General features: G+C 46.2%; 2 protein-coding genes and 1 pseudogene across 6 annotated transcripts in view; 2 read left to right on the forward strand and 1 right to left on the reverse strand.

The window, feature by feature from the left end:
- WNT5B (Wnt family member 5B) overlaps positions 1-83,874 on the forward strand; it is a 494,935-nt gene extending 411,061 nt beyond the window's left edge. For both annotated transcript variants that reach the window (XM_086952866.1, XM_086952867.1), the window contains exons 2-5: positions 15,151-15,281; positions 21,301-21,548; positions 25,967-26,259; positions 81,905-83,874. In XM_086952866.1, the coding sequence (XP_086808992.1) occupies positions 15,151-15,281; positions 21,301-21,548; positions 25,967-26,259; positions 81,905-82,363 (1,131 nt within the window). In that variant the 3' untranslated portion in view covers positions 82,364-83,874. The remainder of the gene's footprint in view (positions 1-15,150; positions 15,282-21,300; positions 21,549-25,966; positions 26,260-81,904) is intronic.
- Positions 83,875-338,850: 254,976 nt separating this feature from the next.
- Positions 338,851-341,473, reverse strand: LOC147733965 (uncharacterized; annotated as a pseudogene).
- Positions 341,474-478,487: 137,014 nt separating this feature from the next.
- LOC147733966 (adiponectin receptor protein 2-like) lies at positions 478,488-967,677 on the forward strand. Of its 4 annotated transcripts, none has more exons than XM_086952872.1 (8): positions 478,488-478,620; positions 722,336-722,575; positions 838,339-838,458; positions 877,267-877,438; positions 902,437-902,623; positions 910,013-910,200; positions 928,053-928,246; positions 963,734-967,677. In XM_086952872.1, exons 2-8 carry the CDS (start codon positions 722,408-722,410, stop codon positions 963,860-963,862), a joined length of 1,158 nt encoding a protein of 385 aa, XP_086808998.1. In that variant the 5' UTR covers positions 478,488-478,620; positions 722,336-722,407; the 3' UTR covers positions 963,863-967,677. The 4 variants fall into 4 exon arrangements, with proteins under 4 accessions (XP_086808998.1, XP_086808995.1, XP_086808997.1 ...); XM_086952869.1 differs by lacking the exon at positions 478,488-478,620 and adding an exon at positions 580,693-580,818; XM_086952871.1 differs by lacking the exon at positions 478,488-478,620 and adding an exon at positions 638,320-638,621.
- The last annotated feature ends 185,756 nt before the right edge of the window (positions 967,678-1,153,433 follow it).

Raw genomic sequence — 1,153,433 nt, forward strand, 5'->3', positions numbered from 1 at the left:
TGGTTTTTTGGATTAGGCTTGCACTTTTAAGGAAACCATGCCATGCATGTACTCCAGTTTGTATATGGTAGCTTAAATTATTAGGAGTTAGGTGTGATCTATAGTGGATGAGGGTGATATGTGAATTCATGTATGGGTTGGCAGTATTAATAGAGAAGCTACAACAGATTAGGTATTGTTAGGTTGCAGGAGAATTAAAGCAAACATGCATGTGACTTGCAGTAGGCTGTGTTCGGAGAGGAGAGGCATGCAGAAGATGGAAAGGAAGGACGTAGTCCCACCGAAAGACAAAGGAGAATCGACAATCGGAAGTTTTATGGGAAAGTCAGTTTCCATGCACGTAGCTGCACCGCTAGGCAATCTGTTGAGCTGGCACCAGTGGGAAGAATAGCGAGTCTGCGCTGGTGAGCAGTGTGAGGACCTGGTACCGGTCGATGGCACGAGTAGTGTGAAGAGCCTGCATTGCTGCAGGCGTGATGAGCACGCATTGGCTTGCGGCACGAGGAGACAACATTGGCTGGCTGTGCAAGGAGTAAGTAGACTGTGGTTGGCAGTGGGAGAAGCTGGCATTGATGGCCAATGCAGGAGTGGACACTGGTGGGAAGTGAAAGGACTGGCACTGGTGTATGGTGTGAGTAGCATGAATGAGTGGGCAGAGTAAAGAACAGGAGGGCAGAGTACGGGTCTTGGTGGGTAGTGTCAAGCGCTTGCACCGCTGCACAGTGTGAAGTGCTGCAGCAGTGAACAGTGGAAGGGGTGGGACTGGTAGGCATTTTCTTCACTGGTGGATGCTTTCATAAGTTGGCACTGGTAAGCGGTGCGTCCGGCTTGCAAAGGTAGCCAGTGTAGGTGGTTCTTGGAAATGTAAGAAGCTGGCACCGGTGGGAGGATGTGTGCGGGTGGGCTGTGGCAGGATATGGAATTAGAGGAAAAATAGGAGCTACCAAGGGTCTGCAGTGTATGGAGTTAACCCTGGCGTGGAAGCCTCAAGGCTCTGCCTTCTGAATCAACCACTTTTTACAGGCAACAAATTCACTCCTAATTTTCAAGAGACTTATTTGTTATTCAAGACAGAAAGTCCAGGGGAGACTGGTGACAACAGACCAACACACTCGAAGAAAGCTACAGAAAGAGAAGCCAGGTCTCGCCTTTGGCATTACTTTAATATGTACTTTACGTTTCTTGTTTTGTTATTTTTGAATAACATGCAATTTGCTTGTATTGTTATGTATCTTTGGTGAGAAAAATAAACATATGCACCCAGTATTTCTCTAAAGGATCACTTATTCTGTGAAAAGCCCGAGCACCAATCTTTGTTGTTGTTAAGCATCGAGTTGCATAGAACAGGATGGGCACAATCACATCCTTTACGGACTTCAGAAAGTGAAACAATTTCCCTACCCAGGCCCTACTGTTCTTGTATTATCAACATTGTCCACTTAGTGGCACTAAAGAGTCACTTCCCCAAACTACAAACGAAGTAATTCCTTTGATAATACAAGTTGTTCCTGAGCACATAACTAACCATTGGTGACTATTGAGGAAAAACATAAGGAGGACTCGGGAGCAGAAATCTCGAGGGAGTATGGATGGCGTGTGGTCTACAATTGGTAGGTCGTCCGTGTGCTCACAGTCCAGGGGGAATTCTTAGTCGGTATTGGGGAGCTGGTAGGTGCATCCTTGGGCGTCTTAGAACAATGTCAGTCGACATATTTTTTGGCTACCCGTCGAGCTGTAGCCGAACTATGGATGATCCCAGACCCCCAGCGGTGAGATTGTGGTGGATAAAAGATGCGGCCGCGGTGCACCATGGACAGGCTGGCATCCATCGCGCATGATAAAACAAGTGGTCGTGAACGGATACGGATACGGATTCGATGTCTCGATTGTGCGAGTGACCCGGTACATGGACAAGTAACCAGAACGTACATGGACAATGTGCTCAACACACCTAGGTGGTGTGCCTCGTGCCCTGGCATAACTCAATATGGGCAGTTGAGTTCATTACATCATGACCCTCATAAGCGACAGGGGAACACCCCCTTGTGAACATAAGGGGGAGGAGTGGGGGGGCTTTGGAGATGATGGTTGGAACTCTATCCTGTTTCGTTCCCTTGTTCAATAGCTCCGATGAATGCCATTGAAAATGCATGCAATAGATGGTTGTGTAATATGTCCTACCCATGAAATAAATATATATACGTATATACGTGTCGTTTCAAACTTGGTTAATCAATAAATAATAAATAAAGCTGTTAAACTGTGTAAAGCTAAAGGTTTAAAAAAGTAATTGAGGAACAGGCACCCTCGCTGCTCTCGTGATTCACAGCAACCCATTGATGAAAAAATTGACGTGCACCCTCTCTTAGAAATCAATAGAGAACTACTGATCATTTGGAAAACAAGTAACCCATACCAGGGCTCGAGTCGGGGTACCACGCGGGTGGACGGCGTCCCCCCACTTATTTTACCAGGAGCGCCATAACTGGAGCAAATGGAGCTACACATTCACTCTTTGGCCTCTCTGGGGCGACATTGTAGCTCATTCAGAACGTTGCTCACGCACTGGCTTCTCTGATGCAATCGCATCTAAGGGGTGAGCGAGGGGAGGCAATGATTCTTATGGTGCAAGCCACCTTTCGTGATGTCACTTCCTGTCGTGAAGTCAACGTCCCCCCACTTCTTTTTTTAGGACTTGTGCCCTGCCCATACCCAGGTCTTGAAAGTGTTCAAAAGCCAATATAACACGTATTAGCTACTTCCTTCACCATTTGGAAAGTGCTTCAGCCCTCATAAGGAGTATAGAAAGTGCCTTTTGAATACCAACCCCATATACTACAAACCTATTGGAAAGGATGACCCCTGTTGTCCACTGGAAAAACGAGTGTCCAATAGACGCCAAATGGAAAAAGAGACCATGGGGCAGATTTTCAAAGAAGTCTCGCAACGCAGCGCTGCAGCCAGAAATGCTGCACTGCGTTGCCTGACAGGTAGGGAGCAGGAGAGAGCCATATCTACAGAGATATGGCTCTCTCCCTAGGCTGGCGCTGATTTCACTGCCATGCGTCATGGCGCTGTGGTGCGAGCCACAGTCTAGCATAGATTTTTTTACAGAAAGGGTACAAAACCTGAACAAGGTATATACCTAGACAAGTTCAAACACTTTTTTCCACTTTGTGTGCTGGACAGTGCAGCATGCATGCAAAGTGGGAGAAGAAAGGAGAAATGAAAGCATTTCTCCTCTTAAGGCCTCCTTTCAGATGGCGTTAAGTTTTGGCACTAAGCCCTGTATACAATTGGGGGGAAATATGGTTTTGAGTCAAAAGCTGTGGGTTATTGCATGGGAACACCCACGTACCACCCATGTATGCCGCCTTGGTGCTAAGTAACGCAAAGCAGTGCTTCGTGCTGTTTTGCGTTACTTGTTTGGTACTTTCCAACTCAAAACAAGTTTTGCACTGGAAAGTAAATTGGTAAAAAAACATTTTGTGCTGGTAAGCATCACTTTAGTGACGCTAACCCAGCGCAAAATGTTTGAAAATCTACCCCTTAGTATTCCTCAGTTGGTAATTACATGCTCCTTCCTTGGAATAAAAGTGACCATGGCCTGTCCATTACGAATAAATTACCCAAATGGTTCCTGTTATTCAAGTGCCTTCTACCCGTCCATTAGAAATCAACTGCCGGACATCAGGTGACCTGTACTCTTCTATTGGAAAGCAAGTGTCCTACACCCATCCATCAGGAATTAGAACTGTGAAATGCTAATCCACTGAGTTATACTCATGCATTTGGAAGCAGATGACCTCGTTGGCATCTCGTTTTTGAGGCTGACGGCGGGCGAAGCAATACGGCGGTCTATTGGAGGCTGACACGCAGTAACGTGACATGCAGTAACGCCTGTGGAGCACGCTTTTCTGATAGTCACCTATCATAGTGACCAGAAGAAACTTTGGAATGTACTTTACATATTGAACCATTTGCGACATGTTCTAAGAGACAGTGAATTTTCTTGCAAAAGTGGGAGACCATCTATAAATGTTTCCTTGTGGATATCCATACTAAATGGATTGATGCCTTACAGACTTTTAAAGTGTTGAGATATTATTATTCTGGGACTGCAGTGATCGGTATAAAGATTTGTGCGTTGTGAAATTTGCCCTGAGGAAGCCCCATTAGGGGCGAAACGTGTTGGTTGTATTATTCCATCACTTAACGCTACCAGTGGCCCAAGAAGCTATTAAAGGATCATCTTGTAAAATCACTGAAGAGTCCGGATTGATTGATGTTTTGTGCATTTATGCTTTGAAATATCCATGTTGCCTCTCTGTGCATTTTGTACTGTTTTATAATTGTTGGGTCCTCCGGCAGTGGAGTGAGGAGGTGGGCAACGTAATTCTTGAGTAAATTTATGATCTGTGTATAGTGAGGTGGTGCGGCACTTAAGTATTCCTTACTGCCATTTTCATCTTCTTTATCTGTATAGTTGGCAGAATGGCTCAGTGAGTTGGACACTCTCTTCTGAAACATATGGTAAACTGCAGGCCACAGGTTCAATACCTTGTTTATTGGTGTGCACATCTGCCATAGCAGAGAAAGGAATGTAGAATAGGAAATAATAAAACCAGCTGAGTGCTGAGCCTGTCAGCCCTGCTACGCATTCATGCTTACATGGTTGACTACGTCAAAAGGATCAGAGAGGCCTAGCATCTGGAGGCTACATCTTGACCTGCAACCCGGAGTATAACTGCTCCTTCAGGGCTGTACCTTGAGCAGAAGCCTGTCTGAAGCGAATCGAGATCCCTTGAACCTCAGGGTGGTTATCCAAATCTTACCATCTCTTTCATGGTAGCCGTCAGAAGAGTGATGTGGCCATGGTTCTTAATGATAGCTTAGTCGAGGCTAGGTTGCTTAGTCAAGGGATCAACACCCCTTAGTCCCACTGTGTTAGATACCAGGAAGTGTTTATAAGGTTACAAATATGCTACCTGATGGCTGGGTTATGGCTTGAAAGATGGACGCCAGGCAAGGACCATCTGCGTAGATCACCTCTAGCACCCTTAGTGCACCACACACCCCATCAGCAGAGTGATTGAGTAACTGCCTCCGGGCCACTGGGCAAGGATGTTGAAAACCTGGCTATAGTGAGGCAGTCTTCTGGATGTCCATGTAAGACTGCCCAATTTGTCAAGTGAAACCTGTTAAGGGTTGACGCTGGTGACATAGCCTGGAAGAGACAGGAAAGATCCTGTGATGGAAAATATCTATCTTGGGATACCGACGTCTCCAGCAATCTGGACAGTGATAAAAGGGCCTTTGATCTATAGCGTAGCCCTGTACTGTTCATGAGACAATTTATAGGGCTTGTGTTAGTACTCACTGCGCCCCTCCTGCCTGACCCCAATCTCAGTTTATTTGTCTTATCTCATGTAGAAACCATTTGTTAAGGTTTTCACCATCTGAATAGGTAGTTGGGTGCCTGCCTAGATGGAGATTCTAGTGCCAGTAGATTGTACAATGACGTCAGCTGCTCCAGTACATCCCAATCCCCTCTGGACCCACTGCTCTCTCTGTAAAGAGGAGTACCCTCAGATTTTCAGAAGTGTAGAGTGGTTGGGGCCCTTCTGGCGTCCGGGGATGTTGCTGCAGATCTGTAGCATGTAGAGGGAGAAGATATGGCTTCTCGTCTACTCCTTCTCACACTTGTCTCCAACAAAAGTCGATGAGTGGAATGCTTGCAAACGTCTGCTCCACTAGCAATTGCTGGGCCTTATTCCACTCCATCTTTGTTTGTCCACTGCAGTTCCAGGCATGGAGCCACCATATGGAGATCAGGCTTGATCATGCTCCAGTAGAAGTCCAACCCACCTCCTCTCTGAACACAAACACAAGTAAACCCCAACCTGCCTGAGCGTAGTTGAGCCTCCTCAGCAAGGTGCAGCTTGGATTGCTTGCTGATGGTACGATGAGGCGGGGTATGCCCAGGTGGATTGTATAATGCTTTGCCGAATGGTGCAAAAGAGTATTCAGGGAGGGAGGCGAGTAAACTTGCAATAAATGTGTCTGCTGAGTACTAGTCAGTTAATGGGTGCGTAAACTGGATGAGAGTGTGGATATACTGTATGTATAATAATTGGTATTGTTCTGTGGTTGCTGTGTTCATGTGGGATTCCATTTTCAATGATGAGTTCAAAAGAACCCTGAGGTTTCTAGTGGAGTTTGCAAATTTCAGTGTCAGGTCAGCGGAGTTTTGCTGAGGCAGGAAAATACCAGACCTCACTTCTAGAGGGCTTTTACAAAAGTGACCTTGGAAACATCTAGTGCAAAATGGCGGTGAAACAGTCGAAAACGTGACTGGAGGGGAGATGTAACCTAGAAAAATATGTGGGTGTTTTTGGCATCAATTTGATATGGGAACCCAACAGATGAGATGATATTCCCAAGGGAGGGGAGGTAGAGTGAGAAATTGAGCGCACCTTGGATATGCCTTGTGCTACGTCCCTGGAAGTAAAGCGTGGTCGGTGTTGATGGCCTGGAGTCTCACCAAGTGACTGGGAACATCCTGAAACAAGTGGGTGCAGCAATTTGTGATCTAGGCTTGTGAGGTCCTTGATTCTCAGTTGTGGATTGTAGAATGTTGTTACTATGGGCCGTGAACTAATTGTCTAGGTGCATTAAAGATGGTTGTGACCCATGTCAACAGTACTCATTTCCTCAAACCCAAAATAATTGAAGTATGTTCTCAATCTACCTTGATTTGTACTTATTCTTCTTTTCTGTTTGGCTTCTATACTTCTCTTTAAGCTCTTGTGATTTCATACGCGCATCCATATGTGCCTAAACTCTTTTTTGTGCTTATCTTACCTTGATTTGTGCATAACCCCCTTTATTGAGCTATTAGCCACTCAGTGGTATGTCTGCTTAATCCAACTAACCCCTGTCTATTCCTTCACCCATCCTTTTGTTTCACCCCCTGAATTGTGCTTTACACCTCCCTGCAATGTGTGGTTTACCCCCTGAGTTGAGTTCTACTGCCCTGAGTTGAGTTGGGCTTACCCCCCTCCGTGTTTTTCGGCTCCGTTGTGTGTGCTGTTCCTCAGATTTCTGCTTCATCCCTCTGGTTTCTTCGTTGCCCTGTATTTTGGTTTTACCCCCTTATTTCGTTCCTTTTTCCCTAGTTTGAACTTTAATGTTTGGTTTGTAGTTTAGTAAATACATTTGGGTTTACTCTTCTGGCTGGTGTTTTACCGTCCCCACGTGTACTTTACCCTCGTTTAGTAATGATTTGTGCTTTATTACTCCGATTTGTGCTGGATCCTGTCTCTGACTTGTGCTGTAACCCTCGGCGTGTGCCCTAACATCCTGATTTTTGCTTTGCTCCTCTGGATGGAGCTATCCCTTCCCTATCCCCTATCCAGCTTCTGTGCTCTGTGATTTGTCTCTTGCTTGCTTTACCCGTCTGACTTGTGTTTTATTATTCTAATTTCTCCTTCACTCTTTAATTTCTGCTTTGCCCCTGTTTGCCCTTTACCTCCACGGTTTCTTCTTGACCTCTCTACTGCTTTAACATTCTGTTCGAGGCATATGGGCTGCAGATGGTACATTATGAATAGATCGCCATCTGGTGTTGGGCTCGGATGATTGCACTTTGTTTTTCTCTTGGAGAGTCTTTTGTATGTTGGTGACTCCTCCCTTAGTTGGTAGTGCGCATGGGCATCGGCTCCATCCTTAGATTGTTTTTTTCCGCCATCGGGTTCGGATGAAGATCGAGACGCTCCAGATCAACTTCAGAAGAAAGTGATTTTTCGGCGCGTATTCCCTTTCCAATTCGACGGTATTGTTAGCGAACGCGTTCTTTTCCATTCCGACGCGTTACAAATTCAAAATAGAAGAGAAAAACTTGGATCTACGTCGAAGAACAGGAGACCTTTCTCGACGCAGTCAAGCCCGGAGTCCATGGAAAGGACTCCATTCAAGAAATGTCCATCGTGTGGTGCTAAGTTCCCACACAAGGACCTACACGAGGTGTGCAACCTCTGTCTATCGCCTGAACACGAATCCAGGGACTGCGAAGCCTGCGCAGCATTCTCCTCCAAGCTAACGATTAGAAATCGTCGAGCTCGAAGACACGAGGCTTCCAGAATGCAGGCGGAGGCAATCCCGGAGCTGTTCGGAGACGAACAAATCGAGGAAGAAGAGGACCAGTCGGGGTCGGAAGGGGACCAGTCGGAGGTTGAAGAACTCTTCGAGCAACAAACCGTGAGTGACGACGTCCCCTTACCGAAAAACCGACCCCGTGCGGTAACGACCCCGCCCTCGGGCCCGGTCAAACCGCTGAAAAAAGTTTCCGACGCCCCGCCTTCGGGCCCGGCAACGAAACCGAAACTGAAACCGAAACACTCGGAATCCCACCACGTCGGATCCGAGAAAAGGGCGTCATCGACTTCGACACCGAGGCTGCATACAAAGGAGAGCTCGGTATCGAAACACTCCATGTCGAAAAAGAAATATGATGTATCGCCCAAAAGACACTCGATACCCAAAAAGTCGGAATCGAGCAGACATTCGGTGTCGAAAGAAGATAGAAAACAAAAACAGCTCTCGGAACCAGGACCCTCGGTACCGATTCAAGAGCAACAAACAGATCCCAAACAAAAGATCTTGTTTATTGACCCACAGACTGGGAAAGTGGTCACGAAGAAGAGAAAGAGTGAACAGTCAGAAGATAAACCTCTTCCTTCAAAAAAGAGAACAATGGGGACGAACATAACTCCTCCTGCTTCTCCTCGTCCTAGAGACACACCCTCTTCTCCTATTCCTCACAATAGGCCACATATTCCTACACCCTCCACACCAAGACCATCTACACCTCAGTCAGATGTAGACAGTGACATAGGGGAGGGAGAACCTCAAGGGGATGACGAATCTATCCAAGAGGAGGAAGATCCATGGGAAAATTACGATGTAGGGTCAGATGAGGACAACGACCCAGAGCTATACCCCTCAAAGCCTTCACCACCTGATGATAACACAGGTTTTGTGCAGCTCATTACTAGGGCAGCAAAATATCACAAACTAGATATGCACACAGAACCTCAGATAGAGGATTTCTTGTTAGAGACTCTACCTAGTGCACAGAGAACATCAGGTACTCTTCCTATGCTAAAGGGTCTTCTCACTCATACAGAAGAGATATTCGAAAACCCAGTGAGAGCCAGGGTGTTAAACCCAAGAATCGATAAGAAATACAAAGCGGCTCCAAAGGACCCAATATTTATTAGAGGGCATGTACCTCTAGACTCGCTGGTGGTCTCAAACGCTCGTAAAAGAGCAAATTCATTATCTACAGGAGAGGCTCCTCCACCAGATAAAGAGTCAAAGTTAATAGATGCATCAGGCAAAAGAGTAGCATCACAGGCAGCGAATAGCTGGCGTATAGCTAATACACAAGCACTACTCGCACGTTACGACAGGGCACATTATGATGAGTTAGAAAAACTTCTCACACATCTTCCAAAAGAACATCAGAAGAAGGCAGACCAATTAATACAGGAAGGGAAAATAATAACAAATACTTCCATTAAGTGTGCATTAGACGCAGCAGACACTGCAGCAAGGTCTATTAACACTAGTGTCATGCTAAGAAGGCACGCGTGGCTTAGAATCTCAGGATTCAAACAAGAAGTTCAAACAGCCCTACTGAACAGACCATTTGATCAGAAGACATTGTTTGGTTCAAGTACAGACGAGACATTAGAAAAGATGAAGAAAGATACAGAAACGGCTAAGTCAATGGGAGCATTGCAACAGCCAACGCACAGAGGTTCCTTTCGTAGATCCACCTATAGAGGGGGCTCAAAAAACACAGGAACAAATCAGCAATCCACATCTTTCACACCAACATCACCCAGAGGTAATTCAAGAGGTAATTACAGAGGTAACAACAATAAGGGTAGAGGCCGCGGAAATAATAACAACCGCAACGCCTCAACACCAAAACAGTGACTTCATAGATCTCCCCCCAGACCACATAACACCGGTCGGGGGACGTCTATCACAGTTCCTACCTGTCTGGGAAAACATCACTTCAGACAAGTGGGTGAGACAAATTATCCAACATGGTTATTGCCTAGAACTCACAGCTACCCCACCAAACATCCCCCCCAAACAGCGTCCAATGAGTCAAGATCATCTGACATTGTTAAGAGAAGAAGTGCTAGCACTTCTACAAAAGCATGCAATAGAGAAGGTCCCAAAGGATCAACAAGGAACAGGAGTATACTCTCTATACTTCCTGATCCCCAAAAAGGACGGGTCCCTACGACCAATATTAGACCTCAGACCTCTCAATGCTTACATAAATTCGGAACATTTCCACATGGTCACGCTCCAACAAGTACTCCCTTTACTGAAGAAAGGGGACTTTCTTTCTACACTGGATCTAAAAGACGCTTACTTTCATATCCCAATTCACAAAGCCCACAGAAAATACCTAAGGTTTGTGTTAGAAGGACAACACTACCAGTTCAAGGTCCTTCCGTTCGGTGTCACAACAGCACCGAGAGTTTTCACAAAATGCCTAGCTGTGGTGGCAGCACACCTAAGAAGACAACAAATACATGTCTTCCCATACTTGGACGATTGGCTAATAAAGGCCAAATCAAAGGAGGAATGTCTTCACAACACACAGAAGACAATTCAACTGCTGCACCACTTAGGGTTTACGGTGAACTACAAAAAATCACACCTGCAACCAAACCAGATCCAGCAATACCTGGGGGCTACAGTAGACACAGAAAAGGCAATAGCATACCCCAACCCAATCAGAGTACAGACAATGGTCGGGTTAATACAAAGATTTCAACCACAACACTCACTACCAGCACGAGTGTTTATGCAACTATTAGGCATGATGTCCTCTTGCATACTGCTAATACCACATGCCAGACTACAAATGCGCCCACTACAAGAGTGTCTAGCGACACAGTGGAATCAGGCTCAAGGTCAGATTACAGATCTGGTGTTGGTAAACGACCGGACGTATCGCTCTCTGAAGTGGTGGAACACAGAAAACATTTCCAAGGGACGGTCGTTCCTAGAGCCAATTCCACAAGTAATAATAACAGCGGACGCATCGCTCTCCGGATGGGGAGCGCATATGGACAAATACACAGTACAGGGGAAGTGGAGTGCGCAGCAAAAGAAACTGCACATCAACTACCTGGAACTATTGGCAATATTTCTAGCACTAAAAGCTTTCCAAATGCAAATAACAAACAAGGCAGTCCTGATCAGAACAGACAACATGACTGCAATGTATTATATTCAAAAACAGGGGGGGACACACTCTCTCCAACTGTCCAAACTAGCACAGGACATATGGAGATGGGCCATTCCTCAAAAAATCTACCTGTTAGCGGAGCACCTACCAGGAATTCAAAATCAAATAGCAGACATCCTAAGCAGACAGTCAGAACAAGTTCACGAATGGGAACTGCACGACCAAATACTACAGCCATTCTTCCAAAAATGGGGGCAACCAGAGATAGATCTGTTTGCAAATCATCAGAACGCAAAATGCAAACAATTCGCATCCAGGTACCCACACCAAAGGTCCCAGGGCAATGCACTGTGGATAAATTGGTCCAACAAATTTGCTTACGCGTTCCCTCCTCTACCACTAATTCCATTACTGGTGAGGAAACTGCAGCAACACTCAATGACAATGATACTAGTGGCACCCACGTGGGCAAGACAGCCGTGGTTCACCACGCTGCTACAACTCTCACAAGTACCACATCAAAAGCTAAGGTTATTACCCATGCATCTTACACAGAACCATGGAGAAATAATGCACCCAGATCCCAAACAACTGAACCTAGCGATCTGGCTCCTGAGGTCATAGAGTTTGGGTATTTAGATTTACCACCAGAATGCATGGAAATCATTAAACAGGCAAGACGTCCTACCACGAGAGCATGCTATGCAGCAAAATGGAAGAGGTTTGCTATACACTGTAACAGTAAGCACATCAACCCTCTGGACGCATCCACTAAACAAATCATTTGCTATTTATTACACTTACAGCAATGTAATCTAGCATATACCTCTATTAGGGTTCATCTAGCAGCCATAGCGGCATACCTACAAAACAGGCAACACCTGTCAATGTTTAAAGTACCAGCAATTAAAGCTTTCATGGAAGGACTCAAAAGAGTCATTCCACCAAGAAGACCACCTTCCCCAGTCTGGAATCTCAACATAGTGCTTACCAGACTAATGGGGCCACCCTTTGAACCTATGCATAGGTGTGAAATACAATTCCTCACATGGAAGGTGGCCTTCCTCATAGCTATCACGTCACTTAGAAGAGTAAGTGAACTGCAGGCTTTTACGATTCAAGAACCATTTATGCAGCTACACCAAAATAAAGTGGTTCTTAGAACAAACCCAAAATTCTTACCAAAGGTTATCTCAGCATTCCACATCAATCAGTCAGTGGAATTACCGGTTTTCTTTCCAAAACCACAAACAGTAGCGGAAAGAGCCCTACATACACTGGATGTTAGGAGGGCCATATTGTACTATATAGAGAGAACACAAACTTTCAGAAAGACAAAACAGCTATTTGTTGCGTTTTCTCCCACACATAAAGGCAATCCCATCTCCAAAGCGGGCATTGCCAGATGGATTGTAAAATGCATTCAAATATGCTACTCAAAGGCAAAGAGAACATTAACTGTTCCTCCTAGAGCTCACTCTACACGTAAACTAGGAGCATCTATGGCATTTCTGGGAAACATTCCACTAGATGACATATGCAAAGCGGCTACCTGGGTTACACCGCACACTTTCACAAAACACTATTGTGTTGATGTGCATGCAACACAACAAGCTAGAGTGGGACAAGCAGTATTAAAAACATTGTTTCAGACAGTTGCAACAGACACGGGCGACCACCGCTAGGGAGAGAACTGCTGTATAGTCTATTCATAATGTACCATCTGCAGCCCATATGCCTCGAACGGAATATGCTACTTACCAGTATGCATCTGTTCTTGGCATAGAGGGCTGCAGAGTGGTACATGCCCTCCCAGCCTCCCCGGAAACCTGTGTCTGTTCCAACATTATCTTATTTAGATACACTTACATGGGCACTCTTATCTGTATTCTACTATACTACTCCATCTAACCCTACTATGGCAAAACAATCTAAGGATGGAGCCGATGCCCATGCGCACTACCAACTAAGGGAGGAGTCACCAACATACAAAAGACTCTCCAAGAGAAAAACAAAGTGCAATCATCCGAGCCCAACACCAGATGGCGATCTATTCATAATGTACCACTCTGCAGCCCTCTATGCCAAGAACAGATGCATACTGGTAAGTAGCATATTCCTTACTGTGCTTTAACCTCGGAATGTGTTGTATGTCAGCTCAACATCCTGTGATTCACGGCAAATCACGTAATCTCCTCGCGCCGCAAAAAATGAATGTGACTTTATGTAATGTAACTGCCGCTACATAAAACTGCAAAAGAAGTGCTTTGCTCCCTTTTATCTGTACTTAACCCCTTTGATTCCCTCCCACCTCCCCCTCCCGGGGGTGCACCATCTTCGGGATGTGTACCTGATCCTACTTGGGTGTGTACTCCAGGCACCATTTCCCCAGTTTGCTAAACTGCGTGTGCTATTTAGGAGTATAGCGCCTCTTGCACCTTCCTTGGCGCTGTGATAATCTCACCTTGGTTGGCCCGCTCAGTCTAGTGAATGAGGGTGCGCTCCCCCTTTTCCGGGCTTCAAGTCAATTCTGAAGGCAGTGACATTCTTCCCTGGGGAGGGCAGTCACACTGGGCAACTTTCTTCCAGTGCCCCTCACCTGGCGAGGCCCCCCACTTCTGCCTTCAGTACCCAGTCCAGGACGCCCTGTCCGCCCCATGATTTGTGGGGGCCCCTCTCCCCCCACTGCAGCCTGTTTTCTCAGACGTCCTCCCATTTGGCGTGCTTGTTTTCCCAGGCCGCCCCCCTGGTGGTCCCTGCTCTGGGGGGTGGAGGCGGGTCAGCCCCGGTGCATGTTGTATATGTGTGTGTTTCCGCGGGCGGGGCGGGTGGGCAGCGTGATCTCTGCGCAGATAGGGGGGCGGGCGCCTGTGCTCTGGGGGCACTGCTCTCACTTTGGCCTTTCCTCCCCCCGCCCCCTCCGCCGGCCGCGCTCTCCCTCCCCAGTGTCACTTGTGTTTGTGAAAGGCCCCCAAGTGCGCGTCCATTCACACCCCCCACCCCGGCCCTCGGTGTCTGGGACAGAGCCCTGGGCAGAGGAAGAATGGACCTCACTGGGCTGTGGAGAGAGCACCGCCGCTGAGCTGCAGGTCCGGGCACCCGGGGGCAGCCGAGGGGCAGGGAGAAGCAGGACACGAGGAGCGAGGGCAGGAACAGGAGGAGCGAGGGCAGGGCAAGGGGAGCGAGGGCAGAAACAGGACAGGAGGAGCGAGGGCAGAAACAGGACAGGAGGAGCGGGGGCAGAAACAGGGCAGGACAGGAGGAGCGGGGACAGAAACAGGGCAGGACAGGAGGAGCGGGGACAGAAACAGGACAGGAGGAGCGGGGGCAGAAACAGGGCAGAGGTAAAGAGTAGGCTGCGAGTGCAGAGGGGCAGAAACGGGTTGGAAAGTGGGTAAAGGTAGCGGACAGGCAGAGGTGCAGGACAGGTAGTGAGCAGGAGGGGCGACAGGAGCAGGGTGGGAGACTTATAAAGTAGGGTCGATGTCTTGTTCGCAGAGTTGAGAGGTAGACCTACAGGGCTGGGGTAGAGGCTGACGGGACCGCGGAGGGTGCCTCCTGGGTGCCGTGGGCAGTGTTGCAGCGCCTGGAGGGCAGCGAGAGAGAAGGGGGGAGGCGGAGAGAAGCGAGAGGGTCAGAGCAGCAGGCAGGTGGCCCTTGGGGGAGGCAGGGGCACTGCCTCCACTTTGTTCTTCTCTTCCAAAGCGCCTTGAGACCTTGTGGTGAAAAGTCTGCGCTCTACTAAAACCTTTGACGTGACTTGTGTGGCGGCAGTGCTGTGCCATGGGCGGGTCGTGTCTGTGACCGGGGCAGTCTGCGAGGAGCCCAGGCACCAGTAGTGACCCTCCGCTGCCTTCCTTCCTCCGCAGGGAGCCGTGCCGTGGGGGCCGCTGGCGCAGGGACTCCACCGAGGGCTGCGGGACACTATGCCCGGGATCCGCCTGCTGTTGGCCGCCGCCCTGCTCTGCTGCCCGCCCCCGGTGGGGGGCGCCTCCTGGTGGTGAGTACCGCTCCACATCTTTCTTTTTATCAAGTTACTGTGCTGTGAATATAACATGTCGCTCTGAAGCCGTGGTCGGTGTGGCGCTGCGAGAAGATCCCAGCTCCACGGCGAGCTCGGTGGCTACTCTGGGTCAAGTCCGCAGGGGCATAGGCACAGACACGCTTCTAGGTATGTGCGAGCTTTGCAGGGTGCTTTGATCCTACCACCCTGTCTGGCCTCTTGACGCTGGTCAGCCTGTCCTCGGTGCCCTTTACACACCCACACACACTGTGCTTTCCTTGCACTGCCCCACTTTATCCTCTATCCTCCGCACAACCGCACTGACTGCCCCACACTTCATGCTGGTCACTATTCCATACCATACATACCCTGTCTCTACAAACTACCCCGGATAAAGAGATGTACTACTGTTCGCATACCTATCACTGCCCCTACACACGACCACAGTCCCTACACTCTGTTACTGTCCCTAAACTCGACCACTGCCCGCGCACGTTACCCCTGTTCTCTCCCTCCAGTTTCCTCTACGCAGCCCCTTGTTCTGCCGGAGCGCTTCATGCCAGGGCACATCTCCGGGTCCGCTGCCTCACCCCCGCCCCCCACATGTGTATCTGCCCGACCAGAGTGAAAGGTACATCTGCCTGCCTGCCTGTATAAAACGTGTCCATATGACGCCTGCTTGAAATGTGACTGCGGTGCATGTGTAACACGGGCTCCTGCCCCGCTTGGGTCGAGTCTGTGCATTTCTGACCCGCACTCGTGAATTATACACCTGTTATGCTTGTTTGGCACGCACATAAAATGTGCCTTTGCTCTGCCTCCGTAATGTGCACCTTTGGCCTGTCTGTGTGACGTGTACCTCATCCCTGCATGTGTGAAATGTACCTCTGCCTTATTAAATGTACCTATGTGAAGTGCACCTCTGACCTGCCTGTGTGAAGTGCACCTCTACCGTCTGTGAAGTGCACCTGACCTCTGCCCTGTCTGTGAAGTGCACTTCTACCGTCTGTGAAGTGCTCATCTGCCCTGTGTGAAGTGTACCTCTGCCCTGTCTGTGTGAAGTGCACCTCTGCGCTGTCTTTGAAGTGCACCTGACCTCTGCCCTGTCTGCGTGAAGTGCACCTCTGCACTGCCTCTGAAAAAGTGCACCTCTGCCCTGTCTGTGAAGTGTACCTCTGCCCTGTCTTTGAAGTGCACCTGACCTCTGCCCTGTCTGTCTGAAGTTCACCTCTGCCCTGCCTCTGTAAAATGCACCTCTGCCCTGTCTGTGTGTAGTGCACCTCTACCCTGTCTGTGAAGTGCACCTCATCCCTGCATGTGTGAAGTGTACCTCTGCCCTGTCTTTGAAGTGCACCTGACCTCTGCCCTGTCTGTCTGAAGTTCACCTCTGCCCTGCCTCTGTAAAATGCACCTCTGCCCTGTCTGTGTGTAGTGCACCTCTACCCTGCCTGTGAAGTGCACCTCATCCCTGCATGTGTGGAGTGTCCCTCTGCCCTGTCTATATGAAATGTATCTGTGTGAAGTGCACCTCATCCCTGCATGTGTAAAGTGTCCCTCTGCCCTATCTATATGAAATGTATCTGTGTGAAGTGCACCTCTGCCCTGCCTGTGAAGTGCACCTCATCCCTGCATGTGTGGAGTGTCCCTCTGCCCTGTCTATATGAAATGTATCTGTGTGAAGTGCACCTCTACCCTGTCTGTGAAGTGCACCTCATCCCTGCATGTGTGAAGTGTACCTCTGCCCTGTCTTTGAAGTGCACCTAACCTCTGCCCTGTCTGTCTGAAGTTCACCTCTGCCCTGCCTCTGTAAAATGCACCTCTGCCCTGTCTGTGTGTAGTGCACCTCTACCCTGTCTGTGAAGTGCACCTCATCCCTGCATGTGTGGAGTGTCCCTCTGCCCTGTCTATATGAAATGTATCTGTGTGAAGTGCACCTCATCCCTGCATGTGTAAAGTGTCCCTCTGCCCTATCTATATGAAATGTATCTGTGTGAAGTGCACCTCTGCCCTGTCTGTGAATTGCACCTCATCCCTGCATGTGTGGAGTGTCCCTCTGCCCTGTCTATATGAAACGTATCTGTGTGAAGTGCACCTCTACCCTGTCTGTGAAGTGCACCTCATCCCTGCATGTGTGAAGTGTACCTCTGCCCTGTCTTTGAAGTGCACCTGACCTCTGCCCTGTCTGTCTGAAGTTCACCTCTGCCCTGCCTCTGTAAAATGCACCTCTGCCCTGTCTGTGTGTAGTGCACCTCTACCCTGTCTGTGAAGTGCACCTCATCCCTGCATGTGTGGAGTGTCCCTCTGCCCTGTCTATATGAAATGTATCTGTGTGAAGTGCACCTCATCCCTGCATGTGTAAAGTGTCCCTCTGCCCTATCTATATGAAATGTATCTGTGTGAAGTGCACCTCTACCCTGTCTGTGAAGTGCACTCCTACCCTGCCTCCCTTTCAGTGTTAAGTGCAACCCTGCCCTGTCTCCCTTTCTGTGTTAAGTACATCTCTGCCCTGCCTGTGTGAAGTGCAGCTATGTCCTGTCTGTTAAATGTACATCAGCCCTGCCTGTGTGAAATGCTTCTTCAATATTTGTCCGTGTAATGTACCCCTGCCTTGCCTGTCTGAAGTGCACTTCTGCCCTCTCTGTGTGAAGTGTGCCGCAGCCTTGTTCCTGTGAAGTGCATCTAAATTCTATATGTATGAAGTGCACTTCTGCCCTGTCTCTTAGACGCACCTACGGCTTGTCTGTGTGAAGTGCACCTCTGCCCTGTCTGTGTGAAGTGCAATTCTGCCCTGTCTCTTAGACGCACCTCTGGCTTGTCTGTGTGAAGTGCACCTCTGCCCTGTCTGTGAAGTGCACTTCTGCTCTGTCTGTGTGAAATGTTTCTTAAACATTTGTCTGTGAAATGTACCCCTGCTTTGCATGTCTGAAGTGCACCTCTGCCCTGTCTGTATGAAATGTGCCTCAGCCCTGCCTGTGCTTAGTGTCTCTATATACCCTGTCTGTTAAATGCGCCTCTGGCGTGTCTGTGTGAAATGCACCTCAGCCCTGTCTGTTAAATGTCCCTTAGCCCCGCCTGTGAAAATGCACCATGTCCCATGTGAAGTGTACCTCAGCCCTGCCTGTGTGAAGTGAACCGCTGCCCTCTTCGTGTGAAGTGAACCTCTGCCCTGTCGGTGTTAAGTGTACGCCAGCCCTGCCTCTGAAGTGAATCACTGCGCTGTCTGTAAAGTGCACCTTTGCCCTGGCTGTGTGACGTTTACATCATCCCTGCATGTGTGAAGTGTCCCTCTGCCCTATTAAATGTACCTGTGTGAAGTGTACCTCAGCCCTGTCTGTGTGAAATCTATCTTAATCATTTTTGTGTGCAATGTACCTCTGCCCCACCCCATTCCTGTGTGACGTGCACCTCTGTCTGTGTGAAATGCACCTCCGCCCTGTCTGTGTGAAATGCACCTCTGCCCTGCCTGTGTGAAGTGCACCCCATCCCTGTGTGAAGTGCACCTCTTCCCTGCCTGTGTGAAGTGTACCTCCGCCCTGTCTGTGTGAAATGCACCTCTGCCCTGACTGTTGAAGGTCCCTTTCCTAGCTGGTGAACATGCACCATTCCTCATGTGAATTGTACCTCAGCCCTGCATATGTGTAATCCACGTGTTGTGACTGTGCGATCTGTTGCCCTTCCCTGCCCCCATGTAATGTCATTCCACTCTGCCCGTGTGCACAGCGTGTCCTTCTGTATAGTTCTGCCCTGTCTTTTGTTGCTACCCTGCCTGCCTTGTCAGAGGCAACGAATCTGCCATGAGTACATGAAAAGCGCTTCTGCGCTGCCACATGCCCCAGCCTCGGTTGTGCTTCGGTTCACTTGTGGTGAAGTGCCTAGTGTCCCACGCATGAGGTTCACTATTGTAGCGCTTTACACTGGTGAACCCACAGCAGGTGGCACATAGGGCACCACTACAACCTAGCCCAGGCTGGCCTGCCTGTCAGTCACCAATGGAGAGAAGCCCCCTCCCCATCACTCTGCTGTGCCCTCTGTAGGAGCTTCCCCTCAGGGTGTGGGGAGGGGGGGCGGTTCCACGCGAGTGGGCAGTCCATCGTGGAGATGAAGACACGCCCACCCTGGCTGACCACAGCAATTAAGAAACCGACTGTTGAAGGAGCATTTTTCTGCATTAAATAACACCCATTTCCCCTGATAGGTGCGCGTTTTAATAGGGAAAACGCTCACCTAAATCACAACAGCTGCTGTGTTACACATGCAACATGGGCGTCCTCGCAATACCCGTTAATAATGCTTTTCTTTTGGTCTCCTTAGAGACAGTTTTTATTATCCTATTCCCAGCTCCCCGCTTTGGTGTTGTGTGTGACTCAAGTGTGGTGGAAACGAGCCATGAGCAGTACAGGTCACGTTTCTATCGCGTCATACCACGCTCTGTGTGTGCTCTGTGCTGTGTACCTTCACCCTACCTTGGTTGTGACCGCCCCAGGCTGTGGAGTGTAAACCCCACAGTGTGTCTGTTTTGCACACGGGTGGCTGCCCTTCTGTTGGGCGGGTCTCTAGGTGCTGGCGCTAGCCCTCGGCTAGAGAACCTTTCATTTGGTGCATTGTGGTATTTCTAGACCAGATGCTAAGCTGATCACTGTTTACTTTGGCATCAGTTATGTATGAGGTTCAGAGTGGCAGCTCAGGGCTTAAGGTATTGTTATTTTTTCTTCTTCTGTCGAGCATCTGTTTATGTGATCGTGGCAGTCGCTGGAGGTGTTTCACAGCGTTATAGTTCATCTTTTTGTATGTGACTGTGGCGTGACTTGGCTGCGCCTCAACTGACGGTTGGTTGCTCTTTGCTTGGCATTTGTTGTTCGTGTCACAGTGCAAGAAACTAGCGCCGTTTCCCAGTTGCTCTATTTCGTGCTTTGTGTTTGCTGGAAGGGTCATGGTGCACTCAACCACTGCTCACCAGCCTGGCTTGTGTGATGTAGTGATTGTGGGACGGGTGGCATTGGGCCTCCGCTGTTGTGGTGTCCGTTATCCTTGTTTGTTTCCCTTTCTTCCATCGGGCCGTGCTGTCATTTTGGTTCCTGTTTTGTGTCTCGCTCATGATTGGTTCGTTTCATTTTTGTATTTTCCTTTTTTTGTACTCTTATGTTTGGTGTTTGGTGTATGGTGTGGATGATAGCGAATGTTGGCAGTGGGCCTCGGCTGATGGTGGTGCCTCTGTTGGTTTGTGCATGGGTAACACAGCAAACGCTGTCCTTTGGTCGCAATGGATAGCTTCTTCTCTTTAGTATGTTTGTGTTTCGTAGTAAAAGAACTTGTTTCATTTCTACTGTCCTTTTTGTACCAGTTAGTCAGACCATGAATTGGCACGCCCTGGGCCTCAGCTAAGGACTGCTCTTCTGTTCGTGTGTAGTTCGTTGCATAGTTTGACACACACTGGGCCTCAGGTGATGATTGTTACGCGTTTTTTTTGTGTGTTTTTCTCGTGTGATTGTGGCAGACGTTTCCCTGGAGCCTTCCCCGTTTCGTGTTTATATGCCCTGCGATGACAGACATTGACACAGGACCTCAGTTGGTTGCCGTTCTTATGTGTATTTATTTAGATTATGTAAGATGTCACGCCTGGGCATCAGTTGATGGTTGCTCTCATGTTGGCTGTGCATGTTTTGTAGGGCTTGCCAAGAACGGGTAATAAGACTGTTGAGCTGCCTGTTCTTGTGGGTGTCTTGCTGAGATCGTGGTGGACGGTGGTACATGGCCTCGGGTGATGGTGGGTCTCCTGGTAAACGTGTTTTTTGTGATTTCCTACCGAACAGCCCACTCCAATCGGCAAGGAACAACTTCGTAGAACTGTCTCACTTTATCAATTTCTATTTTTTTTAACCTGTAAATATTGTTGTTAATGTTTAATGAATTATGTAAAACACTCTGCCCTGGCACGCGCCATCCAGGCGCTTTAATAAACGATGCAATAATGAAAGAAGGGTTTTGGTGCCAGCTGAAGGACGCTCTTGTGTTTCAGGTCGCTGGCTCTGAACCCCGTGCAGAGGCCGGAGATGTACATCATCGGAGCCCAGCCGCTCTGCAGCCAGCTCACCGGCCTGTCGCCCGGCCAGAAGAAGCTGTGCCAGCTGTACCAGGACCACATGATGTACATCGGGGAGGGGGCCAAGACGGGCATCAAGGAGTGCCAGTACCAGTTCAAGCAGCGGCGCTGGAACTGCAGCACGGTGGACAACACCTCGGTCTTCGGCCGCGTCATGCAGATAGGTGAGGGGGCACTGCTGGAGCGGGGAGGGGGGATGTCACGCTGCCAACTCATGCAGATAGGTGAGGGGGCACTGCTGGAGCTGGGAGGGGGGATGCCACGCTGCCAGCTCATGCAGATAGGTGAGGGGCAGTGCTGGAGCTTTGAGGGGGGATGCCACGCTGCCAACTCATGCAGATGGGCGAGGGGCACTGCTGGAGCTGGGAGGGGGGGATGCCACGCTGCCAACTCTTGCAGATAGGTGAGGGGGCGCTGCTGGAGCTGGGAGGGGGGATGCCACGCTGCCAACTCTTGCAGATAGGTGAGGGGGCACTGCTGGAGCTGGGAGGGGGGGGGATGCCACGCTGCCAACTCATGCAGATAGGTGAGGGGCAGTGCTGGAGCTTTGAGGGGGGATGGCACGCTGCCAACTCATGCAGATAGGTGAGGAGCACTGCTGGAGCTGGGAGGGGGGGATGCCACGCTGCCAACTCATGCAGATAGGTGAGGGGGCACTGCTGGAGCTGGGAGGGGGGGATGCCACGCTGCCAACTCATGCAGATAGGTGAGGGGGCACTGCTGGAGCTGGGAGGGGGGATGCCACGCTGCCAACTCTTGCAGATAGGTGAGGGGCACTGCTGGAGCTGGGAGGGGGGGATGCCACGCTGCCAACTCTTGCAGATAGGTGAGGGGGCACTGCTGGAGCTGGGAGGGGGGATGCAACGCTGCCAACTCATGCAGATAGGTGAGGGGGCACTGCTGGAGCTGGGAGGGAGGGATGCCACGCTGCCAACTCATGCAGATAGGTGAGGGGGCACTGCTGGAGCTGGGAGGGGGGGGTGCCACGCTGCCAACTCTTGCAGATAGGTGAGGGGCACTGCTGGAGCTGGGAGGGGGGGATGCCACGCTGCCAACTCTTGCAGATAGGTGAGGGGGCACTGCTGGAGCTGGGAGGGGGGATGCAACGCTGCCAACTCATGCAGATAGGTGAGGGGGCACTGCTGGAGCTGGGAGGGGGGGATGCCACGCTGCCAACTCTTGCAGATAGGTGAGGGGCACTGCTGGAGCTGGGAGGGGGGGATGCCACGCTGCCAACTCTTGCAGATAGGTGAGGGGGCACTGCTGGAGCTGGGAGGTGGGGGATGCCACGCTGCCAACTCATGCAGATAGGTGAGGGGCACTGCTGGAGCTGGGAGGGGGGGATGCCACGCTGCCAACTCTTGCAGATAGGCGAGGGGGCACTGCTGGAGCTGGGAGGGGGGATGCCACGCTGCCAACTCATGCAGATAGGTGAGGGGGCACTGCTGGAGCTGGGAGGGGGGATGCCACGCTGCCAACTCTTGCAGATAGGTGAGGGGGCACTGCTGGAGCTGGGAGGGGGGGGATGCCACGCTGCCAACTCTTGCAGATAGATGAGGGGGCACTGCTGGAGCTGGGAGGGGGGATGCCACGCTGCCAACTCATGCAGATAGGTGAGGGGGCACTGCTGGAGCTGGGAGGGGGATGCCACGCTGCCAACCTAGAAAACACAATTGAAGCCTCCGAAATATAGTGTCGAACCAAACATGCCCTGTTCTAACTCGAGAGAGGTCAGGCTGGGTTCTTGGCTGAATCTCTGGCGGGCACTTTTTCTGCCACCTTTGCTCCTGGCACCTCCAGGCAGAGGCTGTAGGCAGCACCACCCTTCCTGGGCCTTACAAAGGAACGGTCTTGCACAGCCAACATTAGAGCCTTTTTCACAGACACTTTGCAGCCCATTGTTTGAGAGGTGCCAGGATTCCGAATTAAAATTTCAGAACAGGCTGGTGTGAAATCCGTTTTGTATGCAAAGGTGAGGGGAGCTGCCTGCTTTCTGCCGCTCAGATCCCAGCCCTTCCAGCAGCGAGTTCACAGGCCATCGCGGCCTTTGTTACGGAGGTGTGAGGCGGCCACATTGTTCCCACGGCCTTTTGAAATGCAGTCCTCTGCCTGCAGAGACGTCTCCTGGGCCAGGGGGACAATAAAGGGAAGGTGTGAAAGCCGTGGGAGGGGGCCCTGTCCTGCTGCTCCCACCTCCACCGGGGATGAATGCGGAGCGGCCATCCAGGCAGGCGTGGCCTCGGATGGCTGAACGTGCACTGCTTTGAAGCAGAGCCCCGACCAGACTCCCAGGGTGCACCGCGACATATTCTGTGGTGCTCAAATCCACATCTCTTGTGGCCATTCTCATGCAGACCGCAGAGCCCCCGAGGTGAGCGAGGCCTTGACAATGATGGTATGAATGCACACTAGAGCCAGCGAAAAGGAAAAATCAGTCCTGCTGTGGTACTGAGAATGACCCCCCCCCCACCTTGGAGATCATGCAATGGTGTTTAAGGAGAGCAAAGTGCTGGCAAAAGTCAAGTATTCTATATTTTGTTTCCATTATGCAGAAATATTAGCGGTGTGCCGTGCAGTGGGTTACATTTTTTTCTCATTTGAGCTCAACAGAAATTCATTTTAAAGGCCTTTGCAGCAACGCAGTCAGTGTTGCCCTTTTTTTTTTTTATAATTTAGGTGTGAGTTCGACACCTGTTCTGATACCATTTACTTGATTTCAGAGATCAAGTCAAATGGGGCGTCCTCTCCCTAGTAACTGCACATGCCAATTCAGCATGGCGTGTCTGAGTGAGCCCGCCTTTTAGTGTAGTAACTTTTCCTAACGAGGGAATATGGGCCTTATGTACGCGCGCACTACGGCCCCTCGCGGCGGGATGCCTGGCTTTCACCTAGTGGATACCCGGCCGGGATATCTCACAGGGGAATACCAGGACGGATTCCCTAAGCAAGCGCCTTGGGACCCCTGGGTTAAAGTGCGCTATATAAATCGAAACACATTTACATTTACATTTCCCATAGGCACATAATTGATAAAACCCTTTTATGCATATGTCCCTTTGTCTCTAACTCTCTCCCCCTCCACCTAGTTCCGCAGTTCAGAATGCAGAGCCTGCTCCACGCTTGGGACACTGGCCGTGTTTAATCGGGCTGCCCTTGGCATTGGAGCACTGGGCATCTTGCCTCCTACTTGTAAAGGGTCTAAAGCAGAGGCGTTTCAGGCTGGGCACAGTGGGCTTTCAGGCCACACTGCTCTCCAGAGAGTTTTGCCCTGATGACCATTATTAATTATTGAATAGATTGTTTTAAATACCTTTTTCCTTTCATTTATTTTTAATGAGGGTGATGTGTGAGAATCTATTACAGACATTTGCAGATAAAGTGTGCTTATGTTTTATGCAACATCCATTAAAACAGTTTCTTTTAGATCAAAACAGGTATTGACATACCAGAAATGGGAGGGTGGCACAGAGATTATTTGCAATAATATTAGTGAGCTGCTAGTGTATTACAATCAGAAAACACACATCAGTATTCCTGAATATTAAATGTAAACACCTAGAATTTGTACCATTGTGTCTGCACTGTCAGTGACCCTGCCAGAGAGGGCATGAAAGTGCTGAAATTGGGTCATAAATTCAAAGCTGCCCCTCCCCCCTCCCGAAATAGGTTTGACCCAGGGCCACCAGATGTCCCAGTTTCCAAGCTACAGGAAGTGAACGCTCGGCGCCATGTTCACATTCTCTTCCTTGGAAATGCAGCACTATATTCTAAGGTTTACGGTCTCTCCATGCTTGCAATGGCCAGGCTAGAGGGAGGTAGCAGGCAAATCCGCCCCGTCCTTTCGATAGCCTTTAATAATACGCACGCACGGAGTAGTATAACTTAGACATACTTTCTCAGCCCACTTACTGTCCAGAGCCTTTTGTACAGCCTTCTGCAGATTACTCCTTTCTGTGTTTATTTTACACTCTTTGGTTTACCATGCAGCGACCACTGGAGGGCAGCAGAGCGACGCGCTGACTTCGAGCTGCCAGTCCTCCAATGAGACACGGGCTCCTGAAAGTTCCCCCATCCCATTTCTGATAAAGGATCACACTGCAGATACTTTCACACTTTAGCGACCAGGCTGCCTGTAGCATTGTGGCAACCATGTATTTGATTGCAATTTTCATATAGTTGATTGAGCCTAACTGCACTGCTTGATTTGTTAAATAGGTTTACAGCTGCAAGTTTTATAGAAAATTCAAAAAAAATATGTCAATTTAAGAGCATGGAGGAAAGTTTTTTTTTTTTTGTAAGGGCCAATACAAAGCTTGAAGACCATTGATCTAGCAAAAAAAGGAATTAAGACCTACTTTTTTGATGGCACACTTATTATTTCAGGTGAAACCGGTAGTGGTGGACTTCTGAAGATTGGGTCCCAGGGCACATGCAAGGGAGTGCAATAAATGACATACCAGCAATTGAGATCTCCCAGTTTTTGATGCTGCATATAAAATAATCAGGGATGCTGGGATTGGAAATCTTGATGCAGTTTGCTTTCTTACAAATATATATTCCCTTTCTGTTTCCCCAATGGCAGGCAGTCGAGAGACGGCATTCACCTATGCGATCAGTGCGGCGGGGGTCGTGAATGCCATCAGTCGTGCCTGTCGCGAGGGTGAACTCTCCACCTGTGGCTGCAGCCGGACGACGCGGCCTAAGGACCTGCCACGGGACTGGCTCTGGGGAGGCTGTGGGGACAATGTGGACTATGGCTACCGCTTCGCCAAGGAGTTTGTGGATGCCCGGGAGCGAGAGAAGAACTACCCCAAAGGCTCGGAGGAGCAGGCACGGACGCTGATGAACCTGCAGAACAACGAGGCTGGACGCAGGGTAAGAGGCTCATGTTTGATGATCAATCCTGGGCCCTGGCGCATGTTCATCATTGCAAGTAAAACCAGTGCTTAATTTGTAAAACAGTAAGTGCCAGGGCTATCATCAGGACGCCACTGCAGCTTGCACCACACATTGCTCCTGCCATGCTGCCAATGATACTTCCTACATGACTTCTAACCATCACACTCCTACAAGTGGGACAATTCTGACTATTTCAGACCCCAAAGCCACAAGACTGGCTTGGGCGGAAAGTGATAATTATTTTAATTATATATTTAATTATTAATGAACTTTTTTGGGGCAATCTTTTAATTAGCCAGATTGTCGCAAGTGCGGTTTTGACACTTAATTCCCGAGCACCAGAAACCACCAGATCAAATTAAGCGCTGAGTAAAACCCTTCGTGTAGGTGTTGTTGTGCCACATTATGCACTTCCTTCTGAGAGTAGGTTCAGTCCAAGTGAACATAACAGTGTAATGCTGATACGTTTGAGTGTGTGACTATGACCCGGGGCTCCCAGATCGTGGGTTCATATTAATTATAGTATGCAATAATTAGTGGGTGCACAGTTTGTACCCAGTTCTGAGTTTGATATATTGGAACAAGAAGATATCTGCAAAAAGTTCAATGGTGTGCACCAAGAAAATCAAATGTAGGATACAGATGTCACAGAATATCAAGGACGAAATATCTAATCCTAAATATCAACAGGTAAGTGTAAATTTTCTGTACCGAACTCCGCATATATGTACCTGTGTGATAAGTTTATCCTCAAGGTACGTAGATGTGCAGTCAGGAACAGTAAATCTATACTTGCGTATGTGCACATACCTTGGGATATTTTGGCCCTTGATATTCGGTCCTCGATATTCTTGTACCAGGATGTTCGGGGGGTGATGTGTGACTATGTAGGAGTGCAATTTTGATGAATTCACCTATTTAGGGGTTTTCATACCAGAAGTGCATCCAATTTGCACTCACAGATTGTGTCAGGTTGTACCTGACATAAATCATGGCTATTGACTCCTGCTGCAGGCACAATTTCTGTTTGCTTCTAAAACGAGATTACCTCTCAAAGTTGTGAGTGGGGCATTTTAAGTATTATAATTCTTGTCAGAGGTCCTACTATCTATTCAAATGTATAGTGTTATGAAAAGGGCCAGTACTGTCCCATTGAAGTGTTTTTTTTGTGTCCTTTTGAGAAGTTTTGCCGCTTATAAACTGGGACATTGCTACTGACATCATTTGTTGATTGTTCCTTTGCCTTTGATCCTGTTGAGCTCTTTGCTGCATTTCCACTAGGTTTGTGCCATACAAATACCACATATATGTACAAGTAAATGCTAGTGTTTTTAGGTTGAGCCTAGGCAGCGCATGCACTACATTGCGAGGCATGCTGTATTCAGTATATGGGCTATCTGGGACTGTGGACACACCCATCGCTTTTGGTTGACTGGTTGGGCTGCTTTTCAAAATTCCTTTGCTATTGTTGGTTAATATGGTGCATCTGTTCCTCTTTTCAGTGCTTGGTTCCCTCCCAGCGGACATCCCCAATTGATTATTTTGGTTGGCCAGCTCATGTCATCTCTTTACTACTGTTCACACTCCCTCCCCCTCCGGTTACAAACAAATGCAACGTCCACCCATGTCGTTATCTGGAGGGGGAACACTTGGGCCATTTTCTACAGGTCACTAGCCTGCTGAAGAACTCATGGGGTCCTGGAGCTAACATCAACATTAAGCAAACATTTGCAATGCAATAGGTCTCACATTACTGAAAGTTTGACCTTTTGGTGTTGCAAATAATAATGCAGTGTCACTAGCGCAAACTTTCAGTAATGTGAGACCTATTGCATTGCAAATGCTTGTTTAGGTTGATCCTACTTTACAGCGAAGACTTATTATCAGCTTCCCAAGACTTTGTAGCGGGCTTAAAGCCTAAATCTTGCTTCCCATTGGTTGGCTTTTTTGTCACTCTTCTTTGCTTGCTTCTTGTTCAATGGCTTGCCTTGTCTATCTTTGGTTGACCCTCCCTGGAGTATAACGCCTTTACTTGTGTCCTTCCCCTGCTCACATTTAGTGAGCCACTTTTTTCCCTTTTTTCTCAAGCACTCTATGAGAGTGCATGTGTTTTCCAGCTGTCTTCCTTGTGTTCTTCAATTAATTAATTAATTAATTGTTCAGAGGGCCAGGCAGCACATTATGACTGCCTTTCAGCTATAGAAATAGAAGTGCTTTCCATGCTTCTTGAGTTTTATGTGTGAGATGTATTTACCAATACATTTCCTACACCTCAGGCCCTGTTTCTGAAGATTGATACCTGCAGCACAGTGCCTGGATATCCACTGGGGTGATAAGCCGTGCTATACAAGTACTAGATTGATTGAAGTCCAACATTCATGAGTAATTTCTCAATATTCTTCGGGTCCAGGGGTGCCCTTGCTTCCATACGATGGGGTTCTCCTAGATCCAATAATGGTTGCATGAAAGAAACACTTTTTGGGTCCAACAGACAATAGGCAGATGGTCAAATACCAAAGGTGACCTGCATTTTTGTCCTCCCACGTGTCTCCAGAGAGTTTGGTTATTCAGATGTTATCTTCTAAGCAGAACCCAAATACCTTTCTTGTGGCTCCCCCAGATAGGAAATCCGAAAAGCTTGTTTCATTGTTGCAAGATTTGTGTCTGCTGTAGCTTGACTCACCACAGGCTAAAGCCATTTCCCCTTTGGGACGATAAATTCTTGCCTAGTGGTATCTGGTGAAACTTTCAGTTGCCAGATCATATGAAGAAGCCATTCTCTGACCTGGTGAGTGATTACCAAAATGTATCAAAGCAGATCTTAAAGCCTGGCCTTGCCTCGGGGGACACAATTGCCCGGTCTATGGGTACATGTGGATGTACGTCGTTACAACGCATGCTTTTACAACGCATGCCTTTACGACGCAACTTTTACAACGCAAGTCGTTACAACGACTTGCGTTGTGGGCGCTGGATAGTGAATAGTTTAATTTACTATTCCAACTCCAGTCCCTGTGGATAGTAAATTAAAACTATTCCCTATCCTAGAGCGCCCCCCAGCGCAAGTCGTTGTAATGACTTGCGTTGTAATGGTTGCGACGTAAAGGTACTTTGTTGTAAAAGTTGCGTTGTAAACGCTGTTCCCCGGTACATGTGTCACGCTGCATCCACATGCTTTGATGTATCACACAGATTTTCAGGAGCTGACCAGGCTACATACACAGACTTGCCCTTTGACGGAGAGCAGCATTTTGCGAGAGAAGGGTGACTCCACCGTGGAACATTTTAAGAACAACAGAGTTGTGGTTAGCTTCCTAGACCTGACCGTCCCACATGGAAATTCTTCAGCATCGGAAGTTCTGTGGTTATCTTAGGCTGAGAAGCCCTGACAATAGTAACCATCTCAGCACGTTCAAACGCCATGGACTGCCTAACATGTATTTACAAATGCGCTAGCAGCCATGCTTCTTTACTTCAGAGGCCAGATGTCAATGTATTTGCATACTGAGAAAACTAGCTAGCAAAGGCCTAGTCCCCAATGCAGATCTAGGAAAATCTCCAGTGGGCAATGACTCTTCTCCATTACCTGAGCGGTACCACAAATGTCCAAAAGTCACACCTTACTTCCACACATAAGATGGTTTTCACTGGGGCAGTCCTCAAAACAACCCTCATGGGTCCACCTGCCCATCCTTTTAGCCTAATGTCATCTCTGAATGCTGTATGGCCAAGTCTACTACACTTATATCTTTCTTCTCTCCTTGACATCTGACTGGGAGGGGCTATATAGCATAGACCCCAGATGTGCGGTATCCTACTACATCAAATACACTCTTGAGCAAAGCGTGGATGATAGCTCTTTGTAGGCTTCCCGGAACCAGATCGGGTAAGGCACAAAGGACAAAGCACACCATTTCATGTTGCATTATCCTCTGTTTAAAGATCTCCTACACTTTGGCCAAGAAAGACCCTCCAGAGTACCTTTAGGTCCATTCCACTAGGTCATGGGTATTCACAAACATTAGTCCAGGGGCCACAAAGTACAGTCTATGGTGTGACAGAGGGCCACACTAATGCCAGCAGGGTGGCGGTAGGGGGTATGGGTGGGTCAGGAGTTGAATAAGGAGGTCTAAAAAATGTTTAATTAAAAGGGCAAGCATTTATTTGCAGGTTAACAAATGCTTGCCCGTTTATTTTTATTTTTTTTCTGAATAATAGTGCTCATCAACTATCAGCAGCTCGTGCTGCTGTTCACCAGGGGGGCCACGTGCAAGTGGTCAGGAGGCCCGCAAGTGCCCCCCGGACCGCTTGCTGCAGGCCCTTTCCACAGGCGGTCCACTTGCCAACATCTGCCGGGCAGCTGCTTGTTGACCTTTGCACAAATTTGCCAAACACTACTGCCTCACGTGTCAGGCTCACAGTGATGACCTAAAGATTCTTTTAGGTGCCAGCATCACCAGCTATTTTAAAGGTCCTAGTGATATTTCAACCCTGTCTATGTTTACAGCCTTTTGGTCATTTGCACTGCTACGCTACTGCTCGTATTGCATAGATTTGAATCAGTAGCTTTTAGTTTGGCACTTCACTACAATTTTTAACTCTCCTACCTTCACTGCATTTTTGCTGCTCTCTGGTCCACCGTGGTGCATTGTTGCCGTTTGTGTGGAGAGAGTCGGGCGGGAAGAGGGTGTCAGCAATATCAACGGCCGCCATTTTGGGCTGTTGGCGGTCTAGCTGCTCACGCTGCTCACACTCACACTGTCAGAGCCTGCCTCACTAATTAATCGGCCCTGACGCAGACGTGCAGTGGGCACTCGGTGCCAGCCACACTGCTGGATTTGTTAAAGACTCTCCCAGTAAGTATGTACATGTACTCTAGGGACAGGCTGTTGGCTCTTTCCACCACCATATTGCGCTGCTCTAGTCCAGTCCTTAAATGTGTAAAAAAATTCAGATCCTCTGAATTGTCACATGTAATTTACAGCTTTTGAATATGAAAACTGCACATACTAGTATTCCCCATAACGCCCAGTCAAGGCTTCAGTGTGCTCTTATTAACGTATGCTCGCTTGTCAAACATAAATTTGATTTTGCGGACTTTGTTGAAGAACAGAAGCTAGACATTGTGTTCGTTGTAGAAACTTGGACAGATGAGACTTCAGGGCCCGACACAGTGGTAGCTATTCCGCCAGGTTTCTCCATCATCATGAAAAATCGTAAAGGCAAAAAAGGAGGCGGGCTAGCTTTTTCTATAGGAACCACATGAAAGCCGCCTTCAACGAGATTGCCCCCAGAGCCAGTTGCAAAGTGCTTTCCTTTCAATTTGGTATTAATCATACATATTCCTTTAACGGAATGTTGACTTGTGGAGAAGTGTGGCTCAATGCTTAGAGCGGCAGACCTTGATGCAGAACGCTGGCCAGGGACCAGGGTTCGATTCCCGCCTTGGTGGGTTTCGGGCTTAAATTCCTCTGACCGGATATTCTCGCCTCAGTGCCGATTCTAAGCATGGGTCCCACGCTGCAACTCTGGGCAATAGCTAGCTTAGTCTCCACAAAGGCCCCCTGATACACAAGGGATGCCTGGTTTCACCATGGGATGCCCAGGAGTGGACACCCCACAAGGAATAGCCAGGAGGGGTTCCCTTGTGGTAGGAGTACAAGCGCCGGGATGCCTCCGGGTCACTGTTCGCGCTATACAAATACGCCACATTTACATTTACATTTACTTGACAACCCCTATACCCGCTAGCAAAGGTGGTAAAATCCTTTGTTCTGGAAGTGTTATCATATGCGGATGACACGCAGATCATGGTGTCCATCACTCATAACATCAGTGATGCTGCCTACAATTTTAAAAACTGTATGCAGGCAGTATCATCATGGATGGTCAAAAACTATCTTAAAATGAATGGCAAGAAGATGGAGGTTCTTATTTTTGGGGACAAGGCAAACATCTGGTCTGGGGAGTGGTGGCCCGAATCTTTGCGTACTTGCCCCGGCCCTGTTCCTCATGGTAAGAACCTGGGAGTCCTGTTGGACAATTCATTGTCCCTCAATCTACAGATCAGTAGGACGGTGGCTACTTGTTTCGGGCTTATAAGGATCATAAATTAGGTCGCACCGTGTCTTTCACTCGCTGCCCGCAAACAATTTGTTGTTGCTCTAATACTCTCCAGACTAGATTATTGCAATGCCCTTTATTTCTGTATTAATAAGGGACAGCTGGGGCATCTGCAGTTGGTGCAAAACGCTGTGGTTAGGCTGGTGACTGATGTTCCTAAACATCATTCGGTCTCATCCTCCCTTTGGTCTCTGCATTGGCTCCCAATTGACCGTAGGGTCACGTTTAAAACTCTTTGCCTTACTCATAATGCCTACTATGGCCGGGGCCCAGACGGTATTAAAGCATTATTTCATCATTACGTCCCTACTAGGAACCTCAGGTCGGCCAGTAAGCATCTTCTTACGGTGCCTAGATTCAAGCGGCTGAGATGGGGCAGGAGATCCTTCTCAGCGACTGCTGCTAAGTTGTGGAAATCTATTCCCGATGAAATTACTGGACAATGTTTATACACTCTTTTTCGTAAAATGTCAAAAACCTGGCTGTATCCTCAGATGTTGGTTTAGGGGTGCCTCGGCTGTCTGCATTTATCTTCCACTGTTAGCGCCTTGACACCCTTGGGCAAAGTTAGCGATTTACAAGTTTTATATTCATTCATTCATACCCCGGGTTAACTTTCTACAAAACCTGGGTCAGTTACTTGAACACAAAACCTGTTTCCAGGACTATCCCATTCTCAGGGACCTACATTTTCACTTAGATAAACTACATGATAAGGATTCGACTGCCCTTATGGGCCTTCTGACCGGTGTAGGCTTGGAACAACTGATTGAAGGTCCTACTCACAGAGCTGGACACCTGCTTGACGCTGTTTTCTCAGATTGTCCGCTTCTGAAATTTAAAGGTACCCTGCAACTACTGTGGTCAGACCTTGCAGCAATTATGCTTACTCTCACACTGCCCTCCACTGTTGATAATAGGCCGTCATTGATTAAACGCCACAGGCTTTTCCAGTGGCACCGCCTGGACAAAAATGAGTTTAATTCTCAACTTAGCCTGAGCAGACCTCACCTATCTCTAGACCCAAAAAGAGCAGCTCTAGAATACCATGATTGGTTTGGGTTGGCAGTTCCGGATACAGTTCCTCAACAAACTGGGAAAATTACCAGGATGCACCCACCGAACCCTGGTTCTCAGACGAGCTAAGACTACTTAAAAGTAATTGCCACAGGCAAGAAAGGCGCTGGAGACTTAATTATGATCCAAAGGAAAAAGCGTGCTGTAGGCAAAAAATAACCCAGTACAAAGGAACGATCCACAACGCAGAAATTAAATACTTCTCAGTGCAAGTCCACAAAGATAATACACCGGATCAAGCCTTCTGTGATACCCTGGCTTCCACCTTTTGCAGTAAGGTTCGCTGCATCTATGATAAATTTACGCTGGTTCTAACTTATGACTTAGGAAGTCTGGATTTCTATCTTTCTAAGACCTCAATCAGCCCTGACTCTGCGTATCTCTCAAGAGTTTTCACCTATAACGCACGAGCAGGTCACTGAACTTCTTTCTGTCGCCAAATCTGGCTCACCGTTGGACCCTTGGCCCCCTAAGATTATTCTCTCTGCAAATGAGCCAATACCCGGCCATCTCACAGAGGTATTCAGCCTAATTCTTAAAACTGGCATTTTCCTTAAAAAATTGAAAAATACCTCAATTCTTCTACCATTAAAAAAAACCAATTTGGATAAAGCAGACCCAGGCACCTACCTGCATAAATTCTTGAAAAATAAGTTCCTTTTATCCCTAACAATGACCTCCTGGATCCATCTCAATACGGTTTCCGAAGTGGAAATAGCACCGAGCTCGTACTGATCACGGCGTCTGAAGAAATCAGGCGATCTGTAGATAAGGGAGGCATGGCGGCACTGATCCTGCTGGATCTTTTGGCAGAGTTCGATACAGTGGACCATGGACTCCTACTACATTGCCTTCCAGAAATAGGCATTGCTGGTGCAGCCGTATCATTGTTTAATTCTTTCCCCTCGGACCGGGAACAATTTGTGGAGATGGACGGTCTCAGCTCTTAGAGCTTCAATCTTCCATGTGGGGTTCCACAGGGGTCATCTTTAAGCCCGAATCTTTTTAATCTTTACATAGTCCCCCTGGTCAGGTTTATTAAATCCTACGGATTTGCTATGGTGTCATACGCTGAAGACACCCAGATTATAGTATCCATCTCAGATGACTCTCGAGACACAGTCCATAACTTTCACGCCTGTATGGGACATTTGGATAGATGGATGTCAGAGAACTGTCTTAAGTTGAACTCAAATAAGACAGAGGTTCTCCTTTTAGGCAGAGACGTCTCTCTCTGGTCTTCCGACTGGTGGCCTACGGAACTAGGCCATCTCCCCTCACCAGTCGCCAAGGCAAAAAATCTGGGTGTCATCTTTGACACCACCAAAAGCGCCGGGATACTCCGTGGAGTGGCCGTGCGCTATAGAAGTATAAAAATAACATAACATAACATAACACCCTGTCCTTCTCCCACCATGTGAATGCAATCACTTCAGCTGCCTGCTATTCTCTGAAGATCCTGAGAAAAATCTTCCCTTTCATACCACTGGACGTGCAGAAAACAGTGATTTCTGCCCTAGTCCTATCAAGGCTGGACTATTGCAATAGCCTTCTGATTGGAATTAACAAAGCCCTCCTGGTTAAACTGCAGGTTATAGAGAACTCGGCCGCCCATCTGCTTTTTAGATTGCCAAAATACTCTTCTGCAAAGGCGGCCCTTAATACCTTACACTGGCTCCCAATGGAAAAAGTGATCAACTTTAAGGCGCTTTGCATTGCATTTAGGTCATTGCACAACCAGAGCCCTGCACATCTGATTGACCACGTTCGCTGGTGTACACCAACCAGAATGCTGCAGTCCTCCTCACTTACGTTGGTGGAGGTTCCCAAAGCAAGACTGTCTAACTGGGGTGGTAAAAGCTTTTTAAATATCACTACCAGATTGTGGAATCAGTTGCCACCCACACTTAAAAACTCCCCATACCTGCTCTCTTTTAGGAAGGGTCTGAAGACCTGGTTCATTAAGGCATAACCTTAGTACATTTCTAATTTCACTTTAATTATTCAGCACACTTCACCTCATGGCTGCAGGATGTTGGCCGTCAAGCTTCTAGACGCCTTCGGGTATTAGTTCTGCTATATAAATATATAACTAAATGGGTAATTTACCCAAGCTGTGGTGCATGATGTCCTTAGTTATTCAGCATTATTAACAGGCATAGCTCCAGTGGGGGTGGCGGGGTAATGGGTCTTAGCAATTCCTTTCAATCTTGTAAAAGTTTGACAAATAGCTCCGTTAAACATCATGGCCACCCATCAAACTTTTACAAAGTTTTATTTTTTTTAAAACAAACTCCCATAGCTAGAGTTGCTTTTGGAAAAAGTAAATCTAATGACCCCACACAATGAGAGCTGTCTCCCATGGTGTGGGGATCATTATTTTCTTTGACCTTCCCTCACTGCTAGGGTTTACCTTGTGGTGATGAACAACAAAAAATGCATAACACCTTCCATTCTAGGGTGGATGATATTTTGTGTAAATCTCAAATGGCGTATACTCCGTTGGGCGGTTGGAGGAGTATGTCAGCGACGGAGCCAAAGTAGGCTCCGTCATTAACATACTTAATTAAAGTCTGCTCGCCTCTGTATCAGGCGAGCAGACTGACGGTTTGATGGACAGGTTAATCCCTTACTAAGTACCATCCCGCCAAACTCTAAATCAGACCCATAGTACCCGTTTAGCAAAAAAGTATTACATCTGCACCCTTAGAAGTATTCCTTGAATGGGTACAACCTTGCTACTTTTTGAAATCAACAAACATTGACAGTAGTATGTTTGAAAAGCTGTGCCCGTCTAAGGTTTCCAGGCATAACTACTGGCAATCAAACACCCAAAAGATGCTTACAAATAGTCAAAATGGGGACATTTGGATTATTTTTGGCCACCTACATCTGTTACAATGGCCTGGACACTGGCGTTATTATTTTATTATGTTTTTCGAATTGTTAGTTTGCTTATGTTCTGAAGTAGATAAAAAGCGCCACCATGTGGTATGTTAAGAAATAAGTGGTGGTACCAAGAACTGAAAACCGGCAGCACAAATTAAGCATGGGTCTCTAAAACAAATCAGCATTGACCCTGTTACTCATGAGAACAGTTTATCCTGAAAACATCCTTGTGGGAGACCGAGATATTGAGGGGCCTGCGGAGGGCCATTGGAAGTGGTATCTCCAAGTTGGGGGAATATGGACTGGTGCTGGGATGAAACCCTTTCCTGAGCTGCAGTAACTACAAACTCACAGGGTGTCAATATTTGTGATACTTTCAAACTCAACACATCTTGCATGGTTATAAAGATATGTTCTAAGATTTGGCAGAAGACACCCCCTACACGGACTATAAAGTTCTGGGGTCCCCTTTGATGAAACATGCCATTTGTCAGATTTATAACACCTTGCTCGTTCACAGTCTCCCTCCAATTACAAGTTTGAGGACAAATGGGAATGGGATTTAGAGCTCCTGGAGAATGATGCTTGTGACGAAGTGTGTAGGTATTCCAGCGAGGTGGCTATTTCGAATGGGCAGGATTTGACATTGACATCTGTCTTTAGGGTTGTGCAAATAGGGACTCTGCTGCACACTATTTGGAACTTAACCGGGGGGGGGGGGGGTATTATGCAGAAGTTACAGTTATCAGAGAAGACTTGGTGGTCATCCCTCAATTGGTGCCTCAGCGTATACTGTGAGAACAAACCCTAAATAAATCTATACTCCTTTTATGCAAGGTGGCATGGCATGACATTTTAGGCATTGCGCAAGTGCATCTGCAACTTCTCTGGAACAATAGGAATCCAAAATAGATTGGTGCATGACAGCCGAGGATGGTGGCTCCTGCCGGCCCAAGGAAGTTTGCTAAAATGTGGGATCTCCGGCAAAGTTTAGAGGAAAGATCGCCCTGAAGGCTGTACTAGGGCCTGAAGTGACAGCCCATTGACAGATGTCGTGGGGTCGACTCTCACTGGCGCTTCGCTGGGGCACTTAGCGGGTGAGCCTGGCTGCAGGGAGGTCTTTAGAATTTGGAAAGATTCCTCTTCTTTGCATGTTTATTGCCGCAATACTGAGATTGTAACCTTGGGAGGTGTCATGTTCTGTAAGGCTTTTGGTTATCTGTATCTTTTTTGTTGTGTTGTTTTCCATGAATGCAAAAAACATATGAATTAAAAAAACAGTGTCCATCTGAACCTGGGCCATCTCCTACCCTTCACCTTGAAGCCCACCACTTGTTTTAGTTAGGACATTTGAGATTAACCCCTGAATTTTACTGGCTAAGCTACGCCCATTAGTAAAGTCCAACCTCCCCGAGAGGTATTGCTCAAAGACTAATAATAGTCATAAGGCTATGTCTACAGCGCATGGTTGCGCCTAACGGTGCGTGAAAGCGCTGAGAGAGAGTGACCAGAGAAAGAGATATAAAACCATATGTCTAGCTACTTGCCAGATCTGAGATTCATGAATACGCTGGCATCTAGGGGAAATAGCCATATTTTTAGCCTCCTTCAGAACAGTAGCTTGGATGGTTCCATCCTCAGTTGGAGGGGTAGTGAATTCCATGCCTGAGCTGCTAGAAATACAAAGGAGCGGCCGCCTCATCTAGCTTTCCTTACACGCCGAATAACCGCCTGGTTTGTTCCAGAGGATCTGATATTACTGCTTGGTTTGTGCCATTTCACCAAAAAAGGTGAGGTACCGTGGACCTTTATCGTTAAAGATTCTGTGACTAAATCCTAGGGCTTAAAATAAGATTATCTCTTTAAGTGGCAGCCAGTGTAGGCTAGCCAGAACAGGCCTGGCAGCAGCAGCACATCTTGGCAGATTTAGTACAAGGTGGGCCAATGCATTTTGCACTTGCTGTAGTTTAGTAGTTTCCAGGTAGAGTACATTGCAATAGTCCAACTGGGAGGCGACTGATGCCTGTAGGATGATTTTCCTTGCCAAGAGCGGAAGGACATAGAAAATCTTTTTCAACATTTTCATGGTGTTGATGCACTTTCTCGCCACAGCAGCTATCTGGTGTTTTAATGATAATGCTGGGTCTAGCCACACGCTCAGATGTTTTTATTTTTCCTTGCGGACAGGGGTGGGACCCATTACATCAAGCCACCAAGCTGATGAACAAATAGAAGGGCTTTTTCCAACGATGACACCCTCAGTTTTGTTGCCATATTTGAGGCAGCTATTAGTCATCCATTTATTCGCTTCTATCTGGCATCTCTCAAATTGCACAGCCCCCCATCCGTCTCCTGAGATAGAGAACTATCAGTTGAGTGTCATCCGCATAGGATACAGTTGTCACATTACGACAGTCAACGATTTTAACCAGGGGACACATATAGATATTAAATAACATAGCGATCAGGATAGAGCCCTGTGGCTCCCCCTAGGTCAGTGAGATCGGATCTGAGAAGTAGGGGCGTTTCACTACTTAGAAGGAGCGGTCCTGTAAAAATGATGCCAGCCATTGCCAGGCAAAGTCCCTCACACCGCAAGCACCTAGCTGGCCATGTGACGCAGTGTCAAAGGCAGTGCTCAGATCTAACATAATCAGTGCTGCTGACTGCCCCCCACCAGCATAGGTTCTGCAGAGATTCAGTGGCCAATAGTAGGACTGATTCCAAGGAGTGGTGCGCCCAGAAACTCATTTATAAGGCAAAAAATCTGCAGGAAGATGTGCCCATTAGAAGAAAAAGCTACTTATCCCCCCTTAAACGTTTCCCATTTTGTCTTCTCCACACTTCCTCTGTTACTCCCCCTATTTCTTCTCTTGTTCTTTATTACCTATCTTCAGACTGTCTCTATTTTCCATAGGTTTCCAGTCGGTTTCTTCAAGTTCAAGTTCAGAAATTTGTATAGCGCACTACTCACCCAGAGGGTCTCAAGGCGCTTGAGGGAGAGGGGTGCTTTACTGATCGAAAATCCAAGTTTTTAGTTGCTTTCTGAAGGAGAGGTGGTTCTGTGTAAGGCGGAGGTGGGTGGGGATAGAGTTCCAGGTTTTAGCCGCTAAGTAGGAGAAGGATCTTCCCCCCATGGTGGATCTATGGATGCGCGGAATTGCGGCGAGGGCTTGATTGGATGATCGTAGTTGGCGGGAGGGGGTGTGGAAGGACAATCGCGTGTTGAGGCATTCGGGTCCTAGGTTGTAGAGGGCTTTGTGTGCGTGGGTGAGGAGACGGAACGTTATTCTCTTGTTGACGGGGAGCCAATGGAGGTCTTTCAGGTGGCCGGAAATGTGAGCTTGCCGAGGGATGTCCAATATGAGTCTGGCTGAGGCGTTTTGGATGCGTTGGAGTTTTTTCTGTAGTTTGGCTGTGGTTCCGGCGTAGAGGGTGTTTCCATAATCCAGTCGGCTGGTGACCAGTGCGTGAGTGACCGTCTTTCTTGTTTCGGTGGGGACCCAACGAAAGATTTTTTTGAGCATGCGTAGGATGTTGAAGCTTCTCTTCCTTTTTAGGTCTCGCCTAGGCAGCCCAGCGCTTGAGCTGTCTCTTTCAAGACATGCTTTATCTATGATGTGGGCTTCAAACACCTCCCATCTTATCCATTCGTTCTTGTTACTGCCCAGCCTAAATGCCTGCTTTTGTTAGGTGAATATGCTTAATTAGTCCCTACTTTTGTTTTTTTGGACCCTCCCAGGAGACTGCCCCTGTTACATGGGGTTTTACTCCTTTTTTTGTTTGTGCCTTCGGGCACACTATATTTTTTTGGTTTGCCTCAGCTCATGTATCAGCATGGCGCCTGCTTTACGGAAGCCGCACTTCATGTTTAGGATGGTGTTTGCATTTTCCAACCAGATCAGTAGCATGTGTTTGTGTACTTTGCATTTGTTCATTCAGACAGAGCTCTCACTGTGATTCCAGGTGGCAACTTAATTCTTCTAAAAGTAGCACACTGGTTCATGATAGTCGGATCGGGCAGTCCCAAAGATTCTTGCCTGCACTCTTCGCAGCTGAGAACTACTGCAATCTATTTTCATAGCGAATTGTGCCTACTTTTTTAACTCTAACCGCTAGGAACAACCCGAACCCGGGTGGTCCTCACATCAGTTTACATTAGTTTACTGTGCTCCTTGATGGGTCTGAACTCCCTGAATCCGCTTTTCTTGTGGTTGATTGCTACGGTCTCAGGCATCACAATCCACAACTCACTGAAACTACAGCTAGGTGTCTAATGGGCATGCATTGCATCCACAGTCATTGTTTTCCCTGTAAAGTTGCAAACACAATATCTCATCTAATAGAAGCGCACCAGCTTCTTAGGCAAAGGCGTGCATGCTTGAAAGGGAAACATTGTGTTCGAGGCATGTGGGCTGCTGAATTCATATCTGTGCATAGATCGCCACCTAGTGTTGGGTCCGGATGATTGCACATTGTTGTCCTGGAAGAGTCTTCGAAGTATCACGAGATAGGTGGCTCCTCCTTCGGACTACAGTGCGCATGGGCATCCTCTCCATCCCCATATTGTTTTTTTCCGCCATTGGGTTCGGATGCATTTTCCTGTACTCCAAGTTCGGAATTGAAATAAACTTCTCTAATAGGCTAAAACGCCTTCGGATTTGTCTGTATTGTTTTCGATCGGTACCGAAAAGCGTTCTTAACAATTTACGTGCACTCTGGTCGGCGAATCTGGCTTTGGACCTTCTCGACGCCACGTGGACCGACGGTCGATGGAACGAAGTCCATTCAAATATTGCCAGCAGTGCAACTCAAAGTTCCCGCATACAGATAAGCATCCTGTATGCAACAAATGCTTATCACCAGATCATAATGAAGACGATTGCCTAGCTTGTGCCCAGTTCCGGTCCAAAAAGACGATCCGGAATCGACGGGTGGCAAGGCAAGAGATGCAGAGGTAGGCACCGGAGCCCGAGAATATCTTCGACGACGAGGAAGAACTAGTAGACGTCGAAGAATTGGATCAAGAAGAGGATCAAGACTCCGAGCACGACTCTGAATATTATATCGACGAGGAAGAACACATCGTCGAGGTCGATGAATACGACCAAGACATCGTAGCTGTCGAGGATGACTCCGATGACAACGAGGGGCGAACCGTGAGTACAACGCCCCACACAGACACTACACCTATATCAGAGACTCAGGTCGAGGCATCGCCAACAGGCCTTAGCCAAGATCTAAACACTGATTCTATAGCCCCGCAATTCAGCCCGGCTAAGAATATACAAAAAGAACCTTCTGAAACACGTAATCCAAGACCGGTTCACTCGAAACCGAAAGTCATCGTCACGACAGTCTTCGGACCGAACGTCGTCGAACCGTAGGGGATAAACACAAAGGGCGCCAATCCGAAGGCCAGCGTTCCAGATAAACCTTCGAAACCAAGGGCCATCGACTCGAACAAATCGATGTTAGACAGCCGAAAAAGGGAAAAAGTTGGTCTATGAAAGCAAAGAGGCTACGCCTAAGCCGGTCGTCGACCCAAAAACGAAACCGAAAGTAGACCAACCAAGAACGGTCGAGCCGAAGCACATCGATCCGAAGAAGGGCGCCGAGCCGAAGCCCATCGATCCAAAGAAGGGCATCGAGCCGAAGCCACAGGCTCCAAGAACACCTGTACAGCCGAACAAGCCAGGACTCCCGATAAAGGTTGTCGAGCTAATAAAACCAATCGGTCCAAAAAAGGTGGTTTAAACGGTAAAAGACGTTGTACCGACAAAACCTGTCGGACAGACACTGCCCATAGAACCACAGAAGCAGATCACAGCACCGAAAAGGGTCGAACCGAAACAAAGCTTCCAACCGAAGGTCAAACCAAAAACATTGGCACCTAGGCAAAAGACTGTGGAAGAGGAGATCATCCATCCAGACCCCTCTACAGAAGATCAGTCTAAACTATATATTGACCCAAATACTGGGAAAGTGACTGTTTACAAGAGGAAGAAAAGACCAGTGCCTGCTGAAGACTTTTCTACTATTCCACTCAAAAAGAAAAGAGACTGTGCAACCTCTCCTATTCTTTTCGAGCCTATCTCTCCAGCTATGTCTACTACTCCATATGCATCATACTCACCTACATGCTCTGACTACAACCCAGATGTAGATCATGACACAGATGTTGGTTTTGGTTATCCACAAAACCCAAATGTAGACCCCAATTCACAACCATGGGGGGGTGACCCAGACCCTGATGAGGCTCAACCCATTATAGACGCACCTGCATACCCAGCTAAGCCATCGCCTACAGAAGACAGTGGCATTCAACTCATTAATAGATAGAGCAGCGCTCTACCATAATGTAGAAATGCATGCAGATCCTATAGAGGAAGATTTTCTGTTTGATACTCTTGCAACATCAGAAAAGACTGTCCCATGTTAAAAGGGGTCCTAAAGCACGCAAATGACATATTCAAAGACACTGCTAGGGCACGTGTCGTCAACCTTAGAATTGAAAAAAAGTATAGGGCTGCACCATTAGACCCTACTTACATTAGGGGACAACTGCCTCTGGACTCACTGGTGGTCTCCAACGCACAAAAGCGTGCAAATTCTCAAACTACTGGAGAGGCTCCTCCTCCTGACAAGGAGTCAAAGGTTTTAGAGGCATCAGGCAAGAGAGTAGCTGCTCAAGCAGCAAACTCATGGAGAATTGCCAATACTCAAGCCTTGTTGGCTAGATATGATAGTGCGCACCATGACAGTTTAGAACCACTTCTCCAACACTTACCTGAGCCTTTTAAAGAGCAGGCCAATTAACTTGTACAGGAGGGAAAGTTCATTACCAATGCCTCTATTAAGGGTGCTCTAGACGCGGCAGACACAGCTGCCAGATCTATCAACACAAGCGTACTGCTTAGGAGACACGCATGGCTTCGCATATCTGGATTTAAGACTGAGGTCCAGAACACAATTCTTAACCAGCCAATCAATCCAGATTTTTTGTTTGGTCCAGCAGTTGACTCAATTCTGGACAAAATGAAAAAGGACACAGAGACCGCAAAGTCAATGGGGGCTCTTCAGTCCCAACAACACAGAGGCTCCTTTCGTCGCTCCAACTACAGAGGAGGAGCGCGAGGTAACACATCGCAGCAATCCTTCACATACAAAAGTAATACGCAAACCACATACAATAAAAACACAAATCGTGGTGGATACCGAGGAAATAATAACAAAGGCAGAGGTCGTGGAGGCAATGCCAATAGATCCTCCACTAATACCAAACAGTGACTTCCTGGCACTACCCCCAGACCATATAACACCGGTCGGGGGAAGGCTACAACAGTTCCTACCAGTCTGGCTAAACATCACTACAGACAAGTGGGTCAGGCAAATTATCCAACATGGCTATTGCCTAGAACTCACGTCCACACCATCCAACATACCACCCGTACACCGTCCAATGTCAAAGGAACATAAAGCATTATTGCAGCAAGAGGTCATCAATATGCTGCAAAAGGGGGCCATAGAACCAGTCCCATTAGAACCATGGTCTCCAACCGGTCGATCGCGAGCTACCAGTAGCTCGTCGGCCCTCTGGAAGTAGCTCGCGCTGTTGTTTACTTATTGAGACGTGATTTAAGCTTTTCATTTTGTATCCCTTCATTCTCTGACTGCTATCAGCCCTTGCCTGCCCTCAAACGAACCAGCTGTTCTGATTTGCTGAAGGGAGTTTAGCTGGGGCAGGGCGGGCTGGGGAACGTGACGTTTTTCCTGTTAGTCAGACGCCACCTGTCTTTTCCAGGCTTTGCCCGCACTTCACATTTCTTTTCAATTTGGGACTCCCGGAGCAGCTGCTTCTGTGAGGTAAGTGGCCCCCTGACCGAGCAGCAGCAGAGTCGGTAAAATGGACTCGCTGCATGCAATGCCCTTTCATTTTAACATTGGCTGCCACTGCGCTTTAGCTCTTCCCTCGGTAATAAAGCGCAGTGGCAGCAGGCAACGTTAAAATGAGAAGTCCTTTCAGGCACTGGGCCGGTACCGCGATGGCAGCCTATGTTACAATTCAAGGTTCTTGCCTGCACTAATCCACTCCCACTGACTTTACCACGCTTTAATTTGCCTCTGCGTAGTAGTCAATGAAAGCGGCTCAGTACATGCAAGTATCTTTGATTTTAACAAAGGCTGCCACCGTGCTTTACATCTGCATTAAGCAGGAATAAAGCGCGGTTAACACACTGCCAGTCAGTGTTAAATTCAAAGTGCTTGCCTGCACTGAACTGCTTTCACAGTCATGCAAAGGCAAATATATAGCACGGTGTAGTAATCAGTGAAAGCCTTTCACTGATTACTACACCACGCTGTATATTTGCTTTTGCATGACTGTCAAAGCTGTTCAGAGCATGCAAGGACCTTTGGTTTTAACATCGGCTGCCACCGTGCTTTACATCTGCCTAACAGTCATATAGCAAAGTGACCTCCGACGTTCAAATGAAAAGTACTTGCATGGGGTTTGTGCAGGTGGAGATTAAGGAGTCTACTATCTTTGCAGGTGTGTTGGCCTTTCTATTATGTTCTGCTCAAACAAGACTTCAGGCAAGATGGTTGTCCAGTGCAGGCTGGATCCAGCAATAGAGTTGAGCCAGTATTTGTTTGCATTGAGTCTGATTCTCGTCTTTGCAGACAAAACAAACGTATGTTTCCTAGAAATCACTCTTGGAATAACCAGCTCTTAACCATTCTTCTGATTTCTAGATGAGTCTGAATGGCTCGTACCTTTGCCTGTAATGCATTTCCTAATTTTAAGGCCTGTATTGAGAAAGTATTGACACCACATTTTATTGTATGCTGGAATTAATATACCCTGTGCTAGCCCACAACATACATTTCTAGGTTGGAAGTATTTGATCAGTTTTGTCTGCAGTGATATTTTAGGACTTTTACTACTTTATCTTATCACTACGTCGGTGATGCATAATAGCTTGGATGAAAACTTCTTGTGACTGGTAACCAGTGAGGAGCTTTCAGCAGAGGAGTGTTGTGGGTTTGTATCTTTGTATTGTGCTGCTAACGCCAGGGCCGGCTTTGGGGCAGCGCCATCGGTGCCACTGTGTGCTTTGTGTGGGGGCGCCAATATTATGGAAAAGCACTTTCTGCTGCATTCTTGGCCTCCAGCAAATTTCAGACAACAATAAAAGTTTCAAATTAACTTGGTGGTGAATGTACTTCCTGGAAAGAGAGTGAGATCGGAGGTTTGTGTAATAATCTGCAAGGAAAGCTTTTACTCATCATAAGGTAGCACAGAGGGCTAATTTGTCTGCTGTAAAGAACTTGCAGATCACAAATTGCATATATAACGTACTGTAAACAGGTCAGTGGGTTACTACTTTTGTCAGAGAGAACATATTGTTGCTTGCTCTTTATAAGTTAAAATCCTAATGTTTAGCAGTGAGCAAGTAACTTATCAAAGAGCTGCATGAAAACCGCAAAGTATTGGCTGGCTGGACCGTTTTGATTTCCCCCAGTTTTTCATTACCCTAATATTGCAAAAATAGGTCAATTTGGGTAGAAATCAATTCTTATTATTAAAGAGAATCCCCCAACCATGGTGTTAGGTTTTAAATTCTATGTTTTACCCTCTCCTGACCAAGCACTTTTAAACTATCCTGCCTACCAGTATGGATGACCTGTGATTCTTATACCTTCTTGTTGTTTGTCTTATGTAACATTTGATTGATTGTCTCTGTGTAATCTGTGTGATGTAAAGTGTTCCGAAACCTTATGGGAGTGGCGCTATAAAACTAATTAAATGCATCAGCGAGAGAGTGGTTATTAATTATTTTGTTCAAACCACAGTACGGGCTCTGAAGAATTTAGGCTTACAGTTAATGAAACAGGGTGTGGGGGGGTCTCTTGGAAAAATGTGTGAGTTGCTAGGGGTTTTGTAGCTCGCGATGATTTTCACTGACCAGAAGTAGCTCTCACTACACAAAAGGTTGGAGACCCCTGCATTAGAACATCAAGGAACAGGAGTATACTCACTCACTATACTTCCTCATTCCCAAAAAGGACGGGTCTCTCAGACCAATATTGGACCTCAGGCCCCTCAACCAGTACATTTTATCAGAACATTTTCACATGCTCACTCTGCAACAAGTCTTACCACTGCTGCGGCAGGGAGACTTCCTAGCAACTCTAGACCTCAAAGACTCATACTTTCATATACCAATACACCCTGCTCACAAAAAGTATCTCAGGTTTACAATTCAAGGACAACACTACCAGTTCAAAGTCCTGCCATTCGGTGTAACAACAGCTCCACGGGTGTTCACAAAATGCCTAGCAACAGTGGCTGCGCATCTCAGGAGACAACACATTCACGTGTACCCATGCCTGGACGATTGGCTAATACAAGCGCCATCGGCCCAGCAATGTGCCAACCACATGTCAAACACGATTCATCTCTTGCACAGTCTGGGTTTCTCGCTGAACTACCCAAAATCACACCTACAACCCTCCAACGTACAACAGTACCTGGGAGCTACAATAGATACACTAGCAGCAAAGGCATATCCAAACATAGCACGGATCAACGGAATGCAAACGTTAATACAAAGGTTTAAACCACAACACTCATTGCCAGCTCGAGTGTTTATGCAGCTACCAGGCATGATGGCCTCGTGCATATTCATAGTCCCTCATGCCAGACTACACATGCGTCCGCTACAGGAGTGTCTAGCACAACAGTGGAACCAGGCTCAGGGGCAATTAGACCTAGCGTTGGTGACCAGTCGGGCATACAACTCTCTGCATTGGAGGAATCCACAAAACCTTTGCAAAGGACGACTGTTCCAGGAGCCTGTCCCACAAATAGTGATAACAGCGGACCCATCCCTGCTAGGCTGGGGAGCCCATGTCCTGCACTACACAGTCCAGGGTCTATGGACTGTACAACAGAAAAAGATGCACATCAACCTACTAGAGTTGACGGCGGTCTTTCTAGCACTAAAAGCGTTCAAAAAACACTTATGCAACAAGACTGTGTTGATCCGGACGGACAACATGACAGCTATGTATTTTATTCAAAAACAGGGAGGAGCACATTCCCCACAACTATCGCATCTAGCTCAGAGTGTGTGGAAATGGGCCATTCAAAGGAACATGTTTCTCATGGCAGAACACCTCCCAGACAAGGACAATCAAATAGCCGACCTGCTCAGCAGGCACAGTCAACAGATGCACGAATGGGAGGTTCACCCCAATGTGCTCCCACCATTCTTCCGGCAGTGGGGACAACCGGAGATAGGTCTGTTCGCCACAAGCGAAAACGCAAAATGCCAGTACTTTGCCGCCAGGTTCCCACATCCGCAGTCGCAGGGCAATGCGATATGGATGAACTGGTCAGGCAAATTTGCGTACGCTTTTCCCCCAGCTCCATTAATACCGCTAGTGGCATGCAAAATGCGGCAGCATTCACTGCCGCTAATCCTAGTTGCGCCCACATGGGCAAGGCAACCATGGTACACAACATTCCTAGAACTGTCAGTGGTGCCTCATCAAAGACTGAGACTCACTCCCACTCTTCTAACTCAGAGCCATGGAGAGATCCAACAACCAGATCCACAACACCTTAACCTGGCGATCTGGCTCCTGAAATCCTAGAATTTGGATACCTCAACTTGTCTCCAGACTGTATGAATATTATCAAAGAGGCAAGAAAAGCCACTACTAGGGCATGTTATGCAGCAAAGTGGAAACGTTTCGTCATTTACTGCAGTAACAACAATATAAACCCATTAGATGCTTCTACACAAAACATCATTTGCTATCTCTTGCACCTACAACGTTGCAATTTAGCCTACTCATCCATCAGGATACATTTAGCTGTGTTAGCAGCATATCTCTAAAACAGGCAACACCTTTCACTATTTAGAGTGCCATCAATTAGAGCATTTATGGAGGGACTTAAACGAGTAATTCCCCCAAGGCACCCACCTTCACCAGTCTGGAATCTAAACATCGTTTCAACCAGACTTATGGGACCACCTTTTGAACCACTAAACTCATGCGAACTACAATTTCTTACTTGGACAATGGCTTTCCTTATTGCCATTACTTCACTTAGAAGAGTTAGTGATCTGCAAGCCCTAACTATTCAAGAGCCATTCATTCAAATACATGCAAATAGAGTAGTTCTCAGAACAAACCCTAAATTCATGCCAAAAGTGGTATCCCATTTTCATATAAATCAAACAACAGACCTGCCAGTGTTCTTTCAAAATCCACAAACAGTTGCTGAAAGGGCCTTGCATACTCTAGATGTCAAAAGAGCTCTGCTATACTATATAGATAGAACCAAGGCATTTCGAAAGACAAAACAGTTGTTTGTTGCTTTCTCACCACAACACAAAGGCAACCCTATTTCTAAATCAGGTATAGCCAGATGGATCGTTAAGTGTATTCAGATATGTTACTTAAAGGCAAAACGCACCTTAACAGTTCCCCCTAGGGCGCATTCTATACGCAAACTAGGGGCATCCATGGCTTTCCTAGGAAATATTCCTTTACACGAAATTTGTAGAGCAGCCACATGGTCAACCAAACATACATTTACCAAACACTATTGTGTAGATGTATATTCCTAACAGCAAGCTGCTGTAGGACAGGCTGTTCTCAAAACTCTTTTTCAGACTGCTGCAGCTGGCACGGGCAACCACCGCTAAGGGAGATACTGCTATACATTCTATGCACAGATATGAATTCAGCAGCCCACATGCCTCGAACGGAATATGCTACTTACCAGTATGCATCTGTTCTTGGCATGTAGGGCTGCTGACATTCATATCGCCCACCCAGCTCCCCGGTGCCTGTCGCAGCTGTAGCATTCACTCTTTGCATGGCCATCTCTTACTATACTATACTCCATCTCTGCCACAATGGCGAAAAACAATCTGGGGATGGAGAGGATGCCCATGCGCACTGTCCGAGGGAGGAGCCACCTATCTCGTGATACTTCGAAGACTCTTCCAGGACAACAATGTGCAATCATCCGGACCTAACACTAGGCGGCGATCTATGCACAGATATGAATGTCAGCAGCCCTACATGCCAAGAACAGATGCATACTGGTAAGTAGCATATTCCTTACAACGCGGGGATTACATTGCATTTTTACAACGCAAGTCATTACAACGACTTGCGTTGGATGGCGCTCTAGGATAAGGAATAGTATAATTTACTATCCAACACCTTCCCTACTGTATGTAGCCTGGAGTTGAATAGTAAATTATACTACTCCTAAGTCCAGCTCCTCCAACGCAAGTCGTTGTAATGACTTGCGTTGTAAAAACCGCAATGTAATGTACCACGATATGTAAATGTATGCGTCATACATCCGCTTGAAATGCTCAAATAACCATTTGCCTAAGACTGTGAGCAACATTGCCTCTATATTGCATCCTTTTCGAAACGGGCTTTCGAAACGGGCTTTACAGATCCATCTGATTTACTACTGCTTTGACCTAAGTTCGTTATAAAATAGCACAAGGATGATCTAATTATTGGATTTTTATCGTTTTGGTCTTACCCTTCTCCTTACATACAAATTGACTATTTTCTTACCCTATGTGGAGTCTCTTTGTGGTGTTTCACTTAGTAGCTGTGAGTGTGTTGCACAAATACTTTCAACGTTGTCTCTGACGATAAGCCTGCCTGCTCTGCGCCAAGCTACCAGAGGGTGAACACCGGTTATCTTTGGAGTGTAACTTAGTTGCCCTGACTAGTGGTGAGTTCTGCCTGGCTTAGATGCATACCCTAGCCAACCAGAAGCCCCATTTCTAAAATTACATAAACACCAGTTACATTACACTGGGTCACATTAATTTTCTTGTGTTTAACTGGTGGCACAGCACCCAGGATATTGTGCTGCATGGCTAAACACTTATTGGCTATGCCAATGCTTGTTACTCTTTGCACTCCTGTCTCCTTTCTTTCCCTGCCTTCCTGTTTTCTTCTCATAACCACCAATACTCATTTCATGTCTTTCTGCAGCTTTCTCTCTCTCGTGCTTTCCTCTTTTGTTCAGATTCTCTCCCCCGTTTTGACTCTGCCTCTTTTCACCCTTTCTTACATTTTCTCTTCTTCATATCCCTTATCGCCTCTGTAAATTTCCTTCCCTCTCTTTCTTTCACTTCGGGTATAACGAGTTATATTTTGCAAACATTACTAAATTCATAGCACTGCCAAATGCCCGTATTTACATTCACCACAGAGTAGTTGCAGGTCGGTTCTATTTGATTTATTTTCAGTATTTTTAAAGGCTACATTCTGAGACACACGGTGCTCTGAGTTCAACATCCTTCTTGTTATGTTTCATACAGGTACCCCGATATAGGCTCAGGTAGTAACCAAACCTTTTACCTATATTTCCCCTGCTATCACACTACCTAACCGTTCTTGGTACTGACCTTTTACCTAGTTAGGGTACTGCTTAAATGACGTGGGGTTTTCGCCGAAAACTAGCCTCCTTCATTATGATGAGGATTCTTGGAATCTCCGCAGGACTACCATCTCCTGCATACTAACTATGTATAAGGATCGTTCTGTCGTCCTAGTCCGACATAAAACAGCAAGGTAGACCCCCTGAGGGTACCATTTTGGTATATAAACGCCATATCTTTGCCAGGGCAGGCGGAGGATAAAGACTTCCATGCTGACACACTGTCTCGAGATACTGAGGAAACACAAGGAGATGATGGACGTTGCGCTGAAACTTTTCAGACACTCACCCCTAGTCACAGATCTTGGTTAAATCCATCATTGTTCTTTAGCTCACTTTGCCACCCCAGTTTAGACACAGCTATATGCAAATCAGTCTTGACCCTGTGCCTCATGGGAACAGTCCAGCCCGAACTGCCAAGCCAGGTCTTCTCTGGACAGGAAACAAGCATCCTGGGACCAGTTTCTGGCTAAAATGCAGAAACAAATTGGCAAGCAAATCTACCATGTTGAGGGTTCATGTCTCTATCAGAGGACTAAAAAAAATTACATTAGTGATTCTTAGCGCGTTGTAAACCACTGCAAGGTTGCCGGCCTACTCTGTCTGTCAGTCTATGTGGATAGAACTGGAACTGCAGATTATCTTTTTAGGTCAAGCCTGGGCAGGTAGGGACTTGAATCTCCGCCCACTCTCCGCCCATGTTTTTCATTGGGTTGTGTCATTGTCCACTGTAAACTGTGGCTGTTCATTGGTCAATAGACTTAGTAGTCCCTCCGCAGTACTGCCTTGTCTCTTTTTGTAACCTTCCATGGCGACACCCCCTGTTAAAAGTGTTGTTACTCAGTAGGCTTTAATCACAGCCTCGGAGCACTGTTTTCTCAAATAGCTTTGTCCTGCCTGCTGTAGGACACGCTCGCTGCTAACTCTTTTTTTTTATATATATAGCATGGGCGCTGGCATTTTCAATGTAATATGTCTTGCATTTGCAATAGTTTAAGCTATTGGCATTGTAAATGACTATGCCTTTTATTTATCTGTTTTAAAAACAACAAATAGGTAAGAGGTTTTGTCATTTAAAATGCGAATAGCTCAAACTCCTGTAAATGCACGACCTATTGCATTGCAAATGCTTGTTTTTTAAAAGGCCCGGGTTTACCGTATTCTCTTTTTGGACGTCTTCCTTCCATCACTGGTCCCTCCCTAAGAATGCCACCTGGGCCCACTGGTGGGTTCCCATTATGACCATCTATGCTCATTACCAGATCGGTTCTGGTGCCTGGTCACTTCTTACCTTCCTGGGTAGCCATCTGCATAGAGATGAACCTGTCTTGCTTGGAATGCACTGTTATCCCGCTCAGCCAATCAGACTCGGAGTCTGCTGAGACTCCAAAGCACCGCCCTGTTTTGGGATGGGTGGGGGCTACGACCTCCAGGGCGTGCTCCAGGGGCACAGTGTAGGGATGTGCAGGGCAGTCTGGGAGCTGTGACACAGGTTTGAGATGGGTGGGGAGATGGGCTTCTCTTTGATGTGTTGCATCCCAGCTCGAGATAGCTGCGTGGTTGATGGGGAGGAGATTGGTGGTGCCAGCAGTGTTGACGGGTATAATAGCGCAGCCGACGCAGCACTGGGAGATGCAAGTTTTTATTTATTCATGTTATTTACCTTAGATTATAGTAGAAGTTTTAACGGCTTTGCAGAATTTAAAACTTAAGCGAAAACGTAAAGAAATTCACAATTTAGGCTTGATTCGAAAAGGTTGCGTTGGTTGGTTTCCAGGTCACTCTTGCGTGCTTTTTAGTCGCTGACTTTCCTTCCTTTACTTTAATTGTGTTTGTTTCTCCTCTGGGGCATACCCTAGCATCCTTTTGACTGCTCACATTCAGGGAACTTTTTTCTTCTTTTTCGTCTTTTTCTTTAATCTCTCAATAAAAGTACATCTGTTTTCTTGCTCTCTCCCTCGTGTGCTGCTCTTCCCCTTCTCAAATAACCACCACCGGGCCTCCTCCTTCCTTCCCCCCTTGTTAGGTGTTTCTCCCACCCAATTTTTATTTTCTCTTCTATCCAGACACAATATTACTAATTATTTTTTCACATTTTTCGGTAGCTCAGCAGGTGGCATTTGCAGCTTGGCCACTCTGGTTTCAGTAAAAGCACTTGTGCATATGTCATAATATGCCCATGCATATAGAATGAAGCGACTGCGCGCAAGCTTTTATTTTTGGTTCGATGCTGTGCAGCGTTTCCAATAGCACCATCATCAAAAAGCATTGGCAAAGTCAATAGGTCAAAAATGCGAGATCAATTGGTTTTGCCCATGCTTTTCTAATACAATTAATGGCCTTTAGGACTAAGAATGCAGAAGTTGCTGATTTGAAATCTAGGAGTGGATAAGTGTGCTGATGAAATGGAGCCGGTTAGCACCACATCTATATTTTTTTGGACGAGGAAGGTAGGAAGCTCTCTGCTCCTGCTTCTCCAATCACACACTGGTTGCTGGAGGTGACTCTGATTTCCATATCTCAGTCTCATTCTTTTTTTTCGTTTTCATATGTTATATGTCTTTTTTTATTCAGAATTCCATTTGACATGCTCCATTTTTCTCAGGCCCCGTGGTCTTTTCTATTGGGATTGCTCAGGCCCCACTCTCTTTCGTCTGATTTTCCTTATCTCACCCCTTTGCCATACGTAAGTGCCCTCTTTTTTCAGATATCCATACTCCATGCTCCTTTCAGATTTCAATCTCCCATGCCTTTTTCTTTTCAGATTTCCATGCTCTTTTCTTTTCAGATTTCGATATGTTATGTTCTTTTCTTTTCAGATTTCACTATCCCATGCCCTTGTCTTTTCAGATTTCCATATGCTATGCGCTTTTTTTCTCCAGATTTCGATATCCCATGTCCTTGTCTTTTCAGATTTCCATATTCTGTGCTCTTTTCTTGTAGGATTCCCATACCTGTGCTCATACCGTTCACAGTTCCATACCCCATGCAGGCTCTTTTATGATCAGCCTCCAGTGCCTCTGCTCTTCTCCTTTCAGACTCCCACACCCTGTTTGCTTTTCAGTTCAGATTTCCCTGTCTCACACATATTTAGTCTGATTTTCACCTTTTCGTGATTCAGATTTAGATATTCTCTGACTCCTGCTCTTTTCTTGCCACACCTCTCTGGTATTTTCAGTTCAGACTTCATGACCCCGTGTTCTTTGCTTTCTTATTTATCTTGTATTCAGATTGCGATCTCCCCCTGCTCTTTTCTGTTTGGGTGGACCTCCGTGTGCCTGTGATGTCTCCTGCTCGGAGTTCCTTGGTGTTTAGATTCCCTTGCTCTGTGTTTTTTATTCTGTTTCATGCAGTACCCCAGAGTCGCTGTACTATCTGCTGGCATCTTTAGTTGCCGGCCTGATGGCACCCAGCCTGGTGCTTGTGCTTTTACTGCGCGAACCTCTTTTCTGTGCCCAGGGCTCTCACGGCTGTAGAGATTGGAACAGATACTGGTCTTTGTTCTTGGTGATTTTCATCTCCTGTTCGTGAGGCTTCAGAAAGAACTTTTCATAGCTTTCTATTCCTTCCCCCCTCTTTATTTTCCTGGTTTTCTTTCCGTTCTCTCTTCGTATCCCCCCTCACCCCCTCCTCTCTCTCTCTCTCGCTCTTTCTCCCTCAATTTCTCTCCCGACTCTATGTTCTCTGCCCTTTTCTACCACTCGACCTTCCTTTCTCTAATTTTCTCCTCTCTCTCTTTTCTCCTTCGTTTTTTCTGTTTTCTTTCTTTCTCTGTCTCTTTCCTCTCTCTCCCGGCCTTCTCATTCTCTATTCTTTATCTCTGTGCCTGTCTGTCTTTTCCCTACCTCTGTCTCCTGCATTTCTCATTCTCTGGTTTACTCAATCTGAGCGTACCTTGATATTGAAGACTTGCAGTTTTGTATTTTCCATTACCTAGTAGTCAGACATACATAAGGGTGCTTGTTTAGGGGAGGCCATTTATCCTCTCTGCTTCTTGTCTTTTGTGACTGGTGAGGGCATTTGGCCACTCTGCGTCTTGTCCTTTGTGACTGATGAGGCCATTTGTCCACTTTGCTTCTTGTCTTTTGTGACTGGCGAGGCCATTTCTCACTCTGCTTCTTGTCTTCTGTGACTGGTGAGCCATTTGGCCACCCTGCGTCTTGTCTTTTGAGACCGAACTTGCCATTTCTCCACTCTGCTTCTTGTCTTTTGTGACTGGTGTCTTCCACTCTGCTTCTTATCATATGTGACGGGGGAGGCAGGCCTGCTTCTGGTTCCCAAGCACACATTGGCTGCTGGGCCTCACAGCCTCGTTTTGCCTCTCACCCAAAGTCTGTGTATTAGCTCTAAGACTGGTGCAGGGCACAAGTAAGGGGTACACGCAGGTACACGGTGCCCACCACTATTTTCTTATGGTGGACGCCGTCCCCCCTGCCAAGAAGTTGGGCCCACAGAAATATGCCGAACTTGTCCCGGTGTAAGACACCGAGACACGTCCAGCAGTGCCTGTACATTGCTTTCAATTCCCAGCAGCAATGTACAGGCAGCAAGGGAGCTTTTTTCTCACCTCCAGCTGGGCCCAAAGTAGAGGGGCCATCAGGCCTCCTTTTGTTTGAATATCCTAACTGGAGGCGGCCTGGAACCTCACACTTTAATGTAAATGCCAGGAGGGGAAACAAAGGCAAACAGCTTGGTAACGCTTCACAGGTACGTAGAAGAGGCATGCTTTTGCCTTTGTTCAGTCCCTGTATATAAGAGATGCATTCACTGTAAGAATGTCAGATGGGTTAGTCTGTCTCAATATTTACACAAATAACAATTTCAGTAGGACTATTTTATTTATTTTATAGCGCTACGTAACCCAACGCAGGTTGTCAGAGCTAAGTAACATACACATTATACATTGACAATAAATCATGTACATGTGTAAATCAATGTAGAAAGATGAGTTACATGAGACAGGGTTACAAGGTGTAGGAGTCACGTATTTCATAGCTCGCTGTGCTATATTACAAGGATTACAATTTATGAACTGCAGGAAACAAAAGGATCTCTGTGTTAAAATCAGTAACCCACTTTACTATCTACATAAAATAAAAATCTGTCATCTGCATGTTATATAATGTGCTTTGCAGAAGACACTTCCTTATACTACTTTGATTCAAATCTGGGACTTCACAAAACACAGATCTCTCCAACAAATGCGGCTTCAGAGTTATCTCACCGGTATTGTATGGCACCCCTTGCCAAAGCACTCCCTCTCTCCTTTTTGGGGAAGGATCCAGTAAGTAGGCCATGGAGTCTGAGACCCCTCTGAGAGAGTCCACTGCGCTTAGGGAGCCTCTTGCAACTTAGATGGGGAACTGATACCACTCCCCCTGGGTTCACAGCTTACTGGACTTTGGGCGCAGCTTTGACTCGTCTACCGGTTTGTGCCCCTGTCACCCCCCTCCTCTTGCCTTGCCGTGTCTCTAATCCTCCCCTCCTCTTTCCCTCCTCCACTCTCTGTCTACTTCCCCAGCTCCTACCTCCCCCCCCCATTCCCTGGAATATCTCCCCTTGCCTGCTTTCACCACATAGCCCCCTGTCCTTTTGTGCCCTTTGACTAAGCACTCCTTCTCCCCTTTTTGGGGAAAGATCCAAGTTATATACGCTGGAGTCTCAGAATTCCCGCTGAGAGAGTCACCTGCGCCAAGGGAGACACTCACAGATGAGGTATGGTATGGCACCCCTTGCCAAAGCACTCCCTCTCCCCTTTTTGGGGAAGGATCCAGTAAAGTAGGCCTTGGAGTTTCAGAGACCTCTCTGAGAGAGTCCACTGCGCTCAGGGAGCCTCTCGCAACAGAGATGGGGAAATAATACCACTCTCCCTGGGATCACAGCTTCTGGACTTTGGGCGCAGCTTTGACTCGCCTCCCAGTTTGTGTCCCTGTCACCCCCCCTCCTCTTGCCATGCTGTGTCTCCAAACCCTCCACTCCTCTTTCCCTCCTCCACTCTCTGTCTTATTTCCCCTGCTCTAAATAAATAAATAAATTATTACTGTTCCCTGATATTTACTGGGCACCTGTACAGCAGATGCCTTAACCCAATAAAATATTTTAAAATGTAGACTTTGCAACCAATTCAGAATAACAGATCTACTGCCATGCTTCTCCTTGTTGCCAATTTCTTTGTGGCAGGGCTTGAAAAACATAAATGTATTAGTTGTGGCCCATATTTTGCGTCAGGATTGCCCCACTTTTTTGCCACAACCCGACGACAAATCTCATTTGTTAAATCTCACAATGCGCTTAAATGTACTCATTATATACATCATAATCATATGTGTTAGGTCTTAATTTGTGATGTCACTTCCTGTGATGTCACATGCAATGTCACATGTCGTGACATAATTCGCAGTGATGGCACGCGTCATGATTTCACTTGCATACTGCCTATCCTGATTAGTCCCTACTTCTGTTTTTAGGGCTTGTTCCCTGGAGTGGTTAGCTGGTTGCTGTGGTGGGACAGAGAGCACTCTTGCTGCACCCTGCCTGTGCACTGTCCTTGTAGGTCCTACTTTGCACTGAGCTCCACCCCAGGCTCTGAACAGTTGTTATCCCCTGGAAGTCCTGTGTTCTGGCCGTGCTGATTATTCCGTTCACTTTTACCCATGTTTTTTTAGCTATTTTTGGTGACTGGTGATCTTGTTACAAAAGCTTCCCTCCAGTGCTTAACTTGTAAAATAATGTGTGCCGGTGCCAGGGACGGCTGGTGACATTTGAAAGTGGTGGGGCGTAAATACTGCACTGTGGCAAGCGCGCGCAGCGAGCGAGGCCCAACCACCTATGGGGTATTCGGGGTTTCTCCCACGAGAACATTTTGAAAAAAGAGTGGGCAAATGGTGCATTCTTAAGCACCCTGGACTCACACAGGCACACTGCTCACCATGCGCTTACACAGACATCACCAACCCTGCACTGTCACAGACATCACTCACCCTGGACTCACAAAGGCACACTGCTCACCCTGCACTCACACAGACATCACCGACCCTGCACTGTCACAGACATCACTCACCCTGGACTCACACAGGCACACTGCTCACCCTGCGCTCACACAGACATCACCGACCCTACACTGTCACAGACATCACTCACACAGGCACACTGCTGACCCTGCGCTCACACAGACATCACTCACCCAGGACTCACACAGGCACACTGCTCACCCTATACTCACATAGACATCACTCACCCAGGACTCACACAGGCACACTGCTCACCCTATACTCACACAGACATCGCTCACCCAGGACTCAATTTGGTTCACTCTCCCTTGCTCTTTAAAATGGTGGTGCCTGTGCATACATTAGTGCAGACGCAGTGTGTCAAGTTTGGCCACACTAACTACGCAGCCTCCTTTCAGCTGCTTGGCGAGCTTGGGAGCGGCCTGACGCAACAGAAGGCCTGTTTACGCCAGCCACCACTGGCGAGTCAGACTATGATATCACCAAATCCATACAATGCTCGTCCTTTAGAGATGCCACAGTCTGCTCAACATCTCGGCATTTTGCTCAAGTTGCCACTCCACACTGTTTGTGAGGCCTGTCTGCATGAAACGCTGGAGCCAGTAGGTTTCCATATTGAAAACATAATGCAATGCCCCATAGAAGCGACAGTAGCACAACTCCACTAAAGCACTGCCGCATGACAAAATGAATAATGCACACATTCTGAACTGAGCCCATCAATATACATACAACTGTGATGAGCAAAAAACACGGAGCATGTATATGTTTCTCTTTTTAACAATCATTGTTGCTTAGATTTAGGTGACCGTTTTGACCAATAATTGGTAATTGTCTGTCCACGGTTACACAACGTTGTGTTTCATCTATCACTTAAAGAGAATAATATTCATAATGTGTATAGAACCGTTCACAAAGAGATTCGTCAAATGGATGGTGATGTTTACGTCAGAGTGGATGACATAGGACTGCTAGGGTTCGAACCTGGGATTGCTGCAGCAAAGGCTTAACCCATGGAACTATCCTACCAGTTGGAAGTAATCTAGAATAGACACTCTCGCTCTGTTCTGCTACTGATGACAATTGTTTGACATGCATCTACTTCAAGGTCGGAAACAGAGCAATGATGTTATAGCGCTATACATTATCTATGTGAAGAGGTCAAGAGATGAACGCATGAACACTTTAACAAACTGACAAATCAATGCAGTACTCGCGAGGGGGAGTGGCGGAGGGATTGCGGGGGGAGGGGGTCGCGGTGGGGGTGCGCCAAGGGAGATAACATTAAGAAAACGTACCTGACCGCCTCTGCTCCTGGTCCTCGTTGGCGCCTCATCTCCAAACAGGAACCGGAACAGGAACAGCAGCACCGAGTGGCCACCCCTAAACCAATCTGCAGCGCCAGGGCACAGTTAATCCTCGCCCGCAGCACGCCAATTAGGAGACCTAATGGGCATGCACTAACAAGTTAAAACACAAGTGCGCATGCGTGGGCACGGTGCGAAAATTCGCCCTCCGTCCCCACTCATGCGCACTTGTGTTGTGCTGCTGCCCCCAATGCATGTCAGTCAACATGACGCGTGGTCTGACGTCATGCTGGTTGACATGCATTGTCAATTCTCCCTCGGCGTCGGTCTTTGAACTTAAGTAAACTATTCAGTTTACTTAAGTTCAGAAACGTCGGAGCTGCGGGCGGCTGTGGGCGGGGGGGCTACGCCCCCACGCCCTAATGGGCGCACCGCGCCTGGCCGGTGCCCAGCCCACGGCCGGTGCAAAGGAATATCAGTGCGCTGAATAGCAAGGCTGCGTAGTCCTAAATCCATCTCATGCGTCTTTAATCCGCTCTGTCACTCATTGTCCATTTTTGTCACTCTTCCAGGTTCCTTCTTTCTTCCTTTGTGGCAGCTTTTCCATCTTTACCTTTTAGTGTTTTTCCCTTTGTTCTTCTCCTAAAAGTCTGAAGCAGAAAATAAGCGCTAGTGCTCAAAACTGAGAACCGGTGGACCCCACCTGCAACCGCCGGCTCACATAAGCACTGCTTCCCTCCATCCCTGTGGCAAACTGCAGTTAACCAGTTACATATGGATACTTGGAAGTCAGATTACATGTGTTCAACTGAATAACAAGGGGAATTCAATTCATTAAATAAAATGTCAAATTAACAATCAGCTGTCACAGCCAGTTCCAGGGTGCATCCAGAACCAGCTAGAATTTTCACCATCACATTAAACCAGATGCCCAGAGCACATACTACAGCAGCTTCATCAGGCCGGGGCTGGTGGCTTAGTGAAGTAATGCATCCACTATAGGAGCCTAAGGTTTGAACTCATGGTCACATGTTCGAATCCTGGCAGGCCCACTCAGCCTTTCATCCTTCTGAGTTCGATAAAATTACTACCATTGAGTTGGGTAACAATAAACATATGTTACTCTGCGTCAAGATACCCTTTGGTGAACGTGCACTTTTTTTTCAAATGCACATTATGATATCAAGCAGAAACCCTCTGACGTTTACCAACTCCTTCATCTTGGAAGAGGCCTAGGACAGTTACCTGTCCACCAGTTCATGTGCCTATCTTGCTCTGTCTTTCCATCTTGTTCTTCTCCCATAAAGATGGCAGTCTTCTTTCTTATTATCTGGCATCCACTTTCTTTCACACTTTCTTCCTTTCATTTATTTTTTCCTCTTTGTCATATCACGTCTTGTCACACCACATCAGGTCATGTCACATCATATTATGTCATGTAAGTCACGTCAGATTATGTCATGTTATCTCACGTCATATTATGTTGATTTGTAGAGCGCACATCACCCCTTATTATTGCTGCTCGCTATTCCTCTCTTTTTTGTTAAACTCAGTTTTCCTCACCCCTTTGCTTTTCTCTCTTTTTCCTCCCCCTGTTTCTTTCTCTGTCTTTACTAACTGTTCCGTACTTTTTTTCTGCTCTGTGAAAACTCTGCATCTATATCCCCCATAGGTAGGCCCTCCTCATAATTGAGCATTTAATGCCATTTTCAGCAGGGACATGGTTTGCCACTGAATGCCACGCGAGTTTTTGGGGACAAATTCTCAAAATCAACCTTTGGGGAAAAGGGTCCAGAATGACGAGTGTGCATGCAGCCATCGGTGTTGTGCCTTGATTTCTGCATATTATGATCCATTCCATATAGGTCTATATGGGATCCATATATAATTCTGTGGTAACATCACAGTCTGGTGTTTTGATAAACTTAGTATTGGTAGTACTGAGTGCGGTATTTAGGAACATCCTAATACCGCCCATTGAATAGCATCGGTGAGGCATACTGTCAGGAATTACCGCCAGTCTGGTCAACAGCTGAAAAAACTCCTTATAATAAAGTAATGTCCTGTCTCAAAAGTCCTGTCTCCACTACCACACCCATCACACATTACCTTTCCCTCTACATCGGACAAAGATCCATCATCCACCCCCCCTAATAGGCACGTGTATGGTGCCCAATGTCTCTGTTGGGGACTTGTGCACCTGGAGGCCTGGGTCCTATCCAGACACTGAGCCTTCACCCGGAAGTCATGTGTTTCTGTCTATATTATGAGCAGGGCCACTAGAATTATGAGATTGTGCGGCAGCTGCATTTTTTTGCACAATAAAAAAGTTGCCGTATGTGTCCCTTAATCAACCATCTGCTGCATAATCTGCAGATTTTATCCCCCCCAAAAATTGTTTCTGGCTCAAAAACTTCAAAAGTTACTAAAAACGCAGTGAGATGGACTGGTCTCTTTTCTGTGATTCATTGCTATATTTAGGGGTTAAACTGGTACTGAAGAGGTGCAACTAATGCCCAGACAGTGTGATTGACAGGTTTAAAATGAAGTGATACTATCTCAAAATGTGTGGCATGATGCTGCATAATTTGCCTTTTCTTGCCGCATAATTTACTAAGCCCTGCCGCATAATTTGCCCCCCACTGCTGCATAACTCCAGTGGACCTGGTTATGAGCGTGGGGAGACTGTTCCAATATCACATCTGAAGTGTGCAGTCTAGTGCTATTTAGTGTTCATGTCCCCACCCACCTGTGCCATTACTACCTGGTACCTGCACCTGATCTTGATCCCACACACTACATTACACTGTGTACTGAATCCTAAACCCGGGGCGCAATTGTATGTTTTCTCCAGGCCATGATCATCAGTTCCTGGCAATACAAGCACCTGCCATGCCCAACTCCTGCCTCCAAGTATGCCATGTGTGTCCATCAGGTGAAATTGTTTTCTGTTTCCCTTTCGTTATGCATTTATTGGTGAAACGTTTGGTGCAAAAGCCATGACTTGGTTTTTGGATTTTGCACTATATATAGTAGGTAATTAAACGTATATTTGTTTGTTTCACCACGCGTTTGAGTTTTTTTTGGGTTGATTAGCAGGCTTCATATTTAGTGGCGCAGCAGGCTCGGCTCGGGGTCTGTGGTTCGTCTCCTGTTATAGGCCTTGCTCTGCTAGGTACAGGGGACCCGCCATTTGCATAGAATAGGCAACCAAGTCTTGTTGATTCTTCCGGGTTGACTGCCAGGTTCGTCTGTGTATGTTAAGTAAAGTTTGTCTGCGGCAGCATCCCTTCACGCTTCATTACGTCGGGGTTAAGAGAGTCTTTCTTGGTGTTGTTTTGCTCTTTTTCTTTCTGTCTTCCTCCAGATTTCTGTTCTGCATGTGCTCTCTCTTTTGCACCAGTTTCTCTCCGTCACTGTCCCTCTGTCTCTCCGCATTTCTCCTCTTCCCTCCTCTCCCCGTCAGCCCTGTTTCTTGTAGCCCCCTTGTTTGCCTGGCTCGTCCAATCCTTCTCGGTATGCCTGATACCCACTCTGCATTTCTGTCCACGTCGCCCCACTTCTGACGCTGCCCTGGGGCCCGGTCCTGCAGTCTGACGCTGCCCTGGGGCCCGGTCCTGCAGTTCTGGCCTTATCTCCCAGTCCGTCCCCCCACCCCCCGGCAGATTCCTGCCTTGCCCCCGCTCCCTGTCGTAAATGTCCCATGCACGCCAGAGAGGGACCCGGCCATGTACCTGGGGCGGTGCCGCGGGGCAGAGGGCCCCTCCCGGCCCATTCCGCAGCCACCTGCAATAAAAGGTCCCCGTTTATCACACCTAGATGGCGCTGGGTGGGGGAGGGCGCGCAGATGTTATGGTTCCCAGGACCGGTTTGATCGGGATGCGGTGGGAAGGGGCCTGCCTCGGGCATTCCTCCCCTCTCCCTCCGCCGGGGCGCGGGGCCCTGCTGCTTTTATGGCCCGGCTTTATTTGTTTGTGCTCAGCCCAGATCGCAACACTTCCTCTCTCCCTCTCTTTCCATATGTCCCCCCTCCCCCTCCCAAGTGGCCCACCTTATCTCCCCCAGCTCTTCTTGCTCTGCGGTCGGTGTTGTTTACCCAGGCGGCTGTAACAGGCCCCGGCCATCAATCAGTGCGGCCTGGCCTGGCCTGGCCGGGGGAGCTAGCGCAGGGCACCCGAGAGAGCCCTCCAGGAAGGCGCCCGAGCCTGGCAGGACAGTGAGAGCCCGGCCCGGGCTCACCGGAAGGGGCCACGAGAGGTCAGGTGAGCTTAGCACGAGGCTAGGAGAGACCCCCAAGAATGCCATGAACGGGACCAGGCGCCGGGGACGCGGGCCAGGAAGGCCGAATGCGATTGGCTAGATGGAGCATTTCCATAGCAACGTAAAGAACTGCGTGTTCCTGGTCTGGGAATCGACCTCACTTTAGGCGGGCCACCAGTAGGAGCCCCCCTAGGGTGGTCTGCGTGTTTCACCTGAGTGGTCCATAAGGGTCACCTGGGCCTGGCCGTGTACCAGGAGGTCAGTCCGCTCATGGCATCGGGGGCTACCCGCCGGGAAGGCCGCCTAACCCTGACTTCTTGCAGGGAGCCTAGCCTGCCCATGCAGCAGAGAGCCCGCCATGACAGACTGCCTCAGCCGTATCATGCAGAAGGTTAGTGCCTGGGCTTGGTCTAGCGTCAGACCTGAAGCTTCAGGGCGCGTAATCAGCGCATGGCACAGATGGCAGCTCTCCAGAAACGCCACTTGTATCAGGTGATTTTGTTGGCTTGTCATCAGTTTACACTAACCTGATGAAAACCCGAATCATAAGAAATTCGCATGACAAATTAACAATTTGTAAGCTACTTTCTATAGTGGGTGGCTTCTTTTTGGACGCTACTGGGCTGTATATCGCATTTATGTTAAACCTTAACTCAGTAATTAAGTGCACGCCTAGCAAGCCCCCGAGGAGAGCTGCGTGTTGTACATGCACTGATAAGAGCTGCATGTCTCAGAGGAGAGCTGAGTGTTGTACATGCACCGATGGGAACTGCATGTTGTACATGCACCGATGAGAGCTGCATGTTGTACATGCACTGATAAGAGCTGCAAGGCCTCCTTGATGAGAGCTGCATGTTGTACATGCACCGATGAGAGCTGCATGTTGTACATGCACTGATAAGAGCTGCATAGCCTCCCTGATGAGAGCTGCATGTTGTACATGCACTGATGAGAGCTGCATGTTGTACATGCACTGATGAGAGCTGCATGTCTCTGAGGAGAGCTGCATGTTGTACTTGCACCAGTGAGAGCTACATGGCCTTGAGGAGAGCTGCATGGCCTCCCTGATGAGAGCTGCATGTTGTACATGCACCGATGAGAGCTGCATGTTGTACATGCACCAATGAGAGCTGCATGGCCTCCCTGATGAGAGCTGCATGTTGTACATGCACTGATGAGAGCTGCATGTTGTACATGCACCGATGAGAGCTGCATGTTGTACATGCACCAATGAGAGCTGCATGGCCTCCCTGATGAGAGCTGCATGTTGTACATGCACTGTTGAGAGCTGCATGTTGTACATGCACTGATGAGAGCTGCATGTTGTACATGCACTGATGAGAGCTGCATGTCTCTGAGGAGAGCTGCATGTTGTACTTGTACCAGTGAGAGCTACATGGCCTTGAGGAGAGCTGCATGGCCTCCCTGATGAGAGCTGTATGTTGTACATGCACCGATGAGAGCTGCATGTCTCTGAGGAGAGCTGCATGTTGTACTTGCACCAGTGAGAGCTACATGTCCCTGAGGAGAGCTGTGTGTTGTACATGTCCAGTGAGGAGTGCATGTCCCATATTGTACAAGCACCGATGAGAGCTGCATGGCCTCCCTGATGAGAGCTGCATGTTGTACATGCACTGAGGAGAGCTGCATGTTGTACATGCACCGATGAGAGCTGCATGGCCTCCCTGATGAGAGCTGCATGTTGTACATGCACCGATGAGAGCTGCATGTTGTACATGCACCGATTGAGAGCTGCCTGGCCTCCCTGATGAGAGCTGCATGTTGTACATGCACCGATTGAGAGCTGCATGGCCTCCCTGATCAGAGCTGCATGTTCTACATGCACTGTTGAGAGCTGCATGTCTCTGAGGAGAGCTGTATGTTGTACATGCACTGATGAGAGCTGCATGTCTCTAAGGAGAGCTGCATGTTGTACATGCACCAATAAGAGCTGCATGTCTCAGAGGAGAGCTGCGTGTTGTACATGCACCGATGGAAGCTGCTTGGCCTCCCCTATGAGAGCTGCATGGCCTTTAGGAGAACTGCACATTGTACATGCACCAATGAGAGCTACATGTCCCTGAGGAGAGCTTTGTGTTGTACATGTCCAGTGAGGAGTGCATGTCCCATATTGTACAAGCACCGATAAGAGCTGCATGTTGTACATGCACCGATGAGAGCTGCATGTTGTACATGCACTGATAAGAGCTGCATGTTGTACATGCACCGATGAGAGCTGCATGTTGTACATGCACTGATGAGAGCTGCATGACCTCCCTGATGAGAGCTGCATGTTGTACATGCACCGATGAGAGCTGCATGGCCTCCCTGATGAGAGCTGCAGGCCCCTAAGTTCAAGTTCAAGTTCAGGGATATATATAGCGCACTACTCACCCAGAGGGTCTCAAGGCGCTTGGGGAGGGGGGGTTCATTTTTTGTCGAATAGCCAAGTTTTAAGTTCTTTTCTGAAGGAGATGTGGTTCTGTGTAAGGCGGAGGTGAGTGGGGAGTGAGTTCCAGGTCTTGGCCGCCAGAAAGGAGAAGGATCTACCACCCATGGTGGATTTTCGGATACGCGGGACTGCGGCGAGGGCTTGATTAGAGGATCTTAGTTGGCGGGTGGGTGTGTAGAAGGACAGTCGAGTGTTGAGGCATTCGGGTCCTAGTTTGTAGAGGGCCTTGTGTGCGTGGGTGAGGAGACGGAACGTAATTCTCTTGTTGACGGGAAGCCAGTGGAGGTCTTTTAGGTGTCTGGTAATGTGATCTTGGCGAGGGATGTCCAAAATGAGTCTCGCTGATACGTTTTGGATGTGTTGGAGTTTTTTCTGTAATTTGGCTGTGATTCCGGCGTATAGTGTGTTTCCATAGTCCAGTCGACTCGTGACCAGTGCGTGGGTGACAGTCTTTCTTGTCTCGGAGGGGATCCAGCGGAAGATTTTTTTGAGAATACGAAGTACGTTGAAGCAGGAGGATGAGACTGCGTTGACTTGTCTGGACATCGAGAGTGAGGAGTCTAGGATGAAGCCACGGTTACGTGTGTGATCTGTGGGTATGGGTGCTGTGCCCAGAGCCGAAGGCCACCAAGAGTCGTCCCAGGCGGAGGGGGAAGATCCTAGGATGAGTAGAGCTGCATGTTGTACATGCACTGATGAGAGCTGCAGGTCCCTAAGTGAGCTGCATGTTGTACTTGCACCAGTGAGAGCTACATGGCCTTGAGGAGAGCAGCACACTGTACATGTACCGATGAGAGCTGCATGGCCTTGAGGAGAGCAGCATTTTGTACATGCACTGACGAGGGCTCTGTGTCACTGAGGAGAGCTGCCTGTGCCAGAAGAGAGCTGCAAGTTGTGAGGCATCACATATGGATGCAGGATACTGTCAGGATGTTCCGGCTAAATTTCAGATCTTGTGAAGAGTCAGACAGGGATGTGAGGAGTTTCAAACCTTCGGCTGCCCCCATAGAATTTCGTATATCAGGTGCCTGTGAATTGTCCATATATCCGGGCATGGACTTTCATTAAAAAGTGTTGAGTTGAAGATACTAAAATCTATTTTTTCGAGAGCCAAGCTGCAGATAATGTGACTTCATCATGGTGTGATAAATATACACCACAAATCGGATGTAGAGAAGCAGTGCTTAGCTTAGTGGCAGTGCTGCTGATGGCTGATGTGACATCACTGAAGTCTTGAGGGTCGTGACAATTCCAAGTATTACACAAAGAACAAGTGTGGCAAATGTATTCATTGGGATCAGTGGCTGGTCAGGCTTTTTGGAGATCATTATGGCACATATATTATTAACATGAACAAAAAAGGAACCCAATAGGATGAAAGGCTAGAGATATAAAAGCCCTCCATAATAAGCGAAAAACACAGTTTTTCTAAAAAATCCCTCACCCACCAAGGTTTCCCCTTGGTGGCATGCCACATCATTGGGGTTCTTCCCGGTCCGATGTGGATGGAGGCATTCTGCGACCTGACGAAATACGCTGGAGCACTTTTTTGGGTACTGGCTATGATAAAGACGGTTGTGTGGGAGGGGAGTGGAGTGAAGGTGCTGTACAAGTTTATAAAAACCTAAAAAGTAGGTCGCCGTGCTTTATTCCTGCCTCTAGTCGGTGTGATTACAAACAAAGGGGGAAAAAAGGAAAGTAATAGGTGTCAATGAGTCTATTCCTTTCTGGTCAACATGTTTCAAGCCTTGCCCCTAATGGCTCTTCTTCAGGACCAAGGAACATTGGGCCATATGTATCAAAGGGTTTTACCCATTCTGTGTCTATGGGAAAATGTGTTCATACATATGGCCCATAGTTCCTATTGGTACCAATCCTCAAAGTCCCTCTTAGAAAAACATTATCTTGTATGCCATGCAGAATCACACAACATACATAAGAAATTAATCTCAGGTTTAACGTCACTGCGTATATTGTAGACACCATCCTAGTGTGTCATGATCACGCCGGGGAGCAGGGGGCCTGTAGTCACACCTTCGTCAAGGCCACCTTCGGCCACTCCACCTAAATCCACTCACCCGGGGACTTTGAGGAGTGGTACCAATAGTATTTCTCTCTCATTGTGAGAGTAGCCTTTCATCCTACTGGGTTCCTTTTTTTTGTTCATGTTGTATTATTGAGAAGGGTAAATCCAGTTATTCCTCTTCAACCCTCCCTTTTTGAAAACATATATTATTAATGTATGCTAGCGCATTATCATTCACGGACAGCACATTTTCCATTGAAATGGTCACTAAGTTTGCTCAGACAGTTTTCCCATGATGAAAAGCGCACAAGCGAAAATTTGTGGAACTCAGGTTTAAGGAAATAAGTGTGTCTTAATTTATTTTGTTCCTATTAAAATTTCTGTTTCTATTGCACTTCAAAACACACAAATGAAGCACATTTGTGTAATTCATAAGTGCTGATACAGACTGAAACATCTGTCCAGTTCATTTATGGTATTTAAATTGTATTGTGTGAGAAAAATTGGCATTTATGGTACCCCTGCAAGACTGCCACATAATTCACTTTACAAAATCATCTGGTATTGCAGTTAGAGGAAGTAAACACAAATCTCCATGTACCCCAGCAAGACAGCTACATATTTCTCTTTACAAATCATCTGGATTTGCAGTTAATAGGAGGTAAACACAAATCTCCATGTTAAAAGAATAAACAGCCATTTTCCACAAGTTATTGCCTGACATTTGACCTCTCTCTAAATAAAACACAGGAAAAGTTTAAACAAAAAGTAAAGTCACCTTTATTGCTCAATCACCTTCTGAACTCCAGCATGGTTATTTTGAGGGTGAGGCAGCACCCCAAGCACTTCTACTTCCAGCACCTATGAGCAGTGTAGAAATTGTTCAAATTTCCTCTGTCAGAACTCGAAGATGATCATGGTTTCTCAGGAGCAGAGATTCTGCCTCTCTCCCTGAGATTTTGCACCTTCAGTGTGACGAGTAAGGGTCCTGCTTGTAATGTGGTTCAGCACATCTCGGCAATTACAAGCACTCGCTAGACCTCCAGATTTCTATATAGAAAGCATACAACCAATGCTTTATTAGAGCAGGTGGTTTCCGGTGCTCAGCACCAGCACTTAACTGTGCATACCGGCGCTTGTGACAGTCTGCCACAAGGTGGTGCTATCTGGTAAATTTAAAGATCACCAGAACAACAGTTAATTATTCATTAAATATACATTACAAATTACTATTGCCTGCCACCCAAGCTATTCTCATAGCTTTTGGGGCCTGAAACAGTCCCAATTGTCACACTTGTAGGAGTGTGATAGTTAGTAGTTGTATTGTTACTATTATTTTCAGCATGGCAGGGGAATGGTCATCAGGTGGCAGTGGACACCTGATGAGAGCCCTGGCACTTTTTTTTTTTTTTTTTTACAAATTAAGCACTGCACACAACTCTTATGAAACAGATCTACAGTAAGCATGACTTACTTCAAGGTGCAAACTAAATATGATGCTTATTGAAGTTGGAACTGTAACGAGCACCCCTAACTCCAAGGATACAGCCAGAGAACCAAAAGGATAGGGAACATTGGTCAAGCATGACTTTGGCTCATTAACCAAGGACTCCAAGACCCAAAGCAATGGAGGAATGGGGAGTAGTTCAGGACTGTTGGGAAACAAAATAAAGAAGGGAAAACGTGTTGAGCCATTTCTTAGGGGAAACTATCTACTGAGGGAACAGAGGAAAGGAAAAACATAAACAATATGTGAGAGCGCCAAATGGGTGTGAACTGAGTTGGAACCTGAGAAAACTCAACAACCGCTGTTTGAGAAGCACATTTTTCCTTGACTGGTGTCCTTTTTTTTTTTTGCAGAGTTTTATATAGCGCGAACTAGACTCGAATCGAATCGGGTATCAGAGCGCTTTACATAGCACCAGTTACGTTACATGAGGACACACATTCATTTTAGGCACGGAGACATTAAGTGATTCGCCCAGAATCACAGGCGGTTTTGGCATCGTTACCAAGGGGCCACCCAAGTTTCAACCTTCCAGAGCTTCCAGGCCTCTATGTTTGTGCCCCTGCTGTAACTTGCTGGGACCCTGGAAAAATGAAGTCTTAATTGTCAGTGCATGTCTTTCTGTAGACCTGACCCTTGGAGATTCCAGAGAATGATTCCTGATAGTGCCCGTTTCCAAAGGCGTCCCCCAATATTGGATGTGGGCCGGGTTTCCACTGACAGGTTTTATGAAACACTTTGTGATTAGCTTAAGAGCTCTTACAAATATAGCAATCTTGCAGGATTGTTCAGAAGCGTCAAGCCCAGCCTCTAAATATTGCGACTGGTCCCAAACTCATCAGAAATCCAGCACCTCCTTAAGTACGTATTCAGGGGACCCACCCATCATGAGAGAAGGTGGTAATGTATTGGCTGGTGCATGAGGTTTGTGTATTCGAGAGGCATGCATCACAGAGGGAGTGAAGTGCTATTTTGATGGCTCTGGAACCAAATAACCTTGTATAGCGCAAACTAGACCCGAGACATCGGGTATCAGAGCGCTTTACATGAGCACTAGTTTCGTTACAGATGGACACATTCATTTTTGTTAGGCCCTGGAAGATTCAGTGATTTGCCCGGAATCACAGGATGTTGAGCGCCGTTGCCGAGACTCGAACCCAGTTCCCCCGCTTTAAGGTCGACAGCTCTAACAGCAACGTTACATCCTCTCCCCTATACCTTGAGGTGACCAACAAAACTAGGACTAAACTCAAGATGGAGCCTTGTGATGGTCCTATTTCTAGAGGCCAGCCAAGCTAGGTCCCCTACAGTACACTTGAGAGTGACGTTATCGGTGGCGATCTGTAGTTTTGTCTAGGCAACCTTTCCTTTCCAAAGCTGGGGTAGCGCTGTCTTCTGGGTTGTGTGAAGGTTGTGCAACAGGGACTGTACTGCTGGATTTTTGGAGAGGTCAACACCCTCAGATGAAATGTGAGGATGGAAATCATAAGAACAATAAAATAAGGCGTACCCTACTGCGAAGTGCAAGGAGTTATTATGCACAAACTCAGCTCATGGCAACTAATGCGTCCACTCTGTTTGATGTTGCATGAGATAACATCCTAAATATTGTTCCAAACTTTAATTCAGTCCCTTGTCTGACTGTCTGCATGGTAACTAGTTGAGGTAAATGAACAAATCCCCAACCTCATTATTAATTCCTTTCAAAAATAACTGGGACCCTCCGTATATCTGTGTTTTTACCACATATATTTGTAATTGCATTTATATATTTAATTTTATTTAAGAAGTTTTCTATAGCGCTGGCCTGACCCTAGGGTATCGGAGCGCTTTACAGAGGATACTCGCAGATAATCACCATATACATAGATACTCACAGGTAGTCACCATATATACACAAAAAGAGGGAAACATGTTACGAAGAGTGCACAAAAGAAGAGAAACACACTGTAGTGCAGGACAGATTTGACTTCAAGGTTATTCAGAGTTATTGGGCTTGGACAGAGCTAGATGTCTGCTAGCTGTCTCGAGTTATCCCTTCCCTAGGGAGCGGTTGAGGAATAGGGTTTTGAGTTGTCTTTTGAATTCAACAAAGGAGGAAATGGTCCTGATGTGAGGGGGAATGAAGTTCCAGATTTTTGGGGCGTTTCCGGTGAATGATTAATCCGCGGTCTTTTAACTTCTAGTTTTTGGAGAGATGAGTAGGAGAGAGTTTGAACTTCTCAGGCACCTAGACTGGCCGCCTTTTTAGAGTTTTTTTCTCCAAGTATTCAGGTTTGCTGGTGTGAAGTGCGTGACAAGGCGGCAAATTGCTTTTTGGTGAGTAGCATGCTACTCCGGAACCCAAAAAGGGTTAGTGGTGAATAAGTATAGGGAAATGTGAAATTAATTTGAGTGGTGGACATGTAAACAAAAGATCTTGCTTATGAAGTTGTCACCCGCAATCAGAAGGACTGCTCTTCCCTCTGAGTCTGAGATTTCCACAATGACGTTAATGGTAATTATGTCCAGGGCTGTTGTGAGCTGGGTAATGTCTATATCTGCTGTTTTTCTGTGCAGACTCTTGGCCTGAACAAGGGTTCTACAAAGTCTTACACAGATCTTAATGTGTTGATTCCCATTGGACCACCAAAACTGTTAGTGGCAAGTCCTTCAATCTTATGAAATTCGAGGTGGAGACATAAGATTGCTGTGGCCCCATCCTAAAATGTTTTGTGGGGAACAACATCAGGAACAAAAAGTCAATTGTCCTGGATTAAATATCCCTGGTGATATTTCTCTTCTGGTTTTCCTCAAATCCATTCTTCCTTGTGGACAGATACCTGTTAATTTTGAACTTCTGATAGCAAAGCATCAACTTGTCCTTGTCCAAGAAGAATTGTAGAAGGTTTGGTTACAAGAAGGGTCTCTGCCGATGTTCTGGAGAGTGGATCTGCTTTTCATGGCAATTCAAGCTTTGAAATTAATTTTTTTAAAGAAGAGATACAAAGAAAGAATATGTTTTTTTAAGTCTGTATAAAATGTGCATTCGTTGTAGCGAGACGTTTGCCAAATTTCATATTTTTGCAGTGATTTTGACATGATTGTGCCGTGGAGATTCCAGCAAGGCTTAGTGGGTGGCAACAACATCAATTTAGTGAAAGCTTCTGTTTTAGAGCAGTCCCATGGTTTTCTACCTAAACCCCATTTATGTGCCAGGTCTGGTGGCTTAGTGTACTAATGCATCCTGTGTAGGGGCCTGTGTTTGACCTCATGGTCACAGGTTCAAATGCCGGCTGGTCGACTCAGCCTTTCATTCTTCCGAGGTCGATAAAATAAGTATCATTTAGTTGGGTAACAATAAACATCTGCAAGCGTGTTACAAATACACTTTATGTTATTTAGCTCTTGAACTCTGTGCATCATGACTTCCAAACTGAACTTCCATCTCGCTGGGTTTCCACAGCTCACTTGCTGTTGCCTTTTTTACCCCCCAGATTTTTCCGAGATGCTCTCCATGGCTCAAGGTGCTAAGCTATGAAGATACTATGCCCAAGCAATCCGGCTCAATAAACCTTTATGGTGCAGCATTCCAAGTTAACTAACCTTTACCAGAATGTTTGATTATTTGTCTGTAACTAATTCATCTTCAGTGTAGAGCAGACATTTACTGTACAAATCTGCAACAAAACATAACAGCCCTGTGCTGAGAGTGGAGCACTGTACCATGGGTTAACTATTACCCATAACTGAACATTTTGAGATGTGAACTCTGCACACTGTTTTTTTTTTTACTTCGTGCAGGTGGACGTACATGTATATACTGCACTATTTACGTCTTTTGGCTTGTACTACCAGACTTGCAAGCTATAAACACTGCACTAGTTTTACCATGTGCCTAGTGTAGGCCGATACACCAACAGAATCCTCTGTACTGTTTATATGTTGTCGTAAGTGCAGCCAAACTCGAACAGTAAACAGTGTACTATGGGCCATATTTACCAATTTTTCGCGCAGTGCAGCTGCTGCGCTGTGTTGCGTGAGGAGAGAGCAGGAGAATGCCAAAGTTACTGAAATATGGCACTCTCCTCCCCTCTTCCTAGCTCTGAAATTTAGCTGCTATGCTCCACTGAGACTCCTTTGCGCTTTAACGCAGAGGTGTCTCCCTGAGTTTTGTACTAGAAGGATACACTCATTTTAAAAATGTTCCCACTTTGTATGTGTGCTATACTGTGCCGCACACATGCGAAAATAAATCAGAAAATAAAGTAGAACAAAAGCATTTCTCCATCTTAGCGCCTGGTTGAAGGGTGCGCTATTTTCTGACGCTAAACCCTTTTCTACTTTATTTAGTAAATTCGGTTTAGCGTCGGAAACCCTTGGTGGTTGTATGGGAACGCCCATGCCCACCCATGGAATGCCCCCTCGGGGCTAAGTAATGCAAAACAGCTCTATGCGCTGCTTCACATTACTTTCACATTTTTCCCGCGCTACAAAGTTTAGCGTTGGAAAGAAAATCAGATAAAAAGATTTTGCGCATATTTGCGTCACTTTTGTGACGCAAACACAGCGTAAAATCCTAGTAAATCTGTCCCCAAGTGTGTCAACACACGTACACATACACTGTACTGTTTCTCGTTACCGCACAGCACATACATTGTGCTCGCTTATGCCCACCATTAGTCTGCTTACCAAGTGCTGTCTGAGTCAGGTTGCTTTTTTAGGGTTCTCATATTTTCAGTAGCCACAGTCAGTGATCCGTTCGGCTTGCGTTTGCTTGTGTTTTGTACTGTTTTGGCGGGGGTATATTGCTTATTGACAGGCATGTTTTCTTGTTCAGTGATGGAGATGGTTAGTGTGATTGGGTCTCTTTGGACTGTTTTGTGAGCGGATGCCTTGAAGACATTCCTGTTTGTGTCTTTGCATCTACCTGCCGTTTTCCACACAGCCCTTGTTTTGAACATGATACACTGCAGTTAGATATACGCAAAAGTCTGAACCACCGCATACATTGGCAGACAAGAGACATAGAATTATGAGTTTATGACACATCTGAGAACTTCCTATGATGTAAACTTGTTTTACATTATTATCAATGAGCCTGAAAGAGCAGCTTCTCATTTCAGTTAGTAACTACACTGCTGGCATTCATAGCGAATGACAGTTTGTTTCTTATACTGCCACACCGCTTTAACGAGATACCATTTTAATGCACCAAAGGTCAACATAGAATTGGCTGAGCAATCCGCCTTGCTGCAGCTGGTCACTGTCAGCGCCTCCAGCTGTTGTGCTGTATTTTCCACTTCAAAGCTCTGCTGTGAAACTCCTAGCTGACCCTGCTCGGCTGTTTTCTGTCGTGCGTTTGTTTGTTCTCAAAGTAGACTGCCCTGGGCTATGCCGCAGCCTGCCGCACGATGGCAGCAGTGCGTCACTGTCTAGCAGACAAGTCACCCAGCGCGCGGCCTATCAAGATGATAAAACATTCGGAATTTCAGGACGAAAACATACATTGTCTTCTTTGTGAATAATCCGTGCGTCCCTCGCGAGGTATTACCTCCACCACGTAGTTGAGAGACAACCTGTGTGGGAAGTTGTCTTGAATGCTTCCTGTGTTAATCGTCTTTAATTTAAGCGAGTAATAATTCAGTTTTCAGCGCGGTCACGCACGCTTTATCAGGCTCCGCGCGGAGACAGTGTTCTGATCACGTTCTTTGCTTTGGGCACCCACGCAACACATTCTACTGCTCGCCCCCAGGTACTGTGCAGAAACGAATGCACAGCCCGAGCCCTGGCAAGCAGTCATATCCGCCGCAGTGACCATGTGGCGGAATTAGATCTAATAAAATATTGCGATAAATCGCTGAGCATTTGTCTCCTCAGTTTGGGGAAATAACTACTTTACAGCGCAAATCTAATATAGATTCACATGCTGTGCGTATTTTCGCCATTTAGGTTTGTTTCTCGGAGGGCGTCGTCCGGGAGACCGAGTGGAGAAGGTTACTATAGTTACTTATGTTACTATATAGTTACTTATGTTACTATAACTGGTGAATTTCAGTGTTTTTTTTAGTTTAAGTTTATTCTGACATTTTCAGGTCCATATAAATTGACTTTAACCTCTTTTTTTCAGTGACTATACGTTTAAAAAAAAAATGTAACATAAGATATTACCATATAACTATAGCGTCACTATAACCTTTGTTTTTCTCAGTGGCTTTATATATATATATATTTGTATATATCAGTTTTGCCTTAGTCAGTAAGTTTATAACCTGAGTTCAGACTCAAAGGCACAGCAGCTTCAGTGCTGAGCGTTGCAAGCCCAGCCCTGCCAAGTATCACGCACCAGGAGTGACACTAACGCATTTCAGTGTGGTGATCCGCATCACCGCACTGAAATGCAAAGTCATGCATTTGTAGCGCTTCCTTGGCTGTGAAGCAACAGAACGCTGGCTGCTAACCCACCAATTTTTTATGTGAAAGTGCAGAGCGGAAGCGCTCGCTGTATGCTGTTCTGCAGGCTTGGGGTCTGCCTGAGGCCAAGGGAAGCTGCTACTATTACAATGTAACAGACATCAGGATTGGGTTCAACACGCGGCCGCGGCATTACCATTTAACGGATCAGGTGGGAGGAGTCGGCGAGTGCCCAGTGTGATACAGGCAGTGGGTCCTACTGCATTTACCCGCCTGCCCGCCGCAGTAAAAGTTAATTAGAAGTTTGCACCCTTCCTCAGCTGGCGGCAAATATATAGGCTGCTGATATGAACTACGAACTGATGGCCAGAGTGGTTTGTGGCTGCCCAGAAAACCTTCCTGACTGTGCAGCTATGTAGCTGAGCAGCCACGACTCTCCTCAAGCATGCACGGCGGCCGGCGTTGCTCAATACTGCGGGCAGGGTCGGAGTGAGTTGGGTTGCCGGAGGCTGGCCTGGCCAGCACTGCCTCTCGCCGACCCTCGATGCAGGAAGTGCCCAGCGTAGCCCAGGTATCATGATTTTTGAGTTTTGGTGTCTAATGCGCTAGCACGCAGAGCCCGTGTGGCGCAATACATTCCTCTTTAATTATGGGCCTGTTTCACAGCTGATCATTATAGGCACACCACGCACCTCCACCTGCTTGCTTGCAGAGAATTCAGTTAATTATAGGTGAAGATTGCAGTTTCTGTTGTGGCCATGCTGCACTGCCTGTGTTTTGCTGGTGTTTTTAAAACATTTTTTAAACGTGATGATTTGGAGCCGACTGTCGGGAAAAGGCAGCCGGCGCTGCCATCACCCTCAGAGCTGAGGGACACATGACCAGCTGCCCAGAAGAATCATGAATGGCCAGGCATTTCCATTCATGCCACCCTGACAGGCTGGTGGTTCTAGTCTGAGCTGTAACTTTAGGAAAATTCGCGCTGGCCTCACCAAATTGCTCCGCTCGTCTCGCCTCGCTGACAAGAGGTAAGTACCTCGCGAGTGTCGAGGACTTTTAGTATCAGTTTGTTAATTAATGCATTAATTTGCGCCCGTCACTAAAGTTTAGCAGAGGTGAGCAAGTGGCTGCTGGTGGCACTGTGCCTACAGCTTGTGTGATCTGGTGCAGTTACGGGCGGGCCTCTGTGTCTGGCTGACTAACTGAGCCGTGCAGCCGTGAGCCTGTAAAACAGGAAACAACTTCGGAGTTTTTGAAATACAGCCAGCCTGAGGTCGCCTGACTGTGACCTATAATGTAACTTTGTGATTGTGTGGATCAGTCTGTCTTAACCTCGTAAACACTGACTCTCTGATGCTTAATGTCCGGTGCCTTATGCAGCGCTGAGTGGCTCGAGTAAGTCTGCTGACTTAGTCTGACTCTAATTATACAGCAGCTGATGATGAGATCAGACCGGGTTCATAGCTACCAAGGTTTCAGATTGCTGTGGGACATTTTCTTAATTTCAGTGTAATTGGGCCCTTTAACATCGTCTTGGAGTGGAGACCCGATTGTCAGAGAGCGGCCTCGAGTTCAAAGTGCTGTAATGCATTATCATGCCATTATTATTGATTGCCAAGGTAGGAGCCAGAGGACCCAGTTGGCGCAGGCTGGCAGCAGGAAGGATTGTCTGATGCTCCGTTATGAATGATCAGATTAATTAGATCATATTCAGACCAGCTGCAGTGCCAGCCTGCCCTCTTTAACTTATAACAGCAGTCTGCCTCAGGCAGTGCCCTTCCATTTCTGGTGCTTTTCAGCGGTTTTAAGTTCTTCTTAGAGTTTCTTGTTGCTCAAATGGATGCAATTTCTGCTATTTATAGGTTACCCATGTCTGCACTGCTTGATTTTGTTTGCGAGAAAATGTCACTCATAGTTGTTGAAATGTCACTCATAATTACACTGAAATTACGAAAATGTCACTCACAGCAATCTGACACCTTGGCAGCTATGCAAGCCATTGTCCTGGTACTGAGAGCTGCTGAAAGCTGCCAGTTCACTGACCACCTTAACCCCCGTACCTGTCTCTCACACTTCTTCATCCATCACTCTGCAAAGGGCTGCATCTCATAACACCTCCACCGTCCTCACACATAACGTGGAAACCCTTCCCACAGAGGATCGAAACAAAGATATCACACTTCCAGCCAAACACCCTGCACGGTGTAGCGTGCTACCCACGTAGGCAAGCGCTTCTGCGTCTCACACAGGGGTAGCAAGCGCTATATAAATGTTGCATACAACACAACACATGACTATGCTTGTTCTTTTGTTGGTTGTGGATTTACCAAGCCTGAAGGGTTGGTGTGCCATTAAAAAGACGCTGTTCAAGTATTCTACTTTTAACTGATGTTCCCTTTGGGAGACAAATGCGAAGTTTTAAATCGCTGTGTATTTAGGGATCCTTACTGCACACGCACAAGGGTGCTAGAAAGCTGTGTTCCCCCAACACCTTGAACCCTGAGGTGGAAGTGTTGACCTGGTAGGCCGGGGAGAGAATGGGTTTAGCTGGTGCAGATGCTGCAGAGAAACATGGTTTCTGACACGGAGGTCCAGAGGTCTGATCAGGATAGCCCACCGAATCCTAAAACAGGGTGGGCTGCTTATAATTGGATAGTAACAAAGAGAAGTTAAATTAGTACTCCAGCGGAAGGTTAACGCAAGACTCCCCACCTGTATAATCTACTCGAAAATCATATATAATCTTCAGTGTGGGCTGGCCACTCGTCCACTGAGAAAACCTTTACCTGCTCGCCTGCAGAACAACTCTTAGGAGTAAAAGTCCTGGGATATCCTCTCATGGAATAACCTTTGGATTGAAAGGCCTACATTTTAAAGTGACAAAATTGCCCCAGAATCTTATTTCAAAAGCAAATCTGGATAGATGTATCCAAACCCTGGGCATGTTGATATGATGGTGATTTTTCATCTGAATACCTATGCAAACAATATAGTTGCTCACTCATGGCATTGAACAAATCATGTTTATTCCAAGTGTTGTTTATCGGACAGTTACTTCAAGGCTGGTTTGAAAACACATTTCACTTCATTTGGTCTTCAAGAATTCTCACTATGGATATCTTTTGTATTCATTGGGTCATTGAGATCCAGAAGGGATTGAAACTCATTACCTAATCGGCCAATTTTGCCACGGGCGTAACAAAACTAGAGGGGCCCCCCTGCAAGGCACTTGGAGGGGCCCCTCAAGCCTCAATTAGGAGCTGTCCGGCTGTGCTGAGGGGGCTCCCTGGAGCTTGGGGCCCCCGCACTGTGGGGGACTGTGTTACGTTCCTGATTTTAGCCCTGGAGCCCGACGTAGCGGACTCTACCAGCCATAAAAGGTCCCCTCTAGCATTAACAAGGGAGTGGGACTTTAATGGCCTGCAGAACCCGCTACGTTGGGATCTAAGGCAATTAGAACATTCCGTGCCAATAGGGCAGACTGTTCGAATTTGTAAAACAAAGACCTCACGGAGCCCATGGGGTTTGAAATCCCCTTGGGCTCAGTGATGCCTTTATTCACAGCAGCAGTTACAATCAAACATTTTTCAAACATTTCTCCAAACCTCCCGCATTATCTAGCTCGATCCCCCCCAGCCAAGCTCGATGTGATGGTCTGTCTGACTTCTTTCATGATAAAATTCTAGGCATAAATACGATCTCTCTATATATATTGCTTGAAAGACTGTACAGACTTGGGATTCAGAGCACCCCTCTGTCCTGGATTGGATCCTTTTTAAGTGACCGCACCAAACAGGTCTCCCTTCAGCTTATTATCTCGGAGAAGAAACCTCTCATCTGTGGAGTCCCTCAAGGCTCCGCCCTGAGCCCACTTTTTAAAAAAATGTTTATCTGTCTCCGTTGGCCACTGTGGCAGAATCCTGTGGGGTCAGAGTGATCTCCTATGCGACGACACACAACTGGTGTTTTCGTTTAGTGATCACTCTGATGCTGCCTTCTCTAATTTCAGACGTTGCCTGTGTAACATCACCACTTGGATGTCACTCAACACTCTTAGGCTCAACTCGGATAAAACTGAGGTGCTGTTCTTTAATCAAAAAAATCCCCCTCTTCCCCTACTTTGGTGGCCACCTGAGCTGAACCCCCCTCCAGTCCCGGTGGAATCAGCCAGGAATCTTGGTGTCCGATTCAACAATCAATTGTCCTGCAAGTCTCAAATCAACATGGTCTCCTCTGCGTGTTTTGGTAAATTACACATGATCCGCCAAATTTTCCCTTTTCTCCCCCTGGAATCTCGCTGGACCATTATTCATGCACTGATTTCTTCACATTTAGATTAGGCCAATAGTCTGTACGATGGGGCACCAGCCTACTTGATTAAACACCTACAGATTGTGCAGAATGCAGCGGCAAGAATGATCTACAACATCCCTCTTCGTCACTCAATCTCACCACAGTTAAAGAAGTTACACTGGCTCCCTGTGACGAAACACATTCAGTTTAAATCACTGGTCTTGGCGTTTAGAGCCTTGCAAGGATGCATGCTCAGTCCAACCGATCACTCAGATCCAATCACCTTCGCCTCTTGAGGACTCCCTGGTTTTGTCGCTTCAGAATGGGAGGCAGAGCTTTTGCAGTAATTACTGCTCAAACTTGGAACAGCTTACCGCTATCCCTACGTATGTCAGAATCTGAATGTATATTTTTTGACGTAACTTGAAGACTTGGCTGTTTACCAACTTTTAGCCTCTTAGTGAGACCTACAACTGCCAACCCTCCAAGCGGCAGGACACCCCCGTTGGGGGTAGCTGCGCGCTATATAAGCTTAAAAATAAATACATAAATAAACATTGGAAGGTTGATGCTCCAGGCTTCCCTCAGCCATTAGAAACCCAGAGTAGTCCATTTTCTTCAATGGAGCGCTAAACATTCTAGTGTTCTAATATTGCTTCAAGCACTACCTTCCAGTACATGAACTAAAGTCTTTATTTTTCAGCTCAAACTTGCAAATAGTGAACTTACTTCCTCTCTGTGTACATTGTCCCTGGTAAAGGATTTCTACACGGCTGGTTTGAGTCTTTACCTCCCTGAGTGGTACTCATCCATCATTTTCCCCTGTCATACCTGCACTACCTGCTGTCGTTCTTCAGTCATCAAAATGGTTGTCATTCTTCTAGGGCTACTGATATGGATCCTGATGGCTTTCTATGTTTTAATAATCAGGGTTTGCAGCAGGAATCGTTCTGTAGTTACATGGTGTGCATTATTCTGCCATTTAGTGATTGGGTCCAAAATCACCTTCACTTCACTTCCCGTCCCTCCTTCTTTTTTTTGTTTTTTGAGTGGTTGTCGCCGACCATTTGGTGTTATATCCCTCCTCAATGACGTCACACATATGGCCAGGAAGCTCCACTGCCTGATGAATGTCTCTCTCAGGCCATGAGTCCAGGGGTCCAGCCTAAGAATTAGAAAAGCTCTTTGTAGCACTTTAAACACTAGCTACCCAGGGATGTATGGGTGAAGACACCTTCTTCAGAACCTAACACGACCTCCACCCTGAGCACACCTGTACTTCTTCTTGACTACACTCACACTCACTCACACTCATTCAAAGCCAGTCACAGCCTGCCTCAGCCTTCCTTAGAGACATCACAGACTTTGTCCTGCTCGGTTGAGGTCTCCTGATGAGTGCAGCTACAGTGCTACTACTGACGCATTCACTCACACTTCCAAGATAAAGAGCTCCTAATAAAATCATTGGCAAAAGCAAAAAAATGCAAATGAACCAAAGGCTCAATCCAGCCGACACATATGGGAAAGAGTCGACATCTATCACACTCACACTCCCCATTGGGCTGCTTCTATACAGAGGATTGTATGAACATATTCATAGGTTTGCACTCATTCCGGGGCGCTCAAGAGTTGTCTTTTAATGGAATGTTTTTTTTATTTTCTTTTTATACTGAATTCTGATACAAAGTTTTGTAACTGAGAATAATATTGAACACTATTCACGCCTTTGTGTTTCCAATACTTCTGAAACACTAATTTCCCCTTCTGCTTTTGTTCTTTCTTCCCAGGCGGTTTACAAGCTGGCGGACGTGGCCTGCAAATGTCACGGAGTGTCGGGATCCTGCAGCCTGAAGACCTGTTGGCTGCAGCTGGCGGACTTCCGGAAGGTGGGAGATCACTTAAAGGAGAAGTACGACAGTGCAGCCGCCATGCGCATCAACCGGAAGGGGAAGTTGGAGCTGATGAACAGTCGTTTCAACACGCCCACCGTGGAGGACCTGGTCTACATCGACCAGAGCCCCGACTACTGTCTGCGCAACGAGTCCACCGGCTCCATGGGCACTCTGGGCCGGCTCTGCAACAAGACCTCCGAGGGCATGGATGGCTGCGAGCTCATGTGCTGCGGCCGGGGCTATGACCAGTTCAAGACAGTCCAGGTGGAACGCTGTCACTGCAAGTTCCACTGGTGCTGCTTTGTCAAGTGCAAAAAATGTACCGAGATTGTCGATCAGTTTGTGTGTAAATGAAAGAACCAGCAGGGCAGAGAAAACGAAAACAGCCAAAATATATATTATATAAATATATAAATATATATTTTATATTTGTATAAATAAATAGATAGATAATAATTAAAAGCTTATTTAAGAGACCTTTTTCATAACGAAACCAATGGAATGGATGTTTCATTTGAGGCTGTGAAGGAGGTAGGATGTGGCTCCGGCTGTTGGTGCCAGACCATGTGACCAATACGACAGATAGGTGCCCAGATCGAGTACCCACAATGGAATCATGTTAGAGTGAAAAATCTCTGTCAGGCCTTTCTGTTTTCCTCAAACAACGTGCCAGAAGGACAACTTATGTATATCCAAGCTGATTTTCCTCCTCACCATCTCCATCTAACTTTTTGAAGGCGTTGAGCTCCATGCTGTGGGCAGTAGGTTGACACAAGTGCACAGTATTGAATGATCATATACAGTAAAGGCTATAAATACATCAAAGGTGACTCCACATCCTGGTTCCCGGGGTTCAGCGGTGTGCTATATTCTTTTACATGTAGTTTTTGGAAAAGTACATTTTTGAATTTCAAGACCACCCTTGTCAACGCTGATGCTGCTCAGTGATCGAATTCCCAAATGAAGTTGGTTGTTCTTTATTAAAATGTATCATAGCGGAATAATTCTTACTTCCTTTCAAATGATTGATCAACATGCCAGTGGCTGCTTGTAATTTTTCGACTAATCCTGCATTCCACTTTTTTCCAAAGGTGGAAAAAGCACTTCAGTGGAACATTCCTGTCGACAACTTAACTCCAGATTTGTGTACAGTGGTACAAACTCATTCATTTACAAATATGTCTCCTACTGTGAAGTACCCAGCGCTCTTAGTATTGTGCCTTCCTTACATCTTCCACTGAAGAGTCGAATCAGGGCTTGGGCATCTTCAGAGTAGTGTGAGGACTCTTCTGAGTGTATCTGCAGGGACTATGGCTATTGTAAGCAGGTGTACAAATCAGAAGAAAAGTCAAGCAAGTAATATCAGTCGAAAAATCTTGATGACAAAGCTAATTCCATTGTCTGCTCACCACTTCCCTCCGTCGATCATGTTGGTATCCCTGTTATGCCACGGAGCAACAATTGTGTTTCTTGTCGACCTATAGTGTGGATTGCCATGGACTGGGCGTTACTGCGTAACAATATTAATGTCCATTCTTTCTCCTCTTTCTGTGGATGTACAGTATAAAAGGACTCTCACTGTTAGGCTATTTTTTTAAAATGCTATTTTTTTTTTACTTTGGATTTGCAGACTATTTATTTGAGACTCGTTAACACACCCATGGTGCAACGTTGCTAGGTACATGCTGTGTTTTCCTGAGTACTTTCTCCTATAACTATCACCCCACTGAAGTAAAGACTGCCAACAATGTGTTTGGGTGAGGGGAAATAAGGGAAGTTTACCTAGCGAAAGCATTATGAGCAAGTTTGTAAATATGTATTATCTTTGTAATGGAACTTGTCAAGTAAAACACATTGAAAACTTTGATATAGTGTGAGTCCTACTGTAAAATGATGATGGGGGTTAAGGTACGGGAGCCATCTGTATGATTTATATGTATACACATGAACAAACAGTCATCATTATGCTTTTGAACAAGTAAGTCAAATTCATTGTTAATGCTACTGCAATAATATATAAAGTGATTATAAACAAATTTATTCCTAAGAAAAAACTGTACATCAGTGGTTCAATAATCACCCTACCAGAGCCAAGTGTATATCATGGCGAATGGTAGGTCCGAATGTGATCTTCTTTCCCAGCTTTGTGTGGGAGAAAGCCTCACCTCACCCGGCAACCGCTCGGTGAATGAGGCCCCGCTCTGTCCGTCGGTACCTCCGAAGGCTGTTTCTCCCGGAGGTACCGACGGACATAGCGGGGCCTCATTCACCGAGCTCCTGGACTCCTCCCTCACGATGACCAAACAAGTCAACACCGTCTCGTCCTCTTGCTTCAACACCCTGCGAATGCTTCAAAAGATCTTCCGATGGGTCCCCACAGAAACCAGAAGAACAGTCACCCAGGCCCTGGACACCAGCCGACTGGACTAAGGGAACGCCCTATACGCAGGAACCACCGCCAAACTGAAGACTCGGCTCCAATGCATACAAAACGCCTCCACACGACTCATCCTCGACATCCCTCGCCACAGCCACATATCCATCCTCCTGAGAAACCTCCACTGGCTCCCCGTCAACAAAAGGATCACGTTCAGCCTGCTCACCCACACACACAAAGCGCTCCACAACATGGGCCCGACTACCTCAACAGCCGACTCTCCTTCTACACCCCCGCCCGCCAGCTTCGTTCCACCATCCTCGCCCTCGCCATCGTCCCACGTATTCGCAGAACCACCTCCGGTGGAAGATCTTTCTCCTACTTGGCTGCGAAAACCTGGAACTCCCTCCCCATCCACCTACGACTGACCCAAGACCATCCCAGCTTCAGGAAGCATCTCAAGACCTGGCTCTTCGAGCAGTATCAGCGCCCCGCCTAGCGCCTTGAGACCCTCACGGGTGAGTAGCGCGCTCAATAAATGTTATTGATTGATTGAAAGTCTAGTATTACATAGCCGTTTCAATCTTGGCCTGGGTACACAGACTTTTTTCCACTTTTTCCCAGATGATGATGCTCCGCCAAAGTGGTGGGCTGATGGGATTTATCTGAGCCCGGTGCTACTCTTATAATCCGTGTCTGATGCTCCCATCCTCTTGAACTCACCTAATAGATTTGGCAAACTGACCTATAAACTCCTTTTTCTGTATTCTATCTATGCAGACTCACCAGATGAAGGAGTGGAGTCTTATCCATGTATGATGAATAAGGTGTCCATAAAATAGCTTGGTTTATAATAAGCCTGAGTGTGATTTTAGAATTGATTTTGCATGTTTCTTCTTAGGGGAATTTTCATCCAAGAAAACTATCACCACTAGACATCATCACTGCATAAAAACGCAGCAGCAAAGAGGGCTGCAAGCACCTACAGAGTGCAACTGGTGAAAGAAGCATGTTTCTTTCTGGAGACACTGCTACCAGAACAAAAGAGAAACCAGTTTCTCCCAATGCTACAAAGCATGCTAGACCAAGGCAGAGAGGCATTTAAAGAACCAGCTACGGCTAAGTCAATAACCAAGGGTATAGAAGAAGTACCCCTTCTCATTAAGAAACCCACCAAACATCAGGGGAAATTGGCTAGCAGACTCCCTCATCATGGCAACTGCACAGAAAAGAGCCAATACACCCTCCCATCTCCCGACAGAAGATAGTAGACATGGTAGGGAGGTAAACTGAAACATTTGCCTCAACATTGTGGGAGATAGCCAACTCAAAATGCCTTGCTGAATTGGTATGCTCACCAACAGTGGGACGAGATGGAATGGCTAATGGAACATCTTCCAAAGGAATTCAAGAAGAGAGCAAGCACATTGTTAACACCGTTCACCGACGAACTCAAGAGCTCCAAGAAGAACTGCCGAGCCCTCGAGAAAGTCTGGAAAAGGGATCCGACACCGGACAACAGGACCTCCTACAAACTTGCCACCCGGAAACACCACCAGCTGATCCGCGCCGCCAAGAGAACAGCATTCAAGGACCGGTTGGACAACAACGCACACAACAGCAAGGAACTCTTCAACATCGTGAAAGAGCTTTCCAACCCCAACGCAGGAAACAACGACATCACCCCATCGCAAGACCTCTGCAACTCCCTCGCCTCATACTTCCACAACAAGATCGCAGACATACACAGCAGTTTCAACAACCAACCAACGCACACCACGACAGACCAGCCACCCCCCCCCACCACCACCCTCCACGCCTGGACCCCGATCAGCACAGAAGACACCATCCGCACGATGAACTCCATCCACTCCGGATCACCAACCGACCCCTGCCCTCACCACATCTTCAACAAGGCCGACGCTGTCATCGCACCCCACCTGCGAGACATCATCAACACATCCTTCGACACCGCCATCTTCCCCGAGAGCTGGAAACACGCCGAACTCAGCGCTCTACTCAAGAAACCAACAGCGGACCCCACCGACCTCAAGAATTACCGCCCCATCTCGCTTCTCCCGTTTCCAGCCAAAGTCATCGAGAAGACCGTCAACAAGCAGATGGCCGCCTTCCTCGAGACGAACGGATCCCTCGACCCCTCACAGTCCGGCTTCCGAGCCAAACACAGCACCGAGACCGCCCTCATCGCCGCCACCGATGACATCCGAGCCCTGATGGACAATGGAGAAACAGCGGCCCTCATCCTCCTAGACCTCTCCGCGGCATTCGACACGGTCTGCCACCGCACCCTAATACGGCGCCTCAGCAACATCGGAATCCAGGACAAGGCGCTGGAATGGATCATCTCCTTCCTCGACGGAAGAACACAGCGAGTCCGCCTACCACCGTACAAGTCAGAGGCCTCCGAAGTCATCTGCGGCGTCCCCCAAGGATCATCCCTGAGCCCCACCCTCTTCAACGTCTACATGAGCCCCCTCGCGGCCATCGTACGCAAACACCACCTCAGCATCATCTCCTACGCCGACGACACCCAGCTGATCCTCTCCCTGACCAACAACCCCGCCGCCGCCAGAGCCAACCTACACGAAGGGATGAAAGAGGTAGCCGAGTGGATGACGACCAGCCGCCTGAAACTGAACTCGGACAAGACGGAGGTCCTCATCCTGGGCTCCTCTCCCTCCGCCTGGGACGACTCCTGGTGGCCTCCCGCCCTGGGCACCGCACCCAAACCGACTGACCATGCACGAAACCTGGGCTTCATCCTGGACTCCTCCCTCTCCATGACCAGGCAAGTCAGCAGCGTCTCCTCGGCGTGCTTCAACATCCTACGCATGCTACGGAAGATCTTCTGGTGGATCCCCACAGAGACCAGGAAGACCGTCACCCAGGCCCTCGTCACAAGCCGACTGGACTACGGCAACGCCCTCTACGCCGGGACCACCGCCAAGCTCCAGAAGAGACTCCAGCGGATCCAAAACGCCTCAGCCAGACTCATCCTCGACATCCCACGATCCAGCCACATCTCCGGACATCTCAGAGACCTTCACTGGCTCCCCATCAACAAGAGAATCACCTTCCGCCTCCTCACCCACGCACACAAAGCCCTACACGACCAAGGCCCGAGCTACCTCAACAGCCGAGTCAACTTCTACGCTCCCAAACGCCACCTCCGATCAGCCAACCACGCCCTCGCCGCCGTCCCCCGCATCCGAAGAGCGACTACAGGAGGAAGGTCCTTCTCCTACCTGGCCGCCAAGACCTGGAACTCCCTCCCGTCCGACCTGCGCCTGACCCAAGACCACCTCTCCTTCAGGAAGAAGCTGAAGACCTGGCTGTTCGAGCAGTAGCAGCACCCCCCCCCCCCAGCGCCTTGAGACCCTACGGGTATGTAGCGCGCTTTATAAGTGTCACTGATTGATTGATTGATGCCTAAAATCCATGCTGGATGCAGCAGACACAGCCAGTAGATAGCCCTGCATGTCACCGACCTTGTACAGACTCGCTTGGCTCTCAGATTTCAAACAAGAGGTCTGAGACTTTGATGGGGAGAGTATCCGGGATTGCCTTGGGGCTGTTTTTAAATGGTTCCAGCTGAACAGCCTCAAGTGCAATTCAGATAAGTCTGAGGTACTCTTCTTCGGGTGTGCCGCGGAGCCAGACTGGCAAGCTTGGTGGCCCGTTAACATGTTTCCTCCGTCCTGTTCATCCCAAGTAGCTAAGAACCTAGGGGTTAAGATGGACAAGGGTCTGACTTTGAGATCCCAGATCCTAGGTGTGACGGGTACATGTTTCGGCCTCCTCAAGATGCTGCGGAGGTTTCTGCCTCTCCTGTCTGAGGAACACAGGAAGCTGACTGTGCAGGCTCTGATAGGCTCTAGATTGGACTACTCCAACGTCCTCTATCTGGGCCTGCCAGAGTACCTGCTGCAGCGGCTCCAAGTTGTGCAGAATGCGGCCGCGAGGGCCATTTATGGCCTAAACAGGCGAGCCAGTGCTGCTAGTCTTTTGCAGACCTTACATTGTCTGCCTATCCGTAAGCGGATTGCTTTCAAGGCATTAACTTTGGCCTACAAAGCTCTTCATGCTGTGGGAGCTTAGTATCTCCAAAGGAGACTCGCCTTTTACCAACCGGCCCGCTCTCTCAGATCAGAATCTCTGTTTCTGGCGGCTGTGCCACGCGTAAAGAGAGCTCGCACTGGAGGCCGCTCCTTTGGACTGCTGGCGCCACAGCTGTGGAACACCTTGCCGCTGACACTCCGTGGAGCTACTAGTTTACTTGCATTCAGGAAAGGCCTTAAAACCTGGCTGTTTGCCCTCTAGGTAGTTTTCTGTCTTTTTCTGTTTCTGCTTTCCACTTTGTTTTTATTACTGTGTTGTGTTATTCTGCTGTAGGTCTCATTATTAAAAGCGCCTGGACACTCTTTTTGAGTAGCCTTGCGCTATATAAAAATAAATATAACATAACATAACATCAACCATCATAAACATGCCTTTCACAGAAGACCGCCTATTTGGAGAGACGGTGGACGAAGTGCTCCAGTGCATGAAAAAGGACAACAAGACCACCAAGGCAATTAGGGCCCTACAGTACAAGGGAACCTTTTGGGGAGGCTTGGCTCAGAAAAAGAGCGCGACCTCTGCAAAGGAGCCATGCAATTATACATTTCCCACACAGGCTTCAGCAGCCAGCAAAGTTAACCCACCCACCGGCACAGAAGGGCCGTACTGCTCGAGCTCTAAGTAGTCCTTTTGCGGAAGAGGCGGAACTCTACAAAGTGACTGCCCACAAGGAACCCTCCTACACAAATCACCAGTAAGATGAAGAATCTGAGGATTCGTGCAAGTTTGGGAAAGTATTACCTCCAACAAATGGATACTAAATATTATAAAATACAGCTATTGCTTAGAGTTAACAAAGTCCTCTCCAGCTCACCACCGAGGTCAAAGAAGATAAAAATAGTTGAACAACAGCTACTAACAGGAAGTGGAAGAGTTGATAAGCAAATAAGCCATAGAATGAGTCCCCCAGGAACAAAGACTCAAAGGGTTTTACTCAAACTACTTCCTGGTGCCGAAACCAGAAAAACATGGAGACCAATACTGGACATGAGGTCACTAAACAAGTTCATAAAAACGCAAAATTCAAGATGAAAGTGCTATGGGGGGTCATTTAGCTGATAGAGAAAGGAGACTACATGGCAACCACAGACCTCAGGGATGCCTACCTGCACATACCAGTAAGCAAACGCCACAGGCAATTTCTCAGACTTGTAGTGTACAAGACGCACTACCTATTCAAGGTTTTACCATTCAGAAAAAAATCAGCACTATCAGTGGTCACAAAATGCTTAGCTGCAGTAGAACCACATCTCTGGTGTCACGAAAAATGCATTTACCCATACTTAAACGACTGGCTGGTAAAGGAAAAGACAGTCAATCTAAGCAGTACATCAACAAGTTGATACTGACATTACACACAATGGGATTCTTAATCAACTACGAGAAGTCATCACAGAACCTAGGCAAGAAAAAATCATTCCTGGGGAAATCTTGGATTCCAAGACAGAAAAAGCATTACCAGTGGACAAGAGAGTCAAAGCAATTGCAGAGCAGAGTCACAGTTACCAGAAGGGGGCAACACCTGATGATGAAAGCATTGGAGAAAATGATGGGCATGGTGGCTTCCTGAATTTCCCTTGTGCCACATGCAAGGGTACACATGAGACAAATGCATTAGTGGGTTCAAGAGCAATGGTCCTACTCAGCCAGGAGTTGAAATGATCTAGAGGTAGTTGTAAAGTTCAGAGAGATGCAATGGTGGAACCTCAAAATACGAAAAGTGGGGAAACCATTTTAACAACCAACTCCTCTGAAACCATCACAACGGATGGATCCCATAGGGGATGGGGAGCTCACATGGGCAAGCTGAACGTCAGTGTTATCTGGAACCCCAAGAAAGCACTGCAACACATAAATGTGTTGGAGCTGAAGATGTTTTTTCTGGCACTAACGATGTTCCAGAAACATGTGACAGGGAGCGTGGTCTTAATTCAAATGGACAGCACAACAACAATGTACTACTTGAACAAACAAAAAAGGCCAAGATCCTCCTCGCTATCATCTTTGGCTCAGGAGCTATAGAGATGGGTGATAGTGAAGAAGATATCAGTAGTAGCAATAAACCTACCAGGAAAAGAGAAAAAAAAACAGACACACTAAGCAGGTGAGCAGACACCAAACATGAGTGGGAACTAAAAATAAGAAGTCCCAAAACAGATCTTCCAGATCTGAGGGACTCAAAAAGAATGCAAAATGCCAAAGCTTTGAATTCAAATTCTTCCACCTAGAGTCACTGATGACTCTAGGTAAAACTAGTCAGGGAGATTTGCTTACGGCTTTCCAACTATTCCCCTGATACTGAAGGTGATCCAAAAGTGCAGACAGGAACAAGTCAACCTGATCCTGATAGCCTCCCAATGGGCTCGAAATGACATGATTCTCAGATGTTATGGTAATATCCTAAGTGCAGTACATCATACTACCAGCACACTGAGACCTGTTAATGATACAAGAGGGATAAGTGTGGTACCTGGAACCAAACACCCTCAGCCTGGCAGCATGACCCTTGAAGACTTAGAGTTCGGGCACCTTAAGTTGCCAAGGAGGGTGATGGAGATTTAAATCAAGCAAACATTACCGCAATAAATGGAAGAGATTCCAGGTATGGTGCAACAGATCCGGAATAAAAAGAGACTGGACACATGTGGCCCCAGTCATTAGTTTTGCAGCGTGAATCTTTATGGATTCACTATGCTGTGCATTATTCCGCCATCTAGTGGTTGGGTCCGGAATTGTAGTCTTTTTTACTCTTTTTTTTTTTTCGTGGCCCGGGTGGGCGTCAACATACCACCATTTAGTGTCCTTCATGGCGTTGACGCGCTTTCTCCTAAAGCTCCCACCTTTGGTCGCCATCTTCAGATTCTTTTTTCCGCCGTTGGGTCTGACTCATCACCAAAGAGTTCCAGAGATTTGGAGAGAGAATCGACAAAAATAGCAGAAAATCGAAGAAAATAACACGCTACAGGTCAGGTGATCGGGACGACGAAAAAGAAGGTTTTCAACTGAGATCTCAACGTTCAGCGGAAAATGCGCACACAGGGGGGATCCCTGAGCGCGGGGATGGACAAAACACCTTTCAAGTTTTGCACTAATTGTCACCACAAGTACGGTCTATAATATGATCATTAAAAAGGCTGCAGAGACAGATGGAATGAAATTGGAGGAGGAGAAGCCCAAGGCATGTTTTCACCTGGAAACTGTTACCTCAACAACCAAGGAGTCCGCTCCTGCCCATGCTCCCTAGTGTGCTGAACCAGGGTAGGGAGGCTTTCATGGAGCCAGCTGTATGTAAATCAGTGACCCCAATGACAGAAAAGAAGTACACGCACTCCTCAAAGGACCCTACATACATTCAGGGATCAGTGCCAGCTGATTCAATAATGGCTAGCAACAGCTAGGAAAAGGGCCAATGTACCCACAAATGCCAGACCACCTCCAGACAAGGAGAGTAGAAGGATGGACCTCATGGGGAGGAAAGTAGAACAGAATGCAGCGATTCAATGGCACATTGCTAACTCAAACGCCCTAATCAACACGCACGCATACCAGCACTGGGAAGAAGTAGGGCAAATCCTGAAACATCTACAAGAACAGTATCAGCAAAGGGTTAGTCCACCTGGCAGAGGAAGGGAAAAACATGGCTAACACATGTTTAAATTCAGCCTTGGATGCTGCGGAGACGTCCAGCAGGCAAATGATGATTGGGGGCAACGGAGAGAAGACACGCATGGCTTAGGATTTCAGGCTTCTAGCCAAAGGTACAGAACAACATCCTGAACACACCCTTTAACGGAGAGCAACTGTTTGGAACACCAGTTGATGACAAGTTAATTCAGCTCAAAAAGGACGAGACAGCAAGGTCCATGAGAGCACTGCAGTTCAGAGGGATGAGAAGGGGTACACCCTGAAGAAGGCCAAATGGTAGGGGAGGCAAACTGCCTAGTACATCGCACCAAACCTTCCAACAAGGTTATCAAGGAAACGTTCAGAGCCAGCAGCTGCAGGGACAGCAGCAGCAGAACTGGCAGTACCAGCCTCGAGGAAAGTCCTTTCATCAAGACATAAAGAAAAACTAAAATCTGATTTTACACAACCAACAGTTCCTCAAACACATAACACCAGTAGGCGGCAGAATAAGGGACTTCCTCCAAGAGTATAAGAAGGTCACAACGGACAAATGGATACCAAACATCATACAATACGGCTACTTTATAGAGCTAGAAAAACAACCTCCTAACAAGAGACCAAAGAACAAGGTGCATTCAGCGAAGGAACTTTCACACGTGCTACAAGAAGTGCCGAAACGCTAAGATCTCTTCTAGATCTAAGGTTCGTAAACGAGTTCAAAAGGACACAAAGATTCAAAATGACATCTCTTCAAGATGTAATACCACAAATACAAGAAGGGGATTACATGGCAACTAAAGACTTAAAGGACTCGTACTTACACATCCCCATCAACAAAAAACACAAATGCCTACTAAGGTTTGGGATCAACCAAACCCACTACCAGTTCACAGTACTGGCATTCGGACTCAACTCTGCACCAAGGGTGTTTACAAAATGCCTAGCAGCGGTAGCAGTGCACCTAAGAAGGCAAGGGATACACGTATACCCCTACCTCGACGACTGGCTTGTAAAGGCAAGCTCTTACAGCCAATGCACACAACACATCCAGCACATTGTACAAACACTAATCCAACTAGGTTTCTCAATCCATTAGGGAAAGTCGGCAATAGAGCTGGAACTGGTGAAGATATTCTTAGGGACAGAGATCGACACCATACAAGGCAAGGTGTTCCCCAGCACAAAGAGAACTTTGGCAATAATGAAGGAAACACGTCTTTACTGCAAGGGGCAAGTTCTGACAGTGAGGATGGTGAGCAAGCTAATGGGTATGATGGTGTCATGCATTCACCTGGTCCCAAATATTCAACTCCACAAGAGACCATTCCAGGAATGGATACAGCAGCAATGGTCACAGGCAACAGGGAGTTGGGAAGATCTAGTGGTTGTCCCACATGCAGTGCATCAGGAAATAGCGTGGTGGAGCAAGGAAAACATATCACAAGGGAAACCATTCACTCAGCCAACTCCTACAGTTACCATCACAACAGATGCCTCCCAGCTGGGGTGGGGCACACACATGAACAAACTCAAGGTGAGGGGGTTATGGTCGCAGCAAGATGCGGTCAAACACATCAACTACCTAGAACTAAAAACTGTGTTCCTAGCCTTAAAAGCCTTTCAGAAGGAGCTGTACGTTATATAAAAATCCGACGATAAGACTCAGGATAATGGGAGAACAGAGTGGGACCATAAGGACGAGGAACTAGGCAAGGGTGCCCCTGCTCCCCACTGCTCTTCGCCTTTTATATAGATGCCTTTATTAGAAAGATAGAGCTAAACGAGAACATTATACCAATCGTGCTGAATGGATTTGAAACTAAAATCTTAGGCTATGCCGACGATCTAGCTGTAACATCTGCCGATCCGGCTACGGCGCTATTGGAAATAGAAAGAGAAGCAAACCTATATGGGGCGCTGTCGGGCTATAAATTAAACCAAAGTAAAACTCAAATTGTAATTAATAAAAAGATAACCATGGCAGATCAAAGAATAACGGATTCTGCAGTTTATCTAGGCATAACGATAACCTCAGATCTCTCTAAGGTAGTCGAAATGAACCTGGGACCGTTAATTAAAAAGGCCAAAAAGGATCTAGACAGATTAAACAATTTGCACTTAACAATAATTGGCCGTTGCAACTTAATAAAAATGACATTTCTGCCTAAGATACTATATCTGTTTCGAACCATCCCGCTGAAATTTAATAATAATTGGTTTGGTGAAATAGAGGGAGTTACAAATCGCTTTATTTGGGCCAAGGGCAGAACACGGCGAGCATTAAAATTCCTGTCACTACGAAGGGAACGAGGAGGCCTTGCGGTTGCTGACTTCAAGGCTTATTACTGGTCGACTGTCCTGCAGTGTATCAGAGGGTTAGTGGGCGGGAGTATGGAGGACCAGTGGAGAGGGGGGGGAAGTGTCCCTGACACATATGAGTTATTAATCAAGGGCTCTAACAAGTGGCTCCTTACATTTAATGAAGCCAGTTATTATAAAAAAGTCAAGTTCAAGACCCTCGGGCCAGCAATATCAATTTGGTCCGCCCTTAGGAAGAAAATAAAAATGGGGAGAATGAATTATTATACGCCTTTATTCAAGAATCAACTCCTACCGGCGATATTTCACGACCAAGTAATGAAGAGATGGGACACATTGGGAGTAAAAATCATTGGGGACCTCACAGATACGACAGGCCGTATGACATTTGAGCATCTACAGCGGTTACATAACTTAGATCGTAGAGACTTTTTCAAGTATCTACAAATTAGAACAGTATTGACAAAAAAACAGGGAGGGGATATCAATTACAAGAGAGAGGAAATTATGGAATTTCTAAGAGATAAGAAGGGCTGTTCGATATCCCAGATCTACGGGGAATTGAGTCAGTTTAAGGCGGATGACTGTGGAAGGGCCGTACTAAAATGGAATACTAAGTTAAATTTATCTGGTAATGAGGTCGAAAAATCACTTCATCTATTAAATTCAGTCTTAAGAGTAACCAATCTACAAGCTCAGCAATACAAGACCCTGTTTGAGCTCTATTATACACCACACAGAATCGCTCAATGGGGCGGAACAACGGGGGTTGTCTGCCCTAGATGCCAAGCAACGCAGGCAGACACTATACATATGTTTGCGGCATGTCCAGCCCTGGACTTATTTAAAAACTCAATAGAGAAATTTCTTGATAGAGAATTAGGGATTAAAATCAGTATAACAAATTAAGTTATGGTTCTAGGGGTTACCAGGGACGACGTAGAAATACCTCAATATGAATTTGTATACTTAGCAATGACTCTAAGCCGGTCGCAACAATGTGGAAAGATCGAAATCCGCCAACATTCCAACAATGGCTATCACGGTTGTTAGCGATATATGTATTAGAAAAAGCGATGTATGATAAAAAGGGTCGGAAGACAAAGCAACTGGGGAAAAGGATATGGGCACCTATAACTGATTGGAAACAAAGGCTAGAAAATGATTAGAAGACTATAATTCTCCCTCGCTCTTCCTTTTTTTTTTTTTTACCTCCCTCTCTTCTCTCTCTCTTCTTTTCTAAAGCCTAATAGCAAATGGATCATTTGCCTAGTATGTTGTTTTATTATGTAGAGATATATCGCATGTATTCTTTTTTCTACTTATACAAGATTGTGATCTATAAATTGGCGAAAACAATTTGAATAATGAAATGTCTTATGTTTGATGATGATGAATAAAAACAAATTAACAACACAACCACCATGTTCTACATCAACAAGCAAAGAGGAACAAAATCAGTAGCACTATCAGGGCTAGCACAGGAAATATGGACATGGGCCATTCCACTAAGAATAGACCTACTAGCAATACATCTCCCAGGGAAGGACAATGTGGAAGCAGACAGACTCAGCAGGCAGAAGTCAGCATCCCACGAATGGGAGATCAACCGACAGGAAATAGAAAAACTATTCTGAAAGTGGGGTACACCGCAACTAGACCTATGTACAACACACCAAAATGCCAACACTTCGCATCCAGACAACCAGATCATCGCTCCCAAGGGAATGCGCTATGGACATTTGAATACGCTTTTCCCCTGACCCCACTGATACACAGGGTACTCAACAAATGCAGGATCAGCAACATGTTGCTAATACTAATAGCACCACAGTGGGCCAGACAGTCCTGGTCTCACAAATAGTGGAAATGGCGCAAGCACCAGCTCACAGATTCCAAAGAAAAAGGGACCTGTTAACAATGCAGAACGGAAGGGTGCTACACTCAAAGCCAGAGAGCCTCAGCCTAGCAGCATCGCTCATGTAGACCTAGAATTTGCACACCTCAAACTAACAGCAAAAGCCCAATGGCAGTACTCAGGGAGGTAAGTAGACCTACCACAAGAAAGTGCTACATAGCAAAGTGGAAAAGATTCTCCGAATGGTGTATTTGGGAGAAACTGCAAAGAAAAATCACAAAGGAATCAACAGTACTAAAATACTCAACGCACCTATTACAAAGTAAACTAAGCTACACCTCCCTAAGAATGCACTTAGTTCCGATAGTGGCTTACACAAGAGGAGCAACAGGGAAAAATTTCTTCACCTCCCAAGTAGTAAAAAGATTTCTAGAAGGAGCAAAGAGAATCGCACCTTCAAACAGAATGCCAGCACCAACATGGAACGTCAATGAAGTGCTAACTCAATTGAATGCACCATTTGAGCCTATTCACAAGGCTACACCTTAGATGCCTTCTACACAGCCTTCTTGGCAGCTATCACATCGCCACGAAGCGTAAATGAATTACAAGCGTTAACACTTCAAGAGCCCTACCTGCCAATACACAATGATAGGATTGTAACGAGAACAGACCCACACCTCATGCCAAAGGTGGTGTCACCGTTCCACATCAATCAACCAATTCAAATACCTAGTTTTTTCCAAAAACCAGCCACAAGCACAGAAAGGGCGCTACACACACTGGACGCCAGGAGGGCTGTAATGCACTATATAGAAAGGATAAATGAGTGCAGCAAGACAAAGTAGTTCTTTGTTTCCTGTGCCAGCAGTTTTTTGGGATGACCAGTTACCAAAAATACAATTGCACGGTGGATTGCACAAACCATACAACTCTGCAACAAACAGGCAGGATAACTGTTACACGGAGCAGCTCATGCTCACTCAACAAGGAAGAAAGGAGCAACAGTTGTGTTTCTAGCGAACACACCTATTCAAGACATTTGCCAAGCTGCAACATGGTCTTCAGTGCATAAGTTACCTAAACACTACTGCGTAGATACTCAAATGAGCAAGGAAGCGCAAGTGGGACAGAAGGTCTTACAACACATATTTAGTAAGCAGAGCTCATCTTCTACCCAGCCACCACAATAAGGACAAACCGCTACAAAGTGTATGCACAGCATAGTGAATCAGAAAGATTCACTCTGCAAAACATATAGTTTCTTACCTGTCGGTGTAGTTTTGCAGCTTGAAGACTTTCTGGATTCACTAGCGATCCCACCCTTCTCCGCCAGACATATGAGACAGGAGGAAAGGGATTAAACTGGAGAAATACCTTAAAAGATAAAAGGAAGAAAAATAACATAAGACAAGAAAAAAAGAATCCGAAGATGGCGACCAAAGGTGGGAGCTTCCGGAGGAAGCGTATCGACGTCGCGAAGGACACCAAATGGTGGTATATCGACGCCCACCTGGGCCACGATTTTTTTAAAAGAGGACTACAATTCCGGACTTAACTACTAGATGGCGGAATAATGCACAGCATAGTGAATCCAGAAAGTCTTTTAAGCTGCAAAACTACACCGACAGGTAAGAAACTACAATACCTGACACATCTAGTAGACAAACAGCTCTCGTATGCCTCTAGCAAAGTCAACTTAGTCAAAGTAGTATACACAAGAGGCATACTGGGGAGAAGGTTGTTCACCACACCGGCAGCAATGCGCTTCCTAGAAGGAGTAAAGAAAGTAGCAATCCCAAGAAGCCTGCTAATGCCTACATGCAACTTGAATGTGGTGCTCACCCAGCTGATGATGTCATCCTTTGAACTAATGAGGAATTCACAACTTAGGTTTCTAACCCTCAAGATGACTTCTCATCGGTAACACCTTTCTATGAAGGGTAAGTGATATGCAAGTGCTCACCACCCAAGAGCCATACCTACGGATGCACAGATACAAGGTGGTTATAACAAACCCAAGATTTGTGCCAAAGGTGGTCTAAAAATTTCATGTTAACCAAGCAGTCCACCTGCCAGCCTTTTATCCACAACCTAAAACGCAAGCAGATAGAGTAGAGGAACAGGAAATAGAAATGGAGGCACATCCGACGGCTGCAGATGAGGGTACTTTTTCTCGAGAACAAAGCTCCAGCTCTGAGGTAGAAATCCTTACACCTGGGCAACAAACCTTGAGTAAACTGCCACAAAAATTAACATCCATGGCTGACACCGAACAACTGATAATGGAAAGTCTGACCTTGGCTCAGCTCCGAAAAGACAGTCCAAAGCAGCACACCTCAGAATCTAAAAAATCTTTAGAGCGAAAACATCCAAAGCAGACTCGTCTACATCTTCGGTACCGAAACCTTTGAATCCTAAAAAACGCTCAGACTCTTAGCTCTAAATCTAAAGCCTCGGATCACAAACACTCGTCACCGAAGCATACAGGAGACAAATTAGAGTCTAAAAGCATACAGTTGAGCATTCTTCAGAGGAGGTTGAACCAGTATTTGAAAAAGTGCAACAGCAATTGGACAATAAACAAAAACATCTAGTAGATTATCCAGATATAGGAAGAATACTTACTAGACCTTCTCAAGAACATGTAATTCCTGCAAAGAGAGGAAATCAGGAGGATAAAGCCACCAGTCCACTTAGGATTACACCATATACACCTTCACCTCAACATTGTTAAGACCACGAGGACATACATTCAGAGGGGTCAGTACGCTCTCTTACAGGGGATGGGTTTAATGATGGTCAACAAACACTACCTCCACAAGATGGCTGGGATACATTTACACATATTCTCCTGATGATACGGATCCAGACCTTCATCCCTCTAAACCCTGCCCAACAGATGATATCACCAACTATGACCTTATTAATAGGGCAGTAAACTTTCATGATGTGCCTTTACATACTGGGGAAGTAGAGGATTACTTTTTATTTGAAACTCTTTTCTCCACACAAACTTCAACCCAATATTTACAAATGATTAAAGATATCCTAGACATACTACTAACTTTATTAAATACCCTTTAAAATCTAGAATTATTACTCCCAAGCGTGGACAAAAAATATAAACCTTCTCCACCAGACCCTACTTACATTAGGACTCAGCTTACCCCAGATTTCTTAGTAATTGCAACAGCACATAAACGAGTAAACTCTCAAGCAACTGGTGATGCTCTACTACCAGACAAAGAGAGTAAACTTATAGATGCAGTGGGAAAAAGGGTTGCAGCACAATCCTTTAATCACTGGAGTATTGCTAACTCAGCACAATCCTCTAATCACTGGAGTATTCCTAACTCTATAGGTCTGTTCTCGAAGTTACAGGTCCCACTGTGAAGAAATAGTAGACATTTAACAACATCTACAATAACAGTACACAAAAAGGGCATACCAAATTACACCAGGGGCAAACATACATCAAAGGTGCGCCCTTGATGTCGCTGATAGAGCAGCTAGGGTAATAAATACCAGCTTTATGCTTAGAAGACTTGCATGGCTAAGAGTATTTGGTTTTAAACCAGAAGTGCATCAAAGTATTATAGGTCTTCCTTTCAATGGTAAACACCTTTTTGGTCCACAAGTCGACATTTTACTATGGATAACCAAGAAAGCAAAATGGATGGGGGCATTACAAACTTAGTCTCAACTGGGAACTTTTCGTCACTACAATATCGTGAAGGATCTCGAACAACTTCTACAGACACATTCACCCCTTTTAAAAAACTTTAACTTAGGCAAGTTCCCCAAGAGAATATTATAGAGGGTCCTAAAGGGAAAATAATAACAGGGGTGGTAGTAGTAGAGGTTTTAAAAAGAACAATACCTCTCCTACAACCAAACAGTGACTCAACTACCATTCCCCCGATCACTTCAAGGGGGAAGACTACAGCAATGTTTTCCACAATGGGTAAACATCACATCAGATCAATGGGTGTAGGATGTTATTCAACATGGTTATTGTCTGGAGCTCATCTCAGCTCCTCCAAACATGCCATCTTGCTTTTACAGAAGGTCTACACAACATCAAAACCTGTTAAAAGAAGAGATTCAAGCTCTGTCGATAAAAGGAGCAATAGAATCAGTGCCAATACAACAACAGGAAAAGAGGGGTTCCCACCTTTACTTTCTAATTCTCCCAAAAGACGGAATTCCTAGACCCATATTAGATCTCAGACTTCTAAACAAGTATATCCTATCGGAACATTTTCATATGATCACTCTTCAAGATATAATTCTACTTCTCAAAAAAGCAGATTCCATGACAGCATTAGATCAAAAGGATGCATGTTTCCACATCCCAATTAATCCAGCACACAGGCAATATCTCTGGTTGGCCTTCAACGGACAGCACTTTCATTTCAAAGTGCTACTGTTCGGGGTCACCAGGGCCCCAAGAGTATTTACCAAATATCTGCCTTTAAGGAGACAAAATATACATGTATTTCCATATCTAGACGATTGGCCTTAATTGTCAAACAGGAGTAGCTTACCCAAATGCACCAAAATTCAAACTTTCAAAAATCTGGTACCACAATCTCAGCCTCAGATGCAAATATCTGTGAGGAAATTTATGCATCTCTTAGAAACAATAGCTTAATGTATAGCCATGGTACCTCATACCAAACTAAATATGCGCCCATTACAACAATGCTTAGTGCAACAATGATCTGAAGCGGAGAGTAATTTGGACGATCTAGTGTTGAAAAGCTGTCACGTTTCCCAATCTCTTCAATGGGGAAACTCCAACAAACTAGTAGAGGGACAGGCTTTTATATAGCCAATTCCACAAACAACCAAAACAACTTACACATCAATGATAGGTTGGGGAGCACACATACAGGAAATAACGGTACAAGGGCATTGGACACACAATAAATCCCTTCTACACATCTATCACCTAAAATTCTTAGCAGTTCATCTAGTAATAAAAGCATTCCTTCCTCATATAAAAGGTAAGGTAGTTTTAATCAATACAGACAAAATGATTGCCAAGTATTATCTGTAAAAGCAGGGATGGAGGGGTTGACTCTCCTCAATTGTTTCTCCTAGCATAAAAGATCTGGAAGTTTGCTATACAGCACAACATTCATTTGCTTGCAGAATGCATACCAGGAGTAGACAATCATCTGGCAGATCTTCTCAGCAGAACACGTCAATAGGTCCATGAGTGGGAAATCATATCAATGTGCAAGTCCTACGCCCATTCTTCCAACAATGGGGACAAACGGACATATATCTATTTGCAGCACCACCAAATACCAAAACCTCCACTCCAGGTTCCAACACCCACAATCCAAGGGCAAAGCAGTATGGATCAATTGGTCAAGGATATTTGCTTACACTTTTCCACCTCTCCCACTGCTTTCATTTGTCATTTGCAAATGAAAGCAGGTATCTCTCACACTAATACTAATTGCTCCAACTTGGGCCAGACAACCACAGTACACAACATTGCTGGAGATATTGGTAGTACCCATCAAATGTTACCCAACAGACAAGACCATACGCAGAACAAAGGAGCAATTCTGCACTGAAATCCTAAATCTCTCAATCTTGAAATTCGGCTTTTGAGGTCTTAGAATTTGAATATATAAACTTACCAAAAATATCTAAACTTACCATAAGAATGTATCGGTATTCTAAAAGAGGCAAGAAGACCCACAACAAGAGCATGCCATGCAGCAAAGTGGAAACACTTTGTTCATTTCTGCCATTCAAAGGACATTAATCCCATACAAGCATCACCTCAAAACATTGTATGTTACAAAATGCAGGTTTGGCTTTTACTTCCATTAAAATACACCATGCAGCACTAGCCTCATATCTTCAAAATAGAGAACAAACGTCAATATTTAAAATTCCTGTAAGTAAAGCTTTTCTACAAAGAATTGAAGAGTTATTCCACCTAGAACGCCACTTATACCAATGTGGAATGTAAATATTGTGTTAACATGGGTCCACCATTTGAACCATTGCGTACATGCCAATTGCATATTGAAAAGAAAAAACATTAACCATGTTATTATATTTACACTAATGTCACAGCTAAAACTAATTATTAAACCATGAAAATTTACAAAGACATAATTAAACCTGGAGCTAAAAAACTAAATTTACACATTATACACAATCTAACTATATTATGTAAGATCCCATTAAATTCTGTAAAGTGAGTTCCTTCTGGCCCTTATTGCCCATGCCCAGCCTAAAAATTTGGCCAAGCATATCACAAAAATTTCCGAGGTATTAGTTTTTAACACCCAAATCGCCTCAGAGGACCTTTTACAAGAGAGGCGCTTGAACAGGGGTTTTAACCATGTGGTACGGGGTTCTGAGTACTGCGGGCAGACAAACAATAGATGACCCTCTGTTTCCTTTTGACCTGTGCACCAACAACAAGAACTTATGGATGCTTTGCTCCAAGATGAGGTGAATGAATTCAACGGTAGGGCACCCACTCGAAACTGGTGATAGAGTTTCTTGTCCAGTGGTCTGGTAATGATGTCCCAGTAAGTCTCACGAGAAGAGTCCAGCTTGAAGCTTAAGAATCTTCCCGTGAGGCTGCCAGAACTGGAAGCGATTACCAAGGAGTGGCGAGTTGAGGCCCAAAATAGTTCTTTGTATTCTTTTTTGGATGGAAAAGTTTTGGTGCCTGGAGAATCCCACAGATGTTTTAAACCCATATCATGCAAACTCTTTTTCACCGAACGAAGCCAGGGGATTCTTTCCGAGCCCCCCATCGACCTCACTTCCGCTAACTCCTTAGCGAAGAGTGTCAGATCCGGGGAAGTCCACAAACGCCTCCAGAGAGCCACTACTCTGAATCTTGCCATGTCATTAATTGGTGGGCAGCCCATATCATGGCAAAGGGGTATCGATGGGGAGGATTGAGGTAACCCTACCAAGTTCCGAAGGAATTTGCACTGGGTTCTATAGAGACTAGAGAGGTCCATGAATCCTCATAGGTCAGCCCCGTAGGGTATGGCAGCATTTATTTTAGTATCATAAATTTTCATGGCAGGGATAACCCGTTTGGTAATTGATCTCTTCTGCTCGCGCAAAAGGCAGCCGGTTAGTTGAGCAAATTTCAGCTGTTGGGCCGCGATTTGCTCTTTCCATGACAAACGGCGGTCCAAGGTGACCCCCAGATAAGTCATGGTTTCAACTTGTTCCAAGTTGACCCCACTCAATTGTACGTTACTACGTATGATGTTATTCCTGGTCAAAACCATAAACTTGGTTTTACCCACATTTACCTGGAGATCATTTTCCACACAAAACTCCTCAAAACGGTTCAAGGCCCGCTGTAGGCCTATCCGTGTCTTGGATAGGAGTAGGGTGTCGTCAGCGAAGATAAGCATGGGAAATTTAGACCCTGCTAGTGATGGGGCATCAGTATGGGTGGCCGTGAAGAATTTTACTACTTGGTCTATGAAGAGCAGGAAGAGAGTGGGCGCAAGGACACACCCCTGGCGAACTCCACGGGTAACTGGGAAAGAGTCTGTGTATTGTCCTTGTCCTCCCCACCTTACCCTTGCGTAGTTCTCTTCATGCATTCTAATGATCAACTCTAGTAATTCTCCAGGTAAACCCAGGTCCCTCAATACCTGCCACAATTTACCCCTAGGTACTAAATCGAAGGCTGACTTCAGGTCTATAAATGCGGCGAAAATGGTACCACCGCCTAGCGTAACCACCTTCCAGAAAATCATACAAAATCAGAACACCTGATCGATAGTGCTCGTCCCGGATCTGAAGCCTGCCTGCAGGGGAGACAGTATATTTTCTGAGTCCATCCACCCTTGCACTCTTGCCAAGATCATTCGGGCAATAACCTTTTGGAGGCAGTCAATTAAACTAATCGGGCGATAATTGCCCAGATTAGACCTGTCTCCTTTTTTGTATATAGGAAGGATCTCAGCCCCCTTCCATGTTTTAGGGATGCATGCACCATTTGCTATAGCATTAGCTATTTTGGTTATGTATGGCACCCAGAGATCTGTATTTGTTTTAAACAAATCCGCTGGTATTTGGTCCAACCCCGGAGCTTTCCCCCGCTGAGTCAAACCAAGGGCCAACTCAGCCTCAATATTAGTAAAGGTCAGAGTTTCTCCACAGGTGGGCGTTACATACAGCTTGTCCAGCATGGGAGGGGGGACAATGCCAGCCGAACTAAATTGGGATGAATAGTGGGTTATCCAGGCTTCTGGGGACACATGGTTGGTTGGAGTTCGGGAATCACCATCCTTCCCCCATTTTACTATGTCCCAAAATTTGGTCTGGTTGTTTGTCTTGGTGGCATCTAGGAGATCGGCCCAATAACCATCCTCCCACGCTCTTTTAGCTTCCCACTGTACTCTTTTGTACAGTTTCCTGGCCTCCTTTACAGCACACATATTCCTAGATTTAACTTTTTCAACTAGATTACTGTGGGCCTCCCTGCAATCTATGTTGTACCACTTTGCCCTGATAGCATGCGGTCGCCCAACACCCTTCTGACAAGGTTTAGTAAGGAGTAACTTGAGCTCGGCAAAACACTGTTCATGTAGGTCCATGATTTTGTTGGAGTTCGGGAATCACCATCCTTCCCCCATTTTACTATGTCCCAAAATTTGGTCTGGTTGTTTGTCTTGGTGGCATCTAGGAGATCGGCCCAATAACCATCCTCCCACGCTCTTTTAGCTTCCCACTGTACTCTTTTGTACCGTTTCCTGGCCTCCTTTACAGCACACATATTCCTAGATTTAACTTTTTCAACTAGATTACTGTGGGCCTCCCTGCAATCTATGTTGTACCACTTTGCCCTGATAGCATGCGGTCGCCCAACACCCTTCTGACAAGGTTTAGTAAGGAGTAACTTGAGCTCGGCAAAACACTGTTCATGTAGGTCCATGATTTTGTTTGATTCTATGGTACCTCTCTGTGATGGGACCACGGCGCCTTCAGCGCTGATGCCACGTCGCCCATCCCGATCACAACAACAGTTCCCTGTTACCCGGACAACCATCACAACCGGGACTCCACCCCTTTCTCTTTTCCTACAGGAGCCAGCCCCGACGCAGAACACACAGGAAGTGCATCCCCGCGACCCCGGAAGTTCCTCCCCCTATCCGGAGGCGGACCCAAGAAAAGCAGGAAGAGCCACAACACCGCGTTCAAGCAGGAAGACTCGTGGCAGGAGACGGCGTGCGAAGAACCCCCGGAGAAGAGAGACGAACCCGAACCAGGAGACGAGGTCTGGACAGAGGACTGGTGGAGTCCATAGGAGGACGCTGGAGAGCGGCCGCAACTCAAGGACGGAGTTGCGGCAGGCCAAGTGAGTACCAGTTCCGTGTGTGTGTAAATAGTAGGCTGTAAATATGACCCTTGTAAAGTAGCGTCTCCCCCTCACGTTTCACCGCGCACTGTGAGTAGAGTGTATAGTTGTGTGAGAGTGGCACGATCACGAGTGTGAATAAACCCTCCCCCACATCCTGGCACAGAATCATCCTCCGCCTTGTCCGTGCTGTCTCTTCCCCTCTCTTACCTACCCCTCCCTCTCCTCACGTTCGCTCTAGCCCCAACACACCCGGTGAAGGAAACAGTCTCATCCCCTGGGCCTGACCGACAGAACTAACGGCCACTATTCTCTCTCTCCTTTCCCCACCTCCGAGGATCCACCGTCCGGGAGCTGAACCGACTGCTGCCTCACCGGACCAGTCACGACTCCAGTCAAGACCAACATCCGTCCCTGGAATTTCTCCACAGGAAGACTCACCACCTCGGAGCCGGAACCCGCGATCCTCTAGAACTCTCTTCTCCCTTGTACCCTACCCTTGGGACACTGTACTTTAATAAACACCGGCTACGAGATAGCCCACTACATACGGCCTCCGCGCTTGTTATTCCGGTCCGCTCCCACCCCACGCTTACAGGTGGTGTCAGAAGTGGGATCATCCGGAAGCATGGAGGCCGCGGTGAAGAAGTTAGCAGACTCCCAGGAACAGCTTGGAAAAATGATGGAGCAATTCTTGAAAACGGCAGAAGAAGACAGAGGGCAGTTGCATGATGTCCTGAAGGGACAGGGCACCGCCCAGGACCAGGCTTTGGGGAAACACACCGATGTCCTAGGCCAACAACGACTCACCACCTCACTTCCTTCGGTGGTTCTCCAAAAGTATGTCCCGGGAGAGGACCCGGATTTCTTTTTTACTAATTTTGAACGGCTGGCCCAAGCCGCTGCCTGGCCTCCCGACCGGTGGGGTCATTATCTTGGTCCTGTACTAACTGGCGAATTACAGTGGAGTTCTGGACTTTTTGGTTCCGTCCAGAGGTGTCAGGGAACAACACCCAAAGACCCCGGAGTTCCACCTGCCTTGGTGCACAAATGAACAGAAACACGGGCTTCTCGATGGTGGCGTCAAAGACCAAAGGTTTATTACTGCAGGGACACAGAAGTCACAGATACTACACACGGGCAGAATCTAGGAGCCTGTTCAAATTGTACAAAGCGGGTTGCTCCTTATATACTAGTTTTTGGCCTTCAGGCGAATTCTTCACATGTTGGTACATTCCCAAAACCTTTGTGTCATAAACAATAAATATTTGGCGTGCATAGGAACCGTTGATAAAATCTGATACGAAACATCTACGAAGAGGGGTTCCCACTAGTTCATCACAATTCCCTGTCAATATTGCATTCAGGACCCGGACCGCCTCATCGTAAAGTTCGTTACCTCCCCCTAATAAAGTTTCAGAAAGAAAGGAACGGAGCCAGGTGTGGAAGATAGGAAAGCGGGATAAGAGATGCTTGTGGGTTGTAAATGGGCAAGGCTACCGGCTTCGGCCGCCTAATCATGATCAGGACAATGGACACGAAGACCAGTTTGGCAGGGCTGGCCTCGGGCAGAGGAGGCAGTCTTTGTCGAGTCATGCAGCTACAGCGTGATCTGGTTTAAGGTGCACGTATCATGAAAGAGGTGAATCTCCGGCTAAGGCTACGTGTCCTTAATCGAAATGAAGTGATCAGAGGTTATTGCGTATGTGAGGGCAAGAAACACAAAATGGCTGCCATGATCTAAGATGGATGCCGTGGGTAGATCAGAAATATGTTAATAAAAGGAGTGCTCTTGCTTGTAGCGTAGCGAAAACACCAGGGTATGCTAAATGGATCATTTGCGGTTCACTGATACCAATATTATGTATTTCTGACAAACTTGAAAACACGGGTTCAAATCGTCACGGAACCGTCACGGAACCTCAACAGGCAGCATACCAACAGGCTAATCTGCAGGGACTGACCCCCTATGCAGACATCAAAACCTGTATCCTTGAGACACTCGGCATCGATGACGAAACCTATCGGGTACGGCTACGACAAGACAAAGAGGGGCCACAGGAGACACCCCGAGCCCTCTCCTTTAGGATTAAAGACCTGGCTTATCGTTGGCTGAAGTCCTCTACCGCCACTCAGGAAGAAATCCTCTCCAAGATATATCTGGAACAGTTCCTGGCTTCTGTTGGATCTTTCGCCGACTCAACCCACAACCACGGAAGCGAGGATGGCCCCTCACTTCTGCCCCCTCCCGGATCGCCACACGCAATTTTGCACAGCGTGACCGCGAACCGGAAAAAGGGAGAAGGTAGGAAAATGTAAAACAAAGAAAAAGTAAAGCAAATGCTCTCTCTTTGTTACAGCACAGCAGACCCTCTTCTGTTGCATGGGAAAGGGGATCCTAACCTGCAGTCACAAGAGAAAAGAAACACAGAAAAGAAAGAGTTTGTTAACAAATAGCCCAGTGCTCCTTCCTTTGTTTCCCTATTCCCACACAATAAACACATCCAACACACCCCAGTCCCCTCCTTACTTGTGTAACAATCAGGAGTTATCCGAGAAGAGCAAACAATCCATTAGCAGTTCCAGGACCTGCTTAGTAGAATATTCTTATAAGTGAGGGGGAAAAAAGTCATACGTCTGACATAAAAAACCCCAGGAAGAAAAACGTAAAGTGCTCACTAGGCACTAAATCAACCCAACAAAAATCCCGCAGTCTGTGGCCACAGACTGAACACGCCACCAATGGTAACGCTAGAAAATCACACGAAACCTCGGGCAACCAGAACCCGGCAAAGCTTCAGAGGTTCCCCCAGCGAGGAAAACCCTTTAGCACAGTCCCGATATAGCACAACAACAGCAGCTGAAAGTTCACGCGCCTTCCAACGCGGACGCTTCTTTACATTACCGCTGATTCTCACTCGCTCTGGGAGACGACCGGAGCGGCACCCATCCGGGCAGCTGACACGAAGCCTCGTGCAGCAGAACGCCTCCGCTTGAAGAGAAGCGATCAGAACAATTAAAGTCTCACAGGTTCCCACGATGAATCCAGGAATACACGAATCCCGACTCTCGAAAAACGCCAACAAGGTCAGAAACCAAGCACAGAGCCCTAGTGCTGGCGACCTAAATCCACGGAGGGAAGGGGTGCGGGGTTACCGAAAACAAGGAAACAGAGGAAGGACACCATAGGAAAATCGAAAGAAGGAAAAAGACTAGACCAGGGAGCTAAATCCTCACTAATTCCTAACAGTACCTCCCCTCAAAGGCCTCCCCACCGGGCGAGGTTTAGTCGGGTGACGAAGATGGAATAGCCTAACCAGTCTGGGAGCATGCACTCCAGTAGCAGGTTCCCAGGAACGGTCTTCTGGTGGATACCCTTTCCAATCAATCAAGTACATCAGCCTCCCTCGTCTCCTCCGGGCATCTAGAATGGCATTAACCTCGAACTCTACCTCTCCTTCAACCATCACAGGAGGGGGAGGGGGCAAGGTTTGATCAGTATCTGCATATGGCTTCAACAGTGAGGTGTGAAACACCGGATGGATGCGATATTCATCCGGTAACTCCAGCCTCATTGCAACCGGATTGATCACCTGAGATATGGGGAAAGGACCCACAAACCTAGGCTGCAGTTTCCTAGGGCCATCCAGGTGCAGATTCCTAGTAGACAACCACACCCGATCCCCAACGGCATAGGACGGAGCAGGAATCCTATGTCTATCTGCCTGTCGCTTCATATCATCTTTGGCCTTTACCAGATGTTCCCGTGCCAAATCCCATATCCGGCTCAGGGCTATCCCTAAGGCATCAACAGCAGGCACATGACCAGTGGGTTGAATGGGGATGGCCCTGGGATGAAACCCCATAGAACAGTAAAAGGGAGACATTCCCAACGCGGAATGAAAGCTGTTGTTGTACGCGAATTCCGCAAGAGGGAGGGCCACCACCCAATCACAAGTTAAGGAAGTCAACAAACATCTCAAGTACTGTTCCATGGTTTGGTTAACCCTCTCTGTCTGACCATCGGACTGGGGATGATAGGCTGAAGAAAGGCAGAGTTTCATATGAAGGGCCTCACCTAACTCAGTCCAGAACCGGGACACAAACTGGGAACCCCTATCTGACACAACGGAGGAGGGTAACCCATGCAGCCGCACAATGGATGACACAAATATCAAGGCCATTTCCTTGGCAGTGGGTAGTTTAGGCAAGGGGATGAAATGGCCCATCTTTGTAAAGGAATCAACCACCACAAGAATCACCGTGCAACCTGATTTCAAAGGTAGGTCGGTAACAAAGTCCATACTAATCGTATGCCATGGTGCAGGAGGTACAGGTAACGGCCTCAACAGGCCAGATGGGCTGGAATGAGATGGTTTACTCACAGCACACACCGGACACGATGCTACATACTGCTGCACATCCTGGGTCAAGGACTCCCACCAAAACCAACGTAAACAGAATTCCCTGGTTTTATGAATTCCGGGATGTCCAACCAAAGCAGATGAATGACACCATTCTACCACAGAGTCACGTAGAGAGGGAGGTATGAACAATTGCGAGCCGTGGTACAGCAACCCATCTCTCTGAGCAAAGGAAGGCAGAGATGACCAAGGAGTTAAATCCAGACCCCTCAACTTATCTTTCACCGAGGCCACAAAATCATCCAGTGTAATACTCCCCACTATTTTCTCAGATGGAATAAAACACCCTGAGTCCTTGTCGGTCCCCCACTCATTCGGTTTCACATGGATGCGGGATAGAGCATCCGACTTCAATTGCTGAGCGGCAGGCCGGTAGGTAATAATAAAATCGTACTCATTGAAGAATGAGACCCACCTCATCTGTCTGGGGGTAAGAGCCCGAGCAGATCGAAAGAACTCAAGATTCTTATGATCTGTGAAGATGGTAATGGAATGACGGGCCCCCCACAAATGACGTCTCCACTCTTCAAAGGACAACTTAATGGCCAGCAATTCCCGCTCAGCAACCGTGTAGTTTCTTTCGGCTGGTAACAGAGTTTTTGAAAAGAAAGCTATGGGGTGCATAAATCCGGTCTCTGCATCCCTCTGCGACAAAACCCCCCCCACAGCGCCCAAGGAAGCATCGGCTTCAACAAAAAAGGGCAAAGCCGGGTCAGGATGGACCAGAACGGGGGCGGAAGTGAACCTTTCTATCAGCTGATCCAGAGCCATCTGAGCCACATAAGACCAAACAAAAGGAACTCCCTTCCGCAACAAAACCGTCATAGGGGCCACTATCTCAGAGAAATGGGAGATAAACCTTCTATAGAAGTTAGCGAATCCTAACAACACCTGGACGTCTTTCACATTCTTTGGCGCTGGCCACGAGGTAATTGCCTCGATCTTCCGAGGATCCATCCTAATGCCCTCCACCGAAACAACAAAGCCAAGAAACTCAACCCTGTCGGTATGAAAAGTACATTTCTCAGGTCTGACAAACAACTGATGATCTCTCAGGGTCTGCAAAACTTGTCGAACATGTTTGACATGTTCCGCATCCGTGTTTGAGAAGATCAGTATGTCATCTATGTAGACTATCACGCTCACATCCAGAAACTCCCTCAATATCTCATTGATAAAAAACTGAAATGCAGCAGGGGCATTACACAACCCGAAGGGCATAACACAGTACTCATACAGACCGAACTTAGTCCGGAAGGCAGTCTTCCACTCGTCGCCTTCACGGACTCGTATGAGATGATATGCCCCTCGGAGGTCTAATTTGGTAAACACTGTCGCGTGCCTCAGCTGATCGAGCAATACCGGGATCAAGGGGAGAGGGTACTTGTTCTTAATAGTCCCTTTATTGAGCGCCCTATAATCCACACAGGCGCGTAAACCACCTTCCCGTTTGGGAATAAAAAAGATAGCCGAAGAGGCAGGAGAAGAGGAAGGTCGAATAAACCCCTTGGCCAACATCTCGTCTAAGTACTCCTTTAAATGGTGTTCCTCCGGCCCAGATAAGGCGTAGATACGACAACAAGGTAAAGTCGCCCCAGGTATCAAGTCTATGCGGCAATCAAAAGAACGATGGGGAGGCAAGTCCCTCGCTCGCCCTTTGTCAAACACCTCCGCAAACTCCACATAAGCTTCAGGGATTGTCTGCACGTCACACCGCAATCCATCTCCAACCGCACAGGATAGAGGAGTAACCCAATCAGTAGCAACTTTATAACAACTTTGCAAACAAAAAACAGAATCAAGAGTCACAGTCCTCCTAAACCAATCGATGCGGGGATTGTGGGATTGCAACCAAGGAACCCCCAACACAACACCAAACGAAGGGGCATCGATCAAATCAAACCCAAGATATTCTGAATGGCCGTTATCACATATCATGCATAAGGGTTCGGTCTGTCTAGTGATAGTACCTGAGGACAACTCTGTTCCATCTATGGCCCTCACAGGTTCGGGTTGCTCCTTTAGAATCCAGGGCACTTTCAATTGTTCCGCTAACTTGATATCCATAAAATTGCCAGTGGCCCCTGAATCCAATAAGGCAGACACCGGAGTCCTGTGGCTGTTGGAAATCACTAAGCAGACAGTGATCATGAAATGTTTGGGGACTCGTTTGACTATACCAGATATCTGGTAGGAAGGATTAAGCCGATCTCTCATTTCCAATTCTGCAGAAGGTTGCACACAAGCCACCACCTTCCTGGAGGACAAGGAAGAAGGTTTAACTGTGCAATCCCTGGCATAGTGCCCTCCTTGCCCACAATACAAACACAAATTCTGAGTTTGTCTTCTGCTTTTCTCCTCGGCTGTTAAGGGGCCCCGCACACCTCCTATCTCCATAGGTTCAGGGATGGTTCTACTCTCCCCGGGACTCTTTACCTCTACCTTTGATGGAACCACACGAGAGACCTGAAAGCGGTTTTTCTCACCTCTCCGTTCAGTTAGCCTATGGTTCAACTTCACCACAAGATCTATGAATTCCACACAGTCTTCAGGTGGATTCACCACCTGTGAGACGATGTCTTTTAGGTCCTCAGACAAACCTTGATAAAATAATGAAGTCGTTTTATCGGCAGGCCAATGGGTTTCGGAAACCAACCGATTAAAGGTGGACACATAAGTCATTAGGTCTTGTTTTCCCTGTCTCAATTTCAATAATTCTGCGTCGCTCGCTTGCATAAACGCATGCTTGGCAAAGAGACAACGCATCTGTTCCTTGAAGGCCACATAATTATACAGAACAGGGTCATCACTCTCCACCAGGGGCACGGCCCAAGACGCCGCAGTGCCAGCTAAATAGGATATCACGAAGGCCACCTTGGTAGAGTCATTAGGGAACGACGCAGGTCGACACATGAAATGCAAATGGCACTGGTTCATGAAAATGCTATATTTACTGGAGTCTCCAGTAAATCTTTCAGGGACTGCCAATGGTACAGGGGAAGGTGTAGTCACGTTAACAGTTAAAGGGGGATTACTAGTACTCGCGCCCCTATCAAATTGAAAAGTAGCAGGTTGTACTATAGAAGATTTACCCATTCCCCAAACCGGAGCCTTCGCTTTCCCTGCACTCATTTCCTGACGTAACCCTTGGTTCTCCTGCTGTAATTCTTGCACCTTAAGCTGAAGTGCATTAACAGCCCCCATCAGTTCCTGCACTGTAGGGGCCCTTTCTTCCAACTCATTCCCATCCTCATCCATACTCGCTCGGGTGGTTGTAAATTCGTGGGCTTGGTTTTCTGTTGGATCTTTCGCCGACTCAACCCACAACCACGGAAGCGAGGGGGCCCCTCACTTCTGCCCCCTCCCGGATCGCCACACGCAATTTTGCACAGCGTGACCGCGAACCGGAAAAAGGGAGAAGGTAGGAAAATGTAAAACAAAGAAAAAGTAAAGCAAATGCTCTCTCTTTGTTACAGCACAGCAGACCCTCTTCTGTTGCATGGGAAAGGGGATCCTAACCTGCAGTCACAAGAGAAAAGAAACACAGAAAAGAAAGAGTTTGTTAACAAATAGCCCAGTGCTCCTTCCTTTGTTTCCCTATTCCCACACAATAAACACATCCAACACACCCCAGTCCCCTCCTTACTTGTGTAACAATCAGGAGTTATCCGAGAAGAGCAAACAATCCATTAGCAGTTCCAGGACCTGCTTAGTAGAATATTCTTATAAGTGAGGGGGAAAAAAGTCATACGTCTGACATAAAAAACCCCAGGAAGAAAAACGTAAAGTGCTCACTAGGCACTAAATCAACCCAACAAAAATCCCGCAGTCTGTGGCCACAGACTGAACACGCCACCAATGGTAACGCTAGAAAATCACACGAAACCTCGGGCAACCAGAACCCGGCAAAGCTTCAGAGGTTCCCCCAGCGAGGAAAACCCTTTAGCACAGTCCCGATATAGCACAACAACAGCAGCTGAAAGTTCACGCGCCTTCCAACGCGGACGCTTCTTTACATTACCGCTGATTCTCACTCGCTCTGGGAGACGACCGGAGCGGCACCCATCCGGGCAGCTGACACGAAGCCTCGTGCAGCAGAACGCCTCCGCTTGAAGAGAAGCGATCAGAACAATTAAAGTCTCACAGGTTCCCACGATGAATCCAGGAATACACGAATCCCGACTCTCGAAAAACGCCAACAAGGTCAGAAACCAAGCACAGAGCCCTAGTGCTGGCGACCTAAATCCACGGAGGGAAGGGGGGCGGGGTTACCGAAAACAAGGAAACAGAGGAAGGACACCATAGGAAAATCGAAAGAAGGAAAAAGACTAGACCAGGGAGCTAAATCCTCACTAATTCCTAACAGCTTCGCTCCATCCTGCCACTCAAAAGTGGGTTCGTCAGCATGCGCGTCTGACACTGGAAAACGCAATAGAAATCGCCAGCGCGTATAGTCGCGCCCAGGATTTTCAGAAACCCAAAGAAGAGCATAGCCACCGACCGCAAGCACATGGACACACCCGAGGCCCAAGACCTTTCCTAGCCAGGAAGCCCGATCCTCCCCCTCTGTTCCCTTACCCGGTGATGTCCAGACAACCACCTCCTGGTCCTCAGTGCTACAATTGTGGGGGTTACGGGCACATCGCCCGGGTATGTCCCCAAAAAGAAGAGCCAATGGAGGTGGGAATAGCCCGAAACTATGTATGTCTCTCCTCGGGGACCACCCCTCCTGCTTTTCGTCGCCCAGTGCGTATAGATGGACACCCGGTGTTGGCCCTTGCAGACACAGGATGCAGACAGAGCGTCCTCAGACCCCAAGAGCTACCACACCCGGTGGGACCGAGGACCGGAACGGTGGCCATCCAGTGTGTGCATGGAGACACAAAGGTTTACCCAACGGCCAACATTCAGGTGCAACACCCCCTGGATCCTGGAAGCACCCTAACTGTGGGGCTCGTTCCTTCCCTACCCGAGCAGGTTATATTGGGCAGTGATTATCCTGGGCTTCCTCGCCTTCTCCAGGACACCACAGCCAGCTTAGAAAAATGGTGGTCTGAAGCCCCTTTTTCCGGCAGTCCTCCACCAGTTGGACCATCACCCATCCGGGTGCACAAAACCAAAACACAAAAGAAAAAGGAGAAAAGGAACTTTTCTACAGCCTTGCCGGTGAGGGTAGAGGAACATCCCTGGGAAATCGACCGAGAATTTCGCGCTGCCCAACAGGAAGACCCCGTCTTGCAGGAAGCCTGGGGAAGGGCCCTGGACCACGAAGATCCGTTGCATGTAGGTCCTCACTTTTATAAAAAGAACGGTCTATTGTATAGAAAAGGGGGACCCCAACAACCACCCCAGTTGATAATCCCAGGACCCTTCAGCGAAAAGGTATTGTTTCTCGCTCACAGCCATCTTCTTGGGGGCCACTTCAGTGATGAGAAGACAGGTCAGGCAATCCTGGAAAAGTTCTATTGGCCAGGCATCCACCAGCAAGTAAAACAGTACTGTCGGGCCTGCCCCATTTGCCAGAAGAACAGCCGGTATCGACCCCCTAGAGTCCCTCTTCAGCCCCTACCTCTGATAGACGTTCCCTTCAGCAGAGTAGGGATGGATATCATAGGTCCCATGCTCCCATCCCGAAGCGGCTGTCGGTACGCGTTGGTTCTAGTGGACTACGCAACCCGCTTCCCGGAAGCCATACCGCTCCGCCAGCCCACCAGCCAGAATATAGCTAAAGCTTTAATATCCATCTTTTCCCGGGTGGGCTTCCCTAAGGAGATACTTACTGACCAGGGAACCCCCTTTGTATCGGCCCTCATGAAGCAGGTATGCTCCCAATTGGGCGTGAAACAAATAAGAACATCCGCCTACCACCCCCAAACTGACGGCCTGGTGGAGCGTTATAACGCCACTCTGAAAACCACCCTTAAAAAGCTCCTAGCTTTGGAGAGCAAGAGATGGGAGGAAATGCTGCCCCTAGCCCTCTATGCCATCCGCTGCAAGGTCCAGAGTAGCACCGGCTTTTCACCCTATGAGCTTCTGTATGGCAGACCCCCTCGGACCCTGCTCGATATGGCCAAGGAGGCCTGGGAAGCAGAACCCGACCATACTAGACCCCTGCCTGAGTACGTGCAGAACCTTAGAACCCATCTAGGTCAAATAAGAGACATTGTGCGACAGAATCTGATAACAGCCCAAGCCAAACAAAAACAGCAATATGACAAAGGCACAAAACCTCGTTCCTTTCTTCCTGGTCACCTGGTACTCCTCCTAATGCCCTCCTCAGACCACAAATTGCTGGGACAGTGGCAAGGCCCCTTTCCTGTCCTGAGACAGGTCACGCCAGTGACCTATGAAATAGAACTCGACCCTGTCCGACAAGTCACCCAGATATTCCATGTGAATCTACTGAAGGAATGGGTGGGACCTCGTCCTGTCCTCATGAACAGCCATCCAGAACAGGAACTCCCCTATGAGGTCTGTATGGACTCGGAGCTAAGGGACGGGCAGAAACAGGAACTTCGGTCCGCCCTTCAGCCCTTGCAGCAGGTATTCTCCTCCTCTCCTGGCCTCACGTCAGTCATCGAGCATGCCATTCTAACAGAATCAGGGAAAACGGTACGTCAGCGACCTTATCGACTCCCTGAGGCTCAAAGACCCGTTATTAGGGAAGAGGTAGCCCAGATGCTCCACATGGGGATCATCGAACCCTCCAGCAGCGATTGGAACTCACCGATTGTGTTAGTGCCAAAGCCTGACGGATCGGTCCGTTTTTGCATCGATTTTAGAGAGGTTAATAAAATATCCTCCTTTGATACATACCCTTTACCGCGCGTGGATGAAATGATTGAGCGCATAGGTAGGGCCAAGTATATCAGCATGCTCGACCTTTGTAAAGGCTATTGGCAGATCCCCCTAAGACCTGAAGACAAAAAGAAGACGGCTTCTCCACCCCCGAAGGTCTGTATCAATTCACGGTGATGCCCTTCGGGCTTCACGGGGCCCCTGCCACATTTCAGCGGGCTATGAACTTGGTGTTACGACCTCATGTTCTGTATGCCGGGGCTTATCTGGATGACATAATCATCTATAGTGATGATTGGGACCAACATTTATGTCACCTGAAAAGCGTAGTACACTCCCTGGGGTCCTATGGGTTCACGATCAACCCCTCGAAAACCACCTTGGCCGCTCAGACAGTGAAGTACTTGGGATATCTGTTGGGGGAAGGGCTGATCCGCCCTCAAAACAACAAAATCACCGCTATCCACTCCATTCCTTTTCCCCAAACACAAAAAGAACTACGAGCCTTCTTGGGTCTTTTAGGGTACTATAGACGATTTATCCCCAGGTTTTCGCAGATCGCAGCCCCCCTAACAGACCTGTTAAAGAAGTCCATAAAAACCGAAGAGGCCCTACAACAACCACATCCCTCCTTGCTTGATGCCTTCCACCACTTGAAAAACATCTTACTGTCTCGTCCCGTACTCATCAGCCCAGACTATTCACAGCCCTTTATCCTCCAGACTGATGCCTCAGAACAGGGTATAGGGGCTGTCCTGTCACAGAAGGACCCCAACGGAGACGAGCGGCCCATCCTTTTTTTAAGCCGAAAACTATTTCCCCGGGAGAGAAACTACGCCGTAGTTGAAAAGGAGGCCCTACCCATCAAATGGGCGGTGGAAAGCCTCCGCTACTACCTCGAAGGCCGAGAATTCATACTGTACACCGACCATGCCCCGCTGGAATGGATGGCCCGTAACAAGGGACACAACGAAAGAGTTCTTCGTTGGTTCCTTTCCCTGCAGCCCTTCAGGTTCAGGACTCTCCACAGGAAAGGCGCTGATCAAGCAAACACCGACTATCTTTCTCGATACCCTTGCCAACTTACCCGATCAAGAAGGACAGCTAGGGGAAGGGGATGTGATGGGACCACGGCGCCTTCAGCGCTGATGCCACGTCGCCCATCCCGATCACAACAACAGTTCCCTGTTACCCAGACAACCATCACAACCGGGACTCCACCCCTTTCTCTTTTCCTACAGGAGCCAGTCCCGACGCAGAACACACAGGAAGTGCATCCCCGCGACCCTGGAAGTTCCTCCCCCTATCCGGAGGCGGACCCAAGAAAAGCAGGAAGAGCCGACAACACCGCGTTCAAGCAGGAAGACTCGTGGCAGGAGACGGCGTGCGAAGAACCCCCGGAGAAGAGAGACGAACCCGAACCAGGAGACGAGGTCTGGACAGAGGACTGGTGGAGTCCAGAGGAGGACGCTGGAGAGCGGCCGCAACTCAAGGACGGAGTTGCGGCCGGCCAAGTGAGTACCAGTTCCGTGTGTGTGTAAATAGTAGGCTGTAAATACGACCCTTGTAAAGTAGCGTCTCCCCCTCACGTTTCACCGCGCACTGTGAATAGAGTGTATAGTTGTGTGAGAGTGGCACGATCACGAGTGTATATAAACCCTCCCCCACATCCTGGCACAGAATCACCCTCCGCCTTGTCCGTGCTGTCTCTTCCCCTCTCTTACCTACCCCTCCCTCTCCTCACGTTCGCTCTAGCCCCAACACACCCGGTGAAGGAAACAGTCTCATCCCCTGGGCCTGACCGACAGAACTAACGGCCACTATTCTCTCTCTCCTTTCCCCACCTCCGAGGATCCACCGTCCGGGAGCTGAACCGACTGCTGCCTCACCGGACCAGTCACGACTCCAGTCAAGACCAACATCCGTCCCTGGAATTTCACCACAGGAAGACTCACCACCTCGGAGCCGGAACCCGCGATCCTCTAGAACTCTCTTCTCCCTTGTACCCTACCCTTGGGACACTGTACTTTAATAAACACCGGCTACGAGATAGACCACTACATACGGCCTCCGCGCTTGTTATTCTGGTCCGCTCCCACCCCACGCTTACACTCTCCCAATGTCCTCTGGCCGCATTTTGTTTGATGCAAGCATGACCACTTTCTCTATATTAGTCTGTAAGGATTCATCTCCTGAAATATTGGACCATTTCAACCTCCTACGATCATTGGAAAGCATTACAACCCCTTGCCCCGTGGGAACTGGATCTTCCAGTCTTACCAAGCCGTGCATCCTTAGTTTCAGTGACAGAGGGTTGTGATCACTTTCTGGGCGAGGGACGGCTTCCATATCAACCATTAGTGCCCAGAATTCCATTTTTAAAAGGATATAGTCTATGCAGCTTTTTCTCAATCCATTATCAAAAGTAAAGTTGGCACCGAGATCGGAAGGAGTGCGTCCATTTGCTGCCCTTAACCCCCAGGTAAGACAAAGTGCAGTCCAGTTCATGGCAGCCTCAGTAGATTTAACAGGTTTGCTGGACAATAGGTCCGGTATATTCCATGTTGCATCCTCTGCAGACCCCCAGCTGTCCCCTGCAACGTAGAGCGGCTCAATAGTACAGTTTAAATCGCCAACTAAAAGGATCAGGGTTTCTTTGTTCCACCCGCTAAAAGGCTATCCAGGGCATCCACCATCGGGGGACATCGTCCACCAGGGAGGCCACGAGAGTAGATGTTAATGATGAGCATGTCCTGACCGCCTTCCTTGCTCAACTTAATAGCCAATAGGTCGGGGATGTCCTCATAAAGTTCTGTGATTTTGTATCCCCATACCTGTTTGACCCACGTTGTCAATCCCCCTGATGCTCGCCCTTTATTACTCTTGAGTGCAGGTTCGGAAAAATTTAAAAAGCCAACTTTATGTATAGGTTCAGTTGCCCAGGTCTCTTGTAATAGCACGACGTCATATTTGTCGATAAACTCCAACCAATCCTCAGAGTCCATACGAGCCTTCACTCCCGCAACATTCCAGGACACAATATTAAATGTTGCTATTGTGGGTGCTGCAGTGTTATTACCTAGGTTGGGGGGGGGGGGGAGAATTTATTGGGGTGGTGCAAGTGGACAAATTTCTAACCACTGTTGCTTCTAAGTTACTTTTTTGCAGACTTTTCCCATTAACCGTGGCCACTATTCCCTCCTTTATGTCTGGTATAAACTGATTGCCTGATGCATGTGTTATTGGGATTTGGTGTAGGATTTGAGCTTCTTCCCCGCTAACATCAGTGGGATTATTCATCAAACTGGGTGAACACAGTCAATCTACCGGCTCCAGGTCGGACAAGGGTCCAAAGTGATTGAAGAGTAGGGGGTACTGTGGTAAATGGGGTGTTCTTGGCCCTTTATACCTCCCATCTCTCATTCTCCACTGACTTGGGCCCATGGGAAGGTTGCTGTGTGTATGAGGGTAGAAGTAAGCAAGATCTAAAGATTGGACATCGCCCTGGCGAGCAAATCTAGCTTTTCGTCGTATAAGGTCTACCACCCAAGGGTCTTTAAATGAAATCAGAATACAGTCCCCTTCCAGATCTTTGGTGCCATTACCCACCCAGTCTACTCTCCTTGCATAAAGAATTTCTGTTCGGGATGATGGTGGTAGGGGGCGATTTTTGTTTAGCCAGTAAATTGCTTTATTGCGCAATTCCCCTTGTGTCTCCTTGATACCATCTCTTAGGGGAGCAACACCAGTTAAGACTATAGTATATTAGGTCGCTTCTGGGGGTAGGTTAACTCGGGGTGAGGGGCGCATCTTTTGTTTACCCACAAACGGCGACCTGGAGGAATGGGGATTGATTTTCCCCCTACTGGATGTTTGGGCTGGTGCACTATTATATTGTTTTGTCATGCCTTTTGACATAGATGGGTTTGCCTTATCTAAATTAGGTTTAGGTGGGTATTTTTTTCCTGGTGCGTTGGTTGGGGAACCTCCACTAGTGGTGGAAGGTGTATCAACGGACCTCGCCCCTGCTAACAATTTGTTAATGGCTACCCCTGATGAGACGGGCTTGGTTACCTGGGTCACTGTGGGATTACTAACTATTTGTGTTTTGCCCAGTGTCGGATTACGAGTCCCCACCATAGAACTGGGCGTAGATAGTTTTTGCAGTATGCCCAAGTTAGTGTTTACTACGGTTTCCAGTACATCAATTTTGGCGGTCATCAGCCTTGTTCTCTCCAAAACCGGAAGCAAAATGGTTTTTAGCATGGCCTCTATTTTGACCAACAGAATGTCGTCACTGTTGAGGCATGTTGGGCAAGGATTGGATGACCCCAAGGGGGCGAATGATGGGCAATACACATTTGGGAAACCAAGGGGTGGTTGTGAAGCTGGTAGATTCGCATTACGAATACCATTCAATTTGGGCTGTTTTTGGTCTTTCTCCCCATGTGGGCTCGAGACATGTTTTCTCTTACGGGATGTCGGTTTCGGGGTCGTTTGAGTCAGCTCAATCAAATTAAGTGGTGTGGAATCAGTAGATTGAGGTGAATTAACCAGGTTGTGTTCATCTTCCCCTATTGTCTGACCTTCGTCCCCATCCCTTGACTGGTAAACATTAAGTTTCTGGGCCCTGGTGTCTGGGGATGGGGGTAGAATCACCCCCTCTCCATCCACATGGACTATTGCCTCTGTCTCGAGTGAATAAATGCAGTTGGATGCTGCATGGGGGGCAGGGCTTTTGGCTAATGCTAATCCACCCATTGAGGAGCGCTTTTCAGTGACTAGGTCTAGGGACAGCCTTTTTTCTACCATTTCTATTTCTTTTTCCAGAATCCCAGTGGCTCTGGTGATGAAGGCATCCAGGGGGCCAGAGACTACACCCTTAGAAGTTTGTAGCTGAACTAGACGTTCTTTCCCTGATCTCAATGTCATGGTGGATTTTAGTTTATTTGATTATATTATTCCTTAGTGCTTTTAATACTATATGTCACCTTCCCTTGCAATAACAAACAGTGGTGATGTACCTTTAGGTCCCGCACAGGTAGTGTGAAGTTATGTCTGGTGGCAATTTTGACAAGGGTCCGGGCCGAACCCAACCTCGTTCGGCCACGGACGGCCACAGACGGTCCCGCCCTTGTCCCGGGCTTCTCCCGGCGTGCTCCCGGGGTCTCGTCTACCTTCAAATAACGATAGTTGTGATTGGCGGGTGGGCGGGGCCGGCAGGGAAAGCAGCCCAGCTGGTCTCAATAGGGCGCGCAGGGACTCCTGGTCCTTGGAGTCCCTGCTGGTGCTCGCAGCCCTGCCGGTCAGAGGAAGACTGCCCCCTTGTGGATAGTGCTCCCGCGGTATTTACCGCGCTGCGGGACCCGCGAAGCGGGTCCGGCGAGGCTTTGCTGTGGAAAGATGCAGGCTCCAAGAGAAAATGCTGGGCTGTGTCGGCGTCCAGCGACCAGGTAAAGATCCCACTCGCTTGCTGGTAGGGCCGCCTTTTGACACTGTGGGCGGGTGGGCGGGGCCGGCAGGGAGAACAGCCCAGCTGGTCTCAATAGGGCGCGCAGGGACTCCTGGTCCTTGGAGTCCCTGCTGGTGCTCGCAGCCCTGCCGGTCAGAGGAAGACTGCCCCCTTGTGGATAGTGCTCCCGCTGTATTTACCGCGCTGCGGGACCCGCGAAGCGGGTCCGGCGAGGCGTTGCTGTGGAAAGATGCAGTCTCCAAGAGAAAATGCTGGGCTGTGTCGGCGTCCAGCGACCAGGTAAAGATCCCACTCGCTTGCTGGTAGGGCCGCCTTTTGACACTGTGGGCGGGTGGGCGGGGCCGGCAGGGAGAACAGCCCAGCTGGTCTCAATAGGGCGCGCAGGGACTCCTGGTCCTTGGAGTCCCTGCTGGTGCTCGCAGCCCTGCCGGTCAGAGGAAGACTGCCCCCTTGTGGATAGTGCTCCCGCTGTATTTACCGCGCTGCGGGACCCGCGAAGCGGGTCCGGCGAGGCGTTGCTGTGGAAAGATGCAGTCTCCAAGAGAAAATGCTGGGCTGTGTCGGCGTCCAGCGACCAGGTAAAGATCCCACTCGCTTGCTGGTAGGGCCGCCTTTTGACACTGTGGGCGGGTGGGCGGGGCCGGCAGGGAGAGCACCCCAGCTGGTCTCAATAGGGCGCGCAGGGACTCCTGGTCCTTGGAGTCCCTGCTGGTGCTCGCAGCCCTGCCGGTCAGAGGAAGACTGCCCCCTTGTGGATAGTGCTCCCGCGGTATTTACCGCGCTGCGGGACACGCGAAGCGGGTCCGGCGAGGCGTTGCTGTGGAAAGATGCAGGCTCCAAGAGAAAATGCTGGGCTGTGTCGGCGTCCAGCGACCAGGTAAAGATCCCACTCGCTTGCTGGTAGGGCCGCCTTTTGACACTGTGGGCAGGCGGGCGGGGCCGGCAGGGAGAGCAGCCCAGCTGGTCTCAATAGGGCGCGCAGGGACTCCTGGTCCTTGGAGTCCCTGCTGGTGCTCGCAGCCCTGCCGGTCAGAGGAAGACTGCCCCCTTGTGGATAGTGCTCCCGCGGTATTTACCGCGAAGCGGGTCCGGCGAGGCGTTGCTGTGGAAAGATGCAGGCTCCAAGAGAAAATGCTGGGCTGTGTCGGCGTCCAGCGACCAGGTAAAGATCCCACTCGCTTGCTGGTAGGGCCGCCTTTTGACACTGTGGGCGGGCGGGCGGGGCCAGCAGGGAGAGCAGCCCAGCTGGTCTCAATAGGGCGCGCAGGGACTCCTGGTCCTTGGAGTCCCTGCTGGTGCTCGCAGCCCTGCCGGTCAGAGGAAGACTGCCCCCTTGTGGATAGTGCTCCCGCGGTATTTACTGCGCTGCGGGACCCGCTTCGCGGGTCCGGCGAGGCATTGCTGTGGAAAGATGCAGGCTGCAAGAGAAAATGCTGGGCTGTGTCGGCGTCCAGCGACCAGGTAAAGATCATACTCACTTGAGGGTGTAGTTGGCATACCTCTATGGGTATCCTTTTCTTGGAAAATAATGGAAGGGTTAGTGGTTAATGCCCCCTGGGAGCTAGAACCATACCACAGCTTCGCAATTAAATATGCTGTGAGAGGCCGATTTGCTGTCACGAGCCCCAGCGACGCCTGAACGGAGTGGCGGGGATCGCCGAACGCCAGATCCTCGAAGACCGGGACTTGTGGGTGCTTGGTGAGGTAACTGGCTACTGAGACCACTGATGGTGAGGCTGCGCTGCTGATCTGGGCTTGCCGGGCGCCCGCTTGAGTGCCTACTGGGGGCTGGGTGTGGCTCTTGTGTGGCGCTGCCGGCTCCCCCTCTCTGTGGTCTGATTCCACACTCAGGGGATGAACACATACCTGCCTGCAACAACTGACAAAAACAGTGAACGCCAGCACCTTGTCGGTGAGTAGCACTAGACCCTTTAGGCCCCATCTAACACAACGCGACTTATAGCTGCGTACCACCTAACTAAGCAGTCAAATCCCTGGGGGCTATTTAGCTGGACATCACCTGGCCGATAAAACTAAATACATCTGCAGTGCAGCGCTCCTGTGGTTGGACCACCGTCGCTAGGGTTGGGTATTTGCATGCCCTCACCGATCAGATCTAGGGGGTGACACCCTACCTGGGAGCAGCCAGCCACATCGGTGTGCAGATACAAACACAGCTGCAAACGTGCACACTCACTTGCGTAGGCAGAAACTGCCAGGTCTTCTCCAGGTGGCGTTGAGACTGCAGTGCCTCCACCTAATGGCACTGGCTCGGGAAGCCAGCGCCAGATACTGAAGCTGGACTGGCTGTTCTGCCGCAGAGAAGAGCAAATAAGGCGCAAAAGTAGCACATACCTGCAACTCTAGAGGTCACTGAACGGGACTTGCTCGGCCCCACCATGGGGAAAGCTGACTGGCAGCAGTAGCGCCTCACCTTCGAGTCAAAAAAAGGGCCCAAACCGACACAGCATGCCCATTCAGATTCAGAACAAGACCCACCATCGCAACTGAGCGTCTCCTTGGAAGCCACTGTACAAGCCATGCAACACAGCCTCCTGTCTATTGATGGGAAAATAGATGGGCTGAACGCTTACATGGGCAAAATGGCCTCAAAGCTGGAGAAACAGGATGGTAGGCTCACCGAGGCGGAGCAGCAAATCTCAACCATGGAAGACGACGTACAGTCATTGAGCAACTAACAACTAAATATAGATAAAGTACTTGCCATCATCCAAGCAAAAAATGAAGACTTGGGGGCATGCCGTAATAATTTACGCATCCTAGGAGTCCCGGAATCCAACAATACCGACCGAATAGAACACTATGTAGAAGAAATGATAAGGAAAGTTTTCGGCAGCGAGGATCTACCAGCAGTATTTGTAGTGGGACGAGCACAAAGGACCCTGCAGGCACAACTCCCCCTCCCTTCTCCCCCCCGGAACTCCGCTGCGCCCAATAATTGCGAATCTTTTAAATTACAGGGACAAAGACACTATACTACCTCTATCGCGAGAGAAAGGAGCCATTCAATTTGAGGGAAATAACGTTTCCTTTTATCCAGACTTTACATTGTCAGTACAATTGGCACAACATGAGTTTGGGCCTGCAAAAAAGAAACTCCAGTCGCTGGGCCTAAAATATGCCATGTTGTATCCGGCGCACTTGAGGGTGGAACAAGAGGGTCGCCCCCTAATTTTTAACAACCCCAAAGCAGTCATGGACTATATAAAAAAGCAAAGAAGCCGAGACCACCCTTCATGAAAGAAGATGCAAACACGGACGACCCCCAGTCCTAGGGCGAACAAATTACTTTACCGATCTGAATAAAAAGCTAAGTGACAAAAACAGAAAAGACATGTTTAACTTTTGTAATGATGTAGTATAAGCTATTCCTAATGGCACATATGTAATATGGGGTGGACGCAGGTCACAATGGTGCACAAGACACTTCTAGCTACAAGTTGGTCCGGCTGTCTTGGGAGCTATATGTTTAATCCCAGCCCCCTTCGGTACAAGGAAGGGTGAAAGCTTTCCAACGCCCCCAAACAGGGTAGACCCCAACTTTAATTGCATGTCTTGGTAACACTGTGCTCCTCTGCGAGTGCGTGGAAGTTTATAGTTAAAAGGGAAATGTTTTCTTCATGAAGGGTATGGCTTTGGCATGGTTACTTAGCCAGAGTGGGAGGGGTTTCATGTTCTATGATTTCCAATTTTCAGTTACCGAATGCTCACACACATTTACTTCGCCACTCACATTAAATTGTAAGGCTTAAAATCCCTTTACTGACTTGCCCCGAAACGGCATCTAGGCCTTCTCGACACATAATAAAGTACACTCACTTAAAATAATTACATGGAATGTACGGGGGCTGAACAACTCTAAAAAGTAAGGCAGGTCTTTGCCTACCTCGATAGGTACCAGATAGATAACACACTCATCCAAGAGACGCACCTCACATCACAAGTGGCAGCAAGCATTGGTTCACGCTGGGCACATGACAAAAAAGCATCTTCATACTCTTCTTATTCCAGAGGTGTGCTTACACTGATTCAAAGAGGTGTCCCCTTTGCCTCTACTTATACAGAATCTGACGATCAGGGAAGGTTTGTCATATGGCAAACATTTATTAGTATTACATTTGTACCTCTGCATGTTTACTGGCCTAATGTAGATGACCCTGAGCTCTATACCAACATTTTTACTAAACTCTACTAACTACAACCGTCCACAATTATATGGGGAGGAGATTTTAATTTTTCGCTTGACTCAAGCAGGGACAGGTCTGGCTCCCAAGGTTCCCTAATCAAATAAGCTTGCCAAACTCTCAAAGAGGTAATTTCAGAATGGGATCTCACCGATATCTGGCGACTAAGTCACCTCAGGACAAAGGAGGGTACATTTATATCTACTGTGCATAACATGTGGTCTAGGCTTGATTATTGGCTAGTGAATCAAGCAATGAGTAACTGGATAGGCGTAGTGGCACACATGCCCAAAACGCTTTCCGACCATTCACCCGTTTTTAATGTCACTAACACTACCTACTGATGTTCTGCGCCCATTCCATTGGAGAATGCAGGCCTCTGCCCTTATGGATTCGGTCTTTAGGGATGGCGTAAGAACAGGAATCATACAGTACTTTAACGAAAACACAGGGTCTGTCGACTCTGCCTTCAAGGCCACTATTAGAGGCACCTGTATTGGACACAGTGCCGGTGTGCTAAAGTCATTACGCACTCGCATGGCCCAACTAGAACAAAAGCTCCGGGAGCTCGAGCCCTCGTATGAAAATGACCCCAAACCACTAAAACTAGCAGACATCAAAACACACCTTCAAGAATACATAGAAACGGCAGAGATCAGATATCTACCTAAATGATGGGTAGCAAGAGCATTTGGGGAAGAAGGGTGGCTGGGCCGCAGTCTAGCCGCTAAAATCAGGGGTATGAGAGACATCCCATACATTCAAACCCTTAACATGCAAATAGATACATGGGTGCAGGCTTATCAAGACATATTGCAAGCCTTTGTGGATTATTTTGAAGAGTTGTATGGGGCTAGAGGGTCAGCTGAAACAAATGAAACACACTCTCACCTCAATAGCATGGCTATCACCCGGCCAAAGGCAGTTTTTCGTCCAGGAAGAAGTGAGAGATGCAATGCGAACATTGCCCAATGGCAATTCACCGGGTGTGATGGGATCCAAGGCGAGTTCTATAAAGCCTTCTCTGATCTACTGATACCTCGCTTACTGGCAATGTATCAAGAAGAATATGACAAAAAATGCCTGCCCTCCTCTCTACGAGACCCAGGTCTAACCCTATTAAAACCGGACAAAGAACCCGAACAGGTGGACTCTTACCGCCCACTAACTAATCAATACAGATGTTTAGATTTTGGCAAAAGTCATTCCTTCCCGGCTGAGGGAACTGCCAGATCAAGCAGGCTTTATTCCCTCATGATCTACCACGCACAATCTGCATACACTATTTGCAGTCCTAAATCGGATAGACCCATCACTGCCTGCCGCTGCAGTGTTTTTAGACGCCCCTAAGGCGTTTGACAGCATCCAGTGGCCATATATGTTCATGGTGCTGGCTGGAATAGGAATGCCACAAGCTTTCTTAAACTGGATCCAATTGTTATTTACAAAACCCACAGCACGAGTCCGTATCAATGGTCTCACATCTGAGCCAATAAATATACACAGAGGGACACACCAGGGCTGCCCTCTATCCCCAATCCTATTCGCCATAGCTCCAGAGCCCCTAGCTTGCATCATACAGCAAAAACACTCAGCGGCCGCGCTAGGATCTCCGGCCCCTAGCGATTTCACTCTATGCCGATGATATGGTTATGTACATTAGAGACCCAAGCACACATTTGGAGCCTACACTAAGGGAATATGTTAGGTTTGGTTGGTATTCAGACTTAATGATAAACTGGAACAAATCAGTGGTATTTCCTCTGAACCCAGCAGCCACACCACACGAAACAGAATTTCCTCTGGTATGGTGCACCTCGTCTATTGGCGAGCTAGCCACGCCTGGAGATGGCCGCGATGTAAGCGAGCTCCTCCGGCTATATCCAAATCCTGAAAATATCCTGGTCGCCTGACTCGCAAACTGCCCAACTTTGAAAGAAAACTGCATCGGAAGACGGCGACGTCCCTGAGGCTTGCTCCCTGTCGTCTGCGCCCACGCTGTGTAGAGGAAAGCCACGGCGCTTCATGAGCCGAGGTGCGGCCTGCATTACAGGGGTGAGCGAGCCGGCTAAGCGAGTACCGTGAGCGGGGCTATGCATGCTGTGAGGGCCTGATCGCACTGCTCTGTGGCTGGCGCTGATCGAGACTGCCGCCTCAGACACTGGCCTGACTTATTGTCCACTAACAGCTGCCTGCAAGCTAAGAACCTGCTGGGAAGTCCCTGGAGAGCTGTGACGCCGCTGCACAGGTGAGAGAGGACCGGGCCTGACGGTGAGGCCTACACTGCTGGGCCTCTTGTCGAGGTGGTGGTGGGGCCGCTGTTGTGGCTGCTGCATTGAACTGCTGAGGAAGGCGAAGACGGCTGTGGCGCCCTACCAACGTCTCTACTGACCCTGCCATGTGCCTGCCGAGACCAAAGTGCTTCGCTCGGTGGAGAAGCATGGAGGGCGGCTTCTGATCATTTACCCAGTCCTTGTGCAGTGCGGTTGCTGGGGACAAGGTAGCTATAGCGCTTCAACGCTTATACCCTATTGGCTCTGCTGCCTACTGCTGTGGCAATACTACCCCCGATGCGGATGTGGACAGAAGGGAACAGAGAACCCTGCATTTTGATTTACTATTGCTGGTCACCACACCAAAGACGGTAGCTGTTACTGTTGTAACCTGGGACTGTGCACAGATGCTACTGCGGGGGCCACACGTCCCATAGATAATGAGACAGGTTGCGCACAGTGGCTGGAGCGGGAGAGAGGCCCCCTTTATGAAGATCCTTAGACACGGACACCCTATGCCGCCCCAGTTGAGGCTATTGCGAGGAAGCGCCTTGGTGTGGACCGGCTGAACAATCCTGTGACAGTGCAGCCTGGCTTGGAGTTTCTCTGCGTCCCTAGCTGTGGACTCTGGGCTACTACCTGGCCACACCCGCTGGTCCCTGATGTTTAGGGAGACAGCACTCTCTCTGGCTGAGAAGACTATCAGCATACACCATATAGGGGCATGAAGATTCCCAGAACCAAAGCAGAGCAGAACACATAGGCTTTGGCTGTATCTTCCTCATGCTGGGTGCCTGAGGGGTAGGCCATCAGACCTGGAGAGGGGGTTATTGGGCGACACTTTCCAGCTCGACTTGCAGCTCCGAATATGCGGAAGTCGGACAGAAACCAACCCAAACTGCATTTTGAACAGTCGAAAAAGGCACCGGAGCACACCCCAGATGACCCACCTAGCAGCTAGGTGAATACGTCAGTGACGAGCACCGACACCCCTGTGGACTTTCATACTATGCTTGCAACGATTCAATTGACACTATCCAATATTGATGGGAAAATTGACTACCTAACCTACCGGGTTGACCGCATGCCTGAACGTATCGATAGACACACGGAGAGAATCGACATGGTGAAGTGACTTATATCCAACTCTGAAGATGCGCAGCGCCAAATAGAGACGAAAGAAGCAAAAATTGATAAGGCCATGACGGCAATAATGGCAAGGGCGGAGGATCTGGAAGCACGGTCACGCCCTAATAATCTGCGCTTTATGGGTGTGTCAGAATCAACAAATACAGGCAGCATGGATCACTACATTGAGACTCTACTGATTGCACTCCTTGGCAGAGACACCTTCTCGGAAGTGTTCATAGTGTAAAAAGCACACAGATCTCTAGCGCCACCTCCTCCACCAGGGGCGAGGCTGCGCCCTATAATTCCGAAGCTCTTCAATGATAGAGACCGTGATGCAGCACTCCGTAAGGCCCGAGAGGTGGGCCGACTCAATCACGACGGGATGGACATTTCCATTTATCCAGATTTCACCCCGCAAATTCAGGAGGCATGGAAGAAATTCTTGGAAGTGAAAAAGTCGCTATGTGAGAACAACATCCCTACACGATGCTCTACCCGGCTAGGCTGCGGGTGTCGGATGGAGGTAAGAGTAAGATCTTCAATGATCCAAAGGCAGTGAATAAATACCTCCAATTAAAGAACACACAACCTCCGCATCGGAAATCTCCCAGAGGCGCACAAGAAGAAGAAGGCTGCACCTCTGATGTTGAATGAAGTGGGGCCTTCTCTGCGCTGTGTGTTGTATGTGGGGCAGAGTTATGAGGAGCCCCAGAGTGACACTATATATGGACTCAGAAAAGTATTGTACTTGGTTGACTGAGGGATTTAAAACTGCTATGCAAAAAAAGGATGATGGTGCACGCTCATGGTGCACAGGGCCATGTTTCATAGTTGGGTCCTATATCCTACCACTGGGGTTGATTACCCCTTACTGCCTTATCAGGTTATGTTAGATGCTTTAATCTTTCTTTCGTAAACTGGTTAGGATTGGACGGACGACCACCTGTGTGAATAGGTCACAGGGAAGACCGGCTGGCAGCTTCCGCCACCTTGTTTGTACCTCAGTTTATTGTTCCCAGTATGGGATTGTGTAAGGGAGGGGGACATTGTAATCAGTTTCTTGGATCTGTCTTCGCTATGATTGAGATGCCGAAGTGGGTGGGGGGAGGTAAGGGGGGAAAGTTTAGAAAAATGGTCAATTCAGAGAAGCCACATACACTGCGATACACACATGCACACTACGCTGCCCTGTAAATGCTGCCACACTCACTGGGAATGGCTAATGGTGCTCGAGACATGAGGAAATTGGCGCTCATGACTTGGAACATACGAGGGATGAAGAATCCACAGAAGATTAGGAAAGTCTTTGCGTATTTGGACCATCATAATGTAGATGTGGCCTGTCTTCAGGAGACTCACCTCACTAACGACACAGAGTGCAGAATTGGAGCTAGATAGACTAGCATCTTTCTACTCTACTTATGTCACGGGGGTAATGCTTCCAATCAAACGTGGTATACCGTTCACGCTGCTCCACTCGCTCAAAGACGATCAGCGGAGGTATGTTATTGTACAGGGAGATTTTGGAGGCACAATCATCACTATAGTTGCAGCTTATGGACCAAACATTGATGATCCCTCCTTCTTTGCAAATATATGGAACAAGTTGCGAACACTCCTACCATCTGCAACAATATGGGGAGGAGGTTTTAATACGTGCCTGGATCCACTGAGGGATAGGTCCACAGGAAATTATAGATATGGGAGAAACTCTGCAAAGTCACTTAGGTAAGGGATGGAGGACTATGATATGCTAGATATATGGAGATTACGGCACCCACACCGCAGGGAGGGCAATGGCATATCTACCATTCACAACACGTGGTCCAGGATTGATTTCTGGATAGCCACTGCAGATGTAGGTGCCTGGACCACTGGTATAACACACATGCCCAAAACCCTCTCTGTTCATGCGCCTGTCCGACTGGAACTTGCCATCCCCTCACACTCGCTGCAACAGTACACCTGGGGCCTACAGCCAAGAGCATTACAGGACCAAGTGTTTAACTCCGACCTAAGACAAGCTATCACTGAATACTTTGAGCATAATGTGGGCTCAGTGGACAGTGCCAAGGTGTTATGGTAAGCTTTCAAGGTAGCAATTCGTGGATTCTGTATTGGCAAGCATGCGGCTATACTAAGATATCCGAAGACAGTTATCCATAGTTGAAGCAGATATTACACGACTAGAGACCGCATACACTAACACACTTGACCCCAAGCTTCTGGCTGAAATTAGAGTGAAGATAGACACTTACCACAAATTCGCGGAAATTGAACTTAAATATATCTCAAGGAAATACACGGCCTGGACGAATGCTTTCCAGTAAGATACGTCCCACGCACACAACGTCATATATAACCCAGATTGTGGACACACAGGCCATACCCCGATACAATACCCCCTCTATTTCGCGGTGTTTCTCGGACTACTACGCCCGTCTATATACGGCAGGGGCTACACCCGATCCCACCGAGCTAAGTCAGTATTTTGATGATATAGCCCTGGCGTGGTTGTCTGATGCACATTGTGAATACTTTAGCCCCCATATAACCGAAGATGAGCTGCAAGAAGCCATCAACTCCCTTCCAGGTAATAAAACACCAGGCATAGATTGACTGCCCGGTGAGTTTTACAAGGAATACAAAGACCTATTGATACCACATTTGGCGGCCATGTTTAAGGAGGCATCCGAAGATGGCATGTTGCCCCCATCAGTACACGAAGCATTATTAATCACTCTCCTTAAACCTGATAAGGACCCGGTTCAATGTGAGTCATATCGCCCATTATCTCTAATCACCATGGACGCCAATATTTTTGCAAAAGTCATCGCCCTTAGATTAAAGCCACTAATGCAGAAGTTGGTCCTGCGGACCAGGCGGGATTTATCCTGTTATGTTCCACGTCTCAAAATTTGCGGACCATATTCGCCATGTTCCACCACATAAACCCAGAACTTACGGCTGCTGCGGCTTTGTTGGACGCATCAAAGGTGTTCGATTCTGTGGAATGGCCTTATATGTTCTATGTCCTACGACGAATGGGATTACCAGAACCGTTTTTGAGATGGATAACATTATTATACACAGCACCGTGTGCATGGCTCAGAATCAATGAGGCGTTACAAAAAGGGGATGATGGACGGAGCGTTTGTGCAAATCAAACACTTACCCTCAGTCAACTTATCTTGGTTTAATCCATCACCATTCTTTAGCTCACTCAGCCACCCCAGTTCAGACATGGCCATATGCAAATCAGTCTGACCCTGTGCCTCATGGGAACAGTCCAGCCCGAACTGCCAAGCCATGACTTCCCTCGACCGGAAACAAGCATCCTGGGACCGGTTTCGGATTCCTAATCCTCATCAGCCAGCCTATCTTGAATCCAGTGGTCAAGTGAGCAAGGGACTCACGTCTGAGCATACCCTGCCAACTTAGGGCGAACAAAGCGATACAAAAGGGGATGATGGACGGAGCGTTTGTGCAAATCAAACACTCACCCCCAGTCAACTGATCTGGGTTTAATCCATCACCATTCTTTAGCTCACTCAGCCACCCCAGTTCAGACATGGTCGTATGCAAATCAGTCTGACCCTGTGCCTCATGGGAACAGTCCAGCCCGAACTGCCAAGCCATGTCTTCCCTGGACCGGAAACAAGCATCCTGGGACCAGTTTCAGATTCATAATCCTCAAAAATATCCTAGTTTGCAAAGGTTTTCTATATAATTATGACTCTGCCATATTTGCCATTTGGAAAAAAGCAAACACCCATAGGGAATGCAAGATTAAGTAAAGAATGTAAAATGTAAGCAGGAACAACATGGATAACCTAAAGCATTTACACTCACTATTCAGAAATCAGTGTGTGCTTGTGTCTGAAAAGTTAAGGACATGTCTACAGGGCCCGGAAGGGACCTGCTTCAATGTCCATTGCTAATAGCCATACAAAACGCAAGCAGTATGGTTTAAAAAGACCACATCCATGACCACCAAGCCGCGGTATGCATTTTGTTTTCCAATCCACCCATCAATCTTGCATTGCAGTATCTCCAGGAGTCTTGCAATTCCTTATTTAAGGAAAACAATGCTGTTCAAAGAAAAGATAAAACAAAAGTAGCACTTCACTAGTAAACTCTGTATAGTGGTGCTAATGTGTTTAGGTGTGAATAAAATCAATCTGGCCGCTTTGTGAATACTGTCTTGCTTTATTTAGTTATTTATTTATTTTTCATAGTTGAACCTTTTATTTCTCTCACTCCTGAGGCTGTAGTTTGGAATAGAATAATGTCAGAAAAAGACATTTGCAGCAAAAGTATTTTTCTTTTTTGGATCCATTTCACAGTGAAACAAATAAACGAAAGGAGGGTGAGAAGTAGGCCAGCCCAGCCAGCACACCTCGCTCCCTGCTGCAAGTGACACACAACAAACAAAAGTCACTGCTCTGCGGAACCGGGCCAGGGCCTAGGCCAGTGGTTCCCAAACTTTTTTGACCCGTGGCTCCCTTGACCTAATTGGCAGTTGGCTGTGGCTCCCCACCATTTTTTTACCCGCGCGCCGGGGTGACGCGGCGCACCCTTTGGGAACCACTGGTCTACATGAAGAATCACATCTAGACGTGATGAAGGACTCAGAGAGTAGCCATCACTGTCATAAAACTTTATTTGCAATCACAAAGATCTTATAAAGTACATCTCAATGCATAAAGCACTCCCACTAAAAGTAACCAGGCTAGAGAAAGGCTCAAGGAGCTCTGTGGCGTTACAAGAAGTTTACATGAGGAAGTTTACGTGAGGTGGGCTCTGATCATGGGCATCCGCAGAAATGTTTTCGGGGGGGGGCACATTTTTAACTTCATCACCATCCCCCTTGCAACCTTACCCCCCCTGCCTTACACCCTTCTCCCCCTCCACCTTGCACCCTTCTCCCCCTCCCCCTTGTACCCTACTTCACCTCCGCCTTGCACCCTTTTCTACCTTGCACCATTCTCCCATCTGCCTTACACCCTTCTCCCCTCTGCCTTGCACCCTTCTCCCCTTTGCCTTGCACCCTTCTCCCCTCTGCCTTGCACCATTCTCCCCACTGCCTTGCCCCCCTTCTTTTCTCTGCCTTGCACCCTTCTCCTCTCTGCCTTGCACCCTTCTCACCTCTGCCTTGCACCCTTCTCCCCTCTGCCTTGCACCCTTCTCCCCTCTGCCTTGCACCCTTCTCCCCTCTGCCTTGCACCCTTCTCCCCTCTGCCTTGCACCCTTCTCCTCTCTGCCTTGCACCCTTCTCCCCTCTGCCTTGCACCCTTCTCCCCTCTGCCTTGCACCCTTCTCCTCTCTACCATGCACCTTCTCCTCTCTACTATGCACCCTTCTCTACCTTGCACCCTTCTCCCCTCTTCCTTGCACTCTTCTCCTCTCTACCATGCACCCTTCTCCTCTCTACCATGCACCCTTCTCCTCTCTGCCTTGCACCCTTTTCCCCTCTCCCTTGCACCCTTCTCCTCTCTGCCTTGCACCCTTCTCTACCTTGCACCCTTCTCCCCTCTGCCTTGCACCCTTCTCCTCTTTACCTTGCACCCTTCTCTACCTTGCACCCTTCTCCCCTCTGTCTTGCACCCTTCTCCCCCTCCCCGTTGCACCCATCTCCCCTCTGCTGTGCACCCTTCTCCCCTCCTCCATGCACCCTTCTCTACCTTGCACCCTTCTCCCCTCTGCCTTGCACCCTTCTCCTCTCTGCCTTGCACCCTTCTCCTCTCTACCATGCACCCTTCTCCTCTCTACCATGCACCCTTCTCCTCTCTGCCGTGCACCCTTCTCCCCTCCTCCTTGCACCCTTCTCTACCTTGCACCCTTCTCCCCTCTGCCTTGCCCCCTTCTCCTCTCTGCCTTGCACCCTTCTCCTCTCTACCATGCACCCTTCTCCTCTCTACCATGCACCCTTCTCCTCTCTGCCTTGCACCCTTTTCCCCTCTCTGCCTTGCACCCTTTTCCCCTCTGCCTTGCACCCTTCTCGGCCCCCCCCTTGCACCCTTCCCACCCAATGGAGGGGGCTGCCACCGGGAACAATGGCACCATTTCAAAAGCATGATGGTCTCCCCATGCCTAAAAATGAATGTGTCCGTCTGCAACGCGACTGGTGCTAATGTTAAGCGCTCTGATGCCTTCGGTGGAGTTTGCGCCATATAAAACTGCAAAAAAATACTTGGTAGGGGGCCTTGTGCTGCTTTTGGGGAGCATTGAATCAGATGACGTAGTAAACGCCCGTAACCCTGCCCCCACCCACCCAACGCTCTCCACCATTACCCTGACCCTGCACCCACCCACCCAAAGCTCCCCACCAGGCCTCTCACCCTGCACCCACCCACCCAACGCTCTCCACCAGGCCCCTGACCCTGCACCCACCCACCCAATGCTCTCCACCAGGACCTGACCCTGCACCCACCCACTCAACGCTCTCCACCAGGCCCCTGACCATGCACCCACCCAACGCTCTCGACCAGGCCCCTCACCCTGCACCCACCCACCCAATGCTCTCCACCAGGACCTGACCCTGCACCCACCCACCTAACGCTCTCCACCAGGCCCCTGACCCTGCACCCACCCACCCAAAGCTCTCCACCAGGACCTGACCCTGCACCCATCCACTCAACGCTCTCCACCAGGCCCCTGACCATGCACCCACCCAGCGCTCTCCACCAGGCCCCTCACCCTGCACCCACAGTACCAAAAGCTACTAAGTAACCATAGTGCACCGACTCTGTCAGACTCTATTGGGTATAATATGACTTTGTGGGGTCCTCCCCAGAGTGATGCAAATAAGCAACATAACATTATAGGACAGCCTAAATCAACAAAGAAAAAACAGAAAGTCCGGTTCCACTTAGATTCTAAGTTATTTTCTAAAGGCATATGTTTCTCTTACTTGGCATCTATCTAGGTTTTGGTTTTTTAAAGAACCTACGATTCTCTCTCCAACCCCTAGGTCGCTCTCACTCTTTCTCTGTCACTCTGTTACTCTCACTCCCATCTACTCATATGGTGGCCTTTGCACAGAAGCCGGATGGAAAACAATGTCCTGCCATCTACATAGCACTTAACCCTAATATCCATCTACCCTGCACTGCACCTTTCAGGTCTTTCACCTTTCCTTATTCATTTATGTCAAACTTTTTTCTCTCTCCCCTTGTGCCCTACTTTTCCCTCATCAATCTTTCCTTTTCACTCTAGTCGGGAGAGGCGATCGACGCAATAATAAAGAAGAGCAGAGGTGCGGTGCAGTACAACAGAGAACCACACCTTTGCTAACAAGCAAGAGTAGGGCAGGGAGGGACAGAGACGGCATGTGGTGGAGAGGGGGGAGGACGGTGTGTGATGGAGAGGGACAGAGACGGCGTGTGGTGGAGAGGGACAGAGACGGCAGGTCTCCCCAAGGTAATGCAATCCTGCCGTGTGCGCGCTAGGCTTCTGTAACTGCAGTATGGCCCATTGTCATTCTGTGTGAGAGAATCGCCACAGACAGAATGACAATGGGGCTAATTGACAGACTGCAGGTCTGGGAGGAGCTGTTGAAGCCTCTTCAGCATTTCAAAGAAATGTGAGATGGCCTCCAACAGCGAGTGCTGCTGACGGCATTTCTCCCCAGTATGTAGCGCTGCCCTACACTTTCCCACATCGTGCCGCGGCGCCCCTGGCTCCTCATAACGGCGCACCAGGGCGCCGCGGCGCACAGTTTGGGAATCACTGGCCTAGGCCCTCCTTGCCCCTTCCTTAGGACCCGGCCCTTTTGCTTTTGAATCTGGCTCGGCCCAGTTGCGAGTTGCGACGCCCCCCCGGCCCCGGATAGAGCCACTGCCACCAGTCACCCATAAATCAGATCGGGCCACAGCCAGTAACAAATAGCACTCACCTGAAGACAGGGGGAATTAAATCACGGGGTGCCGTTCTCTTTCCCTGTTCCTGACTGTCTCCTCTGGCCTCTGAAGGCCTGCCTCAACCTCGCCTCAGAGTCACGTCATGTCACCCGACCATGAAGATGTTGTAGACGTGCTCAGCGTGACAGGCCATGTGGTGTAGGGGGGTTTAATAAATTATAATGAGTAGGGCGGCGGGCGGCAGCTGATCATAATAGCCTAGTAGCCTGCCTGTACACGCGTTGGAGCACCGCAGCTGAGAATCCTTGTCCTGCTCAAACCAGGCCTCAGTCAGACAGGCTGTTCTGTTGTTGGGGCCGATATAGACCGACCGTGACTCACGGAGTCACGGTCGGTCCAAATCGGCCCCAACAACAGAACCGCCCCCGTCCCTAAACTGGCCCCCCACCCGATTCAGGCTACCCGGGGATTGCCCAGTGCCCGGAATGACCAGTCCAGGCCTGAATATGCTTATCTGAGAATATATTAGGTTTGCATATTTCTTGGGCCTTAGTATTAACTGGGACAAATCGGTTGTCTTCCCGCTCACTCCAGTGATGACTAAACCATCCATTGATTACCCATTGCAGTGGACGACTTAACCAGTTAAATACTTGGGTGTCTGGTTACACTGTGATTCAGAATTAGTGGTACGCAAAAACTATGGCAAAGCAATAGCTAAGCTGAAGATCAAGTGAGTAGATGGATCACTGCTCCGCCTGACGTGGGCGGGGAAACACGCAAGGGTTGGATGAAAGGAACTGTCAAGACCCTACATTCAAGGCGGTTTTAGTGACCCTGACCTCCAACTATACTATTACTGCGCGCAGGCGCAACACGCTCACTATTGGCTACAGCCACATGGACATGTACCGCATATACCTGTAGAAAACGAAGGTTTGCACCCCACTCCGCTACTCTCACGCATATCATCACCCAGACAGTATGCTCCAAATTTTTTAGATACACCCAGCGGTATGCACCTCGAGAGCCTGGCACACACTAGTGAATTGGGCACACAAACTCCCAACGTATACGCCGGAACTACCTCTATGACATCACCCACAACTCACGGTGACGCAAGAACACAAAATGGTACAGGTGTTACATGTGATGGGGATGGGACTCAGAACTATGGAGGATGTCTTTCCGAATAAGAAGTGTATATCACAGGATGACGCCGCCTTAAGCACACATCGCACTCCCTTAAATGTCTTTGCATACCTGCAACTGTGAATGGCGGTCAAAGCTCTGTATCCATCCCTCCCGAATGAGCCACTGACACATAATGCACTGCAGACCTTCCTGACATCCCCACGCGGTAAAGCCTACTTACTAAACTGTATACTATGGCACAAAGATAACAGTTCAGCGCACTGGATAGACCCCTAGCCAGATGGGAAGCAACACTGGGCACAACCATTCCCAAAGATAACTGGGACAATGGATGTATGGAATTACAGCTGCTTACGTCTAACTGCAACCTGAAAATCATACATTTTAAGTTTATACACCAGGTATATTACACAACCATGCAGCTGCACAAATATGGATTTAGGGCTGATGACCGGTGCCACAGATGCAATGCCCGTAATGCAGATTTTCTACACATGGCCTGGACGTGCGCAAAGCTCCAACTTTACTGGTTGGATGTAACTAACATTCTCACGCATATGCTAGGGGAGCAGTTTCCTAATGCTCCCCTGATGTGCCTTTTGGGTATTTATTAGATCAAACTGGCACGTAGACGTAAGTTCTTGACAGTGGCTATGCTGTTGGCCAAGAGAAGAATAGCAATGAAATGGGGCATTAAACAAGTTACGAAATACACAGATTGAATCAGTGACATGACATATTGTAAAACACAATTGGAAACATATGCAGAGGACATACCTCAGGCCTCTCGTCCACAAGATTTCTGGGACCCACTGGTGCAATATCTCCTTTCCACGCAAGCAGAAAATTGATTATGTACATTAGTAAGTGCATATTCATAGTACGGTGCGGGAGGTTACACCTCATTAAGTCCTATTGGTTGGAGATGGTGTGGATTACATGAACAGAATGCCAGATCTGTTCTATCCCTTTATTTGTTTCATGATGTAATGTGGCTCATTGTTTTTCACTGTGTAAGTTTTAGATCTGTAAATTTATGGACACCAAAGGGGGCGACGTGTAAATGTGTAAATGTAAATGTGCTGGACTTGTAAAGCGCACAGCTGCCCGTAAGCGTCCCGGCGCTTGCTTAGGGAACCCGTCCTGGTATTCCCCTGTGAGAAACCATGGCAGGGTGTCCACAAGGTGAAAGCCAGGCATCCCGCCGCGAGGGGCCGTAGTGGAGATTAAGCAAACTATTGCCCAGAGTCGCAGAGTGTGACCCCGTGAGTTGAGTAGGCACCAGAGCGAGAATTGTCAAGTCCGTGGAATTTTGAGCCCGAGACCCGCCGAGGCGGGGAATCGAACCCTGGTCCACGGTCGATCTCAGCTTCTGGGTCTGCCGCCTCTAACCACTGAGCCACGCTTCTCCACTCCACTCACGTGGTGCATGTTAGTGTAATGACCCTATTGTATACAGCGACTCTGCAATTATGTGTATCTATATTGTGAACATTGTACGCTATTTGACTGACCGAGAAAAAAAAAGAATGGGCACGTCGTCTCTTTTATTTATATTTGGGAGTCTGGGTGGATAGAGACCTGGAAGTAGTCATCCGGTTGAATTACGGCACAGCCGTTACAAAACTGAGACACCAGCTGGCGCGATGGATAAGGCTTCCCCTATCACTGGCTAACAGACTCGCACTAATGAAAATGGTTGTTCTCCCTAAATTTTTATATTTCTTTGTTAACATCCCCATTCCCCTCACACTAAAATCTTTAAAAAACAACCCAGAGTCAGCTGACAAACTCTTACTAGCTCATATACACAAGGGGGATTTAATGCCCCAGATCTGTACTTATACTACTTATGTGCTCATGCTCACTTCGCTCATTACTGGTATCAACCCCACAATTTCATTGTGCACATAGCTATCGAAGCAGCTGATGCATACTATGAGCGCAAACTAACAAACCGTAAAACTGCTAGCACACTAGAGAGTACAATTAGAGGTTGTAATACACTCGCATCGCATCCAGACAAATACACAATATATGTAGATAAGTTGCCATTGCTTCACTACCCCTCAATGGCGCACTGGCCATATTACAGGAAGTAGGTTTCCGCCCTCTGGGCGATGGTTCCCCATCTGTGGAGTTAATCTTGTTTTTGTAATTTATTGTTGTTAATGTGGATCCCTCATATCGCTCCATCCACAGCACTGCCTACCAAGGAACATGCGTGTGGAAGCCCACCATTTGACCTAGCATAAGGGGATAGCTGTTAGTTTCTGTCTAGGGTATGCTAGTTAGCCGAAGTGTCTTAGGGGGGGTCTGCCCTGACTGCCATTGATCTCCCCCTTACCCCACGGGCCATTGATTCTCCCCGTCTCCATCACGAACCGCAGCCATTGGATTTCTTTCCCATAGGTTACAGGCCTGGTTGAAGGGAGCTTTGTCCAGTTTCATGGGATGCGTGTGGGCTGTCTCCAATGCTACCCCCTGCGTGGGAGATGTGCGGGTTTGTCGCATTTTTTATCTGTGTTTAAAAAATTTCAATAAACATACCTTTGGGAAAAAAAACATCCTATGTAAGGGTGGGCCCAAAGGCCCACTATTCTAGGAACGAGGGAGCAACCCTAGAGTTCTAGGCAAACGTACCTCTTGCTGACATCTGCATGGCTGCAACCTGAGCATCCCCACACCCTTCACGAAACACTACTGTACGAACATCCATTTGAACAAATAATCACTGGTGGAACAAAAAGTACTACAACACCCATTTGCACATTCACCTTTACCCACATTGCAACCCATGCTTCCTAGAGAACCAAACACTGCTCCGTAATGGGATGTAGAGCATGTGAATCCAAAAAAGGATTCATGCTGCAAAAAGAAATAGGAAAATACACAAGATGATGGACAAAATGTTGCACAATGGCAAATCATTCACCCCCAGTCACATACCTGGGTTTAATCCATCGTTATTTTGCTCACCAAGCCACCCCAGTTCAGACATGGCCATATGCAAATCAGTCTTGACCCTGTGCCTCATGGGAACAGTCCAGACCGAACTGCCAAGCCATGTCTTTCCTGGACCGGAATCAAGCATCCTAGGACCGGTTTCTGGCTATCAGCCATCTTCAGCCGGCTTGCTTGAGTCCAGTGGCTTAGTGAGCAAGGGACCCACGTCTGGGCATACCCTTCCCACCTAGGGTGAACAACAAAATACACAAGATGATGAACGGAATGTTGCACAATGGCAAAACATTCACCCCCAGTTACAGACCTGGGTTTAATCCATCATTATTTTGCTCACCAAGCCACCCCAGTTCAGACATGGCCATATGCAAATCAGTCTTGACCCTGTGCCTCATGGGAACAGTCCAGACTGAACTGCCAAGCCATGTCTTTCCTGGACAGGAATCAAGCATCCTAGGACCGGTTTCTGGCTATCACCCATCTTCAGCCAGGATAGCTTGACTCCAGTGGCTTAGAGAGCAAGGGACCCACGTCTGGACATACCCTTCCCACATAGGGTGAACAGCAAAATACACAAGATGATGGACGGAATGTTGCACAATGGCGAAACTTTCACCCCCAGTCAAACCGGTCCTTGGATGCTTGATTCCGGTCTAGGAAAGACATGGCTTGGTAGTTCAGGCTGGACTGTTCCCATGAGGCACAGGGTCAAGGCTGATTTGCATATAACCATTGTCTGACCTAGGGTGGTGTGGAGTGCAAAAAAACGATGGATTTAGGCCCAGATCTTTGTACTGGGGTGAATGTAAGACATTGTTCTGCATTCTGTCCATCAACTGTGTTTTTTGCAATTTTCCCCGCGAGTGGGCTGGGTATGCTCAGACGTGCGTCCCAGGCTCTCCACATCACTGGAGTCAATCTATCTAGGCTGAAGAAGGCTGATAGCCAGAAACCGGTCCTTGGATGCTTGATTCCGGTCTAGGACAGACATGGCTTGGTAGTTCGGGCTGGACTGTTCCCATGAGGCACAGGGTCAAGGCTGATTTGCATATAGCCATTGTCCGACCTAGGGTGGTGTGGAGTGCAAAAAAACGATGGATTTAGGCCCAGATCTTTGTACTGGGGTGAATGTAAGACATTGTTCTACATTCTGTCCATCAACTGTGTTTTTTGCAATTTTCACCCCGAGTGGGCTGGGTATGCTTAGACTTGAGTCCCAGGCTCTCCACATCACTGGAGTCAAGCTATCCAGGCTGAAGAAGGCTGATAGCCTGAAACCGGTCCTTGGATGCTTGATTCCGGTCTAGGAAAGACATTGCTTGGTAGATCGGGCTGGACTGGTCCCATGAGGCACAGGGTCAAGGCTGATTTGCATATAGCCATTGTCTGACCTAGGGTGGTGTGGAGTACAAAAAAACGATGGATTTAGGCCCAGATCATTGTACTGGGTGAATGTAAGACATTGTTCTGCATTCTGTCCATCAACTGTGTTTTTTGCAATTTGCACCCCGAGTGGGCTGGGTATGCTCAGACGTGAGTCCCAGGCTCTCCCATCACTGGAGTCAAGCTATCCAGGCTGAAGAAACCGGTCCTTGGATGCTTGATTCCGGTCTAGGAAAGACATGGCTTGGTAGTTCGGGCTAGACTGTTCCCATGAGGCACAGGGTCAAGGCTGATTTGCATATAGCCATTGTCTGACTTAGGGTGGTGTGGAGTGCAAAAAAACGATGGGTTTAGGCCCAGATCTTTGTACTGGGGTGAATGTAAGACATTGTTCTGCATTCTGTCCATCAACTGTGTTTTTTGCAATTTTCCCCCCGAGTGGGCTGGGTATGCTCAGACGTGAGTCCCAGGCTCTCCACATCACTGGAGTCAAGCTATCTAGGCTGAAGAAGGCTGATAGCCAGAAACCGGTCCTTGGATGCTTGATTCCGGTCTAGGAAAGACATGGCTTGGTAGTTCGGGCTGGACTGTTCCCATGAGGCACAGGGTCAAGGCTGATTTGCATATAGCCATTGTCTGACCTAGGGTGGTGTGGAGTGCAAAAAAACGATGGATTTAGGCCCAGATCTTTGTACTGGGGTAAGACATTGTTCTGCATTCTGTCCATCAACTGTGTTTTTTGCAATTTTCCCCCTGAGTGGGGTGGGTATGCTTAGACGTGAGTCCCAGGCTCTCCACATCACTGGAGTCAAGCTATCTAGGCTGAAGAAGGCTGATAGCCAGAAACCGGTCCTTGGATGCTTGATTCCGGTCTAGGAAAGACATGGCTTGGTAGTTTGGGCTGGACTGTTCCCATGAGGCACAGGGTCAAGGCTGATTTGCATATAGCCATTGTCCGACCTAGGGTGGTGTGGAGTGCAAAAAAAGATGGATTTAGGCCCAGATCTTTGTACTGGGGTGAATGTAAGACATTGTTCTGCATTCTGTCCATCAACTGTGTTTTTTGCAATTTTCACCCTGAGTGGGCTGGGTATGCTCAGACGTGAGTCCCAGGCTCTCCACATCACTGGAGTCAAGCTATCCAGGCTGAAGAAGGCTGATAGCCAGAAACCGGTCCTTGGATGCTTGATTCCGGTCTAGGAAAGACCTGGCTTGGTAGTTCGGGCTGGACTGTTCCCATGAGGCACAGGGTTAAGGCTGATTTGCATATAGCCATTGTCTGACCGAGGGTGGTGTGGAGTGCAAAAAAACGATGGGTGTAGGCCCAGATCTTTGTACTGGGGTGAATGTAAGACATTGTTCTTCATTCTGTCCATCAACTGTGTTTTTAGCAATTTTCACCCCGAGTGGGCTGGGTATGCTCAGATGTGAGTCCCAGGCTCTCCACATCACTGGAGTCAAGCTATCCAGGCTGAAGAAGGCTGATAGCCAGAAACCGTTCTTGGATGCTTGATTTCGGTCTAGGAAAGACATGGCTTGGTAGTTCGGGCTGGACTGTTCCCATGAGGCGCAGGGTCAAGGCTGGTTTGCATATAGCCATTGTCTGACCTAGGGTGGTGTGGAGCGCAAAAAAACGATGGATTTAGGCTCAGATCTTTGTACTGGGGTGAATGTAAGACATTGTTCTGCATTCTGTCCATCAACTGTGTTTTTTGCAAAAAGAAAAAGGGGCAGGTGTACGACCGTTTTTTGTGGTCGCAAACAGGGTCACAGCTCAAGATATCTTCTGGATACATACATTCTGTTGACAGTCTCTGTTTGATTGATTTTCAGTCTGCTCACTATTTTATTTGTTGTATATGTTGTGAAGCGCTCTGATACCCCTTAGTCTAGCTAGCGCTATACAAAACTACTAAAAGAATTTTTTTTTAAATGAAAGAAAATAAAAATAAGATTTGGCCCGTTTGCGATCGCAAAGTTGGTCTGCCCCATGCACAAACCATATTTTGCCAGTCGCTAACCTATTAGGGTTTTGCAAAATATGGTTTGAAACTCGGTATTAGGAAGGGGCATGCCAAGGGCGTACCTTCCTAATAGCGATAAATGGTAAGGAATCAGCACCCATCCAAGAAGTGTTTTCTTTGTAGTTTCAAATGTCCACAGTACATATAAAAGTGGGTACACAGTCAGAATATCGAGTTTTAAATTTCGACCTACCAAAATATCGTGTTTGAATTTTGAAGGTGCAGAATATCGATGTCAAGAATATCTTTGGACAGAATATCGACCCTAAGGTAAGTAATATCGAAATTCTTTATATCGATGTAAGTAATATCGAAGTTAGTAATATCGATAGCATATATATCGATGTAACTAATTTCGATGACACTAATATCGATATTTGTATTATTTTTTTGGTTTTTATTAGTTATGTGTTATATGTTTTAGTTAAGTATTTAAAATAAATTATATTATATGTGTATTAATTTTATATATTAATAAATTTATTTATAAGTAAATTATATGTTTTAGTACGGGAGCGGATTGTGGGTTTATAGGGGAATAGGGTGGGAAGTAATTTAATTGTAATTAATAAAATATTTATTTATGTATAATTAAATTAGTAATTAATTATTATTTGGCAATTGATTATTTTAATTGATAAATTAATTATATAATTGGTAATTAATGTTAATTTTAATTAAATGTTATGTTTTAGTACCGGAGCGGGTTGTGGGTTTATAGGGGATTAGGGTGGGAAGTAATATAATTGTAATCAATAAAATATTTATTTATGTATAATTAATTTTGTAATTAATTAATAATTGGCAATTAATTATTTTAATTGATAAATTAATTATGTAATTGGTAATTAATGTTAATTTTAATTAAATGTTATGTTTTAGTATCGGAACGGTTTGTGGGTTAATAGGGGATTAGGGTGGGAAGTAATATAATTGTAATTAATAAAATATTTATTTATGTATAATTTATTTTGTAATTAATTATTAATTGGCAATTAATTATTTTATTTGATAAATTAAATATTTAATTGGTAATTATTGTTAATTTTAATTAAATGTTATGTTTTAGTACCTGAGCGTGTTGTGGGTTTATAGAGGTATTGGGTGGAAAGTCATTTTTTTGTAAATATTTAATTATTTATAAATTTTTAGTTATGGATATTTAATGTATGAAATAATTATTAATTGGTAAATAATTATTGTAATAGATAATTATTTTTTAAATTGTCAATTAATATTTGTAATTTGTAAATATTTTTTAATAATGAGAAAAATTATTTGTTACAAATTTTATTTTAAAAATATTAATTTGTATAATGTATTTAGATTTTTAATATTGATTTACATTTAAATAATATTTTATTGTTATGATAAATGATTTTTATGTAATATTTATTATTTGGTGAGTAATATTTAATAATTATTATTTATTGGTGTTTGTTGTTAATTTATTGTCAATTAATTGTTCACATGTGATTGGTTTTATTATTTATTAATTGTTTTTTATTGATGTTGATTTATTTGAAAAATTAATTATACATTATTTAAAATATAAACATTATTTAGAAGTATGTTAAAATAAAAATCTATGTTATTATACGCTTTCCCTACTGTTGCACCCTTTGGAGTTGGAATAGTAATTTTTCCCCCTACGCTATCCAAAGCTTTTCCTACTGTTGCACTCTCTGGAGTGGGAATAGTAATTTTACCCCCTACACCATCCAACGCATTCCCTACTGTTGCACTCATTGGAGTGGGAATAGTCATTTTTATATACCTGCTATCCAACGCTTTCCCTACTGTTGCACCCACTGGAGTGGGAATAGTAATTTTAACCCGTACGCTATCCAACGCTTTCCCTACTGTTGCACTCACTGGAGTGGGAATAGTAATTTTTACCCACCCGCTTCTCCAACGCTTTCCCTACTGTTGCACTGTCTGGAGTGGGAATAGTAATTTTAACCCCTACACTATCCAACACTTTTCCTATTGTTGCACCCACTGGAGTGGGAATAGTAATTTTTACCCGTACGCTATCCAACGCTTTCCCTACTGTTGCACTCACTGGAGTGGGAATAGTAATTTTTACCCACCCGCTATCCAACGCTTTCCCTACTGTTGCACTCTCTGGAGTGGGAATAGTAATTTTACTCCCTACACTATCCAACGCTTTCCCTACTGTTGCACCCACTGGAGTGGGAATAGTAATTTTTACCCGTACGCTATCCAACGCTTTCCCTACTGTTGCACTCACTGGAGTGGGAATAGTAATTTTTACCCACTCGCTATCCGACGCTTTCCCTACTGTTGCACCCTTTGGAGTTGGAATAGTAATTTTTACCCTTACGCTATCCAACGTTTTCCCTACTGTTGCACTCACTGGAGTTGGAATAGTAATTTATACTCTTACGCTATCCAACGCTTTCCCTAATGTTGCAATCTTTGGAATGGGAATAGTCATTTTTACCTACCCGCTATCCAACACTTTCCCTACTGTTGCACCCACTGGAGTGGGAATAGTAATTTTTACCCGTATGCTATCCAACGCTTTCCCTACTGTTGCACTCACTGGAGTGGGAATAGTAATTTTTACCCACCCGCTATCCAACGCTTTCCCTACTGTTGCACTCTCTGGAGTGGGAATAGTAATTTTACCCCCTACACTATCCAACGCTTTCCCTACTGTTGCACCCTTTGGAGTTGGAATAGTAATTTTTACCCTTACGCTATCCAACGCTTTCCCTAATGTTGCACTCATTGGAGTGGAAATAGTCATTTTTACCTATCCGCTATCCAACACTTTCCCTACTGTTGCAACCTATGGAGTTTGAATAGTAATTTTTAGCCTTATGCTATCCAATATAATTTATATTTATTTATGTATTTTATAATATTTTTATTATGTTACATAATGTTGTGTTTAATTAATTTTTTTAAATATTGAACGTATATTTCATTGTTTTTATGTATTAAATATAAATATTTATTATTATTTATGTTATTATTTTCTGAGTGTTGATGTATTTGTAATTTATAGTATCTGTTAATATTTTTACATTAATTAAAAAAATAATAAATGTTATAATTAATTAAATATATATTACATATTGTATGTTTAATTTTAATTAAATGTTTAACATTAAATATGTATTATTTATTCATTTTAAACATTCTAAAATATTTTTATATAAGTTTAAATTATATAAAAGTGTAATTTACTTTATATGTCTTTTTTTTAATAACAAAAAAAACCGATATATTTAATTACGATATTTTTAACATCAATATTTTAGTTTCGATATTTTTGTGCTTACCATGTTGTAGATAGGGTGTTGATATACTTGCCTTCGATATTCCAGCGTCGATATTTTGTCTGTCGATATCCTGTCTCTCGATATTCTGTCAGAGATTCATAAAAGTGCACGGTCTTGTAATAAATAAGTCCGGATTTTTGCAAGATTTTATTTTTCAGGTTCTTTATTGTGGTAATTCAACACAAGAAAAAATCCAAGAACACATATGGATTTCCTTCTTAGCCAACGCGTTTCGTCTCAGACATTGAGACTTCTTCAGGGCTTCAACATTAAGTGATAATCAAAAATCAGTACATCTCGGTAGAGTTTCTCGAAAACAGCATATTATGGTAATTTCTCTTTATCCTGACGAAATGTGCTCAAAGAGATAAAGCTCGTGCAGATTCCGGAATCCCTGTCTATAGGATGCTTGTATTTATAATGCTGTTCTTGTCGTACTTAGTCTTGATAAGCAGAGAAAGGCATGGTAACCAGCACAAGTTCCACATCACAGGTAAGACAGCAAATTCCTAATAGCGGTAAACCACTCGCAAACAGGAAGGGGTTCCAAGAGGCCCCCTTCCCCTTTGTGAATGGGTGCGAAAATATTTTTTAAGAGCAGGCAGTGGTCCCAGGGACCACTGCCTGCTAGAAAACACTAGAAAACACCCTTAAACTTTCCAGAGACAAATCACAACTAAACCAAATGACTAAACTAAAATCTGAATTTAAGAAAATCCTAAGTAAGAAAGCCCACCTTTTAATTCAAAGGAACAAATGCATCAAAGTCTGCGGCTAAAACAAAGCGAGTAGAAAATTAGCTTCCCATTAAAAACAAAACTACCTTAAACCTAGGATAATCTCTATAACAAATGAACATGGCATACCTTCCAACAAAGAGAAAGACATTCTAACCAGTTTTGAGGACTTCTATCGCAAACTCCATACAAAAAGTAATGATTCTTCATACGAGTTCTTCTTAGACTACCTTGAAAGGTATTAACATCAAAAAGGTAGATGAGGACATCAAACTTTCCATCGAAACCCCTATTTCCTGAAACGAAACTTTACACGCAATCAAAAAACTCAAACCTAGGAAAGCCCCAGGCTCAGACAGCTTCCCAGCCTCCTTTTATCAAACGTGGACATCCTCTTAAATCGCCCCTCTAGAAGGCATGTACACATACTTCTCCTCCTCTGGCATCATTAAAGGGACTTTAAGTCATTTCCAAAGAAGGGAAAGATACCTCCAACCTTCAAAACTATCAGCCTATATCTCTAATAAACTCTGACTGCAAAATATACACAAAAATCCGTGCGCTAAGATTAGCACCCATACTTAAAATTATTCATCCCTACCAAACCAGCTTCATCAAAGGCAGATTTTGCGCGGACATCATCAGAATATTCAGCCCACGACCTTGACCAACTTGCTTTTGCAATAGCTTTGGACACAGCAAAGGCTTTCAACAAGGTCTCTTGGCCTTTCCTACATGCCACTCTCACTGCCTTTAATTTAGGTCCTTCTTTTATCAAATTGAAAACTAAAGCCAGAATAAACATCAATCCTGGCCTATCCAATGCATCCAACCTTCTACAAGGTACTAGACAAGGCAGCCCTCTCTCCCCACTTGTATTCCTTCTAACACTGGAACCCCTTTAGACTCAAATTAGAGAGGATTCTTCCGTTCCAGGCCTCTCCTTCAAAGCAGGAACTCAGAAAGTGTCTACTTATGCCTACGATTCAGAAAAGGGGGTGGTGATGAACAGAGTGTCTGAATTAAGCAGACCACTCTTACCCAGTCCAAAGATCAGGGCTTGATCCATCACCGTTCTTTATCTCACTGCCCCATCCCAGCTCAGAACCTGGCTATATGCAAATCAGTCTGTCCCTGGCCCAGTGCATCATGGGAACAGGGCAGACTAAACTACCAAGCCAATTCTTCACCAGAAAGGAGACAAGCTACCGGGGACCGGTTTCTGGCATTTCAGCCGTCTTCGGCCCAGCTTGCTTGAATCCTGATGGAGCAGTGAGAAAGGGACTCATGTCTGAGTATACCCTGCCACACCTATAGAGGCTAAAAACGATTCAGAAAAGGGGGTGGTGATGAACAGAGTGTCTGAATTAAGCAGACCACTCTTACCCAGTCCAAAGATCAGGGCTTGATCCATCACCGTTATTTATCTCACTGCCCCATCCCAGCTCAGAACCTGGCTATATGCAAATCAGTCTGTCCCTGGCCCAGTGCATCATGGGAACAGGGCAGACTAAACTACCAAGCCAATTCTTCACCAGAAAGGAGACAAGCTACCAGGGACCGGTTTCTGGCATTTCAGCTGTCTTCGGCCCAGCTTGCTTGAATCCTGATGGAGCAGTGAGAAAGGGACTCATGTCTGAGTATACCCTGCCACACCTATAGTGGCTAAAAACGATTCAGAAAAGGGGGTGGTGATGAACAGAGTGTCTGAATTAAGCAGACCACTCTTACCCAGTCCAAAGATCAGGGCTTGATCCATCACCGTTATTTATCTCACTGCCCCATCCCAGCTCAGAACCTGGCTATATGCAAATCAGTCTGTCCCTGGCCCAGTGCATCATGGGAACAGGGCAGACTAAACTACCAAGCCAATTCTTCACCAGAAAGGAGACAAGCTACCGGGGACCCCCTTTTCTGAATCAATTACTTATGCCTACGACATTCTCCTCCTCACCTCCCAAGTGGAAGTAAAGAAGACCGCCTTCTTTGGGATATTCTGGTATCAAACTCCTTGAACGCATTTCAACAACTAGCTATAGGGAAAAAATCTGGTCCAAGTTAGACACATTTATTAAAAATACACACCCGTAAGTCATGTCAATCCCCTCCCCCCAACACCTTCCATCCCCTGTCTCCCCACCCACTCCATACCCACTTACCCCGCTTCCCCCATTCCTCAATATCACCCCACCACCCCTAAAATTCCTCCCCATACCCCTCATTCCTACTCTCTCCCTGCTCGGCCTACCCTTTCTATCCTTCCATATTTCACTTCCTCTCTCTGCTATCACAAACCAATATGATCAGCAGTTGTAACCTCTTCGTATAGACACTTCATTAAAAACCCACATCTCCACGCTATACTGAATACAACTATACACACCATCTACAGTATACTATGGGGAAACATCCTTTACAACGCAACTTTTACCACGCAGTGCCTTTACGACATAACTATTACAACGCATGTCATTACAACGCATTGCGCTGGGGGGCGCTATAGGATAGGGAATAGATTTAATTTACTATCCAACACCTTCCCTGTTATCCACGGGGACTGGAGATGGAATAGTAAATTAAACTATTCACTATCCAGCACCCCTAAGCGCTATGCGTTGTAACAGCATGCGTTGTAAACACTGCGTCGTAACAGCATGCGTGGTAAAAGCATGCGTTGTAATGTCATACATCCTATACTATGGTATTGACCTGCATTACCCTATATGTTACCCCCACGGGAACTGTTTTTTCAATCCTCTGTATATCTTTTTCTGTATCTGTACTTTAGTCATATAAAACCCCAATAAAATCTATCTTAAAATAAAAGAAGAAAAATCAACTGCATTTTAGAAGTGCGTCATCCATAATTGGCTCCACTTTTGCATCATGTTTATTGTAAACATTACTCTCTGCTGTTATGGATTAAACACCATTCATATTCTGCCTGGCATACAAGGGGGGATTTAATGAATACTCACCCTGAGTTTGCAAACATTTCTCAGAGCTGTTATCTGCCGATCTGTGCCGGCGCCTCTGCCCACCCCAACCTCGTTGCCTTAGGTTTCGATTTTGCTGCCATCTTGTTGTTGTTGTGCCGTCCCAGCCTGCAGCTCCACCCCGCTCCCGCCTCCCAGCTGACCCTCCCTCCCTCGACCGAGTATAGGATCGCTTCTCCCAAATAAGCGCTGTGACCGTCCTGCCTCCATCTGCAGCGGTCGCTCCCCCACGCTCCATCGCTCCATCGCTTTTCAAAAGGCTCCCTGCTGGTATCGTTGCTTGTGCATGCGCTCGAACTGTAAAATCGTTTCACTTGTGATCTTTATTTAGCAGCCAAACCTTAGCGTTACGATATTTAATTGTGCATGCGCTTGAATTGTATAATCGTCCACTTGTAATTTTAATTTAGCCTAACCTCAGCGTTACGCTATCTGCATAACTTGCTGGTCGTTTTAATTCATCAGCTATTATCTGCCGATCTGTGCCGGCGCCTCTGCCCACCTCAACCTCGTTGCCTTAGGTTTCGATTTTGCTGCCATCTTGTTGTTGTTATGCCGTCCCAGCCTGCAGCTCCACCCCGCTCCCGCCTCCCAGCTGACCCTCCCTCACCCCGCCCCCCCCAATATCTACATATGGCAGAACAATTGACGCGCAGCGTCCACGCGCAGCAGATGCGTGCCGAAGGTGCGCCAAAGGTAAGCCCGTCTACGCCCGTCCGCGCCTGTACCGCGCCCAGCGCCAGACCCTCTGGTCCCCGCATCACCCACTCCTCCCGCATTTCATACGACGCCTCTACCCTCTTAGCACTTAACCCCGGCCGACCCCCCAACTGCTTCCAAGCCGCACCAGGACACACCCATGGACCCTTCACATGCCACTCCTGCAATTTCGACTGCATCAAGACCCACAACAAATCCACAAACACCAAACAGAGATCCGACACTAACCACCTTAAATGCATCCTTCTTAACACCCGCTCGGTTCACAAACACGCCATCGACCTTTGGAATCTACTCAACACCATTTCTCCGGACATCGCCTTCCTAACAGAAACCTGGATGAATGCCTCATCAGCTCCAGACATCGCCATAGCCATCCCGGAAGGCTACAAGATCATCCGAAAGGACCGCACCAACCAAACAGGAGGAGGCATCGCCATCGTCCATAAGAACTCCATCCGCGTCTCAACCAGCTCAGATGACAACCTCGCTATCGCCGAACACCTTCACTTCCAGATCCACACCGACCCCAAGACCACACTCAGAGGCACCCTTATCTACAGACCACCAGGACCCCGCACACAATTCAGCAAAGACATTGCTGATTTTATCAGCCCACACGCCCTCCCCTCCGAGGAATACATTCTACTGGGAGACCTCAATTTCCACCTGGAAAAGAGCAATGACAGTAACACCACCACCCTTCTGGACAATCGCGCCAATCTCGGACTCAAACAACTTGTAAACACCCCCACCCACTACGCAGGACACACACTCAACCCTATCTTCACCTCCAGCAAGCATATCTCCTTCAATCACACCACAGCTCTCCATTGGTCGGACCACAGTTGCATCTACTTCAAATACAATAAGACCACGATCCACAATCACACTCAACCAACCCTGCGAAGAAACTGGAACAAAATCACCATCGACCAGATCTCCACATCGCTGCTTCAAAACCCTCCTACCTATTCGTCGAACCCTAACCAAGCCGCCATCAACCTCACACAATGGTTAACTCACAGCGCCGACAAACTAGCACCCTTGAAAAAACATCAAATCAAGCAAGGCAGCAAGAACGCCTCCTGGTTCAACGATGACCTCAAGAAATCCAAGAAGCTCTGTCGTTCCCTTGAGAAAACCTGGAAAAAAGACCCAAACACTTCCACCCATGCCGCCTTCAAAAATGCCACCCGCAAACACCACCAACTTATCCGGACAGCCAAGAAATCAGCACTCAAAGACCGACTAGACAACAACGCCCACAACAGCAAAGAACTATTCAACATCGTCAAAGAATTCACCAACCCCGCCGCCAGCTCCAACGACATCACCCCCTCTCAAGTCCTCTGCGACTCCCTCGCATCATTCTTCCATGACAAAATCGCTGACATTCATAACAGCTTTGACAACCAACCCGTAGACCAGTCCACCCCACTCACCTCCGAACCTATACCCCCTCTGAATAACCTTCACGACTGGGACCCAATCACTACTGATGACACCATTCGCCTGATGAACTCCATCCACTCAGGATCCCCAACAGACCCATGCCCCCACCACATCTTCAACAAAGCAAACTCCATTATCGCACCCCATCTTCGAGACGTCATCAACTGCTCTCTCAACTCCGCCACATTCCCAGAAAGCTGGAAACACGTCGAACTCAGCGCCCTTCTGAAGAAACCCACAGCAGACCCCACCGAACTCAAAAACTACCACCCCATCTCGCTCCTCCCATTCCCTGCCAAAGTCATTGAAAAAGCCATCAACAATCAGCTCGCCGCCTTCTTCGAAACCAACAAATCCCTCGACTCCTCACAATCTGGCTTCCGAGCCAAACACAGCACTGAGACCGCACTCATCGCAGCAACAGACGACATTAGAACACTTCTGGACAACGGAGACACAGTCGCCCTCATCCTCCTTGACCTCTCTGCAGCCTTCGACACAGTCTGTCATAGCACCCTTATACAACGCCTCAACAACATCGGAATTCAAGGAAAAGCATTGGACTGGATCATCTCGTTCCTCGCTGGAAGAACTCAGAGAGTCCGCTTCCCCCCTTTTAAGTCAGAGGCCACCGAAGTCATCTGCGGCGTCCCACAAGGATCTTCTCTCAGCCCTACCCTCTTCAACGTATACATAAGCCCCTCGCTACCATCGCACGTCAACACAACCTCAACATCAAATCCTACGCTGATGACACTCAACTGATCCTCTCACTCACCAAAGACCCAATCACCGCCAAAACCAATCTACACGAAGGGATGAAAGAAGTAGCCGAGTGGATGAAACAAAGCCGTCTTAAACTGAACTCGGACAAAACGGAAGTCCTCATCTTAGGTACATCCCCCTCCGCCTGGGACGACTCTCTACGGCCCTAGGAAAAGCACCCATACCGATGGACCACGCACGGAACCTGGGTATCATCCTGGACTCCTCTCTCTCGATGACCAGACAAGTCAACGCCGTCTCATCATCATGCTTCAACATTCTACGTATGCTCAAAAAAAACATTTCACTGGATCCCCACCGAAACAAGAAAAACTGTCACCCACGCACTGGTCACAAGCCGACTGGACTACGGACACACCCTGTACGCCGGTACTACCGCAAAACTTCAGAAAAAACTCCAATGCATCCAAAACGCTTCAGCCAGACTCATACTAGACATCCCCCGCACAGACCACATTTCCGGTCACCTAAAAGACCTTCACTGGCTCCCCATCAACAAGAGGATAACGTTCCGTCTCCTCATCCACGCACACAAAGCCCTCTCTGAACTTGGACCCGATTGCCTCAACACGAGCCTTTCCTTCTACACCCCCAACCGCCAGCTACGCTCGTCCAACCAAGCCCTCGCCGCTGTTCCGCGCATCCACAAAGCCACCATGGGAGGAAGATCCTTCTCCTACTTAGCGGCCAAAACATGGAACTCCCTCCCCATACACCTACGCCTTACTCAAAACCACCGAGCCTTCAGAAAACAGCTTAAAACCTGGATATTCGATAAGTAAACCTCCCCCCCCCTTCCTCAAGCGCCTTGAGACCCTATGGGTATGTAGTGCGCTATATAAGTTTTTGACTTGACTTGACTTGACTTATAGCGCAACACAGTCCCCCCTAAGGGTTACTGGGCTCTGTGGATGCGACATCTCCACAGAGGACCCAGGTCAGAAACTTGCAAAACGAGGTAAATTAAAGGTCAGAAACGAGCAGAAAGAGGAAAAATGAAGGTCAGTAAAAAGAAAAAATAAAGGTCAGAAACTAGCAGAAAGAGGCAAAATAAAGGTCACAAACCAGCAGAAAGAGGAAAAATTACGGGCAGAAAGAGGAATAATAAAGGTCAGAAATTAGAAGAAAGAGGCAAACTAATGGCCAGAAACTAGAATAGGCAAAATAAAGGTTAAAAAAACGAGCAGAAAGACCTACTCTGCTGGCTCACCTTCTCTGATCCTCTGATTCAGTCCTTGGGCGCTGGAAGCTTGGAGCAGTTGAATTCTCCTCACCAATTCGGACGCTGCTCTCATGCTGCTGATAATGTTCAGCAGCATGAGAGCAGCACCAGGGATTGGCTGGAACGGGCTGCCTCGACGCTCCTACAGGCACTGTGTGCCTGTGTATGCCCTGGGCCCAGCCGTCAGAGGTTTACCCTGCGCATGTCAATCTGGCCGTCACAAGACAGCCGGCCAAAGTGACATGCCCAGTGTAAACTGTTTAATTGAGCACGACTCCCCTGCCGCCATTCAGCAGCGGTGGCCCTGCCCCCAAACACAGTCTCAGGCTGGGGAGACAGAAAAACAAAATGGCTATAAATTCAATCTACCACCACTTTATTTTTTACATTTGCTGCGCTGGCATCAGGGGGACGACGCTCCTCTGCCTTTAAGGAGGGTCCACTTCTTCTGCTGCACTGTCGTGGGGCTCCCAACCAGACATGACATCACCAGAACCACATAAACACCACCTCAATGCCCTAACATCAGTTCCTCTTTTTTCCCCGTGCCTTAGGCAGCAGCTTCAGACCTGCATCAGAAAAGCACTTTTCCAACAAAATTGAAATTTCAGGGCTAGGCAGGATGTCACCACTTGTTGTTCCTGCAATGGCCCAATGTCCATTTTGGACCCTGACAGGGTCGCTTTGTGGTGGTTCATGCCTAAGCATGATTCTAGGTAGTGCGAGCTATGTATCCACATGCATTCCAAAGCCATAATGGAGTTGGAGGCCAAGCTGTCCTTGTGCGAGTGTGGCCAGCACCAGGCTTGTCGTCATTCACACATCAGGTTTAGGTGAAAGTCCTGATTGTCTCCTCTCTCCAAGTCCTGGACGGAGAAGAAGAGGAAGCATAAGAAGTGGTGCAGGCAAGACACAGATCCCGCTCGAGTGACTTGAAATTTCCTCCAAGCTGAAGTTCATCAAGGTCACCCAGGCTGCAGAGCTCTGGCTCTGATACCTGCCTCTAAACCAGCGCTGATGCTCCCTTCAGTATATATGGAGCTTCCAGCACCAATCTGGTACTGGCCATGGCATTTACACAGTCCGTGCTGGCACACTTCCATGGGGCATTGGTTCTCTCTGGTGCACCTTCAGGCTTGTGGAACCTGCAGGGTTCTTCCCTCAACATCAGTCAACTCCAGTCATCCTTCTTAGGACACTCCTTCAGTACCCAAAGTTATATCAGTAGCACCCTTTACTGATGCTGACATCGACCAGTGCTAAAGACTCGGGTAACTTTGTTACATTCAATGAGGCAGGCTTAGAGCTTGATGGAGGATGTCCATTGCAGGGAATAGTCCCAGTCAAGGCCAATGCCCAATGATGAATACTGGCAACACATGGAAATGTTTGCAGCATGTACTCGAACAATGGGGCTGATTATGATGGCATTGAACCCGCCACCGGCAGGCTGCCGGTGGCGGGTTCTCCGCCATGGTAAGGCCAAATACCGCCCACCGGATTAGGATGGCGTGCGGTATGCCTTGCAGGTGGAAAGCCCGTCCGCCACTGATCTGACAGAGGCAATCGTCGGACGCGCCGCATCCACAGAATGGTGGCGGTGCCTAGCAAGCACTGTACGCCTTATTAGGATTCCGGATCCCCGCAAGCCTTTCCATGGCAGTTCAACCGCCATGAAAAGGCTGGCAGGGATGTACTGAGGGGCAGTTGGTGTGTACACTAGGTGCCCCCCTACATTTCCCTGCACCATGTGGCAGGCACCACATGGTGCCTGTCACGTAGTGCAGGGAAATGTAAACAGTGCTTTTTAGGTTTCGCCTGGCCGTAGCACTGCGCAGCAGTGCTCGCGCAGGCGAAATCTTTTGATCCTACAGTATGGGGCTTTGTCCTGCCTCTCTCTTCCATTGGCTAGCTCCATAAATGGAGGCTAGCCATTGGAAGAGATTGGTTGTCAATCACTCTTTCCCGTCACAACGCGATTCGGGGGCGTTTCCGTGTCTTTTTTATAGTCCCGCCCCTTTTTCGTCATGCCGCATGTTCCCGCCCCCCCTCCCGCTGTCCGTGTCTCCGTAGATGTTTTATGTTTGAGCAGCTCTTGTTCTTGTTGTAGAACTGAGATCAAAAGTGAAAAAAATCCAAGAAACAGTGTCGGAGCCGGACTGTCTATTACTTTACTTTCATGGTCAGAAAGCAGTAAATAATGAAGCCACAGGCCTTAGTGTGTACACTGCACAGTTATTACGCAAACGTGGCAGCCATTTTAAAATCTTATTCTATTCTGTTCAGATTGGGTAGGGACATCTGTAATAAAACCTGTGTAGATCTGAAGTACTACAAAATGTCATTTTCTTGTACAAACTGTCGCTTACATTTATTGGTGAGGTAATTTGATCATAAATAGTGAAATTGCACACATAAAGTACAGTAAAATAAGAAGAGAAAATAATGTTTAAGTATGCTCCTAGACTATGCTCTTATGTTGCCAATTATGTAGATCTACGTTATTGCCGAGTGAAGAAGGGACAATTTGATAATACGATGAAATATATGCTCTTTAAGATGGCCACGTCTTTTCCTATTTCATCCGCAGCTTCTCATTCGGATCCTCCTATCAGGACTTTCCTCACAGTGACGCGACGCTCCGGAAGCGCTCTCTCCCCAGTAGGCTGTTCTTCCCCACGTGTGGCGGGGCAGTTCAGCTCGCTGCTGTGTTGTGCTGTGTGTGCGCCGAGGGAGGTGCACAGAGGCACCCGGTCTGGAGTGGCCTTTTTGGTGGGACCATGGAAAACTTGCAGTTCAGCTTGGACTCTCTCCAGCTGATAGCGGCCAGGAACAAGAAGAGCAGCACCGAGCTCTGGGACTTTCTGTCCAAGCAGGTCAGTGTCACTCTACCCTCTCGCCCACTTAGATAGACCTGCTACGTGCGATTACCAAGGATGGCGGGCTCCAGTATCTGGTCCCCTGAGCTATTTTTATTAGCTGTATGCTGAAACTCTTAAAATATTTCTTGCACATCTGCTACAATATTTGCAGTAGGCATTGACCCGCAGTGAGCGGGCAGCACACCTGCCGGAGCACAGCAAAGAGCAGCAGAAGCAGGACCCCAGATATGCACAAAAAACGTGTTTGCAAGGACCGGGTACGCCCCTCCGTGATGTCAAGGGTGTCCCCATGATGATATCACGAAAGGGGCGGGCCCGGACCCTGCAAACACTGAGAGGAAGCTCACTGCGGCCATGACGCTGCCATCAAGCACACGTGGGGCACAAGGAAGAACCGCCAAGATCACCAACCCACAGAGCATCGCAACCAGTAAGCGACCTCTGTGTGGCTTCTATCTTTAAAAACGGGCCCTCGCGCCCCACACTGTCCCCAAGCCCGCAGGAGCCCCTAGAGTCCTGCACTTGGGAAACGGGATCTGGGAGCCTTTTATTTATTGCAACAGGGGCTTCGCGCCCCATGCCTCAACTCGGGCCGATCCCGCACCTCAGCCCCTGACAATCCCCAGAGCCCCGTCATGGTCAGGAGGGCTCTGGGGTGACAACCACATGTTTGGGCTGTAGACCCCCACCGCCACACTGAGCGACGCAGTCTTTTTTAAAATAAAAACAGAGGCCGCAGCCCCCATCTCACCACTGCCGTACGAGCCCCCAGAGTCCTTCATTTGGGGCCGCGGACTCTGGGGGCCTAATTTATTTCATCAGAGGCCTCAGCCCCAGTGCCGCCCCTATGCCCGAGCACCTCACATAGCACCAAATCCTGTATGGATCTCAGAGGGCTCTGGTGCCGCCCCCAGCATGTTTGCGACCACACCAGGACCGCCAACACTCAATCAACAGCACCCCAGAGCAACGCATGGCTGAGCGTACTCTGGGGGTGGAATAGTCCTCCCGTCCAGATGGTGCCCCTTGTTTTATTTTCACAGGCGCGGCTGTCAATAAGTGGCGCTGCCTTCTCGAAGGGCTGACGGTCGGAATCAGTGTTTGATGTGTGCACCGGCGCTCATTTTTTGGGGCTTCCTTATCAGACTTTGACAAAAGCAGGAGAAAGGCAGAAAAGGGAGAAAGGAGGAGGAGAAAATATGGAAAAAGTGACAATAGGGAAGGCATAGATAAAAAGAAACTTCAACAACAGTGAGATAAAAAGAAAGAGGCGAGTGGCAGCAAGGCTAGGCAGGCTTGGCGGTCGCCAACCCCAAGCATCAGTAGCGCGAGTGGGGGCTCCTATGAAAAGCTCGTCGCACTGGTCTCCGGTATTTTAGGTGCCGCTGTGCATGGCTGCGCCCCGCTTTTTATTTTAACATAAAAGAGTGCGGTGTGCCCCTTTTGATTCCCCACATGGAGTGTGTTCGCTTCAGAATATGTTTGGATCAATGCTAGGATGATCGCAGGCTTTTAAAACCATCAAGATTTCTCAGTAACTCAAGCATCCACTGCAGACTTCTACCTGTGCTTAACCTGCAAAGCATAAGCTGGAGTCTCGTTGGGGCCATTTTAGCTGTCCATCCTTCTCAGGTTGATAACATTACCTTGAAATTGAATATTAGTAACACCGGTTTACAGACATTAGCTACAAAACTGCTGTAGCAAGTAGCTTCAAAAGTATTGTTTTATACTGTGTCACAATCTAGGTCGGGTGTTTTTTTGGTGAGGGGGGGCTCGTAAGAAGGGATATATATTTTTTTTTAGAACCAATATTGCCAAAAACGGGTCTTTTCAAGTATTATAGCACAATAAGTTTCACAGAAACTTGGTAGAATTGTGTTATATCTTGTTCAATCAAGTTTAACATATTTCTTTCCATTGTATTTAGGTTTCCTAGCTTGATCACGTTGGGTTTCCTAGAAATTGTATGTCACTCCCCTTAATAAAACTGAAGATAGATTTACAGAGAGGTTAGGGGCCCTGTCCAAAACGATCTGATAATAGGGAAATTCGTGGCAAACTGCATTGTTATGCATATTAGGCTAAGAAACGTTTCAGGATTTACAGCATACTTTATAAGGGGCTTACGGATAACACTCCTAGGATACTGGGAAACCCTAAAGTAAAATTTTAAGTACCTTACGCAAGGAAGGTTTTAAGACCAATTTACACGGGTTACAGATGGGCTACACCTTACATTAAAACTAAAGAGTTGTTGATCAATCAAGCAGATAATTGCCACCACAAAACTCTAAACTGACCCTCATTCTTCTGGCCAGAAATTGCCCGCGTTCCCTTTGGAATTTGTTGTAGGCACTCAACCAACCAAGCTATCTTTACTGGGGTTGAAACCTGGCACCTGGATAACACCGACACACCTCTGGGGCAGATAACCAAACTTTTTGTTCAGTACAGTGCACTTTGACAAAAAAGTTCAAGTTGGAAGTAGCCTTTTAAGGCTTCATGAGCCTGCCAGTTCAGTGCCATGCACGCCTTCTAGATTCATGCCATGCTTCGGTTCCATTTTATTTTTACCTACTGAGTACCAGCATCTTTGTGACACCTTCAGTCATCAGTGCTCGTGTTTTAGCCAACAACACTTTTGTGTGCTAGGGTGTGTAGCTTTAATTTTAACGTACATTTATGGCTGTGAACATCGCAGCATGCATAATGCTGCTGGGTAAAACGTCAGGACATGTGTATAAATATATCAAATAGACATGACAAAAGTAAACAAGCCACAAGCAAACCAAAGGCAGTGCATGTTAAATCATCAAATATTGAAAAATAGTAAACACTCAAATATCGTAGGCAATCAAATTTGTTTGCCAAGCTAAATGGGTAATCGGAGCAGCTTTCAGCTGCAAGTGGGAACTGTGTATTAATTAGATGTGACAAAGTAAAGATTTACTGCACACTTCGGACTGGAAGAAAGTTGTAGCATGAGTCACTGAGGCCACCGCAGACAAGACGTGGGGGTCAGATTCACCTACCTCCATGTGCCATAGGTGGTGGCCTATGCTTTGTATACCAAGAGTCTGCCCTTTTGATGGTGCAGAATCAGCAATGGGCAAAATTACAGCGTAGGACAGTAAACAGAGCTGGGACTGGCGCAGCAACAAGGTGGGAGATAGCCACACCTGCCTTAGGGCAAAGCAAACTGACAGGTGTGCAAATTGACGTACCGCCCCCGCCCCCCACACACGCTCCTTTACAACCACTCATCGGGCTACTCTACTCCATGCTCCAGATTCCTGCTGCCTTCCTTGCAGTTATCCCCAATGCATGGATTACTTGGCATTGCCACAGCGACTTACCCTTCAAATACAACCTTCAGCCTTTCTGCAAACAATGTTAAGAGCAGGCAGCCATGTCTTGAACGGTTCTGTAAGTTTTTACGTTTTCGTCTGAAAACTTTAGGTAGTAGTTTGACGACCAGAGCTGCCACCTCATCGCCGTCACAACCTCGTCAGGGGTAGTATGCCCTATGGAATGCAATTTAACTGCAATCGATGCACGCCTAATTGCATGAAGATGGAAATGCTTCAGTAATAGCCAACACCACTTAGTTTAAGGAGACTGAGCTTATTTTTCATCATATGTTAACCTACAACGTGAGAGTGTCAGAAAAAGGAAAAAAGAAAGCTGTAAAAATAGTGACAAACTGCGAAGCAAGGATGAAAGCGGACCAACCAGGGCGACATAAGGTGGACTCAAGACCAAGCAGCCTTGGCATTCAGCAATCCTGGTATTCAGCAGTAGCTGCAGCCGACTTCTAAGAAAAACTTTGAACCCATGCACTTATTTTGGCTTTGATTTTTTTTTATGCAGTGATGTTGGTGGACTTAACACCCCTGCTAAAAGTGATAACAAATAAAAAAAGAAAATGTAATATAATAAAATAAAAATGTCATTTACAATGCCAAAAGCTCTAACTTTTGCAAAGGCGAGACCGTTACATTGTAAATGCTTGTTTAACATTGCGGCGGATGCTGCAGCCAGTAGCACCCGCCACAATGTTAAACATGCGGTTTGCGGCCGCCGTGGTGGCAGTCGCATCCTAATTTCATTTGCGGGACCGCCGCCTTATAAGCGGGAGGTTCCCATCCTCGGGATGATGGCAGACTGACTGAAATCCATCCCCCATCGTAATGACCCCCAATGTACAGATGCCATACATTTTAGACAACTCAATTATGATAGCAGTGAGGCAGCTAACTTGTTGCCTCCCCCAACACAGACGTAGCTTCTTGCATAAGGCATAGATACCTAACCTGAGGTGAAATTCAAGTGCCCTTTGGAGACTCTATCTGCAGAAGTGGCATATTTTATTGTAGTGCTGAAAATAGATGAAGACAATGGAACTACCTCATCGCAATGGAGAACAATGAAGCCAACTTCCTGACAGAGACACTTTAACAAGGTACCACTGCTTCAGAGCAAGGTTCTCATTTAAAAAAGGTCTGCCGGCACCTATTAAGAATTGTGGTGGCTAGGCAAATTGCCCACTTATATTGGCTGGCCCCAGGGGATCTAGCCTCCCTATCAGCCTGCCAATCACTGGAAAACTTGGTGGTGCAGACATCTTCCTGAATAAAGCAGAACCCAGGTTCCGTCCCGATTACACCTCTCCCTCTCGACCATGAGTTGGAAAACATAGAGGCTATGGTGAAGATAATTTTCTCTTCAGGGATTCTGGCCCTCAGATCCACAAAAGCCAATTGGCTGTCGGGTGGTTACACCCACACACTGTGGGGGATGGCACAAATGGTAGTACCCAACCTCCAGTTTCATCTGAGGGACAATTTTACAGTAGCGGGATGAAATAGCCAGGGTACTGTTAAACAGATTCCAAGGATGGACCTTGATACAGTGGGCCTCATTTATGAGGTTTTGGCGTAGGACAGTGCCGCAAGGAATCTTGCTGCACTGCCCTACGTCAAAACAAAAGGGCTGGAATGTGCCCTATTTAAAAGATACAGCGCATTCCTGTCCTTTCCCCCTGCGCCGGCGCACAATGGTGCAAGGGTGCCTACATTGCGGGATGATTGATTTTGTGCAGGAGGGGATACCTTCCTGCACAAAATCAATCACAAGATGCGATTTCCTCTTTCTATGTGTTCTGCAGAATGCAGCACACATAGAAAAAGGAAAACCGAGGAGAAATGAAAACATTTCTCCACGTGGCACCTCCCGAACACCACCCCTGGTATGGCATAAGTGTTAAATTCAATAAAATAAAGATGATGGGTCCTTGTTGTAATGTTCATGTAGTATATTTATTCTTGGAATTAGATAGTCAGTTACAGCATTCAGGTAAGAATGTAATATGGTAAGAAACCCCACCGGGAGCAGATAACTTCCTGCTCAGTCTCCAGGTAACTGATGAATCCCTTGAACAGCAACAGGTAGAATCCTGGATGACATCACAGAGACATGACATAGACAAGCAGACACTAACACTAAGGAGGGACAAAGAGAGAGGAAGAGCAGGATATAACACACCTCCCTCCTTTAATTGAAAAAATGAATAAGATGAAACAGATGGCAGAAGCAGAAAGGCAGAAGACAGAACATATATACACCAGAAATAAACACCCTTTTCAACAAGATGGAAAGAAGAGGTAATATCAAAGGGGCGCGGGCACAGAGGTTGTACAAGCACCGTAAGCTAACAAAAGAATGTAAGCTTAAATGAAATGAAAACTGAACATCTCAATACAAATGAGCAAAGGTACAGTATGGCTCAGTACCGTAGATAGAAAATGAAATATCAACTCCTCAAATTCGAATATTTTCGATTCCTCTAAAATAAAGCACAATACAAATGAGCCCAACTCCTCAAAGTAAACACATGAACTCCTCTAAACATAGAGCACAGTAAAAGTGGTTCATGACAAAACGGCTCTTCACGGAAAATGCGCAACTTCTCTATCAATAGAATAAAACTGAGCCCATGCAGCTCCTCACAGTAAGTAACAGAAAATCAGCAATAAAACTGAGCCCTGCGGCTCCTGACAGTAAATAGATGAACTCCTCTAACCATAGAGCACTATAAGTGGTTCATCTGAAATGACAATAAAATTGAGCCCCTATGGCTTCTAATAGCAAGCACATGAACACCTCTAACAATAGAGCACTATAAGTGGTTCATAACAGAAATAAACATCAACATTGAGCATCACTCTAGCTCATCATCACTAAGAATGAAAACAAACTGGAGCACCTCAACATAGTTGAGCACATAAATGACCCCAATAAGCATAACACCTACAAATCATCACCAAATTGAAAGCAAATGAGCACCTCAACAAAGGTTGAGCACAAACGTGGCTCCAGTAAAGTAGGCAATAATAGAATAAATTATTTCAAAATGCATAACTTGAAAATTCACACAGAAAAGAACATGTAACAGCATACATACATAACCTAGAAACAGAATCTAAGCATTGAGCATATAAATCGATATTTAGCACACCACAGTACTTAGAAGAAATGCACCCAAGGGTAAATTACAGCGCAAAGTACACATTTCATAAATTAGGAAAAATGCAAAATTGTACACAACATCTTAAACATAACAAATCAAAATTATAAAAGTAGTCACCGTTGTCATTTGAATGAAGGGAGACACAAACAGCTCTGTAGAAATCTCCATGGGAAAATGCAAAGAAAATCAAACAGTACCTTGTTGGAGAACACCCTTTTGTTTAAGGAAAATAAATAAATTAATTAATTAATAATTAATGAAACAGCAAACACCGGTGAGCGATATCTCACCCGGGTTGCAGATCCAAACGTAGTGAAATGGTGTGCAAATCAAGTTCTCGAAGTCAGGAATGTAGACAGACTCCCTAATGGTGTAAAGCCAAGCGCTGGCATGTGAATTCCAGACGACAGAGCACAAATATCGAAGATTGGAAGTTAAAGAAGTAACGCCGTAGTGCTGCATGACAGAGAAATTGGCAAAAGTACAGACCAGAAGTACACGCAGTACTGCTGCAGAGTATGCGCAGGACGTGGTTGGCAAGAAGGCAAACTGCAATGACGGTACCAACCACAACATGGCGGTACGTTTCTTGACGCCAAGCTGGGTGGCTCAAGGCACGCAGAAACATGCATGCGTCGATAGGCAGCTGAACAGGCGTCATGGAGGAACGAGGAGAGAAAGACATAACAGAAGCACTCTGCCTCCATGCGACGCTAGAAGTAAGGTGAGTGTGCCCTGGAGCTCGAGCTACATCTTTATTTTAAAATTTTGAAAAAGACAGTTGTCAAGAAATAGGCATCAGGTCTCAGCGTAGGCCACAAGGCAAGCCAAATAACAAAGTAGAATAGCCGTCTCTTCACTCAAACTGCCATTGCACAACCTCCAAGGTACCGAAACACGGAGTTCACACAGATTGATGCAGGCAGACTTTAATTTTAAGTGCAGGTTGTAACGGTCCCAGTAAGTAGCACTTTTGTAAACAGGAGACCTTTAAACAGCAGGTTGGCACAAGTTGCGCAGGCAATAAACTGAAGTCACAAAGCGAGCTGACAATCTTTTAAACAGCAGATTCCAGAAATAGCACAGGCACACTTTCATTTAAACAGGAGGTTGCAGGAGTAGCACAGGCACACCTAGGACAGACAGCAGCAGTAACGTTACTCACGTAAAACGCTGACTCACTAAATGAAAACAGGGAGTCCTTTAAGTTTGCTCTAGTGCCAGATGATTTAGTAGTAGTATTACTTCAGCAAAGGTTATTCCAATGCTCTGGGTTGAGGCTGTTGGTTGGATTCAGACACCGGTGGGGTACCCAGAAGCAGGAAAGTAACTTTAAACGTTTCTCTTCTTGTCTTTGGTTGCAATGATGTCCTTTTTAAATTCAATGAAGTCCTTTTCCTTTTAAATGGATCCTTTTTTACCTCGTCGCCAGTGTTAAATTCAATAAAATAAAGATGATGGGTCCTTGTTGTAATGTTCATGTAGTATATTTATTCTTGGAATTAGATAGTCAGTTACAGCATTCAGGTAAGAATGTAATATGGTAAGAAACCCCACCGGGAGCAGATAACTTCCTGCTCAGTCTCCAGGTAACTGATAAATCCCTTGAACAGCAACAGGTAGAATCCTGGATGACATCACAGAGACATGACATAGACAAGCAGACACTAACACTAAGGAGGGACAAAGAGAGAGGAAGAGCAGGATATAACAATAAGGTTCTGACGCATTCCCAGGTTTATGATGCCTCGTAAATCTGGGAATGCTTCAGGTTCCTTGGGTGTTGCTAGGGACACCCGCAGCAACACCCATGGAACGCCCCTTTCACGCAGTTTTCTGCGTGAAAGGGGCACATATTTATAAGGCCATGAAAAGCCACGTAAAGTGGCTTTACGTGGCCTTATAAATATGCCATGGCACATTGTGCCACCAGAACGTAAAAAAAGTGACGTTGCAGCAGTGCAAAAGTGCTGGTAGGGCCTCATATATGAGGCCCATTGTCTTTTGTTAGGTTCATGGGGTCGTCAGTGGCCATCAGATGCTTTGCCTGTGTCCGTTCCACTGACTTTTCAGGGGACTTGCAGGAGAATTTAACAGACATACCCCTTGATGTGTCTTGCCTCTTTGGCCAAAAAGCAAACTCTGCCCTAGATGATGATGAGCTGGATTTGTAGAGGACACAGATGCTCCTAGAGGGATGAATGGTTCACACATGGTGGAGCTACGGCTCTATCCCTAGGGTTGGTGTCCCATGCAAGTTTCACACTGCTCAAGGGGTATGTTTGTTGTCACCTGAACCCTCCCAGACAGTCCAACGGCAAACAGTTCCTCTGGCAGTGCAGGTACCAAGGTGAAATCAAGGGCAGACAGACCTTTCTGCCACTGTGCTTAAATGGTTTGCTTCCTTGTTATTGTTATTGTTGTTGATGTTTTGTAAAGCGCATGAATCACCCAGGGGCATCTCCGCGCTACCTAGTCTGAATCACCGAGAACGGTGCAGAAATCCCCGATCAGTATAGGAAGGCTTTAAGATGTTTCCTGAAGATCAGATTGGAAGGGGACTTTCGCAGCCTTTCCGGGAGGGAATTCCAGTATTTAGGACCCACATACTGAATTGAATGTTTTTAACCCACATGACTTTATCAAATTGTAATGAATTTTATCAAATTGTAATCAATTTTTTTTAATATATGTTGTTTGTTGCTTTTATGATTTTAAATGTAATCGAATAAAGCTTGTTTTGACTTTGACCCACATAGGAGAAGGCTTTTCCTCCCAGACGATTTCGATAAATATGTGGAATCGCTAGGAGAGCTTTACCATTAGATCTGAGATTGCATGCTGATGTCAATTTGCATATTTTGGTTTGTAGATATTTTGGGCCTGTTTCCCTCATAGCTTTGAAGACTAGACAGCATGTCTTAAAAAAGCTCTCTTTTTGACTGGCAGCCAGTGCAGTTCCTTCAGTAATGGGAGTGATGGAGTGCCCGGAGGGCGATTTAGGACCATCCGGGCTGCCATGTTTTGAATAACTTGGAGCTTTGCTAGCTGCGTAGTTCCTACTTCAGCCAACAGAGCATTCCCATAGTCCATTCGACTGACTACTAAGGCTTGGACTACCGTCCTGCGATGGCTCAGGAGGAGATAAGAAATGATTTTCCGCAGCAGCCGTAGGCTATAGTAGCACAAGCTCATAATGTTACTGTCATTGTTTTTCATAAAATGGTTTTCATCCAGCTGGATACCCAGACTTTTCACTGAGACTGAGGGGTCTGGGGCGGTGCCCAGTTCTACGGGCCACCAGTCGTCCAGCACGAGTTCCTGTCTTTTACCCAGAAACATCAACTCTGTTTTTCCCGGGTTTAGTTGGAGGCAGGACTCTGCCATCCAGCTTGCAACGGCCAGCATTCCTTGTGTGAAACGTACTCTTTCCTCTGCCAGGGAAAATCAGTTGAGTGTCGTCTGCATAAGAGACGACCTCAAACCCATGCTGCCGTACTATTCTGGCTAGTGGAGCCATATAAATATTGAAGATGGTCGGGCTTAAGCACGAGCCCTGTGGGACCCCTCTCTCCAATAAATACTTTGATGATCTAAATGGACCCATCATCCTTCTTCTCTGATAGATCCCAAATGATCAAAATAGTGGAGAGTCTTTCACCTACTTCGGCGGTGGGTCAAGGTGTTCCTCAAGGCTCTATACTTGCACCCACATTGTTGAATCTCTATTTGGAACCACTGGGAAATCTCCTAAGTAAATCCCGGGTCCACTATCATCTCTACGCAGACGACACTCAAATCTACCTCAAGGTTGCCTCCACTCACGATCTCTCCGTCCTAAGCTCTACTCTGGACTTCATTCAAAACTGGATGTCAACACATCAACTGATTCTGAATCCCTCCAAAACTGAATTCCTCCTCCACTCCTCCTCACTTTCTCCTACCCCGGTTCAATCATGGATGGACCAGATGAATCTACTGAACAATAAACCCATCATTGTCGACAGCGCAAAATCCCTTGGTATCATACTTGACACAAAACTCAATCTACTCTCCCACATTAATTGACTTGCAAAGTCTGCTCGATACCAACTGCGCCTTCTTTGGGGGATTCGTCGCTTTTTCCCGGAGCATGACCTTAAAACCCTGGTCCAATCGCTGGTTCTCTCCAGACTGGACTACTGCAATTCTCTTCTTACTGGCCTCCCTAAATCCCAACTGTCCCCCCTTAAGTCTGTTCTCCATTCAGCAGCTCGTTTCATTTATGGGGCCAAAAGAAGCGACCACATCACACCCATGTTATCCACCCTCCGCTGGCTTCCCATCGAGGCAAGATCTATCTACAAGACTGCCTGCATCACCCACAAAGTCTTGCAATCCTCCTCTCCTCGCTACCTGGCGAATAAACTGAAACTCTCTGGAGGCTCTAGACCATCAAGAAATGCGGACAATCTACTGCTTGAACCTCCCACTTTCAAGCAGGAAAGATCGATGTCCCAATCCTTTTCAGGCAACGCAGTGAGAATCTGGAACACACTTCCGCCTCAGCTCCGGACCACCTTTTCCTCCCAGGCCTTCAAAACTGACCTCAAAGTTCTCCTCCTTCAAAGACACTTCCAAATTTAGTTCATGCCCTCTCTATTATCTGAAGGAAGACCTTTTATTATAGAAAATTTCTATTCTCCATGACTATGGAAGTGCCTTCCCAGTGTGTTCTTGTGGTTTGAGAGTCTGCCATTTATTGCAGTATTACCCTTTTACCTGTGTTTGGTACTCTTTTGTAACATGCACACGTCACTTTTCTCTTGTAACACACTGTTTGCTACCTCTTACATTTTGTTTGCTTTCGATTCTTGCACAAGTGCCACCATTGCCTACGTAACGTTTGTTCTTGTGTTTGAGTGTCTGCCATGTATTGCAGTATTTTACCTCTACTTGTACTTTGTACGCTTTTGTAACCTGCACATATGTCACTTTTTCCTCCTGTTATGCACCGTTTGCTACCTCTTGTATTTGTTTGCTCACGATTGTCGCTTTTGCCTCATGTAACTTTGCGTTTGCTTTTGTAATTTGTTCACTTGTAATGTTTTCATGTATCAGTTCTGTTCCTATTGTGAAGCGCTCTGACACCTTCGGGTAAAGTCCGCGCTATATAAAAACGCATAAATAAATAAATCCTGCTGCTCCTCCACTTCCTTCAGTTTTTCCTCAGGAGATGACACGCAGCCTGTGTGTGACAGGGTGTCACACTATTTAAAGTTGTGGCTGGCCACCACAACTGACCAGGGGGTCACACAGATTATAGAAATGAGTTTCCTCTCTCCATTCCCCTTTCCTCTCCTCCGTTCTTTTGAGGTTGATCCTGGAACAGATATTTGTTGTGGTCAAAATGATCTAAGTCGAAAAGGAAACATAATTGTTATTGTTATTGTTAATCCATACTAATATAATAAAGAGAGAGCCCAAACCTTTGAGGCGGGTAATCTCATGAACCACAGCACCAATCACAACACCCAATACAGCGTTGGAAAGGGCTGTTGCAGCAGAAGGACATAGGCTATGCAGACCCCCACCATTTGCACTTAAAAGGTAAAAGAACCGTGCCAGCAAAGTAGTCCCTTGTGGGTGTGTCTGCGGTGTGCTGGGGGCGTGTGCTGGGGGCGTGACAAACGCTGGGGGCGTGTGGTATGTTCCGCCCTTCATGCCATGTCTCATATCGTGTGCTAATCCCACCCTGCTCTCTTTAAATACCCCTGCACTCCATAATCATAACTCACCCTTACTCCTTAAAATAGCCCAACACCCTTAAACACTAACCCATCTTAACCCTATAAATATACCCTGTACCCCAAAACCCAAACCTAGCCCTGAACCCTTAAAACACCCCTGTACCCCAAAACCCAAACCTACCCCTGAACCCTAAAAATACCCCTGTACCCCAAAACCCAAACCTAGCCCTGAATCCTAAAAATAACCCTGTACCCCAAAACCCAAACCTAACCCTGAACCCTAAAATACCCCTGTACCCCAAAACCCAAACCTAGCCCTGAACCCTAAAAATACCCCTGTTTCCCAAAACCCAAACCTAGCCCTGAACCCTTAAAATACATGTGTACCCCAAAACCCAAACCTACCCCTGAACCCTAAAAGTACCCCTGAACCCCAAAACCCAAACCTACCCCTGAACCCTAAAAGTACCCCTGTACCCCATGAGGAACCGCAGCCTTAAGGCCCGGCGGCGCAGAATACGCCTAAAATCCCCGGGATTCACCTGCCTTGTCAAACCAGAGACACAGACACTTCGTCTGGCGTAGAGGATGGTATTTATTAGCTGCAGCCAGTACAGTGGTCTTAGAAGTCGTCAGTACAACGATGTTCAAAAGAGACTGCCACTTGACTCCGTGGCGCACAGGTTTATATATGATACAATACAATACAGAAATGCAATCACACAAGAGCATAAGCTATAGGGAAACGTTATAAACAATGTTTTAAGACTAAAGCAACTCAAATTCCCAGTTCCGTTTGTTACTCGACCCCTTAAGTAATTTACAAATGAATCCACACAATTCGATTTACAAGTAGAGAAAACACAGTTGTGTGTCGTAGAAGGACAGTCATGAAACAGGAGAATGCATGAGACATATAGCGAAGGACAGCAGATAAGATAACTTAAAGGAAACAATGGTGTGAACCAACATGTAGTCCGGACGGGGATTAATCAGCTCAGACAGAAATTAGTGTACTCGGCCAGACCCTGACACTCGTTCGTAAACATAAGCAAGAAGCCACCTGATACGCAAAGGCAGAAACGACAAAAACATCGCGTTCGCCGAGCTGCCTGAGTGAGAGCAACATAAAATGGCGGCAATCACAAAATGGAGGCTGAGTACGAACGAATTTGTAATTTACAGAACCTCACCCAAAACCCGTACCTATCCCTAAACCCAAAAACTACCCCTGTACCCCATAACCCAAAACATCTGAACCCTTAAAATACCCAAACACCCCAAAACATATACCTCAGTACCCTAAAACATATACCCCTATACCCATACTTACCTTATCCAAACATTAGAAAACATGTAATTTACAGAACCTCAGACCCTCCTTTTGCCATTACTCAGGCAAGAAACAAACCAACTCATGCTAATCTGAGTCGGAATCAACACTGATGTTCATAAAATCCTCAAGCTGTTGCTGCACCATCATTCTAATATTCTCTGTCTTCTGAGTAGCAGGTTGTGGAACACATAAAGTAGCCAGCAGGCCACAAACTGCAGGACCACATTGAACGCATAGACAACAGGAGAATATGATGGCCAAAATTGCTCCAAGGAACGTTAAGATCTTCCACCCCCAAGCTGACAATATTCCCCAAAACCATCCCATAAAAGACCAATCTCCTTCGTCTTGATGAATCGACTCGGAGATCGTGTGCAATTTGGAAATGGCTTGGTAAACTGCCGGGGCATCATCTGGAATATAAATGCAGCAACTAGATCCAATCAATCTACAGACACCTCCTCGGTCTGCTAAGATCACATCTAACGCAATTCGATTTTGCAACGTCATAAGACGGTCAGCCTGAAGCTCTGCTGTAATGTTGCCTATTGCACCTGCAGTAACATTAATAGTGGTCTCAACCACTCAAACCAGTTGCCTGATGTGTCTGCTGTTGATCATCGGGCCCCAAAAGGGAAGGAATCCTTTAAGGAAATCTCCTCCCTCCTGTTCTGCCGTGTCTTTGGCATCTAATACACCTCTGCTATGTCTAACTCTGTGATGGTCTGACGAAGCCGTATATGTAGAGGGAGGAGGAAAGCTATGTAACAAGTTCCAGAAAAGTTGGAAGGGAGCCAAGTATAAGCTCGGTCATTACAGACAAAATATGTTCCTTGAGACGGGACCAACAGAGGGAAATCAGGCAACGAAAAATTGTACGTGTATAAGCATTTCTGCTTCCTGTCAGCTTTCTTGCTATTGACTTGGAGACAAAAATTACCTTGATGGGGTACAGTCCATACTGGAGAAGACTCACCCTTCTTAGTTTTGTCACTGAGAATAGAGACATAGTGGGTAACATTCCATCCGTCATAAGCTCTCTTCTCATCTAATGGAATCTTAATTTTCTCTACAATCTTAGCCATTACCACTATACCTTTAATCATGGAGCTGTCACGCCCATTCCCAGACGTTCTTACAGGACTTCTAAATCTGTTGTGGTATGCAGCTGAAAACATTGTCAGATAAGCCCAAGCTGAACCTTCATATGAGAAGGGAAGAACCAAATATGGCATTCCCTTTCGCGTATTGTGCGGCATAAGTCCGCACACCCAACAGTCAGTCATATTAATAGCCAACTGATGTTGGTGCAACAACTGAATAAACATATTATTCATATATTCGGCTCTCCTTATCTGTTCATTAAGGGGTAGAGTATGCATTTTATGTGAAAAGACAGAAAGACGAGAAGGCAAAGAAGTTGTAGAATTAACAACATTTCTTGATTGCAATACATGTACGTTCCAACCTGTTCAGGCTAATAGAATACACGAAAACATAAGAACACACAAAGTTACACCAAATCGACTGCGCAATAATTTACAATACTTTAATCTCCTTTCTTGCTTTCTATTTTCTCTACCTACGATTGTTGTACCATCCAACTTTATCTTAAAAAAATGTCGCTCATGGCAATCTTCCTTAATCACTCAGCTACTCACTTCTGTATATCCTGAGGCACTAGCCACTTACTAAAAGAACAAAAATCAGGCTACAGCCTGAGTCTCCTACTGTGACCCTGCGACGGAGACAGATGGCACATCTAATACTAATATCACACAAAAACAAGGGGGCAAAAAGACCCAAAAAGAATGTCTTTAAATAAAGAAAAAAAGTGTTCAAAGTGTTCAGTTCCCTTGGTTAGCTCTCGGTCTCAAGTCGTAGCGTGTTTTGCTCGGCACGGTCTGGTCCTTGAACAGAGTTTCTGGATTAGTAGTGTCTAATCGAAGATGCGCAGGCACAGCAGCTTGAAGAATGTTGTCATCTGCTTTCTCAGACTGAGTTCCATAAATTTGGGCATCACTGAATGGCACAAAACAAGGGATCGCTGCAGGTTACAGATTCTCTTACACCACTGCGGATCCAATGGTTGAAGGGTAATGGCAGTGGCACCTTTTTACAGTGCACGCCATGCACCCAGTTACGCTTGCCGACCACTTTCACGGCTGTGCGGGTAACGAGCAAAACTTGCGTATCAACGGGGTTCTAGATTCTTAGTCCGTTGAAAATTCTTCACACAGACCCAGTCACCGGGCAGGATGGTGTGACCAGGATCTGTGGAGGCCTCCGGCAAAACACTTTGTACCTGTTGGCGAATAACACTTAATTTAGTAGTCAAATCATGTACATAGTCAATTAACAAAGGATATGGGATGTCTGAATATCTTTTGGGGCGGGGAACGCCCCAAACATTAGCTGGGCGTCCAAATACCACTTCATATGGGCTAAGTCCCATACGAGAGTGCACAGTAGTTCTGGTTGACAAAAGAGCTAGGGGCAAAGAATCAGGCCAAGCAAGACCCGTACTGGCTTGAATCTTGGCCAACTTAAGTTTGAGTGTACCATTGTAACACTCAACCAAACCCGCTGACTGTGGATGGGTTGCCGCATGGAATTTCTGTCTGATACCAAGACCAGAACATACTTTCTGCATAATCTGGCCCACAAATTCACTTCCATTGTCACTCCAGACAATGCGCGGTAAACCGAATCTGGGGAAGAACTCCTTAATCAATACCTTAGCAGTTGACAGAGCGGTGTTATCTTTCAAGGGGTAGGCCTCTATCCAGCAGGAAAAGGCACATACCACCACCAGAACATAATTGAGGTTGTTGCAGCGATCCATATGAATGTAATCAATCTGCAACACTTCAAAAGGGTATGACAGGGGAGCAAAATGACCTGCCGGAGTTGGGGTACCCTTTCCTGGGTTATGCATTAGACAAACGATACAATGCTTGACCACATTTTCTGCACATTTCGGAATTCCTTCATTCTGCCATACCGGGGCCAAGAGCTTACATATGCCTTTTGCACTAATGTGAGCTGGACCATGAGCCATAGTCACGACCGGTAACACATAAGCTTCCGGTAACAACCATCTCTGATGATCCGACAACTCTGTCCAACAACCCGTCGAATCTAAGATTACCGTACTTTCTTTCCACATACTCAATTCCTTCTCAGTAGCCTCTCCCTGAATCGTTTTCACACTCTCAACCGTATTTTCACACATTCCAATTTCCCTAACCCAATTTGCAGGACCTGTCACATACATTCGGCTAGTGGTGTTTCTAGCTGTAGTTTTTGCTACCTCGTCTGCGAACGCATTTCCACGACCCACATAATCTGTAACTTTCTTATGTGCGCTGCACTTTATGATCGCTATTTGTGTAGGTAAGGTAAGTGACTCAAGAAGATCAGTCACTAACTGACCATGCTGAATCCTTGTCCCGTGGGGGGTAAAGAATCCTCTGTCCTTCCACAACTTACCAAAACTATGTGCAACACCAAAAGCGTACTGACTATCTGTGTACACATTCACTCTCTTTCCCTTCGATAACACACACTCTCTAGTCAAGGCTATCAATTCAGCTGCTTGGGCTGAATTATGTCCAATGCGTGCCGTCTCAACAATTGTGCATAGGGTGGTGACAGCATAGGCAGAAGTGGTTTCCCCATTTGGAAGCTTAAAACAAGAACCGTCCACCCAAAGGATCCCGTCCAGGTCCTTGAGCAGAGTGTCCTTTAGATCAATCCTACCCTTCGTTTCTTCTTCTGTTCGAAGGAAACAATCATGTTTTTCCTGATCGTCTTTCTCATCTGGGAGCGGCAACAGTGTAGCTGGATTTAACGTTTTACATCTCTTGATATGTACATGGCTCGCTAGAAGTGTCAGCTCGCAACCAAACGGGCACTCGTGAGATGCTGCGTCTTGGTTCTATTCAGCAAGGTATCCACTACATGTGGAACCATAACAATAAGTGTGTTATCCAATACTAATCCAGCAGACTGTCTAATAGAAATCGCGGCAGCTGCCGTAGCTCTGCGACAACTGGGCAAAGCTTTAGCTACTGGGTCTAATGTAGCGGAGAAATAGGCACATGGCCTTTGCTTATCTCCGAATTGCTGTGTCAAAACTGACAACGCGCAACCTTCTCTTTCATGAACGTACAATGTAAAGGACTTACTATAATCTGGGGTGCCCAACACAGGAGCAGAACACAGGGCAGTACGTAAGTCAACAAAACTTTTCTGACATTCATCCGTCCAAGGGAGCGGATGGGGCGTATCTTTCAACGTTAGTGCCACCAATGGTTTCGCTAAAAGTGAAAAATTGGGAATCCATTGTCTACAGTAGGAAGTGATACCCAAAAAGGCACGCACTTCTCTCTGTGTCGTAGGCACAGACATCTGTGAAATAGCATGAATACGTTCTGGAGTCAATCGCCTTCCCTCAAGAGATGACCTAAATAGGTCACTTCTTGGCGGGCGTATTGCAGCTTAGAGGGTGACCCCTTATGATTCAAAGCAGACAAATGATGCAACAACGCAACAGTCACATTCTTGCACACTTCTTCTGTATCAGCAGCCACCAGTAAATCATCCACATACTGAATAAGCGTAGCACCTGAAGGCAAAGAAAAAGCATTGAGTTGAGACTTAAGAGCTTTACTATAAATAGAGGGACTCTCACAATAGCCTTGAGGAGTTCTTTTAAATCGGAAACTTCAGCCACCCAAAGAAAAACCAAAGATGTCCCTGCTTTCTTTGGCAATAGGAATACTAAAGAAAGCGTTCTTGAGGTCTATCACTGAAAACCAAGTCGCCGAAGCAGGGATCATCGTCAATAAGGCTGTAATGTCTGGAACAACAGGGAACTGTGGCACCACTATTTTATTGACTTCTCTCAGGTCTATAACAAATCTATAGACAGGAGGCTGCGAAGGATCCGTTCTCTTAAGGATCGGAAGAACAGGACTGTTACAAACATTGCCTCTCGTTTCTTCAACCACAACTTTCTGAATAAAATCGTCAACAATATCCAATAGTGCTCTCTCTCCATCACTAGAAATGCGATATTGAGGAATGCGTGGCATTCTAACATTATCTTTAACTGTGACAACGTACGGTGGGATCGCAAGACAACCAACGTCATTTGGGCCCGTGGCCCAAAGACTTTCTGGGAGAGAAAGCAACTCGGGTGGAAACTGGTCTCGGGACAAATACATGGAAGACCTCAATTTATTTCCCAACGTAAGATGCACACCAGAAGGGGAACAATACAATGTTGCATGTAGTCTTTTCAACAAATCCAGACCTAGCAAATTCTCACCACAACCAGTTGTCAGGATAAGTGAAGCTTCCAAATCATAAGGACCAATCGAGACAGGCAAGGGGCAAGAAACTGGATTACGGACTGGGGCGCCAGAAAATCCCACAGAGGTATTCATTAAGCCAGACAAAGGTGCCCCAGGGAGTTTAAAATGAATGATAGAACTTCTCATCGCACCAGTATCCAAAAGAAACTGTTCTGAAACACCCATAGTATTGACAGTGACATACGGCCCATTTTGATCTACTGGAATCGACACAACTCCTTACTTTGTCCATGGCTGTCCTATTCGATCTGAAAATCATCAGCCCTATCTTCAACATGATAATCATCATTGTAATATTGTGTGGACGGAACTGTCTGTTGGTCAAAGTAATTCGAGGTAGATGGAGGAAAAGAACGCTGCTCCTGAGTGGACGCACCTCGTCCTCTACCTCTAGATCCTGTCTGAAAAATACCACGACCTCGGGGAGCGAACATCCCATTATTGCGTTGTAATAAAACCGGGCAACTATTCTTGAAATGTCCTTCTTCCCTGCAATATGCACATTGATTAGGACCTAACGAAGGTCGCGGCGTATAATACTCGGGCTTCTGCAACAATCTATACTGTACTGTGCAGTGGCCAATATTTTAGCAGGGGAGGGGCAGCCCATGCACTTTCAGAACTCTTTAATTTATTCGATAACTCAGGAAGCAAATTATATACAAACTTGTCCACAAACAATCGCTGACCACCCTCTACACTCAAATCCTGGCCACTGTGGTCAATAAACGTCTCTTCAAAACGAGTGAAGAAATGCAAGACGCTTTCATCTTTCTTTTGCTTGCTTATCCCAATTTACTCGCACTGCAGGCATCATTGTCTTCATCAATTCAATTATTCTACCTGGAAGGGCCGTAATCAAATCCTTGGGTTTGGAGCCACCCACCTGATTCGCATCCGCAGCTCTGATGGCAGCCCAATCACCACCTAATTCAGCCACATGATTTTCCTTACGAATCCGTGTCCATATGCCTTGCGGAACAACATTTCCAAATAGCATATCAATGTCAGCCAAATTCATAATACAAGCGTCAACTGTTTGGGACAATTCTTTATAATATCCAGCAGGATTTTTACGGGGGTCTGGAAGAGTGTGCTTAAGCGCCAATACTTCAGACCTTTTCCAGGGTTCTTGGACCCATATGCACTGGAAATGAGCAGGGACAGGAGGTGGACCATTCACCACTTCTCTCCATACGGGAAGAACTTCACGCATCGGATAATTCTTACTACCTTGTTTATTGGTGGGATTAGTCTCGGAAAAGGACAGGGACAAAAACATTGTTCGAAACGCAATGAGTCTGTAGTGTAGTTCCTATTTTCCCAATAGGCCCTGCGCATTGGAATAACATAAACAGTAGTATCGACGTAGAAGTGCGGATCTTCCTGGCCTCCACTGAATATGCTAAACTTAATTGGGTTTGTTACCAGCTAGCTCAGGGGTCACTGGAAACTTTCCTCTCTGAATAGGAAGTGATCAGCTTCCTTGGTACAGACAAGAAGGGATTCAGTTTTCCAACAACCGTGCAACATGACAACTTTGCTCCTCAGATAAGAGTCAATCTCTAGGGTCGTGTGAAACAATAGACAGTTATTTTACTCAGTCAGTGGTTGTGCAGTTTACTTTCACAATATGTAGAGAATAGAGAGACGGGCGTTTTCAATAAAGGGTAACATTTATTGAACAGTCTTTCTTCTCGTACAAGAGAAATGAATTGCCACAATTGCAAGACTTGTTATTATAAAAAGTATGTACAGTAAGATGAGTATTGCGAAATAATACTGTAAAAGCATTGATATGGTTTCTTAGCCATACAATGGTTTAAAATGAATAAAACATATATACATTCATATATACATTAGGCTAAAATACTCAACTGGTGCTTCTAACTACGCCTACCCCAGTGTACCTGACCGAAGCCTAATACTTGGGAGGGGAGTAAGTAAGTAGCTTTAAGTTAAGTTGGTTTTGCCAAGGTTTGCTTCAAGAATTCTCTCTAAGGGTTTAGTCAACACCATACCTCTGGAATAGAATGATGGAGGTCTGGTATCTCCTTCAGGGGGTCGATATCCCAGTCACTCGCAAGAGTGGCTTGGAAACGCCGGAGCTGGATTTCTCTGCAGGAGAAAAGACAGCGTCTCTCTCAGCGCGTCGAGGAAGAGGAGGAGGGGCAGTGTCCGCGGGCAGCTTGCATCTGCTGGGCTCTTTCAGGGGACGGCTGTTCAGCTCCTTAGTTCACCACACCATCGTTCGCTAGTTAGCAGCGATAGCAGTAGCGATAGCAGCTATGGCATCATCAGCATAACAGCAACTTCACCAGCAGCGAGACAGCGTTTGCTTAAGGCAACGTTGGTGATATTTATACCTGAAAGGTGCCTTGTTTGACGTAAGTTTTTGGACATAAGACGTCAATAAAGATGTCACTAGGAAGTGATCGTCTATCAGTGCTCATTAGAGTTCTATTACTAATCAAAACATAGCAAGCGGGGATTTCCCAGGGTGCTGAGTTTTTATCTTGTTGAAGAACTCGGAGTGTTAATCTAGGAATCTTAGATAGTAACTTCTGCTATGTCATTGCACTAATTGGTTGCAAAGGAAGTGGCAGTGGAAGCGATTCTGAAATGTTGCTCTGTTCGTGTGAGGCCAGAGACGAGTTTCTGAATATTGCACTTGAACGGTTATGCCAATATAGGGAATAAATGGATTTATAGCCGAATAGGGGCATAAGGTCACAGTATCGATCAGGGTCCTAGATTAGAACGCTACACCCACTCCACGAATTCATGTCCATCAAATTACTAAAACTAGAGCAATAAGATGCATGTGTAACATTGCCCACCCCAAAATACATATATGCATTTGAAATAGGCGTATTTGTAATACGTGAAAATTTAGGTACTGTACGTTTTTGAAGCATAGAAATCATTCAAAAATTATAGCATAAGAAATCAATGAACGATTATGCAAAAAGAATTACACATGAAATATCTCTGAATACAGAAGAAGGGCGAGATAATTTCATCACATATAAATGCATTGTAGTAAAATGTGCTAGAGGCTGGTGTAAAGTTATTATGTCTCTAGATGTATAAAGAAATAGAAGTAGAAGCTTCTGTTCTCTATGAATAGTTTTACTTTAAGCAAAGAGTTTTTCGTGCCAAAAAAGGTGAATATTAAAAAGTGTTCAATTCAAAAGAATTCTTGCTGAACGGGGAAATAGAGTTCCAACGCTTTTAGCAGTTTTTGTTGTTCAAAACTGAAGGCCGAATTCAGAGTTCATGGGAACGCTGTGTGTCGGAATGCTTCTCTAAAGTTATTGTTTCTGTTCGGGTGAGAACATCATATCAGACAGGCTCTCAAAGAATTGGTCTACAAAATCAGGTGACAGTTCGACCAAATTCGATAGTGCTGTAACTTGGCAGGTGTGAGAATGATTGCTGTCATCAAAGGCTGGATCAGCAATGCTCACAGAAGGTCGTACCTGGGTGATGTTGCTTTTGTCACTCGCTCCACTGTTACCACCTAGTCGTAGCACAGGAGTCTCAACGAATGCCGTCATCAGGATTGGTAGCCGCTGGGGACAACACAATGCGTGAGCCGTTATCGGACTTAGCAAAGTATCGATATCCATTGGTACTGCTGATGGAAGTGAAAGACAGGTGTCCAACACGCACTCATCTCCGCATAGCATACATCGTAGTACAGGTAAGATGCAATTTTGCCATATCGGTCTGAATGAAAGGAACCAGGTCATGTTTAGATCTCTCAGCCTGGCCAATCCAAGGACTCTAGTTATTCTGTCCCGGTAGCGCATTGCTAGGATTGTTTCTTCCATTCCCATAGGAGTCATGTCTGAGCTGTGGCTTGCCAAAACGAAGCAGGAGGGTCAAAAATAAAATCCCTGCTACAAGTCCCAAAAATAGGGGTATGCCGCCAAAAACAGAGTGGACAAAATTTGGAACGATTCCCAGAATTGCTTGAAACGGTGTAAGCAGTCCCGTAAAAATCGTCTTAAATATGCCTGGGATGCCTGTGGCACTAGACATGTTAAGGAGTTGGCTAAGCATTTCTATGAAATGCACGGGGCAATTTGTTGATAAAAGGTCATGAACCTCCGTAGCTGTCCTTGCAACTAGGAGATCATACGTCTCTTTTGATGACGTGATGGGCACTGTTGTCTGCAAAAGCACAGACTTCATTTTGCTTAAAGTATCAATTTGTATAGAAGAGAAATGCAGACGAGGCCAGATGGGAGTCTCTATGTCTCCAGGCCCGATCGGGAACAATGCTTGCATACAGCATTTGACCATGAAAGTTACGCTTACGAGATAACTTTTTCCTGGCAAAAGGCCACAACATCTGTGATCCGTTCTTAGAATGTAACTCCCATTTGCGAGTTGCATAAAGAAAGGCTCTATCTGCGTTGCAGGTGTGACAAGCTGGTGGCATGAAAGGTTGTTAGAATTACCTTCACAGGCTCCATGTAAATAAATACCCTGGCACAAAAGTATACCGCTTAGTGAACGTTTACAGTTTTCACCACTAAGAAATAAATGTTTGTCGCTGTCACTGTAGCATGAATGTGTGTATGGTAATTTCCATGCTAACTTAACATATCCTTTACCCAATCGTTCATACTGGCCAGTAGGTATGTATTCAAGGCACATTTTAAATCGGAAAGTTGTTATCGGAATTGTGACAATTCCGTGTATTATCCATTCAATGACAGGACTCTCTGACATTGTCAATGGTAATTTCTCAAGTTTTTCGATTCTCAGGATTGTATAGTCTGCTCCTTTCTGTGCCAAGCTGACTTGTTTATCAGTAAGGTTAAAAATGGAAAACAATGACGTTGTGTTGATTAAACGCCAAGGCACATAGCCTGAATGAAGATTTTGCAGCGTCCAGCCTAATTGTACAATAGAACGTAATTGTGACCGGCCATGCTGTAACATAATTTTTTTTTTTTTTGTGGAAAATAGGGGCCCCTGCCTTAAAGGATAAACCCTAGCAAGGTATAGTATTTTTTTGTAAAGAATGGACTGTACACACCGGGTTACGTGCACTTGTACTTTTTGAGTAAACTCGACGTTTGTGTTTAGATAAATCACTTTCCACCAAATGGCTTCTGATAAGCGTTTTTATTTTTATTTCTTATATCTGTTATTTTTTCTTAACTCTTATTTCATTTCGGTTTTTTATAAACACATTTTTGTTGTTTTTTTTGTACAAAGATTTTTTACATATAATACATGACAGTAATTTCACAATAAATAGTCCTTAAAATATCTGCACAGTTTATAACTTAGTTCCTTCAACACAGAATATATACGGCCGAAACGCGTTGAATCACTCCTTTAAGAAATACCGCGTATCCTTAATCTGGGCACCAACGTCCTATAAGAAAAGCCACTGTTGATGTAAAAAAAGAACAATGCAGAATCCTGAGGAAGGCGAACGGCCAAAACGCGTTGAAGGGAATATATTCTGTGTTGAAGGAACTAAGTTATAAACTGTGCAGATATTTTAAGGACTATTTAATGTGAAATTACTGTCATGTATTATATGTAAACAATCTTTGTACAAAAAAAACAACAAAAATGTGTTTATAAAAAACAGAAATTAAATAAGAGTTAAGAAAAAATAACAGATATAAGAAATAAAAATAAAAACGCTTATCAGAAGCCATTTGGTGGAAAGTGATTTATCTAAACACAAACGTCTAGTTTACTCAAAAAGTACAAGTGCACGTAACCCGGTGTGTACAGTCCATTCTTTACAAAAAAACATGCTGTAACATTAGCAAGTCTCTGTCTATTATATCAAAGGCAGAGGATACAATATTGTCCAACGAATATATTCTGGAGGACAGAGTCATTAACCCATTGTCCACTACAGAAAGTGATTTTTCCAAATTAATACGATCAATTTCTCATATTTTTTCTGCTGTTTCAATTTGTGTGACTTTCCATGCCTCGTTGTATGCAGCATGGATACTGGTCGCTATGAAACGCTTTTGACGCTGTTTGCGTGGTCCCATAATAAAATCGCGCAAATCAGCACCATCTTTAAGTAAAGATAAGTGTTGCTTAATTTCAGCCAGTGTGGATGATCCTAGCCATTCGAGGCAGAGTTTCCCTACACTGTATGTTGTTACTATCCCTGGATGTTGTCTCTGGGAGTATCTAGGGTCTTGTCTGGTCATTTTTAACCCCTGTGTTTTATTCAGGAATCTATCTTGACAGTTGTTTGTGTCAATAGGCCAGATTAACCACTTTTTCCAATCAGGATGTGTACTGTTTAAATGTAAAATTTTAGTTACGTCTATCTCAATATCTGTCGTTACATTTTCAGGTATTGGTTTTGGAATAGACGGTTTGTTTAGGTCTTTGATCTTAGCTAGGCCAAGACAGGATGTTTGGTGAATTGTGTCATTTAAAAACATCATTTGTTCTGGTATAATGCAGGTTCTGAATAGTGCTTCTAGGCCTTGTACCTGCCAATCTTTCGTACCCCAAATGGTTTTTGTTTCAATGTTATTTTTCCAATAATCAAAACCAAATGTCATCATTTTTTCATAAAATGCTTCTGAATATATTAATTTAGTGTTTGTCAGCATTGTTTTCATTCCTGTTTTATCTAACAGTTTGTAATAAAATGTTTCTGCATCACTGGTGTTAAACCCTGAGAAGTACTTGAATTTCTCAAAGAATGTTTTAGAACTGCTTTTAGGTGGTGTAGCTCAATGTTCCCATTGATTATACTTAAAAACATTTCTAGGCTGTGCAGATTTATGGAAATAATGATCGCCATAATGTGTAAAACAGAACATTTGTTCATAACTAGACGAACCTTGTAAATAATCATGTTCTGTGAATCTAGCTGACATTACTAAATCAGACATCATGTCATTAATACTGTTAAAGTCCCAATCATCAGAGAATGTACTAGGTTTTACAAAGTCACTTAAGGAAACCTTCATTTGATGAGGATACTTCAGGATCTCGACCGGACCATAGATCTCATAGTCAGTTTTCTCCCATACTACCCCACCGGGTATTGGAATGGCTGTGACATTTACTGTTGACAGTTCTCTTTTCTTCACGTGGGATGATCTGTGTGGTTTGAGGACTAAGTTGATGTTCTGACTTGCTGTGTCCATTGTACTATATTTTCCCTCAATGAATTTTCCCAAACAAAGTACCATGATGAGCCAAAGCAGGAGGAAAAATACACTTAGACCGAACCAGAACTCTAACCAAGGGGAAATAAGGTAGATTTCCTTCAGTTGATGAAAGAGTTCCGTTGCTTTTTCTTTAAAAGTCATTTTTGTTTCTGGCATCACTTCGGGGTTACTTTGATCCTCGGAAAAGTTGTCGAAGTCGATGAAATAACCAGAGACAGTTCTGTCAATTGTTGGGATTGTTCTTTCAATTTGTCTTTCGGTTGCACTTTCTGATGCCATATTATTGTAGACTGGTGTTTCTTGACGAACTATTTCAATCTGTGTCTCAAGAGGCACAAGTTCCATGGCATTATTGCATAGTCCTTCTCTGTGCACTGCAGGCTGATCGAATGTGATTAGTCTTTCACTTTGAACCTCTTGGATTGTTGCAAGTTTGGGTATTCTGTTGTTTCTTGGGAGTCCACTGGGCCTACTGTTGATTATAGGCCACATGCTTGTGGTTTTACCAGGTCGATTGATACAACTCTGTTCTCCTTTTTACCAGCAAGGGGCGGTAGTACAACTGATCTTGTTCCGGTGACTGCCAAGACAGGTACTGCTTTTCTGTAAGAAGGCCCAAATTCCTTCTTCACCGCTATTTTTTCTCTGACTAGATCCCCAATCTTTGGAATCCAGACAGGCCTTGCTGGGGCTGTTGCTTGTGGTGCCTCGTCAGTGGCATCTGGCTGTTGCTTTAACTTTATGTTGCTTAAGGATTTTCTTGTTTCATTCAAGTCCTGTAAAACAGCCAAACGATCTTTTATATCAAAGTCTGTTGTTTTTTCTTGTACCACTGATATCTGACTATCGAGGTCCTGAACTCTCATTCTAATTCCGAACAATAGTTCGTATGGGCTGAAACCTTTTAGAGAATTTCTTGGCAAATTATTAAGACTCGTTTGTACACTTATTAAATGTTTGACCCACCCAGCGCCTTAACCTAATACCTTCGCTGTTATAGATCGCTTTATGTCCCGGTTTTTTCTTTCTACCACACTATTCCCTTCGGGGTGTGACGGACAAGAATACCGCAACCCAATTCCCATGCTGGCCATGGCCTCCCTATAAGCTCGAGAGCTAAAAGCAGGACCCTGGTCAGAATGGAACATGGCAATTGCGTATGTGCCGATAAAGACTCGCAGATCTTTTATAACCGTTCTGGCGTCAGCCGAGCGCTGGAGGACACATTTTTTAAGTGTATTTAGCCTTAATGATTAATAGGATGCAGGATGGGATGTAGGCAGCGTTACGCTGTTTCTAATTGATAGCCGGTAGCATTGTTCACTACTGCGATCCCTGTTACAGTTTTCACAGTTGTTTGCATATATTTGGTATTGTACACTCATTCCCGGCCACCAGTATACCGATTGTAGTTCAGTCAGGGATTCCTTGATCGTTCTGTGTCTAGGACCCAAACCCATGAGTGCGTCTGCTATTAAAAATATTCTCCTGTTCATGTTTGGAATTACCCTATCCCCCACTCCAGGGATTCGAGCAAAAGGAACGGAGTTTGCATCGATTACGTATGCATAATTGAGTGGATAGTTCACGGGTAGTGCTGCACACTCGCCTTTTACGGTCGTTTTTACTGCCAGCATGGTTTCCCCGTCTATGTATTTTTCTGCACGCTTTTTTGTGGCTACGGAAGTCGGTTTAGTTGCTTCCGCTGTGGCTGTATTAGCCAATGAATTCCCTGCAACGTGAACGCCATCACGTTGAAGACTCTGTGCGTGTATCACGTGAGTCTTTTGTAGTTCTTTCTGTAGAAGAGCTACCTGTTTCCAGAGCATTTTATGCTTTATTGTGGCACCTGTGTCATCTTTGTAATCGTTTTCAATCCAGTTCTGCAACTTATTATTGTAAGAGTTGATGCATAAATGAGAATCGCACACGATTAGTGTCGGGAATTCACATTCTGCATTTTCGAGCGCCATCTTTAAACATCTGATTTCAGCTCTCTGAGCCGAACAGTTTCTTACTGATTCAGTTTTTGTTACTTTCGGTCTGAATTTACCGCACAGCCAGCGACCTTTAATAATCGCACAGGCTGCATCGTAGGATTTGCTCTCTACGTTAAAATGCTGTACAAATATATCTGTATAGATTATACAGGCGTACTGTGGGAGAGGCAGAGGTTCGATTGGCAGAGGATATTCTTCTTCATATTCTAAATCATTCAGTTCTTCGAATTGCGGGGCGAAATAGTATTTCACATCTTCCGCTCCAAGAGAATCTATACACTGTATCCATTTCGGATCCAATGACACTGTAGGCAGGTTTACTGGGCTGAATAGCGCCTCGAAGGCGGATTCCGCTGTGAGGATATTAATCCTTTTACCATGTGCTAATTCTCGTTCAATTGCTAATGCAATTTGCACTGCTTTCACGGTTCTTTCTGTGTGACTGAATGTTTTTTCTGCTTGTGTGTACAAGTGAGATTTAATTGAAATTGGTACCTTTTCTCCCTCATTAGAGGTTAGGTACGTGAATCCGCATCCTCCTGGGATGACTCGGATTACAAGATCGCGTGTGTTGTCACGTGTGTCTAATTTTGTTTTTGATAACATGTCTGTTTGCAGTGATCTCAAAATCTCTGTGTGTTTTTGAGTCCAGGTGATTTGTTTAATATCAGGTTTAATTAGTTCGTAGAGAGGTTTAACCCTCTCTGCATAATTTAGAATGTATGTTCTTCCGAAATTCAGAAAACCTAGTATGGATTGTAAATTCTTCAGCGTTTTTGGAGCTTGGAGTACAGCGCACTTCTCTAAGAAGTTGTCCGCTAGGCTTTTTCCTTCACTTGATAATTCGTATCCTAAAAATAATACTGTCAGATGGGCAATTCAAGACTTTTTAAAGTTGAATTTATAACCCTCTGCTGCGAACCCAAGTATAATGGTGTTCACTCTTTTCAAGTGAGTATCCAAGTCGTCGTCTGTGAGATAGATATCATCTACGTAAGATAATGCCTCATCATCATATATTTGTAGTAACTCTGTTACCCTAGCTGAGAATAGTCCTGGGCTGTGTTTGAACCCCTGTGGGAGCCTACAGAAATTTTTCTGAGACCCCATTACGGAGAAAGCGGTCAAATACCTGCTTTCTGGTGCAATGTTTTGACAAAAGAAACCATTAGATATGTCTAATGTTGTTTTATATTTTTTCCTAACTATGTTGTTCATTAGTGCAGCACTATGCGAGTTCTGTACTGCAAATGTTTTGCAACATGCATTAAGGTGTCTGTAGTCCAAAACTAGACGATATGAATTGTCTGGCTTGGAGACAGGAAACAAAGGATTGTTCATTTGAGAGGTGCATGTTTCAATCACCCCCTGATATTCAAGTTGATCTAAGATCTCCCTGACTTGTTTTTATTTTTAGCTTCTTGCTTAATGGGATACTGCCGTTGGGCAGTTGGTTCACTTTTTAACTGGATTTTGTGAGGAGGTGAGTCCTCATCCCATCCTACATGATTTTTATATAATGCCGGTGCCTGGGCTACTGCCCATTTCCTTGCATAAGTATATTTTTTGTGAATCGGAATGTGATTCGAGAAGGCAGGCATAATCATTTCTTCGCCACGAGGGCACTCCCTGACAAACTCTGGGGGCCAATCTTTTTCAGCTAACAGAATATCATAGCCTTTTGAGAGTTTATCCCAAAATAGACCCTTTATTTTCCTAGTCTTATCACCCTCTATACGCAATGTTATTTCGTATATTTTATGGGGCTCGCTAAGTCTGGTGTCGGCAGTTTCAACCTGAATGTATTCATTCGTGTCCACTGTCTCCAGATGACTCATCAAGATCTTGCGGGCTATACTGATTTCTGCTGCACTGCCTAACATTGTCTGTGCCCACTCCCCGTTTTTCAACTGTGTCCTCAGTATTCTCGGCATGTTCGATTACTCTAATACTGGCTACCTTCTTTTTTGGAAATTGAGATTTTTTACTCTGAGCAGGTTCCTTGTCTTTGGACTTGGTGTGCTCTCCTGGGTCTGACCGTCCTCTTCTTTCCGATTTCTGCGAAAAAGATCGAGAGGGACGTGTATCAATACTTTGATATCTATCAGGTTTTTCCAAATTATCCCTATTTCTAAGGTTATATCTTTTCTCAGAGGGCTCCCTCTGGGGAGACTGGTGTTCTCGAGTCGGAGTTCTTTCCCTCCGTCGAGGAGACCTTCCTCTGGACTGGAAACCTTTTTCCTTGGGAGTGGATTGTTTATTTCCATCCCAGCTCTTTTTAGGAGTGTTTGAATTATTTTTAATAAATAATTTTCCAGGATTTTCGAGCAGTTGGGGCTTAACTGGTTTTCCACCCAAGCTGCCTCTACCTAATTCTTCATAGCATTTCTCTATGATTCTGGCAAGCTCAATTGGCTGATCTGTTATATCTGTTTTCTTCAACTTCTGGCGGATCGCCACAGATGCTGCTTCTCCCTTTATATTGGCTAATAATATAGCCGAGACCTGCTTGAAGTCTTTCGGTAATTTCATACCAAGACTTAAAGCAGGTTCAGGACCGTATTCATTTTGAATCTGTCGTAGTACATCTGGTATTACCGTCATAGACGGAACACCATGTAATTTTGTGTAAATGGAAGCAAAGACTGTACCCCAAGTGTCACAGTCCTCCACGTGTGGTGCGATTCCCATAGGAAGGCAGATGGTCAAGATTCTGTGTTTCTCGATAGGGGTAGTATCCGGAAATACTGCCTCTATTTGAGTGATTTTTTGTGCTAACCAGAAAGGAATTTGTTCCCGTTTTACGGGTGTTTTACCAAGACATGACTGTATGTTCTGTGGTGTAATTTTATTAGTGTTCCCCTGATGAGGGGTCAGCTGTGGTACATTAACAGCTGGTTGGACTGTTGCAGTCCGCATTACATATTGGACTAATTGCCTATGTATTTTTCATAAGTGTTTTTAGCTGTACTAACAGCTCTTCTCTAGACATTTTTGCAATGTCCGGATGTGGTGTGTAGCTGGCTAGAACCAGCCACGTTGCTCCTGGTCTACCTAGTGGACCGAGCCGGTTAATATGATCATTATGTTTTAGGGCGCCATTAAACCAGAGCAGGTGCTCTTGGAATTTTAGTGGGATTTCAGTCTCCTCGAAAGGAGCGTACTCTTCCGGTGGAACTCCTACTACATAGTAGTGGAACTCGTGTGTTGCGGCGTTTGCCGCTGGAAATTTTATCCATGAATAGAATACCTCTGTCTGCCGATATTTGTGTGCCTCTATGATGAAGACGACTGTGCCACCTTGTGTGGTCAGTCCATTTTCTATAAGTTTTAACGTTATAGATTTTCTTATATGTGCCGGGATGATTATTGCACCCGGTACCGTATCGTCGGGACCCTGCTGAGTCGCATCTGCTGCGGCCCCAGTGGTTCCGTTGTTTTCTACTGACATTTTATAAATGCAGGTTTTGCAGAGTAGGTCTCCAAGGAGACAAAGATTAGGTGCACAATATTTTGGAACACTGTATCCTTCAACGTTGAATAAACCAGAGCTTTACATAGGAATCTCTTCCTACTGAGTTCGGGTGGATTTTAACCTTTCACCCACTCCAGACGTCTATTGGAGTATTTACGGGAGAAAGGGGTCTGTGTGAAAAATGCACGACTGAGTTACTCTAACGTCTTGCGTTAGTTTATCGCCTTACCAAACGTTTGGGCGCCATGTAGTGTAGTTCCTATTTTCCCAATAGTCCCTGCGCATTGGAATAACATAAACAGTAGTATCGACGTAGAAGTGCGGATCTTCCAGGCCTCCACTGACTATGCTAAACTTAATTGGGTTTGTACCAACTAGCTCAGAGGTCACTGGAAACTTTCTTCTCTGAATAGGAAGTGATCAGCTTCCTTGGTACAGACAAGAAGGGATTCAGTTTTCCAACAACCGTGCAACATGACAACTTTGCTCCTCAGATAAGAGTCAATCTCTAGGGTCGTGTGAAACAATAGACAGTTATTTTACTCAGTCAGTGGTTGTGCAGTTTACTTTCACAATATGTAGAGAATAGAGAGACTGGCGTTTTCAATAAAGGGTAACATTTATTGAACAGTCTTTCTTCTCGTACAAGAGAAATGAATTGCCACAATTGCAAGACTTGTTATTATAAAAAGTACGTACAGTAAGATGAGTATTGCGAAATAATACTGTAAAAGCATTGATATGGTTTCTTAGCCATACAATGGTTTAAAATGAATAAAACATATATACATTAATATATACATTAGGCTAAAATACTCAACTGGTACTTCTAACTACGCCTACCCCAGTGTACCTGACCTAAGCCTAATACTTGGGAGGGGAGTAAGTAGCTTTAAGTTAAGTTGGTTTTGCCAAGGTTTGCTTCAAGAATTCTCTCTAAGGGTTTAGTCAACACCATACCTCTGGAATAGAATGATGGAGGTCTGGTATCTCCTTCAGGGGGTCGATATCCCAGTCACTCACAAGAGTGGCTTGGAAACGCCGGAGCTGGATTTCTCTGCAGGAGAAAAGACAGCGTCTCTCTCAGCGCGTCGAGGAAGAGGAGGAGGGGCAGCATCCGCGGGCAGCTTGCATCTGCTGGGCTCTTGCAGGGGAAGGCTGTTCAGCTCCTTAGTTCACCACACCATCGTTCGCTAGTTAGCAGCGATAGCAGCTATGGTATCATCAGCAAAACAGCAACTTCAGCAGCAGCGAGACAGCGTTTGCTTAAGGCAACGTTGGTAATATTTATACCTGAAAGGTGCCTTGTTTGACGTAAGTTTTTGGACATAAGACGTCAATAAAGATGTCACTAGGAAGTGATCGTCTATCAGTGCTCATTAGAGTTCTATTACTAATCAAAACATAGCAAGCGGGGATTTCCCAGGGTGCTGAGTTTTTATCTTGTTGAAGAACTCGGAGTGTTAATCTATGAATCTTAGATAGTAACTTCTGCTATGTCATTGCACTAATTGGTTGCAAAGGAAGTGGCAGAGGAAGCGATTCTGAAATGTGGCTCTGTTCGTGTGAGGCCAGAGACGAGTTTCTGAATATTGCACTTGAACGGTTATGCCAATATAGAGAATAAATGGATTGATAGCCGAATAGGGGCATAAGGTCACAGTATCGATCAGGGTCCTAGATTAGAACGCTACAAGTCTATTCACTGCCTTTTCAACTCGATGTCCTACAACAAAACCTTTATCAAAATCAGCTTGTAATTTCAGTAGCTCCGAAGGAATTGTATCTGTCTCCATGTCTTCCCAACCTTCAATAAGAGTTTGACACATAACGTTGAAAACATATCTCTGTGTGGGCTCTGGCCATTGATAGAAGCAACTCATAATATCTTCGGTACTATATTCTAGTCCATGCTCAATCCATTTACGAGCGAGAGAACCCAAAACTACTTTCTCGTCCGTAAGAGGAAGTTGCCAACGAGATTGTCTTTTAGAGAAAGCTGGAGACAAGTTAAAAGACCCAAGAAGAGGAGAAAAGAAACTTGAAACAGCGTCTGCTATCCTCCTCTGTGAAGTTGGAGAATCCCTCAAGAGGATAGGAGGCATTACAGATGTAGAAGGCAACAGAGACTGAAATGTAGCAGACTGAAGAGTAAGAGCGGGAGAAGGTGGGGGCTGAATTACAGACTGCGAGGATAGAGCAGAAGCAGGCAAAAAAACATTAATAGGCTGAGCCGGTTGCTGGACAATCGGCAACTGAGCAACCACTTGTTGAGCAACGGGAGGGGGTAACAGAGCCGCATTAGCATGTTGGACATAAGGCGGAGGGGAATTCAATAAACAAGACATTAAGGCATCTTCTTCTAATTCCTTATTTTTATCTGAAGAGGAAGTAGGCAGCATCGGATAGCATCTATCTATCGCCATACGATGTTGTCTCTCTAGTACCTCCTTCGCACCATGTACTTCGTTATCCTTAAACTGCTGGGCAGCCTGTAAAATCGACATGTCTTGTGCTTTCTTATCCTTTTTTGCTTGTTTGATTTCTTTCTGTTTGGCTTCTTTACGCCAAAGGCGAAAGGAGTCAAACATGGCCGGCCGGGCTTTTCTTCTAAATAAAATAGTTTCCAAATTATCTAGTATAGCGGGGTCAAAGCTACCATGCTGGGGCCATCTCAAAACTCCACTATTTTTCATATATCGGACCCATGTCTCGTTAAAGGTGATGGGACCAATACCGTGTTTCGAATAGAGCTCATAAGTGGGAGATCCAACTGGAGGGATCCGTCATGATTCCTCCAACTGGGAATCCCTCATACAACTGAAACAACAAAATCTCTTAAACTTACTCAGCCCAGGCATCGTCACTTCTCTAGACTGCTCACAAACAACAAGGGGTATAGATCAGTGCAACAGTACAATCGTACTTACCCCTTGGCTTCAGTTATTGCAATACCTGAAAAAACCCCAAAACAAAACAAAACAAAGGTCGGTGGGAGCGACCCACCAAATACTTAACTAAGAATCGCTCTAGACCAGCGAAGGTCCGTCTATCGTCTCTCTTTACCAAACATCATCAAAGGGCCAAGGCAGGGCGACAGTCAGGGCAGCAGTCGTCAGTAGCCGTCAGAAAGGAGTCGTCGCGCTGAAAAAACCTCTGGTCCACTTTCAACATACAGGGGTCGATCTTGTGGTGCGTTTCCTTCAGTATTTTCCTGCGTGGCTCCTCACGATCCTTGGGCTCAACTGCTACTGTTGAAGTCGCCCCACGTTGGGCGCCAATTTGAGGAACCGCGGCCTTAAGGCCCGGCGGCGCAGGGTACGCCTAAAATCCCCAGGATTCACCTGCCTTGTCAAAACAGAGACACGGACACTTCGTCTGGCGTAGAGGATGGTATTTATTAGCTGCAGCTAGTACAGTGGTCTTAGAAGTCGTCAGTATAACGATGTTCAAGAGAGACTGCCACTTGACTCCGTGGCGCATAGGTTTATATATGATACAATACAATACAGAAATGCAATCACACAAGAGCATAAGCTATAGGCAAACGTTATAAACAATGTTTTAAGACTAAAGCAACTCAAGTTCCCAGTTCCGTTTGTTATTCGACCCCTTAAGTAATTTGCAAATGAATCCACACAATTCGATTTACAAGTAGAGAAAACACAGTTGTGTGTCGTAGAAGGACAGTCATGAAACAGGAGAATGCATGAGACATATAGCGAAGGACAGCAGATAAGATAACTTAAAGGAAACAATGGTGTGAACCAACATGTAGTCCGGACGGGGATTAATCGGCTCAGACAGAAATTAGTGTACTCGGCCAGACCCTGACACTCGTTCGTAAACATAAGCAGGAAAGCCACCTGATACGCAAAGGCAGAAACGACAAAAACATTGCATTCGCCGAGCTGCCTGAGTGAGGGCAACATAAAAGGGCGGCGATCACAAAATGGAGGCTGAGTACGAATGAATTTGTAATTTACAGAACCTCACCCAAAACCCATACCTATCCCTAAACCCTAAAACTACCCCTGTACCCCATAACCCAAAACATCTGAACCCTTAAAATACCCAAACACCCCAAAACATATACCTCAGTACCCTAAAACATATACCCCTATACCCATACTTACCTTATCCAAACATTAAAAAAAAACATGCTTTTACCATTCATGCATTTACAACGGAATTTCGTTGTAAATGTATGCGTGGTCAAAGCATATAAAATATAATGCCATGCTTAATAATGGCATTGCGGAGTCATGGTACTTTCGTAATGAAAGTATGTGGAGTGATGGTATGCGGAAAGAAAGTTGCGGAATAATGGGTGTTTACCCTCCCCCGGTAAGTACATTGGTGGCACGGCGGCCCACATCTCCAGCAACATACTCATATTTTTTCACCACCCATTTGAAAAATGCACAGGTCTCTCTCATTGATGGCCAGCACCGACATACACTTTTAGACACACCTCCCGCCACAAGTTCTAGAATTGCGAACTTTAGAGCTGGGGAGCTACGTTCGAATCTCGGCATCAGCTCAACATCCTGTGATTCCAGGCAAATCGCTTTGTCTCCCCGTGCCTACCACAAATGAATGTGTTCTTCTGTAATGTAAATTGTGCTCATGCCATATTGTCGAGTTCACGCTATATAATATTGCAAGGAAAAATAAAGTAGGGAAACTAGAGTTCACACACTACTGAACGAGCACTCTTAAGTGCATCAGTAGTGCACTGAGAATCGGAGCGTTTCACAGGCCTGTCACAGATAAGAAATGCTATCAAAACGAAATACTACAAAACAATATACTACTGGCCGGCAGCAATTCATACCCTGACAACGTTGGGACGGGCTGCTAGTTGATATTTATATAGCGCTAAATTACCGACAGGTCTCTTAGCATTCGGGAGGGGGGTGTGGCGTGACTGCATAGACGGTAATTGTGCCAGATATGAGAGAGGGTTAAGCTGTGCTTAGTGCTTCCCTAAACAGGATAGTTTTGAGTAATTTCCGAAAGTGGAGCAGGTTAGGATCTTTACGGAGATGGTCAGGTAACTTGTTCCAGAGCTGGGGGACAAGTACTGAGAAAGCTCTTCCCCCTTTTGAGGAGAGTTTGTACCGAGGACAAGACAAGAGGTGTGCCTCGGAGGAATGCAATGAGCGTCCCGGGGTGTAAAGCGCAAGGCGTTCTTTTATGTAGGTAGGAGCTAGGCCATATATAGCTTTGTGGGCGATGCAGAGGCTCTTGAATTTCACTTTGTTTTATAGAGAGCCAGTACAATTTGAGTAGAAGTGGGGTGGCATGGGATCTTCTAGGAAGTCTAAAGATCAATCTGGCTGCATCATTTAGAACCACATGTAATCACATGTAATCTGTTTGCCAGTATCTGGGGAAGACCAAGGTATAGGGCGTTGCCGTAATCTAACCTCGAGATAATGGTAGCTGAAACGATCGTGTGAAGTGTGGAGGTAGAGAGAAGGGGGACCAGTTTGCGGAGTTGCATAATTAGGCCTGTGCAGGTAAAAACCACAGAGGAGATTTGGTTGACCATTGAAAGTTCGACACCAATTTTTATGCCATGGCTCTTTACAGCTGGCCTAGGTCTAGGGGTGGGACCTAGTTCTTGGGGCCAGAAATGGTCAGTTCAGGGGGATTCCTTTGTAGGGATGACCAGGATCTCTGTTTTGTCAGGATTGATTTTCAGTGAGTTGGCTGTCATCCAACTCACTGTGAATCTGAGGATATTTTGTGCCTGCATCTGGGCAGATGCGGTATTATTGATGCTGAGAAGCAGCTGGGTATCATCCGCATAATTAAAAATGTTGCAGCCCATGTTGGCTAAGGCTGTTACCAGTGGTTGCAAGTAAACATTAAAGAGGAGTGGGAATAGGGCTGAGCCCTGGGGAACTCCACAGTTAAGCGAGCCTATATCAGATACTGCATCTCCCAGTTGGATCCTTTGGGACCTACCAGATAGGAAGGATTCAAGCCATCGATGGGCCTGATCCTGTATACCTAGGGTGGTAAGTCTGTCGAATAGTAGAGCATGTCTGACGGTCTTTTATTGTCAGCCATAGCTCTAAGCTAATAAGAAGGTGAAGCAGTACTCAACCCCATCCCACTCATCCCTATCAAAAGAGATGACGCAAAATGTCTTGGCGGCAGTCGGTCTCGCTCACAATCACCTCTTGAGGTGTTAATTCCACAATTTATCCCATGCTCCCGGGCCCGTTGCCGACTTTGCAGCAAGTCACAACTTTTAACCCCTTCGCTGCGGCGGCAATTCCGCTGCAGCGCTAGGGGGGGGAAGGCCGAGCGGCGCTCGCATGCTCGTGACGGAGCCGCTCCGTCACGAGCCGCGGTTGCGCTGTGCTCATGACGGAGTGGTTCCGTCATGGCCCCACCTGCTTAATAGAACGCGCCGCGCAGGCGAGAAATCAGCGCCGAGCAGGCGCGGCGTCAGGTCCATGACGGAACCGCTCCATCATGAGCACAGTGCAACCGCGGCTCATGACGGAGCGGCTCCGTCATGAGCATACAAGGGTTAAAGAGGCCATGGGCCTTATTTTTTGCATTTTTTCGGGTCCCGGCTGGCTCGAGAATGATTTTCGTTCTGAAGAGTGGAGCTTGGTTCAAAAAAGTTTGGGAACCACTGCCATAGAGTTCACTGTAGTGCAGGCAGTGAACTCTAAATTTGGTAGGTCGAGTAAAGGTAGGGTGGCTGAGGTAAAGTTCTCTGCCACCCTGACTGCAACTACATCCTCCAAATGCTAAATCGAACCAAATCTCAATTTCTCTGTGGCAGTGCTTCCCAAACTTTTTAAAACCATGACCCAGTTTTTAGACTGGCAAACCTTTGCGACCCACATAGCTTTAATGGACATGAGATGGGGAGAGTTTTTAATGTAACTAAAGCATCATGAGGTAATGCACTGTCATTTACAACCAGCACATTTTCCATTGTAATGGCCACTAAATTTGCACAGACATACACTCCTGAAGCATCCACCTTCTTCCGGTGCCTTCTGCTTCCGCTCTTGCCACTTGCTGGAACTGCTGTCACCCGAAAATTAGTTTAAAACATTTTTGGGGGTGTATGAGTGCATGTATAAATGTTATGTGTGTGATGTGAAGGATTATGTGGGTGGGTGTGTGTATGCGCTTGTGAATGATGGGTGTATGTGCGTTCTTTTGAATGGATGGTGTGAGTGAATGTGCATGTGTATGAGTATATGTGTGCGTGTGTCCACCTCACCACTACCTCACATTACAGGCCGCCACTGGTAATCCTATGTCATATTGTAAAGCCAATCAGAACTCTTATGCTGCCTTCCTTTCTGCAACGCTCTAAAAAATGTAGGAATGAATGAAAAGTCACTTGTAAAACACAACAGCATCTTCCAAAAAAGAGCCCTGGGCTGAGCTAACCAGACAGCTGACATGGCATAAATAATTCTCTCTTAAAATAAATGATTTCAAATTGGCCTGAAACACCCCTTCTTCATATTTACATAAATGTTGTAAAAAGAGGTTTTTGCCATTTATCTGAATTCTTTATATGGTAGGGATGTTAACTGCAGCTGCTGTTTACAAGTGGCTGGTCTGGCCATTGGAGCAGACTCCGAAGCCACTAACACGTCTTCCAGCTTTCTATTTGTAATTTGAAGGTCAAAGGAGAATGAATCACTTGTGTCAGTGAACCTGAGTCTCACCTAGATTGTATTGTAGGCCCTTTCTACTTTTGCCAGGTTAGTGTGTTTGGACACTGTGTGTGGATGGAGTGTGTTCCCAAGGGGGGTGCGGTATTATGTGGAGGCTGCAGCCTTCCATTGAACTGACATTGTCACCTGGCCGTGTTTTTACTGTTGTGACTAGTGTTTTAATCTCCCTAACAAAAATGAATGTGTCCATCTGTAACAAAACTGGTGCTCATGTAAAGCGCTATGATACCCGATGTCTCGGGTCTAGTTCGCGCTATATAAAACTAAAAAAAACTACAAAAGTTCCATTCAAGTATTATGCTCGGACCTTTGCAGAATCTTAAAACTAATGTATGGCATTTTCCCCTGGGATAGATGGAAAGCCTTGGGAGTGGCTTATGGTGTGGCATCCAGTCTTCTACCCGTAAATGTGTGAGCAGGTCAAACTAGGGTTCACTGGAGGGCAGGGGCATAGCTACCTTGAGTGCATGCCACAGGTGTGGTGGCACCCGGGGCCCTGAGGCACGAGGGACCCCTTCAGCTCTGATTATTGCTGTATTCTACTATCCCAGCAGTAGTCAAAAGGGCCATTTTCCTTGCTTGCATCAGGACCCTTGAAATCCTTGCTCATCCAACTGCTGGAGGAAAGATTGACTTGTAACATTCCTGCAAACCCAAGTGCGTGGCATGAGTTCTGTGATTGTGCAGTGCTCGACTGGTGTTTAATGCGTGAGTTGGGGTGTGCTTGTGCTCATGCGCATCTATCAAACGCACTAGGAGAACCCAGACGGATCTTCCGAGTCTTACGAAACACTATCTGTGTGAGGACCATGGGGTACCCGTGCTGGTGGTGCTTGGAGTGTGTTTAGGCATTTTAGAGCAAGTGTTTTTATATTTTCCAAGCAAGGGTTTTACAATTTTTAGAGCAAGTGTTTTTAAATCTGCTAGCGCAGAAAAATTATTTTTGTGTCTTCTGAACACCATATGCCAGTAACCAAGTGAAAGTACAATTAAAATAGTAAATACACGCTGGTTTGACGTCAACGGCCGGTCTCCGTCAATACGCACGCAGAATGTCGTGTGTGCACGCGCACGTGGTGGCTGTGAAGGTGATCTGTCATCAGGTCGTTTAAATTGTGAAATATAAGGCCTGCAGTTTATTTCAAAGGTGCACTGTACTCCAGAGAGAGCAGGTGTGTATACACGCCTTCTTTATGCTTCAGGTGTCTGAGGATGATGGAGAAAACATTGACTTGTAAAATGAAGAGGGCCTGCTGTGTGAGAACTGTCATGGACGGAAAATGCTTCATTTCGCCCCACACCAGGAATCCTGGAAGACGTTAGGTGCGAACGACTTTGGCTTACGCAACCCAAGGAGTGGGCTGCTGAGAAACATGACGTGTCTCCCACTGCTGATTTAACAGACCCGTATAACAGGCCCCTCCCTCCCTGCAGGGTCCGCGCATCCTGCCAGCAATAACCCAGACGCCGTTCCCAGAAGCCGAGTGCACTCTGGAAGGCGTCACAGCAGACAGAGCGTGACATCAGACTACTTGGTGTAAACAATGAGCTGTCCCAGTGCAACCCTACACTTCACGCTAGTGCATGCCACGTTCCAACCCACAAACAAAATAATACTTTAATAGTACTTTTAGGTACTGGAGCAGGGCTGTATCTCTGCCCCATACGATTAAATACGCATGTAAATATACTCACACAAATATTATAAATTAAAACTGTAATGCATGCGTGTATGTACACACACGCGCGCACACATATACATGCTCCTAAAAACTACAAGTAATGGACAGTTATGGTTATGAATTAAACTGATAAAGCACCCACCATCCTTTACTTTTACAACAGCCATGCAAACCATAACTTGCACTCATGACCTCAACCTTGATGTGACATACGCTATCGAAAGCGTATATATGCAATATTGCAGGTTAGATTAGTTATCACATTATCATTAGCACTACTAATGATACAACAATGAATTCAGTGTTATTTATTTTTTGAGTATGTGTTGTCATGTATTGATGTGCTTTTATGTGTTGTTACTTATTGTTTAGTTGATTTCCATTTGTGGTGCAAGATATGGTTTGCATAACTATTGTATGAGTTATGGATTGCGGTCCTTACCATAACTTGCCAGTTTCATTGTTTTTTTGGTTCTAATTTGTAGCCATAACTGCACTTTAACTTTAGTTTTGTCAGTGCTTTTGTAAGTAGATTGTTAGGTTACTTTACATTTTTTCAGCAAATTTTCGTTTTGCACATGCCATATGCAGTAGTCCTCTGCCCGACCAGGACCGGCTGCTTCTGCAATTCATGGCCTTCGACTGTGCACACTTGGGTTATCAACAGGGACAGCCCTGTGTGGCCTTCTGCCCTCTGTGGATGATCAACCACTGCATGCACATGGCCTTTGGATGTGCATAGCGAGGGTGGCACTCAACACTTCTCCTTTGGACAGAGAAGTACACAACTTATATTTTCTTCAGATAGCTATAATTGTTCAATTTGTATGGTTTTATGTGTGTAAAATCTGAACTTAACTATAGCGTCCCTGTAACACCAAGCACCTGATTTAGATCTTGGGAGACGAGTCACGCCGTCACAGCGGTGACGGATATCCCATCAGCTGAAATGTAAATTTCCTTAAATCCTTTGGGATTTATATTTCGGTGAATGAGATATCCGTCACCTTTGTGACAGACTAACCCACCGCCTAGAAGCAAATCAGCTTAGCTGTACACCGTTGATCGCCAGCAGCCTAAAGCCACAGGTTACTCAGCAACCTGGTCCCCATTTTTCCTTTCCAAGTACCTCGATCATCGTTAAGAAGACTGAGAGCCTACGAGCCCAGACTTTCCCAAAATACAGCCCGAAGCAATAGAGCTGTTTCTACTGGTGCCACCCGCCACCCTCACTTTTGTCTTGATGAAGACCCCGCCCACAATGCATGAAATTGACTGTTCCACTTAGGGGTCGAAACGTCAACACTTCTGTATTTTTGTCAAGCACATACAACAGAGAAGGTTTATCTGTAACTGTGTTATGACTTTACATTCAATGATTGGACAATAATTTTGTCAGGATAGTTTGCAATTATCGTATTGATGCATATATGTATGCACTGCTGTACTTTTCCACATTCCTTCCTTTACACCCATCACCTCGCTCCTCTGTGCACCTGTTCCCTAAAGAATATATCAATTTATGATTTGTTTTGTATTTAATTAATGGATTCAGACATTATGATGCAATTAAAGCATATCCATTGTGTGGAAAGAATATATGGTGGTGTCTGACTCTGAGTGGATACTATTGACTAATACGTTCTACTGATTTATCTGTTTTATTTGATCTCCACTGGGACATAATCTTATTGTACCATTATCTACCAAGGCCCAGTGGCTTTTTGGGTCGCCCCATTGTTATAACTCTAGATCTAAATCAGGGCCCATGGTCTTTATTGAATTTCCAAGGATTTTTAACTTCTATTTCCTAATTATAACATCCCTGTAACCTTTGTTGTTTTCAGTGAATTTCTACGTTTTTGTAATGCTATTCCCTAACTATAATGTCCCTGTAACCTTTATTTTATCCAGCGAATAAATCTATCTATCTATCTATCTATCTATCTATCTATCTATCTATCTATCTATCTATCTATCTATCTATCTATCTATCTATCTATCTATCTATATATATATATATATATCGCATACGAGTTGTCCTGTCGCAGCGGGAGGCAGATACAACCTCAGAGCCCGCACGAACAAGAGGAAGTAGGACCACAATCAAACAATACCCCCAACTTAGTAATAAATCTTTCGAAATACAATCTAACAGTAACAGAAACCAAATTACTTAATAAGGGGCTTTCCTTTTGTCCTGAGACTCATCACGACCCAACGGAAACAAAAATAGACCTGTACAAATACACAAGAAAGCTGAAATTGAAAAAATTCTTCGCTAAACGAACAGACAACAAAAACAATGTGCCGCAAAACAACATTCTGAGTGAGACAAATGCTGAATATCGAACTTCGGAAGTTCCACAACTAAGAGTGGCCTATGAATTGGCTAATGAAATAGAACAAACAGAAATTACAGACACCCAAGTACTAGAAGAAATGAACATCCAATCCAATAAAAGACAACCAACGGATTTCAAACCCAAATCCAAATTTTGCCCGATCCTATATCCCGGCAATAAAATCGACACCTTCCACGAACTTGTGACAAATGAGATTGAAGAAATGCCCAAAAACTTCAACAAAAAAAGAAAAGAGAACCTAACCATCGGAGAACGTCAAGCAATCTCAAGCCTCAAAAACAATGTCCAAATAGAAATAAAACCTGCGGACAAAGGCGGGAATATAGTGATAATGGATAAAGAACACTATGTAGAGGAAGCAATGCGACAGTTGAACAACATCAAAAACTATACAGTACTTAAGAAAAACCCAACTGAAGATATGAAACATGAACTACAACTGAAGTTGAATGGCTGGTCTTCAAGTGGTCTCATTACAGACACAGAAAGGAAATATCTAATGGTCGAGAATCCAATCCTCCCAACCATCTACTTTTTGCCAAAAGTACACAAGACTCTTAATAAGCCCCCTGGGAGGCCCATAATATCCAGTTGCGGAGGTCTGTATGAGAACGTATCCAGCTATGTAGATTATTTCATAGCCCCATTGGTACCAACTCTCAGTTCCTACATAAAAGATACGGGCGATTTTCTTCGCATACTAATGGAAACGGAATGGCAACCAGACTATCAACTAGTGACGATCAACGTGGTGTCACTGTACACGTCAATAGACCATGACACGGTTTAACAGCAATAAAATACTTCCTGGACCAACAACCTATAACCCGAAGAGAACACTCAAAGATGATCATGGAAATGATAGCGCTGTGCCTACACAACAATATCTTTTTATTCAACAAAACCATCTACAAACAATGCTGTGGAACAGCTATGGGAGTTTCTTTCTCTCCAAGCTACGCGAATCTCACCATGGGATGGTGGGAGAAGAGCGTGGCTTGGGGAGAGGAAAATGATCATCACATGGCCAAAGTAGCCCTTTGGCTACGATTTATAGACGATTTGTTCCTCCTGTGGAAAGGCACTGAAAATGAATTTCCTGTATTCTTTAACATCCTCAATCAGAATTCAGTGGGACTGAAGTTCACATACACCATCAACCCTAAAGAAATCGTATTTCTAGATACCAAAGTGTATATAGCAGATGGCAAAATTCAAACAACTGTCCATAGAAAATAAACAGCGACAAACAGCATTCTGCACGGACTGAGCTTCCACCCACAGAAATTGGTAAAAAGTATTCCGTATGGAGAGCTCCTACGGATGAAAAGAAATTGTTCCGAAGAAAAAGAGATGGAACTGAAGTTTAAAGAAACAAAAGAACGTTTTAAACAGAGAGGATACAAACAAGCTGACCTGCTCATCTGCGAAACAAGGGCAAGACGCAAAACAAGAGCAGAGACCCTGATCAGTAAGAAAAATCCCATTTCCACGCAAGAAGTTGAAGACAAAACATCCAACCAACCCACGATGATAATGACTTTCAGTAAGGAAAGCCATAAAATTCAAAAAGCAATGAAGAAGTACTGGCATGTACTACGCAAAGACCCAGACATCGGAACAACGATAGGAGACTATCCTCTTGTCTCCTACAGAAGGGCACGCAACCTAGCGGACGAACTAACTCAAAGTCATTTTGAATATAAGAAAACAGCATCCTGGCTGGACATTAGAAAACTAGGATTTAACAAATGCGCCATCTGCAAAGCGTGCAAAATAGGACGCAATATGAAAAGTCTAAAAGATGCAGCCGGAAAAAACTTCATAATCAACAGCAATATCAACTGCGACTCGTCCTTTGTAGTGTACATGATTCAATGTTACTGTGGAAAATCCTATATCGGCAGTACCACATGTTCCTTAAAAACACGGATTCTCCAACACATTCGAGCCATGCAGAATCATGACAACTCGTATGCCATTGCGAAACATCTTGCCAACCAGGAAAACAAAACGTGGCAGGACGTGAGATACTTTGGACTTGCTATGATCTCACAACATGAAAGAGGTGGCAACCGAATTCAAAGACTAAGAAGGCTTGAATCTAAATTAATCATGAGGTTTAAGACCAAACAACCCGCTGGCCTCAATGGCGATGAGGAACTTTATGTACACTTATGAGGGAAACTGCTTGAACTGAACTGATACCCAGCATAATACTGGCATCTTAGAATCCTCCTTTGACTAAGAAAAACCTTTATGTATCACTCCTACGATGCACATAATGAGAACTTTATTGCTCATCGCTGTCACTTCAATTGAGTTGTATTATGTTATAATTTGTTACCAACCTTTTTGACAAGTTAATGGTGCCATTAATTGATAAGCCAATACTCAAATGTCATGGATGGCTGCAAGCATTGGGGACGTAGGGCACTCAGCCCTTTATTGACAAATGGAGTGTCTCCATATTAGTTACGCATTAAAAATCAACTCTCAGGTAAAAAGAGGGTTGACTTAACACGCGCGTGTGTTCACGTGCGTTAAAAAGCGACATTGCCCTAGTTAACTGAGGGCCCGCTTTTAGATGCAGTAACGCTAAACTGTGCCCCAATGCAGCAAAAACCCATGACATGCACCTAAAAGTGATGGTCAAAAAACTGTGATAACTACATGTCCCAGCATGCCTCATAAACAGGGGCGTGCTTAACAGGCCTAATTGTATTGAAATAATGAAGGGACTATGCACTCTAGCTACCGTGAACACGAACTACGGTTCGAAACGCGTAGGTGTTTTGTCACGTTTTGAAAAATAAAGAAACTGCAACATAACCAAGGCGAGTGCGGCGAGTTTTTGGTATCTTATATATATATATATATATATATATATATATATATATATATATATATATATATATATATATATATATATATGCACCAAACAATTTCCACCACTTCCGGCGTGCGGCGAGGAAGGAACACAAACCACCACAGCGAGTCAGGCAAGATGCAGATTTTATTTGCGTTTCTTTTCCAGCCTGCAACGACGCGTTTCGGGCTTCAAGAGCCCTTGATCACATTCAGCAATTATCGCGACCGTTTAAAGTTTTATACGTTTTTTAACACCAAATGTACACACCCCCCTGCACTGCATGGTCAGTAGGTCACATGATTACTAAACATGATAAAAAGACTATCACATGGATCTACGTCTTTCCCAGGTTAATTTACAAAAATATATATTTTTGATTAAAAGTAATGTTTTACTAACTGCTTAAATGCGAGTTTGAGCAATTATTGTGGCATAGTGGTTTTGTAATGTGCAATTGTGAGGACCACTGATATATGTCATCAGGCTTTAAATAACAGGTTAAATCCATTTATAAAGTTTTTACCCACTATGGGTCATTTACACAGTCTCCTAAAAGATTTCTTTCTATATATTTGCTTAAACCACTAGTATATGCCATATGTACATTACAGCCTGTGATCATGTGTTCAGAGTCAAAAAAATGCGACTAAAAAAAAATGCGACTATTATTAAACCATGTATATATATATATATATATATATATATATACATACATCGTCATGTGATCAAGGGCCGTTGAGGCTCGAAACGCGTCATGGCGGAGGTGCGGGGTCTTGCACAATAAATATTTAGCACTTCTGAGTTTGGGTCTGCTGTCGTCTTTCTGCAAGTCGGATGTGTGACGATGTTCTACTGTATATATATATATATATATATATATATATATATATATATCAGCAACGAGAGGTCAGTTCCGAATCACCAATGTTTTAGCGACCACACACAGAAAGACCAACAAATCCCAAAATGCTGGCAAAAGGTAATTTATTCCGATAAGGTTACAGCAGCGTGGCAGACGACGCGTTTCGGGCGGTTGCCCTTGTTCACATCAGAAATATTTCCCATAATGCCCTCCTTTTAACTAAGTTTGTGTGCACCATGTGACAAAAATAAAAACAAACAAAATACTTGTAGGTTAAAGTCACATCCAATTCGGCCTGGGATTTCGTTTGCCATTTCTTTCTCAGTAGTAGATACATTGCTCACATTTAATGATTGACAACAATTGTTTGATACCTGCATAAATGCATGTTCATATATATTGTTCTAAACTGGCATCTATAAAGTGCGTTATGCTTGTGCAATTGCGCATGTGCAAACTGCAAATAAATACATTGCAATCCAAAAATACTCCATATTAAATATATACATAGATAAAAAAATTCAATAAATATGTATATAAAAAATCTCTCTTTACACAATAATTCATGGTTAAAAAGTAATAATATACATACTTAAAAACCTTCGATTTCATCATTGTGACTATATCATTATTAAAGTGCAAAGCATTGATAATGTAAACTTAACACTCAAATGTGCAATATGGCGCAAAATATTAAAGTGCTGTTTAGAATCCAATTTATCTATATAGTTTCAATCATATGTGTTTTCTGTTTTATGCCAACTACCCAAGCAATGGGGACATCTATTTTGGATGGCAACCCCTACTTTAATGACCATGTTAGCCTACATATAGTGTATATTGAAAATGTGACTAGAGATCCGCAGGAGGATCATCGATCCATCACTGCTTCCCATAATTGAAAAAAAGAGAACGAAAAAAGATATATTCTGGGTGTCGGACTGAGACTGATAGTAATTCTGACAAATAAATGGAAGGTTATAGTTGAAGCATTCAACCACAACTGCCTGATGTAAGGAAGGTGCTAGCAAATTCACTAACTACGGAGCCTGTATAGATAAACAAGTGACGGTTTTACAGAAAATAATACAGGTCTTCCGTAGTGTTAAGCCCATTAGGTACCTTAGAATCCAATTCTAATATCATTTTGGATTCTAATTGCCGCAGCATCCTATCCCGGTCTCCTCCTCTTCTGGGTTTAGGCACTGATGTGAGGACATAATAGCTTAGACACTGGAGATTGTTGCCATGTACACTTTTAAAGTGTCTAGCCACCGGGTAGGAGCTGTCATTGTTGACGATTGCCCGAATATGCTGCAATATCCTGGCATGTACCGAAAGCCTGGTGCTTCCTACGTATCTTAGGCCGCAGGTACATGCCAGGACGTAAACAGCATACTCTGTCTTGCAACTGTAGTTTCCTTTAATTGCCAATGTTACTGGGCTGAATGGAGTATTATAGTGTTGAGTGTTAACTCCAAATTTGCAAGCCCTGCAACTGCTGCACTTATAGAACCCCAGCCGGGGTGGAAACCAATTTTTCTTTTTAGATAGTTCAGGGCAAGGATTAGAGATATGTGTACGTAACGAGGGTCCCCTGCGAAACGTAATATCTGGTCGAGCAGGTAAATATTGAGATAGCACCGCATCGGTTTTGAGTATAGGCCAACTCTTACATGAAATGGACCGCTTTTTTCTGTCCTGGCCACTATATGCAGTGATAAATCTAATAGTAGATTCAGCCGAATCCACTTTGGCGACCACATTTGATGCCACTGGTTTAAATAGAGTTTCTCTAGATCTTGTTTTCATTTTATTTACCGCTCTTTTAAGTATGTTTTCTCTATATCCTCGCTCCCTGAATCTGTCTAGTGCTTCAGCTGTGCACACTTTGAGCTCTTCCTTATTGCTACAGATTCTTTTCAATCGGAGGAGCTTGCCATAGGGAATGTTGTCTATGACATGGCGGGGATGGGCACTTGTGGCATGTAGGGTTGTGTTTCCTGACGTGTCCTTTCTGTGGAGGGTGGTGACTAATTGCCCTGATTTATGAAAGATTCTGACATCTAGAAAGTCCACAGATGTCTTACTGATGTTGTATGTGAATCTGAGATTGTCCTCATTATTATTTAATGTCTTAATGTATTCTTTCACACCCTCTTCATTTCCTCTCCAAATTAAAAACACATCGTCAATAAAACGAACCCACATCACCACATTAGCTGTAAACATTGCATGATTTGTCCCCATGAGGACCCGCTTCTCCCACCAGCCAACGTGAAGACACGCGTAGCTAGGTGAGAAGCAGGCCCCCATGGCCACACCCCTTTTCTGCACGTAGATATCATTGCAAAACAAGAAGTAGTTATGGTATAAACACCAGCTCACAAATTTACTAAGCATCTTGTTGTGGTTGTAGCAGTGCACTGGTCTTGTACTCAAAAAATGTTCCAGTGCCTCCAGCCCTTTGTGACGATCAATGCTGGTATAAAGGGCTTCGATATCTAACGTGACCAATATACAATCCTCTGTCCATGCAATGTTTTTTAGTTTTTGTAAGAAGTGGCCCTTGTCCCTTATATATGTTGGTAGATTGGTAACAAGAGACTGTAGAAAATAGTCAGTGTATTGTGCTAGGTGTTCCGTCACACTGTCTATGGCCGAAATGATCGGTCTTCCCGGAACTGGAGACCTGCACTTGTGTATTTTGGGAATCAAATAAAATCTGGGCAAAACTGGTTGTTCCACATGAAGAAATTTGAACTCTTCGCTAGAGATTAGTCCTTCCCTCTTATATCTGAAAAGGAGTTTCTTTAATTGTTTGTTCTCTAGCCAAGTCATATTGTTTTATACTCGTTTTAGCATACCAGACAGTGTCAGAAAGTTGTCTGTTAGCTTCTTCAATGTACTGTGCTTGGGGCCAGATGACTATGTTGCCTCCCTTGTCTGAACTGCACACAATATTTTGATGATCATTTTTCAGTTTGTTAACCAGAGCCCAGTATTCTAGTTCATTTGAAGTTTTGATTCTCTTTCGATGTTTGACTTGATGATACAGTCTCTTGAGGTCTGCCGTAACCACCTCGTGAAAAGCATTGATAGCATCTTATATATAAACATATATAGATAGATAGATAGATAGATAGATAGATAGATAGATAGATAGATAGATATGATAGATATATCCCAGTCATCACTGGATAGTTATAGTTAGGACTACGCTTCATAGGACATTTTTTTTGGGTTTCTTATAACTTTAGCACTGTTTGATGAATCATCATGAAACATTCCCCAAAAATATTTACCGCCCGCTCCTTCCTGGAAAGTTTAGCGGTGATCTGTCAAGCCACTGTAGGGAAAAAGGGGGGATCCTAAAACACATTTCCCCATTAATTTTTCGTAGTTGTTTCTAAAATTAGACACAAATACATCCACAGTGGCTAAACTTAATTATCCGCTTAACCGCAGCGGAAATTCCTCCGAGGTGCGGCAGTTTGGCGCTGTGGTCAGGCTGCGTGGGCCAACGGACGTGCGCAGCACTACGAAGGTAGTGCTCCCGACGGCCATTGGCCGACAAACGCAGCGAAGGGATTACACCAAGTTTGGCAGAAAGCTGAATCCATAAACCTTGCATTTTGTGATTTGGTGCAAAACTGTTCAGTAGTTTTGGATAAATTAAGGGTAAAAAATATTTATATATATCAGGCCATGAAGGATCTATGAATCCAACAGGTCAAAAGATTTAATCTGATAAGCTGCCACTATATAAAAAAAGATGCTGTGACAGCCATTTTAGGACTCGGGGACCCAGTCCCATGTTTTGATAAAAAGGCAAAAAATATATTGGGGGCATGGTCGGAATACCCTACCCCTTTAGGCCTGTTGGGAGCAGCAACATTTATGTAATAGGGAAGGACTGCATGGATTCTTCCTCCCTAAACCACTTCAGGCTTCAGTGACCCCATCCCCTGGAGCCAAATCATTTAATGAGGGGAGGACTCCCCACCTCGTTGAGCCCACAGGGACCCCATGCTCTGGGAATGAATGTGTATTAATTGGGAGGGGCATGTGGCCCCCATGAGCCACTGAAGGGGCCCTTGGACCCAATCCCCCAGGGCCACATGTGTAATAAAGGTGAGGGAGCACATAGCCCCCGTCACCAAACCACTCTAGGACCCTGGGAACCCAATTACAGGGGGCTGAATGTGAACTTAAGGCCAGGGGCTTGCAGTCTCCTCACCCCAAGCCACTGTTGGGCCATGGGTACCACATCCATTGTGGTTGTTTGACTAATGGGCATAGGGCATTGGGTCCTCCTCACCGTGCCACAGACTGGCCTCAGGGACCCCATCCCCCATGGCTCGATGTTAGTAGTGTTCCAGAGAACACATCCTCTGGGACACTTTTGTTTTCTGCCCAGGAGAGTACAGGCATACGCTGTCCGCATTCTTCGGGTTAGAAAACACATCTTTGCTCCCGCTCAGGTGGGAGCAATAGAAACAGCCGCTCCGGCCAGGCGGGAGAAAAGGAGATAGGTGCTGGCTAGGGCTGTGGGAGGCTTAGAGCTCCCCCTGCTGCTCCCAACAGGGTGGTGATGTGGGTGTCCCGGGTGGGTACCTAGACATCCATGTAAATAAGGGGCAGGGCCTGCCGCCCCCTCCTTAAGCCATTCTAGGGTTTCAAGGACCTCATCCCCTGTGGGTTGTATCTAAAATCAAGGGGAGTGGGGCATGCACCCCAGCCTCCCTGTGCCTCAGAGAGTCCCCAGGGACCTCATTCCCCGGGACTGAATGTGAAATAAAGGTGAGGTTGGTATGTGGTCCCCCTCCCGAGCCACTGTTGTGCCCCAGGGACACCATCCCCCAGGGCCAATTGATTGTTGGGAAGGGGGGCACTGGGCCTCCTCCCAGTGCCACAGATTGACCCTGGGGACCCCATCCTCCAGGGTCTGACATAAGCAGTGTCCCAGGAACCCCATGCCAAAGGACACTGCTGTTTTCTGCATAATAGAGTGTGGGCATATGTTGCCCACACTCTCCTTGTCAGAAAACACATTTTTGCTTCCCTCTTGGAGGCAGCAGTGAAAACAGCTGCTCTGGCCGGGCGGGAGCAAAGGAGAATGGTTCCAGCTCCCACCAACACCATAATGTGTGCAGGCTGGAAAGCCATCAGGGGCCATGGAGGGCTTAAATCTCCCACGCTGCCCCCAACAGGGCAGTGATGTAGGAGCCCCAGGTGGACATCGAGTCACCCGCGTAAAATGTTTTTTTTAAAAAAGGCCAGTTCCTACCACAGAGGTGGCTGTGGAGCTGTCATGGGCCACAGGGGATCTGGGGCTCCTCCTGTGCCTGCCAACTAATACTGATGGGCACGGGACACCCACTTGAAGAAACACAAACTCCATAAAAAAATACTGGTATGGGTGATGGCTTGGAGCTGGCAGGGGTCGTGAGGGCCTTGCCCCCTCCCCCAACCCACCCCCTTGTGGCTTCCCACATTAGAAACATTTGTGGATGCCCCAAGTGGGTATTGGTGCCCCCAAATAAAGAAACCTAAAAAAAAGAAGTAATAATAAATGAGCATCAGGAGTCGCCCATTGATTCTTTGCTACCTCAGATACGGAATGCTCTATAATGCCCAGTGAGAACAGAGGCACCACCAAGCATGTTCAAAGTTGTGGGGGGCTGGGGGGAATGCAGCAGCCTCCCTGCAGCATTAAAAAACAGTATATCCAAGACCCCAAGGAGAGTTTACTATATGTTTTTTAAAGCACTCCAAGCTGGAACTCTATGCTCTTCAGATGGAGTGCTGGGCACTCTTGTGGTTCTTTTTATGGTTGTATTTTGAAACCTGAAAGATATTAAAATAAAGACTCAAAGACATGTTGATTTTTTAAAGTAGTTTTTTTACTAAGGCAATAGGTTTGCTTTATATATGTAGATATGCTGACCCCTTGATAAAGCCAATAGTCCCACTATTTAGATCTCGCCTACGCAGCGCGCAAGCGCTGATTTGGGGTGACCTTTTGGAATCACTCCGTACTTTCTTGGAAACTCGTGCATGTACTGCACTGTTTCCAATGAGTACTCTTGTATGTAGAGCGTTAATCTTGCGGGAGCGATCAGCGGCGGCCATCTGTTTGCAATTATCGTGCTCACGCTTTCGAAACAGATGCCGCCACTGCTCGCTCCTGCAAGGTAAATGCTGTGCGAGTCTCCTCCCAATCTGAAACCTTGTTTTACTCTAGTTCTTAGTACGCTTCAGCTCTCATTGTCCTTGAGGGCACCTCCGAGCCGAAGATACCTCATCCGCGCTCATATTCTGGATTGATGGGTTGCTGCCTCAGCTGCATTGATGCGTGTTCATCCTACAGAGTCAGAGGTCGAATCCTTCAGAAAAGGTAAAAATTCCGTCAAATGGATGGGAATAAGGGCTGTTACTTACAGCGTTAAAACAGCCTTAGACATCCGGTGCACGCTCTACAAAATCTAACCTCTCTACTCCCTCTGTATTCTGTTGATTGCAGTATCCTTCTTCTGCGAACCCATCTTTCACGTTGACTGTTGTGTCTCTGGTCAACGACACACTCTTCTTTCTGCCTGTCTGACCTCAAGTGCACCAACTTTTTCATATCTATGTCTCTATGCCTTCTATTTTTCCCACCTACCAATGTCTATAGGTCGTGTGCCCTGCCTTCCCGCCATTCAACCTACCGATGTCTAGGGGTCGTATGCCCTGCCTTCCCTCCTTTCAACCTACCGATGTCTTGGTGTCGTATGCCCTGCCTTCTCTCCTTTCAACGTACCGATGTCTTGGGGTCGTGCCCGTTCACATCCGTGCTGGCTATTGTTCCTTTCTCCGCTCTTTCCGACTCGGAACTCTCTCTGAACTCAGCACATTTTTGCCCATTGCGATGTCGGCACCTCTCCTCCCTTTCCATGAATCTTACCACAGAAGGGCCTACACAATATGGTGTTCCCACGGGGCGTTCCTAAGGTGTTTTTTGTTTTTTCCGTGACGTTTGTGGGTAACCTGTGGGGCCGCGTGGCTCAAAGTACAGCAAAGAATAGAAAGCAGTTCCATGGAGGGACCGAGCCATTCTTTTGTCTCGTGGCAGTGTATTGCTGATGTGTTGCCTAACCTATTTATCTAATATGGCACAGAACAACTCGTCGGACAACCGCAGCCGATTGCACAGTACATTAAACAAAATAAACCACATAAAGAGCAGCTCCGCCGTTACGGAGGCTACTAGGAATGAGGACACTGGAACCTAATTAAATGATCGATCATCACAGCTGCGAGCCCTCTTTTACAAGCCCCACTGGAAGGGGGAAAGTTAGTTCACTGTGTGATAAGACGGCTACTCCATGTGCCTGAATCCGCCCGAGCTCTGCTTTGGTGGTCAGAGCGGAAAGCAGTATTCTGGTTACTAGTGGCTGTGACTTTAGAATTTGCATTATAATTATACTAATATCCCGGCACTCAATAGTGACATCACCTATTCATAGTCAGTCATAACATGCTACACTGTTCATACTTAAAATATCACTGGCAACAAACAGATTTGAGTTAAAAAAAACAGTGATGGGGAGGAGCTACGCTAGCAACCAAGATGGCCGCTTAAACTCCCGGCTCCGCGGACCTCCGTCTTCAGCCAGATGATCCTGTCATATATCCTGATCATACACCCGACCTCCTTGTAGATGAACCGTTGCTGTGTCGGATGGTGTAATCCCGAGAATTTTATCACCCTGATTGACGGAGTTGTGTCGTGTTTTGGATTTCGGCCTAACACAGCCTGTGAGCCGGGGCCTTGAGTACTGGCCCAGCCGGGTAACAGTTGAACAACATCGGCCGTGGGACTCAGACAGGGTCCGGTCTCTTGCAGTGGAGATTATCCTGGCCGATTCTGATGGCGGTCTTTCTGTCCTATTGCTACTGAAGGAGTGGTGCGAAGATTCATCTGTGGGGGGGGAGTCCCCGTCCTGGTGACCCGGTTTGTCCTCCCCCGGGGTCAGCTGGGTTGGGACCCTCGTGGCAGCGAGATACAGACCGGAGCCGTTTGACCGATAATGCACCCTCAGTTGCCGTCCACCCCGCTCTTGCCTATTTCCCCGGAGAGACCCGGCTTCCCGGGGAACACACCTGTGTTTGACATCGAATGAGCGGAGATGGTTCGGACGAATTGTGAGCCTTCATTGAGGACCGTATTGGCCGCCATCGGAGCTCTTCATTTACATCTGGACGCCATTTTCCACAAAATGATCGCTGGTAACATCAAAACTGGGCGTCCGAGTCCGGGCTCTGTTTCATCGCAAGATTTACAGTGTATTGAGTTCCCCACGATGCACATTGTTACGGAAGATGAGGGCCTTGTGCAGGAAGAAGTATTGATGCCCTTGGTTAGTGTGCAAAGGAGTAATGGCAGACTTGGTTCTTCTACAGGATCGCTGCAACCACCATCGCTACAGACTGAGGTAGATTTGTTTGGTATTTCACTCCTGGGGACTTCCATTAATGCCTATTGGAAGGCATCAGCGTCCTTTCCCTCCCTGGTGGTTTTATTACATCTATGGCGGAAACAACAACTGGACCTAATGTCAGTGAGGAAGATCCTTTGTGTGACGGAAGTTTGCAAAGACTCCATGTTTTTGACTTGTCCCGGACTGTGTTTTCTTGAACTACCTTCAAACTTTGTGTCTCCTGGGACTGCGATGGTGTTACCAGATAGAGTTCGCGTGAAAGATCGGAAGGGTCAAGGAAGAGATTATCTGCCTGGGTCTGATTCCGGGGCTTTAGAGGACACGGGATTTGCTACCATAATGCTTGCGGGAGGTTGGGCGGTGTTTTAACGTCTCCCCTGTACTGTTCCATCGATAACTTTGAATTGCTTCTTGGTTACTATAGGGGTTGTTCGTTTCTGGCGGGGGGAAGGGAGACCGGGAGCCTGTATGCAACTCTCCTCCTCAATGTTTACTAAAATTAGTATTTAGTTAGTTGGGGCGACAGGCATACTGCTAGTTGGGGTTAGGCGATAGCCATATCCAGGGGTGCAGGGTGGGGGGATGGGTTTATTATTTTCTTTCTGTTGTTTTCGTATGGTTTTCTTTTTTTTTTCATTCTCTTTAAGTCTTCCTTATCAGCAATATTGACGAATTATCCTGATTTTGTTTTACTTTTCAGTGTCTGGTTGCCATGCTTCGCCTACTATTCTGATTTCATGGGTGGGCGGGTTCTGTGGGCCTGCGCTTAAATTGTTTGTTGATTGTAAGACTGCTAATCCTGCTTCGTATTCATTAGCGCGGGCGTCTCGGCGATTCTCTGTTACTTTAAATCTATCCTGTCTTTGTACCTGTCAGCCCTATTATTATGTTGCAATGTATGCTACCGGATATGTCTATTTTGTTTTTCTTGATTTAAAATAATAAAAAGATAAAAAACAAAAACAAAACAGTGATTATTTAATTCAAACAATCATGTAGGACATCAAAATTTACAAAAAGGGATCAAATAAGGACAAATTCTTTTCAAAATTGTATGACATTCAAAAGAGTCTGATTGATGGGTATGTCCTCATTATCTTGATCCGAATACACGACAGCCGACACGGGTTTCGTCACACCAAGTGACTTCCTCAAGGCTTTTTCCCAAATAAAAGGGCGCGAGAAGCTACACAATAATTTGATTCCCGATGTCTTCCACTGTGGACGGTATCGACCAGGGAATTTGCTGATCAGAGTAAAAGTCCATCTATTTCTTGCTGTAATGTTACAAAAGGTGTGTCTCATACGAAATCAATATCTAGTCCAAAGTGTCCTCGTCGATACCATACTACTGATGGTTTTCTATAGCTTCAAGATAATTATCCTGCTATTTGTTTGTAAGTCAGGTTGGCTGTGATAGACCCCGAAAGTATCTCTGTCTATGAGCCGACAACTCGAACTCGGCTCTGCACGTCCTTTGTGGGATTCCTGTAGTGAATCCCACAATTTGCCGGGATATTAGTATAATTATATTGTCTATCACGGTGAATGCTTTGCAGGACCTGTGTATCTCAGCATCCAGGTATTAGGGTGCATTATAGCCTTAGTGGCACCACATTAAATTTGTTGCTTGTGATCTGCTAACCAGTTCTTAAGTTAATGTCATTTGATGACCCGATCTGACAGTGGACCTATTTGAGGTGCGCTCCTATTTACATTACTACCATAGAATTGTTGTTTAGAATTTTCATATTTGGGCGCTTGCTCACGTCAAATTTTGAGTAACTTGCTCCCAACTTAGAATCCTGCTTCCATGGCGCCTCTTCAGTTTCTCACTCATCTTTCATTCTGAACCTACAAGTCTCAGGTTGCTTAGACCTATTGGCTTTTAACCCAGGATAATGTGCTGCATGACTAAACACTTAGAAAGCCAAAAGGCGAGACCTATTGGCTATGCCAATGATTGTTATATTTTGGTGTTCTGACCCTTTGACAGTGTCAGTAGGTCTTTCTTACTTAAAATGACACCCATCATTTTTGACATACCATTTTAAGCCATGTGCACCCGCGGAGGTTTGGCACACTGCCAGAGGCTGTGCACAGCAATCAACATCTTACTTTGAGCAGAAAAATGGACATTCACTGATAAAAACAAAAATTAAAGTGACTTTAGAGTTAGGAATTGTGATAATGTTTTACTTTATATTTAAAGAAGCTTAGAAATTCACAGCAAAAAACAAAGGTTAAAGGGGTATTATAATTAGGTGAAAATGTCAGTTAAAAATACTATTTTAAACTAACAAAACCACAGAAGCTCACCAGTTATAGTTATCACAAGTAACTATAACTTGTGCCCTAAAGAAACTTGCTTCCTCGCCATGCACTGCTAATTACTTCCAGTAATACATCACTCATTACATGATATATGACACCATTGACAACTTCACTGCAGCATCTGAAATTACACTATTGATGATCACACTGTGCTTGTTTCACATAACCAGAATGTATCTTTAACCTTTGTTGTTTTCAGCGAAAATATATATATTTTTTGTGTGTGTATGCAGAGAGTATGAGAGAAAGACAGAGATTGTAATTATGCAGATGTACAGAGTGTAATCTGCTATTTATTACCATTGTTGAGTGTGGGGATTAGCCATGACTCACACACAACAAAGCTTTGAGAGAGCCATGAGGCCCCTCCCATCCCCCAACAATGATAATAATAGTATATTATACTGTGCACATCAGCATATATGGTTTATGCCTTAACATTTTCCATTTGTACTTGTTATAGCAAAAGGTAATTAACAAAACCAGGATGCAAGCGGTTAAGTTTAGGCAGCAAGGTAAAACCACATTAAAGACCCCTCCTAACAATTAGGAGACTTATTTCACTATGTTAAGAAATTGTTGCATGCAATCAGTGAAGCATTAAACAGTGTTTTCCCGTGTCCGTTTTCCAGTATTGCAGCAATAAACTCAAATTTGACTTTTGCACCTTAGTAATTAACGTGTGACTCTGCGCCTACTGTAATAAAAACTGCACTTTATTTGTTTTTTCAATGAATTTCAGAGGTTTTGTAAACCCAGGTTATGGTATTAAAAACAAACCTAATGATAACTTCACTTTAACCTTAGATTGTTCATTGAATGAAAAAATAATGTTTAATCATATTCTATATGGATTTGTTATTTTGTACTTCAACCTCTTTTTACAACTAATTGTACTCCAGGACTTGGCTGTGCTTAGTAGGGAATGGCTTCGGCCTCTGTACACAACCTGTAATGGTCAGCTTACCCCATATGCTCATGGCCTTTAGCCATGACAAGCAGGCGTTGGCTGCAGGGCATGATCTACGGCAAAATGATTTCCATATACATCTTGTGCTATGGCATGAGATCAATCTGCAACAATAACATCCGTTTTGACGTACCTAAAATTTTCCAAAGAAAAAGGGAAGGCGTTATTAGGATTTTCCTTAGCAACCTCAATGAACATATTCTATCTATCTATTAGTCTGCAAAAACACATCATGTACACAACGCCTCTTTTCAGAGCCACTTTTACTTTACAAGTGCCTTTTTTTTTAAATATAAAAACATATTTTTGCAATTTAAAGCATCCTTCCCTGTTTCAAGACAAAACAACATTTTACTGCATAATTTCCTGGTTGCTCCCTTCGAGTATTGCGTGGGGATCTGTGGATCCCAAAAATGGAACAAAATGTAGTGTGTCATTAATCTCCTAAGCAGCATGAGCCAAGCACCGGGCCAGTTCTCCGCACAGCCCTTATGCTCCAACATCTACTGGTGTCTGACCCCTCCTCCCCATGTGTGCCATTTAGTTGTGTGCAACAGGAATCGGCCCCAGGGCTTGGCAGACAGTAAGACTCTGCACCCAGCCCTCTGTTACTATCCCTTTGCTGTGCCCACCCTTCTGCCATGCACAATAGCAGTGGGCCGCAGGAGGTTAGGCACTGTGCCCCCCAGGGGGTCCTGCATGCACTGCGCTCCTCCTTTGGCTGTGTGCAGTGGGGATTAGCACTGGGATGCTTAGAGGATCTGCAATTCCATTAAAAAACATTTTTTTTTACAACTGAACTATAAGGAGGATCCAACATGAGCCTGGGGATCAGGGTGTGCCGATTCAGCTTTTGATCCATTGTACTAAAATGGTTGCCAGGAGGAAACGCTCCCAAAGCAATTATGTCTGAGTATTATTTTAATTTACTAGCCAGGGAAGTCCTCGGTGCCACAGATCTTCCTCAGATTATTGCTTCAGGCATCTCTGAAATGTAAAGTCATCATTCCCAACTCAAACTCCTTTATAAATGCTAATTCCTCAAAAACTACTGAACGGATTTACACAAAGAAAAGCACAGTCCTTTAGTGAAGTACTACCTGTATGCACCAGTTTTGGTGTACTCCCATTTTATCTGTTTTTCAGGTTTCGTAGAGCAAAGAATCCCTCAGGAGGGAGCACCCTCTGATCCCTAGTCACTCTGCCTCTCCCCCGCCGCCGCTGTCTTGCTCCTTGTGACTGCAGCCTAGCCCAAAGCACAGAGCCCACCCGTTCAGTCCCCCGGACCGCACTGGTAAATCGCTGTCACACCTGGTTGATATCTGGTGCACTCTGTAGTTTGTTATTGTTCTTATTGCTTTATTTTTGCAGTTTATTTCATATTATTGTATCAGTGTATCTGTATTTGTTTTGTGTCTCCTGCTTGCCTACTTGTACCTGTACATCCCGATTTACATGCCCCTGCCAGTTCCAGCTCTTTTTTGACTCCCGGTTGCCACCCTCCCGGACTCTCCCACCTAATAGGACTACTTATGTAGGCCACTGCGCAGTCTCAAGTGAGTAGCATTGGACTCCTGGTCACTGCGCTTCTTCCCCGACTACTTATGGAAGTGCAGCTGTACAGCCTAGCAACTGGTGTGCCAGAGGCCAGCCCGTCTGCACCTGGACTGCTCCCAGTGTCAAAAACCCTGTCCTTCCGCACTCCCACAGATACACCACCACAGAACTCCATGCCCTGGACCTCACACGCAACAACAACTGCATCACCTATCTCCACAGTTGGACCTTTCACCTGCATCCACCTCAGCACCAACCACCACTGCAGCAACCAGCGCCACACCAGCCCTGTCGGCCGAGACCCCCCAAAACAACTCAGCTGCCTCCTGATTAATGCCATATCGCTATACAAATACCCACCAAAGTCTGGGACATCATCTCCTCCCTTGCCCCCAATGTGACCTTCATTACAGAGACATATCTCACCCCCGTATCGGCCCTTGATATCACCCCTGCAACACCCATTGCCTACAAGATGAAACACTGCAACCGCACCAACAGACACAGAGGTGGCATTGCCATCGTACAAAAGGAATCGATCACTTGCACCACCACCGATGACGAAACCACGCCGATCATGGTACACATGAACTTCCAGCTCAGTAACGATGACAAATCCACCAACAAAAGTACCCTCACTTACAGAACCGCAGAAGCATGAACTGGCCTCAGCGACGCCATCGCCAAATTCATCACCCCTCTCATCACTGAATGCAAACGTTACTTCTTCTGGGAGACCTCAACTTCCACCTGGATGACCACACTGACACCAACTCCACTGACCCACTGGAAAGATTGAACAACATCAGGGTCAAGCAGCTGGTCACAGACCCCACACAAAAGTAGGACACACGTTGGACCCCATCTTCACATCCAGCAACAGAATCAGATACAATCACACCCCGGAACTCACCTGGAACTCACCTGGTCGGACCACTCCATCATACACTTCCCCACACCACACCCAACCGCCACAGTGCCCCCTTTGCAGCTGGACCAAGGTCAGTTAACATCAACGGATTGATGCCCTTACCATCACACAGTCCAGCGTCACCACCAACGTGAACCAAGAAGTAGAGAACCTCAATGCCTGGATCACCAGAGCCGCCGACCAAGTTGCCCCCACCAGAACAGCCAAAATGCACAGATCCACCAAGCGACCCAGCTGGTACACCCCGGAACTCAGCATGTAGAAGAGCAGATGCAAACAACTGGAAAAGAAGATGACACATCAGCAGGAACCACACTGACTGAGCCACCTTCAAGTGGGCCCTCAACAACTACCACCTTCAGCTCAAAGCCACGAGAAAAGAGGCCCTGACACACCGGATAGAGACCAGCGCCAACCAAATGTAGGAACTCTTCATCATTGTTAGAGAGTTCACCTGCCCGTCTGCCACCAAAAATTCAATTTCCTCCTGACAGGAAATTTGCCACACCCTCGACGACCACTTCCACAAAAAATAGCAACCATCTACACAAACTTCGACCCCCAACCTACCTACCTACTCAGCACACCAATGACATCTGCTGACCTCCCGCTCACTGCATCGGAACAACTCAGCACACCGAACACATCTACCCTAATGAACTTCACCGACCTTTAAACCTCGAAAGACACAAGATCAGCCACCAGCTCACCACCAACCTCAATGCCTCCATCACCACAGTCACCTTTCCCAAAACCTGGAAACCTGAATACTGCAGACCCCAGCGAGCGCCAGAACTACTGTGCCATCTCATTGCTCCCATTTCCCGCAAAAGTCCTGGAAAAGGCCATCAACCTCTTACTCACTGATCCTGGGGACCCTGCTGGACCCTTCTCAATTAGGTTTCACAACCAATCAGAGCACTGAGACAGCCCTGGTGGCCTAACCAGATGGCATCCGCATCCTACTTAACAGATCCTACTTAAACTCCCTGCAGCCATCAACACAGTCTCCCACTCCACACTCACTGATCAACTGTGCTAAATCGGAATCACAGAAAATAGGCTCTTATGGATGACATCCTAGCATCAGATGGATGACAGGCGCCCTGATCCTGCTCGATTTTTCCGCAGCCCGCGACACCATCTCCAACCCCAAATTCATTGATTAACTGCACCAAATAGGAATCCCAGACAACAGGCTCAGATAGATGGCATCCTTTCTCACAGGACGTACCCAGAGAACCTGTCTCCCTCCCTTCACCTCACAACCCAAGTACACCATCAGTGGCGTCTCACATTCACAGTCCAACCCTCCTTAAATATCAACATGACACTACTCGCAGGCATTGTCAGATCCCACAACATCAGCATCATCTCCTTCACCAACGATAAGCAGCTCGTCCTCTTGCTCTCAGCGGACCCCACCTCGACAAAGACCAACTCCCACAACTGTATGAAGCACAACAAAGCTTGGATGAAAAATAACTGCATAAAGCTCAACACAGACAAAATCAAAGATATGATCTTTGGCAACCACACTGCTCTCTGAAATGATTCCTGGTAGCCACTGGAACTCGGACCGACCCCAGCTCCGAAAGACCAACCCCGCAACCTCTGCATCATCCTGGACAGTGAACTCAACATGAAACGTCAGGTCAACACTGTCTCCTCAGCCTGCTTCCACACTTTCCACATGCTCCGCAAAGCCTTCAAGTGGCTCCCTACCAGCATCAGGAAAACAGTGACGCAGGCCCTCATCACAAGCCGGCTGGATTATGGCAACACTGAACTTTTGGAAAGACTCCTGAAGATCCAGAACGCAGCAGCCAGACTGATCCTCAATCTACCTAAGAGGACCCATACCACCCAGCACCTGAAGGACCTACACTGCCTCCCTATCCACAATTCAAGGGTCTGACTCACGCCTACAATGCCCCCCTCAACCAAGGACCCGCTTATATGAACCACCACCTGAATTTCTACCATCCTCCAAGGAATCTCCATTCAGCTCACCTTGCCCTCGGATAGATACCACGCTTCTGCCACTGTAGCTCTGGAGAACGATTCTTCTTCCACCTCGCCAAGTCCTGGAAAGCTCTCCCCCTCCCCCTCTACCTCTACCTCGACACTTCACCCTCGCAAGATCAAATTCAGGAAGGGACTCAAGACCTGGCTTTTAGACCATTACCCACAGCACAGCACCTGGATAAGCCACACTATATAAATACCACTTGAATGATTGATTTAAAATGTGAAAGGGTGTTTTTGGCACCCACCTTTTTCTTGGACCCCACTTAACAGATCTGCACAAAACTTGCCCTGAAAGTGAATGCACTTTTTTAGAACGCTTCAAGGAACATTTCATGCAAATCAGTCTAACAGCACCAACGGTATTAAGAAAACAGCAGATGCCTCCCCTATGGAAACTCTGACCTAACCATAACGACGCAGTTGCTATTGTTGCCAGTGTGGTCTATCTATCTAAATATATCCCACTTGTGGCGATATACATATATATGTATATGGTCCTAAGAAAAACAGATTTCATAGGGATTACAGAGGTTCTACAAATTTTGGAACAGATTTCATAGACAAGACATCATCCCTGTGAAACATAGGTTTTGAACTCTCTAGATTTTGTGCGATAAAAACCAGCCAACCATGTGATATTTAAGAGTGTGTCTGCATGTTCGAATAATTCTGTTTTAATAAAAAGCATAACTTACCAATATAAATTATTGGCAACTCTGTAAAACTTGCATGCACATAGGGATGGCCCTATAAGGGTGCTCATAGGCTTGCATGGAACTGTCTTGCCTTCATCTAATTAATTTATCCTGTCTCATGCTTTGATATTCCGTGTGCTCCAGCATCATGGGATCCTGGACATCACTATGGGCCAAAGGACACAGCCATTTTGTTGTCGTAAAGCCTCTGAGTTTGCAAAGTACTGGGTTTGCGACTGCAAAACGGCTTTGTGTAACTGGCTCCTGGTCCTTGATTACCTCTCTACTTTACGATACTGCACACCGAGTCAACACAACGAGATCTGAGGCCAAGGTAAAACTGAATCAATCACACTCTGGTGCCTCAGAGAGCCTACAGGGCTTCTTACTCCGAGACCCAATTTACCCAGGGTTCACCCAAGTGGTAGTATGTGTGGAAAATAGACTTTTTATCTCGACACTCGCTCAGCCATTTTGTACTCTGTATAAAAGTATATCTGCTATCTTGCCATTCACTCCACCAATTTGTGCTACACACTTCATGACTGACCTTCTCTGTATCACAAAACACTCTGGAGCTCCACTTTTGACCTGCCACATTCCTGCACGGACACTCACACCCTGTTCGTGCTTTGGCCTGCCACAAAGTGACCAGCCCATGCTCAACCAGTCGGACAGGGAGTTTACCAGACATTTATCGTCCTCTCCCTGCACACTACGCCCTGCAGGGGTCCAAACAAACTACCATTTGGAGAGTTATTTGTATAAACATGCTTTTCACCTACACCCTGCAGGGGCCTCCCCGCTACCCTCTGTGCTTATCATATTAACTTTTGTTTGACATATAATCAGGCCTTTTTCACCTATGCCCTGCAGGGGCCAAACAGCCATCACATGCTTATTGTATCAGAACTGATCATTATTTGTATGTAAATTATTGGTGTTTGTTACTGTTCACCTGGCACGCACAGGGTTGGGATGAAGGGTATATAAGGTGCAGAACCAAAGCACTGATCAGACTGCCTCCTCAGACAGCTATGGGTGTCTGTTGTTAATGTTTTCTCTCTCATGAGATAGTAATAAATATCCTTTCTCTCTGGCTCCAGCGTTGGTCTCAGTTTGTGTCCCGGACCCGTGGACTATACACCGTGGTCTGCCAAAAGACCCCCAAATCCACAATTGACGCCCAAACGTGGGGCCAATCAGAGACGTGGTTGCCCGGTAGTGGGGTCCCGACGAGCGAGTTGAACGGACGGTGGTGAGGCATGCCTACGTGAAAAAGACCCTCGTCCTTGTAGCCACCACCAGACCTTCACTACATCCGAAAAGACCCCCTCAAGTGGCTCCGGTCCTGACTCGGGCTCCCGATAGACTTGGACGATCTTTGCAGTAAAGAGACCACCTGGAGAACGAGACAAAGGATTCTGGTAGGGTCGCTGATTTGCGACACCTTTTTGTTTGTACTTGGTTTTGGTTGTCTGGTTTGTTTGATTTCACTCTTTGCAAAGATTGAAGATAAACGGGTAGTGTGGACTTTTTGTCCGACTTTTGACATTTTTAGAGATATTATTTAAGATAGCATAGAAAAGCATGCCCGTACTTGGTAAATACGCTTGATAAGGTTGTTGATGACACCTTTTTTTTGGTATTTTAGTTATCCAGACTTGGTACTTCGATATTTGCACATAACGAAAGTCAAGTGGGTAAGGTGGACTATTTGTCCAGTTTTCTGAAATTTATAGAGACGTTTTTTAAGAAACTAGAAAAACATGCCCGCATTTAGTAAAGTTTGCACGAATGGTGTTGTTGTCACACCTCTTGATCACCGATATTGGAAGAAAGTCAGCCGGCTCCCCCGGAGAGTACCCTGAGTAGAGAAATATACATAAAGTACAGTATTTCTCCTATAAATGTACAGCACATTATGGGACAAATACATGTCAAAGGATAGGGATAATACCTGGCCGAAATATGGCTTGTTTGACCCTCAGAAAATAGAGACAGTAGAAGCTCAATCACATGGGCGCAGATCTAGACAATCCATGTTTGATTCCTGGGAGTTATGGAAGAAGGAAATTATAAAAAGAGAGAGTAGAGCTTAGGCCCGACTCCAGAAGACAGTATGGCGGAATCACAACAAGAGAAGGTGGCTTCAAATATTGCCTCTCTAGATAAAGAACATTGACTAAAATGCCTCTGGCCAATATCCTATGTGATATACCCCCTTAGTACGATCAGACCCCAAGGAGGACAAATTAGTCCTACACCCCCCCCACCTTCATTTGGTGAGGTTGCTCCAAAATCAGGGTCTCCAACCTCTTCTGTAATGAGAGCTATTTACGTTCAATAAAAAACGACCTGACCTACTCATATTATGAAAATTGAAATAGTGACCACTTCAGCCAGGATTACATTAATGACCACCATATGCAAGATTACCAACAGGGTTCATATTATTACATCAGGCGGGGTTGCCCCAAGTTCGTAAGAGTAATATTAGGTTTGCTCAACGGCAGATGATTTTTTATTTACTTTCATGACGTTTAAATAATGTCAACCATTTTTCTCCAAACATCAGCTTATGAGTTCTGAAAATATGCAAAATTTTCCCTAATAAACCCTTTTTCAGTTTTGGAATACCTATATTAATTCAACCGAGCAAAAGCTTCTAATTTAGTGTGCTGGACTGCACAAAAGAGAGCTACTTACAGGCAACTGGTGAGCTACTCGTCAGCGAGCCCTGCTCTAAATGCATGCTTGTGCAATTAATTGAATTAGAGACTGGGGTTATTAGTTTTCTCATTTATTGAAGGTCACTGATTTTAGGGGACAATGAGTAAACTAAGGAAATGCATTTCTTATCACTATGTTGTTTTGAAAACCCACATTTGAGCAGATCGCTCAGCTTCCTACCTCTAAATTGGAGGATGTAGGTGAAATTTGAGGTGAATCTTTGGAATAGAGTTTTTTATATTTATGAAATATACAAAGGCCACTGAAGATTTGAGTGGCTGCTGGACGGCCCCTTAGATTTTAAAACAAAAATACAGTATTTACGTTTTTTTAAGAGAAAAAGAAGGTAGATGAATATGAAAGCTTTCGAAAATGGGAAAAACATGCACCACATTAGCAGGGTTTGCACAGTGTTGAACAAGATTTAATCTAAACAAGCTATTTTGAAGGATTACCATGGCAAATTGACAACTGGTGTCCTGCTTACTCAGCAAACTGAATAAGAAATAACAATGCTTTTAAATATCGTTATCTTGCAACATTTTCTCAGCTTTCAGAAACAGAGGTCAAAAAGTCAGTTTGTTTTCTGTGACTGAAATTAAAGGATTTTGTAGGGTAAACTGTGTAACAAATGCATTGTGAAAAACATGTGAAATGGATTGCTGTAGGAAGCCAGGGTTCTTTTCCTTTTTTTCTCCAAAACTGCACTGAAATAGCTAATACGTGAACAGTTCAAACATTTCAAATATGCTTTGCCAATTATGAAGACAATCTCTTGTAAATTTGGGTTGAGAGGTAAAAAAAATATTTTTTATAGGATCAGAACAAATTAGAATTATTTGCTTGATGATGTGCAAATTTGAGGTATTCTTGCCGAATACCAACCTCCAAACTTGGGGGCCTATTAGGATGGCGGACGGACCTGCGTCCATCTGACACCCCCGAGGTGGAGGGACCGTCCGCAGGCACAGTGGCGGTCCCTCCGGTGCAATTAGGATGTGACCGCCACCCTGGCGGTCACATCCTGTATCTTTAACCTTGCGGCGGGTGCTGCTTGAAGCAGCACCCGCGGCAAGGTTAAAAACGCATGTTTTACATTTACATGAACAAAGCGGCAGGCTTTGTGCATGTAAATGCTGGGGGGTACCATAGGTACCCCCAAGTGCACCCCCCACCCCCGACACCCTGGGGCCCCGCAACGGGCCCCCTAACACCAAAGACCACATGCTTTTCCACGGCGGAAAAGCCGCAGTGGAAAAGCATGTTTAAATGCCCATACTAATTTGGCTGATGGTGTCTTGCAGACACCGCCACCAAATAGCCCTCCACACCCCGCGGATCAATGGCGGACGGACCTGCCGTCCGCCGCTGGTCCCACCGCAATCCCACCGCCATCCTAATCTGGCAGTGGGTGTTTACTGTGGCCGCAGCGGTGAATCCGCATCCTCCAGGCCGGCGGTGGCTTCCGCTGGCCCGGAGGATGCGGATTCACTGCCATCCTAATTGGCCCCATTGTTTGTACACTATGTACCTTTGTCAGTAACACTACACGTTAGTGGGAAAGCTTTAGTGGCCATCTCAATGAAAGAAAAAAAAGAAAAAATTATGCTATCTGTAATGACAGTGCCCTCCTACTGTATGCTTTGTTTTACTAATGTATTTATGATAAAAGAGTTCTAAATTATTATGCTTCCTGCCCAGGTGACAATGTCATTACCAAGTCAACCACCACATGGTCCAGCTAGTCAAACAGCCTGATAGCACCCCTTGCCTAGGATGCGCAAAACATGGTGCTCTAACAGGGATTTGTGCAAATGCTAGCCCATTCAATTGTGCCCTTTTGTTTCTTTGTAGGTGCATCCTGCCCCAGGTTCACAGCCTCTTCGAACAAGCTCTCTGGGGACAAGGGCACCCAGGGGTCACTATACTCCAATTGCATCAACTAGAGTGTTCCCTACTCGTTTTTGGCTCTGAAGCTAGCAAGACAGGGTAGTCCAAGGCTTACTCAAAGAGGTGAGATGCAGTTAAACATTCAGAATACAGCACCCCCTGTACTGCCAGATGACGGACTAAATGGCCGGTCAGTGCTTTACTTTTTATAAAAAGAAAAGCATTTTATTACACCAGGAGAATTAGATTACACAAAAAATTAGGACAAACAGTGAAAACCAGATGTCTCTACAACCCTCTGGACCAAAGTTCTGACCCCAGATAGTATTAGAGTGTCTAGATGCTAAACGCTATAAAAACACAGTTAACGTGAATAAGTACAATTACCAATGCCTTTTTACAGACCATGTTGCACAGGGTTGTTCTCGTCAGAGATATTGTTATTATGAAGGCTATTTAAAATTGAACAAAGAAAGTCTTGTTAGAATGTTATTAAGACAGTTTCTTTTGCAGGGGAGACAGAAATGAATGGGAAATATGCAGAAGAGGAGGAGGAAAATGGAAAAGGGGCTGGTCAACCATCACTGGATCTGGGGCAGCAACGTGGTGGAGAATTAGGCCAAAATAGGTGTACCTACGATTTACAGGAAGGGTCATTGAAAGAACGAATGCCCTAACTTACAGGGCCAAACAACGATGGCAAAAGGAAGGTGTAATTTATTCACAAGGAATACCAGCAGAATTGGTGCAATCACACTTCTCAGACTAAGAATTCAATGTAGAAATGAAGGATGCAGAGTAGAGAACAGATGCAGAAGAGGGAAAGGCAGATTTTGATGAAAGAGCAGAACAGATTGGGATGAAACTGAATATAGGGAAGGGGGGGGGTAGATTTCGCCAGGACAAGGGCAGATTAGATGAAGCCTATGCGTTACATTTTGACCTTTTTATTGAAAAACACCAGACTCCATGTATTGACAAACAGCCTTTGCCAAGGTGTATTTGCTTGGCCGTGGATTCTGCGAGAGGATCTAAGAATCAAAATATGGTGTCAAAGATTTCCGCAATATAAGCATACAAACAGGCAGAAGATTTTACAATGATGACTATTGACATTTGATTATAATACCATTGAATACAATCCACAGGGCGATCTAGGAAGGGCAGAAGAAGATTCATGATACCAGTTAATACAGCTGGCCCCTATATTACTGTACCATTGGGGGGATGGGAGAGCATGAGTTCCTGGTGTATACTGGTGCTACTTGCACCCCTCTTGTTCATAATCCCTTTTTCCCAGGTCTCCTCTCTCAGGTTAATTTCATCCATCTGTGGGATTTTTCTGGCATCTCTGTTCAAAGTACTATTTTATATATATCTACCTGAAAGAAATAATATGTAGGCATATCAATGTTTTTATTTCCAGATTCTTCAGAGTTAAAGAAAATATTGTTGTAACAAAATTACTTTGTAAGGTGGAATGTGCTAAAATGCATTCTAACTGCAGTGCAGTTGCAAGGGACCACCGAGGATGGATAATATATATAGTAGGAATACATTTATGTATTGAGGTTTAGTAATGAGAATGAGTATATGTAAATACAGAGGGACAGTGTGCATCGAATAACTGTGCTCCATATTATACTGTTTTGGGATACCGTTGGTATAGATCTAATATATCTTTCAGTACAAGTGCAGTCTTTAAAGGTGTTTGCAATTGGATTACAAGGTAAAGGATTGACACAGTTTGACAACTACAAGAAATTTAATTTTCAGAGGTGTCACTATGACAGAGATTTTCAACTGTATTTTCGGACAAGCTGTAGTACAATGTTTTAATCCTTTTTGCTTTTGAAGATAATGGATTTCTTTTTAAGCCAACAGATACAGCATGCACCATTAATAGCACAACTATTGCAGGCCTGTTGCTGCCAAAGTTTCAATTATAGAGTGTGCTGCACCCACCTTTTTCGAGGACTATGTATCATGGTTGTGAATATACAATGGTTCAAATTGCGTCTGCTACCTACGATATCATGGTATAAAGATAAAGGATAATGATATGTACTATGACCCTAAGTATATCATTGAAGGGGCTGGGTGGAGGAAAAGGAAGAAGGGAACAGGGGAGGATGTATGCGAACAGAAAAGGAATATGGGTAGGTACAAATGGAAAGATATGTTTAACATTGATAATGCTTGCCCCCTGTACCCTACGTTTTAATGGCTCATCACTTGTAGGACATAAAGGAATGATCAGACTGTTTTCCTAAATGTTGGTACAAAGTTTGAATTGAGAAAATGTACTTCCGCTACCCCAGGCCACTTCTCTTCCCCACATTAAATGGACTTCCTCAGCTTGCCCCCCCACTCAAACTACAAGTATGTGTTGGTTATTGTGTGCATGTTCAGCAGACGGACTGAGGCATACCGATATAAGAACTGCAATGTACCAACAATTGCCAAATGCATCCTGAAAGAATTCATACTGCACTTTAAAGTACCTTCGCCTTTTTTCGGTTCTGACAATGAACTGGCATTCATCCCACATGCGATTGAGGGGTTGCTTAAGGGGATAGGAGCTACACAGAAACTAGATGCGTTCCACCGAAACCACCAAGTAAAAATGGCATCTCAAGCTCGTCCTGAAGGGCTGCACATGCTCCACACAGCTGAGAAAAGAAGAGTGTGTGTGTGAGCAGGCCCTAAGTTTACATCAACTAAGAACGTCCGGAGAAACCAACGCCCAATCCCTCAGTCTGCAAGATGTGGCAATGAAACATCTTTACCTTCTTCACCATTTTGTTTTCTTCATATTGGGAGTGCCTAAGTAATAAGAAGTGCTAGTAACCTCTCAAATTACTTGAAGACAGGCACCAATGTTTGCTTTTTCTGCTTACAAGTATGACCACTGAGGCTCTGTATTACTCCTTGGGAAAGTTTTGAAAAGAGTAAAAGTGCAACAGGAAATAAGACAGTGTTCCAACTAGTCACACTAGCCACACGTACCAACGATTGGGACAATACCTCTTGACTCTCTGCTTCGCTCCTGTCAACAGGAAGGACTGTGGAAAATAGACTTTTTATCTTGACACTCGCTCAACCATTTTGTGCTCTGTATAAAAGTATATCTGTTATCTTGCCATTCACTCCGCCATTTTGTGCTATACCCTTCATGACTGACCTCTCTGTATCACAAAACACTTTGGAGCTCCACTTTTGACCTGCCACGGACACTCACACCCTGTTTGTGCTTGGGCCTGCCGCAAACTGACCAGCCCATGCTCAACCAGGCCGACAGGGAGTTTCCCAGATGTTTATCGTCCTCACCCTGCACACTACGCCCTGCAGGAGTCCAAACAAACTACCATTTGCAGACTTATTTGTATAAACATGCTTTTTGCCTACACCCTGCAGGGGTCTCCCCGCTACCCTCTGCTCTTATCAGATTATCCTTTGTTTGACATATAATCATGCCTTTTTCACCTATGCTCTGCAGGGGCCAAACAGCCAATACATGCTGATTGTATCAGAACTGATCATTATTTGTCTGTAAATTATTGGTGTTTGTTACTGTTCACCTGGCACACACAGGGTGGGGATGATGGGTATATAAGGTGCAGAACCAAAGCACTGATCAGACTGCCTCCTCAGACAGCTATGGGTGTCTGTTGTTGATGCTTTCTCTCTCATGAGATAGTAATAAATATCCTTTCTCTCTGGCTCCAGCGTTGGTCTCAGTTTGTATCCTGGACCCGTGGATTATAGAGTTACCCTGCACCTTTGGTGGTCTGCCAAAAGACCCCCAAATCCACATATGAACTTAGAATCTATTATTCTGTATATTCTGTTGTTCTATTCTAAGATGACCAGGGCACAAGTCCTAAAACAAGCATTTGCAATGCAATAGGGCTCGCATTTGTGAGAGATTGAGCTATTGGTGTTGTAAATGACAATGTCTTTTACCCGTGTGGAGTGGAGTGGATGTATTTTATATTCTTCTATAGCGCAAGAATAGACCCCCGAAGGGGTATCTCCGCGCTTTGCCAGTAAGTGAATCCTCAGATGTTAAGTGAGGAGGAGAATGGAGCATTTGGAGAGAGAGATTATTTCAGTTAATGGGAAATAGATGTGTTTTCAAGACCTTGCGGAAGGTCAGATGATTGGTCAGTGTCCTTATCTCAAAAGGCAGAGAGTTCCAGAGCTTTGGTCCAAGGTGGGCTAGGGCTCGCCCTCCTTGTCTGGCCTTCTTAATTCTGGGCACCTGCAAAAGTTGTTGGTTCACAGAGCGCAGGATTCGCCCAGGGGCATAAGGCTGGAAGATGTTGGCCAGATATTTAGGGCCTTTACCTATCACACTTTTGTGAATTGTGCATAGGGTCTTAAATTGCACTCGTTTCCTCACTGGTAGCCAATGAAGTTTGGTCAACAGGGGAAGGGAGGGAGTCCTAGGGGGGGCATTGAGGACTATCCTAGCTGCCGTATTTTGGATTACTTGCAGCTTTTTGATCTGCCCTTCATTTGCTCCCAGAAGAAGGCCGTTGCAGTAATCCACTCTGCTGATGATTAATGCCTGCACTAGTGTTTTTCTATGGCAGTCTGGCAGGTAAGGAAACACTCTCCTTAGCATACCGATGGCTCGGAAACAGGTGCTTGCCACCTGGTTTACGTGGTCCTTGTAGGTAAGTGTTTGATCTATTAACACTCCTAGATTTCTCACTGTGTTTTTAGGGCTAGGGACGGGGCCTAATTCCAGGGGCCACCAGTCCGGTGTCCAGTGTGTTGTTGCTTGCCCAAACAACATGACCTCCGTTTTTCCTATATTGCATTGGAGGCAATTTGCTGACATCCAAGCAGATATTGCTCTCATTCCCTCTGCGAAAGATTTTTTTATCGCAGGTGTCAGATCTTTAAAGGGAAAGAGGAGTTGGGTGTCGTCAGCGTACGACACTGGTGTAAACCCAAATGATCTTGCTAGGTTGGCTAGGGGAGCCACATACACATTGAAAAGTGTAGGGCTTAAGCAGGAGCCCTGTGGCACTCCCTTATTGAGCTCCCTATGGATGGATTTGTGGGAGCCCAGCCTAACCTCTTGAGAGCGTCCTGACAGAAAGCTTTCCATCCATGCCAATGCCGTGCCCTCCAAACCTACGTCTTTTAGTCGCTCAAGAAGCACTTTGTGAGACACCGTATCGAAAGCGGCGGAGAGATCCAACAGCACCAGAATCATGGAATTGCCCCCATCCAGTGCCATTCTGATGTCATTGGTCACTGTTTGGAGGGCAGATTCGGTGCTGTGGTTTGGCCTGAACCCAGATTGGGAATAGTCCAGGCCCTCCGTCGCTTCAAGATGTTGTGACAGATAGGTGTTCACATGCTTCTCAGCTATCTTACTGATGTATGGTAAGAGTGAAATAGGACGCAGGTTAGAAAGGTCGGTCCATGGGGAAGCAGCTTTCTTGCGTATTGGGTTTACTACCGCCCTCTTCCAGTCTGCTGGGACTTGTCCTTTCGTAAGAGATGTATTGATGACATTCTGTATGAAGGGGCCCAGGAGAGGGAGCAGAGGAGGAACCATCTTAGCAGGAAGAAGGTCGTTTGGAGACCCTGATTTAATGTGGGTAATGAGGTGATGTGATGTGCAGTGGAATTATGTGGGCTGGATTGGTATTGTTGTTAAGGAATTGTGTGGTGTGGAATGGAATTATGTAGTGGAATTATGTGGCAGGGTGTGCAGGGGAAAAATGTGGATAGTAATTATTTAGTATTGAGTGTAACGGAATTATGTGCAGTGGGACTGTGCTTCAGGGAGTGTAATTATGTGGTATGATAGTTTATGGGGTGGTATGAAGTAGAGTTTAATTATGTGGTGTGCTGTTGAAGTTTGTGGTATGATGTGGAATTCTGAGGTATGGATTGGATGTATGTAGTGTGTTGTGTAATTGTGCTGTTGAGTTGAATGACGTGGTTTGGTGTTGAATTATGTGGTGTGGAATGGAAATGTGTGGAGTTGAATTGTGTGGCTTGAAACTGAGTGGCAGGTGGAATTATCCTAATTAGAAATATATGGCATACTCTGGAGTATGTATGTGGATTGTTGCTATGTGACAGTGATTTTATGTGTGGAGTATTTATTTTGTATCGAATAGAGTATAAGTATGTGGAGTTGAATCATGTTGCGTGTAGTGGTATGGTGTTGTGTTATTTTATTTCTTGCTATAGCCTCACATTAGGTTAGGTGATGTCACGCTATCTAAGCAATTTTGTTTTCTGGGTCATAAAAATGAAATCATTGTATTTACCTCTGCTTGAAACACCAATACAATGCAGTGTTTTAAGTGCATCTGTTGAATGAATATTGTACAGACATTCGCCTTAACCTTGTAGTTTTATATGAAGCCAGGCGTTCCTTATCTCAGCAATTACTATTGTCTACCAACCTGGAAAGCAATGGGTCAAAAAGAAACATGAATGCCCCTTTTCTCAACCAACCTTAATTACCAAGACCTTCCAAAGTACTACAGGCTCAGGTCCATAAACCCAGGTACGATGCATCTCAGATAACATGCGTATTCAAATGTTAAGGAGGCACAATCATTAACAAAATTACGCAAGGTTTCAACAGAAGCAAACAACCTTTGTTTTAGGGTGAATTCTACTTCTGCAACCTCAATTGCTAAGAATACTACATAAGAAATGCATAATCAAGGTAGAAGAAATGGGATTCTTTGGTACCTGTTATCGTGGCTTACATTCTTAGCGGCAGATTAACAAGCCCCTTGCGCCACTTATGCGTCACTTTTCCCATGTTAAAAGTGACACAAAAGTGGTGCAAGGGCCTTGTAAATCTGCCCCGGAGTCTTTCCGCACAGGCCACAATACAGCTGTTGGTCTCAAAGCATTTTGTTACAATCTGTGAAGTATAAACATTGTTAATAAACCCTACCCCTCCCCGAAATTGCATACATTCTTCCAAGAATAAGCTACGATAAAAACTTTATGGAAGAATCCAAGCCAGCTGCTTATTAAATAATCCAATGAAAAAATGCGAATTTCTTTCAGGGCACACAACGCTAGATTAAGTACTTGGAAATTGCACAAATTGCATTCTTTTCCAAAACGGACAGAAAGAACCGTGGTCAATTCGACCCGAGTAAGTGGGGAAGAGGGCCACGGGGCTGGAAATATAATAGATCAACGCTCCATCTTCCCTTTCCCACTTTGACTTAATATGCCTATTAAGCAAACGAGAGCTGCTTCGTGGAGTAAAAAGAAAAAGTATTATCATAAACTCTATCAAAATCCAAACGGAGTTCTTGATCGGATGAGACTTGACAAGTTGCAGAGCGAGCCCCGGAGAACGCAGCAAAGAGTTTCAGAGCTTTTATGTCCAAGAAAGTAAACGCTCGCCCAGAACTGCTTTCCATTCAGCGGTCACTTTTCCGTCAATACCAGTCAAACGTTATGTAATCACTAAGGCACATGGAAACTTAATGTGACGCAGCGATTTGTTTATATATTTGGCTACGCTGATGTAATGTTTTCATTCTGCGAGAAATTGCATTGAGCGATCTTGTATGTATATAGCAGCATTTGCAAAGGAGAGTGTCAATATATGCCGTCTGGCAAAATTAACGATTATTTGCATTTGACTGAAATTCTGGAAGGGTGCTGGTCGGCGTGGTATTTCCTTCCTCCCGATGGAGCGCGATGGTGCTCTGAAATTGTAGGGGTGCATCATAATCATGAAAAGTCTGCATCCACATGTATTCTTCTGTTAAATTAACTTTGATTAGTAGAAATGTGTTGTAATAATAAGGTGAAGTGAAGGGGTAGAAATGTGTGTTGTGCCATGTAATAGAAATAATGTGGCATTCATGTTTACATGTGTCTCTTTCTGATGTCTATTGCAATTGCTTAACGAAATAGCCAAGTGTAATGAAATGCATTCAATTTCAACGTGCACCATGATGAAGATTGCATGAAGAATAATGAGTTGTGCTTAATATGTAATGAAATGTAGTTGCTTGCAGATGCAGCATTATTAACATGTGTGATTAACTTGATGTTAAAGGCCTAAATGAAATGTCCCCTTTGTGAAGGAGACAGGATGAGTTAGGAGAAAGGGGTCAAAAGATCGATTTGGAAGAAGCATCTTAGAACGGGGGATCCGGAAAGAGACACGGAGGCCCTGCAGCGATGGCTGACTGAGAGGTTAGATGATCTTGCCCCTAGGGCAACCCCCCGGTCCACGGCGAAACGGCAATCTGCGCCATGGTTTACAGAGGCGCTACGCATGGCTCGCAGCCAATGTAAGGTCGCTGAGCGGGCCTGGCGCCATCAATACGATGGGGAGGCCAAACTCGTCTATAGGTCGGCGGTGAAGGCCTATCACCGTGATATTCTTGGTGCCAAGCGGGAATACCTTGCCAGGAGGATTGAGGCGTCGGCGAACTCCTGTAAGGAGATCTTCACGATTGTGAAGGAGTTCACGTCTCCCACTTCTTATTCACCTCCGCCTGTATCACCTGATGCGTGGGCGCGTGATCTTGCCACCTTTTTCACCGACAAGATTAAGGCCATTCAGGCCTCCTTCTCGGAGAGCACGATGGAGAGTTGCTGTGATCTCGGGGCAGGACTTGGAACATCGGCCATGCCTATGGCTATCCTGGAGGACTTTCCACCTGTCTCCAGTGACATGTCCCGGACTCTGTTAGCCAGTCTTAAATCTGGCTCCCCACTTGACCCCTGCCCCGCCAAATTTTTGGCTGGGATGGCGGCAGTGGTGAATCCCCTGGTCAACCCGATCCTCAATGCCTCCTTGAGGGAGGGGAGTGTCCCACGCACCTGGAAAAGGGCGATGGTGATCCCCCTCCTGAAAAAGCCTGGTCTTGATGCCGAGGTCTTGGCCAATTATAGGCCAATTTCACTTCTCCCGGCTCTGGCCAAGATCACTGAGAAACATGTTCATGGCGTCTTGTCGAACTTCCTAGAGTCCAACAATCTGCTCCATCCATCCCAATCCGGTTTCCGTCCGAATTTTAGTACGGAAACGGCGTTGGTGGAGGTCTCTGAGATCATCAGGGAGACCTTGGATGGGGGTGGCAAGGCCATGCTAGTCATGTTGGACCTGTCGGCGGCTTTCGACACCGTCCCCCATGAGGCGCTTCTCGCCAGGCTCTACGACATCGGCCTAAGGGGGACGGTGCTCAGATGGTTTACATCTTTTCTGGAGGGCCGCCGCCAGACGGTCTGGGTTTCCCAGAGCTCCGCCGAGATGCCGCCGTTGGGAGTTGGGGTTCCACAGGGTTCTGTGTTGAGCCCGACATTATTCAACATCTTTATGTCCCCCCTGGCGGCTGCGGTTGAGGCTTACGGAGCCCAGATCGTGTCCTACGCCGATGACACGCAACTCCTCTTCACATGTGAAAAAGATCAGACATTTGATGGGGAGAGAATTCGGGACTGCCTGGACAGGGTCTTCAGCTGGTTCCAGCGGAATAGTCTGAAGGCCAACTCCAGCAAGTCGGAGGTTCTATTCTTCGGCTGTGCCTTCGATCCCGAGTGGCGGCAGTGGTGGCCGGCCGCCATGTGTCCTCCGGCACAATCCTCCTTGGTTGCCAAGAACCTGGGTGTTAAGCTCGATAACAAACTCTCTCTGAGAGCGCACGTCCTTGGCCTGTCCGGCACCTGTTTCGGCATCCTCAGAATGCTCCGCAAGTTCCTTCCTTTATTGTCTGCGGAGCACAGACGGATTACGGTGCAGGCGCTTATCGGATCTAGGCTAGACTATGCCAATGCCCTTTTCTTAGGCCTTCCGGATTACTTGGTTCAGCGTCTGCAGGTGGCACAGAACTCTGCAGCCCGGGCAATCTTTGGTCTGCATAGACGAGCACGGGCTTCTGGGTTGCTGCAGACGCTCCATTGGCTGCCGATCCAGAAGCGGATTGTTTTCAAATCCCTGACGCTGGTGCACAAGGCTTTGTTTGGCTCAGGCGCAGGATATCTGAAGAAAAGATTAGCTTTCTATCGCCCTGCTCGCTCACTGCGTTCGGAATCCCTTTTCACTGCTGTGGTTCCACGCGTGAGGAAGGCCCGCATTGGGGGGCGCTCTTTCAGCCTCAAGGCCTCCCAGCTGTGGAACTCGCTTCCACTGGTATTCCGTAGCACTCCCAACTTGCTTCAATTCAGGAAGAATTTGAAGACTTGGCTTTTTAATCATTCTGTTAAGGTGGGCTTTTTTTTCCTTCTCTTTTGGGTTCTGTTTTACTTGTTATGTTGATTATACACTGTAGCTGCCTGTGGAAAGCGCCGGGACACTCTTTTAGAGTAGCCGAGCGCTATAAAAATGCACTTTAACATAACATAACATAACATAACATAACGAGCTCTGTAGCTTTGGCTACTGATTTACTCTGTGAATGTACTTCGTAGGAAGTCTTCACAATCTGATACCTTTAACTAATTTTGCCTGGGAATGCTAAGTAGGGATGTCACCTCAGAGAGAGAGAGTAGGGAAAGTTTAATGCTTTTTACTTCCTAGCCACAGATGAAGTCTGACTTAAATGTTGGAGCAGTCCTTGCTTATGTTCTATTTCTAGAGTTGTTTATTCTTTTTATGATGCACCGGAGCAGACTAATTCGTAGGTTTGGTTTTGTATTGGTTCCAATGTATTTTTACAACCTCGTCTTGAGGTGCTTGTATATTCAGTTGTTTTTGGCTTTGTAATAAATCACCTAAACTGAATCTGGAGTCTGTGCTCTTTCCGAGTTGCAGTTATTGGGTTTGCTAGATTGATGCCGCCATGTCTGATACTCCTCTTTACACTTCTCAGAGGGTAATAAAAGATCTGTTGACCCAGGGTTCCTTGTAAGTTTTGTTGGTGGAACTTGACTTAATCACTCCTAACTTCCCGACACGGCTGTACGGTAGCCTAGCGATATGTCAGTGTCACGCCTGCCAGTTCTCCGGCCAGATTGCGCTGTCTGTCAAAGATGGCCGCCCAGAAACGCTCATGCGCGAGAGGGATGGGCAAGAGCATAAAGCATGACTTTCCCGTAACTCGGGGCTTCGCGTTCTAGTGTATTCGTGTTCCCGTTGTAGCACGTCACTTCCTTTGAGCCGTTTTTCATTTCCTAGCCGTTCGTGAGACTGTATCTTCTGCTCTAAGCTCACGTTTTTGATCCTGTTACGGATTCTTCGTATTTTGAGTAGTTCCTGACTACATTATGGATACACTTCTTGTGCATCCTTATCGCCTCCGTCCTCCAGTGCTTCCAGACGGACCTTCGTCTTTTGCCATATTGGACGACCCGATTCCTTGTATCCAGCTGACTGGTCTGCATCAGCCTGCCATACTCAGACATAGTTCTGTCCCCCAGGGTGGGAGCCCTTCTGCTCTTGTGGGTCTGGAACAAAGCCGGACTGGGGTGGAGTTGCTTCTTACATACCCCGAAGCAGGAACAGTATTCAGGATGGTGAGCCTCAAAGACTTCCTGCCCTTTGTTATGCTAGCTAGGGGAGATGAACGCCACCTTGACCAAGCCCCACTTTTGGCGGCAAGGTCGGCAGGAAAATTAGTAGTCAGGAGAGGTGTGTCCCCTCTCAGCCAGGACCACCCTTAAGGTATCTGAGCTGAAGTAACCCCCGCCTTAGAAAATCCTCCAATACGATTAGGGAATGCCCCCTCAGTAAAGGCAGGGGACATACGAAGGGTGTAGTCACCATAAAGTTATGTAGCCCATTGGTTACTACCTGCAAGTACCTGTAACACCCCTAAATTCAGTATTTAAGCGCATTCCTGAACCTTGATCCTCAGATTCCTGCAAACTATGAAGAAGAAGCTGTGCAGCAAAGCCTGAAGACGACGACTTACCCCTTAGCCCTACAGGCCTGTATCCAGCTTTAAAGACCTTGTAAAGAAGACAACGCCTGTCCTGTGGCCAGAAAATTCCAGAAATCTGAGGAAGACTGCCTACCCTTCAACAAAGACCAGATCTCTCGAGGAAAGCGTCTCTGCCCAACTACAAGGACTCTAGATCCAGCTGGATGTGCGATCCCTGCCCACGCTGCACCAGATGCCCACGGCCCAAGTCAGAGTGGCTCACCTGTCCGAAGAAGACTTCCCAGTGCTCCTGACTTCGACACAATCGGTGGCTGACCTCTCCTGGACTCCACGAAGATGCCTGCAGCCTCATCACGAAGGGTCCCCATGATGTTGACCGACTCTGGTAAAAGAAATCCAACACCTAAAGGCACCCCTGCATCCTCAACCCCCTGACATTGGGGTGCCCAGCCACGGGGCCCAAGCATCCAACAACACATCTACTTACCTTCCCAGCTGTTGGTCACCTTCATCCAGCCTTCTGGTCATAGCCACCAGCCTCTTTGTGTGATGAGGTTCCCATTTATTTGCATTGGGCGCATTGCATTTCTTAAACATTGCATTGAGTGTCTATTTTGTACATTGCCAATCACTGCTACTGTTGATTGACATCACAAAATATTTTCAGGATCACTGTAAAATATTTTCCTGCCTTTGCAAGCACCTTTCCACTGTACCTGAAAAGTATTGCTATTTTAAAACTGATACTTACCTGCTACTGAGTTTCTCTTGGTTCTAGAAATAAAAAGAACAAGGTAATATTTTTATACAAAACAATTGGGGCCAGATGTAGGTAGGCATTTACCGGTCGGTAACGGCCGAATTCGGCCGTTACCGACCGGTAAATGCAATTTGAGATGTAGGGCCCTGTATTTTACAGAATCGGTAAATTTACCGATCGGTAAATTTACCGATTCTGTAAAATACCGAATCGGTATTTTTTCGGATTCGGTAAAATTGATATGTAGGTGGGACTCTTCTGAGTCCCACAAGCATTACAGAATCGGTATTTTACCATCAAATACTATTTGATGGTAAAATACCGATTCTGGTGTGCATGCTCATGTGTGCATGCACACCTGTGCCATATGACTGGCAGACCTGCCCTTAGGGCAGGTATGCCTGCCACATGGCCCCCAAACCTTTTTTGGGGGTGCTAGAGGGTGTCAAAGTGACACCCCCTGCACCCTTGTCAGAATCGGTATTTACCGATTCGGTAAATACCGACCGGTAATGCCCCATTCATTCCTATGGGCTTCAAAGCCCATAGGAATGAATGGGGCATTACCGGTCGGTATTTACCGAATCGGTAAATACAGATATTTACCGATTCGGTAAAAGGAACATCTGGATGTTCCTACATATCCACCCCTCAGATTTACCGATTTTTAATTACCGAATCGGTAAAATTCGGTAATTAAAAATCGGTAAATCTCATTTACCTACATCTGGCCCTTGGTCTTTAATTCAGTTTTTGAGTGTGTGTAATAATTTCTTGCCAGAGTGTGTACAACAAATGCTTAACCCCTTCCATGCGCCCGTCGGCCAACGGCCGTCGCAAGCACTAGCCCCGTAGGGCGGTGCACATCTGTTGGCCGGCGCGGACCCGCCGACCTAATCAAACCGCCGCACCGCGGTGGAATTGCTGCCGCGGTTAAGCAGTTAACACAGCCTCTTGATAAGCCTAACTGCTAAACCACACTGCAACAAAAGAGAGTAAGGTATTCTGCAGCACACATGGAAAGAGGAAAAAGCCTCTTGTGATTGTTCTTGTGTGTTTTTGTGCAGGAAGGGCAGTGCAGCAGGCATACGGCAAAAAAACACCATAAATTAGTCCCTAGGTATTTTAAGTCAACTCCTTGAGGAGAGGGATCGGTGCAGTGCTGAGGCCACATGGTTTCACCTCTGCATGGCTGCACTGTTTGTATATACACAATCACGATTTCTTCTCTTTACAGAAGTACTGAATTCTGTTTTATGTACTGTGTTTGTTCTGAGGACGTGCTATGGTGCAGGTTGTTGCATCATCACAGGGTCACCTATCTCCACGTCCCACAAATCGAATACCAGATTCGGTACCTGCACAAGAATAGAAGTCAGCTGCATTTAGACTTTTTTCAGCGGTCCAAAACATCAGTGCATAGTAGAAGCAAGGAAGCAGCTGAGAGAGGGGAGGAGAGAAGAGTTTGGAAGGGTGATCTGGAGTACACAAGTGACATGAGGGGTTTCCTCCTTCTGAAGAGTGTGCAATTAAATTAGAAAAAAAGAGCAAAACGGTAGAAAAGAAATTATGTCATATTAGTTAAGAATGCACGAATTTAGGTGAATAACTTTAGGCATAACATGTTTAAATAAAAAAATATCAGTGAAATGCTTTGGATCTGATATATATTATATGTGTATATGCACGACAGACGCATGTAGAATTCCATAAAAGCCACTAGGTGGCGATATTGCACTATTCCAGACATCCTCGTCACACATTCCCAACCATCTCGTAAAACGCTTGTTAGTCTGGCTGTTGCACAATTGCTTGGGCTCTTAATAATCGGTTATGATATATATTCTTCTGCAACCATCGCGCATGAATTTTATTACAACCCTCTATCGCGGAGACTCTACCTTTTTATGGCTACAAAAAGTATGCGTAATGAACAACTCAGAGTCGTCAAGCAGTAGAATGCTAGTTAAGTGGTAGTTAATGCCCCAAATGATTTTTATGTTCCAGGATTCACGAGTCTTGCAGTTGGAGGGGGCGGGGGATCAAGAAAGGCGGTGAATGGAAGGGAGTGTCTGATTACTTACCATCAATGCCTCCCAATTAGTAATCTTCACTACGCATACACGAAGGGCCTCATTTACAAGGCCATAGCGGCACTTTTTTGACACTCTGGTGGCGCAATGAGCTGTAGCATATTTACAAGGCCACGCAAAGCCACTTTACGTGGCTTTTCATGGCCTTGTAAATATGTGCTCCTTTAATGCAGAACACTGCATGAAAGAGGCGTTTCATGGGTGTTGCTGTGGGAGTTCCTACGCAGCACCCATGGATTTTGAAATATTCTCATATTTACGAGGAATCGTAAATCTGGGAATGCATCAGATTCCTACGCCTCACAGGGGAGGCGTTGGAGTGGCGCAACGAGGAGAAATACTTTTATTTTTCCTTGTTCATTTCCTCTTTCGAAGCGTGCTATGCAACCAATGGTTGTTTTTTGTTGTTGCAGGAAGGTGTTTCTTCCTGCACAAAAACAATAATCCCCGCAACGCAGGCACGCTTACAACATGACGCAAGGGTGCCTGTGCTCGTGCACAGCTGCTGTTTGTGCCCCGGCGCAAGGGAGAAGGACAGGAATGCACCGTATCTTGTAGATACCTCACATTCCTGCCCTTTTCTTTTGACACACAGCATTGCAGCAGGAAGGCCTGCGGTGTTGCCGTGTGTCAAAAGTTTGCAAAAGGAGGCCCAAAGTGCTCTAAAAGAAGTAGGCGCCGTACCCCATACCAGAGTACCTGCTTGCTTCTGAGAAATGCCTGTACTCTCAAATTAAAAGTATCGCACCTCTGCTGAGGAGGGCAGGTACTCAGTACATGAGAGTAGCTGCCATTTAAAGCACTGCATGCAGTTAAGGAAAGGACATGTGATCATATCATGATAACTTCCAATTGACCCCAAAACATGTGTGGCACCTTCAATCAGTCTAAGCATTTTGAGAACAGCCCTTGACTTCATTGGGCTTATAGTTTAATTTTCCCATTATAAGTTTGGGTAATAGTGTCAAAGTGTTCAAGTTTGTTTGGCTTGCAAGAAAGGACTAGCTGAAGGGTCACACACAACGGAGTAGCCAGAAAATGAAAATACGCCCCACTTTGAATCAAAGCTTTTATGGCACCAAGCAAGCAAAGCAAGTCAGAGCAACTCTCCCCTTGAAGTGCATCTATCCATTCACCTTTTTATCCTTCCATTCATCCACAGATATCCACCACTTCCCCTTTACATTCTGTCACCCATTCAGTCTTTCATCCATCATTCAGTCTGTCACCATTCCATCCATCTGTCTGCCCAACCCTATCCGTCTATCTTCAAACCTATCCATAAAACATATTCATCCTTTCACTCAATCATCCATTCTTTGATTTATCCATCCATCCATCCATCCATCCTTTCGCTCATCCATCCACCTTTTCACTCATCCATCCATCCTTTCACTCCAGCCAACCATCCATTCATACTTCCATCCATCCTCCCTTTTACTCATTCATCCATCAACCCTCTAACTCAGCCATCCATCCTTTCAATCATACATCCACCCTTTGACCCATCCATCCACCCTTTCACTCATCCATCCACCCTTTCACTCATCCGTCCATCTTTCACCCTTTCACTCATCCACCTGTCCACCCTTTCATCAAGCCATCCTTTCTCCCTTTTACTTATCCATTCTAACATCCATCCTTTCACTTATCCAGCCACCATTTCACTCAGTCCAACGATGCATCCATACTTCCACTCATTGATCCATCCATTTACCCTGTAATTCATCAGCCCATCCTTTCACTCATGATTCAGAAAAGGGGGTGGTGATGAACAGAGTGTCTGAATTAAGCAGACCACTCCTACCCAGTCCAAAGATCAGGGCTTGATCCATCACCGTTTTTCAGCTCACTGCACCATCCCAGCTCAGAACTTGGCTATATGCAAATTAGTCTGACCCTGGCCCAGTGCATCATGGGAACAGGGCAGACCAAACTACCAAGCCAATTCTTATGCTGGGAAGGAAACAAGCTACCGGGGACCGGTTTCTAGTATTTCAGCCGTCTTCGGCCCGGCTTGCTTGAATCCTGATGGTGCAATGAGCTAGGGACTCACATCTGAGTATACCCTTCCACGCTTATGGTGGACAAAAATGATTCAGAAAAGGGGGTGGTGATGAACAGAGTGTCTGAATTAAGCAGACCACTCCTACCCAGTCCAAAGATCAGGGCTTGATCCATCACCGTTTTTCAGCTCACTGCACCATCCCAGCTCAGAACTTGGCTATATGCAAATTAGTCTGACCCAGGCCCAGTGCATCATGGGAACAGGGCAGACCAAACTACCAAGCCAATTCTTATGCTGGGAAGGAAACAAGCTACCGGGGACCGGTTTCTGGCATTTCAGCCGTCTTCGGCCCGGCTTGCTTGAATCCTGATGGTGCAATGAGCTAGGGACTCACATCTGAGTATACCCTTCCACGCTTATGGTGGACAAAAATGATTCAGAAAAGGGGGTGGTAATGAACAGAGTGTCTGAATTAAGCAGACCACTCCTACCCAGTCCAAAGATCAGGGCTTGATCCATCACCGTTTTTCAGCTCACTGCACCATCCCAGCTCAGAACTTGGCTATATGCAAATTAGTCTGACCCTGGCCCAGTGCATCATGGGAACAGGGCAGACCAAACTACCATCCTTTCACTCACTCATCCATCCATCCTTTCATCCTTTCTCTCATCATCTATCCACCCATCCATCTACTCTTTCATTTATCCATCCACTCATCCATCCTTCCTCTGTTTCATTCATCCATCCTTTTACTCATTCACCCATGCTTCTATCACCCATCTTTTCACTCATCCATCTACCCATCCAAACAACCTTTCACACATTAATTAATCTTTTAATTCAATCATCCATCCATTCACCCTTTCATCCAGCCATCCATCTACCTTCACTTTCCCTCATTCATTCATTATTTCACTCATCCGTCCTTACATCCATCCTTTCACTTTACCATCCATCCATCTTTTCACTCATCCATCCATCCTTTCAACCCATCCATCCATTCAGCCTTCCAATCCATCCACTATTGCACTATTCCAGACATCCCCGTTACACATTCCCAACCATCTCGTTAAACGCTTGTTAGTCTGGCTGTTGCACAATTGCTTGGTCTCGTAATAATCGGTTATGATGTCATATATTCTTCTGCAACCGTCGCGCATGACTTTTATTACAACCCTCTATCGCTGACGTGGAGACTCAACCTTTTTATGGCTACTAAAAGTATGTGTAATGAACAACTCAGAGTCGTAAAGCAGTAGAATGCTAGTTAAGTGGTAGTTAATGCCCCAAATGCATTTTATGTTCCAGTCCATCACAAGTCTTGCAGTTGGATGGGGCGGGGGATCAAGAAAGGCGGTGAATGGAAGGGAGTGCCTGATTACTCACCACCAATGCCTCCCTATTCTTTCACTCAATCACTCACTCACTCATCCATCCATCCTTTCTCTTATCATCCATCCATCCACCCTTTCAAACATCTTTCCATTCACCCCTCCATTCAGCCATCCTTCATCCCTTTCACTTATCTATCCTTACATCCATACTTTCACTCATTCATCCATGCATCTATCTATCCACCCCTTCACTCCCCCACCCATCCTTCCTTCCTTCCTTCCTTCCTTCCTTCCTTCCTTCCTTCCTTCCTTCCTTCCTTCCTTCCTTCCTTCCTTCCTTCCTTCCTTCCTTCCTTCCTTCCTTCCTTCCTTCCTTCCTTCCTTCCTTCCTTCCTTCCTTCCTTCCTTCCTTCCTTCCTTCCTTCCTTCCTTCCTTCCTTCCTTCCTTCCTTCCTTCCTTCCTTCCTTCCTTCCTTCCTTCCTTCCTTCCTTCCTTCCTTCCTTCCTTCCTTCCTTCCTTCCCTCCCTCCCTCCCTCCCTCCATCCCTCCCTTTCTCCCTCCCTCTGATAGGTGGTAGGGCTGAACCGACTGAGGCAAGAACCTGTTCAATAACCTGATTGATGTGTCCATGGAAATAGTGAAGCATTTGCTATATAAAATAGGGAACACACTGAGACCAGTACCTGCCCTATAGCCTATTTACCAGGTCCAATATTGACTAATCTGTTGGCTGTGGAGCTCTCCATGGCTTTTCCAACTCAAACAGCATCAATATGCTTACCATAGCTCTCAACATAATTGCTTCACCCTGCTACTAGACATTAAAAAACAGACAACGGAGCAAGTGATCAGCATAGTCTATGCTATGCCTAGAGAGCTAATAAATGGCTGTTAATAATGCCCATAGACATAGTATAACCAAACTATTTTGGCAAGCCACTGCTTCATAGCCTTGTTACTATGTCAAAGACGCAGCTTCATCACCTAGTTACTATGTCCAGAGATATAGTCGAGTCATTAGCAGACAAGTCACTTAGCACTATCTCTATACATGCTAGGTGGTAGGAGCACTTGCTTGTAAATATAAAACAAGCACAGGCAAAGCCAATAAGTCTCGTCTTTGGGACCTACTGGCTTAGCCAGCGCCTTTTGGCAATGCTGAAGAACATTGGTAAAAGCACAATGCTTTCTGTGATGTGCATTTAGGATATCCACCAATTCGGTGTGGTTACTTTTTGCCTTTTGCTGGACTCTATTTAATTGCTAGTTTGTAGACTCTGCACACCTGGGCACTGAATCTGAAATATTAGTACATCTCCCCTATGTAAGCCATAGTGCTACAAGGCAGGATGCGTGGTATTTAAAAGTGCGACATGAAGAAAATTAGTGTTACCATGTCCCTACAGCAACAAGACCCAAAAAAACTATTTTCAATGTGGCAGACCTAGTTGTCTAATGAAGAAAACTAGGGGACAGATTAAAATAATATTACTGTATCTTGGGAATGGGACTAGCTAGAAACATAACCAATATTTCAATAGGTATTAAACATCCAATTCAATAGTTGTCAGATTTTTTATAACTATCACAGAAAAGTAGCTTTTAGAATGTTACCCTTTACCTCTTGCAACTGTCAGCAGGTTAATTAGAATATGCCTCAGCCAGCTCTTTTCCTGTGCTCAGCCTTTCATAAGTGCGAAAGTAGTGTAAAATGCCTCCAAGAAGCAAACAATAGGCTGACCTGAATGTATGACGTTACAACGCATACATTTACAATGCATGCCTTTACAATGCAGTTTTTACTTCGAAACATCCTTCCCAACGCATTCGTTTACATAGCATGCCATTACATCACATTTTCGGAAACTACCTTTACAATGTATTCCATTACATCGCATTATACCTTTACAACGCATATCCTTACAATGCATACCATTACATTGCATTTAAGGTAAGTGTTGGATAGTGTAGGGGTAATAATTACTATTCTGACTCCAGTGAGTACAACAGTAGAGTAAGTGTTGGATAGTGTAGGGGTAAGAATTACTATTCTAACTCCAGTGAGTGCAACAGTAGGGTAAGTGTCGGATAGTATAAGGGTACTATGCGTTGTAATGGTATTCGTTGTAATGACTTGAGATGTAATGCCTACGTTGTAGTGACATTCATTGTAATGACATGCGTTGTAGGGGCAGGCAATGTAATGGCTGAGTTGTAATGGCATGCGATGTAAAGGATGTTGTGATGTAATGACTGTTATGTAAAGGTAGTGCTATGTAATGACTGCGTTGTAAAGGTTGCTTCTCTGCTGACCTGAATGGACAGAGATGATGCCACCAAACTCCACAGAATATGCAGGGTGGGGACTGTGGGCCTCTTTTTGACAGCACAGGGTGATTCCTGCTTGACAGTTCTCTTGAGCCACAAGTAACAATTGGGGCCATTTCAAAGGGAGAGAACAGGATACCAAGTCAGTTCCTGTGGATCGCCAGTTTGGTTGCTGAAGGGCCCTGCTTTGTCCTACCAGACATTTGTCTATGGGTTTGTTGTTGGTACAATACCTGCTTCTAACTGGTATTTAGCGTTTGATGTGGAAGGATTTGGGGATTACCATAATACACTCCGCACACACCCTCAGCCCCAATGTTTAGTGTGGCTGAAGACTTTCACCTTCTTGAAAATGCCTTCACACATGTCATTTTGATCCTGTTTGCAGTAAGGCAAAAAAGAAGTACTAAAAAAGTGGGTAGCGCTGACCCCAGGAACCTTTTCTCCATTGATTAGTGAGTGCTCAGTGAGCTACCCCACCCTCTAGCTGGTTCCAGGCATAAGTGAGGCACCTACTTCAGAACGCATGGACCTTTGGAAGATCAGCAGAGCCTGTCCTGCTATCTGTGACCTAAGAGGAGCACTGAATGACTGGATCTGCTCTCTCCTGCACACAGGATTAAGTGAACCCCATGGGTCATAACGCTGACCTCTTGTGTGGCTACAGGGATATAACCAGCTTCAAGAGACCCTTTCCAGGAAGAACCCAGTCGACCAGTGGCAACTAGACCTCAACTGAACCCTGTTGTATGTTGGCTTTTGCCTGATGCCATGTGAGCCTCAGTCTAAGTGCCTCCCCTGAAGTCTTCGAGAGCTTCAGAAGTGTAGTCCTGTGGTTGATTTTACCCTAAAAGACATATGGCCTGATTTGAAGTCCTCGAAAGAAATGTTCCTCTAGGATTCATTCAAATATTGATCAAACATGTTGCTATGATACAATTGGCGAAAACAGAACATGTCTTCCTTTATTATAGATCATGTCTATTCGACATGCTGGGAGTAAGTATGCAGGCCTAGATTTTTTTAAATCTTAAAAGTGAACAAATTCAAAGTTGCTACAAGGTCAAATCTGATGAAAACCTGTAAGATTGCCTGTAAGAGGTCGAAACATTGACACTTTTAGGCCTCACCTTCATGATTCATGGACGCACTGTCTAAATCTGAATACTAAGTGTCAGATTTTGATAATGATTTATTGTATTTAGGTGTAAACTATTTTGTACATACTGTAAATATTGTCTACACTTAAATGTGTTTTATGTTTTTGTTCACTTTTTTTGCACTTGCATTGCACCATCACTAGGATCACCTGTGTCATTAAATTATTCTTGTGTATTTTTAGTTATGTTTAATACACAATAACATTTAAATCACAGATAAATCTAGGTTGACCTGATCTATTATAAAGGAATTTGTTTTTTCACCAACTGCATCATTGCAACATGTTTGATTTATATTTGAAGGAATCCTAGGGGATAATTTATTTTGATGACTATATTGCCCATGGTCCTTGGAATATTGGGTGCCTGAGCTTTAGATGACTGCTTTAGAGTTCAGCAGACCAGTTAGTCCTTCACAAATGTGACAGATAGCCCATCAACCTAATCACAAGTGCATTTTATCCAATGGCACTTGTAATAAGGCGGACAGGATATGCATCACATCTGTGATGGAATAACAGGTCCGCCGAACTCTAAATCAGGCCTTAAGTTAGAAGGTAAAATCTTTGACAGGGCCAAACCTGGCTGGTGAGTCCGAACTACGGTCCATCGCAGTCAGCCTGAAATGGCACCTATGTCCTGGCCTACTAGGACCATAGACTATAATTGGTGCCTAGCACATTTTGGCTCTTGTCCCACTTAAAACTTGAAAATCGCATACCCGATTCCCTTTATTGGATTTTTGTCATTTTGGTGTAATTTCTGTTCATTACATTGTACTAAATTTTACTAACTTATGGGCCTATTAGGATGGCGGACGGACCTGCGTCCGTCCGCCACCCTAGAGGAGGAGGGACCGTCCGCAGGGGCAGCGGCGGTCCCTCCGTGCTAATTAGGATGTGACCGCCACCCTGGCGGTCACATCCTGTATTTTTAACATTGCGGCGGTTGCTGCTTGAAGCAGCACACGCCGCAATGTTAAAAAAATGCATGTTTACCTTTACATGCACGAAGCTGCAGGCACCGCGTGGTGCCTGCCACTTCGTGCACGCAAAGGCAGGGGAGTACCAAAGGTACCCCCCATGTGCACCCCCCACCCCACCTTCACCCCTGGGGGCCCGCAACGGGCCCCCGAAGACAACACCGTATGCCTTTCCACGGCGGAAATGTCACAGTGGAAAGGCATAGTACCGCAGCTATCCTAATATGGCTGGCGGTGTCTGATAGACACCGCCAGCCATGTTAGACCTTTTCCGCCGCGGTCGGAAGGCGACCGTGGCGGAAAAGCGGCGGACGGAAAATAGATCCATCAGCCATCCTAATCTGGCGGGGGGGTCTTATTCCAGTCTGCAGCGGATAATCCGCATCCTCCGGGCCGGCGGTGGCTTTCGCCGGCCCGAAGGATGCGGATTATCCGCAATCATAATCGGCCCCTAGGTTTTTTTTTTTATTGCTTTCACTTTTGACGTTGTTACTGTTGGGATACTGCATAAATACTTAACACTTTGCCCTAGGTTAAGCCTGCAAGCTATGTGTAATAGTTAGGAAGGGGTTGAGCTCAGGTTAATTTAGTGACTTTAAGGGTTAACCCTGACAAGAGTTGGGATTATTAATTACTCCTTGAGGTGGGCAGTCACCCACTCCATACAGTAATCCAGTGTCCTACAGTGAAAAATCTGAACATGCCACTGACTGGTTGATAGGCCGAATACAAACATCAGGCCTCAAAAAATTGACTTTTCTATACAGCTGATATGCTGAACTCACATATTTGCAGGTGCTCTCATATGTGATAATGAAGGAAAAGGAAGCTTGTTGAAATAAAATACTTGCCCAGGATCAGATCATGTGAGACAAGTTTACAGGTCAGATCACTAGACCTGCAGGTCTGGTAACATTTTTATGATTTTTCGAGGCATTAACATTCACTAAAGAGTACAAAGTAATGGGGCAAATGTAGGCATGCAGCCAGGGTTAATGAGTGATAGTGCAAATCTGAAAATGCACTAGGGATTACTGAGTGATGGGTAAACTATGAACGCGCATAATGGTGATAATTCTACGGCGGGCTTCTTGGAATGATGGTGTCTACTCTACATAATCCCTGCACTGGCATAAAGATGGCGATTATTATTATATTGTAGGCACGCCTGGCATCTACACCTGGTGTAATTCTTGCATTAATATAATGCCGGCATCTCTATATAGTTTGCTGGCATTCTTGCTATTGTGGTGCATAGCCCTGGTGTAATGCTTTCACTGGCTTAATATTGATTATATGATTATAATTTACATTTTTATAACATTATCACCACTGGTTTAAAGGAGTCTGTAATGTTGGGATTTCTTTGTCAAGAGGATTGATGAATGCAAAGAGTCCATAGATTCAAGCTGTTTTCTAATGGAAGGTGTTATTTTTCTCATTGAGGAAATCATCAAATTCTTAGTATCAATCTTTAAATATTGTCTGTTGGATTATCTCAGTACATGATTCATTTGGCAATGTAAAGAGAGTTTTTTCAGATGTTTTTTGCAATGTTGATCTGAGATCTAAAGAAACCAGCAGGAGGATGTTTTTCTTGTATGTAAATGTCTGTACTTTTCGGAGATGTCTGTGATTTGGTGAAGGGAAATTCTTTAGTCTTTTCTCAATTGCACATAGAACTTTCCTTATGCTAGTTAAAGTTGCAGAGTCCTGTGCTATTGATTTCTTGGTTTTATTTCATCTTTTGAGGATCTGATATTGTCTAAAGAATCAGTATGTCATTGCACTATCAAAGTGTCATCTTGAGTGATACCTTTCGAAGAAGTACATGTCTTTGTGTGGTTCTTCGGGCGTTTTTTGATTTCTGATCAGGTTCTTTGCCGACTACAAATCAATGCTCTGAATGTCCCTAACCCAGGTGATATCTTTAGGCTGAGCGTACCAAACAACGCAAACTATTTGGTTGCAAAAGTACTATTGTGGGCTTACCAAGAACTTAATCTGGCGCACATTCCACCCATTACTTATGATTGGTTGGGTTTATTATCTCATTTGTTTCCTTTTTATTTGATGGCTTTCCTTATCCATCTTGTGTGTGTGCTTCTGCTAGAGCATACCCTCTTTACCATCCTCCTGACTGGATGACTTGTGTCCTTCCACTGCTCCCATTTAGGGAACAACTTTTTTATTTTTATTTAAGCACTCATTGAAAGTACACATATTTTCTGTCTATCTCCCCATCTCCCCTGTGTGCTGCTTTCCCCTTTAGAACAACCCTGCCTCCATGGAACTCCAGTTACAACCCTTTTAATAGAAAACACTGAGTGAAAATCGAGGTGTCAGCCCAAGTTGATCATACATCATTTCACAAATTGACAAATCAAAATATAAAAGGTAATATACCATCATCTAGCATCATTCTCTAAATGAGTATTAGAAAAACTCCTTTTGATCTAATGTCATCAGATGTATCACTACAAATCTAGTTACAGTCAAACAATGACAGTCTAATTATAGATAAGACTAAAGTAACACTGGAAGGAGTGCCCTTGAAAGGAGCAAAAGGCTTCCTTCGGGGTCACGTCAACAAAGAGCATTACAACAGTGTACCTTTTGAAATATTTGATGAGAGGAGAAATGAAAATACATCATGGTTGCGTAAGAATTCAAGATGGAGTTTAGGCATAGTTTAGGCAAGCACAGGAAATACGGTTTTACAAGGTGCAACCTTTTTATTTTATTCATGACACTTGTCAAAAATTTTTAAAAAACAATTAGAATCTTCTTTACCATTCTCCTCTCTGATTGCTTTTAATCAATCACCACAATCCTACTAATCTCATTTATAATACAGGTTCTTTAATATTCAGCTTCTTGCATTTCGATTCTTCCTTCATCTCATCATTAACATAAACCTTCATGTTCTTCATCTCTAACACGACATCTCACCTTTTCCTTTTCTTTGTATATGGTGGTACCACTTTCATACACTCACATTCTAAACCCCTTTTAAAGCAAGATAAAAAAAATGTGCAAATGAATGAGACCAATTATACAAATAAAAATAATAATTATTGGGGTGAACATATTCATGAGAAATCCCCCACCAATACTTTCAAACCATTCACCAACCTTTCGAACCCCTTTCCAATCTTATTGAACCATGCACCAACCGATCCCCACAACCCATGCTCTTCGGGACCCTTTCCCTCATGTGAAATGTTAGTAATGTTATTAATGGTACTATTAATAAAGCTTACTAATAACCAGGTATAATGGTACAACACTGCTGGACCCTCAAAAATCCACAGACGCTGCCCTCTTTCCCAAAAGAATATCTTGGGAAAGGCGGTTCAGGATTATCATTGTACATTTAGCCTTAAGTTATACATTAATATTAATGAAAGCACCAGAAGTATTAGTATCTGAACCAAAGTAGATGTTTTCTTTATTTTCACATCATTCAATGCAACAGTAAGAACAGGAATCAAAGCTCCAAATACACCCGTCAACAGTTGTACAAACCCGTACTTTGATCTTGTAAGACCCATATTACTTTTTTCACTCATCTCATTCACATGATACACATCTGAAAAGACCAAGCGCCTGATTTAGATCTTGGCGGGCATATTACTCTATCCCATCCACCAAGAATCTAAATCCCATAGGATATAATGGGATTAATATTTGGGCGGACGGGATATCTGTCACTGATGTGACTGAGTAACCCGTCCGCTAAGATCTAAATCAAGCCCTGAGACAAAATAGCTGCTACCCACCCAATTGTGTGGTAGATTAAAATAAGCAATCTTATCACAGACACCATAAGTTGCTCTCAGAATTCGTTCTTCATCAGAAATGTATCCCCTACCACATAACTTAGATTGTACTCACTTTTACCAATAACTTCAACAGACTCTGAGACTTTTCATGCACCATATACACTACTCCTTTCTTTTGTTGTTCCACCCGCAGTGTTGAATGCAATTTTGAAAATCTGAATTTCCCAGTTTCTACTAATTCTCATTGTATTCTTTTACACATTTCTTCTCCACATTATTCAACACACACATAAACTCATTTTTAATCTTGCTTCCAACTAGTTCATGTAATGGTTCTCAGATGATTATAAATAGATTTCAAACCCCCAGCATCAGGAAGAGATTCCAAAGAGATGTTGTAATCCATAAGGTACGAAGCGAAAAAATATTGATCCCGGAAAACATTTTAACAAAAACATTACAAGACACAGAGTATTACAGGGGAAGTTGCATATAGGTTACAACCTTTGACATAGATTTTGGATGAAAAATACAAAAAATCAATCTTGACACTCATATCTGCATATTCCAACAATAGATTTGAATACATATTCTGCTTAAAGTTCCCTCGAAATCTATCACTATGTGGTGACTTTCAGTCTACTGTATCACTGTATGTAGTGCTTGACTCTTTACTAAGATTTGTGGGACAATCAGATGCAACTGGTGAAACTAAACACACCAGTAAGCCACCTGGAAATGTTATTATCAAGATCAATGAAAGTATACGACATTTTGAGCAGGATATTTGCTTGCTTGTTCCTATAGTTTTAAAAGAACTAACAAAAGCCTAAAAAAGTGAAAAATATCTATTCACTTATTTTAAAGGTACAAATTCAAAACTTCAGGGTTTTTAGAAATTCAGTTCAGTTCCATAGGCTCAGTCAATTTGATGCAAGGTCATGAAAAAAAACATGTTTGTCGTAATTGCACGGAGCCGGCACTTAGTCACCTCCATGCCCTTCTTGCAAAGGAAATTATTGCACAACCAACTCAGGCACTCTCTCCCACATGCTTTCACTTCTTTTTCAAACGAACAGAATGCCAGTGCTGCACAATTATTTCTTAAATTCGACAAGACAATGAATAAAACATTTGCCCTTCAGAACCCACTATTTCAGTTCCGAATAAATCTTCAAAAAATATTTCTTTTCTTTCATAAACTTCAGCAGAACCAAAGAATGTCAGCTACCTTTTACTCACCCAAATGCATACTAGAAATACTAGACCCAATCCACCGCAAAGTAACACACAGCAGAGCGGTATGTAAAAAACCAAAAACTATTTATACGATCTATAACACTTTTCGGTGTCCGTTAAAGGTACCTTGCAGGCGTGCGCCCGCTAATAAGTAGAAGAAACAACAAGGGTTTGGCTAAAGCGCAGCAAGGCTACGCCACTATAGTAATCAACAGAACAGAATGCCAGTGCTGCACAATTTTTTCTTAAATTCGACAAGACAATGAATAAAACATTTGTCCGTCAGAAACCACTATTTCGGTTCCGAATAAATCTTCAAGAAATATTTCTTTTATTTCATAAACTTCAGCAGTTTTTTACATACAGCTCTGCTGTGTGTTACTTTGTGGTGGATTGGGTCTAGTATTTCTAGTATGCATTTGGGTGAGTAAAAGGTAGAAAATTCTTTGGTTCTGCTGCTGAAGTTTATGAAATGTACAAGAATTAATTTCCCACAGATTAATTTAGCTTTCATTTATTTTTTATTTAAGCTGTGCCTTATATTGTATACAGTTAGCTAAATGTGAAATTCTGAAGAAATTACAGGAAATTTAGGGGCATATTATCAAGGGGGTTTATCTCCGCTTTTTTGGCTTTAAAAGCCAAGAAAGCGGAGATAAAATTATCTCCCTATTACCAAGCTGTCGCTAACACCAGTTAGCGACAGCTAGTAGGAGATAGCGACCATCTTGGGCCCCACTTTGCATGTCAGTGATATTTATCACTAATGAGATGCAAAGTGGGCGTGCCAAGATGTTAGAGACTGAAAACAGTCGCTAACATCGCTATCTCCTATTACCAACTTTTGGAGATATTCGCGCTAAGCGGGAATATCTCCAAAAGCTAACACCTGCCCTGAGCAGTTCTTAGCCATGTTATCCAATGGGAGGTGGATAACATGGCTAAGAGCATTTGCTCGATAATGCATGAATATCGCTGACTATTCAGCGATATTCATGCATTTCGGCCGTTTTTTATCGCATTTGCGATAAACCTTGTTAATAGCAAGGTTTATCTGCGATAAAAATCGCCGATGTGCGGCGATAATTTTTGTCTCTAAACAAGTTAGAGACAAAAATTATCGCTAGTTGTTGGTAATATGCCCCTTAGTTTTTTAGATATACCTTTGACCCCACCCCTATGCCCGTTCACTCTCCTGCACCCCCTTCATGTACTTCGACCACTGCTAAGCGCTAGGGATGGGTTTACAGGTTACATATGTTGCTTCAACAAGTGCCTTAATTGGAGCCTTATCTGAGAACAACAGTTTTTATTAGAGATATGTCAGGATAATCCAAGGGTACTCATAGTACAGCCCGCACTGTCACCTGAAGGCAGCGATAGAATGTTGATGTTGTGAGAGACAAAATCCGATAAGCTGGGAGCACTTGTGTTTACTATATCTTAATAAACGTTCTTGAACCCATCTACGTGGATACCTTCTTTACTACATGTTTGGCGACGTTGGAAACGGAGCTGAGCCAGGGTCAGCGAGGTGTTTCCCCCCTGGAGCAGTTTGGAGCTTGGTCGGAAAAGTGAACTTGATTTGGTGACTTACCCTTCCTGGGTGCTTCTCCTCTGCAGTTCGAGAAGGGAGCAGTACAGGGAGAGCAGGGAAATTCGGTGAAGAACGCAGAAGTTCATTGATGCTATCTCCCTCTCGAAGAAGGGCTGGTCACAGCAAGCTGAGGTGCGAGGTGCCCCCGCGTTTCGGGAACAAAGAAGAGGGAAGGTGTGCCCTGCGAACGTGGTGAGAGAGAGCAGCAGGATTTCAGGCCGTCCATCGGGGAGTTCAAGAGGCAGGTCAAATGACGAGGGGGAGCGGAGGAGCGTTCTTGAAGTTTGCCTGGTGAAAGCGGTTCAGCGATCGTTTTCGTGAGGTATTGCTTCGCTCCTGTCAACGAGCGTGTACTCTGGTGAGGTAACTGCTTCGCTCCTGCCATCGAGCGTGTGGAGTGGTGTGTACGGCGCTTGAAGCTACAGACTCGTGTGAGGAAGTAAACGAAGGCGGTCTGCATGCCTGACAGACTGTTTCTGGCGAGGCGACGACGCTCCTCACAGGAAGTTCCCGCCCTGGACATTATTCATTGCTTGCAATTGGTTCGGTGAGGGAAGTCCAGTGAGGAAGAAAGAGGACTAATGTAGTCTCACCAGCAAGTGGTTTAACGATTACACTTTACTGCAAGAAAGTTGTTTAAAGGAAAGTAAATTTCACCTCTCTGGGTGTGGAATATAGGTACATCGAATTTACCCTGCACAAAAAGGAAAATAAAATAAAGGGAATTTTAAATAGAGCTGGCAAATTAGCCCTGCTATTGGGGAAGCTTTTAGAGATAGTTACTAGTGTTATCTGGAGGGAATCCTGTTTTATGGCCATGGCAGGGGCAGGAATGAGCCAGCCTCCACCTTTCTAAAATGATCTGGGTGAGCCTGACATCCCATGGAAAAGATGGGAAGGTATTTTCAAGTCATACCTCATAGCCATTGGGGGAGGTAATTACAACAATTTGAGAAAGCAACATACATTACTGCATAATTTGGGAATTCATGGTAGGAAAGTGTTTGAGGACATAACTGGCAGGCAGGTAGATGATGAACAAGAAGAGGTAGAAGGGACCAATGTGTACGAATGTACGTTAATGAAATTGGAGGAACATTTTAAAATTAAACTGAATGTGGTACTGGAGAGCACAAATTTTACAAAAGGGCGCAAAAGAAAGATGAAAAGGCCAATAAGTATGTTGCGGTCCTGAGGGGCATATCTGCCACATGTGAATTTGGGGCATTAACGGACTCTATGATAAGAGACCAGATTGCTAGATGCACTAATGACCCTAGGATCCAGGAGGAACTCCTTACAAGGAACCCTGACCTAGAGGAAGCTCTGAGTATTGCAAAAGGTTTAGAGCACACTGCGTTGTGCATGAAGGAGATGAAAATACATGATGGGGCCACAAGAGAGAAAAATGAGAGCAAAGGGGTACAAGAGGGGTGAGACAGTTGGTAAAGTGGGGGAAAAGGCAAGGAGTAATCAACGCAGCAAAATACAAGGGTTACTATGCTACAAATGTGGTAGTCCTAATCACCTGGCAAACAACTGGAAGTGTCCTGCCAGGGATGTGTTATGTAGGAAATGCAACAGGAGAGGGCGTTTTTTAAAAGTGTGTAAGAATATCAATCCAAAAGTACACATGGTGGAAAATGTAGAAATTGGTGAAGGGGGAGGGAAAACCTTCATATTTCAGGTGGGGGATGGAGAAGAAAATGAATGTAATGAATATCCTAAATGTGAAATTACCCTTGATGGAGAGAGAGTTGAAGTTTTTGCTGATTCGTGCTCCCCTTATACGTTGATAGACAAAAGTGTGTTTGAAGAAAAGTTTGCTAAGTATGGTGTGGTACTAGAGAAAGCTGACATTTGTCCAGTAGGTTACTACAAGGAACGTATACCATTAGAGGGAATGGCGAAAATGAGGATAACATTTAAGGATAGGCACACGGTGGGGAAAGCGTATGTCACCACTAGGGGTTCTAGCCTCCTTGGGTGGAAGCACCAGAAGGAATTAGGGATTAAGCTAGATCCCAACAACAGAGAGCAAGTGCTTTTAATGGAACCTCCCAGTATAGCTGAAAACCTGACCATGGAATTTAAGGAGGTGTTTAATGAAAATCTGGGTGTGTTAAAGAACTATATGCACAGAATTACGCTCAAGGAAGGAGCTGTACCTGTGGTACATAAAACAGGATCCATTCCCCTGCAAATGAAGGAGCCATTGAAAAATGAGTTGGACAAACTGGTCAGCCAAGGGGTGATCAAGGAGATAGAAAGTTCAGCATGGTTGGCTCCGATCGTTATCACGACCAAGGATGGAGGAAAGAACATTAGGCTGTGTGTAGACCTGAGAGATCTGAATGCAAACATTCAAGTAGACCGATAACCCCTCCCGAGAATTGGAGAGATGTTGAGCACCATTCAAGGGGCAAAATTCTTTAGTGTATTGGACCTGTCCTCGGCCTATTATCAGATAGAGCTACATCCGGAGACACAGTCTCTGACAGCATTCACAACTCCTTTTGGAAATTTTAAATTCCTACGGCTGCCATTTGGTTTGGCGTCTGCGGCTGCAGCCTTCCAACGGGTGATGCAGCACATTCTAAAAGACTGCGAAAAAACAATGTGCTTTCAGGATGACATCCTGATATATGGATCAAATGAAAAGGAACACAGTGAGAACATCAAAGGAGTGTTAAGGAGATTGAAGGATGTAGGGTTCACTACCAGAGTGAGCAAGTGCAAGTTGGGGGTGAGCTCGGTGGACTACTTGGGCCACACTATTTCGGAACAAGGCATCAAACCAAAATGTGATCTGGTCAACGCAGTTAGAGATGCTCCAATGCCAAGAAACAGAGAGGAGGTGGTGTCATTTCTGGGACTGGCAGAATACATGGCGAAATTCATCAAAGATTTTGCCACCAGATCTTATTCTTTGAGAAAGTTGGTAAAGAAAGACAGCATCTTCAACTGGGGAGAAAACCAAGAGACGGCGTTCAGAGATATAAACAATGCAATCATACAGGCACCCTTTATAGGAAAATTGGATCCTGAAAGAGACATAATAATTTCTACAGAAGGTAAAGAAGTATATTGTGTCAGGATGGCCCCAGAGGTGCAAGGAACTGGATACCGAAATTCAACCGTACTGGAATGTCAGAGAAGACCTTTCTGTAGAGGCGAACTTCATCTTGAAGTCTGGAAAACTAGTTCCTCCCGAGGGGATGAGGAATCAAGTGATCGCCTTGGCCCATGAAGGTCATTTGGGCAGAAGTCTATATAAGTCAAGGTTAAGAGCAGACTACTGGTTCCCAGAAATGGATCGAGAGATGGAGGAAAAGGTACGAGAATGTTATGCGTGTAGCTTAAGCGACAAATCTAAAGTATCTAAACATTCTCCCTTGATTCCGGTGGAAGTACCTATGGCACTCTGGCAAAAAATGGGCTTCGACATTACGGGACCCATTCATGGAAGTGGCTCACAAGACTGGTACCTGTTGGTAATGATTGACTATTACTCAAACTGGATAACTCACAAGGTGGTAGTTAATATCAATACTAAGTCATTGATACGATTCCTAAAAGAGGTGTTTACAAAAGAGGGTATTCCCTCAACGTTGATAACAGACAACGGAGTGCAACTGATCTCGGAGGAAATGATAGAGTTTCTAAGAGACTGCTCGATAACCCATATCTGTACTCCGTTGTATTGTCCTAAGGGGAACGGCAAAGTGGAAAGGGCGAACCGCTTGTTGAAGGAATGTATCAATCTGGCCAGCAAGTCGGGGAAAAATGTGGAGGACGCCATCATGGAAACTCTGTGGGCCTATCATACCACCCCCAACTCCATTTCAGGACACTCACCGTTTGAGCTGTTGAGAAGAAGAAAAGCTGGATCAAAGCTGTCCCCGAATTGGATGGGGTAAAATGGTCGTGTGGAAGTCGATCAGGAGGAAATGAGAAGGAAAATTGAAGACAAGCAAAGCAAATACAAAGATTGGTACGACAGGAAGTGGGGTGTAAAGGAGAAGAACCTCAAAGAAGGACAGATGGTGTATATCAGAGAGCCGGACAGGTTTGGGGAAAAAAGAGGACAGATTCTACGCCCCAGGGAAAATAAAGGAAGTTAAGAGCAATGTGGTGGTCATGGAGGACGGGAAAATGTGGAGTCAAGACCAGGTAGTCCCCGTTACCATTAGAGGAAACCAGATAGGTGAGGGGGTTTCAGAGTCAGGTGACAGAAGGCAGGAAATGGGGCAGAGAAGAGAAAGTCACAGGAAAAGAACCACCCCGTCCTGTCACAGACAGTATAACATGAGGTAAAGGGTAGTTCTGCCATCTATGTAAGGGGCTCATGGTATGTCCTGTCTGCACAAGACTCAATGTTCTGGTGTTGTTGTACATTACGAATTTGTTGTTCTCACCCACACCTGCTCTCACCCGCTCTTCCCTGATCCTCATTCTCTCTCTCTCACTCCCTCTCTCTCTCTCTCCCTCTCCTGCTCGCTCTTACTCTCCCTCTGGTTCCTGGCTCCGCTCCCACTACCCTCTGTGGTCTCCCTAGGGAGGATGATGTGTTGTAACTTCTCTCATGGTTTAACCCACTTCTTTCTGTACCCCCCTACGCTACCTCCCCACTTGGTACAGCCCGCGCTGTCACCTGAAGGCAGCCATAGAATGTTGATGTTGTGAGAGACAAAATCCGACAAGCTGGGAGCACTTGTGTTTACTATATCTTAATAAATGTTCTTGAACCCATCTACGTGGATACCTTCTTTACTACAGTCTGCAAACACCGCCAGTTGCTGCTCTATGGAGACCGAGAGATTCCAGGGATAGTCAAGAGTGGAGATGCAGGGGCGCTAAGAAGAGGTCAAATACAGAAAAGCCTCATTAACAAGGAAATGGTCTTTTAAAGACCTGTGAAGTATTCGGGTGACTGGCGCCAAAGTGGGGGCTTTGATCTGACAAGTCGGGGTGAGAGTCTGAATTAAAGCCAGCGATAGATATGACCCCAGGCCCAGTGGTGGGACAGAAACCCTGTGCTTTTACATTACACAGGGAGAGGGAGGAGTGGGGGCTGTCTCTGGGCTGGTGACGGGGACGTGTAGACACAGTAGGTGTGCACTGCTTGAGGCACAGAGACAGATGGAGCTCTCAACATTCCAATGTTCTAATTAACTGTAAGAGCTGTAAGAACGACACTGTGTTGTTTGCTTGTATAGACTATGGTTTTTCGCAGGACCTATTCATTTGGCTGATGGGGGGCCCCATTGGGTTTAGAGGACAAGCTGACTGCAGGGAGTGGTGCCCTGTGAGTTTGGGACATGGTGCAGCCAAGGCTGCATCAGACTTCCTTTGAGCTCCGTTTGAGCTGGGCTGTGCTGGGCTTTATTGCTCAGTATAAAATGCCCATTGTATATTCCCTGTCACTATTTTGTAGTGACACTGTGGCCATCATTAGCAAAATACAAGGTGGTACCGGGTGTAAAAAAGGTTAGGGCATACATGCCCTATGAGGTAAACTGAGAAAACAAAGGTATGCTGTTCCTATGGAGGGGGGGAGATAAGAATAGAAGTACAGTCCTTACCAGGTAGACACAAGAGGGGAGTGTTCTTAGTCGGAGCAAGAGCCTCACACACCCCAAGAGATTCTCATGCTTCATCATCGGGCAAATCATCGCTGGGCCGGCACTGCAATTCCCAAAATGCCGCACCAGGGGTATTTTTGGCGGAGTTCTTTTACATGTTACCTTAACCGATGATGAAGGGTGGGTGTGTGTGGTGTGGTGTATATAAAGGGTGAGTAGAGTGCAGGGAAAGTGTGAACTAAAAATAACTATGAGAACCCGCTGAACCAACTTTAATTACCGGGTTCTATGTAATGATTAAAATAACCATCATTGTTGCAAAAAAAGGATATAATGATCCTATCAACCATGTGTTGTGTAAGGATGTGGGTCTACATGTTTCATGCCTACTATTGTCTGTTAGATCGTGGCATTTCTTCAGGACCGTAAACCCTTTATCTACTTGCTGAAGGACGGTTAATGCACATGCAAAAATGTGGAACCATACCGTCACTGAATTACACCAACCCTAACGGTGTCCCTTCAGGGTTAGAACCCAAGCAGGCTGGGAGGCAGGAGCCAATCGCTCCGGTGAGAATGGACGCTCAATGGTGTCGCGATTGACTTAAAGTCGGTGAGTATGATTAGTGGCCAACCCACCCTCCGATCATTCCAGAATGGTCTCCGGCAAGGGGCCCCCTTGCAGGATCTGTTAGGCATAGCAGCACCGGTTCAACAAGGATCTACCTGATGATAAAGCATGACACCTCTTAGGGTGTGTGAGGGCTCTTGCTCTTACTAGAAGCACTCCCCTCTTGTGTTTTTTTTTGTTTTGGAGTTTTTCCCTTTGGTGGTTGGCATGACATTGTAGGGGCTGGAACTGGTACACAAAAAGCTACTATTCAGAGTGGATAACATGTCCTTCATACACATAGTGTATGAAGGACATGTTACGGACAAGCAGGTACATAAGCTGCTGCGTGTTTTTGTGATGTGTGTTTGATGCATGATGTTGCTTTTAGAGTGAAGCATGTGCCAGGGGTGATTAATGAGTTTGCGGATGCTTTGTCTCGTTCACAGTGGGAGAGATTCCATGGGCTGGCAACAGAGGCAGGCAAAGACAAGATGATGATACCGGACAACATAGGCGAGAGAGGATGCTGCAGTTTCTGGTAGGGTATTTTGGCTGTATTAATCAGGAAGGCTTATGCTCTGGCCTGGCAGGTGTTTCGAGCAGGGGGGAGCTGAATGGAGGTCAGACCAGTGGGACAAGGAGGAAGAAGTGGTACAGTACATACTCACATTGATCAAGAGAGGCCTTTTAAGAGTCACAATACTGGGGAAACTGGCAGGCATCGCATTCATAGGCGAACTGTTATGAGGATATATGCCTGTGGCAGGGGAACTGGGAAAGAGAATGTTAGAAGGGTGGTCTAGGAAAAGGGGCTGGCGGCCTCGCACACGGAGGCTGTTATCTAGGCGATAGCTCGGACTACTTTCCGCAATGCTTCCGCAAATATGCAAAGAACAGGGTGAATGAGTCCTTTTCTCAACCCTCATTTCATGGATGTTTTTCGGGGATTTTAGGGTTTCAGATCTCCTGGGTAGGAAATGTATTCCAGGGTTGAAGTGGGGCGATGTCGAGCGACAGGAGGACAGCCTGGAATTATGCATTTACCAATCTAAGACTGATCCGAGGGCAGTTGGAAAGAGAGTGAGACTGTCTGGGAAGTGTGTTTAGTACAAAGGGGGGCAAAGTGGTGGGAGGTTAGTGTGGCACCAAAAGCGAAGGTTTTTTGTCACAGGGATGGGTCTTGGGTGACTGCGCTTCAGCTTTTATGGGTCATGCATTGTGCCTTGACAAACATAGGAAGACACCCAAAGGAATTCGGGACACACTCATTTAGGATTTGAGCGGCCATTGAAGTGGCTTAACGAAGATGGGGCAGGGAAAGGATTATAGCATTGGGGCGATGGTCATCAAGCTGCTTCTGCCAATATGTGAGAGGGGAACAGGAGGAGGGATTTGTGATGCCGACTTTTCCATATCTTATATTTGTGTTCTATTCAGGTGCTATAGCTGGGCCGGATGCAGGTGATTTGTCCATATGGATTTTGGGACATTCCTTTATTAAATGTGGTGAGCGACATGAACGGCAAAAAGGCAGAGGCTGTAACCTTGGGTTGGGCGAACAGCTTTTTACTGTGCAATGGCATGGAAAATGTAGTATGCCTTGGCATGAATTGATGCCTTGTTTGAATCTGTTATTTTGGAGACACAGATGTCGTGGCATTTCGGTTTTGCATTTGGGGCAAATTATTTGTGGTACATAAAGGCCTTTCATTGTTGAAGGAGATGAAAAAGGATATATTGGAAATTAGGAGGCAGTGGTCAGGGGCATATGTTATATGGACAGAACTTGTTCCAAGGCAGCATTGGAGAGGGGCGACCAGACCAGTCGCCACTGACAAGGCCAAGCGTAAGATTAACATGGATATGAGTTTTTTTTGCAGAGAACAGAGGTCTGGAAGGGCAGAACATCCGGAGTTGAAATTTGTGGCACCATATTTTTTTAGAGGTGAATCAGTAAGTGTACGGGTTACAGTTGTATTTGATTCAGATCAGAAAGGCTTTGGATAATGTACTGTCAGGGAGCGGGGATAGAAGTTCTGGGGGGAGGGGGTTTCCGAAAAGGAGAAGGGGATAGGCCTTTTCTGAGTGGAGGTAGCCAATGCAGGTGACCTAGTTATACCTTAAGATGATGGTTGTGAACATAGGGGAAACAGGACAATGGGGGGAGAGTGGGGGTTTGGTAATAAAGTTAAGTCTGGAGGAAGGAAAAGTTAAGAGTTAGGATACTTAGCTAGTTAGATTATAGGTCAAAGTGTTTACTGTTGTAAAGGTTGAAAGTTCAATGCTGGGGTAGGAGTTGCAGTTGCAAGATAAGGATGTTAAAGGAGGGTGGTACATTTAGGGGTGGGGCTAGGGGAAATTAGGTAAAGTAATGTATAGTGAGGTCTAGTTTTGTGAGGCAATGGCCTAGGCTAAAATGTATGTGGTGTGCAACTGTCTTCAATAAAGCAGCCTTTTTCACACTAGAAGTGAGTATGTGGTCTGTGCTGCTACGTATAGGCCAATGGGCTTTGGGGGGGCAGCTGACCACTGGGAGGTGTGCCTTCCCCCGGGGAGTTTGGGAAATGGTGCAGCCCAGGATGCATTGGGCTTTCTTTAGGCTCTATTTGGGCTGGGCTATGTTGGGCTTTATCGCCCAGTATAAAAAGTGCAATTTTATATTCCCAATTAAAATTTTGTGATGGCACATTTATTAGCTGCCAGGATAATTTTATCCCACCCACCTTTCCCTAGAAATAGTAGTTTTCGGGTTAGGGTTATTTTTAAAATACTGCGCCTTTATAGGTTTTAAAGAACCTATTGGTTGTTGTGGTGGAGTTCAGATGCACAATATTTTTGTATTTTTGTATTTGTTGTCGCTTGAGGCAGGTGCAAGCGGTAGGCATTGAAGTTGAGAAGGTAATACCCTAAGATGATGGTTGTGAACATAGGGGAAGCAGGACAATGGTTGTCATAAAGTTAAACCTGGAGGAAGGAAAAGTTAAGAGTTAGGGTACTTTGGTAGTGAGATGATAACAAATGTAGGTCAAAGTGTCCACCATTGTAAAGGTTAAAAGTTCAATGCCGGGATAGGAGATACAGTTGGAAGTTAAGGATGTTAAAGGGGGGTGGTAAATTTAGATTGGTGGGTAGGAGGAATTAGGTGAAGTAATGTATAGTGAGGTCTTATTTTGTGAGACAAAGGCCTTGAGTAAAATGCATGTGATGTGCACCTGTCTTCAATAAAGTGGCCCTATTCACACTAGAAGTGAGTATGTGGTCTCTGCTTTTCCTTATGGCTCAAGAAAGCCTTTTAAGGAATATCTAAACTGCGTTGCAAACGTGTAGTACTAACCTTTGGAGCCTCGCGAGAACAGATAACCGATATCCTTAACAAAGGTAAAGAAAGTAAATTGCTGCCTTTCTTTACCACATTTAGTGACAGAAAAGGCTAGGAAGCCCAATTTGTGGGAATACATCAGCTTCTGCTAGTACCCCCTCTCTCCTGGTGGAGGAACACTAAGCCCTAGCTATGTTGCCCTATTTGAGATCCCCCACATATCAGCCCCTCCCCCCCCCCCCTCTCCCCCACCATGGCAAACAATGGTACGATCCACTAAGGAGAGCAATTCCCCAGGATGTAAGCATAGCATGCAATCAGTAGAAACAAGCACACCACACGTCTCTGATGACCCCTCACCCTCATGCTATTCCAGATTAGCCCATTGACTTGGAAACTGACGCCATCCGGTTGCCCAACTAGGAGCCACTCTTTATGCCACTCCAACCAAACAGCTTTCAACTGCAGCCAGGTGTCAAACAAGCGAACAACTGCACGTCCTCCCTCCATCTCCTGCCCGCCCAGAGTTCATATTTCCAAAAAATAAAAGAGTAAAAGAAAGTCCGGGTAGATCAAGTTATCACTGAGTTACCAGCAATGTAATAAACAAGCTCACATCGAAGGCAAGTGTTGCACATCAACATGGGTCATTTTTCTTCCCAGAACGTTATGCAGACACGAATACAATCTGACAGGTATTATACAATGCTGATGTCACTTTATCACTTGATGAGCTGTTTTTTTCAAATAACTGCCCGAGATTTTTGGAGTCCCAGAGCAAAAATTCATATAACAAGTCATAACTAGATAAGACTTGTAAAAAATTGATTTCTTTGAAACAAGTCAATACAGGTGCCTAAAAGCATTCGTGAGTACAGCACAGAAAGCAGAGAAAACCACAGACAGCGCCTTTAATCACACATAGGAGAGGAAGCTTTGACTTACAAAATTTTAGGTACAAGCCACTAAAAGTTTATTTACGGCCAATGGAGTAGAAGCACACTGCAAACAGGTGGACGCCGCTTCTCCCATGGCATTGTGGTAAATGCAGTTCATAGTGCATTGCTCACAAATGGCAACGTGTGTGCCACTAGTGTAGGCACCGCTAGTGCTTGCAATCCTGAATGCATGCTTCTAGGCTCTTGCCCATCTGCAGCAGAAGGTAGCACGTAGGTTTGGGGGTGCTAGAAAAGCCGTTTGTAGTATCCCAGGTGATTGACTCCCTTTACGGTTTACTTGAAATTTTTAGCCGCAGCATATTTCAAATCTTAATTAAACATTGTTTGCAAATTATCAAAATAAAATTAGAATTTTGCAGTATTGATGATTATGTAACATAGTTAATCGATTTTGTGGTAGGCGTGTTGTAGGTGCCAGTCTTGACATGCAGGATGATCTCTGGTCTACCATCCTATGCAGCGACCAACCCATCAGAAGGTGATTTTATTTCATCTTCATCTCCAACCCCATCCTGGTCACATGCTGGCCAGGGTACCACCCTGGTGATGGTGGATACCGCCTCCAGCACTGTATCTGTCTGGGAAGCAACCAATCTAGCATTTTGAATTGAAAGATGGCCATCAATGCTCACTCCCAGGGATATGTCAACTTAACACCAGACTGGCCGTCACAGTGGGGCCGGAACTAGGGGTGCGGGAGGTGCTTCAGCACCCATACACAATGTAGAACATGAATAATAAAGGGGCCCTTCAAATGATTTTCTTCTGGCAACATTTGTTGTGTTTTCGAAGACAGTCATGTATTCCCTATTCCTTTAGTGAGGTGATGTGATTGGCCAACACCCTTGCTCTGAAAATGGTTTTAGCACTGCTGTTGGCTGTCCCACGAAGAAAGCTCTTAGCGTGGTCCCTCTCCCTCCCCCAGTCCGAATCGGCACAAGTACATCATGGTATCCCACAAGAGTGCGGCTCTCAGGCGTACCCCAACGCGCAATTCCAACATAAGGCACAGTGCATCCCAGTTTTCTACCCCAAGTTTATTCACGGTTTAAACACAAGGCAGAAATTTGGACTCCCCTAGGAGCTCACGTGCAGGGAGATAAGGCACCTCACATCCCAAGCGGGACCTGGCGAGTAACATCTGCATAGTTTACTTGTATATGGACGCAGACCCGTGAGGATACTTGCCAATTATTGGACTGAGTGACAGGGCATAATAGCCTTCAACCCATATGTTGGTGTGTCGTAATAATCAGTTCCCCTGCGGGATCAAATGAATGCCAAAGTCATCGGCAATGAAAGATGTGATGTATGTAATAATGAAAAATGCCAATAAAAATGTTTTATAAAAAAAAACATTGCTTTGGATGCTTGCTTTATATCACCTTCAAAAGGCCTTCTGAATCAAGAAATGGATAGATATCAATCTAGTCAAGGTGAGTGGTTTCAAAACAGAAGACACATTCCACTCACTCATACCCCACGCACTCACCCTAATCCTTGTTCCTTGTTTGTTCACCCAGTGGCATTCACCTATACTCTAGGTATTTGTGTGTGCTGCGAGTTAACTATGCACACCCGGACAAGAACCCCAAGAAGAGGCTGTGTAGATCTGCAGAATCCTACCAGTGTCTTCCAAAGTCCAGGTCCCAGAAGTCTGCAATATTATTAACCCCTTGCATGCTGGTAACGGCTCCCGTCCGGCATGGCACACAGTGCTCGTGTGCTGATGATGGCCGGGAGCCGTCACGACCACGCCCGCGATCGGAATGTGCCGCACAGGAGCAGAATTCCGGCCGCGGGCAAGGGGTTAAGCCCTCATGTAGTTATGCAAACTCCCTCTATACGGATATTTTTTTGAACGGGCTCCAGTCTCTGAAAGCCAGGTGCACAATGGCTATGGGATCAAAAGGCCCGCCTTCCCAAGGCGTGGGTTTTAGTGTGAGCTGCTGCATCTTCTAGGATACACACAGGGACAATGACAGCCTCTTACTAAGGTTTCCACATGTCATCCAGAGACAGAAGTGCATAAAAGGTATTGAAACTGTGATCCTGAGTGCAATGGTGACTGAACCAAAGGCGTGGCTAAAAGAGAACAAAATATTCTACATCTATTTTGTGGGCTTTGCCCCTTCAGGTAAATACATATAGTACGTAACACACAGACCTTAAATGAAGCATAAATACAAGGTAAAGTGATTGGTGGCAAATGCATTTTTTTATGTTATGAAAGCACAATACATGAAAGCGGTCAGTGCAAATGTCTGTGTGTGTAACGGGAGAGTCACAGCACAGAATCCTGGTTGGTGCACTGGAGAATAGTCAATTGTCTTTAGAATCAAACATTTTATTAAGCGGCAAAGCATCACAGTACACAGCCCGGCTGCCTACATCAACTCGCTGGCAGGGCGTACTCCCACAAGAATCGAACACAGCGTCTTTACAGTGTAATGAGTATCCAGTCTGTGATTAAAAGCACTGAAATATGCAAGCCATTATTTTAAAATGGTATTTCATAAAGTGTAAAATAGGCTACCACAAAATGTGCAAAGAAAACAGCCCATGATTACAAGCAAAAAAATATAACAATGCCTTGGGATAGATAAGTGTGCTGAACAGTGAGACGAAGATAAATCAAATGTAACTCTTCCTATAGATATGAATCTTCTCAATAACTACCATACTTTCCCAATATCCATAGTCAATGAACAAACAATATACTTACAACCATTCATGATTCAAGTTTCTTTGTGCTGTATTTAATTCTATACGTTCTATGCAGAAAGTCATCTTTTTTATATTTTCAGAAAAATATACACAAATACATTAGCACAACATATATATATATATATATATATATATATATATATATATATATATATATATATATATATATATATGTTTACATTTATACATACAACAGAAAAACAAGTGTAATTGTAGTTTCTCGCTCTCTTGGCCTTTATTGTCAATAGAGATGCACCTCACAGGTTTGAAACATTATGCATTCCTTTCCTTGTTAGATCACCATTTTTAGAGTCACCTAAAGGTTTTGTTAATTCAAACCTCTTTAGTTTAGGTACTCCCTACTTATTCTGTTTTATATTTTGATTTTATATGGTGTCTCAAACTGTCTGTCGAAGCGTTTCAGCCACTCTACTTGTTGGCCTCATCAGGACTAGGGCAGTCGAGTGCATCATTTTCAATTCCACCTATGGAATCAAAAAATACCTTATTTAACTCTATGTTTCGAGGGAAACTTTTTTGTACACATATATACATGAACTCCGTGATATTGACAATCAATCGGGAGGCCTACTTCTGCTTTAAATGAAAGCTCAAGAAGCACTCACTTCATTTGTGCGTAAATCTGAGAATAAAGCGTAAATCTAAACCTTTATCTACACAAACATTCAGACGTTCTCCCACAGAGTTCATGAACTAGTCAATTTGATTGAACCACGCGCAGACTGTGCAAGAGTTACCGATTGACTTAAAATATAACCACGCTGCCTTTGTAATATCACCATTTCGACCATGGAAAAACGAGCTGCTGATCGTTTGCAGGAAGCTGAAAACATGTTTACTAAACAAAAGACTATTTCTAATGGCACAAATAAAACAACCACGGGCAAAGCCAAAGATGCCATGATAAAACAATTATTTCAGCAATTGGAAAAACTACTACGAAAAGAAATCTCACGTGGGTGGGAAATAATCACGTTGGAAAAGTACTCTGAACTAGGACTAGTGCCAAGAGGTTTGAGAATTTTCACCCTATCCAACCATCCGGATACGAGCCCAGAAATGCTCGAGGAATGGGGACAAAACAATATGGAATGCTCAAGAAGGATGATTCACATCATAACTAAATATGCTAAAAAAATGTGGATGAACTATTGATCAAAATAAATGATTTGGAACAACAAATACAAACTTCTGGTGAATATGACGACACAATCAAAAACCTGAGAACAACAATGGACAAAAACCTTGACAAGCACGATACCGAAATACAAGAGAGAAAGCAACGTAAATTTAGGGGTGACGAAGCTGATTTTGAAAATGGGACCATTTTCACATTCGCTAAAAGATTTGAGGTTGAAAAAAACAGAAACTAACTGTACCTCAAAGTTCAGATAGCACAACTTCACTAAGTGAGCCTGAATCGGAAGTGAGTGATGGTGAGCAAATGGCAGCAGGTTTCAGGAAGTTTTCTTTTTTAGAGGAGATGGAGATCCTCTACAAGGACCAACAAACACCAAAAACAGCAGGAAGAGGCAGAGGAAATCAACCGACACGAGGAGGGGGAAGAGGACAAATGACGAGCACAAACCAAGGAGGAAAACCAGGAGAAGCAGGAAATCGAAGATATCCGCTGCGCAACAGGAGTGCTTCCAAGAAATATTGAAAACAACAAGTAAAGTTGCAAAAATGGTTCCCAAAGTAATTGTCAATCTATCGGATCATAAGTTGACTCAATTTGAAACAGCAGTCCTGAGTAAAGGATTATCTTTTTGTCCTGATAAACATCACGACGAAGTAGAAACTAGAATTGATGTATATAAATATATACGTAAACTCAAGTTAAAAAAATTCTTCTTCAAGAAAAATAAAGAGGCAATTGAACCAAGCACATCACAGCCTGAAACATTCACGGCGGCTGATGCCACAAGCTTGGAGACAGCATACCAGCTAATACATCAAATCGATGGTACAGATATGAGCAACACCCAAATGATAACTGACATGGGAATCCAAATAGCATCACGTTCATAAACCAACTTTAAAAGAAAATCAAAATTCTGCCCCATAATACATCCTGGAAATCGTATTGATGTATACCATGATTTGGTGATTGCAGAATTAGAAACAATGACGAATGTGAAAAATAAGAAAGAAAATGTAAGCAAACAAGAACGAATAGCCCTGAAGGCGCTGCAACTAAACCCCCTTATTGAAATCAAATCAGCGGACAAGGGGGGAAACATAGTAATTCAGAACAAAGCAGACTATGTAAAAGAAGCTGATCGACAACTAAGTGACCGAACCAACTACAAATTACTGCTGACTAATCCTCAATCTGATGCAAACATTGCACAAGAAAATCAATGAATGGCATGATAAGGGCTTACTAAGCAAGGAAGAAAAAGACTTCCTGACAGTACTACACCCTACGACACCGACAATGTGTTTCTTACCAAAGATCCATAAGACACTGCACAATCCGCCGGCTAGACCGATAATTTCAAGCTGTGGATCTTTATCTGAAAACGTAGCATCAGGGGGGCGTGGCTAGCAGCCGAGCATGGCGGCAGCCTAAAAGAGGAGCTCCGTAGACGGACGGCCTCTCCTAATATCCGACCACTTATCCGCGCAGATAAGAAGCTCTAACGGAGGGTTCCGAAGCCTAGGACCGGGCGGGACCCAGGGCAGCAACTTAGGAGCCTGTCCGACATTGGAGACGGAACTTACGTCGAGACAACCCTGAGGCCTGGTCGGCCGGGACGTGTCCTAAATTATCGGCCGAAGAGACACGAGGGAGGCTCGGTTCATCCACACCGGAAACGCACGACCGCACTTCGGAGAATGGCTCATGAGCTCGGAAGCAGCAAGACTTGTTCAAACTGTCTTCATTAGCCTCGACTACACTTAAGGAACCAAACTTCAAGCGATCAGAAGAGAGTTCCTCTGGATGGCAGACAGGCGAAACCGAAACTTAAGGAGAACAAAGGGCTGGTCCGCCATCTTTGCGCATAGTACTCAACGCGTTGGCCGCCTTGAACACCGTCGCCTCACCATCGAGATCGACTTTAGAGAGTGGGACCTCTGACCTGATGCCACCGGCACCCGACCCGCTGGAAGATTCGCAGAATCACAAACTAAGGCCTGTGCGTGTGGGGAGGAGGTGGCCCACTATCCACGTGAAGATACAGGTGTCGCCCAGTTACATGCCGGACCCCACGACACCCCGAACGATTGGGCAGTATACCCTGTGAGGCTTCTAGGGTACGAAGGGGTAAGAATGGCTGGAAAGAACGCGAGACGGGGCGCCACGCAGACCCGAATTGATCGATTTGCCAGTGGTGGGGCATCGTCCTCCCCGTCAGCTCCAGCCGGCAAGATGGCGGAAGGGGCGAACACGCAGAAAACGACACTGGACGATGTCATGAGGACACTGACTCAAGTGCATCTTGGCTCGCCTTTTCAACTTGCGGGACAGAGACGCCATTTTACAGGCGGCTAGGGTGTCCCCTCCGGTGAAGATCCTCAACTCCACTCCGGCCTTTTTCCCAGAATATACGTCGGAAGTTGCGCGCCGTAGAAGGACATTTCTGGAGGTCAAGAAGGAACTGAGGGCGAGAGAAATCCCCTACTCCATGCTTTTTCCGGCACGGCTGAGGGTGGTATCGGACAATAAAACTTGGTTCTTTGACACTCCTGAATTTGCGAGAGACTGGCTCGATGGGTGGAGACGGCGACACAGCCTCGTAGATCCAACAGATCAAAAAAGGACAAAAACATGGGGCTCCCGGAGGGCTCGCAAAAACGTCTCACAGGACGGAGGAAGAAATCTCACAAGACGGAGATGCGGTGGAGGAAGGCGCCAGCAAGGGACACTAATTTTCATAAAGGACACTCAGAATCTTGTTTCTATATTTTGCATTCTGCCTGGGGGCCGGCTACAGGACACTGGGCTGAGGGCTTCCAAGGAGTGTATGAGGGGCCGCCGGCTCCGGAGACTCTTCACCCCCGCGAGCAAGTATTTGGTGTGGGGAATGGGACAGGCACTCTGCTAAGTTGGGGGGGCGGGCGGTTCTGAATCCGTATAGCAGGGGGGCAGGGTGGGGGGTTGTTCAGGGTATGGGGGGGTTCTTGGTTTTTTGTTTTGTTTGACTCAGGGAAACAATATGCAACACGGCGAACTGAAAGCTTACAGGGGTATATACCGAGTACTATGGCAAGCAGATGTTGAAATGTACAAACTAAACTTGATAGGTGTGCATGGCACGCGACTCACAATCAACTCCTCTAAATGAGAACATAAGCACGGGTCCGATACCTCCATTACAAGTGATGTCCTGGAATGTGAGAGGTCTTGGGGACAAGATAAAGAGGGGGCTGGTCCTGCAGGGTATTAAGAGACTGAATCCAGATCTAATCCTTCTTCAGGAGACACACCTAGTGGGGAAGGCGAGCAAAGCACTGGACAGACGGGGATATAGTATGGTGGTGCATTCGGACTTTACCTCCGGGTCTCGTGAAACGGGTATTCTAATGAAAAAGGCGTCTCGCTTCATACTGCATTCCACGAGAGCCGATGAGTATGGCCGTTTTGCTGTGGCGATTGGGCAGTGGGAGGGCAAGCCACTCAACGTGGTCTCGGTATACATTCCACCGGCGCTGCACGCGACCGCTCTGCCCGAGTTAGGGAAATTACTGTTGGATCTTCCGGAAGGTGACCTAGTGGTGGGAGGAGACTTCAACGCAGTGGCACACAACACGCAGGATAGGTACCCGACCAGAACACATGCGTCTGGTCCGTCCCGCTTTCAAGAATTTATCGAGGCACAAGGGCTGATGGACGTTTGGCGGCACCTCAACCCTGAGGGCCAGCAATACACTTATTACTCTTCAACTAATAATAGTTTGTCCCGCATAGACTACTTTCTCACACTGGGGGACGGTCATCTTACAATCAGTGATGTGCAGATTAGGCCCAGGGGTATCTCAGATCACTCCCCCCTAACACTGAACATCTCATGCTCGGGGAGGGTGCGCAGAAGGTTGTATCCAATTTATCCGGGGTATATCAAGGTACCACATGTACGGAAGGAATTAAAAAAGGCGACCCGGCACTACTTTGCGGAGAATACTGGTTCGGTGTCCTCTCCCACTACTCTATGGGAAGCATACAAAACAGTTTTGAGAGGTCATGCCATTACAACAATAACAGGGCATAAGCACACGCAGCAGTGGGAGTTGAGGGACCTAGAATTGGCCCTGGAGGCAGCAAACACGGCCCACATGGAACACCCGACAGAGGAAACACTACACACACTTACACTACGCCAACAAACCCACACTGATCATATCCGCCTACAAACGATGGAGAATATAACAGCAACGGCGAATAGAATATATGATATAGGTGACAAGGCCAGTAAACTCCTGGCCTGGTTAGATAAGAGAAAAGAAGGTAGCAGGACCATACTGCAATTGGCAGACCAAAATGGGACACTACACTCGCACCCTTCAGAAATAATTGATCTCCTCGCTGATCATTTTCAGGAGGTGTATACTCCTGAAAAGGAAGTCACGGCTGCTGCTGCGACGCTGGCCCTCCAACCGGTTCGCACCCCAACCTTACCCCAAGGCTCGGTGGATGAACTGGAGGCAGACCTGACAGTACAAGAGTGGAAGGTGCACACAATTAAAGTCAAAAAAGGCAGTAAAGTATTGAATATCTTCTTCTTTATTTAGTGGTATTCATTGGACATAGGCACAGCCAACGCGTTTCGTTCCATTTGCCTTAAGGAACTTCGTCAGGGCAAAAAAAGTATAGTTCAGTGCTGTCAACAAGGTTAAACAAAGATGTGAGGATCAAAGGATTGGTTACCAATAGTGGGTCAAAGTAGTATGATCTGTAGAGACGGTGTCCTCACTGAGTGAGATAGGTCCAGTTGGAATCCTAAGGTAGACTCCCAAGTTCGCCAAAGCTGACCGGTATTGAGTGTAGGATCAGATGATGAGTACAGTTGAATTATAATTCGACGGGAGGTCTATTGGTTCCCGTGGGGAATATTAATATATTCCTCTTGACTCTGTATCCCGGGAAAGGCCGAATATAAAGGCGATACCAGGTGACACCGGGACACCACGAGAAAGCGGATTGCGGAAGACAAGCACCCTAATACAGGTGCTCGGTGGTTAATGCCACGAACACCGCACTGCTGTTCAGATTGGCTGCGGTATCGCCTTTATATTCGGCCTTTCCCGGGATACAGAGTCAAGAGGAATATATTAATATTCCCCACGGGAACCAATAGACCTCCCGTCGAATTATAATTCAACTGTACTCATCATCTGATCCTACACTCAATACCGGTCAGCTTTGGCGAACTTGGGAGTCTACCTTAGGATTCCAACTGGACCTATCTCACTCAGTGAGGACACCGTCTCTACAGATCATACTACTTTGACCCACTATTGGTAACCAATCCTTTGATCCTCACATCTTTGTTTAACCTTGTTGACAGCACTGAACTATACTTTTTTTGCCCTGACGAAGTTCCTTAAGGCAAATGGAACGAAACGCGTTGGCTGTGCCTATGTCCAATGAATACCACTAAATAAAGAAGAAGATATTCAATACTTTACTGCCTTTTTTGACTTTAATTGTGTGCACCTTCCATTTTATGTTTTCATCTCTGATTCATACACCTATTGGTAGCAGGTGTAGGAAGTAGTTTGCACCACCCTAAATTCAGAACTATAGGATCTGGAGTGCTTGACCTGGTCGGCTGCCTTGGTCTTTTTGAATTCTGACAGTACAAGAGGTTCAGGCAGCAATGAACACACTTCACACGGGAAAAGCAGTGGGCCCCAACGGGATCCCGATTGAATGGTATCAAACGATGTCAGACACACTAAGTGAGCCACTGTTGGCGATGTTCAAGGATAGCTTGGAGCGGGGGGTACTGCCCTTGGATCAACGGATGGCCACTATTGTTGCTATCCCGAAACCGGGTAAGCCTCCAGCAGACTGTACTTCATACCGACCAATCTCGCTACTCAATGCGGAAGCCAAGATACTGGCAAAGATATTGGCTACCAGATTGATGCCCCACCTTTCCCTCTTGATCCATCCAGACCAATCCGGTTTTATGCCACATAGGAGCACGGCACTTAACCTCCGAAGAGTACATGGCGCACTGGCGCGGGCCCCCTTATTGACAGGACCAGCGGTCATTCTCTCGTTAGACGCCAAGATGGCGTTCGATTTAGTGGAGTGGCCATACCTTTTCGCAGTTCTGGCACACATGGGCTTCGGCCCGAAATGTATTGCCTGGATAAAGCTCTTATATACGGAACCTGTCGCACATGTGACGGCCAATGGCCACGTTTCACGTGACATGCCATTGGCTAGAGGAACGAGGCAGGGCTGTCCGCTCTCCCCTCTGCTGTTTGCGTTAGTTCTGGAGCCACTAGCGACTATCATTAGAGACACTCCTTTACTAAAGGGGGTGAGTTGGGGGGAACACTGGGAGGACAGAGTCTCCCTTTATTCTGATGATATGTTGATATACTTGTCTGATCCGGCCGCTGGTATCCCTATATTACTTGACCTGTGTAATGCGCATGGTGTTTACTCCGGCTACACCATAAATTGGTCAAAATCGATTATTTACGAACTGAGGGGTCCTCTGCCGCATATACCCAGCGAATGCCAGTTGACCATTGCAAACCCCTCGTTTAAATATTTAGGCATTTATGTCATCCAAGACGCCTCGCACTACTTTACGCAGAATCTGTTACCTCCACTCACTCGTTTAAAGGCGGATGCAAGATACTGGACGAATTTACCATTGACGCTTTTGAGTAGAGCGGCTTTATTCAAAATGAAGGCACTTCCGCGTTTTTTATATATATTAGAGAATACGCCGTCCCTTGTCGCACCCTTGTATTTTAGGAAGGCAGTCCTTTCAGGCTTGTTATGGGGAGAGCGCCCGGCTCGAGTGGCACATATAAAACTTAACCGTGGATGGTACGACGGTGGGATAGCACTGCCAAATTTACAGTTATACTACTGGGCGTCCCAACTCAAGGTGATAAACCAGTGGATCCACGCACCACAAGAAGACCCAGCATATATGGCTGACAGAACTCAATTAGGAACACACAGCCTATTGGCACCACTATATAACAAACGTCTATTGACAAAACTGGTAGGCCCGACAAAGCACACGGTAATACTATGGCATAAGGCGCAGGCTAGATTAAAATGGGGGTACGTAATAACCAAACTTACACCCCTGTGGGATACTAAAGCATTGGGGTGTCTGAGACACAGTAAAGGATTCACCCAATGGGACAATATAGGAATTTCCACAGTAGGAGACCTATGGACGAGTATTGGGGTGATCCCATTCTCACTCCTGAAGCAACAATATGACCTAGGACCCACTGAGACATATAGATACATACAGATCAGACATGCATTGATGACGACCATAGGGCCAAGGACCAAAGTCCCTGAATCATCACCGTTAGAAGACCGCCTGCTCACTGATTATATGCAAACAGGAGCTACATCACTCACTTATCAAAAACTGTTAAATAATCTACCGGACCCACTAATTAAATTACGGGATAAATGGGAGACGGAGTTGGGAGAAATGGATGAAACGGACTGGAATGCCGCACTGGCATCCCCGAGAGAGGCAGGAGTATCGGCCCGCTTCTGTCTAGTACAATTCAAAATACTACACAGGGTCTACTACACTAGAACTACCTTGTATAGAATACACAGGGCGGAGCATCCAAATTGTCTGAGAGGCTCTGGAGAGGAAGGAACACTCCTACACACACTTTGGGGATGTCCGATCATTAGCGAATACTGGAGGCGAATTATGAGAACCGTTTCACAAACACTGGAAGTATCACTCACACCAGACCCGAGGGTTTGCTTATTGAATATGTGGGGGAGGACGGATCTAACTAGACAGGGGCAACAGTGGGTAGTGATAGGAGCGATGGTGGCCAAGCGCGACATAGCGCAAAAATGGGGGGGGGCAGACGCACCGACATTGGCACAGTGGTGCAAACACATGGACAGATTGATGATTATTGAGCGAGCGGTCTATAAGACGAGAGACAACCCTCGCAAATGGAACAGGGTCTGGCTACCTTGGAACAAGTATAGAGGTGACCTGTGTGAACCTTTGCCGGAAGAAGGAGTGGATAGCTCTGATGAGGTGGATGAGCTTGAACACTAACACATACGGGAGGGATACGGGTGTGATGGTAAGAGACCATGGGGAACTCATGGGTAAGAATACAGCATAGTACATCAGTAAGGCCCCACCGATATAGACGATTGACCGTGTATTGAAGTCCTACTAAATTGTTTACTGTTCCTAATGAGTCTATAGTTCTGTTCCAAACCAAAAGAAAAAAAAATTTAAAAGTAAGACTATTAATTCTGTACGTACTGATGGAATGTTTGACGCACCATGTTCTTAAATGCTGCCGGACCGGAAGGTTGTCGGCTGAATAGCTATGTCAAGTCAAGTCAAGTCAGAGAATTTATATAGCGCACTACATACCCAGAGGGTCTCAAGGCGCTAAGGGAGGGGAGGAGGATTACTTGTCAAATATCCACGTTTTAAGTTGCTTTCTGAATGCTAGGTGGTTCTGGGTAAGGCGAAGGTAAGTGGGGAGTGAGTTCCATGTTTTAGCAGCCAGGTATGAGAAGGATCTGCCTCCCATGGTGGTCTTGTTGATGCGAGGTACAGTGGCGAGGGCTTGGCTGGAAGAACGTAGTTGGCGGGAGGGGGTGTAGAAGGACAGTCGTGAGTTGAGGCATTCTGGTCCGATGTCGTAGAGTGATTTGTGTGCGTGGGTTAGCAGTCGGAAAGTGATTCTCTTGTTGACGGGTAGCCAGTGGAGGTCTTTCAGGTGACCAGAGATGTGTTCGTTGCGTGGGATGTCTAATATGATTCTGGCTGAGGCGTTTTGGATTCGTTGGAGTTTCTTCTGGAGTTTAGCGGTAGTACCTGCGTAGAGGGTGTTTCCGTAGTCCAGTCAGCTCGTGACCAGAGCGTGGGTGACTGTTTTCCTGGTTTCGGTGGGGATCCAGCGAACTGTTTTTTTGAGCATGCGAAGAATGTTGAAGCAGGATGAGGATACGGCGCTGACTTGTCTGTTCATTGAAAGTGAAGAATCCAGGATAACGCCTAGGTTCCGTGTGTGGTCTGTCGGGATGGGTGCTTTTCCAAGGGCTTCCGGCCACCAGGAGTCGTCCCATGCAGAGGGGGATGTACCTAGGATGAGGACTTCTGTTTTATCTGAGTTCAGTTTCAGACGGCTGTGTTTCATCCATTCAGCAACTTCTTTCATTCCTTCGTGTAGGTTAGTTTTGGCGGTGCTGGGGTCCTTGGTGAGAGAGAGGATCAGTTGAGTGTCATCCGCGTAGGAGATGATGTTGAGGTTGTGTTGGCGGGCGATGGCCGCGAGGGGGCTCATGTATACGTTGAAGAGGGTGGGGCTGAGTGAGGATCCTTGTGGTACGCCACAGATGACTTCGGTGGCCTCGGACTTGAATGGTGGAAGGCGGACTCTCTGGGTTCTTCCGGTGAGGAACGAGGTGATCCATTCAAGTGCTTTTCCTTGTATTCCGATGTTGCTGAGGCGTTGTATAAGGGTGCTGTGGCAGACTGTGTCGAAAGCTGCAGAGAGGTCGAGGAGGATGAGGGCGACTGTGTCTCCATTGTCTAGTAGAGTTCGAATGTCGTCTGTTGCTGCGATGAGGGCGGTCTCAGTGCTGTGTTTTGCTTGGAAGCCAGATTGTGAGGAGTCGAGGGATTTGTTGGCTTCGAGGAAAGCGGCGAGCTGGTTGTTGACAGCTTTCTCGATTACTTTGGCCGGGAATGGAAGGAGCGAAATGGGACGGTAATTTTTGAGTTCGGTGGGGTCCGCTGTGGGTTTTTTCAGAAGGGCGGTGAGTTCAGCGTGTTTCCAGCTTTCCGGGAAGGTGGCGGAGTTGAAGGAGCAGTTGATGACGTCTCGGAGGTGCGGTGCTATGACGGAGTCTGCTTTGTTGAAGATGTGGTGAGGGCATGGGTCTGTGGGGGATCCTGAGTGGATGGAGTTCATCAGGCGGATGGTGTCCTCAGTGGAGATTGGGTTCCAGTCGTTAAGGGTGTTCAAGGGGGGAGAGTGTTCAGCATGTGGTTGGGTGGGTTGGACTCCGGGTTGGTTGTCGAAGCTGTTGTGGATGTCTGCAATCTTGTTGTGGAAGAATGAGGCTAGGGAGTCGCAGAGGGCTTGAGAGGGGGTGATGTCGTTGGAGTTGGCCGAGGGATTGGAAAACTCCTTGACGATGTTGAAAAGCATCGGAATGACTAAGGCGTGAAAATGTCATTTATACACGCAAATGATGCAAAGTGTATTTGTCAACTGCAAATAAAGTCTTACAACCAAAAAAAAAAAAAACGTAGCATCATATGTTGATTATTTCTTGGCACCTATTGTCCCCTCCTTAAGTTCATTCATTAAAGACACTGGGGATTTCCTCCGAAACTTCATGAACACCCATTAGCATAAGGAGTATTGGCTGGCAACTATAGATGTTGTATCTTTGTATACGTCGATCCAACATGATATTGGACTACAAGCGATAAAATACTTTTTACAGCAGCATACAATCTCAGAAATAAGACACACAAATATGTTAATAGAAATGATAACCTTTTGCCTCACCAACAACATCTTCCTTTTCAACAAAAATCTCTACACCCAAGTGTGTGGATGTGCAATGGGCGTGTCATTTTCCCCAAGCTATGCCAATCTCACCATGGGATGGTGGGAGAAAAACATAGCTTGGGGAGAAAAACATGAACAATACACCACGGACGTGGTATTATGGCTGAGATTCATCGACGATCTCTTCGTCCTTTTGAAAGGTCCTAAGCAAAAACTGGTCGAATACATTGATGCTCTAAACCAGAATGAAGTAGGTTTGAAATCTACTTACAACATTCAAAAACAAGAAATTGACTTCTTAGACACCAAGGTCTACATAAAAAACAACAAACTGGAAACAACAGTCTTTAGAAAAAAGACCTCCACCAACAGTGTCCTTTTTGGTTCAAGCTTCCACCCCATGTCATTAAAACGAAGTATCCAGTACGGAGAGTTTCTCCGAATGAGACGCAATTGTTCTGAACAGCTCGAAATGGAGACAAAATTCGCAGAAACTAAAGATCGGTTCACTGCTCGTGTATACAAATATTCAGACATCATACAAGGGGAACAAAGAGCGAGAAACAAAACTAGAACAGAGACCTTGATATCGAAACCCAGAGAAAGCCCAATGAGTGACGAAAAACTACGAATGATTCTAACGTATTCAAAAGAAAGCTTCAAGATAAGACAAATCCTGACTAAATATTGGAGTGGGCTTAAAAAAGATACTGAAATTGGAACATTAATAGGAGAAAGACCCCTAATCACTTCCAGAAAAGCACCTTCTATACAAGACACAGTGGTCAACAGCCACTTTCGGATAATCAAACCCTTGACGTGGTTAGAAAGAAGACAGTCGGGTTTTTCAAAATGTCCAACATGCAAAGCATGTAAGATTGGTAAAAATCTCAAAAGCTTGATAGATCCAAAGGGTTGAAAATTTGAAATCAAGGACAAAATTACGTGCAAATCCCAATTCGTTGTATACTTGTTTTCGTTGTATAGTTGTCAACTACAGTGCTTCTGTGGGAAAAAAATTATCGGATCGACAACATGTGCTCTAAAAAAGCGAATATTGGAGCACATTCGCTCAATAACAAATGATGACTACAGCTATGTAACAGCAAAGCACCTGAAAACACACCCTGGAAAGACTTGGAAGGATGTAACATACTCAGGCATAGCTGTGATTAATGAAAATGAGAGAGGTGGAGATCGAATTACAAAGCTACGTCGCCTTGAATCGAAACTGATAATAAGATTTAAAACTAAGACCCCGATGGGATTGAATGGGGACGATGAGATGTATGTGCACCTGTAAAAAAGCATCATAAGAGACTAAAAAGTGACTAGATCTATTGGTGTAAATACAGAAATAAGTATAAAATCATGGACAAGACCTAAATTTCAATGTAAAATTCAATGTATTCTCAATGCGCAGTATGAATTAATGTGGTAGATAAGCAGAATCGTGAGAAACTTTATTTATCAAAATGCCAAGGGTCTGTGAGTTATATTTGCTTATAGGGTCAGGTTATAATCAGGCACTCAGCCAATAACTTAACTAATGGACAACTTGTAACTAACTGTTTACTCTCCGTCATCTAGTCTATTCCCTACATATTATATGAGGTAATAGATCAGTATTGGTATAAATGTTACCATTATTTACCCTAATTAAATTGCATAGACTAACTTTGCTAACTCAAAGCATATTGATAATTGTTGAAAATCAACAGGAATACTGCAATTGCCTACAACACCCACAATGCATCGTAACTGGCCATGTGGGTGTTTTTGTATAAATTTGCAAAACAAACAAGGGACTACTGTTTGTATACCGTGAGCAGGGACTGGTAAAGTCCGAAACGCGTAGGTGGGAGAAACCTACAGAAAATAAAGCACTTAAACCAACTTGAAGTGGTGCGCGGCGTCTTCTTTGATGAGGATCTTGATTCGAAAAGTATAGCGAGGCTGTCCCACTCCTCGCCGCCAGCGCCAGCTAGAGAACGCTCCCCCCGCTTGGGACATTTGCTCGTGTATAAACAAATATACATATATACATCGGAACAGGCACATTCAATATAGATATATATTATATATCATACGTCACTAGATTCCTGGAGTGACGGGAGAAATAAAATCAAAATACTCTCAACCCAAAGTGTGGGTGCAACCTTATATCCAGTGATGTGATATATCTAAACACTCTTGGAATAGAACCAATATCACAAACAACCTTATATCCCTATCATTAGGCTTTCCTGTTTTCAGTTTCTATTTTTGGTAAATTCTGGTGGTGTTTTTTCAGTGTTTTCCAGTGAATTCCATACCTTAAAAAAACAGTGCTTTTCAGTGGTAACTCATTTTCGCACCATAAAAAACAACTGAAACAGTGTTTTACCGGTGTTTATGGAACGCTTCGCTTTAAATATTGCTTTTTCCATTTTCTTAGGAAATTGTATTCTGCTCTACATTTCAGAAGTTAATACATTCATGAAATACTCTCCATTGTCCTTTGATTCTGCAGCTCAGATTTAACAAGCATTTGCAATGCAATAGGTCTCGCATTTATGCGAGTTTAAGCTATTGGCATTGTAAATGACAAATCCTTTCATTTATGTTTTGAAAACAAAAATAAAAGGCATTGTTATTTGCAATGTCAACAGCTCAAACTTGCGTAAATGCGAGACCTATTGCATTGCAAATGCTGGTTTTAAATGAAAGCGTGAATTGGTCACTCAGCGTTTGTCAATAAATATACGTAGATAATTTTTTTAAATGCTATGATAAAATTGCAGTGTGGCCGAAGGGGCATGCATATGCAAGTCAAAAAAATGGGGTTAAGAAAAAGACTTCCTCTAGCAAAAAAAGAATAATAAGTATTTGGGTCTTTGTTCTTGCACTTGATTTTTTTTCTCCGACAGTGATGGTACATTTTTGCTCTTTTGACTGCTCTCCAACAGGATTGTGTAGCAAGTGTTGTAATGCAATAAAGTGCTGTTAGGTGCACCATGCCAATAGGTCTCACCTTTGGGACCTTATTAGTATTTAGTTATGCAGCACAATATCCTTGGTGCAATAACATTTACTGTTGCATGGCTAAACACTTATAAGGTCCCAAAGGCTAGACCTATTGGCTATGCCAATGCTGATTTTTAAACCCATGTTCTTGTTGCTTGCCCAGTCATTTTCTGGCTACCGATATACACTGAGTGTTATACATGGAGATGTTACTTTTGAGCCAAAGTCAAATGTGAGATAACACAACATACGTATAAAATCCCACTGCCTACCTCATTTGCTCCCGACACTAATCTATTAATAACACATTAATTTGTGATTCCCAGAAAGAAAAATGAAAATAATTTATAACTGTGGACAAATAAAACTTGCAATTTACGTGGTGCTTGTTTGTGTAATTAGCCATTTGACCTCATCCCAGGCCAAAGATTATGGCTCAAGCTCTCACTGTTAGACCTTTCTCCAGACCTTGCTCCGACCTACTAAGATTTGAAGCTGCTAACTGCACACAGAAGGCTGCATGCAGAAACTAAATGAACTGAGTTTGTATTAAACACTAGGCAGGGCACAGGAATACAGAGCAGACAAGGCAGGCAATGTACAGGACTACAGGAGGCAGGGGGGCACAGAAAGAGGGGGCAGGCAAAGCACAGAAAGAGGGGGCAAGCATGGAACAGAAAGAGGGGGCAGGCATGGAACAGAAACAGAAGGCAGGCAATATACAGGACTGACACACCAGAGGTGTAGCAAATGGGGAAGGGAGGGTACAGATACACCTGGCAAACAGTGCACAGCACTAGCACCAACCAGGAAAAAGACACACTTGGCAGCCAGGGCACAGGACCAAAGGGAAGACTGGCTGTTGCGCAGTGGTTGAATAGGTTACCAGATGAAGCCATCTCATCAGTCCACGTAATCAGTAGTCCTGCGACTTATCATAACAAATCATAGTTTTGTGCATGTCAACCTCTGCACATCAATTAAACGGAAGCAGCATTACAATTTATGGAATACACAGATTTGTTTAAGAAAGCCTGGGGTCTGAAAAGGGTGCTCTGATGTCATGGGGTCATCAAGTGACCCTAACAAGACATGGGCAAAGCTAACAGGGCAGGTTGCGCACATGCACCAAGGAATCCAGGGCACAGAGCAGAGGCGCAACTAGAGCCACATTTAGGGGGAGTGAAGAAAAGAATTCGAGTGGGGGGGGGGGGCTGAATCTTTAAGCAATAGTCAGAGTGGAGCTGCAGGGGCTCTTAGAAGGGGTGAAACAACAGCGTCTCATTAATATGCAAATGGTCTAAAGACCTGTGAAATGCTCGGGTGCAGCAGCTGTGTGTATGCCTGGGGCTGTCTCATCCTGGGCTGCCACACACGAGGGGGAGGGGAGGGTATGCTCCTTGCATGGCAGAAACAGATCCACATCAACCTCGCTCTACAATTCTGCGAGCAGGAACTCTGTGGCATTTCATTTTCAAGTAGCCGGGATAATGCACCCGGCTGATTGAAAATGAAAGTGGGCATGGTGCGCTTAACGAAAGCAAAGCATGTTGTCATGCTTGGGTAGGAAAAACTCAATAAAGGATTTTAGAGCTGAAGAGAAACGGAAAGAAAAAGAATTGTGCAAAAGCGGAAAGAGTAAAATGTGTTTAGAGAGTTGACAAGAAAAAAGAAACCGAAAAGTTAGAAAAACGGAGGAAATAGGGAAATGCAAACATCCGGCTAAAAGAAAACTAAAGCGAGTACAAAAGAATACAGGGAAGGCAAGAGTAATTGAAGGAGTGTATAGAATACATCTAAGTGTAATTGTGTGTCCACGCTTTGTGTCAAACTCACACAGATTTGGCGGCGGGGTTATTTACAGCGGCTCTGTTTAAACTTTACTTGCCAGTTAATTAACTCATTGTGTGCCTTGGACAGATTATCGATTTGAAGTGAGGCCTCGAGTCTCGACCCCTGTAATCCCCCACCATGGACTTTGTCTTACCTGCGTGGGTAGTGGACACCAGCCACGTCATATAGGGTCCTCGAGTAGATCCCTGACGAGCTGTAGAGGAGCCTCCTGTGCCACCCTAACCATGTGGAAGCCCTCGCTGCCCCACCTGTACCTCTTCCTGGGCCTGTTCCATGTCTGTGGGACATCTCCACCACAGCTGTAAGTGTGCCCTCCTTCCACCATAACAGGACGCTCCTGTGCCTCTCCTGTCCTAAGCCCATCCCTCCGCACTGTTCAGATCAGGCCCCTTCCACACTCATCACTCGCCTCCCTTCTACTGTTTATGGTTCAGCCCAAGCCGAAGCCGCTCCTTGACCCCGCTCCTTGACCCGTTCCATCTCCGTGACAAGTCCCCCAGGGGGCCATTAACACCACGGCTCCCCATGTGTCAGAACCCAGAAACACTGTTTTCCCCTGACACCTCCGCGCCACAGTTTATAATGGTTTGGCTCCATCAAGTGGTCAAGTGCTGCAACAATGAAGAAAATCAGTGACACTCGGTTTAAATCGGGTCAGCTAATTTTCTTCCGGTAGATTACTATCGTTTAGAGTCGGTTTTAACCGAATCCCGGACAGCCTACCTATCATATATGTGATGTCCAAGTCCAAAATCTGGTCCACCTATTCAAGTAATATAAATCCAAGAAGGTGTAACGCTAAATGGCTCACCTGTTTTGCAAATTTCAACTGAAAACCCGGGAGGCTAAAAACAGATAAAACTATCATAAATCTCCATCAAATAAGTATGGCTGCATGACTCACAACCAATTTAAAGCCTGGTGTATATATATATATATATATATATATATATATATATATATATATATATATATATATATATATTTATATATATATTCACTGAAAAAACCATTGGTTATAGACCATATATAGTTAGGGATTAGCATTTACAAAACCTTAATTTACTCGCACAAAACCATAGAAATTCGCATATATAGTTAGTTGCAATAACTATATATCGCAATCCCGCAATCCACTGCTGATGATGTCACATATTACATCATTCATGACATGGTCAGTGACATCACTGATGACATCACTGATGACATCTCAAATAGAATAGAATAGAATGTTGACAGACACCGGAGAGCCAATCAGCTTGCAAAGCTCCGTTACGCGAAAAGTACGCGAACTGGTACGCTATCCGGTACGCTGTCACAGATATATCTGTTTTTTTAAACGTTAATTTCTCAAAATCCACTGGAGCACATATATTGAGACCCAGCAAAGGCACATCGGGCTAACAGTCCCTACAATTTTGCCAAGTTTCGAGCAAATCCATTCAGCCGTTCGAGCTAAAAGTGAGGCCAAACGCCCTATGGAAAAATGAATGGGAAAAACACGTTTTGGGACCCCCCTTTTTTCTCGCCCCCCCTTTATGGAACCCCCCCAAATTTTCAGGGGCTGATCAGAAACAAAATGTGCCATGTTCCTGAAAATTTCAGCCGATTCCGTCCACAAACGCCAAAGTTATTAGACATAGAATTTTCAAAAGTTCCATAGAGAAAAAATCCTAACTATATATACCTACTGGCTACCGCCAGTAGGTAATATATATATTGCAAATGATTGTTTTAACAAATGTGTTGAATATTTTCACTAATTAAGTTGCAACCAATCAGTGTTACCGTTGTTACTGCACTAGCACTTTAAATACACGCAACTCTTTCAGTGCGTCATGTGACCAAGGCCTCTGTGCAGGCCGAAACGTTATCCTGGCGTGGTGTACTGGAAAATAAAAACTCACCTGCACTCTGGGTCTTCCGTGTTCTTACTCGTTTGATGGCTGAGGATTGATAGCCTGTTGTGGTAGCAGGAACACAAGTGCGGAAACATTTCGAGCCGGTTGAGTGTTTCTCCGGTGTTTGGAAGATCCCTCCTTCGCAAGTGGCCGAGTAGCAGGAAACCGTGACCTCCGGTAAACCGGAAGTCTTTATTTTCTCCCGTTGGGGAGTTACTGCTCTGGCCCCTGGACGTCTGGGACAATTGTTTGCTGTTGTTTTTCCGTCGGATGCCTTTTGGGACGGCCGTCTCAACCTGCGGCATCCGCATTCCAGCAGCGAGCCTCAAAGAACTGTTCCGGTGGAGGAGTTGTGCGCAGTCGGAGGACGAGCAGCGATTACAGCAGCAGCCCCGTACTGAGTGAGTACGACAACAGTTGTAAATTGAGTATACACCATGGCGGCTGGCGCACGCAAAGGGAGAGAGGTTGCCGCTCTTGAAGCCTTTGATGATTCCCCGGCTGGGGGGTCCACAGTTACCACCACTGAGGATTTGGGCGCCACCGGCGGAGTTAATCTCTGTGACAAATTTAAAGCTTTGGAGAAATTGTTAAAACGGGAGCAGTCTAAATGGTGGGAGCATCGCTCCCTCAGCCGATATCTAGAAGTTAATCGGATACCGCGTGGACTAAGGGTTATGCTAGCTCCGAGTTACGAGTATATGGACCCAGCATTGCTTAAAGATTGGGCCGAATGGAGCTTAGATTCATCTCGCCGACTGGTTACAATGTTGGTGCGTTACGCAGAAAGCGATAGGTCAAAAATACAAACTGAGATTGACATACTAGAGGCAGAAATAGCGAGTATGTGTGAGGATGATGCAAATATCACGCTGGAATGTAAGAAATACAGGGAAACAATGGAACAACGAGTGCAGAAAGAAGAGGACGTTATCAGGAAACGTAAAGCATTCAAGTTTCAGCGTGACAAAACTGATTACAATGAAGGCAGAATCTTCACGTTTGCCCGCAAGTATGATGCAATCAAAGCATCTAAGTTAAAGAGCTCACGGGCAGGCATCAGCATAACTCACGGAGCAGCTCAGGCACGATCCAATTCACCTGAAGGCTCAAGTCTCACGGACCTCAGTTCCAATATAGATAGCGGGTCTGAAGCAGAAGCCGGTAGACTTACAGAGCAATTGGGGTTTACACGGCTAACCATGGAGCAGGAACTGGAATGTGTCCGGCAGGACAGGCGCGAAACACTGCGCCCAAGATTTCCAGCACCCACAAAACCCCAAACGCAAAGCGGCGGGAGCGGAGAAAAAGCCACGCCAAACGAAAAACCGAAGAAAAGAAATTACAGGCGGTGGAATGCCAACAAGAAGCAGTAACTAGCATGACTCAAGTAAACATTTTGGCGCAAACACAGGACAATGGTTTATCTGTTATTAACCTGACTGATACAAATTTCACTGATTTGGAAATCAGCATCTTGTCTAAAGGACTGTCGTACAGCCCCCCCAGCAGTTTCAATTACGTGGACACCAGAATAGACCTTTTTAAATGCACACGGAAACTGAAGCTCAAAAAGCATTTTGCCAATAATAAATCTCGCAATGCTGGTAAAAAAGCGGGGGCTGAAGATACTACCTTGGGATTGGTGGTGAATGATGTCCCTTTAATGCAGGATCTGGCAGCTCTGCGAGCAGAAGCTCCAAACTCTCAGAATACTCAAGGGCAGGTTAACATTCATACTGGTGGCCTAAGCAATCTTAAGCCCCGTTCCACGTTCACCCCTGTCACCCCTCACGACAACATAGACATATTTCAGGATGCTGTTGTGAAACAGGTGAAGGCATTACACGTGAAAACTCTGAAATCTAACTATGGCAAATATCATGGCAGCAATGAATATCAAAAATTGGTCAAAAAAATAAAAGCGGATGGAAATATGATAGTCAGGCAATCTGACAAGGGGGCCACATCGTGCTTTGTCCCAGAGCACTATATCTTGAAGAAGCCTACCTCCAGCTAAATGATCCGTAATGCTACAGACACTGTGATATAAATGCCCTCAGGAAAGCGCAAACAGATTTTCATTCTCTCCTGATGGGATGGCGTTCCAGTGGACTCATTAGTATGGATGAGCTAAAATGCCTTAAAAATGATCATCCCATCACCCCCGTGCTATACCTGATCCCAAAGGTACATAAAAATGCGATCAAGCCGCCAGGTAGACCCATCATATCGGCGTGCGGGGGTTTGCTGGAGAAAGCCACTACCTACATTGACTTGTTCCTCCAAGAGCATGTGTTGGCGTTGCCATCATATATTCAGGACTCTAGTGATCTGATGAGGAAATTGAATGATTTAAGGTGGTGTAATGATTACTGGCTAATTACCCTTGACGTGTCATCACTATACACAAGCATAGTACATGCAGATGGGTTAAGGGCTATAGAGTTCTTTCTGGGCAAGCGACCAATAGAACTATTTGAACATAATAAGATGCTGCTTGCCATGATCAGTTTCTGTTTGCATCACAATTACTTCATGTTTCTGAACCGCTATTACCAACAAGTCAGAGGGGTTGCCATGGGGGCCTGTTTCTCTCCTAGTTATGCCTGTCTGCATATGGGGTACTGGGAGAGACAGGTCCTCAATGGTATTCACTTAGACATTTGTACCCGCCATATCATTCGATGGTATAGATACATCGATGATATTTTAATGATATGGCGAGGAACCTATGAGGAAGCTGCCAGTTTCACTGATGTTTTGAATATTAATTCATTCATTCAATCTGTCCTTCCCATCCCATATCAGTCAGGAAGTAGCACATTTCCTTGATGTTACTCTGGAGGTCAGTCAGGGCAAGCTAGAAACTAAGCTTTATAGGAAGCCTACTGCGGGCAATACTATATTGCATGCTGAAAGCCACCACCCCCCGCATCTGATTCGAAGCATTCCCTACGGGGAGATGCTTAGAATTCGGCGGGTTTGCAGTACAGAATCTCATTGCACAGTGGCACAAGCAGCTAGCAAACAAAGGTTTCTTGCTAGGGGCTATGGAGAAAATCTGATTGATACAGCTATCAGGAAAGCCAATGCCCTATCTCGTACTGAGGCACTGACCCACAAGAAATCCCAGAGAACTACTGCAGCCAGCAGTGAACAACCAGTCAGACTTATTTGGACCTATAACAGTCAACACGGGGCACTGAGAAAAATCATTAACCAACACTGGAATCTGATTAAATTGGATCCAGTTATAGGAGAACACATGCCCAATAGACCCGCGATCACCTTCAGGAAGGCGTTTTCGTTGCAAGATGCTCTGGTTAAATCAAGCCCGGAGGTGATCCCACCCAAAAACTGGCTAGCCGCCAGCCGCGGGTTCAGGAAGTGTTCTAGTTGTAAGGCATGCTCCCAAGGGCTCAACAAGACCGAGTTCTTGACAGCATTCTCTACAGTGCCCCGCAAAATCACCAAGCAGCTAACCTGCAAGTCGGAGTATGTGGTCTATGTGCTGGAGTGCCCTTGTGGCCTGCAATATATTGGTAGTACCAAATTGCAGGTCCACAAAAGGGTGCTCCAGCACATCCGAGCAATCAACACAAATGATGCCACATACCCTGTAGCCAGGCATTTCAAGGAGTTCCACAACAATAATAGTGGGCTCCTTAGATATTATGCTATTGATGCTATAGGTCCGCTCAGGAGGGGAGGTAACCGAGAAGGGATCTTAAGGGCTCTTGAGAACAGATACATCTTGGAGATGGACAGCAAAAGCCCTAATGGTCTGAATTCCACGGAGGACTTTTATACATGTCTATAGTTTTGTCCATCTCCTCAGCCTCTATTAATACCCCCCATCCCTGTGCTCTATGCTGCTGGCTGTGCGTCTACATTTTCTGCCATCTTTTGAATCTTATAGGTGTTACTATATGAAATATAACTAGCCAAGAGAATAAAGTTTAACATATATTTGATCAGCCATCCTATAAGTTATTGCGATAGATCCTCATTAGGTGTGTTTAGCTGTACCTTAAAATTTCAACTTCAGTAAGAACTGTTTTTTAACTTTCACTTGTTTATTAGGGTGTTTGTAACAACGGCATTTGTTCATGTGGTAACAGCAACCCTAGTTGGGCATCAGAAAATGTTGTTAGGCATGTACTATATTGGGCCCTTTTGTTATCCGTTCATCTACTACCGGTCAATAGAACAAATTGATTATGGGTAATAGTACACAAGATGTTAACTGTATATAGTTGTATATATATGAAATATTTGTATATATTTTATAAGGAAGTTTGAGGACTTTCAGTTTGTACATTAGGGGCTATTGCATTTAAGCAGTGATTACTAAATAGCCACATCATACACAGTATTGCGGCTGCAACATTGCACAAATTGTAAATATATGAAATCTTATAATTTTATGGAATTTTATAAGTTTATGATGTACTTTAGGAATACCTAGAATGTCCTCTATATAAAACTTTGTATGAATTACCGGATAATCTTACTGTATTTAAACAAGTATCATTAAGACGTGGCCCAGTATTTGCCTTTCTTGCCTGCGTTGCACTTGCAAATGATTGTTTTAACAAATGTGTTGAATATTTTCACTAATTAAGTTGCAACCAATCAGTGTTACCGTTGTTACTGCACTAGAACTTTAAATACACGCAACTCTTTCAGTGCGTCATGTGACCAAGGCCTCTGTGCAGGCCGAAACGTTATCCTGGCGTGGTGTACTGGAAAATAAAAACTCACCTGCACTCTGGGTCTTCCGTGTTCTTACTCGTTTGATGGCTGAGGATTGATAGCCTGTCGTGGTAGCAGGAACACAAGTGCGGAAATATATATATATATATATATATATATATATATATATATATATATATATATATATATATATACATATAGTCGCTGGAATCACTTACGTGGTTCTTACGCGGAAGTTCTCCACCCAGTTCACTATGCATATGATAATTTTACACGTAACTATTCCCAAACAGGTCGTCCCCTTTGCGTGATAGGCTACCACAAAAAGTGCAAAGCCCATGATTACAAGTGTGGCGGCAATGTATTGTGAGCCATGCTGCCTGGCGCTCGCCTGTTTCCTCCTGTGTTTATGAATAAAACCTTTAATCTCCACTGCATCCTTCCATCATTACAGAGCCATCTGTGAAACGTTGACAACATTGTCAGGAACCACTGTGCCAATGGCTCCTGTCAATTTAAGAGCCAGCAGACATCTCTGAATTTAGAGTGTGGCTAAAAAGATTGAGAATTTCGTTCCCAAAGATCCTGCTCTCTTCCACCACTAAGGTCATTCAAAAGACATTTACAGGAATAGGCTGTTTCGTTTTTGTTGCTTCTCGTACCATATGATTTTGCACTTTCTCTGCCTATTCAGCCCTCTGGCAAGGGCTCTACTTGGGAACTGCGAGGAGCAGAATTCCAGTGTGGCATGCCATTCAGCGAATTTATAAAAAGTCCTGTATAGCTGGGTGCAGGAACATAGAACCTGATTTTACCTCCTGGAAAATCCAGCAGGTAGAATCACTGTTGGGAAAAGTCTACATTGTAACGTGGACTCCTTCCATGACCCCTACTCAAACCTCTGAAAAGGCATGTAGGGAGCATTACATGCCCCCATGCTGTTGGACAGCTTTATACCTTCACTGTAAAAGCTGCATTTGTTTGGACAACATAAACATTGGGATGCTGCAAGTCTGATTCCCTGCACCTCCTCATGAGATATTGGCCTATAGCCTGCTAGCTCACAGTGCACCATTCACACCCATAACCTTCTATGGTAGAAAAAGTGTGTGCAACCTCAGAACATGACAACTCTAACTCCCCAAGGAATCCTGGTAACAGATCTAGAACCTTTTCATTCAGACTCTCATGCATACCCAAAGGAAATACGCAAGAAATACACAACATGCAATCTCAGTATTTATTGAAGTAGTGAAATTCTTGAGTAAAATACATGCGCTGCAATTATGAAACTATCACCATGATTAGCAATACAAGAACAGTGGGGAGAATGAATAATTCCACCGTTGTGCTAAAGCAATGATTATATGCTGCCATATATGTATTGTCATATACTATAATGGATTGTGCTCCTACCTAATGCTCCCTAACCTAGATTGGTCTAGGGTGGGTTATCTGCTAAGTATCCCAGCTGGGTGATCTAACTCCCCATTTGTCGCGGGCAAGTGACCTTAGGCTTTCCGTCTTGGTGTAGAGCAGGATATCCCTCGTGGAGACGACAGGAATCAGCTGAGCTGGAATTCTGAAGTACCAGGACCTCGAAGTGTCAACAGACCGCTCTTCTGATTTAAACAAGGAAATTCATTTGTATATATAATAAACAGTGGCCATGTTGAGGTCTTTGTCAGGCAGCAATTTTTTATGGTAGCTAGATAGCGTAGTTGCCTACTGGGCAACAAAAAGCCATGACATTTGTGCAGTGAACTCTATACATCATACTGAATGTTCAAGCTGTCATGATAGTGTGCCTACAAAGTTTAAATGTAAGCAATTTTTTTTTCGGGAAATCCTATCTTGCACTAACACGTACACAAATGTATGTCAACAGTTACCATGTTGCAAAAAGAAGGCAACTTTAGAAATGTGAGTTTAAACATGGCGTTGTTACTAGTCGTACTGAATGTTCAAGCTGTCATGATAGTGTGCCTACAAAGTTGAAATGTAAGCAATTTTTTTTTTCGGGGAATCCTATCTTGCACTAACACGTACACAAATGTTTGTCAACAGTTACCATGTTGCAAAAAGGCGGCAACTTTAGAAATGTGAGTATAAGCATGGCGTTGTTACTAGTCGTGCCACGTGACACCCATTCCTTGCAATGAAGGTGACAAAAGATCACTATGGAACACAAATAATGTTAAAACATATGGGCTGTAAAATATAAAAACCCCTAAAACTAAAACGATTACTGCTTCTTTAACATAGTAAACATAATCAAAACCTAGTTAAAAATTTAAGAGCAACTCAATAAAAGCATAGAAAAGCAATCTTTTTTTAAAGACAATTTTAATATAAAATAATAATGTACTTTTATTGTGTATATGTACTCTTTTATGGTGAACAATTTTTACTGAATAAAGATATTCAAACATATAAAATAAAGCCAAATTAATACATTTTCCCATGACTTGAAGCGAGCACATTATTTAAATGTTCTGAGAAGTAGAGGAAACATTGCTGTTCCCAGCTAACGCAGACGATGTTCCCACAGGCATCCATTGAATCAGATACATTGAGTATATATGACTCATCCAGCCCCCTCAGCAGCCGTTGAAGGAGGAGTAGCCAATGCCAAATCTTCAGAAGTCAAGCCAAGATCCAGTCCACCAGAAGCAGAAGCATCCCAGGAGGGATCGTAGAATGCATTTAGGTAAGCGCCATGGACAACAATACAGGTAGGGCGTTAACGTACGGGTCAGTAGGGCAGTGTCCAGTGATTGAACCGTTCACGTCCCCAAGCATATATCCAAAGCACACTCAAAACCGCATTGAAGACAGTGGAATACGGGCTGCACACAGTGTAGCCACACAGGCCTGAAGGCATGAGTGTTCATTTAGTTCCTGAAGCAAGGGTACGCCAAAACACTGTATCATGCTTTTACAACACAGGAGAACACGTGGAAGTGCCAGTTCCCTTTGGCCTTGTGATAGAACATCAATTGAGGAACAGAACAAATAACAACACAGTCTCGACAATCAGGAGCAAGACCAGCAGAAGACCTCCAAAAATGCTTCCAAGCATGGACTGTATGAATGATGGAATAACTCTGAAGACTGTCTGGAAAGTACTAACCAAATTAGAGCCATAGTTCTTAAAAAAGTGTGCTACTCCGGCTGTAGTAGACATATTAAAAATGTGATGCACCAGCACTGCATTTTTAACATGTCTATTACAGACATGTAGTAGACATGTGGTGTGGGAAGTTAGTGCAAAGTAGCAACTGTATCTCAGAAGATGACCTTGCAACTTGAAGATCAAACGTCTCCTGTGCAGATGTTAAAGTCACATCTTTCTTTTGAAACAAAGTGGCTTTCAGTCTGCTTAAAGCATCAAAGCCCACATTCGAAAGCATAATCGAAGGCCACTGTGTTGCCTCCCTAACTGTACGGGCAAGCAGAAACAATACTTGCGTACAAAAAGTCCCAACCACAGGAACCGTCACCAGATAGGTAATTACTGGTTTCATGCAGCAGCAACTCTGACCGTTCAACATCAAATAACTCCTATTAGAGAGCAACCTTAAGGTCAGCTGGATCACAGAAGCTGGAGAGCCCTTCAGATAGTTGGACAATTTAGCTACGGACATGTTACATGCACCTCACAGTATCACTTCCATACACACTAAGGAATGTCTTAAAGTACTCTCGTAGTCTGTGCTACTAAGAAAAACTTTGGCCTCCCCATTCCGACAGTGATATCTAAAAGGTAAAACTCATGACTCATATATACCCTTCTGCTAGCGCTTTATATTTGCCTACTTAATGGTGTTGTAAATAGTATTGAAAATAGAATGTTGATATTGGCAGAAAAATAAAGCTGTGGATTATCCAATCTGCAAAATGTGTTTCAGCAACAGTGAATGGTAATTTCTCTAACTTTTGATGTGTTGATAGTTGATAGGCTCCTGAGTCGGAAGTCGGGGAGTAGATCTGTTCTTTTCTATTTTGCGACGCATGTTTCTTTTTTAAATTGCACTTTGTATTTTTAAATCTTTAAACTGAATGACAAGTCTACTCCTTACTCACCTCACTTCTCAGCCGATTAGGAGCTGGAAGGATAACACGCACGCACTCTGGTCTACCGCAGGAGCGGGCAGACATATTGGGCAGGCATCGCAGGTAGCGCAAGTGTTTGGCTTCTCAGGGATTGCAAAAGAGGATGCCAACGCGTGCGCACTGCACTAGTTGATAGGCTCCTGAGGCTGAAGCCGGGAGTAGATCTGTTCTTTTCTATTTTGCGCCGCATGTTTCTTTTTTAAATTGCACTTTGTATTTTCAAATCTTTAGACTAAATGACAAGTCTAGTCCTTGCTCACCTCACTTCTCAGCCGATTAGGCGCTGGGCTCTGGAGGGATAACACGCACGCACTCTGGTCTACCGCAGGAGCGGGCAGACATATTGGGAAGGCATTGCAGGTAGCGCGCTAGTGTTTGGCTCCTCGGGGATTACAAAAGAGGATGCCAACACGTGCGCGCAGCGTACACGCGCAGCTGGCGTGCCGGCGGCGCGCCAATGGCAAGCCTGTCTGCGCCAGTCCATGCCCAGCCGAGCCCAGAGGCCAGAGATGCTGCCCCTACCCAGGTAAATAACAGTCATCATACCCCTATATGTTACTCAGCTGAATCCCTGCTGGCTATCAGAGCACTTGAATTTACAGAGAACAAAAGCCACATTCATTGTATTCAGAAGTTTCCCTTTACGCTAGAAGGGCCGGTAACCTGTAATCATTGTCAATTTCACACTGAACTACTAGTAGAGGATCTTTCACTTGTTAGGAAGGCCCCAGATCCTGCTACTATGAGATTAAAAAAAACATATTGTGCAATGTAAGGTCACTTGCAAAACACCCTTTTGAAATTTGGGACATGATTGTCTCTCACTCCCCTGCACTATGTTTTTTTACGGATACATGGCTGAATCCCTCAAATCACCCCATGATAAACTTGGCGATCCCTGAAAATGATAAATTCATTCATCTGGACAGGGAGGTAAAAACAGGAGGAGGCATAGCCATTGCCTTCCAGAGTCACCTTACCGTGAATTGGGTTTTTTTCTGTAAGAAACGATTGTCTGGAATTAGGAATATTTAAGGTCTCCGTATCCCCTACGGACAGCTGGCGTGGTGCCTTAATTTATCAGCCCCCAAGATCCAGAGCCAATTTTACAGATCTTTTGGTAGAACACATAGCTCTACATGTGCTTGCGGCAAATAAGTTACTTTTGCTAGGAGACTTTAATTTTCACTGGGAAAATTCCACCAACCCTGAGGTTAATAAACTTTTTTCCACTTTAATTAATGGGACTCACACCAAGAGTGGAAGGCCCGACACATTGAGCTGGTCACCTGTTAGATCTAGTGTTTACCAACTATGACCAGCTGAGGTGTGGCCTCCCTGATCCGCTTACATGGACTGATCATTCTATGATCACTTTTTTTATCCATCAGACCAGTCAAAGGAATGTGGAACCATACATCAGGAAAAATACAGAACAGCGTAGCCTATGGCGCAATCACTCCTTAGAAGCCTTCAACGAGGTTTACTCTTTGGAATCAGTAAATAGCATTTTGGAGGTATCCAAAAAGCTGGAGGCTTTTAATGCCGCCTTAGAATTTGCTTTTGATGAGACTATACCTAAAAAATATGGCACAGCTCAACGGCGGATCTTGACTCCCTGGTATACAGAGGAGCTAAAGATGGAAAAATCTAAATGCAGGCGACTGGAAAAAATCTGGCAGGCTAGCAAGGTCCATCAAAATAGATTACTGTATAGTCTCTGGCCAGATACCATCTGAACCTAAAAGTAGCAAGACATACTTTTATTATTAATCAGATAGAACAAGCCAGTAACTCTTCGAAAACTCTGTTAAGTATAGTCAGAGATTTTATATCCCTTAAAGTGTGCAGGCAGTCGCCAACGGAGTCTCAGGTTTTATGTAACTCCCTGGCGACATATTTTGAGGATAAGATATCCAAAATCTATGATAACTTTCCTTTGATAGCTCCCTCAGTCTCCAAAACCCTGACCAAACTGAAGGATATTTACAACAAGGGGTGGTGAGGGACAGAGTCTCTGAATTAAACAGAATACTCTCACCCAGTCAAGAGATCAGGGCTAGATCCAACACCGTTTTTTAGCTCACTGCACCATCCCAGTTTCAGAACCTGGCTGTATGCAAATTAGTCTGTTCCTGTCCCAGTGCATGATGGGAACAGGGCAAACCAAACTACAAAAGCCAATTCTTACACTGGGAAGGAAACAAGCTACCGGGGACCGGTTTCTGGCATTTCAGCCTCTTCGGCCCGGCTTGCTTGAATCCTGATGGTGCAATGAGCAAGGGACTCACATCTGAGTATACCCTTCCACGCTTAGGGTGGACAAAAATATTTACAACAAGGGGTGGTGAGGGACAGAGTCTCTGAATTAAACAGAATACTCTCACCCAGTCAAGAGATCAGGGCTAGATCCAACACCGTTTTTTAGCTCACTGCACCATCCCAGTTTCAGAACCTGGCTGTATGCAAATTAGTCTGTTCCTGTCCCAGTGCATGATGGGAACAGGGCAAACCAAACTACAAAAGCCAATTCTTACACTGGGAAGGAAACAAGCTACCGGGGACGGGTTTCTGGCATTTCAGCCTCTTCGGCCCGGCTTGCTTGAATCCTGATGGTGCAATGAGCAAGGGACTCACATCTGAGTATACCCTTCCACGCTTAGGGTGGACAAAAATATTTACAACAAGGGGTGGTGAGGGACAGAGTCTCTGAATTAAACAGAATACTCTCACCCAGTCAAGAGATCAGGGCTAGATCCAACACCGTTTTTTAGCTCACTGCACCATCCCAGTTTCAGAACCTGGCTGTATGCAAATTAGTCTGTTCCTGTCCCAGTGCATGATGGGAACAAGGCAAACCAAACTACAAAAGCCAATTCTTACACTGGGAAGGAAACAAGCTACCGGGGACCGGTTTCTGGCATTTCAGCCTCTTCGGCCCGGCTTGCTTGAATCCTGAAGGATAGGCGTTAGGTTACTAACAGTTCTTTGGAGATCTTTGAACTGACCACTATTGAGGAGGTCTCAAAAGGCCTTTCTACTGTAAAATCTGGGTCACCGACAGATCTTTGTCCTTCAAAAACCATGGCATTTTTAGCCATGAGCTGTGCTCCTGCAATTTGTGATATCTTTAATTGCTCCATATTAACTGGTACCTTCCCCCTCACATGGAAAGAGGCGTTTGTTCGCCCAATATTAAAGAAATCCACTGTAGACCTGTCAGGTCTACCCGAATTCCGACCAGAAGAAAACACTCTGTATGTGCATTTGGAACTGTGAGCTCACCTTGGAACCGCCGCTGGAGTTCTCTGACTCGCGAGCGGAATTCCAAGATGGCCGCCAACTCGGAAGACGAGTCAGCGATCTAGTTGTTGTCTGCTGGCAAATCCTGACAGCTGGTGAAGCGCGAACGCTAACGAAAGTGCGCACTTCACCAGAGCTTCTGAGGAGACAGTAGTGTTTTGGTCCCGCTCCATTCCCTTGTCCACAGCGTCGCCTTGTTCCCCTTTTTGGGTCCATATTTTTCTAGACCCTTTCTTGCCCCTTATTTTCCTTCCCTAATTTCCTCAATTCTTGTATCCCCAATCAAACCAGAGACTCAGTGAAGAGAATTACCGGAGCCTCGCATTCAAGCCTTCGGTACTATTCGGATTTCGTGGAGCATCTTGCCAGCTGGAGTCTGCACATCTCAGTTTCCTGAAGAAAAGATAGGAAGAGATACAGATAAGTGACAAGAGGATTAGTAATTGAACTTGTACAGTAATAGGAGTTAATAGTGAATTACTTATAGTACAGTTGGGTGAAACAATTAAAATAAGGAACAGTAGGATCACTGAAATAATATCGAGGGACAAAATATCGACTTGCAAAAATATCGTGGACAAAATATCGACAGTCAAAATATCGAGTTTGTATCTACAAACAGGTAAGTACAAAAATATCGAGTACAAAATATCGTTTACAATAATATAGATGTAAAAAATATCGACTTTATTAAAAACAGTGTTAAATTAAATTATTATTAAAATTTAATTATTAAAATATACTTAAAAATACTTACATTAACTTATAATAATTAAATAATAAATGAAAATAATAAAAAAACATTTTTACAATCTTATTTGTTAAAACATATATATATAGCAACATACTATAATTAAATAATATACTATTATATTACCGTACGATACCAGAAGTTTAAAAAATACTATTCCCACTCCAAAGAGTGCAAGCGTAGGGAAAGCGTTGGATAGCGTAGGGGTTAAAATTACTATTCCCACTCCAGTGGGTGCAACAGTAGGGAAAACTGAACCCTAAAAATACCCCTTTACCCAAAAACCCAAAACTGACCCTGAACCCTAAAAATACCCCTTTACCCAAAAACCCAAAACTGACCCTGAACCCTAAAAATACCCCTTTACCCAAAAACTGAAAACTGACCCTGAACCCTTAAAATACCCCTTTACCCAAAAACTGAAAACTGACCCTGAACCCTAAAAATACCCCTTTACCCAAAAACTGAAAACTGACCCTGAACCCTAAAAATACCCCTTTACCCAAAAACTGAAAACTGACCCTGAACCCTAAAAATACCCCTTTACCCAAAAACTGAAAACTGACCCTGAACCCTAAAAATACACCTTTACCCAAAATTAATTAATATTATTTAATTACCAATTAATTATTAATTAACAATAACAATAAAGTAAATATATTAGCACATTAGCTGTAATTAATTTAATTTAATAATTAATATTATTTGTGACCAATTAATTAATTAACAATAACTAAAAATTATATATATAAATAAATTACTCCAATTAATGTAATTAACTAATTAATATTATTTAAGTACCAATTAATTACTAATTAAAAATATGTACAACATTATATTAATTAATTAACTAATTAATATTAATTAATTACCAATTAATTAATAAATAAAAATATTTACAAACATATATTAATTAATTAATTAATTATTATTAAATTACTCCCCACCCTTATCCCCTATTAACCCAACATCCCGCTCCTAAACATTAACTACAATTTAGATTACTATTAATAAAAAAAAATTATTTTTTTAACCTTTTTTCTACATATTATTGAAATTTTTTACTTTGACTATTTATATATATTTTGTCGATATTTTGTACTCGATATGTTTTTTAACATTATTTTAATCGATATTTTGACCAACGATATTTTTGTTCTCGATATTTTATTATTATCGATATTTAGGCTGTCCGGGATTCGGTTAAAACCGACTCTAAACGATAGTAATCTACCGGAAGAAAATTAGCTGACCCGATTTAAACCGAGTGTCACTGATTTTCTTCATTGTTGCAGCACTTGACCACTTGATGGAGCCAAACCATTATAAACTGTGGCGCGGAGGTGTCAGGGGAAAACAGTGTTTCTGGGTTCTGACACATGGGGAGCCGTGGTGTTAATGGCCCCCTGGGGGACTTGTCACGGAGATGGAACGGGTCAAGGAGCGGGGTCAAGGAGCGGCTTCGGCTTGGGCTGAACCATAAACAGTAGAAGGGAGGCGAGTGATTAGTGTGGAAGGGGCCTGATCTGAACAGTGCGGAGGGATGGGCTTAGGACAGGAGAGGCACAGGAGCGTCCTGTTATGGTGGAAGGAGGGCACACTTACAGCTGTGGTGGAGATGTCCCACAGACATGGAACAGGCCCAGGAAGAGGTACAGGTGGGGCAGCGAGGGCTTCCACATGGTTAGGGTGGCACAGGAGGCTCCTCTACAGCTCGTCAGGGATCTACTCGAGGACCCTATATGACGTGGCTGGTGTCCACTACCCACGCAGGTAAGACAAAGTCCATGGTGGGGGATTACAGGGGTCGAGACTCGAGGCCTCACTTCAAATCGATAATCTGTCCAAGGCACACAATGAGTTAATTAACTGGCAAGTAAAGTTTAAACAGAGCCGCTGTAAATAACCCCGCCGCCAAATCTGTGTGAGTTTGACACAAAGCGTGGACACACAATTACACTTAGATGTATTCTATACACTCCTTCAATTACTCTTGCCTTCCCTGTATTCTTTTGTACTCACTTTAGTTTTCTTTTAGCCGGATGTTTGCATTTCCCTATTTCCTCCGTTTTTCTAACTTTTCGGTTTCTTTTTTCTTGTCAACTCTCTAAACACATTTTACTCTTTCCGCTTTTGCACAATTCTTTTTCTTTCCGTTTCTCTTCAGCTCTAAAATCCTTTATTGAGTTTTTCCTACCCAAGCATGACAACATGCTTTGCTTTCGTTAAGCGCACCATGCCCACTTTCATTTTCAATCAGCCGGGTGCATTATCCCGGCTACTTGAAAATGAAATGCCACAGAGTTCCTGCTCGCAGAATTGTAGAGCGAGGTTGATGTGGATCTGTTTCTGCCATGCAAGGAGCATACCCTCCCCTCCCCCTCGTGTGTGGCAGCCCAGGATGAGACAGCCCCAGGCATACACACAGCTGCTGCACCCGAGCATTTCACAGGTCTTTAGACCATTTGCATATTAATGAGACGCTGTTGTTTCACCCCTTCTAAGAGCCCCTGCAGCTCCACTCTGACTATTGCTTAAAGATTCAGCCCCCCCCCCCACTCGAATTCTTTTCTTCACTCCCCCTAAATGTGGCTCTAGTTGCGCCTCTGCTCTGTGCCCTGGATTCCTTGGTGCATGTGCGCAACCTGCCCTGTTAGCTTTGCCCATGTCTTGTTAGGGTCACTTGATGACCCCATGACATCAGAGCACCCTTTTCAGACCCCAGGCTTTCTTAAACAAATCTGTGTATTCCATAAATTGTAATGCTGCTTCCGTTTAATTGATGTGCAGAGGTTGACATGCACAAAACTATGATTTGTTATGATAAGTCGCAGGACTACTGATTACGTGGACTGATGAGATGGCTTCATCTGGTAACCTATTCAACCACTGCGCAACAGCCAGTCTTCCCTTTGGTCCTGTGCCCTGGCTGCCAAGTGTGTCTTTTTCCTGGTTGGTGCTAGTGCTGTGCACTGTTTGCCAGGTGTATCTGTACCCTCCCTTCCCCATTTGCTACACCTCTGGTGTGTCAGTCCTGTATATTGCCTGCCTTCTGTTTCTGTTCCATGCCTGCCCCCTCTTTCTGTTCCATGCTTGCCCCCTCTTTCTGTGCTTTGCCTGCCCCCTCTTTCTGTGCCCCCCTGCCTCCTGTAGTCCTGTACATTGCCTGCCTTGTCTGCTCTGTATTCCTGTGCCCTGCCTAGTGTTTAATACAAACTCAGTTCATTTAGTTTCTGCATGCAGCCTTCTGTGTGCAGTTAGCAGCTTCAAATCTTAGTAGGTCGGAGCAAGGTCTGGAGAAAGGTCTAACAGTGAGAGCTTGAGCCATAATCTTTGGCCTGGGATGAGGTCAAATGGCTAATTACACAAACAAGCACCACGTAAATTGAAAGTTTTATTTGTCCACAGTTATAAATTATTTTCATTTTTCTTTCTGGGAATCACAAATTAATGTGTTATTAATAGATTAGTGTCGGGAGCAAATGAGGTAGGCAGTGGGATTTTATACGTATGTTGTGTTATCTCACATTTGACTTTGGCTCAAAAGTAACATCTCCATGTATAACACTCAGTGTATATCGGTAGCCAGAAAATGACTGGGCAAGCAACAAGAACATGGGTTTAAAAATCAGCATTGGCATAGCCAATAGGTCTAGCCTTTGGGACCTTATAAGTGTTTAGCCATGCAACAGTAAATGTTATTGCACCAAGGATATTGTGCTGCATAACTAAATACTAATAAGGTCCCAAAGGTGAGACCTATTGGCATGGTGCACCTAACAGCACTTTATTGCATTACAACACTTGCTACACAATCCTGTTGGAGAGCAGTCAAAAGAGCAAAAATGTACCATCACTGTCGGAGAAAAAAAATCAAGTGCAAGAACAAAGACCCAAATACTTATTATTATTTTTTTGCTAGAGGAAGTCTTTTTCTTAACCCCATTTTTTTGACTTGCATATGCATGCCCCTTCGGCCACACTGCAATTTTATCATAGCATTTAAAAAAATTATCTACGTATATTTATTGACAAACGCTGAGTGACCAATTCACGCTTTCATTTAAAACCAGCATTTGCAATGCAATAGGTCTCGCATTTACGCAAGTTTGAGCTGTTGACATTGCAAATAACAATGCCTTTTATTTTTGTTTTCAAAACATAAATGAAAGGATTTGTCATTTACAATGCCAATAGCTTAAACTCGCATAAATGCGAGACCTATTGCATTGCAAATGCTTGTTAAATCTGAGCTGCAGAATCAAAGGACAATGGAGAGTATTTCATGAATGTATTAACTTCTGAAATGTAGAGCAGAATACAATTTCCTAAGAAAATGGAAAAAGCAATATTTAAAGCGAAGCGTTCCATAAACACCGGTAAAACACTGTTTCAGTTGTTTTTTATGGTGCGAAAATGAGTTACCACTGAAAAGCACTGTTTTTTTAAGGTATGGAATTCACTGGAAAACACTGAAAAAACACCACCAGAATTTACCAAAAATAGAAACTGAAAACAGGAAAGCCTATCGATATTTTAAACTCAATATTTTGTTCATTCGATATTTTTGAGTCGATATTTTGTCTGTGCACCGGAACAGTACTCACCTAGTAGAAAGGTTTCCCTTCATCAAATCTGCAAGAGAAAGAAGGAGTATTAGGAAAACTATAAATAAGAAGATGTCTATGAATATAAATAGAACAAGCTTCAGTTCTCTATAGAAGGTAAGAGGAGGAAAAGTAATAAAATATAGATAGATATATCAAGAAGAGAAAATAAAAGTTGACATATATATAAACTATTTTGCAAATAAAGTTCTTAGAGACAAGTTAAGAGGAAAAGACAGAAGAGTAGCACTAGTTCTGGAATGTTGTATAAGATCTAGAAAGAAATCATTTATAGATAAGGTAGCAAGGAAAGAAAAAGTGTTGATGTCTTTTCTCTTAATGTATTATGATTCCATGAGATTCGTCAGACAATAGATGAGACCTAGGAAGCCAAGCAAGAACATTCTGGAGCAGTCTCTTCTTTGTTTGTTATTTTCTCCATTCCCCCTTCCCCTTTGAGGTCCTCATGAGTCAAGTTTTATATAACGGATGTTAGACCTGGCACCTTGGCGTGAGTCTCCCTTCGACTTTTTGCAGATGTGCCTCAGATGTTTTGCTGGTGTTTGCTGCTCAGGGCACTGCGCCATGGCCAATCTGTGCGGCAGTGCAAGTGCTCCCAATGTAAAGTGTACCTGTAATTGATTTCCATGTTTGGCTCATTTGTCTTACTATTAGTCCCCAGTAAAGTGCACCAGGAGTGCCAGGGCTTGTAAGTAAAAATACTGCTAGTGGGCCTGCAGCGCTGGTTGAACCACCCACATAAGCAGCCTTTTAAAATGTGTCTAAGGTTTGCCATTAGAGAACCTGCGTGTAGTCTGGTACTGTCATGCTGGCTGGGCAAGTGCACACACTTGCCAGTCTCTAAACCTTCCCTTAACTTCATGTGAGTCACCCCTATGGTAGGCCCTAGGGCAGGGTGCATTGTAAGCATAAGGTAGGACAACCCCAGATGTGTGTGGCATGTCCTAATAGTGAATTACAGCCATTTTCGTTTTTCACTATTGTAAGGCTACCTACTCTCCATAGGCCAGAATGGGCTGCTGGAACTATTACACTATATAATCCCAACAGACTCAGGGAGCATGGTAGAAAGTCAAGTTTAGTATGCCTGAATAATAAAATACTTCTTTTAGTAAAGTTTATTTTAATATCCTGTGTTTGCAAATGCTACATTTAGAAAGTTAGCCTTTGCTTGCCTAACCATTTCAGCCCGCCTCTGCAAGGATGTATATCTGCTGTCTGGGTTGTGTGAGTGACAGGGCTAGGGATGACAGGTGGTGAATGGAGGGATTACACCAGGGGTGGGGGGAGTGCCCCTTGACGCTGAATAGGGCTGTGCTCTGCCATCACAATGCTGGATCCACCTCCTGGGGAGCGACTAATGACTCTGCCCGACACCTGGCCCAGGAAGAGGGAGGACTGTCAACAGAGTGCTCCTGACTGTACTTGTCATCTCAATGCTGGCTACATCTCCTGCGGAGCGTCTGCTGTCCCTGCCCCTCACAATGAAAGAAGAAGCCAGGAACAGCAAATCAAAGTGCTCAGGGAATGAAATGGACTATGCAAAGGCCCCCCTGGCCTGAAAGAACAAAAGAAACTGACTATAAATGTAGGAGCCCAGCTCCTACCAAATCAGATCCTGTTTTCCCACAACGAACCTCTGCCCAACTAGAAGGACCAAGAAGAAGCTGAAGGACTGGCCTGCAGTTTGCCTTGCTGAGGAAGGAGAGGAGAAGACCTAAGAGGACTTTGCTTTATTGTGCTGAGAACCATCTCCAATGGCTTGACTGAACTTGCCCCCTGAACGGAATCCCAGGACCAGTGGGTTCCTTGTGTCTTCACTCGTCTGTTGAATCGAGCCGTGTGTCCCTCCCACCGGAGCTGAGACTGTGCCTCCTCGCCCCCTCCTAGGGCCGTGGCACTCGGGAGCTTGCCTGCCTTTCTACCCGTTGAGAGCCCCGCTCGTGTAGAGCTGCTCTCTGCCCCTTGGGTCAGGCCTCCTGCTCCTCTGCTACCCAGCCCGCTATTGGAGAGCGCCGAAGTGCTCTCTCGCCCCTCCCGCCGGAATTCCCTTCGGACAGCGATCTACGCCCGGACAGCCGCCCGTACGTCTGAACGTACCCGGCCACCCCGCTTTGCCTCCTAAGTCACGATACAGGCCGCACCGCCCTCCTGAGGTGACCCCCAGTACCGTCCGTACTGGAGGTCGAGGGCCGCGCCTGCCTGTGAGAACACACCCGCTGATTAAAAGAGACCCAGAGATACGCTGGTGCCACGAAGCGCACTCACAGCGTACGACTCGTCCCCTACAAGAAGGACGACTAAAGACTGTACGTCGCGCACTTCCAGGTACCATACTTCACCTACTTGCTGCAACGGGCTCGGGCCCCGCAACGTTCTTATTTCCCCGTAGGCCCTGTGCGCTTTAAAATTGTTCCCGTACGCTCCTGCCTGCCAGTCTTGTACGTTGCAGGCGTGAGGTGCGAACTTGGCCGTAGAAGCCTTCCGTTCGTCTTGGAGTACGAGTCGCACAAGACTGGTACGACTCGTAGCCAGCAGTAGAATCGACCGAGCCGTACACGGTGCACCGCGAGACATGTGAGAATCGGCAGGGCCTGTTCTCCATGCCCGAATGAGGCGGACAGAAACGTTGCAAAGCCCATAGACCTAACGGACCTTGCCCCAGAACCCTGACATCGTGCCCTGAGTGTGGTGGAACTGTTTCTAAAGTAATGAGAACCAGATGGAAGCAACCTAAGCATTTCTAGGAACTTTAACGAAACACTTGCCATTTTGAAATCTTGTGGCCCCAATTTTAAAACGTTATAGAAGGTCTTGTGATAATTTTATCTGCCTGCATATATTTTTACATAAAGAATACGTATTTTTATAGAATTACCACCTGGTGTCTATTTGTGGGGGAATCAGTGTACTTGCTGTGTATGATTACAAATGCTTAACTTCATCCGTGCGGTGCAGATTTACCGCCGGTGCTGGGCCCTAATGAAAACGGGCGTGGTCATGATGGAACGGTTCCGTCATGAGCACAGCTCGACCGATGCTCATGACGGAACCGGTCCGTCATGAGCATCGAAGGGGTTAACTGACACATCGCCCTGAAGTTTAGCCTTGACTGCTCGCGCCACATAACCTAAAGGGTGAGCAGGGGTTATTCTAAAGGGATAGTTCCCTTGCCCTGATTAGAGGAGAGGGTCCCTGCTTGTCACAAGTACCTACATGTGCCAACCAGAGACCCCCAATTCTAACATTGGTGGCAGCGGTGGAATTTAGAATTTGCATTTGTAATTTATGTACAGTAAATTATTGATCACCACATAGTGAGAGCAGACCTATAACGCAGCCACAGATTTCTGTTTTTTAAAAATTTTGTTGAGAGATCTCCCATTATTGAAGCCATGCCTGGCTCACTCCCTGCTGGAAGAGTACCCTCCATAATCTCTGGAATAGATGAAGTAGATTGGGAACACCGGGGAATGGAGGGCTAGACAGTAAAGCAATTGAGAGGCTACTGTCAGAAGTTCAGAGTTGCCCACACAGGATGCAAAAAGAAAGGCCACTACATCAAGGCACTGAGAGCCTGGAAGGAGTCAAGGGAACCACAGAATGCGGTGGCAATGGAGCCACCAGAAGGCATTGTGGAGTCCTGTCGCCAGAGGAGCTGGCAGACAGGGCAGCAAACAGGGCACATGAAGTGGAGATGGCAAAATTAAATGGACAAATGGAAATGGAGAAACAAAGATTGGCAATGGAGGAGAAAAAGCTCCAAATGGATCATGACATGAGAGTAAAGGAGTTGGAGCTGAAAGCGAAAAGTTTAGAAACATCTCCTCCTGGTGGCAGAACAACGCCGGTGCAGATAGAGTCAAGGGTGTACATGCCTAAAGATGTAGTAAAGGAGTACTTCAAGGGGGATGACATAGGACAGTGGTTCCGGGCATACGAGGTAGCCATGTCCTCCCACCGGGTCCCTGAGAGAGATTGGGGAGCGGGGTTGTGGGGGAAGTTCCTTAGCGAGGGACGGGACACACTGCTAGACCTACCCTGTGAAGTTTACAACTCTTATTCCCACATGAAAAATGACTTAATAACCAGGTTTGGGTTAACTCCTGAAATGAATAGACAGAGGTTCAGAGGGTGTACTAAGATTCCTGGGGTACCTATGTGAAGTATGTGACCTTTTTCTGCAGAGCACTGGATGGTTAGGTAAAGGGTAGAAAAGTAAATGATTTTCAAGGGCCTCTTGATTTAATGGCATGGGAGCACTTGTCCAATAATTGTTTTCCTGAGCTACGCCAGCACCTAATTGATAGCAAGCTGTCCAACCCGAGGAAGCTTGCTGAGGAGGCGGACCGCTGGCTCAGCACCAGCGTCCACAAGGGTCCAGTGGGAGAATCAGCCAAAGGTGGGCAGGGTCCCCAGCAGAAGAGTGGGGGGACAGGGGTAAACAGAAAGGGTTCCAAAAAGGCCCCCAAAGTAATCCCCAAGGGAACCAGCAGAAAGTTTCTCAGCCTCCCCCATCCCAAAGACCGACCGGGGCCCTGACAGTTAAACCTGTTCAGAGAGGGCCCATCACCAGTTTCAGGTGTGGTGACCAGGGTCACATTGCCGCTGATCCTAAGTGTCGCCTATTTGGAAAACCCTCACCCACTGGTGCTCCACCCCGGCAAATAGCAAGTGTTAATTTTGGGGAGGAAGTAGCAGTCCAAGGGGGTGGGGGTCCTGTTCAGATGACCCTAGTCTCTTTAGGAGACAGTGAGATGGTCCCTGAACACTGCTTCCCCTCTAACACTAAGAAATATGGGCAAGTAGTGACTGTCAATGGGAAGAAAGAAGAAGCTCCTAGAGATACAGGAGCCAGTGTGACTGCAGTGTGGCAGCACCTGGTGTCTCAAGAGCAGGTTGTACCCCATGCCTACTGTAGGGTTGTCAATGATGATAACTCAGAGAGTCGTTGTCCAATGGCTCAGGTTCCCTTTGAGTGGGGGGGGTCTCTGGTACTCTGCAGGTTGCTGTGAGAACTGCCATGCCTGTAGACTGTTTGCTAGGGAATGACCTGGAGAGCTCCCCTTGGGAAAAGGTGGAGAAGACGGCTCACCTGCGGATGGTGGGTCTACCCGACTGGGCATGTGTGACCACCCGGTCAATGGCAGCCAGTAGGGGTGTTGAAGAGGTCCTGGAGCCTGAAGGACAGGCCCAGGAACCGGCCTTAGAGGGAGGGCACAGGGGGCACGGGAAACCGGCCCCTGAAGTTCCCACGGCCCAGGAGGAAGCAGACCTTGAGGGGGATGCCCTGGTGCCTGCCGGGGAACAGATAGCCAAACTGGGGGACCTGCCTGAGCTGACCCATTGGCAGCAAGAAGGAGGCCCCTCCAAGGAGGAATTCTGCAGGGAGCAGAGAGAATGCCCCTCTCTCATAGGTGTGCGGCAGGAGGCTGCAGACCAGGCCAATGGTAGTCAGTCCAATACTCACTTCATTTACTGGGAGAATGACCTCCTGTATTCCGAGCCTAAGGTTGCTGAACCTGGGTCAGCCCGCGCGCTGGTGGTACCCCAGACGTTTAGAGCCTTCCTACTGGGGCTGGCTCACGACGTTCCATTAGCAGGACATTTGGGGCAGGACAAGACCTTTGAAAGGCTTGTCAGCCACTTTTATTGGCCCCAAATGTGCAAGAGCTCAGATGTGCATTGCATGACCTGTCAGACTTTCCAGGCAAGTGGGAAGAGTGGGAGGACGCAGAAGGCTCCTCTCCAGCCCTTCCCGGTTGTCAGTACACCATTCCAGCAAGTGGGAATTGACATAGTTGGGCCTCTGGACCCCAGGACAGCCATGGGCAACACGTTCATCCTGGTCCTGGTGGATCGTGCCACCCGGTACCCTGAAGCCATCCCTCTGAGGACAGTGACGGCCCCCGTGGTGGGACGGGCACTGATGGGAATTTTCTCCTGAGTGAGATTCCCTCTAGAAGTGGTGTCTGACAAGGGCACCAATTTCATATCCAAGTATATGAAATCCCTTTGGCAAGATTGTGGTGTAACCTACAAATTCACCACACCTTACCACCCCCAAGGAAATGGGTTGGTTGAGAGATTCAACCGAACTCTAATGGGCATGATTATGGGTCTGGAAGAACCCATAAGGCGTAAGTGGGACGTCCTCTTGCCATGCCTTCACTTTGCATACCGTGAGGTGCCACAGAAGTCTCTAGGATTCAGCCCCTTTGAGCTTCTCTATGGTCACCCAGTGAGAGGACCTCTGAGTTTGGTAAAGGAAGGCTGGGAGCAATCTCCGAGGAAACCTCCCCAGAATGTATACAGTTACATGCTGGCCTTCAGAAACCAAACCAGGTGATTCAGGCAACTTGCTGAGGCAAATCTGGAAGCCAGCCAGGAAGAGATGAAGCGGTGGTACGACCAGAATGCCACTCTGGTAGAGCTTCAACCTGGACAAAAGGTGTGGGTCTTGCCCCAGTGGAGCCTTGTGCACTTCAGGATAAGTGGGCAGGTCCATTTGAGGTTGTGGAGCGCAAGAGTCCTGTCACCTACTTGGTGGACTTGCAGTCTCCCAGGAACCTTTTGAGGGTCCTACATGTTAACCGCCTTAAGCCCCACTTGGAGAGGTCCGAAGTGAGCATGCTCTTGGCAACTGATGATGGGATGGAGGAGGAGACTGAACCTCTTCCTGACCTCTTGGTAGCCTCAGAGCGAGATGGGTCAGGGGATGGAGTTAACCTCTCACCCACCCTGATGCCAGAACAACAGGATGGCTGCCGCCAATTGCTGGGGCAGTTTCCAGATCTGTTCTCCCTGGTTCCTGGTATCACAGATTGGTGTGTCCATGATGTGGATACAGGAGACAGCTTGCCTGTAAAGCACAAGGCTTACAGAGTAACTGACAGGGTCAGAGCCTGCATCAAGGAGGAGGTCTCCAAATCCTTGCTCTAGGGGTGGTTGAATCCTCCAGCAGTCCTTGGGCCAGCCCAGTGGTCTTGGTCCCAAAGGCTGCAGGGCCGGGAGCCACACCTGAACTCCGGTTCTGTGTGGACTACTGAGGACTAAATTCAGTAACCAAGACCGACGCGCACCCCATCCCCAGAGCTGATGAGCTCATCGATCGGTTAGGGGCTGCTCAGTTCCTCAGCACGTTTGATTTAACGTCTGGGTACTGGCAGATCGCCTTGACTGATGGGGCCAAAGAGAGGTCAGCATTCTCCACACCAGATGGGCATTTCCAGTTCCAGGTTATGCCATTTGGGACGAAGAATGCCTCAGCCACCTTCCAGAGATTGGTCAACCAGGTGTTGGCTGGACTGGCTGAGTTCAGCGCCGCCTAACTGGATGACATTGCAGTGTTCAGCAGCACATGGGAAGAACACTTGCAACACCTCTGGGAAGTGTTGATGGCAACTGCGCAAGGCAGGCATCACGATCAAGGCAAGCAAGTGTCAGATCGGGCAGGGTTCAGTGGTGTACTTGGGACACCAAGTGGGGAGCAGCAAGGTGGCACCCCTACAACCCAAGATTGAAACCATCCTGGCTTGGGGGCCCCAAAACCCAAACTGCAGTGAGAGACTTCCTGGGTCTCACAGGGTACTGCAGGAGGTTTATCATGGGATATGGCGCCATTGTTGCACCCTTGACAGAGCTGACTTCGAAGAAGCAGCCCAAGAAAGTGATCTGGACTGACACCTGTCAGAAAGCTTTTGACACCCTGAAGACTGCCATGTGCACGGCGCCCGTGCTCCTGGCTCCTGACTTCTCCAAGGAATTCCTAGTGCAGACAGACGCTTCAGAGCATGGTGTAGGGGCTGTTCTCTCACAGATGACTGATGAGGGCTGGGACCAACCTGTAGCCTTCATCAGTAGGTTACTTCCCCGGGAACAAAAAGGTGTAGTGCAATTGAATGAGAAACATTTGCTGTGGTCTGGGCATTGAAGAAGCTAAGACCCTACTTGTTTGGGTCTCACTTCCGGGTTCAGACAGACCACAGGCCCCTCAGATGGTTGATGCAAATGAGGGGTGAGAACCCTTACTGTTGAGGTGGTCCATTTCCCCACAGGGTATGGACTTCACGGTGGAACATCGCCCTTGCACAGATCACGCCAATGCTGACCAGTGTCTGTCCAGGTTTTTCCGCCTTAGTGATGCGGAACTCACTGAGGTAGGGTAGTTCTCCCCACATTTCAGCTGGAGGGGACACATGTTATACCTGGCACCTTGGCGTGAGTCTCCCTTCCACTTTTAGCTGATGTGCCTCAGATGTTTTGCTGGTGTTAGCTGCTCAGGGCACTGCGCCATGGCCAATCCGTGCCGCAGTGCAAGTTCTCCCAATGTGAAGTGTACCTGTAATTGATTTCCATTATTGGCCCATTTGTCTTACTATTAGTTCCCAGTAAAGTGCACCAGGAGTGCCAGGGCTTGTAAGTACAAATACTGCTAGTGGGCCTGCAGCGCTGGTTGCTCCACCCACATAAGCAGCCTTTTAAAATGTGTCTAAGGTTTGCCATTGCAAAACCTGCGTGCAGTCTGGTACTGTCATGCTGGCTGGGCAAGTGCACACACTTGCCAGCCTCTAAACCTCCCCTTTACTTCATGTGAGTCACCCCTATGGTAGGCCCTAGGGCAGGGTGCATTGTAAGCATAAGGTAGGACAAGCCCTGATGTGTGTGGCATGTCCTAATAGTGAATTACAGCCATTTTCGTTTTTCACTATTGTAAGGCTACCTACTCTCCATAGGCCGAATGGGCTGCTGGAATTATTACACTATACAATCCCAACAGACTCAGGGAGCATGGTAGAAAGTCAGGTTTAGTATGCCTGAACTCAGAATAATAAAATACTTCTTTTAGTAAAGTTTATTTTAATATCCTGTGTTTGCAAATGCTACATTTAGAAAGTTAGCCTTTGCTTGCCTAACCATTTCAGCCCGCCTCTGCAAGGATGTATATCTGCTGCAGAGTGGGCTAAAGAATGGTGATGGATTAAACCCAGATCATCAGACTGGGTGTGAGTGTTTGATTGATTCAGATGCTCCGTCCATCACCACCCCCTTTTGTACCGCTTTTGGCCGCCATAAGTGTGGCAGGGTATGCTCAGACGCGAGTCCCTTGCTCACTTTGCCACTGGATTCAAGCAAGCCGGGCTGAGGACGGCTGGAATGGCAGAAACCGGTCCTCGGAAGCTTGTTTCCGGTCCAGTGAGACATGGCTTGGCAGTTCGGGCTGGACTGTTCCCATGAGGCACAGGGTCAGACTGATTTGCATATAGCCGTGTCTCAACTGGGGTGGCAGAGTGGGCTAAAGAACAGTGATGGATTAAACCCAGATCTTCTGACTGGGTGTGAGTGTTTGATTGATTCAGATGCTCCGTCCATCACCACCCCCTTTTGTACTGCTTTTGGCCGCCATAAGTGTGGCAGGGTACACAGACGTGAGTCCCTTGCTCACTTTGCCACTGGATTCAAGCAAGTCGGGCTGAAGACGGCTGGAATGCCAGAAACCGGTCCTCTGAAGCTTGTTTCCGGTCCAGTGAGACATGGCTTGGCAGTTCGGGCTGGACTGTTCCCATGAGGCACAGGGTCAGACTGATTTGCATATAGCCATGTCTGAACTGGGGTGGCAGAGTGGGCTAAAGAACGGTGATGGATTAAACCCAGATCTTCTGACTGGGTGTGAGTGTTTGATTGATTCAGATGCTCCGTCCATCACCACCCTCTTTTGTACCGCTTTTGGCCGCCATAAGTGTGCAGGGTATGCTCAGACGTGAGTCCCTTGCTCACTTTGCCACTGGATTCAAGCAAGCCGGGCTGAAGACGGCTGGAATGCCAGAAACCGGTCCTCGGAAGCTTGTTTCCGGTCCAGGGAAGACATGGCTTGGCAGTTCGGGCTGGACTGTTCCCATGAGGCACAGGGTCAGACTGATTTGCATATAGCCATGTCTGGAATGGGGTGGCAGAGTAGGCTAAAGAACGGTGATGGATTAAACCCAGATCTTTTGACTGGGTGTGAGTGTTTGATTGATTCAGATATTCCGTCCATCACCACCCCCTTTTGTACCGCTTTTGGCCACCATAAGTGTGGCAGGGTATGCTCAGATGTGAGTCCCTTGCTCACTATGCCACTGGATTCAAGCAAGCCAGGCTGAAGACGGCTGGAATGCCAGAAACCGGTCCTCGGAAGCTTGTTTCCGGTCCAGGGAAGACATGGCTTGGCAGTTCGGGCTGGACTGTTCCCATGAGGCACAGGGTCAGACTGATTTGCATATAGCCATATCTGAACTGGGGTGGCAGAGTGGGCTAACGAACGGTGATGGATTAAACCCAGATCTTTTGACTGGGTGTGAGTGTTTGATGGTTTCAGATGCTTCGTCCATCACCACCCCCTTTTGTACTGGTTGTTATTATAACATATACTTTTAAGAGGCGTTTTTTTATGTTTTCATTAGAGCGACATCTTTGTAGGACATTGTTGATTGGCCACAAGCTATATATACTCTACAGCTAGAAGGAATACCTCTAGACTTTGTTTGCAAGAAGACCATTCCTTGGAAAGTTAGCTCTAGGCAACTACTTTTTTGCCTGTTCTTTAGGTCTGGTGGCTTCCTGCATGGATATTGCTCAGTCAACCTACATGAGAGATGCTAAGTGTGGGGTGCTACAAACAAATATTTTACTTTGATTTTCTGAATATTAATGGCAAAAAATTAACCGGTGGTAATATTGCCAACTGATTGCCACTCACTTTTTCAATTTCTGGTGGAATGGAAGATGCTTTAGGAATCAAACCCGAGATTTGCCAATCACACTCTCTCAAAATCAGGTGCAGTAATCCAGTAGGTTCTGATGCAGGTAAAAGCACCAAAGAAGCAGATGTTGCAAAATACTGATGAACAGACTGAAAACGTACCTTTGGTCAACAGTCAGGCAGTAGTGTCTCTCTGAAGATGGAAATAAAACTATTTAGTTAGATCATTGTCATTTGAGCAAAGGAATTTTCAGACAGTTATCAAAAAAGGGTCATCATGTTGAACTACCTTTGCGCAAAATGTTTCTAATGTGCTTTGTACTGAAATCTGTAGCTGTTGCTTTTAAAGATCTCTGTCAGTACTGTATGAATACTGTTGAATCCACTGAAACATATTTGTTGTAATCGTATCAGTTTTGAGCAGTATGTTTAAAATGCACAATTTATCACTCTGCTTTTTTCTGTTGGCTTTAAGGATAGCTAAAATCCTTTGTTTGAATAGTTGGCTCCTCCTCCTTTGGTTTCGTCCCCTGCCCCCTTAGAGCCCCAGCTTAAAGTTCTGGTTTAGTTGCGCCTCTTCTGAAAATACCATGGGGAGCGTGTCAAGCTACCTCGAGCATTGCACAGGCTTTTCCCAGACCCACGCAGCCCTGTCAAGTACCACACATCAGGGGTTAGACTAACACATTTCAGTGCTGGTGTTTGCATCACCACACTAAAATGCATTGGTCTTGCATTATAGCTCTTGGACCCCAGAGTGCGAGGTACCAATGAGGCTGCTTTGCAAAGGCAGCCAGAGCCCTTTAAATTGGCTGCGCTGACAATGCGTGCTCACGTTCACAAAGCGGAGCTGTGAAGGGTCGTGAGTGCATCGCATTTGTTTTATTTTTTTACAGGAAGATGCTAGGGTGACCAACTGTGCATAAATTTCAAGGGCCGTCTGTCATTTTGGTGTGATGTCCGTTGTCCATAATCATTCCTTTTACGGGCGCCTTTTGTCCGTAATTTTAGACATTTATTACAGCGTTCCCTGCGAGAAGCCCCAAGAGATTAAAAGTTCTCAGGGGCCAGCTCACACTTCTCTGTTGAACTCCAGAGGCTGCAGCAGCCCCTCCCTGAGCTCTCACAGACTGTCGGCAGGACCATTGTCATTCCGACTGAGGCTGATTATCCCCTTTCGAATGACAATGTGCCCGCCCAATGCCTTCAGCATATAATATGCCAGTGAGATCGTAGTTAGTGATTACATAGGAGTTTATCCCAGAGTACTGTGGGGAACTTGCCCCCTTGTGTAATTTGTCAATGTTGTACACAGAGTGAACAGGGCAGGAGTAGTGACCGGACAGAAGAGGCAACAGGAAAGGAGAGGTTATGCGGCAGGAGAGGTGACGGGGCAGGAGAAGTGACGGGGCAGGAGAAGTGACAGGGCAGGAGCAGTGACGGGACAGGAGAGGCGACAGGAAAGGAGAGGTGATGGTTCAGGAGCAGTGACGGGACAGGAGAGGCGACAGGAAAGGAGAGGTGACAGGGCAGGAGAAGTGATGGGATAGGAGCAGTGATTAGGGATGAGCAGGAGCGGTAACCAAGCAGGAGCAGTGAACGGATAGCAGCAGTGAACGGATAGGAGCAGTGAACGGGGCAGGAGAAGTGATGGGACAGGAGAAGTCAGGTCCGGACTGGCCGTAGCGGGCACCGGGCAATCCCCCGGTGGGCCGCACAGGTTTGGCCGGTTTTGGGCCCCTGGGGGCCGTTTTTGTACAAGGGCCGATTCCTGCAAAATCGGCCCTGTAGCAAAATCGGCCGAAAACCTGCCCTGGCAAAGAGCTCGGCGGCACCCCCAAGCCCCTTTGGAGGGGGGGAGGGGAGGCAGCTGAGCACTTTGCTGACCACCGAAGACACAGCCCGCACGATGAACACCATCCACTCCTGATCTCCGACTGACCCCTGCCCCCACCACATCTTCAACAAGGCCAACTCCACCATCGCACCCCAACTCAGAGACATCATCAATACCTCCTTCGACACGCAACCTTCCCGGAGAGCTGGAAGCATGCCGAGCTCAGCGCCCTACTGAAGAAACCAACAGCAGACCCCACCGACCTCAAAAACTTCCGCCCCATCTCGCTCCTTCCTTTTCCTGCCAAAGTCATCGAGAAGATCGTCAACAAACAGCTTGCCTCCTTCCTCGAGACGAACGGATCCCTCGACCCCTCGCAGTCCGGCTTCAGAGCCAACCACAGCACCGAGACCGCCCTCATCGCAGCAACCGATGACATCCGAGCCCTGCTCGACAACGGGGAAACAGCGGCACTCATCCTCCTGGACCTCTCTGCAGCGGTCGATACTGTCTGCCACCGCACCCTAATACAGCGCCTCAGCAACATCGGCATCCAAGAGAAGGCACAGGAGTGGATCGTCTCGTTCCTCGCTGGAAGAACACAGAGAGTCTGCCTCCCCCCATTTTGATCAGAGGCCACCGAAGTCATCTGCGGCGTTCCGCAAGGATCATCACTCAGCCCCACCCTCTTCAACGTCTACATGAGACCTCTTGCCGCCATCGCACACCAACACAACCTCAACATCATCTCCTACGCCGACGACACCCAGCTGATCCTCTCCCTCACCAAAGACCCAGACACAGCCAGAACCAGCCTACACGAAGGGATGAAAGACGTCGCCGAGTGGATGAAGAACAGCCGCCTGAAACTGAACTCAGACAAGACGGAAGTCCTCATCCTGGGACCAGCGCCCTCCGCCTGGGACGACTCCTGGTGGCCCCCAGCCCTGGGCACCGCTCCCGAGCTAACAGACTACGCACGCAACTTGGGCTTCATACTGTACTCCTCCCTCTCGATGACCAGACAAGTCAACGCCGTCTCCTCTTCATGCTTTCACACCCTACGCATGCTTCGCAAGATCTTCCGATAGATCCCAACCGAAACCAGGAAGACGGTCACCCAGGCCCTCGTCACCAGCCGATTGGACTACGGAAACACCCTCTACGCCGGAACCACAGCCAAGCTGCAGAAAAGACTCCAACGCATCCAGAACTCCTCCGCCCGACTCATCCTGAACATCCCCTGACGCAGCCACATCTCCGGCCACCTGAGGGACCTGCACTGGCTCCCCGTCAACAAGAGGATCACGTTCAGGCTCCTCACCCACGCACACAAGTCTCTCCACGACCTGGGCCCCAAGTACCTCAACGACCGCCTGACCTTCTACACGCCCACCCGCCAGCTACGGTCTACTAGCCTCGCCCTCGCCGCCGTACCACGCATCCGAAGAGCAACCGCCGGAGGCAGATCCTTCTCCTACCTGGCGGCCAAGACATGGAACTCCCTCCCCATCCACCTTCGGCTGACATAGGACCACCTCGCCTTCAGGAGACAACTCAAGACCTGGCTGTTCGAGTAGTAGCGTACCCCCTCCCCCAAGCGCCTTGAGACCCTTCCGGGTGAGTAGCACGCTATACAAATGCTATGATTGATTGATTGATTGATTGATTGATTGATTGATTGCCAGGGCCAGTTTTGGTTCTCAGTCCGGCCCTGGGAGAAGTGATGGGGCAGGAGCGGTGATTGGGCATGAGCAGGAGTGCTGACCGGACAGGAGCAGTGAACAGGCAGGAGCAGTGAACGGGCAGGAGCGGTGACGGGGCAGGAGCAGTGAAGGGGCAGGACCGGCAACAGGAAAGAAGAGGTGACAGGGCATGAGAAGTGATGAGCAGGAGAAGTGATGGGGCAGGAGAAGTGATGGGGCAGGAGAAGTGATGGGGCAAGAGAAGTGACTGGGCAGGAGAAGTGATGGGGCAGGAGAGGTGACGGGGCAGGAGAAGTGATGAAGCAGGAGAAATGACCAGGCAGGAGCGGTGATTAGGCATGAGCAGGAGCGGTAACCGGGTGGGAGCGGTGATAGGACAGGAGCGGTGAATGGGGTAGGAGCAGTGAATGGGGCAGGAGCAGTGAACGGGGCAGGAGCAGTGAACGGGGCAGGAGAAGTGACGGGACAGGAGAAGTGACGGGACAGGAGAAGTGACAGGACAGGAGAAGTGACGGGACAGGGGGAGTGACGGGACAGCAGAAGGGACAGGGCAGGAGAAGGGACAGGGCAGGAGAGGTGACAGGGCAGGAGAGGCAACAGGGCAGGAGACGTGATAGGCAGGAGTGGTGATGGGGTGGGAGTGGTGATGGGGCGGGAGCAGTGATAGGACAGGAGAGGTGAATGGGGTAGGAGCAGTGAATGGGGTAGGACCAGTGAACGGGGCAGGAGCAGTGAACGGGGCAGGAGCAGTGAACGGGGCAGGAGAAGTGATGGGCAGGAGAAGTGACTGGATAGGCAGAGTGACGGGACAGCAGAAGGGACAAGGCAGGAGAAGGGACAGGGCAGGAGAGGCGACGGGGCAGGAGAGGGGACAGGGCAGGAGAGGCGACCGGGCAGGAGAAGTGATGGGCAGGAGTGGTGATGGGGCAGACCAGCCACGAGAAGTGATGGGCAGGAGAGGTGAGGGTGCAGAAGCAGTGATTAGGCATGATCAGGAGCAGTGACCCGGCAGGAGCGGTGAACGGACAGGAGTGGTGAACAGACAGGAGCAGTTAACGGACAGGAGCAGTGAACAGGGCAAGAGAAGTGACAGGGCAGGAGAAGTGACAGGGCAGGAGAAGTAATGGGGCAGGAAAAGTGAGGGGGCAGGAGAAGTGAGGGGGCAGGGTAAGTGAGGAGGCAGGTTTTGGTGATCGAGCATGAGCAGGAGCAGTAACCGGGCAGGAGCGGTGACAGGGCAGGAAAAGTGATGGGGCAGGAGCAGTGATGGGGCAGAAGAGGCTACAGGAAAGGAGAGGTGACGGGGCAGGAGAGGTGACGGGGCAGGAGTGGTGACCAGGCAGGAGAAGTGATGGGCAGGAGTGTGTCCGGGCAGGAGAAGTGAAGGGCAGGAGTGGTGACCGGGCAGGAGAAGTGACGGGCTCGGAGAAGTAACTGGGCAGGAGAAGTGATGGGGCACGAGAGGTGACAGGGCAGGAAAGTTGACGGGGCAGGAGAAGAGACGAAGCAAGGGAAGTGATGGGGCAGGAGAAGTGACGGGCAGGAGCTGTGATTAGGCATGAGCAGGAGCAGTAACCGGGCGGGAGTGGTGAAAGGACAGGAGTGGTGAATGGGGTAGGAGCAGTGAATGGGGCAGGAGCAGTACACGGGGCATAAGCAGTGAATGGGGCAGAAGTGATAGGGCAGGAGAAGTGACGGGGAAGGAGAAGTGATGGGGCAGGAGAAGTGACGGGACAGGAGAAGTGACTGGACAGGAGAAAATATGTGACAGGAGAAGTGAAGGGACAGCAGAAGGGACAGGGCAGGAAAGGCGACAGGGCAGGAGAGGTGATCGGGCAGGAGAAGTGATGGGCAGGAGTGGTGATGGGGCAGACCGGGCAGGAGAAGTGATGGGCAGGAGAGGTGACGGGCAGGAGTGGTGATGGGGCAGGAGAGGTGACGGGGCAGAAGCAGTGATTAGGCATGAGCAGAAGCAGTGACCGGGCAGGAGCGGTGAACGGACAGGAGCGGTGAACGGACAGGAGCAGTGAACGGACTCGAGCAGTGAACAGGGCAGGAGAAGGGACGGGCAGGAGTAGTGAGGGGGCAGGAGAAGTGAGGTGGCAGGGTAAGTGACGAGTCAGGTTTTGCTGATCGAGCAGGAGCGGTAACTGGACAGGAGCAGTGAACGGGCAGGAGCAGTGAACGGGCAGGAGCGGTGAACGGGCAGGAAAAGTGACGGGACAGGAGCAGTGACGGGCAGGTGAGGCAACAGGAAAGGAGAGGTGACGTGGCAGGAGAGGTGACCGGGCAGGAGTGGTGATGGGGCAGGAGAAGTGACGTGCAGGAGTGGTGACCCGGCAGAAGAGGTGAAGGGCAGGAGTGGTGACCGGGTAGGAGAAGTGACGGGGCAGGAGAAGTGACGGGGCAGGAGAAGTGACAGGGCAGGAGAAGTGATGGGGCATGAGAGGTGACAGGACAGGAGTGTTGACCGAGCAGGAGAAGTGAAGGGCAGGAGTGGTGACCGGGCAGGAGAAGTGACGGACATGAGAAGTGACAGGGCAGGAGAAGTGACGGGGCAGGAGAAGTGACGGAGCAGGAAAAAGTGACGGGGCAGGAGAAGTGATGGGGCAGGAAAAGTGACGGCACAGGAGAAATGACGGGACAGGAGAAAATGACGGGACAGGAGAAGTGATGGGACAGCAGAAGGGACAGGGCAAGAGAGGCGACAGGGCAGGAGAGGTGACCAAGCAGAAGAAGTGATGGGCAGGAGTAGTAATGGGGCAGATCGGGCAGGAGAAGTGATGGGCAGGAGAGGTGACGGGCAGGAGTGGTAATGGGGCAGGAAAGGTGACGGGGCAGAAGCAGTGATTAGAGATGAGCAGGAGCAGTGACCGGGCAGGAGCAGTGACCGGGCAGGAGCGGTGAGCGGACAGGAGCAGTGAATGGGGTAGGAGCAGTGAATGGGTCAGGAGCAGTGAATGGAGCAGGAGCAGTTACTGGGGCAGGAGAAGTGACGGTGCAGGAGAGACGACAGGGCAGGAGAGGCGTCGGGGCAGGAGAGGCAACAGGGCAGGAGAGGTGACCGGGCAGGAGAAGTGATGGGCAGGAGAAGTGATGGAGCAGAGTGACGGGGCAGGGGAAGTGACAGGACAGGAGAAATGACAGGACAGGAGAAGGGAGAAGTGACGGGACAGGAGAAGTGAGGGGGCAGGAGAAGTGACGAGACAGGTTTCGGTTGTCGAGCATGAGCAGGAGTACTGACTGTACAGGAGCAGTGAAAGGGCAGGAGCGATGAAGGGGCAGGAGAAGTGAAGGGACAGGAGAAGTGACAGGAGAGCAGCAGTGATTAGGTATGAGCAGGAGCGGTGAACGGGTAGGAGCAGTGAACAGGCAGGAGCAGATAACGGGCAGGAACAGATAACGGGCAGGAGCAGTGAAATGGCAGGAGCAGTGACGGGGCAGGAGCAGTGAACGGGCAGGAGCAGTGACGGGGCAGGAGCAGTGAACGGGCAGGAGCAGTGACGGGACAGGAGGAATTACTGGGAAGGAGCGGTGATGGGGTAGGAGAAGTGTCCAGGCAGGAGAAAGTGACAGGGCAGAAGAAGTGACTTGTACTTATGTCCCTTGCCTGTTCATTTATCTATTATTGCATGACATCCATTGATGTGTCTGCTAAGCATACCTGTTGCCCCAAATTTTTGTCCTTAATTTTGACCTCCTGTCCTGAATTTTTACACTCACCATCCTGAATTTGCGCCCATGCCAGATGGCCACCCTAGAAGATGATCGACTTCCAATCATCAATGTTTAGCCTCTGTCTCTCAGGGCGGGCCAGGTGGTCCGCGAATGTGGTGAGCAGAGGGGGCCAATCATTATCTGGATGGTCTGAAGGCAGTGGGAATTTCTCACAGAGCCTGACAGTGAGTTATAATAACAATGTTCAGGCTACACGCTCATCCAATCATTGGCCTCTCTGCAGAGTGATGGATTGGGTTGTCACACGTGCTAATTGCAATTCATATTTTACTATTAGAGAGCGTGAAGGGCAGATGCACAGCTGTTGAAATACTGACAGCTCCATAGGAAAACAAAATGTTGTGGCTAGAGATAAGGAGAGTGGGAGGGTGTGTGAGTGAGATGATGGTTAGGAGGCTACACAAGAAAGTAGATACTGAAAAACAGAGGGAAAAAACAGAGGAAAAGGAAGAATGAGACATGTGAAATATGCAGATAGAGAATTTCAGAAAGATGTGGCGAGAAAAACAATGTAAGCCCCTCTCAGAATCACTGCCTGCAGAGGAAAGTGGTGGGAAGAAAAGAATGTGTTTTATCGAGACATTCTGAAGACAGCTACCCCGGCCACAGAACTCAATTATGCTTCTAGTAAATACTAATGTTTTCAGTAATTAAACATTTTCAGCTCGGATTATTCACTATCAGTATTACTCAGCTGATGTTGTTGATAAACATCGGCAACGCCAATAGGTCTGGATCGTCTTAGGGATATGTTTCTTGTTTGTGAAGTTCGTCTAGATACAATAACAGAGAAGTAACAAAGAGGCATCCAAATGCTGGCCATTGCTTTGACTTATTCACAAAAAAAGTGTCACTGGGAGTGGCACACATTTGGCATTAGACTGTCACTCACGAGCACACTGAAACCATAGAAATGTCACACAAAGGCATTTTGAAACTTGTCGACTATTCACACAAGCAGGCACGCGCCAGAAAACATCTCAGAATGGAGTTATTACAGTAAGCAACCTCGAACAAGATGTCTTTTTTTATCACGAAAAGCTTCCTGAAGAGTCGAAACAAAGGCGCGCCGGTTCTCCACGTACAAGGTTTACATTGCACACGCGGCTCGAGGCGAGACACGGGAGGTAATCTGAAGTCTGTTTACAGTACAGGCGTGCAGCGAGCGCCGCTAAAACCGTGCGTACAGGACCCTTTCCGCCTCGGGAGGCATGTACTGGCAGCACGCAGCGAAATACTATAGGGCTCCATGGAGCAGAGAGGAGAGTGTGACGCGAGGCCGAGCCCGGTACCGGCACCGCGAGCAGAAAACAAGAGCGCGCGCCGAGGGAGGGTCGCGTTCCATCGCCTGACAATGGCAGCAGAGAGGCGCGCGCCAGCGAGTGCCCGGATCATGAGTCAGGAAAACCCGGGCAGAGCACTGGGTCCTGGTGACACAGGCCTCTTTTGTAACCAACCCCCAACATTAAACACCGCCATCATAGAACCAGGCGGCCGGCTGACCCAGCCGGCCGGCTGACCCAGCCAGCCTTTGAGTCGCCTCAGAAATAGTGTGACCCCTATCTACATACATGCTAAAATTTCAGCTTAGGAAATAGGAAAGTGGTAGGTAGATATAAAACAAGCATTTACAATGCAATGGTCTCGGCAATATTATAGGTAGAGCTATTGGTATTGCTCATTATTTTTTTTATCTTTTTTGTATCCCTAAATAAATGGCATTGTCATTTCTATCGGCATTAGCTTTTTTTGCATATGTGATACCTATTGCATTAGCAGAGAGAGAGTGAGGTAGTGAGAGAGAGAGAGTGAGGTATTGAAATAGAGAGAGAGTGAGGTAGTGAGAGAGAGTGAGGTAGATAGAGAGTGAGGGAGTGAAAGAGTGAGGGAGGGAGAGGGATGTTGTGAGGTAGTGATATAAGCATAGAGTGATGTAGTGAGAGAGAGAGAGGTAGTGAAAGAGAGTGAAAGTGAGTTATGTTATTCTAAACTTTTTAAGCGCACAGACACCCAGGGGTTTCATGGCGAGTTAGTGAGATAGAAAGAGTGAGGTAGTGAGATAGAGAGTGATTGAGGTAGTGAGTTAGAGAGAGAGAGTGAAGTTGTGAGCTAGAGGGTGAGGTAGTAAGAGAGTGAGGTAGTAAGAGAGTGAGGTAGTGATGTTTTGAGAGAGAGAAGTTGTGAGATAGTGAGGTAGTGAGATAGAGTGGTGTAGTGAGGTAGAGAGAGTTATGTAATGAGAGAGAGGTAGATAGAGTGAGGTAGTGAGAGACAGAGACTGAGGTAGTGAAAGAGTGAGGTAGAGGGATGTTCTGAGGTAGTGAGATAGAAACGGAGTGAGTTTGTGAGGTAGTGAGATAGAGAGAGAGTGAGGTAGTGAAAGAGAGTGAGTGACTTAGTGAGATTGAAAGAGAGAGTGAGGTAGTGAGATAGAGAGAGAGTGAAGTTGTGAGGTAGTGAGATAGAGTGAGTTAGTGAGGGAGTGATGTAGTGAATTTTTGAGGGAGTGAGTCGTGATATACTGAGGTAGTGAGAGTGAGATTGAGATAGAAATAGAGTGAGCTAGTGAGATAGAGAGAGAGTGAGATAGAGAGTAAAGTTGTGAGGTAGTTGTGAGCCAAAAAGAGGGAGGGATAAAGCAGCCCTGGTTGTAATGCAGTGGTTGTAATGCATTCCTATATGAGCCACAGTATTGCCGCCTGATTGTCTGACTTTATATAAACTCTGCAGAAATAATCTGAAAACAAAGGGGAACTTATAGTAACGCATTCGTGGCTCAGTTTGTTCGTCACCAACAGACTGCTTTGTAGATAGATGACAGGGTTAAGGGACCTGTTGCACAGATCTAGTCTAGCTGCAGTAAGCTTCCGGGCACTGTACTGGGGAGGTATGTCCAGCGTTAATGGACTTGCTCTGGTACCACGTTTGAAACAACGTGAAGCAGCTCCGAGTGTTGATGTGCCTGTTGCGGGGGTCGTCTTGTGACCTGCAGGTGACACGTGCCAGGTGTGGTGAAGAAGCTCAGCATGTACACTAACAATATAGTCTGGAGCACCAGCCAGTTAGGTTAGTAATCCCAGGATAAACGTAGACTCAGTTTATTTTGCCTACAGGTAAACAATGCAACAAAGAATGCAGCCTTCCATCTACACTGCATCCTCTTCCCCCTGCTGATAGAGCACCACACAGAAATGCTTAGACTAGAACGCTAAGTGGAATTTTGGACATGTTTTGAACATCTAGCTCACATTTTCTCAGCATGTATTCCAAACACAATGGAGTGGGAGGCGATCTCTGAGTTCAAGGATACTACGATCAATGAATTACCAATCTTTTGGAATCAGAACAGTAATCAATGGGATATTCTCGGGGTCAGTTGACCCAACATCTAGCTAACAGTTAATCTCATCCAAAAAGTTTAGACACGAACCTCAGAATTCCATTTGATAGCTTCCTCGCATGTACCTTAACTTCATTTTATCTAAGTACCATGAACATCAGTTAGGCACCATCATCTGAGTGCTGCTTTTTGGGAAACAACCAATATCATAGTTGGTACCATTTTTCGTACATTAAACTGCAGCTTTGACTAGGTCTTTGTCCTGGAATCTGATTTTCATAAGGGGTTAATTCTCTTAGAGTCATGATATGCCTCAACACACTGCTCTGAACATATGCAGATTTATAAAATATTGCGAAAATAGATTTGATTTCTCAATCATTTGTGAACCTTGCCAGTCTGGTGCCTGTCCAGCTATGCCATTTGATTCCTGGACTTGCTTGGATATTCATATGTTTCAGGGGAATTGTTCCTATAATCTTCATTCCAGTGAGAATTCCCTCTAGTGATATATAGATCCCCCAAATCATTAGACTTTCATCCAGGTCTCTGGTGGTCAATACAAGAAGGGTGCTCCTAATTATAAGAAATGCTTCAGTTTCTACCCTCTTGGTCATTACCACTTTCCATACTCTGTCTACTCTACACCATAGGAGGTGAAATCGTCTCTTGCCACAAGACCTAGAAGTTTTCATACATGTGGATCGATTAAGTCGTAGGCATTACAAGTACTATATGATCCAAGACTTTTTCCCTTAAGTAATAAGCCTTACCAACTAGCATGCATTTTCCCTGCAGAAATGCATACCGACTAGCCCGTGTTTTGTTTCTGGTAGAAATAACGGGTCAAGCCTTGGAAACACAGAGTGTATGTCTGGACAAAAGCAAAACAGGATTTCGTTAGTTGTGATCATTTCACACATTCTTTAAGTCGACTGGCTCAGAGAAAGGTACTATCTCTGTGGGGTTCCCAAGTACCAGTCACATTTCCTCTAGTCTTCCAAGGATTAGACTTGTGAAAACTTATTATTGAAGTCTCCTACAACGGTTAGCATACTCCGAGTATTTGAGAGCAGGATCTGTATGGAAGAGAGCTGGAATGTCAATCTTAGGATCTAATCAAGAAATTCTGGTGACAATGGGAGGTATACATGTTTGGAAGCGTAAAGGGCAGATCCTACCATGAGCTTGTCACCTATTGACCCGCTTGATCTTGTGACGCCTAATCAATTGGCAAGAGAAGTGATTTTGTAAAAAAACGTAGCCACGCCCCTTAATCCACTTACGACCCGTGTGTGTTTCTAGAAAGTCACAAATACCTAAGAGATAGTGCTATGAGGTATGGTTTAGGTCGTCAAAGATAGTGAAAATTCCTCCTCTTAGTGTTGTCTCCTGGTTATTTACATTTCAGGTAGGGGCATTAGATCTGGGCACCCTCCCCTGTTCCAGCAGTAACTACCTAGCACTCCAGCGAACCCATCAACCAAGAGTGTGAGGTTTGTCATTTTGAGCTTGAAGCTTAGTAAACCTTGCGTGGATGGAAAATTTACCACCGGCCCTGTACTCACCTGGTTTTGACAATATTTTTGCAACCAAATGAAACAAAATTGATATTTTGGCCTCACTTCGGAACACTTTTGTAGGTTCCACTGCCCTATCTTGCAAGATCTCCTTACTTTTATGTAATGCGCTAGTTCAGTTTTGAGTCATTTTCAAGAGCTGTAAATGACACGTCTTACTATTGCCGCAAGTATTTAAAGCATTTAATTTATGTGCCTTGGAAGGATGAAAGGCCGAGTTGATTATGCCATCTGCAAATCCCAACAACTGTCAATAGCAAGTGCTTAATTTGTGTAATCACTTCTCAGTGTTGGCAACTACTTTCTTGAACGTGTTTAGTTGTGAGCAGCTAGCATGACATTACTCCAAGGGGGGGGCAGAGCAGGACGACGGAGCTGCGGGCGGAGGGAAGGGGGGGCAGAGCAGGACGACGGAGCTGCGGGGGGAGGGAAGGGGGGCAGAGCAGGACGACGGAGCTGCGGGCGGAGGGAAGGGGGGGCAGAGCAGGACGACGGAGCTGCGGGCGGAGGGAAGGGGGGGGCAGAGCAGGACGACGGAGCTGCGGGCGGAGGGAAGGGGGGGGCAGAGCAGGACGACGAAGCTGCGGGCGGAGGGAAGGGGGGCAGAGCAGGACGACGGAGCTGCGGGGGGAGGGAAGGGGGGGCAGAGCAGGACGACGGAGCTGCGGGCGGAGGGAAGGGGGGGCAGAGCAGGACGACGGGGCTGCGGGCAGAGTGAGGGGGGGGGGCAGAGCAGGACGAAGGAGCTGCGGGCGGAGGGAGGGGGGAGCGGGACCGGGGCGAAGAAGGGCTGCGGGCGGAGTGATGGGGGAGGGGGAGGGGGGCAGAGCTGGACGGAGCTGCGTGCGGAGGGAAGGACAGAGCTGGACTGTGAAAACTTATTATTGAAGTCTCCTACAACGGTTAGCATACTCCGAGTATTTGAGAGCAGGATCTGTATGGAAGAGAGCTGGAATGTCAATCTTAGGATCTAATCAAGAAATTCTGGTGACAATGGGAGGTATACATGTTTGGAAGCGTAAAGGGCAGATCCTACCATGAGCTTGTCACCTATTGACCCGCTTGATCTTGTGACGCCTAATCAATTGGCAAGAGAAGTGATTTTGTAAAAAAACGTAGCCACGCCCCTTAATCCACTTACGACCCGTGTGTGTTTCTAGAAAGTCACAAATACCTAAGAGATAGTGCTATGAGGTATGGTTTAGGTCGTCAAAGATAGTGAAAATTCCTCCTCTTAGTGTTGTCTCCTGGTTATTTACATTTCAGGTAGGGGCATTAGATCTGGGCACCCTCCCCTGTTCCAGCAGTAACTACCTAGCACTCCAGCGAACCCATCAACCAAGAGTGTGAGGTTTGTCATTTTGAGCTTGAAGCTTAGTAAACCTTGCGTGGATGGAAAATTTACCACCGGCCCTGTACTCACCTGGTTTTGACAATATTTTTGCAACCAAATGAAACAAAATTGATATTTTGACCTCACTTCGGAACACTTTTGTAGGTTCCACTGCCCTATCTTGCAAGATCTCCTTACTTTTATGTAATGGGCTAGTTCAGTTTTGAGTCATTTTCAAGAGCTGTAAATGACACGTCTTACTATTGCCGCAAGTATTTAAAGCATTTAATTTATGTGCCTTGGAAGGATGAAAGGCCGAGTTGATTATGCCATCTGCAAATCCCAACAACTGTCAATAGCAAGTGCTTAATTTGTGTAATCACTTCTCAGTGTTGGCAACTACTTTCTTGAACGTGTTTAGTTGAGAGCAGCTAGCATGACATTACTCCAAGGGGGGGGCAGAGCAGGACGACGGAGCTGCGGGCGGAGGGAAGGGGGGGCAGAGCAGGACGACGGAGCTGCGGGGGGAGGGAAGGGGGGCAGAGCAGGACGACGGAGCTGCGGGCGGAGGGAAGGGGGGGCAGAGCAGGACGACGGAGCTGCGGGCGGAGGGAAGGGGGGGGCAGAGCAGGACGACGGAGCTGCGGGCGGAGGGAAGGGGGGGGCAGAGCAGGACGACGAAGCTGCGGGCGGAGGGAAGGGGGGCAGAGCAGGACGACGGAGCTGCGGGGGGAGGGAAGGGGGGGGCAGAGCAGGACGACGGAGCTGCGGGCGGAGGGAAGGGGGGGCAGAGCAGGACGACGGGGCTGCGGGCAGAGTGAGGGGGGGGGCAGAGCAGGACGAAGGAGCTGCGGGCGGAGGGAGGGGGGGAGCGGGACCGGGGCGAAGAAGGGCTGCGGGCGGAGTGATGGGGGAGGGGGAGGGGGGCAGAGCTGGACGGAGCTGCGTGCGGAGGGAAGGACAGAGCTGGACTGTGAAAACTTATTATTGAAGTCTCCTACAACGGTTAGCATACTCCGAGTATTTGAGAGCAGGATCTGTATGGAAGAGAGCTGGAATGTCAATCTTAGGATCTAATCAAGAAATTATGGTGACAATGGGAGGTATACATGTTTGGAAGCGTAAAGGGCAGATCCTACCATGAGCTTGTCACCTATTGACCCGCTTGATCTTGTGACGCCTAATCAATTGGCAAGAGAAGTGATTTTGTAAAAAAACGTAGCCACGCCCCTTAATCCACTTACGACCCGTGTGTGTTTCTAGAAAGTCACAAATACCTAAGAGATAGTGCTATGAGGTATGGTTTAGGTCGTCAAAGATAGTGAAAATTCCTCCTCTTAGTGTTGTCTCCTGGTTATTTACATTTCAGGTAGGGGCATTAGATCTGGGCACCCTCCCCTGTTCCAGCAGTAACTACCTAGCACTCCAGCGAACCCATCAACCAAGAGTGTGAGGTTTGTCATTTTGAGCTTGAAGCTTAGTAAACCTTGCGTGGATGGAAAATTTACCACCGGCCCTGTACTCACCTGGTTTTGACAATATTTTTGCAACCAAATGAAACAAAATTGATATTTTGACCTCACTTCGGAACACTTTTGTAGGTTCCACTGCCCTATCTTGCAAGATCTCCTTACTTTTATGTAATGCGCTAGTTCACAGTTTTGAGTCATTTTCAAGAGCTGTAAATGACACATCTTACTATTGCCGCAAGTATTTAAAGCATTTAATTTATGTGCCTTGGAAGGATGAAAGGCCGAGTTGATTATGCCATCTGCAAATCCCAACAACTGTCAATAGCAAGTGCTTAATTTGTGTAATCACTTCTCAGTGTTGGCAACTACTTTCTTGAACGTGTTTAGTTGAGAGCAGCTAGCATGACATTACTCCAAGGGGGGGGCAGAGCAGGACGACGGAGCTGCGGGCGGAGGGAAGGGGGGGCAGAGCAGGACGACGGAGCTGCGGGGGGAGGGAAGGGGGGGCAGAGCAGGACGACGGAGCTGCGGGCGGAGGGAAGGGGGGGGGGCAGAGCAGGACGACGGAGCTGCGGGCGGAGGGAAGGGGGGGGCAGAGCAGGACGACGGAGCTGCGGGCAGAGGGAAGGGGGGGGGCAGAGCAGGACGACGAGCTGCGGGCGGAGGGAAGGGGGGGGGCAGAGCAGGACGACGAAGCTGCGGGCGGAGGGAAGGGGGGCAGAGCAGGACGACGGAGCTGCGGGGGGAGGGAAGGGGGGGGGGCAGAGCAGGACGACGGAGCTGCGGGCGGAGGGAAGGGGGGGGCAGAGCAGGACGACGGAGCTGCGGGCAGAGTGAGGGGGGGGGCAGAGCAGGACGAAGGAGCTGCGGGCGGAGGGAGGGGGGGAGCGGGACCGGGGCGAAGAAGGGCTGCGGGCGGAGTGATGGGGGAGGGGGAGGGGGGCAGAGCTGGACGGAGCTGCGTGCGGAGGGAAGGACAGAGCTGGACTGTGAAAACTTATTATTGAAGTCTCCTACAACGGTTAGCATACTCCGAGTATTTGAGAGCAGGATCTGTATGGAAGAGAGCTGGAATGTCAATCTTAGGATCTAATCAAGAAATTCTGGTGACAATGGGAGGTATACATGTTTGGAAGCGTAAAGGGCAGATCCTACCATGAGCTTGTCACCTATTGACCCGCTTGATCTTGTGACGCCTAATCAATTGGCAAGAGAAGTGATTTTGTAAAAAAACGTAGCCACGCCCCTTAATCCACTTACGACCCGTGTGTGTTTCTAGAAAGTCACAAATACCTAAGAGATAGTGCTATGAGGTATGGTTTAGGTCGTCAAAGATAGTGAAAATTCCTCCTCTTAGTGTTGTCTCCTGGTTATTTACATTTCAGGTAGGGGCATTAGATCTGGGCACCCTCCCCTGTTCCAGCAGTAACTACCTAGCACTCCAGCGAACCCATCAACCAAGAGTGTGAGGTTTGTCATTTTGAGCTTGAAGCTTAGTAAACCTTGCGTGGATGGAAAATTTACCACCGGCCCTGTACTCACCTGGTTTTGACAATATTTTTGCAACCAAATGAAACAAAATTGATATTTTGACCTCACTTCGGAACACTTTTGTAGGTTCCACTGCCCTATCTTGCAAGATCTCCTTACTTTTATGTAATGCGCTAGTTCACAGTTTTGAGTCATTTTCAAGAGCTGTAAATGACACGTCTTACTATTGCCGCAAGTATTTAAAGCATTTAATTTATGTGCCTTGGAAGGATGAAAGGCCGAGTTGATTATGCCATCTGCAAATCCCAACAACTGTCAATAGCAAGTGCTTAATTTGTGTAATCACTTCTCAGTGTTGGCAACTACTTTCTTGAACGTGTTTAGTTGAGAGCAGCTAGCATGACATTACTCCAAGGGGGGGGCAGAGCAGGACGACGGAGCTGCAGGCGGAGGGAAGGGGGGGCAGAGCAGGACGACGGAGCTGCGGGCGGAGGGAAGGGGGGCAGAGCAGGACGACGGAGCTGCTGGGGGAGGGGAGGGGGGGCAGAGCAGGACGACGGAGCTGCGGGCGGAGGGAAGGGGGGGGGGGCAGAGCAGGACGACGGAGCTGCGGGCAGAGGGAAGGGGGGGCAGAGCAGGACGACGGAGCTGCGGGCGGAGGGAAGGGGGGCAGAGCAGGACGACGGAGCTGCGGGGGGAGGGAGGGGGGGAGCGGGACCGGGGCGAAGAAGGGCTGCGGGCGGAGGGATGGGGGAGGGGGAGGGGGGTAGAGCTGGACGGAGCTGCGTGCGGAGGGAAGGACAGAGCTGGACGAAGGAAAGCTGAGGGAAGGGGGGACGAGCAGAGCAGCTCAGAGCAGCTCTGGAAACCACCACCGTCTTTCTCCGAGGCAAAGCAGAAATGCCTCGGAGAAAGCATGGTCATTTTCGCATTTGGGGGCGTGTGTTTTGCTGTTCTGAGTGACGGACAACGTCACTGTCTAAAGAACGCAAAAAATCACGCCCCCAAATCCGAAAAGGACGGGGCTACATTGGAGTGACTGATCTCTCCTCCAATGGCTGGCCTCCTTTTAGGAAGCCAGCCAATGAGGAGAGACAGTGCAGGGAGGCGGGTTCTGAAGCCCCACTAGAGGACATTAATTCTCTGACCGGAAGCTGCTTCGCAGCTTCGTCCCTCGACCTAAAAATATGGGGAATATATTTCTTCCGATTGACTTTTACTGAAGCAGAGTCAATTTCAGGCAGGAGAGAGCTAAAGTAAAGCCTTTGTCTTTTTTTTTCTTAAAAAATCGGGAGTCCCCCTGCCTGAATCGGGTCTATTGGCATGGCACCAAACGTCCTGGCCCCCCAACCTTTGAGGTGCATTATACAACGTGACTCTTGCCAAACAGCAGGCGTCCAATACCCCCAACCTTTAAGCCGCCTCAGAAACACGTGCATTATACACTGTGACCCCATCGGAGACCAGACAGCTAGTGCCCCCAACCTTTGAGTCGCCTGGCTCAGACCAATACATTATGCACTTTGCCCACCATTATAGTCCAGTGGCCAGTGCTACCTGCTTCTGAGTCTCCCAAAAACGAGGAACATTATTCACTCCCCCAGCCTTCACTACCTATTTAAAACCGGATGCTGTGTCCGCGCATAGGTTGGTCTACTGCTGTGTGCGGAGGGGGGGGGGGGGCTTTTGGGACGCTTATTTTTAAAAAATGGAGTGTTTTACTGAATTTGCATTACTGCTTTTAATTTTGTCACGCTAGCTGCTGCTACCTGTGTTTAGGTCTCGCACCTTTTCTATTTCGCAGAAATAGAAACCAGGGGTGAGTCCTTATGTCGCTGATCCAGTTCTTTCCCCAAAGGCTCTCTTCAGGCAGCTGATTGGCTCTCAAGGAGGATTTCCAACAGTTCATGTGCAGTCCAATCATGTGACCTGCTCTCATGCACGAGCCCCGTGACTTTAAAGGGTTCCCCTGCCCCGCCCCCTGCTTCACGGCCATCTGTTCCCCAGCACCTCCCCTCTCTCTCCCACAGCTTTCGTTTTCCGCTTGATTGGTTGCTTTGCTAATGCTTGTTTTCTTTGCTGCTTGCATTTCCACATCTGGCAGCTTCCTTAACTTACCCGACCCCGTTTATTTATTTACGTTTAATTTATTAATAATTAAATCACGCTTAAATGATGCAGCCCACGCCAAGGTTCGAACCCTGTTTTCCTACTCCAAAGTCAACAGCGTAATTTGTTGAGCCACCTCCTCGCACAGTTTGTTGTAGTTGGTTTCAGATGTTACATTTGTTCATCTCAGCCATGTTTTTTTTTTTATTGTTCTTCTCAGCCGTGTTTTTTTTTTTATTGTATCTGTCTCCCCCTCAGTGTGTATTATTTTTTTTGTTTCTCCCCACCCCCACTCCGAGATTGCCGTTTACTTGTTATCTCCATGCATTCTTTCCAGAGCTTTGTGTGAAACTAGTGACGTCTGAATATGATTTGGGTGCGTGCATCACGTTGGTTCGCTTTAACGAAATAGACTCTGTGCCATTGTTAACGTCTTGTGTGTTGTCCTCGTTTGTCGAGGGCTGGGCTGAGCCCTTCTGATACCCCTGGCTGAAGGCGGGCTCCCATATGTGCTGATCGCTTAGCCTGTGACTGGTCTTTTCCCAGCGCGGTGGCCATTTCATATCCAGAGTGTGAAACTCTGGTGGTGCCTTTGAGCGTATACCTGGGCACGTGCTTGACGGCCCTGGCTGTGTTTATTCTCCTCCCTGACACACAGCGCCATCTATCGAGCTAGTCCATCTGTAAACAATGTTTTGGGTCAGCTCTCTGCTGCTAATGTAGATTTTCCTAGTATTTATGACGGAAAGTCTTAATTTTATTAAAGACACGGAGGCGAGTATTATGCCTTCTTTTCTTGCTTTATTTTGAATAGCAGCAAGATAAGCAACAAACTACAGATACGCAGAAGGCACAGCAGGAAACTACTGGCCAATGGGGTTAGAGTAAACAAACAAATGACCAATCACAATCAGGATAGTATAAATGGCCAGCTCTGACCACACAATGTCCTCTTTTCTTGTGCGAGAAGTCAAACAGAATCCATAAACAAAGGAAAAATAGACAATAAAATGCAAAAAGTCATAATCCAAGCCAGAAGATCCTGTAGGAAACCCAGGACTGCAGGATAACACTGGAGGACACTCCTATTGAAACGAAGTGAAGAACCAGATGAAGGAAGTCCATCCACGGGAACAGGTGCAGAATTAGTTGGAGGCTGGTGGTAAAGCCGGAGTTCCTAAGGGTGGGGAAAACAGAGAAAATTAGAAGAGTAGGGGTGGGATAATACTCGCCTCCGTGTCTTTAATAAAATTAAGACTTTCCGTCATAAATACTAGGAAAATCTACATTTTATGTCAGAACGGAGGCTCCTATTAAGCTTGTTCAAAGCATATCAACAACTACAGAAGAAGCAGTAACAACAGGTTTGCAATAAAACGTTTTGAAAATAGCATCATTAGAGCAATCTGCTGATTTCAGGATATCCTCCAAACGAGAGCCTGCCCAAAAGGCTTTAGAGGCCATAGCACCCCTGGCGGAGTGCGCACCAAAAGCAGAAATATCAGTGCCCGCAAGGGACATGATCCACCTCACCCAACAGGCTAAAGTGGCAGAGGACACAGGATGATGGGGTTTGCGAAAATAAATGAGCGATTGCGAATGAGAGGAAGACCTGAGATCAGCAGTTTTTTGTTTGTAACTCTTTAAACATTGTCCAACACAAAGTTGAGGTTGCGAAGGAAAATAAGGATAAAACACAGATTGTAGATTCGTTTTGGTACGCCTGTGAACCTGAAACAAAACACCAGAAGGTGAAAACTGTCTGTGAGACAAATCCAAAGCTTTGACATCAGAAACACGTTTGATTGAAATTAAACATAAAAACATGGTGAGTTTGGCTGAAAGCATTTTTAGAGAAAGAACATCATTGTCAGGCCATGAAATAAACAATTTGAACACCAAATTAACATCCCACAAAAAGGAATACTTAGCCAACGGAGGTTTTAAGAATCGAACTCCACGAAGCAGTCGACACACCAAAGGGTGGGAACCAACAGGTTTATTGTCAATAGGACAATGATTCACGGAGATAGCAGATCTGTACAGATTAAAAGTGTGATAGGATTTACCCGCACTGGCTTCGGAGGCCAAGAAATTAACCACAAGGCTTAAAGGAGCTGAAAAGGGATCGACAGACCGTTCCATACACCAGCTAGCCCATAAAGACCAAGCAGACTTGTAGGCTCTGGAGGTGCCAGGGGCCCAAGCTCTGCTGATAAAGATTGAAGCCTCCTGTGAAATAATGACGTCAGACGGGGAAGTCCGGAAATCTTCCAAGCTGACAGAACCAGAGATCTGTCCAGAACCATGGCGTAAGGAAGACCCTGCGGGTCCAGCAGGAGATCCTCGCTGAAGGGAAGAAGGACCGGAAAGTCCACTGCCATTTCCAAGAGAGAGAGGAACCAGATTTGAGCCTGCCAGAAAGGAGCCAGGAGAACCAAGGATGTCGACTGACGACGAACCTGGGCCAAAACCCTGTTGATCATCAGGAACAGAGGAAACGCATAGTTGAGATGCAGGGACCAGTCCTGTAGAAAGGCATCTGTTGCGAGAGCAAGCGGGTCCGGTCTCCAGCTGAAGAAAACGGGAAGTTGGGAATTGAGCCGGGAAGCAAAAAGGTCGATAGAAAAGGGACCCCATTTCTGGGAGAGAGAAAGAAAGACGGAGGGAAGCAGCTTCCAATCGCTTGAATCTCGAAGGTATCGAGAGTGCCAATCTGCTATGGCATTGAGACTGCCTGGAAGATATTCCGCTCAGAGAGAAAGTTTGTGTTGAAGACAGAATTCCCAAAGACTCTTTGCTAGTTCCGCTAGTGGTTTTGACTTTGTGCCACCTAGATGGTTTATGTAGCGTACCGCAGAAACATTGTCCATACGAAGGAGAATGGAACAACTTGTCTTGTTCTTTGCCAGACTGCGGATTGCAAAGGAGCCTGCCAGCATCTCTAAACAGTTTATGTGCAATGATGACTCCTCTGGAGACCATGTACCTCCAGTCGAGATTGAACCACATCGGGCGCCCCAACCCGACAGGCTGGCATCTGATTCTAATACAAGATCTGGTGCCGTTGCAAAGATCGTCCTCCTGTTCCACGCATCTAAATGGTCTATCCACCATTGTAGCTCGAGACGGGATTCTAGGTCTAACTGGATAAGATCTGAATACGCCAAGCCTTGGCGAAGACGACGAATCTTTAAGCGCTGCAGGGCTCGATAGTGTAGAGGCCCGGGAAAAATCGCTTGGATGGAGGCTGACAAAAGACCTACGACTCTTGCAAGGGAACGTAGAGACACCTCGGAAAGGCGAAGAATTTGACATAACTCTGACCGAATGGCCGAAATCTTGGATTTTGGAAGGTAAAGAGATGCGGTGGAAGAGTCCACGCGGAAACCTAGAAATTCTACGCTCTAGGAAGGCACTAACATGGATTTCTCGAAATTGATGAGGAACCCCAGATCCAGGAGGAGAGACTGAGCGACATTGAGATGGGAAAGAAGAGTTTGCTTGTCCGAGTGCATGATCAAGATATCGTCCAGATAAATGATGAGATGAATACCTAGAGAGCGCAGATAGGATACCACAGGCTTCATCACCTTGGTGAAGCACCAAGGAGTGGAAGAAAGACTGAAAGGAAGCGAACAAAACCGGTAAGTGACACCGAAAGACTGAAATTGAAGATATTTCGTGTGGGACTCGTGTATAGGAATTGAAAGATATGCATCTTGAAGATCGAGTCTGACCATCCAATCGGATTGGCGCAAGGTATTCCTTAGATGGAGAATGGTCTCCATCTTGAAGTGGCGATAAACCACAAACTGGTTGAACCACTTGAGATTGATGACTGGACGAACTTTTTTGTTCTTTTTGCGAACCAAAAAGAGTGAGCTTACAAAGCCTGAGGGATCGAAGGGAGCGGCAAGAATGGCTCGTTTTTGGAGAAGATTTTGAACCTCTTGAGAGACGAGCAGAGCTACGTCTGCGGAAAAAACCAACGGAGGAGGAAAAATAGACTGGAAAGGCTGAGCGTAAAACTCTATGAGATAGCCTTGAACGGAATTGAGGACCCAAGGGTCTGCAGTGAGCGCGCGCCACCTGTGAAGAAATAGAGCAAGACGACCTCCGATAGGAGGGGGAGGGCCCACCTTGGTTGTTGACGCTGTTGTTGTTGGCACGGAAACCTTTCTGTCCTCGGCCCCGGAAGCCACGTCCTCTTTGGGGATAAAACTGAGGCTTGAACTATTGATAGCCGGAGTTGGCTGCTCCTCTGGAACCTTGGTTCGGATAACCGTGGCCGGAAGAGCGGTTCCTGCCTCTGCCGGCCCTGCCAAAAACCAGAGGGGCAAACACTTTTTTGATGGAAAATTGGGCCTTGTCCAAGGAAGCAAAAGTGGACACGTAACGGCTGAGATCCTTGACGAGGGAATCTCCAAACAACAGACCATCGGCCTTGACACCCGGATCCTAGGTAGCCAAGTTGGCCAGCTTCGGGTCCAATTTGATCAATAGGCCCTTTCGGCGCTCAGGGATAATTGCCGCATTGGCGTTAACTAACAGACAAAAGGATCTCTGGAGCCATAAAGAAATTTCTTCTGGATTAAGGTCCGAACCGTCCAAGCGGGCTGTCTCCGCCATGTCCAAAACCCGGGGCAAAGGACCCACGACATCCAAAAGCTTGTCCTGGCAAGTGGACCAGGCCTTATCCACACTCCTGCGAGGATCTTTGCCAAACTTCGAGAAGAAGGTAGGAAGCGGCTGATCTATAGAAGGAGTAATAGTAACATGACAGGGAAGGGAAGGTTTGGGACACTCAGACTTGAGTTTAGCACGAACAGACTTGTCCAAAGGCAGGCGGAGCTTGGAGGATATGTACTCCCCCACATGTGGAGTGGGGAACCACTCTGTAGAGTTAGGATGTCTGATAGAAGCGGGGTCAAACATAGGATTGCCCTCCGAATCTAACACAGGCTGAGATGCAAAAGCATCCAATCTCGCTTTCTTGGGGGAAGGAGGATCAACCAACTGAAAGAAGTCTGCCAAATCATCAGTGTCACCTAAATCATCGTCATCATCTGTGTCAGGAATAGTATTAATGACCAGCTTCTTAGGAACCTCCACATTTTTTGTCTTAGTTTTACTTTTAGACATAGAAATCTTTATCCCCTTCTTGGTGGGAGGCCTGGGAGGAACCACGTCCTCAGTCAAATGCGAGGAGGACTCGCGACCCAAAAGTGACACATTTTTGGCACGAGAAGTGGAAGGAACCAGTTTGCCTTTTCTGCTATCCCCGCAGAATGGGCCAAAGCTTTGGTCATGAGGCTTAAAAGAGAATTCTCCATGTGGTTAGAAACACGAGTCATGGAAGCCTCGACAGCAGTCTCCACAGAATTATTAATAAAATGACTGAGGTCAGACTTGAAAGCCTCGCTTTCCTCAGTGTCCAATTCGGGAGAACTTGGAATCTCCATTACCAGAAAAACAGTAAACAAAGGGTTAATGGGACCAGGAAAGGCAAAGGGGCGTGAACGGGCCGGAATGGCAGGGAGACACTCCCCTGGGGGTGGGCACCGTATGAAGAAACAGCGAGAGGCAGTCGAGCAGCAGGAAAGGCACAGAGCACAGACGAACTGCCGGTGAAGAGCAGAGAACGGGAGCGGGAAGCGCGTGCAGCGGTAAGAACCACACGCTGCAGCGCACGAGGGGGGGCCGAACCTGCGGGACCGGAGAAAGCCCGGGAAAGCGAGCGCGAACGCGCTCAAAACAAAATACAAGTGCGTTACGAGTCAAGCAATAAAACGGCCATAACCATGCAATAATCAAGAAATAAACACAGCAAAACAGTTAATTCAGTAGAGTAAATAGAATATGCGACTTATCTGACTGCGTAGCAGCAAAAAAAGAGGACTTCGTATGGTCAGAGCTGGCCATTTATACTATCCTGATTGTGATTGGTCATTTGTTTGTTTACTCTAACCCCATTGGCCAGTAGTTTCCTGCTGTGCCTTCTGGGTATCTGTAGTTTGTTGCTTATCTTGCTGCTATTCAAAATAAAGCAAGAAAAGAAGGCATAATAGGAGCCTCCATTCTTGACATAAAATGAGGGTAGCCTGCGGAGTCTGCCGATAATGACCTGTAGTCTTTCAGGTAGTGCGAACTCGAGCCTAAGGTATTGGAACGCTTTACAAAAGCATCCGTTGCATTACAGACATATTTTAGGCACGGAGAGATTAAGTGATGTGTCCAGAATCACAGGAGCTTGAGCCTCCTGCCATATTCGAACCTGGTTCCCCAGATTTGGAGTCTGCCGTTCTAGCCGTTAAGCCACATGATGGCCCCATTAAGCTGTTTGGCACTGAACATGCAAACGGAGCGCAGCTTTTTGGTGATGCTTTCTGAGGATAAAGAGCCTCACTGTACCATTCATCACTCGCTTAGACTTTGTTGCTCATATTTAGGTTGTGTTCGTGCTGGTGGCAGTGATTAAAAATCGAGCGAAGTTAGTTTCATGCTCATCGGTCTACTGTATTAATTGAACAACTGGAGATGTTTTTAGGTCTAGGTCTAGGGTTTAGATTTAGCACTAAAAATGTCCCGCTCTTATAATTGCACTACACTCTGAGCTTGGAAGGGTTCTATTGATGTCATTTTTTCAATACTCTCATGCGCTTCCTAGGCACAGGCATTGTTTCTAAAGTGACTATATTTAGGGTAGTTTTCTTATATAACCATAATTTCTCGTGTAAAAAGTCTTCCTTTCAATTGGCTAGTATGTCTTTCAATCCCTCCCTTTTCTTATTTCTTACCGCCCACAGAGCAGCGCCTAACTTCTGTTAACTTTCGCCCAGTGCGTTGAAGTGTTTGGTCTTGGAACCATAAGAATGTGCTGTGTAGGGGTGTGCGTGCGTGATTGAATTCAATATTCTGAATAAAGCAAGTTGGGGTTCGTCACTTTTAGTGCAACAACATAACGCCAGAGTTTCCATCGACGAGACACCGATTTGCAAAGAAAACATTAACATCTGCGTTTGAGAGGAAAAAGTTTCGCCTTTTTTGTGATTATTTTCGATATCTGCTGGGCACTGCGGGAAAAACTTATTTATGCAACATGACTGTATTCGGGCGGAGGTATTGTGGCTGCCTCCCAAAACGCCTCCAGGGTCCGACCAGGCACGATGAAAGTGGCAGGTCGAATGCAATGTTTGGTAGGTGGAGTTAAACAGGACTTAACAAAAGTCGACATAAATATTTAACAGACACGCAGTTTTGGAAATCAAAACTACTGCCACACAAGACACTTTCGTCATGCACTGTCAGCTAAAATCAGGCTGTTAATAAAGGTGGCGTCTGGCCCATATGAAGGGCACTTCAGCTTTGAAAAACAGGCGAAAAGTGGATAATGTGTAGTGAAACTCCAGTTCAATTCCGCGCTGTCAGCTGGAGAAGCACGCACCCACGAGGTCATGAAGCGGCTGTGGTGTTTGTTGTGTTCCTGGCAAGCCTCAGGAATGTCTGGAAACCCCCATTGCTGCGCACCTGAGCTGCCACTTCGAGTGATTATTTTTGTTGTTGATGTATTATTTATTAATATCCCCTTATGTAGTTTAATTTTTCCATATCAACCTTTTTTTATCTGCATTTAGTCGTTGAATTGTTTTCTATGCCCAAATCGTCAATCACAGAGTTTGATTTTTTGTTTTTCCCTGATCATTGCAATATGGGAGGTGTGGCTCACTGGTTAGAGGCGGCAGACCTGTAAGCAGAGAACGGCCCGGGACCAGGGGCCCAAGACCAGGGTTCAATTTCCGTCGCGGCAATGCAAAAGTTATAACTATTGGCATTGTAAATTAAAAAAAGCCATTAGTTTCGCTATTTTCAAAACCAACACATAAATAACAAATGTGTCATTTACAATACCAATAGCTCAAACTTTCCTAATGCGAGACCTATTGCATTGCAAATGCTTGTTTTTAATTTTTCCTTCGCAGTGTTCTTCTGTCAGAGCAGGCCCGCGGGCAGGTCAGCGCTCTAGCTGTTGCTCCACCCCAGCCTTCACTTCCTATTTAAAACCAGATGCTGTGTCCGCGCAGCGGGCGCTGATGTGTGCCAAAGGCAAGCCCGCCCGTCTGTGCCTGTCTGCGTCCTGAAGGTGACCAGCGCCAGCCATTCTGCTGGTTTATGGTCAGTAGAGATAGGAGTTAGGAGGTCTTTCAGTAGAAGGGAACTGTTGGCTTTGGATAAGGCAAGGTGCGGTGGTGGGGAGACATGGGGAGTCCTCCAATGCCTACACCGGATCTGTCCCATATGTCAGTTCCGCTTTCATACCAGGGTACCTGCTACCGCCCTATGCAGAGAGAAGGAGAATAGAGTTAGGACAGCCCTTATTAACGCTTGCTCCATGGTCAAACATGTTTCAAATATATGTGAAATCATGTCAGACGATCACTTAGATCTATTATTTATTACTGAAACCTGGTTTTAGGAATCCTGTGCCCCGGTGGTTGAGCTTCCAATTCCTGTGGGATTTAAAATTGCAAGACTAGATCGTATGTCGGGGAGAGGAGGGGGGATTCCTGTGGTGTAGAGGGAGTCGAGGACCTTCTCGTGTGAGACCACTGCGGGCTAAGTGGAGGGGGAGGCTCTGGCTTTCTCCATAGTCATTTCGTTCCATTTTACACTGGGCGGAACACTGCTCTACTGGCCCCCGGCCCGCCAGGAGCTTTTCTTAGGGCTTTGGACGATGTCATCATTCCTCGTACCCTTTGCTTTTCAAAATTCCTCTTTTTGGGTGACTTCAATATCCATTCAGACTGCCCTGAGTCTGTGGGCGCTAGGGAGCTAATGGATTTGTTTGATTTGGCCCACCCTACTCAGTGGGTAAAGTTACCTTCCCATCAAGGGGGACATATAATTGACCTGGTGTGTTCTAACTTTGCTTTGTCAGTAGACGACCCCCTTCAGGTGACTTGGTCAGATCACCATTTGGTACAGTTTTCCTGGCCAATTGGAAAGCAGCCTTTCTCTATAATTCCGTCTCATAACAATCCAGGTCGTAAGATTGACATTCCAGCTCTCTCTAGGGTCCTTGCGGAGACCTTTCCGGCGCATACCTCTGATCTTGAGGAAGCGGTGGATAGCTTTTCCTCTTGGATCAGTCAAGGAGTCGGTAAGGTGTTAAAACCCCCTTCCACTAGGCGACCGAGACCAACGCCTTCCAAACCATGGTATTCAGGCACCCTTAGAGACCTTAAATTGGGTGGCAAAGCCTTGGAACGCTGCTGGCGGCAGCATTATTGCCCATTGGCAAAAAATGCTCTCCGCTCAGCGCAGAGAGAATACTATGCAGCTATTAGGGAGGCAAAAAGGGGCTTTCATGCTGAATGGATAGCAAAAGCCAATAATAATAGCAAGAAGATTTTTGCTATTGTGAGAAGCTTTTTGGCACCAGCTGCACAACAAACGAACCTTCTTGTCTCCGCTCAATGGTGTGAGGAGTTGTCTACTTTTTTTGTTGAGAAGGTACACTCTTCTAAACAGTCTGGGGCCAGGGGATGCAGCATCAAGGGTTTATCTACCTCCTTCCCTCCCTGCACCCTTGCCACTGGCTCCTCTGCTTAGGAACTTTGAGCCTATAGCTGGACCTGATATTCTAGCCATCCTTAAATCCCTCAAATCAGGGTCTCCGACTGACCCATGCCCTGCCAGAGTGTTGGCTGGGGTCGCAGAAGTGGTATATCCAGAGGTCAATAAGATTATTAATCAATCTATACAGACTGCTGTGGTTCCTGGGAGCTGGAAGCAGGTTAAGCTTCTCCCTCTTCTGAAGAAACCTTCTCTCGACCCATCCAAACTTGACAGTTATCGCCCCATATCTCTTTTACCGGCTCTGGCAAAGGTTTGTGAGAAGGTGATCTTTCTATAACTAGATATTTGATATTTTGATATTTGTGGGGTATTTCTAGAGCGCGACGTTCGCTCCGGAGGGAGCATCTTGGCGCTGAGGATCCTGAATGAACCAGTCCATGAGGATTATATGGAAGCTTTGGAGTAATCGTCCGGGAGATTAAAGATCCATGTCTTTAGAAGCTTTCTAAAGGGTTTTTCCTGGGTTTGTTGTCTGAGGGTTTTGGGCAGTTTGTTCCAAGCTTTAGATGCCTATGTGGAGCCTTCTGGCCTTCTCCATCAGGCGCAGTCTGCTTTTCTGGCAACATATAGTACTGAGGCTGCGCTAGTGGAGGTGGCTGAAGCTATCAGGGAGTTCCAGGATGCAGGCGGCAGAGCGGCCTTGATTTTACTTGACCTCTCTGCCGCCTTCGATACTGTGCAGCACCAACTACTCCTTGCTCGCCTTTCTAACATAGGCATTGTTGGCGCCGCCTAGGACTGGGTTAAATCTTTTCTGGAAGATCGTTCCCAACAGGTATGGATGCACAGTGGTCCCTCAGTGCTCTACTTTGAGTCCTTTGCTCTTCAATATCTACCTGACCCCTTTGATTGCTTTGGCAGAGGAATTGGGTGCAAAAATAATTGCATTCGCAGACGATACCCAACTTCTATTTATGTGGGAGGACTCTGACCTGTCTACTGATCTCGCTTGAATTGTCTCTTGTTGTAAATAGGTGAAGATAGATGACAGGATACTTCTAGTTGATTACATGTAGATTTATTGTAGGACACAGCTGAGTACACAAACCTCGCCAGCTGACCTTTGTCTTAGTCCTTTCTTTGTGTTTTCTTGTTCTCTGTCTACCACAATGCCTATGTATGTTCTGACTTCTACCTGGAGAATTCCACTAGTGTCAGTTGGTGGTCTGGTCAGCTGGCGAGGTTTGTGTACTCAGCTGTGTCCTACAATAAATCTACATGTAATCAACTAGAAGTATCCTGTCATCTATCTTCACCTATTTACAACATCTCTCTGCTGTATTCAGATGGTTGGCGCAGGCCCAACTTAAATGCAATGAGGACAAGTCCGAGATCCTTCTATTTGGCCAGTTCCTGCCTACTTCAGGGAGTCTTTATGGCTCCCTGATTATCCCCGCCCTAACTCTGTGGGCGCCCCAGCAAAAAATCTTGGGGTCTGGTTTGAGCAGGATCTGCGGTTTGGGGTGCAAATCAATAAACTCACTCAAGTTTGTTTTAGCACCCTCAAAGCACTGAGAAGGTTCTTTCCAGTGCTTCAAAGGTCGGCCAAGCAGATGGTCCTGCAGGCTCTTATTCTCTCCCTCATCGACTACACCAATGCTCTGTATGTGGGTATCCCTGGGTACCTCCTAAATAAGCTTCTGATCATACAGAATGCCGCGGCTAGACTCCTGTTCAACATCTCTGGAAGGTCTAGCATAAAACAGCAACTACGTAAGCTGCATTGACTGCCTGTGGCCCAGAGAGTGCAATTTAAGGCTCTCACTCTGGCTCATAGAGCTTTGCACTATCTTGGACAATTGTACATTAGGAAGCGTTTCTCCTTCTATATTCCTAACAGACGGCTGCGCTCTGCCTCCCTGAGACTGATGGCGATCCCATGTTTCCACAGAATGCGGTTGGGGGGCCAGTCTTTGTCTGTTAACCTCTTAAGTGCTGCGTCGGGGCGTTGGCCGATGGCAGCACTACCTCTCCAGTGCTGCGCACGTCCATTGGACGTCCATTCAGCACTAGTTCCAATGGACAGCGCAGCACTGGGGAGGGATATTTGCGCCGCATCTAAGGTGTTAAAGCAGCTACCTTCTGGAATTCTTTGCCTTTGTCATTGCGGCATATCCAAAGCCTCATACTTTAAAAAGCAACTAAAAACCTTCCTCTTCAAGCAGTTATGTTAACCGGCTTCATTCCATCAGGTCATTGTTATATTTCGTGCCAGGACACTCTGGAGTATTAGTGCGCGCTATAAATCTATTATAACATAACATTATAACATAACTGTGACCGGCAGATCATAGACAAGACGACCAGTGGCCTCAAAACCAATCGCAGTGCAACATCTTCAGGGCTAGAGGCCCATGCGCTAAAACACCAACTTTGGGTCTATAGTAGTAATTCGGTGGTGGCACTCGTCTGCCTCACCACAGGTCATGGGCACGCTAGCCCTGCTCAAGGGGTCCACGAAAAGTGGGTAACGTTTTAGACCATTGTTTGCTATTTGCTTCTCTCCCACGTTTCCTTTAACAGAAGGGGCTTCCATTGCTTAAAATGGTCAATTTTCTGTAAAAAATGAACTATTTGTCAAAAAATCTTCTTAAATTCCTCCTGTACTGTCAGTAAAGCTGCCCGGAATGACGGGGGGATTCCTAGCCCCCAAGTGGCATAATGTTCCTCATTTTATATAAACAAGGCTCCTCTGAGTGAGCACATCACATGATGCAGCCTTTCAATGGAATCATGAGGGGTTAGCTGCGCAAGAAAGGTTTTATAACAGAAGATCAAAAAGTGCATTTGACAGCGCATTTTCCTAAAGATATTGTCTGTCAAGCCCAAGGCGTAGAAAGAAGTCTGAAGAAAAAAGTATAAAATAATCCAATACTTTAGATGCTGCCATAGTCCCAGTAAGCATTGTTCCTCTAGAGCTGCAAACACAGTTATGTGCTCAACTGAAGATTTCAGCCTGGTAGAACAAAGGGGAGCCCAACACAGACATAGCAGCAGCTGTCTGATACATTGTGCTCTGCAGGGAAGAAAAAAAACATCAGATCCTTTCACAAAGAGAATAGCATCAGTTATAAACACAGCCACCAGAATGAGGCAGCAATGGGGGACACATTCAGGCAACAAGGTTAACTGGCAAAAGAAAGCTAAATTATGTGGCTTAGAAAGCCACATTATGTGTAGGAAACTGTAGAGTTGCAGATGTGGTAAAGAAACCAGAAAGGCTGTGGTGTATGATGAGCTCAGAAAGCAATAGATTATAAATATTCAAATACTTTCAATGGGGCGCTTTGTTAGCATTGTGGGTCTCTTTGTTTCATCCCACAGAATGTCTTGTCTGTAAATGATTGTGATAGCTAGTTTACCATTTGTTCCACACACGACTAAAAACAAAATCACAAGTGCATTTCTACATATGGGCTTAGAACTGGCTAAAAGAGATATAACCATTCACTGGAAAGCAAAGACAAGGCCCAAATATAACCAGATGGAAGAAAGAACTCATCAAGTGGGCAGAATGTGAGGGAATAATTAGGATGCAAATAGCAAAGCGAACTGGAAACGAAAAGGCACTGGAAGCAGCGAGAGCATGGGAAACCTTGGTAGTGCTGCTCCAGACTCCAGACGATGATGAGGATGAGTCGGTAAGAGAACCCCTGGTGGGGGTAGACAAGGCCCTTCATACCCATGTCCAACTTATAGACACAGGGAGTCCGACAGCAACCCTATGTAAATGTAAATTGATACTTGTATAGCGCACTACTCACCCACAAGGGTCTCAAGGAGCTTGTACAAATACCGCTTTGGAACCCATCCTGGCTTTTCCCTGTGAGGCATCCACTCCTGGGCACCCCCAAGGTGGAGGCCAGGCATCCTTAGCGTTGTGGGGGCCATTGTGCAGATTAAGCAAGCTATTGCCCAGAGTTGCAGTGGGACTCCATGATTGGAATAGGCACCGAGGCGAGAATGATCAGGTCCGTGGAATTTTGAGCCCAAGACCCGCCGAGGCGGGGAATTGAACCCTGGTCCCAGGCTAGACCTCTGCATCAGGGTCTGCCGCTCTAATCATTGAGCCACACTTCTCCACAGTACATCGCCTCCCTCATTGACAAAGGGTTCCTAAAGTGATACCTCAGATAATCATGAAACAAAGCTTGATGCAGGAGCTTTTCACAAACGTGTAATTTGTATATAAGTGACACGCCTGGGGGGAGGGAAGAGAGGGGGGTTAGTTGAGGGGAGGGAGTTTGACTTAGAGATTGAAGATATTTGTAGCAGTCCAAGAAACAAACGCAAATGACTCCTTTTCATTGGTTTGCTAGGGGGGCAGGAAGGACTTCTGACTGTAGCAAGGACCTGTGTTCCTTTTGCTTTGTTTTTCTACTGAGATGTATGTATCATAGTCCAGCTAATGATAAATATGATGCATTGTTGGTTTCTGGAACCTCACTGAAGTCCGCGCCTATTCCCAAATATCTGGCTATAAACTTAACAACGATAAATGTGAGATCCTCCCCTTAACCAAATTTACATTTAAACCTGATTTTGCCGCTTCTAACTTTAAATGGAAGCCCTCTAATATTAAATACCTTGGGCTGCACATCACCCCCACCATTCCAGACACTATTTCCCTTTGTATGTCCAAATGCATCAAAAAATTAGCGGATCTCACATCCAAATGGCACCCTCTTTATTTATCCTGGTGGGGTCGCCTTGACACCATTAAAATGATGCTGTCTCCCATTGTCCTATATACTCTCTCTAACATTCCAGTCCCCATCCCTTCTAAATTTTTCAAAAAGATCAATTCTACTCTAACGTCCTTTCTTTGGAATAAAAAGAAACCTCGAATGTCTCTAATCCGTCTGATCCGTCCTAAACCAGAAGGTGGGGTTAACTTTCCCGACTTTCCTGCTTACCATAAAGCATTCCAACTGCGACAAGCCTCTTTTTGGTTACAGGACCCTAGCGCCCCCTGTCCTCTATGGACTAAATTTGAACGTCTTCTTCTTTCTCCCTTTTCCTTTGCCGAATATCTTTCCTTCTCTCGCAAACCCGTTTCTATCTCTACTCCTATTCATAAATTTACTGCTAAATTGCTCCTATCTTCTTCTCATTCTCCTCCCACAACCATTGCTGACTTTCTTTCCTCCCCCATTTGGCATAACACTTCCTTACTCAATCGCAACAGACCCTTCTTTTGGGAAACATGGCATAGCAGAGGTTTGCGGTGGATTTCCCAACTCTTTTCTCACTCCTCTTTCTTACCTTTCGATACTCTTCGCTCCCTTTATAACTTACCTACCTCCTTTGCTCGCAACTATCAAGTGCGCAAGGATACAGTCCTAACAAACTACAATTGCCTCTCTCAGCTCTGCCCTCCCCCTGCTTCATCCACTCTCCCTTCCTCACTTCACTCCTTTTTACGCACTACACCAAAAGCTGCTGCTATCTACAAGTACCTCCACACCGGCGAGTCTCCCAGACCTAAATCCAAAGTGGAGGAATGCTGGGAGCATGACTTGTCTGTATCCTGGTCAGTTTCCTTTTGGGACAAAATTTGGACCAAGATTCGTAAATCCTCGAGAGCAGTAACCCTCACACAGACTTTGTTTTTTATTTACAATAGACTTCTCTTCACACCCTATGATCTCCACAAACGCTTTCCTAACACTCCCCACACATGCTAGTCCTGTTCATCGCCACAAGCTACTTTATTTCACATGTTATTTTTGTGCACTCCTGTCCGTAGTTTTTGGTTACAGGTTTGGGCTCAAATTAATTTGATTTTCCACACTTGTATCCCTTTTTCTCACACACACGTTTTCATGGGCAGCCTTTCCCCTTGCTGGGGTAACATGGATCTAAAGCCTCAGATTGTCGACTTACTACTGGCCGCCGCCTTCCAACAAATAACGGTCAATTGGAAAGATTTCTCCAATATTTCCTTCAAGGCGTGGTGGTTTAATGTCTGCCATAATCATAGACTTGACACTGCTTATGTTTTTCCGGCATGTATGGCTACAAAACGCATGGACTTATGGATACCTGTCACGCTTTATTTGGACTCATGTACTAAACGCTCGTTTCACCTACCACCTTCTCAACAGGAAGTCCTCAAACCTCCTTAATTGCTCGATGCATTCCACTTTTTCTCCATTGTATCACTTTCTTATTCCTTTCGACTGTTTTTATGCTTCTCATGTTTACTGCTTAACATACTTTCCCTTTCCCTTTTCCTTTTTTTTTATCTAGTACCCAGATTTACCCTCTCATAATATCTGCATATGTATGATTGTTTTATTCTGCTCATAGTCTTTAAGTTAATATTCCAATGTATTTTGTTTTGACACCTGGTTTTTCTCTTGTCATTATCAAATAAAAATTTTCTTGAACTTAAAAAAAAGAAAGTTTCCAATAGACTCTGGAAAACGACCTAAGTAATTCATTCTTTTTTGGTTATTTAAGTAGATTCCATTATATACTCATTTTAAAAAATAGACAAATATATAGAAAACAGTTTTTAATTAGGCTCGTCGTTAACATTTCAAACTAATATCCACGACGACTGACTTTGAAAAGAGTAAAACAAATTACACATGCCCACTATTGCCTGCTACTGGAGACAGTCCACTTCTCCCTTCTAAGCAGGAAGCATTTTCCGTTTTTTTGGAGTTTTTAAATGAAGGTTGAAGCAAAATATTAATGAAATATAAATGAAACAAAAATACATGCTCTTTAGAGTTGTTTTTGCTTGTGATCCTACCAGGTACAGGCTGAAGTAACAGTTTGTGCAAAAATAATTTAAACTAATTTTTAATCCAAAAAGTAGGATCTCTGGAGCGCTATATTTTGGGAGGGTAAGGTGGGGGTAGGGCCTTTGTTTGACAGCGTTACTAATCCAGTAGCTTTCAGGTGAGCACCAATATTTGCAGTGCAAAAATACACTCATGTTGTACCACTAGAGAAGTTCAATGAAATACAAAATAGTTATAAGAAATGCAATGCGGTGTTGCATAACCCCTTATCATAATCCAAAACCCTGCAAGCGTTTGAGCAGAAGTGTACATATTTCACATGTATAAATGCTGATAAATATTGAACAAAAATACATTTGTGTAAAATTAGAAAAGAATAAATATGGATGGAGACATTCAGAAATATAAAAATAAGTCCATAAAACTGGGAACCTTATACAGTATCTGGTCTCCAACTAAAACCAAACAGATACCATGAATCACGGCTTAAATCTTCGACCACAGTACACCATAGATTCAAGGGCGATTTAGAGGCTAAGCACGACATCTCAAAACAAGTACCAGTATCCTGGTCAGTAAGGTTCACTTCTCGTCTCATGTTTGATACAGTAAGGCCATTACTACAACTTCTTGGATCTGAGAACAGCCAGAAATGCATACAAGTCGGAGCTGGAACTGTCCCAGCGCTCTTTTTGAAGCAGTACCGCCTGTAATTTAAGTTTCAGGCTTGTGCTGTAATTTAGGGACCCTAGCAAGACAATACCAAAATATATTTTAAGCAATGCATTATGCAGACTGCACATCCAGTCCCTCTCACTATTTATGCATGCTGTTAGTACTCTTGTTCTTGTTATGTGCATTACAGGCTCCTCTCCCTTGTCACTGAATTTAAAAAACGGAGTATTTGGGTATATTGGCAGAGCCCCATAACTTATGAGCTGTCAATGCCAATATTGATGTTCCAGGAGAATCTGCTCTCTTGAGATCACCATTTGATCAGATGCATTTCCACAGCCAAGAAGCAAGTCTTTTGCCAATAGGAGAGCTTCACAGATCCCTTGTGTGTCCCTGCGCCACATAGGCTGGAATGTTTCTCAGGGTTGGGGCCTTAGCGGTTGGGTTCTCAATAGTTGGGTTTAGCATCAGTATTTCTGTGCCTTGTCAATATAGAGGAATAGTCAGCAGGAATGATATTGACATGGGTGTTATACATGCTTGTCGAAGGTGAGTTAAATTATTAAATCAAGGCTGCCAGGGAGAGATGAATTGGGTGTTGGAAAAGGGTAGAGAGATTGATAGTCCTGAAATGTAGAAGCAGTAGACAGGTGTGGTGGGGTATGGAAGGAGGTTGTGAGTATTATTTGTGCTCTATCAGTGGAGAGGAGGTGTTTCTGTGGAGGTTGAAGTCCTGCCCACCTAGTAGACAGAGCCAATCTATCAGGGTGCCATGTTTGACATTGTTAGTGGCCAAAGAGTAGTCCGGGAAGATAATGACTCCTGCTCCTCCTTTGTCAGTCCCCATGTTAAGGTCATTGTCAGGATGGTCAGAAGTTGCCCTATGCATGCACCAGAGCTTAGCTGGATTACAAGAAGATAGTTCATAGAGTCCAATTTTAAGTAGGTGGGATATGGGTGTAGCCGTAATGCTTCTACATTTCTGGACTATCTCTCCCCCTACCCGTTTCCAATGCCCAATTCATCTCTCCATAGCAACATTGATTTTTGTTGTTGTACACTCTCCAGAATGATAATTTGTGTACCTCGCAAGATAAGGCCTTCCTTTGTTACAGAAAGTTAATCGCTAACATTTCTGAATTTTAAGTACTCACTGTCGCTGGTGAGCGGTGGAAAGTGCTGGTTCTAAGATTGGTGATATTGATATTGATATTGAGATGTATTTATAAAGCGCTCGTTCGCCCGGGGGCTTCATGGCGCTATAGACAGGGACACAACGCATCAGTCACAGGAAGCAAAGAGGAACTCATCAAAACGCTTGAGAAAAGAGCCATGTTTTGAGGGAGTGTCTGAAACTAAGGATGTTTTCGCACATTTTAAGGTAAAGAGGAAGGGAGTTCCAGAAGGCAGCTGCAAGGTGGTCAAAGCAGCTGCCTCCAAGACGCTTCCTTTTATAAGTAGGGACAGTCAGAAGATGTTTATGCATGGAGCGAAGATTCCTAGGGGGGTCATATTTTTTAAACAGATCTCTGATGAATAGGGGGCCTGATTGTTGTAAGGACTTAAATAAAATACAACCAGTCTTAAAAGCCACCCGTTGCTCAACAGGCAGCCAATGTAGTTGTTTTAAGCCCAGTCTGACAGACTGCCTCTTAGGTAGATTCAGAATGAGTCTAGCTGCCTGATTCTGAATCAGCTGGAGGCGCTTTAACTCGCCGACCGGGAGGCCAAGATAGAGACTGTTGGAGAAATCCAATCTAGACAGAACCAGGGAGATAACAATCTGTGTGAGCGCCTCCAAAGAGAAGAAACGAGCAATAATGTCTTTCAATTTTAGCATGTCACTATCTTGACTCATGGTTGTGACAATTTGTTCTAATGACATGCCAGCTGGTGTGCTCGATTTTACAATGAAATTTATGTAGGCTTCAGCTGTCTTAGATGTGGTACCAAGGCATTGTAATGGCAATCTCGTAAAAATAATCAGCAGAAGTTTGATCCTTCCCTGGATGGTGAACAATTGTGTAGTTGTTTTCTTGTAATCTCAAACCCCAACGTTCAATACGAGGAGGCATCTTTGCTTTTGGGTTGCCAAATATTGTCAATAGCGATTGATGAGCAGTCACTACTGTGGAAGGCTTTCCGTATAAAAACACATGTAAATAATCACAAGTCCACACCACTGCCAAGATTTCTTGCTCAGTTTGTGAATAAGCACGTTCAGTATGTGACAAGCTTTTACTAGCATAAACCACGATATGCCTGTGGCCATTTGGCTGTCCAATGTGCTCAGCACGGATTGGCCTAACCCAACAGGGTTGGGATCAAAGTAAGACATTTCAGTGGCATTCTCAATGCCTAACTTGATTCTCTTGAAACTTTCACTGGGCTCACGTGACCACTGAAGCACAAAATATTTTTCTATTGTTTCTCATAACAGCTCACTGACCATTGCACAGTCCTGTATATATCTCAAACAGTAACTGGCCATTCCAATTGAATAGTTAGCAGTAGATAGCGCTTATACTTTAGCTGGATCAGGTGTCATACCTCCATCATAAAATATATGACCAAATAATTACAATTTTGTCTTATGGACTTTACATTTGTCAGCTTTCAAAGTCTAACCAGCATCATTTAGCAAATAACATACTTGCATGAGAGCTTTGTCACGATCTTTCTGAGTAGCTCAGAAGACTGATATGTCATCACTGTATTTGAAAGCATTTACAACAGGCTGTATGATACGTCAAATGATGTCTTGGAAATGTTCTGTAGCAGAGGATAAAACAAAACTCAGAGCCTGATTTAGATTTGGCAGAGGGGTTACTCCGTCACAACGGTGACAGATATCCCGTCCACCGAAATATAGATCCCATGGGATGTAATGGGATTGATATTTCAGTAGACTGGATATCCGTCACCGTTGTGACAGAGTTACCTGTCGCCAAGATCTAAATCATGCCCTCTGTCACTTACAGCAAAATAGACCAATGTGTGTAGAGAAGGTTGCAATGTACCTGTGATTCTATTCATATTACAACTGGTGATAGCCTTTATTAAAGTCAAGAGAAAAACTTTGTCCCATTCAATTGAGTTATCATATCAGCAATATGCAGACCTGGATGTTGTTCTCTCTCGATTGTCTTGTTGGCCTGACACATGTCAACACAAATGTGTACAGCTACTTCACTGTCTCTTTTAGGCACTGCTACTATGAGAGAAACCCATGGTGCTGAACCATGGTGCATTCAATGATATTGTGTCTGAGCAACTAGTTAAATTCTCTTTCAACAGCTTTTTGCAAGTGAAATGCAATGTGTCTGTGTCTTTCTGGCAACAGGACAAGCATCCTCATTTATACATAATTGTACTTTCATAGTCTTGAGCATCCCTAACCCATGAAATAATTAAGAAAATTAACTTACTATTTCATGATGAGCGTTCATATTGTAGTTATCAGTCCCATATCAGCAGCGGTGTTAAAACTGCGCAGACAGGCCCTTGAAGCCATACCCTGAAGTACATATATAGGCACTTGTACCACTGTTTATTTGAGTTTCATTGTAGCTACAAATGAACCTTGACTTTTTCAAGGTGTTGATGCAGCCCATGTATAAACTTTAATTTTCAAATGCGTAAGTTGTGGTAAGGAAGACAATTCACAATATTTCTCGTCTGGCATGATGTTTATGGACGTACCATTTCAATAATGAAAGATATCGAACACCCATTTATCTTCAGGGAGATGTATGATGGAACCCTGCATTCATTTCCCATGCATGCCTGTACTTTGCAGTCACAACCCCGACTGTGACATTACCACGCGTTCCTTTACCACGCAAGTCGTTACAATGTCTTGCTTGGGGGTGGTTCTGGACTTTGGAATAGTATAAATTACTATTCCAACTTTAGTCAGTGTATCAGTAGGGAAGGAGCTGGACTTCAAATCCAACACCAGTCCAATAACGCGTTCCCTAAAGCAAGTCGTTGTAACGACTTGCGTGGTAAAGGAATGCATGGTAACGTCACAGTCGGATTAGTCATGTCATGGTTCTGCCTGCAGGGTAAAGTATGTTTCTCTCTTAACCCCTTCCATGCTCATGACGAACCCCAGCCGTCATGCACTACGGTGCTCGTGTGCTGATGACGGCTGGGGTTCGTCACGGCCCTCCCCTGTTCGTGCTGTTTACAGCACACCAGGGGAATCGCGGCCGCATCGAAGGGGTTAAGGGTAATCTTTGGACAATGTTTGTATGTCTTTGGTGCTTTTTTATAAAACTTTATAAATAAATAAAATAAATAAATGCCTTTCTTTTGTCAGTGCTTTTTTTCTCACATTCGACTAGTCTCACATGGGAATGCCTCTCTGAAGAAAACATCAACATTGCACAATTACCATCGCCATTTTCATTTGAAAATGACACTGAGGAACTCTTTGACGATGATTTTGATAACTATAAACTTCGTTTGGTGTCGATTTGCCTTGCGACCAATTGGCCTTGCGGGAGCACGTTGAGCGCCGTTGATGCAGTGCTCGGTTGTCTTCACATTGTTAATATGGATATCCATTTGTTTATTGATAAAAATTAACTATCGCCCTTATTAATGGAATCACCCATGCCGAACTCCACATCTACCTCGACATGCAAGTATGTAGTCAAGCAGGCCCTGCGACCTAGGCCCTGGATAACTAATTGATGGGTCGCAGTTGGGAGGGTGCATAGCTGGCAGGCAAACATGCAGGAAGGTAACTCTTTATCAGTCTCACAGATAGGAGCAGCTGCATTACAATGGTCAGGAGAAATTGCCCCAATTAAGCACATGTGGCCAGAGGGGGTACGCGCACTTCTGAAAACACCATAAAGTCAGGTGCCACATGAGTAAGGATCCCATAGCTATTTAGGACCTAGCACACTCTGGGCCCGATTCACAGAACTAACTTAAGACAAAATCCTAAACTTACTACCATTTTGGTATTCACAGAAATCACGTACTCATTTTGGTATTCACAGAAGGCACTTAATCATTTTGGTATTCACAGAAGGCACTTACTCATTAATGAGTAACTCATTTTGGTATTCACAGAAGTCACTTATTCATCAATGAGTAAGTGCCTTCTGTGAATACCAAAATGTGTAAGTGCCTTCTGTGAATACCAAAATGGTAGTAAGTTTAGGATTTTGTCTTAAATTAGTTCTGTAAATCAGGCCCATAGTGATCACAGGCTCCCCAAGCTAGACAGCTGCACACATTCACCACTGGGCACACTGTGTACACGTAAGGTCGAAACTCAACTGTCGTAACCATTTGTCTGTTAATTTATGATTCTAAGGCAGCAACCAACATTCCTCACCATATATGATGTGCAGGAAAATTGTATTACTTGTTGAAACATTGTATATAAGATGCATGCAACCCCGATGTAAATTGAGACAGTCTCAGACCTCATGCCTATAACTGTTCTCCGGCTGAATTGTTTAATTAAACAAACTGTTCCTGTTTTGCCAAACGCCTCTTGTCTTCTGTTTTTACTTAGGAATTCGAAACAGAACAACACTGGCGCACCAGCCAGTAGGTATTGGGACCACGTACCCGACTGAAGCTGAAGGAAAGTGACCCCGCCCGGACGGATTCACGTTGTGCAAAGACAAAGGTGGGCAGACACCTCAAGTGATTGGAAGTTCTGCTCAATCTGTGGGCAGAGGTCTGTCCTGAAGCAGCTGTCAAAGAGAGTAAGAGATTACAACCAAACCTGAAACAGTGTCCTTTAAAGCATTTGGCATGTGGCAAACTAGGGAGCCAAGAGGGGCCCGTGATCCCCAAGTTACTACTCTTTGGTGTCCGTTACTACCACCTTTTTCTAGGAGCGGATAGGGGCAGACTATCTAGTTCAGTTAGGAACGGGTTCCACAATAGTCTTCTCTTGCTAGAAGATAAATTGCAATTAACAACAAAAATAATTTTTTGACACCCCTGCAGCCCAGTGGAGGTCTCGTCCTAGGCGATGCAGAGCTTCCCCAGCTGAGATTTCTTTTGGCACAGCCAGACAGTGGTGAAACACGCTCCAGCTGTCAGCAAAAGGAAGTGCATTTCGGCACACACTAGTCCAGGCGTGCATCTCGCTCAAGGGTTACATGCTCCACATGCACCTCCCAAAAAGATGCTCTTAAATACAATGGCATCAAATGCAGGACAGCCTCCACAGGAAAATGCGGTTACTCAATTCACAGTGCACTGAACCTAGCCAATGGGTGAGCACCGCCGACTTACGTTAGAACACCAAACTCTTGGTCCTTGCTGAGGGGGCACAGCAGAAAGCACACAGCACATGCCTTGCATGCAAATTCCCCTGAGAGGTGAAAGTGCTCGGCGTGCACCGGCCCTATTGAATCCTTAAAGGTCCCAAGAAGATCAAAGAGAGGGTAAGCTGCCCATTCCCTGGAGAAAACTGGGATCGCAATGGTAGGGAAACAGGCCACAGGTCGGCACTTAAGGCAGTGCAAAGTGGTAGTCCCTCCTGCAGCCGAGAAAACAGCAGACAGCAGGCCAACCCAGCAAAGCAAGTAGACCAAATGCCGTTCCTTACTGGCAGCATAACAGCTCCTTGTGGTTAATAGAGCCAGCCTTGTCTGTAGAGCCAGCAGTGTCTGGTTACAAGTCCATGCAGTGTCTAAAATCATAGGGTTAGAGCCCCTGTACATATATTCAAAATGTCTTTGATGTGGAGGTAACATCAAAATAAATCTTAGAAGGGCACAACACCCCCATTCAGTCCAAGCATTGATATGTGCTGGACTACATAGCTCTCTCTTACATAACGCTTGATACCAACACATGACCTCAGTCGGGTCCCAAGCATCAGCCAGGTCATACTATGTCTGTTTGCTGATCATACATGTGGAAGGCGCAGATAGGCTTTAACTGTCACAAGAGGTAGCCCCCGAAAAAGCAAATTGCCTTTTTCTTCTTTACTTAAGTAGGATAAGGGCCTAGATTCAGACCAACAAGATAGAACCTCACAGGGTGGTTGTAAACCTGTATTTCACAAACAAAGAGAACCAGAGGAATTTTAAAGACCAACAGGGGCCGAATCCCCACTATATAATTCAATAACACAATAGAAGGCCACTGGGTCTAGTACAAAAATAAAGTGTGGGGGTATCCCTTTCCCTAGGACGGTTCCCCTCACCCACCCAAAGGTGGCATGCTTCATCATAGGGTATTTCCTCGCACTATGAACCTAGTCGTATTGCAGGTAATAACTCCCTCGCTGAGAGGGAGAAGCTCAGGGATGTGTTAATGGAGATAGTGAGGTAGACTAAACCTCTTGATGTGCGGGGTCTGGGGAGGGGATAGGTGAGCAAGTGAAGTGTAGTTAAAACTAGCACAATACTAAAAATGAAACAGCAAGACCATACATAAACACCTCCCCCTGAAGGAAGAAACATAAGTTCCCCACAAAGGTACCAGACGAAGAGTCCAGATACTTGGAGTATCATACTCTTCCACGCGCCTGGCTTTAGAGTAGTCGCCCGAGCAAGCCCCGATCTGACCCGCGTGGCTGAACAAACTTTTCCTGTGGAAATAAAGGTCCGACATTTTGCATTGTTTCTCAGCACAGGAGCCAATTACTATTGAACTACCCTGGATATGGGAGGGTATAGTTTGAATACGGAGAAACATACTGAATATCACAGCGTGTTTGCAATTATTTACAGAGTTAGGAATTCAATATCTAAAAATGAGCCCTGATGAAGTCCACTGAAGCTGGATGAAACGGGTTGGCTACTTGGCTGTTTTTTATCACAAAACAAGAACAAAGAAGTGTAACATTACCAATATTGGATGAACCCAATCATTTGTGAAACCTGAGTTTGGTGGTGCAATCCAGAGTTGTGATTAATGTACTTAAAACTGGCTCCACGTTATGCTGGAAACTTTTAATAGTGCATACATAGGCTAGGATTAATAGGAAAAAACCTAAGACAGAGGAGAATTGAATCTGTCAAAGATGATGGAGAGGTCGACATGTTTCAGCCTGGTGCTCCCCAGAGGGATGCAGTGGCTTTCTTCAGGACCACAAGAAAAGTGCAAAAAAGAAAAGTACTTTGGAACAGTGGTAAAATCTAAAATCTAGATACAAAACCAGTAGATGGAGTGAATCATCACTCAGATGTAGAATATATTTTGAATATACTGGTCTGCAAACTCATTAAAAAAGAAACAAAAAAATAAGTGCATTTAAACAATAGTTCAACACACAGCCCTCAACATGCTTGATTATAGTTACAGTGCACATGGTAGTCTAATTTACTATAAACGTAATGGAAGGCACCTACCATAATTGTCGGGTGAGTGCATCAATACCTGTAACCTTGGTAACACAGACTCAAGGTGGCAATCAATCCCTAGGCAAGCATAAAGGTTGTGACATGAATTGACTATAAGATATAGTCCAGAGAAACCACACAGCGTATACAGTAGACTGCGCATGTGTCAAACATATACAAAAGATAAATAAATAAATTCCTGCTATCGTTTTAAAGTCAGGACCCACAAATAATAAAACGAATAAAGTGTGTCTCGTAATTCAGCAACCAAACACCCAAAAACGGGAAATCCGAAGGATGGCCATATTGAATTGTAATGGCTCGAGCTGCATGTACCGAAGTCACTGAAACTATAAAAGGCACCATCCTGTCTTCGGCAGAAGCGGTCGCTCCCCCCTGGCCCCTGGCATCTCCTGGTATCGTAGCGCTGCTCTCGCCGCTGCTGCCATAACGATCCTGTGCCTGTGCCTCCTGGTATCGTAGCGCTGCTCTCCCCGCTGCTGCCTTAATGATTCTATGCCTGTGCCTTTAATCTGTACCTGAATTTAATCTGTGCTTACCTGCGCCTCGCATTGCTGTAATTATTGTCTGTGCCTGTGTGTATTCCTGGCGCTCCACCGCTCGCATTACCTGCATTGCTCCCTGAGGCTGCCTGACTGTGCCCACGGCAGTATTTGCCATTATTCACCCCCAATATCGTCGTGTTTGCATTGTTTGTGTTGCTGCCATTTTGTTGTGCCTCCAGCCCGTCCCTCCCCCCACGCTACCGCCTCCCTTCTGCTCCTCCCACCCACTGGCTATCAGGAACGTCCCGTCCTGCGCATCACTGTGACCAGCCTGTCTTCGGCAGAAGCGGTCGCTCCCCCCTGGCCCCTGGCATCTCCTGGTATCGTAGCGCTGCTCTCGCCGCTGCTGCCATAACGATCCTGTGCCTGTGCCTCCTGGTATCGAAGCGCTGCTCTCCCCGCTGCTGCCTTAACCATTCTATGCCTGTGCCTTTAATCTGTGCCTGAATTTATTCTGTGCTTACCTGCGCCTCGCATTGCTGTAATTATTGTCTGTGCCTGTGTGTATTCCTGGCGCTCCACCGCTCGCATTGCCTGCATTGCTCCCTGAGGCTGCCTGACTGTGCCCACGGCAGTATTTGCCATTATTCACCCCCAATATCGTCGTGTTTGCATTGTTTGTGTTGCTGCCATTTTGTTGTGCCTCCAGCCCGTCCCTCCCCCCACGCTACCGCCTCCCTGCTGCCCCTCCCACCCACTGGCTATCAGGAACGTCCCGTCCTGCGCATCACTGTGACCAGCCTGTCTTCGGCAGAAGCGGTCGCTCCCCCATGGCCCCTGGCATCTCCTGGTATCGTAGCGCTGCTCTCGCCGCTGCTGCCATAACGATCCTGTGCCTGTGCCTCCTGGTATCATAGCGCTGCTCTCCCCGCTGCTGCCTTAACGATTCTATGCCTGTGCCTTTAATCTGTACCTGAATTTAATCTGTGCTTACCTGCGCCTTGCATTGCTGTAATTATTGTCTGTGCCTGTGTGTATTCCTGGCGCTCCACCGCTTGCATTGCCTGCATTGCTCCCTGAGGCTGCCTGACTGTGCCCACGGCAGTATTTGCTATTATTCACCCCCAATATCGTTGTGTTTGCATTGTTTGTGTTGCTGCCATTTTGTTGTGCCTCCAGCCCGTCCCTCCCCCCACGCTACCGCCTCCCTGCTGCCCCTCCCATGCTCCGCCCACCTCCTCTCTCCATCCTCCCACGCTCCACCCACCTCCTCTCTCCATTTATGACAGATGCACCTACGCGCAGCGTCCACACGCAGCGGACGCGCCCCATGCGCGCCGAAGGCGCGCCAAAGGTAAGCCCCTCTATGCCCGTCCGCGCCTGGCCCGCGCCCAGCACCAGACCCCCTGGCCCCCGCAAACCGCACTTCCCCCGCATAACGTATGCCGTCTCCACCCTCCTAGCCCTCAACCCTGGACGCACCCCACAGTGTTGCGTAGCTGCCCCAAGACACACCCACGGACCCTTCGCCTGCCACTCCTGCAAGTTCGTCTGCATCAGGTCCCTCACCAAACCCTCTAACCCCAAACACAGCTCCGACTCTAACCACCTGAAGTCTATCTTGCTGAACACCCGCTCGGTCCACAGACACGCCACTGAACTCTGGGACCTACTCGACACTGCTTCACCGGACATCGCCTTCCTCACAGAAACCTGGATGAACGCATCATCAGCACCCGACATCGCCATAGCCATCCCGGACGCTTACAAGATCATCCGAAAAGACCGCACCAACCAAACAGGATGAGGCATCGCCATCGTCCATAAGAACACCATCAGAATCACGACCAGCTCCAATGATAACCTTGCAACCGTGGAACACCTCCACTTCCAGATCCACACCGACCCCAGGACCACACTTAGAGGCACCCTCATCTACAGGCCACCAGGAACACGTAATCAATTCAGCGAAGACATCACTGACTTCATCAGCCCACATGCCCTCGCCTCCGAGAACTACATTCTACTGGAAGACCTCAACTTCCACCTGGAAAAGAAAAACGAAAGCAACACCACCACCCTTCTGGACAACCTGGCCAATCTCGGACTCAAACAACTTGTTGACACCCCCACCCACCTTGCCGGACACACGCTCGACCCTATCTTCACCTCCAGCAAACACATCTCCTTCGATCACACCACAACTCTCCATTGGACAGACCACAGCTGCGTTCACTTCAGCTACAAAACTACCACGATCCACAACCCCCCACAACCTATTCCTTGTAGAAACTGGAACAAAATCACCACCGACCAACTCCTCACTTCGCTCAACCAAAATCCTCCCGCCCTCTCATCGGACCCAAACGAGACTGCCACCAAACTCAAACAATGGTTCACTCACATCATTGACGAATTAGCACCCTTGAAAAACAACCAGATCAAACAAGGTAACAAAAAAGCCCCCTGGTTTAACGATGACCTTAAAAAATCCAAGAAACTATGCCGTACTCTCGAAAAAACATGGAGAAAAAACCCAACCACTGACAACCTGACCACCTTCAAGGCAGCCACCCGCAAACACCACCAACTGATCCGAACCACCAAGAAATCAGCATTCAAGGATCGACTCGACAACAACGCCCATAACAGCAAGGAACTATTCAACATCGTCAAAGAATTTACCAACCCCACTGCAGCCTCAAACGACATCACTCCCTCCCAAGACCTCTGCGATTCGTTATCCTCCTTCTTCTACAACAAAATAGCCGACATACATAACAGCTTTGAAAACACTTCCAAAGAACAGTCCACTCCACCCACCTCCGAACCTAAACCGCCCTTTAACAACCTTAGCGCCTGGAACCCAATCTCCACTGAAGACACCATCCGCCTAATGAACTCCATCCATTCTGGTTCACCAACCGACCCCTGTCCCCACCACATCTTCAACAAAGCAGACTCCATCATCGCACCCTATCTCCGTGACATCATCAACTGCTCCTTCAACTCCGCTACCTTCCCAGAAAGCTGATAACACGCCGAACTCAGCGCCCTCCTGAAGAAACCTACAGCAGACCCCTCTGAACTTAAGAACTACCGCCCCATCTCCCTCTTCCCATTCCCTGCCAAAGTCATCGAGAAAGCCGTCAATAACCAGCTTACCGCCTTCCTTGAATCCAACAATTCCCTCGACTCCTCTCAATCTGGCTTTCGAGCCAAACACAGCACCGAAACCGCCCTCATTGCAGCGACAGACGACATCCGAACACTACTGGACAACGGAGAAACTGTTGCCCTCATCCTACTAGACCTCTCCGCCGCCTTCGACACAGTCTGTCATAGCACCCTCATACAATGCCTCAGTAACTCCGGCATACAAGGAAAAGCCTTGGACTGGATCATCTCGTTCCTCGCCGGGAGAACCCAGAGAGTCCGGCTTCCCCCATTCAAATCAGAGGCCACCAAAGTCATCTGCGGAGTACCACAAGGTTCATCTCTCAGTCCCACCCTCTTCAACGTCTACATGAGTCCCCTCGCATCTATCGCACGACAACACAACCTTAACATCGTCTCTTACGCTGACGACACCCAGCTGATCCTTTCCCTCACCAAAGACCCTAACACCGCCAAAACCAACCTTCACGAAGGCATGAAAGAAGTAGCCGAATGGATGAAAAACAGCCGACTAAAACTTAACTCAGACAAAACGGAAGTACTCATCCTAGGATCATCTCCCTCCGCCTGGCCATCGGCCCTGGGCACAGCACCTATATCCACAGACCACGCACGTAACCTTGGCTTCATCCTAGACTCCTCACTCTCGATGACCAGACAAGTCAACGCAGTCTCATCCTCTTGCTTCAAAGTACTTCGCATGCTCAAAAAAATCTTCCGTTGGATCCCCTCCGAGACTAGAAAGACTGTCACCCACGCACTGGTCACCAGCCGACTGGACTATGGAAACACCCTCTACGCCGGAATCACAGCCAAATTACAGAAAAAACTCCAACGCATCCAAAACGCATCAGCCAGACTCATCTTGGACATCCCTCGCCAAGATCACATTACCGGCCACCTGAGAGACCTCCACTGGCTCCCCGTCATCAAGAGAATAACGTTCCGTCTCCTCACCCACGCACACAAGGCCCTCTACAAACTAGGACCCGAATGCCTCAACACACGACTGTCCTTCTACATACCCAACCGCCAACTAAGATCCTCCAACCAAGCCCTCGCCGCAGTTCCACGCATCTATAGATCCACCATGGGAGGAAGATCTTTCTCCTACCTGGCGGCCAAGACCTGGAATTCTCTCCCTACCCACCTCCGCCTTACACAGAACCACATCTCCTTCAGAAAGGAACTTAAAACATGGGTATTCGATAAATAATGCACCCCCTCCCACAAGCGCCTTGAGACCCTCTGGGTGAGTAGTGCGCTATACAAATTCCTAAACTTGAACTTGAACTTGGTGTGTGTTTCGCCAACTGTGCTTAGTCATTAGGCATAGCCTGTACGTGTCCCCTTACAAACAAAAAGACATTTTAATGTAAGTGTGTACAATTTAAACAGGTTGACCGGTGGCCATCACATTAAAATCAGAAAGCCAAATCTGTCATTACAGCAATAGCACACAACTTAATCAGAGTAACATCTACGGGACAGAACAGAGTATTGGAAGAAAAAGTGTACTCGTACCTTGTTTCAGGATAGACGCGGTCCTTACGTGGGCTTGTCGATAATCCCTAAGCAACTTGAGGCAGCCACAATTAAACTTCTTTATGTGTGTGAAGATCGCTCACACATTAGTGGCATAGAACGTGCCATGTCTGGGAGGGCAGGGCAACATTGTGCAATGTGTCATCATTGCGCGATTGAAAAGAAGAGATAGGAGATGTAGTCTTGACTAGCAGGTGCCAAGAAACAACATACTCGAGATGTGTATTCGCTGTACAATGTCATGGCTACAGAAACGATTGTATATGTAGTCTAACTTGTGAATGTAGGAAACCGGCACAGTCGTCTCATGCATTCACTGCATAATATAATGACTGTAACAATACAAATACCAAGATTTGTTATTATTAGGAACTGGGGAAAGGGAGGTCAGAAGGCCACAAAGGCCATTTCTGATTAATAAAAGATCCAAAAGCAGCACAAAAAATAAACAAAAATAAGGTAGACTGTGAGACAACAATATCTTGTAATCACAGATTATAAACATCTGTTGTCCAGTGTTCTTACCCCGACTAACCATCATAAATGTTCAATAAAACATAATCTCTCATCAGAAAGATGGGTAGATGACTTACTATGACTATAACAAAAGTCCAATGGGCGACAATGCCCTTGTGACTATAGTTGATAGTCCTATGGGCAAGACAGAGAGAACCAAGGAATCTCATCGTTGAGACCTTGACTGTCACTTTTGAGTCTAAAAACCCAGCATTGTTCCTTTCTAAACAAGAATTGTGTCATGTTGGCAATTGGCTGGGTTGTCCAACACTGTCCATGAGACTTCATTTGGTCCATGTCCCATGTTGTGAAAATGTGTGGTCAGTTTACTAATGATTTTTTCGCATCGAAGTGTGCTTATGTATTCTGAAATACGGATCTTGATCTTCCTAGTAGTCACTCCCACGTATTTCAGGCCACAGGGGCAGGTAATGAGATAAATCAAGTTTTCAGTGTTACAATGTGTGTGATGTTGTAGTAGCCACAGCCGGTCTGTGCCTATATCAATAGATGTTGTGTGTTTTGTTTGTGAGCACACTACATGACCCACATGGGAAATGGCCTCCCACAGGCTGTGAGTCTCAGAGAGTATTCTGATGTGGGGTCAACTTGATAAGTGGTCTCGTATGCACCTATTTATCTTTCAGATTCATGCTGCGTTTAACGCAAACATTGGTCTAGAAGCGAACGCGCCCCTCTACTTAAGATTTTCCAGTTTTTATTAATGGATTTCTGTATAAGACTTGATCTGTTGCTAAATGTGCTTACACATATCAAGCGATCGATCGATTCATTTTGGGGACCTACTTCCAGAATATTGGTTATTATTTCTAACTCATTTGGCTGATTTCTTCATCAGCGTGCGTGGATACTGATGCTCCAAAAGTTGGCACACCAAATCCTGTGCATGGTTTTAAACTTCACTATTTCTGTACAATTACGTCTAAGAGGTAAAAACTGACCATACGGTAAGTTATTTCTCAGCACTTTGGGATGAAAACTCGTATATGCCAAGAGCGAATTTTTGACATTGGTTTTTTGTAAAGTTCAGTTTGTAGACCACTAGGTGTAGTGTAAATTAATGTCAAGAAAGGTATTTTCTCTCAACTAAATTCACAAGTGAATTTCAAGTAGTCATTACAATTATTAAGCCACTGATGGAAGTTGGATAATTCTTCCGCTGAACTCCTCCAGATGACAATTATATTGTCTACATAACTCCTCCAAAGGCGAATGTTAGATGGAAAAGGGTTCAGTAGTGTCAAAATCAGTTCAGTCTCAATGGAATGGACATACAGATTCGCTAGACTGGGAGCAAATGTGCTGCCCATTGAAGTTCTGGAGATCTGAAGAAATAGGTAATTTTCAAATTGAAAGAAATTTTCATTCATAGCCAATGATGCGCAATATTATGGCACGGGTGGAATAGAGTCTGAGCCCTGTGATCTTAAAAGGGATTCTATTGTAGTGAGAGTTTGATCTTGAGGAATGCAAGTGTATAAAGATTCAACGTTAAAGGATACAAGAAAGTCTGTGTCACAGTCAAATTCAACATCCTGAAGCATGTTGAGGATAGCTTTGGTGTCTTGTAGGAAAGTTGGCATAGCCTGGACAAGTGGACATAGGAAAAAATCAACAAACTGGGAAAGGCTTTTTTTCATGAGACGTTTAGTAGGGTCTGCCTTGAGATGGCGATAGACATTGCTCATGGAAAGCTGTCTTTGGCATTCATCTCTATAGGAAGAGGTGTCCAATATGACTATGGCACTGCCTGTATCAGCTATCTTGATTGTGATAGATGTATCAGTGCTGAGATTAAGGAGTGTCATATGTTGCTTTTTGGATAAGTTCCGAAATGGAAATTGTCTCATAATAAGGCCTTGGTTAACATCATGCATAACAGCCTTCTCAAAGGTAACAACCTCAGGAGGTATGGCATGTGAAGGCAAGGCGGAATGAATGTCAATTTCTTGCACAGAGTAGTATTGATTAATTGGTCAATTGACATGGATACGACACCAACCCAAGTTCATTATACATCTTCACTGAACCCAATGATATCCAAACTGAGCTGGACAAGGTGCCTAAAAAGGGCACCTCAAGAGAAGATAGTGTTTGGCCCGAGACTTTCCAGAGAAGAGATTCCTGGAGGTAGCAAACCCCCAACCCAGTGCACAAACACATCCACTCCTTTATCCATCTGTGGACCATGGGTGACCCTTAGGATATTTGGGGTGGTCTTATTTAACAACTAGTAGTCTCCAGACATGGAGTTCCTGTGTAGGGCCGTCCAGCTCAGGGATGAAAAGGGGAATAAGGCATATTTGGGAGGGTTCAATGAAAGTATGGCTATTCAATGTCAGGAAATCTGGGGCCCGAGGTAGGTGGGTACCCTTGGCTAGAAGGGAAAGGTCAACCCCTGATCATACAGAAACTTATACTAAATTACTTATGTTTCAGAGGAAAATAACTGCTTCCAATGGGCAGGAATGCCAACTCTGGAGTGATATTGCACATTCCGGATATGCAATGGGGCAACCCCACGCAAACAGATTTCTACTGGCAGTGCAGCAAACACGCCTACACCCAACTGGTTCATTATTGGAGGGGATTGTGCTTCCTGGTGACAGTGCACACCAGACCCTGGTCATTCCCAGAGAAGAACGAACAGAGTTTTTTTATTTATTTGGAGTTTTATATAGCGCTTGCAAGACCCGGGGGTAACAGAGCGTTTTAACAGCAAACATAAAAGTGAAAACAAAAGCAATAAAGTACAGTGAAAATCACGAGGATATTGGGTACCAAGAGTAACAAAGTCATTTTCCGGAAGCATAGAGGTGGCGGTTGAGGAGAAATTATTTTAGTTGTCTCTTGAAGATCGTGAAAGAGGGATTCGACCTGATGTGAGTAGGGAGAGAGTTCCAGATTTTTGGGGCATTCCCAGAGAAAGAGCAGGAGAGGGCTTTTTGTTTATGTCTTTTTGGGGGGATAAAGAGTAGTGAGTTGGAGCTTCTTAGGTTTCTTGTTTGACCAGCTTTTGTGAGTTTGGCAGTGAGGTACTCCGGTTTGCCTGTGTGCAAGGCTTTATGTGTGAGGCAGGCCGTTATGTAGGCGCAGCGTGCTTCGACGGGTAGCCATTTTAGGCCCTGTAGAGTAGGGGTGATGTGGTCAAATTTCCTGGTCCCTGAGACCATTTTTACTGCAGTGTTTAGGGTGGCTCTCAAGGGGCTGTGTGTGTTCTTGCTGTCCCGGTTAGAGTGGCATTACCATAGTCAAGTCTGGAAAGAACTAGAGGTTAGGTTGTTGCAGTTTTTAGGTCATTGGGGGGCATGAAGGGTTTGATTTTGTTGAGGAGTTTTAGGTTGTAGAGGGCGCCTTTTGCAGTGGGTTTGATGTGGGAACTCATGTTGAGGCTTGGGTCCAGAGAGATCCCTAGTGATTTGACTGAGTTTGCTGGAGTGAGTTTGCAGTTTAGAGTGGTAAGGTGGTTTAGCCATTCTTGGATCTGAGCGGGTTGCTTGTGATTTAAGAAGACAAGGATTCCGTTTCTTTCTTGGTTGAGTTTGAGGTGGTTGAGAGTTAGCCAATGTTCTACTTTTGAGAGAGTGGAGTTTAGGCGGAGGATGTCATTGATGGAAGAGACTTCGAGGTACAGCTGGGTGTCGTCCGCATAGATATGGTAGTCGATGCTTGCTTGTTTTAGAATGGCAGTGAGTGGTTCCATGTAAATGTCGAAGAGTGTGGGGGAGGTGTCCCTCAAGTCTCATTTTTAAAGGCCGTCTAAGAGTAGGTTGTGATCAACCGTGTCAAAAGCAGCTGATAGGTCGAGGAGGACAAGTAGGCAGCATTTGTTGGAGTCAAGGAAGTTGTGAATGTTGTCTGTAATGCTCAGTATAGCGGTTTCTGTGCTGCATCCTTTTCTGAACCCAGATTGGTTTGAGTCGAGTAGGTTATTAGATTCCAGGTATTGGTTCAGTTGGGAGAGAGCACATTTCTCCAGGATTTTGGCTAGGAAAGGGAGGTTTGTGATGGGTCTAAAATTTTTGAGGTCATTTGGGTCGGCCTCGGGTTTTTTTAGTTGGGGGGTGACTTGGCCAAGTTTGAGGCAGTCGGACATCAGTCCGTTGTTTTGAAAGCTGTTGATAATCTTTGTCCACAGTGGGGTTAGGGTGAGGTTGAGGTTCTTGGCTAGGGAGGCGGGTAGAGGGTCTGAGAAATGGTTGGAGGGTTTGGAGTTAGCAATCACAATAGAAATGTCCTCTTCGGAGAGAGGGTTGAAGTCTTTCCACTGCTTGAGAGGGGATGGGGGTAAGGGTGAGGGGTGAGTTTGGGGGTCGAAGGAGGAGTGGTCTCCACTTCCATGACCGTGTTGTGGGTTGGTGATGGGAGAGGTTTCATAAGGGGTGTGGATTTACTGTGTTGGGATTGAGGGTGGTGGTCTAGGGAGAGCTCAATATTGGAGATTTGTCAGCGAAGAATGTAGACAGGTTGTTACACTGCAGCTTGGATTCAGAGGGGTTAGCTTTGGTGGGCTTGGAGGTTTGACTCTGGATAATGTTGAAAAATTCTTTGTGGCGGTTTTTGGCTTTGTCTAGTGCGTTCCGGAAGAAGGAGGCTTTCTCCTTGATTATGTGTTTTTTGTAGTTGTTGCGTTCTTTCCTGAGTTGGGAGAGGTTGAAGATGGATGGGTTCCCTCTCCAGAGTCTCTCAGCGGCTTTCACTTTCCTTCATTCGGAGTTAAGGTCGTTATTGCACCAGGCTCGGGAGGGAATGTCTCTAACTCTTTTGAGTTTTAGGGGGGCTAGTTGGTCAAGGGCAGTTGTCATTGTTTTGTTGTACATTGTGGTGAGCTCAACCGTGCTGAGGTTGTCTGAACAGGTTGGGAGGGATGTATGATGGTACAACGCGTACCGTTACAACGCGTACCTTTACGACGCAGGTTTAACAACGCAAGTCGTTACAACGACTTGCGTTGGGGGGCGCTGGATAGTGAATAGTTTAATTTACTATTCCAACTCCAGTCCCCATGGATAGTAGGGAAGGTGTTGGATAGTAAATTAAACTATCCCCTATCCTAGAGCGCCCTCCAGCGAAAGTCGTTGTAACGACTTTCGTTGTAAATCATACGTTGTAACGGTACCGCGTTGTAACGATTCCGTTGTAAAGGATGTTTCCCGTTGGGAGCAGTGATGTTATGGTTTTTTGAAGGTCAGGGAGGGGGATGTCTTTAACATTTCTGGACCATTGGTGGGTGGTTTGAGACTTGATTGGAGGAGCTACTGTTTGGTTGATACTGAAAAGGATGATGTGGTGATCTTACCAGTCGACTGGGAGAATGTTGTGTATGGTTATAGTTTTGCTTCTGGCTATTATAGCATCTAGGGTAGAGCCCTTGTTGTGGGTTTGACCCTTGCAGTGTTGGGTGAGCTCGTTTGTAAGAAGGAGTTCATTTAGGAACTGTATAACAGTGTCATTATCATTGTTCCAAGAGAGGTTAAAGTCACCTAGGAAGATGTTGTCAGAGTTTGCTAGGGAGCACTGAGTTAGTAGGTCCGAGATTTGGTCACTGAACACCGGAGAGTTTCCTGGGGGGTGGTAGATAAGATGGCATTTTGTTGTTTTGTTGTTTGGGCGTGTTATGATGGTGTTAAGGTATTCGAAGGTTGAGAAGGTGTGAGTTTTGGGTTCAGTTATGTTGATGTTGTTCTTGTGGATAATGGCAATGCCGCCGCCACATTGGTCAATTCTGTCTTTTTTAATGATGGAGAAGCTAGGGGGGACTAGGAGGTCAAGGAGCAGGTAAGATGTTTCTTTCAGCCAGGTTTCGGTGAGGAATGCAATGTCAGTGTTGTTACACAGTATGGCATCAGCCAGCTCTATAGCGTGTGTGGCTGCGGATCTGCAGTTTATAAGCATGCAGTTTACCATGTCGCTGTCGGAGTGGGTTTGAGAGGGGGGGAGCTTGGGGGATGGTTGTGCGTTGGGAGGGACGTTTTGTGGGCCTAGGTTGGGAGTTGTCTCTACCTATACTATACCGGTGATTACTTGGATGTGAGAATGGGGGGGCGTTAGAGGTTTTCTGTGGTCATAGGTTTTAGCGAGTGACAAAGCCTCACTCGGAGACATATCAGGGGTCGTTCTTTTTGGTCTGGTTGATTGGGAGATGCGAGGGGAGGAGCGCCAGCTGGGCGTCATGAGATTAGGCTGTTGAGATGGCTCACTGGTGTTTGAGAGGGAGGGGAGTGTTGGATGTTTGGAGGGGGAGGAGAGCGCAGTGGTGTTGAGAAGGATTTTGTTGATGGCATGGGTGATAGTGTTGCATTGGATGTGAAGTAGGGACAGGTACAGTTGATTCTGCGGGAGAACTACAGTAGGGTTATTGACAAACTTGAAGATGAAGTTGAGATGTGGTGCAAGCTTCCACTGTCCCTGATGGGGAGGATATCAATAATGAAAATGGTAGTATTACTGCGGATGTTGTTTCTCTTCATCAACATACCAATAGTCCTCTCCAGATCCTTTTTTCCAGAGACTTACGCAGTTGATGCTCAAGCTGGCTTGGGCAGGCAAACAGGCCAGGCTCAAATGGCGGATACTGACACTACCATGCAATATGGGTGGCCTAGGAGCACCAGATTTTGAATTGTACTACAGGGTGGCACAGTGCCCCCACCTACATGCTTGGATACATGGCGAGAAGGATATACCTTACCTGTGCATGGAGAGGCTGTTTGCTGCCCCGCACTCGCCCCCGGCGTCCATATTTGAGAACCCGGACCGTAGAACAGGCTATTTAGACTCGTTCAATGCTACTAGGCACGCCTGGCACTACCTGCTCCAACAGCAGGCGGGAGTGTTATGTTACACCCCAGCGATGCCCATAGAATGGGTCCGTTGGCTTGCACCGTGCAGGGACATAGCAGTGGTTAGAGCCTTGCAAACGTTACAATTGAAGGCTGCTGCGATCTTTTTCAAGAAGGAACAGCCAAAACATGGAACAGGTGCAGGAAGGGGCGCATGCCCCAACGCAACTTCAAAAATACCAATTTTATAGGGTGCGCCAAGCTATGATTGAGCAATTTGGTGAGGATATGCAGGAACCCCGGAGATCCCTGAACTACGGTATGTTGTAAAAACTAGCTCCCCTCGCAAGCTGATCACCAATATTTATAGGCTGGCAATGTCCCATAGGGTGCATGACGGCCTGGCAGCTAGACTAGCTTGGCAGAGGGATCTACAAACGATAATCGATGACAGTATGTGGCAGTACTGTTGCTCGAACACCAGGTGCATATCACTGCATGGTTAATTCATTTCAAGTTTCTCAACAGAGTATACTACACTCCAGAACGGTTATTTAGATATGCCCTCAGAGACGGGGCGGCCTGTGATAGGTGCGGTGCACAGACAGCTGATTTCATACATATAGCATGGCTATGCCCCGGAATCCAGAAATATTGGGGAGACATATTCGGGGAGCTGGGGAGGATGGTCGAAATGGAGCTAGCCCCGGACCCGGCATTAGTGCTGCTGGGACTCTCCAGAGATATTACAAAAGCTGTATGCAAGCTCATAGACATGGGACTCTTAATAGCAAAAAAGGTGGTGGCGCTGTGCTGGATGAATGGTCGGTTGCCCACGGTACAAAGGTGCTCCCCCCGCGTAGCCGGCCCAAACATTTCTGGGGATTATACAAGACACACAAAGATGGGGTTACTAGGACAGGAATTGAGGTGGGAAGGGACGAAAGTGGAGTGTCAGCACTGAATAAGGACGTTGAGACGGAGAGTATAAGTGAAGAGAGTAGTGATGGCGCTGCCTGCCCCTTGGGGGTTGTTGGCTAAACAGCTGTGTAACCTACTTGCTGCCTGAAAAGCGATGTGAACGAAGTTCCACTCGAAAATGTCGACTATGTGGGTATGTTAAAGTCTGCAATATGGATAAACTTGATGGTAAATTGTTATTTTATGTACTGTACCAGAATGATAACTTCATAAATAAATTAATTTAAAAAAAAATAGTAGGGACAGGTGTTCAGTTATGGTTGAGAGGTGAGTCGGGGACAGAGGTAAGAGGGACTTGAGTTGTTTTTCTATGCGTGTGAGGCGCTCGTTTATTACTTTCAATGTCTCTGGGGATTAGGGAGGAGTGGGTTTGGGAGGCGTAACTGACTTGGGCTGCTGGTTGCGACAGAGGGTTTGAGTGTTGTTGCGGTGAGGGTGAGGGGAGGGGTTAGGTGGCGGGTTAGGTTTGGGGTGTGGGTTGGGGTGGGGGTGTGGGATGAGGCAGGGGGTCTGGGGTTGGGGGGGGTTAGGTGAAGTGGAGAGGCGTGTGTCTTCCGATAGGGTGTGGTGGGGGGGATTGAGTAGGGTATTTCTCGAGAGAGCAGGACTGATTTTGTCCGATGGTCGGGGATAGGTTGGGCGGGTGCTCGAGTTTGTGTGAGGAGGGTGGTTGGGGAGGATGTTTTGGGGGGCTTGGTAAGTGGGGTAGGTTTTTGGGGTGGGAGGTGTGGTTGGGGGGGTGGGAGTGGGGGATAGAGGGCAATCTTGCCTGTGAGGGGGTGAGTCTACAGATTTAGGTAGGTCGGTCTTTCTGGGGACAGGATGGAGTTTCGCAGCTTGGGAAAGGTGAGTTCGAATTGGTGTAGCTTGAAGTTGTTGGCTTGGACCATGATTTTGCCATTTCTGTATAGGGTATGGTGGCGTCAATTGGGAGTGGGGGAGACTTGGAGTGGGGGAGCACCTGGTAAAGAAAAAGACCACCTTACTGCACTAAGCTCACGAGAAGAGAGTGGCAGACTATTTGGGCTGGGCTCAGTTCAAGGACATCCCATAAAAGTTTAGAATGTTCACAGAGGCACAGCTGGGGGCAGGGGGTTTGATACCCTTCTTCACCCTACAGACAAAAGCTAATGCCCTCTGGCTTCAAATAACCAGGTTTGAAATGCTCCCGATGATGAACAACACTGAGCTTGGCCTCAATTTGTTCAAGGAAGAAAGGCGAGCCATCCGCCTCATGGTAATGCAGCATTGATATGTGCTAGACTTAATGAGCGCAATGGAGGGAGTAGTCCGCACCAAGATAGGGGCAGCCTGCTGCACTTCCATCCCAGGGAATGAGATGAACAATGGAACTTTGACACTTTCCATCCAAGCACATCATAATCTATTGAGAAGCATGTGTGAACTAGGAGGTGCCCCCGAGCAGGAGTACGGCGGGTGCTGCTTTAAGCAGCACCCGCCGCAAAGTTAAATATGCATGCTTTGCTTTTGCATGCACAAAGCGGCAGGCACTGCGCGGTGCCTGCCCCATTGTGCATGCAAAAGCAGGGGGGTACCATAGGTTCCCCCCATGTGCACCCCTCACACCCCCTTCACCCTGGGGGTCCGCAACAGGCCCCCAAAGAAAAGTCTGTATGCCTTTCCTAAGGCATGTCCTAAAGCTCATCCTAATATGGCTGGCGGTGTCTGATAGACACCGCCACCATATTAGAGCTTTTCCGCCACGGTCGGAAACGCAACCGTGGCGGGAAAGCAGCAGACGGTCTTCCCGTCCGCCGATGCCCCCCAGTGATCCTAATGTGGGGGGGTCTTTTCATGTACCGCAGCGGTGAATCCGCATCCTCAGGGCCGGCGGTGGCTTCCGCCGGCCCGGAGGATGCGGATTCACCACAATCCTAATCAACCCCTAAGTTGGCAGGGTATTCCCAGATGTGGGTCCCTTGCTCCATTTGCCACTGGATTGAAGCTAACCTGGCTGATGAGGGGTGTTACCCTGAAACCAGTCCCAGAATGTTTGTTTCCGGTCCAGGAAAGACCTGGCTTGGCAGTTTGGACTGGACTGTTCCCGTGAGGCACAGAGACAAGACTGATTTGCATATAGCTGGGTCTGACCTGGGGTGGCGAAGTGAGCTGAATAATGATGATGGATTCAACCCAGATCTGTGACTGAGGGTGAGTGTCTGAAAAGTTTCAGTGCTCCGTCCATCATCTCTTTGTGTTTGCTAAGCTGCTTTTGTAGCTCACACCTTGCAAGTGTTCATGGTCGAACAGGTGAACAGTTGGCTCCTTCCATATCAAGTAGGAATGTTCCTGAACCAAAAAACGCTTCATTGGTCTTACCACCCAAGGTCATAAATGTATAGGTCTGGAATAAAAGTGTGCCTTTTTCATTATATGGGGGCTTAGTAATACCCCAGCTAACCCCAGGTTAGTCTGTGTGTTAAAAAGTCTAGTGTATGGTAAAAGTCTCCATACAATGGAAGTGGGAGTGTCTGGAAGATGTAAAGCACTTTAGAGAGGACATCTATTATTCTGCCCAAGACACTATAAACTATCTGAGTCCCGCAGCACATGCTAACCAGCCGGTGCTCTATCACCTTCTGAAAATGAAAACGGTGGTATTACAATAATAATGTGGTTATGGGAATACCTTCTGACTTATTTCTATTCTGCGTCTGCACCTAAAACAGCTGTTTCGGCAAATATGGGGGATTAGGTTGGCATCCATTAAATTTTGGGGGGTTAGGTTGGTACTCATCGAATTATGGGGGGGTTAGGTTAGTATCCATCTATCTAACACATGGCAATATGCTAATGGTGTATTTTTGAGAGTCTAGGACGGAGGTGCACAGGAGTCTGCATTGAAAATGTTGGGGTTTTAGGAAGAAGGCGAAGAAAGGTCAGTTGTGAAAAAAGTGGAGCTAATGGCCAATCCAACCTTCTACTACTATCAAGGGTGAAGGTAAAGTGTCCATGTTTGATGGGTACTCATTTGCCTTTGAGGTGGAGGGGATTTTATCATTTTGATCAATTCATCACCCCTACCAAGTTGTCTCAGCATTAATATGAAATAGTCCCATTCTGCTCAATTTAATAATTTCTCAGTATCAAGATACTGACCTCAAGACACTAAGGCCCCCATTAGGATGGTGGGCGGACTTTGCCCGCCCGCCATCCTTGCGAAAAACGGGACCGCCCGCGAGCTGAGCGGCGGTCCCGCCTTGCATATTATGATGCGCCGGTCACAGTGGCGGGCGCATCATGCATTTATAACATTGGGGCGGGCGGTGTTTTCACCTGCACCCGCCGCAATGCTATAAATGCATGGCATTGCCTGATGCATTTTGTATGCAAATGCGGGGGGGTACCACAGGTACCCCCCATGTGCACCTCCCACCTCGCCTTCACCATGGGGGCCCACTGGGGCCCCCAAAGTGAAGACCGCCTGCCTTTCCATGGTGGCAAAGGCATCTCACAAATCCCATGCTAATATGGTTGGCAGTGTCTGATAGACACCGCCACCATATACACCCTTTTCCGCCTCGGCCGCAAGGCGACCGGGGCGGAAAAGCGGCAGATGGTGTTTCCGTCCGCCGCGGTCCCCCCGCCATAGTAATATGGTGGGGGGGAAACGGGTGGCGGGCGGACAAGGATGTCGGGCGGATCACCACCTCCCGCATGGCGGTGGCGATCCAGCAAGAGGGCAGGAATGTTCTTCCTGCTGACCTTTTCCGTAATATGGCCAGTTGTTTAGGTTTTAATGCCCGCCTTTTCTTGGTAAAGCCAATTTGATTAGAGCATGAAAGCTGCGAAGCAGGTAGTTAGGATATATCTTTTCATCTGTGTTCAATAGTGCTATTAGCCTTTAGGAGGTGCATTTGTCCGGGGTCCCCCCCACCCCTGGTTTCTGTATTAACCTGTTATCTGCATCTCAAATGGGACGGGGAGGGAAAGCTTCAGGTTCAACAGAAAATGTTGAACTGGGCTACCAGGATACCGGAAAGATCCAGGCCCCAGGGTCTTGCCACACAGCATGGTTTGCGGATCTCAGAGATATGTATAAGTCCTTTGAGAGAGTGCCTCCTCACCTCTGCCACGAGTGACATCCATTCACATGACCCCGATAATCCTGTATGTCCACCCTAAATTCCTCCCCCTTTATGAAGAGAGTTTGAAAGACGTTTCTTGTTTGTCTCGTACCCTAGTTACCCAGCTTCCTGACCAGTATTGTCCCTTTAAGTCCCCCCTTATAATAATAAGATGGACCTATTTTCAGCAATTATCTGCTTCACTGAGCCTATGGACTCTCAGCTGGCCTAGGATCATTTATTGCTGATGTTGTGTGTTTTAGTCAGTTTCTAGTTAACTAGCTTTTTTAGGATCCAAAGCTTCTCATGAGATTGTTTTCAATACCAGGCTCTTCTCCCAGTCTCTCCCAGTTTGGTGTTTCAGTGCCATGCAAAGTTGCTTTAAAGGCACCCCAGAATGTACTATGGGACGTATCCGGGGGTGTTAGTGTCAAAGGACTCATTTGATGCCATTGCCATTGTTGTCCAAAATACAGGGTCCAAATGAGCATGAACGAAGAAGGGGATATAAGACATGACCAGAGCTGTGAGAGAGCACATCAGAGAGTGACTCAGAGAATGCAAAATCAGCAGGAAATCTATAAATGAGTATGTGGCCTGTGAATTAGAATGGGGAAATTATTTTCTCCAGGATGGAGGTACCCCCAAGCGCCTCCCAGGCTTCTGTTTGTTAGTTCTTTCTTAAGTGTCCCTGATATTGTCCCTGTGTCTGTCAATTCCTCACCAGATTGGGGTGTCAGATTATGTTAAAGATACTCCAGCTATCAGGTCTCCTTCTGTGTCCCCAGTTGGCGTTTTATATATGGCTTGTCTAGGGCCAAGTTGTGCCTGGTCTTCAGATATGTTGTCCACCACTCACTCCAAATCATTTACTCTCCTCCCTAGTGCCATAACTTTGCTTTGCCGTCTATAGATGTATGCATGGTTTGTCTCTTGGTCATTGCTTTTTCTCCATGAGGCACAAAGCTACATATATTACCTACTGGCGATAGCCAGTAGGTAGTTATAGTTAGGACCAACTTCTCCCATAAATAAACCGTTTTTTTGTTTTGCTAATAACTTTGGCGCCGTTTGATGAATTTTCACGAAATGTTACCCAAAAAGTGGCCTACTTTGCCTAGTTGAGTAGAGAAGCATTCCTACTTTGCCTAGTTTTGCATGGAAAGTTTCAGGGGGCCGGGGTTTCCCAAAATGATTTTTCCCGAATGCAATAGCTATGGGATTTTGCAATTTTTAGACATAGACCTAAAGCACCTCCTTCACCTCACAGAACCTTCTTTTTCGAATCTCAGGTTCTCACAGAATGCGACCCTCATTCCCTCCACGAAGCCCCTCCTTCGCCCTCTGCCCCTATCCCTGAGAAACTTGCACCCACGTAAACAACCTTGCCACCTCTCGGAGAAGGAAATCCTTGCTCTACTCCACTCCTACAAACCCACCCCTGGCACGTTCAATCCCTCTGAACTCACGGAGGAAGAAGTGATTGACCTCCTCAATAGTTTACGACTCTGCTTGACAACCCCACGCCCCCTACACCCGAGAGAAGAATTCCCTATCTGCACGGTTGCAACCAACCCTAACAGATCTGCTACCATCCGCATCAGAGGGGTGGTCAACAGCAACCTAGCTTAAGTTCCCATCGCCGCTGCTACCCTTGACAATCACTCCTACCCCTCCCTTGCCGCCCTCCTAATAAACTGCCGGTCAGCTGTAAAGCATGCATCCGATGTAGCCGACCTCATCCTGAGCCATAAATCAGACCTATCGATCTTGACTGAATCCTGGCTCAAGGAATCCTCATCGCCCTTCCTAGACCTCTTAGTCCCGCCCAACTATAACATTGTGAGGATGGATAGGCACCCGACGAAAAAAGGGGTGGCATTGCCTGTATCCACCGCTCCAACCTCCTTGTTACGGAACTGCCAGTGGACCCTACAGACTCCTGCGAATACCTGCTGCTCTCCATCTCCAGCAACACATCTCAGCTGTGCAAACTCCACATCTTCTACCACCCCCCAGACAAGAACGACTCCTTTACGGACCTCCTTATAAAAATCATCACAGGGAAGGTTTCTCCAAACTTTAATTACATTTTTCTTGGCGACTTTAACCTGCATTGGAACGATCCTAAGGACCCTTAGGTCAATGCCATCAGAGACTTCTTGGCCGATCAAGCTCTTATCTAAGCCTGCTCCCTCACTACTCATTCGAAAGGCGCCACTCTAGACTGGATCATTGCTAAGGAGTCAGCGGTTAAGCTTCTCTCAATTGACCCCTGAGATTGGTCTGACCACCACGCCATCACCTTCCTACTGCCCAGCACCCACAAAACATGGGCACCTCAACCTGTGATTCCTAAACGATGGGTTAGAGACACTAAGAGCCTTGATCACGAGAGACTGGCAGCGAGTTGTGTGACCGACTATCCCCCGCCCCCTCTATGCACCTCGGTTGACAACCTAGTGACTCATTACTCCTCAACCATATCCGACATCCTGGATGACCTGGCACCACTAAAATTAAAAAGAACCCAGGTCAAAGACAGAACTCCCTAGTTCAGCGGATCCCTTAATGAGGAGAGGATATCCCTTAGACAGACTGAAAGAAACTGGAAACAACACTCCTCAGCAGCACATCTAAAACTTTTCCACCAGGCCAGAAACGCCTACAATAAGAAAATCCTCAACACTAAAAAATAATTTTTCAGATCTGAACTACAGAATACCAAAAATCGACCTCGCAAGCTGTTCGACTTGGTCAAACACCAATCCAACTAACTTGCGAAAACCACCAAAGTAACTCCTAATATCAAGTGAGGAATTCTCTTCCTTCTTCTGCGACAAATTCTCTACCCTTGGAAATTAACTTAAATCCGTTGCTCACAACCAAAATCAAAATCTGCCTGCTCCCTTTTCTCTCTCCGTGCTGTCCTCCCAAACCTCACCCAAAAACCTAGCGCACTGGTCCAAGTTTAAAACCTATGACGAACATTCTGTCTCGAGAATTATTGCCTCCTTAAAACCGAACAATCACTTTAATGATCTTCTCCCCTCTAACTGCCTAGAAGCCACCTCTTAGGCTATCATCCCTTCCTGGACCTCAATAATTAACATCTCTCTCCTACAGGGCTCAATTGCTGACTCCCTCAAGGCTGGCCAAGTTATCTCCATCCTAAAAAAACAACTCTGGACCCTGCTTTCACCGAGAACTATAGACCCATATCCAACATCCCTCTCCTTGCCAAAGTTCTGGAAAAATGTGTGCAACAGCAGCTAAGCCTACACATCAACAACTTTCACCTGCTAGATGACTTCCAACCAGGGCTCAGACCTGGTCACAGCACAGAAACTACCCTCCTCCACATAGCAGATGATGCCCTCCAAGCCCTCGACCAAGGCAAAACATGTCTCCTAATCCTCTTAGACCTGTCCTCTGCCTTTGATACGGTTAACCACAAAATTCTCCTAGAACGCCTCAAACTTAGGATGGGGATGGATGGCATGGTCCTTGAATGGTTTAGATCCTTCCTTCAGAACCGCTCACAGAGAGTCCTCATCAACGGTAATCTATTTGCCCCCTCCCTGGTTACGGTTGGAGTCCCCCAAGGATCAACCCTCCCCCTACTCTCTTCAACCTTTACCTTGAGCCTCTTACCGAGGTGCTACGTGCTGCCAACATCTCCTACCTTATGTACGCCGACGATACTCAGATCTACATAAAAATATCTTCCCCTGAGGACATTCTCATCCCTGAACGAGGCTTTTCAAGCTGACAATCCACTGGCTCACCGCCAACCAGTTAAAACTCAACGCAAATAAAACGGAATTTCTCCTGATCTCCCCACCCAAACCCAATCCAGACATCCAGGAATGGATCAAGACATCACAGCACTAAACTGCCCTCCTACCATTGTTGAATCAGCAAAATCTCTTGGAATAACCCTTGACAGCAGCCTGAACATGCGCAGCCATATAAACTCGATGGCCAAAACGGCCATCAGAGTTACCTAAGAAACTTAAAATCCTTCCTCGATGTGGCCGACTTAAAAACGGCAACCCAGGCACTAGTCATTTCCAGACTTGAATATGGATGCTCTACTCTCTCAGGGCTACCCAAGAACTCTCTGGCCCCTTTGAAGGCCTGCCTCAACACTGCTGCCAGACTCCTAACCGGCTCAAGGAAATTCAACCACATCACCCCCCACCTCTAATCTCTGCACTGGCTTCCCCTAGATGCCAGACTCCAATTTAAACTGGCCTGCATTACTCACAAAGCCCTTTTCTCCAATTCCCCTTCATTTCTATCACAAAAACACGTGGTATCCGGAGGAGCCAGAAACTCTTGATCTGCCAAAGACCTGCTGCTGCAACCTGCACGCTTCCGGAAGAACAAAACCTACAATCGGGCCTTTTCTGTGGCCGCTCCAAGATTTTGGAACTCTCTCCCACCTGCCATTAGAAGACTTCCGTCCTTGGCACAGTTTAAGCAGGAAACCAAAACCTTCTTAATGGGAAAATACCTCGCCTAAGAAATACTTTACAGTCACCGCATTGTCTTGACTTGCCCCACTCTCCACCTCGGCAATATCCAGGGCCTCCAGGGATGATACATATTCTGCACTCCTGGGCTACCCCTCAAGTGCTGAGGCTGCGTGCATTCTTGTATAATGTATCTACCTGTTTTAATTTTTATATCACATGTAGCCGGTCTTTAAACATGCAGTGTGCTTTTCCTGTATAATGTATCCCCTACTTTCCCTAATTTGATCCTTCCCGTCCCTACGCTTGTATACCTCCCCTTAATCATGTAAAGCGCACTGATTCCCTCACAAGTCTGGTTCGCGCTCTATAAAACTATAAAATAAAATTATAAAAAATAAAATAGCTACAGGCTGAACGACTGAATGGATTTGCACCAGATTTGTCAGAAAGGCAGCTCTTTGTCCAGAAAGAGTCCTTTTTGTAATTTGGTGTAAATATATTCAGCAGTTTTGGAGTAATTACAGAAATAAAACTTTGTATAGCTAGGGACACCGTATCTCAATGGATCCGATAAATCCATATATATATTACTTTATGTCAAAAAACCTTTCAAATTCACTAAAAAAACAAAGGTTACAGGGACGTTATAGTTAGGTTACAATTTCACCCACACAAACCATAGAAATTCAGCAGTTATTTTATATTTTTTGAAGAAACTGTAACTCAAACCGCTAAGTAACTTTAGTACATATATATATTTATACATATATAAAGTTTTTAAATGATTCCTCCAAAATTAAATGACTCCACGGCACTCCGGTGCAAATAATAGGTGTTTATTCTGCTCTCTTCGGCAGAAGCATAAGCGCCAGCAAGTTTTGGTGCTCTTACGCACCTTGGTCATGATGCTGACCATGCATCATTCCGTAACTTTTACCTAAATCGTCTTTTCACAGTGACCTTGAGTACATATTAAAACAAATTTCATAAACCAATTTCCGTCATTGTATAATAGTTTTCACACTCTTAATAATAGGTTGCTAATGTATTGGCCCCAGTAATTATTTGTTATTCTGCATGGATACAAACTATATCGTTCCACTCAAGTGAGCAAATAGTACATAAACTCAAGGTCACCGTGAAAAGACGATTGATGTGGCCTGGAGCAGTCTTCTCATTTTCATGGTTAAGTAAGCCCACTGGTATGGAACAATGAAATGTATTCAAATAAGGCCCAAATTTGAATTTGTGTAGTATAAAAAAAGAATATTGTGAATTTCAATAATGAAACGCAATTTGTTACGTGCACACTTTTGAACGATTGCCAAAAAGCCATAGAAATCCATGCACTTAAGGCCACTCCAAAATGGCGACTTATTTGCAGTATTGAACTATGCAAAACTTTATTTTATCCTTCAACTATGTTTACTTATGTTTAGTAAAAAGTTATAGAATGATGCATTGTCTTCGTCATGACTAATGTGTGTAAGAGCACCAAAACGCGTTGGCGCCTATGCCGAAGAGAGAGGAATAAACACCTTTTATTTGCACTGGAGTGCCATGGAGTCATTTTATTTAGTAGGAATTGTTTAAAATTTGTATAATACACAGCGCGCAGTGAAGATCTGTAAACGTGCACCACCGGCGATTAGGTTGCTTGAGATAAACTCTTCGAACACAGAGGAGTATATATATAGTCATTTGGAGTCCTGGACATATTAACTGTGCCTCAATGTGTAGTTTCATATAATTTCCCATAAAGGTGATGAGTTCTACTGGCAATATTGGACTTTTTGATATTTATCCTTGAGAAAGAGTGCCTTTATTTTTTTAATCTGGTATTCCTCACACATGACAATTTCGGATGTTACGCTGTGAACAGCTATGAACTTGCTCCATCTTTTTTAAATGGGACTTCTTTCTCTGAATGCTGTTCTATGCTCAACACTTGTGTACTGTATGAAGCTAGTCCGCATATTTTGATGTCTTGGGACAATCGTTGTTCTGTTTAACTTTTAACCAAAAGTTACTTCTCCCTTTGTGGCATCATCCAATTCTTTTTCAAACAACTTAACGTTATATGTCAACGTTGCTTATGAGGTGTTAATATTCTTGGAGTACGATTTTTATGGCGAAGGCACAAGTCACCCGTGGTGCGTCCTCTTCCCTCGATCCTGCTACTTTGGTGCCTACAATCCTTTCAATACTTTACAGGACAACATGGAAGAGTCTGATTCCACCTCAGTTTCCTCAGCCATAAATGGAACTACTCCTGTTACTACGGGAGTTGTGCCTAAACCATTCTCTAAGTTACCATCTGCCTCATCATAAGCAACAGGGAATCGGGTTAAGAAAGATCCCCCTTCTCCTTCCAGCTCTCCAACATCTATATCCATGGAACTCTTTTTGGATGAAATTCGTGCTCTCAATCCCTATAAGACAGAAACAAATGCTCGTCTCCAAAGTATCGAAGATAATTGGTCCCAAACCAATGAAAAAGTTATTCATTGAGAAAATAGAGTTGATTCTGGTCAAGTGATTGTCAACCAAGTACCTTCCATGCATCAGGAAATCTCACCTCTAAAACAACAAGTGGAAAACTTGAAAAATACAAAACAGGCGTAATAAGTTACCTATTTATGGCCCTGTGGAAAGTATTGAAAACTATGATCCTATTGTTTTCTTTCAGTCTTTTCTCCCAAAACTTCAAAATATTTCAGATGCTCCAACTTTGAATATCCAAAGACCACACCGTCTGGGTCGTGTCCCGCAAAATTCTTCCTCATTATCTAGACCAAGAGGCGTTATTTTGTACCTTTTGTAATATACTGATTTACTTAAAGGAAACATTTCTTGGCAAGGGTCTAACCTGTTTTTTGCTCAGGATTATGCAAAAGCGACAGCAGATTGTCGGAAGCCGTTTTTGGACGTGAGGCCTGCACTTCAAAATTTGAATGCCAGATATGGTTATTTCATCCTTTCCTCTTTAATGAGACTGATAAAAACAATACCACTAACTATGAAGATCCTGCTCTACTACAATGCTTTTTGGATACCTGCAGGGAAGAAGATATGGACATTCCTCGCTCTTCATTGCCTTGAATGTTGTTGCGTTGATTTAGTTGTTTTTATGTCTCTCCCCTACTTTCAAAATCTTTCGAGTCTACTTGTTTGTAGATGATGTGATTAAGTTGTTTGACTAGTTCTTTTTCCTATTGTCATTCGTTTCCTTCTAGTTGTTATATGATTCGGATTATATGGTTATTATAATATACTCTTTTTCTTTTTTATCACCAGGTATGATCCCAATGGTCCCCTGATTTTGTGACCGTTCTTCAGTCTAGTTGGCCACCTCCTTTCCCCGTCCTCGTCCTGGAGTTTTTCGAGTGGCTGTGCTTTCTTCCTTATGTGGCTCCACCCCCCCCATTTCTCATTGTATGTTTGTGGTATGTCTTTTTTTTTATTTTTCCTTCTTCCTATCCTCTCTTGTTTTTGCTTTTTGACTATATATTTATCTCCTGGATCTTTTTCCTACTATCATGTTCTTCCTTTCTCCTTACTTTTCTATCTTTTGTATTCATCTTTTTTCTCACAGTTTCTACACTCTCCCTCTCATCCATTTCTCTCTCGCCATTTTATTTGCTGGTCTTCTCCTTCTCTTCTCATCAGTACTCATTTCTTGTTTCACTATGATATTGTTTCCTACTTTGTGTCTCTCCTCTGCATAATACTTTTCTTCTTGAATTCTTTTTATGGGACATGAATTTATGATGTGCTATGTTATTTTACTAATTGCACTTCATATGAAGTTTTATTTAAAGTTTTTGCTGTTATAAATGTCATTAAAAGTTATATCCTGGAATGTTACAGTTTTGGGGTCCCCCATCAAGCGTCAGCAGGTTTTATCACATATTGCTGGTCTAAAAGGTGATATAGTTTCACTACAAGAAATTGTTGTAACAAGTAAGGAAATTTCCAAGCTTCAACGTCAATGGGTGGGTCACGTTTATGCATCACCGGGTTCAGGTAAACGGAATGGTGTAGCTATTCCTTGTCATAATTGTTTAGATATTCAACTTTTGCATCAAGAGGCTGTCTCTGAAGGTAGATGGGTTACAGTTGCGTTACTTGTTAATAAAATCTTTCTAACTATTTTTAATGTATATGCACCCGCCACCCCAGACAAACTCTTCTGGCCTCAGATTATATCTAAATTGATGTTATTTCCTGATGATTACTTAGTATTGGGTGGAGAATGTAATATGGTTGTGGACCCCTTTCTAGATAGACACCCCAAATCTAAATTTATACCCGCTTCCATGCATACTCAATTTACGTCTACTATATCTCAAAGATCCCTAGTTAATTCTTGGAGGTTATGTCACCCTACTTTCCAAGAATACTCTTTTGTTTTCCTGTTCAGTCCTCGCAATCTCGTATAGACTATCTATTTATCTCAAAAGCTCTTACTCAACATATTTCCAACTCTAACATAGGATCTATATTAATTTCAGATCATGCTCCTATAAACTTAGATTTAGATTTACAGCCTGATTCATCAAGCTGATTTGCGCTTGCAAAAGGCCAGATTCTGAGAATCTGGCCCTTTGCGAGTGCGATTTTTGCATTTGGGATTCATCATCCCAAATGCAAAAATCGCTATTACCGAAATAGCATATTTGCGAAGAATTGGATTTAAGGAATCTCTAATAGAGATTCCTTAAATCCAATTCATCAACCAATTAGAAAATGCGAAATCGCAATATTTGGTCGCAATTTACCACCAAGTCTGACTTGGTGGTAAATTGCGAAAAAAGAGTAAAAAGCACTTTAGTGCATTTTTTTTTTTTGCATGTTACACACACACATGTCTTTTGGACATGTGTGTGCGCAACACCTGTTCAAATGCGCATTTGAGGGGTGCTACAGGGTGTCCTTTGGACACCCCTGGCACCCTTCAAATCGCTATCTTATTTGCGATTAGCAAATTGCTAATCGCAAATAAGGAATACTCCCCATTCATTCCTATGGGCCTTTTGGCCCATAGGAATGAATGGGGAGTTTTTCCGTATTTGCAATTAGCAATTTGCTAATCGCAAATAAGGAATTTGTAGGAATCGCATTTTATTTTGCGATTCCTACATGAATACCGTTTTGCGAGTCTCTAATAGGGATTCCTTATGATTCTCTATTAGAGACTCGCAAAACGGTACCTTGATGAATCAGGCTGATACTCCATTCCACTGCAGGTACTAGGAGAAGGAGATTTAATAATACCCTTCTTTTAGATCCTAAATTCACTTCTGCTTTCCAGAACTTCGCAGACACTTTCCTCTTAGAAAATGAATCTCCTCTTGTAGAAGTCGTCTTTCTTATGTGATACCAAATGCAGTAAGCTTCTAGGCCATGTTAAGTTGACATGAGAATCAAGGCACGAGATGCTTGTACTTTTCCAAACCCTGAGAGACACAGCTTTAGTAACGCAAGGCTTGCTCAAAACACAGATACATGGCAAAAGAAGATCCTCGCTTCCACAATTAATGATCTAGCATATCACATTTCGCAATATTACAGGGCACTGTTATTATGTGGCAACAATTATCTGGAAAGGAACATAATAGATATCTTACAGTAGAGTGGAAAGTCCCAAAAGCTGCCCTCATGGGACACGTGTTCAGTAACAGTAGAGTTAGGACCTTAAATGGTAAAATCACACTGTAGGCCCATAAGTTTTGGACAAATGAATTATGCTTTAGTTGTGCTACGTATGATATGATGCTGCATCCTTTGTGGTTTGGGCCTCTATAAACCTTCACAAACGTCATATAATTGGACATTCAGTATCTATGCTGTCTGTCTCCGTGCCGCACACATTCTGAATTGTTTGTTAGTGTCAAATAAATTCTGCTATCTTCTTTGCTGACAGAGAACTTTATTTGTGGTATTATTTCTTATTTCTATTTTTGCAACCACACTTTTATTATTAATACATTTATAAAGCGCCTGGTTACACTAACTAGTGTGTCCCCGCGCTATGACTAACCCCTATTGACGTGTTCCGCCAAGATCTTTAACGGCATATCAGATGTCCTTTGGGAACAGAAAGGTTTTTAACTCTTTGCGGAAGGCCTGCTCTAATGTTTCCAGGCGTAGTTTCTGTGGTAGTTGATTCCATTGCTGGGCAGCCAGAACTCTGAAGGAGTGTCCATCCATTCTCACTCTGCTAAACTTGGGAACAGCTACTCGCCCAGTCCAGCACGATCTTAACTGACGATGATAGGGGCTTAACAGATTACGGAGATAGGTGGGTCCTTCCCCCTGTAGGATGCGATGTCCTACACAGAGGGCTTTGAATTTCACTCTTTCCCTAATAGGTAACCAGTGCAGGGATTGGCGTGCTCTCTAAGAAGAGGCCCTGCTGGGCAGCAGGAGAACCAGCCGTGCCGCCGCATTCTGTACCCGCTGCAGTCTATGAATGCATTTTGCACTGGCCCCTAAATACAAGACGTTTCCATAGTCCAATCTGGATGAAATAAGGGCGTGCACCATGGTTTTTCTGGCAGGAAGGGGGAGTATATCCAGCATCTTCCTCAAAACTCTCAGGATGCCAAAGCAAGTCCCTGCTAATTGTTTCGTCTGTTGCTCGAAAGATATTTTATTGTCGAGCCAAACCCCGAGATTTCTCACTGGGTTGCTGGGGACGGTAGGGGACCCAGCTCAGAGGGCCACCATGCCGCCATGTGGCCACTATGTGGCCACCTTGCCACTCTTACTTCTCCCCCTCTCATCTGGAACACCTTCAAAGCTGCTTCTAGAGATTTCATTATTTCATTTGTAGCTCAAAAGAGGAAAGCTTCTCCCAAGCCATGAATTCGTTTACTTCACGTATTAAACAACTAGAGCACTCTTATTATGCCACAAAACCCCTTATGACTTGACTGAACTTTTCAAAGCCAAGTTAAGCTTTAACAAACTCTCTACTGAATCAGCCAATCCATATTTACTTAAATCTAGTGCTAAATATTATAGCGCACGGGGCGTGGCTTATTCAGCCAAGATGGTGGACGCATCTTAAGGGTGCTCCGGGACCCCTCCGCCATCCGCCCGAAATCCTTACCTGATTTGAGCAATCCATTGGTCCACTTTGCTCTGTGTACGACGGATCACCTCCGGCTGCGCTTCTGGGACTCCCGGACCTCCGCTGAGCCGTCCTGCTGCTGAGAACCGGAGCATCGCGCCCTGCCTGCAGGATGGTGGGCCCTCTCTGATGACTGCTGCACAGGCTGCCCCTGATATGCCCTTCTGGGTCTGAACGTGCTGCCATGAATGAGTGGTGCCCCTTGGACGCATGCCCGGGAGAGGAACAGCTCTCGGCCTGACGGACCCCTCCCCTCGCAGCCTGGCCGGTGCTGGCGGGGGCGGGCCCGTGTGTGGGGTGCCTCGGCGGCCTGGATGAGTCTTGCGGCCAGAGGCCTTGCTGGCGGCGCTGCGGGGGCCTCGGCTTCCGCACCAGGCAGCGCCTGTGGGGAGTGACGGCTGCGCTTCCATCGCGATCAGGACAACGGCAAGGGACTCAGAGGCCACTGCTCCTGCAGCTGCGGATCGGGTGAGTCCGAGTGGCAGCAGGGGTCCAGGAAGTTCCTGTACCCCCCCTTTGTGAAACCTCTCCTGGCCTCCTGAGTTCATCCCCCGTGCCGGCACGGGTGTTGGTGTGTCGAGTGTGTGGCAGCCGAGCCTGGTACTGCCCCCCCCAGCAATCCTTCTCAGGGGCATCTGCGACGTCGGCTGCCGCATCAGGCAGCGGAGGAGGTGTAGTGGGCAAGGAGGCAGCTGTAGTTCCAAAGGCTTTACTAATAATAAGCCAAACGTAGAATGCCTCGACCTAGAAACTTCAAGACAGTCTAACAGGTTCTATATTTCGCACAGTCACGAGAAATTAAAGGGACAGCCATAAAAGCAATAGTACATAACTAGAAAGAGCTACACAACAGGAGGCTGCGGCTGTGGCGTTGGCTGCCCCACTGGGTTGCAGGGCCGCACCCACTGTGGTGCCGAAGGAGCTTAGGATTGTCAACGTGTGCAAGTCCCGGTTTTTAACGGCGATGCCCCCCCCCCCCACCAGCATCAATATCTAACCCGTTGTGAGCCACCAGCGGTCGTCTCAGGCACCCGGTGGGCAGCGGAGGGAGCAGGAGCAACAGAAGGAACATTTTGAGTGTCACTAAGGAAACCCATACACGCACATCCTTTCATCAGTGGAGACGCGGCTGGCCTTGCACGACTGGATGTGGAGCTTGAGACCCTGCCGGACCGGAGGTGGCCTGGGCCGGCCGGGCCCCCGTTGCCAGTGGTGGAGAGAGGTGCTGGGGCGACGGGGCCTCCCTGGACCGGGGTGCCCTGGTTGTAACTTCGGCCGTATCTGTCGGGCGGCGGAGGGAGGTCTTGTGTGGGCCCCTTGTCCTGGTTGGCCTTGGTCTCTCCCTCTTGTGGACTGTGTGGTGGCTGGGGCAGCTGGGGTCCCTCCTGGGTCCGGACCTCGACCAGGGTTTCCCCCCCCACACGGCCGTGCCATCATCTGGCGATTCACCGCCCGGGGCTGTCGGCCGCACACATTGAGCGGCGCCTGGTGGTGCCTGAGGACCTCTAGTGGGGGCCCTTGTCCGTCCTGATGGATGGGGTGTGGGATGGCCTCCCGCTGTGGTCGGTGTCCTGGCCTGTTGCATTGTTGGCCAGGAGGGAGCAAGACCTCCTGCTAAATCATCACGATCTGGTCCAGCTGGGGCACCGTGGTCTTCGTGAATCAGGTGTTAGGATCGGCTCTCTCTTCCCTCCTGCCCCCCACTGCTTGCTCTTGTGAGACCATCGCGTCTGGAGCTGGGGCCCGGCCACACACACCGGGCGGTGGCGTGTTGGACTGCGCCTCGACCGAGCACTGGTAGCTCTGCCTCCCTGAATCCGGCCTACCCGGCCGCCTCTGCCGGTCCCCTGCGGTTGGACTCCCCTCCAGCTCCCGGGTTCCACCATGGGCAGGACGGACAGATCGGCAAAGTCTCCTGCCACCCAGATGAAAATGGACCGCTTCACCACCTCAGAGGGTGGGGCAACTGGGGTGCCGCAGAGCATGAGTCCCCCCATCCACAAATCTGTCCACTATTTTACAGGCTATCCACACCTCATAAACCTCGGTCGAAGGCAAGATAGCGGAGGTACGTATGGACATGACCCTCATCCAGCAAGACCTTCGGAACGCCACGGCTTGGATTAAAGAAACTGAGAGCTGGATCTCCATCATAGAAGACGATGTCCAGCAACTCAAGGGGCAAGTGGCCAGTCTTAAGTCGCGTATTCAAGAACTGCACCGCTGGCCAGAGGACGCGGAAAACAGGTCCCGGTGCAACAACCTCCACCTGGTGGGCTTCCCTGAGAGGACGGAGCGGGGTCGCGCTGCGGAATTCCTGGAGATGTAGTTAAGATCATGGGTCCCCGAGGGCTCTCTTTCCCCCATGGTTCATAATTGAGCGGGCCGACCAGTCTCTCGCTCCCACCAGGCACGGCTCCCCGACCGGTTATAATGAGGGTCCTTAACTTTAGAGACCGTGATGTTATCCTGTCTGAAGCTCATAAACAGCAGCGGCTCCACCACGATAACCATGCTATCATGATCTATCCGAATTACACCCACGAGGTCCAGGGTCAACGCCGTTCCTTCGGCGAAGTTAAACAAAAGCTGAGGGCCCTTAATATCCAGTACAGGCTCCATTTCCCAACACGCTTGCGTGTGGTGTTCACCAACAAGATCATGTTCTTCGACAACCTCACGTTGGCCTGGGCCTGGGCGACGGAGGAGCGCCCTGTGCGCATTGCTGACCAACCATCCCTAGCAGGGGAGGGTGGACGGGGAGCCCGCTCATCCCACGGACTTCACTCCCCAGCCTCAGCGTCACCGTTCGCGCAGACGTCCTGGTCCAAGACAGGCCAGGTCGGACTTACCGCCGGGCCAATCCTCACGACAGCCCACGCAGCCCCCCGACGGATCCCTGGCGATGAGGCGCTCTGGTTCCTCCGGACGTCTGGACTGTGGTACTGCCTCGCCGCGGCCTTTCCTGATCGACCTCCTGGACACAGATCTCTCCCGCAGCCCGATGCTCCTGAAGGAACCTGCCTGAGGGGGGTCTCTGCCTGCCAGGCCTGGCTCCGCGGCGGGAGACTATACTCACAGCTCAATGGATACTCTATTTTTCCCAATGGACTAGTTCAAGCATATCCTGATAAGAGGAGGGGTCCTCTACGCTTTCCCTAGTCCAAGCGGTGTAGTTTGGGAGTTCTCTCACTAGTTTATTGTTGGGGCGACAGATGCTTCTGTTCTTGAAGTGTAGGGTGGGGGGTTAGGGGGGAACAGGAGTGGTGGGTCCGTTGCCCTGAATCTTCATTATTATGTTGTTGTTTTTAGTTCTTTTTCTTGGTTTTGTCACACCAGCACCCACACAGCACTCTGTTCAGCACCTAATGGGACAAGCAGTACCCCCCTGACACCTTCTTCAGTCGGGGATGCCTGTCCTGACCGCCACATCCCCTCTTGGGGACTTACCACCATACAATTATAGCTGCCATGCCTGACTCGCCATAGTTAAACACCTGTGCATTATGTCTTGGAACGTCAAGGGTCTTTTGGATCATTTCAAACGTACAGCGGTTTTAAGATATGCGCAGAGTTTGGGGGTGGACATTTTGTTGCTACAAGAAACACATCTGCTGGGGAACCATTGCCCCTTTTTGGCGTGATATGGTATGATAGAGCTTGGCATTAGGTGTTTACTCGTGGCTCCCGCGGGCTGGCGATTCTGGTGAGGCGTTCACTCCCCTTGGTGGCTGCCTGGAAGACCCTCGACGCCCAGGGCACTTTAGTGGCTCTCAGCGGCCCACTGCATGGTCAGCCCCTCAACCTCGTATCACTCTATTCTCCCCCTCAATGCTGACGGCGACCCTAGCCAGATCGGCCGACCTCATGGCATCCTTGCCGCTGGGTCCCACCTTCCTTGGGGGTGACTTCAACGCGGTCTCCACACCCGATCTTGACATAACCGGCCCTCCTTCCTCTAGTAGAGTTGCACAAGCAAAACAGCTGACGGCTTGGGCCAAATCCTTGGGTTTGTGTGATGCTTGGTGCATTTGGCACACACACTCTAAACAATTCACTCATACCTCAGAGGTGCATCACACTCAGGCGCATATTGATGCCATCTTTGTTCCGTCGACGGACTGCCTCCAGATTCAGGATGTCTCACTCCTTCCAAGAGGCATCTCCAATCACTCTCCAGTGTTGCTCTGCACGGGTCCCCCCCGCTTTCGCACGACAGACATGGAGGCTAAACACCTGGTTTCACCTTTCGGAAGGTGGTGGGGCGGGAACTCAAGCAATACTTCCTCTCTAACGACAAGTCTTTTTCCTCTCCGGGCATCCTGAGGGAGGCGGGCAATGCCACAATTAGAGTGGTCGCTAAGGGTCGGCTCAAGATCCAACGGCAGGCCCAGCTGGAGCAAATAACCACGCGGGAGGCGCAAGCCTTACGCCTGGAGCGAACCCCGGCGCGAATGCTTGACATTTCCGACACAAGACTGTTGGCCCGGCTTCGCTCGGAGATCAGGCTGTTGTCGCTGGACACGGCCAAGCTCCTCTGGCGCTCATCCGTGGCCAGGGTATACGATTGGGGAGACGTATCCTAGGGCAAACCGCATAATTCCACAGATTGCGGCGCAGGACGGTTCGCCATGCCGCTCCCCCATGGACATGGCCCATGCCTTTGCCATCTATTATCGGCTGCTCTACGAGGCCAGACACCCCACCCTCTCTTTCTCTGATTTGCTGGTGGACGGTAGTGGCAGCCTCCCGTGCATAGATCCCATCACTCAAGCTGACCTTTATCGCCCCATTACCCACGAGGAGATTGGGGAAGTGATTGGCCTTCTTTCTTCCAGCAAGACACCGGGTCCGGACGATCTCCCCCAGGAATACTATGCTCACTATCGGTAGACGCTCGTGCCTCACGACTGTATCGGGAGGCGGTGGAGAAGCGCTCCTTCCCTCATGAGACGGACATGGCCACCATTGTGGTTCTCCTGAAATCCCATCCGCCCTCGTCCTGCTGTGCCGACTACCGCCCAATCGCACTTATTAACACTGAGATCAAGGTGTATGCCGCAGTACTCTCCCAGCGGCTTAAAACCCACCTGTCCACGCTGGTTCACCCCGACCAGTGTGGGTTCATGCCTTCACGCGGAACCCAGCATTGTCTTCGTAGACTGCAATCTGCCCTGGCCCACCGTCACCTCCTAACCCCATACCTGGCGATTCATTCCTTTGAACAGGCTTCTGGCCTCTGGTTGAACCCTAACAAATCGGTTCTGGTCCCCCTCCATTTGTCAAGAGACTGCTTTGACTGGCAGTCAGACATATCCCTGTGCTGTCAATCCTTTAAATATTTGGGGATTTCGATGACCCTGCTCCCCGAGCTGAGCTGGGCCCTCAACGTCACTCCTCTGGTGAAACCTGCCATGGCAGACCTCCAGAAGTGGCAGTCGTTGCCCCTAAATCCTATGGGAAGGGTGGCCCTCTTCAAAATGATGGTCCTCCCCTGCTTCCTCTATGTTCTTCAGAACACTCCCTCGTGCTTTCCTAAATCTTGGTTTCGCAAATTAGACTGCATAGCCACCAAGTTCCTGTGGGGGAAGGGTAGATCCCGACTAGCGTTGGATACTTGTAGGGTCACCTCGTTCGACGGGGGCCTGGGAATGACCCATCTCTATTTATATTATCTTGCAATACAACTCCTCTCCATACATGACTGGTTCAATGGGGATGGTCGGACCCAACCTATAGGCTTGAGTTGGGAGAACTAGGCCTCAATAAGATTCTATCCATACTGTACGGGCTCCTATTCCCATTCGCCTTCCCGAGGTGACGCGCACTGTGTTGCTGGCCTAGCGGCACTGCAGCACACCAAATGGACACATAGGCTGACTCAGTGCACTTCGTTGTGGAATTGGACCTGGCTCAAGGAAGTGAACGAACTGCAGAGCTTCAGGGCTTGGGACCTTATAGGCATTTCGCATCTGGGAGACGTATGGGTGGGGATCATATGCGTTCCTTCGGAGATCTCCAGAAGAGATTCTAACTGCACCACTCACAATTCTACAGGTATATTCAACTGCGTCACGCCCTCGGCTCCCACCTTACAACGGGTACACGGCTCCCAGACCACAGTCCTTCCGAAGCTCAAATAATGTTTGGAGACCTGGGGAGAGGCGGCATTTCACGTATTTATCGCACACTGATTAACAATACTCCCACCTCCTTAGATCAACTGCGGGCTCAGTGGGAGGATTGGGTCGGCCCCCTAGAGGAAGAGGACTGGCGCGATGCCCTTATAGCTCCTAGAACTTTCACCGCATCTGCAAGGCTGCGGCTGGTCCAGCTATTCTACTAACACGCAGCCTATCTCACCCCGGCGCGCCTACATCAGGCTGGGTTCAGTCCGCCCCCGGCCTGTACTAGGTGTCGGCCACGAGCCGGCCGACTCCCTTCACATGGTGTGGGCCTGTCCGGATCTCGTGCGCTTCTGGAGGGAAATAGAGGTAGAGCTTACCGAAGCACACACTCCTGTGCATCACCGATGGGTTAGACAGGTCCAGGAATGAGAAGGTATTCCTGACTACAGCGTTGGCGGTCGCTAAGAGGGACATCGCAGCCTTGTGGAAACGCACCAAGCCCCCAAGTGTTGGACGGTGGCGGGTTGGGGTGGACTGGTGCGCCACGCAGGAGAAAGTTATGTACGAGGCTCGTGGGTGCCCTAAGAAATACCGTAGAGTATGGCGGAAATGGTTGGGGGAGGTGGGGTGATACCCATGGGGTTCGTTCATTTGTTGTACACTCATGAAAAACTCAAAAAAGCCGGTCAGGCCAGGTACCTCAGAAGCTCAAACTCCCTCCTTCTCATCTCGCTAAAAACTCGAAAACTAAAAACTGCAGCTCGATCCTTCTCTGGAAGTGCACCCACAATCTGGAACTCCATTCCCCCTCACATCAGAATCATTCTCTCTTTTGTAAAATTCAAAAGTCAACTCAAAATCCTGTTCCTCAATCGTGCCCTAGGGAGTCGATAGGAGCACTCGGAATGGGGTAACTGACACCCGGCACTGCTCCAACATCATGTCCGCGAGACTACGAAACAGATGTTCCCTTGACTACAAAGCAGACCGCTCAATAACGCCTTGCGTTAAATATTGTGTCGTTCTCTTGTCTCGTTTGCAATGTATCCTCTGTAAAGCGCTCCGATTCCCTCGGGTCAGGCCAGCGCTATTGTTGAGGGGGAAGGAAAGCCCTCTGGGGTGTGGTCACGAGTCACAACCTACGAACAACCCTGCTGTGGTCATGAGCCGTGGTCACAGGTCACCGACGCACACTTCACTGAGGAACAAGGAGCAATGATATGAGATGACAAAGATCACATGTAAAGTGGCATTTTATTTGTTAAGTCTTAAGTACATCAGAAAATGCATTTATTAATTGATCAGCCTGAGCAATGAAATGTTTGAAAGTCTGACTTTAATCTGTCAGGGTTAAAACAAAACGCAAGTTCACATTCAGAATACATTCAAAGAAACCATAGCGCCTACAAAGGTGCTTTTCTGAAGAGAATTACCCAAGCAAGTTTAACATTCTAAAGAGATCCAAGGTGCAAAAAGGACTGGGATCTTTTTAAAGGCACAATAGAAATTAGTTAGGGAAAGCAGAACACTCTATAAAGTCTAGTGCCTTGAAGCACCTTAACTATGAAGACTATTCCAGCAGGGCCTAGTAGTTTAAGGGAACCTAAAAATGCAAGGAATTGGGTGTGAATGGAAAATACAGAGCAAGGACAGAGATTTAAAAAGACAAAAGTATTATCTGGCTTAGGAAGTCTACCACCTGAGAGAGAGGATTTGAAGTCCCAAGTCAGACAATCGGCTAGCCGGAGAGCTTGCATGCAAAGGTCGCATCAGCAGAGCTCTGGCTTCAGATTTGACGTTTGGGCCTGATATACCCAAAATTGAGGAACTCGGGTTCTATGATGACGCTGACCTACGCCTTATTCTGTGCAGGCGGTTTGACCACAAGTGTTCCAGGACACCGGAAGGACACCTGTACTGAACATTTTGCTTTGGACACTTCTGAACAGTGAACATCTTGTTTTTTCTAGAAGGGACAGGTTGTCACGTACATTTCTAAACAGAGACAGTTGGTCACGTACATTTCTTCATATCTGCACGTGCTAAACCTAATGATAGGAGCAGAGTATCGCCAGAGGTTGCTGTTTGAACTTGAGCAAGCTATGTTTCAAAAAAATAATACTTTTAGCAATGTTTTCAGGAAGCTATACCACGTGTACCAGTGTGAGTGTGTGTGTGGGTGTGGGTGTTGGTCTGGGAGCTGACAGTGAAGCTAGCTACTCTTTTGAAGGCCTAATTTCACCTTATTTATTTTGGTGAACAAAAACGTGTGCTTATAAGCCTGTATGCATAGTGGGCCCTGGGGCCTTTATTTACTAATGAGGAAAGCTAGTTATTTTAGCATGTTTTCAGATTTCTTATCACGCAGGGCCATGTAGGGCCTTCAGGCTACCAGGGTCGATAAAAAGGCCCCTCTATCATCTCCCTGCTCTTGTTCATTCTATGAACACTCTTTTAACTGAGTATCTCTGTGACCCTTCAGCCAGTGGCGGTATTCAGGGCATGTCATTAACATAACACTTAAAGCTACCTTGTTGTTGATCTATTTCATTGGCTTTGTCTTCATTTGGCCTAATGAGTATTTTCGCATACTCTGCAACTTGCTCATTAAGCAGGCGTTCATATTGGGCTGCTGTTGGGCTCTTACTCAGACAGTCTCTACCTGGGAGAAGTGGAGGAGCTATTTGTATTCCATCGTGGGTGCTAGGTGCTGCTAACTCGCTCATCTCCATTCGTATTCCAGTCCCATCCCAATGAAAACGATCTTTGTCCTCATACTCAGCTATCTGTAAATCCCTATGCTAGTGTAGTTTGTCCCTACTATCTTGGTGCTAACTTTCTTTTCCTACAATGGCACTCATCTGCGGGATGCAACACAAAAAGAAACAGCAAAAAAATAAAAACTTTTTAGAACTGCCACAAAGGTATCCAGTCAAAGTTCAAGAAATCTGTGGCTCTCTACTATGGCATCTCCTCCAGCAATCCATTTCTTTTCTATCTTCAAGTTGTTGATGGCATTGGTCAGTTGAGCCATGTTCTTCGTTGTTAGTAATGTACAGCTCACTCCTTATCCAAAGGCATACTCTCCTCTTGGTATTTCGAAGCCAGAGTCCTTCAGCCTTAGTCTGGAGCCTCACAATGATGCTGTAGGACAAAGAGCTCGTCTCTGTTCAACCGGCAAACTCCTTTGGTGGGTCTTTGAACACTGTCCACCCTTAGAACTGAGCACACTGCTCTTGTCCGTGGAGCCAGATAACAGAGCCAGAGATGGGCATCGATGTGGGAGATATTTGCTGGTGGAACCATCATGGAGACTTGGTGCAATGTTCTCTTGAGCTCAGGCTGCTTCTTCGTTAGGGCTGTTGGAGATAGAGCCATTCTCTGCAGGCCCAGAAAAAGTCAATTCGGTCAGAGATGCCATATTTATTGTCTGAAAAAACTGCTGTTTTCAATTTGAGTGTCGCCCCACAGGTAACATGCCATTCTAGAAAAGAGAGAAGAGGTGTCTTTTAGTTTGAAATCAGTTCATGCTTTTGGACATTTTTATTTTATACACCTCAAGTGGACAACCTGTCTATCTTATTTTATAATCCTAGTCTATCCTATGCTGCCCTAAGAGCGCTTCTTTATACCTTAACTGACCTCGGGCACTGAATTTTGCCATGGGCGTAACTTTTTTCGAATATCAACAGCGCCGTTCTAATCTGTCATGGGCAATGTAGGGTGTGGCGGATGGAGCAATGATAGTCTAACAGATGCCCTGCTATCATAAACCTATTGATGCTGCAAAAAAACTACACTATGGGCCATACCATGAACAGTCATCTGAAATAGCCTTGTTGTCTTCACTTCCATTCTGCATGTGTCAGTGATGACCTCATGCATCAGTGAGGTGGAGGGATGGTCCCTTCCTGTTCTATGTATAAGCACTTTAGAGACAGTGGCCTCAATAATCTGACATTAGTTTGTGTATCCTGCAGGAGGTGTTCTATAGTCTGTGGTCGTATCTTCCTAGGTGAGAAAATCTATCTGTTCTCCCTGCATGGGGAGTGTATGAGTCATGTAACAGTGCCTTAGTCTTCTGTCTACCTATTGTTGTCATCTAACTGTATCTCATACTCTGCAGAGAATCGTGAGCAGGATGCTGTCTAGCTGCTTGGGCACTATTTCTTATTATTGCATTATTACTTCCATCAGGGGAGGTCGATGAGGACACATGTTGCAAATACAATTATTCTGGGGTGCTAACTGTGCTGGTAGAGGGGGTGTTGCACCTTTCTGCATGCTTGCAAGGGCTATTTACTCCATGTGCTAACAGATATATTGGAAGTGACTTTGTTGCTATTGGCAACTTCAAAGATATGAGCAATACAAGTCTTCCTATTAACACAATTTAAACAAAACCAATTCAATCTATCTAATTCCACTTCTGCCAGTACTGCAAAATATTATAATACAAAATACATAACTTTAGATAAGACACTTCTGTGCGGCAGGTGTTGTGGTTACGTCTGAATCCATAAACGACCAAGCTGTCACCGCCTTCTTCCTCTTGGACAGTCAAATGGAAACAAGTTAGTCTTCTCTGATTTGCAGAGTTGACCTTGAAGTCTGTTCTGTTATTTCTTTCCTCTTGGCAATGGGGACAGCTGCTGGTTAGTAGTCTATTATTTCCAAAAGTCTTTGGGCCAAGATCTGTGTTCCATTATTCATATGTCGAAGCCCAGAACTGATGTGGCCCCACTTCCTGGAAACCTGACTTTGAAAGAAACTTCGCAGTGCATGTTAGTGTATACAAACTTTTGTTATTTTTAATATTTTTCATTATTTCAGAAGATTTTTCACTTGTGTTGATGCATAAATAATAATTTTGTGAAACCTTGGAACATTCATTACTTAAAAAAAGAAAATACACTAAACACCTAAAACATGATACTGTCATAATTCCAGGGTATTTAAACTTTTAAAGCAGGTAAAAAATATGTACAACCATCTGAAGTCCGCAACTGTACTTCAACCGGCCTGGCAATAGTAGTGCTATTCACTGCTGTATGTTGTGTGTTGGCTAGCTGGGGTATGGAGGGAACTCCAAATGAAGGAAAGAATCTGATACTTTAAAGAAAAATCCATTATCTAAAAAAAGGAACTTTAAAAAATGTTGGGCTATAGCTTGTCTCAACGTCAAACATGTTTGAAAATCTCTGTCACAGTGACCCCTGTTCATAATCTGCCCCAGGCTCATAAACCGAAATGCTAAAACATTTCACTAAACTACCTGAATCAGGAACGTACCATTTCTTTGCAACATAAAAATAAACAAGCCTTGCCAAATCCAGTAGGCCTCAAATATTTTGTTAGCCTTTTGTCTTTCTCAATGCACATCAGTATTTTAGTCCCTGGCTCATGTACTGCTTAAAAGCATTTTAGCACAGTCGCCGTACAGTATCTCCTGCAATTTTGAAGAACCTAGAAAAAAATTATTAATATACCTACATATTACTTCTGTTATGCACATATATATATATTTGTATATATACATATGTATATGTTTCTCATTTTGTGTGATCCTGCGATCATCGACGTTCCAACTGCCTCGTTACAGACCACAGGAAATGTATTTCCTGCCTGGCTCAATGCCCAGAATCTTGTGGCTGGTTACTTCCAACGGCAGAGAGAGCCTGTTAACTCTTTTGTCACCTTGTAACATCTAAAAACATGTGCTTTTTTAATTTGTAGGCTATGCTGACCAGAATATTTAACATCACATTAAACACAGGCTCATGTTCTCTGTATGTCGCGCATGCTGAGTAAACGCCGTATATTCCATTCCATAATTTTATCCCCCTATTCTCTCAGTATTTCTGTGCATAAGAAATTGTGGGAGATTCTTTTATTTTATTATTATCTGCTCCGACATCTACGTTGCTCTAAGGCCAGTGGCATCATTCAACTTGAACGCAAGCCAAAATTTCAAAAACCCTATTTTGTAATGGCGAACATCAACTGTCAGTGCCCTGTTGTAACACCCTCCCCGATCTGTTCCTGAATTCAGAACATTGCTTGCCTACTTAAACTGGGACTGAATTCGGATACTGGTACGAATAAATTATTTTGTATTTAGTACCTGGGTGCTGCAGCATTTTTTCCTTTTTGGGGCATCATTTTGTGTATAGGTGTCTATTGTTGCTGTTGCATGGGAACGTGCATTCACAGGAACTATTGTTGGACTTGGGCCACATTCATAGGGGCCATAGGGGCTTAGTCCTTGTTGGGCTGGACTCATAAGTTGCTGGCCTTGGTCTCGAAGCCTAGTGCGGCACTGTCTTTGCATGTGACCTATTTTGTGGCAATAATAACAAGTGCGCTGTGTTGGCTGTGATTGGAGCCTCAGTTGTACCATTCCATTTACTCTTCCCTGTATACCTGATTTTCTGGTGGCATTCTTTCTGTTATTTATATAATAATTTTGTTGGTCATTTCTGTAGGCATGCTGTGCTGCTATGTATGGTACTGGGGGCTGTGGCTGTATGTACTGATCAGCTGGCTGTCGTTGGGCCTGAACGTATTGTGCATATTGTTGTGGCTGGGTCTCTAAGTATAATGTGGCAGGCTGTAATGGGGCCTGGATGTATTGCATGGTGAGCTGTTGTAGCAGCGCAGGCGGTATGTTGACTGCTGTCATTTGATTGACAGGTGCAGCTATCATGACAACTTATCAGTTTAGAATGACTATTTAAAAGTTCAAAAGCAATCAGTCAGAAATCCCTAAATGCAGAATTTTTAACCGTGCACGAATTTACAACTTTAAAGCACATACAAATGCAATGAAAGGGTGAACTGTCATGTTCCTGTGGCACTAAACCAAGGCTGCTTTTATTTGAGGGGGTGCTTTGCAAATTTATGACATAAATAGATGTGCACGTTATAGAGAAAAGACCTCATTTATATGGTAGAAGAACTGTTTTCAACATTACACTGGGCATCTGGCAAAGTCTTGGCATTTACATGCACATTTCTAGAGTGCAAATCAGACTCATTCAAAATGCAAAGAATAATATCTTAAATCAATGGAACTACTTAAAAATATAACCTACAATGAAAAACACACTACATGCTCATGTCAACCACCACTGCTTTGTGATTGCAACAAGCTTCTCCAACCAGTAGCTCTTGAGCTACTGGTAGCTCTCCAGTATGCAGTTCAATTTACGAAATTAAAACCTATTTAGTGCTTTGTTGAATTAATGTATGTATATCAAAATTGAAACGCATATATTTGATATAAAAGATTGGTATATTCCAAACGCGTAATGTTTTGAATTTGCCAATATTTTTGAAGCTTATTTTAGAGTAATAAATCATGCAGCATTGGGAGCCTTATTCCTCATACTATTTCCTTGGTGCTAGGGTCATTGAAGCATTAGCTGCTATTTATTGCCCACCTCGAAGCATTCCATGTTAACCCCCCCCCGTTAAATGTATAAATGCAGGATAATCTTTTAATGGGGGTCTATGGTGTGACACTCTCTGCCTATACTCTTCCTTCTTAGTTGCTGTAATTGAGATCTTGTATAGGTCCCTCTTCTATACCCTTAATGACACAGAGGTATATACTGTCTTATAATTCTTGATTCTGTGCAGCAGCGCAACCAGGGTAGTGGAGCTGGCTGCTACAACTCGCATAGGCAATCTTAGACTGACATGGGTATTTTGTTCAAAAGCTTGATAGAACTAGCAGTCTTTCCCAATTTTCAATTTTAAGATAAAATATATGTCAAAGTCAGTAGGTATTCTTATATTTAGTAGAACTCAGTATCTTATTCATAGGGACACTAGTATCTATGTTGTTCACTGTGAGCCTGTGAGGAGAAATGTTATTTGCTTGCTTGGGTGTGCCCTGCTTGTATCTTTATCCTAGATGTTGGGAAAGTTGGGGAATCGATCTAGTGTTCCTATCTCAAACACTGCCTGAAGCGTCCGCATGGGGCTATTTGTCTTGGTGGTGACGAATGGGTGGACTTACAACAGACTGCGTAGAATCTGATGAATCTGAGTCTTCCCCATCAGTGATGACAATGGAGTTTGAGCCGTCTGAGAGACAGGAATGGATCGATTGAGCGGAATGAGACGTGGATAGGGCGTCAGAGCTAGACGAGTTGCAGAATAATGCATGTGTGCTGGCAAATACGTCAGTCATGGAAATGGTAGAGATGTTAACCTGGGTGTCGGGAGTGAAGATGAACCCCAGAAGGTCCCAAGCGATAGCTAGTCTCTCTCGGCTCTTGTTATCAAGGTATGTTATTGTGTTAAAAGTGGTGTTATGGACTGAGGTAGGGACGTCATGCACCAGATGGATAGAGCAATTTATAGTACGTGGGGTGGTGTTGGACATCACGGATATAGAGGATGTGATGAGGACGTCAAGGGGCTAGGAGGAATACTTGGATACACGTCCCCCCTTTTTGGCTATCAGTCGCTATAGCTAATGATAGACAAGAACCCTCGTTATTCCAGAGGAAAGGAGAAGCAACGTCAGTGCGTATCTTTAGACTGCTAGCCACCTACCTAGCAGGGCTGCGATAAGGAAAGGGAGATACAACTCAGACAGCAATGGGAAAGGGAAGGCCGGGTAGGGCACCTGGCGGCTGTGGGAGATGGTGCAACTAGGACTGAGATGCTATGTCACTGGACGCACAGAGAAGCACCATCAAAGCACAACTACTACACAGAGCAAAGCAATGGACAGTTTACATGGAACAAAAACAAATATCCACCATGACAATACTTTCAAAGACAAATCAAACAGCAAGGCAAAAAACAAATATCAACCATGACAACATATTCAAAGACAAATCAAAAAGATATAAAAAGATGCGTCATAAAAACTGAAAGTACAGTACAAAGGACCTAGATATTAAATCTCACTAAACACGGTGGAGCACCATGGTGCGCAAGAATGGGCGAGGAAGGAGGGGGGAATCTGAAATTACCACAAGTGACTTCCTCTTTCTGTACCTTCGTGGAACGAGAGAACAAGGCAGCAACTGACAAAGCCAGTCAGTAAAGCAGACTAAAAGTGGAACTGAACAAAAGATATGGACACCCAAACCTTGCTAAAATAGATCGTAAGGAGAAGAAAGTAAACAATGGAAGGGCGTGAAGGCAGCACTCATGGATGAGAACGTAGGGGCACAAGTGGCAGAGGAAGGGCGCAGGAGAGAAGAATGGGCAACAAGGAAGTGCGAAGATGAGAACTGAACAGACCAGAACAGAGGAAGAGCACAAAATGCTATGTAAATAGGCAATAAACAATTTTGAGAGAAAAAAATAATAAAAAAGAAAATACTATATGCAAAGTAGTAATGTGTTATCAACCTAGAACATGGCAAAGAACAAAATGCAATTGCACGTCAAACCAAAATGCAACAATGGAGAACTAGGGGAGCCTTCAACTCCGACCCCGGACACAGAGGCTCCGGGGGACACCCTGCACACAGACTTGAACTGGAGAGGGATCATAAACCTGCCCACAGATTTGAACTGTAGAAGGGGAGACTCTACCTCCGACCCCGGACACAGAGGCTCCGGGGGACACCCTGCGCACAGACCTTAACTGTCGAGGGATCAAAAACCTAGAACCATTGATGCTATAATCATTCCCTCCGGACCGGAACCGGCAGGGCAAACAAGGGTGCAAAACAGGAAAACCACCAACCTTGAAGGCACAACAGTTATGAACCAATATGCAGCAGAAAAGCCTATACTGGCCTCTGACAAGAAAGTGACAAATCGTGACCTCACAAAGACAGAAAGAGAGAGGGTTCAAATCGTGACTAGAGATAGTGCTGCAGGGGACAGGTGTCAGCCAGAGACAGTCCAAAAAGAGTCAGTCACACCCTCAGGCAGCAGAAACCCAGGAGAATCAAGGGAAAAAAAAACCTTGTCTTACCCGTGGTCTCTGCCGCAAAGGAGCAGAGCCCGGACCCCTCAGGGACCTGTCGTGGATGTGCACCGGATCCGCCGCAAACAGTACGTAGTACGATTTTACGTTGGGCGCCAGCTGTTGAGGGGGAAGGAAAGCCCTCTGGGGTGTGGTCACGAGTCACAACCTACGAACAACCCTGCTGTGGTCATGAGCCGTGGTCACAGGTCACCGACGCACACTTCACTGAGGAACAAGGAGCAATGATATGAGATGACAAAGATCACATGTAAAGTGGCATTTTATTTGTTAAGTCTTAAGTACATCAGAAAATGCATTTATTAATTGATCAGCCTGAGCAATGAAATGTTTGAAAGTCTGACTTTAATCTGTCAGGGTTAAAACAAAACGCAAGTTCACATTCAGAATACATTCAAAGAAACCATAGCGCCTACAAAGGTGCTTTTCTGAAGAGAATTACCCAAGCAAGTTTAACATTCTAAAGAGATCCAAGGTGCAAAAAGGACTGGGATCTTTTTAAAGGCACAATAGAAATTAGTTAGGGAAAGCAGAACACTCTATAAAGTCTAGTGCCTTGAAGCACCTTAACTATGAAGACTATTCCAGCAGGGCCTAGTAGTTTAAGGGAACCTAAAAATGCAAGGAATTGGGTGTGAATGGAAAATACAGAGCAAGGACAGAGATTTAAAAAGACAAACGTATTATCTGGCTTAGGAAGTCTACCACCTGAGAGAGAGGATTTGAAGTCCCAAGTCAGACAATCGGCTAGCCGGAGAGCTTGCATGCAAAGGTCGCATCAGCAGAGCTCTGGCTTCAGATTTGACGTTTGGGCCTGATATACCCAAAATTGAGGAACTCGGGTTCTATGATGACGCTGACCTACGCCTTATTCTGTGCAGGCGGTTTGACCACAAGTGTTCCAGGACACCGGAAGGACACCTGTACTGAACATTTTGCTTTGGACACTTCTGAACAGTGAACATCTTGTTTTTTCTAGAAGGGACAGGTTGTCACGTACATTTCTAAACAGAGACAGTTGGTCACGTACATTTCTTCATATCTGCACGTGCTAAACCTAATGATAGGAGCAGAGTATCGCCAGAGGTTGCTGTTTGAACTTGAGCAAGCTATGTTTCAAAAAAATAATACTTTTAGCAATGTTTTCAGGAAGCTATACCACGTGTACCAGTGTGAGTGTGTGTGTGGGTGTGGGTGTTGGTCTGGGAGCTGACAGTGAAGCTAGCTACTCTTTTGAAGGCCTAATTTCACCTTATTTATTTTGGTGAACAAAAACGTGTGCTTATAAGCCTGTATGCATAGTGGGCCCTGGGGCCTTTATTTACTAATGAGGAAAGCTAGTTATTTTAGCATGTTTTCAGATTTCTTATCACGCAGGGCCATGTAGGGCCTTCAGGCTACCAGGGTCGATAAAAAGGCCCCTCTATCACTATATAAAACTTCTACAATAAATAAATAAAAAATAAATGTTTCCAGAGTACAGGCCCAATGGGCTGCATAGAGTCCTTATGTAATTCAAGAATCTTACAGGTTTATTATGCAACGCTGGTGTACTTTCTCTGTAAAATCAATAAAAATGTGTTTATCAAAAAATATTATAGCGCACAAAATAAAGCTGGAAATCTTCTTGCCAATTATCTTAAAATCAAAAAAGAGCGCAATAAGATTGAATCTATTTTAACTTCAACCAACACTACAGTCCACAAAAATTAAGTTATTCTTTTTAAACATATTTATACCCCTGAATCTCCTTCTCAGCAGGCTGATATTTCTGTTATCTATCCTCTGTTCCTTCACCTTAATACCTCAAAGTAGATGCTTCCTCTTTGGATGAAAATATTCAAGCTACTGACATTCTTTTTAAACCGTTTTTATTGGCATTTTTCTCCAAACTGAACATTGCAGTCATCTCTACAATAAAGTGCATTATGCATTTCCCCCCTGCTCCCGCCGCCCCCCCATTCATTACCCATAGTGAGGCATACAGTTCACATACAAAGGTGATCACAAGGTGGGTTCTTCATAGTACCATCAGCATTTCAATTATCATAAAGTCTCTTTGTCCTCCAATATGCACCTCTCGTAATGAACCATTATAGTCCAGCATCCAGTCCGTGATAGCTTCGCCATTTCCCCCACACTTTTCGGAACTTCCTAGGACACCCCCTTGCCTTGTATGTAACTCTCTCTGCCGCCATATACACATCTAGGCCTCCCCTCCATTCTTCCAGACGTGGTATCTCCGGTGCCCCCCAATGTTTCGCAATGTCCCTCTTAGCCACTACTAAGGCCAGTACCAGAAAGGTCAGCAGAGGGCGTGGAAGGTCCACATCGATTGTCATGCCCAATAGAGCCAGCTTGGGGTCGACCTGTAATTGACTCTCCAGTACTGCTGACAGTTCCGTGAAAACATCCAACCAGTACCCCTGTATTTTAGGGCACGACCACAGGACATGGAAGAAATCCCCCCTGGGGTCCTGGCATCGCAGGCATTTAGCATCATCTGTCTTTCCCATCCTCTGGAGCCTCACTCTATCAAAGTAGGTTCTATGTAATACGTTAAATTGGATAAGGCGGAGTCGAGATTTAACTGCCACCTCCCTGGGATGTGTTAAGACCAGTTCCCAGTCAATGTCCTCCATGCCTCCCACATCCGCCTCCCATTGTTGTCGAAGCTTGGCCAAGTCCCCCAGCATGCTGTTCGTGAGGGTTTTATAGGTTAGAGATTCCGCCTTCTGCTGGATGCGTTCCTGTAGGAGCCTGCCTTCAAGTGGGGCGAATTCTGCCAGATCTACGGTGTCAATATTCTGGGCTCCCCATGCATGTTTTAATCTAGTATATTTGTACCTCTGTGTGGAGTGTAGGCCGAATTCCGTGGTCAGAGCCGCAAATGTTTTCAATTGCCCTTTGGCAATGACATCTCCCAACGTGGAGATCCCTATGTCGTCCCACCTACTGTAACCCGTTAATTTGTGGAGCTCCGTCAGCCACGTGCAGTGCCAAATTGGTGTTTGTTTCGTTGGCTTCCTGTCCCACCCCATGCGTTTCGTGGATGCCCTCCAGGCAAGAAGGGTAATTTCGGTGGCCGGTAGAAGACGTTTCTGGCCATGCTCCCCATACAGATAGGAAAGGATGTGTCTTGGTGCTAATTTGTGGCGCTCTAGTGCATAAGAGGGGTGGTCTGCCTGTGCGTGTATCCATTCGTTGATCGGGGCCAGATGTTCCGCCCAGTAATATGCTTCCAGATTCGGGAGCGAAATCCCCCCACTATATTGGTGCCTCTGTAGGGTGGTCAGGGCCACCCTAGGTTGTTTACCCAGCCATATAAAGGCACGTAGGTCCGCGTGTATCTTGGGGAGGGTTTTTGGGGGGAGGGGCTAGTACTCATTTTGAAGGGCGTACAAGTATTTGGGGAGAATAATCATCTTGTACATAGCCGCTCGGCCTAGGAGTGGGAGTAGTCTCCAGCGGTCCATATCTGCAATGGAGTTTACCATGCTACGCTCAATGTTACGGGTGTATGAAATATGTCTATCCAGGGTGAGGTAGACCCCTAGATACTGAAAGCCCTCCGCTGTAGTGAGCAGCCTTCCTGGAAGGTCCGACCACGCATCTCTCCCTGCTGGGTCGTATAAGACCGACTTATGCCAATTTATTCTGTATCCGGCATGGTCACCGTACAGTTCCAGTTCGTGAAATAGCTGCGGGATCGACGCCTCCGGTGAGGTTACATATAGAAGGACGTCATCCGCATATAGCGAGATCTTTTCCTCGTTCACCTCTCCTTCGGTCCGCTGAAATCCCCTGATGTTCGGGTTCTGTCGAATTCTAGCCGCCATGACCTCTATCGTTAGAGCGAATAAGAGTGGGGAGAGGGGGCACCCCTGTCTGGTCCCTCGTCGTATTTGGAATTCCCGCGAGAGGACTCCGTTTACTCTCACCCTGGCCCTCGGTTCAGTGTACAGTAGTTGCACCCATTTCTGGAATTTCGGTCCGAAGCCGAATTTCTGTAGGGCGCCCTCTAGAAATGGCCAGTGCACCTCATCAAAGGCTTTTTCCGCATCTAGGGACAGGAACCAGTGCGGGTCCTCCCTGTCCCGGACCTCCTGCAGCCAATGGTGAGTGCGCCTAAGATTCAGTCTGGTGGCCCTGTCTGGTATAAATCCAGTCTGATCAAGGTGGATCAGCTGCGATATCACCCGTCTCAATCTCATCGCCAGGATAGTGGCCAGTGGCTTCGTTTCCGAGTTTTACAATGAAATTGGATGATAGGACTCGTAAAGCTCTTTTGGTTTGCCGTCCTTGTGGATAGGGACAATAGTAGCCATGGTCAGGTCAGGAGGGAGCCTTCCGTCCTGGAGGGCATCCTCATATAGGCCCTTCAGATGTTTCACTATGAGGTCAGCCGTTCGTTTAAAGAATTCGGCTGGGAAGCCATTGGGGCCTGGTGTTTTCCCCCGGTCTCAGTTTGGCCAGTGCCTCAGATATGTCATCGAGAGTAATATCGGAGTCTATCACTTTTGCGTCCTCAACGGACAGAGTCGGGAGGTCAGTTTGGTCCATATATTGTAGCGCCTCTTCAAGTGTCCCTAGATCTCTAGACTCATAGAAGTGTTCATAGTGGTCTGCGAATGCCTCAGCTATATGTACGTCTGATCGGAGTGTCGTTCCCTGAGGGTCTTTAATCTGCTCCACCCATCTCTCCGCCCGTTCTTTTTTGCTGAGCCTCGCCAGGAGCTTAGCAGACTTGTCTCCTACATCGTATAGGCGATGCAAGGTAGCTAGTGCCTGCGTCTTCGCCACTCCTGTCACCAGCTCTCTATATTGTGATTGTCTATCTGTGAGTCTCCTGATTGCGACTGGGTCTCTCGAGTTCTGGCATTCCCTTTCCAGATCTAATATGTCCCACTCGATGATTTCGGCCTCAGAGTGGAGCTTTCTTCGTTCCTCTGCCAACCTATTCTTCGCCCTATCCCTCATAACTGTCTTGAAAGCCTCCCAGAAAACCACTTTCGAGGTCACCGAGCCCTCGTTTTCGACAATATAGACTTTGATGTCCGCTCTGAGTCCCCGTATGACATTTGGGCTTTGCAGATCCCATGCCGTCAAGTGCAATTGCCGCCCATCTCCCTGGCGTTTCGCCCCCTGTCTGATTAGCAGCGGTGAGTGATCTGATACTCCTCTAGCTTTATATTCTGCTACATCTTGTATTGTCAAGTGTTGGCGGGCCATAAAGACGTAGTTCAGTCTCGAGAAGGCCTGGTGGGCGCCCGAGAAGAACGAGTAAACCCGCGCCTCAGGGTGTAGCCACCTCCATGTGTCCGCGAGACCTAGGTTGGTCGCCCATTGTGACAAAGGGGTCTGTGTCCCCTTCCTCTGTGTCGTGCTTGATCTATCCTTAGAGACATCCAATACGTCGTTAAAGTCTCCCCCTACAATCTGTATGGTGTCGGCTGTTTCCAGCAGTATGTCCGCTACTTTCTTAAGTGTGGGAGCCTGGAGTTTCAGTGGTGCATAGACTGAAACTATAGTGTAGGCGCATCTGTTCCATATCCCCTTGATAGCCACGTACGTTCCCTGGGGGTCTGTCCATGTTTGTGTTATGAGAAACGGAGTGGTCTTTTTCAGAATAATGGCGACACCTCTAGAGTCTGACGTGTATCCTGCGTGTGCTAGCTTAAAACGACCTCTGGCTAGGAAGCCGCACTTAGTACCTTTGAGATGTGTTTCTTGTAGGAGCGTGATGTCCGGGGCTACACGTTTCAGATACGAGTTAACCAGGCCCCTCTTAATCTTACTGCCCAAGCCATTCACATTCCAGGACAAGATGCTAATACCTCCCCGGCTTTCCCGGTGTGTGTCGTGGTCAGCTAACATGGTTTGGGCTTGAAGTGGGCAGGCGGGCAACCCCCGTATAGTAAGCAGCCCGGACATTCGTGTGGTATGTCGTGGCATACCCAAGGGCATCTCTAAGCATGTGGGAATAACTTTCAGTGCGGAGGCGCGGCATAGGGCACCAGTAAATTTGACTGCAGTTAACCAACTTTCCCCCCCTCCCAACAAAGATCCCCCCAACAGAACTGTTTCAACTGTTCCCCCCCGTCTTCCCCCCTCCCTACCTTTCCCCCCCGTCCAGCCCATTCGTGGTAACCCGTGACCAATTGGACTTTCAGGCGGCGAAGGTCTGTCGCCCACCCACAGGATCCCAAATCAAACTATATTCAGGATTCAAACCAGGGGTATAGTCTTTGCAGGCGCCCTGTGGAGCGTGTCCCGCCTCTCCGGAGATAAGCAAGACCACAGGGGCACCAGCATTACCCCGTGTACAGTGTTCTAAGTCAATTGAAAAGATAAGGAAATATAAAAGGGGGTTATAAATTGCGCGGCACCAGCAGCAGCGCGCTGCTGCTATGGATGTAAGGTCCAAGCTTCCTCACGATTGCGAGTCCTGCGTTTCAATGTCCTGTTCATCTGTTCCGCCAGTTGCACCCAGCTCCATCTCGCGGATTACCTCGACCAGCGGGTGTGTAGAACGGTCGGTTGAGTCCTCCGCCTCCGACAAGAGTTCGTTGTCGAGGCCTTCGGTGTCTGCCTCCTGTGGATGAGCTAGGCCTCCAAATCTAGACCTCTGATCCCTGGGGTCGGCGGGGAGCGCGTTGCGGCTCCCTCTCCCTCGTCCTGCTGCATGCGGGTCCGGATAAGGCGACGGGTGTGAGCCCCGCTGCATTCTCGGAATTTGGGATCTTTGCGCCCTATGCGAGTTCCTCCGAAAGTTCGCAGCTGCTAGTTCTGTTCGAATTCTGCGGCCCTCCTCCTCGGCTTCTCGAAGCAAAGGTCTCTCCTCCAGCCAGTGCCAGGCTTCCTCCGGGCGGTTAAAGAAGTGTGACTTTCCTTTGAACATTACTTTCAGTTTCGCCGGGAAGAGCAGCATATACGAGATATGGAGTTCTCGAAGTTTCGCCTTGACAGAGTCATATGATCGTCTCTGTTTTTGGACATCCTGACTGTAATCAGGGAAAATCATGATGTTCGCGTTCTCAATCTTGAGTTCTCCTTTATTCTAGCTTCTCGGAGGATAAGGTCTCTATCGGCATAGTTCAAAAAGCGCGCAATTATCGGCCGCGGCCTTGCTCCCTCGGGCGGTTTCGCTAGTAGTGCCCTATGTGCCCTTTCAATGATAAAGCAGTTAGAGAACTGGGCCTGTGGGAAGGTGGAACGTAGCCAGTCCTGTAGGAAGGCCGCAACATCTGTCTTCTCAATGCCTTCCCTAAATCCTACGAATCGAAGGTTGTTTCGTCTTGCCCTGTTTTCGGCGTCGTCCACCCTCCATAGCAGTTGCCTGTGTGACGCCTGCAGCTCCGCCATTTCTTTACGGAGGGTTGTGATAGAGTCTTCCGTTTTGCTGATTCTGGATTCCGCCGTCGTCACCCTTTCGGTTAGATTTCGGAAGTCCTGGCGTAGCAACAGAACCTCGGAGCCCACCTCGCCTATTTTGGTCTCAAGTGCTGCTCTAGAGTCCTTGATATCAGTCCTGGAGGCCTGAATCGCCTCCAAAAGCATGGCCGTGTCCGTGAGTGTTTCAGGGAGGCTCTGGGGCATCTCCTTTTGTGCCCTCGCCGTGGCGTAGGTTTCGATGGTTTCCTGCCTGGCCGACCTTGCAGGTGGGTCTCTCTTCCCCATGTTGCTCCTCTTGGGTGGCGAGGTGGTCCCGGGGATACGTAGGGCACCCGGTTCGTGTCGGGCCGTGCGTCCCCCGCGGGGTATGTCGTGTTCCCACCAGGGAATAGCGACGGAGTGTCTCCGGAGGATTCAGTAGGGTGGGTCCAGGGACCCGGTACTGTGTAACCGAAGTGGATCCCCCGAGGGCGGTCACACTCTCAGGTCGTGTGTCGGTTCCCGGAGGCAGAGGTCGGCCATGTGGTCGGGCCGGTCTCCCAACTCTGCGGTGGAAATTCCCCAGGAACCTCTCAGGCCAGGTCACAGTTTTTCGTCTCCGGGGACGGGGAGTGTCTCGCCTTTCTTCTCTGCTGCGCCGCCCGCCAGTCTCACTCAATTAGCTCGGGCTCCTCTCCCGGGGCGAGGGCCCTCGGGGGTCTCCCCAGGCCGACCGCGCCGCCGGCCCCACCCAGGCTCCAGATGAGCACTCGCGGGATGTAGCGGTGCGGTGTGGGCACCCGCGACCCCCTCTGTCGGTTTCGTGTCCTCCCTGGCTCCGATGTCTGGGGAGGCCCTCAGCAAGAGTCTCCGGTGCTCGGGCGGAGTCAGAGCCAGGCCGCCAGGTTTCGCCCGGTCGCCATCTTGCTGCGGCCGCACCGCTTTGGATTTCTCTTCTCCCCCGGCCGATTGCTGGTCGTATTCCGCCAAATTACTCGGTTTTTCTGTGGCAGAAGTATCAGGGCCAGCCTAGGGCACAGATTTGGGCTGTTTTAGGAAGCTTTGGAGAGAAATAATCGTCGGATCAACGCAGCACGCCGGGAGCCGAGGCACGTCTTACTCCTCCATGCTGCTAGCCACGCCCCAAGCTACTGACATTCTTAATGCTATTCAAGCTATTAAGATAGGCAAAACTCATGGCCCGGATAGGTTTACCATTGAATTTTATTCGCATTTCTCCCCCTTTCTGCTTCCCAAAAGACATCAGTTATTCACATATTTTGTTTCCATTCAAAAATCGGAAGGATCTTTTCAAGAAGCGCTGATTTGCCTACTTACAAAAGAAAACAAGGATCACACACTCTGTAAGAATTACAGGCCCATTTCTTTAATTAATTTAGACTACAAAATCTTTTCAAAAATCCTTGCCCTTCGTTGAGATTCTTTTTTGCCTCAGTTGATTGGAAAGGAACAATGTGGTTTCATTAAAGGACGTCATTTATCAGATAATACTAGATTGTTTTATAATGTTCTAAGCAAATCTAAATCATATAATTTATCCTTAGCAGCAATCTCATTAGATGCTGAAAAATGCTTTGATAGGGTCAGTTGGTCCTTTATCTTTTCTACCCTTGCTTGGTTCGGTTTCGGACAAACATTTATTAATTATGTCTCTTTGTTTTATTCCTCTCCCAGGTCCTTTATATTAGCTAATGAACTTGTATCCCCTTCCATCCCCTTTCTTCGAGAAGTTCGGCAAGGTTGTCCTTTATCTCCCCTTTTATGTATCCTTTCCCTAGAGCCTTTTTTAATAAAAATAGGTTGAACACAATCATTACTGGTTTCTCTTACGGAATTAATCAGTTAAAACTTTCAGCATACGCAGATGACATTTTATTATTCATTTCAAATCTGAAATCCTCTTTACCAGCCTTCTTATCAGAGGTAACTGACTTTGCCCTTGTTTCAGGTTATAACCTCAATGATGATAAGTGTGAGATCCTCCCTTTGAACATGCTTTGTTTTCATGCTGACTTCTTATCTTCTTCTTTTCATTAGAACCTAGTTAAAATTAAATATCTTGGACTTTGGTTTACTTCCTCTATTAAAGATACTGTTGCTTTAAACTTAAAAGAATTAGAAACGACTTTACGCTCTTCTACTTCTCGCTGGCATCCTTTATTTTTATCCTGGTGGGGTAGATTAGATTCTATAAAAATTATGCTGGTTCCAGTGATACTGTTTTGCCTATCAAATATACCCATTAATATTCCTAAGTCTTTTTACAAAACTATATATACTATTCTTTCTAAATTTTTGTGGCGTAATAAACCCCCTAGGATATCTTTTAGTAAGCTTACAAAACCTAAGCACATAGGTGGGGTTCATTTTCCAGATTTCTACTCATATAATTCCTCATTTTTTCTTAGAAATTCCTCTTTCTTATTGTCTGCGAACGAGACTGACTCTCACCTTTCCCCATTGTGGATTGACATGGAGAGAGCCATTTTTCATCCTTTCTCCTTTGAAGAATTTGTTTCTCTTTCTCATGTACCTTCATCTTTTTCACTTCCTATTCTTAAAAATGCTCGGAAACAGTTCCAACCACTTTTTTCATCTGTTTTAGATGAACAGGCACAATTTATGAACTCATCAATCTGGTACAATAAACACATTAAAATTAACAATAAATATATTTTTGCGAAAGACTGGTTATCCTATGGTCTCAAATGGACGTACCAACTTTTTCAAGATGACACTTGTATGCCACTTTTGGTATTGCAATCTCTCTTTTCTCTTCCTTCTTCCTTTCACTCTAAATATATATCTTTAGCGGCGGTTGCTCAGGCCTCTTACAATTCTTTCTCCTCTTCTCCTCCTCCTATTCCTTCAACTCCTATTACCACATAATTTTTAAGTAACTCTCCTTCGGCATCCCTAATACACAAAAAAAGTATGGATATTCCGGGTTCTCATAATAAATCTGACGTTGAATGTAGTTGGGAATCTGATTTGTGTGCATCTTTTGCTATTCCTTTGTGGAATAAAATCTGGCCTAAAAGAAGGAGATCTTCTGGAGCAGCTGATACTATTCAAACGTTATTCTTTATTTACAACAGACTCCTCTTCACTCCAGCTAAACTACATAAGATTGACCCTAACATTTCCTCTTCCTGTTGGTCATGTAAATCCCCGTCTGCAGATCTCAAACATATGCTTTTTGAATGTCCAACAATCCATGCATTTTGGACCCAGGTCTGGCGGCAGATTAATATAATTTGTCATTCCCACATTCCTTTTTCTTTTTCACATATTTTCCTAGGTGGTGTCTCTGAAGTTTGGTTCCCCCCCTTTTCAGATTGTTGACTTACTCATAGCTGTTGCATTTCAAAAGATCACTAAATCATGGAAAGATGCCTCTGCAGTATCTTTTCAAGCATGGTGGTATGGCGTTTGTTACAATCATAGGTTAGACAGAGTTACGTACACCCAAACTAGCTTGCTATTAAAAGAGAGGCTCTTTGGATGCCCTTTACTGAATTCTTAAATACTTCCTCTAAATAATTACCACTGCATAACCCCTGCAATGAAGAAGTACCCAAACCCTGATTGAATTTACTCTTATTGTTGTTTTAATTAAATGTTTTATCTTATAGTCATAAGAATATTTCGCTGTTTGTATGAATATTGATTAATAATCTTGTTTTTTTGATATATCAAGCATAAAATTGATGTTTCTCCCCCTTTTCTCTTATTTTCTACCTTTCTTTCCCTCTGTTGTTTCTTTCTTTACCTCTTTCTTTTTCTCCTTTCTGTTTTTACAATGATGTTCTATGCACAAATGTAATTTTTGTTTATTGCGGTATACTTTATGTTTATATCAAATAACCTTCCTTTAAACTAAAAATAGTGTCTTTGGTTGAACATATCTTTCTGGTCAGCAGTGGCCGAGGAGTGTCCAATGCTGTCCACAAGTGCAAGATTCAGGTTAGATTTTCAGAACGTCCCCCAAAAATGTATTTACACAAATTTACATAAAGTAAACTGAAAAACTGTAATGTCTGTTGCCTTCATTGCCGAAATGCATACTGAGAGAGACTGGAAATGCTGATGACAGTTGGGTTTCACACCATTTTTTGAATAACAGCATGAATTATGAATTGGGAGCCGCATGAGAAATTGGTAATGCTCTCACAATAAACAATTAGGCAAGCAGAATGGGATATGCAGCGCGCCAACATGTTAGATCAGGTACAAAACTGTTCTCTTAAAGGATGTGCAGAAAAGCAATTTTAGCTTCTGTCTTTGCAATTTACAGACAAGTGATGCCTGTTCTATGTTGTGTTTTTTAAATTACCCTTCAGCGTCTACCTTTGTCTACCCACAGCATTCCTAATTTGTGCACTCTATGCACACTGATGAAATTTTAAATGTGACATCAGAATGATTAATGCAAAAACAACAGTTGATGGACAGAATGCAGAACAATGTCATACATTCACCCCATTACAGAGATCTGGGCCTAAATCCATCATTTTTTTTGCTCACCGCACCAACCCAGTTCAGACATGGCCATATGCAAATCACCCTTGACCCTGTGCCTCATGGGAACAGTCCAGCCCGAACTGCCAAGCCATGTCTTCTCTGGACCGGAATCAAGCATCCTAGGACCGGTTTCTCGCTATCAGCCGTCTTCAGCCAGGATAGCCTGGCCCGCGGATCCAGTTCGGAGCTCGCGGGCCAGGGACCTGCCAGTGCCGGAGAGGGGCCCAGGAGCTCCGGGGTCTCCCCACACCGCAGGGGCTGCGGGGGCTTTTGTTCCCCCACTGGAAAGAGACTCACACAACTATGCAGTAAAAAGCAATCCGCCCCCCCCCCGAATACTGATTTATATTTCAGAAGGTTTAAATTATGAATCTGATCGTGGCTTTCATCGCCCATGTTCGATTTAGTGTGGACAGCTTGCTTGAATCCTGATGGTGCAATGAGCAAGGCACTCACGTCTGAGTATACCCTCCCACACTTAGTTTCAGTAGCCCATGTTTTCATAACTTTTCATGTGTGCAAACAGCTATTTTCAGCCAATGCCAACCAAACCGGTAGCTTTGACAAGAAGTGATAAGGATGCGGAAAAAAAGAAAAGGCCAACCGAGATAGTTTGACATGTGACCTCTTTGACATTGCGTGTGCCCGCATTTCACCCACCCAGCCCCAGTTTTGCTTATTGTGACCCAAAATATATTTATTTTTTATTTATTTATGCGATTTTCTATAGCGCGAACTTTACCCGAAGGTGTCAGAGCGCTTTACATAAGCACCAGTTGAAAAACATAAGGACTTAGGATTACATGCGTTACAAAGAGGATACACACGGAAAAAATTGCAAATGTACAAGATGTAAAGTCACACAAGGAGGAGATACAAGTGGATATACTCTAAGAGTCACATATGAATGGTAGATAGTATAAAGGTCTACTGCATATACTAGTGATTAGAGTTATCTCTATATACATAGGGAAAGGATACGGGTGGATATACTCTAAGAGTCACATAGAAATGGAAGAGAGCACAACGGTCTACTGCATATACTAGTGATTAGAGTTATCTCTGTATACATAGGGAGGGGATACGAATGGATATACTCTAAGGGCCCGATTCACAGAACTAACTTAAGACAAAATCCTAAACTTACTACCATTTTCGTATTCACAGAAGGCACTTACTCATTTTGCTATTCACAGAAGACACTTACACATTTCGGTATTCACAGAAGTTAGGAGTCCTAACTTTAGGACTCCTAAATGCCTTCTGTGAATACCGAAAGTATTAAAATTAGGATTTTTCTCAATTTAGTAGTAGTAAAGTTACGACTCCTAACTTTAGGACTCCTAAATGCCTTCTGTGAATACTGAAAGTCCTAAAGTTTGGATTTTTCTCAGTTTAGGAGTAGTAAAGTTAGGACTCCTAACTTTAGGACTCCTAAATGCCTTCAGTGAATACCGAAAGTCTTAAAATTATGACCGATGCGTCATATAGGAGTGCCCCTGACCAAAATGAAGGTGCCCTGTCCGGCCTGATGCCTGCTTGTAGATGTACACTCTGGTGTTACATGGAGTCGAGCTCACCATGTGTGGTCTCGACCATTTTGGAATCAGGCAGACCTCGTGTCATCTGCCTTTGAGCCTCTGGTGTCCCCCCTTGTAGTGCTTTGTCAATCCTCAGGGTGACCACCGGCGCTGATTTCTTGCTGTGCGTGACCTCCGCTTCAATCTGTCAGTATTCAGCCCAGTATCCAGCCCAATGGTGCCTTTGTTACCCGCTGGATGCTGTGCTGTTCCAGATGTCACTGAGAAAGCCTCTGCTTTTTACCCACAACTTGAGTGGATCAGTAAATAGGAAGGGCAAGAAGGATGTGGCGCAACAGTCAGCACAGCAGACTACGGAATGACGAACAAATGGTTCGATTATCGGCTTTGCCTCAACATCCTTTGAGTCTGAGCAAATCACATAAGGGCATATTAGCAAGAACCTCGTTAAAATTATCGCTGTTTTAGCGGCAGGAAACTGCTGCTAAAATGGCGATAATGGGCTTGCTAATATGCGTCATAGAATTCCAATAGAAGCCCAGGTTAGATGTGCAGGACATCTAACCTGGGCTTCTATTGGAATTCTATAACGCATATTATCAAGGTTCTTACTAATATGCCCCTTAATCTCTCTGGTGCACCCCAATGCTTTTGCGCTATTTAAAAATGGCAAAATAGGAATAAAAGGTACCTCAATCACAGCAGATGAACACCAATTAAGTTAAATAAATCTGTCCTTGGCTGATGCTCCACACAAAGGCCAGGAGTTGATAGGATGGCAGTGCTCTAGAATTTGAAATCAGCAAAGAAGAATGATAATTATGCAGATGAACAGTAAGTAATGGGGCTAAAATACAGTTTTTAGAGGTTTTTTTATACAAAAGGTCATCAGCATAGCGACAGCGTATGCACTGTCTGCAGGCTCAACCTAAAAACCACAGAAATTCAGCAGTTATAGTTAGCGGATCACTGACAAAATATCGAAGGTAAAAAAATCGACCTACAAAAATATCGAAGCAAAAATATCGACATCAAGAATATCGACATCATATCTACAACATGGTAATTACAAAAATATATAGAAAAAAATATCGATGTCAAAAATATCGTTATTGAAAATATCGTTTTTTTGTTAAAAAAATAAGTAAAATAAACAAAATAATGCTTATAAATAAAAGAAACATTTAAAAATATTTCATCATGTTTAAAATTAATAAGTAATGTATAACATTTAATGAAACATGAATTAAACATATACATATGATAAATATTATATAAACGTACTTAATAATCAGTTTAAAAATTATTTTAATAACTTATAAATTATTAAAAATATTATAAATTACAAATACATTTAATGAAACATGAATTAAACATATACATACAATAAATATTATATAAACTTACTTAATAATCAGTTTAATGATTATTTTAATAACTTATAAATTATTAAAAATATTATACATTACAAATACATCTATACACATAAAAAATAACACAAAAATAATTATGTATAACAAATTTAAAAAAAGTAATTTACTTTTCAAAATGTTAAAATTAATTATATACTACATTAACTAAAATAATACAAAAAATATTAAATAACAGAGGTAATAAAACTAATATTCCAACTCCAAAACAAACAACACTGAAGATAATGTTGGATAGCGTAGAGCTTAAAATTACTATTCCCACTCCAGGGAGTGCAACAGTAGGGAAAGTGTTGGATAGCGTAAAAGTTAAAATTACTATTCCCCCTCCAGAGAGTGCAAAAGTAGGGAAAGTGTTGGATAGCGTAGGGGTATAATTTACTATTCCCACTCCAGGGAGTGCAACAGTAGGGAAAGTGTTGGATAGTGTAGAGGTTAAAATTACTATTCCCACTCCAGTGAGTGCAACAGTAGGGAAAGTGTTGGATAGTGTAGAGGTTAGAAATACTATTCCCACTCCAGAGAGTGCAACAGTAGGGAAAGTGTTGGATAGAGTAGAGGTTAAAATTACTATTCCCACTCCAGAGAATGCAACAGTAGGGAAAGCGTTGGATAGCGGCTGGGTAAAAATTACTATTCCCACTCCAGGGAGTGCAACAGTAGCGAAAGCGTTGGATAGTGTAGGGGTATAAATTACTATTCCCACTCCAGAGAGTGCAACAGTAGGGAAAATGTTGCTTAGTGTAGGGGTTAAAATTACTATTCCCACTTCAGAGAGTGCATCAGTAGGGAAAGTGTTGGATAGCGCAGGTAAAAATTACTATTCCCACTCCAGAGAGTGCAACAGTAGGGAAAGTGTTGGATAGCATAGGGTTATAAATAACTATTCCCACTCTAGAGAGTGCAACAGTAGGGAAAGCGTTGGATAGCGGGAGGGTAAAAATTACTATTCCCACTCCAGTGAGTGCAACAGTAGAGAAAGCGTTGGATAGCGTAAGGGTAAAAATTACTATTCCCACTCCAGAGAGTGCAACAGTAGGGAAAGTGTTTTTTTGCGTAGGGGTAAAAATTACTATTCCAACTCCAGAGAGTCCAACAGTAGGGAAAGTGTTGGATAGCTTAGAAGTAAAAAATACCATACTTATAAAAAAAATGCCTTTTTAAATTAATTAATTATTTATTGAATAACTCTAAACTATTTACAAATAGCAATAAATAATTAATAAAAACAATATTACCAATGAATAATTAACAATAAAATAATAAATACCAATAAATAATAATAAATAAATATTAATTACCAAATAATAAATATTGATAAATAAAATATTTGTAATGACAAAAAATAATTATTATTAAACATTAACCACCAACTAATAATTATTTATTAATATATTAAATGTATCAATAAATAACCAATTAATGATTAAACAAAAATAAATTAATTTCCATATTTCCAATTATAAATTAGAATAATTACCAATTAATATTTAATGTTCAATAAATGAATTAGCAATACCCAAAAATGTTTTAATAATTATTCAATTACATTTCAATTACTTTAAAAACTATTCCCTATAGACACATAACACACTCCAATAATAAAATAATACACATAACATAATTATCAATTAATCAATTAATAAAAATTAATTACCAATTAATAACAAGTAATTCCCAATTATTAATTAATTACCAATTATATAATTATCAATACAATAAATTATTACTTAATTACAATTAAATTACTTCACACCCTATTCCCCTATAATCCCACAACCTGCTACAGAACTTAAACGCAAAATGTATTAAAATTAATTTATTATTCCTAAAAATTAATAATTAATTTAGTATAATTAAATTACTTCCCACCCTATTTCCCTATAAACCCACAACCCGCTACAGTACTAAACAACAAAAATAACTTATAAAAACATTAATAACATATAAAAAATGTATACATATATTTTAAAACAAGTAGAAAACTTAACAAAACACATATAACGCATACATATTAAATACATAATAAAATGCATAACAATAATATAAATATCGATATTAGTAACATCGATATTAGTAACATTGCTATATTTGATATCGAAATTACTAACTTCGATATTACTTACATTGATATTAAAAAAACGATATTACTTACCTTAGGGTCGATATTGCACCCCAGTCATGCACTGCTTATGGCCTCACACATTACATCACCCATTCCATTTTCAATGACATCACTGATGACATCTCAAATTACAACATTAATGACATCACTGATTACATCATCTAAGCTTCGTTTCTGCACATATTGCTCTATAAATTAGAATGACATTAGAGTTCTAAAAATAAGCACAAAATAGCTCAGAAGAATAGAAAGTATCATTAATGCAATCAAACCCTGGGGTGTAGAAAGAATGTGTTACATGCAACATTGACCCTATACCTTACAGTTCACGGGTAGCCTAGTTCACATTAAAAATCAACCACAGATATATGGGAAATCCTCATTGCACATGGTGTTCAATATGTATACAAATGCTCATAGAAAGCCATATTCCTAAAAATACTCAACATCTGTTCCAAATTCATTCACTACTATGGACAGCTTTTATCTGTATCAAATCCCTGACCGTCACCAAACCTACATTGAGAAATGAAGTTGATAAGTGGAGAAGTGTGGCTCAGGGGTTAGAGGCGGCAGACTCGGAAGCTGAGATCGGCCCTGGACCAGGGTTCAATTCCCTGCCTCGGCAGGTCTTGGGCTCAAAAAATTCCATGGACTCGATAATTCTCGCTCCGGTGCCTTCTCAACTCATGGGTTCACACTCTGCGACTCTGGGCAATAGCTTGCTTAATCTCCACAACGGCCCCTCGTGGTGGGATGCCTGGCTTTCACCTTGTGGATACCCTGCCGGGGTTATCTCACAGGGGAATACCAGGACGGGTTCCCTAAGCAAGCGCCGGGAAACCCTTTGTGGGTAGCTGTGCGCTATATACGCTCAAACACATTTACATATGAGTAGAAAAGTGGGTACAGTGTTCACTATACGGAGAGAGTTTATTCTGTACCACACAATTTGCAGACAGTGCAACTCTCAGGAGAAACTCACAACAGTGTATTAAAAGATATCTACTAAGAACAGGGGCTAACATGCAAAAACATTTAACAGGAGGAATTTCGTGGGATTGTGACAAACCACAAAAAAATGGTGGCTGCCATTTTTTATATATATATATATATGGCGGGGGTTAAGTAGGGCCCCCTCTCCGAGCCCATTTTGGGCCCAGGGATCACATCCCCTGGGCAAGGTATATTATTTATGAGGGGGGGCACGTAGCCACCAAGCCTTTTTAAGGCCCGGAAGCCCAGCCCGAAGCCCAATGTATTTATTAGGGGAAGGGGGGAGCGTCTTTCATCTCTGAGCCTAAGGTGGCCCCAGGGATCCCATCGCCCTGGGCAGAATTGAAACTGAAAGGTGGTGGGAGATGAGCCGCAAGCCAAGCCCTGCAGCCAAACCCTGTGGGGTTTGTTGCCTTTGGGAATTTTGCTGTAGGACCTGGGCACAGGCCAGGTCTTGTGACCAACTCTCCGCCATGCATGGTCAAAGGTGGGGATTAGGCTTTATGTATGGTAATAAAATATTACTCTATGTTTTAAAAAAATCCTAGAAATTCACTGAAAAAAACAATGGTTAAAGTAACATTATCGATATGTGTGATAAAAAGGTCTGTTTTTTTAAAACTTAGATATTCCTAAAAAACAAAAAGGTTAAAGTGATGTTGTAGTTAGGTGAATATCTCAATGACAACATTAACGTTTCGAACTAAAGAAAAACACATAAATGCACCAGTTATAATTAGCAGAGCTTACTATAACTTGTGACCCCGCCATGCACTGCTTATGACTTCATATATTACATCACTCATGGCATTCTATGACATCATTCAGGACATCACTGATGACATCTCAAAAGACATATTTGATGACAGCACTGATGACATTATCCAATGAGTGTGCTAGTTTATTTTATAGTTTACATAGTGGCGGGTAACTACTATATTACTTTCCTACCTAATTTTGTACAGCTCGTGTCCTGCTAATGGACTAAAGTGTTTACAAAACGCAAGTCAATCAGTCAATCAATCAGGATTTGTAAAGCACAGCTGCTTCACCCATAAGGGTCTTGAGGTGCTGTGGGGGTCATCCTGCTGGATCATGCTGCCTGTGCCTACTGGTTGAACATCCAGGGCTTGAGGTCCTTCCTGAACTGCTGGAGCGATGGTGAGGCTCTGAGGTGCAGGGGGAGGGTGTTTCAGTTCTTTGCCGCCAGGTGGGAGAAGGAGCGGCATCTGCTGTTTGATCGGCAAATGCGTTGGGTGGCTGCTAGGGAGAGGCATCCAGAATGGAGTTTCCTGGTAGGTTGGTGGAAATTCACTTGTTTATTGAGGTACGCCAGTCCTTCATTGTGTACTACCTTGTAGGCGTGGGTGAGCAGCTTGAATTGGCATCTCTTTGCGACTGTTAGCCAATGGAGGTTCCTGAGGTAAGGGGTGATGTGTGTCTGTCTGGAGAGGTCAAGGATGAGTATGGCTGCTGTGTTCTGAATGGTTTGGAGTTTCCTCATGAGTTGGGCAGTGTGTCTTATGTAGAGGAAGTTTCCATAGTCAAGTCTGCTGGTGATGAGAGCTGGTGTGACAGTTCTCCTGGTGTTGGGTGAGAGCCATCTGAAGACTTTCCTGAACATTCGGAGGGTGAGTAAGCAAGCGGAGGAAACAACACTGACCTGCTTCTTCGTAGATAGCTGGCTGTCAAGGATGATGCTGAGGTTGCAGCAGTGTTCGGGAGGTTTAGGGGTAGGGTCCAGCTCAGGTGGCCACAATTTGTTGTTCCATAGGGTGTCCTTGCCTTTCCCAAAGATGAAAAACATTTCTGTCTTATCTGTGTTGAGTTTGAGACAGTTGTTGCTCATCCAGATGGCCACGTCCTTCATGCATCTTAGAAAATTGTCTCTTATGGCTGTTGAGTCATTTGTCAGGGAGAGGATGAATTGGGTGAAGCCAGCATTGGAGATGATGTTGAGTCCGTAGGTCCTGATGATGTTGGCCAGGGGTGTCAGGTATACATTGAATAGGGTTGGGCTAAGGTATGAGCCTTTCAGTACACTGCAAGTGATGTTCTTAGGGACAGAGGAATAGGGAGGGAGGATAATCTTCTGCATTCTTCCTGTGAGGTAGGATGCGATCCACTTGAGGCCTGCTTCTTGGAATCCGATCTAGTGGAGACTGTTGATCCGTGTGTGGTGGGATACGGTTTTGCAGGCTGCTGAGAGGTCAAGGAGGATGAGGGATGGTGTTTCTCCATGGTGGAGCAGCGTTCTGATGTTTTCCATGGCTGCAAATAGAGCTGTCTTGGTGATGTGTTTTGCTCTGAAGCCAGATTTGGAGGGGTCCAGAAGGTTGTAATTCTCCCGATGTCTGGTTAGCTGGATGTTGATAGCTTTTACGATTACCTTGGTTGCGTAAGGGGAGCAAGGAGATGGGTTGGTAGTTCTTGGGATCTCCAGGGTCGGCAAATGGTTTCTTCAGCAGCGGCTTCACGTCGGCATGTTTCCATTTCATACGGGAAGTGGGCCGTGGTGACCGAGGAGTTGAGAACCAAGGTGAGTTCTTTGCTGATGGGTTGATTGCTGAGGTTGTATATGTGGTGGGGCAGGGTTCAGCTGGGGTTCCGGAGTGGATGGATCGCATGATGGATGACGTTTCTTTCTCTGTGAGGGTGTTCTGTGAGAGGATCAGGTGTGGGTGGGCGTCGGTTGGGATGAGGAGGTTGATGTTGTCCTCTGTGGGAGTTGGGGTGTGAAGTCTTGGCAGATGGGCTGATTTTGTTGTAAAAGAATCCCAAGAGGGTGTCGCACAGAGCCTGCATGGGTGTGACAGTTTTTCCGGTTGCTGAGGGGTTGGTGTACTCCATTGCAATGTTGAACAGTTCCTTGCGGTTGTTAAGTATGGGTGAAATTTGCGAATTTGCGATCCACGAAAGTGAACTCGCAATTCACAAAATTCGCGAATTCATGCAAATTTGCGAATTTGCTGTTTTTGCCAATTCGTGAGGGTTTTGTACAAGTTCGGGAACGTGAGCGTACTTGTGTGGTCGCAACGGTCACGACCATGTTGTTTCTACATGTCCAGCCTGTTTGCGACCCTGTGGTTCATCATGGCCACCCTCCGGTTCATCACTGCCACCCTCTGGTTCACCAATGCCACCCTCTGGATCATCACTGTCCCCCTCTGGTTTATCACAGCACCCTCTGGTTCATCACTGCCACCCTCTGGTTGATCACTGCCATCCTCTGGTTCATCCCTGCCACCCTCTGGTATATCACTGCCACCCTCTGGTTTGCCACTGCCACCCTCTGGTTCATTACTGCCACCCTCTGGTTCACCACTGCCACCCTCTGGATCATCACTGCCACCCTCTAGTTGATCACTGCCACCCTCTAGTTGATCACTGCCATCCTCTGGTTCATCCCTGCCACCCTCTGGTTCATCACTGCCACCCTCTGGTTTGCCACTGCCACCCTCTGGATCATCACTGTCCCCCTCTGGTTTATCACAGCAACCTCTGGTTCATCACTGACACTCTCTGGTTGATCACTGCCATCCTCTGGTTCATCCCTGCCACCCTCTGGTTCATCACTGCCACCCTCTGGTTTGCCACTGCCACCCTCTGGATCATCACTGCCCCCCTCTGCTTCACCAGTGCCACCCTCTGGTACATCACTGCCACCCTCTGGTTCAAGGCTGTGGATTGGGGCAGGGAGGGCTGAATGAAACTAGACACTGCCTGGGGCACACAAGGTGTCCCATGCAAAGTCCAGTTCAAACCGGTGCTGGGGCTCTCCAGCCCCAGATCTGGCGCGAAACTGGACAAAGGGAAAGGGGTGTAACCACCCCCGTCCTGGGTCCCACCCATAGGAGGGACCTAGCAGGAGATCCAGCCCCTAGATTTGGAATAAAGGGAGGAGCTGTGCCAATGCAAACCAGATCATCCTGACTGAAACTTTGAAATGAGACTCTGGACCCTTCGACATCCCACTCGACGTGGAAGACTGAAGAATCTCCTTTGTGGTCAAGGAGTGGCCACCCTGTGCGCGAGGCACCATCAGAGCATCAAGACTTTCTTTGCCGTTGCTCCCGCCGGAGCTCGAACAACAGAGATCAACAAGACGCAGACTCCCAGACATCCAACAGCCCGATCCACAGTCCTGGCAAAGCTGAGACCCGTGGAGGCGACGAAAGACGTGGGACCAGCCATCTTGAAGAGTCGACAAAGTGCTTCCTGTGCAGCTCCCGAGGCACCCTCGACGCTGTGCTTTGGGGTTTGAGAAGCCCCATCCCCGAGCAGCTTGTGCTTCAAATATCACCCCTCCACACTCACCGAGTGCTGCGTGGGGCCCTTTTGCACTTTTCCTGCTTGCCGCGTTGTCCGGTCGCTTGCCCGTTGGCTAGGAGCCTCTGTGACAATGATCCTTCAAAACTACACTGCTTGTCTGGTTGCTCCAGACTGGCCCTAGCTCTCCTGAAAAGGAGCCACCGATCTGACCTTCCCGGTCCAATCCAGAAGACATCTTGGAGTCCTGCTTGGGTTGCATTTGCCAAGGTTTGGTGACTCCAATTGGAGAACCGACACCGCCGACAGCAAGAGCCTTTATGGGACACCTCGTGTCCACCAGCTGGTCATCTTCGATCCTTCCTGGTCCACGTGGCAGCGGAGACAAACTACTCAACAGCACCTGATCGCAACCCGACACTGCCTGGTTGGTTCCGTCCTGGTTCCATCCTGGTCACTGGCTAGTGACCAAGACTCTGTCCCCTCTGCTTTCAGGTACTCTACATCTTCGATCCACCCTTGGATCCAACCGGACTCTTCTCTCCTGGCCGCCTGGACCATCTTTACCTCCAGGCTACATAGAACTCCACGAAGAAACCCGACGCACTTTGGCACCTATGCACCCGCTTCCTGTGGGTGAGGTAACGAGATAACACTGGTGCTCCTATAGTGGTTTACACCTCTAGTGTCCTACTTTTTAGTGGCTAAGTTCTAGTCCAGTCGGAAGACTCCTAAACCTATAACTTTCTGATTTTTACACACCATTGACTTGTATGGTAAACGCAGTTGCCTATAGACACTGCACCCGCATCCTGTGGGCCTCCTATGTCCTAACCTTCGTTAGTCCAGTGTAGGCCCAGCGATTCCCTAGGCCCTAGGCCTGTTCATTGTTCGTGACGTGGTACTTATACCACTTTCTTAATATATGGTTTGAGTGGCCACCCGGCCTATCCATAATTGTGCATCTTATTGTATGTTATACTGTGTTCTTTGTTTAACGCTTGTGCTCCTGTGCTCATAAAGAGTCAAGGGGATTATTCTAGAAATAAATACATATATTTTATAATATATAATTTGTGTGGTGTCCTTTCATTTGGTATTTAAAGGATTGCATATGGTAAAACAGCTGACTTCACATGCCCTCTTGAGTTTAGCCTAAGACTGCTTTTGTCCATGCTACCACTAGGATAGCTGGTCTATAAGGTTGACTTACAACCAATCACCATAAGGGTCGTTTGGACTGGTGCAAGGTGCTCACTAGAATAGTGATCATCATTTACCAGGCCAACTTCTCACACACAGCACCCTCTGGTTCGCCACTGCCACCCTCTGGATCATCACTGCTACCCTCTGTTTCATCACTGCCACCCTCTGGTTTGCCACTGCCACCCTCTCGTTCATCACTGTCACCCTCTGGTTTGCCACTGCCACCCTCTGGATCATCACTGTCCCCCTCTGGTTCATCCCTGCCACCCTCTGTTTCACTTCTGCCACCCTCTGGATCATCACTGTGCCCCTCTGGTTTATCACAGCACCCTCTGGTTCATCACTGACACCCTCTGGTTGATCACTGCCCTCCTCTGGTTCATCCCTGCCACCCTCTGGTTCATCACTGCCACCCTCTGGTTTGCCACTGAAACCCTCTGGTTCATTACTGCCACCCTCTGGTTCGCCACTGCCACCCTCTGGAACATCACTGCCACCCTCTGATTGATCACTGCCATCTTCTGGTTCATCCCTGCCACCCTCTGGTTCATCACTGCCACCCTCTGGTTCATTACTGCCACCCTCTGGTTCGCCACTGCCACCCTCTGGATCATCACTGCCACCCTCTGATTGATCACTGCCATCTTCTGGTTCATCCCTGCCACCCTCTGGTTCATCACTGCCACCCTCTGGTTTGCCACTGCCACCCTCTGGTTCATTACTGTCACCCTCTGGTTCGCCACTGCCACCCTCTGGATCATCACTGCCACCCTCTGGTTGATCACTGCCATCCTCTGGTTCATCCCTGCCACCCTCTGGTTCATCACTGCCACCGCAGAGGTCTTCAAACTTTTGTAGGTTGAGCCCCCCCAGCTGATTTTTTTTAGATGTTGGGCCCCCCTACCACTTCACAAATTTCTGGAATCGACCGCCACGCGCACATTCCGGGCATATCCAGCAAATGTTCAATACAATAAGAGTGTTTAGTAAGCTGCAGGTTTGTGAGTGTGTGGTGAAATGACAGAGGCTTATTACACAGCTCAAAACACCACTTTCCAAGATAAAATATTCACAAATTGTTTTTACTAAGATTCTATGTTTTACACTAGACATGGATTGATAATAACACCACCAACATAAATGTGACAGGTGTGCTTTTCAGAGACGGTCAATCTGTGGATTTTTAGTTTCCGCTCTACATTTAAAGAGCAGACATTCCAACCCTCCCGATTCAGGCGTGAGACTACCGATTTCAAGGCTAGTCTCCCGCCTCCGGTTTCCTGCAAGCAAAAACCCGATTCCTGTGGGTTTCGGCTGACAGTGCTTGGTATTTATTGTGTAACGTGTTAATTCTTCCAGCAACAATCGCGATGCAGGGGCTCTAGAACGGGTGAAAAACCAACACAACAAAGCGTCATTAACAAGGGAATGGTCTTTTAAACACCTGTGAAGTTCGGGGAAGGGGGGGGGGGGGTATGTGTGTGCCCAGGAAGCTGTTTCAGCCAGGGCTGCCACACAGGGTGGTGGGGGGGTGCATGCACTGCCAGCAACCTGCCAGGCCAGTGCACAACACTTGCATCACCCTCTCTCTGCCTGCCATTGCGCTCCGTGCTTCTGAAAGGTAAGAAAAAAAATGCATTTGCATTTCAAATGTCCGATCCTGCAGCAGCACACTTCCAAAGCCCATACATGCCAGTAACCGAATTCAAGGACACATTCTCCCGATTTTTTTTTTAAGTCTCCCACTTTGCTATTCTGAAATGTTGGCATGTATGAAAGAGACAGTGGGCAGTCGGAGTTTCACACTCTTCTCCTTTGAGCCGGAGGAAATTGTCCTCACACTGAGCTCTTTCCCAGCTTCTGATAGACAAATCCAAGTATACCAGACCACAGAATGCCAATTCTTTAGAAAAGTATGCTGCATGCATTAAAATAATTACAAAAAAACGTTCATAGCCCTGTGGGGGTTGTAGAAGGCAGTAGCACTGCAGGATGGCAGGTGAGCATCGTGCAGGTATCAGTTGGCACGCCTCGGTAGACACACACCCTCAGACTCTACCCCGAGTCTCTGCTTCTCCGGTTATATTTTTCAGCAGAAGGCAAACAGCCTTGAGGATTCCAGATCAGCTGCTGGCAATTCTAGGCCTGTGGCAACCCAGGGACCTGAGTGCAGCCTGATCGGCTCTGTGCCTGCGAGATAGGAGAGCTCGGGGACAGGTCGGAAGGTACAGAGAGGTCTTCCCACTGAGCTCCCCCCGTGTGAGCAGGCGACCAACGCCCCCCCCCCCCTGTGTGTCAGCCCGGGCTGATACAGCTTCCTGGGCAGACACAAGCCGCACCCAAGCACTTCACAGGTCTTTAAAAGACCATTTGTTAATGAGGCCTCGTTGTTTGTCAGCCCTTCTTGGAGCCCTTGCATCTCGACTCTGCCTCTTTCTGGAAGAATCACCCCCCACCCTCCACCCTCACTGCAATTTGGATCTAGTTGCACCTCTGGGTGTGAACAGTCGTGAAGGTTATTTACACAGTGAAGGGTTTCAACATCTTTGCCATAACATCAGCCCATTACATTTTTCACTCCTACGTTTGTAATCGAAAGAGGCCCACTTCACCTTTCATCCCAATTAGGCAGACAAGAATAGTTTCAAACAGTGTAAATACATGCTAAATAAATTAGCAATAGTGCAACATGCAGCCATGCTAGGACACTACAAAACTTCTGTGAGAGTTGCAGTGAGTTATGTACACGACAGGCACCCACTGTGGCAGCTACCGATGATCCCATGCTCTCTGAAGGAATAATTTAATAATCACACGCACATAGTCCGGTGGCTGCATTGCAGCTGTGCTCTCTCACTTACTTCTCTAAGTAGCAGGAGCTCGAGCCACCACAGCATTTACCGTTTGCCGCGTCACGTGCCTCCTCAGAGACAGTCTTCTGGGTCTTATTAACCCCCTCCTGAGAGAGTTATCAAAACAAAAGAACAGGTCGCGACGGACGAAACAAAGATAAGATTGGTGTGGGCTGCGCGCCCCCCCTGGGATGGTGTCAAGCCCCCCCAGGGGGGCACGCCCCACAGATTGAAGAACTCTGCTCTAGTTTGACACTGCCACCCTCTGGATCATCACTGCCCCCCTCTGGTTCATCACTGCCACCCTCTGTTTCACCACTGCCACCCTCTGGTTCATCACTGCCACACTCTGGTTCATCACAGCACCCTCTGGTTCACCAGTGCCACCCTCTGGATCATCACTGTCCCCCTCAGGTTCATCACTGCCACCCTCTGGTTCACCACTGCCACCCTCTGGTTCATCACAGCACCCTCTGGTTCACCAGTGCCACTCTCTGGATCTTTACTGTCCCCCTCTGATTCACCACTGTCACCCTCTGGTTCACCACTGCCACCCTCTGGTTCACCACTGCCACCCTCTGGTTCACCACTGTCACCCTCTGGTTCACCACTACCACCCTCTTGTTCACCACTGTAGATTATGGGGGGAAAGCACACCTGCCCAGCCTCAACTGAGATGAATTAATTTGGGGCTGGTTAATGTGTCACTGAATTTGTGCTTCAAGTCTGGCACCTGCTTCCTTAGCTGTAAGAGCTTCCTGTTGCAGTTATTTTTTTTACAGGAGCATTGTGCCATACTTGTAACTATTCTCTGACCCTGCTTTGAGGGTCAGAGCAGGGTCAGAGAATAGTTGCAAGTAGGCAACTGAACTCTGGAGGGGGCCCTCAGGAAGCACTACAGGGAATGGTTACAAATTAGCTTGAACTTTTGCACCTGCTAAGTGCTTTCAGTTATCCAAAATTCGTTTTTCTGCCATTTCGCGAGGTTCGCGTGGCACGAATTTGCTGATTTCTTTTTTTTACTTGTTTGCGCGTTTTTTTGCTTATTCGCGGACCGCTTGCAGCGCACCGACCCCGAGGTTGCCCATGCGGTCGTGTATGGGCGCGGCCATCTTGTTTGCGTGACGTGTTTCCGTTTCCGGGCGCTAGTTGTATGCTCGCGTCGTATGCGGCGCGCGATTACGTGTTTGTGGGCGTGTTTGCGTGCTCGCGGGGGAAATATCGCGCAAACTTACCCACGCGGTCCTCTATGGGCGGGCCCATCTTGTTTTTCATTCACTGCTATGGTTTTGGGCATGCTACCTTTCTATCCATCTTACATCTTTGTAATCCTATGTTTTTCTGAACTTTTTTTGTTTTTTTTTGCTTATTATCTCTCTCTTCAATTTCCTACATCTACATTTTGTGTTTTTAAAACGTTTTATTACTTTATTACCTACTTTATTTCTTTCGCTCTCTCTCATATTTTTTTTCACACCTATTATTCTTTCCTTCTTCTTGTGCCCAGGACCATGGCTAAGGGAGGCGGCAAGGGGAAGGGGAAGGGCCCAGCTCCCCGTACCCGGCTCCCTTGCGGGCGTTTGAGAGGGGAGGAAGTCCAGGCCAGGGAGATCTTCTCTGCGGTGGAGGTGGCCGCCTTGATGGTTTTTGTACAAGTCCACCTCCCTAAGACCGTGGCAGCAGGTGGGCGGATTGCTTCCGGTTACGGCCTCCGGGAGCGTCGCCAGCTGTGGGAGAAGGTGTGCCGGAGCATGTATAAGGAGTCTGGGGTCCGGCGCACCTACCAGCAAGCGACGCACTGGTGGAGTGACATCTTGGACCGGGAGCATGACATGCTCGACCTGCTCGGTGTGGAGATCCCTGGCCTTGGTAAGTAGCTTTTTAATAACTACTTTTTTTCCTTCTGCTCTGTTATATTGCTAATCTATTTTTTTACCTGAAGAGTACGAATGCTGCTGATTCGATTACATTGCAGGTAAATTAATGTTTAAATAGCTTCTGCCATTGCAGGTGCTCGCCTAGTTATTGGCATTGCTACTATGCTTACTTGTTTGCAACTTTTTAGTCATTTGAGAGCATTACTGCGTAATGCTAGAGACAGTACACTCAAGTCTAGTCCTTCTTTGTACTCCTGCTGCTGCCACTTTGAAGAGATAGTGGTGGATTGATACGTTGAGTCTATTATTTATTACTTGTTATAGGACATTTATTAGTGGTCGGCAATCATGATGACGGACTGTGTCTGTCACGCGATGTCTCGTGGTGCTGAGTGATGGCAGTCGTAGTAGAACCTTTTTGTTGTTGATGTAGTTAGTGAATTACATAACTTTCCTATTAGACGGTCTGCGAATCCTGCAATACTGTACTACTATCCTCCTAGTGACCGGATCAGATGCAATTGATGTTAATTTGTTTCCCCGACATAATTTTAGATTGAGTACAAAGAAAACAAATATTTCCAAAAAAACAATCATCCATGTTGTGTTTCTTTATTTCATGATCACCAGGAGGACCTCCCAGGGGCAAGGCGCCGGCGGCGACAGAGACTCCAGTGGCAGAAGGTGGACAGGAGCAGGCCCTTGCAGGCTTTTCTGCTGGCCCCAGTAAGTTGTTCTATTGTTATATTAATACTTATACTTCCCTTTACTTTTACAGCTCCTATTCATTACAAACTGGTTCCTAATAATTCTATGTTTTACAAAATAGTCTTTGATCTTCTTCTAATGTAGACTACTTTCTACATTCTTATCCTGCCTCTACCATCACTCTCTGTGCTACTACTATTTACAATTATGAGTCGGTCTGTGTAGGTAGCTAAGCTTGCCCAGTCGGCAAACGGTGTGAAACAAAACTCTGATCCAGCAATAGCTCTAGGCACTGAGTGCAATCCTCTGGGTTGCCCTTGCTGTCTATTCCAGTCTTCTTAATGTAAGTGCTTTGACAATTTCCAACAACAAAATGTCATTGTTTACACCAAGTAAAAGGTAGCAGTTGCCTTTTTGATTTGAGAGGAGCACATCCCATACCGCTAGTGTTTCAGGGACTATTCTGCACACAAAGAAGTATGGACAAGATGATAGGTGCAGTTCGACTTTTGACATACCTCAGTCCGACCAGAAGTTGAACCCCCAATCCCCTGACCGACTATCTAGAATGTCTGACCAATGATTTTACGACCCAGACGAACAGAAGAAGACTACCTCCAAGTCCCGGCCTATCTGAGTCACTGAAACATGACTGCCAAGTGCAGTAGTTCAAACCTTTCCGCTCACTCACTCGTAAACAAAAAACACACAGTGCTTGTTAGTTTTAAAGTTTTATTTTCATTTAAGAAATGAAAACATTATTTCTTTATTATTAATAGCGTAGTATTCTGATGGATGAAGATGACGTTAAAATGTAAACAACATTCCCATGAATGAAATTAGTATGACTCAAACTTAATAATAGTTAACAGACACATGAAATTATTAGAATAACTGTGCGGGAGCCCCCACCTTCTTTAAAGTACTTAAAGTACTGCTGGTGATGACTTAGTAGTAGTTGGTGAATCGTCTGGCAAAAGGGCAATGGAATCTTCTTTCTGTCATGAGAAAATTGGTGCACGTTAAGCAAGCATTCATCAGTTGTCATAAGAAGAAGTGTAGCATTTAATGGAATAAGCATATAAAAGGTTAACACCCTCCCCAAAACCGTTACTTTTTTTCAATCCCAGTAATAAAAAAATGTGTTATGTAACATTTTCTTCCATTAGGAGACAAAATAGGGGGTTGTGTATGGCATCTGAAAATATGACATGTTTTTCCTAGACGTCACAACATCTGATGCGGCACAGATGACCACCAGTGCCGGGGCCAGCAGTGCGGAGGGGTCCACTCTGGATGCGGCGGTACCAACAGGAGGAGCTGGGGGGGGAAGACTCAGCGGCGGCAGACGGTGGTAAGTTATTATACTCCTTACTTATTGAATTTTTTTTGAGTAGGCTCGCAAAGGAGTGTATGATGTACTGTACAGTAGTACACAGTACACTAGTATAAGTACACTGTACTGTCAAGAACATTTACTAATTTAAAACTACTTTTTGGGCTATCACGGAGAAGACAGTCAACCTTGACTTTTAATAGCATTAGCGGCGGTACTTCTCTGGTAACCAATGGCCCCCTCTATTTCAGTTCAACTCAGCTGGCAAATTTTTATTGTGAAGCCAAGTCATATCAGATGTAGTTTAGGGATGTGAAGAATGAAAAGTTAAAGAAGGGTGAAACGAAGGACGAGTGAGTCTTAATATTTATGACTGTAAAGAATGGTTTTGTTGAATGCAATTCAACATAAGAAGACGGCGGTTTCCAAAATATAATGAAAAGGGTGTTAGTTGGTTTTTGACAAAAAGAAATGTTGGTACATTTGAGACATTAAGAAGAATCATAGACGTACTTTGGAAGCCTGAATGTTATCTTCTTTATCCTCCTCGTCGATAGCAGAGGTGTATGATGTAGTAGAGCAGACGCTGAGTGGATGTGCCACCCCTATAGAAAAGTAAGACATTCAGATCCCCACTTGCATGTACTACTTAAAGTACTGTGAGTCTGCATCATCATGGCCTGTGTCTGTATTTCTTGGGTGAAAGCTGAGTGAGCTGCCATTATGGCGGCTACAACAAGTTCACGTACCAGTAATTTCTTTTGCAACACAAGAGAAAAAAAGTAAAAAAGGCCTTTTTTTAGTACTCTCTGACTATGTATGTAGTAGTGAGTCCACCCATAGTGCTGCGAGTGGAATTCCTGAAACTCCCAGTAATGTCACAGGCTTACAAAGACGGCGGAAAGATACATACCAAAATGTTATACTGCTACAACAGGTATCTGTGCACACGTCGCCTTTTACAGAGTAAATGCTGTAGATAATCAAACAACACAACCAATAGACAAACAATGTGGAAGTAGTCTTGATAGAAGTTTTTCTTCAATTCAGATTTTATCCACCACGCCCAGCCAACACGTGTTTCGTCAGGGCTAGTAGCCCACGACTTCATCAGGGCTCCCGCGGGCAGCGGTTCCAAAGCTATTGCCACAATGGCTATATGCTCTCAGACACTTCTAATTCCGACCCGGCTACCGGGTACTGTGGAGGTTCTTGCTGATTCGTCTCAGCCGTCCGTGTGATGGTTAATACCAAAGATGCGACACACCATAGGAGTATCCGTGTGAGCGGCAGGTTAAGCCGTACTGCTTTCCAGCATCTCCGCGCTTAAATGCGGAAGTCATTTACACGCGGAGACGCTGGAAAGCTGTGACGGCTGAGACGAATCAGCGAGAACCTCCACAGTACCCGGTAGCCGGGTCGGAATTAGAAGCGGCAGAGAGCACCTACCCATTGTGGCAATAGCTTTGGAACCGCTGCCTGCGGGAGCCCTGATGAAGTCGTGGGCTACTAGCCCTGACGAAACACGTGTTGGCTGGGTGTGGTGAATAAAATCTGAATTGAAGAAAAACTTCCATCAAGACTACTTCGACATTGTTTGTCTATTGGTTGTATTGTTTGATTACCTACAGCATTTACTCTGTAAAAGGCGACGTGTGCACAGATACCTGTTGTATCAATTATGTTTGGATCTTGGTCCTAATTGGAGGTTTAGGTTCTTCCTCCTATCGGGGGCACCCTCGAAATAGTGGTTAGAAATTATAAATAACGTCACACACGGGAGGCGCCAGTTGTGGATCGACAATCAAAAAAAACCTGGTCCGTTATCTTCAAAATGTTATACTGTGTTTGCTACTTGCTGGTGTTACTGATGCTGGTGTTACCGAGTGTCAACTTTCTGTTGAATTATTTTGACTTTAACATAGACTATTGGCTACAGTATTTTTCTTTCTTTCTTTATAGATGCTACTCCAAAAAAGCTCACCCGTAAGGAGACGGCTGTCCGGGCCAGGGCCCGTAAGCTGGAGGCTATTTGTGTAGAGTATCGCCGGTTGTGGGCTCGGGAGCATGAGGACACTACAACAACCACCAGTACATCCTCCTCCATTGCCCCCGGTTCCAATAGCCACAAGCCTCCAGCCAAACGGAGCCGTTGCCCGACAGCTTCCCGCCGCCGCCGCATAGCAGCAAAAGCAACAGCTGCCCCCCCCCAGATCCTGGATGGCTCCGAAAGCGAGTGGACTACCAGGAGCGGTTGTGCGAAAAACACCAGCACCACCTCCGGGACCGCCGCAAAGAGCAGCGGGACATGCAGCAACAGCTTGCCAAACTACGCCACCGGAGGAAGTGACTGTCCCCTGCCCCTTTTTTAAAGACTGTTGGGGGGGTGGGAATTGGGTTTGTGGGAAAGGGGACTTTTTGATTTTTGGACTTTGGTTTGGTTAGGGAGGGGGGGTGAGTTGGGGTAATTTGTTTTATTTTTGTGCCAACAACATCCATAATTTATATTTCTTAATAATTATATTTTTCATTCCAAAACACAGTATACGCGCTCATATTATTTTGTGTGGGGGTTGGCGGTGGTTACTGGACATTTGGTTTTTCAAACTTACCAGCATGAATGAAACATCTTGTCCTGAAATGTACCAAAATGCAAGTAACCGAGTTAGTCAATTCAGTAGCCCTACTACTGTACTTTACTACTATTACTGTCAGTCTCTGCTCTCCTCCCAACTTAGTCGTAGCCCATTATTCTACTACCTCTCCAATATGCTTATCTTACCTGTGATTTGCGAGTCACGAATAAGGTTGGTTGTTGACTTGAATCCTCGACGGATGCAATATCATTGTTGTGCTGGTAGCATTAGTGGTTCACACTGGCAGTATCACCATACAAAAAAAGAGGAAATTAAACATTGAGTGGCCTGAGCGTAGCATTAGAAACAGTACAATAGATAGTACAGTACAGAACAGTTCCCTAAATTGTAGCCTAAGCAGTGCCAACGTAAGGTAAGCATTAAGCATTTGATTGTTCAGGTCGTGTAGGAGGAGGATGTTCTTATCAATCCACGATGGCGCACATGAACTTCTGGTTGCTTTGACCTTATCCTCCCCAGCAAGTGTGTGGAATTTATTCTTGTTGTCAGTCACACCTCAATGAAATACCACACAGCCAGGGGGAAGAGGGTTAGGGTTTGAAAATTGGATGGGAATGGGGTTTTTTGGGAAAGTTTGGTAGAGAGGAAAAAAACACAGCATGGACAGTCTAACAACAAATGAAGAGAAACAAATCTTTGGATTAGAAGATATTGATAAATCATTAAAGGGACATAAAGGAAGTGCACTACTGCATGCCAGAAGTAGTAAATGGATGGTTAGGTTACTGAAAAGTAATACTACTACTTACTGCAACTTACTAGTAACTACGAAGAAACAAGTTGACAGTACAGGGCTGCAGTCATTACGCAATTTCACTTGCCTCTCTGCCCTCAGAGAGAATAAACACTTAAAACATTAAATTAGTGTTAAACAGAGCAAAGACGTATCAAACAGCTGGAGGGATGAATTTGAAGCAGAGATCACACAAACGCACAGAGTCACACTAGTAGAAGTAAGTTCAAGTACTCAAGAATATTATTTAAAAGATAAGGAGAATTTTGGATACTGTTACTGTTTTTTGTAGTTGTCCCGTTGAATTTGTGAAGTTGATGCATTCAGCCATTCCTCTTATTCGCGGTACTCCTTCATTCCATCGGATGCTCCGTCGTTCAATCTTGGTGACCAGACACACTTTCCACTGCCTGCCTGCTGCGGATTTGAGGTTCGCTAATTGTAAGCCTGAGTAGTACATCGATGGCACAGGGTAAAAGCCTGCCTGTAATTGACACAACAGTAAGTGTTAAAGACACCTCGGAGAAAAAAATATGTAAGGCACGCTGTATAGTGCAAAAATTATACTGTCACTTTTAGAGATGACAATCCCCAAAATCTAGAACACCCCACATTACCCTCCCATAAACGTGCAGAATACTGCTGCTACTTCGCAGAGGCCTAATTTCAAATCGTGTCAAAACGCACTCAGAAAGTATGCCCAAAACCCCCCTTTCCCGCCCTGGATTATCTTCAAACCACTTGCAATCAAAATTAGACATTCCAACAAGTTTTCCAAGACCCCACCCAGTCGTAAAAATCTAGAACCCCGCCCAAACACATGCAATACAATCCTGCTAACCCTAATGAGCCCTAAGTTAAGAATAGTGGCAAACGCTTTCTTTAACTAGGCCAAATCCCCCCTTTCCCACCCTGGATTTTCTTCAAACCACTTCAACCAAAATTACACATTCCCACGAGTGCTCTAAGACCCCAGAACCCAGTTGCAAAAATCTAGTACACCCCCAAACACATGCAGTACTGCTGCTAACCCTAACAAGCCCTAACGTACAAAAAGTGCCAAAACGCTTTTCAGCATGGATTTTCTCCAAACCACTTTTATCCGGTATTCGACGTTCCCAGCAATGCCCCAGGACCCGCCAACCCACCTGCAAAAAAAGCAGAACAACCCCAAACAGGCAAAAAGCAAAAATGGAAAATCTCATACTTAGAATGTTTTCGTCCTTCTTTCAATTCTGTCCAAACGCGCTGTGCAGCTAGGTCATAACACCACTTTTCCACCATGGATTTCCTGAAAAACAAATGCAATCAACATTAGACTGTACCAGCAGTGCTCCCAGACCCCAAAACCCACCCATAAACACCAGGAACCCCCCCAAACAGCACCCCAAAGACAAGCAAGTGAGCAAAAACGCAAAAACTTTTTCACCTCCGATTTTCTCCAAACCACTTTTATCCGGTATTAGACCTTCCCAGCAATGCCCCCAGACCCGTCAACCCAGGCGAAAACAAGTAGAAGACCCCCAAACAGCCAAAAAGCAAAACTACAAAAATGGAGACTTAGAAATTGTCAGGCAAATTTCCAAAATCACTCCACGCGCGCTCTGCAGCTAGGCCCTAACTCCCCTTTGCCACCATGGATTTTCTTCAAACCACTTGCAATCAAAACTACCCATACCCAGCGTTGCTTCAAGATGCCAAAACCCACCCACAAACACCAGGAAGCCCCCCAAACAGGCCCCCGAAAACACTAAAGTGAGTGAAATGCCTGAAAATTGAAAAACTTTTTCACCTCCGATTTGGTCCTAAACACTTGATTCCGATATTAGACCTTCCGAGCTATGCCCCCAGACCCCTGCAGCCACCCGCCCAGAAGCAGAACACCCCCAAACAGGCAAAAAGCAAAAATGGGCCTACCTTCAATTCAGTCCAAAAACGCTCTGCAGCTAGGCCCTAACTCTCCTTTTCCACCATGGATTTCCTGAAAAACAAATGCAATCAACATTAGACTGTGCCAGCAGTGCTCCCAGACCCCAAAATCCACCCACAGAAACCTAGAAGCCCCCCAAACAGCCCCCCAAAAACATGCAATACTGGTATATTCAAAACATGGCAAATTGCGCTGTTCACAATACATTGCTGTTTTCAGCACTTCCACTGCTTTGATCCTCTTGAAACTCACCTGGACAGTCACTTGTTACAGCGATTCACAAGAATCTCAGCAAGGCAGAACAAAATTGAACCACTGCGCTCTTTGAAGAAGAAGAAGAAGGAAGGTCTAACACTAGTTTTCACTTAGTTTTCACCCAAACACACGTGCCTGCAAAACACCCAAAAAGGCCAAAATTCTGCCAATTCTGGACCAAAGAACACCAAACCCCCCTAAAACATTGCCAACATCATTATGAACGAGCCAATGTTAGAAATGGGATCCCTGGCCGGCCAGGGCTTGCGCCAAAGTCAGTCAGAGACCACCACTTCCACGTCAGGACAAGGGAGTTACGCGCCAAGATAACCCCTGCTCACCCCCTTGGTAACATAGCACGAGCAGTAAGGCTAAACTCGGAGGCAATGTGAGTTAAGTGTTTGCGCATGCACCCCCAGCAACAACACCCAAAGCCCACCACAAAGGAAACTCCACACAAGGTTACGTATAAAAAAAAATAGCCTTTATATTACACCAAAACACATTAGATAAAAACACACACTTCACAATGTGCCAACAGGCACGGGCAGAATTTACAGGGGATATGTACAAGACAGGGCCACCTGTACCACTGTCATGAATCAGCACTTTTATAACTAGAAATACTGTTAGAATTAGCACTTAGAACATAGAGTATAAATCACTTTAGCACACAACCAGTAACTACTGGTAACCGGTAAGTACCACCTACGCAACCCTAACCATCCTTAGGAGAATATTAGGCAGGGAACCAGGACCTCACAGGGAACACCTGTAGTAGGAGAAAACAACCAACTAAATATGACCGTACATTTTGGGGTATAGGCCTGGGAACGAAAACACATGATGCATAAACATATATTAAGCTGTGTAAGAACAAGGCACATGATGCATAAAACACATTCAGAGGTGCAGCACAGGAGAACACATGATGCATAAACAACACATTCAGAGGTGTAAGAACAAGACACATGTTGTATCAACACATTCAGAGGTGCAGCACAGGAGAATTCGCAGAAATTACCTTAGCACAGAACTTACATCAAAGTCCAGGTTGCACCACTGCACCAAAACCTAAACGTAGCAGCTGGCCACTACTTGCTGGGCAGCTGAGGACAGGGACAGAACAAGGCCTAAACGCTGAGGGAAATGGATAGGGGGAGTCTGGAGGAGGAGTATAAGGGAGCATGATTGAGTTGTGAACTTGTGAACCTCAGGAATGCAGACTGAGGCACCTTCAAATCAATAAGGAATATAAGATGAAGACAGTGCTGCTGATGGACTTGTTGTGATTAGGTGATTATAGTTTGTTGTGGTAAAAGTTGCAAAACAAAGAAAGACACACAGGAATAAAAGTGAATAAGGACGAAATAAAGGAAGTCATTTTCAGGGCTCGGTGTCAGGGAAGTAGAGCTCGTCCTCCAACTCCATGATTTGAGACAGGAGTAGGTCAGGTAACAGAGAAGAACTTCCGTCACCTAAGTCGGTGTCGTCTTCTTCCTGCTTGCATTCACATACTTTGTAATCTGGTGGTATCAAGTGCTGATTCAGCTTGATCAGTGTGAACCTCTCCACATTTTTGGCTGAGAGCCGGGACCTTTTTGAAGTTACAATGGCACCAGCAGCACTGAAAACACGTTCAGAATACACGCTTGCGAGTGGGCAAGACAAATAATTTAGAGCCAGGTTGGCGATCAGGGGCCATAGAGCCATTTTCCTGTACCAATACAGCAATGGGTTCTTATGAACAAAGACCTGTGTTGGCTCATCCAGATAGGCCTGCACCATCAACTCAAGGTTCTCCATGGTTGCTCCACTTTACGTACCATCTGTGGCCTTCTCAGCAATGGAACGAACAAACCCTTGATGAGTTAGCCAATCCGCTTCCGACAATATTATGGCTCGGCCTGGTGCAGGTGAGGATGATGATAGGGTTGTAGGGTTGCTGCTGGTGTCGTTAACGCTGTGAGGAAAGTGACTCCCTTCAGCCACAGATTCAGAAGTGAAACTTGATGCTGGATCGCCTGCTGATTCAGTTGGACTTCTGACGGCTCCTTAAATTCTCTGCCGATCTTTTTCGAACCGTCTGGCTGACACAGCTATCCAATGTTTGTACTTTCAAACATCTGCCTCATCAAAAGGAATGAATGCTTTGCTGGCCACTGCCTTTTTGTACTGTGGATCCAGAATAGTGGCACAAATGTAATGTTGTTCTGTATGTATCTTTTGAAGCCTTTCATTGGCAACTAGGCGGCTTATTAAGTTCTCCGCCAACAGATATGCAGCTTGCTTTCCACCATCATCTCTCAACGTTGAAGACACCGCCTTCAGTTGGTGCTCTAGCATGCGCCCCAATGGGATAGCTTTGCTCAAACAACAGTCCTCCCTGCTGACTTCACGCGTGAAGACCTCAATAGGACAAAGCATGTCTGTCAGGCTTTTAACTAGCTGCCATTCCTCCAACTCTAGCCTCAGGTCAATAGAACCTACTGTAAAGATATAGTCATTGATTACCATGCACTGCTCATGCAGACACTCAACCATGTAAAAGGTTGAGTTCCAACGTGTTGCCACCTCCTGGATGAGTCCTTTGACTGGCACTTTACGTGCATGTTGAAAGGTCCTCAGCTGCTTCCGGGCCTTAAAAGAATGGCTGAAATGTGGGGAGACGCCTACGCCTACCAGTTTGGAGGAGGGAGAGCCTTTTTGTTCCGCTTTGCTCTTGACTGCTTGCTTTGCTTTGCTGCTGAACCTCGCGGTACCCGCTGCGCGGGTCCCGCATCGCCCGTCTGCCTGGGCGCTTGACTCTGCTGTTGGGGCCAGTAACTTTGGACCAGTGGGACGTGCAGGGCTGCGAGCGCCAGGTGAGAGACAGGGACTCCATTTCCCAGGAGTCCCTGCGTTGTCATCACCTGCACCTGGACGCTCTCCCTGCTTGACCCTCCCCCCGAACACCAAGTGAAAGGTGCCTGCTCGCTGCTGCCTTGTTGGGAGACGCCTACGCCTACCAGTTTGGAGGAGGGAGAGCCTTTTTGTTCCGCTTTGCTCCTGACTGCTTGCTTTGCTTTGCTGCTGAACCTCGCCGTACCCGCTGCGCGGGTCCGGCATCGCCCGTCTGCCTGGGCGCTTGACTCTGCTGCTGGGGCCAGTAACTTTGGACCAGTGACCAGTGGGACGTGCAGGGCTGCGAGCGCCAGGTGAGAGACAGGGACTCCATTTCCCAAGAGTCCCTGCGTTGTCATCACCTGCATCTGGACGCTCTCCCTGCTTGACCCGCCCCCCGAGCACCGAGTGAAAGGTGCCTGCTCGCTGCTGCCTTGTTGGGAGACGCCTACGCCTACCAGTTTGGAGGAGGGAGAGCCTTTTTGTTCAGCTTTGCTCCTGACTGCTTGCTTTGCTTTGCTGCTGAACCTCGCCGTACCCGCTGCGCGGGTCCCGCATCGCCCGTTTGCCTGGGCGCTTGACTCTGCTGTTGGGGCCAGTAACTTTGGACCAGTGACCAGTGGGACGTGCAGGGCTGCGAGCGCCAGGTGAGAGACAGGGACTCCATTTCCCAGGAGTCCCTGCGTTGTCATCACCTGCACCTGGACGCTCTCCCTGCTTGACCCGCCCCCCGAGCACCAAGTGAAAGGTGCCTGCTCGCTGCTGACTTGTTGGGAGACGCCTACGCCTACCAGTTTGGAGGAAGGAGAGCCTTTTTGTTCCGCTTTGCTCCTGACTGCTTGCTTTGCTTTGCTGCTGAACCTCGCCGTACCCGCTGCGCGGGTCCCGCATCACCCGTCTGCCTGGGCGCTTGACTCTGCTGTTGGGGCCAGTAACTTTGGACCAGTGATCAGTGGGACGTGCAGGGCTGCGAGCGCCAGGTGAGAGACAGGGACTCCATTTCCCAGGAGTCCCTGGGTTGTCATCACCTGCACCTGGACGCTCTCCCTGCTTGACCCGCCCCCCCGAGCACCGAGTGAAAGGTGCCTGCTCGCTGCTGCCTTGTTGGGAGATGCCTACGCCTACCAGTTTGGAGGAGGGAGAGCCTTTTTGTTCCGCTTTGCTCCTGACTGCTTGCTTTGCTTTGCTGCTGAACCTCGCCGTACCCGCTGCGCGGGTCCCGCATCGCCCGTTTGCCTGGGCGCTTGACTATGCTGTTGGGGCCAGTAACTTTGGACCAGTGACCAGTGGGACGTGCAGGGCTGCGAGCGCCAGGTGAGAGACAGGGACTCCATTTCCCAGGAGTCCCTGTGTTGTCATCACCTGCACCTGGACGCTCTCCCTGCTTGACTCGCCCCCCGAGCACCGAGTGAAAGGTGCCTGCTCGCTGCTGGCTTGTTGGGAGACGCCTACGCCTACCAGTTTGGAGGAGGGAGAGCCTTTTTGTTCCGCTTTGCTCCTGACTGCTTGCTTTGCTTTGTTGCTGAACCTCGCGGTACCCGCTGCGCGGGTCCCGCATCGCCCGTCTGCCTGGGCGCTTGACTCTGCTGTTGGGGCCAGTAACTTTGGACCAGTGACCAGTGGGACTTGCAGGGCTGTGAGCGCCAGGTTTCAGTTTTTAATCTTTATTTCGTTGACTTGCAACATAAAAGATACAGTAAAATATGAAAAACATAATAAAATTCATCACATATGAAGTGTACAATTCATTATGGCTGAGCACCCAATTATAGCAGCAACATTTAGTTATATTAGGACACATGAGTTTACAATTGAATATTTGGCGCAGAAATGAATAAATATGTTAAAATGTTTAAAAATCACTTTAAAAAGACATTAAATTGATTATAACGACCGGGAATTTGAGAGACACAAATAGCTAGGCATAATTCGTGATTTACAAAATATCAGGATGGCAGTTTCCTTTGTTTAAAATGGAAGGTTTAGTTTCCTTCTAGTATAGTAAACGGACAGTAAAAATCTACTGATTCCGAACACAAGTACTTGGCTGGTGTCCGTGGTTAGGATCCTACCAGCTTCCCTATGTGAAGTGGAACCAATGTTGCGGCACAAAGGGACTATCCATCTTTTCCTTGCCTTAACTTAGCTAGGGCAGAAAAATAATATATGATAGATATCCTCCCTTTGGTTGTTGGTACATAAACTGCAACAGTCATTGTCTATCTTCCCCCAACTTTTCTCTGTTACTTTGGATCTCAATGTTCCATATCTAAATTTTAAATACAGAGATTTGGCCAAGGGTGGCTCGATTTCATCTAAAAATTGTTCAAAAGATGCCTCATTTTTTACCATAAGGAATTTTTCTGTCAGAGGACCATGTGTTCTTGTATACACAGAATCATTACTCACATATGACCAAAAAGACAGTTTGACTATTTTCTTAGAAACTGAGTTTAGAGATCCTGGCTCGTTCCAGAAGTGCATTAATCCGAGCTTAGCTAGCCAGGTTTTTACATGTTTAAACCAAAAGATTTTCCTGTCACTATCAAGTTCAAGGACCTCTTTCAAGCCATTTTTGTAATCTGATAGTTCAATAGTTGTCCATAACCTGACCCACAACAATACTGGTCTTAATATTGCGTGATGGTCTGTATGTTTGAGATTTAAGTCAAGAAATAAGGGGATCAGTGGGGTATTAGTAGAAACTTTTAAAAGACCCCTAATAAACTTATTTTCGAGTGCTTCAAAAGTTTTCTTACATACTGGCCCCCAAATTTCCGCCCCATACAGTGAGGCTGATTGAACCTTGTATCTAAAAAGCTCTACTGCTGGGGTGACCGCCTTATTGACACTTTTATTGTGTCTCTGCAATATAGGAACACAGTTTTGTTTAAACACCAGTTTTGATTTCTCTAGTTGTGGGCCCCATCCCATTGGAGAATCTATCAGGACTCCCAGATATGTAAAACTGTTTTCATAGTCTAATTTTTGTCCGTTTAACATTAGATTCCTTTTAAAAGTTTTGTGCGGGTTTAGCGCCATGTATTTTGTTTTTTTTATATTGATTTCTAGTCCTTTCGTGATACAATACTGTTGGAACCTGTCCAGGAGGGTCTGGAGGCCGCGTGGCGTTTGAGAAATTAGAATTGTATCATCCGCGAAAAGGAGGGACGCAACACGTTCCCCTCCTAATCGGGGCGAATCATTCTCACAATTTTCCATGTAGGCTGCGATGTCATTTACATATAGGGAGAAAAGGGTGGGAGCCAGTACGCATCCCTGGCGTACTCCCCGTTTTATGGGGATTGGGTTTGTAAGTTCCCCATTTGGGCCCCACCTTACTTTGGCATAATTCTCCTGGTGCAAGCCCATAACGAGTTTTAACAATTCGCCTGGCAGCCCTTGCCTATTCAGAGTTTCCCAGAGTAGATCATGGGGAATTAGGTCAAATGCTGCTCGCAGGTCTACAAAGGTCACATACAAGTGACCCTTGCGAATGATGACATATTTCCAATACAAGCAGCATAGCCTAAATACCTGGTCTATGGTACTTGTTTTATTCCTAAATCCCGCCTGATATTTGGATAAGACTGACTCATCCTCCAGCCATGAATGTATTCGGTTTAAAATATGTCTAGCATAGATCTTCTGCGTTATGTCTAAAAGACTAATGGGGCGATAATTGGCTGGGTCGCCACGATCCCCTTTTTTAAAAATGGTAATAATTTCTGCGCCGTTCCATGTGTCCGGAATATGGTCACTAGCTGCAACTATGTTAAATAGATGGTTCAGATAGGGTGCCCAAACCTCGACATTGCACAGATAGAGATCTCCCAGAATTTTGTCTAGTCCAGGCGCCTTCCCTTTCTTTACCATGGCAATTGCTATCTCTGTTTCATGTATATTAAACACTACCGGAGGGGTATTAGCTGGTATAGCGACAGTGGGTGCATTTGCTGTGACCACATCAGTTGAAGTTTTAGCTTCATATAGTGATGTGAAGTGTTTGACCCAGGTGTCCTCATCCAAGTATACCTCCCTGGAGCCTTTCTCACGATTGTTTCCCTTATCTGCTATTTCCCAAAATTGTCTCTGGTCCTTGTTTTTAGCGGCTATTAGCATGCTGAGCCATATTTCCTCATCCCAAGAGGATTTAGCTCTTGCTATGATTTTGTTATAGGCCTTCCTTTTATCTCTAATTTCTAATGGACCATCCCTTTTAACAGCATTAATCAGTGCAGTTTTAGCAAGACGGCATTCCCTGTTATACCAAGGTTTACCCTTGACTTTTGCATTGGTCGAGCCTGCACCTTTTTAGGGATTTTTGTGAGAAGTACTAATAGTTTGCTGAAAAGGGATTTATGCAATTCTATGAAATCTATGGGATCACAGCTATACGGACAGTATGCGCTTAAGGTGTCTGCAAAGGTACTGTATATATTAGCCAGTAAATCCTCTTTTTCCAATACATAGGCCCATTTAACCGCCTTGCGATTATTACTAAGGACAATATTGTCTATACTAGGTGAGTATGCTAGGCTGTTGCTGCCTCCGTGGCTCCCGACCCCTTTAGCATCCTTCGTTGGAAGCTTGTTTCCAAAGGGAAGTGGTCACTTTCATACCTCTTTTTAACTTTTAGATCTTCTGTGAAAGGCCACAGGTCGAGAGAGACTATGACATAATCTAATTTGCTCTCATACTCATGTCTCTTAAAAGTAGGGGCTTTCGGGCTGTCGGATGGCATACGCCCATTACACGCTCTCAGGCCATGGGAAATCAACAATCTTGTGATCTGCAAAGCCAATGCAGTGCCAGCTACCATTCTGTTTTCATTCAGGACTGGTATTCCATTGGCAGTGTCCTCATCTTCGAACAATTGTGCTATATCTGTAATTGGTTCGAAGTTGCAGTTCAGATCACCGCATAAAATGACACTTGCACCTATTCTTAATGTATCCATAAGTGAGTCTAGCTTCCCTATACACAATGATTCCTTATGGGAAGATTGAGGGCTGTTGTATACATTAAAGAGGTGAATCACCCTATTATCTGCTGTAGTTACTTCCAGACCAAGAATGTCTGGGGAATCAGTTTTGAGCATTTTTATGCCTATTTTAATAGATACACTGATCCATATTAGTAGACCTCCAGATGCACGACCTCTTGTAGATGGCACAGCCTCCATTTGGTAAGTTTTATAGCTAACCCTGTGCATCTGTGCTGTAGCCCAGGTCTCCTGTAACACACAGATATCAAAAGTATTCATATATTCATTCCAGTCGGGATCGCATAGTTTCGCACGCACCCCAGCTATATTCCATGAAACAAGTGTAAGCAGGGGGGATCCCTCGTTTGAGATATAAGGCGCTACAGGTAAGACAGCAGACAAACTGTTAATATCTTCATCCTTGCTTAAACCATCCGCACCCAGGCCCACCATAGGACCACTAGTCACCTTTTCTTCATTATGTGTTAATATACATGGGACATTTTCGTTTCCTCTTACGGCATTTCTACTTTCTAACCTTATAGCAGGTATAAGCAATGGAGATCCCTCTTTTCTACCATGAGTCACTATGGGTGGAATAACAGGCAAACTACTATTGGCATCATCATCAGTTGCAACAATACATAGCCCTGTCTTTAAACAACTAATACCCTTTTCTTTATCCAACCTCATAGTGCATGATACATTTTCAATCCTCCCAACATCCTCTGTGCTCTTTAAGCATCAATCACATTCCTCCATACCACTGAATGCCTCAAACCTGTTTGTTAGCTCTAAAGGAGTAAATGGCATCAAATGGGTCATGTTACCATTTTGTCATATATTGGGGCCTGTCGGTATAGTGTTCCACCCATGGAGTTGGAACTGACGCATGTATGTGGGATTCCTGGCAGTCTCCGTGTTGAAAAAGTGGTTGGTAAGATGGGTGTTGTTACTGAAATGTTGGGGGGGAAATACTGTGGATCTTGGATAGAAATACGTCAAGGGACGCGGTACTATACAGTTATTTTCGTTACCAAAAGGCCAATTCAAAATATACTGGACTGCTTTTCTGTCCCTGAAGTTTATAACAACAATGACACCCCCTATGTCCTTTGTTCTCCCTCCCAGCCAAGACAAGCGACGAACATGGACTATTTCACCATTTACATGGTTGGCTTTGGGTCTATACAAAGATAGCCAATGCATTATCTTATTTTTTAGCTGGAAATAGCCTTCCCGTTTGCCACTTGACAGCTCAGGGACCCCAGTAAGTACAACTACGTACGGCAAGGCTTCTGGCGGGAGTTCCATGGGTGGTCTCCTAGCCTGTCCCCCTCTTACAAAGTTGGTCTCATTCTCTTCTGATCTTGGGAGCCTATTTGGGGGGATACTTAGTTCCCTTGCCTGGGTATTGGCTGAAGTGTCAGTATTACTGGTTGATGTTGCGTTTGGTTTACCCATAGATGTTGTTGGCTGTTTTGGCTTAGGTTTACTAGAAAGTTTGCTAACAGATGATGGCACACCTGCAAGCAAATGGTTAGAAGCAGCTGGAATAACTGCTGTCTGGTTATTGCCAATAATAGAAGATGTTACAGCTGCCACATCTTTTGGGAGGGTGAGCAGTGGCGTGGTAGTTTTTTGAGGGTGTGACACTTTCATGGACCCTAGTGATCTGACAGAGTTCCCAAGTGTTGTCAGATCCCCCTCTATTTTTCCCAACCTTAGTTCCATTCCCTTGAGTCTATCTGATAAGGCAAGCATGTAGCTTCGCACAATCAGTTCTATATTGTCCAAAAGAGTCTTGGGGGAGGCTGATTGCAAACCTTCTTCCATTGGAGTATATGTGATATCTGGCTCTATAACGATTTGGGGAGATGGTATCGCGGGTGTTGGGATCGTTGAACCAGATGCTATTGGTTGCCTACTAGCAAGTTCTCCCGTAGTCGTAGTAGTAACAGGGTTCACTTTCTTCCCAAAATCAGTGTGGCTTAATTTGGGCTTATTTGTATTAGTTGTTTTTCGTCTCCTTTTGGGAGGTGGGGGTCCATGTATTTTTTGTGGCGGTGGCCTCAAGTTTTTACCTCTTACTACCTTGCCTGGTCTAATTGTAGGCGAAATCATAGTATTGGGAATTTTAGATGTACTAGGGGGATCATTAGTCATGTTTAATGGTTCTGATTGGGTTTGCGTAGGTGACACGGCAGGAGCTAGACATTCTTTAAGTAGTAGGGGCACACTAGCAGTTGGTGATATGTTGTCTATCAATGTAGTGCTCCGATCGTCTTCCAAGGTGACAGACATTATAGGTTCAGACAAGGTCCTATTTTTAATGCGTTCAATTGAACGACGACGATCTGCCCGCCTCTCTGCTAGCAACAGTTCCTTATTGCCCTCAGGAGCAGCTTTAAGAAAATAGCCGTCCAAGGTCCGACTTGGCGTGAATCAGTTTTTTTCCAGTCCAGCATTAGCAGGGCTAATAGCAGCTGTAGCCATGGTACAATAGTATAAATGGCGGAATATGGTAGAGAATAAATCACTACTTACTCCGCAGAAGAACCAGGACCTCGGGCCCAGCCCAGCCTCTTCTGGCCGATGAGGGCCATAGAGGGCCCGCCCTTTGCCCGGGCTTCACCCCGGGCGCTCCCGCGTGCGACTCGCGGGGCGAGAGGCGCTCTTCCCTCTTAAGGGGCGCTCCGATGATCTCACGTTGGTCGCGCCACACCCGCCGGGGCAGCTGGGAAGTGTAGTCCCTGCGGCGGTGGTGGCTTGCTGCGACTTCGGTGGCCGTTCCCCTCACGGCGGCGTTCACACTGCTGCGGCGGCACTCCCAGGAAGGATTAAAGAGCCGTTCCCGTCACGGCAGCGATTCTGGCCAAGGCAAGTATTTTCCAAGCGTTCTCGGCGCACGCTCGGCGCTCCTCCCTCTTAAGGGGCGCTCCGATGATCTCACGTTGGTCGCGCCACACCCGCCGGGGCAGCTGGGAAGTGTAGTCCCTGCGGCGGTGGTGGCTTGCTGCGACTTCGGTGGCCGTTCCCCTCACGGCGGCATTCACACTGCTGCGGCGGCACTCCCAGGAAGGATTAAAGAGCCGTTCCCCTCACAGCAGCGATTCTGGCCAAGGCAAGTACTTTCCAAGCGTTCTCGGCGCTCGCTCGGCGCTCCTCCCTCTTAAGGGGCGCTCCGATGATCTCACGTTGGTCGTGCCACACCCGCCGGGGCAGCTGGGAAGTGTAGTCCCTGCGGCGGTGGTGGCTTGCTGCGACTTCAGTGGCCGTTCCCCTCACGGCGGCATTCACACTGCTGCGGCGGCACTCCCAGGAAGGATTAAAGAGCCGTTCCCCTCACGGCAGCGATTCTGGCCAAGGCAAGTATTTTCCAAGCGTTCTCGGCGCTCGCTCGGCGCTCCTCCCTCTTAAGGGGCGCTCCGATGATCTCACGTTGGTCGGGCCACAGCCGCCGGGGCAGCTGGGAAGTGTAGTCCCTGCGGCGGTGGTGGCTTGCTGCGACTTCGGTGGCCGTTCCCCTCACGGCGGCGTTCACACTTCTGCGGCGGCACTCCCAGGAAGGATTAAAGAGCCGTTCCCCTCACGGCAGCGATTCTGGCCAAGGCAAGTATTTTCCAAGCGTTCTCGGCGCTCGCTCGGCGCTCCTCCCTCTTAAGGGGCGCTCCGATGATCTCACGTTGGTCGCGCCACACCCGCCGGGGCAGCTGGGAAGTGTAGTCCCTGCGGCGGTGGTGGCTTGCTGCGACTTCGGTGGCCGTTCCCCTCACGGCGGCGTTCACACTGCTGCGGCGGCACTCCCAGGAAGGATTAAAGAGCCGTTCCCCTCACGGCAGCGATTCTGGCCAAGGCAAGTATTTTCCAAGCGCCAGGTGAGAGACAGGGACTCCATTTCCCAGGAGTCCCTGTGTTGTCATCACCTGCACCTGGACGCTCTCCCTGCTTGACCCGCCCCCCGAACACCTCTCTCCTATAATAGGAGTTGATATCTCCGCTGCGCGGGAGCGTCCCGGGAGAAGCCCGGGACAAGGGCGGGACCGTCTGTGGCCGTCAGGGGCCGAAGGAGGCTGGGCTGGGCCCCCCCTCTGTTATTTTGTATTTGTGACATTTGGGTTACTGTGTTGTGAGCTTGTGTGTTCAACGATTTCTGGTATTGTCTTTTATATATCTTAGTCCTTCCATTGAATACGTAGATTATTAACAATGACATCTCCTACAATCCCTACCACTAGTATTCCTTCCTTGGTTGAGGTGGGGCCAGCAATCTCGGGTCCCCTGGATAAATACTTCTGTAGGGTAGTCAACGACATCGACAAAGAGATTGCATTGGCGGAGAGATGTGCTGAGCGTAGGTTGTCAATCGAACTCCTTAAAATACCCTTGGAAAAAAGACAACCGCAGGTTTTCCCGGCACTGATTCCCCCCCGGCCATCCCTAATCCTGCCAGTGGTAGTTGAAACTCCGTACGCTTTCCCCCCTACGAATGAGTTGTCATCTGATTTAGAAGTGGTTACTGATATTCGCTCTTCCCCTGTAAGTACACGTCCCTTACCCATTGTTTCGTCAATAGGGCAGCCGAATTCGCCTAAAGGGAGTGTGTTAAATCTAGTGGTGGGAGCTAAGCCATGCTCCAAAAGGAAGAGGTGTCCTGTCCCAAAGAAGTCCTACCTGTCTAAACCCCCAAAAAAACTAAGGAAAGTAGTAGTATGTTCCCGCTCCTCTCAGGAATCTATAGAGGCTGGTCCCAATGGGGAAAAGACATGTGAGGAGGGGGCAGCTGCTGAGGTGGTTGGTTCTGGCTCAAATAACATCGATTTACCAGCTATGGGGTTGCCAGAGCTTCCATCTACAGTCCCCCCCCCTGTCTCTTGAGGGTGGCAATGTGCCAGTTAGTTCCAGTTCCAAGACCAACGATCTCCCAGAAATGGGAGTAGTTGAGTCCCTACACGTCACCCCCACTCTGTTACTTGAGATGCAGAAGTTAATGAGGTCTCTCTTGACTCCGCTCGAGGAACAAGTTAAAAAACTAGCGGATAGGTTAGACCACTTTGAGCAGACGACCCTGGACAATTTCTTCACTACGAAATCATTGATTAAGTCTTATACAAAAACAGGGGAGTGCAGCAATCCTCACCAACCTAGTGGGCAGGGAAAAGGTGTGACGACTGTTCTATCCCTCCCACTTGTGGATAGTACTCCAAGTAGGCTCCAGGGTAAAGGAAAAACGAAAAAGACCAATTTGGAGACAAAAAATAACCCAAGCAGTAAGACCACCAAAGTAGCTAAGCTCCCTGTCACAGTTGTTACGGGTACAAAAGATTGTTCTAGCAGTGTTGGCCATCCATATATTGCCCCCAAGCCCCATTGAACAACCTAATTTCCTGTAATGGTACTGCAGCCAGCAGTAGTAGAAATACCTCTGGGAACAAAAACACCCTATCAAATAGCTCCCAACCACCACATGACATCTCTTCTTCCGGATCTGTTGTTCCTCCCAATAGCATGCCCCAACCACCTCCATTTAAGGCGCCGCGCAGGATACCTCACATGCATCTCACCCCAGATTCTCTTCCCTACGTGGCTGTCCTTATAAATGTACCATCGCTATTGGCCGGGCAAAAGGAATCCTTCCAAATGCTAAAAAACAAGGTAATGCATTGGTTAAGGGTAAATAGACCACTACCCGGGGAAGTTGATGGCTTGATCATTGGAGTAAGAAGAACGGAGTGGATAGGTCGCACATTTAAGAAATTGGGGGGTGATTGTATAGTTGTCAACATTCAAGATCCTAGGGTGGCAAGTTTGATAACGAAACATGATGGGGGTATAACTTGTGGGGGAATTGGCATTGTAGATCTCACTTTTTTTTATCCGAGACTAGCGGGTGTGGATTCTCTTATGACAAACCACCCAAGATCTCAAACCAATGTCCAGTTTCTAGGGCCTGCCCCCTCCATTGTACCACCTCAACAGAATAGTTACTATGGTGGCACTAATACCAATCGCTTTGGAGTACCGAGGGAGTCGGGGTGGGGGTATTGACAAACGATTGATAATTGTACGAATAAAGGAGAGTATATTACTAGTCGGAACTCAAGTGAGAATTTTGTTAAATTTGTCATGGACCAAAATGAGAATCTAAATGGATTGAATACTGGCCTGGGGTCTGTGACTCTGGAGTCACCAAGTGGGGAATGTAACCAAACATTTGGGGGTGAGGATTCTACCACGTTAAGCACCTCAAGTAACCAGGGGGTAGAGCATAACAATGTTGATGTATTAAGACGTAGGGTGGGAACAGATGTAACATTGAAAAATCTGCCAACAAGGTCTCCTGTAGGACTAGTGCAGAGGGACAGTATATGTATGGGGAAGTTTCTCTCGTGGAACATTGCCGGGCTGGTTGGCAAGCTGATGTCCCAGGATTGGATAGATTTTGTTAATGGCTTTGAAGTCTGTCTATTCCAGGAGACATGGGCATGCGACCCCATCTTTCTCCTTGGCTACTTAAATTTCTCAATCCCTGCAAGTAAAGGTGCTAGGGGACGACCAATGGGTGGCCTCACAATTTGGGTGAAACAAAGTTCACAAATTGATGTAAAAGTGGTTGATCTGGGCTGTAGGGACATCCAAATGTTAAGATTGGCTTCAAAAAAGGAGGGAGCAATAGACGTTTATAACATCTATGCTAGGGGCACCAACTTAGGAAGTTCCCCCACTCTAGAAGCCCTGTCCACTTCCCTAGAATTACAGTCACTGGGGAATAAAATTATAGTATCTGGTGATCTGAACAGGACTTTCGAGCCACTAGATGGTATGGATGACCCCCTGGGGCAGGATGAGGACACACACTGGGGTGTCCCTATCCTATCCTTGGCTCCTGTTAAACGGTGGACTAAAGACATCTTGTTAATGAATGCTATTTGCCTGGAATACGGGCTAAGAGCTCTCAATGGGAGAACGAAAGGTGACAGGGAAGGAGCTTGTACTTTTGACAATGGTCTTAACCATAGTAGGATAGACTATGTCATTTGCAGCCTTAGTCTATGGCAGTGGGTATGGGACATGAAAGTCGAGGGTAGATTGGAAAGTGATCACAATCCCCTCTGCGTGACTCACAATTGGTGGTCAACTACGCCTGTCAGCCAGCAATTGAATGATGATCTAATGCCCATAATGACTAATAATATGCGTAGACTTAATTGGCCAAGTGTTTTGGAGAATGCGGATTCAATGGACTTTATAAGTCCGAGTTGGATGCTGCAATCGCTGCAATGGAATTTGAAAACTCCATTAACCCAGGGTCTAGGGAAATAACGGATATACACAATAAGCTCTTTACCCTGATAAGACCACACTTTACGAGAGCACGTAAGACAACCAGGAAACAACCACCTAAGCCAGCTAGGTGGTTTAACCACCAGTGTAGGGAGGGAAGCTAGGTTAGCTTTAGGTAGCGCTATTAGGAAGAGGGACAGGGAAGCTATTAGCAAGGCCAGGAAGCATTATAAGGCTAGTTTATTGCTGGCAAAAAAACATGGGATGAAGAGTACTGGGCAGAGTTGAAGGAAGCGTCAGGGGTTAAGGACTCCAGGTTATTTTGGAAATTATTAAAGTGGGGTAGAGGTGGTACTCCGAATAAACCTGATAACAATGTTGCCGAGGGTGCATGGGTAGAATATTTTAAACCCCAATATGCAGAATCCAAGGAGGTTGGGTTTGTGGAAACGATTCTAGTGGCATTTGCTTCTGGGAATATGTTCTCTCTTAAAGAATCAGAAGCTGCAATATGTGCTGCCCAAGGGGGAAGGGCTCCTGGTCTTGACGGGATTCCCTCTGACGTTTTTAAAAGTGACATGGGTCGGTGGGTTAGGTATGTTTCCCTCCTGGGAAATGCCATCGCCAAAGGAGCTGAAGTCCCAGAAGTATGGATGGGGGCGATTATCATACCCATCTATAAAAAGTGGGATAGATCCCTCCCGGCTAATTATAGGCCGATAAGCTTGATTGCCACCATTCAAAAAGTAGTGGGGAGAATGGTGGTAAACAAGCTAATGGATTGGGTCGAAGAGAACAGCGCATTGTCCCCTTACCAGGCTGGTTTTAGGTGGGCCACAAGTACGGTCGACCAGGTGTTTCGGTTTGCCCTACTCCAATGGGGAACTGTGGTGTTTGGCGGGGGCAGCCTGTATGTCGCTTTTGTCGACTTGCGGGCTGCCTTCGACCTAGTCCCCAGGAGAAAGCTTTGGGCAGTCCTGAGTGAAATTGGCCTCCCAGCCGAGTTACTTACCCTAATTATGAGGCTGCACGAGGCTAATTTTGCTAGAGTTCAATGGGGTATGAACGGTGAGTCCTCTGCCGATTTCCCCGTTGAACGTGGTGTTCACTAAGGATGCGCAATGGCACCCTTGCTCTTTTCATTATTTATTAATGGAATTGTGGCTCGGATGTTGGATGCCTGTGTCGATGCACCTTCGTTGACGGGCCTCAGGGTCCCGATCCTGATGTTCGCCGACGATACATTAATTCTGTCCAATACACCGGGTGGCCTGCAGCGCGCCCTACATATTTTTGACCACTTTTGCGGGGAACACGGCTTGGAAGTAAACGTGGGCAAGACCAAGTTGATGACTTTCTCGCCTAAGCATAAAGCCTGCCCAAAAATATTTCTGAATAATTGTGAGCTAGAGGTGGTTAGTGTATTTACTTATCTCGGGGTCCAGATCACCAATAATCTAAAGTGGTCCTATCATATAGAAAAGGCGGTCCTAAAACATCAACAGATAGCGGGAGCATTAAGGGTTGAACACAAAAAATCAAAAACAAAACCTATCAAAGCTGTCCTGGCAGTTTATGACGCAAAGGCCATTGGGTCTGACCTTTACGGGGCGGAATTATGGGGCTTTGACAAGGTTTCTCCCCTGCAGATGTCAGAGAATAGGTTTTTTAGGGGTATAACAGGACTTCCACAGAGTACCCCATTAATCCCGCTTGGTCTTGATCTTGGGAGAAGATCAGTTAGTGACCGAGTAAGATTGCGCCCAATTCTTTATTGGCGACGTCTTTGGACCACCCCAGAGATACGGCATTATGCCGCTGGATTCCTTGCAATAATTAAAGCAGATGTTTTCCATAAAATAACATGGCTTAAACACCTTAGGGCTGCTCTAGGTGAACTTGGCCTCCCCAATATATGGAACAATCCCTCTGGGGAAGTTTTTCCTAGTAAAATTACCATCAAAAGTTTATACTGGGATAGGATTGATGCCAGACTCTGGAGTAGAACGATGGGGGGGACGCTTCTTGGAAATCAAACAGAGTCCACTCCTAGAACTATACTGGGACAGCATTACCGTCCCAGGAGACAGGAAGTTACTGTTCCAGTTGAGATCTGGCTCTCTCCCCCTGAGATCTTTGAAGGGCAGGTGGAGGAGCACGGCCAACTCGTGCTGCCCGGTGTGTGGTGTAGCCAAGGAAAGTATAGGCCACTTTTTATTTCTTTGTAAGGCATACGCAACCCCTCGAAGAGTATGGTTAATTCCCGTTTGCAGGAACCTAGGGACAGCCAGTGGTGTTGAGGCGTTAAGAATTATTTGTACCTCCACTGATTTGCCAATTGTTGTGAGAACAGCAAAATACCTGTGGTGGGCATGGTCCATCAGACGGAGGGCTATTTCTTTTAATGTACACTGATCTCTGAGCAAATGTATATCAAATTGTTTTATCTTTTTCCTGTTAAAATTTGCACAACGGTTTTCATTATCAAATGTATAAAAGGGTTAATTTTTTGTTGTACTTTTTAAAATGTATGTTGTGCTTTTATGATCACTACACTTGTGGTACTTGCCTAGTGTGCAAACTAACTACTGCCACCAAGACGCTACAACTTACTGACACTCTCACATGGACCCAGAAATACCACACAAATTGCAATTCCACCCATGCAATATACATGATCTGGTGCCCATGTGCTAAGCGATACATAGGAATGACATGTCGGAAGGTAAAACGCGAATTGGGGAACACAAAAGCAACATCAGACTAAAGAAAAACACCACCAAATTGTGTTCCCACTTCATAGAAGCAAACCATGACTGTGAAGAACTTCGTTGGACAATCCTAGAGGTTCTACTAGACAAAACAAACAATGCAGAGAAAAGACTGTTCGAAAAAGAACAGAGATGGGTGAACCGTCTTAACACACATGTAACGGGCTTGAATGATAATATTCCGTGGCACCAATTCACTTAGAAACTTGCCATTTTTTAAAATGAATAGTGCTTTATTATGTAGCAGCATTGAGTTCAAAAAAATTTAAGTGAGCCGGTTTTTTAATTGAGTTCAACAACTTAGATCTACTAAAGAACTTAATCTATGCCTAACTTTGTAATTAAATACCTAGTCTAACACATAGAACTTACACCAACTTAGCCTCTATACACGGTTACATACTAAACATAATGAATGTGTCTGTGTTTTCTCACAAGCCAATAAAGCTTAGTGACGAGGAAAAACATCTCCGTCCTAGTCCTATCTCTACCGCCGTCACAGCGAGAGATATAAACGAATAGGAACACGCCTCCGTGTATCCGGGGGCAGAGTCAGCACTAGCAGTGTCATACCGACACACGCGGGTAAGTTTGGCGTCCTCTCTGCATTACCGGTCACGCTTTTTAGCACAAAACCATTACGGGGGATTTAAACTTCAAAAGCTGCCTTTTCCTTCCAGCTCTATTCTAAAGAGAGAATACTTATCCCCGCTGAAGAATCACGTACCCCCCTCTAAGGTATGAAGTGCAACATGGCGTTATACTGTCTTTTACCTCCGCGCCTAAGTGTGGTTTGTTCTATAGAATTGTCAGCTTGATACCAATGAGCCCAAAAATACCACACTTTTGAACGCTATTTTTAAAACTAGAACCCAGTTCTCTCTCCATCTGAATGAGCCCAATAATACCACATTTTTGAACGCTAATTTTTAAAACTAGAACCCAGTTCTCGCTCCATATTAATGAGTTTATTGCTACCATAACGCATCCAAATTCCAACCTCTGATTACTTTGGTGTGTAATTGACCATCTGTATACTTACCTGATTACATACAATAATTTTTTGCTGACTCTTATGTTTAAAGCACAGCAGTAGACACAGGCCGTGCCATACATCTCCTCCATATGAACCTTCTCTCTGAATTATTAGCTATAATGCATATAGAAGAATTTCTTCTTATCTTAGAAAATTGTGCTGTTATACATATGTACAAGCTTTCATGAAAATACTTGCTTGTCCTTTCATTTTTTTCTTTCTCCCTACAGACTTGAGGGAATTATTCCAGTGTTTGCACTATAACACTGTCCATTACTACACAAGTAGTGTAAGTAATTTATGTTTGTTTGTCCTGACGAAAGCTCCACAGACCCGGCTGGGCGCTAGGGAGCTGAAACATGTCGACGCTATTTACTAAGTAGTATAGTGAGATCCAATAACTTGTTCTCAATCCTATACCCACCTTTTTTAAGGACATTCTTAACCTTCTTCATTAAAGTTTTCCTCAGGTTAAGTTTTTTTTTTTTAAAAGAACACATTTTTTATCTCTGGACACTGCTGCCAGAATCTAAGGTTGCCTCTGGATGAGGCAGGCATACAGCACGTCATTTGGACATCCGATGATAAATGCCATAACGCTAATGTGGGGCGGAGTACAGAAATATACCGCATTCGAAACAACATTGCGTTTTTGAGGATGTTCAAAGCTAACCTAGGGGTCTAGCAGTAACAAGTGTCCATTCCACCTTCTTGATTACCTAAATGTTGTAAATGGGGAAATGAATGGACAACAATCAATTCCTCCTCCCCACCATTTGATAACCTAGTAACCTAGTGCTTTTATGAGTACATTGCTCGAAATAAGCTTTGAAACCGGTAACCGGCAATTAAACACTTTGGAGGTGTGCAGATTCTTCGGCAAATAGACAGTAACTTCTTGACTTGGGGTTCAGTTTTCAAGAAATCTTGAACAACCAGGTTTATATAGTGCGCCAAACACGGCACTCTGAAATAGTCACCGTCCTGCATGGCCCTAACTATATTACTGCCATTATCCGTGGAAACATAACCAACTATGCGATTTCTTGCTTCCAGCCATTCAGAGACCTTACTTTTAAACTCATCCAAAATGTTTTTTGCAGTATGACTTTTCGCCATGGCAAACATGGCTAATGTTGCATGTTTCCGAGAAGCTTGAAAAACTGTGTCCAGGTCAGCATCAACTGTACTTGACTTTTATCTAACCCCTGCAAAAGACCCTGCAAAAGAGACCCAGTGTGCAGTGATGCACATGTAATCAAGGGCTTGGCAACTGATCCACATGTCTGTTGTCAAGTGGATAGTGTGAACAGCACTCTGATGTAGTGCTGGAACCGCAACTCTGGCAAAATAGGACCGGCTAGGAACCTTCCATTTAGGGCAGACTGTTGCCACAAATTCTAGAAACCCCATCCCTTCCACAAAAGAAAAAGGGAGAAGGTCCAGCGCTAGCATTTTAGCCAGCTTCGCGTTATACAGACGTACCGTTGGGTGGTTGCGTTCAAATGGCGCCTCCGACCAAAGCATGCTTCTAATGGTGGGCTGGATCATTTTACGTGATGATGATGATGATGACCTCTTCAAACCAGTTAGGCCCATTGATGTAGTTTTTAGCATTGGTGTCTCTCCAGAACTCTTAGTGTGCTTCATAGATGTTGCAGGGGTAGAGGGTGTGGGTGATACCACTGCAGTGCTGCTGCCAGGGGTACTGGGTGTACCAGAAAAAATGTCTGTTGCTTCTTCACTTCCCTCATGCACAATCAGATTCTCGTCATCATCAGATTCAGTATCAATGGATACATTTGGATTTGTTTTTCTTTAGCCTTCCTCGATCTTCCTCATGTGTGTTTCCCAAATGACAGTGTGGTGTTTCTTGAGATGACCTCTCTGGCCTCCGGTACCATAGTTGGTACCAAGCTTACCCCGACTAACTGATGCTTTACAAATCGAACAAATGACCACGTTTTCCACCTTTGCGCTAACAGTAAAGAAGTCCCAAACTGCGGACTGGTGATGTCTGCTGGTGGTGGAGGTGCTACTTTGACTTTCAATGCCAGATGAAGTGGAGGATGGGCGTGGCTGAATTTGTTTCTGTTGTTCACTTACAGCACCACTACTTGAGGTCGAGCTGGATGGAGGTCCATGCCGGCCCTTCTGACTAAAAAAGATGGAAGCTGTAGGTCGTGTTGGTGTTGTAGTTAACGCTGGTAGTACCAGTGCCACACCGCCCATATCCCGCTCAGCAGCCATCCGGGCTATGGTTAAAATGTCTGTCTGCTGCATGCCTGCTGGGGCTGGAGTGACGACTGTGATGACTGGGTCATCGTCAGCCTGTTCATCAGCAGCAGAAGATACCACTTCTTGTTCGTCATCATCACCCATAAGTGGAAGCTTTGCGGGAGCCTTCCTTTTAGGCTTAGCTACCTTTGTCGGCTCATCATGGGGTGACTCACTCTCAGACCGCACTGGTGGGTTCCAATCAACATCAGCATCATCAGAAGGAAGGAGGCTTGAAGAAGAACTTCTAGTATCCCTCCTTGACCTTTTTCTTGCTGGGCATCTGGAAGACAATGGATAATCATCATCAGGAGGAGTAGCTTCGTCGGATACCTCCTCTTGAATAGCAATTTCCTGATGTGCCCCTACTTCTGGAGGAACAAGCGTTGTAGGCAGTTGTGCCGCTCCAAGAACCTCTAGTCGCACCTCTCCATGCACCTGTCCATGCGCCTCTCCTTGCGGCTCTCCTTGCTGCTGTACTTGCGCCTCTCCTTGCCCATGTACTTGCGCTTGTACTACTTGCACCTGTGTTTGTGTCTGTGGTTGTTGAACACTCGTCAACTGAGTTACACCCGGCGTTGGTTGGATGGTACTTTCTTGGGATGAGCCAAGATCACTGGTCGATGGTGATTCAACAACCAAAGTGGCTGCCGCATCAGCACTCATGGTGGTCTTAGACCTAACTTGGCGTAGTGGCACTCAGCCCAATGAAGCGGAGGTGCTGCTTCCAGCTTGGTCCCCGGCGGACACCGCTGCTGCTGCTGCAGGCGTAGTTTTTTTTCCCAAAAAAGGTGTCGGTGGGCACACCAGTCTCCTTGGTAGGTGGTGCCACTTGCTTCTTCTGCTCCTTCTTACTGGCAGTGGCACTGGCGACTTTTTTCGCTGAGGCACTACGGCCAACTTTCTTTGGGGCCATCTTCTTGAGATGTCAGAACAGCAGGCCGCAGTTGCACGAGTTGCAGAGTTGTCTTGTCTGTGGCCACATGTGACGTTGTGCTGCACACACCGCTGCAGGACTTCCTCCTCGTACTGGTGGTTCTCTTGTGTACCTAAAAGCAATGGAAGCCAGAGGAACATCAGTTATACACCCCAAAAAGTCGAAAAACACTAAAAAATCACCACAATCCCATGCCATCCATGCCCTCAATGATGTTTAAATTCAAGACACCCCAGAGAAAGACTAGGCCATTGCACCACTGAGTAGCCCTTGGGCATAATGGTTGAAAGCAAGGCAAAGTGGGTGCAGGCCTGAGCACACTGCCTGCCTTCAAAATGCCCCCTTGACCCCCACCACATGGCCAGACCCTGCCTGTACCAGGCCTCAAGATGGCACCCACCCCATGGCCAGGCCCCAACAACACCCCCAAAAATCGAAAAACACTCTAAAATCACCACAATCCCATGCCATCCATGCCCTCAATGATGTTTAAATTCAAGACACCCCAGAGAAAGACTAGGCCCATGCACCACTGAGTACCCCTGGGCCTACTGGCTATTGAGGCTTTACAGGCACCCCAAAATTAAAACAAAAAACAACATATAACAGTAAGCTAAAATTCCATGACATAAATAAGAATTAAGTTTAAAAAGAATCACAGAAACAGTTGTATCAGGCACCCATGACTAACCCTGGGCCTACTGGATACTGTGGCTAGCTACCCACCACAATATATATTTTCTTATAGTTGTGAAAAAAGTTTTAGAACTGGAGTTGCCTCAACTGCAATGCCCCAAACAAACAACAGCAACTTACTTGTAAAATCTCAAGTCCAAAAGTGATCCAAACTCCAAAGTCCAAAAAGTCCTCAAATACAAATATCCAGCAGCAGCCACAAAGAGTAATCCTTCCAGCACAAGATCCAAATGAAAAGTGACCAGGACATGGACAAAGCACTGGGAGGAGCCTGCTGGACAGGAACAGGAAGTTGGAGACTCTGGGGCCCTTCCTTCCTCCCACCCCCCCCCCAAAAAAAATGTGACTCCTGCACCAAAATGTGCAGACAAATGTCAATCTCAGGAGTTATTCTGATCAAATTCATCACTTTCACAAGGTTTATGCTTCCTGCGGTGGATTTCTTGTGCAGAATTGCAATTTTTGCAATTTTGGGAACGCGATCTGTTTAAACCTCCTGCAGGAAGTCAGCTGCGCGCCGTTGCGGGTGTTTATGACGTACTCGCGTTGTCAAACTCTCGCCGTGCAAGATGTCAAGCCACGATGACGTAATTGCGTTCGAAAAACTCTCGCGCGATCACGCAGCAACATCGAAAATGGCGCAGCACACGCAAAACCGGGAGAAAAACAACATGGCAGGCTCAGAGTCAATGCCGCGCGCGCGATATTGTATTTTTCAAGCGCGACCAAGCAAAATAATTTGCAGCTTGCGAATTTATTGGGTAAATTTCGGTGATTCGCGAATCGTGAAATCATCAAAAATCCGCAAATTCGCCCCTGAAACGGATTTTACGCCCACGCTTAGCGGTTGTTGGAGCTATTGTTTATGCGGGCGGCTGGGGTGGTCTTCTTGGTGCTCTTCAGGAGGTGGCAGTATCAGTTGAGGGCATCTTGGAATAGTTTTCGGTCCTCAAGGGTCTTACTGGCACGCCATCTTCTTTCCTTCTATCTTCAGGGACATTTCTGGGTTTTCAGTTCTGCAGTAAACCAGTTGGGGTGTTGTGTTTACTGGGGGTGGTGGGTTCCTTTGGTACAACTTCATCACTGCTTGCTGTAATCCAGTTCACAAGGTTTTCCACCACTGGTTCTGTGTCTTCAGTGGTGGTGGGTAGACGGGTGTTGGTTCATTGTTTCTCTGATAAGTGCTCCTAATACAGCATAGACGTGTAGCGGTATTGAACACATTATAAATATTTGCTTTGAAGAGTAACCTTGTGTGCTGGTGACAGTTGACGACTTGTGTTCAGTATGTTCCACAAGGTTTTTTGGCTCTGCCGAAAATGTTTTCAACGTGGCAAAGATTCCACGTACTATATACTAAGTATTGTAAGCAGCCTTGCATTATTAGACAGAATCGTCTCAGCATGACAATTTCTACATAACATAGAAGTGTGTGTGCACCATGTATTAACCTAAGTACACGTGCTACTTTGACTTTAAAAGATGGGCTATCTGTAAAGTTTTCACCACAGTATGAACCAAGGTCGGAAGGTGTTGAAGTTCATATTACATTCAGCCCTCATACTGTGGTTAAAGCTTTACAGATAACCCATCTTCTGAAGCAAATCTAGCACATCTACATAGGCTAGTACCTGGTGCATACGGTATTCTATGTTATGTAGAAATTGTAATGCTTAAATGATTATGTCTCATAATGCAAGGCTGCTTACAATACTTAGTATATAGTAAGTAGAATCTTTGCCCTTTTGGAAACTTTTCCGGCAGACCCAAAAAACATGTGTGAAACACACTAGACAAAAGTTGCTAACTGTCTCCTGGTCACAGAACTACTCTTCAATACAGAGATTTATATTGTCCTCAATTTCTCAACACTTAAATGATGCATTAGTAGCACATGTGTTTTGTAAGCTAATTGTACGCATTAGCTGGACACAGGCTGTACTAAATTAGGTAGAGAAGTAATATTGTAGTTACCCGCAACTATGTAGACTATAAAACAAACTAACAGACCCATTGGATGATGTCATGTGTAAAGTCATTTGAGATGTCATAAATGATGTCATAGAACACGTCATGAGGGATGTGATATGTGAGGTCATAAGCACAGTGCGTGTGGGGTTGCAAAATATAGTTAGCTCTGCTAACTCTAACTGGTGAATTTCTGTGTTGTTTTTTTAGTTTAGAACATTAATGTCGTCACTGAGATATTCACCTAACTGTAAAGTAACTTTAACCTAAATAAAACCAGATAATATTATTACACCTAACTATAATGTTACAATGTTACTTTAACCTTTGTTTTTTCTGAGAAAATATATATTTATATATGCATATATACATACATACATGAGATAAAATACATTTAAAATATATAGTTTTTATTAAAACATATACATTAAACATACCACTTTTCAATAAACGTAATGTGTAACCTTTGCAAATCTATTGCACAGAATAAAAGTGATGTGTCAAGAAAAGACGGAATGGAGATGCAGCAGAATAAATCAGATAAATAATGTGAGGCATGTGTTGTGTTCTGTAAATGTGAGTAGTTGTGAAACAGCAACTCTCACTATTGTTCTTTGAAGGCAATATGGGCCCTTCTTGAAATAAATACTAAGCAGATAAACAGTAGGGCAATTGGAAAATGTGTAGCTCTGATAGATTTCTGAAGAAAGTTATTATTTTTATAATTTCTTTTTATTGCATAAAACTCATGCTTAGTGTACGGGAAATGCAGTGGTTGAAATAAGTGTACTTCATTCATACGACAGAGAGCAGACGTGAACTTAGACATAGAAAAGCACTGACAGAGCAGGGACAAAATATAAAAATATTGTTTGATGATAACTGGATTTTTGGGATGTTACACAACTTTCACTCAATTCCATTCCCTCCCCCACCCCATTTCCCCCCCCTTCCAACCATTCGCCTTGGAAGGTGGACCAGTTGCCCCACACTTTGTCCCATTTCTTTGGGAAGCCCCTACTCAGATAGATCATTTGTTGTACCCTCTGACACCAATCCATGTCGGATTTCCGGTCCTCAATTGGGGAGGGGCTCCTGCACCCCAAGCTCGTGATATATTACGTTTGGCCACTATTACTGCCACTGCCAGCAAGATCCTTTGATACTTGCCCCAGGTCTCTTCTCCCATAACATTTAAAAGGAGCAGGTTAGTATTCAGGAGAACCGTCAGCTTGAGGACTCTGGTCATGAACTGCAGAACTCTGGTCCAGTAGAGCTGTATCAACTGGCACATCCATAATATAGGAAAGAATCTACCTTCTTGTCCACAACTCCTTAGGCAAAGCGTTGAGTCCCCCTACCAATCTTGTGTAGAAGTACCATGCAATAGTGTGCTCTGTGCACTATCTGTGGTTGAATCAGCCTAAAGCAGGCCCATATTGCCACCTCTCTCGGGCTCTGAATAGCTTCCGTCCAGTCATCGTCCTCTAGTGTCCCCGAGTCCCTCTCCCAGGCTTCTGTGAGTGGGTCTGGTTTGTTGTTCATTATTTCCCTGTAGGTCATGGAGACAGCCTTGTCTCCCAACGGACCCAGAAGGAAGCGGTCCTCCAGCTGCACCACCTCTGGTTGCTTTTCCCCCTCCAGAATATGGCACCGGAGAGTATGCCCCAGTAACAGGTATCTATAGCGCTCGGTCTCTGCCATCTTGTAAACTTGGACCAGGACTTCAAAAGTCACCATCGCCTGCCCCCTCCATACATCGACTAGACGTTCTATACCAATCAGCGCCCATTTCGAGAAACCGCTAAGAGCCCCAATTTCCCCCAAGAGGTTACTGTTCCATAGTGGGGTCTGATCTGTCAGTCCAACCCCTCCCCCCACCGCCAGCCCAGATATTTTCTCACCACACTCGTACCACTGCCTGGGTGTGGGTCTTCAGGGTGCACTTGCACGATTGTCTGTATAGAACTACCTCTTAACCTCTGCTCCCCATAGCCTCGCTGTCAGCTCGATGTTGGCTCTGTTTGGTCCGTGAACTCCCAGTCATTGACATTCACTAATTGTGCAGCCCCATAGTATTTAAGAATATTAGGGACGGCCAGCCCCGTCGTGGAGTCAATAGTACTTAAGAATGTCAGGAACGGCCTGCCCCCTGTGGTAGACTAGACACTTCTTTGTAGTTTACGGAGTGTGATGAGGGAGCCACTTCCGTCCCTTAGTAACATTCTAATCTCATGGTTGACCCTTCTAAAAATGTACAGGGGAACCCTATCAGTAGTATTTTGGAGAATGTATAGCATGTGTGATAGTGTCATCACTTTGAAGAGGGTGGCCCTGCCCATTAGTGATACTGGGAGGGTCTGCCACTGCTCCACATCTCTATGGAGCCTGTCTAGCTGTGAGAGTAGGTACTCATGTAGAAGTATTGTGGGTCTCGAGTAAGTATGGGCGCAAAATCCGTTTTGCTCGCGGATTTTGCGGATTTTCGGCAAATTCGCGATTCGCGAATTCCCGCGAATTTGCCAAAAATCCGAGAATCCGCGAGCGGAACGGATCCGGGGGGCAAAAGTTCAAGCTTCAAGTTTGTAACTATTTTAGAACGGCGCCGGCAAGCTGCCAGCACCTTTCTAAAATAGTTACTAAGTTAGCTTCAACAGGAAGCACTAATAGATAAAATGCAGGTGCTCGGGCACCTGCTTTATTTTATCTATTAGTGCTTCCTGATGAAGCTTACTTAGTAACTATTTTAGAATGGCGCTGGCAGCTTGCTGGCGCCATTATAAAATAAAACAGGAGTGGGGCAGAGGGCAGAAGGTCACAGAGTGGTTCAGAGGGCAGAAGGGCACAGCAACGAGTGGGGCAGAGGGCAGAAGGACACAACAACGAGTGGGGCAGAGGGCAGAAGGGCACAACCACGAGTGGGGCAGGGGGCAGAATGGCACAAAAATGAGTGGGGCAGAGGGCAGAAGGGCACAAAAAACGAGAGGGTGGCAGTGATGAACCAGTGGGCGCATCGCGGTCTCGCACAAAAAAAAACCCCACGAACATGCAAAGCGCCCCGCGAACACGCCAAGCGCCCCGAGCACACACAATATTAAAAAAATCTTCAAATTCGCACAAATTCGCAAATTTGCGGATCGCGAATTCGCAAACCCGCAAATTCGCGGATCGCAAATTCGGCCATGCTTAGTCTTGAGTGACATAGATGCCTAGTTATTTCGAGCCATCTTGCACTACGGCATGGCACAACTCGAGGGACGTCTCGGGTCCCTCCCACCAGCGGGAATATCAGGGAAATGTCCCAGTCAATTCGGTATCCAGAATGGTCCCCAAAGATTTGAAAGACCTAAAGACAGAGTTTTCTGTCTATGGACAGAAGTAAGAAAGCTATTTTGGGCCCTTGGGAGGAGTGCTTTGTTTCATCCATCACAGAGTTCATGTCCCAGAGACCCTGAAAAGCGGTCCTACAAAGCAAAATGGCCATCAGAACCACAATACAGGAAAATATTACAGGCAGATATAATGAATCATAGGATCAAGAGGATCTTGGATCTCCTAGGATCATGGGATCAAGTGTATGTGCTTTGGGATCTTAAGGGCAATAAGTCAGGTTCTGTTGCTGATGGAGGATAGATGCTAAGATTTGCTCAATCAAGCCTCACCAAATGTTACATCAGCAAACAGACTAGGTGCAAAATCAGCAAGCAACTGAGGGAGTGGATTTAGCATGATATTCAACTGACTATATAATTCTTTGATTTATTTATATCCTTTCTATTTTACAGCATGACAGTTTCTGTCATTCTCCAAGAACATCCGACCTAGCAGGCCTCAGAAAATTCTATCAAGCTTGCAAAATGTATAGATTTCTTTAAATGTTGTTATATTGTGCTTTAAACTGTCTTATAATTTGTTAGATTGTTAGATTGCTTTAGATGTTGTTTGGTCTTTGGTTTTGTATTCCAAAATACAGAGAATGGGCTTTGCTTCAGCCCCTTGCCCATGACTGGATGCCTTTGTTGCCTAATTCAGTTCTCTCCCGCGTTCCTCCCTATTAAAGAGCTTGTTCCACTTAGGAGGATTTCAGTCTCGGTGTTATGATTGATTGACTTGTATCATTCTACTGCTGATGATATTTGAATGCAGAGAGATGGTTTCCCCTTGACTTTTCCCTCACAACCTTCGCTCTCCGTGTTACTTCCTCTCCTGTCCTCCAGCTCATCGGTTGCTTCCCCATCCTGTCCCAGTTGTTGCTCCATACTTCAACCCCTCCCACTTCTTATTTTCTCTTTAACCCATTTCAAGATGGCCTCCTATTAGTGCCCAGGTGCATGCATATGCAGCAGCAACTAAGAAATAGGGTTGTATTATTAGAAGTGATGGGGATGCGAGCAGATCCACCTTAGCCGTCTTTGAATGTGTTTGTTTACATATGACATTTGCATTTAAAGTTGGCTGCCATGGATGCAAATGCATCAACAGCGGCTATCTTACAAAACAAAGAATTGGCAAAGTCAATAGCTTTCACTTCTGAGACCTATGAGCTTTGCCAAACGTTATCGTAAGCTGTTGTGCTCTGAATTTACATGACCTCTTGGCAGTGATTAATGTTTTGCCAAATGTTTGCTGATTGTGGGCTTCTCCTGTTAGCTGGTGCTCTGTAGGGATTGTCTGGTCTTACTGTCCTCGCACGCTTCCAACAAACCCATGCCAATGTAGTCAGTGGTTCTTAAATGTATGTGACATTGTGTGTGTCACTACTTTTCTGGCCCCATGTGTGAATCAAATATTTTCACTCACTTGCTGTTAGTGTCATACCGTGGCCCCCCATCCTCATTACACTAACTCTTAGGCCCTCATTATGAGTTACACGCAGTGGAATTACCTCATGGAGTTCTGCTCATCCTGTCACTTTTTTCACACCTGTTTTTTATGGGTGGGGTAAAACCATATGTGATTTCACAGCGTGGTAATTCTTCACAGTGTACTCTCATGAGGCTTTGGCTGCACTTGCATTCAAGCTTTGATCTCCAATTTGTTTATGATGGGGGGCGGGGGTCATAAAATGCTCTCCCTGCCAGAGAACACCTTTCCATTCCCTCTCCTACTCCCTCAACTCACCCGCCTTCACTCCCACCCCACCCAGATGTTCCGGCATATATTGACCACCTGCTTGAAGCAGGTGGTCAAAATATGTGTAAAGATCACAACCATCGTTTATTGATTTTGGGAATAAGCACTGCCAGGAAGCCTCTTCTATTATGGACTTCAGAGCTCTGTCTATTAGGCTTGTTCCATTCTAGCTGACATATTGGATAGGGATTAGGTGCAGCTTTGTTTATAGGCTGATACTATTCCAGCCTCTGGTTGAAACGCATTTTTGTTTGGGCTGTTTTTTGATTGGACTTTGACAAGGATTTAAAAGCTTTTTAGGGATCCAGCAATACTTTGTTTCCTGAGTATCTGTTATTTCTCTTGTATTCATGGAGCAAAACACAGGAGGGATTCTCCCAGCCCTCTCCCGTGCTCTCTATCTACCTTGTCCAGGAAAGACATGAAGTCTCTCATGAAATAAACCCTTGCTGATCTACTTGCTGAAATGATCTGTAATTGTTTTTAAAAATCAGACACCATTCTATCTAGATGTGCCCTCTTTTCTTGGATCTCCTGTTACAATGTCTTCGGATTCTTCTTCTTTACCATCTCTTTAATACAACTCAGCATCACATGAGGGTGATCGACTTCAGGGTGACTATATCAAACATAAGGGTCAACCACCCCCCTTCTGATACTTAAGGGAACATTTGGGCCTACCATGTGTAGACTCCCAACCCAGTTTTGATGGCCTTTCCAGAACTTTGATAAAAACCCCAACAGTGAAACATACTATACATACATCTGTTAAAAGTCTGATGTTACATAAATGGCATGGCTTGGATCGTGTAGTCATTCCTAAATTCAAGTATCAACTTTACCCATTGGCGAGTGCTAAGTCCGAATTTTCTCAGGTTATAAAAAATGATCCTATGCTGGACAAGTTGATAGCTAAAACATCCTTTACCATTTCTATCTAAAGATATACTGCCATATTTAGTAAACCACCCTTCTTCCAAGATCTTCTTTTTTTTTTTGGAAAACCTTTATTACAAGAAAAGCAGTACAGTTACAGACCTACAACCACAGGGGCCCACCGTTAGCAATAAATACCAAAGTTGCAATGTTACACAGCTCATCAGCCGACAACCCGTGGGCCCGGCAGCGATATCACACAACATTATAGAGATCCTGGGGTGATAGGAAGGATAAATGAAAGGTTTCACATTTTACATTTTATAAAACCAACACACAGACAAAAATTTTGAGGCATTAAACTATACAGTAAGTGGCTGTCTCAGGCAGGAGGGCCAAGATCTTCTTTTGATTCCTTTTATAAGAAATAGTCCAACGCGCCTCCTGACCTCAGGATCTTATTTGTCAGTCTGCTCTACAAGACATCAATACAAGCTCGTTTTCAAGAAGGCCTTCATCAGTCCCATGCCTCCTCTGAAACAGGGCCAGGGCTTATACTCATGTCTGCTGGTGGATAGGAAGATGGGAGGTTTCGGAATGAATATCAACCTACAGACAGTCAATCTATATGTGGCCACAATACATTTGTGTATATACAATCTATATTTGTCCATAAACCATTTCCCATTGAACTCTTGCAGTGCATCACTGTCCTGGTACTCCTTGGAAAATTCATGAGTTCACATGTACCTGGAGGTCTGTGCAATAACTGACTCCTTAGGTCTGCTGTCGGAAACCTACATTTCCATATCCGCTTTCTGCCCTTTGGGCTCAAGTTGGCACCCTGTGTACTTACCAAAATGCTAGCCCCACTGTTGCGACTTTTCCCATGTTGAGAGAATTTCAGTTCCCATGTCGAGACAGATCCCCTTGGGGATGATTCGTGTGCGATATAAATGACCTAAAATAAATAAAATCTGTACTCCGATTTCTGGTTGATTCATGCGGGGTCTACCTCTCTAGGTCAGGAGGCCACCAGTAGGGGGTGAAAGATGCTCCGGCCTATGGATTTCACATCAACCTGTACAAGTACAAGCCTACTCCAACACAGGATTTGCAGTTCTTCAGAGCTCACTTTCGGGCAGATCAGGGTGCATTATTCCTCCTATAGGGAGGATTGCCATTCTCCAGTCTCATATGCAGTCAGTGAAGAAAAACATTACGGCCCATGGTTGAGATTGACTACGACTCCAGAGCAAGAGGGCAAGCCTTAGTCCTTATTCTGTCCTGCCTCTGTCCTTTCGTGTCCTGAGCTTTATTGTTCTTCTTCCGTCCAAGGGCAAGACTGCATCTGGGAATGGTCTCTTGTCCTATTCTTCTGCCTCCGAACCCTGCAGACGATCCTCTGAACCCTTTTTCTCTAGAAATAAACTCCAAATACCTATGGTGAATCAAGGAGGATCATCTGGCCAAAGGGGCGCTTTTTCGCTTCCTTATCCCCTCCCACTGGCTACAGATACTTCCAGTCTGGAATGGAGAGCAACCTTGTGGTACCTCACAATGGAGGATCATAGCTTAGACTAAGATGTAAGCATGTTCTCAAACAGGACAGAATTTCTCTGCAATTCTCCACACAGTCTCCAGTTCTCTGCTGGATCTTTCTGTACTAGTAACCACAGACAACATACTTTGCAAAGCTTACGTGAATCAACAGGAAGGGACCAAGTCCAGAGTGCTAACATAAATAGCAATCCAGATTTACTCCTGGGCAGAGAACAGTCTTTTTTCTCTAACGGCTGTCCATTTCAGTGGTGTAGGCAACAGATTAGCACCTTCTCTCAGGGAAGTATTCCCTGCATCTCAGGTTTTCTGTCCCTCCCATGGGATTTGAAGTATCTTGTTTGTGTTTCTATGCCACAAGAGTCAAATGCCTTTGTGCCTAGATTCTTAGGTTTCCACCCAGTACTTGGGGCATGAGGTGTGGGGGCTCTTCTATGTCTTTAGCCATCAACTCTCAACTTGCCTTTTCCCCATTTCATCTCATTCTTCCGACTTAAGGCTCAGATTCCAATAGGTTCCATTTTGGAGAGGAATTAGTTGAAGTCATTTTTTTTGTGCCAAATGTCTATTGCCAACTAATGGATTTTTTCCCCTGTTTCCTTGTCCCCTAAGGTCTGTGGTTCTCATCCCAGAGTCTCCCCGATGGCGTTAACTCTTGGCTTGGAAATTTGAGAGACTGAGGCCCGAAGGTGAGGGTTGTCCTGAAGGACTGCTCTAGCTTTCCAAGCCTCTAAGCATTCTGATACCTCAGGACTTATGATCATTACTGGTCTTCCTTCTGTTCTTGGTATTCCAACAAGAGAGATTGTAGGCCTGGGACTGGGATCCTGAAGGGATTCTGGAATTCCTCCACGAGGATGTTTATTTCGGTCTTGCTACTTCCATTGTCAATGTGTACTGAGCTACCCGTTGGGCTTTTCACAAATTCTGGCTCAGTCTATAGGCCATAGATCGCGTGGCTCTCAGATTACTGAAGGGGTTCTACCAGATTCAACCTTGACTTAAATTCTCGATATGGGATTTAAACATTGTTTGCCAGCCTCCACGATTCTCCTTTTGAACCTTTTTGGAGTCTCTTTCTTTTTGAATACTATCTTTCAAAGTCCATTTCGTATTAACCATTACTTGGCTCAAAGATGGGGGAGAGCTCGATCATCATACTCGTTATCTTTGGGTCTTTCATCGGATTGTTTCATGCCCAGGTGCAGTCTGGGATTTGTTTCTCAAGTTTTTTCAGATTTTCATTTTCACAAGACATTATCGTGCTTGCCTTGTTCAAGATCCTTCCTTTCTCGAGAAAATCACCTTCATACCCTTGATATCAATGAAACAGAATCAATCCACCTATATTGCACAGATGATTTCAATTGACAACAAGAGTCAAACTGCCTTTTAGCAGCAAATTCAGGTCCAGGCATGACAGTGACTCCCTTTAGGTGCCTGAGAGCGACCCTCAACAAGATAAAAAACACATACAATTCAAAAATATTATGGACGTTACCAGAAGGAAGATTTCTCACGCTCTGGATGTTGGCGACCATCTTCACAATTGTCAAATTATCTTAGTGAGGAGCATGTGGAACTGCCAGTGTCCAAGTGGAGAATCTGGAGGTGTTCTATAGTGCCAGGGTGGGAAAAAGAACAACACAGGAACCACATCACATATTTGCATCCGGTGTGCAATGCTGAGATTGGATCAGTCAAGCAGGACGCTTATATGGATGACTTGTACTATAGTTTGCATACATTCGCGGTTCAGAGGTGATGGGCATGTTTCTGTGCTTATGTTGGGTAATAATAGTAGGACACGTGTAATAGCCTTGTTACCCACCATTCCCTGCTTGTTCGTGCCCAGAACTCGAAGGAGGGTGCAGAGACTGTTAACCCCTGTTAATGCCCTAGGCAGAGAGCAATTTATCTCTAACCTAGACAGAGGGCAGTATATCTATGTAATCTTCTGCTGGAGCCAAAAATACAATATGTTGGAAAACATTACAGAATGGGGCGGAGTGATGGTGGGGAAGAGCAGACCTTAAAACTGGCAGATTTGCATTTTTTTTCCAGAATGTGAGTACTCTTGAACATGCGTTTTCTACAGGAGGGGAGTGGTCCACAAGGGAGTCCAAGTCCACATCAGTTTTCACCGAATTTTGGAAGTGATAACACACTCAAGAAAACTCTGGACCTATTGAGTTTTCCGGGCAATAAAATGTTTGAAAAGGATGATGAGTGTGTTAGGCATTACATCGTAGTGTCCTTAGGTTCAATCCTGTGTTGTTTGAATGCAATAAAAGGAGTCCTTGTTTTATAGAAACGTTGCTTTATTAGTGTGGATAAAAGCGTGAACAGCCGACACGTGTTTCGCCCCTGTGGCGAATTGCGCCAGGGCTTTTTCAAGGCTATTTACAAAAATATCTTTTCTGTCAAATTCTTCATTTTGTACATATTATGTTTCAACATTTTAGTCCGGTTGATAAGTTTTGAGGGGTTAAATCCCTGGTGTGTTCAGGCGGGTCTCCCGGTTCTCCTACCGCGTTCACGGTCGTGAACGCGGTAGGAGAACCGGGAGACCAGCCTGAACACACCAGGGATTTAACCCCTCAAAACTTATCAACCGGACTAAAATGTTGAAACATAATATGTACAAAATGAAGAATTTGACAGAAAAGATATTTTTGTAAATAGCCTTGAAAAAACCCTGGCGCAATTCGCCACAGGGGCGAAACACGTATCGGCTGTTCACGCTTTTATCCACACTAATAAAGCAACGTTTCTATAAAACAAGGACTCCTTTTATTGCATTCAAACAACACAGGATTGAACCTAAGGACACTACGATGTAATGCCTAACACACTCATCATCCTTTTCAAACACTCTTGAACATGCACCCGAATTGGGGTTGTGACAGGTCCTTGTCTAGAGTGCAGCGGAGTGGTAATTTTTATTTTCTCCCCACAGAATTTTACCTGGAACAATTTAAGTTACACCGGACCTGGTATTACCAGCCTTTGCCATGAGAGCCTGTGTCCTTATCCCAGGCAGCGCCTATACATCTCTCTACGCCCCAACATGACTGCATAAAAACATATTACGTCACGTGCATGGAGGAATCTAAAGGTAAATTCACACATCCCACTACAGCCAAGAGCAGACATATCTTCCCTGCCCAATGGAGACCAGTGCTGTTGCCACCCTCGTGCCTGCGTGCGCAGCATGTCTCCCTGAGTGTCTGCGCCGGGAGGCCACAGGAGCTTGTTTTCCAAGGCGTCGCCTGGACGTGTTACATTAGCACACCCTTTTATTCGCGGCATGGGAGGGGTGGGGTGGGGTGGGCGCCACTCAAACAAATCCCTAGTGACGGCCTACGCGTCCGAGGTGTGCTAGGACAACAGGCCTGCCTGCTGCAACGCTGCACTGCCCACGCACACCTGCGCCCAAACGCGCAGCAACAGCCGACACGCCTGGCTGCACCGAGCTGACGTAATGTGACGGGCGAGCGAGCGCAGGGGACAAACATTAAAAGTCACCGCTGTGCACGGAAAGCTTGCCTCATCTGACCCCCAAGGACTTTTTTCCCGCCACCTGTCTAGGATTCAAGGTGAAGGAAAAGTTATCATTAACGCGGTCCCGTGTTCGTACTTTGGTGAGTAACCTAAAACTTATAGGTTCGAATTGTTCAGGGGTCGAAGGGCATTAAAAAAGTATGGGAACTTTGATCCTGAGAGTATTGGGGGCGAAGTGAGTGAGCGTAGGTAGGGAGGTGTGAACGGCGTGCCTAAAAATAACAAAATATTCTGGAACCATGTTGTTGGTCTTTTACCCTCACATAACTGCATATAAAATAACACAAATCTTAAATAAAAAAAAATACAGGTTAAGTTAAACTAATCAGTGAGAAATGTACTATTTTATGTTATAAAACCTTGGGTGGGTAATGTGATCATGTATTTTTAGTGCTATTAGGTCTTAGCTTACGACAGAAAGCACTGTGAATATGCTATTCGTTTTGGTAAAATTACATTACACAAAGTAAAAGGCTGGCACAAAATGCGCCAAAAGATATAGGCAGCGCTTAATTTGTAAATGAATTAAGTGCCGGGGCCCTAGTCAGGAGGACTCTGCAAGTTGCAGCACTGCCCCTGGCAGTGACCATACCAGGACAACTAATAACTGTCACACTCCTACAAGTGTGACAATTCATATTATTTCAGACCCCCAAAGCTAACAGAAGGGCTTGTGTGGCAGGTATTTGTCATTGTTAATGCATATTGAGTTTACAAACAGTGGTTTTTGTGCTCATACCTAAATTACGCAAACAGCGGCACCACATGGCAGACTGTCATAAGCGCCGGTGCTGACAATGAAGTGCTGGTGCAGAGCATCAGAAACCACATGCTCAAATTAAGCCCTGGATATGGGGTTAAGACTAAAAAAATTGCTTCCAAAATACATATTTTACTTAAACTGTACCTAGTGCAAACATGTTTATAAGTGTTCATTAAAACCAGGCACTCCACACACAGCTCAGAAGGTAACACCCTTACATTACCTCTCAAAAGAATACATCTTTGCCATCATGAAGCTTCATGTAGCCTTTACATCTCCTGATTAATGAATTGCGCACATTTACATTTCTTTCAGACAGCAGGCCCTCGGCAAAGAAGGCTTGTTTTTCTTGTTTAGTGCTCTGCCCCGCCCTCGGCTTCCCAACACAGGAGACTACCTCCCTTCCTTTTCAGCTGAGGCATCTCAACTGTTGTAATTAATCATCCTGGGATAACTGTCTCTTAACAAAAAGTAAGGTAGCTCGTTTGGTAAAATTAAAAAAGTGTGGGCACTCCATGCCTACAGAACCTGCCTACATTAACCTTTGGAGTCGTTTCAAGAAGGAAGAACTGTCAGAAACAAGGAATTATACGGATAGCCATAAATTAGCCATGACACGATGGCACCAAAGATGCAATGCCACTGTTCCAAGTTTTCACTGAAAAACTTTGCATTCTGGGGGCTGTAGTCTCGGTTCCCATTGGTTGACCCAAGTGAAATAGCAAACCTGAAAATAATGATAAATACACACATTGATTTAATGGACTGGAAAAATGTGGGTTTGGTGACATGGAGTGATTCTGGGAATCCTAGGCAGGGAGCTCAGCAAGAATCTCCTAACGCAGGAGTCCTAAACATTTTTATTGATGTGACTCCCCTTTTCTTTTTGTACGTTTTAGTCAATAGTTTTGTTATACTGCTGCCCCCTTTTCAACATTATAGATTTGTCCATGTCCAGGGCAACTCGAGTATGTAATTTTGGGTCCATGCTGTTTTCACATAACTGCTTACCACATAATATACCACCTGCTGTACATTTTTCAGATTTCATCAAAAGTTATTACAAATATTGCCCATTTGATGGTCAACCCAGCTTAATATGCTATGCAAAGGTTAACTGTTCACATATGTTAAAAATAGTATCACTCATTAGTACTACAGAAAGTATCCTAATTTAACATATGAAGTAGGTTAGTATATATCTTGAAATTGAACAAACTTTTATGAAACACATTTCTGGATGATGTCATCGGTGATGACACTGACTATGTCATGAGTGATGTAAGATGTGAAGTAATAAGCAGTGCATTGTGGAGCATAAGTTATAGTTAGCTAAGCTAACTATAACTACTGAATTTCAATGGTTTTGTGTGTGTAAAATATGAGCTTAACTATAACGTCCCTTTAACCTTCGTTTTTTTTAGTTAATTTTAAAGTTTTTTTTATATTCTATTTACTAACTACAACGTCCCTGGAAACTTAGTTTTTCGCAGTGGATGTCTGTGTTTTTTTAACATTTTATTTCCTAACTATAATGTGCCTATAAACGTTGCTTTTTTGTGTGAATGTCTACAATTTTACCTACAAGTTTAATTTAGTAATAATGATTGTTTTATAACTATACTATTAATTTTATTCCTAAAATTATTGATATTATACATTTTAAACGTAAAACATCACAATTCATGGGGATGTAATTTATGGATCTGCGGACCTACCTCAATTCCGGAAAAATGGCTTCACTGCGGGTACTGTTTGGTTTCATATTCCTCCGACATTTTTGGAACTGGTCAGTGAATTCGAATTTGTGAATCCACTAAAAACAGTAGCTATACAAATAGATATATAGGTGCTTCAGACTGTAATAATGATATCACAGAAAACATATTTACATGTAGATATGTGGGAGCGTATTTGTGTTTTTAAACACAGTTATTAATTTCATGAGTTTGGTGGCTCTGCAAAGCTATCTAGTGCATCTGCAAATCCGCTCGATAACTTTGACTCATCCAAACCAGAACTTCTGATTGGCTACACGAGGACCCCCACCCATCTACATGGTAAACCACATCCTAAATCTCTAATTTGCATCTTACCTCTGCAGAGGTAGTATTGAGAGCAGTGCTGCTGTCTGTTTTCTTTATATCTCAGCACAATTATGTCAGTTTCTGCAGCTATGTGTGAAGAAGAGCCAGTGCAGGCTGAAGCTATTTCACCAAACACAACAAGATGATGGACGGAGTGCTGAAACTTTTCAACAACTCACCCCCAATCAAGAAATCTGGGTTTAATCCACCGTTTGTTTGCTCACTATGCCACCCCAGTTTGGACCCATCCATAGCTAATCAATCTTGACCCTGCTCCTCGTAGGAACAGTCCAGCCCAAACTGCCAGGCCAGGTCCTCCCTGGACCAGAAACAAGCCTCCTGAGATGGGTTTCGGGCTATCACGCTTCATCAGCCAGGCTAGCTTGAATCCAGCGAGACAGCGAGCAAGGGACCCGTGTCTGGGCATTTCAGACCTGGACATAAGAAGGAGAGTGCTGTATGGAAGTTTTCATCATTTCATTCAGTGTAAAGAATATGTTGGCAAAATTAGTGCAATGCAACATCTGCACAAAACCCTATCAAGAGGTACTGTGAAGAAGTATTCCCATAGGACAAGTTCAATGTGGAACCATTTGAAAAACATATACGAAAAATCATATAATCACTAGATGCGACAGAAGGCAGTGGAGGACAACAATCGCCATCTGCTGGAGCCTTGATGGAAAACCTTAAAGTTTTGAAGAAATAAGAGTACCAGCTCACTGCGAAAAGTCATCAAGCATGGTAACACACTGTGCAAATTGCCAGATGCACGTCGCTTTGAATATACCATCTGTGTCAATATACCTAGATGCAGTGAGAAATCATAATTCTTAGTAATTTTTTTGCTCCCTGTTTCACTGTTATGTTTTTGAGAGACTGAGGCCAGTTGCTTCTTCCCAGTTGCCTTCCTTAATTTCTTTTACAGCCCTGCTTTTTTACCCTAAAAACAAATACCCCCTCAAATATAAAATCAATAAAAAAACTGAAAAAACAGTTCTTTTCAGAACCACTCCATATGTTCAAAGAACTAACTATGTGTTTTATTTTTTAGTGCAATTGTGTGTTTGTTTGTTAGTTTTTCTATGTGTATATGTTACACGCCCCATATAAGTGAAATTTAAATTGTACATGTGACTAGTTTAACATCTAGGGGAATAATCCTATAAAATATTAAAGAAGACAGCACGTTTTGCCATGTCATCTAGAGTATTAAAATGGAATTGAGTGTACGGGTGTGTAAGTGAATATGTCAGTGGCTGTATCAATGTGTGAGTGGGTATGTCAGAAGTTGTATCAGCGTGTGAGTAGGGGTGTGAGTGCCTGCTCTGGTGTATGGCTAGGTATGTGAGTGGCTGTATCAGTATGTGAGTGGTTGTGCAACTGGCTGTATCAGTGTGCGACTAGCCCTATCAGTGTGCAGCTAGGTGTGGCAGTGGAAGTATGACTGACTGTATCAGTGTATGGCTCAGCGTGTGAGTGGCTTTATCAGTGTGTGTGTGGGGTTGTATGAGTATATTAGTCAATGTAAGTAGGTGTTTACAAGCGTAAATGGGTGCATGAGTAACTATATGGAATTTTAAGTGGGTGTATGAGTGGCTGTGTAGGTGTGTCAGTAGCTGTGTGAGTGTCTCTATGAGTATGTGAGTTCATGCCTGTAAGGGTGTGCTTGTAACCCATACGTTCAATTCAGAAAATAAACATTTTTATAACTTCACAAATACATTTTATTAACACATTTCAATACAATTTAAACCAATCAATTAACAAATAAACATAAATAACCTATTTCACTATTTACACCGATCAGAGGGTATACATGCCACCTGCCAAGAAGGAGTGTGACATATGGAAGTTTTTCACCATTCCATCAGGTGAAAAGAAAGTGTTGGTAAAATGTGTGCAATGTAACATCTGCACAAATACCTTTTCAAAAGGGTCTGGGACAAGTTCCATGTAGAAACATATACATACCATTCATGAAAGGACATGCAATTGCTTGATGCATACCATCATCTCATGCAGGAGAAGGAAAGTGTAGTAAGAGCCCACTCATCATCAGCAGAAGCCTTGGGAGAAGCATCAAAACTGCAACAAATTAGCGCACCAGCTTTCTGCAACAAATTAAACGACATGGTAATACACAGTGCAAAATGCCAGATGCCTGTGTTTATAACCCATGAGCTCAAATGAGAAATCTTTTTTTAACTTTGCAAATATATTTTATTAATGCATTACAATACAATGTAAACCAAACAATTAACAAATAAACATAACAAACTTATTTAGCTGTTTACAAATAGAATAAAACACCCAAATGTTAACTTCTCACTGGCTACACTTACACCCCAGTGATAGATGTTATTGCATGCCAATGTGGCATAAGTAAGTATTTATATCATTCTCATGGTGAGCTTAACTGTATCTTGAGAAATTTAGGAGCCCCAAATTGTTTTTATAGCTCAGTTCAGCAGAGTGTCCATGTGATGACTTACATGAGTTTGTAAGAAAAGCAAATTCTAACATTAGTATGATCAAATTGAAGAAATGGGGAGAAACAGACGCCACCCAGAAAAAAGTAAAGAAATGTTTGGAAATGTTTCTATGTTCTTTTGGGCGACAAAAAATTAGTGCCAAGTTTGTCTGGTACAATATCTGTGGCAAGCAATTATCAAGAGAGTGCTAAGAAGTATTTCCATGGGACGAATTTCATTTGGAAGCATCTTAAAACCATCCATAAAAACACATTCAACTGTTTGATGCAGGACAAGGCAATTTGAGTAGGGGCATAATCATCATATGCAGGAGCCTTGGGGAATCATTGGCATTAGCTGTTATAACTGTTCCAGCTGTCTGCAAGAAATTATCTAAGATTGTCACTCACTGTGGCAAATGCCAGATGCCTGCTGCTCTAAAGATGTTGTCTGAGACTGCATACCTAGATACAATGAAGAATGACAGTTGAATTTTTTTTCTTTTTACTCCCCATTCAACCTTCATGTTTTTGACAGACCGAAGCGAGTTCCATCTTCCCAGTTGCCTTGCATTCCCTCTTTTAATACCTTGTTTATTTTGTTCCTACAAAAAAATAGAAAAAAAAAATACAAATAAAACTGTTAGTGCTGCAGGCCCTTGGTCAGCGTTTGCCAGCATCACTTTCTCTTCTTGTGTTTCACCCTACTCTGGTACGTTGCCTGAGTATTCGTGTACTTCCACTGCTTTCACTTTTGGAGCTACTTTTTTAGGTCACGCCTAGACAGCGCAGGCACGGCCTCTTCGAGACACGTTATTTACACTCTGTGGGCTTACAGTACGCCCACATCTTTTTTCCTTAAGTGTCCCTCTTTTTGTGTGTTGTTCCCTGCTACAGAGCTAGGCCTAATTACTTGTAGCTTTGCACTTTTTTCTTGAAGGTTTGTTTTTGGGTACTATTTTTTTCCTTGCTTTCTCCAAATGTTTCTGGAAGCTAGCCTTTGTTAGTGTGTCATCGGTAAAGCTTTAAAAGTTCTTGTTTATTTGCTTTCGGTCTGCAACTGCAAGGCTTGTTTGTGTGTCACTGGCAAAGCTTTAAAACCTCTTGTTAATTTATTTGCTTTGAAAGTGTGCCATTGGTAACGTTTTAAACCCTCAGACATGTGTTGCCTTTTTTATTATTTATTTGCTTTTTTGTGTAAGGCTGCATGTGTCTCCTTTATCAAGCGATTTCTACTAGGCTACATGTGTCGTCTTTTAAAATCTTCATAACATCTCACATTATCATTGAGTTATTTATTGGATTTTCGTTTGTAGAGGCAGTGTGTGTCAGCTTTTTAAAGCGGTTTAAATGCTTTCTGTGTGGAATGCCGCATGTGTCACCATTTTATTTAATTTTTATAACATCTTGCATTTTAATTGCTTCATTGTATTTTGTTTATAGAGGTGGCGTGTGTAGCATTTTGTAATCTCTGAAACAACATACATTGTTGTTACTTTTAATTTCTTAGCTTTCTGACAGTAAGGCAGTGTGTGTTATTATAATGCAACCAACTTGCATTATAATAAAGTTATTTTAGTATTTTCGTTTATACTGCAGTGTGTATTGACTATTTAAGTTTGAAAAGTTCATAATTTATTTTCATATCTGTTTGCTTTATGTCTGCAGTGCAGCAGGGGCGGCTCTAGGCTCATGGCGGCCCTGGGCAGGGAGCGTAGGTAGGGGGCCCCGGAAGAGGGGTCCGGGCGGGGCGGATCGCGGAGGCCAGAGAAGAGGGGATGGTCAGGGTGTTTGGAAGTGGAACAGAGGCAGAGGCTGCAAAATCCCTGCCAGGGGCCGCCACGCAAATATGTATACATCCTCAGAGGATTATTATATTAAGGATATATATTGGCATGGTGGCCCCTGGGGTTTGGTGGCCCTGTGCTGGTGCACAGCTTGCACATGCCTAAGGCCGCCCCTGAGTGCAGCGCGTGTTTGCTTTTTGAAACATTAAAATATCTTGCTGACCCAACGTGAACTTTTTAGAACGGTTTCCTTTTACTGTGGTAGAGTCCCCTTTTACCCTCTCCCATTCACTCTCCACTTCTCCCTACTGTACCTTTCCACCCCCTTTGTGCCTTCATGCTGAAGCACCACAATCTAAAACATGGACAGTTTTAGCAAACAAGCCTTGCCTCTTGGCCTTAGAACAGGGCCTCACAGCAAGGCTCGGATTACTGAAAAAGAATGCACAGGTTTATTGTGCTTGTTATTTTTCTTCCATGTTGTTGTTGTTGCTGAAACTCATGCTATTTGTAGCTGTTTTACTGTTCCACACAATCTTCAAACGTGCCATTTTCTACTTTGAAATGGATGTGCATTATGACAACAGATGTTATCTGCTTTTATTGTGAAGATGTCTTCTGCTCTAAGTTTATTTTCTCTAAGACATGGCACAGTTGCTTGCTGTATGTGATAGGATTTTTAGCAAAATGTAATTTTTTTCCTTTTCATGCATAGGGACAGTAACCAGTTTCCCCAGAATCAGGGGTCTTGTTTTATGTTTAAATCTGTTTTATTGTTGTTGCAAAATGAAAGCAAAAGGTAAATATGCATTTTGAGAGAACATCTCTCTTGAATGGCACATAACAATGCAACTTTTGGTTTTAGAAAATGTTCCCCACCAAACACAAGCAATATGTGAACAAACTCCCTCCCACCCTCATTTAGATATATGGCGGCCAAGCTATGGAATTCCTTGCCGGCTCATATCCGGGGAATGTAGGATGTGTTAGTCTTTAGGAAAGCAATTAAAACCCACCTCTTCCCTTCAGCATAGCCTTGGATGTTGTGTGGTAAGTCCTCTGGGGATTTTTGTTCCAGTTAGATCTGTCAGCGCCGGGACGTCTCTTTGCTGGGGCAGCTGTGCGCTTAAAAAAAACATATAACATAACATAACATATAACACCCAAGTACCTTAGGCATATAGACCATCATGACTGGGAATTCAGTTGTGTTGTGTGTGATTAAGCAGTAGCCTGTGTACTGCCGGGTTAGACCAAGCGAAGGAGCCGGAGACAGCGGGGCATGTTAGTTCCCTGAATTCTTTAGTCAGCTGCTCAATGAGGGGCTGCCATATTGTTCTAAAGGTATCGTCCCTGGATGTTAGAGAAAGGTTTAGTTCTTCCATCCCAGAGACGTTTGAGCCACATGTCATGAGTTGGGATAACAGCAGAACCCCATAGTGCCAAGATAGTCTGGTGAGCTGCCCCCACTGCAATGCTGATCTGACGACCACTGAGGGAGGCCAGCGGAAATGTCAGAGGATTTGGTAGCCCTAATAGAATGTATAAAGGGAATCTAGGCAATTGCGTGGAGAAGTGGGCAACAATGTCATCCACAACTGAGGCCCAGAATGTAGTAAGTTTTGGACAGTCCCAAAGGATATGACACAGTGTACTCCTGGCCCCACACCGCCCCCAGCATTCATCGCTATGGGACTGTTTCCCTATATGTAGGCGCACGGGAGTTAGGTACCTGTAGGAAATTATTTTGACTGCGGTTTCGGTGTTCGCCATATTGTATGTGGTGTGCCTAGCTCAGCCAAAAATATCGAGCCATTCCTTCTCTGTAAGCGAGAGGCTTATCTCAGACTCCCTTTTGTGAGGGCGATTTTTCTTTCGCTGAGGAGGTTGGAGGAGAATGTAGAGCTCTGAAATGAGGCGTCTATCCATCTCTTTACCTAACAACCACCTCTCGTAGGAGGTCAGTGGTCTCTCTACCCATGGTCTAACCACCTGTCAGCCTCAGGGATGGATTAATCCCTCTTAAGGTCTTCAAAGGGAACAAGTCCCTCCACATCGACGAGATGGCCAATTGCCTTGCAGGGTGATTCCTGCCAAATCTAGAAGGGTGTCCCCAACCCCAGAGTAAAATCTGGTTTAGGGGCGAAGGTAGGGGAGTGAGTCTGCCTTTACGGAGATTTTCATCCTAGACTTTTAAGAGTGAGCTAGTAACGGTGGAGATGGAAAGGCTAGGAGCCCTGTACGTTCGGGCAGAAATGGAAACTTCGCCAATGAAGTGCCTGCCAGTGCTCTATCCATGAATAACCACCTCTTTTCGGATTGGGGTCTGGACCACTCCACAAAATACCTAAGCTAGGCGGCCTGATAATACCTAAGAAGACAGGGGATCCCTAATCCCCCCTCCGCCTGTGGTAGCCAACTCCATTCCCTACTTATTCTGGGCCGTTTACCAGCCCATACAAAGTGACTCAGCGCTGCCCGGAGTGCTGTGATTGTGCTTGCTGGGGATGAAAGCAGTAGTGTTTGAAACAAAAAGAGTATTCTGGGCAAAGTAGTCATTTTTATGGCTGTGAAACGGCCCAGGAAAGAAAGCGGATAATGTCGCCAGTTGTCTAGTTCAGTTCGTATTCAGGACACTAGGGACCCGTAGTTTAGGGTGTTCGTTTTGTCTACTGTGCTGCACAGCTGTACGCCCAGATATGAAATGGAGCTGGTAGCCCAGCTGAAGGGATGCACTATCTTCAAGGTTTCTATTTTTTCGGGGAGGGATAGTGAGTTTGAGCGCCTGAGACTTGTGGAGGTTCATGCGAAACCCAGACACCCACCCAAACTTCTTTATCTCAGCCAGGAATGGAGGGAGGCTCACCGCGGGGTTGTCTAGCATAAATATAACATCATCCGCATACAAACTAATGCGATGCTCCTCCCCCCAAGGGGATCCGCCTAATGTGTCAGTGATCTCGGAAAACGTTCCCCAAAACCAAAATGTTGCATTGTGGCGCTGAGAAAGGGCCTTCTTGGCGTCCACCGAAAGCAACATGCTGGGTCTTTTGGTGTTGTCCGCGCAGTCTTTGTGGCACAACCCCTGCCAGGTCGGGTGCATGAGGCTCTGCATAAGAGGATTAAGGCGAGTTGCTTATATCCCCGTGAAGAGTTTAGAATGTGTATTGAGAGGTGATATTGGGCGATGACTTGTGCATAGTTTGGGGTCTTTTCCAGCTTTCCGGAGGACAGTTATGGTAGCATCCAGCCTGGATGCTGGAAGGGAGCCTGAATTGGCTATGGAGTTAAAAAGTCTGGTCAAGATTGGGGCGAGCTCAGGACCAAAGGTCTTGTAGATCCCGCCGGGAAACCCATCTGGGCGAGGGGATTTTAAGAGTTTCTGCCTTGAGATGACTGAAATGAATTACTCCACTCGAATAGGAGAGTCGAGAGAGGACTCCAGGTCAACAGTTAGCTTGGTAACAGGAGAACTAAGCAAGTAATCTTTAATGTCTTCAGGAGAGGTGGATTGTGCTGTGTATAAGGATGAATAGAAATGTCTAAATTGTTCACCGATGGAAGTGTCTTCTGTAAGGTCTATGCCATTCTCTGCCCGAAGTGTTCGTGCAATATTGGCTAATTGTTGGGGATTCAGTTTAGTGGCCAAAAGCCTACCACTTTTGTTACCATTAAGGTAGTACAAATGCTTAAGATGAAGCAGACTGAATTCTGCCCTGTCTATATCTAGCCCAGCTAATTGTTTTCTGGTTGATTCCAACTGGCACCATAACCTAGGGCCCCTGTACGGTGATGAATTCCCTCTAACTCTTTAACTTTAGCCTGAAGTTTAGCCCTTTTGAGATTTCTTTCTTTGTTTTCGGCAGCTGATAAGGAGATGAGTTCTCCCTTGACCACTTCTTTTTTTTAGAGCATTCCAGACAGCGGCCAGAGGAACTTCCGAGTTGTTGTTGATCTCTAGATATTCAGTAATAACTTTCTTAATTTTCCCCTGCGTCTCTGATTTAGGTAGGAAAGTCTCCTTTAATCGCCACTGTCTCTGGGTCTGTTGTTGTAGGGGGACCTACTTTCTAAAACAACCGCAGAATGGTCGGAGAGGGAGCGTGGCCCAATCTCTACGGAATTGGATTACTAAGATAAGTCCTGGGAGCCCATGAAGTAATCTATTCTTGCATAGGTCTTGTGTGCATGAGAAAAGAATGTAAAATCCCTAGTGTTTGGGTGATGGGCCTTCCCTAAATCTAAAAGACCTGCTGTTTTTAACCAAGAAATGTCCTCGCTCGAAAAGGACCCTGACACTCCTTCCCTGTGAGCTGAACGGTCCATGAGTTTGTCCTTGACTAAATTGAAATTGCCCCCTATTAGTATTATGAGGTCATACGAGATAAGTGAATCTGCCAGGGCCTCCCGAATGAAACATTCCTGCACCCGTTTGGTGCGTATATGGTGCTAGTCAAATTTTGCGAGCCTAGCTGAATCTGATAAATCAAAAGGCGGCCCCTCAGCTCCGCCAATTTGGGCCCAATGGAACCCCTGAATGTGTGTGAGAATAGGATAGCCACTCCTCCCGTCTTGCAATCCGATGAGGAGAATAGTTGTTGCGGATTTTTTTTAGATTGAAGTAGTTGGGTGTCCCTGACAGGAGATGAGTCTCCTCCAGAAGACAAATGTCCGCCCCTGAATTTTCCAAATAGCAGAGGATAGCTTTTCGCTTGACCGGGTTGTTTAGACTCTTTACGTTAAGAGATAGAACCTTCAGTGAGCCATTTTACGTCATATGAAATAAATAAGAATTGGCTGTGCTGAGGGGCTTGACCATCAAACCACCCTCCCAGTAGAGTTTCCATATAGGTGTCAGGAGACATGGAAAGCGTGATCTGATACTCCTGTAAGTATGTCAAGCATAGACACTTTGTGTGTAGGTACTTAGGGTGTGAAAAAACAAAGTAAAGAAAACACCCACAAACATAAGTAAACAGTGTGAAGAATAAAGTCGCTGGGGGAGCTTATGAAGGGATCCCCCGACCACCAGGAAAGGTCATGATGGGGTTTATTGTGGCCAAAGTCTGTCTAAGGGCCGCTCCGCCCACAGACTGCGACAGGAAATCATAGGTCCTCCAAGGCCAGGAGATGCGCCATGTGAAATCATTCAGTCTCTCCCGCCGAAGCTGCCCCGGTAATGCCCTCCTGTACTGCCTTTCTTTCTTGTACCATGTTCTCTGGGCTCAGCTTTGATAGTTTCTTGCCCCTCTGTCTAATCCACTATTTCTCCCATTGACTCCCTCCTGCCCCAGCCTCATCCGTGCTCCCGGCTTGGGACTCCAGCTGTTCAATCTTGAGTATATCACATGCTGCACTGAGAGATCAGATCTGATGAGTCTTCCCCTCCCATTCGAAGATTAAGCGAAATTGGTGACCCCACACATAGGAAATGTCATGGTTCCGGAGATATGATGTCACAGGGCGGAACTCTTGCTGCTTCTGCAGGGTGATAGCAGAGATTTCGTGGAACAGTTGTATTGAATGGCCTCTAAAGATGGTAGAATCTGACCCCGCACAGTTCTTAGGATCTTAGGTTGGGAAAGCTGTGGACACAGGCTAATATGTCTGGTGATGGCCTGTTGAAGGTTCAAGGGGGACCAACTTGGTGCCCTTGGTTGATGCGGATCTCTGACATTAGTACGCCCCCCAAGATTTGAGCAAAGAGAGCCTGGATAAACTCCTCCATATATCCTGTCTCTGCCGTTGTTGGCACACTCCGTATTCTGATATTATTACGTCTGGACTTATTCTCTAGATCTTCCGCATGAGCTTGGAGGTCAATTTGCTTTTCAGAGAGACAGATTATTTCTTGACGTAGTAGCTCTATCTCCTCACCTTGCGCCGTTTCATTTGACTCCAGTGAATCCACGCTGTCCCTGATTTCTGATACTTCTCGTCTGACTCCCTGCAAGTCCTCAGCCAGGCCACCTCTGATCTGGAGGTCCTCCTTTAACGCCCAGAATAACGACTCCATGTGGGAGCGTATGATAGGGCGTCACCATCTAATCCTTCCTCAGGGGGTGATGAGTCTGCTAAAGTGTTGGAGAGATCCTGGGGTGGAAGTTTAACAAGCATGTCTTTCGATGCTCGATATTTTTTAGACCTGGCTGTTGCCATCTTGTGAAAGTCTGAGGCGAGCCTCAAGGAGTGCAAGCACACCGAGGAGGCAGCCAATTCAGGGGAGAGAGCCGCGTCCTGTTCAGTGAGGTGCTGTGCGGTTTCCTCGGTGCGTGTCCCTCAAGTTGCCTACTAGTAGCGGCCGTCAAGTGTGTTAGCCCCCGGGGAGGAGTCACAGATGGAGTATCTCCTGTAGTACTGCGAGTGAGGGATAAGCGTTATGGCATGGGCCTCTTAGGAAGAGCTGCCTACCTGTGGGTGATTGCAAGTATTTGCGGTGCTAGCTAGGTGGAGATAAGAACCCCCGGTCCAAGCAATGCACAAAACCTCCAGCCGTGCTGAGCCCCGAGGTGCGTTGAGAGATAAGGGCTCTGCCTTCTATGTATGCTCCCCCCAATCAGGAGCCAGTCTTGGCGATTATATTCATGCTGCATCCGTAGGTGAATAAGGCCCCATGTGCTCCATTTCCTTACAGTTACCTGGTTAACCCACTGCTACCAACCTTCCTTACTGAGTGGCCGGTGCAGTGTCACTTTAGTGCGCTAGCTCCCTCCAATAGCCAGTCTCTCCACTGGAACCCGTGTGATGTTGCACATGTGATAAAGGCCCTGTGTCCAGCTGCCGCTTGTTGCTGCTGAATGCTTTCTGGTCAACATTCTCCCCCGGCCCTCTCTAAAGTAAAGCAGCCTGCTCTTTTCTGCGTCATGGGCCTGGGTGAGGGGAAGAGTGATATGGTCGCGATCTTGCTGCTGCCCCCGGGCCCCCCAGGAGCAGCTGGTGCGTCAATGCGAGTTTATACCTCCCCGAAGGTGGGGGCCAGTCCCGGGGCTGAGTTCTGCCTTTCTGCAGTTGAGTGTGAATAGTGTCTTCGGAGGGGTGGGCCAAGGGAGAGGTATAACACTGGCTCCCACTGGAGCCAAAGAATCACACTGTAGGTCTGTGCAGTGGTAGAGGGGGGTCAGAGGAGCTCTTGCAGCTGTATCTGCGATGTCCGGCGATGTCGGGCCAGGCGCCGTAGGCCTCTCTTCTTTATCTAGGCCCCTGAGGGAGAAGGCCAGATCTGACTCTGCGACAGTCCTCCGCTCCACAGAGGATGCCGCTCCAACAGGCAGGCTTGGATTACTCTACACGGGCCTGCAGGCAGTTTCCGTTCATACAGGAGCCACACTCACTGCAGACCGGGCCTCTCCTTTTCTCATGCCCCGCCAGTCGCGGCCCACCGGGCCTCAATTTAGGGCATGCCCAGCCCTGCGCTTGCAGGCCCAGGCTTGCCTACCCTCCAATGCCAGCACTTTGCTTGAGCCCTCACAACAGGCTTAAGGAGCATCCGTCGCGCCTTTCGGCTCGGGGGAGGTGTCTAGTGCCTCAATTGCAGCCTGAGGCCCCTCCAGGACTCCGGGGCGCTGCAAAAGAGATGCAAATATTCAAGCCCGGAGCGGACCGGCTGTGAGACACGTCCGCTCACTCCGCCATCTTGGCCACTCCCCCAGGAGTCTTGTTTTAGTAAATTTTCATTTGCAGTAGTTTATGTGTTTCACGAATGACTGCGAGGGGACCTTATCCGTGAGTGTTTCTTTATTGAGCACACATTATCACATTCATCGGTCTTAATCCATTTCCTTTGAGATAAGAAAATGTGCTTCCAATACTCTCTTCACTTGCAATGTTATGGGGGAAATTTCATTCATCTTCTTTACCGACTTTTATGGGTTCTCCAGCTCAAAGGCCACTGATCTGCTAATAAGGAGACCCATGTGGCTATGTGTTTTGTTATGTGCAGCGCTGTGGCCATTTAAGCTGGAGATCCCCATTCAAGTCCCAGCAGCGCCACAACAGCTTGTGATTGTGGTGCAAATTAGTGAGGACATGTAAACAAACAGAATAATCCACCCCTCCCTTTGATGTAAGTTACTTAGAGGTACCCTCACTCTGGAAACTACTGGTTCCAGGGATACCATATTCCAGGCACAAAGGTTAATACGCTATTGGGATCAGGAAGGTCCTGAGGAATGCCTGTGTGACCCTACACTGTGGGCACTTGCAATACAGCAGAAACATGTTGACGCTTTGGCAGTAAGGAGGGGTGAAATAACTCATAATCCTTTCCTATCACCACCATCATTCACGTTTTTAGATCTAGCCGGTGGGTCCTGGAATAAATTGTTGAGCAGAGACACCACCGAACTAGTTTTAACCTTCACTTCACTTTTCTTTTGGTGATCCCAAATATATCTGTACATTATTTGTGTTTTTTTATTGTCTCTCCCTCCCTTTTGCACCACCCCAGGTGATGGTCTATTAAAGCAAGCACGGGTGTATTAAAGCAAGCCAAATGATGAAGCATGCCACAATTTTGTGAGTGAGGGCAGTATTTTCATACTGAGCACGTGCCACCCTAATAATACCACTCACTACTCCTCCGCTTCTGTTATAAAAGATGCCTCAAAGTGGCTGCCCAAGGTTTCAAGTCACCATGTCTTGCAGCATTATGCTGAAACTGTTTAAATCTGCACACCGCAGGAGCAAGCTTGATCTAGGCGAAGCAGCATTTTGACAGCCTCTTCCTTGGCAAGTTGGAAACATTTGCTCTTTGTCAGGCCATGAGTGGAGCGATTGAGCTGGGAGGGCAAAGGCCCTCGCACAGTTTGTCACATATATGACACGCTGACATGCTGAAGTTTTTTCTGCAGGCCCCCCTCTGTTATGATGTTTGTGTCCAGGCAGGGAATCATAAATAACCTATTAAGAAACTGACCTGTCAACATCAAGCAGTGAAAAGAGGTCTACGGAAGGACAGTGAGAACTCTGACACCTTGCGAGACTGAGAGATAACAGAAAGAACAAGTAGAAAAAGAAGGATATGAATTGCAAGCCTTGGCAAAGCCAATAGGCCTCGCTTATGCAAGAGCTATTGGCTTAAACTAAGTATTTTAGCCATGTTGTACAATAGCGTGGCTGCTGTTCAGCATTGCTAAAAATGTGTGACATAGAGGAGAGTGGCGTGGAGTAGCATAGAGTCACATAAGATGGTATAGAGTGTCGTAGAGTAGAATGTCGTAAAGTGAAGGGATGCAGTGTCATAGGATGCAGTGGTGTAGATTAGAGTGGCGCAGAATAGACTAGAGTGGCTTAGAGTGCAGTAGCATAGAGTGCAATGGCGAGGAATATTTTTTGTACATTAAATGGTTACTAAGATTGTGTGCCGCATATGTATTTTATTCAATAAATGTTGCAAGGCCCGCACGAGTAAATCCCAAAACATTAGGTAGGAATTATTTGCAAAGAAGTATTAACTGACATGGGATCTATCCAACCCCCCTTTTTTTGCGTATTTTGCATTTTCAATTGCGTGTTTTGCACTTGCAGCGGCGTTATTTGCACATTGAAAATTGTATTTAAACGGTCAGTTGAATGACGCATGTTTGCACATAAAAAGGATTTTTTCTTTTTTTTTTTAAATCGCAATTGTATTGAAACAGATAGTAATATAATGGCACTTATGCTGTTAAAATATCATGTACGAAATTGTATGCGCATGGTTAACAACATGGGAAAGTAATAGTTGAAACGTAGAGAAAAAAAGTTCAACAATGCTGTGAGGAAAACAGACGGATAGTCTGTTTTCAGTTATGTTTGCACTTGTCACTTTAAATTGTTGGGGAAACACCAGTACGTCATGTGATCAAGGCCTCTAGGGGCTGAAACGCGTAATGGCGGAATAGCATGAATAAAAATCACCAGCACGAAGAAAATTGGTGTCCGTTCCTTTTCTAATTCCGGGAGCGTGAGTGCAAGCTGGTTCGCTGCTGCCGGAGGTTGTGTGTAGTAACCTCTCCTCGTGTGACCTTTCCTTTGGGCAACCTTTGTTTTTCAATAGTTAGCGGCTAGTCCGGCCGCGGAAAAGTCCCGCCGCTGGACAGGCGGATCCCGGGTGCTTGCTACAACCTGCACCATTTGGAGTGGAGGGGGCCGGACCTCCGGGGAATATTGGCGAGTGGAGCATTTTTGCCTCGACACTTCCACCCACAAGGGTTTACATTTTGTTGGCATATTTCCACTGTGGAGTAATTGAACTGAGAAAGCGGGACCCACTGGGGTTTTTTAATGGAACTACAAGTCTGGGCATAATATTTGGACTATGGAGACCATAATGCTTTGAGTGACACGCCCACTGGGGCGGAACTTGTCAATTTCAAATAAAATGGAGTTTCAAATGCAACACCGCTGCTTCTTCGTTCTGTGAGTAGCCAGTGATCAAGAGCGTGATACGCTCGAAACGCGTTTGGCAGTTGGATAATGGGAGCGTGAGTGCAAGCTGGTTCGCTGCTGCCGGAGGTTGTGTGCAGTAACCTCTCCTCGTGTGACCTTTCCTTTGGGCAACCTTTGTTTATATATTGCAGCTCCTCCAAACACTGAGGGTCTCGGCTGTCTTCAGACTTTCTCAAAGGGTACAAGCCTCATCACCTTGCGAAACACAAGCATTCTTCATAAATGTAGAAGACATACTTCAATCCATCCTCATTTCTAGACAAATTTTAAAAAACAGATCCTTTCCGACCACCTTATGTGTTAACAACTTCTAATACAACATCCAAATATTTCTCTTTGTTTCTTTTATTCTATTTTTCACTATTTATTATGTTAAAACTGAATATTCATTTAAGTTTTGCGCGAATGGAGTGTTGTCAACTTATACAGGGCCAGTGCCCTCTTCACAAACTCATCTTTTCTCCTCTTAAATCCATTTACATTCCTGGTTTCCTATAGGGTTCTTCTCATGAAAGATCTTATATTTCTGTTAAGTTTCCTTCGTTTCCTCTTAGACCATACTCTCAATCTCAATTTCACTCTCTCCACCCCACCCTCCAGTCTTTTGAATCACAACTTGTTCATCAACATTATGTGGATAATTATAGCAGGCATAAATCGGCAACAAATATCCAAATATTTAAACTAATTTAGCAGCATACCTCCATAAAGTGCCTTGATCACAATTTCCAATACAATACAACCAGTATTCCAATTCATGTAAAAATGTCACTCGAGAATGTGCAAAATAGCAAAAAATATAAACAGTTACCTATTAATTACATGATATTACTCCATAAAAGTTTAAATAACTTCACAGTATAGCACTATAACAAAAGTTAACTCCAAAATTTCCATAGTAGCATGACCATTGTGAAAATTCTGCTGAAAAAGATCTGGTGGGAGGTGGTGTGTGCTATAAGACTGAAAATATCATGACCCATAAAAAACCTCATTCTCACAGTAAGAAAATCTAAGAGCCAGACAGTGTAAGGTTTTTTTAAATTTAATTTTCCCCTGTCATCATCTATCGACTCCCTCCCCCCCACCCCACAGCTCTTTTTAACTGCACAGGCCGCTCCTGCATTTAACTTGAGTCTAAGGACGCGTTTATTCCATGTAGTTTACTTGATTTTCTTTTGGGGTTTGCCTCTTTTCAGACTAAATAATATTAACCTTTAACTATATATCGAATACAGTGTAAGATTGATTTAACCTGGAATGGTATATTTTGCAAAAACATCTTGATTTGGCTTCTGAAATAAAAATAAACACAAAGCGTTGTTCTTTGGTGTTAAAATGGAGGGAAAAGGAGATATTATTCAGAGGCTAAATTGAAAACTGTTAGGCTTTGAAAACCTGAGATAAGATCCTGGTTTCACCACTTTACCAAGCTGTGTGCGCCTAGGAAAATCACTTTACATTATACCCTCATCATTAGTCCTTTCCCTCCTTCCTTACTTCTGAGGTGTAGCCCCACCTCCTGACGCAGGACAAGAACAGGAACGCTGTGTAATTTGCCCTGCCATCTTTGCTGGGCACCTTATAGACTGTCTTACCCATCATTGCTCCTGCTTACTTCCTGTCTTTTGTGGTAAATAAATATTTACCGTCGGAATTTCTATGCAGTAAAGTTCAATAAAATAACTCAATCGGAAATAAGAGGCAGAATCCGTGATATCTGAGTTTATAAGGGTTTTATTCCATAAAATGGAATGGTTCGAACCAGGGTATCATGTTCCTTTCACCATTAAGGATCAGGAAGGGATAGACAATACTTTATTAACAGAATACAATATATATAGTAAATGCATATAATGGTGATGGATACAGAAGGCGTAACAGCTGAGAGAAACGAGATAAGAACACATGTGCGTAACAGAAAGGCGTGCACGAGGGCGTACACAGAGGTGTGTGCTAGAAACGTCACATGAAAGTGTCATGAAAGTGTCACAAGTGGGTGGATACATAGTGGAATCCTGCAGTGTCAGCAGAAATCTGTAGCAGGGATGCGCGCGCAGCAGCATGACGTGTGACTGACGTGAGGCTGGAGGGTGCAGGGGATTTGACATTTAGCACTAGAAGAAAGAGACAGAAGTCTGGCATGTCAGATCAACTCGTTCCTAAATCATATCTGATATCTTGTGTTTGGGGAACTATATTATCTAGAAGGAAAGGTGTCTTGGGCAGAGGCTACTCTATACCGACTATTAATGCGTGGATATGTGACTACGTGTCTGCATGTAATGCGAGGGGCCATGGGCCTACCATGGTAACGGGAGCAATGAATTACTTGCATGGAGACAAAGAGGCCGGGCCCTTTGCTCTGCAGCCGGGGAAATGTTTATCTATTCTGCTAGACTGGAATGTGTTTTCGAGGAGCTGAACTCGGCTATACTGATAACTTGAAGGCAAAATACTGTCTTTGGCAGGCAAGCAGGCCGAGCCGGGCACCGCTCGCCATGCAGGGAGTAGGACAGAGGTCAGGGATGTATCCCACGTTGCAGCTTTCAGGAGGCAGAGAGCAGAAAAGGCTCGATGGCAGAAATCAGGGCCTAGCTCTGCAGGGCTAGGAAAACGTGGAAGTACACCATGAAAAGACGTTGGCAAGGCATACTTAGGAACTGAATTATCGATCCATTCATGGTGGATCTGAAAGAGGACATGTTAAAGTTGGACGCAAATGTATTTGCGTCTTCATAGCAGGTCGAGGAGGGAAGTTACATGCACTTTAAGCTCGTACATGGAGACGGTGGGGTTCACGTTAAGGGACACAATTGACCATAAAAATTCATATTACCTCATTCCCTCCTTGTCCCCTACGGACCCTTCATGATATATCAATCTTCATTAGTCCATCTATTTGTTCATATAACATCATTTGCTCTTCCTTTTTCAGGCGGGATTTAGAACGTGGACTTGGATGAGGAAAACATGATGTGGCGCACAAGCCGCAAATCGCTGGCCCACACTGTATACATAAGCAACAACTGAATACTATGAGAAGGGCTATTCCGAGGAAGGATAGGACTTTCCAACCCCAGGCTGATAACACGCTCCAGAACCAACCGGACCAAGTCCAGGTGCCTGGATTCTGGTGTATCTGACTTGCAATCTTATGGAGACGCGTTATGGCTTTATATACTGACGGTGCGTTTTCTGGAATGAAAATACAGCAACTCGATCCGATGACTCTACAGGCTCCGCCCCTATCGGCCAGGATGACGTCAAGAACAAGACGATTTTGAAGGACAACAAGTTTCATAGCAGACTGTTCCTCTGTTAAGTTGCCTAGGGCGGAAGTAGTTTCATTTACCACTGCTTCAAGGGTTCTGGTCAAGTGACGTATTGATTTGCTATTGAAGATAGCTCCCAAATAGGGAAAGAAACCTTTATTGAAATCTGTATATTGTTCCCATGCCGTTTCAGTATAGTCGACAATCGGGAGTTCTCTTTTGGGTCTATTAGGTATTAGACGGGAGTTCTTATGATAATCAGGTGGAGCTAGAAAAACAGGTGGCAGAAGGAATGCAATGTAACATGTCCCATCCCAATCAAGTGGCAAACGTATATAGGCTGTATGACCACAAATGAAATAGGAATGGCGGGTAGCTTTGAATGTAGACTTGCCTTTATCACTGAATTCGATCACAGTAGTACATTTACTATGACTTAGGGGTACCGAACCATTCTTTTTGACACATAATTCGCCTTTGACTGGTAACACTGACATAGAGGGTAAGTCTGGTCCTGTATCAGACTGGACATTCAGAATCATGAGGTTAAGTGTATAATTACCTAATCCATACACTTCATTTTCTAGATCAGTCCCTGTCCTTTGTGGAAGACCCTCCTTGTTAGGATAACATGCTTTATGCAGAACTGTGTTCAGATTTCCCCATACCCAACTGCCTTGGTAGACTATGGAATCAGAGTCTAAAGAATTTATTAAACTAAACCAGGCACCACAGGAACCATTATGTGTGAACGGATACGGGAAGAGGGGCAGGACTCCCTTGTATTTCTGATAGGGAGGAAGTCGGCCACATATCCAACAATTGGTAGCATTGCTGGACTGATGGGAATGATGTAACATACTGATAAAAGTAGTGTTGCGCAGCGCAAGTCGGTAAGATAACTCATGCGGGGGCAATTCGCTGAAAGTATGCTCGACAGTGCTATTTGGAAAGAAATGTGCATGTATGGAAATAGGAAAATATATGTGTAACAATAAACTTGCAGCAATAATCGTAAGACTCAGAAAAAACATAATCAATAATGTCACGATGCAGTGACTACGAAGAGATTTACAATATTCTCGTTTCTTGAGCTGTTTCTGTCTATCTCTCTCTCTATTAGGGTCTAACTTGTACATGTCAGGAACCTGTCTAACCGCTTCACCTAGGGGAGGACTTAAACAATTAAACTGTCTGACTTGCTAGACCTCAACTTCATGCGATACTCCTGCTGAGGAGTTTTCTCTACCAGTGGGAGTTTAGTATCAGTCTCTGGAATGGGGCCGGGCTGGGAGTCTGACTCTGGCGGCAGTCCATGATATTTTTTTATATGACTTGAGTGGAGCCAGCCCTTGCGGCCCTCCACCTTCACTGCTGTCCTTGTAGTTAATAAAACAAGCTTCGGCTCCTGCCAGCGGGGCTCCAGCGGACTCCTCCTGTCGAAATTCCGAACAAAGACATGGTCCCCCGGAACAATCTCGTGTGGCTTCACCTCGGTGTGGTCGGGAAAAGCTGCAGCCACCTGTGAACGACAAGATTGTAGTGCAGACATCAAGGAGGCAAGGTAATCTGTCAGCATATTACAGTCAACATCTGTGATCTTACGAGGCAGAGGCGTCCCCCACATATTCGGTGGCCTACCAAAGACCACCTCGTACGAGGATAGCCCTGTTCTAGAGTGTGCAACCATTCTCATGTAAAACAATGCAACTGGCAAGGCCACTATCCAGTCTACCCCTTTCTCGGCACAAATCTTAGCAAGACGTGTTTTCAGTGTCTGATTGTGGCGTTCCACGAGGCCTGCTGCCTCGGGATGTCGGACGCAGTGGAATTTCCACTGATATCCTAGCAGGAGTGATACCTGCTTCATTAGCTCGGACGAGAATGGCTGGCCATTATCTGAATACACGACACGAGGCAAACCGTACCGTGGGAAGAATTCACGAACCAACTGTTTGGCAGTGGTCGGAGCAGTGTAATCTGGGACTGGATATGCTTCTGTCCAACGGGAAAGTGCACATACAACTACGAGGACATATTTGAATCCTCGACATCGTTCCATCTGGATATAATCCATCTGGAGGACTTCAAAAGGGTGATCGGGAGGATTGAATCCACCTTGCTCTACGGGAATGCTTTTACCTGGGTTGAACTGACAACAGATCATGCAAGTACGCACTTTCTGTTTTGCTGCTGCTCGTAAATGTTTATTGTACCAGAGATTCTGCAAACTGTCTAACATGGCCTTTTCTCCTAAGTGTGCTGGACTGTGTGCGGTGTTAATCATAACTTGAACCATAGAGTCGGGGAGAAACCATGTGGCTTTTCCCTTCGTCATCCATCCCTGATCTGTCTGGATCCCTCCTAGTTCAGTCCATTTCTTTATTTCGTCTGAAGTAGCATGTGTCTGTATGTCAATTACATCTAGTGCGGGATCCTTAACTGTCATGCAATGTGTCGGTGTCGGAACTATTGTCTTAGTCATATCAGCTGCATGTGTATGAGTCAGAGCTGTGTGTTTCGCGGTTCGATCGGCCAGGTCGTTACCCTGGGAAATAGTATCTGTAACTTTAGTATGTGCCTTGCACTTCATGATAGCTATGACTGATGGCAAATGTATTGCTTCCAATAATTCTTGAATGAGGGGACCATGTTAGATCTTGGCTCCGTGAGAGGTCAAGAAACCTCTTTCCTGCCAGAGTACACCGAAGTCGTGTACAACTCCAAATGCATAACGTGAATCTGTGTATATGTTAACATTCCTGTTCTTAGCTACTATACAGGCTCGAGTCAGAGCAATGAGCTCTGCAGCTTGAGCAGACAGTGTATCAATACGTTGTGTTTCTTTGACTTCAGTTTCAGTGGTCACTGCATATGCGGCCACTAATTCTCCTGTGCTTGTTCTCATACATGAACCATCCACGTAAAGTGTCAGGTCTGGGTTAGTCAGTGCAACATCTGTCAAGTCTCGTCGGGGTTTTGTTACTGCATTAATGATCTCTATACAGTCATGTGGAGCTGGATCTGTTATGTTCGAGGGTAACAATGTGGCAGGATTGAGTATATTACAGCGTCTGATTTCTATGTGTGGCTGGAACAATGTCAATTCATAACCTGTCAGTCGTGCTATAGTCAAGTGTTGAGTCTGTGTTCTGTTTAAGAGAACTTTCACAGAGTGTGGAACTTGTACTGTCAGGGGATGTCCTAACACTATGGAATCACTTTGTCGGATTGCTAAGGCTGTCGCTGCAACTGATTTTAAGCACGCAGGCAGGGCCTGGGCTACTGGGTCTAATGTACTCGAAAAATAAGCACAAGGCTTATGGGAACCTGCTTGGTCTTGTGTGAGGACAGATAATGCCGTGCCATCACGTTCTGTAACGAAAAGTGTAAAAGGTTTGTTGTAACATGGTGTGCTAAAACTGGTGCTTGACATAATGCTTTCTTTAATTCATAAAAAGCCTGTGTGTGTTCCTGAGTCCAAGGGAGGACAGTCGAAGTCGCTGCCTCCTGTGTTGTCAACTGTATAAGTGGCTTGGCTAGAAATGCGTACTGGGGAATCCATTGCCTGCAGTAAGAGGTGAGGCCAATGAAGGCCCGCACTTCCTTTTGTGTCTTGGGTTCCGGTAGGTGTGCAATTAACTCAATGCGGTCAGGTGTTAGCTGTCTCCCCCTCTTGGACAGCAAGTGCCCAAGGTACACCACTTGCTGAACACAGAATTGTAACTTTGAAGGGGACACCTTGTGTCCCTTGTCAGCCAAGAAATGCAAAACCGTCAGTGATGCATATTCACATTCAGGTTCGCTACGGGCGGTGATCAACAGATCATCGACGTACTGGAGTAGGGCAGTGTTAACTGGCATGTGAATACTGTCAAGTTGTCTTTTTAATGCTTGGCTGTAGATGCTGGAGCTTTCTGTGAATCCTTGAGGTGCGCGTGCAAATTTGAAGCTACGGCCATTTAAACAGAATCCGAAAAGGTATTGGCTCTCCGGATCAATGGGGACACTGAAGAAGGCGTTCTTGAGGTCAATTACAGTAAAGAACGTCGCCTCTGAATCAATAGCAGTCAATAATGATGAGATGTCGGGGACCACAGGGTACTGTGGTACAATGCATTTATTTAATTCTCGTAAATCAATCACCAACCGATAAACTGGAGGTGCATTCGGGTCAGTACGTTTAAGAATCGGAATGATAGGGGAATTACATAGATTGGAGTCGGTTTCTACAACCACTCCCTGTGCAATGAGCTCTTCAATGATTTCCAGTAAAGCCACTACAGCATCGGGTGGTAACTTGAATTGTCGGATTCGGGGCAGTACAACTCCTGGCTTGAGTGTAACTCGGTATGGTGTAATGTGCATACAACCTACATCAGTTGGGCCTTGCGCCCACAAATGTTCTGGTACATTTTTCAATCTGACATCAAAATCTCGTAATACATAGTGACCCTTAAAGTCACGCAAAAACAGTCTCACTCCTTCCGGAGAACAACATATTACAGCTCCTAGAGCTTTCAGTGTCTTGATACCTAACAAGTTTTCTGGACATGACTTCGTGAGCAATAAGTCTGTAGTACGTGATAATGGACCAACTGCTAGGGGAACAGGTTTCGATACTTCATTAACAATGGGCTGTCCTGAAAATCCAAGAGAAACATTCTGTGAGCCTGAGAGGGGTGCCCCTGGAACCTCGTCGTGACTTATTGTTGTTCGACTTGCCCCTGTGTCAATCAAAAACTTTCTATCTTTTTCTAATACTTGACTATGTACATAAGGACCCTCTTGATCTACAGGAACTTCAATGAGAGGCAAGCCAACCTCCCTCTCTAGGCTGTTTCATGAGTATCGCTGATAATCGGGGTAATCAGATTGTGCATACTGGTACATCTGCTGTGAAACTTGCTGTGTCGCGGCAATGGGCTGTGCATGTAGTACCGCTACTGTCTGTCCTGTCTGTTGTGGAGCAGGCATTGGCTGTACGTTCTGTGGAATATGTTGCTGAACCTGGTGTTGGACCTGGTCCTGTCTAGGCTGACGTGGTCTCTCTTTAGTTTTTCCTGTTGCTATATTGTATTTCAGAACCGTACATTCATTCACATAGTGACCTGGCTGTTTACAATAGTTGCATGTCCCTTTAACGGGAGCCGCCGTATTATTTGACTGTGTCATACCCTTTTTCTGACCGTCAGCTGGAACTGACTGAGCAACTAACATTTTCATTTTCGTATCTTTCATACGTCTCTGTTCGTGATCTTGTTCTTCCCTAATTCTATTCTGGTGGTACTGTAACATTTGTAACATTTGGGACGGCGTATTTGCTTGCCATGTACTTTCTACTTTCAAAACACGGTTCTTAACTTGAGGCAGGGAATTCTCGACTAATTTTGATACAAAGAGGTGTGGGTAGGACTCGCTACTTGTTTTCAGGCCACTGTTAATAATAAAACATTTCTCGAATCTAGAATAAAAATCACTAGTGTCTTCATCGTGTTTCTGTTTACAGGCTGAGATTGCGTCCCAGTCTTCCTTTTTAGTTGTTAACAGTCTAGGCAAAACCTGTACTAATAAACCTGGTAATGCTTTAGCTTTATCCCCAAGGCCTAAACCTGCGGTACGACCATTTTCTTCAACTTCTAATGCAGCCCAATCAATCTTTGTGTCTCCCACCTCCCATTCTTTCTCCTTTAGTTTCTCGTAAATTCCAGCAGGCAACAGTACTTTTAACATTTTCATAATATCTGTATACGTGTAATCGCCCATGAGTAACATATCTTTAATCTCTCGGTGAAAACCTGCAGGGTCTTTATCATGACTGGGCACTATTTTCTTCATTTCCAATAATTCCATTTTAGTGATGGGTGTATATACAAATACACGTTCTAGTGTGTTATCGTCCTTTCTGACCGGATGTACTTCCCGTAAGGGATTCTGTCTGTCAAAGTAAAACATTTTTCTTTCTGAGGGTGGTGGAGCTGACATAAACTGAGGTTTCAGAAAAGCGCTATATTTGTGTCTATGTTCTAGAATTTCTTTAATTAAATCAGTACCTAGGCCTCTCCATCTATTCAAGAGCAGTTCTACTAATATATCTGGTAAGGGACCTGGATCAGAATGTTGGCTTTTAAACAACGTAATGAGATGTTGAATCATGTATATACCAGCTAATTTTTGTTCATCAGGGGAAAGGTTCAAAAACGTCTGTGCTACTGTATCATCATTATATGTACTGGAATTGTTAGCCCATTGTACTGCGGACCGAGCTAGTTCTTGTTCATCCATGGAATTGAGTACATGGTACCCCATTCGATCTTGAAGTATTTTATCGGTAGCCTGAAACATATGTTCAGGAGAACTCGGATTTGATATAGCAGAAAGAAAAAGTCTTTTGCTTTCTGGACGTATTGTTTTCTTAAGGTATTTTCCCTTACCTACATATGCTATTATCTCTTTGTCTGACTGTTGCGAGGTTTCTGCTAGATCCTCTATATCATCCTCCTCTTGCGAGGAAGTTGGATCGTCTAATTCAAGTTCTTCTTCAGGTGCTCGCTGGGCATGTATATCTATAATTTCTTTACGGATCTTTCTAACCATATGATGTACACTGTTCTCCTTATCATGTTTACCCTCCGACATATTCTGGCTCCATCTAATCAGTCTATTCATCTCACTTTGCGGAAAACCTGCCTGATCTTGTTCTCTTATTAAACAATTAACCAAAAATCGCATTATTAAACCTTTAGTCTCAACTTTCTGACGTGACATGGCTTCAGCAACAGACTCCGGTCCTTCTCCTGTTCTAATAAAATAATACAATTTGTCTAGGTGTTCTGGCATTTCTGGTAGTAGCATCAAATAATCTGTAACGCGTCTCAAACGTATGGACGCTAACAACATGGGTCCTGACGTACCAGGCACTGAGTCATATCTGCAGTCTGTAAGTTCTCTTCTAAGTAGTTCGGCCGGAACGCCTTTCGGTGTCCGAGCCTTTGCTAAATCTCTCATTGTAACTCGGTGTAACTGTGGGGGTGTTTGATAACCTCCTGTAGCACCCCCTGAAGCGGAGGCTTGAGTATAATCTGGTTGTAGGGTCGGAACCTGCTGTAGCTGGGTTGGGTCCTGGACCACGCCAGTCCCAAAAGGATTTAATGGATGCAGTTGTTGGATACCGGGGGGAACAACGGGAACAGGTGCGGGTAGCGGAACTGGAGGGATCTGCTGTTGCGGACCTGGGGGAGGATGATCATGGGGTAGGAGGCCGTCAACGGGTACAGGTGGTGCGGGTACATGGGCAGGTGCCATAGTATATGTAGGAGCTACATCGTCTAAATAGGAAGAAATAAAAATGTCTGCTGCAGTCTTGTGACGTACTTTAGTCGGAACCAATGGAGGAGGCAGATCTTTTGGTATTTCCGGAGTGGCCTTAGGTAAACCCTCGGCCAAAAGGGGATACATACCATTCACAAGGGTGTTTCGTTGTCGGTCTACTTGTTCTGCTTTAACTCGTATTCCTTCTTCAACTAGTACGTTTTCTCGGGCTTTATCTGAATCTTCTCTATGTTTTTCTGCTTTTCTGTATTCTTTCTCTGTAAGTCTATGCGATTCTTTACGCCACAATTCTATGGCGTCTTTCTGAGATTGTCTGGCCTTCTTTTTCCATAGCGCTTCTTCTACTCTCATGATGCAATCTGCATCCCATGTCCCTGTAACGGGCCATCTATATTTCTCGTCTAGGTTCTTAGTATAATCGACCCATAAATCTAGATATAATATGGCATCTAAGCCGTGCTTATGGTACATAAAATTTCCGGGAGTGTCCCTAGGTGGGACAGGAATCGCTTCCTCTAGTATCCCTTTCCTAGTTCCTAACTGTCTTAATTTGGAAAACAATGGCATCTTGATATTTGGTACTTGACACTTACTTGAACCTGAACACACTTTTGACACAGAAACACGGTAATGTATATCAAACAGTCACTCACACCACGACATTAATCACATAGAAACATTCTGAACACATATTAACTATGCTTGAATTCTAAAACGAAAACAAAAATCGAACCGTTGAAGACACGAATTACTTGATATACTGCTAAACAGTACAGATACACTGCTAAAACAGTGCAGACCGGGTCTGTGTACCCAAACCCGTCTTGACCGGATACATAGTAATGCACCCGTCTAGATGCGTCCCCAGCAACGGTACTCACCGGGAAGCACGGAACGGAAGGCCTCGGAAAACTCGTCTGGACTGGACCGGACTGGACTCGTCTCGACTCGTGACGTCACAGGCACGTCGGAACTGGTGGGCCTCTAGACACCTCGGATCCTGCTCTCTCGGCTGGGCTCTGGTCGGGATCCTCCGCACTCCTCACCGCCTCGTCTGGGTGTCGATCGCAGTCTCAGTCACCTCCGTTGGCCTGAGGGAGATACAGGAAATCCTGCGGGTACGCGTAATTGTCCATCACGGCTGTGGCAGGGGGCTAGGCCTGCAACGCACCGCCGGCGTGTAAGGTGGGGGAGGGGTCCCTATTCGGGCGCCAAATTAATGTGGTAAATAAATATTTACCGTCGGAATTTCTATGCAGTAAAGTTCAATAAAATAACTCAATCGGAAATAAGAGGCAGAATCCGTGATATTTGAGTTTATAAGGGTTTTATTCCATAAAATGGAATGGTTCGAACCAGGGTATCATGTTCCTTTCACCATTAAGGATCAGGAAGGGATAGACAATACTTTATTAACAGAATACAATATATATAGTAAATGCATATAATGGTGATGGATACAGAAGGCGTAACAGCTGAGAGAAACGAGATAAGAACACATGTGCGTAACAGAAAGGCGTGCACGAGGGCGTACACAGAGGTGTGTGCTAGAAACGTCACATGAAAGTGTCATGAAAGTGTCACAAGTGGGTGGATACATAGTGGAATCTTGCAGTGTCAGCAAAAATCTGTAGCAGGGATGCGCGCAGCATGACGTGTGACTGACGTGAGGCTGGAGGGTGCAGGGGATTTGACATTTAGCACTTGAAGAAAGAGACAGAAGTCTGGCATGTCAGATCGACTCGTTCCTAAATCATATCTGATATCTTGTGTTTGGGGAACTATATTATCTAGAAGGAAAGGTCTCTTGGGCAGAGGCTACTCTATACCGACTATTAATGCGTGGATATGTGACTACGTGTCTGCATGTAATGCGAGGGGCCATGGGCCTACCATGGTAACGGGAGCAATGAATTACTTGCATGGAGACAGAGAGGCCGGGCCCTTTGCTCTGCAGCCGGGGAAATGTTTATCTATTCTGCTAGACTGGAATGTGTTTTCGAGGAGCTGAACTCGGCTATACTGATAACTTGAAGGCAAAATACCGTCTTTGGCAGGCAAGCAGGCCGAGCCGGGCACCGCTCGCCACGCAGGGAGTAGGACAGAGGTCAGGGATGTATCCCACGTTGCAGCTTTCAGGAGGCAGAGAGCAGAAAAGGCTCGATGGCAGAAATCAGGGCCTAGCTCTGCAGGGCTAGGAAAACGTGGAAGTACACCATGAAAAGACGTTGGCAAGGCATACTTAGGAACTGAATTATCGATCCATTCATGGTGGATCTGAAAGAGGACATGTTAAAGTTGGACGCAAATGTATTTGCGTCTTCATAGCAGGTCGAGGAGGGAAGTTACATGCACTTTAAGCTCGTACATGGAGACGGTGGGGTTCACGTTAGGGCACACAATTGATCATAAAAATTCATATTACCTCACTTTCCTAAGACAAGTAGGAAATTGCTGGGAGAAAATGAACTTAGTCTCCTGCTGGTCTGGAGTTTACAAAGAAACTCTCTGTATGCTCCTCTCATGCTAGGCCTGAGAAGATTGGGCGATGCCCATCTAATAAGAGGAAGGTCGAAATGATACCCATACAGTTTGTGGAACCTCCTGATCTTTCCGGGACTTCCTGAAGTGCTCAGAGAAGGTAATGCTCACGAGTACCAAGACTTCCTTATTGGCCAGGCGTTCAAGGTTGGAGGAGATATTGGTGCATGCGCTTAGAGTTAAAAGGGACTCAGAAACAAGCAGGTAAGTCTGTGTGGTGAGACGGATATTGTGTTTGAGCATTGTTTTCTGGAGCATATTGGGAAATTTTGGGTGTTTCTTACGCAAGTGCTCAGTGATCGGTAGGTGCAATCACTATTGGCCTTTGGGTTTGGAGTTGACTATTGGGCTTTAGAGCAAGTGGCGACTCCTCCGATAAGGCGGTGGAGCGCCAACCACTGCTTTTTTTGCAGTGAAACAAAGGGAAAATCAAATGATCACAACTCACGTTATTATCATTTTATTTTCTCCTACTTCCGCAGCTTTGCGTGTGGAGGCGGGGGTAGGTAACGAGTGGTCGCACCCTCCTAAGTGTGCAATGACAGCTTGGCAGGCCCCATCGGGCCGCCCTAAACAGTCTTGCGCGCTTAGCATGGTCTCCGTGCTGGCTGTAGTACAGCCTGCACAGAGAACATGTCCAGGCTTCCAGTCAACGCCTGAGCACCGAAACATGGCGCTCAGACCAATCAAAACACTGCTAAGGCAGCGAGGGAGGACTACAGAGGAGAGACACAGCGAAGAAGCTGCGAGAAGGTAAGTTTTTATCTTTCATTTTATTTTTGTATACCCGCTTTCCCCCTTGTACTCCCCTCCTCCCGCCCTCCTCTACCCCCAATCCATGCCGGCCACTGGTGTTTAGAAATACACTGGATTTCCTTCAAAGTCAAAATATGAACCAAATGCTTCTTAAGATATTTGAAATTGTTGTTTGGTATTAGGCAATGGTCAAGCATTTTAAGAAGTGGAAGTATGTAGAGTCCTCTTCATCCTGAGACTTACTCCCCTATTAAAAGAACACAGAAAGGATGTTGTAGTTGAAAGACTAAAACGACTAATAATGGATTTTTTAAAAAAAGACAAGAATCAGGGTTCGTTGGATATAGATACATCTAACCTCTCTGAAATTTCTTTTGGTTCTGCGGAGGAAGGTGGGTCTGTACCAGAAGAACAAAAAGGTAAATATATAAGTAGGGACATTTTTACGGTCATCTTGCTCATATACAGGCTAGAATGGGTTTTCAAGAGGTGCCAGAATCTTCCTCAGTTTCCCTCTTAAGAGAGTTTCAGCACTCCTATCAGCTAGATTTACCTGTTCATCTTCATATAATAAATGTAGTGAAAAGAGAATGGAAGCACTCTGACAAAGTTATCCTTCTAAGATTAATGGCAGAGCTCTACCCGTTAACAGAAATGGACATGAATATACCTGATTTTATTCCTATAGTGTCGCCGACAGTGAGGGTGGAGGGAAGAACATCTTTAACAGCGGAATCAATGAGAATTGATGAAGTTTTGAAAAAACACATTCCTCTTTGAAAAAGGTGTATTCTATTGCATACACAGCCCTCAAAGCAGGGCTATATGCGGCATATGTTTCTCAGTGTCTTATTTCTGATTTTAAATAACTATTTAAATCCATAGAGGATTGTACTCTATGTTCAACGTTGCTTGAAAATATGGAATGGCAAACTGAATATATATGTTCGACATTTCTTTTGATGTTGTAAAGGCTTCTGCATTATGAGGTTGGGAATTCATTGTAGTAATGCGTATTGTAGTGTTGAAAGATTGATGCACAAATTCAACTCAAAAGGCAACAGCTCTGAAATAAAGAGCTCAAGAATAAGCTTCACAAACTATTCACCGAGAGGAAGCATTCATCTTCTTTGGAAAAAACCTCTATTCACTCAACATAACATCAAAAAGGTCTTTAGTGCTACAGCTCTCAAGAAAGCAACATTCTCAGCAGCAGCTCAGCAAATTCAAATTTGGGGAGAGGATGTGGTCTAACGCTTAGGGCAGTCGACCTCGAAGTGGGGTAACCGGGTTCGAGTCTCGGAAGAGACGCTCAACATTCTGTGATTTTGGGAAAATCACTTAATCTCTCTGTGCTTAACAAAAAAACATGAACATGTCCGTCTGTAACGCAACTGGTGCTCATGTAAAGCACTCTGATACCTTTGGGTCTAGTTTGCACTATATAAAACTAATATATATATATATATATATATATATATATATATATATATATATATATATATATATATATATATATATATATATATACAGAAAACAGCAATAATCTCCAAATAAACAAAGATCCTGACTTTGCCTTCGTTGGCTAGAGGGAGAATTCTTCAATTTCTGAAAGCATGGATGGTGGCTACTTCATTTGTAGGGGTACTCCAGAGCCAAATAAAAATCTTAAGCCTTCCCCCGGAGTCAGAGATAAGACCAACAGCATGCCACACAAAAGTGAGAAGAGTATAGTATTATTCCAAGCAGTGCAATCATTAGTTTCATAGAATGCAGTCTTGTTAGTGCCTAAGGAGGAAGAAGGGAAGTACCTCTACTCAACTGTATTTCTACTACCAAAGGTCCGAAGAGCTTTCAGGGTGGCCCTAGATCAGAAATGCCTGAACTAATGGTTTAACATAATTATATTCCAGATGAAGACACTGCAGAGAGTAACTCCCCTCATTCTAAAGGGATATTACATTGTGACTCTGTGTTGAAAGATGCTTACTTCCATGTGGCAATAATTTCCAATTACTCGAAGTATCAGCGGTTCTCTATCAAGAAGTGGGATTTCCAGTTTCTAGTGTTACTATTTGAACTGAACCAAATGCTCCTATTATCAGTTTCATTGTTATGTTGATTTGTATAGCGCACTAATAACCAGGGAGGGTATCCACGTGCTTTGGCAAGTGTGTAGGTGTGAGGTCCCAAAGGTGCTTATATGAAGAGCCGGGTCTTCAGCTTCTTACGGAACTTAGTAAATGAGGAGGAGGCTCTGATGTAGTGAGGGAAGTTGTTCCATGTCTTGGGTGCGATGTAGGAGAACGAGCTACCTACAGTTTTGCATTTGGGGATGCGAGTCATGTATGCGAGTGAGAGTGAGGCAGAGCGTAGGTGTCTGGTGGGTTGGTTAACGTTTATGTGGCTGTTCAGGAATTCTTGTGTTGTGTATGGCTTTGTTTGTGTGCATGAGAAGTTTGAATTGGCTGGACTTGTGAATGGGGAGCCAATGAAGCTTCCTGAGATGCAGTGCGATGGGGGGTGTGGCATGGGAGGTTGAGTATGAGTCTTGTGGCTGCGTCGTGGATGGTCTGGATTCTATGTAGGAGTTGTTTGGATATTCCGGCATAGAGAGTGTTGCCGTACTCCAGCCTGCTGGCGATGAGGGCTTGTGAGAAGGTCCATCTGATATTCGTAGGCAACAATTTAAAGATCTTTTGTAGCAAGCGAGGATGTGGAAGCAGGAGGTGCACACTGCATGACTTGAGCCATCATGTTGAGCTTGTCATCTAGGATGATCCTGAGATTTATTGCACGGTCTGTGGATATTGGTCCTAGCTCCGATGGCCACCAGGTGGATAACCATGGGGTTGTCTTGTCGCCGAAGACCAATACTTCCATCTTGTCAGAGTTGAGCTTCAGGCAGTTGGTTCGCATCCAGTCTGCTACCATCGTCATGCAGTTGGTGAAATCGGTTCTGATGGTGTTTGTCTTGTCGGTCAGGGAGAGGATGAGTTGACTGTCATTGGCGTAGGAGATGACGTTGATGTCTTGTGATTAGATGATGCTGGCGAGGGGTGTAATGCATATGCTGCAAAGAGTGGACTTTAGGCACGATCCCTGTGCAACACCGCCTATCAATTTCTTGGTCTCTGGTGTGAAGGGTGGCAGCCAGACCCTCTGGTTTCTTCCCGGGAGGAAGGAACAGATCCATTTTAAAGAAGATTCTTGTATGCCAATTTTGTGGAGTCTTTGGGTGAGGGTGTTGTGGAAGACAGTGTTGAAGGCCGTGGAGAGGTTGAGCAGGATGAGGACTGCTGGTTCTTTTGGTCCAGGATGTTTCAAATGTCGTTGGTGGCCGTGATGACTGCTGTTCCAGTGCTGTGGTTCTTTCTGAATCTTGATTGTGTGTTGCCTAGAAGATGGTGACATTCGAGTTGGGTTGTGAGTTGCTTGTTAATGGCCTTCTCAATCACCTCGGCTGGAAAGGGGAGCAGGGAGATGGGCCAGAAGTTACGCAGTTGATTTGAGTCGGCTGTGGGCTTCTCGAAGAGGGCATTGATTTCTGCAATTTTGCATTCATTTGGGAAAGTGGCGGACATGATGAAGGTGTTGATGATATCGCCCAGGGTGTTGCTGACTTGTGAGGTTCCCAGGTTGTAGATGTGGCGCGTTAATGGGTCTGTTGGAGCCCGGGAGTGGATAGTTTGCATGACTGCTACTGTATGGTTTCTGGTTTTAAGGCTTCCTGCATAACTGTGATATTTTAAATGATACTCAATGGCTCAATTGTGTGGCTTTAGCATCTCTCTTATTAGTTACCATTCCTTAAAGGCTAGAAGTTTGACGTGAACAACACCCACGCCCTGTGGTTGATTTCCTTAGCTTATAAAGGTAGTTCTCACATCCTCAGAGAAAAGGAAAACAGCTAGGTATTTCCCACCCCTTCCTCTGTCTTATGCATGGAGGTGTCATGGAAGTGATCCCCATCCCGAATCCAAAAAATGAGTACACACACAAATATTTATATTTGATAAAAATTAGTCATTCCCATAACAAGACAGTATGCAGCAAAACACCTTGAGTACAAGACTTTTACATTTGTTGCAATTAAAAAGACCTTATGACGAGCTGAGCAAGTGACAAAATGCTGATCCTAAGTAAAAGAGATATAAATAATACGATTATGGGACTCAACCAAGATCTGGATTCGCATGCATATTTACTACAACTCCAAACCTCAGCACTTGTATTCCTTTTTAGGTTTTGCCTCGCGAAAAAGATGCGCTCTGCGCATCTTTTTTGCGCAGGCAAAAACCTAATGAGTACTGTGTGTGGGTTTGGGTCGGCCCTCGTCATTCATTGGCTGGCTCCATAAATGGAGCCTAGCCATTGGATGAGGGGCCTGTCCGTCAATGCCGGACCAGACACGGGGGCGTTCCCGAGATTCTTTGGCTTTTGCCGACGTCACGCGACGTCAGCCGAAAGCCGGGAACGCCCCCGATTCTGGTCCGGCATTGCCGGCACCCGCCTTCCTGCTCCGGCCGTCTTCTGCGTCTCTCCACCCCCTTTCCCGCCCTCTCCCGCCCTCCCGCTCATTAATACCTGCTGCAGTTCAAGAATGCTTCCGAACCTGGAGGCCACATTAATGACAGGCCATTCTACGAGAATCCTATCAATGGAGTGCTTAACTTTCTGTAGATTTAACATCTGAAAGCATTTGATCATATCACTGGGCAGTGGAGACAACGGGGTCTGGTTTGCAGAATACACCATTTAAATCAGAATTTCGCCTTTGACAATAAATTATGACGTAATGCAGCTAACACAAATGTAACGTGTGAAACTGCAGACTGTTATGTTCAGCCAGGATTTTAGGACTGTTACTCTGCACTGTGAAATACTTTTTTTTCGCATCAGAGTGGAGCTTCAGAGTGCAGAGTGGAGCTTCAGAGTGCAGATTCAGAGTGCAGAGTGGAGCTTCAGAGTGGAGCTTCAGAGTGCAGAGTGGAGCTTCAGAGTGCAGAGTGGAGCTTCAGAGTGCAGAGTGGAGCTTCAGAGTGGAGCTTCAAAGTGCAGAGTGGAGCTTCAGAGTGGAGAGTGGAGCTTCAGAGTGCAGATTCAGAGTGGAGCTTCAGAGTGGAGCTTCAGAGTGCAGAGTGGAGCTTCAGAGTGGAGCTTCAGAGTGCAGAGTGGAGCTTCAGAGTGGAGCTTCAGAGTGGAGCTTCAGAGTGGAGCTTCAGAGTGGAGCTTCATAGTGCAGAGTGGAGCTTCAGAGTGGAGCTTCAGAGTGGAGCTTCAGAGTGGAGCTTCAGAGTGGAGCTTCAGAGTGGAGCTTCAAGTTGGAGCTTCAGAGTGCAGAGTGGAGCTTCAGAGTGGAGCTTCAGAGTGGAGCTTCAGAGTGGAGCTTCAGAGTGCAGCTTCAGAGTGCAGCTTCAGAGTGGAGCTTCAGAGTGGAGCTTCAGAGTGCAGCTTCAGAGTGCAGCTTCAGAGTGGAGCTTCAGAGTGGAGCTTCAGAGTGGAGCTTCAGAGTGCAGAGTGGAGCTTCAGAGTGGAGCTTCAGAGTGGAGCTTCAGAGTGGAGCTTCAGAGTGGAGCTTCAGAGTGCAGATTCAGAGTGGAGCTTCAGAGTGGAGCTTCAGAGTGGAGCTTCAGAGTGCAGAGTGGAGCTTCAGAGTGCAGCTTCAGAGTGCAGCTTCAGAGTGCAGCTTCAGAGTGCAGCTTCAGAGTGGAGCTTCAGAGTGGAGCTTCAGAGTGCAGAGTGGAGCTTCAGAGTGGAGCTTCAGAGTGGAGCTGCAGAGTGGAGCTGCAGAGTGGAGCTGCAGAGTGGAGCTGCAGAGTGGAGCTTCAGAGTGGAGCTTCAGAGTGCAGATTCAGAGTGGAGCTTCAGAGTGCAGAGTGGAGCTTCAGAGTGCAGATTCAGAGTGGAGCTTCAGAGTGCAGAGTGGAGCTGCAGATTCAGAGTGGAGCTTCAGAGTGCAGATTCAGAGTGCAGAGTGCAGAGTGCAGATTCAGAGTGCAGAGTGCAGAGTGCAGCTTCAGAGTGCAGATTCAGAGTGGATTTTCAGAGTGCAGAGTGGAGCTTCAGAGTGCAGATTCAGAGTGGAGAGTGGAGCTTCAGAGTGGAGCTTCAGAGTGGAGCTTCAGAGTGGAGCTTCAGAGTGGAGATTCAGAGTGGAGAGTGGAGCTTCAGAGTGGAGATTCAGAGTGGAGAGTGGAGCTTCAGAGTGGAGCTTCAGAGTGGAGATTCAGAGTGGAGCTTCAGAGTGGAGCTTCAGAGTGGAGCTTCAGAGTGGAGCTTCAGAGTGGAGCTTCAGAGTGCAGATTCAGAGTGGAGCTTCAGAGTGGAGCTTCAGAGTGGAGCTTCAGAGTGCAGAGTGGAGCTTCAGAGTGCAGAGTGGAGCTTCAGAGTGCAGAGTGGAGCTTCAGAGTGGAGCTTCAGAGTGGAGCTTCAGAGTGGAGCTTCAGAGTGGAGCTTCAGAGTGCAGATTCAGAGTGGAGCTTCAGAGTGCAGAGTGGAGCTTCAGAGTGGAGCTTCAGAGTGGAGCCTCAGAGTGGAGCTTCAGAGTGGAGCTTCAGAGTGGAGCTTCAGAGTGGAGCTTCAGAGTGCAGAGTGGAGCTTCAGAGTGCAGAGTGGAGCTTCAGAGTGCAGCTTCAGAGTGGAGCTTCAGAGTGCAGCTTCAGAGTGCAGCTTCAGAGTGGAGCTTCAGAGTGGAGCTTCAGAGTGCAGAGTGGAGCTTCAGAGTGCAGAGTGGAGCTTCAGAGTGGAGCTTCAGAGTGGAGCTTCAGAGTGGAGCTTCAGAGTGGAGCTGCAGAGTGGAGCTGCAGAGTGGAGCTGCAGAGTGGAGCTGCAGAGTGGAGCTGCAGAGTGGAGCTGCAGAGTGGAGCTTCAGAGTGCAGATTCAGAGTGGAGCTTCAGAGTGCAGAGTGGAGCTTCAGAGTGCAGATTCAGAGTGGAGCTTCAGAGTGCAGAGTGGAGCTGCAGATTCAGAGTGGAGCTTCAGAGTGCAGATTCAGAGTGCAGAGTGCAGAGTGCAGATTCAGAGTGCAGAGTGCAGCTTCAGAGTGCAGATTCAGAGTGGATTTTCAGAGTGCAGAGTGGAGCTTCAGAGTGCAGATTCAGAGTGGAGAGTGGAGCTTCAGAGTGGAGCTTCAGAGTGGAGCTTCAGAGTGGAGATTCAGAGTGGAGATTCAGAGTGGAGAGTGGAGCTTCAGAGTGGAGCTTCAGAGTGGAGAGTGGAGCTTCAGAGTGGAGATTCAGAGTGGAGCTTCAGAGTGGAGCTTCAGAGTGGAGAGTGGAGCTTCAGAGTGGAGCTTCAGAGTGGAGCTTCAGAGTGGAGCTTCAGAGTGGAGAGTGGAGCTTCAGAGTGGAGATTCAGAGTGGAGAGTGGAGCTTCAGAGTGGAGCTTCAGAGTGGAGCTTCAGAGTGGAGATTCAGAGTGGAGAGTGGAGCTTCAGAGTGGAGCTTCAGAGTGGAGCTTCAGAGTGGAGAGTGGAGCTTCAGAGTGGAGCTTCAGAGTGGAGCTTCAGAGTGCAGAGTGGAGCTTCAGAGTGCAGATTCAGAGTGGAGCTTCAGAGTGCAGAGTGGAGCTTCAGAGTGCAGATTCAGAGTGGAGATTCAGAGTGGAGCTTCAGAGTGCAGAGTGGAGCTTCAGAGTGGAGATTCAGAGTGGAGAGTGGAGCTTCAGAGTGGAGATTCAGAGTGGAGAGTGGAGCTTCAGATTGGAGCTTCAGAGTGGAGCTTCAGAGTGCAGAGTGGAGCTTCAGAGTGCAGATTCAGAGTGGAGATTCAGAGTGGAGCTTCAGAGTGCAGAGTGGAGCTTCAGAGTGCAGAGTGGAGCTTCAGAGTGCAGAGTGGAGCTTCAGAGTGCAGAGTGGAGCTTCAGAGTGCAGAGTGGAGCTTCAGAGTGGAGCTTCAGAGTGCAGAGTGGAGCTTCAGAGTGGAGCTTCAGAGTGGAGCTTCAGAGTGCAGCTTCAGAGTGCAGCTTCAGAGTGCAGCTTCAGAGTGCAGAGTGGAGCTTCAGAGTGCAGAGTGGAGCTGCAGATTCAGAGTGGAGCTTCAGAGTGCAGATTCAGAGTGCAGAGTGCAGAGTGGAGCTTCGGAGTGCAGAGTGGAGCTTCAGAGTGGAGCTTCAGAGTGGAGCTTCAGAGTGCAGCTTCAGAGTGCAGCTTCAGAGTGCAGCTTCAGAGTGCAGAGTGGAGCTTCAGAGTGCAGAGTGGAGCTTCAGAGTGCAGAGTGGAGCTGCAGATTCAGAGTGGAGCTTCAGAGTGCAGATTCAGAGTGGAGCTTCAGAGTGCAGAGTGCAGAGTGGAGCTTCAGAGTGCAGAGTGGAGCTTCAGAGTGCAGAGTGGAGCTTCAGAGTGCAGAGTGGATCTTCAGAGTGCAGATTCAGAGTGGAGAGTGGAGCTTCAGAGTGCCGATTCAGAGTGGAGAGTGGAGCTTCAGAGTGCAGATTCAGAGTGCAGAGTGGAGCTTCAGAGTGGAGCTTCAGAGTGGAGCTTCAGAGTGGAGAGTGGAGAGTGGAGATTCAGAGTGGAGCTTCAGAGTGTCAAGAGCAATGCCAATAGCTCTAACTTTAACAAAGGCAAAACCATTGCATTGTAAATGCTTGTTATCATTTTTACCTTGAGATCTTTGAGCGCTCGGTTACGTTGCAATTTTACAGTACCTGCATCTCTACATTTCATCGCAGTGAGATCCTTCTGCATGTGTTTCCGGTTCTTTATTTTAACAGGAGTTTATACCATTACTTCACCTTCTGTTTTGGTCTGGCCTTTGAGACAGCTTTAACTGTCTTACCAGCGGGCCATATCCAATGGTCTGTTCAATTGTCATTCAAATGTTGCTTCTGCTCATTGCAAAATACACCACAGGGCAAGCCCATTTTCCAACTTGCTCCCTTCAAATTGAACTACTGCACAAAGCCCTAAAAATAGTTAATTTCTATTCAGTAACAAAGGTGGTTCAAAGCGTACTTTTTATTCAATTTTTATATTGACTTTAAATAGCAACTATTTATTTTGCTTGCACACCAGTGCCCTATTGGATGGCAATTTATTTTCAGTGTCTTTTTTAAAGATGTGCTATAAAGTCTTTATCTAATATTGTAATATTTTAGGTAGTTGTGAATGGAATGGTGTATTGGGAAGTTATTTAGTCTTGGCTCATTCTCACATAATAAAATACATAGCAGAACTGATTGCTATTACAAATCAAATAGTAAAACAGCTATATCAGTGATTTAAAAAAAAAGTGCATGTGTGGCATCCACACTTAGGTAGTGAGCTGTTTTTTTCTTTTTGTTGCACATAATTGTAATACAAAATAAAAAATAACCATTGCATCAGCTTCCAAGCCTAGACCACTGGCTTTGCCAGAGCTCGCTTTATTGTTGGGCGTAGTGATAGGTTTCGGAGCCCCTTTTGCTTTTTTTCATGAGGGGTGCCCCTCAAACCATTGCATGCCTGTTCTTGCTTTGTTCTGCACGTTTTAAGTCGTGAAGGGCAGGGCGGTACCAGTGTTGCAATGTAACATGATGGCAAAGTATCCACATATAACCTGATGAATGTCATGTCCTCCAGCAGTCCAAAATACATGTCTAATTTACAATCCCTTAAGAATATGTAAGGTTGGCTGCCCAGTTTCCTCAGACAAGTGACCTGATACTATAATCCCAGTTTGAAATTCCAAACCCTTCCATAGAACATATCTCAATCACTAGAATGTCTTCAAACATACAAAATGTGTAAATCAGATTACCCCACACCCTCAAACACCTAACACGGCACTAGAGTCATAGCACCCAACTTCTGCCCAACATTACAACATACATTCACATTGATGCCCACAATGACAACAGATCACATCAGACAGCGCCTCTGTCTTTCATGAGCACAACAATGCGCGCAAGCCACTTACCTGACAAAATGTTTGTGTGTCAGCAGTCAGCATACTTCACACGGATTATGATTACATGCGTCTCAGTTTGTTCCTGCTCGGTTGGCATGTATATTGATGGAGGTGACTATAATACGAGGATTGTGGGAAAGATGGGCCTTGGTTTCTTTTACTACTACACATATCCAGGTTCTTCCCAATCATCCACGTAACCTACCAGTTTTCTCCCACAAATGGAATAACAACAAATATTATGGCTCTTCCGCTAAGGGGGAAAAAATAGGGTTAAACCATGGTTTTTCGCAAAATTAAGCACCACACATGCCCTCAGTAAAACCTTAACAACCATAAATGTACATGAATATCCTCTTAGTAGCTCCCTTCAAGTCTGACCCCTCCTCGTCAGGAGTTAACACAATCTTTAAATGGGACATGAATGCTAGAATTTGCCCAATGGCACCTGTCAGCCCTGCACAGGGGATAACTCTTTTACTCACACATAACAACTCTTGCCAGACCCCTCAAACCATTTCCAGACTAAACACATTTCTATTTTGTTTCAGCATTTGCAAATGAAGGGTCTGAGGTTGAAGGTTTTAGTTTCTTCTGCATGGAACTGTAACTCCCTCCCGCTGCACATTCGACCCCTCACTGAATTGAACACTTTCAGGATTGCTTTAAACCCCTGCCTCTTTAAGAAAGCATTTGAGCGGCGCCCTTCAGACTAGCCTAACGCTCCAGTGTTCCATCTCCCTCAGGCATTGCGAGCGCCATGATGCTCTGGGGTGAACGAGCGTTCTATAAATACTGGATAGCAACATAACATTTGGCACCCCCCTTCACTACTTGTGCTGTACAAACACAAGCAATGTACCAGAGCCATGCACGCGTGTGTCCTGCAGTAACCTGGTAAAGCATCAGTTGTGCCACCCTTACACTCAGAAGCGTGAAGAAAGCTGATGCCGGGTTTCTAACAGTTCAAGACCTCTTCGTCTTCTCCTCCTGGGAATAGTTGTATTTCTATGACTTCCCGAAATCAGAGGCGAGGCATAGAAATACAGTCGAATATTCGAGGAGTGAACGCATTTCTTCTATTCTAACTCCAGTCCTCGAATATTTGGTGAAAGTGCAGTTTCAAGTGCCTTGCAGTAGTTATAAAGTCCACTTGTTTTTGCCTAAAAGTCGTGTGGTTCTCCATTATTGCAGAATTGGAATGACTGTGAAGGAAATAATCTCTCAAATAGAAAATTCAGTGTGAACACTTAAATGGTTTGTTGTCACTGTTCTGACAAAAAAAACTTCAGACGTGGCTACAAGTTCACCTTTGATCCCCGGCCAAGAAGGGACCTCTGCTCAGGCGAGTGCTCCCCAGTAGATGCTCGGGCTAGCGTGTAAACAACACTAAAGCCATCACACTGTTCTACACGGCCAAACCAGTTCTTACTAAGGCACTGTAAGACAAGACTTTTTTTTAAAAATGTTCTTTATTTTACAACCGTCAGCATGGTACATTTGTTTCAATCAACAGGTACAGTAAAGTACATCAATATCAGAAGCATACAGAGCAAGTGAGGAATCTCGTCATACATCAGGCAGAGACATCAAAAAGCAACATGGTACATCATAGGCGTTCGGTAACAACAGAAGAGGTGGTGGCGTAACGCACCGTATACATTGGCACATGTAGCAAGACAAAGCTGGGATTCTCACCATAGGCAGTGCAGGAGCAGAGAAATAGAGGCGAGAGAGGGGGTGTCTTTGGACCATGCACCAAGCGTGGGGGCTCAGGAGTCAGCATCGATTGGATGTTCTAGCAAATATGTCTGCAGCGGGCCCCAAATGTCACGGGCCGTGAGGAGCGGGGGAGCAAGTCAGCATATGTACAAATTTGGTCTTGCCAAAGAATCATATCGCCTAACCACTTCTTAAATTTAGGTGCACGGCCGCGGCCCCACTTGCAGGCCACACGGCGCCTCGCCAGGACCAAATTGAATGACACAAATTTTCTGTGTATGACAGGGATATCTGCAGTATAGCCAATGAGCGCAGTAAGTGGAGATCTGGGAATGGATGTGGCGGCCATTGAGTCAAGGGTCCCAAAAACCTGCTGCCAGTATTCATACACCCCAGGGCACGCCCAGGCAAGGTGAAGGAAGTCTGCCTGTCTCTCCTGGCACCTAGGGCAACTGTCAGATTCGCGTAGACCATACTTGTGTAGCCGCACTGGAGTGTGGTAATAGCGTTGGAGATGCCTAAAGTGAATAATACGCAGTCTGCTATTTGAAGAGACCCCTTCAGTTTGCTTACAACAATATGTCCATTGTTCATCAGTTAACTCCAGATCCAATCCCCATTTGGCCGAGAGAAGTACAAGGCGAGTATTCGTGATCAACATACAGTAAATGGTAAAGTGTAGACACTAAGTGACCAGCGGTATCTGCCTGGAGCACAAGATGTAGAGGCAGCAGAGTGGGCGGCTCTGAGGGGAACGTGGGATGGCACGCTCGCACCCCATGTCGCAGGTGAGTATATAGAAATGTGTCCATGTTGGAAGGTGGGAGTCGTGACATACGTGTTGGAGGTTACGAAATTTACCTCTAACAAAGAGGTCTCCCCATGTATGAATGTTTTGTGGGCGCGCCATGTTTCTAAAAATACCTTCTTGCAATAGTGCCATATTAGGGTGGTAGGTTAATGGGAGAAGAGGAGAATAGACACTGGATGCTGCCAAGAATAGACACTGGATGCTGGATGTATATCAAGATGCGGGCCCAGGCTATATTCGTGCAGTCCACGGAGGTAGGTTCTTTTGCATGAGGTGCAACTCTGGAAAGGAGTACACCATCCAATGGGAGTGGGTCTGATAGCCAATGTTCAATGGCTATGTGGGGGGTGTAGCAATCAAGAATGGGGAGAAGGAAAATTAGTGATCCCACCAAGTTCCTTGGCTTTAAATACTGCTAATCAAAAGAGGGGGGAGGGGGGATCACTTGTCCTGTGTAACCTGGGTACAGTTCTTACTAGAAGGACCCTTGGTAAAAGACCCTCATACACGTGTAATCATGATGGTATGGGCGGTATATCTTGATTCTCCGCCTTCGTTTACACGTCTGTGCAGAATCACGGGGTCAGTTGGTATGCACCCTCCACCTGGAGGAGAACACCCTAGGTTAAAACAGTAGTGATCAGTGATTTTTGGTGAAGTGTGAGTGAATTTCTTTAAAACAATCCAATCATGCCGGAAAGGAAATAATTTTATTGACCGGGATTGAATTGGTGGTAGAGGATATAGCAGAATACGTTGGGGAAATTGTTAGGTTTCATATATATTCAATCCTCCAGTGTTCAAACAATGGTCGACATGTTTCAGCCTTGTTGCCCAAGGGGTCGGTGCGGCTTTCTTCAGGACCAGGTGAGTTCTGTGTAGAGAGTGACTAAGGTCTACTCTTTTTTTGAAGGTCAAAATTGGACCTTTCTTTTGTTAATTTTTAACTTTTCAAACAGGTACCCAGAGGCTTGAAGGAGGGGCTCCTCGTTGCTCCGCTCGCGTACTTGCAGCTTGTGCTGTCTCTGCCTCTCGCGGTCCCGGAACCGCGAGAGGCAGAGACAGCAGCAGCCAGAGCGCTGCTGCTCAAACATGTTGGACATTGGTTTCTAGTGCTTATGTTGGTGCTTGGCGAGGGGTGAAACACTAAAAACACAATGTTTTAACCCAGAGGAGGTAAGTTATGAGGCCTGAGTTTAGCCAGCATAGAAAGGCGCCTAGGCAACAGTAACAAAGGCACTGGCAAACCCAATAGGTCTAGCCTTAATGTACTTACGCACGGAAACACCATTTATGCCTGCCTCCATTTGCATGTGTTAGCTCTCTAAAGAAAACATCTTTTAGCTTCAGTCAAGCATTTTTTACAGGAAAACAAACAAGGATAAGAGACGGATGAAGAACGTAATGGGAAAAGTCAAACAGGAGAAAAGAGCATCATTAAAAGTCAACAGGAAAGACACAGAGGTAAGACAGGAAAAAAACACATACAGGAAACCTGATTAAAAGTAAGATGCAATGAAAAAGCAAACATGGAATGCTTTCTTGTATACAAGGTATGTGTTGGACAGACCTCGTGGAAGGCCCGCTCCTTCCCCGCATGATAAGGCCCGGACACCGGCTCTCCCTGTATCCCCAGAAAGAACCATCCCGGCAACCCACCGAGGCAACCCGCAACCCGTCCCCAACGGGACTCCAGCTCCCGAACACCCCAGTATCGGCTGGCCCGGGCCCCCGTCAGCACCATTGCCCCGGCCCAGCCGCCATCTTTGGACACTGCATCACGAGGCCGCGTGGTTTCGGCTCAATCTTAACCCTGGGCCTGGCCAGGCCCCGACATCGAGGCACCACCATCCACCCAGGAGGTGAAGAGACCACTTGGCAGGTCAATGGGAGAAGGAGTGTCAATGGCTCTCCCCTGCCAGGTGTCGATCGCCCCCGGCCTCCCCGGGCGCTGGCTCCACCCCCCTGCTGGACTCCCTCATCCCAGACCTCCCGACCTCCAAGCACGAGGGTCCGGACATCAAAGGAGACCAGACCTATAACTCGGGCAGCTACAGGGCAGGAAGGCAGTTGTATCCTGGAGTCGAGAGACACCGAGAAGAACTCATCCTTGACAGACTGCTGGCGCTGCTGCAGCCCTGCCTTGTGAATCCATCTCTGAAGCCTGCTGGCGCTGCCGCGGCCCTCTGCAACGTGCACCTTCGTCTTGGCCTGCTGGCGCTGCCGCGGCCCCTCCTTGTGAACTATCGCCTTGGCCTGCTGGCGCTGCCGCGGCCCATCCTTGTGAACCATCGCCTTGGCCTGCTGGCGCTGCCGCGGCCCCTCTGCAACGTGAACCATCGTCTTGGCCTGCTGGCGCTGCCGCGGCCCTCCTTGCTGTGAACTATCATCCTAGCCTGCTGGCGCTGCCGCGGCCCGACCTTGCAGACACCTAAGCTCGAGGATTGTGAGCTCCTTCTTGCCGCCCCTGTACCAGACCGGTACCAAGACTGTCCCGCTACCCCTTTCCCTACCGAGACTAGAATTGGGACGATCCTCGTGTCCTGACCCCACTGTATCGTTGATAACCTTGCCTCAAGAACCTTATATAAAGAGTGTTGATCTCATCCTTGTGTGGTGTCCATCTGTGGGGGGGAAGTTACTCGTCTGTACGATCGCTGGAGACGGCCCTCACCGGAGGCCTCTCCCCCTGTACTCGGCCGACCCTCCGGGTCCCCGTCTAACATTGATGGCCAGCGGCGCGATCCGAACCAACGCGTTATCGTACAGAGTGTAACTCACTTCACGACACAACCACAATGTCAACAAAAGAGAGCGGAACCACGGAAAAAGTCCAGATGGAAAAACTAGAAGAATACAACCACAGAGAGCTAAAACAATTCTGCATAGAACTAGGCATTGCTACCACAGGACTGAGCACGAAAGAGGACTTCAAAAACGCCCTGGAATCTTGGGCGGAGACGGGTACGGCCGTACCCCAAAACCAAAGCCTTGAGGCACCCGAAACAAGCACCACACCGACGGAAGAAAGGAGATCGGGTCTCTCTCCAGAGGAGGTCCGAGAACGGGAAAAAAGCAGGCTCCATGAATTGGAACTGGCTCGACTTCGTTTAGATGGAGAACTCAAATTGGCGGAACAAAAAATAACGTTGGAACACTTGCGGCTCCGAGAGGAGCGAGAAGAGAAACAAAGACAGAGAGAGTTAGAAGAGAAAAAGCTAGCCTACGAACATGAGCGCTACCTAAAAGAATTAGAGATTCGGAAACAGAACAAAGATCTCGGGATCCCCGAGCGCCCGAACACTCCGGCCACTACAGACCCCAAGGTCCACATCCCCAAGGATGTCGTCAGAGAGTATTACCGGAACGATGAATCCAGCAATGTGAGGTAATATAAATTTTTATAGTCAATTGTGTCCCCTAACGTGAACCCCACCGTCTCCATGTACGAGCTTAAAGTGCATGTAACTTCCCTCCTCGACCTGCTATGAAGACGCAAATACATTTGCGTCCAACGTTAACATGTCCTCTTTCATATCCACCATGAATGGATCGATAATTCGGTTCCTAAGTATGCCTTGCCAATGTCTTTTCATGGTGCACTTTCACGTTTTCCTAGCCCTGCAGAGCTGGGCCCTGATTTCTGCCATCAAGCCCTTTCTGTTCTCTGCCTCCTGAAAGCTGCAACGTGGGATGCCTCCCTGACCTCTGTCCTACTCCCTGCGCGGCGAGCGGTGCCCGGCTCGGCCTGCTTGCCTGCCAAAGACAGTATTTTGCCTTTCAGTTATCAGTATAGCCGAGTTCAGCTCCTCGAAAACACATTCCAGTCTAGCAGAATAGATAAACATTTCCCCGGCTGCAGAGCAAAGGGCCCGGCCTCTCTGTCTCCATGCAAGTAATTCATTGCTCCTGTTACCATGGTAGGCCCATGGCCCCTCGCATTACACGCAGACACGTAGTCACATATGCACGCATTAATAGTCAGTATAGAGTAGCCTCTGCCCGAGAGACCTTTTCCTTCTAGATAATATAGTTCCCCAAACACAAGATATCAGATATGATTTAGGAACGAGTTGATCTGACATGCCAGACTTCTGTCTCTTTCTTCTAGAGCTAAATGTCAAGTTCCCTGCACCCTCCAGCCTCACGTCAGTCACACGTCATGCTGCTGCGCGCGCATCCTTGCTACAGATTTCTGCTGACACTGCAAGATTCCACTATGTATCCACCCACTTGTGACACTTTCATGTGACGTTTCTAGCACACACCTCTGTGTACGCCCTAGTGCACGCCTTCTGATTACGTATTGCTACGCACATGTGTTCTTATCTCGTTTCTCTCAGCTGTTACGCCTTCTGTATTCATCACCATTCTATGCATTAACTATAAAAGTTGTACTCTGTCAATAAAGTATGCTCTATCCCTTCCTGATCCTTTATGGTGAAAGGAACATGATACCCTGGTTCGAACCATTCCATTTTATGGAATAAAACCCCTTATAACTCAGATGCCACGGACTTTGACTCTTATTTTCGATTGAGTTATTTTATTGATCCTTACTGCATAGAAATTCAGACGGTAAATATTTATTTACCACATTAATTTGGCGCCCGAACAGGGACCCCTCCCCCACCCCACGCGCCGGTAGGTGCGTTGCAGGCTTTGCCCCCTGCCCCAGCCAAGACGGACAATTACGCGTACCCGCAGGATTTCCTGTATCTCCCTCAGGCCTACGGAGGTGACGGAGACTGCGATCAGCACCCAGACGAGGCGGTGAGGAGTGCGGAGGATCCCGTCCAGAGCCCAGCCAAAGAGAACAAGGTCCGAGGTATCTAGAGGCCCACCAGTTCCGAAGTATCTGCGTCACGAGTCGAGTCGAGTCGAGTCCAGTCCGGTCCAGTCCAGTCGAGTTTCCGAGGCCTTCCGTTCCGTGCTTCCCGGTGAGTACCGTTGCTGGGGATGCATCTAGACGGGTGCATTACTATGTATCCGGTATAGACGGGTTTGGGTACACAGACCCGGTCTGCACTGTTTTAGCAGTGTATCTGTACTGTTTAGCAGTATATCAAGACATTCAAGGGTTCGATTTTGTTCTCGTTTTAGAGTTCAAGGGTAGTCAATATGTGTTCAAAATGTTTTTATGTGATTAATGTCGTGGTATGAGTGACTGTTTGATATACATTACTGTGTTTCTGTGTCAAAAGTGTGTTCAGGTTCAAGTAAGTATCAAGTACCGAATATCAAGATGCCACTGTTCAGCAAATTAAGACAGATAGGAACTAGGAAAGGGATACTAGAGGAAGCAATTCCTGTCCCACCCAGGGACACTCCCGGAAATTTTATGTACCATAAGCATGGCTTCGAGGCCATACTGTACCTAGATTTATGGGCCGATTATACTAAGAACCTAGAAGAGAAATATAGATGGCCCGTTACAGGGACATGGGATGCAGATTGCATCATGAGAGTAGAAGAAGCACTATGGAAAAAGAAAGCCAGACAATCTCAGAAAGATGCCATAGAATTGTGGCGTAAAGAATCGCATAAAAGAACAGAAAAAGAATTCAGAAAAGCAGAAAAACATAGGGAAGATTCAGAAAAAGCCAGAGAAAATGAATTAGTTGAGGAAGGTATACGAGTCAAAGCAGAACAAGTAGACCGACAGCGAAATACTCTTGCGAATGGTATGTATCCTCTTTTGGCCGAGGGTTTACCTAAGGCCACCCCGGAAGTACCAAAAGATCTGCCCCCTCCATTAGTTCCGACTAAATTACGCCACAAGACCGCAAAGGACATATTCCTTTCTTCCTATTTAGACGACGTAGCTCCCGCATATACAAATGCACGTGTCCATGCACCACCTGCTGACCGCAACCCACCCCAAGATAACCTACCACTTCCGCAACAACAAACTCCACCTTCTCCCGCTCCTGCGCCTGTTCCCCCAGCACTTCCCGCACCTATTATCACTTCCCCTCTCGTTATTCCTGGCATTCATCCACTAAATCCTTTTGGACCTGGCACCTCAGGAGGTGCGACAGGAGGTTTTCGAACACCGCCACCAACACATCGACTGACTTATAGGGATTTAGCAAAGCAACGTACACCTCAAACAGCGAGTTACGATATACTTAAAGAGCCTCTCACAGACTGTAGATATGATCCAGTACCCGGTAAAGACGACAGAATGATGCTAGCATCAGTACGTCTACGACGAGTTGCAAACTATTTAATGTTACTACCAGGAATGATTGATCATCTAGACAGAATATATCATTTTGTCCAAACGGGGGAAGGTCCTGAAAGTATTGGCGAGGCCATGGCATACCAGAAAGTTGACACTCAAGGTATGATATTACGCTTCTTCATAAACTGCTTGATAAGAGATCAAGATAGGCCTGGTGTAGACAAGGAAGAGATGAACGCACTTAACAAATGGGGTCAGAATATAGCAGACGGAAAGCATGATAAACAGAGTTGTATAGACAACATGTACAGAAGGATCCGAAAAGCAGTAGTACAAATACATGAAAGAAGAAAGCCTGAAAGAGAAATAGATACAGACAAAAATGAATCCTCGGAGGAGGACGAACAACCAGAAACCACGGCAGAAACATTGCAATTACCAGCTAGAGAAATGATAGCGTATGTAGGTAAGGGAAGACCCTTTAATAATACAATGCGTCCGATACGTCCAGAAAGTAAGAGACTTTTTCACGCTGCCATGTCAAATCCAAGGACTCCTGAACATTTGTTTCAGGCTACCGATAAAATACTTCAAGAACGAATGGGGTACCATGTATTCGATTCCATGGATGAACAAGAACTAGCCCGGTCCGCCGTACAATGGGCTTACAATTCTAGTACGTATAATGATGATGCAGTAGCTCAGACGTTTTTGAACCTTTCCCCTGATGAACAAAAATTAGCTAGTGTATACATGATTCAGCATCTCATTACGTTGTTTAAAAGCCAACATTCTGATCCAGGTCCCTTACCGGATATATTAATAGAACTGCTCTCTAATAGATGGAGAGGCCTAGGTACTGACTTAATTAAAGAAATTCTAGAACATAGACACAAGTATAGTACTTTTCTGAAACCACAGTTAATGTCAGCTCCACCACCCTCAGAAAGAAAAATGTTTTACTTTGATAGACAGAATCCCTTACGAGAAGTACATCCAGTAAGAAAAGACGATGACACATTAGAACATGTATTTGTATATACACCCCTAACTAAAATAGAATTGCTAGAAATGAAGAAACTAGTACCCTGTCACGATAAAGACCCTGCAGGTTTTCACCGAGAAATTAAAGATATGCTACTCATGGGTGACTACACGTACTCAGATATTATGAAAATGTTAAAAGTACTGTTGCCTGCTGGCATTTACGAGAAACTCAAAGAGAAAGAATGGGAGGTGGGAGATAAAAAGATTAATTGGACCGAAATAGAAGACGAGGAAAATGGTCGTACTCCAGGGTTAGGCCTTGGGGGGAAAAAGCTAAAGCATTACCAGGATTAATTGTACAGGTTTTGCCAAGATTATTGACAACGAAAAAGGAAGACTGGGACGCAATCTCAGCCTGTAAACAGAAACACGATGAAGACACTAGTGATTTTTATTCTAGATTCGAGAAATGTTTTATTATTAATAGTGGCTTGAAACCAAGTAGCGAGTCATACCCGCACCTTTTTGTAACCAAATTAGTCGAGAATTCCCTGCCCCAGGTTAAGAACTGTGTATATAAAGTCGAAAGTACATGGCAAGCAAATACGCCATCCCAAATGTTACAAATGTTACAGTACCACCAGAATAGAATTAGAGAAGAACAAGATCATGAACAAAGACGTATGAAAGATACGAAAATGAAAATGCTAGTCGCTCAGTCAGTCCCAGCTGACGGTCAGAAAAGGGGTATGACACAGTCTAATAATTCGGCGGCTCCTGTTAAAGGGACATGCAACTACTGTAAACAGCCAGGTCACTATGTAAATGAATGTACAGTCCTGAAACACAACATAGCCACAGGTAAAACTAAAGAGAGACCCCGTCAGCCTAGACAGGACCAGATCCAACATCAGGTCCAGCAACATGTGCCACAGAACACCCAGCCAATGCATGCTCCACAACAGACAGTACAGACAGTAGCGGTACCACAACCACAGCCTATTGCCGCGACACAGCAAGTATCACAACAGATGTACCAGTATGCACAATCTGATTACCCCGATTATCAGCGATACACATGAAACAGCCTAGAGAGGGAGGTTGGCTTGCCTCTTATTGAAATCCCTGTAGATCAAGAGGGTCCTTATGTACATAGTCAAGTGTTAGGAAAGGATAGAAAGTTTCTGATTGACACAGGGGCAAGTCGAACAACAATAAGTCACGATGAGGTTCCAGGGGCACCCCTCTCAGGCTCACAGAATGTTTCCCTTGGTTTTTCAGGACAGCCTATTGTTAATGAAGTATCGAAACCTGTTCCCCTAGCAGTTGGTCCATTGTCACGCACTACAGACTTACTACTCACGAAGTCATGTCCAGAAAACTTGTTAGGTATCAAGACACTGAAGGCTCTAGGAGCTGTAATATGTTGTTCTCCGGAAGGAGTTAGACTGTTTTTACGTGACTTCAAGGGTCACTATGTGTTACGAGATTTTGATGACAGATTGAAAAATGTACCAGACCATTTGTGGGCAAAAGGCCCAACTGATGTAGGTTGTATGCACATTACACCATACCGAGTGACACTCAAGCCAGGATTTGTACTGCCCCGAATCCGACAATACAAGTTACCACCCGATGCTGTAGTGGCTTTACTGGAAATCATTGAAGAGCTCATTGCACAGGGAGTGGTTGTAGAAACCGACTCCAATCTATGTAACTCCCCTATCATTCCGATTCTTAAACGTACTGACCCGAATGCACCACCAGTTTATCGGTTGGTGATTGATCTGAGAGAATTAAATAAATGCATTGTGCCACAGTATCCTGTGGTCCCTGACATCTCATCCTTATTGACTGCTATTGATTCAGAGGCGACGTTCTTTACTGTAATTGACCTCAAGAACGCCTTCTTCAGTGTCCCCATTGATCCGGAGAGCCAATATCTTTTCGGATTCTGTTTAAATGGCCGAAGCTTCAAATTTGCACGCGCACCTCAAGGATTCACAGAAAGCCCCAGCATCTACAGCCAAGCATTGAAAAGACAACTTGACAGTATTCAAATGCCAGTTAACACTGCCCTGCTACAGTACGTCGATGATCTGCTGATCACCGCTCGTAGCGAACCTGAATGTGAACATGCATCACTGACGGTTTTGCATTTCTTAGCTGACAAAGGACACAAGGTGTCCCCTTCAAAGTTACAATTCTGTGTTCAGCAAGTGGTGTACCTTGGGCACTTGCTGTCCAAGAGGGGGAGACAGCTAACACCTGACCGCATCGAGTTAATTGCACACTTACCGCAACCCACGACACAAAAGGAAGTGCGGGCCTTCATTGGCCTCACCTCTTACTGCAGGCAATGGATTCCCCAGTACGCATTTCTAGCCAAGCCACTTATACAGTTGACAACACAGGAGGCAGCGACTTCGACTGTCCTCCCTTGGACTCAGGAACACACACAGGCTTTTGATGAATTAAAGAAAGCATTATGTCAAGCACCAGTTTTAGCAACACCATGTTACAGCAAACCTTTTACACTCTTTGTTACAGAACGTGATGGCACAGCTCTATCTGTCCTCACACAAGACCAAGCAGGTTCACATAAGCCGTGTGCTTATTTTTCGAGTACATTAGACCCAGTAGCCCAGGCTCTGCCTGCGTGCTTAAAATCAGTTGCAGCAACAGCCTTAGCAATCCGACAAAGTGATTCTATAGTGTTAGGACATCCTCTGACAGTACAAGTTCCACACTCTGTGGAAGTTCTTTTAAATAGAACACAGACTCAACACTTGACTATAGCACGACTGACAGGTTATGAATTGACATTATTCCAACCACACATAGAAATGAGACTCTGTAACATACTCAATCCTGCCACATTGTTACCTTCGAACATTACAGATCCAGCTCCACATGACTGTATAGAGATCATTAATGCAGTAACAAAGCCCCGACGAGACTTAACAGATGTTGCACTGACTAACCCAGACCTGACACTTTACGTGGATGGTTCATGTATGAGAACAAGCACAGGCGAATTAGTGGCCGCATATGTAGTGACCACTGAAACTGAAGTCAAAGAAACACACCGTATTGATACATTGTCAGCTCAAGCTGCAGAGCTTATTGCTCTGACCCGAGCCTGTATAATAGCCAAAAACAGGAATGTTAACATATACACAGATTCACGTTATGCATTTGGAGTCGTACACGACTTCGGTGTACTCTGGCAGGAAAGAGGTTTCTTAACCTCTCACGGAGCCAAAATCCATCATGGTCCCCTCATTCAAGAATTATTGGAAGCAATACATTTGCCATCAGCTATAGCTATCATGAAGTGCAAGGCACATACTAATGTTACTGATACCATTTCCCAGGGTAACGACCTGGCAGATCAAACCGCGAAACACACAGCTCTGACTCATACACATGCAGCTGATATGACAAAGACAATAGTTCCGACACCGACACATTGCATGACAGTTAAGGATCCCGCTCTAGATGTAATTGACATACAGACACATGCTACTCCAGACGAAATAAAGAAATGGACTGAACTAGGAGGGATCCAGACAGATCAGGGATGGATGACGAAGGGAAAAGCCACATGGTTTCTCCCCGACTCTATGGTTCAAGTTATGATCAACACTGCACACAGTCCAGCACACCTGGGAGAAAAAGCCATGTTAGACAGTTTACAGAATCTCTGGTACAATAAACATTTACGAGCAGCAGCAAAACAGAAAGTGCGTACTTGCATGATCTGTTGTCAGTTCAATCCAGGTAAAAGCATTCCCGTAGAGCAAGGTGGATTCAATCCTCCCGATTACCCTTTTGAAGTCCTCCAGATGGATTATATCCAGATGGAACGATGTCGAGGATTCAAATATGTCCTCGTAGTTGTATGCACACTTTCCCGTTGGACAGAAGCATATCCAGTCCCAGATTACACTGCTCCGACCACTGCCAAACAGTTGGTTCGTGAATTCTTCCCACGGTACGGCTTGCCTCGTGTCGTGTATTCAGATAACGGCCAACCATTCTCGTCCGAATTAATGAAGCAGGTTTCACTCCTACTAGGATATCAGTGGAAGTTCCACTGCGTCCGACATCCCGAGGCAGCAGGTCTCGTGGAACGCCACAATCAGACACTGAAAACACGTCTTGCTAAGATCTGTGCCGAGAAAGGGGTAGACTGGATAGTCGCCTTGCCAGTTGCATTGTTTTACATGAGAATGGTTGCACACTCTAGAACAGGGCTATCCCCGTATGAGGTGGTCTTTGGTAGGCCACCGAATATGTGGGAGACGCCTCTGCCTCGACAGATTACCTTGCCTCCTTGATGTCTGCACTACAATCTTGTCGTTCACAGGTAGCTGCAGCCTTTCCCGACAACACCGAGGTGAAGCCGCACGAGATTACACCGGGGGACCTCGTTTTTGTACGTAATTTCGACAGGAGAAGTCCGCTGGAGCCCCGCTGGCAGGAGCCGAAGCTCGTCTTATTGACCACGAGGACGGCAGTGAAGTTGGAGGGCCGCAAGGGATGGGTCCACATGAGTCATGTTAAAAAACTTTACGGATCGCCGCCAGAGACTGACTCTTCCCCCCCCTCTAAGGACTGCCCAGATTCCAGTGACTCTAAACTTCCCCTGGTAGAGAAAACTCCTCAACAGGAATATCGTTTAAAGCTGAGGTCTAGCAAGTCAGACAGTTTAATTGTTTAAGTCCTCCCCTAGGTGAATCGGTTAGACAGTTTCTGACATGTACCCGTTAGACCCCAATAGAGAGAGAGATAGACAGAAACAGCTCAAGAAACGAGAATATTGTAAATCTCTTCGCAGTCACTGTATTGTGACATTATTGATTATGTTTTTTCTGAGTCTTACGATTATTGCTGCAAGTTTTCTGCTACACATGTATTTCCCTATTTCCATACATGCACATTTCTTTTCAAACAGCACTATCGAGCATACCTTCAGCGAATTACCCCCGCATGAGTTGTCTTACCGACTTGCGCTGCGCAACAATACTTTTATCAGTATGTTACATCATTCTCATCAGACCAGCAATGCTACCAATTGTTGGATATGTGGCCGACTTCCTCCCTATCAGAAATACAAGGGAGTCTTGCCCCTCTTCCCGTATCCGTTCACACATAATGGTTCCTGTGGTGCCTGGTTTAGTTTAATAAATTCTTTAGACTCTGCGTCCATAGTCTACAAAGGCAGTTGGATATGGGGAAATCTGAACACAGTTCTGCATAAAGCATGTTACCCTAACAAGGAGGGCCTCCCACAAAGGACAGGGACCGATCTAGAAAATGAAGTATATGGATTAGGTAATTATACACTCAACCTCATGATTCTGAATGTCCAGTCTGATACAGGACCAGACTTACCCTCTATGTCAGTATTACCCGTCAAAGGCGAATTATATGTCAGAAAGAATGGTCAGAAAGAATGGTTCAGTACCTCTAGGTCATAGTAAATGTACTACTGTGATCGAATTTAGTGATAAAGGCAAGTCTACATTCAAAGCTACCCGCCATTCCTATTTCATTTGTGGTCATACAGCCTATATACGTTTGCCACTAGATTGGGATGGGACATGTTACATTGCATTCCTTCTGCCACCTGTTTTTCTAGCTCCACCTGATTATCATAGAAACTCCCATCTAGTTCATAGACCCAAAAGAGATCTCCCGCTTGTCGACTATACTGAAACGGCATGGGAACGATACACAGATTTCAATAAAGGTTTCTTTCCCTATTTAGGTGCTGTTTTTAATAGTAAATCTATACGCCACTTAACCAGAACCCTCGAAGCAGTAGTGAATGAAACTACTTCCGCTCTAGGTAACTTGACCGAGGAACAGTCTGCTATGAGACTTGTCGTTCTTCAAAATCGTCTCGTCCTTGACGTCATCCTGGCCGATAGGGGCGGGGCCTGTAAAGTCCTCGGATCGAGCTGCTGTGTTTTCATTCCAAATAATGCACCGTCAGTATATAAAGCCATAACACGTCTCCATAAGATTGCAAGTCAGATACATCAGAATCCAGGTACCTGGACTTGGTCCGGTTGGTTCTGGAGCGTGTTGTCAGCCTGGGGTTGGAAAGTCCTATCCTTCCTCGGAATAGCCCTTCTCATAGTATTCAGTTGTTGCCTATGTATACAATGTGGGCCGGCGATTTGCGGCTTGTGCGCCACATCCTGTTTTCCTCATCCAAGTCCACGTTCTAAATCCCGCCTGAAAAAGGAAGAGCAAATGATGTTATATGAACAAATAGATGGACTAATGAGGATTGATATATCATGAAGGGTCCGTAGGGGACAAGGAGGGAATGAGGTAATATAAATTTTTATAGTCAATTGTGTCCCCTAACGTGAACCCCACCGTCTCCATGTACGAGCTTAAAGTGCATGTAACTTCCCTCCTCGACCTGCTATGAAGACGCAAATACATTTGCGTCCAACGTTAACATGTCCTCTTTCAGATCCACCATGAATGGATCGATAATTCGGTTCCTAAGTATGCCTTGCCAACGTCTTTTCATGGTGCACTTTCACGTTTTCCTAGCCCTGCAGAGCTAGGCCCTGATTTCTGCCATCGAGCCCTTTCTGTTCTCTGCCTCCTGAAAGCTGCAACGTGGGATGCCTCCCTGACCTCTGTCCTACTCCCTGCGCGGCGAGCGGTGCCCGGCTCGGCCTGCTTGCCTGCCAAAGACAGTATTTTGCCTTTCAGTTATCAGTATAGCCGAGTTCAGCTCCTCGAAAACACATTCCAGTCTAGCAGAATAGATAAACATTTCCCCGGCTGCAGAGCAAAGGGCCCGGCCTCTCTGTCTCCATGCAAGTAATTCATTGCTCCTGTTACCATGGTAGGCCCATGGCCCCTCGCATTACACGCAGGCACGTAGTCACATATGCACGCATTAATAGTCAGTATAGAGTAGCCTCTGCCCGAGAGACCTTTTCCTTCTAGATAATATAGTTCCCCAAACACAAGATATCAGATATGATTTAGGAACGAGTTGATCTGACATGCCAGACTTCTGTCTCTTTCCTCTAGTGCTAAATGTCAAGTTCCCTGCACCCTCCAGCCTCACGTCAGTCACACGTCATGCTGCTGCGCGCGCATCCTTGCTACAGATTTCTGCTGACACTGCAAGATTCCACTATGTATCCACCCACTTGTGACACTTTCATGTGACGTTTCTAGCACACACCTCTGTGTACGCCCTAGTGCACGCCTTCTGATTACGTATTGCTACGCACATGTGTTCTTATCTCGTTTCTCTCAGCTGTTACGCCTTCTGTATTCATCACCATTCTATGCATTAACTATAAAAGTTGTACTCTGTCAATAAAGTATGCTCTATCCCTTCCTGATCCTTTATGGTGAAAGGAACATGATACCCTGGTTCGAACCATTCCATTTTATGGAATAAAACCCCTTATAACTCAGAGGCCACGGACTTTGACTCTTATTTTCGATTGAGTTATTTTATTGATCCTTACTGCATAGAAATTCAGACGGTAAATATTTATTTACCACAAATGGTTCAAGGCCTACGAGGTAGCCATGACCTCCCACCGGATTCCCCGAAGCGACTGGGGAGCCGGGTTATGGGGGAGGTTTGTCAACGAAGGGCGAGACGCCCTGCTGCAACTCCCGGACCATCAGATGACATCCTACGACCACATGAAAGCCGCCCTCCTCACTCGATACGGACTCACGCCCGAGATGTACCGCCAGCGGTTCCGCGACTGCAAGCGGATCCCGGGTACAACCTGGGTGGAGTACGTGAACTTCTTTAGCCGAGCCTTCGAGGGGTGGATCAAGGGCAGCAAAGTGACCACTTACGAGCAACTCTTCGACCTTATTGTGTGGGAGCACCTTTCTAACAACTGCTTCGTCGAGCTCAGGCAGCACCTCCTCGACAGTAAACTGACTGAACCTCGGCAACTCGCCGCCGAAGCTGACCGATGGGAAAGCACCCGAGTTGCTCGAACCGGGCCCAGCGAACAGAACAGAGCCGCCCAAGGACCCCATCGCCCCCGAGGGGGAGGAGGAGGCCAGGGTCGGGGCAGAGACGCCGTCCCGGTGACTCCCGCCAGCAGGAAGAGAGCACCTGGGGATGTTGGGCCTCCCTGAATGGGCCTGCGTGACGACCCGGTCCATGGCCGCCCGCGCCATCCCCAGCCCGGAAGAACCCGAATGGCCAGAGCCTCCTCCCCCGATCGTCCCAGAGGGAGCCACCCTAGAAGCCAGTCCTCCAGAACAAAGCGAAGAAGGACTCGATCGGCTCCGGGACCTTCCCGAACTGGCCCAGTGGCGTCAAGAAGGTTGCCCCACCCAGGAACAATTCCGACAAGAGCAGAGGACATGTCCCTCCCTCGAGGGACTCGGGCAGCAAGCCCTCGCCCAGAGCGCAGGAGACACCTCGGGGGCCCACTGGATTTATTGGGACAATGACCTGCTCTACAGTGAGCAAAGGATTGCTGAGCTGAGGGCCAGTCGGGTGCTGGTGGTACCCCTCCGCTTCAGAGACTTCCTCTTGAACTTGGCACACGATGTGCCTCTCGCCGGACACCTGGGGCAAGACAAAACGTACAGCCGCCTGGTGACCCACTTCTACTGGCCCAAAATGCGAAATGATGTCTCCAACCACTGCCGGACCTGCCCCACCTGCCAGGCCAGCGGGAAGAGCGGCCGAAAGACCAAAGCACCCTTGCAACCCTTTCCCGTCGTCACCACCCCGTTCGAACGGGTGGGAATAGACATTGTGGGGCCCCTGGACCCCCGAACGGCACAAGGGCACCGGTTCATCCTGGTCCTGGTGGACCACGCCACCCGCTATCCCGAGGCCATTCCTCTTCGGACCGTGACAGCGCCCGTGGTAGGCCGAGCCCTGATGGGGATCTTCTCTTGGGTGGGCTTCCCCCGGGAAGTCATCAGCGACAGGGGCACGAACTTTATCTCGAAGTACATGAGGTCTCTCTGGCAACAGTGCGGGGTCACCTACAAATTCACGACCCCCTATCACCCGCAAGGAAATGGACTGGTCGAGCGGTTTAACCGCACTCTCAAGGGAATGATCATGGGCCTAGAAGAACCCCTACGTCGCCAATGGGACGTGCTGCTCCCGTGCCTCCTGTTCGCCTACCGAGAAGTCCCCCAGAAATCCCTAGGCTTCAGCCCATTTGAGCTCCTGTACGGACACCCTGTCTGGGGTCCCCTCAGCCTGGTCAAGGAAGGATGGGAGATGGCCCCCCAGAAGACTCCTCCAGATATATATAAGTATCTCCTGACCCTCCGCAACCAGACCCGACGATTCAGGGAGCTCGCCAAAGCCAACCTTGAAGCCAGCCAGGAGGACATGAAGAAATGGTATGATCAGCATGCCTCCTCCCTCGAATTCGAGCCGGGACAACAAGTCTGGGTGATGTCCCCGGTCGAACCCTGTGCCATACAGGACAAATGGAGAGGACCCTTCAAGGTGATAGAGCGCAAGGGTCCCGTCACCTACCTAATCGACATGGAGTCCTCCCGGAACCCCCTCCGGGTCCTCCACGCCAACAGACTCAAACCCCACTTCGTACGCTCAGAACTCAGCCTCCTGATGGCTACCGATAGTGGGACGGAGGAAGACTCCGAGCCCCTCCAATACCTACTGAGGACCCGTGAACAGGATGGCACCGTGGAAGGGGTCAGACTCTCCGATGCTTTGTACCCAGAGCAACGCCAAGACTGTCGAGCTCTCCTGTTACAATTCGCAAACCTGTTCTCCCTCACCCCCCGGGGTCACCCCCTGGTGCCTTCACGACGTGGACACCGGGGATAGTCCACCTATTCGACACAGGGCGTACCGGGTGCCAGATCGGGTGCGCGCCTGCATCCAGAACGAAGTCACCAAAATGCTGGCTCTGGGAGTGATCGAGCCATCTGACAGCCCCTGGGCCAGCCCCGTCGTACTGGTCCCCAAGGCTGCCGCCCCGGGCGTTGCCCCCGAGCTCCGGTTCTGTGTGGACTATCGGGGCCTGAACGCCGTTACCAGAACAGACGCTCACCCTATCCCCCGGGCGGATGAGCTAGTGGACCGCATGGGGGCCGCCCGCTACCTGAGCATCTTCGATCTAACAGCGGGCTACTGGCAAATCGGCCTCACCCCCGGGGCCCAAGAACGATCCGCCTTCTCTACCCCAGATGGCCACTACCACTTCAAGGTGATGCCATTCGGCGTTAAAAACGCTCCAGCTACCTTCCAACGACTCGTGAACCAGGTACTGGCGGGCCTCGAAGAATTCAGCGCCGCCTACCTGGACGATATTGCTGTGTACAGTCGCCACTGGGCAGACCACTTCCACCACCTCCGAGAAGTCCTGCACGCCCTCCGGCAGGCCGGCCTCACCATCAAAGCCAGCAAATGCCAGATTGGCCAGGGGTCCGTGACCTACCTCGGACACCAAGTGGGGAGCGGTCTGGTGGCCCCCCTTCAGCTCAAGATCGCTGCCATTCAGGCCTGGCAACCCCCTACTACCCAAACCGAAGTCCGGGCCTTCCTGGGGCTCACTGGGTACTACCGGCGGTTTGTGAAGGACTATGGCAGCATTGTGGGGCCCCTCACAGAACTCACATCCAAGAAAAACCCCAAAACAATCCACTGGACTCCAGACTGTCAAGCGGCCTTCGAGAAGTTGAAGACCGCCATGTGCACCGCCCCCGTGCTCCAGGCCCCCGAATACAGCCGGGAGTTCATAGTGCAGATAGACGCCTCAGATCATGGCGTCGGAGCAGTCCTCTCTCAACTCAACACCGAGGGAGTCGATCAGCCAGTGGCCTTCATCAGCCGACGCCTGCTGGCCCGAGAACAGCGCTGGAGCACCATCGAGCGGGAGGCATTCGCCGTGGTATGGGCCCTCAAGAAACTCCGGCCCTACCTCTTCGGTACCCATTTCCGGGTACAAACAGACCACCGACCCCTGCAATGGCTGATGCAAATGCGGGGGGAGAACCCAAAACTGTTGCGATGGTCCATCTCCTTGCAGGGGATGGACTTCACTGTGGAGCATCGTCCTGGCCAGGACCACGCCAACGCGGACGGCCTGTCACGCTTTTTCCGCCTCGGCGAGGAGAGTACCCAAGAGGATGGGTGACTCTCCCTTCCTTCAGCTGGGGGGGACGCATGTTGGACAGGCCTCGTGGAAGGCCCGCTCCCTCCCCGCATGATAAGGCCCGGACACCGGCTCTCCCTGTATCCCCAGAAAGAACCATCCCGGCAACCCACCGAGGCAACCCGCAACCCGTCCCCAACGGGACTCCAGCTCCCGAACACCCCAGTATCGGCTGGCCCGGGCCCCCGTCAGCACCAGCCACCATCTTTGGACACTGCATCACGAGGCCGCGTGGCCTCGGCTCGACCCCAACCCTGGGCCTGGCCAGGCCCCGACATCGAGGCACCACCATCCACCCAGGAGGTGAAGAGACCACTTGGCAGGTCAATGGGAGAAGGAGTGTCAATGGCTCTCCCCCGCCAGGTGTCGATCGCCCCCGGCCTCCCCGGGCGCTGGCTCCACCCCCCTGCTGGGTGTCTGGACTCCCTCATCCCAGACCTCCCGACCTCCAAGCGCGAGGGTCCGGACATCAAAGGAGACGAGACCTATAACTGGGGCAGCTACAGGGCAGGAAGGCAGTTGTATCCTGGAGTCGAGAGACACCGAGAAGAACTCATTCTTGACAGACTGCTGGTGCTGCCGCAGCCCTGCCTTGTGAATCCATCTCTGAAGCCTGCTGGCGCTGCCGCGGCCCTCTGCAACGTGCACCTTCGTCTTGGCCTGCTGGCGCTGCCGCGGCCCCTCCTTGTGAACCATTGCCTTGGCCTGCTGGCGCTGCCGCGGCCCATCCTTGTGAACCATCGCCTTGGCCTGCTGGCGCTGCCGCGGCCCCTCTGCAACATGAACCATCGTCTTGGCCTGCTGGCGCTGCCGCGGCCCTCCTTGCTGTGAACTATCATCCTAGCCTGCTGGCGCTGCCGCGGCCCGACCTTGCAGACACCTAAGCTCGAGGATTGTGAGCTCCTTCTTGCCGCCCCTGTACCAGACCGGTACCAAGACTGTCCCGCTACCCCTTTCCCTACCGAGACTAGAATTGGGAGGATCCTCGTGTCCTGACCCCACTGTATCGTTGATAACCTTGCCTCAAGAACCTTATATAAAGAGTGTTGATCTCATCCTTGTGTGGTGTCCATCTGTGGGGGGGAAGTTACTCGTCTGTACGATCGCCGGAGACGGCCCTCACCGGAGGCCTCTCCCCCTGTACTCGGCCGACCCTCCGGGTCCCCGTCTAACAGTATGCATGAAAAAGAATTTAATGTGTGATAATTCAGTCAACTAATGAGTTGTAAAACAGTCCCTCATGCTTTTCAGTGCAAGCACTCCACAAGAGGCAGAACGGTACATGAAACATCCAACAGTGAGAAATATACTGGGTGAAGCCAAAGCCTACCCTATTTATTTTAGCTCTTGCCTACAAACCGCTTTAGTACATTACATGATAGTTTTGCAACAATTAAATGATGCAGAAAGAAATTTCTAACTGACTTGCAGATTATGAGCTGGCCCTGCCTGTTTCCGGTGGTAGAACACAGCGGGCAATAGCACGGCTGAATCCCCTGTTAGAAGAGCTACGTCTTTTTCTGAACATCATTGAGACACACATTACATACTTCTGGAAGCACGTAAGAATATGAATCATTTGAAGAAAAAAACACATTTATTGTCCAAAGCAGCCATGAAAGATGTGTCCATTGCCAAGTCTAGCAAATTGCCATGTTGGAACATTTTACAAATGAGCCAGTTTGGAGTACAAATCACCCAATATGGTAGTCAACATCTGGTGCACTGCCTCCAGGGCGCCATGAGGAAAACAGTCAGCAGTAAGCCTATTATAGGAAGGAGAGCTGGCAAGTGGATTAAACAGGAGTGTTGAGTGCTTGCCGAGAAGACCAGAGCAACAGTATCTATTAAATGGTCTCTGAAGAAACATAAATAAACATCGAATACGTCTGCAAATGTAAATAGTCATTGATTCAACCGATTCTACACCACACCATAAGCTCGAACTTGAAAGTTGTTGGTGTGCGTTGTAAAACTGTGTAGCAAAGCGGCTAAATAAAAAGTTGCCTTTGAGCAAAGGACAGGAGTGGTGTACAACAGAACCACCTAGATGAGCGGGAGATAAAGACTCCCTCTATTCTGTCCCAATTTGAGTTTCAGCTGTCTTATCGCCACTCCTGGCTATAATGATGTGACCCTCCCCGGACACGCTGCAACATTCATGTCTAGTGACAGGTACACAACCTGGCAGTTCAGCAGAGTACCCAGGTGAGTCTAGTTTGGCATGACTTGAATGGATCCCTTGATGTTTTCTTCTTACCTAGAATCCTGCAAACCTCAAACTTTGGCTAAAATGTTGCATTATCCTCACATTTCTGTGTGTGGACGTTTCGGAATGGTGGGGAAGGTGGGCACAAAAGTCCTACCACCCAGTGTTCCCACACTTCTCTTGATAAAAAATAGTACCCTACTGTTGTATCTGGGCCCATTTGTTGTGACAGGAATGGATAAAACTATGATAATATAAAGTCAACGTCGTTTTCGGAAGGTCCCTGGTTTGGTCCATTATTTTTTAAGGTAATTGACCACATAATTCCTACCATCCAGTGTCCTAACACTTCGCCTGATAAAAATAGTACCCCTCATCCTGACTGCTGGGCAAACTATTGGGGTGGTTGCTTGAGGCTTGGGTGGGACAACACACCCCTGTCTTTGCACTATTTTTTCCTGGTGTCTAGTGAGCTACTGTCCCCACCAGGAGACAATTGAGGTAACCCTCTCCAATGTGCCCCCTATCTGGCAGATTGTGGTGACATTATGGGTTGGGTAACCCACCACCTTTTTAAAAAACTATTTACCTGGTGTCTAGTGGGCTCTATACCCCCATGTTTGGCAGATTGGGGGGCATTCTGTTGAGGTGGGCAAGCCAAAATTTAACAGGGAGAGTCGAGACACAGGTCTGCTTTGGCTTTCAGAGCCCGTATACGAGCAGAGCCACAACAATATGTGGATGTAAATCATACCACAAACATCATGTAAGATTATGCTAAAGTATCTTCTACATTTTAAAATATGTTATTTTGTTAACGCACAGAAGTGTTTCACCTTTATACGTCTGATAATAACTCTGCATTTAGAAGTATTTATTAAAAGTAATAGTTTTTAAACATGAAAAACATTCCTGCCCATGCCCTGAAAACAATGCTCTGAGTGAAATACGAGGAAAATCAGTTGTCTTGTGCCCTATATATGTGGCCTATATTCTTACTACAGGTTGAGCAATATTATAGACTACTAAATGAAAAACAAGAGAGGTTTTTGTGCAGGGTACATCCTGGCGTATTTGAAGGAGCTCTCAAAAGTGATAATAATATACAAAAAGAGGGTTAATTAAATAAAGTATTTGCCTAGAATCATACAAGGAAAGCAGGATTGATCACAGATTTTCAGTTTTTACACTGCAATTCTACCACTAGACAGGTATGTCTTTCTAACGTCAAAGGTCGATACTTTGTTTTTATTTATTGGAGGATGAAATTTGAGTGCAGGTGACTGCCAGAATTCACATTTAATTTTTGGCAGTTTTACAAAGCATGAACTTTTCGATTACATACCGGAAAGGAGAATCCCTTTTGTACTCTGCTTCAGGGCGTATAATGGTGCTGAACTGATGATTCAATCTGCTTTGGGCACCTTTATTTGAGAGTGACCCGACAGTTTACTGACTCTTGATGCACCGCACATTACCGGCATCTGATATTAAGATATAGCTGCTAATAATTGTTTTATATTATATACAGAGTAATCCATCTGTCCTGTTTCCAGTCACATGACAACACGCTGACTACGTACATTTGCCACAGATATAATGGCTCCATATGTATGATGACTTAATATATGCCCTGAAGAAGTCCATTGTATTGGACGAAACGCATTGGCTGGCCGACTCTACATGTTGCATGTTATGTTCAAATCAAATTGTGATTAAATAAAAAAGAGGACTTGAAGAATACAATTCTGGACACAGGCTTTGTAATTTGTTTTACTGTTCATGTGGTGGTGCACCGATTGCTCTTTCATGTTCAACAAAACATGAACTGTACTCAAGGACATGACATAGCCCTCACAAGAGACACAGACTACACTATGCCTTTTTTTGGCATACGACGATTTACTAGGATTTTAACCCGATTCCCCGTATTGCAGCCATAGCCACTAGGCCACGTTACCTGGCATATTAGATTCCAAGAGGACCTCCACCTGAGACAGAGCATGGATTCTGGTTCCATATTTCAGTGGCTTACCCACCTCCAGTAACTCCAAAGACTGTTCAGCCAGTTTGAGGTGGGGCCATGGCCCGCTGCTTGGGCCCCCCCCCCCCCCCCCCCCCCCAATACCACTCCCTCTCCTTTTTTTCATCATTTGCCTGGTCCCTAGTGTCTTTTTTGCTCCCTGGGTGTGGGGAAGAAAGACTATATGGGCCTTTTGGCATTTGGGGGTGGGTCCGTGGCACGATGCAGGAAGGACCATTTCCACCCCTTTATTTGTATTCCTTGTTGTCTGGTGCCTTTCAGCTGCCGGGGGCGACTAGGGGTAGAATGACTTTTCCATTTTTATTTGGGAGTGCACTTGCTCATGCCTGTGGGGATGGCCCGTGTCTAACAGGTGGATGCTTACTTGGGGAATGCAGTCCTGTGGCAATCCACATGTAAGGATTCACTAGGGGGTGGTGCTGGAAAGGGGACATATTCTCCTTTCCAGTTGTACCTTTTCTGATAGGATCGGTGACCAGGAGGCTGAGAAATGCTCCTGTTAGATTTTGGTCTCTAGTTGGTAGAGGTAGGTACCTTTGACAAATAGGGACCCTTGCGTCTAGTCAAGCTAAGGGGGTACACTCCTAAAATAACCCATGCTCACCCCCTTGGTAGCTTGGCATGAGCAGACAGGCTAATCTCAGAGGCAGTGTGTAAAGCATTTGTGAACACATACAGTAACCCAGTGACAACACTACAACACTACAGATGGACACCACTCAAGTTGTAGTATAAAATAAGTTTTTTTATATAGACTTATCACAAGACCATAAATGATCCACAATACTGTTATCAAAAATAGAGGTCTTCTTAGGAATACTTGAATCAAAGATCTTTAAGAGTCAGTAGCCTCCTCCGGCTATGGCGATGTTATCACAACAGAGTCTCACACAATTCCAGCTGACCGCGTCAATACGGGTCAGCCCAGCGTGACAGACTCGGTCACAGTACCTTTACTCGTTGCAGCAAGCACGGGTGTGCGAGCCGGATGTGGCAACCGCTGCGGTTGCGTTGCAAGAATAAAGCGGTGCAGGGCACCGTGTCCTCTCAATGTGGTGCAGGCAGTGGCTCGGTGATATCATACATCGTTGAGACCAAGGCCATGCGTTGCAGTTTGAGATGTTGCTCGATGGGGTGCTGGCAGGTAGCGATGCAGCAGTGGTGCCGGTTGGCGGGAGTTGACGTCTGTTAGACCAGTTTGGTTTCAGTGAAGCGAGGCGGTGCGAAGTGCAGTGCCTACAGGTCACGGTGCAAGCAGCGGTTTGTTGGCAGCGGCGTTGAACGTCGCGGTCGGTGAGACCAGGGTTGCGTTGCATGATGTGGGCGGTGCTTTTGGCGCTGCTGTCGGGACACAGAGCCGGTAGTCGGGCCGGTCACAGCTCCCTTTTCTTTGTAGCAACTGAAACAGCCTTTCCAGAAACGGTGCACAGAGGTTGGTGAAGTCTACTGGTCCTGAGACTTCGGTCAGGTGGCAAGCTCTCTCTCAAGCCCTTGGCGATCCGTCACAAATTGATGAAAGTACACACAAAGTTCCTCTCTCCTCTCTTTGGCAGCAAGGCAACCACTGCAGGCCAATCCCTCAAGCTTAGGGATAGTCTCTCCTCAGTCTCTCTGGTTCCTCTACTCAGCAGAGGTTTCTTCTTATTTCTCATCTGATCTAAAGTTCTGTGATCTGGGTCCCCCTTTTTAGGTCGAGTTATTTATAACTTGGAACCTATTACTACCGAACAAAAATCTCTGAAACCAGCCAGATTTCGTACAATGCATGTTGTGCACTCAACCATGAAGCTTCCCCAGGCGCGCGCTTGGCCTCGCACACCAGCATTTGTCTTCAAAGGCTTGAACGCTTGAAGGCAATCTGCTTCCCCTGGTGTTTATGGCTTTTCTCGCTCGCTAATGCGTTTTTCCCCTCCCACCCTTCCTTTGATGTCCGGCGCGCGTGGCCTCTGCTTGTCACCTCTCCATCCTTCACAGCCCCTCTCTGTCGTGGAATCTCAAATTTGGGGACTACATCTTCAAAACAAGCCTGTTCATGTTGACACTTGCAATTAGAATCCTTTCTTTTTTTCCTTTCATCCTTTCTTTCCTTCTTTTCTTTCCTTCCTTCCTTTCCATCCTTTCTTGCCTTCCTTTTCTTTCTTCCATTCTTTCCTTCCTTCCTTTCCTCCCTCCCTTTCATTCCTTTCTTTCTTTCCTTCCTCCCTTCTTCCTTCTTTCTTTCTTTCGTTCTTTCTTTCTTTCTTCCCTTCCCTTCCACATTATCACTCAGCACCACCACAGCATCACTCAGCAGCACCACAGCACCACCACAGCATCACTCAGCGCCACCCCAGCATCACTCAGCACCACCCCAGCATCACTCAGCACCACCTCAGCACCACTCAGCACCACCACAGCATCACTCAGTGCCACCCCAGCATCACTCAGCGCAACTCCAGCATCACTCAGCACCACCACATCATCACTCAGCGCTACCACAGCATCACTCAGCACCACCACAGCACCACTCAGCACCACCACAGCATCACTCAGCTCCACTCCAGCATCACTCAGCACCACCACAGCACCACTCAGCACCACCACAGCATCACTCAGTGCCACCCCAGCATCACTCAGCGCCACCCCAGCATCACTCAGCACCACCACAGCACCACTCAGCACCACCACAGCATCACTCAGCACTACCACAGCATCACTCAGCACCACCACATCATCACTCAGTGCTACCCCAGCATCACTCAGCACCACCACATTATCACTCAGCACCGCCACATTATCACTCAGCACCACCACAACACCACTCAGCAACACCACAACACCACTCAGCAACACCACAGCATCACTCAGCACCACCACAGCACCACTCAGCATCAACAGAGCACCACCACATTATCACTCAGCACCACCACAGCACCAATCCGCACCACCACAGCATCACTCAGCACCACCACAGCACCACTCAGCACCACCATCACTCAGCATCACCACAGCACCACTCAGCACCAGCACAGCACCACTCAGCACCACAACACCACTCAGCACCACCACAGCATCACTCAGCACCACCACAGCATCACTCAGCACCACCACAGCACCACTCAGCACCACGACGGCACCAATCAGCACCACCACAGCACCACTCAGCACCACCACAGCATCACTCAGCGCCACCCCAGCATCACTCAGCGCCACCCCAGCATCACTCAGCACCACCACAGCACCACTCAGGACCACCACAGCACCACTCAGCACCACCACAGCATCACTCAGCGCCACCCCAGCATCACTCAGCACCACTCAGCATCACCACATCATCACTCGGCGCTACCCCAGCATCACTCAGCACCACCACATTATCACTCAGCACCACCACATTATCACTCAGCACCACAACACCACTCAGCACCACCACAGCATCACTCAGCGCCACCACAGCATCACTCAGCACCACCACAGCATCACTCAGCACCACCACATTATCACTCAGCACCACCACAGCACCACTCAGCACCATCACAGCACCACTCAGCACTACCACAGCACCACTCAGCACCACCATAGCATCACTCAGCGCCACCCCAGCATCACTCAGCCCCACCCCAGCATCACTCAGCACCACCACAGCACCACTCAGCACCACCACAGCATCACTCAGCACCACCACAGCATCACTCAGCACCACCAGATTATCACTCAGCACCACCACAGCACCACTCAGCACCACCACAGCATCACTCAGCGCCACCCCAGCATCACTCAGCACCACCATAGCACCACTCAGCACGACTCAGCACCCCCACAGCATCACTAAGCGCCACCCAAGCATCACTCAGCACCACCACAGCACCACTCATCATCACCACATCATCACTCAGCACTACCCCAGCATCAGTCAGCACCACCACATTATCACTCAGCACCACTCAGCACCACCACAGCACCACTCAGCACCACTCAGCACCAACACAGCACCACTCAGCACTACCACAGCACCACTACATTCACTCAGCACCACCACATTATCACTCAGCATCACCACAGCACCACTCAGCAACACCACAGCATCACTCAGCACCACTCAGCGCCACTCCAGCATCACTCAGCGCCACCACAGCATCACTCAGCGCCACCACAGCATCACTCAGCACCACAGCACCACTCAGCACCACCACAGCACCACTCAGCACCACCACAGCATCACTCAGCGCCACCCTAGCATCACTCAGCACCACCACAACATCACACTGCACCACCACAGCATCACTCAGTGCCACCACAGCATCACTCAGCGCCACCACAGCATCACTCAGCACCACAGCACCACCACAGCACCACTCAGCACCACCACAGCATCACTCAGCGCCACCCTAGCATCACTCAGCACCACCACAACATCACACTGCACCACCTCAGCACCACTCAGCACCAACACAGCACCACTCAGCACCACCACATTATCACTCAGCACCACCACATTATCACTCAGCACCACCACAGCACCAATCCGCACCACCACAGCATCACTCAGCACCACTCAGCACCACCACAGCATCACTCAGCATCACCACAGCACCACTCAGCACCACCATAGCACCACTCAGCACCACAACACCTCTCAGCACCACCACAGCATCACTCAGTACCACCACAGCATCACTCAGCACCACCACAGCACCACTCAGCACCACCACAGCACCAATCAGCACCACCACAGCACCACTCAGCACCACCACAGCATCACTCAGCGCCACCCCAGCATCACTCAGCGCCACCCCAGCACACTCAGCACCACCACAGCACCACTCAGGACCACCACAGCACCACTCAGCACTACTACAGCATCACTCAGCGCCACCCCAGCATCACTCAGCACCACTCAGCATCACCACATCATCACTCGGCGCTACCCCAGCATCACTCAGCACCACCACATTATCACTCAGCACCACCACATTATCACTCAGCACCACAACACCACTCAGCACCACCACAGCATCACTCAGCGCCACCACAGCATCACTCAGCACCACCACATCATCACTCAGCACCACCACATTATCACTCAGCACCACCACAGCACCACTCAGCACCATCACAGCACCACTCAGCACCACCACAGCACCACTCAGCACCACCACAGCACCACTCAGCGCCACCCCAGCATCACTCAGCGCCACCCCAGCATCACTCAGCACCACCACAGCACCACTCAGCACCACCACAGCATCACTCAGCACCACCACAGCATCACTCAGCACCACCACATTATCACTCAGCACCACCACAGCACCACTCAGCGCCACCCCAGCATCACTCAGCACCACCACAGCACCACTCAGCATCACCACATCATCACTCAGCACTACCCCAGCATCAGTCAGCACCACCACATTATCACTCAGCACCACTCAGCACCACCACAGCACCACTCAGCACCACCACAGCACCACTACATTCACTCAGCACCACCACATTATCACTCAGCATCACCACAGCACCACTCAGCACCACCACAGCATCACTCAGCACCACCACAGCATCACTCAGCACCACTCAGCGCCACCCCAGCATCACTCAGCGCCACCCCAGCATCACTCAGTACCACCACAGCACCACTCAGCACCACCACAGCACCACTCAGCACCACCACAGCACCACTCAGCACCACCACAGCATCACTCAGCGCCACCCTAGCATCACTCAGCACCACCACAACATCACACTGCACCACCCCAGCATCACTCAGTGCCACCACAGCATCACTCAGCACCACCACAGCACCACTCAGCACCACAACAGCACTACTCAGCTTCACCACAGCACTACTCAGCACCACCACAGCATCACTCAGCGCCACCCCAGCATCACTCAGCACCACCCCAGCACCACTCAGCACCACCACAGCACCACTCAGCACCACCACAGCACCACTCAGCACCTCAACAGCATCACTCAGCGCCACCCCAGCATCACTCAGCACCACCACAGCACCACTCAGCATCACCACATCGTCACTCAGCGCTACCCCAGCATCACTCAGCACCACCACATTATCACTCAGCACCACCACATTATCACTCAGCACCACTCAGCACCACCACAGCACCACTCATCACCACTCAGCACCAACACAGCACCACCACAGCACCACTCAGCACCACCACATTATCACTCAGCACCACCACATTATCACTAAGCACCACCACAGCACCACTCAGCACCACCACAGCACCACTCAGCACCACCACAGCACCTCTCAGCACCACCACAGCATCACTCAGCACCACCACAGCACCACTCAGCACCAACCACCACAGTACCACTCAGCACCACCACAGCATCACTCAGCACCACCACGGCATCACTCAGCACCACCACAGCATCACTCAGCGCAACCCCAGGTTATAGGTGTCACATTTGCGAAAGTTATGACTATTGGCATTGTAAATGACAAAGCTATTAATTTAGCTATTTTCAAAACCAACACATAAATAAAAAAGTTGTCATTTACAAGACCAATAGCTCAAACTTTCCTAATGCGAGACCTATTGCATTGCAAATGCTTGTTATACACAGTTTTTGTTTGTTCTCTGAAGGCAGATAGGCCTTTGCCCAGTCCAAACCAGTTCTGGTCAGTCCTGGAGCACTTTGTTGACAGGACTCCTTCTTTCTTTTCACAGTGGAGGCCAGGGTCATCAGACGCACCACAGGAGGTAAAGCCAGCATTGTGGAGGGAGGCACACCCCTATTCAGGTCCCAGGTGCAACTCCTCCCACCCATCTTCATGCAGATCTCTATATTCAGCCCTGGGGTGACTCACGCTGTCTCCTGGAATCCCTCATCCCCTGTCACTCAAACTCCAGACAAGGAATACACAACTTAGCAGAGGTAGGCTTGGATGGTTAGACAAGAAAATGTAGACTTTCTAAAAGTGGTATTTTCAAACACAGAATGTTAAAACCAACTTCACTAAAAGATGTATTTTATCATTCTGAGTTCAGGCACACGTGACAAAATGAATTATTGAGTTGTGGTGCAGTTGTGGTACTGCAAGGTTTTCATCGATGTCATGCGGACTAATGAAAGCACCTGGACCCCAGCAAACATTTGGGCACCCTTAATATTCTGAACCCTGACAGTAGGATGGACTGCAAAACAAAGTCAGCCCTGGCAAAAATGTTTCCACCAGTTCCACACTGCAGGAGGCTGCTACTAAAATTGTGTTATGTTGGGGTCATAGCAGCCCTTCCAGCTCTAAAAAAAGCTCCATAGGCCGAAGCCCACTTCCATAACAGAAAGCCAATCAGTGCATAAAGCCACACCAAGATGCAATTGCTCAACTCCTGGGTCAACAAGGTCCACAGCAGAAAGCACAGGGAAACTAAACCTTCCAAAAACTACTTGTAAAAATTAGTTTGGCTAACACACACATACTAGGATTTGTAATTTGTTTTATTGGAACTGCCAATTAAAATGAATGTTTTGGACCAATCATCACGTGAAACTTATTTTTTACTCGGAAAATATGACTGAGGAGGAGTTTGAGGTTGCCTTGGTTGTGATGTGGTGCATTTTTAAAGAACGTGTTTCAGTTTGTTTTTTAATCTCCTCGTTATAATGCCTGGCGTCTATCAATATAGAGACGATACTGCAGATAAGGTATCTGTTTCACTAGGACTGAACCCGTCATCTACAGGTTTCACAGCAACACGTGCAGTGGGTGCATTCACCCACTCCCTACTTCAATTAGAACTTGTTATCACCAGCTTACACTCAGGTCTCATTTGGTGGCATTTAGGAATTCATCTACCAGCCAGATACTCAGCAGAATATACTCCAATCAGACGTGACCCGGACAATTACTCCATGAGGCCCTCATTATTTTTAGTAAGGGCTATGCCTTTAAAAAAAATATTTTAATGAACATTTTGCCACAAGAGGTAGCCATGCTTTGGAACAAGGACGTAATAAATCATAGAGCATGCAGAAGGTGTAGGATTGTAAAAGAAGAGAAGTGCATCAACAGTCATTACACATTGTATTCATAAATTTCTTTATTAATTTTACTCGTGACATACATCGTTCACAGTAAGATATGGACGTACAATTGTGCAGTTTAATCTGATCCCGATGTTCTGTGCGCTATTGTATCCATATAGTACTGAAAGTATAAACATCATCCCATGTTAACACTAGCATCAGAATGATGCATCTAAATTAGGAAGAAACAATGATCAACGATACAATCACCTCCGCTCGTCTCCCCATCTTACCCCCCACCCACCCTAATTCCCAGGAAAAGAAAAGCAATATCACTCTAGTGGCATACAACAACACTGTAGGAGAGTAGAATCTGCTTACTATGGTTACCCCCACTTTTTGCTGAAGTTTCACTGTTTATCGACTTTAGTCTGGCTGGGGCCCTGCTAACCAGAACCCCAGCCTAGCTGCTTCCTCTCTAAATTGATTGCATGTACATTAGGTACACTCCAGATTGGTTCCGGGGTTACCCTTGTGAGGCCCTAGTATATGGTACCTTAGGTACTAAGGGCATAGGTACCCCAGAGGCCTACCAGGGGCTGAAACATGTATTATGCCACCACTGGGAAGCCTTCCTAAATGGCACCACAGGTCTGCTACTGCAACCTGGGTAAGGTGGTGCATGCACCCCTTACTATGATACAGGCTGCCTAGATCCACCTTCAATCACTGACACTTGTAAACCTTTAAGTCACTCCTATGGCAGGCCTTATCCATCCTGAAGGCAGAGTGCTTGGTCTTGTATGAGAGGGTGCCCATGATTGAGAGGGACCCCTCTGCAGCTTTCGTAATCTGTTCTCTGTAGCTGTTCTGTGATGCAGCCAGACCATATACTCTTAAGTGCATTATAACCTCGCGGTAAGGGTACCTTTGGAATGGCTGCATGGAAACATGTTGTGTTTGGTGTCAAGCACTTTGGAATCCTAACCCCCGCAAGTCCTGGTGGTTGGGGTAGAATTCCACCTTTCTAGAGGGAGAAGACATTTACCTAACCGGTAATAGTTTAAAAGAGCCCAAGCATCACAAAATGGATGCTGCAGCCACAGACACGAGTCTGACCTCCTGCTGCTGGACTAAACTCCAGCAGTGGAGGCCTGGGCAATAGGTTTCCTGTCACAGGGAGGTGTAACCACCTTCCATACAGGCTTTAGTGTATTGGGGGTGAGTGGGTGCATTCAGTGAATGCTTTTCAGACAGTGCAGGGGGCACACTTGGTGTCCCTGTGCATACCCTAGTTCAAACCGGTTTCAGGGGCACTCAACCACTGCTCTGGCGCGAAACTGGAAAAAGGGAAAGGGGTGTAACCACCCCCTCCCTGGGTCCTCCCATAGGTGGGACCCTAGAGTAAGTCCAACCCTTAAGCTTAGTATAAGTGTAGGAACCCAGTCTTTAGGACTTAAGATTACCCTGGACGAAACTCTGCAACATATATCCTGGAACCTTGACATTCTATTTTGACTAGAAGATGGAAGAATCTCCCATGGGGTTAAGGAGTGACTCCCCTGTTCAAACAGGCACCAAAGAAGCAACTTGCTGGTCTGCATTTCCAAGGCTCCTGCCGGTTTCCAGCGGATTTGCGACTCAGAACACGGAGTTCCAGACTTCTCCGAGGCCGACACGAGATCCCAGCAAATCTGAGACCCGCAGACATCACGAGAGACGTGGGACCGGAACTCCTGGACACCGTGCACATTTGCAAGTACATCGACTTCCCGAACTTTCCCGAGGTTGTGCTTTGGGCGACTTGTAGTCCAAGCCCCGAGCACCATTTGCACCGAAGATTGTGGCCCTACACTCCACATGTGTTCCGTGGGCCTGCTTCTAGCATTTCCACTCGAGGCTCCTTCGCGATCCCTGGGTCGTCGACTGGTGGGTCCCCAAGAAGGTTACTCTTCTGTTTCTTGGGCTTTTCTGGTTTCTCCAGACAAGCCCTGACTCCCCTCCAAAGGGTGAGTCCCTAAGACCTTGCAGGTCTGCACGGAAGCCAATCTTTGCTTTCTGCGTGGGTTGCTGTTGCCAAGGCTTGTTGGGTCCCTTCCGGAATCCGACACCGCAGCACTCGACATCCTTCGTGGGACAGCTCGAATCCAGCTCCTGGTCATCATCGACGCCTCCTCGTCCTCATGGCAGAAGAGTCAAGCTTCACCTTCTTCACCTGAAATCACTCGACATTGGTTGGCATCTTCTCATCGCCTTTCTGGTCACTGGCCAGTAACCCAGACTCTGTCCCCTCTGCTTTCAGGTTCTTCAGATCTTCGATCTATCCTTGGATCCACCCGGCCACTTTCGACTTGGTCGCCAGTAGCACTTTGCAGCAGATCGCCACTGAAAACTACAACAAATCCAGACACCAAAAGACACTTATGCACCCAGCTTACCTGGGTGAGGTAACTCGAGTACTCCGGTGCTCCCATGGGTATTGACTCTAGAACTGCCTAGTTCTGAAGGGGTTTGCTCCAAGTCCTCTTCTAAGTGTCCTTCCTGTGTAATTTTCCAACCGCGACTTACCCCATAGAAGTTAATGGTGATTTGCGGCTGTGTTTAGACACTGCAGGCGTCCCCCGTGTCTTTTGGACTGGTGCAAGGTGCTCACTAGAATAGTGGACAGCATATGTCAGGCCAACTTCTCACATCGGTGTGCAGGGTGTGGTATTCCAGCTTGCCATTGTTTTACCAGATAATCTCAAGTGATTGATCATTTGAAAACCACTAAAGGTACATATAATACAAGCTTAAAAACAGTAGGTTCTACTGAACTTAGAGTTGTGTGTCAAGGGCTTAAGTACACCCTTTCTACAACTCAAGAGAGTCCAGTAGATATCCAACTAGAGTAGGTAGTGCATACACCTTACCTCACTAGTTATGTCTTCAAGGCCAGGAATCAGTGGATCCCTGCCAGATGTCAGTAGCTTACAGACATCCAAGTATAACACATTCCCTTTTCCAGAGTTAAGGGCTCTGTGTACTATGGGGAAATTGAAGACACCCAAAAATATAACCACCCAACATCTCAGAGAGGTGTTAATGTTTGATGACCAGATAAATGCTATAGAGCCTGAAAGCGTAGGCAGTGGGGTGAGAGCAGCAGAAGGGGGAGAAGCCAGTGGATCCACTCCACAGGCCTCAGACTTTGATGCTGACCAGACAGGTGACAATGACCAGGACCTGGGAGAACCAGCTCCAATTGGAGATGAAGAAGCCCAGCAGGGCCCTCTCTTTGTCCCCCCAGGAAGAGTTCAAGGTGTGCCTAGAAGGCCAAGATCTCCTTCATTGGAGTCTAACCATTCTGGGACATCAGTAAGGTCTAATTTCTCTTTTCATAGATTTGATTTGATTTGATTTGTAGTTTTATAAAGCGCGCATATGCCCGTGGGCGTCTTAGCGCTAATCAGAGAACATGTGAGCAGTGCTGAAGAAGCAGGAATTATTAAAGGTTAAAAAGCCAGGTTTTTGTCAGTTTTCTGAAGGACAGCAAGGAGGTACAACCTTTAATGATCTGGGGGAGTTGATTCCAATTCTTAGCAGCATGCAGTAAGAAGCTTCTGCCACCCCATCTCACTTGTTTGAAGCGGGGGACCTGAATTAGTTTGGCTTGGGATGAACGCAATTCTCTTATTGGAATATACGGTTTCAGGTGTGTTCTGAGAAAGAGAGATCCAGAGCCTTGTAGCGCCTTATATGTTAGGCACAATGATTTAAATTTGACCCTTTTCGCTATGGGAAGCCAATGTAAAGATTTCAGATGATGGGATATGCGTTCAGATCTGGGGATGTTTAATAGCAGCCTAGCTGCTGAGTTTTGCAAGCGTAGTTTTGCTAAATGCTGGGTCTGCATACCGGCAAACAATGTATTCCCATAATCAAGTCTCGATAAGGCTAATGTGGTGACCACTGTTTTCCTGGAATCCAATGGGATGTAGGGTATTAGTTTCCTAATCATTTTCAGTGTATACCACATCGTTGCCGACAATTTGTTGACTTGGGCTTCGAAAGTCAGTTTATTGTCTATCAACATCCCCAGATTTTTAACTTTCTTGACTTGAGAGGGGCAGGTACTAAGGTTGGAGGGCCACCAATTCGGAGACCAAATTTCAGTGTTACTGCCTAGTAGCATAACTTCATTTTTGTCTCCATTAAGTTTTAGACAGTTTCTTTCCATCCAGAGGCTAACCTGCTTCATACAGTTTCTGAACCTATCAGCCGTGCTTAAAGTGTCTTTAGAAATCGTGACCACGATTTGCGTGTCATCAGCGTATGATATTGGAAAGAAACCGCATTCCCTAATCACTTCAGCTAATGGTGAGACATATAGGTTAAATAATGTCGGGCTTAGTGAGGACCCCTGCGGTACCCCACACGGGGAGTTGAAAGATTTAGATTTAGCATTCCCCATCTCCACCGTGAAGGACCGGTCTCTAAGAAATGACACCAACAAAGTTCTTGCCTCTTTATGGACCCCCACTGCTGTCAGCCGGTCTAGGAGTGTGTCATGGTTTACCGTGTCGAAGGCCGCCCAAAGATCCAACAGGATCAAGGCGGCCTTCCCTCCGGCATCCAGCACACTCCTAAGTTCTTCCACCGCCGTCAGCAGTGCGGTCTCGGTACCATGTCCCTCTCGGAACCCGTACTGAGATGGGTCCAGGATGTCTGCCTCCTTAACAAACTGCGTCAGTTGTTTGTTCAGCAGTTTTTCAAGAACCTTTGCTCCAAAGGGGATCCTGGCTATAGGTCTATAGCTTCCTGGATCTAGTGGATCTAAATTAGGTTTTTTTAATAATGGAAGAACCGAAGTAGATTTCCATGGGGTTGGGTAGACTCCAGAGGTAATTATATGCTCTGTGAGTTTAGTCAACTGATCGCTGAGCAGCTCAGGAAAAAGATGTAGAATGTTTGGTGGACAGGGATCCCCGAGGGCCCCAGATTTTGTAGACCGAACTGCCTGAAAGACCTGTTCTAGTCCTGGGGGGTGGAACTTAAACCCTGATTTTGGTGATTCATCAGCAGGACATGTATTCCTAGGAGAAATATTCTCTGAGGTCACAAATTGGGAAGTGTTTGACGTGAATGATTCATATACAGATGTCACTTTGTCGGTAAAGAATTGACCAAGGGAATTACAGAAATCCGTACTACTGGGTATATTATTGTTTGTAGTTATCTTGGATAATTTTTTTACTACATAGGAGGGACAACTCCCAAGAAAAGAGAGAGAACCAGTTGAGGTTTGAAGAAGCACAACTGGAGATAAGGAAACAAAGAGTAGCCTTAGAAAGGGAGTCCCTAGAGCTCGAGAGAGCACGAAAAAAGATGGGACTAGAGTCCCATGGTTACAGCAATGTCCCTAGAGGTAGGGATAGGGCTTATGACCATGAAAATTTAAGCAAGATAGTCCCTCCCTACAAAAGTTGGGATGACATCCATAAATGGATAACTGCACTGGAGAGGGCCTGCAAAGTACAGAAGGTACCCCAGGAGCAGTGGGCAGCAATCTTGTGCCTAACCTTTGCAGATAAAGGTAGAGATAAGCTCCTCACTGTCAGACAAGAGGATGCTGATAATTACAAAGTCCTGAAGAGTGCACTTATAGATGGGGTTGGCCTAACCACTGAGCAGTATATGATACAGTTCAGAGATACCCAAAAGGCACAGACACAGGACTGGGTTGACTTTGTAGATTGTGCCACTAAGGCTCTGGGGGGCTGGTTACTGGGCAGTAAAGTGCTTGATTATACAGGATTGTATACCTTGATCATGAGGGAGCAGATCCTTAATAATTGTCAAAATCAGCTGTTGCATCAGCACCTGGTAGTCTCTGATCTGACCTCAACCAAAGAATTTGGAAAGAAGGCAGACAAATGGGTCAGAACCAGGGTGAAGCAAAAAGTAGAGAACCAAGGTGGTGACCAGAAGAAGCAAGATCCTAATATTTATTTATTTATTTATGTATTCAATTTATAAAGCGCACTGTCACCTTGCAGGCATCCTGGCGCTAAAGTAGCTCAAGGGAGGAGTGAGTCAGGGGCAGGGTCCGGCAACTAGGTCTTGGGGAACAGCCAGGTTTTTCCCTTAATAAGGGTGGGGTAAAGGGTAAAGACTAGAAGTCTTCACAAGGCCCCCAAAAATCTTCTACTGGTGGGAATTTCCAATCTTCTAAGAAAGAAAAAAAGGCCAAAAGAAACCATGGTGTAAAATCTGTAAACAGAATAGCCATTGGACTAGTGACTGTAGCAAGTGAAAAGAAACAACTCCAGCTACCATTGCCTCCAAGGCAACTGTTCCCCCTAGTTCAGCTCCAAGTGGTGGTACTCAGCAGAAGGGTGCAGTAGGGTTAACCCTGGGTACTGAGATGGGCTCTGGCGTAGTCAGAGGGCCAACTCAGGCTGTCTTGGTCTGTGATGGAGGCATGGATATGTCCTCCTCTGTGGATCCAAGTAACTTGCGCAAGTACAGACAACAGCCTTTGATAAATGGAAAAGAGGCTTTGTCCTACAGGGACACAGGGGCAAGTGCCACTATGGTGACACAAGACTTTGTGGACCCTGGACAGATCATACTTGGTGAACTTTACCAAGTGACCAATGCTAGCAATGTCAGGACCAACCATGCCCTGGCAGTTGTTAATTTCTCCTGGGGAGGAGTAACTGGCCTTAGGAAAGTTGTGATACGTGCAGACCTCCCTGTAGGATGATTGCTTGGAAATGATTTAGAGACTTCAGCTTGGTCTGAAGTGGAGTTGAGGACCCATGCTGAAATGTTAGGAATCCCTGCACATGTGTTTGCTGTTACTAGGTGTTGGACTTGGCCTTTTTCCCCCAAAATTTTTCGCTTTTGACCCCCTTATCTGGATTGTCTCCCCCATGGGATTAAACCTGTATAGGCCATGAGTGGTGTGAGACCCCTTTTGAAAAATGTAATTACCTGACATAATGTGAGCACTTGTAAAAACCCCCATTTTAAAACTGCACCTGACTGAAATATATTGCTTTTAAAATGGATGCCATGGCCATGGGTTTTGCCACTGGACTGACATAGGTCAGCGGTCTAGATAATAATACCCAGCAACCCCTAGCTTTTGGAGGGAAAGCCTGGCACCCAGGGTGCTCACCCCCTCCCCTAGAACCAGTTTAGGCTAGATGTGCCAACATTCTAGAAGGTCCTGGCACTGCCTGGGAGGAGGGTATAAATAGGGGGAAGTGTCACCAGAGGTTCAGTCAGCGCAGGGACAAAGAAGAGAGGGGACCTGCTGTGAGGTGCTACCGCCACATGGGCCTGTGAGCTGGGCCCTGCACCCCTATAAACCCCCCCGCTGCTGTCCCCATGGGCCCCTGACAAGGGAGGGCCCCTACCCAGGTCCCTGACACTGTGGGAACCGAGAGTTACTCCAGCGCTGAGGGAAGGAGGTGCCCACATGAGGAGGAATGCTGTGGGCTTGAACCCCCCAGGAGGTGAGGAGTGTGCCCCTGGGGCTGGCTGTGGAACTGTTTACCCCCCTCCGTGAGGTGTGCCTGTCAGACGCTGTTTGGGGAGGTTGGTGCCCCCAGGAAGCTGTGGCCCCCTTTGGAAGTGCTGCTGCTGCATTGCCTTAAGCGTTGGACTGGGAGGAGCTGCGTGTCCTTAGAAGCCCTGGACTGCCTACCCAGCGCTGTGGGAAGAAAAACGCGTTGTTCTGAGGGCCTGCTGTGTCCCCCTAGGAAGCGCTATAATCTGGAAGCGCTAATCTGCCCCAGAACTGCCGTGTGGGCGCAAGGAGCAGTGCGCTGTGAATAGCGCTGTGGTTTGAGTAGTGGTGCGCGGTGGAAAACGCTGTTTCCTGAGGAGACTGTGGCAAGGAGCAGTGTGCTGTGAATAGCGCTGTTTGAGGAGGCGCGCTTCTGTCGCTATATAAATAATTAATTAGAAGGGAGCCTACCCCTTATTGATGCCACGGTCACCGCCGCAGCCCGGCGCCGCCAAAGAGACCCCCGCCGTGTTCGGCGTCGTTGCGGCGGCCCCCGGTACCAGGAGAGGGCCGCCGAAGTAAGGAAGGGGCCGCGCTAGGCCCTGAGGCCGCGTCACTCACGTCATGTGACGGGGGCGCCCGGCCGCGTCATTGGCCCGCCCCCGCCAACGCCGCGAAGGGATTGGTTGCCGGCCCGGGCGGCCGGAAAGGCAGGAAGAGGTCGAGTCGGAGCCCCGGGTCCCCGTGAGGTAGGAGGGGGACCCGGGTGAAGCTTTGTTGCGGGGCCCCCGTGCCAAAGTGGGAGCCCCGAGAGAAGCACCCGGAGCGGGAGGCCACCCCGCCGGTCTGTGCCCCCACGCGAGGGGCCGGTGAGGTAGGCGGGGCCGGGGCACACTGTCGGTGCCAGCCCCGCCTCCTGATCTGAGGCTCCCGTGAGGAAGGAGGGAGCCCCGTCTGGGCCTAGCACCACGCGGAGGCTGCATGTGAGTCCCGGGCCCCCTGTGAGGAAGGAGGGGCCCGGTTGTTGTGAGAGAGGAGGGGGCAGAAAGGCACTCTATCGATGCCTGTCCCTCCACAGAAGAGAGCCCCTAGCACCGTGCCGGTCTGAGGAGACCGAAGGGGAGAAGGACAGTAGCCACGAGGGAGCCCTGTGGGGGTCAGCAAAGCCCGGGCCTCGAGGCACATTGTCGGTGCCTGCCCTACCGCGAAGGAGGCCCTGGACAGCCCGGTGAGTGTGGGCAACTGTATACGGTGTGGGGGGTAGAGAGGGCAACGGGACACAGGGTCGGTGCCCGCCTTCTACCCTGCCTCTATTGACTAAGTGGGGCCCAAGTGCCTAGAAACCAAATAAAGGCTGTTGGTGACTGCTGCCTCAGAGCCCCAGGATACCAGGGAGGCATACTGAACTGCTTATAGAAGCCCCTGCTCATCCTAAGGATCACAGGAGGGAGGTAGAAGGTTGTAGTGGTCCCCAGGGAAAGGGTTGTCATGCACAGCCAAGTGAGAGGCCCATTGGAATGCATCTTCTTGCTTGTTGCCTAATTTTCCCTGAAGTCTTTTAGATCTGACCTCCCACTTCTATAAGTATGCCCCGAGGAGGGTTGCCCTAGGTTGATGGTAGAGGGAGCCTACCCGTTTCTGTACAGGTGTTCCTTATCTATGAGGAGGGCCCCTACCTGATGTTAATGCTAGGCGAGGTATGTTCTGCCTGATGTTTGATACACCTAGCCAGGTGACCTGCCTAATGGAATGCCATTGTTACCTGTTGCCAGATGGTCCCTGAGGTTAGGCCTGGCTCTTAGGTTACTGTTTATACGTTTGTGGTGAGGCCACTTTCCTACCTAATGGTTAATTGCATGCTTTTGTGCCACCGTGCAGGTGATTGTGCCTTTTATTACAGGTGCTCCTATTTATGAGGTACTATGATGCCCTGATGTTTTCTTTTACAGGGGTTGGGTTGGCGTGATTGTGCATGATATATATATCTATGCTAATGTGGTATTTTGCAATTACAGCCTTCCCTGTAGGATGAGAGTCTGAGTTGGCCCCGCCAGATTGGGCTCCAGATCTAATGACAATTTTAACCCATCCTTTTTCCCTTACAGCATGGACTTTGGACTACTTCCTATGTAAATAATCCCCCCTTTATTCACTTGGCTCTGGCGCCAATTGGCGTCATGTTGTGACACTACTGTTTTGCATTCTTTTGCCTTGCAGGTTGGAAACACTACTAAACTACATATCTTTTTCCAACTCAAACTGGTGTCCTGCCTCTTTTGTGGTGTGCCTGGTGTGTTGACTGAGGGTACTGCGTGAATGCTTCACATGTCCTCGAAGTTTGGCCTGCCCGCTTGATGCCATGCTACCCCCTTTGAGACTTGGGCAACCCCCATTTCCAACATTTGGTGGCAGAGCGGTGGGATAGGACTTGTGTTTGCGCAGTACCACAGCGGCCACGGGTTACACTGCAAATAGAGCTTTGGATGTAATCCGAGCCTTGTTGTGGGGATTATTGTGTTTTTTATTGCTTCCTCCTGAAGAGTGTTCTGAATTGTCCCCTTGTTCCACTGGGAGGGTGTGTCCCGGGTGTACCTCGCCACGATGGGGTTGGTCTACCAGGAAGTGGACCTGATGGAGTACACCGAACAGGAGGTGATAGACTTCCTCCTGGAGAGAGGGATACCCCCAGTAGGGAACATTAGGAGGAACCTGTTTCTCTATGAGGCCCTCAAGAGGGGAGAGCCCTTAGAGATTGATGGGGACTTGTCTGACTACCCCCCCCGAGGTTTTAAAGGGTCAGTGGGTTAGAGACCAGAGAGAGGGCTCCCCATCCAGAACCCTGGGAGGTAGTTATTCCGATGAGGAGGAAGAGTTTGAGAGGGCGGAGACGCCAGTAGCTGTGGAGGACACCGAAGATAGGGAGTCTCGCACTGGGTCCAGTCCCGGGGGCACTGCCCCATCCCTTTCCCTGTCCCCAGAAGAGTGGGTAGATAGGAGAGAAGAGAGGGAGTATCAGCTGGCGCTGGCAAAGCTCAGGCATGCCGAGGGCTTAGCGCAGCTGAGGGTAGAAGAGCAGCGACTAGAGACTGAAAAAGTCCTAGCGCTGGAGAGGATGGCAGAGGCGGAGAGGGCCTTTGCAAGAGAGAGATCAGCTCAGGTGGGTAGGTTGTCCCCTGAGAGTGGTTTTAGGAGTCTGGATTCACCGAGGTGGGTGGGATCCAGTGGTGGCAGCGAGTGTAGGTCCAGTGCAAGGAGTCCCACTCCCGAAGCCCAGGAGACCGTGCCTGATTCCCCGGAGGAGGAGGACGGGTTAGTGTTCAGGGGTAAGGTAAAGCTGTCCCATCAGTCCTGGGGAGAGTTTGAGGAGGAGTGTTGGACTGTACTGGAGGATTGGGTGGTGAGGAGAGCAGTGGAGGATTGGGAAGGGCTGTGCCATGCCGTTATCCGGGAGCACATGCTGAGGAGTTGTTTCCCAAGACTGCGTCACCATCTGTTGCAGTGCGGGTTCTCAGACCCCAGGGAACTTGCACGGGAGGCAGACCTCTGGGTAAGTGCCAGAGCGTCTGGGAAGGCTGAGGGGAGTGATCCTGAAGGGAGTGAGGCGGGGAGGTGTCCCAAGGTGCCCCAGCTGCGGCCACCAGGCCTGGAGTGTTCTTTAAGAGAACCCCAGCTTGGGAGGCTAGGCTGCCCCGATGTGTCATCCGGAAGGAGGGATCCCCTTATGTCAGGAGAACCCGGAGCATCATTAATCAGAGCTTCAGGGGTTAAGGGGTCTGACCAGTCACAGGGTCTAGATCCTGGACTGGGGTTCCAGGTTCAGGGGTTGCCTGACCTGGAGGGTGGGGTTCCTGTAAGGCAGGTCCCTACCAAATTGACTCCCAGGGGTACCACTTCCAGTGGGAGGGTGCGGAACTCTGGGAGGGGGTGCAGAGGGAGGAAGGTCTCTTCTCTGTCACCAGCTCAGCCACAGGGCGCAGATCCCGGGTTGGGTGGCCAGGGACAGGAGTTGCCTGCCCTGGTGGGAGGGACATCTGTAACCAGAGTCCCCCCAGAAGTGACTCCCAGGGGTACTTCTCCGGGTAGGAGGGTGCAGAATTCTGGGAGGGGGTGCAGGGAGAGGGAGGACTCGCCCCTGTCACCGGTTCAGCCTGTGAGTTTCGACTCCAGGTTGGGGAGAGAGTTGTGTGAGGGTGTCCCCAGGCTTGGAGATGGAGGAACCCTAGGAGGAGAAGTAGGGGGAGGGGAGCCTCGCCCCTAAGGGCTAGTCATTCTGAGGGTGTAGACCCCAGGTGGGTGGACCAGTGGAAATTTGGAGAGAGGAGAGTGGTTCAAGAGAATTCCAAGCCTGAGGCTAGAGCCTCCCACTCTAGGAAGGAGAAACATCCCACTAGGGAACACCAGTGGGGTGGTTCTGTTGGTGAAGGGAGGGTTGCGAAGGAGAACCATTGGGTTCCAGAGTGGAGGAGAGACTGCAGGTGCTCCTGTAGTTGCAGGCCTGCGTCCACCTTTTTCCGCCCCAAGCAGGGAAGCCCATCAAGGCATTGATCGGTCTACCCTGGCTTTTGGCTGGGGGGGAGTCGTGTTGGACTTGGCCTTTTTCCCCCAAAATTTTTCGCTTTTGACCCCCTTATCTGGATTGTCTCCCCCATGGGATTAAACCTGTATAGGCCATGAGTGGTGTGAGACCCCTTTTGAAAAATGTAATTACCTGACATAATGTGAGCACTTGTAAAAACCCCCATTTTAAAACTGCACCTGACTGAAATGTATTGCTTTTAAAATGGATGCCATGGCCATGGGTTTTGCCACTGGACTGACATAGGTCAGCGGTCTAGATAATAATAACCAGCAACCCCTAGCTTTTGGAGGGAAAGCCTGGCACCCAGGGTGCTCACCCCCTCCCCTAGAACCAGTTTAGGCTAGATGTGCCAACATTCTAGAAGGTCCTGGCACTGCCTGGGAGGAGGGTATAAATAGGGGGAAGTGTCACCAGAGGTTCAGTCAGCGCAGGGACAAAGAAGAGAGGGGACCTGCTGTGAGGTGCTACCGCCACATGGGCCTGTGAGCTGGGCCCTGCACCCCTATAAACCCCCTCGCTGCTGTCCCCATGGGCCCCTGACAAGGGAGGGCCCCTACCCAGGTCCCTGACACTGTGGGAACCGGGAGTTACTCCAGCGCTGAGGGAAGGAGGTGCCCACATGAGGAGGAATGCTGTGGGCTTGAACCCCCCAGGAGGTGAGGAGTGTGCTCCTGGGGCTGGCTGTGGAACTGTTCACCCCCCTCCGTGAGGTGTGCCTGTCAGACGCTGTTTGGGGAGGTTGGCGCCCCCAGGAAGCTGTGGCCCCCTTTGGAAGTGCTGCTGCTGCATTGCCTTAAGCGTTGGACTGGGAGGAGCTGCGTGTCCTTAGAAGCCCTGGACTGCCTACCCAGCGCTGTGGGAAGAAAAACGCGTTGTTCTGAGGGCCTGCTGTGTCCCCCTAGGAAGCGCTATAATCTGGAAGCGCTAATCTGCCCCAGAACTGCCGTGTGGGCGCAAGGAGCAGTGCGCTGTGAATAGCGCTGTGGTTTGAGTAGTGGTGCGCGGTGGAAAACGCTGTTTCCTGAGGAGACTGTGGCAACGAGCAGTGTGCTGTGAATAGCGCTGTTTGAGGAGGCGCGCTTCTGTCGCTATATAAATAATTAATTAGAAGGGAGCCTACCCCTTATTGATGCCACCGTCACCGCCGCAGCCCGGCGCCGCCAAAGAGACCCCCGCCGTGTTCGGCGTCGTTGCGGCGGCCCCCGGTACCAGGAGAGGGCCGCCGAAGTAAGGAAGGGGCCGCGCTAGGCCCTGAGGCTGCGGCACTCACGTCATGTGACGGGGGCGCCCGGCCGCGTCATTGGCCCGCCCCCGCCAACGCCGCGAAGGGATAGGTTTCCGGCCCGGGCGGCCGGAAAGGCAGGAAGAGGTCGAGTCGGAGCCCCGGGTCCCCGTGAGGTAGGAGGGGGACCCGGGTGAAGCTTTGTTGCGGGGCCCCCGTGCCAAAGTGGGAGCCCCGAGAGAAGCACCCGGAGCGGGAGGCCACCCCGCCGGTCTGTGCCCCCACGCGAGGGGCCGGTGAGGTAGGCGGGGCCGGGGCACACTGTCGGTGCCAGCCCCGCCTCCTGATCTGAGGCTCCCGTGAGGAAGGAGGGAGCCCCGTCTGGGCCTAGCACCACGCGGAGGCTGCATGTGAGTCCCGGGCCCCCTGTGAGGAAGGAGGGGCCCGGTTGTTGTGAGAGAGGAGGGGGCAGAAAGGCACTCTATCGATGCCTGTCCCTCCACAGAAGAGAGCCCCTAGCACCGTGCCGGTCTGAGGAGACCGAAGGGGAGAAGGACAGTAGCCACGAGGGAGCCCTGTGGGGGTCAGCAAAGCCCGGGCCTCGAGGCACATTGTCGGTGCCTGCCCTACCGCGAAGGAGGCCCTGGACAGCCCGGTGAGTGTGGGCAACTGTATACGGTGTGGGGGGTAGAGAGGGCAACGGGACACAGGGTCGGTGCCCGCCTTCTACCCTGCCTCTATTGACTAAGTGGGGCCCAAGTGCCTAGAAACCAAATAAAGGCTGTTGGTGACTGCTGCCTCAGAGCCCCAGGATACCAGGGAGGCGTACTGAACTGCTTATAGAAGCCCCTGCTCATCCTAAGGATCACAGGAGGGAGGTAGAAGGTTGTAGTGGTCCCCAGGGAAAGGGTTGTCATGCACAGCCAAGTGAGAGGCCCATTGGAATGCATCTTCTTGCTTGTTGCCTAATTTTCCCTGAAGTGTTTTAGACCTGACCTCCCACTTCTATAAGTATGCCCTGAGGAGGGTTGCCCTAGGTTGATGGTAGAGGGAGCCTACCCGTTTCTGTACAGGTGTTCCTTATCTATGAGGAGGGCCCCTACCTGATGTTAATGCTAGGCGAGGTATGTTCTGCCTGATGTTTGATACACCTAGCCAGGTGACCTGCCTAATGGAATGCCATTGTTACCTGTTGCCAGATGGTCCCTGAGGTTAGGCCTGGCTCTTAGGTTACTGTTTATACGTTTGTGGTGAGGCCACTTTCCTACCTAATGGTTAATTGCATGCTTTTGTGCCACCGTGCAGGTGATTGTGCCTTTTATTACAGGTGCTCCTATTTATGAGGTACTATGATGCCCTGATGTTTTCTTTTACAGGGGTTGGGTTGGCGTGATTGTGCATGATATATATATCTATGCTAATGTGGTATTTTGCAATTACAGCCTTCCCTGTAGGATGAGAGTCTGAGTTGGCCCCGCCAGATTGGGCTCCAGATCTAATGACAATTTTAACCCATCCTTTTTCCCTTACAGCATGGACTTTGGACTACTTCCTATGTAAATAATCCCCTCTTTATTCACTTGGCTCTGGCGCCAATTGGCGTCATGTTGTGACACTACTGTTTTGCATTCTTTTGCCTTGCAGGTTGGAAACACTACTAAACTACATATCTTTTTCCAACTCAAACTGGTGTCCTGCCTCTTTTGTGGTGTGCCTGGTGTGTTGACTGAGGGTACTGCGTGAATGCTTCACATGTCCTCGAAGTTTGGCCTGCCCGCTTGATGCCATGCTACCCCCTTTGAGACTTGGGCAACCCCCATTTCCAACACTAGGCCACAGGTCAGAAAGTCTAACACTGAACAGGCCCTGGATTCTGGAATAAATGACCAGGTCCCTTCTAAGAAAAGGAGCAGTAGGGTTAAGGCAGTGCCTTCCCCCCTGACCCAGAGTGATGATCAGTCTCTTGAGGGAGATGATTGTGCTCCTGAAGAAGGAACTGTCCCAGAGGAGCTTGAGCCTGATCAGGTTGAGTTCTTGGGGACAGGGGACCCTTCCAGGGCAGATCTGAGTCAGGAGCAGCTGAGCTGCCCTTCTCTTGAACCCCTCAGACAACAAGCTGCTGCTGAGGCTGCTGGGAATGCTAGTGGCACCCATAAGATATATTGGGATGATGGACTCCTGTATTCAGATAGTAGAGACCCCAGGCCTGGTACAGCCAGGAGGTTGGTTACACCTCTGAAGTTCAGGGGCTTTCTGTTGACACTAGCCCATGATATTCCTTTAGCAGGACACCTGGGCCAAAATAGGACTTGGGACAGAATTGTCCCTCACTTTCATTGGACTCATATGTCTGAAGACATAAAGGAGTTTTGTCGCTCCTATGTAACCTGTCAAGCAGTGGTAAGGCAAGTGGCACCACAAAGGCCCCCCTGATACCACTACCTGTGGAGGGGGTTCCCTTTGAGAGAGTGAGGATTGACATTGTTGGACCAATGAATCCTCCGACTGCATCTGGGCACAGGGTTATCCTAGTGGTGGTAGACCATGCCACTAGGTACCCAGAGGCAATTCCCCTTAGGACCACCACAGCACCTGTTATGGCAAGAGCCCTCTTGGGAGTGTTCTCAAGAGTGGGTTTCCCTAAGGAGGTAGTATCTGACAAAGAAGCACACTTTATGTCCAGCTACTTGACTGCAATGTGGAAGGATTGTGGAGTGAATTACAAATTCACCACACCCCATCACCCACAATGCAAAGGTTTAGTTGAAAGATTCCAAAAAACCTTAAAGGGTAAGATCAAGGGTCTCCCAGAAAAGCTTAGGCGGAGATGGGACATCCTGCTACCCTGACTTTTATTTGCATACAGGAAGGTTCCTCAGAAGGGGGTTGGCTACAGCCCTTTTGAACTTCTATTTGGGCATCCTGTAAGAGGCCCCTTGTGTCTGGTGAAGGAGGGATGGGTGTTACCTCTTAAACCCCCTAAACAGGACATAGTGGACTATGTACTTGGTCTCCGCTCCCGGATGGCTGAGTATATGAAGAAGGCAACTCAAAACCTTGAGGCTAGCCAGGAATTACAGAAAGCCTGGCATGACCAAAGGGCTGTACTGACTGTTTACCAGCCAGGAGAGAAAGTGTGGGTGTTGGAGCCTGTGGCCCCAGCAGCTCTCCAAGACAAGTGGAGTGGACCCCAACTATATTGTTGAACAGGAGAGAGAGTTACCTATTTGGTAGACCTAGGAACTCCCAGGAACCCCCATAGGGTGCTTCATGTCAACAGACTGAAACCATATGTTGGCAGGGCAGACATGGGCTTGCTCATGGCTACTGATGAGGGACAGGAGGAGTAGAGTGACCCTCTCCCTGACCTGCTCTCACAGAACCCTGATGAAGGGTCAGTGGACGGTGTAGCCTTGGCAGGCACCTACACTGCTCAGCAGCAAACTGATTGCAGACAAGTACTCAGTGAGTTTAGACATATGTTCTTTCTGACTCCAAGACAGACCACCTGGTGCACTCTTGAAGTGGATACTGGGTACAGTCTGCCTGTTAAAAATAAGATTTACAGGCAACCTGATCATGTCAGGGACTGTATCAGGACAGAGGTCCAAAAATGTTGGATTTGGGAGTTATTGAACCCTCAGATAGCCCTTGGGCTAGTCCAGTGGTCTTTATACCAAAACCTCACACCCAGGGTGGTAGGAGAGAGGTGAGGTTTTGTGTTGACTGCAGAGGTCTCAGTGCAGTTACTAGGGCTGATGCCCACTCCATTCCAAGAGCAGATGAGCTCATAGATACTTTAGCCTCAGCCAAGTTTCTGAGCACCTTTGATCTTACAGCTGGCTACTGGCAGATCAGATTAGCTGATGATGCAAAGCCAAAGACAGCATTTTCAACCCCTAGTGGGCACTATCAATTTATGGTATTACCCTTTGGTCTGAAGAATGCACCTGCCATTTTTCAAAGGTTGGTGAACAAAGCCCTAACATGCCTGGAAGACTACTGTGCTGCATATCTTGATGATATTGCTGTCTTTAGCTCCACCTGGGAGGATCACCTGGTCCACCTGAGAAATGTTTTGGAGGCCCTTCAAAAAGCAGGCCTAACTATCAAGGTTACTAAATGCCAGATAGGGCAGTCAGGTTGTGTACTTGGGCTACCTTGTGGGTGGAGGCCAGGTTCAACCATTGCAGAGCAAAATCCAGACCATCATGGACTGGGTTGCTCCAACTACCCAGACTCAGGTCAGAGCTTTCTTGGGCCTGACTGGGTACTAAAGAAGATTTGTCAAGGGGAATGGTTCCATTGTGACACTCCTGGGTGACTTAACTTCTAAAAGGATGCCTAAGAAAGTTCAGTGGACAGTAAGCTGTCAAAAGGCATTTGATGACCTGAAGCAGGCCATGTGCACTGCACCAATTCTGCAAAGTCCTAACTACTCCGGAGAATTCATTGTCCAAACAGATGCATCTGAGTTGGGGTAGGGATGTGCTATCACAATTGAATGATGAAGGTCAGGACCAGTCAGTAGCTTTTATTAGCAGAGAGCAGACCCCTGGAGAGAAAAGTTGGTCAGCTATTGAGAGGAAGGCCGTTGCTGTGGTTTGGACTCTGAAGAAGCTAAGGCCATACTTGTTTGGCACTCACTTCACTGTTCAGACTGACAATAAGCCCCTCTTATGGCTAAAACAGAGGAAGGGTGAAAACTCCAAACTTTTAAGGTGGTTCATTTCCCTACAGGGGATGAACTATACAGTGGGAACACAGACCTGGGAGTAACCATGCCAATGCAGATGGACTCTCCAGGTATTCCCACTTAGAACATAAAGACTAAACTGGTCAAGGTTAGTTTAATGTCCCTGCATTTTGGGGGTGGGGGTTGTATAGGAGACTAGGATCTGCTTACTGCGGTTACCCCCACTTTTTGTTATTGTTTCACTGTTTTTCGACTTTACTCTAGCTGGGGCCCTGCTAACCAGGGCCCCAGCCTAGGTGCTTCCTCTCTAAATTGAATGCATGTACATTAGGTACACACCAGATTGGTTACTGGGTTACCCTTGTGAGTCCCCAGTATATGGTTCCTTAGGTACTAAGGGTATAGGTACTCCAGAGGCCTACCAGGGGCTGAAGCATGTATTATGCCACCCCTGGGAAGCCTTCCAAAATGGTACCACAGGTCTGCTACTGCAACCTGGGTAAGGTGGTGCATGCACCCCTTACTAAGATATAGGCTACCTATATCTACCTTTAATCACTGTCACATGTAAACCTATTAGTCACTCCTATGGCAGGCCTTACCAATCCTAAAGGTAGAGTGCTTGGTTTTGTGTGAGAGGGTGCCCATGCATGAGCAGGACCCTTCTGCAGCTTTCGGAATCTATTCTCTGTAGCTGTTCTGTGATGCAGCCAGACCATATACTCTTAAGTGCATTAGAACCTTGTGGTTAATGCCACCCCCTTTTGTACCAACTTTGGAATGGCTGCATGGAAACTAAACATGTTGTGTTTGGTGTCAAACACTTTGGAATCCTACCCCCCTGCGTGCTAGTCCTGGCGGTGGGGGGTAGAATTCCACCCTTCTAGAGGGAGAAGAAATGTACACACTTACCTAAACGGTAATAGTTTAAAAGAGCCCCATCATCACAAAATGGATGCTGCAGCCACAGACACGAGTCTGACCTCCTGCTGCTGGACGAAACTCCGGCAGTAGAGGCCTGGACAATAGGTTTCCTGTCACAGGAACCACCTCCCAGACAGGCTTTAGTGTATTGGGGCAGGGTGGGTGCATTCAGTGAATGTTTTTTAGACAGTGCTGGGGGCACACTTGGTGTTCCTGTGCATACCCCAGTTCAAACCGGTTGCAGGGGCACTCAACCCATGCTATGCAGCGAAACTGGACAAAGAGAAAGGGGTGTAACCACCCCCTCCCTGGGTCCTCCTGTAGGTTGGATTGTAGAGTAAGTCCAACCCCTAAACTTAGTATAAGTATAGGAACCCAGTCCTTAGGACTTTAGATTACCCTGGACGAACCTTTGCAACATATATCCTGGAACTTTGACATTCTATTTCGACGAGAAGATGGAAGAATCTCCCTTGGGTTCAAGAAGTGACTCCCCTGTTCAAACAGGCACCAAAGAAGCATCTTGCCGGTCTGCATTTCCAAGGCTCCTGCCGGAACCCGACAGATTTGCAACTCAGGACATGGACTTCCAGACTTCTCCGAGGCCGACACGAGATCACAGCAAAGCTGAGACCCGCAGCCATCACGAGAGACGTGGGACCGGAACTCCTGGACACCGTGCACGTTTGCAAGTGCATACATTTCCCGAGCTTTCCTGAAGTTGTGCATTGTGCTACTTGTAGTCCAAGCCCCGAGCACCATTTGCACCGAAGATTGTGGGCCTACACTCCACAAGTGTTCCGTGGTACCTGCCTCTAGCATTTCCGCTCGAGGCTCCTTCGCGATCCCTCGTCCGTCAACTGGTGGGTCCCCACAAAGGTAACTCTTCTGTTTCTTGGGCTTTCCTGATTGCTCCAGACATGCCCTGACTCCCCTCCAAAGGGTGAGTCCCTCAAAACTTGCTGGTCTGCACCGAAGCCAATCTTTGCCTTCTGCATGGGTTGCTGTTGACAAGGCTTGTTGGTTTCCATCCGGAATCCGACACCGCAGCACTCGACATCCTTCGTGGGACAGCTCGAATCCAGCTCCTGGTCATTGTCAACGCCTTCTGGTCCTCCTGGCTGGAGTCAAGCTTCACCTGACATCACCCGACATTGGTTGGCATCTTCTCATCGCCTTCCTAGTCACTGGCTAGTGACCCAGACTCTGTCCCCTCTGCTTTCAGGTTCTTCAGATCTTCGATATATCCTTGGATCCACCTGGACACTTTCGATTTGGTCGCCAGCAGCAATTTGCAGCAGATCGCCAGTGAAAACGACGACGAAACCCGACACCAAAAGACACCTATGCACCCGGCTTCCCTTGGTGAGGTAATTCGAGTACTCCGGTGTTCGCTTGGGTATTGACTCTAGAACTGCCTAGTTCTAAAGGGGTTTGCTCGAAGTCCTCTTCTAAGTGTCCTTCCTTTGTAATTTTCCAACCGCGACTTTCCCCATAGAAGTTAATGGTGATTTGCGGCTGTGTTTAGACACTGCACGCGTCCCCCGCGAGTCCCCTGTGTCACTACCTTGGGTGGTTCCTGGTGGCCCCAGCAGTTCTACAGGCTTGAGGCCTTGTATCTATGTCAGTCATGGTCCTTTTACCACTTTCTTAGTATATGGTTTGTGAAGCCCCTAGGGCTAATCGTATACTGTGCTAATTTACTGTGTGCTAAATAAGTTTACTTGATGTACTTTTGCCTCTAGCCTCATAAAGAGACTAGAGGGATGTGTTTAGAATAAATACATATATTTTATATATATATACCTGGTGCGATTCATTAATGAGATTATAGACTGGTAAAACAAGCTGCTTTACATTTCTTCAAGACTTAGCCTGAAGGCTGCTCTCCACAGCTACCACTAGGATAGCTTTCTATATAGGTTGTCTTTAAACCTACCATCAATAAGGGTCGTTTGGACTGGTGCAAGGTGCCCACTAGAATAGTGGACAGCATATGCCATGCCAACTTCTCACAAACACCTCAAGGACATCAGCGTTGGAGATCCTGGCCTGGCCTCTGCAGACTGTTTGGCAGGGCTTCAGTAAATCTACATTGCATTGTTTCCCACTGCTGCATTTGTTGGTGTTAATTGTGCGACAAAAAGTAATGAAACAAGAAAAGAAAAATAATCTTCAATCTAGCCGGAAGTGTTTGTCGTACCAAAACATTCTCTTTACATAATCTCTGTATGGACACATAACTAACATGTTTGTGGTGGGGAGGGGCCACCTGTATTTCTTGAGTGTATTCACCTGTGCAACAAGAACAAGTCAACCAGGCCAAACCTAAACAAGGCAGCGTGACGAGTTGCCATGACAATGGAAAGCACGTGTTTGGACAAAAAAGTATGCATGCGTGTGCACAGCCCTACTGCAATGAAAGTAAACAAAGATGGCGTTGGCCGGTCCACATGCGCGTGCATTTTTTTGTCTTTACGCGTGCATGTTTAGCGTGGTGGATGGCGAGAGCAGCCATCTTTGTCCATCTGGACGTGTGTGCATGCATTCAGCTTTGGCTGAATCGATTCCAAAAGGTCCTCTCCATGGCGAATGCAGCGTTTGAGCTGCTTTCGCAAGGCGAGACCTAAAAAAGACATTGAGATGGATCACTAATGGGCCCCATATTGATCCCCTTAACTTTACTGGTAGACGCTAGTGATTTCTGAACAATTTATGTACCAAAAAGTCACCATGTCAGTGACTATTTTGTTGTTTATATTTCACATGATTTACTTAATATTAAACTCCATATGAATATTAGACATTTCCAGGATGTTGTGTTTTTTGTATTTTTTTCATATAGCATAGTATTTTTGTATATTGTGTACGTTAAACCGAGCCACCTCTTGGTATTTGTAGCAGCCTTTGATCGGGAACTCTGGAGTTGAGGTTGAAGGCACTATGAATTTCTCACAGTGCTTGTCAGTGGGTAAAAAAGATGTTCAGGATACATGGTCATCCAATCCTTGGCTTCTTTGCAGAGCACACAGCGACAACCATTGACAAAGACAATAGTACTGACTGATTTCAGATGTACTTCAGGTGTTGGATTATGTATCTGGATGCAATTCCACAAAGCTCAGAGGAATACCAGTAAGGGTGGCATACAATGGGAGTCACAGAAATGTAGTTTAAGTCACGTCTATAATTAAATAGGCTTCGCCTCCCACGCACGCACTCTTTTTTCATTCTACTGAAAGCCCTGCCAAAGGGCCAGGGCAGACAACTTTGGAGCTGGGGAACGAGATTCGAGCCTCGGCTCAACATCGTGTGATTCTGGGCAAATCACTTAATCTCCCCCTGCCTACCAAAAATGAATGTGTCCTTGTGTAATGTAACTGGTGCTCATGTAAAACGCTCCAATATCTCGGGTCGAGTTCATGCTATAACTGCAATTCAAAAAAAATATATATATATATATATATATAGCTGCAAGTGCAGCTGGGGTTTTAGGGCCCTTACAAACCCCAGGTAAACTGGAGTCTTGGAATGCCTTGTTTCATGTGAGGATATGGTGTAAAGGTCAGAGCTGCTGACTTTAGAACTGGGGAACTCAGCGTTGTCTCAACATGCATTGATTCTGCGCACATAAATCTCCCTGTGCCTACGAAAAAAATAATGCATCCTCTATTTTTTTGCAGTTTTGTATAGCACAAACTCGACCCAAAGGTATTGTAGCACTTTACATAAGCATCAGTTACTTTACACATTCATTTTTTAGGTCTCGCGACCTGCGTTGCACTGCGCAGCAGTGCTGGCGCAGGCGAGAGTCCTTTTGTCCGGGTTCAGAGATGGACCCTGGAGTCACACACGCTCATGCGTGTGTTTTCTGTTTTGGGGTCTGTGCATGTTTACTTTCAACAGAGCACGCAATAGGCTAACGGCGGGCGCATTGCTCCGCCCACGGCCTATTGGTGTCTGTTACTCGCACCAAAGCCCATATGTTCACAATTATCGTGCCCAGACATGGGTGCGATAATTGAAAACATATGCCTCGCTGTAGCGCATACGCACAACTCGCGGGCATATTTTTTTTTTCTTCAGTGACGCTTGTATTTTTTTTTAGGAAAGACCCTGCCCCCTCAGTCACTCACCCTGCCCCCATTATGCGCAGAATCACAGTTCCCATACTTTTAACGCACTTTCCACCGATGACTGACTCATGTAGGACACCAATTTTAAGAACTCTCATCTATTGCCGGTTTCCTTCAAACAAAACATGCAATAAAGCTGAAGTGTGTAGAGAAGAAATGTAAGTATCTCTGTGGGCCCATGTTTCGACACTCCATGGGATGGAGTGTCAATTTTGGGAGTTCCCATCAAATGCATCCATCATTACCTCAAGCTGCAGGGGAAATATACGATTTTATCAATTGTCTCAGTCTTCCGGATCTAAAACACAAAGGGGTGGGTGAGATTTAAGATGGAACACACTTAAGGGGGGAACGGGGGCGCAGTGTGCGAGAACTGTCATCTCGCATCTTACTGCCAAGCCCCCTTGCTCCCCCTGCGGCTAAACCCCTATTGAGTCCGAGGATGTTGTTTTTTGGTGAAAGCGCAGTGCCCCTTTCAGACACTGATCTCAGTTCCTCCCAGTGACAAAGGCGGCACTGTCTGCGGGCGGCTCATGTGCACTCCTTGCTAGTCACTGGTCTTTTTATTGACCTGGGCCTCGGGTTGTTCGGTTTCCTTGAAGCTGCAGGGGTTGGAGGGAAGGGGGACCTCTTCGGTGAGCAAGACCTCACTGCTGTCAGAGATGTGACTTCAGTGCAGACAGCAACAGAGCGCTAAATGTTCCTGTTGGCAGTCTGAATCGCCCAAACCGGCAGGTTTGTTCTTCTTTGCATTCTGGTACTTGGAATCCTGTTTGTTTATGCCATTTTCTGTGCCAATTCAAGTGTGTTGTTGGGAGAGACCACATGAGGGTATTGGCCATTGTAGGCCAAAGGGAAATATGTGAGGGCAAATGGATTCTCTTAGGTTGTACGATTCTCTCTAACGGTTGGTATATATTTGGGCCTGAGATGAATGAGGCTGTTTTCCAATAAGCATAATGTGTTGAGAAACAGAATCATGCTGAAAATCCCTGCTTTTCACAGCCCTACATCGCTCTCAGGGCTGCAAATGGTTGGTTATTCTCGAAAGCAGGCCTGCACCTGTAAAACGGATGAAACCTGCATGTAGAGATGGACATGCTTCCTAGTGGCAGCCTGTGCAGGCTAAAGGATTTGTATTCCAAGGCCACAGGGCTGCAGTCAGAGGCCTCATCCTCACCTGTAGTATCTATGTATCCTGAGTTGTAATCCTGCTACAGAATCCTTTGCTTGATGCCTGTTTTCCGAGGGCAAAAAGAGATCTGTTGTTTGAGGCCTGAACTTGCAAGAGCTGTATAGCGTGAAGGGTTTTTTGAAGCTTGAGGCTGAAGGCTTGCCTTGCTGTCAAATGGACTGATTCTATGTGAACTATACAATTAATATATCTGAGACAAGAGCATGTAAAGGCACAGCTAACTGTTCTGTGCTTTTCTTGTTTTAAGCCTGTAAAATCTCTGTAACCTGAGAGGTAGTTCTGCTCACACACCTCTCCCGCTCGGCTGTTTCCAGGTTCAAGTGCGAATGATTATAGCGAACAGAAGGGCTTGCTCCTTTAACCGCAATGAATGACTGTATCGAATGAATGGTGGTGTATTATCCTGAGTTAGGGGCTACATTTGTGTTGACAAGCACACCTGTTGCAGGGAAGAAAGTCTTACTCTGGAAGTGTGCCTTTAGTTCTTGCTCCGCGCATGCCCCGTACCCCGCGCGCTCTGCAGAAGGCGCCTGGACAGGGGCCTAGAAGGAATTCAGAGCACCTGGAATCTGGTCTCTCTCGCGGTGCAGATGAAGAGATCCGACTGCTGCAGAGAGCTCTGAGGCCAGCAACGGCTGTCACTTCCTGCCCCCAATAAAGATATACTTGGGGAAAGCCAATAAACCCTTGTAGCTTGGGCAAGGTAAGTGATTGAAGTAGAGGGTGTCTACAAGGGATTTTGTTTTTTTAGAAAACTCAGTATATGTGGTTCAGAAGAATTACTTACAGGATTCGTGAGTCAATTGAACCTGGCTGTATACCTAGGATAACCAATATATTTCAATGTTATTCAAAGTCATACATTCAATGAGGTAGTGAAGGAGGAGAATGTGAATTTAAAAAGCTCACAACAAATTAATTATATTCCAAAAAACTTGTATTTTGAACAAATCATGGAAATAAATAGAAATTAATCAAAATATAAAAGTCATGAAAAGGCTGTACGTATGAATTCACAGATCAGTTCATAACAAAACATCAACTCCGTAAATAAATCAGGAAAAAACAGTTCATAAATGCAAAAAAGGTTTCTTCCAATACACAAGGGCTGTGGAGATGATGTTAGTGGTCGACGTTTCGGTCTTCCTTGTCATCTATGAGACCATCATCAGGACTATTGTTTTTCAAAATAAGAAGAAAGCCCCTTGGGATAACTGAGTACAAGTTGCCACTGGTCTCCAAACGGAACGGAAAGTTATTTTCTCTTGAATCTGGGAGATCTGCAACGGTAATACTGATCACTTAGTAGAAATGTGAACTCCAAAGGTAGCCGAAATTGAACCAGCTAACACATTGGTATGAGTCTCACGATCAGCAGTCAGGACCTTCGCAGCGGCGATTAGACCTCTAATGACCGTCTAATCGCCACTGCGAAGGTCCTGACTGCTGATCGTGAGACTCATACCACGGTGTTAGCTGGTTCAATTGCGGCTACCTTTGGAGTTCACATTTCTGTAATACTAAGTGATCAGTATTACTGTTGCAGATCTCCCAGATTCAATAGAAAATAAGCGTTCCGTTCGTTTGGAGACCAGTGGCAACTTGTACTCAGTTATCCCAAGGGGCTTTCTTCTTATTTTGATAAACATTAGTCCTGATGATGGTCTCATAGATGACAACAAGGAAGTCCGAAACGTCGACCACTAACATCATCTCCACAGCCCTTGTGCATTGGAAGAAACCTTTTTTGCATTTATGAACTGTTTTTTCCTGATTTATTTACGGAGTTGATGTTTTGTTATGAACTGATCTGTGAATTCATATGTACAGCCTTTTCATGACTTTTATATTTTGATTAATTTCTATTTATCCCCATGATTTGTTCAAAATACAAGTTTTTGGAATATAATTAATTTGTTGTGTGCTTTTTAAATTCACATTCTCCTCCTTCACTACCTCATTGAATGTATGACTTTGAATAACATTGACATATATTGGTTATCCTAGGGATACAGACAGATTCAATTGACTCACGAATCCTGTAAGTAATTCTTCTGAACCACATATACTGAGTTTTCTAAATAAACAAAATCCCTTGTAGACACCCTCTACTTCAATCACTTCCTGCCCCCGGCAGTTGTTCCTCCTGCTGCCGTTTGGCATGGAGGTGGGGGAGGGGAGCACATATGAACTGTTTGCGTGAACTGCACCCTCAGTGTTTGGGGTTCCTGTTGTGTGCGAAAAATACAAGATTCTAACACAAACGAAGTACCAACAGCGAACTGCAGTGAGCGTGAATGCCTAAGCTTAGTGTGGGACTGGGATCGAGATTTGGGGGTCATTTGGTGCATTATAAAGGCTTCTTATGCCCCTACATAGGCTAACACGCCTATGTAGACTAGAAATCCTTAAGCTCTGCGGTCCGCTTATGAAATGTGGCAGTCTTTTCATGATGCACTAAGCGAGTATAATTTTCTTACCGGGATGTCTGCAGTTTGCCCTCCACAAGATCAGTTTGAATCAGGGGTCTCCAACCTTCTCTGTTATGAGAGCTACTTATGATAATAAAAATCGGCCTCAGCTACTAAGCAAATTTGTGGTGTAATAGTGATTACATCAAAAAAACGTTGTTAGTGGCCATACTATGTAAAATTAACTGCAGTGGTAACCTCTGCATCAGGCAGGGTAGCCAGCAGGAATTTAGGTCTCGCAGTTACGCGAGTTTATGTTATTAGCATTTTAATGACAATGCCTTTTATTTATGTTTTTAAAACAAAAACACAAATAAAAGGCATCGTTATTTGTAATGTTAATAGCTCAAACTCGCGACCCATTGTTTTGCAAATGCGTGTTTTGTTAGGTACGGAGAGAGTACGCGATTTGCCCAGAATCACAGGATGTTGTGCCCACGCCGAGACTCGAACCTGGTTCCCCAGCTCCTGAGTCGGCAGCTCTGGCTGTTAACTGGCGGTCGTGTAAAGCGCTCCGAATACCTTCCGGGGCGAGTTCCCACTATATAAAACTACAACAACAAAAAAATCATAAACTTTGCCTTTCCATAAAATGTAGTTATACAGCACAAAAAAACGTTGTTAGTGGCCACACTATGTAAAATTAACTGCAGTGATCACCTCTGCATCAGGCAGGGTAGCCAGCAGAAATATAGGTCTCGCAGACTCCTTGGGTGTTTCGCACGCTGAGGGGCAGCCAACCCTCACCCCCTGGGAAGGAGGGGGCTCGCCCCCGCGGAGAAGCGGGGGCTGCACCGTCCTGTCACTGTACGCGCGCGGTGCTAAAGAGGCTGCACGTCACACTGCCTTACATCATGATGTCAGCATAACATATACAAGACGACAGTGCAACATAATGCGAGGCGGCTGTTGACCAGAGCACATGTTGACACACCGTACAGTCCGGGTGCCTCTCGTCATCGGCAAGCTCCTCACGCGAGCAGCCGTCTACAGGAAACGACGCGCTGGTGACGCATGTACAGGCCGGGTGGCTCTCGTTGGCGACGCAGCGATAGCGGTCTCCCAGGTGCCTGTGCCGCGGATGCCGCTCACCGAAAGGAGGGACAGGTAAGAGTTGGGAGTCCGTCCCAGAAGGGAGGCAGCGGGTGCCAGCGTCACCGTTGTCTGGAGGGAGGTTCCTAGCCGTCTCGGCGGGCCCCACCACCGGCTGACAGGCAACATGAGTCCGCGGTACCGTTCTTTCTCCCACCCATCCTACAGCAGGCCCCGTCGGACAGCGGCTGAGGGGTTTGCCCAAGTGCTCGCACCTGCTGTACTAATAGGGGCAGTTACCTGCTCGGGGCTGCGCAGGTGTGAGACTGCCGCCGGCATTCCTGCTGCCTGCGCCTGCCCCATAACCCCCACGCTGCCAGTGACACGTCAGTATGTGTGTTGTGTTCTTTACCAGTGTATACACGCGTCACTATTCTGAGCACGCTACATCCACAACCCTCCTCGTTATCAGCAATCTACTCTGTGATGGGCAGTGTTTCAGTCCGCAAGATTAAAGCGACAGTTCCATTGAAAAGTGCGTGAGAATAGTCAGGCGCCCTGTGATGGATATTTGTGTTAGTCTCACGCTGGATGCGTGACCTAGAGGTTACTGGGTTCGATCACGACCTGCCTCGCGTGACTATCCCAGTGTCCGAGAAGGGCATGCTTGTTTAAGTGGACCATGTAGCGAGCAGCTGTACTCTCATTGATGGGGGTGTGAGGATTGTATGTGGGAGGGATGGAGCAATGACTACCTAACAGAGGTGTACTTGGCTGTGGCGGATAACTACCGTGTGTCTGCTCTGCTGATGTTTTTTATTTATGGTATAGTGCTGTTCACTTAAGCTCATCACCTTGCATTAACTTGAATATTTGGTCAGCATGGCATGCATTGTTATATTGGTACTTGTCGGTAGTGCTTGTTATGCGTACGCTCATTGGTCTGTGAAGTACCTGTCTTCTGGGCTCTATCATTCCATGGCCTTTGAGATTCCAAATGTCATTTGCTGGCAGTTGGAGACTGAATGGCGTGGAAGTGGCTGCTGCTGGGAGCGCTGTTTGGTTGGTATGGGGCAATCGCCTTCTCTTGTGCAATCAAATACCAGGCAACGAAGTTGAGCAACCTGTTTTTTAAGTTCAGAAAAGTAAGCTGAAAAACGAGTTTTAGCCTGTACGAGGGGCAGCCTTTACTGTCATCTCGGGAAGACACAGTGATGCTGTGGTAAAGCAGAGGCAGTCTAGAATTGCAAAACCAGTGTGCATGCGATTTTTGCTGTTGCTCAAAGCAAACGAAACATTCTGCAAGGTTGAAGAATACAGGATGGCTTTTAAACATACTCTTAGGTTCTTATTTTATGAGATGGATAGCATAAAAAAAAAGCATAACAATTACTATTCAGGCTCCATGCACCTACAACCAAAACAACAATACTTGATTTCTTTCATGACAAAAGTATGAGAAAAGATTGAATGGGAAACACAGAGGTAGCAGTAGACTGGCTTGGGGCAAAAGTGCAGGACATGCGATAACAAATTATTAGATTGGCCCGAGAAGTCTTGATCTACTGCAAAACCTTGTATATTTCAGCATATTCCGCCGAGTGACCTGCAGTGGTGTCAGAAATGTGCACCTAGCCCTTTTTTTGCTGAACATGGTAGTCGCTTGAATGGTAAAAACAGCCCAGGGATAACTGAGTCTTCGTGTCTGTACGCCCCAGTTGAGAGGACAACTGAACATGCACTAAACACCTCTGAACATTAAAGAATATTACAAAGGTGGAATCAAGCAGCCAATATGTCAAAAGGAGGAGGTTAGTCAAATCATAGGATGGTATATGGTGTGGGGTGCGAACCATGGTTCGGGGCAGTTGTAAGTTTATTGTACCGGACACTGACTAATAAGTAAAGTTGTGATCATTGATGTGCTAATTTAATGTGTCTAATGTTCTATGTAAAATCAAAAGAAAAAAAACATGGGGGTCGCATGACTCTAACAGTAGGTGAGAAGGATGGTTGATTGGTAGATTGTCTCCTTGAACTGGCTTTCCACTATCCATACTCATTACGGTCATCAGCACCCTTTCCTTATGAGGACACTTAGTTTAGAATGCAAAGAGTTTAGACTTCTTTCTTTAGGAGTACACATAATATGCTTTAAGTGGAGCTGGGTGTCATCTGTAATTCACGCACACTTTGCTCTAATGAAACAGTACATTTTTAAATTCCACGAGAAGAGAGGAAGGGATTAACAGGCAAGTGGAAAGAGATGAAAATGCAAGTGAAAATATGACGTGCATAATGAATAACCCAATAATTCAAGGCAGCGCCAAGGACATCAGTAGGTCTTGGAAGGTTCCCAAAACAAACCCTGGAGTTTAACTAAAATATCAAGGGATAATGCAATAGTTGCAAAAACAACAAATCAGGTCTAAATTGTCTAAACTTAAACACCTTAAAAAGGGGCACTATAAGATATCTTTCGAGGACAGCATAAAAAGGGCAAAATAACACAATGTGTGCACTGTTCTGAGTTGAAACACCATCACAAGGACAGGGACCCAAGTCTGTTAAGGAATGACAATTAGCTGAGTAACCCACCATGAGGGGTAAATAATTAAAACGAAGACTGGTTAGGAAAAAAGCTATGTGGACAAATCTGAATCGTGGATAAGTAGGATTCCTTCTTGAGTGTTGTAAACCAGATTATATTTAATCACTGATGCTTTATGTTTATGTGCTGCCATTCTTTTCGCCACAGCGTTATCCAGAATTTTTTTAATTTTGCTTACCATTATTGATGCTTAAATATGAGTCGGGTGAAATAAATTATTCTAAGAGACCAATCTCCTCACAGGTTGACTTTTCATACGCAAAGCTCATACGTTATATGCAGAGCTGCATGCATTTAAAAAAAATCTTTACCACAAGTTTGTTCAATAGCACACCCTCCCAGGTCCAACTAGAATGCCAGAGTAAAAGTAGTTCTAGTTTTATTCTGTCTGTAATCTAAAGGGCTTCCAATTCATTATGACAAATGGCATTAGAGCAGCTTCGGTAGACTGCTAATAAGCTTTTCAGAAAAGCATTTTCAACTTGTTGAAACCTTGCGCATCAACTATGCCCCTTATTCCAGCCCCATAACTTTCACTGTCTTTTAGTTGTGGTTAACTTGCCATTTGAAAGGCTGGTTGTAAAAGACTGGTAGTAATTTGAGTTTTCGTTTTGCCTCGGGTCTCCCAGGCTTTTCTCACATAAGCAGCTATCAGGGCAAGCTGCGTTTCAGAAGATTAAAGTCACTTTATTTACAACCTTTTGCACTACGAATAAGCATGTTCCAATTTCATGTTACAGTGGATTAAAGAAGTATATTTAACATCTTCATGTTTGCACCAATGCATATGCATAGATGATCTGACTAGCAAACTTCTTAATATTATCTTTCAGATTATTTGCTCTGTAGCTGTCCAACACTCCTTCAAATTGCACGTTTCAGACAATTGAAGTAACCTCTTTCACAATACCTCTCAAAGTAACGCATGGGTACATTTGTGCTAAGGTTCCTCTTACCGCAGTGTTGCTGTTCTGTTTAAATTATTTTAGTCTACCAATCAAAACACACTTAGGGAAGCAAAGGCTTGTTGGACCGTACCCATTTCCATCCTCTCCAACCCTTTCCTGAACGTTTGACCCAGTCAGCTTCCAGACTTGTATGACATTGTGATGCACTCACTCCGGTACATTTTACACACTTTCAGGTAGCAGAGCATCAGTTTAATACTCGTTTGCAGCGACAGCTGATCTGCGCAGCTTCTTCCTTTTGCTATACTCTCATCCTGTCTGGTGATAGTCCAGATTATAAATTACAGTCCGCTCCTTTCTAGCCATTGAACACCAATAAGTTCAGGTTGACTCTTCCAACCTCCTCATTAAGTATGGTGTTCTTTAAGAATCTGTGCTTGTAGCAATGATATTTGATCTCTAAATGTAGCGTAAAGGAGTAGAAAGGTCTGAACAGCATGTCACCCTCCACAATTTAGCTAATGCCTCAAGTGTACCTGGTTCTCATTGGAAACAGACAACTGCACCAGTGACACTGGACGTCACTCAAAGAGAGATTACATAGACTATCTTAAATTAAATTCTACCAAGACTGAGAATGTCATTTCAGTGGGGTAAGCCTTAAAACCAGATAAAAAATGGCTGGATCCCATGCAAGGTTTTTCACATTTTTAGGTCGAGCCTGGCGTAAGCAGTGCGACGCACTGCTGTCGCCAGCAAGCTCTATTGTTAGGGAGTTGTCTCGGAAGTGGGACAGGAGATGGGCACGCACAGGGCAATTGGAGCAGGTGCACACGCACGTACAGCCACGCGCTGTGCACATCTACTGTCCCCCTTCAGTCTAGGCAAGGCAGCTGCATGCGGCAAGAAACGCACACATACACCAGCCGCCCCAAGCCAGTACACCCGTACTTATCTCACTCAACAACAGAGACACACAAACAACAGACGCCCCCTGCCGCTTTCCCTCCCTCCGGCGTTTCAGGCCACACTCTCACCTAAGTGCCCTTCTGATGCACGGACCCTTAGCCCACGCTCTCCGACTCGGCCTGCTCTTTTTTTGCTTTAGGCGCTTTGGCGGCCCCCCTCCCAACGACCGCCGCACAAGCCACGCAGCACTTAGTCAGGTGCTACTACGGTCACGAGCTCCATGTCAAGCCGATGTGCAAGCTCACGCTGTGCCTAAAACGCGCAGGTACACTTTCACTTTCCCTTGTTTTTTTTTGTCTTGTACTGAAGTCCATACTTGATTTTTATGGTCAGAAGTCGCTCACAAAGTGTATGTTTATGTTTGTTTATGTTTTGTATGTACCAGTAGTTGCTGGCCAGCGTTCATCCAGAAATTGAGTATGTTGAGGATGGGCGGGGAAAAACAGTGCATACCTGTATTTTCATTGCCATGAAGTTTCACATTCAGAATTTTACAATAACCTTTGATGACAAACTGCCCTCAATTATACAGTGATTTTGATACATGTGTAACTTCAACTGAGGTCACTGGAGTACACTGCTGGTGTCACTTAGAGATTGGAGAAATGCACACCGTATTTGTTTTCTTTGTCCGAATTAAACATTATTTAAACATTTCTGAATGAGGGTAAATATGGAATTCTTCATTCTACAGTTAGACATGGCGTTTCTGCACTGTGCAGAAGAATATGTTTGTGCTTAAACTTGGGTACATCTCAGTACAATACTCCTTCCCTGTTTCTTAGAAAGTACAACCTTACGAATGCTCTTTGAGATATGCTGCTATGATCACTCATTACTACATTTCACTTCGTGTACAGATTACCATAAATATCAAAATTAGAAAGGCTGAGCCCCTCGGTCTGGTGGGATTACGACCCCTGAATTACTCAACTGTCAAAATGTGAGCAAATTCAAGTGATGGTTTATTTTGTATCACGTGGTGCTGAATTTGCACACACACTTTTTATCACGTCTTGCCAATGTGCGAAATAAAAGAGGCAAAACATATTTAACATGGTACGCTACTGTTATTAGTAGCTGTATTTGATCTAGAAAGAAAAACACACTGAGTACTTCGATTTAAATAAAAGGTATTGGTTTTCTATGCTAATGATACTAATGTTTCTTTTAAAAGCACCAGGGCTAGTATTATGGTTTTTTAACTTGAAAAACCAGTAGAAAAGCAACAAACCCCTTAGACTGAAAAATCACATGAAACTGAGGGAGAAAATTATAGCAATAGCTGCAACAAAAAAAAAAAAAACAATTGAGGCGCCAAACTGGGGCGTGAAGACGTGCTCAATCAGCCATAACGGTTTCACATGAATTGGTTCTGTCATATTTACTTACAATGTATGAAAAAGAACATATTTCAGAAACACACAGGAGTAAAAGGTCATAGATGACAATTTATGAAACATTGCACCAATAAAGTTAACAATGATTTCTGCTGAGGTGCTCCATGATGCGTTTAAAAGTGCTTTTGCAGTGCAAAAATTGGTGTATAAAACATTCGCAATCATTCTATATGAAAGCCTGGTCAAAGCACATAGGTCACAGGGCCACTGCAACTAGGACATGTGTGTTGGAGTTCCAAGGACTTTGTTAGCCCAGCTTATTCCTTTTGATACAGGCAGGAATTATAGATTCACGGATGTTTCAACCTGCTGGGGAATCGATTCAGTTGTGGAACAAGGGAGAAGGGGGATCTTCTTCAGGACAATTGAAAGAAACACCTGCATATTAAATAAACCATGATCAGTCTTGTGTTTCCTCTAAATACATGATGTTATACGAATCTAGGGTTGGGGAAACTCCATGTGAAGGAGCTGCCATGAGATAAGCAGGGCTAATGCCTCTAAACTATTCTAAACAAAGGTCTGTAATATGATTCCCCTCTGTACTTTTGATCCACGCAAAAAGAAAAACTGACTTAGTTGGACACACTTTAAACACATGCCCTGACACGATCACCTAATTCAAACAGTTGGATACCAGCTGACTCTATGCTACCTGGACTGCCCTTGGGGTTTCCATAAGCAAATAATTGTAACGTGGAACTTCGGTGCAGTTTTATTAATTGAGGTGGATCAGGACTACAGCCCCCAAACGGCTCTTGGTTGTTCATACAAGGTTTGCTATTTGGTGTCTCAGTGAGCTGGATGGAGCAATTTGTAAATCTAGAATACCATAGAAATAGTAAAAATTCGTTATTCATGCTTTTGTCCTTCGGGGAAATCTCACAATATTACTGAATTATCTAACACTCAGTGGTGCCAAATTCAATCTGATAAAGTAATACCTCATCTGGTAAATACCGCACACACTGTGCCAACATTTACCATCTGTAATAATACCGAGTACGAAATGAGTGCATATAATTGTGTTCATTTTAAAATCAGAATTTAAAAATTGTGTTAAAACTCAGCACAGTTGACATTGTTCCACTAAGCTGTACCTCCTGGTTTAAAAGTAAATGATAAGAGACATAAAGTTGTCTCCGATTTCCATTTTTAAACTGTTAACTTTAGGAGTGAACCCTCGGGGACAAAAAGCAAGTAAGGGAACCACTGTTCATGTGCATGACCAGCGATTGTGGCCCAGTGACGCTACTTCTAGCAGCAAGCCACATGTGTGGTGATGGGTCTGCTTTCTCTTCACAGCAGCAATGTGGCATGAAGGCCAGAGCTGCCGATTTTGGAGCTGGGGTAACAGGTTGGCTCAACATCCTGTGATATGGACAAATCATGTAATCTCTCAGGGCCTACCAAAATGAATGTGTCCTTGCGTAACGTAAATCGTGCTTATGTAAATTGCTCCAATAACTTTGGGTCGAGTTCGCGCTTTGTAAAACTGCAGAAAAAGGGTGAATGATGGGTGCTGAAGATTGGGCTAGTTGGGGGCATGATTGTTGTTTTCCACAAAGGGTAGTTCTACTACGCAGTAAGAAAACGAGCATTTGCAATGTAAATGTAAATGTATTTGAGCTTATATAGCGCACAGCTACCTGCAGTGGGTTTCCCGGCGCTTGCTTAGGGAACCCGTCCTGGTATTCCCCTGTGAGATAACCCCGGCAGGGTATCCACAAGGTGAAAGCCAGGCATCCCGCCGCGAGGGGCCGTTGTGGAGATTAAGCAAGCTATTGCCCAGAGTCGCAGAGTGTGAACCCGTGAGTCGAGAAGGCACCGGAGCGAGAATTATCGAGTCCGTGGAGTTTTTAGCCCAAGACCCGCCGAGGCGGGGAATTGAACCCTGGTCCAGGGCCGATCTCAGCTTCCGGGTCTGCCGCCTCTAACCCCTGAGCCACACTTCTCCACAATGTCTCGCATTTGTGAGATTATGAGCTATTGACATTGTAAATACTAATACCTTTTATTTGTGACGTTTAAAAAACCTGTAAGAGGGGCGTAAACATGCACTTTGTATTCGCAGTCATCGCTTGCGAGAAGCAACTCTGGCAGTAACTAGTCCTCTTTTACTGCCCGCCTTCCTTTTCGTAAGCAAGGACTATAAGTACAAAGAGCGTGTTAATGCACCACATGCAGCTTTTCCAAACACATAAATAAAAGGCATTGTCATTTACAATGGCAATAACTCCCAACTCTCACAAATGCAAGACCTATTGCATAGCAAATGCTTGTTATTGTTGCTCTTGAAGAAATGCAGATTAAACAAATGAAAGAAACAAGAAAATAAAAAAACGTTCAAACTGAGACCTTGCATTTCGGCAACATTACCATAATAAATCCTTATTGGATTCCTTGCAGTTCAACTACATTGCTGCACACTCTTGCCAGAGTTACTAAGTCCCTGAGCTGTACAAGAGTACATACTTCTTAAAGGCGTACATACAAGAGAAAAAAATCGAGACTGATTGACACTAAATCATTTTCCTATGCAGGGTCGGACCTTTTTTCCTAGTCCACACATCGTGTTCCAAGGTACAGACTTTATTCTTATCACACATTAACAGAGAAAATAGTGATCACTAGCCGTCAGGACTCGAGCCTCACCACTCCAAAAGCCATTTTCTCTGAAGCTACTTGCCTGATCAATAGCTATGGCTCATTTGACCACCTCACCCCCACATTTGAGAAGCTGCAGTGGCTTCCTATTCTTGCGTGAATTGAATTTGAGTCACTTCGCAACATTAATAATACTATTAACACAAATAAAAACCTGACAACTTGTCATACAGTTAGCCATCCCAAACTATATTCTCACCGCCAGGAGCACACTGCAAATTGTTATGGTGATCCCCTGATGCTTCAAAGAGGAAGACAAAGGAGGCATGCCTTCTTTACCATTCTGTGCTCCCACCGTTATATTCTGCTGTTATTGGTGTTCCCTTCCCCGATCAATCAACCTCAGCTGTAATGTCATTGAATGTTGGCATGTCGCCATCTGGCTGGGTCGGTAGAGAGGGGAATTAAATTGAACAGAATAGATGCTGCTCCTAGTGGGACAGTATACTAAACAAATTGTAACCAGACTACTTCAAAAATGTTACTGAGCTTTATCTTTCTGATCTGAGGTGGACTCCTGCTTGGCACAAAATTACTTACGGTTTCAAGGTCCATCTCATGGAATGGTCTACTCTCCCATATACTTTTGTCCTTCAGGAAAGAACCATAGACCTTCCTTTTCTCCGTTGACCTCCTCTCCTTCTGACCCTCCACCTTCTGCCTGTTCACATCTGTGAAATGAAAATAGAAGTGCTTCTCTTATTTATTATGTAAATATTGTCTTATACTTTGAATGCAAGATATACCAATTGTTGTTGTCTGTAGACTCGTTCAGTGCTGTGTTGTGCAAATGGCTATAAAATAAAGTAACACAGAGAAAAGTGAAATTACTGCATGAAAACCAGGGCCACTGATATTACATGGCAGGCTTGACTAAATTATGCTGCAAGAAAAGTCTCATTATGGGGCATCATCTCTGTCAATATTATTGTTTTTTAAAAATCATTTTAATGCACACTAATCCTCTGTGGGCAAAATTCACTCACCACGAGTACAGTTAAATACCAAATTACATTAATTGGCAATTGAAATATGACTGGTTAAAGTTAGTAATGGTGATCTGCTAATGTGCTCTACCACAAATGTATGGCACTTTTTGATAACGTTTGATCCATTTGAGCTAGAATCATTTTTGTTGTTGAAATCAGAAGTCTTTATGCTCCAAATCAATATTTGTGCGAAAAACACTGCAGCCACAGAATCGCATAAGTCTGGTAGCTCTGATTACGTCAAGTTCTCCTTTGACCCTGCCATAAAATTGTTAGGCTATTTGACCTGACATTGTTTCTCCTTCCACACGTTTGTGAGACTTGTACTGTAAATTATGCTTTACTGTCTGCCAAGAAGCATGACCATGTGATGTCTTTTGAAACTTTTAGATCTGTTGCATTATTCTGTCTGCCTTTTGACTTGTGGTTCATGGGCCGTGTTGCTAACTGTGTCTAACCGTTACTACTCCTTACAGACATTGAAATGCTGAGCATATTCTGGCGGTAGTGGGTAATATATTGCATATTTCTAACCAGGGTGTAGGTCAGTTGTCGTTGAGGGACAAGTCTCCTTTAGCATTTCATGTTGCTGGATCCGCGCATGGGATTGTGACGTACCCGTACTCTGAGACCTCTTGGGATGACAGGCTCCAGCATTGAGGTGTACTGCTATGACGTAGCCATAAGCCTACGGTTTGAAGAGTGCTAGGTGTATTTGAGTCTTTGTAGGGCAAGGCAGATACTTTTAAGGATAACAAAAGTTTAAAAAGCATAATCGTTCTAGCGACAGTCCTGCGCAACACCCTGTCTTAGTGTGAAAAAACCCCTCAACAAATTGTCGTTGGTGTGACTGCCCCCATGTCATGCTATGAGTTGCTCTTGTTAATATGTGAAAGCATTTCGGGACAAACATAGACTATAAAATGTAAATTTGATAAGCGTATTAACAGTTAACAGAGCCATAAAAACTGGTTGCTTTGTCGATTCAGTACACTCATGTGTAAATGGGATTGCGTGTTAGTTGAACAATAAACGTGCATGGCTTATGAAGAAGAATGCATAACGAATATTTAGAATTAATTTGTACATTGATAGTATATAATTTATTCTTTTAAAATACAGTACTTTAGATATTGTTTTTAAATACCATCAGTGAAAATCCTCTGCATCTATAGCAATACAATAAAAAATACTGATTGTTTAGTTGGACAATACGCAAGCCTATGCTAATGGTTTTGCATTGAAGGGAGGTATATTATTTTGCTCAAAGATATGCATTTTCTGTAAATAAGTAGATCCCACTCATTTAATTGGTTGTAGCTAATTAGTCTGGGCATGAGTAAGACCACGCGAAAAGGGCGCAACGGGGGTGCTAGTGGTAGGGACCTTCGATGCCTTCCTTAGTCGGGCGGAATCCGTGTTAATACACTGAAAGGAGGCTGTCACTGGACCCCTTATGTTTACCTACAGGACAAACTACCTCACAAGATCTAATTGTCGGTCCAACTTTATGTCCTCAACTGTTGTTAATGACAACAGGTAGCCCCCAGTTAGGCTCCTCAAATTTTGGTACTGGGTACAGCATATCTTCCTCCCCCACAGTCACTCCCACTAATGTCCTCACCAGGCTGCAAAAGCTAGCAGCTGCCCCCCGAAGTAATGCCCAAACTAAGAAAAGGAAAGCTCGTAGTGCTCCTAAAACCAGCCTACAGGTTTAAAAGCAGGCCAAGAACAAGAGCGCGGCACCAGGGAGGGGAGGGATCTTAGTCCCACCCTTTGAGCATGAACGCATTGGGGTGGGCGTAGCAAGTTCAGATCCTACTCTACTGGGGTCACACTACTCAGATCCTATAGACGCTCAAGATGTTTTCTTAAAACGGGTGGAAGCCAAAATCTTAGCTCTAATTGATCCTCTTATGCTTAGATTTGTTGCAAGAGATTAGCTAAAATAGAGGACCATATAACTAAAGTTCCATCTATCCAACTATGGAGTAGCCACTTAGAGGCTATGGGGCCCAGTCAGGTGGGAAATATCTCTGGGCCACAACGACAAGCAGCGGCTCGCCCACACCCTCCTACTCCCCCCTCAGTGTGCCCTTCTAATCTTCCTGTCCCACCTACATCAGTACCTAATGGCCCACATATACGCAAGGAAGGGCCAACTGTCTCTGTGGGGGGATCACAGGGTGAGGGAGGGGATAACATGATGAATGTCTTCCTTGATCTTCCGCCCGAGGCTACCCCCCATACCATAGTGTTGGCCAATGTCCTGAGATTGAAATCATGTGAGGAGGAACATTGGTCATCACTAAAGAACAAGGCCCTTCATTTTCTGAATTTAAAAACTGGGTTTGGAAGTCATTTGTTTGCTGAATTTATGATGGTTAGAAGGGTTGCCTGGGTAGGCAAAACCGAAAAAGGTTTGGCTCGGGTCAGTTCTAAGTTTTTGGTCACCGAATATGGTTCGGTGTATCCTGGAACGGACAGCTTCTTTTGCAATACGCAAAGACGCTATCAACGTCCTTCCACTGGGGTATTTTTCTCAATCAAGTATAAACTTTAGAGGGGCTATTTACAGGACATGAGCATACTCGCTAGGCCCCTCTAATCGCGTAGTCCCGACCTACAACAGATACGAGGCACTGAGCTCACTGGAGGAAAATGACTGACTGGGTCCTACATCGAAATACCTCGCCTCTGCACATCCAGTCATAAGAGACAAGGGGGGAGCCTGGTCGAAATCAAAGCTGCAAGAATGTAGGCGGTTCCCCTTTTGCGACAAATATTCCATCGGAAGGACTTAATATTAGAATAAATACTTTTGAGCTAGGTGAAAGCACTATAAGCTACACCATGAAGAAACGAGCCCATTGACTGATGAAACTGATACATGTACAGCAAGTGGGGATAATTCAGTTGGCATCTGTAACGACCGGATTCTTCTGACAGGCAGCTCACCAACCGTGGCTAACCCAGTCGTCACGTAACGACACTCTTCTCAGGCCACTATTTACAAAATAACTAGAATACTCACCTGAGAAAGTGAAAAGAAGCTATTTACGAGCCTGTATAATCAAAGATATCACTAGCGCCTAATGGATTCCATATCTTATCCTATAATTACCTCCTCTTATATTCTTTAACGTCTCCCGAAGATATCTTTAACGCTATGTTTATAGTCCCGTAAGACTCTTATCTTTAACGTCACCCGAGGATGTCTTTAACGTCACCCGAGGATATCTTTAACGTCACCCGACGATATACACTAATGGGGATACTAATGGGGATTCATCTTTAAGAGTTATTTCCTAAATGAAGTTCACACTCTCCCCTCGTCACCAGTTACCTTTGCAGAAGGGCATATCCCATCCTTCTGTATGTCAGCACCTGGTTAAAAGGAAAGGTTAATCTCATTCATAAAAACAATATTCAAAGATATTTATTATTAAATCTTTATTTTACAATCAAGCATGACCGAATGAGCAAAAGACACATGAATTAAGTTAGTCGCTACCTATAACCTAAAAGGGGATAAAAATGAATAGTTAGATGTATTCTGCACTAAGCTCAGAACGCCTCACCGTAGACGTGTGTCTTTCCATTACAGCAGCGGAGCTGATCCCTCTCTCTCTCTGTCTTCAATGTGCTCGGGACTCTGTTCTCCCTCTATGGCTCACGAATACACGTCTGCACCGCTACGCCTCATCAACGCTGCCATGGTTCCAGGATACTCAAACTCTCTTCTGGACTTAGTCTCTGCCACTCCTGTATGGTGTCACTATAGGATTCTCAATTACTCTCTCTCTTCGTTTCAGGATTTCGATTAGCTGATGGTATCAATCTTTATGCACCAGCGTTTGGACCAACTTCTGTCTACTCCACACGCTGCTCTCTCTCTCCTCTCTACTTGCTCCTTGATAATATAGAGCTTACTTTCTCTATGGAAAATTCCGGTATTAGGCCGACTCCCACCGAATTCTTGTACCAGTCCCCGGCTCCCTTCGTCTTCCACAGTGGCCACCTGCGTATTGCGCCTAGAGCCGGGGAGACAAACACATTCCTTCGATAAGGGCCAGTCTCAACCGGTTCCTCTCTAGCGAACAGGATGAATTCTAAACACTACCTTTACCCTGCAAGCGCCTCGGACAGTCTAGGCAGAAATACAAAATGGCTTCTCTCTAGCTTTCGGGCCTGTAGGCCCAAGAAAACGGAAAAAGGCAATAAACCCTGTCAAAGCGCATAGTTAAGCCCTACAAATGAACGTAAATGCACCTAGGACTAAAATGGTAGTGGATTATAGTCACCACCAGTCTGAAAATAGACTAAAATTACCCTGTCTCTACAGCATCACCACTCACTCATTACCAGAGAGTATTTCTCCGCCAACGGATGTCATGATGCAGGGTGCCCTGGAACCAGTCATGGCATCCACTGATATTGTGTCCTTGGACAGCCATGCCTCATTTCTGTCACCCACACCGGAGGGGATCACTGGTCATAAGAATATGATCGCCTATGGCAGTTTATTTTGGAATATTGCAGGTCTGTCGCGTAAACTGGAAACTAGCGAGTGGGCTGATTTTGTTAGAAACTATAGTATAATATGTTTACAGGAAACATGGATGCAAGATATTGTACGTAAAAACGTTTTTTTCTCAATCAACACACTAGCAAACGCTTCCTTAGGTGGCCACGCCAAGGGAGGATTACTGACCTTGGTTTCTACAACATTGAACGGTAGGCTAGGAAAGATCAGGACTCGCTGCATTTCCAAATTTTTAATATTTCTCTCAGAAAAAACTTTACATTGGTTGTTGTAAATTTCTATCACAACAACTTTAATGGGACAAATGGAAGCATCACCCTGTCCTGTCAAGCCATATTGAAGATCTGAGAACAGATTTTGCAGTCCTTTTGAGAGGCGACTTTGACTGTAAACTTTGCCCTTTGTCTAAACAGGCCGCATGTCACTTGGTGGATGAGGCGACTGATGGCAGTTGCCATTTTAATCATAATCCCTGTGGGAATATTTTTAACTCACTTTTGTCTAAATTTTCCTTATTCCTTACTGTGGATCTCATAATCACTGCTAGTACGGATCTTGTTACATATATAGGGCGAGGACAAGGCACCCTAATTGATTTTATTGCTTTCTCAGGGTATTATAAACCTCATTCCCTGACTTTTAAAATTCATAACATTTGTTACAGTGATCATTACTCTGTCGTTACCACTGACTACACAATCCTACGAACAAATTGATATTGTCAGATCGGGTCCATTATCCAATGTTAAAATAAGGGGCTGCTTCGGAAGTGGTATACTATAAATCCCGATTTGGTTCTATCCAAAATTATAACTACCAATTTGACCCAACTTTTAGTCTGCCTAGAAGACACCATAAACTCTCCAGTTATGGCGACATCATTTGACTCAATAAAAGAGACAATAAATGTTATACTGACTAAAAAAATAAAGTCAAGTACTCATAGTAATAAGAGGTGGTTTGACAGTGATTGCAATTTTTTCACAACAAATTAATTAAGGCATTGAAATCAGCACCTCGAAATATACTTGATGTGAAGCAGTCACACAACGAATATAAGCAGGCGATAGAAGGGATCAGACATGAGGCTTGGGAGCAACTCCACGTAGCCTGCCAAAGCAGGGATTCCAAACTGTTCTAGCAAACTGTCAACCAGGACTATTTCAATGGGAATAGCAATAGAAAGATTGACATGACAATTATGCCTGAGACATGGGTCAACCACTTTTCAAATTTTTATAAAACTGGTAGTGTACTAGATCTTTTTAGCAATTTTAACTATTTGGCCTCAACTTTGGCATTTCCAACATTAGATAAAGTGAACTCTGCCTTAAGAAAGACCGTGAGGAATAAGGCCTCAGGCCCTGACGGTGTCCCCGCTGATTTGTTTTTAGCCCTGTGGCTCCCATTATTACAAACATATTAAGCTGCTACACGGTGCTAAGTCCCCCTGACTCCTGGAGAACTGTGATAATAATCCCCATCTTTAAAAAGGGTGATAGTGCGAATCCCAAATGTTTTCGCCCAATATCCCTAATTGACTGTACCTGTAAAATCATTGGTAGAGTCATTCTAGAAAGGCTGGAGGACTGGGTATTGGAAACTGGAAAATCTTCTGACATCCAATATGGTTTCAGGAGAGGCTTGGGCACCGTCTAACAGTCCTCAACCTGCACCTAGTCATAGGTAAATACACCATAGCCAAGCCTGGATCCTTTTATCTAGGGTTCATGGACCTGACGTCCGCCTTTGATTGGGTGCAGAGAGGGGGGCTCTGCGAGAAGATGTTGCAAATTGTCATTGAACCGCCCATTGTACAATTGCTAGCAGCAATGCATCGGGATGTCACAGGGAGGGTACGTTATGGAGCAGACAGGGAACTTTCAGACCAAATTTAGATGAACCGCGGGTTACACCAGGGTTGCGTGCTCGCTCCTTTTTTTATTCTGTCTGTATATAAACGACCTAGAGAGCCATATTAAAACGCCCCCTGGTTCAACAATGATCTTAAGAAATTCAAGAAACTCTGTCGCTCCCTTGAGAAGACCTGGAAAAAAGACCCAAACACCAACACTAGGGACGCCTTCAAAAACGCCTCCCGCATACACCACCAATTGATCCGGACTGCCAAGAAAACCGCATTCAAAGACCGACTAGACAAAAACGCCCACAACAGCAAGGAACTATTCAACATCGTCAAAGAGTTTACCAACCCCATTGCCAACTCCAACGACATCATCCCCTCTCAAACCCTTTGCGACTAACTAGCTTCGTTCTTCCACGACAAAATCGCAGACATCCACAACAGCTTCAACAACCAACCCACCAAACCCTCTGCCGTACCTTCACCCCCCTTGAACATCCTTAATGACTGGAACCTAATCTCCACTGAGGACACCATTCGCCTGATAAACTCCATCCATTCAGGATCCCCCTCAGACCCTTGCCCTCACCACATCTTCAACAAAGCAGACTCCATCATAGCACCACACCTCCGAGACGTCATCAACTGCTCCCTCAAATCCGGCACCTTCCCAGAAAGCTGGAAACACGCCGAACTCGGCGCCCTTCTGAAAAAACCCACAGCTGACCCCACCGAACTCAAAAACTACCGCCCCATCTCGCTCCTCCCATTCCCGGCCAAAGTCATCGAGAAAGCTGTCAACAACCAGCTCGCCGCCTTCCTCGAAGCCAACAAATCCCTTGACTCCTCACAGTCCGGCTTCCGAGCCAAACACAGTACTGAGACCGCACTCATCGCAGCAACAGACGACATCCGAACTCTACTGGACAATGGAGACACAGTCGCCCTCATCCTCCTCGACCTCTCCGCAGCCTTCGACACAGTCTGTCATAACACCCTGTTACAACGACTTAGAAACATCGGAATCCAAGGAAAAGCACTGGAATGGATCACTTCTTTCCTTGCCGGAAGAACTCAGAGAGTACGCCTCCCACCATTCAAGTCAGAGGCCACTGAAGTCATCTGCGGCGTGCCACAAGGATCTTCACTCAGCCCCACCCTCTTCAACGTATACATGAGCCCCCTCGCGACCATCGCACGCCAACACAACCTCAACATCATCTCCTACTCTGATGACACTCAACTGATCCTCTCACTCACCAAAGACCCAAACATCGCCAAAACCAACCTACATGAAGGAATGAAAGAGGTAGCCGAATGGATGAAGCATAGCCGTCTGAAACTGAATTCAGACAAAACAGAAGTCCTTATCTTAGGTACCTCCCCCTCCGCCTGGGACGACTCCAGACAAGTCAACGCCGTCTCCTCATCTTGCTTCAACATTCTTCGCATGCTCAAAAAAACATTTCGCTGGATCCCCACCGAAACTAGGAAAACGGTCACCCACGCACTGGTTACAAGCCGCCTTGACTACGGAAACACCCTTTACGTCGGTACCACCGCAAAACTTCAGAAAAAACTCCAACGCATCCAGAACGCATCAGCCAGACTCATATTAGACATCCCGCGTAAAGAACACATTTCTGGTCACCTGAAAAACCTCCACTGGCTCCGCGTCGATAAGAGAATAACTTTCCGCCTCCTCACCCACGCACACAAAGCTCTCTACGAACTTGGACCCGAATGCCTCAATTCACGTCTTTCCTTCTACACACCCTCCCGCCAGCTGCGCTCTTCCAACCAAGCCCTCGCTACTGTTCCCCGCGTCAACAAAACCACCATGGGAGGAAGATCATTCTCCTACCTAGCGGCCAAAACCTGGAACTCACTTCCCATGCACCTTCGCCTCACTCAAAACCACCTAGCATTCAGAAAGCAGCTTAAAACCTGGATATTCGAGAAGTAATTCCCCACCCCTCCTCAAGCGCCTTGAGACCCTCTGGGTATGTAGCGCGCTATATAAATTTATTGACTTGACTTGACTTGATGTCCCCCAAAAAGGTGGCAGGTTGTTACCAGCGCTACTATATGCAGATGACTGTGTCTTAATGTCTAGAACGGGAGTGGGGTTGCAGAGGCCTTTAACTAGTTTTAACAATTTCATGGATGACCTTGACATGAAGACAAACGTAGCTAAATCTAATATCTTGGTGGTGGGTAAATCCCCTGCAATGTTAAAGACATGTTTTATAAATAATGAGAAACTGCGTTATGTGTCCACTTTTTCCTACCTGGGAATTCTTTTTTAATCAAATAACACCTGGTCCCACCTAATAGAGGCTAGGATTAGGGTTTTTAATCAAAGCTTGGAGCCTATTTTCAGGTTTACAAAAAAACGAGGCTCTCGACCTATTAAGGTAATGACTGAAATGTATAAAGTATGTACGTGTGCTGGAGTTTGGGGCTCTTGTAAAGTTGAACGCCTGCAGGGAGCCGAGAATAGGTTTATGAAACTATTACTGAACGTCCCTAAATCCACTGCTGCTACCATTTGTCATAGCGAGCTCGGGGTGATTCCTCTGTCCTTTTGTATACATTTGGCTCCTCTGTTGTTGTGGCATAACATTTGGGCAAAGGAAGCGGCAGTCCTAAATCGCGCCATCATCACAGACTGCTTAAAATTGGATTGGGTGAGTAAAATCCCATGGTTCTCTTTTATATTGGGGCGCAACTGGAGACTCTGGGATTGTTGGATTGTTTTGAGAATCCCAGGAACATTGCCAAAATATCAAGGGCAAAGTTGAAAAGGGATTTTTTAACTCCGTCATATTCTTTGAGAGACAGACCGGAAACAGCGAAGAAAAGGGTTGTAGACCATTCACTTCTAGTCTGCTCTCCAGGTATGGAGTTTTATTTATCCCTTCTCCTTAGTCACGCCAAATTGTATTATCTTATCATGTTCAGGTTTGGAATCTTGGTAAACAATATGGAGAGAAAGGGTATTAGCCAGTGAAGGCAGGGTTGAGACTCCCCTGAATGTATAGTTAAACAACAATAAGGGAGTTGAACCGTATGGGTAAGTCCCAGCCTCAGTAGAGGGAGGGAAAACAAATGTGTTACACACAAACCAAAAAGAGGACGTCCTTTGTCCTTAATAAGACCCCCTCACTCACCAACCTAGTTGGTGACATGCTTCATCATCGGGGTCCCACCTGGATAGCCGAGTGCCATCCAGGTGTGCTGCCATACCTGATTACAGTGGAGCTGGTTTTCTTTTTATATGTGCAAAGAAGATAATCGTGTGTTTAAAAAGTATCCGATACTACCCACTCTGAGTTTATTCAGGAGTGTTTCGGGTACTATTAAAATGTGGGACACCTGTTGCCCTGTTAGGTGGGCTGTCGGTGTAAAAACTAGAGTATTGTGAATTAAAACGAGGTCTACATGTTTCAACCTATGTGTCAATTAACAGGTTTTCGTCACGACCAATGAAGTACCAGCAGGACGCTATACGCACGCTAAGGCGCACTCTACCCACGTAGGTAATGGAAGTGGAGTCTCAAAATCAGTCTCACAAATAAAAAAGTTGTTTTCTTCCTGTGTTCCCTGCAAAAAAACCTGTGGAAGGAAAATAAGGGAAGAGGGTTGTGGGTAACAAACATACACGTATACCAGACATACACGTGGAACACACAACAGTAACTAGTCACTCCGTGATAAGTGCACCTCGTGTTATCAGGTTCTGACCCAGTGAAAGTATTTTAGGGCCGCACTCATGTGGTGGTGACCCAAGGGTATTGGGCCGCATGATTGTGTGGATCCACCCACTGTATCAATGATACCGTAACCGTCTCCGCCCAGTGGTAAGTTAATCTCGTGAGAGGGGCCTTGCCACGCGGTAGTGGGTACTGTGGGTGTCGTGCCTCAAGATCGAGGCTAAAGCATGGTCGCCGTGATCGTGATGGCGATCCATGCGTGATCATAAGTACATGTGGCACTTTCTCTGAACGTGTCACACCATCCAGTGAGAGCTATAGAGCGCTGCTATCAGGTGTAATGGGCATGCAAGATAAGCGTCAAAGAATGAGACCCATCTTACTAGGAGCGCTAATAATTACGGCTCCATGAGCACCCCCGGACTGGCAGTTCCTCATTGCGATCTATAGGGAGGAAAAACAAGATGTGAGTCGATTCGTAACGAATCGCGGGTCGGGGGGCGTAAGGAGCCCCAAAGCAACAGTCTTACTTGTGGAAGAAGAGACGGGCGCCTTATGTTTTCGATATCTTTATTCTAAAAAGAAAAAAATATACTTAAAGAAAATAAAATAATATATATTTTGAATATGCTCTTTTGAGTCCTTTTGGTTTGACCTTGTGTGTGGTGTGCGCAGTGTCAACTCCCAGGCTAATCACCCCTTTTGATATCAAATCGGGACCCTCTAGCTAGGGCCCTTATACCCTTAGGCAGGGTGCATTCTCTTGTTCTATTTACAGTTGTTTCCCCCCCCCTTTTGGCCTGCCTATATCAGTAAGTAACCCACGGGGAACCCCCTTCTTTTGTACAAATGGTTTTGTATTGCGAGGGGGGTACACCACAGAGATAATTTGCTGTGATTAGCAGTTTGGAGTTCTAGGTGCTGCTAGGCATAGTTTTAATGTAATGGTCCATGGGTGTTGTGCATTGACTGCCAGTCACTGGGATGTAGTGGTATGAAGGACCCCTTATGGGTAATGTAGTATTCCAGACTCTCAGGGGGCATCATGGTTTGACTGGCATCCTCTGAAGTGGTTGGGTATGATGGACAATAAAACGAGGTTTTGTGATGTGACAAACAACATTGATGCTTGGTCTTGCCTTTGGTTCCAGCGGTAGTGGTATGTCACTGCCTTCCTATTGTAGTGTACCTAGCTTCAACATAATTTTGTTCTGCCATAGTCCTTCAAAGGGGCAGGGTCGCCGGACAGGCTTTTCTGTAGTTCTCTGGTATGGCAGGTCTCCACACCTTAATGATAGCATTGTGGTGTGGGCTAGGCTGAAAAGAGGTTGATGATAGAAGTCTGGAGCACACAGGTTTGCTGTTTGAATTGCCTCCTTAGGCATGTTGTTTTCAGACCTGTCTTTACAGCACAGCAGTGACCCTTAATGGTGAGTTAGTAGTATGACAGATCTTCACTAGTTTTTGTGGCGTGGCAGGTGTTTAGCGGTTATGTTACTGATTTTGAGGACCTTTTATATTCACACATTCTCATGGGCACATCAAGAAATCAAGATACTTCATGAATTTCCATATTAGTGCAGGTCATTGTAATGCTACTGTGGTATGACTGGCTCTTGTGTTGATATGTTGTGATGGGCTTCTGCACAAGTAACCGGTCAGGATAGGTCTTTGTGGGAGCACAATGGTAGGGTCTACCTTTGCACAGATGCCAAAGTGCATCATGTAACTTGGATATAAAAGTTGCATTGCTGGCGTTTTTTTGTAAGTGCAACAGTAATTTTATTTGAAGGTTTTCACCCATACTAGGAGTTTGCTGTTTGCTCAGTTATTGACTGGTTGGCTCTTTGGTTCCACAGAGCATGTTTATTTCCGGCATGCCTGACTATGAGCAGAGTGCCCGCTGTGTGCCCCATCAGCTGTGGTGGTTGACACAATTTATCGTGCTGTTTGCCTTCTGAAACAAAAGCTACTCTCTATCGCTGTGGTTTGAACAGTCTCGAGAATATAGATGGGCGAACCACTGAAAGCTCGAACCAGGTTCAAGTGTGGTCCTGGGCTCTAGCTCAGCTCAGTTTTCTTGGACTCTTGAGCTCGAAGCGGGCCAAGCTTTCATGTGGCTTCTGTCTTACCCCTGTACTCTACCCTCATGCTCCAAGAATTATGTGGGGGAAAGAGTAACCTTTAATGTAAATCAGACAAGAGAAAGAAAGACTCATTTGGTGGCTGAAGTGTACAGCGTGGAACTAGGAAGTATGGGATCAATTTGGCTTCTTTGCTTCGTAAAATTGTGTCACGCTTAACAAATTTTTTTTCTTTACTGAGCCTCCTTTTTTAAATTATCACAAATGAACATTCCTTTGTATATGGCAGTTTAGAATATGAGGTGTACTTAATCTTCTTGCACGTAATTTAATAAATTATAATATTTCTAGGTCACATATTCTAGTGTACACTTGACAAATGACATGCCTCTTAGCTCACCAATGGCAATGTTGTTGGGTTGAGGGAGGTGGGCAAGAATATTTAAAAACTGTCACTTTAAATAAATGCCCCTCAAAGCAGTGATCTAATCAGATGTGCTCAGGTGAAGCGCTTCCGCATCTTAAAGAAATGCACTTCTGGAATATTAAAGAAGCTTTTATCGTATTTTTGCATGATGCTTGTATGTTTTACATGCCAAATATTTTCAGTGCTTTGCTCGTAGAGAAGCTCATAGAGCCCATCTATACCCTTGGCTCGGCTCTTGTTAAATTGTTGGCTCGCCCACCTCTACTCGGTAGGAGGAGCTACGGTTTCTGTGAAATAGAGCACCCCTCTTTGCTGTCCTTTCTGAAAGTTATTCAGAAGCCTGTTGCAGCTTTGATTTTTTTTCCATGTGTTGTGTGCAGATGTGTTTCACAGTAGATGCTGTCTTTGTACGTGTGTTGGGTGGCCGTGATAGTTCAGTTTTCTGGCAGGCTTGCATGCTTGCTATACTCGCTATACTTGTTACCGACTTAAGGCAGAAGCTGGCTCCCTTGATCCACCCTGAAGGCTCTGTTCCTCATGTAGGTCTCAGGCGCAGCCTGTTTGCTTGGCTGATGCAACCACCTCTTCGTATGCTGAACATTATGTTCGGAAATCCACTGCCGCTTTTGACAGAGCTGTTCTATTACTTGGATCCTTTCTTGCACTGCTTGCCAGAGCGAGCTTTGTCTTTTCTCGGTGGTAAGCCCCTGCACATGGCTCAATGCATTAATCCCATGGAACCTGAAAGGGACATTCGAAGGTGGCAAGGGATAAAGTATTTGTTGCTGTACAGAAAGACTCATTTCGGAAACAATGAAACCCTGTAAACCGAATTATTCACTCACCCCTTGTGCAGGGTCGTGTCCGAAGCACACAGACAGCCCAGACTCACTGACCTTGCTGGACCGCAGTTAAATCCACGTGTGCTTTGGAATAGGTCGCTTAGATCATCGACTTGACACATACCCCACAAGTCTGGAAGCTGGGCTAGAAATTGCATTCTGTTGTGTTGTGCAAGAAGTATTGCCAGCCATTTCCTTCCAGTGCTGCTGCTAAACCCAAAGAACCATTGAACTGTCATACGAAATGCCGGATGCGGCTTGTCTTCAGGGAACGCTGACAGTAAACATCTTTCGTTCCAGATAATGTTTCAAGGACTGTACAGCGTGCTGAGCCAGCTGGGCCTGCATCTGCTTTTATTCGGCGGTCAAGTGTGAAACCCAATGACTTTATTTTGGGGGGGAAAGTCCTTGATTGTGAGGAACAAACCTGTCATTATTGCTGGGTTTCCAAGAGCCGGGCTAGTTTCTTTTATTAGTTAATCTCGCTTTAGTGATGGGGCTCTTCGTCTTTGTTGTGTTCAAACTTTGTTCCCCTGGGGAGGGAAATTGCAGTTTTTACTCCCTCGCACTCCCCTGCTGTTGCTATAATGAGCAGAGAATATCCATCTCCGCATCCCAGATGGTTCGCGGTAATAGCTTTAATAATAATCATTTTATGGCTGTATGGTTGCTCTCATAACTGAGCTGTCATGGATCTCATATTGTGAGAAGAACTGACAGCGATAAGAAATGAATGATACAATAGGGGTGTAGGCCACGCTCTAATAACCACATGCTATTGAATTACTTAGATTCAAGGAGGAAGTGTTTCTCTGCTCCTATTTTGGGTTCGCTTTGACCTTCATAAACGGTGTGCTGGATTGCATCGCTCGAATATGTAACAAGCATTTACAATGCAATGGTTTCGCCTTTGGAAAAGTTAGAGCTATTGGCATTGTAAATGACAACATTTGTATTTATGTGTTGGTTTTGAAAACAGATAAATAAATGGCATTGTCATTTACATTGCCATTAGCTTAATCTCTGCAGTCACTCTGCACTCACTCTGCACTCCCTAGCATTCTGCAGTCACTCTGCACTCCCTAGCAGTCACTCTGCAGTCCCTAGCACTCTGCAGTCACTCTGCACTCTCTAGCACTTCCTAGCACTCCCTAGTCACTCTGCACTCCCTAGTCACTCTGCACTCCCTAGTCACTCTGCACTCCCTAGTCACTCTGCACTCCCTAGTCACTCTGCACTCCCTAGTCACTCTGCACTCCCTAGTCACTCTGCACTCCCTAGTCACTCTGCACTCCCTAGTCACTCTGCACTCCCTAGCACTCTGCACTCCCTAGTCACTCTGCACTCCCTAGTCACTCTGCACTCCCTAGCACTCCCTAGTCACTCTGCACTCCCTAGTCACTCTGCACTCCCTAGTCACTCTGCACTCCCTAGTCACTCTGCACTCCCTAGTCACTCTGCACTCCCTAGTCACTCTGCACTCCCTAGTCACTCTGCACTCCCTAGTCACTCTGCACTCCCTAGTCACTCTGCACTCCCTAGTCACTCTGGACTCCCTAGTCACTTTGGACTCCCTAGTCACTTTGGACTCCCTAGTCACTCTGGACTCCCTAGTCACTCTGCTAGTCACTCTGGACTCCCTAGTCACTCTGGACTCCCTAGTCACTCTGGACTCCCTAGTCACTCTCTACTCTGCACTCACCACTCTCTACTCTGCACTCACCACTCTCTACTCTGCACACTCACTCTGCACACTCACTCTGCACACTCACTCTGCACTCTGCACTCACACTCTGCACTCACTACTCTGCGCACTCACTACTCTGCACACTCACTACTCTGCACACTCACTACTCTGCACTCACTACTCTGCACTCACTACTCTGCACTCACTACTCTGCACTCTACACACTCACTCTGCACTCTGCACAAAGATCCGTTACAATTAAAATAAAACGATGTGTAAAACATTATATGAAGTAATCTTCCTCGAGTTTTTCTAGCACCCGATTCTCTCCCTTCCTTCCTCCTTCTAGCTCCCCACCTCACCTTCTGCCCACACTTTTTCAGATTATGCTGTGAATGGGTGCAAGTATTAATTTTATTAATGCAGTTTTATATAGCGTAAACTTTTCTAGCACCCGATTCTCTCCCTTCCTTCCCCCTTCTAGCTCCCCACCTCACGCCCACACTTTTTCAGATTATGCTGTGAATGGGGGATGGCGGGCAAAAAGAGATGGGGTGAAGGAGGGACGAGGGGGTCGTAGGGAGTGGGGTGGGGCGCCAAGGACGGATGGTGGAAGTGGTATACAAGGACGAGGGAGGGAGGGATAGAGTTATTGGGTGTAGGGATAGGGAGGGTCGTAGGAAGTGGGTCCGAAGGGAAGGGGCCGGAATGGAAGGGGGGAGACGAGGGAGGAGATGAAGAGAAGAAACGTCAGGAGAGCTGAAGGAAGGGGGCCAGACAAGCTGGCTGCAGAGGGAAGAATGGCTGAGTGAAACCGGGTAGTGGAGATAAGGAGGGACGAAGTGAAGGAGATGTGAGAAGGATAGGATGAGAGGGTTGGAAGGGAGCCTGGCTGAGGCTCGGCAGGGGCTGGAGCTGAATAACAGACGGGATGCAGCGGGGGTCTGTGTGGAGTGATGGAGGGATAGGTGAGGCGAAGGGTCGTGAACTGATGGTGGGAAGAAGGGGCACCGGAGGAGAAGACGGACTCAGGAGAGACAGGCAGGGAGGAGGAAATGAAGGGGAGGTGGACTGGGAGATTGGGGTAACTGGAAGGCGTCTTGGAATGAAGGTTTGGCCAGTATAGAGCCGAGACAAGAGTGAAGGGTTGTGTGAAAGGGGCTTAGGGGATCGTGGTAGATGACACTCGGGAGGGGTGGTGTTCGAGGTGGTGTAGAAATGACCACACATCATTGATAGGCTGGTGCAGACGAAAGAGGCATATCTATGTGTGAGCAAAATGCAGACATAGAAAACCTGCCGGACGTGTCCTCATGGACATCCACAAAAGCGATGAGCAGGGTTGTACTATGCACACGAGTAAACATTGTGATTATTTTGCCGTTTTATATAGCGCAAACTCGACCTAAAAGTATCAGTGCGCTGTACGCGAGCACCACTTGCATTACGGACGGACACATTCATTTTTAGGCAGGGGTAAACAAAGTGATTTGTCCAGAAACACAGGATGTCGAGGCTGCCAAGACTCGAACGCGGATCCTCCGATTCAGAGTCGGCCTTTCCAGCCCTTAAGTCACGAGAATGGCTGCACTGCGTCACATGTATCAAAGCCCCTACTTTCCCGGAGTTCCCAGTCAACCCGGTGGATTCACAGCTCCCCAGCTCCCCACTTCCATGCGTGAGTACGTCATCCATTCCACAGTCTTGCTTCTGCAATCTGGGATTTGAAGGTTTTTTTTCTTCCGTGGTAAAACGAGGACTACAAATCCAACAATACAAAGACCTAACAAGGGGCTGGAGACAAAGCGGGGGAGGGGGGGAATGGACAGCGGGAGGGGGGGCAGGAAGGCAAGAAAATTAAACAAGCCGTAGACGAGCCAAAGCCCCAAGCCGTAGACAACCCAAAGAAAATCGGAAATAAAAAAAAACATCAGTTACAAGCATCCCGTGCAAAGTGAAACATTCACAACACGGGGCAGCAACTGGACAAACAAAGTTGAGAAACAAACAGTTAAAAATATAAACAAAATGCATCTTACCTGAACGCAAATAAAAATAACCCCAATCCGACAGGCGAAACCTAAAAAAGTTAAACAACGATGACTTTGCATGCTTTGCCAAACACCATTTTCATTCTAACCCACATATGGTTTTATATGCTTTTGAGCCTTATGTAATGAAAAGAAAAATGTGTGTGTGTGTGTGTGTGTGTATATGTGTGTGTGTGTGTGTGTGTATATATATATATATATATATATATATATATATATATCTCTCTCTCCAAGCAACTCCTCCCACCTGTGAAGAAGCAGAGGCCACAGCGGGGAAACCGGAGGAAACACTTTAATGAAGCTGAATTAGGGCATAATGCATTTCGGCCTGACATAGACCTTCCTCAGATGCCATCAGAAATGTTCTGGCAACTTTGCTGCTCGTGTAAATAGTCCCTGCCACTGTCCCATTCGTTGTTGGGCGCCACACCCTCCGGTGGAGTATGTTCGTCGGAACTGCAGGCCCCAGAATGCATCAGCCAGGTAAGTGCTGCTAACGGTGTCTCCAAATGGAAATGCGTTATGTGGCAGAGTGTTATGCATAGCAAGCAGTCAATATCCAGTGAATAGGTGTTCAGAGTGCTCCCTCCGGCCCCCAGACGTGCGTGTGTGTGTGTGTATATATGTGGATATATATATATATATATATATATACATATATATATATATATATATATTGATTACCAATCCAAAACCTTCGGATGAAAGGAAGGCACTGACACCGTGATTTAAACTCAAGGAAAGATTTAATCCGACATGCTGCACAGACGCGTTTCGGCGGAAGCCTCCGCCTTGCTCACTTAACTCTGTTGCAATGGGCATACGTTTTTATAATGCATTACATGCTGACACATCACGAGCAGAGTCATACAACATGATAGGCTGTTAGTCGTTATGACAACGAGTGAGTCATGGCTACACACACTAATTACATAGACACAGAAGAGTCTGTAGTTTTACGCGCAGAACCTGCATGGTAACACGTTATTTCTACTACTGACATTTACTGCTGGAAATGCACGTAAAATTATATACCCATTGTATAAATACATGATATATGTAAATTCAATTCTAAATAAAACATGCGTGCATGCCAAAGTTTACATGATTAGACGCTGAGTTATGAGCATTTAAATAGCTTGTTGCAATATTATAGCCAGTCATGTTGCTTCACTTTGGTGCATAGGTAAATTAATTTAAACAATACCGATTCCTAGGTAATGCTACCTGTGACATTATCTCCAAGTGGACATACCAAAGTTTACATGACTAGACGCTGGGTTATAACAATTAAGTATCATTGTGTCTTGTTGCAATATTCTAGCCAGTCATATTGCTACACTTTGGTGCCTAGGTAAAATAATTTAAATAATAATACCGATTCCTAGGTAATGCTACCTGTAACATTATCTCCAAGTGGACATGATTACTGCTGTGCAGATATATAACAAAGGTTATAGTCGTGTCTGTGCCTGACATTCAATTGTATGTGCTAGCGTTACATTATCATATAGTTGTATTTGTGACAGTAACGTGTAAACAAAATAATAAACCAAATAATCGCTCACATTGTGTCCCAGTTTGCAAAGTAAATGTATGTTACAAGTGTACAGAGTTAAAACTGGAATGAGAATATTTTTACGGGTGGGTCTCTACTTTGGATTCATAGGTGGACAGTCATAGCTTCGTCTGAGTTTAATCCATTCGGGATTTTAGAATTTAACAGGATTATGTATCTTGACTCAAGACGTCGCAAGGCTAGTCTGCGATTCCCTCCCCTAGGGTTCTTTGGGACACTGTCTATCACATAGTAGGAAATATGTCTGATATTCCCGTCATGTATAGTATTTATGTGTCTGGCCACAGGGTACGTTTGGTCGTTGTTAGTGATGGCACGCAAATGTTGCAATATTCTCACATGTGCTTGGTGAATAGTACTCCCAACATAGCGTTTGCCACAGCTGCAGACCAGAACATATACGGCATACTCCGTTTTACACGAGTAGCCGCCCCTGATGGTATAGGGTTTGTTCCTGAATGGTACCTGTACCTCCTTCATATTAAGCCCTTGTCTGCAGGCTTTGCACTTCGTGCACTTTTTGAAGCCTTTCCGAGGTGGGGGCCACGTGACTGGTTTTTTTAGTGTAGGGGAGTTACACACTAGTTGATCACGCATGGATTTGGCCTTCCTAAATGTTATATTAGGTCTATTTCCACTCAGGTGTCCTATTATAGGATCATTTTTGATCAGGGGCCAATGTTTCTGCAGGATTTTTCTGACCTGATTGTGGTACATATTGTAGCCAGTTATCATTCTTGGGGGGTTACCAGTCACATTAGTGGGCGTAGTTTTTATCTCCAAATCTTTGGTAAATAGTAAATCCTTTCTGTTTTTGGTTTTACACTTGCTCTCAGCTTTTTTGAGGGTATGTGGTCTATAACCTCGCTTACTTAATCTTTCAAATAGATCTTTTTTGGCCTTGGTGACTCCTTCCTCTGTACTGCAATTGCGTGTCATACGCAAGCATTCTGCATAAGGAATGGATTCTTTTAGTTTAGTGGGGTGGAAACTTTGTGCATGAAGCACTGCATTACCCGCTGTTGGTTTCCTGTAAGTTCTGGTCTGGATTTTGTCATTTTGCACATACACTTCTATGTCCAAGAATTGGAGCATTTCTTTGCTAGTTGTGCTGGTAAATTTTAAGTTTAGGCTGTTTTCATTCAGGTCTTTGGCGAATGTCTCCGCACTCTCAATGGTGCCCCTCCACAGGACAAAAATATCATCAATATAGCGCTTATAAAGCACCACATTATGTGACATTTCTATATCATGTTTGACGGCTAAAACCTGCTCCTCCCACCAGCCCATATGCAAATTCGCATAGCTGGGGGAGAAGCAAGTGCCCATTGCCGAACCTTGCAGTTGTTTGTAGTGCAATTTATCAAATAAAAAGGTGTTATTATTAAGGCACCACTCTACCATCTGTAGTAACATCAACGAGTGTTGGTACAATGCTATTGGGCGTTTATTCAGATAGTATTCCAAAGCCCGCAGCCCATCTGTGTGTCTGATACTTGTGTATAAAGCTTGTACATCCAACGACATAAACACAAAATCCTGCTCCCACTGTAAATCATATATATGCCTTAAAAAGTCACCACTGTCCTGTATATAAGCCGGAAGGTCTTTGACAAAAGGTTGGAGAAAATAATCCACAAATGTGCTGGTATTTTCAAACAGGCTGCCGATGGCAGAAATGATCGGTCTTCCGGGTGGCTCTTTTGGGTCTTTATGAACTTTTGGTATGAGATATAGCTGGGGAATTGTTGGATAGTCATTTTTTAGAAAAGCTAATTCTGCTTTGCTTATTAAACCCAGATTTCTCCATTTATATAAGTCACAGTGGTATCTCTCCTGTATACCCACTATGATGTTGGGGCTCACTCTGCAGTAACATTCTTGATCAAGCAATTGCTTCATTGCTTCTTCATTGTACATTTTTAGTGGCCACAGCACCACATTGCCACCCTTATCAGACCACCGCACGACAATATCAGATCTCTTTTGTATTTTGGCCATTAGTGCACTGTACTCCATTCTCTTGTTGTGCTCTTTCGTGCAAAATTGTTGTGTGCTCAGTATTGATAGTTCTTTCAACTCTCTGATGACATTCTCAGAAAAAAGGTCTAGTCCATCCTTCAGCAGTACAGGCATAAATATAGATTTCGGTTTAAACTTGGTTTGTACCGTTTGAAATGTGCTTAGGTCTGCTGCGTTGGCTATTTCTCCTGGAGTCATTTGGCTAATGGATTCTTCATATTCAAGGGTAATCATGTCTCCTAGTACCGCCATGTCTGCAATACTCAGGGTCTCAGCGATTCCTTGGCCTGTGTTCTCTGGGCCCATCTGTTTGCTAGTGCTGTTTATAAAATGTTTTTGCAGTTTAAATTTCCTTACAAATTGGAACAGGTCTATCCTGGTTTGGGTGTAATCAAAGTTAGTTGAGGTGCAAAATGTTAATCCCAGTGATAGAATTTCCGTTTCCCTAGTTGTAAGTTCGTTTTGTTTGTTTCGTTGTTCCGCCCGCCCCAGCGCCTGTCTTTTCTTCTTCGGCTTTTTGTTTTGTATTTTGTTTGGACTTCCCTTTTGTCCATTGTGTTTGTGACTGTTTCCGAGGCCTTAGTGATTTGAGGCGCTGTAAACGAAAATAAGACCATTCCTGGGCCGGGTTTGGTACTTCTCCTGTGAGGACTAAGGAACTTACACTTTCTGGATCTGACTCCAACGAGGCACTTAGGTCTGTTCCACTTGATGCGGGCGTCATTTGTGATCCGCTTGACGTTGCCGATAACTGTTGTCTTTTAATATTGTCAAATTTTCTGGCAAATGTGTAGATTCGGCCGTTCACATAGTCATTTCGGTCTCTTTGAAACTTGATCGCTTTTCTTTCCTTTCTTTCCTCTTCCAATTTAGAAAGCCTGTTAATTATTTCTTTCAATGCCACAGTTATTTCATCTTGACTTTCCCTTGATTCCAAATCCTTCATTATCTCTTCTATCCTGGTTATTATTTTGTCACGGTCACTTGCTGCATATTTCACGAGTATTTTCAGCATATTTTGGGATGCTAGGGCATTGTTGTCTGCCCAGTCTTGTAGCATGGCCGGATCAGGATTTTCATAGGTGGGGGATATATATATATATATATATATATATATATATATATATATATATATCAACAATCGTTCAATCAGTCTCCACAAGAACGACGTCCAGGCCAACAGCTCTGTTCAAAACATATTGTGTTTATTCACAACGCACTCGACTCGTTTCGGGAACTTGTTGTGTGTGTGTGTATATATATATATATATTTTACATTTTTTATACTCACTCAAAGAAAAAGCCTATTTGTCTGAAATGATTTAGGAAGATAACAGATTTTCGAATGTGAGACGTTTAGTACATCACTATACTCCAATTTCCGTCCATTGACAATGGCATGCTCTAATTCTGATACTGTTAACAAGGAAAATACCAAGATTTTGATCTTCTCTAAGACGCCATTTAATTTTGCAATTTCTAGAGCAGTTCAGGGTCTAAATGCTTAGGATTTTTTTAAAGCAACTTCAAATGGGACAATCATATAGCTACATTAGGTACTTCTGTGCTCTCTACTATTAATGCTCCTGAAATGTTTGCCACCTGTTTTGGGGGGTAGTCGGTTCAGCCTTTAAAGAAGGTAATTCAAGGTAAATTAATACCTCAAGCCTTTTATGGGGCCTAACTGCCTTCTTTGGCCCAACAAGTCAATTGGGAGCATTACGAGAGTTTGTGTTTAAAAAATTGTGTGTTCCCATAAATTCTGTAATTCAGGTCCTGTTAGAGTTGTGCATGTATTCTTGGGTGCTGTTAGCGCAATCCTACGCATTAAAGTTTATTTTTTTCTGAAGACACAGTAAGCTTGCTGACATTTCTGTAAGAACGATTAGGGGCATGGTGTATCGGCTAGATTCATTTTGACACCTTTTCTCAAATTTTTTCCCAACTCTGAATTCGGAGTTAAATCACTACCCTTGTCCAAATTGAAAAACCTTCTACATGACCGGGCGAGGGATAGTTCTCAAAACGGAAATAGACTCTATCTTATGACAAAGAAGTCTGTTGGTTCCTTATCTGTCTCAGTGACCTGGTAACGAATTTGAAATGTGATTTTCGAGTTTCGTATTGGGATCGATCTACTGTGGAGAATTTCTGGTCTTAGAGGTAGAATCTTCAACAATAACGGCTGCTGCATTTGTTACCTTAAAGTGAAATATTTTCTTTTGTTGAGTTCTGAATGGGAGGAGAATAATTATCCTTCTGTTGTTTTAAGAAATATAGTGTAGGGATTAGAAGTGACAAAATGTAGCGGGAGATACCCTTTTACTTGGAAAAGGAATGGGTGACAAGCATTCAAAACAACAAATTCCCTTTTCCAAACTTTTTAGGCCGGAATCATTAGAAGTCACTATATAATGTAGGGACAGGTGGACTAGTGTGTAATGAGTATTTGCGCAGGTTACCAAATTTACAAAACTACTTGAATGAATTCTTATATACAAAGGTTAAGTTACACACAACCCAATGTCAAAATTCAAAATATATTATTTATTATTCACTGTTAATTGCTGATACATTTCTAGAGTCAATTAACATGGTAAAAAACACATGGTCACATTATTTATAAACATTTTTTCTAAAAATTCAAGAATCACAAAACTTATGTGCACAAATTATTACACTTAAAACACAAAATTTATTAATGAACAAATTGTCGACGCAGCATTTCGGTGATCTACAATATCTGCACCTTCTTCAGGACATTGATGTTCAATTTAAAAACACATCTAAACAGAAAGGTGTATAATAACAATCAGTTAGACAAGGTACTAGTTTGTTTTTTTCCACAATTTTATCTAATATCACTTTTCTTTAAGTATTTATCATGAACATCCTTTTTATTCATTTCATACATTAACCATTGTTAAATGCTTAAATGTATCCTTATTAATCCCCTATTATTTGGTAACCCGTCAAACCTTTGCTCATATCCCTGCATATGCTAAGACAATTTAGCTTTTGAAACTGTAATAAGAAAATGTCTCATACCTATTGGGTTTGAAAAGACCTCCAATAGTCTGTGTGGATAAAAATCTTAGAGGCTTGCTGGTAAGTCAAGCCCTGCTAGAGGGAAAAGAAAAATCAATAACTCTGCCATTTACATTGTGGTTGTTAATGTTATAACCTGTTCTTAGGTTTCTCTTACCTAGGGAGCATTTACTTCCACATGGAGTTATAATGTTCTTGTGGCATATTGTTATCTTTTCTTTTGTTCTATTGCTAGAGAGAAACAAATTGCCATTAGGAATTGCTTTACCCTTCAAGTGCCTCTTTCTTACATATATAACATAGGGTAAGGAAGATACCTTTCATTCAACTCTTTATGTATTTTCTTGGTCCTTTTGCCCAAAAAAGCTGTATTTTTCTGTTTAAAAAAGACATTATTTCATTATTCTTTTTTCCCATTCTTGCTATTTCGTGCATAAGTATTTTTGTTTGTTGCAAGTTGCACACTACCCTGAAACCCATAAAGGATTAATGCTGTGAATTAGCATAGTTAAATAATAAAGTTATTTGAGTGGTGGATATGTTGGTTATTTGGATTGAGAAGGAGAGCAGAGGGATGGAAGAAGGAAAAAGGTTTGCATTTATATAGCGCTTGTTACCCCTGATTGGTTGTTGAAGCGTTTTTTTTCCGGCGACTAACACACTACTCCGGAACACAAAGGATTAATGGTGAATTCGTATTGTGAAATAGGAAATTAATGAGAGGGGGACATGTTAGTCTGTTATTTGGATTGAAAAGGATAGTGGAGGGATGGAAGAGGGAAGGATTTAGACATTTTTTGGGGTTTTTTTTGGAGGTCATAGCAGTAGGAGGAGGCTTTGGATGAGTAAAAGTGACGTGGAGAGGAAGAGTCGGAGGGAAGGGTTTAGAAAGGCTTGTTTTGGGAGATCAGAATAGAAAAAGAGGTATGAGGTGGTGCAATGAGGGGTAGACTAGGGAAGAGTCTAGAAAGGATTATTTTGGGGGTCATAGTAGTGGTATGGGGTTTGGGATGAATGAGAGTGGAGGTAGAGGATATATTGATAGAGGCATAGGGTGAGAAATACGGTAGTGCTTTGGATATGCTGAATTAGTAGAAAAGTATTAAATATATTGATCTATAAGTACATGGAAGGCATATAGATGCATGAAGTAAGTATATGTAGATTAAAGATGCATTAATAAACTCTGACTTTCAAGTGTTGTACTTAAAATGTATTTTATTTGTGTGTATATATAAATATTTTTTTTGTAATTCAATAGTGAAGCAATTGTAGATAGTTATAATAGAAGATATACTTATTTATGCAGTCAAGTCTATACATGTTAAAACATAGAATAATGTGAGTATCAGTAATATGTATATTTATTTTGCAGAACTAATGAATATCTATTTTTGTAAACCATTATTCTACACGTTTATACAAAGCAATACACATATAGGTGTATATCTATAGTAAAAATTAATAAATATATACAGATGGATATGCTGTTTGTGTATGGTGCTTATGTGGGGAAGAGCCAGTTCTTGAGTAGTTTTCTGAAGATAAGGTGGTTATCTGTGTAACTTATGTTGGGGGGTAAAGAGTTCAATAGTTTGCCTGCTTGAGCAGAGAAGGATATGCCACCCATGGTTTCTTTCTTGTATCTTGGGTTTTAGAGGCGAGGTGCCACTCTAAAGCGGAGGTTTCTTTGCTGAATGTGTTTGGTAATTTTATTCCTGATGAAGAGTGGTCCCGTTCCATGTATGACTTCGTGGGTGATACAAAGCAGCTTGAACCTGGATCTTCTGGCACCCGGTAACCAATGCAGGAGTTTTAAGGCAGGGGAGATGTGGTCTTGCAGTTTTATATGCAAGAGTAGTCTGGCAGCTGAGTTTTGAATCAGTTGTAGTGATCCTTGGTAGAGTGTATTGGCGTAAACAAGTTTAGACAGAACCAGTAATAAAGCTTGATCTTGCTAGTTTGTCCACTTGGGCATTCATCAATAGCTTGGAGTCCATGGTCATTCCGAGGTTTCTTGCTTGCTTCAATACTTAAGGCTGTGTTCCGAGTTAATCAGGCCAGACGGCCAGCTGGTCATAATGTTTCCAATCGCCACACGTCAGTATTTCTGTTTTAGAAGCATTCAATTTGAGATGTCTCCATGTCATCTATTGATCCAAGGCTCTGAGACAACTGAAAATTTGTTAGTTTCCATTGTCTTTGGGATATTCCAGTTAAAGGAGTATTTGCGTATCATCTGCATAGTTATAGCATGTGAGGTGAAATTGATTGATCAGTGCAGGTAATGACTTCATGTAGTTGCTGAAAAGCATGGGCAAGATGATAGAGCCTTGAGGGACCTCTGCTTTTGTGTAGTACAGTTTGGACGAGAAAGGTGAGGTATGGATGACATTAGTTCTGTAGTGAAGGTAGGATGTGATCTACTCTAGAGCAGTCCCCTCTATGCAGGTTTCGTAAAGTCTGTGTATCAGAGTGTCAATGTCCACCTTGTCAGAGGCAGCCAAGAGGTCCAAGAGAAGTAGCGCAGCAACTCCGTTGCGGTGACCGGTGTTGTTCAGGTTATCCCAGATAGCAAGAAGGGCAGATTCTGTGCCTCTTCCTGGGCGGAATCCCATTTGGAAGTCTGAAAGTATGGCATTCTCTTCAATGAATTGTGAAATCGGAGCAAATGCTGCTCTTTCTATCAGTTTGCCCAGGAAAGGTCCATTTGTAATTGGTCTGTAGTTGTCAGGGTTCAGCGGGTCTAAGTTTGTTTTCTTCAGTAATGGGCGTATGTATGACTTTTTGAGTTCTTCTGGTAGTATCACGATAGTTTAAAGAAATATATATCTTTATTGTTCAGCATGCAAGCAGTAAAAACCACAAGGCACCTCAACAGGAGGTGTATTATTCTAGCAACCATTGGTCCATCAAAAGGTATCTATACAAGCTGTTTTTCTATTGTAGAACTCAGCCCAACGTGGACAACCCCACTAACTGCCACCCCCGACCCCTGGCACTTGAAATAGTATTGTAATAAATCCTGACCCATCCAGGGTAACATGCATCAGAATGTCCAACAGTCCCTTTCTCCTTCCATGTATAGTCCAGCACTGCATAGGAGATATTAACATAGTTCTGGCTTGCCCCATAGATACCCTGTGAGGGGAGCCCAGAAATCATTGGGGCGAGATGCCTCCGGTAGTTCCTCCGCATAAGTGGCCAGCTGGGCCCTACAATACAACAAATCACGTATCCACTGTTTCACTATTCGAACATCTTTAGACCCCCACCTCTGTGCGACCGCTAGCTTCGCAAACAACATGGCGATGACAACCAATCTCCTGTTACATGGTTTAAGCTTGCAGACCCATCCCAACAGACACACAGCAGGCAAACACGCTACAGGTTCCTTGACAACCTCCGCAAGCACTTGTGTAACCTGTACCCAAAACTCAGCAATACCTGCACAGTGCCAGGCCACGTGTAGGAAATCGGTGTCCTCCTGTCCACAACGGACACGGCGCGCACTCTCTCTTAGCCCAAAACGTTGTAACTGAAGTGGGGTATAATAGAGTTGATGTAGATATTTGAAATGTATTATTCGGAGATTAAAATTTGCCGTCAGCTAACCTGTCAGTTCACAACAAAACTCATTCATCCAAGGTCAGAGAGGTACCCACTGCTGTCACCCAACGGATATATGAGCAGGACTCCGCTAGTTCAGTCTCCCGAAGAGAGGCATTATATAATTTTATGATTAAGCCCCTCCGCTCCTCCCCCGCAAGCACCGCCTGCAGTGCACGCAGAGTACGTGGTTCCGCAGGGAAATCTGGGTAAATATCACGGATGGCTTGTCGTACTCGCATAAATGTAATTCCCAGCATCAGTCCTGCTCCATGACAACTCTGCAGATCCAAAAGCGCCCGAAACTGACCCTGAGGGTACAGATCTCCTCGGCGAGTAATCCCTACCGTGCTCAGTACTCGCAGAGCAGTTGGGTCCCGTGCAGCTGATATGTCTGGATGCGCCACAGTCGGCAGCTTGGGGGCATATAGGTAATCCAGCCCAACCCTCTTGGCGAGCCCACTCCATGCCCAGGCTGTACAATGAACCGGGCTGGTTTCGCTTCGCTGACCTCCCCCCTCCACCCATCAAGGCAGCTGCAATCAGAGGAACCGGAAGAATCGAGTACGCCTCAATTGCCGTATGTGGTTGGAAACATTGTGGAAAATACCAGAAATGTGCTTATTGCCCCTGAGCACGTAAATAGTATAGATGGAAATCTGGGCCTCAAAACCAACATGCTCAAACGGCAGTGTCAAAACCTTCCAACTGCACTGGGGATTTCCATCCCCCCAAACAAATGCGAGCAGGACAGACTGCAAAGTATAAAAAAAGAAACATTCAATTGGATAGGGATATTTATAAACGGGTATATCAGTTTGGACAGAAATTTTATTTTTATTATCGCAATGCGATCCGCAAGAGAAAGAGGTAGCTTAGCCCAATGCACCGCTTGGTCAGTAATCTTATCAACAGTACGACCATAATTAGCAGAGATGACCACTGCAGGGCCTCTATGCAGCCCTATGCCCAAATACTTCACCGGGTCAGTTGACCATTGCAAGGGGAAGGCCATCTCAATCTCCTGAGTACCGGCCATCAGAGGGAACACTGTGGATTTTGCCCAGTTAATGCCTAACCCAGAAATGCCCTCAAACTGAGCATATTCTCTCAGTAGCTCCGGCAAATATGTGGCGGGTTCGCGCACATATAGCATCATATTGTCAGCATATAATGACACCATTAAGGGCCGCTGATGGAACTACAGAGCCACTTGGGCGTGTCGTTGCCGCAGTTTACAGGCCAACTGCTCCAATGCCGGCGCAAATAGCATGGACGACCGTGGGTATCCTTGCCTGTACCGCGTCTGATTGGAAATGCCTCAGAGATCCAGCCATTTACGCAAACCCGTGCCACTGGTGCATCATATAAGAGATGGATCCATTCCCCCCCCCCCTGGAGCGCCTCTGCTTGCCCCTCCTGCGGACACCCATGCCACCATGCATTGCACAAGGTGCTCCAGCCACTGTTCCTCTCCAGCTTGCACTCTCTGTTCTAGTCTGAAGCCCCTCTGTGTCCCAGGGTCAGTAGGACAAGACGCAGAGGCTGTGCTCTATTTTCCTGCACCATCCACTTGGCACTCTCTTCTAGGTGAACTCCTCTGCATCTCATCGCACGTCACATCTAGACAACACCTGGATACTGTGCTCTTTTCTAGATCCTTCTGAATACCCTCTGTCCCCACCTCCATCTTATCATTTAATCAGAAGCGCCAGGAGACCTCAAACTTTATAGCGCGCTCTGACACAATAACAAGATTGAGGCAAAGTCTTTTCAAATAATTATTGGATTATGGTGATGGACTTCATAGAACAGTTGCTGTTAAGTCAATTACTAAGCAGAAAGAATAGTCACATTTGATTAAAAGAGTATATTTTAACGTAGGCACCGCTCTGTCATAAAATGGTGGACATCAATGGATGATTTATGATTTAATAAGTTGCATTTATCAAGAGAGATAACACAAACAGAAAACGAATGGAAATGAAGTGTTAGACATAAGTCAGTACGGAGGGGGATATCCAGATGGGCTAGGAAAAGTGGATTCTAAGAGGAGAGGGGCTGAGTCCATGTGTAGTCACCACTGTAGTCTAGAACAGGGAGGAGGCGCAACGAGCAGGCATATGTAAGATGTATTCATGAGTCGAAATGATCATACAGCCTTTCCGAGTCTTACTCATTGAGGGTTATAGCAACCCGTTCTGGGCACTTGCCCACATTGCTGCAACATTACAGATTTCTCATGCAAATCAAAGATGTGTTCTTTAAAAATAATTTTTTGGTTCCTTAACGTTTTCTTCCGTCCAATGGTATAGATAGCCAAACAGCCGAAAGTTTACATCCATGTGACTGATAGGCAGGGTCACTGGAATTATGCCATTGTGGGCGATTTTTGCATAATTGTGTATTTGCTGCATTTGTTGCATAATCCAACATATGCCGCATAATCTGCCGAATTTAACAAAAATATTGTTTTTAGCTCAAATGGTTTAAAAGTTTGTAAAAACGCAGAGACTATGTTGCCGGGCAGCGGAAGGTCCTTTGCAAAGGTGTATTGATCAACTTTCTGCAGCTTGTTGCAATATTTGGGTGTTTAACTAGTACTAATGATGTGCAACTAATGCCCAAACAGTGTTAACAAGTTTAAAAATGATAAAATGAAGTTATACTGTCACAAAATGTGCCGCACAATTTGCTTTTTCTTGTCGCATAAATTACTCAACCCTGCCGCTTTATTTGACCCTCCCTGCCTCATAATTACAGTGGCCCTGCTGATAGGTTATCCCTGCTGAGTGCCTCATATTCTACTCACAGCGTAGAGTGTGATTGGTGGAGTAAGGCTGGGCCTGCCTCACCTGTGTGCACTAAACTAAGATGTTGTTGCTGTGCTTGTGTGGTGAATGTGGCCTCGGGGAGCTCAGACCTCTGTGAGGACTGAAGACAGACAAAGTGAGGAAAGCACCTGACTGCAGATGGCAGAGCCACTTTTCGCAGCACCCTCTCACCACTGGCGGACCCAAAACTAGGGCAGTGTCTCATACACACTTAAGAGTCTTCCAACCGGTGCACTAGAGTCTGAGCCCGCGCTGTCGTCAAAATGAGACGACCAAAGAGAGAAAATAGTAAAACACGGGGAGTCATGCAATGACACAGAAATGAGTATGGAAACATAACACATACTCAGAGTAGCAGGTGCTCCTGAGTAGACTGGGGAAGATATTTCCGTAGCATCCTGCCAAAAAGATGTCTGCATTCCTCCCCTGCACTAAGTTACCATCTGGTGACGTCAGAAACAAGGGGTAAGTGGGGCAGCGATGACCAAGCAGTTCGAACTTCCACTCGGACCTAATTTTAGAATTGCCATACGTGCTCCAAGACTGCTTGAGCTTGATAAAGGTAACCAAGTTAAATAACACCAGAACAAGGGGTAAATGTACTTTGTGAGGTATAGAGTAAAAATGGTTGTAGAAACATCCGTTTCATTTTCATGTATCATCCCCTTCCCTAGTTACCAAAAATACAGTACAAAAGGTCGAGAATCCATTATTAGGTACTTTGTAACGCGACAAAAAAGGCCATCCTTCCATCCTTTTTCAACTTTGGGCTAAATCTTTTTCTGTCCATCTGTACACTGTTGTTCCTAATCACAGTGAAGCGTTGTAAATGGCCATAGCACGTGTTTTTATTTTTGTATGCATTTGACACATGTGGCCAACTAAATAGACAGTAGGTGCTTAGAAGAATGTGATGTCTAAATGTAGTGGTTGTGAGATTTGCATAATTGAGGACCCCTATTCCAAGATCCTTCGCTTACATAGACCTTCTAGGCAGGGTGCGCCACAAGTTGTAACTAGCACCCCAAACCTCGGGACATGAAGATTTCCAGGATAGCACAGGTACTGGTCCAGTACCCGAAGTGAAGAGCAGCACAATGGACTACTTATTAAAACTATGTTGATGCCATGAGGATAGGAAATGTTGTGCCTTGATCCCTGTTAGAAGACTCTGGCGAGCTAGTCGGTTTGTAGCGCTTAATATTCAGCCTGTTCCTTCACCACTTGAAATGCCTTGGTTGGGAAATATATGCGCTCCTCAGAGGCTGCCTTGCTTCCACTGGCCCCTCTGCTGTCTTCTGCTTGTCGAATCCAACATTAAGTTAACCTAGAAGCGCAGCAGGTGCTTCAAGTACCCCAGGTCTGTGAGGGCTCCAATCAGATGTTCCAGGGTCAGTGTCGCACACAAAAAACATTTCCCAATGTAGCTGGGAACTGAGAAACCAGCTGATCACAACATGTAATCATGACACCGCTGGTTTCTCCGGTGGCTGCTGTTGGTTCGCGATGGGTCAGGTTCTTGACTCTAGTGAAAGCCGCCCTTTGGCTGCTTTGTTGTGCTAAGAAGTGTGCATTTCTTCATTTTACAACACCAGGCTCCCTGCGGTGCTTCTGCCTCTTGCTCTGGTGTTGTTTTTATCCTCAGGCTGCTTCCCTCCCCGTCTCACCTCTCTGAGAGCCAGTGCCCCCTTTGACCATCTACCTGCCGCCCACCCCCTCCCCCGTCTCTTCTCCCGGTTCACACTGTGGTGCTTTCACACTTCATGTGAGCTGGAGGTAACATTTTCAGAGAGGGCCCCGGGCTCCCTATCACCGACATGAGGAGGAAGAGAGGGGGAACAGAGGAAGACTTGGTGGGGTCGGGGAGACAGATACGTTGGGGGTTGAGAGTGAACGAAGAGGGGGGGGGGAGAAAGAGAGAGAAGCGGTGGGGAAAGAGAGATGGAGAAGTAGGGAGGGAGGAAGGAAGATGAGAGAGCAGCTTCAGAGAAGTGAGACCTGTGACCTAACTCCGCCAGTGAAGACAGCGGGTCAAAAGGGGAAAGAAGCCAGACAGAGTAGATCCAGGCAGTGTGCACGGAGGCAGGCTCGGTGGGTCCGAAAGAGAGACAGGGCAGGCAGAACAGCTCCAGAGAAGGGCGAGCAGAACCGGACCAGGGCGAAAAGATCCGGACCAGCAGATCCTCCTGAGCAGGGTGACGGCACGATATACAATCAGAATGTAGTGTTCAGCTTTTGGGGTGCCAGGGGGTAACTTTAGGGTTCAAGGTGTGTGTGGGTTTTAGGGTGCCAGGGAGTAATTTTAAGGTTCAGGGTGGGTTAGGGATTGGGCTGCCAGGGGGATCATTTTAGGGGTTTTGGCATATCAGGGGGGTAATTTTAGGGTTCAGGGCAGGTACGGGTTTTGGGGTGCAAGGGGGGAAATTTTAGGGTTCAGGGCGGGTATGGGTTTTCGGGTGCCAGGGGGACAATTTTAGGGGTAAGGGCGGGTATGTTATGGGGTTTGGGGTGCTGGGGGGGGTAATTTTTGGGTTCAGGGTGGGTATGGGTTTTGGGGTACCAGGGGGACAATTTTAGGGGTCAGGGCGGGTATGGGTGCCAGGGGGTAGTTTTAGGGTTCAGGGTCAGGTCAGTATGAGTTTTGGGGGGCAGGGGCAATTTTAGGGTTCAGGGTGAGTATGGGTTTTGGGGTGCTAGGGGGTAATTTTAAGGTTCAGGGTGGGCTTGGGTTTTGTGATGCCAGGGGCGTAATTTTAGGGTTCAGGGTGGGTATTGGTTTTGGGGTGCTAGGGGGTAATTTTAGGGACCAGGGCCGGTATGGATTTTGGGGTGCCATAAAAGATGACTGTGGCACAACAACCCTATGGTGTATGAGATCATATGCGACCTGCCCCCATGGCTCCTCCTGCGCCTCAGTGTTTCTTGTGCTCCAACTGGCACACATCATATCGGAGGATGGTGATGACGTTAACATTTTGCCCCGCACCCAACCCCCCCCCCGAAAAATTTCTGCGGACGCCCATGGACACCAAATCCTGGATTTCGATCAGTTTTTCATTGGCAAGGCAGCTGGCATAATCACGCTGTGAAGTAGCTATGTCCTCCGCAAGTTTCCTGATCCTACGACGCACCGCGGCCTGCGCTCTATACAAACACCACAAATAGTAATCTTGAATGCCTCCCAAAGAACCCCAGCGCTGTCCACAGTACCAACATTTTCCTAGAAGTAGTTATGAATGGCTTCTCCAGCTGTAATTTTAAACACCAGATCTGACAAAGATGACAGCTGCAATCTCCATGCAAATGGGGGCCCTCCACCCCTGGGACCTGCATTGCCAGCAAAACTGGCAAGTGATCGGAAAGGGTTTTGGCCAAGTGCTTAACCTCCACACCCCATGTGCAGGGCGCCTCAGATACCAACCAATAATCCAGGCGGGACCAGGACCCATGCGCAGAAGAAATAAAAGTGCTCTCTTTAACTCCAGGGTGCCTCAAGCGCCAGACATCGCACACATAATCAACATCCAAAAACCCCACAAGGGTATCAGTGGACTGGGGGTGGCGTGGAGCCTCGACTCCGCCCACATTAATATCCAGACACTTATTAAAATCCGAACCCCAAATAATTGCAGCACTAGGAAAGGCAGATATCTTACGCCAGACATCCGCAAAAAAGGAGGCATCATCCACATTCTGACCATACACGTTCACCAATAGGACACTCGCCCCACCCAGCGTACCATGCACGATCGCCAGTTCACCTTGCTCCTCCCTGTCCGTCACGTGAACCTGGAACTTTGTGCCCTTCTTGGTTAGAATCATCAGCCCCCACAGGAGTAGAATGATTAAGAAGATGTCATTCTAATTTCAGCCCATGTAATACCTAAAAGATTTTCAGTGAAAGTAGTCCAATGTGTCTCCTGTAGTAAGGCCACTTGAACATTCCATCTATCCAGAGACGCTAATACAGTGCGGATTTCCTTTGGACTGTTGAGTCCACGCACATTCCAGGTTATAAACCGGAATTCACTACCCATGCATTAGCAGTGTGAGATCCACCCCTGTAAACATTTCTTCCGGGCTCGTATAAAATACAGTTCACAAGTGCCTACTCCCCCAGCCCACACCCCCCACCCACTTTGGCTCCCCCAACTTGCCAAAGCCATCCCAGTTGCGACTCAGCAAACCCCAGAACCCCTAACAGAAACGCAACATAGTGTGGGGAACTCCTATAGAGGGGGGTTCTGAGCGCTACTACCCTCCCACTTTGTAGAAGGTGGCTGATCTGGTCTTGTACCTGTGTTATGATCTAAAAGTAAATCCTGAACTTCAAAGCATCCAATGTAATATGCATATAAAAGACAAATATTCGCCCTGCAATATATATTAGAGACAGTGAACAAGAGCTGTATCGCATAGAGTGAATCCCGCTAACAGGAGGTGTCACCTAGCAAGCACTAACACAGCCCCTTCCCAACCTCATCATTCCTCCTCTCCACTAGCAGTCTCTGCCTCACTCCGGTGTCTCTTCAATTGTTTCACATGCTCCATCGCCGCTTTAGGGTTCGAGAATATTTTGAAGTTTCCATCAGATCCCACACGAAGGTGCGCGGGGTACAACATGGCGTAAGGAATATTTTCAGATTGGAGCACCTTTTTGACTGACCCAAACTCACGCCGGACAGTTTGAACACCGACAGTAAAGTCAGAGAAAAAGGACAACGTATCCCCTTGGTGACGCATTCTGCCCTTCTCCCTGGCCAGCTGCAAGATAACGTCCCGATCCCGGTAGTTCAATAGTCGGGCTAATATGGGATGGGCGGAGCCCCCGGGAAAGGCCGCTCTGCCAAAGAGCGGAGAGCCTGCTCTACTTCAAACATAGAGGACAAGTGCTCAGGGCCAAATATTTCTTTAAGTAGAGTCTCAATGAAGTGCTCCATCCTTCCCGTATTTGTTGATTTGGAAGGCCCTTTATTCCCACATTGTTCCGCCTAGACCTGGCTTCTAGGTCTTCGTTCTTGGCCTGAATGAGCACTAAGATCTTTTCCATATTTAGGGTCCTACTGGCAACGTAGCTGAGTCCAGCTTCCGTATTAGAGACCCTCTATTCCACCTCCCCCATTCTGGCATTTTGTTTTTTTAATTGTGAAGACATATGGTCCAGTCTATGATTCATAGTCGACATGCTTCCCTCGATGGCCTGCAGACTCTTTTGTATCGCCAGCAATGTAGAATCTAGACTGGGCGGGTTCTCCCCATGCCCATCGGCCTCAGAGTCAGGGCGCAATTATATGAGCACCAGTTACATTCCAAAGATCCAATTCATTTTTATTTTAGGCCATGCGCAATTTAGTTATTTGTCCAGATTTGCAGCATTTAGAGGTGAGGCCTGGACTCTAACTTATTTCCATAGTTCCACATTCGGCAGCTCTGACCCTAACATTAGAATATCTAAATTGTCAGCTCTGGGAAAGGTGCTTCCAGCAAGGTTTATGCAAAAATACAACCCACTCCCCACCACCAAGGCCTGAGACACAGTAGCCGAGGTGCCAATGAGAGGCCCTCAGCAAGACCTTTCACTTACTCACCCCAACCCAGCCAACTGTAGCCTCAGGGTGCTGGCCAGGCAGGGGAGGGGTGAAGAAAAGCACAGAGCTGTTGCTGCTCCCGGGGAGCCAAGGAGATAATTGCACCCACGCAACCAGAGCCACGCCCACCAGCTAGTCTAGTGGGTCTAGTGAGTAATCTCTAACCGGTGTGGCTCCCAGAAGCAGTGGAAATGCAGGTTCACCGATGCTGCCCCAATGAAATTCCTGTGCCGACCTTCCCCAGGATAATCCACAGAAATGAGACCGGATCTGTCTTTAACGCTTGTCGACACACCTGCAGAGGGACAAGAAAAGAGAAACTGCTTCAGGAATCCTCCCTGTTCTTCCTATGCCCAGATCAGCTTGGAGGCAGCCAGGAGGCAGGAGCCCACTCCGGACGCTCATTCCGGCCTGGAAATCGGCACTGCCCCAAAATCCAGCTGTTCCCCCTATGTGGTGCCTGCAGGGAGACAAAAAGAACAATACTCCACAACGCTTCTCGCCGAACCGAAAAACCGCTCGTTCCTGGCATGGACCTGCAGCAAAGACAAAGAAAAAGAAATCGATCGAGGGCCCGGACCTGTGATTGAAGCTGCAGTCTGTAGTGATGACCAGCACAACAGGTAAGTTGGTAACAGGCTTTATTCATAAGCACACTGACACCAAAGCACGTCTTACTGCCAAGAGCCCTCGCAGTAACTGTCACTCCCCAACTGTCATAACTCTTGTCAGCGTTCCAGATAAGAACACTGACTTCATAATACAACCAGCACGAGACGCGTGCTGGCATATCACATGGTACAGTAAATAAGTAAACGCAACACATCTCTTTATCAATAAAAACAAAACAGGACTGTGTGTAACCAACAAGTGAGGTGTCTTGGAAAGAGGTAAGACCACGCACAAAATCGTGTAACTTAGCCAGTGGTTTGACTACTCTCCCAAATCTGCTCACAGTAGGCTCGTCATTCAAACTGGTGTCCCGAGCCGAAAGATCTTCATCAACAGAATCATCTAAGTCAACATTTGTGTCACGAATTGTCTGATATCCTTTGTACACTTCCGATAACTCCTCGCTCAACCTACTACTACTGTCCTCCCGAATCAATGAACTGTTAGAAGTATGCTCACCCCCTGAAGATACATCATTTGTACCCGTGGGTGAAAGCCTCCACACACCTCACGATCCAGAATCCAATCGTAGTCTTGAGCATAGGAACCATCACGGTCAACAGGTACGCACTGAGAATGAGACGTGCCCACCCCATCTTTACACATTGACAATGAGGAAAAATGCCATATTTTACCATCACTCAGTAATGCAGAATTACAGAAAACCTTCTTGACTTCCATTGGTTGTGAGTAGTGATTCTGCCCTTTGCTTGAGCACTTCGATTTTTTTACTCTAACTCTGTCTCCCACCTGGACGGAAACCTCTTTACAAGCATGTTTGGAGTCATTGTATCTTTTCCCCACAGTTTGTGACTCCCGCAAATTTTTCTGAACTTTCTCAGGGGACCAACACTCTCTTTTGGGGATTGCCCAACCCACATTGTCCTTAGTTATGGGGGTCCTCCCTCTCAAGAGCACAAAAGGACTGGCACCCGTAGATTCACAAGGAGTTACTCGGAAAGCCCAAAGATTGTTGAAGAGTTGCTTTCTCCATGACAGGTCATTTTGGTTAGCTAGTTGAATGACCCCTTTAATCACCCGATTAAACCTCTCAACCTCGCGACCGCTGAGCCTACTACCAGGCGAGGTCGCCCCCACTCACCGCTGCTCCTGCCGACTCCTGCCTCGCTCTTTTGCTGCTTGTCACTCCTGCCTTGCTGCTGCCTGGAACGCCCCAGCCGCCGCAGAACCGCTCTTTTCCCGCCACTGCTGCCTGGAATGCCCCAGCCGCTGCAGAACCGCTAATTTCCCGCCGCTGACTCCCGGCGGCCCCGCCCCCCTCATGCCCATTCGCCGCCCGCTCCCGCCACCCAGCTGCTCCTCCCTCCCGGCTCCTTACTTATGCCGCCCACATGCACGCGCAGCGTTCACGCGCAGCGGGCGCGACGGTTGTGCGCCAAAGGCAAGTCCGTCTGCGCCCGTCCGCGCCTGTACCGCGCCCAGTGCCAGGACCCCTGGCCCCCACCGATGCAAGACGACCCGACAGACCTACGACACCGCCGCCCTCAATGCACTCAATGCTGGCCGGAACCCCGCCTGCTGCCGGGCCGCCGCGAAACGCATTCACGGACCCTTCACCTGCAGAACCTGCAAGTTCACCTGCCTCCGAACCTGCACCGCTGCCGCCAAGCCAAGCACCAGCAGCAACCTCAAGTGCATCCTGCTCAACACCCGCTCCGTCCACAGACACGCCGTGGAACTCTGGAACCTCCTCGACACAACATCACCAGACATCGCCTTCCTCACGGAAACCTGGATGAACGTCTCCTCAGCCCCCGACATCGCCATCGCCATCCCGGACGGGTACAAGATCATCAGGAGGGACCGCGTCAACCAGACCGGAGGAGGCATCGCCATCGTCCACAAGAACACCATCCGCATCACGACCGACTCCAACGACACCTTCGCCGCCGCCGAGCACCTCGACTTCCAGATTCACACCGACCCAAAGACTACCCTCAGAAGCACCCTCATCTACAGACCCCCGGGACCACGCACACAATTCAGCGAAGACATCACGGACTTCATCAGCCCACACGCCCTCCCCTCCTCCGACTACATCCTCCTAGGGGACCTCAACTTCCACCTGGAGAACAACAAGGACCGCAACACCGCCACCCTGCTGGACAACCTCGTCAACCTCGGACTCAAGCAACTGGTCAACACCCCCACCCACTACGCCGGCAACACGCTTGATCCCGTCTTCTCATCCAGCTCCACCGGACTCCACTGGACCGACCACAGCTGCGTCCATTTCAGCTTCAGAAGAACCACAACCACTCGCAACAGGTTCCTCACAGGAGCTGGAGCAAGATCACCGCCGACCAGCTCACCACCTCCCTCCGCCAGAACCCACCCGCCAGCACAACGGACCCCAACGAAGCATCCCGCAAACTCACGCAGTGGCTAACCGCCTGCGCCGACGACCTCGCACCACTGAAGAACCCTCCCAGCAGACCCAGAAGCAAGAAGGCCCCCTGGTTCACCGACGAACTCAAGGACTCCAAGAAGACCTGCCGCACCCTCGAGAAAGCCTGGCTCCTCGACCAGACCACTGGCAACATGACCGCCCTCAAACACGCCACCCGCAAGCACCACCAGCTCATCCGCACCACCAAGAAGAAATCACTGAAGGAACAACTGGACAACAACGCCCACGACAGCAAGGAACTCTTCAGCATCGTCAAGGAGTTCTCCAACCCCAGCACCGGCAACAACGACATCACTCCCTCACAAGATCTCTGCGACTCTCTCGCCTCCTTCTTCCACCGCAAGATTGCCGACTTCCACAACCGTTTTGGCGCACCATCCACGCACCCAACCGTCGAACCAACGCCCCCCACCGCCACCCTCCGCACCTGGACCACGGTGACCACCGAAGACACAGCCCGCACGATGAACACCATCCACTCCGGATCTCCAACCGACCCCTGCCCCCACCACGTCTTCAACAAGGCCGACTCCACCATCGCACCCCAACTCCGTGACGTCATCAACACCTCCTTCAACACCGCCACCTTCCCGGAGAGCTGGAAGCATGCAGAGCTCAGCTCCCTACTGAAGAAACCAACAGCGGACCCCACCGACCTCAAAAACTTCCGCCCCATCTCGCTCCTCCCTTTTCCTGCCAAAGTCATCGAGAAGATCGTCAACAGACAGCTTGCCGCCTCCTCGAGACTAACGGATCCCTCGACCCCTCGCAGTCCGGTTTCAGAGCCAACCACAGCACCGAGACTGCCCTCATCGCAGCCACCGAGGACATCCGAGCCCTGCTCGACAACGGGGAAACAGCGGCACTAATCCTCCTGGACCTCTCTGCAGCATTCGACACTGTCTGCCACCGCACCCTAGTCCAACGCCTCAGCAACATCGGCATCCAAGAGAAGGCACTGGAGTGGATCATCTCATTCCTCGCCGGAAGAACACAGAGAGTCCGCCTCCCCCCGTTTCGATCCGAGGCCACCGAAGTCATCTGCGGCGTTCCGTAAGGATTATCACTCAGCCCCACCCTCTTTGTCTACATGAGAACTCTTGCTGCCATCGCACGCCAACACAACCTCAACATCATCTCCTACGCTGACGACACCCAGCTGATCCTCTCCCTCACCAGAGACCCCGACACCGCCAGAACCAGCTTACACGAAGGGATGAAAGACGTTGCCGAGTGGATGAAGAACAGCCGCCTGAAACTGAACTCAGACAAGACGGAAGTCCTCATCCTGGGACCATCGCCCTCCGCCTGCGACGACTCCTGGTGGCCCCCAGCCCTGGGCACCGCTCCCAAGCCAACAGACCACGCACGCAACCTGGGCTTCATCCTGGACTCCTCCCTCTCGATGACCAGACAGTCAACACCATCTCCTCATCATGCTTTCACACCCTTCGCATGCTTCGCAAGATCTTCCGATGGATCCCGACCGAAACCAGGAAGACGGTCACCCAGGCCCTCGTCACCAGCCGACTGGACTACGGAAACACCCTCTACGTCGGAACCACAGCGAAGCTACAGAAAAGACTCCAACGCATCCAGAACGCCTCTGCCCGACTCATCCTGGACATGCCCCGACGCAGCCACATCTCCGGCCACCTGAGGGGCCTGCACTGGCTCGCCGTCAACTAGAGGATCACGTTCAGGCTCCTCACCCATGCACACAAGTCTCTCCACGACCTGGGCCCCAAGTACCTCAACGACCGCCTGACCTTCTACACGCCCACCCGCCAGCTACGGTCTACTAGCCTCTCGATCGCCACCGTACCACGCATCCGAAGAGCCACCGCCGGAGGCAGATCCTTCTCCTACCTGGCGGCCAAGACATGGAACTCCCTTCCCATCCACCTTCGGCTGACCCAGGACCACCTCGCCTTCAGGAGACAACTCAAGACCTGGCTGTTCGAGCAGTAGCGGACCCCTTCCCCCAGGCGCCTTGAGACCCTTCCGGGTGAGTAGTGCGCTATACAAGTGTTATGATTGATTGATTGAACTGCACCATTACCAGCAGGATGGTATACAGAAGTGGTTTTATGTTTGATTCCATGTTTAGTAATGAATTCTTTAAATACTGCAGACGTAAATTGTGGACCATTGTCAGATACTATACAATTTGGGAGACCCTCTCTAAGGAATAACTTGCGTAAGAATCCTACCACACTTTTGGCCTCCGCACCCTGGACCACCTCTACTTCTGGCCACTTCGAAAAATGGTCTACCAACACAATAAGGTACAATAGTTCATTGTGTTCTCGAATGGGTCCACAAATGTCAATTCCTAGTCTGACCCAAGGCATTGATGGACAAGAAAGGGGTTAAAGGGGTGGCCTCAATGTGTGTTTAGATTTGTCCGAGTTCTCACATGCCACACAATTCCTGACACTCCTTTCAATTTCGATGTCATACCCGGGCCACTAGTACGAGTTTCTGACTCTACTCTTGGTTTTGCCTCTTCCCAGGTGACCCTCACGACAAATCTCTAGAAGTTTGGCACGTAAACACTTGGAAGGAACAACCTTGCCATTCCTCAGTACCAAATCTCCTTCCACAGACAGTTCATCCTTGAGTTCCCAAAATGAATGTAAATGTCCAGAAACTCTTTTCTTTACCGGCCATCAGCTCTTATGTATTTTTTTACTTCAAGAAGTACAGTGTCTTCCTCCATAGCTGCAGACCAATCTGCCCCAGAAATACAAGGTATCTCATCTATGATGTTAGCTATGTAAAAAGTATCAATGTCCGAGACTTCCCCATCAGTGTTGGGTAAAGGTAAACGACTTAGTCTGCAACCTTATTTTTAATTCCAGGAAGGTACTCAACCTCATAGTTGAACTCTAGCAGCTTCATGGAGATGTGAGCTAAGCGGGGAGATGCAATTTGGAGACCCTTTGTCGAAAGTACCTTTATTAGAGGTTAATGATCACTTCTTAGAGTGAACTTGTAACCCCAAATGTACTGCCTAAAATGATCTAAACCCTAAGCACACGCCAGTGCCTCTCTCTCAATCACAGAATACCTTTCTTCTGTGGGTGTGATCGATCGTGAGGCAAAGGCTACAGTCACCTCCTTTCCTTCCTCAGTTATCTGTGACAGAACAGCTCCCAGCCCTTTATTACTTGCATCAGTGGTGACCACACTGTGGAACGAGGGATTGAACCCCTGGAGCGATGGGGATTTGCAGATATCTTCTTTAATCTTTATAAAGGATTCTTCACACGTGGCACCCTACTCGAATTTGCTTTTTTGTTTGATAAGTTCTCTTAAGTGAAAGGTCTTTGCAGAAAAATTACGCACAAATTTGGCATAAAATTCCGAAAGGCCTAGGAAAGCTCTAACTTCCTCCTTGCTCTTGGGTGAGGGAGCTTCCCTAATAGCTGACAACAGTTCTTTCTTTGGTTTTATGCCACTGCCATCAATTTCATGTCCCAAATAAGTAACCTTATTTGTAGCAAATTTGCACTTACGCAAATCGGCGTAAGCCCATGGTGTTCCAGTACCCCCAAGACTCTGTTCAGTTTCTCATCATGTTCTCTTCTGGTGGTGCCAGTTACCATGATGTCATCCTGAAAAATTAAGAGATTCTTCTCTTCCTTAAAGAGTGTGTTCATTAACGTTTGGAACATGGCCGAAGCCGAAGCCAGTCCGAAAGGTACCCTCTTAAACCTAAAACATCCCAAAGGCATTACAAACGTAGTGAGTCTCCTACTTCTGGGATGCAAAGCCAAGTGGTGGTAGACTGAGCTCAGATAAATTGTGGAAAACCACTTTGCTCCATTAGTGTGGGAAAGCATCTCACTAATCTTCGGCAAAGGAAATTGGTCAACCAAGATGTTCTTATTGAGATTGCGTAGATCAACACATAGACTGAGTTTGCCATTGGATTTCTTCGCGATAACCAAGGGCGAAACCCACTCCGCTGATTCTACCGGCTCAATAATACCCTCTTTTTGTAATCTCTTGAATTCATCTTCTACTTCACCAATGATGGAAAACGGTATGTTCCTAGATTTGTGTATGCAAGGGACCGCATTTTCTTTGAGTTTGATCTCATGAGCAAAACCTCTAAGTTTTCCAACTTTCTCGGAAAACACCTTGGGATATCTTTTCATAAAGAAATTGTTACACTTTTCCTCAGTTTGTAAAATCAGAACTGGATCCGGGCTATTAGGATCCAAAATTATTCCTAATTCTCCTTGATCGATCCATCCTAATACAGACGGACCAACCTTGGAGATGTACAGTTTTCCTAGCATTTGATGAGACTTAAACTGAAATTGTAACTCTCTGAAACCCAACATTTCAATAGGGTCGTATGTAAAAGTTTTAGGAAAAATGTCAGGACTTTGTAACTTTCTGCCTATAACAGGAACACATTTTTCCAACCACACCATTTCGTTAACGATGGTATAAGGTGAACCTGAATCAGCTAAAATTGAAATGTCCACCCCACCAATATTCAAGTGACAAATTGGTTTCTTCCTTTTGCTCCCTCCATCCTCAACATTCAACACAAATAAATTAATATCATCCTCATCCGAAGAGATACTATCCTCTTGTTCATCAAACACAATTGCTTTTACATTTCTTCCTCCTGCCTGTTTCTTCGGACACATTGCAACGAAATGCCCAACCACCCCACAATTTGAACACTTTTGCCTCAAAGCTGGACAAGATTTGTCATTTGCCAAATGGTATCTGCTACCACACCTAAAACATTTCCTATCATCAGAAAGTTTAACCTTACAATTTGAATCTTTTTTTTTGTACATAACTAGCACGGGGTTTGCTGTTGGTATTTTTAGAAGCTATTACTTTTGCAATAGTGGATTTGTCTTCCGTGGAAAATTTGTCTTCCTTCAACACAGCTTTGGCACATCTTCCAGTGAGCTCAGTACATTTAACAATCTCCATTACTTCTTCTAAAGGCAATTTGCCTTTGGCCCACAGTTTCTCCTGAACATTTCTATTTTCTATTTTGGGGGTTTTATAAAGCGCATGGTGACGCAACAACGGCGTGTCCCCGCGCTGAGGAGCTACTTTATTCCTGAGCCCTACAAGACGGCACACTTACTAGGCGAATAGAGCAGTTTTGAGCTTAGCCCTGAAAATTGACTCAGATGGCTCTAATCGTAGCGCCATGGGCAGCTGATTCCATCTGGCGGCTGCAAGGTATCTGAAAGATCTACCCCCCATCCGAGCTCTGGATACCTTAGGGACAGCCAGGAGTCCCGAGCCCGAAGATCTAAGAGAGCGGGAAGGCTCATAAGGTGTCAAGAGTCCTTGTAGAGGGAGAGGGGATTTCCCATGAATGATCCGATGGCACGTGCAGAGTGCTTATTAGAGGACCTCATGACATGTTTATTAGAGGACCTCATGACAACTTGGTCGCGAACTAATTCATCATGTAATGCCCCAAATCTGCAAGTAAGCGCTAAGTTTTTCAACGCAGCCACATAATCTTCTACTGACTCTTCTGGCCCCTGTTTACGTTGAAAAAACGTAAACCTGTTAACTGAGATAGAAATAGTGGGCTTGAAATACATAGTTAAATCTTCCAATGCGATAGTATATACATCACCTACTCAAGGCTATTTGTTAATAAGATTGTACATTTTCATAGCTTTGGCACCTAAACAATGAAGGAGAATTTTTTTCTTCTTTTCAGGAGTCAATTCTTCTTCATCCTCGAAAGTAGACATGTAGTTCTCAAAGTATTCTCGCCACTCTTCCCACTTAAGTGCATCATCACCTGTTGAAGGAATGAAGGGCAGTGGGGGAGACAGATTCCACACATTTCCCGAAGCCATAGTTGTAAATGTAAAAAGAAAGGTACAGTAACAAAGTACAGAATCAACTTATCCAAAGGTGTGCGTGTCACGGCAGGCAAGCACAAATTGGACAAAACGGCAGAGAACTTCTGACACCCTGCTCTTGTGAATAGCGTAAAGGATGGTGCTAAAAATGTGCGTGTAACCCCCAAGTAACACATAATATAGCACCTTATTAATCTCAAATAAATGTATAGGCTTGCGTGTACCCGTTGGAAACACACTCCAAATCAACTGGCAATTTCCTCAATGGATGTTATTGAAAAGTACTAATGTCCGTGTCACTGTTGCAGAAGACACGCAGACATTTGCCAGGATGTAATAAATAAATTGGTGTGCGTGCCACCGTTGTTGGAGACACGCTTTATGTTTGCCAACAGAGGTGTGCGTGTCACCGTTAGAGAGACACTCTCACTATGTAAAAAAATTGCCCCAGCCGATGTTATGAGGGGAAAAGGTGCAACAGGTGTGTGTGTCACCGCAGTAGTAGACACGCCTCAATAAGCCACCAGGAGGTGTGCGTGTCACCGCAGGAGCCAAGTTTCTTGTTAGCCTTCAAACCCAGAAATTAAACAAATTGGTGTGCGTGTCACCGTTGCAGTAGACACGCTCAAATACCGTTGAAGATGCTTTCGAAAGGCATTCAAAGAAATGCGCTTTCGAGATATTGAAAGAATGGGTGTGCGTGTCACCGTAGCAGGAAACACGCAGAGGTTGAAATTCCCATTCAAAAATGGCCGCCAGGCGTCTATTTTCCTCACATGCCAGGCCACGAACAAACTGATTCCCTTAAGGTGACCACCACCACCGCATGGGTATCCGACAGCAAAAGTGTGGGATCTCTGACAGCTTGCCGAATTCCCCTCCCCCTAGCGGGTCGGCAGAAGCAACACTCACTGGCTTATTACTAATCGGTGCAAGGCGCGCTGTGTGACCCACTGCTTGAAGGGAAGGCTGGCCTCTGAATGCAGGACACTCGAACTGCCGCTGTGTAGAACTTGCCTTTAAAGATGAAAGAACAACACTGGTTGTGAAGAAAAATCACGCAGCCAGTAACTCCCTGAAGATTCCACAATAAACTACTGGCGAAGTGCTGGCAACACCAAGGTGACATGCAGAAGGGAGGTGAGAATGGCAGAACTCGGCAAGTTGAAGACGTCTTCTAATAAAAATTAAGTGGAACAACTGACCACTCCTGGGTTCGTCGCGGTGTCAGTAATCCCGTATCGTCGCCAAATTGTAGTGATGACAAGCACAACAGGTAAGTTGGTAACAGGCTTTATTCATAATAAGCACACTGACACCAAAGCACGTCTTACTGCCAAGAGCCCTCGCAGTAACTGTCACTCCCCAACTGTCATAACTCTTGTCAGCGTTCCAGATAAGAACACACTGACGTCATAATACAACCAGCACGAGACGCGTGCTGGCACATCACATGGTACAGTAAATAAGTAAACACAACACAGTCCGGCTGGGGAGCGGTGAAAAGAGACCATCCGCCTTGCTACCCAGCCTTTTAGAGTCCAGCGTCGGACAAGCCAGTTCAGACCGGCCTGCCTGACGTCGCATGAACACGCGACCCGGAAGTACTTGTAAGTACTTCCGATTCGCGACCCGATGGCCAATGATTTGCAGGCCCTAAGGAGGCCGAGGGTGCCACTTCACCATTGTGCGTGTTACGCCTCGGATGCGGGAGACCCGGCACGACCGCCATACTGGCAGCTTGCCCAAGTCATGCCTGCCTACCAATTGCTGCTCCAGGGGAGCCGAGGTGATAATTGCCCACAACAGGGGAGTTGGACATTGCTTCTTGGTCTATGATCTAAGAAAACCAAGTTACTCAAGCACTCTCTAAGAAGTTGATTATCTGGAAATTTCCCGTAAAGTATTAGTTTTGATGGTTTTTACACCAACATCAACAATAAGTTCATTTGTAGTTCAAAGGCTTCAAAATATGGATCCAAAACAGTCGTTGTACTTCAAAATCTTTATTTTCAAACACATTAAAAGTTTTCCAGCTTTGCACCGCCGACACGTGTTTCGCCTACTCTGAGGCTTTTTCAAGGCAATAAAATTTCTTGTCAGGTGTAATAGTCGGGAGGGTCTTATTCATCCGAGGATGAAATTTGTAGTGCTGAAAATTGGAATCCTATTAAGTATGATAATCACGACGGAGTGTTCCTGGGGTTAATTTCACCTTTCTATCTTCGTAATGTTACGTCCCAAGTTGTATTTTCTTGTATAGTGGACAGTCATAGAAATATGTCTTTGTTAAATTGTGCGACTTGCTGCGTGGAGATTAATCAAATGTTCACATAGTCATGTTCATGGACCTTGATAAGTCTCATAGCTATCGGTATCGAAGGCGAATCTCCACTGCTAGACAAGTTGCCTCCCCCCCCCCCCCCCCCCCAAAGAAACAAATCAAGAGTCTGGGAGTCTGGCTTGACCCCTCCCTCGGCTTTCAAGTGCAGGCAAAGAAGGTAGCCGCAACATGTTTTGGCCTGGTGGTGGGTGTTTTATCAGGTTTTCAGTGCACCTCTTCAAATATTTCGCGTACAACTTTTCCAGTGAGAATAGCTATTAACAGAAGGTGCGGTCGCTTTCTCTTCTTGAGAAAGACTACCACCAATATTCCTGTATAAGCTTCTTGGTCTATGCAGGCCCCACGGGAGGCCAAGATAAAATCTGCAGCAGACAGAACAATATTGGCCTAGCGACCCTGCTGTAAGCAAGCCCCCGCAGAGCCTCCTTGTTCATGATGCTGCCCCTCCCCCACGCCCCCTTTACAGTGGTGTGGAAGACAGTAAGGCTCTGTGGACCAGTTGACAAGAACCGGCCCACTGGTGACCCTTAGGCACCGGCCCATCCGCCAATGCCTGACTGCCCGCCTTCCCAATCTGATGCTGCGAAGTACTTAGACACGTCACAAAATAAACATTCCTGTCTCCAATGAACTCATGCTTGATGGCCTTCTGAAGGAAAAGGAGAATTGAAGACTAAAATGTATTAGTGCGGTTTGAAATGAAAGCGGCGGCGGCAGCCGGATCCGTAAGTTCGGGGTGTGGCTGCCGGGCTTTTAATGAAAGTCAGAAGCTCGCAGAGACGGTCAGGGTGTGTCCCTATTCCTCCAGCCCATTTCTTAGAAAGGTTTGTCAGGAGTCCTTGACGCATGCTTAGAGTTGCACAACATCTGGTTCCAGGCAGGTCGGTGCCATGAAAGCCACATGATGTTTGAGGCGAAAGGCTGCTAATGAGTAGCTGTGCTTGTATGAGGAGGCAGAGGGCATCAGACACGCAGGAAGAAGGTGCTTAGATGAAAGCTCCTGCACTCGGTGTACTATAGCGCTTCCTAGCCGCAGCGCCGAGTGGGGTACTGCGCAGGATTCTATCCGCCATTGCTTAACTTTATTGGAAGAGAGCATCGTCATTCTTCTCTTACGAAAGTGAGTATTGGCGCTTTCACTCTGCGTTTATCCCGTGCTGGGTTGTTGTGTTTTGTCTTTCTGTCATGATAACGTTGGTGCTTTCAGATCGCTTATAGCAGTGCAGTAAAATAGATGTGTGGCTAGTAAGATGCCCTCTCCACGAGGTGTACTTTCAGCGGACATTTGCAGGTGTTACGTTTTCTGTGACATTCCATTTCATTGAGTTTGAATAATATCACACGGCGCCTTCCGCCGCTCACGACCTGTTGGTGTTCATGTTACTTCATGGTTCATTCAGCGGCGGCGGATAGCTGCTACAGCCTCTGGATGCCGTGTGGAAATCGCCACGGAGCAGGTTCGTCGTGTTCATCAAGTGTATAGTCCGCCTACCACACAGCATTGCGACAAGCACGTCGGAGGCGATCTGTTGAAATGCGTGCCTGCTAAGAACAGGACAGGACAAGACGCAAACCTTATTTTGGAGGTGGGGGGCGGAGAAAGACTTTTTGCTGAAGCCGACCTTCTAATCACTAGATCGTACTCCTTTCCTCACCTCCATTTTAAACCCTTGGATCACGTTACCATACTCCGCTAGCTTGTAGGTGCAGAATGAACGCCGAATAGCTAACTGAGCATTCCAAGGAATAGGACCTTTGTTCCACCTGCAGAAATGGCGCCTCCTTAGCAATGCATACATAGTTCCTTCTCGGTTCGTTCCCGAGGCCTTCATTCAGGAAGACGATAAAACATAGCACAGCAACATGCAGACTCTAACATGATCCTGGACTCTCTAAAAAAACACACCACTGACAAATCCGTCAGCATGTAGATAGAACCACTGAATCCAGTCCACAAGCCGCACCAAACAGCCACCAGTGCCCTATAGCAGCACGGACTCCAGAGGATTCTTCCAGGAGACCTCTGAGCTACCGGATTCTCCACACCGAGACGACTGAAAGGAACAACATTACATGCCTACTCTTGGTCACATCTCGCGCGGCTCTGGCTCATTAGCACGCCTGCTCACTACTGTGTGACAGAATCTCACGCAGCCCCTCAGACATAGAACATACTTCAACCGCACCTTCCCGCCTTACATCCGGGTCCACCTGTGTGTGTTCCGGGTAGTTTCAAGTGCTTCCCTGACGGCAGCGGTGCGCCCTACAAATGTTGGATGACTGTCGCAGCCGCTTGGAATTCGGTTGTCATTAAGTATTTCTTTTACATATTAATCTCACAAGGACTGTTTGCAAAGTATAATACTTACCGAATTGTGTGCACACACTCAAAATATCTGATTTTTTTTATGCCGCTCAGCGGTACTCCGGGGTTTATCCCTGTAGGATGAAAGGCGGAGTCAGCCTGCCGGGATTTGAGTTTGTGACTATTGATGATCTTGCCACATGCACTCGTAGCGCCACGAGGCAGGCGTGTCCGACAACACATGCTGATAGCGATGCATGCATGCACAGGTTGAGGATGCCGCACGAAGTGAGATATAAGGGGCTCTCGCTTCAGGAATGACACTGTCTTATGGTTCAGTTGTTTTCGGTGGGAATCTCAAGGCACAATTTTTCTTGATGTGAAACTCGGGTGCCCAAACCGTGCCCCCTGAGCATGCCTTTTTATAAAATACGCTGCATGCATTCAAGGCCACTATATGACGTATCTGGCGAACTCATGGGTTAGGAGATGCTGAGAGACTGGCCACGGGAGCAAGAGCCGCCACTGCAGTGACACTAGGATTTCGCACACCAAGCATTTGAAGGGTGTTTACTCTCTTTCTGTTTGGCCGAGAAGAATGCAGTAAAACCAGAAGTGAATTTGTATTTCGGAGGGTAAAGGCTGCTTTTCAAGCTATTTTACAGTAAAAAAAAATGCTGAACCCTCTTATTGCTAGTGATCTGCTGTCTTTGCAGGGAGTGCGCAGATGTGCTTATTATTTGAAGGGTGATGCTCTATAAAAACTTTGCATAAATATTCTGTTGTGTGGTTAGGATGTTGCTGAGCATTGCTTTGTTCTCTCAAAATTGCAATTCCGTTTATTTCAGAAGACAACATCATTAACTATATGACGTGCTCATCCGAGTGTCTAGATTCTGTTATACCAATATTTTTTCAAAATAACTGAATTTTGTGTTCCGAAGTGTGCCTCAGATTTCAGAGAATCATCTAAAAAATAAAAAAAAATAAACTCCCATCTCTCTGGTGCAGTGTTTCTGGTCTCAAATTCTGTGATGATCATCAGTGGCTCTCGCTGTGATGCATCTTCGTGGTGGAGTCAGATTCTTGAATCTAGTCTGATGACCTCAGGGGTGTTCTCCGATTGGCCAGTAAGAGGATACTGGGTGTGCTAGCACCACCTCACCGTGGTTTCTTCCTTTCATCTGATGACTGAGGCCACGTGGTCACAGCTTGTTCATTGACATTCAGTCTAATCTTACGACTCCTTGACCCCTGGGAATAGTTATAAGGTGTTTGACTGCCATGCCAGCACAGACTGCTGTACACCACAACCACACATCGGTTTCCTCTTTCCAGCAGGTGGCTATGATCCTGTGGTGGTGGCTCTGTCGTTGATGTTGGGGTTGATTTTTTTTCCCTCAGCCACTCAATAAGTCTTTGCAAAACTCTTTCTCTACAAATAGAGCAGGTTAGTTAGTAAACTAACGCCACTTTGATTTAAAATGGAGAGTTATTTCCATTTCTTTCTGTACAAAATATCAGTAGAAGCTTTGAATCTCTTATCTCTACAGCTATAACCGCTTAATTAAATTTGGGGACGCCCATATGAATTTAGACACATGAGAATCAAGCCACCCATTAAGTAAGGACAGACAAAGTGGAACACAAGCTGTCAACTGGGTCTGGTAGCACCCCTGCGACAGAAAATAATGATGGACGTGCAAGGGCCTGGCCTGAATGGGACTAAGTCAGTAGGATGTAGTTAAGATCACTGCTCCTCCCCTCAAAATACTTACAGGGATGCATTAAGAGTGCATTTAATCGCACAATATGAAATATAATTTGAGAAGCTCCGGAAAAGATGTATACAAACAGATTATATACTTTAGACAAGCGCCGAATGATATTGTCAAGTAATGTTCCACATTCCTACACATATTGCACACTGAAACCCCCAACTGGAGCATAGAAATAATCTCGGATATTATATGTGGTTCTCGTTTTTTAGGTTTCGCCTCGCCGAAAGCTGCGCAGCAGACTTTCGCGCAAGGCGAAAACTTTTGTTTACTAGTATGGACAAAAGTCCTGCCTCTCTGTTCCATTGGCTAGCTCCATAAATGGAGGCTAGCCATTGGAAGAGAGAGGCGTCCGTCTTTCAGAGAGGCGATTGGTGGGCGTTCCCGGCGATTTTTCTCATCCTGCCCCTTTGACAACGTCATTGCGGCGGTGGGCGTTTACTTTTTTTTTTTTTGGCCGCCTTTTATTTTGTCATTTGCCCCGACCTCTGGTGAGTGCTTGCTGCTGTCCTGCATTCCTCCCTCCCCCTGTCCGTGAGCCCGCCCGCCCCCCCTCCTGCTGTCCGTGAGCCCGTTAACCCTCCCGCTGTCCGCCCCCCCACCCGCTGTCCGTGAGCCCGTTAACCCTCCCGCTGTCCGCCTCCCCTTCTGCTGTCCGTGAGCCTGTTCATCCGCCCCCCCCTTCCGCTGTCCGTTTGCCCGTTCCCGGCCCCCCTGTCCGTTTCCTCGTTCCCGCCCCCCCTCCTCCCGCTGTTCCTGTGTCGCCTGCGCCACTGTCCCCCCCCCCGGCCACCGCCCCTGCGAACCACGGAGACATGTTTCCGACGGTATGTCTAACTGCTGATTGCTGAAGGATGTTTTTTGGTAATATATCTAGAAGCTGTGAATCATTATCGCGGGGTTACCACAGACTGCCTGCAAATGTTTACTTTTAATTCTGTCGGCGCTGCAGGCCATTTTGTTTCCTCTGTAAGCACTATCTCCGAGAGGCATTTCAGTCAGGCTGAGCTGAATCCCGGCAACCCCATCTCCCCGCCTGCTGAGCTTGTGCGTCCCCGCCCAGTCCCATTCCTCCTCCCTGGAGAGGCACTGCCTGGCTCAGGGCTCAGCTTCCAGTCTAGCTGCCGCCGCCGCCTCCTGCACTTTTCAGTGTTTTCGTGGGAGAGCCGTCCAAGGCCGCCTGGACTTTGGGAGCAGAGGAGCCGCGCGCTCGCAGTGCGTGAGGAGTTTTTGAACTTTCTCCGGAACTTCAGAGCTCAGCTGCAAGGAACATGCCAACCCGCCGCTGATTACCAATCCGTGCCACCCTCCGCGAGGGCACGCACAGCTGCCAGCATGTTGGAAGGTACGAGATACACTGGGTTTACGTTTCCTAGTTTCTACTACATAATCCTGTAAATAGTTTGTTTTGTAAAATTCAAAGCACAGTTTAGTTTAATAACTTCTTTTACCACTTTCTTGAGCCTCTCGTGCACACACATGGTATTTTTTGCTTTTATTGATACGCGCTTAAAAGTTATGGTGAAAGTAATAGGTCACCTAGTTATGCTTTTTTTCCTCCTTATTTTGGAATATGTTTTTTAAATTAAAGGCTTCATGTAGAACGCAGTGTGAAGGAAGCAGGGCTAAGTGAGCGTCTGGCATCTAACACGACAGGCAGCTCAAGCCCGCTTTCGCGCCTCTCTCTCACTTTGGTGCCAGTTTAAGTATTGTTTGTGTAGTGAGCACCACTCCGCCCCGCCCGCATGGTTTGGTTTACCCAGCTGTTCCAGCAAGCAGATGTTTCGCCGGTTAAAATAAACTGCATCCGAAGCAAGTGACCGCAGCCCTGAGAGCCGGAAGCCCTGCCTGGGCGGGCTAACCCCTCCCCCCCCCCCCCCCGTTAGCGTGGTCCATGTTTGTGGAGGGCACCGGAGCACGCATTCCCTATCGTGGCAGGTGTATTGGTTCAAACCATTTTTCACACACCTCCCCCTCAGCGCCCAGCCCCGTGACGCAGGTGCTCTGTTTATTCATTTGAATTATTTATGTCCTGGACGTGCATCGGTACGAATGAAAGTCAAACTCGCACGTCAGAACAGGTTATATGCCCGCATTACTTTGGTTCCAACTTGTAAATTGTGTGCAGTAAGCACTGTTAATTCCATTCGAGCCGTGCCTTCTGTGGCCAGTCCTAAATATTGAAAGTCCCATCACTGGTGGTAAAGCCATAATTTTTAAAGTAGCGGCGTCGCTGTAATGCAGTATATAACCTCTGCTAATCTGTAACATAACATCATAACATTTTATTTGAAAGTATTCCTCTAGCAGATTATTTTGTTTGGTTTGGTTTGAAGATGCAGATCAACAAAAAGAGAGGTAGGGAGAACGTAGCAATACACTCTTAGTCCCCAAATATATCGTTCAAACAGCAAGAAGTGAGATAGATGTGGGCTGCCCTGCCTCTGGGTGGGTGTGTGTGGCTCTGGGTATGTGTGTGTGTGTGGCTCTAGGTGTGTGTGTGTGGGGCTCTGGATGTGTGTGTGTGTGTGTGTGTGTGTGGCTCTGGATGTGTGTGTGTGTGTGTGTGTGTGTGTGGGGCTCTGGATGTGTGTGTGTGGGGCTCTGGGTGGGTGTGTGTGTGTGGGGCTCTGGGTGGGTGTGTGTGTGTGGGGCTCTGGGTGTGTGTGTGTGTGTGGGGCTCTGGGTGGGTGTGTGTGTGTGGGGCTCTGGGTGTGTGTGTGTGTGGGGCTCTGGGTGTGTGTGTGTGTGGGGCTCTGGGTGTGTGTGTGGGGGGGGCTCTGGGTGGGTGTGTGTGTGGGGGGGGGCTCTGGGTGGGTGTGTGTGTGGGGGGCTCTGGGTGGGTGGGTGTGGGGCTCTGGGTGTGTGTGTGTGGGGGGCTCTGGGTGTGTGTGTGTGTGGGGCTCTGTGTGTGTGTGTGTGTGGGGCTCTGGGTGTGTGTGTGTGTGTGTGGGGGCTCTGGGTGTGTGTGTGGGGGGGGGCTCTGGGTGGGTGTGGGGGGGGCGCTCTGGGTGGGTGTGGGGGGGGCGCTCTGGGTGGGTGTGTGTGGGGGGCTCTCTGGGTGGGTGTGTGTGGGGGGCTCTCTGGGTGGGTGTGTGTGGGGGGCTCTGGGTGGGTGTGTGGGGGGGCTCTGGGTGGGTGTGTGTGGGGGGCTCTGGGTGGGTGTGTGTGTCTCTGGGTGTGTGTGTGTGTGTGGCTCTGTGTGTGTGTGTGTGTGTGGCTCTGGGTGTGTGTGTGGTAGTAATTGCTGTCTGCTGAGCTCGTCCGTAGGGTACAATAGGTCTCACATTGCGAGAGATTAAGCTAATGGCAATGTAAATGACAAAACCAACACATAAATACAAATTTTGTCATTTACAATGCCAATAGCTCTAACTTTTCCAAAGGCGAAACCATTGCATTGTAAATGCTTGTTGTTAAAGTGGCCAATCGGATGATATGTTATCAAATGATTAATAATGGCTACATTTAAATACTGCTCTTTATGTACTAAACCCCCTTTAGTCTTTTACTAAAAGCGTTTGCGTCCAATGCAGTAGTACCTATTTTATTGAACATTGAAGGATGAGAAGCTGAATGCGCCTACTGGCGTCTGAACCTGTGGTATTTTCAGTTTCACATAGGTCTGTGCAGTGGTTGCAATGATAATCTGTGCTATTTTAATCTGTATTAGCGTTGGGAGTTCATAAGTAGCCTGTACATGTACCAGCTTGGCCCAAGTAGTTGGGGTGCTTTGCCTTTTACTGTTGTCCATCCTGAAGTTTCATGCTCTACTGTTGTTTTTCTGCTCCACTTCTTTACATTCACAGAGGTCTGACGGAGTGGTAAGAAATGACTAGATACCAAAAACGAATCAGTTATTGAATATTAGTTATTGAATAAGCTGCCCTATATGGCATCTTCTGATTCAGCCTAGCATTCGCACGACAACTGTATTTTATTGTGGTTAGGATGCTTATGAAATCTTTTGCTGACAAACAGATTTGTCAGCGATTGTTTCCCCCTTACACTCGCTTTTCCACTGATGAACCTTGTGATTTCTACAGTTGCCTGTTAAGATGAATGGACGTGCATACATAGGCTCCTATTTCTGGAAGTATCAGTCAAATAACATCATTGTGTCTCCTAATTGGTTTTAGGCCATGGCGCCCCATAGCTGTGTTGTGCGCACTATGTAGGGGCAAAGTTAATGGACCTCCCCTATATCTACGACATGCAGCATGCACAACTGAAAACCTTATACTAATTATCTGTGGACCCATGAACCCTCTCTCCACCTCCTTTATCTCTTGTTGCCCTACATATCATGAAGTTAAGATGCTTTCTAGTTCTACCGCATAGCCGTTGGTGGCATAAAGATAAGGTGTCCTTTACTGCAGTGTGATCCTGCTCGTCCCTAGTTCAGTTTCCTTACAATGCATTACTGATCGAACACAGATGTGCCCATTCGTTCTGTTACATGGTTGTCAACCCATGAAGAGGTCTAGGGTAAGGGGGACCAAAATCTTCATTGTCTCAGTTATCCGATAAGCAGTTATATGAAAACCTGTTGCACAGCTTGGTCAGTTACCGCATAACGTCTGTCATCTTGGATACTGGTAAGCGTTGGTATCAATGATATCTTTGAGTCCAGGCAGAAGAAATACCAACAGAAACTGCAAGAACTGTTGAGCACGATAAAGCAGTAGCGGAGTGAAGAATTGAAAAGAGACCTAAATAGGCCGAGGCAGGCAAAGGGCTTCTTTCTGCGGAGTGTGTTGTGTAAGAGGCTGTTCCAAAAGCACATGTGGAATGAAGTAACATATGCGTCGGCTCTTAAACTCCTCTGCAGTGCAGATGGGTGAACGCTGGGAACATAGGCGAGGGCTGCTCTTGTACCTTCATCTGCTTCTGGGGATTTGACATGCCTTAGGTTCTGGTCCTGCCTGCCTTCTGTCCATACTAGAAACACTTGGAGCAATGTTGGCAAAGTGTGGCCCAAGGGTTTCTAGCGACTGTTCTGTGCACCTAGAGTCTCTATGCGTTCTTGATGCCGCTAGCTAATCACAGAATCGGATTTCCCAGATGCCTGCACAGCCCTTGCATTAGGATAAGCTGCAGTTGGAACTATGGCGAGGAAAACTGATATTTGGTGAGGGATGGGCGAGCTAAGCATTTTGGTGGGATGCCAATAGCTGCCATCTACATAGTTATCCCCCTGTGTAGCTGTGAGGCATTGTAGTTTAACAATGCAACTGGCCTTTCAAGATAGCACACTACCTGAATGCCACTCTCTATTCACCTTTCCAATTATAACTGTGGGTCACGTCCTTATACATAGTGAAATTTTTCCTCCTGAAACTTGAGCCCAGACATATCCTTTTTTAAGTGGGCATCCGTTAACCTATATTTACATAGACTGTAAGATACTGTAGGCTTAAACTGCACCATTTTATCAATTGCTATATCTGAGTTGTTGATCTTCAGTAATACTTGAAATTGTGTAGACTACTGCTCATAAAATGAAGTGGTCACCATGAACATGCATGCCTGATTTCATAATTGGATTAATTTTTTAGTCCATATAGTCATGAATGTTGTAGACCAGAGCAAAATAAGTGAACCAAGAATGAAGTCTTGCAGCACCACTATCCTTTTCAATCGAAATTAACAGACTAACATGTTCACTTCTCAAATTCCATATTAAACTATACTAATATACTACCCAAATAACTGAATAACATATCCGCTACTCAAATTACTTTTTTTTTTTACTATGCTAATTTTCAACAGTAATCCTTTATGGGTTCCTGAGTGGCGTGCTACTCGCCAGAAAAGCGATTCAACACCCATCAGGGGTAACAAGTGCTATATGAATGCAAATCTTTCTTCCCCTTTTATCCGTCCGCTCTCCTTCTCACTCCAAGTAACTGACTTCTATCCACCACTGAAATTACTTCATATTTCACCATATTAATTCACCGCTAATCCTTTGTAGGCTTCCTGAATAGCGTGTGTCAACAAGCGCTATATAAATACAAACCTTTGTCCTCTATCCTTCTGCTATCATTCCAAATTCAAATATCTGACTAACCTATCCACCACTTAAAATGTACTTGCATGTTTCACTATACTAATTCAACACTAATCCTCTATGGGTCCCGGAATAGCGTGCTACTCGCCGAAAAAGCGCTTTGTCGCCTCGTCGGGGGTAGTAAGCGCTATATAAATGCAATTACAATACAATGCAATACAATACAATACAATAACCTATTTACCCCGTTCATGTAACGATGAATTCTTAGTTATGCCACTGTCTCTGCCCTGGAAACTACTCTTGTGTAGTGCTACTATCTCCTACCTCCTTGTCCCTCCAACAGAAACACAAATATCTAATGTCCTGTCTCTTTTTGACCTTAGGCCCTGCTCCAGGTGAGAAAAAAAGTGTCTGCTGCTTTGATAGGAGAGTGGTGATAAGTAGGGCGGAGCCTGGCAGGGTTTCATTTAGACTGATCTGCTGCAGTGTGCTTTCCCTCAGCTCCCCAACCAGGATCAGGGTAGAAGAGACAGCAAGTGACTAATCGGCTACAGTGCTGATGCCTTCCATTCCTGGCCGAGGCCCCCCTATATGGTGATTTAGATGACAGTGGAAATCCGAAGTCCACTGCTGTGACGTCACAGCAGAACATCTTTAGCGATATAACTAGTGCATGTCATTTAGGAACAACTTAAGTTCTAAACAGAATAGACGATAAATGGCAAAATAAATATTCAAATTATAAAGAGGTCTCAGACTAGAGCATTTCTAGTATAGAAGTGGAGACTAAGTCAGAGAACAAGTGGTGTCTAGGACTTAGCACCAGACAGGCCAATAAACTCACTAGTCTAGGTAGACTTAACTGACCTGACATCCTCTCAGTACATATGTTTATATCTACGACTAGAACACAGCTCATCTCTGGTCACTTGCCCGGACATAGTAAGTCATAAGGCATTCTTAAGGTGCAGAAATGCAACAGAGCGTAAAATATAATGCTTAAAGTGTCCTGTCCATCAGTGATATCACGTAGTCTCTATCGGCTGGGAGCACCACGGGGAAATAAAATATGATTGCAGGAGCTTCAAGGCAAAACCACACATCATCTGGTCTCGGCCATTAGCTGCCCATCACTAGCAATTTTTTATCGCCTCTCTTAAGCTGTTTGTAAAAAATCAGGGGTCCTTCTGGCTCCTGGCCCATTTTTGGCAACACTGAGTAGTGGAATGTTCATTGTGACGCTTTCATTCCGAGTTCAAACGCTCTTGAAGCTGCCGAGCATAACCCGTCTCTTCATTATAAGGACCGGCTTCTACCCAGAGGTTTCTGTTTCTGTATCACGTGTCGAGGTTTGATATTGCTGACACATCTGTAAAGCATGAAATGTTATGTATTCCTTTTGGCTTTAGTTTATCGCCTTTATTTCCTTGCTCTAGACTTTGAACTTATTGCAGCAGTTTTATCTCCTCGTGCCGCCCTGTAACCCTGGTACCGCGTTGGCAATGTTGAACTCTGGCGTCTATAAGAGGGCTTGTGACATTCACAGCACGCGTTCACACTCACTGGGCCGCCTGCTTTTAGCTCCGATAGCAACTAACCCGCAGAGTGACTGACTGTGTCCTCCATTCCACATCTGTCCTCACTGTCCCCAGGTTCCCACAGCTATAATCGGTTGAAAAGACCAGCTCTGAAGTACCAGCAGATCTAAGCTCGAAGGTGGGTGCTATTTCCTGAATTTCTTTGTGGGACTTCCAAGTTATGGTGCTACCACTTTAGAATTTCAGAAGCTGACTGAAAGGGCCACATTGAGAATAAAGGTGTAATTAGGGATTTGCAGAAGGCTAGGGTATGGGTGACCTGATGAGTGAGGGGCAGTGCTTAGGTAGGCGAGGGTTCGGCTAAGTCGAAGCGATGCCACAGGGGCTGGGCTGCAGGTGAGGGTTACAGTAAGAATTCAGCTCTGAGATGGAGCCTCAGAGATTGGGCACTGTTCTGAGATTAGAATTTGAGGCTGGAATTCACCCTGATGGTGATCAGGCTTCCCAGATGAGCATTGGGGACACAGATTTAGATGGTTATGAGGGGGTGGCGGTTAGAATTAGGGGATTGTCTGGATGTTACAATTAAGGTTTTTAACATGGGTAGATATTTTCAAAAATAAAAAGTGTCAGACTTTTAGCTTTCAAGCGAAACATAGTTTACAAAGAACAATAGTACATTGTGAATTAAAAGTTCTAGTTTCAGACCTTTAGCTTCCCAGTTGAACATTTTTAACTTTCAGCTTAGATTCAGAAGAGAGAATTGGTGTTTTGGTGGGAGAGTATTCTAGAGTGAGGTCAAGTGGAAGTGGAGCTTTTTCTTAAACTTGAATAAATGTCCCTGTGAACATCCTTCTTGGTGCAAAAAATGATTTGATATTTCATGTTCTAATTTAATTTGTTTCCGTCCATGGACCCCGGTGCTTCAGTTTCCATGCGTTTGAGTTTATTTTTGATGAACCGTACTTTACATCTGCTCGCTTTTCAAGCCCCATTTTGGACTCGTCAGTGTTAATCCCTCTCTTTTTGTGTTGAAAAAGAATACCTGTATAATGAAATAAATACAATCTGTCACCTTAGCTGATCTCTTTTAAGTCTTAAGTTTGGATATATCAAATGTTATTCTTACACATGACACATGGTTTTTGCTCCTTTTCCCCTTGGATGATTTTCCTTGTGAATATCTTTACGATACTTTTTTTTCTTCATGTTCTACCTGCTTTCCTTATTTTGTACTTTTTTTTGTGCTTTTGTTTTATTTTCCTTAATCATTTTAATTTGATAGGCTATTGGGTTTACAATCGAAGATACTGTTTACTGTAATGGAGGCTGGGGAGCGGACACCTAGTCAGTAGAGACCTGAAGCCTGCCTAGAGAATTATGTGTAAGCTATGCATTGTCTACGAGTTGAGGATTTTCCACCTATTCACCAGCCAACAAATTAGGAAAAAATCTCGCATTCTTGCTTTTTATATTTAATCGTTGGTAGCCTTTTTGCCTTAATGCTATTCTTTTGTGTGCTCCTCTCGTTCACCTGCTGCTGTGCTGGTAATGCCTCTAAATTAAAGTTTAAAAGTGTGTGTATGCTTTGAGAGCATCACCAGATGGAAGAAGGTCTTTATAATGCAGTCACATCTTTTGTACCTTGTTTCTAGCCATAAACAGTGGCTGCAACTTCCTACTGCCCTGGGCCAGTTATGAGCAGTAGTCTATTTTATAACCTAGCAAGATTTGTGTATTAGCCCTGTGGATTTGAATGAGATGGTAACAAGTGATGCATCAGGCAATCTACAAAGAAACAGCCTATGCCGACACACGCTTGAGGGTTTTCCAATTTTCAGTCAGTGATGTTTGTGTCATAAGGGGGAATTCTAGCCTTCTCATTTACAGTTAAATAAACTGAAACATGAAGTTAAGATATAATTCTCTGGAAGGAATGTATGCAAATCTTGTCTACTGTTAGTTTTAAATCACGTTTCCTTACAGCCAAACCAAGCCTCTAGTTCTATCTCACAAAACCACATTGCCCCTTTCTTGTCTGTATTGAACTTTGGACATTGTGGAATAAAATTGAGAAGACAACAGGTTCTAGGTGCTGTATAACCTTGAACTGGCAGCCTGAATACTGAAAGGCACCTCATTTCTCAGACTTATCAAATAAGCATCAATTTTGTTGATGAGTGTATGTGAAATCTTTAAACGTGTTCAATTTCTAATTCCTTATACTGGACAATTGTGATGCTACCTTTCTTCTCTTAAATATATTTTCCACGGGGTTATGGTGCATGAATGCTTTTTGTCAGTCATATTTATGAAAACCATTGAATAGGAGTAATTGACAGCCAATGGAAGTACTTTGAAGAAGGTTGTGTTTTAATAAAGACCCGTGCCGCGTTTCATACACAATCTCTCTATTAGTTTTATTATGTGACATAGAGAATGGTTTCTATTTGAAAAGCCAGTGTATGTGAAATTGTTTAAGGGGAGAGCCTTCCTCTGTAAGACTACACAGTGGTGTATTTTAAGGTTTCTTCGAGCTCTGCAAACTGGGAACGTATGAAAGAAGGAAAATGGCTAATTGGATAGCCTTTTTTAGCTCCTAGCCTACCAGACATCACAGCTGTCTGTTTTGCTAAAGACATTTTGGGGACAGTCAGAAAGTTGACTTAGGAATGCATTCCGCCTGTTGCATTCACTGGCTTTGGGCTTTGTAACTCACATTTTCTGGTTTTCTCTTTGCTGCCTTTATTTGCTTTAGCCTGTCCAGCTTGAGTTTGTCCCTTCCGTTACTCAAACAGTTTACTGCATGGGTACTCACAAACTTTCTCTCTGGGGCCAAATTTACATTGTGGTTTGGGTCCGAGGGCCGCACCGGTGGGGGCGGGTTCAGTGGGGAGGGGGCGGGGCTAGAGCAACAACAAAAAACTGTGACCATGAGGTTGAACACAGGTCCCTGCAGCGGACACCTTCGTCCACTGAGCCACCAGACCCGGCATACACACATCTCTCTCTCTGTCTCTGTCTCTGTCTCTCTCTCTGTCTCTCTCTGTCTGTCTCTGTCTCTGTCTCTGTCTCTGTCTCTCTCTCTCTGTCTCTGTCTGTCTCTCTCTCTCTGTCTCCCTTCCTCCATCCCTCTCTCTCTCTCTCTCTCTCTCTCTCTCTCTCTCTCTCTCTCTCTCTCTCTCCTTCCCTCCATATCTCTCTCTCTCTCTCTCTCTCTCTCTCTCTCTCTCTCTCTCTCTCTCTCTCTCTCTCTCTCTCTCTCTCTCTCCCTCCCTCATCTCTCTCTCTCTCTCATCTCTCTCTCTCTCTCTCTCTGTCTCCCTCTCCCTCCCTCTCTCTCCCTTTCTCCCTGTCTCCCCCACTCTGACTCTCTCTCCCTCACTCTGGCTGTCTCACTCTGGCTGTCTCCCCCTCTCTCTCCTCCCCTCTCCCTCACTCCCCTTCCTCCTCTCCCTCCCTCACTCCCCTTCATACCTCTCCCTCCCTCACTCCCCTTCCCTCACTCCCCTTCCCTCCCTCCCTCTCTCTCCTTCCCTCTCTCTCCTTCCCTCACTCACCTTCCCTCACTCACCTTCCCTCACTGCCTCACTTCCGCCTCCCTCCCTCACTCCCCCTCCCTCCCTCACTCCCCTTCCCTCCCTCACTCCCCTTCCCTCCCTCACTCCCCTTCCCTCCCTCACTCCCCTTCCCTCCCTCACTCCCCTTCCCTCCCTCACTCCCCTTCCCACCCTCACTCCCCTTCCCTCCCTCTCCCTCTCCCTCTCCCTCTGTCTCCCTCACTCCCTCCTTCTACCTCCCTCGACGGAAAGAGTTTCACTACCTTCAGAATGTTCTTGCCCCATGAACTCCTATAGGGCAAATTCTCAGCAGTGGCTAATCTTGATTCACTTCACTTTCTGGAAGTAGCATCTCTTACGTGCCCTCACTCCAGACAGAGTGCCACCAACCTTGTGAACCCTGAGGTGTTCCGAGACCCTTGCCACACTATGATGCATTATATTCTAATGCTAAAATCATTGCATGTCTCTCCAAAAGCAGCATAGACAAATGCTCTTCTTGGGCACTCCCAAGCAGGATGAAGAAGTACATGACCCCCACCACCATATCGGAAACTGCCCTTAACTCAATACTGGAGGAACTAGCTGCATTACATTTAGAGCAGTGCATCTCTGTGGTAAAATGTCATCTTGAGTAGACTGCTAACATGACTGTGTGTCTGCCAGGGCTGAGACAGCTTCCCGCTTCCAGCCGCACCCGAAGTGCTCCTTCACAGGTCTTTAGAAAGACCATTTGCATGTTAGTGGAGCTTTGTTGATTTTACCTCTTCTTAGGCCCCTGCAGCTCCGCTCTGCCTATCACTGGAATTAATCACCCCGCCCCCACAGAGCGGAGCTTCAGGGGCCTAAGAAGAGGTGAAATCAACAAAGCTCCACTATCATGCTAATGGTCTTTCTAAAGACCTGTGAAGTACTCAGGTGCGGCTGTGTGTGTGTGTGAGAGATTCTGCTGCTCTGCCTATCACTGGAATCACCCGGCCCCCACAGAGCAGCAGAGTCTCTCAAAGTGTCGCTGCTGCACCCGTCCGTGTTTGCAGACATTCTTTATAAATGTGGTCTTTAAATATGGGTACGATGTCTGCGAGGTCCGCGGGCCACCAGGGCAGGCTTGCCGGGCCGCCGCCGGGCCGCCGCCGGGCCGTACTAGGAGTACCCCTGGTTTACTGTATTCTTTCACAAACTTTTTTCTGTAAACAGGCTTTTAAATCTTGTTCTTTTCTAGCCACGTTTGTTGGGCATTCAAAGACCGTGTTGAAATGTCAAGCAGTGTCTTCAGAGGGAGCTTGTTCTTTACTTTGCTTTTTCTGACTTCAAAGTGAGAGCATTTATAGGAAAGAGGATTGCAGATTACTCTCCCCGTGGAGCCCGCTCGTGCCCCTTCAGTTTACTAGGCTGTAACATAACCCTTAAATATCACATCATGTAACATGCGGATGACCGATTTGAATTTTAATTAGATAGGTAGGTGGGTTAATGCTTTTAACCCAGCGATCCTTTTGTTACTTGCAGTTAATACATTGTAATTCTTCTGATATAGCACAGTAAGCTATGAAGGACTTGTGACTTCTGCACCTTGTAACCCTCACTGTTTTATGAACAAACCTCTTGTACATTGATTTATTGTCAGTGTATAATATGTAGGTTATGTAAAGTGCTTGGACACCCTGGGCTGGAATGAGTAGCACAACAAAATAAATACAATAGTGGTATTTATATTGTTATTTGTGCAACTACTGGGACAGACCAACACATCTGACATTCTTACAGTTCATGCATTTCACTTATAAACAGGGACTGGAAAAAAGTCAAAAGTTTGCCTCTGCGACAGGATAACAAGCTGTGAACCTTTATTCCCACCCCTTTTTCCCCCTAACCATGTGCATTAGTGTGTGAACCTCCAGACAGCATCCAGCCAGGATCGGATTGGAACTAAAGGAGGCCTGATGGCCCCGTAACTTCGGTCTTTATCATTGGCCCAGCTTGAGGGGAACCCCCCCCCCCTCTCTGCGTGTCGCTGCTTAGATTGAAAGCAGACAACAGTCAGGTGCTACTAAACGTGTCCGAACAAGTTCAGCATAGGCAAATTGGTCAAAGTCCTTCTTCACAAAGAACAATAGAATATCACTGCTCTTCTAAGCAGCTCAAATCACCTCTTTCTTCCCTATCCTTTGAACACGCACTTTTCAAACAGCAATTGCAGTGACACCAGGACAAGAACTAATGAAAAACATTAAACCTATGCTAATGCTTCAGTTTACTTTTTAAACCTCAAAAAGACCACCATTCCTTTACTTGCACTAGGGGATACCACACACGGCCTACACCAGAATATACATTTTGACCCTAGCTCCATATTAAAATACAAAGTATGCTATTTCATGGCTATTGTTTACTAACACCTAACTTATCATCCTGCTTCAGGGCACATACACCGATAACACACTTCTCTTTATCAGTTATACTGAACTACTCTTACCAGACAGGACTATGCATTAGTGCAGCAGGTACAGAGGCACCACTCCCACCACAAACACAATGAATAGAAATCATGCAGTGGCATTCTGTACCACTCTACTCTGCATCATTCTAATCTTTGCCAAACCATTGTACGCCACTTTACTCCACTCTGCTCTGTCACTCTACTGTATGCCACGCCACTCTCCTCTACATTACTCTACGTTACTGTACTACTCTTTTCTACTCTATGCCCCTCCATTGCACTCTACGCCCCTCCATTGCACACAGTGCCACTCTATTCCACTTCAATACATGCCACTTTACCCCATGCCACTCAATCGACTCCACTTTACTCCACTCTGCTCAACACCACTCCATTCTAATTCACACCACTACACATACTTCCATTTCTATGCCATTCCACTCTATGCTATGCCACTCCACCCTACTCTATGCCATGCCACTTTATGGAAGTCCAATTTACTCTACACTGCTCCACTTTACTCTACGCCATACAGTGCCACTCTGCCACTAAACGCCACTCCACTCAATACAATGCCACTCCACATCAATTCACTCTACTCCATTCTAGTCTACGCCACATCACTCTAAGCCGCTCCCCACTACCCCGCTCCACTCTACCCTATGCCCCTCTACGCCACTCTACTGTAGGTCACTCCTTGTTATTCCACTCCAAAACTCTCTGTGCCACACCACTAACTTGTAGCCATGCTGAACAGCAACCATGCTACTGTACAACATAGCTAAAAGACATTAGCAAAGCCTAAAGCTCTCACATACGCGAGACATATTGGTTTTGCTAATGAATGTTTCCTATGCCACTATTGGCTGCTATCTAAACGTTTTTTTTTCATTCAAATGTTTCTTATTGTTTTGGTTTGGTCCTCAATTTCTCGCAACATAGCTTGTCAGTCTGGTATTGCTCTGTGGCTAACTTCAATAGGGATTCATCTATCCTTTCTGGCAAAGTATCACCTAAAAGTACTAGGACTACAAGTTTTATTTTCTGACCATACTGTGAACAAATGTTTCTTTCTTTCTTTCTTTCTTTCAAAAGAGGCCTCTCCTCAATGGTTAAAATAGAATTGATTTGTTGTAGGATATTAGTGGTTTAGTTTGGAAGGAACTCTTCTGCTCAAGATAATCTTCTGCATTTGGAGATGGTGGTTACTTTATAGCAGCACGTCACAGTTAAAGTTAAGGTCTTCTAGTCCCGAGGTTCACTAAAATTCGACCATTGCTTGTCCATCAGAGGATGGTACACAATTGTCCAGCCTCTGTAATAATGCTCTACCTACCCTGTAGCTTTGTGATGTATGCTGGGCTCATAAGGGTTGGTAGGCTATGAGAGAATGCGCGGTATTGTTTCAGTGGGCGTAGCTAAAATTCTTGCATTTATTTTTCTCCATTGTATCATCCATCTTCTGCAATAAACCAGTCTTTGTATTATGCTGGAGGTGTTTCGCTGAATCACACCTCCTAGGTATGCTCCAGTGGCTAAAGCTGCCGAGTTTGGAACCTAGGACCCAAGTTTGAACGCAACCTCTGGACTTGACTCCACATTGTGTGATTCTGGGCAAATTATTTCCTCTCCCTGTGCCTAAAAATGTGAAATACAATGCATGAATTGTGTTGTGTAATGTCCACGATTTTGTAGATTGTTTCCAATACCTCCAAGTAATGTACAGTACTCCTTAGCTTCTTTGCTAGGTTTGCGCTAAAAATTAAATACCAATATATTCATTTGTTGTTAGCGGATTGAGCAGATCTATTTTGCCATGGTACTGCAGCGCACTGGAATGCAGGACACTCCAGTTAGTTACTGCTGAGGTATGTTTCAGAGGCAGCCTGCGGAGCACCAGTATGAGCAGTGTGTGCCACTCCTCTGTTCATGCTGCCCAAGAGCATCATCACAACTGCTTTAGGCGTGTGTAGGATTAACTAGATCCAAGGCTCACTTGTAAATAAGTGAACCTAGATGATGGTCCAAAGGTTTCCAGACTTTTTCTCTTGCTTTCCACAAACAATTTAAAATCGTCCAAACTATTCTCCAGACTTGATTGGAATAAAGCAAGAGGCGCCAATTTAGACTGTTTCAACCACTGGAAAGAGAGATTGTCTTGAAGTTCCCAAACATTGTCTCGATTCGTCAGATGTGTAGATTAGCCTAAAGCCAACATGATGTGTAGAATTTTGTGAATTTTAATTCAGCGATTAACATGTGTTTTCTCTTGATTTATGTGAGCTTTTACTGCATTCAGTTCATTGTATCTGATTATACATCATGTCTCTGGTAGTGTAGATCGTGTGTAGTATATGGTGTGCTAAAATTCTTTGGGGTCCAGATAGGGAAACAAGATTTTTAAAATGGCATCCAAACTATGTATAACTGCTACACGATCATAGGGTTGATTTCAGTTCATGCCACTTGTTGATGTCAATCAGATGTCCTTTCACTGGTTGCTAATGTTATGCTCTTACGGTCTCATTATATTGGTTTGACTTCCAAGGACTTTCTACCTAGACTGGGATTTGCCATCCCTGATTTAGCTGTTCGTTTGTTCCATTATGCCAGCTACATTATTTTATTACACTGGGTTATTTTTAGAAGGTTTTAGCACGTGACATGACTTCAGAGACCCACAGAATTGGACTAATGTTATCACCGAACCAGCTGTCTACATTGCTAGTTTTTAAATTCCCCTGTGCCAGGAGCCTTCAATAATTTTAAACATTATTGGCTAGATGCCTGTTTTAAGCTTGGCTGCCATGATTTTCATATTTTTTGAATGTTCAGGTGCTCCTAGCAGGTGAAGCTTAAAAACACAAGAAACATTCTGTTCTGAATAGGTTTGGTTGCTTATTGTACTTAATGTTAGTTGGTTGGACTTGGTTTTGGAAGTGCCCTTTAGATTTTTTTTTCACTTGCCACATAAACGGAAGGACCAAAAACACAACTGTTGAAAAACGAGCCCATTGTCTGTCATTAATTATGCTCCGTCATCCTACCTCCTTCTCTTGTGTTGTACGATCTCCTCTGCAGTGTCTACAAGAGAAGATTGTTCAACCAAGCTTTGGATAGCTGATCTGAACTTGGGGGGGGGGGGGGGGGGGGGGGGGGGGTGTTGAACCTTTTCTGGAACCAGGCAGGAGCTCGATCCTTGCGGGTAAAGAGTGTTTCCGTTATTTGTTCCCAAATCAAGGAATTGGGTAGAGGAATTGGCCTAACGGCAAGAGCGGCTGACTTTAAATCTGGGGAACCGGGTTTGAGTCTTGGCACATCATCCTGTGATTCTGGGCAAATCACTTAATCTCCCTGTGCGTAAAAGCAATGGATGGACAAGTGACTGATTTTATCAAATTTTGTAAAGTGAGCTCCTGTGTAGAATCTTAGAATCTTTTTAGCCTTGTGACTACAGATGATATCATCTCTTTCATGACTGAAAAGCAATTGGGTTTCTTCCTTTTTATCCTAAGCCTCAAGACTAAGATTATTTTGTTGTTGTTAGCCCATTGCAATTTCAGTATGGCTACTTTCTTTAGGATACTGCTGTCAAGGTGTGCTCTGAGGGGATTTGTGCAGTTATGATCTCTAACAGGGGCTGTGCTATCCAAGCTTCAATAGCATTAACAGTTTGATAACTACGTTTTGTGTATTGGTGAATCAATCATTTCTTACTGCAAATCCTGCTGCTCTAATTGTCCGTGCTAGATTCTTTCAGTGAAAAAATGCGTTTTAGCCAACTAGCTGGCTCAGTGAATTGAATATTCACTGCTGAAACAGGTGTGATAAAAGTTTGAATCCTGCAACGCTTAACTGGGCTTACCATCCTTCAGCAGGATGGCAAATCTAATACCATAAATTGGGTAATAGCTAGACCCGGTATTTACAGCGCCCGAAATGGCCGAAGAGCTATTTGGCACATTATATAAAACAGATTATTATTACTACTATCTTCGGCTGCCTTGAAAAGAAACGATTAAACCACTATGGGAAGTGCTTTATAAGGGTATATCTGACTATCAAATTTCTGTCTTTTTTATCGTGCTGTTTCTATATGCAAAAACGAAAATTGGGAGGAGTGTCATTAAATCGATGTGCTTTGAGCCCCTTAGTGTCTTTAAGCATTTTGTGCAGGTCTGTCTTTTTTTTTGTTTAACATCAAGCGTTACGGCTGTGATAAGTATATATTTACTTGTGTTATAAAATAAGCAATATTTGTTAAATTGGAGAAGTGTGGCTCAGGGGTTGGAGGCGGCAGACTCGGAAGCTGAGATCGGCCCTGGACCAGGGTTCAATTCCCCGCCCCGACGGGGGTTGGGCTCAATAATTCCACGGACTCGATAATTCTCACTCCGGTGCCTACTCGACTCACGGGTTCACACTCTGCGACTCTGGGCAATAGCTTGCTTAATCTCCACACCGGCCCCTCGCGGCGGGATGCCTGGCTTTCACCTTGTGGATACCCTGCCGGGGTATCTCACAGGAGAATACCAGGACGGGTTCCCTAAGCAAGCGCATAGATGCCTGCGATGTGGGCGATTTGCGCTATATAAATACATGTACATTTACATTTACATTTAAAGTTTATGGTCTGTTTTCGTCGAAATACTCAAGATAACTACTGAACTGTTTAAATGCTTGGGTTATATATGCAGTGTTCTTTGTGGAAAATGTCATCGTTTCTCCACTCCATGTCTTAGTGGACGTTATAGTTCATTTTAAAGGAAATCTCAACACTTTTTATGGGAAAACCTTGTTTTAAAGTGTCTACCCTGCGTCCGGATTTTAAAATTCTTTATTGTATTTTTGACATTGGCTGTAATGTTGCCTTTTGAAAACCCACATTTTTAATCCAAAGAGTGATTCTTGTATTTCATCTCTACTACCCACTGAATTTAGATGAGGGATTTCAGAATCATCACAATAGTTCATTTTTTATTTACATCTGGCTTGACTGTAGAGCTGTTATGGACCTTGTACCATCAACAGAAACAGATCTTTAAGAAGTATTACTGAGAGGAGGCTATGACTACACCCAAATGTTGATTCGATTGATTAAAGATTCTGAATCAGTAGAAGTTGTGTGCTTCCGCTGCAAAATTTTGACTTGTTGGAAAGGGCTCAATCCATCAAAAAGGAGTAGGTTAGGGTGACAAACTGTTGATCAAAAGTATAGGTCTGATCTGTGTTATTTTGAAAAAGTTATGACAAAAACAGTAGGTTGGACTTAATTAAGTGAAAAGCATATGTTAAAGTCAATAGGCCTTCAAGGATTGATTGTCATTATGCTGTGTTGAAGCCAGTGTTATGTAAGGTCTCACAGTTTACCATGGTAATCAAGGGTTTTGACCTTGGTTACTGCGTCATGGGAATTGTACAGCCCGAACTGCCAAGCCAGGTCTTCCCTGGACTTGAAACAAGCATCCTGGGACTGGTTTCTTTTATTTTGGATATGGACCTTTCTACACTGTTTTCCCCAAACGTTTTGACTTCACCCTCCTGTTTTCTGAACCCATCTTTGTTGGCTTTTCGGACGCTGCACACTTTACTACTGCCAACCAATACAAAGTGCTTGTGCTTTCTTCCTTAAACAAGGTGAAATTGGCTTACACCCAATTGGCACATTAAATTCACTTGTAAGTCCCTAGTAAAGTGATACTATGTGTACCCAGGGCCTGTAAACGAAATGCTACTAGCAGGCCTTAAACACTGATTGTGCCATCACACAAAGTACCTCTTTAAACAGGTTTCAGGTGTACCATTGCAGTCTGTGTGTGCAGTTTAAACGGCCACTTTAACCTCGCTAAAAAAGCATTTGGCCAGGCCTTAACCTTTCTTTTTAATACATATAAGTGACCACTAGGTTAGGCCCATAACAGCCAAGAGGGCAGGGTGCAGTGTATTTAAAATAGCGGACATGTACTTTTACGTTTTGTGTGTCCGGGTAGTGAAAAACTCTTGCATTCATGTTTACCACTACTTAATGCCTGTCTTTCCTGCAGTATAACATTGATCTAACTTATTACATGTAATAGGTGATAACTTTACATTGGGAGTAGGTAGGAATGTCACATTTGGTGTCTAAAGAACTGTAATTGAACGTCCTCTTTAATGTTAAAGTTGTATTTCAGTCACAATTCTGAAAATATTTCCTGGGTTACATAACTAGGTGTAGCTGACAGATGGTCTTTGTACATTGTTCCCACGTAGTGAGACAAAAGAGCATAGGTGTTGGCAGGCTATGACATCTCTGACTTGATGAGCGAGAGGAGCTGTCACCTACCACACTTGAGAGAATAAGAACTTGTAGTGTACGCATAGAAATGCTAATACATCCCCAAGTGAGGCACTCCGTGGGTAATCATGCAATGATTCAAAAGGATGTTGTCCAAAAAGTTGTTTGTTTATTCAACAAGGTTCATGGTGATTTATTCGATGATATTAACATCATATCATTCCAATAAGTAGATCTCTTAGGTTAGAAAAATGAAAGTGAACTGCTCCAATGCATTTCGGGCGGGGAGCCCTTTATCACGGAGTGCTGGAAGGAAGACGAGTCGGGATCAGGGTTGAGGTAACGAAACATGGGAAAATTATTAATTAAGTGCCGATCAATCATAGTGCTCGGTGTTTGTGTGTAAAATAGTAAAAAAGGTGAAACAACGGACGGTAGTGCCGAACTGTGAACTAAGGTGGTATAGAAAGGTGCGGGAAGCGGAGGTCAGCGCGGGGCGTGAGTGAGATTAAATCGAGTGAAGGAGGCGAAACGAGAAAGGTGAACGCTTGCGCGTAGGGAAGCTAACGGGTGCAGTTAAGGACTTACTTCATGTCTGTAGTAGCGGCATTCGCTACTTCAAAGGTTCAGAAACGTGGCTTGACGCTGTGGCTGTGTCAGTACGGGGACTGAGGGATTTAAGGATCGTGACTGGTGGAGATGAAAAACGGACCAGAGTGCTGCGGAAATTAGAAACTGACAAAGGTCTGAAGGGCTAGGGAAGGATGCGAAGGGGCCATGATGGAACGGTGTGTGGGAGGGAAATGGACAGTGCAACTGGCTGGTATAGGGAATAAAGTAACAGGGAAGAAAGTAACACGAGGAAAGGTGAAGCAATTAAGAGCAATGCAAAACATAAATATACAACAGGTTACAAATAGCAACTATATTCGATCCGATCGTTAAGACCAAATGGTTTGAGTGTCTGTAAACGGTACATCCATTCGAGTTCTCTTTTAAGAAGTAACTTGCGGTTGTCAGTTCCTTCTTTTTGGGTGACGGTTTCCAGGATGATGAATTGTAGTTGTGCAATGGTGTGGCGAGCTTCCAAGAAATGCATGGCAATGTTGGATTTCTCCTGTTTAAGTCGTATATTAGATTTGTGTTCGTTCATACGTGTCTTGATTTTGCGCTCTGTTTTACCGACATACAATTTACCACAAGGGCATTTCAAAGCATAAATCTGATTCGTGGAGTCGCATGTGGCGTTAACTTGAAGTTTGATTGCGTTTCCCTTCATAGGATGTCTGATGGTGTTACCTTTAATGATGCAGTTGCAATGATTGCAGTTGAGGCATGGTTGGGTTCCTTTGTAGTGTTTGGTGGTAGGTGTAGGTTTGGAAAGAATTTCTTTAATGTTCTTACTCCTGGTGTAGGCAAACAAGGGGCTGCCCCTTCCACGCTCCGCCCCCTCCACTCTCCATTTATGTCAGATGGTCCCATGCGCAGCGTCCATGCGCTATGGCCGCGCCGAAGGTGCGCCAAAGGTAAGCCCGTCTACGCCCGTTCGCGCCTGGACCGCGCCCAGCGCCAGAGCCCCTGGTCCTCGTAATGTCCACCCCTCCCGCATTACTTACGATGCCACCACCCTCCTAGCCCTTAACCCCGGCCGTTCCCTCAACTGCGTCCAAGCCGCCCCTGGACACACCCATGGACCCTTTTCCTGCTACTCCTGCAAGTTCGACGGCACCAAGAACAACTCCTCATCCACGAACACACAACAAAGATCCGATCCCAACCACCTACAATGCATCCTGCTCAACACCCGCTCGGTCCACAGACACGCCATTGACCTCTGGAATCTACTCGACACCGTCTCTCCGGACGTCGCCTTCCTAACAGAAACATGGATGAATGCCTCTTCAGCCCCAGACATCACCATTGCCTTCCCGGAAGGCTATAAGATCATTCGCAAGGACCGTACCGGCCACACAGGAGGAGGAATCGCTATCGTCCACAAGAAATCCATCTGCATCTCAACCAGCTCAGACGTCAATCTCGCCAACTCGGAACACCTTCACTTCCAGATCCACATCGACCCCAAGACCACACTCTGAGGCACCCTCCTTTACAGGCCACCAGGACCCCGCGCACAATTTAGTGAAGACATCACGGACTTCATCACTCCACACGCGCTCCCCTCCGAGGACTACATCCTTTTGGGAGACCTCAACTTTCACCTTGAAAAGAACAACGACCGCAACACCACCACCCTTTTGGACAACCTCGCAAACCTCGGACTTAAACAACTTGTCACTACCCCCACCCACATCGCAGGTCACACACTCGACCCCATCTTCACCTCCAGCAAGCATGTTTCCTTCAGCCACACCACAGCTCTCCTTTGGACTGACCACAGCTGCGTTCACATCACCTACAACAAGCCTACATCCAACAACCACCCCCAACCCACATTGCAAAGAAACTGGAACAAAATCACCATCGACCAGATCTCCTCATCGCTTCTTCAAAAGCCCCCCGCCCACTCCTCAAACCCAGACCAAGCAGCCACCAACCTCACCCAATGGCTATCCAACAGCGCCGACATCCTAGCACCACTGAAAAAACGACAAATCAAACTAGGCAGCAAAAAGGCCTCCTGGTTCAACGATGACCTTAAGAAATCCAAGAAACTCTGTCGCTCCCTCGAGAAGGCCTGGAAAAAAGACCCAACCACCAGCACCAAGGACGCCTTCAAAAAGGCCACCCGCATACACAACCAACTAATCCGAAATGCCAAGAAAGCAGCCTTCAAGGACCGTCTAGATAACAACGCCCACAACAGCAAGGAATTATTCAACATCGTCAAGGAATTTACCAACCCCTCAGCCAACTCCAACGACATCACCCCCTCTCAAGCCCTCTGCGACTCCCTAGCCTCATTCTTCTACAACAAAATTGCAGACATCCACAACAGCTTCGACAACCAACCCGAAGACCAACCCACCCAATCCCCTGCAGGACCCCTACCCCCCCTGAACATCCTCAATGACTGGAAGCCAATCTCCACTGAGGACACCATCCGTCTGATGAACTCCATCCACTCAGGATCCCCCACAGACCCTTGCCCTCACCACATCTTTAACAAAGCAGATTCCATCATTGCACCGCACCTCCGAGACGTCATCAACTGCTCCCTCAACTCCGCAACCTTCCCGGAAAGTTGGAAACATGCCGAACTCAGCGCCCTCCTGAAGAAACCCACAGCTGACCCCACTGAACTCAAAAACTATCGCCCTATCTCACTCCTTCCATTCCCGGCCAAAGTCATCGAGAAAGCTGTCAACAACCAACTCGCCGCATTCCTCGAAATCAACAAATCCCTCGACTCCTCACAATCCGGATTCCGAGCCAAGCACAGCACCGAAACCGCCCTCATCGCAGCAACAGACGACATTCGAACTCTACTGGACAATGGAGACACAGTCGCCCTCATCCTCCTTGACCTCTCCGCAGCCTTCGACACAGTCTGTCATAGCACCCTCCTACAGCGCCTCAAAAACATCGGAATCCAAGGAAAAGCACTGGAATGGATCACCTCGTTCCTCTCCGGAAGAACCCAGAGAGTCCGCCTTCCACCATTCAAGTCAGAGGCTACTGAAGTCATCTGCGGCGTACCTCAAGGGTCCTCACTCAGTCCCACCCTCTTCAACGTTTACATGAGCCCCCTCGCGGCCATCGCACGCCAACATAACCTCAACATCATCTCCTACGCCGACGACACTCAACTGATCCTATCACTCACCAGAGACCCTAACACGGCCAAAACCAACCTACACGAAGGAATGAAAGAAGTAGCCAAATGGATGAAGCACAGCCGTCTGAAACTGAACTCAGACAAAACAGAAGTCCTCATCTTAGGTACCTCCCCCTCCGCCTGGGACGACTCTTGGTGGCCAGAGGCACTTGGAAAAGCACCCATCCCGACGGACCACGCACGGAACCTGGGCGTCATCCTGGATTCCTCACTCTCGATGAACTGACAAGCCAACGCCGTTTCTTCATCTTGCTTCAACATTCTTCGCATGCTCAAAAAAACATTTCGCTGGATCCCTACCGAAACTAGAAAAACAGTCACCCACACTCTGGTCACAAGCCGTCTGGACTACGGAAACACCCTCTACGCCGGCACCACCGCAAAACTCCAGAAAAAACTACAACGCATCCAGAACGCCTCAGCCAGGCTCATATTAGACATCCCACGTAAAGAACACATCTCTGATCACCTGAAAAACCTCCACTGGCTCCCCGTCAATAAGAGAATCACTTTCCGGCTCCCGCAACCCACGCACACAAAGCACTCTACGAAATCGGACCCGAATGCCTCAACACACGACTATCCTTCTACACCCCCTCCCGCCAGCTACGATCCTCCAACCAAGCCCTTGCCACTGTACCTCGCATCAACAAAACCACCATGGGAGGTAGATCCTTCTCCTACCTAGCAGCTAAAACTTGGAACTCACTTCCCACTCACCTTCGCCTTACTCAGAACCCCCTAGCATTCAGAAAGCAACTCAAAACTTGGATATTCGACAAGTAACTCCCCACCCTTCTTCAAGCGCCTTGAGACCCTCTGGGTATGTAGCTCGCTATACAAATCTTTTGACTTGACTTGACTTGACTTTATAGGTTGTGCTTGCCGTGGAGTATTTGGAGACTAGGACCATGCGTTGTTCTGCTTTTTTGGGTGTTTTGGACAGGCTCTCCTGTCTGGTGATTTTAGACACTCGGGTTTGGGCTTCCTTTAGGATGTGTTCAGGGTAACCTCTATCAAGGAAGAGATCATGTATTTCCTTGATGCGGTTATCCAGAGTCTGTTCATCTGAAACTATGCGTTTGACATGCAGCATTTGGGAGAACGGCAAATGTTTTTTGAGAGATCCCTGGTGGAAGCTAGTGTAGTGTAAAGTATTGTTGCGGTCGGTGTTTTTTCTATGGAGATCAGTGATAAGACCGTTTTGAGTGACTTTGATGTTGACGTCTAAGAATGTGATTTCTCTATCGCTGATTTGCCAGGTAAGTTTGATGCCTTCATCCTTGGTATTGAGTTCATTCAAAGACTGGTTTAGAGAATCTTTGGAGTCCGTCCACATTATGAACAAGTCGTCGATGTATCTGACGTACATTTAGATTTTCTCATTGAAGGTGGTATTGGCATATATATGTAGTTTTTCAAAATTTTCCATGTAGATGTTAGCATATGTGGGAGCAGCGCAGTTTCCCATAGCCATTCCAGATAGCTGTAGGTACCATTTGTTGTCTTCTTGGAAATAACTGTGGTATAAGGTGTATACCATAAGTTCCATAAGGAAGGATTGCATTTGTGAGTCCATGTCACTATTGAGAAGGGCTTTTTCAATAGCATCAATTCCTCCCTGATGGGGGATCGACGTATATAAGGAGCTAACATCAGCGGTGCATAGTATGAGCGGGTCGTTGCCGTTAGTCTGGATTTTGGATAATTTGAGTAAGAATTCAGTAGTGTCTTTGATGTAGCTGGTGGTTTTTGTAACCAGCGGTTGGAGGAATTTGTCGATAAATTTGCCAGTGGGTTTGTGTATTGATCCTTTGGTAGAGAGAATTGGTCTAAAAGGAGGGTTTTGGAGATCTTTGTGTATTTTAGGACACATATGTATAGTTGGGCTCTTGGGATGTTCTTGTAAAAGATAGTTCTTGGTACGATCCTCGATGATACCAGTTCGGTGTGCTTTTGTCACTATGTCTTGTAGGATGTTCTGAAACTCCCTGGTCGGGTTGTTATCAAGCTGCATGTAGACCGTAGTGTCCTGTAAATGTTCATGGAGCCGTTGTGTATACATGGTAGTGTCAAGAATTACAAGTGCGCCGCCCTTGTCGGCTTTAACGCATCTGATTTTTGGATTGTTGGCCAGGGATTTGAGTGTGTCTCGGTCCTTGATGGTGAGATTTTGATGTTTCGAGTTCCTTTTGAAATTGATTTAAGACCAATCGTTGCGTACTAGGTTTTCGAATAAATCGATACACTTGTGGCTGCTGGGAGCTTGATACGTGCTAGGCGGTCGTAGGCCTCTAAGTTCATCATGTTTAATTTTGGTGGTTGAAGGTAGAATATTATCGAAGAAGTGACGTAGTTTAAGTTTCCTGGTAAACTTGAAGGTACTCACTTCGCGCTCCAATAAGTGTGCCTCAGTATCTGGGCTGATGGCCACCCCTTTAGTCTTCCATTTTTTCATGTCTCCTTTCAATTCTTTCCTTCTATCCCTTTTTAGGTCGAGCCTGTAGCAGCGCAATTGCGCTGCTCTGAGACTTTATGTAAACAGTAAAAGGGCTTTGGAAAGCTCACCACACGCTTGTGCGTGTGGTTTGTTTTCTTTAAGAGGCTATTCGCCTTCGCGTGAGTCTTTCTGAGAAAGACAGCACGCAATTGGGCATAGGCGGGTGCATGTACCGCCTTTGCTACGCCCTACGGCCTATTGCTTGCGGTTACCCGCACGGGCAACATCTGTTGAATTATTGTGCATCGATGCGTGTGTGATAATTCAACACAGATGTCTCGCAGTGGTGCGCGCGCACCACTCGCGTGCTTGTTTGCTGTTGGAAATACTGAAACGAACACTGAAGTGGTAGGGGAAGGGAGGAGCAATGGGTCTGCATGCGTGGTACAGGATAAAAAAAATATTATGACTAATAACATACTGAGAAATATATGTGGAGTTGTGACCAGCAATTCGGAAGACTATAGCTCACAGTGTCAGCAAGATTGCTTTTAGGCGCTTAGATAAGTATTACAAACTCATGTGCACAGCTGGCAGTTATCTAGCAGTAAGCACTTGGGATCACTCGTGCTCCTCTACGGCGCTGTAATTTGGCAGTCCTGTTACCAACTTCACTCACTTCATCCACCCCTGCAGGATGAAATGCGGAGCTAGCGCCCTCATGATGTAAAGCTGCGATCTGCAGCAGGCTGCACATATATCTCGGCACCAATCGCCGAACAGGCGCTGTAATTAACAGGCGGTCCTGTTACCAACTTAATTCACTTCATCCACCCCTAAAGGATGAAATGCGGAGCTAGGGCCCTCGTGATGTAAAGCTGCGACCTGCAGCAGGCTCCGCGTAGATCTCAGCACCAATCGCTGAGCAGTCTCTCTCAGTGGCTGCTCCAGAGGGTGTCCCCCCTCCTCCTGTAGGCCGGGGTATGTGTGGGGGCCTGGATAGAACCAGGGCCACTGTACTTATGCGATTCTGCGGCTATGGCGTTTTCCGCATAGTTATAGATGTGCTACATTTGCCTCATAACCCATCATCTGCTGCATAATCTGCAGATTGTAACCAAAGAATTTTGTTAAAAACATTAAGACAAGTATTCCTGGGCAGCAGAAAGCCACTCTGAAATGTTGACTGGTCATCTTGCAGTTGCTTATTACTGTATGTGGGTGATAAACTGGTACTTGTAAGGAGGAATGGTGTCCCAGACAGCGTTACCATGTGTAGAAATTACAAAATGAAGGCGTAATTCTATCACAAAATGTGGCGTATTATGTTGCATAATTTACATTGCTGCATAATTTGGGCACCCTTACAGCATAATTTGGTCCTCCGCTGCTGCATAATTTCTGTGGCCTGGGATATACCCATCAGACTCCATACCTGTATACCTTCTGTTCTTAACGGACTAACTTCCACGTCTAGTGCAACACTCCTCTGTCATTGTGACTTGAGCTATACTTGCGAGGCATGCAGTTGTTTTTATGTTTATATAAAGTGCTTGCTTTTTATTTGCAGCGCTCTATAGTTAATATTGTGGCATTTTATAAAAGTGCATACATTTTTGACTGATTTGAAAAAGCTCCCTTATTGCTGTCCAACAAGGCATTCCAGCCGTTTATACAATGAGGTTCAGGCCTCAATGCCTTGTACGCTTGTTAAAGCTCCTAGTTAGTCGGATTAGGGTTTTAAGCTTGTATTTCGAGGATAAGACTGGTGTGACTAGTGCTTCGGTAATCAGTGTGTGTACTTGAAAGCACGCTGAGTAACGAATGACAATGGGCTCTGTTTCGTTAATCAAACCATGACTACTCAAAGAACACTCGGTTATTCGTTTCATTTTTATTCGGAGGTCCAGTGTTATGTTAACCAACATGCCTTCAACTGTAGAGACGGACAGTTTTGTTGATAAGAGAATCACCTTTCTGAATGTTGTGTGTATGTGGACATCCCCACAGCAAGAACTGAGCCTTAGGTTTACAAGATTAGTTTAAACCAAGTTGAAGCAGGACATGCAATGTGTTTTTTTTGTCTACATTGAATGTTACGATTTTTGACCTCCTAGTCCGGGCTTTAAGTGGGATGAAAAAACTGGGTCTCTCAAAGGGGCGTGATCAATGTAATTAGGGCGTGGCTTAAAACACCTAAGCTAAAAATCTGTGCTTAGTGTAGTGTGTCGCCCGACTTGTATTTTGATGTTTCTGTCCTTGCATCCAGATATGACACAAGTAGCAACATACCTACAAGTCAGGACTATTGGCTTTGTCAATGGTTGTTAGTTGAATTAGATAAATAAGCAGCAACTATGGTTTGTATATAATATTGAAAAAGCTTTCACTTAAAGCCCTGGTGACACCACAACAATGTTGCTGCTCCTGAGTTTCAAAAAGAGAAGGGAAATCCAGAGAGAAAATTACTCTCTTTAAAGGTTTTCCCTCCCCTCTGGTCTCACCTGGCCCTGGCATGACGTCATGACGTAACTTCGCCACTAGTGAGAAGTGAACAGTGTGAGCAGCACGCGCACATCCATGTGCCTGCTGTCACTGCAGTCCCCAAAAAATCGTACCGCCTGTGCCAGGGCACAAAACAGAGCCCGATAGAGACCCGTCTGGAGGCCCCCATTAAAAAAACTGCTGGTGCTTGGCACCGGTGAGACCCGGCCCACTTAAAGCCCTGCTCATAGTGCAACCTCTGGGCATGGCTGGTGAGCTAAATAGCAGCCCTGGCAAAAATGCTCAATCCAGTCCTGCTCCTTTCATCTCCTCACTGTCTCGGTTGCTTTCCATCCCTTCATTTTCTCTCTCTCTCTCTCTCTCTCCCCTCTAGCTTTCTCTCTCTCTCCTCTCTGATTGCTTTGTCTCTCTCTCGCCTCTTTTACTCCTCTCTGATCGCTTTCTCTCCTCATCTTTCTTGAAGACTCCCTATGCCTGCTGCAATTAACCTTGGGGATCTGGGGAAAGTGAAAGAGGCACCAGATTCTATGGCATGCTTGTAAAAACCGGCTCCACCCTACCCGGGAAATGACTTGGGCAATAAAAGGCCTGTCCAGCTCTGGGTTGTCCAGTTTTCCTTCCAATCTGCAAAACATAAATCTACTTGTAGCGAGCTAAATAATCCGTCTACTAAAATCTAGCAAAACCCTGTGTAATGTGCGTCATCAGAGCCGGTCCTAGGCCTTCTGAGGCCTTCTGAGGCCCCGGGCGAAAGGGAAGATGTGAGGCCCCTCTAAGTGCCTTACTGTCTGCGCGAGTGCGCTTTTCCCTACTCTGCGGGGCCGGCAGGGGGCCCCCTGAGCGCGAGGCCCTGGGCAGCTGCCCATACCGCCCATGCCTAGGACCGGCCCTGTGCGTCATGCTACTTGCATATTTGTGTCATGATTATGGGGGGGGGGGGGGAATGTATACATAATTTTTCTTGTTTACTTTGTGCAGAAATAAGTTCTACGCAATAACGAGTCTTAGAAGAATACGGTTTTCTGTGAAGTTTATCTTCTGTACCGCATTTGAAGTCTCTGCTTCATAATAAAATTTGCTTTAGGGTCGTTAACATGTTGCTCGTGATTGGATGGCTTTGTTGTCTATCTCAGTTGTCTGCTTTTCGGTGGGTTTCCTTCCTATTCATGAGTTTGTCCTAGCCAGCAGCATGTCGGTTTCACAGTGTTCTGATTAGATGAGTTGTGCTTCTCCTGAATATTTGAGGTACTCCTTTTCACTGAATCTTCAGCACGGAGTGGGAGCACATGCCTTTTCCTTGTTCTGTCCCCGGCTTACTATTTGGAGCCTCCCGTTCCACCTGCCCACGTGTCTCCCTACACAACCCTCTGCTCCCCAATGCTTTTCACCCTACTTCCCATCCTAGTCCCCACCCTGCTGCTGTTTACTAGTGCTTGGCAGCTGTCGGATTCCATGCATTATTTTCGCGCCTCATGCACATATTTCATGTAACATTCTAATAATTAAAAATGGCACCATGAGTCATGACATTCGCTCAAGTAGTGTGAATGCTTCATGAGGCATGTGTCGCATTGCTTGCGTGCGTTTTGGAAGATGCCTTGGAATGGATTTTCTTTGTAAGAAGCCCGTTTCAAGATTGCAGGCAGTGTATGTGCGCATGTGCTTGATGCATGCGTTTGCATGCTGGTGCCCACCAGCGCCGGCAAAGTCCATAGTTCGACCATTTATACTCAAGACCTATTGCTCTTGCCAGTGGATGTTTATCCTTAAGTCACTCATTTCATACAGATGTACTCTAGCCCAAAACTACTTGAAACGGGACAAGCCCCCTAGTACTGTGACTGAGGACTAATTGTCGCAGTACTCGATAAAACCTGAAAATCAGTGGCTGTGAAAGCATTATTATGCTAAGAAAAGAACGGCGGGCAATCTCATCTAATAACACTTCTTTGGCTGCACTCCAGCCCAATGCATTGATTGGCCCTGTTAGAGGGTACTTATGACTGATAGTTATTCTGGCTACATATGTTTTTAGTCTTGAATGGGTGGCCACACCTCCTCTGCAAGCCTGCCTCCACTCTATAGAGGTCAGGATTGCAGCGACGATGCAGCCTTCTACCTCCATGTCGCTAAGTGCTGCCTTGTCTTCTAAATCCAGTAATCTTTCAAGCTCTGGATTTGAATGGTCTTTTTTTTCTTCGTGAAACGCAGTGTGTCCTGGGCATCTTATGTTCCTAATTATAACCACCCGGAAGGTTGCCAGCGCCTTCTTATGATGCAGAGATTTTGCTTTCTGTCCCTAACAAGGTCAGGGAGGCCTCAGGGATTTTCAGGCTCTCATTGTTGTTCATTGGTAAAGGCCTTTGAGCGAAAGTATTTTCTGGGCAGGAATTCCCATTTATAGAGGGTGAAAAGGTTTTCGGTGAAATGGCAGTTATTCACAGGGTTGGGGGGGGGGAGGTAGGGGTTCACAAAGTTAAATATTTCTTGAGCCCTTTTTTTGTTATATTTGGAGTACTTCGCACTTACGCCATTATCACTTTTTTGTTTTTTACATAAGGTTTCCACATCAAAATTTGTGAACTCCCCCCACCCCCCCCCCCCCACCCCCCCCATCTTCCTGGCTATTCTAAAGGCACTTGGGATTTGTGGATTTCCATTGAGGGAAGTGAGAAAATAGCTAACATGCAGCTAAATCTTGTTGATTTGGGGAAAAGAGAAATCAGCCAACAAAAAGGCTACCTGGTTCAATGACGAACTTAAAAAATCCAAGAAGCTATGCCGCACCCTGGAGAAGACATGGAGAAAAAACCCAACCTCTGACAACATGGCCTCCCTCAAGACAGCCACCCGCAAACACCACCAACTGATTCGATCCGCCAAGAAATCAGCACTCAAGGATCGTCTCGACAACAACACCCATAACAGCAAGGAACTCTTCAACATCGTCAAAGAATTCACCAACCCCACTGCAGCATCTAACGACATCACTCCCTCCCAAGACCTCTGCGACACGCTTTCCTCCTTCTTCTACAACAAAATTGCCGACATCCACAACAGCTTTGAGAATACTCCCAGCGATCAACCCTCCCCACCCCCCTCAGATCCTACTCCGCCAACTAACAACCTCAGCACCTGGAACTCAATCAACACTGAAGAAATCATTCGCCTCATGAACTCAATCCACTCTGGCTCGCCTACCGACCCCTGCCCCCACCACATCTTCAACAAAGCCGACTCCATTATCGCACCCCATCTCCGTGATATCATCAACTGCTCATTCAACTCCGCCACCTTTCCAGAAAGCTGGAAACATGCCGAACTCAGCGCCCTTCTGAAGAAACCCACAGCAGACCCCTCTGAACTTAAAAACTACCGACCCATATCCCTCCTCCCATTCCCGGCCAAAGTCATCGAGAAAGCCGTCAACAGCCAGCTCGCCGCCTTCCTTGAATCCAACAACTCCCTTGATCCATCTCAATCTGGGTTTCGAGCCAAACACAGCACCGAAACCGCCCTCATTGCAGTGACCGACGACATCCGAATACTCCTGGACAACGGAGAAACTGTGGCCCTCATCCTACTCGACCTATCCGCCGCTTTCGACACAGTCTGCACTGCACCCTTATACATCGCCTCAGCAATATCGGAATACAAGGAAAAGCCCTAGACTGGATCATCTCATTCCTCGCTGGGAGAACGCAAAGAGTCCATCTTCCCCCATTCTACTCAGAGGCCACCGAAGTCATCTGCGGCGTACCCCAAGGATCCTCACTCAGTCCCACCCTCTTCAACGTCTACATGAGTCCTCTCTCCTCCATCGCGCGCCATCACAACCTCAACATCATCTCCTACGCCGACGGCACCCAGTTAATCCTTTCCCTTACCAAAGGCCCCAACACCGCCAAAACCAATCTTCACGAAGGCATGAAAGAAGTAGCCCGAATGGATGAAACAAAGCCAGTTAAAACTCAACTCAGACAAAACGGAGGTGCTCATCCTAGGATCTTCCCCCTCAGCTTGGGACGACTCTTGGTGGCCTTCCGCTCTGGGCACAGCACCCACACCCACAGATCATGCACGTAACCTTGGCTTCATCCTAGACTCCTCTCTCTCGATGTCCAGACAAGTCAACGCAGTCTCGTCCTCCTGCTTCAACGTTCTTCGCATTCTCAAAAAGATCTTCCACTGGATCCCCCTCGAGACAAGAAAGACTGTCACCCACGCACTGGTCACGAGTCGACTGGATTATGGTAACACACTATACGCCGGAATCGCAGCAAAACTACAGAAAAAACTCCAGCGCATCCAAAACGCGTCAGCAAGACTCATATTAGACATCCCTCGCCAAGATCACATCACCGGACATCTAAAAGACCTCCACTGGCTTCCCGTCAACAAAAGAATTACTTCCCGCCTTCTCACCCACGCACACAAGGCCCTCTACAATCTAGGACCCGAATGCCTCAACACTCGACTGTCCTTCTACAAACCCACCCGCCAACTAAGATCGTCCAATCAAGCCCACGCCGCAGTCCCGCGCATCCGAAAATCCACCATGGGTGGCAGATCCTTCTCCTTCCTGGCTGCCAAAACCTGAAACTCACTCCCCACCCACCTCCGCTTACTCAGAACCGCATCTCCTTCAGAAAAGAACTTAAAACCTGGCTTTTCGACAAATAATGAACCCCCTCCCCTAGCGCCTTGAGACCCTGGTGAGTAGTGCGCTATACAAATGCCCGAACTTGAACTGAACTGGGGTGTCATGGTGAGCAAAAAAACAATGGATATAGGCCCAGATCTCTGTACTCGGGTGAATGTATGACATTGTTCTGCATTCTGTCCATCAACTGTTGTTTTTGCATTTGTCACCCCGAGTGGGACCGGTATGCTCAGACGTGAGTCCCATGCTTTCCACGCCACTGGAGTCAAGCTATCTTGGCTGAAGACGGCTGGAATGCCAGAAACCGGTCCTCGGAAGCTTGACTCCGGTCCAGGGAGGACCTGGCTTGGCAGTTCGGGTTGGACTGTTCCCATGAGGTACAAGGTCAAGGCTGATTAGCATATGGCCATGTCTGAACTGGGGTGGTGTGGTGAGCAAAAAACCGATGGATTTAGGCCCAAGTCTCTGTACTGGGGTGAATGTATGACATTGTTCTGCATTCTGTCCATCAACTGTTGTTTTTGTATTTTCTTAACCAAGGCATCAACAAAAGGTTTGCTGTGCTATAATCACCACCTTCCCAGCTTTCAGGATCAAGCAGAACTGGATCAAAAATACATTTATTCAAACAGTATTTTACTAAGAGGTAGTACGTGTTTAGGTGTTGCCTTAACAACGCTCTCATCGGGTCAGCAAAATGTATTCTTAATGAAAAAAAAAAAGCTTAAAAATTGGCATAGCGCCTGCCAACTTTTATCAACACATACCATTGGTTGGCTTTCATGTCCCTCTCATTTCCTGACTCAGCAGATGCTTCAGAGGGTGCCTGTTCTATGCACTTCCCGCTCCTGCATTGGCACACTCAGTATTTGCATCTCAGCAGATGTGTTCAGAGGCGCAGTGCACTTCCCTCTCCCACTTGTTTTGTTTACATTGTGTAATTGCACATATTCAAACATAACCCCCGACTCGAGAGCCAGGCTCTGGACAGCTCACACCAAAACATGCAGAAGGGGGCGATCCCGCGGTGATCACCCCTTCTCATTCTCTGCCTCATGTGCGCCGTGAAGTCCGCCAAACAGGAGCTACAAGGTAAGGGGGCTGATCCCGGGGCACCCATCGCCCTGAGTGTGATCCTTGGGTGACTTGTCCCCCTGCCTCCCAACGAACTGCCGTGTACATAGCCATCTGCCTTATGCATGCTCTGCCCACTGCAAGAACCCCGGCCACAGTTACTTCAGTATTGTGCCATTTCCCGTTGTCCATTACTCTTCAGCATGCCTGTGCACGCATGCCTCTAGCAGCCTCCGCAGCTGGCTTGTGTTGGTTCCTAGACCGCTACCCATCCATTGCCGACCATATGTGTGCCCTATGCATGCTCCATCTGCTGCGTGCTGCCCTCGCATAACACTGCTCTGTCCTCTGCGTGGTCTCCACCACCAAAGTTGTGCAACAGAGCGGTCAGGTGAGCTCTCATTAATATGAACAACCGATGGATAGCGCCTAGAAGTGCCATTAACAGTGTAGTGGGACTGTCGAGACCATCATCCTCTTTAAAGTGTGGCAACACACAGTTCTTCTCTGACAAGACATCTCAACTGTAATTCGTGATGCAGTGCACGTTTTGGTGTTTTAAATGAAAGCTATAAAGCTGGTGTGTTGTCAAAGGTGGTTTTCAGAATTTTGTAATTATTTGTATGTGTAGGTTTTAACAAACCATATATAATCTGTTAAAGCTCGTACGTAAGGTCCTATCTCAGCCTTTCTAAGAAGAGCTGGTATGGCATTGTTATCACATAACATGTAAAGCGCTTTGAGACTTTCGTGTCTACCTAGCGCAATATCAAATTCGAAGCAATAATTATTTAATAATATTTATTATAAGTTTCAATTCAAGTTTTACCATGCATATGTTTTTAAAACAGTCCATGCCGAGAGCCCAGTTCCCAAGGGCCAAAATCATCAGCTTTGTTTGTTACGTTGCAGGCACATTTAGCTCTGCCCCCACCCTAACTCGTCAGATGGTTATGAGGGTGCACAACGGCATTTGCATCTCATCGGACGAGGGCGCGTGCGCTCCACCATGACCCCCCCTCCCCCTGCTTCTTTAACATAGCTCTCTTTATCATCGTATTTTGGCATGAATCCACGGTGTGAGACAGCAGGCGCTGCAGTGGTTTGGCGCACTTGTTAGAGGCTGGCGGTAAAGTGCGTTTGGCTCTAATTAACCAAAACCTTTAAAGTAACCATGTTGTTCCTGCTTACATTTCTTATTCAATGCTTTACTTATTATTGCATTCCCTAGAACTGATTGCTTTCTCAAGGATTTTGTAACTTTTTTTTTCATGCAGCATAGCTGGGATGGACTTGGTAATATCCGAGATGAGATGAGCTGTCAAGAAGCAATCCTAGTATGTAGCTTGTTTGGATCTACAGTGGTGGACTAACATAAATAAACTCCACCGTTGGCCAGAGGCATGTGCTGTTTTTTCATGCCTGTTCAGTTGGAAATCATTATGCAGTCATACAGAGCTATCGTTGACTGGCTGACCACGGAGTGTTATGGGAATAGTATTCGTGTGGGCCATGAAGTTTTATATTGTATTGTAATTGCATTCCTACAGTGCTTATTACCCTTGACGAGTCATTGGAGCAGCACTACCTGGATCAAGTGCCCATCATATTGCAGCATCTGGTCTCTCGAAGTTATTTACATATGGAAATAGGTTTGCACAGTGGCCTACCAAGTACACACGTAGCAGGACATGCACTTGAGGGTGTTGCAATAGGAGATTTGGTATGGATTGGTTTAGTTGTGGCCCTGGGCTGATGGGACCACCAAATTCAAAGTTCCAATATGTGTAATCATTCCACTTATGTATTCATTGAAGATCCTGAAAATCTGCCTCGATTTTATTGTTAGGTGGATGAACTACTTTGCCCCTCGTTTTAGATCTTAATGGATCTATCCGATTTACGTGAACCTTTACATTTTAGAAATAAAAATATATTAAAATCATAATTGTTCATCATTAAAAACAGTTGTTGCACTTTGCATGCCATTTACAACATAACACTTTCCCACCACTTGGCAGAATCCTTTTCTGATCTACACATTTGCTTTCCTTTCGTTATTACATAACTTCCTTTTAATATTGACACATGTAAACATTTGTTTTCCCTTTCATCATCTGAAGCTTAATTTCTAAAACATATCTAGTTAATTTCTATAACACAAGCCAAACATAAATACATCCTAAACTGCAGGATAAAGTTGAATGGAGCTTTACATTTAGGTTGGCAGCAATATTTTTGGTTAGTAGGAAATGGAAAGAAGCATTTGCAATGCAAAAGGTCTCGCATTAGAAAAGTTTGAGCTATTGGTATTGTAAATGACAAATTTTGTATTTATGTTTTGTTTTTGAAAATAGCAAAATTAATAACCTTGTCATTTACAATGCCAATAGTTATAACTTTAGCAAATGTGACACCTATAGCATTTGTAATGCAATATGTGTTGTATTTACGTGACTTACATGTATTTATATTACAAATAACAATGGCTTTTAATTTTTAAAATAATTAATTCTTAAATAAAAGTTATTGTAATTCATAAATAGCTTAAACTTTTGTAAATAACTTTTGTGAAGATTATGTTCAGTGTATTTTATTGTGACGAAAATCCAAGAACAGAAGTGAAATATTAAAATCTTTTTGTTACATTTGTAATAACGCTTGAAACATTGAGAGAACATATTTGAACCAGTTGTTGTTGAATGGTTGCAGAGATTGATGCTGTAGTGGCGCTAAGTGATGTTGTGATGGTGAACGAGTGATGCTGTGGCGTTCAGTGATGCTGTGGCAGGGGCGTAACACAGGCCCCCGCAGTCCCTGCTGTGCGGGGGGGCCTCTAGCTCACAGCAGCCCCCTCCGCATTGCACTCTGGCCGAAGAGCTCCTGATTGAGCCCGGAGGGGGCCCCTCTAAGTACCTTGCAGGGAGTCCCCCTCACTTTTCGTTACGCCAGTGTGCTGTGGTAGCGCATAGTGATGCTGTGGTGCCCCTGAGTGATGCTGTGGTGCCCCTGAGTGATGCTGTGGTGCCCCTGAGTGATGCTGTGGTGCCCCTGAGTGATGCTGTGGTGGTGCTGAGTGATGCTGTATGCTATGTTTTGTTTTGCTATCCTATGTTTTGTTTTGTTATGCTATGCTATGTTTTGCTATCCTATGTTTTGTTTTGCTATCCTATGTTTTGTTTTGCTATCCTATGTTTTGATTTGTTATGCTATTCTATGCTGTGCTATGTTTTGCTATGCTATGTTTTGCTATGCTATATTTGTTATGCTATGTTTTGTTATGATATGCTATGTTTAGTTGTGTTTTATTATGCTATGCTTTGTTTTGCTATGCTATGTTTTGTTATGCTATGTTTTGTTATGCTATGCTATGTTTTGTTGTGTTTGGTATGCTATGCTATGTTTGCTATGCTATTATATGTTTGGTTTTGTTGTGTTTTGTTAAGCTAAGCTATGTTTTGTTGTGTTTTGCTATGTTTTGTTATGCTATGTTTTGTTTTTCTATCCTATGCTTTGTTTTGCTATGCTGTGTTTAGTTTTGCTATCCTATGCTTTGTTTTGTTATAACTATGGTATGTTTTGTTGTGTTTTGTTATGCTATGCTATGTTTTGTTATGTTTTGCTGAGCTATGCTTCGTTATGCTATGCTATGTTTTGTTATGCTGTTTTGTTTTTTATCATGCTATGCTATGTTTTATGCTATGCTTTGTTATGCTATGCTTTTTTATGCTATGCTTTGTTATGCTATGCTTTGTTATGCTATGCTTTGTTATGCTATGCTTTGTTATGCTATGCTTTGTTATGCTATGTTTTGCTATGCTATGTTTTGCTCTGCTATGCTATGTTTTGTTATGTTATGCTATGTTTTGTTCTGCTATGCTATGTTGTGTTTTGTTATGCTATGTTTTGCTATGCTTTACTATGCTATGTTATGTTTTGTTATGTTATGCTATGTTTTGTTCTGTTATGCTATGTTATGTTATGCTATGTTATGCTATGTTTTGCTATGCTATGCTTTGTTATGACATGCTATGTTTAGTTGTGTTTTATTATGCTATGCTATGTTTTGTTATGCTATGCCATGTTTTGTTATGCTATGCCATGTTTTGTTATGCTATGCCATGTTTTGTTATGCTATGCCATGTTTTTTGTGTTTGGTATGCTATGATATGTTTTGCTATGCTATTATGTTTTGTTTTGTTGTGTTTTGTTGAGCTATGCTATGTTTTGTTGTGTTTTGCTATGTTTTGTTATGTTTTGTGTTTTGTTATGCTACGTTTTGTTTTGCTATCCTATGCTTTGTTTTGCTATGCTATGTTTAGTTTTGCTATCCTATCATATGCTGTGTTTTGTTATGCTATGTTTTGTTGTGTTTTGCTATGCTATGTTTTGTAGTTTTGCTATGCTATGCTTTGTTATGCAGTTTTGTTGTGTTTTGTTATGCTGTGCTATGTTTTGTTTTGCCATGTTTTGTTATGCTATGCTTTGTTATGCTATGTTTTGCTATGCTATGCTTTGTTATGCTATGCTATGTTTTGCTATGCTATGTTTTGCTTTGCTATGTTTTGCTTTGCTATGTTTTGCTTTGCTATGTTTTGCTATGCTATGTTTTGCTATGCTATGCTTTGCTATGCTATGTTTTGCTATGCTATGTTTTGCTAAGCTTTGTTTTGTTATGCTATGCTATGCTATGTTGTGTTTTGCTATGCTATGTTTTGTAGTTTTGCTATGCTATGTTATGCTGTTTTGTTGTGTTTTGTTATGCTGTGCTATGTTTTGTTTTGCTATGCTATGTTTTGTTTTGCTATGCTATGTTTTGTTATGCTATGCTATGTTTTGTTATGCTATGCTATGTTTTGTTATGCTTTGTTATGCTATGTTTTGTTGTGTTTTGCTATGCTATGCTATGTTTTGCTATGCTATGTTTTGCTATGCTATGTTTTGCTATGCTATGTTTTGCTATGCTATGTTTTGCTTTGCTATGTTTTGCTTTGCTATGTTTTGCTTTGCTATGTTTTGCTTTGCTATGTTTTGCTATGCTATGTTTTGCTATGCTATGCTATGTTTTGCTATGCTATGTTTTGCTATGCTATGTTTTGCTATGCTATGCTATGTTTTGCTATGCTGTGTTTTGTTATGCTATGCTTTGTTATGCTAAGCTTTGTTTTGTTATGCTATGCTATGCTATGTTGTGTTTTGTTGTGTTTTGTTGTATTTTGTTATGCTATGCTGTTTTGCTATGCTTATGCTATGCTATGTTTTGCTATGCTCATGCTATGCTATGTTTTGTTATGTATGCTGTTTTGTTGTGTTTTGTTATGTTATGCTATGTTTTGTTATGTTATGCTATGTTTTGTTTTGATCTGCTATGTTTTGTTCTGCTATGTTTTGTTCTGCTATGTTTTGTTCTGCTATGTTTTGTTCTGCTATGTTTTGTTCTGCTATCCTATCCTATGCTTTTTTTGTTATGCTATGCTGTGTTTTGTTATGCTGTGTTTTGTTATGCTGTGTTTTGTTATGCTATGCTGGCGAGGGTGTGTAAGGGTGAGTGAGGGTTAGGGTGTGGGGGTGTGTGAGGGTGGTTGAGGATGAGGGGGGTGAGGATGTGTGAGGGGGTTGTGAGAGTGAGGGTGAGGGGGTGTGAGTGTGAGGGGGTGTGTGAGGGTGTGAAGGTATGGGGGAGGGTGTGAGGGTGGGTATGAAAGTGTGAGGGTGAGAGGGTTGTGAGGGTGAGGGTGTGTGAGGGGGTGAGGGGTGTGAGGGAAGGTGAGGGTATGAGGGGGTGTGAGGGTGTGAGTGTGAGGGGGTGAGGGGTATGAGGGGGTGTGAGGGTGAGGGTGTGTGGGTGTGTGGGTGTGAGGGTGGGTGAGGGTGAGAGGGTTGTGAGGGTGAGAGGGTTGTGAGGGGGTGAGGGTGAATGAGGGTGTGTGAGGGTGAGGAGGTACGAGGGTGAGGGTGTGTGAGGGTCCTAAGTAAATGGTGGCAGGGCAGACATTAGAAGACAGAAACACAAATGTTAAGATAACGGTGCTCGAAGGGGTTGTGAGAACGAGAAGGTGGAAATGGGATTAAAGGAGAAAGGATGAAAAGTTAAGTAGGAAAGAGGCCAGAAAGGAGACACAAAGGAGCGGAGTGTGTGGCGGAAACAGGGAAAAGCAGAAAAGAATGAAGATGGATCCGATGGTGCAAGTAGGGTCACATGCCGGAGAAGGAAGACTTGTTAGGAGAATGTGATGAAGCTCTAGGCATTGCTGTGGCGGGTCGGGGGAGCGCATTCCTTTGAAGTCTGATGCAGAGGTTTGTGGTGTGCTTTTTGCACGCGCCTGGCTCACATGAACTGTACCCAATCTGCCTCAGTTTGGGTTGACTTTTGAAAGCCTCACTATAATCTCGACACAAACAAGCATTGCTGAAGCAATGCTGTAGGTCGAGACCTAAAAAACGACTGTTATATGAGTGAGTGGGTTGTGGAAAAGGCATCATTGGGTGAAACGTCAAAGCAATTATGAAGGAAGGAGTGGAAGTGTGTGTGTGTGTTTTTGGTGGGGGAGTGGCGGTAACTGAGCTTATTTATGTAGCTTCCACTCGGGTCTCCTGGTTCTTCCTACCTTCCTGCTGGCCTTAGAATAAGTTTTATTTCAGGAGATGTGTAAAGTGGTAAGTGAATTAGTTGCCCACGTTTGTATAGAGGAACTCCAGAGCAGCCAAAGCTCTCAGCAAAGCCTCTAGTGCTTTTAGCCGTTTCCCCTTGGAGACATTTCAAGAGAGCGAGATGTTCACACATGTGTCTATCACTTTGCCCTCCTGAGCTTGGGGTGCACTTTCCTGCCCGCCTTTTAGTTTGGCTCTTGGTGTAAAACCGTTCTTTCCTTACAAATGTACAGTCATAATAGAGATAGTTTTGTTCTCGCCACCCTGGCATGTACATGCCTTCTCACAATGACTGTGGATCAAACAGATGTTTCTTTCCTTTGATGCAGATCTCGGTCAAGGTGCTATATATTCTTTTGTTTTACCTTCCCCGGCCTAGGTAGGATCTGAAGAGCTCATAACTTCTCTCTGTTGCTGGCCAGTAAGATGTCCGTTTGCATTTCAGGCTGCAGCGTACTGAGGTTCAGTGATTTGTGCTTCGCTCTGCACTCCCACCTAGTGCTCGGAGCACCTCCCTTGGTGCTTGCATTGACTCAATTCTTGGAAAAGCTGCAGTATTCTCCCCTGAGGCAGCACTGCGACCTGCACACTGGCAGAAGTTTCTGTGCATGCACCGGCAGGTTCCCAGACCACTGGGACGCCTGTGCAGTTCGTTAGCTGAATTCAGTATCGTGAAAACTACTGATCAGCATGTTTCATTTTTATTCCTAAAGGCATAAGCCTTCTACGATCTGATAGATGCATGTGTACTTTACCGTCCAAGTTTCCTAAATACAACGTGAAAAGCGTAATTGGCAAAGTAAAACAAACGGAAACGCATGTGATATATGCTCTGAATACAGATCTAAGAATTGATGTAACTGGGGAATGGAAGGGAACCCGTATCTGCTGTGGAGTCTTGGACTACATGAGTTTAATTTGGCGAATAGCAAATTTGGTTTGCAGTAGTTGTGAATAAAGTCCACATTGGCCTTCGGCAAATATTGAATTCCTTTGCAATACTGTTGATGTCAGTTTCTAATTAGGATGGAATTGAAATTGCTGATTTGCTCCTTTGAGTTTGCGAACCATTTAGAAATTTGATTTCTATCATAAAACCTTAGCCCTCATGTTGATGGAACAATACATATAAACCTTTTAGACACTAATTCCTGTTTTTATGAATCTGACAATGAGGGGGCGGAGTGGAGTATGGAGATACATTTGTTATGTATTATATAGAACACCATGAATACCAGATTTGAAGTAGTCTTAGGCAGTACCATAAACCTGAGTTTACAAAAAGCAGACATAAGCATAGTGGGGAGGCCAGGGGTTTCTTAGGAGATATAACTTCTTCTTATGATTACATCTGGGCTCATAGTTGCTATAACCACAGCTATTCTATATCAGATGGGCACTGCTGTTTGCAGAAGGTTATTCGAAAAGAGACCATTAACAACTCCTCTACTCATAGCTTAACATTTTGGCATAACTGTTTGAAAATGGCCTACAAAGATCTAGCAAATTCATTATTGTTCCTCCTATCCAAAACTGCTTTAGAACATTTTAACTATTGCTTTTTGTTGAAAATGGATGAGTCAAGTGCAATGTCTTTATTAATCGACCCACATTTGCATTTCAGACAAATAGTGAAAGACATATTTGGGCTGCCTTGAAATGTAAGTCTGCAGCCTATGCTACAGTCTCATGCTGTCTTGTCTCAGAAACGTTTGCCCTTGTATTTGATGTGTTGTTGTATTCCAAATGCACCAACAGCCATCTTTTTGGAAAACGTGAAATCTATGGACAAGAGGAACCATCATGCTAATCAAACCTTTTCATTGTCCCTGCTACTTAGAAGATCACCTTTGTTCCTAAAAGAAAACCTGTAGTATATTACAATGTATTTAAAGTTTGAAGACACTTCTTTGATTCAGGCTTGATGGCGATTAACCTCCTTTGCATTAGCAGTACTGTATCACTGAATTATTTTAGGTTTTGTATGCCGCTTAGTATTTGTGGGCCTACACTAAAAGGCTGATGTATCACCAAAGGGGAGACTTTATTTGGAAGGTATTAAAAAGAATGGGCCTTTTGTAGTTTCAAAAGGCAGGGCACATTAAACCACCTATTACTTGTATGTGAAAAACACTACTGCCTTTTGGAAAGCAGCGATATAGATCATAGGCATGGTTTGGAAAGACTAAAAGATTGTGTAATTTGATCTGTGATAACTTGATGTCAAACAGGCTTTCTTGGTCGAATAGGAAATTTTCACAATGCATGGAAGAAAAAGGAGCTATTTTGGATATGTTAATGTGTGATCTGTATAAGGCAAGTAGTTGGTTGTATACATTTTAACTGTACATAAAAACTGTGTATCCAACTAATACCTAATGTACAATATCCCACTGAGCTAAAATCAGCCCTGGACCTTTACAACTCATCAAGTCTTCCAGACATTTCGTGCAACCAGCTTGGGGAAATGCTAATTGGCAAATAGAGTTTTTGGTGTCGGGCACTACAAATGAGTGTCAATATAAAGTTCTTCAATGGGAGAAGAGCGAGGAAGGTCTGATATGCCATCCACTGTACCATATTTGTGGCCCAGTGGCGGAGATGCAAATCTGTTTTTAATAGTCTGACCAGTGGGAGCCGACACCATGCTTAATAAGGCCTTGCTTCTTGTAATGAGGCAGGCTTTCCAAAAATACTCTACAAGATTCACTATGGTAGACAGTCAATGTGCATATTTTTCATTCATATGGATAACACACAGGAGGTATTTCCCTACGGATCTCAGTATGATCAACTCTGTGATCAGATTTCTTATTTAACAGCTGCTTATTCAGTAGAAGTCCTTCAAAAGAGGGTGTCTGATTTTTATGAGCTTAGGCTATATGGGTTATCCCATTCTGATGGTCCCTAACTTGCCATCTTTCATTTCTTAGGCTGCATTTCCCCTGTATGGAGCTCTAAGTTATGTAGATTTCGGCATGGGGTAATAAGAGCCTGCGGGAGATGTCACATGACATTCCGTGTAGTACTCTTGGAAAGCTGAACTTATTACAGCTTTGCATGCATGCATGCTGCTTGGAATTATTTGTTAATTGAAAAAAAAACAAAAATCTAAGAATACCTTCTGGCAGAGATGAAGTATACTTTTTTTTGTAAATCGGTCCTCCTGTCTTCTATATATGAAGCAAGGGGACTTGCAGTCCCAAAGAGCGACAATGGAAACATACAGAGATTTAAGAGACATTTGTAAAACAAGCACTGGCGTTGCCAATAGGTCTCGCAGTAGGAAAGTTGGAGCTATTGGTTTTGTAAATGACAAAGCCCTTTATGTTTTTAAAATGAAAACAAAATAAAAGGCATTGTTATTTGCAATTGTAATGGTTCCAACTTTCCTACTGCGAGACCTATTGGCAACGTGAGTGGTGTTGCATGTGTGAGTGGCGTTGCGTGTGTGAGTGGCGTTGCGTGTGTGAGTGGCGTTGCGTGTGTGAGTGGCGTTGCGTGTGTGAGTGGCGTTGCGTGTGTGAGTGGCGTTGCGTGTGTGAGTGGCGTTGCGTGTGTGAGTGGCGTTGCGTGTGTGAGTGGCGTTGCGTGTGTGAGTGGCGTTGGGTGTGTGAGTGGCGTTGGGTGTGTGAGTGGCGTTGCATGTGTGAGTGGCGTTGCGTGTGTGAGTGGCGTTGCGTGTGTGAGTGGCGTTGCGTGTGTGAGTGGCGTTGCGTGTGTGAGTGGCGTTGCGTGTGTGAGTGGCGTTGCGTGTGTGAGTGGCGTTGCGTGGCGTGTGTGAGTGGCGTTGCGTGGGTGAGTGGCGTTGCGTGGGTGAGTGGCGTTGCGTGGGTGAGTGGCGTTGCGTGGGTGAGTGGCGTTGCTTGTGTGAGTGGCGTTGCATGTGTGAGTGGCGTTGCGTGTGTGAGTGGCGTTGCGTGTGTGAGTGGCATTGCGTGGGTGAGTGGCGTTGCGTGGGTGAGTGGCGTTGCGTGGGTGAGTGGCGTTGCGTGGATGAGTGGGGTTGCGTGGATGAGTGGGGTTGCGTGGATGAGTGGGGTTGCGTGGATGAGTGGGGTTGCGTGGATGAGTGGGGTTGCTTGGGTGAGTGGCGTTGCGTGGGTGAGTGTGGTGTTGCGTGGGTGATAGTGGGCTTGTGTGGGTGATTTCCCTTTTAATGAATATTTATTTTTTTAATCATGGTGAGCTGGCCACAGACATGTAGCCCCTAAGCACCGACCATACCCTTGTATATAACACCCAGCAATTAAGGTTGTTGCAGGGTTAGAAACAACTCATGCAGCATAAACAGAGGCAGGGCAAAACAGTGGTTTCACAGCAGAATCGGCAGTCTGAAAACCGTAGCAAGGCACAGGGTTTGGGGGATGGGCAAGCAATGAAGAGACAGGAAACAAATTAAATGGGGGAGGGGGGGCAGGAACGATTGGAAAGCTCGCAGAGGAGGAGAGATAAAAGCTGCAAATGCAGTAATAGAGTGATAGATAGCAAATACAACTTTGCTCAGGGTACTTTATCAATAAAATAAATATTCATCTAAAAAAGTTTGATTGCAAAGCGTCCTGTCCAGCTTAATGAGTGCGTGTTGCAAGCTGGTCAATGATGCCACAGAAAGGGCTTAAAAGTTTTCCCTCTTCTAGGTAAGGACATGGATGGCTGCGCACTCTATGCACGGGGAAGGGTGGGTTGAGGGAAACGTTGCATTCGTGCTCGGAGGGTGGGGGAGGGCTCAACACCATTCCGGAAGGTGAGAGCGCTCACTTTGAAGCTCCGTGGGCTCCTGTGGTGACCTCAAACAAAACAAGGAGGGAAAAAAATGGTGTGCCTGCAGAAATGTTGTGTGGGGAAAACAAATGTAAGCCTGGGGCCACGAATTACTTCTTAAATCCACTTGGGAACGTAACTGTCAACGGCAAACGGCTATCTGCGCCAGAATAGCAAACGAGACAATTATGTAAAAGAAAATTAGTTTTTGCAGCTTAGTGGATATTGGGAACGGGTTTAGACGCTTTAACCAACTGTTCTTAAAATCGAGCTTTATTTTCCGCAGCACTGTAAGCATGAACACTCCAAGCAGACAGCCCACAGATGTGCATCAACAGACACACCGGTCACACCAGTCACTTAAGAAATATGCAGTGCACAACTGAGGCAGATCACAACAAGGTAGAAGAGTATTCTTCACTGTAGGATTTAGCATCTTTATCTCCAGTGAGGTATAAAAGCTGGATGATTAAAAAAAAAAACACTCTTAAATAATAATAATGATGATGCCCAGGCCAACGGGTCTGGCTTGCACAGGAGTCCTGACTAAAATATTTAATGGTATCACAGTGAGATAGCATTGCAGAAGACTTTCACAGCTGATCATGAAAAGCATTGCACAAATGAATGCGAGTATCTTTCTATTATAAGTTATTTTAATGGATCAGCAGAACAACAATTATGATGTACATTATGATTTAGACTTGGTATGTTTTCGCTGGAATATAGACATTTGTCCGGAAAAACAGTAATGCAAATAGATTCATGCATTTCTTAGGGCGTACCTGAGTGCCAGGGCTGTGGCCGGAGGGAAGCCGGATGGGGGCAGGAGAGCCTGGTGGGGGGCGGGAATGCGAGCGAGGGGAGGAGAATGGAGGGGGAGGCAAGACAGAGGCAAGGAGTGTGGCAAATGGCCGGAGGGAAGCCGGATGGGGCAGGAGAGCCTACGAATGGCGCTTTCACTCCTGTACACCAGTATTGTGCTCTTTGTAAGCATATTAGAGGCCTTGACGTACAGTGATCTATGACTAATGGACTTGGCTTGAAACTGGAATTATTTCTCAGGCGCAGTGTACAGGATCGGGGTACAGATTTTCATTTTAAGTAGTGAAAATGAGTGGTAATCAGTGCCGTTCACCGAAGAAAAAAAGTAAAGTTTCGGGAGAGCCTGGGGCGGGAATGCGAGCGAGGGGTGGCAGGCAGATTACGAGGGAAGCCGGATGGGGGCGGGAGAGCCTGGTGGGGGGCCGTGAATGCGCGAGGGGAGGTAGGCGGATTGGGAGGGAAGCCTGATGGGGGCGGGAGAGCCTGGTGGGTGGGCGTGAATGCGAGAGAGGGGAGGTGCTGGTGTGGGAGGGGGGAGTTGCTGGTGTGGGAGGAGTGCTGCTAGGGGAGGAGAAGCCTGATGGCGTGAATGCGAGAGAGGGGAGGTGCTGGTGTGGGAGGGGGGAGTTGCTGGTGTGCGAGGAGTGCTGCTAGGGGAGGACTGGGCTGGGCTTGCATGCGATGCGCGTGTATGTACACGGGAACTGCATGAAAACCGCGGGGCTGAAAGCCCTTTGGTTTCAGGATGTTTTCGCCACTTGAATTCTCGCTCCGCTCGATGCGCTTGCGCACATCGATAGGTCGCGAGACCTAAAAAAAAATAGTTTGATAGAAGGGTAAGTTTCTTTACACTAACCTGATAAAGATTACAAACACACCTTCTTGCTATCCCTTAAGTGTCAAGTAGCATTTGATGGTTTTCATTGCATAGATTTCCGACCTTCCAGTTTTTGTCTCCTTATCTTGCATGATGGTTTCTGTTTATTTCAGCTTTGTCTATTCTTTGGCAGTCTCTGGGGCTCATTGGCTCTTTTTGTCTGGAGGAGTCTCTGCCTTTGTCCCATCTAATGTATCCAAGTTGCTCTCTCTTTATTTTGCTTTATATTACATATTTTCCCCCCCAACTTTATTTACATTTTGCAATCTTACAGTCAGTCAAGCAATACATATCATGCATTACTATATGTGCAAAAACTGTTTACAAGCGGTTGATTGTACACATAAAAGCAATATTGTGGGTTACAACTTCATGCCTGGCATTTATATACCGTCTTGTGGGTGTGGACGGGCCTCTGAATGCGAGCCCCCACCTGTTGTGTGGCTGTGTATGTCTAGGAATCCCTCCACTCCAAGCCTATTGATGCAACTCACAGCGCTCCATAGTGGCTAACCTACGCCTGCTCTGTTTTGTTACTCCAGTTCGTTTTCTGCAGCTGGCTGCCGCGCCAGGTATTCCTGGTATGGCCCCCAGATATTCTTGGGTCTACAGCGGATTGGGATTAAGGCATTATAATGATCTGACTGGGTGGAGCAATAAGCTAAGTCAGTGTGCCATTCCCATTATGGGTAGTGGCCCCCGCATCCAGCGTATGGCGATTCTACTCTTTGCTGACAGTAGACCAATTGCCTCCAATTTGTGGCCTGACGTCGGTATGTCTTTGTCGTAGCCTAGCAATGCTACCGGGGGTCTCCGGTATATGTATCTCCAACATCTGTTAAAATGTGGAACACTTCCCTCCAAAAAGCTCGGATACCAGGACATGCCCACGAGAGGTGGGTAAATCCGGCTTCCCCAGCCCTGCAATGTAAGCACCTATCTTCCCAGATACTGTATTTGTGCAGATGGGCTGGGGTGTAGTAAACCCTGTGGTGGTATTTGTAATGTATCAACCTGTGTCTCCCGTTCTGTGAGATAGACTTCGTGTTTGCAAAGCAATGTACCCATTGTGCTTCAGTTATTTCTACGTCCAGCTCTACCTGCCATTCCAACTGGGTCCTGCTGAGGTCCTGAGTGTTGTGCCTCCTGGTGAGTGCATACAATGCCATGATGCCACGTTGTGGGGATTTAGCCTTAAGGAGATACGTCAATGATTTCATCTCTTGCGGTTCTGTCATACCATCCCCGACTATACCACTCCGCGCCTGCTGCACCCTGTAGTAGTGATAAGCGTCTAGTGTAGACACCTGGGGGGCATGTGCTAGTACTTGGTCCCATGTTTTCACTGTACCGTCAATAAAAAAGTCCCCCTTCAGCTCAATTTTAAGTTTGTGTCGAGTGTGTATTACTGCCCTGTCATCACTGAATAGGACCCAGTCACACCACTCGAGCGGCAGCTTAGGAGAGTATATTAATGTAAGCTGTAGAGTGTAGAGACACTATTTTCTTCAACTGTGCCCTTGGGCACCCAGGCCGGTCTATTGCACTCGCCCTATTCTGAGGCCCACTTAATAGCGTTTTTGGTAATGGGGTGGGGCTGACCTCGTCTATCTCACTATAGAGCTATGGGAGGTTCTAGGGTTGATGTATCTAGTAATGTGCATGCAACAGCTGTGCTGCCCTGTAGTATCTTTCTAGGTCAGGAGCGCTTAAACCCCCTTGTGTGTATGCTTTTATCAGAACTTCCCATTTGACCCGGGGCTGCTTCCCAGCCCATGCGAGTCATATTAGAGTATGGAGAGTGCCGAAAAATTATTTAGATTATATGATCGGAGTATTCATAAATAAGAAGAGAAACCGAGGGAGAACAATCATTTTTATTAAAGCGATACGACCTATAAGGGATAGGGGGAGCCTGATCCATTTATCAATGGAATCTGCTAGTTTATGTCTAGCACAGCCTTAGTTATCCGTATTACCAACTCTGGGTCAGTGTGTACCTGCATGCCCAGGTAACGTACGGGATTCGTGGTCCATTCTATGTGGTATTCGGTTATATGGGAGTGGTTTTATGGCGTTAGTAGAAACATCCCTGCTTTATGCCAGTTAATGTGTAAGCCTGAGTGTTGTCCAAATCTCTCAACCTCTTGCAGCATCGGTTTCAGTTTTTAATCTGGGTTGCGTATGTACAGCAGAGTGTCGTCTGTGTGCGCTGCCATTATCAAATTATAGAGCAGGGATTTTATACATCTGTGTTCGTGATATTCACACAATGCGCACGCAAGAGGCTCCGCCACCAGAGCGTACAATAGTGAAGACATCGGGCAGCCCTGCATAATGCTTCTGGTAATCGTTGTTGGTTGTTTGAACACCCCAATGACCCTTACACGGGCCTGTGGTTTGGTGTACAGGACCTCAACTAGCCTCAGCAACATCTCGCCCACACCCAGCCTCCTAAGGACGGCATACAAGAATCGCCATTCAACCGAATCGAATGCCTTTTCAATATCAATGAAAAGGGCTGCTGCGCGTACATTCGGGTCGATGCGTTTAATAGTGCCAAAGAGGGTTCTCAGATTGCATGTGAGAGAACGACCTGGAATGAAACCAGTTTGTTCCTGACCCACCAGTTTTGGCAAAAGGAGTGCCAGCCTGTTAGCTAGAATCTTGGCAAAAAGTTTATCATCTATGTTGAGCAGTGATAACGGTCTGTAGGAGGAGCATGGTCTGGTTGTTTCCCTGGTTTTAATAGCGTGGTCAGGGTGGCTTCGTGCATCAAGGGTGGCATTATACCATACTGTGCCATTTCCTCAAAAAAGGTTCAACAGCTGTGGTATCAGCCGGTCCTGATATGTTTTATAAAACGCCACAGTAAGGCTGTCTGACCCTGGCGCTTTGTCGTTGGGCATGTCTTTTAGGGCAGATAAAATTTTCGTTGGGCGTAGAGGGGCTATAAGTCTATCCCTGTCTGTGTTGTCTAGAAATATACCTTAAGCCAGGTAATCGTCATCTGTCTCGTTTGGGGTGGGCTCGCGCAAGGTGTACAGTTGCTATAGTAATTGCGGAATGCCTCCACTATCCTGGGTGTACACTCTACTAATTTACTGTGTTAATTGTGTGTTTGCAAAATGTCGTTGTCACTTCTGGTGGACCGTATCAATTTGGCTAGTGTAGGGCTGGGCCTGTCTCCCTTTGCGTATACCCTGACTGTGACATATTTGCCTAAATGCTTAATCTCGGTACTGGCCAGTTCATCAATTCTGCTATATGTGTCCTGATTTGCGAAAGGTTAGGGTCGCCACTATCCTGGAATTGCCTCTCTAGGCGTTTCAGCTCCATTTCCACCTTTTCCAATTGTGTACGAATCGACTTGAGAACCCCTGCATGTTTAGAAATTGTTATACTGTGGATGTAGACTTTGAACGTCTCCCAAATAGTGCTCCTCTTGGGGACACTCCCCAGGTTAGTAGTGAAAAACGTGTCTATCGCCTTATCCAAGTCATCGCGAAAGACTGGGTCTAATAGTGAGTATTATGGGAAGAGCCAGGTGTTCTCTCTACGGGGCATATTACTAATTGACCATTTTAGCATGACAGGTGAGTGATCGGAGTAGGAGCGCAGCATGTGTAGGCAATCTCATATAAAGGACAGCAGTTCACGAGAAGCCAACCAATAATCTATTCTGGTGTTCTTGTCGTGCACGGAAGAGTAATGTGTGTATCCCCTGCCCAGGGTAGATAGATGTCGCCAGGCATCTATCTGTAAGTCCCTCCACTTCTGCTATGTCTGCAGCCGCCCTGGATGGTCGTCTCGGGAGGCCTTTTGATCTGTCCAGGTCTGGATTCTGTATACAATTGAAGTCTCCACCCCCAAAGTTGAGGCATATGCGAGTGTCTCGTTATTTTACCATGTAAGGAGTGATAAGATTGTGGGTCGTCGTGATTGGCCCATATATACCGACCAGTATCCTATTAAAATTGTCTTTGTGACATCTGGCTATCACGTACCTTCCCGCTGGGTCCACCTCCACCCCGTTTACCTGCAGTCCTGAACTGTTACGCACTCAAATCAACACACCCCTTGCATGCGAGGTAAACCCAAACGACACATATACACCTTTCATTGTTTTCTGTGTCAACAGGCCAGTGTGGGGAGGCCAAGTGGGTCGCTTGTTGTATGGCCACATCTATAGGATGACCAGGTGTCCCGTATTTGTCCAGACTGTCCTGGTTTCTCGACAGCTGTCCCGGCAGATTTCAGGAAATTAAGCTCATGTCCCGGTTTTTTGAGAGGGTTGTCTGAAAAGGGTGGGAAATATTTTTTTATGTTTCGCAAAGCAGGAATAGTTAGCAGCTGTTATAGGAAAGTAATTTAATTAACAGACATGCAACTATCTTTAAAATTTCATTTTATGTAGTTTTCTTTCTGCCTTTTCTGTAATTTTCTGGTAAGGAGCACTGTCATTCTGTGCACTGTGTTGAAGTAAAATTGTAGTCCTCCTTCTATTTATGGCACATGTCCAGTTTTTTTACTTTAAAATTCTGGTCACCCTACACATCTATGTGTGGTCTTTGCAAATAAGACACCTCTTCCTATGGTCATTAAGGCCCCTCACGTTTCAAATCACAGAGTTTAGCTGGGTACTCACGCTCGTGGTCTCTTTCGCATTCATAGTCTACTTATTGTAGTGGAGTAGAATATGTGCAACATGTAATCATGTATCCTGTTTGCACTCCAATGCACCGTCGACCTCTCACTGCTTGCTGATCCTTGAACTAAAATAACCCTTTCCCCGCTCCCATGTTACTTTTCAAAACCTATGACATAACTGGAACATTTGGTTACCCCCTCCCCAAAAATAAACAAAAAAGAAGCTTATTACCTTACCCCGATGTGTAATACACTTGGGGGCGGTGGCTGCCCGCCCTCCTGAACACTCCTGACAACTTACTCCCGCCCACATTAATGAATATGACATCCAGGCAGTCTGAGTAGCAGCCAACTAGGTGCAGAACTTGTCTATATTAGTTCTCTTGCTGTGGTTCGTGACGTGTGATTGCAAACTAATCTGTCTCTGATGCGGCCTCGGCACCTTAGCTTACAGCAAAAGTCTTGTATTGATCACAGGTAGGGCGCTTGTCCATCTCTTCCTATATTTCCAGTCTCTCGGGATGCTTGTCAACACGCTCAGAAATGCGATCCATCCTATATCAACCATCAATGGTGACAAGGCTTTGCTGCATGGCTGAGAGAATGTGACGTATATCATCCCACTTCTCGGAGGCTGTAGCCCCCCTGTTCAGAAGCCATGGGTTCAGGGTCCTCCTCTCTGACTGGACGATTTGCGCTGCTCAAATGGTCGTTTAGGCTGGGACTTATCGACCTTCCCCATATTTCCGAGGCCTGCCGAGATTGGGAGGCGCTAGTTAACCTTTATTTTGTCCAGGTGATGTGTATACTGTCCTGTTATAAGTTTGACGACTGGTGCGGTATATGTAGTTGATGGACCACTCCTGGTGGTTGTTCCCGGATGTGTGATCCCAAATGGGGCTGGATAATGAACGTGGTCTGATCCCCGCTGGGCACCTGGACTGGTCTTTAGTGTTGTCAGGCGTGGCGCTCACATGTCCACAGCCCCCCACTTTATACAATGAGGGCCAGAGCGCACCGATCCCCGATAGGCGCCTTTGCCAATGTACTGCTTTGTGATGTGGGGGGCGTTGGCCGCGTGTCGCGGCCTGCCATGCACACCAATCGCTTATGGCTCCGCGTGGATCCGCTCACTCCGCGCCTCACATCAAAGATCGCACCGGCATGCCCGCGGTACCACCGCCTAAGTGCGCCGCCGGGGCAGAATGCCCGCCCCAGCTCCACGTTGCGGTGATCTGGGCCTCATGATCCGGCAGGCCACCCACTGTCGGTGGGGGGATGGAGTGGTCACACAGTCCTGTTCAGTTTGGCAGCGCCCAGTAGCGGCCGTCGTTCCTGTTTGCTGTGATGCGTTCAGTCAGTCCAGGAAGCGCGGGGAGGAACCAGCAGTCGTGGCACCACCGCTGCACTGCTTTTTATGCCGCCATGTTAACAGTCCGCATTTTTCTTATGACCGGTTCTGGATGTGGCGGGTACCTTCATCCACTGCTTGGGCATGCACGAGTAGCTCACCGCAAGCCACAACCCCTTGACCCGCTTTGGAGAAGTAATGTGCCAGCATGAAGACGATGTCTGCAGGATAGTGTGGGCGGCTGTCTGAGCTCGCTCGAGCTGCGACTATCTTGGAGTCCGGCAAGCTCTACCCCCTTTATATTACATGTTTATTTCACTCTTGCTTTTTGACGCCCCAGCTTATTTTTCATTTTTAGTTACCAATCCAGGCATGGCTATCGTCCATGCTTGAATTGGTAAAGTAAAAAAATGACTGCCAGACACCCACACACGCGGCGGTCATTTTGAAATGATTTATACGATGTCTGATTTGTGCACATTTGTCGTGTTGCACCAGGAAATCTTGAGCGTCCATGACATTGTGTACCTTTTTAATTACTTTTTTCACTGTTGTTTGTTTCTTTTTACCCTGTTGACATGCGTGCCTTTCTCACTAGTGTTGCTCCGACATGTAATTTCTTGAGTCATTCATGTTTTACAACCAATGGGACTAGTATGCACACGAATAGCTCTGTTGCAGTACATTGATCTTTGATGGGAGCTAAACCACATTAAATCCTATAATGATCCCAGTGCAGAATGTGTACAGGACAGTTGACTCTCGTAGGCAAGAGATCAATGCCCATCAAATGATTTTGACTCAAAACAGTCACCTTGAGCGTCTGCCCAGCCGACCCATTCAAAACGGTGGCCTTGACTTTCACCATCGTTTTTACCAACCGATTCTTTTTATTTTCCAACCTTTTATTATTTATACATGGGTACAAAAAACATAAAATGCAATTAGGTAGCCATACTCTAATATTAGAATAGTACCCAGTTCATTGGACATTAAGCGGCCTCTACTGACAAGTTTTTGAGAGAGAATATAATAACTTTATAAACCTAAAATTATCCTCCTTCCTTTGCACAAATGCATAAGGAATGCAACCTACCCAGTGTGTATTTTTATGAATTCCTAAATTAAAGCACACTTTATTAAAACTTAAACTTTCCCATTCACAGAGCAACTGATTTAAGATGCTAATTCCCCCACATGCAAGGGTCACATGGAATCCAACTTATGACGATTCCTTAATTGTCCTTAGTCGCCGTTTATAAATATAATTAAAAAAAGGACTGGATCAAATAATTAAATCGTTGGTTATCTCCAGGAGAAACGGTTGGACCACGTTTTAAGTGCCCATTTGAATGATAACTCAGCTATAATTGTTCAGTCTAGGTTTATGCTGCTCTAGGGACCTCGGCTAAAAATTCAAAATGTGTCTTGCTACTCATAGCTCTCTTTGGCACTGACTCTTCTGGTGGCTTCCTATTGCACATGTTCAATTGCTGTGATAACATTAAAACTTTGTGGCACAAAGTAGGAAAGTAGTTGCAAGGCATTTTTTATTATTGACGTTAATATTCAATACACACAAGGATATCTAGGGGTCTGTGCCCCCCACCAGAGTTTGTTAAAAAAAAAGTCTTCTTGCCCTAGCCTCTTGCGACAAGGTCACCCTTATGTAATTGGAAGAAGTTTGATGGTTTATCACATTCCTGGAGGCCCAGGGGGCGCTAGGCATATTATGAAAAGAAACGCGTAACAACACATATGTATCAGTGTCTTTACAAAATCATAGCTGGATGGAAACTCTGGATTATATGTGCCATCTGCCTCCAAAAAGTAAAGTGGCTCTGAATTGGAAAACTGTGACTCCTATGCAAAGACTAAATGTGTATAACCCAGGTAAGAGTAGTGGAGTAAATATTCTTTACTATGTAGTGTTTACATTGACTCGAGGGTAATATGGAATGGCCTCTAGTTTCTTCTTTCTCTTCTCCTCCCGCTGCCACCACCATTTTCTTAGTCTTTTACATTTTTACATGTTTTCTTGATAGCCCATTTAAGCACTGCCATTCTTTCTTTTCCCGAGTGAAATCTTGGCCTTTGTAATGTCACTGTTAAATGTGGCCATGTGAAATCTGGCCTATGTAATGTCACTTGTAAATATGGCCATGTGTCCTTTGTACAGAAAGGTCTGGATATGGATACTGATGTAGTTTGTGCTGGATGATTCTGTAATGTGTGGGTCTTTTATTATAGTCAAGAACGTATGGCACCCTCCTGGTCTTCTCCCTGTAAGGTGTCGATCATCGTCCTTGCTGTGCAAACCTTCACCTTTCACCAGTTAGGGGCTACTTACTTTATTTCTACCCATAACTTATTACCGTAATATCCATGTATGTGCGAACTCTCACCTTAACATGTGCATAAAGTTAAGAATACATTTTAAATGAGGCTGGAAGCATGCAGGGCACTGTTGCACTGTATAGTAAGAAGAGAAGTGTGGAGAAGTGTGGCTCATGGTGTAGAGCAGGCAGACCCGGAAGCTGAGGTCAGACCCGGGACCAGGGTTCAATTCCCGACGCGGCAGGGTCTTGAGCTCAAGTGTCCACGGACTCGATAATTCTCGCTTCGGTGCCTGCTCTAATCATGGGTTCTTACTCTGCAACTCTGGGCATTAAGCTTGCTTAATCTCCACAACGGCCCCCTGCGGCAGGATGCCTGTCTTTCACCTTGGGGGTGCCCTGTAGGGGCTATCTCACAGGGAAAAGCCAGGACGGGTTCCCAAGGCAAGCGCCGGGAAACCTCAGGGTACCTGAGCGCTCAATAAATGCAATAATAATAATAATAATAGTATAGATTTTTGCTTTGTGTGACCTCGATTCAGACTTGTGTCTGTCCCTTAGGCCCATAAATGCTTCACACTGTTGAAAAGTCCCAGAAAAAGTTGGCTTGCATTTAGATTTAGAGCTGCTAAATAATATACAGCAGACAACCTCCTTTTTAGGTCTCGCCTACGCAGCGCACAAGCGCTGCTTAGAGAGACCTCTTGGCATCGCTCTGCACTTTGGCTAAAACTCGTGCATGTTTGCACTGCTGTCTATGGACACTAGTGCACGTTTGGAGTTTCCCTTGCGGGAGTGAGCAGCGGCGCCATCTGTACCTATTATCATGCCTTGCTGCTCGCTCCCGCAAGTGAAACGCCAGACATGCCTCAGTGTCTACAGGCGCGCAGGGGCCATATGTTTCCGACTTGTTCACAGTAGCGCGTGCATCGGTCCCGACCTCTGCTCTCGTCCTTTCCATGTCCCCCCCTCATGTTCCAGTGTTCCCTTTTTCCTGCTTTCTCTCTCACATCCATGCTTTCTGACCCCTCCTCTGCCGTGGCTCCTCTCTGCGTCCTTCTCCCCCGCACCCTTCCTTTCTGTGCCTCTCCCCTCCCTCCCCCTGTGCAGCGTGACTCAACCAGCTACCATACGAAGACGGCCACTCCTCCCCGGCACTACAGCACTCTGAATACCACCAAAAACGCTGCCAATACGCAACATTGAAAACAAGATGCTTCTGTTCACGTTTAAATGGGAGAGCTGTTTGCACTCCTTTGTCGAGCACCAGTGGGTGCCTTGGTTGGCGGCCGCTGACTACGCAGTATTAAACTTCAGCTAAGGATAGGCACGAGACAGTAACAAGATAAGACAGTCTAGCACATTTGGACGTGACGTCGGCAAAAGCCAAAGAATCTCGGGAACGCCCCCGTGTCTGGTCCGGCATTGCCGGCACCCGCCTTCCGTCGTCAGCGTCTCTCCTCCCCCTTTCCCGCCCCCTCCCGCTTGTTATATTTTTATTTACGGGTGCCACCCCGTTTTTATTTAATTATTGGAGGCCGGTGCCCACCCGGCATTGCTCCGTGTTGATTTCACCGCCGCTGGCCCGGAGATCGAGCAAGAGGAGCTGCGCCCGCCTCCCTGCCAAGGGCCGCGCTGCCATTGGCGGCCCTCAGCGCAGGAAGCCAGGCACGCAGTGGTGCGACGTGGGCGGGGCCTCGAGGCGGCCATTTCCGCTTCCCCCTGCCCGGGGGAAGCCTGCTGGTGGTTCGTTGCCGGTCTCCCGTGTGGAGAGGGAGACCGGAACTGCTGGGGAAGCCGCCGCGGATGCGAGAAGAAGGGTGGCCTGTATTAGCAGCCAAAGGAGAGAACTCTTGGCTTCTCCAATGCTGAGGAGTAACCTTCTGCCCCGGCCAGCCGTCGTCAGCTCTCCCCCTCAGCCCGGCGATTGGTCCTCGGCCGCCGGGACTCCCCCGCGTCATTCCTGGGCCGGGCAGAGATTGGCCCGACCTGAGAGGCGTCCCCGCGCGCGCCCGGAGGTATCTGGAGTCCGGCCGTCCCTCAAAGCAAGTCCGGAGAGAAGGAGCAATGCGACCCCCGCAAGGAGCCCCCGCCAGAGTGCCCGGTAAGTCAAATGGGCTAGGGAAGGCTCCGTGTGGCAGGGTGTCCGAGCCCTTCGTGCTCGCATGCCGGCACCCGCCTTCCTGTGCCCCGTTCCAGCCCCCCTACCCCAGGCTTGGATGTGTGGCTTTACGTGTGTATGCAGCCGTATACAAAAACAACAATACAAACACCTGAAAAAAAGCCATTGTCTTTCACACCCATTTGTGTATTTGAGTCTATTTATTGTACTTTAGTTTCAGGTTTTTACATTTTTGCAATAAATACAAACCTCGAGAAAGATCGTTTCTATCTGTATGAAAGTAACTTTTGAAAAGGGAAGTGACGCTCTGACTGAAATGAGTCTTCTCAGAACTTGAAAATACCCGAATTGCCTCCGTAGAACCGACAGGATATCTCTTGCGGTAAAACACGTGTTGGCTGATGGTTTGTCTCACTTCCAGTTCAGCAGGACATGCTCAATCCTTAACCTGAAGTTGTGACCCCAGGTTACTAGAAAGCCCTGCAATTAGTACCTTCTCTGAGAACTAATTGACCCCAGTGAACAAAGGAAAATCCCAAACTGTGCCCTCCTGAAGCTCTCTGATTTCTATTCACCTCTCCACCACCTGTATCAGGTGCCCCTAGCACGCTTACTCTCCGCAGCCTCACCCTTGCCCTGAGGATTATAGAGCGATCACGGCCCTGGAGGGGGGCGGGAGGGAGTGCATGCCTCTGGTCGGTCTTTGACGTGGAGTTGGCTCAAATATATACTTGTCCATTGTTACTCGGACTGTCTGGTCCAGAGATTATCAATTAATCCCTTTCGCATGTGTCTCCTGAGATTCCTAGGGTCTTTAATTCATTCTTTGTGTTTTTGCTGTCTTGCATTTTCCCCTGTTTTTTGAGCAAGAAGTCGATACCCTTGTGGCGATTGGTCGTCTTTAATTTAATCTCTAAAGTGTGCTTCTATTTGCCAGCAATCCTCCTCCCCATCTTAACTGACACATGATCCTGATCCGAGAAGGGCACGGTAATTACCTTTTTTTTCCAAATTCGGAAGCAATCTATGAATTTGGAGCTAACCTGTTCGCGATTCATGCCTTGGCTGTCTGCAGGCATGCATGCAGATTCTTTCACATTTTTTTTTTATATAGCTCGAACTCGACCCGTTGGTATTGGAGCACGTTAGATGAGCAACACTTACATTACACAAGGACATATGAATATTTTGAGGCACGTGAGCATGAGAATAATTAGAGTTTGGAGTATTGAGACTGAAGGAGCCATTCGAGTCAAGTGAAGATGACCAATTCAACTGGCATTGGAGGGTGGACGAGCACACACACAAGATGCGTGAAATGCCTGTAGTGTAGAAGGTGGACTAGACGCAGCCTTTTGGGGTTGCAGGGGGTCCACCGAGTGTTAAGGGTGCTGGTGGCACTTGAAGTTAGAGCTCTGGAAAAACTATGTAAGTTTGAGTTCATGGATGGATAAAAACACATACATTTTGGTGTGCAGGGGGCCACCTAAAATTGATGTTGCAGCGGTCATAGCACCTGAAGATAAGGGTGTAGGGGGTGTCAAAAAGTGTGAACTTCAGGTTTCTAGATCAAGTAACTCCTGAGGTTGTAGTTGTGGCCATGCATATGAAGAAGTCAATGATGCGTGAAGGAGCACTTGAAGTTGTCGTGGAAGGAGGGTGTGCACACTTGAGGGAAATCGCACAAAAAAGCCTGGCATTCAGGTTGGAGGTATAGGTGCTCAAGACTTTGTCATAAGATAGCTATTTCACAAGCCTGAGCATCTATTGCTATGTTTGAAGGAATCCCAATCTAGCGTGCCCATCAGTGCTTCCAGCTTTGAAGGCAAATGAGAATGGTATCGAGGACTCTTAATCTAACCATTTTCCTTCAGGTTCCTACGTGGGAACTCCAACCTCTGCAGAATGTCATCAAGGAAACTAATGTCCTTTTGTAGGCACCAAACCCCAGAATCTTCAAGCACTATTAATAACCCTGTTAACCAGAAAAATGCAAGGTTTGTTAGAGCAAGTCCCTGAACATATGCTAATAAGACAAGCAGGGATAGATCTATGAGGTAATAGAGTAGTAGGGATATTGTTCCGGAAACATTTGACTGCTTCCGGGAAAGCATAAAGTGCTAACAGACTTATAACAATTTCTTTTGTCATCTAAGACCATGGTTTGTGGTTGAAATATCAATTGGAGATATCAGTGAGACAAATCGCATATCAACAGTGACCTAGAGGTCGGCAGTGCCGAGTGTGCTACTGTACCTGGTAGAGAAATCCCTGAAAAGCTTTAGTTGCACATTTTAGGGAAGGGACACATCGAGGGCCTTTGCGACCAGTCCCCTAAAATACAGGCACCCCTCCGCCCCTCCCCATTCCCCACACTCTACCCCACCAAGATAGCCTGAGACCACACCTTTACAATTTGCTTCGAGATTTTACAATCTCATGCCTTAGTTTTTATTTTAGAACGGCAAACTTTATGGCACATCGCAAAAAAACCCAATATAAAATGTTAACATTACTTTAACATTATTCCCCCGTGTTATGAGTCCGCTATACATAGTCACCTAACCCCTCTACCACCAACCAACTGCTGTGAGCTCTTGGTTGGCCTGTACCCGCACCCCTCTGTGCCCGACTCCGGATTAGCACTCTTACACGGAAATCCCTGTGCTTTTCCTTTAGAACACTATTTATGTGAAATACCACAACTAACCTCCATGTAGGAGGCCTGCTCGTCCTAGATTGAGCATCTTGCACCATTGGAGAGTCAGTCTCGGCAACTGGGTCCATGCCTTAGTTCCCTGGTGCAGACCGCTTTCTCCAACCCCCAAAAGGGCCAATGTCTCCAGGCACCAGTGCTCATGGGTAAGACTGGGCTAAGGGACCACGGGAGCAACAATCACAACTGCGCCATTTGCAGCTTTTTCTAATGTCTGCTGCAACACCCCCCTTTGAGGAACCCACTGGTACTGATCTAGCGAATGTATTGTTTTTGTGAAATGTGCAGGGTTATGTTAATCTCACTTGATAAAGCGCAACAAATCGTACCCTGTCTGTCTGTGTGTGTGCCTGCAGTGTCCGTCTGTCTGTGTGCGTGCAGTGTCCGAGGTCCGTCTGTCTGTGTGCCTGCAGTCTCTGTCTGTCTGTGTGCCTGCAGTGTCTAACGTCCGTCTTTCTATGTGTGTGCTGCAATGTCAGCCTGTCTGTTCGTTCCCCCAGCAAAAAAAAAAGTGAGCACCTACTGTCAAGGCAACCACAGTGTCATGGAGCAGCCCCTCTCCTATCTGTTCCTTCCTTCAACAAATCTCGCACCGGGTGAAACGCCGAAGATGCGCCACTCCGTGCCAGCAGGAATAAGAAACCAAGAGGCAGGGCATGTCTGCGCTTGTGCAAAGTAGTATATTATAACCAGCCACGTAAGAGGGCCGATCTGCGCTTGCGCAGAGTCCCCATCTCCAGACCTCACACGCGTCACCCAGCATCACAGGCACTGGTCACGCTCGAACCCGCGCCATCTTAAACCTTTGCACCTAGGATCTCCGTGCAAACCAGAGCGCTCCACTGCCCGGGGATGAAGTGCTGTGTAAATGTCACAGTGCAGTACATGGTATAGGCCAATTCTACTACAGTACCTGCTGCAGTGCACACTTGCACTGAGAGCAACTGCTGTGCTGTGACAGCTGTGTGGGCGGATGGCTGTGAGAGCTGTGTGGGCTGTGAGAGCTGTGTGGGCTGTGAGAGCTGTGTGGGCTGTGAGAGCTGTGTGGGCTGTGAGAGCTGTGTGGGCTGTGAGAGCTGTGTGGACTGTGAGAGCTGTGTGGACTGTGAGAGCTGTGTGGGCTGTGAGAGCTGTGTGGGCTGTGAGAGCTGTGTGGGCTGTGAGAGCTGTGTGGGCTGTGAGAGCTGTGTGGGCTGTGAGAGCTGTGTGGGCTGTGAGAGCTGTGTGGGCTGTGAGAGCTGTGTGAGCTGTGAGAGCTGTGTGGGCTGTGAGAGCTGTGTGGGCTGTGAGAGCTGTGTGGGCTGTGAGAGCTGTGAGGGCTGTGTGGGCTGTGAGAGCTGTGTGGGCTGTGAGAGCTGTGTGGGCTGTGAGAGCTGTGTGGGCTGTGAGAGCTGTGTGGGCTGTGAGAGCTGTGTGGGCTGTGAGAGCTGTGTGGGCTGTGAGAGCTGTGTGGGCTGTGTGGGCTGTGTGGGCTGTGTGGGCTGTGTGGGCTGTGTGGGCTGTGTGGGCTGTGTGGGCTGTGAGGGCTGTGTGGGCTGTGTGGGCTGTGTGGGCTGTGAGGGCTGTGAGGGCTGTGTGGGCTGTGTGGGCTGTGAGGGCTGTGTGGGCTGTGTGGGCTGTGAGCGCTGTGAGCGCTGAGAGCTGTGTTGGGCTGAGAGCTGTGTTGGGCTGAGAGGGCTGTGTGGGCTGTGTGGGCTGTGAGGGCTGAGAGAGCTGAGAGCTGTGTGGGCTGAGGGCTGTGTTGGGCTGAGAGCTGTGTGGGCTGTGTTGGGCTGAGAGCTGTGTGGGCTGTGTTGGGCTGAGAGCTGTGTGGGCTGTGTCGGCTGTGGGCTGTGTGGGCTGAGAGAGCTGTGTGGGCTGTGAGAGCTGTTGGCAATATAAATAACAATGCCATTTATTTATAAGTAAAAAAAAAAGAAATGTCATGAGCAATGCCAATAACTCTAACTTTTCCAAAGGCGAAACCATTGCATTGTAAATGCTTGTTATGCCCTGGTGAAAGATATGCGAGTACTGAATTCACTGGACAATATATATGGAATCAAAGGAGTTAGCCATCCGTGCACGTAAAGCATGAGATTAAAAAGTAAACTGACCTCGTTTTGCTTTTTTCTCCATTTGTTATTTAGTAGCACTATTCAGGTTCCAATAGCAATAATTTCATCAAAGAAATACATGAAAAATGTTGAGCAACATTGGATTTGCATCAAATCCTCTAAGGAGGTGGAAATCGGAGCAGCCGGGCAAAACCTGTCGGTGGGGTGGGGGCATGCGTGGGTAGGGCAGGCAAACGGGGTGCTGATGGGCGTCCATGCTCCCTATGCGGTGTTGGTCTGGTGAGGTGAGCCTCTACCTGCAGCCACTGGTCCGAATCTGCACGTGATTTTACCAGGTGCGTTTCTGCAAAGTAATATAAGGCCCGGTGTTTCCACGACCTCTGATCCCAGGTGCTGGCATGCCAGGCATCTTGTAATTGGCCCTTGCGATCAACTCAACCTGTAAAAGAGGACTACAGTGTACATTGAAACATCACACACTCTAATTAGGCACTGGTTCTGTCTCTGTTCTCAAGCAGTTGTTAGTAACTCATGTTTGTTTCAGCACAATGAAGTGTCATATTATTTGCATACAATAAACCAGCATATTCTGAAGTATTACTCTATCTGTTTCACCTTTGTTTTGACATACATTGATAACGGTGTGCCACACTAACATGTGTACCACACACATTCAGGTGATGCAATACACATTGATATTTACCTGAAATGGATACAATTGACTGTCATGGAAGCACAGCACTACCTGTTTAGTAACGCTGTCCTTTTTGCCTCTGAGGACATGCATGTATGTACATGTATGGCATGTCAATGAAAACGAGCATTACCAGCGGCGAATAATTGGCTATCCGTGGGATGGCTCCGTGCAGAGGAGAATGGAAATATTAAAAGCTCCCTTCCCTTCAGACGCCAGGGACCCTTCTGTGACATCGACAGTCTGTGCAAGACAGACTGGGGCTGAGCTCACGTCTGCTCCTCTGTCTAGCGGCTATGTGCCCTGTGAGATTCCTGCAGCCAGTTGTGGCTTTTTTACTGGGCAGAACTGTGCATTCTGGGACCTGTAGCTTTGCTTCTCTCATTGTGGTATGGGCCGCCGAAGGCACCGCATGCAAAGGGTCGCTGCTACTATCTAGCCAAGGGAACTTAAACAAGCATGGTCCTAGCCATTAGGTCTCGCCTTTGGGACCTTATAAGTGTTTAGCCATACAACAGTTAATGTTGTTGCACCAAGGATATTGTGCTGGATAACTAAACACTTATAAGGTCCCAAAGGCGAGACCTATTGGCTATGTCAATGCTTGTTTAAGTTCCCTTGGCTAGATATTCGCATTCTTACTGTTTGATCACCAAGTTTTCTGTTCTTTTAAATTCATACTTTGTGATAATGGTACCTCAAAAGCATTTTCTCTTGACTGCCCATTCTGCTTTCTAAGTTTTGGACTGATAGCAGGAGTCGTAATGAAACATATTGACACTTTTTTTTTTTTTGTAAGACGTTTATTAGTATTTAATAGAGCAGTACATATAGCTAAGCCTACAACCCTGTGGGCCGGCTGCAACATTGCGGTTTATCTTGTGAGTAGAGAGGTATGAGAGGAAGGTGTACCTTTCCTTCGACTGCAACCCTAGGAAATAAGTCATTAATTGCATCTTACGTATCACGTGTGCTCATTGTTCAGTTATACCTTCAAATGATGTCTTGTTTTATCTTTTTTTTTTATAAGCAAACATTGTAACTCTGTAAACGGAACAGATCTTATCAGTGTGTCCCAATCTTTGGCTGTGTCGTCACGTAGCATTTCGGTATCCACAGTACTGAAACCCATAAGATTTATTGTCAGCGCGACAGTGGGATAGGGGTTAGCAATGTACGTGTTCGGTCTGTCTTTTCCGTGGTGCACGCCAGCCATTCAGAACGGCAGGGCCCCACGGGCTGTCGATGGAGTGTGTGATACGTCATATGGATAAATGTTATAGCCAGACTGTGTACTGAGGAGACGCCACCTGCGTCTGGCCTCATGGCCGGTCAGGTGTCTAAGTACGTCTCGTTTTCCGGGTGGGGCGTGTAAGGAAGAAAAGGCTATATGTGGGAGACAAGGGTCCGAAACAATGAACATGGGGGTGTGAGCGGGAGAGGGGTTGGGGGGGAGAGTGTACTTGTGGGAGCGACGCCACGAGGAAGGGGCTAGGAGGATATTTTAAAATGTCTTGGATTAGTGGTCCTTCGTGTGGGTGTTTGTCCGGATCCACAGCCAGCGTGTCGGACGTATGGTGCAGCCACTGCTCAGGGCGTCTGGGGGGGAGGCAAGCTTCCTCCAGTCCGTAAGCACCATGTCTCCAGCGCTCCGAGTGGGTGAGTGTCGTGAGGGGGGGGATACAGTCTGCATCCTTGTCTTCGCCACAGCTACTCCAGCAGTGTTACCCCATTTGCGGCGATCCCTATATGAGCCCTCTGGCCGTGCCCTCCCCCTGGAGGGATCTTATGATATCGTCCCAGAGTTGTGCAATCAGGAATTGCCTTAAGCCCGCTATCTCCTCCCGGTGTAGTGCCTTGCTTTCTGCTCTAGCCCAGTTGGTGAAGGATGCATACCAGTATTTAAGGATTGGCGGTTCTCTCCGTTTCCAGTGTTTGGTGAGCAGCCGTTTGGCTGTGATGAGGCCTAGATCCCAGAACCTAGCTTGTGTCTTATTGAGTTTGGTTCTTTTGTATAGTCCGAGAATGCAAGCCTCCCATGTGTGTGGCAGCCCCGGACCCGCACTACTTGTCAGGAGAGATGTCACCTCCCCCCAATATGTGGCTAGAGAGGGGCAATGCCAGAGCATGTGCCAAATGTCCGCGCCTAGCAGGTCACATCTGGGACAGGTGGTGGTGTTGATCATGAAGTACCTGTTGATTCTGTCTGGTGCTAAATATGCCTGGTGTAGTATGTACAACTGAATGGTCCGGAAGCGGGAGTTGCGTGGGATATTGACGGGGCTAGCTAGAACCAGGTTCCATTCCTTGTCCGTCCAATCCCTCCCTCGGTGGCTGCCCATTTGTCCCGTATCGATTGTGTGGACCGTTGCGTGTGCATGAGGAGGGCCTGCGCCAGCCAGCGGATGATATGGGAGCCGTTGCCCATGACGTGTAGGTATTGCATTAGGTGGTGTATTTGCGGCTCTTCCTGGATATCTCCCCAGGACTCCGTGTATGCCCGCAGTATAGACGCATGGAACAGGAATTGCCCCGCTGGTAGACCCGTGCCCTCCGTCAGTTCCTCAAATGGGAGCATGGCTCCATCTGCATAGAGGTCGCCCATAGTCTCCACCCCAGCCGCAGTCCAGCTCTCTAGTATGCGTGGTGTCACTGTTCCGCCCCTCCGGGGGGTGCCCATCGGGGGGAGCGCAGGGGCATATGGCCTGACTTCCTGGGTCAATTTTAGGCTACGGATGAAGCATTTACGGGCCACAGCTACGTGCAGGGGTAGAGGGCGGGGTCCCTTAGTCAGGGGATGGAACCAAGTGCATATTTGCGTGTGGGTCCATTGGTAGGCAGCGGTAGCCGTGTCGTCTAGGTGCGAGCCGCTAAGCCAGTGTGTCACCCATTGCAGCTGTGCAGCCAGGTAATACAGCTCCATGTTAGGGACTGCCAGCCCTCCCTCAGCAGTCGGGGAGTAGAGTTTCGCCAGGGCCACACGGGGGCGCCCAGTGTTCCAGATCAGGTTACGGATCATTGATTCCAGGTCACAGAATATTTTTGTGGGGACATACAGTGGGATGTTTGCGAAGTGATATAGTAGCCTGGGCAATGCTATCATTTTGGATAGTGCAATCCTGCTGGGCACATTCAGTGGCAGAGTCTTCCAGAAGGCCATCTGGGCTCGCAACGAGGATATTGCGCGCACCAGGTTTCCCTCCAGTATGTCCTGCGTGTCTCTGTATATGTGCATTCCAAGGTACTTAAAGGTGGTAGGATACCATGTGAGTCGAACACCTCCGAGGCTCACGTCACATTCCTGCATGTCCGGATTGAACGAATACACTCCGGACTTTGTCCAGTTGACCTTAAGACCCGATACCTCTTCGAATGTCTGGAAAATTTCTGACAGTGCGCCCGGCACGGCGGTAAGGTCTCGTACATACAGTAGCAGGTCATCCGCGTAAAGCGAAACTATATGCGCACCGTCAGCTAGCGGGATCCCCCATCCTGCTCCCCTTTCCCGCAACAGCGCCGCCAGGGACTCAATGGCCAGAGAGAAGAGAAGGGGTGACAGGGGGCAACCCTGTCGGGTGCCTCTACGCACCTGCACCGCCTCCGAGAGCAGCCTGCCCGTCCTCACCCGTACACTGGGTCGCTGTTAAAGTAGTCCGACCATGTCCGCGTAGGCATCACCCATGCCAAATCTGTCCAGTACTGCCCCCAGATAGGGCCACTCTACGGAGTCAAAGGCCTTCTCATGGTCTAAGACTAGACACCCCGATCTCGGCCAGTGCAACGTGGCGGCTTCCTGTACACGGAAGAGGCGGCGTATATTGCGGGAAGTGCTCCTCGCTGGCATAAAACCATTCTGGTCATCATGGACTAGGTTTGGGACTCTAAGGCTAAGCGTCGGGCCAATAAAGTGGTGAACATTTTATAGTCGGTGTTCAACATGGCTAATGGCCTGTAGGACCCCATGCATGTTTCTTCCCTGCCGGGTTTCAAAAGCGAAACCAGGTTGGCTTCATTAAGCATGTCCGGGAGCGCCGAGTCTTCTATTGCGGCGTTATATACTTTGAGCAGCTCTGGGATCAGCGTACCCGAACATGCCTTGAAAAATTCGGCAGGTAAGCCATCTGGGCCAGGGGATTTGCCATTGGAGAGGGCGGAAATAGCCTCACGCATTTCCTCCTGCGTGAATGGTGCCCCTAGGTCCCCCCGCTGCGTGTCCGTAAGGGAAGGCATTTGTATGTTTGCTAGGTACTCTATTATGGACGCCGATGAGACCCTCAGTTGTGACCGGTATAGGGCCTGGTAGTGACGTACAAAGGCTTGGTGTATTTTACTCTGAGTGTACACTACCTCTCCCTCGGCCGTTCGGATGGCGGACACCGGCTCTGTGCGGTTCTCTTGTCTGACTAGCCAGGCCAGCAGCCTCCCGGGCTTGTCGCTGTGCTGGTGTACGCGCGACGAGTGTGCTGCATAATTGATGTGTCGCAATCGTTCCAGTAATGTCGTGTGTTCCACTCGGGCCTCGTTTAGTTGGTCGCCTGTCCCTGCCAGTGCTTCCTGCTCCCAACGGAGCAAGTCCGCCTCCACCCAGCGCAGGTCAGCTTCTAGTTTTTTCTGCATGTTCCCCTGTGTGCCCAGGCAATGCCCCCGTATCACCACCTTGAAGGCGTCCCACTCAACCTGTGGGGAGGACGCTGTGCCCGAGTTGTCTGTGAAGTATTGTGCTACACAAGCCTGCAGGGAGTCTCGAAAGGGGGCATCCAGCAATAGGGCTGGTTGTAAACGCCATGTGGGGATGGGCAGGTGTGGGCGCTCCCAAGCCAATTGCCGCGTGTGTGGATTGTGATCCGAGTGTGTTCGGCCAAGGTATTGAGAATCTGTGACGTGAGGCAACAGTTCTGGTGACACCATGTACCTGTCTAGGCGGACATGTAACGCGTGCACTCCTGAGTAGTAAGAGTATATTTTGGTGTTAGGATTGTGGGCACGCCATGCATCTTTTAAATCCCACTGTGCCGCCCACTGAGTAAGTGCCCTCATGGCTCCCAGAGATGTTGCGTCCGGCCTGGGTGGGGCCGAGCGGTCCAGCGTGGGATCCAGCACTGTGTTGTAATCCCCCTCCCCAGTACCCAGGGGACACCATGCCAGGGCGCCAACTTCTCTGAAATGCGTGCTAGGAAGCCTCCCTGGTCCGTGTTCGGAGAGTAAACGGACGCCAGAACTACAGGTTGCCCATCCATGCGGCCTTTCACCAACACATACCTTCCCTCTGGGTCTGTGAGGACATCTGTCATCGTAAAGGGAGTACCCGGTTTCACCCACAGTAGCGCCCCACGGGCAAATGAGGAGTACTCCGTGGCATACAGTTGCCCCCTCCATCTACGACGCAGTGCGGCCACCTCCGCCCCGTTCAAGTGTGTTTCTTGCAGGAGTGCAATGTGTATCTGGTGCCTTTTCAAGTAGGAATATATTGATAACGGCGCGCTGGTGTGTGCATGCCTCTAATGTTCCAGGTGCATATTGTTATCTTAGACATTCTAGCAGTGTAAATTCCCCCCCACCATAGCCACGAACAGCAGCCCAACACAGGCCCATTGCATCCCCTTTTCCAGCTCTCCCACGACCACCCTCCCCAATACACTCAGCAAAGTTCAGGAAGACATTAAAGGGGGGAAAACAAAGAACAACAATAACCAACTGTGGGTGAACCCCACTAGAATACCAAAAGGGCAGTGGCGAAACGGGCCACCGTCCATACTCTCGATTAAGAGGGACAACCTTTCAAGTCTAGGGGGTATCGTGCGCTAAGCACAGTCCTGGCGGTTCAGATGGTTAGTCAAAGAAGGAGATCAAGATCCTTCCCCGGGCCATATGGGATAGGTAACTGGCAGCCAATGTCAGTGCCCCGGAATGTGGCGCCACTTGTCCCGTGAGGGGCCCCGTTCCAGCCAGCCACAGCAGGGGGAGGAGAAAAGGGGGTAGGGTACATTTCCCGTGCCCCTGGCAGTAATGGTTCCCCATTTGCTGGGGCCTGCAGTCAGAGGGGGCAGGGGAGGAGCACAGGCCAAAAGACAACCCCTCCACCACCATGTCCTGCTCGCATCAGCACCATTGGGGCAGTACTCACTGTGCCAGTAATCCACCGTCCAGCTAGCAGGCAGGGGGGGGGGGAGAAGATTTCCCCGGCAGCTTCGGGCATCAGCCGCACCTCAGCGTCCAGTCAGCTCCCGCCGTCATCCCCCCCACCGTGGCGGGTTTCTCACAGATGACTCGTACGCTGTCAATGAAACAAATCAGCCGCCTGCGGTGTGACGTCCGGTAGGTCCACCGAGATCTGAGAGTCTGGAATCCCATATACAGCTTCATCATCATCACTAGGGACCGCCTGTTGGCCGTCATCCAGGACAGCTTCCGAGGATGGCGAATTACTCAATTGGGAGACTCTCCGGAGTGCATCCTGTTGTTCCTGAAGCATTTGGTCTGCCGGCGGAGAGTGTCGTGACAATTCCTCCGGGCGTTGGGTCTGCTGTACTCTGTTTCTGCGGCGGAGCCGCGGCCCGCTTGATCGCGGCCTCGCCTCATAGCCCTAGGCCTGTCTGGGTGCCGTGTCCGTGCCCCCATCCAGCCACTCACTGACCTCTTCGGGAGTTTTGAAGAAGTAGGTCTTGTCCTGTGCCACCACTCTCAGTTTTGCAGGAAAGAGCAGGGAATATTTAAGGCCTGCGGTGCGGAGCCGTCGCTTCACCTCCATGAAGTTGTGCCTTTGACGTTGCACTTGGACAGTGTATTCCGGGAAGAACATTATTGTTGCATTGTCTATTCGAATCTCGCCGAGACGTCTAGTTTCTCGCAGCACCGTGTCCCGGTCCCTGTAGTTCAGTATCTTGAAGAGCAGCGGCCTCGGATTGGCGCCGGTAGTGTGGGGCCTCGTTGGTACTCGGTGTGCCCGCTCCACTACGAAGTAGGGCGAAAGCGTGCCTTCGGGTAATAGGTTCCTGAGCCAGTCTTCCACACGTTGGGCAGGTTGATTCCCTTCCCATTTTTCCGGGACCCCCACGAGCCTGATGTTGTTGCGTCTCGCCCTCCCTTCCGCATCCTCGGCACGGTCCTCCAGGAACTCCACTCTGTTCAGGAGATCCTGCACTTGCCTGTCCGTCTGGGTGACTTTGGGTTCGAGCTCCTTCACAGCACCCTCCAGAGTCTTGGTCCGATCAGACAGTTTCCTGTGGTCTTCCCTCAGGTGGGTCAGATCTATGGCGACACTGTCTATTTTGGACTCCAGGGAGGTTCTGGTCAGTTGGAGCGACTGTTCCATGCGCTCCATAGCTGCTAGCACGCTGTCCAGCCTTGCGGTCACTTGGTCGGCGGCCATTTTGTTCAGCAACTTGTCCGTCTTACCCTTCGGCAGGGCACCTCCAGTCCCGGTGCGGGTCCGCACCCCTCCGGACATGCGCGGAATCGCCCGGACAGCAGCTCCCCCACCTGGGTCTCGTCAGCAGCGCCTCCAGGATCACTCCACTGCCAGGCGGGAGGTCCGTCAGCCAGCAGCCGTTCCGTCGGCCGGGGCCGTCGCCGTTGTGGTGGGGGAGGTCCTTCAAGCGGGTCCTCGCCTCCTTCCGATGTAGGATCTCCGTGCTGTCCCAGGTGCAGCGGGGAACCGGGGGACAAGGCGGCGCGTGGGCCCACAGGGTCCGAGTTCCGTGGGCAGGAAGGTAAGGCAAGTCCGACAGCCAGGGCCAGGCCCAGGCCGCGGCCCCTCGCGTGCCCCCGCCCACCCGCCGGGCAGCCACTACCCCCGCAGGCGAGTCCGGTGCAGAGCGGGCTATTATGGGCCTCCGCCACAGGAAGACGGACAGGCTGCCGAGGATTGTGGCGTGGCGGTCAAGATGAGGAGCCGGGTAGCCTCTCCACCAGCAGAGAGTGCGTGACGCAGTGAGCGAGCCAATCCAGCGAGTTCCAGGCGGCTTCTCTGCGCGGGTCCCGGTGTCCGTCACGGGTTCCCCGCTGCAGTCGCCGCCCGCCGCAGCAACGCAGGCAGGCGCGGAAGGGACTCACCGGGCGACTCCGGTCTCTCTGCTACATCCGGAAGAGGAGTCCCGTCGGCTGGTTCCGCCACTGCACCGGTGCCTCGCTGGTAGTGTCCCCTGAGTCGTGTCCGCGCCGGGCGCACTGCCAAGCGGGCTCGCCCCACGCACGGATCACCTGGTGCGTGGCGGCCGCGATGTTAGGACCGGGTGTCCGCTCCTTCCTCAGTCCGGGCCCCCCGCAGGCGCCCAGAAGCCAGGCGATGCGAGGTCAGGGCCGCCAGAGGGTGTACACGGCTCAGCGGCAGCCGACCAGGGGGCCGCATTCAGTACAGCGGGAATCGCCAGTTGGGGCCTGGGTGCTGGGCCCGAGCCGCGTCCTCACCTAGTTTCCCCTCCGGCCGGGAGGCAGCAGGTCCCGCAGAAGGGTCGCAGGATAGGCCGGTGCCGACCGTGTCGGAGCTCCGACTTCAAAGTCGGCCAGAGTGCCGAAAATTGCCCCAGGGAGGTCCGCCTGCAGTTTCGGGCGGCTGCGATGAAGTTTGGCGGAGAATCGGCTCAGGGAAGGGGAGCTTAACACGGAGCTCTACCCTATTGCGACCTCCGCCATTGCGTGCTTAGCCACGCCCCATGAAACATATTGACACTTGTTCGTATTACTTCTTATGTTTACTTTGACGATGTTGTTTACTTGTTACAGTGTTCAGGCTTTTGCCAACTGTTTTCTTCAGAGGTAGTAGCAGGAAAAGGGGTGGAAAGAACGGGTCAGGTGCTAGGGTAGTACATTTGTTAAAGTAACTTCCACTGGCCTTCCGCCCCTAGACATCTTATTAGTAAAATGCTCATGGATGCTCTAACCCTTAAAGGCCTTGTCCTTTCTACTTTTGAGTCATTCTCAGTCTTTTTATTTCAGTAATTTTTTATTGAAAAAAGATATATTTACATGGAGCATAACATATACATGGGAGGAAGAAGAGAAAAAGAAGGGGAAAGAAAGGAGAAAAAGTAACGCCCGGGGGGGGAGGGATGCTGGTCTAATTCACGTTCAGCGTTTCAGTCTTATTGGCGTTAGTCCAACCGCCAGTCGTTCGAGCTCGACCTTGTCGTTTGGATCCTCCGTCTCCTTATCTTGCATCGATTGTCACTCTTGATCCCCAGCCCCGACCGTGGGTAGGAAAGAGAGAGAGAAAGGAGCAGCGCAGGATTTTTTGGGGGTTTGCACTATGAGGTGGGCTGAGTGCTGGTGGCACCTGTAGGTTTGGGTACCTGGCTGTGTTGCCTATGGGGGTATGTGCGAGGATAGGTAGTTGTCTAGGGACTCCCACATGTTTGACTGTCTATGTGTCTTTGGTGAGTGTTTTGCTGTTATGGTGTCCGCCCCTCTCAGGAATGTGACCCAGTTGAACCATGTTCTAGACGTGGCTTTCCCTGTGTCTTTCTAATTGTTCAATACTGTTTTGACCGCTGCTGTCAGCAGCAGGTCGATGAGGTCTTTGTCTTCTTTGGTTGTGATTGAAGGAGACGTGAACCACATTGCTAGGTTGTAAAAATCCAGTTGTATGGCGGCCCCAGTGATGTCGTTTATCTTTGTCTCAATTATGTTCCAGAACTTCCTAACCTTGGTGCAGCGAAAGAGCAGGTGTGCAAGATCCCTCCTTTTGTTTGTTGCAATTCCAGCAGGAATCGCTGTCGCGGATTCCTACGGAGGCTAGGCGGGCGGGGGTCCAGTATGCCTTGTGTATCAGCCAGAATTTGGTCTGGTCTAGAGTCGCCGTCACCTTTTTCCTTGATGTGGATCTCCATAGATCAGCCTTCTCTTCCTCGCTTAGCACCCTTCCCCCTAGTGAAGTCATTCTCAGTCTTAAATGGTTTGGGGCTTTCGTGGAAGTTGTGTGAGGAAATCCATCTTCAGTGGACCTTGACCTAGGTGGGTGGCACAGTAGTTTTTGTGCTTGTTTGATATTACGGAAAGCCTACCCATGATGGTGTTAAAGTATTGTCCACCCTGTTGTCGTTACAGATCACTGTTACTTGGCCGATATACCCCCCAACATGTCTCTGTGCCATGTACTTGCTAAGTTGCCATTTGGAACAAGCTACTTGTGTAATGGGAGTTTCGTTTGTGTTTTTAACTCTAGCCTTGTTGCCAGAAGAGAGAAGGGTCTATGAAAATAGCATTTCACTAGATTGCCTCAATCTATCCCAGCTTTGAAATCCTGCCGTTCAGTTGGTTTTCCTTTAAAGAACAAAAACAAGTCTCAAAAGTGTGACCTTTGTTAGGCACGCAACTTTGCTGTAAAGCATAAACTTAAGTAATTTCTTCCTCCTAGTGTGTGCTTTCCAGAAACAGAATATTAATTTAGGATGAGAAAATATTTGATGTTTGTTGAGTAATGTCTACATTTGTTTCTTGGAGTCGTTGCTAAGTGTTCAATACATACATGCCGCCTATCTTGACTTTCTTTGTGTAAACATGATTTATAGTGTTTCTCATCTGGGGCAGTAGCTTTCCTATTGTGAAATACCTGTGTGGTTACGCCTGGAAACTGTTCAGTACAAACATTGCTGTGATTTAACAAGCAAGCACTAATATAGGCAATTAATTAACATTCAAATGGTGTGTGGAATATTGTTCTTTGTTAAAAAAAATGTATTGGCTCAATACATTTTCAGTGGAGATACAGCTAACTCTTTCGAACTTTATAATGTTGCAAAGCATTACCAGACTGAAAGCACAGAAAAGGAGGAAGGAAAAGACTAGGGGGCGGGCCTTCTTACCATACTCATCCATGATTCCTATTGGCATCAAAATGACTGCCGAATTCATGCTGTTCAGAAAGAAATTGAAGACCCATCTCTTTCCAAACCCTATCACCTCACCTGTTAGGGGGTACCATCTCTGTGCCACGTAAAAACGTAAAAATTACCGGGGCACTCTTTTGTTAAGTGCTCATTTGCTTCCCAGATAGGTTTAAGCTACATAACTACTCGTAAACAGATGCATTCATGCAATCTGATAGAGACTTCTAGCTGCAGATTCGTTACAGTAGAATTTTCTTCAGACATTAGACTCGATCCCGAAATTTTTGTGAGCTACCCCTACGTGCCGGGAAGGTGGTGTTATTCGGCTCTGCATGACGCCGTGACATATGTGATGTGCGCAGTGCCAATATAGGCGCCACCCCATCGCACTGACGTCCGTTCCTTTTGTTTCCTTTCCACACCAATAAACACAGATCTTCAGAGAGCTACCCCAAGTCACTTTTTGACCTTCTTTTTTCGTTTCTGTGTCAATGCGTTTTGAAACTTGTCTCCTGGTGTGGTAGGGATGTTGCCGAGGAAGGCTGTATTCAAGCCCTGCTGTGCCTGTCATTGGCAAATGTCAGTGATGGACCCGCATCTCTTCTGTCTCAGTTGTCTGGACCCGAAAGTCCCACTTCAAATTTCTTGCCATGCAACTAAAGGCCTTGAGGGAGCAATCCCTGAAGCTCCTTGCCACTCGATGTGCTACACCGCGACGTTCTCTATCACAGTTGAGAGGAAGGTCCCAGGATCAGTCACATTGCCATAGCTCTTCGTCGCAGACAAAGTTGTCCCACTCGGTAAGTCCCACAGAAAGAAGAGCAAGAAGTCGAAGAGGTCTTCGACTTCACCACCTCAGTCAAAAGTCATCTGACGAGACAAAGGAGCCTTGTCACTCAAGACTTGGCTCTGCTGTTGAGCCTGTGCGACCTCCGTTCCTCCCTGAGTTTCCAGGACCTGGAGCGACCCCCACCCAACTCTGAGAATTCTATGAGGCCACACACCTCATATTTGGACGGCCCATCCCCGCTGGTGCCTAGGTCTCAGAGGAGGCCTGAGCTCTCTTCCAGGCTATGGCGAGACCCAACTAAGTTCACAATCAGATGTGGGCTGGACACAACCAACTCGCTAGGGAGAGCAGTTTCTTTGTTGGTGGACTTAGGGCACCATGTCTGGCTGAGGACAACTGGCTTTACAGGGGATGTCCATGCTTCACATTTCGACATGCCCTTTGATGGCTCCCATCTCTTTTCGGAAAGAAAACTGACTCGGCGCCGGAGCACTTCAAGGACAGCAGAGCTACGGCCAGGTCCTTGTGTCTTTCCATGGCCCCCGGTCAACCTCAGCCCACCATTGCTTCTTTTGTGGCCATGGAAGGGGCTTCCAGCCACGTCTTTACCCACCCAGCAACCAGGGCCCACAAGCTTCCCAGCCCCTGCGTGGCCAAGGCTGCGGCATCCACTGACCTCGTAGGTCAGGCATCCAGAGGTCGGCCCAGTCCACCAGCCCCCTGGCAGCCGCAGCCTCCAAACCCTTATAGTTTGCTCGCATACCATCATGGGCACCCAGTGGGCGCCAGGATCCACTGTCGCCTGAACCACTGGCTGTCTATAGCATCAGACCAATGGGTTTTACAGATTTTCAGAAGGGGCTACTCCCTCCCATTTGTGACTACCCCTCCACCCATTTTTTTTTTTTGTAAAACATGTTTATTGGCATTTTAGATTATTACATACATCACATCTTTCATTGCCAATGGTTTTGGTGTACTAGTGATCCCGCACAGGGACATAATACTGTACCATAAGAGCATATGGTTTGAAGGTTGTTGAGCCCTTTCGCTCAGTCTATTAATTGGCGATAACCCTCACAGGTCTGTTTCCATTTACAGGTAACCGGTACAAAAAGGGGTGGTGATGGACGGAGCATCTGAACCAATCAAACACTCACACCCAGTCAACAGATCTGGGTTTAATCCATCACTGTTCTTTAGCCCACTCTGCCACCCCAGTTCAGACATGGCCATATGCAAATCAGTCTGACCCTGTGCCTCATGGGAACAGTCCAGCCCGAACTGCCTAGCCATGCCTTCCCTGGACCGGATACAAGCTTCCTAGGACCGGTTTATGGCATTACAGCCGTCTTCAGCCAGGCTTGCTTGAATCCAGTGGCAAAGTGAGCAAGGCACTCCCGTCTGAGCATACCCTGCCAATTTATGGCGAACAAAGCGGTACATATACAGGTAACCTTCACACATGTCACTTGCTACGCTGGGGGTGTGAGGTGCATTGTCTCCCCGCACATGGGCTCATAGGGGTTTTGAAATATCAGCATTATTCTAACCATGAAGACTACCCCTCCACCCATGCCACCTACTTACGACAGGCTCATTGTAGGACACAAGCACTTTCTTTATTCCCTGCTACCCTTTGGCCTTACCAGCACCTCTCGGGTGGCCACCAAGGTGAATGTGTTGGTTGAGGCTCATCTGCGGAGGTCAGTGGTGGCAGTCTTCTTGACAACTGGCTGTTAAAGTCAGGTTCATCCCAGGCAGTCGTCTCCCACCTCCAGAATAAGTGTGGCTCAATGGTTAGAGCGGCAGACCCTGATGCAGAGGTCTAACCCGGGACCAGGGTTCAATTCCCCGCCTCTTGGGCTCAAAATTCCACGGACCTGATAATTCTCGCCTCGGTGCCTATTCTAATCATAGAGTCCCACTCTGCAACTCTGGGCAATAGCTTGCTTAATCTCCACAACGGCCCCCACAACGCTAAGGATGCCTGGCCTTCACCCTGGGGGTGCCCAGGAGTGGACGCCTCACAGGGAAAGCCAGGACGGGTTCCACAGCGGTATTCGTACAAGCGCCTTGAGACCCTTGTGGGTGAGTAGTGCGCTATACAAGTATCAATTTACAATTTACAATTATAGATGCCATCCCTCCACCCTATTCCGTACCCCATTTTATATTCAAACCCTCCCCACCCATTTCGCCATCCCTTCACTTCCCCTCCCCTGCCATTTCTTCTTCTTCTATTTCTTCTTTGTTCTCTTGCCGTCTCTCTTCTGTCTATCCTTTCATCTCTCTTCCTCATTTCCGACCCACACCTTGATACTACTCTGGGGTAACCCTAGTGCTCTTTAATATGCCCTACCCTCATAACACCTATCTCGCTCTCTCTCGCTCACTCGCTCTCTCTCGCTCACATAAGATTCAAGACACTCTGGATTATTTCCATTTTGTCTTGTTACATTACGTCACTCCGACTCCACGGTACCACTGCTACATAGTACATGGCGATGTACTTTATTTGAACTTCCATACCCCAGCATGCAAATGTTTCTCTCTGACCTGGGCTAAGTCTAGAATTCTTGTCTTCTAAAACATTCAATAAAAATGATTATGAAATGGAAATAAAAGCAAACTTAGCTTGACAGCAACAATTAACTACCTCAGTTGGACATTACCTTATTTGAATTGCGCAATAACATTACATTGCACACATTTACATTTACTTGCATTACATAATTTGATATTTGTAGGAACAGCGAGTTTGGTATTTTCCTAGAACCACACAATTTACAGTCAAATGTTGGGGCAGGATTAGCTATATGGTTGGCAAGACGTCACAGTGAAGGAAAGTCTTAGTTGCAACTGTACAATGAAACCCTGATTAGTAGACGTTGTACACACAGGTATGATCAATTTGTGAAGACGAGGAGTGTTTATACACAAGCAGAAATAGGGACTATCACACTGGACTTCTGTCAGATTGTTCTCCTTTCCGAACACGTTTAATGCATCTTATTCAGTAGAAAAATGTATTGGCTTTTCTCCTTAGGGTCAGATCCTTAAAACATTCCTAGGAAAGGGTAAGCAAGCGTGAACACTTGTCTCTAAAGAAATGTGGTAGCAATTCAGACCCTTTCCTGGGCACTCCATATTGCTCCTCCCTCCCTCACGTCTCTCTCCCTCGTACACTGCTTCTCGCTTTCCATTGTCCACCCCATACACTCATTATGTTTATTCTTTCCCTTACCTAAAGCTAGTCCTCTGTTGCTGCCCACGCCCACTCGCATCCCCCATTCACTCCTCCACCTTTCACAATCCATATACAAGAATATTTAGTTTTTTTGTTTTTTTCGAAGGGCCCAGCAGCTGCTATTTGCTGCCGGGCAACTCTATCAGCAAAGCACTTTTGCCCAAGTAGATACTTACATTTTTTTTTCTTGTATTTGCACTCCAAGTGCCGTCTGTCATCTTGGATCAGTAAACAATCAAAAAAGAAAAATGGCGCCAGTGTAATTCCATATTCGTGCTCATACGTGGTGATGCTGCACAGAATCTTCTAAGCACATTGTCCAAGTTAGTAGGTCAAAAAGGAGAGACCTATTGCCTTTGCCAATACTTGTTATTATTTGTAGTGTGCAATTTAGTTCACAATGATCCCCATCACAGCAAGACTGGAAGCCAATAACAGCCCTGGACAGCTTCACACTGCTAGGCTGCCTACTGCATCAAGCAGGCATTTCGAGGGAATGTTTGCATTTATGGTGTCCCTCTACAAGTACATTTTGAATATAAAATGGACTAAAATGCTGCATTTGTCCATCACGATCTATCACAGTATCTAGGAGCATTATTCCTCTGCAGCGGCAGCACCAGACCACCGGAAATCAAACTACCTTTCCTATGTCACTGTCCTGTTGTGTCCCCTGCATTCTGTTTTCAGTGGAACTAGGAAACGAAGGTAATTAAAAGCTTTGTGCTTCGAAAATGGTCACTTAAACTATACAGTGAAACGCACCATGTGGCACTAGATGCCACATGTGTAAGGTGACTTTGGTTGTTCTGATTAATGTTTTTATGCTTTCCGTTCTATTTGATAAGTCATTTATAGCGTTAATCTGTGATTCAGAAAGACATTTCAGGATGCCATTGAAACAATTTTAGTTGGTGAATGGAGTGGTTTCTAGGTGAAATTGGAAAATTGGCTAGGCCTCCTAGATGCATATTTATTGATCCTATTGTTTAACCTTGTGCATCATTTTGGTGCTATTTTCCTAGTCAACTCCAGCAAGCTGCCGTTGTAGTTTGAATTTATAGCACCTGGCATTCATAATTTATGTAAATCGGGTAAACCAGACCATCAGGTTAATAAGATCAAAACCTCTGTTAGGGTTCGCATCTCTAACAGCACCAATATTGCTGGACTTGAAGTTCAAAACCTACCAATGGAAAGTATACAAAACCAAGACTATGGAATGACCTCTCTTTACAACTAAAACTAGATACTGCGTTTTAGTAATTCTTAAAAGATCTCAAGCCATGCACTTCTTTTCCACCCTTTAATGTTTAAAAGGACCAATAGTCTTCTCGCTAGCTCTCTTTGCACTGCTTGTTGTACCAAGCCCTCTCCAAGCTTGGTAAATTTCTTTGCATGCACTTTATAACCTAGTGTGTGAGGTAAGCTTCCTGTTGTTAGGCACACAGCTCTAGTGGCCCTGGGTGTCAGCTCCACACTTTGTGAGAATTGTGACTAGCAATTCAGTGCCCAGACCTGGATCCTCTTTGTTGAGCTGACCATTTCAGCTCTTTCCTTTGGTTTCAACACACGTTGCTTTACTGTCTAATGTGTACTAGGAAATGTCTTCCACCTGGGAGTACCCATAGGACCGATGACATTTTATGTTCTTTGCACTTCTTTCCAAGCTCAGTGATGGGATGGAATGGCTGGGGCATGTGTATGTCTATATACCTCTATATCTATCTTTACAAAGCTTGAAATTAATTATATCTGATAGTATTTTTTAAATGTTTTATTGCAATTTTAAACTATACAGTCTCCAACATAGAAGACAAAATTACACTCCATATCTCGCTTTTTTAACATGCACAAACCATTTATTTTCTTGCATAACTTCCATTTATTCTTACTCATGTTTTTCATTATTCACCAGGTGTGGTTGAGCCACCCTATGTGAGAACCCTGTATTTTCCATATTTGTCACTTGAATGTTATATGCTAGTCTTTGTATTACTTTTCCTCAGCTCCGTTCAGCGTATATTTCAAATTGTCTGTCATAACTCTCCATGTATCTTTCTCCTAATTCCTCCATATTTACTGATGTTTCTGCAGGCACCACGACCTTCATAAATATCTTTTTTGGTGGTCTGACACTAGTCCATGACTTTTACCCCTTGTGATACTATTGGTGGTTCCTCCATTCACCAATTTTTCACTCTGTCTTTTTCATCTGCGAACCCCTGATTAACGAATAGTTTCTGACATGTAGTGAAGTACGTCTCCTCCCAAACGCCTAACAGCATCATCAGTGGTGTATTTCGTAGGGTTACTCCTATCACCTGTGAAGTCTAGCTTTAATCGATGTCTAATAATGTTGAAACACTGGACATTCCCAGATAAACTGAAAAAAAGGTGTCCACCCTGTCACATGTGTACACGTGTAGTTTGATCTATTCTACCAGTTCTGTGTAGCATTTCCTGAGTGTATATCTTTTTTTGTTTTTGAAAGAGGTTTTAAGCAAATTCACTGAACACTTTGTTTCTTTTCCAGGGCCTATTCATTCTCATTGAACATCCCGAAAGGGGTGACTCAAAATCCCCCAGAGAGTTGTCTCTGTGTCCCATGAGCACACCAGAGGACCTCGGATCAGGGAGCAACACTGAACTGGAGTCCGGACTTCGACTTCGTAAGGGACACATGCCCGTTGATTTGCTGGGGACAGAACCCAACGATGAGCAGTGCAGTGAGCTGGGGCCCCTCTTAGTGGACCCCCCTGCAGTTCAAGAAGACGTAAGTTCAGTACAATTCAAAGCTTCATGATGCATAATGTGTATGTATGCAGCAAAATGCATAGTAAGTTAATGATGTGTCAAATGCATTGTGCTATGTTCGTTTAAATTGCTGTACATGCTCTACAGTCTACTAGGCCTTCAGATATGTCCCCTGGACCAAGATGGCCTGCTCACTCATGTTTAATGCTGTGACAGGTAGGTTTCTCCATTGTTTGGAGCCTGCTTGACAGAGAGGTCGGGAGGTGCCCTGGAAGCTTGTCTTGTGTACCCAACAGTGCTTTTGGGGTAAACCCTCTGCCACTTATTCTTGCTTGTCGATCCTTGAAGATTATCCATTTCTCAAGTTCTTGTGGGTCTTGAGAAGCGCAAATGTAATAGCACTGCGCTAATTGTGAGATCTATCGTTTCAAGTTTAGAACACCTAAAAATTGTATACTTTCTAGGTAACTAGTCTTGCGTTTGTTTAAATCGGTCATTGGGTGTAACTCTCCAGTAAAGCAGTTACTTATTTGTGTGTGTACAGGTAATTAAATTGGACTCATGGCATTCTGTGATGTAAATGAACAAGCACATTTTAATTTGACTGTTTAAAGGGCTAAACTCCTGATTAACAATAGTAATATAGAATGAAACCCGAAGTGTATTAATAATCCATATTTTGCACTAGTTGATATGCCTCTGCCTTGCATTGTGTACCGTTCGGGGCTGGGAAGGATGGCTAGAGTACAATCTTAAAATAGCTTTCTTCGTCCTTGGAGGCATTACAATACTTATCGAGGTCTTTTGTTGTTGTCACAATAATGATGTTTTTATAATGATGTGCACGTTACTCTTAGCTCCATCTCTCTCTCGTTCTCCCGCTATAAGAACTTGCAGTGCTTAGCCATAGGATAGGCAACTATAAATGCAGCTTTTTTCAAAAGTAAATAAATATTTAAAAAAAGCTGTGGGCAGTGCATGCTTGCTCCCTCTTGTCTTCTCACCAACCTTAGTTTCATGGATTCCAAATACTATTATGAGAGGTGGGTGCTTTGTAATTTGTCAGCAGATGCTCTCACCTGGGACCCAACTGTTTTGGAGAGCTCGTTATGTTTTAGGTTTTGCCTGCACAGCGCTTGCACTGTGCTTGAGATATCTATTGTTTTTAATATAAACTCAAAAAGGACTTGCATCCTGCCTCCTCTCTTTCCTGGCTTTTCATTGGTTCCTGTGCGTGGGACTTACCTTTCCTCTATTTCTATTGGCTGTAGCATATTTTCTTGCATTAACCAATGCTTGTTCCTTATCTGCTTCTCATCAGTTTCCCACCGCTGAAATTCTGTTAACGTATAACAACAATGGTCCCGTCGGGTTCGAACAAGCTTCTTACCACATTTTACTGAATAATTAACACTTAATTTCTTTCCCAAAGGGTCAATCAGAGCAAGAAGCCAAAAGTCAAAAATCTATTAAATAAACAAATCCAAACAATATCCGGTATATCAGGCTATTTTATACGAATTATTTGCATTCACAAATACCCTATTTGCATTGAAAAACAATTTGTACTATTGGAAAAACGGAGCATCAGTTGTGAGAACAGTGAAGTACAAGTGCTCAGTGACGTATCGTGCAGTGATAGACTCATGACTTTATATACAGTGGGGATGGGAGGGGAGATTTTTGGTCAGTCAAATCTTCATTAAATAGTTTATGCTGTGGGCCACATCCGTTGGCTGCTCCACAGAGTCTCTAAGGCTGATCCAAATATTTTTCGTCGACGTTTCAACCCGGTTATGGCCCTATTTGTGACTCACCGCGGGTCTTCATCAGGACTGTGGGGCAGGGAAGGGTTGAGTCTGGTAGGCCGCCTGTTTGGACAAGATTTGAATTCATCAGTATTGGATTTTTGTTGTAAGTGTATATTGCTTGACAAGGAAAGCGTTCACTTCAGGGTGGCCACGGCGGGTCCTCCCAGGGTGTTAACCGGTTCCCTCGTCTGTAAGAAGGTCAGGGGTATGAATTCCTCCATTGTTGCCCATCACTCACCTGCTGTCACTTAGTTTGATACAGCAAGCTTCAAATTCGAAATCAATCTGATGATCACAATAAGGAGTCAATCTGCGGGAGAGAAATGCCCTCTATTAGTGAGTTCCCATCACCATTTGGACGTGGGTACTTTCTGCTTGCATCTATGACCGATGTTAACTTAACGTATATTACATCGAGTGGGTACACTAGCGCTGCTGCGAGACACCCATCTGCTTTGGCATTATAACGTCTATGAGCTTCGAAGTTAAGATACAGTTACTCCCATATATCGAGAAACATTGGTATTATAACGTGTATGGGCTTCGAAGTTAAGTTGCCGTTACTCCCATGTATCGAGAAACCTAGGCGTGTCAGCATAATAAGGGCCACATGGATCGGAAGACTGCAATCTGTGCTTACCTTTTCCAGTCAAGTTGTTTGAAAGAGAAGCGCCGGGTTTCTCCTCGCCGTGCGCCTCTGCCGGTTCTCCTTGCAAAAGTGAGATCGCGGTGCTGTTCCCGGCCAGTATTAACTGGTTCGGGGAGCACGAGGACGTGCCGTGATCGATGCGCTCCGGTTGCTAGGCAATCCTCGGTTATGGAGCTCGGCGTGATCGTGCATTTTGTAGTTTGGAACACTTCCAGAGAGGCTGGAAATTGCGGTGCTTCATTAGCTTGTTCTGCACGAAACAGGCATGTTTAAGTATACAACGAATATACGATGCAGTGCGCTCAGTTTGTGAGTGTGGCATGGTGACTTGACATTTCATAATTGTGCGACGATATTCATAGTTGGAACACCCCTAACACAAAATTTGTGTGCTCTAGTGTCCGCCTTGTAGTTTGAGACACTTGCATTGAGGCTAGAATGGTTCAATCACATATTCTGCACGAATCAGGCATGTTTAAGTTTACAACGAATACATGAGGCAAAAAATATACGAGTCAGTGTGTTCAGTTTGTGCATGTGGCATGCTGACTTGACATTTCATCATAGTGCTCAGTTTATGCAAGTTGCAAAGTGACTTGGTATATCATCATGTTGCGTCAATGTTCATATTCACATTATACTTAACAGAAAATTCTAGTTACACTTGTGCTACAGTGGAAGACATGAATCAGTAATGTGTCATTGGTATTATTCCACCACAACTAGGATTGCCACTACGTTTCATGATACATATATACTATACTATTATATTTTCAACGACAGTGTAGACGTTTTAGTGTCAGTGTATTTACAAATTGAAGTGAGGATAAAATCATCTGGACATGTATGTACATTTTAACCCCGTATTGCGACGGTGCCACATACAGGCTAACTTGGGAATGTATTGCAGCTGTCCCATCCAAATTATGTCAATGTATACCTGGCACAGGGGATCACGGTTGTTATATACAAATGGTATGGATCATTACATGATTACAGTGTTCATTAAAAAGCATGAGATGGTGTATTTACATATGACCGTGAAAATAAAATCTTCTGGAGATCTGTGTCTATTTCATGAGCATTCTCAGGTGACAGGGAGGATAGTGTAGTCGACCCTACATCTATCCCGTCTGTTTCTCCGTTTCTTCCTTCTCGTTAAGCCCTTCCTGCACTGAGTTAAGAAGGTGAATCCACCTGCCCTCCTTGTAGTTGAGAGACTTCGTGATAGAACCTCCCCTGGCATTGGGGATGATCTTCTCTACTTCTAGCCAGCCTCCTCAGGTGTGTGATTGTATGTGTTGTAGTGTTCTACTAAGGGGGCTCCTATTGTTCTGCACCTGATCCTGCTCATGTGCTCTAAAATCCTCATTTTTACTCTGTGTTGTCTGTCCGATGTATACTCGTGGGCAGGGGCAGAAAATGGCGTAGATTACACATGTACTGTTGCAGTTTGTGAATGTGTGAGTTGAAATGTTCTGTTATGAGTGAAGTCAATCCCTTCCAGGCAAAAATCACAGGCCTTACAACCATCACATTTGCGGTGTCCAATAACTGGCGGGAGTCCCATGAGATTTCTCAGGTCTGGTTCTTTCGGTAGTTCCAGAAATGCTTTTACCACAGTGTCCTTCACGTTCTTACCCCTTTTGAAGGCAAAAAGGGGTTGTTGTTCCGTCCGTAGTTCCCCTGCCACCAAATTCCAATATTTGCATATGATTTTCTTAATATCGTTACTCTTGGTGTTGAATATTGTAACACATACAATCTTGTCTGTCTCCCTAGTTTTTTCCTTGGTCGTGAGTAGCTGGTCACGATGGCAGTACCATGCTCGTTTTTTGGCTCGTTTCAGAGGCCTTTAGGGTAACCCCTTTCCCGTAGGTGTATTGCCAGTACCTCTGATTCCTTAAAGAAATCTTTCCTTTGTGAGTAGTTTCTTCTTAATCTTGGATACTGCCCATACGGCAAGTTGTCCCTCAAATTGCGGGAGTGATGTGAACTGTACATCAACAGGGTGTTCCTCTCCATAGGTTTTCCATACAAGTCGCAATACAGCTGTCCCCCCTCCGCCCTGAAGGTGAGGTCCAGGAAATTAATAGATACACTGCTGTAGGCCAGTGTGAATTGTAGGTCACTGTTCCTGCTGTTTAGCCACACATGGAATTCCATCAAGTCACTCTCTGTTCCTGACCAAATCATTATAACATCATCGATGTATCTTTTCCAGATTTCAGTTTTACTGAGGTATGGGTTCAGTTGGTTGTACAGGTGTTCCTCCTCACAGCTGTCCATAAACAGATTCGCTAGACTTGGGGGATATGTAGCGCCCATGGCCACCCCCTTGCATTGGTAGTAAAACTGTCTCTTAAATATGAAGTAGTTCCTTTTCATAGCAGTTTCCTGAAGTGAGATCACAAAGGTAGTTGGGATCCAGTAGGGTCTCGATCTTAATTCCAATGTGTTCCTGATCACATCCACTGCTTCATCTTGAGGGATAGATGTATCTAAAGAGCACACATCAAGGGTGACCTTATTTGGTTTCTTCCATCAAAGGGTTGGCCTTCTAACAATTGTATTATGTGTATACTATCCCTTACATACGATTTAGTTTCAGGGACCCAGGGTTGGAGAAAATAATCAATAAATTAGTTAAGTGGTTCCAAGACCGATCCGCACACCGATATTATGGGTCTCCCCGGTGGTTTCTCCAATCTTTTATGCACCTTAGGTAGCGTGTAGAGGGTCCGGATCCTTGGTTCACATTGGTTCAGGAAGTCGCGCTACTGTTGACTGAGGTAACCCTCCTCCTTTCCTCTTTTTGTGGTATCCTCTATATGCTGCTTGATGTCTTGTGTGGGGTCTTTCCCAATTTTTCGGTAGCTCTCCTGGGCCTGTAGTTGCTGTTCGATCTCCCAGACGTAGTCCTCAACGTTCTGTACCACGATCGCTCCCCCTTTGTCCTCAGCTTTGATCACTATGGATTCATTCTTACCAAGTGTAGTCAAAGCCAATTTTTCAGTCTTAGTGGTGTTGTACCTGATATATTTCCTATCATCAAGTAGCTGCATGGTATCCTCTAAAACAATCTTTTCAAAAGCCAGTATTCTGTCTGACATCATGAATGCTGTTGGTGTGAATGTAGATGGTGGTCTAAAGGTGGTTGCAGCTTGTGAAGGTGAGAAAGTGTTTTTGGAGAAATAATATTTAAGTCTTATCTTCCGGAAGAAGCGCTGTAGTTCAAGTTTTACTTGAAACGAATCTGGTTTAGAAGTCGGTACAAAGGATAACCTCTAGGATAGGATATTCTTCTCTGCGGGTGTCCGTAATTAGATAGATTGATTATGGGATCAAGGGCATCAATTGTTATTGCAGTCTGGTGTCCTGGAGAGCGGTATTTCTAGCTCTCAAAGCTTTCTTTCCAGCGATAGAGTCCAACTCAGTCCTAGTTCAGACGGACAATACGACCACCATGTTCTATCTGAACAAACAAGGAGGCACGCGGTCTTGCACACTCTCCTGAGAAGCTCAAACCATCTGGCACTGGCTTCTCTCTCGAGGCCTCTCCGTAATGGCAGTGCACCTTCCAGGCGAATTGAACGTAAAAGCAGACGCACTCAGCAGGCACTTCGAAGATCCGCCAGACTGGGTGCTAAACGACAAAGTGGTAGAAGAGCTTTTTCGTTGCTGGGGTCATCCAGCCATAGACTTGTTTGCAGACGACGAAAACGCCAAATGCCACGCCTTCGCGTCCAGGTTCCACCGGCCAGGGACGCAGGGGAATGCTCTCCTGATGGATTGGTCGGGAACATTTGCTTACGCATTTCATCCCCTGGCTCTGATTCCGAAGGTAGTCTCCAAGCTCCTCAGGTCGGACATGGAGATGATCTTGATAGCTCCGGATTGGCCACGGCAGTGGTGGCACCCGGACCTTCTGCATCTGTCTGTGTGTCCACACAAACGACTTCCTTGCAGGCCAGACCTGTTGAGCAAGATGAACGGGAGGATACTGCATCCCAACCTCCCATCACTGAACCTAACAGCATGGCACCTGAGGTCCTGCAATATGGACATCTGAACTTGCCTCCCGAATGCATGAACATTTTATAGGAGGCTAAGAGGCCTTCCACGAGAGCGTCCTATGCGTTCAAGTGGAAAAGGTTTTTCTTATGGTGCAGGGAACATCACCTGGATCCTACTAAAGGGCAGGAGGAGGTAATTCTGCCATACCTCCTTTCCTTGGCAACTTCTGGATTGAAATATGCTTCCATTAGAGTGCATCTGTCAGCTATAGTAGCGTACAGGAAATCGCCTCATCAGATTTCTTTCTTTCAGGTTCCGGTGGGTAAGGACTTCCTCCAGGGGTTGAAAAAAGTCTATCCCCCTGTGCGAAATCCTTCTCCTCCTTGGGAATTGAACCTGGTTCTATCCAGGTTAATGTCACCTCCTTTTGAACCTATCCACAAGGCTTCTTTGCAACATCTATCTTGGAAAGCAGCCTTTTTAGTGGCAATCACATCAGCGCGCAGAGTAAGCGAGATACAAGCGCTTAGTGCGAAGGAACCATATACTGTTTTCCACCACAATAGGGTGGTCCTGAGGGCTCACCCATCCTTCTTGCCAAAGGTGGTTTCTGATTTTCATATAAATCAGTCCATCTCCCTCCTTTTTTTCCAAATCCAGCGACCCCAGCAGAGCGGTCATTGCACTCCTTGGATTTGAAGAGAGTGCTCAAGTTCTATTTGGAAAAAACCAAGGGAATCAGGAAGTCGGATCAGCTGTTCGTGAACTATGGTTCGATGAGAACAGGTTTTCCAGCGGCCAAGAGGTCCATCTCTAGATGGATTGTCTCCTGCATTAAATTGGCCTACCAGCTTGCAGGCAAGCCTTTATTGGTGTCACCCAGAGCGCATTCTACCAGAAGGAAAGCGGCCACAGTGGCTTTCTTGCACGACATTCCAATGTCAGAAATATTCAAGGCTGCAACCTGGAAATCAGTTCATACCTTTACGAGGCATTACTGTCCAGAATCTGATTCCAGGGCCGATACTCAAGTAGGACAAGCCTCTCTGAGGAATCTATTTGGGTAGCCTGCGGCCTGTACGAGCTTAGTTGTTACTAGGCTTATTATGGTTATTACTGTATTGTTACTCCTTTGCCCGCAGGGAGATGAGGTGAGGCTCGCTATTCTATTCTAATGCATATGACTATTGATACTTACCTGTAATCCTAGTTCTCTTCCAGGGGTATCCTCATCAAAGTCATAAGCAACCCTCCCGCCTCCCCGGGCAAAGGACATTCTTTAATAAGGAGATATTGTTAACCTATTTGTTACTGGGTTTTTTCAGTCTCCGAAAAGAACAACTGACCTAACTGTAACCCCTGAGGCATGCTGGGATACTGGGGGTCATGGGTGCCTTAAAGGCACAGTGTCAGTTTATTCCTATGCAGCTACGGGTTAGCTTTTCAGTCTTTTTAGACTGTGTGTTTGCAATGCAGCCTGGGAGCTTACTATGCTTCCAGTGAGTTATGAGAATTTCTACTGCTTTCTGAGCATTAAAACAGTTTCTAAACAATCTTAGGTGTTGTTTCTCATGTTTCTAATGCTTATTATTCATGTATGGTGGAAATTCTTCACAGCACATTTCAGCTCTGATGTTATTTGGCTGCTATTGCATGTTTATATATATATATGTGTGTATATATATATATGTGTATATATATATATATATATATATATATATTTTTATCCAAATGCCCTTACGCTCAGGCGGGCACTCGACGTTGTCCATACACTTTGCAGTGTTCTCCACCTCGTAGCAGCTCGCATTCTGTTCTCCTCATATTTCTTATGCCCGACACGTTTCGAGGCAATCGCGCCTCTTCCTCATGGGCTTGTGAGCTTGGCAAAAAGGCACGATATTTTCATCACCTGTTAGTTTTGCTTTATTTAAATGAGACAGCCTTTCGTGGGTGTGGCTTACTTAGTCTGATGTTACATTGCATGATGGATTTTGCAGTTCATTTAAGGTGAATTTGTAGTACTTCCCTGTAGTAGGTTTTGTGCCTTCAAGACGATTTACAGCTTGTCTTTTCTCCTTTAGTAGGACGGAATTTCCAGAAAAGCGGGCTTGTTTTTGCTTATGGACGACGTGCCGAATGAAAAGGAATTGGTATCCTTTCAGCCAATTGAAATGGTGCTCAGCCTGTTACCGCGGCTCGGGCAGCCGCGTTGAAATGTTTTTATCCAAATGCCCTTACGCTCAGGCGGGCACTCGACGTTGTCCATACACTTTGCAGTGTTCTCCACCTCGTAGCAGCTCGCATTCTGTTCTCCTCATATTTCTTATGCCCGACGCGTTTCGAGGCAATCGCGCCTCTTCCTCATGGGCTTGTGAGCTTGGCAAAAAGGCACGATATTTTCATCACCTGTTAGTTTTGCTTTATTTAAATGAGACAGCCTTTCGTGGGTGTGGCTTACTTAGTCTGATGTTACATTGCATGATGGATTTTGCAGTTCATTTAAGGTGAATTTGTAGTACTTCCCTGTAGTAGGTTTTGTGCCTTCAAGACGATTTACAGCTTGTCTTTTCTCCTTTAGTAGGACGGAATTTCCAGAAAAGCGGGCTTGTTTTTGCTTATGGACGACGTGCCGAATGAAAAGGAATTGGTATCCTTTCAGCCTTTCAGTCAATTGAAATGGTGCTCAGCCTGTTACCGCGGCTCGGGCAGCCGCGTTGAAATGTTTTTATCCAAATGCCCTTACGCTCAGGCGGGCACTCGACGTTGTCCATACACTTTGCAGTGTTCTCCACCTCGTAGCAGCTCGCATTCTGTTCTCCTCATATTTCTTATGCCCGACGCGTTTCAAGGCAATCGCGCCTCTTCCTCATGGGCTTGTGAGCTTGGCAAAAAGGCACGATATTTTCATCACCTGTTAGTTTTGCTTTATTTAAATGAGACAGCCTTTCGTGGGTGTGGCTTACTTAGTCTGATGTTACATTGCATGATGGATTTTGCTGTAAATCGTCTTGAAGGCACAAAACCTACTACAGGGAAGTACTACAAATTCACCTTAAATGAACTGCATAATCCATCATGCAATGTAACATCAGACTAAGTAAGCCACACCCACGAAAGGCTGTCTCATTTAAATAAAGCAAAACTAACAGGTGATGAAAATATCGTGCCTTTTTGCCAAGCTCACAAGCCCATGAGGAAGAGGCGCGATTGCCTCGAAACGCGTCGGGCATAAGAAATATGAGGAGAACAGAATGCGAGCTGCTACGAGGTGGAGAACACTGCAAAGTGTATGGACAACGTCGAGTGCCCGCCTGAGCGTAAGGGCATTTGGATAAAAATATATATATATATATATATATATATATATATATATATATATATATATATATGTGGGGCACATATAATATAGTGTTTCCGGGGTCCCGCGCATGGGCGGGAATATTCTAATGCTTATGACTTTGATGAGGATACCCCTGGAAGAGAACTAGGATTACAGGTAAGTAACTAATCCTTTATGAATACATGTTTAAGGTATTATATTCGTAGTACCTTATACGAGGGACATTACAGCATAATGTGTGTCTGTTTGTTGGCCTAAGTAATTGACAGCAGCACTTTGACAAGCTTGTAACACCACTTGAACAGTGTTGATTAGTTTGTACCCCGATCCGGAATACTGAGACAATGCGGTGCAAGTGAGGATTAAGTATTTTCATCAGAAAGTTGGTTGTACCTCGCTTTATAATTATGGATCAAGGATTTGTTTCAGTAAAGCGTTTGTCATCCGTGAGCAACACATTGAAAATCTGCGGTTTCAATTGCTTTATCATACAACCTTATGATAACCGAGTAAAATGGCCTAACGGTTAAAATACAAACCGTGGATTAACCAAAAAGGCTTAGGTTTTGCTGTGTCCTAAGAGCAAACTTTGTTTTATTGTTGGATAAATACATCACACGGCCTACAGGAATCCTTCAGAGTGTGGGCTCTTCCTGAGCTTTAAAAACTGTGGCTTTCTTTAGAACTAGACCTGGAAAGTCATAAGTGGGAATTGGGAGAACTTCTGTCACCTAAGACCTACCAACTATGCCTTCAGTTGAGCACTTACTGAATATCCTCCATACTGACAATTAAAGACATTGCAGTCGATGCCTTAGAAAATGCCTACTGCACATGGTAGTTAATAGTTAGCCATAAGTATTGATACATTGTCACTCCCTTCAGATTTAGGCCATTGATTTTCCAGTTAATTAAATGACAATTTTGCAACAGCCAAATCGCATTACCTTTATTTTGGTGGTGTTAAAACTTAATGACTTCACTGGCTTAACATTTAACATTTAAAACGTACTGACTTATAATAATAAATAAATGTATAAAGCGCATGGTTACACGGTTATAGTGTGTCCCCGCGCTTAACATTTAATTTGGGAGAATTGCAGTTAACGTTTTGTTGTGCAGAGAGAATGTTGTATATGTATTGGGAGAATGGTATGTGACTTCATATTAAAGCTTAAGGTTATTCTGTACTACCACCCTCGCTGTTCGCTCCCTGCCATTGCCGACCTTAACCTGCATGGATGTGTCCAAATATAGATCCACTAAGAGCTTCTATAGCCCTTGTGTAAGCCCAACTTGGACAGCTTTGACCGCTCTACATCAAAAGCAGCTTTAAATCCATGAAGCAGAGTCCGCTATCCCATTCAGCTATTAACTTGAGCCCATCGTTCAACTTCCTTAAACAGTGATAGTGCAAAGATCTTTGAGGACATATCGATCAGTGAAATCAGTCAATAAGCTGTCGGGTCTTAATGGTTACCCTTTCTAGGTCTCGCGTGGGCGGAGCAGCGAAGCTGCCACGCCCTGCGAGAGATATTGTTCTAAAAAGAGTACTGTAAGCCTCACCCCTCCATTCCATTGGGTAGCGTCGGCGTTTATGGTAAACGCTGGCTTCCCATTGGAAAAGAGTGGCCACCCAGTCAGATTTTCGTACTGCTCCTCTGGACAAGGTAGCCTGCTTTGTGGCTGCCGTAAAGACATTTCTTATCTGCTTGTTTATTTACAACAACCAGCCCTACCACCACTAACACAACAAATAGCAACAACAATACAACAAATTCCACCATCACCAATATCAATAGCTCCAAAACTCCTGTTGCGAGACCTATTGCATTTTAATGCTTGTTAAAAATTGTTGTAATGAGTGATCCTCTTTTTAGTTCTTGTACATTTTGTTGGCGACTCCATTAGGGCAAGAGACTCAACTCGTTTTTTTATAACCTTTATTTGTCATTTTATAAACACATTACAACAAAGCAGCAACTCAACAGGGCGGAATACTGCTGCCGCCATGCCAGCCCCACTTCGACTTCACATTACAGTAATAAGATATATTAGGGGAAACGAAGACACATTCAGTTATCATAGTAAACATAACAAAGCAAATGTATTCAGTTCTTAACACACAGACACAGCCTTACCCCCCACCACCATGATCTAAATGCATTCAGTTCTTGACACACAGACACAGCCTTACCCCCCACCGTCATGATCACCTTTCACTAGCCGTGGTTCAAAAATCTTTGTCATAGCAAACGCCAATGCTTCAACTGGAAGTTTGGCATTGGATCGAATGCCACGCATTTTCGTTTCCCCTGCCACAGCCCACCCATTCTGAGACCTCTCTAACCGAACGTTTTTGCAATGGAGCCCTAACCCCTAGCCAACTGATGGCAAATAGTCTCCTCGCCAACACAAGTGCCATCTGCATGAACCAGATAGTCATTTTGGCTTCTTGAGGAGTACTATATGACCCAGCAGGCACAGCTGAGGTGCACGTTCACAGGTCATAGCGGCCATCCGGTTCAACCATGCATGGCACCCTCTCACAGACAGGTCCGGACTGGCCCTAGCGGGCACCGGGCAATCCCCCGGTGGGCTGCACGGGTGGGGGCCGGTTTTGGGCCCCTGGGGCCGTTTTTGTTATAGGGCCGATTGCTGCAAAATCGTCCCTGTGGCAAAATCGACCGAAAACCTGCCCCGGCAAAGAGCTCGGCGGCACCCCTAACCCCCTGGGGGGGCGGGGGGGAGAGGGGAGGGGAGGCGGCTGAGCACTTTGCCAGGGCCGGTTTTGGTTCTCAGTCCGGCCCTGCTCACAGAAGTCCCCCATCGACCAGCAAAATAGATACAATCTGCCTCCTCTGCTGCATAACATGGGACACATCGAGGTGCGCTCTGGATTAACTTTATTCAGGCCCACAGGTGCCTCATAGGTGCGATACATGAAGTTAAGTGAATTAATTTGAACTGGGCGTTACTTGACACTGTCTTCAATAACTCACACATCCGAGTCCAGTCCACATCCGAAATAGGGGTCCCCAGATGTACATCTCAGATGTTCTGCACTATTGGCAGCCCCTAATTGTATCAGCCTATAGATGTCTCCCCGACCCTCAACGTTAACATCTCACCCCATGGAACCGAGCCAGACGGAGCCACAGGATAAGACGGCCAAAGAATCCTCACTGTGTCAGACACATGCATAATGTAAGAAGTACCCCGATTCTAATGCAAACTGACCCTCTGCCTCCTCAAATGACATAAAAACCTCGCTTGGATCCAGATCCCCCACTAACTCGCATCCACCCTCACGCCAAGAGTGGTAAGACTTAGCCTCTTCCTTCTGATGAAATGAAGCCAAGCTCCATATTGTCAGTTTCCTACGAAAAGGCGTCCTCCTAATCACCACCATGTGCCACACCGCCGTTGTCTGTCGTACCACATGGGGTGCATTTTGGGACGCCCAGGCCCTGCTATTAGATATGCAGGGGGCTTGTTCCCCTGCACTAACCCCAGTAAAAGATCCTTTTAATCCTTCTTTTAATCCCTCATCCATCCATTTCGCCACGTGCTGCATGTAAGTGGCATAATAATATTCCAAATTCGGCACACCCTTCCATTGTCCTCATTCCTGTTTAATCAACATCAAGCACGCTACTTTAGTCTGTTTCCTAGCCCAGATGAGCGAGGTAAGAAGGGAATTCAACTTACCAAATACCCCCGCGACCAGGGACACAGTGAATTTTGAATCCCATAAAGGCATCCGTGCAAAAGCACCATCTTGGAGACTGCATCCCTACTTATCGGTGATAACGGTAACGTGTTCCAAAACCAGACCGAGGGCCACAGGGAGTCGATAACACTCCATATTATAATGTAGCCGTTTGTTGAGCGTATGCGCCACCATCATACGAAGGTATCGAAACTTCTCCGTCACCGATCTCAAACCAAGATCTGACAACCGTTACCTGGGCACACGATTCAGCAGCGCCAGCGGACTTCCATTTGTTAATTCGGAGGTCCGACACCTCGCCAAACTCACGCAGCAGCGCAAATAATGCTGCCACCAACGTACTAGGCTCATTAAGATAAACAGTGCATTATCAGCATAAAGAGATATGATGTGCCGAGAGTGCCCCACCTCAATGCCCCACTCATGCAACACCACCCGTGCCAGCTCCACAGTAACTTAAAAATAGCTTGTTTATGAACTGGTAGCCCATGAAGCTTCTTGAGGCAGGCAGATGGTAAGCTCCTTTTTCCTACGTTGCAAACAATTTTGGCAGCTGTATTTTGAACAGTTTGAAGCCTTGAGAACAAGTAATTGTCCATGCCGACATGTAAAGCATTTCCATATTTGATCCCACTCAGCAATAAAGCTTGGATAATGTTCCTTCTCCATGGACTGGAATCCATCGGATCAATTTCTGAAGGAATCGTAGCAGTCCGAAACACGTCCCTCGGACCCTGGTTACTTGTCCTTGTTATAAGGTCTGGTACTTGCCTACGACCCCTTTTAAAGAACAAAACCCCCAACTCTGCCCTTGGATGGATGGGTACCCTCCCCCACCCCCCCAGGGCAAGCATTTCAAACCACACTGTTTTGGATTAAGAGGAGTGACCCCTCGGCCGTATTTATTACATATTAAAAACATTGATTATTAATTTTTCATTATGTACACTTTACGCAAAAAGTCCAAATATATTGGTAGACACATGCCACTTGTCTAACCTTAACATGCTCTAATACAAATGCCACTCCTAACGTAATCTACAAATGTATATACTTTACTTTCTGGTTGTCCCCTCTAGGGCCTATGGCAAGGTCAATAACTGGCAGCCCCAGATCAGATCCTGGTAAACTACAAATGCTAGTCTACCAGAGTAGGCTTGTGTAGGGGGTACAGCTTATCGGACGGATACTTTCCCCTGGGCCCGCCCTAAGCCTTAAACTCCATAACTTTGTTTTTAAAGCGTGGCCCACCAAGTCCCTGCCTTGCCCCACTGACAGTCTGCCCTGCGCATGAAAATCTTTTCTTGTTCCCAACTTACGCGCCATGACCTCATGAAACTGCCGGCAAACATGAAAGTAGAACATCTGTTAGTTGACAGGCTAAAAGACCTACACTACTGCACATGATACTATGTAATATTGTATCGATGCAAACTTCTCCCTGAGTTACAGGGTGAAGAACTTGCAATTCATATGAAACAGAACCAATGGGCTACAGCAAGTCAGCCGAACCTAACTCGGCGTCTCGGATGGCGAAACCCATGACCCTTGAACGGAAAGATAGTGAGGCGTGACCCATCGCTACATAGCAAAAGTGGCCCTGAAAGCCCCGCCGTCTTTGCCGTGTGGATCACCTCACAGGTGTCACCGTCATGGATCCACCATACATAAAGGAACATAAAAACACAGATGATTAGTGCTCCTAGTCCCTGGGGAAAAAAGTTGGGTGTGCATGCCCGGCCCATCGACTACCTCATGAGACTACCCTCCTTTGTCCACCCCCACCCCAGGTTGCAGAGGTATGGTGTGACAGTGCGGATCTTGAATGAGCAAGAAAAAAAGGATGCATAGGTACTGTGCGCCACCCCATATGTATCTAGTGCGAAAAGTGAAAAAGCACACAGGGTGCTTATGAATTGTATGATATGATTTAGGCATCTAATGCCGGAATGCGCCCAAGCCTAGGTACCATGACACAAAACGGACATCCACTGCATATCTGTGGTAAGCATGTCTACCTCAAACCTTGCATACATGTTCGGGCACCAGGGTGCTGGGATACTGTGCGGCACCATACATTACTAGTATAAGTGTATGAGCACCAAGGGGATGGTGACGAACCCCCAGGCATATAAAGCTTGATTATACAGGTACCATGTGACATGACACGGATATCTCAATGCCTCAGCGTTCAGGCACCAGGGTGCCGAGATATTGTGATACAATACATAACTCATCCTAAGTGTATGAGCACAAAAGGTGCTTAGGTACTGTGTGACAAATCCCCAGGCCTCCGACCGAGACCCTGCCATCACACCAACCATGACACCGCACCTGCAAAGGAAAAAAGACAACAAGTTACGGGCTGATGCTGGCCCAGATGCCTCCTGGTGAGGAGCGCGAGGAACAAGATACTGTTCCTGTGCCCACTGCCCCCTTTTAAGAGGGGGCAGTGGAGACCACCACGTCTGCTTATTGTCTAAACCAGTCTCCCCCAAACGTCTGGCGTTTCACTTCCGGTTCACTGACGAGGTCTGGCGCGACCGCTATAGTGGCGGCTCGTGCTAGATAGCGCTCGCCTTGGCCATTCTCAGCATTTGTTACCTTCTCAGCTACGCTTGACATCAACAGATACCGGTTCAATCTTATGCTGCCGTGCGGAACGCGAACCCTGTTTAGTTGGCAGTAATTCGGCCTGTGAGGGCTCCCCTCCATGCTCTGGCAGGCGCTGTGTGAGCCCCCCCCTCCACCCCCCACCCCCATCAATCAACTGCTACGACGGCTGCCTGAGGTTGGCGTGTTAGGTGCAGGGGTCTTGGGATGTTTGTCCTAACCCATGATTGCGTCCAGCAGCCCACACATGTTAGCTCTGCAGCTGCAGATGCCCCCAATCAAAAGCAATCCAATTCACGGCTCCATTGACAAATTCTAGAAAGTGTCGAGCAATCGACCTAGCTCCAAGACCAAACAAGCATTGGAAATGCAATAGGTCTCGCACCATTAGAGTTAGTGCTTTTAGAATTGTTTATGGGTTTTTTTTTGTAAATGTTTAGCATTTTTGTTTCCTGTAGCCAATGCTAAAGAATTACAAATAAAAAAAGCCATAAACATTTCTTAAAGCTCTAACTGAAATGGTCTGAGACCTATTGCACTGTCTGAGGGTGAGGGTGAGGGTGAGGGTGAGTGAGGGTGAGGGTGGGTGAGGGTGAGGGGTTGAGGGTGAGTGAGGGTGAGGGGTTGAGGGTGAGTGAGGGTGAGGGGTTGAGGGTGAGTGAGGGTGAGTGAGGGTGAGTGAGGGTGAGTGAGGGTGAGGGGTTGAGTGAGAGTGAGGGTGAGTGAGAGTGAGGGTGAGTGAGGGTGAGGGTGAGTGAGGGTGAGGGGTTGAGGTTGAGGGTGAGGTGTTGAGGGTGAGGGTGAGTGAGGGTGAGTGAGGGTGAGGGTGAGTTAGGGTGAGGGGTTGAGGGTGAGTGAGAGTAGTTGAGGCTGAGTGAGGGTGAGTGAGAGTGAGGGTGAGTGAGGGGTTGAGGGTGAAGGTTTGAGGGTGAGGGGTTGAGGGCGAGTGAGGGTGAGGGTGAGTGAGTGTGAGGGGTTGAGGGTGGGTGAGGGTGAGGCTGAGGTGTTGAGGGTGAGTGAGCGGTTGAGGGCGAAGGGTTGAGGGTGTGAGGGGTTGAGGGTGAGTGAGGGTGGAGGGTGAGGGTGGAGGGTGAGGGTGAGGGGTTGAGGGTGAGGGGGTGAGGGTGAGGGGGTGAGGGTGAGGGGGTGAGGGTGTGGGCTGAGAGTGAGGGGGTGAGGGTGTGGGGTGAGTGAGGGGGTGAGAGTGAGGGGGTGAGAGTGAGGGGGTGATTGTTAGGGGTGATTGTTAGGGGGTGTGAGCGTTAGGGGGTGTGAGCGTTAGGCGGTGTGAGGGTGAGTGTGAGTGAGGGGGTGTGAGGCTTCGGGTGTGTGACGTTGCGTGAGTGTGAGTGTGTGTGAGGGTGAGTGGGTGTGAGAGGTGTTGTTATGCAGAGGGTGTGTGACGGTGTGTGAGGGTGAGGGTGAGTGTGAGTCATTGTGAGGTGAGATTGAGAGTGAGTGAGGGGTTGCGGGTGAAGGGTTGAGGGTGAGGGGTTGAGGGTGAGTGAGGGTGAGGGGTTGAGGGTGAGTGAGGGTGAGGGGTTGAGGATGAGTGAGGGTGAGGGTGATGGGGTTGAGGGTGAATGAGGGTGAGGCGTTGAGGGCGAGGGTGGGTGAGGGTGAGTGAGGGTGAGTGAGGGTGAGGGGTTGAGGGTGAGTGAGGGTGAGTGTGATGATGATCTCATAGATGTGTCTCTGGGAAGGGTGCCTGGTTACCTCACTGGTAGATAGGGCGCTCAATGATACCATGTACTCATCACCTGGCTAAGCTACGTCGCACAGTGCCCTGCGACACCTACTGCACACCCTCACCCCGCGCAGCAGTGAACTGAAAGAATTTGCTGCAGTGGGGGTCAGAGCAGAAAGTCAAAGCATGCCGCCCGCGGCTGACGGGAGCGGCGCCAGCACCTCTGCGTGTGCCGTGGAGGAAAATGCCTGCTGAAGGGGGTGAGCAGTACTACTGGCAGGCCGTTCCCAGAGTATGGGTGAAAGAAATCCGTGCCCCAAGAGGTGTATGCCAGCAAGGTACGTTCCCAACCCAAGCGGAAACGAAGACCACAGAAAAGTAGCGAGATCTGGGAGTTTCCGAAAAGCAACTCCTGCCCCTTCTCCCCACGCAGCGTGGGTAACGAGCGATACAGCGACGGGGCGAGGAGGGAGATTGGAAAAATGCTCATTCACTAAAGTGCGAAGAAGGCAGTGGGAAGGGGAAAAGCATCATGGCGGTCGCAGGCTGTAAACATGGGCACGGTGGACACAAAACATTCCAGAGCCTGGCGGGCGCACTCGCTTTTGTAAAATGCTTACCGGATTAGGAGAAAGTTTGGGATAAGCGCTGCTGAGGAGGGGCATACCCAATTGCAGTTCACCCACCAAAAGGTGTTTAACTTCAGGCGAGTTCTTCTGAATTGGGTGGAGATGTTATTCCAAATTGTTGAATATAGGGAACACGTCAGAACGTGGCAAGATATTTCTGAATGTGCCTGTAGTGGAAGTTCTTTTTCCTCCAAGTCCCAGTCCATGGTGGAATGTGGGTGAAAAAAAGCGAAAGAGAAAGCAGGGTAACCTGACCCAGGAGGGGGGAGGAGGGAGGAGAAATGCGTCTCGGCCGGAGCAGGGGGCGGAGCAGGGAGAGCGGGCTTTAGCACGGCGTCAGTGTTGGCATTGATGGGGGGTAGGGGGGAAGTGGGGATTTAAAAAAAAATGCGACACTGCGGGCAGGGGAGGGGGCGGAGCGGGTAAAATAAACAAAAAACAAGACGGAGGGAAGAGAGGGGAGGGGGGAGGAGAAATGCGACACGGCGGGAAGGGGAGGGGGCGGAGCGGGTAAAATAAACAAACAAGACGGAGGGAAGAGAGGGGAGGGGGGAGGAGAAATGCGACATGGCGGGAAGGGGAGGGGGCGGAGCGGGTAAAACAAGACGGACGTGCACGCGCTTTTAAGCTCAATGCGCATGCGCATTGAGCTTAAAAGTCACGGGCACTGCAAGGAATCGCCACGATTCCTTGCAGTGGATAAAGAGTGGATAAGCCCCTATAGTCTCGCTTGCTCGATGCGCATGCACATCGACAGGCGAGACCTAAAAACGCAGGTTTGCCCCCCAGTCAAAACAAACAGCCACAGGCGTCTGCGTGGCGTCTTCCTACACCAATACTCCACTTCCCAAAAGAGGGCCCTAGGTGTCCCCTCTCCAGCCACCAAGGGTGGAATCACTGCAGCAGTTTCCTCCTCCGCACCAGACTGCAGGTCCTCTGGCCTCCGCAATGGCCAACTCGTAATTCGTCTACTAGTACAAGCCTCAAAGAGCACTCACACCAATGGCCCCCCAACAGGCAGACTAATTCCATATAGGCCCAAGCAGTGGTGAAAGCCAGCAGGGTCATGTCTGCCTCAACAGAGTTTTGTGATCCACTCTGGGCCCCATACCGGTGCCATTGCCATCCCACTACTGGAACCTATCGTCATTGGGGCCCCACCAAACTGCAGCAGCCTAGGGCTGTAAATCTCGTGGATTTCAGTCACGGTCTCCACCACTGCCAGGGGAGGCGCACCTCCCGCTCACGCCACCGTGAAATGCCCTCCGGGTCAGCGGGGGGCCTCAGTGGGCCGCCCACGTTACTGAAAGGGTGACCCGTATGTGTTGGTAGTTTATTGGATTGAGAACTTTGTACTATAACATGATGTATGTTTGTTCTGAAAAGTTCCACTGTTGCGCCGGTGATTGAGTGAATTAAATCAAGTGACCCTGTGAATGTTTTTCAACAGAGATTCACCTGTCCCGTGGTCACACTGAACAAACTCCTAGCACGAGGGAAGCGTGTTACTGTGTACACTCTCCACCTCAGTCAGGTCATTTCTGGTAACAAGATGTGTGTGCTAGTCTCAGGTGCTGGAATTTACGTTTGCTGACTACTTAGAGCCACGTGGAAAGATTGTGTAGCTATCTTTGACACTGCCGAGGCAGAGTGGTTTAACTGCACTGTGAGGGGTGGATGTGACGCGGTAAAACTCGTCAGGCCAGAGAATTCATTATATTGTGCCTCCTCGCTTTAAAATAGTTCTGTGCCTGTGATCTTCACAACGAGAGCCTGTCACGCAGCTGGTTAGTCAGCGGTTTCAACATGTTTGCCCTCAATTCACTGTGCTCTGTTTCACAATCCTCACACAGCTGTGAAAGTCGTGGAGTCGGCTTTATATTCTTTAGCTGCAATCACTAACCTTTGTACAGGGAGACCTGTTCTACCCGAACACGCGACGGTCACGTGGCCTGTGCTTTGTTTGGAGAGGAAGGAACGGTTGGGAAAAAGTAAAAGTCCGAATCCTTTCGAATGTTGACCTCTTTCCGGCTCTCTGTTGCAGACAGCATTATCGATTGAGTACTGCGGTACATACCGTTGAACGCATGGAGCAGGTCATCTGCTGATGCAAGTAAATGTGCAATAATGGATAGACAACAAGCAGATGGGTGCACTGAGCGGGAAACCTTCCATGCGCCTCTATTCCAGTGCCCCCTGCTACAGGAGCTAAAACAACTGACCCAGCCTCAGCAGTCAAAAATCATTTGCGAACACATCACCTCAAATTGAACTGATCCAGCGGAATGTTTGTTAGCAAAAGCTTATCAAAGCCTCAAGTGGCATTTTATTTCACCAACTCTTATTCGCTCAGTTTTGTTCCATTCGTAGGCAGGATCATGGTTCCTAATTGGATTTGTGAATGCTTAAATAGGACATCAAGCTACAAAACAGACTGCTGTTTCTTCTGTCCAAAGAAAGCCAGCTCTCTGTATCAGCCTGGTCTCGTGCCATGGAGCGTGGGACATCATTTTAACGGTCACTTTTAGTTTAATGAATCTCTTGTTTTCATGTAGCCTTATGATCGAAGTTTTCTGACTCCCACGAATGGCTAGGGCAGTCTGCTTCTGAGAAATGTTTGCTCACCACCATGTACTGTTCTAGTTCCAGAAGCTCTCCTAATTCGTTTCCCTTAGACTGCTATGGGTGTTTCCCATTTAAATATTGTTGACAGTCTACCAATTCAAGGTCCTGATGTCCAATCCTCTGCATAGTTGTCAACTATTCGTCACTTCAGTAATTTTTCGTTGAAGGAATTCCGTTGCTTGCCCTTGAAGTGATGTCTTAGGATGTCTGGGCTGCAGAATTTTCCTAAAGACTGCTTTCCTATTTCTCCTTTAGATTAATCCTACATTTGTGTGGTGTGGTACCTGATCTCAGTGTACGCGAATAGTGGTCAATTGCATGCATAAGGGATGCTGTGAAGAAACGAAGATGGAGTGAATCTTTTGAGTGATTTATGAAACCGAGAAATTGGTGGTTGTTATGGGCGCACCTCCAAAATGGTATGAGATCGTCTGAGGCAAGGGACAGTCTTTTGCGAGGACACGTGGAACAGAGCTACAGCTCTATGAGACAAGTTCCAGGGTGATTTGTGGATGTGTAATTATTTACCATAGAACTAGGCAGTGAAGAAAATGATTAGCCCTCACCCAACTTGTCCACTGTCAAAGGAGGTAGTTGCAGACTGCAGCCTGCTTTGTTGGGTAGGCCGCAGCATTCCAACAAATGTTATAACTTTCATCTACAGCCATTGTATTTTCTCCTGAACGTATAGGCCACAGCACTAACTTTACTTGACTTTTGGAAAGCAAAGTGCATGTGAAGTCTTATTGTAAAATATGTGATCCTTTCATATTAAAGGAACCTCTGTGGAACTCCATAATCTTGTTTAGTCCGAAGCCTGCCAGAGAGCACAGCAGTCTGATCGCAATGACGTATTTGACAATATGTCGATAGATAACCTGGAATGCAACTCCTCCCCTTGCTTCCCATTGGCTTTTTGTTCTGTCACTCTTAATTTCTTGTCTTCTATTCTCTGGCTTTATTTGTTTTAGATTGTCAAACTAGTATATGTTCTTCCCCGGAGCATAGCCTGTTTACCATGCCTGATTAGCTCCTTTTCTCCTTCCAAAAGTGTTTGCGTTTGGGAACTTTTTTCTTTTTTAGAAGCACTCTGAGAGTGTAGGTACCCCCCTCATAAATGTTCCCACTTTTCCCTGCATGTTTTATTTCATTTCCTGTGTGTGCATGCGTTCGACCTTTGAGTCACTCTCCCATGCGCTTTAACATGATGTGCTCTCTTTATTCGCTACCACCGAACGTTGCTCCACCTCTGTGTACTTCCCTCCTCTCACTCACTGTGTTGCTTTCCTCACCCACGCCATCCATGTTGCTTCCTCCCCAAACACACCACCTAGTTGCTTCTGTGTAGCTTCGCCCGCATTCCTGCGGCTTACCCACCTTCCTATCACTTCCCCAACCTCTGTGAGTCTTCCTCCATGTTGATTCCCCACTCGCGTGCTCTCTCCCACCCGTTGTTTCTCCCTACCCACTCACCATACTTTTTTTTTTGTTCAACAATCCAGCACAAATTTGTAAAACAACAAAACTTTCACATAATTTTGTAGGTGTGTGTATGCTTAGTACTGGCGCCTACAAAATGACACAGCCAACCGTTTAACCTTTTCCCTCCTATTTATTAGCATTTTGCTGCACATCATCAGGGATACTATGCAGCAAGGCTAAAACCATTGACAAAGCCAGTAGCTCCCAAAGGCGAGACCTGTTGACTTTGCCTGCACTTGTTCTTTTTTGCTGTTCTCATTTACTACAGAGCTATTTTGCAGGTCACACAGAAAGGCGATAAAGACCGCAGGATCAAGTTATAAAGCCTTCACAAAGAGGAAAGAAAATTGATTTAGCAAATAGAAAGTGGAAGGAGTTAGAAAAAGCGGCCCTGGAGAAGGACACACAAGATTAGAGAAGTTCTTAGACTAAGGAAAAACTTCTTGGATTCTAACATTACAGAAGAAGCCTGGGTAATGCATTTCAATACTATCTTTAACATCACAGATGATTTAGAATATGATACACAGTCACCGAGATTCCTGGTTAAATAGAATCATTGTGCCACTATGTAAGAAAGGTTTCAAATACAATGCAAAATCGTACAGACCAATAAGTCTAATTGATATTGACTGTAAAATCTTTTCCAAATAAATTTTGAAGGCCATGGGCGAGTGGGTCACTGATTAAAAACATCCTTGCACATGGATGTACAGACAAGGAGGGTTTCATGAAGGACAATGTACGATAGATCCGGTTTTGACCTTCCTGCATAAAATTAATACATTTAGCACAGTAATAAAAATGCCCTTGTTTGGGGCCTTTTTCAAATTTCTCATCGGCTTTTGATTTAGTCTCAAGGAAAAATCTTTGGGAAAAATTGAGCATTTTGCCATTCACATTAATTCAATTATTTGTGCACCGGAGCCCCCTCCCAGGTCAGACTTAATCAAAGAGGGTACATCAGTAAAAATAAATTACTTGCCAGATGAGGGGTCTAGCAAGGGTATGTTTTGGATCCACTTCTGTTCTCCCTCTATATAAATAATGACTTGTACCAAGAAATCAGAAGAGCCGCTGATTACATTCCATCAATAAATGGTTTCAAGACTCTGGCCCTTCTTTATGTCGAGGATTCCATCCTGATAGCAAAAATCCCCAAAGGTGTGCAAGCATGACTTCTAGCTATGGAAGAATATTGCTAAGTAAATAATTTAGCAACAATGCAGGGAAAACCAAGATAATGACCTTCAGGACCAAACGTGACAATAAGTATTCATTCTTCATAAATCAAGTAAGACTGGAGGAAGTTATTACTTTTTAGAATTTAATAATAAGAATCGATAGGTCATTTAAAACTCCTATACAAACATCTATAGGTAAACCAGAAGCAACACAAAAACCTATTTTCTTTGGTCAGTTCAGTGAAAAGGCCCTCTCACTGAGCCCTAAACTATCTATACCAACACAAGGGGAGCTAAGAGGGAAACAGAAGGTACAAAGGGGATCGCCCTCCACTCAAATCAATCAAATCACAAAAAAGATCCCTGTACCAAGGACAGGTATTCTATTTACTCAACATGAGTGCACTAGCTCTGGACCTATTATTACAATGTGCCAGAAACAACCCCCTTTCTCTTTATAGTGAGGTGTGTTTTCTCTAATGTTTTGCTGTCCATACACAAAGCAATGCTTGTATCTTGGAAACTTAAAATTACAGGGTGGCAATCAACTCAAAGTGTCCAATGAACTGCCCTCAATCAAACAGTCCATCATTCCACACTCAAACAGGTGAAAGAATGAAAAAATGTGTGGTGGAGAGGAAGGCACCTCACGGGCGAACAACCCTCGGGGAACTTGGCAGATGTTCTTACCAATTCTATGCCCCTTTCTCATCATCGGTTGCCATTCCAATCCAGAAGGAAATGAGTGTACAAAACACAGAAAATGTACAACACAAAGGCAAAAATGCGTGTAAAGAGGTGCTAGACAGAAAGCTTACAACAATAGCCAACTAGTGTGACCAACATAAACGAGTGACATAAAATCATCAGACACACTCACTATATATCTTTATTGTTCGTATTAGTGTGTGCTGGTGAATTAAAACGGCTGGTAGCTTAATAATGCGTACCAATACCTGATACCGACATGTTTCACTGCCCCAATGCTTTTGGCAGATTCATCAGGGTATTAACACTCGGTCACTGCACCGATTGTGGACACCTCTTTCTGGACACTGTTGAGTCAGAAAACACAAACCCGTATAGGACCATTAAAAACCTTGTTGTGGCACCAATCTGGACATCATATTTCTCTAGAAACATATATTAGGGTCAAAGGATAAGGGACTATTTACCCTGATTCAGCCCTGTCTTCTCATACCATCTGATCAGGCCACCATCCACGTTGTTTAGTGTCGATTGGTATGTCAATCTGCAAACGGTAAAACCATCAGATCGTCAATCTGTGCTGAGAGCCTACATGCGTAAACTATGAAGACACTAACTGCACAGCATACTCATAAGCCGATTATTCTCCCCTCAGCCCTCTTGTGGAAAGCTCTATCCCTCATCTCTACAGTGCTATGAGGCCAAACTCCGTCCACATGGAACACCTAGCTTGCTCTCATATAACTGCTGAGCTGCGCGAGTCACCGCGCCAGCGTCTGAATACTTGAAACTTAATTAAAGAGTAACCCGTGCTCACGGATTCTCCATGTCTCTCTTCCTCTTCGCCGGGTACTTCTACTCAAGCCTTACACCCCTCTCCTTACCGTACAACTTCGTAACCTGGACTTCAAATCGTCCCAGGAACGCCGCTTGCTCGCTGCCTGGGTTATTTAACCAAATGTTGATTGCAGCGAGACCGGGGGTAGTCCGGTCACGTGACTTCCCAGGCATGCTCAGAAGTGCTTACTAGTTTACACTCCTGTAGGCGCCATCTTTGAATGTAGTGTGTCTGATGTTTATATCAGTATCGTTAATGCTATTTGCACATAGTTTCACCCTAAACCACTGGCCATGTGAGCTAAATTAGTTGCTGCGCGCCCATTTGTGAATAACAACTTAATACAGGTAAATTGTCATTATAGAAATCTTAAAATTACAGCGATCCTGACAATACATTCATACATAGTATGTATCTTGCTCCACATGGCGGAGCGCGGGTCAGAAGCAGTCCAACCAATATACTGGTGCTGGGATCTCATTGTAATTCTTGCGTGCACGCCTAAGGTTGACAAATAAAAATTAACACTGGTATCAGAAATTGGTGTCATTGTCGTTATGGGAAAACGGAATGATCAAAAATATGAAGCCTTTAAAGCTACTTTCATCTTATATGTATTGCTCAACATTGCAGGACACCGGTCAGTCCGAGCCAGGCAAATACAGTGTGAACTCATTATGGACAGCGAAAAACACCTGTTTGCATGGGGAGTGTTCTAGTTACTCAGAGGGCAAATGGCCATCCTAATATACCCACAAGGATTTATTTCAGTTTATTCCATTCAATAATTTCATTCAAACCCTGTGTGTCACTGTGTTCTCCATATATCCATCTTGCTTCCTTGATTAGAAGTACTGTCTCCATATTTTGTGGGTTGCCCTTCACTGTCTCGAGCACGGTCCAAGTGAAACCATGTTTTTCTTTGTGACAATGCTGGACTAATTTTGTAGTTAGTTTACCTGACCTGATGGTACTTAGGTGTTCCTGGATACGCACTTTAATTTTTCGTGTGGTCAAACCAATGTATTGGAGACCACAACAACACAGCAATCTGTAAACCACATTGGTGGTGTTGCAATTGCTAAAGTGGTTAAAAAACCATTCCTTCCCTGAACTCAGAATCACGCTCGTGTTTTTAGTTGTTAACGGACAGACCGAGCACATTCCACACGGGTAGTGCCCATTAGGTACGGTCGTGGGATCATTCCTCTGGGGTAAGGGAGCGTGGGTATGGACAAGCCTGTCCTTCAAGTTGCCTGACCTTTTAAAAGCAAATCTTGGCGGTGGCATACAAAAATCCTTATTAGACAATAAGGCCCAATGTTTCCTGATGGACTGTCTAATTTTTGTCGCCATTGGGTCAAAAGTCATCACCACGGGGAGGCAATCTTTTCTTTCTCTGTTGGTATGTTCGAGCAGGGCACTCCGTGGTGTATTAAGGGCCCTCTTCCTCGCATTCTTGATCACTTTACAGGGATAGCTACGTTGTTTAAGTTTTCTGGTCAAGTCATCCGACTGTTCCAAGAAATCCCTGATGGTAGAACAATTCCTCCGGTACCGTAGGAATTGGCCAACCGGAAGGTTATCACGGAGAGCTCTGGGGTGATATGACTGGTACATGAGAAGCGAATTTCTATCAGTCAACTTCTGATGTACCCTGGTGCCAAGTCCACCATCACTATGTGCTTCGATTTCAAGGTCCAGGTACACAGCAGAGGTATGGCTGTATGACCAAGTAAATCTCAAACTCTGGTCCTGTGAGTTCAACCATGTCATAAACTCAAGTAGGGATTCCTCAGTCCCTGACCAAATGCAGAGCACATCGTCTATATATCTCTTCCAGAGGCAAATGTGCCGCTGGAAGGGGTTGGTATCAGGATAGACGATGTGCTCCTCGAACCGGCCAACATAAATGCATGCCAGGCTGAGGGCCATAGTGGCCCCCATAGACGTTCCAGAGGTTTGTAAGTACAGCTGGTCCTTATATCCGAAATAATTGCGGGCAAGTGCCAACTCTATACATTCCATGACGAATGATTGTGGAGCATCATAGAACCATTCGAGATCCTCCAGAGCGCGCGCCGCTGCCACCAGCGTCGCGTCCTGGGGGATACTCGTGTACAGGGATTCAATATCGATAGTCACCAGAAACTGGGATCTAGGGTTGTACGGAGTGCTCTCCAGCATATTTAGCACATCAGTAGTATCCTTAACAAATGACCGTTGATTCACCACTGACTCGCGTAAAAAATAATCCGCATACTGCGAAAGGGGTTCCAACACTGATTGTATACCCGATACTATCGGTCTACCCGGCGGCGGGCGGGTAGGTTTGTGAATCTTGGGTAAAATATAGAATGCCGGAGTCCTGGGGGTGTTATTCACAAGGAACTCCGCTTCTTTTACCGATATCCATTTGTTGGTTTTAGCTTTGTTAACCATTTCTCTAATGGTTTTCAACAGGTCATCGACCGGATCCTTTCTGAGGGGTTGGTAGTTGGTGCGCACATTCAACAAGCGATGTACCTCTGTATCATAATCCTGCGTGTTAAGGACCACCACCGCCCCTCCTTTATCCGCTGACTTTATAGTCAACGAGGTATTCTTTTCTAGTCCTCTAACTGCCTCCCAGTCTTCTCTAGTCATGTTAGTGTGATTTGAACGTTCCTGGGACTTTTCTAGATTCTCAATGTCTTGGAGAACTATCGCCTCAAATACTGTTACTTCTGGGCCAACTGCAGATGACATAGGGCAAAATGTGGAAGGTTTTCTCAGATTAGTACCACGGAATTGGTCCGTGTCTTTGTCATTATCTTTTTTTGCGAAGAATTTCTTAAGTTTAATTCTCCGCATTGTCTCGTGGAATTCTATGCGACACCTAAATGAATCATGTTTAGGTGTCGGAACAAACCCCAACCCTTTATTAAGCACTCGTTCCTCACTAGGTGTTAAGATATGATCCGATAGATTCACCACAATACTCTCATTTAGTTGTCTGTTCGCCCCCGACTGCGGGTCACCCTGGGTGAAAAGGTCTGCCATTGGGGTGTTGGATTGCCTCTCCCTCTGCCTCGTCCTGCAGCTCCCCTTCCCCTGTTGTGGTTGGTTCTCTGGCCCTGCTCTAAAAAAGAACGTAGTAGAGTGCCTAGGTCTTCAGTCTGGCGGTTCTGTTGATTGAACCTCACTCTGTTACTTTGCTGGGGTTCTTCCTCTTCCTCACTTGACGTATTATCAAACGTCCAGTTATTGGGTGTGCGTCTGGGCTGTTGTCTCCCTCCCCTGCCTCTTTGCCTACTGCCTACAAAGTGCTGTTCAGGTGCTTGCTGGTAATATTCCTCCTTCACATAAGGGAAAGCCCACTCATGAGTGTACCTCTCCAGATTCTTTGTCAGTCCCTTAATCTTTTGATTAACCATATAATTTTTGTAGTCTGCAAGGTCGTCCTATATCTTCTGCAGGTGTTCTTTGCTGTCCACAAGAGTAGTGTCATTCGCTATTTTCTCTTCCAGCTCAAGAATCTCTTTTAAGAGTTCTTCTAAACTATCTAGTCAAATGGTTTGCAGTGTATTATCAGTGTAACAGTGTTGAATTGAGGATTTTGTTTATGGTCCGCTGGTGGATTTTTAACCTTTCGCTCTGTCAGTATTCCATTACAAATACTATTTCAGAGAGGCAGATTAGATATTTACATTTATTCCAATATGTCCACTTGATTTTAAAGTTGTAATGGCACTTTTTGTGGCTTTGTTGCAAAGCCTTCTGGTCCAGTTCTCACTAGCATGCTAGGCAGTATATAGTTTCCACTGATGGTGTACTTGAGACCGTACTAATTTAAACTCTTTGGTCACAGTACAGTCAACCTTCTATGAGCTTCAGCAGATGAGGAGTCCCTTTGTGCCATCATTGCCTCTCACCTGGGATTCCCGCCCTGTTCCTCAAAATGTCCAACTACTGTGGGCGTGCCCAAATATTAAACAAACAAGTCCGTTTTTGTCAAGTATACGCCATATTTTAGTACGGTGTACCTATAGTGGGTGGCTCAGCGAGGGGTGTCTCTTTATCTCACCACCCTGAGCTGCTGAGTTCTGCTGGTTTTAGAGCAGTTCTCAGAAGAATTTCTCTTAGCATCCCGGGCTCAGGGGTTAGAAGGGGCCTTGTATTCTGCTGCGCAAGGTCTCCAGGATCAGCAGGCTGCATTTATCTGCTTCTCGGTCCTCTGTGCCTGGCTTCTCACCGGTGAAGTTTCTAGGTGAATGCAACCCTTTATGGTTCTCAGTACATAGGTGAAGAGAAACTCAAAGTGTTAGGTTGCTTCTAGGTGGGATGAAGCAGAATATTGTTGAGCTTCATGGGCGCCTCAGTGGTTCATGCCTTGATCCCTAGGCCACACCCCCAGGTATTAAGTATCAAGCTTGGACATCTTTAGGACGAATCTTTAGGAAAAAGAGAACTTGCTAGCGAGCCTTCTCTGGCGCCGCCCAGAAGATATGGAACTCTCTTCCACCGGAAATACGCAGAATCTCCTCTACGATTGCTTTCAAACTGGAAGTTAAGATTCCTAATGAACAAATTCCTACCTTAATTGTGCTATATTCACCTGCTCAAGGTCATTGATCCTAGAACCATTGGACCATCATTGGATGCTGCTCTTCTTTATCTCATAGTGTGCCCCCCGTTTAGTCCGCTATGTACCTGCTTATTGTATTACTCTCCTTTGACCCATTCGTCTTGTAATTATGTGATTATTCTTGCTTTTATTCCTATTTAATGTCGATAATGTATGTATTACCCTCCTTCCATCCTCTTTGTAAAGCACTCTGATATCCTTCGTATCTTGTTCGCGCTGTATAAAACTTTATAAAGAAAAAAAAAGAAACAAATTCTTAGTCCCAAGTGGGCAGCAAAATCAAAAGATATACAGACAGCATCCCTACTAGCATTCAGGGAAGCTCTGGCTGACCCCTAAACCAAGAGTTCTTATACATTATTTGTGCATGTGAAATTACTAAAACTGCAGAATCATTGTGGTATGATCAAATGTCATGAATATTGATTGTTCCCACTTTATGCAAATGCCATCCGGAGAAGGTGGAACAAACTAGATACATAAACAGCAGCAAGCCATTATGGATGAATAGGATACAGTGAGCTAGTGGAGGAACCTTGAAGTAATGTTGCAGTTTTGTGACTGGATCGGGGAAGATTCATCACCAACCACATGAACCATAACACTGGAATGTACCATATGTGCAGTGATTTTCTCCCTGCACTTGACTCCTGGGTTCGTTCGGCGTGGGAGACTGACCTGGGCTACCCCTTTTCGGATGAGCAATGGAGGTGGTGTTGTAGGGCCACCAGGGAGGTGTCCCTTAACAGCAGACATAAACTATTGCACTTTAAATTGCTGCGGAGGTTGTACCACACCTCGGCTCTCTCACACAGGATTGACTCTGAGCGCTCTCACAATTGCCGGCCCCCGTTTGCGGACTTCACGCATCTCTCATGGTCTTGTCCTCTCATTCAGGAATACTGGTCCCAGGTACACCGTACATTTAGTGACATACTGCTTTTAAATCTGGTTCCCACCTAGGATATGTCGCTGACTTTCCACGTAGTGTGCGTAGACTGGCCGCTCTGGGGTTTCTGCTGGCCAAACGTGAGGTGTCGCTGAGATGGTGCGATAGGCACATAACTCTTGGCTCCGCAGTCTAGCTTTCAGCAACGCTAATAGTGAGGAGTTTTCGTTGATGATCCCCACTGCTGCTAGACCGGTGGACATCTGGGGCCCATACCGCACATACATCGCCAAGGCTATGTCTGCCCACCAAACACAATCAGACCACCAGATTGTCCCGAGGGTATTGGTTGAGAGAACATACATCGTACCACTCTATGGAAGTAACAATGCTGAAATAGTGGACTGCAATGATGAGGTGCCCATGGTGCTTGGAAATACCGCTATGTAGTTGAGGGTATGCTGATACTCTATTTGGGGTATATCCATATGTCTACATTCCTCTCCCTCCCCATTCCGTTCTCCCTGTGTTTCCTGAGAATTGTAGTTTGGTGTTATGACATTCTTGATGTGCGTTTTGCTGCCCAGATTTCTAGGACTCAACGCTGTACAGCAAATGCTTCAGTTTGCTTCATTTCTTACTATGTGATATGGCTCTATTACGATTGTAACAGCTACGACTTGCAGTGTACTATTTGATAAGTATGTGTCAAATGTGACTTTATTTGATTTTTATTTTTTTGGGAAAAGGTAAATAAAGATTTAAAAAAAAAACATAACACTGGAAATAAACAAACATGATTCTTTTTACCGTGGGCTGTAGAAACAAGCATTTGCAATGCAATAGGTCTCGCATATATGTGCGTTTGAGCTATTGACATTGCAAATAACAATGCCTTTTATTTTTTTTTTCATTTTTAAAACATAAATAAAAGGCATTGTAATTTGCAATGCCAATAGCTTAAACTTACGTAAATGGGAGACCTATTGCATTGTAAATGCTTTTTTTGTTTGGTGCCCTTTTTCTGTTCACAGGAGCATTACCTCTTGACACAAGTACTTTGATGAGGAAGACCTGGACCTATTAATAAAGGTAGCAGGTACACAAAAGGGCCATTACTAGTACGGTAGCTGAGAAGTGTTGTTTTTGTCATTTTAAAAAGACGAGGGCTCCGCAGAGAGATGCTGGTACTATCCTAATTAATGTGCATCACAGCTGAGATGTGCTCTGGAACGAGATCACGAGAGACACAGCAGCTATGTTGAGATTTGTTTTCACTTCGTGCCCATTACTGGCATAGACCACCACAATATTCACCCAGTAAAGCGCTCTGGGTTATCCACACTTAAATGTGAAGAGTACCTCCAGTTCAGGGTTTTTATATTTTTTTAATTTTGGCACTTTTACTCCGGAATTTGTAACCGGTTACAAAGGACCACAGACAAGTCGCATATTGTAAAAGTAAAAAAAAAAAAGCCTGTACAGTATGTCCTGCATGAGAAGTGAGTTGATGAAGACACTGGTTAAAACATTTTTATGCGAGAGCCACAAGAGTGGGCGAAGGGGGCACACAGTGGCTGAAGAAGGTCATGTGCGTGAGTTCACACAGGTTAAGAGTGGCACAAAATGGGCAAATCACACATTATGGGTGACCTGCTGAAAAAATCCCTCTATCTGTTCTCTCATACTGTGCCTGTGTTCTTTTTATTCTTATTATTGGGGGTGGTGGGGTTATATAGCGAGAAGTAGACCCGAAGGAATCATAGCGCTTTACATGGGAACCAGTAAAGGGCCCATTTGCTATTGACATCAGGATACGTTGAATTATCACACAATCTAGTAATTTCCTGGTTGAATACAGTAGCTCCCCCACCTTGTAATTCCCTGTTGGTCATGTCTGTGGGCAGGGGTTCAAGTACACACTGCTATGCAGCCTTAACGTCCCAGGTTTCGCAAACACTGCCCTGGGGCAGACTGGGACTGTCTTGTCCTGCTTTTCACTTCCCCAAAGAGCACCCTCATGCCCCAACTAGCCCAGTTCTAGGTGCTTAGCGTGTGCACAAGATGGCTCTCTGTGCAAAGAGTGTAGTTGGGGGTAATGTGCAATTTAAAATCAAGGCATTTGCAAATCATTCGACAAATGGTGGAAACTGCGGATGCGTAGGATGGACGTCAAGTCGACTTAGGCGGCGGTGCGAGCTGACGCATGACAAACTCTATCTTACGTTGTGTGAAACACATGACTCTAGGTGGCTGGTTACTTCCCTGCCCAACATCTGGCTCTGCTCCAGGAACCCTCTCTAAAGACAGTCTAGTCAAACACTTGCCCGCGAAAAAGCCATGGCTTTGCAGAGGGGTTTTCCAGGATCGGCAGCGGAGAGGGCAAGCGCCGAAGGAGAGGTGGTGAGCCGAGTCACAGCAGCACCTCTACCAAGGTGAGAAAGGTAAAAGCAAGGAAGGAAAATTAAACATAACATAGTCCATATTTTTAATCGCACATCCCACTTGTCACTTTTTTTTTTAATGCAGGTGGGCGGTCGGTTGGAGGGGGAGGAGATGGAAATAGAACAAGGGAGGTCGGCTGGGTTGGCGCGCAGTGCATGCGCGTATGGCAGTGTGCTTTCACTTTAAACTGTGTTTAAAGTGAAAGCATGCACAAGATGGCGGCGGACTGTCCACTGTCCTTACATGCACGCTCATGCTGTTAGGTTTGGGCAAATGGCGAGAGCAGCCATCTTTGTCCATCCCTGCGCGTGCATGTTAGGCTTTGGCAGAATCGATTGCAAAAGGTCCTCTCTGGCGAGAGCGGCACATGCGCTGTTTTCGCCAGGCGAGACCTAATAAAAAAGCGGGAAATGGGTAGGGGGAAGACCAGAGAAATCCATTTTGTAAATCATTGCTGCTAGGCCCAAATTGCGGCCTAGTTAGCAAGGATCAGGAAAACACACTCCTACACATCATAGGAAATTTGTTTTAGATACCATAGCACTGTGTCAATGTGCATATGTTTTATCAAGTGAAAAAACACATTTGGCATGTGAATAATGCACAAAAATCCTTAACATGGGGAGGAGCTACGCTAGTAACCAAGATGGCCGCATAAACTCCCGGCTCCGCCGACCTCCGCCAGCAACTCGTATATCCTGCAAATTATCCTGACTTCACACCGAACTCCCGTATGTATGAGGAGTAACTGATTCTGAAGGCGCAATCCCGAACTTTCTATCATACCGGGCGACCGAGATACGCCGTGTTTTATTCTTGGCCTACCCCGGAGCGGAAGCCGGGGCCTCGATTTCCCACCCATCCGGGCTGGAATTGAAAAACATCGGCTGTGAACCCTGGGCTTTGTCCGGTCTCCCGAATGGAGATATAATCTTCCTGTTTTTGACGGCGATTTCATATCCTGCCTGCAACACACATGCTACAGCGTGTCACATCGTTTGCTGCGGCCCTGTATCCTACGTCCGGAGACACAGTAAGCTTGTCGTGGGAGTGAGGACGGGAGCCCTGATCAGCGGCAAAGGAGTAACGTCGTGAGGTGAGAGCGCCCGTTGCTGGTGTCCTCTCCAGATTTACTTGCTACCCCAGAGAAGCCGGCCTCCGGGGTTTGCATCCTGATCTGTGGCTTGCGAGGGGAGATGGAGGAGACAGAAGACTCGCCACCGCTGCACGCCGTAATGGCGGCCATTAGAGCGCTCCACTCACAGATCACCGTCAACTACCAGGCACTGTCGGTAACAATGGACGATCTTTGCCGGAGACCGGACGGCGGCTTTTTGCCATCATTGCAGCCAGCGTTGGCGCCAACGCTACATTGTATATCCGACTTCGAGGTCCCCGTGCAGACGCCGCATCCCTTTGGCGCTGCGGATTCCTATACTATGGACCGCGCACCCATGAACATTGTCTGCGTTCCCTGCTTAAACCCTATCTCGCCGAATTTCACTATGGACAACCTTGACTGCCTTAACAAGATCACCTGTGACTATTGGAGAGTTTCATCATTCTGCCACGCTTTTTCTTGCATGCTTTGTGCGGATCGTGAACTCTTATCCTTTACTTGGCTTGTTCATATTGACTTGAATTTTCATGCAAGCATTATCGCTCTCACTGTTGCTGTGGCCTGGGTTATAAGTGCTCCAGTGAATATTCGTACTGGCCAGGGTTAACTTGTGGGGCTTTTCAGGATACGGGACAAAAATTTACTCTGCTGTCGGGATTGTGACCTGTTAACTGCGGGAGTCGGGTGGTATGTTTGGTGCTTCCCCGGATTGATAATGTATTTCGCTGCATTTATTTTGAACTTGTTCCGGGGGGTCGCATCTGGTGGGGATAGGGGAGTCCGGGAGTGTGTTTTTCTGTTTCTCCTCCTCTGCTACTTTCTCCCTTTAGGGATGCTTCGGGGCGACAGGCACGCTGCTAGTGGGTTAGGCCGTAGCCATTGCAGGGGTGCAGGGTGGTGGGGGGGGTTTGTTATTTTGCCTTTGTTTTGTTCTATGGCCCCTTTTTCTTCTCTCTCTTCTCTCTTTCGGGTTTTCCTCTGGGCGACAGGCGCGCTAATAGTGGGGTAGGCCGCAGCCATTGCGGGGCAGCAGGGTGGGGGGTGTGAGGGAGGTTTGTTATTTTGCCTTGTTGTGTTCTATGGCCCCTTTTCTTTTTCTTTACTTGCAGGGTCCGGTAGCAATAACATTCGGTTTCATCCTGAAGTAGATGAGTGGGCGGGGTCTGGGGTGGGTGGCTGCGATGATAGATAGGTAGCTTTGTTCTTTACTCTTAGTGAACTAATTGGCACTTGCATTTATATTGTTGATCTATTTTGATTCACGACTACCTTTAACACCTACCCGCATTTCTGTACCTCCGAGTGTGTAGCTCCGGATATCCTGTATTTTCTTCTTTATCTCGTTCTGGGGGGGGGGGGGGTTAAATATAAAATGAAAACCTTATTCATATCCTTGATTCAAAATGTTTCCGATACACCGTCTATCCTTTACCGCTGCCGGACCCATGGGTTGTCGGCTGAATAGCTGTGTTATTGGCATTACTGATCCGTGTTCCATACCATACCTGTGGTACCGGCCCCTGCTGTTGCAGGGCTACTTTTGTATCTTGTGTTGTACTATATAATAAAGGTTTAAAAAAAAATCCTTAACATTTATGTATATACTGAAACACACCAATATGTATGTGAGTGTACAGCTATCTATTAAACCAGTAAACAAACTAACAATAACAGAAATATTGCTTCTCAAGTAGGATCTTTGGTGCTTGTTTACTTCAAATAAATTTCAACTATTCCATCCTATTGGGGAAACACTTAAAGTGTTGTTCTTTTCAGCTGTACAATCTCTGCCAGGGGGTAATGACACAGACCAGCAGCTTACTCTCCTATGGAGAATGGGCTTATTAAACCTTCTTCAATTGGGTTAACCCTGCAGTGGGGTTCTCCTTAGTAAGGGAACATCCTTAGCCTGTCTGTAACTCGCAGGGATGAGCTTCACTCTCCTGTACTCAGTCTTGTGGAAAGTTGATCAGGACAAACCTCTCCCAGACAGCGAGAATGAGGAAACTATGTTAGAGTCCTTCTTAGTAAGAATTGCCCAATTTGCAGTTCTCAGCCAGTACTGCCCTGTAAGAAATTGGGTTATTGTTTGAAGGGGAGTGGAAGCCCCACTTGGGCAACAACTACAATCCTTGTCAGGGTAAACCACAAAAGTCGCTAACTTAACCTGTGCTTAATCCTCTGGTGGCTTGCCACAAAAGTAGTCAGGCCTAATTTAGGGGCAATGTTAAATTATTCATGCAGCACACAAACAATAATAAATTGAAAATGTGTAACACAAAATAAATCCCAAACCAATGTAGAAAAAGTGTACATTTTAATACATGAAAGGATATCAGAATGGCAAAGACATCTACTCAGTTTAACCAGAGATATTCAACTTTAAAGTAAAAATGGCACCAAGTAGCACAAAACTCCAAGAATGGTTATCTGGTAGTCGGACTGGGACAAATGCGCAAGTTCTGCCCGACCGTGAAGGAGCACCGGCTGGATACAGGGACCAGGTTAGTCCCGCTGAGCGTTGTACCATATGTCCTTTAGGCGAGGCTTTGTGTTGCGCGGTGTGGATTCCAATCAGGAGCTGCGAGGGCTGCTATGCGAGGTGAGGTCCTGCATCGGAGTGAATGGAACCCACAGACAAAGAGGAGTACTCTCTGATGCCAGCCAAGGGTCCATGACCCAGGGAGCTCCTCTTGAGGATCAGGACTCACTCCGGGCAGAGGCCAGTAGTAGGGCTCAGGCAGGTTCAGTTACAGCAGGTGAGCTGGGTATTTGTTGGGAGGGCTCTGGTGCTTATGTCATGTCCCTGTAGCTCTGACACAGGAGGTCGGCCAACTGACACTTGGAGTCACTCTAGGTTAGCCTGGGATGAAGGTACGCAAGTCCAGTCTTCCTTTTCAAACTGCAAGGAAGTCTACAAGCAGCAGAGCAATATTTCACTTGTGACCATCACTGGGCCAGGAGTGTTCTGAAGAGTGGCTCTGAAGGTCTAATATTTATACCTTGGGCCTTTATAGTTACTCTGCATTTAAATGACGCAGCACAAGGCTCTGTCCTACCAGCCTGACAAAAGCCAGTGAGTGTATCCGTTTTTGAAAAAGGGAATAGAGCTTGTTACAGATCTGTTTCCTAACTGGATGCTGAAGCCAAAATTATTGGTTGGGTATTGTTAAATCGTTTGACAGCTTGAGAAAATGTGCATAATATTCTTTTGGATTTCTAATATGGATTTAGACCAGGTGATGCTCCTATGGTTTGTGGTCGACCAGTGCCCACCCTACTATATGTGGACGATATGGTACTGATAGTGCGTACTACGAACAGTTTGCAGCAACTTTTAGACCTTTTTATCAAATGTATGGTCAGTTTGGATCCTGATACACATTTTTCTAAATCTGGTTGGACCGAAGTGTACCAAATCTAGCAACTTTTTGATAAAAGGTCAGCATATTAGGAAGATTGATAGCTTTTGCCGTTAAGGCATTTTATTGGACTCACAGCTTTATTAGCAACCTTTTCTGAAAAATAACACAGTCCTTTAATGGGGTGGCACACAGTGAATGCAATTTTTTATGGCGACTGGTGAGTAGTTGTATCTAGTCGATCACTGATATACAGAATTCCAATTGTATTCCTACAGTCAGCGATGGATGTGAGATGTTGGCATGCACATCCTGCACCTCTAAACAGATTGCAGAAAATCAATGTTTAAGATGCTTACTAAAGATTTCGCAATGTGTCTCTTCTGAGATTGTCCATGGTGAAGTTGGCTTAGGTTACATTTCCGATTTTATACGTCTCCGGCCTCTGCTTCTATGGTTCACTGTTTGTTGTGAGTTTAATAAACAATTACTAATTGACTGATTTGGTCTGGATCACATGCTTCATATCTCCTGGTTGCATTATCTCATGCGCACTCTGAGAAACCTTGGCAGACCTGAACTTTTTTTTATAACCCAGATCGTATCACTCAAGCGGACATATTGTGGGTCAAACATGCTTTTTCAGGCAAGATGGGAGCAGACAGAGAAGCCCTTGCGCCGACTAAGTGCTCAATGGCCCACTATGACATGGTTCAAACAATGAGTGGCTTGAAATTTTACCAGACACTAGACATGTCCAGTTACAATAGAAGGCTTTTGACTCCTTTCGGACTGAATTTGTTCTCTCCGCTTTTGTTTGTTTCTAATGGGTGGGACAAAGCTTCTTAGCTTCCTATGTGTTCTTGTGAGATGGTTACTATTCTGGACACACTGCACAGTTTTTATTTGCACAAAATGTAAAACTTTGTTAGAAATTTATTCGGCCTCTCTTATTACCAATGAACTTCAGACATGTGCGGCCAGCTTTATTGTTCTTATAATTCTCAAGGCTACTAACTGTCTGGAGAAAGACAGGGCATGCAAGACCTGGTGTCAGATTCCTTTGTGTGTGCAGGAAGCCACAGCCCTTTGAAATGTAAGTGGGGCCCGGTACAGCCCCTTCCAGTCATCCTACCAGGATGGCCCATCCTGTCCACAGTTAAGCCTCCTTTGAGTTACTGTCTGAAGGCAATACACAAACCCCAACAGCAGAGCCGTTCACACAAATGTGACCCAAGACAGGTGCAGAAGGCATAAATGATTAGGACAAAAAAATGCAAATTTTTTAGAATTGTGACTTAAAATCCGATTTTGATATTAAAGAGAATTTTAAATTACAACACATTTAGGTGTCAGCAGTTTATTTTGATCTTCTCCCAATCTAAAGTTATCACTTATTAAATGTAATAAGATACCCAGTACTAGTCAATGGGAGTGATGGACCATACGGCAGGGAAATACGCCGTTAGGAACTTTTATCTGCCAGGACATGTAAAACTTAAACACACATGCCCTGTCTTTATATACAATGTACCCTCCTCTGTGAACCTTTAGGGCCTACCTAGGGGTGACTTATAAGTATTAAAAAGGAAAGTGAAGGCCTGCGCCTGCAGACGCCTCGAAAAAACATGGAGGAACCAGGACCACTGAAGCCCACACCGACCACAAGATTGCCATTAAGAACTACCACCAGCTGATAAGGGACACCAAAAAAACCTTCATCAGGGATAAAATCAACACCAACGCAGCCAGCACAAGGGAACTCTTCCAACGTCATCCAGCATTTCACCAAACCCTCATGCGAAGTCTCTGACATCACACCCTCCCAAGATCTCTGTAACAAGCTCAGCGCCTACTTCCACCAGAAGATCATGACCCTTTATGACAAAATCAACGAACCAACAAATGCCTTCACCCCTCCACCCACTACCACCGTAACGCCAACCATCACCACCTGGAACCCCGCATCCATCGAACTTATCACCACCACCATGAATAAAACTCACTCAGGAGCCCCCCACGGACCCCTGCCCCCGCACATCTTCCACAGAGCTTCGACTGCCATCGCTCCCGAGCTAGCCCGCACCATCAACTCCTCCCTGGCCTCCAGCACCTGCCCCATGGAATAGAAACACGCGGAAGTCCCTCTTCAAAAAACCATCGGCCGACCCGACTGACCTCAAGAACTACAGACCCATCTCCGTCCTCCCCTTCGCGGCCAAAGTCACAGAAAGGCTCGTGAACGCCCAACTGACAACCTTCATCGAAGATAACTGCGTCCTGGACCCCTCCCAATCCGGTTTCCGCAGCAACCACAGCCCTGCTCGCCGCCACCGATGACATCCGCATGCTGCTTGACCTGGGCCACACTGCAGGCCTCATCCTCCTGTACCTCTCCGCAGCGTTCAACACCGTCTCACACCAACCAACAGGCTCCACAATGCAGGAATTCATAGAGACGCCCTCAACTGGATTTGATCCTTCCTCCGGCAGAACACAGAGGGTCATGCTCCCCCCTTCCTCTCCGAACCCACCGACATCATCTGCGGAGTTCCCCAAGGATCTTCTCTGAGCCCAACTCTATTCAACATCTACATGGCCGCCATCGTCAGGCAGCACGGACTCAGCATCTTGTCCTTTGCTGACAACACCCAGCTCATCCTCTCCCTCACCAACAACCCAGAAGACACTGAACTCCGTTTCTAGGAAGGAATGAGAAACGTGTCAGCCTGGTGAAGGACAGCTCCCTCAAACTCAACTCCGAAAAGACAGAGGCTCTCATCTTTGGCCCATGCCCCTCTGCCTGGAACGACTCCTAGTGACCGCCCGCCCTCTGGCCCCCACCCATCCCCGACGGACCACGCTCGGAACCTTGGCATAATCCTCAACTCCTCCCTCTCCATGAACCGCCAAATCAACGCTATCTCCTCCACCAGTTTCAACTGCCTCCGGGTCCTAAGAAAGACCTTTAAGTGAATCCCCCCCAGATTGCAGAAAGACCATCACCCATGCACTCATCACCAGCAGGCTCGACTACAGCAACGCCCTCTACGCCAGAATCAACAAATCCTTACTACGCAAACTCCAAACCATCCAAAACGCTGCCGCCAGGCTCATGCTAGGGATACCGCGCCACGAACATATGACACGTGCTTGAATTCCACTGGCTCCCCGTCGAGAAGAGAAACACCTACAAACTACTCACACATGCCTACAAATTCCTCAACAACATCGGACCCAAATACCTCAACAACCGAATGAGTTTCCACGCACCCAAGAGGAACCTCCGTTTAGCTGACCTCGCCCTGGCAGAGGTCCCCCGCATCCACAGAAGAGCTGGAGGGACAGTTTTCTCCTACACCGCAGCCACAGCATGGAACACTCTCCCAGTAGAAATGAGACACACACCAACCCTACACACCTTCGGACGGGCTCTCAAGACCTGGCTTTTCGACTGACCGGAGCAGCCCTACCTTCTCTCCCCCAGCACATTGAGACCCTCACGGGTGAGTAGCGCGCTTTACCAACCCTGATTGATTGAAGGCCTGGCAAAAGATGTATTATGCATGGCCAAAATGGCAGTTTAAAACTGCACTATGGACAGGTCTGAGACATGTTTTTAAAGAATACTTTTGTTGGTGACACAATGAGTGCTGCAGGCCCACTAGTAGCATTAAATTTACAGGCCTGGGTACAGGTATTGTGATTTACTAGGGACTTACAAGTACATTAAATGTGCTAATTAGGTATAGACCAATTTTACCATTTTTGAAGGAGCGAGCACAACACTTTAGCATTGATTAACAGTGGTAGAGTGTACAGAGTCCTAAGCCAGCAAAACAGTTATGGATGGAAGGCAAAATGTTTGTGGGACGACCACACCAAGGATGTCAGGTCAAACATTCCCCTTACAACCAGTGACGCCATCAGCTCCTACAGCATCAAAGGAATCTCTCCCCTTTACCTGCGGGTTTATAGGCAAAGCATAAATAATCTCTTGTCAGTGGATAACCTCCCTCACCCCTGCTCCACACATGACAAAAATAAACTGTGCACATTCACTCGCTCCTCACCTAAAGTCCCAGGTGACAAGTCATCCAGTAATTAGCCCATTGTCGCTATGAGAGACCTGGATCCGCTACGCTCGGAGTGCATTGGCAGCTATCGGGGAGTGCCATAGAAGCAGGTACGGTGTCAGAACAGGTGTCCGAAGGGGCGCAGACTGTGAAGTGGAGCCCCCTTCTCACGTTAGCGCTATCTGCGCAGTTTAATCAGCCTGGGCTGCTGGTGCTGGCTCATTGGCTCCGTTGCTGGGTGTGTTCTTTTTGCATACAGCATATGGCTGCAAAATGACAATAGCTTTCCATCGGTGGTATCCTGTGCCTCGTCCATTCAGCAGATGATCGGTAATTGGCAAGCTAGACATTCTTCTGAACACATTTCTTTGCGATATTCTGACTGTAGTGAGAGTTATGTTAATTATATTTATAGAGCGCACGATTACCCACGGGTGTCCTAGTGCTAGAAGCTCAACTGCACCGAGATCAAAGTTGCAAGGCCTAATTAGCTGAGGGATTCTAAAGGTTAAATAGCCAAGTTTCAAGTTCCTTCCTAAATGCGAGGAGGTCAGTGGAGTTCCTCAGATTCCAAGGGAGGGCATTCCAAGCGTTGGCAGCACCTACACTTCACTGCATGTTTCTGTGCCTGTCCTGCTGATTGGGAGCACCCCTCCTACAAGTGCGTCATTGTAGGCCGCGTTTGTAGGCTTGTAGCAGTTCAATCGAAGACATGTCACGCTTTGAGGGTCTGTACTTAGAAGTGAATCAAAATCCACCAAATAGTCTTGAGCATAACAGATAGCCAGCCGTGCCATTTTCACAGGTATATAATTGCATGTACTCGGTACAAGATACCTGGCATTAATGCATTGCGATTCAATGGGAATGTTAACATTGTACATTCTAAAATGATTTATGTATTCAATTTTTTTCAATTCAATTTGACTTTATTTCGGATATATTTCAATCCATAAAAGCACAAAATCATTACACATTTCATAATTAAAACACCATAACATTTACAAAGTCAATCATAATTCATAAATCATACACTTTTCTTGAAAGAGTGAGTAGACAAAATCAGTACCACCGATAAAGTGCAAGAGGTGCCCACGTACGACAAAGTGCGTTAGTGCGTTGGACTTCAGCTAATTCATAATTACTCATCTAAACATTTTCTTAATCTCACAGTTAGTTTTAAAAATTCTAGCACCTGGAGGACACTGTCAGTGTGCAAGAGCTGTAAATACATGAGTGCAAGTCTAATTTGATTAAGATTTAATCTCTTTAAAAGAGTGACAAGGTACCGCCTACAGGGGTATTCATAAAATCTACATAAAAATATAAAATGCAGCATGTCCTGTGGAGACTTCCCGTCGCAGCCACAGGGAGCTACAGATTTCTTAGGTGTCCAACTTTGGTCTGATTAAAAGGTGATGGAAGATGTTAAACCTGAACCGTGTCAGCAAAAAGTTTTCATGGGAGGTAAAGGAGCATGTTAGGTATAATTCCATGGTATCACAAGTTCTTAACATGATATACTTCCTAACATTAGGTTTCAAGAGCTCAACTTCTTCTCTTTGGGCTCTGCGATCCATGTAAAAGGCCCTCTTAATTGCTGCTACATCACCTTTTACTATCTCACTCGGGTTTTCAAACAAGTTCAGGCGTCCAAGCTTCAGAAATTGGGACTTTAAGTATTTAAGCCATGGTACACACATTGCATGATCAAGCGATACAAGATCTTCCACTATCTGGTGGGTTAAAGGAATTTCCTGATTTAACCATAATTTTACCCAGCATGTCAGTGGTCTTAATCCAACAATGGCGGATAAGTGCTGGCTACCCAGCTCTTCATGTACCGCTAAATTCGATGTACTTACCGGGACACAAAGCAAACGCTTTAAGAAGTTATTTTCAGTTATCTGGAGCTGTTCGCCGTTTGCATAGCCCCATATTTCACTGCCATAGACTGCGGTAGCTATTGATTTAGCATTGTATAATTTCATCATGGCAACATTTGGCTTTTTCCCCAATTTAGTGGCAAAGTTAAAAATGGAGGCATTTACTCTAGTCATTTCCCCCTTCTTCCTTGCCACATGTGGAGCCCAACTGAGCTTTGTGTCAAATAAGACACCAAGATATGAGAACGTATGGGTGATGGGGATCAGGACATCATTTAGTTTAAAAATGAACTTCTTTTTTGATTGACGGCCAACATGCATTATATAGGATTTAGAATTATTTACCTTAAGGTCCCTATCAGTCATGAAGTTATTAAAAACATTCAAGAGTGCCTGGAGGCCCTTTTCTGTTCTTGAGAGTAAAACCGCATCATCTGCGTATAAAAGTAAAGGAATACCCCTCATGCCGACTCTAGGACAATCTGATTTTACCTCCTGAAGTACGGCATCTAAGTCATTAATATAAAAATTAAAATGAAATGCATCCAAAATACAGCCCTGACGTACTCCTTTATTGATACTAAAATTTCCCGTGGTTTCCCCGTTGGATGAGAACCTCACATTGGCTCTTGTTTCATTGTGCAAATCCGCTAGGAAATCCACAATCCCCCTATCAACACCTTTATTCCTCATGGTCTGCCACAGCCTCCCCCTGTTAACACAGTCGAAGGCTGAAGACAGATCCATGAAGGCAAGGTGTACTGCTCCCTTCTGAACAACAGTATATTTATTCAGAATAAGAAACAAGTTAAGACACTGGGTTATGGTAGAACGGCCTTCACAGAAGCCGTATTGGGAAATAGACATAATATTATTTTCAACTGACCAGCTTGTTAAACGTTGAAGTAGGACTCTCCCCATAATCTTAACCATGGAATCTATTAATGATATTGGGCGGTAACAGAGAGCACTTCCCCTGTCTCCCTTCTTGAAGACAGGGACTATAGTTGACAATCCCCACGTTCCCGGACAACCCACTATGGTTGCAGCATTAAATACAGCCACCAGAATGGGTGCCCAGAAAGCTGGATCAGATTTATAGAGATCCAGTGATATTCCGTCAGGTCCCGGGGCTTTATTTGCTGTAAGACCCACTATGGCACCCAAAACCTCACTTTTGTCAAATTTAATAGCGCCACCCCTATCAGGGGAGGCGACATTCGTGGTTACAGGATCTTCAGAGTAATACAGGTTTTTAAAGTGACATTCCCAATCCTCTTTGGTTATGCAGCAATCAAGTCCATCTCCTGGGTCCTCAGCCAAAAAAGGTTTTTTAACCAGTGCCCAGAACTTGGTGCTGCTATTCAGGGTGGAGGGATCAAGTAATTCCTCCCAGGCCTCTTTTCTTAGGAACTCCTTACGAGAGGCAATAATAGCCTCGTATTCCTTTCTGCATAATTTTACTTTCTCCCGATTCCTCGGGGTAGCTGACAAGGCACACCTCAGTTTGCGAGCAGCTTTAGTGCATTCATGGCTAAACCAACTTGGACCTATTTTCACCTGATTTTTATTGGGGACAGATAATAGCTCTGACACCTTCTCCGATACATTTTGATAAGCCGCTAGGACCTGCCTAGGATCAGCCCCCTCAATGGTACAATCTTTGATATCCTCTGCACACCTTTCAGCAATATTTTTATAGAGAATATCCGCAGAGACCATTGACCATTTTAACCGCCTCCTCCCATCTGTTGTTCCCAACCTACCTTGACTATTAATCTTATTTCCCTTTTTTACCCAGGGACATTTTAGGCAAATTGTTAGAGGGTTATGGTCACTAAATTCGCTTGAGACAATGCAAAAAGAGTCTAAGAAGGTACGCATCGTCCGAGAGACAAGTATATGATCTATGAAGGTACCCTTGCCGTGCCCTTTAAAGGTGGGGATATCAAAACAATATAGCGGGTCCCTAAGTGTCATGGCAAGTGAAAGGTCAAAGTCATCCAACAAATCATTGCACAATTCCCCCTCCTTAGTATGTTCCATGTGGAGACCGCCCGCACGTTCACAAAACATTTCTGGTAAACATTTATTCAATGGATCTACTCAAGGATGCACATTAAAATCCCCCATGATCATGAGGTTATGGCCCAGATCTTTCATAGAACTAGAAACAAAAGAGTTTAATATAAGAATTTGATTCCTGCCTGCACTATCTTGAATAGCATTATAGAAATTCACCATACCAACACGGCAATTACCTCCAGATAAAACTAAGCCCATTACACCTGTATGCTGCGATTCTATTCTTCGTACTTCACAGGGTATTAATATAGAAACAAAAATTACAAGACCCCCCTTAGGCCTACCCCTTATTGATGGCAAAGCTGGCACATAGAAGGCCTTATACCCTTCCAGAAAGAGGTTACATCCCACCTCCCATGTTTCTTGTAGGCAGATGATCGTAAATTGCTTTATATAGGTCACCCAGTTTCCATCAGACATTTTTCGCCGCGAGGCCGGCAATATTCCATGAGACAACATGACATCCAGACGCTATACCCGACGGGTTTTCTAAGTTTATAGATTCACCTGTAGCCACAGTATCCTGAGCCGCAGGTGCCACCCGTCAATCACAGAGCTCAAGACCGGATAACACTTCGTACCTGTTCTGTGTGTTGACATTCGACCCATATTGATAGCGCCCAGCACTAGTATTCCTGTTGTACATTTCGTTCGGGCCACCTCACCCACAGGGATTAGTGATGTTATAGATGAATTGAGTGTCCTGAACTGGAGTATGAGGTTCAAACGCCCGCCTGGTTAAACTCTGTTGGGGTGTGGGTTTGCACAAAAGTGCATAAAAGTATCCCAGTGGGCGCACACAGATACTATTCTCATTGTATACCAATGAAGAAGCTCTCAAAAGGACAGTTGCCACATGCTGGGGGTGTTTAAAATTTATAACTATACAATCCCCAGAACCTATCTTTTTGGAAGGACCCACCCAATTTACACACCTTACTGCCATTATCTGATCAGAATATGAAATGGGAAAGCCACAATTTTTGTTAAGCCACGCCACTGCCTTGTTTTTCAAAGAGGTGTGAAATTCATCATAAGGAGAGGCGGGATGGGTACCACAAGGGGGAACATTGGTCAATACTGCCACAAACGGTGCACAATCCGGTGGTAGGTTTAGATAACGATTATACCTCGGGGGTCTAGGGGCTCTACTACTTTGGGGGGCTATAATCGGTTGTAGCTGCGAAGCAGTTACCACAGGGGCAACCAATCGGTTAGGTGTTTCAGTCCCCGTGGCACCTGCTGCAACAGTGTTCCCCCCTCCCCTTATTCCGCTGATCATTAGCTTTCACAGCTTCTTTCCCTTTTTCCCCAGAGTCTACACTACCATTAGATGTTGCAGTCTGCTGTGTCGATAACCGACCACCCAGCCTCGCCACTTCCATTACCAGGTTTTCAATCTTATTAGTTAATGGTTTAATGAGCTCCTCTATCTTCGCTGTTAAAGATACTTCTAGATTTTTAATAAGTGAAGCAAACAGATCAGAGTTCAAATTAACACCATTACCATTAGTACCAGTAAATACAAAAGTGGTTATGGCAGGACTATTAACTACCTTGCCGTCCTTTTTTTTAGCTTTGGAGTTATTGTGCTTCCCCGCCTCTTTTTGAGGTACTGTCCTGCAAGTTCTCAGGGGCCTAGTTTCAGGCTGGGTCTCATTCAGCACACCGGTATCTTCGCTTAACAGGGCCAGTGAATCTGAATGGACCTCAACACTCACTGTAATGGGCAATGGAGGATCTACAAAAGTAACACCACTCGTGTTAGCCTCAACGTCTAGGGTCAGGGTAGTTGGGAATTTTTCTGGTAGGTCCACTATCATAGTGCCATTCCCCAAAGAGGCATGTCTATCATTGTTTATCTGATTTACTTTCTTAACCAGATAATTATCCAAAGAGGCGGGACCCACCACAACCTTATCCGTTTTGGATTTAGACATTTTAAACAATGTTGGTACACAACATACACAATAATACCCTCTGTTCTACACACTCGCAAGAAAAGTCAGAAACATATAGCAAAAAGGTCTCACGTGCTCACAGCACGTTGGAGGTCCGAATAAAACGATGTAAAGTCCCTGGCCCAGTCCAGTCTCCTCAGGCCTCTGAGGGCCACAGAGGGCCCGCCCTTTGCCCGGGCTTAGCCCCGGGCGCTCCCGCGCGTGTCCCGCGGGACGAGGAGGCGTTGTCTCCTTTATGTGCCGCCCGGCGCTTCCTGCTTGCGTGGGCGGCGTCCTAATGCGATGAGGCTGCTGGGGGTTGGAGTTTCTGCATCCCCCGGCAGAGCCAAGCCCGGCCGGGAACACCACAGTGAGGAAAAAGGATGGCGGAGCCAAGCCCGGCCAGGAACACCACAGCGGAGCCAAGCCCGGCCGTGTGCAGCGGCAGGTCTGTTAATTCGCCTCCCAATGAGCTCCTCGGCGGCGTCTCCTTTATGCGCCGCCCGGTGCTTCCTGCTTGCATGGGCGGCGTCCTATTGCGATGAGGCTGCTGGGGGTTGGAGTTTCTGCGTCCCCCGGCGGAGCCAAGCCCGGCCGGGAACACCACGGTGAGGTAAAAGGATGGCGGAGCCAAGCCCGGCCAGGAACACCACAGCGAAACCAAGCCCGGACGTGTGCAGCAGCAGGTCTGTTAATTCACCTCCCAATGAGCTCCTCTGCGTTGTCTGCTTTATGCGCCGCCCAGCGCTTCCTGCTTGCGTGGGCGGCGTCCTAATGCGATGAGGCTGCTGGGGGTTGGAGTTTCTGCGTCCTCGGCGGAGCCAAGCCGGCCGGGAACACCACGGTGAGGAAAAAGGATGGCGGAGCCAAGCCCGGCCAGGAACACCACAGCGGAGCCAAGCCCGGCCGTGTGCAGCAGCAGGTCTGTTAATTCGCCTCCCAATGAGCTCCTCAGCGTTGTCTCCTTTATGCACCGCCCTATGTATTTTAGATCTGTAAAACTGTTGTAATTAATGGAATTCTAAATTGTAACGTCTTAAAATGTGTACGCTTCCAAATGTATTAATCCCGGCACTCATAACTAGTACATCAGTGAATGGCTCTCAGCTGGCGAGTTTACTTCCTGGCGTCTCTTACATGGAGCAGGTGTTCTTCTGCACTTTATCTCCTAGCGTGTAATGTCGGAGGGCAGCACGTGAGGTTGTCCGGAGAAGTGTTCAATTTGAAAAACAGACTTGTTTCTATTGGTGTAAATCTGAGGTAACTCCGTAGCAGACACTAAAGAGCGTTTTGTGTTCGACTTCCGCAGAAAAGTATGAAGTTCGGTAAGTTAAGCTAAAAATCCAACAAAGAAAACATAAGAGAAAATATTTTTAGGAAGTTGAGCAAAGCCTAATTAACATTAATCACTCTTTTTTTTTTAATGGAGGGAAAGATTGTTGATCCACATTTAAAATGCTGATCTGCAATTAAAAAAACATTGATATTTAAAAATACAGAACGATTCAGTTTATTTTTATTGCGTTTTTGGTAAAGTGCTACTATCCATCCTGCACTAGCATCAGAGCTCCTTGGAAGAAGGCTCTATAGAGAGGTAACAGTGAGCTGCAATATAATACATTTTCAAGAACTTGTGGCGGTGAACGGGTCCTTCGCCCAGCAGCTAAGGACAGTGCCTAGAGATAACCTGTAATCGAGAATGTACCCAAGAGCAAAATAAAAGTGTGGAAAGAGCAAGAGTCCTGAGAGCCTGGTTGAAGAGGCATAGAGACAGTCTTATGTGTCTGACGGGGAAGGACATAGGAATCCACTTTAATAGGGCTGTCCTGAGGAGGATTTCCTTATTAAAATTCCGGGATGGAGAAGTGTCTCTTAATGATCTTCGTATGAATTTGAGATTGTAATTCTCATTCTCAAAAAAAGTTGGAGAGTTCCTGTGGAGGATCCCTAGACTTGAAGCTGACTACTATTGTATCTCCTCTATAGGCAGTGACTGATGGACCAGAGGTTTCTTGTTGTTTAGTAAGGATATGCAGTTTTGAGAGAGAGAGTTTGCTCAGTGGTCATGGAGTACTTGTGTAGGAGGGTAAGTGCTTTAGAGGTAATTTTTTATTTAACTAGGAGTTAATGGAGGGATTTCTGTTATGGTGTGATGCTGTTATGCCATTTTAGACCAAGTAATTGGCAAGCTTCTTAGATTTTAACTCAGTTTTGAGATAAATATGCTGTGGAGAACCGTATAAAGTCTGTTACACTAATCCCCAAGTAATGACCACAAGAAAGGCTGTTTTGTCTGAGAGCAATGGCTCATCAGTAGAACCACTTTATACACTGTCTAGTCTAGTCTCGAGCTAGAGAGCATAACTTTCCGGCGAGTACAGACTAGCTTCTGATTTTAATTGAAGCAAGGGAGCACCCGAATAAAGTTTTTTCTGGTACCCATTGCCTCATTTTAACTCACTTTTCCATCTACAACACAGTGGCCTCTCACCCACACTTCACCTACAGGCAGTTGGATTAAAAGATCTCCGTTAAATAGCCCCTCTTAAAGGTGTTGCTCGTTGGGGATTGCACCGCCTACCCAACGAGGAGCATTGCCTAAGATGATACGTGACACCTGCAAAGGTGTGTGAGGCCACTATATCCAACAAAATGGATACCCCTTGGTAGGTTTTCACTGAAACTTCACCTCTCCTCCACACTCCTGTGACCTAAACACACACCCTCCCCAGGAACAGCCCAGTTCTCTTTTGCAACACATTGTCTCGAAGGGCGCAACTGTGGCTGGACCTTCCACTCACCCCGAGTGGTACTCTCGCTCTTTCGATCGCGCAGATCTCTCCTCCTCCTCATTGTATACAGTCATCAGTAGAACCCCTTTTAGGAGACCTAGAAGGTGCAATGCTCTTTGGAAACCTCACTTATAATGGGGCTAAATGACCGATCAAAATAAAAGAGCACACCATATTGAGTGCTTTATTAGCAGTGAAGTAGGGAGAGTTGCAAAGTTCTTCTGGTCAAGGTAATGGGAAGGGTAGTGGATTGGCAGGACACAAGAGAACAAATTCAGTTTTATCCAGTTAATGCAGAGCTAGTTAATTTTCCTACACCGATGAACCTGAACAAGGCAGTGAGGCAAGTTGATAAAATTACCAGGATTGCATTTAAGCTGTGAGATGGTGTAAATTGGATATCCACTCTTGAAGTGTTGACAGATAATCTGGGCCATCATAGTGTTAAATAGTGATAGTTTGGTAGAGAGGTAGAGAGGTGTGGCTCACTGGTTAGAGGCGGCAGACCTGTAAGCAGAGAACGGCCCGGGACCAGGGTTCAATTCCCGACGCGGCAGGGTTGTGGACCAGGGGTCAACGGACTCAAATTCTCGCCTCAGTGCCTACTCTAACCAGGGAACAGACTCGGTAACTCTGGGCATTAAGCTTGCCTCATCTCTACAACGGCCCCCCACAGACGCCGGGGATGCCTGGTTTCACCCTGGAGATACCCAGAAAGGGACCATCTCACAGGGAAAACAAGGACGGGTTTCACCAGCGGTCTACAGCGCCAGGACACTCGGGTAGAGTAACAGTGCGCTTTACAAGAATCCCACATTTACATTTACATTTGATCCTGAACGTATTAATGCCCAAAGGGAAAACATTAACTTCTAAGTCACTAGCCTACACTTAGAAGTGTCTGTAAATCATAAATAAATCGGAAATCCGGTATTTGTAAAGCGCAAACTACTCATCCTTACGGGTCTCAAGGCGCTAGGGGCTGTCGTGGAAATTAAGTGAACAATTGCCCAGAGTCACATGGTGCTGAGCTGATCTGCCACCGGAGCCGGGGATCGAACCGTGAGCCCTGTGCTCCGAAGTCAGCTGCCCTGGCAGCTGCACCACACCTCTCCACCTCTGTAGAGTTAAAAGTCCTCTTCATATGGTGAACATTGATCTTCCTCAAAAACAAGTTTGATATCTGCTCAGTTGGTTACCTGCTCTTACTCCAGTGCAAACCTGTCCATTTCACTTTAAGCACAGATCTAATTAGCCTTTGTAATCACTTGCTTTTATTTGTCTGTGTAGAGAGTATATAAATTCAATAAGCAGTGAAGGTGAACTCCTCTCTTAACCCCTCAGAACATGGCTGAGATACATTGTAGTTTGTTGGCCTGTGTTAAGATGGTTACGATGTATGCACATTATCAGGTTTATGATTTAACCTATAAATTCCAACTGCAGCCTGACACCCTTCATGAAAGCTTGAAAACAGACGTGTTCTAGGTACTATTTTTTTGGGGGGGGGATTTTTTTAAATTTTGATTGTCATAACTAGGTACTATTTTTATTCTATTTGTGGGTTTTTGTGAAGCGCTGTATCACTCATTTACAGTGTCAGTTGCATTTCATTTACAGAGTCATTGCATTTCATTTACAGAGTCAGTTGCATTTCATTTACAGAGTCAGTTGGCATCTGTAAGTAGATAAGTGAGTGAAGCTGAGCCAATTTACTTTATTGTGAATACCGCCAAGTTTTACGGAGTTTACAGAATTTAAACAAACCTGATTACGCACTGTTAGAAGGTGGCAAACACTATCAGAGTGAGGTACTTAGAAGCTGGAAGGATGTACCGCCTCAGCTTGCAAACTTAGAAGTTGGCTACTGTAGAAGCTGAGTAAAGTAGGATCTCACTTTTTTTTTAGCTTGAAAATTCAGGATAGACTCAGAAAATGCCTTGTGCATTAAGCAAATAGTCTTCAGCTGTATGCCTATATTGACAGGAAGTTAGCAAAGTTGTTTGTGATTAGGGGTACCTGATATTTTTTTTCCTTCTTTAAACACCAACTAGATTGTGGCTTTCTGAAGTTTTTGAAGACGGTCTAAGCTTTTCTTAGGAAGCCCAAGATAAGTGGAATTGCCATAATCTAAGCTTGATTAGATAACAGCAGCTATTACTCTGAGAAAATGACGGGAAAGTAACATTGATTTGGTAACGGCAGATAACGGAGGTTCCGGAGAAAGCTAAGCGGCCAAGATGTTTTCTTAGATTGTGAGTTGAATGTGCTGGGGAGAGCATAGACCCGAATCAGTTAGCAAGAGCTCTGGTTTACTCTGATTTAACTTCAAAAGGTTTGCTTGTATCCATGTCTGGGTGTTTTTCAGTACTAGCGAGAGGTCACAAGAACTTGGAAGAATTACTGGGGAGTCTGCAGAAATGTTGACTATTATCCATGTAGAACTAGGATATCACCATGGATGGATGTCGATTCAGCAAAATGCTAGGAGTAGCAGAAGTGACATTCTATACTATTTGACCTTAATGATTTCACAGGAAGTAACCTCATATGGCCTTTGTCCATGAATCTTCCTAGACCATGATGCCACATGGCCATAATACTGATGACATCACAATAATTAAGATTGGTGAAGTTCCCTAATAATTGAATGATTAATATAACGCAAACAAATGTCTATTTTTAGATATCATCTATGTGAAGGTGCAGATATGATATGTCAAGGGAACAGCTACCTGAATTGTAGTAAGCAAGCAAAGTGAGGCTGATGTCTTTTAGTAGAGATTACAGGGTGGGGGATTCTCTCCCCTGGGAACATTTTTGAAAATAAAGATGAGCTCTAGTGCATTTCAAGTCCTTTCATGGTGTGCAAAGTTATTGAAATCTAACGGTCGCATTGATTTGACACAATTATGTCTTTTTAAATGTCTTATGTGTGCCCCATATGCCAAGAATTATCTCCATTGCTATGGCAAGCATTTTGCTATGAGCGCCCATTTCGCATCGGCATTACATACAATATGCCAGTGCCAGAATTCTATTAATACTGCTGTCTGTGTACTCTGGGGGGCCCTTATGTAAAAAGTTACGCCTAGTATGTTGAGGACCACATTTTGTCATGGATGGCCCCTGTCATATGCCACGTTGTCCTCCATATGCCAAGAATTTCCTCCAGTGTGCCTGTATCAGCATTTTGCCACTGGTATCAACTACAGCAAAGGTTTTCTCCAGTATGCCAGAGCTGACATTTTTCCACTGGTGCCCCATGCCAAAATTGACCTATAGTGTGGCCAACGCTAGCATTTTGCAGTGGGTATCCCATATGCAAGTATAGCCTCCAGTGTGCCAATGCCAGCATTTTGCCAATGGTGCGTCTATAAACCAAAAAGTATGCCAGGTCCAACATCAGACTTTCAAGCAGAACACATTCTCACTGGTGCTCACTTACATTCACATACACTCCTTCACACACATTCAGTCTTCCTTACTCATCAGCGTTTGCTTGCCCTCCATTTTCACCCAGTCTCTTGCACTCACTCATACCCTAACTCACTCACATTTGCTCACTTATATTTGCTACTTACACACACACAATCCCACATACAAATATAAATGCTCAGACATATATACACACACTCTCAGGCAAATTCACTGTGACTCACATGCACGTACACAACATACATTTAGTCATTTTATTTGTCTTACCTTAAATACCAGTGAAGGTCCATTCCAGATCCTGCTGCTCAACTTTTTACTACACTGATAGTGATTCATTGACTACTATTTGCTATTAGTGTAATGAAAATGAGCAGAAAACTAGGATGGAGTACGGGGCTGGAAATGCGAGATACCCTTGTGCTATTGCCACTGATTTTGCCACTGTGAGGCCAGTGGGTGCAAAGGCATTGCCAGGGGTCACAAGAGGCAAGCCAGGTCGCAGGTGCTTTTCCCTAAATGACGTCCATGGATATCACCTAAGTTGTTGCAATAGGTAAGGCAGGGGAGATAAATTGCGAATAAATAACAGTGGAGAAATTATAGTTCCCTTTGGTACTCTCCATAAAAGTGGGTTTGACATGGAGCAAAATTGGCCAAGCTGAATTGATTAGAGGCAGTTGGTGTGGAATGACAACATCCATATTAGATAAAGGCCACCACTTGCTAGGGTGGTAAGGAAGTATAATACAATTGTGTGGCTGATAGTGTCAAAGGTTACAGAGAGCTCCAAAAGTATTAGGACCCCTCCATCGCTTGTCCAGCATCATTCTCGGATCATTGAGGGCAGAGGTAACCACCAGCTAGGTGCTTCTGCCAGGTGTAAATCCTATCTGACGATCCTGTAAACTGTGATGGTTTACAACAAAGTTGTGAAAGAAGTTTTCTCAATAAATTTAAAGAAAATCAGAAGTAAAGAGATGTTTGTACATTATTTAGGATCTAAGGGGTCCAAAGAATGTTTTAATGAGGATTGAACAATAACATGTTGAATTGATTGGGAAAATCTCAGTTGACAGTGAAGAATGTATAATTTCTCTTAAATAGGGTGTTATTTAATCTTTAAGTAGGTTCCAACAATCTTCAGTTGCGAGGTTTAAAAGGGCGGAAACCGTGGTCTTCTGTATTGGTTCTGTTAGGGATATTGTTAGACAGATACGAAGAGATCTTGGTATGCACTGCTTACCTGAGTTTGTTTTTATATTTTTTTTATAAGTTATCAATTGGTGATTGTAAGGAAGTATGAAATAGCAGAAGGATGCTGGGTAAGCCGAATGATTGGTGTTGTTGAAAACATTTTTATATTATTTTTTGCGCAGATAATTTTGATTAAATAGTATGCTTTGTTAGCTGCCTTCATTAAAAAAGTATTTGTGCAACTGACAGCAGTAATTAGTTCTGCCGATGGCATTATACAAGCTGCCAATAACTGTCTTTCTAACTTTCTCTGATAAGTTCTTGTAACCAATATGAGTTGGATTCACTGTTTTTGTCTGAGTTTGATTAGGCCAATCCAAGAATCTGATGAACAGGATTATCAAAGTCATTGATCATATTTAAGAGGTTTGAGTTAGTCGGCTGCTGGGAAAAAAAAGAGTACTAATAGTCTGCGAACTGTATAGATAATGTTGCAACATTATTATTGGACCATGATCTAGTTTGAATGGTTTCTGATTTCATTTTGGGTTCAGAGACATTATATAGTTTAACCAAAAAGATGTACATAGAGATCTAAAAGTGGTGAGACTACGATTATCATAAAGTGGAATTAAATCCCACCAAGTCAGATGTCGCAAAAACTACATCAGCTGATTTGCTCACCTTACGGGTGTGGCCGACCACATGTTGGGATAGTTAAGGATTTTCATGGCACTCATTAACAAGTCTGCACTGTCTAAGGCAGGCTCCCCCCTCCTTACATTGTCTCCTCAAACTATCAGGTGAGTGTAACAAATTTGCATCTTTAAGATTAATTTATCACGCCAAGAAAAATATTCATATATTATAGTTGGTGAGTGTTAAATAAAATTTGACATGATAATCTTTTTTAGTTCTAAGCATAGGATGTCCATGCCTGGATATTAAGAGCATGCCTGATTAGTTACCTGAAGAGAATCTTTGAAAATGGCGGCTACCTGGCTTCAACATTTACCAGTGCGATCTTGGTGGAACATTTTACAGTCTTTAGGGGGAGGTCCTCAATAATGAGGCCGCATTCCTAAGAGAGCCATGTTTCAGTAAGAAATATTATCTATAAGCTATTGCTAGTAATCAAATGATTGACAGTAATTCTCTTAATGAAAAGTCGTGTGGTCAGTTAACAAGTTATTGAGTAGGTTTTTTTAATATATATATATATATATATTCGCTCTGCATTATCAGGGTTGAGCATGAAACCATTTGAAAATAAAGACAAATTGTGCTCACCTGTGAGAGAATTGGAATATGTAAGTTGAAGGATTTCCAAAGGAACAACATAGCTCACTATTGGGCACATCAGTCATGGACAACACGGTTGGCTTGCCTTTGGTACGTCTCTGGCATGCAAGCTGCATGTCCACTGTGCAGGTGCCATTTTATGCCACAACACTCAGGAGTGAAGGGATGAGAAAGAGAGTGACGTTGCTGGCTCCGCACCAGTCAAGAGGCCAATAGTGATAAAGCGGAGAAAATAGTTATACCAGCAAACTACATAACTAAAACAATAAACCAAATAAAAATTAGGCTGTAGTTACCGGGAGTTAAGATAAAATGGAAATTTAAGATTAAATTGAAATCAACCAAGATAAAATAACAATGGGGCTCCTCGTTGAGCTGCAAGGAAAATCAAAGGCCCACTGAGTGAATTGATGTTGTTGCTTCTAGTTAAGTCCTGTTATTACCAGTACTGCAGAGCATCAAACAGTCAAACTCAGATGTCACTTCCGGTTCTACAGTGTATTCTTAAAAAATTTACTCTTTATTTGGTATTTTGTCTGTAGCAGCTGGTAAATGCACTTGGTTATCATTTTTGGTTGTAGGGGCTTCATCTGAAAAACCTATCTTAGGTGCCTTTGTCAAAGCACAGTGCCTGCTATTTGTCTGTGTTTTAAACTGACTTGACAATGAAATTGTCTAGTTTGCATATTATAAGAATAGTTTACATTGAAAGTAGGCTAAGTTCATTATTTGCTAAGCCTCCGAGTGATTTAATGTCCTTGCCAGACGAATGATGTGGCTCGTAGTGGATTGGCTCTGCTCAGCTAATAAACTCCAAGTACACAGGCCCAATACTAATGATCTGTGTCATTATAATATTGGTATAAGCCTTTAGGTGCACAGGTTGGATCCAGATCTGTGCCAATAACTATTTTTTAAACTTTGTGAAATTATTGTGTTGGTCTTCTTGGGTCTTTGGTGTGACTGTTTGAGTACTGGCTCTGTCTGACACGTCCCAAACAAAACTAAATTAACAAAACCATCCCAAAAGGATTCTACATCCTGAAAAATAAATGGTGTGTACATTTCTTCAAAGGCTAAAGGCAAAAAACTACTCGGCTAGAGCAAATTTCCCTTTTTTTCATCTAAAGAGTTCAGTCATTCTCCTGTATTTCTATCTTTCGTAGATTCACATGCTTGAAATATTCTTTATCGAATAATTTGATTATGTGAATCTATGAAATCTATCCAACCTTAAGAACTGTTACAGGCAAGTAACATTTTCTTCCTTAGTCTTCAAAGCAAAGACCGTGGGGTGAACAAGTTAAGAGAGTAGATTATCATTGCCAAAGTTAATGTGGATAATGCATATAAATCCATTGGGAAGGAGGGGGTTATAAGAGTTGATTGTACTCTCCTGTGCTTGCTTTCACATTGCATAAGTTCCCATCCCACATAAAACTTTTTAAACAAATCTTTTAGACTAGGCTTTTGCTAGCAGGGGCAGCCGTGATAAGTGATTGTAGAGATATATTTAGAGTAAATGCGAGGATTATGTGTAGTATTAGAAACGTAGAGAATCTGCTTCTTTAAAGCCCCTCTCACCTCTGGGTCCTGATGTCCCACTGTGCCTACAGGGCTATTGATAACTATGACCCTGCACACATGCTTAGTACACACCTTTATTTGCTGACCTATTGAGGCCAGTATAAAATGATCACCATGTAAGCCTTGCAGTGGAGTTGGATTTAGCAGAGCGTCTTCAGTTTTTAGAAGGCTGTGCTGCCAGGCAGAACTATAATTCCATATCTTCTGAAAACAGTGGCTGCTTTAGCCAAAGGAAATTCAGCCTTCGGTATTGGAAACTAAGCAGATTAGCCCATGACCCCGCAAATCCCCTTACCTGGTTAAACTTTTCTCTTTGCTTCCAACTAAACCAGTGGAGCTCTTGTTGTCGTCTTGGGTTTAATAAATGTTTTTGTACATGCTTGTGTACTTCCTCTAATCCAGCAGTCAAGATAGATTTTACTACCAATGCTGTTGGTTCTCTTTCTTGCACACTTGATCAGATTTCATTTGACATATTGACTATGGCTTCTATGTAGTTAATGTATGTTATTTCTTTGCCTGTAAATTACTTAACGTAGCTATGAGACAGGCTTAAAGTGCTGGGAGAAGTAAGAGGGAGCAGCGCAATAGGAAATAGGAGAGAACGTCTTTTGAACTGCAAGAGCCTCCCCAAAATACTTTACCCACACCAACTGATATAGCGCTCGTACTTGGTGTAGCCAAGCGTAGTGTTGACTGCACAGGAAAGTGAGACCATAAGAGGCAGTTGTGTTGGTTCTGCCTTCGAATTCAGGAGATCAAAAGTCATAATGAAATGAGTAATGAACTTGTGGAGTAAGGCAGAATGGAAAAATGTAAGCATTCAGAAGTAGTTTCAAATCTTTCATTGAAGATAGGAAGCAGAATGAGAGGAACCGCCTGGCTTACACTAAGGGCCATATGATGAGGCATTGCATTTGTAGCTGGATGATTTAAATGGGTCTTCGGGGCTAATACTCTTCTTTAGAAGGTCCACGAGTTATTGTGACTTTGGAAAGTGAAACATCTAGGTTCCTCTTCTAGTTGAGGATGTTAGCTATCTCTGGAGCCTATAAAATTGTTGCATCAGTTCATATTAGGATGACCTATCCCCCTCATGCCTGGGTACTCTTGTGACAGAATTGTTGCTGTGATGAGGATTCTTTCACACTATGCAGGTGGACTAAGACGTATTGGTTTTGTAGATGTGTGGCACTGCACAAATTAATGACCCATCGTGTTTTCCAAGAAAAAACTCTAGAAATTGGCCCAATTTGAATAGATGCTGTGAGAACTTTTTTCTGTGTCCTCGTGCAGTCAGTGGTTACTGGGTGCTATTTGTTGCGTGTCATGTTGTTTTTCACAGATGCCCCAGTGCTATGGGTACCACTGCTTTCGAATTGGTAAACAAGTTACCCCCCCCCCCCCGCCCCCCCCCTTTGCCTTTTGTTCACTTGTCAAGAGTAGCTAGGCTTTTAACTGAAGGAGCATTGCTGGAGCTGCAGTGGAACTCAGATACAGTATGACATATTATTAATGACACTCAAAATGCATGTACAAAATGTAATACAGAATGGTGAGTAACAAAAAAACACCCAGACCTAGCAACTTCTCACATTTAGGCTGTAAAGTGCTGTACTCTAAACGTATGGGATATGTTTTTCCATGGGAGGTTTGAGCGTGCTCCACTGTGTTTGAAAACACTCTCTGTTCTCTAACTGTGGCTTGCTTTACAGTCCTTGAATAATGGAACACATTTGTGTTCAACACATCGTGTTACAAATGCATATGGTTTGTTGTGATAGTCTTCCCTTTAGCCTAGTTTTGCAGGGGAGGCTTGGCGAAGGGGATTACTCTTTAGGTTAGAGCCGAAAAAAAGGCACAAACACCCAAAATCCCGAAAAGCTCACTCAACAGAATGGTTTATGGCATCCAAAGTACGAGTTCGAAATGGAAATACAAGAACTTGCGCCTAAAATGGGCTACTGCTTGCTACATTGACACTCCTGGAATATCGCAGAAGGTCTTCGAACCTCTTTCAATCCAGATGTCTTGAGTTAATTTCTGATGGCTGATCTCCAAGGTCCTAGTGGCTCCTCAATGCCTTAAATCCTTGAACCAGATTTCACTCTAGCTTCGGTCCGCTTGACTTTGCTCCTCTCAACATGCTGAGCAGTACAGTGTCCTCATCCGATTTTACAAGTCTGAACGACAGGTCTTTCTCAGACGTCATGGGCTTGTTCATGGTCTCGTGGAAAAGGTACAGGTCCTGCTTCCTAATCACTGTCGAAAAAACCTGTAAAATGGATCAGCAGAGTTCGTCCAGACATATTCAACCTACTTGGCTCATCATTCCCAGTGTACTGAAAGAAGCAATCGGTGAATCCATGTTCAACTCTGCTGCCTCATCTTATCTGCGTTTCTTAACAAACGCTGTACCAGCATGGCTCATTTTACACAATACTCCGAGAGTAATGACTTAGTGGATATTTATTGCGTGCTTTGTACTGCCAGTGCCATGGAAACTGAGCTCGCTGAGTATTCTTTTGTGTTTTAATGGTGGCAAGTGACAGAGCAGTGCTGTAGTTGCCCTTGCTATTATGTAGCATGACGATATTGTGTCATGGTCCATTGATTTAAAGCTTATTTTAGTCTAATTTAGTGTTTTGTTAAGCACACCGTTCACCAACAAGTGTCACCTTTGCAGGCGAGACAATAAATTAATTCCGTTGCCACGCCCATTACTGTATGACCGTTTCAACCATCTTTTACTGTTATCACCTGCAGCGAACCTCCCTTATGGCTGGAATCTGTGCCTATTCCGTTATGGCTAAAACAACGTTCATGGCATGCCTAAATCCTATTGTTTATCAAAGAAGTTAGAAGATCAACCACTTAAGCTGTCCCTAAGTGCTGTTGGCACACTCACAGTCAGGACACCACGAGACTGGAGTGCAAAAATAGAGAAAACTGGGCAATGGGTCTTCTCTTTCTAGGCACACGGCATCTGGAATGACATCCCCTATATCCATCATGCCTCAGCCCTGCTCCAGTTTATGACCAAGCTGAAGGCACACCTTCTGTAATGACTTGTTAACTGTAGCTTTGTGCTGCTACTTTTCGGCTAGGTGTACGCTATACAGATACCACTTTCTTACACACATGCATGCTTTTTATAAGTAAAACCTTTATGGCACCCTTTACAAGGTGTACGCTTAGGTTGTCTAGTAGAAAAGTTAGTTAAAGTGTGTCACACCAATGCAGTCTGCTCCCAGTGTGTCATTTCTTGGGGACGTTTTAAAGTGAGGTGCCAATAGGGGCATGTGGGATCAAGGGAAAGTGTCCTGGGTTTTGCAAAGCGTGTGCTCTGGAGGGCTGGTGATTCTCCAAGCAGATGGACGTGGATGTATAATACCGTCTGGCCTTCGAATAGTATTAGACCGCTTTAAAATAAGTTTCTAGTCCTGCTCTTTGTGGGTGGCATTGCACCACTAATAAGTAGTAGAGAAGTATTTAGTAATGTACCCCTGGTGCTATTATGAATGCAAACTTTACTTTTAATGTTTCTGTCTCGGTCTTTATCCCCGACCCCGATTTATTTCAACACAAAATTAAAGAAAATGTAGTGCATACGTTTGTTTTTACTGAACGCTAAATGACACTCGTTGAGATGTATGGTGAAGCAATTTAGGTGAAATGCTTTCTGTGAATTGGAGTTGTAGCCATTTCTTTAGTGATATCACATGCAACCCCCTCAAATCTCGTGTCACACGGGAAAAAACTCGTAGAAAAAGGCACGTCTGTCACCAGCCACTACTTTATCCGCTCCAGCTCTGTGACGCGTACGGCACCCTCGGCGACTAAGAACATTGAAGACCAAAGAGGTACACAGTAGACAATGAGTGTTTTGTCAAATCATGACTTCAGGTACATTTTGAACACGGGTGCTTGTGATGTTGCCCTCGAATCTAGTACGGGAAACTGATTGTTATGAATCGCTGGTAACAGCAGAAATATCACAACCCAGTTTCCTGTCCCTCATCAAGAAATTCCACGCAGAACCATGTCAAATCTTAGCACCTTTTACAGGTGAGAGGTGGAAAGCCGCATTCTTATAAACTCCTGAAGTTAATAGTGGAGGAACGCCGAATCCGTTTATTGACGACGACTTCGAGGGCTGTGAGGCGAATCGATGCTCCCCGGCATTAGCCCGCGGCCTTTAGTTCCCCGGCAAGCAATTACCTGGAGCAGGCGAGGGCGCACTGCAGGAACGCGTTTGCCGCTCAGACGAAGAGGAAGCACAATGGAATATCACCAGAGACGCGCTGCCGACAGCTGCGCGCGGAACATCTGCCGCGCGTCACGGCACGTCAGCGGGAACGCAGAGGCCGTGCGTGCGTCGAGTGTAGTGTGCCTCTTTCAGGCGTCTGGGGTCCTCTCTTTAGCCGCTCTCTGCTAGAAACCTTTTATGCGCAGTGTTTGCGCCGAGTAATCAAAAATGTTTTCCATATGATTTTCTCTCCCGACCTGCCTGTGTTACTAATACGGGCATTTCTTTAGACCAGGACGTCCTCGAACACGAGCAGGACAATGAATTCGCCTTTGGGTATGCAGCAGCCCCTTCAGAGCCCCCGCAGTGGACAGAAAGGTTGCTTGCTCTTTTAAGCGTCGTGGCGTGGGTGTTTTACACAGTACGTTCGTGAGTGCTTATCCTCGTCAGGGACACTAGCCTGCTGTTTGCCTAAAAGCATCTGGAGGTCAAAGAGAAATGCCCTTGGAGTGTTCTCCTCTGGCTGATCGATTGCCAGTGTACCTACTCTTACGTTGGTGGCTGTCAGTGTGACCGCCCCCTCGTCGCGCTGACCTTCGGCTGCGTACGTCTCTGTTATGTGAATTACCCAGTGATTCGCAGTAGGACAGGAATACCCAGCCCACACCAGAACAAGTCAACGACAGACAGTATGCCGAAATCATCATCTAAACCGAACAAACGAGTGGCTTATTTAATACTAATACAGGGTGACCAGATTTTAAAAACCATGAATTTCCACAAATACGTTGGACTGCCGTGTCCTACGACCGAGGGACACAGGATTACAAAGTGTACAGAGCTCACCCACAAATTAAACACAATTACATTTAACTTCTTCACACAGTGTCACCAATGTTAATGAAATTGCTTGCTACAAGTGATTCTAATTAATCATTGACTGGAGCACTTTAAAATGTGTCTTCGTTTAAGTTCGGTAGATCCTCTTTGAAAATCAGGATTTGTGCTCCATAACTGTGAAATATTCGCACACTGTTCGTGAGATCCAGGACAACTGGTCACCCTTTAATAGTTTATTTATGCAGCACCTCATACCACATGCAATTTTGGGCTGCTCTCGCAGGAATTCAAACTCGTGACCTAGATGTGGAATATACACATTACAGAGCTTCGTGTAGGTGTCATTTCTATCCAGGTAGGTATGTGAGCATGCCATTCCAACCATCCCTCTAGGATGTGTGAAGGGAAATGAGCACTGAGAGGCAGTATTTATTTGTGGTTTGTAGGTTTGTATAGGTAAAGCCTTGTGTGTCTTGACCCTACAAGCAGGGGGCTGATTAAATTAATGTGTACATGGGGGTGGCTGAGTCTGTGTGGAGAACTCGTGTTCAAGTAGAAATAGAAGCAGTTTGTTGGTGAAGACCCACAGAGCTGGACGGTCCCGCAGTGCTGAGCCTGGTCTGTGCTCTCTGGGATGGAGGACAGGATGAATTAATCTCTATAAGACCTTACCTTGGGCTGGCTTCTGTACAAAATGGCAGTGGGCCTGTATAGACTCAAATATTGGATACCACAAGTCTTTCTGGAGTCACAGGTAGTCTATTACCATAGGGCCTCCTTGGAACTGTATTTATGCATTCAGTGATGTGACTGGGGATGAAAGTCACATCACAGTTGACTTTCAGTTAACGAACCTACCGTAGGTAGGGCTAGTCACACACTCCACGCCAGGATCCCCTTACGGGTGATAGTGTGCTTTATTCATGTACATAAAGGAGATGCCGGATACCCTAGTCCCCTAGTTTGGCAATAGTGCGTGTGAACAAGATTGAGGGCTCCACTTCTTTATCCGGGTGCATTGACTAATAGACCAGCCACTCAGAGCTAGAAAAGTTCATATTTCTTAGACCAAGAATATATTCTTACCATTTTTTTCTCTTACGGCGTGTGGGTCAGTGAGGCCTATTCCACACACCCACTCATCAGACTTAATTTATCTTTTTTGCTTTTCTTTGTCGTTACTAGGGATAATGACAGACCCACCTAGAATCTCACTAAGGGTGTTTGAGCATCAGTCCTGGTGCAAAGGAGAATTAACACTGGCCAAGAACCAGACTGAATATAGTGAGTGATGATCTCCAAAACTCGGCTGTTCAACATGGCTGCATTCATTCAATTAAATTATATTGCATTTCCCAGTTGCCAGCAAGATAGCTCATGCTCCCTCCACTCACCCATATCAGCAATCCTATTTGAACTAGAGATGGATGCCTAGCACATTGCAATACATGCTTATGTAATTATTCCCAAATCGTGTAGGCCGAGGAGCAAAAGAGCCAGATGAAGGCACTGTGTTGGTCAGATAGTTCAGACATAGAGACAGCATCCACGTACAAGCGCACACACAGGCTCGAGGACACCAAGCTTATGCATTTCATGTTTGACCTTTGTGTGTGGGAGTGCGGTGCGGTAAGTTAGCATTGCTGATGCTTCCTCCTTCTCAGTTGGTGTTTTGTGTAAGGGAAGCATGCACTGCTACGTCCCCGTAGCATCTGTGTTTTGTGTTAGGAAAGATTGGTAAAACCTTCTCTGTGCATAAATGCTGAACAGATTCTTTGCTAATACTTATCATAATTTCTAAGGAGTCCGTGGTGGATTGTGCCTGTAGTAGTGCAAAGCTCTTATGATGTTGACTATACAGAGACATGGTCATCTGCTTTAATAAATGCTTTAAAGAGAAGCACTAGTCCAGTGTAACGTGGATTAACGAATTCTGGTTGTCTGCTTTAACAGGCGTACTGTTCTACTTTCTTGGGTTTATTGTCTGCTTTAAGTGACTCAATCTCCATTTTAAGATGGTTGGGTGCACACCTACACCTCACTGCTAACCACTTCCGTAATGCAGTCAGGCGTACTCACTGAATTTCATGTGGAGAGGGCTTTGGAGGCTGCCAGCGGTGTAATACTGGCAGTCCTCTCGAAAGAGAGGACTACCAGTATCCACTAGCACATCTTCTCTAAATTAGAGACATTATTGCAAATCGATATTTTGGTTTGGAGGCTGTTGAAAAGGGTTTCATTTGCTTATAATATGCAAGGTAAATGGGGTCAAAAAGGGATTGTGAAGAAGGATACACAACCTTTTCAGACCCTTCCAGAAGACTAGTCCTACACTTTGAAGAGGGATAACATTGCAGTAGAAATACATATCTACCTGGCTTGTTTTCTTTGCATGTAGTAGTCACATTCTAGTCCTAATATTTCTACACTGCTGAGCCAGTGCTTGAGTAACACGGATGACAGCCCTTCCACTGCTTTTGGTATTCGATACCTCAGAAGGGTGCGGTTTGAAACCGTTCACTGTATATCCTGCAGGGACAAAAGAAACTGGATCTATACAGTCCTGAAACAAAAGTGCGGATTAAAGTTACCCATGATTACATCATGATAAAGCAGTTTAATTTCCAGTGAACCAGTAAGAAGGTGATTTAATAGAAACGACAAAGCTGAGGGCCCCAAAGGATGATCTAATGAGAATGACTAGGCAGAATGTTCCCATCTTTGCTCACAATAGAGATTGGATGTGCTTGAAGCACACTCTTTCCTCTAATTTTGAAATATTACTCGACTCTTTAATGCCACCTACTCTAACAAGCATCCTGTCCAGCTGCTTTCCATGTGGGTCTTGCCTCTTCGTTGGTTGATCATAGTTCAAAAGTGAGCCGAAAATCAGATTCTAGGACCAAAAATATGGGAATAAAGAATAAATTAAGCAAAATCATGTCGCACAGCTACAAACCTAGATGTAAAAGGAGAAAAATGTATTTTACTGTTTTGGCATTTATTTAAATGTGTGCTGTTAGTAGCGTGGTTGCTTTAGAGAGAGGAAGAATCTGGAGGCCATTGAAATGGCCTGTTTGTGTTTTGACACCAATCTAGTGACCGTACTCGCATAAACGTGCACATTCTAGTTTAACTGTATTTGTGTAAAGTATGGTATCGTCATGAACGTGGAGAAACCGTCTATTAATGGATATAAAAATAGTCTACGTAAAAAGTGATTGTAATTAAGAATCTACACCATTATTAGTTGGTCTGTCAGATTGGGTAAACGGACATGTTTCCCCTTTTTAGGTTTTGCCTAGCGAAAGCTGCGCTTTCTGCGCAGCTTTTTCGCGCAGGCGAAAACCTGATGAGAATAGTAGTGTGCTTTGGGTCGGCCCTCGTCATTCATTGGCTGGCTCCGTAAACGGAGCCTTGCCATTGGACGAGGGGCCTGTCCGTCAATGCCGGACCAGACACGGGGGCGTTCCCGACATTCTTTGGCTTTTGCCGACGTCACGCGACGCCGGGAACGCCCCCGAGTCTGGTCCGTCATTGCCGGCACTTCTGCGTCTCTCCTGCCCCGTGACTGGCCGGCCGGCCAATCCTAGCGCGGCCGGCCGGAAGTGCCCGCCCCCCGCAGCCCGGGGGAAGAAGGAAGACGGCAAGAGTATACGGAGCTCGCCTGGCCGGGACCCTCAGCAGAAGTTGCAGATAGGTATGTGCGGTTAAAAAAAATATTGTCCCGGTGCAGTTACTACTGTAAAAAGTCATATAAGAAACGAATACACCGATAGTTTAATGGATAGTATATTAGGCAATGGGTTGGAGATTACAACTCGAGCTCTTACCTAGTCTGTTTTCCTCAAAAACGCCAAATATACGATTGCAACGACAGAAATAAACCCGCTTGCCTCTGCGAGTACAATTCCTGCTGAGAAAACAAAAAATTATGTCAAGAACGCCCCCGAGATTACATTTTAAAAAGGGGTATTTTTTTTTTTAACATTCGTGCAATGCAACTATTTATAGTTCTTAACAAGCTAAATAAGGTTTTTTAAAAGTACGATAATCTGCTGCTTCTTACCTACTTCGCATGGTTTCCGATCGGTCGGCTGCTGCACACTGCCTATTACAGGCAAAGCAGAGGCGCGCAGTCGGCTCAGATGGCCGGGACACACCTCCAGCATACCAACCCCCAAGGCCAAGGTCTCCCCTTCCAGCAAACCTGATGGAGGAAGTGACGTCGTTCCGAAATTGGCAGTCCGAACAACCACTCGGCAAAAAGCAGAATATAAAGGGACCCTATCGGCTTTCATCGCGTGGGTGGGGCTTTCGCAAATCATGTTTCAGAGAAAGCCGAGGTTGCTAAATAGGATAAATGTGACTGAATGCTGCGGCGCTTTTTTCGGGCTACCTTAGAAACAAACAGTTACCTTTGCGGTGCGGCATACGGACCGAAACCAGCAGACCAATGTCCAGGGGCAACGAGTACTATAATGGGGGAGGAGGTAATGGAATGGAATGGTGCAGGTAGAGTAACGGGTAGCGGCCCAATAATTAAAACTGCAAAGTATAAGAGTACTAGTCTGAGATAAAAGGAAAATCACCGTCATACATGGTACCTGGAGGAATGAGCTGCATAAATTGCAACAGAAGGAAAAATAAAATAATGAGCGGCAGAAAGACGGGATGAGTCAGGAAAGTTGGCAACATGACAGACACGAGAGCCAACGAGAACACAGTTAAGATGCATGCTGGGAATAAAACAATTAGCTATTCACTCGAATCAGGTACCAAAATCAGCTAGTACCGTTAATGGTGCACAGCCATTGTATTAAAATTGAAGTACACCAAGTTGGCATGGACGTGGATCAGGGATGTCATTTAATGCTGTGGCCTCCTACGTAAGGCAAGAAAAAAATGATTGTCTCTAGGTAAAGGGAAGCTCACAAGATGTGAATTTCACTAAATTCCAACGGTGGGGTCTCAGTTTCTGCCTATCTTAATTCACAACCACTAGTCGGAAGTATAGTCAGAGTGCAATTTTGGAAAAGGCGTTAATTGTATGCTAGCGCGTGAAACAATAGCAAAATACAATAGGAAAATGTCATCATGCGGATGGAATCAATAAATAAATGGTGATTTTAGTATGCCTGCAGCCATTGTCGATCGAGTTTTCGGGCTATCGGATACAGAAATGACTGCACGAGATGTGTTGATTTTACGATGCATTCTAAAAATGCCGATGCATTCAAATGCCGGCTTGATGCCGACAGCCAACCATTATTCCATGCATTGAGCATGAGGTATTGTCAATGTCATGATCAAGATGAATATCTTTAAGCTACGAAGGTTTAGACTTCCACGCTAGAGGAAACATTTTCTATAGAAAGTCGAAAGGGTTACATGCCAAAATCTAATGTGGAGGAATGGCGAAAACTAAAAAAAGCAAGCAGCATATAATGCAACAGACAGCATGCCAAACTATTCCCCTCTGAACTGCCCTCACTTAAATAAGACTATGTTGCATGAAAACCCTTGAACTTGAACTGCAGATTTTTCCCTCGGCGGCAGCTTCTCCTCCTCCATACCCGAAGGCAGAGCGTTTCATCGTCCCCGGTGAGTCAGCGGCCGCACCTCTTCTCTCCATACTGACTGACAGAGAGCACAGCTTCCACCACCCCACTCCCCGGCCGACAGCGGCTGCCCGCCCTCCGGCAGTAAAGTCCCCCCGCTAATCTGCCTGCACAGGGCTCTACCCCGCCTAATAGCACCCTTCCTCCTCTACGCCCTGCCTTGCGCATGGCTTCCCCTCTGCCTGTGAAAATGGCGGTTGGCCTCTCGGCGCTGACTGGAATGTCATTTCCGCCCGTGTCTTCTCACCCCCGGGGGACGAGCGACGAGGCCCCGCTGGGCAGGATTTGAACGTTCACGCGCCCCTTCCTTTCGTCGCGGCCTTTCCCTGCCCATCGCGGCTCATTCCTCTGGTAGTGACTACGGAAGAGCGTCTCGCGGGCTGAAGCACCAGCATGGACCCACTCGGTGCACTAACCTGTAGCCAGCGAGTACCCGGATGTAGCCTCTGCTGCCGCCGTTTCGTTTGCTGCCCAGGGGAAGAAAATTACCCGGATGGAGCTGCAGCTGTACTGTACAGTTCAGTACAGTAAGCATAGATATAGAAAAGGGACGATAAAGGCATGCATAGGCGCACATTATTCTGCACCTACCCAGACGAGAAAGCCATTTTGGAAGTATAAGTGTTTCATGCACTTGAAAGCAGGAATCGCAGTTATTCACGAAGGCAGCAACTTCCCATCAAAAATGTCTTTATTTTAAATTTGCCTGTATGTAAATTATTTGTAATTATTTTTTCCAGCCTCGTGTAGACATTGCCTGCTTGTGCTCTGCTTGTGCCTCTGTGTGCCCCTGTTGCCTGCTTGTGCCTCTGTGTGCCCCTGTTGCCTGCTTGTGCCTCTGTGTGCCCCTGTTGCCTGCTTGTGCCTCTGTGTGCCCCTGTTGCCTGCTTGTGCCTCTGTGTGCCCCTGTTGCCTGCTTGTGCCTCTGTGTGCCCCTGTTGCCTGCTTGTGCCTCCGTCTGCCCCTGTTGCCTGCTTGTGCCTCCGTCTGCCCCTGTTGCCTGCTTGTGCCTCCGTCTGCCCCTGTTGCCTGCTTGTGCTGTGTTGGTGTGTGTGGAGGGCTCTGTGTGGCTGTGTGTGTAGGAAGCTTTGTGTGGCTGTGTGTGTGGAGGGCTCTGTGTGGCTGTGTGTGTGGGGGGCTCTGTGTGGCTGTGTGTGCGGGGCTCTGTGTGGGGGTGTGTGTGGGGCGGCTCTGTGTGTGTGAGAGAGAGAGATTTGTTTAAATACCAGGATAATTGCCGGCAGCAGCACCCTTGCCGTGTAATGCCTTGTACTACATCTGTGTTAGCAGTCGCCTCAGGCTGTTGTTTTTTTTTTATGCAGGGGACGGGATTTGATCATGCCCATTACGCCGTATTGCTTTTCAAAGGCAACTGTTGCAGAGCCAAGTGGGCTGTTGAAAATTGTGTTTTCTCCACCTGCCCCTGTTGCCTGCTTGTGCCTCCGTTTTCGTGCCCCTGTTGCCTGCTTGTGCCCCTGTTGCCCGCTTGTGCCTCCTTGGGCCCCTGTTGCCCGCTTGTGCCTCTGTGTGCCCCTGTTGTCTGCTTGTGCCTCTGTGTGCCCCTGTTGCCTGCTTGTGCCTCTGTGGGCCCCTGTTGCCTGCTTGTGCCTCTGTGGGCCCCTGTTGCCTGCTTGTGCCTCTGTGTGCCCCTGTTGCCTGCTTGTGCCTCCGTCTGCCCCTGTTGCCTGCTTGTGCCTCCGTCTGCCCCTGTTGCCTGCTTGTGCTGTGTTGGTGTGTGTGGAGGGCTCTGTGTGGCTGTGTGTGTAGGAAGCTTTGTGTGGCTGTGTGTGTGGAGGGCTCTGTGTGGCTGTGTGTGTGGGGGGCTCTGTGTGGCTGTGTGTGTGCGGGGCTCTGTGTGGGGGTGTGTGTGGGGCGGCTCTGTGTGTGTTTGTGTGTGTCATTTGCGATAGATAAAGCTAGTGGCATTGTAAATGACAATGCCATTTATTTATGTTAAAAAAACATAAATAAAAATAATGTCAAGAGCAATGCCAATAGCTCTAACTTTAACAAAGGCAAAACCATTGCATTGTAAATGCTTGTTAGCTCGAGCCTTAGCGCAGCGCGCATGCACTGTTCTAAGGAGAGGGCCTCTTGGAGCTGAACAGCACTTTTCACACGCTCGTACGTGTTTTTTTTTTCCACTGGTCTATGCGTGTGTCTTTCTGAGGAAGACATCACGCAATTGGTCAAAGGTATCTGCATGTATCCTCCCACGGCCTAAGGCTTGCGGTTACCTGCATGGGCCATCTGTTCGATCATCTGTTTTTAATTGCACCACGCGCGTGCCCCCGAAGGAAGCATTACATTTTTTTAAATATAATCGGGATTCAGAAATCCGTATTCTATTTAAAAACATCAATGGGTACCCGATCCGGGCCAGCAGCTTTACAATTAACACTTTTTACCAAGGCAGATTAGATTTAATCTGTTGTTAATATATCATTTTAATGTTTACCCTTATTTAAATTAGCAGCATCTGGGTTAAATATACTCTCAAAGCAGGAGCCAAGATGGCGGACGGGACGGACGTGTGAGCTCCCGGCTCCGCAAGCCGTCTGCCTTTACAAGACTATCCTGACACTTGTTTGCCCCTACGCCGCGCTGAAACGGAGACGCTAATGCGCTGCTGTGGACGGCGTTTTTTTTCGAGGTCTCCGCCGGCTAATTTGGTGCGAGACCCGTGGCGTATGCTGACCTCCGCTGCTGTCCCTGAAGCCCTCACCGATCATCGTCGCTGAGCATTGCTGGACGCTACCGGTGAGGCGGCTGGGGAGGTGACAGACTGCGGGTGGCACGATTGATCACGGGGCTGCTGGGACTGACCCCTTCCTTCACGCTGGTCCCCCTTTGACGGAGAGGTTCTTCCCTGTGTGGCCGGCATTTCATGCGGCGCTTTTCTACGCTACGCTGCTTTATAATTGTATGGACTCCATCTTGTGGCGCCTCCTAGCTCCCGGGCTGAGTGCGGGCTGCTCTGCGATCCTCTCTATATGCTGCTCTGCCTGTCCTTGAGCGAGGGGCCACACCGAGGATTTCGCTGCGTACTACAAACTGCCCGATAATGCAGGGGGATTGGACCTACGCTGATGTCCTGGCTGCCCTTGATGATCTGCGGGCAACATGGCGGAGAAACGTCCGTGAGCTGACATGGAAGATCGATGCGGCTGCGCTTGCAGAAAAGCGACCGGGTCCTGCCGACCCCCTGGTACTTCTAACCACCCCAGAGTGTGATACATTGTTATCGAGTGGGACGGCGAGGGAGCTGCGTGTCCCTGGTAACATTGTTGTGTGTTTCTCTGCCGAAGAGACTGTGGATACAAAGTCTCCCTCCACCCCAGCTATTGTGACTCTGCCTGTGCACTCGTTCCCGGGGGCCCGCTTCCCGGCCCCTCAGTTGCTGGCCCCTTCGGACACTTCTGCCCCTAGTGCTCCTTTTCCGACCGGGCAGAGTGTGTATTATCCTGTTACGAAGGGGAAGTTCGTCCCTATTGCCACTGTACTGGTTATGGACTTGAGACTCTCGTCCCTTCCTCCTCTGCTTCTTTGTTGTCGGGGGCGGCCATCTTGCTCCTTTGTCCTGATCGAGAGAGGCTTGCAGTGGTGGACATACTTGGAGGGTTTTCAGCGTTCGGGACAGGGATGAAGGTGACCTCCTCGTTGGTACTGATTGCTTGGCTGGCGAAGACCCGGACTGCACCTCATTCTTGATATGTTATTGTTATGTGGTATATCCTGCTTTCTCTTACTTTATATTGTAATTGATTTGCCCTGATGTCTATTCTTGCTGATGGGGGGGGGTGGTTTTAAGTTGGCCTGGGGTCCTGGGTGTTATCGATCCTGGCCCTCCGGGTCCACTATGTCCCTACTTTATGGATATGCACGGTGTGGGAGCTATTTGCGGCTGGGGAGTCCGGGAGCTCTGAGGTTGGGTGGGCTCCTCCCCACTTTCTTTTCCTGGGAGTCGTAGACTAGTTTATTCTTTTCTCACTCCCTATATTCAGAGTGTTATAGCCTCTTTTTCTCTCTTATATTCTTTCTTCTTTCTTTACTTGGTCTATATTTCGGGTTCTTTAGTGGGCGACAGACACACTGGGGGGGTAGGCCGTAGCCTCCGCATTGGTGTAGGGTGGGGGGGGGATTTCATTTCCATATTTCGTTTCTATGGGCCTTATTTTTTGTATATTCTTCGCACTTTTCTTACCTCGCTTCTGTTCTGGGTCCGTGATGAGATTAGTCGGGAGTGGGTGGCGACGTTAGTGGTGCGCAAATGCTGACTGACACTCTTGTGGTTTTACCTTGCACCGCTAGGCTATTTAGGATGTTTCACCTACACTGCTGGTTTCAGGGGATATTGCTGCCTGTTCATGTTGGGACGTTACTGTACAGACTCGGTTATCCTTAATTTCTATCCTTTACTGATTGCATTTAGGGGGGGTAAAATTTCAAAATTAACCTTCATTTCTCCTTTTCCTCGGCGACACGACTCACTCAGTGTAACGTTACTTGATTGTTGCCATGCCGCCTGCTGCCGCTGGGGAACTGTATTGTCTGCACTTGTGCCTTAAAGTATCGTGGCCGGCCTGACGGTTGTAGGCCCGTATTTGTTCACTTTTCTATGCACAATAAAGGTTTATAAAAATTTAAAAAATATATATATATACTCTCAAAATGCAATGCCCAGTCTTCCGGGGCCACCACAATATCAATATTTACTGCTGTGTTCTCTTTAAGAAGGGGTGGTTAATTGTTTTCTAAAAGAGAACTGGATCTTACATCTCTGCGGCCTGGATTCATTTCTCCCATGCCCCCTCACAAATCTCAAAGTATTTTTTTAAGCTTTCCTCAAGGTACTAATCTTGACACTATCTCTTGTCTTTACTTTAAGGGCAGATTTTAGTTCCCCATTTAACCTAGAAAATTTCTGATTGAACCATCTGGGGATAAGATCAGAAACTTACCTCCTCCTTTTGGAAGTTAAATCACCTGCAATTTCGGTTGTAATATTACAAAATGCAGTAGTAATGTCCAAATTTATTGAGGAACTGTCCATACAATTTTCTAGATCTTTGTTTTTTCCCAGTAAAATTTTCCATGAAGGTGGATGGATTCTCATCGGACAATTTTATTGAGATTACATTATTGCCTTGGATATTAATATCAGTGTCCGCACCCCTACCCCGTTTCTTTTGTGTCGGGGTTAACCTCAGTGACACAGTTAAGGGATGGTGGCCACTAAGAAGGCTAACACTTTTAAGGATTTTTTCCACCAAATCCCTGCAATTAGATGATACAATAAAATGATCTATTTGAAGATGACCTTGCCCCAATTAATCAATCAGAGTACTTGCAAAGCGAGCTACTTACCCGTGAGGGTCTCAAGGCGTTGAGGGGAGTGGGTGCTGCTACTGTTCGAAGAGCCAGGTCTTGAGGAGTCTTCTGAAGGCGAGTAGGTCTTGGGTCTGCCGTAGGTGGGTAGGGAGGGTGTTCCAGGTCTTGGCGGTAAGGTAGGACAAGGATCTGCCGCCAGAGGTTGATCGTTTGATGCAGGGGACAGCGGTGAGGGCGAGGCTGGCGGATCACAGCTGCAGGGTGGGAGTGTAGAAGCGGAGTCTGCTGTTCAGGTAGGCTGGTCCGGCGTTCTGGAGTGCTTTGTGTGCGTGGGTGAGGAGCTTGAAGGTGATCCTCTTGTCGACGGGGAGCCATTGTAGGTCTCTCAGGTGGGGGGTGATGTGGCTGCGGCGGGGGACGTTGATGATCAGTCGGGTGGAGGCGTTTTGGAAACGTTGTAGTCGTCGTAGGTGTTTGGCTGTGATTCCTGCATAGAGTGCGTTGCCGTTGTCCAGTCTGCTGCTGACGAGGGCCTGTGTCACCGTTTTTCTTGTTTCGGTCGGGATCCACTTGTAGATCCTGCGGAGCATGTGGAGGGTGTTTTAGAAGGAGGAGGAGACGGCGTTGACCTGTTTGGACATGGAGAGGGAGGAGTCGATGATGAATCCTAGGTTGCCTGCATGGTCAGTGGGTGTCAGTGCTGTTCCCAGTGTGGTCGGCCACCAGAAGTCATCCCAGGCTGAGGGAGTGGTCCGAGGACGTGTACCTCCGTCTTGTCCGAGTTCAGCTTCAGACGGCTGTTCCTCATCCAGTCGGTGACGGCCTTCATTCCCTCGTGGAGGTTGGTTTTGGCGGTGTGCGGGTCCTTGGTGAGGGAGAGTATGAGCTGGGTGTCGGCGTAGGAGATGATGTTGAGGTCGTGTTGGTGGGCCACTAGTGCAAGGGGGGCCATGTAGACATTGAACAGCGTCGGGCTCAGGGATGAGCCCTGGGGGACGTCGCAGATGATGTCGGTGGCCTCTGATCGGGAGGGCGGGAGGCGGACGCTCTGGGTTCAGCCAGAGAGGAAGGACGTGGTCCAGTCGAGGGCCTTCTTTTGGATTCCGGCTTCTAGGAGGTGTGACTTTCGAGTGCGATGGCAGATTGTGTCGAAGGCGGCTGACAGGTCCAGGAGGATGAGGGCTGATGTTTCGCCATATTTTAGTTGGCCCCTGATGTTGTCTGTGGCGGCGATGAAGGCTTCTCTGTGCTGTGGTTTCGTCTGAACCCGGACTCGGACGGGTCCAAGATGTTGTTGTCTTCCACGTGGCGGGCCAGTTGCATGGTGATGATTTTCTCGATGACCTTCGCCGGTAACGGGAGCAGGTAGATGGGCCGGAAGTTCTTGAGGTCCTTGGGGTCTGCCTTGGGCTTCTTGAGGAGGGCGTTGATTTCGGCATGTTTCCAGCTTTCCGGGAATGTCGCTGTTTTGAAGGAGATGTTGATGACCTTCCGTAGTTGGGGTGCGATGGCAGCGTCTGCTTTGTTGAATACGTGGTGTGGGCATGGGTCTGACGGAGAGCTTGAGTGGATGGAGTTCATGACCTTGCGTGTCTCGTCGTCGTTGACGTTGGACCAGGAGCTCAGGCGGTTGGCGCTGTTGGTGTTCACAGGGAAGGTGGGGTCTGGCGTAGTCGTGGCGGTCATGGTGTAGAAGCGGTCATGGATGTCGGCGATCTTGCAGTGGAAGAAGATGGCTAGTGAGTTGCACAGTTCCTGTGAGGGCGGTATGTCGTTGGTGTTGGAGAGTTCCTTTACGATGCTGAAGAGCTCTTCGCTGTCTTGTGCGTTGTTATCCAAGCGGTCTTTGAAGGAGGATCTCTTGGCTAATCTGATGAGGTGGTGATGTCTGCGGGTGGCGTCCTTGTGAGCTGCGTGGTTGTCCGGTGTGCATTCGTGGAGCCATATCTTCTACAGTTTCCGGCATGCACGTTTGGAGGTCTGCAGCTAGTCGGTAAACCAGGTGGCTCTCTTGCTGGCATGGTTGTTGGAGGGTTTCTTGAGTGGGGCGAGGGTGTTGGAGCAGTCGTCGATCCACTGTCTGAGGTTGCGAGCTGCGGTGTCTGCGTTGGTGGGGTCGGTGGGTGGGTTTTGGGCGAGGGTGGTGATCAGCTGGTCTTCTGTGACTTTGCTCCAGCAGTGACGAGGTAGCTGTTGGGTGCGGTGGTGCGTGGTTGGTTTATTGGAGGTGAAATGGATGCTGCGTGGTCGGTCAAGTGGAGTTCGGTGGTGTGGACGAAGGCGATGTGCATGCATGTAGATAGGACGGGGTCCAGTGTGTGGCCAGCGGCGTGGGTGGGTGCGGTGACGAGTTGTCTGAGGCCGAGGTTGTCGATCAAGGTGGCGGAGTTGGCGTAGTTGTTGTTCTCAAGGTGGAAATTCAGGTCCCCGAGGAGGATGTAGTCCGTGGAGGCGAGTGCGTGGGTGCTGGCGAGGTCGGCGATGGAGTCGCTGAATTGAGCTCTGTGTTGGGGGGGGGGTCTGTAGATGAGTGTACCTCTGAGGGTGGGGGTGGGGTCTGTGTGGATCCGGAAGTGCAGATGTTCGGCAGTGTTGAGGGTGTTGTCTGCGTGGGTGGCGATCTTGAGGGTGGATTTGTGGACAATGGCTATTCCTCCTCCGGTTCCATTGGTGCGATCCCTGCGAGTGATCTTGTAGCCGTCCGGGATGGCTATGGCGATGTTGGGTGCCGAGGAGAAGTTCCACCAGGTCTCGGCCAGGAAGGCCACGTCTGGGGCATGAGGTTCCGTGACGGTTCCGTGACGACTTGAACCCGTGTTTTTAAGTTTGTCGGAAATACATAAAAATGGTATCAGTGAACCGCAAATGATCCATTTAGTATATCCTAGTGTTTTCGCTACGCTACGAGCAAGAGCACTCCTTCCACTGACACATTTCTGATATACACACGGCATCCATCTTAGATCGTGGCCGCCATTTTGTGTTTCCTTGCCCTCACATATGCAATAGCCTCTGATCATTTCATTCACTTCACTTTGATTAAAGACACGTAGCCTTAGCCGGAGATTCACCTCTTACATGACACGTGCACCTTAAACCAGATCACGCTGAAGCTGCATGACTCGACAAAGGCTGCCTCCTCTGCCCGAGGCCAGCCCACCTGAACTGGTTTTCCTGTCCATTGTACCTGATCATGATTAGGCGGCCGAAGCCGGTAGCCTTGCCCATTTACAACCCACAAACATCTCTTATCCCGTTTTCTATCTTCTGCACCTGGCTCTGCTCCTTTTCCTTCTGGGCCTTTATTAGGGGGAGGTAACGAACTTTACGATGAGGCGGTCCGGGTCTTGAATGCAATATTGACAAGGGATTGTGATGGACTGGTGGGAACCCCTCTTCGTGATGTTTGGTATCAGATATTATCGACAGTTCCTGTGTAACGCCAAATATTTATTGTTTAGAGACACAAAAGGTTTGGGAATGTACCGACATGTGAAATATTTGCCTAGAGCACAATTTTTAGTATATAAGGAGCAACCCACTTTGTACAAATTGAACAGTCTCCTAGATTCTGCCCGTGTGTAGATTCTGTGACTTCTGTGTCCCTGCAGTAATAAACCTTTGGTCTTTGACGCCACCATCGAGAAGCCCGTGTTTCTGTTCATTTGTGCACCAAGGCAGGTGGAACTCCGGGGTCTTCGGGTGTTGTACCCTGACACCTCTGGACGGAACCAAAAAGTCCAGAACTCCAATTGGCGCCCAACGTGGGGCGACGTCATTCGGTACCGGTCCAAAAGCCTGAAGAGTTCGAGAAGCTTCGTGTGAAGATTCCTGAGGGAGGCGCCCCACTTCATCGATCCCGGCATATCGCAAAAGTGGCCCTGAAGTTCTCTTCCACGAGGGTTTCCCGTTCAGGACGGCTGCAGTGGGCCGTTGCCTTGACCGTCGCCCTGTCTTGGACCCGAAGTGGTGCAGTCCTTAGTACGGCGAAACGTGACGGGTTTCTCCTTGGTGACGTCTTCAGTGACTCAGTTAAGTATTTAGTGATAACTAGCTGGTTATTTTTGTGAGGATTGTTAAAAATCCTTGATCGGTTCTTGGTTTGGTTTGGTTTTGTAAGATTATCTTTGGTTGTTCTAGTTACGATAATCTATTTGGTTCAGTTTGGGTATCGATACATCAGTTCGTTTTGGTAGGCCTAAGTTCTTGGTTCAAGTGCACAAATTTGTTCCGTGTTTTGTTTGTTTTGTGTTCCGGACTGAAAATGGTAAGTCGGAAAATGTTGTCTTGTTTTGGTTGCAACCGTGACTCACGATTGGAGGACTCTTGTCTGGTTCCTCCGATTGGGACTCCCCTTTATGATTTATACTGTAAGTATGGTGTGGGTCCTATAACTTATAATGAGATATGGGTCCGCTATTGTAAGAAGGATGGTGTCCTTAGTTGGCCACTGCATGGTAGTTTTGAACAAGAGATTCTCGACAATTTAGAAGCGAAATTGTTTAGGAAGAAAGCCCGGCCGGCAATGTTTGACTCTTTTCGTTATTGGCGGAAAGAATCCAAACAGAGAGAAATGAAAAGGTTGAAAAAAGAGCAAAAAGAACTAGAAGAGTTAACTCTAGAGCAAGCGACTAAACAGTTGCAGGCTAACGAGTGTGAGAAAGCCATAGATGTAGCCATTAGAGAGCGTAACTTAGCGATTGACAAGTGCTATCCTGCCTTGCCATCGAAAATGGCTAAGATACTGGAGGATTCCGAAAACGATCCTCTGCTATCTTATCTGTTACGGTCGCCTCCACCGTATGCACAAGGTGCTACGGCTCCACTGATCCCGAATGTTCAATTGCCGGTTGCTGGACAACCTGGTGTCCTTGTTCCTCAGAATCAAGTTCCTATACCTCCTGTGGTGAATGTAAATGTTCCTACAGCTCCTCCTCTTCCTGCACTGCCCGCTCCTATACCTACCACTGTACCTATTGGTCCTCAAACTATTTTCCTCGATACTCCTACTGTTTCGTCATCTATTCCTACCTCTACTGCATTCTCTATGTCTGCGAGTGTACTAACTCCACTTTCTGTTCGTCGAAGAATTACTGATTCTGTTACTAATATGCTGTCTCCTATATATAAAACCTTGATTAAGACTCCTACTCCTGACTCTGTTCAGAGACGGAGTCAGCTTCCAAGTACTGAGGAACGGGGAGTTTTAGACTCCACAGCTCTCAGATGGATTACAAAAGTTAGAAGATATAGTACGAAAGATGTGTTAGAGACATTTATGCAATGGGGAGAACCAACGCAGCGATACGTCTTTGATGAGATGTGCTCGTTGTTGCGTGAGGAAATAGAAGAAGACGATGTCGAATCAGATTTGGAAGATTTAATTAAAATTCAGAAAGAGTTTGCTGCTGGAATGATAGTGGGCGATAATATAAAGGAAGCGATGGAACTTATTTTGAGTTTTAGGAATGATCCATCTCTTCGTTCCCCGAGAGATTTAGAGAAAGGTAGAATGAAGCCAAGTCGCCAATATCCTATGAGGGAAGTTCCTCCAATTTGGCGCGAGGCAGTACAACGTGATGATAATGCGGGTATTGCAGCTGCTCCAGCACAGTTCCAAAGAGTATGGATACATATTCCATGGAAGCGAGCAGAAGTGTTAGCAGTGAAACAGGCCTTGCCAGATCCACGTAAGAATCCAGCCGGATATTACAAGGAATTGACACAGACAGTTGAGGCTTGTATAATGAACTTAGCCGACATTGATATGTTGTTTGGTAATGTAGTTCCACAACCAGTGTGGGCTAAAATTCGTAGAGAAGATCATCAGGCTGCTTTAGGTGGTGATTGGGCAGCTATCACTGCAGCAGATAATCAACAAATAGGTGGTGCGAAACCTGAACCTTTGATTGCTAATCTGCCAGGTAGAATAATTGATTTAATGAAGACTCTGATGCCAGCATTGCGTGTTAATTGGGATAAATTATCCGCATGCAAGCAAAAGAAAGACGAAAGTGTCTCGGACTTCTTCACGAGGTTTGAAGAGACTTTTGTAGACCATAGTGGTCAGGATATGAGCACTGAAGGAGGACAGAGATTGTTTGTCGATAAATTTGTGCATAATTTGTTACCTGAATTATGCAATAAATTGAAAGACTCAGAAAGTGCATGGGCTGTATCTACAACTGCGCAAATACTTGCGACTGCACAGTACTATGAAAATAGGGATAAAGAGGAAAAGGAGAAATCAGAGAAGAAAACGAAAGATTTAAAAACTAAAGTTCTTTTACAGCAGGCGTATCCGCCTCGTACGAATCAGACTAATACGCAGCAAAACTCATATCAAAAGACAGATTATAATTCGACCAGGCCTCAATATCAGTGGAACCAGTGTGCGTACTGTAAGAAAGAGGGTCACTATAAAAATGATTGTCAGATTTTAGCGCAAAATAATGCGGCAGCAGCTCAGAGAGGTCGTGGTGGTTTTGCACAGAATTCTAGAGGACGAGGACGAGGTGCTATGCCTCCACAAACAAATGATCGTCCCTCCAATCACTTTGATCAACGAAATGTACAGTCAGCTCAACAGAATAGATCTCAGCAATATCTTGTTGAGGATTATTGTGAAGTTGAAGAGGGTTTTCAACAAAATGGGTACTAGGACAGCCATGGGCAGAGAGAGGGAGTAGTATCAGTTCCAGTGGATCAGAGTGGGCCTTATGTCGCAGTAGCAACATCAGGTGTAGTCGAACCGTTTCTGTTGGATACTGGTGCCGCGAAAAGTTCTATCATGCATGCGAAACTCCCTGGCGCACCTTTGTCTGGCTCAACAAATGTTTCCGTAGGTTTTTCAGGCGCCCCTGTGTACAACCCGATATCTGGTCCTTTGTCTATTTCTGTTGGACCGTGTCAATTGAAAGCACCCTTAATTTTGACGACAGGTTGTAATGAAAATCTGCTTGGTCTAGATTTGTTAAAACGACTATATGCGACATTGTACTGTTCTCCGGAAGGAGTACAGCTTACTTTGGGTAAAAGACTCACCTCTCCGATGTACTTGTCAATGGACAAACTCCCGCCGGAGCTACGTTCACTCCCTGATTCTCTTTGGGCGACTGGTCCCAATGATGTAGGTCTACTAGAGATTCCACCGTATGTAGTAACTTTGAAAGCGAATGTGAAATTTCCAAGAATTCCTCAATATAAAATATCGAATGAAGGTGAGCGTGCACTCTTATTGATTGTGCAAGATTTGATTAAGAAAGATGTGGTTGAAGAAACGCGAGGAAATGTCTGTAACAGTCCTGTATTACCGATTCTGAAGCGAACTGACCCTACAAAACCTCCAGTCTATAGGTTTGTCATAGACCTTAGAGAAGTTAATAAGATTGTAATTCCGCAGTTTCCTGTAGTGCCAGACATTACTGCCTTGCTAACATTGATTCCCGCTACAGCCAATTGGTTCTCAGTCATCGACTTGAAGAATGCCTTTTTCAGCATTCCGATAGCCGAGGAAAGCAGAGATATTTTTGGCTTCTGTCTAGGAGGTCGCAGTTTCAGATTTAAACGCGCTCCACAAGGCTACTGTGAAAGTCCATCTATTTACAGTCAAGCTTTAAAAAGCCAGTTAGATTCTTTTGTCCTTCCTCCAGGTTCTGCCCTAGTACAGTACGTAGACGATCTTTTGGTGGCTGCCGATGACAAGGAAACTTGCAAGGCAGCTACAATTTCACTATTGCATCATTTGTCTAATTTGAATCATAAGGTGTCACCTTCCAAAATGCAATATTGCTGCCAAGAAGTAACCTACTTAGGTCATCTCTTGTCAAAGGAGGGAAGGAAGTTGACCCTAGAAAGAATAAAAGCAATTACGCAGATGAGTGTTCCACGCACACAGAGGGAAGTACGTGCCTTTCTAGGTATTACCTCTTACTGTAGGCAATGGATCCCAAATTTTTCACTTTTAGCAAAGCCATTGGTAGCTTTGACTGGGAAAAATGTTCCGAGTCCGGTGCCATGGTCTGATGAATGTCAAGAGAGTTTTGCTGAATTACGAAAAGCTTTGTGTTCAGCTCCTGTATTGGGTACACCTGATTATAGTAAGCCATTCACGCTCTACGTTCACGAAAGAGAAGGTTGCGCGTTGAGTGTTCTGACACAGAAGTTTGGTGACAAACAACGCCCTTGTGCGTATTTCTCATCAACATTAGATCCGGTAGCTAGAGCATTGCCTAGTTGTTTGAGGGCTACAGCGGCAGCTGCAGCTTCCATTCGACAATCTGCTGGTTTGGTGATGAACAATATGCTAGTGGTCATGGTTCCTCATGCAGTGGACACACTCATGAACCGAACGAAGACACAACACCTTACTAGTGCGAGATTATCTGGTTACGAGCTGACGTTATTAGCGAGTCATATTCAGATCAAAAGATGCAATGTATTGAACCCAGCAACATTGTTGCCGACTGATCAAGAGTCGAGTGATTCTGAGCCACATGACTGTTATTTCAAAACGGAGGAAGAGACAAAAGGTCGCATCGACTTGAGGGATACTCCTCTATCCGACCCAGATGGTACGCTGTATGTGGACGGGTCATGTTTTAAATTGGAGAATGGTGATGTGACTGCTGCCTACGCGGTAACGACTTTGAAGACGATTGTGGAGACTGCAAGAGTGAGTCAGAATTCTGCCCAAGCAGCAGAATTAATAGCTCTTACGAGAGCGTGTGTTTTAGCTGAGGGAAAGAGAGTGAATGTGTTTACAGATAGTCAGTACGCATTTGGCGTGGCCCATAGTTTTGGCCGGTTGTGGAGAGAAAGGGGTTTCATTACGTCCCATGGGACTAAGATTCAACATGGTCAGCTAGTTAACGACTTGTTGGAATCTCTAACCTTACCGACTGAAGTTGCGATTGTGAAGTGCAGTGCTCATAAAGCAATCACGGATGATGTTGGTCGGGGAAATGCCTTTGCTGATGAAACCGCTAAACAGACAGCTAGAGACATGATGAGTAGAATGTATGTTGCTACGTCTGCAAGATGGATTGCTGAGTCTGGAATGTGTGAGGACACTATGGAAAGTGTGAAAGAGATTCAGAAAGAAGCGACTGAGAAAGAGAAACGCGTATGGAGAGAAAGTATGGGCAAATTGGACTCGAATGGATGTTGGATCGATTTAACAGAACAGCAGCGTTGGATGTTGCCTGATGCATATGTGCTTGCAGTAGTGACGATGGCGCATGGAGTAGCGCACATAAGTTCTAAAGGGATATGTAAGATGTTAGCTCCGGTCTGGAAGAATGAGGGAATCAGTAAATGTGCAGAGAGAGTGGTGAAAAATTGTATGGTGTGCTTGATGCATAATCCTGGCAAGGGAACTCCAACTCCAGCTGGTCATTTTGCTCCTCCTTCCTGTCCCTTTGAAGTAATACAGTTAGACTTCATTCACATGGAACGCTGCAACAATTTAAAATACGTCCTGGTGGTAGTTTGTGCTTTTTCCAGGTGGATAGAAGCATACCCACTAAAGGACAACACTGCTCTATCTACTGCCAAAATTCTTCTAAAAGAATTTTTCCCTAGGTACGGAATGCCACGGATTGTATGGTCAGATAACGGAAGTGAGTTTATAGGGAAAGTTATGCAGAGTGTGTGTGCTGGTCTAGGATTGAAACAAAAATTTCATAGTGCGAACCATCCCCAGTCAGCTGGTTTAGTCGAGGGTTACAATGGCACCCTCAAGCTTAAAATAGCCAAAATTCAAGCATCCACAGGTTTGGCTTGGCCAGACGCACTTCCTTTGGCCTTGTTATCAACGAGAGCAACAGTGCATTCTAGAATAGGGCTTTCTCCATATGAGATTGTATTTGGCCGCCCGGCAAATGTCTGGGGTGTGCCAAGGCCTAAACAATTCTGCTCCATTGAATATCCTATGTTGATAGACTATCTTTACGACTTGACTGCTAAATTAAGTCTTATTCATCAACAGGTTTTTGATGCACTACCAAAGCCTCCGGAGAGTCCAGGGCATCAACTGAAACCGGGTGACTTCATTGTGGTCCGGAACTTCGCGAGGACAAAGAATCTTCAGCCTCGCTACATCGGCCCCTTCCAAATCCTACTGGCAACGAGGACAGCTGTACGTGTTGCTGGCCGGAAGAACTGGATCCACGCTTCTCACGTAAAGCGTGTTCCACTGCCGCTGCCCTACGACGACTGGGTGAAGAAGGGAATTGGTGCCTCCGAATCTGAAATAACTCCAAAATTTGTCCCTTTCAGCGATGCCGATTTGATTTCTGACACTTTGAAACGTGACTCTCCTCTTGAAAAGACTACTTTGAACATTGAACATTTGTCTCCAGCATCAGAAGAAACTTTGCCATCTGCGAACTTAAACTCTGCAACAGCTGCTAGTGATACACTATTTTCCGATCAAACAGTACCAGCAAGGAAAAGATACCACCTTAGAAGCCATAAAAAGAACTAATAAAGCAGGCAACTGCATATTGTGATTTTGATATTTATATACATTGGACTTTTTTGCTTTTCAGCCAGGAAGTTTGCTATTGTTTATTGTTTTTAATAAATTGCCTTGCCGTCTGGGTAGCCGTAGGGTCGTGGCTGTGTGCCTAGTTTGAATTTGCAGGGGTCTGACACAAGGTCGATCTTTCTGTTAGTACTGGGAACTCCCAGGGCTGACAGAGGCATTTTCATCTACGTACACATCATCAGTGGTCGCGAGCGGATTGTAGAAGATGGAACTTCCTGCGCTGCAACGAGAAAATGTGATTTACGTTCGCAGAAACAAACTTAATAGAATTCTTCACAGCAAATGTTTCTTGATGCAATGTGCCATTACATTTTTGATTGTTTTAGCAACATTGGTGGGTGGAATTGTCTTTAGCATAAATTTGATTTTTGTGCCAGTATCTACAGTACCTCCCCTTGATCCTGCTATTTCTACTGTTTCTTCTATACACTCTTTTCACTCGTTTCCGGAACATGAGCAAGCTCGACGCTCAGAATTCATTAATAATACTTTTGTACAGCTCTTGCACCAACACCAACTGGTAGTTAACACGACAGACTGCTGGGTGTGTGGCTTGATACCCCACACTATGGATAAAGGTATTCCCTATTTGGTTTTGCCTTACAGCTATAATGGATCATTTCAGGCCCTTCAAACCATCTTTGCTTATGCTCTTGAGACCTATCCTCCACGTCCACCACGTTCCACTAAATATAACTCTGCCAACAAAGCCTTAGTCCAGGGAATTATTGACATGGTCAAAGACGTCAATAATACTCCATCATACCCTAGAGACGAATTGCGAGTATATTTAAGTTGGAATACTTCAGAGTATCGCCTTAGTTTAGGAGAAAGCAAGCGTAAAAGCTCAACTCCAATCTGGGTCGTGCCTCACCGAGGTCAGGTCTGTTTGCAAGGTAATGGGAGAAATCCGAGAGCTCAGCTAGGGAGGAGTGAGTGCGTAGAGACTTATGTGTTTCCGGCTAACTCTTCCCCTGCCTTCCTTACTGCCAGGGGTACCTACTTCATCTGTCGAGACAGAGCTTATACATGGTTGCCTGCTGACTTTTCAGGTTCATGTTATATTGCTCGATTGTTGCCTCCGACATACACTGCTTCACCGGATTACCACAGAATAAGAGTAGCTAGAGGTGTTTTCAGTAAGGAAGATACCGCTGGTCAGGAAGCTGGAGACTTCTTCAAAGGCTTCCTTCCGTTCTGGGGGCCTATGGCCAATAGTAGAAACATACGTCAGCTAACACGGGTAGTTGAATCTACTATTACCGAAACTGCTGGTGCCCTTAGCAATCTGACAGCTGAGCTTCAGGCGGATAGGCTCATGACGTTGCAGAACCGTATGGTTCTAGATGTTATACTTGCAGATCGAGGTGGGGTATGCAGAATGATCCAATCGAGCTGCTGTGTCTTTATTCCTAATAATGCTCCAACAGTTTACGAGGCGATCTCTAAGTTGCACAAGATTTCGGACTCCATACATGTAGATGAGGGAAACTGGTCCTTTATGGAGTGGGTTTGGACTCTGATCTCAGCGTGGGGATGGAAGGTTCTAATGGTCATTGGTGTCATCTTAATATTACTATTCTCATGTTGTCTGATTATCCAGTGTGGTCCTGCTCTGTGTAGTCTTTGTGCTACAACCTGTTTTAGAAAACCACCTGCATTTGGAGAAAAGACACGAGAAAGGATGATGATACAACAACATGTCACTGACCTGATGAACATAGAACTAGATTCAGACATAGATTGAGTAATTGCCTATGTAAGGGCAAAAGGAGGGTCTGAGGTTCCGTGACGGTTCCGTGACGACTTGAACCCGTGTTTTTAAGTTTGTCGGAAATACATAAAAATGGTATCAGTGAACCGCAAATGATCCATTTAGTATATCCTAGTGTTTTCGCTACGCTACGAGCAAGAGCACTCCTTCCACTGACACATTTCTGATATACACACGGCATCCATCTTAGATCGTGGCCGCCATTTTGTGTTTCCTTGCCCTCACATATGCAATAGCCTCTGATCATTTCATTCACTTCACTTTGATTAAAGACACGTAGCCTTAGCCGGAGATTCACCTCTTACATGACACGTGCACCTTAAACCAGATCACGCTGAAGCTGCATGACTCGACAAAGGCTGCCTCCTCTGCCCGAGGCCAGCCCACCTGAACTGGTTTTCCTGTCCATTGTACCTGATCATGATTAGGCGGCCGAAGCCGGTAGCCTTGCCCATTTACAACCCACAAACATCTCTTATCCCGTTTTCTATCTTCTGCACCTGGCTCTGCTCCTTTTCCTTCTGGGCCTTTATTAGGGGGAGGTAACGAACTTTACGATGAGGCGGTCCGGGTCTTGAATGCAATATTGACAAGGGATTGTGATGGACTGGTGGGAACCCCTCTTCGTGATGTTTGGTATCAGATATTATCGACAGTTCCTGTGTAACGCCAAATATTTATTGTTTAGAGACACAAAAGGTTTGGGAATGTACCGACATGTGAAATATTTGCCTAGAGCACAATTTTTAGTATATAAGGAGCAACCCACTTTGTACAAATTGAACAGTCTCCTAGATTCTGCCCGTGTGTAGATTCTGTGACTTCTGTGTCCCTGCAGTAATAAACCTTTGGTCTTTGACGCCACCATCGAGAAGCCCGTGTTTCTGTTCATTTGTGCACCAAGGCAGGTGGAACTCCGGGGTCTTCGGGTGTTGTACCCTGACACCTCTGGACGGAACCAAAAAGTCCAGAACTCCAGGCAGAGGTGTTGAGCAGATCCCAGAGCTCGACGGCGTGTTTGTGTGCGGAGCGGGTGTTGAGGAGTATGCAGCGGAGGTGGTTGGTTCCAGTCCTTGGAGGTTTGATGGTTCTGTCGCAGGTGAAGCTGCAGGTGTGGCAGGAGAAAGGTCCGTGAGTCTGTTTCGGGGCGGCTTGGAAGCAGGTGTGGTTTCGGCCGGCGTTGAGTGCGTGGAGGGTGCTGGCGTTTTAGCCGAGTCTGGTGTTGTGGCGTTCGCGGGGTCCAGGGGTTCTGGCGCTGGGCACGGTCCATGCGCGGATGGGCGCAGACAGGCTACCCTTTGGCGCGCCAGCTGCGCGGCCTCCATAAGAGGGGGATAGGGAGGGAGGAGCAGCTGGGAGGCGGGAGTGGGGTGGCCAATGGGGAGCAGGGGGGTGGGGTCGCAGGGGCACAGCGGCGGGAAGGAGCGGGAAACGGCGGCAAAACAGGCGAACGGCAGGGAGCAGGCCCGAGGCAGCTGGCGGCCGTGTGGTGGCATGGGGAGCGACCTGCCTGCGAGCAGGGTCCGTAATATGTGGGTTCCAAAACTGCTAGATTTTATTTGTGTACAGCAATATTATTATTATTAAAATGGGGAATCCTATCACCAAAAGAATCACAATATCCACAGGGTTTTCCAACTTCAAAAGCACATTTGACACAGTTAAAATTACCCGCCCAAACTAAAACGTAATCCCCTCCTACTCCCTCTAAAAAATAATAAGGTCTTCTTCTAATAGCTTAATTACCCTACTTTTTGTTTTATCAAAGATGGTATTATAAAAATGTATTACAATGATGGACTGCTTTCCTTCCGAATGTAAATACAAAAGCTGATAATACTATGACAAGATATGTTTTCTTTAAAATGAAAGGCGAAGTAACTGCAATTAGAGTTGCTACGCCACCTTTTGCTCTCCTCATCCTAGATGGACTAGCATTGGTACAAACAGTTTGATATCCGTTTATAAAAAAGGGCTCCGTATGCCAAGTTTCTCAGATTAGTACTAGCACAAACCCATCTATCATTTTCAACCACTTCTCTTACTTTTAATCCTTGCAACGTTCCACGTCATAATATTTAGAAACTCATTTGTGCAGTGGCTAGCTTCCATCGGGTACAAGTGGGAGAATGGTCCTTATTGCTATTCAGAGACTTTTCCATGGCAACTTTCTGAGTTTGTACAGTTAAATCAACATTTTCCGGATTAATAATTAAGTTACTAATATAATCACGATCCTTAATACTAGACAGAGGCTCTTCCATAACAATTTTCTTAGTTTGTGTGGTTATATCCACGTCTATCGGGCTATAAAAAACAACGTGATACAAATTCCTGGCTGGTAACAGCCGTAGCCTTTTGCTGTCAGTCTATTTCACTGCAACTTCTCAAAGTGGCATACTTATTAAACAAAGGCACATTTGAGAGTAAGTTGTGCCTCGAATTTATATGAGTATTACCAAGACTAGGCCTATAGAAATAACCCAGTGGGACGGCCATTATGTAATCCTCATTATCAAAGCGGTACCCATTAGCATTACTCAGAAACATTTCTAGCAAACCTCCAACCAGCCCCCAACTATGAAAGTTTACCATAACACAGTCTCCCTGACATGATTCCCTGGATTTGCCCACCCAGTTCACTCGCCTTAGCTTAATAATATCCTGATGTAATATATTAGCCCCAACATTCGAATTTGCTGATATCCAGTGAACCACTTGATTTTTCAATGTCTCATAAGTTTCCATCTGGTTTTCAGCTAATTTTGGAACATTGTATGAAACGATGACATATGGAGTTGCCTGGGGGCCTGGGGGGGGGGGGGGAGATTTAATGGCCCCTTGATGTTATTATTATCTTGCATAATACTGTTTGTTTTGGCCGTCAAAAGTTTTTTTTGTTGCTCTTAAACGGTGTCTACTTTGTGGGGCCAAAGTATATCTACTTTTTGGGGCCTTGGGTCTTGTGTTGGTTGAATTGTCAAAATATCCCCTGATGTTGATGCCTGGATAGTCTCTCTTTGATTTTCCTCACCGATAATGGTAACGGGGATTGATCACTCTTTTACGCATTCCGATGGATTATATGCTGATTTATGGAGGCTAATCGCCTTACTTGTTGTTTTAAAGGATAACATTTCAGAGACCATGTCTGTCTTTTTACAAAAATTTGATTTCTGACATTAAGCGTCTCTCAATACTGTCCAATTTTCCATGTAATTAAATAAAGTTTCGAGATCTTGCAGCTTTTTAGCATATTTTATAACATTGCTATCCCCAATCCCTGAATTGTTGACTCACTTTTTTTGTTTGGGTTTGGTTTTAGCCTTGGTTGAATGCTTCTTCACAAGGCTATTAACTTTTCGTGGGAGTTGTTTCACTTTTTTTGCTGGAGGGGATCGCGGGATGTATCATTTGAGGATACAGAAATCTCCAGAGATGTCATAAGAATACATGGGTTAGACAATTAGGGAACATTATCCTTATTAGTTGCAGTTACTGTAGTTGACTCGACCTCCTTGTCGTTCTCTCTCATATTACTCATGGATACTAGTGTCAATCCCACCTTCTAAAGCGGACTGTTTTAAGGCGGCATCTAAGGCAGTTTTTGTTGCTGTCAATTGTTCCTCCGCATGCACGATTTCACTATTGAGGAGTCCCACGGCATTTTTAAGGTACTCAGTGATAGGTGCAGACTTCGTGGGCAATTTTCCCCATTGTGATGGTAATTTTCTTTTGCCCATATCTCAATCGGTATGTTGCACTATGAAACAGGCAAATAAAATGTAAATGTCTCTTACCAGGAGTTACCGATTTCTGTACATCCAAGGGGGGTGGCCCTGCCCTGCCTCGACTTGCTGCGGACGGACGCAGACGGGCCACCCTTGGCCCGGGATTTACCCGGGCGCGGCCCGCTCTACGGGAGCCCTGGCTTCCTTTTGTGCTCCTCCTAGTGTACCTGATGATGTAAGCGGCGTGTGCGCCAATAGGGCTGCTGGGAAATGTAGTGCCTTCCCCTTGTGGCACCGGATTCACAAACGAGGCAAACTGTGGCAGACCTGCAAAACCTGTGGGCCCTCCAAGCGTCGAAGTCCTGGAATTCTGAAGTGAAAAGCAACAAGTATCAGGCAAGTGAAAATGACGTCTGTCATGAGCTACATGGCTGAAAGAGTTGCATCAGTCTAAAAGCAGGGCTACAATGTGCCTATTAGTGTCAAAGTCTCCATGTTACAGAACAATAGATGCAGAAACAGGATAATTTCCTGCATGGCAGATACTTTTAAGGTCCCAAAGGCGAGACCGATTGCATTGCAAATGCTTGTTTTGAAGTAGGTATGGTACCACAGTCTAGAAACGTATTTGGGTCAAGTACTTAAAAAAAAAAATGTTCTGGTCCACCTGCAGTCAAGGCACAAATCCATAATGCCAATGTCTAATTTGTATACAAGTTGAAATAGTCAATTAATGAAAATGATTCTAAAATTGGTAGCCAGTATCAAGAGCACTAGCTTACCTGGCTGTTTTAAAACAAGCATTGGCAAAGAAAGTAGGACTCGCCTATGCAGGATCTATTGGCTTTGCCATTGTGTTAACCACGTTGTACACCAGCGTGGCTGCAGTTGAGCATGGCTAAAAGTTAGTGTCATAGAGTGGAGGGGCGTAGAATGTCATAAAGTGGCATAGAGTAGAGTCGTGGAGTGGCGTATATCTCGGTGGCTTAGAGTGGAGTATGCATGGTGCGCTAGCGCATGCCATTACAGGCAACACATTTAAAATTTTAATGACAATTACATTTAACCGATACAATTTTACTGATAAAACTATACAGAGCATAAATGATAGTGTGCAAATGGCATCCCCTAGTGTACTGATTTGTTTTGATCGCATTGAAATATTTGTTTCCACCGTACTACAGAACTACAAAAAAATTGCTTAATTTGTACTTTCCTAATTCTGATATGCGCCTGAAATATTTGCAAAGTCCATTTACAGACATTTACATTTTGGTGTGTGCTAGAAAAAAAGCCTTTTCTTTCACCGTAACCAGCTAGATACATAAATCCTCTCACTTCGAAGTCAAAGAAAGAAAAGCAAACACCAAGCTCCTTCTGAAGACAGAGCATGTCCGTTGACCTCTGTCTTTGAAGGCACTGCGAATGTGACAAGATGAGAATAAGATTTAAAGGCCTGTTTATAGAAAGCGAGCACTGGTCGATGAATCTAGTTAACAGGCAATGTTCCACAGTAGGAAAAAGATATGCTGGACAGCCCAAAACAAATAAAGGCAGCAAATAGAAAGGCCAAACATGTGAGTTACAAACCACATAGCCAATGGTAAGCAATGAGTGGAATGTATTTTCAGGAAAGCTCCCAGAATGCCCACAAAAAGTCTTTTTACAACCAGAGAGTTGCGCTTCAACCTAATAAAAAAATATCACATTTAGAGGAGGAATGTGGTGTGTAGTGTCAGATATTCTTCTGTAAGTAGTTGTATGTTACTTGGGTCGGACTTAGAGCCCGAATTTCCAGAAGTAAGACACTTGCAGAAATAAACTTTGTGCTTCTCTGTTTAAGTTGCACTCGTGAACTGAGGTTGTTTAAAGACCTATTTATTTTCTATTTTGGGTAAGAATAACTCTGAAATGTTGCAGATTTGAGCACTGCAAACATCTTTGTTTACTACAATAAAACTGGTTTAGAATGCAGCTAGAAATTGCCTTACAGGGCCTTAAATATTAAAATGATACCATGGAATTACTATATGCCACGGAGTATAAAGAAGTGCTTTGAACTGTCATCAAAAGATTCTAGTTCATGGCTAACGAAGCGTGGGTCTTCCTTTCTGCAGACATGTATTGGTTCGGCACATCGCTGCATTTTTCGGCTATTTAGAACCCACAGAGCCAGGGGTGGTTGTTTGCACCTTGCAGAAATTTCTGTGCTTATAATAGTAAAAGGTTGTCGCTATCACATTATTTGCATTGTGGCCGGTGGACCTGGTCGAGTCTCTGCTCACCCTGTAATCTTCGTAGTGGATGAGGGACTCTTCTGCCTTATGGGGAGGGGGAGGGCGCGAAGTCACTCCAGTGCTTGAGTGCGCCAGTGAAGAAGTGTCGCATCTGGTGTGGACAGTGCTTGCCCATTCATTGCTCCCAGTATCCCTGTGAATAGCTAAATGCCCAGATGCTTCGCGTGCTGCATATTTATTTATAGCCCAGGCTACTGCGTATTTTGTATGAAAAAAGTGCACGGGCGCGAGAATGCGACCATTCTTACTGTGAAAGAGCACACAGATTTCTATTGTTGGCCGACCTTCATACACAAGGCTATGCAGGTCTGAAAAGGAGTTATGTTGTCATCTTTTTTGCCATCCCCGAGCCCTCTCTGCAATAAAAGGCTGCCACCATGCTTTCCCCGAGATCTATGTCTTTAATTAAAATTAGAGGCCAACTGTTTCTCATTCTGCAGCAGCACCATCCGCCCTCTCTGTGTTGGTGAGTAAGCGCTTAAAATAAATTGTACAGCAGGGCTGGAGGCCATTGAAGTAACTAACAATTGTGGAATATGCTGAAACTCGGAAGCCTAGTGCTGTGTAGGAGCACACAACTGCAGTAATCTGAAGGGATAGTGCATAAGACAGACTTCATCAAATACTCATTGGCGGCACTACTACTGCACTCTTAAGTTCCCATCCAGTTTCCCACCCACTGCGTCAGTCACTTGGCTCTCACATGTTCCCCTCTGATAGCCAAGGTGGCAACTGCAGTATTTGGAAACGCCTGTCCTTAAAGTTGATTTATGAAAATAATAACAAGATGTCTGCACCATCCTTAAAGATCACGTCACTCGCTCAGTTTAATAACCTATATCTCTACATCTTCCCACAAATCCCGGGTTTCTGCAGCATGCCAGATCTGTTACCCATGAAATCCTCGAGGCATGATTCAAGTGGAAGCCCAGGCCCTCATCGTTACCAGAGCCGCCATCTAGACAACCTATGGCGAGGTCTAAAGCTCTTGCAGTACTGTACACACAGCTATAGGCTTGGGGAGTATAGGGTAATGGTCTTTACTATGTGAATGTGTACCTTTATATCAACACCTCTTTCCTTCCAAGAGTCTGAGCATCTAGCCAATTGAAGGAAACGTATCTGTTTGCCCTCAGCTCTAACTCCACCAATTTCTTCCTTTAGTTTGATCCCCACAAGAAAATGTATCAGTTGGGAAGACGCAGCTGAGACCCCATCATAACAGAAGGTACTGTCAGTGTTCTGCTCCCTTAGGCTTAGCTGAACCTCCTGACAGGCCCTCATTACACACACGTGCTCTCCTTCTCTTACCCTTTCTCATGCTATTTCACTCTTGCTGTTACTCTCTCCTTTCTCCCTCACTTTCTCTTACACTCCTTTCAAATTCACACTCTCGCTCCCTGAACATTTACCACACGTTCTTACCATGCTGGATCATAATTCCTCTCCCAAGCACTGCACCCCAGTTAACCCGCATCCATATCCGACATTTCCCCGCCCCTCCCCACATTGCTGCTTCTGTCCAGCCACTTCAGGCTTGCTGCAAGAGCTGTGCTTTCCCCTCATTGAATCTTTTATATATTCTCATGAATCCTTTCTCGTCGTCCTGCTGGGAATCGCAATAACTTTAAATAGCAGTAAACTGTGTTAAAATGGACATTGGCCTCAACAACAGTGTTTGTTTATAAGCACATTAACCTCATTTTAAACAGACTGAATTTTGACCAATGAGATGGAAACGCTAAACTCTGCAACTCCCCCTTAGAGGCCACCACAGCTCAGATTTCTACATCACATCATGTGTTATGTATTCCCTGAGAAGAGCTCAGCTCTAACCTGTCAATGACTATATCCTGATATTTTTCTGGTCTGCCATGGAGCTTAGCCAGTCCAATTTTCTGAAGAACGACCTTCTTTCTACGGGGATGTCCCCTTTTCTGGGGAAGATTCCATGAAAATTGCTGCACCAAACACTTCCAAAAAGGAAATGCAAAAGTGAATATGAACAGTTTCCAGAGGAGCTGGACCAACTTCATAAAGCACCTGCAACCATATCTTCACAGAAAAAGATTGGATTTTCTTCAGGAAAATGCTTCAGACAGTAGGTACACCTGCACAAAAGCCTGAGCGAAAATCTAGCTCACTTGATGTTCTAACTGAAATTGAGTCCGTATTGGTGGCTTCCACGTCATTGTGTATGACTAAGGAAAAGAAACACTGTTTTTGTTGATGCCATTGTCAACATCACTCCTCCTGTCACCTATGGGACAGACATCGTCAACATGAAGTGATCACAGTCAACAGCGACCAGACCCTCGTAGTTGATTAGAGCTCCTACTACAATGAGCCATCATCAACGACACCAAGGAAGTCTTTACTCCTGCCATCAACAGTGGCCCTTCCTTCAACATCTTCAAGGTCACATTCGTTTACAACAGTTTACTACACCAGTCACATTTTCAACTATAAAGTTGACAGCAAGCCTTCTCTCCCAAATTCTGGATTAGAAGGGGATTTCAGCAATCAGGACACATCTGAGACTACCTATAGTGCTATGCAGTTATATGTGCATTACGTCCTGAAGTTTGAGGGAGATGCTTTGGATGAAGAGAATTCTTACTAGGAGTATGATGTAGGGCTCCCGGTTTTATGGTATTTATTTTTCTGACATTTCCGTCTGTATCCGTATTTATTTTTTGCCAACTTTATCTGTATTTATTATGGGTTTTGTGAAAAAATAAAGCTGAAACTGGTATATTTCCAGATTTATTTAACCAATAAATATGCAGTCATGCTTGAATGCCTGCCAGGTTTCAGTATTATGAACGCCCGCAGAAGATAAATCAATGCACTTATATGAAAATATGCACCTTTCAGTATCAGCCTTGTGCATATCTACTGCTGTTTAGGACATTTTACAAAAATGCTTTCTTTTTAACCTCCTTACCTATCAATCCACACAGTTATTGTCCTGGCAATCATGGCAAAGTGCACTTGGAATCACTCAAAAGGCACCCAATTTCCATTTTTATCCACTTATTGAAATATATAGAGACAACAAAATAAATGGTTTTCTGTCTGTATTTATCTGTAAAAATCCGTAAAAACGGAAAACAGGGAGCCTTCATTATAAGGCATTGACTTTCTTACCTTTCATCCTCTTCAATACTATGCACCTCGTTGTTTCTGTACAGATTCTGAAGTCCTGCAAGTGCCTGTTGCATTTTTATGACCCTTTCTCTGTAGATGATGATGGGCACCTTTTAAAGACACTTCTCTCAGCAGTCTGCCATATAACATGTGCCCACCCTTTCTCTTCCACCAATGCCGTCTCTGCCACCTACACGCCCTTCACCTTGAACAACCCAGCCTCCAAGGTCAGTCACTCCACCACTGGTTTTGCCAACTTCTGGGAGATGAGAACTTATCGGGTCAGTGTATTCTGATTTGGAAGAAGAGAGAGAACTAACAGATGATGGAGTAATGAGAAGTGGAGTGCCTGTATCATACCAAGCAAAGGTGACAAATCACTTGTCAAATCAGACTGTCCTCCAGACGACATAGCCCATTTCCATACACTGATGAATAATCGGGTAGAAATGTCAAACTCCCAATGATCTCAGTGATTCAGCAATGCTTGCTGTATGGCTTCAAGGAGCAGCCTTACAAATCTATTAGGTCCATGCCTATACTGGACTTAGTTTTGTCAGAAGGCCTACAATTGGTGAAAACACCAGTGGTGGTGCCCCATTTAGAAAAGAAGTACAGGGCCCCAGTCTGTGGTCCAGCACAGATGAAAGAAACAGATCACTCCATTTTCTGCACACCCCTGATTGGCACTGCAGAAGCATAGATCATTTCCTCTGTAGAGTTGTTTCCCAGGTGACAATATCAACTAAGGCTGCAAACGGCTTACCATTTTTGGGTCGTTTTGATTGGTACATGAGTCGTGACATCTTGCCACTGATCGACGTTGTACCAGAGGATAAGAGGGAAAACTGTTAAAGCCATCATCAAAGAGGGAGCAACAACATCAGGAGCAATCATTGACGCTAAAATTGACGTTTCAAATGCAGACTTTTGCCAGCTGGGCTGAGTGGTTGCATTAAGAAAACAGGAATGGCTGAGATCTGGAGCTTTCCGTCCAGAAGTCCAAGTAAGAATACTAAATATACTATTTTAAGAAATCGCCCAGATTAGAAAGCGTGATGATGCCTCGCAGAATTTTAAAACAGATAGTATGTGTCAAAATCTCTGTGTGCTTTCCAATATCATCCTCCTCACTTAACACATTTTGGTGGCTCACAAAGATCACAGGCTTTTGGAGAGGCTTTAATCGGTACGGACAACAAGGCCAACTGTATTTTCTCCAAAGGTAGCCCAGATACAACCAGGGCTATGCATCCAACAGAAACCAAAGTCAGGATACGACAGATCTTCTGGGCGAAAGAGAAGTACCTTGCATGCGCTCTCAGGACAACCAAAAGCAAGCTTGACTCCTTACATCTGCCCCCACCCCACCCCCAGGACCCTCATCTTACTGGATAGAGCTAAGAATTTCCCTTTTTGCTCCTGCATAGGAGTCCATAACATCGGACCAATGGGTGTAGCAGATTACACTCGGGTCATATGTTGGAGTTTCTACTGAAAATACCAGTCTTTCCACCCAGGAAGTATATGTGAAGAACAAACACCTGGTTCCATGGTGGGAAGAGGTTGTGGGCTACATTAAGTAAGAATTCATGTGCACACTGTGCATTGTGGGGCCTAGTTGTTGAATGGTTCTGCTTTCCCTGGTGGCCGTGGTGATGTCGGGCTTTGCTAGTCTGCCCTAGATGTTATAATTTATTTGTGTATCAACAGCATCTCTTTCCACCCTACCCAGTGCTACAGCGATTTACTGTGGAAAGTGAACAAATAACCTACATTTGAAGGAGGCCTCATTTTAAATATGTTGATATGAATAAGCATTTATCGCGGACTGCGCTGCCCTGCCAGCCTCGACTGACCTGACCCATGTTATCCATGCTAGGTGCCCTCCATTCCATTGTAGAGCGATTAACGTCACGCGCATTAGCTGATTGGCTGTAAAATGACGAACGCATTTTGACGTTGGAAATTATTTTACTAGGAACGCATAATTGCTTCACTATTAAAAGGTGGAGCAGCCTGATACACTGAGGTATACGTGCTTGCAGCTTGCTTCCGGGTAGATGTATGAATAGTGCCGACACGCACCATTTTTTTCCAAACAGATTTTATTGGGGTTTTTGCATATATGACGCATCACAGTGGTCTATTCAGTGCAGTCAGTCAAGATATTGTTCACCATTTCTTTCATCATTGCAAACAGTGTCGGCATGCACCTTTGCTCATTTGTAGGCTGTAGGACCTTTTCTCATCTGGACCTTGATAAATGTGCAAAGCACAAAATATTAGTATACGTAGTTTTACAGCTGAGGAAATTCAGAGGTGTACTAAAAGCACGTTTAAGAATACACACAAGTTGAACATGTTAGAAACTGCTCAAACCTGGAAAAGAGGCTACATTTGTGCAAATGCAAGTTAGGTAATTTCGAACATCTGCAAAAGACCTTTAAAAGCCTCCATTCCTGGTCAATACCTCAGCGTGACGTCTGAAAAATATGTTAAGAGGCCTTGTAGGTAAAGTTCTGTGTAACATGGATAAGCCATCCTATAGTATTGTAATAGAGGGTAACATTCATCAGGCACCAGCTATTCACTGCGCCGTACGTGGAATACCAATGATGTGTTGTGGGTCAACAAATCGGTATTTGAGGAATCAAAAATTGTAGTCGACATTGAAACTTAGTGACACGTTCTTTCCATCACACTATGTTCCCGGAAAATATTTTTTGATTCATATTAAGATCGAGTGCAGTAGCAAGGAGCAGACAAGGTCAGGAGTGTTGAAGGTGGCAGGGAATAGACTTTATATAACCAGTAATGCTGCCATTCTTACCCAGTCTTGGTTCAGCACATTCACTGCCAGGGATCTTTTGATTGAGGTAATGTTATGTACACTGCTCAGTGGCAATAGACCCCGCAGCATCAGCAGTGCAGGGGTGCCCATAGTTCCAGGGGTCCCCTCCAGCACTGTGAACAGGTGGGCCGGAGAGCTTCTGAATGAGTACGCAGCGTAGGGGACCCCTCCATGTACTTTGCAGGGGGCCCCCTCAAGTTTTGTTACACCACTGACACCGCTTTGAAAAGGCTGAAGTTAAAAGTGAGGGGAGGGAGCAATATATTGGGTGCCATATTTGATTTTGCCCAGGACTATTTGAGCAAAGGACAACCCTGCATCTATATATGGAGCACAACAACTGACGTGCACCTGAAACCAGCCAGGACTATTGGCTTTGTGAATGACTTTGTTGTACATAATTAATATTACGATACTGTGAATAAAAACATTACTTAGGCCTCTGGAAGGTTTCTTCAGGGTGTCTCAATCACACCCATTATGTTCACTCAATGTTCGATCTATACGCCCTTTTTTCCTTAACATTTTCTCCATCCATAAGTAACACCTCATGTCTTTCTTCTTCTGCATCCTTTTTTCTCTCTTTCCTTAATCTACTTCCACAGATCTCCTAATTCACCACCCCAAACACACAACACACCCACTCACCTGTAAGCACTGCATTTTCTTTTACTTGTCAATATTTCAACAGCTATGTTCCTCCTTGGCACACATTTGCACGGAATCAAAATTGCAACTAGACTACGTGATCATTGAGCAGTGCGCTCTGTTATGTGTTATGTTATGTTAAATCAATTTATTGAGCGCGCTAACACCATTAGGTTTCTTGGCGCTGTACAGAGGGAGCCGGGAGGAGAGACAGAAGGAAAACCAGACTAAGGAGGAACAACTAGTAGTAAGCTATAGTAAACAGGTGCGTTTTGAGGGAAGATCTGAACGTGGGGTAGGGGGAGGATAACCTAAGAGGGAGAGGTAGGGAATTCCAAAAAGACGGAGCTAGGAAAGAAAACCTAAGGCCACCGTGTTTTTTCCGCTTGAATCTGGGGACAGAGAGTAAAGCCAGTTGGGATGACCGAAGGGTGCGAGAAGGGACATAAGGATGGAGCAAAGAGGAAATGAAAGAGGGACCATGACCAGTGAGGGATTTAAAGATGATGCAACCAAGCTTAAATTTACAGCGGGCAGAGACCGGAAGCCAATGGAGACTCTTTAGGAGAGGTTGAACGTGCTGATCCCTAGGTTGATGGTAAATCAAGCGAGCAGCTTGATTTTGGATCAGCTGGAGTCTCCTAAGTTGGTATGCAGGAATGCCTACGTATAGTGCATTTGCGTAGTCAAGCCTAGACATGACTAACGCAAGCAAGGCCAAGATGAGGGCATCAGTGGTCAGTAGGCGGGAGATTTTGCGAATTTTCCTGAGCTGGAAATGGCTAGAGGAGACTACAGCGCTGATCTGGGGTGTCATAGATAGATCGTTGCTTATGACAACTCCCAGACTTTTTGCTGAGTTGACGGGGCAAGGGGGGTTGCCAAGACTGGCAGGCCAAAGGGAAGAGTGCCAGGGATTGGAGGGCCCCCCGACAAGGACCAGCTCAGTCTTGTCGGGGTTGAGTTTCTGATGGTTTGTGCCCATCCAATCACTGATGAAGCAGAGGGTGTTTTGAAAAGTGGAGATGGAGTGGTCACTGGAGCCAATGGTAAAAACCAGTTGGATGTCATCCGCGTAGTTGAACGCGGAGACATTGAATCGACGGAGGGAACGGATTAACGGGGCCAGGTACAAATTAAAAAGGAGAGGGGATAAGGAGGAACCCTGCGGGACACCACAGGTCAGTTCGACTTGAGGGGCGGAAAACTGGGACAACCTGACAGCTTGATGGCGATGGGTCAGGAAAGAGCGCACCCAGTCCAGAGCAGTGCCCTGGATGCCAGCCTCTCCGACACGCTCGACCAAAATGTCATGGTCGACCGTGTCAAAGGCGGCCGACAAGTCCAGAAGGACCAGGGCCTGGCAGGTGTTAGAGTCGGCGCCCCTGCGTAGTTCGTCCATCACAGAGAGGATGACTGCTTCTGTGGAATGCGCAGGTCTGAACCCAGCCTGCTGGGGGTCCAAAGCACCAGAGTCCTCTATAAAAGAAGTAAGGGACTGAGTGACGTGGGACTCCAGGACTTTGCTAAGGAAGGGGAGGAGGGAGATGGGGCGGTAGTTGCTCATGGTAGAAGGATCAGCCGTGGGTTTTTTCAAGATGGCGACCACCTCTGCCCGTTTGAAGGAGGCCGGAACCACCCCTGAGGTTAGAGAGTTGTTTAAAAGGGCCAAAGGGGGGTCCGGGCAGGAAGTGAAAGCTTCTCGCAGGGCAGAGGGGGGCAACAATCGCTGGGGGAGCCTGAAGAGACTTTAAGCAAAAGGGGGAGAAAGGTCTCTGTTGAGATGAGGGGAAACTGGGGGAAGGTGTGGGAAGTGTGATGAGAGGAAGTGCTAGCGGGGGGAGGGACAGGTGAGACATGAGCGGAGATGCTGGTCTTGATTTTGGCAATTTTATCCACAAAAAACTGATTCAAGGAGTCACAAAGAGACTGGGAGGGGAGCGGGGCGATGGTAACTCTAGCCGGATTGGACAGTTCCTCAACAATTGAAAAGATATCCTTAGACTTATTGGTGGAGTTCAGAATCTTATTGGAGAAATAGCTAGATTTAGCCCGGGCTATAGCAGATTTGTATTCCCTCATCTGAGAAGAGAAAACAGCTTTTGTCTCAGGGGTATATCCTCGACGCCAGTGTCTTTCGGCCTGACGGAGACTAAGTTTCAGTGCCTTAAGTTCCTCGGTGAACCACCTATGGGCGTCGTGACTGCGCCGCGTTTTGACAGGTTTTAAAGGAGCCACCGAGTCAGCGGCAGAGACAAGCCATTGGATAAGGTGGTCCGATTGAGAGTCAATGGAGGTGGTGGGTTCTGTGATGCTCTGCAGCGAGACGTAGGATTGGAAGACCATCTATTCTGAACACCTTTTCAGGTCTCGACTATTCTATCCCGTTAGGGATTGAATAGGCGAGATTATAGTAAGCAGTCCGAAAAGTCTACCTAGCCAGCGGATCACGTACAGTTCATGTGAGGCAGGCGTCTGAGGCAGGCCCGTGCACATCAAACACCATCGGCCTCGGCATCAGACTTCAAAGGAAGCTGCTCGCACACCACCATTTGTCTGAGCCTCAGCATCACACTTCAAAGGAATCTGCTCCCAAGCCGCTCCCCCGCCCCCCCCCCCATCAGAGTTCAAAGGAATGCGCTCCCGCTCCCCCACCACAGCAAAGCCGAGAGCTTTGTTTTTTTTGCATCCATTTCGCGGGGAAGCCGTGTTTTGTTCGGCGTTCTCTGCACCTTTCTCGGTTTTTTTCTGGACGAAAGTGAAAGCCTACCGTGCTTGTTTACAGTAGCCTTTGTCCTCAAATGCTGTTGCTATGTTGCCATCTCTCTAGGGACACTCAGCTTGAAAACACACGACTTGCTAGCTGCAATTTTACATCCGCTATGCTTTGCCTCTAGACACGTTGATCCCTCTCAGACTGTGCTGACTCTGCCCCTTCTGATTCTGAAACTGACCAACGCAGTCACCACGCAGTCTCTTCTCTCTGTCTTATGATGTCTGCCCTGCCACCTGTTACTTCGGACCCTCACCCTCACACCTCCTCACCCCCTCACACACCCTCTCACCCCCTCACACACCCTCTCACCCCCTCACACACCATCACTCACCCTCACACCCACCCTCATCCACCCTCACACACCCTCACACCCTCACACCCTCACCCTCACAACCCTCTCACCCACCCTTACCCCCTCACACTCCCACAAACCCTCACCCTCACCCCCCCTCACCCTCCCTTCACACACCTTCTCACCCTCACCCCCCTCACTCTCACCCACCCTCATCCTCACCCACCCTCACACACCCTCACACACCCTCTCACCCTCACACACCCTCACACACCCTCTCACCCTCACACACCCTCTCACCCTCACACACCCTCACCCACCATCTCACCCTCACACACCATCTCACCCCCTCTCACCCTCACACCCTCACCCTCACAACCCTCTCACCCACCCTTACCCCCTCACACTCCCACAAACCCTCACCCTCACTCTCACACCCCCTCACCCTCCCTTCACACACCTTCTCACCCTCACCCCCCTCACTCTCACCCACCCTCATCCTCACCCACCCTCACACACCCTCACACACCCTCTCACCCCCTCTCACCCTCACACACCCTCTCACCCTCACACACCCTCTCACCCTCACACACCCTCTCACCCTCACACACCCTCTCACCCTCACACACCCTCTCACCCTCACACACCCTCTCACCCTCACACACCCTCACCCTCACACACCATCTCACCCTCACACACCATCTCACCCCCTCTCACCCCCTCACCCTCCCTACACCTCCTCACCCCCTCACTCTCACCCACCCTCATCCTCACCCACTCACCCACCCTCACACACCCTCTCACCCTCACACACCCTCTCACCCTCACACACCCTCTCACCCTCACACACGATCTCACCCTCACACACCATCTCACCCCCTCTCACCCTCACACACCCTCTCACCCTCACACTCCCTCACACCCCCTCACCCTCACCCCCTCACCCTCACCCCCTCACCCTCACCCCCCTCACCCTCACCCCCCCTCACCCTCACCCCCCCTCACCCTCACCCCCCCTCACACCCCTCACCCTCACACCCCCTCACCCTCACATCCCCTCACCCTCACACCCCTCACCCTCACACACCCCCACCCTCACCCACCCCCACCCTCATCCACCCCCACCTTCACACACCCCCTCACTCACCCCCTCACTCACCCTCACACAACCTTTCCCCCCTCACACACCCTCTCACCCCCTCTTACACCCTCTTACCCACCCTCACACCCCCTCACACACCCTCATGCACCCCCTCCCCCTCACCCCCCCCTCCTCACACCCCCTCACTCTCTCACCCCCTCACACCCTCACTCTCTCACACCCTCACTCTCTCACACCCTCACACTCCCTCACCCTCACACTCCCTCACCCTCACACCCCCTCACCCCTCTCACCCCCTCACCCCTCTCACCCCCTCACCCCCTTACCCCCCTCACCCTCACGCCCCCTCACCCCCTTCACCCTCACACTCCCTCACCCCCTCACCCTCACCCTCCCTCACCCTCACACCCCCTCACACCCCCTCACCCCCCTCACCCACCCTCACCCTCACACACCCTCACCATCACACACCCTCACCCTCACTCACCCTCTCACCCTCACTCACCCTCACATCCTCACTCACCCTCTCATCCAAACTCACCCTCTCATCTTCACTCACCCTCTCACCCCCTCTCACCCTCACACACCCTCTCACCCTCACACACCCTCTCACCTTCACACACCCTCTCACCCCCTTGCCCTCACCCACCCTCACCCTCACCCTCACACCCCCTCACCCCCTCACACCCCCTCACCATCACAACCTCACCCTCACAACACCACCCCCTCCCCCTCACAAGACCACTCCCTCCCCCTCACAAGACCACCCCCTCCCACCCCCTACCCCTCACACCCCCTCACCTCACACCCCCTCACACCCCCTCACCCTCACACCCCTCACCCTCACACCCCTCACCCTCACACCCCTCACACCCCCTCACCCTCACACCCCCTCACCCTCACCCCCCCCTCACCCTCCCTCACCCCCACTCACCCACCCCTCACACACCCCTCACACACCCTCACACACCCCTCACCCTCACAGCCCCACACACCCTCACTCCCACAGTCTCAGTCAGTCTCACACCCACTCACCCTCACACACCCTCATACACCCTCATGCACACTCACCATCACCCTCACACACCATCACCCTCACACACCCTCGCACACACACACATAACAAAACATAGCATAGCATAACAAAACATAGCATAGCATAACAAAACATAGCATAGCAAAACACAACAAAGCATAGCATATAACAAAACACAACATAGCATAACAAAACATAGCATAACAAAACAAAGCATAGCATAGCATAACAAAACACAACATAACATAAAACAAAGCATAGCATAACAAAACATAGCAAAACACAACATAGCATAACAAAACAAAACACAACAAAACATAGCATACATTACAAAACATAGCATACATTACAAAACATAGCATTGCAAAGCATAGCAAAACATAGCATACATTACAAAACATATCATTGCAAAGCATAGCAAAACATAGCCTAGCATAACAAAACACAACACAACACAACATAGCATAGCATACATAACAAAACAAAGTATAGCATAACAAAACATAGCATAACAAAACATAGCATAACAAAACATAGCATAACAAAACATAGCATAACAAAACATAGCATAACAAAACATAGCATAGCATAATAAAACAAAGCATAGGATAGCAAAACTAAACATAGCATAGCATAACAAAACAAAGCATAGAATAATAAAACAAAACATAGCATAACAAAACATAGCATAGATTAGCCAAACAAAACATAGCATAACAAAACATAGCATAACGTAACAAAACATAGCATAACGTAACAAAACATAGCTTAACGTAACAAAACATATAACGTAAAAAAACAAAATATAGCATAGCTTAACAAAACACAACAAAACATAGCATAGCAAAAGAAAACATACAAAAGCATATCAAAACCTAGCATACCAAACACAACCAAACGTAGCATAACAAAGCATAGCAAAACAAAGCATAGTATAATAAAACAGAAGAAAACATAGCATAGCATAACAAAATCTAGCATAGCAAATCGTAGCATAGCATAACAAAACATAGCATAGCATACCAAAATACAGCATTGGATAACAATTCAAAGCATAGGATAGTAAAACATAGCATAACATAACAAAACATAGGATAGCAAAACAAAACAAAACCTAGCATAGCATACAGCATCACTCTGCACCACCTCAGCATCACTCAGGGGCACCACAGCATCACTCGTTGGCAATCACAACGTCACTCAGCGCCACCACAGCATCAATCTGTGCAACCATTCAACAACACCTGGATCAAATATGTTCTCTCAATGTTTCAAGCTTTATTACAAATGTAACAAAAAGATGGTAATATTTCACTTCTGTTCTTGGATTTACGTCACAATAAAATACACTGAACATAATCTTCACAAAAGTTATTTACAAAAGTTTAAGCTATTGCCATTATAAATTACAATAACTTTTATTTAAGTATTAATTATTGAAAAAAAATTAAAAGCCCTTGTTATTTGTAATATCAATACATGTAAGTCCCGTAAATACAACACATATTGAATTACAAATGCTATAGGTGTCACATTTGCGAAAGTTATAACTATTGGCATTGTAAATCACAAAGCTATTAATTTCGCTATTTTCAAAAACAGAACATAAATAAAAAATTTCATTTACAATACCAATAGCTCAAACTTTCCTAATGCGAGACCTATTGCATTGCAAATGCTTGTTATAATTGATATGTACTGCTTAACTTTGATTCATGCGTGTGAGAATATGAAAGATCCAGTGCTGTCGAAGAAATAAGTAGCTTACTTGTCGTTCATATATTCAGAAGCGGCCCTCCCTGCTCCGCGCTCATTTATTATGTACTCAACAATCTGTGCCATGAATTATGGGTTATGGTGGCCTTCAGGGGGAGGAGGAGAGTTTAGCATTTCAATCTCATTGGCCAAAGTTTGGATGGTTTGAACGAGGTGCATGTGCTACCAAAACAAACACTGGTGAAGCCTATGGCCATTTTAGCGCTCTTTAAAGTTACCAGGGATTCGCAGCAATGCAATGAGGATTGATTTAAGCTTGTGCACATATAAAGACACAAACGCTGGAGGCCAGGAGTTACAGGTATGGAACTCATTTCTTATTATGTTAGCGTATTCTCAAGTAGGACCTGTCACATGAGTTTCCTGTAGTTCGCGATGGTATTGCCATTTGCTATTCCTTTGCAGCCATGTAAAATTGTATTGCACGCCAGTTGTCTGATTGGAACTCGCACATTCTCTTAAAGCGGTGTGACATGTACTTGGATTTGTTTTCAGTTTACTAAATTTTGCATTTCACTGGATATTTGTTTCCTTGTTCCTAGTCACATACAAACATTTTCAGCGATAGTGAATGTTATGCAAGTTTTATCTCAACGGAATTGGTATTATACAAGAATATGTCTAAGGTACATACATCTTGTAAGTTTTCCAAGTGACAGACAGCACAATTGACAGGAGCTCATGTAACGTGTGTGGGGCTAAATGTGTATGGAAAATAATGGTCAAAATCCGAATATCGCAATAAAATCTTTCAAAATCTTAATTTTCATGCAAAAACATATGTTTTGTGCACTAAGCAGAATACTCCTAGTTCTCACGTGAACTATGGGTGTATTGCTTTGGTGAAACGATGCGACTTCGCACAGCTTAGTTTGTCATTCAAAATGCAATACACTTCCGCTGTATTGCATTTTGCATTGTATGAGCTTTTGAGGGAGTCCATTCTTTTCACGAGGCTCTCCCGTCTTTCCTCGGATCCCCAGCCCTCCCCTCGGATCCCCAGCCCTCCCCTCGCATCTCCAGCCCTTTGCGGTGGCATCAGGCTGCAGAAAATGCTCTTCAAACTACCAATACAAACAAGCCTTTTCCCTGCATGTAATGTCCTTGCCTTTCTCAATTAGAGCTGGATCTGAAGACACCCTGCTTATGCTCCTGTCCAACCGCGGAGTTTATCCTGGAGTAATTATTTTAAATCCAGCAGATTATGCAAGTCACCTGACGAGCCTAGGCCATCCTGGGCTCGCAGGAAGCGCAAGCCAGCTTTTTATTATTGAACGGTTTAAAGGTTTCTTGAGACGATGAAGACATGCCCAAAATACATTTGCGTGAGTGTGTTTCCTGTACTGTCAGTGCTGTGCCCGTCTCCTAATGATGAGAGTTCTACATTATGAACGCTTCAATTTGTCGTCGTTACTGCTTTTCAATGCTTTGGCACAGTTTTATTTTGGGGGAGAGGCTCGCACCCTCCCCCTCCTACCTCGGATTACATTCTAGAACCAGGGCTGGCAAAAGAAAGTGCGCAAAAGTGTAAGCGAACTTCGCCAGAGCCGTTGGCCCAGGGTTGGTTGTCTTTCATGCTAAGGTCTAGAATTCGCTGGCTATGCTTGTAAGATGGGGTGAAAGGAGTTTTGAGAAGCCACTTGTTAGTGCTGCATCCACCCGAGAGTTGTATTAGCTGTCTTTCTCTGGATAGCAAAATAGCTTAGAAATAGCCTTGCATTCTAATTACTCATCCTAGAGATTTACTTACTGGAGGCTTGATGCACCCATCAACAGAGCTGATCCTCCTCTTCAAAATGCTGTCTAGAGAATCCTCTCTTTGTCCTTCGAGTCAGCACTCCCAATTGAGGGGTTGAACCAGGGTACTGGCATTGCTTAGGCCTAGCATACGTTGATCACTTTTCACTAAAGAAAGTGATACATAAATGAGTACACCAGGGGAATAGAATGAAGACATTTGTATTACGTTGAGCCAAAATCCTCTCATGGGCCAGGCAATGGATGTGAGAAATAAACAAGCATTTACAATGCAACGGTTTCGCCTTTCGAAAAGTTAGAGCTATTGGCAGTGTAAATGACAAAATTTGTATTTGTGTTGGTTTTGAAAACAGATAAATAAATGGCATTGTCATTTACATTGCCAATAGCTTAATCTCTCGCAAATGTGAGACCTATTGTACCCTATGGACGAGCTCAGTAGACAGCAATTACTACCACACACACCCAGAGCAATTACTACCACACACACACACACACACACACCCACCCACCCAGAGCCAGCCACACACACACACACCCAGAGCCAGCCACACCCACACACGCCCAGAGCCAGCCACACACACACACACACCCAGACCCACACACACACACACACACCCAGACCCACACACACACACACACACCCAGACCCACACACACACACACACCCAGACCCACACACACCCAGACCCACACACACACACACACACCCAGAGCCACACACACACCCAGAGCCACACACACACCCAGAGCCACACACACACCCAGAGCTACACACACACCCAGAGCTACACACACACCCTGAGCTACACACACACACCCAGAGCTACACACACACACCCAGAGCTACACACACACCCAGAGCTACACACACACACACCCAGAGCTACACACACACCCCCAGAGCTACACACACACACACACCCCCAGAGCTACACACACACACACACCCCCAGAGCTACACACACACACACCCCCAGAGCTACACACACACACACCCCCAGAGCCACACACACGCACACACACACCCAGAGCCACACACGCACACCCACCCAGAGCCACACACACACACCCAGAGCCACACACACACCCAGAGCCACGCACACACACACACACACACACACACACACACACAGAGCCACACACACACCCAGAGCCACACACACACACATACCCAGAGCCACACACACACACACCCAGAGCCACACACACACACCCACCCAGAGCCACACACACACACACCCACCCAGAGCCACACACACCCACCCAGAGCCACACACACCCACCCAGAGCCACATACACCCACCCAGAGCCACATACACCCACCCAGAGCCACATACACCCACCCAGAGCCACACCCACCCACCCACCCAGAGCCACACCCACCCACCCACCCAGAGCCACACCCACCCACCCAGAGCCACACCCACCCACCCAGAGCCACACCCACCCACCCAGAGCCACACACACCCACCCAGAGCCACACACACCCATCCAGAGCCACACACACCCATCCAGAGCCACACACACCCATCCAGAGCCACACACACCCATCCAGAGCCACACACACCCATCCAGAGCCACACACACCCATCCAGAGACACATACACCCATCCAGAGACACATACACCCAACCAGAGCTACACACATCCACCCAGAGCCACACACATTCACCCAGAGCCACACACATCCACCCACACACATCCACCCAGACCCACACACATCCACCCAGAGCCACACACATCCACCCAGAGCCACACACATCCACACAGAGCCACACACACCCACCCAGAGCCACACACACCCACCCAGAGCCACACACACCCACCCAGAGCCACACACACACTCAGGAGAGCAAGCACAGCGAGGGGGCAGGGCAGCAAGCACAGCGAGGGGGCAAGAAAGCAAGCACAGCGAGGGGGCAGGGAAGCAAGCACAGCGAGGGGGCAGGGAAGCAAGCACAGCAAGGAGGCAGGGAAGCAAGCACAGCGAAGGGGCAGGGAAGGGGAGAACAACTTTTTTTTTGTTGCATTTGTTACAGAGAAACACAAACAGAAGAGTAGGCGCACATAGGGCAAGACGAGAGAAAACAAATTACACAATTATGGTGTGGAGCACAGACAGACCTAGCACTCTCCAGTTATAAAACCAAAAATGATAACAACATAGGAGCATGTCAGATTGGTATTACAATATAGAGTATCTGTTAAGTCATGACAATCCATGTATTAGCAGTAAATAAGTGGGGTTCATCACAGGGTACGCAACAGACGTATATCCAGTTTCTGATCATCCAACTAAACTGCTCAGGCAGGTCAGTATATCACTCCATAACTTACCCAGTACCGCCCACTGTTTCATCAACAGGATGAAGCAGCAAATAATCTGAAAGTGGTTGCCAGATATCACAAGGGGCGAGAGACTACAGGTAATAGTGTTGCATAGTTGTATTACAATAAATAAGGTCACAAATCCATTCTCTTAGAGTTGGTGTTTGTGTTCTGCACCAATGCAGGAGATTTGGCGTTTCGCCAGAAGGAGAGCAATTGGGATATTTAAAAAATAAATATAGCAGTCTTGGTAAAACAACCATCTTTACTATGGCAATTCGGTCTGCTATAGACAAAGGGAGTTTAATCCATCTATCAACCGGAGTTGAGAGTTGGTCAATCACAGTGTAGGGGCGACTGTGGGTACTATTATCTCAGGCAGGGTAATAATGGCCCACTGATCTGAGTTATCGGGGTCACTGCAGTGCACTTGTCCCGTCCGGGTGAATGCGCTAGTTCAGGAATCACCAGGCCGCGTGCCCCATCAGGCCATCCCAATGGTACTGGGTAGTATTCCCAAAGGGCGACCAGGGGTAACGGGACAAATTGGAGTACACCAAGTGTCTGAGTAGTTGGAGAGGGCCGGGCAGCACGCCGGGTATAGAAGTATGTTACTCACGGTGCAGACAATATCACGCCATAAGAAGCGGAGCATCCAGGCGGCTCATTGCAGGCTTCAGGCGCCGCATACCACCATCAGCACTGGGCCACACACCCGCACCTTCCTCCGCAGCCAGAACAAGAAGGGAGTCCTCCTCGCCTGAAATGCCACGGCTCTGTTACAGAGGTTTACAGCTTGCGAGGTCCGGGCTGACCTCATCAATCGCGGCAGCAAGGCAGCTGAACGTTCAAACATCTTGTTCACTAAAAGCGCTCAGAAACAGCTGGCATAGAGCATGAGGCACAACAGGTCCCACGCTGGTGCTGGCCAGAAATCCTGGCCACACCCTGCCACTTCAATAACCTTGGAGCAAAAACAAGCCTTGAAAGCGTGATCTTGAGAAGGGAATCCCCCCTCTCACAGTTAGATACACTTTAGGGCGTGTAGACACATAGACTACACTACACAACCCCTATTTTAACCCACACATATTTTATTGTCCTGAAGAAAGCCAGATTAGTATAAGGCACTGGCTGAAACATGTTGACACTCCAAGGACGTAGGAGGTCGTAACCCGCCTCTAACGTCCCACAGCCTTATTTTTAACCGCTGACGGAGGCCCTTTTAATAAAGTATCCTCACCTCAGGGACCATCCGCCAAGCCGTTTTAACTTCACATACCTTAACACCCTACACCGCACACACAGTGACATACCTGCTCCGCTGTAATCAGGCGTCGAAGCACACCCGGGACACGCTAGGTGTCACTGGGTGGGCCCGATGATGAAGCATGCCACCAACTAGGTTGGTGGGTGAGGGCTTTCTAAAGACACCCAACAGGTGCCACTGCCACTTGGCAAAACAATACTGAGTCGCTATGTAACTAATAGAAATCTATAATATTAATGTTAGATTAACCCAATCTAGAGCTAGTCTCCTTTTGATATCCATACATATAAACCGGGGATCTGGACTAGCTTTCTGGTCCTCTCTCTCCCTCTTGATTCTCGCAATAGAGCATGCCGCGCCTAAAGAAATCTTTCAAAAATAAAAGCTAGAAGCAAACGTAAAAGAGGCCTACTCCAACAAAATTGGTGAATAGTCTGAGTTTGTGGATTTGCAATTTAAAAACACAACTTACCTCCGGGAGTCGGCTCGGAGTAGGGAGCGGGTCGGGTCTGCATCCTCACAGGGAGAGCCGTCCGGCTGGTGGGACGAAGGAAAAAAATTAAATAAATAAAAAACCCGCCCACCGCCGCGTGACGTGGGCAGAAAGAGAAAAATTCTACGGAACGCCCACGAATCGCCTCGGACAATGACGGACGCCTCTCTCTTCCAATGACTAGCCTCCATTTATGGAGCTAGCCAATGGAACAGAGAGGTGGAATAAGCCACATACTGGTAAACAAAAGTTTTCGCCTGCGTGAAACGCTGCTGCGCAGCTGTTTGCCAGGCGAAAAACCTAAAAATTAGCTGGAGCAGGTAGCTTAGATGGAAAGATCTGGAGTGTAATCTTGGAGTTGTTTCGTAATTCACTTTTTTAATGAATGCAGTGGTCAGGGGGGTCAAACTCCATATGTACTTGTACCACTGCCCCCACTGCCTCAAAATATCTACAGAGGGAAGCACAGAAGATATCTAGTCATGTATGTAGTAATAGACCAGTCTTTACGTCACCCAGAAAGAGGCTCATTGACAAAAGAAGCATGTGAAAACTAGCCAGCAAAACCGCCCCTGAAATTAAGAAATGTAGCCACACTAGCCCATGCTTAAAATAACGAGCTCCCAATGAAAGCCTAGATCAAATGAGCCGGGCTGCATGCCAAGGGCGCCAACACTAGCGCCCATCATAATGTGGTGTTCTCTCATTGCATGGGGGTGCGGCCCCGTGCAAATAAGGGAAGACTAAGCTTTTGCATCCGCATCCTATTGCAGAGAAGGGAGTTGAGCCATAGGAGCTTTTGGGAGGCATACTGACTATGCACCACATGGAGGAGGCATATAGTCCGCGTGCACCCCCTACGGCACCCTTGTTTAAGGTGATATATGGGTTCCAAAGGCATCCCCCTGCAGGTGAGTGCAGTAGCACATCATCTGCCACTGGGAGGGTCCCTGCTTCTTCCCTCCAGCACCCCCAGCCCCCCTTTAAACTGTGGCAGTATCTCTGGCTGTAAGTGAAATGCAGACTGCCAGTCCGGCTTTTCACTAATGGGCTCTACTGAGTGCAGGCGTAAGTTGCCACCAGCATTTTGAACAGGTATTCACCGTAATAGAGTGCACTTTCCCTATATGTGCCGGTAAAATGGTGTGCCACAACAGAGTGAGGCGATGCTTCCTATACCTAATGTCCTCTAGGCAGGGATTCAGTTGACAGTTCCACAACAGCAGGTCATTTGGAGCACTGTGCTGAAGCCTTGGAATGCCATCCACTCAATACTCTAAGTGCAGCCTAGCATATGTCCCTACAAACAAACTTCTGCTTGAACAGTGAATTTGAAACAAAGTGAATAAGTTACTCCAGAACAGTGCTTAATTTGAGCCGGTCGTTTCTGGTGCTCAGCACTCGAACTTAATTGTTAACACCTGCACTTATGACAGGCTGCCACATGGTGGCACTGTTTGCCTAATTTACAGATCGGCACAATAACAGTTGTTTATTAATTCAATATACATAAAAAATTACTAATATCCGCGGCCCAAGCCATTCTAATAGTTTTGGGGGCCTAGAATAGTCTCAAATGTCACACTTGTAGATGTGTGATGGCTTGTGTTGGTACTGTCACTGGCAGCATGGTAAGGGCAATGGGTGGTACAAGCGGGAATATCCTCCTGATAAGGGCCCTTGCACTTATTTATTTACAAACTAAGCACTGCTCCAGAACAACAATCTTAAGTATGAAGCCTATGAAATGGTATCCAAACCTTTTTAATCTAATCACATCTCTTTCATCACTACTAAAAAAGATCCCCTAAGCATCAGACCCCCACATCGACAACAGAATGTTCAGTTTGCATTTATGTCAGAGGAAATGTCCCAGGGTGATGTAGCTAGCGCTTTATAATACACTGCACATACATAATTATGGTAGCTCTGTTGACTAATATGGTGTTTCTAATGCCTAGTACTGTACACCTGGAACACTTGGTTAGTTAAACTTGGAGAATGTGTAACTTGGAAACTGAGAGAACTTTGTCATCCAGTCACTTATGGAACATAAAACCGGCATTCCCTCCCTGGAAGCTAGAATCCGAATGGTGTTTAACTGTTCCCGTTTCCCAGCATCCCAGGCTTTCGGAAGGTATTTGTAGAGCTCTGTCTATGTTGGCAATGCATTAGTCACCCGTTCCTAGTGGAATTGATGACAAAATAATTTTAAAAGACCATGTTAACTTGATTTGATATTGCAGGCTTGTGACCCTTTTCTGGAATGAGCCACTAAAAGTGGGTAGAATTTGCAGAGATGAGTTGTCCCAACAGTTGAGATTTTGGCAGCTCAGTGGCATCCAAGGTTCAGTGTAGGCTAGGCTAGATCATCTTTTGTTGCCTTATCAAGTAGAAAACCTTTTTAAGTGACAGATAAGTAGCTGAAAACGCCTTGTCTCAGAATGATCATCTTGATAGAGATATGGTCACAGTAACATCATAGCTGGGCTGAGGTTCACTCTACGTTTCAACCAGCTAAATATGCTTGGTTGAGTGTTCTAACCTAATACCGATTGATTGATTGACATATTTAGAGGTCATTGAACAGTAAAGAGGATAAGAATGCTGTAGCAATTCTTAGAAAAGGAGAGGACTTGCATATCAATATTATTCAACAGTTTAAATTCCCCAAGTTGATGATTTGCTGGATCAAAAAACCACAGTCCGTATTTAAGGTAATTTGTGACAGGAGGAAGCCTTTATTTGCGAATACAAATCATGCCACTCATCTGACTTTGAATACCTTCTTGTGCGCACTGATGAAACGTATGCAGCACTAGTGACAGAGACTGTTAGATCGAACTTGTAGCATGACGCTGTAGTTTTAACCAGCCCTCCACCCCGCATACCCCGCCCAGAATACATTCCTGTATTTTAGCACCTAGCGGAACGACAGGGAACATTAATTAGAGCAATGAGTTATGCCGCTATATCATGTGTGCTTTAAAGAGAATTGAATCTGCGGAAGAGCATGGAACAGCAGAATTGTTATGTTAAATCTGATTAGCCATGGAGCCCCCGTTTGGAAGGCTGGTGAAACCTGGAGTATGCTAAAACATAAAGTGTTTAAGTGTGTCTACTGTAGTGATGACAGAAGTGGTATTCAGTAGCCTAATTAGGTATTCGAAATCCTATATCTTCCTACTTTCGCCTGCCTTATTGGGGACTAGATTATAGAGGCAATAAACCTGCCGAGCGGCCACCCTACAGCCGAGCTTGCTGTGCCAGAAGCGCGCCTCCCTCCCTGCCTGCTAGTTGTCAGCTAGTATATCCCCCAGGTAGCATTACAGGTATATTGGCTGGGGAAGAGCACTCTTATTCTCCTGTACCGGTCCTATCATGCCCCAGTGTCAACAAGGACATATACTGGCCAACTAGGCATTGTGCAGACTAGCAGAGGTTCTTCTCGCGCTGCTTTCTATTCCACCCCCACCTAGGGTCTTTAAAGCTCTTTTTCTCCTTCCTAAAGGACCTTGAGCATTGTATTAACAGCTCCAGTCGAAATCCCATGAGCGAAGGGGCAAGGCTCAACATTGTCTAGTGTGTTGTCTGCTAAGCTGTTCTTTCTGCATTACTAGTGAAATAAATGGTGTTCAGAGACGCATGTTTGCATTTCTGTGTATTTCCTTTTATCACTATCTTTTAATGTGGTTCATTTGTCTGAGTCTCAACAGAGAAATTGGCAGATGGTCTCGCACTACTTTTATGCTTTCTGTTTTTTTAGTGTTTTTGTAATTACCCACATTTGCTAATTTGGTAGCTTTAACATTTCTGATTACTCATTGTACGTTAATCTACTTACAGAGTCAAGAGGAAAGTGAATGTCCCAATGAACCTGTTCAAGAAGATGAAGGGTTTATGGGCATGGCCCCTCTGTTGCAGGCCCACCATGCCATGGAACGAGTAGAAGAGTTTATGTGTAAGGTAAGAATGTGCCGCTTTTCTCCCTCTGTAATTAGTTTAATTTCTTTTTTGCTTAATTATGTTTCTTAATCCATACGGATCCCTTAGTTCATGATCTGCTCCTTAATTAGTCCGAAAACCGTGTTGAGTCACAACTGAACCCTTTTTTTGTTTTCAGCATACATTTAAAGTAAAACCTTAGCATGGGTTTCTTAGGGAGGTTATTCTACAATTTAAATTAAGGTTTGCAGAGAATGTTGGCCCGTGGACACATTTGACAAATGGCCTCCTTTTAAGGTATACAGATACGCATGCATGTTGTTACTTTGAATCCAACAACATTAATATATCAAAGGACCCTTGACCAGTCATCCCAAGCATACCGTGTGTCACTTTCACCAGCACATCCCTCAGTACAGCATCTCGACCGAAAACTTAACTGCAGATTATCTAGAAAGGCCCTTTTCTATAAAAGTCTATAATTGTCTTGTCATAGTGTTTTACGTGATTTTGGCTGTCCAGTTGGCCTGTTATTGATCTAAAATGTCTTGGTACCATAGTGTCCTGAGTGGACTTCTTCAATGGATATTTATTTAGCTTGCGAGGCATTGGAAATAATTTTCTTATTTACCTGAGGGAAAATCAAAACAATAGAAACTCATTTCTGCAGTATTCTTCGAGAATAAAGTGTTTTGAGAACCCACTGTTCGATTCTCTGGTGGATAACTACGATTTTCATTTTATGTTTAAAGTATTTTATTGAAGCAGGGTGGGGTAGGAAACAACAGGGGGAGAAAAAAAAATAAACCACAGGATTCGCACAATCGGTGCGTATGATATAGCAGATACAGCAAAGCGGTTACATCTTTCCAATAGGCTTCGTCAGACTCGGAAACTCAGCTTTCGTACCTGTGGTCACATACAAATAACAAAGGGGGAGGGGGAGGGAAGGAAGGACGGGGGGGGGAGAGGAAGAGAAAAATAGGGGGGACAAAGAAAAAGAAATTAAAAGTGGGGGGGGAGGGGGGGGGGAAGGGTGGAGAAGCAACCCCGCTCCAAAAACCTACCTAACCAAACAGAACCCCCCCAACTACCATACCCCAACCCACCCCCTGTACTGTGCCATTACCATCAGCTCTCTCTTCATAACGAACCTCCAATAATCCCCGCTAAACAATGCCAGCCCCGTCTGATCAGACAGGCGGGTCCGGTGGCGGCGTCAGCCGTAGCAACCTAAGATATCTGGGACAGGTGATCTCCCGAAACTCAGAGCACAACAGGCTATGAAAGGGCGCCCATAGTTCTTCAAAAGTATCGGTGTCTCCCAGGGCTACTAAGGACATCTTCTATGAGAATATTTTGCACCGCCGACCCCAGAGCAATCGCAATCTGTCTGCCCCTCCTGGACCTAAGGGGATACATCAACCCATTTGGCAATCCCAGTAGAACATAGGCAGGGAACCTCGGCAGCTCTATCCCAAAACATTTGTCCACCTCACCCAGGACCTCCTCCCAATAAGGGGCCAGAAGGGGGCATTCCCACAGTATGTGCGTGAGTGTACCAGTATTGCCACAATTGCGCCAGCACGTCCCTGGTATTGCCCTGTCCATCTCGTGCAGTTTCTCCGGGGTGCGGTACCAATAGGTCGAAATTTTGGTGAAGGTCTCCGTAAGACCCGTGTGATAGGCCGAGTGGCGTGCGCAGAAGGAGATGTGTTCCCATTCCTTGTGACTCAACACTCGCCCAAGCTCCCGCTCCCATCGTTCCCGACCGGGGTTGTGAATATGAAAGGAGGGGGGTTGCAGCATTTTATACAAATCTGAGATCAGTTTAGCGTCCGACGTGCGAGTGATTAACCAGCGCTCATACACCGTGATCTCCCGGTTTGCCGTGTCGCGCACCTGCGGTTGAAGTGCCCAGTGACGCGCCTGCATGTATCGCATGCGCTCCGCCTCAGGGAGGCCGTAATCCCGCCGCAGGTCCTGGAAGGGGACAACTCCCTCAGGGCTGTACAAATGATACAAGGTACAGCATCGGGCCGCCCGCCAGCGCTCATAAGCACCGTAGTCCCCACGTCCGAAGCGGGACCTGCGTCACCAAAGACGCGTAGAGGTTAGGGGGTCGATGGGCCCGCTTCAAGAACGGTACTTCTTGCAGCGTCCTACCTGCCACCGCCTGATCTTGGAACAGCCAGTGCTTATCAGACTCCCACCGGCTCCACTCCACCAGATAGCGGAGTTGGGCGGCCTGGAAATATTTCCGCAAGTCCGGTATCCCCAGTCCTCCAGAGTCGGGCGCCAGCGTAGCGATGCTCCTTTTAATCCGCGGCCTGCGGCCCTGCCATACGAACCGTGCGATGGCCGACTGGGTCTCCGCGAGCCACCCCGCGGGGGGCTGAAGCGGCAACGCCCTGAAGAGGTAAAGCACCTGAGGCAGGAGGGTCATCTTCACCGCGGCCACCCTGCCTAGCAGCGACAAAGTGCCCATCCCACCGGCCTAGTTCCTCTCTGATTTTCGTGCTCAAAGCCGCATAATTGGCCGTGACCATCGCCAGAAGGGAGGGCGCCAACAGGATCCCTAAGTATGGAATCCGGTCCTTCGACCAGCTCAGAGGGTAAAGCCCCTGTAGTTCCGCTCTGGTGGCGCTAGCAAGCGAAATATCAAGGGCGGTAGACTTCCCCAGGTTCACCTTGAAGCCCGCCACTTCGGTGAATAGGTCCAATTCCGCAATGCAAGCCGGTAGCGACCTCCGTGGGTCATCTAATGTCAGAATGACATCATCCGCGTACAGGCTAATCGCATGATGGAATTCACCCATCTTGACTCCGACAATGTCGGGGTTCTGCCTAACCCGTTGAGCAAATGGCTCCATGTATAGGGCAAAGAGCAAAGGGGACAATGGGCACCCCTGTCGCGTACCCCGTTCAATGGGAAAGGGCCGAGAGCTGCCTCCGTTCACTCGGACCACTGCAGATGGAAACCGGTAACAATTGAAGATCAGGTGACGGAACTTCTCACCTATCCCGAACTTGCCCAGGACCTTCTCCAGGTAGGGCCAATGTACCCTGTCGAAAGCCTTCTCCGCGTCTATGGACAGGAGCATCCTCTCCCCTGGGATCCTGGAGGCCTTCTCAAGGATGTGGGTCACCCTCTTTGTATTGTCTACTGTTTGCCTGCCAGGCACGAAGCCCGCCTGATCCGAATCAACCATGCCCGGGAGATGCAATGCCAGACGAGCCGCTAATATGCTCGTGAACACTTTCAAATCCGTGTTCAGCAACGAAATAGGACGATAGGACCCACAGGCGGTCCTGTCCTTGCCCGGTTTCGGGATCGCGGAGACCGTGGCCTGAAGAAATTCGGAGGGGATGGCACCCGGCTCCGCAAAGGTGTTGAAAAGGCGGGTCAGCAAAGGCGCCAACTCCTGACAGAAGGTCTTATAAAACAGAGGGATAAAGCCATCCGGGCCTGGGGCCTTGCCTGGTTTGAGCCGGGATATCGCTGTGATCACCTCCTCGACACGGATTTCACGTTCCAGATACTGAGCCTGATCCGGCGTTAACGACGGGAGCGGCACCGATTCTAAATAGTCCACCTCAGCCTGGGCAGAGGAGGCCTCTCCCGTCAGGAGGTCAGCGTAAAAGCTGCGAAAGACGTCTGCTATTTGCTCATCGGCCGTGACCAAACCTCCGGCCGCGTCAACCAGTTCCTTCACTCGGTGCTGTTGGTGCTGCACCCTGAGTTTGTTGGCCAAGAGCTGCCCGCACCGATCTCCCCCCGTGTAATACCTGTGTTTCTGGCGAAGCATCGCATACTCCGCCCGATCCATGTCCAGGGCAGCCAAAAGTTTCCTGGCTGCCTTCAGCTGCCTCCAAACCCTGGGGGCCCCCGTCCTATGATGAACCTGTTCCAGCTCCCTCACCCGCCGGGTAAGCTCATCCCTCTTGAGCTGTCGATCCTTATTCTCAGCCGAGGAGATAGCTATAAATTCGCCCCGGAGCACAGCCTTCAGGGCTGCCCACTGTGTCGCGCGAGAGGTGTCCTCATTATCGTTCACACTCTGGAAATCCAAAATGGCCGCGCGGATCTGGTCCACTGTCGACCGCCTGTGCAGTAGCGTGTCTCGGAGCCGCCAGACCCCTCTCGGCCGAACCACAGGCGGCAGAGTGAAAGCACCCTCCACCGGCGCGTGGTCGGAAAGAGAGAGGACCCCCATATCTGCGTTCGAAGCCAGAAGGAGCATTGGACCCGACACAAGGAGATGGTCCAGTCTCGCATAGGACCTGTGAGCATGTGAGAAGTAGGAGTATGCGCAGGTGGTGGGGTGGAGGTGGCGCCACATGTCATGCAAGTCCAGCTCCTCAAGTCGAGTGCGAATCGAGCCCGAGAGCTCACCCGACTGGTGGTGCCGCTGCACAGACCTGTCCAGCGTCGCATCGAAAACAAGATTCAAATCACCCCCCAATACTATGTGCCTATCGGAGGTGGACGCCACGTCTTCTAGTGCCCTGTGCAAGAATTGGTCCTGGTGGTCATTGGGGCTGTAGATAGTGCCAACGGTCATCGCTAAATCCCCCACCCTGATCTTATATGCCAGAAGTCTCCCTTTCTGTTCCGCTACTTTGTGCAAGACCTCTCCCCTAAACGCCCTAGAGAACAAGATCGCCACCCCTGCCGTTTTAGAAGCGCTAGAGGAGAACAGCTGCGTGGGGAACTTGGGGGTACGCATTCTAGAGCAGTCCTTAGCCAGCAAATGGGTCTCCTGCAGCAGGCAGACATCCGCCTGGGAGTTCTCCAGCAAAGATAACACAGCCCGCCTCTTAACCGGGTTATTCAGCCCTTTCACATTTAAAGTGATCACTTTAAGCGCCATCAAGGAGGGGAATCAGTGGAGCACACACCAAGAAGCAGAGCCCAACAGGCAAACATGGAAGTCACCACACGAGGCCTCAGCACAGAGCGACTACGAACATCCCCATGGCACAGTACAGTCCCCGAACCCCAACGCCCCACAACTGGAAACCCCCCCCCCTCCCCCCGGGACCCCCCACATCCGAATCCATACCACTCCCAACAACAAACCCCCCGCTAGTCCCCAAGTTCGAAACATCCCCCCGCTGATCCCGTTCCCGTTCCCCGCTTCCCAAACTTTTCAAAAAAGACATTGTCCCAGTCCGCTCCTTATCGGACAAGGCCGTGGTAAATCAGTCTAGTGGACGTCCAGCCACCACCTCCAGCACTCGCCATTCCTCCCCGCCCTCCCCCCGAATCCCCGCACCTGCAAGAAGAAAAAGCTAGAGCAGACTCCCCCCGGAGTAAGTTCAGGCCGTCAGGGCCACTTCGCCATTCGCCGCCACTCTGGAGGCCCCCTGGATGGCGGCCGCCATGTCCGCTCGGATCGTGGGCGATCCCGGTCGTTCCGACGGTGGAGGGCTCCTCTCCCCCGCCTGCTGCCATCCGTCACGGGTGCTTCGTCTACGACGCGGCGCCGGGGTGTCCGTATCAGATGCTGTGAGGCCCAACACCGCGCAAACATCCTGGAGGGACCGGAGCTGGTGCAAAGTACCGTTCCATCGAAAAATCAGGCGGAAAGGGTGCCCCCAAGAGTACTGTGTCCCATGCTCCCGGAGGAAGTCGGTAGCGATCTTGAACGATTTCCTCTTTTGCAGCGTGACCGTGGATAAGTCTTGATACAGGGCCACGGGGTGGTCTCGGAAGCGGAAAGGCTGCTGTCCACGCGCTTCGTGGAGGATCCGCTCCTTCAGAGGGAAGTCCGGGAGGAAGGCCAGAATGTCCGGGGCGGGCGCCGTGGCTCTGCGGGGGCGACCCACCCGATGTGCCCGGTGTATACGGATCTGAAAGTCTTCCGACTCCCCCAAAATTGCACGAAAGAGGGCCACCAGGTATGCAGTCACGTCTTCACCCTCCTCGCCGGTCGGCACGCCACGGACCCTGATGTTATTCCGCCTGGATCGATTTTCGAGGTCCTCGGCGTGGGCCTGCAATTCAATCTGTTGTTCCCGCAGCCGCAGGACCTCCTGCTGCAGATGGGTGATCTCCTCGTCCCTAGAGTGACCAGCTTCCTCCACGGTGTTGACACGCTCCCCCAGGGAGTCCATCTCTCTCCGTACCTCACGGACCTCCCCGGCCACCTCACGCTTCAGCGTTTGAAAGTCCTCCCGCAGGGAACTGAAAAGCGACTCAAGAAATGATCGTCACCGGGGGTTCTCCGCCATCTGCACCCCTGGCCGGGGCCAGGGAGGTCGTGGTGGGCTGAGTTCCTCCACTACGCAGGGCGCCGCGCCCCAGCATGTCCGGCAAGGTTCGGTCACCCCTTCTCTGGCCTCTAGCGTTAGACATTTCAGCCGTGTAGGGGATGCCGAGGCTTTCCGACCGGCAACGGGAGCAGCCGTGCCGGCACACCTATACACCAGTCGGGGGCAGTGCCACACAAAGAGCCCTGGAAAGTTCGAGCCGCCAGGCCGGGGTTCACAAAATGGCCGCCCTGTAATATCGATAGGCCAACGCCCAAGAAGGAAGGCCTATCCTCGTCTCGGTTCCGGTAGCGAGAAAGCCAGCCGGTAGGCGGCCTCACGAAGCGATGGTCGCCGGGGTCAGCAATCCCAGGGAAAGATCTGCTCCAGGAGCTCAGTTCCGCTACTCCGCCGCCAACGACCGGCCGGAGCGGCCTCTCAGGACGAGCCCCTTCAAGCCACGGACCGGCGTAGCAGTGGATGCCGGCTCCGCCTCTGCCCATCTCCTCCGCTCAACTCCGCTCCATGCATCCGCCGTTGGCCGGCTCCGCCGCGCTCGCAAAGTCGCCGTCGACTCCCACTCCGACAGCACAGGCACTTCAGCGGTCCTCGCACAGGCGGCGGAGCGCTCCGTCAGGTTCCGAAGCCCGGAGGTCTCGCGGCCACGGCTCACACACGGGCCGCTCAGCGGGCTCCGACCCAGGCTATTCCGGACAGGATCTCACCCCCGACGGGGCATACAAGGCTCAGCAATCGATCCACACCTCCACCTGGGGCTCCAGGCTCAGTCACCGCATGATCCGGGGGGGAATCAGCGGATACGAGCGGTGCAGGATTTCAGGGGCCCGGGAGCTCTCGGCGAGTGCGACCTCTCAGCCCGCCATCTTGGCCACGCCCCCACGATTTTCATTTTGAAAGAAAGGTTGCGTATGTTTCTCTTACAGTCCATCATCTTCAGCAAAGAGAACATTACACGCCTTCTGTGGAAAGTCATAAAGCCACCTTTTGATGTTATCCCAATAATCCAATGAGATTAAGAAATCCAGCAGTAGCCTCATCACTATGGTGCGGTCTGTAGAGGTTAGCTTTATGTAACCAAAGCAACTCTTCGTTAATTATGGTTCCACACACAGAGCAATGTGTACATCTTCATAATCTATTAATAGCGGGCCAGTGTCCTGCATCATCACACGTTCTCAGTAGTCATTTCCCTTTGGGTGGACCGAGAACCGGTATAGGCGAAGCAGCTTCTGCATCATAGGATCTTTGATAGTCATAAACACTAGAATAATTACCCGCTGCCCAAATGGCCTCAGAACACTTCTTGTGTTCATGTACACAAGTTATTCATGTCCATCTGATTTTATGATGAAATAAACCCTATGATAGCATATCAAAGGCTCAGTTTTTTTTCTGGGAAAATACAATGATTCTGAATACCAATTTAATACCTGCTTTGCAGCATTTTTTCAAAGAAAGGTGAAAATGTACGAAGACAGAAAATAGCCTTATAGGCTTTCATTTTAACCCCTTCGCTGCGGCGGCTATTCCGCCGCAGCGCTAAGGGGGTAGGGCGGCCGTGCGGCGGTCACATGCTTGTGACGGAACCGCTCCGTCACGGCTCGCAGGTGAGCTGTGCTTGTGACGGAACGGTTCCGTCACGAACGCGCCCGCTCAAATCAGCGCCGCGCAGGCGCGCCGAACGGGCCATGACGGAACGGTTCCGTCACAAGCACAGCTCACCCACGGCTTGTGACGGAACGGTTCCATCACAAGCATGCAAGGGGTTAAAGAGAGAAAAAAAGGGTGCTGTCCCTTTAATAATCCACAAGTCTTCTCTACCCAGGGTGCACCCTATTGGCGTTAAACCTTCATGAGCCAGTTCCTTCCTCCTGCTCATGTGAGCACATGAGAATTAGAACTTCAGTTTTACAAATATCGCAATTTATCATAGCTTTTTAAGCTTCAATCAATGTTTTGAGACCTTACACATCGAGTAATGCCATAAGATCAGGATTCATGAGAAGAATTTTCCTCAAAAATGCTTTCTCTTTTTCTGAAGTGCTCTTCATGAGGCAGAAAAGGAAGTGTCAGACCCCCACACGGCATTACCATTAACCTTGGGAAAACGAAGACCATGACCTATAACAACAAAAAACGAGCTTCAAAATGGTTCAAGGGAGATACCTTGATTGAGAATACAGAAGAGTATAAGTATTTAGGGGTCATCATTGATAAAAACAGAAGTGATCAAAAGGAAAGGCGTGGCTCATGCGGTAAAAACCTTAAAAGGAAATTGGCAGGGCCTTCACTGGCACCCCTTCTTCGAGCAGTATAAGCCAAACTTCTTCTGATGATTTCATACAGGGAGATCCACTAAGAAACTGTGACGTGAGAGTTTTGGATAACATAATGGCGTGCTCCTGTAGAATCATCTTTTCACTTTCGTGCTTTACATCCCCGGCACAGATTCTGCTGGAGTTTGAACTGTTAAAACAGATGCTGTCTATCGGGGTTCCTACTCATAATGCTGTAACAGAATAAGAAAAGCAGAGACCAACACGCTGAATTACCTTCTATGGAAGGAGCTAGAAGATAGCAACTTTTGACCGGCAAGGACCTACCTTCAAGAATACCTAACTACTACTTGGCTTACGCAGCTTTTGGACACGCCTACTAGCCATCAGTTATTCAAGGAGCTAATTTGGAAATCACTAAAAATCTGCTCACTTACTCAAGATAAAGCTTCACTGACTCTCAGAGCCCACGGATGGATGACACTAAATAACTACAAGGCTCACTGTCCACAGAAGGTAATAAAACAAAAATGTACAATGCAATAGGTCTCGCAGCATTAAAGTTTGCGTTACTGGCATTGTAAATGACAATGCTTTGCATTAATTTTTTTTAAATTTGCAATTGGTATATAAACATTGTTTGTGAATGGTTAGCTGTTGCTTATGCTAAGCAAATTTGGCAGTAATATAGAGTGCTAGTCTTGCTTGTTATAAGCATGCTGATTTAAAGCGCTCTGATTCCTGCGGGTAAAGTTTGCGCTATATAAAAGTGAAAACTAATAAATACATTTAAAAAAAGCCTCCTGTACCACGTCCGTTCTTATTCTGCAATGCCACATATCTTTGGGTCCCTGTACTTATTAACTGCACCCCGCTGTGGGAAACCTCCATGGCGGGAACAATGTGTTGCGGGGCAGACACGGGCAATGTAGCCACTGTCCTGTGGCTGCACTGCGGGGTAACAGTGTAGGGGCAGGAAGGCAGGCAGTTGGTAGTGCTGTGCCATAGCAGTGTAGTTCTCTGTGTATGCTGGGCATGGGGGTTGCTATTGGCTGATAAGAAGTGGTGAGGAGGTGCCGGTTCGGTGTGCCTGCTTCCTGATCTTGGGCAGGCGACAGGTAAAACAAGAAGGCTTAGTGCTTTCCGTGGAGCCAACAATAGATATAGCCATCTGTTTCATATCTTAACTTAAATGTAAGTTATTTTGTTTTGTGATTTTCACAAAAGACCAGAACTGGGCATGAAGTTAGTGTTCCTGTTGGTGTGTTGTAGAGTTCAGAGCTCTTGTCCCCCACACTACCTCTCTGAGAAGCCTTGGACTGCTCACCCTCACTATCCTGAGAAACACACGCAAAAAAGGTTGGCCAAGATTTCAGAGCCATAGTGGGCCAGACACCAGTGACAAAATATCGAAATTGCCCGGTGACCCAGAAGAGAGTCTGACACCACTTGTCTATTTTCTCTCATCTTCCAGGATACCAAGTATCAGGCATGCCTCCTCGATTGATTTGGTTGTATTCCAAAAGGTGTTCCATCAAACTTCATATGGTCCAGCCATCAATTCCACCCTCTGGTGTGAGATTAACTCCCTTGCCACTGCCAGAATTCTGATCATCTGTTTCCTGCTGTTGGAGCTTCCTGGGCTTGCATTTTTGGAGCATTACTTTATTTGCTCTTTTCTGTGCTTGGCGGTTTCAATGTTGGGATGCTGATTCACAATAATACAGTGAAATAGCTCCGCTTCTTCAACACTGCTCCTTCAAAATCCAACGAGGCACTCAATTCAGAACTGTTTCAAAGTTTCTTATTGTACATCGGGTGGGATCACCCATGTATCGCCCCTCTGTTTGAATGACTACTAGGTGTGCTGCCCCAATCAGATGTCAGTGCAACGTCTTCTTTATTCAAGAAAGTGATTTCTGGTTCACTTCTCTTTCATAAAACTTTTCATGTCAGGCTGCGCAGTATCACCAAAAATCTCCACCTTCTTTTTTCAAGAGAATGTATTGAAATGAAGAGTCCAAATCATTCCCCTCCTTGGTTTGTAGTGCCAGAAATTACAGGTGCTTTCCTTGTGCTGTGTGACTTAGGGAGCAATTTACTGTATGCAGTGAACCCTTGCATTCGTTTAACGCTGGTGACTCAATCTGGGCCTCAGCAATGTCCCGGTGTATCCTTCAGCAGAATTCCAATGTGGACCACTGCTTTCCCATTTTTTGCAGAAAAGTCTACACTACGTCTAATACTAATGAAAGGTACAAATGCAAGCAGTACTTCATAAACCCTCTGCAAGACAATCCGTACTGTTTTTTCCACTACAGTGTTTTGTTGTCCCCCCCTCCCCCTCCTAACCCTCCCAAACAAGCGCGCGCCGGTCCCGCCTCTGGGCAGTACACTGAGTCCGGCTGCAAGAGACCCCCGCCTGGCGCGCCCTTCAGTGCGTCTTGCACACGCCTTCCCCTCCGGTATTGCTTCGCTTGCGCGGCCTTGACGCTCCTGGTGCCCGTATCTCCCCCGTGATGCCCCTTCCCTCGGTAAGAAATGCCAGTGTGACCAGCAGTCTCCACGGAAGAAGCCGGATTAACGCTGGTGGGGCGCTGGGACCTAGGCGATGTGGCTGGTGAGTCGGAATCCGATGCCCCACCTGGGCCGGGAGGAGTGGCGCCGATGCAGTGAGTGGGGCTTAGTTGGAGGGGGGCGGCAGGGGGGTGTCTCTGTGCGCTCGTGTGTGTGTGCGGCGGCGGGGGAGAGTGGGGGTGGGTGGTGTGTGTGTCTCTGTATGTGTGCGTGCGTGTATGTGCGCTCGTGTGTGTCTGTGTGCGCGCATGCATGTGCGAAAGCAGGGGGAGGTGTGACTGTGTGTGTTGGAGCTTCCCAAGAGACAGGAGAAGTGCACACGCGCGCGCGGCCCGCTCCGATCCCATTCTTGAGGATGCGCGTGTCCATCTCTTGTCTCCTGGGAAGCTGAGCCGGTGACTATAGGTCTCTGGCGAGACCGCGCTTTGGGGCGGTAATCGCCACGAGACCTAAAAACTACACAATTACAGTGAGACTCCTGAATAACCAAAAATCGATATCCACGCCAGTCGAAAGGCTGGCTTATGTAGGGGCGGCTTTGGAAACCATAAAGGCAAGTGTGTTTCCTTCGGAGGAGAAACTTTCTTCTATCCAGGAAACGTTATATTCTCAGTTCAACTCCTCATCCAACTGCAAAAAAGATAACCTCACTTCTGGGATTGATGACCTTTTATGTAAACATTGATCCCACTGAGAGGTTGCTCATGGGATCTTTCTGGCAATGCATAGAAGACCAGTGGTCCGAAAGAGAAAACAATTGAGAAGACAGACTAAATCTGACCTTAACAGCAAGGGAATCCCCCGCATGGTGGTGCAAGAGGCAGAAACAATTTCCCTCGCAAACAGTAATAACAGATGCTTCACATGCAGGTTGTGGATCTCAAAACTTAACAATTCATGGACGGTGGTCAAAATTAGAAAAATCATACCGCATAAATTACCTAGAGCTCAGAGCTGTTCAACAGCTCTCAAAACCTTCTTCCCATATCTATAGATCTCATCGACCATTCAGACCTTGACAGAAAAACACCGCCACCATGCATTAGATAAACAGGAAAGGATGCACCAGGTCAAGACCTCTGTCAATGCAAGCTCAGTGGATCTGGAATTGAGCTCTGTCCAAAAATGGCAACCATTCGCAATTCAGGAAAAATTTATGTTAAGGCAAACTTTCTCATCTGACGCTATGAAGAGTCTCACAAATGGATATTGGAGGACGACGTTCTAAAAGATATTTCCCAAGAATGGGAACACCTTCACTAAATCTATTTGCAGCAAAAGAAAGCAAAACATTCTTAGACTTCGTATCCAGACTTCCAGAACAGGGATCCCTAAGGAATGCTATTTTGATTGAGTGGTTGAGGCCATTACTCCACACTATTCCATCAATCCCATTTATACCAATAGTTATTCTGATCATACTGATAGCTCCAGATTGGCCAAGACAGTAGTGATACCCCGACTTCTTGCAAAACCACAGAAGAGGTTTTCTAAATAGGCCCCATGGTCAAATTCCACACCCGACCCTTCCATCATTGAATTTGGCTGCAATAATCCTAAAGCCAGACAATCTGGTCATCTTAATATGCCACCAATCTGTATGGAAATCCTGAAGGAGACAAAATCTCCTTCAGAAAGTACTTAAGGATATTGTCTGGCCTTCGGATTATTTCAGCCATATTAAGTGGAAAACATTCCGTATCTGGTGTCAGCAGGAAAGACAACATCCAATCCCACATTAAGAAGACGTGATTCTCCCTTATTTTTTACACTTGGTGTGAGAAAGTGAGTTTCTGTTGCAGTACCCCGCCCCCCCCCCCCCCCCCCCCCCCCCACACACACACTTTTTGCCTGATACCTGATGCACTTTTCCTTGGGGTGCCCTGGGTCCCTGCCCAGGGCCTGTGTTCCTTCCCTAAAAACTGTATTAAAGCCTAAACCCAATCAGCATCTCTGGCCACATGTCAGCCCTTAGTAAATATTACCCTAGGTACCCAGGGCATTGTGACCAGAGAAGACCCCTAAGGGCTGCAGCAATTATTGTGTCACCCTTAGGGGCCCTGTACCCTGACACACACACTGTCTATGCAGGCTGAGTGTCCTGGTGCAGAACTAAACAAAGAGTTGACCTGGCACACATCCCTGTGTGCCATGCTCACAAACCCACTGCCCTGGCATACATCAGCCACCCCTCTAGCTGGGTGCCCTATGCCAGTGGTGTGGGCAGAGGTGCATGAGACCTGTGCCCCTACAGTACCCAAGGCTATTCCTGGGCACTGTAAGTGCAGTGATGCCACTAAGAGTATATGGTGCTGGGAGGTTGTCATTACGAACTCCACAGCACCATAATGGCTACACTGAAGGCTGACAAGTTTGATATCAAGCTTCTTAGCACATTAGACCCACACTGATGCCAGTGTGGGATTTAATGTAAAATGCACTGCAGAGCGCATCTTGGAGATGCCCCCTGAAACCTAAGCTACAATCCAAGTCTTGTTTGAGAGGCTGCCACACGGCAGACCTGTTGCTGGACCCCTGGGTGGAGAGCCCCTGCTCCCCTGGGCCTGCAAAAATGCACATCCTGGGACGAGGTGCCAAGCCTCCTCCCTCAGGATGGGCAGGGGAAGCTTCGAAGGCATTCCACCTTTGTGAGCTTCTCCAGACCACTTGCTGTACTCCGCAACTTGCCCCCACCTCAGAAAGGGGGGTGTGCCAGCCTGTGCCAACTCCACCCCTCAGGTGGGAGAGGCTAGGTGATGCACGACCCTGGGCTCCGGCCATCTTGAAGATGGGGAGCCCTGCCTAATCACAGCTAGGCTCCTGCCCCCTCCCACAGGAGAGGAGCAGGCTAGGGGGTGTACCCACCCCAGGTCAGGGACCCATTGGTCCCTGCCCTTGCCCTAACTGTAACGCCCCTAAATTTAGTATTTAGGGGCACCCTGAACCTTCTTGCTTCGATCCAGATTACGAAACAAGAAAGATGATCAAGGAACACGAAGACCTGAAGTGCAGCTGCTAAAAAGAGGAAGACACCTACTGATTTGGCCTCAGCCCTACCGGCCTGTCGACCCTCGAACCTGCTCCTGATAAACCCCAGCATCTCCAGTGGTCAGCAACCTCAAAAACCCCGGAGGACAATGATGAATTGTAAAGAGTAATGTCAAAGGTACCCAACCCCTTACTTCTGCTTGATTTCCTAAGGTACAATTGTATGTCTTGCACTGTATGATTATGATGTACACCACTGTTTCTTAGAAAAGTTAATAAAAAAATATTTTAACTATGTTTCTTTTAATTATATGTATTATTTAAAAAAAATTCAAACATTAAAAAAACGACATATAAAAAAAAAAACCCAGACGATCTGACTGCCTTGTGACTCTGAATACCTGGGTCTCCCACGAGCAGTGGTACTGCTCAAAGCAAGTAACAAGCCCTGGCATCAGTCCGTAACCGCGAACCCTGCACACTCTGCACCTTCCAAGCCTGGCCTGTGATGGAGTGAATCAAGACCCTGAGGACGTCCCCCCGGCGATTCTGACCTGGAATCCAGTGCCCTGGGACCCTCGGCGGCCCCGACGACGCCTGCAGCCTCAGGACAAGAGACCCCTCCAACCGCAACCAGCAGATGGTAAGATTTCCAGACCATTAAAAGACGCCCCACAGCCCCCTGTGCCCAACTCCTGGGTGCCTACCTATCCTCCAAGATCCCAACTTACCCCTCGAAGTGTTGGTCGCTCCAGAAGATCCTCCGTCCCCGAGCCTGCAGCCTTTGTTCTCTTTTCAAGATCTCCATTGAATAACATTGAGCGTCCAACGGCTCAAAAGCACCCTGCACCCAGCCGCCCGAGTGCCCCTGGCCGTGCAACCTGTACCCTATCCTACTTCCCCATTTGCCCTGAGCAAGTGACCAGCCGCCCAACTCCCACAGCCGCATGGCCTGCTATACAGCAGCCACCAACCAAAGGCCCCCTGCCTCGCATTGGATAACATTGGGCCTAACTACCTCTGCACCCGGCTGCCCCTGTTCCGCTGAGGGTGTACCAACTGTACCTACCTGACCCTGGGGGACCACTGAGTCTATGCCCAGAACCTTAACTTCACCAGTTGAATACTCACCTGAAAACCGATAACTCACTTTCCTGCCATATGATAAAATTGACTGGTTTGACTCGAAAAATCTTTGAAGTGTGAAGTTTTGAAACTCTAAAATATTCCTATAAAATCAGCCGAATACCGAATTCCGAAGTACTCACCTGGGATCAGGAGAGAAGCCAGTACTGTACCTTGTAGCCCAGTACTGAACCGCAAAAGAAATCCTAACTGGGTTTACTAGATAGCTAGCCGAATTTTCTCCATAGGAATCCATTGTCTGCTTTTCTAGGAAATTTCTTCTAAGTGTCTACTTTTGAAAACTTGAAATATTCCTTAAAAATCGTACCTACTACTGAAACGTAATTACTTACCTGTGTGAAGTAGGGATCCCAGTGCTGGACCGAGGAGCCCAGTACTGGTACAAAAGTAACAAGAACGTACTTTACCTGTAACCTGAATTTTCTCCTATTGGATAACATTGCTAGATTTTCACTGAAAAGTTTCTAAGTGTGAACTTTTGAAATACCTTTATATTCTTTAAAAATTATTGCAATAACTAAAACGTTTTTACTAAACTGTTTTCAGCTTAGATCCCAGGACTGAATCTAGGATCTAGTCCTAGAATTACAGAAGTAATCTATAAGGTAATCAGCTGCATTTATGTAGAAACATCCATTGGGCTCAATGTTACACTGTGTTTAGAATTGTGTTGCCTACTGCAACCATTGTGCCTATTGTGTCTACAAAATGAATTGCCTCTTTGCAAAGTAATTACCTGAGAGTGCTTACATTGAGAAAAGTATATTTTGATACCTGTGGGTTCTAAAAATAAAACAACTATATCTTTTGATATAAAAACAATTGGCCTGGAGTTCAGTTCTTGAGTGTGTGAAACCTTTTGCTGACTGAGTGGATACAACAAATGCTTTAGACTGTCCTCTGGTACTGCCTTACTGCTCGACCAAGCTAACACTTTGGAGAGTAAGGTCAGACCTGACTTTAAACTCTGTTATACCTCTGGTGGTTGTGGACCCTATACACACTGTACCTTACTTTGGTCCAGTATATATAGAGCCACTTTCTCACACTTGGCTCAGTCTAAGCTTTGTTTTTCTTCAATAAAAGTATATTTGGCAGCCATCACGGCATACAGAGAGTTTCCAAGACAAGTATCAATTTTCAAAATACCAGTCATTAAATATTTTTTGGAAGGACTGAAAAATGTTAAACTTCAGATTAGACATCCTTATCCACATTGGGAGTGAAATGTTTTGTTTCCCAAATTGAAGGGTTTACCTTTTGAACCAAAACACAAATCTACATTGCAGTATTTGTCATGGAAAATTGCATCCTTGATGTTTATTACAACCAGCTAGAAGAATAAGCGAACTGCAAGCATTAATGAGAACTCACCCCTATCTAAAGAGTCTGTGGATTTGTATATTAACCAGAAATATACTCTCCCTACATTCTTTCCTAATCCTTCAACACTCGGAGAGAGAGTGCTACACTTGTAGGACGTTCGAAGAGTTTTACGTTTCTATGTAGATAAAACAAAAGATTTGAGAAAAACGTCACAAATGTTTATTATCTATGACCCAATAAGGCAAAGTATGGCCACATCTAAGTAGTCTATAGCTAGGTGAACAGTTTCTTGTATCGCACTATGCTTACAGTTGCAGTTAGCAAACAGACTTTTACCTGGTAAAACTAGAGCACACTCGACCAGAATAAAAAGTACCTACTACAGCATGGCTCAGCAATGTAACCTTAAAAGGCATATGTAAAGCAGTTACATGGAAGTCACTTCACACTTTCACTAAAAAAAGTTGCTTGAACTCTGATACACAAGCGGATGCAAAAATGGGTTAAGAAATGCTAAGAAATGTCTTTAAATAGAGCCTTCTAACCTCTATTTAACCTGGTTAATTTTGCTCCTAGATCCATGCAGGCAGTACAGAATTATTCTAGTGTTTATGACCTCAATGAATATTCCTACCATACAAAACCAGGAACTACTTATAAATATCAATTGTTCTGCTGCATCACTCAAAAACTACCCCATTAACACAGTTGAGTGGACTCATTTGATTTCCTGTGTCCGACACTACTGTCCTCACACCATTTCGTTTTAATTATTTTCTAAACTGAATATTTTGAACCATGTAATGAATGGACTTTTTGTGCAATTGGAGCTTTCACAATCATTATAAAATGGTATGTTCTAGGACCCATGATTCATGCATGACATGCTGCAGTGTTCCACCTTTCATTAAATACCCCCAGATTTCTGCTGTGTTAGTGCAATGCACATATTGTGGGCATTTCACCTACCTTTGCGCACCACAGCTGTAGCGATCCTTTATTTATCCACGCAAGCCATGCTGAGGACCTGTTAAGAAATTCTCAGGTCATCTGTAAAGAGATAATATAGTAAATGGAATATAGAGTTAGGTTCCCTCGCTTGCCATCTTAAGCAAGCATTGGCATAGCCAATAGGTCTCGCATTTGGGACCTTATAAGTGTTTAGCCATGCAACAGTTGGTGTTGTTGCATCAAGTATATTCTTCTGTATAACTAAATACTTATAGGGTCCAAAAAGCAAGACCTATTAGCTATGCCAATGTTTGTTTGTTTTTTGTTGCTGTTTTGTTTAAGTTGCCAGATCTACAATAGCTGGACATGGTTTTTGTTAACAGTTCTTTGCATCAAATGAACTTGTTTTCATTGCTCTGAATGTTGTTTCCATTCTGGTTGTAGGAAGCAGTCCTTCTCGGGGGTGTGGGGGCTGCCAGCTGTGCGCGTGTGCCGAACTTTGCAAATGAGAAAAAGCCTGGTGCAGGCGCAATTTACAAGTGTGGAGTGAGTGAGCCCCAGGCAGCATGACTCACTCACAAAGGAGTTCATGCACTGCACCTGCATACTCAGCATGGTTTATGGAAACTCGACCCACTCCCTCCCAGGCATCGAAAACATATTTACCAAGAAACTCTGAGAAGAGTCTGACTGCTGCACTGACAGCTGGTGTTGTGTGTGCCTGGTGGAAACGTTCACTGATGGCTGGTGGTGTGTGTGCCTGGTGGAAGCGTGCATTGACGGCTGGTGGTGTGTGTGCCTGGTGGAAGCGTGCAGTGACGGCTGGTGGTGTGTGTGCCTGGTGAAAGCGTGCACTGATGGCTGGTGGTGTGTGTACCTGTTGGAAGTGTGCACTGACGGCTGGTGGTGTGTGTGCCTGGTGGAAGCATGCACTGACGGCTGGTAGTGTGTGTGCCCTGGTGAAAGTGTGCACTGATGGCTAGTGGTGTGTGTGCCTGGTGGAAGCGGGCACTAAGGGCTGGTGGTGTGTGTGCCTGGTGGAAGCGTGAACTGACGGCTGGTGGTGTGTGTGTGCCCGGTGAAAGCGTGCACTGACGGCTGGTGGTGTGTGTGCCTGGTGGAAGCGTGCACTGACAGCTGGTGGTGTGTGTGCCTGGTGGAAGCGCGCACTGACTGCTGGTGGTGTGTGTAGCCGGTAAAAGCGTGCACCGACAGCTGATGGTGTGTGTGCCTGGTGGAAGCGTTCACTGACGGCTGGTGGTGTGTGTGCCTGGTGGAAGCGTGCACTGACGGCTGGTGGTGCTGGTGGTGTGTGTGCCCAGTGAAAGCCAGCACTGACGGCTGGTGGTATGTGTGCCTGGTGGAAGCGTGCACTGACGGATGGTGGTGAGTGTGCCTGGTGGAAGCGTCAACTGACGGCTGGTGGTGTGTGTGCCTGGTGGTGTGTGTGCCTGGTGGAAGCGTCCACTGACGGCTGGTGGTGTGTCTGCCTGGTGAAAGCATGCACTGATGGCTGGTGGTGTGTGTAGCCGGTGAAAGCATGCACAGACAGCTGATGGTGTGTGTGCCTGGTGGAAGCGCGCACTGACTGCTGGTGGTGTGTGTAGCCGGTAAAAGCGTGCACCGACAGCTGATGGTGTGTGTGCCTGGTGGAAGCGTTCACTGACAGCTGGTGGTGTGTGTGCCTGGTGGAAGCGTGCACTGACGGCTGGTGGTGTGTGTGCCCAGTAAAAGCCAGCACTGACGGCTGGTGGTATGTGTGCCTGGTGGAAGCGTGCACTGACGACTGGTGGTGTGTGCCTGGTGGAAGCGTGCACTGAAGACTGATGGTGTGTGTGCCTGGTGGAAGCAGGAGCATTCACAGTGATAGAAGACAGAAATGAAACTGACGAAGAGGAGGGAGAGTGCGAGCAGAGGAGCCTGATTACAGCAAAAAAACCACAGATGGCTGCTGTGCACGAGCTTGTGAACGCAAGCTGTAGACCAGCAAAAGCCTCTGGTGGCACTTATAAAAGGCACTTAATAAATGTCTCGAAGAGATCTAAAAATGTAGTCCTAAAAGTGGCTCAGTATCCCCAACTTCCAGCAATGACACTTTAAGTGTACCTTCTGAAGTTTTTATTTCGCCTGACACTCAGATCTGACCGGCTTCTTCCTTACTTTGAGAATTTAAAGTCAATAGACTGATTAGAGGGAGTAGTGGTGAATTACATTAATTTGCATTAATCTAGGCTCTAAATGTAGTCAACGATCCGTACTTGGTACAGATGCGTTAATGTGAACGGTCATAATTGATTCAAATAATGTATTTCCCCAGTCCCTATAACTATGTTCCCTTACTTCTAAACCCAGATTCTGTGTCCGCACGTTTCCCCTCCCACCCCATGAAAAGAGATATTGCTGGCTGCTTCTCAATGAAAACGATAAGGCTGGAAGTCTTTCTCTTGGTGTGTGGCCCTGATAGAGTATCTGGAAGCACAACTTGGAAGGGGAGCAGAGGTGTCAGGGCTCTGGCCTGTTACAGGAGGAGGTGGTTATGATTAACACTGCCTGCTTGACAATTTGCCTGGGGAAGGATGGCCCTCCAGGGTCCTTGTTACCAGCCCCATAAATAGCTTCGAGGATGGAGGTGTTCAGGGGTGGGGAAACTGGGGGGATGGTTTGTAGTGTCTGCGCTATGACCCAACAACTATTCAGTAGTATCTGTTAAATGAGGACTGAGCAGAACAGAGTGTAACTTTCATCAATAGGACACAAGTTGCCTCAAGCAACCTAGCCGGGCGTATCCCCTTCTCAGCCTGACATGCTGCAAACAAGAACTTAACCCCTCATTATGCGTTAGAGGGCGTCCTGGACGGTTTTATATGGTGTACCATTTATTTACTGTTTTGTGTTGTGTGGGAGGCATCAGACGGTTGTTGCAATTGTGTTGCAACTAGCTTGTATCGTAAATTCTGTCTGTTCCACATTGGCGCCGATGTCATTACCTTTTGGCTGTATTGTGTAACGCCATTACCTTGTTGCTTTATTATTGTACTTTGACTGTGTGTTCTCACTATTCTGAATATGTTCTGTTTTTAGCTCCCGCTGACTACATTTGACTTTAGTCGTATCCCCACATGCATCTCAAATTATCCTACGTACACTACTTCTAAAGCGCTCTGATACCTTCGGGTCTAGCTAGCGCTATATAAAACTCTAAATACAAAAATGTAAATGTGAATGAGTGGCAGGGTTACATGAGGCAAAGACTTCCCAGTAGTCTTGTAACCTGCACCTGCTGGATCACCTTACGATACAACCATTTCTTTATTGCTTTCCCACAGCGAGCTATATGGTTGCTGACTTTTTTTCCCCCTAATCTTTTTTATTTTGTGGATAAAACAGATCAAATTCAATCATATATGATTGGACAAAAGAAGAAAAAATAAACTTGAGCCTATGCAAGTGCATAGGTACTGGTTGTTGATTATTTGAACTCATCCCAATAGGCTGTTCCAGAATTTTAAATAGGGAAAGAACTTAAGCTGATGTGGGATTTTCTGAAATTTAGCATGTAAGAAATTTGTAGCCGGAATATTCCGCAGTGACAATCTAGAGACCACTGGAGGCAACACAGCAGGTTTCTGTGCATTTACGGATATTTATCTTCCAGAGGAGCGAAGACGTGGCCTACAGGCTTGTCTGTGCTGCTGCATTTGGAGCGGGTCGGGCTGATTTGCATAAGATTTGTTCCCTTTAAAAGACACAATTCTACTAAAATGTATGACCTGATTTTCCAGTGGTTTTGAATCGTATGCTCAAGTATTTACATCAGGTGTATAATTGGCTGCTAATGCCGACACATTCACTGTTGGTCCCCTTTACTATGCTGGTTACCTTGTATCCTTATCACCACAGGTTTTTATTTCCGTTACCACCCAGTGAATAATGACTCAAATGTCCTCAGCATATTCCATGTATGACCTTGTTGAATAGCCTTGCTAGGGTAAACACCAAAGGTTCATAAAGGTGTTTGAGGGATTGGGGTTCATGATGGTCAAAAGGGACATAGCCCAGACTTATAGGGGAGGTAACCACTCTCACAGTGGAGGCTTGCGCTGGACTGATGTCCGGTACTAGGAAAACAAGTCTACCATGATGTCTGCAGAAACAATAAAACGTGTGTGGGGAGGTAGGTAGAGTACCACAAAGCTGGCGGCCTGCATCCACTTAGGTGGCTTGGAGCAGAAAAGTTGCATGGAAACTACCATACTGAGATTGCTGTTGCTGATGCAGTCACTATTGTGGCCTTGAGATGCAGATGAAGCTGTCGCATTGTATGAAGAAAAAATGCCAATAAAAGTTTTATTAAAAACATTTAAAAAAATTGACGCCAATGGGATTCCAGCCAATTCGTAAAAGCCCTCTTTTTCAAATGCATTTCATTTTTTGTAGGAAAAAGGAGGAAACCCCTTTAGTTCTAGCATCATTCGCGTTTCCTTTTATATTTGTAAGGACATCTATCCTCACTCTGTTTCCTGGATCTGAAAGTCACCTCCGCATTTAGTGTTCTACCGCTGTACCTGCAGGAGAAGCCGGGAAGTCCCGTGTCTGGATAATGCTCGGAGTAGCCGCAGCCCTGTCCGATCTAGAAATCATTGGCTAATACCACAGCCCCCTGGGCGCCCGGCCGCACCTGACCTTCATTTCACTTTCCATGTGTTGATGTTCGTGACCTCCGCCTGCGCTCATGTCGCTGCCTAATTAGAAACGCCAGCCCTGTTACTGTAACTTCAGACTCATTCATGGGAGGGGGGGGGGGGGGGTTGTTAGGGGTGGCGAGTCGTGTAGCACTTTCGTTCAAGGCTCAGAAGTTCAAAGGTCAGGGACTTAAATGATGGCAGAAAGAGTCCAGCATTCCGTAGGATTCGTATCTTTCAGAGACATCACATATTTTTCCCGTTACTGGCATACTGAATGACCTTTGAGCAGTGGTGTCATTAATTATACAGTGTCCTCGTGTTGTTCCCCAAGAGGTCTGGCTGAAATAAAAACATCTTGGCTTCTGTTTTTTCTGGCTGACGCACTGTACATGTAGCTATTGTATAGCCCTGTTTTTTTTAATAAGATTTGTTGGCATTTTCACCCAGAGGTCTCTCGAGCTTGAGCCTTGATACTGGCTTGATGCTGGCTGTGAACGTGTTGGCACCATGTCTACTGTCCAGATGGTTCTGCAACTAGTAGTATGTTTTGGGCTACAGAGGGTTGTGCTTTTTTTCAACAGATCTGGAGTCTCGAGAACACTATTCACCTCTGGTGTCAAGAGAGTTACGCAAAGTAAAAGCTCATCATCGTGTTCGCCGGGACCATGTAGCCCCCGGAATACTACTTTGCTATTGAAAACCAAAACCATGCCATGTCAACAGGTTTCATCCTTTAACATCTACTAAAATGCTCATCAACTGTTGTACTCCTTTGTCTCTATCATAAATTCCAAGGTTGATTCTAAACATTTATATGGTCTTGTATTCCAGGCCAAGATTCAAATTACTAGATGTGCTTATATTCTCTACCTTCATCTTATTAGTTATTGTTAAGTTCCAATGACGGATGCTCTCTTCTTTTGAAGTCCGAAAGAACAGTGCTGGCAAGCAGATCGGTTCGCCTTGATGACAGTTAGGTGTGTCTTTGTACTCATTCAACTTTCATTTTGGCTGCTATTATTATGTGTACTGACCGAAATGTTATTATGTTAATCCCTTCATAGCTGCCACCACCACAATGTTGCAACCAGTCATGGAGTCACAGCTCCATAGGTCAGTGATAACCATTATGCACACTTACAGTTTTATCTTAGGGTGAAAACAGGCTTGCCAGATCCTTGTAAGAGTTGGGCCTGAGTCACAGTGCACCGGACTCTCCATTTTATGATTACCATTTTATGCAGCATGCATGGGCGTATCTGTGTAGAAGAAATTCTTCTCCAATATTGGGTCTTCCATAGATCAGCATGCTTGAATCATTTCCCGTTATCAAAGTGGGAGTTCCACAGTATAAATAGAAAGTTGCACAATGTTAAACATGTGGAACAAATCCCTCGAGCAGACCAGACCAGACAAGTGTTTCTCCATTAATTCTCTTTTTCCTTAATTTCCACAGTAGCCAATATGTGTTTCGTCTTTATTGACTTCCTCAGGGCTAATAAATAGGAATCTCATTCCTCAATTGACATCATAACATCTGTAGGAATACGAATGTTATGATATCTGTTGGACTTGGCCCTTTTTGCAGGGCCATCAAAGAACTTTTTGCCTTCCTCCTGAATTTTTTTCTGACCTGTTGTTGGAGGTTTTAGGACTCTGGGCACTTTATCACTGCTGATCAGTGCTGATGTGAATGTGCTCTCTATAGTACACTTGGTAAGATTGGTCTACACCTGTCTGGCATATTTAATTTACATGTCAGTCCCTTGTACAGTGGTATCTCATATACCCAGGGCCAATCAATCAGGGGGTTTATAAAGCGTGCTTCTCACCCGTGAGCGTCTCAATGCGCTGAGGGGGGAGGCCTCCGGTCAAGTCGAAGAGTCAGGTGTTGAGGTCCTTCCTGAATGTGCAGGGTCGGAGAGCGTCTGATGTTCACGGGGAGCTCGCCCCGGTCTTGGCTGTGATGTAGGAGAAGGCTCTCCCACCTGTTCTACTTCTGTGGATGCGTGAGACATCGGCCGGGGCGAGGTGGGCGGAGCCGAGGTTCCTCCTTGGCATGTGGAAGGTAATTCTCTTGTTGAGGTATTTGGGTCTGATGTTGTGGAGGGATTTGTAGGCATGGGAGAGGAGTTTGAAGGTGACTCTCTTTTCGACAGGGAGCCAGTGGATGTCTCGTAGGTGTTGGGTCATGTGTTCGTGGCGTAGAGTCCGAGGACGAGTCTGGCAGGGGCGTTCTGGATGGTTTGGAGTCTGCGTAGTAGAGTTCTGTTGATACCGGCATATAGGACGTAGCGGTAGTCCAATCAGCTGGTTATCAGTGCGTGGGTGGCGGTCTTTCTGCAGTCGGGGGGGGGGGGAGAGATCCATTTGAAGGTCTTGCGGATGATGCGCAGGCAATTGAAGCTGGTGGAGATGACAGTGTTGATCTGGCGGTTCATGGAGAGGGAGGAGTCGAGGATGATGCAGAGGTCTCGTGTGTGGTCTGTAGGGGTGGGTGGCTTTCCGAGGGTGGAGGCCCACCAGGAGTCATACCAGGCGGGGGTGTGGGTTCCGAGGATGAGGACCTCTGTCTTCTCTGAGTTGAGCTGCAATCAGCTTTCCTTCATCCGGTCTGCCACATTCTTCATCCCTTCCTGGAAGCAGAGTCTGGTGTGTTCGGGGGTTCTTCGTGAGTGAAAGGATGAGCTGGGTGTCATCGGCATAGGATACAATGCTGAGTCCCTGCTGTTTGGCGATGGCGGCAAGGGGGGCCATGTAGATGTTGAAGAGCGTGGGGCTGAGTGAAGAACCTTGGGGTACGCCGCAGTTGATGTCAGTGGGTTTGTAGAGGAAGGGAGGGAGTCTGATCCTCTGGGTTCTGTCGGAGAGAAAGGATTGGATCCAGTCGAGGGCGGCTCCTTGTATCCCTGCATCATGAAGTCTGGCTGTGAGTGTGTGGTTAGAGACAGTGTTGAATGCTGCAGAGAGGTACAGAAGGATGAGGGCCGCGGTGTGTCCCTGTTCTAGTAGCATGCGGATGTCGTCCGTGGCTGCGAGGAAGGTTGTCTCGGTGCTGTGGTTGCTGCAGAATCCGGACTGGGAGGCGTCCAGGATAGTTCTACGCCCACGAGCCTCGCTGGGACTTTTGCAGCGAAAGGGAGGAGAGAGATGGGCCGGTAGTTTTTCACGTCGGTGGGGTCGGCCTTGGGTTTCTTCAGGAGGGGTTTGACCTCCGCCCGCTTCCAGTCGTCTGGGAAGATGCCGAACATGAAGGAGGCATTGATGGGCTGGCCTAGTTCGGGTGCGATGGTGGCGGTGGACCTGTGGAATATGTGTGGTGGGCAGGGGTCCGAAGGGGCTCCTGAGTGGGTTTTCTTCAAGGTGGCAGTGATGTGTTCAACGGTGGTGGGTTCCCAGGTCATGCTGGTTGGCAGGTTGATGGCGTCGGGGAGGGGGGAGTAGTTTGTCGTAGGTTCATTGAAGTTGTTGTAGATGGTCTTGATCTTCAGATGGAAGTAGGTGCTGAGTTTGTCTCAGAGTTCCTAGGAAGGAGTGATGTCTGTGGCTTCGCTGGGAGGTTTTGTGAACTGTTGTATGACGTTGAACAGCTCCTTGGTGTTGGTTGCGTTGTCTTTTATGAAGGTTCATTTGGTATCTCTAGGGCGCTGGTGGTATTCTATGAGGGCGCTCCTGTGGTTGTTCCGAGCTTCTGTGGTTTTTTGGTTTCGCCAGGATTTTTCTAGGTGTCTGCAGGAGCATCTGGCTTCTTGTAGTTCTGTGGTGAACCAAGCGGCCTTTAGGGAGTGTTGCTTAGCTGGGTGTCAGAGGGGTGCGAGTTTGTCAGCGCAGCCTGAGAACCAGCGGTGGAATTCTGTGGCTGCGGAATTGGTGTCGGTCGTGGCCCTGGGTGGGTCTTGGAGGAGGGTGGTGCTGAGGAGTTCCTCAGTGACCTTGCTCCAGTTCCTACTTGGTGGTTCCGATGCAGGCTTGGGTGCGGGGTCGGTGTTGAAGGTGAAATGGATGCAGTGGTGATCTGTTCAGAGGGGCTGAGTGGTGTGGCTGAAGCTGATGTTTGTTCCTCCTGCGCAAATAGGGTCGAGGGTGTGTCCAGCTCTGTGGGAGGGCGTGTTGACCAGTTGCTTTAGTCCGATGTTGGCGACATTGTCGAGGAGAGTGATAGGGTCGGGTCATTGTAGTTGTCGAGGTGGGTGTTCAGGTCCCCGAGTAGAATGTAGTCCGAGGAGGTGATTGCGTGGGATGCGGCGAGCTCAGCGATGATGGTTGCGGACTGGGTGCGAGGTCCCGGCGGTCTGTAGATGAGGGTACCGCATAGCGTGGTTCTTAGGCTGGTCTGGATCTGGAAGTTGAGGTGTTCTGAGTTGGAGTATGGGTCACTCGAGGTGGAGAGTCGGAGTGTGGCTTTGTGGGTGATAGCGAGTCCTCCTTCTGGGCAGTGGGGGTGGTCTTTTCTCTGGATCTTGTAGCTGGCGGGGATGGCGGTGGCGATGTTGGGGCCGGAGGGGATGGTACAGGTTTCTGTGAAGAAGGCTACGTCGGGCGGGAGGGTGTTGATCTGGTCCCAGATCTCGACGGCGTGTCGGTGGTAGGAGCGCACGTTGAGGAGGATGCAAGTCAGGGACTTTGTGATGCGTGCGTCGGGCGGTCCTTCAGTGGTATTGGGGGCAATGTTGATGGTGAATGATCTGCGGCAGGGGAGGCATGCAAAGGGCCCGTGGGTGGTGTTTGGCGTGGATCTTACGCAGTAGGAGCGTCTTCCGGGGTTGAGTGCGTGGAGGGTGGTGGAGTCATAGCGGTGGGGTCTGGGAGAGCCAGGGTTCCTGGTGCTGGTCGGGTGTTGACGGGTGCAGGTCGCCATTAAGAGGGGAGAGGGGCGGGACCAGAGTAGGGAGGCGGGAGCAGCGGCTGGAAACAGACAAAATTACCACTGTTGCACTGAAGCCTAATGTAGTGGTACTACAGGAGGGGAACACACAGGCTGAAATAAGAGGCACAACAGTAAGGGGCGCACACAGAGAAATAACGCTGTAATTACTAGAACAAAAGAATGTTGAGAATGACGGTCGGCAGGAAATTAGGTGAACCTGAGGCGCTGGGAGCTGGCAGCCGGCGTTAACCCTGTTCTTGGAGGGCACTGAGCAGGAGGTGAGCGTCTGTTCGTGTGGAGCTGTCGGGGAGAGTGCTGGCCTGGACCCGAGGGCCAGTAAATTAAATGCTACTGCTGGGCTTACAGTGCTGCTTGCGCCACCCACAAATTAGCCTTTCAAACCTGTCTCAGGCCTCTTCCACTGCAAGGACTGCGCTCACAATGTACTGCCGCTGTGACGTGGCACATAAAGTGGATGCCACATCTGTGACTCTCCTTTTACTACATATCAGTCACCCCTGAGGTAGGCCATAGCTAGCTCTATGAGCTGGGTGCGGTGTAGGTAAAAGGTAGGACATATGCCCTAACTATGTGGCATGTCTTGGCAGTGACAAACAGCCTATTTGGTTTCTCACTGCTGTGAGGCAGTCCTCTCATAGGAATTCATTGGGGATTCCCTGATATGTGCTTCAGTGGTAATTCCTGACTTAAGAGGGGTAGCGTGATCAAGTTTGGTATGTTTGGAATAGTGGGAATAAATGCTGCGTATTGGTGTTCACAGATTTATGAACACTATTTTAGAAATGACACTTTTAGAAGTAGGCATTTCTGTGTGCTATGTGCCTTTCTTCCTGCCTGTTCTGTATTGACTGTCTGGCCTTGGAGAGACAGGGGCTTGGGAGCAGCAGTGGCTCCATAGAGTCTGGATGAGTCAGCGTTATATTGAATAGGCCTGATCTGCATTTGGAGTGGTGGGAGATGGGGCACTTGCACCTGAATAGGGCTGTGCCTGCCTTCCGCAATGGTGGCTCCACCCCCTGTGGTGTGTCTGGGGCCAGGGCCTACACTTACAATGGGGAATGTTGTGCACTTGCCAAATTCCTTTTGAACTGGTTTGGACTGGGCACAGAGCCCCAGGCCAGGGGAGAACAAAGACATATGCCCTATAAGTCCTGGGGCTGTGTCCCTATGTCTGTGGATCTGAACTAACTTGGATTTAAAGAACACTCTGCCAGGAGGAGCTGCTGCCTGAGGGGGTTGGAGGGACATCCCTTCCGCTGGGGGGCCCTGAGTGCTGGCCTGCCTGTGCCCAGCTCTGCCCTTGTTAATTTCTGGCAAAGAGCGCTGCCTGCTCCCTCTTGTTGTCTTCAGGTGGGAGACCGGCTGCGGGCTTTATTGATGGTACCCTCTGAATTCAGCGTGTGGTGAACGCTTTTCAGCCCAAATTCAGGTTAACTTGCTTCGCCACCAAAAGCGAATGCTGAGCGCTTTAATTTTAATTTTAAACTTGTGCCACAGTAGAAGCGTGTGCTGAGTGCTATCACCACAAAACTGTCCTCGGAGCCAGAGAAGGGGCTCAATCCTCAAACCTTCATCGGGCGCTGAGTGTGTATCCGCATTGGGAGGAAGACAGAAGCCCCGATGGAGACTTCGCTCCGTGAAGTGAAGCTGCCGGAAGTCAGGCAGAGGGCGCTTGATCCTGGGCGGTGCTCCAGAAAGAAAGTGGAGAGCCCCGCGGGTTTCCCTTAGCATGGTCGTGTGCAGGTTCGGCAGGAGCGACTGAGCCAGAGCCTTACAGGCTCCTGTGGCCACAGGGAAGAAGTCCAGAACTCCACCGCCGTCATGTGTTGCTGTGCGGGCAGCGTGGACGTCGAAACGGAAGTCAGGCGGCTGTTGCCTGTTTGTGGGCGGGGCTGACAGCCATGAGCCTTCCAGTGGAGACGGGAAGGTGGCGGAGGTTCTGCCCCTTGATTGAAGACCACCCCTAGGAATCCTGACTCACCCAGAGTGAGGGTAAGTCCGGGTAGCTTTGCCTTTGTGGGGGGATCAAGTGGGGTCTTTCACATCCTTGGGGGCATTGCTCTGCCCTTTTTGGTGACATCGCAGGGATTACTCCAACCTAGGGGGCACGAGATCGGGAGAGGTCTCCAAAGTTTTGGGCTGGCCAGCAGGAGCACTGCGTAAGTTGCGGCAGCTGCCGAATTGTGTACACTGCTGGCGGGCTTTTCTTGTTCCTGTGGGCATAAAGTGTGCACCGGCCCAGTGATTGTTCTTGCGCACAGGTAGACTACGGTTAAACTGGGCTGTGTTATTCCTGGATATAATTAGGCTGTGGTGTTAAGTCTACTGTGGCAATGAGGCTCCTAATGGGGGCATGATGTATTTATGATGTGTGCCCAGCGGAAAGGTCACTAAGGTGCACTGGTGATAATACACATTTTAGGCTATACCAAGTACCGTTGTGATGTTTATGCCTAAGATGTGTTTATGATATGTTTTCTGCAAGTGTTTACTTTAGTGCACTATTGCTGGTACTTTTGCCTATGCTAAGTGCAATCCTGCCAGTATTTTTTACTGGTGACACTAAATGTCATGAAATGACAGTGATCAGAGTATAAGGTGACTACAAGGGATTCTGTTTTTGATCTGACTCAATTATTTTATCAGTTTAGTGGTTCATTCATTTGAACCCAATGTATCCTCAGGATTACTTCTCAAATCGATCAGACAATTCTTATTCCAAAAAATGATATAATCACTTTTTTTTTTAGAAAGGTAGAAAGCACACAGCAGAGAAAGGTTCTGTTAAAAAAGAAGTATTTATATTGATGTAAATCACAAGAATAAATCAATGGAGATAGAAAATGAGCAAAACTATACAAAAGCAATCATGAATGGCAACATATACATATTTGGTTGACAATTCATAACAGCAGAATCAACTCCTTTAAATAAGTGAGGAAACCAGAGTTATCAATGTATCTTGATGTCCTGTAGTATAAATAGCTGAGGAGATGATGCTTATGTCGACGTTTTGGTCTCTTGGGTTGTCATCAACAAGACCATCATCAGGACTAAACTTTTCAAAATGTAACCCCCTGTACAAAAATGTATATACAATTAGTTGATGCAGTGAAAAACAAAATCATCAACTAGCTATTAACTTTAACCCTAACCAAACTGCTGTGTGCTACACATCCTATTGATGGACAACTAAACTAAAACAGTACACTTTAAAAGAATTAATTCTAAAACACTGTACTTTCAAATAACAGTAAATTTCACCTAGATTTATTCTACAAAATATTACACCGTTACATTACTTAGCAGAAGATGGTATTCAACTCGCTTGGATCAACACAGATTATAAAGTGGATCTTCAAATTTGTGCGATAATTCAATCTGAGGTAGTTCGGGATGTAATCTAGAGAGATATATATGTGATATTAGTTTAGGGAATATGGAAAAATGGCTCTTATTGGTGGCCCTCATGATGGTCGCTAAAAGTCATACCTGAAATCAAAGTAATATACAGCCAAATTTTGTTTCTTCAAACTGGATCCGTAACCAGATAGTTCAGGACAATAATGCAACAGAAAAGGTCACCTGAAATAAATTAAATAAGTGTCCTCTTGTATTGAGGCTCCTCAATGGTCGTATGTTATAAAAGGATCAAATCTCATTTGGACATACCTGCATCAGTTGTAATTTGTCAAAAGACTTGGGTGAATAATCATCCTAATATTCAGTTTCAGTATTGGACGTGACAGCACTAATTTTTATCTCTGGCTACGTTAGTTGTCAAGATAAGGTCAACTTGAAGCCACATGTACACTTACAGTGGTAGTGTAACCTAGACTTCCGACGTAGTGGGGCAGAACATAAATATGATAGCCCGATTTTACAAAGATGCATGCACATTTATGTTCTGAGTGTCATGCATTTATTTTAGCCAAAGCTCATTCTCGTAGATTTCATTTGTCATATGAAGACACATTTGTATAACATAAATTAAGGCGCCCATTGTCTTATTTTTGCAGGCTTGGTTACTTGACTACATCCAATACTGAAACTGATTAAATATTAGGATGATTATTCACCCAAGTCTTTTGACAAATTACAACTGATGCAGGTATGTCCAAATGAGATTTGATCCTTTTATAACATACGCTCATCCATTGAGGAGCCTCAATACATGAGGACACTTATTTAATTTATTTCAGGTGACCTTTTCTGTTGCATTATTGTCCTGAACTATCTGGTTATGGATCCAGTTTGAAGAAACAAAATTTGGCTTTATATTACTTTGATTTCAGGTATGACTTGTAGCGACCATCATGAGGGCCACCAATAAGAGCCATTTTTCCATATTCCCTAAACTAATATCACATATATATCTCTAGATTACATCCCGAACTACCTCAGATTGAATTATCGCACAAATTTGAAGATCCACTTTATAATCTGTGTTGATCCAAGCGAGTTGAATACCATCTTCTGCTAAGTAATGTAACGGTGTAATATTTTGTAGAATAAATCTAGGTGAAATTTACTGTTATTTGAAAGTACAGTGTTTTAGAATGAATTCGTTTAAAGTGTACTGTTTTAGTTTAGTTGTCCATCAATAGGATGTGTAGCACACAGCAGTTTGGTTAGGGTTAAAGTTAATAGCTAGTTGATGATTTTGTTTTTCACTGCATCAACTAATTGTATATAACTTTTTGTACAGGGGGTTACATTTTGAAAAGTTTAGTCCTGATGATGGTCTTGTTAAAGCATCGTCTCCTCAGCTATTTATACTACAGGACATCAAGATACATTGATAACTCTGGTTTCCTCACTGATTTAAAGGAGTTGATTCTGCTGTTATGAATTGTCAACCAAATATGTATATGTTGCCATTCATGATTGCTTTTGTATAGTTTTGCTCATTTTCTATCCCCATTGATTTATTCTTGTGATTTACATCAATATAAATACTTCTTCTTTAACAGAACCTTTCTCTGCTGTGTGCTTTCTACCTTTCTACCTTTTTAAAAAAAAAGTGATTATATCATTTTTGGAATAAGAATTGTCTGATCGATTTGAGAAGTAATCCTGAGGATACATTGGGTTCAAATGAATGAACCACTAAACTGATAAAATAATTGAGTCAGATCAAAAACAGAATCCCTTGTAGTCACCTTATACTCTGATCACTAATTGCCCAAGCCTACAAGGGTCGATTGGGTGTCCACGTTTGTACAGACTATGACATGACAGTGGCATGATTGGCCTAATGATTTAGGTAATCCCTGTAAATTTGTGACAAGTGCCCGGTGGCACAGTGTATATATGTGATTAGGTTCTAATGTATTTTATGGATAATACACAGGCCATTTTTATATAACATGGTGTGGAGTTTCTTTTGTGGTGTGCCTAATGTGTCGCTGCTGTGTGTGTGTTGCGCAAACGCTTTACACATTGCCTCTGGGATGAGCCGGACTGCTTTGCCAACCTACCAAAGGGGTGAGCAGGGGGTTATCATTAGCGTGAAGTCCCCTGCCCTGACTAGAGTAGTGGTTTCTGCCTGGCATGGGCGCTTACCTTAGCCAACCAGAAATCCCATTTCTAACAGTATCAATTAAAGAGTGAGATGAAAGATGAAATACTTTTTCTTACTGCTCCAAGAGGGGAAGACAGGTATCATACACAATGCAAGCGGAATATTCCACAAATGCAACAAAACCCTCTAGCGCCTTCAAATGACATTCCAGAACAGTTTTTCTATGTCGATTTTCTTTGTTTCTTAATTTCCCTTTTTTAGGGGAGTTCATGGTCAGGGCAATACTTTACTCCAAAGTTATACCCTGGTATCTGTGGCATGAATTTTCTGAAATGGGTGTTTTTTTCTCTTCTCATCAACAATGTCATTGTCTGGACCATTGATAGTTTTCTCGTCCGTGATGGCATTGTCGTCTGCAATATAAGAGATCCTCAATGGGATTGCTGTCAACAGGGAACTAACTGTAACCATAATAGCCGACAATGATGTTGATGTAGTCAACGTTGTTGTAGATGTCTTTGAGGGTGTTCTCGTTGATGACTTAATCATCGTCAATGGTTTCTTCGTTGACTGCTCCATCGATAGTGCTGCAGTAGGCTTTCTTAATTTCGTGGATACCTTGTCTGATGTTGTTGTAGGTTCTGATCTTAGCTTTTGGTGAGAGGAAATATGTTCTATTTTTCGTTTTTGATGGTGCTCCGAGGATGGTTTTCGCTCTTGTGAAGGTCTGTGGTGAGTCGTTTTAGTACGTTTTTTGGGAGGTTCTTACTTTGTACTAGCTTTGGATGAATGCTCTTTTGACATTTCCCTATTGTGGGGCTTTTTGATAGATTCTGATGAGCTGTCACAATCATGCCCTGAAGCTACGGATTCCTTGACTCAGATTTTTGAAGCCATGGCAAAAGTCTCCCCTCATTTTGGAGAAAAAGTATGACAAATGTTACAGTCTTTTATGTGTGACAATGGCGGAGGCAGTAGATGGGGTTCTTGTGTAGATCCTCAGAGTATAGTCTCTTCTTCCCACAGGTACCACAATGTCTGTAGTGACCTTTCTTAGAGACTTCTGACATGGTGTTCAGTCAGTTTTTTGTTAATAGATGTTAAGGAGTTGGGTTTTAATCAAGTAACTCCAGTATCAAAGCTAGAAGTTGTAGTTTACAGATTTTCTTTTGACGAAAAATTGAGCAGAGTTTGGAGAAACTCTGGTCACACAACATGGGGTAGAAAATCTGAGGTATGGTATCCTCTGAGAGGAGTGGTTACCAGGGTGCTGAAGCCTGATTAGCTAAAGTTTGGTTCTTTTTAAATGATGCGACTAGATGATGTTTTAAGGCTGTGCAAGCTATGTTTAACATAGTACTGCTTTCCAGTTATTCTTTGGAACAACCTCTCCCGACGACTGGGAATGATTCACGCATATGACTCTATGAAAGATGCCAATACTGGAGAACCATAGTTACAGGTGAGTAACCTTTTCCTTCATTACATTAAAGATTCGGAGCTTTAGTAAGTTAATGGCTGTTATTTGTCCTTGTTGCAGACATGATTCAGAAAATATTTAATGGCTTAAATCCAAGTATAGTGTAGAAAAAACGGGGCCACTATGTTACCCAGTGGAAACTAGCTAACTTAATATAACAGCCACATTGGTACGTACAATGTTTATAAAGTATTTTCAAAACAGCAGATTGCTAGTAGGTAAAACCTACCTAACTTTAGAGTATGTAAGATGTAAATCAATTGCATTATCCAATGCAGGAACATATGGACCACCATACAGTAAGAAGATACTCCATACATTGATGGGTGCTGCAGACAACGTCTGACAGGGAAAGCAAAAGGTGCTGAGCACATCTGACGCCAAATAAGCAAATAGTGCAGCACACAGTGTTAAGTGTGATTGTACCCGGCAACACGTTCTAATGGGGAATTGAGCTGTTTCAGGCACTTTTAATGGTGTTCATGTAACAGTCCAATTTTTTTTAAGCAGATTGTCTGGCCCAGCTTGTCCCAAGTGCACAGTGTCATCTTTAAGACCGACCATTGATGCGTCCATCTAGTAGCTAACCTAGAAGACAACTGCACGCCTTGCCAGTGAAAAATATGGGCAATAACTTGTACTGTTATGTTGTGGATCAGTGTCATGGAACTTTGTATGAACCGGTCACTCTCGAATGTTATCAAAGCATTCTAGTGTTTGGCAGTTGCTGAACTGGGATAGGGAGCAGATGCTCCTTCTCATCTTCACCATCTACCAGGGCCTCTGACATAATAACTGTATGATTTTAGTCAGGGGTTGATGAGCAGAGGGCTGTCTGATAAATGAGCAGGGCTGATATGATTAATGAAGAACAAAGTATGTGAAGTTAGTCTGTTAGTGTCTTGTCCTCAAATTGTTCTTACCTCAATTGCTAATGGTCAGAAGAAACCTAGTTTCAGGCAGTTGCTTGCCCTCGTGAGTGGTGTTTCAAGAGATGGCATGAGGCAAAAGCAGATTGGCAGATAAAGGTGAGATAGGATGTAACTCTGAAATGATATGCACAAATAAATTGGTATGGCATTGTCGCTGTTCTCATTGAGCAGGGAAATTTGAGCTACAGAGTCTATACCTGGAAAAAATGAAGGAGCCTCGAAGTCTTACATTTCTAATGTCTTACTACAGACCACAATCTTACCAGCTTTGACTTTTATTAAAGCTTCATCTTGAGTTTCTCTGTAGAAATCTCCAACCTGTGTTTCCAATTTTGAGGAAATTATTTTCATTTTGTTTTAGTATTTGTTGTAGTTGATGTAATCTGTACTTAAAACACTATCTGAGGACCTCGAAATCAATAGTCAAAACGCTGTGGCACTTTAAATGTGTCTGCACTAAGGTGGCTAAAGTTCCTCTTGGATAAAAATAGGTAAACCCTAAGATTATGGTGTACCGAAAAAAAAGGGAATAATCTAAATAGATAGGTACGGGGAATTGTTTGCTTGTCTTTCTATTGGGAGGTTGGGATATGGTGTGGTAAGAGAATTCCTCCTGTTGTCTCGAGTGCCCTCAGACACCCTTGCGAGTGTCAAATATCATCACGGGGCGTTGCTCCTCGTGTGGGTGGCACTGCAGTCCCTCACGGGCCCCACGAGGGGGCTATTTTATGGAGATCTTTTTAAGGAGATGCTGCAGTTGTGCTTGTGGGCGTGGGGGCCAATTAAATACATAAAGCTTTACCGAGATCTATCATCTTTGGCCAGCACTCTCATGTGTATTTGCTGAACATCTCGAACCGAAATACTTTACATTAGTTAACGTTATCAATGCGTAAGGACCTGTTGTAGATGATAAAAAAGCTAGCATTTGGTCGAGAAGGTGAGAACTGATACAAGCAGAATATTCTCCATTGCAGTCCAGAGAGTGATCCTGATACATCTCATGCCCTCTGGAGCAATAGTTATTTTATTTTGTGAGTTTATTTTGAGCTTTTGCTTGAAGACATTGGAGCTAAAAATGGATGTTTCTCAGTATTGATGTGCATATCAGCAGCTGCCTCCTGTTCCTTCATTAGAGCGTGAAAGCCCTTGGTACGCTACTGCACAGGGTGGGAGTGGTAAATTATGTGGATCTATCAAGACGGAGTGATTAGTATGCTGTCAGCATTTGTGTGGCACACGTCTGTTTGAATGTTCTTGTGATCTTGGCTGTCTGTGGGTGCTTGTCTGAATAGCTGTGTGGTTTCTTGGTAATAGTAATTGTGTTTGGTGTGTGTAACAAGGGAATCAGTCATTGATGTGATTAGTTGATGGTTCCTGCTTGATACATGGATCTAGCTGTTCTGGTTGTTCGCTGATGCCCCCAACATCTTTGGCAAACCGGACCCCTTTAGCGTGAAGAAGGAGGGGACACTGGCCGCTCCGGCATTCCTCCATGCCAATCTAAGCCATGCCCAGCCCGGAGGTCATCTACTCTGACGCCTTTGAATATGAAGAGGATGTTGTGCCAACACGCAAGACCAGTGGCACTCGAATCAAGACCACACCCAGGGGCGTAAGTATCCTCGGATCTGACACTCATTCAAAGCCTCACAAGAGTCCACACACTGGGGCAGATCACCACTCGCCCAAGAGTCAGGCTTCAAGCCCATGTACAAAAGGCCGCCACCTCCTCTGCCATTGAGCTCCAGTCAGCACCGTGCAAAGGAGCCATCCAAGGGCAGTAATTCCTCTCAGCCGTCAAACCCCACACAGCCCAAGGTCATTGGTCGGCCTCACTCCCTCTTGAAGTCGGCACCAGGGCCCTCCATTGACAGCGAAAGCACCTTTGGTGGTTGGCTCAGATGAATTGGAGCAGCCCATTCCGTAGACACTCCAGGAAGAGCTTGACGCCAGTCAGAAGTGCCTTTTCATTCAAGCAATCACCAACCCCTCATCCAATGCCATAGAGACAGGGGCCCTAGCTCTTGCCCCTATGTTCTACTTTCCCCTGCCACTACCTCCACCAGTCTCACTGCCATGTTCATGCACACCACGCCAGCTGCCTTCGCCAGAGTTGTACTGAGGGGTCCTCACAAACCTTTTTGGATCCAGGCAGCCCCTTTAATCCTGCTGATCCCTATGACATGAACTTTGAGACTGCAGATCTTGAGCACTAACCTGTCAGGTCATCAGCCTCCTCCCCCGTCCTCCAACTCTGAAAGTTTGGCTTAGCTTGGTGAATAGTCAAGTGCATCCATACCTGTATCAAAAAACTAAAAGGACCTTACGCCTTCCTTCCCTTCCCGCACGGCACCCTTGTCCTGTTTATAAAAGGCACAGCCGTGACTAGCTGACATATGCAAAACGGCCAGCAGGTCAAGCCCACACATATTTACCAAACACTATTGTGTGGATATACTAGCTTGCGAGCCGGTAGTGCTTGGCCAGATGGTATTGGGAACTCTGATTCAGACTTCTGCACTCTACACATGCTAACCACTTCTAATAGAGTGTACTGCTTTACAGTCTATTCAAAGTATGTGTATCTACAGCCACACATTCTACGAACGGAAAATGTTACCTCCAAGCATCTGTTCGTAGTGTGTAGTGCTGTAGATTCGCATGCACACACCCTCCTTCCCTTCCTCTTGCTCTGCATATCTCATGTTACATGTTTGACACTGTACAATGCACATGGTATGTTATTTCACCACTCCAAACATACTTTCACCCGCTGTGAGAAAAACAAGCTAACATGGACGCTAAGCCCATGTGCATTGTCTACCAAGTAAGGAGTCCCATGCATGACTCGAAATACTTTTTTGAAGAAATGACCGAGCCCAACACTACATGGCAGGAGTATGCAGAGCATGTGAATCTACAGCATTACATGCTACAAACGAATGCTTACAAGGTTAGTAACATTTTCCTTTCTACCATACTTTGCTGTGGATTTTTCCTTGTTTTTTGGGTACTGACACTGAAGGTGCCCAATGTAATCTTTATTAAAATCTCAACAAAACCAAAAATATGTTTTGCCCTTTCTGAAATGATTGAATTTTCCTTCATGTAGAGGAGACCATGGATGGTCTCTTGCACTGTAAGGTTTTCGACCAATGCCATATTCATCTTCACTTGCAGATAAAAATACACACCCAACTTGCATTTTCCCGGACAGGTTATTCCCCCTTATCCTCATTCTCCATCTGCTGCTTCTCTGGCTGGGTCCTAGTTGAGCTTGGCCCAAACCACAGAGTAAATTTGTGCCCGTTTGACTTTATTCAACATGACAGTTTTTTTAATGAAAAACTATTTTTTTTCATCTACCCCCCTTAATGTTTATTTTCGTATTTTGCCTCACGCCATGCACTTTTTCATAATGTGATTAATTGCTTTCATGTAATTTTATTTGTACCAGCAATTTGGAGAAAATCACTATATAAATGTAAGTAAATAAAAATTAACATCCTCAGACTTGAAATTGTATTTCTGATCACAGCTTGAGCTACATTATGTTCATGACTGCAGAAAAAGTAACGACCTGAAACCTTAACGAACGATATGTACATATGTTGAGCTTTTAGCTGAATAAAAACCTCTTCTCATTCTCTCAGTTGCTCTCCATACAAATAGGTTTTCCAGCATCACTTCAAATTTTAAAAGTAGCAATGTGTTAGCGTGGAAAGTGTCCCAGATAGGTTTGAGAGTAACTAAACCACTGTGTTTTTACTTCTGCAGGTATGGGAAGGTCGATGGCGTGTCATCCCACACGATGTTTTACCGGACTGGCTGAAAGACAATGACTACCTTCTGCACGGGCATAGACCACCACTGCCCTCCTTCCGAGCGTGCTTCAAAAGCATTTTCAGGATACATACAGAGACAGGCAACATCTGGACGCACCTCTTAGGTAGGTGATGATGCAGAGCAGTCACATCTGTGGTGCAGGAAGCGGTTTGCCAAACCTGGACCTTATCTCTGTAGTGCAGAGTGGAACATTTTGGGCTTTCGAGCAACATATCAGCAACCTGGACCAAATTAACATTTTTTTAAGTTATGCCAAATTAGACACCGTAAAACACTAGGAAAATAACCTGGTATATTACTTTGGTATTTGTGTTCCGGTTATGTTAATGTGAAATTAGTATTCCATAATTTCCAGCAGGTAATAAAGTCTGCAGTTTTAAATTAGTAAACCACTGTCATCTACAACATCCTTTAATGCTATTGTACCCTTTTAGGAAATGTACATTCTTCCACAAAAATGCACATTTCTTAAATTGTCCAACGACCATTACTACAGTATTCTGCTTTTTCGTCAGGAAGTGAATTCATCTTAGTGTTATTTGCCGAAAATTGATCATTCCCTTTCATAGATGCGCTACATGGACACCGCCCTTGCTTTGATGTCCCTTTTCATTTCCCTTTGAATCTTTCAGTGTTACAAATGTGTGCGCGAAGACAAACAAATTCAAAGAAGAATGTCAAAGTGTGGCTCTCTTGATCCTCCAAAACCCTTAAGGGAATAGAACATTTATGCAGCACTTTATACAATCAACCTATCTCAAAGCAAAGATTTGTTTATCGCGACAGACGAAGAACAATTCTTTTTCAACGTCTCTGAGTTACAGATTTAAATGATCTGCATTTTTTAAAAAATAAACAGGCCGCTAGATATAGAATTATAAACTCATTTTGGCCACTTTTGGGACTAGGAAATGTTGGCAAAATAATTTCTTAAAATCCAGAAGAAGAGAGAAAGAGTCAGCAAAGGGGGAAACAAGTGGAAGGGAAGAAGGGAAAGAAGGAAAACAGGGAAAAAGTGAGAAGCAGGGATGAAAAAGAGCCTGCAAGAGTGAATTTATTGTTATTGTTAGATTATATTTGTAGAGGTCCAATCACCAAATGTCTCTAGGCGCTTACAGCGTGTACCAGGAGCCAGGAATCCCTTAGTCCCGAAGATACTGAGTGCTCAGTAGGTGGGTTTATCCAAATGACTCCGTAAACAAGATGGTTTTGAGTTTCCTTTTAAATGGAAGTAAAATGGTTTCCCTGCACATATTGTCCGGGAGCTTATTCCAGATGTGGGGAATCACAACTGAGGAGGCCCCCCCCCCATTGTAGCTCTATTAACGCGCGGACAGGCCAGTAAGCTAGCCTCAGATGACCAGAGGTGACGTCCCGGCACTTAGGGCTTCAGACGGTCATTGATATATTTGGGCACTACTCCATATTGTGCTTTATGTGCAATGCACAGACCCTTGAATCTGACCCTGTGCTTGATAGGGAGCCAGTGTAACTGTTGTAGCAGGGGGTGGTGTGTGCTCTTCCTGGCAGTTTAAAAATCAGCCTTGCTGCTTCATTTAAAACCACCTGAAGTTTCCCCAGGAGTTTGTCATGAAGCCTGTGTATACTGCGTTACCATAGTCCAGTCGTGACAGGATTAGGGCTGTCACAACAGTACGCATGGTGGAAAATTAAAACAGGGTCCGAGCTTCCGGAGTTGTCGAATCAGGCCTGTGCAGCTCCCCACTACAGCAGACACCTGGTTGTTAAGGGTTAGCTTGGTGTCCAGCTTGACGCCCAGACTTTTTACTGCTGGCACTGGTATTGGGGTGCTGCCAAACTCTTGGTGTCAAAAGAGGCTTGACCAAGGTGAGGCCCCTGTAGTGAGAGCAAGCACCTCTGTCTTATACGGGTTCACCTTGAGTGAATTGGAGGTCATCCAGTTCATGGTGAGCCGGAGGATATTCTGGACATTGTGTTGTGCCTGGCGACAGTTATTAACTCATACAATTAACTGGGTGTCGTCAGCGTAGTTGAAAACCTGACAGTCTAGTTTTACCAGAGCTTCTACCAACGGCTGGAGGTAAATATTAAATAGCAGGGGGGTCAACGCAGATCCCTGTGGAACCCCCCCCAGTAAAAAACACCCTGCCTGGACCTACATTTTCCTAATTGGACCTTTTGAGACTGATTCTCCAGAAAGGAGGTAATCCATTGGAGGACCGTCCCGGTTACTCCCAGCCGCCGGACACAGGCCAGCAGCTGCGCGTGGTTCACCGTGTCAAACGTGGCTTTTCCCTTTGCGCGGTAGCCATCATATCGAAAGCTGATCTTAACCCAGAAGTGAGTCTTTCGTACACCAGGTCAGGATCCCGGACTGTGATCCTGAATGTACTGTCTCATTTAGTGATTCCCTCAGCTTAGCGTCCTCAATCTTGCACCAATTCTGTGCTGCCCTCTAAACTGGGGGTAGGTGTGTAGGGTGGCTGCCCACAGGAAGTTCGAAGCTGATCAGATAATGATCTGACCAGCTACATGGTCTGCAATATGTGTGAAACTTACCTGATGAATTGGTCCATATAAGGTCTAGAGTGTGACCTTTCTCGTGAGTAGGGGACTCCACAATTTGCTGCATCCCCAATATAGTCATAGCCTCTCCGAACCTACTTTTTTTTTTTGGGAGACCTTTATTGCACATAATACATAAACACAGCAGTGTGCCTACAACCCACTGGTAGGGCCGGCCGCAACCAGTATAATAGCCAATTTTACAGAACCCGTAATCAATAACCTCCAGCCAGATCATATAACATGGAGAAATTCGCAAAGTCATTAAGAGTCAGCGTTCCAGGTTCATCGCCAATACTGCAGCTGTAACACACTTATGGAATCTCGGTCTCATTTTGTAGTTTTAGTTAAAAATTCAAACAACACCAACCCCCAACTCCCACCCGGTCTTCCCTGGTTCCTGGTCACAGTAAGATCACAGTGTCTTAAGGCAGAATGGTGAAATTACACACAACCCTTGGAAATGCAAGAAAGCGAGCGATCAGGCCATGTAGCTCCTGATTTCTATTCCCATCATTCATCAATAATCATTGGCTTGACAAAAGGAATGTCTACTGTCAAGTTCTAAAAGACCTCCCATATTCAGACATAAGGGCAGCACACACCAGGTATCTTCACATGATAGTTACTCTTTTTAAGCAATCACTCAGATCCTCCCCCTCCCTCCAATGGTCCTCCACTCTCATTACCAGTGCTGTCGTCATCAGCTTGGGAAAGCATATACGTAGTATATGGGGCCCAAATGTCCCGCAGTCTCGACTTCGCCGGCAGTCCCTCATAGTAACAATTCAGTTGATCTCTGCAGTATGCCATGTCAGTCAGCCACATTCGGACATCAGGTGCTCTCCTCCCCCCCCCCCACACCATAGCTACTCTTCGCTTAGCTAGCTGTAATGGCAACACAATTAAACGCCGCATTTTTGCAGGTATTCCAGAGGCTATTCCCAGGAGGCACAGGCGTATATCCAATACGACCTCAGTCGATGTCATGGTAGTTAGGGCCTCAGACACAGCCCCCCAGAAGGCATACACACGTGAACACCCCCAGGCCAGGTGCACAAAGTCAGCATCGTCCTCACCACACCGGACACATTGCGCAGTCGCACGAAGACCATACCTAACCAGCTGGACTGGCGTGTAGTACCACTGATGCACAAATTTATAATGAAGAAGACGAAAATTGCCGTTGGCCACGTACCCCCCAGTCATGGAGCAGCACTCAGTCCACTCATCATCACTCAGTGGCTCTGGAAGACACCTGTCCCATCGAGCCCTAGCCAGTACCGCACCTCCCCCCTCATCCTCTTGCGCAGCTCGGTACAGTTTAGAAAGCAGCTTAACCCTGTCCGTAGTAGTATATAGCAATTGCAAGGCACCGAGTGCCAACGGCTCTTCCGGATACGTAGGTTATAAGGCATGAATGGCAGCTCTAAGTCTGGCATATATGAATGTAGACATAACTGTGTTTGCAGAGCGGTCCGTCATAGTCTGTAAGGAGAGGAACGAGGCCCCAGGGAACAGATCCCCCATAGTATGTAGTCCAGCCCCTTGTAGGACCTGCAATCCCCCCATTTCGCCTGACACCGAGATTTCCGAGTGATATAGAAGCGGCATAGCAGGTGCATACAATGGCAATCTGGCCGCTCGCCTGCCCAGTTCCCACCAGGCGTTAGCTGTGGATTGCACCGTGTCCACCTCCCCTATGTCAAACACTGAATGTTCGTTTACTAACATGGCCCTCAGCGGATTCGGCAGAACAGCACTGGCCTCAAGCGCCACATGTGGGGTGTACGGAGGAGCAGACAGCCAGTAGGCTGCAAAATGTGCTTGTGCACACAAATAGTATAGTTTCATATCTGGTACAGCAAAACCCCTCAACTCGTACGGCTTAGTCACTACATCCCACGTCACTCGCGGCTTCTTACCAGCCCAGGTTAAAGTAATCAACAAGGACCGTAGCCTGGCAAAAAAGTGTGACTTTAGTGGGAGAGGAATGTTGACAAAAAGATATAGGAATTTCGGCAGCACTACCATTTTAATTAGAGACACGCGATCTGCCAGAGTGAGAGGGAGTCGAGTCCAACGCTCCACCTGATCCTCCAACTTAGAGATAGCCACTCCATAGTTAGCCCTAATAATTTCTTGGCTGTCACGATGCATCCAGATTCCAAGATAACGCACTGAGTCCGTCGCCCATTCTAACGGGAATTCCAGGGGAATGGGAAGAGTAGCATCCGTGAGAGGTAGCATAACAGATTTTTCCCAGTTGATGGTCAGACCGGAGTGACGACCAAATCTGATAAACTCTCGGAGTATAGCCTCAAGATATAGAGCAGGCTCACGTACATAGAGGACCATGTCATCAGCATACATGGACACCGCCAACGACCGAAGAGGGAACTTCAAAGCTGCCTCCGCATACCTCTGCCTCAAGACACAGGCCAGTGGTTCCATCACAATAGCAAATAGCAAAGGCGAAAGAGGACAGCCCTGTCTCGTTCCCCTCTGCACCGGAAACAGGCTTGAGACATGGCCATTGACCTTTACACTCGCTATGGGATTGGTATACAGAAGAGTTATCAGGGACGTAAAGAAGAATGGCACCCCCATCCGGTGCAGTATGGCTGTCATATACCGCCACACAACCGAGTCAAAGGCCTTAGCAGCGCCAAGCATGACAGCCAACGCAGCCAACTCCGGCTTAAGCAGATGTAACACCGCAAATAGAGCCCGCAGATTGTGGGTGGTAGACCGGAGAGGTATGAATCCTGATTGGTCCGGTAACACCATGACCGGGAGGAGTAACCGCAGCCTGGTAGCCAGAACCTTAGCTATTATTTTGAAATTAGTGTTCATGAGGGAAAGAGGGCGGTATGATTCACATTTATTAGGAGGCTTGCCTGGCTTAGGCAGTGCTACCAGTAGTGCCTCCCTCATTGTAGTCGGTAACTGGCCCCGGTCCACCGCTTCCTCCAGCACCATCGCCAAGTGTGGAAGCAACAGATCAATGTATTCTTTATAAAATTCAGAGGGCAAACCGTCTGTGCCAGCCGCTTTGCCATTTGGAAGAGCAGCTATCGCATCCCTAAACTCCCCCTCTGTGATATGATGTATAAGGAATTCCTGTTGCCCCCTCGATAGCCATACCAAAGCTATGTCCTCAAAGTACTGAGCTATTTCCTCCTCATCCGCTGTCTCTCTGTGCTCATACATCTGTGAATAGTATTTCGTAAAGCAATCTAGAATGCCAGCCGTGCTAGTCACGATATCCTCCCCGTCCTCTATTTCCTGCACAGTGCAGTGTCTCGCCCAGGGGTCCCTTACACGATCCGCCAGCCCTTTCCCTGGCCTGCCCCCTTCGCCATAATATCTTGCCCTAGTGTGTTTGGATAGGAACTTCACCTCCTGATCAGCCAGCTCGTTATATTCTGTAACTTTCGATCTAATTTCTGCCAATAACGTCTCCTCCGAACATTCTTCCAACTGTCGTTCCAGCACTAACAATTCTCTCTCCAACCTGGACATGGAATCTCTCAGTGACGTACGTACTCCCGACTGGAGGCCAATACATGCCCCACGTACAGTCACCTTAAATGCCTCCCACACTGTACTCATATTGTCAACAGACCCCACATTCTTTTCAAAGAACTCCTCAATCATCATTCGAAGCCGCTCGTGCAGCACCTGATCAGACAACGTTCCCGGCGATAGACGCCAAGTGAAAGGAGCCGGCGTATGTGACGGCAATTGCACCACCAAACGAACTGGCGCATGATCAGAGATCGTGCGAGGTAGATGATCCACATCCAGTACCCATCCACTCACATCACGAGTCACCAGCCAATAGTCCAGTCTCGACCATGTGTCATGCGCCGACGTGTAGCAGGTGCCCTCCCGCCTGCCAGGGTGTCTCAATCGCCACGCATCCACCAACCCTAGGCCATTCATACCTTCACAAACAGCATCAGCAGCTCTCTTGCGCGCACAAGGCCTATCCTGTTTTTTGTCCAACTCTCCATCCAGCGTGACATTCAAATCTCCACCACAGAGTACAGCCGATGGGGGAAGCATGTAAATTTTGTTCCAAAGTTTAACATAGAAGTCAGGGTCATCCACATTTGGCCCGTAGACATTAAGGAGGGTGACCAGTGTCCCACATAATTTACCATGCACTATAATATACCGACCATCCTGGTCGATCTCTTCATGTCGAAAGATAATTTTTTTAAAATTAAAATCATAACTCCGCGTGCATAAGAGGAATAGGCCGTCGCCAGCCTGACACTCGCCCACTGCTTACCCACAATTTCCGCCGCCCTCCCCCGAAGGTGCGTCTCCTGAAGGAAAACCACTTGTGCCCCATGCCTATTCAGGAACGCCAGCATCTGTCTAGTCTTTTGCGGTCGATTCAAACCCCTAACATTCCAAGTAATACAGGAAAGTTTACACCCCCTATCCATACTTCCAGGTGTGTAATATACCCCAGAGACAGCAGAAACATCCCAAACGCCCACCAATGATATGACACTCACCATACATCCGCAATCGAGTATCAACAAAAAATGCCTTACAAGTCAAGCAGTACATTAACCAGTAATGTTCCAAATGCCCTCTAGACCACCCAAACCTCCCACCGCAGACCAGGAAACACAGCAACCCTTCCCCAAAATTCCAGAAACCCCCGAGCCCCCGCCACCCACTTCAGCATCCCCAACCTGCCAAAGCCGTCTTCTTCCCCCCTCCCTCCCCCCCCCCCCCCCCCCCCAAAACCCAACAGTACATACAAATGTGTGTGGGGATCTCCCATACGAGGGGGCGCAGCGGCACACAACTCCCGTCAGAAAACTAACGAGAGTGCAGACCGTACTCACCATTGAACAATCCCATCCCTCCCACCCCGGCTCCATAGCAAAAGGAAATACAGCCAGCAATCTACAATCGGCATTCTGCAATAGAGGCACCAACCCTCCCAATTGCGCTGCAGCAAAACTTCCATTATGCTGAGAACATGTCACAGCCAGGTAATGCAGCATCAGGGCCCATCCCCCATCGCCCGCAACACTCATGTAAGTCCACGATAACGCCTGTAGCACATGAGACCCACTCAATAGTTCCCGCTACTGTCAAGCGTCACAGGTGTGGGCCACAGTATACAGTAAGTATCAACATTTTCAGGCAGGTCTATCCATGATCTAGTGGTCGTCCCGCCTAAGGTAAGGGTAGCATAACCAGCATCAAATTAGGCAACATGTGATAAAGCAGCAAACCAACTCTACACTGTAGGAACAGCAGCAACACTACAACACCCTAAGCCACCTCTTCCTGCAGGTCTTCCTCCCCATCGTGCTGCACATTCGAGTCCCTTTTGCGTTTTTTCTGTTTTTTTGCATAGTCCATGGCCGCCTTAGGGGAGGCGAAAATTTTGTTGTCCGACGGGGGTCCTATCCTAAGACGTGCCGGATACAACATGGCGTATCGGATGTTTTCGGCGCGCAACAGCTGTTTCACTGTGGCAAATTCCTTGCGCGCCGTTTGCACCGCCATGGTGAAATCGGGATAGAATTCCAGTTTGTTACCCTGGTACTCAATAGTGCCCTTCTGCCTTGCAAGGCGTAGTATGACATCCCAGTCTCTGTAGTTAAGGATGCGAGCGATAATAGGACGCGGCAGCGCCCCAGGCACCGGGCGCTTTGCCAGAGAGCGGTGGGCGCGCTCCACAATGAAGACACGGGACAACTGGTCAGAGCCAAAAATATCGACTAGCATGCGCTCCATGAAGTCCTCCATCCGGCCAACATTCGTGGATTCTGGCAGGCCCGTAACGCGTATATTATTCCTTCTGGACCTCCCTTCCAACTCCTTATTCTTCGCCTGTATTACCGCCAGCACCCTTTCCATATTGGTCGTGACCGTGGCTAGCCCATTCTCCGTGGCGGAGACTCTCTGTTCCACTTCTCCCATCCGCTCATTTTGCCGGTCAAATTGAGTCGCCATGTGATCGAGGCGATGATTGACCGCTTCCATGGTGCCTTCTATGGACTGCAGTGTTTTTTGCATCACCACCAATGTGGCCTCTAGGTTCGGGGTGCCCCCAACTGCCCCCACAGTCTCTGTTTCAGGTGGCGTCTGCGAAGAAGATAGCGCCGTTTTTTTGGCTTCAAATGTTATCTTTGGTTGGTTTCTTTCGGGCCTGCCCATGGCGCCTATCTGAGCTATGCCCTCGCCCAGTCGCAATAGTTTTGTAGGAGCAGCACATACAAAAATGCCCCCAGTTTGCGGGCACCGGTAGGTCTTAGGATACTGTGAAATGTCAATGCACCAGGGCGCCTCCCGGTATCTCCGTAGCTAGTCCCAGTAAGGGGCAGAGTCACCAATGTTGTAGGCCAGAGATATCGCGCCAAAACGGCACTGCACTTAATGGCCAAGTGCACCGTAAGGATTTGCTCCCCTCGATCCCGCGGGCGTCAGCGCCACCCCAGCTCCTCCACGCCACTGTGGTTTAGGCGCCCCCGCTGGCCGCAGCTCGCGAGGCGCGGCCTAGTGCGGCCCAGCGCCGCCTCCGCAGCCTCGGGCTCGCCTAGTTCCCCGCCCCACTCACCGCCGCCAGCAGGGCCGGTCCAGGCCGCTCGATGATCAAGTGCTGCGCCGCTCGCCGCAGTCGGTCGTCGCCGCCCTCAGCGTGGGACTCCGCTCTCCTTGGTCGCTCCCCACAGGCAGGGGAAGAGGCCGCCCGGCGCCGAAGCTCCCGATAGACACAGGGCGCAGGGCCGGTTCCCTCCAGGCGCGGTCACAGCGCAGCACGGCGCGTCGCAGGAGGCAGCTCTCACAGCGCCCCGGCAATCAAAAAGCTCCACACTCGGTGCCCAGGTGCCTTGGATGTCGTCTGCCACAAAGCCGGGGGTCAAGAAATCCAAGAAACTCTGCCGCTCCCTTGAGAAAACCTGGAAAAAAGACCCAACCACCAGCACCAAGGACGCCTTCAAAAACGCCACCCGCGTACACCACCAACTGATCCGAAAGGCCTTCAAGGAACGACTAGACAACAACGCCCACAACAGCAAGGAACTTTTCAACATCGTCAAAGAATTTACCAATCCCTCGGCCAACTCTAACGACATCACCCCCTCTCAAGCACTCTGCGACTCACTAGCCTCATTCTTCCACAACAAAATTGCTGACATCCACAACAGCTTCGACAACCAACCCGGAGACCAACCCTCCCAATCATCTACCGGACCCGCACCCCCCTCGAACACCCTTAATGACTGGAACCCTATCTCCACTGAGGACACCATCCGCCTGATGAATTCCATCCACTCGGGATCCCCCACAGACCCTTGTCCTCACCACATCTTCAACAAAGCAGACTCCATCATAGCACCGCACCTCCGAGACGTCATCAACTGCTCCTTCAAATCCGCCACCTTCCCAGAAAGCTGGAAACACGCAGAACTCCGCGCCCTTCTGAAAAAACCCACAGCTGACCCCACCGAACTCAAAAATTACCGCCCCATCTCGCTCCTTCCATTCCCGGCCAAAGTCATCGAGAAAGCAGTCAACAACCAGCTCGCCGCCTTCCTCGAAGCCAACAAATCCCTCGACTCCTCACAGTCCGGCTTCCGAGCAAAACACAGCACTGAGACCGCCCTCATCGCAGCAACAGACGACATTCGAACTCTACTGGACAATGGAGACACAGTCGCCCTCATCCTCCTCGACCTCTCCGCAGCCTTCGACACAGTCTGCCATAGCACCCTTCTACAACGCCTCAGAAACATCGGAATCCAAGGAAAAGCACTGGAATGGATCACCTCGTTCCTCACCGGAAGAACCCAGAGAGTCCGCCTTCCACCATTCAAGTCAGAGGCCACTGAAGTCATCTGCGGCGTACCACAAGGATCATCACTCAGCCCCACCCTCTTCAACGTATACATGAGCCCCCTCGCGGCCATCGCACGCCAACACAACCTCAACATCATCTCCTACGTGGATGACACTCAACTGATCCTATCACTCACCAATGACCCTAGCACCGCCAAAACTAACCTACACGAAGGAATGAAAGAAGTTGTCGAATGGATGAAACACAGCCGTCTAAAACTGAATTCAGATAAAACAGAAGTCCTTATCTTAGGCACCTCCCCCTCTGCATGGGACGACTCTTGGTGGCCACAAGCCCTTGGAAAAGCACCCATCCCGACAGACCACGCACGGAACCTGGGCGTCATCCTGGATTCCTCACTTTCGATGAACAGACAAGTCAACGCCGTCTCTTCATCTTGCTTCAACATTCTTCGCATGCTCAAAAAAACATTTCGCTGGATCCCCACCGAAACTAGGAAAACGGTCACCCACGCTCTGGTCACGAGTCGACTGGACTATGGAAACACCCTCTACGCCGGTACTACAGCTAAACTCCAGAAAAAACTCCAACGAATCCAAAACGCCTCAGCCAGGCTCATATTAGACATCCCGCGTAAAGAACATATCTCTGATCACCTGAAAAACCTTCACTGGCTGCCCGTCAATAAGAGAATCACTTTACGGCTCCTAACCCACGCACACAAAGCACTCTACGAAATCGGACCAGAATGCCTCAACAGACGACTGTCCTTCTACACCCCCTCCCGCCAACTACGATCAATCAACCAGGCCCTTGCCACTGTACCCCGCATCAACAAAACCACCATGGGAGGTAGATCCTCCTCCTACCTGGCAGCTAAAACCTGGAATTCACTTCCCACTTACCTTCGCCTTACCCAGAACCACTTAGCATTCAGAAAGCAACTTAAAACGTGGATATTTGACAAATAATTCCCCACCCCTCCTCAAGCGCCTTGAGACCCTCTGGGTATGTAGCGCGCTATATAAATTCTTTGACTTGACTTGACTTGACTTGAATCTTACTCCCCAGTACTTCTGCCCCATCTAGCCTCTCCTCGACAATTTTCTCGGTGGTAAGTGACCTGTGGCTTAATATTGCAACTCCACCCCCTCTTTTATTCCCCTGTTGATTATAAGTTAAGACGTCATTGTCAAGAGGAGGGAGGCCACATCATCGGGACCCGAGGTCTCCTCTAGCCAGGTCTCCATTAGTGCGAGGAGGTCGAGCTCCTTTTCCTGCAGTAGTGTAAGTTATGATTTTGCAGGGACCGAGTGTTCAGTAAAGCGGCCTTTAGGCCTAAGGGCACCTCTAACCCTATGTCCGTGGCCCTGTCAACCAGCATACAGTTATTCAGTGGGACTCCTGTATCCACTAGCAGGTTGTATGAGCGGAGACTTTCCACCAGAAAATCCGAGACGGCCGACATGTTTGCTGTACTTTTTAATTTCAAGAGTTCTTCCATGGAGTAAACCAATTTTTGGCCAGGGTTCCTGGCCCCCGGGCACGGACGGGCGCAGACAGGCTTGTTTTAGGTGCATCTTTGGCGCGCCAGCAGCGCGTCTTTTGCAGCATTAGTCTTATGACTGCGAGTGTGGCGGCAACTAGCGCGCTAACCCTGCTCAAAGCGGAAGTGTAGAAGGATGTCTTCTCCACACAATCAGCACACAGCTGCGGTGGACGGGAAGGCGGTTCTGCTGAAAGCAGGCATGAGAGGTAGATGCAAGTAAATGTTAAACAACTTGTTTTAAAATCAGGATGGGTTTAAGTACCCAGGCGTGAAAAATAGCAATTTGTTTAAAAAGGCATTTTTACACTGTTCAATGACCCCTACGTGCAAAATAGCAATTCATTTAACAAAGTGCTTAGCAATGTTTATTGACACTGGCTGTGATCAGCAAAATGATCAAAGTGAGTGAGAGAGTCAGCCTCTGATCCGCCAAGGTAAAATGCAGGGAGCGTATGGTGGTGGATCAAAGAAGCATGAGGTGAAATCAAAACTAGACAGCCTTTGTATTCGGCACGCTGACATTTAGCCGTGGTGCAGGCGGTCTTCAGAGTAACGCTTTGGGTGGCCCTAGAATTTACTTTTTGGCAAATTAAGCATTGAATAGAGCCTTAATGTTATGCCACAAGACCTTTTGGAGATATATGTATGTGTGCATACACACACACACACACGCACGCACGCTCGCTCACTCACTCACCCAACCCACTCACTCACCCAACCCACTCACTCACCCAACCCACTCACTCACCCAACCCACTCACCCACTCACGTTAAGAGACAATAAACAAGAAAGGATTTATTTGTCACACTTCCAGGAAGGCTCTGGCAAGAGGACTGCATTACTGAGGCCATATGATGCTGAAGCTATTTATAAAACATTGTACCCACGCTCAGTGTCTCAGTCCATAAAATTCTTTCCTTTTCACTGTTGCCCAATAGTGTCATTTATAGGTCTCTTACATTTTTTGGTCTTCTGACCTCTATCAAGGTTGGCCCTTTTTGTTTATACAGATCCCACCTGACTTGCACTTCAGACTCCGAAGTCTGTTTCTTATATATCATTGCAGTTCCGAATTTTCTGATTTAGAACTGTTAATCAATGTATCTGTTACTTCCCTGACGCCTCCCTTGGCTCTCTGCTTACTTTAGGAAGGGTGTGCTAACACACCCAAGTGCTCTTCAGACAAATCCTCTACTAGAGGATGTAGTCTTTATTTAACTCTGCTTACTCAAATCCTCTTTCTCACCATGAGACTTTGAAGTTATAATGAGATGAACCTGGGGCTCTCAACCAGATAGCTGCTCCATTTTATTGACATCCTCTCCCAATAACACCCACCCTCATGTTTTTCTCTGCTGCATTTTTAATGACGTTTGATCAACACCGGTTCTTGAAGCGAACTACAGGCAACTACTAATGCAGAACTGTGCCCTGTCCTTTCCCCAGCTAGTGCCAGCCTTGGTTTCAAGACTTGCACACTTCCAATGCCTTGATCATTTAAGACATTGGGGAGAATATTTATGGTGTGATGAATATTATGTTCTCTTTTAGCATATGCCACAAAAGTCTATGCGGTTATGTTCAGCATCTTCAGAGCAAAGTTCTTCTAAATCATTGTGTGACTCGGTCCAAATTCTTTTTCAAGTGGATGTCAGCGTCGTAGCACACGTTATTCGGAAGACAATGTACTCGGAAATTACAGGTAGTCCAGAACGCGACGGTGAGGCTCCTGTTTAATATCCCTAGGAGACTCAGCGTTCGCAAACAACTTAGAGAGCTCCACTGGCTACCAGTGGCCCAAAGAGTGCGCTTTAAGGCCCTGGTCCTTGTTTTAAAGCCCTACATGGCCCTTGACCCTCCTATCTTAAGCACAGATTTGCTTTCTACCAGCCGACCCTCCAGCTGCGATCTGCTGGAGTTCTGGACTTTTTTTGGTTCCGTCCAGAGGTGTCAGGGAACAACACCCGGAGACCCCGGAGTTCCACCTGTCTTGGTGCACAAATAAACAGAAACACGGGCTTCTCGATGGTGGCGTCAAAGACCAAAGGTTTATTACTGCAGGGACACAGAAGTCACAGAAACTACGCATGGGCAGTATCTAGGAGCCTGTTCGATTTGTACAAAGAGGGTTGCTCCTTATATACTAAATATTAGGCTTCGGGCAAATTCTTCACATGTTAGTACATTCCCAAACCTTTGTGTCCTAAACAATAAATATTTGGCGTTGCACAGGAATCGTCGACAATATCTGATGTCAAAACATTACGAACGAGGGGTTCCCACTTTTCCATCATAATCTCATGTCAACTTTCTATTCAAGACCCGGACCGCCTCATCGTAAATTTCGTTACCTCCCCCTAATAAAGGCCCAGAAGGGAAGGAGCAGAGCCAGGTGCAGAAGATAGAAAAGCAGGATAAGGGATGTTTGTGGGTTGTAAATGGGCAAGGCTACCAGCTTCGGCCGTCTAATCATGATCAGGCCAACGACCACGAGAACCAGTATAGCAGGACTAGCCTCGGGCAGAGGAGGCAGCCTTTGTCGAGTCATGCAGCTACAGCGTGTTCTGTTCTAAGGTGCACATGTCACTAAAGAGGTGAATCGTCGGCTAAGGCTACGTGTCCTTAATTGAAATGAAGTGATCAGAGGTTATTGCGTATGTGAGGGCAAGAAACACAAAATGGCTGCCATGATCTAAGATGGATGCCATGGGTAGATCGGAAATATGTTTGTAACAGGAGTACTCTTGCTCGTAGCATAGCGAAAACACCAGGATATGCTAAATGGATCATTTGCGGTTCGCTGATACCAATATTATGTATTTCCGACAATATTGAAAACACGGGTTCAAATCGTCACGGAACCTCACTGCCTCCCTCAGACATGTGGTTATTTCCAGATTCAAGAAAGTTCGACTGGGGGGGCAGTCTCTGACGGTTCGTGCAGCTCAGCTGTGGAACAACCTACCTGAGGCCTTAAGACACTCATCAAATCTTGCTAGCTTTAAAAAATTGCTAAAAACTCACTTATTTATACAGACTATGTAAGCTTTCCCTTGCTCTTGCTGACACCATGACCTTTTCATCGCGCCAGGACAGTTTCGACTAACAGCACGCGCTACAAATGAACATATAACATAACATAACATATTCATTGTACTTGTGCATTTCTTCTTTATCTTCTCAGTTTTTAGAAAATACGATGCAACTGCATGGTATTGCCAAAAACTGATTTTGAAAGCTGTTAGAAATTTTAACAAGCATTTGCGATGCAATAGGTCTCGCATTAATTAAGTTTGAGCTATTGACATTGCTAAATATTGCAGCAACAAAAGTCTATTAATTGAAGGCCAAAAAATGTGTATTTTTTGTATCAATGGTCGCATGCTGCGCTTTAGATGAATATGTTTAAAAGTAAAGTGCGCCATACTGTGATTGCTACAATAGTTAATTGTGGATGCGTTAACAATTGATGTGTGCACTGATGGCTAGTGGTGTGTGTGCCTGTAGAAATTGTGCACTGATGGCTGGTGGTGTGTGCGCGCCTGGTGGAAGTGTACACTGCCGGCTGGTGGTGTGTGTGTTCCTGGTGGAAGCATGCACTGACGGCTGGTGGTGTGTGTGCCTGGTGAAAGCGTGCACTGACGGCTGGTGGTGTGTGCCTGGTGAAAGCGTGCACTGATGGCGGGTGGTGTGTGTGTGCCTGGTGAAAGCGTGCACTGACTTCTGGTGGTGTGCCTGGTGGAAGCATGCACTGACGGCTGGTGGTGTGTGCCTGGTGGAAGCGTGCACTGACATCTGGTGGTGTGCCTGGTGGAAGCGTGCACTGACTGCTGGTGGTGTTTGCGCCAGGTGAAAGCGTGCACTGACAACTGATGGTGTCTGTTGAAAGTGTGCTCTGACAGTGTGGTGTGTGTGGTTGTGTGTGTGGCTGTTTTGTTATGATATGCCATGCTATGCTTTGTTTTGTTATGCTAGGTTTTTATGTGTTTTGTTATGCTATGCTATGCTATGTTTTGTTGTGTTTTGCTATGTTTTGTTATGCTATGTTTTATTGTGTTTTGTTATACTATGCTTTGTTATACTATGCTCTGTTTTGTTATGCTGTTTTGTTGTGTTTTGGTATGCTATGCTATGTTTTGTTATGCTATGCGTAGTTTTGTTGTGTTTTGTTATGCTATGCTATGCTATGTTTTGTTATGCTATGTTTTGTTATGCTGTTCTGTTTTGTTATGCTATGCTTTGTTGTGTTTTGTTATGCTATACAATGTTTTGTTTTGCTATGCTATGTTTTGCTCTCCTGGTGTGTGGTTGTGTGTGTGGTTGTGTGTGTGTGTTTGTGTGTGTGTGGGGTTGTGTGTGTGGGGGGAGTGTAGGGGGGGGTTTGTTGGGTGTGTGTGTGTGGGGTTGTGTGTGTGTGGGGTTGTGGTTGGGTGTGGGGGGGTCATGTGCTGTGGGGTTGTGTGTGTGTGTGTGGGTTGTGGTTCTGTGTGTGTATAGTCTCCACAATTTAGCCAATTTGTTGCATTAGTAATTGCTGCATTTAATTCAAATTGAGGTTTCCAGTCTGGGAGCGAAATATGCCCATGGACTGCTGACGGAGTTAAATGAATCCCACCTGCCTACCATGCATAGAAAATAAAAAACAAGACTCTGTTGCAGATGTTTGAAAAAGGTGTGGTGAGAGTGGGATCCAGAGATACCCCTCAATCATTTGCTGTAGAAGATTTAAATGCCACTGCTGTCACGTGGGACTTAAACCATTGTCAAATGTGCAGACCGGTTTAGAACCTCCCTGAGAGCCGAGTGATACTGCTTGAATTGTAGTGACCTCCAACCGTGCTCTTGTGTCATAGACTGGTAGAAACTCCTATAGGAGGAGCGGTGTGCCAGTGGCTAGAGCTGTAGACTTTGGAACCTGGGGACATGGGTTCGAATCCGGCCTCAGTGCTTGGTTCAACGTTGTGTGATTCTGGATAAATCACTTAAATATATGAAATGTATGTATGTGATCCCCCCTTGATGTTCAGAGTGAGTCAAATATCTTTATTCAGCTGAAACGGACATAAAAGTATAAAGTAGATTTAGAGAGCGATAGAGAGTAATTTTCAGGGAGAGCTTGGCGCAGGTACCCCTTCTTTGGAAGCGGTATCTGTTCGGTTACTGACCCCCCCCCTGCTCCCCGTCACACGAGCACAAGCAAGGCGGTGGAACAGTCAGTAAACTGCACTCTTCTAAGCGGCCATTTCCCATATTTCTGGCCTGCAGCAGGAAAAGGTTTTTCCAAGACTGCATATGTGCGACTGTTGCACTGCTGCTGGAGAGAGGCGAGCTCCTGAGTCCGACGGACCCTAAGAGGTGCTCGGCAGAGGGTCCTGGGTGTGGTGAGAGGGTCTGGTGAACAAAGTGAATAAACACTCATTGACCAAGCCGATAGGCTTGGCTTGTGTATAGCGTGCTCACCTGGTAGTACACTACGCATTAATACATGAAAATAACACGCACAAGAGCGCAAACACTGAAAGAGAAACATGCATACAAATCCCCACACACGGAGAAAGACTGCGACACGTACTCGCGCAATATTGCGCGCAGATACAGGCCCACATGCAGGCATGAGATACCCGTGCACACACTGGACCCCAGATATCCTGACAACCGGGATGGTCAAAGACTAATTGGCATAAAGCTACCCACGGATTAAACAGAGTACTTCTCTCTTGTGCACATACACACAATAACATCACACACGCTAGTCAGCGGGCATACACAGGCTTTTATTTATTGACATAAATAAATCAACAAATCCGCCTTTCTAGTAGATTCTTTTCCCATCGAAATGTAGATGCCCCATATCAGCATTTAGGAATGGACTTGGAGGTCCAAATATTCAAGCTGTAGTGTCCACGAACAGGTCCTAACACATGCTGACATTCAATAGAGCAACCCGATTCAATGAGGCATTTCAAGGAGTATAGGGGGAGGAAGTATATATTATTGCTCTAAATGTAATTTGTGTTTCATACTCAGGTAATGCCACAAACGGCCAGAGTGGGGGCGGGGAGGGGGAGGTGAATGCTGGAAGTTGATAGGAAGGTTCCAGGGTGATTTATGCTGCACACTGCGCTGGGTTCATTTCATGGCCCAGCACGTGCCGCAGGTCACAGTGGACCTGTCCGCCATGAATAGCGGTCCTGTGTGTCACTGTCGCCGGTCTGAGACAGGTACACATGCACGAATAGTCAACAGAAGCTATTTTCTGTCTCCGAGGGCGTTAATTGCCGTTTCAAAAGTGTGTAGTTAAAGCCTTACTGTATGAAGAGCGAGCTGTGTACTAGTGCCCCTAAACCTCCAGGACTGAAGTCTGACTTCTGTGGGTACCATGATAAACTTAGGCTGGTCTTGAAACTGCAGTTCCCAGTCAACTGGGCCAGTATTCACCCGAACTCTGTACAGCAGCGTGAATAAAGCAGTCAACACACTGAAACAAGACTTCAGCGCTTCGCTGTGAAATGGATCCCCCAAAAATTAAAAAAAGACTGTGAGTGGTGCGCGCGCGCCACTGCGAGGCATATGTCTCCAATTATTGCGGCCGTGTCTGGCCTCAGTAATTGAAGACATATGAGCTTTGGTGTGCGTAACAGACCCCAATAGGCCATAGGCGGAGCTACGCGACCGCCCATGGCCTATTGCGTGTTCTGTTAAAAAACAGCACACACGCAAAGCCCAATCAAAATGGACCTTGAAATGCACACGCACGAGCTGTGTGGAATTTCAAGGTCCATTTTTGAAACCACACCAAAAGGGCTTTTCGCTCGCTTCGCTTGGGAGCCCTAAAAATGAATACATCGATGCACGCACGGCCCACTCTGTGTTCTGCTCCTCGCTTGCTGATCCACTGCTCCTCGCTTGCTGATCCACTTGCGCTTGTTGTTTTCTGTCTGCTATCATAACGGAAACCTGTTTCAGTGTCTTGATTTTGGTCAAAGTATCTCTGCTCTGTTAATGCTTTAAAATCCAAGACTGTTTTATGCCATACAAATATTATCTAAAACTTTTTTCCAACTCTTACCACAGCTTTTCGATGTGTCTATGTGTGACCCAGTCTGAATATATTTCTGTGATGCAGTAGAAAGTTTCCTTAAGTTTATTTACACAGAGACTGTGCCATGTGAGACGGTCGTTCGTCTAGTTTGTGTTTTTGTGGGTTTTTTTGTGCAGAAATTTTCCTTTTCAGTAGCCTGTTAAGGCACATTTATAAACTTGGCAGACTGTTTTAGATTGAGCCTAGAGTCAGAGTGCATGCCCTGCTCTAGGGGAGACTTGTTGTAATGGAGTATGTAATGGAAGCTCCGGCCACTCTCTGGCCATATTTGCCATTGGCTTGTGTCTGTGTCCTTCGTAAATTCTGGTGTCTGATTTGTGAAAGGCTTGTTAATCCCTCCTTCGTACTGCCTTGTCTCTTTTGTACCCTCCTATGGCGACTGGACTGGATTGGACTTGTGTTCTATCAATATTGCCTGCATTAGCCCTGCTAGCGAACTCTTTGCCTAATTAAATTTAAAGAGCACTGGTGGGACGCCAGCTTTAGCGATGGTGGACGTATTTGCAGCGCGCTGTGCGCGCTTTCACTTTTGCTTATTGGTGTTGGCTTAGCTTTCAAATATCTCCCCTTAGCTGGAGCCGTCCAAGAGTCCTTCGCCTGGCCCGTTGATGACCTCTTTTGATCAGATCTCTCTGGAGTACTCCTCGATTTTACTTGCTAACTGTAAGTCTGGGTCGCCTCTTGACGCCAGGACATTCTCAAACGTATTGCTCCGTTGGTCAATCCGATTCTTAATAAACTGGTAAATATCTCTTTGGAGGCTGCTATAGGGCTTTAAACAGGCCTGACTACTGCCATAACGGAAGAAACCTGATGTAGACCCTAAGGGGCTTGCTTTAAACAGGCCTGACTACTGCCATTACGGAAGAAACTATCGATCAGGTTTCTAAGGGACTTGGTCATTTTAGACTGATTTCTCTTTTACCTGCTGCTGGCCAAGATGTTGGAGAAGTTGGTCAACCGACAACTCTCCGGTTTCTTGGAGTATAACCACCTTTACATGATGCAAAATCTGGTTTTCATGCAGGCTAGAACACAGAATCAGCTCTCATTCATTAAGAACAACCTTGATCAAAACGCTGCAGCAATGGTAGTCCATTTTGAACTGTCGACAGCTTTCAAAGCGGTCTCAATCTATTCTTCTGAATAGTTTGTGGAGTGTGGGTGTCCATGGGCTGGCTTGGGCCTGGCTCACATCCTATCTGAAAGACAGATCACAATCAGTATATCTCTCCCCCCCCACCGTTTACGTAATCCCTCAAACCACTGGCTTCTGGGGTGCCTCAGTGCGGTGCCCTTAAGTCAGACTCTTTTTTAATGTTCATCTAGCCCTCCTGGCTAGCCTTGTCGAAGCATAGGGAGTGAGGGTGATCTCTTATGCTGATGATACACAGTTGCTGCTTTCCTTTTGGGAGATGGATGTGGGTGCCTTCATCGTGTTAAAGGTCTGCCTGAAAGTTATCGGTGAATGGATGAACGTTAATTGTCTTTAACTGAATTCTGACAAAACAGAAATACTCTTCATTGGCATTAACGATAAGCCTGATGCTCATAACTGGTGGCCTTCGGTGCTGGGCACCCCCACCCCCATACTCCCCTCCCCATCCCATCTTCACTGGTAAGATAATCTAGGTCAGCTCCAATCAGTCTTTTAATCTTCAGGTCAAGCTGTTTCTGCTAGTTGTTTCTTCACGTTAAAATCTCTCTGCAGGATGCTCCATCATACGGATAATCGTAAGACCATAACTCGTGCCTTGGTTACTCCCAAGCTAGACTGCACAAATAGCTTCTACTTAGGTCTACCGTCTTATTTGCTGCGCCACCTGCAAATTATTAAAAGTACGGCAGCATGTCTAATTTTGAAGTACCCGGCTCGTTCATACGTGTCCTCCTGCTTACGCAGTCTACATTCGCTGGCCATTGCCAATCACATTAAATCTCTGCATTCTTATTTGCCTATAGAGCCTTTGGGCACAAAGCTCCTCTATATCTAAGAAGAAGGCTGACTGCCTACCACCGGGGCAGATCATTGCGATCCAATTTGCCAAAGCTACTGCTCATTTCCAGGGTTCGTTAGGCGAGAAGAGGTGGCCGTTCTTTTTCATTTCTGACTGCCAAAGTTTGGAACTCCCTTCGACTGCCCTGCGTTTCTCGCCTTCTGCACCAGTTTTTCGTAAATTACTGAAGACTTATCTTGTTAATGATTGTTTATGTATTGGGGTTTTGTTAGATCTTGATCATTCCGCCCTCATGCTGGTAGCGCCGGGAAACTTCTTCAGAAGCTTCTGCACGATTTAGAAATTCCATTGCATTTGTATTGTATACCTGTGCCCACCCTCTGGAAGGTGTGAGTTGCTTCTAGAGGTTTATCTTTGAAGTTCCCAGGCACCAGCCTTACTACAGGGGCTATGCAGCCCTTTGTGTTGAGGTAGGACCCTGCCTATTCAGGTGTAAGTAGGACGATGCTCAGCTCCAACCTCCCATTCTTCCAGTGATGGCCCCTCCAGTTACACCTAACTCTCTATTGTGTGTGGTTGTCTAGGAGGACTGCACAAAGCCCAACTGTCCGCTAACCCCAGTCATGTGCCACAGGTACAGGCTGTAGGCTCTAAATGGCTAAGGCAGAAAAACGCCAAGTTTCAAAAAGTGGCATTTTCAAAATTGTAATTTAAAATCCAACTTTACCATAAGAGAAAATGTATCATTAGAATTGCACAGATGCCAAACATGAACTGGCTACCTGTTCCCATTTAGAAATTACATCTTTCTCAATGTAATAGGGTACCTCCAATGTTATCTTATGGGAGAGGTAGGCCTGGTAATAGTGAAATACAAATTAAGAGTGTTTCACTCCCTGGACATGTACATTTTAAAATTACCTGTTCTACTTTTAAATACTCCACCTTGCCCTCTGAGTTGTCTTGGGCCGATCCCTGGAGATGACTTATATGTATTAAAAAGGAAGGTTTGGACCTGGAAAAAAATGTATTTTGTCAGGTCAAAATGGCAGTTTAAAACTGCATGCACATGCTGCAATGACAGGCCTGAGACCTGTTTAAAGGGGCTACTGACGTTGGTGATACAATCAGTGTTGTAGGCTCACTAGTAGCATTTAATTTACAGGCCCCAGGGTTCAAGTAGTACCAATTTACTCAGGACTTACAAGTAAATGAAATACGACATTTAGGGATAAGCCAATGTTATCCTATTTTAAGTAGTGAGCACATGTACATTAGCACTGGTAAAGTGCACAGAATCCTAAGGCCAGCAAAAATGTAGGAGGAAGGCAAAATGTTTGGATGAAGACCACCCCAAGGCTGTCAGGCTTAACACCCACCCACCCACCCATCCCCTGCCACTCACCCTCCGTTGCTGCCCTGGCCATGCCCGTCTACCCTCCTTTGTCAGCATGTTTCCTCAGGATATGTTGTCAGCTTGCTTCCTTAGCTTTTCCCATCCATCCTCCATTATCTGTGTTCTTCCCCAGCCCCTCCCACCCACCTTTTGTTATCCATGTGCTTCTACAGATATCTCTCACCTACCCTTCGTTGTCTGTCCACAGGCCCCTCTCACCCATCCTTTATTGACCGTGTGCTTCCCCAGGTCCTCTACCCACCAGTCTTTGTGGCTCCCATTCCCCTGCAGCCCACCCTCCATTGTACACGTGCTTCCTCATTCCCCTCCTGCTCACACTCCACTGTCCATGTGCCCTCATCGTCTTCCATCCACCCTCTTTATCAGTTTGCTGCCCCAGTCCTTCCTGCCCACCCTCAGCTGGCAGCTTACTCTCGAAGCCCGTGCAGCCCCCTCCGCTGTCAGCTTGCTCCGACTGCCCAACTCCCATTATCTGTGTGCTCTCCTACTCTCAGTTGTCCACTTGCTGCTCCATAGCCTCATGCTCACCCTCCATTGTTGGCTTGCTGCTCCAGCCCCTCCCACTGTTGTCTGTTTGCTCTCCTAGCCCCTCCCACCCAACTGCTGTTGTCGGCTTACTGTTGCAGGCCCTGGCACCCCCTCCGTTGTCCGTTTGCTCCCCCCCTCCATTGTCAGCTTGCTGCTCAGTCTCTTACCCCAACCTCCCTGTTTTAACATCTTCCTCAGCCCGCCAGCAGCTTCGCCCAAAAGCACAGAGATACCTCTTCGGGTGTGATTCAGGCGCTCTATAAAACAAAAAACAAACCATAAAAAATTGCCGGCTTGCAACCCTAGTGGTTCCCGCTCACCCACTGTTGTCCCAGATTTCCGCACCACCTTTGCCGCCCACCCTCCACATTGTCTCTCACAAGTCCCATCCCCCACTGCTTACTTCTCCCCCACCCTCCCTTGGTGTTGCTTCATCCCCCTACCTATCTCCCCGCGTTTTTTATATTAAAAAGCACATTAGGCCTGACCACATCATAGGGCATTTAAAAATATTTTTAGCCATGCAACAGAGCAATCGCGTAGAGGTTACAGAATGGTTACTGAATGTCTAAAAATGATTGCCAAATTGAATAGCTCTCCAAGGTGAGACCTAGTGGCATTGCCAGTGTTTGTTTTATCTGAGCTAAACATGGTTTTGCCGAACTGATGCATATGTTACTTTCTATAAGGGATCTTTGTTTATTTGCATATGTTTTTCAGCGTAGCTTAAAGAGCTTAAGAGGCACAATATGTTCTTGGTGCCCACATGTACATAAGGCAGAGTTTACAAGTTTCTAATTCGTTTTTGTCATATTGTGGGAAGTCCTTCAATCAGGACAAGTCTACCTGTGTCATTTTGCCAGATCAACAGTTTTGCATCGTATCAGAAGTCTTACATGTATGTTCCACTGAGCCAAGTGAGCACCTGTCTATTGATAGAGATGTGCAGTGGAAGATTTCTTTAGGTGGATCATACTTGGCAACATATTTACTTGCCGAATTGCTTGTAAGAAGGCAGTCTCCACCACCGTTCACAAATGTAAGCAATAGAAGAAAGTCAGATGTAAGGCCACTTAAAAGCTATCTTTACAGAGTTCATTTACTTACTCCATAATTCCCTGCTACCTACTCCCCCAATCCACACCTAGCTCTGCGGCATCTATAATTTGTTTTGTCTTGATAATCTCTTAATTATTCTCAGATATGGACTATTCCTGAGTAAAGAAAAGGACCCACTGTGGAAGAGTTTCTTGTAATCATGCATTCATACAGATTAGTTGGTAAAGAACATCAAGTTTCTTGGACCGTGTTTTTTGAAAGTGCTGCACCCACTGATCTCATTCAAGGTGGTGCTAGGACAAGGATATGAAAATTCTTCTTCTCAGGCAAGCTTTTGAGAAACTCAAGTTCAAAAGGGAAATCCTCCCCCCCCCCCCAAAAAAAAACCACTCACGGGGCCGGCTTTCATTGTGTTATGTACTTTACATTTGGCTACATGCCGAACTTGCCTCTCTAGCATTTGGAGCAACTGGTTCTTTCAGCATCTGATCAGTGCACTCCTGCGACACCATCAGCCAGTTGACAATGCCAATCCAAAGAATCCTTTTGAAAACAATATACTGACATGATCTTAGGTCACTTTCATCAACCTCATAGGCCTCTGAAGTAACTTTGAAGTGACATGTTTGGGCGTTCGCCAGATCCCTAAATACATAAATGACAATTTCTGGTTCTGCTGCGAAGTCTGCATCTCCCTCAAGAATCACTTGCATTAAAAAAAACATAAGTGAATGTACAGGGCATGGTCTTTTATTTGGTAATCCGTTTCCACAGTTTGTGATCGCACACAGTCGCAGTAAATAACTTCCAGCTAGTTTGTCGTTGAATGGAGTGTATAGATTAAGTACTTGTGTTTCGTGTAACTATCCCATTATAGAGTTGACACTTCCAACACAAACCAGGTATATCCATTCAGGGGCATTCATTGGACTTGCTTAGAGCTATTTCTTTGGGAATAGGAATGCCCCTGAAGTACCAGCTTTAAATATTGTCTTCATTACATATGGTCTCGATGCCTTTACTCATTTTCATTTACTAGTCTGTATAGTAAATTACACACATGAATGATTTATTTCCATTTCTTTTTTTCTTGCCAGGTTGTGTTTTTTTCCTTTGCTTGGGGATTTTCTACATGTTCCGGCCCAACATTGCCTTTGTGGCCCCCATTCAGGAGAAGGTGGTCATTGGACTGTTCTTTTTAGGGGCCATCCTCTGCCTCTCGTTCTCATGGGTGTTCCACACGGTCTACTGCCACTCTGAAGGGGTCTCCAGAGTCTTCTCAAAGTAAGTCTTGATGGACAAGCTACGTAGGAGCATTAAACTCGTAGGCATATTTATTGTTTTATTCTGTGTGAACTAATCAGTGTGACCTTTTTCGTCTTAATTTGCAATTTAGCTCTTCGTTCTTGGACTGTTTAACCAACGCCTTTCGTGTAGAACATAAATCCCCAGTGGTGTAGCAAGAGTTCCATGGGCCGTAATGCAAGAAAGGAAAATTACTCCTATGCCCCATTGATTGTATAAGATGACCACAATTTGGGGTGCAGTGGCTTCCTCACAGCCCTGAGCCTCGATGTCACTACACCTTATGTATTAATGATAGCTACAGCCTTGCCTGACAGTGTTTCAGATTCATCCTCCTTCCTTGACTCAGTTTACTCATAACAACGATCCCATTCTTTGTACGCCCAAACAATGGCATCGACCACTTTAACCTGATTTCAGAATACTAATCCATGATTGGCCTGGACTTTAACGTGTTATCTTGTGGTAGAGTACATTCCCTTCATTCTACCTTTATCATAGTGAGCTAGAGTTTTTACTATAGTGTAAGTCTGGTAACTTTACTTTTTTGACAGGATGCATCAAGGTTACTGGCCCTGTGGGCCCTCTTTTTTTACGTAAGGCCTTATTCAGAGTTCTGAAAAAAATATTGTGGTTCGGCTTAAATGCAGTTTGCGCACAATCCCCATATTCCAAGATCTGTGGTAATGTTCCACTCCATTGTTTTTTACCCAGTGCAGAATTTTGCTAGGTAAAACCTGCTAAACTTTTTATGGGGAAAGAGGTTGGAAAGAAGGTACATTTGCAGTAAATCAACAATTAATTGCTCACGTTGGGCACTGAGACTCAGAACTGGGTGGATATATTGCACTGGTGAAAGGTGCCGTCTTCTTATTTTCGCAGTGAGTATTTTCCACATAGTAGTTCCTCGTAGCTTGGAATGAGGCTTTAGTGAGCATGCTGAGCTCAGCACATGGGGACATTTTGAGCTAAGTGTCAGATTTGCCACATAATAATTTATTTTGTCATGTGCTTTAATTTGTAGGGGGTTAGGGAGCTTCATAATCTACTACCCAGCTGCAGAATGTCACATCCAGAAGATCCCAGTCCTAAAGATGTTATCAAAAAACAAATTGCCGAGTAATATTTTGTAGTTAGGGTGAAGGCTATGTGGCAAAGCGTTACCCAGCCTAGACTTCCTTCTGCAGGATGTTTCATTCACAGGGTGCTATATAGGTATAACATACTGCAAATGCTGTTTTCGTGTATTTTATGGAATTGACTGCATTGTGGACATCTTGCACCACCAAGTTACACTGTTTTCGGACTGATAATGGAAGATGTTTCCTGTCACCTGCTTCTGTAGATCAACTTCAGCTTGAAGCCTTAGTCGAGCACACTCTCATTAGACAACTCAGTGATTTTCTCAATCACTCGCACATTCATTCAGTCATTGACTAACCTCCATACTAACTTTCTAACTCTCTCTTAATACTTATCTACAAACTTGCATGCTTACTCACATATTCCCTAATTCCCTCACTTGATTACCTGCTCATTCACTCACTAATTTACCCACTCGCCTCTCCATTCTCAGTTTAACTAACATACTCCCTCATTCGCTCTGTTGTTCAGACACTCACTTTCTCATTAAATCACTCGCCCACTGCTTCACTGGTGTAATCACTTGTTCACTCTCTTAATCGCTCGGACAGTCACCTACTCATTCAGGCACCTGCTCATTCACTAATTTCCCACTCTTTCACCCACTCTGCTTAACTCGCTAACACACTTCAAATGCCATTCCAACATCAATATTATAATGAACTCTTTTGAGTTGCAAAGTTTTTAGCGCAAGCTTTCCATACACCAAGTATCCATAGCTTTGGAATACACCTCTTCTACCCCCATTTCCCTCCCCCAATCAACCTTCTGAACTTGAGTGTGATTCACTTGGCATTGAAAGGTCTCCTGCCTTCCGCCAAAGGGTGGCTGAATAACACTGCCGCCATGTAGTACTGCAACAAGCAGGATGTGAGGTCATGGACCCTATTCTGAGAGGTTCTACGCCTTTGGACATGGCTGACACGTCAGGACATTTTCCTGGTCATGCAGCACCTGGTGAGAACTCTAAACACCTGGGTGGGCAAACTCAGTTGATGCCTCACAGACGAGGAATTGTGTCTTCATCCAGAGGTGCCAGAAAATCTCTTTCTAGCCAAGGAGAACCTTGGCTAGATCTATTGGCCACTGCTGAGAAAAATGCAATGTTAACACTTTTGCGTGTTGGAGTTTCCAAAGGGGCTCTCGCTCAGAGATCCTTTCAGATTAGACTAGAATAAGAGACTCTTGTACACCTTTCAGCCGATACCTTTTCCTTCCTCGGGTTCTGAAAAAGATCAGAACAGACTGAATTCAATTCAGCCTGGTGTTCATCTATCCTCTGATCAGGCTGCCCTTTCGGGAGAATCTAGAGCAGCAACAGGGCAGGGTCCTGCATCCGAACCTGTTCACAATCCACCTTCATGTGTCGAGATTGAGCGGCGACAAGTGAGGGTCTTTGACCTCCCTCCCAAAGTCTATGAGGTCACCTTGGCAGCCAAGCATCTATCAACAAAAACTGGATAGTCTGCCAGCCATTGCAACACGTTTGTGGCTTAGTGTGCTGAGAAATAAGATCTACTTTCTGCACAGTGCTGTTTTGTCCTTAGCCTGGCAAGGCCTTGCTCTGGGTACAGTTAAAGGGTATAATTCGAACATTTTTGCAATTACCAGACCAACCCTCCTGTCTACATAAAGACACCTGTTGTGACGTTTTTTGAAAGGCCTTTCGTGGTGCCCCAATGGGATCCTAATTTGTTGTAACTTATTTAATGTGTTTTCCCTTTGAACCCATACATAGTGGTCCCCTCAGACTTTTTACAATCAATACTTTTTGGTGGTCATCACGTTGGTGAGTCAGCGAGCTGCAGGCTCTTTCTGTTCATCCTCCATACAACAGCTTCTTCCTAGACAAACTGGTTCTACGAACATTGTGCCTTTCTTCTGCCGAAGGTTGTTACTTTGGCCAAAGCAACACATTGTTGACTTTATTTGCTCAACCCCACCCCTCCAAGGAGGAAATGAGACTCCACTGCCTGGACCCTAAAAGGTACGGTCTTTCTATACAATCGTACCAAAGAACATTGGGTGGATGATCAAGTCTTTGTATGATTCACTTAAAGAAAGGGAAGGCACTGCAGAAACGTAACATCTCCAGATTGATTGTACCCTGCATTAAGATTTGCTGTGCATTAGCCAGGAAACAACCCCCAGAGGGCTTGCAAGTTCATTCCACCAGAGCCAAGGCGGTCTACTGCCTTAGCTTGTGAAGTTTCCGTCCTGGATATCTATCAGGCTGCTATGTGGGCATCCTGCTCACGTTTGCCAAATACTACTTCCTGAACACTCAAGTCTTTCATGATGGTTACTTGCCTGTTCGATCCTCCAGGACTCTTTGGTCTGAGTCACTTTGCAGACATACCTTTGGAGAAGTATTGCTTTGGTATCTATTCTAAGATAAGGAATCTGTGGCAAGAAGTTACTTATCTTTGGTCGCAGATTCCATACTGACCCTACAGTCCCCTCCGTTCTGCGAACTAGCTTTACCGCCTTCTAAGGTCCTTGTAGGCCTTTAGAATTTACACATTGGTTGATCAGCCTTCTGACCTGGCTCCATGTTCTGGTGTGGAAATAGTCACGGACAATATCACAAAAACCCTATCCCCAGGACGTTCAATATCGGTACTCGTATTCTTGCGATGGAGAGACAAACGATCAAATTCCACTGCTACACCACCTGTATTTTAAAAAAAATTCTTTGGGTGTATATAGTGTATTTCGTCCAGAATTCTTAACAGAAAATTAAGGGAAATTCCTAGTAAACTTCAAACAGACAGTCAGTCAGAGCACTAAACGATGTCTGAATCCGTCATGTACACAGTACATCCGCCCACGCTTAATACATGTGAAAAAATGTGTGGAGAACCGAATGACCCCTCACGGGCGCACCACCCTCGGGGCAAGTGGCAGGTGTTCACCAGATTGAGCCCCTTTTCTCATCACAGGTAGTCATTCAGTTCGGAAAAGAAGAAGAAAGGAAAGTGTCCAAAACAGAGCCAAAAAAGTGTATAAAGTGCAAAGGAGCAATGAGCATTCACTTCCTTTTGTGACAAAAAGTTCTTAAAATCAACCGGCACACCTTTCGCACAACTTTATTCTGACATTAGGTGTGTTCTGTTGAACTAAAAAGGCTGGTAGCTAGCTCCGCATACCATTACCTAAATCCAACATGTTTCTCTGCCTCAGACTTCTGGCAGATTCGGCAGGGCTCGACACTTTGTCACTGCACCAATGTTGGACACCTTGTACTCTGGGACCTCTTCCAGCCCACGTTTCTCATACCAGCTGAAGAGGAGCTTCACAGAGCTCTATCTCTCGTCTGGACGAGAGATAGAGCTCTGTGAAGCTCCGTATGATTGATGAGACAATCGCAGGGGAACATTCAGTTTACGTATATGCGCAATACATTTTCATCTTCCTTTTATGTTAAGAATTCTGGACGAAATACGCTATATACACCCAAAGAATTTTTTTTAAAATACAGGTGGTGTAGCAGTGGAATTTGATCGTTTATCTCTCCTTTGCATGAATACGAGTACCGATTTTGAACGTCCTGGGGACAGGGTTTTTGTGATATTGTCAGTTTATGAGTGGGGGGCAACCCTGGTTTCCTTTTTCCCCTCTTGGCACCTTTTTGGAATAGAGGTGGAAATAGTCACGAAAAGAAACCGATGTCAATGTGCCAGGGTGGTGCCTATATAGGCAGTGCGCACCCCACATCTGTCACAGACAACACCAATGTGGAGTTGTACGATGCCACCTACCATCGAGCAGGGGTACTGCTCAGGATTTTCCAGATCCACTCTCACGCCCAGGGATTATTTTCAGGTATGGAATCTGTGGCTAGATACGAGTCTCTACCATATAATGTGTTACTCAAGGTAAGTAACTTGTTCTTCAGGTTTGTTTCCCTTTCAGCGACACTGCGAAAGCTGCAGCCTTCCCTTCTGAAGGCATTATCGTTCCATTCACTAGGATGTCAAGATCGCTAGTCAGCTTCACATTACTTTATTCCTTCCTTTTCATCCCTCCTGTTCTTCATTAATTTATTCCAACTACCCATCCTTGCTTCCTTTATTCTTAATCACATACCTGTGACTTATGATTGTGTGAAAGTTTGGGTTTGAATCCATTCAGATTCATGTCTCTAAGCCAGGTTTGAACTAGTTGGTCCTTATTGTTCTTGCAGAACAGCAGAAATTCCGTCTTGAGGCAGTTAAGCTTCACGTAGGTGATGGATATCTCCAGATCTGAATGAGATACAGGCGGTATTTGAGGTGTTTGACAAGAGAAGAGCTTGTATAAAGTTGTTTGTCATCTGCATGTATCTGAATTTGAATGCTCTCCATGAGTAGTGCACCAAGCAGCTCCATATTAAGGCTAAAGATGATTGGGGAGATTGTGGTACCCTGTAATCCTGGGGTACTCCGCAGGTGATCATGGTCTTTCTAGGACCTGCAGGTGCCCCTATGAACCAACTGATAATGTTTGGATAGGTAAGAGGAGAATGAGTGAAAGACTTATTCACTGAATCCAATTCAACAATTCACAGTGTGCACTGAATGTGTGGTAGTCAGTGCTGTCCTAGGCAACTGAGAGCAATCCCCTTATCAAATCTCTGCCCCTCGTTCGCCCTAGCCCTCAAGGGCCTTCTTTACTCCAGGTTTCCAATCTGAAAGAGACTATTAGTTATAGATTCCTTACCTTAGAATTACCCCCAGGCTTCAGACTGGATCCGGAGAAATGTTTTCATAGCAGGACCCTTGCACGTCGATAGGTAGCGCCAATCTACTCCACGTCCATCGTCGCTGTGTCTACTTAGACGCCGCCCCTGCGCGCTGCCATCAGTTTTTCCTTTTCCACGCCAGCCAGTGCAGATCCTGAGAGAGCGTGCCATTAGTCACTTTTTGACTAACTCTTTTTCGTCTTTTGTCGACTTCCTTTCTGAGTCTGCCGACTCCTGGTGCATGAGGGATGTCTAACCGTCAACCTGGCTTCAAACCCTGTGATTCCTGTCACAAGTTGATGTCGGTGACCGATCCACACCTCGTGTGCCTTTGGTGCCTGGAGCACGACAGCGGCCCAAAGTCGTGCTCCAACTGCAGGGCCCTGTACCCAAAGTCTTTGCAGGAACGGTCCTGAAAGCTTCTGGAGGCCCGGCAGTCCGCTCCACGCCGTTCGAGGTCCCGGTCGAGGGGTAGGTTGCGGGAAAGGATCCCAGAGCGATCACCGCTAATCATCGAAGTCTTCGTACTCTGTTAAGTCGAAGCACAAGAAGAAGGCTAAGAACACCGTTGCTCTCCGCCTTCTCCCCGTCCATCAGCCGACGCGGGACCCGGAGCATCGTCGCTCTCCGGCTCCTTCTTCGGAGCCCGCTTCTGGGACGGCTCCACGCTTTCCCTCCCTTTCCCGGAGCTGAAGCGCCCCTTGCCCAACTTCGTCAGTTTTACGAAGCGCTGCACAGCATTTTTGGGTAGCCCTTCGTACACCCCCCCCCCCCTATCCCCCACCGAAACCCCCCGTGGATACTTACCGATTGAGACCGAAACGTCGACATGCAACCCATCTCTCCCTTGGACTACTCACATCACTCCAACGACTTCTTGTTTCAATACCATGATGAACATTTTTGCTTTGAGTTGAGAGAGTGGGTTACAAGTACATTGTCAAATGTAAAAAAGTTCAAGGTTTAAGCGATATTGTAGACAACACATTGTCTGTGAACTATACACTATTATTCACTTTAAATCCCTAAAATTTGCATCTATTTAATTTCAATATACATTGCCTGTACACCTGTTTTTGTGATTGATTCACTTTTCCAATTCAATATTTTTCCCTATTAAATGTAACCAATTAAGTTGCGATGTCACTCTAGGACATCACTGAATAATCTATGTATTATTACTATCGTTTTTTCCAAATAACACCCTTGTTGGCACCTTCATTTACCTCATGAAAGATACCCAAGCCCAGAAGAGAATATTGGGTTGCCCTTTTGTTTACTATATCACGTTACCATACAGGATAATTTTAAAGCCAGACCATTTGGTATTGCCAATGCTTTCTTTTTTCTTCTTTACTGTCAGAAAGTACTTTTTTCAGTAGATTTGAATAGCTCGCACATTTTATACTCCGGGCCAATTAAAAAAGTTTGAGAGGGCATGTCAGAGTACACTATCTGTGGAAAAATGGTAATACCTAACTTGTTGTTTTTCTATGTTCTAGGTTGGATTACTCTGGCATTGCATTCCTGATTATGGGCAGCTTTGTTCCATGGCTGTACTACTCTTTCTATTGCAACCCTCAGCCCTGTTTCGTGTATTTGATCATCATCTGTGTGCTAGGGATAGCAGCCATCGTCGTTTCGCAGTGGGACCTGTTTGCCACTCCTCAGTACCGAGGGGTGAGAGCTGGTAAGGACTCTTTCTCTTGCCTTCCTGAAAAATCAAGATTCTCTTGATCTCTCAGCATTGCTGTTGTAAATACCCTGTCCTTGATCCTTGTCCTTCATTGTGAGTTGCAAGTGTTATTAGTCTGTTTGGAAATAATTTCCTTGAGATGCTAAATGAATATAATGTAATTGTTCCTTTCCTTAATTCTTAATATTACTTTGGGAAAGGAGGAATATGTGGCCAGTGTTTGTATTCTCTGCTTCCTTCATTGGATTCAGCTCAGTACGTTCTCAGCACCATGAGACCAGATGTAGTAATGTGCACCAAATAATTCTATAAACAACAAAAAACTGATTTAAGGTGCCTCCACGTTGCTATCCTATATCTTATGATTATTTGGTTTAGTAACATTTGAAGTATGATTTTGAAATTTTTTAAGAACGCCTAGACGAGTCCAGCTGCAATATCTTTACTGATTTCTAGAATCTACAAAAATCAGTAAAACATTTACATTTCCAATTAAATATTGGGCTTTTGGGTGTTCGTTTGACACTCAGGGCTTAACATTGAAACTTTACATTGAGGAGGCGAGTTTTAGTGGTTTGTTGGCCTAGCTCACCCATGCAGTGTATTCTATCACTCTCTGGTACTATGTGGCCTAGTTATGGCTGCCGTTTCTCGTTTTTCTTCTTCCTTATTTTTCATTTCTCTCAGATTCCTTTGGCTACTAACTTGTTAGTAGTTCAGGTGAACTAAGCAGAAGAATTTGTTTCTTAGAGATGGTTTCATATAAGGAGTGGGGGGAATAAGAGGGGTACATTGGTGTGGGTGCTGATTGAGGTAAAAGAGATCGGGCACAGCAAACACAATTGCATTGATGCATTCATTGCATTAATTGTACTGATGATTTTTTGCATACATTTCTTGAATGATGGCTATATACCAGACTGTTAAATATACATTTTGTAAATTTTTATGGTTGAGAAAAAAAATCAGTTAAAGCAACTGATGTTGTGCTGCGTTTGTGCACTACTCGCTAGAAAAGACATTTTGATCCCCATACATTCTTTTTTTTTTTTAAATAGGAAATTTAGCCATAATCTACTACGTTATTGTTTCTTTCCATTAGTTGCTAACTAGCCCATTTACTGGTGCTTTCGTAACATAGCAGGCTACTATGCAGAGTTTTCTAATTAGTATTGTGCATGTTGGATTAAGTCGGCTAGGAGCCTACCATGACTACTTCTACACGGCCTAGGGAAAAGCTCCATTGCTTGCACTTAAAACAAGCAACCATTCCATACAAGTTGAGCCCTATACATAAAACTTTTTCTAGATTTTGCTCATGGTTGTAATTTTTCTAGAAAAAAGTAAAATATAAAATGCTAAGATTTTACTATTAACAAAAGGCCAGATTTGTGTCCCAAATACGCAGTTTCTTTTTCTGGTGTCTTGGAACAGATTTACCACATATACAGTCGAAATCTATTTTAAGCCACTTTGATGTTGTGAAACAAGCCTCTGATAGTATGAGCTCAAAGGTAGGTTGTAAAACATTCAAATGGTCGCACAGAAATTCATCCCGCTTATTTCACACCATTCAGTTATAACATCTACAGGAGCAAAAATGTTAGATTAGCGTATAATGTTTAAACATTTCCGTCTTATATCCCCACCATTGGTAATCAATTTGTGAATAGTGAAATGGTGGCAAAGCATTAATTCGTGCTCCGGGTTGCCTAAATTCCAAAATGTAATGTTTAAGCAGTATTAGAACTTTGGATTGTTGAGATCTCCATTGAAGAAGATGGAGCAGCAGCAGCCTTTATTTATTTATTTATTTTCAAAGTTTTATATAGCGCGAACAGGATCTTCACAGATATCAGAGCGCTTTACATAGAAGGGTTCATGAGGGAACAAAGTCAAATAAGTAAATCAATAGATCTCACAGTACAAATAATACAAATAGGTGACTGCAAAGCCAATCATGTGAGTAATAAGACAACTCATACAAATAAGTAAAGGGGTCAAGCATGTAATACAGATCGGTGTTAATAGGGTTCGAGATAGTAGTTCAAGTGTATTTAGCCATGAGGATAGCATTTACTTCTTTTTTAAAGAGTGTAGTGGAGGAGATAAGCCTGGTTTCGGGAGGGAGTGAGTTCCAAATCCTAGGCGCCATTCCTGAGAAGGAGCGCTTGTATGTTTTTTCCTTCCGGAATCTTCGAGGTTTCAGCAGAAGATTGTTTGTGCCTCTCGTGTTTCTGATTCCCCCAGAGATTGTCAATTTCTGAGCAAGGTAGCCAGGTGAGTTTAGGTGTACCGCCTTGTGTGTCATGCAGGCGATTTTCAGATGTATTCTGGCTTCAAAAGGCAGCCAATTCAGGGACTTCAAGTCAGGGGTAATGTGGGAGTGCTTTTTTGACCCAGTGATGAGTCTCGCTGCAGCATTTAGAGACGCTTTTAGTGGTGCGGTTGTAGTTAGTGGGAGTCCGCAGAGGGCGGTGCTGCCGTATTCAATTCGTGGGATGACTAGTGCTTGTACTGCAGTTTGGAAGTCTTTGGCTGGGAGGTAGGGTTTAAGTTTCCTCAGAGTATTGATCTGGAAGTTCGCTCCCTTTGTTGCCTTGCTGATACGTTGCTGCATGTTGAGATTGGTGTCGAGTGTTATGCCTAAAGATTTTGCTGAGTCCACGATGGTGGGTTGGACATTGAGTGCGGTTAGGAGTTTAAGCCAATGTTGAGTGGTGGATATCTTCGCTGGAGGTGAGATCAGAAGGAACTCTGTTTTCAGGGCATTGAGTTTGAGGTGATTGTTGGCAAGCCAGGATTGGGTGCATCTGATCGTTGAGTTCAGGAGCAGGATGTCATTGGGTGATTGTAATTTGAGGTAAAGTTGGGTGTCATCGGCGTACATGTGGAAGTGTACATTGGAGGCTTGTAGCAAGGTGGTGAGAGGTTCCATGACTAGGTTGAACAAAGTTGGGGATAGAGAGGATCCTTGGGGGACGCCTAGCGTTACAGGTATTGGCGAGGACATCAGGTTGTTGCTCTTGAATTTCTGCGACCTGTTGTGAAGAAAGGAAGTGAACCATTTGAGGACAGTTCCAGATAAGCCCATTCTTGTGTTTAGAAGTTCTAGTAGATTCTCATGTTTAACGGTGTCGAATGCTGAGGAGAGATCAAGAAGGATGAGGAGGCAGGTGTCGTTTTGGTCTAGCATTTGAAGTGCGTCGTCAATTATGTGAGTCATAGCAGTTTCTGTGCTGTGTCCTGCTCGGAAGCCTGACTGGTGAGGGTTGAGGAGATCGAATTGCTCAATGTGTTTAGTCAATTGTAGTTGTGCGCATTTTTCTAGCAGTTTGGCGAGAGTGGGGATATTGGTGATGGGACGGTAATTGTTGAGATCAGAGGGGTCGGCTGTTGGTTTCCTTAGTAGAGGTGTGACCTGACCAACTTTGAGGGAGTCAGGTATGCTTCCTTGTTGGAGAGAGCTGTTGATGATTTTAGTCCAGAGAGGGAGAAGCAAAGGGGTAAAGTCTTTTACTGCGAAGGCAGGGAGGGGGTCAGTGAGGTGATTGGATGGTTTCAGGGTGCTGAGTAATTTGCCAATTTCTTCTTCCGAGTATGTGCCAAAGGTTGACCATGTAGCATTGTTTTTTGGTTCAGCGGGTGCTAGGCATTGGGGTTTGGAGTAGAGGCTTGCGTCAATGAGGAGATCGCTTTTTATTTTGTCAGTTTTTTGGATAAAGAAAGCAGCGAAGTCTTCACAGGAGGGTGCCTCACGCCCAGTGTTGAGTGGTTGAGGTTGCTCCTTGGATTGTGACTTGATTAGCTCAAACAGTTTTCTCGCGCGGTTTTTTGCTTGGTCAAGTTGGAGGCTGAAGAAGTCCGATTTTGAGCGTTTTATTTCCCTGAAGTAGGCGTTTCTCTTTTTCTTCAGATCTTTTAGGTGCATTGCGGAGGGGGATGATCTCCAGGTCCGTTCTGCCATTCGCATGTCTCTTCTATCTTCGTTGAGACTCCCGTCGTACCATGGTTTGGAGATTTTAGTAGAGACTCTTTTTAGCTGCATAGGTGCAGCCTCATTAATTATAGAGGTCATAGCGTTGAGATAGTGGTCAGTCAGACTTTGTAAACCTGTTATAAGTCCTCGCCTCTCAACATTACGATGTCCTAATAAACAGGTTCTGCTTCTGTTTCCCCTGCCTCAACAAAATATATGGGTTGGGCAGGGGTAAGCGAAAGGCAAAACCTATGCAGCAGGGCACATAGGAGCCTTCTGCCTGCACCCTGGAGTCTCAGAAGGAGGGAAGGGAAAATTTGGGTCAACTCCTGGTTCTACCTAGCTTGGTGGAATGGGGAAATGTGTTTAGCACAGCCCAGAGAGAATTGGGGGCTATTGCTGTGAATGTTCAACAGTCAACAGCTGTGGCCCTGCTTGCGACTGTTCATCAGGAGCGTAGCGTCAAAGGGAGTGTTTGGGGGTGTTACACCACCCCTTTCCAATAAATATATCCTCTAGTAAGTAGATTGTACAGGTGCTTTTAGTCCAGTATGGTGAGGAATCTGTCGGATTTCGTTCAGCGAATGGGAGAGCAGCCGGGTTATAAGAGACTGCACCACCTAGGTCAGTCACGTGGTATAGCGAAATTGCCCACCTCAAGTGATCAGCCACCCCTTGATCACAATTCAAAACATATACAGAAGGTGAATGAGAGGCAATAACAATTACTGACATGTAAAACAATACAATATATGAGTGGAAAAACAGTCGGTAGTCGTTGAGTGAGGCCTTTGTGTATTTTAATTTCAAGTGCGCCTGGTATGCGTTTGTTGGAGACTGCCAATGCATTTCGCCCAAACATGGACTTCTTCAGGCAGGGATGTGGAATTCCTATAGCCCGACGCCCAGGACATATTGTTTGGGGTCAAGGGCAACAAGTTTTAATGTGTATTTTGTCCTTGGGACAAGTAGGCCCAACCCCCTGCAGCACAAACCCTTTGGCTGCCAGTTTCCAGTACCACATTAAGGATCTGGGAAGGGCACTGTCTGGAGTTAAGTTAATATTTGTGTGCATGTGTTAATGCTGTTCAAACTTGTATTCATGGTTCATTATTTGAAAGTCTTTATTGTTAGGCTGAGCGCTCTAAATAAATGTACGTTCTGACTGCACTACTGATAGTGGTTCCAGTATGAAAATGTGTACACACGGTTTCAAAGTTTAGCAACATGAGGCTATGCATGATGCTCACAGAATGCTCTCTGATTAGATGCAAATATTTGCAGAAGCTTGAAAGCAAGATTAATGTTTCTTTCCTTTCAATATAAAAGGCTCCTAAAAAATGAGAGTAGGGAAAAAAACATTTTGCTAAACTACTGTAAAATTTCAGGTACCATTTCTTTGCAGCATCATTTAGTAAAATGTGCTGATGCATGCTAGTATGTCCCAAAAATATTCATATTGGAAAATTTGTGTAACCAGTTTCAATAAGATTAAGGGAAACAAGATCAAACAAGCCTTGGCAAAGCCAGTAGGTCTGACATTGGTGGTCAGCTTTTTAGTTTTGGAAATGCGTAACTTGTTTTGGCATGGCTTTTGTAAAACCTTATTGATGTGAGAGCTGCGGGTCCTCACCATTATAACAAACATTGGCAAACGCAATAAAAATTTGGGGTCTCAAAAAAGCACATACTGCCACATTAGTTACTGGCACTGAACAAAACGACTTTGTGTACCAATATGCTCCTTGTGAAAGAGCAGAATGCTGTCACTCACAGTGAAGCCAGCCGATTCTGAGAGAGAGAGAATTTTAATAAACACGAAAGGTCATAGTTAACGCCAGACCAAATTAGGGGCCCAATTATTTAAGAAAGTCTCAAAAGTGCACCTTTGGTATATGGCTTTCGTGAATTCACAAGAATTTACATTAAAAGGGCAAGAAATTATACTTCTACAAAATATTTGTGAACTGCATTTCAGCATGATCAAATATGCATGTGTAGAATTGCTCATGTGAAAACCTGGATGTTTGAAAGTTCATTTTCCCTCCAACTACTTTTTCCCAAACTCTGAAAGAAGGTTTACGTCTGCCACTCTCAGGAGTAAATTTCCAACATTTCTCAGTATGGGAAAGATTAGAGAAGATTTGTTGAAAACCCTTAAAACATGCAAGTTAGTATGTTTGCACAGACTCAAAAGGGCGTTCCAACCCTGGAACTACTGCTTACCCCCATCATCAGTCCCAGTATGTAGTTCTCCAGAAATGTGTCAACATAAAATGATTACTAGTATTCAAACACTACTATAGTACATGCCCTGGTATAATCAGAGAGGCTATAGAAGAGCTATTATATAATGAGATGGCTGCCATAATTTGTGGCAGCACTACATGGCACCAAAGGGACAAGTGGATTTTGTTACAGGACAAGTATATTTATGAAGCAACCTGCCCCTTGGACAAATGGATATATTAATAAATTCCACACCCCTGTCAGGGCACTCTACATCATGTTAAGTATCATGTAGGGCTAGTAGACAATGTAGAACGTAGTGGGACCCCTAAGTAGGGCAAGTGTAAAAGTGCCTTTCTGCATGCCAGATCACTTATTAGACACAATACCGAATGTGCCTTGCTTGTAGAACACTATAACTTAGACATAGTATTTATAAAGGAAACCAAGGCTGATGCCTTTTCAGGTCCAGATTTAGTCTTAGCAGTGCCGGCTGGATATTCCATTTACAGAGCAGACAGACCACTTAAGAGAGTCGGCGGCATTGCAGTACTGTACCGTACTGTCTTCCCTGCTAAATTCCAAGGCCCACCATCTAACAAATGAAAATTTTTGAGCTATCTAAAACCAAGTCCTGGAATGGGATTTTAGTCTATAGACCCCCCGCCCCGAGATCTGCTTTTATTCACTAGATTACCCCCTTATTATAGTCTGGGTTTCTTTCACCAGGCTTTACCTTGCCTGGTGATTTTAACTTTCACCTTGAGTCACGAACAGTTAAAGATACTGAGCAATTATTGTACATGAAATCATGCTTTGGTCTCACGCAGCTAGTGGATGGCCCCACACATAGTATGGGCCACACGCTGGACTACATTTTTTCTAACTGTCATTTGGTGTCTGATATTCTTCCGCTAAGCTGGTCGGACCACCACGCGGTCTTTTTTTTACTTGAACGCTAAACAGGTTAATGCGAAGCCTCCCAATCACCATATCTCCCACACATATCAAGCCTGGAATAAAATAGATCCTTTATACTTTAAACAGGCTTTAACCAACTCTCTGCCTTTTAAACCTAATAATTTAGACCTCTTCAAACTTGATCATGAAGATTGAATTAGAGCCACAGCGCTGGCTCTAGCCCCTATTAAGCCAGCCTAATGCGGCAGATCCAAACCCTATGTACCATGGTTCTCCGCTAGATTGAGAAACCAAAAACAGATCTACAGAAAACAAGAAAGAGAATGGAGAAAGATTATAATCCAGTTGAAAAAGCAAATTATAAGCGATGTACTGAAGTTTATAAAACAATGATAAAAGAAGAAAAAACTGTTTTTTTGGTGCAGAAACTAGAGTCTGCAAAGAACTCTACAAATTAATTATTTTTAACAGTAAAAAAGCTCTCCAATATCCCATTAATTGATTTACAGGAGAGTAGTAGTTCCTTCCGTAATTCCCTGGTGTTATTCTTTCAGTCAAAAGTGGAATCCATTGTTAATAAATTCCCGGCCTCGTCTACTGCCATGGAGAAGGGAGAGCATTTGATCATCCAGATTTCAAGTATAGCTACTCTTACTGCCTTCTCCCCCTAACCGACCGCAAGTTATAGATCTGATCAAAATCATGAAATCAAGTTCCCCTATGGCCCATGCCATAGGGGTTTTGTGGTTTTGATCAGATCTATTACTTGAGATCATTGCAAGTAACCTTACAATATTTTTTTATAAAGTGATCACCGATGGGTTTTTCCCAAGTGACTGTAAGAAAGCATTGATACTGCCCCCTTAAAGAGCCCAGCCTGTATCCAACAGATCCGAATAGTTATCGTCCCATCTCATCTCTAGACTTCCCTTTCCGGCAAAAATAATTGAAGAAGCCTTTAATATCTAACTGGCTAATTTCATTCAACAGCATGATCTTCTAGATCATACCCAATTCTGGTTTAGAAGCTGTCAGAGCACTGAAACTGCCCTTATCACAGCCACAGAAGAGATCAGCTGTATCATGGACAAAGGAGGACATGCTGTGCTTATTTTATTAGATCTTTCTGAGGCATTTGACACTGTTAATCTTGCTCTCCTGATTGACTGTTTGGCTTAGATCAGAATCGGAGGAGTTGCTCTCTCCCTTTTAAAATCTTTTCTGAGTGATCGTGAACAGACGGTGTCTTTAAAAGAGTAGAATTTCAAGCCCTTCTCATTGCTCTGTAGAGTACTGCAAGGGTCCTCATTGAGCCCGGCACTATTTAATGTGTATGTCATACCTCTTGCGAACCTGATTAGATTGTTTGATTTTTCCCTGGTATCATATGCCAACGATACCCAGATTGTGGTATCCTTCTCCAATCCCTCGGACGCAACGGCACTTATACTCCACGATTGCATGTTGGCCGAAGTAGACTGGTTGGGCACAAACTGTCTTAAACTGAATTCCAGTAAGAAGTAGGTTACCCTTTTTGGAAAAGAAACCTTCCGCTGGACACCCTCCTGCTGTACGCAGAATCTAGGGTCATAACCAGCTCCTTTCAAAAAGGTAGAAATCTGGGTGTCCTCATGGGCCATAAACTTACCTTTGGTGACTTGGTCAATGCCACTATTTCGATCACTTTCTGTACTCTTAAGTTAATCAAAAAGATTCTTCCATATATACCACCTTCTCTACAAAGAACAGTAGTAACAGCATTAATATTGTTTAAATTAGATTACTGCAATGGGCTGTATTTAAACTTACAGGTTCGGTACCTAAAAACATTGCAATCTCTCCAGAATGCTGCTACTAGGCTCTTGTTTGAAATCCCCAAATTCCAATCTGCTAAACTATCTCTACTGCCGCATCATTGGCTCCTGGTCGAACAAATAGTTAATTTCAAAAGCCTATGCATCACCTTTACAGCTTTGCATGATCTTGGTCCAAATTTCTAAAGGACAAGCTTAAATGGTATCTACCAGAGAAGCCCCTCTGCTCAAGTGCAGCAAGAAATATTAGGATCCCTATGTTTAGACGCGCCACCTGGGGCGGCAGAAGTTTCGTTACGGGGACTTCTAAACTTTGGAACTCTCTGCCATTTCATATTAAATCTTAGACAAACTTACTTTCCTTCCATAAGTCAATGAAAACATGGCTTTTCACCTATTGAATCTGCTCACTCGCACCAATACTCAGTAGCGCCTTGACGCCTCCGGGCAACATTTCGCGCTTCATAATAAATTAACATAACATCTTGGTGTGTTTTATGACCACCCTTACCGATAACATTGCTATTGTAAATCAGGCCTGTTAAATATGGGATTTTTTGTTGGCGCAATTGTTTGTTTTTATTAATACAGTGAAGATATACAACAGTGACTCAAATGCTAATGTAATACAACAATGAGCAGTTACCTAAGACATTGGTTGGTGCATGACGAGGGCGTGTGAGAGGGCGGGGGGAGCTGTTGGGGGAGGAGAGAGGGGGCAGGGGTGCGGCTGGGCTGCAAGGAAGTTAGAGCGGGCCATGGTGAGGATCTGGTATATGATTGCAGTTGTTTGCCCTGCCCCTCTTTGCAATGTGTCGGGCGCAGCTGCTATGCGTGGTGTGGTGGGACTTGACGGCCATCCAAAACGGTCAGCCTTGGGACTCTGTTGGTGAATTATTGGGATTTAATTCACATAATTGTTTGTTAAAAGGCTGTGTTTTTCAAGGTGATATTTTTGTATCATTGACATATACTTTAGAGAACGCCGGGTTTTGATGCTTACGGAAAGGGGCTTATAGAAAAGATGCTAACAAATCTTTGTCACAAAATCATTTATTTGTTGGTGGCAATCTACAAATTTGAAGAATTGTTTTATGTTCTAAGGTGATTTCAATACGTGAAAAATGCTGACTCACTACTGGGGTATGATGAACCATGTTTGAAAGAAAAAGGTGATCTCAGATATTTTTCTCATGGAAATGATTGAATGCTCCAGATACTGAAATGAGGACTCCTTTTCTATGAATGCTGAAAGGAGCAGTCAGTTGATTCCTCTGTATTAAAGAGCAGCCTTACTACGGAGTTCAAGTAAACAAAAAGAGTACATTCTGTATTCATAAGAAAAGTGTGGCACACCTCAAGGCCATGTTAGGAGCTGTAAAATATAAATCTTTTCCAACAGAGGTGACTGCAGTAAATTAACAAAATGATGGGCTTCATTTGATCATAGAAAGAACTGGTAGTACTCTGGAACGCTAAATGATTACACATTTTCTATACATTCTCAAATATATTCCTCATCCATGTCAGAAATAAGTCTGGCATGCTGAGTGAAACATATTCTTTAGCAGCAGCCTGTTCTTTAATTTCCAAGTAGTCTTCTGTGGCTTCACCACACTAAAGAACAACTGGAATGCTAACATTGTAGATGCATAACAAAATGCATGCCATATTAGTGAATAGGAGATGTTCAGTTTACATTCTTTCCTATGCAGCATGCTAAAGTAAATGAACCTTGAGGTGTTAATGCAAAAATGAAACTAGCCGGGTAAAATGTGAGGGCAGGCATAGAGTTTTTAAGAGTTTGTGGCATTGTATATTTTTAAAGAGCTAATTTTAGAATGTTTCTAAAGCTGCCTTCTCCAGTATCTTGTCTTCCAGTACAGACACATTTTGTGAACTATGTGAACATTCTTGTTGTGTTTTTTGGGGAAAGGTTAATATGTTCTGTAGCTTTAGAGAATAGAATGCTATGGAATGTTAGGACGTCTCTGTGGTCTTAGGGTGGTGCCAGTGTCAATTGATGATAGGCATCGCATCTGCTGAGAGACATTGTGTGCTGTTGCCTTGCTGTTGCATCAGGCGCCATTTGGACTACTTCAGCTTTCTGCTTCATTTATTCAAGCCCAACAATTCTAGTTCTTTATCAGAACTCTGTAATGCTCAAGGCAGCTGTTATGGGTAGAAGGCATAGTGATATGTGAGATGAAACTGTAATAGTGCTTGGCTCAGGGACCAGCTATACATCTCGTGGGTAGATATCGGCAAGGTAGGAGTCAATCAAAATGCAACACTTTTGGAAGTGTTAAGCTGTCTGGTTTATAATAGAACATATGCTCGTCTTGCGATTGAATGTGAAGCCCGTCCGTGGGTCCTCACCTCTTTGCAATTTATGCATTCTGTGCTTTTGGGTTTATGGGGCTGACAAAAGTTTTCTCATATTTTTTAACAGCCTGGATAGGTCCGCGTTTTTTTGCATTATCAAGCTGGACTTCTACAACTCAGGTGTCTAAGTTGCATTATTGAACGTTTCCGTCTGACTTAAGGGATCGCAGACTGGTAGACCTGACATCCTTGCTGTGGTACTCCCCTAGACCTTTTGCCTTGAGTCTTCCATTTTTATTGAACTGTTTTTTGTTGGCATTAGGACTCTGTGCACTTTTCTCCCACTAACCAGTGGTAAAGTGCTTGTGCTCTCTCCCTTAAACAAGGGAAAATTGGAATGCACACAATTGGAACATTTGATTTACTTAAGTCCCTAGTTAATGGTCCTACATGGACCCAGGGCATGTAAATTAAATGCTTCTAGTGTTCAGCAGCACTCATTGTACCACCAATTAAAATAGCACTGGAAAACATGTTTCAGACTTGCTACTGCAGCCCATGGTGTAATTTTAAACTGCTGTTTTAACTTGGCAAAGTAATGCTTTTGCCAGGCAATAACTTTCCTTTTTAGTACTTATAAGTCACTCGTAGGGTAGGTCCTAACCACTCTTATGGCAGGATGCATGGTATCTAAAAAGTGGGGCATGTGTGTTTAGGAGTTTTTCACTGACAGGATATGTGAAACGTAGTTGGTTCACTGTTTTAAGGCTCTCTCGCCCATAGACTTACCCTTTTACACTTAATAAGCGATAACCTCTCTTTAGAAAATTTCCAGACTGGTGGAAGATTTAGGAGGACTGTCCTGGTGTCTGAAGAATGAAGATTGGACCTTCTAACCTGGAACTAAGGATCTCTAGATGTGACTTAGGAGCATTTGACTGGTCTCCTGTTTGAGGTACAGGGAACAAACAAGTTTTCAGAGGCCTCTCCTGTCACTACTCCGCACCAACTGGACCTGCCTGATCCCTGCTGTTGGTCTCTGGTGGAGTGAGACCTGATCCCCAGGAAGTGGCCGTTCAGGTCCTAGACCCTTGACTGACATCAGAGAGTACTCCTCCTGTTCTGTATCTTCACCTGAAGCTCAGAAGTTAGAAGTTGTTGGGCTCCTTGCGACTGTGAACAGACTCCTTGCATCGAAGAAAGGCATTGTGTCCTACATAAGCAGGTTGCAGCTCTGCTGCAGAAAGGGGCACATAAGTTGGTCCCAGAGCTGGTAATTGGGATGGGGTGCGATTCTTCACACTTCCTGGACCCCAGGAAAGATGTCTGTCTTCGACAGATCCTAGACCTCAGGCTCTTGAACTTTTAGCGTCGCAAGGAATGATTCATATGCTGTCCCTGGCTCAGGTTCTTCTTGCACTGGAAGAGGAATAGACTGTATGTTGTACCTCAACTTGCAGGACATGTATTTGTGTATACTGGTGCTCCCATTTAGCACCTCTCGTCTTGACCAATTTAATGACATTGGTTGCGATTCATCTCAAGAGGTTGGGGTGCTCCATATTCTCGTACCTGGATAACTAGTTGCTGAAAGCCAGCTCACTGCAGATGCTGTTGCATCACATACAGGCCTCAGCCTCGCTGATATTCGACTTGGGCTTTTTATCAATGTACCCTCTCAACACCTTCTGTTCATAGAGGCAGTACTGGGCACAGCATCTGTATGAGCTTTCCATCCTCCTCAGAGAATCCCAGGAGATTTAGGCTAGTCCAGTCCTGATGGTCTTCTTCATGGTAGGTCTTCTGACTTTCTACATCCTCCTAGGCACATAAAGGCTCTTTAGTGGTACCTCCACAGTCATTTTTTCCAGGAGAGGTGACATCCATCAAACACCATTGTGATCTACTGAAATACTGCAGCAAACCTGCCCTAGTAGTCAGTTGCAGAGCATTTGTGTCAAGGTATGTCATTCTACAAGCCATCCCCCTCCCTCACACGCACCTCCCCAAATCCCTGGCCATGACAACAATGGTGATGGATGCATCTACCCTTGGATGGAGTGCTCATCGGGAAGAGCTGGGAGAACAGAGGCCTCTGATTTCCACAAGAGCCGGTATTGCACATCACACTGCCTTAACGGAGCGTGATTTGGGTGGTACTCAAAGCCTTCCTTCCCTTTCTGGTCAGTCTGTTCAGATCTTGACAGACAATGTGGGACATCAGTAAGGAGGATGGAGTGGGATCTCGCCGCCTTTGCTGAGAAGCATAAAGACTGTATGCTTTGGGGCACTAGCATGGGATCTAGGTAGTCACCAACCATCTAGCTGACTTTGTCAAAACAAGGGATGACAGCCTCAGTGATCATCATTTTGTTGACCATGACTGGTGAAGGTGGCACAGCACATCAGGTAGAGCTTTTTGCCACTCACGACAATGCCATGGCCCCAAGTTCAGTGCTCTCCAATATGCATTGCATAGGGACTCATTTTGATTAAGGTGGAACTTTCTACTTTAATTTTTTGTTTAAAATCCCCTCTCACCCACAATGCCCCTGTTTCCTCAAGGTCTGAGGAAGATTTAGTCCTCCGAACTAAAGCGTTGATCCTTCCCCAGGTTGTCACCTCTTTCCATCTTGGGCAATGCGTTATGCTTCCTACTTTCTACTCTCCACGTCATCCCACCAAAGTGCAGGATAGACTACACTGGCTGGACCCCGGTTAGTTTTCACATTGACCAACTCAAGTAGAACAGGTCTGACGACCAGCCCTTTGTAGGGTTTACAGTTAGGTATGGCAGTTCAACAGAGGACTTCATCCCGATGGATAATTCTGTGCATAAAGATGTACTACCCCCAGTAAGAAGGAATGTGGTCCCATTTCACCAGGGCAAAGTATTTTAGCTCAGCAGTAGCCAGTGGTTTTCCTCTCACAGGGAGAGTCATGCAATCATATGGGCTTCCCTTCATACCTTTCTCAAGTATTGTTTAGATTCAGAGGTGAGAAGGGATGACCACTTCACATGCTCAGTGCTCCATGTTTTGCTTGTTTGACTGTCCTTCAGACCCACCACCTAGGGAGGAATCGTTGGTGAGAAATCTGAAGTATCTATCTAATGAAAGTTAGTTACCTTTGATAATCGTTCTGGTGTATAGTCACCCAAAGAGTCTTCTCTGATCCCACCTGCCTCTCCGTTCTGAAGGATGATCTTAGGCCACAGTTACAAAGGTTCCAAATTAGATTCTTGTGCTGCACTGCTTCCAATTGATCGTCATTTCTCAAACATACTCAGTCACGGAGTAAGTAGTGAAAAGAAAGGTGTTAGCTGTGAAAGCTGGTTACTTTAGCCTTCCGTGAGCAGAAAGGCAGAACATTGTATTCATATGATAAAATAGTTTGACTTTTGGTGCCATCAAATATAAGAGGACCTAATTGTAACACAGTTCTCTTGAGACATGCTGCCTTGATACAGACTTGGCTATTGAGTTCAGTTAGTACCTGGGCAATATTTTTGGAGACTTGAGTGTTTTGCTTGGAGTAAACCTAACTTTGAATGGTCATTGGGGCGACCTGGACATTGTATAAGCTGCCTGGCTTAATCTTTATCAAATCCATTAATATCAGGGTCCATGGTGAATTAGACATAGTATATTAGTCTCAGCCTGTCCTACAAATCAATTATTAATCTTTGTGGGTGGTGGCAGGTGACAGATGTAAGTTCACAAGATCTTTTACATGTTCCCATTAAAGTGGGTTTTACTGATGCTCCAGAAATGTGTGTAATCTTCCCAAAATAGAATCTATTACTTCCAAATCCATACATGATGCATGATTCTGTCTGTTAGGTGTGCATACAGGCTATATGCTGCAGAAATATCCATCACAGAAACGACCTTCAAGAAGCCCCTGGTCTGTGCCTCAGACACTTCAACAAGTTTTATTGTCTTGGGTTAGGAGACATGTGTAGCTTGCAATATTATGTGCAACGTCAATAGCTCAAACGTTCAGTAATGTGGGACCTATTGCATTGCAATTGCTTGTTTTTTTAATGTTGACTGGCTGGAGACGGCTGATAGCCAGAAACCGGTCCTAGGATGCTTGATTCCGGTCCAGGAAAGACATGGCTTGGCAGTTCGGGCTGGACTGTTCCTATGAGGCACAGGGACAAGGCTGATTTGCATATAGGATTGTCTGAACTGGGGTGGTGTGGAGTGCAAAAAAACGATGGGTTTAGACCCAGATCTCTTTACTGGGGTGAATGTATGACATTGTTCTGCATTCTGTCCATCAACTGTTGTTTTTGCATTTGTCACCCCGAGTGGAATGGGTATGCTCAGACGTGAGTCCCATGCTCTCCACACCACTGGAGTCAAGCTATGCTGGCTGAAGACGGCTGATAGCCAAAAACCGGTCCTAGGAGGCTTGATTCCGGTCCAGGAAAGACATGGCTTGGCAGTTCGGGCTGGACTGTTCCCATGAGGCACAGGGTCAAGGCTGATTTGCATATGGCCATGTCTGAACTGGGGTGGTGTGGAGCGCAAAAAAACGATGGATTTAGGCCCAGATCTCTGTACTGGTGTGAATGTATGACATTGTTCTGCATTCTGTCCATCAACTGTTGTTTTTGCATATAAATAAAAGCAGCACGTTATATAAATAAAACCTACTAATTTAACATAGGAATTCCAAGTATCTGACTAATTTAAAAAAACATAAGCATTCAAGCGCAATCTCCGGGGGCAAGCAGTGTGGTGCAAGGGGGCGGGGTAGACTGCTTAAATTAAACAAAGAGCAAAACAGCAGTGGCCTCAGGATTGTGGTTGGGGCATGTGAGCAGTGTTGTGGGAGGAGTGCGGGGGGAGGCACTGGAGACAAGAGACCAAAGCTGTGTTGCGGAAGGGGTGCGGGCAAGGCACACAGCAAGCAAATGAACGACTGAAGTTTCATTGCACAAGTAAACAGAACAGTTAACCAGCAAAAATGCAGGCCAACAAAAAATAAGAGTTCTCTTTAAGTTTAAATAGCCTGAACAGTAAGAACACATGTTAGATGGCCAGTCCTCATGGGAGGATACACAATTCCAAAAGGATGGACTACTAAGTGTATTCACCTATGAAAAGCTAGCATTTCTAAAGGACAGCAAGATGAACCAATGAAAAAGATGGGTGTTTTTCAAGCTTTTATCCTAGATACAGCATGTCTCGAAGAGACAGCACATGCTCTGCCTAGGTGAGACCTAAAAAAAAAAAAACACACACACTGTTGGAATTTTTCAAGAACAAATGTGAACTTTGTTGTGGCTTACTTTAGGATCCCAAACAAATTGCATTTTAAAATTATTCATGAGCTTAAGGCACCTGCGATAGAGCTCGTTTTATGCACAGAAGGCTCTGTGGTACAGTAGCATAATTTTGGTGGCCAGTGAACTTTCCTGGAGAATTCTTTATGCACTTCTGACAACATGTTGACTCTCCATGAAATAGCATAAAGGGTTACTGTGCCTGTTGCATGTAGCAGGCAGATCACAGATTTATTTTATTTAGATAGCTCCGTGCATTACAGAGATTCTGATGTGACCAGTAGATTACAATTTACAATCCTTGAAAAATTGCTTAGCTTAGCTTAGTTATAAACTGGGATCAAGGAACTGCATGCAAACCGCAAAGCATAAAACTATGTTTTTTCCTTAGTATTTTGTTATTCTGCGTTTACTCAAGAGGTTCTTTGGGTAGCAATAAAGGCATTAGTAGGTGATGCATAAATACTTATTAGTGCAATTACTCATGTAGACAGATACGTGTGACATTCCGTAGATGTCTCGAATTCAAAATGTAGAAAACTAAAACAAAAGCCCCTGAATCTTACTTTATCTCTTGAACTATTTTAAAGTGACATGCTAATTGTTGTCGGTTCCTGGTAGGGGGTGTGGGGTGGGTTTGGGAGGGGGGGGGGGGTTCTGGTACAATATTTCACGGCTGCTTTTGGTTCCCAGTCCAGCCCCCTCTGGAACAACATCCGGGTATCCTTAAGGCCTGCCCCAGCACTACTTCAATTTAAGAAAACGTTGAAGAGACACCTCTTTAAATAGAACACTACATCCCAATGCAGTAAGAATCCAATACCCAGCTGCCTCTCCTCCTTTGACTGTATGCTTGCCTTTGATCATGTACAATGCTTCACTGCCTTTCCAGCTGGGTTCACGCTATACGAGCACCACACACTACAAGGTCTTATTATTTCATTGTTCTAAATATAGGTTATATTGTTTACTGCACTTTTAAGCTGGACCCCTGGCATTCGTATGCGCATTGCAAATAATAAGCCCATGATTAGAATTTAATTGGATATGGACAACAGGCAAACATTAGAACAGCTGTAAATGTGGCTAAGAAGTTTCCTTTTGAGACTCATTCTGGTAGTACTGCTGCTGTAAATATGTAGTAAAGTGATGTGAACATATGCTCAGTGTGTCGCACATTTCAAGAGGTACACAGTCATTGGGAAGAAACTGTTTTTATTAGTCATGTATATTAACTTCTACACAGTTGTCTCATTTTCTCTTCTTTGTGTACTTTTTATAGGAGTTTTTGTGGGTCTGGGCCTGAGTGGCATTATCCCTACACTGCACTTTGTCATCGCCGAGGGCTTCTTGAAGGCCGCCACAATGGGTCAAGTTGGCTGGCTGTTTCTCATGGCCACCCTTTACATCACTGGGGCCTTACTGTATGCCGCCCGCATCCCCGAGCGATTCTTCCCTGGAAAATGTGACATCTGGGTAAGTCTGTGTAGGAACACTGTATTCATTGTGTCACTGGATTGTGTCATTGGAGACCGTATTTAACCTCTGTCAGTCCACTTCCCAGGTCTGTGCATCCTTTCTCCCCTCACGGGTTGGCATACTCTTTACTCGTTCGATTATTGAAGCTTTGGTACTATGAATCCTGCACACTAGGCATGAATTTGATTGTTTTTTGTCTCTTTAGATTTTTTTGCTTCTTTTCATGTATGTAGCGTTCTGTTGGTTGTTTCTGCCCAAGCCTCCACAAGAAGCTGTTTGATTCTTAGTGTAATTGTTATACATTTCCGCCTCCTGTTACATGCAGATTAACAGCACTGGTCCATAGTGTTTAGCCTATATTGACTGCGACTTTGCTCTGACAGCTCCTATTTTTTTACTGCCCTTATTAAACAGTAAAACATTTTAAATTCTCACTGCTTGTGCCCAACCATATAGCACACAGTACATTTTACATTTCCTCAATCGAGCCCTTGGTCTTGGAGGTCACTTTCTATGCCTGGTGCTTCCTACAATGCCTCACCATTGTGCACGGGCTCTTTTCGAGACCAGCACTAGGATCCTTGTCCCACACCATGGCTTTGATGATACCCTACACATGGCATGGTCCCTCTGTCCATTTCCAAAAGCCTGCTGCTAACCAATTTTGTTACCCGACCCTTGTCTCTTAGTCCTCCACCAAGGAAATGATGCCGATGCCAGCTATCAGCCCTCTCTCTCCATATTCAAGTTCACATCTGTACTTGAATTGCCTGTAAACATTGAACTTTCCAGCCCTGGGCTATGGTACTGGAGTGAAACCTACCGTAGCGCCAGTGTGGCTAAGTGGGTGCCAACAATCATAAAGGTTGCATCGAAGAGGGAAGGGTTGGTTTCTCGGTCTTAAGCCTCTGTCTTTTCTGATGGAATGTATTGTTACACACGTGTTTTTGAGCAGTGTTGCCATCGGGTTTTTAAATGTCTATATTGGATGAAAGCCTTAACCTGCCTCGTTCCCGCCCTTTTTTGTCAGTTCTCCCCTCCTTCTCCATCAGAAGAGATTTTCCTCTCAAAAACACAATGTCCCGCCTTAAAAATTGTATGGGCCTTGTTTACATTGCACTATGTAATTCTGAAGTTGTTTTTTTTACTTCATATAATATACTTATTTTATAGATAGAGCTAGTTAAAAAGAAAAATCAATTACTAGTAGCTACCAAAATGCACTTCAAATTTTATAAAAATTAGTGGTAGGAGGACAGTACTAGATCGTGTAAAGTAGGAATATAGTGAGTGCTGAATTTAAGAGACGAAACTTGGGGACCAGCTGAGAAAAGCAGTTAATCATAATGTGCATGACTGCAGAGTAGCCCTTAAAATGAGCAAAAATTGTAGTCCAGCGTAAACGGTGGTCAATCTACAGAGTCGTGAGAAGGAGGCAGTGTTGTCTGTGAAACAGTGGCGTACGCCGCTAACAAAGTGTAGTGGGGCAGGTGAGGTGTGGTTTTTAAAAAAACATATTTTATTGATTTTTAGAATAACAAATCATACAGTACAGTTGTACTAGGATTTTGGCACATGCCCATGTATAATGACGCAGTACATCCCAAGATCCACATTTTGCACAGGTATGTACATGAACTTCCAACTTTACCTTACACATTCTGTCATATTATGTAGTACCATCAGCATAATATAAGGCAATATGCACAATAAAAACTCAAAACAACATCCCAACTACCCCCCTCCCCAAGGTCTCAGTCTCCGTTCATCCATTACACAATACCGGTAAATTCAGTGGGCAGCTTTATCCATAAAAATGTCTGCTCCGCACATTCCGCCCTGCACTACATCAAAGTCTTATTCTATTGTACATACATTTCCAGAGTCTTTATTGTACCAAATATTCCCCGTCTTAGGCCATCAAATCCAGATCATGTGTACACATCCCTTCTAACATAATTTCCCATTCGAGGGAGATCGGGGTCTTACGCAGGCTTCTGATTTCCTCCCTGCGCAGCGCTGCACCTTCTGCTGCGCCCCAGCGCAATAATTCTGCGTGCCAGGCACGTACTTCCGGGGATTTGCGAGATTTCCACCTCATGGTTATATTCCTAATAGCCAATAAAAATGCAAGGTTTACAAATCGGTATTGCACTTTATGGGTAGTGGCGCGTATGGAGCCCCAAAATGCATTCCCCAATGTATTGGTGAGCTTCGTAGCAGATTCTGTCATGTGTCGTACTGTATCCCAGTACCTCCGTAGTTTTGGGCATTCCCATATTTTAAGTTTAGAGTGGGGACTTTACCTGTTAGTGACCTGGTATCCCAGTGGAAATCGTCCTCCCAGTCGTCCCCCTACTGTGCCCTTTGTTCCCAACGGGTCGAGACAGTAGCACATATCCTCTTTGAATGCCCAGACTATTCCGCTTCTAGGAGGCAATGGCTTAAACCATTGTGTAGACTCTTAGGAACTCGTCAGCACTCTGTGGCCCTTCGGATTTTATTGTCTGACACATCCGCCTTGGTGGTTTGTGGCGTGTCTAAATTTTTTTAATGGTCTTGGTTGTTTCGTGCAAAAAGGTTTTCTCTCTCAATTTAATCCTAATTTTAATTGTATTTATTGGTTCACAATTAGGTCACTGCTTTTATTCCTTTTCATTGTAAAGGTGGTGTACATGTTGTAAATATTGTGACTATTTTATCTGTTGTATTGCTTTTAAGATATTGTATATATCGAAATAAAGCCAATCAATCAAACCATATCATGTGTATAAAATCTGCTCCCTCTAAAAGGCATCTAGGGCAAAAATGCTGTGTTTGGGGAAACATCTTATCTAGTCTGTTCGAGGTTAAATATGCGCAATGTATCGCCATTGTTTGGATAAATCTGAATTTTGCGTTGCGGGGGATTTTTCTGGGGTGTTCCAACACTATCAACCATTCTTTCTCCGTCAGCTCTTTTCCTACATCCACTTCCGCAAGAGTCTTTAATGATTGCAGGGAAACCCTCGTGTGTGTGCTAATTCCGGCGTACGACCATTTAATCAGAAGGGCGGGGGTGGGGGTGGGGGGGTGGCTCGGGGGGATGGTTCCTTTGTGGAGCCCAGTGCGTTTTAATAAATCTAAGCAATGCCGTGTGCATTAAGTACAAATGCACTAGGGGGCGCCAGTCTGATTTATGAATGTGTCTTGGTCAATTAGTGTCTCTTCCCCGAACAAATCCGCCACCGTACTTATACCTGCGTCTAGCCAGGGCGTCAATTTACGTTTTGTTAGCCTACCACTTGCCAGGGCAATCCCTAATAACGGGATATTCCCTGCGTATCTTTGCGTTGTGTGTGTGTATTGCAGCGCCGCTCTCCAGCACCGTAGTGCCGCCTGCAGCAACGGGGGAAAGTCTGCTGGGATCCTGCTACCCGGCCGTAATAAAGCAATGTAGTAACCCATTTTCCAAGTCTGCATCGGTATAGTCTATTTCTTGTAGGTTACGGCCCGCCGTCCAGTATGACAGCCATTGTAATTGACAGGCGTAATAATAAGCACGAAAATCTGGTACACCTAGGCCCCCCGCCTCGGTCCCGTCTTGCAGTTTCTTGAGGCTAATACGTTGTCTGCCCTTACCCCAAATGAGGTCCGTTACCAGGGTATTGAGTAAGTTGAAGGTGTGTTGTGGCACGATCAATGGCAAATTCGTGAAATAATATAGCAGTCGTGGCAACGCAACCATTTTAACAATAGCTGCTCTGCCCATTATAGAGAGCGGCAATGCACTCCAGAAAGCGACGCTAGCCCTCAATGCCTTGATCACTTTATTCAGATTACCCTCCAACATGTCTTCGTGCTTCCTATATATTTGTATGCCTAGGTATCTGTACGTCGACTGTGTGACCTGGATATTAGTGCCGACAATATCTATCTCTGTAGCGCCCTCCCGCTCCACAAAGAAGAATGCATGTGTTTTAGTAGTTTTGAGAGCCAGTCCCGATATACGTTCGAAATTATGAAACGCTTTAAATAAAGTGCCCATTGGAGTGTTAAGGTCAGATATGTACAGGAGTATATCATCAGTGTATGCCGAAAATAAATGAGTCGTGTTGCCTATACATTTCCCCAGATCTAGAAAATCCTGTCTCAACTGTAGTTCTAACAGTTCCAATGCTAATATAAAAAGGAGGGGGGACTTCGGGCAGCCCTGTCTCGTTCCCTTATGTATGGTACATTCCTCGATATATGTCCTCCCGTTCTAGTGCGTGCCGTGGGGGCGCTGTATAATATTCGTATCCACGTTATATATTCTACCGGGATGGCACATTTTTTCAGTGCCTGGAACATGTATTCCCAATGTATGGAATCAAAGGCCTTCCGTAGGTCAAGGGAAAGGCAACCAGCATGTGAATAGCGCTTCAGGGCCTCTGTCAGCAGATAATGTAATTTTCTTATGTTAAGGGAAGTACTGCGAGCGGGCAAAAAAACAGTTTGGTCTATGTGTATTAACTTTGACAGATGTGGGAGCAGTCTGTTTGCGAGCACCTTACTCAATATTTTATATTCTGTGGACAACAACAACAATGGCCGGTAATTTGCAATATCTGTGTGCTCTCTGCACGGCTTCGGCAGCGTAATGACCAGAGCATGGGCCATCGTAGTCGGCAAAGAGCCCTTCTCCCATACCTCTTTGTATCAGGCCACTAATTGGGGCACCAGAGCCTCTGCATAGGTATCGTTGAACTCAATGGGGAGCCCATCAAGGCCAGGTGTTTTGTTGCGCGGCAGCCCCTTCATTGCTGCCCTGATCTCCTGTGGTGTAATGTGTCCTATAAGTCCCTTACGCACCGGTTCTGGAATTATCGGACAGGTTAGGGTGGACAAAAAATCTACTGTTTGGTTCTCGGTGGGGTAATCAGGTACTCCGTATAATGTGGCATAGTAGTCGCAGAATGCCGCATTAATCTCCCCTTGAGTAGTAACTATGTCGCCATTGTTTTTGGTAAGTCGAGGTATGACCACCGATAGGGGGTCAGCTCGTATAATGCGAGCCAATAATGCTCCCGCTGTGTCGGCCTCGCTGTGAGTACGTTGCGTGAATGCCATATAATCTGTGACCCTCAGGGATTCCAACAGTTCCGCATGTCGGATTTGTGCCTCTTGCAGAGGGTCTTTTTTCTCTGCATCAGTAACTGCCTCTTTTTCTAGCTTGCCCAATGTCTCTTCCACCTCCACTAGTGAAATATGCAATTCCTGCCTTGCACCTACCATCGCACCAATGGCCTTCCCTCGTACCACCACCTTAAAAGCGTCCCATTCTATCAATGTATTTGTTGCTGTATTACTGTTATCTAGGAAATAGTGTTCGATAGTGGTGGAAAGGGTATTACGGAATACTTGATCCTCCAGGCGTTGTGGCCAGAGGCGCCATGTGGGGACCGGTGTGGGTATTGTACCCCATGTGATGATGGATTCCAGAGGGTTATGATCAGAGGAAGTCTTGGGGAGATAAGTTGAGTCAATCACCTGCATTGCTAACCTACTGGAACAGAACAGCCTATCGATTCTCGTGTGGAGGTCGTGCACCACAGAATAATATGAGTAATCTCTATGGAGGGGATGTCGCATTCTCCATACGTCTTGTAAATCCCATCCCTCCGTCCATCTTGGTAGTGCTTCAGCTTGTTTTAATACACTAGTGCCCTGTAATGGTGGGTGTGATCTATCCAATGATGCATCTAGCACTACATTGCAATCCCCCCCCCCCCTTCCCCCCCAGTATCCACGGATATGCCTCCCAGCCTGCCAATGCCCCACTTAGCGTATTCCAGTATTGGTCCTGCTCGTAATTAGGGGCGTAAAAATTTCCCAGGACTACCAATTGGCCATCCAACGTCCTTTTAACATGTACATATCTACCCAGTTTGTCAATTCTCTGCTCCTGCACAACAAAGGGCACCCCATGTCTTATCCAAATTGTGGCACCCCTAGCATAATTAGAATACAAAGTGGAGAACACTTGCCCCCTCCATTTCTTTTTGAGTTTCGCGACTTCATTTTCTATCATGAGTGACTCTTGCAGGTAGACTATTTGCACCTTGCAGCTTTGCAATTGGGCGTGTCTCCTGTGCCGCTTATGCACCGTGCCCATACCTCGTACGTTCCAAGTTATAATTTTATACTTCCCTCGTGTATGCATCTGTACATTAAACAGAGTATGTAAGAATATAGCAGGACATAGCTGCGGATCTTCAGAACAACAATGGCGGACGATTCGAGACCGTACTCCATCCCAACTCCCTTAATACTCGGTCCAACCCAACAACTGTATCGGACCAAAACTCCCAATAATTGAACCAGCATACATGCAAGGATCTCCAATGAATACACAAATTGAATTAACGCAAAGGAAACAAAAAGAAGATATACATAGCGCATTCGCCATCTGGGGGGTTGTGCCTGTGCCTTGCACATGATACTATGCGTCAAACATCTGCCAGGTTTGAGCTTCTACGGTACAAGAGCGCTAATAAGTGGTGCCTTATCTAAAATAGCTACGCTGCCTGAGGGGGGGCAATCGCAGCCGCGGCGTGGAATACAATATAAAAGTTACAATACTTGCGTGAGTCTATCACCCAAACAGTTCCGTGATTAGCTGTGGAGTCGCCGAGGGAAACAGAGCCACACTGCCCTCGGAGTCCGATCCGTGGGAGTCCTCCTCTTCCGTAGAGGATTTATCGATCGGCCATGGCGCATTCGTGAAGGTCGCTGTGGCCAGCACCGCCTGTTGTTTGGTCTGTTGCATCTGTTGCGAGGTAACCCGTGCTCGCCCGTTGGTCCTGCGCAGTCTACGGCCTCTACGCCCAGTCGAGGAGGCTGCATAGGATTTCTCCCTCTCCTCTGTGATCGTTGCAATCTCTTCCACATTAGTAAGTTCCATCACCTTCAGCCAATCCTCGACGTCTCCAGGGCTTTCAAAAAAGTATTATTTCTGTTAATGTACTATTTTGAGCCATGCCAGGAACAATAGCGCATACTGTATCTGCAAGTCTCTAAGTCGCCGCTTCGCCGCCATAAAAGAGGATCTTGGCTTCTGCACCAGCACTGTGTAATCCGGGAATAAAGAAATCCTCGCGTTCTCAAAGTTGATCGGTGCCGCCACTCTGGCTTTTTGCAGTAGAACATCTTGATCGCAGTAGTTCAATAACTTCACTATGAGGGGCCTCGGGGAGCACCTGGTTTTGGCCGCCCAGTAGGTATTCTATGCGCCCGCTCAATGCAGTATTGTGAGGGGAGCCCCTCCGTGGTGACATGGTCTTTAAACCATTGCTCTATATATCCCACCGTGTCAGGTTCCTCACTTCTCTCCAGCAGGCCAATCACCCGGATGATATTCCTTCGCGCTCTCCCTTCCGCATCCTCCACTAGCTCCAGCTATGTGGCCACCTGTGTTTGCAGCTGCTTTACATCTGTCTCCGTTTGTTTTTGCTTGGGCAACAGCTCCACCAGTGTCGCTCCCTGCGCCTTTACTGTCTCCGCCGTCTTAACATGGTCCGCTCTGAGCAAATTCAATCCCGTGGATAGGGATCCTATTTGGAGCTCAAGCGCCTTCCGCGTGTCTCGCACCTCCCGTAATATAAGGTCCAGCTTATCTTCCGTGGTAGACTCTTTGGTCGGGGGTGACATATCCTGAGCTCATCACCTCGTCCGTGCCGCCCAGGCCGCCTCGCGTCCGGTCCGCATCGGTCTGTTCTTGTTCCTTTGGCTTTGTAAGCCCCACCTTGCGCATCTTTCTCGGTGTACTTATGCACTGGGGTCAAGACACGAGATAAAGAGGGTCACACAAATAATCACGTCCCGGCCCACCCAAGTAAGGTTCTGCACTGTCGCTGAAAGGGTAGAGCTGCCAAATCCGCTAGGTCCTTCCAGGTCCTTGCGTGCAGTGATTGTGTTCATGTAGGGCCCACTGACGCCTGCAGCTCCCAAACGGCACCTCAGCGATCCGCAGTGGGCAGTTACCTACTGAAGTGTTGCTTGATGCACCTTGCGACGCTATCTCAGTGGCTTCACTCACGTCGCGCCCCAGCTCCGGAGGTGAGGGTGAGAACAATGGCGCCTGTAGGGAAATCACTAGTCACCTATGCTCGTAACAGTGCGTCCCTCGTGGACGTTCGGGCCCAGCAATATGGCAAAGCAGCGCGAGGCATGCCCCCACAGTTCCTCATGGATAGTAGGCCAGCGCTGGTATATGTGCTATGTAGGGCTTTCTTCGTATAAACACCTTAGCCCCTACCCACTCGCCCAGCCTTCCCCAGGCCAGAATGATCGTGTAGCAGCCTACCGCCAGTCCATCCGATCACAGCTAGCAGGGCAGTGCAGGAGTTTCCACCATGCGTCAGAGACCGTCTCAAAGCGGTGTGCAGCCTGATTGCAAATGGCCGCCACCGACATAGGGGCACACTCGTCGGATCAATGCAGCTCACATCCAGGAGCCGGGCCCCAGATCTCTTCTCCCTCTACCCCGGGTACTCATCAGGTTTCAATAAGTGTGTTTTCGCGCTTGGCGGAGCGCACTCCACCGGGGGCCGTCATCAGAGGAGAGTAGGGTCCTGCAAACCCGCTGTCGATTATTGTGGAGATGTGGCAAACCATCCGCCGCTGCCGCTCTTGTTCCCGGGAAGCAGACCCCAGGATCCGCAGCGTCTGGTCTCTGATCCGGTCATCCGCATGGCCCCCTCACTCAGTATGCGGTATCGATGGTACCGGCGCACCTCACCCCTTTAACTGTATATGATCGGCACCAAGTGGTCAGGCTCGACTGTACGGTCACACACCGCAGCTCCAGGCCGCCGACTGCGATTTCTGGGCAAGCGCAGCGGGCGCGCCGATGGCGCGCCACAGGCAAGCCCGTCTGCACCCGTCCGCGGCCGGGTCGCGGCCAGCGCCAGCCAGGCTGCCGGTGTGAGCAGGGAATTCAAGAGGGTTTACTGGTCCAGGTCCGAACTATTAGCTATGAATACAGCTAGGCAATGTAAGGCAATTAGAACTAACCTGGCAAGCACTGAGCTGCCTCTGGAGTGCCTACTATGTGGCAGGGTAATGGGTACCGCTCCTATAGTAGCCAATCCGATAAGTCTAACCTTGCTGCAGGCCCTCCTAAGAGAATATTTCGGGCAGGCTTATTGAACTGTAGATCTCTTCCCAGGCATGTAGATGACATATGGCTGATGCTCGCGGGCTCAGAGTGGGATGCCTTATTTCTTACAGAAACCTGGCTGAAAGAAGATAATCTGGCCTCTATTTCCCTAGCCGTCCCTATGGGTTTTAAAATGAGTTTTTCTAATAGGGAGGGAGACAGAAGGGGTGGAGGGGTGGCTCTTATTTTTAGTGAAAGCTATACTTTAGCCTCTTCCATGCCCATTACTATAAAAGGCATTGAGGGTCTTTACTTCTGCCTTCAAGTCAACCCTCAGCTATCGTTAGCCGGGCTGATCATCTACAGACCCCCGGATTGCTCTCTAGAAAGCACTTGTGAGCTATCTGACTTTATTGTCCAAAGATCCCTAGCTCACCCTCACTTTGTAGTACTGGGTGATTTTAATGTTCATGCAGATAGGCCCAGCTATCCCCAGATCGCCCAACTAATTAAAACTTTGGAAGCAGCTAACTTAACACAAATAATCGTTGATCCTACCCATAGGGTAGGACACACGCTCTATTTGATTTTTTCAAATATTCAGGAAACAATAGCAGAGACTCCTCTACCATTGGTCTGGTCCAATCACTACCTGATCTCTTTATCAATAAAATGAGCTTCTCGCAACCAGGCCAATGCAGAGGCTTTTTTAAGCGTAGGCAATGGAAGAATCTATCAGCGGACACCTTAGGCCCTGGCAATTAATCCCCCAGCTTTGACTACAGACTCAAACCTAGACGCGGTGGCGATGAATCACTGGATAGAAAAAGCGGTGGAAGATATCGCTCCAGCAAAACTCTCTAAATCACGTAGAGAATCACCATCTGCCCCCTGGTTTTCTAAAGCACTAATGGAAGAAAAGAGTAAAAGTAAAAGATTGGAGCGATTATGCCGTGTTAATTATTGTGAGACAACCAAAACATGCTATAAAAAAGCCCTGAACAAATTCCATAAATTAATCAAAACGGCCCAAAAACTTTTTATTGCTACTTCCATCCAGAAAGCTGAGCAATCGAGCAAAGAAGTTTTTAAGATAGTTCAGTCCTTCTTTAAACCAAGAGTTATCGAGACAGAAGTTACCCCGTCAGTGGCTCTATGTGAAGATATTCTGTTTTTTTTTTAATAATAAAATTTAAAAAGTGTATGACACCTTTTCAGACTCCGCTGCAACATTGATGTCTGATTCAGTGGAGGTAAGTGCGCCCGTTCCGTCTCTAACACAGTTTCGGCCTATCTCACAAAATGAGGCACTGGAAGAAATAAAAAAAAATGTAAATCCGGATCATCCCTGCCCTCCCAAGCTGTGGAATATGATGTCATGCTCGCTTGTAAAAACACTCTCACACATCTGGAACACCTCTATTGCTTCAGGGGGGTTTACTGACTGTTGGAAACATGCCACATTACTCCCCTTGAAAAAAAAACCTAATGGAGCCTCTGAGGACCTTAGTAATCTAAGGCCTATCTCTCTACTAGCAGCTCCAGGAAAAATGCTTGAGAAACTGGTACAACACCAACTGAATGGTTTTATTGAAAATAACACTATTTTGCATGAAACTCAATCGGGTTTCAGATCGAGGTTCAGCACCGAGACCGCCCTTATTGAGGTGGCAGAGTCGATTAGATGGTCGTTAGATTCAGGGGCATCAGCAATGCTGGTGCTTCTGGATCTATCTGCTGCATTTGATACGGTCGACCACGTCAGACTCTTGCAGGTACTAGAGGGTGTTGGCCTGAAAGATAAAGCACTAGCCTGGCTACATTCCTACTTAAGCGACCGTTTTCGGAAAGTTGCCTTATGCCCTTTCTCCTCTAAACCCAAACGCCTCTGGTGTGGAGTCCCCCAGGGATCAGCACTTAGTCCCTTACTTTTTAATGTCTATCTAGCTCCACTTTTTACTTTAATTGCCAAATGGGGGGTCAAAGCGATTTCATACGCTGACGACACTCAGCTGGTTTTTCCCTACTCAGAACTGTCTGTGGAAGCATTTAGCAAGTTTAAAGGTTGCCTCTGCGACATTGCTATATGGATGAATACCAACAAATTAAAATTGAACGCAGGTAAGACGGAGGTGGTTTTCTTTGGAAAAGGCCTGTGGCCCCTGCCGGATCGGTGGTGGCCGTCTGAAATGGGCCCTCCGCCTCTTCCTAGCAGTAGTGCTAAAAACCTGGGGGTGAGATGGGATGATAGCCTTTCTTTTTCTGCTCACATCCAGCAGGTATCAGGGGGGTGCCTAAGCAAACTTAGTAATCTCCGAAAATTTCTTGATCTGCTACCGGAAGACTGCCGCAAAGTTGTAGTCCATGCGACTGTCACATCGAGGCTGGACTACGCGAATGGCCTCTATCTTGGCTTACCGAAATATTTGATCCAGCATTTACAGACCGTGCAGAATGCGGCTAAGAGGCTGATAAAACATATCCCTTTCAGACATCATGTTTCTCCACATCTGCGCGGTCTGCACTGGCTTCCAGTGGCTAGCAGGATCAAATTTAAGGCTCTGACCCTGGCGTTTAGGGCATTACAGGGTAATTGTCCTAACTCCCTTAAATTGCGACTTCCCCGATACCATCAAGCAAGGTCCCTCAGATCAAATTCACTGAATCTGCTACATGCCCCACGAGCCCTGAAGGCTCGACTTGGGGGCAGGACCTTCTCCGCTGGAACGGTAAAACTGTGGAATGACTTACCGATCCTGATCCGTTCTGCAACTTCAGAGACCGGTTTCAGGAAGCAATTAAAGACATGGCTGTTCACTCAAAAAATCTAAGTCTCTTCCTCTCGCGTCACACTCAGCTGCTCACTTAGCGCTGGGACACCTGCATGCGAGGTAGCTGTTCACGCTTTAGAAATGAAATGAAATGAAATTTGATTTATAAAGCGGATGGCTGACCTAGAGCGTCCCAGCGCTAACAAAAGAGATAGAACAAAGAACAAACTGAGGAGGGTACCGTTACTAAAGGTCCTTGGAAAAAAGAAATGTTTTAAGGGACTTTCGAAACTTAAGATAACCGGGTTCAGTGCGGATACGACTGGGGAGAGAATTCCACTCTTTTGCAGCATTTAACGTAAAGCGGCGTCCCCCTGTGCGTGCCTTCCTCACTCCAGGCACTATGGCTAGGTTTCCGAGGTCAGACCGGAGAGCCCGGGAAGATTTGTAGGGGCAGATCAAGCTTCTAAGAATCGGGGATCCTTTGCCCTGGAGCGCCTTATTGGTGATACATAGTGATTTGAAGATGACTCTTTCGCGTATTGGCAGCCAGTGAAGAGCTCTCAAAGCTGGTCTGGCCGAAGACCTTCTTGAGGTCCCCGAGAGCATCCTGGCTGCTGCGTTCTGCACCCGTTGCAGGGTATTGATGGTGACTTCAGGGGCCGCTAAGAACAGGGCGTTACTGTAATCCAGTCTGGATAGTATTAACCCCTGGATCAGTAGTTTCCTGGACTGGAGAGGCAGAAGAGGAAGAACTTTCCGCACTGCTCGAAGCAGGCCAAAGCAAGTGCCTGCGACTTTCTGTGCCTGCGTCTTAAAGGTTAGATCGGGCTCAAACCACACCCCCAGGCTTTTGATTTTTTTCTTTCGGTGCGGGCAACTCGCCCATGCAGGAAGGCCAAGAGGATTTGGGGAGGGATGTGAGATGATGGCCCAGGAGCATGATCTCCGTTTTAGCTCCATTTAGTTTGAGCCGCGACCTGATCATCAGGAGAATTTTCCGGCAAGGCAGGCAGAAAGATTGTCCAGGCATCCCTCTAGTTGGGTTAACGAGACGACTAATTGGGTGTCGTCCGCATAGGTGACTGTTTTGATTCCAAAGGGAGCCACCACATCCTCCAGTGGGGCCATATATATGTTAAACAAAGTAGGGCTCAACGAAGACCCCTGAGGGACTCCACACTGGAGGGGGGTAGAATTAGACAGAGCACCGCCTTCCCAAATCCTAAACGATCGATTATTTAGGAAGGATTCAAGCCATTTCAGGGCCATTCCTGTTATGCCCAATCTGACGAGACGGTGAGTTAATATTTCGTGGTCCACCGTATCGAATGCTGCACTTAGATCTAGGAGCCCCACCACTGCGGATCCTCCTGAATCTAAGATGCACCTTGCCTCCTCTGCTACCACTATCAGGGCAGTGTCAGTGCCCTGTCCCGGGCGAAAACCCGTTTGGGAGTTACTCAACAGCCCATTGTTTTCAAGGACCCCGAAAGCTGCTGGTTGACCATTTTTTCAGTGATTTTTGCCCAGGCCGGGTAACAGTGAAATTGGGTGGAAATTGGCCAGGTCCGACGGGTCAAGCCCCGGTTTTTTTAAAAGCGTTTTGACTCTGGCCTGTTTCCAATTCGGAGGCACAACCCCACAAGTAAATGAGGCATTTAGAAGCTCTGTTGCTAAAGGAGCAATAGTGTCTGTTTAAGGATATACAAAGGCGCAGGGTCAGACGGGGAGCCACTTTTCAAGGAAGATAGGGCTTTACAAAAGTCCTCCCTGGTAGTACAACTGAAGGAGTACAGCAGAGGGCCTGAAGTAGGTGCCAGGTGAGTGTCACCATCAGGAATAGCAACATTCTGTGGTAGACTGTCAAGGATTCTTTGTATCTTGGAATCAAAGAACTCCGCTAGCTGATTACATCTTGCTTCGGTACATTCCTGGGTGATTACTGGAGAAGGGACTTTAAGAAGTTGTTTAACTATTTTAAAAGTTTCTTTCGAGGAATTAGATGACAAATTAATTTTATTCTCAAAAAAAGCCACCTGAGCTTTTTTCAGGGAGGTTTTATAGAGTCTCAGGGCAGATCAAAGGCCGCTTTATTGTTAACCGCCCAATTTTTTTTCCATCTGCGTTCCAATTTTTTGCAGATTTTTCTGAGATCTCTAAGCTCTACAGTGTACCATGGTGATTTAAACGTACTGCTTTTCTTTGTGACTGCTTTGGGAGGTAATACCGCATCCAGGGAGTTGTTAAGCCAATTATGAAAGCTTATATCTGCCACCAATGGATCTGATTCTGTTGGAGGGGCAGTTTGTTCTAGTGATAGTGTCAGCTTTTCCAAGGAGAAATATCATTATTATTAAAAGCAGGATTCTGGAGGTTCGAGTTCCGAGCTCTCCTAGCAAGCGGCCGCCATGCTCGGCTGTTGGCCACTTCCCCGGGCAGGTGAGGTATTCACGGTGAAGAGAGAGCAAGCTCTGGGGGGACGGTTTAATAATTTAAAAAACTTACTTGAAGCTGCCTCCCGCATCGCGCAGCTGGCCTTTTCCTGGGTCCCAGCAGCCCCTGGGACAAACTTCATTCCCATCCCTGTGCCTCAGAGCAGCATGGGGATTGGCTTGAGCGGGCAGGAAAGACGCTCCACTCAGGTCATGGAGTCTGAGGGGTTTCTCCAGCCTAGCTTCTCAGTGCAGCCGGGCTGGAGAAACCTAAGTGCTACATATGTGTTTTGTTCGGCCTGAGACGGCTGGCCAAACACAGATGCATGTTTAGGGAGTGCACAATCACTCCTCCGCCCCCCTCCCATGCCCCACTCCTCCATGCACAAGCTGGCTCAGAGCTGGCAAATAAAAAAATTAAACGATACTAGAGCATCATTTGTTTTTTCGTTTGCTGGCTCTGCGCCAGGCAGTGAGGAGCCGCCACTGCTGTGAAAGTGTTTAACCATTAGATGCATCTTAGCATACAATCGTGTAATCATGGTGCATGTTTTAAAGTGCGAACTGACTATTCTGGCACTTCCTATCCCCTGGAGCATAAACAATCTCCTAGTGGTTAATCACACTTAAATTTGCTGTATCTTAACTGTAGAAGACGATGGGAGTAAAGCGGTTAGCGTAGCCGGCAGTGTGCACCGGGCACGTTCATTTTGTCTTATAGAATGGCATAGATAGTACAAGGGGGTAGATGGGTTTGTAGTTGGAGGGGGGAATTAAGCAATTAGTGCACACTCTGATTGTGTTTCATCATGTGATGAGACCTTCACTCAATCTGTGTGTTATAAGATCTATTTCAGCCGAACAGTGCCTCTAAAAGTTTAGCCTTTAGCCCGTGAAGGGATGAGGTTGCTCTGGTGGAATCTAGTGAGTGGTTGGGGGCATTCTGGAGCTTTAGGCTTTTAATGAAAGATCAAAAACAGCTCTTTGTCTGGTACAAACTAGAGGCGGTAGTAGTGGACCCAAATGAGAAAATGACCGCACCTCGTAGAGACTTGAGTGGATAAAATGGTCAGTCAGAGCAACGTGCAATAACATCGTATATATGGAGGGGTGCTTAGGCAGTTCTTGCACCCTACTACCAAAGGTGGCCTATATACATCAGAAACCTAATGTAAACCAAGTCAACATTTATAGAGCTGCCACCTCAGCACCCTCGTGGATAGTTATTGTAATCACGTCTGTAATGGGTATGCATTGATACAAACACAGTATTCATCCACTTCAACTCTCCTCTTAAAGCAGCAAACGGATATTTTTTCCACGGACGCCAATAATATGATCCAATTAATTTTCACTGTTGGTTTATTCTGTGGAGTGAAAATTAATTGGATCATATTATTGGCGTCCGTGGAAAGAATATCTGTTGATGTGGATGAAATACTGTGTTTGTATCAATGCATACCCATTACAGACGTGATTACAATAACTATCCACGAGGGTGCTGAGGTGGCAGCTCTATAAATGTTGAGCTCTTTGCTAAGTTGTGCTCGGCCACTCCCAATTCTTGGTTGACCACAAAAGCTATGGTAGTACGTGCAAAACTCATTTTGAAACGTAATAAACCCCACACACCTGTTTACAGCTTGAATAGTTTCTTCTACGGATGAAGCTATTACTGTTGGTCCGAGATGTCACCGGAGTAGAATAATCTGATTACTTTCAAGCTGATCGGAAACTCAGGTTATCAGGGCTGCCACCTTCATTCAAAACTGAGGAGTCTGGTGCAGGCCCCATATTGAAATTTCCCCCAAAGACCTGTCTAGTCTGGAACTTGGTGCCCCAAGTAGCCAAAGTCAAATGTAGGAGAAGCAGCCCTTACTTCCACCATCTGCGAGAACGAACAGTGGGGCAAGCCCAAGTATTGGAAGGTTAGCTCCAGATATTTCACCAGCTCCTTCTGAAGATATGGAGAAGTCGTGCACTAATAAAAAGAGGTGAAATGTGAGCTTTGTGGTGCAGTTGCAGTAATAATGGGAACACCCATCACTTACAACAGCAATTGGAGACACCCTGCAGGCTGCAGTATTGAGATCAGTCACCTTTAATATGCACTGAGATCTCCGCATATTTTCTGAGAAAGACTTGCATTTCAAATGACCATTGAGCTTACCTGAGATTCATCTGTCCTAACAGCCTTTTAACAGGTACTGCCATATCTCATATGTGCATATCATCAGAGAATGCGCAGCTTTTTATCATTTCAAAGATTTACAGCGGTGTTTTTGTTTCCAATTACAGTGCAGCCATTTGTTATACACTACAAACTCTCCTCACATCTTCTGAAAAGGGATGGTATGTCCTCATATGAGCAGTCATGGGGCATCTGATGTTCCTTTAGCAGAAGCTTTTAAACATGCCTGGTAAGGTCTCCTCGACATCAAAAACAACATTCATCAAATTCATAACTGATGAGCAACTCTCTGGGCGCGCAGATAAGATCGACTCTGTAGAGGTCGCTGGCTGGTCCCATCCCCTGTTCAAGTTTATAGCTGAGCAATAATAATATAGTACTTGTGACGGCAGAAATGTGAGGAAGAACAGAGCCAGTGGGAAATCAAGTGCTCGACCTCACAAAGATACAAGAGTCAGCTTGCCCTGCTGGGATTCGAAAGCTCAACTAGGAGAGCTACTTCACACCGTCTGCCCACTCTTCTATTGATTACAACACTGACACGTGTCCTCTGTAAAATGCAATCATTTTCCCTAAAAAATGGGAACAGGCTGGGTAGACTGGAGTGCACCGATGAATTTCATAACTCGGACGGGTGCATTTAGCTTCCTCACACGTCCACAGCACCCCATATCTCCAGATATAAACATGAATCCCCATGTTGGACGTGGGCTCCTAGCTATCTCGCTTGTTCAGATCACCCCTACTGCATATGGGCACTCACCCCTACTGCATATGGGCACTCACCCCTACTGCATATGGGCACTCACCCCTACTGCATATGGGCACTCACCCCTACCGGATGTGGTCACTCATCCCTACCGGATGTATGCATTCACCCTTACCACACGTATGCATTTACCCTTATCACATGTGCACACTCATCCCTACTTCATGTGCACACTTACACTTATCCGACCACCTGTGTGCGCTCAGCCCTACCGATTGTGTGTATTGAATCCCCACCCTCCTTCGCTGTCTGTCCTATCTTCCCACCACCCTGGCCCTCCTCCCACTGTCCTATCTCCCCACCACCCTGGCTCTCCTCTCCCTTCCTTTCTTTTCCCCACCCTTTTCCTGATGTCTGCTCTTTTTCCTCACCCTCCCATCCTCTTCCCGCTGCTTCTTCTTTCCCTACCCCCTTCCCTCCTTCCGCTGTCCATTCTATATCAGTTCTCCCGCTGTCTGTTTTTTCCCACCACCCTGTGTTGCGTGACTCCTCCCAAACCTCCTGCGCTGTTTTTAGACATATTGCACAGAAGCGCTCGCTGCTGTGCAACACAGCTTACAGGGAACAAAAGCGCTATTAAGCGGACAATGACAGTCGCGTCATAGTGTGCTCTTTTTTTGCTTTCAGCCATGATGCACAGCAGCTTGCACTGCTGTGCAACATGTAAACAAACATTGCCAATAGATCTCGCATTTGCAAAACCTATTGGCTTGTCTTCTTTCTCTGCTTCTCCAGAACTGGGTGCTTTGGTGTCATTATGCAGAGTTTTATGTCTGAACATTTGACTGCATACCTCCCTAGAACATTGCTTCAAATAAGGTGTGTCTCACTCACACACCATTACCAACAGAAACACCGTTCATGCACCTAAATTCCTGTATGACCAGAGTTGAAACTAGCAAGACCGAGAAAGAAGTGGGTAATGGCAATATAAGGGGCAGGTAGGGAGGCAGGTGTCACAAGTGCATCTCAATAATTCCATAAGCAAGATATATGCCTCCCCTTCAAATGTGCTATCCCAGATGGAGCATGGACTGGAACCCAGTGAACCCAGTAAAACTCATGTAAGCAATTATCTGTTATACGCTTGAGATCATGGGAAGGGCTGAGTACAACTGGTAGGCTGTCCTGCATGTCCTCTCACATGAAAGTCCTTGCTCAGTTATGAAAAGGCACCCTAGATATTGGTTGCAAAAGTGCATTTAAAATTGGTACTCCAGGAAACGTACTCATCAAGTATAAAGAATGATGGAGAGTAGGTGAAGACGGGACAGTTGATGTTTGGGCCAGTACTGGGTACTATTTATAAGGAGCCATCTGTTACTACTGTTTTTAGGTCTTGCCTAGGCAGCGCTTGCACTGTCTCTTCGAGACATGTTGTATTCAGGATATGGGCATTCAATACGCCCAGTGCTTCTAGGTGGTTAGTTGGCTTGCCTTTCTAAATTCCTTTACTCTGGTTGGTCAACAATGCCTATCTGTCCTGCCTTGGTGTGCTTGGTTCCCTCCCAGCGGACATCACCAACTGTTTTTTTGGGTTGGCCATCTCTGGCAACCTGTTGCTTCCTTGCTCGTTCTTTCTTTGAGTTGTGCATCTGTAAATCTTATTTGCAGAGTCCATCCCTTAAGACACTTATTGGAACTGCAACTTGTCACTGTAGGAGGCTGGTTAGAGTTCTTATATGCCCAACAACACATTCAGGCGTACACGCACAACTAGAAGTGTTCCCTGTATCTTACAACTCTTTTCTAGCTGATGCCTTCTTGTGATGTCATCAGAGTGCTTCTTCATTACAGATGGTTACCTGATCTTTTTCGGCATCGTTTATTAATCTTTCAAACCTGTTTCTGAACTTGAAAGCCTGGTTCCTGAAAGTCTAGCTAGCATTCCTCCATTTCAGTTTGACAGCATCTAAAACTGATTGCTAAGAGGAATGGATTGTACGAGTGCTCTCTAAAATGCCTAATAATTTGTTACTGATCTTTAGGAAGAAAGACGGATCTCAGTTGACCTCTTGCAAACTTGTTAGATTTTTTGTTTCTTCTAGATATGTTGAGTTTTATGTTTATTGTACAGATAATTAAAACCATTACAGTATCCACAAAATAAACAGAAAACAATAGCAATTTTAATACAATTCTAATTGTTTTACATGTGTGCTTAATAGAATACAAGATGCCAGTCACTTTTAAAGGCTATAAATAAAAATAAGTACAGTGCATGATAATTTAGGAATACTTCACAGATCCTTAAAATGTTTGTTCTGGTGGGCTGGCGCAATGTTGCCTGCAACTATCTATTGTCTGTGTTTGTGTATGCAGCCAGAAATGTATCTTGTGTGGCCAACATAAATTTAGCAAATCTTGCCAGAAGCTGTTCACCATTACAATTAAAGCACCTATCAATAGCCTCTCTACACGTTCTAACTCGCAGTCATAGGAAAGCAGCTTTCAGAAAAACATGTGGCATGAATTAGGGCACAGCAAATGCAGAGAAAGTTAGGCAGCCCGTTAGAATTGGTATTGCTGAAAATGCATGATGGGGAGTCACAGGAGGAATGGCTAGCAGGCCAAGATGGCTGACGCTTGAGCGCATTGCTCCACACTGGCCTGGCAAAGATCTTGATCATCTAGCGGCCATGGGACACCATCGGCCCTGGGTGACATTAGCCATTCAACCTGGACCCTATGGGAGGAGTGGTGGGGGTTACTCTGGTGGTGAAAGGCAGTGTGGCACGCTGTTAGAGACACAGTGTATTACGCTGCAAAGGCCCAGCAGACAAAACGGCGGTGGAGAGGTCCATGACTATAGTGTGGGATGCTGGTGGTGATCAGCAGGCAAGGACCGGGTACTGTGCCTGCAAGAGCTGAGCGGAGATCTTCAGGCTAACGAGCCCCCTCCCAAGGCTTGACTTTGCGCAGTCCCCTCCGCCATGCTCCCTCCCCTCGCCCCCCCCCAAATTCAACTGTATATAGAGAAGGTGATCGGCAGCTGGGGGAGAGGAACCTGGCTAGGGTTGGCATGGGGAGCTAAAATTGAAAGGTGAGGGCCGGGTACGGAGCTCTGCTGATGCTAAGCGGGGGAGCTGGCCGTGACAGGGTGACTGACATATTCCCGGGGCTGCTACCGTATTGTGCCCTGGGTGACCCAACAAACAGCGGAAGTACAGCCTGGGACAAGGGGCCATCAGACTAGGCATGGGACCTGCACGGCCTGAGGATTGGCGTGGGGAGGTAATTAACAAAGGCAATGAGGCCATAGCAATTCCAGAACTGTGCAGGCTAAAGTGAGGAGTGTTGACCTGAATTTCTCCCCCGCCCCCAAGTTTGGCTGCTGACTGGGAATCACTAGTGCCGGAGGAGCGGTTCGACGGCAAGCACCCCACTGAAGGTGACGGAGGCTCAGAAGCTTCTGGAGGAGGTGCGTTGAGTGACATCAGGGGCCGCAACAGTAGGCGTCGCACATTGGCCCAGGCATTTTCCTGAATTGGAGTGCTGGGCAAAGCACTTCCAATGTGTTGATTAATTGCCAAAATATAAGAGGGCCTGGACCTCTCTGCTTCCTTTGCGACAATGCCGCCATGGGTAAATCAAAGACCAGCAGGCTGGGATACCGGGCCACCCATATGGACATGGCTGCAACGCTACTAGCAGCAGCGGATCACTCTGAGGAAATCCACTGACTCAGACAAGCGATTTCCTGTACTGTCGGACTATGACGACTAAACCCTGAAAAACTGCAGCCTCCCAGTCATCACCCAGTGTACCTCTGAGGAACTCCTCTAAATGCATTGTCTACCGAACAAGATACTCTGTTTAACTGTAATAGATGCTGCCTCCTCCACTTGACAGCGCCCTATTTTCATTCCCCCCTTGCATGAAATGGATGGGAAGACATGCTGATACACACTGGTAAACCAGTAGATGGCGGACGTGGTGCCTGCGTGGGCAGAATGGCATGGTCTTGGATGACATGGCCTACGCGCCTGGACTCATGGGGGACTTTTTTTCACCCTACTTTGTGTGTGAACTTTGAACTGCACTACTTACCAGGGTATACTTAAGGGCTGGTAAGCCAAATTGGAGCTGGTGCAAAGCTGTTCCCCTTAAGCACATTTGCCCCCTTCACTGGGCCACTTTAGGAGGTTGAGTGGAGACATGATTGTACCACGGTTTTTATTCCTACAGTTTAGGCGAACAGCTATTGCTAGACTGTTTGGGAGGGAATGTTTGAGGGTGGCCTGTTTGTTGTCTGTCCCTGGGACTGATATTCATGCTGCAATAGGAGCTATGGGCACAGGGGAGAGACACAGGTGCACTACCAGGATGTACTGTGGATGTACTGTCCTATGGCTAACACATGCCATGGTCTCACACTCCTGGCATGGAACATTCAAGGAATGGGGTCTGCGGCCAAGCGACACATACATACATAGATATCTAAGGCGTAGGGGAGTATACATTGCTATGCTTCAGGAAATCCATCTTTTAGAGGGTGTAGGTTGTACGCTTGTAGCTCCCCAGGAGAGGGCACGTATTTGCAACAGGATACTCTGCCTTTGCCGTACAGCTTTCTCGTTGGTGCGGTCCCCTTTGAGGCGATGTCCACTACCATAGACCAGGAGGGACGCTATGTATTGATCGCGGGCAGACTATGTGGTAGACAGGTTACGCTGGGGAGTGTATATGCGCCTAACCAAGATCAAGTCCAGTTTCTACATTCACTTTCTGTGCCTCCGAGTAACCTTAATGCTGATGCGTTGCTCTTGGGGCCAGAGAGGATGGGATTTTAACTGCATGCTCGAGAGGGCTCTTAATCGCTCGACCCCACCGCTGCTCTGGGCAGCGTCCCATAAGCAGACCTTTAAGTTCCTGGTAATCCAGATCTACCAGGTTGGAGGATTTGCGAGAAAGTAATCCGGGAAGGGCCTTGCGCTACCTAAAGTTGTGCGTTCCCTTTTGGAGGTCACTCAAATTACCACCAATGGCGGATATAGCAATCCCCAAAATGGTGATGCTACCGACGTTACTTTTCTACTTCATAAACCTGCCTGGAAATGTACTGGGGTCTTGGTTCCAGCAAATATACTCCCTACTTAGGGAACTGATCTGGGATAGGGGCTGCCACAGGGTGACCTTATCCACCCTCTGACTCCCGCTTCGAGATTTATTTTATGGCAGCTCAGCTCCAATGGGTTACTCATTGGCAAGATGGCGCCCATCAGGTGGAGCTTGGCCCCATCGGGCTGGAACCTAATCAAGTAGCCCTACTTGCCTAGCTGCTCCAGCCGGCTGTCAGTATCCAACGACTGGAGACTTTGCAGGTGGCTGCGCTCACCTATAGGTGCAGATGTGTCCGATTAACTGGGGGAAATTACTTTATGCCCCAGCGCTGCTGCTTGTTGGCCTCACACGGGGGAACGTGTGTCCCACTTTACCGTGACGCAGATGGGTGAGTGGATGGAAGTTGGGCTGGTGATGACATGTAACTGCTTTCATATGGGAGTCCTGCTGCTCTACTGGGAGATGGTCGCACAGTCAGACCTGCCACAGGGCCAGTTTCTGATGTATGAGGCCCTGTTACAGGCTTTCAGCACTTCTGGAGTGGTGGCGAGGAGGAGCCCTCGACTCATGCGGTACTCCAGCTACAGGTGACGCTGGGGTCAGCCTGTGACCTGGCTTTACTGGGCATTAAATGAGATGGTGAGGCAGCTCCTAAGTGTGCTCAAAGAAAAATAGCAAACAGTGGTTGGCACTGAATTCACCAAACCGGCCAAGAATAGAATATTAGAGTATCCCCATATGGTGTTTCGGATACGTGACTAAATTGCATTCAATTTAATTACAGATATATGGTGAACCCGATGCCACACCGAATCAGGACCACATACTGTGGGGACTCCAGGAGATGCCCACGGTGTATGCATTTTGATGCTGAGTTTTGTCATATGACGTGGATTTGCCCCGCCTGCAGGCTTATTGGGGTGAGCTGCAGGACAGACGGAACTGGACCCTTGAGCTAACTCTGACATGCTCAGTGGAAGTGGTTCTCTTGGGAAGGTTCCCTAGGCCCAGAAGAGAGGCAAAAGTTTCCTGGACCTAGCCCTCTCACTGGCCAAATGAGGGATATAATTTTCCTGGAAGTCCAGAGGGGGCTATAGGGATAGAGTGTGGGCAAAATACATGATCACATGGGCTAAGGCAGAGGAGCAGGTGGTGCTCATGGAAGAGGCAAGACCTATAGTAGGACTGAGGGCCGATATACCGAAGGCATTTAGAGAACTCCATGGGTGGGGCAGAGCATGATATTGGAGAGCTTGGCACAATAGAATGGGGTGATAGTTGAAGGCAAGGAGACAAAGGCGGTTGCAACTAGACTGAGGGCGACTGATCTGTTTTTACCCGGGGACCCCCTTCTCTCCCCACCGAAAGGACCACAGAGTCCATGACGCATTGTCAAAGCCACTGCTTAACTGGCTTTTATAAGCCAACATCCTGATCACGATTGCTAAGCACCCTGAGTGGCTCCCTGGCGTGCACTTACCTGTGGCTATACGCTGCAATACCTCGGAGACAGTTGTTTGGGCATGTTAATTTATAATTGTCAGTTTTACTACTTAAGAGTATAATTTTGGTAAAACCGTGAACTTACCATCGAGTAGACTCTTTGCATTTAGGGTCAAAGGGGGAGGTGATACAGATGGTGACGAAGCGGACTGCTGTGCCTTCTCTAATTGATCTTCATGTGGTAGAAAAATAAGATGGACAGCTAGTTTACTTCCTGTACTATTCAACAGTTTTGTTAAAAAGGAGGACTGATCTTCTTGTTTAGCTTTCTAAGTGTTTTTCCTAGATATAAAAGGTTTTTGATCAGTGTCTGACTCCGCAGATTGACTTGCTGCCCGATTGTGTCTGACTGTGGCCGTACATCTTTCCAGCTGAGCATTGTTAAATGTCAGGTCCTTTAGGATGTCTTCAGCAGTAGGCTCGCCATGTGCAGGCAGAGCATTCGGCTGGTTTCTGGCCCTTCAGTTCATTGACCAGCGCTTGAAACAAGTTTGGGAGAGTTACGAACCGTTCTAGTATACGATCACCAAGTTCCTTTTAAACTGCTTATAGCCGCAAAATCAGATTGTTCGATGTCCTCTTTTTATTGCCTATCACAGCAATATTATTAGCTATTGTACGCAATAGTTCTACCCGAATGTCCATTTTATTAGACTGAAAAGAAAGTGCAGAGATTAAAGAGGTTAATAACTGTCCAAAGTTTGTCCTCCCTTTTGTGAAGTTAGAAAACGAGACGTACTCGCCACATGAAGACAAAATGAGATGAGGCCAGGAAAGGTTTTTGCAATGTGAACATATCCATGAAGATGTCTTCCGCCTTGTTTTTGTCAGTCAGAGCAGCTGCTCCAAGGATCAGCTTCATCTTGTGTATTGATCTTGGTCCGCAAGCTTTGCTGGCGTTGTCTTTTGTGGAGCCAAATTAAGCGGTACTCTTATTCTGTCATGTAGTCTGAAGTGGGGTTGAAGAGTTCTTCACAACGTACCTCCTCCATTAATACGTTGTGCAAACAAACTCTGTTTAATGGCTGCTGGCAATCTCTTGAGGGATCTTAGCATCTTATATTTATTCCAAACAAAGAATGTGAGAGAAAATAAAAATGTGTGCTGCTGAGAAGTGGACTCCTAATTTCCCTTTTCATTTATTTTGCTCCCAGTGCTTGGGAGTTTGCCATTACTGTCCCTTTTTGGCACCATTGTTGATGAAGTTAAACATTTTATTGTTGGGCCCAAATAACAATGATGTAGCCTCCTTCATTGTTTAATCTATTGCCAAATGGCCAGAATGTCTTGTACTAAGGTGATAAAAAAGACCCTTTTGATCCCTTTCAAGGCCTTGAATCAGCAGTCTCAAACGTCACAGCATCAGACAAAGATGTTGGACTCAACTCACCTCACTTCTCTAGCTGCACTGTGTTGCTGTATTCTCGAATATTATCCTGCTGCCAGGATGTATTCGGTCAATAATACAATAGTCAGTTTTAGTCTGAAGTGTTCCGAAATAATCCTTTGTGACCCAATGCCGGATCAAATTGAGTAGCAATCGTTGGGTAAAGTGCACCACTCGATTAGCTGATAGTTTTTTTCAGTTTTCTTAGAGGGAAGCCCTGTTAATCTCCCCTCCCCCACCCCCTCCAATACCACTGTTGACTGGCTCCCCAAGTAAGTGGACGCAGTGAAGCGGCTCAGGATGCCGGCACAAAAGTATCCTACCGAACCGCTTACCCCCGTCTCAGGCCCAACAGTAGCTTCAAAGAAGCATTAACGTGGGGGAACCCCGGGGGTAATAGGAGAGAAGCAGGAGGACTGAGAGGACCAGATCCAAGCCATGTGTTAGGGTGTAAGCAATACAGTAGCAAAGATTTGTGAGTGGGAACATCATAAGGGCCACTGAGGACACGAGTGCTGCACAGCAAGGACAGAGATTATTTATTGTTATTTATCGGAGACAGATTCTCAAATTGTTACCTGTGAAAGTTATTGAGTGGTTCCCTGAGGTTTATAGGAATTTTAAATATTTTTGTCCTTGACCGAACTAGCCGTTGCAGGCTCTTTCTTGGACTTGTACGCTCATTTCTTTTAGGTGGAAACTAACTTTCTCATTATGGCCAATGATATTCTGTAGGATAGCTTGCCAAGCTTCCCAGCGAGCCCATGGTTTACTATAACTATAAGTTCATGTAAAAGCTTGATTTATTAACGGCAATGCTTTTTAGCACACTAAGTGAGCTGCAGGCTATTTTGGGATCTCAAAATAGCCTGGGAAAAAGTAGTTAAGTGTGCATTTACATTTCCTTGTGCATTCCTAAATCTTTTGTACCTGGTAGGGTGAGATTCAGTTGTTAAAACTGAGTCGGTCAAAAGTTATTTATTTTCCCAACGAATGACCTTATAGAAAGTACTGTCAGGATGCTTCATTTGGAACATGTAGGTGGATCTTGAGTCTTTAAGTTAGTCGAAGTATTCCAATGACCCCCCACCCCCCCTTGATAACAACTGTGTTTCATGAATACTGCTTTGATGATGATGATGAAATTAGACTTATAATGTGCACAGCTACTCGGCAGTGTCCCGGCGCAGTAGCCAAAGATCGGAGGATAGTAACCGTAGTTCAAACCTGATTAAAAGGCAGCGTTGCCAGCCTTTTTAGATCTTGCCTGAGCCAGCGCAGACATTTAGTAAGGGCCTTTTAAAAGTGCTGCTGCACGCTTTTGCTGGCCTTGCGGTTACGCGCGCAGCCGGCAGCTTTCAGCGCCCGATCAGACGCCATCTGGACTAGCCAGCATGCTTTTACTTTTGCCGTAGCGCACGTGCGCACCACTCGCATGCTTTTTTGCAATTTTCTTTTAGCGCACGCAAACACAAGTCCCAGGCTTGTTTTCACGCATGCACCACTCGCGTGCTTGTCTAGGACTTGTTTTATATCGGAATGAGCAAAACTACAAGTCCCAGAATTCGATGAAAACCCCTTGGCCTGGAACAGCAGGTCACGCGTGGACCTGGGAAGCCTGCAGGGCTGGGGCAGGTCACGGTGAAAGCACGCATGTGGATCATTCATTTGGACGGTCATGCCAATGAAGTGCCACTTAAATTCTCAAGATGAGACCCACTGCACCAAACGAGGCCGTATCAGAGCGGTGCCTCAGATCATACATGCTCTAAGCCTGCCCTTGACTTGTACCGCCTCTGCGCATCTTTAGCGCTGCATGCCCTGCGCTGCAGCACCCTCTCTTCTTATCTTTAATCTGTTTTCACTCAAAGCTTCTCTTTTCTCCCACCCGGTCCTTCATCTCCTTTTACCCTCATACAGCTACCTCACACCCCCATCGCACCTCCACCTCACAACTGTCTGTAACCCTCTTAGCATATAGCTGTCAGGTCACACCTGTTTGATGGCTACCTGTACCCTCTTTTCACGTACAGTCACCCACTAACAAGCAATGCCTCCGTGGACTTCAATAGTGTCAAACCGGACCCCCTCCAAACACAGTCCATCCTCTGGTCATGTGAATGGGACCCCCCCCCCCCATCTGACTCCATCTTTTTTAAGAGGCAGCAGGATGAACAGAATGCATTGTGCTGCGTGCTTCTATGCCACACCATTTAATAAATGTCACCCAACGTTTAAACGTTGTGCTCAACTCATTGACGTCGGAAGGGTCTCAGCCACTTGCACCTAACTGACCGCTCTTAGAGGATGAATACTATGAGACTTCCGGTGTCCAGTGACTTTTTGCAGCCCCTCGACCACTTCCTGTCCCTCTTGCCCTTTCAACGTTTTGTTTTGCCTTTTACCTCTGTTCCGCAGGACCTCTGTATCACCTCTCCCTCTGTTCTCTCCCCCGTCCAGCAGTACCTCCTTGCCGTTTCCTGTCCCCCCCCCGCCCCCCCTCCTCGACTCCAGCTCGCCATGGCTCTTTTCGCCCTAGATCTGTCTCCTCTTGTCCCCTCCACCCGCCTCTCCCCTCAGTTGCCATTCAACTTCAATGCCGTGCTCCTCTTTTCTCCCACTTAGTTTGTCTTCTACCATATTTCTTCCGTAGTTTGTCTTCCTTCAACTTTTCTATTTTTAACGCCTCCATTTCACTTTCCTCTCCTTCATTTTGCAGCCACCCTTTGAAGCTCTTCCTCCACCTCTTCCCACACTTCACACCTCTTTCCATCCCATTACCTGCTCTCACTGTGTATCGCTGTTCCACGTGGGTCCCATGTCCACTGTCCCTTTCTTCTCAACATTCTCTTCTGCACCCGCCCCATGTTCATTCTGCCTCGTAACCATTCCTCGTCTTTTTTTGTCCCCCTCTTTCTCCTGGCCGTCCTTTTCTTTTTTTGTTCCACCTTCTCTGCCTCTCACTTTTCCATTTCCTTGAGGGAACTGAGGCGATAAACCCTTCTTTGAAAGGTTTCATAACGATCCGTCTAATGGTACCTAAGTTATTGGCAAAACAAAGAATTGATTTCCTGTAAAAACCCGGTCCTAACCAGAACTACACAGAGGCGACTGCCACTCTCTAATTATTATATACAACTATATATTTTCTTTACTCCCGTTGTCCTGCATAGATGCTAGTAACCCCAGCCTCAACTATTTTCTTCCACATCTACTGGTAATTGTTAATTAGTGCCTCTGTCCTACCCACACCCTACTACTTTCTCCTTTATCTGTACCCTAGTACCTAAATACCTACCTGAACCCTAAGCCACTTACATTTACTCATAGCTTTTATGGCTCCCACTTTCGATACCCCACTGAAACCCTTGTATGCCCCTACTTATACACTACTATCTTAAGGACTACCTATACTGTAATACACTTATACCTACTTATATCTATTTAGTGCTCCCCCTTTCAATGCCCCACTTATACCCTCCTATATCCATACCTACAACTAGTACCTCTGCCTCTACTTATTCCACAATGCATTGGCTGCTGCCTAGACCCGAAGGTACATATAGAAGTGGCCAGAGTCTATTGCGTTCATATACAACAAATGTCAATAAATATCACATTTCAAAATTATACAGTTAAGAGTCCATAGGTGCAGTGCATATTTTATTTAAGCACATCATAGAATACTGGGGATCAATCTCTAAATGGTGAGGTATGAAGAAATCAACACTAAAAACAAATCAATTGCTTCATTAGGTTAAAGAAAGATTAAAGTATACAAATTAAGAAAGACCAATTTTCTCTTCAATTAGAGAGTCATTTACATTATGGTATATCAACACGCTCAAAAGTGAACAGGAAAAGGATTAGTTAGAGGGGATGGGTGTGATGGGATAAAGGTGGGGAACCGGGTAAAGGTGTTGTGACTTGCAGACAATCACAGTGAGATTCAATATAGCCTTTACAGTCTGGGTTAGATCGGTGGTTCCGTGTAGACCATGGCATTTATCTGAGCATAGGAACAATCAATGGATAAATACAGATCCTGTGCTTAAGACCTACACGGAACCACCGATCTAACCCAGACTGAGCGCGTTGATATACCATAATGTAGATGACGTTGAAGAGCAAATTGGTCTTTCTTAATTTGTATACTTTAATCTTTCTTTAACCTAATGAAGCAATTGATTTGTTTTTAGTGTTGATTTCTTCATACCTCACCATTTAGAGATTGATCCCCAGTATTCTATGATGTGCTTAAATAAAATATGCACTGCACCTATGGACTCTTAACTGTATAATTTTGAAATGTGATATTTATTGACATTTGTTGTATATGAAAGCAATAGACTCTGGCCACTTCTATATGTACCTGATTGACTGACCCCGGTCAGAGAGTTCTTAGGGTTTTCCCCGTTATAACTCATGCCTAGACCCGAATGACCTTACTCCTACCTACACCATACACCTACAGCATGTTATCTTGTGTGGGAGGCTGTCACCAGAAGAGTAGTGTGAGTAGGAATTCGTAGAAAGGGGTGGTGCAAGGGCAGGACTTCTAACACAAAAGTAGATTATAGAAAGAGGGGCGAAAAAGCACATCAGGGGTTTACAGAGGCATTTTCTCCGTTTCGAAGAGGTTTCATTACAATAACAACATGCACTGCATATTAAAAGATTAAACGTCATCGTTTAATGGAGAACATTGGGATTGTAATTATTTACTCCTCACCCTACTGCTCCCTTTCATCCCATCTGTCGATCTTCGGCCAATTCTGGGAGAGTCTCACACATTTTTATTTTGTTGGTGTACTATCTGTTTTCCTACCCTTAGAGACGAAGTGCCCCGGAAATATGTTCACTTTGGAAATCAATACATGGCGAGCCAAAGCAACTGTTAGCATTGTTAGACAGTTATGAAGCTTTAATACAGTGTTGAGCACCCAACGGTGTGTGCGGTTGAAACAGCTTATATTGAAAGATGTCTAATGTTTGTGATGAGTGGACTATGTCGTTAAAATGACAGCCCTTTGCTGATGACACATCTTTATATTAACCAAAATTAAAATTGGCAACCAGAAACGGATATTCGATTAAATAGGACAAGGTGGAGCCAGTGGGTTTCTTAAAAAATTTAGCACTGGTTTGCCGCGAAGACCTATTTATTTGTCTATCTTATAAAGAGGAGCCTTCAAAAATATTGTGCTCATTCATAAAAATTCAAACTGAGATGAAGAAGTTATTAACTAGGGATTACCGATCAGTCTTAAATAAATCGCATGGCGGGTTTGACAAAAGCTGCACTAAAGCACACATAATCTTGAGAAGGGCACTGCACGCATCACCTTGATCCCCAGTGGAGATCCGCAAGCCAGAAAGCATTATCAAGCGGCCATTAAGATCAGGAAAATTCTACTGAGGAAAGAGGCGTGGTCTGCCTTGTACGACGCTTCCAAAAGAAGGGACAACACCGCATTTTGGAAAGCTGTAAACGCCCCGTATTAACAGAATAGAGAGGGAGACGTCATAGACCAAGCCGTTGACGGGGAATCCTAGGTGAATCACTTCATGCATCTTTATGAAAAAGTGAATCCCCCTGACCACGTGAATTTTGTGACGGAGATGTCGGACAGCTATCTTGACACCATTCCATCTAGTGTATTTCGTTAGAGATTATTTTTAACTGTGAAGAGATTATTTTTAACTGTGAGGAAGTCACAAAGGCCATCAGTGAAAGTCCCTCAGGTAAAGCGCCGGGCCCCGATGGAGTCCCAATAGACGTTTATAAAAACGAAACTGATTTATGGGCTCCATTGCTAACAAACGTCTTAAATAAAGGAAACCAACCGGGGCTCATACCGTCCTGGTAGTGGTCCCAATTTTTAAAAAACGTAATAGAAATGATCCCACTTGCTACCGGCCAATTTCGCTGCTCTACACATTAATGTAGGTAGCAGGTCGGATAGTTTTAAGTAGGATACAATCATGGGCAGAGGAGAATGACATTATATCAAATTTACAATACGGATTCAGAACGGGGAAAGGAACAATAGAGCAGGGATTAAATCTCGCTTTAGTAATATCAAAATATACTCCGGCCAAGAAGGGAAACCTTTTTGTCACCTTTGTTGACCTAAGTACCACCTTTGATCGTGTTGACCATGAGTTATTATGGGCAACACTAAGAGACATGGGCTTGGATAGTCAAATTCTCCTGTTCATTAACACCTTGGCTGCCAATGGCTTTCCCCTCCTGTGCTGAGAGGCTTTGAAAGCCACTGTTCATGACAAGCTCAGCTCGTCATCAGCACAGCTCCACTGTGCCTCATGACGAGCTGAGCTTGTCATGAGCATGGAAGGGGTGAAAGAACTCTACATGGGAGCAGGCGCTAGGGTACGTTATGGTAGACGGGGTGAGTGCTCAGAAAAGTTCCCTATTAAGAGGGGTGTGAGACAGGGGTGCATCTTAGCACCCCTTCTCTTCACCTTATACATTAATTCCATCGGTCAACATCTCAGGGAGTCACAGCACGATCATCCAACCATAATGGGAACATCAGTGCCAATACTCTTATACGCTGATGGCGCCGCTATCATGTCTCGCACCAGGGTCGGCCTACAGAGGGCTGTCCTGAAATTTGCTAATTATATGAGAGACAGAGGATTAAAAGTCAACATCTCAAAAACATATACCATGTCATGTGGGCCCGGGACTAAGAGGACACCTTGCCCTATCTTTCTTGATGGCAGGAGAATCGAGTCTACAGAAAGATTCTCTTACCTAGGCATACATTTTGATAGGAAAGGTAGTTGGCACTCAGCAGTGACCGCTAGACAGTTAGCCTTTTCTAGGACCATAGGCGCTCTGAACAACTTTGAGGCAAAAATAGGGGGCAGACCAGTGAGAGAGCTGATTCACATCTACAATATAAAATGCGTTTCAACAGCTGTATATGGTTTAGGTCTCTGGGGGACGGAAAACGCACAATCGATTCAATATTGCAAGAATCAGTACATTCGCCACCTACTGGCCGTACCCAAATCAACACCTACTTACGCTGCACACATTGAATTGGGTCTACCTTACATTTCTGATATTATAAAAACCGCGCCCATACTATTATGGCACAAAGTTTGGGTTACCCCTGAGACTTCAGTAAACAGAGATTTAATGACTGATTGCCTTAAACTTGACGGGGTAGGTAACATTTAATGGTTAACCTACGTGAAGAATATGATGATTGAGATCAGGAACTTGGAATTTTACACAAGTCCACTGAGTATGGAATTGGTGTCCAGAAAATCAATAAAAAAGATGGTCTTGGACCACCTAAGTAATAAGAGGTGGGACTTGGAAAAAACCAAGTCCACAGTCATCAGATATCAGCAAATCACCACTTGCGAAGGGCTACAACGGTACCTTACGTCTAATCCAAGCTGCTATGCCCGAATGTTACTTTCCCTTTTTAGGTATGGCACCTTTTTCCATCTGATTACTTTCCCACACTGTAATACTTGGTCAATGGAAAACTTCTTATGTCCATGTGACGATACCTCCATTCAATCAAACATTCATTGTGTGTTCTTTTGTAAATTTTATCAGATACCAAGGAGGGCTTTCCTGAAACCTATTTTAAAGGAGTGGGGTATTCGCACTTGTAAATTAGCATTTATTAGATAGCAACAGCTAGAAAGTGATCCTTTAATCTATGCAGTATCTAGCTTTTTAAAACTTGTCATTAGGTTTCGAACTTCAATGAAATAACCATGATTATTAATTCTATTTTAGACTGTTTTAAATTGAAACATTGTTTTTTATTTTGTCTGAGCAGATAATTAGGCCAGCACAACACAAATAGTTTTTACCTTGGTGAATCTTAAGATTTGTATAATCCATTCAATGTTTATGGCACTTTATAATGTATGCTTTTATGATTTTGTTTTTAAAAATCGAATAAAGCTTTTCTGAATTGAAAATTGAATTGACAGCCCTTTGCCAGCTGCATCGCATTTGTGCTCTTTTGTGCAAATATTGGTCAGTTTAAAAGTGCTTTTTTGGGTTTTATTGAATTCTAGTGAATAGCATAACTGTTCGAGAGCTCAGTGCTGTTTTGTTTTTGATGATAGGGACTAGTACTTAATGCAAGCCTTACAATCTTTGAGAGATACATCAGGGCCAGCTAGGATAAAACATTGAATACATTTTCTAATTAGTTTGTTCTGTGGGTTTTTGATTGCGATTGTGTGATATGTCCAATGTGTTGGGTTGTATGCCTCTATGGCGCATGTGTTGTTTGCAGTTGATGTTGGAATGATATCTGCATCGTAAATGTTAACTTCCAGCTGGAAATTGTGTCTTCCTTTGTTGCAAAAGTATTAACAGACTCAACGTAAAAGGAGAACTTTAGAGTCCTTTTGCTGTTTCAAATCCACCTCTACTGCAGCGACCTTTTCACACTATGGGCCAGATGTAGGAGCACTAATACCGGTCGGTAACGGCCGAATTCGGCCGTTACCGACCGGTATTAGGGTTTCCAGATGTAGGGGGTCTATATTTTACCGATTCTGTAAATTTACCTAATCGGTAAATTTACAGAATCGGTAAAATACCGAATCGGTATATTTACCGATTCGGAATATCCACATGTAGGTGGCACTCCTAAGAGTGCCACAGGCCCTTAAGAATCTGTATGTTACCACCCAATCCTATTGGGTGGTAAAATACCGAATTCAGGTGTGCATGCACATCTGTGCATGCACACCTGTGCAATGTGACACACAGACATGCCCTTAGGGCATGTCTGTGTGCCACATGGCACACAAGTCCGGAATTGGGGTGCTAGAGGGTGTCAAAGTGACACCCCCTGCACCCTTGCAGAATTCGGTATTTACCGAATCGGTAAATACCTAATCTGTATTTCCCATTGATTCCTATGGGCTTCAAGGCCCATAGGAATCAATGGGAAATACAGAATCGGTATTTACCGATTCGGTAAATACCGACTCTTACAGAATCGGTAATTTTTTTACCTACATCTGCCTCCTTCCAATTTACCGACTCTTAAATACCGAATCGGTATGAGTCGATATTTAAGAGTCGGTAAATCGGATTCACCTACATCTGGCCCTATGTGTGTAATCTCCTTAAAGGACAGGTCTCTATTAAAAAAAATAATGTAAAAGCTGATTTCTAACAATCGTTTGCAATGCAGTAGTTCTTGCATTTGCGAGAGTTTGAGTTATTGGCATTGTAAAATTACAATGCCTTTTATTTATTTGTTTTGAAAACCTGCAAGCGGTGCGTAAACATGCACTTTGTACTTATAGTCGTTGCTTACGAGATGCAAGGCTGGCAGTAACTTTGCATCTTTACTGCCAGCCTTGCTTCTTGTAAGCAAGGATTATAAAGTCAAAGTGCATGTTTACGCACTGCTTGCAGGTTATTCAAAACACATAAATAAAAGGCATTGTCATTTACAATGCCAATTGCTCATACTTTCGCAAAAGCGAGAGCTATTGCATTGCAAATGCTTGTTGAGCTCTGAGACAGAGGCGGGAGCAGCCATAGGAAGGCAGTGACCATGACTTCAGGCCTTGCTTTTCAAAAGCAGGAGGGATGAGGAGGCAGTTGCAGCCAAAACAGAACTCGGTCTTTGAATGCACAGCAAATGTGGCAAGATAAGAGCAAGATTTACAGCCCTGTTAACAACAGAGCTCTGTAAACCACTAGCACTGGTCTAGAGTGCTCCGGCTTAAAGAAAGAAATAGTGCTCACAAGCTCGGAGTAGCAACACGGTAAGTCCTTGAAAATGGTGGAGCTTTTACAGACCATATCCTGAATACAGAAGGTCTTGTAGAAACAGTACAAACACTGCCTAGGCAATACCTAAAAATAGACATTTGCGGAAAGTAAACATGAAACTAGGAAAGGTTTTTTTTCTTCTTTTAAACTACTCTGATATTTATTGTTTTATGTCCTGCCTTTTCCCTCTAGTTGAGTTTACATTTTTTTTATGTTTTGATCCCAATGCTATGTTTCATAAAAGTGTATTGCATGAATTCTAGTTTAGCCCTTGCACATTTTTGATTGTAGACTTGAACAGGTAAAACTATTTTACCACAATTATACTACAATTATCTTCCTTTTAGAATAAAACCATGAAAAATGTTATGCATACACATGGAAAAGCAAATGTACACATTTAATGTTAGTGTAATTATAGCTCAATCTTTTATTTTTCAGTTTCACTCCCATCAACTATTCCACATCTTTGTCGTTGCTGGAGCCTTCGTCCATTTCCATGGTGTGTCCAACCTCCAGGAGTTCCGTTTCACCGTTGGAGGAGGCTGTAGTGCGCAGGATGTGCTGTAGCACCCATCTTTCCCATAAAAAATGGGGGAACAAGTGGAAAACCGCTGCGTTGTGAAACTATAGGTTGGAATTTTCCATGAACAATGTGAAGATGAAGTGAAAAACACGTCCAACTGGAACCTGGAGCCCCCTTAGGTGGACTTGAATAAAGAAATTGCGGGCAACAAAATTCTTACCTCAGATGATTGAAATGAGAAAGTGTAACATTAATTTATACCCGTAAAAGCACGGAGGAAAGGATTACAGGAGTCTTAGAAAATGCAAGATGGGATTTTTGTTAAATGCCATATTTATTTATAGAATATATGGGGGGGCTCTAAGTTAGGCAGATTTTGTTAATGTTGAATTGAACAACATGTAAAATGGTTTGATTTACATGCTGATTTGGGAAGGGTAAAAGAGTAGTTTAATGTAAATAAAATTTATAACTTTCCGTTAACCATAAATTTATAGAAGTATAAAAAAGGTGGAATGGAAGGGATGGGGGTTATTTTGTATAGAAATCCATACATACAAGTACCACACACTGTTTTTTCAATTTGCACAAATGACCTGATCGTTGGAGCGCAGAGATATTTCCCAGCAAATGAGGAGTGTATGTTTGTCTCAGACATGCCTTCGTCTCTGACTCGTGGATTTTGGTTTCTGCTTCAAGAGTGAACATAACAGAAGCCTAACCAGAACATCCTATACTTGAAAGACCCATTGTATCCACTTTGGAACACTACCTGTGTCCATTCCTTTTTCGGAACGTTTGTGGACGTTTGCAGCTTGAAAACTGTAGTTGCAGGACAGGACATGCTTCCTTAACACCAAAAGATGATCTAAAGGAACTAAATGTGCTTGTGCGAGCCGGTTCTTGAAAATGCCAATGAGTGGGTGTGCTCCAGCAGTGCAACGTATCTAGCAGGTACTTGGATGTGTATTTTGTTCTAGATTATTTCACTCAGAACCTGGAAGAAATGAATGACAATGTGGTAAGAGATGGACTAAGGTAGGCATATTGAAGTTCACAAGTAGGACAAAGGAGCACTCGTTACAGACCTACCTGTCCACTAATCTAGACTTAGTAACATAAATTGTGTTCCATCTTGATACATGTAGGCGTTGGAATAAGCTCGCTGAAGACAACAGACAGGGCTGGTCCTTGGGCATGGCAGAAGAGGGTTTGTGAATCATAAAGGGCGTTTAGGTGTTCATTTGAATAAAGTATAGAGAGCGAGAACATCAACCTAGGGAATAGACCTCAAAGCTAACACCTTGCGTTGTCTACTAAAAACCCAGGTACTCTGGGTACTTTGTTTAAACATTTTAGCCAGTTTGACCTGTACTTTTGCAGTTCGTAGTCTAAGAGTAAGGGCAAAGTCTATTTGTAATTCACTATGAGGCACCATTGGGCATGTTGAGTACAGAAGAGGCTCACTAAACTATTATGCTTATGTTTTCTGTAATTATGTGAATACCATCATTCAGATTACTCCTCGTCTCGAAGTTTGACACATCCCTTTATACCACATCACAAAGTCAATCTTTGTCCTGCACTAAATTGTTCCTGCTCCCAAAGATGGAAGGACGTATTTGTGTCCTTGCTATTGCCTTTATAAGCTAAAGTCTCAATTGTAATACAACACCGCTACCAAATCTAAGTAAAACAGAAGAGATTTCGAAGGGCTTGGCATATTAAGGTACATGGAAGCATGCCTTCTAAAAATGATAATTGTGTCAGCTGTGCAACATGGTACCTGATGCAAAAGGGATCAACATTTAAATATATTTTCATAACTAAATGGCAGGCAAGGAGACTGAAATTGAGAGAAAAAGCTATGTTATTTTTATGATTGCTTAATAGTAATTTAAACGTGATTATTTTCTTGTATTACAAAAAAGTTCCTGAATCTTATAAAACATGCTTTAATGTACATCTTCAAAGGATTCATCTAGTATTGCTACTTAATTTGGCTTTCGGGCATACAACTGTATGCTTGAATGATAATCCGAAAATGGCAAAATGGGTGCTTTCCTGCTCTTCACAACTATCATCCGTGCCCTTCACCCCTCTAAACAAGACTGCTTTCCTTTAAATAACCCAAATGCTCCTAAATTCTCCAGTTCTTCCTTTCTTTAAACATAATTCGGCTGTTTAAATGTTGCCTAGTTCTAATGTAGCCAATGATACTTCATTTAAGGACTTAGTTGGTTAGTATCATATAAAACTGCTTGCAGTAGATACCTAATTTGTGAGCAACGACAAATCTTATGCTTTTGACACAGCGTGTCGTTTTTTTCATCTCTCAGTGCTGTACCTGAATTAATTCACATGACTGGAAAAGTCATTACACCTGTATGACTACTACTGTTTTAATTCCAGCTTTTCCTAATGTACTTCTTACCAGTTTATGAGCCGCTTACAATTTTCTTTGAGCTAGGAGTCGAATGCAAGAGTTTGCAGATCTCTTCATTGCATTATTCACAGAATGGTAGCGAGAAGTTGAAAGGTACAGGTCAAATACGTTTTTGCAGAATTATGATCTTTGGCCCAACTTCACAAAGCCTCCATGGATCCTGGAAAACAATCTAAATGAAGGCATTTCGAATTGGCAGGCGTTTATTAAGAAATTCTCTTTAGAAAGCCAAGTAGAAGCAGAACCGTTCTAAATCTGGTCTACTGCTTCACTTTTTCTGGCAGCATATGAGCAGCCTTTTTAGTATGGTTTGTAATTTATAGAAACACAAATTAAAGTACAGGGATTGTAGAAAGACGAATTAAAGTACATGGATTGTAGAAAGATGAATTAAAGTACAGGGATTGTAGAAAGACGAATTAAAGTACATGGATTGTAGAAAGATGAATTAAAGTACAGGGATTGTAGAAAGACGAATTAAAGTACACGACTGTGGAAAGACGAATTAAAGCACAGGGATTGTAGCGAAAGGATCACCCCTTTACTGTACTGCTGAAGACGTAGAATGACTATTCAGTGCTGTTTCTGAAAGTCATAGGAATGGTGAAAGAGAGGTCAAGATTGTGTTGACATAGGTGGAAGTAGCCCATGCAACCTTTTTGCACAATGTGGAGAACATAAGTGGGCCGGCAAATCAAGAGCAGTATTAACTAGCGCAATACAGCAACGCAATAGGACTCATTCACATCTCAATTAAAGTTGTTAACATCCATTTGTGGTGGCCACAGAAACTGGCCAATATCGTGTGATCTACTTTTGATTTAAGGAAGCAAAGGTACATATTGTAATGTGACTTGTGCTTTCTGTAAGAGCACTTTCGGGAGATCGTACCTGGAAACCTGGTAACTATATTCAGAGAAGTCTGTGTATTGTTTCCCAATGCACTAGCTTCCCTAACAAGTCATTACCTGAACCAACGCAGCACAGAACAAAAAAAAAACAAAAAAAAGGATTAAACTCAGAGATTTTTCTAATCAAGTTGCAAAGAGATATATATTTAGAGTGTGTTTGTGTGTATTACAATAAAGCAGCCTAGCTGTGTGCCCTGTTTCATAGCTTTGCTGAGAACACTTCCCAGGCTGTTGCCTGAATGCCTTACTCTCAGCAGTTGGAGGCTTGCTTGCTCTGTGTGGTCATATTGCCGTAGAGTCATTTAGGACCTGTTGCTTCTTTCCCTGGTAAATAGTGGCCTTGTTAAGTATTTATTTTCTTTTTTCAGTTGCATAATGTCAACATCAGCAAAGCACATTCTGAGGTCCTGGAATTCTGTGTTGGTTGAAGGGGTGGCAATGGTTTCTAAAGTGGATCTCTTGCTGTATTATTCATAACTTATAATAAATTAAATAACTGGCATTCCGACTCATTATTGGGTATTTCATCCTTTCTTCTTTGATGTTACTGTGGTGGTGCAAAGTCAGTATTGTAGTGCAGTTGCCATTTCGCATTGACATAATCTTACATTTTCCAAATCCATTTTGCTTTCTATTTATGGAACCTCCAACCTGCAAGTTAAATGCACTAGTAATAAATAGCCAACAAGAGCTTACCTGTTCTAAATCCATATTCCTTTACACCTGCCTAATATCTTGTAATTCACACCAAAGCATTTACTGGCTTCGATACCCTCCCTGTATTGACAAGATTAGACCTTCTCATGATCAGCATTGGTTCAAAAACGTTGTTTCTAGGGAGAATAGATTGGTTAGCATCCAAAGGAGGAATGATCTAAAGGTGGCTTTGTCTCCCAGGTTCCACTTAGCAAAATTTAAGCTCCCCTGCCTTCATTCGCCAGAGATCAGAAAACATGTAACCTTGAACTGGAGCAGAATTCCCCACCTTCTTCAACTTGGAAAACATCTATTGTGATCCATGGGTTCTTCCTTATGTTGGGCAAAGATTCAGGCTCCTTGCCCATCTCCTTATCCTCTTTAGCTGCTCTGAGCTCCTGTAAAAGCTTGTGTACCTAGAGGTCAAACATATAATGACTTAAGACTGGATAGTTGTGAAATCTCGCAGAACATGGTCTGCTCCACCTTGTACAAACTATACTGCCCACTTGCTCTTGTGAAGTGTAGACTTATGCAACAATTCTCGAGTAAGAATGGTAAAGACATTGACATCAGGAAAATGTGGCTCGTGGGAAAATGCAAAAATAGCAGGGTTTGTGTTAATGTGGGGCTCTTCTGCTTTTGCGTTCCAGAAATCAGAACTCCTGCCATGAAGGGCAAGGCAGTAAGAGGAATAGAAATTTGCTGTTGGATGCTGGCATAGTGTACTGCATTTCCTCCTTGTTTGCCACAGCCCTAACACAGTGATATGAAGTCTTGTTAATGACTGTTATGTAACCCAAGATTTAGAATGCTCCAACCCCTGCTCCCATGCTATTTGGTTATCTCCCCCCCTTTGCTCCCTCCACATAAGGTGCTTATTCCCACATGACATCCTGTTGTGTTCAGTTATAGTCCATTTGCTTACCTAAAATCATGAGGATCAGGGACGTTTCAGGTCTGTAATGTAATTGTGTGATAGAATTTTCTTTAGTCTGTTCAGTTACATTGTATATCTTGCTGGTGTACTGGTTGTCTAATTTATTGGTTTACCTCTTAGGTACAAGCCTAGGTCTCACTTCCTGTTAGCCTGCTTCCTGTTCTAGAAGGGCCATAAAGGATGGAAGGACAGTGTGCTTTGCAAAAAACAAAGATGCCTCCTTGGATCGAACCAGCAGAAATTAACACATCTCCTCTACTTGTTTTACATGTTTGAAAATTAAGCCAAACCCAGAATACCATACAGAGTTGTTTGGTTATGCTGCTCCTTTATTAGGTCGAGGTACTATCCGGTTCGTCAGAACCGGAAGTAGCGAGATCTTATGTTTCTTAGAGGGGCTCTTCATCCCGCCTCTAATTTTGGCTCTCTCCCATATGCTGGCTTCCTAAATGGAGGCCGGGCATTGGAGGAGAGAGCCGTTGCTCCAAATAGGCTCCGTCCTTTTCGGATTTGGGGGTGTGTTCGGTGTTCTTCTTTCTACTTTTTAGCCACGCCCACCAAACACGCCCCCAAATCCGAAAAATTTGGAACCTTCCGTCGGCCATTATTTGGTTTCTCTTCCGTCGCGCTCTCGCCTCTCCCCCCCCCCTCCCTCTGCTGCAGCTCTCCTCCGTCGTGCTCTGCCGCTCCCCGGCCCCCACTCCTCCCTCCCGCCTCCTTAAAAGTATGTTGTGACTTCCCTGCTCCGCTCGCCTCCCCCCTTCCGTCGCGCTCTCGCCTCTCCCCCCGCACCCCCCCCTCTGCTGCAGCTCTCCTCCGTCGTGCTCTGCCGCTCCCCGGCCCCCACCCCTCCCTCCCGCCTCCTTAATCGAACCCAACACCCTCTCCCTCGCATCCGGTGCTCTCTTTTGGCATTAGTTCTCCCCACTGCAACACCTCTTGAGTTTCACATTCCTTCTCTCCAAGCCTGGACCACTATACTATAGGCAAGCCTTCTCTTACTTCCAGATGCGTTCGCCGTTTGGAGTAACACTCTATTCTAGAGGCCGACACTCTCGCCTCAAGCCTCACATCCCAGCAAGAAAATGACACTCACCCCTGAAGCCTGAAACGGACGTCTCTCGCAATCTAAAATTCTATGCCTGACACCCTCCTCCTCTATTGACCGGCAAAATCCCCTCCTAACACTCTCAGCTTCTATAGTTTGGCACACTCTCACTCCTACTGTAGCCCAGCTATTTCCCGCAGAGCCTGGCACTCCACCCAGGGCCCTGCAGTCTCCGCGGAGCTTTGCTGCTGCCCACATTACCGTGTGCAGCAGCCATACAGGGGCCCGAAGTGAGCTGCTGCGTCAAGTACTCCCTCTTCGCTTTCAACATCATCTTCTGGGTGAGTGTCCCGCGTGCATTGGGCGTTTTGTTTATTTCTTACAATTTTATATAGCGCGGACATGGCTCGAAGGCATCAGGGCGCTTTCCAACAGTAGCAGAATACAAGGGTACAGCAAGTTCCATCTATAATAATGACGTTCAGTCATACTGCCTCGAGCTGCGACCAGATGTTTACTGTGTTGCCAGGTAGTTGCGTCCTTTGTGTGTGGGGGGCGGTGGGGGGGTATGAGAGTCTGTTTTTGAGGGACATTGTTTTTGTGTGCATACCCGCCATGTGACCTCTTGTCATGTGCTCTATCTTTACCTTTATAGGATTTGCAGCGAGCGGTGGTTGCATGCCGGGACTTGCAGTTTTATGTTTAGGACAAGCATAAAGGGAGCGCCAGCATGTAAAGTGGATTATACCATCAGCACTTGGAAGTGTCTCACATGGCAATGGGCCCCCTGTGATCTGTGTGTGTTTTCATGCGTGTGCTCTGTGTGCAAAGGGGGGTGCGGGGCACCATGTGCTGTCTCTGTGGGAGCAATGTGCCTGTGGCAATAGCGTGCGAAAAACTGTGGGGGGGAGGGGGCAACCAGAGGTGTGAATCTGTTTGATATGTAAATTAGGAGTGTATTGCGTGTGTGAGGAGAGCTTGTGCTAGGCATAGGAACAACGGATGTTTGTGTGGTGAGCATGCGCGCTGAGCTGCAGAGTGGCGTCGTGACTACTTGAGCCAGTCCTGGAGTTTTAGACAATTCTTGTATTCCCGGAGTTCTAGTTTATTTTTCAATATTTCAAGTACGTGTTCTAAAATCTCAACATACAGTGCTGTGAGATGTAAAAAAAAAAGCATTGCCAACGGTAGTCGGCGTTAATGTGCTAATCTATGCAAATACAAGAATGTGGAATTGAGCTTTTCACGAATTGCAAGAACACATATTTGGCACATTAAAGCCAGGCCTATTGGGTTTACCAAGACTGGGATAAAGTAGAAAGAACTGTTGATTTCTGTATAGAATGTATTTGGAGAACGAGAACTGACTGTGACAGTGTGGTGATTGACTATTCTTACATCTGAAAGTACATCCATGCATTCCAGTGAACATATTTACAAACTGCTGGAATGATACAGCAAACTATTCACAGAGGTATGAGCGAGAGTGCCATTTACGTGGGTAGCGCCAAAGGCCAATTTCTGTATATTTGTAAGAAATACCAATAGGGCCCGTCTGGTTTGTGTACAGAATGCGTACGGGTGGTCAGGAACTGAATGTGACAGTGTGATTTTTGAGCGTGTACTTTTCACTTGGAAAATAGTCCCTCGTACATTCCAATAGAAACACTCACTAAAAAGCCAGGTGATACACCAAAGAGCCAATAGCATGAGGTGAGAGAAGCCAAATGCGACTAGGTGGGTTTTAAAGAATTGCTAACAATAAGACACGGAGACAACTGCTCTGTCAAGCCAGACCTAATAAACGTGACCGGCTGAAGGTAGCACACGTGACATGGGGCGCACTCGGCAGCTGTGTGGGAGCTTTTGTGAATGGCGAGAACAGTGCGCTATTTGTGTGTGGGTAGTATGCGATGTGTCAGAAACACTGTTGTATGTGAGAGGGCCTATGTATGTAAGGTGCGGGGTACAGGCCCGGGGAATGCAGTGAAAGGGGCTCTGTCCACAGCGGTAGATGCTCTATTGTTCTGTGGTGGAGCAGTACATAGTCTCAAAAAGAAGTGTCTGTATGTTTGTTGTGCTGGCGTCAGCTGGGGGGAGGGGGTGGGAGTGCTGTGTGGAAATGGTGGAGCCTGTATCGTGGTTTAATTTCTCTGTCGTACTGAGGTTGCGATTGACACTGAAATGTTAGCCAGTCTGAACTTTTCTTCGAGATGTACTGCACCCGATTAATATTTGGCGGGTGGTACACCGGCCCTGTTTGGAGGTGACGAGACTGGGGACAGACCACCCGCCCTCGCAGGGGCAGCGGCTGTAAGAGTTTTGGGTAGCACAGGGTACGAGGGTGGTAGTTTACCTCATAGCCAAAAACGCCCACTCATGAGCCTAGAGGTCGCCGTGCACAACTGAGTCGCTGTACTGTGTGTGGTAATGCTTTTGGCTCCCGCGAACATCTTTACCATACACACCGCATAAATGCCCAGCACCTCATCCGCTGCACTGCCCTCTAGCCCTGCACACCCTGTCTCTTCACGGAGTGGCTCTACACACGAGAGATCTGCTCGGCTTCTCCCCTCAGCTAACATCCTCTCTAGCATCTCATCCTCTGCTTATCCTCAACATTTCCCAACTGCCCAGCACTTCCTCTTCAGCACCACCTGCCCTGCACCTCATTTTTAGGTCGAGGTACTATCCGGTTCGTCAGAACCGGAAGTAGCGAGATCTTATGTTTCTTAGAGGGGCTCTTCGTCCCGCCTCTAATTTTGGCTCTCTCCCATTGGCTGGTTTCCTAAATGGAGGCCAGCCATTGGAGGGGAGAGCCGCCACTCCAAATAGGCTCCGTCCTTTTCGGATTTGGAGGTGTGTTCGGTGTTCTTCTTTCCACTTTTTAGCCACGCCCACCACACACCCCCCCAAATCCGAAAAATTTGGAACCTTCCGTCGGCCATTATTTGGTTTCTCTTCCTATGAGGATGGTCTCGCTGTTCGTGGCTCCCGCTGTCCCCCCTCCCGCCCCCTCCCGCTGTTCGTGGCTCACGCTGTCCCCCCTCCCGCTGTTCGTGGCTCCCGCTGTCCTCCCTCCCACCCCCTCCCACTGTTCCCGCCCCCTCCCGCTGTTTGTGTCTGTCCGCTAGTAGGATACATGGTGACGCTGCCGCCTTCCACCCACACTGAAGCCGCTTCCTCTGCTCTGACGCGGACACGGGCAGTCGGGTAAGTTTCTTTTTTTTAAAAATGTATTCCTCCCTCTGCCCTCCTCCGTCGCGCTCTCGCCTCTCCCCCCCCTCCCTCTGCTGCAGCTCTCCTCCGTCGTGCTCTGCCGCTCCCCGGCCCCCACTCCTCCCTCCCGCCTCCTTAAAATTATGTTGTGACTTTCCTGCTCTGCTCGCCTCCCCCCTACCCTCTTCCGTCGCGCACTCGCCTCTCCCCCCCACCCCCCCTCTGCTGCAGCTCTCCTCCATCGTGCTCTGCCGCTCCCCCGCCCCCACTCCTCCCTCCCGCCTCCTTAAAATTATGTTGTGACCTCCCTGCTCCGCTCGCCTCCCCCCTTCCCTCTTCCGTCGCGCTCTCGCCCCCCCCCCTGCAGCTCTCCTCCATCGTGCTCTGCTGCTCCCCGGCCCCCACCCCTCCCTGCCGCCTCCTTAAAATTATGTTGTGACCTGAGGCGCAGCCATGTCCCCCTTGGGGGGACGCAGTGGCGCGCGGTGCTCCGAGCAGGATGGTGTGTCATTGTACACTGGTGCAGTCGCTGCACTGCTCACTGCTCTCCGAGGGTGACGTGCATTGAGACCGCCTATTACTGTCAGTGTTTGTTCTATTTAGCATCCACAATGAACCCCTACTATGATTTGCATTTTCGATCGCAGTTTCAGAACTAGCAAAGAGTTGGTCCCATTGCGATTGCCCTCCGGATCTGGTATGCACTCGCACATTTTGCTTACTGCTACAGCTTCGGGTAGCTCGTTCGTACTCGTCAGACTCTTAGTATACGTTACAGGGATAGGTTTGGGTGTTTCCAGTCTGAATCAGGATTGGTTTATATATCTCTATGTGCCCTATGACATGCACCAATAGCTCCGAGTACTTTAAACACAGACGAGGTACTTAAGAATCCACAGTAGATATATTCTTCTAGTTCTGATCGTGAACAATTGATCTGTAGTCGCTGAAAAAATACGGGAACAATAGATTGTGTTGGTAAGCATAAACAGCTCGGATTTATTACAACACCTTCTTAAAACAATAATTTACCATCTGAGTTTACAGTAGTTTGATATAGTTTGCGTCCTAAGCAGTAGTCCTCTTCACCGGAAGTTTAAAAAACTCACGTTGCAGTTAAAACGAAAAAGTTATGCCCTGTACAGCGTTCTATACTCCAAATGTCTAACTATCAACAACTTTAATGATATGGTGGTGAACAAAATGTCCGCAGTGATGCGCAATATGGCACATAAGGGAATATGCTTATGAAACTCGAAACCATAATGTGTGCTTAGATTCACATACTATAATGAATCATAGAATGCAGATCCATATATGTTTCTAATAGTCACAATTATTTTGCTTTAATATAAAATGAGCATTTTAATGGAGTGACGACTCTAACATTGCTCTCATAAAGGTTTGGATTTTGTTTTTGTGTGGCTCGTTAAGGTGAGCAGCCCTGAGAGGCGCAGCCATGTCCCCCTTGGGGAGACCCAGTGGCGCGCGGTGCTCCGAGCAGGATGGTGTGTCATTGTACACTGGTGCAGTCGCTGCACTGCTCACTGCTCTCCGAGGGTGACGTGCATTGAGACCGCCTATTACTGTCAGTGTTTGTTCTATTTAGCAGCCACAATGAACCCCTACTATGATTTGCATTTTCGATCGCAGTTTCAGAATTAGCAAAGAGATGGTCCCATTGCGATTGCCCTCCGGATCTGGTATGCACTCACACATTTTGCTTACTGCTACAGCTTCTGGTAGCTCGTTCGTACTCGTCAGACTCTTAGTATACGTTACAGGGATAGGTTTGGGAGTTTCCAGTCTGAATCAGGATTGGTTTATTCATCTCTATGTGCCCTAGTATTCGGTTACCATCGTTGACGCCTTTTCTAGAAATTCAACACAAAATGGGATAGATTTGATTGGTTTCTGGAAAGACTTGTGATTTCTTTCTCTTGTGTCCTGCTTCAATGCTCCCCTCCTCTAAACACACACCGCACACCGCACCCATGCACTCCTTGTTGCTCCCTCATCTTTCCCCCCAACTTCGTCCATTGCTTCCCCGCCATCTATTCCCCGACTATTCTAACTCACTTTCACTCCCTTTCACTACCTCACTCTCTCTCTATCTCACTACATCACAACCTCACTCTGTTTCTATCTCACTACCTCAGAACATCCTCTCCCTCACTACCTCACTCTTTCACTACCTGACTCTCGGTCTCTCACTACCTCACTCTCTATCTACCTCACTCTCTATCTACCTCACTCTCTCTCTCACTACCTCACTCTCTCTCTATTTCACCACCTCTCTCTCTCTATCTCACGACCTCACTCTCTCTATCTCACTACCTCACTCTCTCTCTGCTAATGCAATAGGTCTCGCATATGGAAGCAATTAAGCTATTGCCAATATAAATGACAATGCCATTTATTTAGGGATACAAAAAAAAATAAAAAATAATGAGCAATGCCAATAGCTCTACCTATAATATTGCCGAGACCATTGCATTGTAAATGCTTGTTTTAAGTGTTTGCTCACTCTGTCATCTGAAATGCCTATTGTATCAGATAAGGAATCTGCGGCTAGAGATCTCAATCTTAAAAACTCCTTATCTTATAATCCTCCCCAAGCGCCAGACTTGATCCGGAGCTTTTTTACAGAAGGATCTGTGTGCGTTGGTAGAGGGCACTGAGCGACTCTGTAGCGATGTCGTTTTCCGAATGGGATGGCAACGGAGTCCATAGAAGCCCTGCCCTGACACGTGAATGTCAGTTTCTTCTTTTTGAACGCTTACAAAGCGGATCGGATCGGATCAGCGATTCCTCAGGCAGTTTTTTGTTGGTCTAACTCGACGGTTTCATAGAACGGAACAGTGTGCCTTTAAACAACTTCTCATATCCTCTGGGTTCAATCAAGCTTTGTGGGTCCTGTGGATGACAAATGGACCCTCACACTGTCTGTATGTGGTGCCTAGGAAAGCCATATCCCTTCGTCTGGGTAAAATCTCTAAAGAATGGAGCAGTGATACATTGAGTAAACCCACCAATAGGCCAGTGTATCTTCACCTAGGTGGAATAAGGAGGTGTAACTGAATTGTAGTGCATGGAACACCAACAGTCGTGCCATGCTAACTCTCAAATCGACGTGGCCTGATCAGTCATTCCTTACTTGGCGTCCTGCATCAAGGCCAATCAGTGGTAGAGCTGATGCTTCCTTATAGTGAAACTCTTTTTTGATATTCTGTTGGTGGCTTGGGCTAAACCCGAAATAGGGGCCCCTGTGGATCACTCTATTTCTCTCAGATACCGCCTGGCCCCTGGAGATCCGACATGTCTCCTGAGACATCCAACTCATCATAGTTTTGTGGAACAAACTACTTTGGTAGCCCAAAATGTTTATTCTGTTTTCCTGCGGTCCCACCAGAAATATTAGACACTTGTGGCAGGCATATTTTCTCCTCCACCAGTCTGCACTGCGATCCCTTAATACTTTGTGTCCTCGAATGCTTCTCCCATGCATTGTGGGACTCATTGGAGCGCCTGCTACCCTCCCTTCCAGAAGAGACCCTGAACAATCTTGTTCCATTAGTACAGGAAGGGCAACAAGCAGCTAAATTGATCATTTACTGTGCTTTATGTCTTTTTCGAGATAGTAGAGCTGAAGCAGTTTCTGAACTCTGCTGTCTGCTTTCCGAGTATTTATGTACTAGGTTTGTTCGGGGGAAATTCCCTTTTTCATACACAAATGACCCATTCACAAGGCAGAGCTCATTGGCTTTTCAATTTAAGCCCCCCCCTTTTTCCGGTGTGACACCCGGTGAGGTTTTTCCTGCTTGCTGCAGATACTTTTATCCTTCTTATACTGTCGGTGACCAGTTGTTTCTAGTTATCTGGGATGTATGTTATTTTGTGGCCATATGTAAGCATGTTCTTACAGGCTTCTTTCTGAAACTAGTATCTTATAGAGACTACTAGCCGTAAATTCCTTAACGTAGAATTATCCCCTGGCGTCAGACTGGATCCGTAAAACTTTTTGCCACAGCATCCCTGCGCGCCGGGGGGACAGCATCACACAACTCCGCCCAGGCGTTGTCCACGTATGTGACGTCAGCAAGGTCACATAAGTCCCACCCAACGCGCCTACCTCAGTTTTTTCCTTTTGCGGATCCGGATTGTGCTCCGGGCCTGTTCAGGCCTTTCCTTTTCGCATATTGTGTTGTGTGTGGGAATTGTGTGCGAATGCCTTCGGGCTTTAAGACATGCTCGTCTTGTGCGCACCAGATGTTGGTTATGGATCCTCACCCCATCTGCATGTGGTGTTTGGGGGAACACCACAACTCCACTGATTGTGAGGTGTACCAGCAGATGAAACCGAAGTACCAGCGGGAGTGCCGGATGAAACTTCTCTCAGCTCGCATGTCCAGGTCGGCGGCGTCACCACGCCCGGCCCCTGCAGATGGTTTTCGGAACCGTCGCCTCCGTCTTAGACATCGTCCCTCTCCCAGGCCGCAAGAGAGTCGCTCACCTGTCGGTAAGTGTCGCAATTTGTCCCCGAGGGCTGGTTTCGGCCTGTTGGGTGCGCAGGCTCTTCGCTGGTGGTGCGGCTCCATGTGTCGTCCCCTATCCGCCGTTTCCCAGTGTTGGGGCACCTAGAGCCCAGATGGAGGCATATGCAGCGTTTTTGCAGGCCTCGCTGGCTTCTCCTCCTCCTCCTTCCCCTCCTGGGATGTCAGCGGATCCCTTGCAGTGTCCGAGGCCCTCCGCGGCATTGCCAGCAGCTCCGGCCCCGGCGCCGACTGGTTCGGATCCAGGTTTGGATGATGTGGTGCGGCCCTTCGGGGGTCCCTCCTTCGGCCCACGGCGCCTCTGCTTTGCTGCAAACTCCCACGGGAGTCCCTGTGGTGTCGCGGGAGGTCGCCGGGAGTCGGGTCGCACCCCCGAGTCCCATTCGGTCCTCGGGACTGGCAGAGGCCTTGTCTGAGGCGACACCGCTTCGGCGGCTGCTGGCCCTGGTGGCACCACAGGGGCTGGCGGAAGGCCCTCCTCGTCCTGTCACGGGCCGAGGTTGGCAGGGGACCCCTCGTCCTTCCCCGGAACCATCTAGCCCCTCCACGCAGGCGGCTGCCTCGTCGGGGGTCGGTCGAAGCCTTTCCGGTGCTGTTCCCTCGCCACCCCAGCTCCGGCCCAGCCCCAGTCTCCTGCGCCGAGCGCTGTTGCGGAGGTCGTTCCGGCTTCTTTCGTTCGGGCCATTAACTCGTCCTCGGACGCCTCTTCTCCAGAGGTTCGACGCTTGCTGGTGTCATCCTTGACTGAGACTGGCCGGCGCTCGTGGCTTTTTCCCCAACGTCATTTGAGGACTGCTCCTCACCGCAGCCGCGGTCTTTGCCGCAGGTCCCCCATTTCTTGGTCCCTAATCCTCCTTTCCGGACCTAGGCCCTCCTCGTCCAGTCACGGGCTGAGGTTGGGGGGGGACCCATCATCCTTCCCTGGGTCCCTCTCGCCTCTCCATGCAGGCGGCTGCCTTGTCATAGGTCGGGTCGACGCCTTTCCGGTGCCGTTCCCTCGCCAGCCCAGCCCCGGTCTCCTGCGCCGAGCGCTGTAGCGGAGGCCGTTCCGGCGTCTCTCCTGGCGTCGGACGAAGATCTCCTGCCTCAGATTGTGGACTCTACGGCGCCAGGCCTTCGCCCTTCCCGCTAACTGTTTAAATATTTTGTCTTGCTCTTTCGTATACAAGCTACTTTGGTTTTAAACTTGAAGAATAAAACCAGAATTTGTAGTATAAAATTAAACACACCAAAAAGCATTTCCAGATTTGTTGAAAAAAAGAAATGATTCAGTTTAATCAAATTATATTATGCTGTAGCTCACTGTGTAGAAATATACAGAAATATTGTTTCCTGTAATGACATATAGCACACAAGAAATGAACATGTTGCCATTCATATCGACTACTAATTGTTCATTTTAGAAAAATAGAGCAGAATAAAAACCTAATTCGTGTTTTCTCAATGTTTAAACTACAGCTGCAATTATACACTGTGAGCTACCTTTCACATTCACTGCTGGCTGTGGCAGCTTGTATTATGATGTCACAACTTAACTGTAATAAGAAAATTAGATGCTGTCTTTTATTAAGGTCTGCAGGCACCCCTATATTATAGAATGAAGGCTCTCTAGCTGTTCATTCGAGCGCTGGGGTAAAGCTGCAGTAGAACACTGAGGAATCAACTGACCCCATGTTAGATTGTTTTTTTCCCGCCCTCTGGTTCTGACGTGTACCAACGAGGCCAAATACACAGAGAGGTAGGAGTATTTGATTTTGCACAGTTAGTTATGGTTGGAATGTGCTAGATATGTAAAAACTGCCCTCACACAATTTGAGGCCTGCTTCATCGTAGGACTTGCTAACCAGCACCCCTGCGCAGACCAATGCCTGGGGTGGAGCAAAAGGGACAGGGAGACAATATAAACATACACTAATAGGGATCAAAAAATGAAAAAATATTAGTGCAGAAATTGAAGTCTTAAACTGGCTCAGAAATGTATCCGCCGCTATGCTTTATTCCTAGATTTCCCGACAAGGTTTAAAAATAAAAATAGCATTGTGGGATCAGGGATTTTTAGTAGCCCTTCACCCCTCCTAGCTTCATACTTGACAACATGATTCAGCCGATTTAATATAGCCCTAGCATGGGTCATCTGAAAGAAACACGTTCCTTATAGATTCCTTACCTTCGAATTACCCCCAGGCGTCAGACTGGATCCGGAATTTTTTTTCTTCAGCAGTACCTCTGCGCGTCGGAAGGTGGCGTGGGTCGGCTCCGCGTCCGGCGTCATGGTCACCAGGATGACGTCAATCGAAGTCTTCGCACTCTAGGTCTGGTAAGTCGAAGCATAAGAAGTCGAAGAAGCATCGTCGCTCTTAGACTTCTCATCGGTCGGCTGATCTGACGAGGCCTGCGGGTGGTGCCCCTCCCACTACTCCGCACGCAGAGCCCAACGAGTCGACTCTGAGCTTCCCTCATCTTTCTGGGACCCGGAGCGACTCTCGCCCAACTTTGTATGTCTACGAGGTGATGCATACCATCTTTGGGCAAACCGACTCACCGGCGCGCCTTCAGGCCCAGTGGACTCGGTTGGGGGGCCTAGGTCTTTCCCGCCGCCATCTCCAGTGCCACAGGCCCCCTTTGGGTCCAGGCCTGGCTCTGGATTGGCGCTGGTTGACCTCATTACGCCTCCGCTGGCGCCGCTTCCTCCGGCACCACTACCGCGTTCGCCGCTGGTTGGGGAGCTGACCGGCGTCGACCCCGGCCTCCATCTCGATGTGGACATGGAGCCGGACCAGCGTCGGCCGACGCCGAATCTGCCGCCAATGGGTACTTTTGTCCCTGTGTTCCACCCTGGCCATTTTCAGCCCAATTGGCAGCCAGAGGAGTGTGAGGAGGATTGGGAGGGGTCCGGTGACTATTTAACTGACCAGCTAGAGTCTGAGCAGGACTGTAGAGAGGAACTAGGAGATGCCAGTGGTCTTGACACTTCACCCGACCTTGGCATGTTGTCTCCTCCTACCGTGGCTATGGAGGAGGGAGTGTCATACGCTGTGGTGTTGCGTAGGGCGGGCGAGGCTCTCAACCTCGAGCTTCCTACAGTGGCGGTCAGGACTAACCTCCTGACTGAGGTGCTTCAACCGGCGTCTAGCTCTTCGAAGCCCCTGCTGCGGCTTAATGAGGCCCTCACTGACGTCCTTTTGGGCACGTGGTCCAGGCCCAACATGGGGGCTCCCATGGACAGGATGATCGCCAGACGCCACCACCTGGCTCTGGGCGACCCCACTTTCCACTCCCAACCCTCCACCTTGGAGAGCTTGGTGGTCCAAGCCTCCAATTCCAAAATGCCTTCCTTACCGCTCCATCGGAAAGGGAATCCAAGAAGTTGGACCATCTTGGCAAGACAATTTTCTCTTCCGCCAGATTAGGACTGTGGTCTGTAAACACTGTATGTCTCTTGGGCCGTTATTCGCATTCGGTGTTGGATACTGTTGTGCACGTGCTGCCTCAGTGTTCGGAGGAGGCCCGGGCAGTGCTCTCCCAGGCTGTTGCCGCAGGGAGGAATGCAGCAAAGTTTACGATCCGTTGTGGGCTGGACACTGCCGACTCTCTGGGCAAGACCATTTCAACCCCTGTAGCGCTTTGCTGCTACGCCTGGATGAGGTCAACTGGCTTTTCAGGGGATGTCCAAAACACCCTGATGGACATGCCATTTGATGGCAGTCACCTTTTTGGCAATGCCCTAGAGAGCTTCAAGGACTCAGACTCCGGCCAAGTCTTTGGGCCTCTCCTCCTGTCTGGCGCAGTCTGCTTTTCACCCCTTTTGCGGCTACGGAAGGGGTGCCCCGCTACGTCCCACCCAGGGCCACAGGCCACAGCAAATTACCTAGCCTTAGCGTGGCCGGGGTCATGGAAACAACCGGCGAGGTTCCGGAGGCCAGCGGGCGGACCTGTCCACCAACCCCCACTCTGCAGCGGCCTTTAAACCCCCCGTACGTCCTTTCAGGCCCATCAAATGCCAGTTGGCGGCAAGATTCGCAATCCGCTCCCCCACTGGTGCACCATCACTTAGGACAGGTGGGTGTTGCAAATAGTCCGATGGGGCTACTCCCTCCCCTTTGAGACTACGCTTCCAGCCACGCCACCGCGATCCTACCGCATGTCGGATGATCACCTAGCCCTCCTCCAGCAGGAAGTTACGGCTCTCTTGGCCCAGGGAGCCATTGAGCGTGTTCCTGTCCCAGAAGTAGGTTGTGTGTTAATCCCACTACGTTCTGGTTCCCAAGAAGGACAAGGGCCTGCATCCTATCTTGGACCTCAGGGACGTCAATCGCTTCCTCTGGAAGGAGGAGTTCAAAATGTTGACGCTTGCTCAGGTCTTGTCTGCCCCCGGCCCGCAAGACTGGATGGTAGCGTTGGACTTGCAGGACACTTATTTTCACATCCCCGTCCTTCCGGCCCACCGGCTTTATCTGCGGTTCATGGTAGGCCACGAGCACTTTCAGTTTACCGTGCTCCCCTTTGACCTTACCAGCGCCCCTCTGGTGTTCACGGAAGTGATGGAGGAGGGGGGTCGCAGTCATCTGCCCAGATCAGGGGTTTCAGTCTTCCCTTATCTCGACGACTGGCTGTTGAAGGCGTGCTCGCCCCAGGCAGTCATCTACCACCTCCAGACTACGGCCGACCACTTGCCTATGCTGGGGCTCTCCATCAATGTGCCGAAATCGCACCTGATTCCCTCTCAGAAACTCCTGTTCATCATAGTGGTTCTGGACACATCGTGATTTTGGGTCTTTCCTCCCGTACAGCCATTCCGGGATATTCAGACTATGATTCCGAACTTTCAGCCTCTGTCCTGGGTTTCGGTCAGGGGAATCTGCCTGATTGCGTCCAGAGGGCACTGCTCAACAACTGCAGTGGTGGCTTACGAACCAGATTGGTCAATGGCAGATCCCTCTCTCTTCCCCAACCAGACCACACTGTGGTGACGGATGCTTCCCTTCTAGCATGGGGTGGCCACATAGGAGAGGCTAGGATCAGAGGCCTCTGGTATCCGGCGGAGTCCAGGCTTCACATCAACCTGCGGGAGCTCAGGGCGATTCCTCTTGCACTGAAGGCATCAAGGCATTTCCTTGGTGGTTCAACACCTGGCAGGTCCTCGGATTGCCAGGGCGGACGAACTCAGCCGCAGGTGCATGATGGATCACGAATGGCGTCTTCACTCGGGAAGCCTTGGTTAGATCTATTTTCCACAGAAGAGAACACGTAATGTTAGCAATTCTGTGCGTTTGGAATTCCCAGGGAGGCACTCGCTCTGCGACTCTTTTCGCCACGAGTGGAGTTGCGGTCTGTTGTACACCTTTCCACCTATGCCTTTTATTTGTTAACGTGACTAAGTGAGACTCGGGTGCCGCACATCGTTACCCAGAACTTGTTGCCGTAGCCGGTCCGTGTACAGCCAGCTCGCATCGAAGCGGAGGGATGGAATAGGACTCCCCCGCATTCCTCATTGCAGGCGGCCACCCATCGACTCTAGGATTTGTGTGTCGAGGATGGAACACCAGAAACATTGACGGATCTCTTTGGAGGACATTTGCAACTTGGGGAAAGATACCTTCCATTTTTTCGCTGTGTGCATGATAGTGGGGTCCTGCCCTCTGGGATAGCACACAGTTGTCAATCCTCATTACTATTGAGCACTGCATTAATCGTAATTGACATAGAAGACAGCAAAAATACATGGCTACCTGATGAAGGCCCAGCTGAAACGTGCGTAGATTGTATATTTAGCCATGAAATATTTACATGATTGTATTCGATCTTTGTATCATCTGTCTGTACGAGTTCCTTTTTTCCCTTTTTCTGTTTCCAGGGTTTTATTCTATAATCTGAATGTAATATAGGATTATTGGCATTGTATAGATAAAACAAATTATTGTGCCAACATGAGACTGATTCATGATGCATGTCATCAATAATTGATTGTTATGCATATATATATATATATATATATATATATATATATATATATATATATATATATATATATATATATATATATATATATATATATATATACACACATATGGTCTCTCCTTTGATTTAAAAAAAAAAAGAACGTTTGAATAATAAAAATGAATTTTTGATAAATCCGTATCTATGGGTCTGTACGTACTTTCATGGATATTTGGTCCGCGTTTAAAGATCAGGCGCGACCGTGCCCAAGTCATTCTTGTGGCTCCGGATTGGGCACGAAGAGTCTGTTATCCCGAGCTGCTCAACATGGCCATTGATCCTCTGATCAGACTGCCTCTTCAGGATGATCTTGTGTCGCAGCAGCAGGGTCCTCCACTCAAACCTGTCCAGTCTCCACCTCCTTGCGTGGAGATAGAGCGGCAGCTGTTGACGTCTTTCGATCTGCCTCCCAAAGTCTGTGACGTAATCTTAGCAGCCAGGCGTCCCTCTAAATAGACAGTATACGCCTGCAGGTGGAACAAATTTGTGGCATGGTGCACAGCAAAGGATGTGGATCCCCTTTCTGCCCCCCTTTCTGAAGTACTCTTGTTCCTTCTTTCTTTAGCCCAGCAGGGCTCTGCTTTGGGGACTATCAAGGGCTACCTTTCAGCCATATCTACCTTCCTTCGGTTGCCAGATCAGCCTTCTCTTTTCAAGTCCCCGGTAGTTAACTGCTTCTTAAAAGGCATAGCACTTCTTTTTCCTCCAATCCCATTTGTTATGCCTCAGTGGGACTTGAATCTTGTGCTAACTTATTTAATGTGTGCTCCCTTTGAGCCGCTTCACTACTGTCCTTTACGTCTCTTGACTGTTTACACTGCTTTCCTGGTAGCCATCAGTTCTGTTAGAAGTGTGAGTGAGCTCCAGGCTCTTTTTTCAAAACCTTCTTTCTGGTCTATTTATCCGGACAAGGTGGTTCTCAGGACCAGTCCATACTTTCTTCCTCAGGTGTTCACTGCCTTCCACATCGGGCAAACCATTACTTTGCCCACCTTCAGGATGCCTCTGCATCCTTCAAAGGAGGAGGAGAGGCTCCACCGTCGGGACCTAAAATGTGCGCTCTCCTTCTATCTGGATCGTACAAAGCAGTTCCGGTGGATGATCAACATTTTGTTAATTGCGTGGGTGCAAAGAAGGGTCGTGCCGTACACAAATGCACCATTTCTCGATGGGGCGTGTTGTGTATTAAGGCTTGTTACTCTCTAGATAAAAAGTTATAGATTCCTTACTGCCCCATCCATCCTCCCCCGTTCTGCGAACTGATTTCTAGGGTTAAGTACATCCTTTCAGGGCCCTAGTTTTGTGCACCAAGGGTCAGTGTCTTGCATCGCTCTGCATTTCTGGTGCGTAAAGTCGTGCAGAGAACTGACATCAGCACGCGAGTGCGTCGTCTAAGTAGCTACCGTGACGTCATCCCGGCATCCACGGCGACAGATGCGGAGCCGACCGACTCCACCTTCCGACGCGCAGAGGTACTGCTGACGAAAAAACTTTCCTTATCCAGTCTGACAGTCTGACGACCTGGGGTAATTCTAAGGTAAGGAATCTATAGCTAACTAATGTTTCTTACAGATATAACATTACCGAAGGTAAGTAACTTGTGCTTTACGGCTTTCGTTGGGACCTCTGATCCCCTATATTCCCGTTCCTACCTTGTTTTTGTAGGTTTAGGGTGATCCCACTATAGTCTGGGCTGTTCAAAACACACTGCGGTAATACCTGTGGACAAAAATATAGCCAACCTAATCATAGAATTCAGGTGAAGGGACAGGCTGTTTCTAATAAGCAATCCAGATACCTTGCATAATTTCTCTCTAGCATTCTAATCACTGTTCTTTTTCACAATGATTTCTACCATAGGGGTCTAATATATGTATGCCCCTGGTTGCATCAATAGAGGTTTTCATGTTGACCTATCTTTAACAGAATTGTTGATAATAATCCTATATAGTGCACTCTGTTCATTAGTCATCTAAAAAGCGAAAGAGACATCCTCAAGTCAAACCCCCTCCCACAATGGTCTGACGAGAGGAATGGGATATCCAGAATACTCATTTGCAATGAAAACTTACTGAGTTTCAAAGTAGTTAAAGCCCGAACAAGCGTGGGAGCGATGGCGTCTCCCTGTAGGAGATAATATGAACGTTTACTAACTGTGCAGTGGCATGTATTATATCTATATATATATTTTTTTATTCATAATTGCCGTGTTCATGCACCGCCCCCAAATTGTTGGGATGTGATCTAGTAGTTATCAAGGAGACCCGCCAGTCTCCATGTGTTGCCTTATAGTTAGGGTTATTTAATGTGGGTAGGAGCCGTAAGGCTTATATATGTGCTTCAATCTCTGTCTTTTCCAGGAGTCTGGTAGTCTGGTCCCTCCCTACCTTCTCCTTACATCATCAAGGTGAGACCGCCATTCCTGCACTTCCTTCCTCGTGCCGTGTAGCTGCCGGTCGTCTGACTCTGCTGGCCTACTTAACGTGTTTCTTCCTTTCAGGTTATTATCCAATTTCAATCACGTGATCAGAGGTATCTTTTTTGGCCTAAACTGTTTCTCATAGTTGCCAGAGTGTTTTGCCTTCTTCCATGTTGAAGGGATTAGATTTAATGATGGCAGTCATTTACAGTACCCATATACCACCATTCTTCATATCCCAATTCGTTTTTAACCGCCATCTTAAGGGGATTTAATCTACTGATGGCAGTCATTTAAGGCACCAATGTTTCACCAATGTTAATAATAATACCCCATGTAATATTACCTAGCGTAGGAACGATCTTTCTCTACATACGAAATTTAAATGTAAAACAGAATGGAAATCAAGATTAGGATTGGGCAGGAGAGACCCAAGCAATGCCTATGTGGAAATCCTATCTCAAGTATATATGGACCTCTTATCATTATCAACCCTATCTCTCGCCCATCATGTCTGAATACTGTTATGATGCATTGTGGATCTTGTATTTTCATACGTTCTATGGGGACTTTTTTATACCCTCACCAGTTCCACTCATGTCTAAACACAGAAGAATGAGATTTCTCACGTATTGAGTAAACTCCACAGAATTTGATAGTTTAAACCCCTCTCATTACTCCGGATCCTGTATATCCATTTTTGTTCCCTCAGAAGCAGGATCCTTTTGATATCTCGCGCTGTGTTTGGAATATCAGGTTTATCTAACACTGTCCAATAGATATCATCCACTGTGTGTTTCTTTTCCAGATAATGTGTGGCAAATGTCATGGTTTTGACAGCGTATGTAGCTTCTATGTTCCATGATTCGTATCTTTACTTTACTTGTTGTCATCCCTGTATAACTGACTACAGGGACATTCAATCAGGTAAATCACATTTTCCGAACTACAGTTTGTATGTTCTTTCTGCATCAATGGATATTTTAAATCCACATCAATGCTTTTTGTGCCTTTAGTGAGGTTACAGACATCACCACATATAGTGTGGCCTGTTACTGGTGGGAGGTCCCCTAGTTTTTGAGGTTGCCCTTGTATCTTGTGACGAGGTCTAGTGTTGTTAGAACTGGCACCATTGGCGTGGGTCTCCCTTCCATTTTTCGCTTTTGTTTCTTCTGTGTTTGCTGGTGTTAGATGCTCTGGTTGCTGTGCCACTGCCATTCAGTGCCACTGCGCCAATGCTCGCTATTGTAAATTGACTGTATGAATTGGTGTAATCCTAATAGACCCAAGGAACATGATAAGAAAGTTGAATTTAGTATGCCTGAGCTCCAAATATGAAAGTGCATCTTTTAGTGACGATTATTTTTATATTTTGTGATTGAAAATACCACTTTTAGGAAGTAGGTATTTTCTTGCCTAGATCTTCCAGTGTGCTCTGCTGTTATGTGTATTGGCTGTTTGGTTTTGAAGGGTCAGGGCAGGCTAAGCCAGACCTGGATTGAATTGGGAGATCTGCAGTGGAGTATGGGGAGGGGTGACCCTTTGATCTGCGCATCGCTGTGCCTGGCAAGGTGAATGATGGCTCCACCTCCCACTGTGCGTCTGATGGCAGACCCCTTCTTCCTGAAAGGTAGAATGCAGCCTTGTAAACAAAGTGCTCCAGGACGACACCAAACTGGTTCTGGCTGGGTTCAGTGATTTGTGACTTTTTTAGAACAAAGACTTTTGGGGTATAAATATCTGATCTAAGACCCCTCGACAGTGTGTTACTTCAAGATGAACCTCTGTCTGTGTAACTAGAGGGAAAGCTGAGGAGCTGTTGCCGCTGAGAGCCGGCATTTGCCTGTGTTTCCAAAGTCATCAATATCGATATTGTAGGCCGGCGCAGCTGAGGAGCTGTTGCCGCTGAGAGCCCGCATTTGCCTGTGTTACCAACGTCCTTGTTATCGCTGTTGTGGGCCGTTTAAGGCCTGGTGAGAGAGTCCGCTTGGAATGAGGGAGAGAATTTTGGAGGGCAGCAGAATGACGAAGTGGATTTAGTGGGAGGTAAAGCACCTTCCAATCCAGGTACTAGTGTGCCCTCAAAGGGTCTGTCTCCAGAAGAGATGGAGGACAGGGAGAGAGATAGGAGGCATAGTTTGAAGATGGCCAAATTGGAAGGTCAGAAGAACCTAGAAAGTAAAAAGTTGGATATTGAGAATAACAGGTTGGTATTTGTACTTGAGAAAATGAAACTTAAGCATCAGAGAGTATTGAGGGAGTTGGAGATCAAGGCTAAGGGTCTAGAGATCGCCCCCTCTGGTGGCAGCATACCTTTAGTACCTACCGAGAGTAGAGTTTACATACCCAAGGATGTCATCAAGGATTTCCATAAGAGTTAGGATATTGGGCAAGGGTTTGCCGCATATGAGATAGCCATGGTGTCCCACCGGGTCCCTGAGAAGGATTATGGAGCGGCGTTGTGGAGACGCTTTGTGAGTGATGGGACGGATACCCTGTTGGATCTGCCACAAGAGAGCAGGATGGTGTATGCCCATATGAAAGAGGCCTTGATGACACAATATGGTTTGACCCCAGAAATGTACAGGCATAGATTTAGAACCTGTAAGAAGTTAGAGGATTCCACTTGAGTTGAATATGTGTCTTTTTTTTTTGCAGACAAATGGATCGCTGGGTAAAGGGTAGCAAGGTGGAAACTTTTGAGAAATTGTATGATTTGTTTGCATGGGAGCATTTATCTAGTAACTGTTTTCCAGAGCTACGCCAGCACCTTATTTATAGCAAGCTAACTCACCCTAGGAAGCTTGCTGAGGAGGCGGACCACTGGGTGAGCACCCAGGTTTGCAAGGGTCCGGTGGCAGACTTCGCCAAAGGTGGGCAGGGTCCCCAGCAGAGAAGTAGGGGGGGAGACCAGGGTAAACAGAGGGAGTTCAAGAGAGGGCCCCAAAAAATTCCAGAGGGAACCAAGGACACATGTCCCAGCCTCCCCCTGAGAAGACGCTAGTGCATGTTCAAAGGGGGCCTCTTCTTTTAAGTGTGGTCAAGTGGGCCACTAGTATTACGATCCCCAGTGTCCCCAGAAGAACCCCATGCGCCCTCCGCCAGTTTCCAGTGTAACCCTGGGAGGGGAGGAGATGGGTCCCCAAGGTGGGTGGGATGCCGTAGAACTGACCCTTGTTTCGCTAGGAGACTTTGAGAAGGTCCCTAACCCCACGCTGCCTGATAACACTAAGAAGTACAGGCAGTGTGTGACCATCAATGGCCATAGGATGGAGGCTCTGAGGGACACTGGAGCTTGTGTGACTGATGTCCGCTCCCGGTTCGTGTCCAAAGAGCAGGTTATCCCCCATGCATTCTACCCAGTAGTGTCAGCAGACAGTTCTGAGAGCCAGTGTGAGGTGGCTCAAGTTCCCTTTGAGTGGGGTGGGGCCTTACTCAGGAACTCTTCAAGTAGTTGTGCGGCCAGCCATGCCGGTAGACTGTCTGTTGAGCAACGATTTAGAGAACTCCCCGTGGGCTACGGTGGGAAACTGGCCCCCATGGTTCGGACAGTCCAGGAGGGAGCAGACCTTGAGGGGGATGCCCTGGAGCCTACAGGGGAACAAGTCACCAAACTGGGGGACCTACCTGAGCTGACCCATTGGCAGCAGGAAGGGGGGCAGACCAGGGAGGAATTTTGTGAACAGCAGAGAACGTGCCCCTCTCTTGAGGGGCTGCGGTGACAGGCTGCAGCCCAGGCAGCAGGTGATCAGTCAGGGCACATCTGATCTATTGGGAGAATGGCTTTCTTTACAGCAAGCCCAAGGTTGCTGAGCCTGGGTCAGCCCGTGTGCTGGTGGTACCCCAGTGCTTCAGAGCTTCCTACTGGGGTTGGCTCATGATGTGCCATTTGCCGGACATCTGGGGCAGACCAAGACCTTCAAGAGGCTGGTCACCCACTTTTACTGGCCCCAGATGTGTATGAGCTCAGACATGTGAAACTTGCCAGGCAATTGGGAAGAGTGGGGGGAAGATCAAGGCCCCACTCCAGCCCTTCCCAGTTGTCATTACTCCATTTGAGCAAGTGGGCATTGACATTGTGGGGCCCCTGGATCCCAAGACAACCATGGACAACAGGTTCATCCTGGTCTTGGTGGACCATGCCACCCGGTACCCAGAAGCCATCCCACTCAGGATATTGATAGCCCCCGTGGTGGGACGTGCACTGATGGGGATTTTCTCCTGTGTGGGGTTCCCCAGAGAGGTGGTGTCTGATAGTGATACTAAGTTCATTTCCAAATATATGAAGTCCTTGTGGGAGGAGTGTGGGGTAACTTACAAGTTTACGACTCCTTACAACCCCCATGGTAATGGGCTGGTTGAGAGATTCAACCGGACCCTTAAGAGCATGATTATGGACCTAGAGGAGCCCATGAGGCATAAGTGGGACGTCCTCCTGCCATGCCTGCTGTTTGTTTACTGTGAGGTGCCACACAAGTCCTTAGTGTTCAGTCCCTTTGAACTGCTTTATGGTCACCCAGTAAGAGGACCTCTGAGTCTGGTCAAGGAAGACTGGGAGCAATATCACAGGACACTTGCTGAGGCAAATCTGGAAGCCACCCAGGAAGAGATTAAATGCTGGCATGATCAGAATGCCACTTTGATTGAATTTCAACCTGGTCAAAAGATTTGGGTCATGGCCCCAGTGGAGCCCTGTGCGCTCCAGGGTACGTGGACTGGCCCCTTTGAGGTGGTGGAGCGCAAGAGTCCTGTTACCTACATTGTGGACTTACGGTCTCTCAGGAACCCCTTGCGGGTCCTGCATGTTAACCGCCTGAAGCCCCACTTTGAGAGGTCTGAAGTGGTCACGCTTCTAACCACAGATGCTGGAATGGAAGAGGAGAGTGAGCTTCTTCCTTGGAGAAGTGTGGCTCAACGGTTAGAGGCGGCAGACCCTGAAGCAGAGGTCGGCCCGGGACCAGGGTTCAATTCCCGACGCGGCCGGGTGCAGGACCAATGTCAGCGGGCCCGATAAATCTCGTCTCCGTGCCACTATAACCATGGGGTCCCACGCTGCAACTTGCTTAATCTCCACTCCGGCCCCATCACCGCCGGGGATGCCTGGCTGCACCTTGGGGATGTCCAGTAAAGGGACCATCTCACAGGGAAAGCCAGGATGGGTTCCCCAGTGGTACAGCGCTGGGACTCCTCAGGGTAACCACGCGCTCTATAAATCCAACATTCATTCATTCATTCCTGACCTCCTTTGTGCAGAGGAACAAGATGGGTCAGTGGCGGGTGTGGTCCTCTCCCCCACACTGACCCCTGAGCAGCAGAGCGATTGTCACCAACTGTTTTGGCAATTCAGTGATCTGTCCTCCCTGGTGCCTAGTGTCACTGATTGGTGCGTCCATGACGTAGACACTGGTGACAGTCCTCCTGTCAAGCACAAGGCTTACAGAGTGACTGACCGGGTCAGAGCATACCTTAAGGAGGAGGTCTCCAAAATGTTTGCTTTAGTGGTGATAGAGTCCTCTAGTAGCCCTTGGTCCAGCTCTGTGGTCCAGGTACCTAACGCTGCCATGCCTGGTGCCACCCTAGAACTTCGGTTCTGCATGGACTACCGAGGTCTCAATTCAGTCACGAAGACTGAAACGTACCCCATCCCCAGAGCTGATGAGCTCATAGGTCGGCTAGAGTCTGCACAGTACCTCAGCATGCTTGATTTGACGTCTGGGTATTGGCATATCGCCTTGACTGATGGGGCAAAGGAGAGGTCAGCACTCTCCACACCACATGGGCTCTACCAGTTCCGAGTGAAGCCCTTTGGGATGAAGAATGTCCCTGCCACCTTCCAGAGGTTGGTCAACAGGGGGTTGGTTGGACTGGAAGATTTCAGTGCCGCCTACCTGGATGACATTTCAGTGTTTAGTTCCTCAGTTAAGGACCACCTGTGCCACCCGTGGGAAGTGTTGATGGCCCTGCGAATGGCAGACCTCACAATCAAGGCAAGTAAGTGCCAGATTGGGTAGGGTTCTGTGGTGTACTTGGGACAGCAGGTGGGGAGCGGCCAGGTGGCGCCCCTACAGCCCAAGATTGAGACCATCCTGGCTTGGGAGCCCCCAAAGACCCAGACACAGGTGAGAGGCTATGTAGGACTCACGGCTATTACAGGAGGTTTGTCAAGAGGTATGGCAACATTGTTCCACCCTTGACTGAGCTGACTTCTAAGAAGCAGCCAAAGATTGTGAACTGGACTGACACCTGTCAGAAAGCTATTGGTGCCCTTAAGACTGCCATGTGAACGGCACCAGTACTTCAGGCACCCAACTTTTCAAAATAATTTGTTGTCCAAACAGACCATTCCGAGCATGGTGTGGGGGCCGTTCTGTCACAGATCAATGAGGAGGGCCTAGACCAACCAGTAGCCTTCATTAGTAGGAAGATACTTCCACGGGAACAGAGGTGGAGTGCAATTGAGTGTGAGGCATTCACTGTGGTCTGGGCACTGAAGAAGCTGAGACCATACCTTTTTGGGACTCACTTCTGGGTTCAGACAGGCCATAGGCCCCTCAGATGGTTGATGCAGATGAGGGGAGAGAATCCAAAGTTGTTGAGGTGGTCCATTTCCCTACAGCAGGGGTCTCCAAACCGGTCCTGGAGGGCCGGATCCATTCCAGATTTTTTGGATATCCCCATTGAGATACATGTAGTAATTTTAAAAATCGGGCATGGATCCGGCCCTCCAGGACCGGTTTGGAGACCCCTGCCCTACAGGGTATGGACTTTATGGTGGAACACCGCCTTGGTACAGAACATGCCAGTGCTGATGGTCTGTCCAGATTTTTCCGCCTTAGTGATGAGAACTCCCAAGTGGGTGGGTAGTTCTCCCCACATTTAAGCTGGAGGGGACGCGTGTTAGACCTGGCACCGTAGGCGTGGGTCTCCTTTCCATTTTTCGCTTTTGTCTCCTCTGTGTTTGCTGGTGTTAGATGTTCTGGGCGCTGTGCCACTGCCATTCAGTGCCACAGCTCTAATGCTCCCTATTGTAAATTGACTGTATGAATTGGTATAATCCTAATTGATCCAAGGAACATGATAGGAAAGTCGAATTTAGTATGCCTGAGCTCCAAATATGAAAGTGCATCTTTTAGTGACAATTATTTTTACATTTGGAGATTGAATATACCACTTTTAGGAAGTAGGTATTTTCTTGCCTAAATCTTCCAGTGTGCTCTGCTGTTATGTGTATTGGCTGTCTGGTTTTGAAGGGTCAGGGCAGGCTAAGCCAGACCTGGATTGAATAGGGAGATCGGCAGTGGAGTATGGGGAGGGGTGACCCTTTGATCTGAGCAGGGCTGTGCCTGGCAAGGTGAATGATAGCTCCACCTCCCACTGTGCGTCTGATGGCAGACCCCTTCTTCCTGAAAGGCAGCATGCATCCTTGTAAACAAAGTGCTCCAGGACGACATCAAACTGGTTCAGGCTGGGTTCAGTGATTTGTGACTTTTTGATAACAAAAACATTTGGGGTATAAAAATTTGTGCTAAGACCCCTAGACCTTGTTTTACTTATTTTTTATTTATTGATTTTTCGGATTTCTAAAGCGCGTAGCTACCCTAGGGCGTCCCAGCGCTGACATAAACCTATTATTCCAGAGGGGGGGAGGGAAGGTGAGGACTTATGGGAAAAGCCATGTTTTTAGTTGCCTGCGGAAAGCGAGCAAATTGTGTTCACTTTGAATGGTCAATGGATGGGAGTTCCACAATTTAGGGGCATTGTAGGAGAAAAATCTCCCCCCAGATCTCCCCCCTACTTCTGGATGTCAAGACGAACATCTATCCGTGTAAATAGAGGGAAAGGACTCTGAAACTTTCATCCTTCTTGCTGAAGCAACTACCCAAGGGCATGATTTGAGCACGCCTCCTGCTGAAGTCCCAGACACATTAGACTTCACCCATCAGCCGTCCGGATACCTATTTGAGGGGGATTCTACTTGCAGGTGAGGCCTCTGTTGAGAATTCCAGAGCCTCTGGTCCTATTGCAGGGAACACAGGTTGGAAGTCATGGCATCGCTATTGTGGGTGGGCCTCCGCAGCTGAGGAGCTGTTGCCGCTGAGAGCCCGCATTTGCCTGTGTTACTAAAGTCATCGATATCGCTATTGTGGGCCACGGCAGCTGAGGAGCTGTTGCCGCTGAGAGCCCGCTTTTGCCTGTGTTACTGAAGTCATCCTTATCGCTATTGTGGGCCGCCACAGCGGAGTGCCCGTATTTGCCATCCTGCGAGAATCATCGTTATAGCTACTGTGGGCCGCGGCAGCTGAGGAGCTGTGCCACTGAGTGCCCGCATTAGCCGTCCTACGAGAATCATTGAAATCGCTATTGTGGGCTGCTGCAGCTGAGGAGCTGTGCGGCCGAGTGCCCGCACTAGTCCCCACTTTGAGGATCTTGTTACCCCCTGCATGTACTGCTGGGTGCCCGCCTTTAAGCCCCATCCCAGGATTATCATGAGTCAATCCTTCCCAGTCCTGAGGCGGAAGCCGGGAGCTGGCGGTACTGTTTAGTTATGCTTAAAGCTTTTTAAAAATTTTTTATTTCTCTTGTGTGGTGTGGTGTGACGTACTGTGTTTTTAAACACGGCTGGCATCTTGCCTGATACTCCGACCTGGAGCGCACAGCTGACTACAAGCTGTCGCGCTTTCCTCTCACGCAATCCATCACCCAAAGCGGCCGCCATCAGAGCAGGCGTGCGCGCTGACCACGCCCCGTTGAGGCCACACCCCCTTTTTCTTAGGATAAATGTGCACGTACAGGAAGCGCAGCGGACGAGCGCAGCGGGAGCGCCGTTTACGCGCCGAAGGCGCGCCTAAGGCAAGCCCGTCTGCACCCGTCATCGCCAAGACATCGCCTCTCGCCAGTCCCCCTGCACAAAACCCCCAGATTAGAGTCAGCTATGACAGAGAACAGCTCCGCGCACTAAATACCAACACTAGATGCGACAAGCTTGGAGGCTGCATCGGTCAAACCGCACTTCACTGTGAGTCCTGTAAATTTACTACGCCTAAACCTAGCCTAGCAAGCTGTATAGCGACGTCACCTAAGCTGCCTCCCCTCCGGGTTCTACAACTGAATGTCAGATCTCTCGTGAAACACCATGCAGAAGTCCACACTCTTATAACGGACGAAAACCCAGACATTCTGTTTGTATGCGAAACCTGGCTCCATGATGACCAGACTAGCATTCTGAACCTTACGCTGCCCAACGGCTTCTCAATAAAACTGGTTAACAGAGACTCTAGGGGCGGGGGAATTGCCGTTATATACCGAACTATATATAACTGCTCCTTCACGAAAGAAGATATTTGGGGTTGCGAATGCGCACGATTTAAGATCTCCATTTGCCCTCAATTCACCCTCTCTGGGCTTTACATCTACCGGCCACCAGGTCCCTCTGCCAGATTTATTGATGAACTTCTTGAAATATCTCACACCTTGGCAGTCTCTTCCCCCAACTTCACCATTTTGGGTGATCTTAATCTCCACTTTGACTCTGTGACAGAACCCATCATTAGAAACTTGCTGGCCGACCTCACGGCCCTGCAGTTAAACTCCCTGATCCACTCCCCCCACCCACACTGCTGGGCACATATTAGACCCCATCTTTACCAATATGTTGGAAGCTACGGCTGATCCCCCTGAACCCATGGGTTGGACCGACCATTTTCTTGTCAAACTTATTATTACGGCAAAAAAAACACCTGCCAAAGCTGCAGCCAACCCCAGCCACAAACGACCATGGCACAAACTCTCCTCCGAAGACCTCATCAAAAACCTAGGAGAATTCCATCCCCCTGACGAGAACAGAGATATCAATACAGCCTACGCCGCTTTTCACGACTGGATCGTTACAGGGCTTCATGCCCTAATTCCGGCTAAATTGACCAAAACCCGCAGTTCCCCCACCAACCCATGGTACAATGAAACGCTCAAAGCCTTGCGGAAGGAATGCAAGAAAGCCGAACGCGGATGGAGGAAAAACTACTTAGATAGTGACAAAGCTCTCTACCTATCTAAACTACGCACGTATCACAAGGCGATTCGTACCACTCGAGCCTCCTTTTACGCAAAGGAAATTGAACTTAGCTCCAACCCCACCAAAACTATCTTCAATTTAGTTCTTAGCCTCCACAAAGTCTCAAACCCAGGCTCCTGCATTACCTCCTCGAAACAGTGCGAAGACCTTGCCACCTTTTTCATTGAAAAAGTGAGGAAGATCTATACTTCCTTTCCGCAAGACGACCCTGTACCCATCAACACTCCCAACTCGGCGGCTGATACGTCGAAACTGTCAAGAATACCCGACATATCCCTCGACGACCTTGCTAAACTGTGTAGACAGGTTAAGTCTGGTTCCCCCACAGACCCCATGAGACCAACTAAATTCCTGGACTCACTTGATTTCTTCCTTCCCTCGCTCGCCAGCCTACTCAACCTTTCTTTCTCCTCAGCTGTGGTCCCCACCTGTTGGAAATCTGCATGGGTTTCCCCTATTATCAAAAAACCCACATTAGATCCATCTAAGCCAGAAAACTTCCGACCCATCTCGCTGCTCGCCTGGATGTCTAAACTGGCTGAAGCCCATGTAAACAAAGTGCTATTATTATTATTTGGACATTTATTAAGCGCCTGGTTACGCCACTGGCGTGTCCCCGCGCTGTGATAAGTGAAATGGCTGTCCCCCCTCCTCCCACAAAAGGCTATCTGCTGAAAAGATGTGTTTTAAGTTTTTTCCTGAAGTTTTTTCCCATCACATGCTGCAAAACCACGTCCTGGACCCCTCCCAAAACGGCTTCAGGCCAGGACACAGCACCGCGTTGGCCCTGCTAACCACTACCGAACACCTTCGAGGTGTCCTAGATGCTGGTCAAAGTGCCGCGCTGATCCTGCTGGATCTCAGCGCGGCCTTTGACACGGTCTCACACAATATCCTGTTGAAACGACTCGAGGCCATAGGGATTGGTGGACTAGCCCTTGAATGGTTCCGGTCCTTTTTAAAGGACAGGTCCTTTCGAGTCTCAGCTCCACCTTACATCTCCCAACCCCGTGCCATCGAGCAGGGAGTCCCCCAGGGATTGGCGCTTAGCCCATCCCTTTTTAATCTGTACGTCCAGCCTCTCGCAGCAGTGGCAAAAGAGTGGGACCTTACGCTGGTGTCGTACGCCGACGACACACAGCTGGTCATCACACTCTCTGAAGGCCCATCATCTTCGGCTACTAAATTCAGGGATGGCCTAGCGGCAGTTGCACAGTGGATGACTCGCAACTGCCTGCAGCTGAACGCTGGGAAAACGGAGGTGCTTCTCCTTGGCAAAAACCCCAGCCACTGGAGCGATCACTGGTGGCCCTCTCTGCTTGGCCCCACCCCCGTGCCAAAAAATGTTGTCAAGAACCTAGGTGTCTGGCTTGACTCCTCACTCAACTTTCAGTCCCACACAAAGAAAGTGGCAGCTACGTGTGTGGGTCTAATGAGGAGCCTCAGCCCGATACTCGGCTTCTTTGACTCCAGAACCCGCCAACTTATCGTCCAATCCATGATCCTTGCCCGGCTGGACTATGCCAATGTTCTATTCTTGGGGGCAAACAAAGCAGAACTAGCAAGACTGCAACGTATCCAAAACTCGGCTGCCAGAGCTGTGGTTGGTCTCCCACGCAGGTGCTCTGCCAGAGCCACCATCCGTAACTTGCACTGGCTGCCTATTGAATCCCGAATCCATTTCAAAACCCTTACCTTGGCATTCAAAATTCTTAATTCAGACTGCCCTGAACTTCTACGCCCGCTCCTTGTACCCTACACTCCCCAGCGCACCCTGCGCTCACTGGGACAACACCTCGTGGTGGTCCCCCGAACCAAGCTTTGTAGAATGGGCGGACGCTCCTTCAAAGTCTTAGGGGCAAGACTTTGGAACTCCCTGCCTCTACACATCCGCACCCTAACTAATCTGACTGCCTTCCGAAAGGAACTCAAAACCCATCTCTTTTCTGTCATCTAGTCTTCTGTTGGCTATCCCTCCCACTCCTCAGGTACTGGTTAGGTCAGCGCCGGGACGCTCCGTTGCTGGGGCAGCTGTTTGCGCTTCAACAAAGGGTTAACATACATAACATAACGCCGCGGACCGCTACAGCTGGGAGCTGTGGCCGCTGCGATTCCGCCTGTCATCACCGTGGCTTCCTTGTGAGGCTGCTTGCCGTGCCCCTTTAAAACTCAGGTACATTGTGCACCACCGGGTCGCGTTGACCCCGGCCTCGAACTAAGTTCATTCCACGCACTTTTTGAGTGCCTTTATTACTTTTGAAGTGAATCTATAATTATGTGCATTGTGGCTCCTTGAGCTCTTTTTAGCCTCATGTTCGGTCTATATAAAGATAACTATTTTTCTATAACTGCTTGCGGTGTCCGTTTGTAGCGTCTTCCCTGTGTTATTGTATATGGTCGTAAATGCTTCACACACTGCCTCTGAGATAGGCCTGTCTGCTTGTGCTACATTACCACAGGGTTCAGCAGGGGTTATCAAAGGGTGTAGCCCCCTTACTCTGACTTAGGAAGAAGGATCCCTATTTGGACCTCGGCGCCAGCCGCTGCCAACTAGAGATCCCCATTTCTAACAAGTGTGTACTAATAAATCCCGAATGTTCTCACTTCTCTTGAAGGAAAATTAGGGATTTTCAAGGTTTAGGCCATTGGAGTTTAAAATGCGCCAATTTTTTCGTATAATGTGTTTTATGTTATTCGATGCAGTATTGGAAGTGGTGATGCAGATTGTGTTCGTCACTCTAGGTTTTTCTGCTTCCCTATTGCAGTTGGATGCTCTGTTCTGTGCTTTCTTTATCACCCGATCTGGTAGTCTCTCTTCCGGAGTTTTTCAGAGATTTCAATCAATTCCTCATTAAAATCTCTTCTGTCTGAGCAGTTCTGCCTTAGGCGGAAGAATAGCCCACCAGTAGGTTCCTCCTGAGAAACTTGGGCTGAAAGCTATTGAATGATAGAAGGGCATTTCTATCTGTGGGTTTATGAAAAACATGAGTAGTTAGTATTCCTTCCCTGAGTTCAATGACCAAGTCCAAAAACAGAAGATTTGTTCATGTGATGGTAGATGTAAAGTGTAATAGAGGGTTACAACTGTTGAGCCAGTGTAGAAAAATATTGCGCTAGTTTGTCACCCCTCCAGAATATTATCAATAAACCCTCGCCACAATTTTATGTGGTCCGATTAGGGGCTGTCCTGGGTGAAAATATGTTGCTGCTCAAAAGCTGCCACATATCATGGTGCCAGGCTCGGGATGAATGTACTCCCCATTGATGTCCCGTGGGTCTGCAAATAAATGGTATCCTCACACTCAAAAAAGTTTTAAGTCAATGCAATTTCTGCTAAGTTTAAGCTGATCTCTGGGTACTGTACATCCAGTCTTGTGCAAACAGTAAATCCTCCACCACCCTCAGTGTCTCCCTTTGAGGGATGTTAGTATAGAGTGACTGGATGTCCAAAACTTCCAGGAATTCCTTTGTTGAGTCAAATTCGATGTCTTTGACGAGGTGTAAGACATCTCTCATGTCATGCACGTATGCTTCCATTTTCTGTACCAACAGTTTGAAGAAAGTCACAAAATGGTGACAACGATCCAAGTATTGAGGCGATCCCCGATACTATTGGTCTCCCTGATGGAAGTCTAGTGGGTTTGTATATTTTTGACAGTGTGTAAAAATATGGAATGATGGGGTTGTGATTACACAGGAAGAGCCCTTCCTGTTGTGAAATCCAATCATTTTTCACTGCTTCATCTACTAAGGTGGCTATTTCTGTTCTTATTTCAGGGGTTGGGCCCCGGGGGAGCATACTGTAGTTCCTTCTGTCTGATAGAAGGTTGATACATTCTTTGAAGTAGGCTGACCAGGTCTGGATGACTATAGATTCTCCCTTATCCGCTAGTTTTATAACCAGTTGTATATTTCGTCTTAGTTGTTCCAATGCTTCCTTTTCCTCTCTAGTAAGATTTCTAAAAGGACTGAACTGTTTTTTAGTAAATTCCTCCCTTTCATGTATAACAGCATGTTCAAACGTGGCCACCTCCAGGGGAAGTGTTGAGAACGGTAGGGTGAACTTAGATTTTGGGCGAGGGGGGTGTCCCCTCTGTTTGTTTCATTTCCTTCCTTCCCTTCAAAGAATATTCTTAATTTAATGTTCCTGAACCATTCCGCTAATTCAAGATTCTTTCCTGGGGTTCTGTTAGTGCTACATCTGTGACAATCATGACCAATGTCATTCCTTGCTCGTTCCGGGGACACAGTCCCGTAACATGCTTCTGGTCACCTGTTGATTTAGATCCTCCCATTGTACTCTCTGGGATCCTCTCTGTTTTCCCCTTCCCCTACCTCTCACTAAAAAATAGTTTGGGATCTGTGGGAATTGAGGGTTCTGGAATCCCTGTCTCGACATATGCTGTTTAGGAGGGAGCATAGTCAGCCACCCATATCCTTGATTCATGTACCCTGGGAAAGTGGGAAGATACATGGGACAAGGTCCCTGTTGAAATCCCCTTCCTCTCCCCTCTCCATCTGGGTTTATTTTCATAATCGCTACGGTGGCTGCTGGTGCTTAAGGTGTCCCTATCTCTTCTACCCTCTTGGGAGCCTTCCTTTGTTTCATCCTGTTTTTGTTGCACATGCTCATTTGTGATGTATGGATATAATCGCTCTCTTGAGGAGCGTTTGAGATCTTTTTGAAACTTATTTAACCTTGATTGCTTTACATAGTCTTTATATTCACCTGTTGATTTTCCTCGTATATGTTGCTATGATTATATTTGCTTTAAGCCCTTGTTCATTAGCCTGGACCTGTATAATCAGTGTGTCTGCTATCCTTTTCGCCGTGTTGATGATTAGGTTTAGCTAATCCTTCGTACTCTTCCAGGCAATGAGTGCCCAGTCTTTTCTAAATGTCACATCTTCCAAGAAGATCAAGGTCTCATTATTCACTAATTGGCCCTGTGGGCCCTCATTTGCCCTCAAATATTCTGTGTGGATAGAACCATCTATGATTTTTTTTACATTTGTTTTAGTTCCATTAGTGTATCCGAGCCCTCTCCCTGGGTAAGGACTTGATTGATCGAGGTATCTCCCAAAAGCGAGGGCCCGATAGAATCCGTGCCACTGCATCATCTCCATACTCCATGCCCTGTTCTTCCATCATAGTAATTATTCCAGATATTTAACTAGTAATCCCTAGTGAATGATATTCGTTTAATTGATTGAGTGTTATGTATTTTTTCTTATCTTTTACATATATCCCCTACACTGTTAGTTATGGTGGCATGTGCTAGATGTGTGAAACTGCTCTCCCCCACAATTTGTGGCATGCTTAATCGTAGGGCTTGCTAACCAGCAAAACCAGCACCCCTGCGCAGACCAATGCTTGGGGTGGAGCAAAAGGGAAGATGGAGACAATATAAACAAACTTATAGGGAACAATAAATGAAAAAAATATTAGTGCAGAACTTGAAGTCTAAAACTGGCTCAGGAATATCCGCCACTATGCTTTATTCCTGTTTTTCCCGACCAGTATTAAAAATAAATATAGCTTGATGGTGTCGGGGACTTTTAGTAGCCCTTCACCCCTCCTAGATGCATACTTGTCAACATGTTTCAGCCGATTTAATATAGCACTAGTCTTTACGGCTTTCGTCAGGACCTCTGATTCCCTATATTCCCCTTATTTCTGTAGGTTGAGCCCACTATATTCTGGGGCTGCTCAAAAGACACTGCGGTAATACCTGTGGACAAAAATATAGCCAACATAATCATATAATTCAGTAGGAGGGACTGGCTGTGTCTAATAAGCAACCAGATACCTTGCATAATTTCTCTCTTGTACTCTAACCACTCTGTTATTTTGCACAATAATTTCTACCATAGGGGTCTAATCCCCCTGGTTGATTCAATTTAGGTTTTAATGTTGAACTATATTTAACAGAATTTTTTTATAGTAATCCTATATAGTGCACTCTGTTCTTTAGTCATCCAAAAAGCGAAAGACACATCCACATGTCAAACTACCTCCCAAGATGGTCTTACGGGAGGAATGGGATACCCAGAATACTCATTTGTAATGAGAACTTACTGAGTTTCATAGTAGTTGAAGTTCGAACAGGCATGGGAACAGTGGCGGCTCCCTGTACTCAGACACTAGTGATATCAGGAGATAATATATATGTTTATTGACTAAACATGCAGTGGCCTGTGATATTTCTATCTATATATCTGGTTCGAGGTCTGCACCTGAAGTGATTTTGTCTTCTATTGGCGGAACAGGACTGTTGGTTCCATTTGTTTGCCGGGCTTTGCTGTTCCCGGCTTGTGGACCCTCCCGCGAACAAGAGGCTCAGCGTTGGCGCAGCTGCCTGCATTTCCACGCATCAAAACTTCGATTTGAGAATCTGCTTATTGCTGAGCCCCCCGCTGAAACACAGACGAACAAAAACCTACGTTGCGCGCTGTTGAAGGAAGGTTGGGTCTGAACCGCGTGGTCGCTGAGGGGCTGGCCGACTGGCAGGCAGCCCGGCACCGATTCCGGTAAGGCACTCCCCCTTCACTTATCGTGTACTTGTTTGATTCAAAAGTCAAGAATGGCGGGTTGTGGAATACACCTCCTAATTTGATTTGCAGTGAAAAACCATTCTATTTAGCTGAGCTTCAGTAACAATTTTAAAGTTTTACTTACAAACTGAAGAGAGAGACTTTAAACATGATATCCAGCGACGCGCTCAGGAACAGGGAAGCCACAGCCGAGGCGCAGTTTGACAGCCTTCCAGCTGCTAATTTTAATCAAACCAAAACTACACCAGCTGTTGTCACCAATGATGCTAAAACATTATTGAAAACGTTAGAAAAACTGCTTCGCAGTGAAATTTCGAAATGGTGGGAGAAAAAATCTCTTGAGAAGTACAGGGATGCCAACAGGGTTCCACGTGGCCTACGGGTACTAATTGTACCCACGTACAATAATCCAGATCCCCAAATGCTCCAGGAGTGGGCGGAGAACAATTAAAAAAGTTCCATGAACATGATCCACATACTGATTAAATATGCTGAATCAGACCGAGAAAAATTATTAGTGGAAATTGACCGCATTAATAATCTTCTGGAAGCTACGGGTGAGACTGATTTTATTATCAAAAGTAAGGCGGAAATTGACATTCGTGTTAAAAAATTGGAAGAAACTATCATCGAAAGAAAAATCACAAAGTTCGCACGTGATAAAAACGATTACGCTATGGGGAGAATTTTAACGTTCTCTCGTAAATACGACAATCTAAAGCGTAAAGCCCTCTCTAAAAACAACAGTTCGACAATGGGCCAAACTACAGACAGCAATGACACATCTTCCATTCCTGCCGATAATTCTGATGCTTTATCCATAAATTCATTGACCTCTAACAGTGATGAGGGTGGATCTGAAAAATCAGCACCAGGCCCAAGTATCCGTGACAATTATTCTCTAGTTGAGGAGCTGAATTTTGTCAGCAAGGACCGACGTTATTCCCTGCGCTCCCGGAATCCTCAAACAAAGCAAGGAAATCAATCAGCCAACGCAGGCGCGCAAGGAAGCGGATCTGCAAACAAAAGTACTTCTCAAGGCAAAACAAAAAAGAGTTGGAGAAGATAACCAGCACAATGGAAAACACGGTTATCAATCTTACCGATCTTGTCTTGTCCAAAGCTGAACAACAACTACTCTCTTTAGGACTTTCTTATTGCCCACCAAATAGGTTTTCATATAATCAAACACGGATTGACGTTTTTAAATTTATTCGCAAAATAAAACTGATCAAACATTACCAACTTGAATCCAAGCGAACTAAAACAGTCAATATGCCTTTAACTGAAGATTCCATACCAACTCTTCAAGTACGTGATATCACTGGCTTACAAAACCTATATGATTTGGCATACAATGATGACTCACAAACTCCACCGATGGTGAGTCAAACTATCAATATGAACTGTCCAGTCACCAGTCCTTTCCGTCCGAAATTCTCATTTCTACCCTTCATGCCAAGAGACGCGGTGGATGTGTTTAATGATAGTTACAACAGAACTAAAAGCTTTAAACAGACAAGTCATGACTCAAAGGAAACAGCAAGATTATAACAACAACCAATACCATCTGCTTGTAAAAAAACTACAAAACAACAAGGATGTGATAATAAAAAATGCAGATAAGGGAGGAAATACGGTTTTATGGCAATTGAAGGACTACATGATTGAGGCAGAAAGACATTTATCAGATACCTTGTGTTATCTAAAATCTACACAATTTGCTATGTCTCAAAGTCATGAGAAAACTCGTAAACAAATTGCCAATTGGAAAAGACTTGGTTTACTATCAAAAGAAGAAAGTAAATTCTTTACCAATGAACATCCGATTACTCCGAATCTATATTTCCTCCCTAAGATCCTTAAGCAATTCACACCTACTCCCGGTCGCCCCATTATATCTGCGATTGGAAGCACAAATGAAAACATATCTAAATATGTAGACTTTTTTTGCAACCCCACATGATTAATCTAACGTCTTACCTAAAGGACACTACAGACTTCCTAACCAAAATTGTGAATGTAATATGGTGTGAAAACTATCTATTCCTGGTAATGGACATCGAATCATTATATACCTCTATTAATCATCAACAGGGTATTAATGCTTGCAATTTTTATCTGAGCAAACGTGACATATGTTTCCGTGATCATAATGTGATGTTGATCGAAATGATCAGGATTTGCCTTACCTCTAATTTCTTCAGTTTTCATGGTAACATCTACCAACAGCTACGTGGTGTGGCGATGGGCTCGTGCCTTTCCCCCAGCTACTCATGCTTGCATGTGGGTTGGTGGGAGGAGCACGAGCTCAGAACCACGCATCGGCGCTGGTTGAGTAACATCGTCAATTATTGGCGTTTTATTGATGACGTGTGTATAATCTGGAAAGGGACAATAAATGAGGCGTTATCTTTTGTATCTGATCTAAACACCAACACATTAAACCTTAAGTTCACGGCTTCTATCACTTCTGACACGGCAGAATTCCTTGATGTGCAGATGTTTATAAAAGACTCTAAGCTTGAGACACGATTACACCGCAAATCTACAGCGGGCAATTCGATCCTGCATGCCCGGAGTGCTCACCCACTACATACCATTAAAAGTATCCCTTATGGGGAATTTATTCGTATTTGTAGAATTTGTAGTGACGCTACATCACTTGATGAGTGTTTAAATGACTCTAAACTGCGTTTTTTGAGCAGGGGTTATACTGAAAACACTCTGGATAAGGCCCTAATTAAAGCTAGATCGCTTGATCGTAAGTCCCTACTTGCACCGAAAAAATCTGATAACATCGTTTCTGAATGCTCAGTTAGACTGATCACAACTTTTTGTGCTCAGGAACGCAAAATACGGCGTATCATCTGCAAGGAATGGCCAATAGTACTAACGGATGTCATTCTTGGTCCCATTTCACCAGCTATTCCTGATATAACTTTCAGGAGGGCACCTTCAATGCGTGATGCGTTGGACAAACCCTCACCTGAGGTCTTTCCGAAAAAACCTTGGTTTCATAAAACAGGATTCTTTAAGTGCACTTCTTGCCGTGCTTGCACGTTTGCAAAAAATAGTACCCAATACAAGACCGCATTTAGCGAGGTTCCTGTGCCTATTCGAGAACATCTAACTTGCTGATCAGAATATGTAATTTATAAACTAAAATGTACCTGCAATCTCGAATATATAGGTAGCACGAAGCTTCCCGTGCATAAACGCATCTTGCAGCACATACGAGCTATTATTAATAGTGATGAGAACTATCCTGTAGCAAGGCACTTTCGATCTGTACACAATAAATTGCTTAAAGATCCGAAATATACTGTGCTATGTTCAGTGCCCCAGCCCGGACGGGGTGGGAATCGGGACAAGCTACTAAGGCAAAAAGAATCGCACTTTATACTCGCTTTAGACACCAAGACCCCTAATGGGTTAAATTTAACGGAAGATTTAAACAACTTTTTGTAGACCTAGTTGGAAGTACTGTTCTGTCTTAAAACATCTATATATAATGTTTGAAAATCATATATATTTTTTCTATAGGGTTGGACTACATGAATTAGGTCATCGGCTGATGACCATTACAATTACAATGGTTTCATGTATGAATCTCAACATAATCATGTTTCTATAGAATATTATCCCTTATAAAACACTGTAAAGTTCAATGTAACTGTCCTTACTGCTTACTCGGCTGTGAGCAACATTTATTTTTATTTTTATTCACATTCAATGTGGGTTTTATTTTATTATTTATGTTTTTTGGTTAAAAAAACCTGCACATTTTGAGCACTTTTTTGGGCAAACCATATAGTTGAAATAGATCAATACGAAAATGAATTATTAGGCATGTCTGCAACATTCCAGACTGGTATTTTGATGGTTTACTTATTGCAAAACTGATATAATGAATTATGAATTTGAACTTTTATTAAGTGACAATCGTCAAATGACTTTACAACTATTTGCAATTGTGAATTTTTATTAAGACACTATGTCGTAATTATAATGATGTTCATCATTTGCAATTATGGTAATTAATTATTGATTGTGAATTATTCATTTATTAATTGTTTTGTTCTTCATTCAACCACAAAATGCTACTTCCAACATTGATACATCAAATTGATAAAAATGTAATCTAATCTTGGTTAATATAGCCATTTAAAAATGGCGCTTGTTTGTATTTTCTAGCATACCTTTATATATTGGTCTGTCATTTGTTTTTTTCACCTTCACTGCGAGGCGGTGCACACCTTTGATTTGTCCCACCATTATGTCTATTATAAATTTGGCTGTTCTCTATGAGTGCGTTATGTGAGCAAGCTCCCTTGAGGAGTGAAACGCGTTGTCGGTTGGACATTTGTCCTTTATTTTTTTAATAAAGAACTATTCTGCTATCCATTTGAGGAGCTGATGATCTTCTTTGGAACGATGTATGCGCTGCAAAAAAATGAGGCTGGTTCGAGGTCTGCACCTGGAGTTTCTGTCTTCTATTGGCGGAACAGGACTGTTGGATATATATATATATCTATATCTATATACATATATATATATATATATATATATATATATATATATATATATATATATATATATAGATATATATATATATATCCGGTAGATTCGCAGGCCTTCAGTCCCTTTCGGCGCTGAAACCACTGTCCACTCTGAAACCGCTATTTGAACCAAAGGCAGTGCTGAAGACTCAGAGCAATCCATCCTACAAAGGCTTCAAGAGTAACTGGATGCAATGTGAAAAAGATTTGGCATCCATCCCCAGATGGGAACAATTGCAATGAAGTTACCTCCGATGAAACCCAGCCTTGGAAGAGAAAACTAACATTGGAGGAGGAACTTGTTTTGGAGTCAGCCCCAAAGCTGAAACAAACATTGGGACGGGGCACCAACCTTCTCCCTTAAACTCCTTCTCCCTTACACTCCTTCACCTCACCACCAACTCCTCTATCACCAGCCGCTTCCCACCACCTGCAAAGTCGCTAGATGGAGCATCAAATTTCTAAAACGAGCCTAGCAACCCTTTTGGCCCTGCTGATGCTTAGAAGGTACTAGTTCACCCAGAGCCCACAGGTGACCCCTGGGATGACTATGTGATCAATCCACAGAAGACCCAGATTTGGATCACTAGCCTGTGACAGCATGTCTACCGGTCGACACCACAGCTTACTGCAACAGCCTTCATAAGGTGGATATGCACAATAAGATGAATTCCTACTGGAGATGTTATCCAAATCAGAAAGATTGGTTACATTCTTGCCCATGCTAAAGGGCATGTTAAAATCATCTCCTAACACCTTTAAAAGAGCCAGGAAAGACCAGTGTCGTAACACCACGGGTCGAGGAAAAAATACAAGTTTTCTCCCATAACCCAGTCTGCATCAAGAGGGCGCGTACCACCAGAATCTCTAGTTGCACAAAGCACACAAGTGGAGTTCTGCTCAGGTCACAGGTGACATATCCCTGTCCGCCGTCAAGGAGAGCAGAATTTCAATGCTGTAGGTAATCAGGTCGTGGTGGTGGGGTCCTCCACCCACTGGAGGATAGCCAGCTCTGTAGGCCTTCTTTCCTGATATGACAGGGTACAGAAACTGGAGGTCCATCATTATCTCCTCAGGCACCTTTAGGTGGGGAACATCTGTTTGGACTGCAGGTTGACGAGATGCTAGAAAAGCTGAAGCAGGACAAGTCTATGTATGCCCACCAGACACGGTCCAACAGCTTCTTTCTGAGACAGCAGGCTAGAGGAGGCTCCCAGGCTGCTTTTCCAGATTTCCCCATCTCTCATACTAGAGCCAACAATACTGTTTCAAGAAGAGGGTACACAGGGGTATCGACAGGAGGAACACCAATAATGGCAGGAGTATAGGTGGCTTTGGTAAAGGAGCCTCCACCCCCAAGCGCTGACTCATCCTTCCGCATATGAAACAGTACAGTATTTGCTTCCTTGGTGGGAAGTAATCACGTCAGACCAGTGGGTGTTAGCAGTGTTTCACCACAGCTACTAACTAGAATTTCCCACAACACCTCCCTACATTTAAAAAAACATTTTTTTAGAGCTTTATCTAGCACCAACTAGACCCGAGAAATCGGGTATCAGAGCACTTTACATGAGCATCAGTTCCGTTACAGATGGACACATTAATTTTTGTTAGGCACAGGGATATTAAGTGATTTGCCCAGAATCTCAGGATGTTGAGCGTCGAGGTCGACCGCCCTAGCCGTAAGGCTACATCTTCTCCCCAACATCCCACCCTGCACCTACACCCTTAGTACAAACATCTCAAACTCCTGCAGGTAGAGGTACAAAATATCCTTGAAAAAGGGGGCCGTAGTACCAGTGCCCCCTCACTATCAGGGCAAGAGAATTTACTCTCTTTCCCTCCTCACCAAACAAGGACGGTTCCTACAGGCCCATCTTGGAAAAATCTTGCTTAGGTCATCTCTCTGGTCCAGTAAGGCGACTACATGATGGCATTAGACCTTAAATATGCTTACTTTCATATCGCCATCAATTCTGCCCACCGGCACTACCTCTGCTTTTTGGTAAGTGGCCACCATTATCAATTCGAAATACTGCTCCAACGGTCTTTACAAAACGCATAGTAGTGGTAGCTCCCCACTTAAGGAGAAGCGGCATCCAATTATTTCCCTTCCTCAGTCACTGGCTGATCAAATGTAAGCTTCAATGTCTTTATCCCGCACTCAAGGTACCATTTCTCTGCACCACAGCTTTGGCTTTACAACAAATACCACCTGTACCCCGTCTAGATTCAACCCTTGCTAGGAAAAGTTATCAACGCCGTCTCAGACAAAGCTTATCTCAGACTGGAAAGGGTATTGGCATTCCAGCATTTCTTAAGTTTTTTTCAGTTCCCACTCTGAATGTTTATGCGCCTCTTATTTATGATAGTGTCTTGTATCACCATAGTATCCTATGCCCAGCTCCATGTGCGCCTGCTACAGGAATGTGTTTCAGCTCACTGGTCACACGCAGAGGGTCAGTGGGTAGATCTAGTGATGGTGAAGGCCAGCGCCCATCGCTCTCTGCAGTGATGGCACAACAACAATCTGTAGCATGGCAGGCCTGTCCTAGACCCCACTCAGAAGTCACCAATGACTCCTCTCGTCAGCTTTTGGGGGGTGCATCTCAAACACATGTCCATACAGGGAGGTGGGCCCCTCGGTACCAAGTATACCACATAGACTACCTTGAGCTCCTTGCTATATACATCTTGCTCTCAAAGCCTTCCTACCACTCATTCACGGCACAGTAGTCCTCATCAAAACAGAAAATATGACTTGAATGTACTATCTCGCTTGTGACTAGCCGAGCAAACCTGGCATTAGACACTCTGTCATCACATGCACCGCCTGGTGGAGTATCTTTCGGAGTGGACAACAACTTGGCAGACCTGCTCAGCAGAAGGCAACAACAAGGACATGAATGGGAACTCCACCCCCAAGTCCTGCTGTACTACTTCCAAGTTGGGGCACTCCATTAATAGACCTGTTTCCCTTTCTGAAAATGTAGAATGCCTCAACTTAGCATCCAGTCCATGGGCAATGCACGGTGGATAAATTGGTCAGGGATTTTTGCTTACTCTTTTCTGCCTCTCCCATTCCTTCCACGTATGATGCGGAATATTCAGCAAACAACTCAGACCCTGAGTCTGGTAGCCACTTGTAGTGCAGACAGCCCTGATACTCGACTCTCCTTGAGATGTCAATCATCTCCCATGAGCAGCTCCCCAACAGGCCAGACCTTCTTACTAGAAACTAAGGTCAGCTCTGACACCCAGGCCCCAGCTAAATCTAGTGATCTGGCACCTGAGGTCCTAGAATTAAGCTACCTGTGTCTTCCACAAGTCATGACCATATAAGTGAGTCCCAGAGGCCTACCACTGAGATTTTGGCTATTATTGCATTTCCCAAACACCTCCACTCTCTTAAATCCACGGTCCAGGACGTTTTTGTTACCTGCTCCATCTACAGAAATCAAGCCTTGTGTACACTCCCTTAGAGCTCTATTTAGCAGCCATAGCCATTTACATGTAAAACAGGGAACGCTTCTCACTTTTTCGCATCCAGAGAGAGCCTCAAAATGATGAGGCCCCCCCGAGTTGCCCCCACTAATGTGTCCCGCTTTTAATTAATTAATTAATTGTGGGTTTTATAATGCGCTAGAATCGACTCCCGAAGGAGTATCTCTGCGCAGTAGACCGCTGGGGAACCCGTCCTGGCTTTCCCTGTGAGATGGTCCCTACTGGGTATTTCCAAGGTGAAACCAGGCATCCCCTTTTATGTGGGGGGCCGTTGTGGAGATGAGGCAAGCTAATGCCCAGAGTTGCCGAGTGTGATCCCTGGTTAGAGTAGGCACCGAGATGAGAATTATCGAGTCCGCTGACCCTGGTCCACGACCCTGCCGCGTCGGGAATTGAACCCTGGTCCCGGGCCGTCCTCTGCTCTCGGGTCTTCCGCCTCTAACCAGTGAGCCACACCACTCCAAAATGTGTAATAAGCAAAAATACAATCATCCAGGCTTCTTCTGTTCTTCAGCTGACGTTAATTGAGTCTCCTCAGCTGTGAAAGAAAAAGGCCGGGCAGACAGGTAAAACAATCCTTTGTGCCAGCATGCCTGCTTGCCTAAATGAAATGCAAATGTGTGAGTTAATCTGCAAATGTAAAGGGTGCTTGAGAGCGGTTCTGGCTTTAATTGCTCGAATCACTCCGAGCATTATGAGGGCAAAGATTTTTTTTTTTTGTGGTGGTGGTAGAAACAGTTAACAACTGGGCCGTGAAGAGCCTGTTTTTAGTCGTAATTGCAGACTCGAAGTATGCAAAAAAAATGGCATTACTTAAGGCCTGGTATTAATAAAATGTACATTTTGGAAGCTCCATTTTTATCATAACACTATTTGAACAGTTTGTAGCAGTCTATCTTATGTGTAATGCAACTTTAAAATAATAAGATTACACATTCACTGTGCCTTCTGTCACAGGCTGTGACATCGTAGCCCTAGTCACTACTCTCCACTGCACCAACCAAGTCTAATTCTGTGACTCTCTGGTTACACACAGACCTCTGCAGTTCATTAACTAATAGAGGTTTCCTAATGTGCTACAGTGCATTTCTCACTGAGTAACAACTTTTACAAATGTATTTTTAATTTAAGCTGCCCATTAATTTAAATATGTAGCCACCTGATGGTAAAAGACCTAAAAAACAAACAAAATATTTTGGGGCTGCTTTATGAGAGGCTTGCGTTGCCGGGGCGTCACATTTTGGAACCTCCGCCAGCACAAGTGTCTCAATCATATCTATGAGGCGACGCAAAGTCACCCTGCTTGGCTTTGCCTGGCCTCATAAACATGGAGTACGACAAAGCATTGCAAGTCACTGCGTCGTCTTACTCTGTCAAGTAGGTGTTCCATGGGCATTGCGGTGAGTGTTCCCATGCAACACACATGGATTTTGACGCTGCCCCAGATAGTTTTAAAACCATGTAAACCTGGGGCAGCTACAAAACCTTTACGCCTCCCCACATTAAGCATAACGAGGAGAAATGTTTTCATTTCTCCTTATCTTTTTTTCTCTTTCCATGTGGGTTGCATTCTGCAGCTCACATAGAAAGAGGTAAACCCCTCTCATGATTTTTTTGTGCAGGAAGGTGCCCCTCCCTTCCTGCACAAAAACAATCCTGCCGACATAGGCCCTAGGCAGCGATCTGTGCACCAACTCAGTGGGAAAGTACAGGAATGCAACATATTTCATAAATAAGGTGCATTCCTGCCCTTTCACACTGGCCTACAACAGACCAGAAAGATGACTTGCTGTACTGCCCAACGCCAGCCAGTTCCTCATAAATGAGGCCTTTGTTTTTAGCCACACATTTGACCATACCCCCACGCTCACTGACCTTTGGTTTGCTAAACATTGTTTAATATTATCTCCCCACTTTACAAATGTTCTGCTATGGGAATTGAGGACATTAGTGTTGTCGATAGTTGTCAATGATGAGGAGTACCAAGTTCTAGAAATTGTCCGGAGTGGGTCCTCATGCCTAAAATATTTTGACTGGGGGGTCTCGGCATCAAAAAGTTTGAAGATCTCTGATTTAGAGACATGTTACATTGAGTCAAAGACTGTGAAAATATTCGCTTTTATGTTGAATTGTCAAAGAAGCCAAATTCTCAGATGGACCTCTTGTTTGAATGAAAAGGTTTTTTATGACTTCTGAAAGCTGCCAAGGAGAATGCGGGAGTTGATGTCATTGGGCAACAGGTATGAGGCTTTAAAACACTGACATTCTGAGAGACACAAAGTCCCTGAGTTTTGAGCTCTTTATCTTAGGGAACCCACACCCTCCGAATAGGCCCAGACTGGCTTTGCTGAAGTAACAACCTCCTATTCACTTGAGAGGACCCCTCAGGTTTTGCTTGCACGCTGCCACATGTGGTGCTGTGTATTTGGGTGGTAAGGCACATGATGACATGGGCGACCAGCACTAGAAGTGATTTTTTTCTGCTATTCTTGTATACGTATACCATATACTTGTATGGAGTGCAGAGACAACTGCCGGTTTGTGCATCAGGCTTATATTTATTTTAGTGAGGAGGGAAGTTTCCTAAATAAAACCCTTACACAATCCACTTTCATTTTAATCCTGTATGAGGGGGATACAAATAGAGGGAATTTGTACCCACCTAATTCAGTGTTATCCTATGGAGAGCATAAACACAACACACTAGTAATCGGGTAACAGATGAGATGAAAAGAAAATTGGTAGTCACAACCTCTTAGTAAGAGGGTTTGACCAGCCCATCTGGCTAAAAGGGATTTTGCAGCCGAGTAGCAACCCCGGCAATATAACATGTCGTTTGGTGTTGAGAGAGGCATCAGTGGTCTATTTTTTTATTATTATTATAAATAACTATAGTATTTTTCTGCAAATGAAAATCCACCCTCTTCATTTGAAAAGATGCCTAAATGCCATTGAGTCACGAAGTGCCTGTGTCTCTACTGAGTTTGTTGGGGGGTGGGGGGGAGGTGGTCGGGGCGAGGAATAAAACCCTTCCTCTCTGTTTTCAGACCTGGACTCAGACATGTGAAGAGGAGTGTGGCAAAACCTTTTTTTGAGTACCTTACGTTTCTGAGAGAGTTATAGGCAATTTATTTGTCTTAAAAACAAAACAAAAAACAGGCTTTGTAGAAAACACTGGGTAGGTTTACGACTTCGGATGCAAATCAGCAGGGATTCGCCAGAACAGATGCGTCACTTAATACCCCCCTTGCGCCACCACAGATGCGTCGCATTCACAATGCGGCGCACCATGGTGCAACGAGGGGCAGATGCGTGACGCACCTTGTGGCGTACAGGTGGGGCATTGCTGGAGTCGCGTCGCAAGCATGACACAATTCCTGCAATGCACAGGGGCCGCCCATACTTAAAGTGGTGCGTCACTCCTTACGCCTGCTTCAGGCAGGTGTAAGGATTTGACACAGCAGCGTCGTAAAACTGACTCAGTGAAATCTTGTAGATTTCACTGCGTCAGTTTTACGGGGCTTTCCTGCGAGGGAACGCCCACCCTGCGACAGAACACCCACAAGAAACCTGACGCAGGTTTCATGTGGCGCAGGGTTTTACAACGTGACGCACCTGCCTAGATGCATCAGGCTATAAATAAGTCGCAACATGGCGCATGATTTACGTCGCCGCTGCGTCACAAAAGTGACGCAACGGTGGCGTAAAAGTGTTGCAAGGGGCTTGTAAATCTGCCCCAACGTTTTTTGATTAATTCTGAGACAAAGCAATCTGTGAATCTCCTAGTGACGATTCATACTTTTTGGCGTTTATCAGCAAATCTATAATCCCTGTTGGATAAGGGGTGTTATATCCATACATATGGTCGAGGGTGACTGCAAGCGTATGCCCAGACTTGAGTCACATGCTCACTGAGCCACTGGAACCATGTTACACCCGACTGACGAGAACCAATTGAAGAATTTGGTCTCAAGTTGCTTTTGTTCTGATTCATGGGGGGTGGGCCTGGCCTGGTCAGTTGAACCCGGACTGTTCCTACTGGAGCAGTGTCAAGACTGATTTGCATATGACTGGGTACAAACTGAGGTGGCAAGGGTTTGAATGCTACCGGGGCATTTCATCTTGGTTCCTCACATTCTGCCTGCTTCGATAAGCATTCAGATGGATCCACAGAGTCTAGATAGACGGTCACCCACCCACACACTCATCACCAGCAGACTCGACTAAGGTAACACACACTGCACTGGCGTCACCCAGAAACTCATCAGGAAACTACAGAACGTTCAAAACACCGCAGCCAAACTGGTCCTTAACATCCCCGGCCACAGCCACATCACTGAACACCTTTGAGAACTCCACTGGCTTCCACTCATCAAAAGATTCACTTTCAAACTCCTCACACATGCCTACAAAGCTATCGATGACGCAGCACCACCACCGTCTCTCATTCCACATATCCACCAGATTTTTTCGCTCTGCCCAACTGGTCCTAGCCACTGTCCCACTGATCCACACGACCAAAATAGCAGGAAGATCCTTCTTCCACCTTGCTGCCAAGACCTAGCACACCCTGCCTCCCCAGCTCAGGCAATCCCCGTCGCTGACTCCATTCAGGAAGAATCTCAAGACCTGGCTCTTTGTTTGAACCCCGTGCAGAAACAGACCAGCAGTTCTCCCACCCCACGCCTTGAGACCCTCACAGGTGAGTAGTCACTCTATATAAACCCCTGATCGATTGATTGACCTGGGTGATTGCTATTAGTTAGACAAACTGCAAGCATCCCCCCCATCAATCAATCAATCCTGGATTTGTAAAGTGCCGCAAGTCACAGATGAGGGTTTCAAGGAACTGAATTGTAGGCAGGGGAAGTTAAATAATCTGCCCAGAATCATAGAAATTTTACACCCACACTGAGGCTCGAACCTGGATCCTACTGGCTCCGAAGTCAGCAGCTTAAGTCGTTACCCACATCCCACTATCACCTATTGTGTGTTCCAGGGTGACTCCTGTCAGCTTGTTCAGATAAGGTGTCTGTGAGTCTTACAGATGTTTAGTGGTGGTGAAGTCTGTTGTTGGGTACCTTAAGTGTTGAATACTACCGGTTCTCACCTGAGAAACTGTTTTGCTACCCTATACCTAGTGTCTTACTTTTACCTCCATGATGTGTGAGCAGCGTGTGCTTTGTGTGTGCGCGCACGCCAATGTAGTCTTTCACGTGTTGTGAAGCATGCAAATCTACGAATTCATGTCTGAAACATCGCGATTTGTTTAGGTAATCTTCGGTGTCCCAAGCGGAGCAGCAGTGTCTGTGGCATCGAAGAGCTTATTGAGCGTTTTGAAGGCGAAGTTCAACAGCTTTTGGATAAACATCTTGGACTGGGTTAGGAGGTTCCTGACCCAATAAATCCTAGTGTGTTCTATGCCTCACTTGTGTTCTTGCAAAAAGAACAATTGATGGACAAAGTCATACATTCACCCAATTACAGAGATATGGGCCTAAATCCATCATTTTTTTTGCTCACCATGCCATTCCAGTTTGGACCCAGTCATATGCAAATCAGTCTTGAGGGTTCACCCAATGGGAACAGTCCAGCCCGAACTTCAAGGCCAGGCCCTCCCTGGACTGGAAAAAAGCATCCTAGGACCGATGTTGGGCTTTCAGCTTATACCAGTCCCACTTGGGGTGAGAAATTTAAAAAAAACTATTGTTGGACTGAATGCAGAATAGTGTCATACATTCACCCCAGTACAGAGATCTGGGCATAAATCCATCGCTGTTTTGCTCACCATGCCATTCCAGTTTGGTCCCAGCCATATGCAAATCAGTCTTGACGGTGTGCGAACAGTCCAGCCCAAACTGCCAGGACAGGTCCTCTCTGGACTGGAAACAAGCATCCTAGGACCGGTTTCGGGCTTTCAGCCCTCATCAGCCAGGATAGCTTGACTCCAGTGGCATGGAAAGCACAGGGCCCAGGTCTGGGCATACCCATCCCACTCGTGGGTGACCAATGCAAAAAGAACAATTGATGGACAGAATGCAGAACAATGTCATACATTCACCTCAGTACAGAGATCTGGGCCTCCATCCATAGTTTTTTTTGCTCACCATACCGTTCTAGTTTGGACCCAGCCATATGCAAATCAGTCTTGACAGTGCGCCCAATGGGAACAATCCTGCCCGAACTGCCGGACAGGTCCTCCCTGGACTGGAAACAAGCATCCTAGCACCGGTTTCAGGCTTTCAGCCCTCATCAGCCGGGATAGGTTGACTCCAGTGGAATGGAGAGTACGGGAGCCACGTCTGGGCATACCCTTCCCACTCGAGGTGACAAATGCAAAAAGAACAATTGATGGACAGAATGCAGAACGAAGTCATACATTTACCCCAGGACAGATTTCTGGGCCTCAATCCATCGTTTTTTTGTTCATCATGTTATTCCCGTTTGTAGCCCGCCATATGCAAATCAGTCTTGACAGTGCCCCCAATGCGAGCAGTCCAGCCCGAACTGCCGGACCAGGTCCTCCCTGGACTGGAAAAAGCATCCTAGGGCCGGTTTTGGGCTTTCAGACCTCATCGGCCAGGAAAGTTTGATTCCAGTGGCAATGAGAGCACGGGACCCAGGTCCGAGCATACCCGTCCCACTCAGGGTGACAAATGCAAAAAGAACAATTGTTGGACAGAATGCAGAACAATATCATACATTCACCCCAGTACAGAGATCTATCCCCAATCCATCGTTTTTCTGCTCACCCTTCCATTCCAGTTTGGACCCAGCCATATGCAAATCAGTCTTGACAGTGCGCCCAATGGGAACAATCCTGCCCGAACTGCCAGGACAGGTCCTCCCTGGACTGGAAACAAGCATCCTAGCACCGGTTTCAGGCTTTCAGCCCTCATCAGCCAGGATAGCTTGACTCCAGTGGAATGGAGAGTACGGGAGCCACGTCTGGGCATACCCTTCCCACTCGGGGTGACAAATGCAAAAAGAACAATTGATGAACAGAATGCAGAACGATGTCATACATTCACCCCAGGACAGATACCTGGGCCTCAATCCATCGTTTTTTTGCTCATCATGTTATTCCAGTTTGGAGCCCGCCATATGCAAATCAGTATTGACAGTGCCCCCAATGGGAACAGTCCAGCCCGAACTGCCGGACCAGGTCCTCCCTGGACTGGAAAAAACATCCTAGGGCCGTTTTTGGGCTTTCAGCCCTCATCAGCCAGGAAAGTTTGATTCCAGTGGCAATGAGAGCACGGCACCCAGGTCCGAGCATACCCGTCCCACTCAGGGTGACAAATGCAAAAAGAACAATTGTTGGACAGAATGCAGAACAATATCATACATTCACCCCAGTACAGAGATCTATCCCCAATCCATCGTTTTTCTGCTCACCATTCCATTCCAGTTTGGACCCAGCCATATGCAAATCAATCTTGAACCTGAGCCCAATGGGAGTATTCCAGCCGGAACTGCCAGGCCACTTCCTCCCTGGACTGGAAACAAGCATCCTAGGTCCTGGTTTGGGCTTTCAGAACTCATCAGCCAGGAAAGCTTGACTCCAGTGGCATGGAGAGCAAGGAACCCAGGTCCGAGCATACCCGTCCCACTCTGGGTGACAAATGCAAAAAGAACAATTGATGGATAGGACGCAGAACAATGTCATACATTCACCTCAATACAGAGATCCTGGCCTCAGTCCATCGTTTCTATGGTCACCATGCCATTCCAGTTTCGACCCAGCAATATGCAAATCAGTCTTGACGGTGCGCCCAATGGGAACAGTCTAGCCCGAACTGCGAGGCCAGATCCTACTGGAATGGAAACAATCATTCTGGGAACGAATTTGGGCTTTTAGCCCTCATCAGCCATGATAGCTTGACTCCAGTGGCATGGAGAGCACGGGACCCACGTCTGGGCATGCCTGTCCCACTCGGGGTGACAAATGCAAAAAGAACAATTGATGGACAGAATGCAGAACAATGTCATACATTTGCCCCAGTACAGCGTTCTGGACCTCAATCCATCGATTTTTTTGCTCACCGTGCCATACCAGTTTGGACCCAGCCATATGCAAATCAGTGCCCCTTTGAGTAGCCCTGTGGCAGCGCTCTGGTTTAATAGACCAAGGGTTTCGCATTTTTACCTCATTTAGGCACTTAATTGTGATCATTGTGATGTTTAACTATGATTTGACAGGCTCTTGAACTCCATCAATTGATGATTTAATGTATGTGGTCTTTACACATGCTCCACTCTTTCATGTTTGAGTTAAGGTTAGTTTACCTTGGGTTGCTCACTCCCTTGCTCTCCTTTTTAGAGGCCTGTTCTGGTCTCTTCTACCCCTAAGTTTACCTCCAGGTTTGCTGAGGGACTGGCCAGATGCCATTGTTAGTATTCTGCTATGTTCTCCTCGGACTGTGGTTGTCAGATAGATCACCTGTATTTGGGAGTTGTTGGTAGCTTCCACTATGGTCTTTTATTTCTTCCTTCCTCTTTTTAGGATGTTTTGGCTGGGTGTCCTATATGTATGTGGTGGAAATTCTATAGCGCCTAGCTCAAAGGCAGCGGAGTGCTGTATAACCAGGGTCAAAAGTCTAGATGTCGTGAATGCGACATTGGGGTGGTAGTTGGGCTCTGAGAGTGCACAAATTGCACAACATAATTTTTCTTAGTTCAACTTACAAAAATATTATTTTTTGAAGTATTAACACGCTATTCCTAGTATGTAGAAATAATTATGCGACAGAGTAAATTTCCTTTCTGGTGTTGCTTCCTTCCTTATAATATTAGGAAAAAGTAAGGGTAAAATGTTGTTTCTCGCTTGGTTCTGCAGAGATGCCCTTGTGCTCTAGCCCAGCACAGGCTGGTGCTTCTGTTCAGCATGCTTCCAGGTGGATAACTTGGGCAAACAGCGGATAATGATGTTTAGAGTGAGGAGATGTGGTCCAGCAGGCAGAGCCGACACCTTTCAAACCTGGGGACCTAGGTTCAGATTTTCACCCTCAGCATTTGATTAAACATTGTGTGATTCTGGGCAAATGTCTTAATTTTCCTGTGCCTGAAATTGTGAGTAAAATGTATTTTTGAAATCCCCACTTGATGTAAACAATCAAGTCGTCTCCTAACCCCTCACCTAAAATACAGCAATCAGTCACTTCATAGCTAGGTTTGTGCTAAATAAACACCAATACATACACACATTAAAGGACCTGGGACTTACGGTTAATGGTCTGGTGGCACAATGAAGAGAGTCTTGCTTTGTATAACAAAACAATACTATGTAAAATATTGGCATGGCCAGCAATGTCAAAGTGAATACCTAGAGTGATATATAATTGCTTTGTATGTAGTTTTTCCAGGCTATCTTGTAGTAAAGACTACTGTTAGGTCTGGACTAGATGTGAGCACTAGAAGCTTCACCAGCCTCAAATGCGCATAAAACTCCCAACATTAAAAAAAGGTCTATATATATATATATATATATATATATATATATATATATATATATATATATATATATACTCGCTCCTGGTGCAACTTGTCAACAACGGGGCACTCATAGGCGGGGGCCGAGTACACGGTGGTGCTCCGTGTCAATATCCACGCTCCTAGACTCCCCTCTCCCAGCCGGGAAAGAAGCACGGCACTCGCGGGATAGTTGTCAAATTTTCTTTATTTTTTTCTCAACGCTCGCAAAGACGCGTTTCGGGTGGTCCCTTCCTCAGTGTGTTCACCACACTGAGGAAGGGACCACCCGAAACGCGTCTGTGCGAGCGTTAAGAAAAAATAAAGAAAATTTGACAACTATCCCGCGAGTGCCATGCTTCTTTCCCGGCTGGGAGAGGGGAGTCTAGGAGCGTGGATATATATACATATATATATATATATATAACGTTTAGAGGTGGTGAAGAAGCTGAAAGAGCTAAATGAGACCCTAGACAACCATGAGGAGAAGACCCGAATTGGCAAATTTAAAACAGATTTGAAAATTACATTGGAGAAATGTGAGAAGCGCATCTAAGATAGAAAGTCTACCAAGTTCATAAGAGACTGTATAGATTATGAATCAGGGCGCATCTACACTTTTGCTAAGAAATTCGATATGGTTAGGCGCCAGAAAATCTTTAGTGGACAAGCCACCCAAGAAACAGTCATGCCAAGCGATGTAAGTTCGGATACCGGCTTTGAACAGGAATCAGATGATGGAAGCCGGAAAGGGCCAAATGATATAAGATTACCTGTGACTGACGAATTCCGTTTTATGATCATGGAACAACAGTCCGACCATCGCATGGGAAAGGGAAGAGGATGGGGAAGGGGCCGAGGAAAAGACGACAAAGAAGAGGAGGCGAGGGGTACAGGAGGAGCACAAAGCTGGCAAACAAAGAGATCCTTGCGCTCGAATACAAAGAAATAATGGAAGAATGTGACAAGGATGCAACTATTATTAATTTGAGTTCCGTGATGTTAACTAAAGATGATGAAACAATCTTAAAGTTAGGCCTTTCATACTGTGACACCAATGATTTTAATTATCCAAACAGTAGAATGGACCTTTACCGTTATATCAGGAAATTAAAATTGGCCAAGTTACATGCAGGACGGAAAAACATTCAAGAGTGTGAAGTAGAGATTGTGGTGGATACCGCTACTGCCTTTTTGAGTGTCAATGGTATACCAGCTATGACGGACATGATAACATTAATGGACGGTGTTTCCCAACTGGAAAGAGATGAAACTATTGAACGAGATACTAGCTTAAACGTAAATGACCATACACCCTTCAGGGCACCTTCGAAGTTTCTCCCACAGACTACAAAAGACAATGTGGATTTATTTGGGGAAAATATAACTAGAGATTTGAAAAACCTGTATTTTCAAGAAAATCAAAGAAAACCAAAAATGAATCCCAAGAACGCACTTTATTATAAGACAGTGAAACAATTACAGGTTGAAAATGGACTCTTAATTAAACCTTCGGTCAAAGGGGGTAAGATGGTTCTTTGGGGTAGAGAGCAATATAAAAAAGAGGCTCTGAGTCAGCTGCAGGAATGTAGTTGCTATAGCAGAATAAGTCCCAAAGAATATGAGAATGTGATTGTGGAATTCTATGGAAGACTGGACCATTGGAAAGAAAATGTGCTCCTTAGCTGGGATGAGCACAAATTTATTAACCCCTTCACTGCTGGCAGGTTTCCGCCCCTGTGCGGTAAACAAATGAACAGGGGCGGGTCATGACGAACCCCAGCCGTCATCAGCACACGAGCACTTTAGTGCATGACGGCTGGGGTTCGTCACCAGCATGGAAGGGGTTAAACAAGAGAATCCTATGGTTCCAGTCTTTTATATGTTACCGAAGATACACAAAACGCCTACTAGTCCACGAGGGAGACCCATTATTTCATCCTGTGGTAGTCTTTTTGAGAATGCTTCACGCTACATAGATTAATTTTTAAACCCAATAGTTAGATCACTTCCTTCATATATAAAAGATTCAACAGACTTTTTGAAATGTATTTATGACATATGTTGGGATGCTGAGACTATGGTTCTTCTAACGCTAGATATCTCAACCTTGTACACTAGCATAAGACGTGGATGGTTTAAGAGCATGCGAGCACTACCTGAATAGGAGACCAGCACGCCTTGCTTCCCAGAATATTATGATTCTTGATATCATGGAGTGGTGTTTAACCAAAAATATTTTTCTCTTCGGCAATGACCTTTACCTGCAGGAACGGGGGACCGCGATGGGCACCTGTTTTGCCCCCAGTTACGCTAATTTACATCTCGGCTGGTGGGAGGAACAGGTGCTCAGGGGTGGACGGAACATGTTCTACTATGGGTTAGGTACATTGATGATGTCTTCGTGCTGTGGCAGGGCACGGAGACATCAATCGGTCTATTTATTGAGGATTTGGATCAGAATTCCCTCAATTTAGAATGTGTAGGACATTCAAGTAAGAAAATTATTGATTTCCTCGACATTAGGATTACCCCAACTGATAGTAGATTAGAAACAACAGTGTCCCGGAAAACAACTGCAGGGAACTCAATTTTACATGCGGAAAGCGACCATCCAGCAGCCCTTATAAGAAGCATTCCATTTGGGGAATACTATAGAGCGAGGCGAACCTGCAGTAGTGACGAGGAATATTAGAAAATTGAGATAGGGATGACCCAGAGATTTATCCGAAGAGGGTATAAGGATAGTATTCTGAGGGGAGCATCCAGTAAGGCAAAGAAATTGGGGAGACAGAATATATTATTCGAACCCTCCAGAACTCAGAAACAAAAGAATTTAAGTAAACAGCAGAAAGATCAGGTCAGTTCGAGATTCATAACCACTTTTAACAATAAACATAAGGAAGTTAGATCTATTCTGAGAAAACACTGGAATCTTATACGGAATGATCCAGTGTTAGGCATGAAAGTGAAAAGGAATCCGTAAATTACCTATAGAAAATCTAAATCTTTAAAAGACCTAGTCGTGAGAAGTGAGTCCATAGAGAGCAATAAAAGCAACACTGTTTGGCTTAAACAGAAACCTGGTTTTAAAAGATGTTTTAAATGCAAAGCATGTCAACATGGGATGAATCGTATTAATTTTAAAACATCTTTTAACAAGACAGTTACCATCAGGAGTGCTATAAACTGCAAAAGTGAATATGTGGTATATTTATAACAATGCCCATGCCCCAATATATATTTTGGGAGCACTACTCTACCCGTGCACCAGCGAATCCTACAGCACAGGCGTGCAATTGTGAATCAGGACAGATCTTACCCCATTGCGCGGCATTTTGAGTCACACCACCAAAGTAACCCTGCAGGCTTACAATATGCATGCATAGCAGAGGTCCCGAAGAAAAAGAGAGGAGGTGACAGAAATGGGGAGCTAAGGAGGTTGGAGACTTATTTTATTTTATAGTTTAATTGTAAAGAGCGAACCGCAGGGTTTGAATGTAGATGAGGATCTCCATACATGTCTGTCCCGGTTATGAGTATAATTGAAGAAATAAGAAAATAGCCTTGAGCAAATCAAAACTGCACAGAAAAATTATGAATTGTTAGTGTTTTTAAGAAACCTTCCCCCCTTTTTTCTTTTAATACATTAGTGGTAGTATAATGTGAGAAATCACGTTGACATTAGGTCGAAAAGAATAGAATGGGAAAATGCTTACATTAAGAGTTTATCACTGCTGACATATGTAGTGGTATTGGAATCTCTTTTTGCACTGACACTTTATTCTAGCGTGCAATAATAGTGGATTGTTACAGTAGAAGCATAGTGTATTATTGTTTACATTAAAGCACTTGCACTTTATTTGCACTTATGTGCAATATGAATACATTGTTTACAGTTAGAGAGTATTATTGTTTACATACAAGCACTGGCACTTTATGAAAATAATAAGGCTGTGTTAGATCTGTTGTATTACCAAAAAGCCCACATTCCATTCATTCAAAGTTTTCCCTATAGACAAAGCCACGTGTAACAATCTGATATTCATTGTTAGCTGTCCCAGGGTTAATAATTACGTTCATGTGTAAAAGTTTGTTGGTCAGCATACGATAAGGAATCCTAGAAAACATGTAAATGCCCTCCCACTTTTTTGTTATACGGGCACTTGCCCTAACACATGCATATCTTTAGAAAATCGAATTAATTTAAAAGCCACTTGCACTTTATTCTGAATGTTTATATATCCATTGGTTCTGAAATGTTGAAGATGGGATATTAGGTTACAACACATATTTATTGGCATTTACTGTGATATGAAACGTCTTTTTAATGCTGAATGATGTATTCTTTTACAAGTGTTAAAATGGCCACCACACTGTGAGACAGCTTGACAATGATTTGAATGTCCGTCTACACTGTTTACTACCACTTTTCTGTATTTTCATCAGTCCGTAATGGCGGCAAAAACATTGTGATCAGGGGAGCTTGAAACGCGTTGATGTAACTCTGAATAAAGAAGCCTGAAATAATAATACCCTTCTTTGAGTGCCGGATGATTTCCTTTTTTACGAGTGTGGATATTGTTGAATATATATATATATATATATATCACAGCAACCTGCGCTCCTTCAGCAGCACAGAACGGACCACGCCAACAATGCTTGCAGAAAAGGTTCTTTTTATTTCAAGACCAACAGGCATTACGCGTTTCGAGTCTAACGACTCTTAATCATATGCCACGCCGTTACATCAGTGGGTTCGTTTGGTTCTTAAAACGTAACTTCCTAGACATTGAAAAAGGACAAACGTCTGTTCTTCCAATCTTGATTTAAATTTAAAGGGCAGTCAGTTGTTTGTTTAAGTTCGTGGTTTGTGCAATTATTACCAGTGCTGCGAGGGTGAGTACAATTTTATAGTTCAGGTTTCTACTTTCAACCCCCAAATGGTTCTGTGATACAAGTGTTCCCTCGTTGCAATATTCATTCATTTTTGTTCCAACATTACAGGGACTGCAACTCCCAAAGTGCACCATAACTGCCCTTTACCTTCTTTTATTGGTTTTCAATGTCGATATTGGCAAGACCCTGCTTGCTTCGCTGCTTTCCGAGTGCAAAAAACTTGCTTCAAAGAGGATGATCCATTACTCAGTCGCAGTTCAACATCATAGTCCCGCTACCACCGAGTCATTTTACAGCTTGTAGTCCGCCTTTGAAAGGTCAATTTTCAAAGCATGAAGTGCGTAGGGAAAATCCACTCGCAAATCCTGGCTGTCAGAATGTTCATTCCCCAAGTTGAGGCGGGCCTCTCAACGTGGCCCTTCCATCGAAACTTCGTTCCTGTACAATATTCCAGCCGGGGGCACTCCTTTCAAAGAAGCTCCTCGCTTCATTTTGCAACAACCTGACAGGTAGGAGTGCCGCTCCTCACGGATTGGGGCCCGTTTCCAGGTGTGTCAGACACCTCATTTTAAATCACAGCAACCTGCGCTCCTTCAGCAGCACAGAACGGACCACGCCAACAATGCTTGCAGAAAAGGTTCTTTTTATTTCAAGACCAACAGGCATTACGCGTTTCAAGTCTAACGACTCTTAATCATATGCCACGCCGTTACATCAGTGGGTTCGTTTGGTTCTTAAAACGTAACTTCCTAGACATTGAAAAAGGACAAACGTCTGTTCTTCCAATCTTGATTTAAATTTAAAGGGCAGTCAGTTGTTTGTTTAAGTTCGTGGTTTGTGCAATTATTACCAGTGCTGCGAGGGTGAGTACAATTTTATAGTTCAGGTTTCTACTTTCAACCCCCAAATGGTTCTGTGATACAAGTGTTCCCTCGTTGCAATATTCATTCATTTTTGTTCCAACATTACATGGACTGCAACTCCCAAAGTGCACCATAACTGCCCTTTACCTTCTTTTATTGGTTTTCAATGTCGATATTGGCAAGACCCTGCTTGCTTCGCTGCTTTCCGAGTGCAAAAAACTTGCTTCAAAGAGGATGATCCATTACTCAGTCGCAGTTCAACATCATAGTCCCGCTACCACCGAGTCATTTTACAGCTTGTAGTCCGCCTTTGAAAGGTCAATTTTCAAAGCATGAAGTGCGTAGGGAAAATCCACTCGCAAATCCTGGCTGTCAGAATGTTCATTCCCCAAGTTGAGGCGGGCCTCTCAACGTGGCCCTTCCATCGAAACTTCGTTCCTGTACAATATTCCAGCCGGGGGCACTCCTTTCAAAGAAGCTCCTCGCTTCATTTTGCAACAACCTGACAGGTAGGAGTGCCGCTCCTCACGGATTGGGGCCCGTTTCCAGGTGTGTCAGACACCTCATTTTAAATCACAGCAACCTGCGCTCCTTCAGCAGCACAGAACGGACCACGCCAACAATGCTTGCAGAAAAGGTTCTTTTTATTTCAAGACCAACAGGCATTACGCGTTTCGAGTCTAACGACTCTTAATCATATGCCACGCCGTTACATCAGTGGGTTCGTTTGGTTCTTAAAACGTAACTTCCTAGACATTGAAAAAGGACAAACGTCTGTTCTTCCAATCTTGATTTAAATTTAAAGGGCAGTCAGTTGTTTGTTTAAGTTCGTGGTTTGTGCAATTATTACCAGTGCTGCGAGGGTGAGTACAATTTTATAGTTCAGGTTTCTACTTTCAACCCCCAAATGGTTCTGTGATACAAGTGTTCCCTCGTTGCAATATTCATTCATTTTTGTTCCAACATTACAGGGACTGCAACTCCCAAAGTGCACCATAACTGCCCTTTACCTTCTTTTATTGGTTTTCAATGTCGATATTGGCAAGACCCTGCTTGCTTCGCTGCTTTCCGAGTGCAAAAAACTTGCTTCAAAGAGGATGATCCATTACTCAGTCGCAGTTCAACATCATAGTCCCGCTACCACCGAGTCATTTTACAGCTTGTAGTCCGCCTTTGAAAGGTCAATTTTCAAAGCATGAAGTGCGTAGGGAAAATCCACTCGCAAATCCTGGCTGTCAGAATGTTCATTCCCCAAGTTGAGGCGGGCCTCTCAACGTGGCCCTTCCATCGAAACTTCGTTCCTGTACAATATTCCAGCCGGGGGCACTCCTTTCAAAGAAGCTCCTCGCTTCATTTTGCAACAACCTGACAGATAGGAGTGCCGCTCCTCACGGATTGGGGCCCGTTTCCAGGTGTGTCAGACACCTCATTTTAAATCACAGCAACCTATATATACTCTGGATCACTATCTTAATCAATTGGTCAAGTCAACTGTAATTCGACTTTTGCTTTGACCAACCATAGTATAGGTTTCTGGTCAGCCCTCTTCATCCACTGGTCTGTTGAACTGTCATTCACATTTTGCTTTCATTTACTACGGCATAAAGTATGAGGCAATGTTGATCCATCAATAATTTACCACAGTATTGTCTATTCATTATTTGTCCTTTTTATGTTTAATGCACCCTTCGTGTATAAACCATGACCTCGTTACAGCAATTCAAAGCTAATAATACTATTTCTTTGCACCAGTGAGAATCATACTTTACTGTAATGTTCATTAAATCTAAAAAAAAGCCTCTTACCTAGCCTTTAGGAAGCATCATTGTATGTTTATTTTAAAATGATTTGAAAAAAAAATGTTTTCATTTGAAATAGTTTATTGCAAGCCACCATCTTTAGGTAGCAGCATGATTGACCTATTCTATTTCAGGACAGGAGGCTCCGATTATGCTATCTCATTTCTTTAATGAAATGCCCAGCAGCCATAGAAACAAACTACAATACCCAGAAACACATGGGCAACAACCATAGAGTCAGGGGTATATAATGGCATATAGAAAGTCACTCTTCCTCTTTCTTTGCTGCTCCGCGGCCAGTTAAGTGCTTTCATACTCTCTACTTACATTTTAATGTTTACAGTATATTTGACTTTTGCGCTGTGCTCGCGCTTTGTGCCGCGTTCTCTTTCGCGCTTGGTTGCGCTTGTTGTATGTTGATATTCGCACTATAGCGCTCCGTATTTCCTTGCTCTGTTTTTCCTCTGCGGCGCGTTTGGGAGCGTGTGCTCACCTCCTTTGACGGTCAGGCGCACGGCGCCTGCATTGTCTTTCCTGTGGAGTGGTTCTTGGGGTTGTTGAGATTCGTGCTGCCTGCGCGAGCTCTGCATTGCTTCAGGGAGGCCGCCGGTGCCCCGCGCATGCACATTGGCACATTTCCGGCGCTCCGTGTTTCCAAATACAACCGGGGTTTTCTGACAAGACGTCCTTCGTGACTGAACCGCCCACAGCCTCCTTGTTAACCCCTTGAGACGCCGGTTGCTGTGTGAAGCTTCAGGCAAGGAAAATTTGCATAGGCTCTGCCTAGAGTCTGTTTTTTTCTACACGGCAAGCCCTCCCTCCACGTTCTATTGTCTGGTGAAGCAGGTTCTTTTCTGCTTCTTGGCTTGCTGTGGGGTTTTTGCACTCCCCCTGATTTTGCCTTTGGCAATTCTTCTTTTGGTCATCTGGTGGGCTAAAATACGTTTCTGCTTAACAATGGCAGAATGCTATGCAGATGACAATGATTATGATGAGGAGGCCTCTGACTCACTTGAACAAGGCTTGGTTGAGGCTTTGAATAGGGGTGTCCAACACTCTATGAATAAGGCTTTGGTTCGGGCCATTACTCCTCTCAAGAGACATTTGACTAAATATGCGCAGCAACAGCGTTGGGTCCCTGCGACGCAAAAATATACGCCTTCCCCTGGGAATCCTCATGCATCGGATTTTCAACGTTTAGCAAAGTCTAGGACCACTTCTGCACCACAAAAACGGGCTGTGGAGGCCGACAGTGATGACCATCTCTCTTCTTCTTCCTCTGAACATCTTTCCCCTCCTCCTAAGAAGAGAAAATGCAAGGAACACTTTGTGGATGCCCCTACTCATCCCCAAGTTCTCTCCTTTGACCCCACTGACAACATCCACCCTAATTCCACGGCTTGGCTTCCGACCCAGCGGTGGCGGAGTATATACAACAGCATATTAGGCAATCCTTTCACAAGGAGGTCCATGCACAAATCCGTTCGGAGTGCCCAAGGCCAGATCTGGCAGACAATTTGGCGGATACGCCAGAGGTTGATCCCACTATGGTCACCTATTTGCGTAAATTCGCAAAGGATCCCAAAAAAGGCCTAGATCGTTCCTGGAGATCCTGTCAAGATAAAGTCTTAGATATGCTAGGCCCACTTACTAAGATTTTAGATCTTGGATTTATGGCTAAGGAGTCTTCGACGTTGGTTGACCCGGACGAACTCATTGAGTGGGCTCAGCGTGCAATTTGCCAACTAGGCAATGCAAACTGCGCACTCTCGAGTGAGAGACGTCGTTCCATTTTATTGAAACTCGATCCGAAGTTGGCGGAGCTCTCCACCTCCGAATCAGGTCCTGCTGCGCAAAGTTTGCTTTTTGGACAACCGTTTCTGAAGGAACTGACACAATTTGTAAATACCTTCAGCGGTTTGGATAAGGCGCAGGCGACACTCCGGCGAGCGTTCCGTCCGGTTTTTGCCAAGGCCGGACGTGGTAGGGGGCGCTTGTTCGGCCGTGGTCAGCAGCAGCAGTCCTCTCAGAGAGGCTATCAATCCAACAGAGGGGGTCATCAAGATTCCAATTACAACCAGCGGTCCAACTTCTACCCCTCCAGAAAGGGTCGAGGCCAATACAAGAAGGGACGCTCCGGCGGTCAAGCCGGTGGATACCACGATTCCGGAACTTCAGGTGTGCTTAATTCCTGCATGCAGTGTTGTTCTGGGGGGCAGGATTCAGTTTTTCCTACACAATTGGCAATTGATCTCCAGCGATGCATGGGTGCTGGAGACGGTTCAAGGTTTCAAGATAGAGTTTTATCAACCCCAAATTCAAACTCGCCTTCCTTCTCCCCCTTCCTTTTCCCAAAGAGATCAAGAGTTCATCACAGAGGAACTCAGGTCGCTTCTCCTAAAAGGGGCAATTGTCCCGACCGTGCGTCATCCTCAGGGGTACGTCGGCACTGTCTTCCTTGTGGGGAAGAAGGGAGGGGGATCGAGGTTAGTTCTCAATCTGAAGGACTTCAACGGGGGAGTGGTCTACCGCCACTTCAAGATGGAGGGAATCCATCTGTTGAGGGATCTCTTGAGGGACAAGGATTGGATGGTTCGTCTGGACCTCAAGGACGCTTACATGTCTGTCCCGATCTTCTGCCCACACCGTCGTTTTCTCCAGTTTCATTGGTTGGGGACTTGGTACCAATATCAGGTTCTTCCCTTCGGCCTCTCGTCGGCACCTTGGTGCTTCACGAAGCTGTTGCGACCCATCGTGGAGTCTCTCCGCAGTCGGGGTGTTCGGTTGATCATTTATTTAGACGACATCCTCCTTCTGGCAGATGGTCATACTGATGTCTCATCTGGAATGGACCATCGAGCTTCTGCAGTCCCTCGGCTTTCTGGTGAATGCTCAGAAGTCTGTGTTGCGTCCGACTCAGGTGATCGACTTCTTGGGTTTTAAAGTCAATTCTCTCACCTATCAACTTCTTTTGCCCAATCAAAAGATTTGTTATATCAAGAAGGAATTGACTTCCATTATCTCGAAACAGACTGTGTCATTGAGATCGTTAGCACGAGTTGTCGGTCTCTTAGCCTCTTCCCTGCAGGCAATCTTCCCAGCTCCGCTGCATTACAGGGCGTTGCAGCGCCTGAAGATTCGTCATCTTCAGAACGGCCTCCGTTATTACGACCACATTCCCCTCTCGGAGGAGGCGAGATCAGAGATGCAATGGTGGCTGGATCATATGGAGGCTTGGAATGGTCGAGCCCTGTTGGGTTCCATGCCGGAGGTGGTGATAGAATCGGATGCCAGCCGCTGGGGCTGGGGAGCCCGGTGCGGTCCAGTCTCGACGGGGGGTCGGTGGTCCCCTCAAGAACTCTCGCTCCACATCAATTGCCTGGAGCTATTAGCGGGGTCCTTCGCGATTCGTTGCCTCTCTCCCCTTCAGTCCAACTGCTGCATACTTCTTCGTGTGGACAACATGTCGGCAGTCCGGTACATCAACAAACTGGGGGGAACCAGGTCCCGGTTGTTGGCGGAAATTGCCAAGGACTTTTGGCATTATTGTCTGCAACACAGGATCATGGTTATTGCTGAATACCTTCCGGGGTGCAACAATCTTGTGGCGGATTGGAACTCGAGGTATCTGAGGGGTTTCAGCGATTGGAGGCTTCATCCTCGGGTGTTCCGTCTTCTCCTCCGGTCTTTGGGCCCTTGTCAGATCGATCTATTTGCATCCCGTCTCAACTCCCAACTCCCACGTTTCTTTAGTTGGAGGCCGGATCCGGCGGCCCTAGCCACGGATGCCTTTCTCCAACCGTTTCAGAATCAGCATCCCCTGATTCAGTCAGGCTCTCTCCTTCTTGCGTGGCGAATTCCGGGGAACGCTGGTCGGTCCCAGACCTTTCTGCGGACGCTTCCAAATTCATCAGTGATTCCTGGTCCCCTGGTACCCACAAACGATACAGGGGATCCTGGAAGCGTTGGGGTGACTGGTGTGTACAACGGCAAGTTGATCCAACATTGGCTGATGTTTCTGTGATGGTCAATTTTTTGGCCTCGCTGGCTTCCTCTGGCTTAGTCTATCGTACGGTGAACAACTTCTGTTCGGCTATTTCTGCAGGTCATCCCCATTTGGACGGTAAACCGGCAGGTGAACATCCTCTGGTTGTCAAGTTACTCAAGGGTATCCGCCTTGCAAATCCCCCTCGTCCTAAATATGTTTCTTTATGGGACGTTTCTATTGTTTTACGTTTTCTAGAGGCTTGGCCGTTTAATTCTTTACTGTCTTGTAAGCAGTTGTCGGCTAAACTTACTATGTTGTTGTGTCTGGTCTCCTGCAAGCGGATTTCTGATGTTCGGGCTTTGGATCTAGCCGGACACAGTTTTACTCCTGAAGGGGTCTCATTTCGTCTCTCCAGACGTACCAAGACCAATACTGCGGTTATTTCCTATCCTTCTTTCCCTGCACGTCCAAAACTGTGCGTCGTTCAATGTCTCAAGGATTATGAAGTAAGTACTTCTTCTTTTCGTTCTGATATGCAAGGTTAGTTGTTAATTGCGTTGCAGAAGCCCTTTCACCCCGTTACCCCGGCTACGTTAGCCAGGTGGGTACGATGGCTCATGGCAGAGGCAGGCATTGATGTATCTGTGTTTGGGGCTCATTCTGCACGTGGTGCTATGGCTTCTAAAGCCTTCTCCTTGGGAGTGACTTTGTTTGATATAATGAAGGCCGCGGACTGGTCCTCTGATTCTGTGTTCAAAACCTTTTACTTTAAGCCTATTGATAATATTGCTTCTGTTGTGGTGGATCAGCTTTAAACAAGCATAATCGGAGCCTCCTGTCCTGAAATAGAATTAAAAATTTGCAAACATTCGTGACAAGAATTTTCAATTCTATTAAGGACAAGGAGGCGAGGATTATCCCACCCATTGTTGTCTGCATTTTTGTTCAGATACATATGTTGCACTTATGCATCTGATGGTTTGTTTACATGCATCTTGTGATTTCCCCCCCCCCCTTGCTTTATGCCCATTGTTTCATAGCTTGGATATTACGGCTTTGTGTTCCCTTTCAGGATCTGATCCCAAATGAAGATATTTCCAGCCTGCCTGGTTCCTGCCTTCCTGCTTCTGCGGAGGATTCTGGCTTCAGTCTTCATTAGTCTGTGCCGTTTTGGATGTTCCTTGGTCTTCCTAGTTTGGTGATACTACTTTCCTTGTTTGACTTTCCGGATTGGATATGTTCTGCTTTACTGGATTTGTTGTCACGGAAGAAAGAGGAAGAGTGACTTTCTATATCCCATTATATGCCCCTGACTCTATGGTTGTTGCCCATGTGTTTCTGGGTATTGTAGTTTATTGTTTCTATGGCTGCTGGGCATTTCATTAAAGAAATGAGATAGCATAATTCTCGCCTCCTTGTCCTTAATAGAATTGAAAATTCTTGTCACGAATGTTTGCAAATTTTGAATTTTCCCCCCTTTATTTTACTTTTATGGCCTTTGCTTGCGATAAAAAAAATCATCACCCTACTTTTCCATGGCCAGATCTTATAGCTTTGCCTGTGCTTGTCCTATTTGTCCTGGCTAGGGCAGTGCTAGGTTGTGAAACCTGCAGCCTTTTTGTTCTCCTTTCTTTAGATTCAATATACAGCTGACCCAGACTTGAAAGCTGAAAAGGAGTTTTGCTCTGGAGACCATTCCAGTTCAAATCACTGATTTTTCCGCTCAAGTAGTGGGAACGAGATTAGAAAACGAGTTCCTGAAAGTACTGAAGTGCGGCGATTTTAGAACCCGACTTCCTAGTACGGTAGCTGGGATTAATTTCACCTTTGGCAAAGGAAGCACGCGCTGTACTAACACGGCCGGAAGCATGAAGCAACTAACGGTCAATCTCACGGCTGCTTAAACCGCCAACAGCAACGGCCAAACTGCTCCCATTACAAAACAAGCATGTGCAAAGCAATAGGTCAGGTCTCGCATTTGCGAGAGTTTCAGCTATTGGCATTGTAAATGGCAACCTTTTTTATCTATGTGTTGTTAAAATGTCGCAAATGTGAGACCTATTGCATCGGAAGTGCTTGTTCATCTTTGTGATATTCCTGTCTGTGACTGCAAAAAAACGTTGAGGGGGAAAGATCGGTGTTTGTTATGCATGCACCAAAGCTATATCTTTGGGATAGCAACACGCTCAACTGTAGAATTCGTTCCCCATCCAAACATCACTCACAGAGACAACAAACCACATTAGAAACACTCCTGCACCCAAACCTGCACAGCACAGAAAATGCACAGATATCGAATGAAAAAAACAGAAAAGTCCCTACGGCCGCTCACTCAGCCACAAATCACATACCACAAAGAATCCATACAAGCCCAGACACAGTATGTCTGCAAAGAGATCTTTCATTAAACCATCACATGAAAGTGCTCGACCCTCGTTTGACAGACCTGTTAAAAAAAGATAACGGACTTCTGCAACTGGTCAGATTAGAGCGCCTTTGATTATATGGAAATCACATTTGGCAGGCACGCATGCTGCAAGGCCATACAAATGGCAGAAATGCGTGACGCCAGTACCGACAACATAATGTAATATAGCTCACCTTTCAGGGACATGAGCCTCCGAGCTCCCTGTAACCGGCCGAGGCCTTAGCCTGGAAGGCCATTGCTACTTAAGAGGTAGGTTTGCTGTGCATACTCTGAAAGGTCTTTGGGATGGGCTGCTGCATGGAAGTCTGACCCTACACAATCTAACCCGAGATGGGGCTCTATCCCGACGTGAGGCTTGTAGTTGGATTCATTGATTCCTCAGTCTGTACCATATGTTTCTATGGTTCCATTCATATGCATGAACAAAGTCGGGGGAGTATCTGCCACTTGTGCAGCAGATGCAGTGGCACTGGGGTCCGCTGCACCCTGCTTATTTCTGCTTTTTGCAACATAACTGGGGGGCATGAATGCCATATCCTTGAATGCAGCAGGATATGCGTGACCCTTGCTGCGCCACTAAACCAAATGTAAAACAAAGGAATGCAACAAGAGTGACATATAAACAAGTAATGCTATCTGATTTCTTTGAGCGTGTTCCATATGTTTATTACACACATATTTACAGTTCAGTTCAGTTCATACGTCTTTATTTCGAAATATTCCATCATAAAAGGCATCATAAAAATATTCATAAAACACTCTACACTTATCAATATTAATATACACAATTGCCCAATATAAGACATTAAGACTAAATTAGTAAGACCTAGTGTACGAAGATTTTTCCAGCACACAAATAGTCACTACATAGGGTGTTAAACATATCGTGCAGACACGTAAAACATAAAACATAATTAAATTTGCAATTAAAGACGTACTAACTATTTTGGAACTAAAAACTATCAGTTAGTCATCTCACATATGGGTACCCAGCTCTAATGATCCATGCCCACCCCAAGAATTTTGCTACTGCTATGGTCACAATCTCGGATGTGTTGGTTCTTAAAAGCCATAGCGCCTCCGCACCCACCCGTGTTCTCATCCTAGTACAAATTGGTTTTAACCATTTTCTCCGGGGGGCTAGGTAAGCGGGGCAAACAAAGAAAATGTGACCTATCGATTCTTTTTGATCCCTACACCAGGGGCAGTACTCTGAAAACTGTCCACGCCATTTGTTTGTAAAGGTCCTCACAGGTAGCGTCCCAACTCTAAACTGGTGATAAAGCTTTCTATCGTTGCTCCTAATAATGACATCCCAATAATCCTCCAGTAGGGGATCAAGCTTGTGGACCAAAAACCTGCCAGTCAAGGAAGTAGACTCAGTCTGGATAACAAATTGGTGTCTTACGGACGCCCAGTGCTTTACATTCTTTTTTCGAAGGAAAAGCATTATATCTGGTGGCCTCCCACAACAGACTAAGACCCATATTTCCCAACATAACCTGCACATCTCTGAACCAGGGAAGATTACCTGATCCCACAATTGATCTTAGATCTGAAATTTCGTTGCAAAGAGGGAAAGTTCTGGAGTTATCCATATTCTCCTCCACAGTGCTACCATCCTATACCGCGCTACATCATCAATAGGGCGACAACCTATATCAAGCAGTAAGGGTTTCATAGGGGTAGATTGTGGAAGGCCAGCCAGATTACGTAGGAATTTATTTTGGATTCTAGCCAATGGTGACAAGTCCGAGAAGCCCCATAGGTCGGCACCATACAGGATTGCAGAACTTATTTTTGCGTCAAATATTTTTAACGCTGGCATTATCCTTTTAGTTAGTGAGGTTCTTTGTTCCTTAATTAAGCACCCTGTTAGTCGGGCAAATTTTAAACAGAGTGCATCAAGTTGTGGTTTCCATCTTAAGCTATATTCCAAAAGAACCCCAAGATAGGTCATTACTTCCACCTGTTCTAGTTCAATACCATTCATGCTAACATGACTCTTCATCGTCCTGTTTTTGGTTAGTACCTTGAATTAGGTTTTGCTCACATTCACCTGTAAGTCATTAAGTTTACAGAAATCCTCAAACTTACTTATCGCTGTTTGGAGTCCCCTTTGTGTTTTAGAGAGGATAAGAGTGTCATCTGCAAAGATGAGGAGTGGGAACTTTGTGCCACCCAAAACAGGGGCATCAGTTGGTGTGTCAGCAAAATACTGCACTACTTGGTTAATAAATAGCAAAAACAATGTCGGTGCGAGGACACACCCCTGTCGGACACCACGGGTGACAGGAAATCGTTCAGTCACCTGTCCCTGACAACCCCATCTAACCCTTGCAAAATTTGCCTTGTGTAATCTTATTACTAAGTCCAAAAGTTCACGGGGCATTCCCATATTTTCTAAGGCGGCCCATAATTTGTCTCTTGGGACCAGGTCGAAGGCGGACTTGAGGTCCACAAACGCTGCATAGACGGTTCGTCCACCCAGGAGCACCACCTTCCAGTATATCAGAATGAATCTGAACACCTGGTCGATCGTGCTGACGCAAGATCTAAAACCAGCTTTCATAGGGGATAGAATATTCTCATTTTCAATCCAAACCTGTATTTTGGCCAATACTATCCTAGCAATAACTTTCTGGATTGCGTCTATTAAGCTTATGGGGCGATAGCTTCCCGGGGTCGAACGATCCCCCTTTTTATAAATGGGCAATATTTCGGCCCCTCGCCAAGAATCAGGGATCCGTGCCCCATTTGCGATGGCATTTGCAAGTGTCGTAATATAGGGCACCCAGTTCGGCTGATCATATTTAAATAAATCGGCGGGATACAGTCCATGCCTGGAGCTTTACCAACCTGAACCAACCCCAGTGCAATCTCTGCATCTTTATTCGCAAACACTAAAGGCGAACATGACATTGGGAGCATGGGTACTGGAGTGACCAAACCCCGTATGGGTCCAGACTCGGGGCCCCTGAATTGGGATGCAAAGTAGTCAACCCAATCCTCAGCAGATACGTGATTCGCCGGGGTTTGTGGGTCCAGATTCCCACCCCATTTTACAACCTGCCAGAACTTAATCTGGTTTGAGGACCTGCTTGCTTTGTATAAGTCCTGCCAGCGACTGCCGTCCCATGCTCTTTTAGCCTCCCTTTGGGTCTTCTTATACACTAACCTTGCCATTCTAGTATCAATAACCACTCTTGATTTTATGGCTTTGATCAGGGAGCTATGAGCCTGTCGGCATGATTTATTATACCATTTAATCCCTGATGTAGATGCCGAGGCTATCTCGGGTTTAGGAATTTTGGTAAAGAGAGCTTTCAAATTACCAAAAAGCTGTTCATGGAGCACGATTAAATGCTCAGAAGACCCTGGGGGGTTAACCAGGGCCTGAATGGCGCCCCGGGTGGATGAAACTTCATGAGAAATCATATCTAAAGTGGCAGAATCTTCCATTACCCTACTCCATCGAACCCTACGTCTGTCATTGGTTAAGATGGCATCTGCTGTGGCACACTTAGTGGCACTACTGCACCCAACGCTATCCTCAATTTTTAGACTTAAGACCAACGGGTTATGGTCGCTCTCAGGACGATCAGAAATTAACATGTCATCAAGTAGTGACCAATACACACACATTTATATTAAACAATTCTGTACCAGCTGTTATAGGCCATCCATTATGCCACAAGGATTAAAATGAAACCCTTCCAACCCAAAATACATAATTCCAGCAGCCCTTCTGTGTCTATATGCCGACATTCCAGTCTGTGGTCTGTGTAATTCTTCTGCCTAAGGTTCCCTAAAATGTACAGCTGCACGTGCCACCAATAGTCCTCAAGAAGTCCCGGCCCTTTTCTAGACTTTACAAGGAGAGCTGGGCGGGGGGGGTGTTTTTATTGATAAATGCACAATTGAAGATGATGTGGTGTTTTGTTGTGTTTCGGTGTTTTATTGTGTATTATGTAAAGAGTCGTCACATTAAGATACCTCTGTGTGTTCTGCGGGCTGAATCATTTCATGTTAGTTCAAATACTAACCTAGTCTTCTTTATCCGAGTTGTCTCCTCTCTCTCTGGACATTCATGGATTGTGGGTGACCGGACTATGTCACTCTCGCCTTTTCTTTTATTGCTCTCTCCTCCTCCGCTGCACTACATATTTATTGCCCATGCTGTATTTTTTTGTTTCTGTGGTGTTGCTTCCTTACTGCCAGCCTACTATGCAATGTAATGTCCTTCCGCTGTTTACTGTGTGTATGTAAAGCGCTCTAATACTTATGGGTTAAGCTAGCGCTATATAAAACTTGTAAAATAAATAAATATTTGGAGTACCCCGCCCCCCACACACGAGGAAACTGCAACACAGCTGTCCCTCAAACCTTTGGGGACTCCGGGGGAGGTGTGAGTTCGGCACCACGGGCCTAGGGAGGCGGGGATCTTTGGATGGCTACAGGAAAGACCTTCCAAGGGCATTCTGGGGGAGATGAAGAGACAGGGACAGAACATCACAAGCATTGACAAGGCAATAGGTCTTGCATTTACATGAGACCTATTGCATTGTAAATGGTTGGCATCACGGAAACCGGAGAGAAGGAGGGAGGCGAGGCGAAGGCATGTAAAACGGGGGGGGCAGAATTAGAAGCCACGGTCAACGGGAGTTAGGGCAGGCGGGGGGATTTTGAAGGCACGGACAACACGAGGGAGGGCGGGTGGTGGTAAGAATGCATGGACAACAGGAGGGAGGACAGGGAGGTGTTAAGGCACCAAAGCATGCCGTGCCTGAGAAGTAGACCCTCTTTAAAGAAAATAGTGCTCACAGTCTAAAATATCATGCACGTGTAACAAACGAAGAAAAGGGGCCAGTTGCCATGGGAGGTGACAAATGAAGAGGAGGCGGTACTAAGGAAGGACTAACAAGCCTATTTACCAATCAGAAGCCAGCATTTAGGACAGACAATGACACAAGCCAATGGCAAATATGGGCGGAGAGTGGGCGGGGCTTCTATTCGCTACTCCACCACAACAAGTCTCGCAGAGCAGTGCATGCGCACTGGCTCTAGGCTCAACCTAATAAATGAAGAACAGAACAGGAAAAATGGAAATACGAGCAATATGTTGTGAGGCAAATATTCTAGTGGTAGATAATACCACCTGGCCAGTATTTGACCGACATGGCTGTCATGTGTCCTTTTTAAAATTTAAAGTTAAAATAGTAAATACCGAAAAAAAGATTCCTTTTTAAGTGTTTTATAGCTGTCTAAACTTTTAAATAATTATTAAAGCAGGGATTCCATGTTAAAAAAATAAATCCCAGTATTGTATACAAAATCTTACTCAAGTGCCAGATCCTTGTCCTGCCAGAATCACAAAACATGTACTAATTGCTGCGGGCGCACTTCTCTCTGAGCTCGGTGGGAATGTGGTTGCAGGTCAGGGGGCTGCCATTTTGTAAATTTTTGGGCTAGGCAGGTGTAACCCAATTGTAGCCCACTAAGGGCCAGCTGGGTGGGCTCCCAGCCACCATTTTAGGTTTGGTGACCTGGTGGCTGGGAGTGGACCGTAGCGGGTAAAGAGAATTTTTGTGTGCGATTTGCTTAGGTAGGGTAGTGTCATTAAAATATTGAAATGATCCTACCAGAAGTATGGAGGATTATCGAGTCCTGGAAGCGCTGCAGCTCTTGAGCGAGGCGTGTGGCTTGACCTGATGGTTCCGGATGCCGCAGCGGCCGTTCGTGGGATTGGCCTCTGCGATGGTGGCCTGCTCATCCCCGAAGCAGTCAAAGGCCAATGCGATAAGTGAAAGGGGCCGCTCGTATGCCTGGAGAGTGGCCCTAAGGGCGTCCGCGCAGCCCGATGACAGAGAGTCATCTGAGGTGCCGGGGAGGGCCGAGGTGGGCGGAGCCCTCATGACTCGCGGGAGAGGTGGGGCATGGAGAAGCGGCAGGCCCTGTATGCAGGAAGAAGCAGCACCTGGGCCGAAGCGTGCAGTTCAAGGGCCTCTTGTGCTGTAAAGAAGGGAGGGAAGGGTCCCGTAGAGTCAGTTAAGGCAGGGATTTGGGGCCGGGCTTTGGAAACACTCCTCATCGCAGAGCCAGGAATAAATCACATGCTGAGTCCTGATCAGAGGGTCTGCTGGCAGTGGGGGGGACGACACAGAATTACGTTGAGGCTAGCAAAGGGAGAGGGGGATTGAATTTGGCCCTCCGAGAGGATGAGGCCCCCAAGATTTTGAGGAGGACGAAGGTGGGGGACATACCTGGGGAACAGGAGCCCGCTTTGGGCACTCAGGTTTGGGAGGGCTTGGATAGCTTTACATCCTGGAATGAGGAGGTGAGGGGGATAGACAGGGGGAGACAGATAGATGCATGCATGGCACTGGGAGGGTCCCTGCAAGGAGGTGGGAGGCCACCGGGCAGGCAAAGGGGGGCAGGGTGGGCCAAGGGCAGGGGGTGGTTCTGAGCAGGGCTTAGTGCAGGGGGCGGCGTTAGCGCTCATTGCGGCTATGCTGGAATGGAGTGGGGATGAGGAGAGATGGGACAACAATGAGGAGGGGTAATGGTTTTTTGGGAAAAAGGGAGATGGGCAGTGGCAAGTCACGATAGGACAAGAAACTAATGATAGACTAGGCAAGGGGTTTGCAGGAAACCAGCACACCAGACCTGACGTTGGTTTTTCAGTGTGAGGAGCAGCGCAACGTAGCAGACTCGGCAGTGCTGGGAGCGGCTTGCTGGCGCCGAGGTGAAGAAAGGGTGGAGCCCAAGGCGGCACGCTTGATACCGACGGGGGAACCTGTCACTTCCAGCATATGTAGGCCCAGAACGACCTCGCTGGCCCCAACGCCTGGCGGGCCTCAGTGGACTGCAGGGACAAAGAAGAACAGTACCAAACGAGTGTGGGTGCTGGGGGAGTACCGGCGTGAATAGTCGGCTCTACCAGAATCAGGGAGACTGGTGTCCAGCAGGGACACAAGGGTAGAATTACGTACGGAATGGTCCCAAGAACTGGGACAGGAGGAGCTAGATTTTGATGAAGAAAGCCTTGAAGAAGGCAAGTTACGGGAGGAGGAGGACATGGAGTGGGGGATAAAGTAACGTGTCAACTAGTATGTTTCAGGTATCAGCAGAAAGGGCACAGAAAGTATCGGGCCCGTGGTGAGGCCAGCAAGGACTTCTGCAAGCTTGAGGCCACTGGCGAGGCGGACTGAATCTGTACGGGCTCCCTCCTTGGAGCCAGGTAAGGCCATGGGTATAAAGGCAAAGGCTGTAATGGTTTTGGTGGGTATGGCGGCGTGAGGGCCAGGAGGGTGGTGGAGGGGGTAGGTTAAGTAAAGGGAAGTACGTGACAGTCGTAGGGGTGGGTAAAGATGAGGGGGTACAAATACTGGGAAAGTATCCGTGGACGGTGAGGCAACAGAGGATAAGAAAGAAAAGCCAGAGTGAAGAGCTGAGGATTAAAAAACTACCTTACATGGGGGTGACAAAACCCTTAGGAACGCATTTGATGTTAACAACGAAAGAGCGGAATAAGTGGAAATGCTTAAGTTGCTGCATAGGGAGATGAGGTCAAAAGAAGAGGAATACGAATTAGCCAAGCGGCCGAGGGTCCCCTTGACAGTAGAAAACTGAACAGGGGCATTTCTGATATATGCAAGCGTGTATTGCGAAAAAATTCCGGAGCGTTGCCTAGCGCTATTTAAATACATGGATGTGATTCGGAAGGCCCAAATTACAGAAGGGGGATACACATGGGCCCAAAGCTAAATTGGGGAAGCTAGACACTGATTTGTTGCAGCATACCATGGGGGCAGCAACAGAGGGAAAGACTATATTTATGGCCAGTGGTCTTCCCATAGTTTATCGTCCCTTTCAGGGGAGACCCACCCGAGGAGGGGTGGGAGGCACAGGAAAGGGTCAGCTAGGAGCAGGAGGGGCGTGCTGGGATTTCAACAAGGGGTTGTGCACTCAAGAGGTTTGTAAATTCTGCTACGAATGCTTGAAATCCAGAGGCCAGCATGTACTGGTCAACTGCTTCGGGGTGGGGGGCGGTTACCATCAAGGGGGTCAACAATGGGCAGCCACTGCTGGGGGCCACCAACAACAGTTCGCAGGTGTCTGGGGGCAGTAAGGGACCACAAGGGTCTGGGCCAAAAGGTAGTACTCTGGTTAGACTGGAGAAAGAAGAAGCAGGGTTGCAGGACTTTGATGATATGGGGGCAGCACAGGTTTTGAGGGACAGGTTCAGGTGGGAGTTTCCGTTGGGTTACACGGGTCCTTGGCACAGGAAATGGGCAGAAAACTTTCAATCAACTGCGGAACATAAACAGGGAGTGCAAGATAAATTGGATAAAGAAGCAGGGAAGGGGAGGATGGTGGGCTGTTGGAGGACTGGCCCACGGAAAAGTTAATTGTTTCCCCCATCGGGATAGTGCCAAAAAAGGAATCAGGGCAATACAGACTAATTCATCATCTGCCATGGTCAGAAGGGATTTTGGTCAATGACTTTATCGATGAGGAAGCAGCCGCAGTGTCATATTCATCGGTTTACGTGGCCATGTCACTGGTCGTGAGGCCGGCACAGCTGCACCAATGGCAAAATGTGATATAAAATCAGCTTTCTCTTTGATTCCAGTACCATACAGATGAGTGGGATCTTCTGGGTGTCCATTTAGAAGGAAAATGGTACGTGGACAAAGCATTGCCGATGGGCTGCTCTATTTCATGTGCTTTATTGGAGTGCTTCAGTACATTTTTACAGTGGCTGTTTTCAGAGCGCATGGGGCACCAGTTGGTGGTGCATTATCTGGACGACTACTTCTTTGTGGGTCCCCTGGCTCTGTGGAATGCCAGGAAGCACTGGTAAGTTTCCAAGAGCTGACGGGGGAGCTTGGGGTGCCTTTGGCACCGGAACAGACAATAGGCCCTAGCACAGCCCTGTCTTTTTTGGCAATCGAGATTGATTCTAGAGCAATGTGGGTGCGCTTGCCAGAGGCTAGGAAAAAGAAAATGCTGGAACTGTTACGGGAAATGCTGTCACAAGGGAAAGTGAAGGTCAAAAAAATACAGGTCTGTTAGGACACCTCAACTTCGTGGGCAGAGTAGTGAGAGCATGGAGACCTTATGTAGGAGACTGGGGCGGGCACTGTCAGGACAACATTTGCCTCACCAACACGTTCAGTTCTCTGAGGTGAAGGAGGATTTAACGATGTGGAAAGTGTTTTACAGTCCTTCAACGGAATTTCGCTTGCAAGAGAGGAAGACCTAACATGGGACGTGCAATTATTTTCAGATGCAGTGGGCAGCAAGGGTTTCGGCCTGTTCTGGCAAGTGAAGTGGTATGTGGAACAGTGGCCAATAGAATGGAGGAAAGGTGACAGGAGCATAGCATTTCTAGAGTTCATTCCTTTGGTGGTTGTGGTGACACTGTGGGGGGAAAACTGGCGTACCCCGATGCCGATGCCCCCGCATTTGTGGTAAGTAGGCAACGTAGGATGTTACAGCTGGTGGTAGGGTAGCTAGCGGAATTCACCAGGGTAGCGTAAAGTTTAGCCTGGAAAGAGTTCTTGCTGTTGGGCGCACAGAGGCATGCAGAGCAATGGCGGCATGTGGAAGATATTATTCAATTTGTTCTGGACCTCATTGACAAAGGTTTGTCGAGAGTCACAATCGCCAGGAAACTAACAGATATTGCCTTCATGGGCAAGCTAATATGGCGCTATCTTCCAACGACAGGGGAATTAGGAACAAGAATTTTAGAAAGGTGGGTGAGGGATCAAGGAGAGGGGGACATAGGAGGAAGCCACTGTGTTGGCGGTTGCTGAGCCAGGTACTGACTGTACTGCGAGAGATCTACAAAGATGAGTATCAGACATGTATATTTTCAACGCTGATGGTGTGGATTTTCTTTGGGGCTTTCAGGGTATCTGAGCTGCAAGGGAATAAAAGGGGCAGGGGGTAACTTGGCAGGACCTTGGTACCCCGCAGGTCGGGTGTGCAGATATGGTTCAGCCGGTCCAAAACGGACCAGAAGGGGCTGGGAAAATGGGTGATGCTACAGGCGGCCGACCCCACATTGACTTGCCCATTAAAATGGGTGTCATAATGGTTCCAGGTGTCAAGGGGGTCAAAGGGAACCGAATTCACAAATGCCAACGGAGTAACAGTAACGGCGTATCAGCTGCTGGCAGTCTTGAGAAAAGCCTTAAATCACATGGGAGTGGACAGAGCCGGTTTTGGGACCCACTTTTTCTGCTTTGGGGCAGCATCTGAGGCGAGTAAGAGAGACTGGGGCAAGAAGACATCATGCAGTTGGGAGCTGGTCGTCGGACTGTTACAGGCACTACGTGAGAAGGGAGAAGGGAAGTGAGCACGCACTGGATAACAATGTTCAAAACTCATGCTGATCTTTCTTGTTTCAGATCATGTGTCCGGCCCTCCGGCAGTGAAGATGGCTATTTGGGTCATCGGGCATTCGTTCGTAAAATGGGCCCAAGTATAGGCCCACCAGAGATATTTTGGGCACAATTTGGGATTTAACGAATGCTTGTTTAACGTTTTGTGGAAAGGCATAGGGGGCATGAGCTGGAAAGAGTTGTTCACTTGATTAAATGGTTTGTTGGTGGGCGGTAAGTGCCTAGATATCCTGGTGTTACACTTGACGGAGAACGACCTGTGCAAAGAAAAGATTGGTGTCTTGATGTGGAGCATGAAAAGAGATTTGGCCTTGATTAAGGATCAGTGGGCAGGTTGTTTTGTATAATGGACTTTGTTTGTACCTCATAGAGTGTGGCGGGGAGAGTTTAACCCGGGTGCTGTAGACAGGGCCAGGTGTAAGTTGAATACAGAGATGGCACGTTTTTGTAGGGGTTAGAGTTTCAGCTGGCAACACAGAAATATGTTTTGATACAGTTGAATTTTTGGGGGGGAGATTGTGCACACTTTCCAGGATTGGCATGGATCTGTACCTTCTGGAGGTCAGAGAGGTTTTAGCCAGGACCTTGAATGTCCAGAAGCATATGGGAAGACCTTGGAGTGAACCATGAAAGGGGTAGGCAGAAAAAGGGGTTAGTGGACACTCCACTCTTTTTCTGGGTGGCGGGGTTATGAAAAGATGGCCAGGGTTGGCAGAAGTTTTTGGTTAGCATTGGAAGTTGGGAACATATGCAGGGAAAGGGTAGGCAGGTAGTTTAAGTTTCAGTTGTAGACGTTTTGTTATTTACAGTTTCAGAAAGGCAGGTTTAGGGTGTTGGTTTAATAGAAGTGCATATTTTTAACTGCAATACATTGTAATGTTGTTAATATGGTAATGGCAGGGTAGGGCCATGTTGAGGGGATCGTAGGGGCGGGGTTAGGGCTCAGATATCGGATGTATAGCAAGGTTTTAGTTTTTTAAGGCAGTTGCCAGGTATGTTATTGTAATGTGCACATGTTTCAATAAAGCAGCCTTTTTCACACACAAATTGATCTCAGTATGGTCTGCCCCCCTCTCTCCCAATGTGGGATTGGGGGCAGTCGAGCAAAGGGAGGTCTTCCACTTGGGCAATTTGGCAGGGGTGGGGCAGGCCAGGGGTCTGCCATTTTGTAAATATTTGGACTAGGTAGGTGTAGCCCAATTGTAGCCCAATGTATAAGGGCCAGCCGGATGGGCTCCCAGCCACCATTTTAGGTTTGTTGACCTGGTGGCTCGGAGCAAAGAGTAGCGGATACAGAGAAATCCCCCCTCCCGTCCCTAATGCAAATGGGATTTTCAGGGGTTTGCAGTTTTTATCCACGGTAGCTGCGTGGCTAACTTTCATTGGGACAGGTGTGCAAGGGTTTTTAAGTGTACTGTCGCTTGGAAGAGGTACATGGTGGGATTTTGAAAAGTTGGCCAGGGTGGGCAGGGAAAGGGCAGGTAGGTCGTTTTAGGTAGTTCAAGGCTCAGTTGTAGACGTTTTGTTATTTACAGTTTCAGAAAGGCAGGTAAAAATGTTGCTTTAATAGAAGTGCATATTTTTTAACTGCAATACATTGTAATGTTGTTAATATGGTAATATATTCAAAAAGAACAATTGTTGGACAGAATGCAGAATAATGTCATACATTCACCCCAGTACAAAGATCTGGGCCTAAATCCATCGTTTTTTTGCTCACCATGCCATTCCAGCTTGGACCCAGCCATATGCAAATCAGTCTTGACCCTGCGGCCAATGGAAACAGTCCAGCCCAAACTGCCAGTCCCTCCCTGGACTGGAAACAAGCATCCTAGGACCAATGTTGTTAATATGGTAATGGCAGGGTGGGGGGCATGTTGAAGGGTTGTAAGGGCAGGGGTCAGATATCGGATGTATAGCGAGGTTTTAGTTTTGAAAGGCAGTTGCTAGGTATGCTATTGTAATGTGCACCTGTTTCAATAAAGCTGCCTTTTTCACACACAAATTGGTCTCAGTATGGCCTGCCCCCCTCTCTCCCACGTGCTTTCTTCTTTTGCAGGCAAAGGTGCTCTCTCTCACTCCTCTTCACTCCATATTACAACGCTCTATACTCAACACTAGAATGCTTCAGAGAGGCCCCACTGACCCAAATCTTGGTCTAGCCTAATGGCTAGAACTACAATCGGAGAACAAAGTTGGAGTCTTACCTCGGATCAACATCCTGTTGTTCTGGGCATATTACTTAGGGCCAGATTTTTACTTTGGAGGATGGGAAACTTCATCACAAAATGTGACTGATATCCCGTCTGCCATATGCAAACACATGGAGAGGATGTGGCATAACGGTCAGAGCGGCTGACTTAGTAGAGGGGGAACCAGGTTTGAGTCTCAGAGTCTGCTCAACATCCTGCAATTCTGGGCAAATCACCTAATGTCACTGGCCTACCAAAAATGAATGTGCAATATAACTGGTTACCATGTAAAGCGTTCAAATACTTCCGGGTCGAGTTCATACTATACATACGGGTCGAGATCGCGCTAAAAAAAACTGCAATTGTATTCTATAACATTTGTAATACTGTGGCCGGGATATCCATTAGGTTTGTGACGAGCATCCCATCTGCCGAAGTGTAAATCAGGCCCTTTATCTCTTCCTCCCTCAAAAAACATGTTTAATGTAATCTGGTGCTCATGTATCTTGGGGGAAAAACGCCAGCTGACACATGCTTCAGAAGCTCAACGGCACACTAAACTCGAGACTGGGGGTCACTTCACTTTCAGCTTGATCATATTTGGCATAAAATACTCCCTGACATTCATTGTAAGGATATTGCATGTCACTGCAGAGTTCTGTGATCATATAGAGAGACTAGGCTGAAGGGTGAGTTACTTTATAAGGCCATGGATTTACAAGGTAAAAGGAAATTTCCTTATAATGTACTACAGTGGGTACCTTGTTCCTTATAATACATGGCCATACCATCACCCTTCACACAAACTGCTTAAATCCTATTTGCTGTTTCAGAAGAAAGAGGATGTTTGCCGCAAGTAGAATAAGTAGCTATAGTTCAAAATCAATCAGACCAAAAGCTTTGTTGCTTAAAGATAGTAGAATCAGTTTAATAATAGTCTGATTTTAAATACTCTGTGGAGATACATGCAGAGACATTCTATAATTACATAAAGCCTACAAAGAATCAACATGTTGATATAAATATCACCTTACTACTGATCGCAGATCATCTATGAGGAAAAAAGAGTAGAAGGAAAAGCCAGGTTTCGTTTTTGATATTTAAAGCTATGTCCTGCCTTTCCCCTTTGCTTCTGGCTCTGGCAGGAGGCACTGTGATGTCAGAACTCATATTTAATAACTTATTACAGTTGAGCAGCTACGTCATTTCTTTATTACAGGTAACTAACAATGTCAAGTCCGTTGTAATAAGGAAATTAGAGCCGGGGAATGCAGGGTCTCATGTATTATAGTGCTCATGGTATCCACATACTTTCAATGGTGGCCAGCCCCCGCAAGCAAGCCCAAAACTAAAAACACTACACCTGGCCCACGGCAATTCAACACCTGTCCTTTTTTCAATCAATAGGTAGATTTATATAGAGCTACTTGTCACCCGTGAGGGTATCCATGTGCCTTTGATTACCCATATACTCTTTGATCCTTTCTCCAACTCCCTCCAGAATGAGGGTCCTACCAGCTATGCATCACCAAGCCTGCTTCTCTCATGCCCCCCTTCATGTTTAATGCTTGACGTGCCCAGGACACGTTTTCTGGTCCTATGCCTACTATTTCACAGATCAGCTTTACTCCAGAGAAAACAGCCACCAGGCGTTGGGAATGCTGCGAACCCTACACACAGAGGATTCCACTAGGATAGGTGCTGCATAAAAGCTAGTTGTAAAACAGGTAAGATCATCATTGTAATACCAGAACACAGCGTTTGGGGTTTAGGAGTGATGCACTTCCCAGACAGTGACAGTTTATAAAGTGTCCACAACTGTGCCATGCTTGAAAACGCGCCCTTTAAAGCATATCAGGGTGTGCCAACATATATGCCGTAATAGGGTTCCAAATGTCCTTAGGGCAAGAAGCCTCAGGTAACTCCTGTTGGTAGGCCTGCAACAGGTCTCTACAATAGGCCAGATCCGTAACCCACAGCTTTAAAATAGGGGCAGACCTCGATCCCATCTCCCCGCCACCACCCTCTTTGCCATCAAAGTTGAGACCGCCACAAGGCGTCTGTTGGCAGGTTTCAGCTGGTTCACATACCCTAAAAGGCAAAGCTCAGGCGTACAGGCAAACAGCTCAAGCACTACTTCCGACAGAATCCGAGCCACTTCCGTTCAAAATGCAAAAACTTCCCCACATAACCAGACAACATGATAGAAATCTGCATCACCAGCACCACACCGCACACACCTTGCCGAGTCCCTCAGGCCATACCTATGGAGTTGCAGAGGCGAGTAATATGTTTGATGAAGGAATTGAAAGTGAATGATCCTAAGGTTGCAGTTGGCCGTAAGACGGCAGCATGCCATCCATACCTCCATCGAAATCGGATTATTTATTGCTGATTGCCAGTGTTGACGCGACGGGTGATCCTCAAATTCCTGCTCCCATTGAGAAGCATAGTAGAGCCTCGTAATAAGCCCCCTACGGCTCCCCCGGTCAGCATTGCATGTAATGCCCTAAGAGTCATCGGCTCCTCTGGAAAGCTCGGATATACAGTCAGTATGGCTTGCCGTACCCTGATGTACATGAAGAGAAACAAAGGACCGAGTAGCGCCATTCTGGGCCGCATCGAGGGTTTTAAATCTGCCCCGTGTATAGATCCCCAGCCGGACAATATTCCCAGCTGCAAGCTCCTTCAATGCAGCGGGTTCCCGAACGGCGATGTACCCGGATGTGAAGCTATGGGCAATAGAGGAGCATATAAGTATGGGATCTGAGCCCTAGCAGCCAGAGCTTTCCACGCCCAAGACCTGCACAGTGGGGGATTAATTTCCTGCCTAGACCCACCTGAGCCGCCAGAGAGAGCCATAGCCTGTACCTGAAGGGGAAGGACCGCATCCGCCTCAATGGCTACATGCGGCTAGAATCGCTGCGGGAAATGCCAGTAATGGGCAAAGTGCGCTTGAGGGCAGATGTAATACAAGCGAAGATCTGGAGCTTCAAAGCCGCCCTGATCAAAAGGCTGCACTAGGAGATCCCATCGGCATCGGGATTTCTTACCCCCCAGACAAATGAGAGTAGCGCCGACTTTAGCGTGTGGAAGAAGGACATATTCAGTTTAATCGGGATGTTAATAAAAAGGTACAACATCTTAGGCAGGAACACCATTTTTACAACCGCACTCCTATCTGCCAACGACAAGGGGAGACGTGCCCACCGTTCCGCCTGCTCCGTTATGCGCACAAGAGTGCACCCATAATTCTCGGCGACTACTACAGCAGGATCCCTATGAATCATCACCACCAAATATTTTACAGGCTCAGAAGTCCAGGCCAGCAGAAAGTCCAGGTCTATGTCCCTCGTGCCCTCCGTAACTGGGAAGACCACGGATTTGGACCAATTGATGCACAAACCAGAAAACCTCTCATATTGGACATGCTCCCTCAACAATGAAAGATAGACCGACGATTCCCGAACGTAAAGCAGCATGTCATCTGCATATAGCGAGACAATGAGCAGGCAGTGTCGAAACCATAAAGCCGCGGCAGAGTGTTTTTGGCCAAGCTTGCAAGCCAGGGGTTCGATTACCAAGGAGAAGAGTATAGGCGACAGAGTGCGCCCCTGCTGCGTGCCCCTTTCTGTAGGGAATAAGGAGGAGACCCTGCCATTGACTCTCACTCTGGCAACAGGCCCGTTATAAAGAACCCGGATCCACTGCACGAAGAAGGGGTGGAAACCCATTCTGCTGAGAACCGTAAACATGTAGGACCAATGTACAGAATCAAACGCCTTTGCAGCGTCGAGAAGCACCGCAACGGCTTGAAAGTCAGGTTTAAAGTAATGCAACGTGGAGAATAACGTGCGGAGATTGTGTGTGGTGGATCTCTCCATCACGAAACCAGACTGATCCGGTAGGACCAGCAAGGGCACCAGGGGTTGGAGTCTAGTGGCAATCATTTTTGTCAACATTTTTGTATCAATATTGATAATGGAGATTGGCCTGTACGACCCACACTGGTTAGGGGGCTTGTCAGGGTTCAGAAGAGTGAGCAGCAAGGCCTCCCGTAGCGACGGTGGCAAGGTCCCGCTAACATAGGCCTCTGCATAGACCTCTAGCAACCTACCATGCACCATAACAAACCTACCATTGTCATCTGCTTCTACTTTAATTACGGTGAAGGGAACCCCTTTCTTCACCAAAGTGAGCACCCCTCTGGCATACGAGGAATAAGAGGAAGAAACTCTCCCAGCTTGCCCCAATGGTTCGCACTGACGCACCCCCTTTTTTTTAAAACAAATTTTTATTAACTTTTAGTCAAACATCTTACAAACATTCAGCGTAAGAGGACCACCAACACAGCGGGCCCGGTTTTCAGGATGCAAATCAGCATTATTCTGTATCCCACGTCCCTATCCGACTCCCCCCCACCTCCCACTCTACCCCCACCTCCCCCAAGTCAGTGTGCCTTCTACTATTCCTCCTATGGATTGGCATAAACCCTTCGCGCTGCGGCACCCAACTCCATCCGAGGTCATACACACCTACATCCTGCAGGAGTCCGGCAACCCCAAGTAAGCGTGCAAAGCGTTCCGTGGTCCCCTATATGGTTCTTCGTTCCCTTCTGGCCAAAACGCGGAAACCAGCACGTGCGGTGAGGTTCTAGGATCTAGGTGGCCCTATCTCCTGTGTGTTCCCCCGTGGACCCCATCCCGGTCTCTGGTGCCTGACTCGCTGGCGCATCCACCCCATCCCCCTCAGCAGCCTCTGCTGTTAACTGAAAGTCCGCTACCAGCGCGCCCCACGCCCTGGCCGCATCTAGCGCTTTGTCATTAGAGGTGCGTCTGGCTAATTGTAGTCTAAGAGTCCCTTCGCTACTCGCCCATTGCTGGAAGGTCCCTCGCCACCTCAGAAAGCTGGGTCCCCCCCTGGACTTCCAGTGCATGGTAAGCTCCCTTTTGGCCACAATCAGCCCCAGGTCGAAGAATTTGCTTGTGATTTTTGTGGCAGGTGTATGCGGAAACCAAAGTAAAAGGCAAGTCCCCATGCTTACTTCAATCTGACGACCTGTTACCCCATTAAGACATGTCATAACATCGGTCTAGTATGCACCCAGCCTTGCACAAGACCAAAACATATGAAAAAAGTCAGCTCCTTCCGCGTTACATCGAGGGCACATTGAGTGAACTCCCTCAAAGACCTGTTGGATTTTGACTGGCGTCAAATAAGCCCTGTGCAGCGTGAAATATTGGACCAACTGAAACCGGACGTTACGCATGCCCTTCCAGGCCCTTCGCACGAGCTGCGGCCAAGTCGTCTCCGGTATCGACTGGCCGTTGTCCTCTTCCCAGCGCGTCTTCAACCTATCTAGGGGTGGGAGTCCCTCCAGTGCTAACCTCCTATATAAACAGGTGATAGCCTTGAAAGTGCCAGCGGCCATCGTGATATATTGGTAGCCTAATGACGTGGAGGGTTCCACCAGGCCCATCTTCCAATGTTTCTGGATTCCCGACACTAAAGCAGTATGCAATAAAAAGTCACCCCTCGGCAAATCAAAGGCGCTCTGCAGCTCGTGAAATGGCAGCAAAACACCATCCCTATATAGGTCCCCTATCACGTGGACCCCACGCTCCTCCCAGCCGGCCAGTGCCGACCAATCCCCGCCATGCGGAATGGCAGTGCACATGCCTAGAGGAATCTCCGGGGAATACGGGGTGGTGATTCCCGCTCGTTTCTGGCTATGCATTAAGCATTGACAAAAGGTGCGCTCCTCGAGAGTGAGCTGGTCCAACCGAAGCTTCTGCTGGAGCACTATAAAGGACAGGACATGGCGCTGAATAATTCTGCCCTGTGGGCCGTCGATACCTCTAAATTCCCGTGCCACCGCCTGCGTGAACCACTGCAGCTGCGCCGCCAGGTAGCACCACTCAAAGTCTGTTACCGCCAATCCTCCTTCCTCCCGCGATCTGAGCAGGGTGTTCAGTGCCACACGTCTCCTGCCGGTGCCCCAGATGATCGACCCCAAGACCCTGAAGAAGAAAGTCGGAATCCACACCGGCAGCATGCGAAAGAAGTAAAGCAGCTGTGGGAGAACCACCATCTTTAACAACGCTACACATCCGGCCACTGACAGCGGAAGGGTACGCCAAAACCCCATACTGCCTCTGATGCCCCTCAACGCTCTGGCCTACGTTTCCTTCATAAAGGAGCGAGTGGGTGTGATAAATATGGACACCAAGATACGGTAAGCACTCCGATTCCCAGCGCAGACCCTCTAGTGCCGTGGGTCGGGTGCAATTCGGAGCCAGTGGGGATAGGCAAGTCTTGGACCAGTTAACCTGCAGCCCCGACAACTCACCGAACTCCCGGAGGAGGGCGCGTGCCCCTCGCACCGAGGTCTCCACGTCGGCCAGGTAGAGTAAGAGGTCATCAGCGTACAGGGAGATGTAATGTGGTTCGCCACGCAGCAGGACCCCCTCATAATGTCGTCCCTGCCGGGCTCGTGCCGCCAGGGGCTCGATCGCCAATGCAAAGAGAAGCGGAGACAAGGAGCAGCACTGTCGGGTGCCTCTCTCCACCGGACATGCCGCTGATACCGAACGGCCCGTGCGAACCCTGACGGTAGCGGAATTATACAACAGCTGCGTCCACCAAACGAAATCGTCCCCCAGCCTAAACTTACGAAGCACGCAAACCAAATACGACTATTCCACACTATCAAATGCCTTTTCGATATCCACAATAGCATCGCTGCGCCCAACAGACCTTCCCCCTCGACTTCCATGACCCGTATCAGCCGCCGTATGCACCTCGAGGTGTTGCGCGTGGGACTGAAGCCCGACTGGTCCGGATGTACCAGCGTGCACATGTGAACTAACAGCCGCGTGGCCAAAATCCTACTCAGCACCTTATAATCCACAGTAAGCATTGAGAGCGGATGATAAGCCGTCCTTGCAGTAGGTAGCCCGCCCTTCTTTAATAGCGGCACTATAATCGCCTCTCTGGCTGAAGGTGGCAACCTGCCCAGTTCCCAGGCCTCAGCATATACCTGGTGTAATTGTGGCGCAAGGAGGTCAATGTACAAGGCATAAAATTCCGCCGGCAAGCCATCCGCCCCCGGCGTCTTTTTCCTGGCATGTGCTTAATCGCTGCTCTAATCTCCCCCAGTGATATAACAGTACCCAACGCGTCACCCTGTTCCTATTCTAACTGTGGTAACTGTGCCTCCTCTAAAAAGGTATCTAGGCCAGCCGGTGGCACCGTCAACCTGCTCTGGTAGAGTGTTGTGTAATAATCCAGAAATTGGTCGTTAATCTCTTTCTGCGAGTGAACCAGGCCCCAGGTGGGCATAGCCAATGACAAGATCGGGGTGCCCCTAGTGTGTGGGTTGGCCAGCCACGCCAGCAACGTTCCCACCCTATCTCTCTCCGCATGCGCCCAAACCATGTACTCTTTGTAATCAAGACAGCAAAGCCTCTCAACGTGAGCGGCCACCCGTTCCTGTGCCGCTAGCACTTCCTCCTTAGTGCCCCCAGGTACATGAGCAGCTTTCTCCACCTGCCGCAGGCAGGTCTCCTCCCGTTCTATGTCGCCTAACAATATCCGACGCGCCCCCGCTGTGGATGAGAGGCACACACCCCGTATTACCACTTTGAAGTCGTCCCATTCATGTGCTCTAGTAGTCGCCGACCCCGCGTTCTCCTGAAAGTAATCCTCGATGCCCTCCCTCACCTCCGCGTTAAATACCAGGTCATCCAGCACCAACGGGTTCAGTCTCTATGTAGGAACTGCCTGCCGTTGTCTCGACCAGAGGACCGTGAGCAAACAAGGGTTATGATCCGAGATAGTTCTCGCTAGGTATTCGCTGCGATGTGTGAGTTCCAGGGCCCCAGGCGTGCAAAGAACAGTGTCAAGGCGCACATGAAGGTCGTGGGGAGCGGAGTAAAACGAATAATCCCTATCTGCGGGGTGGTGTTCCCGCCAGGCATTTATAAGGTTCCATTCTTCCTACCAGTGCGCACTACCGATTGCGCCAGTGGAGGATGGGAGCGATCTGCCTCCACGTCCACCACCGAATTAAAGTCCCCCCCATAAACACAGCACCCACCAATAGGGACGCCAGCCTCCCCGAGAGCATCGAAAAGAACGCGGCCTGTTCAGAGTTCGGGACATAGACACTGCAGAGCGTAACATCCCGGCCATCTAGACGTCCTAACACAGCCACAAACCTCCCTTCTGAGTCTACCATCGTTGTCATGGGTTGAAAGGGGATCCCCGCGCGCACCCTGATCAAAGTCCCCCTAGCATAAGCGGAATAAATGGTATAGAAGAGTTGCCCCTACATCGCCGCTGTAGCGCCTGCCCTTCTGCTTGAGTTATGTGTGTTTCCTGTAAAAAGGCCACCTGGACCCCCCTGCGGACCAAATATGCATGTACCATGTAATACATTTTAATTCAAGTCTAGCCGTCATAGGCAGGTATACAGCTGGATCCGACCCCACACAACCTTAAAGGCACACTGACAAGCCCCTGTAACTTGAAACAACCCCAACCAACCCCCAACCCACCCTCCCCCAGAACAGGCGTCAAACAGTTGTTACCCATCCAAACTCGACCCCCGTAAACGGGGAAACTTTGGTAACCACCAGAGACTCACAAGTTATGTGAGGTAGAGGGTGTGACCCTGCACCAGACAAGCCGGGCAACAAGTGACCCATCACACCGTAATAAGCCGATCTTGTACATGTTAACTTCCTCACCCCAGCAGCGTCTTACCCCATGCGCATCCCCAGTCTTCCAGGGCCCTCTTACTCCCCAACAATCTCCCCTCTATACAGAAGAAAGCGCTCCTCCCAGCGTCCCAAGAAGCGGTCCCCCAGCGTGTCCCACTGGTCCAATGTCATAAACCGACCAGGCCCCCTTACTGTACTCCGCTCAGCATCTAGGAGAATCATTCGTCCAGCAGGCCATCGGCCGTCTGCGGAGTGACCTGAGGTTGTTCCCTAGGTTACTTCTCGGAGCCCCCATCAGAACCCCCAAATTCCGCCTTGTCAGACCCCTGCCGGGAGCCCGAGTCCATCAATGGGGCCTCCGTCACCACTCCAGAAATAACCAACACCGCTTGCAGGGCAGCTTGTCTCTCCAGCTCCGTCTGTGACGCGGATGGAGAACTCCTGTTCTGTGTACGTTTCCGGTTGCGCCTACTCCTGCGTGGCTTAGGTCGCTCCTCCGCCCAGTTGCTAGCACCGTCCTTACCCGCTCAGTAACGTTCCAGCCACTGCCAGGCGTCCTCCAGCGTATCACAAAAGGTCGCTACTCCGTCCACCATCACCTTCAAGCGTGCCGGAAACAGTAAGGAGTACTGCACTCCCTCGTCACGAAGGGCCCTCTTAACTGCCAGGAAGGAGAAGCGATTTTGTTGGACCTCCTGAGAGTAATCGGGGAAGAGAGAGACCGAGGCGTTGTCCACCTTGTACGGGCCAGCCATCCTGGCTTGTCGTAGGATGATGTCCCAGTCTCTGAAATGCAGCAGGCGCGCAACCACCCGTCGGGGAGGGCGGCCCGGCGCAGGAGGCCTGGCCGGGACCCTGTGATCTCTCCCCAGCGTGTAGAAGTGCGTTAGGCCCTCAGGGACCACCACATCCCACAACCACTTTTCCAGGAAAGAGACCATGTCGCTCCCTTCAATATTTTCCGGCAATCCTACCACTCGGACGTTATTGCGCTTATTGCGTACTTCTGCATCCTCCGCCCTCCTTTCCAGTTGGCATACTCTACGCGATAAGTCCTCCATCATGGCATCTGTTGCCTTTTGGGCTGGCTCCAGCGTCTCCAACACCAACTCCGCAGTCTTGACCCGATCAGCGAGCTTGTCGTGATCCGCCCTCAGCAAACCTAGGCCTGTCGACACCTGCGCAATGTCTTGTCTCAATGCGTCTCTCGTGTCCATTATGGCCTTGAGGATCTGGTCCATCTGCTGCTGTTGCAGCCCTGCACTCTGGCCCTCGGTAGAACTCTGTCCCTGAGCCTCTGGCAAGTTCTCAGCCTGGTCGGTTGGCGCCGTGCCCACTCCCTTTCGCGGCTTCCCCATGGTGCAGCCCTAGTTCAAGTTCAAGAATTTATATCGCGCACTACTCACCCAGAGGGTCTCAAGGCGCTTGGGGATGGGTTTATTATTTATCGAATAGCCAGGTTTTAAGTTCTTTTCTGAAGGAGATGTGGTTCTGTGTAAGGCGGAGGTGGGTGGGGAGTGAGTTCCAGGTCTTGGCCGCCAAGTAGGAGAAGGATCTACCTCCCATGGTGGATCTTTGGATACGCGGAACTGCGGCGAGGCCTTGATTGGAGGATCTTAGTTGGCGGGTGGGTGTGTAGAAGGATAGTCGAGTGTTGAGGCATTCGGGCCCTAGTTTGTAGAGGGCCTTGTGTGTGTGGGTGAGGAGACGGAATGTTATTCTCTTGTTGACGGGGAGCCAGTGGAGGTCTTTCAGGTGGCCGGTAATGTGATTTTGGCGAGGGATGTCCAAAATGAGTCTCGCTGATGCTTTTTGGATGCGTTGGAGTTTTTTCTGTAATTTGGCTGTAATTCCGGCGTAGAGGGTGTTTCCGTAGTCCAGTCGACTCGTGACTAGTGCGTGGGTGACAGTCTTTCTTGTCTGGGAGGGGATTCAGCGGAAGATTTTTTTGAGCATACGAAGTACGTTGAAACAGGAGGATGAGACGGCGTTGACTTGTCTGGTCATCGAGAGTGAGGAATCTAGGATGAAGCCCAGGTTGCGTGCGTGATCTGTGGGTATGGGTGCTATGCCCAGAGCCGAAGGCCACCATGAGTCGTCCCAGGCAGAGGGGGATGATCCTAGGATGAGCACCTCCGTTTTGTCTGAGTTAAGTTTTAGGCGGCCGTTTTTCATCCATTCGGCTACTTCTTTCATGCCTTCGTGAAGATTGGTTTTGGTGGAGTTAGGGTCTTTGGTGAGGGAAAGGATCAGCTGGGTGTCATCAGCGTAGGAGATGATGTTAAGGTTGTGTTGATGCGCGATGGATGCGAGTGGACTCATGTAAATGTTGAAGAGGGTGGGACTGAGTGATGATCCTTGTGGTACACCGCAAATGACTTCGGTAGCCTCTGATTTGAATGGGGGAAGTCGTACTCTCTGGGTTCTTCCGGCGAGGAACAAGATGATCCAGTCCAATGCTTTTCCTTGTATTCCGATGTTGTTGAGGCGTTGTATGAGGGTGCTATGACAGACTGTGTCGAAGGCGGCGGAGAGGTCGAGTAGAATGAGGGCCACCGTTGTCCAGTAGTGTTCGAATGTCGTCTGTGGCTGCGATGAGGGCGGTTTCGGTGCTGTGTTTGGCTTGAAAGCCGTTCTGTGAGGGATCGAGGGAGTTGTTGGATTCGAGGAAGGCGGCGAGTTGGCTATTGACGGCTTTCTCAATGACTTTTGCCGGGAAAGGGAGGAGGGATATGGGGCGGTAGTTTTTGAGTTCAGAGGGGTCTGCTGTGGGTTTATTCAGGAGGGCGCTGACTTCGGCATGTTTCCAGCTTTCTGGGAAGGTAGCAGAGTTGAAAGAGCAGTTGATAACATCACGGAGATGTGGTGCGATGATTATTATTAAATTTTATAAATTATTATTATTATTAAATTTTATAAAGCGCGTAGTCACCCGTGAGTATCCCAGCGCTAAGATCCATACAACTGCGGGTCAGTGGGGGCAAGGGGGAGAGGTCAGAAATTAAGGAAAGAGATGAGTTTTCAGCCGCTTCCTGAATCGGAGATAGTCTGGTTCTGCTCTCAGGTTGCGGGGTTACGCGTTCCAAAGGCGTGCAGTGTGGACCGAGAAGCGCCTTCCACCCGTGCGTGCCTTCTTGACTCTGGGGATGATGATGAGATATTCCTGATCGGATCGGATGGATCTTGGGGCTTTGTATGGTCTGATGAATTTTCTTAAAATAGGGGGGCCTTTGTTTTGAAGCAATCTGTGGGCCAGGCAAAGGGCTTTGAACTTCACTCGCTCTCTCACTGGGAGCCAGTGAAGAAGCTTCAAGGCTGGTTTGGCCGAAGCTCTGGCAGGAGTATTGGTGAGGATCCGGTCAGCGGAATTTTGGATCCTTTTTAGCTTGTTCAAGGTTGCCTCAGGGGCGCCTAGGTAGATGGAGTTACTGTAATCCAGCCTTGATAGTATCAGGCCTTGGATTAACAGTTTTTGGGAGGTGGGAGGAAGTAGAGGCAAGATCTTTCTAATCGACTTGAGAAGCCCAAAGCACGTCCCGGCTACTTTTTTGGCTTGTGTCGTGAACGACAGATCTTTTTCGAGCCACATACCCAGGCTTTTAATCTCGGGTTTCGGGTCTGGAGGCGAACCCAGACAGGGGGGCCAGATGTTCTGTGAAAGGGACAGCCCCTTCTACCAAGGAGGAGAATGTCAGTCTTTGAACCGTTAAGTTTTAAAGATGAGCTGTTCATCCATCCTTGTATCTGCGTCAGACAGTTGTATAGGTCCGCAGGTTCTTGACTTGGGTGAGATAAGGACACCACTAATTGTGTGTCATCAGCATAGCTGACAATACTCACTCCGAACGGGTTGACAACCTCCTCCAATGGGGACATGTAGATATTGAATAATGTAGGGCTCAGGGAAGAACCCTGAGGCACGCCACATTGGAGGGGTGTTTCAGAGGAACGGGTGTCATTCTCCCAGATCTGAAAAGAGCGTTGGCCCAGAAAGGACGAGAGCCAAGTCAGTGCGGTTCCTTCCACACCGACATTCCTGAGTCGGTGGATAAGGAGCTGGTGGTTGACGGTGTCGAAGGCCGCACTGAGGTCCAGGAGGATCACTGCCACTGATCCTCCCGCGTCCAAAAGTGCTCTGGCCTCCTCCACCGCTGCGAGAAGGGCGATGTCGGTACCTTGTCCTGGACGGAATCCCGTCTGCGAGCTTTTAAGCCGATTATTGATTTCCAAAAATTGTGAGAGTTTTTTATTCACAAGCTTTTCGGCAATCTTACTGGTTCCAGGGAGAAGGGAGATTGGCCTGTAGTTGGCCAGGTCCAAAGGGTCCAGGGATGGTTTTTTAATAGAGCCTTGACGACTGCAGCCTTCCAGCTAGAGGGGACGACTCCCTGTTGCAATGAGGCGTTAATAAGATGGGTAAGGGGGGGAACGATGGTGGGTGCTACTTTCTTAAGGATACGTAGCGGCGCAGGGTCCCTGGGAGATCTGCTTTTGATGATATTTAGCGTGCTTTCGACCTCTTCGACAGTCACTGGTCCCCAAGAGGTTAGACAGGGGGAAGTAGGAATATTATTGGTCTCTTTTTCCTCGCTCGAGTTTGTGGTTGGAATAGAGTCAAGGATTTTCTGGATCTTCTCCTTGAAGAAGTTAGCTAGTTTATGACATTTTTCCTCATCTGCCTTGGGGTCTGGTGGGTTTCTAGGTCCGGGGTCTGGGACCTTAAGGAGTTCTTTTAAAATAAATAAAGATTCCTCACTCCCTCCCAAGACCTCTGCGATTCGTTATCCTCCTTCTTCTACAACAAAATTGCCGACATACATAACAGCTTCGAAAACAGTCCCAACGAACAATCCTCCCCACCCCCCTCAGAACCTATACCCTCTAACAATCTCAACGCCTGGAACCCAATCACCCAATGGAGTCTGCTTTGTTGAAGATGTGGTGGGGACAAGGGTCGGTTGGCGAGCCAGAGTGGATGGAATTCATTAGGCCGATGGTGTCTTCGGTGGTGATTGGGGTCCAGGCGTTGAGATTGTTAGAGGGTATAGGTTCAGAGGGGGGTGGGGAGGATTGTTCGTTGGGACTGTTTTCGAAGCTGTTATGTCGGCAATTTTGTTGTAGAAGAAGGAGGATAACGAATCGCAGAGGTCTGGGAGGGAGTGATGTCGTTTGAGGCTGCGGTGGGGTTGGTGTTGCGTGTTTATCTAGGTTCCTGATCGATACTGTGACCTTATGCCCCTATTCGGCTATAAATCCATTTATTCCCTATATTGGCATAACCGTTCAAGTGCGAATTTCTGAAAAGTCATCTCTGGCCTCACACGAACAGAGCCACATTCCAGCATAGTTCTCTCTGCCACTTCCTTTGCGACCAATTAGTGCAATGACAGAGCAGTAGTCACTATCTGATATTCCTAGATAACACTCCGAGTTCTTCAACAAGATAAAAACTCCGCAAACCTGGAAATCCCCGCTTGCTGTGTTTTGATTAGTAATGGAACTCTAATGAGCAACTGATAACTATCACTTCCTAGTGACATCTTTAATTGACGTCTTATGTCCAGCAAACTTGCGTCAAACCCGGCACCTGTCAGGTATAAATATTACCAACGTTGCCTTAAGCAATGTGAGCTGTGAGCTGCAAGCTACTGTTGCTGATGCTGGCTGCCTGCAAGACCCCGTGTTGGTAAATCTAGCACTCTGTCGCTGCAGCCTGCTATCCTGTGGTGGTGAAGCTGCTGATACCATTATCGCCGCTACAGCGCGAATTATGGTGCAGTACGCTTAAGGAGCTGAACAGCCGTCCCTCTGCGAAGACATCCAGCAGATTCCAGCTGCCCGCGGACGCTGTCCCCCCATCTTCCTCGACGCGCTGAAGAGAAGCCGCTGCCTTTCTCGTGCAGAGAAATTCAGTCCCGGCGCTTCCGGTTTACCCTCGCGGGTGACTGGGATATCGAGAGAGACCCCTGAAGGAGATACCAATCCTCCATCATTCTATTCAGAGGTATGGTGTTGACTAAACCCTTAGACGAGAATTCTTGAAACAAACCTTGGCAAAACCAACTTAACTTAAAGCTACTTACTCCCCTTTTCACGTGTTAGGCTTAGGTCAGGCACACTGGGGTAGGCTTAGTTAGAAGCACCAGTTGAGTATGTTAGCCTAATGTATATATGACTGTATATATGTTTTATTACTTTAAACCATTGTATGGCTAAGAAACCATATCAATGCTTTTACAGTTCTATTTCGCAATACTTATCTTACTGTACGTACTTTTTATAATAACAATTATTGCAATTGTGGCAATACATTTCTCTTGTATGAGAAGAAAGACTGTGCAATAAATGTTAACCCTTTATTGACAAACGCCCGTCTCTCTATTCTCTACATCTCGTGAAAGTAAACTGCACTAGACTGACTGAGTGAAATACAGGTCTATTGTTTCACACGACCCTAGAGATTGACTCTTGATCTGAGGAGCAAAGTTGTCATGTTGCACGGTTGTTGGAAAACTGAATCCCTTCTTGTCTGTGCCAGGGAAGCTGATCACTTCCTATGCAGAGAAGAAAGTTTCCAGTGACCTCTGAGCTAGTTGGTAACACAACCCAATTAAGTTTAGCATAGTCAGTGGAGGCCTGGAATATCCGCAGTTCCACGTCGATACTACTGTTTATGTTATTCCAATGCGCAGGGCCTAGTGGGAAACTAGGAACTACACTACATGGCGCCCAAACGTTTGGTAAGGCGATAAACTAACGCAAGACAGTAGAGTAACTCAGTCGTGCATATTTCACACAGACCCCTTTCTCCCGTAAATACTCCAATAGACGTCTGGAGTGGGTGAAAGGTTAAAATCCGCCCGACCTTAGTAGGAAGAGATTCCTATGTAAAGCTCTGGTTTATTCAACGTTGAAGGATACAGTGTTCCAAAATATTGTGCACCTAATCTTTGTCTCCTTGGAGACCTACTCTGCAAACCTTGCATTTTTACAATGCCAGAAAACAACGGAACCTCTGGGGCCGCAGTAGATGCGACTCAGCAAGGTCCCGAATACACAGACCCGGATGCTATAATCATCCCGGTCAACTTAAGAAGATCTATAACGTTAAAACTTATAGAAAACGGACTGACACCTCAAGGTGGTACAGTAATTTTCGTGATAGAGGCTCACGAGTATCGGCAGACAGAGGTATTCTATTCATGGATAAACTTTCCAGCGGCAAACGCTACAACACAAGAGTTTCACTATTACAAAATAGAGAAACCTCCGGGAGAGTACGCTCCTTTCGAGGAGATTGAAATTCCACTTAAATTTCAAGAGCACCTGCTCTGGTTTATTGGCGCCCTAAAACACAATGATCACATAACTAGGCTCGGTCCTCTAGGTAGACCAGGAGCAACGTGGCCGGTTCTAGCCAGCTACACACCACATCCTGACATTGTAAGAATGTCAAGAGAAGAGCTGTTAGTACAGCTAAACACATTAATAAAAATACATAGGCAATTAGTCCAATATGTAATGCGGACTGCAACAGTCCAGCCAGCTGTTAATTCACACCAGCTGACCCCTCACCAGGGGAACACAAATAAAATTACACCACAGAACATACAGTCATGTCTTGGTAAAACACCCGTAAAATGGGAACAAATTCCTTTCTGGTTAGCACAGAAAATCACTCAAATAGAGGCAGTATTTCCTGATACTACCCCTATTGAGAAACACAGAATCTTGACCATCTGCCTTCCTATGGGAATCGCACCACACGTGGAGGACTGTGACACTTGGGGTACAGTCTTTGCTTCCATTTATACAAAAACACACGGTGTTCCGTCTATGGCGGTAATACCAGAAGTGCTAAAACAGATTCAAAATGAATTCGGTCCAGAGCCCGCTTTAAATCTAGGTATGAAATTACTGAAAGACTTCAAGCAGGTCTCGGCTATATTATTAGCCAACATAAAAGGAGAAGCAGCATCTGTGGCGATTCGCCAGAAGGTGAGGAAAACAGATATAAAAGATCCTGTTGAGCTTGCAAAAATCATAGAAAAATGCTATGAAGAATTAGGTAGAGACAGCTTGGGTGGGAAACCAGTAAAACCCCAACTGCTCGAAAGTTCTGAAAAAATATTTATTACAAATAATTTAAACACTCCTAAAAAGAGCTGGGATGGAAATAAACAATCCACTCCCAAGGAAAAAGTTTTCCAGTCCAGAGGAAGGTCTCCTCGACGGAGGGAAAGAACTCCGACTCGAGAACGCCAGTCTCCCCAGAGGGAGCCCTCTGAGAAAAGATATAACCTTAGAAATAGGGATAATCTGAAAAAACCTGATAGATATCAAAGTATTGATACACGTCCCTCTCGATCTCTTCCACAGAATTCGGAAAGAAGAGGACGGTCAGACCCAGGAGAGCACACCAAGTCCAAAGACAAGGAACCTGCTCAGAGTAAAAAATCTCAATTTCCTAAAAAGAAGGTAGCCAGTATTAGAGTAATCAACCATGCCGAGAATACTGAGGACACAGTTGAAAAACGGGGAGTGGGCATTGACAATGTTGGACAGTGCAGCAGAAATCAGTATAGCGCGCAAGAACTTGATGAGTCATCTGGAGACAGTGGACACGAATGAATACATTCAGGTTGAAACTGCCGACGCCAGACTTAGCGAGCCCCATAAAATATACGAAATAACATTGCGTATAGAGGGTGATAAGACTAGGAAAATTAAGGGTCTATTTTGGGATAAGCTCTCAAAAGGCTATGATATTCTGTTAGCTGAAAAAGATTGGCCCCCGGAGTTTGTCAGGGAGTGCCCTCGTGGCGAAGAAGTGATTATGCCTGCCTTCTCGAATCACATACCGATTCACAAAAAATATACATATGCACGGAAATGGGCAGTAGCACAGGCACCTGCATTGTATAAAAATCATGTAGGATAGGATGAGGATTCACCTCCTCACAAAATCCAACTAAAAAGTGAACCAACTGCCCAACGGCAGTATCCCATAAAGCAAGAAGCTAAAAAACAGGTCAGGGAGATCTTAGATCAACTTGAATACCAGGGGGTGATTGAAACATGCACCTCTCAAATGAACAATCCTTTGTTTCCTGTCTCCAAGCCAGACAATTCATATCGTCTAGTTTTGGACTACAGACACCTTAATACATGTTGCAAAACTTTTGCAGTACAAAACTCGCATAGTGCAGCCCTAATGAATAACATAGTTAGGAAAAAATATAAAACGACATTAGACATATCTAATGGTTTCTTTTGTCAAAACATTGCACCAGAAAGCAGATATTTGACCGCTTTCTCCGCATTTGGGTCGCAGAAAAAATTCTGTCGACTCCCACAGGGGTTCAAGAACAGCCCAGGACTATTCTCAGCTAGGGTAACAGAGTTACTACAAATCTATGATGATGAAGCATTATCTTACGTAGATGATATCTATCTCACAGACGACGACTTGGATACTCACTTGAAAAGAGTGAACACCATCATACTTGGGTTCGCAGCAGAGGGTTACAAATTCAACTTTAAAAAGTCCCGAATTGCCCATCTGACAGTACTATTCTTAGGGTACGAATTATCAAGTGAAGGGAAAAGCCTAGCGGACAACTTCTTAGAGAAGTGCGCTGTACTCCAAGCTCCAAAAACGCTGAAGAATTTACAATCCATTCTAGGTTTTCTGAATTTCGGAAGAACTTACATTCTAAATTACGCAGAGAGGGTTAAACCTCTCTACGAACTAATAAAACCTGATTTTAAACAAATCAATTGGACTCAAAAACACACAGAAATTTTGAGATCACTGCAAACAGACATGCTAGCAAAAACAAAATTAGACACACGTGACAACACATGTGATCTTGTAATCCGAGTCATCCCAGGAAGATGCGGATTCACGTACCTAACCTCTAATGAGGGAGAAAAGGTACCAATAGCTTACAAATCACATTTGTACACAAAGGCTGAAATAAAATTCAGTTCAACGGAGAAAATTCTAACTGCGGTTCAGACTGCTGTAGCGAAAGAAAGGCCCCTAGCACAAGGTAAACGAATAATAATCGTAACTCCTATACCGGCTTTAGAAGCGGTGACTAAAGCAAGCATTCCTAATGCTAAAGCTTTGCATCCGAGATGGATTCAGTGGGTTAATTCTCTTGCTGCAACAGACATAGTTTACGAATTTGATCCTAACTTAAAAACACAGGAATTTTTACAATATGAATATGAATGTCCTCTGCCAATTGAAATCCTGCCTCTCGAAGAATACGGAAGTATTATATATACTGACGGATCAGCACAACCCGCAGTTGGGGGTAAGCAAGCTTACAGTGCTGCGTGCACGATTGTAAAAGGTCGCTGGCACAAAGGAAAATTTAGACCACTGGTCACTAAAACACAATCTCTAGGAGATTGCTCGGCTCAACGAGCTGAATTAGTAGCATTTAAGATGGCGCTAGAAAATACTGATCGCGAATTCCCCACACTAATAGTGTGCGATTCTTTTTATTGCGTACAATCTTATAATGAATACTTGCAGAATTGGGTGGAAAATGGTTTCAAAGATGCAAAAGGTGGCACAATAAAGCATAAAATGCTTTGGGAACCGGTAGTTCTTTTACAAAAAGAACTACAAAAGACTCACGTGATACATACACTGAGTCATCAACGTGATGGCGTTCACATTGCAGGGAATTCATTGGCTGATGAAGCCGCGAAGGCAGCTGTGCAAATGGCTTCCGTAGCTGCGATAACTCGGTCACAAACAAAAATAGACAGCGATATTCTACAAGCTGTCAGTGCGTCAGTAAAAAATGATAAGAAAACACTCCCAATAGGTTTTCCAGAAAAGTACTTATACTTGACGGATACCAATAATGTTCCTTTTGCTCGAATCCCTGGAGTGGGGGATAGAGTAATTCCAAACAGGGAACACAGATTAGGACAAATCAAAGCGGCACACGAAGGGCTTGCATCTGCACACGCTGGCGTTTCCGCAACAATATCACTATTAAAACAGAGATATTGGTGGCCTCGCTTGGGAATACAAACTAAAACGTATGTATTAGAATGCGACATATGCCAAAGGATAAAAGTTTCAACAGTGAAACGACCAGCGCAGACACCCCTTCTCATCTCGGATAAACCATTTGCATGCGTTTACCTGGACCACTGTGGTCCCCTACAAAGGGACGGCAACTATAGATATATCATGGTAGCAGTGGATTCCTGTACGAGGTTCATATGGATGTGGCCCCAGCGCTCGGCTGACGCTAGAACGGTTATAAAAGATTTGCGAGTCTTTATCGGCACATACGCAATTACCACGTTCCATTCTGACCAGGGTCCTGCTTTCAGCTCTCGAGCGTATAAGGAAGCCATGGCTAGCATGGGAATTGGGTTGCGGTATTCTTGTCCGTCGCACCCCGAAGGGAACAGTGTGGTAGAAAGAAAAAACCGTGACATAAAGCAATCTATAACAGCGAAGGTATTAGGTTCAGGCGCTGGGTGGGTCAAACATTTAATAAGTGTCCAGACTAGTCTTAACAACATGCCAAGAAATTCTCTAAAAGGTTTCAGCCCATACGAACTATTGTTCGGAATTAGAATGCGAGTTCAGGACCTCGATAGTCAGATGTCAGTGGTACAAGAAGAAACAAAGCACTTTGATGTAAAGGATCGTTTGGCTGTTTTACAGGAACTGAATGAAACAAGAAAATCATTAAGCAATATAAAGTTAAAGCAACAGCCAAGTACCACTGACGAGGCACCACCCGCAACAGCCCCAGCAAGGCCTGTCTGGATTCCAAAGATTGGGGATCTCGTCAGAGAAAAGATCGCGGTTAAGGAGGAATTTGGGCCTTCTTACAGAAAAGCAGTACCTGTCTTGGCAGTCACCGGAACAAGATCAGTTGTGCTACCGCCCCTTGCTGGTAAAAAGGAGAACAGAGTCGTGTCTATCGATCTGGTAAAACCACAAGCATGTGGCCTATAATCAACAGTAGGCCCAGTGGACTCCCAAGAAACAACAGAATACCCAAACTTGCAACAATCCAAGAGGTTCAAACTGAAAGACTAATCACATTCGATCAGCCTGCAGTGCACAATGAAGGACTATGCAATAACGCCATGGAACTCGTGCCTCTTGAAACACAGATTGAAACAGTTCGTCAAGAAACAACACCAGTCTACAATGATGTGGCATCAGAAAGTGCTACTGAGAGACAGATTGAAAGAACAATCCCATCAATTGACAGAACTGCCTCTGGTTATTTCATCAACTTCGACAACTTCTCTGAAGATCAAAACGACCCCGAAGTGATGCCAGAAACAAAAAAGTATTCTAAAGAAAATACAACAGGACTCCTTCAACAAATCAAAGAATTATATCTGGATTCACCGTTGATTGAGCATTGGATTATCTCAGGGGTATTCATACTCCTACTATGCCTAATTTTAGTTTTAATTTTAGGAAAGTTTATTACAATTGAATGGACACAGCAAGTCAGAACATCAACCTAGTCCTGAAACCACACAGATCATCCCACGTGAAGAAAAGAGAACTGTCAACAGTAAATGTCACAGCAATTCCAATACCTGGTGGGGTAGTATGGGAGAAAACAGACTATGAGATCTATGGTCCGGTCGAAATCCTGAAGTATCCTCATCAACTAAAGGTTTCCTTAAGTGACTTTGTGACACCAAGTACATTCTCTGATGATTGGGACTTTAACAGTATTAATGACATGATGTCTGATTTAGTAATGTCAGCTAGATTCACAGATCATGATTATTTACAAGGTTCATCTAGTTATGAGCAGTTATTCTGTTACACCCACTATGGGGATCACTACTTGCATAAATCTGCACAGCCTAGAAATGTTTTTATGTATAATCAATGGGAACATTGTTCTACACCTCCTAAAAGCAGTTCTAAAGCATTTTTTGAGAAATTCAAATACTTCTCAGGGTTTAACACCAGTGATGCAGAAACGTTTTATTATAAACTGTTAGATAAAACAGGAATGAAAACAATGCTGACAAATTCTAAATTGATATATTCAGAAGCATTTTATGACAAAAAGATGACATTTGGTTTTGATTATTGGAAAAATAATATTGAAACGAAAACAATCTGGGGTACAAAAGATTGGCAGGTGCAAGGCATAGAAGCACTATTTAGAACCTGCATGATACCAGAACAAATGTTGTTTTTAAATGACACTATACACCAAACATCTTGTCTTGGCCTAGCTAAGATCAAAGACCTTAAAACACCGTCTATACCAAAGCCAATACCTGAAAATGCAACTGCAGATATTGAGTTAGACGTAACACAAATTTTACATTTCAACAGAACACATCCTGATTGGAAAAAGTGGTTAATCTGGCCTACTGACACAAACAGCTGTCAAGATAGATTCCTGAATAAAACACAGGGGTTAAAAATGATCAGATTAGACTCAAGATATTCCCAGAGACAACATCCAGGGATTATAACAACATACAGTGTAGGGAAACTCTGCCTCGAATGGCTTACAACATCCACACTGGCAGAAATTAAGCAACACTTGTCTTTACTAAAAGATGGTGCTGATTTGCGCGATTTCATTCTTGGACCACGCAAACAGCGTCAAAAGCGTTTCATAGCGACCAGTATCTATGCTGCTTACACGAGGCTTGGAAAGTAAAGCAAATTGAAACTGCTGAAAAAATACGAGAAATTGATCGTATTAATTTGGAGAAATCACTTTCTGTAGTAGACAATGGGTTAATGACTCTGTCTTCCAGAATATATTCGTTGGACAATATTGTATCCTCTGCCTTTGATGCGATAGACAGAGATTTGCTTATGTTACAACATGGCCAGTCTCAATTACGCTCTATTATAGAATTAGGCTGGACGCTGCAAAATCTTCGTTCAGGCTATGTGCCTTGGCGTTTAATCAACACAACTTCATTATTTTCCAGTTTTAACCTTACTGATAAACAGATCAGTTTGGCACAGAAAGGAGCAGACTATACAATCCTGAGCATCGAAAAACTCGAGAGATTACCATTGACAATGTCAGAGAGTCCTGTCATTGAATGGATAATACACGGAATTATCACAATTCCGATAACAACTTTCCGATTTAAAAAGTGCCTTGAGTACATACCTGCTGGCCAGTATGAACAATTGGGTAAAGGATATGTAAAATCTGAATGGAAATTACCATACACTCATTCTTGTTATAGTGACAGCGACAAAAATGTATTTCTTAGTGGTGAGAACTGTAAACATTCACTAAGCGGTATACTTTTGTGTCAGGGTATTAATTTACACGGAGCATGTGATGGAAATTCTAACAACCTTTCATGCCACCAGCTAGTCACACCTGCAACTCAGATAGAGCCCTTCTTTATGCAACTCGCGAACGGGAGTTACATTCTTAGAACGGATCACAGATGTTGTGGCCTCGTGCCAGGGAAAAGTTATCTAGTAGAAGTAACATCCATGGTCAAATGCTGTATGCAAGCATTGTTTCCGAGTGGGCCTCCAGACATAGTGACTCCCATCTGGCCTCGTCTGAATTTCTATTCTATACGAATTGATACATTAAGCAAAATGAAATCTGTACTTTTACAGACAACAGTGCCTATAACGTCATCTAAAGAGACGTATGATCTTCTAGTTGCAAGGACAGCTACTGAAGTTCATGACCTTTTATCAACAAATTGCCCCGTGCATTTCGTAGAAATGTTCAGCCAACTCCTTAACATGTCTAGTGCAACAAGCATCCCAGGCATATTTAAGACAGTCTTTACGGGACTGCTAACACCCTTCCAGGCAATTTTGGGAATGTTTCCTAATTTTGTGCACTCCATTTTTGGCGGCATACCGTTATTTTTGGGACTCGTCGCAGGGATTTTATTTTTGACCCTCCTGCTACGTTATGGCAAGCCTCGGCTCAGACATAGCTCCCATGGGAATGGAAGAGACAATCCTAGCAATGCGCTACCGGGACAGGATAACTAACGTCCTCGGATTGGCCAGGCTGAGAGATCTAAACATGACCTGGTTCCTTTCATTCAGACCAATATGGCAAAATTGCATTTTACCTGTGCTACGGTGTATGCTTTGCGGCGATGAATGCGTGTTGGACATCTGTCTTTCACTTCCATCAGCAGTACCAATGGACGTCGATACTTTGCTCAGTCCAATAACGGCTCACGCATTGTGTTGTCCCCAGCGGCTACCAATCCTGATGACGGCATTCGTGGAGACTCCTGTACTACAGCCAAGTGGTAACAGTGGAGCGAGTGACAAAAGCAACATCATCCAGGTACAACGAGCTGTGAGCATTGCTGCTCCCGAATATGATGACAGCAATCATTCTCACACCTGCCAAGTTACAGCGCTATCTAATTTGGTTGAACTATCACCTGAATTTGTAGACCAATTCTTTGAGAGCCTGTCTGATACGATGTTCTCACCCGTACAGAAACAATAACTTTTAAGAAGCTTTCCGACACACAGCGTTCCCATGAACTCTGAATTCGGCCTTCAGTTTTGATTAACAATAACTGCCAAGAGCTTTGGCAATCTATTTTTTGAATTGGACAATTTTTCTAACATTGACCTTTTTTTTGGCACGAACAATTCTTTGCTTAACGTAAAAACTATTCTTAGAGAACAGAAGCTTCACACTTCTATTTCTAAACACATCTAGAGACATAACAACATTACACCAGCCTCTAGCACACATGTTATTACAATGCATTTTTATGTGATGATTTATCTCGCCTTTCTTCTGTCAGAGATACTTCATGTGTAATTCTTTATGCATAATCGTTCAATGATTTCATATGCAATAAGTTTTTGAATGATTTCTATGCTTTTAAAAAAACGTACAGTACCTAAATTTCATGTATTACAAGTACGCCTATTTCGAATGCATTTATGTATTTTGGGGTGGGCAATGTTACACATGCATCTAATTGCTTTAGTTTTAGTAATTTTGATGGACATTAACCCGTGGAGTGGGTGTTGCATGTTTATCTAGGTTCCTGATCGATACTGTGACCTTATGCCCCTATTCGGCTATAAATCCATTTATTCCCTATATTGGCATAACCGTTCAAGTGCGAATTTCTGAAAAGTCATCTCTGGCCTCACACGAACAGAGCCACGTTCCAGCATAGTTCTCTCTGCCACTTCCTTTGCGACCAATTAGTGCAATGACAGAGCAGTAGTCACTATCTGATATTCCTAGATAACACTCCGAGTTCTTCAACAAGATAAAAACTCTGCAAACCTGGAAATCCCCGCTTGCTGTGTTTTGATTAGTAATGGAACTCTAATGAGCAACTGATAACTATCACTTCCTAGTGACATCTTTAATTGACGTCTTATGTCCAGCAAACTTGCGTCAAACCCGGCACCTGTCAGGTATAAATATTACCAACGTTGCCTTAAGCAATGTGAGCTGTGAGCTGCAAGCTACTGTTGCTGATGCTGGCTGCCTGCAAGACCCCGTGTTGGTAAATCTAGCACTCTGTCGCTGCAGCCTGCTATCCTGTGGTGGTGAAGCTGCTGATACCATTATCGCCGCTACAGCGCGAACTATGGTGCAGTACGCTTAAGGAGCTGAACAGCCGTCCCTCTGCGAAGACATCCAGCAGATTCCAGCTGCCCGCGGACACTGTCCCCCCATCTTCCTCGACGCGCTGAAGAGAAGCCGCTGCCTTTCTCGTGCAGAGAAATCCAGTCCCGGCGCTTCCGGTTTACCCTCGCGGGTGACTGGGATATCGAGAGAGACCCCTGAAGGAGATACCAATCCTCCATCATTCTATTCAGAGGTATGGTGTTGACTAAACCCTTAGACGAGAATTCTTGAAACAAACCTTGGCAAAACCAACTTAACTTAAAGCTACTTACTCCCCTTTTCACGTGTTAGGCTTAGGTCAGGCACACTGGGGTAGGCTTAGTTAGAAGCACCAGTTGAGTATGTTAGCCTAATGTATATATGACTGTATATATGTTTTATTACTTTAAACCATTGTATGGCTAAGAAACCATATCAATGCTTTTACAGTTCTATTTCGCAATACTTATCTTACTGTACGTACTTTTTATAATAACAATTATTGCAATTGTGGCAATACATTTCTCTTGTATGAGAAGAAAGACTGTGCAATAAATGTTAACCCTTTATTGACAAACGCCCGTCTCTCTATTCTCTACATCTCGTGAAAGTAAACTGCACTAGACTGACTGAGTGAAATACAGGTCTATTGTTTCACACGACCCTAGAGATTGACTCTTGATCTGAGGAGCAAAGTTGTCATGTTGCACGGTTGTTGGAAAACTGAATCCCTTCTTGTCTGTGCCAGGGAAGCTGATCACTTCCTATGCAGAGAAGAAAGTTTCCAGTGACCTCTGAGCTAGTTGGTAACACAACCCAATTAAGTTTAGCATAGTCAGTGGAGGCCTGGAATATCCGCAGTTCCACGTCGATACTACTGTTTATGTTATTCCAATGCGCAGGGCCTAGTGGGAAACTAGGAACTACACTACATGGCGCCCAAACGTTTGGTAAGGCGATAAACTAACGCAAGACAGTAGAGTAACTCAGTCGTGCATATTTCACACAGACCCCTTTCTCCCGTAAATACTCCAATAGACGTCTGGAGTGGGTGAAAGGTTAAAATCCGCCCGACCTTAGTAGGAAGAGATTCCTATGTAAAGCTCTGGTTTATTCAACGTTGAAGGATACAGTGTTCCAAAATATTGTGCACCTAATCTTTGTCTCCTTGGAGACCTACTCTGCAAACCTTGCATTTTTACAATGCCAGAAAACAACGGAACCTCTGGGGCCGCAGTAGATGCGACTCAGCAAGGTCCCGAATACACAGACCCGGATGCTATAATCATCCCGGTCAACTTAAGAAGATCTATACCGTTAAAACTTATAGAAAACGGACTGACACCTCAAGGTGGTACAGTAATTTTCGTGATAGAGGCTCACGAGTATCGGCAGACAGAGGTATTCTATTCATGGATAAACTTTCCAGCGGCAAACGCTACAACACAAGAGTTTCACTATTACAAAATAGAGAAACCTCCGGGAGAGTACGCTCCTTTCGAGGAGATTGAAATTCCACTTAAATTTCAAGAGCACCTGCTCTGGTTTAATGGCGCCCTAAAACACAATGATCACATAACTAGGCTCGGTCCTCTAGGTAGACCAGGAGCAACGTGGCCGGTTCTAGCCAGCTACACACCACATCCTGACATTGTAAGAATGTCAAGAGAAGAGCTGTTAGTACAGCTAAACACATTAATAAAAATACATAGGCAATTAGTCCAATATGTAATGCGGACTGCAACAGTCCAGCCAGCTGTTAATTCACACCAGCTGACCCCTCACCAGGGGAACACAAATAAAATTACACCACAGAACATACAGTCATGTCTTGGTAAAACACCCGTAAAACGGGAACAAATTCCTTTCTGGTTAGCACAGAAAATCACTCAAATAGAGGCAGTATTTCCTGATACTACCCCTATTGAGAAACACAGAATCTTGACCATCTGCCTTCCTATGGGAATCGCACCACACGTGGAGGACTGTGACACTTGGGGTACAGTCTTTGCTTCCATTTATACAAAAACACACGGTGTTCCGTCTATGGCGGTAATACCAGAAGTGCTAAAACAGATTCAAAATGAATTCGGTCCAGAGCCCGCTTTAAATCTAGGTATGAAATTACTGAAAGACTTCAAGCAGGTCTCGGCTATATTATTAGCCAACATAAAAGGAGAAGCAGCATCTGTGGCGATTCGCCAGAAGGTGAGGGAAACAGATATAAAAGATCCTGTTGAGCTTGCAAAAATCATAGAAAAATGCTATGAAGAATTAGGTAGAGACAGCTTGGGTGGGAAACCAGTAAAACCCCAACTGCTCGAAAGTCCTGAAAAATTATTTATTACAAATAATTTAAACACTCCTAAAAAGAGCTGGGATGGAAATAAACAATCCACTCCCAAGGAAAAAGTTTTCCAGTCCAGAGGAAGGTCTCCTCGACGGAGGGAAAGAACTCCGACTCGAGAACGCCAGTCTCCCCAGAGGGAGCCCTCTGAGAAAAGATATAACCTTAGAAATAGGGATAATCTGAAAAAACCTGATAGATATCAAAGTATTGATACACGTCCCTCTCGATCTCTTCCACAGAATTCGGAAAGAAGAGGACGGTCAGACCCAGGAGAGCACACCAAGTCCAAAGACAAGGAACCTGCTCAGAGTAAAAAATCTCAATTTCCTAAAAAGAAGGTAGCCAGTATTAGAGTAATCAACCATGCCGAGAATACTGAGGACACAGTTGAAAAACGGGGAGTGGGCATTGACAATGTTGGACAGTGCAGCAGAAATCAGTATAGCGCGCAAGAACTTGATGAGTCATCTGGAGACAGTGGACACGAATGAATACATTCAGGTTGAAACTGCCGACGCCAGACTTAGCGAGCCCCATAAAATATACGAAATAACATTGCGTATAGAGGGTGATAAGACTAGGAAAATTAAGGGTCTATTTTGGGATAAGCTCTCAAAAGGCTATGATATTCTGTTAGCTGAAAAAGATTGGCCCCCGGAGTTTGTCAGGGAGTGCCCTCGTGGCGAAGAAGTGATTATGCCTGCCTTCTCGAATCACATACCGATTCACAAAAAATATACATATGCACGGAAATGGGCAGTAGCACAGGCACCTGCATTGTATAAAAATCATGTAGGATGGGATGAGGATTCACCTCCTCACAAAATCCAACTAAAAAGTGAACCAACTGCCCAACGGCAGTATCCCATAAAGCAAGAAGCTAAAAAACAGGTCAGGGAGATCTTAGATCAACTTGAATACCAGGGGGTGATTGAAACATGCACCTCTCAAATGAACAATCCTTTGTTTCCTGTCTCCAAGCCAGACAATTCATATCGTCTAGTTTTGGACTACAGACACCTTAATACATGTTGCAAAACTTTTGCAGTACAAAACTCGCATAGTGCAGCCCTAATGAATAACATAGTTAGGAAAAAATATAAAACGACATTAGACATATCTAATGGTTTCTTTTGTCAAAACATTGCACCAGAAAGCAGATATTTGACCGCTTTCTCCGCATTTGGCTCGCAGAAAAAATTCTGTCGACTCCCACAGGGGTTCAAGAACAGCCCAGGACTATTCTCAGCTAGGGTAACAGAGTTACTACAAATCTATGATGATGAAGCATTATCTTACGTAGATGATATCTATCTCACAGACGACGACTTGGATACTCACTTGAAAAGAGTGAACACCATCATACTTGGGTTCGCAGCAGAGGGTTACAAATTCAACTTTAAAAAGTCCCGAATTGCCCATCTGACAGTACTATTCTTAGGGTACGAATTATCAAGTGAAGGGAAAAGCCTAGCGGACAACTTCTTAGAGAAGTGCGCTGTACTCCAAGCTCCAAAAACGCTGAAGAATTTACAATCCATTCTAGGTTTTCTGAATTTCGGAAGAACTTACATTCTAAATTACGCAGAGAGGGTTAAACCTCTCTACGAACTAATAAAACCTGATTTTAAACAAATCAATTGGACTCAAAAACACACAGAAATTTTGAGATCACTGCAAACAGACATGCTAGCAAAAACAAAATTAGACACACGTGACAACACATGTGATCTTGTAATCCGAGTCATCCCAGGAAGATGCGGATTCACGTACCTAACCTCTAATGAGGGAGAAAAGGTACCAATAGCTTACAAATCACATTTGTACACAAAGGCTGAAATAAAATTCAGTTCAACGGAGAAAATTCTAACTGCGGTTCAGACTGCTGTAGCGAAAGAAAGGCCCCTAGCACAAGGTAAACGAATAATAATCGTAACTCCTATACCGGCTTTAGAAGCGGTGACTAAAGCAAGCATTCCTAATGCTAAAGCTTTGCATCCGAGATGGATTCAGTGGGTTAATTCTCTTGCTGCAACAGACATAGTTTACGAATTTGATCCTAACTTAAAAACACAGGAATTTTTACAATATGAATATGAATGTCCTCTGCCAATTGAAATCCTGCCTCTCGAAGAATACGGAAGTATTATATATACTGACGGATCAGCACAACCCGCAGTTGGGGGTAAGCAAGCTTACAGTGCTGCGTGCACGATTGTAAAAGGTCGCTGGCACAAAGGAAAATTTAGACCACTGGTCACTAAAACACAATCTCTAGGAGATTGCTCGGCTCAACGAGCTGAATTAGTAGCATTTAAGATGGCGCTAGAAAATACCGATCGCGAATTCCCCACACTAATAGTGTGCGATTCTTTTTATTGCGTACAATCTTATAATGAATACTTGCAGAATTGGGTGGAAAATGGTTTCAAAGATGCAAAAGGTGGCACAATAAAGCATAAAATGCTTTGGGAACCGGTAGTTCTTTTACAAAAAGAACTACAAAAGACTCACGTGATACATACACTGAGTCATCAACGTGATGGCGTTCACATTGCAGGGAATTCATTGGCTGATGAAGCCGCGAAGGCAGCTGTGCAAATGGCTTCCGTAGCTGCGATAACTCGGTCACAAACAAAAATAGACAGCGATATTCTACAAGCTGTCAGTGCGTCAGTAAAAAATGATAAGAAAACACTCCCAAAAGGTTTTCCAGAAAAGTACTTATACTTGACGGATACCAATAATGTTCCTTTTGCTCGAATCCCTGGAGTGGGGGATAGAGTAATTCCAAACAGGGAACACAGATTAGGACAAATCAAAGCGGCACACGAAGGGCTTGCATCTGCACACGCTGGCGTTTCCGCAACAATATCACTATTAAAACAGAGATATTGGTGGCCTCGCTTGGGAATACAAACTAAAACGTATGTATTAGAATGCGACATATGCCAAAGGATAAAAGTTTCAACAGTGAAACGACCAGCGCAGACACCCCTTCTCATCTCGGATAAACCATTTGCATGCGTTTACCTGGACCACTGTGGTCCCCTACAAAGGGACGGCAACTATAGATATATCATGGTAGCAGTGGATTCCTGTACGAGGTTCATATGGATGTGGCCCCAGCGCTCGGCTGACGCTAGAACGGTTATAAAAGATTTGCGAGTCTTTATCGGCACATACGCAATTACCACGTTCCATTCTGACCAGGGTCCTGCTTTCAGCTCTCAAGCGTATAAGGAGGCCATGGCTAGCATGGGAATTGGGTTGCGGTATTCTTGTCCGTCGCACCCCGAAGGGAACAGTGTGGTAGAAAGAAAAAACCGTGACATAAAGCAATCTATAAAAGCGAAGGTATTAGGTTCAGGCGCTGGGTGGGTCAAACATTTAATAAGTGTCCAGACTAGTCTTAACAACATGCCAAGAAATTCTCTAAAAGGTTTCAGCCCATACGAACTATTGTTCGGAATTAGAATGCGAGTTCAGGACCTCGATAGTCAGATGTCAGTGGTACAAGAAGAAACAAAGCACTTTGATGTAAAGGATCGTTTGGCTGTTTTACAGGAACTGAATGAAACAAGAAAATCATTAAGCAATATAAAGTTAAAGCAACAGCCAAGTACCACTGACGAGGCACCACCCGCAACAGCCCCAGCAAGGCCTGTCTGGATTCCAAAGATTGGGGATCTAGTCAGAGAAAAGATCGCGGTTAAGAAGGAATTTGGGCCTTCTTACAGAAAAGCAGTACCTGTCTTGGCAGTCACCGGAACAAGATCAGTTGTGCTACCGCCCCTTGCTGGTAAAAAGGAGAACAGAGTCGTGTCTATCGATCTGGTAAAACCACAAGCATGTGGCCTATAATCAACAGTAGGCCCAGTGGACTCCCAAGAAACAACAGAATACCCAAACTTGCAACAATCCAAGAGGTTCAAACTGAAAGACTAATCACATTCGATCAGCCTGCAGTGCACAATGAAGGACTATGCAATAATGCCATGGAACTCGTGCCTCTTGAAACACAGATTGAAACAGTTCGTCAAGAAACAACACCAGTCTACAATGATGTGGCATCAGAAAGTGCTACTGAGAGACAGATTGAAAGAACAATCCCATCAATTGACAGAACTGCCTCTGGTTATTTCATCAACTTCGACAACTTCTCTGAAGATCAAAACGACCCCGAAGTGATGCCAGAAACAAAAAAGTATTGTAAAGAAAATACAACAGGACTCCTTCAACAAATCAAAGAATTATATCTGGATTCACCGTTGATTGAGCATTGGATTATCTCAGGGGTATTCATACTCCTACTATGCCTAATTTTAGTTTTAATTTTAGGAAAGTTTATTACAATTGAATGGACACAGCAAGTCAGAACATCAACCTAGTCCTGAAACCACACAGATCATCCCACGTGAAGAAAAGAGAACTGTCAACAGTAAATGTCACAGCAATTCCAATACCTGGTGGGGTAGTATGGGAGAAAACAGACTATGAGATCTATGGTCCGGTCGAAATCCTGAAGTATCCTCATCAACTAAAGGTTTCCTTAAGTGACTTTGTGACACCAAGTACATTCTCTGATGATTGGGACTTTAACAGTATTAATGACATGATGTCTGATTTAGTAATGTCAGCTAGATTCACAGATCATGATTATTTACAAGGTTCATCTAGTTATGAGCAGTTATTCTGTTACACCCACTATGGGGATCACTACTTGCATAAATCTGCACAGCCTAGAAATGTTTTTATGTATAATCAATGGGAACATTGTTCTACACCTCCTAAAAGCAGTTCTAAAGCATTTTTTGAGAAATTCAAATACTTCTCAGGGTTTAACACCAGTGATGCAGAATCGTTTTATTATAAACTGTTAGATAAAACAGGAATGAAAACAATGCTGACGAATTCTAAATTGATATATTCAGAAGCATTTTATGACAAAATGATGACATTTGGTTTTGATTATTGGAAAAATAATATTGAAACGAAAACAATCTGGGGTACAAAAGATTGGCAGGTGCAAGGCATAGAAGCACTATTTAGAACCTGCATGATACCAGAACAAATGTTGTTTTTAAATGACACTATACACCAAACATCTTGTCTTGGCCTAGCTAAGATCAAAGACCTTAAAACACCGTCTATACCAAAGCCAATACCTGAAAATGCAACTGCAGATATTGAGTTAGACGTAACACAAATTTTACATTTCAACAGAACACATCCTGATTGGAAAAAGTGGTTAATCTGGCCTACTGACACAAACAGCTGTCAAGATAGATTCCTGAATAAAACACAGGGGTTAAAAATGATCAGATTAGACTCAAGATATTCCCAGAGACAACATCCAGGGATTATAACAACATACAGTGTAGGGAAACTCTGCCTCGAATGGCTTACAACATCCACACTGGCTGAAATTAAGCAACACTTGTCTTTACTAAAAGATGGTGCTGATTTGCGCGATTTAATTCTTGGACCACGCAAACAGCGTCAAAAGCGTTTCATAGCGACCAGTATCTATGCTGCTTACAACGAGGCTTGGAAAGTAAAGCAAATTGAAACTGCTGAAAAAATACGAGAAATTGATCGTATTAATTTGGAGAAATCACTTTCTGTAGTAGACAATGGGTTAATGACTCTGTCTTCCAGAATATATTCGTTGGACAATATTGTATCCTCTGCCTTTGATGTGATAGACAGAGATTTGCTTATGTTACAACATGGCCAGTCTCAATTACGCTCTATTATAGAATTAGGCTGGACGCTGCAAAATCTTCGTTCAGGCTATGTGCCTTGGCGTTTAATCAACACAACGTCATTATTTTCCAGTTTTAACCTTACTGATAAACAGATCAGTTTGGCACAGAAAGGAGCAGACTATACAATCCTGAGCATCGAAAAACTCGAGAGATTACCATTGACAATGTCAGAGAGTCCTGTCATTGAATGGATAATACACGGAATTATCACAATTCCGATAACAACTTTCCGATTTAAAAAGTGCCTTGAGTACATACCTGCTGGCCAGTATGAACAATTGGGTAAAGGATATGTAAAATCTGAATGGAAATTACCATACACTCATTCTTGCTATAGTGACAGCGACAAAAATGTATTTCTTAGTGGTGAGAACTGTAAACATTCACTAAGCGGTATACTTTTGTGTCAGGGTATTAATTTACACGGAGCATGTGATGGAAATTCTAACAACCTTTCATGCCACCAGCTAGTCACACCTGCAACTCAGATAGAGCCCTTCTTTATGCAACTCGCGAACGGGAGTTACATTCTTAGAACGGATCACAGATGTTGTGGCCTTGTGCCAGGGAAAAGTTATCTAGTAGAAGTAACATCCATGGTCAAATGCTGTATGCAAGCATTGTTTCCGAGTGGGCCTCCAGACATAGTGATTCCCATCTGGCCTCGTCTGAATCTCTATTCTATACGAATTGATACATTAAGCAAAATGAAATCTGTACTTTTACAGACAACAGTGCCTATAACGTCATCTAAAGAGACGTATGATCTTCTAGTTGCAAGGACAGCTACTGAAGTTCATGACCTTTTATCAACAAATTGCCCCGTGCATTTCGTAGAAATGTTCAGCCAACTCCTTAACATGTCTAGTGCAACAAGCATCCCAGGCATATTTAAGACAGTCTTTACGGGACTGCTAACACCCTTCCAGGCAATTTTGGGAATGTTTCCTAATTTTGTGCACTCCATTTTTGGCGGCATACCGTTATTTTTGGGACTCGTCGCAGGGATTTTATTTTTGACCCTCCTGCTACGTTATGGCAAGCCTCGGCTCAGACATAGCTCCCATGGGAATGGAAGAGACAATCCTAGCAATGCGCTACCGGGACAGGATAACTAACGTCCTCGGATTGGCCAGGCTGAGAGATCTAAACATGACCTGGTTCCTTTCATTCAGACCAATATGGCAAAATTGCATTTTACCTGTGCTACGGTGTATGCTTTGCGGCGATGAATGCGTGTTGGACATCTGTCTTTCACTTCCATCAGCAGTACCAATGGACGTCGATACTTTGCTCAGTCCAATAACGGCTCACGCATTGTGTTGTCCCCAGCGGCTACCAATCCTGATGACGGCATTCGTGGAGACTCCTGTACTACAGCCAAGTGGTAACAGTGGAGCGAGTGACAAAAGCAACATCATCCAGGTACAACGAGCTGTGAGCATTGCTGCTCCCGAATATGATGACAGCAATCATTCTCACACCTGCCAAGTTACAGCGCTATCTAATTTGGTTGAACTATCACCTGAATTTGTAGACCAATTCTTTGAGAGCCTGTCTGATACGATGTTCTCACCCGTACAGAAACAATAACTTTTAAGAAGCTTTCCGACACACAGCGTTCCCATGAACTCTGAATTCGGCCTTCAGTTTTGATCAACAATAACTGCCAAGAGCTTTGGCAATCTATTTTTTGAATTGGACAATTTTTCTAACATTGACCTTTTTTTTGGCACGAACAATTCTTTGCTTAACGTAAAAACTATTCTTAGAGAACAGAAGCTTCACACTTCTATTTCTAAACACATCTAGAGACATAACAACATTACACCAGCCTCTAGCACACATGTTATTACAATGCATTTTTATGTGATGATTTATCTCGCCTTTCTTCTGTCAGAGATACTTCATGTGTAATTCTTTATGCATAATCGTTCAATGATTTCATATGCAATAAGTTTTTGAATGATTTCTATGCTTTTAAAAAAACGTACAGTACCTAAATTTCATGTATTACAAGTACGCCTATTTCGAATGCATTTATGTATTTTGGGGTGGGCAATGTTACACATGCATCTAATTGCTTTAGTTTTAGTAATTTTGATGGACATTAACCCGTGGAGTGGGTGTTGCGTGTTTATCTAGGTTCCTGATCGATACTGTGACCTTATGCCCCTATTCGGCTATAAATCCATTTATTCCCTATATTGGCATAACCGTTCAAGTGCGAATTTCTGAAAAGTCATCTCTGGCCTCACACGAACAGAGCCACATTCCAGCATAGTTCTTTCTGCCACTTCCTTTGCGACCAATTAGTGCAATGACAGAGCAGTAGTCACTATCTGATATTCCTAGATAACACTCCGAGTTCTTCAACAAGATAAAAACTCCGCAAACCTGGAAATCCCCGCTTGCTGTGTTTTGATTAGTAATGGAACTCTAATGAGCAACTGATAACTATCACTTCCTAGTGACATCTTTAATTGACGTCTTATGTCCAGCAAACTTGCGTCAAACCCGGCACTTGTCAGGTATAAATATTACCAACGTTGCCTTAAGCAATGTGAGCTGTGGGCTGTGAGCTGCAAGCTACTGTTGCTGATGCTGGCTGCCTGCAAGACCCCGTGTTGGTAAATCTAGCACTCTGTCGCTGCAGCCTGCTATCCTGTGGTGGTGAAGCTGCTGATACCATTATCGCCGCTACAGCGCGAACTTTGGTGCAGTACGCTTAAGGAGCTGAACAGCCGTCCCTCTGCGAAGACATCCAGCAGATTCCAGCTGCCCGCGGACGCTGTCCCCCCTCCTTCCTCGACGCGCTAAAGAGAAGCCGCTGCCTTTCTCGTGCAGAGAAATCCAGTCCCGGCGCTGCCGGTTTACCCTCGCGGGTGACTGGGATATCGAGAGAGACCCCTGAAGGAGATACCAATCCTCCATCATTCTATTCAGAGGTATGGTGTTGACTAAACCCTTAGACGAGAATTCTTGAAACAAACCTTGGCAAAACCAACTTAACTTAAAGCTACTTACTTACTCCCCTTTTCACGTGTTAGGCTTAGGTCAGGCACACTGGGGTAGGCTTAGTTAGAAGCACCAGTTGAGTATGTTAGCCTAATGTATATATGACTGTATATATGTTTTATTACTTTAAACCATTGTATGGCTAAGAAACCATATCAATGCTTTTACAGTTCTATTTCGCAATACTTATCTTACTGTACGTACTTTTTATAATAACAATTATTGCAATTGTGGCAATACATTTCTCTTGTATGAGAAGAAAGACTGTGCAATAAATGTTAACCCTTTATTGACAAACGCCCGTCTCTCTATTCTCTACATCTCGTGAAAGTAAACTGCACTAGACTGACTGAGTGAAATACAGGTCTATTGTTTCACACGACCCTAGAGATTGACTCTTGATCTGAGGAGCAAAGTTGTCATGTTGCACGGTTGTTGGAAAACTGAATCCCTTCTTGTCTGTGCCAGGGAAGCTGATCACTTCCTATGCAGAGAAGAAAGTTTCCAGTGACCTCTGAGCTAGTTGGTAACACAACCCAATTAAGTTTAGCATAGTCAGTGGAGGCCTGGAATATCCGCAGTTCCACGTCGATACTACTGTTTATGTTATTCCAATGCGCAGGGCCTAGTGGGAAACTAGGAACTACAGGATCGAATCAGCTGGTGGTGTATGCGGGTGGCTGCCTTGAAGGTGGTCATGTTGTCGGTGGTTGGGTTTTTTCTCCATGTTTTCTCGAGAGTACGGCATAGTTTCTTGGATTTCTTAAGGTCATCGTTGAACCAGGGGGCCTTTTTGCTGTCTTGTTTGGTGTGATGGTTTTTCAAGGGTTTTTCAAGGGTGCTAATTCGTCAACGCTGTGAGTGATCCATTGTTTGAATTTGATGGCAGCTTGGTTTGGGTCCGATGAGAGGGCGGGTGGGTTTTGGTTGAGCAATGTGAGGAGTTGGTCGGTGGTGATTTTGTTCCATTTTCTTTGGGGAATAGGTTGTGGGGGGTTGTGGGTCGAGGTGGTTTTGTAGCTGAAGTAAACACAACTGTGGTCCATCCAATGGAGAGCTGTGGTGCGATCGAAGGAGATGTGTTTGCTGGAAGTGAAGATTGGGTCTAGCGTATGTCCGGCTACATGGGTGGGGGTATCAACAAGTTGTTTGAGTCCGAGATTGGCAAGGTTGTCCAGAAGGGTGGTGGTGTTGCTGTCGTTTTTCTTTTCCAAGTGGAAGTTGAGGTCTCCTAGTAGGATGTAGTTCTCGGAGGCGAGGGCATGTGGACTGATGAAGTCAGTGATGTACTCGCTGAATTGTTTACGTGTTCCAGGAGGCCTGTAGATGAGGGTGCCTCTGAGTGTGGTTCTGGGGTCAGTGTGGATCTGGAAGTGGAGGTGTTCGGCGGTGGTAAGGTTAAAGTCGGAGCTGGTCGTGATTTTGATGGTGTTTTTATGGACGATGGCGATGCCTCCTCCTGTTTGGACGGTGCGGTCTTTACAGATGATCTTGTAATTGTCCGGGATGGCTATGGCGATGTCGGGTGTTGATGATGCATTCATCCATGTTTCAGTGAGGAAGGCGACGTCTGGTGATATAGCGTCGAGTAGATCCCAGAGTTCGGTGGCATGTCTGTGGACCGAGCGGGTGTTCAGCAGGATGCACTTCAGGTGGTTAGGGTTGGAGCTTTGTTTGGGGTTAGTGGTTGTGGTAAGGGTCTTGACTCTGGTAAATTTGCAGGAGTGGCAGCCGAAGGGCCAGTGGGTACGTCCCGGGGCAGCTTCGTAGCATTGGGGTATGCGTCCGGGGTTAAGGGCTAGGAGGGTGGCTGCGTCATACTTAATGCGGCTAGAGTGCGGTTTGCGGGGGCCAGGGGGTCTGGCGCTGGGCGCGGTCCAGGCGCGGACGGGCGTAGACGAGCTTACCTTTGGCGCACCTTCGGCTCGCATGGGGCGTGACCGCTGCGCGTGTACGCTGAGCGCAAATGCTTCTGTCATATGTGGATAGTGGAAGGGGAGGGGCGAGGGAGGAGCAGCTGGGAGGCGGGTGCGTGGTGGAGAGGGCGGGCTCCGGGCACAACAACAACAACAATGGCGGCAGAAACGGAAGCGCAAACCGGGTTGGGGGAAAATAAATAATTAATTACGCTGTGGGCAGCGAGGCGCTTAAGGAGTGGGGCACAGAAGGAATGGGCCACAATAACAAATAAACGATCCGGTAATGCTGAGTATTCAGGCAATGAGGCCCTTTGCATAAGCAATGCAAGCAAGCAATACAGGCACTTTAAATTAAATAAATAATGCAGGCACAGTCAAGCGCAGGCACAGTCAAGTGCTATCATAAGCAGCAAAGCAGCGCTAACGATACCCAGGCAGGCTGGACCAAGGGTCGTGCTCTCTGCCGTTCCGTCCGGGCAATTTAATAGGGCTGAGGCCCGACCAGCCACCTGCGCAAGAAGGCCCAGGCGTCAGTCCCCTCTCCAGGGCGACGCCGCAGACTCCACAGTCACTCACCGAGCCGGTGAGAACACCTCTTGCTAGCCTCAGCACCCTCCGACTAGAACCACCATGGGTGCACGAGATCCTCAGCGCCTCGCGGTGCACAGGGCAATCCGGCCGATTGCCCCCATACCTGGCGAGGGTCCGTCGTAGTCCCAGACATTCCTTTTCTTCAGGCAGCAGGATGCGGGGGAACACGGTGTCCACAGGCCAGTCCCGCCACTAGGGTCTTCCAGGAGCCACCACTCGCCCGGACTGCTACCTCAAGGATCGGGGCGCATCTTCCATCGCCACCGCCAGTCCGCGGAAGGGGCGCCCCCGTCAGGGTCCAGCACACCGTGTGGGCGCACCAACCGCCAACACGGCAGCCCACCGGCTCAACCCCTCTTAGTGGGCAGCACGCCTCGTATCCCCTCGGGCGCTCCAGCCGTCCCTTCCGGACCCGGCTCCCCTCAAAGGCCACAGGCCGTGCCGTGCCAACCAGGCCCCCAGGCAGCACTGCTCCACATGTGTGGCGATATTGCAACAAGTCCACTCTAGGGCGCCGCCCCCCGCCGGCGCTCGCACCGCCGCCGTGAAGCAGGGGCGATGGGGCCAGGGCACAGATCACCGGGCCCCACCGTTAAATTGCCTGCCACCAGTTTCTGCCCATGCCTCCGCTAATATCCGCGGGCGCCTCCTCCTCCGGGCGCCCGTTCTAGAATGAGGCAGGGTGTACTCCACACGTCAGCGCCGGCCTCAGCCCGTCCACGACGGCTCGATCACCTCAGCGGCCCCTCAGCACCTGAGGCCGGGGATTAGAAGGCCTCTCTGGGCCGCAGGCAAGCTGGCCGGTCCCCGTGGGTGGAGTCCCGCTGTTCTCGGAGCTCGCCGCCACCGGGATCGTCTCCCCGCTCCCAATCGCTGCTCAGGCGCTCCTCATCTCCGGGGCACCACGCAGGGTTGACAGCGCCGCCGGGGGAGTCTTAATTGCAGGATAATCGCCGAGATCAGCCCGGAGCTCGGGGCTCAGGCGTCCATGCTCGGCAGCGCTCAAGCCACGCCCGACGCACCCGTTAAATGCGTTTCCTGTAGGAAAGCGACACTCACTCCCATACGATCCAAGCCTGCAAACACCATCCTGATCTTCCGTGGGGAATTCAATCCACGGATATTTCAAGTAGCAAACTTAATAGTACTACCCATCACCTGGTGGCAGGGAAATCAAGCAGTAAACATTGTATTCAAAGCATTGTGACCCCAAGCCACAGCAAATATTGCAAAACATAGTCGTGCGCCTGATAGAAAACAAAGACCTCCCACTCAACCCCTGTCCTGGCCCAACCCACCCACCGCCCACTTCAGAACCCCAACCATGCCAAAGCCATCCCAGCACCCAACCTAACTCACCCCCCCCCCTGAAAGAACAAAGACCAAAATTTGGGGTACACCCATATGTGGAGGGCACTGATGCGCAGTTCTCCTGCACAGCAGGAGCTGACCAAGTGAGCAATGTGTAAAAATCCCACCTCTGCCTGACAAATCATGTGTACTCTAGCATGCTAAGATGATCCGATGAAAACTAGATCCGAGGGGAAGGCCACAGGCCTTGGGGACAATGAAAAGAGTGCATAACCTGTGGGCTAATAACAAACTGAAACCCACATAACCAACGGACACCCCAATAGTCAGAGGAAGGCAGATAGTCAGGTCTCACCCCTAGCAGCAGGGCATCGGGCAAGCATTACCACCCCAGCAGTCCCCCGTATGTGAAGGCCTTCTTTCTAGCAACAGCATACCCAGTAAGGTGTGATCCCTATCATATCTCAATAGCATGGAGTTACATACAAATACGAACTGAACACCTCAGATGGAAGCCACATTGGGCCCCAGGATTGAGCCTTCAATACTCAGCGTCCCCCTGCCCATCCCTCTCTGGCGCCTCAGTAGAGTCTCGCTTCCTGTGTTTCAGTTTTTTTGCATAATCCATTGCAACCTTTGGGGAAGTGAATATTTTGTTGTCAGCCGCGGTCCCGATGCGAAGGCGGGCCGGATATAACAGCATGTGGGACCTCCTCAGCTTGCAAAAACTGCTTCACCACGCCAAAGTCCCTCACCGCGGCATGGACGGCGACCGTGAAATCCAGAAAAAAAGCAAGGAAGTTCCCTTGGTGTTCAATCTTCCCTTTCTCACGTGCCGGACGCAGAATGGTGTCCCTGTCCCTATAGTTCAAGACCCTAGCTATAATGGGTCGGGAGGCCCAGGGACAGGGCAAGCAGCCAACGAACGATGGGCACGTTCCACAACAAACATATTAAACAACTGTTCCGTGCCAAAGATGTCGGTGATAAGTCGCTCCATGTAAGTCTCCATTCTTCCCACATTCGTGGACTCCGGCAGCCCCGTAATGCAGATGTTGTTGCGTCGGGACCGCGCCTCCAAGTCCTCATGACATGAGAGAGAGGACCTTTTCCATATTCAACGCCTTATCCGTGACTGTGGACAACCCATCCTCTGCAGCCGAGACCCTCTGCTCCACTTCCCCCATGTGCACGTTCTGTTTTTCTATCTGCGTGGACATGTGATCTAGTCTGTGGTTTTCAGCCGCCATGGCACCTTCTATCGACTTCAGGGTTTGCTGCATTGCCACCAATGTGGCCTCTAACGTTGGGGGCCCATCAGCTGCTGCATCCGCCTCCGAATCAGAAGCGACCTTCTGTGGAGTGTTTGGCACCCGCAGTGACTCAAAGGGGAGCTTGGATTGATTTTTATCAGTCCGGCCCATGCTCGCAGGCCGCAACACAGCAACTAACACAGACAGTGCACCAGGACCAGTAATCTGCAAGTTCAAGAGTCTCAGCAAGATCGCACTATGTCCCACCAGAGGAGGGGAAACAGCACAGTCCCCCACATGTTCCCAGCAGTCACACAGCTCCCGCAGATATCTTCTAAGTGTAGTCTAATCATAGCATCCCCTCAAGCATTCAGATAATCCTCCAAGCTAGGCCTTCAATTATTTCATAGTATCGATCACCAGGTAGGGAGGAGGAATAGCTGTCCATTCTGTTCCCCTAAGATAATCCAAATAATCAATATGAGAATGGACACTTGTAACTGCGTTACACTGGTTCTCTTAGACAACCCTTGAAAGTTCAAAAAATAGTCAACATGTTTCTGCCCCAACTCGCCCAGCCGGGTCTAGTGGGCATTCGTCAGGACAAACAAACTCAAAATGGAACTATACTCACACGATTTGTGTAGTAGTCACAGTGGATTTTGTGTTACCACTTAGTTTCTAAGGAGGTAATGTGTACCTCTGTAATATTTTGGCCGCGTGTCTTCAGGGGAAAGTGGACACAGTGGTCCCAGGCCGCTAATGGAGGTTCCTCCACGTCTTGTGCTGGGTCTGCCCCTGAACCTTTTTAACATGTTTCTGCCCCACCTCGCCCAGCCGGGTCTAGGGGGCATTCGTCAGGACAAACAAACTCAAAATGGAACTATACTCACACGATTTGTGTAGTAGTCACAGTGGCTTTTGTGTTACCACTTAGTTTCTAATCTGTACCTGTAATAAGAGAAACATACAAAAAAGGGGGGTATATATACAGCACTTAATAATTAAAGTCTCGACATGAAATAAAAATGCATAATTATGCTTATTAAATTCACATGAATAGTCCTATATGGAGACCATCGTGTTCAGGCTAATGAGGAAGACGGTCTCATGTTCTCCATACTAGGAGGGTAATATTAGGTTCTTAATTATGTGGAAAAATGTCATACTAGGAGGGTAATATCAGGTTCTTAATTATGTGGAGAAATGTCAATCTCTCATAAGGGTCGATATTCAAGCTCTCCGATATCACTAACCACACCCTCTTAGGCACTCACATTTAACAGGGTTAAGATTTTGACAAACATTACCTCTGTAATATTTTGGCCGCGTGTCTTCAGGGGAAAGTGGACACAGTGGTCCCAGGCTGTAAGGAAAGCATACAAGGGTTTGTATTGAAAGTTAATCTTACCCCACGGTGTTCTCCCTCTCAGGACTGGCTATAATTCTCACCCGCTAATGGAGGTTCCTCCGCGTCTTGTGCTGGCTCTACCCCTGGACGCGGAAGTCTCGTTCGGAGCCTTCCTTTACTGTGTGTACCGCGAGGCATCATAGTAAAAGAAGGACTAGCGTCTTCTCGTCTTTTTTGTGTTTGTTCCTTAAAACTGTCCTAGGATATTACATAAAGCCTCTAGACGTTTTTATCATGTACATTTCTCCTGAATCTATATATACAATAGTCTTCTAAATTTTGTACCACGATATTATGTGTTCGATCTTTTGTAATTGAAGTGATTAACAAATCGTTAGACTAGTACATTAGATATCCCTAGAGCTTCCTATATTTAAAGGGTGTAGTTTTTGGGTTTGGAAGGTACTTTGGACACGCATTTTTATATAGTCTGGACACATCGCCTTGTGCCAAACCTCATAGACATTAAAAACGGACAACTAGGTGTTCGTATACTAGTCAGTTTTAAATGGAAGTTGAAAGGTGAGTTTGTAGTACAATGTCTAACTGTCCCTAAACTAGATGTAAAAGCAGTTATTTTTTTAGAGGTTTAATCATAGTTATCTCCTCTGGACACTTCTCCTCATGCTAAGAGTCATAGACATAAACAAAGGACTGCTGGGTATTCACACACTGCTCAATATTCGATGGAAACTGGAAAATGAGCTTATAATGTTTAATCTTAATATAATCAGATTTAAGATCTATATTATGCGAATTGGTGCCACGGTATATTATCATTGAGTCCTTCAAGATTGGTTTTCAATCGGTCTACCCATCTTTGCTCTTTTTCGAACAATGTTATCTCAGCATTGGTAGTTTTGTCATGTAGCATTTCGATCACAGTCCACCTGAGTTCTTCTGCTTTGTGACCATGCTCAGTGAAGTGGGCACATAATTTCGTGGTGATCTTTTTTGTCTTGATATTACTTTTGTGCTCCCCGATTCTTGTCTTTACTTTTCTGCAAGTCATGCCAATATATTTCTTTCCGCAGGGGCATAGAATCATGTAAATTAAATGAGTAGAGTTACAGTTAGTGTGTTGTCTTTGGGTCCAGAGCAGTGAATCTGTAAGTTGTAGAGATTTAGTTGCTGTTGTTAATTTGCACACTAGGCAGGAGCCGCATGGATAGTGGCCAGTAACTGGGGTCATCTCTGTGTTCCTCGTTATTGTTGCTTTTAGTTGTTTTCTAGGTCGTGTGTGCACGAGCATATCTCTTAAATTTCGTGTTCTTTTATTTGCGAATCTTGGTTTTGGCCAGTTAAATTTGCCTGATGTTAGTATTCGCCAGTTTTTGTTAACTATTTTTTGGACTGCGTATGTCGCTGGGCAGTATGTTGTAACACATATCACAAGGTCAGGGATTCATTCTTTTACATTGGTTTGTAGGAGGCATTCTCTGGGCTGATGTCTAGCTCTTTTCCGACATTTCGATATAGTTGTGGGTGTGTAATCTCTGTTCTCCAATTTCTGACTAAGTTCTCTGGCCTGTTCTTTACAGTCATTTTCTTTACTGCAATTCCTTTTTAGCCTTAGGAATTGACTATAAGGCAAATTGTCTCGTAAAGGTTTGGGGTGGAAGCTTTTGTATAACAGGAGACTATTTTTAGCTGTTGGTTTGTAATATGTTTTTGTTTCGATCTGTCCTCTTTCAATGAAAATTGTAAGGTCAAGAAAATCTATGCTGTTTTTGTCAGATGTAAAAGTGAATTTCAGACATTTATCTCTTTGGTTCAGCCACTCAATAAATATGTTGAGGTCATTGCCGTTTTTACAAACCAAGAGGATATCATCTATATATCGTTTCCAATATAATATATTGGTAACAAACGGATTCGTGTCAGTAAGTACATGTCGTGATTCGAATTCACTGACCTACAGACCTGCTACTGATGGAGCAAAAGCACTTCCCATGAAAGTGCCATGGCTTTGCAAGAACAGGGTACCGTTGTATTCGAAGAAATTCTCGGTTAAGGCGAACCGACAGCACTCCAAGACAAAATGTCGAGGGGTCCGGTGGTTCCATTCCTCCATCAATAGAATATTTTTTAACGTCTGTAAGGTTTCTTTTTGGGGAAGACTGGTGTAGAGTGACTCTACTTCTAACCCTACAAGTAGCATTGTTTCTATGTCGAAAAGCATTCCATTGAGTTGATTGAGGAGGTCACAGGTATCTTCAAGGTACGTAGGGGTTCGTTGTACTAACGGTTTTAGGAACTGATTGGCAAATTTTGACAAAGGTTCTAGCACAGAACCTTTCCCCGAGACTATCGGGCGACCTGGGGTTGGAGATCTATTTTTATGTGTTTTAGGAAGTGAATAAAAGAACGGTATCTTCGGTTCTTTTGTCGTTAAGTATTCAGCTTCTTTTTTCGAAATCCAGGAGTTATTTTCTGCTTCATGGATCATCATATTAATTGTGTGCTGTAATCTGGGTGTGGGATCAATCACAATTCTTTTATAGAATTTGGTATCGGAAAGGAGGGCAAGACATTGTTGATTATATCCTTCTTTTACTAGGATTACAAGCCCCCCCCCCTTATCTTCAATTATTTCAGCCAGGGCTCCAGGTCGTGACTAGTAGTGTGGCTAAGTATGAGAGAGACATCACAGTACCGAAATGTCACAAGTGGCCCAAAGCAGCACGGATTGCACATAAAACCCAATCCAAAAAAAAGACGACTTGCTGCCAGGAGAATAGAGAAACAGCTTCTAGTCCTGCAGGCGCAGCCCTACGTCCCGTCGACCCGCTACCAATGCCTCTGCATTCAAAGCTAGCACCCACCGTGCCTGAACACTCTAGGCCCTTTAGCACCACAAAGCAAGTAGGCCCGGACTTCAACAGGCCCCACAGCAGCTTCAGTTACTTTGCTGGTAAAGGTATCACGGCTCCCAGCACTTTATGTCTGGGGGGTCCCAGTCGACCGCCAGCCCCGCGGTATTGTTGCCTCCACTCCGGTGCCGATTGCCGCCCCGCACCAGACACAATGAGCCGGGCATAGCCCCCGTCCCCGGCCCGGTCCCACCTCCGCAGCCCGGGTCGGGAGACAGGCCAGCCCACTCACAGCATCAGGCGCCGACGGACGCTGCTGCCTGGGAAATCCGGGTCGGCGACTCCGCCACTTCAGGTTCTCACCAGCCACAGCAGGTCACGTCGGCAGCACCGCCCCCGCAGCTCACAGGCCTCACTGCATACCACCTCCGGAGCAGGGGGACTTCAACCTCGTCACCCCCGGTGGCCGCTGCGAGTCCGCCAAGATACCCGCAGACGCAGCTCTCTCCAATAACGGGAGGAACCGCGACGACAGAGCGCAGATTACAGGCAGCTTCACAGCACAGCGGCTCGCAGGGGTTCAGAGGCCACCATTTGCAGGCCCTACCACTAGGTAGGCAAGTCGTCTCAGGGAAGCGCAGGGGGCAGCCTGGAGGCGCCGCAAATTATCCAAGCCAGCTCAGGAGCAAAGCAGCAAGGTACATCAGGTTTTGTAAGGACTCAGGAACCCGGGATGCAGCAGATATTTGTCGGATGTTCACTTAGTCATGCAGAGCCTCACAGCAGTGTGGCCATCTTGCTGTGCACCCTATAGCGCCCCCCCCCCCCAAATGACAATGTTTGACTAAGACCTAGCCTGTTCTTGTACCCAACATCCAGTCAAGTCCCTTATGCTTCTGCTTATCCACAACTTTCTTTTCTTCATCAAACAGCACTAAATCTGATAGCGACATCTAGCCATAGATTCCTTAACTTTGAATTCTCCTCAGGAGCCAGTCTTTGTTTAAGGAATCTTTCTTATAAAAGTTATATGGCAAGAAATTACAATTTCAGACATTTTGAAGTTTTTCACTTTGCCATTTGCACAAGAAAAAACACAACTTTTAAGACGATTTATGTCGAACATATCCTTAAGACTAAGTGGACTTTGCATAAAACATGGGGGCATATTCTCAAGGAGCTCTCGGCGAGTTAACAGCACTTTATTGCAGCCAAAGTTGCGCAAAATATTTTGCCCCATTCACAAGCTGGTGCTAACAGCCCATAGTACCAGTTTACCTGTGATAGCAGCCGCTAAGAATATCACCACAGATGAGCCCGGCAATTATCGCTAGTGAGATGCAGAGTAGGCTTTCCCGAGCAAAAGGCCATGACAACACCACTCCTCAACATTCTCAACGACCAGCCAGATCAGCGATTAGATCACAAAACATGCAATAAGGCAAGTTAGCAGCAGGAAACTAACATCTGCTCTGACCTTGTGTAAAGTCAGACCACAGCCTGCACCACAAACGGGAGCCAAGGCCAGAGAGAGTCTCTCCTGAAGAACAACAGATGCTATGGAGCCACTGGTGGAGAAGTGTGGCTCAATGGTCAGAGTTTCAGACCCTGATGCAGAGGTCTAGCCCAGGACCAGGGTTCAATTCCCCGCCTCGGCGGGTCTTGAGCTCAAAATTCCACGGACCTGATAATTCTCGCCTCGGTGCCTATTCTAATCATAGAGTCCCACTGGGCTATAGCTTGCTTAATCTCCACAACGGCCCCCACAACGCTAAGGATGCCTGGCCTCCACCCTGGGGGTGCCCAGTAGTGGACGCCTCACAGGGAAAGCCAGGACGGGTTCCACAGCGGTATTCGTACAAGCGCCTTGAGACCATTACAGGTAGGTAGTGCGCTAAACAAGTATCAATGTTTACATTTACTGATTATGCAGCCCGGACACCCAAGAGGGCCACAACACCCACCGCCGCCACCACCCCCAGGGCCCCCCCCAGGATGAAGACATGCCACATCAACTACACAGAATCATGTACTAAATATTCCGCCTGATGTTGCATAATCACATCTGGTTACGTGCATGTGATGACACAAAAATGACCATCACACATTCACCTTCGAAGCAATAAGTGAAAATTTATTAAAACAAATACAGAACTGAAATTCAGACACATGGCGGCGCCCCTCGGGACACTCCGTAGGTCAGAGCCTGCAAGACAAAAATCATGATTAGAAGGTGTATCCTGCACACATCAAGGGACAGAGAGAGAGAGCGAAGGAGAGAGAGAGAGATAGATGGACAGTGAGGGGGAGAGAGAGAGACAGACAGAGGGGAGAGAGAGACAGACGGACAGAGAGGGGGAGAGAGAGATAGACGGACAGAGAGGGGGAGAGAGAGATAGATGGACAGAGAGAGGGAGAGACACAGAAAACAGAAGAGATGGGCAGGGAGAGAGAGTACCGACACTGCGCACTAAGCATGGGTGAATTTTGCGAATCTCGCGTTCGCGAATTTTGCGGATTTGCGAACTCGCAATTCGCAAAATCCGCGAATTCTCGCAAATTTGCGTTTTTTTTTTGTGTTCGCGCGGGTTTCTGGCAGTTCGCGGGGGTTTTGTACAATTTTCGCAAATGCGAACTTACCTGTCGGGTCGCAAGTTTTGCGAACTTGTTGTTTCTACGTGTCCAGCCTGTTTGGGACACTCTTCTTCATCACTGCCACTCTCTGTCACCACTGCCACTCTCTGACTACTCATGCCACCCTCTGGCCCACCCATGCCACCCTCTGTTTCATCACAGCACCCTCTGGTTGTCCAGTCAGTGTACATTATTGTGGCAAAGCAAAGCACACCTTCCCTGCCTCAAGTGACCTGAATTAATTTGGGGCTGATTAATGTGTCACAGAATATTTTTTTAGCTGGCACCTGCTTCCTTAGTGCTTCCTGATTAGTGATCTTTTGCACTTGCTAAGTGCTTTCATTGTTGCAAAATTAGTTACAACACCTGCCCTGCCCCAACTGACAATAATGAATTAGGGGCTGATTAATGGATTTGAACTTCCAGCCTGGCTCCTGCTTGTCTCCCTTAGCTGTAATTCAGGACCTTTGTGGCATATGTGTAACTATTCTGAGGTTCAGAGCAGGGTCACATAATAGTTGCAAGTAGGCAACTGAACTCTGGAGGGGCCCCTCAGGAAGCACTACAGGAAATGGCTACTAATGATGAGCCTGAACTTTTGAACCTGGTAAGTAGTTTCAGTTTTGCTAAGATCGTATTTCTGCAATTTAGCGCTTATTCGCGGGGCGCGAAGTTGTACTGGGAAGCCGCGAACTCATGCGAACAGTGCGAGCAAAATCCGCTGCTCGCGGATTTGCGGATTTTGCGGGAGATTCGCGAATCTCGCGGATTGCGAATTTACCGAAAATCCGCGAGCGAAACGGATTTTCCGCCCATGCTTACTGCGCACCCAAGTCACCCTGCTCACATGCTGCCACCGGTGTGTCTCCCACCACGTGCAGGTGTGTAGTTCAGTTGGTATGCGGAAAGAAAGTTGCGGAATAATGGGTGTTTACCCTCCCCCGGTAAGTACATTAGTGGCACAGCGGCCCACATCTCCAGCAACATGCTCATATTTTTTCACGACCCATTTGAAAAATGCACAGGTCTCTCTCATTGATGGCCAGCACCGACATACACTTTTAGACACAATTCCCGCCACAAATTCTAGAATTGCGAACTTTAGAGCTGGGGAGCTACGTTCGAATCTCGGCATCAGCTCAACATCCTGTGATTCCAGGCAAATCGCTTTGTCTCCCCCGTGCCTACCACAAATGAATGTGTTCTTCAGTAATGTAAATTGTGCTCTTGCCATGTTGTCGAGTTTGCGCTATATAATATTGCAAGGAAAAATAAAGTAGGGAAACTCGAGTTCACACACTACTGAACGCGCGCTCTTAAGTGTATCAACAGTGCACTGTGAATCAGAGCGTATCACAGGCCTGTCACAGATAAGAAATGCTCTCAAAACGAAATCCTACAAAACAATATACTACTGGCCGGCAGCAATTCATACCCGGACAACGTCGGGACGGGCTGCTAGTTTGTAATAAAGCTTGAAACATTGAGTGAACATATTTGAACCAGTTGTTGTTGAATGGTTGCCCAGATTGATGCTGTAGTGGCGCTGAGTGATGTTGTGGTAGCGCTGAGTGATGTTGTGGTGGCGCTGAGTGATGTTGTGGTGGCGAAGAGTGATGCAGTGGCGTTCAGTGATGCTGTGATAGCGCAAAGTGATGTTGCAGTGCCCCTGAGTGCTGCTGTGGTGGTGCTGAGTGATGCTGTGGTGATGCGATAGATAGATAGATAGATAGATAGAGTGAGGGCAATAGATAGAGTGAGGGCGATAGATAGATAGAGGGAGGGTGATAGATAGATAGAGGGAGGACAATAGATAGATAGAGTGTGGGCAATAGATAGACAGATAGATAGAGTGAGGGCGATAGATAGAGTGATGGCGATAGATAGAGTGAGTGCGTTAGATAGACAGATAGAGTGAGGACGATAGAAAGATAGATAGAGTGAGGGCGATAGAGAGATAGAGGGCGATAGATAGAGTGAGGGCAATAGATAGATAGATGGATAGAGTGAGGGCGATAGAGTGAGGGGAGTGGTTGTGTGTGTGTCTTTGTGGTTGTGTGTGTGGTTGTGTGTGTGTGTGGTTGTGTGTGGTTGTGGTTATGTGTGTGTGTGGATGCGGTTGTGGGTGCAGGTGTGTGTGTGTGGATGTGTGGTTGTGTGTGTGATTGTGTGTGTGGTTAATGTGTGTGTGTGGTTGTGTGTGTGAGGTTGTGTGCGTGGTTGTGTGTGTGGTTGTGTGGGTGGTTGTGTGTGGTTGTGTGTGTGGTTGTGTATGTGTGGGTGGTTGTGTGGGTGTGGTTGCGTGTGTGTGGTGGCGTGTGTGAATGTGTGTGTGTGGTTGTGTGTGTGGTTGTGTGTGGTTGTGTGTGTGGTTGTGTGTGTGGTTGTGTGTGTGGTTGTGGTTGTGTGTGTGGTTGGATGTGGTTGTGTGTGTGTGTGTGTGGTTGTGTGTGTGTGGTTGTGTGTCTGGTTGTGTGTGTTTATGTGTAGTTGTGTGTGGGGTTGTGTGTGTGTGGTTGTGTGTGTGGGTGGTTGTGGGTGTGGTTGTGTGGTTGTGTGCATTGAATTGCTGAGATGGCTGCTCTGTTCCCACCATACTATGCCACGGCTTGGGCGAATTTTGAGACTGATTCCGCAACTGTCACTGTTTTTTTTATAATATCAACTTTCATTCTGTCTACTTTAAAAAAAATAACTACATACCTCAACGAAGAAAACCAACATCTATAACATATGCGTGCACGTTCATTAAAAGCACCATCTTGTGTTTCCCCTTGCCTCAATTTCTGGAGAAACAAAACGTTCCTCACATTAAAAAATGGAGCAAACAAATGGAGAGAAATGCTAGGCATCGGTTCAGAAAATTTCATAAATTCCACCAAGCCTTGGTCTTCCACAGCGTGGTTGGTTGCACAATCTTTTATCCGAAATGTGGCCTTCGTCTTTTAGGTTAGGAAATGTCCCAGCCGATAAATACAAGACCATAAACACGGAGGCAAGGTCTGCAACAGGGGCAGAAGGGTACAAAAAACGGGTCTAACAGGGGCAGAAATGCACAAAAAAGTGAGTCTAACAGAGGGCAGAAGGGCAGAAAAATGGGAAAAAACGAGTCTAATAGGGGCAGAAAGGCACAAAAAACGAGCCTAACAGGGGCAGAAAAAACGCGGCCGCGAAATGAAAGTAAATAAACGCGGCCGCGAAATGAAAGCCTTTGATGCAGCAGGGGGCGTAGCGGATCCCTTTGAAGTGAAGCTGCTGGCGGCACCATGCTGGGGAAGCAACAGATGGCTGGCTTTGATGTGGTGATGCGAGGCAGGCAGGCAGGCCGAAAGAAGCACGTGCACGGGACACATGCACTTCTGGAAATCCGCATTTTTGAGAGCTTAGTTTAGCTCTTAGTTTAGCCTCAATAGTCTCGTCCTATTCATTCCTTGCGGAATGGAATAGGACGAGACCTAAAAAGCAAAGAGGACTAGGGGTTATCAGCAAATATACCCCTTATTTAGGTCAACATGTTTCTGCCCTTCAACGACCCCAGCTGAGGTTCACAGGCATTCTTCAGGACCAAAAATAGTATGTCACTCTGCATTCAAATTATTAAGATAACCACTAGTTGTCTTCTCTTTTTAATCCTGCGCTAGGGTACCGCATAATAAATACATTTTGTCTCCTGATGATAGTTTTAAAATCCTTTCTATCGCTCTCTGCACTCTGCCCCTCACTAATCATATTTTTGGTTCCCTCTCTGTAAAACACCTCAGCTCTTCTAGCCCAGAGGAGTTGTAGCCCGCACCAGGGACCTTGTGCCCTGGTGTGAGGAGGGAACCCTATAATGAAGCATGTCACTGTTGGATGAGTGAGGGTTCTCGTCCTACGAAAGGTCTCTCCCCGCCACAAATGGGGCATTCAACGTCTTGGCCCTTGCTTTGTTCTTACATTACACTTGGAGAACTCTCCTCTGTGGTTTCCCCTTTTCCACAATTCAATATGTCTTGAGAACGTATTTCCAGTGAGTTCATATTCAGATAGGGAGTGGTATGCTCTCCCTTTGGGGCCCCTCCCCTTTGATCTTTTGTGTGCATTAAATGATGATAACAACACAGCTACTAACTGTCACACGCCTACAAGTGTGACAATCTGACTATTTCAGACCCCGATAGCTATAACAATAGCTTGGGCAGCAGAAAGAGTCTTTTTTAATGTATATTGAATTACTAATCAACTGTTGTTGTAGTCATCTTTAAAGTATTCAGACAGTGCCACTTTGTGGCAGACTGTCACAAGCCCCAGTGTTGACAATTAAGTGCCGGTGCTGGGCACCGGCAACCACCGGCTCAAATTAGCCACTGGTCTACATAGTGACTGGGGCATTGGTCAGATAGGGAAGACTGTCCAAAAGAGCAGGCATACAGGAAGAGGGGGCACACTGTGGGGAAAGTGGGCACATTGAGGGAAGGGTGGGGGAAACGAGTAGACTGGAGGAGACTATGCATCCTGTGGGCAGAGAGCAGGGAGGGCTGATTCACAAAAGCTTTTATGAGTATGGGAAGTAATTATAGAAGAGTACTCTTTTACCTACGCCTACATGCCTTTATGAATTGGGCCGAAGCGTCCCACTCCACATTAGTAAAAGTACTTTATATTTTAATTAAGTGTAAATTAATATGTCCTAAATATTTTAATTTTATTTATATTTATTCGTGTTTTAAATGTTTTGGAGCCAATTTAAAAAGACTACTAAGATTATGTATAAGAATGTTACAGGAGTACTACTTTACGCACTCCAAAATGCATGAGAAAAAGCCCCAAAGAGAGGAGCGAATGGATAGGGTGGAATAGAGCCGCCCACGTAGGGACAGCGAGTACCCTGGGAAAGAGTGTATTTGGTAGAGGGAGAGTGGGAAGACTGAAGAAAAAGTAAATAATATAACCCTAATTGGAAAAAACTGAGGTGAAAGTGGGAGAAGAGGGCCCACAAAGAGGTAACAAACAAGCATGCCACCTCATTCAGCAGCCACCATGAAGGAAGCACTATAGATTCAGAGAGCTGCTCCAAAACTCTTCCACTGGTCTCCTCAGTGGCAGGCTGCCCAAAGCCCTGGTCCAGCATCAGCTAGGGCCCGAGAGAGAGGCAATGAATTCCCTCTACAACGACTAGGAGAGCATGAAGACTGCAGGAAGGGCAGGGAGGCCAGTACTTAAAGGATAACCCTGGCCAGGCTAAAAAGCATGTACATTTCTTTCATGTAGAATTGCTGAAACTGAAGCAACAACGAAGCAGATAGCATTACAACTCTTACCTAAGGCCCCTTTCACTCCAAGACACCCAGCTACCCCCAATTACTAATTGACTGTCTCTTTTCCCTCTACCTTGTAAAGTGCTCTTGTGCCTTTCGACTAAGCGCCAGACAATTACCACCTACATACATTCTACAGTGTAGCAATAACTTGTACCTGTGTGCTTATGCATGTTCTTTTTGGAAGTCAGTATACAAACACTAATATAAAAACAATACCAGACCACTCTATAGCCCTCTTGGAACCCCACCTCCTTTATTACAGCCAACAACTCCTGCCATCAACACATATAACACCAACAGGCCTACCCCCTTTTTAATACTCCATATAACTGCTCAGCCCATCACTTTCGGCCACTGATTTCTGCCTTATTAAATGCAAAGACAGACTGACATTCTAAAAGGGTGAACGAATCCTTATTTAAATAAAAAGAATCCATGCACAATTGTGCGTAATAGATGCTTCACCGTCCATGCATTACAATGGAAGAACTTTGTTTATTTTTCAATGGAGGTATATGTGTTTGAGCTTTAAAGGATTTCTGATGAATTTACCAACTACTTCCTTCCAAGTAGTCCATTTCTTGAAAGACACACTCCCATAATTTCAAATTAGTTGTGTCAAAGCGTCTCTACAACAAACAAAATCTAAAGAAATGTACCACAGTAAGATACTCACACCTAAATGGGAATTCCTAGTTCTTTTGGATGACTTTTTGTCACATCTTTGAAACAGTTGTAAATTACTATATAACAGTCACTACCCAGGGGGAGTTCACTACCAGAGTACCATTACATCTCAGTTTGCAGGTACATTTGAGATTAATAGTATCTATTTTTATTTGTTTATATTATTTTGTTTGTAGCTAGGGTAGACTTTCCTTAGGAAATGCATTTATGGTCTTCTTAATATCTTTGGCACCAGTCAACTGATTGCACTAAATTTTCCACACAAAAAAAAACAGTTCATCTACTTTGGCTCCTTTATGAAACTTTTCGCGCAGATCTGTCTGTTAATAAAGGGGTGGGGGGCAAAACATACATTTCTCATTTTAATTCCCATAGTAAAGTTTGGTCTCTGATACAGAAAGCTGAATGGAATTATGCCAAATCTGGCAGAAAGATAGAACGTTACTCAGAAATATTGTTTTCGTTATTAGGTGGAAACCCGTTCAGTAGTTTTCAAGAACTTAGCATTTAAAAAGGTGCTCTGATTGACATGAAGTGGCGAGCCACCAGAAAAAGTGAGTGATATCTGGTGTCTGGCTATGATCTGTTTGGCCAATTTAATTGAGATTTGTCAATCCTGACTGCCTGGGCCTAGTATGAACATCACAGGACTCAGGGATTTGCTCCTTGTGTCCTGAAAATGAATTAGACCAAAGCATGTATGTGGGGAGGGTGAAAACACCCTGGCCAACAAGGGCACATGGGGACTACAGTCCCTTGGGATCCCCTTGATGTCTGGCCACAATATGGTCAATTGGTTGCAGTATCCATTAGATGACTCAGGGACATGGTCCACCTTGAAATGCATTGAAGCGAAAGTCTGTTTTGAAGGTCACAAAAGAAGGGTGATTACAGATTTTAGTCACAATTTAAATTGTTTGTACTATACTAATTGTAGTGTATTCTATGGTGTCTGCAAATTGCAGAAAAATGCTCTTCCTCTGCTGCTATTTGATGAACCATGTTTGATAGAAAACAGTTTACTCTAACTATTGTCTCATAGACTATGGACTGTGAAAGGTGCTCCTGAAAGTAAAATGAGAACAAAGTCTAATATTCTGAGTAATTATGCACTTCCAACTCCAGCAGCAGCCTATCAGTTGATTCCCCAGCGTTCCACTTCAGCTTCACCACAGTGTTCTAATGGACAACTAGAACACAAACATTCTGTTTTTATGACAAAAGTGTGGCAACACTAAACCCCATCTTTATAGAATCAAAGCTGTAAAACTGAAAGCATATACTTTAGAAATGAACAAAATGAGGGGGCTTCATATTGTCATAGAAATTATGTTTAGTGCTCCAGAAAGCTCAAATGAGGATATTTTCTATAAAGTCTCAAACATCTTGCATATTCACTTCAGATAAAAAGTCTGCCATGCAGAGTGAAACTTACTTTTAACACCAGCAGCTTCTCCGCAGAATTCAAATGAACAACTAGAGTGCCAATGTTTTTGTGAACCACTACTGAACTTTATTTTGTTGGAATACAAGCTGTTTCATTTAAAGCTTTTCCTGAGGAAGAGGCTTAAGTGAACGAGCATTCCCATGTTAATACAGATATGAAGCCAGTGGGTTAAAATGTTAGGTGCGGCATGGGTTTATAATTATTTGAGGTTTAATGTCTCTTTAAGGGCTTAGAAATAGTCAAAAAGAGAGAGATCTGCATAAGTACAGCATCCCCTTCCCACATCTGTTTACTCACCCTACCCATTTTCTCAGCCACTTAATTGTAAAATAGTAAAGGTTTTGTAAGGTAAACTATGTGCAAAGAGGAAGTTGGCTGTCCTCACAGGGTGGACTCTTGGGCCAAGCCCTGTGGGCAACCCCGCTATGCACACTTTGGGGGTCATTATGATTGCGGTTTTTCCGCATCCTCGGGGCCGGCGGAAGCCACCGCCGGCCCCGAGGATGCGGAAAAACCGCAGCGGACTGACCAAAGACCCACCGCCACATTAGGATGGCTGGTGGGTCCTGGTTTCCGTCCGCAGCTTTTCCGCCGCGGTCGGCTTACAACCGCGGCGGAAAAGCTCTAATATGGTGACGGTGTCTTCCAGACACCGTCCACCATATTAGGATGGCCTTTAAATTATGCTTTTCCGCGGCGGGTTTTCCGCCGTGGAAAAGCACACGGAACTTCACTGCGGGGGCCCGTTGCGGGCCCCCTAGGTGAAGGGGGGGTGAGGGGTGCACATGGGGGGTACCTATGGTACCCCCCTGCATTTGCATGAAGAAAGCGGCAGGCACCGCGCGGTGCCTGCCTCTTACTGCATGCAAATGCAATGCGTGCATTTTTAACATTGCGGCGGGTGCAGCTTGAAGTTCCACCCGCCGCAATGTTAAAAATAGAGGATGTGACCGCAACCCTTGCGGTCACATCCTAATTGCACAGGAGGGAACTCCGCATGCCATGCGGAGGTTCCCTCCTGCTCTGGGGTCGCGGACGGATGCAAGTCCGTCCGCGATCCTAATCGACCCTTTTGTGTGTAGTGGTGTTTGGGCACCTTCAGAGGGGCTCCTCCGGATAAACGGGTATATGCCTAATGGCTAACTCCAGCAGTGGCAAACTCCAGCAGTGGTTGGGTGCCAGCTGAGTGTCAGACACATGGCTTCATCCCCTAAGGCCTTGGCAGCAATGGGTTGGATGCTAGGCCAATGTCAAATATGTTTTTTTTTTTTAAACAGAAATTCATGGGAAAAAACAAAAGTGATGTTATATTTATGCTTTGAAATGAGAAAAGATCTAATGTTTAAAAAAACACTGAAATATGCCAGTTATTGTTTAGTCAGTTAACCATATATCTTGACCCCCATCATGCACTGCTTATGACCTCGCATATTACGTCACGCATGACATGTTAAATTACATCATTGATGGTAGATGTAAATAAAAGCATTGTTCAAGTTAATGAGCACTGCCATCTCCAAAGTAATGTGTGAGGTCATAAGCAGTGCAAGATAAGGTTACATATTTTAGTTAATTGACTGAATCATAACTGGGGTATTTCGGTGTTTTCTAACCATTTCTACATTCATTTGTTTTGCACAGTGAAGTCATTAATGATATAATTTCAGATGTCATTAGTGATGTTATCAATTATATCAAAGAACATGTTATGAGTGATGTAATATATGAGATCATAAGCAGTGCATGGCAAGAGTACAAGTTATAGTTACTTCAGTTTACTATAACAGGTGAATTTACGTGTTTTTTTAGTTTAAAATGTGATTTTGTAGCCGACATTTTCACCTAACTATAAAATCACTCTAACCTTTGTTTTTTTCAGTGAATGTATACGTTTTTCTATATTACAGTAAGGAATTACAATGTTTTACTATAACTTCATTTTAACATTTGATTTTTTTCAATGAATTTCTAGTAAGATTTTATTACTATACCTAATTGTTTCAAGCCCCTGCAGTGCCCTTCTGTGTGCAGTGGGGCAGTGGGCTTGGCCATAGAGTTTGTCCTGCCCCTCACAGCTCATAGCCTATGTAAGTGCGAGGCACAGGCTTGGGTGCCCAATCCACACCAAGTATGGCCTTCAGCCCTGCACAGCGTGAGGTTGGGTGCAGGGTCCAGCCTGTGGTGAGGCCCTGAGCCCCACCCACCGCAAGAAGTTAATCCCCTATTGCTGGTTAACCCTCCACGGACGCCCAACACCAAGGGACACCCACCAAACTTATTTTTGTCTTTTTTTGACTCATTGTAATCTCACCATCATTTTGCAGTACTCAAGTAAATTTTCACGGCATCTGCAAATAGTACGTGGCAATGCAAAAACAAATTGCTTTCACTTTGCACTTAGGGGATTTTCTCTATGGCCTCTACCTTCCCACCACAAGAGTCAGGGGTCAGGGCACCCCTCCCCTGTTACCCATGTATGTTATTTTATAGTAATATTCAGGACACTGGGACCAAGTCTCCAGCCCTAAAATGACGGCCTCAAAATTTCTCTTTGTATTGCAGCTAGCCAGTCACAGCGCTTGGTCATGCAGGACTAGAACCAGCCCATCAGAATGCTTCATTTATCATTGTTTTCATCATTACTCCCTTTGTAGTATCGCGTTGATGGATACCCTCAAATGGGAAGTTTATTTTCTTAAGTGGCTGAAAGTTTTTTCCCTAAATCACAAAAAAAACACTTTCTGAATAAAGATCTATCTTTTTGCCAAATTTGGTGTAATTCCGTTCAGCCCTTTTGGCTGTAACGTTTTCTATGACCAACTAGTTATAGTGTCTCACTTGCCCTCCTCCTCACTCACAGAAGAACAAGTGATTAGACACCCAAGAACAGAACACTACTGACTCTCTCAGGAAATGTGGTTGCAAGACACACCCTTTCGCTGATGCTCCTGTACTCATCCACAATAAGATCTGTCAGAGACACTAAAAACTAACGTGCTCTGAATGCAGTATATGTGCCACAATCAGTAGAAAAATGCATAGCACAAATATGATCAGCATAGCCAGTAGTCCATGAATCATAAAAGGAGCTGTCATAATGAGTGACCTAATAGCCTAACCTTCCTCCCCTTTACAGAAGTATGATAATTATATATTAGAAGATCTCTGGGTGTTATCAGCAGACCCCATAGCTTAGCCTATCGATGGTTGATCTACATCACAGGTGTTGTCATGCTCTTCTCCCTGGAAAGATCCCTCTCTAAGTGTGTGCCACCCATCCGTGTACCCTCATATGACCAAAGTACGTGTTCCCAAACAACAGCTGCATCTGCATGTTTTGTCTGAATCACTGACAGAATTTCGACTACAGAAATATCGACCTACAAGAATATCGAGTCAACAATATCGAGGGCAAAAATATCGACATCCTATCTACAACATGGTAAGTACAAAAATATCGAGAAAAAAAATATCGATGTAAAAAATATCGATGTTAAAAATATCGTTTTTTTTTTAATATATAAATGTAAAATTAAGTCTATAAGACTAATAAATAAAATAAACATATTTAAAAGTATCTAATAATATTTAAAAGTAATAAATAATACATATATATTAAGAATACATTAATTAAATATAAACAGTAAATATGTAATATATATGCACTGAACAATAAGTATTAATAATTATTTTACGAATTTATAAATTAATGAAATATATTCGAATTTACTAACACATTTACAAACATAAAAGAGTAACATAAATAAAATGTAAGTAATATAAAAAATAAAATAAATATTCGATATTTTAACAATTAATTAAATAAAACGTTGGATAGCGTAAGGGTAAAAATTTCTATTCCTACTCCAGAGAGTGCAACAGTAGGGAAAACTGACCCTGAACTCAAAAAACACCCCTTTACCCAAAAACTGAAAATGACCCTGAACCCTAAAAATACCCCTTTACCTAAAAACTGAAAACTGACCCTGAACCCAAAAAATACCCCTTTACCCAAAAACTGAAAACTGACCCGGAACCCAAAAAATACCCCTTTACCAAAGAACTGAAAACTGACCCTGAACCCTAAAAATACCCCTTTATCCAAAAACTGAAAACTGACCCTGAACCCTAAAAATAACCCTTTACCCAAAAACTGAAAACTGACCCTAAACCCTCAAAATACCCCTTTACCCAAGAACTGAAAACTGACCCTGAACCCTAAAAATACCCCTTTACCCAAAAACTGAAAACTGACCCTGAACCCAAAAAATACCCCTTTACCCAAAAACTGAAAACTGACCCTGAACCCAAAAAATACCCCTTTACCCAAGAACTGAAAACTGACCCTGAACCCAAAAAATACCCCTTTACCCAAGAACTGAAAACTGACCCTGAACCCTAAAAAAACCCTTTACCCAAAAACTCAAAACTGACCCTGAACACTAAAAATACCCCTTTACCCAAAAACTCAAAACTGACCCTGAACCCTAAAAATACTCCTTTACCCAAACTTAATTAATATTATTTAATTAGCAATTAATTATTAATGAACAATAACAAATAAAGTAAATATATTAGCACATTAGCTGTAATTAATATAATTTAATAATTAATATTATTTTTCCCCAATTAATTAATTAACAGTAATTAAAAATTATATATAAATAAATTACTCTAATTAATGTAACTAATTAATATTATTTAATTACCAATTAATTAATAATGTTAAATATGTACAAAATAATAATAATTAATTAACTAATTAATATTAAATATTTCCCAATAAATTAAATATAAATTTTTAAAAACATATATTAATTAATTAATTATTATTAACTTACTCCCCACCCCATTCCCCTATAAACCCACATCCCGCTACAGAAAATATATATCAATTATTCAATTAATTTTTTCCCCAATTAATCAATATTAATTAGCAATTAATTATAATTAATTAATAAATCCTACTAATTATTAATCAACTTACCATAATTAAATTACTTCCCACCCTATTCCCCTATAAACCCACAACCCGCTACAGAATATATATATCAATTAATAAATTAATTAAAATTATTTTCCTATTATTTTCACATAATTACCAATTAATTATAATTTATTAATAAATCCTACTAATTACTAATCAATTTACCATAATTAAATTACTTCCCACCCTATTCCCCTATAAACCCACAACCCGCTCCGGTACAAAAACATAAAATTTACTTATAAATGTATTTATTATTATATAAAATTTATACACATATAATAGTAATTATTTTAAATACTTAAATTAAACATATAACACATACATAATAAAAAACTATACAATAATACAAATATCGATATTAGTGTCATCGAAATTAGTAACATCGATATATATGCTATCGATATTACTTACTTCGATATTACTTACATCGATATTAAGTATTTCGATATTACTTACCTTGGGTCGATATTCTGTCCTACGATATTCTTGCCTTCGATATTATGCACCTTCGATATTTCAGACTCGATATTATGGTAGGTCGATATTTCCTACTCGATATTTTGACTGTGTACCGTTTTGTCTAGGTGACAGGGCCTGATCAGAACAGAATAACAAGGGGCATTGTTGTTCGACCCTGTTCACAATGTTTAGACTATATTCCAGGAATGAGCAAAGTGTAAAAACAACAGTAAGTTCTCATGTGAAAGTTGCAATGTGGCACAAGCAAAATAAACTTGTGTAATAACGTACGCAAAGTAGCGGACAGTCAGTATTGTGCGCATGCCAACATAGGGAAGATGTCAATGAACATCTGACCTTTGGTCAGGATGTTAGCACTAATAAGATACAGATTTCAGAGGTAAGCAGAACCAAAGTGTCTCTAATGAATATCCAGTTTCAAAAAATGCAGCCAAAATACATAATAGAGAAGGGAAGGAGGAAACAAATGTATCCAAAAATAAGCCTAACTGCAGCACATCCACAGGGTCCAATATGTACCTCGCCAAATGGAATACCATAAGCTCCAAGAAGACGTTGTATCCTTCCATAGTGAAAAGTGTTGCCATCTAATTAAGCAATTCAAACGAACAGACATGCTACTCATATCCAGATGTTGTTAGGAGCATTCCCGGACAATCTGTGCCAGTTTCAATGAAACTCAGATCCATGAGGCGGTGTGCATGGGCATAGGGACTCACTTCGGCCAGAGGCCCCAGAGATGGATTGTACACAAGTCGCATACCCAAGGAACATTCCTGGTTATGGGACATCAACGGACCTATCAATAGTTCAAAATCCAGAGCAGTGTGTGATGCGGTAACTAGACAGACGTCCATGGCCCACTGAAAGGGGAACCGGATGCAGTAAAACACAGGTTTCACACAGTTAAAGTAAGCATAACAGAAGGTTAGCCAAAAATAGACGTCTAGAGCTTCCACTGGCATCAAACCAAAGAGCTGTTGCATCTGATCACTGTACAACTGCAGCTGTTCCAGGCCTGGTAGAACCACAGATCGAGCCGCCATTGTGGAACAGTAGTATCAGAACAGGAATGCCACAAACTGGAAGGAGCAGTAGAGGGAACCCTTCAAATATGCTGGAAAAATTGGAATGAATAAAGGTATCAATCACTCCAAAAATAGTTTGAAAAGAGGAAACGAGACCGGATCCCACAAGTTAAAAAAAATGGGAAAGGCCTGCCGTATCAGATGCATTAAATATTTGGTGTATTAATTCTCCAAAGTGCAGGGGGAGATTTGTGTTCAACAATGATTGTATTTCACTGGATGTTCTCACCACCTGCAATCCGAAGGTCTCACGAACTGAAGTGAGAGCAATTTCTTGTTGAAACAATAGCGCGTTGAGTCTTCTTAGCTTATTGAAATCTGTTTTCTAAGTTGGAATGGAAAGCCACAGCAAACTATCTACACTCCCATCTGGGGAGGAACAGGATGTTGATGCAACAAGTAACTTGTTGTGAAACAGTTACAATGTACAGGATTACCCCCTCCCCCGCAAACCACAGCAGTTCCTGATTATTAAGGATGAGATAGCTGCCGTTGGAAAGCAAAGTAGGAGTTGGAATAATATCTGGATACGGGGTTTCTTTTAAAAAACACACCAAATTAGGTGCTGAAACATTGCAAGCGCATTGACGTTTTACTCGCTGTCACCCAAGAGAATGGCCAACAGTGGAATCACAATCCTCTCCTGTAAGAAAAACCTCTTTCTCTGCGTGCTGACAGCATGCATGGCAAGGACCATAGATCATGTATGTAACTGCTTCTGAGTGGTTCATATCTCCCCACCGGATAATGTTTCATACAAACCATGTACTGGAACAGTGAAATGGGTAATTAAATAACTCCATGTATTAACCATACTGCTGAATCTGGTTCCGCCATAGTGAATGGTAACTATCAAACTGTCAAATTAAAGTGTAAAAACAATGCTGGTACAATCCCATGTAATCCCATGGTACCCTCCCGTTTTTAAGTGCTTGGAGTGTCCAGCCAAATTGCATAACAGATCAAAATTGATTCTGACCATGACACAAAGTAGACATTTCATTCTGAGCAATATCAATAACAGAATACACTATGTTGTCTAAAGTGTATATATAAGATGATAATGTGTTAATACTGTTATCGACAACTGCAAGAACCTTTTCCAAATTATCTTGAAACTTATGCAGTTTAGGAAGAGGGTAAAAACCTGGCTCTTCCCTGGCTAGCCTTTCTCCCCGGATCTACTCTGATGCCTCTGATTCTATCTGGTTTGGATTTCTGTTAGCGCCAGGATGCCTGCAATGGTGACAGTCGCGCTTTACAAATTCTTGAAATAAATCTATTTGGCGTAAGCGTACAGCAGCCTCCGTTTGTGACAATTCCCAAAATTCATTATAGGCTGCATAAACAAAACGTTTAGCACGAGGGACCTTGAACCTAGAAGGAAATCAGAAAGATCTACATCGCCTGATAAAAGTGAAAAATTGTGTTTTACACAAGACAGTGTAGAATGTTCCAACCATTGTTGACACAATTTACCAACAGAATCAGTTGTAATCGTATTAGAATGTGGCTAGTGGGGATCTGTTCTATGTTTTGTAAACCCATGAGTATTAGTCATGAAGCATGAATGACAAGCATTAGTGTCCGTGGGCCATAACACCCCTCCCTCTGGATTTACCATGGAGGAGTTAAAAGTACAATTTTTCATCATACAATTTAGTTGATCTGCAGTGTAGTTGGTATTGGTCTGCCATTGTTCATAAAGTGTCAGGGACGGAATAGTGGGAGTATTCAAATTTTTAATTGTAGTCAATCCCAAACAAGTAGTTTGCTGGACCATCTAATTTAGAAATATCATTTGATTGGGTATCAGACATGCACAGTGCAAAGATTTAGTACCCTGCACTTGCCAAAATCTAGTGCCCCATATGGCTTTCAACTCGACATTCTCTTTCCAATAACCATAAACCTTTAGGGCCAAATCGGTGATAAAGGCTGAGGAATAAACTAACTTAGTTTGTGTAAGCATTTATTTGTTAGATGTCGGTACAGCCAATTTAAAGAAATACGAGGCTGGGTCCGAAAGGTTATAACTGGTAAAATATGTATGCTTCTGTTTTTGTATGTTAGAACTCTCCTGGCTGGAGTAGGGCAATGATCCCATTGAGTATAATTAAAAAGTGTACCCTGAGTGCTTGTTTTATGAAGAAAGTGATTCCCATAATGTTGGTAACAGGATAAATCAGCGTAATTAGCAGAATTCATATATAAATCCTCTGTATCAAAGACAGTGTACCATTGCAAATCAGAAAATAAAGAATGAACATCAATAACATCCCAATCATCTGAATGCAATCCTGATATAACAACATCACCCAAAGAAACACAGAAGACATATGGTATCTGTAGGGTCTGCATTGAACCATATACATCAAATGGTACTTTATCTCAAACAATGCCATCAGCTATTGGGACCGCTAAAATGTTCACAAGGGATTAGTCTCTTTTCATTTTATGGGAGGAAGAATGTGGTGCCAATACTCCATCGACTAGTTTCACTGCAGAGCGTTCCGGTAGGTAGTGGCCAAAAATCAGCAGGAAAAACACAGTCACAAACCCAATCCACATGAAGAGGAACACCATGGAAAAACCAATCCAGATGTAAATCCAAGGTGGTACCAGATAAGTTTGCTTTAACCATGCGATGAAAACACAAATACGGGCAGATGACGGTGAGATAACTGATGACAATGAAGAAGGGTCTGAAGAAAAGTCATCCTCATCGATATATTAACCGCTGGCACTCAGTTGAAACAACAGGGCTGTTTATGATTTGAAGTTGTATCCGGTTCTGCCACTGGGGATTCAACAGGCGGTGACGCATAAGTAAGGGCCAGGACAGAATATGTTGTAGATAAAACTGATAACGGATCCACAGAAGACTTGGTCCCCCTTTCTGGTAACCCAGGAGTATCTGTACTAACAGAGTTCATAATCTGTAATGAAACATCCCGACGTGAGATGTTTGTAGGCATTCTATTCTGTTTTGGCCATACTGTGTAACTTGACATGTTCAATTGACATAAAACGGTTGTCTTTAGGACCAGGTAGTGGAGGTAAAATCACAGTTCTGGTGCCTTAAAGGCCAAGGACCAGGACCAGAGTTCGGTATGAGGAACCAAATTCTTTCCTGTTCGCTACTTTCTCCTGGACCTGATTACCAAGTTTCTGTAGCCAGCCAGCAACAGGAATCAGCACAGCTGCATCCGTAAGTGAGGGCAAATGGGGTTTCGCCAGTGCGTCCCGTGTCTTCTGTAGTTCCTGTAAAATAGCACAGTGATTATTTTCATCAAATTTTGCGGCAGCCGCCACAACGTCCAGACTGTCAAGGTCTGGCACAAACATCTTAAAGCCAAAGATCATTTCGTATGGGGTCCAATCACCCAGAGATCTTCGAGGGAGATTATTAAGAGCACGTTAAACCCCACATAGATGAGTTAACCAGCGACGGCCCGTACCTAATACCCTTGCTGTTAAAGACTGCTTTAAGTCACGGTTCATCCGCGCCACAACAGAATTGCCCTCTGGCTATGCAGACGTGAAATGCACCTGCATCCCCATGGACTTAATCAAATCATTGAAAGACTTAGAGGCAAAAGCCGGACCTTGGTCTGAATGGAAAGGGCCACAGGAACAAGTCCCTACAAAGACATGCACATCTTTTATAACAGTACGAGCATCGGCAGAGTGCTGTGGCCAAACCCAGAGCAACCTAGTGCATGAATCCACTGCAACCAAAATGTATTTGAAAGAATTATCAGGTGTTAAGGGACTGCAATGATCAAGAGAAATGCACCCAAACGGATGATTAGAAATGAAGAGATGAGTCTGTGGTGGGCAGAATACAGTAGAACCTTTGATTTGTTGACAAATGTCACATGTAAGCACATATCTGCGAGTTTGTTGGTATAAACCACGCCGCCAACAGCGTTGTTGTAAAAGAGAAACTGTGTCTGACACTCCTGCATGAGCAGAAGCCATGCCTTCATGGGTCGGCCACAATAAGTGAAAGTCTGCGGGCATAGTTGGGAATCAAGCAATCACCAACTGTAGCAATAATCACAAAGGGTACTTTGTCAGTCATATGAAGTATAACGTGAAGGGAAACCCTGCAGAAATGGTGTACCCTCCCTCGTAGCGGCAATAGTTTCCAAAATGTAATTGTCAATCTCAGTCATGGACCTTGTAATAGCTGCTACTGTAACTGTGGCTACTGTAGATTTGGCTGCTTCATCAGCTATAGAATTTCCAATAGCGGGCATTCCCGCACACTGCTGTCCTAACATATGGATAAAATGTGTAAGTGGCAAATGGTTTTTAAGATCGGCCACTAGGACCCAAAGCATTTTATGCTTTATTGTGCTACTTTTAGAATCTCAAAAATCATATTTTTACATAGAAAATAAATTGTCATTCAAAGACTGTACACAGTAAAATGAGTTGTAAACAACAAGTGTAGGCAACTCAGGATCAGAAAATTCCAGAGCTAAAAGTAAAGCTTGCAGCTCAGCCAATTGTGCCGTACGGTCTCCAAGGGTCTGCTTATGAACCAACGACTACTAAAATTCACCATTCACCATTGTACCTGCTACTATTGCACAGGCAGCAGAAGAAGCTTGTTTAGAATGAATAGCCGGCTGTGCTTAACCATCAGTGTAAATGATACATTTATACTGATCAAGAGGAAGAACCGAAAAAGGAAGAGGATGAACATATTCAAATTGAAGACATTCTTGTGTCTGTAAAGAAGGATCAAAAACAAAATCGACATCAGCCGATGTCAAGGAAGTAGCCCATTGCATCCATCGGGGATGCAGAGCCTTAGAATTTGGTATGCTTGCCTTACTGACTGCCTCTAAGACAGGCACCGGGGAAATAACAAAAATTTGTTTACCTTGAGCTAGAGCACATGCCTTCAGAATCACCATCTGCACAGCCGTTAATATTTTTTCAGTGGAAGAAAAACACAGGTCTGCCTGTGTATATAGATGCGATTTATATGCAATGGAAAACGTGTCCCCTGTATTATTATAAGTAAGGTAAGTGAACCCGATTGCTCCTAGTACAATCCTTAGGACCAATTTAGCAGTATTCACTCTAGTTTGTAAGTATTGCATTGCAAGCAAATCAGACTGAAAAGAGCGCAGTACAGTGGTGTGTTCCGTGAGCCAACTGGAAGATGAAAATAAAGGATTTATCAAAGTTTAGAGGGGTTTGATACGCTGAGAAAAATCTGGAATGTAGGTTCTGCCGAAATTTAAGAAACCCAGCAATGATTGTAAATTCTTGAGGGTAGATGGAGGTTGCAATTGAGCACACTTCTACAAAAAGTGGGCTGCTAACCCCCTACTCTCATTGGTCAACTCATAACCTAGAAAAAGAATGCCCAAAAATGCAACATGACATTTAGCAAAATTTAATTTGTAACCTAAAGAGGCAAACTGTGTGACAATGCGATCTACACGTGCAAGATGAGGATTTATTTCATTGTCTGTCAGGTAAATGTCATTGACATATGAAAATGCATCAGGGTCAATTTAATTTAAAATCAACCCTATACATGCCGCATATACCTTGGGCTATTCTCATACCCCATAGGCAATCTCGCATAGTGCCTTTGATTTCCTAGAGTGCTGAATGCAGTCAAGTCGTGGCTCACCAGAGCCAAGGTGTGACTGAAAAAACCATTTGAAATGTCCAAAGTAGTTTTGAATTTCTTACTTACAATATTATTGACTAATGCCATACTGTGCGTGTTCTGTACAGCAAAGTTACGGACATGACTATTCAAATGCCTGTACTCCAAAACTATACGATATGAACTGTCCGGTTTCAATATTGGAAAAAGAGTGTTATTCATCGATGAGACACATTACTTCTCTTATTCAGAGATATCCTATCTAACTTCATCGTATATGTTACCGAGTTAATCCAATCTGAGATAATCGGGAATGTGTTTTTAATCCTAAATATTTACAGATTTCTCTTCGTGCAAGTAAAATCAAATAAAACTATAGCTTATTTTTATCTGAGGGCATAGATTCATAATTTGCCATGACCCCAAGAAAATGGGGTATGGTGTTTGCCTCAGTGTATACCCTTTTTTTGGCACCCCCTCCATGATCATTCTACCAAGCATTCTGAAACGTGTACAGGATGAACACGGGCAGGTTCCGCCCGGGATTTGGGGATGAAATTAGTAGGTATTTTCCCCATAGTCTCCGATATCATTCTTTCTAACATTAAAGGTGAAGCGGTTTGCATACAAGTTCGTCAATGCCTAACGGCGGTGGCAGACGTTAATCGGGAGCATCCGTTGCCGACTATTCTTGGGACTTCATAATTTGGGAGTCAAACCATCTACCCAATCTCAGGGTAAACTCGCTCCTCACAAGGAGGGACGTCCTGTCTTCCCACAGAAGACATGGCACATGAATAAGAAGAAACAGAAGCCGTGGTCTTGTGCTGGTTCGCCACCACCTGATGCTTCTGAACGTAGATATGATTTACGTGATCTCTCTCAAATTAAGACACCTGAGAGGTTCCAGGTTCCTGATCCCTGTTCTCCTCGTTCCTTTCAGGAATTATCAGATCAACAATTTGGCGGAGGGGGACAAGAGGTTCACAGACAAGGTGAGTGCGCGCAACAGAGGCGAGATCCGCAGCTCCAGTTTGACGTGAAAGTCAAATGGGAGGAACCACCTCCATATCGAGCCCCTTTTGAGAAGAAAAAAAGTTGCCGCCTTGACAGCGAAATATGCCCCAGATGGTGAGAACCCTCCTCCTGGACAGGAGTTGGGCAGTGATTCTCCTCAGCAGTGCAGCAGAAGTTACCGTAACTCGCCAGACACTCCACCAGCTTCGGTAGGCGAAAGCTACTGACACTTTTTAACGGTTGAAACCGCAGACACCCGTGGATCCCCCGAGACAGACTTTACCATGTAGACCTTCAGATTGAAGATGATATTAAAGGCACTATAAATGCAGATTTGTGGGACAAATTGATGTCTTCCTATGATATTTTACAGGTGGAAGTTGATTGGCCTCACCCTTTTGTCCTTGCTTCTTCTCTGTGCGAGGAGGTAATACTTCCTTCTTTTTAGGTCTCGCCTGTGTGGGCTACGCACATGCCCAGTCTGGCTGGCGAGATTTTATGATTTAAAGGGAGCTTCAGTGTCAGCTTTAGGCCCCGCCCCTCTTTCCCATTGGCCGGTGTCACAGTTTATGCTAAACGGTGGACAGCCATTGGGAAAGAGCTTTTGGTGACGTGGACTTTTCTCTTTTTGAGCCGTCCCACTCGGACAGGTTCGTCTGCCTTCCTTCTGCCATAAAAGGTTTCTTATCTTTATGGAGCCAAACACATGGCCCAATAAAGATAACAAACCTTTTACTTAGAAGGAAAGCAGACCTGGCCGTCCAAGTGGGATGGCAGTAAAAGAGAAAAGTCTACGTCATGGCGTCATGGCAAGCGCTTATTATTTTTTTCTAAGCATCTTTTCCAGACAGAACATCTGCTTTAGACCGTGCCCCCACAAAATGCCCAAGTCTGCCCTGTTATGATGCCACCTTCCTTCAAGAACACACAACCCCACCCCCTTGTTTGCCAACAAGTGCTGCCGTGAGGGAGCTCGAGCGGGGTGAACACGCCGTCCTGAAGGGCGCTACACGGTGACGCCACCGAGGCATTTATTGGACAGGGGCGGGGGGCCGCGTGGTAGCCCTCCCTGCCTCCGCTGAGTCTGCGGCTGCTGCAGGCTCTCAGTGCCTGTCAGAGGGAGGCTTTCTGTCTGCAGAAGAGGGAGCGACATATCACCTGCTTCCCTCGTCCATGGCCGAGGAAGGAATACGAGCCCCTCGGTCATGTCCCACCAGAGAGGGAGGCTGCCGGCCTGAGCAATGACTGTACTGTCTGTGACATTTATATCAGTCCCTTAGGGTGGGAAATGTGCCCCCTCGACTCAGTCCGCCTCAGATGGACAGCATCTTCTTGGGGAATGGTTGCACTGGCTGTCCGAAGGAGGGATATGTGTCCCTCGCCCCTGACTGTGGAATATGTGTTATGCGTCTCTGTCAGCCTCAGATGAAGACCGCCTGCCTGGGGAATGAACATACTATCTGAGACTTTCATATGTGTCCCCCACCCCACCCTGACTTTCATATGTGCCCCCGTCCCCGAGTCTGTGATATGTGCCCCTCATCCCTGTCAGCCTTAGATGGAGACCACCTCCCTGGGGAATGTCTGCATTGGTTGTATGAGGGAGGGATATGTGCCCCTCACCCCTGTCCATCCCGCAGAGAGCTGCCTAGCTGCGGGAATCTGTGCACCAGCTGCCAGGGAGGGTTATGTACCCCCGACGGAACCCACTGTGAGAGGCATATCTGCTCCGCGTCACTCCCTGTACGAGGGATATATCTTAGGCGCTCTGCTGACAGTGAAAGGGATATGTGCCCTTCGTCTGTCTCTCTGTCGGAAGGAAACTGCCCGAGTGGACAATCTCTGCGAAAGAGGGGTCACTGCTGTTAGCCCCTTTCCCTAGCTAGGGGAATCTAGTACCTGGAGAATGTCTGCACTGGCTATCTCTGGGGAGGGACATGTTCTCCCTCGCACCCATCCCTGTCAGAGAGAGACAGGCCACCTTGGAGAATCTCTGCTCCAGCAGTCTGTGAGAGAGCAATTCTGGCACTTTAGCTCCTATCTCCTCCCTTCTAGAAACAAAAAATTCTACCACTGCCTGTCATAGGGGTATCTGCCCCTGTCACTAACCCCGCCCTTCTAGAAAGTGGAATCTACCACTGACCCTACCTGTCACCGGGGTACCTGCACCTAATCCATCACCCTTCCTATCATTCAAGAAGTCAGACCGCCTGTCCCCTATATCTATTACTGCCCCTTCCTGCGAGGGGAATATCTGCCTCTCGCCCCTAACCCGTCTCCTCCAGCAGTCTGCTATCACCCCTGCCTGCTGAGGACTATCTGCCCCGTCAGGCATGAAAAAGCAGTTGCAGCCCTGCCCCATCCATCTGTAATAGACCATATCTGTCTGCCCCTGCCTGTCTGTTAAAGCAAAACATACATCTACCTACCTCTGGAGGACTGGCAGAGACTGTCTTCCTGAATTTGCAGTTGAAAGTCTATAAATGGCTGTGAAAATAAATTACGGCCCCTGCTGCCTACAAAAGTGGCAATAACCTGCCCCTCGCCATTGAAATAGGGCACCGGAAATTTCAGGGTGGTACCAGCTCTACCAAATAGATGCGATGCCCCTGCCAACCTAAGTAGAGCATATCTGCTCCTCGCCCACCTATTTATAAACAGAATGTCCACCTTGCTTCCCGGGGGAAGTGCTAAAGATTTTTTGTGACTTGCCTGCAAAAGTACAAAATTGAAAACCTGCCTGCCTTTACCAGCCTTGTGAAAAGGGTGTCTGCCTCTGTTAGGGAAGAGAGCTGCCTGCTAGGCAGTCGGAAAGGAGATGAATGTATGAATGTGGCACTGTTGAAATCTGTCACAGTCGTGTCCAAGTAAGTAACAGTGTCACTTCTAGACAGGGCAGATTCCCCTTCCCCAAGGCAGGCAGGCGACAGGGCAAATTTGCCTTTCTCTTGCAGTCTTTCCTTAGACAAACAGGGCCGATTTGCCCTTTGCCAGACAGACAGGACAGATTTACTTTTACCCAGACAGACAGGGCAGATTTCCTTTTCTGCAGGCAGACAGGGCAGATTTGCCCTTTGCCCGACAAGCAGGGCAGATTTCCCTTTCCGCAGGCAGACAGGGCAGAATTACCCTTTGTCAGACAGGCAGGGCAGATTTCCGTTTCCGCAGGCAGACTGGGTAGATTTGCCCTTTGCCAGACAGGCAGGGCAGATTTCCATTTTCCCAGACAGGTAGGACAGTTTTTCATTTCCCCAGGCAGTCAGGGCAGATTTCCATTTTCCCAGACAGACAGGGCAGATTTTCATTACCCTAGTCAGACCGGGCAGATACCACTTCATGCCTGCCTTCCAGGGGACATGTCTGACCCAGCTTTCCAAAATGAATATCTATGAACCCTGCCATCTAAAGAGATTATCCACCTCTTGAATCCGTTCTGATCTCCTGGTTATAAAACCAGGTCACCTGCCGACGAGAGCGAATCCTCTCCCTGCCTTACCTGCAAGAGTGATACACTGCCCCTGACATGTCCCCCGGCAGATAAAAACACGTTTGTCCCTCCCATCATGGCTAAGAAAGGATAGTCACACTCCGCCTGACTGCGAATCAAGTGTCCCGCCTGCACGTAAGGGCACCCGTTGTGCCCGTGAAAATATCCGCCATCCGTGGTAGTCACGACAGAGTATTTACAGCCCTCCAACATGTCTTCAACTGCGTGACTGAGGAAGGGGGACACCAGACGCGCCTTGTTTGTTGGCAAAACATGATCACGTCCCCTGCTGCAGAAGTTCTGCCAGCATGCCTCATAATATGTGCATATTGGTTGGTGGTGATTTCTTCTCTGCAATGGGTTGCTTTAGAGTTTGGATGGAGGCGGGGCAAAGTGTTAGGGTCTCTGAGTCATTAGATGACACCTGGGCACTTCTAGAACAAGCATTTGCAATGCAATAGGTCTCGCATTTGAGAGAGTTTGAGCTATTGGCATTGTAAATGACAACCCGCCTGATTCATGAAAAACGGGATTTGCGATTCTGTAATAGCGAAAAATTGTGAATCGCAAATCTGAATTCATGAAGATTAGCGATAAAAAAATGCGATTCGCACGCGGGCGCAAATTCCGTTTGCGATTACCGATAATCGCAGAAAAATCGCTATTTCCGGCTACCCGCGCCGGGATTGCGAACTCGCAAATAGCGATATCACTATTTGCGATATCGCTATTTGCGAGATCGCAAACTCGCGAGATCGGGAAAATGGGAAGTCGCATTTCGAGCACAGTGATGGCATCACAACCAGGAAGCAGCCAGTTCCCACCCCCATTCACCACAGTGAGGCAGACCTCGAGGGAGCAAGTGGGAGAGCTGCCGCTATTCTGGTGATTTGTACTCTGCAACTACATTGCTGCCATGTCAGAGGAACCTGTTCCTGGCCCCAGCAACACCACAGGGCGATAGAGGAAGCTCAAATTTTCTGAGCAGGAGCTCGAACATTTGATTGAAGGGGTGGTGGCCAACCACGACAAACTCTTTGGTAAAGACTCCAGGAGGGTCCCGGAGCAAGAAAAACGGAGGATCTGGCAGGGGATTGCCTCCACTGTCAACTCCGTGGGTGTGGCCGATAGGTCACTAGAGGAACTGAAAAAACGATGGTACGACCTCCGAGGTCGTGCCAAAGAGAAGGTGGCGGAGCGCCTTGGAGAGTCGTCGGGCACTGGAGGTGGCGGACCTACAGTCCCTCCCAACACACCCATGGAGGACCATGTGGAAGACACCCTTGAGAGGGAGGCGTGCATTGGCTTCACACGTCTCGACTCATCCCGCACCACCCAAGACACCCAAGGTAAGTGGCATGCGACTGTGACTCTGTCCCCTATGAATGTCCATGACCAAATAGGCTCCCCTAATGTCCCATAGTCATGCCATAGTTGCACATCAGGGAATGCCCTGAATCATTGTGGGATATGTAGTGTGGCCACAATGTAGTAGTACCACAATGCAGCCAGACAGGTTCCAAAGTACGCAAAGCCACAGCCATTCAGGGAATGTCACCCAGCATGCATGTAGCAACTGCACGTCTACCAGATACATGCAACTAATGATCGTCCACTTACCCTCACAGGTGGCGCTGAAAGCAGCGACAGTGAAAGGCTGCAAATTGATGAGGAGGCCCAGGAGGAGGAGGTGCCACCACCAACACAGGCACCAGCCCCTGCCGCTGCAACAACACCAGCAGCCAGGTCCACCAGCAGTGTTCCCCCTGCGTCTGGTGCACCACCTACAGCCGCAGCCAGGCCAGCAACTATTGTGCCCCCTGCAACTGGCGCACGACCTACAGCCGCAGCCAGGCCAGCGACTATTATGCCCCCTGCAACTGCCGCACCACCTAGAGCCGCAGCCAGGCCAGCGACTATTGAGCCCCCTGCAACTGCCGCACCACCTAGAGCCGCAGCCAGGCCCGCGACTAGTGTGCCTCCAGTCCCTGCCGCACCAGCAATGCCTGCTGTGACACCACCAGCAGCTGGTGCTACAACATCTGGGCCCACGACAGTTGCGACACAGCAGGCAGCCACAGTGTCAGGCCAGCAGAGCAGGCGTGGCAGGTCTCGCCAGCACACCACTGCAGCAAGCAGGAGGGGCAATGGACAGGGGCTGGCGCGTATGAGCATCGAAAGACGCATGTTGAGAATCCATCAGCGCCAGGCACGGCAGCAAGGTGCCATTCAGCTCCAGCTCCACAAGATTGGGCGCAATGTGGCCGGAGTCGCTGACCGCATGGACCGCATGACGGCGGCCATGGCAGGTATGGGGGAGGGAATGGCCCGCATGACTGCAGCCATGGAGGCCAACACTGCTGCGATGACTACACAGCGCAGTGCAGCACGCCGGCGCCACCATCAGCTCATGATCCGGCTGGCCTCCTACAGCCGGTCCAATTATGTTGCTGCCAATGCAACTTCACAGTTGTCGCGGCGGTCACTAGCACAGCAGCACCAACTTGTCCAGTGCTGTGAGGACATGACCAGGGTCCTGGAGCACCTGACCACGGCGGTTACGGCACTACACCCTCCTGCTATACCTGCCACTGTTGGGGGTGATGATGTTAGTGAGGGGGCATCCAGCATCAGCAGCCACTCTGCCTCACAAATCCCACCACTCAGCTGCAGCACCAGGCCCACGCCAGGTCCAGAAGCCCCGGAAGACGATGCGCCTCAGAGGCGCTTGGGCGGAACGCGCAGGAGGCGCACTTGAGTACATTAGACAATAACAGGCACAGGCTGACTTTAAGCCTGCCCTGTCCTTTGACACTGCAGTATGCAGTAATACTGTTAGTGGAAGATAGTTGAACTGGTACCTTTTTTGTGATTTAAACAAATACATTTATTTTGCTACACACATTAGCGTTGTGTCATTATTACATTTTGCATGCATTAGTGATTTGTGGGGTGAGGGAAGAGGGTGCACTAGAAACTGTTCACTGTGATGTGGTTGCGACGTCTGTGGCCTTCAGCTGGGTTCTCCCCGCGTGCATGGCGCGCATGTGCAGGTGGCCGGTTGTCCCTTTCAGATTCACTGCCAGAGATGTCGACAGGTATCCGGCGCTTGGTTGCTATGTTATGTAGTATTGCGCAGACAGCCACAATGCGGCAGCACACTGCAGGACTGTAATACATGGCCCCACCTGTCTTGTGCAGTATGCAGAACCTGCTCTTGAGCAGCCCAAATGTCCTTTCTATGCAATTCCTTGTCCGTATGTGTGGAATATTGTAGCGCCGTGCTGGGGTGTAGCAGGGTTGAGGTATGGGGTCAGGAGGTATTCACGGAGGGCATAGCCACTGTCACCTGAATGAGAGGAGCAGATGGTGATTGCCTGTGCTGCGCTGTTACTTCTTAGCAATGTGACTTTGTCGACAAAGTGTACTTACCAAGTAGGTGTCCTTCCCCAAACTCTCCCCTGACCAGTCGTGTGTGGAGGCCGCTGTGCCGGAATATGAAGGAGTCATGGCTACTCCCTGGGTACTGTGCGACAATGTCAGTGATGTATGTCTTAGCATTGCAGACCATCTGGATGTTGAGGGAGTGGTAGGACTTTCTATTGCGGAACATATACTCCGTGGCCCACTCACCCCCTTGGAAAATACAAAGCAACGGATGAACTGTTCGCCGTAAGACAGCAAGAAAGATTGACATTTTTTGCGTTACAAACATTGAGGGCAGGCTCTTCCAGAATCTTGCCAAGGATTATTCAACCTTGGACTCAAAAAACATTTGGAATTTACCATCCCCTGACCATCTTGGTCCTTTTCTATCTTACACGAGCACCAATTTCTCACTCTATGCACCTTACCCTTTGGTAACCCCCTGTTTTCCTAAATTGCATATTTGTATATTGTACCATGAAGAGGAATTTTATTTAGAATAAACAGTAGAGTCTTCTTTCCTCTACTTTTAGAACGTTTGAAACACCGTTTCTGTGTGAGTTGGACATTTGTTTATTTTGGGCTATTGTTTTCTCCTTTTTGTTTCCAATTCTTCATTGCAGGATTAATTCCGCATGTGGAATAAGAATTGAATTAAGCTTTAATGAAATAATATCAAGAATTGTGTGTAGAGTTAACGTCTAGGACCACCATATCTCCAATTGAACATGTGCACAATCAGGGGCTTCTACCAAGGGAACCATCTCCTTCTTGTATTCCCTCATCGGGGCATTGAGCCCACAGGCGACCCCGAGACACTGAAAATTCTGGGACTCTGTCCTCACCACTCCCTTGGGGAAGAAACAATGGGACTCCCTAAACAAAGACATTGCCAAACATAATCGATTGATGTATCTGACAGAGGCCCACCATAAAATGATGTATGACTGGTACCTATATCCCCAGAAACTGCATAAAGTATTCCCCAACACCTCGGACAGATGCTCAAGGGGTTGCGGGCTCCTGTGAGACTTTCACCACATTTGGTGGGACTGCACCTCTATCCAGCCATTCTTGAAGGTGATTCTATCTCAAATTAAGCTGATTCTAGGCTACCCGACTCCAGACACCATAGAACACACACTTCTGGGGATCCGGCATCCCAATTTGAAACGTCAAACATATGGGGACCGTTCCATTATGTGGCTGTGTTTGGGTGCCTCCAAAATGGCAATAGCTGCCACCTGGAAGAAGGCGAAGGCCCCCATCCCTCATACAATGGCATACCAGGGCATGGCGAGCACTAGCACTGGAGCGAATGACAGACATAGTGGATGATGCCAGAAGGGGGTTTGAGTATATTTGGTCCCCACTGGTGGAATACTGATCAGAGGGTCTGCCTCTATTTGCATGTTAGCCCAGATTAAGAGCTCTTCATCTCTTTCATATTTGAAAGATTGCGGGCCTCTCACAAAGAATGCTGTGGGGAGGGGAGACTCGTGCCCCATCCCGTCCACTAAACCTCACCACCAATCGACCAGCGAAGCTATGTACCCTCCATGATGCATATGTTTTTTGATTATATGTTGGCTTTCTTTTTCCTTTTTCATTTTTCCTTTCTCTGCATTATCTTCTTATAGTTCAATATTTAGACAAAAAGCACAAGTGTCAATCAGCTACTGTCCCACATCAGGGCACACCTGAGATACGTTAAAACTGAACAATTGGATGAACCAGAGAGGGACACAAATGTAAGACGTTTAGAGAGGCTAAGATCTTGGAAACAAGATGTGTGCACTTTCTTCGATATCTGTAACTCTTGGCCTGGAAACCATGCTTGTTGCAATTGCAATCTTGTTGTTCTGACATAAAATAAATGAAAAGATTTTGAAAAAAGGAGGCATGATGGGACATCCTGATCCTAGGCTCTTGTGAGGACAACTAAGAGGAACCTGAGATTAAAATGAAATCAAAATTTGGGCCACCAGTACCGCAGTACTACAAGAGAACCCAGTGCAGTTCTCCCGTGAAGCTTCCAGCCAAGCTTCCACCCCTTGTTACCACAGTATCACTCAAGCTTCCCATGCAAGCCAGCACAGTACCATGATAAGCTGGGGTGAAAGCTTGATTGGCCAGTTCTACTGGAGTACCCAAAAAACAATATAAGAAAAAATAGAATATGAATTAGGCATCTGAAACGGGTTGGGCGCCCACAGTAGGTCAGTTGCAGTTCCCACCCCCTGCATAGGTTGACTGCTTACAACGGAGTTGGGTGCTGGGTCTGGCTATAGACATGCCCAGGAGGGAGTTAGCCCGTGCACAGTGAGGACGTTGACTGGAAGTTGACCTAAAGGGTTGAGTGTGTACTCAGCTTTAAATATAATTGTTTTAATCTGTGCTGCTTATGAGGTTCATAAGCAGCTCATGGGAGGCGTGCAAGTTATAGTTAACTCAGTAAACTATAACTGGTGGATTTTGTTATTTTTGCGGTTTAAATGCTCGTTTTTATCTCCTTACAACACCTAACCATGTCACCTTTGGTGTTATCAGTCTATCTATCTATCTATCTATCTATCTATCTATCTATCTATCTATCTATCTATCTGCACAAGTCCTTCCTTTTCACTCGAGTTGTGGTACAAATATATTTATTTTGGCTAGCCGGGTGGCTAACAACATTTCAATGTTGAGAGTATTTTGCTTCACTATGCAATATGATTATACTTGCAGAAGAGGGATATATACGACTAAACGGGTACCAAATGATAAAAAATGTATTTCATGTTATTTTTATGGTTGTTTATTATTATGTCTGTGAATAATATTAACATAAAATGTATACATCTGATTGCAGTATCCCAATGTGTCTGATAGGTGAAAAGTATCTTTTCCATGTCTTCGATTGTATCGTGTGTTCATGTGGTATTTAACAGCACACTAGATAACGTCACACATCGTCATGTGATCAAGAAATGTGAAGGTGTTAGTCACATGACTTGCCGAAATAAATTAATTTGCACCGCAACTCGAGTATTGATCCTTTTTTTCAAGAAAGATAAGGACTTGTGGATCCAGAGATGTTGCTGGAGGTCATGCTAGGAACTGCCAAGTTTGCTTGTGTATATATTGGGCTGACATTTCACTCGTAGTGTTGAAATATAAAATCCGATCCTTCACGCTTTTGAATTTAGCTATGCGTTATCCATTTTACCTCTGCCCGTCTTTCCAGCCCCGGCTCTATCCTTGACACCTCACCTGCACAAACATTTGTAAAGAATCTAGATTGCGGTATTGCAGGCAGAGTCAGCACAAAAGAACAGCTGGCGTCTGCTCGGAGTTTGCAGACAATGGTTAAGTCCTGAATAAAGTTTACACAGATAACATATTTTGTTGTGCAGCCTCAAGACGCGAAGATTGCTCAACACACCAAGACTGTTGAATCTCACCATTACCTAATTTGTGTGTTTTTCTCAAAGCTCTATTCACACCATGGGGCACCACTTGTTTGTGATCTTTTCCTTTTAAAACCCATGTCATCATTGCTCGGTGTGCTTCCTCCTTGAGTATCCCTTGGTGCTCGTTGAACAAGGCCCCTGCTCATGATTTTTAATAAATGATCTGATCTTTACTTCATTCCAGTGTCAATTCTCCTTACTTGTTTGAACCCGTGGACCAAGGGTGACCCTGCACCAGTGTGTCTGGCAGAAGTCACACTTCCACAAATTGGCACCCAACGTGGAGCCCCATCAAAGGCCTGCAGTTGGACCGGGGAAGGGGATCGTGTCGGTGAGAAGAACTTCACTAAGAAGCGCACCACCTGAGGAAACTAGTTCTCGTGGCCAAGGTGATTTTTTCGGCTTCCCGACTCTGATCTTCTTAGTGGCTGCTGACCTTGACTGGGGCTTCCAGATGGCTATTTGGAATTGAGCATTTGATCAAGGAGTTTCGACAGGTGGGAGTTGAAGACTACGATTAGGTAGGATTGTATTGAACCGGATCTTGTTTGTTTGGTATTTGTTTGTTTAACATTTGCAAATGTTAATACCACAGGTAAAGTGAGAGACTTCTCTTGTAATTTCTGTCTGAAGAGTTATTATTTATATATTATAACCATGTCTGTGTTTAGTAAACTATGGAAGTTTTGTTGCTGCTTCTGCGATAAGCAGTGCATTTTGGAAGAGTCAGCCGCCCCCCCCAGAAGGTACGCCAAATTTTGAAATGTATCTTAAACATGGCATTTTTCTCATCATGTATAGTGCATTGTGGAATACAAATACAAAATGGGATCCCCAATTCCAGTGGCCATTAGAGGGGACGATAGACCCTCATAAACTTGAGTACTTAGAGAAAGAATTGTTTGCTAGGAAGGTTAGACCAGCTATGTTTGACAGTTTGCGTATGTGGAGGAAGGAAGTGAAGGAGCGGCAGCTCAAGGCAGAGAAATGAGAAGGAAACAGGAAAGGAATACAGTTTATCAAAAGTTAAAGGAGTTAAAGGATAAAGAAGTTCCGGAAAATATAAAATGTTTAGATCGAGAACATACATTGACAACATCTAAAGAATATGTTGTTAGGCCAACAGCAATGGCTCAGGTCCACCATGATGATGTTGACTCAGAAACCGACAGATTATTGATTGGACAACCCCCACCCCCATATGCACCTTTGGTACCCCCTCCCCCTGGACCACCAAATCCTAAACTTTTTGCACCGCCGGCCCCAACTTCTCCACCAATGATTGTCCAACCCCCTACTTTCGAGCCTGTACAGGTCCATCCCTTATCCCCCCCCAATCCCAATCCAACACGCATGAATTGGCGGATGGTCCTGTACCAATCTCAGCTCCCCAAATTCTCCGCTCTGCCATACCGAAGCCACGCCAAGATCTAAAACAGATAGTATTGAGTTGGTTAAATGATTCGGAAATGGAGGCAGGAGAATTGATAGATCAGATACAAGATTTCTCTGAAGGCGAGGTCCTTTGTCTCATTAACAAACTTTCTTACCAGTTTTTGGCCCTATGGGAGATGATTACAGGGGAACATGGTCCAGACGATGTTAGAGCCATTAATCGGCAGTGCCAGGTAGGGGCCTTCCCTGCAGGAAGGGTTAATACCGCCATAGCAACAATAATGCGGCACTGTGATGAACTTTTTGCCTGGATAAGAACTATGAGGGAAACCGCAACCCAAACAATGATGATCCTAACAGCCCCAATGCTAGAGCCCATTTCTTGTATATTTGGATATACACGCCCTGGAAAAGGACGGAAGTTCTCACTCTTAAAGCCTCTTTACCTGATATTCGAAAGAACCCCAGAGATTTTTATGATGAAGTACAGGCAGCTATTGACTATTGGGTTATGATGTTAGCTGATATTGATATGTTTTTCGGTATGATCTTACTGCCGGATCTGTGGCGACTCACCCGGAAACAGGATCATGCTGCCGATGTTAGGAGGAGATTGAGTTGCTTATTAATAGTGGCTGAAGCTGATAGGAAGCCTGGTAAAAAACCTGCTCAGCTCATACTGGACCTACCTGGCAACATACTCACTTATATAAAGACAATAATTCCTCCACGGAAGTTAGATTGGATGCTCCTTACTGCTTGTAAACAAAGAAAGGACGAGTCTGTCCCTGATTTCTTTACTCGCTTTGAGAACGCTTTTCATGACTTTAGTGGCCAAGACACATGTACACACACGGACTCCCATTTATTTGTAGACCATTTTGTTGGCAACTTACTTCCCGAAAGTTCTGTTCGTTTAAAGGGGTCTGAAAAAACATGGGCCTCAATCTCACGTAAGGCCATATTGGATATGGCTCAGTATTACCAGAATCAGGTGACAGATGAGCATGACAGGAAAGAAGGTAAAACAAAGGATTTAAAGACTAAGGTTATGATGGTTCAGGCTTATGTATCCCAGAGTTGAGGCTGTGGTCAAAACCACAGACAAATGCCCCTACCAGTGCCACCGCGTAGACAGACACCACTGGGACCGGATCAATGTGCCAATTGTAAAGAAGTAGGGCACTGGTGTTTTGAATTCACCGTCTTAGCTTCTTCCCACAATACAAAATATCAAAAGAAGGTGAAGATGCGCTAATACACATCATTAATGACACAATACTTACAGGGGTCATTGAGGAAGTCTCCTCTAATGTGTATAATAGCCCTATTCCTCCTGTCCTTAACCCCTTCCCTGCTCATGACGAGCTCAGCTCGTCATGAGGCACAGTGAGCTGTGCTTATGACGAGCTGAGCTCGTCATGAACAATGATAAATCCCACTTTGCCGCACAGGAGGTGAAAACCTCTAGCAGCCAAGGTGTTAAAAGAGAGGATGAACTACAGGATAAAGTTTATCGATTTGTGATTGATTTGAGAGAAATTAACAAGATAGTAGTTTCTCAATTTCCTGTTGTTTCTGATATTACCACCCTGTTGACTTTGGTCCCGCCCACAGCCACTGTGTTTGCTGTCATTGATCTTAAGAACGCTTTTTTCTCCATCCCTATATATCAGGACAGTAGATATCTTTTTGGATTTTCAATTAAAGGTGGAGGAGTGTGGCTCAATGGTTAGAGCGGCAGACCCTGATGCAGAGTTCTGGCCAAGGACCAGGGTTCAATTCCCGCCTCAGTGGCGTCTCGGGCTCAATTTCCTCGGACCTGTTCATTCTCGCCTCGGTGCCTATTCTAATCATGGGCCCCACGCTGCAACTCTGGGCAATAGCTTGCTTTACCTCCACACCAGCCCCAACAGCACTAAGGATGCCTGGCTTCACCCTGGGGGTGCCCAGGAGTGGACACTTCACAGGGAAAGCCAGAAGGAGTACCACAGTGGTATGAGTATCATCACCAGGAAGCTGAATAGGTGACACCGTACGGTGACCGTCTGGTGAAAGTGCGCTCTATAAGTACCATGACATTTACATTTACAAGGTCGTTCATTTAGATTTTGTAGAGCCCCTCAAGGCTATACAGAAAGCCCTAGCACCTACAGCCAGGCACTCAAACGAAAGTTGGATGAACTTCCCTTACCAACTGGAGTCACACTTGTCCAATATGTCGATGACATCCTTCTCGCGTCTGACACAACTGAACAGTGCAAAGAAGTCACCCTCTCCTTATTGCACCATCTTGCTGCTATGGGACATATGGTCTCTAAGAATAAATTGCAATATTGTTGACCAGAGGTCACCTATCTAGGTCACCTCTTGTCAAAAGAGGAACGCACTCTTACCAAGGATAGGATTCAAACTATCATACACACTCCCATTCCCTGTAAACAAAAAAGAAGTCAGAGCACTTATTGGCATTAATCCTCATCTTTTCACACATTATCAAACCCCTTTTGTCCCTTGTTACCAAAGACACCCCCTTTCCTCTAACATGGTCATCTGAATGTCAAAATGCATATCAGCAGCTTCGTGCATTCCTTTGTTCTGCTCCTGTGTTGGGTACCCCTGATTACACCAAACCCTTTACACTATGGGCCCGATTCACAGAATGAACTTAAGACTCAATCCTAAACTTACTACTATTTTGGTATTCACAGAATGCACTTACTACTTTTGGCATTCACAGAATGAAATTACTACTTTTGGTATTCACAGAAGTTAGGATTTTGTCTTAAGTCTGTCTTAAGTTTGTCTTAAGTCTGTCTTAAGACTAACTTAAGACAAAATCCTAACTTCTGTGAATACCAAAAGTAGTAAGTTCATTCTGTGAATGCCAAAAGTAGTAAGTGCATTCTGTGAATACCAAAAGTAGTAAGTTCATTCTGTGAATGCCAAAAGTAGTAAGTGCATTCTGTGAATACCAAAATAGTAGTATGTTTAGGATTGAGTCTTAAGTTCATTCTGTGAATCGGGCCCACTATGTTCACGAGAGAGAAGGTTGTGCATTATCAGTCTTGACACAGCCACAGGGCAGCAAACATCCCCCATGTGCTTACTTCTCAGCTGTATTGGACCCAGCGGCCAGAGGACTCCCGGGGTGTCTTAGGGCGGTGGCTGCTTCAGCCATCTCCATACGACAATCTGAAGGGATAGTATTAAGCAGCAAACCTACGGTTACGGTACCACATTCCAAAGATGCACTATTTAACCAAACTAAGACACAACACCTGACTAATGCTAGGCTCACAGGATATGAACTCATGCTTTTGGCACCCCATATTACACTCAAGTGATGATTGATATTGAATCCTGACACATTGTTACCCTTACCAGCTAAAGATTTGCATGGTTGTATTTTTCTGACGGAGGAACAAACCAAGGGAAGAGTAAATCTTAGAGACACAGCCCTGTTAGATCCTGAAGGAAAATGATGGGTGGATGGTTCCTGTTTAAGACTACCTGATGGCACTACTTCTGCAGCCTATGCCATAACAACATTGCAGACAGTGGTAGAAACAGCTTACATTCCACAGAGATCATCCCAAGCTGCTGAACTCATTGCACTCTTTAGGGCTTGTGAACTCAGTCAGGGATTATCAGTAAACATTTACACTGACAGCCAGTACGTATTTGGGGTGGCACACAACTTTGGCAGGCTTTGGAAGGAACGAGGGTTCCTAACTTCGCATGGTGGTACGATTCAACATGGTGAACCGGTAAATAGTCTCCTCCCCGCCCTGACATTGCCAAAGAGCGTGGCCATTATCAAGTGTAGTGCCCACACGAAAGTTACAGTTAAGGTGGGACAAGGAAATGCTTTTGCAGATGAGATAGCACGAGATACCGCAAGTACCAGAATGTATGTACTACGGTCCCAAGCTGAAAGATGGGAAAAACATGTACACAGAGGTTAAGGGGATACAACAGTTAGCTACTGAACAAGAAAAGGCAAGATGGGAAAAAGAAGGGGAGTTAGAAGATGAGGGATGTTGGCGGCCCAAAGATATGTCAAAATAGAAATTGCAGTTGCACCTCCCTCCTGGGTGGTGTCGCTCAGCGCGCACAGCTACTGATGATTAATTTCATACACTTGCATTCAAGTTTTCTGAAGTACTCCAAAGTTGCAATCAATGTTCCTTTTTATTGTGTTATACAATGATTTCCACTCATTAATTTCATGAGGTCATTATGTTGCTAGTGTGAGGCCATTAATGGTAATTCAAGCCGTTCTTAACACATTAATGTTAACCCCAATGCATTTCGGTCAGCGGATGCCGCCCTTCTTCAGGGGGTAAGTTCCTGGAGGGGCAAGAGAGACAAAGTGAGATGACGAAGTTCCTACCTGTAATGAATAACTAAGCGGCTTTGCAAACCGTCAAGGTAGCTATTGTGGTGAAAGCCATTTACGAAGGTCATCGTGTGAATACTTTGAGAACACAAAAGAATGTGTGGATAGTCCAAACCACAAAGGTTAGTGAGGTCAATAGTCCCGGGTAACCAGTCATGTTCAACCAGTGCAATCTTCGAATAAGAGCGTGGTAAACAATGGTGTAAAAAGTGTGAGCAAGAAATCTATTAATGAATGAACCTCACAAGTGAATAGCTAACCAGAAAACATATTGTGAACATAGTGAATAATGCTTAGAATACAAGCATGCAACATGCCGCAAATTTTGTTTAAAGGTTCACAGGAGCCAACAAAGGGTGTCTATAGAATGTATTTTGCCAGGCTGTGAGTGCATCTAAAAATCGAACGTGCTTTGTGCGTGACCCTGTCAACATAGCAAAAAGTTACCTGGGTTGCGTTTAGCTTTCCTGCATTCGACTGTCGGTTGAGCTTAATTCACAGTCCCAAGTGATAGACGTCATAAGTACCATTGATAATAGAAAGTAACAAAGGGTGCAATGGAGAGTAAGCCGGATGGAAAAAGAGAAAAGAGAAAGAGTCCCAATGTCCCAAAATGGTTGCCATCTTTAAATGGAAGAAACTGGTGAAATAAAGGTATACTGTATATAGAAGACACCAAGAATAAATCATGGAAAAAATTAAAATATCAAATGTATAACAATGATCACTCTCAAATACAGGAAACAAATTAATGTTTGATTTGAACATAGAATTGTGACACCCAAAATGTAGTAACAAGCAAACGCAAGCCTCAAAACTTTTAGTGTCCCATCTCGGGAGGCCCTATACACAGTAGCTGGCAACATCAAATCAGGCTCCCCTAAAGATCCTGCGTCACCCAAAGTTCTGGGAGGCAGTGTGGAGACTCTAGAGCCCTATATCAGACACTTACTAGAGCTCTCCTGTGACTCGGGGAAGGTACCAAAAACTTGGAAGGAGGCGGTGGTGCTCCCCCTAAAAAAAAAGCCAAATATTAGCATGGAACAATTAGAGAACCTGCGCCCCCTCTCACTCCTGCCGTACTTCGCCAAGATCGCGGAGAAGGCCGTCAATAATCAGCTGACAGCCCATATTGAGGCTAATAGGTTGCTCCACCCCACCCAATCTGGCTTCCGTGCACTCCAGTAGACCGAGTTATCGAAAGAGACCTTACGGAAGTATGCAGACGAAGGCCAAACGGCGGCACTGATCCTGTTGGATCTTAGTGCCGCATTCGACACTGTGGCCCATCACACGCTGCTACAGTGTCTTAAAAGGGGGGGAGTGGTGGGCAAAGCATGAAACTGGCCAGAGTCCTTTCTATTTGATTGCATTTTCCAAGTGGCACAGGGACCCTTCTGGTCCAAAGACATCAGCCTGAAACAGGGGGTGCCACAAGGGTCCAGTCTCCACCCAACCCTTTTTAATTTGTATGTTGCACCAGTAGCAGAGATCACTGAAAAATTCAGGGTGGAAGTTGTGTCCTACGGAGACGACACACAACTGGTTGTGGCTTTGACACAGCCAAAGGAGCAGGTCGCCATTCATTTTAGTTCGTGTCTGCAGGAACTAGCGGCTTGGATGGCAAATAACTGCCTTAAATTGAATGGAAATAAGATGGAGGTACTGATTGTGGGGAAGGCTCCATCAGTGTGGACCTCGGCATGGTGGCCTCCAGCACTGGGCCCTCTACCCATTCCCAGCGATCAAGTGAGGAACCTGGGGGTATAGCTTGATAATAAAATCTCGTTCGAGCACCACACCAAACGGGTGGCGGGCACCTGCTTTGGCATTCTGAGGATCCTCAGGAAGACACTGGACTTACTGCCACTGACAGCCAGAAAGACCATGGTCCATGCCTTAATAACATCAAGACTGGACTATGGGAATGTCCTCTACTTAGGAGCCAGTGCCAAGTGCACTCAGAGGTTGCAGCGCATACAAAATGCGGCTGCCCACCTGGTCTTGATGTTGCCCAAGAGAGCTCCTTCTAAGAGAGCACTGAAAACACTATATTGGCTTCCGATCAGGGAACGGGTGCCATTCATAGCACTCTGCGTTGGCCACCGAATCTTACAAGGGAAAGGACCCACATACCTCCATAACCTACTAACCCCGTACCACCCTACCCGACAGCTGAGATCTAGCGGGACGGGGCAGGTTCAGGTTCCGAAATTTAGCAGAGTGAGAATGGGAGGACTATCCTTCTGTGTTCTGGCAGCTCAACAGTGGAACAAACTTCCTCTGAGGCTCCGTCAGCGCTGGTATTCCGTAAGGAGCTGAAAACTCACTTGTTTCACAAAGATTAGGGCTAGGCTAGTCTCTGGCCGGGTGGAAAGAAATAGCAGTTGAGTGGCCCTGGTTTTGGCCATTCTATAGCGCGGGGACACACTGGTATAGTGTAGCCAGGCGCTTTACAAATTCAATCATTATTATTAATATTACCATTATTGTATTTTGAATATTAGGAGTGCGTGATTCCAAAATCTGTGTATTTCAAAATAGAAATTGCCTCATGCCTATTTATTGCCCTTTTTGACTATGGCTCATGGGCCTGCCCATGTTAGTGCTAAAAACACTATCTCCCAACTAGAACAGGTTTGGGACAATCCAGACATTCATAAAACAGCTGAACATTTAGTAAAGCATTGTATGATATGTTTACACAATACCGGGAAGGGACTATCAACCCCCACAGGTGTATTTTCTCCACCTCAGGCACCTTCAGAAGCACTCCAAATGGATTATATCCAGTTGGAGCATTGCAACAACTTGAAGTATGCTTTAGTGGTGGTTTGTTCATTTAGCAAGTGGGTAGAGGCCTATCCGACCAAAGATAATACTGCTTTGACAACAGCCAAAATTTTGTTGAAGGAATTCTTCCCTCGATTTGGAATTTGTAGGGTCCTATGGAGTGACAATGGCTCCCATTTCACTGGTCAGATAATAGAGTACCTAATGAAAGGTCTAGGCGATATTGCCTCTGTGTCTTTTGGTGTGGTCATGGTGCTTCATCTTGTAGCCGATGGGTGTTGTGGTGGTGATATCCGGGGTGGATGCAGGGGTAGCCATGTCTCTGTACTGAAGGTCACGTTAGGGGGGAAGAGGGTGGGGATCGTGCCCCAGATTTCAGTGGTGTGTTGGCAGAGCAATCTAGCGTTGATCAGGAGGCAGCAGAGTTGTTACTGGGAGGTCTTGGCGGATGAGGATGAGGAGCTGATTGCTGGGATGACGGTCAGTTCTAGCATGGAGGTGAACCGGCAGTGGATGCAGATGAAGGGTCCTGCTGTGTAGTGAAGTGATGTGAGGCAGCAGTTGTTGTTTCGTCCAGGGTCCAAGGCACAGTGATCTGCGGTGGAGTATCTCTGGGAGTGCAGAGGCCCAGGGTTCCTGGTGCTAGGCATGGTACAGGTGCAGACGGGCTTGTGTTTGGAGTGCATTTGGAGGGCCGGCGGCGTGGCTGCGCTGCAGCTTTCATTAAATAGGTCTAAGGGAGGGGTGCTGGAGAGTTCAGCAGAACAGGAAAAATGGTGCGGTGAACGTAGCAGCGCCCTGGAGCAGAAAGCATTGGCACTGAAAGCCTGGGTCGCTGGATGCCTGGAGAAGTCTGCGTGTTGGTGGTGCTGGCTCCCTAGGGCAGGAGCAGACCGGCAGTCAGTTGGCATTTGCTGGCAATAAGGGGGAGCTGGCAAGATATGCTGACAAGGGCCGGGCTGCAACCTTCCTTAAATAGGTGTAAGGGAGGGGGAAGGGGTGCTGAGGATGTGGAAAAATTGGGAGAAATGCCATGGTGTTGCCTGGCAGTGAGGAGGAAGCTGGTAAGACCTGCTAATTACTGTATGAGACTCCACTCCAATTTATAGCAGGTTACTACCTATGCTAAGCCAGTAGACTCCACTTCATGCCACTCTACTCTATGACACACCAATACACTCTATTGTACTTTACTCCACATAACATTATACCACTCCACTCAACTGTATGAGACTTTACCTCACTCTACGCTACTATACAATAATCCACTCTATGCAGCTCCACTGTTCCACATGCTAATGTACTCTAATGTACTCTATGCAACGCCACTCTACAATGCTCTATTACACTGTGTGCCACTCTCCGACACTTTACTCCTGTTTATATCCCTTCACTTCACTGTACTATACCGCATGCCACGTTACAACACTCTACTATACTCTACGATACTCTAGTCCACTATCTAAAACTGTATGCAACTCATTGAACACCACTGCACCCCACTTTACTCTACTTTAGTCTGACACAGTACTCCGCTCTATGCCCTTGCACTCTGTAACACTGTATGCCAATCCCCCTACCACACTCTACAACACCGTACTGTACTCCACTCCACCCTAGTATTAACATAGTAAACTGTATGCCACTCTACTCTACAGTGGTCTACATCGTTTTCCAAAACTATACAGCTCCCCACTACACTCTATTGTACAACACAGTACTCCATTTTGACGCTTTACCTGACTGTATGCTAAGCCACTCTATTCTACAAGGAGCTCCAGCACTCTGCTCCTCAAAGCAAAGAAATTCAAAAAACTGAAAACCTTTAAACATCCTTTCTCTGGGACTGCCCCAAGATGTGAAAGCTCTATGGATGAACAATAACGTGAACTAGAAGCTTTGCTCCTTTGTCGCCCTGCCTGTTTTTACTTGACTTTGTTACCCCGATCTATCTTGTTGCAATTGTTAACTGGCCAATGTCATGGTCCAGTCAAATTTGTCACTGCTGTAACTGATGTACACTTAACTAAAGTGATCCCATAGCGTTCGATCTATGTCTCCTGCAACCCTTATGTAAAGCACTCTGATACCCGCTTGGGTCATGTACGTACTATACAAAACTTAAAATAAAAAAAAGAAAATAATGAACTCCACACCACTGTAGTCCACGACAAGCCACTCCACACTAGGACACTTTTCTCCACTCTACACTACCCCACTCCAGTGTAAAGCACTCCAATATGCTCCACTCTACACTTTATCCCACACCATGCCACTGTACTATACTTCGCTCTACACCGCACCACTGTCTGACACTCTACTCCGCTATATGCAACTCCACCCTACAACACTGTACTACACTCTATGCCAATATACTCCACTCTATGACTATCAACTCTACGCCACTGTACTACACTGTATGACACTCAATGACAAGCCACTCAACTTAATTCACAAATGATCTCTGGAACAGAGATCAAGAGCCTAGCTGTTAGTAGTCCTATCCACAACGCTCAATGGGGTTGGAATAGTGTATCCTATGAGAGAAAAGGAGAAGTTGCTCTTTTTCTTAGTGTCCCCTCACTCACCAGGGTTGCCCCTTGGTGACATGCTTAATCATGGGGGTCCTCCCAGCCCTCTACGGTTCTACCCCGGTTTAAAACAGTACCACCTAGAAGCCAGAATAAAATTGTTTATAGCTTACTACGCAGGTAATTTTTAACAAATTCACATATTCCACTCCATCACATCACTACCTTTGCACCACACATAGTCATAATTAAAGTGCTCCTGCGTAACTCGTGAGTCGTAGCACGCCCCAGTCCGTAGAGGGCTGGGAGGACCCCCATGATGAAGCATGTCACCAAGGGGCAACCCTGGTGAGTGAGGGGACACTAAGAAAAAGAGCAACTTCTCCTTTTCTCTCATAGGATACACTATTCCAACCCCATTGAGTGTTGTGGATAGGACTACTAACAGCTAGGCTCTTGATCTCTGTTCCAGAGATCATTGGTGATTTATCTGACCTTGGAGGGCGAGTCTAAGCAATTCCCTCTTTCTCCCCCTTGTTTTGTTGATAAAGCCACTCAACTTCTCACTATGATATGTCACTCCACTGTATGACACGGCACTCCACTCTATGGCACTCTCCTCCACTGTACTCTACAATACTCCACTTGACGATTATCTACTCTATGACACTCACTTCACCCTACTCCACTCCAAAACACTTAACGCCACTCTATATCAATGTACGACACCCTATTCTACTGTTCGATATGTCATTCCACTTTACATCTTGCTGCTCCAGTCTATGATACTTGACTCCACTATATGAGACGCCATGCCACTATACTATATAACACTTTACTACACTGTATGATACTGCACTCTACTCTAGTGCACTCAATTCCAAACTACAGTACTTCAGTCTATGACAATAGACTTTACAACACTCTCCTCCACTGTACTATACAACACTCCACATAGCAACTCTCCACTTGCGACACTGGACTCTACATATTGCGAGACTGAACTCTTAATCTGTGTTTCGTAGGCCTTCTAAAACCTAGTTATTTTCTTATTCTTACTGATGCCTTTGCTGTCTTCCTACTGGCTGTTTCAGACCAGTGTTAGCGCTTCGATGCCTGTTGGCTTTATGCGCTTTATAAATTATAAATAAAAATAGTGGTGTGTAGAACAGTAAAGCTGAGTGCTGTACAGTGGAGTGTTGGGAAATGAAGTGTGGCAGAGTGGAGGGTTATCGAGTAGAGTGTCAGAGTGGCATAGAGTGTAGCAGAGTGTTGTAAAGTGTAGTGACACAGAGTGGAGCTCAGAGGACTAGAGTGTCATATAGTTCAGTATTGTCAGGTGCAGTACAGTGGCGGAAAGTCTTGTACAGTGGTTTTGTGCAGTGGAGTATCATTATTTGTGCGAATTCTAGTTAGTATTGTCTGGTTAGCGAGCTGAAAGAATGTGTAACGAGGTCCGCTACTTACAATAATTTGAAGGTGGTGGATAAATTGTAAATAAAAGTTATAACTATAACTTTTGAATTTTTAAAGGTTGTGTAGTTTAAACTTAGTTAGTATAGGGAAACTAAGTTTTGCTAACTATAACTAAGCTTTAACATTTGTTTTTTTTAATTAAATATATATGGTTGCCCAGTTGAAGGTGTAAGCCAAAACGTGTTGGCGTCCTGCTGTAGGGTGTTGTTTTATCACTAACTAGCAGCCCGTCCCGACCTTGTCCGGGAGCAATCATGCTTCAGGACCCCCGCCCGCCCGACGTTGTCCGTGGGTCCCCCAGATCCTTCCTTCATATATTGCAGTATTATACCTCTATGTTTCCTTTGTACGCTTTTGTAACCTGCACACGTCACATTTTGCTCATGTAATGCACCGTTTGCTAGCTCTCGTATTTTGTTGGCTCACGATTCTCACTTTTGTAATGCACGGTTTGCTACCTCTTTTGCTTTATTTAATGCTCACTGCTCCTCCTCGCCTGTATTTCACCTACACTCACCGTTCCTCCCTGCCACTTTTTCCTCATGTAATGCACCGTTTGTTACCACTTGTATGTTGTTGGCTCGCGATTCTAACTTTTGTACGATTCTTACTTTTGTAATGCACTCACTTTTGTTATGTCCGTGGGTCCCCCGGAGCCTTCCTTCATACATTGCAGTATTATACCTCTATGTTTCCTTTGTACGCTTTTGTAACCTGCACGTGTCACTTTTTCCTCATGTAATGCACCGTTTGTTACCTCTTGTATATCGTTGGCTCACGATTCTAACTTTTGTAATGCACTCACTTTTGCCGTTTGTTACCTCTTTTGCTTCATTTAATGCTCACGGCTCCTCCCCGCCTGTATTTCACCTACGCTCACCGCTCCTCCCCGCCACCTTTTCCTCATGTAATGCACCGTTTGTTACCTCTTGTATATTGTTGGCTCACGATTCTAACTTTTGTACGATTCTCACTTTTGTAATGCACTCACTTTTGTAATGTCCGTGGGTCCCCCGGAGCCTTCCTTCATACATTGCAGTATTATACCTCTATGTTTCCTTTGTACGCTTTTGTAACCTGCACGTGTCACTTTTTTCTCATGTAATGTACTGTTTGCTAGCTCTTGTATTTTGTGGGCTCACGATTCTCACTTTTGTAATGCACGGTTTGCTACCTCTTTAGTTTCATTTAATGCTCACCTCTCCTCCCCGCCTGTATTTCACCTACGCTCACCGCTCCTCCCCGCCACTTTTTCCTCATGTAATGCACCGTTTGTTACCTCTTGTATGTTGTTGGCTCACGATTCTAACTTTTGTAATGCACTCACTTTTGCTGTTTGCTACCTCTTTTGCTTCATTTAATGCTCACCGCTCCTCCCCGCCTGTATTTCACATACGCTCACCGCTCCTCCCCGCCTGTATTTCACCTACGCTCACCGCTCCTCCCCGCCTGTAGCTTTTGTATTTCACCTACCTCATCCGCCGCTCACTGCTCCTCCCCGCCTGTCCGCCGCTCCTCGTCGCTGCTCACCGCCTGTCCGCCGCTCCTCACCGCCTGTCCGCCGCTCCTCCCCGCCTGTCCGCCGCTCCTCCCGGCGCTCATGTCCGCCGCTCCTCCCTGGCTCCTGATGTCAGCACGCACGTCGCGGACAGCCGGCGCTACTTCCAAGGGACTACTTTTTTTTTTAGGTAAATATTTTAAATAACGTATAATTTTTTATTTTATATAAGCCAATGTCCATTTACAGACCCTGCCAATTACAATGATGTATCGGGTGTTTGGATTGGCGCTGTGGTTCCCGAGTTTACCCGCCTCAAAGGTTCAAAGTTCTTCCTTTATAATAGTAGTATAGATAAAGGAGAAGAAAAACATACTGCTGTTCCTGTTATGTTCGTGAGGTGACTCCATTATGCTGCTGTGGCTGGCTCTGTAATCTGGGAGAGCAGTGGAATGAAGATATATAGAGATATATTTATATCTATACTACTATTATAAAGGAAGAACTTTGAACCTTTGAGGCGGGTAAACTCGGGAACCACAGCGCCAATCCAAACACCCGATACATCGTTGTAATTGGCAGGGTCTGTAGATGGACATTGGCTTTATAGAAAATAAAAAATTATATGTTACAAAAGCGTACAAAGAAAACATAGAGGTATAATACTGCAATGTATGAAGGAAGGCTCCGGGGGACCCACGGACATTACAAAAGTGAGTGCATTACAAAAGTGAGAATCGTACAAAAGTTAGAATCGTGAGCCAACAATATACAAGAGGTAACAAACGGTGCATTACATGAGGAATAGGTGGCGGGGAGGAGCAGTGAGCGTAGGTGAAATACAGGCGGGGAGGAGCAGTGAGCATTAAATTAAGCAAAAGAGCGGTGAGCGTAGGTAAAATACAGGCGGGGAGGAGCCGTGAGCATTAAATGAAGCAAAAGAGGTAACAAACGGCAAAAGTGAGTGCATTACAAAAGTTAGAATCGTGAGCCAACAATATACATGAGGTAACAAACGGTGCATTACATGAGGAAAAAGTGGCGGGGAGGAGCGGTGAGCGTAGGTGAAATACAGGCGGGGAGGAGCGGTGAGCATTAAATGAAGCAAAAGAGGTAGCAAACCGTGCATTACAAAAGTCAGAATCGTGAGCCAACAAAATACAAGAGCTAGCAAACGGTGCATTACATGAGGAAAAAGTGACACGTGCAGGTTACAAAAGCGTACAAAGGAAACATAGAGGTATAATGCTGCAATGTATGAAGGAAGGCTCCGGGGGACCTACGGACATAACAAAAGTGAGTGCATTACAAAAGTGAGAATCGTACAAAAGTTAGAATCGCGAGCCAACAACATACAAGTGGTAACAAACGGTGCATTACATGAGGAAAAAGTGGCAGGGAGGAGCGGTGAGCGTAGGTGAAATACAGGCGGGGAGGAGCAGTGAGCATTAAATAAAGCAAAAGAGGTAGCAAACCGTGCATTACAAAAGTGAGTGCATTACAAAAGTGAGAATCGTGAGCCAACAAAATACAAGAGCTAGCAAACGGTGCATTACATGAGCAAAATGTGACGTGTGCAGGTTACAAAAGCGTACAAAGGAAACATAGAGGTATAATACTGCAATATATGAAGGAAGGATCCGGGGGACCCACGGACAACGTCGGGGCGGGCGGGGGTCCTGAAGCATGATTGCTCCCGGACAAGGTCGGGACGGGCTGCTAGTATATTTATATTATATCATTGTTCAAGGATTCAGACTTTATATTTCAGATGCACACATGCATGTATGCACCCCTGCCTGTGCCCGGTGATCAAGCTCCCAAGGAGGAGCGAAACGCGTCATTGAGGACACTGTTCCCGTGTTATTTTTCGCTGAATAAATTGCACTGCTTCACCCACTAATGCTGTGTGGGAATCCGTGATTTCTTTCTCGGAGTTGGGAGGTCCGTGTCTATGTTTTCCGCCGTCGGGAATTGGGTGGACAGGACGTCCGTCCTCAATATATATATATATATATACCGAAATACTCGTTTCCAAGAATCCAGAAGTCCCTCGTAATCAGGGACCCCACCGGAAAAGAAGCGAGAGCTGACCCAAGGTATGCAGGTGAGAAATCTTTTTTTATTTAATTTTTCAGAAGCCTGCCAGCATAACGTTTCGGCCTACCCAGAGGCCTTGGTCACACAATGCCATTTGAGAAGCAAGCAGATTTTTAAAGTGCAAGGTGCTAAGAAAGCTGTAACATCATTGCTTGACACTAAAACCAGCTACATGGGCACTGAAGAAATACTTACAGGTTTAAACAAATGTTAAAAAACCACGTTGTATGTAAGTAAAACAATGCACATAAACACACGCCATTAAAAAAGAAGAAAGCATATTCAGGCATTTCTCTTTAAAAAGACTTGACGTTTTGGCAATGTTGATGAATAAACTCATTATAAAATACATTTCCTATATGTGCAAATTAAATGCAACTGTGCAAAATAGAGCAGTGTGCAAAGACAATAAGACCCAAGTGGGTTTATTTCTGTCAGCGACCCTAATCCATGGAATTAGAGGTATCTACGCCCATATGGTAATATAGTGCAATCATAATGTACAGTACGTGCAAAACAAGTGCAAAATAGATAAAGAATGTGAAAGAGCGAGCTCTTATTTTAAAAATCCATCATAAAAACAGATAATTTAAAAACACTATACTGTGCGAGAAAGACAATGTAGCACCAAGGCCCTTCCCATAGTCAGAATGATATAATAGTGGGAAAGTTTTTCAAAACTATTCAGCTTACAATGGTGCTATTGTACTTGGGGGTTTGCACTAGAGACAGGTATGAAAGTCTTCGCTAGCGTTCATATGTATGTATATATATTTTTTTTTGCCCCACTGGATAAAAAGGTTCAATTATTGTAATGTTTTAACCTCCAACAACCACAGAAATTCAGCTTTAGTTATCTCAAGTAGCTGTAACTATTGCTCTAAGTTAACTATAACTCATACCTCCGCCATGCACAGTTTTCTCATCAATAATTTCGCTGAAAACGTTGCAGTGATATTATTTATCAATGATGTCATAGAAGATAGCATATGAGTGATGTAATATGTGGGATAATTAGGAGAGCATGGCAATGGCGTGCTTTTAATTTACTTTAAAGCACGAGTTATAGTTATTTGAAGACGCTCTGGAGAACATTCCTTTTACATTTTCTTAAGCCTGTTATACCCAAGTTGATTTATGTTTGGTCTACAAGCGATTTGTACTATTCTGTTAAAGCCGCAAATTGTTGAAACTTCCACCTCTGTCCTGATTAGAAACTAATAATTACTCTTGATCCATGCTCACCTCTTCTTACCTAGATCAAGAGTACCTGGGAAACCACTCTGAACTCTATATACAATCAACTTATTAGCACACAACTTATTAATTGATGTGTATTGAGAAACCTTTTTGTATGATACACTACAGACATGTGACTAGCCCTGAAGAAGCAGCGCAGTCTGCGTGAAACACGTTTTGGCTGAAAGTTGTCAAGTTGGCGCTACACTAGTGACACTAAGTTATCTTTATGTTGTAACCATGGATATTTGCTACCTGTTTTAATACCAAATTGAATGTATCATTTAATGACAAGAATATGTAGTTTATACATAAGATGTATCGCAGTGTGGCTCACTGGTTAGAGCAGGCAGACCCTGAAGCAGAGGTCAGACCCGGCACCAGGATTCAATTCCCGGCTCGGCAGGGTCTTGAGTCCTAAAATGTCCATGGACTCGATAATTCTCGCTTCGGTGCCTGACCTAATCATGGGTTCACTCTCTGCAACTCTGGGCATTAAGCTTGCTTAATCTCCACAACGGCCCCCGCAGCGGGATGCCTGGCTTTCACCTTGGGGATGCCCTGTAGGGGCTATCTCACAGGGAAACGCCAGGACGGGTTCCCAAGGCAAGCGCTTAGAGACCCCTGGGTGATAAGCGCTATATAAATCCAATATACAATACAATACAATTCTATATTTCAAATAAAACTAGTGAACCTCACTGTTGTACTTTGGATTATTCTATGTGCCCAACACATATTGCTACCTTTGTAGGCACCACCAACTGGGGAGACGTTCGTGTCTATGTCACTCCACTGTGTGCCACTCCAGTCTAAGCTCATTGACTGTACTCTACTCCGCTCTATGCCAATCCACTGTCCACTCTACTTTGTTCCGCTCAATGCCACTCCACCCTTCTACACTCCCCTGTAGAGTATTCCACTGTACGTTATTCCACCAAATATATATTTGATATAATAGAATATAATCCCAGAAGCAAGCATGAGACGGGAGATGTTAACATAATGCATATTATAATTATATATACATATATAATATGTCGAATTAAACTTTGCGGCACTGCAGAGCTCAGTGAGTGCGTCTTTGTTTGGAGCTGTTGTTCGAGGAACCTATCGGTTTATATTTCTTACTATGATAAACATCACCTTTGCTGGCCATCCTGTAAATAAACAGTTGCAGGAATTGGGGAACATGCAGCTATATGCAGCACTCGGTCGATGGCCTCAGGATCAAGGACGGCGAATATTTTAGGTGGGTCTCTGCTGCCATCTCGTGGTATATCTCAGGAAGCTAAAATAGCAGCACATTTCAGAGGGCCTACCTTGACATGCCACAGCTGCTGCTAGATAGCACAACCACCCTTACTTTGGTAGATGCAAATGCGCAGTGAGCATAATCATGAATTAATTAATCAGGCATATTTTAAAAGTTGCTTTCACATATTCACGTACCCACCATTGCTGATACGAGGAACGGGATTGGGGTGAGGCACACGTTTGAGAGAATGCGTGAGGGGACCGACTGGAATGTTTAGGAAACTCCTTCAATCTGCAGCCTCTTGAGTGAGGGCGGCTCTGGCATTAATAGACAGGAGGGCTGAATAGACGTGTCTGGGTGGACTGGAGGGCTAAAGAGAGAGGCTTCGTCATCAGTGTGCACAAAGGGAAGCTTGCTGAGGGCGCATGCGCCATGGGCGTGGGGGTGGGAAGCGCTCCCTATACCTTTACATTAGCTTTCTCTCTAATCATTCTGGAATGTTGAAAATAAATGACATCTATGAACGCTGATTGATGTTGATGTTTAATTATATTTGCCATTTACCTGAGAAGCATTAATATAAATGTTTAATTTGTTTCAGCAGATTTTTGCTGGGAGATTTTATCATATTTTCTCACAAAAATTACAAATACCACAGCTGGGTTCACACATTTTCAGAAGATCAGGGCATTCTCTACTTAATATGGGTAATTCATACATACCTTTATCACAGGCTCTGTAATCAGCAACATTATTAAATTATATGCAATTTCCTCAAGGCGCAGAATGGGAGACCTACTCTGTTCATTGAATAGTTGGATTGCCAAGGTGGGTAATCAACCATTGCCCAAGAGACCAAGGGGCCATGCCAACAGTGGGTGTTTTTCGCTATTCAATGGGATGCGCTGAGTGGCGGCCTAAAGGAGCCAGACTGTTGTAGTGTATGAAGAGTTGTGTGAGTTTGCAGTGATGGAACCCATGCGGCTGTTGATGGACTGCGTAAAACTGTGATGCAAGCGCTCGAGCGCAGTGAAATGAATGCAGGTTTAGAATGTTGAGTTCACGGTTATACTTATAAGAATAAAGACAATACTAAGCTCCGTGTGTGCCGTAGTCATTGGCGAGTACCCGGGCTGGGGAGGCCACTACAGCTGGTGACGAGGATGGGATGAGTAAGCTGAAGATTGATAGTGCTCTCACAGAGACTTTGCTGTGGTACAGCAAACTGCTCGTGTGTGCTGTGTGCCTTCATCGAAATGCGCGAGCCCCAGTCCCTGTAAAGCATTTGACAATAACGAAGCTTTTCTGAGAAGTCTACATATCGTTGGCCAAAAACCATCCGGGAAGGCTGCAAAAAGAGGTAGCACGCTACTACGCTACCTAAAGCTCTACATCATATGAAGTGATAACACTTTGAGAAGATGTGCTGTGAGGCAGCGATCAACCAGGTATCAGGAGCTACACATAGACGCTTACAAGCAATGCAATTCAAATACAAGAAACGATCATCTGCTTACCAGAAACGAGCAAGAAGAGTCTTCATGCCACAGAGCTGGGTGGAATGGCCCCCGATGAAGCACCCAGAGTTGTGTTGGTCAAGCTGTCCATACCCGAATCGGCACACCACAAAAGCTGCCAGGTGGTGGCTCAGAACAACTCCAAAAGTCTCCTAAATTCAATGCCTCCCATGAAGACCAAGAGGGAGGTTCAAGATTCCACAGGCTGTCCAAGATTACCCAAAGGTACAAAGCCTAGTAGATATTATGGATGAAAAAGTTCCTAGCAGAGAGCAGACAGAGTCGTAGAGAACTCCACCCTCAGTGTCAGCCAACCTCATAAATGGTTACAAGGTTTCTGCCTTCTTGAACCCCCGCCATTCGATGGTGATAAAAAGCTGAATATTGGCAACAGATGGACTGTCTGGATAGAGACATTTGATGATTTCGTTGATGCAATAGAAGTATCAGATAATAAGAAGATAATCAAGTACCTTAAGAATCTTGCTGGTTAAGGTGTAAAAGAAGTCATAAAGAAAATGCAGTGAGCTGACAAAATGACATACTGTCAAATCAAAGCAGCCTTAAATCTCAAGTTCAATCGAATGCCAAATGTAGATTACAAAAAGTACATCTTAAAGTCAAGAATGGCAGAAAGCTGGTGAGACTATTGATGAATTTGTTGAGAGACTGGATACCCTTATCAAACACTGTAAATTCAGTGTAGACTTATATCCCAATGAGTAATGTTGGTAATCTGTACGGGCATACTGCGGCGACTTGTTACATGTAATTTCTTATTATTGGACTATTTGCATGATTTTACAGGTTGAGTAACTGGTGTGGCGTTGCCACACCCCAAGTGTTGATCACTTTGTGTGTGTTTCAATTTTGTGATATGTAGCTTGTACTGATCCAACTAGTTGTACGAGGATGTTTACATGATTCAGGTCCATTTTTTTTCACTGGAGATACTCAGAGGGTAGGGGTGGAGCATGGGCATGGTAGATTCATGGGGATGGTAATAGTTCTCACAATGTTTATTCACTGCAGCATGGCACGTTTCTATTGTAATGCACAAGTCCAGTCACTGCCCAAACTATTGGGATGCCTGATCGGGGTAGGTTAACACCATTTTCGGATCTCACATTAATCACCTGGAACGTCCGGGGGCTTCACAATGCTAAGAAAGGGAAGCAGGTCTTGCATTATCTTCAGCGGCATCATGTAGATATTGCCTTTTTACAGGAAATGCACTGGCCTAGTGCTCCCACCACCACTTTCGCTTCGGACTGAGGTCCACAAAGCTACTTTACTGGTTATAGCACGGGGTACGGCTGTCATGATTCATAAAAGGGTTCCTTTCCAAATTACAAAAGTACACACGGACAGGGAAGGGGGATATACTTTGGTGGAGGGCCTCTTGATGGGTTATCAGATTGCGTTCATCTGTGTATACGCGCCTAATGTTGATTTCCCAGAGTTCTTCCAAGGTCTTCATGCACAGCTTTTACAATTGGAGGCAGATTATATATGTATGTGGGGTGACTTTAATCTTCTGTTAGATCCAGAGCGTGAGAGTACCTCCAAATCCCCGGATACTAAGCCATGTGCACGCCACATATTGTTAGACATGTGTGAATCAATTGGCCTTGTGGACGTGGGACGCCAGCATAATCCAGGAGACGCTGTGTTCCAATCCAATCCAATCCAATCAGAAATTTGTATAGCGCGCTACTCACCCAGAGGGTCTCAAGGCGCTTTAGGGAGAGGGGTTTGTTATTGATTGAACAGCCAGGTCTTGAGTTGCTCTCTGAAGGAAAGGTGGTCCTGGGTAAGATGGAGGTGGGTGGGGAGGGAGTTCCAGGACTTGGCCGCCAGGTAGGAGAAGGATCTTCCTCCCATGGTGGCTCTTCGGATGCGTGGAAACGCGGCGAGGGCTTGGTTGGACGATCGTAGTTGGCGGGTGGGGGTGTAAAAAGTCAGGCGATTGTTGAGGTATCTGGGTCCTAGGTCGTGGAGGGCCTTGTGTGCGTGGGTGAGGAGACGGGACGTGATTCTCTTGTTGACGGGGAGCCAGTGCAGGTCTCTCAGGTGTTCGGATATGAGGTTGTGTCGAGGTATGTCCAGGATGAGTCGAGCGGAGGCGTTCTGAATGCGTTGAAGTCTTTTCTGTAATTTGGCTGTGGTTCCGGCGTAGAGGGTGTTTCCGTAGTCCAGTCGGCTGGTGACAAGAGCTTGGGTGACCGTCTTCCTTGTTTCGGTGGGGATCCATCGGAAGATCTTTCGGAGCATGCGTAGGATGTTAAAACATGATGAAGAGACGGCGTTGACTTGTCTGGTCATCGAGAGGGAGGAGTCTAGGATAAATCCCAAGTTGCGGGCATGGTCCGTTGGTTTGGGTGCGTTGCCTAGGGCCGGGGGCCACCATGAGTCGTCCCAAGCAGAGGGGGATGACCCTAGGATGAGGACTTCCGTCTTGTCAAGTCAAGTCAAGTCATAACACTTATATAGCGCACTACATACCCAGAGGGTTTCAAGGCGCTTAGGAAGGGGAGGTGGATTATTTGTCAAATATCCACGTTTTAAGCTGCTTTCTGAACGCTAGGTGATTCTGGGTGAGGCGAAGGTAAGCGGGGAGTGAGTTCCAAGTTTTGGCAGCCAGGTATGAGAAGGATCTGCCTCCCATGGTGGTCTTGTTGATGCGAGGTACAGTGGCGAAGGCTTGGCTGGAAGAGCGCAGTTGGCGGGAGGGGGTGTAGAAGGACATTCGCGAGTTGAGGCAGTCTGGTCCGATGTCGTAGAGTGATTTGTGTGCGTGGGTAAGCAGTCGGAAAGTGATCCTCTTATTGACGGGTAGCCAGTGGAGGTCTTTAAGGTGACCAGAGATGTGTTCGTTGCGTGGGATGTCTAATATGAGCCTGGCTGAGGCGTTTTGGATTCGTTGTAGTTTCTTCTGGAGTTTAGCGGTGGTACCTGCGTAGAGGGTGTTTCCGTAGTCCAGTCGGCTCGTGACTAGAGCGTGGATGACTGTTTTCCTTGTTTCGGAGGGGATCCAGCGAAATGTTTTTCTGAGCATGCGAAGAATGTTAAAGCAGGAAGAGGATACGGCGCTGACTTGTCTGTTCATTGAGAGTGAAGAATCCAGGATGACGCCAAGGTTCCGTGCGTGGTCTGTCGGGATGGGTGCATTTCCGAGGGCTTCCGGCCACCAGGAGTCGTCCCATGCAGAGGGGGATTTACCTAAGATGAGGACTTCTGTTTTGTCTGAGTTCAGTTTCAGACGGCTTTGTTTCATCCATTCGGCGACTTCTTTCATTCCCTCGTGTAGGTTAGTTTTGGCGGTGCTGGGGTCCTTGGTGAGAGATAGGATCAGTTGAGTGTCATCCGCGCAAGAGATGATGTTGAGGTTGTGTTGGCGGGCGATGGCCGCGAGGGGGCTCATGTATACGTTGAAGAGGGTGGGACTGAGTGATATCAGTTTTAAGCAGCTGTTCTTCATCCACTCTGCTACGTCTTTCATCCCTTCGTGTAGGTTGGTTTTGGCGGTGGTTGGGTCTTTGGTGAGGGAGAGGATCAGCTGAGTGTCGTCAGCGTAGTAGATGATGTTTAGGTTGTGTTGGCGTGCGATGGATGCGAGGGGGCTCATGTAGATGTTGAAGAGGGTGTGGCTGAGCGATGATCCTTGTGGTACGCCGCAGATGACTTCGGTGGCCTCTGATCTGAAAGGGGGAGGCGGACTCTCTGGGTCCTTCCGGTGAGGAACGAGATGAGCCAATCCAATGCCTTATCTTGTATCCTGACTTTCCTGAGGCGATGTACAAGGGTGCGGTGGCAGACCGTGTCGAATGCTGCGGAGAGGTCCAGGAGGATGAGGGCCGCTGTTTCCCCGTTGTCGAGCAGTGTCGGGAGGTTGTCTGTGGCTGCGATGAGGGCAGTTTCGGTGCTGTGGTTGGCTCGGAAGCCGAACTGTGAGGGGTCGAGGGAACCGTTAGACTCAGGAAGGCGGCGAGTTGACTGTTGACGGTCTTCCCTATGACTTTGGCGGGGAATGGGAGGAGCGAGACGGGGCTGTAGTTCTTAAGTTCGGTGGGATCTGCTGTAGGTTTCTTTAGGAGGGCGCTGAGTTCGGCATGCTTCCAGCTTTCCGGGAAGGTGGCGGTGTTGAAGGAGCAGTTGATGATATCCCGGAGTTGGGGTGCGATGACGGAGTCGGCCTTGTTGAAGATGTGATGGGGCCAAGGGTCGGTTGGCGATCCGGAGTGGATGAAGTTCATCATGTGGATGGTGTCTTCGGTGTTGATCGGTGTCCAGGCGCGAAGGGTGGTGGTGGGGGGCTTCGGTTCAGTGGTGGGGGGAGTGGACTGGTCGCTGAAGCTGTTATGTATGTGTGCGATTTTGCTGTGGAAGAATGAGGCTAGAGAGTCGCAGAGGTCTTGAGAGGGAGTGATGTCGTTGTTGCCGGCGTTGGGATTGGTGAGCTCTTTGACGATGCTGAAGAGTTCCTTGCTGTTGTGGGCGTTGTTGTCCAATCGATCCTTGAATGCTGATTTCTTGGTGGTGCGGATCAGCTGGTGGTGTTTGCGGGTGGCGTTCTTGAGGGCGGTCATGTTGTCTGTGGTTGGGTTTCTTCGCCAGGTTTTCTCGAGGGTGCGGCAGTTCTTTTTGGAGTTTTTGAGGTCGTTGTTGAACCAGGAGGCTTTTTTGCTTGTTGGGATGGTTTTTCAAAGGTGCTAGTTCATCAGCGCAGTGGGTGATCCATTGCGCAAGATTGATGGCTGCTTGATTTGGGTCCGTTGAACTGGCGGGAGGGTTTTGGTTCAGTGAAGTGGTGAGGTGGTCGGTGGTAATTTTGTTCCAGTTTCTGCGGGGAACCTGTTGCGGGTGGTGGTGGGTCGTGGTCTTACTGAAGCTGAAGTGGACGCAGCTGTGGTCCGTCCAGTGGAGCCCCGTGGTGTGATTGAAGGAGATGTGCTTGCTGGAGGAGAAGATTGGGTCGAGCGTGTGTCCGGCGTAGGGGGTGGGGGTGTTCACCAGTTGTTTGAGTCCGAGATTGGCGAGGTTGTCCAGCAGGGTGGTGGTGTTGTTGTCGTTGTTATTCTCCAGGTGGAAGTTAAGGTCCCCTAAGAGAATGTAGTCATCAGAGGGGAGGGCGTGTGGGCTAACAAAATCTGCGAAGTCTTCGCTGAATTGTGTGCGAGGTCCTGGGGGTCTGTAAATGAGGGTGCCTCTGAGTGTGGTCTTGGGGTCGGTGTGTATCTGGAAGTGAAGGTGTTCGGCGGCTGTGAGGGTGTCGTCGGAGCTGGTCGAGATGCGGATGGTGTTCTTGTGGACGATCGCAATGCCACCTCCTGTTTGGTTGATATGGTCCCTTCGGATGATCTTGTAGCCGTCCGGGATGGCTATGGCGATGTCGTGTGCTGATGAGGCGCTCATCCAGATTTCCGTGAGAAAGGCAACGTCCGGAGTTGTGGTGTCGAGTAGGTTCCATAGTTCAATGGCGTGTCTGTGGACCAATCGGGTGTTGAGCAGGATGCACTTCAGGTGGTTGTTGTTGGAGCTCTGTTTGGCGTTTGTGGTTGTAGTGTAGGTACTGGTGCAGCAGAACTTGCAGGATTGGCAGGTGAAGGGTCCATGGGTGCGTTCTGGGGCGGCTCGGTGGCAGTCGGGGAGTCGGCCGGTGTTTAGTGCAGTGAGGGTGGCGGCGTCATACGATCGCCGGGTGGGATGGCCTCTGCGGAGGCCAGGGGGTCTGGCACTGGGCGCGGTCCAGGCGCAGACGGGCATAGACGGGCTTCCTTTGGCGCGCCTTCGGCACGCATAGGGGGCGCCCGCTGCGCGTGAACGCTGCGCGTTTGCCACTCTGCCATAAGTGGAGAGTGGAGGGGGGCGAAGTGAGGGAGGAGCAGCTGGGAGGCGGGAGCGGGGTGGCGAGTGGGGAGGGGATTGGGCTAGAAGGCACAACAAAATGGCACCACAGCGAAAACAAAACAATGCAGGATGAGATCGGGGGCACAATCTGGCACAGATATTAATTTAAGCAATGGCACAGAGATCGGGCGCAGATATTAATTAAAGCAATGCTCAATATGGTACCTGGACCAGATTAAATTTCAGGCTTGTCTCCCCAATTTTGCTTTATGGTATGGGCATTCCAGCATCTCCTGAGCACTTACTCCCACCATCCCCCAGTGGTTTTGCACGTACGTATTCCCAGGCCAGAGGGTTGCGAGAGGTTGTGGAGGTTCCCAGGACATGCCCTGATGGCCAAGGTGTTGCAATTTGAACTCAGAGAGCCTAAAGTCGATTACTTCGAGCATAATAAAGGCTCTGTGAGTTCGTGGGCCACTCTGTGGGAGGCATTTAAAGCCTACATGTATGGCATATGCATTTCTAAGGGATTGGTGTCATTATAACGCAGGCTATTACAACGCCTGCTGTTACAACGCGGTTTTTACATCGCATACCACTACAATGCATAGTGCTTTTAAGCGCTGGATAGTGATTTATTTAATTTACTATTCCAACTCCAGTCCCCGTGGATAGTAGGGAAGGTGTTGGATAGTAAATTAAATATATTCCCTATCCTAGAGCGCCCCCCAGCGCAATGCGTTGTAATGGTTTGCGTTGTAATGGTTGCGTTGTAATGGTAGTGCGTTGTAATAAATGCGTTGTAAGTGATGTTTCCCATTTCTAAGCATTCAGGAATGCTCAAAGACTTGTGTGGCACGATTGCATGTATTGAGAAGCAATTAGTTGAATTGGACAAAGAGCAGATTATGAGATCTGATCCCAGCTGGCTCGCCCACCGCCTGATGCTTCTCATGGAATTCAAAGACACAGCAGAACGTGAAAGTCATTTTTTAAGCAAGTTTGCCATGGCTAGGCGTTTTGGGGAAGGTGATAGACCCGGCCGTACGTTAGCGCATCTAATCAGGCCTTTGATTGGACGGTCCTGCATCACTTGCATACTCTCCTCCACAGGTCGTAGCCTACACAGC

Source organism: Lissotriton vulgaris, chromosome 1_2 (assembly GCF_964263255.1).
Source record: "Lissotriton vulgaris chromosome 1_2, aLisVul1.2, whole genome shotgun sequence".
NCBI classification, from domain to species: Eukaryota; Metazoa; Chordata; class Amphibia; order Caudata; family Salamandridae; genus Lissotriton; species Lissotriton vulgaris.

Bases quoted from the DNA above. Each gene is read 5' to 3' on its own strand.
- LOC147733966 (XM_086952869.1), top strand. From the start codon at position 580,726: ATGTACAGGCCGGGTGGCTCTCGTTGGCGACGCAGCGATAGCGGTCTC. The intron at 722,576-838,338 runs GTAAGTTCAGTA...ATCTACTTACAG, and splicing joins CCCCTGCAGTTCAAGAAGAC to AGTCAAGAGGAAAGTGAATG. The intron at 928,247-963,733 runs GTAAGTCTGTGT...TTTATTTTTCAG, and splicing joins CTGGAAAATGTGACATCTGG to TTTCACTCCCATCAACTATT.